This window comes from Lissotriton helveticus, chromosome 6 (assembly GCF_964261635.1).
Source record: "Lissotriton helveticus chromosome 6, aLisHel1.1, whole genome shotgun sequence".
NCBI classification, from domain to species: Eukaryota; Metazoa; Chordata; class Amphibia; order Caudata; family Salamandridae; genus Lissotriton; species Lissotriton helveticus.
This window is the reverse complement of record NC_136067.1, coordinates 161320628-162474060: the sequence shown is the minus strand read 5'-3', so window position 1 is coordinate 162474060 and position 1153433 is coordinate 161320628. Positions and strand designations below refer to the sequence as shown.

The following is a 1153433-nucleotide window of genomic DNA, read 5'->3' as shown; positions in this document are numbered from 1 at the left end:
TGTGATTAATGTTGCCCACTTGTTGTGGTAGACAACGTTTTTTTATTTCAGTCACTGACATCGGGCATTCCGCTGTTGAGTTTCTCTGTATGAAGGGAGGCAACATGGAAATATTGTATATTAAATAATGCTTCTTTTGAAATGAACCAATTACGATTTGAGTTCACGATATCAAGTCAAGTGGATAGAAGTGTAAAATGAACAGGATTAAGAGAAGGTTTTCCTTTAGGTTATGTATGTTTCAGTTGTGTTAATTTATTGGGGTCCTATTTTGTGTAATTTGTCAGCCCCCGAAACGATGAATGCATAGAAGTGTTGGCATATACTTTTTTAGCAGTTCCTACAGAATGGTCTCTAAAAAAAAAACGGGTTTTGTGTATTGTTTTTTTCAAACAGTGGGTTGTTGGTTGTAATTTGTCCTATCAAAGTAGTTTGATCAGATAAACAATACACACAAAGCACTGCTTTAAACTGGATATACACCAAGTTCTAGTTGCTGAGTTTTGGAACGTGTCAAAGTAGTCTTGAGTTTTTCTCATTCCACAATGTAGCCTCCTTCACAGCAGTATGTGCAAGTGACTATGTACTATCAGGCAGATGCATCAAAGAAAATACCGGGAGCAAACGGGCAGATTCTCAGAATCTGGCCGTTTGCTCCCGGTATTTTTGCCTTTGGGATGCATCATCCCAAATGCAGAAATCGCAATTTAAGGAATCTCTAAATAGCGATTCCTTAAATTGCTCTTGCATTTAAGGAATCCGAAAATGAGATTCCTTAAATGCAATGCATGAAACACAAAAAAATAGCGAATTCGCTAATAGGGGGAGCAAATTACCATGAAGTTGAACTTCGTGGTAATTTGCTAAAACTTTGAAAAATGCACTTTTGTGCATTTTTCAAAGTTACATTGTAACATTTGTGCACAGGTCCATTTCAGGGGTGCAACAGGACACCCTGGCACCCTTGAAATAGCGGAACATTAGCGATTCGGTAATAGCTAATCGCTAATAAGGAATGACTTTCCCATTCATTCCTATAGGCCTTTAGGCCCATAGGAATGAATGGGAATCGCTAATAAGGAATGGCTTTCCCATTCATTCCTATAGGCCTTTAGGCCCATAGGAATGAATGGGAAAGCCATTCCTTATTAGCGATTAGCTATTACCGAATCGCAAATAAGGAATCTGTAGGAATCGCTAATAACATTGCGATTCCTACATGCATCCCGTTTTGCGAGTCTTTAATAGCGATTCCTTAAAATTCGCTATTAAGGACTCGCAAAACATAACTTTGATGCATCTGCCAGTTAGTCAGTAACCTTTAAGGACGTCTTTTGTTTTGTATGCAAATTGTGCGTTATAAATGGCATTCCACAAATACAAATAAATGGCATTCCAAACTTGATTTTCGCCAGGTGCAACACCTGTAAAGACCGGGAGGAATTCAGCCACGGTCTAAAGGATAGTTAGGGAGATGAGTAAGTCTTATAGTGTGTGTTTTTTGCCAGGGTGAACAGGAATGCTATCCCCAATGTGAACAGCGGTCTGGTTTGCATCTAGTTTAGCAGGTTAGGTTTCACCGAGGTGAGCAGTTATCTGAATTAATTATCATCTGGAGATGTGCCAGTGGTCCATGTACATTGAGTTTCACCTTTATGGCGAGTCTTGAAATGCTTCTATTGATTGTCTAAACTCCTCAGTTGTGCAAGTGTACTGACATCACCACCTTCTCTAACAACCTGCCTGCAAGATTGATGATTCTCTTAGATTGGCAGATATTTTTTTTAAGGTGCCATCATGCTTTTGGCAAGGCCAAAAATGTGCATTCTGTAATCTACTGGTATATGTTTAAGAATTCTTATGAAATCCCTTCAAGTGCAGGTGTGTTTTCAACAAGATGGTTTTCGATCTTAATCTAAGAAGTGCTGGAAATCTACGCTGAGGCTTATGTTAACTTGTCACGTGATCACCATAAGTAGGTATGAGTGCAATGTTCATCTTGAGTTTCCATAGCCATGACAATTGTATTGATTACTGCTTTCAGATGGGACGCACTAGAGATGGGAACCTGCGCCAAGGCTTGCGTTAACATGTGATCTGATGGTCATAGACGTGTATATCCCATATTCAATTTCTCATTTATGGTTCAGTTTCCATAAGCTTGAAATAAAGTCTCATTAATGAATGCCGTCAGGTTAAGCTGAGAAGAGTTGTTCCTCACTCTTTTCTTGCCTTACAGGAGCAGACAGATATGATCTGGAAGATAAAGGATGAGCTAAAGAAAGCCTGCTCAACCAATGATTTGAAGGAGTTGCTAATTGCAAACAAGCAGGAAATACCGTCCGGCGAGTCCAATGTAAGTTTTGTTGCATCTCTGAGGTGATTTACTTGGCTTTGGAATCTATATACAGGCCAGTCACCCACTTCCATATGATCTTCATTTATCCAGATATTTGAAAACTAAACAATTTTTCCTAATTTGCTTTATTTATGCCCATCGTGAAATGTTTACTGAAGAAGCGTACCCCAGTCTTACTGTGAATCACTTTGTAAGCTGTCATCATGCAGCATTTGTACACCCCGCTCTTACCTTCATTCATTTCCCTTCTTCCTTTATACTTCTGACCGAACAGATGTCTCACAAGCATTGTTTTTTCATGATTGTGCTTACAAATCAAATAAACCACTGGGGCAGTGGTATATTCCTAGTTGTAAGTTGTATTTTCCTTGAATCCCCTATTGCATGAATTTTAGTAACTGTGATGGTATAGCTTTCTTGTAATTTTGTATCTCTGCAAAAAAAGTATATTTTTTTTCCTTAGATTCTAGATCGAGTGGCTGATGGAATGGCATTTGGAGCATTGCGTCCATGTGAGGAATGCAAAGGGCAGCTTGTTTTCAAGAGTGATGCTTACCACTGCACAGGAGACCTCAGTGCCTGGACCAAATGTGTTGCCAAAACCCAGATGCCAAACCGGAAGGACTGGGTTATCCCAAAGGTAATTTTGCGGGTGATGTGATGTAAGTAGGCAATAAGACTTTCTGAATACTTAGGATGGATTTAAAGATTCCACATTACTAGTGCCGCCCGAAGATAATGACTCAGTGGGTGGGTTGTCCACGGCAGTGGTTCTTAACATGTGGTCCATGGTCCCCTGGGATACCGCAATACGTACTTGTGGTGAGCCACTGCTTCGAAAATTGAAAATATTAACCGATTATTAAAGTGTATATAAATTGAGAAGCAACATTGAATATTTTAAAACAGGTTGTAAATTTGAAGGAATTTGAAATTGGAGGCTAAAAGCTAAGTTGGTGTCTTCAGATTGATTTGTGGGAGCTGTGCAAATGCAGAAAACAAAATATAGTATGGTAAATGGGTGGCCTCAGTTGAATTTAGAAAAGCCTTCACCTTCCTAAAATGAAAATGTTTCATCATTTGTGTATTTGTTTGATAAATGCTTGTTTTGTGTATTGCTCTGAGGTTCAAATCATCAAAATTGCTTGCGCCGGGGTCCATGGCTTCCAGAAAAGACTCGGTGGGGCCCCCCTGGAGTCTAGTAATGATTGTTTGGGGGCCTCTGGATTCCAGTAATGATTAGGTGTGAGTCCACAGGGGTTAAAAGGCTCAGGACCACTGGTCTAGGGGACCACATAAAATTATTGCTGTGTTATATAACCATTTGGTAAAACCTGAGATAGCAGAAGGCTGCAGTGTCGAAAGGTTTACATTGAGGTGGGAAAGTGGATACATAAGTATTGGCGAGTTCCTTAATTACTTAACTATCTCAAAATAGTGAAATATTAATATCATGAATGTAATCCACAAAGGCTCACCACAGATTTTAGCATTGATCTGAAAGTCGAGAGTTGTAATTGCAGTTTCAGCCTTCGCTTTCATCCTTCAAGAGTGAAAAGAAAACAAAGTTGCTGCAGTTACCCGTGTGTCCTGCTAAATATGATTAAAGTCGCAGAAACCAAACATATCCTCTCTAATGCTGACCTTCCTCAAGCTGTCCACCGGAGTGATTTTGTTAAGTAGGTGTTTAATTAAAACAATTTGGAACGTAAGCTCCAAGTACACAAGCGAGAGCAGTTTTACAAAAGTTTTGTTTGAGAGTGTTACAGTTCAGGGCAATTAACATCCAAGGGATGAAACTGACAGTATTGATTTTTAACCTCTCCAGGAACATTTATTGAAACAAGAGTTTCTGAAGGTAAGATCTGTGCCATACCCCAGAACTGAGGCCCCTTGTCTGGCAATTGAGAACCCACAGCTGTGATCCATTTGAAGCAATAAGAATCCTATAATCTCCTTTGAATTGTTGTACTTTGAATAGTCACTCCCCTTTGGGAGGAAAAGAGTTTGGGGGAAATATAGAGAAATCCTTTCAACCAACTCAGCACAAGATAATTTCCCAGAGACTCGGGTTCTAGGAACCTGAAGGCTTAAGTTAGACATTGTTTTCTTTTGTAGCGAAAATATGGCTGCCCAGCTTCCCAAATATAACATTGCAGAGAGTACTTCATCGTTTAAGACCCAGTTCTGTTGTTCCTGCCGATGGCGACTCAGCTTAACCACCTTGTATTCTTCAGAATGGGGGGAAACTATTCCTTGCCCACATACAAATAAATTGAGGTTATTGGTAGAGAATTCCGAATCTCATCCCAACCTTGCTTGTTTAGTTAAAAGATTGTAATTGTGTTATCTGTGGGAGAATAAGTCTGAAGGTGATGACTAGAATAGAGGACTTCAAGGCAATGTGGGCTTCATCTACACTGGCAAATTGACACCTTGTGTTTGAAAGAGAGGGACAGCGAACTAAACCCCTAAGCGTTCCAGGAGACCTGCCGGTCCTCAACTCTGCCCCCAGTGACCTGAGCAGTCCCGTGAAAACTTCCGCCCTGCTGCTGCATCCAGGCTGAGCCCTCCTGCCGCCGCACCGCAATTACACCAGCGGCCGCAGTAGAGAGAAACCTGCCTTCCCAGGGGGCCGTGTCAGCGCGCATTGGAGCGCGTCACCATCAAGCGCCAGGCGGCGCTACAAAACGGGGTCACGCCCGGCCATCCAGGCACCTTGTGTTTGAAAGAGAGGGACAGCGAACTAAACCCCTAAGCGTTCCAGGAGACCTGCCGGTCCTCAACTCTGCCCCCAGTGACCTGAGCAGTCCCGTGAAAACTTCCGCCCTGCTGCTGCATCCAGGCTGAGCCCTCCTGCCGCCGCACCGCAATTACACCAGCGGCCGCAGTAGAGAGAAACCTGCCTTCCCAGGGGGCCGTGTCAGCGCGCATTGGAGCGCGTCACCATCAAGCGCCAGGCGGCGCTACAAAACGGGGTCACGCCCGGCCATCCAGGCACCTTGTGTTTGAAAGAGAGGGACAGCGAACTAAACCCCTAAGCGTTCCAGGAGACCTGCCGGTCCTCAACTCTGCCCCCAGTGACCTGAGCAGTCCCGTGAAAACTTCCGCCCTGCTGCTGCATCCAGGCTGAGGCCTCCTGCCGCCGCACCGCAATTACACCAGCGGCCGCAGTAGAGAGAAACTAGCCTTCCCAGGGGGCCGTGTCAGCGCGCATTGGAGCGCGTCACCATCAAGCGCCAGGCGGCGCTACAAAACGGGGTCACGCCCGCAACACGGGACGCGAGCAGGACGCCCGGACAAAGGGCGGGCCGTCTGTGGCCGTCCGAGGACGCAGAGGTCGGGTTGGGTCCACTGCCCTAACATCTCAGTCAGCGAAACAAGTAGGACATTGTTTTTTACTTACTCTGTCCTACTGTGTATCTTGGGAGTAATAGTGACATTTACTGTGGGCCATTGAGATTCACAAGTAATTATATTTAACTGCTGAAATTTAACAACTTGTAATATGACCACGAGAGGCAGCAGAAGTAAGACCGCCGCGGGAGCAGCGGCAATCCTAGGGCCAATAGACAGTTTTATAACTAGAACACATGACGCCATTGACCTTAGCATCTCATTATTACAGCGAAGAGTATCCCATGACTTGAGCATTGCCAAACGCTCCTCTTTAGGAAGCATTCAATTTGCTGCCACTCCCGCCAAAACTAATACAACTAACTCAGTCACCATCCAGGAAACCCAAAATGACCCTCACACACTAACAAACGAGGTTGATCTCTCAGTGTCAGATACCTCTACCAACTGTGATTTGAGCACTGACCTAGAGAGATCCCCAGCCCTTAACGTGGCCTCAACACCTGAAATTGTGGATGATACACAAGTGAACGAATCAACTCACATACAAGGGGGAGCGATTCCGAAACCAACTAAGCAATTGACTTTAGCTGTCCCTCGGGCCTCAAAGAAGCACCAACGTGTGAGACAGCAGAAAAGTAAGGAGGCATCCAACGAAACACATCAACTCCCGGGGATCTCCGATATAAATGTAGGGGAGGAACATAGGGACAAGTATGAAACTACCATAGGCAGCGATCAGCTGATCGAGCGAATTGGGGACCTACTAAGTATATACTTGTCACCAGTCGAAACTAGGCTTGCCCGACTGGAAAAACAAATTGAAGAGCTAATATCCCTAAACACAAAACCTGCACCGACTGTGCCCCAAAATATTACTGTACCTCGAAACCTTAAACCAAATAGCAGCAAAGTAACTATCCCCCAATCAAAACCTATTCCTGGTCCAGCAACTATCCCGAAACAGAACCCTCCTAGCAATAATTTAACAGCTGCAAATAAACCCCCATTACCTAACAGTTCTTCTTTCACTCCCACAACGAACATTCAATCAGCCACTAATCAGCCAGGGAACTCTCACGTACCACCCCAAAAAGGATCACAGGTATCCACGCAATCTAATCACATGGCCGCAAAGATCCAGCAGCCGCAGACATCGTATGAACAACCATATAGGTCACGACAGATCCCTACACGCATTACCCTCCCCCCTGAATGTGGAGCCTACGTAATTGTATTGGTAAACGTACCAACACTAAAACGAGAACAGAGTGAAACTACATCGTCCCTGAAAAACAAAATACTACATTGGTTAAGTTTGAACTGTAACTTTCCTGTTCGAGGCATGTGGGCTGCTAAATTCATATCTTAGCATTAGATCGCCGCCTAGTGTTGGGTCCGGATGATCGCACATTGTTGTCCTGGAAGAGTCTTCGAAGTATCCTGAGATAGGTGGCTCCTCCCCTGGACTACAGTGCGCATGGGCATCGGCTCCATCCTCAGATTGTTTTTTTCCGCCATTGGGTTCGGATGCGGTCTCGACTTCTCTCTGTCGGAACCGAGTAAAACTTACTTTTTAAGACCAAAAGGTCTTATATTTTATAGCGTCGGTATTGTTTGCGCACGGTCTCGAGTTCTTCCAACTCTTGGAGTCGGATTCAGCGGAGTTTTTCACTCTTCGGACGTCGAGGCCTTCTCATCGCGACACGACCGCTACTTTCAAGCATGGAGCGGAGTCCGTTTAAGTACTGTCCGCTCTGTGGGTCTAAGTACCCACATATAGACCTGCACCCGGTCTGTAACAAATGCCTGTCACCGGACCATGACGACGGCAAGTGCAAGGCTTGCGCTCAGTTCCGGTCAAAGAAAACTCTTAAGCTCCGGCGCGCGGTGCGCCTGGAGGCAAGACAAGCGGCCCCGGATCCAGAAAACATCTTCGGCGACCAAGAAGAAGATGAACAGGGTCATCATCTCCAGATATCCCCACCCGAAACGGAGGTCGAGGCGGATCCGGCGGACGACGACGGAGTCGCGGGTCAAGGCCTTGAATACGTCGACGAGGTAGGGGACGTCTAAGAAATTTATGGGGCCGCGGAAGATAGCTCAGGGGACGAGCTATGCCCCGAAGGTTTCGAAGATCACGATCGGGTCACGGGATCGCCAGTCGGCCTTACCCAAGACCCCGTGCCGCAAGCCCCGGCCCCGCCATCAGGCCCGGCCACGGACATACTTGCTGAGCAGGCCACATCAAAACCGAAACCGAAACCTACAGTGTCGACTACACCTAAAATGGCCGACCCTAAAACGAAACCGAAACTTATGGACTCGAGCGTCCCTAAAATGGCGGCCGGCACACAGAAAACTACTGCACCCGCCGCCGCATCGGCTCCGTCGACCTCCGGTCCGCAGAAGTCGAAGAAGCCGGTCGATTCCAAAGGGTCAAAATCGGCGCAAGAGGAGGGATCCTCTACAAAAGGTGGTCGGCACGGATTGACCGCGGCGGCGCCGTCTAAGCACGCCACGGCCAGCGGCACGGCTCCGGTTACGCCTGGGACTCCGTTAGTCGGTCGCGTAGTGGACGCGGAACCGACGAAGGCGCACGGATCGACAGCTGGCACATCTGCGCATCGATCCAAGGACTCTGGGTCGGCGACAACTGCTTCGGCGTCCAAACCTAAGAAAGGCCACCATGACGTCGGATCCGAGGGGAAGGTCAAGACACCCTCGTCAGCGACAAAAGACACTGTGAGTGAAGCGTCCCCCATCGCCGCTTCGCTACAGAGAATCAGGGACAAGGCCGCTGCTATGTCGGCTCCGTTGCCGTCGCCTCAGACGCCGAAGGACGCTCCGGCAAAGCCTAAGAGTAAGCTTCTCTTCCTTCTGCCGCCGAAAGAGGCTCCGAAGGCTTTTTCCACAAAATCGACGCCAAAGAAGTCGGATTCTTCTACGGCAGGTGCACCTTCAGGTCGAGAACTCGAATCAGAGGACGATTCGGAGCACTTCATCGACGCCAACACAGGCAAATTAACCCTATACAAAAGGAGGATCACTTCGGAGCCTCTGGACTCCTATGTCATCCCACTAAAGAAGAAAAGGGTGCCTCAGGACGCTTCTAACCTGATAGAGCCTATCCAGCCTCCTCCTAGAAGAAGCCCTACTCCCTCACCTGACCAATCTGAAGGGGAGGGATATGATGAAGAGGACCAATACACCTTCCCCATCAATGAACCAGATGCACATCCAGATGCATATGATGACATTGGTGACCAAGGCACCCAGAGTGTGGGGCAAGATCCACAACCATTCAGTGCACGTGCATCCCCAACAGAGGATTCTGCAGGTTTTCATGCACTAATTGAGAGGGCAGCTGCTAATCATGATGTGGACATGCATGCTGACCCGGTTGAAGAAGACTTTCTCTTTGACACGTTTTCAGTCTCTAAGAGGACTGTAAAGACACTGCCTATGCTCAAGGGAGTCCTCAAACATGCTGCGGACATCTTTAAGGAACCCACTAGGGCGAGAGTGGTCAATCCACGTATTGAAAAAAAGTACAGACCAGCACCTGCAGACCCTGCATACATTCGGGGACAGTTGCCGCTAGACTCCCTGGTGGTCGCCAATGCCCGCAAACGGGCCAACTCCCAAACAACGGGTGAAGCTCCTCCCCCGGATAAGGAGTCCAAAGTGCTAGAGGCAGGGGGCAAAAGAGTAGCTGCCAACTTTTGGCGTATTTCTAATACACAAGCACTCTTAGCACGTTACGATAGGGCGCATTATGACACCCTAGAACAGATTGTACAACACCTGCCTCCAAAGTTTCAAGAGGGCACAAAACTGCTTATAGAGGAAGGAAAATTGATCTCCAACGCAGCCATCAAGTGTGCACTTCACGCCGCAGACACAGCAGCTAGGGCGATCAACACTAGCGTCATGCTGAGACGACAGGCTTGGCTCCGCATATCTGGGTTTAAACCTGATATTCAGACAACCATCCTTAATCAGCCAGTCAATCCTGATCGACTGTTTGGTCCAGATGTTGACACCACCCTCGAAAAGATAAAAAAGGACACAGAAACTGCTAAGTCCATGGGGGCCCTACAGTCACAACAGTTTCGTGGCAACAATTTTCGTCGCTCAGGTGCACGTGGAGTCACCAGAGGACAAATGGGTCAACAATCTCAATTCTCAAAAGGTGGAGCACAATCCTCGTTCACAAAACAGAACAAGGGTGGTTACAGAAATAACAGCAACAGAGGTCGCGGCAGAGGAAACAACAGCTCCCGCTCCTCTACCCCAAGCAAACAGTGACTCTCTGTCACTGCCCCCCGACCACTTAACACCTGTCGGGGGGATACTGCAGCAGTTCCTGCCCGTCTGGAGAAACATCACCACAGACAGGTGGGTGCGACAACTTGTCCAGTACGGTTATTGTCTAGAGTTAAAGTCCACTCCACCCAACATTCCACCAAGGCAACGGCCTATGTCCGCAGAGCATTTGCACTTATTGCAGCAGGAGGTAGTGGTGATGCTGCAAAAAGGCGCAATCGAGCTCGTGCCGGTGGAGGAGGAGGGCACAGGGGTATATTCCCTGTACTTCCTTATTCCAAAGAAGGACGGATCTCTCAGACCCATTCTGGATCTGCGTCCCCTCAACCTGTATATACTTTCAGAACATTTCCATATGCTTAAACTGCAACAGATTCTTCCCTTGTTAAACCAAGGGGACTTCTTAGCAACCTTAGACCTCAAGGATGCTTATTTCCACATTCCACTACACCCATCCCACAGGAAATACCTCAGATTCACTATCCAAGGCAACCATTATCAGTTCAAGGTCCTACCCTTCGGAGTGACCACAGCCCCAAGAGTGTTTACCAAGTGTCTGGCGACAGTGGCGGCGCACCTCAGGAGGCAGAACATCCATGTCTACCCCTACCTAGACGACTAGCTCGTTCAAGCCAAGTCGGAACAACAGTGCGCCGCGGACATGTCGACTACCATTCACCTCCTTCACGATCTAGGCTTCTCGTTGAACTACCCAAAGTCGCATCTTCAGCCGGCGCATGTCCGGCAGTTTCTAGGTGCGACAATCAATACCCTGACGGCCATGGCCCAGCCAAACCAAGTCAGGATAGACAGCATGCAGTCGCTAATCCAAAAGTTCAGACCGCAACACTCGCTTCCAGCGAGAGTGTTCATGCAGTTGATTGGCATGATGGCCTCCTGCATCTTCATAGTCCCTCACGCACGTCTACATATGCGTCCGCTCCAGGAGTGCTTAGCGAATCAGTGGACGCAGGCTCAGGGACAATTGACAGACCTAGTGTTGGTTACCAGTCGGGCATACGACTCTCTGCATTGGTGGACTCCACACAACCTTTGCAAGGGCCGACTGTTCCAGGAGCCAGTGCCACAGATTACCCTGACAACGGACGCATCTCTCCAGGGATGGGGAGCTCATCTGCTCAATTACACTGTGCAGGGACTATGGACGACGCAGCAACAGAAGATGCACATCAACTATCTGGAACTGATGGCAATCTTCATGGCACTCAAGTCCTTCATTGTACATCTGTGCAACAAGGTAGTGTTGGTCTGGACGGACAACATGACCGCGATGTACTACATTCAAAAGCAGGGGGGCACCCACTCGCCACAGCTGTCTCATCTGGCTCAGGGCATGTGGCGGTGGGCCATTCAGAGGAACATCTTCCTCATGGCAGAACACCTCCCGGGCAAGGACAATCTAATGGCGGATCTGCTCAGCAGACACAGCCATCAAATGCACGAGTGGGAGTTACACCCATCTGTACTCCACCCGTACTTCCAGCAGTGGGGTCATCCGGAGATAGACCTGTTTGCAACAAAAGAAAACGCAAAATGCCAACACTTTGCCGCCAGGTTCCCTCACCCACAGTCGCAGGGGAATGCGATATGGATGAACTGGTCAGGCAAATTTGCGTACGCTTTTCCGCCAGCCCCTCTGATACCGCTGGTGGCAAGAAAGCTAAGGCAGCACGCGATGACTCTCATCCTAGTTGCTCCAACGTGGGCGCGCCAAGCATGGTACACCACGTTCCTCGAACTCTCAGTGGTGCCGCATCAAAGACTGCGCCTCACGCCCAGACTTTTGACGCAGAACCATGGAGAAATTCAGCATCCAGATCCGCAACAGCTCAACCTGGCGATCTGGCTCCTGAAGTCCTAGAGTTCGGATACCTTAACTTACCTCCAGAATGCATGAACATCATCAAGGAGGCAAGGAAGCCTACTACCAGAGCATGCTATGCTGCAAAATGGAAGCGTTTTGTCATTTACTGTACAGCTAATGACATCACCCCGCTAGATGCATCTATCCCTAACATCATTTGTTATCTGCTACATCTGTACAAGTGCAATCTAGCGTACACTTCCATTCGGATACATCTATCCGCCATCGCAGTATATCTTCAGAATAGGCAGCACCTCTCTGTCTTCAGAGTGCCGGCCATCAAAGCTTTCCTTGAAGGTCTGAAACGAGTCATTCCCCCAAGAACACCGCCAGCTCCGGTGTGGAACCTCAATGTGGTCCTCACCAGACTGATGGGACCACCATTTGAACCACTGCACTCGTGTGAACTCCAGTTCCTAACGTGGAAAGTGGCTTTCCTAATTGCTATTACGTCACTGAGGCGTGTTAGTGAGCTGCAAGCGCTCACAATCCAAGAGCCATTCATTCAGATTCATCCAAATAGGGTAGTACTACGTACTAACCCCAAATTCCTTCCGAAGGTGGTGTCACAGTTTCATCTCAACCAAGCTATTGACTTACCGGCATTCTTCCAAAACCCACAAACGGTGGCGGAAAGAATGCTCCATACGTTAGACGTACAGAGGGCGTTGATGTACTACATTGACAGAACACAACACTTTAGGAAAACAAAACAACTTTTTGTTGCCTTCTCACCACAACACAAAGGCAACCCTATTTCCAAAGCAGGAATAGCCAGGTGGATTGTTAAGTGCATCCAAATATGTTATCAAAAGGCCAAGCGCACTTTAACGATACCCCCAAGGGCGCACTCCACACGCAAATTGGGGGCATCCATGGCTTTCCTAGGAAACATTCCTTTAGAGGATATTTGCAGAGCAGCCACGTGGATTACACCACATACCTTTACAAAACACTACTGTGTTGATGTACATTCCAAGCAGCAAGCTGCTGTAGGACAGGCTGTTCTCAAGACACTTTTTCAAGTTTCTGCAGCTGGCACAGGCAACCGCCGCTGATGGAGGGACTGCTATGTATTCTATGCTAAGATATGAATTTAGCAGCCCACATGCCTCGAACTGAATATACTACTTACCAGTATGCATCTGTTCTTGGCATGTAGGGCTGCTAACATTCATATCGCCCACCCTCCTCCCCGGTGCCTGTCGCAGCTGCAGATATACTATTGTATTCAATCATTAGCATGGACATCCTTTACACTTTTCACTCCATCTTCTGCCACAATGGCGAAAAACAATCTGAGGATGGAGCCGATGCCCATGCGCACTGTAGTCCAGGGGAGGAGCCACCTATCTCAGGATACTTCGAAGACTCTTCCAGGACAAAAATGTGCGATCATCCGGACCCAACACTAGGCGGCGATCTAATGCTAAGATATGAATGTTAGCAGCCCTACATGCCAAGAACAGATGCATACTGGTAAGTAGCATATTCAATAGAATGCGTTGGGGAAATCTCCCATACCCAAAGAGTAGGCTGGATAGGCCCCTTACGGAAAAAATTCGAGGGGGATTGTGTAGTGATTACCTTCAGAAACCCTCAGTGGGCCGAAAAAACACTAGCTAAGGCCCCTTCACCTTCTACATGGGAATTCAACACAACCCTTCTCCCATTGGGCTACTTTTACAGGCATCTACTAAATACAAATAACAATATTTTCCCTATCCCCATGAATTCGTTCCCAAAAGGGTCCTTTCCCCCCCGACTCCCATCTTCCCACACCCTTCCAGAACTCCAAGTTTCTTTATCCAACAGGCTCGGTCCAGTGGCACCAGAGTCAAACACTCATTCCTCCTGCCACACATCCTTATCTCTCTGAAACCTCTTACCAAGAGAATGGAGATAATCGATGGAGCCAAGCGGCCTTGCCACTAGCTACTCCTTATAATATTCCGATTTATAATGGGTTTAATGCTCTTTCTGGCTTAGACGTTAATGATTGACTCCCCAGCTTACATTCTAATAGGGAACCTCCACAACCCTCCAACACAGAGATGACCTTACCATCTACAACATGGATTATCTCTGGAAAAAAGGCAACCCAGCTTATTCCAATCCCTGATACAGTCAACTGTCTAATAACAAAACATCACAAGACAGATGCTTGGGTGAATGTAACATCGGCTCCTGTTACCCTGGAACTTGAAGATCTGATATCCGATATAAGCAATCCAGCTGATCCAATTCCAAATACTTCGCAGATCTATTTGACATTTTGGAATATTGCAGGTCTTTCCGCGAAAAAGACAAACCCTGGTTTCCTGAGTCAGATCAATTTGAGCGGTTGTATCTGCCTCCAGGAGACTTGGGCTATAAGGCCAATACATATGGTGGGCTTTAAAACTTTCTGGTCACCTGCAAAGAAATCAATCTCTGGTAGAAACAGTCGAGGCTTAGTCACCTACATTACAAACACCCTTCCTTTGGATGAGGTACTCCCCTTAAGACTAGATGTGAATTTCCAGATCATAGTACTAAAGGTTACCAAACAAAGACTTTACTTAATTGTGAACTTTTATAATAATCTTTCTCAGGCTGACATGACTGTCCTTCTCCCAGAGATCTCGGCAATATTACAAGAACAACGTATAAAATACATCAAACAGTCATGTACGATAATCTGGGGAGGAGATTTTAATCTTCACCTATGTAGCAACAGCAACAATAATAAGTGTGGTATCAGTAATGAGGCCGACATAAACCTTACGCACTTTACACACTCTAATGTGGGAGAAACAATGACTGAAGTCATGGCTGAACTAGAGCTAAGTTTTGCTAATGAAATAAAGACTCCATCTGTTCCTTTTCAGCCCACATTCAATGGAAGAGGTCTAATAAGCCTAATTGACTTTATATTAATCTCAACACCCACAGGATGTACCATAGAAGAATTTGAGGTCCTTAAAAATCCTTTAAGTGACCACTTTCCAATTACCATGGGTCTTGCTGAAATAAAAACAAAAAAATCATATGATGTCATGACTGCTTTAAACCAACGTGAGCTAGCACTAGGCTCCTCGAACGGTTATACACTGAAGTGGGGTAGTATCGATAAGGAAATAACAACTAGAAAAATAGTCACATATAATCAAGCTGACATCACAAACTGTCTGGACCCTACTACACAACCAAGGGAAGTCATAAAGAGCTTCCTGGTAATCTCAAAAAGTATTCAAAAAGAACTAACCAGGACGCATAAACAAAAGCTTCACTCAAAAAAAGGTTGGTTTAATACAGCATGTACAAAAGCATCCACACGCTTAAAGGAAGCCTTAAACAGTGACTACAGGACAGAGTAGAAATCAGTAGACTCAGAAAGGAGTACACGGTTGCCCTAAACAACAGGAAAAAAGAAATAAAAACTGAACTATGGTTACGTCTTATCCAAAGTTCGGAACTAAAAGACAGCACCACGTTCTGGCAGGTAGTTCGCTCCCCATTTTTAACAGACAAAGACAATTCTCCTTCTATTGACGTCGCCATAACTGAACAAGAATGGGTCAGACACTTCACAAAAGTCTTTTCTAAAGACCTGACAGAAGACACAGATCAACCTGAACCTTTGTCACACACCATCTATCCAATAAATCTTCAGCTTTCTCACGAAGAGGTTCAAAAAGCCTTAAAATTCTCAAAAACAGCCAAAGCCCCTGGCCCGGACGGCGTTCCCGTTGATATTTTTAAACACCTCCCAGATTTATGGACTCCCTTATTAACCAACGTCCTGAACGCCACTACTGAAGTGGGCCTTTTAGATTCTTGGAGAACATCGACGTTGGTACCAATATTCAAAAAAGGAGATCGAAACAGTCCATCATGTTATAGGCCGATCTCCCTCCTGGACTCGCTAGGAAAAATGGCAGGACGAATACTCCTTGAGCGACTCCAGGACTGGGCCACCGACCACAGTATTATTTCAGACCTACAATACGGTTTCCGGGAGGGGCTAGGAACAGTCGATCAGGCCCTAAATCTGTCCCTATTGGCGGGCAAATACGTGGAAGCTAAAGGCTCTTTTCTTCATATGGTATACGTAGATCTCTCCGCAGCGTTTGATTGCGTGGCACACAACGTTGTGGAGTATCATTTTGAAGATGGGAGTTCCCACTCCAATAGCGGACTTTCTTCGAGAATTGTACACAGGCACTACAGGAAGGGTAAGATTCGGGGTGAGAGGTGAGCTCACGGACACTTTCAGGGTGGAAAAGGGGGTCAGGCAGGGGTGTGTACTGGCCCCCTTTTTATTCACCCTTTACACTAATGGCTTGGAGGCTGCTATGCTTCAAGGCAGTAAAGACCTTCCTTTGATAGCTCGTCGGCAGATACCAGCTCTCCTATATGCCGACGATGCTGTTATTCTAGCAAGAACACCAAATGAATTACAGCTGGCCCTGAATAGATACTGCACCTTCATGGCAAGCCTGAATCTGAAACTAAACGTAAAAAAAACTTATACAATGCACGTGGGGGAGAAAAGAAACACAAAAAACAGGAAACTGCTTGTACAGGGCGAACAACTGGATAGGACTACAACCTATCCCTATTTAGGGATCATCATTGATGAAAAATGTAAATGGAACCCAGCTATCAACGCAAGGAAACTTTCATTTCTTCGAGAGACATCTTCGTTAAAAACCTTCTCACAAAGACTGGGGCAGCAACCACTCAAAGAATTGCTGCAAATATATAACTCAAAATGCATAAGTACGGCAACATATGGGGCGGGGATATGGGGCTTCGTAAATGTGGATTCAATACAAAAAATTGAGAACTCCTTTCTGAGATACCTGTTGGCGGTACCAAAAAGTTGCTCCACTTATGTCTGCCACACAGAGCTGGGCATTGACTATATAACAGATACCATAAAATTGCAACCAATAATGTTGTAGCGCAGAATATGGGTCACTGAGCAGTGCAAACTGACTAGGGCGATTATCCAAGACATCTTAACGCTGGATCATTGTAAGAAAATCAAATGGGTGTCCTATGTTAAAGCGTTATTAACAGATCTAGGCTACAGGAAGTATTTTGACCATCCGTTACTGATAAAAGAAATCTCAAAAAAGAACTTAAAAAGAGAGTGCCTTGCACACCTGCGTCAATTACGATTACTATCCGAGATCCATAAACCATCTGTCCAACACTCTTTACTAGTGCAGACTGTGTCTATTGCTGAACCCTATTTGAACTTCAAACTAACACAGTATGAAAAAATGCTGCTCACTCGCTTCAGACTTGATTTGTTTCATTTACTGGTTGCATTTCCAAAGCAAAATGTCTGGACATCTACATTTTCTATGTGCCCTTGTGATCTACTGTCCCCTCAAACAACGATACATACAATGTTATTCTGTAAGTTTTTTATTGAACCCCGCAAACGCTGGATACTGCCCATCTTGAAATTCTGGGGCCTTCGACAGTGCCGCCCTGCATATCTGGCACTCCAGTATCTTGAAAACGAAAATTATGCCAAAGCGATAGTACTTTTTCTCAAATTCTGTATACGTCATCGTACAAACCTTTGAGTACGAACTACACTGCGGATTTGCACAAATGAAAGAATCTTAGAAAACAGGAAAACTGTATGTTATTATAAGATCGAAAAACGTATACAAATTGAGATGCTCCTGCTCTTCTTAATCGTTCCTTTAACAAATGTATTTTTAACGCTTTTTAAATTTTTATAATTCTTGTAATTTGCTTATTGTGAACTTTTATGGTGTTTTTCTTAAAACTACCGAATAAAGTTATTATTGTATTGTATTGTATTGACTTGATTGTTCACAAAAAACACAATATGTCTGTCTCAGCAGTTCATGCTAGTCGCCCGGCACCAGCCGAGCAGCAGACCCACCAATGCAAGCTACTGGCTCCCATTTCGAGATATAACTGATGTTGGTTCGGGGTGTATGATAAGTTAAGGGTTGATGGTGGCTGACCCCTACTAACTTTTTTCTAATTTGACTATATGCTATTTTACAAAGGTTTGTCCTAGGATTCTGCATATGCACAGAGATATTCCACTTTTTTTTATTTTAGAGCGAGCCTTATGAAGAACACCAATTACTATAATTGTATAGTTTATCCTGTATGTTCTGTGGCACTGACTTAATAATTCCTTTGTTCTTTAGGAATTCCAGGAAGTCCCCTACCTGAAGAAGTTTAAGTTCAAGAGACAGGACCGCCTCTTCCCACTTACACCTGCCACACCTGCGAGTGCATCCGTGGTGGTGACCACTGCTGCCCCTCTGCTAAAGGAAGAACCTGTGACCATGCCTGCAGGTATGCTGGAGTTCATTCACAGGTGTATAAAGAAATTTTAGGAGTGGAGTTTGATGCCTCGGCTACTATGGCTACTTGGAATTTGGGGGAGCTGTTAAGCCACTTGGAGTCACTGAATTGAAGTCCTAACAAGTTTGTCAGTAATTCGAACAAGCAATGGCAAACCCAGTAGGTGTAGTCTTGTGGCAGCCTGTGCAGACCTTTTAGCTTTGCCATTGCTTTTTACCTATGCTGGTCAGCACAATGAAGTGTGTGTGTGTACATGCATCATGATGCTGTGGTGGCCATGTCTGATGATATGTGCCTGTGTAACCATCACATACGGCATGACGCTGCCACCCTTTTCTTCATTTTTTATTTACATGTTCCAACATGACAACACCCCCAGAGAACCTGCTAGTCCTTTAGTGTGCTTACTGACTGGCACTGACCAGCCTGCCACCACAGACTGGTTTCAGACCCCAAGGAGGTGAGCTCACATTCTCGGAGGCCAGAAACGATGCCTGCTCTGGAGGAAGGTGTTCATAAATGTAAAAATGCATTGTGGAAGCACATTTTGTGAAAGGAGGAATCTGGGAGAAGAAAAGGCTGACACTGGAATTGCAAAGGAGGAGCGTGTGGGGTAAGAAGTCTACATGGAGTAGAATGGGAGAGTGGGGAGGTAATGGAGGAGCTTGAGGCTGGAGGGGTGTTAAAACATTCAAATCAAAAGAAAACTGTGCAAGGAGAGGTCAAGCAACGGATGAAGTGGGGTGGAATGGGGAGTGCGGCACAGAACACGTTGGGGCTTGGTATTTGAGGGGAATTGTGTAATTGGGAATTGGATTGTGGAGGGAGGGGGACTCGCACCGGTTCTTTGTAGCACCAGGACCGCTAGCCGCCATTTTTCCACTTCGGCGCGGTCTAGTGGCTGGATGACGGCCCTTTCAAAACGGGACGCGGCGCTAGCGCGCAGCGGGCACGCCACTGGCGCGCTAAATGCAAGCCCGTCTGCGCCCGTCAGCATCCCGGAACGGTCCGGGGCCAGCCATGCTGCCAGTTCTGTCCCAGTGCCGCCCAAGGTAATTACCTATGATAAGTACCTTTTGTTAGCGCTTGACAAGGGTGGGGCTTGTAGACCCCACACATTTATTCCAGGGAATAATGGCTTGGAGAGATGTAAAGATTGTACCTGGTCAGGCTGGCCCCCTCTGAGAGAGTATAACGTTAAAAGGGTTACAACTTCCCCGGCTAGGGGACATGAGATCTCAGATAAATTTTGGAAGGCTGCTCTATTGAATGTCCGTTCCATGAAAAACATGAATTTGAAATCTTCGACCTTCTTACTGACTCATCCCCAGACCTGTTATTTCTTACAGAAACCTGGTTAACGGAGGATTCTAATCCTACTATTGCCAATGCTATTCCTCAAGGCTACCAGATTCTGAGGAAAGATCGCCCGGTGGGGAGAGGCGGTGGAATAGCTATTGTATATAGGAGCTACTTCACTTGTACTCCGCTAGCGAATGTGGAGATAGAGGGGGCGGAAAGTCTGGGTTTTATATTCACTCTCTCGGCTCAGCAATCCATTGCAGGAGTAGTAATTTATCGCCCTCCTGGTCCGGCTAAGAACTTCCTGGACTCTATCAGCCACTCTATCTCTCCCATTGCAGCTAAATATAGCAATTGTATGGTTCTGGGAGATTTTAATATCCATTTGGATAAATCCTCGGCGCCCGACTCTCTAAGACTGTCTGAATCCCTGGATATTCTTAATTTAAACCCGTTTGTTTGTGGACCTACGCATGAGAAAGGCCACGTATTTGATCAGGTTTTCTCTTTTATCCAGATCTATATGGATGCCCCTTGGCCTTAACCTGGTCCGACCATGATTTGATTAATTTAAAAATTTGCAGAGACACTGCTAGATCCCAACCCCTCGTGAGAGCCAAGGTGAATCACTGCTCGGGACCATTCCACCTGATAACATCTGAGGCCATTCAGCATGTGATGCAGCAGAAGCCAATTCCCTTAAGTGGCGTTCTGGAACAGGATGTGAAGACTTTGGAGGTTTGGCTGCAGCAGCAAGCCACTGAACTAGCCCCCTCCTGTGCAAGGCCTGTTAAATCCACGCGAGATTCTGCTCCCTGGTTTTCTGAGGCCTTAAGGGAGAATAAAAGAGCCTGCAAACTCCTTGAAAGAGAGTGGCGGAAGAATTATAATTCCTCAGACAAATTGACTTACAAATTGGCACGGAGGAATTATCACAAGAGTATACGTGAGGGAAAAAAACTCTTTTTGTCCACAAAAATAGACATGGTGGCTAATAAGAGTAAAACCCTCTTTAATGTGGTAAAGAGTTTCACCTCCCCTGCCTCTACAAGCCAACCGTTTGTTCCCACTAGTAGTTGGACGGAACGTATGGCCCTCTTTTTTTATGAAACAATTAAATTGATCCAGGATTCTTTTGAAGCCCAATCACTGGAACGAGAGGGTACTGACAGGGTTCCCTCCAGCTGCATGTCCCAGCCCCAGTGCCTCTCTAAGGGAGTTCCCAGAGATTACTTTAGAGCAGTCTCTGGGGTTTATGAAAACTTTGAAATCTGGCTCGCCCACATATCCCTGCCCAGCCAATATACTGTCCTCAATAGCGGATGTGATCAACCCGTGGGTGAATCCTATCTTGAACACCTCTCTACGGGAGGGGCTGATGCCACAGGGGTGGAAACATGCTAAGATCCTTCCGCTACTGAAGAAACCTTTAGCGGACCCTGAGGCAGCATGCAACTATAGACCCAGCTCGCTTTTGCCTTTCTTTTCAAAGGTTCTGGAAAAATGTGTTAATAAAGTCCTAACTAACCACGTGGAGACCAATGATTTGCTACACCCTAGCCAGTCTGGCTTCAGAGCCAATTTCAGTACCGAAACGGCCCTACTGGAAGTTGCAGAAACGGTTAAAGCTACCCTGGATAGAAGAGGGAGAGCTGTTTTGGTGCTGTTGGATTTGTCCGCAGCTTTTGACACCGTGCCTCACCGGAGATTACTGGAAAGACTCAGGGATAGCAGTATTGGAGGCACGGTGTTGAGTTTGTTTGCATCTTTTCTTGCCAATCGCTCTAAAACTATCTGGTCGCCTCCTTTTACGGCGGAAATCCCCCTCTTGAATGTAGGGGTGCCTCAGGGCTCTGTTTTGAGCCCTACACTTTTTAATTTGTACATGGCCCCCCTGCCCCCTCCTGCTGATAAATCTGGTGGCAAAATAGTGTCATACGCTGATGACACTCAGCTGTTTCTCTGCGAGAAGGGAATCGAGTTTAATGGCAATTTGATCAACACTGTGACGGCCGTTTCCTCAGTGAAAAATCTGGGAGCCCACTCTTTCTTTGAAGGACCAAATACACTCAGTTGCCGGGGTATGCTTCAGGTTGTTGAAAATGCTGCGAAACTTCCTGCCATTGCTTTCGATCCCTTACAAGAAGACATTGGTTCAGGCACTGATAATGTCCAGATTGGACTATGTTAACTCCCTGTATCTCGGTCTTCCTGAATATCTTCTGAGCCGACTTCAAGTGATTCAGAACTCGGCAGCCAGAGCCGTATTTTGAACAGGCTCTAGAGCACATACGACCCAGCTCTTGTCTTCTCTTCATTGGCTTCCAGTACGGAAAAGAATTCTGTTTAAAGCCTTGGTCCTGGTTTTTAAGGCTTTCCATAAGATCGGAGCCCCGTATCTTAGAGATAGATTTCAGCCTCCTCTCCCTCAGCACACCTTGAGATCTTCATCCCAACTCCTGATCATCACTCCTAGGGTGCTTCGTGCCCGGATAGGGGGCAGATGTTTTCATGCAACTGCCTCACGACTATGGAATAGCCTTCCGTTTCTGATCAGACAGAGTCCGGATCTTCTTTCCTTTCTGAAAAGTTTTAAGACATGGGTCTTTCAGCTGTGAGTTCCTAGCAGTGGATCAGTTGTGTTTTATTGACGAGACGTCTGGATGTTTCAGCGCCCGGACACTCCTGGGAGTAGCCGCGCGCTTTATTAATAAACGTTAACATAACATAACACTAGCACCACATGAGAGAGTGAGACAACCCATGTACTCCCATGAAGATCTGAAGGAAAAAGGTAGTTCCCTTAATGTGAGCAGGGAAAAAAATACTGTAGGAGCTGGACATCTTTGTTTGATGCCTCCTCACTTTTCCCCCATTTGCTGTTTTTTTCGACTAACCGTGCACTGAAGCCTGCCAAACCATCCCAGTGCCAGTGTTCTTACCCTAAACAAACCCCTGTTCAACTATAACCCAGTTGGCAAGGACTTTAGCACCCTTGTAAGACTGGTGAAAAGTATCTATAATACACCTGGTATGGGTCCTAAAGAGTGTCCCTATGGGCTGCAGCATATATTATGCCACCCAAAGAGACCCCCACAAAAAAGACATGCATTCTGCCACTGCAGGATGCGTGAAAGGACACTAGCACTTTTGAAGACATGGCATTGCACATTCCCTATATGTAACGCCCACACACTGCACATATTATATGTAAGTCACCCCGTACAGCAGGCCTCAAGAGCCCTGAGGCAGGATGCATTATGATACACGTGAAAACATATCTGCATGAGCAGATATGCCCCTGTGATGCCCAGTTCCATTACTAGAGCATTGCAAGTGATCAGACAGCCAAGTTTAAGGTATGTCCTGGGCACTGGTCATTACGAGTTACCCAATTACATAAAGGCTGTACTAAAAACTATGGTGCTTGGTATCAAACACCTCATCTCAATCAATCTATACTGATGCCAATATCAGATTTATTATGACACGTACCCAAAGGGCACCTTAGGGGTGCCCCCAGAAAACCTGCTAGTCCTTAAGTGTGCTTGCTGACTGGTATTGTCCAGCCTGCCACCACAGACAGGTTTCGAAGCCCCTGGAGGTGAGCCCGCACTCTGAGGCCAGAAACGATGCCTTCTCTGGAGGAAGGTGTTCATACCTCCTTCAGCTAGATGGCTAGTAAATTAGCATGTCAAGGCGAGAGGCGTTAAGGCCTCTGCCGCCTTTGATATGCTACCCTGGCTTCCCCCAGTCCTGGGGAACTCCACCCCCTGCTCAGGGGCCCATTTGGCACCAGAGCAGACGGGAAAATGAGCTAGTCAGAACGCGTGTCACCCTTGCATGCTGGGCAAACCCTTAAGGTGGACAGCCTGAAGTGGACATTCGAGTATGGGTTTCACCGTCTTCTTTTTGGTGCAACTAGGAATTCTGGGTCATGAATATGCCTACTCTCCACAGGAAGTGGTCATATGGGGGGGGTGTAGTTACCCCAGGAGTAAGTAGCCCAGTGGGTATTACCCTACCCACCCCTAAATTTAATATTTAGGGGTCCCCCTGACATCTGGAACTTAGATTTGACTTTGTGAGAATTGAAGAGGCCAGAAGACGTGCAGTCACCATGAGAATTGAGGACTGACCACTAACCTGGCCCAAAACCCTACCTAACTGCTGGAACCTCTATTATCATACAATAGCCTCACTATACCTGCTGGAACCTCAACAATTGCAAAGATCTGGCTCATCGAAAATCTGGTCACCCTCTCCAATTCTTGGAGGACTGCCCAACACTTTGACAACCAGTTGGCATCTCCCTTGGGGAGGAGGATCCATTCCCCTGCAGCTGCAGGCACCTACCAGCATCTGCCCGATCCACCGTATTGCTGGCTCTCGGCCCACTGAGGGAGCAGCACTAAAGAAAGAGGTCTTAGTTGCTCTAGGAGGTCAGATCAGTCTCCCTGCCAAGATTGGACATTCCAGGTCCTCCAGAAACCACTAATCTCCAATACCCAGGGTTCTTAAGCGTTTTCAGTAACCAAGGCTTGTTGCATATCCAGTCTGGACACCGACCTACTGACAAGTGACTTCAGGACCCATGAGGGCTTCATCAAAAGTGGCCCTGCTGCCCCGTTTTCTTCCTCTCTCCAGGTCACCCAAGAATTGAGAGCCTCTAACTCCTGTGACCTGCCGAACAAAACCCCTCTGCGCTCTAGCCCCCCAGCCCGGGTCCCCTGAAACCAAATGTGTACCTGACCCTTGCGGGCCGAGCCCCACTGTGGGTTCTGCCGGACTTGTCCCCAAGTCCCCACTTGCAGCCTTTTTCCTGCAGGTACCTCTTCTATTTACTTTAGCGTGTAGCGTTCAAGGCTACCATTGCGATCAGCCCCTGTGCCCCCTGACACCCCAGGGCAGGTGAACCCGAACTGCTGGTTGTTCTTTGTCTCTAGGTACTCTAAGTCCTGCAAGGCTCCCCTAAAATTATAAATATATATATATATATATATATACCGCCTTTGAGGCTCAGGCCTAGTCAAGTATTTTTGTCTACTGTAAAAATTCATAACTTTGAAAGTACCTACCTGATATCGATGATCTCAGCGTCTCAAATTATATAAAAATCTGTTATTTTTCTAAATTGATCTCAGATTTTCTTCTTGAGTGTGTATCTCATTTATTGACTGTGTGTACAACCAATGCTTAACACTACCCTCTGATAAGTCTAAGGTGCTTGACCACACTACCACAAATAAAGCACTTGGTATTATACATTTAAGCCCCATAAACTTATAAGGTTCGTCGGTACTTTTTGAATGGTGTGCCCTTATATTGGCACTACCACATAAAAAGCCAGCTTCCTACAGATACAAGTTATCCAGTCAAAAGAATAGTGATGTAACTATACCCCAGGGGAGGGACAACACAAGAAGAACAAATATAGCAATTTAATAGGAAGCGAGCAAATGAGTGACAAGAAAGCCAACCAATGTTAAGCAATGGCCTGTCCCAAATACCACAACGTATTGGTCTTGCTATGATGGGTCTTTTCTCTGACAGTAGGCCAGACCTAAAAAATTTCCTTTATTGCTGTCTGATCAACCTAAAATTGCTAATGCAGTCCCTTGTCAGTCATTGTACAATGTGTTATTTCGTCATCCCAATTTAGCATTTTAAAATTGCAGAGTGCTGATTTGTGCTTGAGAAAAGTGGTAATTTCTGTATTTTTGCTACACAATTGGACTACTCAGTTGGTATACAGGCCACTAATTTGCTCAGAATTGTGGTGATCATTATTACCATCAGGCACTGTGGGTACTGTGAATGGGTATATAGCGGCCTCGTTGGCTTTCCTTTGCCTCCCGACAAAGCATCTCTTTTAAAGTCTCCTATTGTGTTGAGGTTCTTTAAAGGTTTGACCAACATGTTTCCTCCCACTCTTATTTATTATGCTCCAGTAGGACTTGACCCTTTTAATGCGGTCTCCATTTGAGCCAGTACAAAGTAATTCCTTACATCTCTTGACGTATACGAACGTTTATCTTGTTGCCAGTTCAACAGGCAGTCATGTCCGTGAGTTGCATTGAGTGTCAGGCTTCCTTTCCATGCAAGTCAGCACAGTGACTGCATCCTGCTTCCAGACCCCGGAGCTGCCAAGATGCATTTTCAAGTGGCGTCCCAGTCCCACCAGAAAAAAAACACATTCACTCATGACCTGAAAATTGGACTATGGGAACATCTTCTACGGCAAGATAATCAAGCAACTAACCAAACGGCTAAAAAACAAAGACCTGGAGACTAGGTCTTCTTGTATATCACTCCTAAAGCATGGAACGTACACCCTCTTCGCATAAAATCCTCCTCCTCCCCAGTTCTTGAATTCCGAAAGAAACTGAAGATCTGGTTTTTCGATTAACTTGCAAATGCCCGGCTCTCTTGGCAAATTAGGTCTTGCACCTGCTCTGCACTAGTAGATCCCATGAGTAATAGTAGACTCTATAAATTAACATAACATTACATTTCATGCAAGTCCCCAAAGTGGTCTCATACCCAGGGTGCTGATTATCAATTGTGTTTGTGGGAGCATGAGCGTTCATATCTTCTCATGCATGGCGAGAAAAACGTGTGCTCCATCAAGCTTTGTAGTGTTTTAGTTGTTAGTTTTGTTTGTCCATCAAATATGGAAGATGTCTTGTTCTGAGACACTTCTCTACTATACTCTTACTAGGGGACGCCTTTCTGGAATGTTAAATGTGGAGAAGGGGCTGCTATGGGTGATTCGACGAGGATCCGCTCTGTTTCTTTTACCTTGTGGGCTCAGTCGAATAACGTTTGCATACTACTAATAGTCACATCATGTACATCATAGGTGGTCAAATGGTTTTGTGGGGGGATGGGGAGAGTCCTCTTACAATCTTCTAAGTAATGGGCACTCTAGAATAGTTTTTTTTCAGAGACACAATATGGTTTCTGTCCAGAGGTCGGCGCGGTGGAGCAATCCTTAAATCTTCTATTGCTATTTGGAAAATACACTAGCTAGAGGTGGGGCCCTCCACATAGCATTTATGGACCTCTCAAACGCGTTTGATCTGGTTGATCGAGGCCAATTATGGCCCATGATGAGTGGCACAGGGATTGACCCAGCCCTGGTAAATGTTTCAACACATTTGCACAGTGTGACTACAGCAAAGGTCCATTTTTTTCTAGATGGGGATTGCACTGCACCCTGTATTTCCACCAAGGGTGTGTCAAGGCTGCATCCTAGCCCCATTTTTATTTATTTTCTACATAAATGCACTGGAATCTGCACTGATAGGTAAAGACCTCCCAAAAGTTGGCAACCGTTCAGTACCGGTATTACTATACGCCGATGACACGGTTTATGGTTTGCAGTTACTTCTTGATACTTTTAAAAATTTTATGGGTGCTCTCACCCTCAAAATAAGCCACAGAAAACCTATGTTATGACGATTGGCCCCAAAAAGACTTGTTCACGTTCTTTTAACATAGACGGAGTATCAATTACAAAAGTTCATAAGCTTCAACTAACTCAGTGTTACTTTTTTGGAAAAATCGTCTTGGGAAGAGGTACTAGATCAAAGAGCTTGTAAGTTCGCTGGGGTAATCAATGGAATTTGTAGGTTCTCAAAGAAGTTATGATAGAAACGCCTTAAGGAACTTCTTAATTTGTATAAATCCAAATGTCTCCCCTAGGGATATTATGGGGCCGAAGTTTTTGACTTCACCATTTCCAATAAACTGCCAAAAATTGGGAATAAGTTCTTGTGTAGCCTTTTAATGATTACCCCAGTATTGGAACTTTCATAGATTCCCATGCTTTGTATCATTCCCCGTCGTCGGAATGGGAGTCTCTGTAACAAAAATACCATAGCTGTAGGTACAAAAGACCAAGGAAAAAGGCCTAGGCCTCATTCCCTTTTGTAGCATATCACCCTCTTTGTGTAAAAGAGACCAAACTTAGGCCTCAGCCAATCAGAAGTGCCTCACCCCTTAGAACCTTCCTGAAGGAACCTCAGTGCCTCAGATTTTCTACTGCACGTTGTGCTTAGGGAGTCTCCTTTGAGCTCTGCTCAACTTCTACTCTTCAAAGGATTTACTTCAGGAATTTTTCTTCAGAATCTTTCAGATTCACTTCAGGATTGTTAGCTGCCTTCCAGGATGTCAGAAATGGAGAAGAAAAAAGCCCTTTTCAGGTCGAGGACTATCGGTTCTGCCGTAAGGCAGAAACCGGAAGTCGGAGATTTAATGATTCTTAGAGTGCTGCATTTATCCCTCCCTCTTTTTGCTCGTTCTCCATTGGCTGGCTTCCTAAATGGAGGCCAGCCATTGGAGGAGAGAACTGTCTCTCAGAATAGGCTCCGTCTTTTTCGGATTTGGGGGCGTGTTCCTTGCTGTTCTTTCGACTTTTTTTCCACGCCTGTTTTGAACAGCAAGAACACGCCCCCCAAATCCGAAAAAATCTCGGAGCTTTTTTCGGCCATTTTGCAGCTCGCTTCCCGACATCGGACGTCTCACGAGGTCCGCTTTTCGTGTCCCGCCCTCCTCCCGCTAAGTGCCCCCACAACCCGAGCAGAGCACACACGGACAACAGACGAGCCCGCTTTTGGCCCCCTGCATCGTTGAAGGAGGCTGCCGGAATACTTAAAAAAACACCTTGCAGTACCTCCCTTTGTCCCAAGAGGGCCGGGCCGGAGCAGTACATCTACATTGTTATTTAACCAACCCGAAGTTATACCACAGTGTTGATAATGTCAGCTGGGAACTGAGACGTTTTTAAAACAAGATCTATTTCGGCAAACGCTGCCAGTTACTACACCTAGTGTGTTATTTCTACCCTTCTCTTTAAAGCCGCCCTCTCCTACAAACCCTCGGGAACCAATTAGCGAACAGAGCTGCCCTGGGAACTGGGGCTGGAAACGAGCAAATACAGTAAGGCTGGCGAAACCGACCTTCTTTTTCTCATGCCTATTTCTGAGGAGTAGTGTTGACACAGTGAAGGTTGCTCCTTGCATCTCTCTGAGAAGGGGCATGCTGCTTGATTGAGGCGAGGGCAGTCCTTGGATGAAAAGTACAGAGCCCAGTCCTGTATGGTAAGGTGTTCTGCAGGACACACTGCAGTAACAAGTGGAGACTGCTACTGGCTGGCGGCCGAGTGCATTTCTTCTCGAGGTTTAGCAACGTAACACTGCTATGAACATCTAACTTCAGAGAGGAATGTCCGTGCACTTCTCACTGTGGACGTACGTGGACGTTGCTAAATCTGTTCTTCACAGACAGAACGGGCTCAGGAACGCGAGGCAGCGTGTCGTTAATCTGGACCTCAGATCTCTGCAGGATTTCACAAAGAAAGGATGAGCAGCACAGACTATCACCCTGTTCATGTTTGAAATGTGTGGAAGATTTGGAAGCCCAAAGCGCCCATCATCATATGCTTTCAATGCCTGGGTTACTCGAAGTCCACTAGAGAGGCAGGCCATCTTACAGGCCAGGAACTCCCACTATGCCACAGGTGAAGGTGACAGATTAGCTGGCATGGCTTAGTCAGTGTTACAGTCCTATCGAGGTTTTGGTTTCTTTCTTGCCGAAAAGAGGTAGTTTGTCAACATGCCTTCTAATTACATTTTGAGAGGGAGAGCGTACTCGCAGATTGGTTCCTTTAAACTGTTATAGGTACTACATGTTATATAAAAAAGCTCTACACATGTTGGTTCAATGTAAGTAAGTTTGTTGCAGCCATAGGGGCACCTGCAGCTACTCTCCAGGTGGACCTCCAAATGCCTGGGTTCAACAAGCAATCTCAAATTTAGAACATAGAACTTTACATCGAGCAAAAGTCATAATACCACCCTAGTCCAACGCAAACACACACCCAGGTCACACAAAACAACCACACACCCTTGAACAAAATGTAAGTTTAACATTAAGGCTAAATCAACGTATATCTTTGACATAGAGGTTAAAAACAAGAATTGAGCCGTCAGTGCACGCTTCCACCAGGCACACACACCTCCAGCCGGCACTGCACGCTTCCACCAAGCACACACACCACCAGCTATCAGTGCACAATTTTTGGAGAGTGAGTGTAGAGTGTGTGCAGGTGCAAAGTGAGTGCAGAGTTAGTGCAGGTACAGAGTGAGTGCGAGTGCAGAATGACTGCAGAGTGAGTGTGACTGCAGAGTGACTGCAGCGTGAGTGTGACTGCAGAGTGACTGAAGAGTGAGTGTGACTGGAGAGTGACTGAAGAGTGAGTGTGACTGCAGAGTGAATGCAGAGTGACTGCAGAGTGAGTGTGACTGCAGAGTAACTAACTGCAGAGTGACAGTGACTGCAGTGTGTGAGTGTGCAAGGTAAACAGTGTGTGAGTATGCAGGGTGAACAGTGTGTAAGTGTGCAGGGTGCACAATGTGTGAGTGTGCAGGATGAACAGTGTGTGACTATGCCGGGTGAACAGTGTGAATGTGCAGGGTGAGCAGTGTATGTGTGTAGGGGCACTGTTTGAGTGTGCAGGAGACAAACACTCAAACTAAGTCCACCACACACATACATAGGACCACACACATAAAACCACACACCACACACACATGCACCACACACTCACCCCCACAGACTCACCACCACACACTCACCACTACACACACAACCACACACACAACCACACACCACCAGCCGTCAGTGCACGCTTTTACCAGGCACAAACACGACCATGCATCAGTGCAGGCTTCCACCACGCGCACACACACACACCAGCCGTCAGTGCACTCTTTCACTAGGCACACTCGCCACCAGCTGTCAGTGCACCCTTTCACCAAGCACACACATTACCAACCATCTCTGTACGCTTGACAGGCACACACACTACCAGCCGTCAGTGCACGCTTCCACCAGGCACACACACCTCAAGCCGGCACTGCACGCTTCTACCAAGCACACACACCACCAGCCATCAGTGCACAATTTCTACAGGCACACACACCACCAACCATCAATGCACGCATCAATTGTTAACGCATCCACAATTAACTATTGTAGCAATCGCACTATGCTGCACTTTACTTTTAAACATATTCATCTAAAGCGCATCATGCCACCGTTCTGTGTGTGTGTGTGGCTCTGTGTGGATAGTTTTTTTTGTAGGTGGCTCTATGTGTGGGTGGCTCTGTGTGAGGGTGGCTCTGTGTAGGGGTGTAGCTATTGGCATTGTAAATGACAATGCCATTTATTTAACGATTAATCTATTGGCAATGTAAATATCTGAAAGAAACAGGTTAGTATTAGATTCCTTACCTTAGAATATCCCCAGGCGTCAGTCTGGATCCGGAAACTTTTGCGTCGCAGTACCCCTGTGCGTCGGTAGGCGTCGTCTGCAGGCGTCCCCTGCGGCTCCGCGTCCGTCGTCGGCGTCGTGCGCCGTGATGACGTCGCTGGAGTATATAGACGCCGCCTCCGCGCGCTGACGTCAGTTCTTCTTTTTTCCGCGCCAGTTAGCGCAGATCCGAGAAGTGCAGTACTCCGGTCTTTTGACCAAACTTTTTTTTGTGAATCTTGCTTCTTATTTCGGTGCCGGTAGGATGCCCAGTTTTAAGAACTGTGACGGCTGTGACCACACGATGTCGGTCACGGATCATCACCGACTCTGCCTCCGGTGTCTAGGCCCCGACCACGCCGTGGACGACTGCGTCGATTGCCGGGCCCTGACGAGTAAGGCTAGGCGGGAGCGGTCCCGCAAGCTACTCGAACTGCGGGTGTCGGCCCCACGTCAAGAGCGGTCCCGGTCCGGCCGGAGGTCGAGGGAGCGGTCGCGGAGCCATCGCGAACGCTCCGGAAGTCGTCACCATTCCTCTGGTTCCTCAGGTAGGAAACACAAGAAGTCGGGGCGTCGTCATCGTACCCCCGACTCCCACCGACGCTCGCGCGATGCGGCCGGGGGTTCGGGTGACCCCACCCCCGCGGCTCCGCGTGAGTCGCCGGCGCGGCCTGCTCCATACCCTCCGGTCCCTGGGCACGGCGCGTCGCGTGAGGAGATAGAGGAGTTCCTCATGGCCATGAGGGCACTGTCTCCTCCGACGGGGCCTACGGCGCCTTCGGGCCCTACGGCGCCTTCGGGCCCTGTGCTCCCGTCCGGGGGCCCTAGCGGTCCGGGTGTCCCTGCCCCGACGCCGTCGGGTGCTCCGGCTCCGACGCCGCTGGCGGCTCCGACCCCGGCGCCGCAGGGTCCTTCGGGGTCGACGCCGGCTGATCTACCGGCCTCTCCGGCGACGATTCCATTGGGGTTGCCCCCGGCGCCACCCCCGCGCCGGGCGGCGCCGTCCCCCTTTCCTCTCCGACTCTGGACGCGGAGTCGGACCGGCGTCGCCCGACGCCGAGTCCGACGCCGATGGGGCCCATGAACCCCGAGGAGCCGGTCTACATTGTTGACTCCGAATATGGGGATGATGTAGAATACGGAGAGGGTTGGGAGGGGTCTGAGGACCCTCTGTCACGCGAGTGTCAGTACAACGTGGACTGGACAGGTGATTTGGGTGACGCCAGTGGTCTGGACGACTCTCCTAACCCTGGCTTTGTCTCGCCTCCTACTGTGGCTTCGGAGGCTGGGGCTGCTTATTCAGTGGTGTTGATGAGGGCTGCCAAGGCTTTACACCTTGAGCTCCCCGTCGCGGTCGTGAGGCCTAACATCCTCACTGAGGTCTTCAAACCGCAGTCATGCCCACAGGAGCCTCTGCTGCCGTTCAACGAAGCCTTGACAGACGTTCTTTTGGGCACGTGGTCCAGGCCCGCTTCAGGTTCGCCTGTTGATAGGAACGTGGCCAGACGCCACCGTCCGTGTCTGGACGACCCCAAGTTCTTGTCCACCCATCCCACCCCTGAGAGTCTGGTGATCCAGGCCTCAACTTCCCAGACCGCATTCCCGTCGGCCCCGCCCGACCGGGAATCAAAGAGGTACGACCAGTATGGGAAAAAGGTCTTCTCGTCCCTGAGTTTGGGACTGCGGTCTTGCAACACCGCATGCCTCTTGGGCCGCTACACCCACTCTCTGTGGGATACGGTCGCGGAGTTTCTGCCGGAATGCCCGCAGGAGGTACGGGCAAAGCTCGGCAAGGCTATGATTGAAGGCCGAGACGCGGCACGATATTCCATCAGGTGTGGTCTTGATACGACCGACTCGCTGGGCAGAGCGATGTCCACGACGGTGGCGATTCGTCGCCACGCCTGGCTGAGGTCCGCCAACTTTTCGGCGGATGTCCAAAATACTTTGATGGACATGCCGTTCGATGGCAGTCGCCTGTTTGGCGACAAAGCGGACCACGCGCTGGAGCGCTTCAAGGACTCCAGGGTCACGGCCAAGTCCTTGGGTCTCTCGACCCAGCGCCAGCAAACGGGTTCGTTTCGCTCCTTTCGTGGCCAAGGAAGGGGCGGTCCCACACGTGCTGCCAGCCACGCGCCGCAGAACACTTCTCAACGCGGTGGCGGCCGTGGATTCCGCTGTGGCGGCGGTCGGGGACAACGGCGAGGTCAGACCACACCTCCCCCCGCAGCATCAGCCTCCAAATCCTCCTAGTCCGAGCTTTCAGGCCCATGTGACGCCAGTGGGGGGCAGGGTTCGCCATCACCACTCCCGCTGGCGCACTATCACATCGGACAGGTGGGTGCTGCAGCTACTCCCTCCCCTTCGAGACCACTCCTCCAGCCATGCCACCGCAGAACCACCGTGTGTCGGGGGACCACTTGACAATTCTGCAGGAGGAAGTTACGGCCCTCTTGGCCAAGGGGGCCATCGAGCGCGTTCCTGGGCCAGAAGTAGGGCGTGGTTGCTATTCCCACTACTTTCTGGTACCCAAGAAGGACAAGGGGGGCCTACGTCCTATCTTGGATCTACGGAACGTCAACGGCTTCCTCCGGAAGGAGAAGTTCAAGATGTTGACTTTGGCTCAGGTCTTGGCTGCTCTAGACCCGCAAGACTGGATGGTGGCGTTGGACTTGCAGGATGCGTATTTTCACATCCCCGTCCTGCCGGCCCACCGACGTTACCTGCGGTTCACGGTAGGCCACGAGCACTTTCAGTTTATCGTACTCCCTTTCGGCCTTACCAGCGCCCCACGGGTGTTCACGAAAGTGATGGCGGTGGTCGCAGCTCATCTGCGCCGGTTAGGGGTTTCAGTCTTCCCCTACCTCGACGACTGGTTTTTGAAGGCGGGCTCGCCCCAGACAGTCGTCCACCACCTTCAGATGACGGCGGACCTCCTGCACGAGCTGGGGTTTTCCATCAATGTGCCGAAATCACACCTGTGTCCCTCTCAAAAGCTCCTTTTCATCGGAGCGGTTCTCGACTCGGCGCAGTTTCGGGTTTATCCTCCGGAACGGCGAGTCCGGGATATACAGGCTTTGATTCCCATCTTTCAGCCGTTATCCCGGGTTTCGGTCAGGTTGACGCTGCGGCTGCTGGGGCTGATGGCTTCCTGCATCCTTCTGGTGCATCACGCCCGGTGGCGGATGCGGGCTCTGCAGTGGGACCTGAAGTTTCAGTGGGCCCAGCATCAAGGCAACCTATCCGACCATGTCCTGATCTCGGAGGGCACTGCGAGACAGTTGCAGTGGTGGCTTACGGACGGCGATTGGGTCAGAGGCAGATCCCTCTCCCTTCCCCAACCGGAGCACGTGGTTGTGACGGACGTGTCCCTCCAGGGCTGGGGAGGCCACTTGGGAGAGGCGGAGATCAGAGGCATCTGGTCTCCGGCGGAGTCCCGGCTCCACATCAACATGTTGGAGCTGCGGGCGATTCGCCTAGCACTGAAGGCATTCCTCCCCTTTGTCAACGGGAGTGTAGTTCAGGTGTTCACGGACAACACCACCGCCATGTGGTACTGCAACAAGCAGGGCGGAGTGGGGTCGTGGACCCTTTGCCAGGAGGCTCTGCGTCTCTGGCAATGGCTGGAACGTCAGGGCGTGACTCTGACGGTTCAACACCTGGCAGGTTCTCTGAACGCCAGGGCGGACGAACCTTGGTTAGATCTATTCGCCACAGAAGAGAACGCGCAATGTCATCAGTTCTGCGCGTTGGAGTTTCCAAGACGGCACTCGCTCGGCGACGCCTTTCGGCGCGAGTGGAGCTGCGGTCTGTTGTACGCCTTTCTGCCTATACCACTTCTGCCCAGAGTGCTGAAGAAGATCAGGCGCGACCGGGCCCAAGTTATCCTTGTGGCTCCGGACTGGGCTCGAAGGTACTGGTATCCCGAGCTACTCAGCATGTCAGTCGGTCCCTCGATCCGCCTGCCCCTTCGGGAGGACCTTCTGTCGCAGCAGCAGGGGACGGTCCTCCACCCGAACCTGTCCAGTCTTCACCTCCATGCGTGGAGATTGAGCGGCGACAGTTGAGGCCATTTGACTTGCCTCCTGAGGTTTGTGATGTGATTCTGGCAGCCAGGCGTCCCTCCACAAAGTCGGTATACGCCTGCCGGTGGAACAGATTTGTGGCATGGTGCACAGCAAAGGCTGTGGACCCTCTCTCTGCCCCTCTTTCCGAGGTTCTCCTCTTTCTTCTCTCTTGCCCAGCAGGGCTCTGCTCTGGGCACTATCAAGGGCTACCTTTCTGCCCTTTCGGCCTTTCTATGGCTGCCTGATCAACCTTCTTTGTTCAAGTCCCCTATTGTAACGAGATTCTTGAAGGGCATCACGCACATGTTTCCACCTGTTCCGTTCGTGATGCCTCAGTGGGACTTGAACCTGGTTCTGACCTTCTTGATGTGCGCTCCCTTTGAGCCACTTCGTTCCTGTCCTCTCCGTCTCCTGACTTTAAAGACGGCCTTCCTGGTTGCCATCACCTCTGCCAGGAGGGTGAGTGAGCTCCAGGCTCTTTCTGTCAAACCTCCTTTCATGTCCATTCATCCAGACAAGGTGGTTCTGAGAACTAGACCTTCTTTCCTGCCCAAAGTAGTCTCTGCTTTCCACATCGGGCAGTCCATCACCTTACCCTCCTTCTTCCCGCCTCCGCATCCATCAAAGGATGAAGAGCGGCTCCATCGTCTGGACCCAAAACGTGCGCTTTCATTTTATATGGATCGCACACGCCAGTTCCGGGTGGATGACCAACTATTTGTTGGCTACGTGGGTGCGAAGAAGGGACGGGCGGTACATAAACGGACCATCTCTCGGTGGGTCGTTCTGTGCATCAAAGCGTGCTACTCTTTGGCTCGGAAGGAGCCTCCTGTTGGGCTGAGGGCCCATTCCACTCGGGCCACGGCGGCTACTACTGCCCTGGGCCGGGGAGTCCCTTTGCAGGACATTTGCCAGGCGGCTACGTGGGCCTCGCTGCACACCTTTGCGAGGCACTACTGCCTGGACAGTCAAGTCCGGAGGGATGGCTTCTTTGGCCGTTCGGTGCTCCAGGACTTTCTGTTGTAGGCTTGTATTGGTTCGCAGACCCACCTCCGGGGTTGGTATTGCTGGGGTATCTATTCTAAGGTAAGGAATCTAATACTAACCTGTTTCTTTCAGATGAACAAGTTACTTACCTTCGGTAACGATATATCTGTAAGAAACAGTAGTTAGTATTAGATTCCTTACCGCCCCACCCATCCTCCCCGTTCTGCGAACTGATACCTAGGGTTAAGGACATCCCTTTCAGGGCCCTAGTTTCAAATGGCACCAGTGTTGGTTCTCACATGGCTCTGCGTGTTCTGGCGCGGAAAAGCTGTGTACTAAGAACTGACGTCAGCGCGCGGAGGCGGCGTCTATATACTCCAGCGACGTCATCACGGCGCACGACGCCGACGATGGACGCGGAGCCGCAGGGGACGCCTGCAGACGACGTCTACCGACGCGCAGGGGTACTGCTACGCAAAAGTTTCCGGATCCAGACTGACGCCTGGGGATATTCTAAGGTAAGGAATCTAATACTAACTACTGTTTCTTACAGATATATCGTTACCGAAGGTAAGTAACTTGTTCGACAGTGCCATTTATTTATGATTTAAAAAAAAAAAGTCACAAGCAATGCCAATAGCTCTACCTTTTATGATGCCGAGACCATTGCATTGTAAATGCTTGTTAAGCCATGTTCCACCTGTGGCAAGAAAAGGCTTTTTGTGGAGGATAAGCACAAAGACTGCATCTATTGCCTCTATCCTGACCACCAGGCTGCGGACTGTAAGATCTGTCGCACCTTTTCGACCAAGACCCTCCGGGACCGTGAGGGTAGACTCTTGACATGGCTCCAGAAGCTGAAATCCAGGAAGGATACTGTCTCTAGTGACAGTGAGGATGCAGCGTCGAAGTCTTTTTCAAGAAGGTCAGTGAAGAGGGGTAGGGGTTCCCCTTCTCCTTCTGTGGAAAGATCTTCTAAGGCCTCAAAAAAGACCCCCAGTGAGTCTGAGAGCCCATGTCCCAGCAAATCTCCTCACTGAGGTGAAAAGGAGAGGGTAGGACCTGCTACGCCTTCTAAAGGTGAGAAGACTGCCTCAGCCTTCAAAAAACCTTCATCCCAGTCTTCTGAGAGGAGTTCAAAGTCCTCGACGACGAAGACGTCGACGGCGGAAGTTCCGTCGACGAAGAAATCGAAATCAAGTTTGATGTCGTCGACGATCCCGTCGACAGGGGTTTCGTCGACGAAGGTACCGTCGACGGCGGTTTCATCACTGTCGACGGAGAATTTACAGACGACGAAGACGCCGTCGACGGCGGAGCCGACGAAAAAGCCGCCGCAGACGAAGGTGCCGACGACGACACTTTCAGTGTCGACGACGTCGACAACTTTGACAGTGACAACAGCTGGCGCGTCGACGGTTTCATCGCCGACGACTTCGACGACCCCGATCTCGTCGACGCGTATACAACCGTCGACGACAGAACCGTCGACGGTATTGTCCTCTGAAAAGAGAATTACGATTTCTGTGACAAGAATCACGCCAGAGATGACTTCTCCAAGGAGTGTGTCTCCCCTACTGCCAACCATGCTTTTTCAAGAAGGGGAGTCAGAGGAGGATGACCAGGACTCATACAGCTATGCCAATAGTCTCTCCCAACTTCTAGTCAAATGCCAGGAGACAGACTCTGAGGGCGAATACGGCCACGAGGAGGTTGGTCATCATCAGACGGTCCAGTCACAACACCATTCTGGGCAGGATATGGTGTCAGTGCCATCTTCTTTTCTTCAAGATCTGCATAAGATGCTGCAGGACTATAAATCTAAGGCGAATAGGCCTATGCCGGTCCCGACAACGCCTGCTGCGCCTACAGTGATTTCGGCCTCATCAGTGACGCCTAATTTTCCGGCTCAAGTTTCTCCTCGGCCTCAAACATCCTTCTAACAGGATCCCTCCGGGCTCCAAGAGGCCCATGATGATTCCTCGGATGAGGATCAGCAGTCGGATCAGGACTCTATTCCAAATACTGAATATGATGAATATATCATTCCAGATCCCTCATCACCAGTCCCGGATCCGGCGGATTCCCCGCCAGCGGACATTGGGGGCTTCCATCAGCTGATGGAAAGAGCTGCTGGCAGATTCAAATTAGCCATGCCTAAGGTTAGTACAGATTGTTTCCTATATGATTTCAAGGAACCTTTTAGGAAATCAACTAGGTCCATTGCTATTGTGGATCATTTGTGGAAGGAGGGCCTAAAGGCTATGAAGAACCCGGCGATGGTGGTCCCTGTGCTACCGCGTCTGGATAAGAAATACAAGGCACCCGACGATGGTCCGGCGGCCTTAACGGGTCATCCAAGACCAGACTCCATGATCTCGCAGGCGGCGCAGAGGAAATTCCGTAACCCCTCTGCTCCCTTAACAACTCCTCCGGACAAGGAAGGGCGGAGGTTGGATAATGCGGGCAAGAGATTCTCGTCTGTGGCGAGTTTGCTGGTGCGAGCGGCTAATGCCTTGGCGATCTTGGGTAGATACGACTGCCAGCTTTGGTGTGATGTCGCCCCGCACCATGACCAGCTGCCTCCGAAGTCAACATCTGAGGCTAAAAAGATCTTACAAGAGGGAGAAGCGACGTCGATGGAGATCATTGACTGTGCAATGGACATTGCAACAACGGCGTTTCGTTCCTTGGCTGGGGCAGCAGTCCTCCGTCGCCAAGGATGGCTCAATGCTACTTGGTTTCGGCCTGAGATCCAAAACAAGGTCCTGGATCTTCCCTTTGATGGTGAGGCATTATTCGGCAAACTCATTGACGACACTCTTCAAGAAATAAAAAAGGACACGGAGACTGCCAGGTCCTTGGGGACCCTTCAATACCGAAAGTCTCCTTTTAAGGGATCCAGAGGTAGAGGTAGTAACTACAGGGGATCCTTTCAACAACAACGCTATTCCTCCACGGGCTCAGGTTCCCAGCAATACCGTCAGCCTTATCAACAGCGGCAGGGCCAGTCTACAAACTACTCCAGGCGTAACAATAAGGGAAAACAGGCTGGTCGAGGACGGGATTCGTCTTAGCGCCAATAGCGGCCTCCTGGCTCTTCCTACTCGACCCTCCTTCAAGAGATCATCAGTTGGAGGCAGGGTCACCAAATACCTTCAAAACTGGTCCAAGATAACATCGGACCGTTGGGTGATCAACATCATTCGGAAAGGGCATACCTTGGAATTCACGCAAGTCCCTCCACCCAAGCCCCCTGCAGCCATTCCATCGAAACACCAGCGTCTCCTGCGGCTCGAGGTCCAACAGATGCTCCAAACCAAAGGGGCAAGGATTCTATTCCAGGTTCTTCCTGGTGAGGAAGACGCTGGAGGCTGTTCAAGCTTGTACCAATTTGTTTCAGAATCTGGGACTCACTCTGAACGACAAAGTCTTCCCTGGTCCCGTCCAGAAAGGCTCGCTTCCTGGGAGCCATCTTGGATTCAAAGCTCTCAAGAGCCTTCCCTACTCCGGAAAGGAGGGAGAAATTACAGACCTTGGCCCAGGACTTACAAGCAAAAAAGTGTCTTTCAGTACGCCGCTACAAGTCTCTACTGGGAGTAATTTCATCGTGTATCCCACTAATTCCCCATTGCAGACTAAGAATGCGTCCTCTGCAGGACCAACTAGACAACCAGTGGCAACAGATCCACGGTTCATTCGAGGACAGAGTGACGGGCACTCCAATGATGAAGGAAGCGGCCTTATGGTGGACAGATCAAGACAACTTGTCCCAAGGACTATCCTTCGTAAGCGACCCGTCTCCACAAGTGGTAACAACGGATGCGTCATTGGAGGGTTGGGGAGCAGTGATGCAAGACCTGCATGTCAGCGGTCATTGGTCGCCCCAGGAGAAACATCTCCACATCAACCTGTTAGAGCTCAGGGCGATACGACTGGCTCTGCAAGCTTTTCTTCCTCGCCTGGAAGGTTCACAAGTGCTTATCAGGACGGACAACACCACGGCCATGCACTATGTGAACAAGGAAGGAGGAACCAGATCTCGTCCATTGTCGCAAGAAGCTCAACAGATCTGGGAATGGGCGATCCTTCAGAGGATATCGCTGAAGGCAGAACACTTGCCAGGGGTCCTAAACGAAAACGCCGACAGACTGAGCAGGTCATCCTCAGTCAGCCACGAATGGGAATTGAATCAGAGAGTTTTGGAGGAGGTCTTCAGCCAGTGGGGCAGACCGGAGATCGATCTTTTTGCCACTCCGACCAACAAGAAATGCCGGTCTTATGCAAGCAGGCTTCCCCATCGAGGTTCTCTGGGGAGTGCGCTTTCGATAGCATGGTCGAGGACATTTGTCTACGCTTTTCCTCCCATACCTCTGATCCCACGGCTCATCAGGAAGATCAAGGTGGAGCCGTGCAGGATGATCCTGATAGCCCCTGCTTGGCCGAGGCAGTTCTGGTTCACGGAACTCCATCTGCTGTCGATAGCTCCTCCTCTTCCTTTGGAGGTTCTACCAGATCTCCTCACGATGTCCGAAGGACAAGTTTGGCACCCAGATCTGCAGTCATTACACCTGACTGCATGGCTCCTGAGCAGCGAGAGTTTATGAACCTACCCATATCAAGTGAGATTAAGGAGGTCCTTTCTCAGGCAAGGGCTCCTTCTACGAACAGGACTTACCGTCTTAAGTGGAAGATATTTTGTTGCTGGTGCAGGAAAGAAAGCATTGATCCTTTCGCTTCCAAGCCTCATCAGATCCTCCCTTATCTGCTGTCCTTGGCTAAGTCAGGACTAGCCCATTCAGCAATTAAGGTCCATTTGGCGGCAATATCAAGGTTCAGGAGGACTGGATCTGGGCCTTCCTTGTGGTCTTCCAGAATTGTCAAGCAATTTCTAATGGGCTTGTTCAGAGTCTATACACCAGTGAGACCGCCTCCTCCGACATGGCATCTGAATCTAGTCCTTTCTCAACTCATGAAGGGCCCATTTGAACCAATCCATCGTTCTGACATGAAATACCTTTCATGGAAATTGGCTCTCCTCCTCGCTCTCACGTCGTGTTGGAGAATTGCAGGCTTGACTATCCAAGAACCCTTCCTTCAATTCAAGAGAAACACTGTAATCATGAGAACTAATCCGAGGTTTATGCTTAAGGTTCCCTCTGACTTCCACTTGAATGAGCCGGTCATTCTGAAGGCGTTCTTTCCTCAACTGGCTACACCAGCAGAAAGGACATTGCATTCGCTAGATGTACAACGGTGCTTGAAATTCTATTTGGAACGTACTAAGGGTTTTCAAAAATCCTCACAGTTATTTGTTGCCGTCGGGGGTCCAAGCAAGGGCCTCCCACTATCCAAACAAGGTGTTTCAAGATGGATCACGAGTGCCATTCTGCATTGTCACACTACTGCAGGAAAACCTCTGACTGGAAAGATTAGAGCACATTCCACGAGATCTGTGGCTTCTTCAACAGCCCTCTTCGCGGGGGTGCAGATTAAAGACATTTGCAAAGCTGCTACCTGGAGCAGCGTTCACACCTTTACCAGGCATTACTGCTTGGAGTCCTTACAACAAGATGATCCGGCAGTAGGACAGGCTGTCCTGAGGAACCTGTTCCAATAATTGGTGAGCTTTCCTTTCTTTCCCACCTTCAGTATTTCACATTTTGTATCTTTGTCATGTTGCCTATTGCTATAATGTTATGATGCAAAATGTGGTTTTGTTGCTAACTGCTTGCTACTCTGATACAAAGCATGGGAATCTATGAAAGTTCCAATACTGGGGTAAGAAAACAAGTTACTTACCTGTAACTTTGGTTCCCCAGTATTGGTAACTTTCATAGATTCGCATGCGCCCACCCACCTCCCCGAGGAAAGCTCAGCCTACAACAGATATGGTGTCTAGTACACTACGGCTACGAAAATCTGAGGCACTGAGGTTCCTTCAGGAAGGTTCTAAGGGGTGAGGCACTTCTGATTGGCTGAGGCCTAAGTTTGGTCTCTTTTACACAAAGAGGGTGATATGCTACAAAAGGGAATGAGGCCTAGGCCTTTTTCCTTGGTCTTTTGTACCTACAGCTATGGTATGTTTGTTACCGAGACTCCCATTCCGACGACGGGGAATGATACAAAGCATGGGAATCTATGAAAGTTACCAATACTGGGGAACCAAAGTTACAGGTAAGTAACTTGTTTTCTTCCTAACAGGATTGCCAGCCTCATTGCCATCTTGGAGGTTGGGCTCCCCTTCTTAGAGGATTTGTGTCAAGTCATGCCTTTACTTATTTGGGTGAAGATCTGGCACTCAGTGCACCTCTTTTTCAAGAGAGGTTCTTTCTAGGTGACTGTTCAAAACAAGATAGAGCATTTAACATCCCCTGTCTCGCTTTTGTTAGGAGGGACTTTTCAGACAATGATTTATAACATATTTTCGACTACCCCGAAGAAATTAATAAGAAATTAAATTAATAAGAGCACCAAACATATAGTGAAATATAAAAAAGAACGGAGACTTAAGTCCGATGGTATGAGTTCTGTTTTGGGTTACTTTGATTTGAAGCGTTAAGAAGGGACAGAACAATACTTAACATGGATCACTAACACCAAGTATAGATTTTATTTGACTTGGCTGAGGCTTAACACGTCACACTTTCTGATGGACTTTCCCCATCATGGCTCCTGGTTTCATCATTCATTACCGCTAAGCCCCTGTGACAAAACATTCCAGCAGTCTTCAGCACGCTTTGTTTTTTTTGTGTACATTTTATGTTTACTCAAGATTGCACTTTTTGCACCCATTATTATGCAGTTTTGGCTCGGGATCCTATAAAGAATGTTAACAATATCTCCAGCTTTAAGATTTTGAATTTTATTGTTTACTTTGTAAACTATGTAGGTCAAGCCCTTAGAATCAGGAAAACGTTGGTAAATGCCACTAATTATGAAAACTAAATATCCTCATGTTTGTTTATATTTAGCTGTATTCGGATTAACCCTGCTGGCTGATCAAATCTTTGCACTGTATTATGTATTGATTCGATGATATTATTGAAATTTTATGCATTTTAAAAGTGTGTCTTGTATATTGTGATCTCCTTTTATGGCTCTTCAGCCGAATAAAAGTCTTTTGACTGACTGGTTTGATCTCCGCTTTATCACGTAAACTAAGTTGCCTGCCTGACACAGTATCCTTTCATTTTTCAACTATGTTTCTTGTGCATTGCAGATAAACCTCTGTCAAAGATGAAGATTTTAACCATGGGTAAGCTGTCCAAGAACAAAGATGAGATGAAAGCTTTAATCGAAGAGCTGGGAGGAAAGACCACTGGCACGGCCAAAAAGGCCGCATTCTGCATCAGTACAAAAAGTAAGTGGATCGTTGTCTTCCCATGCTGCACAGCAAGGATATTTTCATTTGTTCTTCTGAAACGTGCGCTTGACGGTTTTCACGTGGAGGCCTAGGACAAGCACCCAGTCTTTGGGTTTACTTTCATTTCCACATGAATATTTTCGGATATCTGGATTCTGAAACTTTATTGCCTACTTTTCGTTTTCTTTGTTGATATAAGCTTTTGTTGTTATTATCCATGCAATACAAATATCCTTTGAAAGTTATATGTGTTCCTGTCAGTCTACTTTTATATAATGTTATACGGTTTATTTATCATCCTTGGCATACAGTCGTCGTCTCGGATTCATTGTGTTGAGTGAGTGATACTTTTAATATGAAAAACTGGTCTTCATTTCACCTAAGGCCTGCCTATTTGCTTTTCCTCTCCAGGCTGATTTAATGGTTAGGAGATTGTTTGTGCCTGGGGCCATGTTTTCAATGTTTTTATTCTTTAAAAAAGAAAAATTCTGTGTGAAACTTAGGTCTATTCTGGTCAGATTTATCAGTAAACCTTCCCGTAAACGCTGAAAGTAATTTCACTTTCCTTTTTTTTATCCCATCACTTGTTTGCAATCAGAGGAAGTAGAAAAAATGAGTAAAAAAATGGAGGAAGTTAAGGAAGCCAATGTGCGCGTGGTGTCTGAGGATTTCTTTAACGATGTCCAGTCAGGGAAGAGTTATCAGGAGCTACTCACCTTGCATAGTCTGTCGTCCTGGGGTGCTGCAGTGAAGGAGGAACACGCAGAGGTGCCTGCCATCAAACCAAAATCCAGTGCACCAGCTGTAATGAAAAGTGGAAAAGGGAAGGCCGAGAAAGGTATTATTGTGTTTTAGAAAATTACAGTGCACAGTCTGGTGGTATAGACTGGTAGTACTTTAAGCAGTATATGATTTTTCTAATGGATTCTGTAATTAACATTGCCAATAGATATACCCTTTACCTAACTGATAATGTGCGTGCTTATAATTTTTTTTTTTTTTTTTGATGGCGTATGCTATGTGGTACATGGTAGCTATGTAACAACATATCTGACAATTTTGGATAATGTCCAAACAAATGCTTTGTGTGTTATGTTAGTCTATGGAGTACCATGGTGGAAAACTCTGTTTCGAGAAATTTGATTATCATCTAAATTACTTATATTTATTATATCGGAGGGATGAAGGGTTGTTCTCTTGTTTGTGTTATTTATTAGCCCTGTAGAGGTGGTGATCCAGACACTAGCTAGTTCGCAACTGCTATTGTATCAATTCAATTCAAAGAAGTCTTTATTTCGATATACAAATCATAAAAGACTGTGCATGTTAAAAAAGAGACATAAACAATACATTGTGAGTGGCAGGGCATCCTTGCCGGAAGATCAGGTCATCAAGTTAATCCATACAATATATAATTGTTTATCTAAAAAAACAAGATAAAAAGCCTATGAAATAAGTTAAGAGTATAAAAAGTATAAAAAAAAGTCCAAGGTCCATGAACAACAGGCATCGCAGAAATAATTATACACAAAATATGTATAAATATAATGAAACCGTTTTAATTCTGGCGTAGCTTTCTCATCCGTATTGCCCACATCCAATGTAGAAATTTTGCGACAGCAATTACAATGGGTTCTCAACAGTCTGTTTGAAAATTCCTTAGTTCCTCTGCTCCGGTAGTTACACCCTTCAGCACAAAAAATGGGCTTCAGCCACGTGTGCCTGGGGTATTTATACTCTGGGCAGATAAACAGGATGTTGGCTATACTTTCCGGCTGAAATGGACAGAACGGACAGCATGTATTGATTTGAGCTTGCCATTTGCCGGTAAAGGAATTAACAGGAAGGGTACCCACCCTATATTGGTGGTACCGTTTCCTGTCTCGGGGAAGTGTGATAAAACCCCAGTAGCCCTCTTAAGCAATTTCTTGTTTAGGCTCCAGGAAGTTTCTTGTGAGCGATGGGCCAATGCAAGTTCTAAAGTTTCGCATATAGACCATGGACCAGTATAGCTCCCTGAAAGCCTTTCTAGGCGGAAAAGAATTGACGGTAGGATTCTCCCACAATGAACTCAGGCCCATGGCGGTGTAAACTGCCTTGACCTCTCTCAGCCATGAAATTCTATTGGCAGTATCTGCATCTCGGACTTCGAGGAGGGCCTGAGCGTACTGGGAGAGTTCAGGTGTAACCCAAAGTCTCCTCCAGTAGGCCACAGGTCTAAAGCGTGCCACATCCTTTAGTCGCTGGCAACCCAGATCGTAAAAAAGGGGCAAAAGTGGCGTAGATGGTGGAAGGCCGACTAAACCCCTCACAAACTTGTTTTGGGAGCCCGTTAATTGCGCTAAATTACTAAACCCCCATAGTTCTGCCCCATAAAGGACTGACGTGCTGATTTTGGTACTATAGATTTTAAACGCTGGGGCAATAGGTTTTGTGGCAGAGAGGCGAAGTTCCTTTATTAGGGCGCCTGCTAATTGAGCGTGTTTAAAGCCAGCTGGTTAATGTGGGGTTTCCATTCTAGCTTAGAACCCTGGGTTATGCCAAGGTAGGATATGAGTTGGGTCTGTTCTAACATTACCCCATTCATGGCAACCCTCCCTCTCACGAGCTTTTGCTTGTGCATGATCATAAACTTGGTCTTGGTCACATTAATGGTAAGACCATAATCCTTGCAGAACACTTCGAAACGCACAATAGCCTTCTGAAGGCCTTGCTGCGTTTTAGATATTAACAAAGTGTCATCTGCAAACATTAGCAGAAGGATCAGTTTGCCATCTAGTTTGGGAACATCGGTAGGATGATTCTTGAAGTACTGGATCACACTGTTGATGTACAGCGAAAACAGTGTTGGAGCCAGTACGCACCCTTGCCGTACCCCTCTGCGAATCGGAAACCTATCCGTAACTTTACCTTTCTGTCCCCAGCGGACTTGGGCAAAGTTTGCGTCATGGAGTTTGATTAACAAAGCCAGTACATCCAGTGGCATGTCTTGTTTGGCAAAGACACTCCACATCTCAGTGCGCGGTACTAAGTCAAATGCCGACTTAAGGTCGACAAATGCTGCGAAGAGAGTGCCACCTCTAAGGATTACCACCCACCAGTAAATTAAAACAAATCTAAAAACCTGATCTATGGTGCTCGTGTGTGTGCGGAACCCAGCCTGGAGCGGAGACAAGATATCCTCCTCAATTCAGCCTTGGATCCTAGACAGCACGAGCCTAGCTATCACCTTCTGGATGCAATCGATCAGGCTTATAGGCCTGTAATTGGCTGGGTCCGAGCGATCCCCTTTCTTATAAATCGGGATAATCTCGGCACCCTTCCAAGTGTCTGGTATGGGGGAGCCTTTAGCAATGTCATTGGCAAGGGACTGGATGGAGGGTGCCCACACTCCCCTCTCATGTGTAAACAAGTCAGCTGGAACACAGCACAAATCGGGCGCTCTACCCTTTGGGACATGTAGGAGAGTAGGGTCAGCCACTGGAGAGTAAGATACAGGCCATCAAGGACTGGACTCCTCCAATCACCCAGACTCAAGTTCGAGCTTTCTTGGGCCTGACTGGGTACTATAGGAAGTTTGTCAGAAATTATGGGTCCATAGTGACCCCTCTTAATGACCTGACAAGCAAAAAGATGCCAAAGAAAGTTCAGTGGACAGCAAGCTGTCAGAAAGCATTCAATGACCTAAAGCAGGCCATGTGCACAGCACCTATCCTAAAGAGTCCAGATTACTCCAAGCCATTCATTGTCCAAACAGATGCTTCTGAGTTGGGTGTGGGGGCTGTTCTGTCTCAACTGAATTTTGATGGTAATGATCAGCCTATTGCTTTCATTAGTAGAAGGTTGACACCCAGAGAGAAAAATTGGTCAGCTATTGAGAGGGAGGCCTTTGCTGTGGTTTGGGCCCTGAAGAAGCTGAGGGCCTACTTGTTTGGCACTCACTTCACCATTCAGACCGACCATAAGCCCCTCTTGTGGCTAAATCAGATGAAGGGTGAAAACCCCAAACTGCTTAGGTGGTCCATTTCCCTACAGGGGATGGATTTTACAGTGGAGCATAGACCTGGTACTGATCACAGCAATGCTGATGGGCTCTCCAGGTATTTCCACTTAGAGCAAGAAGACTCACCTGGTCAAGGTTAGTTTATTGTCCCAAAGTTTGGGGGTGGGTCATGTAGGAGAGTAGGGTCTGCAATCCTATGATCACCCAGATTTTTGCTTTTTGCTGCACTGGTTTACGACTTTCCCTGGCTGTGGGCCTGCTAATCAGACCCACAGCCTAGCTGTTCTCTCTATCCAAATTGTACTCAGGTACTGAATTGGCACTGGGCCCTCTCCAAGTCCCTGTACCCAGGGCTGAGGTGCACCCAGAAGTCTCCCAGGGGCTGAAGCATGTATTGTGCCACCCCTGGACTGACTAACTAAACTGACACAACTGGCTGCACGACAGCTGGGGCAAGGTGGTGTACTCACCCTTTGCTTTAGATATAGTATACCTATATCTAACCCTAAAATGGACACACAGATCTCCTATCAGTCACTCCTATGGCAGGCCTTAACAATCCTGAAGGCAGAGTGCTTGGAATCGTGTGAGATGGTGCTCTGGCATGAGTTGAGCCTGTCTGCGGCTTTCGCGATCTATCCCTTAGCCGTTTCCATGATATCGCATACCATATACTCTTAAGTGCATTATAATCCTCGCGGTTATATGCCAACTCTGGTAGCGCTTTATCAAAACATGTCGAGTAAGGTGTCATACGAATTGGAATACTAACCCCTCGCCAATTCTGGCGACGGGGTTAGCATTCCACCCTTCTAGAGGGACACGACATGTATGTAACCCCTAACCCCGGTTAAAGTCAAACAGAGCCTCAGCTCCACAAAATGGATGCTGCCACCGAGACACAAGTCTGCCCTCCTGCTGCTGGGAGTCCTCCCAGAGCAGGAGATAAGGACAAAGGGTTTCCTGCCAGGGGCGGTGCCAGCACCGTCCCAGACAGGATTTTGTGTATCCTAGGTAGGCAGGGCTTCAGAGGAAGGTGACTGCAAGTGGCCCCCCGGTGCTCACTGTTGCATAGGCCGGCTTGAACCAGTTCCAGGGACACTCCAGACCCTGAGCTGGGGAAAAGCCCGCCAAGGAAGTGGGTGTAACCACCCCCCTCCTGGTCCCACCCATAGGGCATCCGACTGCCCAGCTCGACAAGACCCGGCTTCCCTGGCACCTCCGACCTCTACTCACCTCTACAGCCGAGCTGAGAACCGCGAGTGCGACGAGACCTCGAGGGACCGACTATTGCCAAGACTGCACGACTTCTGCACAGCAAGCCCGCCGAGTAAATTCCTGGCGAGTGCTTTGGGGTCCGAGAAGCCCCGACCCTGAGCAGCTCCAGCACCGAAGAGTAGCCCCCCAGCATCTCCACGATAGGCGTGGGGCCCTTCTGCTTTTTGCTGCTCACCGCGTTGTTTGGCTACTAGCCGCTGGCTTGTGGCCTTCTGAACGACCCCCGACGACATCACTGCTGCTGGTCTGGTTGCTCCAGACTGGCTCTTGCTCCCTTCCAGAAGAGGAGCACCCCGAACCCTCCTGGTCCACTCAAGACGCCATTTTGAGTCCACCGCGTGGGCTTGAATTAGCCAAGGCTTTGTTGCCCCATCCTGGGTTCTTCGACGCCGACAGCTTCATCCATCGTGGGACAGCTCGCCCCTCCATGCTGGTCGCCGACAACGCCTCCAGGCCCGTAAGATCTGCAGAGCACAGCGTCGCCCACTCACCTAGTCGAGGTGACTACCATCCGGTGCCCTCCTGGTACCCACTGACTACTGGCTAGTAGTCACGAACTTGGTCCCCTCTGCTTTCAGGTGTCATCCATCTTCCAGATCCAGGCTTGGATCACTTCGAACTATCTTCACTGGTCGCCTGCCAGCATCTTTCTTCCAGGCTCCTGGTCCAGCAACGAGGATTCCCGACGTCTTTTGAGACCTATGCAGCTGCAGCCCCTGGGCTAGGTAACTTCGGCATTTCGGTGCCCCAGCATAGCCTCACTATCCAAGGGTCAGGATCCACTGTCGTTTTCTCCCTACCAGGTCGGGTTCGCCCGTGAACACTAACTTTAGCGTTACTAGCTACCATAGACTTTGTCCCGCATCCCGCGTGAGAGTGCACACTCTGCACCCGAGTCCCCTAGGCCTCCTAGAAGTAATCTAACGATTCCATAGTCAAGTCCTAGCGATTCCAAAGCCTATTAGTACTGTACTTACCTGCTAGTAATTTCGCATTCCACTTTTAAAGTATATGGTTTTTCGTGCCCCTCGGGCATTTGTGTATGCCGTGCTAACTTAAGTATTTTCGTAAGAGTTTTGTTGTGTGCCTAGCACCCTGTCCTCATAAAGAGTACAGGGCTGTTGTGATTCTAATAAATACATTGTTTATTTTCATAACACTTGTGTGGTGTCCTTTCACTGGGTATTCAAGGGGTAATGTGGTGGTAAAACAGCTGGCTTAACACGCCCTCTAGAGTCTTAGCCTTAGACTGCTCGTATCCATGCTACTAGGATAGCTGGTCTATAAGGTTGACTTACAACCAATCATCAATAAGGGTTGTTTGGACTGATATATAGTGATCACTAGAATAGTGAGCACTGCACATCAGGCCAACTTCTCACATTGGTGAGCAGCGGTTGGGATTTGAGCTTGCTGTTGTTTTACCACACATATCCTAAGAATATCTTGTGAAAGATCACATAAGTACTAAAGTATAACTTAGCTTAGAATACTCTGAGTTCTACTGAACCAGCTGTTGTAGCTCCTAGGGCCTAGCACACCCTAAACTACAACTCTAGCAAGGGATCAGTAGGCAAACATATAGTGTAGGTAAGTGCACCACTTACACCTCACTAGAAAAAGCATGTCTAACCATGGAGAGTCCACTGAGACTCCCCTGGTAAGTGTTGACCCTCCACAGGTCACTTCAAGATATGCAGCTCTCAGTTTCCATGAGATGAGACAAGTCTGTACCTCCAGGAAACTGAAGCAGGGGTCTAACCCCACCATTCCCTTTCTGATAGGTCTCTTAGAGACATATGATGCCAGAAAGATTTCTCAGTTACATGAGAACATGCCAGCCTTAGAGGGAACCTCTGGGGATCCAGACCTCCCCAACACTGCTACTGCAGTTGAGGAGGAGGAGGATCAGGAGGAACTCTCTGGGGATGAGGTAGACAAAGGTCTTGAGGTAGTCAGAAGGCTAACCAGGGCCAACTTAGACTTACTTGGGCTAGGATCTGGGGGACCCCCAGTACTAACTCGAAGTGGGCCTAACCTTGGAGTTAGGAGAGATAGATCTCTTTCTAGGGACTCCAATAGATCTCTGCACTCTAATGCCTCTTCCCAGAGGAGGAGGAACTCTCCACAGAGGAGAGTGACTTCCCCTCAGAGAATAGAGCATGAAGCTAGAATGAGACAGGCTGCTCTGAGGATTGAAAGGGAAGAACTTGCCCTGGCCAAAGAAAAGCTTGCCTTTGCTAGAGAGCAGCAGATGAGTGGGCTAGCTCCCACTGGTGGCAGCAATCTCCCAAGAGATAGAGAGAAGGGTTTAGATACTAAACACCTGACTAAGATAGTGCCCCCCTTTAAGCAAGGGGATGATATCCAGAAATGGATGGCTGCTTTGGAGAGGGCCTGCACTGTGCAGTGCATTCCCCGAAGTCAGTGGGCAGCTATACTGTGGCTCTCCTTTGATGGTAAAGGTAGAGATAAGCTCCTCACTACAAGAGTGGAGGATGCTAATGATTACCAGGTCCTGAAAAATGAACTGGTTGATGGGTTTGGTTTAACCACTGAGCAGTACAGGTTGCTGTTCAGAGACACCCAGAAAACTCAGTCTCAGGACTGGTCTGACTTTGTGGATTGTGCCACTAAGGCTTTGGAGGGCTGGTTGCTGGGTAGCAAGGTTACAGATTACACAGGATTGTATAATCTTATGATGAGAGAACAAATTTGAAACAATTGTCAGAACCAGTTGTTGCACCAGCACCTTGTTGATTCAGATCTGACCTCTCCCCAAGAATTGGGAAAGAAGGCAGACAAATGGGTCAGGACAAGGATCAAGCAGAACCAGGGTGGTCAGAAGAAAGCAGACCAGAAGGGTAATGCAAAGAGTGAACAAAATGACCAGAAGTCTTCACCAGGTCCCCAACAAACCAAAGAGGGTGGGGGTCAGGCTTCCCAGAAGAAGAAGACTCAAGAAGGCCAGTCAAAAAGGTGGTGCCAGTACTGCAAAAGTAAGTCTCACTGGTTTAGTGAGTGCACCAAAAGAGGAGGACAAACTCCTGCCACTACAGCCCCTAAGGCAACTGCACCCCCTAGTACAGTCAGTAGTGGTAGTGTACCTCCCAAGGCATTAGTTGGGTTAACCTTGGGTACTGAGGGGTATGACAACTTAGTTGGCACACTCACTCCGGCTGTCCTTGTCTGTACAGGGGATATGGATATGTCCTCTGAGATAAGTCCCAATACTTTGGGCAAATACAGGCAGACACCTTTGATTAATGGCAAAATGGCTCAGGCCTATAGGGACACTTGTGCCAGTGTCACCATGGTGACACCTAACTTTGTGGACCCTGGACAGATCATGCCAGGTACTGATTTCCTGGTGACCAATGCTAGCAACGTCACTACTAGTCATAGTGTGGCGATTGTGGCTTTCTCCTGGGGTGGAGTGAAGGGACAAAAGAAAGTTGTAGTCAGTTCAGACCTCCCAGTTGATTGTTTGTTGGGCAATGATTTATTTATTTATTTATTTATTTATTCAAAGTTTTATATAGCGCGAACAGGATCCTTACAGATATCAGAGCGCTTCACAAAGACAGGGAAGGGGCAGTAGGAGTCAACAGAGATAGTGGGAGACAGTATAATAGTCAATAACATGGTAATAACATGGATAATAAAAACATACATAAAACCAATCCATATACAATCAGGTAAGGGAGTAATATAGGAACAGCACAGGTCATTGATCACACTACAGAGGTTTACAGGTGGATCAGTAAACCAACGTGTATCATATCTTGGTCGGTAGTAAGAGAGTAGCGTAAGTAGTGCCCCCAACAAGTAGAATATAGTGCTAGGGGATAGGGTGAGCAGTGATACAAAGCAATGCAGAGTCTCTGTACCAACATCTATAACGATCAGGAGATCTTGGCCAGAAGGATGGTTTTCACCTCTTTCTTGAAGAGTGCAGTGGAGGAGATCAGCCTGGTTTCAGGAGGGAGCGCATTCCAGATCCGGGGAGCCATCCCTGAGAAGGAGCGCTTGTAAGTTTTCACTTTACGGAATCTACGAGGTTTCAGGAGAAGAATTTTTGTGCTCCTATTGGATCTCGGACCTCCTGATATAGACCGCTTTTGAGCGAGGTAGTTAGGTGCCTTGTGGTGCACGGCCGCGTGTGTCATAACTGCAATTTTTAGCTGTATTCTGGCTTCAAAAGGCAGCCATTTTAGAGACTTTAGGTCTGGGGATATGTGCGAATGCTTTCTAGAGCCAGTAATGAGTCTCGCGGCAGCGTTCAGGGAGGCTCTTAAGGGTGCTGTTGTTGATAGCGGGAGACCGCTGAGGGCCACAATTCCATAGTCTATTCGAGGGATGACTAAAGCTTGTACAGCAGTTTGGAAGTCTTTGGCCGGGAGGAAGGGTTTAATTTTCCTCAGTGTGTTAATTTGGAAATTAGCTGCTTTTGTGGCTTTGCTGACGTGCTGCTGCATGTTGAGCTTGGCGTCAAGTGTGATGCCTAGGGATTTCGCCGAGTCCACGATGGTAGGTTGGACATTGAGTGCTGTTAGGTTGTTGAGCCAGGTTTGGGTGGTGGAGATTTTCGCCGGGGGTGAGATGAGTAGGAACTCAGTTTTCAGAGCATTTAGTTTGAGGTGATTATCGGCCAGCCAAGCTTGGGTGTTAATAAGCGTGGAATTCAGATGTATGATATCTTCCGGGGATTGTAACTTTAGATAGAGTTGTGTGTCATCGGCGTACATATGGAATTGTACATTGGATGCTTGAAGCAAGGTGGCGAGCGGTTCCATAACGAGGTTGAACAGTGTAGGGGAGAGGGTGGATCCTTGTGGAACACCTAGATCTACAGGCACAGGTGTAGATAGCACATTGTCGATCACAATGGTCAGAAGTGGAGCAGAGGACTCACATGGAAATGTTAGGCTTGCCAGCACATGTGCTTGCTGTGACTAGGTCACAGGCCAGAAAATGCCCCACTGAACAGGTGCTGGATCCTGAAATTATGGACCAGACACCTCCCAAGAAGAAGAGCAGTAGGGTTAAGGCTTTGCCTTCCCCCTTGCCCCAGGTTGAGGATCAAGTCTCTGAGGAGGCTGATCTGAGAGAACTGAGGGAAACTGAGCCTAAAGAGCTTGAACTTGATCAAGTTGAGTTTCTGGGCTCAGGGGGACCCTCCAGAGCAGACCTGGGGAAGGCACAGTTAGACTGCCCTTCCCTTGAACCCCTCAGACAGCAGGCTGCTGCTGAGGCTGCAGGGAATGCCACAGGTGCCCACAGGGTATACTGGGAAGATGGACTCCTGTACTCTGAGTCAAGAGACCCCAAGCCTGGTGCAACCAGGAGGCTGGTCATCCCCTTGTCTCTGAGAGGTTTCCTTCTCACCTTGGCCCATGAGATTCCCCTTGCAGGTCACTTAGGCCAGACAAAGACTTGGGACAGGCTTGTCTCACACTTTCACTGGCCCCACATGAATGAGAATACCAAGGAGTTTTGTCGCTCCTGTGTCACTTGCCAAGCCAGTGGTAAGTCAGGTGGCACAACAAAGGCCCCCCTCATACCACTACCTGTGGTGGGGGTCCCCTTTGAAAGAGTGGGGATTGACATTGTTGGTCCAATGGAACCCCAGACAGCATCAGGGCACAAGTTTATACTGGTGGTGGTGGATCATGCCACCAGGTATCCTGAAGCTATACCACTTAGGACCACTACAGCACCTGTAGTGGCAAGAGCCCTAGTTGGAGTGTTCTCCAGAGTGGGTTTCCCTAAGGAGGCCGTTTCTGACAGAGGTACAAACTTCATGTCAGGATATCTGACTGCAATGTGGAAGGAGTGTGGTGTGAACTACAAGTTCACCACACCCTATCATCCACAATGCAATGGGCTTGTTGAGAGATTCAACAGGACCCTCAAAGGGATGATTCATGGACTACCTGAAACTCTTAGGAGAAGATGGGATGTCCTGAACCCCTGCCTCTTGTTTGCTTACAGAGAGGTCCCACAGAAGGGGGTTGGCTACAGCCCTTTTGAGCTTCTGTATGGGCATCCTGTAAGAGGACCCCTGTGTTTGGTGAAGGAAGGATGGGAGAGACCTCTCAAAAAGCCTGCAACCAACATAGTGGACTATGTACTTGGTCTCCGCTCCAGGATGGCTGAGTACATGGAAAAGGCATCTAAAAACCTTGAGGCCAGCCAAGAACTTCAAAAAGCTTGGCATGACCAAAAGGCTGTTCTGACTGTGTACCAGCCAGGACAGAAGGTGTGGGTGCTGGAGCCAGTGGCCCCAGCAGCTCTGAAAGACAAATGGTCTGGGCCCCACACCATCATTGAGCAAAAGGGAGAGGTTACCTACTTGGTGGACCTTGGAACTCCCAGGAGCCCTCTCAGAGTGCTCCATGTCAACAGGCTCAAAGCATATGTCGACAGGAAGGACATGAGCTTGCTCATGGCCACAGATGGGGGACAGGAGGAAGAGAGTGACCCTCTCCCAGACCTGCTCACTCAGAATCCTGATGATGGATCAGTTGATGGTGTTGTCTTTTGTGGCAGCCTCACTGAACATCAGCAACAGGATTGCAGGCAAGTTCTGCAATCCTTCAGACATATGTTCTCTCTGACACCCAGCCAAACTGATTGGTGTACCCATGATGTTGACACTGGAGACAGTCTGCCTGTCAAGAGTAAAATCTACAGACAGCCTGATCATGTTAGAGACTGCATCAAAACTGAAGTGCAGAAAATGTTGGAGCTGGGAGTCATTGAGCCCTCAGATAGCCCTTGGGCTAGCCCAGTAGTTCTAGTGCCAAAGCCTCACACCCAGGGTGGTAAGAAAGAGATGAGGTTTTGCGTAGACTACAGAGGCCTCAATGCCGTCACTAAGACTGATGCCCACCCAATACCAAGAGCAGATGAACTTATAGATAAATTGGCTTCTGCCAACTTCTTAAGTACATTTGATTTGACAGCTGGGTATTGGCAAATCAGGTTAGCTGAGGAGGCCAAACCCAAGACAGCATTTTCTACCCCTGGTGGGCATTATCAGTTTGTGGTAATGCCCTTTGGTCTGAAAAATGCACCTGCCACCTTCCAAAGGTTGGTGAATCAAGTCCTCACTGGGCTGGATGACTTCTGTGCAGCATATCTTGATGATATTGCTGTCTTTAGCTCCACCTGGGAGGATCACCTGGTCCGCCTGAGGAAAGTGTTAGAGGCTCTGCAAAAGGCAGGCCTCACTATCAAGGCCACAAAGTGCCAGATAGGGCAGACACAGGTTGTATACCTGGGCCACCTTGTAGGTGGAGGCCAGGTTCAGCCACTGGAGAGTAAGATACAGGCCATCAAGGACTGGACTCCTCCAATCACCCAGACTCAAGTTCGAGCTTTCTTGGGCCTGACTGGGTACTATAGGAAGTTTGTCAGAAATTATGGGTCCATAGTGACCCCTCTTAATGACCTGACAAGCAAAAAGATGCCAAAGAAAGTTCAGTGGACAGCAAGCTGTCAGAAAGCATTCAATGACCTAAAGCAGGCCATGTGCACAGCACCTATCCTAAAGAGTCCAGATTACTCCAAGCCATTCATTGTCCAAACAGATGCTTCTGAGTTGGGTGTGGGGGCTGTTCTGTCTCAACTGAATTTTGATGGTAATGATCAGCCTATTGCTTTCATTAGTAGAAGGTTGACACCCAGAGAGAAAAATTGGTCAGCTATTGAGAGGGAGGCCTTTGCTGTGGTTTGGGCCCTGAAGAAGCTGAGGGCCTACTTGTTTGGCACTCACTTCACCATTCAGACCGACCATAAGCCCCTCTTGTGGCTAAATCAGATGAAGGGTGAAAACCCCAAACTGCTTAGGTGGTCCATTTCCCTACAGGGGATGGATTTTACAGTGGAGCATAGACCTGGTACTGATCACAGCAATGCTGATGGGCTCTCCAGGTATTTCCACTTAGAGCAAGAAGACTCACCTGGTCAAGGTTAGTTTATTGTCCCAAAGTTTGGGGGTGGGTCATGTAGGAGAGTAGGGTCTGCAATCCTATGATCACCCAGATTTTTGCTTTTTGCTGCACTGGTTTACGACTTTCCCTGGCTGTGGGCCTGCTAATCAGACCCACAGCCTAGCTGTTCTCTCTATCCAAATTGTACTCAGGTACTGAATTGGCACTGGGCCCTCTCCAAGTCCCTGTACCCAGGGCTGAGGTGTACCCAGAAGTCTCCCAGGGGCTGAAGCATGTATTGTGCCACCCCTGGACTGACTAACTAAACTGACACAACTGGCTGCACGACAGCTGGGGCAAGGTGGTGTACTCACCCTATGCTTTAGATATAGTATACCTATATCTAACCCTAAAATGGACACACAGATCTCCTATCAGTCACTCCTATGGCAGGCCTTAACAATCCTGAAGGCAGAGTGCTTGGAATCGTGTGAGATGGTGCTCTGGCATGAGCTGAGCCTGTCTGCGGCTTTCGGGATCTATCCCTTAGCCGTTTCCATGATATCGCATACCATATACTCTTAAGTGCATTATAATCCTCGCGGTTATATGCCAACTCTGGTAGCGCTTTATCAAAACATGTCGAGTAAGGTGTCATACGAATTGGAATACTAACCCCTCGCCAATTCTGGCGACGGGGTTAGCATTCCACCCTTCTAGAGGGACACGACTTGTATGTAACCCCTAACCCCGGTTAAAGTCAAACAGAGCCTCAGCTCCACAAAATGGATGCTGCCACCGAGACACAAGTCTGCCCTCCTGCTGCTGGGAGTCCTCCCAGAGCAGGAGATAAGGACAAAGGGTTTCCTGCCAGGGGCGGTGCCAGCACCGTCCCAGACAGGATTTTGTGTATCCTAGGTAGGCAGGGCTTCAGAGGAAGGTGACTGCAAGTGGCCCCCCGGTGCTCACTATGCATAGGCCGGCTTGAACCAGTTCCAGGGACACTCCAGACCCTGAGCTGGGGAAAAGCCCGCCAAGGAAGTGGGTGTAACCACCCCCCTCCTGGTCCCACCCATAGGGCAGGACCTAGTCGCGTGCCAGCCCCCTTTCCCAGATAAAGGTAGGAGCAGGCCCCCTTCCAAATTAGATCATCTTTGGAATCAAGACACGACTTTCTGCGAAAGGACTTCAAGATTTCCTTCTTGAAGATTCTCCCTTGTGACTAAGGAGTAGTCACCCTGCATCCGCAGGCACCATCGCAAGAACACTGCGGTCTGCTGTAAGTCCTTCCTCCGGAATCCGACTGCCCAGCTCGACAAGACCCGGCTTCCCTGGCACCTCCGACCTCTACTCACCTCTACAGCCGAGCTGAGAACCGTGAGTGCGACGAGACCTCAAGGGACCGACTATTGCCAAGACTGCACGACTTCTGCACAGCAAGCCCGCCGAGTAAATTCCTGGCGAGTGCTTTGGGGTCCGAGAAGCCCCGACCCTGAGCAGCTCCAGCACCGAAGAGTAGCCCCCCAGCATCTCCACGATCGGCGTGGGGCCCTTCTGCTTTTTGCTGCTCACCGCGTTGTTTGGCTACTAGCCGCTGGCTTGTGGCCTTCTGAACGACGCCCGACGACATCACTGCTGCTGGTCTGGTTGCTCCAGACTGGCTCTTGCTCCCTTCCAGAAGAGGAGCACCCTGGACCCTCCTGGTCCACTCAAGACGCCATTTTGAGTCCACCGCGTGGGCTTGAATTAGCCAAGGCTTTGTTGCCCCATCCTTGGTTCTTCGACGCCGACAGCTTCATCCATCGTGGGACAGCTCGCCCCTCCATCCTGGTCGCCGACAACGCCTCCTGGTCCGTGAGATCTGCAGAGCACAGCGTCGCCCACTCACCTAGTCGAGGTGACTACCATCCGGTGCCCTCCTGGTACCCACTGACTACTGGCTAGTAGTCACGAACTTGGTCCCCTCTGCTTTCAGGTGTCATCCATCTTCCAGATCCAGGCTTGGATCACTTCGAACTATCTTCACTGGTCGCCTGCCAGCATCTTTCTTCCAGGCTCCTGGTCCGGCAACGAGGATTCCCGACGTCGCTTGAGACCTATGCAGCTGCAGCCCCTGGGCTAGGTAACTTCGGCATTTCGGTGCCCCAGCATAGCCTCACTATCCAAGGGTCAGGATCCACTGTCGTTTTCTCCCTACCAGGTCGGGTTCGCCCGAGAACACTAACTTTAGCGTTACTAGCTACCATAGACTTTGTCCCGCATCCCGCGTGAGAGTGCACACTCTGCACCCGAGTCCCCTAGGCCTCCTAGAAGTAATCTAACGATTCCATAGTCAAGTCCTAGCGATTCCAAAGCCTATTAGTACTGTACTTACCTGCTAGTAATTTCGCATTCCACTTTTAAAGTATATGGTTTTTCGTGCCCCTCGGGCATTTGTGTATACCGTGCTAACTTAAGTATTTTCGTAAGAGTTTTGTTGTGTGCCTAGCACCCTGTCCTCATAAAGAGTACAGGGCTGTTGTGATTCTAATAAATACATTGTTTATTTTCATAACACTTGTGTGGTGTCCTTTCACTGGGTGTTCAAGGGGTAATGTGATGGTAAAACAGCTGGCTTAACACGCCCTCTAGAGTCTTAGCCTTAGACTGCTCGTATCCATGCTACTAGGATAGCTGGTCTATAAGGTTGACTTACAACCAATCATCAATAAGGGTTGTTTGGACTGATATATAGTGATCACTAGAATAGTGAGCACTGCACATCAGGCCAACTTCTCACAGGACAGAATTAAGTGTTCTTTCAACCTCCTTTAAGCTGAAATGTAATGGTATAATGTCTAGGGGGATGTTCGGGATGTCAGGGCACAACACAATGTCAAAAGCCGGGCAGGCAAACTGACTCGTAAAATGCAAAACCCACAAATCTGGGGGAACATAGTTTTGCGGTTGGTCCCTAGGGCACCCCTTCCCCCATTTTACCAAATCCCAAAATGCGCCCATGTTCCTATCTCTACTAGCATGATACAACTCCGACCAGTACTGTTCATCCCAAGCCTGTTTTGCTTCGTGTTGCACTTTCTTATACGCCATCCTTGCATTTTTAATCCTGTCCTTATCTTTAGATCTTATTGCCATAGCCAAGATTTTATAGTCATCCCTACATGATTTGCCATACCATGTTTCCACCCTAGTTTTAGGCCTATACTTCGATTTTTGTACCTTCGTTATAAAAAAAACCTAAGCTTATTAAAAAGATTAATATGGGTTGGGATAACTTTAGACTCCACATCCTGCTTAGTGACACATTTCTGAAGCTCTGTTGTGGCCTCTACCACCATCCCACTCATTGCCGCCAAATGATCCTCTTTAAGAAGACATTCTCACCATTTTACCCTCCTGGTATCATTAGTGAGGAAAATGTCAATTACTTCTGTGCAAGCTTCTGACGGATGACTTCCAAACAACTCGGAGGATAATACAAGCGGATTATGGTCACTTTCCACTCGTTCACTTACCACCATATCCTTTATAGAGAACCAATTCTCTTTGTTAAAAAGGATGTAGTCTATGCGACTGCTACGTATCCCATTATTAAAAGTGGGAGCTCCCTGCTTATCTGATTCTGTTCTTCCATTTGCCGCCTTCAGCCCCTGTTCCAGGCATAGAACTTTAAGCTGTAATGCAGCCTCTGACCACTTCTTAATTGGAGGTATGGACAATTGCGGGATGTCCCAAGAGAAATCTTCCTCCAGTGTAAGATCTAAATCATTAATATCTAGCTACTAGAATATTCCCCTTGCCATTATATAGATCAAGATACGAATCCAGCAAAGTAATGGTCTCAGAGGCTTTACCCCCAGGCTTGCCCCTTGCATAGATGTAAAAAATATAAAGATCCTTAGATTTAGCACTTTGGATTTTAATCATTAAAATATCGCTGCTCTTAGAGTGCAACTGGTTGACTTGATAGCTGTCTTCCTGTCTAACCCAAGTGGTCAAACCCCCCCATCGGTCTACCCCTCGGGTTCGGAGTAGCTGGGTTGTAAAAGTTTAGATAATCTGGTCTATACGCCGGTGCCACTAACCAGGTTTCCTGGAGTAATATGACATCATGTTTATCTATAAATGTTAGCCAGTCATGGGATATTAATTTACTTTTTAGCCCTGCCATGTTCCATGAGACCAAGGATTGTTCTGTACAACCAAATCTGAGGTTACCACATTGCTGGCGCCCACTAGCACCAGGGATAACATTAGAAATCGTTAAACCTGATGCTGAGCCAGAAACAGACCTTAGAGTTAAATTAGGGCTGATTCCCCCTGTTCTATCTACCCTGTTATTATTAATAATATTAATATTATTACACTTGGATGAGCCAATGGGCGTTTAAGTATTAACTTCGTATCTCTGGTTTATAATTTCGGCACCACCGTGACCTTGTGACAAGCCTACTCCAAATGTTTTGAGATCTTTTGGTGGGGACAGTCAATCGTTGGCATCTAATGTACTAAGCAACTCAAATCTGTTAGCCACCGAGATGGTGCTATTGGTATCTCTTGGCCAGTTTCGTGTTGAACTATCGCTTGTTGGCCGTTGATATACAACTGGTCGATAAAAGAAACCCAGCAGGAGAACGTTGATACCCTCATTACTAGGCCTAAAATAGGCTGCCTGATCCAGTATAGACCGGACCATGATCGGTGACCTGAAACTTAGCACAACACAATCACCATCCATGCCTTTTTGAGAATGACCAACCCAAGCAACCCTTCTCACCATCTTGAATTCACTAAAAAGGTAGTTCCCTATTGTATCTACTTTAACTAAGAAAAGTAACACCAGTTACGGGGGTGGCAGTGGATCACCTCTTTGAGGGGTGGCACCCGAGAGACACCTTTTATCACACATTCTGGCCATGCCCATGTTTTTACGTTGACTGGGAGAGAGCATTAAATTGCTTGGTGACGTCCTCGAATATCCATGGATCTCCAGACTACTATAGTGGTACTCAGGATCTGGTGAAACAGTCTCTCACAAGACATCAAAATACTGTTTGTAAATATTGGACTTGTCGCAAAGAGTCACCTCCTAAAAGAGTCTCCACATACCCCGACAGTATATGAGGTCGAAACGCGTTGCCATTTTTTTATGGGGATGGATTGGAAGTACCACCTTGAATATGAAACTACAGGCTATGATTCTGATATGAATCTTTCCTTGTTAAGGAACTATTAAATCTTTCCTTTTTTGGCCAACGCCATGTGTGGGAACATAAAATTGGTTATAAAACCCCATGTCTAGTTAGAAGGTGTTGGACAATTTATTTAGAGTGAGTTCCTCGGATTCATTGGCAACAACTCACTAGTGTTCAGTGAAAAAGTATTTATTTCGAGTTTCTATTGTTTTATGTCATTTTGTGTTACCTGTACTGAATAACCCTGATGTTGTGTTATCTGCATTCATTAATCTTTAAGTTGTTTTTGTGTATTCTGATGTTCTGTTTGTACCAGATGGATATGATTGCAACTAAAAGAATATTAAATAAGTATGAAATATATTTGAGATAAATACTCAAGTACACGAGATTGATGTGAATGTTGTGCTTCTTTTAAATTATTGTTGATTAATGGCCAAGTGGGGACCCTAAGTATTTTTGTGTTTTGACATTGATCCCTCCCCACACAACAGCCCCTACTGGATCAAACCCCTTTGTGGTGATAGGAACATGGCACACATGGATGTGTGGCATGTCGTGTTTTCACTTTTTTCTCCTTCAAGACACGCAGCCTGCAATGGCAGTCTTGCTTATGCTTGGTGAGGGGTCTCTTAGGGTTGCACAATTCGTGCTGCTGCCCTTAGGGACCCTCTGTAGTACCTCAGGCCCTGGGTACCTGGGTACTATTTACTAGAGACTTACAAAGGCTGCTAAATGTTTTGCCAATTGACGGAACAACTGTGAAGTTTTAGGGAAAGAACACTGGTACTGAGGACCTGGTTAGCAGGAACCCAGTACACTTCAGTCAAAGTTGCATCAAATACCAAGCAAAAAGTGGGGGGTACTTCAACAAGAACCCAGTTTCCTACAAGTTGTTTGACAGCTTTCAGGATGTTCACATTTCAATAGTATATATAGTAGAGTTCCTTGGGTGAACAATTGGCACTTTGAACTTGCTTGAATATTATGTTTACTTTGCCTCTTGGATGTATGATTTATACTTCTGTTGTGTCTGGGTAGGCATATTTTGTCAAGAGGGCTTTATGCCAGTACCATTGAAGTGTTGAGATTTGTCCTTTTATCAGGTGTTAATTCATCCAAAGAGATTTCTGTTTGATTATGGCGCGTTTTGATGTTTTAGAGCGATTTTGTCAAGATCTGTGTCATCTAGTTACATGGCTTCTATACAGAGTTTTTCTCCTTGGGATCATCCAGACACAGCTTCTTTAAAGAAAATTCTTCCCACTTGCTTGCTAGATGAATTTCAAAGTTGTCCATATTCAGCTATTTCCAGGTTGCTGCCAAATAGGATCAGGTAGTTAAGAGATATGAAGGGATTGTCATATAGTTTTGCAGCGTGAATCTTTCTGGATTCACTATGCTGTGCATTATTCCGCGGTCTTGTGGTTGGGTCCGGATTCGTAGTCTTTTCTTTTTTTTTTTTTTTTTTCCTTTGCCCAGGTGGGCGTCGGCGTCACACCCCCTTGGGTGTATTTCCGGTGACGTCGGCATGCTTCCTGCGGAAGCTCCCACTCTTGGGCGCCATCTTCAGATTCTTTTTTTCCGCGGTCGGGTCTGGATCGTTCCCGTTTGGGCTCCAGACATTTTTGGAGAAAGAAGAAAGAAAATACAGAAAAGACAAGGAGAAGTCATCTGAAGACTCCAGGGGACTTCATCGACGAAAAGTCAGCAAGGAGAAGGCGTTTTTCATCGAGATCCTCGATGACCGTCGACGAACACGCGACCAGGGAGGCCCTGGACGCTCGATGATGGACAACACGCCGTTCAAGTTCTGCCGTAACTGCCACCACAAGTACGCGCAGAAGGACCAGCACCCGGTATGCAACCTTTGCCTACCGGTGAACCACGAAAGCGGAGACTGCAACGCCTGTTCCGCCTTCGCCCCAAAGACCCTTCGTGTGAGAGAGAGGCAGAGGGTAGCACACGCCACCCTGCAGGGGAAGGCCCCGACTCCGTCCCTCTACAAGCTGGGGATGTCCTCCGAGGAAGAAGACAACGCTGCCGCCGAAGACGACAGCTACACGGTCGTAGAGACCGATTACACGAAGACTTCTGACAAGGTAGGAGACTCTTTGGCCCCCAAGGACCCGAGAGACTCTGAGTCTAGAAAAATCGAGGGCAAGACCCCGAAAGCGCCGACGCCAAAAAAGGCGGCGTCCGCGACTACTCCCAGCCCAGCGGATCCTCCGAGAAGGAGTCCCCGGCGCCGAGAGCTGCTGATCAGCAGAAAACGTCGAAAATCGTCCCCGAAAAGGATCGATCGACGCCGAGGGAGAAAGACCCAAAACTGACGACGACGACCAGAGACCCAAAATCCGGTTCGACGTCGACGTCGAAAACTTCGACACCGAAAGGCACGGCGAGGAGGCATCCGCCGAAAAGAACGGCCGACCCATCCGACGCGGAACATGGAAAAGAAGAGAAGGCGCCTCGAGGCCGAAATGGAGAACATCATGCAGCGGAAGAAAGATTTTGACGCAAAGATGAAAGCCTTCACGATCCCTCACAAGACCAAGCCACCGGTGGTGGAGGCGGTCGAGGAGAAAGATGAGATCGCCGAAGTCTCCGAGGAACAAGACCAGGACGTCGAGGTGATCGACCAGGAGGAGTACGAGAATCCCTACGATAGTTACAACTATGGGGAGGAAGAGGAAAGCAGGACGGACACAGAGTCGGCACCCTCTGACCTACAGGAGGTAGATTACATAGATGTCGACACCGACAGCCCGGAGGAGGTGGTCGACACTTACACCTCGAGGCCCTCGCCGCCGGACGACATCGGGGCCTACAACTCGGTGATACAATCTGCCGCAGCAGCTTTCAAGCTCAAGCTCGACGAAGAGAAGCAGAAAGCAGACTTCCTTCTAGAAACATTGCTCCCAACACAAACGAGGAGCCAATTCCTTCCAATGCTCGAAAGCGTCTTGGCTCAGGGGAAGGAAGCATTCAGGGAGCCCGCAACATGCAAGGCAGTAACTCCCAGAACTGAGAAGAAGTACAAACATTCCACAAAGGACCCGGCCTACATTCAGGGCACGGTCTCCGCAGACTCCATTATCACGGCCACAGCAAGGAGGAGGGCTAACGTACCCACTACCTCGGGCCCGCCACCGGATAAGTAGAGCAAAAGGATGGATCTGGTGGGCAGAAGGATCAAACGGAAGGCCGCGACCCACTGGCGCATGGCTAATTCCAACGCCCTGAAAAACAGGCACATGTACCAGATCATGGAGGGGCTGGGGCATTTGGTGAAGGACCTGCCGCAGGATGCCAGGCAGAAGGCCGAAAAGCTGGTTGAAGAGGGAAAAACGTGGCAAATTCTTGCCTTAAGACGGCCCTGGATGGGGCAGACACCGCCAGCAGGCTCATGATGATGGGTGTCACGGAAAGGAGGCATGCCTGGCTCAGGATCTCAGGTTTCAAACCGGAGGTGCAACACAGCATCCTGAACACACCGTTCAACGGCAACACGCTTTTCGGAACAACAGTTGATGAAACGCTCAGTCAACTGAAAAAAGATAACGAAACAGCAAGATCCATGGGAGCATTGCAGTTCAGAGGGAACAAGAGGGGCACCCCGTCACGGAGGCCCGGCGGGAGAGGCGGAAACTAGCCAGGTACATCACACCAGGCTTTCCAGCACACGCACCAGGCAGACTCGCAGGCTCAGCATGGTCAGCAGAAGCAGTCCTGGCAGTACCAACAAAGAGGCCAGTCCTTTCGAGGGAGAAATGGACGGGGACAAAATAGAAGAGGGGGGCAGCAGCCCGCCTCTAAGTGACTTCAAAAAACTCCCTGTGCCCGCCCACAAAAAAGATCCCAGGGGGCAGCACGTACAGATGGGTCAAGACAAACTAGACACCTACGACCACATGACACCAGTGGGAGTAGGATTAAGATTTTACCTCCGAGAGTGGAGAGAAATCACATCAGACAAAATGATCCTCAACATTATCCAATTCGGATACTGCATAGAGTTGGAGTGGAGGCCAACAACCAGAAAAACAAAAAGAAAAACACTAGCAAGCAAGCAGCTGCAGTGTCTTCAGGAGGAGGCAAAGGAACTCCTGCGGAAGCAGGCCATAGAACGGGTACCCTTCAAAGAAAGAAACACAGGAATATACTCAACGTACTTCCTGGTACCAAAGGTAGACGAGACAATGAGACCCATTCTGGACTTACGGTTCCTGAACAAATTCATAAGAACGCAAAAATTCAAAATGACCTCCCTGCAAGAGGTGCTCCCACATTGCAGACCGGGGACTTCATGGTCACAGTAGACCTCAAAGACGCCTACCTGCACATCCCAATGAACAGAAAGCACAAACACATGCTCAGGTTCACCATTGGAGAAAGCCACTACCAGTTCACGACACTGGCCTTCGGACTAAAATCAGCACCAAGAGTTTTCACAAAGTGCCTCGCAGCAGTCGCAGCGCACCTACGAAGGCAAGGAATACACGTATACCCTCACCTGGACGACTGGCTGGTGACAGCAAACTCATACCAGAAATGCAAGCAGCACGCACATACAGTGACGAGCACGCTCATAAGCCTGGGGTTCTCCATCCATTGGAAGAAATCATCAATGGAGCCGGAACAGGTCAAGATCTTCCTGGGAGCACAGATCAACACCTTACAGGGCAAGGTGTTCCCCAGCGAGAAGAGGGCGAGGGCGCTGGTGAAGGAAACTCGCCTCTACCGGAAGGGACAAGCTCGGACAGTGAGGACTGCGAGCAAGATCATGGGCATGATGGCATCATGCATCCACCTGGTACCAAATGTACGACTCCACATGAGACCCATTCAAGAATGGCTACAGGAGCAATGGTCACAAGCTACAGGCGGTTGGGAGGATCTAGTGGTTGTAACGCACGCAGTGCAGAAGGAGATGGCATGGTGGACCATGGAGAACATAACAAAGGGAAAGCCTCTAACGCCCCCAACGCCAACAGTGACCATCACCACAGACGCATCCCTGAAGGGATGGGGCGCTCACATGGAGGAGCTCTGGTGAGGGGACTGTGGACGCCAACAGATGCGGCAAAGCACATCAATTACCTAGAACTGAAGACAATCTTCCTTGCACTGAAAGCCTTTCAAACAAGACTGTACAAACACAAGGTATTGATACAAACAGACAACACCACTGCGATGTTCTACATCAACAAGCAGGGGGCACACAGTCAGCCCCGCTTTCAACGCTGGCGCAGGAGATATGGAGATGGGCCATCCCTCTCAAGATAGACCTGCTAGCCATACACCTACCAGGGAAGGACAACATACAAGCCGATTGGCTCAGCAGGCAGACATCGGCATCCCACGAGTGGAAGCTCAATGCTCAGGAGACAAGGTACCTGTTCGACAGATGGGGGACACCATCGGTGGACCTGTTTGCCACACGCCAGAATGCAAAATGGCAAAACTTCGCATCCAGGCAGCCCGAGGAGGGGTCACTGGGGAATGCCTTATGGATAGATTGGTCAAGGACATTTGCTTACGCCTTTTCCCCGATACCACTGATGCACAGAGTGCTGAGCAAGTGCAGAGCGAGCAACATGACACTGATACTGGTCGCACCACAGTGGGCGAGGCAGACATAGTACTCGCAGATCATGGAGATGACACACTGTGCACCCCACAGATTCAGCAGGAGGAAAGACCTACTCTCCATGCAGAACGGAGAGGTACTACATCCAGAGCCAGAGAGCATGAGCCTAGTAGCGTGGCTCCTGAGGACATAGAGTTCGCACATTTGAGACTACCAGAAAGCACCCTGAGGGTACTTCGGGAGGCACGAGGCCCAGCACTCGGAAGTGCTACGTTGCGAAATGGAAAAGATTCACAATATGGTGCAGACAGGAAAGACTCCACAATAAAATGAAGAGGGACTCCACAGTGCTAAGGTACCTGACGCACTTGCTGGAGAAGAACCGTAGCTCATCCTCTTTAAGAGTTCACTTGGCAGCGATAGTCGCCTACACAAGGGGAGAAACGTGCAGGAGCTTCTTCACATCACCGGTGGTGAAGAGATTCCTAGAAGGAGCGAAAAGGATCGCACCACCCAAGCGGGTGCCGCCACGTGCATGGAACTTGAACACAGTCCTAACGGAACTCATGAAAGAGCCCTTTGAACCACTTCACAAGGCCTCCCTAAAGATGCTAACTATGAAAACAGCCTTCCTGGTTGCAATAACGTCCTTACGCAGAGTAAGCGAGCTTCAAGCGCTGACGCTACAAGAACCCTACATACAAATACACAATGATAGAGTTGTGATGAGGACTGACCCACACTTCATGCCGAAGGTGGTATCCAAATTTCACATGAACCAGTCTATACAGATACCGAGTTTTTTCCAAAAACCAACAACTGCGCAGAGCGAGCTCTGCACACCCTGGACGCCAGAAGGGCCGTCATGCACTACATTGAAAGGACAAAGGGACACAGGAAAACAAAACAGTTTTTTGTGTCATTCGCAAACAGCTTCATGGGGAAAGCAGTAACCAAAAAGACCATTGCACGATGGATCGCACAGACAATTCAACTCTGCCACAAGCGTGCAGGACAAGAACTGGCAGAGGGGACACGTGCCCACTCCACCAGGAAGAAGGGCGCTACGATAGCCTTCCTGGCTAACACACCCATAGAGGACATATGCCTGGCGGCAACATGGGCTTCGGTGCACACGTTCACGAAGCACTACTGTGTGGACATACAAATGAACAAGGAAGCTCAAGTTGGACAGAAGGTGCTACAGCACATATTCAACACCCAACGCTCATCTTCCACCCAGCCGCCACAGAGATGAGAAACCGCTACAAAATCTATGCACAGCATAGTGAATCCAGAAAGATTCACGCTGCAAAACGAATAGTTTTCTTACCTGTCGGTGTAGTTTTGCAGCTTGAAGATCTTTCTGGATTCACTAGCGAACCCACCCACCTCCGCCAGAAAGATGAGGCTGGAGAGAGAAGAGGTGGTTAACTAAAGAAAGGACTTTAAAAGTACAAAGCGATAAAATACCAACTAAATAGAACATTGCCATTACTTCGGAAACGAAAGAAGCACGGAAAAAAAGAACCCGAAGATGGCGCCCAGGAGTCGGAGCTTCCGCAGGAAGCATGCCGACGTCACCGGAAATACACCCAAGGGGGTGTGACGCCGACGCCCACCTGGGCTAAGAAAAAAAAAAAAAGAAAAGACTACGAATCCGGACCCAACCACAAGACCGCGGAATAATGCACAGCATAGTGAATCCAGAAAGATCTTCAAGCTGCAAAACTACACCGACAGGTAAGAAAACTATTCGTTACCGCTTACCTATATACCGTGTTAAGTTAGCATGAGCTTATTAAAAGTTTAAACGCCATTTTTTCCTTTTGCTGCTTTTGCACACGACACATAATTGTTATTTTAGCTTTCAACCTAGAAGAGCGTTGTGATTTACATGAGAATAATGTTATTGCTCTGATATCAGCTTTGCTTGGTAAAATATGTCTGCACAGTGAGTGCTGAAGCCTCCAAGGATAACTCGACACAGTGTTGTTGTGAGGTCTGATCTTCGCACCTTCCTAGACATAACATGAATGCAGCTGCTGCCAAAATCTGGCTTTACGCGCGTTTTATATTGCTTTGCTTAGAGCACACGTTACACACTTGATGCGGTTCGCATGCAGAGAGCTGGTGGAAGATGATGTGATACTCTGACACTGAGATCTTGAGGTATGGGCCCGCCCTGCTAAAACCCAAAGAGACCTTCATAGATATAATATCCTATGCTAGTTCTATGGACTAGTAACTATGCTGATAACTTTGTTTCTTATAATATGTTTGCTTGTATTATATAAGATACTGCGTTTGAGAACCCTGCATTGGTAAATAAATATTTCAAATATGCACGTGTCCTCTCTTACTCCACGTTCTGGTTTGAAATGATTGTATAGCGAAAGAGTGTTCATGTGTTCCACGATACCTGAGGTATTCTAAGTTCATGTTCTGGTCTGTCTAAACATTGGGAGTTGTTATCACCAATGAGACACTGTAGCTAGCTCGGTAAGGGGATTTTGGGTACTAAGGTGAGTTTTGGGCCACCCTAATTCACTGAGGTTCCAAATCTCTATGCACAGTTTTGTAGGAGAACGGAATTCCCGCTACATGGCGCCCATACGTTGGTGGTCTTATATCATGACACTCGAGTAGTATATCATTCAATCCTTAACCCCTTCACTTTCGTTTCCGGAAAACGGTGGTGTCGGACAAAACCTACCTATTTTTGAAATAGGTCTTTTCAAGCTTGAATCTTTCTTAAACGGTTTCCTTGAATTACTACCCAGTTGTGCTACAAAGTTTACTTTGTTTTTCTACATTCCTGTGCTGTCATGGCCCAGCCAGTGGACATTCCGCAGCATAGTCGCGTTGCGGTGCGCAATCATTTGCTGACTTACAATGCACCCGTGGAAGGCTTGGCTGTGATATTGGTGGTGAGTGCGGAAGCTGCTTACCCGTACAAACTCTTATTCGTGGGTGACATTTCCGGCTGTGGACGCTAATTCTGGTGTGTTCCACACTTACACTCCCTCACCTGTGCCGAATGAATATACTCTGTACAGGGCACAGGAAGTACCTATTGATACTTGGCATCATCGCGTTTGGTTTGGTGGCGTCCTACCCCATTCTTTAACCGCTCCGAGGTTAGGTCCTTTGTCCATTCCAGGCGCAAATTGGCCTGTTTTGGCTGGATTTACTCCTCATCCTCTACACGGCAATTGTACCCTAGCTGAAATTCGTAGACTACATGTAGTCTCTATTGCTGTGATTCGAGCCTTAGTGCAATACATAGCCCGTAATCTTCCGGGTGGGCCTCCGGGGGGTGCGGTGCTTCTGGCAGGACAGGGCGGTTTGAAGCTCAGACCCATGATGGTCAATGCTGTGATGGGCAGGCGTCCCCAGGAAAAGGATGATTTTCCTTTCTGGCTTGCCGAGAAATTTGACCAGCTGGAAGCTGTATTTCCTAATACGACTCCTGGTGAAAAACACAAGATTCTGACACTTAGTTTGCCAAAAGATTTGGCCCCTGAACTCGGTGACTGTGAGACCTGGGGTAGAACATTTGCGGCGGTCTATGCGAGGTGTTACAGCACTCCGTCTATGGCTGTCCTGCCTACGGTCCTTAAACGTGTTCAGGATGCTCACGGACCAGAGGCTGCGGTTGAATTGGGTATGCGCCTGTGTGGCACCTTTGATGTGGTTTGCAATCTCATTCTTGCTAATGTCAAGGGGGATGCAGTGAACGTTCAGGTAGCTAATGCTTTGTCGGCGATTCCCGATGCCGAGAAACCCCGACAGTTAGCGAGGATTATTGTGGCGGCTTATAAGACCGTGGGTCGCAATAGTAGGGGTCTCAAGCCTTTTTCTGTTAAAGAGAAAAAGCAACCCCAAGGGCAGAATTCGGAAACAGAAGTTCAGCCCAAGTCCAAAAAACAAAATTGGCCTAAAAAACAAAAACAGGGAAAGCAACAGCAACAACAACAGACACAGGAATCTCATCCTGCGTCTCCGTTACCTGCGCAAACAGAACGCGTTTATGACTTGCGCGATCGCGTGAAGATTAAATCACCTGATCGATTTCAGGTTTCTGATCAACGCTCTCCTCGTTCCTTACAGGACTCATCGGCCTCGACGACCGGTGGTGGAGGAGGCGGTAGGGGTCGGGGTGGTCAGCAAGGACGTGACCAGCCCCGCCCAAAAGACGGTGCAGGAAAGCAGGACGGCTCAACGCCGAAGAGACCGCAGTTTGCCAAGAAGAAAGTCGCGGCTTTAACAGCGCATCGATATGCCACAGATAGTGAGAACGCGGCTTCGGAATCTGAGATGGGCTCTGACCTTGCTGGACAGCGCGGCGGAGATTACCATTGTGAGAGAGGCCCTGCGTCCAATACTGAAGGTGACAGTGACTGATATTTATGTTGTGATAGAAACAGCTGATACGAGAGTTGCTCCCCCTGATAGACTTTATGAAATTGTCCTGTTAATCGAAGGTGACATACAACGTACCATAAAAGGGGTATTTTGGGAAAATCTTTCGTCTACGTATGACATTTTGCTTTCGGAGGCTGACTGGCCCCCGCCTTTTGTGCTCGCAGCACCGCGAGGGGAGGAGGTAATCCTCCCCAGTTTCGCGCGCACAGTCTCGAAAGAGCATGCGCTGCACTTTGCAGAAGAGTGGGCTAAAGCTCTGGCGCCGGCTCTGTACCGTAACCAATGTGGTTGGGATAAATTGTCCCCAAACCACGAGATTCCTTTACGGTCTCAGCCGCAACCTCAACCTCAATATCCCATACGGCGTGAAGCCAAGGCTTCCGTCGCGGCAATCCTTGAACAATTGGAATATCAGGGAGTAATTGAAACGTGTGTATGTCACCAATGAATAACCCTCTTTTTACTGTAACCAAGCCTGACGGCTCATATAGTTTGGTATTGGATTACCGGCATTTAAACTCGCATTGCCGCAACTGTGCAGTACAGAATACTCACGGCTCTGCCCTAGTGGATAGTCTTGTGCGTAAGCGTTTTAAGACCACGCTTGACATTTCCAACGGTTTTTATGCCCATCGATTGGATGGTCTAAGTTCCCAATGGACCTCCTTTACATGCGGCGGTGTGCAAAAACAATTTCGGCGTTTGCCTAAGGGCTATAAGAATAGTCCTGGGATTTTTACTGCCCGCATTGTCTCTCTTTTGGAGAGAATCGACCCAGATGCATGCTCGTATGTGGATGACATATATCTCACAGACGACGAACTTTGGGAGCATCTGTGTCGAGTAAACAGCATCATTTGTAACTTTGCAGACATGGGTTACAAATTTAACTTTGCAAAATCGCACATTGCAGAGTACACAGTGTTGTTCCTGGGCTATGAGCTCAACAACGAAGGTAGAGGTTTGGCTCCTCACTTCCTGGAGAAATGCGAACAGCTGCGTGCTCCGACGACACTGAAAAAAATTACAGTCTTTACTGGGTTTCTTAAATTTCGGAAGGACATACATTCCGTAATATGCCCAGCGTATCAAGCCTTTGTATGCTTTGATACAACCAACTTTTTCCAAATCATGCTGGCTGCCTGAGCACTCAGCCATTTTGCAATCCTTGCAGGCTGATCTGCTCGCTTCTAAATTCTTGCTGACTCGTGATAACCACACCAACCTGGTGATAAGAATAATCCCTGGGACGGTGGGTTTCACGTACCTTACTTTTAATGAAGGAGACACAGTACCTATTGCTTACAAGTCACACTTGTACACTTCGGCTGAAATGCGGTTTTCCACTGTGGAGAAGGTTTTAACGGCTGTGCAGATGGCAATTCTTAAAGAACGTGCCCTAGCACAGGGAAAATGCATGTTGGTTGTTACCCCGTGTCCTGCCTTGGAGGCAGTTACGAAAGCCAGTGTACCAAACTCTAAAGCTTTGCACCCTCAGTGGATTCAATGGGGTGCATCCTTGACATCTCAGGATGTCACGTTTATTTTTGACGCCCCGTTACGGTCGCATGAGTATTTACAGTATGAATTCGTTCATCCGGCTCCTTTAGCAATGCGACCTTTGGAGGATTTCCGTTGCATCATTTACACTGATGGTTCGGCGCAGGTTGCGCATGGCTCTAAACACGCCTACGTTTCCGCATGCGCCATTGTGGTCGGTGCCATGGTGGACGATGAGTTCAAGTCCAGAGTTGTGCACACGCAGACTCTAGGGGACTGCACCGCACAATTGGCGGAGCTTCGAGCTCTCTTACTCGCGTTAGAGTACGCAGATCCTAGTGTGACAACTCTTATTGTGAGTGATTCCTATTACTGTGTCCAGTCTTACAATGAAAACTTGTTCTATTGGATTCAAAATGACTTTCGTGATTCCAAGGGTAGCACAATAAAACATAAACTGATCTGGGTTCGAGTGGCTGAGCTCAAAGAGCAATTGCCACTCGTATTTGTGATTCATACTCGGCCATCAGCGTGTTGGAGTTCACGCTGTGGGTAACTCGCTTGCTGATGAAGCGGCGAAATCAGCGGTATCTACATACTTAGTTGCAGCAGTTACAAGGTCCAAAAGTAAGATTGATGATGACATCTTGGCGGCTGTTGCTGCCACTGAGAAGGGAGGTAAACATCCTACGGGGTTCCCTTCGAAGTACACATACCACTTAAGTCCCGATAAGGTTCCTTTTGTGAAAATTTCTGAAGTTGGAGAACGTTTAATTCCCAACTCTGATCGCAGGACTAGCTTGATTACAGCGGCGCATGAAGGTGCGGCGTCTGCGCATGCGGGCGTCTCGGCCACTGTAGCTCAATTACAACAACATTTCTGGTGGCGGGGACTGTACAAACAGACGCGAGACTATGTCCTTCAATGTGACATTTGCCAGCAGATTAAACCTTCGACTGCTGCGCTTCCGCCACAGACACAGTTGTACATATCTAATAAACCGCTAGGTTGTGTTTATTTAGATCACTGCGGTCCTTTTTCTTCTGATACTGCGTATAAGTACATCTTAGTAGCAGTTGATTCATGCACACGCTTTGTGTGGGTATGGCCCCATCGCAGCGCTGATTCACGGACTGTCATAAGAGATTTGCGTGTCTTTGTAGGGATTTTTGCCTGTGGCACCTTCCATTCGGATCAGGGTCCTGCTTTTGCCTCTAAGGCGTATAAGGATGCTATGATTTCGTTGGGGGTCCAAGTCAAGTTTTCATCTCCCTACAGACCTGAGGGTAACAGTGTAGTGGAACGAATGAACCGTGACTTAAAGCAATCTTTGACAGCACGAGTTATAGGCACTGGCAGAAACTGGTTGGCCCACCTCAATGGCGTGCAGCGTGCTCTTAATAATCTCCCTAGAAGGTCTCTGGGTGGGCGGACCCCATACGAAATGCTCTTTGGTATCAAGATTTTTGTCCCGGACCTTGACGGTCTAGACGGAGTGGCCCGAGCCACAACCTTTGACGTAGATGAACATTTCCATGTATTACAGGATCTACAAAAGACCAGAGACAGTCTTGCAAAGGAACATTTGCCCTCCACATCGGATGATGCGTTGCAGATCCTGGTAGTTGGCTGGCTACCCCAAGTTGGAGAACTGGTTTGAGAGAAGATCGATAACAAGAAAGAATTTGGTCCTTCCTATCGAGCTCCGGTTCCTGTCCTTGGAGTGAAGGGCACAAGAACAGTCATTTTACCACCACTTCCAGGTCGTAAAGAAAACCGGTTTATCTCTATTGACAATGTCAAGGTACACAGAGTGGCCGATTCTTCTTAGTATGACTCCGGCGGTCTCCTGTCCTTCGATTGTGAGAAATTCTGTTTTGGCCACTGCTTCTAATCCTATGCCTGAGGTGGCCCTCGAGAGGCCTGCTATTTCCAGTCCTTTATTAAGTACTTTACCTGTTGATCACGTTGATGAACTTGATTACACATACCCAACTGACTTATCGATGCCTGATTTGCAAACACGTTTGGCCACAGAATCCAGATTCTCTTTTGACACAGTCTCACAAAATTCGAACAAGCCCTCACGTTTTGCAATTTATGCCACATTGTTTAAAAAACATTTTTTGATCCCCCCTTGGACATATATTTGGCTGGTACTTTTTTCTATTTACCTTTTTATGTCAATTGGTTTTGTGTTTTATTTTTTTCGTCTTGTCGATGGACACTATGTCGAGGAAAGAACATGCATTTGGCATCTTAATGGAACTTTGACCCCCCTTTCCTCGTCACATTCAGCACACAGACTGAAGAGAGACTTGAATTTTGCTAACATCACTGCTTGGCCTGTTCTTGATGGGATTGTGTGGGATGCGGTTAAATTTCAAATCCATGGCCCTACTGAAGTTGTTAATGTCCCTAATGTGCTCAGGGTAAACATGGGAGATGTAGTGAAACAAAACATACGTTATGATGATTGGGATGTTCAGGCCATAGAAGCATTATTCTCTGATTTTAAATATTATGCTGCATTTGATGCTGAAGATTTATACTTAGATTCTGCTAATTATGGTGAATTATTTTGCTTCCAACATTTTGGCAACCATTATCTGCATAAAACAAGTTCCAGAAGGGGTACTGTAAATTACACACAGTGGGAACATTGCCCAGCTCCTGTACAAGGCAGTTAGAGTACTTTCTTGAAAAAGTACACTTATTTTACCGACTTTAATCAGTCCAATCCTGAGTCTTTTTATTTTAAAATGACACAGATACCGATACTAAATTGTTGTATTCGAAGTCCTTTCTAGACAGGTTAGCTGTAGAGGGCTACGAGCTATGGAAGGAAACCATTGACCTTAAATCGGTTTGGGGTTCTAAAAGTTGGCAGGTACAAGGCACTGAGGCTTTGCACCGTGCATGTCTCATCCCAAATCATATGTTGTTTTTAAATTCTACCATTTCTCAAACAACATGCTTGGGATTTGCTACTTCTAAAAAATTAAATACACCTACTGTCCCCGATTTAGAAGAATATTCTGGTTGGAATAATATTACACAGTTTTCCATTAGTGAATTGCAAGCTCTATTGCAAAATGCGTCCTTTAACATTTCCAGATTGGATCCAAAAGGTTGGCTGATGTGGCACAGAAGTTCTGATTCATGCCAACATCGTTTTCTGGGTTTGGCTGATGGGTTTACACAAGTCAGACCTGATCCCCGCTTTGATACTGACCATTCTGTCACCACTTATTCGGTAGGCAAATTATGTCAGAATTGGCTGAAACATTCTACCTTGGCTGCGGTTAAACTGCATCTATCCAAGCTCACTGATGATGTAGATTTAAACGATTTCATAAAGGGCCCGGCTAGTGGTAGGTCTAAAAGATGGATATATGCGATTTACAATGAAATCTGGAAGACGTCACAAATTGAGGTTGCTACACGCCTTAGAGCTATTGATCAAGCTAATTTGGAAAAGGTGCTTGCAGTTGTGGATAATAGTATTAACATGCTTTCTTCACGCATTTACACGTTAAATAACATTGTGTCTTCTGTTGTTGATATTGTGCAAGATGAAGTATCTGTATTATACCATGGTCAGAATCAATTGCGTTCCATTATGCAATTTGCGTGGACCCTGCAGACGTTCAAGTCTGGTAAGGTGCCTTGGTCATACATGAACGTGTCCTCCCTCTTTGCCCCTTTTAATTTGACTGACAAGCAGCGCATGCTTTCAATGCGAGATGCATCTTTTTCCATGTTACACATTGAGAGATTGGAGTCTTTGCCGTTCTCTGTTGCAGAAGCCACTGCTGCGACGTAGCTTATCCACGGGTTGATTACATTACCATTTGCTTTGTACGAATTTACAAATTGTATGCGATATATCGCGATAGGCAGATATGAACCAATAGGTAGTTCGTTTCTCCATGAGGCCTGGTCGCTTCCATTCACTTATTGATGCCTGAAAGACGAGAAAGAAGTTTATCTTAAAGGGGAGGAGTGCACAGAAACACCAGATCACTCATTAATATGTAGACCCATCCAATTGCACGGTTCTTGTAACGAGGACCGGCCAAATTTAGCCTGTGTTTTGAAAGGTACTCCAGTTCCCGCAATCGTTCCTACTTTTACATTACTGGCAAACGGCAGTTATTTACTTTTGAATAACGGGGACTGTTGTGGGTTAATTAGAGGTAACGCTTATGTGGTAACAGTATCAGAACGTGTGGTGTGTTGCAAAAACGTTCTGTATCCTCCTACACATGGGAATTCAGATGTTTCCATCTGGCCGCGAATTCCAACCTTGACGGCAGAGTTCAATGGTATGAGTAGAATAAGAGCCCTTTTGTCTCAGAAAGAGGTGGCCCTGAGTTCGGCTCGAGAAACATTTGTCCTTCACATAGCTAACATGCGCACAGAAGTGCAGGCGCTATTGAATACTGATTTGCCATTGCATTTCAGCGAGCTGATTCATCAAATCTTTAATGCCTCCTCCACTTCTGGCCTCGCACACTTTTTAAAAATAGTTAGCAGTGGTCTCGTAACTTCCTTCGAGAAAATATTTGGAGTCATCCCCGCTTTCTTTCATTCTATATTTTCAAGCCTGTTTGGTGGCTTTCCGTTTTTGCTGGCGCTGGCTGCAGGCGTTCTGGTGATATTTTGTTTTATTAAAAACGGATGCCCGTCCTGTGTTAGAAGCCGCTCAGCCCCACCTGGCACTGTTTCGCAGCCTGATGCTTGAATACTATGGCACACTGCCGCTTGCGACTTTACGCACGGCATTTGGATTATCGTGTCGATTTTCCTATTTCACATTGTGTCCAGCCTGTGTTTCATTGCCTAAGCTGCGATTTCGACTGGGCCCTTGATTTGTGTCTCTGCAAGACGGTGTCTCCTGACGTCGATTTTAATCACCTGATGAGTCCCGTAGCTACTCACAAGTTGGTTTGTTCTGGCGAAAGGATTATGGCCTTGGCAGCGATGCATGGACTAATGGGTCATTGGAACATACTCGCAGCAGCACAAGATTTCTTGGCACAGAGCTATATTGAGAACCCACAGAGTTGTCCTCTGATGATGCTAGAGGCTCCGGTGCTGGAGGAGCACATATGTTCTTTCCCACTAATGAATTGGATGGCTGAACTGTTTTCGGATGATGACAGTGATTTCATGCTGGAGGCTGTTGCTGCATATTTTGCATATTCAGTCCTGTCCTGAAAACCTTCGAAACTTTTGCTAATAGCATGTCCCTGATTACAAGATTTTTTTGGACCTTTTGCGTACAAATTCTTTTACACCCAGACCTATTGGCTTGAGTGATAGATTAGCAAGTGGAGAACTTTTTAATTGAACTCTATAAGGCCTTTTCATCGCGTTTTTGCCAAATTAACCTAGCTCATTATTATTGAACTCTGCTTTCATGATGTGCCCCTATTCTGGTCTTATCATTCCTTATTTTGTCCGTGCTCGGATCATTGGGGGGTGTCATATAGTTACTGCTTACCTATATACCGTGTTAAATTAGCATGAGCTTATTAAAAGTTTAAACGCCATTTTTTCCTTTTGCTGCTTTTGCACACGACACAATTGTTATTTTAGCTTTCAACCTAGAAGAGAGTTGTGATTTACATGAGAATCATATGTTATTGCTCTGATATCAACTTTGCTTGGTAAAATATGTCTGCACAGTGAGTGCTGAAGCCTCCAAGGATAACTCGACACAGTGTTGTTGTGAGGTCTGATCTTCGCACCTTCCTAGACATAACATGAATGCAGGTGCTGCCAAAATCTGGCTTTACGCGCGTTTTATATTGCTTTGCTTAGAGCACACGTTACACACTTGATGCGGTTCGCATGCAGAGAGCTGGTGGAAGATGATGTGATCCTCTGACACTGAGATCTCGAGGTATGGGCCCGCCCTGCTAAAACCCAAAGAGACCTTCATAGATATAATATCCTATGCTAGTTAGGGAGGGTGAGAATCAGGTGTTGCTAACTCCTATTCATTTCAGCATTTTAGCATGCTGTCACCTTTTGCTTTCTATGGACTAGTAACTATGCTGATAACTTTGTTTCTTATAATATGTTTGCTTGTATTCTATAAGATACTGCGTTTGAGAACCCTGCATTAGTAAATAAATATTTCAAATATGCACGTGTCCTCTCTTACTCCACGTTCTGGTTTGAAATGATTGTTTAGCGAAAGAGTGTTCATGTGTTCCACGATACCTGAGGTATTCTAAGTTCATGTTCTGGTCTGTCTAAACATTGAGAGTTGTTATGACCAATGAGACACTGTAGCTAGCTCGGTAAGGGGATTTTGGGTACTAAGGTGAGTTTTGGGCCACCCTAATTCACTGAGGTTCCAAATCTCTATGTACAGTTCTGTAGGAGAACAGAATTCCCGCTACAGAATCATATTTGAGAAAGAGATGAGGCACAAATCGGTCCAACTGAGTGGAGGGTATGGATTTTCACAATGCCAGAGTTGCAGAACATGTGGTCTAATGTATGGCCTGCTATGTGGGTCTGGCCGATGGCAATCTGGATTAGGATGCGAATGGCCAAACCTGATAAGATGGTATTTGGATGAGGCATTTGAAGATTGTCAAACCAGATGTTTAGGTCACCAAAGTAACATAGGATAGTCTGGAGAGGGAGATAGACTGATTGAATATTGCATTTAAGGTACCAGTAAAAGCTTCATTATTGGGGGGGAGGGGTCCTCTGTATGATGACAGGAAGTTGCAGGGGAATGTTGGTTTTGGGTGCATGGCATGTGCCAGACAGCTTCCTTTTCCAATCACCATTTCAGAAAGTAAAACTGAGCAGTACTCCTGGGGGCTGATACAAAATATGAAAAACACCTGAAACAAGCAGTGGCTAAAGGCGGCTACTCTATGCCAACCAATGGCTGATCCAAAGTCATTCTCTATTCATTTCAATGTGTTGAGGAAATGGGCTCTGACAGTCTGGAGAATGACCTAAAATGTTGGGGAATATCATTCATGGTTGTTATTTATATATATTTTTAATATAAGCTGCCTTATCTCAGATGATCTTATCTCCTGGTACATGTTTATTAGTGATATTTTACTACTTTTATTCTTGCCCAACTGACCACAGCTTTCTGAAACACATGGTAACAGCCTGGCCTAAATTGCAGCATTTGAAATAAAGTGCATACTATTTAAAATGTTTTCGGTTGTTAATTGTACTATGCTTTGTCTTTCTCAATAATCTGTCCCCCCTCACCCTCCACAGGGACATTAGAAAAGAAAATGAAGTTAACTGTGAAAGGGGGAGCTGCAGTTGATCCTGACTCTGGTGAGCAGATAAATTAACCTTAGAAATTGAGTTTCTTTGCTAGCACAGATGGCTTTCGATTAATAAATGAGAAATATGATCCTAAATGTGAAGATGTCTGATTATCTATGTACAATGGCTCGTCGGATTTGCAATAATGGTTTTACACATTTTCAGAGATGTCTAATCCCGTGCTTACTTTTCTCTTAAGCCACTTGTGTTCTGAAGAAAAAGCAGCTGTTAGGAAGGAGTATGTATATGTTGCAAAGTGTGTTCCGCCTACATAATCCCCCTACTTTTTTTGCTTTTAACTACATGGTTTTTAGCTTTTTATTGTGAGTGAGCCTCACTATCTGAGCCGCACTCACTGTCAGTTTACCAAAAATTTACAGAGTGGTATCTGTCAGTGCCCATAAGTCCGCTACTGCTCAGCTCGGTAAGAGACTCTAGGCTCATTACATGTGAACCAATGAACATATAAATGAACGCATGTGTATGGGCTGCATATTTGAGTCTTAAGATGTCTGGCGGACATCCACTGTGGCGGGCGCATCCTAATACCCCCACGGAACCCCTGCCCTTATGGCGGGCGGTCCCGAATTCCGATAGGATAGCGGGCGGACTAAGTCCGCCCGTCATCCTAATGACCCCCTAGGTTCTTGCACAGCCCGATAGCTACTTAATGCTAGCCTGTTGCAGAAGGGACCCTTCAGGGATCAGTACTGACCTGTGAGTGATCCATACAAGGATGGGAACAGAACGATACAAGAGTCCAGAGAATCGTAAAGTTATACCTTCAACAAAAGAACTCTGCCTCCTGTTAATATTAAAAAATACAGGAAGGAAAGTGACTAAAGGGAAAAATCTAGAGTGAACCACCCTGTATCCCAGAATAGACCGGCCTATTACGCAACAGAAAAAAACGGAAATGTACGGCAAAACTTGTAGCCGGTTTCTTCACACACCATGGTGCAGTTACATCTCATGGTATATCCAGACATGAGCTCATGATTGATTTCCAATAGCATGGCAAATCGGTATATCTTTGCCACTTGTAGGGCTATTTGCAACAGGGAAGTCATTTGCTGAATCTTATTGGGCTTTATACATTGCATTCAGCTGCCCCTCCGTCTTCTCTGCATGGGTGTTCAGACCAGATTTTCTGGTAGTGATAAAATATAACCAGCTGGGAACTCGCAATGATGTCCCCGACCACTCACCTGCAACCAGGTATAGGAGTGGTCCTGACAAAAGTGGCTGTTATTGTTTTTTCCACCGAAACGTGCGTTGACCTGGTTCTTGTGAACTCCCAACTGACAACATCATGGTGGATATCGTTTGAAGTTTTCTCTCTGCCAAGTCCAGAGGTGTATGCTCATGTGGTTGGGGTCTTTAGTGTGTGGAGCGAGTGTGTGAGTTGTTATGTATAAGGTTAGAATGGTTGTATGTGGTTACATTTATGGGGGTAAATTACATGTCAGTACCTTTGTTGTTCTACGGCATCTACATAGTTCCTAAAATGATCTTGGTATGAGATGCAATTCACATTTGATACACTACAATGCAAAGTAATAGCATATTTGTAACCATGAACTACTTGTGGGTCCATAAAAATGTTTTTAACGAGGTATAATTAGATTATTTCTTCTTTTTGTACTAATGTGAATCAAAAATGTAAAACATTAAAAAAAATATTTTGTATAAAAAATAAAATAAAAATATATAAATAATTGTGTTTATATAAATGACTTGATCAGCTCCATGATGACAGCCCTTAGAGCTCTAGTCAGCCTATCTGGAAGCAATGCAGGTCATGAGGGAGCATTTGTCAGTATTATTTGTTCTTTCCCCCCTAGCTCTCTGACCTTTGAAGTATTTAGGGGGCACCTTTGTCTGTATAGTTTATAATGTGTGACCATTCATAGTGATGACCTGTAGGGCTTACTGAAGGTCTGTGTTGCTTAAACCATGCTACTCATTGTAGATGGAATCTGCACTAAAGGGTTTTGCCCACTTAGGCCTACCAGGTCGAGCGAGGTGTCAATCTAAGAGTTAACATGCACCATGAGTGTAGATCTATATTCCTTGACAACATATCTACAATCCTTATGGCACTGTATGAATTGTCACATTTCTCTAGCTCAGCTCGTAATAGGGTTTGCTCCCCTACTGGGCCAGGTTCATTACTCTGCTCTGCAGCAGCAGCAGAGTCAAAGGCCTCCTTACGCGATAGTCCTTCCTGGGAAAGGAAAGGGTCTGAAGGAAATCTGCATCCGATAATTAGCTTTTCTCACAGCTCCTGAGCTGGGACAGACCAGGCCCACAGAATTGAAGGAGGACCAGACCTATGGAGCCCAACACATCAGGCAGCTGTGTCAGCTAGAGCGGAGCTGAGGCTCTCAGAAAATATATTTCCTCAGGCAACTTGTAGTTGCCATATTTGAATGCTCCAGAATACTGTGCAGGAACGTTGGGAAAAAGGTGGAGTGATGATGGTGCCTCTTGCTATTGACTGGGGGCGTCTGGCTTCTAGGACTTTCCTCCTCCACTTAAAAAACCCCTACACAAAGGAGAGACCAATAAAAAGACACTGTGTAGGAAGCTGGCTCTCTATAAAAGAGTTGCACTGTGAAGAATCTAGGTATCACTTGCTAGTGTACAGGGGCTTGCTTTAACAATCCCAAGGTGCTTTATTTGTGGTAGTGTGGTCGAGTAGCCTTAGGCTTCTCGTAGGGGAGTGTTAGAAATTTGTTGCACACACTGAGTCCAAAAATGATGGACATATTCAATAAAGAAATCCAACACCAATTTGTAAAAATAGCAAAGATTTTTATATTAATTTAGACACCAAGATCTTCGAGATCAGTTAAGTACTTTTTCAGATAGTCTTTGTCAGAAACACAGAAAATACAGCCTCGAATGCAGCAATGTTATCTTATGGGAGAAACACACACTTCATAGGTTCACTTGCAAACGACTTACAGGACTGTTCTTCTGGAAGTTAGGTAGGTAGGGGCCAAGATCCAAGAAAGCACCACCAGTTGAAGATTACCTGCCCTGAAGTGTCCGGTGCAGATGTGCTTTTCGTGGTGGTAGCCTCTAACACTACATATTGAAGTCAATGGTGAACAGTACCTGCAAAGAAAAGCTGCAAGTGAGGACTGAGCAGCAGTCCTGCAGAACCCACGGACAAGCCAGCGGTTTCAGTGGGCTTGGGTGCACAGGTATTTTTTCCCGCAGATGAGGGAGGCTGAGGCTCTCAGTTTTCAGTGCACCTGCAGCAGAGGGAAAAGGAACACAGTGTGAGAAAGTGGCTCTTTTGACATGGTTAGGCCCGGTTAGGCCCCACTTTTTTCCTGGAAAATTATCTGGTTTCAATTGTAGTGTACAGGGCCCCTGTCAACCATGGGCCCTGTGCCGGCTTTTTCCCTAAAACTGTACAATGTTGCGCAACTTTAGCTCCCTGTAAGTCCCAAGTAAATGGTACCCATGGTACCTCGGTCAGGGGAACTGAAGGAGGTCACCTAAAGGACCCCTCACCAAGGCCATGCCACTACAGCTACAAGCAGAAAGCGCCAAAGTCAACCTGCACTGCCCAAGGTATTGGTAAGTCACCCCTCTAGCAGGCCTTACAAGACCTAGAGCAGGGTGCACTATATTTCCGCTGTGGGCATATCTCCTTGAGCAGATATTCCCCTACAATATGTAAGTCTATTTTTGTAATATTGTAAGTGCCAGGGAAGCCATAAAGAGTACTTGGGCTGGAAACTTGACAACTCGAAATCGCTTCACTGAACCCAGGAGTGTTTAGTACCAGACCTTAATGCCAGTGTTGGATTTTTTAAAACATGTACTCCTAGGGCACCTCAGAGGCGTCACCTGAAAACCTACCAAAACTGGTGTGGTCTCTGATTGGCTTTATGCGGCTTGCCACCACCAGACATGTTTCTGGCCCGAGAGCCTCTGCTCTCTGAGGCCAGAAACAAAGCACATCGTGGGCAGAGGTGTCACACCTCCTTTCCTAGGATGGGGACAGTACTCAAGAGGGAAGCTTCAAAGACCTGCCACCTTTCTAATGCGACCTCAGACCTGCTGCTTGGAGCAGATGGCCATCCCTGGTTGAGACCCCCTGCAGGGCGAGTCGCTCTTCTTCAGCAGGGTCTTTGAGGCCTGCCCAATCCCAGCTAGGCTCCTGCCCCCCTCCCACAGGAGAGGAGCAGGCTAGGGGATGTACTCACCCCAGGACAGGGACCCATTGGTCCCTGCCCTTGCCCTACCTGTAACGCCCCTAAATTTAGTATTTAGGGGCTCCCTGAACCTTCCTTCCTCAGATCCCGATATCAAAAAGAAGATCAAGAAGAAGAAGACCTGCCGTGCAGCTGCTAACAACAGGGCAACCACAACTGACTTGGCCCCAGCCCTACCGGCCTGTTGATCCTGGAACCTGCTCCTGCCTAAACCCGGCGACCTCCGCGGACAGCAACCTTGGGACACCCAGAGGACCTGCCTGCCTTGACCCTCTTGACAATTGGGACTCCCATCAGCAGAGGCTCTGCTGCAACAACCCACCTGGTGCCCACCAGGAAGCTCCGGACCAGCCCACTCTGCACCAGCCGAGCCCGGACCGGGCCAACCAGAACCAAGACCACGAGGACGTCCCCCTGGCGACTGGGACCCGAAGTCCAGTGCCCAAAGACCCTCCTCGACGAACCAGCCGACGCCTGCAGACTCCGAACCAGGGGCCACCCCAACCGCGACCAGCCGAGGGTAAGCTTTTCCGGCACCCAAAGACACCCCTGCACCCGGCACCCGACAGCACCCTTGCCTCCCTTTGGGCTTACCTACCTGTGCTCCAACATCCCAACTTACCTCTCGAAGTGCTGGTCGCCCCTGGAAGGTCACCGCCCCCGAGCCTGCAGCCTTTGTTCCTTTTTCAAGATCCTCATTGGATAACATTGAGCGCCCGACGGCTCAAAAGCACCCTGCACCCAGCCGCCCGAGTGACGCTGGCTGTGACCTCTTTGCCCTATCCTACTCCCCCCCCCCCCCCCTTGCCCAGAGCAAGTGACCAGGAGCCCAGCTCCCAGAGCCGCGTGGCCTGCAAGCCAGCAGCCACCAACCGAAGGCCCCCTTTCCTTCATTGGATAACATTGGGCCTACCTACCTCTGCACCCGGCCGCCCCTGTGCGGCTGGGACTGAACTAACTGTACTCACCTGACCCTGGGGGACCCCTGAGTCTATGCCCAGAACCCTAACTTCACCAACCTAATACTCACCTGGAAACCGGTAATTCACTTACCTGCCATTGGATAACATTGACCCATTTTGGACTCGAAAATGTTCAAAGTGTGAAGTTTTGAAAACTGAAAATATTCCTAAAAAATCAGCCAAAGTCCGAATTCGAAATTACTCCCCTGTGGTCAGGAGAGAAGCTAGTACTGTACCTTTCAGCCCAGTACTGAACCACAAAAGTAATCCCTAGCGGGTTTACTAGTAACCTGTATTTTCTCCATAGGAACGCATTGTCTGCTTTTCTATGAAATTTCTTCTAAGTATCTACTTTTGAAAACTGCAAATATTCTTTAAAAAGCGTACGAAATACTGAAACGCAATTACCTACCTGTTTTGTGTTAAGCCCCCAGTGCTGGCCCTAGGAGACTAGTGCTGGGTTACAAAAGTAACGCGATCGTACTTTACCTGTAACCTGAATTTCCTCCCATTGAATAACATTGTGAGAATCACATCGAAAAGTTTCTAAGTGTGAACTTTTAAAACTGCTTTATATTCAGGAAAAATCATCACTGTAACTAAAACGTTTTTGCTAATCTGGTTTCAGCTTAGACCCCAGGACTGAATCCAAGATCTAGTCCTGGAACTACCAAAGTAATCCATAAAGTAATCAACTGTACTTTCCTATGAAAAACCATTGAGCTCAATGCTAGTGTGTGTTTCAGAACTGTATTGCTTATTAGCCAACCTGTGATTATTGTGTGTACAAACTTATTGCTCCTCTGCAAAGTATTTACATGAGAGTACTCGTAATGTGAAAAGTATATTTTCATAACTGTTGGTTCTAAAAATAAAACAACCATATCACTGGATATAAAAACAATTGGCCTGGAGTTCAGTCCTTGAGTGTTTGAAACCTTTTGCTGACTGAGTGTGTCCATCAAATGCTTTACACTGTCCTCTGGTACTGCCTTACTGCTCAACCAAGTTACCACTTTGGAGAGTAAGGTCCGTTCTGACTTTAACCTCTGTTATACCTCTGGGGTTGGTGGACTCTATACACACTGTACTTCCTTCTAGTCCAGTATATATAGAGACACTTTCTCACAGGCGTGTTCACCCTCAGGCTATTACCACCCCTAATGTGGGTTACCTGATGTGGATACGAAATTTAAAAGTCTGCCATCTTGTTGATGGCAGAATTAGGAACTCTTAGACTGAGTTATACCCACTTCCCACAGGAAATGGTCATATAGGGGGCGTAGTGACCCCTGGGGTACGTAGCCCATTGGTTACTATCCTGCACTTCCCAAACCTGCTTAAATATAGTATTTAGGGTGGCCCTTGGCACTGGGAAATCAGGTCCTGCCGACCTGAGAAGGACACTGAAGTGCCGCCAGAAGCAAGGACTTTGGAGAAACGCCAAATTGCGCTAAAGTACGCTCGTCCTGCAGCTACTGCGCCTCCAAACGCCTTGGAGGACTGCCTGCCTTCAGCAAAGACCCAGGAGCTTCAGTGGAGTAGCGGAGCAGCTTCCCTGCATCCTGCAGGCACTCCAAAAGAACTGTAAGGACTCCTGACTGCCACAAACCCAACACAGGAAATCACCAATGAACCTGTGCCCCCTAGTCCGGGTTGAAATGGGCCATTGGTGCTAGCGTGGTCCCCTGACCCTCCAAACACAAGGCTCACCTTGGGTTTGCCCACAGTGGACTCGCCTGTGCTGGCTGCAGCCTCTTTGTGCAGACCCACTCCACCGCTAGTGTCTCCGGTGACAAAAACCTGATGCCTCAAAACTCCACTGCTCCCGGCAGCCCTGGCCTAAGGAGTAGAGGACCAAAGGTGTCCCCACACCCCTGAGCATTGTGAGACCTGAGCCCCCTTGTTGGCTCAGCCTGACTGGTCTCCCAGTTCCAGCTTCTTTGCATCCTGACTGTTCCTCATTAAAGTGAATTTGACACCCAACGTCATAACACACCTCTGCACCAGATGCCCCAGAGCCTTTCAAGCTGACCTGTTTGTATGGCCTTGGACTTTGCCCCATACTTAGCTTAAATCCAGGAGATTGGTCCCATAAGTCACTGTGAAGTCCCCTTTATGCAGTGTATATCTCTCCTCTATAGGATAACGTTACCGCATCAGAAATTGCACTGTCCATTAAAAAAAAAACTACACATTCTTAGCTCAAAAAGTACTTGCCTGATTGCGAAATTCATATACAAGTCTGTTTTATTTTAATAAATTGGTGTCTATTTCTTTGAGTGTGTGTCTCACTTACTGCCTCTGTGTATACAATAAATGCTTAGCACTACCCTCTGATATGCCAAACTGCTCAGCCACACTACCACAAAAGAGCATTTGGTGCTTCATTTGTGCCTCTGTAATTCCTTTTGGGTATGCCAGGACTCTTAACACAGTGTACCTCTTTTTGGTCCACTATTTAAAGAGCTAGCTTCCGACACACACCACGCTTTAGTATTATGTTTGTAGAATGCGTGGCTGTAGATACACATGCTCTGCATATTCCTGCCAACTATGCTGGACTTGAACGTTGTAAGTTGTCTTACTTCGAAGAAGTCTTTGGAGTTATGAAGTCTTTGTGACTCTTCTGGGTGTAGATGCGCATGGTCACTGACTAATTTGTTAGATTGTTTTTCTCCTCCATCCATTCGGATTCAGACGTTATGCAGTGTGCTCCCGGTCTCGCTGAGTTTGTCGCTCCGGACTTGTGTCCTGTTACATCCCTCGATCCCATAGACGTTGAGCATCCAGGCCTCTTGGCCCTTGGGGCCCTTTGGGCCACCGCATGCACTGGACTTCATTCAGAGAATGAAGTCTCTCTTGAGGTAATGGATGGACACCCTTCAAGAGATGCCCCCAGTGTCACTCTAAGTAACCCTGGCCCCCCTCCATATTGTTGCAACTTGTGCCTCTCACCATACCACCACGAGAGCCGCTGACACTGCTGCTCAGCATACTGCAGCAAGAAGACCTCATGTCCACATCCCATATAGTGGGATGGGCCCAGTCCTCACCAGAGACTCCCGAAATCTTCATTGCCCTGGGCACCAAAGAAGAGCAGGATACTGTGAGTCGCTATAAAACCCCCCTTCCACCCTTCTGCAGCGTCCTGTATAGTTTTCACGATCACACATGTCTTGTGCTCCTAGTCTGGCCATCTAGTGCTGAGAGTAGTGTTAAGCATTTGTTGTACACACTCCGGAAGCAAATGATGTCACACACTCAAAGACTTAACTCAGACCAATTTGTTTGTATAAAAAATATTATTTAGTTATATTTATTTTCTAGAACCAAGCAACCCTGGGACAGTTAAGTGTAAATGGTACTTTTCAAAGCAGGTTGAACAATACAAGCAAGCTGAATAAAAATGCATTTGTTACAAGTTTGTAACTCTTCAGTACAGTGGAAATTACTGTTGGATTACTTTTGATTACTTTATGGATTACTTTTTCTCCTTAGTATGATATACCTAGATATCACACGGCGACATTTCATAGAGAAAAGTTCAGTAAAGCAGTTTTTAGTCATTTGCAGTTATTCAAGTGCTCATACAAAAACAACTCCACACTTAAAACAATTTTCGAGAAAAAACAGTCAGTATATTTCTTTGGAGAAAAATTAAGTTAACGGTTTGCAGGTAAGTACTTGTTTGTGGGAGTTGGTATTCTGGGGTTAGAACCAGTCTCCTCCAGGGTCAAGGATGCACTCTTGAAACACCCTCAGCGACACTAGGGCGGCTGGGTACAGAGTGCTGAGGCCCAATGTTATCCAGTGGGAGATAGGGGCCTCCGGTTGGTGTTGGCATATCTGCTGAAGGTCGGGAAATAGAGGACTCAGATTACGATTTTGGATTGGATTGGTTTGTCCCCTATTGGAGGTATTTTCCCGAGTTCATACACGTTGATTTCAATTACTCAATGAAAGTTTTGAATATGCTACCTAATATTTGAAGCCCTGATTAAGTTCTTTCAATAGGAACAAAACAGTCGGCTGATGGCCATTTTTTACTTCTATGACTAATAAAGAAAACTGATGGACATGTTTATACATTTTTGACTCCATTCCTGGTGCACCTTCCCTCTTCAAAGAATTGGTGGCTGCTCATGCGCAGGTCACAAGGTTGTGGGAGCAAAGCTCCTGGTGTTAGGCTCAGGGCGAAGTGTGTTCTTAGTTAGCACCCAAAGTACACCCGCAGCGGCACAGGGGCAGTTGGGTACAGGCTGCTGTTTTGGTGTTGGGTGCCCTGTTGTTTCCAATGGGGATTCTCTGGTTACAACAAAGACTGCAGGCTTGGGGACGAAAATCTTCTGGAGGTGACTACCGGTTGGAGAGGTCAGTTGGGATGCCTGGGGATGCTGGGACACTGTTGGTTGGGCCAACCAAGGCCGTGGGGCATCTTTAGGCGCGGATTTTTCTTACCAGCTCCGGTCAGGGTGACCCTCCAGAAAGGGGATGCAGGCTTCGCTTGAAGATTCGAGGCGGGTAAGAGATCACCAGATTTCCGGTCAGGATCGCTGGGGAGACCACCTTGTGGTTTGGGGCTACTCGGGCCGTTGGCGTCTGTTGCAGAGTGGTTCAGACTTGTGGTTTTGGCTGAGGCCTGAGTCTGTGGGTGAGCAAACCGATGCTCACGGGAGACAAAGTCTTTGGCTTGGAAGGCAGGGCAGGTCCTTCGGGTTCTTGAGGCTGCTGGCTGCAGGACACACCGGGATTTCGCTTAAGCCGCTTCGAGGTGTGGACAGGCCGGTAGGGCTGAGGCCGAGTCAGTGGGCTTCCTCCTCTTCTTAGTTGCAGTACAGCTTCTTCTTCTGTTCTTGCCGGTTCTTGTCTGAGGAGGCAAGGTTTAGGGTTGCCCCTAAATACTAAGTTTAGGGGCGTTAGAGGTAAGTAAAGGTTGGGACTAATGGTCCCTTACTTGGGGTGGGTACACCCCCTATTATGCCACCCTACAGTGGGAGGAGGGCATATGCCTCACTCTGGTTGGCTGGGTCCCACCCATCTGCAAGATGGCAGGGACTGAGAGTTGTGCTTCACCTCGCCCTCCCCCCCCTTGAGGGGTGGTTTGGCAAAGGTGGGCATACCTCCCTTCCTCACTTAGTTTTCCCGCCGATTCTCCCGCCAAAAGTGGGGGTCAAAACCGGTGGGGGGCAGTTGCTGGAAGCAGCAGAGGCCTGGGAAGGCTCACAAAGGCGGCAAGCCTTTGAAGCTTCCCCTTCGTGGACCCTGCCGATCCTGGGGGAGGAGGCTTGGCACCTCGTCCCAGGATGTGCATAGTTTCAGACACCCGAGAGCAGCAGGCTCTCGACCCAGGGGTCCAGAAACATGTCTAGTGGTGGCAGCTGGCGAGCAGCCACTCAGCCTGGACACTAGTGTTAGGTCGTTTTACAGGGGGCATCTCTAAGATGCCCACTCACCCCATAGAAGTTGCATCGGCGGATAGTCTTACTCCAAAATTGGACTCTCCCATGCCCACACTGGTGTGTTCTCTGATCTATAGGCCTCCTATTGTGATGGGGGAATTCACCAAAGAACTAGCAAATATCTTGCACCCTTACCATAGACTAGGCAAAAATCTAGTTAGTTGGAGACCTGAATAGACCAGTTATGGACCACTAATCTCTCGGTCCAGAGCTTAACAGTTAAGCCATGTGTCTGGTCAGACCACTATCTAATAAATGTTACCTTAAGTGGTCTATCATTAGTCAAACCCTCAGCTGGCCCTAAATTGATGACTAGGAACTGGAATCGTATCAAGTTGTCAGATTTTCTCAATGCCCTGGAATCTAATCTACCGCCAAGAATAGACAAAGTTGATAAGTTCAAGACCGCTTTTACAAACTGGCAAATAAAGGCGAGTGGGATACATGCCCATTACAGACCAATGCCAGTTGCTTGAGGCGGCATGAAGCTCCCAAGTCGTTCTCTGCAGAGCTGAAACTAGCAAAAATTAAAAACCCGCAGGCTGAACGGAAATGGCGGAGAACTTATGCACCAGAAACAAGGAATAGTATAACGAGTAGTACTCCTGACGTGACGAATTATAAAAAACCAAAAAGTTGATCAATTTCGGAACTTCTGACGTGATGGTTAAAACATGGATAAACTTGAAAAACTATGGGAAAATAAAATGCTTCAAATTGGATTACTATGGTGGAAGTGTATTACTTGGAATACCTATGCATATACGGCTGTGCAACTCGTGTTTGACTTGCTAAACCGGCGGGTCACTAGTTTACAGATCCAGAAACAAGGGAAATCTATGGAAAAACTCTGACAGACTATAAAGTAGCCATTCTAGAGGCAAAAAAAAAACCAAATCTTTTTTGAGCAAAGTCTTAAGCTCGGAAAACAAAACTAAAGACATCTTTAATATAGTTAAGGAACTATCTAACCCAGACAGTTTAACACCTGCCATCACTCCCTCTCAAGCTATATGTGACAACTTGAATGGTTATTTTGTGAACAAGACTCAATTGCCCCTAGTCCACAGAACTGGAATTCACAACAGTAATATATCAATCCGGTAATACTCTCTACCTTCCAAGGCATAAATTTTGATTCTCACAGAATTAACAAATAAATTAAAATCCGGCTCACCCAAAGACCCATGCCCCCCTGCAATACAAAAAGAATTATTTGCCAGTTTCCCAGATACCACCCTTTCACTGCTTAATCTGTCACTTGAGCAAGGTGTGGTTCCACATGCTTTTAAAGACGCAGTCCTAATCCCTCTTCAAAAGAAAGCCAGTGTGGATCCCCGAAAATTGGGTAAATATAGACCCATCTCGCTTCTCCCGTATCCAGCAAAGATCCTTGAGGCACATGTAGCTAAACTTCGCTGTACCTTCATTGAAAAGACCAAATTCTTAGACTCCCACCAAGCAGGCTTTCGGCTACCTCACTTGACTGAATCAGTCACCCTAAGAGTTGTGGGCGACCTGAAGGAGGGGGCAGACAGAGGGTGCACGTACGCATTGGTCCTGCTCGACCTGTCGGCGGCATTCGATACTGTGGATCATATGATATTGACAGATAGAATGGCTGCTGCAGGTCTGGGAGGAACTTCCTTAAAATAGATGAAATCCTTTCTGAGGGACCGTACCCAATCAGTCAGGCTTACACCCTACAGCTCTGCCAGTGTTACCACCACCTGCTGGGTGCCACAGGGCTCCTCCCTGTCCCCCCCACCTGTATGACCTCTATATTCGCCCCTGATCCATTTCCTCCAACAGAGGAAGGTTGAGATCTACAATTATGCAGATGACATGCAATTGATTTTCTCAATTGACGAGACAGAGGACTCCAAGGCATTTTTTCTAGACACTGTTAATCATCAAAGACTGGATGAATTACAACCACCTTATATTGAACTCTGATAAAACAGAGATAGTCCTTTCCAACAACAGACTACCCCATTGGACTCCTACACACTGCCCGTATGCATTAGGACCTCCACCTATACCTAAGAATTCTGTCAAGAGCCTCGGCATTCAAATTGACGCTAACCTCTCTGTGCAATCCCAGATAAACATGGTTATGTCATCCTGCTTTTATCAGCTGAGGAACTTTAAAAAGGTCAGGAGATTTTTTACTAGATAAGCAAGCATGGTAATCATGATGCCTATGATTCTTTCTAGGTTAGACTATGCCAATGCTATCTACCTAGGTCTCCCCGCCAACCAAATCTTCAAGCTCCAGCTAATACATAATCAAGCTGCCAGAATCATTTACCAACGACCGAGACACTACCATACTAAGCCACTGATGAAGCAGCTTCACTGGCTTCCCGTGGCACAGTGGTCCATGTTTAAGACAGGCTGTGTTATCTTTAAAGCAATCTACGACACAGGCCCCAAATTTATCTCTAGTTAGATCCATCCGTACCTCCTACCTCCCTAAATGGGACCTCAGATCGGCAACAATGAACCTGCTGATGATTTAAAGATTTAAGCTCAACAGAACCGGTAGCACACGATTCTCTATTCTGGGCCCCCAATCCTGGAACTCCTTGCTGATTGAGATTAGGCATACAACGGATTACATGTGCCTCAGAAAAAAAACTGAAAACTTGGCTTTTCACTCAGGCCTATTGCTAGATACAACTTCAGGGGTGGCTCGTAACTCAGTGCCAAGAGACCTTTGGTGTACGTGCGCTCAATAAATTCCCTATAACATAACATTTTTCATTAAATTTCACACTGGCATCAGTGTGGGTTTAATGTGCTGAGAAGATTGATGCCAAACTTCCCAGTTTTCTGTAAAGCCATTATGATGCTGTGGGGATCGTGATGACAAATTCCCAATACTCTTTATGGCAGCACTGCACTTAAAATGTCTAAGAATTGACTTAGACACTGTAGGGGTACAGGGCTCATGCACCTGTACCCTCACCACTGGTTTAGTGCACCCAGCTAGAGGGGTGGCTGACCTATGCCAGGGTAGTAGGTTGTTGGCACGGCATGTGCCATGTTATCTCTTCACTTTGAACCGCACCATAAAAAAACAGCCTGCAATGGTAGTGCATGTATAAAGGTACAGGGTGGCACAATAAGTGCTGCAGCCCTTAGAGGCCTTCCCTGGCCACAGTGCCCTTGGTACCTGTAGCAGCATTTGCAAGGGACTGACCTGTGGCCAAAGAGTGCCAATTGGGTTTTGTCTTAATGCAGGTTTAGGGAAAGAACATAGGTCCCGGGTGCCTGTTTGACAGGAACCCAGGGCACACGCAGTCAAAGTACATCAGCAGTTTGGCAAAAAGTGGGGGCAACCATGCAAAAAGGGGGCACTTTCTTAAACTCTGATTCCCTTGACACAAGACGGACCTAGAAGAGCTGAAGAAGTGAGAGCTGCAGACTGCAGGTGGACATTGGTGCAAAACCCTAACTGCCTCGACAATTGCAACAATCTGACTCGTCCAGCAGCTGTACATCCTCTAAAAGTTTGGAGGGCCTCCTGTACTTCGCCAAACCATCAGCATCTCCATTGAGTTTGAGGAGCCGCAACACCCGGTTCACTGTTCTGCTGTTCACCGGGACTACTGACTCAGCAGCCGCCCAGGAGAAGATCACTGTGCTCCAGGAGGTCAGATCAGTCTCCCCACCAAGTGGGAAGACGCCATGACCAACCGGAGCCGCCCTGCACCAGGACCTGGGGTATCGGACCCCTTACAGCAACCAAAGCTGGTTTGAAGTCCAATATGGACTCCAACACCGAAGCGATCGGCCTACTGATGAGGGATGTCAGCCATGCAGAGGCCAGCACCGAGAGTGGCCTAGCTGTCCTGGTTTGCCCCTTCTGCAGGTCTGACTTAGAACCGTGAGTGCCTTTGACGCACGGGCCCAGCCGACCAAAACCCTCTGCACCTGAACTGCCTGCCTGGGTCCACGACAACAGACTATGCCCCCCAGGATCATCACGAGCTGAGCCCTCATTTGGGAGCTCATGGACTTGTCCCCCTCTGCAGCCTGTTTCTAGGTGGCCCCCCTCTTGACCTACTTGTAGCACCAAGGCTACCACCCATCCAGCACTTTTGCACTCCAGAACAGGTAACATTGAACTGCTGATGGTACTTTGGACCTTGGCCTTATCTCTTAAGGGAACCCCCGGAATACAATTGCAAGTACTTGTGTGCAGTATGTCCCTTTTTCTCCATAGGAAAGCAGTACCGTGTAAAAACGCATTTCTGCTACAATCTTACTTACTAGTGAAAATTGATAACTCGAAAAGTACTTACCCTTTTACAAAGTTCTTTGTGTTAAAATGTACATACAAATACTTATTTTCCTAAAGTTGGTCTGGAGTTTCTTCTTGACTGTGTGTTCAACAAATGCTTAACAATACCCTCTGATACGGCTAAAATGCTCCTCCTCATTACTACAAAAGAGTGTTTGGGATTATTAATTTATTAATGCTGATACCACTTGGTCAATATGTGATTCCACAAAGAAACCCACAATTGACTTAAGTCCAAAATTATTTGTCATTTTTTTTCAATTTTCGATTTTCGCAAATTTTTCTGATCTAAACTGTTAGTGCCTTAAGTCAAGTCCCCCAGTCCTTTGTATTTGAATTTTATAAAGGATACTAGTACTTGGGCCTTAAATACTGTTAGAATTTTTTTATATCTTTTAAAAATATATCAACTTCAGTAAAACATGTCAACCTTAGAGGATAGATTCCAGTAACTCAACCAAAGCACAACTCGAGGATATTGCTTGCTGTGTTTGAGTCCAGGCAAGAGAAGAAGACACTGAAAACATTGATGAAGATCGTGTCGTTGAGGATGAGTATGCTAACAGTACTCATGGGCGTACCACTGTTCTTGGTTTTTAACTAGGAGGTGTGGTTCGTCCGCAGAATAAAGTTATTAGTAGGAGGACACTCCATCCTATTTTAAAGTCACTATTTCTTTGTTGCATTGCTATTCACTTGACCATCAAGGATCAGCCATCACTGACGGTTCGCGTATGTTGGTGGACCAAATCCTTAACCAGCAATAGATGGTGCGGTGTTTGCTGTCCCAATGATCAGGGGACCAGACTGACATGCACTTGGGTTTGGCCAAATGATAGGACTGATCACTGAGTCTATTTGATGGAAACCCTTCACTAATTGTTCTGGATTTGTCAGCCATGTATGAATGATCTGCGCTGTGTTGGCTTTTCCTATACACATGGTGTTCACCATATATTGAATTATGCTGTCTTACTGTGATTTATACACCCCGAGATCCTGGTGACTCGGACTGACAGTCCAGCTATATAATTAAGCTGATAGACCCTCTGTGTTTTCTGTGTTATACGTACACCAGAGGACGCAATACCCAGAGGAAGAGGATAACAGTAGAAACTTCTTATCTAAAACTGTACCTGATGGTAGGCCAGGCCCCAAGATGAACTAAAGGATGGAGTCCAGGAGCTGGTAAGACTAACTAGAAAAGTAGCCCTGGAGGCCAAAATCCTGGCCATAGAGAACGAAGGGGCTGGATGGGTCTAGCACCCATAAGTGGTGACAGCAACAAGGTAAATAGAGATAGGGAGTAACATTTGTTCTCAAAATTCCTAAAGGGAATGTCTCCAAAATATGTTGGGGGTGATATCACAACATGGTTGACAGTTCTTGGTGTTAAAATATATATAAAAATACTTCTTTTTTTAAAATCGGTTTTGAGTTTCTTCTTGAGTGGGTCTCATTTATTGACTTTGTGTTCATCAACTGCTTAACACTACCCTCTGATAAATCTAAACTGCTCACCCACGCGACCACAAAAGATAGCATTTGGGATTAATAATTTAAGCCCTGTAAACCAATAAGGGGTGTCTAGATTTTCTACATTTTGTACCTCGTTTTGATACACTACATACAAATCACACATGGGACTCAATGTGTGATTTCTGTAACCCCACCTCTGCTGTCCTGCCAGACATCACAGCATGCAGGCACATCCCCTTCTCACGCCCCATTACTAGCTGGAGTCCATTGGGTTTGGGGAGATGGAACAACCCATCCTTGGAACTTTTGCTTAGTAGCCTCATCTGGGGAAGCAAGGACTGTGGTTTTGTAAGAAAGTGGCTCTATATATACTGGACCAAAGTAAGGTACAGTGTGTGTATAGAGTCCCCAGAGGTATGACAGAGGTTAAAGTTAGATATAACATTACTCTCTAAAGTGGTAGCTTGCTCGAGCAGTAAGGCCGTATCAGAGGACAGTGTAAAGCATTTGTTGTACACACTGTCAGCAAAAGGTTTCACACACTCAAGAACTGAACTTTAGGCCATTTGTTTTATATCAAAAGACATAGTTTTATTTTAGAACCAACAGGTATCAAAATATACTTTTCTCAATATGAGTGACTTTAGGTAATTACTTTGCAGAAAGGCATTAGACTTTGTAAGTACAATAGCTACAGTGGTTGCAGTAGGCAACACAATTTCAAACTCAATTTAACATTGAGCTCAATGGGTTCTTCTACATAAATGCAGTTGATTACTTTAAGGATTACATTTCTAACCCCAGGACTGGATCCTGGATTCAGTCCCGGGACATAAGCTGTAAACAGTGAAGTAAAAGCGTTTTGGTTACAGTTGTGTTTTTTAAAGAATATAAATTTATTTTCAAAGTTGACAGAAACTTTTCAGTGAAAACCAACCAATGTTATCCTATTGGAGGAAATTCAAGTCACAGGTAAAGTAGGTTCTTGTTACTTTTGTAATCCAGTACTTGACTCCTAAGTTCAGCACTGGTACCTCTACCTAAGACAGGCAAGTAATTACGTTTTGGTATTTGGTACGATTTTTAACCCCTTCGACGCTCATGACGAGCTGGGCTCGTCATGGCGTAGCCTCCTCGCACGCTCATGACGAGCCCAGCTCGTCACGTAAAGTGCGCTTTTTAAAAACCCAGCGTACGGGCGGAATTCCGCCCGCACGCATGCGGTTAAAGATTATTTGTAGTTTGCAAAAATCGACACTTAGAAAAATTTCACGGAAAAACAGTCAAAGGATTACTTTTGTGGTTCAGTACTGGGCTAAAATGTATAGTACTAGCTCCTCTCCTGATCACAGGTGAGTAATTCGAAATCCGTTTTTCGGTTGATTTTCGATGAATATTTTAAAGTTTCAAAACTCCACACTTAGAAGAAATTTCAAGTGAAAACCAGTCAATGTTAACCTATGGAAGTAAAGTCAGTTATCGGCTTTTAGGTAAGTACACGACTGGTGGAGTTAAGGTCCTGGGCATAGACTATGGGGTCTCCCAGGGTCGGAAAGGTACAGTAGTTACACCCTCAGCGGCACAGGGGCAGCCAGGTGCTGAGAGAGTAGGCCAAATGCAATCCAATGGAGAGTAGGGGGCCTTTGGTTGGTGGCTGCAAGCAAGCAGGCCACGCGGCTGTGGGAGCTGAGCTCCTGGTCACTTACCCAGGGCAAGTGGGGAAGTAGAGTAGGATAGTAGTTGCACTTCCAGCGTCACTTGGGCGGCTGGGTGCAGGGTGCTTTTGTGCCTTCGGGCGCTCAGTGTTATCCAATGGGAAAGTTAAAAAGTGAACAAAGGCTCAGGGACAGATTCTTCCGGTGTGACCACCACTTCGAGAGGTAAGTTGTGATCTTGAAGAAGAGGAAGGTACCCCAAAGGAAGGCACAGGGGGCCGCGGGGCGCCCGGTGCAGGGGTGTCTTTTGGCGTTGGGAAATCTTACCCTCACCTGGTCGCGGTTGGAGGGGCCCCTGGTTCTGAGGCTGAATGCGTCATCTGGGTCGTCGAGGAGGGTCTTTGGGCACTGGACTCCGGGTCACAGTCGCCGGGGGGGGATGTCCTCGTGATCTTGGATCACTCGGGCACAGGCCGGGCTTGGCGGGTGCAGAGTGGGCTGGATTTGCGGTTCCTGGCTAGCACCAGGGGTATTGCTGTTTGAGCAGAACCACTGCTTGTGGGAGTCCCAGTCTTTTGGAAGGTTCAAGGCAGGCAGGTCCTCCGGGGTTTTCGAGGTTGGTGTCCGCAGGAGATGCCGGAGTTTCGCAGGAGCAGGTTCAAGGATCAACAGCCCTGTAGGGTTCTGGGGCCAAGTCAGTTGGCGTTGTCCTTTTGTTAGCAGCTGCACGGCATGTCTTCTTGTTGCTTGTTCTTCTTCTTGTTGCAATCGGGATCTAAGGAAGGAAGGTTCAGGGTGCCCCTAAATACAAATTTTAGGGGCATTACAGGTAGGGCAAGGGCAGGGACCAATGGGTCCCTGTCCTGGGGTGAGTACACCCCCTAGCCTGCTCTTCTCCTGTGGGAGGGGGGCAGGAGCCTAGCTGGGATTGGGCAGCACTCCCCATCTACAAGATGGCCGGAGTCGTGCTTCACCTCACCTCTCCCACCTGAGGGGTGGGGTGGGCACAGGGTGGCACACCCCCTTTCCTCACTTAGGGTTTACTGCCGTTCTTCCCGCCAGAGTGGGGGTCAGAACCGGTGGGGGCCAGTTGCTGAGTACAGCAAGTGGCCTGGAGAAGCTCACAAAGGCGGGATGCCTTTGAAGCTTTCCCTGCCCATCCTGGGGAGGAGGCTTGGCACCTCGTCCCAGGATGTGCAGGCCCCTGAGAGCGGCAGGCTCTCGACCCAGGGATCCAGAAGCATGTCTGGTGGTGGCAGCCTTGGTAGCCACACAATCAGGACACTGGGAGTTAATTAGGTTTCAGGGGGCATCTCGAAGATGCCCTCTGTCGTGCACTTTACATTAAATCCCACACTGGCATCAATCCGGGTTTAATGTGCTGAGAAGTTTGATATCAAACTTCTCAGTCTTCAGTGAAGCCATCATGGTGCTGTGGAGTTCGTAATGACGTCCTCCCAGCACCATATACTCCTAATCGCAGCACTGCACTTACAGTGCCCAGGAATGGCCCTGGGTACTCTAGGGGCACAGGGCTCATGCACCTGTGCCCACACCACTGGCATAGCGCACCCAGCTACAGGGGTGATTGATGGATGCCAGGGCAGTGAGCTTGTGGGCATGGCACACAGGGCTGTGTGCCATGTCGACTCTGTTTAGTTCTGAGAGTCACTCAGCCTGCATTGGCAGTGTGTGGGTGTCAGGGTACAGGGCCCCTAAGGGTAGCACAATATGTGCTGCATCCCTTAGGGGCCTTCTCTCGTCACCATGCCCTGGGTACCTAGGGTACCATTTACTAGGAGCTGACAGGTGGCCAGAGATGCCAATTGGGTTTTAGTTTCAACATAGTTTTAGGGAAGGAACACAGCCCCTAGGCACCTTGTTGGCTGGAACCCAGGGCACACTCAGTCAAAGCACATCAGAAATTCAGCAAAAAGTGGGGGCATACCTATGCAAGAAAGATTATTTACAAAAAGGGGTGGTGATGGACAGAGTCTCTGAATTAAGCAGAGTACTCTCACCCAGTCAAGAGATCAGGGCTAGATCCAACACCGTTTTTTAGCTCATTGCACCATCCCAGTTTCAGAACCTGGCTGTATGCAAATTAGTCTGTCCCTGGCCCAGTGCATCATGGGAACAGGGCAGACCAGACTACAAAAGCCAATTCTTACACTGGGAAGGAAACAAGCTTCCGGGGACCGGTTTCTGGCATTTCAGCCGTCTTCGGCCTGGCTTGCTTGAATCCTGATGGTGCAATGAGCAAGGGACTCACATCTGAGTATACCCTTCCACGCTTAGGGTGGACAAAATTATTTACAAAAAGGGGTGGTGATGGACAGAGTCTCTGAATTAAGCAGAGTACTCTCACCCAGTCAAGAGATCAGGGCTAGATCCAACACTGTTTTTTAGCTCATTGCACCATCCCAGTTTCAGAATCTGGCTGTATGCAAATTAGTCTGTCCCTGGCCCAGTGCATCATGGGAACAGGGCAGACCAGACTACAAAAGCCAATTCTTACACTGGGAAGGAAACAAGCTTCCGGGGACCGGTTTCTGGCATTTCAGCCGTCTTCAGCCCGGCTTGCTTGAATCCTGATGGTGCAATGAGCAAGGGACTCACATCTGAGTATACCCTTCCACGCTTAGGGTGGACAAAATTATTTACAAAAAGGGGTGGTGATGGACAGAGTCTCTGAATTAAGCAGAGTACTCTCACCCAGTCAAGAGATCAGGGCTAGATCCAACACCGTTTTTTAGCTCATTGCACCATCCCAGTTTCAGAACCTGGCTGTATGCAAATTAGTCTGTCCCTGGCCCAGTGCATCATGGGAACAGGGCAGACCAGACTACAAAAGCCAATTCTTACACTGGGAAGGAAACAAGCTTCCGGGGACCGGTTTCTGGCATTTCAGCCGTCTTCGGCCCGGGTTGCTTGAATCCTGATGGTGCAATGAGCAAGGGACTCACATCTGAGTATACCCTTCCACGCTTAGGGTGGACAAAATTATTTACAAAAAGGGGTGGCGATGGACAGAGTCTCTGAATTAAGCAGAGTACTCTCACCCAGTCAAGAGATCAGGGCTAGATCCAACACCGTTTTTTAGCTCATTGCACCATCCCAGTTTCAGAACCTGGCTGTATGCAAATTAGTCTGTCCCTGGCCCAGTGCATCATGGGAACAGGGCAGACCAAACTACCAAGCCAATTCTTCACCAGAAAGGAGACAAGCTACCGGGGACCGGTTTCTGGCATTTCAGCCGTCTTCGGCCCGGCTTGCTTGAATCCTGATGGTGCAATGAGCAAGGGACTCACATCTGAGTATACCCTTCCACGCTTAGGGTGGACAAAATTATTTAGCAGTGAGCTAAATAACGGTGATGGATCAAGCCCTGATCTTTGGACTGGGTAAGAGTGGTCTGCTTAATTCAGACACTCTGTTCATCACCACCCCCTTTTCTGTATCGTTTTTGGCCACTTTAGGTGTGGCAGGGTATACTCAGACATGAGTCCCTTGCTCACTGCTCCATCAGGATTCAAGCAAGCCGGGCCGAAGAGGCTGAAATGCCAGAAACCGGTCCCCGGTAGCTTGTCTCCTTTCTGGTGAAGAATTGGCTTGGTAGTTTGGTCTGCCCTGTTCCCATGATGCACTGGGCCAGGGACAGACTAATTTGCATATAGCCAGGTTCTGAGCTGGGATGGGGCAGTGAGCTAAATAACGGTGATGGATCAAGCCCTGATCTTTGGACTGGGTAAGAGTGGTCTGCTTAATTCAGACACTCTGTTCATCACCACCCCCTTTTCTGTATCGTTTTTGGCCACTATAGGTGTGGCAGGGTATACTCAGACATGAGTCCCTTGCTCACTGCTCCATCAGGATTCAAGCAAGCCGGGCCGAAGAGGCTGAAATGCCAGAAACCGGTCCCCGGTAGCTTGTCTCCTTTCTGGTGAAGAATTGGCTTGGTAGTTTGGTCTGCCCTGTTCCCATGATGCACTGGGCCAGGGACAGACTAATTTGCATATAGCCAGGTTCTGAGCTGGGATGGGGCAGTGAGCTAAATAACGGTGATGGATCAAGCCCTGATCTTTGGACTGGGTAAGAGTGGTCTGCTTAATTCAGACACTCTGTTCATCACCACCCCCTTTTCTGTATCGTTTTTGGCCACTATAGGTGTGGCAGGGTATACTCAGACATGAGTCCCTTGCTCACTGCTCCATCAGGATTCAAGCAAGCCGGGCCGAAGAGGCTGAAATGCCAGAAACCGGTCCCCGGTAGCTTGTCTCCTTTCTGGTGAAGAATTGGCTTGGTAGTTTGGTCTGCCCTGTTCCCATGATGCACTGGGCCAGGGACAGACTAATTTGCATATAGCCAGGTTCTGAGCTGGGATGGGGCAGTGAGCTAAATAACGGTGATGGATCAAGCCCTGATCTTTGGACTGGGTAAGAGTGGTCTGCTTAATTCAGACACTCTGTTCATCACCACCCCCTTTTCTGTATCGTTTTTGGCCACTATAGGTGTGGCAGGGTATACTCAGACATGAGTCCCTTGCTCACTGCTCCATCAGGATTCAAGCAAGCCGGGCCGAAGAGGCTGAAATGCCAGAAACCGGTCCCCGGTAGCTTGTCTCCTTTCTGGTGAAGAATTGGCTTGGTAGTTGTGAGAAGTTGGCCTGATGTGCAGTGTTCACTATTCTAGTGATCACTATGTATCAGTCCAAACAACCCTTATTGATGATTGGTTGTAAGTCAACCTTATAGACCAGCTATCCTAGTAGCATGGATACGAGCAGTCTAAGGCTAAGACTCTAGAGGGCGTGTTAAGCCAGCTGTTTTACCATCACATTACCCCTTGAACACCCAGTGAAAGGACACCACACAAGTGTTATGAAAATAAACAATGTATTTATTAGAATCACAACAGCCCTGTACTCTTTATGAGGACAGGGTGCTAGGCACACAACAAAACTCTTACGAAAATACTTAAGTTAGCACGGTATACACAAATGCCCGAGGGGCACGAAAAACCATATACTTTAAAAGTGGAATGCGAAATTACTAGCAGGTAAGTACAGTACTAATAGGCTTTGGAATCGCTAGGACTTGACTATGGAATCGTTAGATTACTTCTAGGAGGCCTAGGGGACTCGGGTGCAGAGTGTGCACTCTCACGCGGGATGCGGGACAAAGTCTATGGTAGCTAGTAACACTAAAGTTAGTGTTCACGGGCGAACCCGACCTGGTAGGGAGAAAACGACAGTGGATCCTGACCCTTGGATAGTGAGGCTATGCTGGGGCACCGAAATGCCGAAGTTACCTAGCCCAGGGGCTGCAGCTGCATAGGTCTCAAAAGACGTCGGGAATCCTCGTTGCCGGACCAGGAGCCTGGAAGAAAGATGCTGGCAGGCGACCAGTGAAGAGAGTTCGAAGTGATCCAAGCCTGGATCTGGAAGATGGATGACACCTGAAAGCAGAGGGGACCAAGTTCGTGACTACTAGCCAGTAGTCAGTGGGCACCAGGAGGGCACCGGATGGTAGTCACCTCGACTAGGTGAGTGGGCGACGCTGTGCCCTGCAGATCTCACGGACCAGGAGGCGTTGTCGGCGACCAGGATGGAGAGGCGAGCTGTCCCACGATGGATGAAGCTGTCGGCGTCGAAGAACCCAGGATTGGGCAACAAAGCCTTGGCTAATTCAAGCCCACGCGGTGGACTCAAAATGGCGTCTTGAGTGGACCAGGAGGGTCCGGGGTGCTCCTCTTCTGGAAGGGAGCAAGAGCCCGTCTGGAGCAACCAGACTAGCAGCAGTGATGTCGTCGGGCGTCGTTCAGAAGGCCACAAGCCAGCGGGCTAGTAGCCAAACAACGCGGTGAGCAGCAAAAAGCAGAAGGGCCCCACGCCGATCGTGGAGATGCTGGGGGGCTGCTCTTCGGTGCTGGAGCTGCTCAGGGTCGGGGCTTCTCGGACCCCAAAGCACTCGCCAGGAAACTACTCGGCGGGCTTGCTGTGCAGAAGTCGTGCAGTCTTGGCAATAGTCGGTCCCTTGAGGTCTCGCCGCACTCACGGTTCTCAGCCTGGCTGTAGAGGTGAGTAGAGGTCGGAGGTGCCAGGGAAGCCGGGTCTTGTCGAGCTGGGCAGTCGGATTCCGGAGGAAGGACTTACAGCAGACCGCAGTGTTCTTGCGATGGTGCCTGCGGATGCAGGGTGACTACTCCTTAGTCACAAGGGAGAATCTTGAAGAAGGAAATCTTGAAGTCCTTTTGCAGAAAGTTGTGTCTTGATTCCAAAGATGATCTAATTTGGAAGGGGGCCTGCTCCTACCTTTATCTGGGAAAAGGGGGCTGGCACACGACTAGGTCCTGCCCTATGGGTGGGACCAGGAGGGGGGTGGTTACACCCACTTCCTTGGCGGGCTTTTCCCCAGCTCGGGGTCTGGAGTGTCCCTGGAACTGGTTCAAGCCGGCCTATGCATAGTGAGCACCGGGGTGCCACTTGCAGTCACCTTCCTCTGAAGCCCTGCCTACCTAGGATACACTAAATCCTGTCTGGGACGGTGCTGGCACCGCCCCTGGCAGGAAACCCTTTGTCCTTATCTCCTGCTCTGGGAGGACTCCCAGCAGCAGGAGGGCAGATTTGTGTCTCGGTGGCAGCATCCATTTTGTGGAGCTGAGGCTCTGTTTGACTTTAACCGGGGTTAGGGGTTACATACATGTCGTGTCCCTCTAGAAGGGTGAAATGCTAACCCCGTCGCCAGAATTGGCGAGGGGTTAGTATTCCAATTCGTATGACACCTTACTCGACATGTTTTGATAAAGCGATACCAGAGTTGGCATATAACCGCGAGGATTATAATGCACTTAAGAGTATATGGTATGCGATATCATGGAAACGGCTAAGGGATAGATCCCGAAAGCGGCAGACAGGCTCAGCTCATGCCAGAGCACCATCTCACACGATTCCAAGCACTCTGCCTTCAGGATTGTTAAGGCCTGCCATAGGAGTGACTGATAGGAGATCTGTGTGCCCATTTTAGGGTTAGATATAGGTATACTATATCTACAGCAAAGGGTGATTACACCACCTTGCCCCAGCTGTCGTGCAGCCAGTTGTGTCAGATTTGGATGGCCAGCCAGGGGTGGCATAATACATGCTGCAGCCCCTGGTAGGCCCTGGGTACACCTATGCCCTGGGTACCTAAGGTACACTGTACAGGGACTGAGACGGTGACTCAGTATCCAATTTAGATATGTACCTAAGGTACATGGAATCCATTTTACAGAGAGAGCAGTAGGTCTGGGGTCCTGAATAGCAGGGCCCCAGGTCAACTAAGTCAGAAAACTAGCAAAACACCAGGCAAAAAGTTGGGGGCAACCATAGTCAGGGATCTACCTTCCTACATAACCCCCCCCCCCCCCAAACGAAAGGAGATAAGGCTATCCTTGCCAGGTAAGCCTATATTGCCTGAGTGGCCATATAAGGAAGTACCAGCACTGGCATGGTTACCCCCTATCTCATGGTCCACTAAGCAATCCCTCACCCTAAGGGTGTCTGAGGGTCTCCACCATAGGGAATCTCTACCTGTGGTGTGTTTTGGCAAAGTAAAAGGCTGGTGCTGAAATGGAGTACTGAAGTGAGGCTCCACTAATTTTGGGCTCAGCTTCCTCCAATCATTTTCCACCATAGAGGCCTTTCTTTCCAAGACTGAGTTGTTTTGGGCTCTCAGGGTCAACCTCTGGCTACCTACAGCTGGAGGTTGGGTCCCTCTGTTTGGCTTACTGGAGGGACAGGTCAGGTTTGGGGCCCTCAGGTCCCAGGTTTGGCTGTGCCCAACAGTGTCCATCTGTGGGAGGTCCCTAACTAAATTTAAGGGGGATCCCTCAGGAGTCTGTTTTATTTTCACTTGGCTAGGATTACTAGCTTCAGTGCCCTTAATCTGTTGATTGGGAAGTTCTTTTGGACAGGGGGCCCTTTGGGGTCCAACACTGGCCTCTCTGATCTCTACAGCCCTGGGCTGACTGAGGCAGGGTAGAGAGGGGCAGGTTACCTGCTCCAGACTGGGTCCCACCTTGGAAGGGTCCACTGCAATCAGGGGTTCTGGCAGGCTAGGCCTGACTACCTCTGTGGCAGTTTCTTCACAAGGGGTCAGATCAGTTCCCTGAGGAGGCTGACCCTTTCCTAAAGTCTGGTGGGAGGGAGATTTCTCTTCCTCCTCAATACTCTCTGTCTGAGTGGAGTGATCCATAGTTTCAGGCTTCACTACACTATCATCTGTCTGAGTTTGAGCTGTGGCCATCACAACTCTCCCAACCTTTTCAGGAGGGGGCTCAGTTTGGGTGTGGGCTGTGACCATCACAGCCTTGACAACCTGTTCTGGGAAGGAAGTTGTCTGAGATTGGGCTGTGACTGGCACAGCCCTCCTGACCTGTTCAGGGAGGATATCTTGGACTGGGGCTGTGGCTATCACTGCCCCACTAACCTTACCATGGATGTTTACCATTTTAAAATGGGTTTCTTGCTCTACTTCAGCCCAGGCTGAGAGCTCTAAATCATTCCCCAGTAGGCAATCTACAGGCAAGTTTGGTGACACTGCCACTCTCTTGTGGCCAGTGACACCTCCCCAGCTGAGATTGACCACTGCCATGGGATGATCTCTCTGTACTCCATCAATATTGGTCACCTGGTATGTGGCACCAGGTAAAAGTTGCCTTGAGGGGACTAGACTCTCAGTCACCATAGTGATGCTAGCCCCTGTATCTCTATAGGCCTCAACGTTTATACCATTGATGAGGGGCTCCTGTCTGTACTTGCCCAAAGTGTTGGGACAAGTTGTGAAGTTGGCAAACCCCATGCCAGTCTCACAGACAAGAGTATCTACGTTTGGGGACCTGGTTAGGCCAGAGTCCCCAGGAACTCCCAAAGTAAATGCACCCAAATTCTTGGGGGCACTCCCACCACCTGGGGGATTACTACTAGTAGTAACAGGAGGTTTGGGAATGTTACTTGGGGGTATGTTCTCCTTATTGTTATTCTTTGGGCAACTGCTGTCAGTTTTCAAATGACCCACCTGTTTACAGGGATAACAATAAGGTTTCTTCTGGTTATTAGAAGGATTCTGGGACCCACCCCCCTCAGAGGATTTTTGGGGCCCTGATGTGGTTTGATCTGGAGATTTATTCCCACCCTTCTCTTGAGGCTTGGTTGATTCCTTTTTCTGGTCACCACCTTGGTTCTTGGGCCTAATCCTGGTTCTGACCCATTTGTCTGCCCTCTTACCCAATTCTTGTGGAGAGGTCAGATCAGAGTCTACCAGGTGCTGGTGTAATAACTGGTTCTGACAATTATTTAAGACTTGCTCTCTCATAATAAGATTATATAATCCTGTGAAGTCAGTAACCTTGCTACCCAGTAGCCAGCCTTCCAAAGCCTTAGTGGCACAATCAACAAAGTCAGACCAGTCCTGAGACTGAGTTTTCTGGGTGTCTCTGAACAGCAACCTGTACTGCTCAGTGGTTAAGCCAAACCCATCAACCAGTGCATTTTTCAGGACCTGGTAATTGTTAGCCTCCTCAACTCTAGTAGTGAGGAGCTTATCTCTACCTTTGCCATCAAAGGAGAGCCACAGTATAGCTGCCCACTGACTCTGGGGAATGCACTGCACAGTGCAGGCCCTCTCCAGAGCAGCCATCCATTTCTGGATGTCATCCCCTTGCTTAAAGGGGGGCACTATCTTTGTCAGGTGTTTAGTATCTAAACCCTTCTCTTTTTCTCTTGGGAGATTGCTGCCACCAGTGGGAGCTAACCCACTCATCTGCTGCTCTCTAGCAAACGCAAGCTTCTCTTTGGCCAGGGCAAGTTCTTCCCTTTCAATCCTCAGTTTAGCTTGTCTCATCCTTGCTTCATGCTCTCTTCTCTGAGGGGAAGTCAATCTCCTCTGGGGAGAGTTCCTTCTCCCCTGAGAAGAGGCATTAGAGTGCAGAGATCTAATGGAGTCCCTAGAAAGAGATCTATCTCTCCTAACTCCAAGGTTAGGCCTACTTAGGGTCAGTACTGGGGGTCCCCCAGATCCTAGCCCAAGCAAGTCTATGTTGGCCCTAGTTAGCCTTCTGACTACCTCAAGGCCTTTGTCTACCTCATCCCCAGAGAGTTCCTCAGGATCCTCCTCCTCAACTGTATTTACAGTGTTGTGGAGGTCTGGATCCCCAGTGGTACCCTCTAAGGCTGGCATATTCCCATCTAGCTGAGAAAGCTTTCTCGTATCATAGGCCTCTAAGAGTCCTATTAGAAAGGGAATGGTGGGGTTAGACCCCTGTTTCAGTTTCCTGGAGGTACACACTTGTCTCATCTCCTGGAAACTGAGAGCTGCATATCTTGAAGTGACCTGTGGAGGGTCAATAACCACCAGGGGAGTCTCTGAAGACTCTCCATGGGTAGACATGCTTTTTCTAGTGAGGTGTAAGTGGTGCACTTACCTACACTATATGTTTACCTACTGATCCCTTGCTAGAGTTGTAGTTTAGGGTGTGCTAGGCCCTAGGAGCTACAACAGCTGGTTCAGTAGAACTCAGAGTATTCTAAGCTAAGTTATATGTACCTTTAGTACTTATGTGATCTTTCACAAGATATTCTTAGGATATGTGTGGTAAAACAACAGCAAGCTCAAATCCCAACCGCTGCTCACCAATGTGAGAAGTTGGTCTGATGTGCAGTGTTCACTATTCTAGTGATCACTATATATCAGTCCAAACAACCCTTATTGATGATTGGTTGTAAGTCAACCTTATAGACCAGCTATCCTAGTAGCATGGATACGAGCAGTCTAAGGCTAAGACTCAGGGGGCGTGTTAAGCCAGCTGTTTTACCATCACATTACCCCTTGAACACCCAGTGAAAGGACACCACACAAGTGTTATGAAAATAAACAATGTATTTACTAGAATCACAACAGCCCTGTACTCTTTATGAGGACAGGGTGCTAGGCACACAACAAAACTCTTACGAAAATACTTAAGTTAGCACGGTATACACAAATGCCCGAGGGGCACGAAAAACCATATACTTTAAAAGTGGAATGCGAAATTACTAGCAGGTAAGTACAGTACTAATAGGCTTTGGAATCGCTAGGACTTGACTATGGAATCGTTAGATTACTTCTAGGAGGCCTAGGGGACTCGGGTGCAGAGTGTGCACTCTCACGCGGGATGCGGGACAAAGTCTATGGTAGCTAGTAACGCTAAAGTTAGTGTTCACGGGCGAACCCGACCTGGTAGGGAGAAAACGACAGTGGATCCTGACCCTTGGATAGTGAGGCTATGCTGGGGCACCGAAATGCCGAAGTTACCTAGCCCAGGGGCTGCAGCTGCATAGGTCTCAAAAGACGTCGGGAATCCTCGTTGCCGGACCAGGAGCCTGGAAGAAAGATGCTGGCAGGCGACCAGTGAAGAGAGTTCGAAGTGATCCAAGCCTGGATCTGGAAGATGGATGACACCTGAAAGCAGAGGGGACCAAGTTCGTGACTACTAGCCAGTAGTCAGTGGGCACCAGGAGGGCACCGGATGGTAGTCACCTCGACTAGGTGAGTGGGCGACGCTGTGCTCTGCAGATCTCACGGACCAGGAGGCGTTGTCGGCGACCAGGATGGAGAGGCGAGCTGTCCCACGATGGATGAAGCTGTCGGCGTCGAAGAACCCAGGATTGGGCAACAAAGCCTTGGCTAATTCAAGCCCACGCGGTGGACTCAAAATGGCGTCTTGAGTGGACCAGGAGGGTCCGGGGTGCTCCTCTTTTGGAAGGGAGCAAGAGCCAGTCTGGAGCAACCAGACTAGCAGCAGTGATGTCGTCGGGCGTCGTTCAGAAGGCCACAAGCCAGCGGGCTAGTAGCCAAACAATGCGGTGAGCAGCAAAAAGCAGAAGGGCCCCACGCCGATCGTGGAGATGCTGGGGGGCTGCTCTTCGGTGCTGGAGCTGCTCAGGGTCGGGGCTTCTCGGACCCCAAAGCACTCGCCAGGAAACTACTCGGCGGGCTTGCTGTGCAGAAGTCGTGCAGTCTTGGCAATAGTCGGTCCCTTGAGGTCTCGTCGCACTCACGGTTCTCAGCTTGGCTGTAGAGGTGAGTAGAGGTCGGAGGTGCCAGGGAAGCCGGGTCTTGTCGAGCTGGGCAGTCGGATTCCGGAGGAAGGACTTACAGCAGACCGCAGTGTTCTTGCGATGGTGCCTGCGGATGCAGGGTGACTACTCCTTAGTCACAAGGGAGAATCTTGAAGAAGGAAATCTTGAAGTCCTTTCGCAGAAAGTCGTGTCTTGATTCCAAAGATGATCTAATTTGGAAGGGGGCCTGCTCCTACCTTTATCTGGGAAAAGGGGGCTGGCACGCGACTAGGTCCTGCCCTATGGGTGGGACCAGGAGGGGGGTGGTTACACCCACTTCCTTGGCGGGCTTTTCCCCAGCTCGGGGTCTGGAGTGTCCCTGGAACTGGTTCAAGCCGGCCTATGCATAGTGAGCACCGGGGTGCCACTTGCAGTCACCTTCCTCTGAAGCCCTGCCTACCTAGGATACACAAAATCCTGTCTGGGACGGTGCTGGCACCGCCCCTGGCAGGAAACCCTTTGTCCTTATCTCCTGCTCTGGGAGGACTCCCAGCAGCAGGAGGGCAGATTTGTGTCTCGGTGGCAGCATCCATTTTGTGGAGCTGAGGCTCTGTTTGACTTTACCGGGGTTAGGGGTTACATACATGTCGTGTCCCTCTAGAAGGGTGGAATGCTAACCCCGTCGCCAGAATTGGCGAGGGGTTAGTATTCCAATTCGTATGACACCTTACTCGACATGTTTTGATAAAGCGATACCAGAGTTGGCATATAACCGCGAGGATTATAATGCACTTAAGAGTATATGGTATGCGATATCATGGAAACGGCTAAGGGATAGATCCCGAAAGCCGCAGACAGGCTCAGCTCATGCCAGAGCACCATCTCACACGATTCCAAGCACTCTGCCTTCAGGATTGTTAAGGCCTGCCATAGGAGTGACTGATAGGAGATCTGTGTGCCCATTTTAGGGTTAGATATAGGTATACTATATCTACAGCAAAGGGTGATTACACCACCTTGCCCCAGCTGTCGTGCAGCCAGTTGTGTCAGATTTGGATGGCCAGCCAGGGGTGGCATAATACATGCTGCAGCCCCTGGTAGGCCCTGGGTACACCTATGCCCTGGGTACCTAAGGTACACTGTACAGGGACTGATAAGGTGACTCAGTATCCAATTTAGATATGTACCTAAGGTACATGGAATCCATTTTACAGAGAGAGCAGTAGGCCTGGGGTCCTGAATAGCAGGGCCCCAGGTCAACTAAGTCAGAAAACTAGCAAAACACCAGGCAAAATGTTGGGGGCAACCATAGTCAGGGATCTACCTTCCTACAGTAGTTTGGTCTGCCCTGTTCCTATGATGCACTGGGCCAGGGACAGACTAATTTGCATATAGCCAGGTTCTGAGCTGGGATGGGGCAGTGAGCTAAATAACGGTGATGGATCAAGCCCTGATCTTTGGACTGGGTAAGAGTGGTCTGCTTAATTCAGACACTCTGTTCATCACCATTCATCACCACCCCCTTTTCTGTATCGTTTTTGGCCACTATAGGTGTGGCAGGGTATACTCGGACATGAGTCCCTTGCTCACTGCTCCATCAGGATTCAAGCAAGCCGGGCCGAAGAGGCTGAAATGCCAGAAACCGGTCCCCGGTAGCTTGTCTCCTTTCTGGTGAAGAATTGGCTTGGTAGTTTGGTCTGCCCTGTTCCCATGATGCACTGGGCCAGGGACAGACTAATTTGCATATAGCCAGGTTCTGAGCTGGGATGGGGCAGTGAGCTAAATAACGGTGATGGATCAAGCCCTGATCTTTGGACTGGGTAAGAGTGGTCTGCTTAATTCAGACACTCTGTTAATCACCACCCCCTTTTCTGTATCGTTTTTGGCCACTATAGGTGTGGCAGGGTATACTCAGACATGAGTCCCTTGCTCACTGCTCCATCAGGATTCAAGCAAGCCGGGCCGAAGAGGCTGAAATGCCAGAAACCGGTCCCCGGTAGCTTGTCTCCTTTCTGGTGAAGAATTGGCTTGGTAGTTTGGTCTACCCTGTTCCCATGATGCACTGGGCCAGGGACAGACTAATTTGCATATAGCCAGGTTCTGAGCTGGGATGGGGCAGTGAGCTAAATAACGGTGATGGATCAAGCCCTGATCTTTGGACTGGGTAAGAGTGGTCTGCTTAATTCAAACACTCTGTTCATCACCACCCCCTTTTCTGTATCGTTTTTGGCCACTATAGGTGTGGCAGGGTATACTCAGACATGAGTCCCTTGCTCACTGCTCCATCTGGATTCAAGCAAGCCGGGCCGAAGAGGCTGAAATGCCAGAAACCGGTCCCCAGTAGCTTGTCTCCTTTCTGGTGAAGAATTGGCTTGGTAGTTTGGTCTGCCCTGTTCCCATGATGCACTGGGCCAGGGACAGACTAATTTGCATATAGCCAGGTTCTGAGCTGGGATGGGGCAGTGAGCTAAATAACGGTGATGGATCAAGCCCTGATCTTTGGACTGGGTAAGAGTGGTCTGCTTAATTCAGACACTCTGTTCATCACCACCCCCTTTTCTGTTATGCAAGAAAGATGGCACTTTATCACAGCTTTGTACCAGAGAGATATGCATAGAGCATAATTCAGGCCCTGTTGTGTGATAAATGATTGCTTAATTAGCATCTTATGTTTCGACTAGTGGGGCTGTTAATAAAAAAGTAAGTAATTATTAAAAGTGAATGTTTCAAAGTCAGATATTTACTTTAATAACCTATCTGAATACATTTAACTATATTGCCGAATGGCAAAAGCCATACATTTCAAAATGGCTCCGTATCCTCACCCCTTGTCCTCTTTCAAAGATGTATTGGACATGGCTGTTTGGTAGCCCAGCAGGAGTGAAATAATTTAAAATAATGAATGTGTCTACTTCCTATCCCAAGCTTGTCACCAACAAACCAGATAATGTATGTTTTGTGTACACATTTAATCCTGATAAACATAATCATTGCTTGTTGCAGTTTATTTTGGAAGCTTTCGTTTGAGTCTTAGTCTTAAACAATGACATCTAAAAAGGAAAGGCCGCGGCTGGATGCAGTGTGATTGGTGTGCATTTACCAGCCTGACAACCTTAAAAGTGTTGTTTTTAAATACGAAGGAGGAGGCGGTATGGAGTTGCATTGTTGTGTGTATGATACCAGGGAGAGAGATAGTGGACGCGCAGAGAGGACAAGGTTTATTTTCCTAAACCAAATTTTATTGTTCTGGCAAAACACAACTGTAAACATAGAAAAGGTATAGAGTGCAGACACACAAACAGAATCTCCTCTGGTCGCTCAGTGGTGGAGAATTTGTTAAACACATCAAGTGTCCACTAGTCTATAGTAACACCATTGGCCCCAAATCTTATGGTATTTTAATTAGCACAGTCCACTCCACAGTCTGGTTCCTCCATTTTTGCGCAGCTGGCCAAAGCTTCCCTCCATGCTGGGACAGGCAGGGGGTAGGGCTGGGAGGTGGTAATTTCAGGAGATTTCCAGAGCTGGTTTAAACCGCTTTGTTGATCATAGACTTCAAACCTACCAGATAGAGATCCCCTTTGCTACCTCCCAAGTCTTATAAAATTCCTAAAACAGCAATTGAGGGAGAATGGTCATCCTCTCTCCCTATAATTTTAGACCGAGTGATAAGTATCTTGGACCAATATGGCACTACGACTGGCCGTTTCAAAAGCATATGGAAGAAATTTCTACCTGTGCGATCACATCTAAAGTACCTGGGCACGCAAACCCTTACAGCTCGCCATAGGTTTCTGGGGGTAAAGAAGGTTGTGCGTATATAGTTTAATTGTATAAGTTACAACCTTGATGGAGTAACCCGCTTTCGAGGGGTAATCTTTGTATCCTACCGTCCCATTCATCTAGAGGGCCAACTCGGGCTTCCCAGCTGTTTTTCTGCACCTTAAACAAGTCAGGGGCATTTATGAGTAGCGATTTGTATCTGATGACATTTAGCCTGATCTCAGACCATGGTTCATATTGGCTTCTAATGGACTGTATTCAGGGTGATTCTCTAAGGATTTATGGTGATGTAACAGTGCATGATTAAGTTGCAAGCATTTATAGAATTGTTATGTGGAGATCATACATTTTGAAAGTTCCAAAAATCTTTCATATGTGTGCCCTGCCAAACAGTCCCCACTCTGGAGATCCCAATAGGACCCCATCTTGCAAATCCCTCCTGACAGGTTCCATGTAGAAGCCGTTAACACTGCCATAGAGGAGTTTGTAGTGTGGGGTATTTGTCTCATTGTATCCAACAGAGGGCAGGTCTCCTACCAGGATAACTGCTTTAGTTACTTTGGGGAGTGAGCGCAGAAGAGGGACTCCATACATTAACCATAGGATATTCTTACTTCAATTAGAGTGATTTCTGTGCAGAAAGCCGAGTCTGCTTGTCCACCTTACAGCCAGTCATTCAGCACCAGAATCTGTGAGGACCCGTAATAGTCGGGGGGGGGGGGGTCTGCCATGCCCATTCCTCCATCATACGTAGATTGGGTACACTTGTTGAATGCAGTATGTGGAGCCGGTTTGCCCATATGAATGACTGCAGTTAGCTTGCAGGCACGCAAACCAGCTCTTAGGGATTACCAGAGGGATATTCTGTAATATGTAGTAAAACCTTGGTAGGGCCAACATTTTAACTAATGCTCCTCTCCCTAGACCGTTGAGTGAAGCTTGACCCATTTACACAATTCTCCATGTGTTCGGGTGAACGTTGGGGAGAGGTTTGTTTTAGACTCCACGTTGGCTCAAGTTACAGATCCATAAGCATACAAATCGAGTCAGCAGATGTGAGTTAGGATTGTAATGCGATCCCATCTCTGCCTCCTCTGATTGTGACAAGAAGAGATTTTGTCCAATTAACCTGTAAACCAAAGACTTCTACATATAGCTCCAATATCTGAAACAACCAGTGCCCCGTAACAGGGGCTATCCTACGAAGAAGACCACATCATCAGCACAGAGTGGTATACTGGCCTCATGATCAACCTCACATTGAAATCCTCATACTTGTTCATCGCCTCTGGCCCATTTTGCCATGCGCTTCCTTGCCAGAGCAAAAAGTGTGGGGTTAAGGGGCAGCCCTGTTTGTTGCCATGACCAATAGGATACACAGCCGATAGGGAGCCAGTCTCCTTTACTTTAGCCCAAATCTCATCTATGTCTGCACTCTAAAGAGCTCTATAGGTGTTGTCCTCAATTGCCCTTTGTGTACATGCAATTGTGCTTGTCAGTGATGTTATTTAGTGTGACTAATTTGCTGTGTTACAAACAGTGAATGAGGGCTTCCCTCTTATTATTGTTCTAATATTGTTTATTCAACATTTATCAAGGATTTGTGGTGTGTCTCACAATCCTTCTGTGCATCAGTAATTAATAAGTGCTAAAGAGGATTCCTGTTGAAGATGCCAAAGCCCTGGATTGGAACAATGCTCCCAGTGTTGGCAGTCCCCAGTATTCACGCCTTAGACATTAGCCTTAATTAGAGCCCTAGAGAGGCCTCTACCTTCTCGGAGTATAATGACTAATGTACACTTTGAAACCGACTACTCTGTACTTAACTCGGGGTTTGTATTTGTATTTGTTTGTATAGCGCTAGAATCGACCCCCGGAGGGGTATCTCTGCGCTTTAGCGGAACTGTGAAGGGATGGCTATATATTCAGGGAGGGAAGGAAACAGATCAGTCACGGCAGAATAGGAATGTCTTGAGCATTTTTCTGAACTGCAGATGTTCATCGCATTGTCTCAAGTGCAGCGGGAGTTCATTCCATAAAAGAGGGCCGCAGTAGGAGAGCGCTTTTCCACCCTGTCTGGCCTTTCTAATTCGGGGTACCACCAAAAGGTGTTTAGCACCTGAGCGTAGGGATCTGGTGGGTACGTAGGGCACACTTTCTCAGCAAGATATGAGGGACCCAGATTGACCAACACCTTGTGGGTGATACAGCATGTTTTGAACTGAATACGTTGGCGGATAGGGAGCCAGTGCAGTTCCCTAAGAAGGGGAAGAGAGGAGGTTCGAGGTGGGGCGTTAAGAACCAGCCGGGCCGCCGTGTTCTGCACCACCTGCAATCTGTTGAGGAGGGCATCATTAGCTGATAACAGCAGGCCATTGCAATAGTCCAGGCGACTTGAAACCATCGACTGAACTATGGTTTTTCTTGCGGAATTCGGGAGGAGAGGGAAGACTCGGCGTAACATGCCAATAACATGGAAGCAGAAACCAGCAGTTAGGTTGACGTGATCTTTCATATTGAGCTCGCGATCGAGGCGAATCCCAAGATTTTTAACCAAGAGTTTGGGCAAAGGGGGAGGTCCCAGATCTGTTGGCCACCAGTCCGGTGTCCATAGGAGGGGGGCTTCTCCCATAAGCATGACCTCTGTTTTATCTACATTGCACTGGAGAAAGTTACTCCGCATCCAGTGCGAGATGGCTCTCATTCCATTACAGAAAGCCAGTTGAACATGTGATGAGAATTTATCGAAGGGAAAGAGGAGCTGAGTATCATCCGCATAGGAAATGGGGATGAACCCATACAACCTCATGAGGTTGGCCAAGGGAGCAACATAGATGTTGCTAAATTAAATAACTTACTATCTAAACTGGGATTTTATTTGCTGGTCTTGTATTAATTTGACATTTGCTGATAAGGTTATTGTTTCTAAAACGTGGCCTGTTTAATATTCTATTTTTAGTATAGACTGCCCTTTTACTACTTGTGTAAGAACCAGGTAAATCATATTTAGGTTTGAAACCATGAGTATCAGAGCCATTCTAACCAATTTTGCTTTCTTTCCATTTCAGGCTTAGAAAACTCAGCTCATGTCTTAGAGAAAGCTGGTAAAATCTTCAGCGCCACTTTAGGATTGGTAGACATCACCCGGGGAACAAATTCGTATTACAAGTTGCAGCTGCTGGAGGACGATAGGGAGACCAGGTAGGAGAATGTGGCCTCGTTTTGAATTAAAGCACTGCAGTTTTCTGGGCTGAAGTAAAGAAACTGAGTATCATTGAGTTGGTTGTAAGTATCTCTTCTAAAGTGACATGACCCCGCATATGGTGAGTGTGCACTTTTCATATACACGTGTTAGATCAACTTATTACTAGAACTTAGAGAACCCATGAGAATATTAAACTCACTAAACCTAAAGAATGAGTACATTTACAAAACAAAAAATATCCCTTACTGTACAGTAGAACAAGATCACTGCCCTCCAAGCCCTAGCGATATGATGTGAAATCTTCCCAAAGGCTGTTCACCTAATGCCTGTTGTTATAAAAGCCCACGAAAGAAAGGATTGCATTCAGCTCTATCCAAATTTAGACTTTACTAATCAGAATAAAGTATGCCTAGGTGCCTGTCCGCTGTGTAAATATTTCAAACACTTTGTTTCCTAAAAAGCACTAAAAGTAAATACCAGTTAAGGCATTGCATTACAATTTTATGGTTTATAATAATACTCAAAGAACAAATGTAATTTTGTCAGAGGAAATGATCAGTTGTTAAAAATAATATTGAGGGAAACTGAATTTTCGAATAGAGGAGAGCAGGGTATGAATTCACACAGTTAATAAGCTATTCCTTGTTGAGTAGAACGAGTGTTAATGAGGACTCCTGGGTTTTTCCCAGGTAGTGTTGGTACAAGGTTACAGGCACATTTTAGAGGAAAATGATTGTGAAATATTATGACAGCAACATACATTTAAATTCAAGCTATCAAACAATAAAATTCCCAAATAACTTTAGTAGAAGGAAAAATGTAATGAGTACATGTCAGAAAAATGAGAAAAATTGGTAACGTAGTCGGGTGTTAAGAAATTTTAAAGAGAATGCAAAATATTTCCTTTAAAAAGCTGAGCATCTTCAAAAGCCAGTATTACACTTTGAGATTGTGCTTTTTAAACCGGTTAGGAAGACAGTACTGCAATTGTTTTAGCACTTAAATAAATTAAAATCCTAGACATTGGTCTTAAAATGTTTTAGTTTATCTTAAAACATAGTTACTCAACAGCAGCACCAGTTCACCAGTATTGGATCTGTCATAGATTCACACGTTTGAATTATTCTGCGTTGTCGAAGTGGGAGCCCCACAGTGGGAGTCCCAGAGCAGTATGTATGTATCATTATCATAGGCTATAATAGCAATGAACAATCACTTTAATCACTTTATAATAGCAATGAACAATCACTTTAATAGCCTATATACGTCCTTTTTAAAAATGTCCAACTTTAGCCAATCAGGCGGCAGCAACCTGTAGAACACTCCCAAGAAAAGCTGAATCCCTCAGGTTTTCTACCGCCCATCGTGTAAAGGGTGTCTCCCTGAGCTTTGCTTGGTTTCTTCAGCTATTACTTCTTTTTGGATCCTCCAACATTATTGTGGTATTCTTATTATGTTGTATGTAGGCTGTAGGCAGTAGAATGTTGGAATGTTATTGTCTATTCTATTACTCTGTGTTCTTGGGAAATCAGTTTAAGTCTAACTGAGCAAGCTGCTAGACCTATGTGGTTGTTAAGCTGTCTTACTATCTTCTGGAAATAAACCTACAACTGGAACCTTAGATTGAGAGTCTACTTTCTTCTTGACATATTGGCGACAAGTGGGAGTAAATTTCATGGAAGTTTGAAGACAGCGTTCACTTCGTATATATTACCAAAAAATTGTGCGTGTAAGCACCAGCGACTGTTTTATATTTTACAGTGCCTTGATTGCACCAGCGGCTGAGGATTATTTTTTTTACTTAATTTATTTAACTATCCTTAAGAAGTTTCGCATTTTAATTGAATTGCCTTGATTGCTACTGCTGCAGTTTATTTATCGTGCACTTGCACTAGCAGAAAACAAAGTAAAGGACTACAAATGATGTCTAACCGGTTCCTTTAAAAATGTAACATATAGAGATATGGACTATTATTGTGGCTGCAGAAACTTAAATCTGTCACTTATGATTAGGACAGTGAGGATTCCTTCAAATCACAACAGAGGTCAAAGGGAGAGGTCACACCAAGGATCTCCAGAAGGCGCGCAGAAAAGCCGTAAAAATGACTTACCACAAGTCTTCATATGGCATTTCTCAGAGAGAGAAAATTGGAAAAACTTCCTCCAAGGCAATATCAGACCCTACAACTCCCTCTTCAGCCCTGACACTACATCAGAGGAATTCTCATAACCTGACAATGAGGTGTCTACGACAAAACCGCCGTCAAATAAATAGTTAACAACAATTAAGAATACGTCGACTTCCACAACCGTGTCGACTAATACAGCCTCATCTATGATGGCCTCGTCCACACATTTACCATGCATGCACTATACCACACTTCACCCCTTGTGCAGTGTACTTCTTGCGAGCACACATGCACTCAGCACGTTTCCATTACGCACGCCCTTCCACATCTATCTGATGTAGGCCCAAGGTAAGTTAAGCACACAGTAGTGAAACTTTTAAGAAAGGGAGTGAGCCTGTAAGCCTCACTCCAGTGACACAGGGTAAAAATATGTGATTTTTAAGCTGTAGCATTTGTCAAGCTGTGACGCTGCTGTTCCAGGATAACTTGTTGGTTTGTGTGGATCTGTTATAGCGACTTGTCCACTCCACCTTGCTGTCCTTGGAATAATGTCACACTATACTACATATTGATCTATGATGAATGTCGTACATATTTGCTGAATGTTCAATTCAATCCTTTTTTCAATTGTCCTTCTCTTTATCAATATTAATAAAATTGTTTTAAAATGTTTTTCCCGGCATTCATTCTCATTAATGCCTCATTCTTCCTTTCTGAAATATTTTATAGCTTGATAACTCAGTGGGTGGAGGAGCTGACTTTGAAATTGTTGTAGTGAATTGAGTGAAGCTCTTATTATCGCTGACCCAATAGCGGCTTCATCAATAGGAAGAGAGTACTATTTTTCATTATCCAGTGACCTTCTATTTACAATGTTTCCTTATGTTCAGTTTCTGACCTGGTGGTCTTCCATGGTAAGCCTGGGTCCTGTTCTGTGCACACTTCTCGTATCTCTCCACTAACACATGCCTCTGATGTGATGCTGTACCTAGAGTATCACTTCAGTCACTGGACCACTACATAGGTTTGCTGCAGCTGATGAATTTCTAAAGATGTCTGGAATCTGACCTAGGTAGAAATGTTAGAATGAGATAAAGATGGGTAGCGGAGAAGCAGAGGGTAAAAGACAAATGTACGCTCAGAATACAACTGAAGGAGGGGCTATGGGGAGACTATCCTGGCTCAAGATGCAAAAACTGGAAACAAAGTGGGAAGAATGAGTGAAGAAAGAATGCTCGTTGGTAGTTTATCTCCAGTATAAATTCACATTTGAATTCTGCCCATGAAAGCAGGTGGTGGCAGATACTTGAGCAACTGCATCAAACACGATGTGAGCTCAGGAGAGCCCAGAAAGGTGATTCTACTAAGTTTTTCTAACTTAATCAGTTTGCTACAGCATTCTCTTCTTCTTAGATTAAAGAAAAGGAGTAGCTTGTCCCTTTGGTACAAATGGATGGTCTGTCGATTGAGGAGGAAGCATTTTTTAATGGTGCTAAATACTTTATTGTAATTTGTGTCTAGGTACTGGGTATTTAGATCCTGGGGCCGTGTTGGGACAGTCATTGGCAGTAACAAGCTGGAAGAGATGTCCTCAAAAGAAGAAGCAATAGACCACTTCCTGGAAATGTATGAAGGGAAAACTGGGAACTCGTGGCATACTACTAACTTCACAAAGTACCCAAATAAATTCTACCCCCTGGAAATAGACTATGGCCAGGTAAGCATGTCCTGGGTCACATATAAGTCATCAGAAGTTGGTCAAACAGTGCATTGTTTATTTGGTGCATTCTTTTTCGGTCCTAGATAGAATTTTGCATCTGGTTTAACTTTCTCTCTGTCAATCATAATACTGTTGAGGGGTTACATTTCAACAGGAGCTCTTACAATTCATGCCCATTCAATGCTATCACGCTCAGAAATCTGTTAAGACTATTGCTACTCTGTTAATTCAGCTCTTTGTTACTTCCTCTCTCCCATATTGGCACATCCCTTAGCCACTTCTGGCTTCTTGAGACCTCCTGGTCTCTGCATATCTAACGTCATCTTTTCTAGTAGCCTAACCTATTTTTGATACCTGATCTATTTTTTTTTTTTAATGTTTTTATTTTCAGTTAACAATGGTAAACATGACAGCTCTGCATGAATTCGCTACCTCAGATACATAGATATTGTTAGCGGGTACAACACAATTAAATCCAGTTTCGCTTCTTAAATCTTGAACTTAATATCTTTAACACATTATCACCTCACTTCGTATATCTCGACTTAGCTCCCTTAGTCCGAGTCTTCACCTTCCTCAGTGACTCTTGGTGGTTCACAAATATTACCTCTGAATGCATTCCACGCCCCCCATATTCTGCCCCACTTTCCTGGACAGCCACGGTGGATGTAAACCGCCTTTTCTGCCACAATTGCCTCATCTACATCCCTACACCAATCTCAAAGCGTCGGCGATGTTGCCGAGCCCCAGAGTCTCGCTATGTTACGTTTTGCTATTAGCATACCAAGCATTACCCAGCCCTGTTGGCTATGATTCAAGTCATTTGGGTCCCAAACATTTAACAGGCAGCGGCGGGGCTCAGGAAGCAAGGAGACGTCTAAGGTCTGGGAGATCATGCGCATCACCGCCCTCCAGTAAATCATCATGTACCTGCATTCCCATATGGTGTGGAAAAACGTTCCCTCCTCCCCACATTCACGTAAACAGAATTTGTGTGTGGCCCTTCCTATTCTATATAAAAGTGGTCTAGCGTAGTATGTGCGGTGTAATATTTTAAGTTGTATCAGCTTCAATCTAGAGGGTATAGCGGTCTCCCTGGGTGAGGCAAGGGCCTCCCGCCATTCAGTTTCATCAAAGGGGCCCACCTCCTCCGATCAGTGTTGTCGTAGTGTCATAGTCACGTCCGGGAGGTTGTTTGAGTTTTTGATACGTAAGGGAGGTTGCTTTCTCCTGCATGTGTTCTGTTAAAAGTCTGTCTTCAAGAGGTGAGGAGTCCTGTAGGACAGTGCCCTTCGGTATGGCTGAGTGTAGCGCATGCTTAATTTGCAGGTATCTGAACATTTCGGTGTGTGACAACTCTTAATGCTTTTGAAGATGGGCAAATTCCACCACCCCTCCCTTCCTCCAGAGATCGCCCACTACAGATATACCAATGGTATCCCAGGCTCGGAATCCCTTACTATTACGGAGGGAGCCCAATTTGCTGGAGTCCAACAGCGGTGTCATCTGGGTGATAGTTCCCAAGCACTTAAGACGCCTGTTGGCCTTGTACTACAACTGGATTGAGTGTTGTGTCGGGCCTATCAGATCTGAAGGTGGACGAGGGCCGTAGAGAGTACATAGTAGTCCCCTGTCTTCCAGGGAGTGTCTGTCTGCCTGATATGCCGGCTCAGTTTGTGGCGCATGCAGCCAGAAGTTGATCTGTTTTAGGTGTGTCGCCCAATAATATAGTTCTACATTTGGAAGTGCTATTCCCCCATCATACCAGTCCCTGATTAACTTATCCTGCGCGATTCGAGGCGGCTTTCCACCCCATAGTAGATTAGACACTGTTGCGGCGATCGATTTAAAGTATTGTGGAGGGACTGCCGACGGTGTATTTTCTAGCACATATAGGAAGCGAGGAAGCGCTACCATTTTATATAAGGCGGCTCTACCCAGAAGTGTAAGAGGGAGAGTCTGCCATACTTTAACGTCACGCTGAAACCTCTCCAGGAGGGGGCGGAGGTTCAGGTCATAAAAGTCGTCCAGATCTAATGTGACAACTATACCCAGATACCTGAAAGACGTTGTGGCAGAGACCAGGGGGCAGCTAAGAGGCAAAACGGGCGGGGGACCCGCCAGGACAAATAGGATTGATTTACTCCAGTTAATCATATATCCGGACACCCTACCAAACTTCTCACAAACATTTAAGATTTCCAGGATAGATTTTTTAGGGGAGGTGAGATATAGAAGGATATCGTCCGCGTAGAGGGATATACGATTCTCCCACACATCAGACCATCGGATCCCTTTGATGGAAGGTTCCCACCTGATCCAAATTGCTAGAGGCTCAAAATCAACGCGAAGAGTAACGGGGATAGAGGGCAGCCCTGTCTTGTGCCGCGGCCAAGCGAGAAGTCGCGTGAGATGTGCCCATTTGCGACTACATGCGCTAAGGGTTTAGTATATAGTAGACGAATCCAGGCGCAGAATTTGGGACCAAATCCCATATGTTGAAGCACAGGAAATAAATAGGGCCATTCGACTGTATCAAACGCCATAGTAGCGTCAAGTGAAAGGATAACAGCTGGTTCTTTAAGGTGCGGTGTTCGCGCCAGGACTGCATGTAAGGGCGGTGCTTCGATGTGGCATAAAGCCAGATTGGTCTGGGTGCACCAACGACGTTAAATGAGGAGTAAGGCGGAGCGCCAGCAATTTGGCTAGTATTTTGGGTTCCGAGTTGATGAGCGAAATTGGACGATAAGAGGTACAATTCGTTTGGGGTCTACCAGGCTTGTGTATCGCGACAATTGTGGCCAGTCGCTGATCCCGCGGGAGCTCCCCTATTTCAAGGCTATGGGATAACATATTTAAGAAAAAGGGGGCTGTCGTTTGTACCGCTCTCTTATGGAGTTCAACCGGTAATCCGTTTGGCCCCAGTGCCTTGCCAGGCGCCAGCGCGTAGGTGGCTGCCTGGATCTCATCATTGGTAATGTTGGCCTCCAACAGCAGTGCTGCCTCCGGGGAGAGCTTAGGTATTGATAGATCCTTGATATAGTCATACGTCTCCGCAATTGTATAGGTTGCCTGGGGAGCATATATCTGTTCATAGTGGTCAGCTAGAAGATTCACTATTTCTTCAGGGTCAGAGACCATTGATCCCTGAGGGGATACCAGTTGCACAATTACTTTATTCGCCCTTTCCTTCTTATCTAGCCAGGCAAGCCTTCTGCCTGCCTTGTCTCCAAATTCGTACACCTTGTGCCTGGTGGCCTGTAATTTGAGTTGTGCCATTAGTCTTTGACTGGTTACAACTTCCGTTTGTCTCAGACGGACCTTACGAGCAGTTCCTTGCGATGGGTGGGTCTCCTGCTCCTCGATGGCCGCGGCCAAATCAACCTCGAGATTTTCCAATTCTGCCCGTCTCTCCCGTTTGTGACCAAGGATAGAAGTCATTGGCTGACCCCGGAGCACCACCTTATATGCCTCCCATAACACCCCGGGCGAGTCAACCGAGCCCTGGTTTTCTTGGAAATATTGTTCAGTAGTACGTGTGAGGTCCTTTGTAATCGGTGCCATCTGCAGGAATCCAGCGTGTACCGGGAACATGCGCCTTCTACAGGGCTGTTGAAGAGTATATTTAAAGAGTACCGGGGAGTGGTCAGATATGCCCCTGGGACAGATAGTAACCTCCTACCTGATCTATTTTTGATCACCTGATCTATTATGATCTACCCAAGCGCACACTCAAAATTAAGCTGTTCTGGTCAATCCTCTCCACTTATAATTTTGTCAATTCAGACCCCTACATTTTTGCCTTTTCTTTATGGTATATTGTTTACCTTCGCCAACTCTGTTTTCTTTTTAACTATTGTTGTCCATTTTGAGCTAACTTTATTTATCACCCTTTGATCTTTAATGGTCTGTGCGCACCCAGTTTTGATTGCCTGTTGTCCATCATCTCCTTTCTAATCTTACCTATTCTTGTTCCTTCTGAGCTTTTCTTGCTTCTGCTGATCTTTTCTTGTCTGTTCCCCCCTTGTAATTGTTTGTCTTCCCTCACTCTATCAGATTTGTACAGTTCTATCCACACTCCCTTTGGCCTTGTTTATGCTCTGCCCTTCTAATCGTATCAGTATTCACCCTTTTTATCTATTCCTGTATAGCTTCACACACTCTACCCTAGGTTTACCCTCACCCTTCATCTGGTCTCCTTTTGAGTATTTTCTCCCATTCTAACCATTTGTGAGCCTTTGACCCTTCAGATATATTTTTGTTTATGCTCCTACTAGTGCATTTGGGTAGTTTAAGTCTTTCTGGTCAGTATCTTTGCCCTTTCTGTTTTCTTGCTATTATATCTTCCCATTTTCATCTCTTCTTTTCCATCCTTTCTCCTTCTGACCCCCTCTTGTATGTTGTTTGGTTTTAACCATGTCGGCCTTTCTGTGCCCTTTATGATCTTTTTTTGTCCACACTCTTATTAACCACCTTTTGTCAACATTTCTGTCTATCCTCACCACTTCTAATCTTTGGTCTATACTTTTTTTATCCTATCATTGTTGATCGTATAATTGATTATTACTTGTGGAAAATAGCTTTGGAATACACCCTGTCAGTCTTCAAGATAATGCACTTGGTTTGATGAAAACGTAGCTTGATTTGCATGACTTTTTGTTCCATGTTTTACACCCAGTGGCTGCAGACTGTTATAGCGCCATTCCTGTCTATTAAAAAATGTCCTGAGATCCAGAGAAATCTGAAGCAGATAACATCTACTTCACTTCTTTCACTCTTTCTATCTTTTGTCTGTTCCGTAAGGAGGAAGAAGTTGTGAAGAAGCTGTCGGTGAATGCAGGCACCAAATCGAAGCTCGCCAAGCCTATCCAGGAGCTGATCAAGATGATCTTTGATGTGGAGAGCATGAAAAAAGCCATGGTGGAGTTCGAGGTACTTGGGTTGATTAAGTGTGTTTATTTGGGCCAGGGCTTCAGGTCATGTCTTCTTTCTCTTTAAAGTGGGCCTTACTGTATGTGAGGTTGTGCAGATGTGCATGAATGGTTAGATGTATCCCTGATGGTTGACTTTAAATTTAATTCAGACTAGCTGTGAACAGATTGTTCCCTGTTGGCCAAACATAACTTGCCAGTGTGCAGTTGTGTATACAGCCCCCTGTCCACAACTCTTACCTGTGAAAGTTAAATGAAAATGGTGCTGTTTAAACAAGATTCTTTAAAAACCGGTTTGTCTTTACCTCCATGATAATGCTTCTTTATGGCTCTTGGTCGGGCTTGATAGAATGAGATCCAAAAACAATTCCCAAGCTAATTTTCATGACCTCTATTTTCTGTTGAAACTCACACTATGTACGTGGGTGGTAAAAAGAAGGAAAATAGGAAAAAGAAGGGGCACTGCAAAGCACTTATGTGTTAAGACGAGAACCCTCACTCAGAGGTGAAATGCATCATCATTGGATCCCCTCTTCACACTGGAACCTCGCAGTACCAGTGTGGGCAAGGACTCTCTCGCAAGAGATGAACGGTGGTTGTCACTAATTTTGCAGATCTTATTTATTGTTTGGGGAGGTAGGAGCAGAGTGCAAAAATCAAAACAATAAAGTGAGTTAAAATAATCTCATGGTGGGCAGGACAACTTTTATTCTTGTGCCCTCAATGGATAGACCTAAAAACCAAGCTAAGTGAAAAGGGTATGGCTGTTACCTTATTAAATGGTCAACATGTGCCTTCCTTGACTACAAAAGTACGTGGCATCCCTGAAGACCAAGTTCTAAAGTCACTCTGCTAAATAATTGAAAAGAAAAGACCATACTTTCATGGTATTGGTTAGTGTCGTGGCATCCTCCTTTATGGTCCACCAAAATCTGAAAGACAAAACATCATGATGATAAACAGTCCGCATCTGAATAGAAACCATATTCATCCCAGTTACAACTATATGCCCACCACCAACACCGCAACATAGTGTAAAGTGAATTCATGGGACGATGACGAAATTGATAAAAGTTCTTTCCAACTATAATATATTAAATCTACTCGACCTTCAATGATCCTTTCAGAGCGAGTCTAAGCTGTAAAGATGTGAAAGTAGCATAAAGAAAAGGAAATAAAGATCTGATAGAGACTACTAGCCGCAGATTCCTTCATGTAGAATTATCCCCAGGCGTGAGACTGGATCCGGAAACTTTTTGCATCAGCATCCCTGCGCGTTGGGGCGGGGCGACATCACGCGACTCAGCCCAGGCGTCGTCCTCGTACGTGGCATCAGCGAAGTCACATAAGCCCCACCCCGGCGCGCCTACGTCAGTTTTTTCCTTTTCCGCGTGCAACGCGGATCCGGTCTTGCTGCGGGCCTGTTTGGGGCCCTTTTTTCTTCACCATTGTCTTCTTCTTGGTGGAACGCTGTGCGAATGCTTTCGGGCTTCAAAACTCGCACGTCGTGTGGGCGTCTTATGTCGGCGACAGACCCTCATCTCATTTGTATGTGGTGTTTGGGGGGGAGGATCACGGCACCACTGATTGTGAGGCGTGCCAACAGTTGAAGCCGAAGTCGCGGCGGGAGCGCCGAATGAAACTACTATTGGCGCGTCCCTCCAGGTGGGTAAGTGTCGCAGTTCGTCCCCGGGGGCTGGTGTTCGGCCTTCCGGGGTCGTGGAATCTCTGCGGGTGATGTGGCCCCGCGTGTCGACTTCCTATCCACCGTTTCTCGGTGCTGGGGTGTCGAGAGTCCAGATGGAGATATATGTGGCGGCTTTATTTATTTATTTATTTATTTATTCAAAGTTTTATATAGCGCGAACAGGATCCTTACAGATATCAGAGCGCTTCACAAAGACAGGGAAGGGACAGTAGGAGTCAACAGAGATAATGGGAACAGTATAATAGTCAGTAACATGGTAATAACATGGATAATAAAAACATACAGAAAACCAATCCATATACAATCAGGTAAGGAAGTAATATAGGACAGCACAAGTCATTGATCCCACTACAGAGGTGTACAGGAGGATCAGTAAACCAACGTGTATCATATCTTGGTCGGTAGTAAGAGAGTAGCGTAGTGGAGCCCCCAACAAGTAGAGTATAGTGCCAGGGGATAGGGTGAGCAGTGATACAAAGCAATGCAGAGTCTCTGAACCAACATCTATAACGATCAGGGGATCTTGGCCAGAAGGATGGTTTTCACCTCTTTCTTGAAGAGTGCAGTGGAGGAGATCAGCCTGGTTTCAGGAGGGAGCGCATTCCAGATCCTGGGTGCCATTCCTGAGAAGGAGCGCTTGTAGGTTTTCACTTTCCGGAATCTACGAGGTTTCAGGAGTAGATTTTTTGTGCTCCTATTGGATCTCGAACCTCCTGATATAGACAGCTTTTGAGCGAGGTAGTTGGGTGCCTTGTGGTGCACGGCCGCGTGTGTCATAACTGCAATTTTTAGCTGTATTCTGGCTTCAAAAGTCAGCCATTTTAGAGACTTTAAGTCTGGGGATATGTGCGAGTGTTTTCTTGAGCCAGTAATGAGTCTCGCGGCAGCGTTCAGGGAGGCTCTTAAGGGTGCTGTTGTGGATAGCGGGAGACCGCTGAGGGCCGCAATTCCGTAGTCTATTCGAGGGATGACTAAAGCTTGTACAGCAGTTTGGAAGTCTTTGGCCGGGAGGAAGGGTTTAATTTTCCTCAGCGTGTTAATTTGGAAATTAGCTGCTTTTGTGGCTTTGCTGACGTGCTGCTGCATGTTGAGCTTGGCGTCGAGTGTGATGCCTAGGGATTTCGCCGAGTCCACGATGGTAGGTTGGACATTGAGTGCTGTTAGGTTGTTGAGCCAGGTTTGGGTGGCGGAGATTTTCGCCGGGGGTGAGATGAGTAGGAACTCAGTTTTCAGAGCATTTAGTTTGAGGTGATTATCGGCCAGCCAAGATTGGGTGTTAATAAGCGTGGAATTCAGATGTTTGATATCTTCCGGGGATTGTAACTTTAGATAGAGTTGTGTGTCATCGGCGTACATATGGAATTGAACATTGGATGCTTGAAGCAAGGTGGCGAGCGGTTCCATAACGAGGTTGAACAGTGTAGGGGAGAGGGTGGATCCTTGTGGAACACCTAGATCTGCAGGCACAGGTGTAGATAGCACATTTTCGATCTTGAACCTCTGAGACCGGTTGTGAAGGAAGGACGAAAACCACTTGAGAACAGTTCCCGATAGCCCCATTCTAGTACTTAGCAGCTCCAGCAAGTTCTCATGTTTGACCGTGTCAAATGCTGACGAGAGGTCAAGAAGGATGAGGAGGCAGGACTCATTGCGATCCAGAATTTGGAGGGCGTCATCAATTATGTGTGTCATAGCTGTTTCCGTGCTATGTTTCGCTCTGAAGCCTGATTGATGAGGGTTGAGGAGGTCATATTGATCAATGTGTTTTGTTAGTTGGAGTTGGACACATTTCTCCAGCAGTTTGGCCAGGGTGGGGATATTGGTGATGGGCCGATAGTTGTTTAGGTCAGACGGATCAGCTGTAGGTTTCTTGAGTATAGGCGTGACTTGCCCCACCTTAAGGGAGTCTGGAATGTGGCCTTGTTGCAGAGAGCTGTTGATGATCTTGGTCCAGAGAGGGAGGAGCAAGGGGATAAAGTCTTTTACAGCATTAGCAGGTAGAGGGTCTGTGAGGTGATTAGAGGGCTTCAAGGTGCAGAGCAGTTTGTGTATTTCTTCTTCCGAATAGGTATCGAAGTACTGCCAGGATGCCTTGTTTTTAGGTTGAGTGTCTGCCATTCTGGTGTGGTTGGGGTATCGGCTTACATCCATGATGAGGTCATTTCTTATGTTGTCAGTCTTTAGTTTAAAGAAAGCAGAGAAGGCTTCACAGTGTGGGGTGTCATTTGTTGTGCTGTTTGATTGTGTGGGTTGTGCCTTTGTTTGGGTCTTGATTAGCTCGAACAGCTTTCTTGGCCTGTTCTTCGCTTGGTCCAGCTGGCGGCTGAAGAAGTCCGACTTTGTGCGCTTTATTTTCCTAAAGTAGGCATTTCTCTTGTTCTTAAGCTTTTTGAGATGCAGTGCTGAAGGGTCCGATCTCCAGGTGCGCTCTGCCATTCGCATATTACGCCTTTCGTCATTGAGTCTGTCATCATACCAGGGGTTAGAAATTTTGGTGGAGACTCTCTTCAGTTGCAGAGGGGCGACTTCATTGACTATTGTATTCATAGAGTCAAGGTAGTGGTCAGTCAGTGATTGAACATCTGAGGCACCTGAAGGGGGAAGGAGGAGGTTGCCGATGTGGGGAGGTAGGGTGGAGGGGTTAAGATTCTTCAAGTCCCTTTTCCATGTTTTGGATTTGATTGGTTGAGTAGGGTTAGGTTTAACTTTTTCGTTGATAAAGAAGGTGATAACGTGGTGATCTGACCAATCGCAGGGTAGAATCGCCTCCAGTTGAATAGCGTTCTCTTTGGCAATGATGAGATCGAGTATCGCGCCTTTGTCGTGTGTTGGTTTATCGCATAATTGGGTGAGGTCAAGCGCATTGAGGAAAGTTTTGAGACTATTCACCACGGTGTCTTTCTGATCGTTCCAGTGGAGATTGAAGTCACCCAGGTAGACTTGAGTGGTCTGCCGACCGGCATTGGAAGTGATCAGGTCCATGCATTGTTGGGTGAATATGAGATTGTCACCAGGCGGGTGATAGATGAGATGTAAAGCACAGACTTGTTTGCCCTCACTGGTGATGTCGAGGCAGAGGAGTTCACAGGAGGAAAGGGAGGGGGAGGTGACTTGAGTAACGGAGAGGTTGCTCCTAAAAATGCATGCAATTCCCCCGCCCGTCTTGCCAGGAGACCTGTCCAGCCTAATGATGTGATAATTGGGGGGGGACTAGTATGTCCATAATCGGGGTAGAGGCTTCAGTGAGCCACGTTTCCGTTAGAATGGCTAGGTCCAGCTCCCTATCTGAGACGAGATCCGCGATGTCGGAGGAATGTCTCTGGGCCGATCTGCAGTTTAGTAGGATGCATTTGAGTTTGGGAGAGAGAAGGGTGGTCGAGCTTTCTAGTGTGAGGGGAACTTTTCTGAGGTTGTTAGGGACGGAGCCTCTGTTGTTGAGTGTTGGGAGCCTCAGAGGGTTTGTAAGAATTGTGGGTATGGGGATGTGTGAGTTGGAAAAGTCTTTTACCGGACCTGGGCCATAAGAGCGTAGGAGAGAGCATAGGTCGCGGTCCGACAAGGGGTTGAGAACACGACGGGGGCGGTGGGAATTATTGCGAACGGGGATAGTAGGCCATTGCTGGTGTCGTCGGGGGCGAGGGTATGTAGGGCGGGTGCGTCGTTTGTAGGGTAATGGGATGGTGGGAGGTAGACTGGGCTGTGAGGAGAGAAGGTCTTTGATTGCGTGGACGTCTTTTTTGATTTGTAAGACTTCCTCTTTGACTTGTTGGAGGGTGGATAAAGTCAGGTCAGGAGGGTCATTGGGGAAGGTGTTGGTGGAGAGAGCCGTTGGTGAGTGGTGGAGTAGTGAGCTGGAGAGCAGGCAGGGTATCGGGGGGGGGGGGTATACTAGCGTTGTTGAGGGGTTCCGCGATGCTAATGAAGTGGGATGGTATTCAAGGTGTGGACGTGTTTGTGGGCGAGGGGTGTGGGTGATGAAGGTGAGGCAGGGGGTGGGTGGGAAGCATAGGTAGTGACTTGAGTGGGAGACGGTGCCGGTGAGCAGAAGAGTGAGTGAAGGCTGAAGACAGTGGGGGAGACAGGAGGGTAGTGAGGGCTGAGAATAGGAGGTGGGAGAGAGGGGGATGCTAAGGTAAGGGAGGAGGTATGTTCTGTATCTTTTGTTGGGAGGGAGATAGAGTTGTGAGTGGGAGTGGGGAGGGGGCAGGGAAGGGAGAGGTGTCTGCCGTGGGGGGGATGGGTGGATAAACTCCGAGTGATGGTGTGTGCAGATGTAGGCGTGTTGTGGGTGGGAGTTGTTGTGTCAGGTGTGAGAGACTCGTGGGTGGGAGTGGAGAGGGAGATGGGGAGGGAGAGGTGTCTGTCGTGGGGGGGATGGAAGGGGGGGGTGGATAAACTTTGGGCGGTGGCTTGTTCAGATGGTGGTGTGTTGTGGGTGGGGGATGTTCTGTCCGGGGGGAGAGGGATGGAGGGGGTATGGGTGGGGATAAGAAGGGTCATGTTAGGGGAGCTGCTAGTATGTGCGGTGGAGATATTTGTGACTGTCCTTGGGGAGTGGGGGGTGTTAACAGCAGGTCGGCCATTTACTGGGGTGCTGGGGGTAGAAGTGTAGTAGGTGGTGGCTGCGACGTCAGGGGTGATAGTGCTGGCGGAGTTCTGGGTGGGGGTCCGCAGCTTGGAGAGGTGCTCTTTGAACTTGGGGAACAGGTTGTGTGAGAAGTTGGCCTGATGTGCAGTGCTCACTATTCTAGTGATCACTATATATCAGTCCAAACAACCCTTATTGATGATTGGTTGTAAGTCAACCTTATAGACCAGCTATCCTAGTAGCATGGATACGAGCAGTCTAAGGCTAAGACTCTAGAGGGCGTGTTAAGCCAGCTGTTTTACCATCACATTACCCCTTGAACACCCAGTGAAAGGACACCACACAAGTGTTATGAAAATAAACAATGTATTTATTAGAATCACAACAACCCTGTACTCTTTATGAGGACAGGGTGCTAAGCACACAACAAAACTCTTACGAAAATACTTTTAAGTTAGCACGTTACACAAATGCCCGAGGGGCACGAAAAACCATATACGCTAAAAGTGGAATGCGAATTACTAGCAGGTAAGTAACAGTTCTAATAGGCTTTGGAATCGCTAGGACTGGACTAGGGAATCGTTAGATTACTACTAGGAGGCCCAGGGGACTCGGGTGCAGAGTGTGCACTCTCACGCGGGATGCGGGACAAAGTCTATGGAAGCTAGAATTCACAAAGTTAGTGTTCACGGGCGAACCCGACCTGGTAGGGAGAAAATGACAGTGGATCCTGACCCTTGGATAGTGAGGCTATGCTGGGACACCGGAGTGCCGAAGTTACCTAGCCCAGGGGCTGCAGCTGCATAGGTCTGAAAAGACGTCGGGGATCTCGTTGCCGGACCAGGAGCCTGGAAGGAAGAAGTTGCTGGCAGGCGACCAGTGAAGGAAAGTTCGATGGATCCAAGCCTGGATCAAGGAAGAAGAAAACCTGAAAGCAGAGGGGACCAAGTTCTTGAATCACTGGCCAGTGATTAAGTGGGCACCAGGATGGCACCGGGCGAAGTCACCGCAGTCAGGTGAGTGGGCGCTGCTGGGCTCTGCAGTCTCTCGGACCAGGAGGCGTTGTCGGCGACCAGGAGGGAGGTGCGAGCTGTCCCACGAAGGATGAAGTCGTTGGCGTCGAAGTTACCCAGGATTGGGCAACAAGCCTTGGCTAATTCAAGCCCACGCGGTGGACTCAAAATGGCGTCTTGAGTGGACCAGGAGGGTCCGGGGTGCTCCTCTTCTGGAAGGGAGCAAGGGCCAGTCTGGAGCAACCAGACCAGCAGCGGAAATGTCGTCGGGCGTCGTCAGGAAGGCCACAAGCCAACGGGCTAGTAGCCAAACAACGCGGTGAGCAGCGGAAAGCAGAAGGGCCCCACGCAGATCGTGGAGATGCTGGGGGGCTGCACTTCGGAGCTGGAGCTGCTCAGAGTCGGGGCTTCTCGGACCCCAAAGCACTCACCAGTGGAATACTCGGCGGGCTTGCTGGAAAGAAGTCGTGCAGTCTTGCAGATGGCCGGTCCCTTAAGGTCTCGTCGCACCCACGGTTCTCAGCTGGGCTGTAGAGGTGGGTAGAGGTCAGAGGTGCCAGGGAAGCCGGTTCTCGTCGAGCTGGGCAGTCGGATTCCGGAGGAAGGACTTACAGCAGACCGCAGTGTTCTTAGATGGTGCCTGCGGATGCAGGGTGACTACTCCTTAGTCACAAGGGAGAAATCTTAGGAAGAAGTCTTGAGTTCCTTTCGCAGAAAGTAGTTTCAGGATTCAAAGATGATCTGATTTGGAAGGGGGCCAGTCTCTACCTTTATCCTGTAAAAAGGGGCTGGCACGCGACTAAGTCCTGCCCTATGGGTGGGACTAGGAGGGGGGTGGTTACACCCACTTCCTTGGCGGGCTTTTCCCCAGCACAGGGTCTGGAATGACCCTGGAACTGGTTCAAGCCGGCCTATGCATAGTGAGCACCGGGGTGCTACTTGCAGTCACCTTCCTCTAAAGCCCTGCCTACCTACAATACACAAAACCCTGTCTGGGACGGTGCTGGCACCGCCCCTGGCAGGAAACCCTTTGTCCTTATCTCCTGCTCTGGGAGGACTCCCAGCAGCAGGAGGGCAGACTTGTGTCTCGGTGGCAGCATCCATTTTGTGGATGCTAAGGCTCTGTCTGACGTTTAACCGGGTTATAGGTTACAGGCATGTCGTGTCCCTCTAGAAGGGTGGAATGCTAACCCCGTCGCCAGAATTGGCGAGGGGTTAGTATTCCAAGTCGTATGACACCTTACTCGACATGTTTTGATAAAGCGATACCAGAGTTGGCACATAACCGCGAGGATTATAATGCACTTAAGAGTATATGGTATGCGATATCATGGAAACGGCTAAGGGATAGATCCCGAAAGCCGCAGACAGGCTCAGCTCATGCCAGAGCACCATCTCACACGATTCCAAGCACTCTGCCTTCAGGATTGTTAAGGCCTGCCATAGGAGTGACTGATAGGAGATCTGTGTGTCCATTTTAGGGTTAGATATAGGTATACTATATCTAAAGCAAAGGGTGAGTACACCACCTTGCCCCAGCTGTCGTGCAGCCAGTTGTGTCAGTTTTAGTTAGTCAATCCAGGGGTGGCATAATACATGCTTCAGCCCCTGGGAGACTTCTGGGTGCACCTCAGCCCTGGGTACAGGGACTTGGAGAGGGCCCAGTGCCAATTCAGTACCTGGGTACAATTTGGATAGAGAGAACAGCTAGGCTGTGGGTCTGATTAGCAGGCCCACAGCCAGGGAAAGTCGTAAACCAGTGCAGCAAAAAGCAAAAATCTGGGTGATCATAGGATTGCAGACCCTACTCTCCTACATGACCCCCCCCCAAACTTTGGGACAATAAACTAACCTTGACCAGGTGAGTCTTCTTGCTCTAAGTGGAAATACCTGGAGAGCCCATCAGCATTGCTGTGATCAGTCCCAGGTCTATGCTCCACTGTAAAATCCATCCCCTGTAGGGAAATGGACCACCTAAGCAGTTTGGGGTTTTCACCCTTCATCTGATTTAGCCACAAGAGGGGCTTATGGTCTGTCTGAATGGTGAAGTGAGTGCCAAACAAGTAGGCCCTCAGCTTCTTCAGGGCCCAGACCACAGCAAAGGCCTCCCTCTCAATAGCTGACCAATTTTTCTCTCTGGGTGTCAACCTTCTACTAATGAAAGCAATAGGCTGATCATTACCATCAAAATTCAGTTGAGACAGAACAGCTCCCACACCCAACTCAGAAGCATCTGTTTGGACAATGAATGGCTTGGAGTAATCTGGACTCTTGAGGATAGGTGCTGTGCACATGGCCTGCTTTAGGTCATTGAATGCTTTCTGACAGCTTGCTGTCCACTGAACTTTCTTTGGCATCTTCTTGCTTGTCAGGTCATTAAGGGGGGTCACTATGGACCCATAATTTCTGACAAACTTCCTATAGTACCCAGTCAGGCCCAAGAAAGCTCGAACCTGAGTCTGGGTGATTGGAGGAGTCCAGTCCTTGATGGCCTGTATCTTACTCTCCAGTGGCTGAACCTGGCCTCCACCTACAAGGTGGCCCAGGTATACAACCTGTGTCTGCCCTATCTGGCACTTTGTGGCCTTGATAGTGAGGCCTGCCTTTTGCAGGGCCTCTAACACTTTCCTCAGGTGGACCAGGTGATCCTCCCAGGTGGAGCTAAAGACAGCAATATCGTCAAGATAAGCTGCACAGAAGTCATCCAGCCCAGTGAGGACTTGATTCACCAACCTTTGGAAGGTGGCAGGTGCATTTTTCAGTCCAAAGGGCATTACCACAAATTGATAATGCCCTCCAGGGGTAGAAAATGCTGTCTTAGGTTTGGCTTCCTCAGCTAACCTGATTTGCCAATACCCAGCTGTCAAATCAAATGTGCTTAAGAAGTTGGCAGAAGCCAATCTATCTATAAGCTCATCTGCTCTTGGGATTGGGTGGGCATCAGTCTTAGTGACTGCATTGAGGCCTCTGTAGTCTACGCAAAACCTCATCTCTCTCTTACCACCCTGGGTGTGAGGCTTTGGCACTAGAACTACTGGGCTAGCCCAAGGGCTATCTGAGGGCTCAATGACTCCCAGTTCCAACATTTTCTGCACTTCAGTTTTTATGCAGTCTCTAACATGATCAGGCTGTCTGTAGATTTTACTCTTGACAGGCAGACTGTCTCCAGTGTCAACATCATGGGTACACCAATCAGTTTGGCTGGGGGTCAGAGAGAACATATGTCGAAAGGATTGCAGAACTTGCCTGCAATCCTGTTGCTGATGTTCAGTGAGGCTGCCACAAAAGACAACACCATCAACTGACCCATCATCAGGATTCTGAGTGAGCAGGTCTGGGAGAGGGTCACTCTCTTCCTCCTGTCCCTCATCTGTGGCCATGAGCAAGCTCATGTCCTTCCTGTCAACATATGCTTTGAGCCTGTTAACATGGAGCACTCTGAGAGGGCTCCTGGGAGTTCCAAGGTCCACCAAGTAGGTAACCTCTCCCTTTTGCTCAATGATGGTGTGGGGCCCAGACCATTTGTCTTTCAGAGCTGCTGGGGCCACTGGCTCCAGCACCCACACCTTCTGTCCTGGCTGGTACACAGTCAGTACAGCCTTTTGGTCATGCCAAGCTTTTTGAAGTTCCTGGCTGGCCTCAAGGTTTTTAGATGCCTTCTCCATATACTCAGCCATCCTGGAGCGGAGACCAAGTACATAGTCCACTATGTTGGTTGCAGGCTTTTTGAGAGGTCTCTCCCATCCTTCCTTCACCAAACACAGGGGTCCTCTTACAGGATGCCCATACAGAAGCTCAAAAGGGCTGTAGCCAACCCCCTTCTGTGGGACCTCTCTGTAAGCAAACAGGAGGCAGGGGATCAGGACATCCCATCTTCTCCTAAGAGGTTCAGGTAGTCCATGAATCATCCCTTTCAGGGTCCTGTTGAATCTCTCAACAAGCCCATTGCATTGTGGATGATAGGGTGTGGTGAACTTGTAGTTCACACCACACTCTTTCCACATGGCAGTCAGATATCCTGACATGAAGTTTGTACCTCTGTCAGAAACGACCTCCTTAGGGAAACCCACTCTGGAGAACACTCCAACTAGGGCTCTTGCCACTACAGGGGCTGTAGTGGTCCTAAGGGGAATAGCCTCAGGATACCTGGTGGCATGGTCCACCACCACCAGTATAAACTTGTGTCCTGATGCTGTCTGGGGTTCCATTGGACCAACAATGTCAATCCCCACTCTTTCAAAGGGAACCCCCACCACAGGTAGTGGTATGAGGGGGGCCTTTGTTGTGCCACCTGACTTACCACTGGCTTGGCAAGTGACACATGAGCGACAAAACTCCTTGGTATTCTCATTCATATGGGGCCAGTGAAAGTGTGAGACAAGCCTGTCCCAAGTCTTTGTCTGACCTAAATGACCTGCAAGGGGAATCTCATGGGCCAAGGTGAGAAGGAAACCTCTCAGAGACAAGGGGATGACCAGCCTCCTGGTTGCACCAGGCTTGGGGTCTCTTGACTCAGAGTACAGGAGTCCATCTTCCCAGTATACCCTGTGGGCACCTGTGGCATTCCCTGCAGCCTCAGCAGCAGCCTGCTGTCTGAGGGGTTCAAGGGAAGGGCAGCTCAACTGTTCCTTCCCCAGGTCTGCTCTGGAGGGTCCCCCTGAGCCCAGAAACTCAACTTGATCAAGTTCAAGCTCTTTAGGCTCAGTTTCCCTCAGCTCTGCTAGATCAGCCTCCTCAGAGACTTGATCCTCAACCTGGGGCAAGGGGGAAGGCAAAGCCTTACCCTTACTGCTCTTCTTCTTGGGAGGTGTCTGGTCCATAATTTCAGGATCCAGCACCTGTTCAGTGGGGCATCTTCTGGCCTGTGACCTAGTCACAGCAAGCACATGTGCTGGCAAGCCTAACATCTCCATGTGAGTCCTCTGCTCCACTTCTGACCATTGTGATGACTCCAAATCATTGCCCAACAAACAATCAACTGGGAGGTCTGAACTGACTACAACTTTCTTTTGTCCCTTCACTCCACCCCAGGAGAAAGCCACAATTGCCACACTATGACTAGTAGTGACATTGCTGGCATTGGTCACCAGGAAATCAGTACCTGGCATGATCTGTCCAGGGTCCACAAAGTTAGGTGTCACCATGGTGACACTGGCACAAGTGTCCCTATAGGCCTGAGCCATTTTGCCATTAATCAAAGGTGTCTGCCTGTATTTGCCCAAAGTATTGGGACTTATTTCAGGGGACATATCCATATCCCCTGTACAGACAAGGACAGCCTGAGTGAGTGTGCCAACCAAGTTGTCAGACCCCTCAGTACCCAAGGTTAACCCAACTAATGCCTTGGGAGTGACACTACCACTACTGACTGTACTAGGGGGTGCAGTTGCTTTAGGAGCTGTAGTGGCAGGAGTTTGTCCTCCTCCTCTTTTGGTGCACTCACTAAACCAGTGAGATTTACTTTTGCAGTACTGGCACCACCTTTTTGACTGGCCTTCTTGAGTCTTCTTCTTCTGGGAAGCCTGACCCCCACCCTCTTTGGTTTGTTGGGGACCTGGTGAAGACTTCTGGTCATTTTGCTCATTCTTAACATTACCCTTCTGGTCTGCTTTCTTCTGACCACCCTGGTTCTGGTTCTGGTTCTGCTTGATCCTTGTCCTGACCCATTTGTCTGCCTTCTTTCCCAATTCTTGGGGAGAGGTCAGATCTGAATCAACAAGGTGCTGGTGCAGCAACTGGTTCTGACAATTGTTTAAAATTTGTTCTCTCATCATTAGATTATACAATCCTGTGTAATCTGTAACCTTGCTACCCAGCAACCAGCCCTCCAGAGCCTTAGTGGCACAATCCACAAAATCAGACCAGTCCTGAGACTGAGTTTTCTGGGTGTCTCTGAACAGCAACCTGTACTGCTCAGTGGTTAAACCAAACCCATCAACCAGTGTATTCTTCAGGACCTGGTAATTGTTAGCATCCTCCACTCTTGTAGTGAGGAGCTTATCTCTACCTTTACCATCAAAGGAGAGCCACAGTATAGCTGCCCACTGACTCTGGGGAATGTTCTGCACAGTGCAGGCCCTCTCCAGAGCAGCCATCCATTTCTGGATGTCATCCCCTTGCTTAAAGGGGGGCACTATTTTAGTCAGGTGTTTAGTATCTAAACCCTTCTCTCTATCTCTTGGGAGATTGCTGCCACCAGTGGGAGCTAGCCCACTCATCTGCTGCTCTCTTGCCAGGGCAAGCTTCTCTTTGGCCAGGGCAATTTCTTCCCTTTCAATCCTCAGTTCAGCTTGTCTCATCCTAGCCTCATGCTCCCTTCTCTGAGGGGAAGTAAATCTCCTCTGTGGAGGATTCCTTCTCCCCTGAGAAGAGGCATTAGAGTGCAGAGATCTATTGGAGTCCCTAGAAAGAGATCTATCTCTCCTAACTCCAAGGTTAGGCCCACTTCGGGTTAGTACTGGGGGGCCCCCAGATCCTAGCCCAAGTAAGTCTAAGTTGGTCTTGGTTAGCCTTCTGACTACCTCAAGATTCTTGTCTGCCTCATCCCCAGAGAGTACCTCCTGATCCTCCTCCTCAACTGCTGAATCAGTGTTGGGGAGGTCTGGATCCCCAGAGGTTCCCTCTAAGGCTGGCCTGCTCCCATGTAACTGAGAGAGCTTTCTGGCATCATATGTCTCTAAGAGACCTATCAGAAAGGGAAGGGTGGGGTTAGACCCCTGCTTCAGTTTCCTGGAGACACAGATTTGTCTCATCTCCTGAAAATGGAGAGCTGCATATCTCGAAGTGACCTGTGGAGGGTCAACACTGACCAGGGGAGTCTCAGTAGAGTCCCCCTGAGTCGACATGCTTTTCTAGTGAGGTGTAAGTGGTGCACTTACCTACACTATATGTTTGCCTACTGATCCCTTGCTAGAGTTGTAGTTTAGGGTGTGCTAGGCCCTAGGAGCTACAACAGCTGGTTCAGTAGAACTCAGAGTATTCTAAGCTAAGTTATATGTACCTTTAGTACTTATGTGATCTTTCACAAGATATTCTTAGGGCATGTGTGGTAAAACAACAGCAAGCTCAAATCCCAACCGCTGCTCACCAATGTGAGAAGTTGGCCTGATGTGCAGTGCTCACTATTCTAGTGATCACTATATATCAGTCCAAACAACCCTTATTGATGATTGGTTGTAAGTCAACCTTATAGACCAGCTATCCTAGTAGCATGGATACGAGCAGTCTAAGGCTAAGACTCTAGAGGGCGTGTTAAGCCAGCTGTTTTACCATCACATTACCCCTTGAACACCCAGTGAAAGGACACCACACAAGTGTTATGAAAATAAACAATGTATTTATTAGAATCACAACAACCCTGTACTCTTTATGAGGACAGGGTGCTAAGCACACAACAAAACTCTTACGAAAATACTTTTAAGTTAGCACGTTACACAAATGCCCGAGGGGCACGAAAAACCATATACGCTAAAAGTGGAATGCGAATTACTAGCAGGTAAGTAACAGTTCTAATAGGCTTTGGAATCGCTAGGACTGGACTAGGGAATCGTTAGATTACTACTAGGAGGCCCAGGGGACTCGGGTGCAGAGTGTGCACTCTCACGCGGGATGCGGGACAAAGTCTATGGAAGCTAGAATTCACAAAGTTAGTGTTCACGGGCGAACCCGACCTGGTAGGGAGAAAATGACAGTGGATCCTGACCCTTGGATAGTGAGGCTATGCTGGGACACCGGAGTGCCGAAGTTACCTAGCCCAGGGGCTGCAGCTGCATAGGTCTGAAAAGACGTCGGGGATCTCGTTGCCGGACCAGGAGCCTGGAAGGAAGAAGTTGCTGGCAGGCGACCAGTGAAGGAAAGTTCGATGGATCCAAGCCTGGATCAAGGAAGAAGAAAACCTGAAAGCAGAGGGGACCAAGTTCTTGAATCACTGGCCAGTGATTAAGTGGGCACCAGGATGGCACCGGGCGAAGTCACCGCAGTCAGGTGAGTGGGCGCTGCTGGGCTCTGCAGTCTCTCGGACCAGGAGGCGTTGTCGGCGACCAGGAGGGAGGTGCGAGCTGTCCCACGAAGGATGAAGTCGTTGGCGTCGAAGTTACCCAGGATTGGGCAACAAGCCTTGGCTAATTCAAGCCCACGCGGTGGACTCAAAATGGCGTCTTGAGTGGACCAGGAGGGTCCGGGGTGCTCCTCTTCTGGAAGGGAGCAAGGGCCAGTCTGGAGCAACCAGACCAGCAGCGGAAATGTCGTCGGGCGTCGTCAGGAAGGCCACAAGCCAACGGGCTAGTAGCCAAACAACGCGGTGAGCAGCGGAAAGCAGAAGGGCCCCACGCAGATCGTGGAGATGCTGGGGGGCTGCACTTCGGAGCTGGAGCTGCTCAGAGTCGGGGCTTCTCGGACCCCAAAGCACTCACCAGTGGAATACTCGGCGGGCTTGCTGGAAAGAAGTCGTGCAGTCTTGCAGATGGCCGGTCCCTTAAGGTCTCGTCGCACCCACGGTTCTCAGCTGGGCTGTAGAGGTGGGTAGAGGTCAGAGGTGCCAGGGAAGCCGGTTCTCGTCGAGCTGGGCAGTCGGATTCCGGAGGAAGGACTTACAGCAGACCGCAGTGTTCTTAGATGGTGCCTGCGGATGCAGGGTGACTACTCCTTAGTCACAAGGGAGAAATCTTAGGAAGAAGTCTTGAGTTCCTTTCGCAGAAAGTAGTTTCAGGATTCAAAGATGATCTGATTTGGAAGGGGGCCAGTCTCTACCTTTATCCTGTAAAAAGGGGCTGGCACGCGACTAAGTCCTGCCCTATGGGTGGGACTAGGAGGGGGGTGGTTACACCCACTTCCTTGGCGGGCTTTTCCCCAGCACAGGGTCTGGAATGACCCTGGAACTGGTTCAAGCCGGCCTATGCATAGTGAGCACCGGGGTGCTACTTGCAGTCACCTTCCTCTAAAGCCCTGCCTACCTACAATACACAAAACCCTGTCTGGGACGGTGCTGGCACCGCCCCTGGCAGGAAACCCTTTGTCCTTATCTCCTGCTCTGGGAGGACTCCCAGCAGCAGGAGGGCAGACTTGTGTCTCGGTGGCAGCATCCATTTTGTGGATGCTAAGGCTCTGTCTGACGTTTAACCGGGTTATAGGTTACAGGCATGTCGTGTCCCTCTAGAAGGGTGGAATGCTAACCCCGTCGCCAGAATTGGCGAGGGGTTAGTATTCCAAGTCGTATGACACCTTACTCGACATGTTTTGATAAAGCGATACCAGAGTTGGCACATAACCGCGAGGATTATAATGCACTTAAGAGTATATGGTATGCGATATCATGGAAACGGCTAAGGGATAGATCCCGAAAGCCGCAGACAGGCTCAGCTCATGCCAGAGCACCATCTCACACGATTCCAAGCACTCTGCCTTCAGGATTGTTAAGGCCTGCCATAGGAGTGACTGATAGGAGATCTGTGTGTCCATTTTAGGGTTAGATATAGGTATACTATATCTAAAGCAAAGGGTGAGTACACCACCTTGCCCCAGCTGTCGTGCAGCCAGTTGTGTCAGTTTTAGTTAGTCAATCCAGGGGTGGCATAATACATGCTTCAGCCCCTGGGAGACTTCTGGGTGCACCTCAGCCCTGGGTACAGGGACTTGGAGAGGGCCCAGTGCCAATTCAGTACCTGGGTACAATTTGGATAGAGAGAACAGCTAGGCTGTGGGTCTGATTAGCAGGCCCACAGCCAGGGAAAGTCGTAAACCAGTGCAGCAAAAAGCAAAAATCTGGGTGATCATAGGATTGCAGACCCTACTCTCCTACAGGTTGTCTAGTAATTCCAGGTTCTTGTCCGTGGATTGGATTAGGACAATCCCGTTATTGTAGATAGTAATGGTAGACCTGCCAGGGAAGAGGTGGGAAGGTGTGATGGTGAGAATTAGGCCATGAGTTGTTTTCCTGGTGGTGGAGACTGTGAGTAGGGATAGGAAAGTTTTTCTCCATTGGGCTCTGCGTGAGGTGTGGAAGATGATATCAGTATTCAGGGCTCCATTGCCCGATGAGAAGTAAGTGTCGGCAAAGGGTGTTTCAGGGTGCGACCTCAAGAAGTTGTGTTTAAAACGTTTAGTGGCATTTTTGGAGAGAGGAGTGGAGGGGTAGTTAATTCTAAAAGTGTGCTTGCCGTTGAGCTCCATTTTAGAGAGGCTGTGGTGTTAGGTGTAGGAAATAGGACGATAGTACAAACTGTCAGCCGCTAGTTACAGGGCCAGGGAAGACACTAGTGAGTGGTCAGAGATATAAGAGGTAGAAGTCAGTGTGATCCCCGAACAAACAGTTTTGCAGGCCTTGCTGGCGTCGTCTCCTCCTTCCCCTCCTGGGGCGTCAGCGGACCGCTTGCCTCGCGCGGGGCCCTCTGTGGCACCGCCGGCGGCTCCGACACAGACTGGTTCGGAGGATGTGGTACTGTACGGGTGCGGCCCCTCTGGGGTCCCTCCTTCAGGCCACGGCGCCTCTCCCTCACTGCAAACTTCAGCGGGAGTCCCTGTGGTGTTGCGGGAGGTCGCCGGGGCTCGGGTCGCATCCCCGAGCCCTACTGGGCAGGCGAAGGCCTCGTCCAAGGCTGAGCTGACGGCGCCGGTGCCTGCTTCAGGCGGTGGCACAGGGGTAGGTGACCTCTCCTCGTCCCACTGCCCGCGAGCCCTTCTCGTCCCTCCCCGCAGGCGGCTGCCTTGTCGGAGGTTGATTCTTCCCTGGCACCACTGCATGGGTTGCCGGACCACCTCCGCAACATTCTGGGCTGAGGCAGGCGGAGGGCTTCGTGTCACTCCCCCGGTCCCTCTCGTTCCTCCACGCAGGCGGGCGCCCCTTGGCCACTTCGGCTCCGGTCCCCGGCTTGGTGTGACTTGGAGGAGCCCTATCCGGTCTCTCCTTCGGCTTCGGATGATGCTGGCCCTGCCTCAGTTTGCAGACCCTACGGCTCCACACAGAGGTCGCGCCGCGGATTCGTCTTCGGACGCTCCCTCTTCTCCGGAGACTGGCTGCATATTGGTATCCTCTTCCCGGAGACTGACCGCCATGTGGTGTCTTTTTCACCGGCGTCGTCGAAGGGTGGCTCCCCGCCTTTTCTGAGGCCGAGGTGCTCATCGGAGGAGCGGCAGGTCCCCCACTCTTCAGTACCTTCTGGCTTCCAGGTCTGGCCTTTGCCCGTCCCGCTTGGCTTCGGGGACTGCCGCCTTAGTCTGCAACTGTCACCCACGGAGGAGCTGCTTTCTTCTCCGTGGGGCCCTATAGAGGCGGGTGCGGCCTTCGCTCACGCGGTGTCCACGGCTGTGGGCATTCTGCGCATGGGTGACCCGATTGCTCATTTCACGGCGGACCATCTCTTTGAGGTTCTACACCAGGGCTCTGTTGGGAGGGAGATCTTGCTTCCCTTTGAGGGTTTGCTCTTTTCTTCCCTGACGGGGGCTTGGAGGAGTCATGCCTCGGGGAATCCGGTGCCTCAACACCTTCTGCACCAACACCTTCCGGCGCCGCGTGACCCGGCGTGCCTTTCCCTCCACCCCTCTGCTGCCAGTCCACATTTGCGGACCGCTTTTCCCTCCCTGCAGCCACTGTTGACTCCGCCATCCCGGAAAGCCCACTGGCTGGACTCTTGGGGGGGTAACATGTTCGCCTCGACCAGTGCTGCCCTGCGGGCCCTTAACACCTTGTGTGTATTGGCAAGGTCCTCCTCTTGTTTGTGGGACTCGGCTGAGTCTCTGGGATCCACGGCTTCCCAGGAGACTGTTCAGGTGGACTTACGGCATCATGCTTTGGATGGCTGGGAGCTAGCGCGTTTATTCTCCGCTCTGGACATCTCGGAGGTGCTGGGCCGGGCCATGGCTTCCTCAGTCACCCTCCATCGCCATGCTTGGCTTCGGGACGGCGTGTTCCCTGAAAATATTCGGGAGCGGCTCATTGATCTTCTGTTTGATGGCAGCCTGTTATTTGTTGCCCCGGCTGACTCCGCCATCCAGAGGTTCCTGGCGGGGCTCCATCCTCCTCCTCCTTCCCCTCCTCAGTGACTGCTGAGTTGAGCTGGGTTTGGGCCTTTTGGATGCCCTTGCTGTAGATGGTGTTTGCTGGCCATTGAGTCCTCCTTGCTGGGACTTTGGCATTGTTGGCTGCTAGGCGGCCCTTGTTACCTGTGTGTGTGTTTTTTTTGCTGGAATTGTTACACAGACTTGGCCCTGAGATTAGTCCTTCTGATTTCCTTTGGGCTGCTGTGAAGCCTTCCGCGAGGCTGTTATTTTCCCTGTGACGCTTTTGCTTTCTTCTCTGCTGCGGAAGTTCTTCCAAAGAGGGTTTCCGTGTCTTGGGACTTACCGTACCCTATGTGGGGTAGTGGTAGCTGTTATATAGCTATGTTCTGCTGGAGAGTGCTGGTTGCCTTCGGTGCCTGTTCTCCATGGCGTTTCTGTATGTTGCTATTGCTTCTTGAGGTTGTGTGCGCGACCCTTGTAGTAGTAGGTCAGGGCATTTCCTCTCCTTCCTGCTCTTGTGCTGAGATGCTTCTGTGTCCTTGCTTTTGGCTGATTATGGCTATAGCTGCCGTTCTGGCTGGCCTGTTGCCTTCCCTCTGGGTGGGCTTGTCTCTTGCCTTGGTTTCCTTGGGCCCTCTAGGCTTCTTCTGGTTCCTCAGCCTGTCCTGGCGTTGGGTGGAAGCTCTGTTGCCTTGGGCGTGGAGTAGGGTGCTTCGGCCTCTTCGGCCTTGCCTTTGGCTCCTCCACTCTTCCTTCTTTCTCCTACATCCCTCTTGGGTTGCTGGTGTTTGACTTGTGGGGGTTCTCTTGCCTGGAAGGGACGAGGTTACTTCCCTGGTCTACAGGTCTGGTCCCCTGTGGGCCCCCTGTCCTGTCCAGACTGATGGGGTCCTTTCGCAGACCCTCCTTCCCCATGGGTATTGCTAGGGTATCTATTTTACGTGAAGGAATCAGCGGCTAGTAGTCTCTATCAGATGTACGAGTTACCTTCGGCAACGATGTATCTGGTATCGACGATTCTAGCCGCAGCTTCCTTCACGGCCCACCCTTCCTCCCCGTTCTGCGAGGACCCATGGACTGGTCTTCAGTACTCGCCTCCCGGTGGGGGGCTATGTCTTCTGTGAGTACCTTCTTTTGCGCTTCAGCTCTGTTGCTGTTCTTCCCTCCTCTTTGGTTCTGGGAAGTTAGGGTTCTGGTGCTCCTATGCCCCGCTGCTCTGGTTGCTCCAGGTTGGAGAGGTTTGCCTCCAACCTCTGCCCTCCCTCCCTTCGTCTTACTGCTAGGGGTCCTGGCCCCTTCTGCCACCTCTGAGTTGGGGTCCTTTGGTCGTGCCTTCCCCTGTTTCTTTGGGGGTGGTTGCCCTCTATGCTGGGTGGTTTGGAGGTTGGTTGTTCCTACCTCTTGGGACTGTCTCCCCTTCCTTGTTTTGGGGTGTGGGTTGCAGGCCTGCTACATGTGTCATGACTTTTTACGCAGGTTCCCTGTCTCCGGGGGAGAGGGGAAGTTGGCTGTCTATGTATTGGCAGGGTGGCTGCTCAGGGTTCTGCTCTGTTCATCTTTCTCTCCCTGCCCTTGGACACTGCGGTGTTGCACTGTTCCCTATGGGGTCTCTTTCCTTTTTGTATACTCTTTCGCACACTGTTCTCATGCTCCCTGTTTTTTGTCTGGCGGCTCCACGTTGTGGTGCGGAAAAGTTCTCCGAAGAAAACTGACCTAAGCGTGCCTGGGTGGGGCTCATGTGACCTCGCTGACATCACGTATGCGGACGATGTCTGGGCCGAGTTGCGTGATGTTGCCCCGCCCCTGGCGTGCAGGGATGCTGTGGCAAAAAGTTTCCAGGTCCAGTCTCATGCCTGGGGATAATTGCACGTGAAGGAATCTGCGGCTAGAATCGTCTCTACCAGATACATCGTTACCGAAGGTAAGTTACTCATACTTTAACAATATTGAATCATGTAAAAGCCATAGAATTCCAGGCAAGACAAGAAAATACCGTAACATATGTACGAAGAGAAAACACAACTGACTAAAAAGACACTCAAGCCCATATATTCAAACCCCCAAAATGCCCAAACTCCTTATCATTAAAAAGGTGACTTCTCAAGAGGGTATCTAGTAGTCTTTGGCAATTTTTTAAGGGACTACAATACAAACTGGGTTTTGTCGAAGGCCGTCTTGCCTACAAAGTCGAAGACAACTGCATCACATAAAAGGCCAGCGGGAGGATCCGTCTTCACTCGGACCCGTGTATTAGAAACAGCATCCCGGATGTACCGCCTCTTCATGTGTCAATAAACCGGAAGCAAATACTCCGCGCATGGGAAATGTAGTTCTCACGCGTCTACCTACTAAATGCGGCTGTGTCGGCATGGGTATATGATATCTGAAAGAAACAGGTTAGTGTTAGATTCCTTACCTTAGAATATCCCCAGGCGTCAGACTGGATCCGGAACGTTTTGCGTAGCAGTACCCCTGCGCGTCGGTAGGCGTCGTCTGCGGCTCCTCGTCCGTCGTCGTGATCGCCGGGATGACGTCGTCTGAGTACTTAAAGACGCCGCACTCGCAGATCCGGGAAGAGCAGTACTCCTAGTCAATTTTTTACTATACTTTTTGATCTCTTTTCGATCCTTCTCGAGTCGATACCTCGACTCGCAGTACCGATAAGGATGCCCGGGTTCAAACCCTGTGACGATTGTCAGCGCTTGATGTTGGTGACCGACCCCCACCGTCGGTGCCTTTACTGTCTCGGGCCGACCACGATGACAAGCCGGGCCTTGACCTCGAAGGCTAGGCGGGAGCGGTCCCGTAAGCGTCTCGAGCTCCGGCAGTCGGCCCCGCGCCGCTCGAGGTCCCGGTCCAGGAGGAGGTCGAGGGACCGGTCGCGGGGCCACAGTCATCGCCGCTCGACGAGTCAACACCACTCGTCGGGCTCCAAGTCCTCAGGTAAGTTGAGACACAAGAAGTCGAACAAGCGACATCGCTCTTCCGACTCCCCCCGACGCTCGCGCGATGCGGCCGGGGGTTCGGGCTGCTCTGCCGGAGCCGCAAGCACCGCGTCCCGCTCCACACCCGCCGGTCCCTGGGCTGCAGGCGACGCCGAAGGATATTAGCGCCTTCCTCACGGCCATGAGGTCGCGCTTCCCTCTGTTGTAACCCGCCGAGGCACCTTTGGGCCCCGCGGGTCCATCTGGGAGCCCAAGCAGGCCGTGGGCTACGGCCCCAGCGCCGTCGGGTGCTTCGGCCCCGGCGCCGTTGACGACTCCGGTCCCGACGCCGTAGTGCTCCTCTGGATCCAGGCCTGGCGTGACGACGCCGGTCGACCTTACGACCCCTCTGCTGGCGCCGTCACCAAGGGTGTCTCCCCCAATGCCATCCCCGGACGACGTCGGTCCCAGCCCGGATCTGGCGCCGTCTTTGACGCCGATCGGTGAGCCCTTCACCGACGACCCGACTCCATAATTTATTCCTGACTATCCGGAGATGGATGACGAGGGGGACTGGGAAGTGGTCTGAGGACCCTCTGGCACTGCAGTGCCAGTTGAGCCAGGACTGGGCAGACGAACTGGGGGAGGCCAGTGGTCTGGACACTTCGCCCAACACTGGATTTGTCTCCCCTCCTACCCTGGCTACGGAGGAGGGGGCTGCTTACAGCGTGGTGTTGACTAGGGCAGCCAAGGCCTTGGCTCTTGAGCTCCCTGTCGCGGCCGTGAGGACTAACCTCCTCACTGAGGTGCTCAAACCGCAGGCAAGCTCCTCGGAGCTTCTACTGCCGTTCATGAACCCCTCACCGACGTTCTGTTGGGCACCTGGTCCAAGCCCTCCACAGGCCTCCCTGTGGATCAGAACGTAGCCCAACGCCACCGCCCACCCCAGCTTCCTGTCCGTTAACCCCACCCCGAGAGCCTGGTGATCCAGGCCTCTACCTCCCAGACCGCATTCCCGACCGCTCCTCCGGATCGGGAATCCAAAAGGTACGATCAGTTTGGGAAGAAACTGTTCTCCTCACTGAGTTTGGGGTTGCGGTCTGTCAACACTGCATGCATTTTGGGCTGTTACACCCACTCTCTGTGGGATACGGTTGCGGAAGTGCTGCCGCAGTGTCCGGTGGAGGTCAAGTCCAAAATTTATAGCGCACTACTCACCCAGAGGGTCTCAAGGCGCTTTGGGGAGGGGGGTTTCGTTATTTATCAAACAGCCAGTTTTTGAGTGGTTTTCTGAAGGAGAGGTGGTTCTGTGTAAGGCGGAGATGGGTGGGGAGAGATTTCCAGGTTTTGGCCGCTAAGTAGGAGAATGATCTTCCTCCCATGGTGGCTCTTTGGATTTGTGGAATCGCAGCGAGGGCTTGATTGGATGATCGTAGTTGGCGTGTGGGGGTGTAAAAGGTCAGGCGCGTGTTGAGGTAACTGGGTCCTAGGTCGTAGAGGGCCTTGTGTGCGTGGGTGAGGAGGCGGAACTTGATTCTCTTGTTGACGGGGAGCCAGTGAAGGTCTCTCAGGTGGCCGGAGATGTGATTGTGGCGTGGTATGTCTAGGATGAGTCGGGCGGAGGCGTTCTGAATGCGTTGGAGTTTTTTCTGTAATTTGGCTGTGGTTCCGGCGTATAGGGTGTTTCCGTAGTCCAGCCGGCTTGTGACAAGTGCTTGGGTGACCGTCTTTCTTGTTTCGGTGGGGATCCATCGGAAGATCTTTCGGAGCATGCGTAAGATGTTAAAGCATGATGACGAGACGGCGTTGACTTGTTTGGTCATTGAGAGGGAGGAGTCTAGAATGAATCCCAGGTTGCGAGCATGGTCCGTTGGTTTGGGCGCGCTGCCTAGGGCCTGCGGCCACCATGAGTCGTCCCATGCAGAGGGGGATGATCCTAGGATGAGGACTTCCGTCTTGTCTGAAATCAGTTTTAGGCGGCTATTCTTCATCCATTCGGCTACGTCTTTCATTCCTTCGTGTAGGTTGGTTTTGGCGGTGTTTGGGTCTTTGGTGAGGGAGAGGATCAGCTGAGTGTCGTCAGCATAGGAGATGATGTTGAGGTTGTGCTGGCGTGCGATGGCTGCGAGGGGGCTCATGTAGACGTTGAAGAGCGTGGGGCTGAGGGATGATCCTTGTGGTACTCCACAGATGACTTCGGGGGCCTCCGATCTGAAGGGGGGGAGGCGGACTCTCTGGGTTCTTCCGGCGAGGAACGAGATGATCCAGTCCAATGCTTTTTCTTGTATCCCAACGTTGCTGAGGCGTTGTAAAAGGGTGCTATGGCCGACCGTCTCAAACGCTGCGGAGAGGTCCAGGAGGATGAGGGCAGCTGTTTCCCCGTTGTCGAGTAGTGTTCGGATGTCGTCTGTGGCTGCGATGAGGGCGGTCTCGGTGCTGTGTTTGGCTCGGAAGCCGGATTGTGAGGGGTCGAGGGAGCCGTTAGACTCGAGGAAGGCGGCGAGCTGGTTGTTGACAGTCTTCTCTATGACTTTGGCAGGGAATGGGAGGAGCGAGATGGGGCGGTAGTTCTTAAGTTCGGTGGGGTCTGCTGTAGGTTTCTTCAGGAGGGCGCTGAGTTCGGCATGTTTCCAGCTTTCCGGGAAGGTAGCGGTGTAGAGGGAACAGTTGATGATATCCCGGAGTTGGGGTGCGATGATGGAGTCGGCCTTGTTGAAGATGTGGTGGGGGCATGGATCGGTTGGTGATCCGGAGGGACGGGATGCAGCACGCTATTTAATACGGTGTGGACTTAATACCACGGACTCGCTGGGTAGGGCGATTGCGACGACGGTGGCGGTTCGCCGCCACGCCTGTCTGAGGTCCGCAAACTTTCCGGGGGATGTCCAAGCCACTCTTATGGACATGCCCTTTGATGGCCGTCGCCTCTTTGGCGACAAGGCGGAGAGTGCGCTGGAGCATTTTAAGGACTCCATGGCCAAGTCCTTGGGCCTCGGCCAACGCCAGCAAACTTCTGCCTTTTGCCCCTTTCGTGGCCAAGAAAGGGGCGCCCCCACACGTCCAACTAGCCACAGGCCGCAGAACCAACCTCAACGCGGTCGCGGACGTGGTAACCGTTGCGGCGGTGCCGGGGGACACCGGCAAGGTCAGTCCACACCCGCCCCCGCAGCATCTGCCTAAAAATCCTCCTAGTCTGAGTTTTCAGGCCCATTCGACGCCAGTGGGGGGCAGGGTTCGCCATCCCCTCCTCCACTGGCGCTCCATCACATCAGACAGGTGGGTGCTGCAAATAGTCCAAAGGGGCTACTCCCTCCCCTTCGAGGCGACCCCTCCAGCCATGCCACCGCAGTACCACCGCATGTTGGGGGATCACTTGCAACTTCTGCAGGAGGAAGTTACGGCCCTCTTGGCCAAGGGGGCCGTCAAGCGCGTTCCTGGGCCAGAAGTAGGACGTGGTTGCTATTCCCCCTACTTTCTGGTACCCAAGAAGGGCAAAGGAGGCCTACGCCCTATCTTGGACCTACGGACCGTCAACGGCTTCCTCCAGAAGGAGAAGTTCAAGATGCTGACTTTGGCTCAGGTCCTAGCTGCCTTGGACCCAGAAGACTGGATGGTAGCGTTGGACTTGCAGGACGCGTATTTCCACATCCCCATCCTGCCGGCCCACCGGCGTTATTTGCGGTTCACGGTAGGCCGCGAGCACTTTCAGTTTACCGTGCTCCCCTTCGGCCTTACCAGCGCCCCAAGGGTGTTCACGAAAGTGATGGTGGTGGTCGCAGCTCATCTGCGCAGATTAGGGGTTTCAGTCTTCCCCTATCTCGACGATTGGTTGTTGAAGGCGGGCTCGCCCCAGACAGTCGTCTCCTACTTCCAGACTACGGCCGACCTCCGGCACTCGCTGGGGTTCTCCATCAATGTGCCGAAGTCAGACCTGTGCTTCTCTCAGAAGCTCCTGTTCGAGGCATGTGGGCTGCTGAATTCATATCTGTGCATAGATCCCCGCCTAGTGTTGGGTCTGGATGATTGCACTTTGTTGTCCTGGAAGAGTCTTCGAAGTATCACGAGATAGGTGACTCCTCCCCTGGACTAGAGTGCGCATGGGCATCTTCTCCATCCTCACAGGGCTCGACAAATCTAAAAAATCTCACTTGACCTGCAGGTCGAGTGAGTAGACTTTTCTACTCGACCTAACAGCAATGCACTCGACCCACAATTGATCGCATAATGGACTTTTTTCAAAACATTTGCAGCTCCAAAAACCCAGGAAAACGTTGGCCACCCAAATTAACGGCAAATTTCACCCATTTACCTCCACATAGCGCTTCATCCGGGAAAAGGCAAGCAAACCTTTTTTAAACAGTGAGTTTATATGAGCACAGCACAGACAGTCCGACCTGTAAACAAATTTGCACATGGTCTGGCTTGACAACGTAGCTGTCACCAGACCATTAGAGTTTGGCTCTGCCCACATGTTGGGAGCCAATTGAGTACATGTTTCCAGAACATGTGCATCCACAAAAAAGTGCTTTTTTTGCTCTACACAGTGATCACAGTTAGGACTTGCTTGACAGTGCAACTGTTCTACTTAGTACAGCACCAATGTCCTTCTTATTCGTTGCTTCCACAATAATGCAGCATATAATGCCAATTTGCACATAACGCTTTACAGATTCATTACAACATTGACATTCATTTTCAACTCACATGCACAATATAATATATCGAATCTTATTAAGACCAAAGGAAAAATTCATAGCAGCGTACTAAGCTAATTACAGATTACCAAATCAAATGTGGACGAGGCAATGCCTCGGTTTAGCATAACCCAAAACCAGAGAGGTTGGTAAATAACATAAATAATTAAGACAGCGAAATAAAGAAAGTTGCAATGCTACCCAAGTGGCAAAACCAAAAACACGTTTGAAAGTGCTTATAGATGGGGTAGAGTCAGTGATGTCACTGCTGTTCTGAGAGCAGTGCCGGCGCCTACCTTTAAAAGACACTCTTACAGCATCTGCTCACGGACCCACCATGACCAGGCAGAAGCCCACCTCCCACCCCACGACAGGGCAGAAGCACTTGTCAAAGTCGGATGTGTTGTTCCTATTTAACTTTGGCGCTGGGAGCAGCAATAACTCTTGGGGGCCTGGGCCGGCAGGAAATTTAAAACATTCCTGTCACAGCTTGCACCTGAAGGCGCCTAGTCCATCCTCCCTGGAATTAAGATGAATTATTGACAATGAGAGTGTGTCCAGGCGACCGGCTCGAGAGGCACACAGGGCATGCCAGCGTCCATTCAGAATTATTCTCCGGTATTCAGAATGCCCGAAGAAGCTGTGCCGCCGAAAGGTCACTGCCGTCGGCACTGGGGAGGGGGTGGGGGGGCACCTGAGTTGCCGGAAAAACACTCAGCAAGAGGGAAGATGCCCTCTCGGTCTAATTTAATTACTGATGCAAGGAACTACATGCCGCATTACAGACGGCACAAATGGTGCTGCGGGTCCAACTCTGCTGCTAATCATTACAGTGAATCAACTCAGCCCACCCTGCAGCGGCACCGAGCCCGAGGTGAGCAGGGGATGTCTACTTGCAGGCACAGGCTGCTAGATTACATTAATAAATCAAGCAGAACACGTCCGTCATGAATCACACTCACGGACTGAAAAGTCTTGCAGAATGGCACGGTGAACTCGCACACAGGCAGCGGCGCGCAAAGAACAATAACTGCCACTAGCTGCCCTACTCTGACAGTGACTAGTTCCCTCAGCGAAATCAAAAAGACACTACTGTGAGAAGTTTTGCGGTCGGCCTGGGCTGAGTCTCACAGCAGCAGCTGTGAACATATAATGCAGCCAGTCACGACTCGGAGGCTGACCTGTGAGGGTGAGACATGACGGATCAGTCAGCTCAGCCTCGTTTGATGAAAAGAAATTTAACGTTGTCAAAAGTGACTCACCTCTGCCAAATCGCCCTGCACTCTGTCCCGAGTCCCGACTCCACCGAGGAGAGCGCGTGGTGGCGAGCTACGTCACTGCTGCACTTTAAGCAGCACAGCGCGGGGACAGGCCAGGGCCGTCATTGGTAGCGCTTTCGCGCGCTACAAGATTGACGGCCCTGGCACCCAAACAATAGGCAGTGCGTGCATGATGCATGATGCCCCCTAAAGCCTTTCACCGTGCACCGCACCACCTGCACTCCACCTATCGTGCGTGCGTGCATGATACATGCTGCCCCCTAAAGCCTTTCATCGCGCACCGCACCGCAATGCTGCCACCTAGAGCCTTCCACATGCTACGGCACTCGCCAGGCCGGTCAAGTAGGCCTTGAAACTGACTCGACCTGCACAAAATTCACTCGCATTTGTGAGCGGGCGAGTACATTTGTCGAGCCCTGCCTCAGATTGGTTTTTTTCCGCCATTGGGTTCGGATGTTACTCCAATACTCCAACTTCGGAATCGAAACAAAACTTTTCTAAAGGCCTTCGGCTTCGACGGTATTGTTCTCGCTCGGTACCTCTTGCCTCGATCAAGCTTTCCATCTCGACTCGGTCGTCGACGCGGGCCGTTGGGTCTTTTCGACGACACGTGAGCCAGCCGTCGATGGAAAGGAGCCCGTTCAAAAGGTGCCCACAATGCCACTCCAAGTTCCCGCATACTGACAAACACTCCGTATTCAACAGGTGCCTTTCCCCAGACCATAAGGAAGAAACCTGCACAGCCTGCGCCCAATTTCGGTTGAAGAAAACCATACGGATTCAACGGGCCGCTAGGCAAGAGATGCAGCGACAGGCACTGGAACCGGACAACATCGAAGATGATGACCAAGAACTTCCAGAAGCACCAGACTCGGACCTAGAGATCGTCACCGCGAGTACTACTCAGACTCCGATGACGAGATCCCACCGGGGCAAATCGTGAGTACACTGCCCCCAACACCAATTACCCCGTTACCTAAGGATCCGGTCGAGGCATCGCCAAAAGGCCTTAGCCAAGATCCGAAAAAACATTCGACAGCCCCGCCATCCGGCTCTGCTCCGAAACGGAAACCTAAGCCTTCAGAGACCCCAGGGCCAAGTAACGTCATCCCTAAGAAGGTTCCAGAGCCAAAAAAGGTTGTCGACCCGAAGGGCGTTGAACCAAAGAAGGCCGTACAGCCCAAAAGCGTCGACCCAAAGAAAACCGTCGACCCAAAAAAGGCCGTTCAGCCAAAAGGCGTCGACCCAAAGAAAACCGTCGACCTGAAGAAGGTTGTCGAACCGAACAAGAACACCCAGCCGCAGGGCGCCGAACCACAAAGAAGGTCGCCGACAGAAGGGGTGCCGTACCGAAGCCTGTAACCTGGCCGGAGAAGGCTATCGACCAAAAGACAAGTGCTCCAAAAACTCCAGTCGATCCCCAAAAGACCATCGACTTGGCAAAGGACAGTCAACCAAAAAAGCCTGTCGAGCACAAGAAACGTGTCGAACCGAAAGACCCGGTCGACCCGAAGAAAGGGCCCGAGCCGAAGAAAAGCACAAAGGCACCAAAAGTCATCGAATCAGAAGGTGTTATCGACCCAAAAATGTCAAAAACACAACCAAGGACTGTAGAGGAAGAACTCTTCCAACCAGATCCATCAGACGACCAGGCAAAAATATATATTAATCCTGACACTGGTAAAGTCACAATCCTGCACAGGAAGAAGAGGCCACTGGACACTGGCTCTCATTCACCTATTCCACTAAAGAAGAAGGACTTTGGGACTTCTCCCTCTAGACCCTTCATTCCTTTCTATCCCATAATGCCTACTACACCTTTTGCTCCTTACTCTTCTTCTCATTATGGGGACAATGAGGGGAACACAGGGGAGGATCCACAGCCTGAATATGATTACCCACAAGATCCTGACACCCAGAACGAACCATGGGAGGAGCCAACTGACCCTTATAACACCCATCCCATCCCTGATGTATCCTCTTATCCAAATAAGCCGTCACCGACTGATGACATCATTGTTTTCAACCAACTAATAGACAGGGCAGCGCAGTACCACAATGTGGACATGCATAATGACCCTGTAGAAGAAGACTTCTTGTTTGACACCTTCCCTACTTCAGAAAAAAGTGTCAGAACACTTCCTATGTTAAAGGGAGTGTTAAAATACGCACCTGACATATTTAAAGATACAGCCAGGGCAAGGGTAATCAATCCCAGGATTGAAAAGAAGTATAGAGCAGACCCTACCTACATCAAAGGGCAGTTACCATTAGACTCACTGGTGGTGGCTAACGCACGCAAAAGGGCCAACTCACAGACAACGGGTGAAGCACCTCCACCTTATAAAGAATCTAAGATACTAGAGGCCTCAGGTAAAAGGGTAGCAGTGCAAGCCTCCAATTCATGGAGGATTGCGAATACACAAGCTCTGCTAGCTCGTTACGACAGGGCACACTATGACCAGCTTGAAAGCTTAATGCAACACCTACCTGAGCCTTTTCAAGCCCAAGCTAATGACCTCATACAGGAGGGAAAATTCATTACAAACGCCTCCATCAAATGTGCGCTTGACGCAGCCGACACCGCAGCCAGGTCTATTAACACAAGCGTTTTACTACGCCGACATGCATGGCTGCGTATTTCAGGCTTTAAGAACGAAGTGCAGCCCACCATTCTTAACCAGCCAGTCAATCAGGACTTTCTTTTTGGCCCTGCTGTCGACACCATTTTAGATAAAATGAAGGACACAGAAACCGCAAAGTCAATAGGCGCATTGCAGTTTCAGCAACATAGAAGTTCCTTTCGACGCTCCTCATACAGGACAGCTACACAAGGCAATACCTCGCAAACGTCATTTTCATACAAAGGCAACACACAAAGTTCCTTCACCAAAAACACCAACAGAGGAGGTTATAGGGGCACCAATAATAAGGGAAGAGGATGTGGAGACAATAACACGAGAGCCTCCACTGCCACAAAACAGTGACTTCATCACGCTACCTCCAGACCACCTAACACCGGTCGGAGGCAGACTCCAACAATTCCTACCTGTCTGGAACGCAATTACCACGGACAGGTGGGTGAGACAAATTATCCAGTATGGTTACTGCCTGGAACTCACTTCTACCCCACCAAACATACCACCCAGACACCGTCCCATGTCCAAAGAACACATCACCCTGCTACAACAAGAGGTGAAATGCATGCTGGAAAAGGGGGCCATAGAGCCAGTCCCTTTCCAACACCAAGGGGCAGGAGTATACTTCCTTATTCCCAAGAAGGACGGTTCCCTCAGACCAATATTGGACCTCAGACCCCTAAATCAATACATACTGTCGCAGCACTTCCATATGATCACACTACAGCAAGTGCTCCAGTTGCTACAGCAAGGAGACTTCCTAGCAACACTGGACCTCAAGGACGCGTATTTTCACATACCCATCCACCCAGCTCACAGAAAATATCTCAGGTTCACAATAGAAGGTCAACACTACCAATTCAAGGTTCTCCCCTTCGGGGTAACCACGGCACCAAGAGTGTTTACAAAATGCTTAGCGACAGTAGCTGCACATCTCAGAAGGCAACACATCCATGTGTTTCCATATCTAGACGATTGGCTAATACAAGCGAAATCGTACCAACAGTGTGCAAGAGACACGTCTCAAACACTTCAGCTGCTACACAGCCTAGGGTTTTCGATAAACTATCCAAAATCGCATCTGCAACCGTCCCACACACAACAATATCTGGGAACCACTATAGATACCTCAGTGGCAAAGGCATACCCAAACTCAGCGAGGATAACCAGCATGCAGATGCTCATTCGCAAATTTCTGCCACAACACTCTCTGCCAGCTCGAGTCTTCATGCAGTTCATAGGCATGATGGCCTCCTGCATATTCATTGTCCCCCATGCCAGACGTCAAATGCATCCATTGCAAGATGCCTAGCACGGCAGTGGAACCAAGCTCAAGGACAACTAAAAGACCTAGTGTTGGTAGACAGTCGCGCTCATAACTCTCTGCAGTGGTGGAACCCACAAAACCTTTCCAAGGGGCGACTGTTCCAAGAGCCAGTTCCACAACTAGTACTAACAGCGGACGCATCACTGACAGGCTGGGGAGCCCATCTCCTTCAATACACAGTACAAGGGCTCTGGACAACCAAACAAAAGAAACTGCATATCAACCAACTAGAGTTGCTACCGATATTCCTAGCCCTGAAAGCATTCCAGAAATACTTGTACAGCAAGACTGCGTTGATCCGTACGGACAACATGACCGCAATGTACTATATCCAGAAACAGGGAGGAACACACTCTCCACAGCAGTCCCACCTGGCACAGAGCATATGGAAGTGGGCAGTTCCAAAAGAAATCTTTCTCCTAGCAGAACACCTTCCAGGGAAAGACAATCAGATAGCAGACCTGCTCAGCAGGCACAGCCAACAACTACACGAATGGGAGATTCACCCCCTAGTTCTCCAGCCATTCTTTAATGAGTGGGGTCACCCAGACATAGACCTGTTTGCCACAAAAGAAAACTCGAAATGCCAGTACTTTGCCGCTAGGCTCCCACATCCGTTGTCACAGGACAATGTGATATGGATGAACTGGTCAGGCAGATTTGCGTACACTTTTCCCCCAGCACCGCTGATTCCGCTGGTGGCACGCAAACTACGGCAACAATCACTCACACTAATCCTAGTTGCTCCCACATGGGCGAGACAGCCGTGGTACACAACGTTCCTGGAGCTTTCAGTTGTTCCTCATCAAAGGCTGTGCCTCGCACCCCATCTTCTAACTCAGAACCATGGAGAAATCAGACACCCAGATCCCAATCAGATGAACCTAGCGATCTGGCTCCTGAAGTCTTAGAATTTGGATACCTTAACTTGCCCCCAGACTGCATGAACATCATTAAGGAGGCAAGACGACCAACTACAAGAGCGTGCTATGCAGCTAAATGGAAGAGATTTGTTATTTACTGCAACAATAACCAAATCAACCCTTTAGACGCTTCCATACAAAACATTATATGTTACCTGCTACATCTTCAAAGATGCAACCTAGCATACTCTTCAATAAGACTACACCTCGCTGCTATAGCAGCATACCTTCAAACCAGGCAACACCTTTCACTGTTTAGCAATCAAAGCTTTCATGGAGGGTCTTAAAAGGGTGATCCCTCCAAGACACCCTCCTTCCCCAGTCTGGAATCTAAATATAGTACTCACCAGACTTATGAGACCTCCTTTCGAACCTCTACACTCATGCGAACTGCAATTCTTAACGTGGAAGGTGGCATTCTTGATTGCCATTACCTCACTCAGGCGAGTTAGCGAGTTACAAGCACTAACAATTCAAGAACCTTTCATGCAAGTACATGCTAACAGGGTGGTTCTTCGAACAAACCCTAAGTTTATGCCGAAGGTCGTATCCAATTTCCATATTAATCAATCAATAGAACTGCCAGTGTTCTTTCAAAATCCACAGTCAGTAGCTGAAAGAGCCCTACACACACTAGATGTAAAAAGAGCTCTGCTTTATTATGTGGACAGAACGAAATCATTTAGAAAGACAAAGCATTTATTTGTTGCTTTTTCACCACAACATAAAGGAAATCCAATATCAAAGTCAGGAATAGCCAGATGGATAGTTAATTGCATTCAAATATGCTACCAAAGGGGGCGTGGCCAAGCAGCATGGCCGACAGGACGTGAGCTCCACCAGCTCCGTCCCGTGGACCCATTAATCCTGTGTAAAGATCCTGCCAGGGCTGTCGATTCGAGCAAAAACGGACCGGAAGCTTCTCTGAATCGAACGTGACCCCCACATTGAAGGGCGACTCGTGGAACCCCCACAGAGCAGCGACGGAGGCACTGTCGGCGACCGGAGCTCCGGGCCGAACTACGCGAGGCCGTGGTCTGGGCCTGTGGTGAGGTGCGAGAGGCCCGCCTAGATGCGGCGCTTCGCTGATCCTGGACCGGGCGCGTCCCCGACGGGCCCTCTCGCACTGCAGGCTGCGGCTGGTGTACATCTGGGGGCGCCTGGCGGCTGCCGGGGGACCTCGGCGACCCACGCCGACCAGCGCGAAGAGATCGCGGCGCCCGCCCCTCCCCCCGGCTGCCCTCCTGAAGCGGAGCTGCCGATCAGGGGCCGTCGCCCCTGGTGAGTGTTTGGCGGGCCCCCGGGACCCTGGGTGTCTTGTGGAACGCGGAGGCAGACTGGGTGCTGTCGCCTCGGCCCTTGTTGGAACCGGAGACCGAGTGAGACCTGCCTGGGCTGCCCCGCTTGCCGCAGTCTGCGGGGTCCGCGGGCCAGACCCTCCCCCGAACCATTGCCTTCGCTGGATCTCCCACCGGGTGCCCGCTGTGACTTTGCAACTTGCGGAGGCCCATGATGCGGCGCTATAGGGGACATGACTAAATTGGCGCCCTTCCCCCACTCGCCCGCCATCTTGCCTGAGTGCCGGGGCGCTTCCTTCTCTGCTCTGTGGCGGCATGCGGCTTGGAAGATCCCTGACCCGCGTTGCGCTACAGTTGTGCACTCCTCTATGGGGGCGTCGCTGGGGCCTTGGGGGTCGTGCTACTGCCGCTTGGAGGTGAGGGGCGCGTCTTGGAGCCACCAAGCTGAATTATTCACCCCTGATGAATCTGAGACAGAGTATGCTGGAGAGGGAACCGGGTTGGAGGGCCCGAGTCCGGTGTAGTACTCCACCGAAAGCACGCTAATATTCCTTGGTGCGTATAACTGTGATTTGCTGTGATCCCTATAGGTCTTTTCCTGCATAATAATGACTGCGCCTTTGTTGGGCCTCACATAGAGAGCCTGATTCTTTAAATACTTTAATAATGATGCCATGCTCGGGGGGGTTTGTTTCTTGTTTTATGTTAAACAGAAAAGAAGAAAAATTAGCGAATACAAAGATAAATGCGTATCCTTAATGCACGGCTGAGTTTCTCTTGACCCGAGCTCTGATTTTACGCCGCCCAGCCTCCGGGATGTGGGCCTATATGGCTGTGTATTGTCCTGGAAATTGCATGTCAATAATCTCGCATTTGAGTGGCTTGGATGATCATGAGAACCTGTGCCTTTTTATGATTTCGCAATAAAAATATTTTTCAAAAAAAAAATATGCTACCAAAAGGCAAAACGCACTTTAACAGTACCCCCAAGAGCACACTCTACAAGAAAGATGGGGGCATCCATGGCTTTCCTAGAGAATATTACTCTTGAAGACATTTGTAAGGCAGCCACATGGACTACCATACACACTTTCACAAAACACTACTGTGTAGACGTGCAAGCAAAACAGCAAGCTGCTGTAGGCCAGGCTGTCCTCAAAACTCTTTTTCAAACTGCTGCAGCTGGCACAGGTAACCACCGCTAGAGGAGATACTGCTATACAGTCTATGCACAGATATGAATTCAGCAGCCACATGCCTCGAACGGAATATGCTACTTACCAGTATGCATCTGTTCTTGGCATGTAGGGCTGCTGACATTCATATCGCCCGCCCTCCTCCCCGGTGCCTGTCGCAGCTGCAGCATTTTCTCTTGCATGGCCATCTCTTACTTTCCTATCTCCATCTCTGTCACAATGGCGAAAAACAATCTGAGGATGGAGAAGATGCCCATGCGCACTCTAGTCCAGGGGAGGAGCCACCTATCTCGTGATACTTCGAAGACTCTTCCAGAACAACAAAATGCAATCATCCGGACCCAACACTAGGCGGCGATCTATGCACAGATATGAATGTCAGCAGCCCTACATGCCAAGAACAGATGCATACTGGTAAGTAGCATATTCCTTTCATCGGAGCGGTTCTAGACTCAGCTCAGTTTCGGGTTTATCCTCCCGAACAGCGGGTTTGGGATATTCAGGCTCTTATTCTGATCTTTCAGCCTTTATCCCAAGTTTCGGTCAGGTTGACACTGCGGCTACTGGGGCTGATGGCCTCCTGCATTCTTCTGTTGCATCACGGCAGGTGGCGGATGCGGGCTCTGCTTTGGTACCTTAAGTTTCAGTGGGCGCAGCATCAGGGCAACCTGTCCGACCACGTCCGGATCTCGTAGGGCACGGCAAGACAGTTGCAGTGATGGCTCATGAACCGCGATTGGGTCAGCGGCAGAACTCCCTCCCTACCCCAACCGGAGCACGTAGTGGTGACGGATGCGTCCCTCCTGGGATGGGGGGGGTTGGGGGGGGGGGGGGCACATGGGGGAGAGGGAGATCAGAGGCCTTTGGTCACCGGCGGAGTCCCGGCTCCACACCAACCTTCTGGAGCTGAGGGCGATCCGGCTTGCACTGAAGGCATTTCTTCCCTCTGTCCAGGGAAGTGTGGTGCAGGTGTTCACAGACAACACCACCGCCATGTGGTACTGCAACAAACAGGGCGGGGTGGGGTCGTGGACCCTCTGTCAGGAGGCTCTGCGCCTCTGGACGTGGCTGGAACACCAGGGCATCACCCTGGTGGTTCAACACCTGGCAGGTTCCCTGAACACCAGGACGGACAAACTCAGCCGCTGGTGCATGATGGATCACGAATGGCGTCTGAACTCGGACGTTGCGCAAGGCCTCTTTCAGCAGTGGGGAGAGCCTTGGTTAGATCTATTCATCACCGAAGAGAACGCCCAATGTCATCAGTTCTGCGTGTTGGAATTTCCAAGGTGGCACTCGCTCGGAAACGCTTTTCGTCGCCAGTGGAGCTGCGGTCTGTTGTACGCCTTTCCGCCTATACCACTTCTGCCCAGAGTGCTGAAGAAGATCAGGCGCGACCGGGCCCAAGTCATCCTTGACTGGGCACGACGATACTGGTATCCCGAGCTACTCAGCATGTCAGTAGATCCCCCGATTCGTCTGCCTCTTCAGGAGGACCTTCTGTCGCAGCAGCAGGGGAAGGTCCTCCACCCAAACCTGTCCAGCCCCCATCTCCATGCGTGGAGATTGAGCGGCGGCAGTTGAGGCCATTTGACTTGCCTCCTTAAGTCTGTGATGTGATTCTGGCAGCCAGGCGTCCCTCCACAAAATCGTTATACGCCTGCAGGTGGAACAAATTTGTGGCATGGTGCACAGTAAAGGCTGTGGATCCACTCACTGCCCCCCTTTCAGAGGTTCTCTTCTTTCTTCTTTCTCTTGCCCAGCAGGGCTCTGCTCTGGGCTCTATTAAGGGCTACCTCTGCCATTTCAGCCTTCTTGAGGCTTCCCGATCAGCCTTCTCTTTTCAAGTCCCCTGTTGTAAATAGATTTTCGAAAGGCATCACGCACATGTTTCCTCCTTAAACCTTGTTCTAACCTATCTGATGTGCGCTCCTTTCGAGCGACTTCATAATTGCCCTCTTCGTCTTCTGACTCTTAAGACTCCTTTCCTGGTTGCCATCACCTCTGCCAGGAGAGTGAGTGAGCTCCAGGCTTTATCTTCTAAGCCTCCTTTCCTTTCTGTCCATCTGGACAAAGTTGTCTTAAAAACTCGTCCTTCTTTCCTGCCTAAGGTGGTTACGGCCTTTCACATCGGGCAGTCCATCACCTTGCCCACCTTCTTTCCGCCTCCTTCGAAGGAGGAAGAGAGGCTCCACCGTCTGGACCCAAAACGAGCGCTCTCCTTCTACCTAGATCGCACACGCCAGTTCCGGGTGGAAGACCAGCTCTTTGTTGTTTACGTGGGCGTGAAGACGGGACGGGCGGTGCACAAACGAACCATCTCTCGGTGTGAGTGTTGTGCATCAAGGTCTGTTACTCCTTGGCTCGAAAGGAGCCTCCTGTTGGGCTGAGGGCCCATTCTACTCGGGCCTCGGCGGCTACTACGGCCCTGGGTCGGGGAGACCCCTTGCAGGACATCTGTCAGGCAGCTACGTGGGCCTCGCTGCACACGTTTGCTAGGCACTACTGCCTGGACAGCCAAGTCCGGAGAGATGTTTTTTTCGGCCGTTCCGTTCTCCAGGACTTTCTGGTGTGATCTTGGTTTGCAGACCCACCACCGGGGTTGGTATTGCTGGGGTATCTATTCTAAGGTAAGGAATCTAACACTAACCTGTTTCTTTCAGATCCACAAGTTTCTTACCTTCGGTAACAATATATCTGTACGAAACAGTAGTTCGTGTTAGATTCCTTACCGCCCCACCCATCCTCCCCGTTCTGCGAACCGATAGCTAGGGTTAAGGTATTTCCCTTTGAGGGCCCTAGTTTCTTGGCACCAGTGTCTGTCTCTGGCATGGCTCTGCGTTCCTGGCGCGGAAAGCTATGTACAAGAACTGACGTCAGCACGCGAGGGCGGCGTCTAAGTACTCCGACGTCATCCCAGCGATCACGACTACGCCGACGGACGCAGAGCCGCAGATGACGCCTACCGACGCGCAGGGGTACTGCTACGCAAAACTTTCCGGATCCAGTCTGACGCCTGGGGATATTTTATGGTAAGGAATCTAACACTAACCTGTTTCTTTCAGATATCATATACCCATGCCGACACAGCCGCATTTAGTAGGTAGACGCGTGTTCTTACAGATATATCGTTACCGAAGGTAAGTAACTTGTGCCTCAGCTCTATCAAAAAGTATTATGTGGTAACATCTCCAGCACCTATAAGGGACGTGTGTATTAAAGGCAACGTCCCGAATATTTATCCCTTTCTGTGTGTCAGTGAACCAGAATCTATAATATAAGGTCTAAATAGGCAGACACAATGGTATTTATAGAGAACACCAAGGGATGTCATCAATAAGACCTCTTTGGTGACTCCTTAGTCTAAACACCCATCGTTGTTCTCTCTGAAAAAAAACTTTGTGGAGCGGACCCATACCTGTGGAATAATAAGGCTTGTCAAGAACTACCCAATTAATATCGTCCTCCCTATGTTCTGCCTCTAAAGAATGTCTGGTAAGTTTAGTATTTCACTTTTTACATCTAACTGAACTCCTGTGCTCCATAATCCTGCTCTTCACCTTTCAAGTAGTCATCCCTAAATATTCAAGATCACAGGGGCATCTGATCAAATAGATCACCCCCACGAGTTGCAATTAGGATGGTTTGTCAGTTGCCACGGGGTTTTGAGTCCTATTTCTAACTGGTTTGTCTGTTGTGTGAGCCCACACCGAACAATATCCACATGAAAATGTCCCACTACAGGTACTCCTGCCCCCCCCCCTCTTATAATGTCAAATGTGTTGTCTGTTTTCTGGTGGTACGAGGTCTTATATGAACTAAAATGTCTCAAGTTACAACTTCGTTTGAGAGCAAACAAAGGTGCCTCGACTGACACATCTTTTATTTAAAATATACCAGTTCTTATTGATGGCTTTTTTCACAGTATCTGTGAGATGACTAAAGGTGCTGACACAAACCAAATGTCCGGTTTTCATTCTAGGATATGTCTCCAAAAGGGCATCTCGATTATTATTACGTGCCTGTTAGCACGCTCTACCAATCAGATCTTTAGGATGTTGGCGTGTACTCAAATTGTCACTCAAATTGTCGGCATGTTGTTTATACTTTTGTATCTCTGTACAGTTCCATCGCAACCTCGGGAACTGTCCCACAGGAAGATTATCCCGCAAGATAGCTGCTGTTTTCAAATTTTAAGATGTTCCTAAGCACGTGCTTTCCGCCACGAACCCAGGCAATGTCCCTCGCTTGCTTCACCAACTCTTGTTTTCCCAGTATTTGTTAGTTATGCTTCTTTAGGAGAACCACTGTCCACTTTTGGTCCTGAGCAGCTTGATCGCTATTGGTCAGTGGTTAGAGTACCACCGCCGTATCCTTTCAGCTGGAGGTGGAGGCTGTTTCTCTTCAGTCTCATCAGCAGTAGATTTATACCAGTCCTGGATGGGCGGAGGGTAAAGTCTTACCATTGAAGCGGTTATGCATATTGAATTAATTATCTGTACTTAGAACATGATCAGGATGTTAAATCTTAGGACTCCTTTAGAGTGCCACCTCAGGACCTTTTTGGTAATCCATAAAGAGAATTAGAAGCCCATTCTCTTATTTGTCATCCTGGGCACATTGAGAATCTTCACATGCTTCCATTGTTCTTGGATGATCCTGCGTTTAATATATTGCCCGCAGTGCCTCCTCCCCCAAAAGGGGCAGGTGTTTCTCCACTGTATTCAGAGCTTGACGTTGGAATGAAAGGCCTCTCCTTACTTTAGAAAAACTGGGCAGCCATGCTGTGTTCAACCTGTTTCTGATTTTTCTGCCGTTTTCCTCTCTGTGAACTTCAGTCTGAAAATATACTGGATGTGCTCCTCATCTTACAGTGCATTGAAGCCAAGAGATGCTGGCTCTGCTGACAAGGAGTCGCCCAAAGTTAAACCCCGCCACACAAGCGCACGCCCATCCCTTGCCACAATCCAAGCGATGAGAAAACATGCCAGTGGTAGAGAAAGTAAAACATTTTTATCTGGGCTCTTTATGGGGAGTTCGCCTGCTTGCTTCCTTTCGAAGACTCTGGTAATTCGAAAGGGGCACATTTATATTGATATGCTTTTCCAGCCCTGCCTATTGCTGATTACAAATGAGTTGTGGAATCCTCACCCACGAGTTTAATAGTCAAGAGTGATTTCTCTTCTGTCCAAAGCACTGATTAGTGGTAGATGAAAATAGAGGTGGTATGTGCTGCACCTGTCAGTTATCATTATTCACGGGATGGGGTATTTATTGGGTACAGTAAGTACCTTCTATTACGTATTCTTGTGTTTTGTACAAGGGAATGAGACACAGCAAGATGACTCTGTCTTTATCACACTGAATTCCATGATCTGATAGACTCCTTACCTTTGAATTTCAGACTTGATTCAGAAACTTTTGTGTGAGCAGTTCTCCCTGCGTGACGGGAGGTGGCTTCATTCGGTTCCGCACGGCGTCGTTAAAAGGTAGGGTTTAAGCCGTGTGGCTCCTGTCAGAGCACCAAGTCAGTTAGCGACCCGCACCTTGTGTGCTTATGATGTTTCGAGGGCGAACACGACTTTAAATGGCGCACGGACTGCTGGTCCATGGCGCCAAAAGCTGAAGAAGCAGTCCCTAAAGCTGCTTGTGGCACGGCAGTCAATCAGTCAGGGAATTGTAAGCGCGCTACTCACCCGTGAGGGTCTCAAGGAGGGGGGGGTCCGCAGATCTGTTTAGCCGAAGAGTCAGGTCTTGAGGGTCTTCCTAAAGGTGTTCAGGGAAGGGTTGCGTCTGATGTCTGCCGGTAGCTCGTTCCAGGTCTTGGCTGCAATGTGAGAGGATCTTCCGCCTGCTCTGGCTCTGTGGATGCCCGGGGTTTAGGCCAGTCCGAGGTTGGAAGATCGGAGGTTTCTTTTGGGTATGTGGAAGTTGATTCTGTCGTGAGGTATTTGGGTCCGTTGTTGTGTAGGCATTTGTAGGCGTGAGTGAGGATTTTGAAAGTGGCTCTTTTCTCCACTGGGAGCCAGTGGAGACTTCGAAGGTGTTGCCTGATGTGTTCGTGTCGGAGGATGCCGGGGACGAGTCTGGCAGCGGTGTTCTGTATTGTCTGGAGTTTGCGGGGTAGGGACTTGTTGATGCCGGCGTAGAGTGTATTTCCGTAGTCCAGTCTGCTGGTGATGAGTGCGTGAGTGACTGTCTTTCTTGACTCAGGGGGGGATCCACTTGAAGGTCTTGCGGAGGGTTTTGAAGCAGCTGGAGGTGATGGCGTTGACCTGTCGTTTCATCTACGACGACATCTAACTGTCTCCTAGGAGGGCTTGTTCCTAATCAAGAAGAAGGTCGCAGATCCACTTCAGGAGCCCCAAGTACTCTTCTTAGCACTCTAGGTTCTCGGGACACTCAGGAAGGAGGCACAAGAAGAAGTCTAAACAGACTTTAGCTACACCTCGTCCATCTAAAGCTGATGAGACAAGTGGGGAACACTGATATTTCGGGCACGGTTCTGCAGAGTCATTGTCAGGTATGACTCTGCGCCTCCCCATGTTTCCTAGAGCCTGAGCGATCCAGATCAAATAAAGGTTTTTTACGAGGCTATGCGCAGAGTATTTGAGCGTGCCGACCCCTCCGGAGTGCGTTTGGACCTGCGGGGCTCCATCAGGTTCCACGCCGATGGCCTTGGCGGGTTCTCATGGATTCGATCAGGATCGGCGCCAGTCATGCCAACGCGACCTTCTTCTGCGCCGGTGCCAACATCAGGGCTCATGACACCAGCCCCTTTCTTATCACCGACGACTCTGATTCGGAACCGCAACAGTCGGATCCAGTGCCGACAGAGCCCAGTGGTTCTAGGTCATTGCTTGAAAGTTTTGTGGAGCAATCAGGCATGGGGGGAAAGTGGGAGGGGTCACTGGACCCATAAGAACACCAATTGTACACCCTGGTGAGACTTTGGACTTGTATAAAGAACTAAGAGAGGCCAGTGGACTGGACACCTCTCCAGATACTGGTATGCTTTCACCACCTACTGTGGCTACGGAGGAGGGAGGGTCTTATGCAATGGTGGTGAGTAGGGCAGCGGAAGTCCTTGACCTTGAACTTTCCTCTGTGGCGGTCACGCCTAACCTCTTGACTGAAGTACTTCATCCTGGGGCTTTCTCATCCGAACCCCTATTGCCCTTTAATGAAGCACTAACTGACTGTCCTTCTAGGAACTTGGTCCAAGCCTAGCACAGGGGTTCCTGTGAACAGAACAATTTTCCGCTGCGATCACCCTGCCCTGGATGATCCTAGTTTTCTCAGCCAACACCCCACCGCTGAGAGCTTGGTAGTCCAAGCCTCTACTGCCAATGGTGCATTCCCTACCACTCCCCTGGACAGGGCATCCAAGAGGCTGGGCACACTTAGGAAGAAAGTGGTGTTTTCTTCCGGCCTGGATTGAGGTCGGTGAACACTGCATGCCTTATGTGTTGTTACTCCCATACCCTATGGGAAACCGTTGTACAAGTGCTGTGGCCATCCTCTCCACAGCAGTGAAAGATGGGAGGGATGCAGCAAAGTTCACCATTAGGTGTGGTCTGGATACGACTGACTCAATATGCAGAGCTGTTTCATCAACAGTGGCCTTGCGGTGTTACACCTGGCTGAGAACATCTGGCTTTTCAGGGCATGTCCAGGTCAACCTCATGGATATGCTCTTTGTTGGAACTCGTCTCTTCAGAGAGAAGGAAGACTCTGTGCTTGAGCACTTAAAGAACTCACAGGCAATAGTTAAGGCCTTTCGAACTCTGTGACTGTTTGCCCCCAGTCTGCCTTCCACTCCTTTCGTGGCTACGGAATGGGGTGTCAACCATGCCAACCATATCCCAACCACCATCCTGCTCAGGCTTCCCAAGTTGTGCAAGGACGTGGTGCATTCCGACTCTGTGGGAATGGAGCCAGAAACCACCCACCACCAACCCCCCCCCCCCATCCTCCCCCCTCCCGCCCTCCCCCCGGCAGCTGCAGCCTCGAAGTCCTCCTAGATTATTTCTGGAAAACCATGGGTGCTCAGTTAGCGGGAGAATCCAACATCATCTTATTCACTGGCAGTCCATTACATCTGACAAATGAGTTTGCAGATCATTCGGAGGGGTTACTTTCTCTCGGGTTTTCACCAAGGTGATGCCTGTGGTCGCAGATCATCTGCACAGGTTAGGGATTTCGGTCTTCCCCCTACTTTGACGACTGGCTGTTGAAGGCAGCCTCACCACAGACTGTCATCTCCCATCTCCAGAGTACGGCACACCACCTGCATTTGCTGGGGTTCACTGTAAATGTGCTGAAGTTGCACCTGACTCCTTCTGAGACGCTCCCTTTCATCCGAGCCGTTCTGGACACAGTGCAGAAACGGGCTTATCCTCCCGAGCAGCAAGTCCAGGACATTCAGGTCATGAAATCGATGTTTCAGCCTCTTTTCTGGATTTCAGTGAGAATGACTCTGAGGTTGCTGGGCCCCATGGCCTCCTACATCCTGCTGGTAAATCATGCCAGATGGCATATGTGGGCTCTGCAGTGGGACCTGAAGTTACAATGGGTGCAGCATCAAAGGAATCTCTCAGACTTTGTCCAGATCACAGCAGGAACTGCAAAAGACCTGCAGTGGTGGCTCATGACCCGCAATTTGATCAAAGGCAGACTCCTATCCCTTCCCCAACCAGACCTGATGGTAGTGACATATGCGTAACTCCTGGGATGGCCATCTGGGAGAGGTGGAGATCAGAGGACTCTGGTCTCCGGCAGAATCTAGACTCCATATCAACCTGCTGGAGCTCCATGCGATCCGACTAGTATTCAAAGCATTTCTTCCCTCTGTCAAGGGGAAGTAAATGCAAGGGTTCACGGACAACACCACCACCATGTGGTACTGCAAGAAACAGGGCGGGGTGGGGTTGTGCCCCCTCAGTCATGAAGCCCTGCATCTCTCGACATTGCTGGTGGTTCAACACGTGTCAGGCTTTCTGAAGGCCAGGGCGGACAAACTCCGCCACGATGCCTAGCGGATCACAAGTAGTGTCTTCATTCGGAGGTGGCACAAAGACTCTTTCAGCAGCAGGGAGAGCCTTGGTTATCTGTACGCCTCCGAAGGGAACATGCAATGTCAGCAGTATTGCATGTTGGAGTTTCCAAGGCAGCTATTACTCTGAGACACGTTCAGCACGAGTAAAGCGCAGACCTTCTGTACGCTTTACTGCCCATACCACTCCTGCCCAGAGTTCTCAAGAAGATCATGAACGACTAAGAACAAGTCATCCTTGTGTCTCCGGACTGGGCACATAGTTTGGTATCTCGAGCTTCTGAAAATGAGCAACAATCCTCTGATCAGGCTGCCCCTTTGGAAGGATTTTCTGTTGCAGCAGCGGGGGATGGTCCTCCACCCAAGCCTGTCGACTCTACACCTCCTTGCGTGGAGATTGAGAGGCTACAGTTGATAACTTTACAGACTTCATGAGGAAGGTCAAAAGCTATCTTGGTGGCCTGGTGCCCCTTTACACAAACTGTATATGCCTGATGTTGCTAAGAATTTGTAAAATATTGTACAGAACAGTCCATTGACCCTCTGTCTGCCTCTCTTTCTGATATTTTTCTCTTTATTTTTACCTTTGCCCAGCAGGGCTCTGCTCTGTGCACTCTCAAGGCTGCTCTGTCCGCTTTCCTGCGACTGCCTCACCAACCCTCTTTATTTAAGTTGTTCTTAGGTTTCTGAAAGGGCTTGTATTTGTGTTTTCCCCTTCGCCCTTAATCATGCCTCGGTGCAATCTGAACCTGGTACTCACCTCATGTGTGCTCCCTTTCAGCTGCTATACAATTATCCCCTCTGGCGGCTAACCATCAAGACTGCTTTTTTAGTGGCAATAATATCTGCCCGGAGGGTGAGTGAGCTGCTGGCTTTATCATCTAAGCCTCCCAATCTTATGGTATTCCCAGACAAGGTGGTGCTTCTCACGTGCCTCTTTCCTACATAAAGTTGTGACCCCATTCCATTTGGGGCAATCCGTCGCCCTTCCCACCTTTTATGCTTCTCCACGTCCCTCTAAAGAGGAGGAGCGACTCCACCGTTTAGACCCCAAAAGAGCCTTTCTGTTCTACCTTGACCACACAAAAGAGCTCTGGGTGGATGACCAACTCTTCATTGGCAATGTAGGAGCTAAAAAAGGTTGGGCAGGTCAGAAACGGACCATTTTGCGCCGGGTTGTTCTCTTTATGAATATATGCGAAGCCCTGGCTAAAAAGCAGCCTCCTGAGGGCTTATGGGCATTGCACCAGAGTAAAGGCTGCAATGGGGTAGCTCATGGGGTTTCAGTTCTGGACATCTGCTGGGCAGCAACATGGGCATCCCTGCACACATTTGCCAAACGCTAATACCCGGAAAGTCAGGTTCACCGGGAAGGGCATTTCGCCTGTTTGGGCCTGCAAGACTAATTAGTATAGTTAATTTGGCTTGGGCTTGGGTTTCTATTCAAAGGTAAGGAATCTGCAGCTATAGGTGTCTCTATCAAATTAACAAGTTACTTAACTTCGGTAGCGCATTATCTGGGACAGACAATATCTAGCCGCAGATTCCTTTTAGACCCTCCCATGCGTCCCAGCTCTGCAACACATTTCTAGGGCTACGGTTGCTCCCATTTCAGGGCCCTAGTTTGGATGCACATTAGTCATTTCACTTCACTTCATGGCTCTGCGCTCGTGGCAAGGAAAGTCGTGAAAAATAACTGACGTCCGCGCACCTGAGTGGTGCCTGTATATGTGACTGCGATGCCACTTCCGGCGCTGACGAAGCCACTCAGAACCGAACGAAGCCACCTAATGGTGCACAAGGGTACTACTCGCACAAAAGATTACAGATCCAGTCTGATGCCTGGGAATTTCAAAGGTAAGGAATCTGCAGCTTGAGATTGTCTCTTCCAGATAATGCGTTGCCGAAGGTAAGTAACTTGTTCTTTTGTTCCTTTTTCCCAGACAATTTCTCCTGATAAACTGTGCTGAATATTTACTGTTGCAGTGTGGGGAGGGAATAGTTGTGTAGTAATTATCACACTTCTCCAGCTTCCCTTTTCTGTGCAAACCCTCTTTGTTTGGTTATTGAATTTATCCTACCACTCCGAGTTGGGCCATAAAAAGTGAACAAGTGTGCCTTAGAAGCAGAAACTTTGTTAACAAAGATTTGTTAACACTCATAAAATAATCAGCCTTTAGAGAACATTCCATTATCAGTCAGTGCTAAGCAGGTACACCTTAAACTAACGTGTCTGTCATGGTATGTGTTTCTATATATGTTATCAAACTCATGTGAATGATTTGTAATTTATGTATGGCAGTACTCCAAATTAGTGTACTTGATTAACTATTTAATCTTCCAAGACAAGAACATTCTTTTTTTGTTAACGCGTGCTAGTTTGCTATGCTGTGTGTGGGATTTTTTCTAAGTTGTTTTGTTTGATATTCATCTGTAGTGGTTATTAATGAAGTGATTCTTCTCATACAGATTGACCTGCAGAAAATGCCGCTGGGGAAGCTGAGCAAGCGGCAAATCCAAAGTGCCTACTCAATTCTTAGCGAGGTCCAGACGGTGAGTGCAAATCCTTAGACTTTGTAATCCTAGCTCCCTAAATGATATTGACTGACTTTGTAATTTTGGGTCTTTCAGTGTTGTACACACAGTTGTCGAAAGGTAGGGCCGAATTCGACCATGAACCCTTCAGTATTTGCCCGGCGTTAGCCGCCTCTCATACCATTCGAGATTACCAAACAAAGAGGCAGGCGCTGGAGACAGAAGGCAGGAAACAGGAGTGTATTCCGACGGAGCAGAACACGTCAAATCAGACAACAGGGTATCTTCTCGAGGTGCTCTAAACGCATCCTTGAGGCCTGGCCTCTTATACACAGGTTTGTTCCTTTATTACATAAAACACATTCTTGTCAATACTTTGATGTACGGAAAGACATCCTCGGAATCCCCGCTTCACCCCCGTTCCCACACATATTTACAGTAGAGTTCCCACCCCAACCTCAGCATGTGGTGGTTGTCGCGCAGCTGGACATTCTGCTGGGAACGGGAAAGTGGGCGATCGGTCGGATCTGGAGGTGTGAGGGTATTGATTAACCACCGCTCCTTTGATGTGAGGCGAGGTCCTACTGTAGGGGGCAATAAACTGCATCTGTCGGGCTAGGTGCTGGCCTGGGATCGGGCTGGACAATCGGGCAGGGAGGAAGAGGTTATCAAAAAGGGGCCTGTTCTTTGAATGAGATGAAAGAGCGAGGGGGTTCAGCACGGGATGTGGCTCGGAGACAGGGTCGCGCTAGAGGTGCGCTTATGGTCCAAGCAGGAGAAACCGGGGGCTGTCGGGGCGCGGGGGAATGCTTGCGAGGCTGGGGTGTGAGGGGGAGTGGCGCGCAGGCTATTGGCAGTGGGCAGAGAGGTAGTGACACAAAAAATGGCTGCCACCTACTTTCGCGATGGCGCCTAAAAGGGACAAGATGGTGTGGCCAATGTTTCATGATTCTCACTTTACGCTCAGCAGTGGCTATGGTGAACATAAATGAACGCCGCTTATGTATACCGATTTTAGTCATTTTCCACAGTCCCCAGTTTTTATCCTGAGTTAGTTCATTTCTGTTCATGTCTGAGGTAAGGACGTACAAGCTGACATTTAGTTATACTAATAAGGGAAGTATGTGGCTGGGCTGTCTATTGAGGTCTTTGGTAGCCCGTATGCATTACGGGCAGATGGAAATAATCCTACTATAAATGCTGACAGAATCGTACATAACTACATGTAGTCAATGCGATAGGTGAGGAGGCAGTGCATATAAAATTACATTAGCTGTGTCATACGTTAGACCTTGGAGACGGGGACATTATTTAGATGATGTAGGAAATTCGTTCGAATACAAGCATGATGTCATACAGAAAATGTTCTGGCAGAATAAGGGCTATTATCACTTGAGGTCTGGACTCCATGGGGATCAAAACTAAACAGCATGTTCATGTGCATAACTGGTGTTCTACAATCATCAAGGTATAGAGTTAACGCCTTCTTAGTTATCCTTGTACAATTGAAAAGTGACCGATGTAAGGTTATGAAAACTCAATTGGGTGGTAATCAATACGAAGCGGTTGGGAGAGAAATTCAATTTGACAAGGGACAGTCAAGGGGTGGCAATGTTCAACAAGCATTTACAATGCAATGGTTTTGCCTTTGTTAAAGTTAGAGCTATTGGCATTGCTCTTGACATTATTTTTATTTATGTTTTTTTTTTACATAAATAAATGGCATTGTCATTTACAATGCCACTAGCTTTATCTCTCGCAAATGCCACACACAAACACACACAGAGCCCCCCCCACACACACAGCCACACAGAGCCCCCCACACACACAGCCACACAAAGCTCTCCACACACAGAGCCACACAGAGCCCTCCACACACACAGCCACACAAAGCTTCCCATACACACAGCCACACAGAGCCCTCCACACACCCACACAGAGCCTTCCACACACACCCACACAGCACAAGCAGGCAACAGGGGCACACGGAGGCACAAGCAGGCGACAGGGGCACACGGAGGCACAAGCAGGCGACAGGGGCACGAAAACTGAGGCACAAGCAGGCGACAGGGGCACGAAAACGGAGGCACAAGCAGGCAACAGGGGCACACGGAGGCACAAGCAGGCAACAGGGGCACACGGAGGCACAAGCAGGCAACAGGGGCACACGGAGGCACAAGCAGGCAACAGGGGCACACGGAGGCACAAGCAGGCAACAGGGTCACGAAAACAAGCACAAGCAGGCAAAAGGGTCACAAGCATGAATTGTAATTTAGACGGGGCTGAAGTGGAGAACGGTCAGTAGGGAAGTAGTGCGGCTGGTGCAGTGGTACCAGGCCGAAAGGTGAGAGGGGCTGTCTGCACCTCAGTTTGGACAGTTTCCACTACCTAACAGGGATTGGTGGGAGGGGGGCGTACTTCTTGCTTGCTTTAGGGCTGTTACTTCGGGGACGCAGTGCACGCTCTTGCCTGCTGCCGCCGGGACACGACAACAGGCAGGGAGAGGACAGGCTGGGAGAGGGCAGGGAGGGGACAGGCTGGGAGAGGGCAGGCTGGGAGAGGGCAGGGAGGGGACAGGCTGGGAGAGGGCAGGTTGGGAGAGGGCAGGCTGGAAGTGGACAAGCTGGGAGAGGACAGGCTGGGAAAGGTCATGGAGGGGACAGGCTGGGAGAGGGCAGGCTGGAAGTGGACAGGCTGGAAGAGGACAGGCTGGGAAAGGGCAGGGAGGGGACAGGCTGGGAGGGGACAGGCTGGGAGAGGGCAGGCTGGGAGTGGGCAGGCCGGAAGAGGACAGGCTGCGAGAGGACAGGCTGCGAGAGGACAGGCTGCGAGAGGACAGGCTGCGAGAGGGCAGGCTGCGAGAGGGCAGGCTGGGAGTGGGCAGGCTGGGAGTGGGCAGGCTGGGAGTGGGCAGGCTGGGAGTGGGCAGGCTGGGAGTGGGCAGGCTGCGAGAGGGCAGGCTGCGAGAGGGCAGGCTGCGAGAGGGCAGGCTGCGAGAGGGCAGGCTGCGAGAGGGCAGGCTGCGAGAGGGCAGGCTGGGAGAGGGCAGGCTGGGAGAGGGCAGGCTGGGAGAGGGCAGGCTGGGAGAGGGCAGGCTGGGAGAGGGCAGGCTGGGAGAGGGCAGGCTGGGAGAGGGCAGGCTGGGAGAGGGCAGGCTGGGAGTGGGCAGGCTGGGAGTGGGCAGGCTAGGAGAGGACATGATGCAAGAGGACAGGCTGCGAGAGGGCAGGCTGGGAGAGGGCAGGCTGGGAGAGGACAGGGCAGTAAGGGGGAAGGACTGGGGGTGGGCAGTAAGATAAGATTGGGACAGGGGAAACAAGGTAGTGGGGGTGGTGCAGTAGGACTGGGAGTGGCGGCAGCCGGGACGGAATGGGGGTGGCTTGGTGCTGCATAGGTAGGGACCTGTGGCAGTCGGTATTAGCGTCCACCCCACCCCTACCCCCAGAATAGGCCTTGGGTGTGAGACAGGCTCCCAGCCTGCCCGCAGGAGACAAGTCACTGCGGCTGTAATGTGAGCCACACACCTGGCAGGCAAACAAACACCAGGCCAGACCTGCAGAGCTATCAGAGGGCGGGGAGGGGTCACTACATCAACCCCCTCCCCACCCAACCCCGGTTTGAAAAAAAAAGAACATGCCAGGCAGCCTGGGTTATCAGAGGGGGCGGGGAGGTACCTCTACATCTCCCCCCACCCCCCCGCCAAGTTTACACCACACATGCCCGGGATGTCTGGGTGATCACAGGGGGCTGATCACTACGCCCCCATCCCTACACGCACAGTTTACCATTCTCCACTCCCGCAGGAGCCACTTCCGTGCATTGTCACCACAACAATACACCTGGGAAGTGAGGCCACGCCCACCCTGGTGCCCTGGTGCGTGCAGGCCAGGGTGGGGCGCAGTGCCACGTTCATTACAGCTCAATGAAGCATCACCGGCGGGACTGGGCACCCCCGGATCACCACAGCCTGGCAGGGACCCCTCCCCCGAGGGCACCCCTGCCGAGGATGGAGGGGCGGGCAGGTAGAGTGCACCGCGTGGAGCGGGAGGGCACAGAAGGAGGGGGAAGGGGAGGTGTGTGTAAAGAAGGGGGGGGGGTGAGCAGGGACTCAAAAAAGTAAAGAAAACATGGTGAAGAGAAAATTACTACAGTGGGTAAAGAAGGCGGAAGCAGGTGGTGAAGGGGGGCTGGCCGGGGTAAGGAAGGATTAAGAAAACAATTTAGGAATTATGGAAAGAAAGGCGAAAGAATGAGAAAGCAGAAAGGGGGGGCTAAGGAGCGTCGGGAGGAACTAAAAGCAGAAGACATAGGAGCAGAGGGAGTAGTAAGGGAAAATAAAAAGAAAGAGTGGATCTAGCAGACAGAGTAAAGGAACGAGTCAGAGGAGACGGTTCAAGAAGGGGTAAAGGGGTGTGAGCTTGGAGGGGATGGGTCGAGGTCAGACATTGGGTTAGGAGAGTACAGAAGATATAAACACAATGAGGGTGTAAGAGGTGGGTGTAAAGTGTGCTTCATAAGTTGACTGATTGAATGCTGGGGATGGAAAAGAAGCGTATCAAAGGGGTGAGTGTGAGTAATATTGTAGGGGCCGGGAGGAGTAAAGGTAACATTTGTAAAGCACATGTTCACCCCTGGGTATCTTGGCGCTGCCTAACAGATGCTTATTCTAATCCCACTCAACGGCGCTCATTGTAAGAATGTATTTGTATTTACTATACCACTGACATCACTGCGGGTATTCGAAGCGCTTTATATAGGCAGGTATGAAAAAAACACCAGGTGCAAGTCGACCATGAGTTGACTTAAGACATAAAAAGCACGTTTCCAATACATGGTCTTATACAAACACACGGGATTTGAGTTCAGTGATGTGTGTGTCGAGCAGTGAGGGCGGTACAGTGTCTGATGAATTATATAGGATGTATCGACATTGGGCGGCTGATAAGCCGAGCGGCCCTGCACGGATTTCAGCCTGTGGCCATGGGGTCTAACACAGATCCCCGCAGTCGGTACACGCATGACTTCGCCGAGCCATCAACCACGTGGGGGGGGGGGGGGTAGTAGAAAGCATTAAAAAAAGGGTGATTGGATCGAGGGGGGGGGCAGCAGAAAGGGGGGTGGGGTGCAGACGGCTGGGCAGAGGAAGAAGAGACGGGAGGGAGGAGAGGTGAGAGAGGTGCTGCAGTGGAAGGAAGCACGAAGAGAGATAGTTATTAGCTACGGGGGGGGGGAATGACGGAGCTAAGAGAAGGGGATGGGGGAAGTCACAGTAATGACTGAAGGCGAGGAGTGACTGCCTTGGCATGAGAGGGGCAGTGTTAACCCCAGTTCACCCCATACCACCCAGGCATGGGGGTCTCTCCTGAGCCCACTCCCCAAAGTGACCCACTCTTTGGGGGAATTGTCACTTCCCCTGATCCCATTAACACTGTTGGACTACTCCAAGCACCCTGGCGCCTTATTCCCTTATGATTGGAGGGCTGGCAGGAGTGAGTGATTGAGTGAGTGATTGAGTGAGTGAGTGAGTGATTGAGTGAGTGAGTGTGTGACTGACTGAGTGTGTGTGTGTGTGAGTGAGTGTGTGTGTGAGTATGCGAGTGAGTGAGAGTGTGTGTGAGTGAGTGAGTACTTTGCACCATAGCACGGCTCAAAATGAAATCTCTAAAATAATGCGTTTTCTGCTTTTACACCCCGCCATTCCCTTAAACAACACACTGCAGCTTTATAGATAGGCCAGTGCAGCATAGTTTTCATTGAAAGGCATCAGTGCACATTACTTGAGCACCAGTTACAGTCATTGGGGTAGACAGATTCAGTTTAGGCACGAGAAGAGTCGGTGATGGTGCTTGAGCCTCCCGCCATACTCGAACCTGTTTCCTCAGCTTCGCGGTCGGCCGCTCTAGCCGTTGTGCCACATCCTCATTTTCTAGAGCAGCGGGCACACAGAACATGCTGCCTCTCCAGAAACTGTCAGTCTCAGCGTTCACCTGTCCAAAAATAACGCATTATTGTTCCTGAGGTTATGCCTCATTTCTGCCTGCTTCCGTTGTGGAGAGTAGTAAGCCTCTCATAGGGAGGAGGAGGGAATTTCAGTAGAGTTGCGAGAGAGAGTTGGAGAGCCTGAGGTGCTTTCTTTTACGTTTGTAATGGAGAGTTTACATCTAGTAGTGGAGAGGGAAGAGTCCTTCTCGTGCCGGACAGAGGAGGGTGCACTTTCCGTCGAGGAGAGAGACGCACGCTGCTGGTGGGTGACAGAAAAATGCCCCTCCTGTAAGGGAATTAAATGCTTTGCTTATTGAGGAGAGGGGAGCTTAGAGAGGGAGGGGGGAGAGTTGCTTCTGGGTGGAGAAGAGAGAAGTGTGCTGCTGGAACGAGAGGGTCGGCACCTCTTGGGAAGGAGCGGGTATTTGTAGTGACAGAGTGGGGAGTGCACATTCCAGTTCGGGGAGCGTGCTTCTCTCTCAGCAGAGGGTGCTGCTAATGGAGGGGGAGAGGGAGCATGTCTAACGGCGGGAGGGCGGCTCCTGCCAGCGGTTGAGAGAGGGGTGTGCCCGTCGCTCCTGCACGTGTGGAAGTTGTGGTGAGTTTCTTGTCAGCGCTGCGGCTCACTTGCAAACACTGTCTGGGCAAGGAATACTCGCAGGTATTCTGGAAGTGATAGGGAGTAGGGAACACAAAGAAAGGCTCCATGACAGCAAAGGAACCATGCACGGAGGCCAAATGTACACATCTGCCCACAACCCCGAGCAGGAAGGCGGGTGCCGGCAATGCCGGACCAGACTCGGGGGCGTTCCCGAGAACAGGCTTTCGGCTGACGTCACCAAAAGGGAAAAATTCTCGGGAACGCCCCCGAATCTGGTCCGAGATTGACGGACAGAGCGTTCTCCCAATGGCTAGCCTCCATTTATGGAGCTAGCTATTGGGAGGAGGGGGCGGATACCCGACCCCACAGAGAAATTACATTAGATTTTGCTAGCGCATGCGTACTTTGTACGCATTGCCAAGCAAAACCTAAAAAGGGTTCGTCTGTCCAGTGTCTTTTTACAGCGAGCCATCACTGGTAGGCTCTCATCGTTCTTCCTCTTTCGTTGGCGCTGTTGAGCACCGGCGGTGGAGCTACGCGTCCGGCTCTACTTCAGATCTCGCGTTGCAGGGTGTGGCCATTCTTTGCTCTTGGACCACAGTCCTGTGTTTGTCCTCAGAGTCAAGTTCAAAAATTCCATATGAAAAAAAAGGGGGGGTTATGGGGGCGTGCTTTGGGAGGCCGAGGGAAGAGAGGGTGGAGTGGGATCAGATCTGAAACGGACCAAGGAGGGCAGAAATTTCAAGCAAGTGGGCCAATCAATCGGGCACAATGGGCTGGGACTTTCGGCACGAGCTCATCAACGTGCAGGGGCTTCTGGGCGGCCCTTCTTTCCTTCACTTTCCACGCTGAGAACGGTGCCTTGTCCCGCAACTCTTTGCTCTGTGGCTCCACCTTGGTCGAGGTCATAGATATCCCCCGGTCTGCAGCCAGGCTGTGCGTCACATCCGGCCCCTCTCCTCCGACGACTGCACGTTATCCTTAAATGAGTATAAAAACAATTTTTAGAGAAATGGCAGGGGAAGACGTTTACACACTTTAATTTCTCTCCCAACCCCAAGTAGTTGGGGAAACGTTTATCGGTCATAAATCATTGCTGTGGTGTAGGTTTGCAGGCATTTTATTTTTATTTTCAAACAACATGTCTGTCTGGCATTTTACTCTTGTTATATTTGCGAACGTGGCAAGAAGTCTGATATCTAAAAATTACATAGTTTATCGAATTCAAACCGGCTCCTTCAGTAGAGACTCGCGTTTGTCTAAAACAAATCCTGTTGAGCTATATGTTTCTTCAAGGTCTGTTAATTTATAAAAAAAATGTGAAATGCTGTTATCATGGGACTATAGCTACAGTCTTTAAGATTTTCTGGGACGGCTGGTACAGAACTGGGACCATTCTGGAGGAACGGGGACGTATCGGACATTCTATTTTTGTACAATGGGCGGTGGTAATCCGAACGATGAGGGTGGTGTTACCAAAGTACTTAAGACAAAAGCCACTGACATATAGTTCCCTTTTTAAGGGTCAGATTAGGGGACATCAGTCGTCTCACCTGTCCTTTCTTTCTCAGCCAATTAAGTTTCATCATTTTACAGAAAGGAGAGGCAGTAATATGTCAAAATACGATCGTTTTGTTTCTGTCAATTTGTTCAAACACTGTCGTGTCTAAAAGCCAATTATTCCCATACCGGCGAGGTACAGTGTCGTCATTTATTCAAAAGGGAGCGAGGGAGCCCTCAGAGGGAGAGAGCGTTGTGCGTACCAAATAGGCTATTAGTACACGTACAACAAAAAAGGGAGAGAGAGAGAGAGAGAGAGACGTGTACAATAATAGGCTATTCAGTGCACACACATATAGATCAGTACGGGTCAGTTTCACGTATAAAACACAAGCTGAGGAAAAACATAAATTCATAGTTTACGTATACACAAATACCAGATAGGGTGCGACAGTACATACATCAAGTACGAAAACTTAAGATAAAACAGAGGGCTATTTTTGGCGAAAGAGCCTTTTCATGCGTGTTGCATATTTTCAGTACTCCATTGAATTCATTTGGGGGTCGAGCTCTTCGTTCTCCTTCCTTCCTAATAGCAGACAATTTCTGTTGGTAACCTCGCTTCAATAAATACTTACTCCTTTTAATTGGTCGGACACTGGTCCAGTCGTGCTTATACTCACGGTGGGGTCTTCCAACATCTAACAAATGACGATCCAAGTTGAGGTAAAGGAGGGGTGTCTGTCGGATGTGCGATGGTGCAATTCTGACTTTTCTATGAGGATGGAAGAAGAGGGGGTGAATCTAAAACATGACAATATCCCTAATTTCTGGGCTGAGGGGGGATTTTGGATGAACCCCAACCCGGGGTATCCTTAACTTTTCTCATCTAGTCTGCACATTAAGTTGACTCACTGGTGCGCGTCATTTAGGGCGTTCATTTGGGATATCGGTTGGGGTCCGAGGTACTACAATAACCCTTCAAGTTTCTGGCATAGGCCACTCTCCCATTCACTAGCTCCAGAGAGGGAGACAGTCGTTCCTAGGTAGGGTAAGTGCTATATTCTTTTTCGTCCTTCACATGCAGGTATCGTGTTCGGGCTTGTTTTTCTTATTCCATTAACCGCTCGATCCATACCTTAGTCATACAAAAAAAAGCATTCGTCCGTCAACCCAGAAGTGCGCCACACATGAGCATTCATACAACACAAATCGGGGCCCACACGCGCATTCATACCATACAATTCTTCTTCTTTCTGCGTGTAACACGGTGCATTCTGGGTCTTCTCCATACTCCAGCTGAAATTCCGATATTTACCTGCAGAGAAAGAGAAGGGGGGGTGACAGCGTACAAAGCACATCAGCGCGCAAAAACACGAAAATGTTTTTACCTACCACGTGCCTAACTTATCTTCTTTGGGAAGCAGTACCTTGCATCTCGGCATTGCAGCCCAGAGGAACTGGTCTATTGTCCTATTCATAGATGTATCTAAATATCCGAATCTTTTACCTATTGCTTATGCTGCAGGAATGCAAAAATACGACAGATCTTGACTATTCTTTTCGCATTGTTCGTATGTACCATGCCTTTCTAATTTTTCATAACCAAAATTGCTTCATTTTACTTGTCCTTTATTTATTTTGAAAATAGTAGCCTTTATCCGAGAACCTACCAATCTAAGTGACTGATATGAGGCTAGTTCTACATATATATTTTTTTTCTTTTAAAACCTTGATTGAAAAAGATGTCAGCATAAAAATACGGGCCTCCAACCATACAGGCCGGCCACGGGGCAGACGGGAAATGTATGAGGTAAGGAGAGATTACACTTGTAGGATAGGAGTACGTAATGAGCGAGCCATTGTAATTGGAAAAACTTAAACGAGACAAATGGTTGCAGGATCAATGAAGGTTGATTTTATAATTGAAAGTAAAAAAGATCAGTTACAATAAAATCGTTTATACGCATACCATGGGCGAGCATCATGAGTAGCATTACTTCGAAAATACAATAATCAATAGTGAATAAGAACCAATATCAGTAGGGTTGTCCGCATGCCCAGTCAGTACCCTTCCCCGCCCGCCACGTGCTCAAGGACCGTATACATATCCCATAATATCAAGGCTACGTAACTTAAATGTCATAAGGAGTTGCAAGTCTCGCCTATACTGGCGCCATTTTGGGGCGTGGCCGGGTGGGTCCAGAGTATAGTCCAAATGCCTCCGACAACTAGCGGCCGGACCAGAATCCCTTTCGGTAGTTCAAAAAGTTTGTTAGCGCCAACAGAGAGGACAAGCGGCGTGGACTGCGGCTTAAAGGCGAGGAAGGCAAAATCTTCCCTACCGGGTCACGCTGAGGTCCCACCGGAGCTGATCGAGTTGGCAGTCTACAGCGTCTCTTAGTAATTCGGACAAAGGCCGGTGTCAGCATGAGAGCACCACCATCTTGAGACAACGTTGTGGCCACTCCGGAGAGCGGGACAGCAGGTGTATCCCTCCACAGATACGTTGAATCAGTCTTTCCTTCGATACCAGATGTGGATAAGGTGGCGGTCGCCCAGGGCAGTGGCATATCCATGGGGGATAGTCGAGCAACAGTGGCGGTGGCCCCCACCGGAAGCCTGCGGGAGTCGAGGGCCAGTGGCTTTCGTAGAATTTTTAAAACTGAGAGGACGTCTTCAAGAGTGGGGCTCATGCCCGAGCAGGCAAGCATCCGAGTTCCAAGGCAGCCCAGAGCCACTCCAATGGACCAGGCCCAAATCCGGGGTGTCGGCCGCCATTTTGTGAGCTCCGTGGCAGCCGCCTGTCGCTGTACCGCAAGAGCGGGTGCAATTCAGCCGGATGGTGGATGAGTCGCTGTGCCGCAAGAGCGGGTGAGATTCAGCTGGCCAAGCGAGGCACTGTGCCGCAAGAGCGGGCGCAACTCAGCTGGCCGAGCGAGGCACTGTGCCGCAAGAACGGGCGCAACTCAGCTGGCCGAGTGAAGCGCTGGGGTGCAGCTGAGGCACCTGCACCTGGGGAGGTGGGGGAGGCTCGTTCGCGCCGCCTCTCCCTCCCAGTGCACCCCACGCCGTCTCCTGGCGCAGGTATATGTGGTGGTCGGACCAGGCAATAAGAGGGGGGGTCATCAGCAAGGCATTCACCCCCCCCCCCTTGGCTTGCTGGATGCCACCTCAGGGCGGACGAATGGGAAGGCCAGTACAACATCGTGGCCGTGGTGCTTCCGGGCCACCCACCCAACGACCTCTTCGGCCGATGGCTGCCAGCAAGGCCTTGGCGCGTTGGGTAGCCTCCGGCCTATTCGCTCAACGGGCCGCTACCGACGCTACCTCGCCAGCTGATGGCTTTTGTAGACTTTTTATAGCCCAAAGCCTACTAAAAAGTAGCTCAAAGTAGCCCAACATTGAAGGCGGGACAGGAACAGCGTTAAGCAGACGGCGAATGCGTTGGGTTTTTTGTTGCAGCCAGCTGCCATGTAAATAGTTGTTTAATAAAAAGTTTTTAAATAGTTGTTTAATAAAAAGTTTTAACATGTTACTTTGCTGGAGTGTTGTATATATTTAACATATTTGCATAGGGTTTGTCGTTATTTGGGCGGGGTGGGCGGTGGAGCCGAGCTGTCTTGCAGCCATCATGGCGTCGAGCTCGATTCTTCTCACTAGTTTCATATTTCTCATGAGGGGTTGTTCCTAATGTTTCTATTTTAGCGAGGTCAGAAAAGAGATCCCATCAGTGGCCTACTGATTTTGCTCGATTCCTTTTGTTTTTCCTAACGATTTTTATGTTTTTGTTTGCTAGCACGATACAGCGGCTAACCCGCATTTTTTTTAATATATATTTATGTCCTTTTTATTAGGGGCGTCTTCCGGTGGAGCCGGATGATCTACCTCTAATAAACGGTCCGGGCTGAACCAACTACCAACAAACGGGGCAAAGATAGGCATGACGGGTTACAAAGGGGACAAAAGTCTGCACTACCTATCCTTCACTATCCGCAAAGACTAAACAGAGTATTGCGACCCTGTGCTTATTTGTGAATAGAGAATAACCCAAAGAGAACCAATTCCGAACTATCAATGTTCGGATAAACAATCAATCAAATGAGGGATAAAAATAGGCACGACGGATTACAACGGGGGCAAAAGCCTGCGTTACCTATCCTTCACTATTCACAAGGACTAAACAGAGTATTGCGACTCTGTCCTTTTTTGTAAATAGAGAATGATCCAAAGAGAACCAATTCCAAAACAGTAAATGCTTGGATAACAATCAATCAAATGGAGAGGGAAGTAGGCACGACGGATTACAAAGGGGGCAAAGGCCTGCGTTACCTACCCTTCACTATCTGCAAAGACTAAACAGGGTATGGCGACTCTGTGCTTGTTTGCAAATAGAGAATCTCTCAGAAACAATCAAATGAGTAATACTAGTATTTTCAAACAATCAAACAATCAATTCGCAATTCGTCGTGTTTACACAACCTTACCCGGACCGCATGGACAGTTTCTCGTCTTCCGCTTCCAGCGCCTGATCGTCCTCTATTCTCTGTAATTGCTGTGGCACTCCTGATGGTTCCCAGTCAGGACCGTAGATCACTCGAGAGAGGTCTGCTCGGAACCGGTGAAGTTCGGATGATCGGCTGCCAGACGAGGGTCTATCGGGCAGGTGCACTTCCCGATCGTTGCAGTCATTCACTCTGTCGTTGGGACCTCTCTCACTGGATCCACGCGTCGCTGATGGGCCCCACGTTTGGGACGCCAATTGTCGAAAGGTAGGGCCGAATTCGACCAAGAACCCTTCAGTATTTGCCCGGCGTTAGCCGCCTCTCATACCATTCGAGATTACCAAACAAAGAGGCAGGCGCTGGAGACAGAAGGCAGGAAACAGGAGTTTATTCCGACGGAGCAGAACACGTCAAATCAGACAACAGGGTATCTTCTCGAGGTACTCTAAACGCATCCTTGAGGCCTGGCCTCTTATACACAGGTTTATTGCTTTATTACATGAAACACATTCTTGTCAATACTTTGATGTACGGAAAGACATCCTCGGAATCCCCGCTTCACCCCCGTTCCCACACATATTTACAGTAGAGTTCCCACCCCAACCTCAGCATGTGGTGGTTGTCGCGCAGCTGGACATTCTGCTGGGAACGGGAAAGTGGGCGATCGGTCGGATCTGGAGGTGTGAGGGTATTGATTAACCACCGCTCCTTTGATGTGAGGCGAGGTCCTACTGTAGGGGGCAATAAACTGCATCTGTCGGGCTAGGTGATGGCCTGGGATCGGGCTGGACAATCGGGCAGGGAGGAAGAGGTTATCAAAAAGGGGCCTGTTCTTTGAATGAGATGAAAGAGCGAGGGGGTTCAGCAGGGGATGTGGCTCGGAGACAGGGTCGCGCTAGAGGTGCGCTTATGGTCCAAGCAGGAGAAACCGGGGGCTGTCGGGCGCGGGGGAATGCTTGCGAGGCTGGGGTGTGAGGGGGAGAGGCGCGCAGGCTATTGGCAGTGGGCAGAGAGGTCGTGACACAAAAAATGGCTGCCACCTACTTTTGCGATGGGGCCTAAAAGTACAAGATGGTGTGGCCAATGTTTCATGATTATCACTTTACGCTCAACAGTGGCTATGGTGAACATAAATGAACGCCGCTTATGTATACCGATTTTAGTCATTTTCCACACAGTGATTGGTGCCTTAAGCAATGACATTTGACAACCTATTCCTACTTCAACCACTGACGTATCAGTGCAAAAGCTCTCAATCAAGCAGGTCAGGCAGTTCTGTCTACCTTCTGTCAGCATTGGGTTTAACTCTCAAAGCCAAAACTCAGTCCTGCATCCTTTCAGAGACAATATCATTTAGGGAGCTAGGATTACTATCCCAAAAGGTGAAAGTTCTTGCCACCCACCATTCCCCACCCTTGGCTTCTTTAAATACAGTAACAGTTTGAAAGTATTTTGAGAGACCTCAATCTTTCTATCCCAGAAGGTATTTGCGTCTCCACATGCAACGGGGGACATATTATCAACTTGATTTTTTGCAAATTTGGAGCCTCTCACATCAGAATCTCCAAATCTTCTGATCTGGTCAGACAACATGTCAGTCTTTCCCACAGCCCCTTTTTGACAGTCTTTCACCTGTTACAAAAAAGGTAGATGGTTACATGATAAATACTGACTCGTTGACCACGGCTCTTTGCTTAAATCCTCGCTCATTTCTGAGTTCATCACTGAGGCAGTAACTAAGATCAATGCTTTGATCACTGAAGCCATTGACACAGTAACAGCTGCAAAAGGGGGTTCTCATTGTGATACACCAACACACTTAGAGAAGAGAAAAAGACTAGCAAAAAGCTGGAACCAATATGGAAATAAAAATGCTTCAGGCAAAAAAATACCAAAATGCAATTAAATCCTACCAAAAACTTGTCAAGACAACACAAACCCAATACTATGCAGATAGAATTTACATGACAACCAAAGAATTCTAAAATCCCTGTTAGAGCCTCCAATCCTCTCAAGAGGAGTAATCCCTTCTCGAGAGCTTTGCAACAACATGCCCATTCCTTTAACAACAGATGTGGTGTGATCTATAATAATGTTTCTCCACAACCTGCCATAACTTCGGTGTCTTTGACCACAGCTGGAACGAACTCTTCTCCTGAGCCTACTCTCAACCAGTCCCACCCCATTTCTATTAAGGAAACCTCCAACACTATAGACACAGGCTATTCAGGGTCAGCGGATGATGCCTGTCCCTCTCCACAACCAATGTTAACAATTTTCTGAGTAAAATAAGACGTAACAACAAAAATCCAATGAGGGGAACAGTAGATATGGATTTGTAAAATCTTTAGTAGACATGGTGCCAAAAAGAACAAACAGCCAGTGATAGTCTTTGGAAGTGAAATACCGAGAACTAAGCATGATTTTTGGCCAACCGCGATGGAGAACCACTGCAAGGCCTGTGCCCATTCGCACAGGCCTTGCCGTGAAACTCTGTTTACGGTGTGCTTAGCACTGCGGTGGCCTTTCAAACGGCACCAGCATTTTTTAAAGTGGCATCTCAAGATCTTCTGTGGTGTCTGTTGGACACCAGTCTAACATGCAGTCAACCCTTTTCCATACCCCACCCAGAGCTCACAGTAGTTATAGGTGCATTATCTGTGGGTTGGAGCAGTCTTCTCGAAAATGTAGAGATCATGGGTCTTTGATCCCCTGAGGAGCAAAGGCACCACATCAACCTGCCTGAGCTGCGTGCCATTTGGTTGGCTCCGAAGGCCTTCCTGCCATCCATCAAGGGGAAGCCAGTTCAGGTCTTAACGGACAACAAGATCGCCGTGTGGCACTGCTAAAAGTAGGACAATGTGGGCCCTGGGGTCGGAAATCCTGTGCCAGGAGGCGCTGCATCTCTGGAAATAGCTGGAGCTTCAAGGGATTTACCTCATTTGCCAGGTTCGCTGATTGGGCAAGCAAGTTCTGTGCATGTTGCCTGGCTGATCACAAAAGCATCTTCGTACTGACATTGCTCAAGTTCTCCTTGCCTGGAGGTTGGGCCGTGGTTGGACCTATTTGCCGCAGCTGTGAATGCACGGTCAACATTATTGTGCACTGGAGTTTCCAAAAAGCGCTTTCCTGGAAGACTGTCTGCAGTTGGATGCAGGCCTCCTGTCCGCTTTACCACCTCTGCCTTAACTATTTTGAAGTTTGAAGATGATCAGAACAGACTGGTCTTAGATCATCCTGACAGCTCTATAATGGATCGGGTGAGTGAGGTACCCCAGTCTGTTGAGCCTGAGCATTTGCTTCCCCATCTAGCTGCCTTTTAGAGGGCAACGGCTGTCTTAGCAACAGGGGAGGGTGCTGCACCCAAATCTCTGGACCCTGCACCTCTCTGTGTGGAGATTAAGCAGCATCAACTGAGCAGATTTGATTTGCTTGTTCACTTGATTATCCTTGTTTCTATGTGCCCATATACCAAATCTGTTTATTCAGTCATTGGGTGAAGTTTGTAAGCTGGTGCGGAGATCACAAGTTTACCCTCTGCTGACTATTGATCTATCTCTGGCTCAGCAGAGTTTACAGTGTGCACTACTTGAGGTTATTTGTTGGCTTGTTCGGTCTTTCTACGTATGCCCGATCAACCTATGTTATTCAGGTCACCTTATGTGGTGTGAGCTCAAACTTCTTTTTGCTGAACGTGGTGTTGCCCTTTTTTGTAGGGTTGTTTATTGCTTTCCCTGCTTTTTTTCATTCTCTGCCTAAGCCCTTTAAGGAGCAGGATAGGCTTCACCGATTGCACCTCAAAAGAGCTCCTTCCTTTTCTGATGAGCATACAAAAGAACTCCGTTTGGTGGACCAGCTTTTTCTAAGTTTTTCCAGTGCCAAGATGGAAAAGGTGGTGCCGATGTGAACCTTGGCCAGGTAGTTTGTCCTGGGCATGAAGACATGCTGCACCCTGGCCATAAAGGAATGCCTTTTGAGACCTATGGGCTCATTTCACCCGGGCTAAGGCTGCCACTTTGGTGTTGGCAAAAGGCGTTTGGGTGTTGAACAGCTGCCAAGCTGCTACATGGGTGTCCATACACACCTTCACCAGACATTACTGTCTCAACAGTCCAGGGAGGGCAGTTTCACCTGCTCGTTCCTGCAGGGTTTCCTGATGCAAGTCCACTCCTCAGACCCTCCACCTTTTAAGAAGTTTTTTGGTATCAATTGAAAAGGTGAGCTGTCTGCTGTTAGAAGAATCGAGCAGATGAAAAGTTCTGCATCTTATGATTCTCACTGGTAGTCATAAACCTAGGATTGACCCACCTATGTGCTAGAGCCCTGGAACACTTTTATTACATATATTTATTATTCTGACATTGGCAGTAGCCACCTCAATGTTACATACTCTGGTGACTCCTCCATAAGTCAGTGACAGTATAGCTTTACCTGCATTTTTAGTGTAGAAATATGCCATATAATAAAACAAAACTAGCCTACACCTCTGATGTAGCTGCAAAGCACAGATTTAGAGCAAGAATCCTGACCGGTAAATAGTGCCTGAGCTGCACATAGTATTCACTGTAACTTTAAGAGAGCCAGCAGCTTCCCTTAGCTAGCATGCACTGTTCTAGCAGTTTGCCTCAGAAGCTCAGTTCTTTTAGGGCGCAGATGCCGTCCCAGAGGGAAACATCTGTATGTAATTGTATTACATCAACAGTATGGGAAGAGGCAGGGTTTTACATGACTACAGTGAGGATACCTATGAGGCAGAACTAGAATTACATGTAACATTTGATTCGGCATCGTAGGCTTCTCAATGATAGAATAGAGTAGCAAGCATATCCCTACTTCGCGGCTGTCAATGCTGTAAGAAATAAAACTGCACACAAGTAAGGCATGCAAAAAAGGAAAGAATATTTGAGTAGGCTAATTGAATACGTTTCGGAGTTTCGCCTGACCCACGAAAGTATCAGCTCTGGAATCTTCATCCAGACCATAATGTCGAGTGAATATGAAATGATTTGCAGGTTGCTTTCTTGCATATTTCTGAAAGAGGAATATTCTTGATACTAGTGGCAGGTGCTGCTTATCGCCTAGTGGAGTATGCTATTGGTTTACCATGTAAAGGTTTATTTGTCAACTAGTAGCAACACGTGATGCAGGATACAGTACAATAAGCAATAGTCTATTTAGAGGACGCAAACCCTGTTCGGAGAGGACCATGATTAGCAAATAGATGTCTGGTTTTTCTTATGGATTTAAAATAAAACTTCAGAATTCTCTTCAAGTCTACAAAATGGCGAGATCTCTCTGCTGGAGAGGATAGACTGAAAAAATCACAGGTAGAAACTAGGCATCCACCAAGGGATTTGGGCTATACTTTTGTTTTTTTTCATGTAGTCATTGACTGCAGTCATGTCATTCAGCGTAATTTCTCAACGATTGTCCGTTTACTCTTAAAATCCAAAACACTAGACACCTTACTTCGAACATGTACATCCTGTATAATATTTAACCACAATTGATGTTTTATAAAAGACTAGTTCTACTATTCTTCCCTTTTCTCCATATAGATAACAGTTGATGACTGCTTTAAAATAACTGTCCTGTTTATTTGAGGGTTTTATGTAGTGCTAGCTAAACTTACAAGCGCTTTACAGAAACCCGTCCGAACTAGAGATACATTACATTATTTGAAAGCAAGTCAAACATACCTATCCTGCTCCCAAAACACAATTTCCAAGCCTGCTACTATAATATTCCCTCCTTTCTCATTTATACTCTGAGATTTTGATAGATTTGGAACATAAAACTTTGGTGCTTGTGGTGTTGTAGATCACATTCTTTGCACTATCCTCCATCTGGTGTTGGGTACGGAATAATTATTCTGAAAAATGTAATGGTTTTTTTACTTGAAGATTTCAGTTTCAGCAACAACCAGTTACCCTGGAGCCGAAACCCACAGCGGATCAGCACACAAACTCACAAATTCTGCCCCAGATTTTCTTATGGTTTTCATGTTTTAAGGGTTATGTTTGCTGACAGCGCTGTTGTCTACCCTTAATAATCTGTGGTCTCAGCAGTACTCATCAGTCAGTTTTCCTCACCGCCGATTTTAGTTTTATGATCTGATGATTAAAGATGACATCGGACGCCCTGCAGCATTATGGCATTAATTGGAAAATTTGTAATGAAGAGTTTGAAACCTGAGGTAAAGAGAAAGGAAAGGGCTTGTGGTGGGTCTTGGTTTACATTTTTATGTTTACGGTTTGGGGGTGGGATTTTGAATTGTAAGCAACCTTATTGTATCTTCTTGCAGCAGACTGGTACTAGATGACTTGTCAAAAACATTAATACAATTTGTTCTAGATCATGTGCACATAAAGTAGCGAATACCACATCCGCTATCATCAATAGCAGCTTCTACTCACCAGCAATATGTTAGTGAGAATTTCAGATGTCTTATATTTTTCTTTGACTCTCAATTTCAGATGCTTATGTCCTTCCTTGGAAGGGTATTGTTTTAGAATACACCTCATCATTTTCAATAAATAAGGTAGTGTTTTCATCTCTAATTAAATCATTTCCTACAGGCTGTTTCCAGCGGTGGTAGTGAGCCTCAGATCCTGGACCTCTCCAATCGCTTCTATACACTCATACCTCACGACTTTGGAATGAAGAAGCCGCCGCTCCTGAATAATCTGGAATATATTCAGGTAGTTGCTGTGGCCAGCATGGGCTGCTGCCTTTTTTTTTTGTTTACCTCGTTGCATGTTCATAATACTAATCAGTTCTTCATAAATAAATGTGATCCATTATGGTCTTGTCACCTCTCTCTAGATTGGGCTAGTTTGCTTTGGGAGTGGAAGGTAAAGGGTGATATGTCTTTCTGCAAGTCATTTTTTAAAATATATTTTGTGACTTCAAATCTAGAAGGTTTCCCAAGGCTTACCTTGAAGCCAAAGATAAGCATACACATTTACGGTGATACCTATTCAACTACTGCTCCTTAGTGTTTTTGTGGCTTCAGGTAGTTGGCAGGAGAAGGTATTATTCAGTAGTACAATAAACTTCGATGGAGACTTGTATCAAGCCACTATTTGCACAAATCAGCATTACGCCACGAGATGAGGAGTTCGTACCTACAAATAAAGTTAACACTGTATGTTTGCCTTTGTTGTGTTTATGGGTGTCCTTGATGTATTGCTATTACAGTTGCATGCTTAGATACTCATCACACAAGACTTTCTTTCTCATCTGAATATCCCACTTGTCAACCTATGGCAATCAAGGGAATGTGGTTGACCTTTTTAGAGTGATGAATCTTTTCGGTGGCAAACACAATTGTGTCATTGTTTCATTTGTTCTGAGTTGTTTGTAAGCACTACCAGCCTACCCTGCATATCCCTGTTTCCCCTTTAAGCTCAATGGTCATATGAGCCCGTTGAGGTTTCTCCCTTTTAAATTTGCATAAAGACATCCATGCTGAGCTCTGATATCAGAGTTGGTTCCCTGATCCCACCCCTCTTTTTCGCAAGTGGCTGCAGACCTCTCTTTCCATGCAATTTGAAGAATAATGCTGGTGATAGAGTAATTCATAGTAATGGCCACAGACCTCTTTTTGCCTGCCCACCTGATGGGCAATGCCTAATGCTTCAACCAGTTCTATACAGGTCCCCTCATAACTAAGAGCCTTTGTGTGTGCTACTGTAGAGCACATACTTTGAACACTCCTGCCATCTAGTGTTTGTTGTAGACATTGCAAGTGGCCCTTTGAACTAAAACCTTTGGATTTTGAGGGGACTCATGATTCGGCCCCCAAAATCCACTGTGCACCAGTACATTCTCTAGTGAAACAAGCATTGGCATAACCAATAGGTCTAGTCTGTGGGACCTTCTAAGTCTTTAGTCAGTGATATTTGGAAAGAAATTGTACAACTAGCCATGCAGATCAAACACAGAAGAGCCTCTTTATCTATACTTTGCTCATGTATAAGGCCTTTTTATATCCAATCAATGAGCTCAACCGTAATGTGTTCACGAATGTGAGCTCAAGGGTATGGTTCACTTAATTGTAACAGGCCGAATGTTATACAAATACCCACAACTTATCGAATGCGATTGCTGGCTTAATAATGCCGTGTGACCTGGGGTCTGATTAGTGGGGTAGGTGTTTGTGCTTTTGACATGCAATTTGGGTATGTCTTCGGCTTTGCATAATCACGTGTGTATCTATACTACGTGCTTGATGCACACTATGGGCACCTGGGAACTCCCCAAGTCAACTGAGGGGGACGCAGTGGATGGAGGGCTGGAGTGCTGGTCCATAGAGTGTCTGTAAAAACGTAGGTGTGTGCGGGGGGACGTGTCCCTAAGGCTGGGGTGAGATATTCGCACCCTGAGGTGACCATAATCGGGGGAGTGAGGCTGTAGTAATGGCACACAGATCTTAGATAAAGGGGGGCGCAGTAGATGGATGGCTGCAGTAACTATGTCCCCCTGAGATATACACGGAAGGCTGCAGCTTTAAAATCTCACACCCTGGGGTGGCATTAATTGGGGTGGGATGGTGGTGGACAGTAGTGATGGCTACCTGGGGTCGCAATCACAGACGGGGTGGGGGGTTGGGAGGCACGGGATGTCCCGCGGTGACAGCTAAGGTTGTTGCAGGAGGGTGGTTTGTCTATAAGGGTGCCCCCTGTGGATGATAGTTGAGGCTGGAATGTTAACATTCTGGTTTGACAGTAAGGGTGAAATGCCCACCCATGGTGACACCAGTGGGTTGGTGGGGGGATTCATTTTAAAACTTTTATTTATTTTTTTATTTATTAAGTTTTTTAAGGCAGCAGACAGGTCAAAAAACAAAATACACAGACAAAGATAACAAATAAGTTACATTTCCAAAAAATCATACTTTTGCAGCGTGAATCTTTCTGGATTCACTATGCTGTGCACATTCCGCAATCTGGTGGTTGGGTCCGGAATCGTAGTCTTTTTTTTTTTTTTGTCGTAGCCCAGGTGGGCGTCGACGTCCCACCATTTGGTGTACCTTCGGTGACATCGGCGTGCTTCCGGCGGAAGCTACCACCCTTGGGCGCCATCTTCAGATTCTTTTTTCCGCCGTTGGGTCTGGATCGTCGCGTGAAGCTCCAGAAGTTTTGGAGGAGGAAATAGAGCAACTCTTCGACGGGAAAGACCTGAGAAGATCGGGAGAAGAGGACCATCAGAGAAGAGATGACGAAGAAAGGAAAGAACTTCGAGATCTTCGACGTCCTTGGAGGAATGCGCACACAGGGGGCCCCCTGAGTGCAGGGATGTACAAGACACCCTTTAAATTCTGCAAAAACTGCCACCATAAGTTTGCGCAGAAGGACCAGCCCCCGGTCTGCAACCTCTGCCTGCCAATTGACCACGAGAGCAGAGACTGCAACGCCTGCTCCGTCTTCAAGCCGAAGACACTCCGAGTTCGAGAGAGACAGAGGACAGCTCACCACACGATGCAGGGCAAGGGCCAGGCCCGACGCTTTACGAACTGGGCCTCTCCACCGACGACGAGGACAACATCACCGAAGGTCCAGATGACTTCACGGTCGCAGAGACCGATAAGAAAACGCCTGACAAGGTAGGAGAGTCTACGACCCCGAAAACCCCCACAGAGTCTCGAAAACCAGAGGCAGACTCTCGAAAGTCAGAGCACAGAGCCTCGAAAGGAGCACCGGTGCCGAAAACTGCATCCTCCGAAAAAGAGCCCAGCGGATCCTTCGATAAGGACTCCTGGAGGCCGAAGACCAGCGAAAAGCAAAGGTCATCGAAGCAAGCCCCCGAAAAAGGGACTTCGACTTCGAAGGAAAAGGAGCCGAAGAAAGTTTCGACGTTGACGACGCCGCCGAAAAGAGCAGCCGAAACGCTCTACGACGAGCAGGCCGCAGAGATGCAGAGAAAGAAAAGAAGGCTCGAGGCCGAAATGGAGAACATCCTTCAGAGAAAGAAGGACTTCGATGAAAAGATGAGAAGTTACAGGATCCCCTCGAAGCCGGCACCGGCCGTCGCTGAGGTACAGGAGCACGAGGAGTTCGACGTCGAAGAGACGCCGAAAACTCCGGACCCCTCGGACCACGAAGAGGAAGAAGACCTCTACTACACAGAAGGGGGTTACGGGGAGCAGCAGTCAAGCTACGGCTCAGGTTCCTCGACGGCCCAAGACCAGGAATGGCAGGACATCGAGGCCGAAAACCCGGAGGAGGCTGTGGAGACATACCCCTCGAGGCCTTCGCCACCGGATGACATTGGGGCATACAATGAGGTGGTCAGGAAGGCGGCAGCAGCTTATGGAGTTAAGCTGGAAGAGGAGAAGCCAAAAGCAGATTTCCTGCTGGAAACATTGCTCCCCACACAGACAAGAAGCCAGTTCTTGCCCATGCTAAAGAGTATCACAGACCAGGGGAAGGAAGCCTTCAAGGACCCGGCTACATGCAGATCAGTAACGCCGAGGACGGAGAAGAAATACAAATTCTCCTCCCAGGGCCCAGCTTACATCAAGGGATCCGTCACAGCAGATTCAATAATCGCTGCAACGGCCAGAAAAAGGGAAAACGTCCCAACAACATCTGGACCTCCACCTGGCAAGGAAAGCAGGAGGATGGATCTAACTGGCAGGAAAATAGAGAGGAACGCCGCAACGCACTGGCGGATGGCGAACTCCAACACCCTCCTGAATAGACATCAATACCAGCATTGGGATGAGATGGGCCAATTGCTCCAGCACCTCCCGGAACAATACCGTGAGAGGGCATCACACCTTGTGGAAGAGGGGAAAAGCATCGCCAACTCGTGCCTGAAGACAGCCTTGGATGGGGCAGAAACATCCAGCAGACTGATGGCTATAGGCATCACAGAGAGAAGGCAAGCCTGGCTCAGGATCTCAGGCTTCAAGGCTGAGGTTCAGAACACCATCCTGAAAACACCCTTCAACGGGGAAACACTATTCGGAGCCCCAGTTGATGAGAAGCTCACCCAACTGAAGAAGGACAACTAGACGGCAAGGTCCATGGGGGCCCTGCAATTCAGGGGGATGAGAAGAGGCACTCCTACACGGAGGCCGAACGGCAGGGGTAGAAACCAGCAAGGGCAATCACACCAGGCATTCCACCAGGGACAACAGAGTGACAACCAAAGTCACCAGGGCCAGCAGAGGCAAAACTGGAACTACCAGAGCAGGGGCCAGTCCTTTCGATCAAGTGGAAATGGACGGGGCCAGAGAAGGAGAGGCGGTGAACAACCCCCCTCTAAGTGACTTCACACGGAAAAAGGTGCTCTCCCACTCGAACCCTCAGGGGGAGGAGCACAGGAAAACAAAGAGGAGAGGGCTACATGGACAAGACACAATGGAACATGTGACGCCAGTAGGAGGAAGATTGAGATCTTTTCTCCAGGAGTGGAGAAAAATAACCACAGACAAGTGGATACTCAACATTATGCAGTTCGGATACTGCATAGAGTTGGAAAAGAGACCACCAAACAGAAAGCCAAAGAAAAGAGAGCACTCGGGAAGAGAGCTGCGATTACTCCAAGAGGAAGCTCAAGAACTCCTCCTCAAAGCGGCCATCGAACGGGTTCCATTCAAAGAACGGAACAAGGGAGTGCACTCAAACTACTTCCTGGTGCCAAAAGTGGACGAAAGCCTAAGATCCATCCTGGACCTACGGTTCCTAAACAAATACGTAAAGACTCAAAAATTCAAGATGACGTCCCTACAAGAGGTCATCCCGCAGATAAGGCCGGGGACTTCTTGTCCACCATAGACCTCAAAGATGCGTACCTGCACATCCCCATGAACAGGCAGCACAAGCACATGCTAAGATTCACAGTGAACAAGGATCACTACCAATTCACGACCCTGGCATTCGGCCTAAAGTCCGCACCAAGGGTGTTCACCAAATGCCTCGCGGCAGTGGCCGCACATCTAAGAATGAAGGGGATACACGTGTACCCCTACCTCGACGACTGGCTCGTAAAGGCAAGCTCTTACAGGACATGCAAAGATCATGCAGAACAGGTCACAAGAACGCTAGCAAGCCTGGGATTCTCCATACACTGGGGAAAATGCTCGATGGAATCAGAGCAAGTGAAAATCTTCCTGGGAGCTCAAATCGACACCGTCCAATGCAGGGTGTTACCCAGCGAAAAGACAACACTCAGCCTACTGAGGGAGAAACGTTACTACCAGAAGGGGCGAGCTCTGACAGTGAGGACTGTGAGCAAGATCTTGGGGATGATGGCATCATGCATACACCTGGTCCCCATTTTATGCCTACAAATGAGACCACTCCAAGAGTGGCTGCAAGAGCAATGGTCACAAGCTACAGGAAGTTGGGAGGATCTAGTGGTTGTAACGCACAGGGTGCAGGAAGAAATAAGGTGGTGGACCAAGGAAAGAATAACAGTAGGGAAACCTCTAACACCACCGGACCCAACAGTGACCATCACCACAGACGCATCCCAGAAGGGATGGGGCGCACACATGAACAGGCTCAGAGTGAGGGGTCTGTGGAGCCCTACAGATGCGGTCAGACACATCAATTACCTGGAACTGAAAACAGTGTTGCTTGCCCTCAAGGCCTTTCAGAAACACCTGTACAATCAGAAGGTGCTGATACAGACAGACAACACCATAACGATGTTTTACATAAACAAACAGGGGGGAACTCAATCATTCCCTCTGTCAAGCTTGGCACAGGAAATCTGGAGATGGGCTATACCACTAAAAATAGACCTGCTAGCCATTCACCTGCCAGGGAAGGACAATGTAGAAGCGGATTGGCTCAGCAGGCAGACTTCAGCGTCCCACGAGTGGGAACTCAATATTCAGGAAACAGAGACTATTCAAGAGGTGGGGCACACCAACAATAGACCTGTTTGCAACACGCCGGAATGCAAAATGCCAATACTTTGCATCCAGGCAACCAGAGGCACTATCACAGGGAAATGCCCTATGGATAAGCTGGTCAAAAACATTTGCCTACGCTTTTCCCCCGATACCACTGATCCCCAGGGTTCTCAACAAATGCATGACGAGCAACATGACGCTCATCCTGGTGGTACCACAATGGGCCAGGCAGACCTGGTACTCTCAGATAATGGAGATGGCGCAGGGCCCCCCCCACAAGTTCTCAAAAAGAAGAGACCTACTCTCCATGGAAGACGGAGAAGTTCTACACCCAGAGCCGGAGAGCCTCAACCTCTCAGCCTGGCTCCTGAGGACTTAGAGTTCGCACATCTAAAACTACCAGAGAGCACCCTGCAGGTGCTGCGAGAGGCAAGAAGGCCCAGCACACGCAAGTGCTATGGGGAAAAATGGAAAAGATTCACTCAATGGTGTTGCAAGAAAAAACTCTATAGAAAACTGACCAGGGAATCTACGGTGCTAAGGTACCTCACGCACCTAATTAAAGCTAAGCTAAGCTCATCCTCGCTGAGGGTGCACCTGGCAGCGATTGTGGCATACACAAGAGGAGAAACAGGCAGAAGCTTCTTTACATCCCAAGTCGTAAAAAGATTCCTGGAAGGGGCTAAAAGAATAGCGCCACCAGAGAGAATGCCGCCACCGGCCTGGAGCCTAAATGTGGTACTGACGGAACTCATGAAAGCACCTTTCGAACCCATCCACAAAGCATCACTGCAAATGCTAACATTGAAAACGGGCTTTCTGGTAGCAATCACCTCGCTACGAAGGGTGAGCGAACTGCAGGCACTCACACTGCAGGAACCCTACATCCAGATACACAGTGACAGGGTCGTGATGAGAACAGACCCACACTTCATGCCTAAGGTGGTGTCAAGGTTCCACATGAATCAGAGTATTCAGATTCCTAGCTTCTTCCAAAACCCCACTACAAGCGCTGAGAGGTCGCTCCACACTCTAGACGCAAGAAGGGCTGTGATGCACTACATTGAAAGGACGAACGGACACAGGAAAACAAAACAGTTCTTCGTATCCTTCGCAAACAGTTACATGGGTAAACCAGTGACTAAAAACACCATAGCTCGATGAATCGCACAGACAATACAATTCTGCCACAAACAAGCGGGCCAGGAGCTAACAGGAGGGGCACAGGCCCACTCCACCAGGAAGAAAGGAGCAACAATTGCTTTTCTGGCCAACACACCAATTCAGGACATATGCCTGGCTGCAACATGGGCTTCAGTGCACACGTTCACTAAGCACTATTGCGTGGATGTACAAATGAACAAAGAAGCACAAGTAGGACAAAAGGTGCTTCAACATATATTCAACAACCAACGCTCATCTTTCACCCAACCGCCACAAAAGTAACGAAAACCGCTACAAAATCTATGCACAGCATAGTGAATCCAGAAAGATGCACGCTGCAAAACAAATAGTTTCTTACCTGTCGGTGTAGTTTTGCAGCTTGAAGATCTTTCTGGATTCACTAGCGAACCCACCCGCCTCCGCCAGAAAGATGAGGCTGGAGAAGAAGGTGGAAACACATAGAAAAGAAAGCAAGTTGAAGCTTACAAGATACGTGAAAAGATACGTGAAAAGAATTACGTTGAAAAAACGATTAACAAACATAGCCATGGATTCACTACAAACACAGAAAAGAAAAAAGAGACACAAAAAAAAAAAGAATCCGAAGATGGCGCCCAAGGGTGGGAGCTTCCGCCGGAAGCACGCCGACGTCACCGAAGGTACACCAAATGGTGAGACGTCGACGCCCACCTGGCCTACGACAAAAAAAAAAAAAAAAAGACTACGATTCCGGACCCAACCACCAGATTGCGGAATATGCACAGCATAGTGAATCCAGAAAGATCTTCAAGCTGCAAAACTACACCGACAGGTAAGAAACTATTCGATATACATCGTTGACCTTCACGATCCTATCCAATTCGCTATGGGGGACCATAAATTACTTCCAAAAGTTTTTTTCCTTATACCCTTCAGCTTATATAAAGCAGTTTCTAAATGAAACATATACAAGAGCTTCGTTTGCCACATTATGAAATTAGGTGGTTCCTCATCAAGCCAATGCGATGTAATACATGCACGAAATGCAGACATGCAAATAAAAATAAAACATTCCTCTGAACCAAAAACTTGTTGAGTCGTGCTCTCTTCACAGCCAAAAATAGCCAGTGACGTCGTTATCTTAATCATAATAGCCAAGTTTCCTGAAATAAAGCGCTCTATATCAGCTATCAGTTGGCCTAATTTTGGACATAAAACAAACATATGCGCAGCGTCCGCTGCGTAAAGGTTACAGCAATTGCACTTTGTCCCCCTCCCAGAGTTCCATTTAGCTAACTTGCCCGGTGTATAGTATAGCCCGAAAATTCACATATAATGCTGGCTTATCAATGAACCATTGAGTAATACATTACCAGCAATCGCCAAACTTCTTTCTAAATTAACACATTCAACTCCCAGTTTAGTTTGCCAATTAGTAGCTCCTGATTCTAAATCATCCTCAACTTTCTCCAAAAATAATTGGTATAGGGGTCCAATTTTCTGCCGGTCCTTAATTGCTTCATACAGCATAATTTTTCCTAACACCAATGTGGATTTGGAGATTTTCTGAACACAGAAACTTCGTACCTGAAGGTATTTAAAAAAATCAGCTCGCGGTACCTGATATTCATTCATTAAATACTCAAAGGATACAAACTCACTTCCTTGGAAAAGATCCCCCAACTTACTTATCCCTAGATTATGCCACCTAGATATAACTCCATCATGAAAGATTTCAGGTAAGAAAGAACAGTTCCTTAAAGGAGTATATATATTCATATTATTACCTAGCCGATATCTCTTTTTCATAGTCCTCCATATAGCATATGCAGTTTCAACAATTTTCTACTTTGTTTTTTTAAAGTAGCTGGGTTCAATAATACGGTTAAAACATTGTTTGGCCTCCGAACCCAGAAGCATCTCATAGATGGATGGCATCAGATAATCCTACAAGGAATCTTCCGGTAAAATTAAAAAACCCATATGTTGCAATATCGCACACCAATAATAGAGCTGAAAATTCGGGATGCCCCATCCCCCTTTTTCCCTCGGTATCACGCATCTTTTAAATGCTCCCCTGGCCAGATGGCACCCCCAGAGAAATCTCGAGCACATCCTGTCTATTCGCACAAAATAACCAGAAGATATCAATAAAGGTATTGAACGAAATATATACAAAAACTTAGGGAAGATAAGCATTTTTATCACATTGCTACGTCCTAAAAGTGAAAGCGTCAAGTTATTTAATCTTTCCAAAGTTTTATTTGAAGAGCCAATAATAGGGTCTAGATTGATAGAAATAATTTCTTCCAAATTGGCAGTGATCTTTATGCCTAAATATGTGGTCTCATTTTCAAGTTTTAAATTTTCTGGCCGGCCGGCCGCTGAATGAATAAGCTGTGTCTTATCGACATTTTATTTATATCCAGAGAGCCGGCCGAATTCCTCCGAAGACTTCACGATAATCGGTAATGCACTATTCATCTCTGATGTCACTATGGCGATATCGTCTGCATAGGCGCAAACTTTAAAATCCGAATTATTTATCCGCACTGGCTTAATAGCCGGGTTTCTCTCCAAATTTCTAATAAACGGGTCAATATATAGTGCCAACAGCAAGGGAGAGCAGGGACAACCCTGCCTCGATCCCGCCTGCTATCCGCACTATCCCTGAGATCTTTCCTGAGATACGGAGTGTGGCCAATGGTTGATTATACAGTGACTTTATTCCATTAACAAATTCCTCTGGGATCCCTTTTTTTGCCAACACAGACCACAAAAAGGTCCATGTGACCCTGTTGAACGCTTTTTCCGTGTCCAACAGGGCCACACCTACAGGGGAACCAGTCCCCTGTGACCAATCCAGCAAGGATATTATTCACCTTATGTGGTCTGTAGTACCTCTACCTTGTATAAAACCATGTTTTCTTATGGAGACTAAACCTGACATCAAGTCGTTTAACCGATTGGCAATCAATTTTGAATAGATTTTGCTGTCTGAGTTTAACAGAGAAATAGGTCTATACGACCCCATTTCGTCTTCTCTTTTGCCTTTCTTTTTGAATACCACTATGGTAGCTTCTGCCCATGAACGTGGAGCCTTCCCTAGAAATGCTTGCTGGCATATAAACACTAATTCTGTTTTTAGCACATTCCTAAATTTCCTGTAAAACTCCAAGGGGATATTATCTGGCCCCATGGCCTTACCCTGGGCCAAACCCAAAATTGCTAACTCAACTTCCCCCCCAGTATGGAGGTGCCGTCAATATCGCTCGTTGAGCTTCTGAAAGAGTTGCAGGAATCACACCACTTAGATATTCTCTAACGTGTACCTGACCAATCTCATCACTATATAGCCGCTGGTAAAACTCTTGGAAAGCAGTTAACACCCCTTGCTTCGTCTCCTGCATAACCCCATGTAAGTCCTTGATTTTCGGAATGTCGCTATACACCGCTTTCTCTCTTGCCCTCTTCACCAATATCCTACCTATCTTTTCTCCATACTCATATGCTGCTTCTTTGTGTTGTGTATAGTTGGCTGCTATTTGATCGGCAATGTTGGTGTAAACGTTAGTCCTTTAAATAGTGAGATCTTTTTGAGCCAGACTACATTCTTCTTCCTCATATCCTAGCCTTATAGTCTCTGCAAGTTTTTTTTCGCCATCAAAACCTGCTTAAAATCTTCTTGTTGCTTAACGCAGATCTGTTTGCGCCTAAATGCAGAGAAGCTTAGGGTCTCTCCCCGAACCACGGATTTAAATGTATCCCAGACTACCTCCGGTGCTGCTGTATCCCTATTAATATAAAAAAATCCTTCAATTATTTGTGTCATAAATTGACAGTACTCCTCCTCTAAAAGTAGTTTCCGCTCAAAAGACCACTGAGGGGATTCTGTTGTTCCTTCAATATCCAATGCCAAATCTAGTACAATCGGGTTATGGTCGGAAACCAATTTAGGTTGAATTTCAATGTTACTCTTAGCTAAAAAGACAGAGGTGGTAAAAAAAAGAATCCAATCTCACGAATTTAGAGTGCGGGGCAGAAAAAAATGTAAACCCCGGGACATTGGGATATTTTGCATGCCACACATCGTAGAGACCATGGTCCAAAAATAATCTCTGGATTGCCGCATATACTAATTTCTTTCTACCTGTGTATGCTTGAGTGGATCTAACATTCAGGTCTGCCCCAATGTTAATATCAAGGTCGCCACACAGCAGCACGGGGGTAGTCCATTGTGCTATTCTAAATTAAGAAAATTAAACACCTCGGCATCGTCCAAGTTTGGCCCATAAACATTGCACAAAGTAAATCTATAGTGTCCCAGCTTAAGTTCAGCAATGACCCATCGACCCCACCTATCCGATAAGGTCTTGACGTACTCACCCACTCCCCTTTTTTTAAGTATCGCTACCCCTCTTTTGACTCCCGTTTGTTTGGAGCAAGCGACCAGCTCCATTCCCAAATTCTTTAAATATTCTCTATTGGCCCAAGCCACATGAGTTTCCTGCAGACAAAGTATATCGATACGTAATACCTGAACAATTTTTGCCAAAATTTGTCATTTCCTAAAATCGTTTAGACCACATATATTTAATGTGCATATCTTAATCTTCCCATCCATCAGATCTGTTAATATTCAAACCCTTATAAAAATAACCGACTTTAACTCCTGAAAACGTTTTCTTCCTTCTTTCCGTATTGTTATAACATTTTCTTCGTTGTATCCTTGCTTTCTCCCTTTCACTGCCCTGCAATATTTCCTTGTCTGCTGCTGCCATTTTCACCCCCCACCACCAGAGCCCCCTTCCCCCCCCTATATCCCCCTACCGCTCAGCCCTCCCCACCCTTCCCCACCCTGCCTTCCCATCATATGAGGCCCAAGGACCATTAGTCCCTGTGTGGTGGAGTGCCGAGTCCCCCCCACCCCCCGTCCCTTAAGACCTTAATTTATACAAAACCAATCTAGACTACCATTTCAGAAGAAAGCGCTAGACAGAGCAAAGAAAACATACCAATCGATCAAACCAGACCCAACACCGCCCCCCTGCAGCTAAGGCCCCCAAACCCCCGGCATCCAGATCAAACAGTTTTTAAAAAGTCATCTCCATATCGTCACAATATTTTCTCATAAGCCTCCACCCTCTATATAGCTGCCAAATACTCTTTGGCCTGGACCTCTGACCAAAAAAACTTGGTTTGCCCCTTCATAGTGACTTTTAGTTTTGCCGGGTTCTGTAAATACACAACCGCCCCCTTCTTTTGAAAGTCCGGTATGAGTTGTCGCAAATGCCACCGCTTAGAGACTGTAGCCTGGCAAAAGTCTGGCCTTACAAAGAAGTTACAGTCCTTAGCGGTGGCCTTCCGGTCTGGTCTTGCCAGGGTATAAATGTCTTCCCAAGCCAGAAAATTGTTAAAGCAGACCAATATCTCCCTTGGAAGGCTCTCTTCGCCTTGACGAGGCTTTCTCACGGAAAACGGGAACCGATGTGCCCATTGTATTTCCCGGGACCAGTCCCAAGTCGTGAGCTAGGGGAAGGCCTCTGTCAACAATTCTATAACAAACTTACGAACGTCCGATCCCTCCAGCTTCTCTGGGACCCCTAGAAAACGCAAATTATTCCTGCGGGAGTGATTTTCAAGTTCGGATAACTTATAACTCAAATCGTCCCGATGAGCCTTTATGAGCTCTAGCTCTTCCTTCTGTACAGCTGCATCGTCCTCTAAGGCTGATATTCGAGCCTCGGCCTCCGTGACTCTGTGTGCAGTTTCTGCCCCCAATTTTATTGCCCGCCGAACTGCATTTTTAGGTTTTGCCTACGCAATGCGTACGAAGTACGCATGCGCTAGCAAAATCTAATGATATCTCTATGTGGGGTCGGGTATCCGCCCCCTCCTCCCATTGTCTAGCTCCATAAATGGAGGCTAGCCATTGGTAGAGGGCTCTGTCTGTCAATCCCAGACCAGATTCGGGGGCGTTCCCGAGAATTTTTCCCTTTTGGCTACGTCACGCGACGTCAGCCAAAAGCCGGGAACGCCCCCGAATCTGGTCCGGCATTGCCGGCACCTGCCTTCCTGCTCATTGGTGGAATTTTGATCCTGCCGGCACGTTCCCGCCTCCCTCCCGCCGTCCGTGTCCTCTCCCGCCCCCCTCCCCCCCCGTTCGTGTCCTCTCCCGCCCCCCTCATCCTCTCCCGCCCCCCCTCCCGCCGTCCGTGTCCTCTCCCGCCCCCCTGTGTCCTCGTAGGTGCTTGTTTTTTAAAGTAAATCAACTTAGGTGAGATTCCTTTCTACAAGGGAAACACTGTTAGTTGCAGAGTATAGACGGGCAGAGGTGAACTGAGCGTCCCTGGTTGCAGATGGCGCACACACGGAGTGCTGCACAAGGAAGCAAACTCTGAGTTCACACTTGTGTGAGGTCACACTAGTTCATATTAGGCAAGTCATGCTTAAGGAGAGAGACTTGTCCCTATCCCGACTCCCGTTTGTGTCTTCAGGTCTGCAATCCACGCAAGTCCCACCCGGAGAGACGAGTGCAGGACAAGGCTAGAGGACCCACCATTCGAGGTGCCTTCTCTGTGGACTCTCAGTCTGTCCTCCCTCAGGGTGCTGTCAAGCTCCTGTGCTCTGCCACTGGGTGTTGCTAATGTGAAATGATGCTCTGGTGCCTTCTCTGGCCTGTGTGTGCTGATGACTGCGGGCTGAAGACAAGAGAATGCAGATCAGGTTGAAAATAATAGGAAATGAACGATGGCGAAAGTGTGATATCAGGAGAAAGCAGGTACGAGTCTGGGAATGCGAGGTGGTGAATGAAATAGGATGAGGTGAAACTCCAGAGTACTCAGCAGCCTTGTTGGAGAGAGCATAGGCATCTCAAGGAAATCTTTGAGCCCGTAGGACTTATTTTGTAAGCGGAGCAGAGTGGCGTACATTGACAATAAAGAAGCACACTTCAGGAACAGAAAGATAAAGTAACCTGTTTTGGGGTTTAATATTTCTGTGAATGGTATCAAGCCTAAAAAGATTATTAAGAAGACAAATGAGGCGACTCCTCGACCGGAGAAAAAGGAGCGATTTTGGATTGGCTGAATTTTTTTCAATATATGTATATACCTTTGTGGAAGTGGCTGTACCGATGAGAGTCCTAAAGAAGTGTATTTCTATGGGGGAGCCTGAAAGTGTCTTTGCAGACGTGAAAGGGCCATTCCAATGTCTACAAGGGAGCGTGTGTCACTGCAGGTGCCAGTCATGTGGGGCTAAAAGCTGCACAAAAGTGAAAGGCCATGAAAGAATAATAGCAAACGAGGCCACCGTCCGCCGCTGGGGAATCACTCATTTTAGGGACCGTCTATGGGGCTCTTCCCACTAGGGTCAGAATGGATCTCAAACCTCTGCTGCACATGATCACAGGTGGAAGAGTTCTGGAAGGGAAAGCACGACGGACGCTCACTTGATGGATTAAAAAATCGATGACGGAGCGGTTGGAATGAATCGGGATATTTAGGTGACCTCTCAAAGCAAAAACAAAAACAAATATAGGGTATATTGAAAAACCTGGTAAACGATGGTAAAGCCCCACTCATAGGAGTAAAAATGTGTTTGCTGGGTTGTATTATATTTTAAACTAAATATGTTTTTATAAATTACCGAAAATGTTACTTTTTTTTAACATACTAAAATGTCTCTGAGGTATCAATTGTTCTCAGCAACGGAAGATTTTTATTTAGTGTTCTGTGCGGTGTTCTATTCTCCTCTTCCGCTGCCAGCCCAAGCTCTTTTTTCAAGGTGGGGTGGCGGCGTGACGTCACCCAGAAGATACTGTTCGTGATGGAGCCGTCTGGAGATCTCAGTGCGCAGCCTGCTGATCCCGAGACAATGGAGGGAGCCACCGTTGGGGTGAGGGGCACGAGATTAATGATGTAAAGATAGAGGGTGCTAGAGGCTGTGGCTTAACGGCTGGGCCGGCCAACTTTTAAGATGGGGAACGAACCAGTTTACGGTCTGGCGGCAGGCCTAAACATTGTTATTCTGTGCAAATCACGTAATCCCCTCTGCCTAAAAATAATGTGCTTGTCTGTTAAACGCTCTGATATCTTCGGGTTAAGTTCGAGCTATATAAAACTGCAATATATGTATATGTGTATATATATATATATATATATATATATATATATATATATATATATATATATATATATTATTTTTGGGTAGGAGTGGTTATGTGGTGCTGAGGGACAGTTCTCGAGAGGGGAATTGGGAAGTGCTTTTGGGTTAGAATGAAGGCAGCTAGGTAGGGGCATGGGTGGGTTTGTTAGGAAATTACTGTATTGCGTGTGGACACAGTTGAAAGCAGATGGGCATTGGGTGTGTGTGGGGGGGCTCGCAGTGTGTGGGGGGGGAGGGCTCGCAGTGTGTGGGGGGCTCGCAGTGTGTGGGGGGGCTCTGTGTGGGTGTGTGTGGGGGGCTCTGTGTGGGGGGGCTTTGTGTGGCTGTGTGGGGGGCTCGGTGTGGGTGTGTGTGTGGGGGGCTCGGTGTGGGTGTGTGTGTGGGGGGGCTCTCTGTGGGTGTTTGTGTGTCATTCGCGAGAGATAAAGCTAGTGGCATTGTAAAGGACAATGCCATTTATTTATGTTAAAAAAAAACATAAATAAAAATTATGTCAAGAGCAATGCCAATAGCTCAAACTTTAACAAAGGCAAAACCATTGCATTGTAAATGCTTGTTTACCTTGCTGCAGGTGGCTTGCATACGTATATTTTCCGCTTTGGTTTCGGCTCTGTGGTTCATCATTGTCTCATAGATGGTTACCAGAGTAATTTCTTGAGGTAGTGGTGTATCTAATGGGCTTTGCCCCCCATGTTCCGCCTCTTGGGAGACTACCATAGCTGTTTGGGCTCCGTTTAATTCAGCGCAAGGTGTTAAAGCACCTTCTGACATATCCTGTTGAGAACCCCTTTTCTTCGTTTTCTTTTTTACAGTGGTAACCCTACAATTAGGGGAAATCTTACTCCCTCCTCCTTCCTCATCCGGACTGCTACCTCCGCTGTAGTCCGCCCAATCCTTGCTCATACTAGAGCCCTCATCTGATGACGCCTCAGATAGCGAATAAAAGTTCTCAGCTAATTCTGGTACGTTTAAGCCCTCCTGTGCGTCGGTATCAGAAACAGGTACATTTATCTCCCTTAATAACACCTTGGGCGAGATATTGTCTCCTCTCACGGCACCTTCTCCGTCTTTATCTCCCCTTACATACTCAGCCGGCCCAGTCTGAAGCTGTTCCTCATTCAATTCAACAGCTCCCTCATTCAGCACATCAGCTTCAACAGAGTCAGTAGGTTCCGTAATTGTAGTTTCCACCAACACCTGGTCATTTAATACAACGACTGCATCTGCTGACATTCCCGACCTTAAATCGCTATTGTGAACGCTCTGTCGCTCGAACATAGCAGGTAGGGTCAGACTCTGAGGATTTTGCTTCGGGACACGCGGAGCCCTTCCGCTCCTCCCCTTGCCTTCTCCATTTCCCTTACTCGCCATATGAACACTAAGGGGAGTATTGGAGGACTTGGAAGAGTCAGTAACAGTTTCGCACACCTTAGTGGAATCCTCAATTGTTTTGGTTCCCGCTCTCTCATCATTTAGTTCCATACCTTGCTCTTTGTTTCTCACACTCCGGGTCGTGATTTTGGCAACTTCGTTCAGTTTTGCCCCTCCTTTCACTGGCATCCTTTTCCCAGACGTGGCACCACCTCGACCACGTACTACCCCGCTCTGATAGCCAAAAAACAGCCAAGCGGGTACTCGCCAGTGAGGGGCTCTACGCCGACTCGTCAACACGTAACCCAGCATCCAGGGTGAAGCTCCAGCAAAACCACAGCAGCTACTGAAAGCTCCGTCCTTCCTTTTGCCACAATGAGTTAAGGGCGCTGATATATGAAGAAAAAAAAACCCAAACACCTTGAAACACTCTCAAACAGTCCCGAGTGTCAAGCATGAAAAACAGGAAAACAACAAAAAAAAGCCTTGGGGTTTACACTGCCGCTGATTAACACGCTGGCTCAAACCGTCCTTCTTCCTGTGCCGGTAAGTTTACAGCGCTAATTATATATTTCCACACGCCTCGGAGCGCTTTCAGCCATTTTCACAGCATACTTGAAGCTGCCACCAGTGTCAGATATGTAAAAGCCTCAAACCCCTCGCAGCGCTCTCAAAGCACTCTCGAACAGTCCCGGGCGTCAAACAGGCGAGCCGGAGAAACCTCGGAGGAGTTGCGCTGCTACCGCAGCTGCTGCTGCTGCTGAATCCACCCCGCCTCTGCCAAACGAAGCGCTCCCCCTTCGGGCTAGCACGCCGGCTGAAACCACCTCCGTCCGTCCTCCTGCACCGGTAAGTTTACAGCGCCAGATATGATTTTCAAACACCTTGAAACGCTTTATATCGTTCTCAAAGCATTCTCAAAGCTGCCGCCGGTGTTTAGACATATAAAAGCCTCGGGGGGTTTACGCTGCTTTCTTCAAGAAAATCGGCGTCAGTCCGAGGAAACAGGAGAGAGGAGCTGAGCTGCCTACACAGCCCACGCCACGGCCGCCATCTTGCCTCCATTCATTTTAAAACTTTGTATAATAAGTGCACATGTACCCATTTTTTACAGCGCCAAATCCCATGTTATAGCAACTACAATGGGATTGTTACAGTGCAGACACCTACGTACAGTTTAAACTTTGACACATTGAGTGGGCAAAAGCTTGTGTAACGTGGGCACAAAATGAGAAGACAAAGGTTTTCTATTGTGCAGAAATCCAGGAAACGTTTGGCTAGTTTAGCAAGTAAAAATAAGCACGCGAGTGGTGCGCGCGCCACGGCGAGTGATCTGTTTTCAATTATTGCGCTCGTTTCTGGGCATGATAATTGAAAACAGATGTGGCCTGTGCGGGTAACCGCAAGCAATAGGCCGTGGTTGGAGCAAAGGCGGGACATGCACCCACCGTTGCCCAATTGCGTGCTGTCTTTCTTAGAAAGACGCACTCAAAGCCCAATAGCCTGGGAGAAAAACAAAAGCGCACGAGCGTGTGAAGAGCGTGTGGTGAGCTTTTTGAAGCCCATTACTAAAAGTCTCGGAAGTAGCGCATGTGCGCTGCTCTAGGCTCGACCTAAAAAGGTACCCCCCTATAGATACTGTTTTAGGTCTGTGGCAAAGGGTGAAAATCAAACCAAATAGGTGTGCTGGATCCCACTAGATCTGTATTACTTCACAGGTGGCTACAAAGAGCTCAAAAGACTGACCACATAAATAAACCTTATACATTCAGAATATACTCATTGTAACAATTGCATTCACTTATTTCTTTGTTAGTCATAATTTTTAGGCAGATTTTTGTTCTTATATACTGTACATAACATGGACACAATTAATATTGATTCATACACAATGCAAATTTCTTCTTCAGTATTCAGCTCAGTTAGTTATCTGCATCAATTCTTATTAAAACACATAGTTTGCCAAACAAAAGCCTTTGAAGTGTTAAATATAAAACAAACTTTACAGAAGCAATACCTTCCAGATATACTGATATCATACTCCCAAGCACACATTTCCACTCTCTCCTTTTACACAAAACATTCTTTCACTCACGTATACCATTCGTACCCATCCCAACCACTAATCATGTACACTAACGATGCCAACAGGAAAGAAACTTACATTTCAGCTATTGTTGTGTTGTGTGCTGGGATCTTACATAACCAGTCAGCACACGTTTCTGTGGTATTTGTAGTCTATATCCACCTTATTCAGTACCACCTATAGTTACAACTAAATAGTGGTGGATCAGGTGGGGGTAGCTGCAATAATAACATTAAAACGTTTCTGTCAGCCTGAAATACAATTTCTAGAATAAGAAAAATTCAAAAGTTAGTTCTGCACACAGAGAAGACCTCCACTTTTATACAAAAAAAGAGAATACCAGACTGACCCTGTGAGCAAAGGCCTTAATTGTGCAATATCTTATAACCCATAGATAAAACAAAAACTAAATCTCTTTATTCCGAAGTACCAGTGACATGCAAACATCAACAGTGCAAGTTAGCATGAAGGACACAGAAGAACCTATTACTTCGTTCATGTGTGGAATAGATACAAACCCTTTCCCCCCCAAGTACCTCATGGGTCCTGGGCACTGTACCTCCCTTCTGGGTAAATATGTATCCCATATGTCAGTTGAGTTCCGGTACATACAAATTAGTGTTCTATAGCAATTGCTAGAGGCACAAATGACAGATTTAATTAAAAGAAAATACTATTTTGGGCTGACTGACTCTCAGAAATTGTCTCCATATGCAATATACCTGTCACAGTAATGTGTGAGTCTACCCAGCGTGTTCAAAAACTCCTGTGGAGGGAACATCATTCTGCTTGTGTGGCAATCCAAATCTCACTGCATCACACCTTTGCAGTATCCTGCATATGGAAAACCAAGGAGGAAATAAAAACTAAAGCAGACCGCCTTGTCAAGTAGCAAAGTAGATATCCCCAGCTCATCCTCTTTCCACCCAAAGCTATCTAGCACTCACATACTAGGTTGGGTAATGAGGTTGCCAACCCTAAGGCTTGAAACGCTTTCAGTACTTGGAAGCAAGCACTGCCTAACCCATGTCCTGGAGGGATCTTTAACACATAGCTTTTAATAAGCGTGGCCATTATTAGTGCCGAACAAATTTGGATACGGACATATGCGAATAGCTGCCCAGTACATTCTCAACCGAATTCTACCAGCCGGTTTGGATGTACTTCGCAGAGCACTTGAACCACTGCATAAGTCAGCCAAAAATTTGACACTAAAGAACCGAAAATGAACATCCTATGAACTTATCAGAACGGACATTGGACCAGAAAACATTGGAGCAGGTCTTACGAGGATGAGATTCCCATGATCAAATTCACATAGGGTCCAATGGACCCCATGGATTCAAAAGATCTGGCCTGCCAGGCATACTGTTGTAAGGAGACTATTCAGAAGTAAGATGTAGGCGCTGGGTGCACTAAAGATTGCTGTGCCAAGGTTTCCCTTGGCTATTTTCTCTGGCCAGCATCAATGACATTGAGGAAATTCATTACCTATGCGGAGGCGGGCTCCGGTACTCCAGTGACCCACGAGGCCCTGAATATGGATCCTCTGTTTCCTCTTACTTCAGTGATTGCTTGTCTCCAGGGCCCACAAAGAAAACCACAACTGGAGTAGAAACTCCACCTGTCACTCCACATGCAACAACACTGTGAAAAAGTGCCTCGTTTAACATGGTTAGCCCCCACTTTTTGCCTGGTATTTGAAGTTGTTTCGATTGTAGTACACAGGGTCCCTGCCAACCGGGTCCCCTGTGCCAGTGCTCTTCCCTAAAAACGATACCACAATTGGCCCTTCAAGCTCCTGTAAGTCCCTAGTAAACCTGGGTACCTAGGGCATTTGGACTAAAGAGGTTCTCCTAGAGACCTCTCACCTAGGCCATGAAGACTGTCACTGCAGCTTGCATGGCCTGGTGCTGACAGAACGACAAAGTCGACATGGCACACTGCCTGTGTGCCATGCCATCTATTACTTCCTAAAGTATAGGTAAGTCACCCCTCTAGCAGGGGTTCCAGCCCTAAGGCGCAGGGTGCACTATACCACAGGAATGAGCATGTTTGCTTAAGCAGATATGCTCCTACAATATTTAAGGCCATTCTGACATTTTGTAAGTACCAGGTAAGCCATAGAGAGTACATGGGATGTAATCGACAACTATAGTTCGCCAGCACCAGGATGACTTCTCTGAACCCAGGACTGCTCCTTTTAATAAACCCATACTGATGCCAGAATAGGATTTATTCAACTGTGCACCCAAAGGGCACCTCAGAGGTACCCCCTGAAACCCTACCAACCCTGGTGTGGTCACAGACTGGCTGTAGGCATCCTGCCTCCACAGAAATGTTTCTGGACCTCTGGGTTGAGTGCCTTTGCTCCCTGGGAACAGAAGCAATGCACATCCTGGGTGGAGGTGTAATACCTCCTCCTTCATGGACACAGTACTTGAGAGGGAAGCTTCAAAGGCCTGCTGCCTTCGTAATGCGAACTCAAGCCTCTGCTGCTAGCAGCACATGGCAGCCCCTGGGTTACACCCCCACTTTGGGTGGGAAAACCTAGGAGAATAGGAGTGTGCCCACTCCACTCGTAGGGCGGGGGAGGCGAGGTGAAGCACATATTTCAGGCCCGCCGTCTTGAAGATGGGTAGATCCCTCCAATTAGGGCTAGGTGTAAGAAAGTACCCTCTCTTTGCATAGTAGCCCCCACTTTCAACTGGGTGTGACTGAGTGTGCCCTGGGTTCCTGCTAAACAGGTACCCAGGGCCTATGTCCTTTCCCTAAAACGGCATTGAAAGCAAAACCCAATTGGCACTCTTTGGCCACAGGTCAGTCCCTTGTAAAAGGTACACTAGGTGCCAAGGGCACTGTGGCCAGGGAAGGCCTCTGAGGGCTGCAGCACTGATTGTGCCACCCTTGGAGGCCCTGTACCTTTGCGCGCACACACACACACACACACACACACACACACACACACACACACACACACACACACACTGCCCTTTCAGGCTGCGTATTTTGGTGCAGAATAAAGTGAAGAGTCAACATGTCACACGTTGTGCCATGCCTACAACCCAGTACCCTGGCATAGATCAGCAACCTTTCTAACTGTGGGCACTTTACCAGTGGTGAGGGTACAGGTGCATGAGACCTGTACCCCTACAATGTCTAAGCCAATTCTTAGACATTGTAAGTGCAGTACTGCCATTAAGAGTACATGGTGCTGGGAGTTTGTCATTACGAACTCCACCGCACCATGATGGCTTTACTGAAAACTGCAAAGTTTGGTATCAAACTTCGCTGCACATTAAACCCACACTGATGCCAGTTTGGGATTTAATGAAAAATGCACTCATAGGGCATCCAAGGATGCCCTCTGAAAAACGATGTAACACTAGTGTCCACTAGCTGCCACCACCAGACATGTTTCTGGCCCACTGGGTCAGTTCAGTCCTTGAGTGTGAGACATTTGCTGATTGAGTGTGTACAACAAATGCTTAGCACGACCCTCTGATAAAGCCCACTACTACAAATAGAGAGTACGGTACTATCTACTTTGACCTCTGTCTACCTTTGGAGTTCCACTGGACTCTGTGCACACTATACCTCATTTTGGTATAGTATATACAGAGCCAGCTTCCTACACAAGGTCTATGCCCCCTCCGACAGGAGGGTGGCATAATTGAGGGTGTTGGCCCTACCTGCTACTCTGCTAAAAACACCCCTAAATGTAGTAGTTCGAGGCATGTGGGCTGCTGAATTCATTTCTATAGCATAGCATAGATCGCCGCCTAGTGTTGGGTCCGGATGATTGCACATTGTTGTCCTGGAAGAGTCTTCGAAGTATCACGAGATAGGTGGCTCCTCCCCTGGACTACAGTGCGCATGGGCATTGACTCCATCCCCAGATTGTTTTTTTCCGCCATTGGGTTCGGACGTAATTTTGTTATCTCCAGTTCGGAATCAACATAAACGTTTTCGAGGCCCGAAGGCCTTTTTCAAACCGTCGGTATTGTTTGCGTTCGGTGCCCAGTTCTGTTCCGACTCAGTTCCCGAGTTGGACATCCGGGGAGTCGCGTGGCTCTTCGGTGATCGAGGCCCAGTCGACGCAGCAAGACCTTCGACGACACAACATGGAACGGAGCCCGTTCAAGAAGTGTCCCGTGTTTGGATCGAAGTATCCCCACATCGACGTCCACCCGGTGTGCAACAAGTGCCTGTCGCCGGACCACGATGAAGCCAGCTGTATGGCGTGTTCCAGGTTTCGTTCAAAGAAGACGATTCGGCTGTGGCGCGCATGGAGGCCCGGCAGACGGCCCCGGCACCGGTGAACATCTTCGTCAACGAAGAAGCAGACGAACACAAAGTTCAGTTGCAGATTTCACCTCCGGCGGTGGAAATCGACTACGACTATGAAGCGGATGTCGAAGGCCTAGAAGTAGAAGAAGTCGTCGATGAGGTAGGAGACGACGATGAGGCCTATGGGGCCATGGAAGATAGCTCAGAGGAAGAGCTATGCCCCGTTCTAACAATTACGAAGGCTCAGGTCGAGGGATCGCCACACGGCCTTCCCCAAGACCTTCTACCAGGATCCACGGCCCCGCCTCCAGGCACGGCTACGGACACTTCGGCGGAGCCGCCATTGTCGAAAACGAAACCGAAAGTGAAACCATCGGTGGCGACAAAACAGAAAGTGGCTGAGACGCAATCGAAACCGAAGACGTCTGCTCCTCTGTCGACACCCTCGTCTTCCGAGGTGTCGGGACAACCCAAGCCAAAGAAAGCTATCGACCCGGTGAAGTCGGGCAAAGGCACCGAGCCGAAGGTGGTCAAGGGCGTCGAGCCGAAGTCCAAGAAGGGCATCGAGCCGGAGTCAAGCAAGAGCGTCGAGCCGAAGTCCAAAAAGGGCGTCGAGCCGAGGTCAAGCAAGGGCGTCGAGCCGACAACTGGGACCCCAAAACCAGTAATCCAGGCCGCCGATCCGACACAGCCGGCATCGACGTCTGCTGCCACGGAAGGAGGGCGTAGCGCCCCTAAGAAGGATGCTCCTACGCTTTGGCCGGAAAAGTCCAAGCCATCGACGCTCGAGTCTTCCCATGTTAGTGGATCGAGATCGTCTGTCGGATCGACGAAGCCGTCCGCTTCCTTTACGAAGCAGGTCTCGGACTCCCTAAAACGCATCAGGGACAAGGCTTCGGCGGAAGAATCAATGACACCTTCCACCCCGAAGCAATCGTCCCAACGCCAAAGTCTTCGACGCCAATCCTCTTCACGTTGCCGCCGAAAGTGGCACCGAAGGCCTTCGCACCACGATCGGTGCCCATACCGCACTTGCAGGGATCTGCGGGGTCGAAGCCAGCTGACCCGGCTGGGGGCTTGAAGCATCAACCACCCTTGGTGGAGGAGCAGTCGGAGCATTTCATCGATGCCGACACCGGGAAGCTTACGCTTTACAAAAGAAAGATCACGGCGGCACAGCCCTTGGAGTCATACACGATTCCTCTAAAGCGCAAGAAGCCCGATTCAGATTCACCTGTGTTGGTCGAGCCACTGGTTCCTCGGACTGCACGACTTGCCACACCCTCACCCACTTATTCTGATGTGGAGGATGCTGGGGATGAGGACGAGGAATACAACTTTCCTGCCAACACGGATCCTGATGAACAACAGGACTCATGGGTGGGGGCAGGAGACCAAGGGGATCAGCAAACCGCCCATGACCCTCAGGTGTACAACGTCAAAACCTCTCCCACTGAGGATTCTGCGGCATTTAATGCCTTAATTGAAAGGGCGGCCAAAAACCAAGACGTGGAGCTCCACGCTGACCCTGTGGAGGTGGACTTCCTCTTTGACACTTTTTCTACGGCTGAAAAGACTGTTAAGACTCTCCCAATGCTGAAGGGGGTCCTAAAACATGCTGCGGACATTTTTAAGGAACCCACGCGGTCAAGGGTAGTCAACCCTAGAATTGAAAAAAAATACAGGCCAGCACCTGGCGATCCTACCTACATCAAGGGCCAGTTGCCATTGGACTCTCTGGTCGTTTCTAATGCCCGCAAAAGGGCGAATTCGCAATCCACTGGAGAAGCTCCTCCCCCGGACAAGGAATCCAAAGTGTTGGAGGCATCAGGAAAGAGAGTAGCAGCTCAGGCGGCCAATATCTGGCGTATTTCTAACACGCAGGCACTCTTGGCTAGATACGACAGGGCACACTACGACACACTAGAGACCCTGTTGCAACATCTACCTGACCAATATAAAGAGGCAGCCGAGATGCTTATCCAGGAAGGGAAACTCATCTCCAACGCTTCCATTAAGTGTGCCCTAGACGTTGCGGACACTGCAGCCAGGGCAATTAACACCAGTGTGATGTTGAGACGTCAGGTATGGCTCAGAATCTCCGGGTTTAAGCCGGAGATACAGACCACCATCCTCAACCAGCTGATAAACCCGGACAGATTATTTGGTCCTGAGGTGGATACCACCCTGGAAAAAATAAAAAAGGATACAGAGACTGCTAAGTCCATGGGAGCTCTCCAGTCCCAACAGTTTAGAGGGAACACTTTTCGTCGCTCAGGCAATAGAGGTGTTTCCAGAGGCCAAATGTCCCAGCAAACGCAATTCAATAAAGGTGGGGCGCAAGCCTCTTACACCAAACAAAATAGAGGAGGATAGCGGGGCAACATCGCCAAGGGCAGAGGTCGAGGTAACAACAACTCCCGCTCCTCCGCCACCAACAAACAGTGACGCCCTGTCACTGCCCCCCGACCATACTACACCTGTCGGGGGGAGACTCCAGCGGTTCCTGCCAGTCTGGAAATCCATCACCACAGACAGGTGGGTCAGAAAACGTATCCAGTTCGGTTATTGTCTGGAGTTAACATCCACTCCACCCAACATGCCACCAAAACACCGTCCTATGTCCGCGGAGCATTTGCACTTATTGCAGCAGGAGGTACTCGTCATGCTGCAAAAAGGGGCAATCGAGCTCGTGCCGGTGGAGGAAGAAGGCACTGGAGTGTATTCCCTGTACTTCTTAATCCCGAAGAAGGACGGGTCCCTCAGACCCATACTAGACCTCAGACCCCTAAATCAGTACATTCTATCAGAACACTTTCATATGCTCACACTGCAGCAGGTTCTCCCGTTGCTCAATCGGGGGGACTTCCTCGCAACCTTGGCTCTCAAGGATGCCTATTTCCACATTCCACTGCATCCATCACACAGAAAATACCTCAGGTTCACCATTCAGGGTCACCATTATCAGTTCAAGGTCCTCCCTTTCGGGGTGACCACTGCGCCCAGGGTGTTCACAAAATGCCTGGCGACGGTGGCGGCGCACCTCAGAAGGCAGAACGTTCACGTTTACCCTTATCTGGACGACTGGCTTGTCCAAGCAAAGTCGGCCCAGCAGTGCGCCGCCAACATGTCCCACACCATTCACCTTCTTCACGATCTGGGATTCTCACTAAATTACCCAAAGTCGCACCTTCAGCCTGCCCATGTGCGGCAGTACCTGGGCGCAACTATAAATACTCTGGCAGCCACGGCTCAGCCGAATCCTGTGAGAATCGACAGCATTCAAGCGCTGATCCGGAAGTTCAGACCGCAACACTCGCTTCCAGCGAGAGTGTTCATGCAGTTGATAGGCATGATGGCCTCCTGCATCTTCATAGTCCCGCACGCGAGGCTACATATGCGTCCGCTCCAAGAATGCTTGGCTCATCAGTGGACTCAGGCTCAGGGACAGTTGAACGACCTAGTGTTGGTGACCGGTCGGGCATACAGCTCTCTGCATTGGTGGAATCCACACAACCTTTGCAAGGGCCGACCGTTCCAGGAGCCTGTGCCACAGATTATCCTGACGACAGACGCATCTCTCCAGGGATGGGGAGCTCATGTACTCCACTACACGGTGCAGGGACTATGGACAACGCAGCAGAAGAAGATGCACATCAACTACCTAGAACTGATGGCAATCTTCATGGCATTAAAGGCATTCAAAGTACATTTGTGCAACAAAGTCGTGTTGATCCGGACGGACAACATGACGGCCATGTACTACATTCAAAAGCAGGGAGGTACACACTCTCCGCAGTTGTCTCATCTGACTCAGAGCATGTGGAAGTGGGCCATTCAGAGGAACATCTTCCTCATGGCGGAACACCTCCTGGGCAAAGACAATCAGATGGCAGATCTGCTCAGCAGGTACAGCCACCAGATGCACGAGTAGGAGATACATCCATCAGTACTCCGCCCGTACTTCCAGCAGTGGGGTCATCCAGAGATAGACCTGTTTGCCACAAGGGAAAACGCAAAATGCCAAAGCTTTGCCGCCAGGTTCCCTCACCCACAGTCGCAGGGCAATGCGATATGGATGAACTGGTCGGGCAGATTTGCGTACGCTTTTCCCCCAGCACCTCTCATACCGCTGGTGGCACGAAAGCTAAAGCAACACTCGCGGACACTCATCCTGGTTGCTCCAACGTGGGCACGCCAACCATGGTACACCACGTTTCTAGAACTCTCCGTGGTACCGCATCAAAGGCTGCACCTCACACCCAGGCTTTTGACGCAGAGCCGTGGCGACATTCAGCATCCAGACCCGCAACAGCTCAACCTGGCGATCTGGCTCCTGAAGTCTTAGAGTTTGGCTACCTTGACTTGCCTCCTGAATGCATGGATATCATACGGGAGGCTAGAAAGCCCACCACCAGGGCCTGCTATGCAGCGAAATGGAAGCGGTTTGTCATTTACTGTATTGAACACAACATCAACCCGCTAGATGCATCCATCCCCAACATCATCTGTTATTTATCTAGCATATGCTTCCATTCGGATACACTTATCCGCCATAGCGGCTTATCTCCAAAACAGGCAGCATCTCTCCGTTTTCAGAGTGCCTGCCATTAAAGCCTTCCTAGAAGGTCTTAAACGGGTCATCCCTCCCAGGACCCCTCCAGCTCCTGTGTGGAACCTCAATGTGGTCCTCACCAGGTTGATGGGCCCACCTTTTGAGCCTCTGCATTCCTGTGAGATTCAGTTCTTAACATGGAAAGTGGCGTTTATCATTGCCATTACGTCCCTGCGACGTGTTAGTGAGCTACAGGCGCTCACTGTACAAGAGCCATTCATACAAATTCACTCCAACAGGGTGGTGCTGCGCACTAACCCTAAATTTCTTCCTAAAGTGGTTTCGCAGTTCCATGTCAATCAGACCATTGAGCTGCCCGCGTTCTTTCAGAACCCAGAGACTGTAGCCAAAAGAATGCTCCACACTCTTGATGTCAAACGAGCTTTGATGTACTACATCGATAGGACCAAAGACTTTAGGAAGACACAACAACTCTTTGTTGCCTTTTCAGCCCAGCACAAAGGTAACCCCATTTCCAAAGCAGGTATAGCCAGGTGGATCGTTAAGTGTATTCAGATTTGCTATCACAAGGCTAAGCGCACTTTAACGGTCCCCCCCAGAGCCCACTCCACCCGCAAGTTGGGGGCCTCCATGGCTTTCCTTGGTAATATCCCTTTGGAAGATATTTGTTGAGCAGCCACATGGTCTACACCACACACATTTACTAAACACTACTGTGTAGATGTGCACTCCAAGCAGCTGTGGGGCAGGCTGTTCTTAAGACACTTTTTCAGACGTCTGCAGCTGGCACAGGCGGCCGCCGTTAATGGAGGGACTGCTATTTATTCTATGCTATAGATATGAATTCAGCAGCCCACATGCCTCGAACTGAATATGCTACTTACCAGTATGCATCTGTTCTTGGAATGTAGGGCTGCTGACATTCATATCGCCCACCCTCCTCCCCGGCGCCTGTAGCGGCTGCAGAATTTACACTTACTCTTAGCATGGTCATCGCTCACACTGTTACACTCCATCTTCGCCACAATGGCTAAAAACAATCTGGGGATGGAGTCCATGCCCATGCGCACTGTAGTCCAGGGGAGGAGCCACCTATCTCGTGATACTTCGATGGCTCTTCCAGGACAACAATGTGCAATCATCCGGACTCAACACTAGGCGGCGATCTATGCTATGCTATAGATATGAATGTCAGCAGCCCTACATGCCAAGAACAGATGCATACTGGTAAGTAGCATATTCATTTAGGTGGCACCTCAAAAGAAGGATGAAGACGAAGACGTGCAACGAAGCCTGAAGACGACTACTGACTTGACCCCAGCCCTACCGGCCTGTCTCCAGCTTCAAAGTCCCTGCGAGAAGACGACGCCAGCGACTTCCAGAAACCCGAGGAAGGCTGCCTGAACTTTGACAAAGACCAGGACTCTTGGAAACCGCGGATGTGTCCCTAAGAATCCAACACCAAGAACCGCGCCATCTGGAACCATGAGTCCTGACCACTCTGCACCAGATTCCTACGGCCTGTGTCTAGGTGGCCCACCAACCCAGAACAGGTTCCTCAGTGATTACTGACCCTTCTCCTTTGCTGACCTTTGGTCCCGAAGACTAGAACTGTAAGTTGGATACTTACCTGCATAACCGCATTACTTGTTTCCTCAGTAGGGCAACACTGAGCTCTTTGAAAATTGCACTTCTGAAATTGAAAAGTATTTGTATTTTAAAACGTACTTATCTTCTTACAAAGATCTTGGTCTTAAAATAAAACACAAAGCTTTTTTTTAATAAAATGATTGTGTATCTCCTTTTTAGGTCTCGCCTGTCAATGCGCTTGCGAGAGATATTGGGGCTTAACCAGAGCTTAACCATCGGGCGATTTCATGCAGTTCACGTGAACACAAGGACGCGCATTCTCGCCACATGCACTTTTTTTTAAGTTCTTTCATTGGCTCTTTACTTTAAGTCCTCCCAACCTCTCCCTGTCCAGCGCGTGCCTCCCCCAGCGTGCGCTCGGCCTCAGGAAAGGCATTTCTCCTCCCCTAATTATTCACTTCACTTCGCGTTTCTCCTCCCCCCTCCCAACTTTCACTTTCATGGCCGCCAGGCCGTGTCTCGCGTTTCTCCTTTTATTTTTTTTAACTTGTTTATTTTCATTGCTTAGCTCGTTCAGTCCCTCATCTATGTTTTTGGCACCTTCCCGGTCCCGATAGGCTTTCCAGTTTCCTGGACATATAAAGACGGCAGTTTCCATCCGCTTCCATCTATACCGTCCGTTCCTTCATCTTTTCGCCATTATGCGCAGTTACGTGCTCATGGACGCGTCTTTTCTCCCTTCTCTCGCTTGCTGGCTGCTTGATATTGTACATGTCCTGTTTTATATAACGTCCTATTTGGTAACATCGCCCTTTGCCAAGCTGCCGCGCTATCTCGGCTCTTCATTGCTCCATTGCATGTTTTACTGCCCTGTACTATTTGGTAACCTTCGACAGCCTCTGCATGCTAGTTTTGTTTGAGGTCACCACAGGAGCCCACGGAGCTTCAAAGTGAGCGCGCTCACCTTCCGGATTGGTGTTGAGCCCTCCCCCACCCTCCGAGCACGAATGCAACGTTTCCCTCAACCCACCCTCCAACGTGCATAGAGTGCGCAACCATCCATGTCCTTACCTGGAAGAGGGGAAACTTTTAAGCCCTTTTCTGTGGCATTACTGACCGGCTTGCAACACACACTCATTAAGCTGGACAGGACGCTTTGCAATCAAACTTTTTTAGATCAATATTTATTTTATTGCTAAAGTACCCTGAGCAAAGTTTTATTTGCTATCTAGCACTCTATTAGTGTATTTGCAGCTTTTATCTCTCCTCCTCTGCGATCTTTTCAATCGTTCCTGCCCCCCCTCCCCAATTTAATTTTTTCCTGTCTCTTCATTGCTTGTCCGTCCCCCTACCCCCCGTGCCTTGCTACGGTTTTCAGACTGCCGATTCTGCTGTGAAACCACTGCCTGTGTTTATGCTGCATGAGTTGTTTCTAACCCTGCATCAACCTTAATTGCTGGGGGTTATATACAAGGGTATGGTCGGTGCTTAGGGGCTAAATGTCTGCGGCCGGCTCACCATGATTAAAAAAAGAAATATTCTTTAAAAGGGAAATCGTGCTGACTTATTTAAGCATTGGAACAAAAAGTGCTTAATGTTGATATTAAAAACGTCTCGACTGGTTCCTTCAGTAATTTTCTGAAGAAACTCAATCACACATTTTTAACATACCATTCATGCAACGCGAGCAGTCACGAGAGCAGCACAGGACACATCCCTCAGAACTCCTCTTTATGCAAATAAAGTTCCAATATGAGCTTTGCACTTAATACGGCTATTGTTGAAGAAATGAGGCTTACACATAGTGCTTGAAATGATACTCCACGTAGAGGCACATCTAATAATCTCTGCACATACATCTAGACTAAATCTAGGCTATCATTAATTTTTTTGGGCTGTAGGGAGATTCAGAATAGGCACAACTTCTCTAGTTTCTTCTCTTGCCTTCTGCTCCCCTGATTGCCCTCGTTTTCTTGCCTTCTGCTTCCCTGATTGTACTTGTTTTTTCTTGCCTTCGGCTCCCCCACTCCATCCATCCATCCATCTATCCATCCATCCCTTCCACTCCATCCCCTCACTCCATCCATCCATCCCCTCACTCCATCCATCCCCTCACTCCATCCATCCCCTCACTCCATCCATCCATCCCCTCACTCCATCATCCATCCCCCCACTCCATCATCCATCCCCCCACTCCATCAATCCATCCCCCCACTCCATCAATCCATCCCCCCACTCCATCAATCCATCCCCCCACTCCATCAATTCATCCCCCCACTCCATCAATTCATCCCCCCACTCCATTAATTCATCCCCCCACTCCATCAATTCATCCCCCCACTCCATCCATCCATTCCCCCACTCCATCCATCCACCCCACTCCATCCATCCATCCCCCCATTCCATCCATCCCCCCATTCCATCCATCCCCCCATTCCATCCATCCCCCCATTCCATCCATCCCCCCACTCCATCCATCCCACTCCATCCATCCCACTCCATCCATCCCACTCCATCCATCCCACTCCATCCATCCATCCATCCCACTCCATCCATCCATCCCACTCCATCCATCCATCCCACTCCATCCATCCATCCCACTCCATCCATCCATCCCACTCCATCCATCCCACTCCATCCATCCATCCCCTCACTCCATCCATCCATCCCCTCACTCCATCCATCCCCTCACTCCATCCATCCATCCCCTCACTCCATCCATCCCCTCACTCCATCCATCCATCCCCTCACTCCATCATCCATCCCCCCACTCCATCAATCCATCCCCCCACTCCATCAATCCATCCCCCCACTCCATCAATCCATCCCCCCACTCCATCAATTCATCTCCCCACTCCATCAATTCATCCCCCCACTCCATCCATCCATTCCCCCACTCCATCCATCCATCACCCCACTCCATCCATCCATCCCCCCATTCCATCCATCCCCCCATTCCATCCATCCCCCCATTCCATCCATCCCCCCATTCCATCCATCCCCCCACTCCATCCATCCCACTCCATCCATCCCACTCCATCCATCCCACTCCATCCATCCCACTCCATCCATCCATCCATCCCACTCCATCCATCCATCCCACTCCATCCATCCATCCCACTCCATCCATCCATCCCACTCCATCCATCCATCCCACTCCATCCATCCATCCCCCCACTCCATCCATCCCCTCACTCCATCCATCCATCCCCTCACTCCATCCATCCATCCCCTCACTCCATCCATCCATCCCCCCACTCCATCCATCCATCTATTCCCCGACTCCATCCATCCCCGCCCCACACTCCATCCCTCCCCCGCCCCACACTCCATCCCTCCCCCGCCCCACACTCCATCCCTCCCCCGCCCCACACTCCATCCCTCCCCCACCCCACACTCCATCCCTCCCCAGCCCCACACTCCATCCCTCCCCCGCCCCACACTCCATCCCTCCCCCGCCCCACACTCCATCCCTCCCCTGCCCCACACTCCATCCATCCCTCGCCCCACACTCCATCCATCCCTCGCCCACACTCCATCCCTCGCCCACACTCCATCCCTCGCCCTCTTGCCCTGCCTCTATCTCTCACCCTCCCTCTATCTATCTATCGCATCACCACAGCATCACTCAGGGGCACCACAACATCACTATGCGCTACCACAGCATCACTGAACGCCACAGCATCAGTCGCGGCCACAACATCATTCAGAGCCACCGCAGCATCAATCTGTGCAACCATTCAACAACTGATTCAAATATGTTCTCTCAGTGTTTCAAACTTTATTACAAATGTCACAAAAAATGTTAATATTTCACTTCTGTTCTTGTATTTTCATCACAATAAAATACACTAAACATAATCTTCAAAAAAGTTATTTGCAAAAGTTTAAGCTATTGCCATTATAAATTACAATAACTTTTATTTAAGTATTAATTATTGAAAAAAAAATACAACCCATTGTTATTTTTAATATTAATACATCTAAGTCATGTAAATACAACACATATTGCATTACAAATGCTATAGGTGACACGTTTGCAAAAGTTAACACTATTGGCATCGTAAATGACAAAGTTATTAATTTTGCTATTTTCAAAACAAAAACATAAATAAAAAAATTGTCATTTACAATACTAATACCTCTAACTTTACTAATGCGAGACCTATTGCATTGCAAATGCTTGTTGAGTTCTGCTGCCCTTATTGGTCAATGTTGTGCAGTAAATGTCTTACACTCCTCTATGTTAGGCCTAAGGCTGCTCGCCCTCACTACCACTAATAGAGCACTTTGGGTATAACATTGAGCCCTCTACACTTCTGTGGAACCCCTGGATTCTGTGGATAGTATAACCACCTAGTGGCATACCATTACAGAGCCAGCTTCATACATTTTCTTATTGATTGTCTCATTTCTTGACTCTGTGTGTGCAGCAAATGCTTAACTCTCCCCTCTGATAAGCCTAAGGCTGCTCGACCACACTACCACAAGTAGAGCACCTTGGGATTGTTAAAGTAAGCCCCTGTACACTAATAGGAGATACCTGGGCTTTCTGCACAGTGCATCTCATTTTGGTACTCTATATAGAGAACCAGCTTCCTACAAGTGGTACTTACATTAACCTCAGAAGGTTGACCTGCTCAGTCGACCTCTCAGTATTCAAACCTGTAACCGTGTGTATTTGCTCACACAAAAATTAAATTCACAAAGGTCTGCCAGAAGTATTCTTAGAATTCCTGAAAGTTGGAATCTGCACCAATGCAAGGACATATAGCTGATGGGGTGCACTTCTGACTCCCCCACTTTTCTTTAAGGATTGGGCCCCAACTTATTTTCATGTTGGCCATAATGATTTCACACTGATTTTCCCTCATAGTTTTTTAAATATTGACATGAATCAAGCACATTTTACTTAAAGATGCCTCAGAGAAATGATATCTAACGTTGCACAACAGTTTTCCAAAATGCTTTTTTGCAAGTTGCACATTTTTTGTGTAAGCTTTATTTTTTAAAGCAAAATAATACTAACCTTGCTTTTGGGATTCTGCATGTAATTAAGGGACTTTCTATAAGCATTATAAGTAGCCTCAGATTGTTAAGATTTGTGAAAATGTGTACACTCTTTTGTCCTGGAATCACTGTCAGTAATGCAAGCTGAATTCACTGCATTTTCTTGCAGTGCTTACCCGAATAGTAAAGGCTATGCATTAAGGAAACATAGAATACCATTTATACAGATAGAAAGGTTTTTTTGTGCCAGTCAAACCTTGCTTTAGTAGCAAACAGTGCTTTCACAGATCCCTACTGGAAAGCAGCAACCAAAGGGTTTGTGCTTGCGGGGGTTGCGCCTACTTGCACATCGGACAAAGTAAATGTGGAAACTTGTTTCCAATTGGCCTTAAACAATATGTCCAGGGTATCGGGCGATAGCAATTCCAAACCCCTGAAAATGTAAATGGTATGTTCTGCATACAAGACCTTCCCCCAGGCATTTTCACTCGATCTGGCCTCAACGCTGTTGATGTTGAGATGTTTTGGTGTCTTCTATCAAATGCTCGATTACATGTATGACTAGGTGCTCTGGTTGTCTGGTGCCACAAGATTGTTTTTCTTTGTGTAGCGCCCATAGAGCTTTCAAAACACGTCCAAACCATATGACAGGATAAACGTATGAGTTGGAGTCTGTCCCCTGGTGAATTTTGGTTTCCAAGGGAGATATCATAAGTCACCAAAAACAAAAACTCCTTAAGTGAAAATCAATTTGCAACATCTGAGCCCAACACTAAATGGCAGGAGTTTGCACAGCATGTGATTTACAGCAGCACATGCCACAAACTGACCTGTTTAGCAATTGAGGTTGGCAATTGGATTGCACCAGGTTCTACAAGCTAAAGAACAAACTAATCCAAAGGCTTTTTTTACTACCTTGGGTAATTCCAAACCTGTTACCAGTGCATACCCAGCTTGAGATTTATTAATTTGGAAGTTTTGACCCATGATCCGTTCTGATCAATGGCACTAAGTGCCTTAAAACTGCCGTCTGAAAAAGCAGCATTCTTGGTAGCAGTCAACGTTTCATATTGAGCTTCAGCTAGGGAACATTGACTAAAAAAAAGTGCTGGTACTGATGGCTAGAAAATTTGGAAGTGCCGGTACTCAGTACCGGGGAGTACCGGCCCATTTAAAGCACTGATCCTTTCCCTTGTAACCCTCGGGAAATCCCACAAATCAAAGGTTATTCCTGTGAGTCTGTCCGTCCGTGTCTTCCACTTGCATTGCTAGGCCTCTCGTGAGGGTCTCCAGGGTGTTTAATTTCTTCTGAAGGGTAGTGACTGTGTCCTCCACACCAGAGAACATTGCTTTGGTTTCTGTGATTCAATTGACTCTGTTGCGTAGATCTTGGTGTATAAGCATGACATTGGAGCATACTGCACCCATTTTGGTGTCAGGCATGTCTCTGGATTGTGTAACGGCTGCCATCATCGCAGTGTTATCTGGCATGACATTAGTCTAGCCTCCCGGTCCGCCACCTTTTCCTGTGAACCGGTCCATCATGCTCTGCCTAGCGGTAGCTCCTGGTGTTTTATCTCTTGTCACTGTAGGAGGTTTGGAGTCTAGTGAGACTGCTGCTGGATTTCCGCAGATGAGGGGGTCCCAGGCCCCGATGAGGATGTGCTGCTCTGTGGTATGGCATTCAGATTGATGGAGGGGAATGACCCCAAAATTTTCAGATGCTGCAGCAGGAGGATAGGAGGAAGCAGGTCACAGGGTCTGTGTGTCTCTATCTAGGGTGGAGGCCAGGGTGAAACCCCAACGCCCGCAGGCCGCACCAGGGCCTAGCCCAACTGCCTCCGTGAGCGGGTGCACCCCCACAGCCCCAGTTTGGTGACCCACCCAACAAATGAATGGATCTGGAACTGGCTTCTTCATTCGCCACTCTCAGGTCGCTACAACTGCGACTGCCGGGGCCTGGATCCAGGCCCTCTAGGTCCAGCCTCTCACCTTCCCCGCTGCTGGCACGGCCCGGGCCCACCGCCGGCATCCTAGTATCATGTACTCAGATGATACACAACCATATTTAAAGATCTTCTCAATAGAAGACATCAAATCCCTCAACTTAACGCTAGAAAAAACTCAGACCTGGCTGGCTGAAAACCATCTTAAACTAAATACCCTCAAAACCGAATTCCTCCTAATCGCCCTTCCCTCCCAAGCATCCATAATTCAAGACTGAAACACCTAACGGCACTCAACTGCCAACCTCTGATCATCGACTCAGCAAAATAGCTGGGAAGTCTAAATATCCAGAAACACATCAGTGCTGCAACAAAAGGAGCAAACTTCCAGATGAACACAACTAAAACCTTCCTGCCCGCAAAGGACTTCAATCTGGCAGTACAAGCACTAGCTATACCAAAAGTCGAATATGGGAGTGTCTCTCTTTGCAGTCTTCCCAGATCCTTGACGGCCCCCTTAAGAGCATCAATCAACGCCGCAGCTACACTTCCAAAAGAAATTCACACATCTCACCGGACCTCAGATCCCTTAATTGGCTACCTTTCTAAGCCAGAATTCAACTAAAAATCGCACGTATGACGCATAAAGCCATACATCACAGCACTCCGAGCTATCTAGCACATAAATTGGTGCCTTCATGTGGCAACAGATCCTCCAGAAGTGCTAGTATCCTCTTACTGAAACCACAGCAAGAAGAAAACTTACAACCGAGCCTTCTCGGGGATGGCGCCCTGGATCTGGAATGCAACTGCCCCCAGAAACTAGACTGAATCCCTCCACTGCATCCTTAAAAAAAGAAGTGAAATCTCCCCTCATGGGTAAATTCACATGAGCTATGTTTATAAGCGATTATACGATTCTTGATTGTACAGAACAATACGTTATTGACTATATACCTGTTTGTTTCCTATATTTACCCTGTGAAGCGCTCTGATACCTGCAAGGGTCTTGTTAGCGCTATATAAAACCTTTAAAATAAATAAATAAAATACATGTTTATTGTTCTTCAGCAAAGATCCCTCCGACTTTTTTCCCCACTGCAAATGTCTCTGAATTCCCTATCAAGCAGGAAGTCCTCTCCTTTGCTGCTCCGTTGCTAACCATTCTTTGAAAACCGAAAGAAGTCTTCACGTTCTAAATCTTTGTCAGTCAGTGGATTCTACTGATGGATTTTCTGCTGTATTGACGATTTCTACACCACTCCTATTTATTCATGATCATGCAGTTGTACTTTCAGTGTCTTTATGATGTGAAGAGCAAGGCAGCACTGGTGCATAATCATGATGCATTTGTAATGCACAGTGCTTTCAAGTTGGCTAAGACATATTGAGGAAAGTCTTTGCATTCATTCTGATCACTGCAGCAGTCATCACTGCTTGACACCCTCTCCACAATGTTTGGCCAATGAGTGGAATGATACTAAAGGGGAGAGATTGACAGTGTGTGCAACAGTATAGTGCCGGGGGTGGTTAACCGCTTTGTTCTTGCAGCAGATCTCGTTTATATGCTTTGATATAACCTTGTGTCCTGCCAATCAAAAAAATTGGCTGCTGTAGGAGTAGTTGCAGGACTTAGGGTCTAAAACTGCAGGGTTTATTCTGCAAGGAACTCTCTCATTTCTGCCTTTGACCAATTTGTTATGAAGAATAGTCCAGCTTCCTAATTAATGTTCATGTATAGCATACTTTATCCCTGTTGGTTACTGCCTCCTAAGTTCTTCCACACCTTGGTTTGACCCTGAGAATTTTAATTTGTACAAAAAGAGAAACTCCTACAATTGACTTCAGGAAGATTGTCAATTTCAGCACAGCTCATACTAACAACCATCTACAATTCCTGTCTGTCAACTGGCGTGAGGCTATCAGAATAGTCTGCAGTGTGCTTTCAATTTCTAAGTTAAAATGAAAAAACCTTCTAAACCTGTAAGTCCCTTTCTCTGCTCTTAGGCAAAAGTACAGATGCTGGACAATCTGCTTGATATTGAAGTGGCTTACAGTCTTCTCCGAAGCGGGACGGATGAAGGTGGTAAAGATCCCATTGATGTGAAGTATGAGAAAATTAAAACAGACATGAAGGTATGTGTATCACGTTTGGTATCTGTTTGTATAACTGATTCATGCTGTATTCCTTGCATAAAGAGCTGAATGTGTAAGTAAACATGGTCAAGAAGGTTGTTGTGTAAAGGGAAAAGCAGAACTGGTTATGATATAATGCCATAGCAAGTGTCTGAACATATTTTAGTTATCGAGACAATGGAATACCAGACCACCTCAAGTATCCAAAAGGATTTGTCCCCTCAAAGCTTCATCAAAGTGTGTATGTTTCTTTGGACAGGAGAGTGTTTCACCCTATGCTTGATTCATGTTCCGCAATGAAAGGAGTTTCCCTTGGTTTACATGTATGTCAGTCAGTGTACACTCTTTGTGATTTGATAATGTATGCAGTGTGATGCTGGAGGGGCACTACTTGTGTGGCCTTGATTCTGGTGGGAGAATTTGACCAGGAAATTAGTCCTCACTGTTGTGGATTGTGTAATATGAGTGCCTCGTGGTGAATGTCTCAAGTGACTGTCCATCTGGCTTATAGGGTTCAGCAGCAGATCTAGGTCAGAGGGAGGCATTTTGCAAAATATTAGTAAAGATAGTGCATCCACCAAATGCATAGGCACAAGTTTCTTGGGTTGCTTGTCATTATCTAAACCTCATGATGGTACCAGTGTGCATCTTGCTGAGCCTTGACTCTCTGTCTGCATTTTTCATTTAGTATTTTTATCCAACTAATGGTTCATCTGTCTTCCTTTTTGTCAGGTTGTGGATCCCGATTCGAAGGAAGCCAGTATCATAAAACAATATGTTAAGAACACTCATGCTGCTACGCACAATGCCTATGACCTGGAAGTTGTAGATGTGAGTAAAAATTCCTCATTTAATTTAGAATTCATGTTAGAAAAAATGGCATTGTGATCCTTTGTTGCAGGGGTTATATCGGTCGTGTTGTCTACAGCGCTTTTCTCATCCTAATAATATGATGTATTTTTCTCTGTATGGATTTATTACTCGGAAGTGTTTTATTTTTATGTTTACTAGTGTTTACGGTTCTTTATATAAACGAACACCTTTTGTCCACCATACAGCAAAGTTATATTTACTTCTGTTGTTTTTATTTTTCCTCTTAAAAACAGATCTTTAAAATTGAGCGTGAGGGAGAACGGCAACGTTATAAACCATTCACAGAACTTCACAATCGCCAGCTCCTTTGGCACGGCTCCCGCACCACTAACTTTGCTGGCATCCTTTCTCAGGGTCTGAGGATCGCCCCACCGGAAGCTCCGGCGGTATGTATGAACTGCTCTTTAAGTAATGATTCGAAACGGGGCCACTGGAATTACGCGATTACGGCTGCTGCGTTTTTTGCATAATCATAGTGGTATGGCATTTGTCACATAACCCATCATCTGCTGCATAATCTGCAGATTTTATTTAAAAAAAAGTTTCTACCTTAAACGGTTCAAAAGTTACAAAAAAAATTAGCAAAACGTATGGCTGTGCAGTGGAAGGCCCTTTGCAAAGGTTGACTGGTCACTTTTCTGTTTATTGCTGTATTTGGGTATTAATCTGGTACTAATGAGGTTCAACCAATACCAAGAGTACTAACCAGTGTAAAAATGACAATATAATGAAGTAATAGCACAAAATGCGCTGCATTATGCTACATAATTTGGCTTTTCTTGACGCATAATTTATTCAGCCCTGCCACATGATTTGGCCCTCCCCTGCTGGATAATTCCATTGGCCCTTGTTCTAAAATAGTTCCTATTAAGTCAGGGTATTATAACTCCTGTGTTTGTTGCACTGTCCTTTGCATATTCTAAACAGATCATTTAAAGCGGGCCTCCCAGGCAGTTTATTATTTTTTTTTAAACTCTTTTTATTCAGAAAATAGGCTCTCGTGAAAATGACGTTATACATAGTAGGCAATGGCAGGAATACATGCATATAACAGACAGATACATATCAAGCAATATGAACATCACGGTTCTGCAGAAACAGCGCGAAAGGCATACAAAAGCCCTAGGACTGTAGTGAGGCAGTCTGGGTATCCCTCACTTCCCCTCTAAACCTCCTCCACGCCCCCCATATATTTTCCCATTTCCTAGGGCACCCCCTGCTCTTATAAATCACTCTTTCCGCCTTTTGGCACCAGTCCAGGTCATGTTCCCACTCCTCCACCGTCGGCAGAAGGTCGCTACCCCACAGGCGGGCTATGTTTCTCTTGACCACCATGCTTGCCAGCGCCAATCAGATCTTATCCCATTTCGGCCAAGTGACGTCATTCGTAACTCCTAAAATATGCCATTTAACCTCCAGTGGAACCTCCGCCCCAATCACCTCGGACATTATGGTAGCTAGGTTAGACCAGTATGCCCGGATCCTGGCGCAGTCCCATAGGATGTGGAAAAAGGAGCCCTCCTCCCCACAGCCACGCAGACAGAACCTGGAATCAGCATATCCAATACGATGTAGTGTTGTGCGGGGAGTGTAAGAGCGGTGCAGGATGCGCAGTTGGACCAATCTAAACCGTGCTCGGATTGCTACTTCTCTAGGGCTCTGTAACGCCTCCCGCCAGTCATCCTCCTCTAACAACCCAACATCAGATTCCCATTTTTCCCTGATCGGTTCCAGGGGATCAGGGATGTTGTTAATGAGCTTCTTGTAAGTGAGGGAGATGGCCTTATCTATCATCGGGTCCAGCAGCAGTCTGTCTTCCAGCGGGGCGTATTCTGGAAGCTGATCACCCCTCCGGATATGCTGCAGGACCGCGTGGCGGACTTGCTGATAATGTAGGAACTCCCCTCCCCCATCTGGAGTTCCTCCTGTAGAGTAGTGAACTCTAGCACATCTCCTCTTTTCCAGAGGTCTCCTAGCACGTCAATACCTATCAGGCTCCACCTGCCAAGGCCCTTCAGTTTCGTCACTTCGGGAAGATAGTCCCCGGCCCATAACGGCGTCTGAGCCGTGAGTTTCGCCTCCCAACCCAGCCGTTTTGACGCCTTCCTCCAAGCTCCAACCACTGAAGCCGTCTGGGGCAACGTGGGCAATCTACGTCTGCCCTTCCGATAGAGCGCGTCCAGATATGTACCACTCTCCAACACCATGCGCTCTACTCTGTAGGCTGGTTCTTCCATCGGGGCGAAGACCCACCCATTAACATTCACCAACTGAGCCGCCCAGTAGTAGAGTCGAATATCAGGGACAGCCAGCCCCCCCTCGTATACCCCCCTCTGGAGCTTCCTCAACGCGATTCTGGGGCAACCACCTCCCAAAGCAGTGTACGGATCTCCGAATCTATCACCCTGAAAGTTTTTTCCGGGTCTGGGAAGGGGGCACTCTGCAATACATATAGGAGGCGGGGAAGGGCCATCATTTTAAAGAGGACGGCTCGTCCCATCAGAGAAAGCGGGAGAGTCCTCCAGTGTGCCACGTCGCCATGCAGGCGTTTCAACTGAGTCTGAATATTCAAACGTGTGAACTCCGTCTCTGATGTCGTAATCCAGAAGCCCAAATATCGAAAGGTGTCTTTCCAGACCAGCTCTGCGCAGACCTCACCCAGATCCAGGGGAGGCCCTGACAGCCAATGCCCCAGAGATTTACCCCAGTTGATACGGTATCCAGCATGATCCCCGAACAATGGGAGGAGTAACATCAGGCGCGGAATTGAGATCACTGGCACCTGTACATAAAGTAACACGTCATCTGCGTATAACGAGATACGCTCCTCCCAACCGCCCCCTAAGTCAATGCCTCGCACTATGGGATCAGCTCTTACCAATGCCGCCAGCGGCTCAAGGGCAAGAGCAAATAGTGTCATGGAAAGTGGGCAACCCTGCCGCGCCCCTCGCCTCAGCTCAAACTCCCTGGAGAGAACGCCATTAACCCAGACCCTCGCCAGCGGTGTCGTGTATAGGAGTCTCACCCACGTTTGAAAGGTGTCTCCAAAGCCCATTTTGTTCAAGACCGCATAGATATAGTTCCATTCCATGCTGTCGAAAGCCATGCTGGCATCTAACGACAGGAGAGCCGCTGGCACCGCTGGGCGAGTGGACATTTACTGGAGTACCCCAAACAGCCGCCGTAGGTTGAGCCTGGTATTCCTGTGGGGCATGAAGCCCGACTGGTCCGGTGGATCAGGGATTGGACCGCTCCTAAGCGGGTGGCCAGAACTTTGCAGAGGACCTTAGTTTCAAAGTTAAGGAGGGAGATGGGCCTGTAGGAGCTACATAGGTCTTGTGGTTGCCCGATTTGTGGATCACGACTATTGTTGCCGACCGAAGATCTTTCGGGAGCACCCTGTCCTCCCTAGCAGTGTTAAACATATGCAGCATGTGAGGGGCCACCCGTCCCGATACACACAGGAACGCCTCCGCTGGGAACCCGGAGCTTTCCCTGCTTGTAAATCACTCATGGCCGCCTCTACCTCCTCCACTGTAATGTCCGAGTCTAAAAGGTCTCTGTCCTCTGGTGCTGAAACCGATAGGGGGACATCCCCCAGGAAGGCAGTGCACTCCCATTCCTGCTTCAGTGTGCGGTTGGTAGACGGATTCGTAATATTGTGCAAACACCTCGGCAATTTCCGCCCCGGTTTTCCCTCGTGGCCCCGTCAACCTGCTGAATACCCGGACCCAGTTACGATCCCTGTCCCTCTTCTCAAGCCAGGCTATCATCCTATTCGCTTTGTCCCCCAGATCATATACACGCCGTTGAGTTGCAAGAGCATGCGACCGAGCCTGGTCAGTCAACACATCCCTCAATTCCTTTTCTTTTAGGCGTATTATGTGGCTAATGTCCCTCTCCTGCTCTCGGGCCGCCTCCCTAGCACTCTCCAGGGCTTGAATCTCCGATTCTAAACCAACGACCTGGGCCTGTTTCTGCTTCCTCCTCTTCCCAGATTCTGCCTGCACAAAATCCCTTGCCACGGTCTTAAATGCCTCCCAAATGATACCAGGAGACCTGACCGAACCCACATTCTCATCAAAGTAGAGATCCACACGATCTCCGAACCGCTCCCGAAATTCCTGGTCCTTAAACAGAAAGGCATCCAATCTAGGAGGTGTGGACCAATCTTGCCTGGGACCCCTCATCTGTACTTCTACCAGGGAGTGGTCAGAGATACCTCTGGCTTTATGACAACTGCCGTGAAAGAGCCTTCCCACCCGCGTGAAGAGGTAGTCAATTCTGGACCCCGAGCCATGTGCTGCTGATGTGTGTAATGCCGGAGGTGGGGGTTGTGCGCCCTCCAGAGGTCCGCAAATCCTAGTGCTCTAACTTTTGATTTTTCCCCCAGGTGGCGTCCCAGCCCCCGATCAGCTGGGGACCCCGACCTGTCCACCTCCCGCACCATCACTTCTCCAGTATTTGGGGTGTCTTGCATAGATTCACATGCCTGAATCATTCCCCGTCGTCGGAGTGGGAGTCCCACGGTATATAAGCAATAATATGCCTGTAATAACCAAAAACCTTGGTAATAACCAACCAGGAAGTAAAGTAGCCCTAGCTATAGGAGCAAAAGTTCCCACACTCATGACTATCCTAGTCATTTTGTATAGACCAAACTGCAGCCAATCAGGCGACAGCACCCACCAGAATGTTCTCCCCAGAGGCTCAGGCTCTCAGATTTTCTACCGCACGTCGTGTGAAGGGAGTCTCCCTGAGCTCTGCTCAGTTTCTTCTTACTTTGGTTGGTTTTTTAACCTTCAAAGGATGTCTACTTCTAAATCCCTCTTTAGGGCTTGTGATTCCTGTGGAAAGCTAAGGCTGTTCAAGGAGGATCCTCACAAAAAATGCATATACTGTCTGTATCCGGATCATGAGGCGAAGGAATGTAAAATCTGCAGAACTTTCCCTCAAAAGACTCTCAGGGACAGAGAAGGTCGTCTTCTCCTGTGGCTTCAGAGGATAAAAGACAAGGATAACCCTGTTTCAGAGGTAGGGAGCATTGCCTCGGGGTCTTCTGTTTTCTCAAGGAAGAGGAAAACTGAGGTTGAGGTGGCTTCTCCCAGGGCGAAAGTGTTGAAGAAGGCCCAATCCTCTCAGGATTCTGGCTTGCCTACTACTTCCAAGAAGGTGTCTCCACCTGTGAAATCTGCGCCCTCAGGGAAGACTGGGAAATCTAGTTTCCAAAGCAGCTACTCAAAAAATTTCACCTCAGATTACACCTCTAGCCATAGCAGAGTCAAGTACAGCCGCATCGTTGCCATCTCTTCATGTGGCCACTTCTTCCACTTCAACAGTGACTTTTTCTCACCAAGATCAGCTATGGTGATGTCTTCAGCCTCCTCACCGTCGACGTTGGTTCAGGTACGAATTAGACCCATCCCGTCGACGAAGATAGTTCCATCGATCGGGAATCCTGAAGGTACCGTCGACGAGTTCTTCGTCGTCGAGTCAGCCGTCGACGAAGAAGGCCTTACCGTTGACATCCTCGTCGACTAAGTTTCCGTCGACGACGTCCACGTCGACGAAGTTACCGTCGACGACACCCTCGTCGACGAAGTTACCGTCGACGAAGAAAATGATCCCGTTGACGAAATCCTCGTCGACGAAGCAGACACTTCCGTCGACGAAGAAGAACACAACCCCGTCGACGAGTTCACCGTCGACGAAGCCGCTACTGTCGACGGCCGCTACTGTCGACGACGGATCTGGCGACACAGGGGGAATCAGGCTTGTCATCAACACCGGTGGCTCCGTCGACGCCTCCACTGTCAACCTGTACGGCAATGCAAGTGTGGTCAGCTAAAACATCCACTATTCCTTTGCCATCACCGGCTACCACTGCTTCGCTTCTACAGAAGCGTGGTTCATCCTCCACAGCTTTGTCTCCTTTAAAGCTGCCAGATAAATTATTGGATTCTGAAGAAGAGGAATCCTATGAGGACGACACTTTCTGTGCGGCCAGGAGCCCTTCTGACTTGCTCATAAAGGTTCAAGATCTGGATCAGGAGGAGGAAGAATTTTTTCAGGAACACTCTGGGCAGGAGACTGGGTCTGCGCCTAACATGCAAATGCCTATGGATTTATTCCAGAATCTCCAATATATGTTGAGCGATTATTATTGCAGGTTTCCGCCTTCAGAATCGGGTGATTCTCATGTCTCTACGCCTAGGCCAAGAACATCTACGGCAACTTTACAACCGCAAGAATCAGTTTCTCAAATGACAACTGAGGAATCACGACCCACAGTACCTTCTTCACCAATACCATCTCATCAAGCAGGGGGTGAAAATTCTTCGGAAGACGAACGAGAAGACGGGGAATTGGACGACAAGTCCGTATCGTCGGAGTGGGACGACTATCAGGCACAAACCCCCTCTCCAGCGGGCCCGCCTATGGCGGATTCTCCGCCGGTGGACATTGCCAGTTTTCACAAGATTATGGAAAGAGCTACGAAAAGGTTCCTCATCACAATGGAAGCTAAACAAGACGAATGCTTCCTATATGATTTTAAGGATTTGCCGCAGAGACAGAGTTGGTCTATTCCAATCATTGACTTTATATGGAAGGAAGGTCTGAAAATAATGGCTACACCAAATTCTCTACCCGCAGTACTACCTCGGGTAGATAAGAAGTATAGAGCACCTACTACGTCACCGGCATGCCTTATTGGTCAGGCTAAGACGGATTCAGTAGTTACACAGGCAGCTCAAAGAAGAGCCAAGAATCCATCTGCACAGGTCTCTGCTCCCCCTGATAAAGACGGTAGACGTCTTGACTCGATAGGGAAGAAGGTGTCAACTATTGCGGCAACCACGGTCTGAGCCGCAAATTCACTTGCAATACTTGGGAGGTATGACAGGCAGATGTGGTCTGACATATCGCCTTTCATCGAAAAACTTACAGAGCCAGATAGAGCTGAAGCAAGAAAGATCCTACTAGAGGGAGAGAGCGTTTCATCTGAAATAATTGATGCTGCTGTGGACGTGGCAGCAACAGGCTTCAGACAGCTGGCGGGGGCAGCTGTTCTCCGGAGGCAAGGCTGGTTAAAAGCTACATCCTTTCGTCTAGAGGTCCAGACCAAGATCATGGACATGGCCTATGATGGGGAGTTCCTTTCTGGACAACATGTTGACGAGGCTTTGCAAGCCATAAAGAAAGATACAGAGACGGCACGGTCGCTGGGCTCTCTACAATTTCGAAAGTCTTCCTTTCGTGGCGCAAGAGGAAGAGGCAATTTCTCTAACAGAGGAGGTTATTCACAGCAACGCTCCTACAGTAACACCCAAGGAAATCAAAGATACCAGCCATACCGTCAACAAACATATGGCCAAAGGAGAAATAATTACTCTCAATCAAGAGGAAAACCCTCTTATCGAGGAAGAGACAACAACAAGAGCAAGTGAGACACACATCCTGCCACCACTTTGTCCCAGCCTGAAGCAAATTGGAGGAAGAATATCCCGATACTATTTAAATTGGTCCAAGATTACCACGGACAGATGGGTCCTGGACGTGGTTTTCAGGGGTCACATTCTCGAATTCGTCAAAGCCCCTCCAAATTCTCCCCCAAAAGGACCACCTCCAGCTCATCTCAAAGAGCTGTTTTCCCAAATACACTCAATGATTCAGAAAGAAGCAATAGAAAAGGTACCTCAACATCAGAGGAGAACAGGATTTTATTCAAGATTTTTCCTGATCCGCAAGAAGTCGGGGGAATGACGCCCCATCCTCGACCTGCGTGCCCTCAACAAGTACCTAAAAAAATTATCTTTCAGAATCCTCCAGTTTTCTCTCAGTAGAGGATCACATGGCAACACTCGACCTTCAGGACGCATACTTCCATGTGCCCATTTTTCCCAGACACCGGAAGTTCTTACGGTTCAGAGTGGCTGGCAGGGACTTCCAGTTCAAAGTACTCCCCTTTGGACTACGTTCAGCCCCCAGAGTTTTCACAAAAATGTTGGCCCCCGGTGGCCGCACACCTGAGATTAGGAGGAGTTCAAATGTATCCCTATTTGGACGACTGCCTTATCAAGGCCAGTTCCATCGACTTGGCAAAAACTCACGTTCAAAGATGTCTATCACTATTCCAGAGCCTGGGTTTTTCGGTGAATTTCAAAAAGTCTCACCTGACTCCATCGCAAAGGAAGTCCTTCTTGGGAGCCACGCTGGACACAAGACTCGCCCAAGTGTTTATATCAAAAGAAAGGCAGGTGAAGATTCGCAAGATGGCCTCAGCACTACTAACAAGAAAGTGTGTTTCTGTTTGCAAGTTCAAGTCTTTCCTCGGGATGATCTCATCCTGTATTCTCTCACCCCCAACTGTCGCCTGCGAATGAGACCCTTACAGGAGGAACTCAGTCGTCAGTGGGTGCAAATAACAGGCTCATTCGAGGACGTCATCAAAATAACCCCTCGGATGAGAAACTCCATCCAGTGGTGGGGGCAAGGAAGAAACTTGCAGGTGGGATGTACATTCCAGGCAGAAGGACCCAGATTCATCGTGACCACAGATGCTTCTCTGGAGGGCTGTGGCGCCCATCTCCAAGGGATGACAGTCAGTGGCAAATGGAACATGCAGCAGAAAAAATGGCACATAAATCTGCTGGAATTAAGAGTCATTTTCTCGCCATGAAATCCTTTCAGGCGATCTTGGAGGGCTCTACGGTGTTGATACGATCGGACAACACAACCAGCATGCATTACCTGAACAAGCAGGGAGGCACAAGATCGGCCCGGTTATCCCATCATGCGCAGGAAATTTGGGATTGGGCCTTGGATCACAACATCAATCTGTCGGCGGTCCATGTCCCAGGGGTTGCCAATGTCTTAGCGGACTCACTCAGCAGGTCCTCCGGAAGCAATCACGAATGGGAGCTACATCAACCATCCCTGGATCAGATATTCCGAGAGTGGGGTCATCCCGACCTGGATTTGTTCGCAACAGATCAGAACCGGAAATGCCAACGCTTTGCAAGCTGGATTCCCCACAAAGACTCGTGCGGGGATGCCCTTTCGATGAATTGGTGTCGAATATTTGCATACGCTTTTCCGCCAATTCCGTTAATTCCCAAGATCATCAGGAAGATGAAGAGTCAACCATGTCGCCTAATCCTAATTGCTCCAAGGTGGCCCCGGCAATATTGGTTCACTCGGAGTGCAAGCCAATACAACTGCCTCGAATACCGAATCTTCTGACAATTCAGAGGGGCAAGGTGTACCATCCGGATCCGGTTTCTCTGAAATTATCAGCTTGGCTCCTCGGCACAATGAATTCGCCCACATTCCTCATGATTGTCAAGAGGTTCTAGCTAACGCCAGAGCACCATCAACGATTAAGACCTACAAGCTCAAGTGGAAGCGTTTCTGTGCCTGGTGCCAGACTGTTGATCTGCATCCCATTCATGCTAGACCAGAACAAATATTGCCTTTCTTCCTGCAGCTGGCTAGATCGGGTTTGGCGCATTCAACCCTGAAGGTGTTTCTAGCAGCCATTTCCCGATTCCGTCAGGACGGATCGAACTCTCTGTTTTCTTCAAGAATAATCCAACAATTTTTCAAGGGTCTATTTCGTATGTTTCCTCCGATTCGACGACCACCTTCTGTTTGGCATTTAAATGTGGTGCTAGCCCAGCTCATGCATCACCCCTTTGAACCGATCCATAAGGTTGACCTTAAGTTTATTACTTGGAAAGTCTCCTTGTTATTGGCTTTAACCTCTACCAGAAGGGTCAGTGACATTCAAGCATTCACGTCTAAACCGCCTTTTTTACAATTTACCTCTGATTCGGTGGTGCTGCGGACCAATCCAAGGTACATGCCCAAGGTCCCTTCGGACTTTCATTTAAATGAGCCGGTAATCCTCAAGACATTTTTTCCAAATCCACAATCACCGGCTGAACGAGCTTTACACTCCTTGGACATCAGGAGATGTCTCAAGTTTTATCTTTCAAGAACAGCAGCTGTGCGCAAGACAGATCAGTTGTTTGTGGCCTATGGCAGACTGCGCCAAGGCTGTGCAGTATCCAAACAGACTATCGCCAGATGGGTCTCGTCAACAATTGGACTCTGTCATCAACAGGCAGGAAGACCCTTACAGGCCTTACCTAGAGCGCATTCTACAAGGGCAGTTTCCTCTTCCACTGCTCTGTTTGCTGGTGTGCCTCTTCTGCCAATCTGCAGAGCTGCAACGTGGTCCAACAGACACACTTTTACGAGGCACTACTGTCTGGACTCAGCAAGTGATGCAGATGCTTCGCAATCTTTTCCAATAAGGTGAGCCTCTGTTCTCCCACCTCCTCTATGCTCTTTTTTAGACGCTTTACAATGTCTTTTGCATTTTATCATTATGCATGTATACTATGTCACAATTAGCGTCTAGGAGCATTATGTTATGGGTACTGCTATCTATTCTGATTCAGGCATGTGAATCTATGAAAGACACCCCAATTACTGGAGAAGAACAATAGTTACTTACCTGTAATCTGTGGTTCTCCAGTATTGGTGTCTTTCATAGATTCACATGCAACCCGCCCACCTCCCCTCAGAGGCTCCCTGAGGCAATTATGTTGGTTTCACTCCTATGCGAGGAAATCTGGGAGCCCGAGCCTCTAGGGAGAACATTCTGGTGGGTGCTGTCGCCTGATTGGCTGCAGTTTGGTCTATACAAAATGACTAGGATAGTCATGAGTGTGGGAGCTTTTGCTCCTATTGCTAGGACTACTTTACTTCCTGGTTGGTTATTACCAAGGTTTTTGGTTATTACAGGCATATTATTGCTTTTTTATATACAGTGGGACTCCCACTCCGACAACGGGGAATGATTCAGGCATGTGACACCAATACTGGAGAACTACAGATTACAGGTAAGTAACTATTGTTCATCATTCATGTCCCATCCCAATAGCAGGACTCCCTCTGGCAATTCCAGGAGCAGTTTTCCTAAGTCAGGAAGTGTGGTGCCATGCAGCCTGGGCGGGATGTATACAGAGCAGAGGTTGACTATGGTGCCCTCCCACCGCCCGGAGATAGCAACATAGCACCCCAAAGGGTCAAGCCACCTGCGATCAATCACTAGGGCCAGCGAGTTTTTCAAAAGGATCCCAACCCCTCTGAAGCCCGTGGTAAAGCCCGCGTGTGCCTGCAGTGTGTACCCAAACCTATTGAGTGCCTGGTAGTGGTTACCCACCAGATGTGTCTCCTGGAGGAAGACTATGTCCGGAGCGTGTCTGCGAAGGTACTGAAGGACCATGGTGCATTTTATTTTGTTCTGCAGTCCATTGACGCTCCATGAAGGAATGTTAACCTTCTGTGTCACCGATGTATGTGCCATAGTGTATGAATATAAAACAGCAGGATTGCATCCGCCCTTCCCTACTACCGCCCGCCACCCCCATGACTGTTAGCCAAACCCCTAGAGCCCCTCGCGCACAAGTCTGCAAAAAGCAAAGCATAAAGATTACACACTCAACTGCCTCCCCAACTCCCCTTCCCCCCCCCACCTCCCTCCCCCTGCTACCCTTTCTCTCAAGTCAACGTGACCCAATGTACCCCAACCAGCAGAGCGTCTGTCGCCCATAAAACCCAGGCAGTTTTCTAAGCATTTTATTCACCAGCTCCTCCTCTGATAAATTTCAGCGGACAGTATTCCAAAGAAGAAAAAACAGAAGTGAGAAAGGAAAAATAATCCTAGTGGGTGCTTGTTTTTAGGATGACTGTGCTTTGGTTTGGAACCTTTACAGACCAAAAATTGTGACTGTATTGAAAATAAGTAATTTGTTAAAATTGGAGCATGTAGGAAATTGACCCTTTTTGTCATGGTCACTCCCACTTTTTGAGACTGGTACAGATTTTTTCGACTGATGTGCACTGGGTCCCTGCTAACCAGGCCCCAGTGCCCTTTCCCTAAAACAAGGTAAAATGTTCTAATTTTAATCCAGTTGGCACAAACTTTGGCACCCCTGTAAGTCCCTAGTAAGTGGTACCCTGGTACCTAGGTCATGGGTAACAAAGAGTGTCTATGCATTATATTGCATGTGAGGGCATAACGGCATGAGCAGATATGCTCCTGTGCCATGTAGTCCAAGACTAGATGGTACAAGTGAACAGGGAAGACATCAAGGCTGTAGGGCGTCGTGTGCAGGGATGTCTTTTGGCATCGGATCTTCTTAACATCTCCGGTCACGGTTAGGGGGACCCTTCAGGTTGCGGCTGCAGGTGTTGGCTTGAAGCACTAGGTAGGTCAGGGATCACCAGATCGCATGTCAGGATCGCTGGGGAGACCTCTTCGTGGTGTTGGGCCACTCGAACATGGCCCATGGGCGGCGGTTGCAGAGTGGTGCAAAATCGCAGAGCCACCTGGATCCAGATTCTGTGGGTCTTTGCCTGAGCAAATCAGGTGCTAGTGGAGTGGTGTGGCTCACTGGTTAGAGGCGGCAGACCCAGAAGCAGAGGACGGCCCGGGACCAGGGTTCAATTCCCAATGCGGCAGGGTCGTGGACCAGGGTCAGCGGACTCGATAATTCTCGCTTCGGTGCCCACTCTAACCAGGGATCACACTCGGCAACTCTGGGCATTAGCTTGCCTCATCTCCACAACGGCCCCCCACATACACCGGGGATGCCTGGTTTCACCTTGGAGATACCCAGCAGGGATCATCTCACAGGGAAAGCCAGGGCGGGTTCCCCAGTGGTCCACAGCGCTGGGACGCCCCATTGCTGGGGTAGCCATGCGCTTTACAAGACAACCTAACATAACATAACATATGTGAGACAGATTCTTTAAGATGGTTGTAGGGCAGCTCATCCGGGCTCTGGGGGGCTGCTAGACACTCCGAATGGTCGCTGTAGGCAGGTTGGATTTGTGGCAGGCCGGTAGGGTTGGGGTCAAAGCAGTTGGTTTCCTCTTCTTCCAGGGTCAGCATGGTTCTTCGGTCCTTTTCTTTCTTCCTCGAATCTGAGGAGGCAAGGTTCAGGGTTGCCCCTAAATATTACATTTAGGGTCGTTTACAGGGGTGCGCAGGTCAGGACCAATGTGTCCCTTCATTGGGGTGGATAAACCCCTTATTATGCCACCCTCCAGTGGGAGGGGGCATGAGCCTCTCCCTAATTGGCTGGGTGCCCTCATCTTCAAGATGGAGCGGACTGAGATGTGTGCTTCACCTCTCCTCCCCCACCTGAGGGGTGTGGTTGGCAAAGGTGGGCACACCTCTCCTCCTAACTTGGTTTTCCTATCGATGCCCCTGCCCAAAGTGGGCGTCAGAACTGGTGGGAGCCAGTTGCTGGGGGCAGCAAAAGGCATGTACAGCTTACAAAGGTGGCAGGCCTTTGAAGCTTCCGCTTCGTGGACCCAGCCCATCCTGGGGGAGGAGGCATGACACCTCTGCCCAGGAGGGGCTTTCTTTCTGGACCCATAGAGCGGAGGCTCTCTAAACCTGTCTTGTGGTGGCAAATGGCGGGCAGCCATTCAGGAACCACACCAGGGCTTGTCGTTTTTCTGGGTCATCTCTAAGATGCCCTCCGAGTGTGGCATTAATGTGCTGAGAAGTTTCCTACCAAACTTCCTAGGTTTTAGTAAAGCCTTTATGGAGCTGTGGCGTTCATAATGGACAACTGCCAGACCATATACTCTATGGCTTTACTGCACTTACAATGTCTAAGAATGGACTTAGACACTGTAGGTGTACAGTGCTCATGCAACTGTACCCTCACCTGGGGGCTAGTGTGTTCGAGGCATGTGGGCTGCTAAATTCATATCTATAGCATAGATCGCCGCCTAGTGTTGGGTCCGGATGATTGCACATTGTTGTCCTGGAAGAGTCTTCGAAGTATCACAAGATAGGTGGCTCCTCCCCTGGACTACAGTGCGCATGGGCATCAACTCCATCCCCAGATTGTTTTTTTCCGCCATTGGGTTCGGATGTGATTTCGACGTCTCCTGTTCGGAATCGATAAAAAACTCTCTTTTCAAGGCCAAAAGGCCTTCGCTTATCCCGTCGGTATTGTTCGGTCTCGTGAACTCTCCAACTCGTCGAGTCGGAGCGCTGAGGAGTCGGGTGACTCTTCGGTCATCGAGGCACTGTGAACGCAGCAAGACTTGGACGGCATGGAACGAAGTCCATTCAAGAAGTGCCCCGTGTGTGGCTCGAAGTACCCACACATCGACGTACACCCTGTGTGTAATAAATGCCTGTCGCCGGACCATAACGAGACCAACTGTATGGCCTGTTCCAAATTCAGGTCAAAGAAGACTCTCAAGCTTCGGCACGTGGCGCGCCTCCAAGCACAGCGGTCGGCCCCGGACGACATCTTCGAAGACCCCGAAGCAGAAGTACAAGTACTTCAACTACAAGTTTCACCTTCATCGGCGGAGGTCCAGCCCGAATCCGAGGCAGATGTCGTGGCTCTAGACCTGGCAGAAAACGTCGAGGAGGTAGGGGACTGCGAAGAAGTATATGGGGCTGTGGAAGATAGCTCGGAGGATGAGCTATGCCCCGTTCGTACTCTGACAATGGCCCAGGTCACGGGATCGCCACGCGGCCTTACCCACGACCTTCCACCTCGATCCACGGCCCCGCCTTCCGGCCCGGCTACGGACACCTCAGCGGAGCCGCCATTACAGAAATCGAAACTGAAACTCACACAATCGGTATCGACGAAGATGGCCGACACCTCAGGGGAGCCGCCATTAAAGAAATTGAAACCGAAACTCACAACATCGGTATCGACCAAAACAAAGATGGCCGACACGCCATCGACACCGACGACGCCTGCTCCGCCATCGACGCCGTCGTCTTCGGACACCTCAAAACCTTCTAAAGCTAGCGACCCAGCAAAGGTGTCGAAAGTGGCCAAGGAACCAAGCTCGAAGGGTGTGCTCGAGCGGGTGTCGAGCAAGGTGGCCGGGTCGAAGTCAAAGTTGGCGACGGGCACCGAGCAACAGTCTGGAGTCCCGAAGCAAAAGACAAAGGCAGTCGATCCGAAGAAGTCGGCGTCCGCGCCTGCGGTCGGTGACAGTAGCGCGATGGTCGAAGACACGTCTGCGCCTACGGCGGCCAAACAGCCATCAACGACGCTCGTCTCTTCACATGGAGGTGGACAGAGGTCGTCCCTCGGGTCGACGAAACCATCCTCTTCATTTACCAAGCAGATCTCGGATTCCCTCAAGCGGATACGGGACAAGGCGTCGGCGTTCTGAGCCGAGCACACCTTCAGCACCCCAACCGCTGGCCCCACCGAAGAAGACTTCGATGCCGATCATCTACACTCTACCGCCTAAGGTGGCGCCTAAGGCCTTTGCACCACGCTTGGTGACCAAGGACTCCACAGCTTCCGGCGCAAGTCTCGGTCCTCGACAACCTCTACTGGAGGAGCAGTCAGCGCGTTTTATCGACGCCGACACAGGGAAGCTCACGCTGTACAAGAGGAAAATTACTTCACAGCCTCTGGAGTCGTTTGTAATTCCTCTCAAACGGAAGAGGCCAGCACCAGATACTCCAGTGCTAGTTGAACAACTTCCTCCACAGCCTGGGAGAGGGGCGACACCTTCACCCACTTGCTCAGAAGGAGATGAAGGTGAACAAGATGAGGTGTATAACTTTCCTGCAAACACAGACACTGATGATCAGCAGGACTCCTGGATGGCCACTGGTGATCACGGAGACCAGCAGGTTCTCCAGGACACTCAGGTTTATGGTGTAAAAACCTCTCCCACAGAAGACTCTACGGCATTTAATGCTTTAATTGAGAGGGCAGCTACAAATCATAAAGTAGAGATGCATGCTGACCCTGTGGAGGATGACTTTTTATTTGACACTTTCTCTGCAGCGGAAAAAACTGTGAAAACTCTTCCTATGCTAAAGGGGGTCCTTAAACATGCCACGGACATTTTCAAGGAACCCACCAGGGCTCGCGTGGTGAACCCCAGGATACAGAAAAAATACAGGCCCGCACCTGGCGACCCAACCTACATCCGGGGCCAGTTGCCCTTAGACTCTTTGGTGGTCTCAAATGCCCGCAAGAGGGCAAACTCTCAAACAACGGGTGAAGCTCCTCCCCCAGATAAAAAGTCCAAAGTGCTAGAGGCATCGGGGAAAAGGGTGGCAGCTCAGGCAGCAAACATCTGGCGCATATCAAACACACAGGCTCTGCTGGCCAGATACGATAGGGCGCACTACGACACCCTGGAACAACTGCTGCAACACCTTCCAGACCAGTTTAAGGAGGGAGCTGAGATGCTTATACAGGAGGGCAAGCTCATCTCCAACGCTGCAATAAAATGTGCGCTCAACGTTGCGGACACAGCAGCGAGGGCGATAAACACTAGTGTTATGCTGAGGCGTCAAGCATGGCTCCGCATCTCAGGGTTCAAGCCAGAGATCCAGACAGCTATCCTTAACCAGCCTGTTAATCCAGACCGGTTATTTGGCCCAGAGGTGGACACCACCCTCGAGAAAATCAAGAAAGATACGGAGACGGCCAAATCCATGGGTGCTCTCCAGTCTCAGCAATTCCGTGGGAACACTTTTCGTCGCTCAGGCAATCGAGGTGTTACCAGAGGACACTTGGCACAGCAAACGCCTTACAACAAGGGTGGGGCGCAATCCTCGTACCCCAAACACGGTAGAGGAGGGTACCGGGGAAACAGTGCCAAAGGCAGAGGAAGAGGCAACAACAGCTCCCGTTCCTCTGCCTCCAACAAACAGTGACTTCCTGTCACTGCCCCCCGACCATCCAACACCTGTCGGGGGGAGACTACAACGGTTCCTCCCTGTCTGGCAGTCCATCACCACAGACAGGTGGGTACGGCGACTTATCCAGTTCGGCTATTGTTTGGAGTTAACATCCACTCCCCCCAACATTCCCCCAAGACAACGTCCTATGTCAGCCGAGCACTTGCACTTATTGCAGCAGGAAGTTCTTGTAATGCTGCAAAAAGGCGCTATAGAGCTCGTGCCGGTGGAGGAGGAAGGCACAGGGGTGTATTCCCTGTACTTCTTAATCCCAAAGAAGGACGGCTCACTCAGACCGATTCTGGACCTCAGGCCTCTGAACCAGTACATTCTTTCAGAACACTTCCACATGTTAACACTGCAACAGGTTCTTCCATTACTAAACCAGGGAGACTTCCTCGCAATCTTGGACCTCAAGGATGCTTATTTCCACATACCACTCCATCCTTCACACAGAAAGTATCTCAGGTTCACCATACAAAACAGGCATTACCAGTTCAAGGTTCTCCCCTTCGGAGTGACCACTGCCCCCAGAGTGTTCACCAAATGTCTGGCAACAGTAGCAGCGCACCTCAGGAGACAAAACATACATGTCTACCCTTACCTAGACGACTGGCTCGTTCAAGCCAAGTCGGAGCGACAGTGCGCCCCAGACATGTCTCACACCATTCACCTTCTTCATGGTCTGGGGTTTTCCTACCTTAATCTGCCTCCTGAATGCATGGACATCATCCGGGAGGCAAGAAAGCCCACTACCAGAGCTTGCTATGCAGCAAAGTGGAAGCGGTTTGTCGTTTACTGTACAGAACACAAGATCAACCCGCTAGATGCATCCATTCCTAACATCATCTGCTACTTGTTACATCTTTACAAATGCAATCTAGCATACGCTTCCATTCGGATACACTTATCCGCCATAGCAGCTTATCTTCAAAACAGGCAGCATCTCTCTGTTTTTAGGGTGCCTGCTATTAAAGCCTTCCTGGAAGGGCTGAAACGGGTCATCCCTCCCAGGACCCCACCAGCTCCTGCGTGGAATCTCAACGTGGTCCTCACCAGGTTGATGGGTCCACCCTTTGAGCCTCTACATTCGTGTGAGATTCAATTCCTCACATGGAAAGTCGCTTTTCTCATTGCCATCACGTCTTTAAGACGCGTTAGTGAGCTACAAGCGCTCACGATTCAAGAGCTGTTTATACAAATTCATTCCAACAGGGTGGTGCTCCGCACTAACCCCAAGTTTCTTCCTAAGGTGGTGTCGCAGTTCCATGTCAATCAAAGCATTGAACTGCCCGCATTCTTTCCAAACCCAGAAACTGTAGCAGAAAGAATGCTCCATACACTAGACGTCAAAAGGGCATTAATGTACTATATTGACAGAACACAACCTTTTAGAAAGACACAGCAACTCTTTGTTGCCTTCTCTGCACTGCACAAAGGCAACCCCATTTCCAAAGCAGGAATAGCCAGGTGGATCGTTAAGTGTATTCAGATTTGCTATCAGAAAGCTAAGCGCACCTTAATGGTCCCCCCCCAGAGCCCATTCCACCCGCAAGTTGGGGGCCTCCATGGCATTCCTAGGTAACATCCCTTTGGAAGACATCTGTAGAGCAGCCACATGGTCTACACCACATACGTTTACCAAACATTACTGTGTAGATGTGCATTCCAAACAGCATCTTAATCAAAAGGAGGGAGGGAGATCAATGGATCAACGGACACTAGTTACCACTAGAGTGGAAGGTCCAGTTACAGCATGTGTCCGTGAGTGGTCTTCACTAACAAAACGGGGGGCTGAACTGTTCCTGCAAGGAGTGGGAAGAGAATAGGAAGACTACAAAGGGCTGTGCAAGAACTGGCGTGACCAGAGGTGTATATGTAACACCTGTGGGCATCCCTTTTGTTGGATGTATTTGCCTCACACACCCCGAAGGATGTCATGCTTCATCATCGGCGGTTGCTCCTCGTCGGGGGGGCGGTGCAATCCCCGACGGGCACACCTCAAAGAGGGGCACTTTGGCGGAGATCTTTTGTATCCAACTGCCCTATGGTGAAGTGTGGGTGTGTGGGCGGAGAGGCAACTGCGCCCAGGGTGAAGGTTAAAATGCAGTAAGAGGTACCGGAAACTATTTTATTCTGGTGGTCCCCCTATTGCAGTTAAAATCGTGAAAACGAGCTCACTCAGTGTCACCTCGTTAGGTAGAGTGACCTATGTAGAGCTCTGAAAAACAATAAGTGGTCAACATGTTTCTCGCAATTGGATTAGTATCCTGCGATTCATCAGGACCTTAGAACGTGAAAAGTAAAGAAGAAAATATAACTCAATAACATGCTAGTGTCATGTATATGGTGTGGTATAGGTATGCAGTTTACCTCAATGGGAAGTCCTATGCCTAAGGGTTAAGGGCTAAATACCACATGAGTGGTCGGCGGGTCAGTACATCGGGGTGAGCCTTCAGATTTGGCTCATTCTGCCCGTGTCCGTGTATGGTCACCTACCCATCTCCGCCGAGCTCGGATAGATCCATTCCAAACAGCAGGCAGCTGTAGGACAGGCTGTTCTCAAAACACTTTTTCAGACTTCTGCAGCCGGCACGGGCGGCCGCCGTTAATGGAGGGACTGCTATGTATTCTATGCTATAGATATGAATTTAGCAGCCCACATGCCTCGAACTGAATATGCTACTTACCAGTATGCATCTGTTCTTGGCATGTAGGGCTGCTAACATTCATATCGCCCACCCTCCTCCCCGGCGCCTGTAGCGGCTGCAGACCTTCTTGCATTCATTCATTAGCATGGACATTACTTACACGATCATACTCCATCTTTGCCAGAATGGCTAAAAACAATCTGGGGATGGAGTCGATGCCCATGTGCACTGTAGTCCAAGGGAGGAGCCACCTATCTCGTGATACTTCGAAGACTCTTCCAGGACAACAATGTGCAATCATCCGGACCCAACACTAGGAGGCGATCTATGCTATAGATATGAATGTTAGCAGCCCTACATGCCAAGAACAGATGCATACTGGTAAGTAGCATATTCATTCCTGCTAGAGGGGTGATTTACTTGGGCCCCAGGCAGTAGGTGGTTGAAATGAGACACAGGGATATGTACCATGTTGACTCTTCACTTTTCTCTGCACTAAAACACGCAGCCTGCAATCGCAGTGTGTGGGTTTTAAGGTGCAGGATCCCAAAGGGTGGTGCAGTGGGTGCTGCAGCCCTTAAAGGCTTTCCCTGGTCACCGTGCCCTTTTGGTACCCATGGTACCTTTTACAAGGGGCTTATCTGTGACCAGAGATATGCCAATTTTGGGTTTAACAGTACAGTTTTGGGAAAGAACACCGGCCCAAGGAGCCTGATTGGCAGGGACCAAGTGCACATCAAGTGAAGTTGCATCAAATGTCCGGCAAAAAGTGGGGGGTAACTATGGAAAAAGGGGCACTTTCTTAGAGGGGAGTGAGCATAATCCCTGTCCCTGATTGGAGGGTGCCTTACATCTGCAAGATAGCGGGCACTGAAGAGTGGGCTTCTCCTAGCCTCCCCCTCCTGAGGGGTGGGGTTGACAGAGGTGGGCACACCTTCTGGGCTGTCCTGATTTTCCCACCTGTCTTTCTGCGTAAAATGGGGTAAAGACAGGTAGAGAGGGCCTGCTTCTACTAGCAGGAGAGGCGGGGTCGTGTTACAAAGGCAGCAAGTCCTTTGGAGCTCCCCTGCCACAGATGGCTCTTCCTGACGTGGAGGAGGGAGGGTGAGGCGGGAGTTATAACACCACCGCCAAGGAAAGGCTTTGTTACTGGACCCTGGGAGTGAAATTTCCCACCCCAGCGGTCCAGAAATCCGTCTTGTGGTGGCAGGCTTGTGTTCCAGTCAGGAACCCACCTGTGGTTGGTTTGGTTTAGAAGTCCCCTCTAGAAGGCACACCTGAGTGCAGGGGATAATAAATGGAACACTGGAATCAGTGCAGGATTATTATTGTGAGATGTTTGATACCAAATATCTCAGGATTCAGTAAAGGCATTAGGGTGCTAGGAAACGCTTTTCTACATCATCTACTTAGTATGGTTCTACTGTGCACTTATAATATCTAAGAATAGCCTTAGATATTATAGGGGCCCGTCTGTTCATGCAGAAAGGTCCTCACATGAGATATAGGGCGACCTGCATTAATGGTGACTTAACTAGGCCTCATGCAGTGCTAGGCAGGCATGGCACAAAGGGAGGTATCATTATGCAACTATGAGGCATAGGTTAAGCCCCAAACCAGTGCACTGCAAAATAGCGCCAACATGGCTGTTAGATTCAAATGTTTGTCCATCATTTTATCAATGTTTTCCGATTACTCCATTTTATACTCATTGCTGTTCATTTACTTAAACAATATTCCACATACGGGGATCATGTGACTTTTTTCATGTTTCTCATGTAGAAACTGTGCCCATCCGAGCCTCTTGTTAATACACGACAGATGCCAAGGTTCATTCCAAGCAGTATTTATTATGACCCAATGCATTTCGGGCGGGATACGCCCTTCGTCAGGCGACACTATAAAGTAACAATAAAAACGGAAGTATTACTTGTCTACATATTTTTAACATTCTCGTGAAGTAAAATATCACATTTAATCAGATGCTGTGTACATAAACTCCATTATTGCTGTTGTACCGTTAAATGTATACCAACAAACAAACAGCCAGCTCTGTTCAATTAATGTTAATTGCTGCTTCACAATATGCACCTCTCATTCTGCTTTACAACTTGCTATACGGACTAGTGCATCTAGCTTGTTATTGACTTGGCGTTCTAAAGCCCTTATTAAAAACCTGTAATTCACAGAGCACTGTTACAAAATACACTGTAGAGCTCCTTTCCCCTTTTACGCCTCCTCGGGCTGATCCAATTACCCTTTTTCACCTCTCTCTCCTAGATGCCTGTTCTCCCCCATCATACGCTCAAAAAACCTACTCTATTATTCAAACGTGGTTGCAAAGTGCAACCTACACGGGCCAGATAAACCGTGCAAAACCTCAGTGAAAGAAATTATTCTAAAAAAGCCTCACACTGCAGCCCTCAAAGGCCTTTCCCTGGCTACCATGCTCTTGGTACCATAGGTACTCGTTAAAAGGGACTTACAGGTAGGCCATAGTTGTGCCAATTGTGGAAACAATGGTGCAGGGTAGGGAAAGAACACAGTCCCTGGAAACCTGATTGGCAGCAGCCAGCATCTCCCTTGAAGTGAAGGAGTCATTTGCCTGCAGGCACCGACCGCAATGTCCGGTTCACTGATCTGCTGACCACTGGGTCCACCAATGCACCAGCCGCCCAGGAAGAGGTCACCGTGCTCCAGGATGTCCGAATAATCTCTCCACTGAGTTTGGAGACATCCGGACCCCCAGGAGCTGCCCTGCACCAAAATCCAGGGAACCCGACCCCTTGCGCAGCTAAGGCTTGTTCAGTGTCCAGCCCGGACACCAATACCGACCTACCAACATCAGCACCAGAGAGACCATCGTCGAAAGTGGCCTTTCTCTTTTGTTTTGTCACCATCTTCAGGTCGACCTAAAAGGTGAGTCTCTCCAACGTAAGCAACCCGCCGGACAAATCTTTTCTGCGTCCAAGCCCCACAGCTAGAGTCTGAGCCTGCCAACGTTGCACCCTTGCTCCAGAGATCCTCAAGAACCGAGCCCCCCTTTGGGACCTGACCGACTGGTCCCCATTTGTCAACATTTTTCGGCTTCCACGTTTCTCCATAGACTTCAGTGGTAGCGTTTGCATCTACCCTTGTGACCAGCACCTCTGCATCTGGACACACCAGAGCAGGTAACCCGAAACTGCTGGTGGTTCTAAGGACCTTGGCCCCTGCTTACCTTAAGTCCAGAAGGTCAGTCCTGTACGTCGTTTGCATGTGCCCCTATATAGTGTATGTTCTCCCATAGGATAACATTACCTCGTTCGAGGCTCATACCTAAAATCTGACAGCTGTTTTTTCTGTGTTTCTGCAAACTACTAACTCGAAAATTACCTACCTAATCTTGTAGACCTTGGTGTCTAAGTTATTATGAAAATCTGTTATTTTTCTAAATTGGTGTCTTATTCCCTCACTGAGTTTCTCATTTAGGGAAACAGCCTTTACAACGAGGTTTTTACCTCGTTGTGCCTTTACCATGCATTTTTTAGCAAGCATATGTTAACTGCGAATATGCATTTACAGCACATGCCAATACCATGCATTTAAGGTAAGTTGAGGGTTGTGGGGGGTCTCCACCACAAACAATTGTTTTTAAATCTAAAAACTGCGTGGTATTGGCATATATTGTAAATGTATATTTGCGGTAAAAACATGCGTGATAAAAAATGCGTGGGATGTATTTACCTGTGTTGTACCGTCGTACAACCTCTCATTTATTGACTGTATGCGCAACAAATGCCTAACACTCGCCTCTGATAAGCCTAACAGTATGGGATGGTAATACCCAGGTCCCAGTAGCATTAGGTCTACCTTCTATGTAACGTCTGATAAGCCTAAGGCTGCTCGACCAGAGTACCACAAATAGAGCTCCTTGGGAATTGTTAAAGCAAGCCCCTGTACTCTAATAAGGGATACCTGAACTCCCTGCATAGTGCACCTTATTTTGGTACACTATATAGAGAGCTAGCCTCCTACAGAAGTACATCCAAAACTATGCTGGGTGTGGAAGGAAATGGCTTTTTTCAATCGATGTGCCACTATTTTGTTTAGAATTTAAGATTTTGCTGTTACACTACGATCTCCAGTTTTGTCAAAGTTGGCAACCAGCATTTCAAACACACCAGATTTACATTTGAAACCAGTGCAAAGGGCCCGTGTGTGTGTGTGTGTGTGTGTGTGTGTGTGTGTGCGTGTGCGTGCGCGTGCGTGCGTGTGTGTGTGTGTGTGTGTGTGTGTGTGTGTGTGTGTGCGCGCGCACCCTTCTTAAGTGTTCGGCAATGCTGTTTTAATGGGAACGTGGAGCTGAAATTGACTAACAGCGGCCAGAACCATCTCTGAAAGATACCTCCGTCGATCATGGATCGTAAATTAATCAAATTTTAGGCAAGCAGTAATGTTACTGCCACTGCGGAATAATCTTGGTTTGAAATCTAGAGGCTTGACGAGGGATTTGTAATGCGCAAAGGAACACAATATGCGGCATGCCTGAAAGTAAGGAAAAGGAATTGTGCCTTTTATTTTGGAAATATAAGACTGTGAAATGAAACACGATATGGAAATATATTAACCTTACCTGTTTGGCAGCCTGAATAGAGAGAACTTTGTTATTCAGTCCTTCCTTGTTTTCCATCATTTTAAATTCACCTATGAGGAAGTAGTATTGTGTACTTAAACCAAATGCTGTGCGCAGAAGTAATTGCACTTTTTTTTATTTATATATATATATGTGTGTGTATATATATATATATATATATGTGTGTATATATATATATATCCGTAGAACAGCGTTTTGGTTCCATAGGCCAGGGATCCCCCTCTCACCACAGATTCACGCAGACACGGACCAGGTTCGTGCAAATTATTTAATCCGTGCAAGCACGTCGCATGACGTTTCGGCTCCGTGGAGCCTTGTTCACATGACAGTGTACATCTTTGTGAGCCGTTCTTTTAAAGGGCCAGCATCAGTTGTAAAAAATGGGTCACATGCTTGTTTAAAAAAATGAACATAAAGAAAATACTTGTAACTTGCGGTTAAATACCCAAACAAGACTTGCAAGTTAATGATGGCATAACATTCAATATGTTTTCCTTATCCAATATTGAAACATATACTTTTATGTGGAAGTTTGTCAAATAATAGTTAAATACCTATTTCTATAGGACATAATTTCATCATAAGTTTGTCGATAATGGTTAAATACCTATAAAACCATATTTACAATTCATCTCCTCTATTTGGGTTCATATATATATATATATATATGTGTGTGTGTGTGTGTTTTCTGATCGCTTCTGGCATTCATCCAAGGTTCTAAACTGTCATTAATTTGTATTTTTATTCATGTTGAAAAACTGAGTTGAAGAATGCTTGTCAACAAGGGTGCATGAGTGAGATACAGAATGGGCTGATAAAGCTTGACACACCTAGCTCTTTTCCTATGAGCACCTGCTTGGCAGAGAAAGTCAGCAATGCCTGTAAATAGAGATGTACCCACAACTATAGTGAGTGCAACTTTTGATCCATCTTGCCAAGCCATGAGGTCACTGGTGGTGGCAGCAGATTCAGACTGATGGTTGCAGACCTTTTTTTGCCTGCATCCTTTTATTAGGATGGCCTCCTCTCTGTCCAATGTAAGGGTTCAGTGAAGTCCCCTTAAAGAGTGGAGGATGGGTCCTTGCCAAATTTCATGAATGGGTTACTTTTATGCATTTGTTCCACCTGTGTTGGTTGTAAGTAGAATGTGTCAGCATGGGAAACTATGTGCATGGCTTCACAAAGTTGTGTGTTCTCCTGCAGGCGGTTGTTTGTCCATGGTGGACCAAACAACCTGTCTGTTCCCTTTGTTACAGCTTCAAACCCATTTCCCTGCCCTCTCTTAGCACACACACTGAATTACGCAGAATTGAGTAGGTTTCCCTTTAGCTCCAAGAAACTCATCCCTGCAACATTTTTCAGTGTTGCTGCCTACTGCCTAGCAAAGCGAGGTCTCTTGCTGCACCGATCTGGCTTGAATACACTTATTGAACTTTACCTGTTCTGAGTTATCCGAACTGTAGGTCATACTACATAACATCCAGTCACCCAAGGATTGGACAGAGATGCACCTCCTTGTGATTAAAGGGAGATTTTGACCTAAATGTAGCTGTCTGCCTGTGCTTCAAAAGTGAAGTAAATTTGGATCCTCTTGTATTCTTTACACTAGTGTTAATACATTCGACAAACACAGAACCTTAACTATTGGATGTCCCTCTTAAGTCGAAGGATAAACCCAGGAGTATGTAAGGTAGAGCTGCTCAGCTTGGAAAGGAACCAACCTCTGACATCTAGTATGACCCACGCAGGTGCAAGTTGACAGTAGGTCTCAGTTGACGTTTTGTTAATGGACATCTCCTAGACATCCTTGCATTCTAATTGACCAGAGTCACAAAAGACATTCAAAATTACCTCTTTTGTCGAGCGGAAGATTTCCTTTTCTCCCTTCATCTCTGGTTAGCCTGGATTTTCCTCTCAACAGCTGCATTATAATTGTGTTCTTTTAATTGTGACTGGTCACCTGGAATCTTAAACTGTTGGCTTCTTCTCTCTAGCTATTACAGTTACTGTGATACTGAAGTGTGTATGTTTGTAATTGAACCTAAGCCTAAATTACAGGTTCCAGATACAACAGATATTTTCTGGGGTTCAGTGGTGTTTTCCAGTCCCCATGGTGCTTATGCCCCTGGAAAACCTTGATGAGACTGATCTATTTTGAGATATGAGCCCTTAACGTTTGGTATTCTGGGGACTACACTGTGGGTGCTGTCCCCACTGTTACATCTGTTCCCATTACAATAACTCTAAAAGAGCTTGATGAACAATTTGTCTTTTACTGATTTTTCTTGAGACTGCACCCCAACTGATATCCCTTTGAACTTGATTAGTGAGCCTCTCTGCACCCTGAATTCATCACTTCAGTTTTACTTGAGTGCGACCTTTGTTTGGATGGTAGGATTTGAGGCCTAAATGATGTTTTGCACCATTACTCTAGAAACTCAGGCATTGGGTCCCAACCCCACCAAATTCTCCAGTTTGCAATCTGAGACATGAAAGCAGACTGCCAGGTGTATTGTGTCCAAGCTTGATAAAGACTGACAACTTGGTCATGTTGATTAACCTCTGTTAAAGTAAAACTGGTGAGTGCCAAAGATTAATGAGAACACTGCTCCCGTACAATAACGTTGGCCAGAAGATTCAACGCCATTTAAAAGTCTATCTTTTGCTGGTATAACTATAAAAACGTTTGGGTCAAATTTAATTCTGGCATCTCTTTTTTCGTACTTCTTAATAAAAGTCCTATTCGTCTTGAAAGTTGTAGCACTGGCTGAACATTGACATTACTGTGTGCTATTCAGCGAGTTATGCTCTCTCTGTCTAACCCCCCCACCACTTCCTAGATTAAGCTGTTGCTGCTAGTCTTCTGTACACTTGGAGATTTAAGTGTCATCGCACAGTCACTTTTCTAGCCAAATGAAGCACATTTGTTTTGGTGGCCCAGATCTACCAGTGCTAAATAACAATATTATTGTAGGATACTCTGACTGGTTAATACCCACTACCAAGGGCCCTTGGCATAAAGTCTTAGCAGTCACAAAAAACAAATGTATAACATAAACATCAATAAGTAGATTTAACTTTGGATATAGAAAAAATATATTCTAGTTTATTTCTCTTATAAACGTACTCCACGAATCTGTTAGAAACTTTACTACTACCAAAGCCCAGACGAGTTCAGGGGCTGTTGGTATTTTGGGGGGGGAGGGGGGCGAGAGGCGAGAGGTAATAGTACAGTACCTCATGGCCGGGAAAAATGAAAGCCCAACAATCAAGATTTCTAGTGGCGCGAGCATCTACTGTGGACCAGTTCTCTCTGCTCCTGGGTAGGTAGTTATATTACATTTTATCTAAAAGGATAGCTTTTAAGCACTTAGGATTTGTAAAATTTGGTTTGCTAACCATTTTGGAGTACTGAAATTACTTCAGTCCATTGCTCTTTCAAGCTTTTATTTCCATTGTTCATTGTCGATCTCCTGTTTTAAGGTGCTAAATAAAAACCATGAACGTAACAGATTACACAGTTTGCCTGGAGTAAGAGTTTGTGGGCTGGTAGCTGCTTTACACCTCTCCAGGGTGTCTGTCCTTTTTCATTTACATTAATTGAAATTATAACATGCGCAGTTATCCATGAAACCAGTCTTTTAAATGTGATTAACTTTGCCACACCAAAGGGAATAGGCACCATGCCCATTCTCTTTCAGTAATAACACTAGTTGTAAATATTGAATAGAAACAGAAAGGACATAAAGAGGTGTTGGTTGATTCTTATACACAGTCTCCTTTTTGTTGCCTCTGTTACAAATTTTGAATATAGCAGCTATACAGTAACCAGCTTCAGCCAAAAACCTTAATTACATGTTACACCAATCCCTAAGGATGAGTCCACCGCCAAGCACAAGGGATCCCTGTAGCAAGTGTCCACGCTTTAGAGAAGTGTATTGGTCTGAGTTGTCATTAGCATGCTTTCATGCCTTTCAAACATAACAGCGAGGCTGCTATATTTGTACCTCCTCAGCATGCTGGCATCAGTTCCTTTCTTTCTGCGCTTTCCAAAGTCGATCTGGAGCTCCATCTATTCTGTCAGTTTGACAGCAGTATTACCCTCAAACATTTTCAGTGTGCAAGGGATGTCCCTGATAAAATCACAGATTACAAACCATGCAGGAACTGCCATTGCCCGATGTCAGTGACGGACGCCCAAAATGTCCATCTCTGCCTCTGCTCCAAGCACGACTCGGCATTGTGCAACTGCTGTGCAAAGGTGAACTGAAAGGTCATCCACGACTTGAAGGCAAAATTGCCATTGCGGAACTCCGAAGTTGAGGGCACAGATGCAGTCTCACTACTGAGGCCAATTTCGCAAACAATCATCATAAAAGTCATGAAGCTCCGGTAAGTCCAAGAAAACCAAAAAAGCATAAGAAGTCCAAACACAGCTCTTTGTTGTCCAGCGACACCCACTGTTCAATAGTGCGACGCTCCAGCTACCTCTGCACTGCGGACTTGTTCCTCAACTTTGGAACCAATTCCGACCTTGCTCCTGGGGAACTCTGGTTTCACCTGGCCCTCAGCGACCCCACATCAGCTTCATGAACTGAGACTCGCCTTGTACTAGATCTTTGGTACCCCTCCGAATCCCTCTGAAACAACTTTTGGCACTGAGGATTCAAGAACACCGCACGCAAACTGAAAACAGGACCTGACACTAAAATGGCGGGCGCTACAGACATCATGTGCAGAATATAACCACAAGCAAGCACAACTAGCTGGGAAAACAGGACCCTGCCCCACCTGACCCTAAAATGGCGGCCTGATCGGAATAAAACACTACTCTAACAATACATGAACAATACTCAAACCAAGGTTATACTGATGATGAAATACATAAAAGAGAAGGATTTGTATTAATTCGGAATTTAGGGTGGAGATAAAGAAGAGGCACATAGGTGCTTGAAAAATGATTTTACAGAGAAAGCAAATTACGTTGGAGATAAGAAAAGACACATAGGTGCATGAAAATAATTTTACAGAGAAAGCAAACAAATATAGGCTAGAGAAGAGGAACACATAAAAGATCACTACATTAGATACAAGAAGAAAACATAAACAGCGGAACACACTGGAAGACAGGGGAGCAAGAGAACACAGCAAACAAGAGAATTAGCAACTAAGGAAAGGAGAAACACCACAAGAATTAACTAAACCTGAAAGCAGCCGGAGATAGTTGGTGAAATTTTAAAGAGAGCACACCACTTTAAGAGACCTTAACACCATAGTACGGGACATTAACTAGCAAAGATGGCCGATAACAACTTAGAAGCGGCAGGCATAAACGCACATGTCATAAAATATCCAAGACCGCAGCCAAAAAATTCAAGCACAATCTAATGAGGAAAAACTCGGACACGCTGATCTCTGACCCCTCCTTTAACCTAGACAAAGGCATTATCGTAAATGACCTGATATTTTTCACCAAAAGAACAGCTAAATGGCGCACTGTCATTACAGAGAAGCTCAACATAAAAAACTGTAAGCAATATCCCACATGCCACAAAACTATTGAGCATACCGTCACCAAGACTCAGAGCAGACCTTTGGATAACGTTGTACAAGAATGGAATAGTTATTATACAAGCAGCCAATAACGAATTAAAGCCTTAAAAGAATGTGTAGAGAACTCAAGGGATCAACGACAACTTCGGACCTCACAAGTAGATACCCTAGACTCACATCTACTCTGCCACCACAGGCAGCATATTATCTAGAGAACCGCAGGATCCACAGCACGCAATGCCACTAGGTGACACAGACATCGTTCTGCCCAGAGAGCCTCAGCATCCTCAACACCCAACGCCACTAGGAGACACAACTGAGACAGAAGACAGTTTGGATGGAGAGGATACAGAGAGCACAGAAACACCTATACTATTTGCTAATACCGCTCCGGCTCAAGTACATAGGGAAGAATCATCGTTGCCCCTGCAGGAGGTGGTTCCACAACACTCAACGACACCAGGAGACTTAACGGAAAGTGAAGACAGGCTGGATGAAGAGGCTACAGAGAAAAAAGAAATACCTATAATTCCTGGTAATACCGCCCGCAGCAAACACGGAGGTAAGAATCAACGCTGCTCTCCCAGGAGGTGACTTCGCCTATGAATAGGCCACTCAGTATGAATCTAGAAACAAATGATATGGAAGATGCCACCCCTCCATCAAACTCCCCATGTAGAACACAAAGGTCAGATAGGAACACACGAAACGCTCGTCACCCAAAAGTGGTAGAAAGAACACACGACACAGATAGGGCACGGACAACAGAACTAAGGGCACAAAGGAAAGGAATTCGAGAAAAGGAACAGATCTTAAACTTGGGAACACAAACTGTGAATACCGAACTGAGAGGATGAACACTCCTAATACATCGCCTCAGACCCGGAGAGATATCAAAGGAATACAGACACAAATTGACAATATGTCACAGGACATCCTAAACACACTGAAAACAATGGAAAAGATCCTGGAAATCACTGTGGGCACACACTCCAAAGTTGAACACATCCAAGAATTCGTGCAGAAGTCTCTAGGAAAAAGGAATGAGATGGCTATGCCAGAAGTTATGGAGATGGCTATGCCAGAAGCTATGGAGAAGTGTGGCTCAGTGGTTAGAGGCGGCAGACCCGGAAGCTGAGATCAGCCGTGGACCAGGGTTCGATTCCCCGCCTCGGCGGGTCTCGGGCTCAAAAATTCCACGGACTCGACAATTCTCGCTCCGGTGCCTACTCGACTCACGGGGTCACACTCTGCGACTCTGGGCAATAGCTTGCTTAATCTCCACTACGGCCCCTCGCGGCGGGATGCCTGGCTTTCACCTTGTGAATACCCTGCCGGGGTATCTCTCACAGGGGAATACCAGGACGGGTTCCCTAAGTAAGCGCCTTGAGACCCCTGGGTGAAACGTGCGCTATATAAATCGAAATACATTTACATTTACATTTACATTTACATTAACAGATAGGCACAATCGGCCAGATAGGAATTTTAGGTACATAACAGAAGAAGAAACTCTATCCTTACTCCAGGTGTACGAGCCCACAGAACACAGTAGAGGAGAGGAAATTAGAACAGTTTCGATTGCTGCTAATAGAACATCCAGAAATAAGGAAAGGAAACCAAACCTTAACAACTTAAAACGAGTCCAGCTATCCACCAACCTGCTTGAGCGGGACCCTAGTAACGCAAGAAAGCCTCTGAAATGCCTATTGCTCAACTGTCGGTCCGCAGTAAAACATGTGTCCGACATCGCTGCACTTATCATTAACCAGGAAATTGACCTAGCAATCCTAACAGAAACATGGCTTTCGGAATCATCATCTCCATGCATGGATCTGGTAGTGCCCCCTCAATATAACATAGTGAGACTGGATAGACCAAAAAAGATAGGAGGTGGGATAGCCTACATCCACCGATCGGACATAGAAATCAACCAAATACAATCCGACCCTCTGGAATCCTGTGAATACCTAGGTCTTAATATACGGTCAATAGACAATCAAAGATGCAACCTGCATGCCCTGTACCATCCTCCAGGAAATAATGCTACTTTTATAGACCAGTTAATGGAGATTATCACGGATAACTCTAACACCCACTCTAACGACATAGTCCTGGGCGATTTCAACTTACACTGGGATGACAGGAAGGACAAACAGATCAACGCTCTTAAAGACTTCTTGACTGAACTAAATCTTACCCAAGCCTGAGGTGTGGCGCCGCGGCCAGGGCGACTGACGCTGGAATCTGGGGACCACGGTTCGATCCCCGGCTCCGGCGGCAGGTTAGCCCAGCACCATGTGACTCTGGACAATAGCTCGCTTAATCTTCCCGCCGGCCCCCAGCGCCTAGAGACCCTTACGGGTGATTGTGCGCTTTACAAATGTGGACTTTACTTTACTTTACAAGTATCAAGAAACAAGAACATAGTGATCCACTCAGTTGTTCTGTGCGACTGGTCGGATCACCATGCCATAACCTTCCTAATACCAACCCTGAAAAGGAATAAGATCTCGCAGCCTATTAAACTCAAAAAGTGGACCCGGGACATTAAAGACTCGAATATTGAACGATTAGTAGAAAGTTGTGAGAAAGATCTGAATCCACCTAACAACTTGCAGATTGTGAATGACCTAACGGATCACTACGCTATGACAGTAACAAACATAGTTAACACCACCATGCCACTAAAACTGAAAAGAGTCACGGAAAAGGACAAAAACCCTTGGTTTAATGGGACACTGAATGATGATAGGCGGGAACTAAGACTGGCCGAAAGAAAATGGAGACAACACCCTGCAACACCAGAGCTGAAATCACTCAGAAAAATCAGAAACGAGTACAACAAAAAGATCCTCAAAAAAGAATATATTAGATCAGAACTGGATAACGCCAAAAATAGGCCACGGAAACTATTTGAGATTTTAAAGCAACAAATTGGCAAAATCGGCCCAAGAAACCACTAAAACTCAGCTGAGCTGTGAAGAATTCTCAAATTTCTTCACCGACAAGGCCAACACTTTGGAAATAGAGCTCAAGATGGCAGCGGACAACCTGCCCAACCAACCACACAGACTGAACAATACCACTCTGACAAGCAACCTCGAGGAAGCAAAAAACAAAGCGCATTGGGATACCTTCAAGCTATATGATCAGAATACTATCGCCAAAACACTAGCGGATATCAAACCGAATAACCATTATAAAGTTCCACTCCCCGCCAAATGTCAAAAATCAACCACATCATCACCCCAATATGGACAAAAATAATAAATGCCTCGCTATCACAAGGTAACCTTCCAGAATGCTTAAAAACAGGCCAACTTGTCCCCATCATCAAGAAACCAACAGCGGACCCAGCAGATCCTAATAACTTTCGCCCAGTTACCAATATTACATTACTGGCCAAACTAATCGAGAAATGTGTACAAAACCAACTGAGCCAACACATCGCTAATTTCATGCTATTGGACGACTGCCAATGGAGATTCAGAACAGACCACAGCACGTAAACAACGATCCTACATATCGTCGATGATGCAATACAGGCCCTAGATCTCAATAGAACATGTCTACTAGTCCTTCTTGACCGGTCATCTGCATTCGACACTGTAAATCATGAAAAATTACTAGACAGACTGCACAACAGGATGGGAATGTCGGGAAATGTGCTGAAATGGTTTGAATCCTTCCTTCAGAACAGATCTCAAAGATTTTTGGTCAGCCAGACACTATCCCCATCATGTCCGAATTCGATCGGAGTCCCTCAAGGATCTACAGTATACCCTTCACTTTTTAACCTATACGTCGAACCTCTGACAGAAATTCTCCGAGACACAAACTTATCCTATCATATGTACGCGGACGACACGCAGATTTACATCAAGGTCGCATTTCTGGAAGACATCAAATTAACGAATGACGCCTTAAAAGTGACATTAAGCTGGTTAACCAGTAATCACCTGAAGCTAAATGCACAAAAAACTGAATTCCTATTAATCTCACCACCAAAGAACCACACAGAGGTGAAGGAATGGACCAAATTGATCACAGCACTAAACTGCTCCTCTACGCTAGTGGACTCAGCGAAATCATTAGGAATCACATTGGATAAGAATCTAGACATGAAAGCTCACATCAAATCAATGGCAAATAATGCCCGCTTTCACTTGAACTACATAAGGAAAGTGAAACCATTCATCTCTTCGGCAGATCTCAAACTGGCAGTACAATCATTAGTTATCTCAAGGATACGGATGTACAACCTTAGCAAGTCTTCCAAAAATTTCCACGGCACCACTAAAAGCATGCCTCAATGCAGCAGCAAGGCTCATTACCGGATCGAGGACATTCGACCATATCTCGCCACACCTAAAAGCGTTAAACTGGCTACCATACGAAGCCACAATCCAACTTAAAATGGCATGTATCACCCACAAAGCGCTCCACTACAAAATACCAAGATACCTGGCCCAGAAGATTGAGCTATCTGGAGGAGGCAGACCAGCCAGGAGTGCCAAGAAGCTGCTGCTGAAGCCACCCATCTTCCTGTGGAAAAGTAAATTTTGCCATGTTCTGTGTCCCTACGCTTCATCCATCATATGTTATGTGTGCATGACCAATATGCATATGTTATTCCCCATGCCTGATTAATGACGCAATTCCAGTTGTGTCCACCTCTAGTATGTTAGTTTCCAGTCCTCGTGAATACTACGAATATTAGGCCTATGTAAAGTAATGTTGCCACGTTTCTTAGTGTGCACGTTATTCCATTATAAAATCCCCGTTTCCAGGCCTCAAAAGGGCCCGGACCACAGATTCAGCTCCTGTCTCCTGAAAGCCTCGCTGAGGAGCGATACAGCCCCCACCTGTATCCTCGACCCTTCACTTACTTCCTGCCTCGCAGTGCCCGGTGCAGCTTGGCCCTGCCTCTGAGTCTGCCAAAAGTATGTTATAGTTCCAGTTATCAGTTCAGTCCTCCTCCTCTGCATTCCTAAGCTACTGAACTGCATCAATAGTTTCCGTCCTTGTCTAGCCTTCTCGTCTCCACGTTAGAGAAATACTGTATTTAATGGTCATTTAGTATTCTTCATCACGCACTACATGTAGAATAATGCATGGTCCAGTCTTAGAATCAAGTTAGCTTCTCCCCTCATGACTTCTAGTTTATATCAACATGTTCCCTAAACATCAGATACCAGATAGGGTTTAGGTACATGTCGCTCCGACCCTTCAGACTCTAGTCTCTGCTCCTAGCACAGAGTTCATAGCCCCCAGCTTCTCCTAGTAACACGTCATTGCCAGTTTTCGCGCACCATTAAGTTAGAGGTCCCGGCTCCTTAGGTAGCCCCCTCCAAAGTTTCCGCCCATTCATGACATATTCTGTTACGTTTGCATCACATGTCTATGTATACTCCCAGTTACACCTCTTTTTACTGTTATCTCTCGCGACTGCTACGCGTCACGCCTTCTGCTCCACCCACTGCTACGCCTACTGCAATGTAATGCTATGTGTTTGCGCTATGTATATAAATCAATGTTTTGTTATTGAATGTTAGCGCGCTCATCCCAGACCCAGCCCCGGCAGCTGCCGGGCCTTATTGTCCTATTCCCATGCAGGTTGTCCTGATCCTGTCCTTATGCTGTAATAAACCTGCAGAAACTCCTACTACCTCGAATCTTGACTCTTATTTTATTGAGCTATCTGTTATGCTATAAGTCTAGTCAAAAATAGGGTATTATTTATTTATTTACCACATAATGGCGCCCGAACAGGGACTTGCCCTTTCCCCACGCGTCGGTGAAGCCACGCCGACCCCCTGACCCTCTGCAGTCGTGACGGAACCATACCGTGCACTGGCAGATATTTCTGCTCCAAGTATCCCTCAGGCCCACGGAGGAGACGGAGGAGGCGGTCCAGCATCCAAACGAGACGGTGGAGGAACGCGGCGAGTCCCGACCGGAGCCCAAGCCGAGAGTCCAAGGTCCGAGGTACCCGGAGGCCCACCCGTAACTAAAGTCCGAAGTCCGAAGTCCGTCGTAGTCCAGTCCCGTTCGAGGCCTTCCGTTCCGTGCTGCCCGGTGAGTACCATTGCTGGGGTAGTATCTAGACAGGACCAATCTAAATTGACTCCTGGTCCGTGGGTTGGTGGTACCCAAGCCCACAAACGAAGTGTTCACCTAGGTGGATACGGGTCTTGATGCGTTCCTTTATGGGACCGGTATGTTCCGTACTGTTACAGCAGTGCATCCAGTAACTCTAGTCTGTTCCGTTCTCGAGAATTCTGTTCTGTTTCTGTTTTCAGTATTTTCAGGTAGTATTCTGTTCGAACTGTTATGTTATGATATTGTTTAGTGTATTTCCAATGTCGTGGTATGCCTGAATTGTTTTCCCAATTGTTATTGTTTTTTGTGTATTGTATTGTGTTCCGATTCAAGTTTACAATGCCGCTCTTTTCCAAGTTACGTCAGTTAAAAACTAGAAAAGGTCTATTAGAGGAAGCGGTTCCTGTCCCGCCTAGGGACAGTCCAGGTCATTTTATGTATCAGAAACATGGCATAAGCGCCATAATGTATCTAGATTTATGGGTAGAGTATACCAAACAGTTAGAAGAAAAGTATAGATGGCCCGTATCGGGTACATGGGATGCCGAATGTATCATGCGAGTAGAAGAAGCATTATGGAAAAAGAAAGCCAGACAGTCACAGAAAGATGCCATCGAGTTATGGCGCAAGGAAGCGCATAGAAGAACGGAAAAGGAAGTCAGAAAGTCAGAGTTAAGTAGAGAATCCCAAGAACGAGCCCAAGAAAGAGAATTAATCGAGATAGGTGAACAAGTCAAAGCCGAACAGTCAGACAGACAGAGGCATGCCCTTATTAAGGGTATGTATCCTCTTCTTGCCGAGGGCCTGCCAAAAGCGACCCCAGAGGCACCCAGTAATTTCCCGCCACCATTAATTCCGACCAAGCTACGTCACAAACCGACCGCAGCTGATATTTTTATTTCGTCCTATTTGGACGACACAGTCCCCGAATATGCAAATCCTGTCCGCGCTCCGCCAGTCCCTGTAAACCAGGTAATTCATGCTTCTCCAGACACCGGAGTACCTGTTACGGTACCCCCGGTCCAGCCTACAGTTCCATTTCCCACTCTGCCAGGACGTAGAGCCTCAGTAGACGACTCCAGTCTAGGGGCCGCAGGAGGAGCTACTCCTCAAACCCCGCCGCCACACAAGCGTTTATCAGCACTCGAATTACATGCTCAAGCATCACAGCGTACTCCTAAAAGTAATAAGTCTGTTACAGAAATCAGACAAGCCCTTAACGAATGTGTCTATGATCCAGTTCCAGGCGAATATACTATGGTTTTATATTCCTTACGTGTAAGGAGAGTGACCGAGTATCTAGTCACCTTGCCGAATATGAAAGAAGATCTAGACAGAATATATCGTTTCATCCGTACAGGGGATGATCCAGAAAGTATTGGCGAGATTATGTCTCAAAGGAAAGCCGAGATTCAGCTCATGATATTAAAGTTCCTGATCAATTGTCTAATAAGAGAACAAGATTACCCGTCTAAAGATCCCGCCGAAATGAGAATCCTGACAAGGTGGAGTGATAATATAGCCGAGGGTAAGCACAAGACCGTCAGTGCCATGGAGAGTATGTACAAGAAAATTCGTAAAGAAATAATAAGGTTACACGAACAACGTAAAGCAGCACAAGTAAGCGAGAAAGAAAGTATCTCTGATCCTGAAGAGGAAGAGAACGAGAATCCCGCCAGAATAGCGTATGTAGGAAAATCTAGATTTCCAGATCGCCATTTACGTCTAGAACCCAAGTCTATTTTTCAACATCTAGCACCAGAACAAGGTTCCCTAGAACAAGTATTTCAAGCTACCGATCACATTCTGAAATCACGAGTCGGTTACAGTGAATTAAGTACTATGCATGAACAAGAACTAGCCCGATCAGCAGTCCGATGGATTACTGATTCTACCACTTTTCCAGACGAAATAGTGGCACAAATGTTTCTGAAATTGCCCCCAGCCGAGCAACGACTGGTGGGTATGTATATGATCCAGCACCTCATTACTCTGTATGAGGGTCAACATTCTGATCCAGGTCCGTTACACGATATCCTGAACGAGTTACTCCAGTATAGATGGAGAGGTCTAGGTACCGATTTAGTTAGTGTCATTCTAGAACAGCGTCACAAGTATAGAACGTTTTTGAACCCGCATTTTGTTCATGTCTCACCCCCAGAAAGTAAATCATTCTACATAGACAGACAGAATCCGTTACGAGAAGTCCACCCAGTCCAAGGGGCGGGTGGCGTAATGCAACGAGTGTTTGTATACACTCCAATATCAAAGATGGAACTTCTTGAAATGAAGAAATTAATTCCCTGTCATGACAAAGATCCAGCAGGGTTCCATAGAGAATTAAAAGACATGCTCCGTATGGGAGAATACACTTACCCAGATATCATTAAAATGTTAAAGGTCCTGTTACCCGCAGGGGTGTATGAAAAGTTAAAGGAAAAAGAATGGGAGGTGGGAGAGAAAAAGATCGATTGGACAGCTCTAGAAGCTGAAGACAAGGCACGAGTACCAGGTACTGGTCTCGGAGATAAATGTAAAGATTTACCAGAATTATTGATTCAAGTTTTACCCAGATTATTGACAACAAGGAAAGAAGACTGGGATGCAATCTCAGCCTGTAAACAGAAACAAGATGAAGACATTAGTGATTTTCATTCTAGATTTGAAAAATGTTTCAGTATTAACAGTGGTCTCAAGACAAGTAGTGAGTCATACCCTCACCTTTTCGTTACTAAATTAGTCGAGAATTCAAGTCCACAAATTAAAAACCGAGTTTTGAAAGTCGAAAGCACCTGGCAAGCTAATACTCCGTCCCAGATGCTCCAGATGCTCCAGTATCACCAGAATAGAATCAGGGAAGAGCAAGAACACGAAAGAAAACGTATGAAAGACACGAAAATGAAAGTGCTAGTTGCACAATCTGTTCCTCAAGACAGTCAGAAGAGGGGTCCGAATCAAGCCAGTCATCCTGCAGCTCCCGTTAAAGGGAACTGCAATTATTGTAAACAGCCAGGTCATTTTATAAACGAGTGTGCAGTTCTGAAACACAACATAGCTACTGGTAAGACTAAAGAAAGACCACGTCCGCCTAGACAAGAACAAGTTTCACAGATTCCTCAGCTACAGAATGCACCACAGACAGTTACAGTACCGCAGCCTATTGCTGCAACACAGCATGTTACATCGCAGATGTACCAGTATGCACAGTCTGAGTATCCAGAGTACCAGTCATATTCATGAAACAGCCTAGAGAGGGAGGTAGGCTTGCCTCTCATCGAGATACCTGTAGATCAAGAAGGTCCCTATGTTCACAGTCAAGTATTAGGGAAAGATAGAAAGTTTTTGATCGATACAGGGGCAAGTAGGACCACAATTAGTCATGCCGAAGTTCCAGGGGCTCCACTCTCAGGCTCAAGAAATGTTTCCCTGGGATTTTCAGGAAAGCCAATAGTTAATGAAATATCTAAGCCAGTTACTCTAGAAGTAGGTCCATTGTCCCGTACTACTGATCTGTTACTTACTAAGTCATGTCCAGAAAATCTATTAGGTATTAAGACACTGAAAGAGTTAGGTGCAGTTATTTGCTGTTCCCCAGAGGGAATACGTCTGTTCCTACGTGACTTTAAGGGTCACTATGTATTACGAGATTTTGATTCCAGACTGTCTAAAGTTCCACAGCATTTATGGGCGCAAGGTCCAACTGATGTAGGTTACATGCAAATCACACCCCATCGTGTGACTCTCAAACCAGGTGTAGTGTTACCACGAATCAGACAGTACAGATTGCCACCTGAGGCTGTAGCAGCCTTATCCAAAATTATTGACGAGCTCATGGCTCAAGGAGTAGTTGTAGAAACTGACTCCAATGTATGTAATTCTCCGATCATTCCAGTCATGAAACGTACTGATCCAAATGCACCCCCAGTATATCGATTAGTGATTGATTTACGAGAGCTTAATAAATGTATTATTCCTCAGTACCCAGTTGTCCCAGATATTTCTTCCCTGTTAACAGCCATTGATTCGGAAGCCATGTTTTTCACTGTCATAGACCTCAAGAATGCATTTTTCAGTGTTCCAATTCATCCAGACAGCCAGTTTCTTTTCGGATTCTGTTTAAATGGAAGGAGCTATATGTTTACACGCGCTCCTCAAGGTTTCACAGAAAGTCCTAGTATTTACAGTCAGGCACTCAAGAGACAACTAGACAATATTCACATGCCAACTGACACTGCCCTGCTCCAGTATGTCGATGATCTACTGATCACAGCCCGTTCTGAACGTGCTTGCGAGCGAGCATCCCTTACAGTTCTGTATTTTCTAGCCGAGATGGGGCACAAAGTGTCACCTTCGAAGCTTCAATTCTGTGTCCAGCAAGTGGTATACTTAGGACACTTGCTGTCCAAGAGGGGTAGGCAGTTGACACCCGACCGTATCCAGTTAATAGCGAGTCTTCCCCAGCCCAGAACCCAGAAGGAGGTACGTGCTTTTATCGGCCTTACTTCTTATTGTAGACAATGGATTCCCCAGTATGCATTTCTAGCCAAGCCACTGATACAGTTAACGACACAGGAGACAGCCGTATCGACTGTCCTCCCTTGGACATCTGGACATACACTTAGTTTTAACGAGTTAAAGAAAGCTTTATGTCAAGCTCCAGTTCTAGCTACACCGAACTACAGTAAGCCTTTTACACTTTTCGTTACTGAACGGGAAGGTACAGCATTATCTGTTCTCACACAAGATCAAGCAGGTCAATACAAGCCCTGTGCTTATTTTTCGAGCACATTAGATCCAGTCGCCCAGGCGTTGCCTGCGTGCCTCAAGTCAGTTGCAGCCACAGCACTAGCTATCAGACAAAGTGATTCCATAGTTTTAGGACATTCCCTGACAGTACAAGTCCCACATTCAGTAGAAGTTCTTTTAAACCGAACACAAACACAGCACTTGACAATTGCACGTTTAACAGGTTATGAATTGACACTGTTCCAGCCACACATAGAAATTAGACGCTGCAACGTTCTGAATCCTGCTACACTGTTACCATCAGTTAATTCAAATCTAGACCCACATGATTGTGTGGAAGTAGTTAACATTACGACGAAGCCAAGACAAGACCTGACAGACATTCCGTTACCAGATCCTGACCTGACACTTTATGTGGATGGTTCATGTATGAGAACTAGTACAGGAGAACTAGTCGCCGCGTATGCAGTGACTACTGACACTGAAGTTATTGAAACACACCGTATTGACACCCTGTCCGCTCAAGCAGCAGAGCTAGTCGCTCTGACACAAGCCTGTATACATGCCAAGAACCTGAAAGTTAATGTTTACACAGATTCACGTTACGCATTCGGAGTTGTACACGACTTCGGAGTGCTCTGGCAGGAGAGAGGTTTCATGACTTCTCATGGAACCAAGATTCAGCATGGTCTCCTTATTCAAGCCCTGTTAGATGCCATACATTTACCGACATCTATTGCTATTATGAAATGCAAAGCACATACGAAAGTCACTGACATTATTTCCCAAGGTAATGATCTAGCAGACCGCACAGCCAAGCTTACAGCACAGACTCCAGACATTCCAGTTAATCTGACACATACTCCAGATCCGATTACATGCATGACAGTTAAGGACCCTACACAAGATGTCATAGATATACAGTTACATGCTACCCCCGATGAAATCAAGAAATGGTCTGAACAAGGAGGGGTTCAGACAGATCAAGGATGGTTAACGAAGGGTAGAGCCACATGGTTTCTCCCCGATTCTATGGTTCAAGTCATTATCAATACCGCACATAGTCCAGCACATTTAGGAGAAAAAGCTATGTTAGACAGTATCCAGAACATTTGGTTCAACAAGCATTTACGAGCTGCAGCCAAGCAGAAAGTCCGTACCTGTATGATATGTTGTCAGTTTAATCCAGGTAAAAGTGTCCCGGTGGAACAAGGTGGTTTCCAGCCCCCTGACCACCCTTTTGAGGTCCTCCAGATGGATTATATTCAGATGGAGCGATGTCGAGGTTTCAAGTATGTCCTTGTAGTAGTATGCGCTTTGTCCAGGTGGACAGAAGCATATCCAGTCCCAGATTACACAGCCGCGACCACTGCCAAGCAGTTGGTTCGTGAATTTTTCCCTAGATACGGACTCCCTAGAGTCGTATATTCTGATAACGGTCAGCCATTCTCCTCAGAGTTAATGAAGCACGTTTCCCTTTTGTTAGGGTACCAGTGGAAGTTTCATTGTGTACGCCATCCAGAAGCAGCTGGACTAGTCGAAAGGCATAATCAGACTCTGAAAATCCGCATTGCAAAAGTCTGTAAGGACAAAGGTGTGGACTGGTTAATAGCTCTGCCAGTCGCTTTATTTTATATGCGTATGGTCGCACATTCCAGATCAGGTCTGTCCCCGTATGAGGTCGTATTCGGCCGCCCCCCTAACATGTGGGGTACTCCTAGACCCCGAAGTATTACCGATGTTTCATGTAATATGCTGACAGATTACCTAGCTTCCTTGATGTCTGCCCTCAACTCATGTCGTTCACAGGTTGCCGCCGCATTTCCAGACAATACCGAGGTGGCACCGCACGAGATCGTTCCAGGCTCCCTTGTGATGATCAGAAATTTCGACAGATCAAGTCCGCTGGAACCACGTTGGAAAGAGCCACGCCAGGTCCTCTTGACCACCCGTACTGCCGTCAAGTTGGAAGGCAGGAAGGGGTGGGTCCACCTTTCTCATGTAAAACTTTTCAATCCATTGAAATCAGTCTCCAAAAACATTTCCAAGGATTTCCAGGATTCAAAGGACTGCCAGAACATTGTTTTAAAGGACTGTCCCGCACAAGACATTATTACAACCCCTCCCTTGTTTGAGAAAACTCCGCAACAGGAGTATAAGTTGAAGCTCAGGTCTAGTAAAATAAGTCAGTCAGTTTGATTGTATAAGTCCTCCCCTAGGTGAAACGGTTAAATTGTTTCTGACATGTATAAAATAGACCCCCATAGTGAGAGAGTCAGTCGAAGTTCACTTCAATGTATCGTTTTTCTGAGTTTCATATTATTTCTCAGCATAATGATTTCCTGCACCAGCTACGCACTTTTCCTGTGTTTTCCAGTTCCTCATGCAAATATGTCTGCTAATGCTACAGTAGAGCACACGTTTAGTGATCTGCCTCCTCACGAATATTCTTACCGCCTCGCTATGCGCAACAACACATTTATCCGTATGTTACATTATTCACACCAGACCAGCAATGCCACTAATTGTTGGGTGTGTGGTCGACTCCCCCCTTTCCAGACACCGAAGGGAGTTCTGCCACTTTTTCCTTATCCATTCTCACACAATGGTTCGTGTGGAGCATGGTCCACGTTAACGTCATCCTCAACAGATATGTCTTTTCTTAACAGTACATGTTTTCCAGACAAGCAAGGTCTCCCCCACAGAACAGGTTTAGATCTAGAAAATGAAGTTTATAATTTAGGTAATTATTCGTCGAATTTCATGGTCCTGAATGTTCAGTCTGATACTACTCCAGACTTACCTGCTATTTCAGTACTACCAGTCAAAGGCGAATTATGTGTCCGTAGTTATGGTTCTGTACACATAGGTCATAGTGAATGTACTACTGTTATCAAGTATAGTGACAGTGGGAAATCTATTTTCAAAGCTTCACGTCATTCTTATTTTATTTGTGGTCAAACTGCATATGTCCGTCTGCCCCTCGATTGGGAGGGAACCTGTTACATTGCCTTCCTACTGCCACCTGTTTTCCTAGCCCCACCTGACTATCATAGGAATTCCTTCCTAGTACATACCAGACACAAGAGAAATCTCCCGATTGTCGATTATACTGAAACTGCTGCAGAGCAATTCATTGATATTGATAAAGGTGTGTTCCCTTATTTAGGCACAGTTGTAAACAGTAAGCTAATCCGTAGGTTAACAAGAACCCTTGAAGCAGTAGTAGATGAGACTGCCTCCGCTCTAGGTAACTTAACCGAAGAGCAATCTGCTATGAGATTTGTCGTTTTGCAAAATCGTCTCGTCCTTGACGTCATACTGGCCGATAGGGGCGGGGCCTGTAGAGTCATCGGATCCAGTTGTTGCATTTTTATTCCAAATAACGCGCCGTCTGTTTATTCAGCTATAACCAGACTCCATAAAATTGCCCATCTGTTACATCAAGATCCAGGCACCTGGACATGGTCCGGTTGGTTCTGGAATGTAATTTCCGCATGGGGATGGAAAGTCCTGTCCTTTCTAGGTATTGCAGTAGCGATCATATTTAGCTGCTGCCTCTGTATACAATGTGGCCCTGCGATTTGCAGCATGTGTGCTACCTCTTGTATTCCTAGTCCCAAGCCCCGTTCTAAATCCCGTTCCAAGACAATTCGAGACGAGCAAATGATACTGTATGAAATGATAGATGGTATCATGAAAATTGATGTTTCCTGATGGAAACGTAGTGACAAGGAGGGAATGTGGAAAAGTAAATTTTGCCATGTTCTGTGTCCCTACGCTTCATCCATCATATGTTATGTGTGCATGACCAATATGCATATGTTATTCCCCATGCCTGATTAATGACGCAATTCCAGTTGTGTCCACCTCTAGTATGTTAGTTTCCAGTCCTCGTGAATACTACGAATATTAGGCCTATGTAAAGTAATGTTGCCACGTTTCTTAGTGTGCACGTTATTCCATTATAAAATCCCCGTTTCCAGGCCTCAAAAGGGCCCGGACCACAGATTCAGCTCCTGTCTCCTGAAAGCCTCGCTGAGGAGCGATACAGCCCCCACCTGTATCCTCGACCCTTCACTTACTTCCTGCCTCGCAGTGCCCGGTGCAGCTTGGCCCTGCCTCTGAGTCTGCCAAAAGTATGTTATAGTTCCAGTTATCAGTTCAGTCCTCCTCCTCTGCATTCCTAAGCTACTGAACTGCATCAATAGTTTCCGTCCTTGTCTAGCCTTCTCGTCTCCACGTTAGAGAAATACTGTATTTAATGGTCATTTAGTATTCTTCATCACGCACTACATGTAGAATAATGCATGGTCCAGTCTTAGAATCAAGTTAGCTTCTCCCCTCATGACTTCTAGTTTATATCAACATGTTCCCTAAACATCAGATACCAGATAGGGTTTAGGTACATGTCGCTCCGACCCTTCAGACTCTAGTCTCTGCTCCTAGCACAGAGTTCATAGCCCCCAGCTTCTCCTAGTAACACGTCATTGCCAGTTTTCGCGCACCATTAAGTTAGAGGTCCCGGCTCCTTAGGTAGCCCCCTCCAAAGTTTCCGCCCATTCATGACATATTCTGTTACGTTTGCATCACATGTCTATGTATACTCCCAGTTACACCTCTTTTTACTGTTATCTCTCGCGACTGCTACGCGTCACGCCTTCTGCTCCACCCACTGCTACGCCTACTGCAATGTAATGCTATGTGTTTGCGCTATGTATATAAATCAATGTTTTGTTATTGAATGTTAGCGCGCTCATCCCAGACCCAGCCCCGGCAGCTGCCGGGCCTTATTGTCCTATTCCCATGCAGGTTGTCCTGATCCTGTCCTTATGCTGTAATAAACCTGCAGAAACTCCTACTACCTCGAATCTTGACTCTTATTTTATTGAGCTATCTGTTATGCTATAAGTCTAGTCAAAAATAGGGTATTATTTATTTATTTACCACATAATGGCGCCCGAACAGGGACTTGCCCTTTCCCCACGCGTCGGTGAAGCCACGCCGACCCCCTGACCCTCTGCAGTCGTGACGGAACCATACCGTGCACTGGCAGATATTTCTGCTCCAAGTATCCCTCAGGCCCACGGAGGAGACGGAGGAGGCGGTCCAGCATCCAAACGAGACGGTGGAGGAACGCGGCGAGTCCCGACCAGAGCCCAAGCCGAGAGTCCAAGGTCCGAGGTACCCGGAGGCCCACCCGTAACTAAAGTCCGAAGTCCGAAGTCCGTCGTAGTCCAGTCCCGTTCGAGGCCTTCCGTTCCGTGCTGCCCGGTGAGTACCATTGCTGGGGTAGTATCTAGACAGGACCAATCTAAATTGACTCCTGGTCCGTGGGTTGGTGGTACCCAAGCCCACAAACGAAGTGTTCACCTAGGTGGATACGGGTCTTGATGCGTTCCTTTATGGGACCGGTATGTTCCGTACTGTTACAGCAGTGCATCCAGTAACTCTAGTCTGTTCCGTTCTCGAGAATTCTGTTCTGTTTCTGTTTTCAGTATTTTCAGGTAGTATTCTGTTCGAACTGTTATGTTATGATATTGTTTAGTGTATTTCCAATGTCGTGGTATGCCTGAATTGTTTTCCCAATTGTTATTGTTTTTTGTGTATTGTATTGTGTTCCGATTCAAGTTTACAATGCCGCTCTTTTCCAAGTTACGTCAGTTAAAAACTAGAAAAGGTCTATTAGAGGAAGCGGTTCCTGTCCCGCCTAGGGACAGTCCAGGTCATTTTATGTATCAGAAACATGGCATAAGCGCCATAATGTATCTAGATTTATGGGTAGAGTATACCAAACAGTTAGAAGAAAAGTATAGATGGCCCGTATCGGGTACATGGGATGCCGAATGTATCATGCGAGTAGAAGAAGCATTATGGAAAAAGAAAGCCAGACAGTCACAGAAAGATGCCATCGAGTTATGGCGCAAGGAAGCGCATAGAAGAACGGAAAAGGAAGTCAGAAAGTCAGAGTTAAGTAGAGAATCCCAAGAACGAGCCCAAGAAAGAGAATTAATCGAGATAGGTGAACAAGTCAAAGCCGAACAGTCAGACAGACAGAGGCATGCCCTTATTAAGGGTATGTATCCTCTTCTTGCCGAGGGCCTGCCAAAAGCGACCCCAGAGGCACCCAGTAATTTCCCGCCACCATTAATTCCGACCAAGCTACGTCACAAACCGACCGCAGCTGATATTTTTATTTCGTCCTATTTGGACGACACAGTCCCCGAATATGCAAATCCTGTCCGCGCTCCGCCAGTCCCTGTAAACCAGGTAATTCATGCTTCTCCAGACACCGGAGTACCTGTTACGGTACCCCCGGTCCAGCCTACAGTTCCATTTCCCACTCTGCCAGGACGTAGAGCCTCAGTAGACGACTCCAGTCTAGGGGCCGCAGGAGGAGCTACTCCTCAAACCCCGCCGCCACACAAGCGTTTATCAGCACTCGAATTACATGCTCAAGCATCACAGCGTACTCCTAAAAGTAATAAGTCTGTTACAGAAATCAGACAAGCCCTTAACGAATGTGTCTATGATCCAGTTCCAGGCGAATATACTATGGTTTTATATTCCTTACGTGTAAGGAGAGTGACCGAGTATCTAGTCACCTTGCCGAATATGAAAGAAGATCTAGACAGAATATATCGTTTCATCCGTACAGGGGATGATCCAGAAAGTATTGGCGAGATTATGTCTCAAAGGAAAGCCGAGATTCAGCTCATGATATTAAAGTTCCTGATCAATTGTCTAATAAGAGAACAAGATTACCCGTCTAAAGATCCCGCCGAAATGAGAATCCTGACAAGGTGGAGTGATAAAGCGCTCCACTACAAAATACCAAGATACCTGGCCCAGAAGATTGAGCTATCTGGAGGAGGCAGACCAGCCAGGAGTGCCAAGAAGCTGCTGCTGAAGCCACCCATCTTCCGGAAGAAGAAAACATACGACCGAGCTTTCTCTGGGGCAGCCCCCAGAATATGGAACTCACTCCCTATAAATATCAGGAAAATTACAAACACGGCTACATTCAAAAGGGAAGCTAAGATCTTCCTAAGGAGTAAATTCCTTACATAGTCATAGAAGGACTTCACCGCCACGGCGTCATAGTTGTGCCAAAACGGAACATCGAATGGAAGAAAGAGAAAGTCTCTAGTTAGACGGGGACAACCTTGCGGCGCTATACCTACCCAGAACCTGGAGGAAGAATGCACAGATAAAGACAATTCGGAACTATTTGTACAGGAATACAATATACAATACAGTAGGCAATTAGAATAACTTATGATAACCTGGGAGATAGACGCAGACTGAAATTATATAGAAAAATGTAATCCCGATGTCAAGTACTAGCCTAATTTTACCACACCATTGTACATATTGTTAGGATATATACCTTATAGACGTATACCTAACCCACCTCATATCAGTGTGAAACGTTTACTATATAGCTCTATACTTACCTACCTCATTCACTATATGGTTATGTTATGCGAGTTGTATCTCTAACCTACCTCATGTATATGTATCTGTGAAGCGCTCTGATACCCAAGGGTCACGTTCGCGCTATATAAAACTCTCTAAATAAAATAACATAAAGGTGGCCTCCATGCGATTAACCACTTTTGGAACCATCCCTGCTGCCGACTGTGCCACTTGATTTCATCTCGGGGCAGGGCCCTTGCTTGAGCTTAGCTTCACCAACTTTGTCGCAACATGTGGCACTGCAACTGACACCATTTGTGTGATCCTCTACACCAGAAGCAGAGACGATAGTTTAATGGGACTCAGACTCACCTGCAGTCCCGTCCAAGATCACAAACAACACGCCTTTAGTTCCTATCGTACCCTGAAACTTCCCAACAATTTAATGACTACATCCCTGATGACATTTATGATGATGGCAATGATTTACAAGATGCCAGTGACCTTTATACCTCTATTGGACTCCTAATCCTGTAATGGCAACAGATGCGTCTGCCTCCTTCGCAACTGTAATTAGGAGAGTGACGGAAGTATTAGACCCCACCTTACCCACCACAGAGGTCAAAACAAATATCCTACCGGAGTTCCTTAATGCAAGACAGACCATTCAAAAACCTCTGTTCGAGGCATATGGGCTGCAGACCACACACTGTTGCATTAGATCACCATCTGGTGGTGGGCCCGGATGATTACACTTTGTTGTTGTCTTGGAAGAGTCTTTGTCTTCTAGGTAACTCCTCCCTTAGACTGTAGTGCGCATGGGCATCGACTCCATCCTCAGATTGTTTTTTTCTGCCATCAGGCTCGGATGTGTTCATCGTTCGGTCCCGTTAACGATCTCTTTTCGAATCCATAAATCAATCTACAGCATATATATCGTCTTCGACATGGATTCCGGTCGCCCGCGTCGAAAACAGGATCCACTTCTCCATTCCAGCGCTCGTCGTGCCGTTGGGCCCAACTGCGCCATTGGGCCTTTGGCTCATGGAAAGAACACCGTTCAAGAAGTGCCCTCAGTGTGGACACAAGTTTCCCCACACCAATCTGCATGAGGTTTGCAACTTGTGCCTCTCTCCAGAGCACGAGAGTCGAGACTGTGACGCCTGCGCGTCGTTCCGGTCCAGGAAAACAATCGGGGACCGTCGAGCTCGAAAAGCCATGGAGCAGTCATCATCGTCGACACCAGACCTCATCATAGACGAGGCGCCAATCGAGTGACGTCGAAGAACAGCAAGAAAACATCGCTTCTGAAGCAGAGGACTCAGCTTCCGGAGCCGAAGATCGATCTGAAGATGACGATCTTCCAGCTGGTCAATAGGTCGTAAGTAAGAACGTCGACCCTGTTCACCCCCCATACCGGGACAGGCTTCGGTTCCACCCCCATCTTCGGGTCTGGGTGCACACCAATCAAAACCTTCCGACGCCCCGCCTTCAGGCTCTGCAGCGAAGAGTATTAAAAAGCCTCCAGTCGACTCGGGCTCAAGTCAGTCTGTTGGTCCCGAAAAGCAAAAAGTGCTTAAGGCGAAGTCAACACCGGCACCGAAACACCCATCGATACCGAGAGTTACCAAACCAAAACCTATTCGGCACCAAAAGAGGTTCCGAAACCAAGTTCGTCACCGAAGGAAGTTCCCATGGTTACCGAAACAAAAACGGCTCCGGTAACTAAAAAAAAGTGGACCCGAAAGCAGTTTCCATACCGAAACACACTTCGGCACCAAAGGCAGACGAGTCTAAACACTCGGCAACAAAAGCTTTGGATCCAAAAAGCACCGATCCAAAGAAAAAGCAAGAAAAGTCTTCGGAACCGAAACCAAGACCCATTCCATAGATAATAGACACTGTGAAGCCTAAAACTGTCGGCTCCAAACAAGAGAAATCGGCGCAGAAAAAAGATTTACTAGTAGAAGAGCTTTTCCAACCTGATGTAAGGCAAAAGACTCTAAAAAAAGACTGGACATGTGTACACAGTGCCTGAAAAGAGGAAAATGGAATGTCCTAAACCATCACCTGTTCCTCCAAAGAAGCATGTTCAAACTTCCCCATAAGACTTCCTTCACCAGAAGTAGAAATACCATCAGATATTTCTCCTCGACACTGACCAGCCAGCACACATAGCCTTATAACACAGGATGAGGATTATGGGGCTACATACTCACAAGAGTTATCATCAAATAGATGAGATTAATGACCCAGATGATATAGCTGGGCCATCAGGTGACTCATGGGAAGATTACAATGCACCAGATGCACCAGATCTACCACAAGATGAGGCATACCCGTCTAGGCCATCTCCACCAGATGACACCATTGGGTTCACATAACACCTCCATAGAGCAGCTACTTTCCATGGAGTAGACTCGCGTACAGATCCAATAGAAGAAGACTATCTTATGGATACACTGTTAACGTCACATAAAACCACAACTACACTTCCAATACTTAATGGAGTGGTAAGACACGCACCAGAAATATTTAAAGACCCAGTCAGGGCCAGGGTAATTAACCCCAGACTGGAAAAGAAATACAAAGCGGCTCCCTCTGATCCAAACTATATTAAGGGACAGTTGCCACTAGACTCACTGGTAGTGTCAAATGCGAGAAAAAGAACCAATTCGCAAACTGGGGATGCTCCACCCCCTGACAAAGAATCCAAGCTTTTAGACGCGTCAGGGAAATGCACACTCTCACAAGCTGCTAATATTTGGAGGATTGCTAACACTCAAGCTCTGTTAGTAAGATATGACAGAGCTCATTATGATGAGTTAGAGTCACTCATGCAACACCTGCCAGAACAATATAAGGCTAGGGCTGCGGACTTGATACAAGAGGGCAAGGTTATAACTAATGCCTCCATAAGATGCGCTTTAGACACCGCAGACACAGCATCTAGCGCAGTAAATACAGAGGTACTGTTGCGCAGACATGCATGGCTACGAATTTCTGGTTTCAAACCAGAGGTACAAGCCAGTATATTAAACCAGCCATTTGACCAACAACATCTTTTCGGTCCAAATGTAGACAGTGCACTCAAAGATGAAAAAAGATACCGATACGGCAAAATCAATGGGAGCTTTACAAACACAAGCCCATAGACCTTCCTTTCGTCGCTCCTCATATAGGGGCGCCTCTAAAGGTTTCCAAACTGACAACACCTCCTCTACTTACAAACCGCCCAACCAGACCTCGTCCAGTAAGGGATACTATAGAGGAGGGTGTAGAGGGAACAACAATAAGGGCAGAGGCAGAGGCAACAACAATCGCAACGCCTCTACTCCCAAAGTGACTTCCCTTCCATCCCCCCAGACCATTCCACTCCGGTCGGGGGAAGATTACAACAGTTCCTACTTGTCTGAGACTCCATCACTACAGACAGGTGGGTGAGACAAATAATTCAGTCAGGTTATTGCCTGGAGCTCACTTCCAACCCTCCAACAGTACCACCAAGACAACGTCCTATGTCACAGGAACACCTCTTACTATTAAGACAAGAGGTGGAATCACTACTGCAAAAGAATGCAATAGAAATAGTACCAAAAGACCATCAGAACACAGGGGTTTACTCCCTTTATTTTCTCATACCCAAAAAGGATGGGTCTCTCAGACCAATTCTAGATCTACGACCCCTAAACATGTACATACATTCAGACCATTTTCATATGGTCACATTACAACAGGTTCTACCGTTACTAGAGAAGGGCGACTTCCTTGCCACATTAGACCTCAAGGACGCCTACTTCCACCTTTCTATTCATCAGTCTCACAGAAAGTACCTAAGGTACGTACTAGAAGGTCAGCACTACCAATTCAAGATGCTCCCCTTCGGAGTAACAACAGCACCTCGAGTGTTCACAAAGTGTCTAGCAGTAGTAGCCGCACACTTAAGAAGGGACAACATTCACGTATTCCCATATCTCGACAACTGGCTAATAAAATCCAAGTCATACAACCAATTGTACCGCACACGCATCAGACAATTTGCCTGCTGCACAAGTTGGGGTTTACAGTGAATCAAAAGAAGTCACATTTACAACCATCCCTACCCCAGCAGTATCTAGGTGCCACAATAGATACTGCCAAGGCAATAGCGTACCCCAATTTAGTAAGAATACAAGCTATACAAAATCTCATCAAAATATTCCAGACACAACACTCACTACAAGCTCGAGTGTTCATGCAGCTAATAGGAATGATGGCATCTTGCATTTTCATAGTACCATACGCAAGACTACAAATGCGCCCCTTACAAGAATGCTTAGCAGGTCAGTGGAATCAGGCTCAACAAGAAATAACAGATCTGGTGGTGGTAGACGATCGGACATAACGCTCTCTGCAATGGTGGAACACCAAAAACCTTTCCAAGGCCGGCCGTTTATAGAACCTGTTCCACAAATCATACTGACCACAGACTCATCTCTCACCGAATGGGGAGCGCATTTACAAAGTCACACAGTGCAAGGTACATGGACAATGAAACAAAAAGTACTCCACATAAATTATCTGGAGTTACTAGCAATCTTTCAAGCTCTAAAATCGTTCCAAAATTACATATCAAAGCTGTACTAGTCCGGACAGACAATGTATTACATTCAAAAGCAAGGAGGGACACACTCCCTACAGCTCTCCTGGCTGGCGCAGAGCATTTGGAGATGGGCCATCCCTAAAAACATTTTTCTGTTAGCAGAACATCTACCAGGAATTCACAATCAATTAGCAGATCTGTTAAGTCGTCAGAGACAACAGATACACGAATGGGAGCTTCATCCTCAAGTTCTGCAGCCATTTTTCAACAGTGGGGACAACCAGAGATAGATCTGTTTGCCACACACCATAACTACAAATGCCCAAGCTTCGCCGCCAGGTACCCACACCCATTATCCAAAGGCAATGTGGTATGGATGAACTGGTCAAACAAATTTGCGTACGCTTTTCCACCTCTCCCACTAATTACATTAGTGGTTCGCAAACTACGGCAACATTCTCTCACGTTGATTCTCATAGCACCAACGTGGACCAGACAACCATGGTACACAACGCTACTACAACTGTCTGTAGTACCACAACACAAACAAAAACTCTCCCCACATCTACTAACACAGAACCATGGAGAGATTATGCATCCAGACCCAATGCAGCTCAATCTAGCGATATGGCTCCTGAGGTCTTTTGGATACCTCCTGATTGCATGGATGTCATTAAGGAAGCAAGACGTCCTACCACTAGAGCATGCTATACAGCAAAGTGGAAAAGATTTGTTGTCTATTGTACAAATAACAACGTTAACCCATTAGATGTTTCTATACAGAACATCATATGCTATCTCTTACATCTACAAAAGATCTAATTTAGCGTACTCCTCAATCAGATTACATCTTGCTGCTATAGCAACATATCTCCAAAACAGACATTTGTCATAGAGTACAGCAATAAAAGCGTTTATGGAAGGGCTTAAACGAATAATTCCTCCCAGAATACCACCTTCTCCGGTATGGAATTTAAAATATTGTTCTCACAAATCTTATGGGTCCACCCTTTGAACCATTGCATAAGTGTGAGTTAGTTTCTCACATGTAAAGTTGCTTTTTTAGTAGCAGTTACCTCACTCAGAAGAGTACTTGAGATCCAGGCATTAACAATTCAAGAACCATTTATACAACTTCATCATAATAAAGTGGTTCTCAAGAAAATCTAAGTTTCTGCCAAAGGTCATTTCACCATTCCATCTCAACCAATCAATTGAGTTGCCAGTATTTTTTCCGCAAACGGTTGCGGAAAGAGCTCTACATACATTCAATGTAAAAAGAGCAATTCTATACTACATTGATAGGACAAAAAGTTTTCGTAAGACTAAACAACTGTTTGTGTCCTTTTCACCTCCACATAAAGGCAATCCTATTTCTAAATCAGGCATTGCTAGATGGATTGTTAAGTTTATTCAAATTTGTTATCAAAAAGCAAAACGCACTCTATCCATTCCTCCTAGAGCTCATTCTACCCGCAAGTTAGGACCATCTATGGCATTCTTAGGAAATATACCATTAGATGATATCTGCAAAGCAGCTACATGGTCTACTACGCACACATTTACAAAACACTACTGTGTAGATGTGCAGGCAAAACAATAAGCAAGTGTGGGTCAGACTGTACTTTAAACATTATTTCAAACTACTGCAACAGATGTGGGTGACCGCCGCTAAGGGAGAAACTGCTGTGCAATCTATGCAACAGTGTGTGGTCTGCAGCCCATATGCCTCGAACGGAAAATGCTACTTACCAGTATGCATCTGTTCTTGGCATGTAGGGCTGCAGAACCACACACGCCCACCCGCCTCCCCTGCTTCCTATATCTGTTCCAGTATTACCTTATTTAGATACACAATACATGGTCATCCTTATCTGTACTGATACAACGCCATCATTTGCCCAATGGCGAAAACAATCTGAGGATGGAGTCTATGCCCATGCGCACTACAGTCTAAGGGAGGAGTCACCTAGAAGACAAAGACTCTTCCAAGGCAACAACAAAGTGTAATCATCCGGGCCCACCACCAAATGGTGATCTAATGCAACAGTGTGTGGTTTTGCTGCCCTACATGCCAAGAACAGATGCATACTGGCAAGTAGCATTTTCCTTTCCCCTTTAATGAGGCTCCTTCTGATGGGCACTTGGGCAAAACCAAGATCTCACCTCCCGGTCAACAGGCAGATAGCAAGGTGGCATAGGCCTACCCTCGGGGATCCAGATTTCTTCCTGCAACACCCTACTCTAGATAGCTTAGTGGTGCAGGCATCCATAAGCTGGATCAGCCTAACTACGTTTCTGACCATCTTGCCCCACTGGCTTCTCCACCGACAACCAGAAAACTTTCATTGCCACCCCCTTTGATGGCTGTAGGCTCTTTGGAGCGAAGGAAGATTTAAAGAGAAGAAGGGCACTGCCTGATCTCTAGGCCTAGCTCCACAGTTTCAGCAGTTCCACCAGCAACGTTGCCTCTTTCGAGGCTTCGAGACGGGATACCAACAGAGATGGTGCCAGAATGTGCCTTGCAACAGGCCCCTCAGTCCTTTTGAGGTAGAAGCATTGGAGCAGGCTGTCCGCATCCATGCCCCCAGGGGCAACTATCTACCCAGACACCAGCAACACTCCCCAAAACACACACCTTCCGCAAAGTCACTTTAGGTCATCGTCTGCAAAGCATGATCGCCCAGTGGGACGCCGCATCACCTTTCACCTCCCAGGCGGAGGAGCTTCACATCCGACCAGTGATTGTTCCAAATTGTGGAACATGGTTACCCCCTTCCTGCTTTATCCCTTAGATTTGCCACCCACACCGCAACACCATCCAGAGGACTTGTCCATATTCTGACGAGAAGTTCAGGCTCCCTTGGCCAGGGGAGCCATTGAGAGGGTGCCAGCATCAGAGTTCGGGGCTGACTGTTACTCCCATCACTTCCTGGTGCCAAAGAAGGACAGAGGCACTTGCCCCATCCTCTGTCTTCACCCTCTGAACTTTTTTCTCCAGAAAGAAAAGTTTAAGATGCCTTACCCTAGCCCAAGTTCTGTCTGCTCAGGAATCAGGCTCCTGGATGGTGGCATTGGATTTTCATTCCCATCCTGCAATCCCACAGGCATTGCTCGAGGTTTAAGGTAGACCAGGAGCACTTTCAGTTCTCTGTGCTCCCCTTTGGCCATACCGATGCACCCCTGGTGTTCACGACGGTGATGGTGGTGGTTGAAGCTCATCTGCGGAGGTTGGGAATAACACCCCACCACCCACCCTACCCCCCCTGCTTTGACAGGCTACTGAAGGCAGGCTTTAAACAGTTGTAAACCTCCTCCAGACAACTGATGACCTGTTGACATTGTTGGGGTTTTCCATCATTGTGGTGAAGTCACAACTGCCCGTTCTGTGAAATGGATTCATACAGTACATTAGTGGGATCCCAATCTAGAGAACTGCAAACTGCCAACTTATGATTTCTGTGGGCCCCGCAGCACAGGCAGAGTTCAGAAAGAAACAGATGTCAGCGCATGAAGGTAGAGCAGGTCTAGTGACCGTGAGGTCACTTCTGGGGCGGGAAGGATCCACCGTAAAGCCGCACAACACCACCAACTGACACCCAAGAGAATTGCTGTTGAAAGATCTCCAGGTCTGAGGCCTGGGGTAGTCACAAGAATAATCTGTGGTTAGTCTCTGCCAGTAAAGGCTTTACTGAAGGTAATTAACATGTTACTTTCTCTATTTTTTATCTACCCTTTGGTATGTGTGTTGCCAATTTCAAAAGGTCTGAGAGAATCTAATTACACCCTTTAAAAAGATTAAAGGGTAACTTTATCTTGTTCTGTGCAATTGCATTTTAAGAGGGGGAATAGCAAGCACATGCATGTTGGTCTCTCTTCGTTACCATTTATGTTATGCGGGTAATTTAATAACAAAATGTGTATGTTCGAGGCATGTGGGCTGCTGAATTCATATCTTAGCATAGATCGCCGCCTAGTGTTGGGTCCGGATGTTTGCACCTTGTTGTCTTGGAAGAGTCTTCGAAGTATCACGAGATAGGTGACTCTTCCCTTGGACTACAGTGCGCATGGGCATCTTCTCCATCTTTGTTTTTCTCTGCCATTGGGTTCGGATGCACTTCGACAACTCCGACTTCGGGACCGAAGTTTTCCAACTTTATAAGGCCAAAAACCTTATACTCGCGACGGAATTGTTTCCGCTCGGTATGACTCGACAACCCTTTCCATCTATCTCTGGTAGTTGATGCGGGCCGTTGGGCCTTTTCAAGGCACGTGGGCCTCCTGCCGATGGAAAGGATCCCGTTCAAAAGATGCCCACAATGTCGATTCAGGTTTCCACATAGCGATAAGCATAGAGTATGCAACAGGTGCCTATCTCCGGAGCACAACGAAGAAAACTGTCCAGCTTGTGCTCAGTTCCGGTCGAAGAAAACTATCCAGAACAGAAGAGCTGCAGCGGCAGGCACCAGAACCGGATAACATTTTCGACGACGAACATGAACTCCCAGAGGCAGCGGACTCAGACCTAGAGCTAGTCACAGTATAAGACCAGTCGGACTCCGATGAAGACATCCCACCGGGGCAAACCGTGAGTACCAAAGCCCCTACCCTGCCTCCACCTCCAGACAAGGCTCCGGTCAAAGCATCGCCTAAAAGCCATAGCCGCGACCGAAACACCGCTTCAGAAGCCCCGCCTTCCGGCTCGGCTCTGAAAACCAAACCCAAGCCTTCCGGTACCCCGGGAACGAGCAAAACACTTCCCAAGAAGGCCGTCGAATCAAAAACGGACGCAGAGCCGAGATAGGGCACCGACACCATAAAAGTTGTCGATCCGAAAAAGGCCGCCCAGCCAAAAAAGGTCATCGACCCGAAAAAGACCATCGACCCAAAGAAGGTCGTCGATCCAAAAAACACTGTCGACCCAAAGAAGGGTGTCGATTCAAAGAAGACAGTTGACCCGAAGAAGGTCACCGACCCGAAAAAAGGAATCGACCCAAAGAAAGTCGTCGATCCGAAGACTGCCGCCGAGCCGAAAAAGGCAGTCGAACCGAAAAAGGCAGTCGACCCAAAAAAGCCCGTCGAATCGAAGAAGGTCGTCGAGTCAAACAAGGCCGTAGAGCCGAAAAGAGCTGTCGAGCCGACAAAAGCTCCACAGAAAAATAAAAACAAGCAAGCGACCGATCCAAAAACCTCGGCGTCCAAGCCACGGACAGTGGAAGAAGAACTTTTTCATCCTGATCCAGTGAGCCCAGACCAAAATAGACTGTATATAGAACCTGATACAGGACATATATCAGTTTACAATAAGAACAAGAGAAGACTGGACACTGAAGCACCTTCTCCTGTTCCTCCTAAGAAAAAGGACTTTGGGACATCTCCTTCTAGACCTTTCACACCTCCTCATTTCACTCCTAACATGCCTTATGTTCCATATTCTCCTACACCTCCACATTATGATGAGGTAGAAGACATGGGTGAAGATCCTCAACAGGACTGTATAGACCCTGATGATGAGGGAAACCAGGATAACACATGGACGATCAGAATGACCCTGATGACCCATATGATACATAACCCATACCCGATACCTCGCCATACCCCACAAAGCCATCTCCTACTGACGACACTGTCGCTTTTAACCAGCTACTAGACAAAGCAGCTCAGTATCACGGCGTAAGCATGCACACTGACCCTATAGAGGAGGATTTCCTATTTAACACCTTCCCAACATCAGAGAAAAGTGTACGTATACTCCCTATGCTGAAAGGAGTATTAAAGCATGCACCAGACATCTTTAAAGATCCAGCCAAGAATTGAAAAAAAATATAAACCAGCCCCTACAGACCCCTCTTATATCAAGTCTCAGCTACCACTAGACTCTCTAGTTGTATCTAATGCCAGGAAAAGGGCAAATTCGCAAACAGGCGATGTGTCCCTCCCCCCCCCAACCCCTCCCCCCCCCCAAGCCCCCTATCCTGACAAGGAGTCAAAAATTTTAGAAGCCTCAGGGAAAAGAGCGGCCGCTCAGGCAGCAAATACCTGGAGAATTGCCAATGCACAAGCTCTCCTAGCACGCTATGATAGAGCACACTATGATGAACTGGAGGGATTATTACAACACCTACCAGAACCCTATAAGGCAAAAGCAAATGACCTAATACAGGAAGGGAAATTCATCACGAACGCATCCATAAAATGTGCCCTTGATGCAGCTGATACAGCCGCTAGGTCTGTCAACACTAGTGTGTTGCTACACCGACATGCCTGGCTCCGCATCTCTGGTTTTAAAAATGAAGTCCAATCTACAATACTCAATCAACCCATTAACCAAGAGTTCGAGGCATGTGGGCTGCTAAATTCATATCTTAGCATTAGGTCGCCGCCTAGTGTTGGGCTCGGATGATTGCACATTGTTGTCCTGGAAGAGTCTTCGAAGTATCCTGAGATAGGTGGCTCCTCCCCTGGACTACAGTGCGCATGGGCATCGGCTCCATCCCCAGATTGTTTTTTTCCGCCATTGGGTTCGGATGTGGTCTCGACGTCTTACTGTCGGAACCAAGTAAAACTATCTTTTACCGGCCAAAAGGCCTCGATTTTCTTGCGTCGGTATTGTCTGCGCTCGGTCTCGAGTCTTCCGTCTCTTGAAGCCGGAATAAGCGGAGTTTTCTTCGCTTTCTAAACTTTGAGGCCTTCTCATCGCGACACGACAGCAAGCCTTTACGGACATGGAGCGGAGCCCGTTCAAGTACTGCCCGCTCTGTGGGTCCAAGTACCCACACATCGATCTACACCCTGTGTGTAACAAGTGCCTTTCACCGGACCACGACGACGGCAAGTGCAAGGCCTGTGCACAGTTCCGCTCCAAGAAAACTCTCAAGCTTCGGCGCGCGGTGCGCTTGGAAGCTAGGCAAGCGGCCCCAGATCCGGAGAACATCTTCGGCGACCCGGAAGAAGAGGTCCAGGGTCACCTTCTACAAATTTCCCCATCACAGACGGAGGTCGAGGCGGATCCGGGAGACGACGACGGAGTCGCGGGTCAGGTCCTCGAATACGTCGAAGAGGTAGGAGACGACGATGAGATTTATGGGGCCGCGGCGGACAGCTCTGCGGACGAGCTCTGCCCCGAAAGTTTCGAGGATACCGACCGGGACACGGGATCGCCTGTCGGCCTTACCCTGGACCCGTTGCCGCAAGCCACAGCCCCGCCTTCGGGCCCGGCTACGGACTCACTTGCTGGGCACGATGTTTCGAAACCGAAACTGAAACCGTCGGGGTCGTCAACACCTAAAATGGCCGACCCGAAATCGAAACTGAAACCAAAGGACTCGAGTGTCCCTAAGATGGCTTCCGTGCCTGTGAAGAAGTCGGTGCCCGTCACCCCGTCGGCTCCGTCGACCTCCGGTCCGCAGAAGCCGAGGAAGTCTGTCGATTCCGATGCTCCGAAATCGAAGCCGACGCCCGAGGAAGGGGCCCCCAAGAAAGATGGTCGGCACGGATCAGCGGCTCCGGCGCCGTCCAAGCCCGCCAAGGTCGGCTCCAAAGAGGCTACGCCCAAGAAGTCTGCGCCCCGGCCTCAAGATTCGGAGGAGCCGAAGAAGGTTTCCGCGCCCAAACCGCACAAGGCCCGCGAGGACGTCGGATCCGAGGGACCGCTCAAAGCATCCTTGTCGGCGACGAAACCCACTGGCAGTGTACCGTCCCCCATTGCGGAGTCACTGCAGAGAATCAGGGAGAAAGCCTTTGCTCCATCGGCTCCGATGCCATCACCGCAGCCGCAAAAGGACGCTCCGGCTAAGCCTTCTGGGAAACTCCTTTTTCTCTTGCCACCTAAGGAGGCGCCGAAAGCGTTTTCGACGAAATCGGCTCCGAAACAGGGTTCCTCGCTGCCTGACCCTCTTCCACGTCGTGTACTCGAATCGGAAGACGATTCAGAGCATTTCATCGATGCTGCCACCGGCAAGCTGACACTCTATAAACGGAAGATCACTTCGGAGCCGGTGGACCCCTACGTCATCCCGTTGAAGAAGAAGAGGGTGCCCCTTGACGCCTTAGGCCTCACGGAACCGATTCAGCCTCCTCCTAGACGGAGCCCTACTCCCTCCCCAGAACACTCTGTGGGTGAGGAAGATGATGAGGATGAACAGTACAATTTCCCCATCGATGAACCTGATGTCCAACCAGGTTCATACGACGACACTGGTGACCAGAACACCCAAGGTGCGGGCCAAGACCCGCAGACCTTTAATCCACGTGCATCCCCGACTGAGGACTCAGCAGGATTTCATGCACTAATTGAACGGGCGGCGGCCAATCATGATGTGGACATGCATGCCGACCCGGTTGAGGAAGACTTCCTTTTTGACACCTTTGCCATATCTGAAAGGACAGTAAAGACACTTCCTATGCTGAAAGGTGTTCTCAAACATGCTGGAGACATTTTTAAGGAGCCTACGAGGGCTAGAGTGGTCAACCCTCGCATTGAAAAGAAGTACAGGCCTGCTCCTGCGGACCCCGTCTACATCCGGGGACAATTGCCACTGGACTCTCTTGTGGTTGCCAATGCCAGGAAACGTGCCAACTCCCAGACAACGGGTGAAGCTCCTCCCCCGGATAAAGAGTCCAAAGTGCTTGAGGCAGGAGGCAAAAGAGTGGCTGCACAGGCGGCAAACTTTTGGCGCATCGCAAATACACAGGCGCTCCTGGCGCGTTATGATAGGGCGCACTACGACACCCTAGAACAGATTATACAACACCTGCCCCCACAGTTCCAAGAAGGCACCAAGATGCTTATTGAGGAAGGAAAGCTAATATCAAACGCAGCCATCAAGTGTGCACTTGACGCTGCGGACACAGCTGCTAGGGCTATCAACACTAGCGTTATGCTGAGAAGACAAGCCTGGCTCCGCATCTCAGGGTTCAAGCAGGATATTCAGACAACAATTCTGAATCAGCCAGTCAATCCTGATAGTCTGTTTGGTCCGGATGTTGACACCACCCTAGAGAAGATAAAGAAGGACACGGAAACTGCTAAGTCTATGGGGGCCCTGCAGTCCCAACAGTTTCGTGGCAGCAATTTTCGTCGCTCAGGTTCACGTGGAGTCACCAGAGGACAGATGGGTCAACAATCCCAGTTCTCCAAAGGTGGGGCGCAATCCTCGTTCGCTAAGCAGAACAAGGGAGGTTATAGGAATAACAGCAACAGAGGTCGCGGCAGAGGAAACAACAGCTCCCGCACCTCGACTCCAAGCAAACAGTGACTTTCTGTCACTGCCCCCCGACCACCTAAGACCTGTCGGGGGGAGACTGCAGCAGTTCCTGCCCGTCTGGAGAAACATCACCACAGACAGGTGGGTGCGTCAACTGATCCAAAATGGTTATTGCCTAGGGCTGAAATCCACTCCACCCAACATCCCACCGAGGCAAAGGCCTATGTCCGCAGAGCATTTGCACTTATTGCAGCAGGAAGTAGTGGCGATGCTGCAAAAAGGCGCAATCGAGCTCGTGCCGGTGGGGGAGGAAGGCACAGGGGTATACTCCCTGTACTTCCTTATTCCAAAGAAGGACGGTTCTCTCAGGCCCATTCTCGATCTACGTCCCCTCAACCTGTACATACTGTCAGAGCATTTCCATATGCTTACACTGCAGCAGATTCTTCCCTTGCTAAACCAGGGAGACTTCTTAGCGACCTTAGATCTCAAGGATGCTTATTTCCACATTCCACTACACCCGTCACACAGGAAATACCTAAGATTCACTATTCAAGGCAGGCACTACCAGTTCAAGGTCCTACCCTTCGGAGTCACTACGGCCCCGAGGGTGTTCACCAAGTGTCTAGCGACAGTGGCGGCGCACCTCAGGAGGCAGAATATCCATGTCTACCCCTACCTAGACGACTGGCTCGTACAAGCCAAGTCAGAGCAACAGTGCGCCGCAGACATGTCGACTACAATTCACCTTCTTCACGATCTGGGTTTCTCCCTAAATTACCCAAAATCCCATCTTCAGCCGGCACATGTCCGGCAGTTCCTGGGTGCTACGATCAACACCCTGACAGCCATGGCTCAGCCAAACCAAGTCAGAATCGACAGCATTCAGTCACTGATCCAACGATTCCGACCGAGACACTCCCTGCCAGCGAGAGTGTTCATGCAGTTGATCGGCATGATGGCCTCCTGCATCTTCATAGTCCCTCACGCACGGTTACATATGCGCCCGCTCCAGGAGTGCTTAGCGAATCAGTGGACACAGGCTCGTGGGCAATTGACAGACCTAGTGTTGGTTACCAGTCGGGCATACGACTCTCTGCATTGGTGGACTCCACACAACCTTTGCAAGGGCCGACTGTTCCAAGAGCCCGTGCCGCAGATTGTCCTGACGACGGACGCATCCCTCCAGGGATGGGGAGCACATGTGCTCACTTACACGGTGCAGGGACTATGGACGACGCAGCAACAGAAGATGCACATCAACTATCTGGAACTGATGGCAATCTTCATGGCGCTCAAGTCCTTCATTGTACATCTGAGCAACAAGGTCGTGCTAGTCCGGACGGACAACATGACCGCGATGTACTACATTCAGAAACAGGGGGGCACCCACTCGCCACAGCTGTCTCATCTAGCTCAGAGCATGTGGAAGTGGGCCATTCAGAGGAACATTTTCCTCATGGCAGAACACCTCCCGGGCAAGGACAATCAGATGGCGGATCTGCTCAGCAGATACAGCCATCAGATGCACGAGTGGGAGATACACCCTTCTGTTCTCCACCCGTACTTCCAGCAGTGGGGTCATCCGGAGATAGACCTGTTCGCAACAAAGGAGAACGCAAAATGCCGACTCTTTGCCGCCAGGTTCCCTCACCCACAGTCGCAGGGGAATGCGATATGGATGAACTGGTCAGGCAAATTTGCATACGCTTTTCCGCCAGCCCCTCTAATACCGCTGGTCGCAAGAAAGCTAAGGCAGCACTCCATGACTCTCGTCCTGGTTGCTCCAACGTGGGCACGTCAAGCTTGGTACACCACGTTCCTCGAACTCTCAGTGGTGCCGCATCAAAGACTGCGCCTCACACCCAGTCTTTTGACGCAGAACCATGGAGACATTCAGCATCCAGATCCACGACAGCTCAACCTGGCGATCTGGCTCCTGAAGTCCTAGAGTTTGGATACCTTAACCTACCTCCAGAATGCATGAGTATCATCAAGGAGGCGAGGAAACCTACTACTAGAGCATGCTATGCTGCTAAGTGGAAGCGTTTTGTCATCTATTGTACGTCCAATGACATCAACCCGCTAGATGCATCTATTCCCAACATCATCTGCTATCTGTTACATCTCTACAAGTGCAATCTGGCGTACACTTCCATTAGGATACATCTCTCAGCCATAGCGGCTTATCTTCAGAACAGGCAGCACCTCTCTGTCTTCAGAGTGCCCGCCATTAAAGCCTTCCTTGAAGGTCTGAAGAGAGTCATTCCCCCAAGAACTCCACCAGCTCCGGTGTGGAACCTCAACGTCGTTCTCACCAGACTGATGGGGCCACCATTTGAGCCACTGCACTCGTGTGAGCTCCAATTCCTTACGTGGAAAGTGGCCTTTCTGATAGCTATTACGTCTCTGAGGCGTGTCAGTGAGTTGCAAGCGCTCACCATACAAGAGCCGTTCATTCAAATTCACCCAAATAGGGTAGTGCTACGCACTAACCCTAAATTCCTCCCTAAGGTGGTGTCACAGTTTCATCTTAACCAAACTATCGACTTACCAGCATTCTTTCAAAACCCGCAAACGGTGGCGGAAAGAATGCTCCATACCTTAGATGTACGGAGGGCGTTGATGTACTACATAGACAGAACACAACCCTTTAGAAAAACAAAACAACTCTTTGTTGCCTTCGCACCACAACACAAAGGCAACCCGATTTCCAAAGCAGGCATAGCCAGATGGATTGTTAAGTGCATCCAGATATGTTATCAAAAAGCCAAGCGCACTTTAACAGTACCCCCCAGAGCACACTCCACACGCAAACTGGGGGCATCCATGGCTTTCCTAGGGAACATTCCTTTAGAGGATATTTGCAGAGCAGCCACGTGGGTCACACCACATACCTTCACAAAACACTACTGTGTTGATGTGCATTCCAAGCAGCAAGCAGCTGTAGGACAGGCTGTTCTCAAGACACTTTTTCAGGTTTCTGCAGCTGGCACGGGCAACCGCCGCTGATGGAGGGACTGCTATGTATTCTATGCTAAGATATGAATTTAGCAGCCCACATGCCTCGAACTGAATATGCTACTTACCAGTATGCATCTGTTCTTGGCATGTAGGGCTGCTAACATTCATATCGCCCGCCCTCCTCCCCGGTGCCTGTCGCAGCTGCAGATATACTATTGTATTTATTTCATTAGCATGGACATCCTTTACACTTTCACTCCATCTCCTGCCACAATGGCGAAAAACAATCTGGGGATGGAGCCGATGCCCATGCGCACTGTAGTCCAGGGGAGGAGCCACCTATCTCAGGATACTTCGAAGACTCTTCCAGGACAACAATGTGCAATCATCCGAGCCCAACACTAGGCGGCGATCTAATGCTAAGATATGAATGTTAGCAGCCCTACATGCCAAGAACAGATGCATACTGGTAAGTAGCATATTCATTTCTTGTTTGGCCCTGCAGTTGATAAAACAGGGAGGGACACACTCTCTGCAGCTATCTCACCTAGCACAGAGCATATGGAAGTGGGCAATTCCACAAAACATTTACCTCCTGGCAGAACACCTCCCAGGAGTAGACAATCAGATAGCAGATCTACTAAGCCGACAGTCAACAAATACACGAATGGGAGATTCACCCTCAAGTTCTCCAACCATTCTTCCAAAAATGGGGACATCCAGAGATAGATCTGTTTGCCACAAACGAAAACTCAAAATGCCTGTCCTTTGCCGCCAGGTTCCCACACCCGTTGTCACAAGGCAATGCGATATGGATGTACTGGTCAGGCAGATTTGCGTACGCTTTTCCACCAACCCCACTGATTCCATTAGTGGCACGCGAAATAAGGCAACAGTCACTCACAATGATCCTGGTTGCTCCCACATGGGCAAGACAGCCATGGTACACGACGCTCCTAGAACTCTCAGTAGTTTCACACCAAAGACTGCGCCTTTCGTCACATTTGCTAACACAGAACCATGGATAAATCAGGCACCCAGATCCCAATCAGATGAACCTAGCGATCTGGCTCCTGAGTTCGGATATCTTAACTTGCCTCCAGACTGCATGAACATTATCAAGGAAGCAAGGTGTCCCACTACCAGAGCATGCTACGCAGCTAAATGGAAAAGATTTGTAATTTATTGTAATAATAACCAAATCAACCCATTGGATGCCTCCATCCAAAACTTAATCTGTTACCTGCTACATCTTCAAAGATGTAATCTAGCATACTCATTCATACGGCTACACCTTGCTGCTATAGCAGCATATCTTCAAAACAGACATGTGTCCCTATTCAGAATACCACCTGTCAAAGCTTTTATGGAAGGACTTAAAAGAATTATCCCTCCAAAGCATCCACCTTCTCCAGTCTGGAACTTTAACGTAGTACTTACCAGACTCATGGGACCCCCCTTCGAACCACTTCATTCATGTGAACTACAGTTCTTAACATGGAAGGTGGCATTTTTAATTGCCATTACCTCCCTCAGGCGAGTGAGTGAGCTACAGGCACTAACCATTCAGGAACCTTTCATGCAAATACACCAGAATATGGTAGTGCTTCGTACAAACCCTAAATTTATGCCAAAAGTTATCTCCACTTTCCACATCAATCAGTCCATAGAATTGCCAGTTTTCTTTCAAAACCCTCAGTCCGTGGCTGAAAGAGCTCTACACACACTAGACGTCAAAAGAGCTCTGCTATATTACGTTGACAGAACAAAATCATTCAGAAAGACAAAGCAACTATTTGTTTCCTTTTCACCACAACATAAGGGTAATCCCATTTCCAAGACAGGAATAGCCAGATGGATAGTTAAATGCATTCAAATATGCTATCAAAAGGCAAAGCGCACTTTAACAGTCCCCCAAAAGCCCACTCAACGCGCAAAATGGGGGCATCCATGGCTTTCCTAGGAAATATTACCTTAGAAGACATATGTAGGGCAACTACATGGTCTACCATACACACTTTCACTAAACACTACTGTGTTGACGTGCAAGCTAAGCAACAAGCAACTGTAGGCCAGTCTGTCATTAAAACTCTTTTTCAAACCACTGCAGCTGATACAGGTGGCCACCGCTAGAGGAGAAACTGCTATACAGTCTATGCTTAGATATGAATTCAGCAGCCCACATGCCTCGAACGGAAAATGCTACTTACCAGTATGCATCTGTTCTTGGCATGTAGGGCTGCTTACATTCATATCGCCCACCCTCCTCCCCGGTGCCTGTCACAGCTGCAGGGTTATCTTGTTTACATACATACATTTACATGGTCATCTCTTACTTTCCTATACTCCATCTTTCCACAATGGCGAAAAATAATCTGAAGATGGAGAAGATGCCCATGCGCACTGTAGTCCAGGGGAGGAGTCACCTATCTCGTGATACATCGAAGACTCTTCCAAGAAAACAAGGTGCAAACATCTGGACCCAACACTAGGCGGCGATCTATGCAAAGATATGAATGTCAGCAGCCCTACATGCCAAGAACAGATGCATACTGGTAAGTAGCATTTTCCATTTCAGTGCGTAATCTCCTGGCATTCTTTGTATACCTTTGACTATTTTTGTGCCTCAGCTACTGTTGAACCATTAACATTGTTTTTTCTTTTTCTCCAGACTGGTTACATGTTTGGCAAAGGCATCTATTTTGCCGACATGGTTTCCAAAAGTGCAAATTACTGCCACACCCTTCCCAGCAACCCTATTGGTTTACTACTACTAGGAGAGGTTGCACTTGGAAACATGTAAGTAACTTGATATTTCTAGGATTGTGTGGTGCGATGGTGTCCACTTGTATACAATGCACCTTGGTTTATTCATCTTTTGAGCTAATTCAAGACACCCCAAACAAAGCCTATAAATGTTTATGCGTGGCTTTCCAAAGAACACTGTCTCACCCCACAATAGCTTCTGATCTGTTAGATTCCTCACATTAAACAACCTTAAATCGTATCCTTAGACGCTTGCCTGTTCAGTATTTCATTGCTTCTGATCTAGGGTTCCTTTTATTCAAATCTCTTTACTTGCAAAAAGGCTCTATTTAAGCTAAATGACAGCTTGCTATTGCAAACTACTTAAAAGGAAAGGGAGAGATGGGTCATCCTTGCTCTGTCAATTGTAAGTTGAGTTCAGTTGGGCATCTTCACTTTTAGGTTACACGACAAGGGAAGAAATAAAATAGTAGAAGAGAACCGCACCAGCAGGTCTTGATGAAAATTATCAGACTCTTTTATATTATGTTTTTCGAATGGATTCCTCACCTTGTGAATACCCCCAGTTGCCCATGTGGATCCCGAGATTTTTCTCAATAGTGCTTCTGCATGGCAGCAAGTTGCATAGTGCAGCTCTAAATTGACTTTGACCCTCCACAAAAATGACATCAGAGCAACATATAACTGCCACGCCTGTGCACTGACATCAGTTCCTTTCTACTCTTCAAACACGGCCCTCAGTATCGCTCCTAAAGTTTTACATAGTCTCTGAGAAAGCTTTTATTCTAAAATGCTTTTTCTAATGTGCAAAGGACATGTCCTCACTGAAGCTACAGGGTTTAAGCCTTGTAGGGACTATTACAAACAGAGTTCCGACATACCCCTACGAGGTATAACTGGTGTCTAGGGTTGTCACACAACATCAAGGTCTGTGTGACTGCCCGGATAAACTACAAGACCATCCAGGAGCACAAAGCCAAATTCTGCATCACTGAACACCAAAGGAAGGCGCAAGCGACCCGCTCCTGTGACGATGTACTGCAGCAAGCAGGGCAAGGTGCAGACTCTGCACCTCTAGAACTGGTTGAACGTCACTGCATTTCTGTGGCCATGAACCACCTGGCAGGATCTTTGAATGACAGAGAGCAAGAACTCAGCGAGTGAGGCCTAGCGGATTACAAATGGCAGTTATACCCTGATGTGGCACCGGCGCCTTCCAGAAATAAGGAGAACAATGCTGAGTCTTCACCACAGCCAAGAACGATCAAGGTCAACATCTGTGCATGCTGGGTTCCTAAGAAGGCTCTCTCTGAGACACCTTCTGCCTAGTTTGAAGCTTGGAACTCCTGTATGCCTTCCCACCTCTCCCTCTCCTGCCTCACTTTCTGAAGAAGTTCAGGAATGACCGGGCTCAAGTCATGTAAGTGGCTCCAGGTTGGGTCAGGAGAGTGCACCCGGAACTTATGGGCATGAGCATCTGTCCTCCGATCAGGCTGGTGCTTTGGGAGGGTCTTCTTTTTCAGCAGCAGGCCAGGATCATGCACCTGGGACTCTGCAACCTACATCTGACTCCTTTTCATCTTCCTCCTGAAGTCGTGGATGTCATTCTAGCGGCAAGGCATCCATCTACAAAATCTGTTTATGCGAAGTGCTATGATAAGCCTGGTATAGTTCCCACCATGCAGATCCATTACAAGCAAAGTTGCCGGATGTTGTGATGTGTTTTTTTTTTTTTAAAAGGTCTAGTTCATATGTTTACACCCAAAACCTTTTATGATGCTGCAGTGGGATCTTAATTCTCACATTACTTGTGTACCCCCTGCCTATGCTCAACTGTTCATTGTGTCTCCTGACTCTTAAAACCGTCTTTCTCATTGCGATATCTTAAGCCCGTTGCATGATTAATCTTCAAGTTCAATCCGTGCAACCTCCATACAGCACCTTATTCCCGGACAAACTAGTGTTGTGGAGAAGAATAGCATTCCTGCCAAAAGTCAGGACTCCTCTGCCTCACCTCTTGAAAGTTGAGAAACTCCTTTGTTCAGACCTCAAAAGAATTTTGAGTTTTTACATTGATCGTACCAAGGACCATGGGTGTCAGCTCTTTGTGGGGTTCTCTGGAGCAAACATGGGTAAGGCAGAGCAGAAATGAACCACCTCAAGGTGGATGGACCTCTGTAATAACTCTGCTATGCATTGTCCAAAAAACACCCACCAGAAAGTCTGAGGTCTCATTGAACGAGAGCAGAGGCTGCTACCACTACATTGTCACATAGAGCAGCTGCCCCAGGCATCTGTTAGACCACAAGGTTGGTCTCCGTCCGTATGTTCATGAAGTACTACTTTCTTGATTGTCTGATGTTTCGTGAGGGACACTTTACCCATTCCGTCTTGCATGACCTTTTGGTTCAGGTCATTCCACAAACCCACAACATTGGGCGGTACTGCTTTGGTGTCTATTCACAAGGTTAGGAATCTGTGGTTATAAGTACAATTTACTTACCCGCGGTAATGCTCTTTCTGGTAGATACTCTATAAGTGGATGCCTCACCACTCTCCCACTTCCCCGTTCTGTTGTGTGGTCCCTTTTTTCTGTCGATAAATTGGTCCCAATCTAGAGATCTGCACAATGTCATAACTGTTCAATTATTGGACTTCGGTCCCAAGCCGTGGACTGAGTCAAGAAAAAAATTGACACCGGTGTACATCGGTGGTGCTTATTTGCTGTTTATATGACACCACCTGCTGCCATGCCGGAGCAGTGTCAAGAAAAATCTCCAGATCCAGTCTGGCACCTGGGGGTAGTCACAAGGTGAGGAATCTGTGGTTAGATAGAGTATGCAAGAGAGGGCGTAACTGAAGGTAAGTATCTTCATTAAAGCTACTAATTGAAAGTACATTTATACTGATTAAAAGTGTGTATTTTACTTTATCTTTAGGCATGAATTGAAAGGAGCTGCCAATATAACAAAATTACCCAAGGGCAAACACAGCGTGAAAGGTATGTGACACTCAACTGACAAAGAATGTGATGCAGAATGTAATCTAGAAGTTAGTATGAATGTGTAGTAGCAGCAGATGTAGCACTCGCTGTATCAGCCGAGCTTTCAGAATGTGAATAGCAATGAACCTGCCCCATTATTCCTACTTCTGCGTCCTGTACCCTCCCGTTCTGGTGTAGGATGACAAACAAAAAAGTAATACCCAATAACCTGTTAGTTAACTGAATTAACAGACCTCTGTTAAAAAAAAATAATAAGTTGGATCTCCCCTGTTTTTACTTGTCTCCATATGTGAAATTTTACAACTTTTTATATCATCCCTATTTTGTGGCCTTTGCTTTTATGTGCTGTTTTTCATTCACAGCTTAGAGGCACATGATCTGAAGGGTTCAACAAGAATGTTAACAAACAATAGAATTTTAAGTGTACAATTCAGTGATTTTAAGGTCAATGGAAGAAATGCCTTTAACACACATGAGACATATTCCTAAATTCGTCTGATGATCGTGTGTTTTAATGTGGCGTCAAAGTATGGTCATCTGTGTTTTAACCTGTACCTTCTGTGTCTTTCTTTCTAGGTGTAGGGCAGACTGCCCCTGACCCTACAGCCAATACAGAACTTGACGGTGCTGTGGTTCCTTTGGGATGTGGTACTCCAACGGGAATCCATGACACCAGCTTGTTGTACAACGAGTATCCTTCATAATCAGTTGCTAGTTAAAGCAATCGACAGAAGGCAGTTTAAATGGGTAATACTAATGAACTTATGTTTGTTAGTTATTTTCCCAAAGATGCATCTTAGCCCTGCTGAAAGTATACACAACTTTGCCACTAAAGTATTACGTACAAATATGATTAGCTGTCTAGAGATGCTTTATAGAAATATCTGCTGATAAATCTGTACTAAGAGTGGGACTTCACTGTAAAAATGCAATGCAGAGCAATGCATCAGTGCAGGGTAGTTCATTGGGCTGGGTGGGTCTGAGGGGCAGAGTTCTTGTGCCCTGAAAGCAGCTCAAGATGCTAGTGTACTAATCTTGGACTTAGCGAGTATTAAATGAGTTCCCCTGATATGCTAGGCAGGCATATATTGAATTTAATTACAATTTAAATTCTGAAATCCTACGTAGAAGGAAGTGGTGAGATTGGGTAGATGTAGTACTCACTGAGGACAGTCTAGTAGTGGGATACATTATGCTACAGGGCATCCCACAGGCATTGTCCGAAGACTTTCAACTCTGATTTTACTGGTTTGGCTGAATCTGTAAATAAGCTCCCTGATAGTATACCCAGTGGGTAGTGGGAAGAAAAATGAAGCTACTGATATAACCGCCTTACCCTTTCATTTTGCCACAACACCGGTGCCTCTGGTAAGACATCAGCTTTGACCAGCAGTATTGGGGTTTTGAAAAAGCCATATTAGCTCAAGCAACCAATTGCTAAGTATCACATGATTAGTAAGGTGCATGTTGTAAGGTGGCAGACATCATGTACATGCTAGTGGTCCTTATATATCAAACATCTTCGATGCGGGAAAGAAAAGAAAGCATCGCTTTGGTTGAACGCCTCTGGGTAGTTGAGTACATTTTTCGCCCAAAAGTTCCTGGTTTACATTCATCCACTTTTATGAGGCTATACTTGATCCAACCATTTATGTACCTGGAGCGTTACTGTTTAGATATGGGTTTAGGTTTGCTGTGCATTTTCAATTCAGGCAATCAGATCCACACACCGAGCATAATTTACATTGCAGAGGATTTAATTCTTTGAGCAGTGACATGTCTGTTTAGTGCCAGGAAAACAGTTGGTATTTAAGTGTCCACCATCCCATGGAATTAGTTTCTTGCTGATAATGGTTGCATATTGACTACAGGTTCATTCAGAAAGATAATGCATGGCAGGGCAGTAGCAAAGCCTAGCACAAGCACCCAGGGTTGTGACAACTGAGGTCTGTTGGGATTTGCTTTTCCTCTGAAGAAGACACAGTGAAACTGATATCTTCTGTTCAGCAGTACTTCTCTGTATGAGGTCACCTCACTGCCCTGCAGGGGGATCCCTCTGCACTAGGAAGGTGGGAGAGCCGAACAAAAACAAATCCACTGTTCCTTTCTTTACAATAACACCAAGGAAACAACACTTAATGTAGAACTGCTCTTTAAGGAATTTGTGTAAATATGTGATCTTGCCCAAAGCCTAAACACTGATAGAAATCCAATTAATCATGAAATATTTATTTGGAGGAATTATTTTCATTCTCTATGCTTAAAAGTTCTGAACACTATATCAACAAAAGCAAAAGTTAGAAATCTTGGGGATCTAAATATTTAACAAGGAAACCACAAAGCCATCAACAAGAGAGGAATCAAGCTGTTGGAAAATGGCTGTACCTGAAGGATGAGACGCTAATCCATCAGCATAATTTCTAGAATTGTGGCTATCTATGTAGAATTCTCAAAATTTAGTTCAACCACCTCATCAGAAATGTGACATTTCCTGAGAGCATTTATATTCTGACAGCTGGTATTTTGAAACTCAGCGGTGGTAATATGTTTCTTGGGATGGCCGCAAAATCACTAATTTGCAGACCTATGCAAGGGTTAGGAAAAGGCTAAACATTTTAGTCTGAAAAGAAATGTCAGACATGGGGATCAATTTAAGCATTCGTTGTCCATTAAGAATGTAAATATACCACAAAGTGAAGGCACCTTTTCTTGCTTTGGCCTGTTTCCATATGTGAATATTTGGCCAAGAATGCAGCGAGAAATTCACATGGCCAGTTATTACAGAGCTTTATATTGTGATCCGATTTTGTACAGTTTGCTATTTAAACTCTCCTTACATATTATGTTAAGAGTGCATGTAAAGTGCTCATCTCACTCAGGGGTTATCCTGGCGCTGAATGAGATGAAGTGCATGCTTGCTGTATGCAGTGTCCAGCTTTCAGTTTCTTTCTAAAGTTAGAGACTGAGCTGGCTGCCTTAATGTGAAGGAGCAGTACTTTCCAGGCTTTAGGAGCCAAGAACAGGAAGGTGGGCCACCGGTGTGGAAACTTTGGAAGCTGGGGACAGTAGTGTGCAGGTGGTTTGCTGAGCAGAGGTGTCTGGGGGAGGTGTGGAAGCTGATACATTTGTTCACGTTGATGGAGCCTAGTTTGTGTAGTGCTTGTGGGGGAGATGTGGGGTTAGGTAAGAGTGAGTCTGCTGTGTTCTGAAAGGTCTCGAGCCACTTGGTGAGTTAGGTGGAGATTCCACTGTAGAGTGCATTTCGGTAGTCTAGCTTGCTGGTGATGAATGCTTGTGTGATTCTTTGGCTAGTGTTGTGGAAGCCAACTGAAGATTTTGTTGAGAATCTTGAGGGTGTGGAAGCAGGAGAGGGTGATTGATTTGACTTGGCCTGCCTTCACTAGTTTGTAGTTGACCACGATTCCAGGTTCCTGGCTTGGCTGGAAGGGGTTGGAATGGGACCAAGTTCTGATGACCAGCAGGCTGTGGACCATGAGTCTGTTCGTTCCCGAAGAGTACTACCTTTGTCTTGTCCGAGTTGAGTTTGCGGCAGTTGGACTTCATCCAGATGGCGAATTCTGTCGTCCACTCAAACTGTTCTTGGGTGCTGGTATTGTCCATGGAGAGGGAGAGTAGTGTTGTCAGTGTATGAGATGCTAATTCCGAAAGTTTGCACAGTGTTGGGTAGCCGGGTCCATGTGGCTATTAAAGAGTACAGACTATACCTAATATTTCCTATACAAGGTTTGTTTGTTGTAGGAAACTGGATTTTTGTTTCATAACCCCCGCCCCCCAACACACACACACACTTTTTGTCCACTTTTTTAGCTATTAGATGTTTGTTTTCAACTCAGTGCACTGTGGCCACCTAACCAGACCTCCGTGCCAGTGCTCTTTTCTTAAAACAAAGTTATGTCCGATTGTTTTATAATTGACAAAGGACTTTAGCACCCCTGTAAGTCCCTGATAAATGGCACCCCTGGTACCTAGGGCATGGGTAGAAAAGAGGGTCTCCTTCAAGGCTGCAGCGTATCTTAAGCCATCCTCAGGGACCCACACGCAATTTCACACAGACTGCTATTGCAGGCTCCATGATTAAAAACGTGACATGGCACACTCCTGTGTGTCATGCCAAAGTCTCTGCATTTAATATATGCAAGTCACCCCTACAAGCAGGCCTTTGTGCCCTAAGGCAGGGTGCATTATATTTTATGGGATGACATATCTGCCTGAGCAGATAGGCCCCTGTGATGTCTAGTTCTGTTACTAGACATTGCAAGTGAAGAGGGAAGCCATCTTACTGGGCACTTGTCAAAACGAATTACCCAGCTACAAAATGGCTTCACTGTTTGGTATCAAACTCCTCGTATTAATAAACCCACACTTATTCCAGTTATGGATTTATTAATGTATGCACCCAGAGACCCAGTTCTCTAGTGTGCTAGCTAACTGGTACATACCAGCCTGCCACCACAGACACGCGTCTGACTCCCTAGGAGGTGAGAGCCCCGCTCAGAGGTCAGTAACAATGCCTTCTCTGGCAGGAGATGTTTACACCTCATTCAACAGAATGGCTTGCAAATCAGCGTACCAGGGCCAGAGGCTTCAAAGCCTCTTCCACCTTTGATATGTGATCTCGGCATCCCCAAAGCTGGGAGAAGCCACCTCCTGCCCTGAGGACCATGTGGCACCAGGACAGGGGGGAAAGTACTGCCTGGCTGGACACACCTCTAGGGTGGGCAGCCTGTAGTCAACACGCAAGAAGGAATTGCACCATCTTGTGTATAGTGGAATTTGGAACTCTGGAACTGGGTGTTGCCCACTCCTCACAGGAGGTAGTCATTGAGGGGGCATAGTGACCCCAGGAGTAAGCAGCCCATTGCCTACTACCCCTCACTCCCCGAACACCCCTAAATTGAGTAGTTTGGTGGCTCCTGACACCATGAAATCAGATTAGCCTGCTTGAACGACAAAGAAGAGTTCAGGGCGCGAGAACTGAGGACTTCAACACTACTTGCCACACAACTCTGCCTAGCTGCTGGACCTCGACAATTGCATGGACCTAGCTTGTCCAAAAAGCTGTCTCACCTCCCAAAGCTGTGGAGGAGCAACTTCAGCTTGCCAGCAACATCTCCCTCTGAGCAGAGGACCTGCAGGCACCGGAAAGCATTTGCCGGTCAACCATGTTGCTAGCCATCGGGATCAACTTAGGAGCAGCGTGACAGGAGAAGATCTTCGTGCTCCAGGTAGTCAGATCGTCGCCGTGTCAAATTTGGAGACCCCCAAAACTAATACTCTGGGTACAGGAGCAGTTGCAGCAACCAAGGCTTGTTGGTGGTCCAATCCGGACTCCCAACAGCACAAAGCCAGACCTACCATCGAGGGACATCGTTTCCACAGGGCCAGCACTGACCGTGGCCCAGCTGCCCTGTTTCCCCTTTTCACCAGGTCACCAAGACCCAGAGTGTGTGTCTGACCGCTGCGACCTGACACTTCAAAGCACCCCTACATCCGTCCCTCACAGCCCGGGTCCGAGGGAGGCGACAATGCCAATGGTGTCCTGAGACCTTCAAAAGCTGAACTCACACTTTGGTTTGGCCAGAATGTTCCCCCAATCACCGCCTGCAGCCTCTTTTTTGCTGGGACCGAGAACCGTGAGAGTTTTCAGCAGCATGTCTTCGCCGACCAAAGCGCCACTGCACACGAGCCCAAGTTTGAGGGACCCGATGATGTCCCTGCATGCCCAAGACCTGATCCCTCCTTTGAGTTCCGCCAGACTTCCTCGCCAGCCCCCTCTTGCAGCCTCTTTTGCACAGAACCGTTTCTCATTGAAGTGAACAGGGCACTTGACACCGAAACACAACTCTGCACCCAGACGCCCCAGTGATTCCCACGGTGACCTGTTGGTGCTGCCTTGGACCTTGCACCATACTCGCCTTAAGTCCAGGAGAACCGTCCTGTAAGTCGTTGCTAAGTGAGCTAAGGCAGTATATGTTTATTCCCCATAGGATAACATTACCGCTTGAAGTCCACAGTATAAGTGTATTTTGTTGTGACTTAAAATCTGATAACCGGAAAAGTACTTACCCAATTACGATGATCTTGGTGTCTAAATTCACATAAAAATCTGTTATATTTATAAATTGGTGTTGGAATTGTTTTTTGAGTGTGTCTCACTTACTGACTGCATGCACAATAAATGCTATGTACTGATATGCCTCACTGTTCACCCACACTACCACAAAATAGAGCATTTGGGATTATTACTTTAACCCCTATAAACCAATAAGGGTCGCCTGGACTCTCTGCACAGTGTACCTCATCTCAGTTTGGTGTACTATATAGGGAGCCAGCTTACTACATTTAGATTGTGTATATCATTTTTAACACCAAGAACTTCGTAATTGGGTACGTACTTTAGACTTTATCAATTTTACAATAGAAAACAGTAGAAAATGACAGCTGTCAGATTTGAGGCATGAGCTTCGAACGCACTAATGTTATCTTATGGGAGAAATATTCACTGCATAGGGTCCCTTGTAAATGACTTACAGCACTGTTCTTCTAGACTTAAGGTGAGTAGGGGGGCGAAGGTCTAAGAAAGCACAAAGATTTCAGTTTTACCTGCTTTGTGATGTTGATGTCCTGAGGTGCTTTCAGCGATGGTAGCCCTGGACAACACATGCTATAGTCAAGGGGAAAAGTACTTCTGGAAAAGAGGCTGCAAGCTGGGACTGGGAGACCAGCCTGGCAGAACCCAAAAAGGTGTTCTACTCTTGGGGATTTCAGGGCTTCAGAGACACCTTTGGTTACAATGGACTCTGGCTGGGAGGGTCGGGTGTATAGGTGTTTTGTTCGTTGACTCTGAGGCTCCCATGGTTCTTGGTGCACCTGCAGAAGAGGGAGAAGAAACACAGCAGGATAAATTTGGGCGTGGAGCGGGCTTCTGGTGAAGTCCCTCGACGTGCATGTCGGTTTTGGCAGCGGTTGTGTTCGGACTGAACACAAACAAGTCTTGGTACTTGCAACAGACTCCTGTACCTCGGGTATTGGCGTAGGGCAGATCCTGGTGTCTCCAGACTCTGTGGGGAGACAGATATGACTTCCTGGAGCACAGTGATCTCCTCTTGGATGGCTGTTGCATTGGAGGACCTGGTGGTCAGCAGATCGGTGTACCGGATTTCGTGGTTTGTTCCTGCAGGCAAGTGCCTCTTCCACTTCAAGTGAAATGATGATGGGTTGGTGAAGTGCTAGCAGCTATCGAAGACTTCTGGGTGATTCAGAGCTGCAGCACGAGTCTGGTCTTTGCAATTGTTGAAACAGGAGCTGGCAGGCAGGGTTTGGCGCCAAGTCCACAATTCTTCAGCTCTTCTTTGTCCTTCTTGAGTCCGATGAATCTTCTTTCTTGGTATCAGGGGGCCACTTAAGTACCGAATATGGAGATGTTGAGAAGCGAACGGAAGTATCCAATAGGCTACTTACCCTTGGGGGTCACTATGCCCCATATATGACCTCTTCCTGTGGGAAGTGGGCATAACTCTGTCCCGAAGTTCCTAATTCAGCCAAAATGTAGATGGTGGAACCCTTCTTTCGTGGAGTGCATCAGGCAGCCTACCTTAGGGGTGTGACTGGCCTGATAGTACAATATGCCTGCTTGCATAGCTAATTTCCTGCCTGTTCTGGTGCCAAATGGGCCTAAGGGCAGGAGATGGTATCTCCCAGGTCTGGAGGAAGCCGGGGTTGCATATCAAAGGCAGCAAGGGCTTTGAGGCCCGTCGACTTGAAGCCCCTGGCCTTGATAATGCTAAATCACTAGGCATCCTGTTGGAGGTGTGAACACATTCCTCCAGAGCGGCCATCGTTTCTGGCTTCAGAGAGCGTGGGCTTTCACCTGCATGGGGTCAGAATCATGTCTGTGGTGGCAGGTTTAATGATACTAGTCAGCCAACCTACTAAGAGGCTGGTAGGTTTTCAGGGGGCACCTCTAAGGTGCCCTCTGGGTGCATTTTTTTAAATAAATCCACTACTAGCAGCAGTATGGATTTATTAAGATAAGGGGTTGATACCAAACACCATAGGTTTCAGTAAAGCCATCATGTAGCTGGGAAACTCGTAATGACCTGTACCCTGTACATATACTTAAGATGGCACCCCTTTTCACTTGTACTATCAAGTAATTGACCTAGACAGCACAGGGTCATACCTGCTAATGCAGATATGTCCTTACATGTAATATAATGCACTGATTTGGGGCTACTGATGGGGACATGGCACAACGTGTGTACCAAAGGCCTGATCAGTTTGGGATCAATTGACCAGTTGTCTTATTTTGGGGAAGGAAAATTGGCACTGGGGACCTGGTTAGCAGGAACCCAGTGCACTTCAGGCAAAGTTGCAAGAAATTCCAGGCAAAAGGTGGGGGGGGGGCAGTTTCCTACAGGATGTATTTGTATAGCAATGATGTAGCAAAAGCCAAAGATGCAGTCAGTGACTGAAGAAGTATCTGGGCTCTGATAGTAGAGATTAACTGCAACGTTTTTTGTGATGTGAAAGTGTGTGTCCATTTTTTCCTAACTGGAAAGAGGAATGAAGTGTTCCAGTGGGTACTGGGATGAGTTTCCATGCCCCGAGTACATAAATGGAGAAGTGCTGGTGCCTTGTTTTTTTTGGTGTGCTTTTTTTGCTCCTTTGACACCAGTCTACCGGTGTCCTGCAGTTTACCGGTGCCATACGGTCTACCAGTGTCCTAGCTGCAGGTGTGCAGAGAGCTAGAAAAGCTGGTGAATGTGTCAGCTAGATAGGTGTGGATCTTGGTTGTAATGCTTTGTAGATCTACAACTGTTATTAAAGATGTTGCCTGTTGGTAAGGGAGCCACCAGAGTTGCATCATGGTGGGTATATGTAGCATGTTTATTCACAGCCTTAAATAAGCATGCTGAGGCATGTAGATACCTGTATCGATGGCAGTGTGGACTGTGGGAGTTTGTGGGCAGATTGATGGCTCCAACCAGATATGAGAGTACAAGGAATGAACAGCTGGTCAGAAGTCACTTTCTGGGAGGAGTGATTTAGCTTTATTTCGAAGGAAGTAGGTACCAGGCCATTTTGATGTTCCAGGGTTGGTGAGGTCGGTGTCCAGGGTGAATCTCAGTGACTTGGTGTTGTTTGAAAATTGGGGTCCAAATCTGTCTAGGGTCCAGGTTTGGACTAGTTTTTGCTTCTTTTTCTTGGTCAATGGTATAAATCCTGTTTTTGGTGATTCTGAGATTCAGGTAGGTAATGGACATTTTGTTGTGGATGAGCTGCAGGCAGTGTTTGAGGCTTGGAAATCTGGAAAGGTGGAGATTTCAAAGTAGAGTTGTATGTTGTTGCCATAATTTTAAATTTTGGTTCTGTAATCGGTGAGTAGTGTCCCAAACAAGTCCATGTGGAAGTTGAACATGACTGGAGACCAGATGAAACTCTGGTGGACTCCGCAGTACATGTTTTTTCTTTCGTACCTGGGAATGACCATGTGAATAAAGTAAGCACTTCGGACTATATAGCGTTATAGGACAAGTGCACATCAATTTGACAAGAATGGCAAAATATTGGAATCTTTCAAAATCAACAATATTGCATCAAAAATATTTTGCTCACCTCCACTCAAAATATACTTTTGAAGACATTGAATCCTAAAACTTGCTTTCTCCTAATCCCTTTACTGCCTTTACGACGTGTATACACTTCATGAAATGCATACCAATACATTGAAATCATGATAGATGACAGGTGAAATGTATATGTTCGAGGCATGTGGGCTGCTGAATTTATATCTATGCATAGATCGCCGCCTAGTGTTGGGTCCGGATGATTGCACATTGTTGTCCTGGAAGAGTCTTCGAAGTATCATGAGATAGGTGGCTCCTCCCCTGGACTACAGTGCGCATGGGCATCCCCTCCATGCTCAGATTGTTTTTTTCCGCCATTGGGTTCGGATGTACTTCTTAACTCAAGTTTGGAATATATATTAGTTATTCTTTTTCGAGGCCAAAAGGCCTTAGGGGCGTCGGTATTGTCTTTCGTTCGGTGCCTTTTACCTTTCCAGTTCTTTGAACTAGACTTCGGAAGACTTTTTGCCTTTCGACACCAAAGGCCCCTCGACGATAGACGATGGAACGGAGTCCGTTCAAGCGCTGCCCCGTCTGCAACTCTAAATATCCCCCACATCGACGTGCACCCGGTGTGCAACAAATGTCTCTCACCGGACCACAATGAAGACAGCTGCATGGCCTGTTCGAAATTCAGGACGAAGAAAACTCTCCGTCTTCGACGTGCTGCACGACAGTCGGCGCGAGAATCGGCACCGGACCCGGAGAACATCTTCGGTGGTGACAACGAAGAACATGTACAAGAAGAGGATCCGGAGCACTCGGATCCTGCGTCGGAGCCAGACTCCTCCTACAACGAGGACGAGGAAGAACTCTACGTCCATGATGAAGACATCGTCGAGGTAGGAGACGACGTACAACCTATCGGAGCCGTCGATGACGACTCAAGCGAGGAGCTAGGCCCAACCGCAGTAGCGGGGCCTCATAAAGACTCTTGCACGGCTCAGGTCGAGGCATCGCCGGAAGGCCTTAGCCAAGATCTTCAACACCGTTCTCTAGTCCCGCTTCAAGGCCCGACTAAGAACATTTCCAAAGAGCCATCGGTCGATCGACCACACTCAGTGGAGAAACCGAAACCAAAAGACAATAAATCGAATCAGACACTGGTTAAAAAAAACATCGACTCGACGACTTCGGAACATTCCAAGTCGAAACGTGCGCTCGACCCCTCGGGGTCGAAAGGGGGGCGTCGAACCGAAGATCGGATCGACTACGCTTGTGTCTGCAGTTAAACACGTCACGCTCCCATCGACTTCCAGCTCCAAAGATGGCGGCTCTTCCGAAGGACTCGAGGCACAAAAGACCATCGATCCGAAGACAAAGAAGCCACTGTTGGTCAAGGCCTTCGACCGAAGCCGAAAGTTGGATCGAAAGACCCAAATGCGTCGATGCCCAAGGGCGTTCCTGCTGCGCAGCAACGGCTCGAATCGACGCACAGCCTGACCTGTCGAAGTCCGTCGAATCAAAGACACCGACTCCATCGAAGAAAGTCAGTCCGTCGCCGAAGAAGTTCGGACTACCCCCAACAGCATGGCCTAAACCTGTTCAACATACTCAGGCTACCGACTCTTCCAAGTCGACGTCGGTTGCCGCAATCACTCCGCCTCGGTCAGAAGACGTTGTGTTCCAGCCACCGTCCCACGACAACCAGTCGAAACTCTACATCGACTCACCATTTACAAGCGTAAGATCAGGCCTGAAGCGCCTATGGAACATTATAAGATACCTCTAAAGAAAAAGAGACACTCTACCACCTCTCCTGTTCTTTTTGAGCCCATGCAATCATATGGTCAGGACTATACCTACTCTCCCACAAATGTCACTGAGGATGTGGAAGAAGGGGACAATGAGGACCAGTTTAACTATCCCATGGATACTGATCAAGATGAGTCCCAGCCGTGGGCTGACACTGTCGACCCTGCTGAGCCACACACCACCCCTGATACTCTTTCATATGCTATCAAACCTTCGCCTACTGAAGATACTGCTGCGTTCAACGCACTGATTGAGAGGGCGTCACATAACCATGACATAGATATGCACGCTGACCCAGTGGAGGAGGACTTTCTTTTTGATACGTTCTCCATATCAGAAAGGTCTATAAAAACTCTGCCTATGCTCAAAGGTGTGCTCAAACATGCAAGTGACATTTTTAAAGAGCCCACTAAAGCAAGGGTGGTGAACCCAAGAATTGAGAGGAAGTACCGGCCTGCGCCCGTGGATCCTACCTACATCAAGGGCCAACTCCCACTGGACTCCTTAGTAGTGGCTAATGCTCGCAAAAGAGCGAACTCTCAGACAACGGGTGATGCTCCTCCTCCGGACAAAGAGTCCAAGATCTTGGAGGCCTCTGGAAAATGTGTGGCAGCTCAAGCTGCTAATATTTGGAGAATCTCCAATACCCAGGCCCTGTTAGCAAGATATGACAGGGCACACTATGACACGTTAGAGCAGTTACTGCAACACCTGCCAGATGCTTACAAGGAAGGGGCAGAAATGCTTATACAAAAAGGGAAGTTAATCTCCAAAGCGTCCATTAAGTGCGCGTTGGATGCAGCCGACACAGCAGCTAGGGCCATAAACACTAGCGTTATGCTCAGGAGGCATGCCTGGCTCCGCATCTCTGGATTTAAGTCGGAGATCCAAACTACCCTGCTCAATCAGCCAGTAAACCCTGACTTCCTGTTTGGTCCGGAGGTGGACACCACTCTTGAGAAGATTAAAAAAGACACTGAAACTGAGAAATCCATGGGAGCTCTGCAGTCTCAGCAGTTCAGGGGCGGTTCCTTTCGTCGCTCCGGTAACAGGGGAGCCTCAAATGGACAAGCGTCGCAACAAGCCCAGTACACCAAGGGGGGCACACAAACCACCTATAACAAGAACAATAGGGGTGGATACCGTGGGAACAGCAGCAAGGGCAGAGGACGTGGAAATAATAATACCAGTTCCTCCTCCACTAACAAGCAGTGACGTCTTGTCACTGCCCCCCAACCATATAACACCAGTCGGGGGGTGACTCCAGCAGTTCCTGCCAGTCTGGGAAAGCATTACCATGGACAGGTGGGTGAGACAACTTATACAACACGGTTATTGTCTAGAACTGACCTCCACTCCACCCAACATACCCCCAAGGCACCGTCCTATGTCTGCCGAGCACATGCACTTATTGCAGCAGGAAGTCATATCCATGCTGCAAAAAGGCGCCATAGAACTCGTGCCTTTAGAACAGCAGGGTACAGGGGTGTACTCACTGTACTTCTTAATCCCAAAGAAAGACGGGTCTCTACGGCCTATTCTAGACCTCAGACCTCTAAACCAATACATCCTGTTAGAACACTTTCACATGCTAACGTTACAGCAAGTTCTGCCGTTGCTCAGTCAAGGAGATTTCCTAGCAACATTAGATCTAAAGGATGCCTACTTCCACATTCCCATTCACCCCAGTCACAGGAAATATCTCAGGTTCACCATCAACAACCAGCATTACCAATTCAAAGTCCTGCATTTCGGGGTCACTACGGCCCCCAGAGTGTTTACGAAGTGCTTAGCGACAGTTGCTGCGCATCTTCGGCGGCAACACATCCATGTCTATCCGTATCTGGACGACTGGCTTGTACAGGCAAAGTCAGCCCAGCAGTGTGCCGACCACATGTCCCGCACAATTCACCTCCTACACAGTCTGGGATTTTCGCTCAATTACCCAAAGTCCCATCTTCAACCCGCACATGTACAGCAGTACCTAGGCGCGGAAATAAACACGCTCGCTGCCACAGCGCAACCAAACTCAGCGAGAGTCAACAGCATGTGAGTGCTCATTCAAAAATTCAGGCCACAACACTCACTCCCGGCACAGGTGTTCATGCAACTAATAGGCATGATGGCCTCCTGCATCTTTATAGTTCCCCACGCGAGGCTACACATGCGTCCGCTTCAGGAATGCTTGGCACGGCAGTGGAACCAGGCTCAGGGACAGCTGAAAGACCTAGTGTTGGTGACCAGTCGTGCATACAACTCTCTGCATTGGTGGAACACACAAAACCTTTGCAGGGGACGACCGTTCCAAGAGCCTGTGCCACAGATAGTACTGACGACGGACGCATCTCTCCAGGACTGGGGAGCGCATGTCCTCCACTATACAGTGCAGGGGCTATGGACACCGCAACAGCAGAAAATGCACATCAACCTATTGGAACTGATGGCAATCTTCATGGCAATGAAGGCATTCAAGTTGCATCTCTGCAACAAAGTCGTGTTGATCCGGACAGACAACATGACTGCCATGTATTACATCCAGAAACAGGGAGGGACACACTCCCCACAATTGTCACACCTAGCGCAGTGCATGTGGAAGTGGGCCATTCAGAGGAACATGTTCCTCATGGCGGAACACCTCCCAGGCAAGGACAACCACATGGCGGATCTGCTCAGCAGACACAGCCACCAAATGCACGAGTGGGAGATAAATCCCTCGGTGCTCCAGCCATATTTCCAGCAGTGGGGTCATCCAGAGATAGACCTCTTCGCCACACACGAAAACGCGAAATGCCGCGCCTTCGCCGCCAGGTTCCCACACCCGCAGTCTCAGGGCAATGCGATATGGATGAACTGGTCGAACAAATTTGTGTACGCCTTTCCTCCAGCACCACTCATACCGCTAGTGGCACGCAAACTGAGGCAACACTCCATGACGCTCATCCTGGTTGCTCCAACGTGGATAAGACAGGCATGGTACACCACGTTCCTAGAACTTTACGTGGTTCCCCACCAGCGCCTAAGACTCACACTCAGTCTCCTCACTCAGAGCCATGGAGACATTCAGCACCCAGATCCGCAGCAGTTGAGCCTTGCAATATGGCTCCTGAGGTCATAGAGTTTGGCTACCTCCACTTGCCTCCTGACTGTATGGACATCATAAAGGAGGCTAGGCGTCCTACCACCAGGGCCTGCTACGCGGCAAAACGGAAGCGTTTTGTTATCTATTGCTCCAATAATAACATAAATCCACTTGATGCTTCCACGCAAAACATCATATGCTATTTGCTGTACCTGTACAGTTGTAACCTAGCGTATAGTTCCATCAGGATATATTTAGCAGCAATGGCGGCTTATCTTCAAAATAGACAGCACCTATCCCTTTTCAGAGTGCCAGCCATTAAAGCATTTATGGAGGGACTAAAAAGGGTCATTCCTCCAAGACACCCGCCTTCGCCGGTCTGGAACCTCAATATAGTCCTCACCAGGCTCATGGGCCCACCATTTGAACCTCTCCACTCTTGTGAGATACAATTTCTCACATGGAAAGTGGCTTTTCTGGTCGCAATTACGTCACTGCGACGAGTTAGCGAGCTGCAAGCCCTCACTATTCAGGAACCTTTCATTCAAATTCATGCTAATAGGGTTTTGCTGGGCACCAACCCCAAGTTTATGCCCAAGGTAGTTTCACAGTTCCACATTAACCAAACTATCGAACTACCTGTATTCTTCCCAAATCCTGATTCAGTGGCAGACAGAGCACTACACACACTTGATGTTAAAAGGGCTCTCCTGTATTACATAGACAGAACTAAAGACTTCAGGAAAACTAAACAACTATTCGTTGCCTTCTCTCCACAACACAAATGCAATCCAATTTCTAAATCAGGTATAGCCAGATGGATTGTTAAGTGCATCCAGATCTGTTATCAAAAGGCTAAACGTTCCCCCAAGAGCGCATTCCACACGCAAATTGGGGGCATCCATGGCTTTCCTAGGTAACATTCCTCTAGAGGACATATGTAGAGCAGCTACATGGACCATCATACACACATTCACCAAACACTACTGCGTGGATGTACACTCAAAACAGCAAGCTGCTGTAGGTCAGGCTGTTCTCAGAACTCTCTTTCAGACTGCTGCAGCTGGCACGGGCAACCGCCAATAAGGAGGGTACTACCATTTATTCTATGCATAGATATAAATTCAGCAGCCCACATGCCTCGAACGGAATATGCTACTTACCAGTATGCATCTGTTCTTGGCATGTAGGGCTGCTGACATTTATATCGCCCGCCCTCCTCCCCGGTGCCTGTCGCAGCTGTAGCATTCGCACTCATTCTAACGCATGGTCATCACTTACTATATCACACTCCATCTCTGCCACAATGGCGAAAAACAATCTGAGCATGGAGGGGATGCCCATGCTCACTGTAGTCCAGGGGAGGAGCCACCTATCTCGTGATACTTCGAAGACTCTTCCAGGACAACAATGTGCAATCATCCGGACCCAACACTAGGCGGCGATCTATGCATAGATATAAATGTCAGCAGCCCTACATTCCAAGAACAGATGCATACTGGTAAGTAGCATATTCCTCATAGCACGTGTTGCTGTAGATAGATATACTCTGCATCTAGTTATGGGCTTGGACATTTGCAAGTTGTTTTTCTTTGAAGAAATTTTTTCAAGTCATGGAATGCTCTGTTGTTCCACCCTTATTTGGCAATTGGCATGGACTTCATGTTGTGGTGTTTTCCCACCATAGGGTTCGGATGTGTACCTACAGGGCTCAGAGATCCAGCGTACCCATCACGTTACTTGGGGCCCACACAGTAAAATTTGCCACTAATGGGGAGGGGGGAAGGGGGCACTCTTATTGGCAATTTTGACAGCATCCCTCGAATACTGACCATCAGCGAGTCTCCTCCGGTCCTCTTTTGACCACTGCTTCCTAAAAACTCGACTCAGATAGAATGGATACCTTTCTAGAACTGTCTGCAATGCCATACAAAGTACCTGTAGTTCTACGAACATGAGGTTTGTAACCTCTGCCTTTCGCCTGACCACGTCAACATTACATATGAGGCCTGCCTTACTACTTCTTCGAAAAAGGCTATGAGAGGCTTCGGGAACATCAAAAGGCGTAATCCTCCGAGAGTGCCGCTATATCTTCTGTAAAGAAGCGCTGCTCGACATAGAGGAGGGTGAATTTGCAAGTCCTTTAGGCATTCTGCCCTATTGCCTAGTCCAGAGGCAGTTTTCAGACAAGGAGGAAGAAGAGTTGAACGAACAACTCCTTCATAGCTCACAAGGCCTCTTTCTGCAGGCATCGTCCCTCCACAGCTGCTGAGCACAAACCTCCTCAAGGCTCCAGGCCCTTCAAAGCAGAGGTCTCTTTCGCCAGCATTGAAGCCACCATCTGAAGTCTGAAGATGCTATTGGCGCCAAAGACTTTGTCGACATCCGGCTCCAACAACTCTGAGTAACCCATCCTACAGAAGCTTCAAGACGAACTGGATGTAACGCAGAAAAATATTTTCTTTCATCCGTAGACAAGGAATATTTTGACAAATTTACATCCACCGAAACCCTCGGAGAGAAAACTACCATTTGAGACGAGCTTGCTTTGGAGCCCCCTACATCACATAAGCTCATCATACATTGGGCCAGTGCCACCAGCCCTCTCTCCTGCAGTCCACCCCAACCCTTTCTGTAACCACTTTCTCCTCACCCACCACCTCTTCGACACCTCTTCCCTTCGCACTCGACAGAGGGATTCCCCCATTCCTCGTATTGGACTGTCACCCCTTTTGGCCCTGCAGGCACTGTGAAGCTCCATTTCATCCAGAGCCCCCAAATTATGACCCTTGAAATGACTTGGACATTTACCCCTGGGAGACCCAGATTTGAATCATCAATACCGAAAGACACCCTGGCCTACTATGAGGTGAACTAATGGGTGGCCACCTTTCATAAGGTTGATCAGCATGTCCTCCACAAGGAATATTATTTCCTAGTGGAGACAATATCCAAATCCGAAAGAACGGTACAATCCTTGTCCATTCTAAAGGGCAGGTGAAAATCTGTTAGATACCTTTAAAAAACCAGTAAAGGCCAGGGTTGTAATGCCACGCCTCGAGAAGAAATACCAACCTCCCACAAGCCCAGTTTACATCAGAAAGCACATACAAGGAGACTCTTTAATTATACACACAGCAAGCAAGTGGGCTTCAGCTACCTGATGAGTAGTGCAAGAAGCTCAACGCTGCAGGGAATCGTTGGTTTGGGCACTACTCACTGCTGGTTAGCCAACTCTGTGTGTCTTCTCTCTATGGCGGCAGAGGACAGTGGGGTGAACAGGGGGAGATTATAGTCTCAGAGGATAAGACTATTTCCAGTGCCACTGTCTGCTGTGCCCTTGACCCTGCTGCCCTGCGGATCAATACTCACATCCCCATTAGGCCCCATGCTTAGTTTTGTATCCAAGACTTTAAACAGAAAGTTCAACAGCATCTCTTTAACCTACCCTTCAACGTGGAACATTTATTGAGACAGTAGGCTGACGAGATGCTAGAAAAACTCAAGAAGCTCACTGACATTGCCAAATCTATGGGGGCCCTCCAGACCTCATCCAACAGTGACTCCTTTCAGTGACAACAGGGTAGAGGAGGCTCTAGGGCTGCCTCACCAAATCCTGCCTTATTCCAGATCTTGTTTCCTCACTTCAGACAGCAACACTGTTTACACCAGCAGCCTCCAAGAAGGGTACACCAGTAGTGTCTGCATTGGAAACAATTCAGTCAGTCATAAGCTTTTATTCGATACGCAGAGATATCTTATAAGCACATACATAATACAATCAATACAGTATACAAAAAATTTATGCCATAAGAAGTCAGTAGAGAAATGTTAGGAATATTAAAAAGTGATAAAAGGGTGTAAAGTCCGTTAATAAATTAGCTAAAACGAGGATTAAACAGCTACTGACAATCTCTTACATCGAATGAGCCAAAACTGCTTTAAAAATTTAGCTATTCCACAAACTATGGGGGGGGAAGTGTCCGTACTTAGGATACGCAAGGCTACTAAGTGACTGCGTGTACCCATGTTGGAAACAATTATAAAGGCAAGGGTAGAGGTAGCTCTGGTAAAGGGATCACCACTTCGAAGCAGCCGCCCCAAAAAAATCACATGGCACCGATCAGTGGGCGATTGCAGCATTTCCGTCCTCACTGGGAGGAAATAACATCATAACAGAGGGTATTAGCTGTGGATCGCCACAGCTACTGCCTTGAACATATCACACCCCCACCAAGAATCCCACCCTGAACAAGCACTCTTTCAAAAAGAGGCCATAGAGACTGTTCTCCCAATGCTACCATCAGAGCAAGTGAGTTTATTCTCTTTACTTCCTCATCTCAAAGAAGCACAGCTCCCTCAGGCCCAACTTGGACCTCAGGCCTCTCAATGAATACGTCCTTTCTGGACAATTGGACATTTCATATGATAAATCCCCAGGAGGTCATCCCTGTGCTTCAGCAGTGCGACTGTTTGGCAAGGTTAGACCTCAAAGATCCCAACTAATATATCCCTATCCAGCCTGCCTACCGTCACTACCCCTGCTTTGTGATAATTGGGCCACAATTATCAATCCAGGGTACTTCCCTTAGGGGTCACCAAGAGTCAAAGGGTCTTCACAAAGTGCCTAGAAGTGATAGCACCCAAAAGATGGGGGCATCCCTTTATTTCCTTTCCTCGATGATTGGCTGATCAAGAGCGCAAGCAAAAATCAATGTAAATTCCTTTTATAATAAATGGCACCAAATCCACTTGCACTCCCTCCAGAGCCAACCCTTCTTTGAAGCAGTGCTCAACAGAGTCAAAGGCAAAGCGTATCCCAACAGGCAAAGGGTGTTTGCATTTTAGCAGCTCTCTCTACTTTTTCAGCCCACTCGTTACCTCCCAGTCAGAACTTCACAATAATACCTCATGCCCGGCTCCATTTGTGTCTGCTACAGGAATGTCTTTCAGATCAGTGTTCAGAAGTGAGGGTCACTGGAAAGATCTAGTGTTGGTGAAGGCCAGTGCCCATCACTCTGTAATGGTGCTACAGCAACACCTTCGGGTAAAGTCCGCGCTATATAAAAATGCATAAATAAATAAATTAATTAATTTCCCGAACCCCATTGGGCAAGTCACCATCGCCATGGACACCTCCGTAGCCGGCTGGGGAGCGCATCACAACCACTGACTACTGGGAATGTGGGCTACTCCACACCAGGGGCACTACTTAAACTACCTGTAGGATAGTGCCCTCTTTTTACATGGTTGCCCCCACTTTTTGCCAAACTGTTGATGTACTTTGACAGTGTGCCCTGGGTTCCTGCCAACCAGGTACCCTGGGCCTATGTTCTTTCCCTAACTTCCCATGTTGCAAAACCCAATTGGCAACTCTGGCCACATGTAAGTTCCTTGTAAAAGGTACCAAGGACACTGTGACCAGGGGAGGCCTCTAAGGGCTGAAGCACTTATTGGGCCACCCTTAGAGGCCCTGTGCCTTTATATACACACACACGCACACGCACACACACGCACACGCACACACACGCACACACACACACACACACACACACACACACACAGACACACACACACAGACACACACTGCTCTTGCATGCTGCATGATTTGGTGCAGAACAAAGTGAAGAGTAGACATGCCACACATCCCTGTGTGTTCTGCCTACAAATCACTGCCCTGGAATAGGTAAGCCACTCCTCTAGCTGGGTGCACTAAACCAGTGGTGAGGGTACAGGTGCATGATCCCAGTACCCCTACAGTGTCTAAGCCAGTTCTTATATAATATATATAGTAAGTGCAGTAATGCCATAGAGTGTATATGGTACTGGGATTTGGTCATTACAAACTCCACAGCACCATAATGGCTTTATTGAAATCTAGAAAGTTTGGTATAAAACTCCTCAACACATTAAACCCACATTGATGCCAGTTTGGGATTTAATGAAAAATGCACTCAGAGGGCATCTTAGAGATGTCCCCTTAAAAAATACCTAACTCTAGTGTCCTGGCTAAGTGGCTGCTCGTCAGCTGCCACCATCAGACTGTTTCTGGGCCCCTTGGTCGAGAGCCTGCCGCTCTTGGGGTCCTGAAACAATGTACATCCTGGGACGGGGTGCTGAGCCTACTCGCCTACAATGGGCAGGGTCCACGAAGGGGACGCTTCAAAGGCGTGCCGCCTTTGTGGGCCACCCCTGGCCATTTGTTGCTCTCGGCAACTGGCCCCCACCGTTTCTGAACCCCACTTTGGGTGGGAGAATGGGCAGGAATATCCGATTAGGAGGAGAGGTGTGCCCACCTTTGCCAATCCCACCCCTCAGGTGGGGGAGGCGTGGTGAAGCACAACTCTTTACCCGCCATCTTGCAGGTGTGGGGACACAGCTAACCAGAGTGAGGCTTATGCCCGCCTCCCATTGGAGAACCTTTTGATACATCTGGCCCTATATATCAAAAGTAAAGGGGACTGGGGGCACTTATACGTCCAGCATACATGCTCCTAGGGTATATGTATTCAAACAAAGGTATGCAGTTCTCCAGTATCGGGGTGTCTTTCATAGATTCACATGCCTGAATCATTCCCCGTCGTCAGAGTGGGAGTCCCACGGTACATAAAAAAGCAATAATATGCCTATAGAAAAACCAAAACCGTGGTAATAACAAACCAGGAAGTAAAGTAGCCCTAAGCTACATTGCACAGAACCTCCACACTCATGACTATCCTAGTCAATTTGTTAGTCCAAACTGCAGCCAATCAGGTGACAGCACCCACCAGAATGTTCTCCCCAGAGGCTCAGGCTCTCAGATTTTCTACCGCACGTCGTGTCAAGGGAGTCTCCCTGAGCTCTGCTCAGTTTTCTTCTTACTTTGGTTGAATTTTTACCTTCTAAAGATGTCTACTTCTAAATCCCTTTTTAGGGCTTGTGATTCCTGTGGAAAGCTAAGGCTGTTTAAGGAGGATCCACACAAAAATGCATATATTGTCTGTATCCAGATCATGAGGTGAAGGAGTGTAAAATCTGCAGAACCTTTCCTCAGAAAACCCTCAGGGACAGAGAGGGTTGTTTTCTCCTGTGGCTCCAGAAGATAAAGGACCACGATAACCCTGTTTCTGAGGTAGGGGGCATAGCCTCGGGGTCTTCTATATCCTCTAGGAAGAGGAAAGCTGAGGTTGAGTTAGCTTCTCCTGGGGCAAAGGTGTTGAAGAAAGCCCAATCCTCTCAGGATTCTGGCGTGCCTTCTACTTCAAAAAAGGTTTCTCCACCTGTTAAATCTGGTCCTGATACGCCCTCAAGGAAAACTGGAAAATCTACATCTTCCAAAGCAGCTTCTCATAAAAAGTTAACTCAGACTACACCTTTACCACTTCAGCGTCAAAGACAGCTTCTACGTCGCTATCTCTTCATGTTGTCACCTCCTCAACATCTACGGTGACTTTCTCCTCACCTAAACCAGCTATGGTGATGTCTACAGCCTCCTCACCGTCGACATTGGTTAACGTCCAAGTTCGACCCATCTCGTCGACGAAGATAGTACCATCAATCGCCGACGCCCCGCCGTCGACGAGGATCCTGAAGGTACTGTTGACAAGTACTCCGTCGTCGACACAAGCGTCGACGAATATCTTGCCGTCAACAAAGATAGTCTCACTGTCGACGGCATCCTCGTCGACGAAGATTTCATTACCGTCGACGACAGCCTCGTCGACGACGTTACCGTCGACGAAGAAGATACGCCCGTCGACGACATCCTCGTCTACGAAAGAGGCACTCTCGTCGACGACCCCATCCCCGACGAAAAAGACGTTCCTGTCGACGACTCCATGTTCGACGAAGAAGACACCCACGTCGACGACATAATCATCGTCGACGATAACATTACCTTCGACGGGCACACCGTCGACGAAGGTTCTTGCTCCGCAGTTGAATACAGGGTTTTTACCGTCTACGGCGGCACCGTCGACGCCCCCACTGTCAACCTGTATGGAAATACAAGTATGGTCAGCCAAGCCATTCACAATACAGCTGCCTTCGCCGTCTACCACAGCTTCACTTTTAGAAAGGCGTGGTTTATCTTTAACAACTCTATCTCCGTTAAAGTTGCCAGAAAGGTTGCTGGATTCTGAGGAAGAGGAGTCCTATGAGGATGACACTTTCCGTGCAGCCACAACCAATCTGAGCTGTTGACAAAACTCCAGGATGAGGAGCATGAAGAGGAGGAACAATTCCTTGAGCCCTCTGGTCGGGCTCCTGTGTCTGCGCCTACCACGCAAATGCCACTAGACCTTTTGCATAATCTCCAATATATGTTAAGCGATTATCGCCGTTTTCCTCCATAAGAATCAGGTGATTCTCACGTCTCTACACTTGTGCCAAGGCCATCTAAGACAGTATTAAGACCTCCAAGACCAGCTTCTCCGCTGCCAACTACGGAGACACAACCTGCGATACCTCCTTCGCCAGTGCCATCTCATCATACACAGGGTGATAATACTTCGGAGGAGGAACGAGAAGAAGGCGAAGTGGACGACAAGTCAGTATCGTCGGAGTGGGATGAGTATCAAGCACAAACTCCTTCTCCAGCTGGCCCACCTACAGCGGATTCTCCGCCGGTTGACATTGCGACATTCCACCAAATCATGGAATGGGCAACAAAAAGGTTCCTCATCACAATGGAGGCAAAACAGGATGAGTGCTTCCTATATGATTTTAAAGATTTACCGCAAAGACAAGTCAAGACCATCCCAATAATTGATTTTATCTGGAAGGAGGGTCTTAAGATAATGGCTACGCCAAACTTTCTTCCTGCAGTTCTACCTCGGGTAGATAAGAAATATAAGGCGCCTACCAAGTCACCGGCATGCCTTATTGGCCAGGCTAAGACGGACTCAGTGGTTACCCAGGCGGCTCAGAGGAGAGCTAAGAATCCAGTTACGCAGGTCACTGCTCCCCCGGATAGAGAGGGAAGACGCCTCGACTCAATAGGAAAGAAAGTCTCAACTATTGCGGCAACTACTGTCCGTGCTGCTAACTCCCTTGCAGTACTTGGGAGATATGACAGGCAGATGTGGTCAAACATATCGCCTTACATTGAAAAGCTTTCAGAACCTGATAGAGCTGAAGCTAGAAAGATTTTACAAGAGGGAGAATGTGTTTCAGCTGAAATTATTGATGCAGCAGTGGACGTGGCAGCCACAGGTTTCAGGCAGCTGGCGGGTGCAGCTGTTCTGAGGAGACAAGGATGGCTAAAATCTACATCCTTTCGCCAGGAGGTCCAATCTAAGATCATGGACATGGCCTATGATGGAGAGTTCCTTTTTGGGCAACATGTGGATGAGGTTTTACAAGCCATAAAGAAAGACACTGAGACCGCACGATCGCTGGGATCTCTTCAATTTCGTAAGTCTTCCTTTCGTAGAGCAAGAGGAAGAGGCAATTTCTCTAACAGAGGAGGTTATTCACAACAGCGTTCCTACAACAACTCTCAAGGTAACCAAAGATACCAACCATACCGACAACAGACGTATGGTCAAAGGAGAGGTAATTACTCACAGTCGAGAGGAAAGACCTCTTATCGAGGAAGAGACAACAACAAGAGCAAGTGAGAAATACATCCTGCCACCACTTCTACCCAACCTGAAGCAAATTGGAGGAAGAATATCCCTATACTTCTCAAATTGGTCCAACATTACTACGGACAGATGGGTCCTGGACGTGGTATCCAGGGGTCATATTCTAGAATTCGTCAAAGCCCCTCCAAATTCTCCTCCAAAAGGTCCACCACCAGCTCATCTCAAGGAGCTGTTTTCCCAAATACATTACATAATTCGGAAAGGAGCAATCGAAAGGGTACCTCAACATCAGAGAGGAAAAGGATTTTATTCGAGATTTTTCCTGATTCGCAAGAAGTCGGGGGAATGGCGCCCCATCCTCGACCTGTGTGCCCTCAACAAATACCTTAAAAAATTATCCTTCCGGATGTTAACACTTCAAGAAATCCTCCAATTTCTTTCAGAAGGGGATCACATGGCAACACTCGACCTTCAGGACGCATACTTCCATGTGCCCATTTTTCCCAGACACCGGAAGTTCTTACGGTTCAGAGTGGCTGGCAGGGATTTCCAGTTCAAAGTTCTTCCCTTTGGACTACGTTCAGCCCCCAGAGTTTTTACACAGATGTTAGCTCCTGTAGCGGCCCACCTGCGACTGGAAGGAATTCAAATTTATCCATATTTGGACGACTGCCTTAACAAGGCCAGTTCTTCCGTCACAGCAAGAACCCACGTTCAAAGATGTCTATCACTACTTCAGAGCCTTGGCTTCTCAGTGAATTTCGAGAAGTCTCATCTGACTCCATCCCAAAGAAAGTCTTTCATGGGAGCGACGCTGGACACGAAGCTCGCCCAAGTTTTCATTTCAAAAGAAAGGCAGATAAAGATTCACAAGATGGCTTCTACATTACTAACAAGAAAGTGCGTTTCTGTTCGCAAGTTCAAATCCTTCCTAGGGATGATTTCGTCCTGTATTTCTCTCATCCCCAACTGTCGCCTAAGAATGAGGCCTTTGCAAGAGGAACTCAGTCTACAGTGGGTACAGGTAGTAGGCTCATTCGAAGAAGTTATCAACATAACCCCTCGGATGAGGAACTCCGTCTAATGGTGGACGCAAAAGGTGGGATGAGCATTCCTGACAGAGGTGCCCAGATTCATCGTGACAACATATGCTTCTCTGGAGGGCTGGGGCGCCCACCTCCAGGGAATGGCAATTAGTGGCAAATGGAACATACAGCAGAAAAAGTGGCACATAAACCTCCTAGAGTTACGAGCCATTTTTCTCGCCCTGAAATCTTTTCAAGCAATTTTAGAGGGTTCCACAGTTCTAATTCGAACAGACAACACAACCAGCATGCATTACCTGAACAAACAGGGAGGCACAAGGTCGGCCCGATTATCCCATCAAGCACAAGAGATTTGGAATTGGGCCCTGGATCACAACATCAATCTGTTGGCGGTCCATGTTCCAGGGGTTGCCAATGTGCTAGCGGACTCCCTCAGCAGGTCTACTGCATACAATCACAAATGGGAGTTACATCAGCCTACCCTGGATCAAATATTCCAAGAGTGGGGTCACCCTGACCTGGATTTGTTTGCGACGAGTCAGAACCGGAAATGCCCACGCTTTGCAAGCTGGATTCCCCACAGGAACTCATACGGGGATGTCCTTTCGATGAACTTGTGTCGGATATTTGCATACGCCTTTCCGCCGATTCCTTGAATTCCCAAGGTCATCAGGAAGATGAGGAGACAACCATGTCGTCTAATCCTGATTGCTCCAAGGTGGCCCCGACAATATTGGTTCACCGAGCTTCTCCTCCTCTCGGAGTGCAGGCCAATACAGCTGCCTCGAATACCGAATCGCCTGACAATTCAAGAGGGCCAAGTATACCATCCGGACCCGGTTTCTTTGAAATTATCAGCTTGGCTCCTCAACACAATGAATTCGCCCACTTAGACATTCCTCAAGATTGTCAAGAAGTTCTCGCTAATGCTAGGGCACCATCAACGATTAAGACCTACAAACTCAAATGGAAGCGTTTCTGTGCCTGGTGTCAAGCTGTTGATCTGCATCCCATTCATGCTAGACCAGAACAAATCTTGCCTTTCTTTCTGCATTTGGCTAGATCGGGTTTGGCACATTCTACCTTTAAAGTATTTCTAGCGGCCATTTCCAGATTTTGTCAGGACGATCAAACTCTCTGTTTTCTTCAAGAATAATCCAGCAATTCTTTAAAGGTCTCTTTCGTATGTTCCCTCCAATTCGGCGACCTCCTCCATCTCTGCATTTGAATGTGGTGCTAGCCCAACTCATGCGTCACCCCTTTGAGCCTATCCATAAGATTGATCTCAAGTTTCTTAATTGGAAAGTCTCTTTGCTATTGGCTTTAACATCAGCCAGAAGGGTCAGTGACATTCAGGCATTCACTTCAAAACCGCCTTTCTTACAATTTACATCAGATTCAGTGGTGCTACGTACCAATCCTAAGTACATGCCCATGGTTCCATCGGATTTTCACCTAAATGAGACGGTGATCCTCAAAACATTTTTTCCAAATCCACAATCACCGGATGAAAGAGCTTTACACTCTTTAGACATCAGAAGATGTCTCAGGTTCTACCTTCAAAGAACAGCAACTGTTCGCAAGACATACCAACTGTTTGTGGCCTATGGAAGACTGCGCCAGGGGTACGCGATATCCAAGCAGACTATAGCCAGATGGGTCTCTTCAGCAATTGGACTCTGTCATCAACAGTCAGGAAGACCCTTGCAGTCCTTACCAAGAGCGCATTCTACAAGAGCGGTATCCTCTTCCACCTCTTCTTCAGATCTGCAGGGCAGCAACGTGGTCCAGCAGGTACACTTTTACAAGGCACTACTGTCTGAACTCCGCAAGTGATACAGATGCTTCGGTGGGAAGAGCAGTTCTTCGCAATCTTTTCAGATAAGGTGAGCCTCCGTTCTCCCTCTTCCTCTATGCTCTTGTTTAGACGCTTCTAACATGTTATTGGTTATTACCTTGCATGCATATCTACTGTATATTGTAAGCGTCTTACGAGCATGTTGTTTTTTTTCTTTACTGCTATCTACTCTGATTCAGGCATGTGAATCTATGAAAGACACGCCATTACTGGAGAAGAACAATAGTTACTTACCTGTAATCTGTGGTTCTCCAGTATTGGTGTCTTTCATGGATTCACATGCACCCGCCCACCTCCCCTCAGAGGCTCCCTCAGGCAATTACTTGGTTCCACTCCTGTGCGAGAAAATCTGAGAGCCTGAGCCTCTGTGGAGAACATTCAGGTGGGTGCTGTCGCCTGATTGGCTGCAGTTTGGACTAACAAAATGACTAGGATAGTCATGAGTGTGGAAGTTCTGTGCACTGTAGCTTAGGGCTACTTTACTTCCTGGTTTTGTTATTACCAAGGTTTTGGTTTTTCTATAGGCATATTATTGCTTTTTTATGTACCGTGGGATTCCCACTCCGACGACGGGGAATGATTCAGGCATGTGAATCTATGAAAGACACCAATACTGGAGAACCACAGATTACAGGTAAGTAACTATTGTTCTTCCTAAGTATTATTAAAGAGAGAAAAGTAGAGGACTTGTCGGTGCAATTAGATGTCGGAAAGGAGGAGAGGGTGTCTCCCATTTTAGTAACTAGGGCCCTCACACACCTGGCTAAGTGTCATGCTTCATCATAGGGCATGCTCCTCGTCAGGACAATGCTGAAATGCTTGACGGGCAACCTTTACTTTGTAGCTACCGCTGAACATTAAACCAGTGGTGTGCCATTTCAAATTTTTGTTGGGACAAGTGGACTCGCTGATTAAAATGATTTTGAGTTCCACTGTGTCCTGTTTTAAATCTCACACAACCCTTTACACTCATTTACACCACTAGGCCCTATACTCGCACCACGCCTTATGGCTTTGGGAATAAAAGATATCCGACAAAGAGCCCCTCATAGGGTGCCCGTCAGGTATTGCAGCGCCAGCCTGACTAGGAGCATGCCCCATGATGAAGCATGACACCCAGCCGGGTGTGGGAGGGCCCTAGTTCCTAAAGTGGGAGACACCCTCTCCTCCTTTCGGACATCTAATTGCACCGACCAGCCCTCTACTTTTCTCTCTTTAATATTTCTTAGGAACTGCATACCTTTGTTTGAATACATCTGCACACTAGCCACTGCTTGTAGGGCGTTACTCTTTTACAGTCTATGCAGAGGATGTGTATGTATCTACAGCAACATATGCTACGAATGGAAAATGTTACTTTCTCAGTAAGTATCGTTTGTATCACGTAGTACTCTAGATTCACTTGTACCTACTCTCCTCCCCAGAAACGTGTGGCTGTACTTGCATATCTCTTATTTACTAATTAATTCCCTTTTCGCGATGCACATAAGCACCATGCTACGTTCACTCCCCACTCCTAATACTCTCACCTGTTGTGCGAAAAAGCAATTTAACGTGTAATTGCTTCCCATGCAGATTGAAAGCTAAGGGTGGATGGAGTCACAGTGCATACTGTGACTCAAGACTTTCTTCGCAAAAAACAACAACTTTCAAACGCCCAAAACGAAATGCCATGAGTATGCAGAGCATGTGAATCTACAGCACTGCACATTACGAACAGATGCTTACTGGGTAACATTTTCTTTGTGTAAACTAAGCCCTTTACGTCAAACTCAAGGAATAATCAACAAATTACATATATGAAAAAAGGGTGATGTTTAGAATTAAATGCATAAATTAAATAGTTGATTACTCCTCTGTCGCATTAAGGAAATCCCTAATATAGCATCAGAAAAATATCAGAGGAGCAACAATCATGGCACTGTTTTTTCCTTTCTCTCCAAAGGCTACTCCCCCATTTGCAGAATTTAGGTTTTGACTCAACAAAGGTTTCTATGGAAACCCATTCAAAAAGGACCGCCTCCTCACATTGCCAGTTAAAGCAGTGCAATTTTCTGAACGTGTCATACAATGTATCAGATCTTTCTCAGCAAATTATGGCTTGACGTCTCTACCGTATTCCATCCATATACAAATGGTAAAATCAAGTCAGTATTTTCTTATATTTTCCTTTATTTTATTATAGTTACAGTTGACTGGTAATTAACACAAAAAATCACATTAATGAATCTTAACACTACTTTAAAGCTGACTAAATGTTGAGGTTGATGTAGAGCATGTCCATTCACAAAAACCATTACTGAAAGAAAAAAAAGTATACCACTAATAGTATGTTATGGTCTACATTCCTGCGGTTGTCATACTTGAAATATTACCAACTTGGAGACTGTGGTCACATACTTGGGGCAGTTTGGGCTAAGGTTCTCTCAAAATGTTTTCCAGACCCAAACACGACGTAGAATAATGTACAACATGTCAATCTAGAATACCTAGCTTTTAAACTACAGTTGCAAGTAACTTGTATTTTACAGCACACAGGGAAAAGCTGTTTTTTTTCCAGCCTCTCAGTTCTCTACATGGATACAGATGTAGTTTAATATATGAATTTTAAGTCATTTGTTGCCACAGTCCGAGTTATTACATAGAAAATGTGATATCTGTTGAAAGATAGACGCTGTGTTCTTGAAGTGTGAATATGCTGTTTTCCAATAAATAAAGAGTACTGTTGTGAACCACCATCTCTATATTTGTAAGCCCTCCTTAACTACTGCTTCTCTAGATACATTGTGTATGATGTGGCTCAGGTGAACCTCAAGTACCTTCTGAAAGTTGATTTCAACTATAAGACTTCGCTCTGGTGATCTGGACTCCACGACCTGCTAATGAGCTATTAGGTAGATGCTCTGCAAATAAAGCCTGCAGTATACTGACATTGACTATCCATTTAAGAATCTAATGGAAACCTAAGTCACGCAACAAGACTACTTCCGATATCACTTTAGACACATTTTATATGCAAGAAATATCCACATTGATGCACTGGACTGAACCCAGAACATTATTCTTTCAAGTTTGTTTGGAATTCCAGATGTGGGCTGCCAGCTGTGTTGCTTAGAACTGACAGTAGACCAAAAAATATGTGAACTGTTTTAGCAAAATAAGATAGAAGCTTGAAGATGTTTACACAAAATGGCTGAAAGAGAGCCTAAATTTCGTTCAAAATGTTCTTCCACATTACTTTCGTTTTGAATGTTAAACATTTATTTTGAAGCAGAAAATAAAAGCTAATTTCTTACAGTAATTATTTTGTAACAGTTGTATTCATGTTTGATGTCACTTTTATAACCGTGATTTAGCATGCGCACAATAGAAAGTTTTGTTTGAAACCTGTTGTTTTTTCTTTTATTGTTCATCTCAGAAAAATTCCGGTAGAGAATACTTTTGGCACAGATATAGAAATGTAGATGTATAGCTGTATCTATAAAGCTATAGAGCTATGGATATAAAAATCTATAACTACAGAGATAGATATAAATAGATCTAGCTAGATAGATGTGTGCATATATATATATATATATATACTCACACACATATATTATGCCTGTAGATACACATGCTAAGGATACTCCTGTAATCTACTGTTGGGCTTGAACGTTTGCAAGTTGCTTTTCTTTGAAGAGTTTTCTCAAGTAATAAGAGACAGTGTGACTCTTCTTGGTGTGCATTGCCCATGGACATCAACTCCAAGTTAGATAGTTTTTTTTTCCATCATCTGGTTTGGATGTGTGCAGGGTAGGCTCAGTTTCACCAGGTATCTCACATGGCCGTCTGGTCCTGTTGGTGTTTTCTTCGTTACCTGAAACTACCCTGTCACAAGTTCTGGTCAGAAACCCATTGAATCCGGGGTCAAGCAGCATCGGGTTCTAGCGCCCAATAGAGGTTTAAGACACTTCCATACACGTGGTTTCCCCAAAAATGTGCCATGGTGATGGAATGCACACTGTTGCAATACTGTCCTTTATGTCATGTAATATATCTGTGGACTGACCAGCACAAGGTCTGTAAACATTGTCCCTAACCACAGCAACACCAACTGCCAACGTGCCTATTGTTTTTTTTCAAAGAAAATCCTCCGATATCAAGGGAACGTTGCTGGGCACACACCACCGTGCAGCAACAAAACCTGTCCATCACCCCAGAAATCTTTGGGAAAGATGAGCTCTTCAGCAGCTAGCCAGAGGAGGAAGTCAGTCCCTGAGGCCTCTCCCAAACTTCCTCAGTGCAGAGCCACTCAGCAGATCCAAAGACAACCAGCTTCAAGATGTTGCCACTGTATGTGAGCATAGCCCTCAAATTAAGAGCACACCCAGAACCAGGAGTACTCCAGTACCTGAAAAACACAAATCGGTTCCCTGGGCTGACGTAGAGCACCACTCTCTAGGGAGAGGAGCATCGAGACTGAGCACGGCGGTCAAGGCAAAGCTGCACACGGACCACCAACATCCGTTGGCTGCAGTCAGCACCAACAAAAGCCTACAGAGGGCATCAAGCCTTCGGCCTAGGCTGGTAACACCCATGCTTCGATGCCAGCACTGAGGTCTCCCATGGCTCAAACCATATGGCCATTGATTGACTCCAGTGTCGAAGGCTACACCTCTCAATGATATAAACAACAATGGCCCTAGACTATTGATCAAATTGACTTAATCCCTTGGTTAATTAGTCAAAAGTAGAAATGCGATTCAATCTGCATTTAAGAAATCAAGCTATATGGGAGAGAGAAATTAATGAAATAGGCAGAAAAACACCATCCACAGTTCAAGGATTTGTATTTATCAAGAACGAAATATTACAGTTATTTACATTGTCAAGCAACAACAACTAAAATGTACGGCGCAAAGACTAAAAAAAGAGCTATAGTCAAGGGTGAACAAAGAGGTGCTCAAGTGTTGAGAGGAGAGAAGAAAAAAGATTAAGGCATCTGATTTGAATATTTACAAAAAACAAACAAGCGTTTCAATTCCGCTAGTTGACTAGGCCTGTCCAGATTGTTCTTGGGGGAGGAAACCAAGGGGAAGGTGAAGGGTACAGGCACACAAAATAAAAAGGTGTCGACGTTTCGACCCTAATGCTCTAGGGAATTTTGCTTCCTCGGCTGCGGGTCTTCATCAGGACATGGGGGGGGGGGGGGGAGGGGGGGGAAGGTATCTGGCCGTGATCACACCCGTTGTCTTGATCAGCCACCAAAACAGCTGGGTAGGTGCGACTCCCTCCTGGCTGGTTGGAATTCACCTGATTCAGGTTCTGAAGGTCTCTTATTTGGGATCAACTCGTGATGTAACAATTTAAAACCGATGTCCAATGGAGCAACGGTTTCCTACCGGCGCCTCCAGGGCAACCCGTGATGTAGAGAATCGATGTCCAATGGAGTAAATGTTTCCTACCGGCGCCTCCAGGGCAACTGGTGATGTAAGACAATCGATGTTCAATGAAGCAGGGGTTTCTTACCGGCGCCTCCCGGGCAATCCGGTGTTGTACGGAGTGATTATTCCTCCAAAGTCGGTCAGAGTACCACGTGTGAAAAGAAAATGATATCTCCACTGGTATTCAGACGTCAGGGTACAGGTACTGTTGATTGCCTGCGTGGTTTAGGCTGTCTGGCATCCGGGCATCGGTCACCGGTACTAATCCCGACGATTGGACAACGATTCTCTACATCACGGGTTGCCCTGGAGGCGCCGGTAGGAAACCGTTGCTCCATTGGACATCGGTTTTAAATTGTTACATCACGAGTTGATCCCAAATAAGAGACCTTCAGAACCTGAATCAGATGAATTCCAACCAGCCAGGAGGGAGTCGCACCTACCCAGCTGTTTTGGTGGCTGATCAAGACAACGGGTGTGATCACGGCCAGATACCTTCCCCCCCCCCCCCCCCCCCCCCCCCCCCCATGTCCTGATGAAGACCCGCAGCCGAGGAAGCAAAATTCCCTAGAGCATTAGGGTCGAAACGTCGACACCTTTTTATTTTGTGTGCCTGTACCCTTCACCTTCCCCTTGGTTTCCTCCCCCAAGAACAATCTGGACAGGCCTAGTCAACTAGCGGAATTGAAACGCTTGTTTGTTTTTTGTAAATATTCAAATCAGATGCCTTAATCTTTTTTCTTCTCTCCTCTCAACACTTGAGCACCTCTTTGTTCACCCTTGACTATAGCTCTTTTTTTAGTCTTTGCGCCGTACATTTTAGTTGTTGTTGCTTGACAATGTAAATAACTGTAATATTTCGTTCTTGATAAATACAAATCCTTGAACTGTGGATGGTGTTTTTCTGCCTATTTCATTAATTTCTCTCTCCCATATAGCTTGATTTCTTAAATGCAGATTGAATCGCATTTCTACTTTTGACTAATTAACCAAGGGATTAAGTCAATAGTCTAGGGCCATTGTTGTTTATATCACTGATACCCAGGTCCTATGATTTAGTGGGTTTTACCCCATTGATTTAATGTACACCTCTCAATGGCCATCGTCAACGCCCAAACTTTCCTCTGCATTGAAGCCACACTCAAACACTGAAACCTAATTAGGCACCAAAACCGCATCATACCCCAAAACCATCTCAAGGCCACAGGGAAAAGGAAGTACACAAACCCCCAACAGCCTTCTTGGAGGACTTTGAGGCACCAATAATCAAGCAGCTTCAACAGTAACTGGATGCTAGGCAGCAATACCAATCCGCTCACCAGCGAGATCTCCACCAGGGCTCCTCTATCGTTGGACCCTATTCCCCACAAGAGAAACCTCACATTTGAGGAAGACTATCCCCAGTCTTTCCCCACAAGAGCCTCCATCAGCGAGCGAGTGATCTAGCCGCCAGCTCTGTTCCTCTACATGCCCCCCCCCCAATCTATCAGACTCCACACAGGGATCCCCCTATTCAATCTCTCCACCAGGCAGCCCTTCTTGGCCCTTTGATCCTTATGACCATCCAATAGGAAAGGGTCCTATTGATGACCCATGTGAGGACTACAATGTAGACCCACAACTACCCTGTTGAGGCTTCCCTCCAAGGCTACACATCTGCCTAACATGAAGTTAATTCAGTCTGCAACCATCTACCACAAGGTGGATATGCACTGTGTAGGAAAGTGCCCCTTTTTGACATGGTCACCCCCACTTTTTCCCTGGTATTCGATGCAATTGTGACTGGGAGTGCACTGGGCTCCTGCTAATCAGGTCCCCAGTGCCAGATTGCTTTCCCTAAACTGTGCAATTGTTTCCCCAGTTGGCAAGACCTTTAGCACTTCCTATAAGTCCCTAATAAATTGTACCCTTGGTACCTAGGGCAAGGAGGCTAAAGAGGGTCCTTAAGGCCTGCAGCATGAATTATGCCACCCAAAGGGACCCCTCACCAAGCTCATGCAAATTGCCATTGCAGGCTGCATGTCTTGGTGCAGACAAAATTGAAAACACAATATGGCACACAGTCTGTATGCCATGCCAGAAGACACTTCATGCAGTATAGTTAAGGCACCCCACAGCAGGCCTTACAGCCTGAAGGTGTGTGCACTATACTACATGTGTGGACATACCTGCATGAGCAGATGTGTCCCTGTGCTGGTCAGTTTAATTACTGCAAGAACAAGTGATCAGGGAAGCCGTTTTAAGTACATGTCCTGGCCACTGGTCAAAAACGGGTTCCTCAGCTACCCGATGGATTCACTGAAACCAAAGATGTTTGCCATCAACCATCTTGTATTAATCCACCCACACTGATTCCAGTGATGGATTTATTAATACATGCACTCAGAGGGCACCTTAGAAGTGCCCCCTGAAATCCTACCAGCTACTAGTGTGTTGTCAGACTGGCCCTGACCAGCCTGCCACCACAGACTAGTTTCTGACCCTCAGGAGTGAAGGCCTACGCTTTCAGGAGGTCAGGGGCAAAGCTTGTCCGACAGAGGGTGTTTACTCACCCTCCAATAGGATGACCTGCAAATTAGCGTTCCAAAGCAAGGGGCTTCAAAGAGCCTACCGCCTTTGGAATGCAAATCTGGCTTCCCTCAGAGGGATGCCACCCACACCCCCAACACCTTCACCAGAGCCCATTTGGCGCCTTAACAGGCGGGAAATTTAGTAGTTTGAGAGTCTTGTTCATCCTCAAGTTAGTGCCACCCCTAGGGTGGGCTGCCTGATGTGGATACAAAATTTAAAAGTCTGCTATCTTTGTGATGTCAAAATCTGAAAGAGACACGTTAGTGATAGATTCCTTACCTTAGAATTACTCCCAGGTGTCAGACTAGATCCGGAAAGTTTTCGTCAGCTGTACCCCTGGGGTGTGTCGGAAGGTAGCATCGTTCGGCTCCGCCGTAAGTGTCGTGATTGCCGGGATGACATTGCGGCAGCTACTTAGACGCCACTTTCCGACGCATAGGGGTACAGCTGACTAAAACTTTCCGGTAGTCAGTTCTTTATTTTTCCACGCCAGCAAGCGAGATCTGGAGAGAGAGGTACCCCCAGTCAATTTTTGACTTGAGTTTTTGAGGACTTTTGTCTGTCTTTTTGAGTCTTTGACTCCTGGTGTATAGGGATGCCCGGTGTCAAGTCTTGCCAGATTTGTCCCTGCATGATGGTGACTGACGCATCGACGGCCTCGACCTAGGTGCCGCGAGACCCCCATGGATCTATGCAAGGATCCCAGCCGATGTTGGTTGGCCTCGTACGATCTCCACCAATATCGACGTCTACGGCATCCCGGCTTCCACCCTGACATGGACACGGTGCCGGACCAGTGTCAATCTATTCCGATGCCAATGGGGAAATTTCTATCCCTTTATCCATTCTCCTCCTTCTTTTCTGCCGGCATGTTACGGAGGTCGGGGAGGACTGGGAGGGGTCTGAAGACCCTCTCGCAACCTAATGCGAGTTAGATCCGAACTGGGAAGAGGATTTGGAGGACGCAGGTGGACTGGATTTTTCTCCAGAACCTGCCGCACTGTCTCCTTCTACCGTGGCTACGGAGGAAGGTGGTACTTATTCAGTGGTATTGTGTAGGGCAGCCGAGGCTCTCCACCTCGAGCTCCCTACAATGACTGTCAGGACTAACCTGACAAAAGTGCTTCGGCCTGCGTTTTCCTCTACGGAGCCGCTGCTGCCCTTCAATGACGCATTTTTGGACGTTCTTTTGGGCTCCTGGTCCAAGCCCAACACAGGGGCTCCTGTGGATAGGAACGTGGCCCGAAGCCCGGCCCGGGCGACCCCATTTTTCTTTCCCAACACCCTACCCCTAAGAGTTTTTGGCCAAGCTTCTGCGTCCCCAAGTCATTCCCTTCCGCACCTCTAGACCGGGAATCCAAGAAACTGGAGCAGTTTGAGAAGAAGATTTTCTCTTCCGCCAGTTCAGGGCTGTGGTCTGTGAACACTGCATGCCTCTTGGGCCGTTATACCTACTCTGTGGGATACGGTGGCGCAGGTGCTGCCTCAGGGTCCGGAGGAGGCCCGGACAGTGCTCTCCCAAGCTATTACTGAGGGGAGAGATGCAGCCAAGTTCACTATTCGTTGTGGCCTTGACACCGCCGACTCGCTGGGCAGAGCGATTTCCACGAGAGTGGCGCTACGCAGTCACGCCTAACTGAGAACCACTGGCTTTTCAGGGGATGTCCAGAACACTCTGATGGACATGCCATTTGATGACACTCGCCTTTTTGGGGATAAGGTAGACAGTGCGTTGGAGCGCTTTAAGGACTCACGGGCTACGGCCAAGTCCTTGGGCCTTTCAGCCACGCGCAATCCTGCGGCGTCTGCTTTTTGCTCCTTTCGTGGCCAAGGAAGGGGTGCCCAAGCACGTTTGTTTCAAAGTCAGAGGCCTCTGAAGCAACAGTCTCAGCGCAGCCGCGGAATATGGTACCCGCCGAGGTGGGTCACGGGGCGGGTCAGTCCACCACCTCCCCTGGTACTGCTGCCTCCAAACCTTCCTAGTCCCAGGCAGTCGTCTACCACCTCTAGGCCACGGCCCACCTGCTGCATTTGCTGGGGTTCTACATCAACGTTCCGAAGTTGCACCGGATTCCCTCTCAGAAGCTCCTCTTTATCACAGCAGTTCTGGACATGGTGTAGTTTAGGGTTTATCTTCTCGAACAGCGAGTCCGGGACATTCGGGCTATGATACCGATCTTTCGGCACTTGTCCTAGGTTTCGTTCAGGATGACCTTGAGGCTGCTGGGCCTCATGGCCTCCTGCATCCTGCTGATCAATCATGGCAGATGGCATATGCGGGCTCTGCAGTGGGACCTGAAGTTCCAGTGGGTGCAGCATCAGGGGGACCTGTCTAGGTACGTCCAGATCTCAGAGGGCACTGCACAAGAGTTGCAGTGGTGGCTCACAAACCAGCATTGGGTCAGCAATGGGTCAGCGGCAGATCCCTCTCCCTTCCCCAACCGGAGCACACAGTGGTGACCAATGCGTCCCTCCTGGGATGAAGCGGCCACATGGGAGAGGCGGAGATCAGAGGTCTCTGGTCTCCGGCGGAGTACAGGCTCCATATCAACCTTCTGGAGCTTCGGGCGATCCTACTTGCACTGAAGGCATTCCTTCACTCTGTCAAGGGAAGAGTAGTGCAGGTGTTCAGACAATACCACCACCATGTGGTACTGCAACAAGCAAGGCGGGGTAGGGTCGTGGACCCTATGTCAGGAGGATCTGCGTCTCTGGACATGGCTGGAACGTCAAGGCATTTCCTTAGTGGTTCAACACTTGGCAGGTTCCTTGAACACCAGGGCGGATGAACTCAGCCGCAGGTGCATGATAGATCATGAATGGCGCCATCACTCAGAGGTGGAGCAAGGTCTCTTTCAACAGTGGGGAGAGCCTTGGTTAGAGCTATTTGCCACCGAAGAGAACGCTTAATGTTGCAGTTCTGCGCATTAGAATTTCCAAGGCGGCACTCGCTCAGCGACGCTTTTTGTCACAAGTGGAGTTGCGGTCTATTGTACGCCTGTCTGCCTATACCCCTTCTACCCAGAGTGCTGAAGATCAGGCGTGACCGGGCCCAAGTCATTTTTGTGGCCCCTGACTGGGCTCGAAGAGTTCGGTATCCATAGCTACTCAGTATGAGCTTGAATCCCCCGATTCGACTGCCTCTTCGGGAGGATTTTCTGTCGCAGCAGCAACCGAACCTGTCCAGCCTCCACCTCCTTGCGTGGAGATTGAGCGGCGACAGTTGATTCCATTTGACTTGCCTCCTGAAGTCTGTCATATTATTCTGGCAGCCAAGCGTCCCTCCACTAAATCTGTGTACGCCTGCAGGTGGAACACATTTGTGGCATGGTGCACAGCAAAGGCTGTGGATCCCCTTTCTGCCCCTCTTTCAGAAGTCCTTTTGTTCCTCTTTTCTTTGGCCCGACAGGGCGCTGCTCTGGGCACTATTAAAGGCTACCTTTCAGCAATTTCGGCCTTTCTCAGGCTCCCTGATCAGCCCTCCCTTTTCAATTCCCCTGTCGTAAATAGATTTCTCAAACACATTACTCACCTTTTCCCTCCTATTTTGTTAGTGATGCCGCAGTGGGACTTGAATCTGGTTCTTACTTATTTGATGTGCGCTCCGTTTGAGCAGCTTCACAACTGTCCTCTTTGTTTACTTACTTTAACGACTGCAGGCACCCCAAGAGACCTACGAGGACTCTGGACAGCCAGTACTGGAAAGCACCAATGCACCGAGCCACCTAGCCTGAGTCGCAGTGGGCCAAGGGTGCCAGCGTGGTTCCCAGACTCTCCAGAGACTAAGCACACCTTGGGTTTGCCAACTATTGACTTTGTTGACTTCCCAACGCCGCCTGCAACATCTATGTGCAGGCCCCCCTCCAACCGAGGGTCTCTGGTGACGGAAAACCAATGCCTCAGAACACATCTGCACCCGGTCACCACACCACATGGAGAAGAGTACCAAAGGTGTCCCCACATCCCCGAGCATCAGGAGACCTGAGCCCTCTTGTTGGTTCTGCCCGACTGTCTCCCAGTCCCCGCCAGCAGCGAATTTGTGACCGCACCGATATCTATTGCCTTACACTGGGCAACCGACGCTGTACTGCACCCGGCTGTCCCAGTGCTGACTGGGGTGACCTGTTGGTGCTGCCATGGACCTTACCCCCATACGGACCTTAAGTCCTGAAGATTGCTCCCACAAGTAGCTGTGAAGTAACTGCGGTATGTCTTTCCTCCATTAGAAAGCATTACTGCTTCTTAAAATTGCACTGTAGATTTTTGAACTTACAAACCTTTCTATTTCGAAACGCAGCAGCAGCTGGTGACATTGGAAAGTTGTGGGGCGTAAAAGTTGGGAAGCGAGCCTTACCCTCATAATGGGGCTTTGGGGGGGGTGTTCTCCCCTGGGAAAATTTTGAAAGAGTGGGCAATTGGTGCATTTTTAAGCAAATTTGAGAAAGCGAGAAGGTTAATAAGACAATTGTGAAAGAGTAGTTATGACATCAGTAAAGAGATTTCCTATGATAATGATGCTAGGTAGCTGCTTATTCAGCATAACCACAGGACTTCATAACAGATTTTGAGATAACAATGCTGAGTACCCCACAGATTTCCTTATTTATCATTTATGCCACCGTGGCAGATGCCATAACAACACAGTGTGCTGTTTGCATTACCCGCATGCGTGCGGGCGGAATTCCGCCCGTACGCTGGGAATCTGTAAAGTGCACTTTACATGACGAGCTGGGCTCGTCATGAGCGTGCGAGGAGGCTACCTCATGACGAGCCCAGCTCGTCATGAGCGTCGAAGGGGTTAAAAACAAGCATTTGCAATGCAATAGGTCTCGCATTACTGAAAGTTTGAGCTATTGGCTTTGCAAATAATAATGCAACAACAATAGCTCAAACTTTCAGTAATGCGCGAGAGCTATTGCATTGCAAATGCTTGTTTTTTTTAGTGTGTGCTGTGCTGCTGACAAAGGAAACACTCCAATGCCAATCAGGCTTTTGAATAATGAGTTCGTAGCAAGGGTGATGTACGAAGTTTAAAAAATAAGAGCTTGGCATAACACCGGTGGCTGAAGTGATGGTGGGGTTGGTTGGACAAGGGGGGGCCTGTGGCCAAATTCAGAGTCTGCTACCTCCAGTTCGCACAGTCTAGGGCACTTCCCGGTCGTTATTTGCAAATAAAGATATATAGCTATTCAGTGGTGGGTTAGGGGCAGGTGTGTCTCTGTCCGAAAACGAGCTGGATGTTTTAGTGAGAGCAGGGGGTGGGAGAGGTACAGTGTTGTCGGTATGTCACATGTATGATCGTGCCTTTTATGGTTTCAACATTTATTGATCACACCACTCGGGGCTTCTTCGCAAAACTGTAATACGCCCCACTTTGTTTTCAGATGTGGTAGTCTTTTAACAGACTGTTCTTACAAACAGGACTCTTACAATAATGTTGGCAAACCTACACCTTGCCTCAAAACTAAGCTCGGTCTTTTTTAAAAACCGTGAACGTTTACTCAAGCTACTACGGCCAAAACACGAGCGAAATCTGTCAGTTCTCACAAGCGAGAGCTGCGGTGCGTAAATACATTCTTACCCATGTAAATGTAAATGTAAATGTAGTATACTTGTAAAGCGCACAGCTGCCCCAGCAACGGGGTGTCCCGGCGCTGTATAACTCTGGGGAACCCGTCCTGGCTTTCCCTGTGGGATGGTCCCTTGCTGGGAGTCCCCAAGGTGGAGCCAGGCATCCCCGGAATTGGTGGGGCCGTTGTGGAGATTAGGCAAGCTAATGCCCAGAGTTGCCGAGTGGAACCCCTGATTAGAGTAAGCACCGAAGCGAGAATTATCGAGTCCGCTGACCAAGGTCCACGACCCTGCCGCGTCGGGAATTGAACCCTGGTCCCAGGCTGACTTCTGCTCTCAGGCCTGCCGCCTCTAACCAGTGAGCCACACTACTCCATAGACTCTTTAACACGTTTACAGCAGTACCGCACAAATAACATCTTTTTCACAGAGCACGGGGTAACGCAAGCACAGTCCGTGCGGATTATGAATTAATGAGGTGTTTCTGTGCAGCGCGACTGACAGGTTGTTTTATGACATTTGGCAGTAGGAGACCAGATATCTCTCGCCACCGCGAACATGTAATCTGATAACACACAGGGGCCATGTCTTAAACAATAGATTTTGAATGGCAGGCCATTGGCAATGGTGAAGCGGCTAATCACGGCTCATTGTCTCAGGTGTTGACTGAAAGACTATGGCAACAAAGTAACAAAATAGCCTGGTGGCGACTAAGAAGAGGCCGGCCCGACTTGCTTCCCTGGGAAATGGATCTAAAAACAGAACAATCCCGCGAGTGGTGCGGGCACGCGCGCCACAGCGAGACATGTGCTTTCAATTATCGTGCCCGCGTCTGGGCACGATAATTGAAACCGCATGGCCTTTGGTGCGCATAATAGACATCAATAGGTCGTGGGCGGAGCAATGCGCCTGCCTTTGGCCTATTGCGGGCAGTCTTTTATAAAAAGACGCACTCAAAGGCCAATCGCACAAAAGAAAAAGCACGAGCGTGTGCGATTCCTAGGTCAGTGCTGAAAACCCTGTTTTTCAGCTACTAAATGTCGCGCACTGCGCTGCTAGGCGCGAGACCTAAAAAATGGAACGTGAAGGAATCCCCCACTGGGGCTCTTTAAAGAGGTAGATGATGCCTAGAAGTGTCAAGCTGTAAACAACATTGTTTGCTTCAATGAGGAAAAAATACAAATGCACCACAGTAAAACCCCTTCCTGGCTGTGCTTATGTTTTTTAATAAAACGCGACAAAGGTTCGAACGCATTAATTAATTGCAACTTTAACTGAGCAACTGTGTTTTTTAAATTGTTTATGGCTTCAAGCTGACTACCCCTTTCGGGCTGTCAGTGACACCATGGTCAGCAATCAGCATGGGGTCCAGAATAGAGTGATTTGCTTCTGCATCCAGTTAAACTAAAATGACACAAGAAAGATTGCAGCCTTCCAAATATATTACCTTTGTGGTGCTCAGAGCACTGCTGCATGAAATGCATATGGTGTCTTTATTAACTGTCTTTTAGCTCGACTTCTCCATTGTATCCATGGAAACGCATTCTCAGAAAAGTAAATGCGTTAAACTATACAAGGGGACTTACAACACAAAAGTTCCATGATTTGTCGTCTTTGCAACCACACACTGTTCTTAAGGAGCGTTATTATTTTTAGAAAAACAAGGAATCAATATGTTTAGAAACTGGAAGGTCCAAAGTAGAGTGAAGCAGCTGACAAGGCGCACTATTTTCAAGTTACTATTTAATCAGATCTGGTTGGGTGTTTTTCTACAGCCACCGCCACCAGATAATAAACAATCACCTCCCATCCAGGTGTGTTGAGGGGGCACTCGCGTCCGGTCACACTGCTGGAGTCTAAAGCACCGTGCTGCACACACTCTTTAAAAAGTGGCCTCTAAGCGCTATGGTCTACCTCACCCACTGGAGTCATTCGCCTCTCCTGACCTGGCTGTGACTGCCAGAGACAGGCCTTGCAGCAGTCCGAGTACAGTGAGACACAAACATGAGGCTTGGGCTCAGACTGCAGTACTGTCCGCCCAGGGCTCTGAGACCGCGCAAGCCTGCAGTGCACAGTTGGCAGCTGCTGGCTGCACTTACCCACCAATGTGATCTATGCACACACTAGCCAGCATGTCTGTCTTGTCCTGTGACGGTCACTCACACAACAGTGCAAAACACGTATCGTAGCTCCCGCAACTTGCATACAGGACCTGTTGGTGCAATGGACGGGCTGAGTGCACCGGGCGCTAATTCTGCCCCACTAGGCACTCAACACATCTGCATCTGTCTCTGATGTGCCAGTGCATCCTTCTGGTGAGAGGGCCTCCTGAACCAGAGTACCCAACTCGTCTCTACCCTTCGTGTGTAAAGCATGGGGCTCATCAGTATGAGTCCGCAAGGGCACGTTACGAGCCTGGTATCTGTACCTTCCCACAGCATCCTATCACCTCCAGGCGCTAGAATGCGGTAAATGGTGCTGGAGTATTTTAACGCCTGCACCCTTCCATTCCCTTCATAGAGTAAGACACAATCTGTCTCACTCCTGCAAGACCTGTTTCTATGCGTGCTGAACGTCCAAAGATATGGCGTGTATGCTGGTTATTGTTAATGCCAAACAGCCCTCGAGCACATATCACCTATAAAATCAAGATAAATATAAAACGGACTCTTACATTTGAACTAATTGAGCTGACCTGCATATTATTCACAAAGTTTAAACACACTCACCGAATGTGTCTTTGCCAATTGCATCCGGTTCCTCTCCAGTCATGCCTGCCGATAGCATGTAAGGTATGACCTCACCTCCCTCAGGCCTGGTCCCTCCCCCATGACTCCAGCAGGGCGAGGATTGGCTGGGCCAGAGACTGCCGACGCTCATTTGGAGCCTTGAAGTCTGTGACAAAAATCCCACTGGTTCATACATAGCAGAGCCTGGCGAGGGTTCAAGTGCGCATGTCGGGCTGGTCGGAACCCGACATGCGCACTCCACAAGGAGGCCCTGCACCTGCCAATCATCAAGCAGACAGGCTTGGAGCGGTGTTTTCTCCCCCCTTTGACTTCTTTCCCAAAATTATGGACTCAACAGTATAATTAAACAATTAATTTGGCAAACAGGTGATATACCACATCCCAATAAAGAAACTACGGCTGTCGAAACGTACTTGCCTGATCTCATTGATCTTGGTGCGAATTATATAAAGATGTTATTTTTATAAATTGTGTGGATCTTCTTATTGAGTCATGTGTACCATTTATTGACTGTATTGCAGATGTCTAACACTCCTTTCTGATGAGGCTAAGGCTGCTCGACCACTCTACCCCCTAAGAGAGCACCCAGGGATTGTCGAGCAAGCCCCTGTCCACTTATAAGGGAAAACCTGGACTCTTGCACAGTATACCTCTTTTTGGTATACTATATGTAAAGAGCCAGCTTCCTACACATATTAAGGAGCATGACTTCCTCATGGAGACGCCTCCCAAATCAGAGCGATCAGTACAATTCTTCCACCTGAAAAAGGGGTTGCTAAAATCTACCCGAGAACATTTTAAAGAGCCTTTTAAGGCCAGAGTTGTCACCCCAAGGGTAAAAAATACATGTAATTGTAAATGTAGTAGTACTTGTATAGCGCCCGAATCGACCCCCGAAGGGGTATCTCAGGTGCTTGTACGCATACCGCTATGGAACCCTTCCTGGCTTTTCCCTGTGAAGTGCTCACTCCTGGGCACCCCCAAGGTGAAGCCAGGCATCCTAGCGTTGTTGGGGCCGTTGTGGAGATTAAGCAAGCTATTGCCCAGAGTTGCAGAGTGGGACCCATGATTAGAATAGGCACCGAAGCGAGAATTATCAGGTCCGAGGAAATTGAGCCCAAGACCTGCCGAGGTGGGAATTGAACCCTGGTCCCAGGCTAGACCTCTGCATCAGGGTCTGCCGCTCTAACCATTGAGCCACACTTCTCCATCCCTCACTACACAAGGCTCCAGCGATGCACCTCCTAGATAAGGAGAACAAGAAAATAGATGCAGCATTCCAAAGAGTGGCTGTAGGAGCAGCTACCCACTGGGAAAAAGTTAAATTAGTTGCAGTCTTATCTTGTTACTATAGGGCACAATGGAAGGAGATGGAGGATCTCCTCAAACACTTCCCATAGCAGTTCAGGAAAAGCGAGGAGGAAATGGTGTCAAAGGGCAAAATCATCTGCAGTGCCAGCATACGTTACGCATTGGATGCCTCTACAGGAATAAACACCAGCGTCACACTCCAGCACCATACTTGGCTCCGTATTTCCAGGTTTAAACCCTAGATCTAAGAGCATCTCATCAACCTTCCCTTTGATGGGGAACACCTCTATGGGCCACAGTTTGATGAGATGCTGGAGAATATAAAGGAGGACACGGAGACAGCCGAATCCATGGGCGCTATCCAGGCCACAACCTTCAGGGACTTCCCTCCCAAGCAGCAATCCAGGATAGGGGCAAAATAAGAACCTTTGCCTGAGTAATCTCTTTCTTGTCAGAGAGCAACCAGCTCATCACCATCAAGCCAGCTGAGAATTTGGTTAGGGAAGCCTACTGGGGCAACCTTTGTGATGGTGGTAAGGGGGCGGTTCCAACAAGGCAGGGCCTGCCCCCACAAAGCAGTGATGTGCTAAACGTTCTGTGCCTTTTCCTTGACCTCGCACGTCACCGGAGAATATGCCACTTCCTCCATCACTGGCAACAATCACATCAGACAAATAGGTGTTAACCACACAGCACACTACTGCATTAAGGTGCATTCCACCTCATCCAACATCCCGCCATGTACACACAAACTCAGTACCAAACATCTCTCTTCTCAAAGTGGTACGTGCACTTCTGCAAAAGGGGACCATAGAGTCCATACCCTCTCAACATTAGGGAACAAAACTATATTCACTGTACTTCATTATTCCCAAGAAGGACGGTTGCCTCTCGATCTCTGGTCCTTCAACCAATACATAATTTCACAGCCTTTACCGATAAAAACACTCCAGGATGTCATTCCTCTCCTCCAACATGGGTGATTTTAAAACTTTGCTCGTACTCCGACGCCTACTTTCATTTTCCCATATACCCTGCCGACAAAAACCTGCCCAGATCTTCTAGAGGAACTAAGCAGGTCCAGTCAAATAAATTGGAACGATACACCATGCCAAGAGGCTCACCTGTGGAGGGAAAACTGGCCCAATCGACAAGTGGTGATTCTTTGAGAACGCCGACGGACACTATCAGATGTGATGGCGGCCATCGACGGTGTCCAGGCATCATTAGGGCAGAAAATGGAATCATTAGACCGCAAACTGGACACGGTAACAAGAGAAGTCAACCTTATCCAGGCAGACCTCACAAAAGCAAGTGAGAAGGTGAAATCACTGGACATAAAGACGGCCAACCTGATTGACGATGTGGCTTTGCTCCAGCAGGAGGTACGTGATCTTAAAACCTCCTGTGCCCTGACAGACAAGAAGCTTGATGATTTCGAGGGTAGGGCCAGACGGAACAACATTCGCATCCTTGGGGTCCCGGAGAAAGCGGAGAATCCGGCCACTGACCTTTTTGTCGAGGACATCATCCTCAACCACCTCAAAACCAAGGGGCTTGGAAATGTTTTCGCCGTAGAACGGGCACACAGGGTGCCTGGGGGTCGGCCTAGACCCCGGGCTCCGCCTCGCCCAATAATTGCGGGGGTTTTGAACTTCAGGGACCGGGATGCAATATTGCAGGCGGCCCGTTCAGGGGGGCCTCTTCGGTACAAAAACGCCTCCCTCTCCTTTCCAGACTTCACACAACTTGTTCAGAAACAGCGTCAAAGCTTCTTGCCGGTGAAAAAGAAATTGAGAGACAAGGGCATACAGTACGGAATGATGTTCCTAGCGAAATTGAGAGTGGAGGGCGAAGGGAAAACCTGGTTCTTTGATAACCCGGAGGTTGCAGCAGACTGGATAGACAGCTTCCATCCGGATGAGACAGAAAGGCGAAGCCATGAGGGAGAAGGAGCGGGAGTGACTTTGGAGGGCACGATCTGGAACTGTGAATATGTACAATTGGGGGGTCCGGGCCCGTTATGGTATATTGCTTGCAGGCGCACAGTAGTTGAGGGTGAACGGGCGAATCCGAAACAGAGGATCAATGTTTAAAGTTGAGCTGCGGGAGGAACCATAGGTTATCAATTCTCCTCCTAGTTACTACATTTAGTTAGTGTGTAGAGTTTGAGTGTGGGGCGACAGGCACACTGCCAGTTGGGGATGGGCGTAAGCCGTGAGTAGGGGTGCAGGGAGGATGGGATGGATCCAGGGTTGGCGTATTCTATTCGGTTTAAGATTGCGCTGTTTGAGGGTTTGTGTGTTTTGGCCGTTCTTGATGTATCTGGTGACATAGCTATAACAAGATTGCTTCCATACCACCATAATGTCTAGTCTTAGAAGGGGATTGGGGATAACTTTGCTCAGTTGGAATGTGAATGGTCTCTGGGATAAAATTAAGAGGGGAATGGTGAGTCAGCTGATTAGGCGCGTGCCCCAGATGTGGTACTGTTGCAGGAGGCGCATCTTGTTGGTAACCGCTGCATGGCTCTACACAAGGGGGGGTACAAACTGGTGGCTCATTCTGGGTTAACCACCGGATCCAAGGGGACGGGTATTCTAATGAACAACTCTTTTCCCCTGTCCATTCAGGCCACATGGGCTGATCATAGAGGCAGATATATTGGCATATATCGGGGCTGTGGGAGGGGAGAACCGTCACTTTTATGTCTATGTCCCACCAGGCCTGCAAACTGATACTTTCCGAGACCTGGGCCTGATTTTACTCATTCTGCCCATGGGCCTATTGGTGATGGAAGGGGACTTTAATGCGGTGTTAGATGGTGAGGTAGATATGCTCCCAGCCCGAACTTTGAGGCCGTCCCAGAGGTGGCTGCCTGATTTCTTAGAAACAACGGGGCTAACTGATGGTTGGAGATTTAGAAATCCAGGCGAGATACACCGCACACATGTATCAGCCGCTCACAACACCCTATCCAGAATAGATTATGTACTTGTACCGGCGGCGCAGGTAGCAATGGTCCGATAGGTTCGACACTTGGGTAGGGGAATCTCTGATCACTCGCCGATTTGGCTTCGGGTAGAGGTTGACCAACACGACATAGGAAGAATAGCCCCCTTAAATGCATGGCACCTAAGAGACCCCGCTACCAAGAAAGAAATTGCCACGTACACAGAGAGGTATTTTCACGAAAATGCGGAATCCGTCGATTCGGCTTTGACATTGTGGGAGGTGTACAAGACGGTTATCCGAGGAGAGGCTTTATCTTTAATAGTGGGGAAAAAAAAGGAAAGTCGGGCAGAAGTAGATCGCATGGAAGCAGAGGTAACCAGTATGGAGACTGAGGTATCCAAGAATGTGACCCTCGAGAGTACACACCGGTTGAGGCTCCTTCGGGACCAGTATAGGAATTTGGCTAGAGGTAGGGCCAAATCACAGCACGCGGACACTCAGAGCAGGATATACGAACACGGAGACAGAGCTGGCAAACTGATAGCGTGGCTCGAGAAGGGAGAGTGGGCGTCGAGCCTAGTGCCAGAGTTACAGAAAGGTGACTCCGATAAGATAACTGACGCGCAACTTATAGCTAATGAATTCTCGGAATATTATGGTGAAGTGTATACCTCCATGGGGGGATTCACTGAGGCAAACAACGCGGCCATGATACGCGATATTCGTTTGCCCCACTGTTGGAGGACGACCAGAAATATTTAGATTCCCCCCTCACAAATGATGAAGTGGCGCAAGCCATTAGGGTAGTGCATTCCGGGAAGGCCACCAGCCCAAACGGCATCCCTGTAGAACAGTACAAACCGAGTGGAAATAGGCTTGCTCCGTTTCTTCGTGCTATGTTTGTTGAGAGTAAAGAGGGGGGTTGGCTCCCCTACGATCAACGGGTAGCTAATCTCGTCATTATTCATAAAGCAGGCAAACCTAAGTTGCACTGATCCTCCTACAGGCCCATCTCGCTGTTAAATGCGGAGCCTAAAATCCTGGCGAAACTCCTGGCGACGAGATGGGCCAAAGTTATCACCACGCTGGTTCACCCAGATCAGTCTGGCTTTATGCCGTGTCGAAACACGGCCCTCAATCTGCGGAGGCTTCACAGGATATTGAGAGGTGCCCCACAGATTCAGGAGCGGGCGGTGCTGGTGTCTCTGGATGACACCATGGCCTTTGACAGGGTCGAGTGGCCCTACTTATTCGCAGTTTTGGAGAAGATGGGCGTCGGCCCTGAATTCATCAACTGGGTCCGTCTCTTGTATGCAGACCCCCTAGCCAGGGTTGTGGTGAATAATCGGAGGTGCGCTGACTTTTCTCTGAGCAGAGGCACGAGACAGGGGTGTCCCCTGTCCCCACTTTTATTCTCCCTGGCACTTGAGCCGTTGGCAGCATGGGTCCTATGGGACCGGTCGATCAGAGATCTGCGTTGGACACCGGAGTGGGAGGATAAAATTTCACTTTACGCCGATGACATCCTTCTGTACCTTAAAACTCCTCGGAAATCCCTGATCTGTTTTCTTGACGTGCTTGCTATATTTGGTAGATAATCTGGTTTCGCTATTAACTGGATGAAGTCAGCGCTCTTTGTCCTCAGTGGAAGTCCTCCGGTGCTGCCGAGTTCTTGCCCGATACAGGTTGAACCGGTGGGGTTCCGATACCTCGGCGTTTATGTGACATTAGACCCGAAGTTGAGATATGCAAACAATTTAGACCCCCTGCTGAACTGGCTTAGGAGGGACGTGGTGAGATGGAAAGAGTTACCGCTCTCCCTTTTGGGCAGGGCGGTGCTCTTCAAGACGATGGCCCTCCCCCGATTCTTGTACGTGCTTCAGAATGCAATGGACGTGGTGCCTACGTCCTACTTTAGGGAAATTGAGGCCCTTCAAAAATAGCTTCTTTGGGAGGGCAAGCGGCGCATCGCCTTCTCTAAGCTCTCCCTTCCCTGGTATGATGGTGGAATTGGGTTGCCAGATTTGCGGAAAGACTATTGGGCATCCCAGCTAGCGGCGGTGAACCACGCTATCTATGGGTCTCTTGGAGACCCTGGGTATGCAGTGGACCGCGGACTGGTGCCGGGGCGACTTCACAAGGGCGCTATATGCCAAAGCCGGCCGATTTCCCCTTGTTGGGCCGTTGGCTCAGGCAGTGTGTGTGTGGCACACAGCTAATCGACATCTTAAATGGGATGGAAAGCTCACACTCGCCACTCCACTATGGAACTCGGAGAAGCTGGGTAGCCTGTGGAAAACAAAGGGGTTTGATAAATGGGACCTCATTGGGATAACGCAGATCAGGGATATCTGGGGAAAGGATGCAATTCTCACATTCAGTGCCCTCCAAGAAAAGTATCATCTACGGGAGAGTGAGCATTATCGCTACCTCCAAGTCTGGCATGCCCTGTTTGCTCATATTCTCAGAGGCACCACGCCCCCAGCGGCCTCCCCTCTGGAAGATCGAGTGTTAGACGGTCATCTCCCGGAAAAGATCATATCATTCATTTATAAAAAACGTATCCACAACATGGAAGAGCCGCTGGTAATTCTTAGGGCATAATGGGGTGCTGATGGCTTGGAATTAGACGATGAGGACTGAAGGGAGGCTGTCTCCTCTCCGAAGGTTGTGGCTGTTCAGATGAGACTCCGACTGGTCCAGTTAAAGATCCTACATAGATCATATGTCACGGGGCCCCAGTTGGTCCACATGGGTCGGGCGGAAGGCGGGGAGTGTCGGAGGGGGAGCGGGGAGCTTGGAACTTTCATGCATAGTTTGTGGCACTGTGCAGCGACACAGGATTATTGGAGTAAAATTCATAGTAAGATGCGAGAGGTGCTGGGGGTGGAGATGACAATGGAGGCTCGAAGGTGTGTTTTAAATGTCTGGGAACCCACGAATCTTATTGTGAATGAGAGACAGTGGGCGACCCTGGCGTGTATGATTCCCAAGCGTAACATTGTCCGGTTGTGGGGTGCTAGCCAACCGCCCGAGTCGAGAAGTGAACGGAGGACCTGGATTGGTGTATGTACAGGGAGAGGTTGGTCTATGTTGCTAGGGGCTGTCACAACAAGTGGGGGAAGGTCTGGGGAGCCTGGAATAGGTATTGTGGTGATATTTGTGTTACTCCAATTGCTCGGGATGAAGCAGTAGCACAGGAGTGCCCGTAAATCCCAAATGTTATTCTTTATGCATTACCATGTGGTACGGGAAAGTATATAAGACAAATGTGAAGCGATGTACATCACCTGATGTTTTCTTTTGTGGTTTTGTTAATAAAAAGACGTTTTAAAGAAAAAACAAATAGGGACAGGGCGCAATGTTATGATCCCAAAAATTCCCAAATGGACATCACCAAATGGTTCACAGCTTTTGAGAGAGCCTGTGAAATGGGAAAAGTGAGGAAGTCGCTTTGGGGGAGGGCTCTCCTTTGAGAACTGTTCACTGGTAACTGCAGGGACAGGCTCCGGGCCCTTACAGGGGCAGATGCTGGGTCTTATGACCTCATGAAGAACACTACGATGGAGGGCTTTGGACTCACAACTGAGGAATATAGAATTAGATTCAGGGGGGCTCACAAAACCCCAAATCAGACCTGCATTGACTTTGTTGACTACTCAGTTAAGACACTAGCTGGATGGATGGTTAACTGGAAATAATGTGCATGATTTCAATGGACTTTACAATCTTTTTATGAAAGAACATATTTTAAGTAATTGCAGTAATGAAAAGTTGCAACAACATCTGGTAGAACTAGGTCTAATTTCTCCCCAAGAATTGGGAAAGAAGGCAGACCACTGGGTCCTGACTAGGGTAACAAAAACAGCCACTGCAGGTGACCAAAAGAAAGGGGTTACCAAACCTCCCCAGGGGAAGGGAGGTGAGAACCCCAAAGACAAAAACTAAGAGTCTTCAAAAGCAGCCCAAAAGCCTGCTCAGAGGGGTGGGTCCCAATACTCTTCCCAGTCCAATGGTAGGTACAAGGGGAACACCTTTGATCCCCAGAAAGCCAGGTGCTTCAACTGTAAGAAGTTGGGACACTTAACTGGAGATACTACTTGTCCTAACAAGAATCCCCCTAGTACTCCTCCTGGTAGTACTGGTGTAGCCAATCTCCAGATGGGATCAACAGTGTGCCCAGAGCAAATAAGGGTTCACAGTGAAGAAGTTCTAGTCACTGAGGGTGAAGGTGTTGGCCCCCCAACTTAAAGAAGTATTTACAATACCCCTGGATAAATGGGACTAGGATAGAAGCCCTGAGGGATACATGTGCCAGTGTAACCATGGTGAGAGACACTCTGGTTTCTCCAGAGCAATACCTGATTGGAAAGTCATATCCAATCACAAACGCTGACAGTGGTACTACTAACCATGCCATGGATATGGTAATATTAGACTGGGGGAGGGGTTACTGGCCTGAAACATGTAGTGGTCTCTCCAAAGCTTCCAACTACCTGTCTGCTTGGAAACGACCTTGAGGCCTCAACGTGGGCTGCGATAGAATTCAAATCCCATGCAGCAATGCTGCACATCCCTGAGACTGTGTGTGTGTCAAGACTATAGCACAGAGCTGAGCACAAGATGAAAAAGAAGTGTTGGAGCCCGAAAGAGTGGTCCAACCTTCCAAGAAAAAAGGTAAGAAGACTGGGGAACCAACTTCTTGACAGCAAAAGATTCAGGACCCCTCTCCTCGGTGAGAGGACTTAGGAGCCCCACAGGAACCTGAGCCCATGGAACTTGACCCTTACTGGGTTGAGCTCTTATGCCCAGGGGTCCCACTAGGGAACAGCTGTGCCTTGGACAGCAGACCTGTCCAACATTTGAAAGACTGAGGCAGCAAGCTGCTGCACAGGAAAAGGGAGATGTTAGTGGTACCCATAGAACCTATTGGGAGGAAGGACTCCTGTATACTGAGGCCAGAGACCCGAACCCTGATGCCACTAGGAGAGTGGTTGTGCCTCAGATGTACAGAGTTTGTACTCACTTTGGCTAATGACATCCCCTTAGCTGGGCATCTTGGCCAGACCAAGACTTGGGACAGGCTAGTTAGCCACTTTTACAGGCCCCAGATAGCACAGAAAGTAAAGGGGTTTGTCAGCTCCAGTGTCACCTGTCAAGCCAGTGACAAAACAGGTGGACACCCAAATGCCCCCTTAATCCCACTACCAGTGGTTGGGGGTACATTTGAGAAGGTAGGTGTGGATCTAGTGGGCCCACTTGAACTTCCCACAGCCTCAGGAAACAAGTTTATACTGAGGGTAGTGGATCATGCCACCAGGTATCCTCAAGCAATTCCCATTAGGACTGATGCAGCTCCGGCAGTATCCAAAGCACTCATTGGTGTCTTCACCAGGGTAGGGTTTCCTAAGGAGGTGGTGTCAGACAGAGGGTCAAACTTCATGTCTGCATACCTCAAACTTGTGGAATGAGTGTGGGGTGCAGTACAATTTTACTACACGCTATCATCCACAAACCAATGGTCTTGTTGAAAGGTTTAACAAGACATTGAGAAGCATGATCATGGGGTGCGCTGAAAAACTCAAAAGGAGAGAGGATGCCATGCTTGCTTTTTGCCTACAGGTAGGTGTCTCAGAAGGGAGTAGGGTTTTCCCCTTTAAACTTCTGTTTGGCCACCTTGATAGGGGACCACCCTGTCTAGTTAAAGAGGGTTGGGAGAAGCCTCCAAGAATCCAAACAGGATATTATGGACTATGTACTAGGCCTAATGTCCAAAATGGCAGAGTACATGGAAAAAGCTTCCAAGAATCTTGAGGCCAGCCATGAGCTCCAGATGCGCTGGTATAACCAAAATGTTGCACTGGTGGAATTCTAACCAGGGCAAAAGGTGTGGGTTTTGGAGCATGTGGCACCTAGGGTCATTTAGGACAAATGTCGTGGGCCTTACCCCATCTTAGAAAAGAAAACTGAGGTCACCTACTTGGTGGACCTGGGCACAAGTAGGACCTCCAAAAGGGTAATCCATGTGAACCGCCTAAAGCTTTTCCATGACAGGGTAGACATAACTGATGAGGATCAGGAGACAGAGGGTGAACCTCTCCCTGACCTCCTCTTACAGCCCCAATGATGGGTCAGTGGATCTCTATCTCTCTCTCTCGCCCTCTCTCTCGCCCTCTCTCTCTTGCCCTCTCTCGCCTTCTCTCCCTCCCTCTCGCCCTCTCCCGCCTACCCCCCTCCTCCCCTCCCTTTGAAAGTACAAATAAAAGATATGGATTAAACACAGATGCCCGGATGAACATTGGTTTATTGTAAAGAAAGAAATTCCGTTTTCTAGGCTGTGCATCTGATTTTGGCATGTGAGGTCGTGCCAAACATATTGTGAATCATTCAATGCGTGCCATTTGGGGCAGAGCAAGTAATCAGTCAGCATGCCGCCACATTGCTACGAGCAGTTAAAGAACAGTTATGAGTAAAAGAAGGTGTGCATGCTACTATTCCCATTGTACTTTGAATACATCCCTGTGTGCCATGACTACAACCCACTGCCTACGTCATAGGTCAGCCATCTCCTCTAGCTGGATGCACTATGCCACTGGTGAGGGTACAGGTGCATGAGCCTTGTACCCCTACTGTGTCTAAGTCTATTCTTAGACATTGTAACTGTAGTAAAGCCATAAAGAGTATATCGTCTGGGAGTTTGTCATTACAAACTCCACAGCATCTTAGAGATGCCCCCTGAAAAACGACCTAACTCTAGTGTCCTGGCTGACTGGCTGCTCGCCAGCTGCCACCACCAGACATGTTTTTGGACCCCTGAGTTGAGAGCCTCCCGCTCTCCGGGTCTTGAAACAAAGCACATCCTGGGCAGAGGTGCCAAGCCTCCTCCCCCAGGATGGGTAGGGTCCACGAAGGGGAAGCTTCAAAGGCTTGCCGACTTTGTGAGCTGACCCAGCCAGTTGCTGCTCCCAGCAACTGACCGCCACCAATTCTGACCCCCACTTTAGGCGGGAGAATCAGCGGGAAAACCAAGATAGGAGAAGAGGGGTGCCTACCTTTGCCAACCTCACTCTCAGTCCCTGCCATTTTGAAGATGGGGGGACCCAGCCAACCAGAGTGAGGCTTACGCCCACCCACTGGAGGGTGTCATAATAGGGGTTGTACCCCCCCCAAGGAAGGGACCCATTGGTCCCAACCTTAACCTACCTGAAACGCCCCTATATCTAGTTTTTAGGTGCCACCCAGAACCTTGCCTCCGCAGACCAGAAAAAAAAAAAACAAAGAGCCGTGCGGAAGGAAGAAGAGGAGGACATCAACTGACTTGGCCCCAGCCCTATCAACCTGTCCCGACCTCAACCTGCTCCAGCGGAATCCCGGTGTGTCATGCAGCCAGCAGCCCCCGAGAACCTGGAGGACCTGCCCTGCCTTCCCCAACAAGACGTTGTCTCCCGTGACAACCGTATTTGCTCACCAACTGACTCTGGCTGTGGTCAAATCCGCAAGTGTGCACCACTCTGCACTCGCAGCTCATGGCCTGTGTTCGATTGGCCCAACACCAAGAGGAGGTCTCCCCGGCGATCCTGACCTGGGATCTGGTGATCTTACCTCAAGGCTCCCGACGACGCCTGCAGCCCCTTTATGGAGGATACCCCCTGCCGCAACCGGAGCGGGTAAGAAAAACCCAATGTCAAAAGACACCCCTGCACCTGACACCCCACGGCCTTCGGTGGTCCAACCGGCAGTGTCCCCGGCATCCCACAGCATCTCAACTTACCTCTCCAACCGGGGGTCACCTCCAGAAGATCTTCATCCTCGAGCCTGCAGTGTTGGTTGAAACCGGAGAATCCCAATTGAAAACAACAGGGCACCTGACCACTCCTGTGCCGCTGTGGATGTACTTTGTGTGTTAACTTAAACCCCCCTTTGCCCTGAGCTTAACCCTAGGAGCTTTGCTCCCTCAACCTTGTGGCCTGCTCGTGAGCAGCCACCAACCGGAGGTCCCCTATCGGATTACATTGGGCACTCTACACCCAGCTGCCCTAGTGCTGCTGAGTATGCTTTTTGAGTGCATCCTTGACCCCGGGGGAACCCTAGAAACCCAACCCTCAAAGCCTGTTAACTTACCTGAAAAACAATAACCCTATTTTTCTCCATAGGATTGCATGGACTGTTTTCCTCTGAGGGGGTTTCGTATGGAAACCTAAGAAACTGTGTTTTGATAAAAACTGTTTTCCCACCTTTTGTCCAGGCAATGTCCCAGTGTGATATTTGCATATGGCCATGTCTGAACTGGGGTGGCAAAGTGGGCTAAAGTACGGTGATGGATTAAACCCAGATCTGTTGACTGAGTGTGAGTGTTTGATTGGTTCAGATGCTCCGTCCATCACCACCCCCTTTTGTACCGCAGTGTGATATCTAGGCAGATCACACTGAGTAGAAAAAGATATATGAAAATTAACTTTAAAAGTAATCCCAAAGTAATTGCTGTTTATATATATTTGACCTACCTGTAACTGCATTCACCTGTATTACCTGAGAAAAGTATTATTTTACTTACCTGCACCAAGTCTGGCTTGGTTCTAAAAATGAAATACAACAAAGAAATATTTTTATACAAAATCAATTGGTCAGAGTTCAGTCTTTGAGTGTGTGAAATCATTTCTTGCCTGAGTATGTACAATGAATGCTAACACTACCCTCTTATAACGCCTAACTGCTCGCTCACTCTACCACAAATAGAAAGTAAGGTATTATCTACTTTTACCTCTGTAAGCATTTGGGGATCCACTGGACTGTGTGCACACAATACCTTACTTTGGTATAGTATATACAGAGCCAGCTTCCTACACTCATGCACACAGAAATAGCTGTTTTTGCTTCATGCCTTACCATAAATAAAGCCAAATCCCACCTGCCGCCCTCTTGGCTGCAGCCTTTCCTAGGCTGCATAGTCAGCACACTGCCAAAATGTACCCTAATAAAAAAAGGTTCTGCACCCTTCGGCATCTGCTCGTTTTTTCCAGCTGAATGGTCTTATCCCAGTGTACACAATTGTGCAAATTTTGGGAATGATGGCATCTTGCATCACCATAGTTCCTCTGCAATGCTATGCGTGTGGCCTTCACAGGAGTGTCTGGCAGTCCAATGGTCACAATCTCAGGGCAGGGCATTGTTTTTTTTGCTCATTTAAAAAGCACTTCATTTCTGCATTTCAGCAAGGTTTACTATATATTTTTTAAAATGTAACTCAAGTCCTCTGACGGATTCGCGGTACTTGGCAGAATGAGAGAAGGGTAAGGCAAGTCCCAGCCCTACAGGCCAGTCTAAGGCCCTGACTTCTTGTGAAAATGTCAGATAAATTCACAAATGTAGTGAGCAGTTTTATTCCAGTCGCATCATCTAGGTTCCCCTGTAATTAGCAGATTGTGTGGACAGGACCCATGAGCTCCTTTGTTAGCCTGAGAAGACACAACGTTGAGCAGCTTTTTGGTCAAAAGGCAGACGCAGCTCTTTAGAACTTCAAGGAAAATTCACAGCATGATCTCTGGGGCTTCTGTCAACCATTCAGCATTTTTGCTCCATTTGGAGACCCATTGCCTCTGGCAGAAACCAGTGCCCACATCCCCTATCGCAGGGGGAATCTGCTGCACCAGTGCTCTGCCTGGATTCTTAGGAGCCCCGCCAGCACCGATGTGAGTTCATGATGCCGGGCAGCCCCGTAATGTGGTGGAGAGTCGTTCACCAGGCTCATCCTGACTCTAGTGGGTGCAGTGCCCCTGGGACACAACCAGGCCTCTGTGGATCTGGGTGGGCATGATCCCTGGGTGCTTGCTGCATCATGTTGCCCAATTCCACCTTGAGCTGGGGACATGCCAGCCTGAGGGGGATGGGGCCCTACTCCGAGACTGCTCTGGAGAGATCGCAGGGAGCGGCGACTGCAAGTGCTGCCAGGGTCTCTGCGCAAGCAGGTCGGTGGCCCCGTGTTACCTGGTGTCTGATTGATCAGCCCTGTGACTGGCATACTGCCTAGAGCTTGGTTTCCTGGAACCCCTAGAGCCCTGAGTTGGGCAGGTGATGCTGGGTGGCCCTGCTAGGTGGTAAAGAGACTGGACTACTGCGGCTTGGAGTTGCTCCCGGGGCCCATCCTGGTCCTTGTGGAGCTCTGTGGATCCTGGGGACTCCTGCCCCGGGAGCTCTTAGTACATCATGCTGCCCACCCCCCTTTGAGACGTGGGCGGCAGACTGAGGGCGACATGGCTGTGCATCAGGGTGGATCCATCCGTGGTGACCGCAAGGGGAGCGCACTGCTCTTTTTGCAAGGGGGTGTCACGATTCACTCCATATGTTAAATGTAAATGTTATGGTACTTATAGAGCGCACTGTCACCAGACGGTCACCTTGCGGTGTCGCCTATTCGGCTTCCTGGCGCTGATACACATACCGCTGTGGAACCCCTCCTGGCTTTCCCTGTGAAGTGTCCACTCCTGGACACCCCCAGGGTGAAGCCAGGCATCCTTAGTGCTGTTGGGGCCGGTGTGGAGGCTAAGCAAGCTATTGCCCAGAGTTGCAGCGTGGGGGCCCATGATTAGAATAGGCACCGAGGCGAGAATTAACAGGTCCGAGGAAATTGAGCCCGAGACCCCGCCGTGGCGGGAATCGAACCCTGGTCCCTGGCCAGAACTCTGCATCAGGGTCTGCCGCTCTAACCATTGAGCCACACTCCTCCTTTGTTCTCGTGTCCACCACCAGGCGGCTGAACTGTGGGACTCTCCAGTGTTCTAATATGCTTCCTGACACTCCCCTGCATGCATATCTTGACTTCCAGCCATTTGGACACTATTTGGGAATTGACATCCATTCCCAATCCATGCCGGGTTTTGTGAAAGCCAGCCTGCTTAGACTTAAAGCCAGCCTACTCATGCCTGAAACTCCATTACCCAGAATTCCCTGCTCACTGCTTTGTCTCCACCCCTGCAGGTCAAGGATGGGTGGAGGAATTCAGCTCACCTGTGGCTGGCTGCTGCTAGCCTGCTCACACCAGCTGCATGTGATTACTGTGAGCTCTTTTCAGCCCCAGCTCCCTTCAGGCAAAGGTTGGTCATTGTAGCTGTTTACCGGTGAGACCAATCCTTGGTTCCAGAGTTCCCTGAGCTTTTGCTATTCTTGTTTCCAGAGCTTTAATTATGCCTTGTTCCTGACCTGCTGCTGTTTTCCCTGTTCCTGAATTAGCACTGCCTGCAGTGCTACCCTGACCCCATAGCCTTTGTATTCCTTGTTCCTGAACTGCAGCAGTTTCCCTTCTCCTGAATCAGCACTGCTTGCAGAGCTACCTTGTTTCCTGAGCTATAGCTATTCCCTGTACCTGAATTAGCACTGCCTGCAGTGTTACCTTGTTTCCTGAGTTCCTGAGCTATAGTTTTTCTTTGTTCCTGGGCGTAGCTGTTTCTTGTTCCTGATTTGCACTGCTTGCAGTGCTCTCTTGACTCCTTGTTTCCTAAGCTGTAGCTATGTCCTGTTTCCTTGAACCAGGATTGCCTGCAGTGCTACCTTGACTCCTGAGCTCTAGTAATTTCCCTGTTCCTGAATTAGCACTGCCTGCAGTGCTACCCTGACCCCATAGCCTTAGTATTCCTTTTTCCTGAACTGCAGCAGTTTCCCTTCTCCTGAATCAGCACTGCTTGCAGAGCTACCTTGTTTCCTGAGTTCCTGAGCTATAGCTATTCCCTGTACCTGAATTAGCACTGCCTGCAGTGTTACCTTGTTTCCTGAGTTCCTGAGCTATAGTTTTTCTTTGTTCCTGGGCGTAGCTGTTTCTTGTTCCTGATTTGCACTGCTTGCAGTGCTCTCTTGACTCCTTGTTTCCTGAGCTGTAGCTATGTCCTGTTTCCTTGAACCAGTATTGCCTGCAGTGCTACCTTGACTCCTGAGCTCTAGTAATTTCCCTGTTCCTGAACTAGCACTGCCTGCAGTGCTACCTTGACTCCTGAAGTTTTGGTAGTTCCCTGTTCCTGAACCAGCACTGTCTGCAGTGCTGCCTTGACTCATGAGCCTTAGCTCACTTCTTGTTCCTGCCCCAGCACTGCCTTCTCTGCTACTTTGTTTTCTTGATTCCTTAACCTGCACTATTCTAGTATACCCTTGCAGCCTCCCCTTCTGTATATCCGTTTCCAGTCCCTGCCTTGCTTCCCATTTCCTTGGTTCCAGTTCTAGTTTGCTGCCTTTCTATTCTGCTTTCTTACTTCTGTTACCTTGTATGTTTATCTGCTTTCTGCCAAGTGTGCCCTGTCATTTCCTTCCTTTCCTGTTAAGCGCTCCTCCTTGCTAGCTCCTTGTCTAGTGTGCTTGTGTTTAGTTCTACCCCTTTGCTGTTACTGCCTTGCGCGTTCCTGTTTGATCGCCAGGATCCGTGGGCTCAGCTGACTACCTAGGTGGTGTTTCTTGTTCACTGTGAGTTTTGTCTTTGAGTTACATTTATAACATCACTATAGGTATAAGCTCCACAGACCCTGCCTTTGCATGCATATCCTACATGTGGGTATTTGCAGTCAGTATCTGTAACAGCAATTGCGGGTAAGAAACTTACTGAGCTTCAGTCTTACCATGTGAAGCTCCTGAGTGCTTTACCCCACACACCCCTTTATTGTTAATGTTGTATTATATATATGTCTGGCACGTCCGTCCTGGGTGTAGTTAGTCTGAATGCTAAATTGCCTTGTGAGTGCCCTTCCTTTCTGAGTCTTACCCATCTTGTTCACTTGTACAGGCTTCCCCTTTGGATCCCTCTTTCTCCTCTGACTCCCTGTATGATCCTGGGCAGCACTGTACTCCTCCTTTATGTGTACTTCTTCTACCCAGTTCCCAGTCCTTGTCCAAGTCCCTGACTGTGTTCCCCACATAGTCCCGGACAGTCCCCGACAGGGGGTCATTAGTCACCTCCATACTTTATGAATATGGCTTGGCATATTGCCTAACGTGAGGGCGCAGAGCTAATGCATCCCCTGAGGACCCACTGCTGACATAAGGTAAGAAGCCCAGGGGAGAACCACAGAACATGGGGGGCCACCTCCTGACCCAGGCACAAACAAAAATAGACAAATTCACGACCCCTAACCCACCACCATCACATCTGTTAGTGCTGACAGCACCTCTGCAACACCTCAGGAATCCTGCATGATAGACGAGCCTCCAAGACAGTGTTGGAAACTTAGATTGACGAAGTCGGGGTCGATTTTGCTCTCCTGTAACAGAACTTACACAATGTTGTTGAGTAACAGGAGCAGAGGGATAAATCTCAGATCTGGAGGGCTCAGTAACCGCCCTCAAAGCAGAAGTAGCCTGCCTGACCACAGCATTACCGGGCCCAACGGAATAACCTACAATTCGTGGCCTTTCTGGTGGAGGCTGAAGGGACAACTCTGGAGACATTTCTGGCGCAATGGACCTCGTCATGGATCCCCAAAGGAAATCTATCAAGCTGCTTTATCATTGAGTGGGCTCACAGATCATTGGTGGCAAAGCCACTCCCGGGGTGCACCCCATCGCCCCATGATCACTAAACTACAGGGACAGAGGCAATATCCTCCACGTGGCCAGGGAGGAATATATACCAGGATTTCAATCCTCCAAGATCCTCATACTTGGCTAGTTCAACAGCAGCGTAAATCATTTAAGGCCGTAAAACAAAAACTGAAAGCTTTGAACATAAAATACCTGCTCCTATTCCCGGCCAGGCTCAGGGTCATCTATGCCTCCAAATCCCTCTTCTTGGATACCCCTGAAGCGGACTGGGAGTGGGCGACAGAGTATGAGCCCCTACCCAGCAACTTCCATTTAACGTGTTGAATTGTTGGATTTGCAGTCCAAACTCTGTAGTTTTCCCTCTCATTCCTGGTGACTATTCAGTTTTCCCTCCAAATTTCTCCTTTGCTCTGTGCTAAGACCTGTATGTTAAACAGTGAACCCCCAGCCACCATTTTGTGTTAACAAGCCAATGAAACAAGCCCCCCTTCCCCGCCAGCAACAGGGATATTCTACATCAGAGGGTGCGAGCTGCTTAAACTGTGTTTAATAGGGACTGTGCACTTTAATCTGATAGAGACTACCAGCCGCAGATTCCTTAACGTAAAATTATCCCCAGGCGTTGAACTGGATCTGGAAAATTTTCTTTGCCACAACATCTCTGTGCGCCGGGGGCGGTACCACGTGACTCCGCCCTGACGTCCGCGGGCTCCCTGTGGCGACACAGGAGATCACCGGGTCTCCGGATTCGTCCCGGGTCCCTCTCAGTCCTCTGTGCAGGCAGCTGCCTTGCCAGAGTCCGAGCCGGCGCCTTTTTGGCGCAAAAGGCTTTCCTCCCCGGCCTGAGCGGTGCCGCGGATGGAGGCCGGGGCGCTTTTCTGAGCCCGTCTTGGTCCTCTATACAGGGGGCTGCCTCATGTGAGGTCGATCCAGCACCTTTTTGGCACCGTTCCTTAGCCGAACCAGCTCTGACCCCGCCCTATTCTGCCTCACTTCAAATCCCTACGGGGCTCCCTGTGGCGACACAGGAGATCACCGGGTCTCCGGATTCGTCCCGGATCCCTCTCAGTCCTCTGTGCAGGCAGCTGCCTTGCCAGAGTCCGAGCCGGCGCCTTTTTGGCGCAAAAGGCTTTCCTCCCCGGCCTGAGCGGTGCCGCGGATGGAGGCCGGGGCGCTTTTCTGAGCCCGTCTTGGTCCTCTATACAGGGGGCTGCCTCATGTGAGGTCGATCCAGCACCTTTTTGGCACCGTTCCTTAGCCGAACCAGCTCTGACCCCGCCCTATTCTCCTAGGGAGCACTTGGTGGTGGAGGTAGACTCTGCGCTGCCTATGTCCATTCCGGCGCTGATCGGCGTGGTGCCTGTGGCGGACTCCACTGTGCCGTGCCGGCGTCGGGTCCTCGACTCGTCTCCAGAGGTTCCTTCCTATCCGGAGGTTGGTTAGCTCCTGGTCTCTTCTTCTCTGGAGACGGGCCGCCGTGTCGTTGCTTTTTCACCGGCGTCTTCTAGGGAGGGGTTCCTCGCCGTCTCCGTGGCCTCAGCCCTTGGACCCCCTCTTCCGCAGCTCGCATTTGGTTGCTCCACCGTCTTCCCCGAGGCCCCCTCAGGTTCCCTACTTGTCCATAGATCCCCCACTATTCAGGGGTTGGCCGTTTGTTCTTCCAACTGGACTTGGGGATGGACAGCTTATTTTACAGCCGTTGCCCACAGAGGAATTGCTTTCTCCCCCGCCGCGCCCTACGGAGGCCAGTGTTGCCTTTGTTCGGGCTATTTCCACGGCCTCTGGCTTTTCGCGAATGGGTGACCCCGTCACCCTATTCCCTATGGATCATCTGTTGGAAGTTTTCCACCAGGGCTCTGGTGGACGGGAGTTGCTTCTTCTATTCAAAGCTTCACTCCAAAACTCTTCTGGGGGCATCCTGCCACAGGGGATCCGGTGCCTCAGCCGCTCCTACACCGCCACCGTCCTGCTCCGCACGACCCAGTCTGCCTTTCATTCAACGCTTCTACTCAGGGCCCTCTTCTGCAGACTGCTTTTCCGTCCTTGCCTGTGGTGTTGGTTCCTCCATCACGAGAGGCCCGGTGGTTGGATTCATAGGGGCGTAATATCTTCACTTCCTCCAGTGCTGCTTTGCGAGTGCTTAATACACTTTTTGTGTTGGCCATGGCTACCTCCAGCTTGTGGGATTCTGTGGAGTCCCTTCTATCTCACGTCTCCCAAGATGGTGCCTGCGCTGATTTACGGCATATGTTAGATGGTCAGGAGTTGGTTGCGTTTATTCTCCATGTGGCCTTGGATGTTGCTGATGCTCTCGGCCATGCTATGGCCAGTTCTGTGGCTCTCCGTCGCCATGCTTGGTTGTGGGATGGTGTTTTTCCTGAGAATATTAGGGAGCGTCTGGTTGACTTGCCCTTTGATGGTGTTCTTTTGTTTAACACCCACGTGGACTCCGCCATTCAACGTCTCCTTGCGGGGCTCCGTCCTCCTGCCCCTTTGTAAGCTTGGCTTGTTGATCCGGCGGTGTTGAAAAATCAAAAACGTTGGCCAGGAGGAGACAGTAAACACAACCCATGTGGGTACATTCACGTTAGTATTTTGTTCGCCGTTTGACATACCTTAGTTTTCTGTTCGTCTTTCAGTATATACTCACGTCATCAAGGGTCCTGCCCTGTGTTACCACCTAGTAGGTCGAGGATCCCGCCGCTTGGAGAGGTTACCGTGCTCGTAGTCCTCTCTTTTAAGCAAAGTGTAATCTGCAGGCTGTTTTCGGCGTCCCGCTTCCGGGTCTGCGTAACCACGCAGGATATGCCACCTATCCTGTTGGTACAAAATACTTTATCTCTGCCAGGGTTTGACTACAGGGCTACCCCATTCCCTAGAGGTCCCACGTGAAGTGGATCCTCCTCCAAATCGAGGTAAGCTCGAATACAAAGATGTTTTCACCCTGAGAGTGGATGTTTTTAAATAATTGCGGAACGTAGTTAGAGGGTGCGGTCTGTATGTGTTTTTGTGCCTGTGTATGTATGAATGTAGTATACAAACCGTTTTTTCTAAACAATAGTCACTCACTAACGAATACGTGACTTTTATTTTGCGGCTAGTGGCCGCCACCATTTGAGCACATGAGCTGCAAAAGATGTGGTCAGTGACTGAGCGAACATGTCAAGCTCCCATAGACACGTTCACATCTGGGCATCACTAACTCAAGTGACATTTGCAACACGGTGGTATGAGCACAAACAAAAGAAAAAAGAAATATGTTCACGATCAAATCCAAATACCAATTTGTGTTTGTTATGTGTGTTTTTCATGTTCCCCTTACAGATGGAGTGAATAATTGCGACAAAGGTCACGTTTAAATAAGGAGCAGCTATCTGCCCTTATTGCGGTACAGTATAGGGTAATTCTCATTACCGTCTTGTTCCAGGGGGTAACGCCCTAAAGAAAGTCCACGCACCCTTCATGGGGCAGCAGAGGACAGAAACATGTTGGCAATAGGGTCCTGGGACCATAATATTCCGAGAGACCCTATATATCATTTTTTAATATCATTGCCAGACCCAAGAATAAAGGGACACTGGGGTCTGACAGTGATTTTTAATCTTTATCCCCCTGGCCAAATACTATCTTACTAAGTGCTCCCTGAAATATGGTCGAGCTCACCCTAACTTCTAGGCGTTAGGGTGTCCCGATGATGAAGCATGACACCCCTAGGGTGTGTGAGGGAATAAAATAACAAAAGGAATTGCTTCCTTCCCCACGCAGCAGTGGTGTTAATACTTCAGATAGGGCATACCACCTATTCCAATAAGATACATACTGTTCCAGTTTTCCAATTAATTCTCTGACGGTGAACTAGGCAGTATAGGGAGTACCTTTTGTGATACAGTATTAACCTACGGGAGGGTGTACTCCCTTCTGAGTTCCTCTCGGCCACTTACCAAGCAAGGGACTTCGTCCCTCGCATGGCTTTGTGTTTCCCGCCCTCCTTGTCCCCATGACACATCCCCTGCAGGGGCCCTGTGTTTGTTCCTAACTGAGGAGGTTCTGTAGTAGGGGATGTCTGTGTATAGTCATAATCTAGTGAATAGTCCCGCCCATGTGCGTGGACCCCGGAGCAATCAAAAATATTCTCTTAAGTTGTCCTCAGTGCAGTCCTGCATAGACACTTCAGAGAGAAATAAAGACAATAATGCAGCCTATACCTGTAAGGCTACACTGTCCAGTACTTCAACTAGAAATGCAAAGGAAATTCCACCAACATCACATGCAACACAGTCTGTAAAGTTTCACCCATAGAGAAACTTCCCCTTCACAAAATCCTTGGAATGATAGAGAGGAAGGGATGGACAGACAAGCCCCCCATAGGCTACCATTATATGTCTGGAAAAGGGATACCGTGCCTTTAAGGAACTCTCCAGAGACCCTCGGTATCCCATGATGCACAGCAAACTCCTTTTACTTTCAGTTCTATTTGAAGATATATAAAGTAAGGCCTGTAGCATACATTACAGTACCATTTTCTCCACCGGGGAGGAGGGCGGGCGCTTATGACTATAACAGAGATACCCCTCCTACAGAACTGGAGTAACCGGTAAGAAACTACTCCTTCTGTAGTAGGGGATCTCTGTGTATAGTCATAATCTAGTGAATAGAATGGCAAGCCCATCCCAACAATCTAACCGGCGGCGGAGAAAAAGACAACACCAATACTGTGCAAACAGATTTTTTAACGAAGCCTGCCCAACCTGAGCATATGCACTGGCATCAGAGTCCAGACAGTAATGCTTAGCAAAGGTATGGGCCGACTTCCACGTGGCAGCCCTGCAGATCTCTGCAATGGGAACATTACGTAGCAAAGCCATTGTAGCCGCTTTGCCCCTGGTGGAATGAGCCTTAGGCTTACCTCCTAAGGTCTTATTAGCCTTCTGATAACATAACTGGATACAGGACACAATCCACCTAGAGATGGACTGTTTCGAGGTAGCAAGACCAGTCCTGACCGACCCATAGTTGACAAACAGTTGGTCTGACCTACGAATGTCCTTAGTCTTATCCAGATAGAATTTCAACACCCTTCTCACACCCAGGGAATGAAGAGATCTTTGCGCTGGAGTGGAAGGGTCCTGGAAAAACGTAGGTAAAGTTATAGTCTGATTAACATGAAAATCAGAGATCACCTTAGGAAGGAACTTAGGGTGAGTACGCATCACAACCTTAGCAGCATGAAAGAGTATAAGGTTTGTGACAACATAATGCCTGGATCTCACTCACCCTTGGGCCGATGTAATAGCCACAAAGAAAGCCGCCTTCCACGATAAGTGCTGCAGTGAGGCCTTATGAATGGGTTAAAAAGGATCCTTCATCAATCTGGACAGCACCACATTCAATTCCCAGGAAGGCGAAGGACTCCGAACAGGAGGAAACACTTTCTTCAATCCTTCCAAAAAATCCTTAATCACAGGGACCTGGAAGAAGGAAGTCTGTGAAGGACATTTCCTGTACACAGTTAACGCTGCGAGGTGAACCTTAATAGATTGAAAATTAAGGCCAGACTGAGCCAAATGCAAGAGATATGGAAGGACCACATCTTCCTTGCAGGTCGTCGGATCGTAGTTCTTGGACGTACACCAGTATCAGAACCTCTTCCACTTGTAGGCATAAGACGTCCTAGTGGAAGGCCGCTTAGCCTCCTTGAGAATGTTCATGCAATCCTCAGGCAGATTAAGGTGTCCATATTGCACTATCTCGGGAGCCATGCCGCCAAACTCAACGATGAGAGGTTGGGGAGCACCATCTGCCCCCCGAACTTCGTGAGAAGGCCCGGCCAACACGGCAGTCGCATGTGAGGCTGAAGAGTCCGGTGGAGCAGATATGTGAACCACCACTGTCCATCCCTTCCTCTCTATCATTCCAAGTATTTTGTGAAGGGGAAGTTTTCTCTATGGGTGAAACTTTACAGACTGTGTCGCATGGGATGTTGGTGGACTTTCCTTTGCATTTGCAGCGTGGGGCCCATGATTAGAATAGGCACCGAGGCGAGAATTAACAGGTCCGAGGAAATTGAGCCCGAGACCCCGCCGTGGCGGGAATCGAACCCTGGTCCCTGGCCAGAACTCTGCATCAGGGTCTGCCGCTCTAACCATTGAGCCACACTCCTCCACTGTTCTCGTGTCCACCACCAGGCGGCTGAACTGTGGGACTCTCCAGTGTTCTAATATGCTTCCTGACACTCCCCTGCATGCATATCTTGACTTCCAGCCATTTGGACACTATTTGGGAATTGACATCCATTCCCAATCCATGCCGGGTTTTGTGAAAGCCAGCCTGCTTAGACTTAAAGCCAGCCTACTCATGCCTGAAACTCCATTACCCAGAATTCCCTGCTCACTGCTTTGTCTCCACCCCTGCAGGTCAAGGATGGGTGGAGGAATTCAGCTCACCTGTGGCTGGCTGCTGCTAGCCTGCTCACACCAGCTGCATGTGATTACTGTGAGCTCTTTTCAGCCCCAGCTCCCTTCAGGCAAAGGTTGGTCATTGTAGCTGTTTACCGGTGAGACCAATCCTTGGTTCCAGAGTTCCCTGAGCTTTTGCTATTCTTGTTTCCAGAGCTTTAATTATGCCTTGTTCCTGACCTGCTGCTGTTTTCCCTGTTCCTGAATTAGCACTGCCTGCAGTGCTACCCTGACCCCATAGCCTTAGTATTCCTTGTTCCTGAACTGCAGCAGTTTCCCTTCTCCTGAATCAGCACTGCTTGCAGAGCTACCTTGTTTCCTGAGCTATAGCTATTCCCTGTACCTGAATTAGCACTGCCTGCAGTGTTACCTTGTTTCCTGAGTTCCTGAGCTATAGTTTTTCTTTGTTCCTGGGCGTAGCTGTTTCTTGTTCCTGATTTGCACTGCTTGCAGTGCTCTCTTGACTCCTTGTTTCCTAAGCTGTAGCTATGTCCTGTTTCCTTGAACCAGTATTGCCTGCAGTGCTACCTTGACTCCTGAGCTCTAGTAATTTCCCTGTTCCTGAATTAGCACTGCCTGCAGTGCTACCCTGACCCCATAGCCTTAGTATTCCTTGTTCCTGAACTGCAGCAGTTTCCCTTCTCCTGAATCAGCACTGCTTGCAGAGCTACCTTGTTTCCTGAGTTCCTGAGCTATAGCTATTCCCTGTACCTGAATTAGCACTGCCTGCAGTGTTACCTTGTTTCCTGAGCTATAGTTTTTCTTTGTTCCTGGGCGTAGCTGTTTCTTGTTCCTGATTTGCACTGCTTGCAGTGCTCTCTTGACTCCTTGTTTCCTGAGCTGTAGCTATGTCCTGTTTCCTTGAACCAGTATTGCCTGCAGTGCTACCTTGACTCCTGAGCTCTAGTAATTTCCCTGTTCCTGAACTAGCACTGCCTGCAGTGCTACCTTGACTCCTGAAGTTTTGGTAGTTCCCTGTTCCTGAACCAGCACTGTCTGCAGTGCTGCCTTGACTCATGAGCCTTAGCTCACTTCTTGTTCCTGCCCCAGCACTGCCTTCTCTGCTACTTTGTTTTCTTGATTCCTTAACCTGCACTATTCTAGTATACCCTTGCAGCCTCCCCTTCTGTATATCCGTTTCCAGTCCCTGCCTTGCTTCCCATTTCCTTGGTTCCAGTTCTAGTTTGCTGCCTTTCTATTCTGCTGTCTTACTTCTGTTACCTTGTATGTTTATCTGCTTTCTGCCAAGTGTGCCCTGTCATTTCCTTCCTTTCCTGTTAAGCGCTCCTCCTTGCTAGCTCCTTGTCTAGTGTGCTTGTGTTTAGTTCTACCCCTTTGCTGTTACTGCCTTGCGCGTTCCTGTTTGATCGCCAGGATCCGTGGGCTCAGCTGACTACCTAGGTGGTGTTTCTTGTTCACTGTGAGTTTTGTCTTTGAGTTACATTTATAACATCACCATAGGTATAAGCTCCACAGACCCTGCCTTTGCATGCATATCCTACATGTGGGTATTTGCAGTCAGTATCTGTAACAGCAATTGCGGGTAAGAAACTTACTGAGCTTCAGTCTTACCATGTGAAGCTCCTGAGTGCTTTACCCCACACACCCCTTTATTGTTAATGTTGTATTATATATATGTCTGGCACGTCCGTCCTGGGTGTAGTTAGTCTGAATGCTAAATTGCCTTGTGAGTGCCCTTCCTTTCTGAGTCTTACCCATCTTGTTCACTTGTACAGGCTTCCCCTTTGGATCCCTCTTTCTCCTCTGACTCCCTGTATGATCCTGGGCAGCACTGTACTCCTCCTTTATGTGTACTTCTTCTACCCAGTTCCCAGTCCTTGTCCAAGTCCCTGACTGTGTTCCCCACATAGTCCCGGACAGTCCCCGACAGGGGGTCATTAGTCACCTCCATGCTTTATGAATATGGCTTGGCATATTGCCTAACGTGAGGGCGCAGAGCTAATGCATCCCCTGAGGACCCACTGCTGACATAAGGTAAGAAGCCCAGGGGAGAACCACAGAACATGGGGGGCCACCTCCTGACCCAGGCACAAACAAAAATAGACAAATTCACGACCCCTAACCCACCACCATCACATCTGTTAGTGCTGACAGCACCTCTGCAACACCTCAGGAATCCTGCATGATAGACGAGCCTCCAAGACAGTGTTGGAAACTTAGATTGACGAAGTCGGGGTCGATTTTGCTCTCCTGTAACAGAACTTACACAATGTTGTTGAGTAACAGGAGCAGAGGGATAAATCTCAGATCTGGAGGGCTCAGTAACCGCCCTCAAAGCAGAAGTAGCCTGCCTGACCACAGCATTACCGGGCCCAACGGAATAACCTACAATTCGTGGCCTTTCTGGTGGAGGCTGAAGGGACAACTCTGGAGACATTTCTGGCGCAATGGACCTCGTCATGGATCCCCAAAGGAAATCTATCAAGCTGCTTTATCATTGAGTGGGCTCACAGATCATTGGTGGCAAAGCCACTCCCGGGGTGCACCCCATCGCCCCATGATCACTAAACTACAGGGACAGAGGCAATATCCTCCACGTGGCCAGGGAGGAATATATAGCAGGATTTCAATCCTCCAAGATCCTCATACTTGGCTAGTTCAACAGCAGCGTAAATCATTTAAGGCCGTAAAACAAAAACTGAAAGCTTTGAACATAAAATACCTGCTCCTATTCCCGGCGAGGCTCAGGGTCATCTATGCCTCCAAATCCCTCTTCTTGGATACCCCTGAAGCGGACTGGCAGTGGGCGACAGAGTATGAGCCCCTACCCAGCAACTTCCATTTAACGTGTTGAATTGTTGGATTTGCAGTCCAAACTCTGTAGTTTTCCCTCTCATTCCTGGTGACTATTCAGTTTTCCGTCCAAATTTCTCCTTTGCTCTGTGCTAAGACCTGTATGTTAAACAGTGAACCCCCAGCCACCATTTTGTGTTAACAAGCCAATGAAACAAGCCCCCCTTCCCCGCCAGCAACAGGGATATTCTACATCAGAGGGTGCGAGCTGCTTAAACTGTGTTTAATAGGGACTGTGCACTTTAATCTGATAGAGACTACCAGCCGCAGATTCCTTAACGTAAAATTATCCCCAGGCGTTGAACTGGATCTGGAAAATTTTCTTTGCCACAACATCTCTGTGCGCCGGGGGCGGTACCACGTGACTCCGCCCTGACGTCCGCGGGCTCCCTGTGGCGACACAGGAGATCACCGGGTCTCCGGATTCGTCCCGGGTCCCTCGCAGTCCTCTGTGCAGGCAGCTGCCTTGCCAGAGTCCGAGCCGGCGCCTTTTTGGCGCAAAAGGCTTTCCTCCCCGGCCTGAGCGGTGCCGCGGATGGAGGCCGGGGCGCTTTTCTGAGCCCGTCTTGGTCCTCTATACAGGGGGCTGCCTCATGTGAGGTCGATCCAGCACCTTTTTGGCACCGTTCCTTAGCCGAACCAGCTCTGACCCCGCCCTATTCTGCCTCACTTCAAATCCCTACGGGGCTCCCTGTGGCGACACAGGAGATCACCGGGTCTCCGGATTCGTCCCGGATCCCTCTCAGTCCTCTGTGCAGGCAGCTGCCTTGCCAGAGTCCGAGCCGGCGCCTTTTTGGCGCAAAAGGCTTTCCTCCCCGGCCTGAGCGGTGCCGCGGATGGAGGCCGGGGCGCTTTTCTGAGCCCGTCTTGGTCCTCTATACAGGGGGCTGCCTCATGTGAGGTCGATCCAGCACCTTTTTGGCACCGTTCCTTAGCCGAACCAGCTCTGACCCCGCCCTATTCTCCTAGGGAGCACTTGGTGGTGGAGGTAGACTCTGCGCTGCCTATGTCCATTCCGGCGCTGATCGGCGTGGTGCCTGTGGCGGACTCCACTGTGCCGTGCCGGCGTCGGGTCCTCGACTCGTCTCCAGAGGTTCCTTCCTATCCGGAGGTTGGTTAGCTCCTGGTCTCTTCTTCTCTGGAGACGGGCCGCCGTGTCGTTGCTTTTTCACCGGCGTTTTCTAGGGAGGGTTCCTCGCCGTCTCCGTGGCCTCAGCCCCTGGACCCCCTCTTCCGCAGCTCGCATTTGGTTGCTCCACCGTCTTCCCCGAGGCCCCCTCAGGTTCCCTACTTGTCCATAGATCCCCCACTATTCAGGGGTTGGCCGTTTGTTCTTCCAACTGGACTTGGGGATGGACAGCTTATTTTACAGCCGTTGCCCACAGAGGAATTGCTTTCTCCCCCGCCGCGCCCTACGGAGGCCAGTGTTGCCTTTGTTCGGGCTATTTCCACGGCCTCTGGCTTTTCGCGAATGGGTGACCCCGTCACCCTATTCCCTATGGATCATCTGTTGGAAGTTTTCCACCAGGGCTCTGGTGGACGGGAGCTGCTTCTTCTATTCAAAGCTTCACTCCAAAACTCTTCTGGGGGCATCCTGCCACAGGGGATCCGGTGCCTCAGCCGCTCCTACACCGCCACCGTCCTGCTCCGCACGACCCAGTCTGCCTTTCATTCAACGCTTCTACTCAGGGCCCTCTTCTGCAGACTGCTTTTCCGTCCTTGCCTGTGGTGTTGGTTCCTCCATCACGAGAGGCCCGGTGGTTGGATTCATAGGGGCGTAATATCTTCACTTCCTCCAGTGCTGCTTTGCGAGTGCTTAATACACTTTTTGTGTTGGCCATGGCTACCTCCAGCTTGTGGGATTCTGTGGAGTCCCTTCTATCTCACGTCTCCCAAGATGGTGCCTGCGCTGATTTACGGCATATGTTGGATGGTCAGGAGTTGGTTGCGTTTATTCTCCATGTGGCCTTGGATGTTGCTGATGCTCTCGGCCATGCTATGGCCAGTTCTGTGGCTCTCCGTCGCCATGCTTGGTTGTGGGATGGTGTTTTTCCTGAGAATATTAGGGAGCGTCTGGTTGACTTGCCCTTTGATGGTGTTCTTTTGTTTAACACCCACGTGGACTCCGCCATTCAACGTCTCCTTGCGGGGCTCCGTCCTCCTGCCCCTTTGTAAGCTTGGCTTGTTGATCCGGCGGTGTTGAAAAATCAAAAACGTTGGCCAGGAGGAGACAGTAAACACAACCCATGTGGGTACATTCACGTTAGTATTTTGTTCGCCGTTTGACATACCTTAGTTTTCTGTTCGTCTTTCAGTATATACTCACGTCATCAAGGGTCCTGCCCTGTGTTACCACCTAGTAGGTCGAGGATCCCGCCGCTTGGTGAGGTTACCGTGCTCGTAGTCCTCTCTTTTAAGCAAAGTGTAATCTGCCGGCTGTTTACGGCGTCCCGCTTCCGGGTCTGCGTAACCACGCAGGATATGCCACCTATCCTGTTGGTACAAAATACTTTATCTCTGCCAGGGTTTGACTACAGGGCTACCCCATTCCCTAGAGGTCCCACGTGAAGTGGATCCTCCTCCAAATCGAGGTAAGCTCGAATACAAAGATGTTTTCACCCTGAGAGTGGATGTTTTTAAATAATTGCAGAACGTAGTTAGAGGGTGCGGTCTGTATGTGTTTTTGTGCCTGTGTATGTATGAATGTAGTATACAAACCGTTTTTTCTAAACAATAGTCACTCACTAACGAATACGTGACTTTTATTTTGCGGCTAGTGGCCGCCACCATTTGAGCACATGAGCTGCAAAAGATGTGGTCAGTGACTGAGCGAACATGTCAAGCTCCCATAGACACGTTCACATCTGGGCATCACTAACTCAAGTGACATTTGCAACACGGTGGTATGAGCACAAACAAAAGAAAAAAGAAATATGTTCACGATCAAATCCAAATACCAATTTGTGTTTGTTATGTGTGTTTTTCATGTTCCCAAAACAAATTGGAGGTACCCCTGTAATCTATGGCAGGGAAGGGGGTATAGCAATAGGACAAAATTGGAATCCCTGGCTTTTTGTGATCACTGTCACCAATAACCGAGAGTTTTCTTAGTGGGCCAGAACTAGTTTCAAGCAAACAGTAATATATGTTTTTCGAATATTGGACTAATTATTTCACTTTAGGCAAAATATAGACAGTTGAACCCATAAAATTTTTCTACACAGACGAAAATATCAATCAAACAATTTTTTAAGTGATGTAAAAAAAGATCTTAAATTTTATTATTCCACTCCCAAATTGGGTTACAATCTAAAAGGTTATACCACACATATAAAAACCATCATGTAATTTATAAATCAAAATTAAAACAGTAGTCAAAGTTAAAACAGTAGTCGACGCAGCGTTTCGGTGCTTTTTTTCTTTGTGCCACCTTCTTCTTCAAAACAATTGACTCCAATAGCTCTACAAATAAAATAAAAATATTTCAATTTCATTTCTGTGCAAAAAATTCAACCTATTTGCCTAGTCTCAAATGCCAGTTCATTATGTAGGTATAATCTACTTGGCCACATTCATAAAAATTAGAACTCTCACTGTATCTTCAAGAACAACAAATTACACATTTCTTGTGAATGCCCTGTGTACAGTTGTACTTGTATGAAGATTCAATAACAAACTATTCCATTACGCTTTATAGTACATATTTAAGGACCAACTATATGGCCTGTTCACTCTACCTGTTTTGTGTGAGCGATTGGTTGCAAAAGGATTGCTTTCCACGAAGTTTCAGCACGTATTGTTAGTAGCCCAGGCACCTCAGGTTTCCTTGAGCTCTGCAATTTAATCAATATGGAACCATGGTTCAGTAATGGCATTCTAAGTGTCTTTTCTAGTGCTACTCGTGACCGGATCTATATTAGTATCCTGTTACCTTTCTTTTGGAACAATGTGCTTAGAGCTCTATGGGTGAAACTTTACAGACTGTGTCGCATGGGATGTTGGTGGAATTTCCTTTGCATTTCTAGTTGAAGTACTGGACAGTGTAGCCTTACAGGTATAGGCTGCATTATTGTCTTTAATTCTCTCTTAAGTGTCTATGCAGGACTGCACTGAGGACAACTTAAGAGATTCTTTTTGATTGCTCCGGGGTCCACGCACATAGGCGGGACTATTCACTAGATTATGACTATAACAGAGATACCTTTACTACAGAACTGGAGTTACTACTCCTTCTCTCGCAGGCTCCCCCCCTTCTGGGTATTGCTAGGGTATCTATTCTACGTTAAGGAATCTGCGGCTAGTAGTCTCTATCAGATGTACAAGTTACTTACCTACGGTAACGGTGTATCTGGTAGAGATGATTCTAGCCGCAAATTTCTTCATGACCCGCCCATCCTCCCCATTCTGCGAGGACCTTCAGCTTGGTTTTCTGCACTCGCCCTCTTCCGGGTGGCTTGTCTCCGGAGAGTGTCCTCTTCACTTCCTCCCTGACGGGATGCTTCGTTCTGTTTAAATTGTTCCACCACTTCCTTGCTAGTACAGGGTTGGTTGGTTCATGTGTACTTCTGCATCTGTACACCCTGGTTCTTTCTGGTGTGGGGGCCTACTTTACTCTTCTTCCTTTTTTAACTGCTTGGGGTTTCTGACTCCTTGCAGTCCTCTGAGTTGGGGTATTTTGCTGTACCACACCCTTTAGCTCCTTCCAGGGGATACGGCCATCCTTGATGGTGTGGTCTTGGGGAAATTTGCTGTTACTCATCTGTTCCAGACTTGTTGCCCGTCACTGTTGTGGATTGTGATTACAGACTCTCTTCATCTGCTAGGCTATTCCTCACATGTCTTTTTCTGCCTCCAGGGAGGATGTCTCCTTAGCTTGCAAGGTTGCTCCTCAGAGCGGTGCTCTGCTCTTTCCCTGCTATGGCTTTCTATACCTTATTGCTTAGCATTTTTCCAAATGGTGCTGTTCCTCTCCTTTTTGTCCTCTCTTTTCTATTTTCACTACTTTTTTGCACACTGTTCCCATACTCTCCACAGTTTTGTTGTGATGGCCCTGCGTTGTGGCACGGAAAAGTTCTCAGAAGAAAACTGACGTCAGCGCGCCGGGGTGGGGCTTATGTGATCTCGCTCAAGTCACGCCGACGGACGACGTCAGGGCGGAGTCACGTGGTACCTCCCCCGGCGCAGAGATGCTGTGCCAAAGAACATTTTCCGGATCCAGTCTCATGCATGGGGATAATTCTACGTTAAGGAATCTGCGGCTAGAATCGCCTCTACCAGATACATCATTACCGAAAGGTAAGTAACCTGTATTTCAAACAGTTTTGTTAGATTTCAAGTTTGTGAGGCTCTTACTTGCAAAAGTCCAAAGTGTGGATTGAGCCTGTCTGTCTCCTAGGAGATTCTGAACAGGAGAAGCAGCTCCCCACCCCCAGACCAGCAGACCTAGGACTGGGGATTAGCTATTCAGCTACCAGGCAACTCTGAGCCCTCCCCTCACACCTGCCCAGGTCACACAACAGAACAAAAGAAAAAAAGCTCCTTGGAGAAAAATAGAAATAAAAGACATAAAACAACAAATTAGAAAGCTGCAACATACCTGGCTCAAAACAAACGCCAAACAAGACAAACTTCACCTACAGAAAATTAACAGATTATACAAGTCGGCTATCAAAAAAGATAAAGCTAAGAAAAGGTACTATTCAGACAGAATTCAAAACGCTAAATGTGCAAATAAAGAATTCTATAAAATACTCAATGAATTTCGCAAACCAAATTGCCTAGATGGAACTCATCCTGTTACTCAAGATTTCACAGACAAACTGGCAAATCATTACACAGACAAAGCGGACACGTTGGACTCGTACTTAAAACAGAAACGAAGAACCAGCACTAACCCTTGTACAAAAAAACAATCCAAGAATACTCCAAACCAGCCTCTCCATTCCTTCCAACACATCTCACACAATGAATTTATGGACCTGGTCAAAGCAAGCAGGCCTGCCGGCAGCCCTTCTGACCCCTGTCCACCACAAACTTTCAAGACAATTCTTTTAACAACCTCTGCTGCCACTCCAGGAAGAAGAATCATAAACAATTCCTTCACTACCGGAATATTTCCAGAAGAACTCAAAAAATCACACTTACGCCCTTTACTGAAGAAAACAAACTTGGACCCGCTGAACCCTGACACCTACAGACCCATTACAAATGGACCTTTCCTGGGCAAACTGATAGAAAGAGCAGCGTTCGCCCAGATGTCACAATTCATTGAAGAGAATTCCGTCCGGGAAGAGGCACTCAATCTGCCCTCCTTGCCATCTGGTATGACCTGAAGAATATAGTTGACCGCAACGGGGTTGCTGCGCTACTCCTCTTAGACCTCTCAGCTGCCTTTGACACAGTTGATCATGACACTCTGAAACAAAGACTCTATGAAGCCGGCATAGAGGGAACTGCTCTAGACTGGATCGCGTCCTACCTTCGAAACAGAACTAATGTCATCCATACCCCACCTTTCTCATCCAAACCGTACTCCACAAAAGCAGGGGTCCCTCAAGGTTCTATCATCTCGCCCATGTTTTTCAATATCTACATGAAGTCATTACCAGTACTATCAATAAATTTTACCTCACGTGCTATAACTATGCAGATGACACGCAAATACTTCTACAACTGGAATGCCCCAAAGACATTGGAAAATCACCAATTTTCAGCTGTCTCGGAGCCGTGGATCAGTGGATGACTTTGAGCCATCTCAAATTGAATGATTCAAAAATGTGGCAATTGCAAACAATACAACCAGCTTGCCGCATGGCCTAATGAACTGGAATCACCGCCTAAAGTATCGAAGGAAGTAAAAAACCTCGGAATGACCATGGACTCCAAGCTGTTGATGAATGCCCAAGTGGACAAACTAGCAAGATTAAGCTTTATCACTATAAAAAAGCTGGGACTAATTTTCCCTCATTTGGAATTTCCACACAAGGACCAAGCTACCATCTCCCTTGTTCTATCCAAATTCGATTACGCCAATAGCCTCTACCACGGATCACCTTTAACGATCATGAAAAGGCTACAACGGATTCAGAACTCGGCTGCCAGACTACTCTTGCATATAAAACCGCGAGACCACATCTCCCCTGCCTTGAAAGCCCTGCATTGGTGACCGGTTGCCAGAAGATCCACGTTCAAGCAGCTTTGTATCACCCACAAACTAATACATGGAATGCGACCGCTCTTCATCACGAATAAAATCACCAAACACATTCATCAGAGGAACCTCTGCTCTAAAGGAGCATCTCGCCTCAAAATCCCAAGATGCAAGAATAAAAACATGGGTGGCACATCCTTCTCTGTTCAAGCAGCCAGACTATGGAACTCTTAACCCCCAACATAAGATCCACTGACAACCCCCTTATCTTCAGAAAACTACTCAAGAGTTGGCACTTCCCCACATAAGCACCATACGCAAACAGCATATCCCTCTCTATATAAGCATTTGCTTTCACTATAGATATGTACCTATCTTTGTGTATTGCTTTGTATAAACATGTAGAATAATTATGTTGAGAAAAAAAGAAAAAAATTATTATTAAATAAATAAATAAAAATCATCTTTGGTCTACATGTACATACTTCCATTGTGCATCTATGTACCTTCCATGTTCATGGATCTGTGTCTGTTACTTTTCTCCTGAAAAAGCATATCCAATGCACTACCCTATTTCTCATCCTGTGCCTCTATCAATATCTTTAATCTACATATACTTACCTCCTTTATGTATCTATATACTTTCAATGTACTTATGGATCTATATAGTTATCATTTTCTTCTAATTTAGCATTTCCAATGCACTACCTTATTTTTCAGCCTATAATTATCTCAATATATCTTCTAGACCATTCTAGACCAACCTTTTGACTCATCTCAAACTTCTTTCTACTACTCTTTCCAATGCACTACCCTATCCCTCATCCTATACATCTATCAATATATCCTCTACATCCACTCTCATTTATCCCAAACCCCATACCACTACTATGATCACCAGGGTAATTCCGTTCGTCTTGGTGCGGAGAGTAGTCCTCTGATTCCACAGGGTCCTTTAATGGAGTTCCCTCTGCTCGATGAGGCATTACTGTACACACTAATGTCGAGAGTAACATCTGGTTCTCCCATTGATTCAGCCTCTCCACGCCATCTTATGCTAGTCACGGATGTAATTCGGCCAGTGATCCTGAATGTTCTAAACGCCTCCATCAACTAAGCGAAAGGTGTCGTTGGCATGGAAATGTGCCCCAGTTAGAGCATTATTGAAGAAACCCAATCTGGATCCTTCCATCATGGCCAATTACTGTCCAATTTCTCTCCTTCCATGGTTGGGCAAGCTGCTTGAGAAACATATCAATACCATCTTGGTTCATCACCTGGAGTCTAACCATCTACTCCATGATTCCCAAGCAGGTTTCCGTCCTAAGCTTGGGACGGAAGCAGCCCTCTTGGCAGTGACAGAGGGCGCTCGGAGGTATTTGGACCAAGGCGGCACTGCAGCAATTATTTTGCTGGAACTCCGTGCCAACTTTGACACTGTGGATCATAACATCCTGCTCTCCCGACTAAAACATCTTGGGGTGACAGGTCTGCCTCTTACCAAGCTGCAATCCTTTCTGAATGACTGATGTTTTCATGTCTCGGAGGGTGCTACTCAATCTAAACTATGGCCCCATAGCTGTCGGGTTCCTCGGGGATCTTCCCAGAGCCCCACGCTTTTTAATATCTATATGGAGCCATTAGCTGGGATAGTGCTTCCCTTCGGCATCGAAATTGTCTCCTATGCAGATGATACCCAATTGGTGGTTGCTCTCAACCACCCTGAGGGATCATCCAGCGCTCTGGGCAGCTGCCTAGAAGCGGTAGCCGACTGGATGGCACTTTCTCATCTAAAGTTAAACGAGGGGGGGGCGGAGCTAGCCGCGAGACGAGATGCCCGCTGCTTGAGCGAGCTCCTCGCCTGAGCCCTGCATAATCCTTCATTTCCATCCTAAATGCCAAAAGACACCGTGCAGCTGTAAGCGCTATACAGCCGAAACTGCAGAAGGGAGGCGAAAGCGCCGCGAAAAGCCGACCACAGCTCCTTGGGCGCTGACAATCCTTGCGGTGCAAGCAGCGGCCTCGCGCACGGAAGAAACCCGCGGAGTGAAAGAGCTACACCGGCTGCGCCGCGGGGGGGGACCCCGGTCCCGACGGCGGAACTCGGCGAGAGGCAGAACCGGGCTGCGTGCTGGTGCTTGCGGCCAGAGACCAGCAGGGACCCGACTTGCGGAGCGACTGGGAGGCAGAAGTAGGCGGACTCGGCGGCGGTCCGTCTAGCCTGGCAGGGTGGACCCGCTGCCCGGTAAGCGGACGCACGAACTTTAGCGGGCAGAGGCGTAGCTACACAGACGCGCCGGAGCTGCATTGGACACGCGCTGACAGTTTTCCAGGGAGTCCGAAACACGGCTGGGTACACAGCCCAAACTAGTGACAGTGGACTGGTTGCCTGGGTCCCAACTCCGGAACCTGATTGTCCGCGTGTGGCTTTCAGGGTCCTAACGTTAGGCCTTGTGGGGAACTACCGCAGCAATTACAGACTAGCGGAGACGCTGTGGAGGCAGCGGGGATTGGCGTTGTTAGATCACCGAGTTAGTGGGTTGTTGCTGCATTACATTTAGGGGCGCACACCCGATTGCGGTGCCTCGTGATCGGTGCTGCGACCGCCGGAAGGCAAAGCTGTAACCTGTGCTGCTGGGCCCGATAGATTGACGGCGCCATTTTGCCAGCAATTAGCATGTGTAGAACGCGACCACGCGAACCCGGTTGTCGTCCTCCACAGGTGGCCCACGACGCACGCAGACTAGAAAATGGGGAAGCCAGATCGCAACCAGCCCAAGATAACGTTTGACCAGACCAAAAAACAACCGGACGGTGGAGCAGAGACGCAGACCAACCATGCCGCCGCGCCCTCGGCAGAGGGGGCAACCGCTAATAGCGCAGTGCAAGCAATGTTCCAAACAATTCAAAACTCACTAACCAATATAGATGGGAAAATCGATGCCCTCATGTACCGAGTCGACCGAATGTCCGAACGACTAGATAAGCATACGGAGCGTCTGGACATGGCCGAAAGAAGGATCTCCGAGGCCGAAGACTCCCAGGTGCAGATGGACTCCAAACAAATTAAAATGGAAAAAAGGCTGGAGATAATGGCGGCCAAGGCGGAGGATTTGGAGGCGCGATCTAGAAGAAGTAACATACGCCTGATGGGAATTGCGGAGACCACGAGCACGGGCCCCATGGAACAATACGTAGAAAAGCTGCTTATTTCTATGTTGGGGCGGGATACCTTTTCGGAAGTATTCATAGTGGAGAGAGCGCACAGGTCATTGGCCCCACGACCGCCCGAAGGCTCCAGACCACGGCCTATAATAGCAAAATTACTAAACTACAGGGATCGTGATGCTGCGTTGCGGAAAGCAAGGGAACTAGGCACTCTCACCCACGAAGGCATGACCATCTCATTATATCCGGACTTCACCTCGACGGTGCAAGAGGCGCAAAAGAAGTTTATGGACGCGAAGCAGAAACTACGCGAGCTCCAAATTCCCTACTCTATGCTATACCCCGCTAGACTCAAGGTCACGATAGAAGGCAAGACTAAAATCTTCAACGAAGCTTCGGAAGTGCAAGCATTCCTGAAACAAAAAGGAAAAGGCATAGGGAGAAGAAGATCACCGAGGACTGAACAGGGAGAACAATCTACTATGTCGGAAGTAGAATGACTAACGTGGAATTAAAATGAGGCCTTCTAAGGGGGTGGGGTGCGTTTGGACCTTGATGGCTATCCTAGATACGGTAGACAGTGGCCCCCAGCCGTCCTGATTGCGGTGAATGCTTCGCTCCGATAAGTGGAAACTTGTTTAGACATTTCATGTACACTGTATACTGATTACCGCTTTAAAGGGTCCAATGTTGTCAAGATACTGCAGTTATTCAAATATGTTTCCGGTTTCCTAACTGAACAGACTTGCAGACTGCGGGTGTAGAGGCAAACTCCACACGACGGGCTCAGACTCATGCAACGTTTAGTTGCAGGAAACGGGTGAGCAGCTCTGAACCCCTCGTGTGGATCGCATAATTTTGACATTGTTTATTTGTTTGATGTTTTTTCTTCATTAAGCTGAATGGGGAATGGACCGCAATTTACCTTTGGGAGTGTCTCCACTGATGTTGGGGTAGTGGAGTGGGTGGGGGTGGTAGGGGGGGTTCAGAAAACTCTGATGGGTAGACTAACAATTGACACATGTGGCATGGATAGTTCACGAGAACGCATGCTTGAGCCGTGATGCTGGACACACACACACTTAAAGATTATAGACCACTAAAGCTCCTCACCTGGAATGTGCGTGGTCTTCATAACCCACAGAAAATACGACGGATGATTGCATACCTAGACAGACACGGCATTGACATAGTCTGTTTGCAAGAGACACACCTCACAAACGCACGTGAACACAATATTGGGAGGCGCTGGGCCTCATACCGCCTGACATCTTCTTACTCATCATATGCCAGGGGGTATTGATTTGGGTAAAACGCACGGTTCCTTTTACACACCTTAAATCGGTATGTGACGACTTGCAATATTGCAGGGCAACTTTGGCGGCTTGATCCTGACTATCGTCAATGTGTATGGCCCGATCACAGATGACCCTGCTTTTTTCAACAAATTGTGGTCGACGCTGCGGGACACTCAGCCTGGAACAATAATCTGGGGGGGCGATTTCAATACTTGCCTAGATTCCACACTAGATAGATCAACGGGCCAAGACAGACATGGTAAGCGTTCGGCCCAGGTGTTGCGAGAGGGGTTGGATGAGTGGAATATGTTAGATATATGGAGGCAGAGGCATCCCATCACACTAGAGGGCACCTGCTATTCGGCCACTCACCTTACGTGGTCTAGACTAGACTACTGGCTGGTGACACAAGATGTATGCACCTGGACCACGGCAGTGACACACATGCCTAGGACACTGTCAGATCATGCCCCGGTCATGCTCGCACTGGAAATACTGACGCACACCCCCAGACAATTTACCTGGAGATTGCGACCCACGGCACTATTAGATCAAGTGTTTCGCGAAAATCTGAGGGAGGCAATAGAGAACTTCTTTGAAGCTAATGTGGGTTCAGTCACAAGCACACGTACACTATGGGAAGCCTTTAAAGTAACCATCCGGGGTCACTGTATCAGCGCACACGCAGGCATTCTGAGAGATATTCATGGACAATTGGAGAAAATTGAAAATTATATTAAAGTGCTAGAAGGCAGGTTTACGGCGAACCCGTCAGACTCCATCCTAGCAGAGATACGAAAACAAATAGATAAATACGACGAGTTTGCAGCAGACGAAGTGAAATATCTATCCCACAGACATGTAGTGAGGTCCTATGGTTAGGGGGGGAGGCCAGGCAGAGCGTTATCTTTCAAAATTAGGCCCACACAGACACGAGCACACATTACTGAGTTGCGGACTGAGACAGACGCACCAATCTATGATACGCCGTCCATATTGAGCAACTTCACAGATTTCTACACACATTTATATACAGCTCGTGAGGTGCCCCCAGATCACGATATATGGCAGTACCTAGAGGACGTCGCCCTGGCTTGGCTCTCTGACACACATCGTGAGTATCTGTGCCTCCCAGTGTCCAAAGATGAACTGATAGAGGCCTTTAATTCATTACCAAATAACAAAGCCCCGGGCTTAGATGGTCTCCCAGGGGAATTTTATAAAGCATACCGGGACATACTGATACCCCACTTCGCTGAAATGCTGGAGGAAGCATATGAAGAAGGCACCCTACCGGACACACTAACGGAAGCCTTGCTGGTGGCGCTACCGAAGCCCGGTAAAGATCCCCAGAAATGTGAGTCCTACAGACCTCTATCCCTAATTAATATGGATGCAAAGATCCTGGCGAAAGTGATAGCTAACAGATTGCAACCACTTCTCTGCAACCTGGTGTTGCCGGATCAGGCTGGCTTTATGCCAACGAGATCTACAGCTCAAAATCTGCGAACAATATTTGCCCTTTTTTACCAACCAGACCCGGAAGTGCCGGCGGCGGCCGCATTGCTGGACGCCGCAAAGGCCTTTGACTCTGTGGAGTGGAGGTTTATGACTGTCGCGTTGCGAAAGATGGGCTTTCCGGAACCCTTCTTGCAATGGATCTCACTCTTGTACACAAAACCCAAAGCGAGAATACGTATAAACGGCCTCACATCGGACCCAATATCAATCACCAGAGGCACACGACAAGGGTGCCCCTTATCGCCTATATTATTCACCCTGATACTTGAACCCTTAGCCTGCAAAATCAGACAGAAACACCCAGCCACGGCACTACAATTTACTGTTCGACCAATCAGCATCTCCTTATATGCTGACGACATGGTGCTGTACACTACACACCCAGATAGACACCTCAATCAGCTTATAAGGGAATATGTACAATATGAATGTTACGCCGGTCTCAGTATTTACTGGGACAAATCGGTCATTATCCCACTCACTGTCATAACTGAGAGGCCGGACTTAGACTACCCCTTAAAATGGAGCACCGACCCGGTCAAATATCTGGGGATATGGATCCACAGAGATCCAGAATTAGTCCTACGAGAAAACTACGGGATTGCAGTGACCAAACTGGAAGAACAAGTGGAGAGATGGATAAAATTGCCTCTTTCCATGGCTGACCGAATAGCCCTATCAAAAAATGATCATATTACCCAAGTTTCTATATCTATTCTGGAACGTGCCCATATGGTTGTCAAATGCGTTTTTCAACAAACTACGCTCTGTGCTTCAGCAACTAACCTGGGCGGGCAAACAGGCAAGAGTAAGCTGGAAGGTCCTGACCCAGCCATATCGCCTGGGCGGTTTTGAGGCGCCGGATTTACATTTGTATTATCTCTGTGCACAAGCTCAACATGCGCACTACTGGACGAGACCACATGCATTCATACCCCACGTCGCTGTAGAACATGACAGTATCTCTCCAAAGCCGCTACTGTCGCTGCTTGCCAGTCCCATTGCATATACCCCGTCAGATACCATCAACACTGCACACAACACCTCAAGGGCGTGGCATACACTGGCGCGCAGGGCGAATAAAGCGCCTATATACGCAAGGGCTCTGCCGACCACAAAACACCCACACCTCTTGGTGACACAGGAGCCACGAATGCAGTCCCTCTTGGAGGAAATGGGCTTCGCCACTATGGGGCAAGCATTTCCACACGCCACGTTCCTTTGCTGGTCGGACCCTGCCCTGTGCGCACACCAGACCTCTATGAAAAACTTCGCATATTTGCGCTTCTGAGCGGCAATGAGGGCGCTGTACCCCACATTCCCCAGCGAACCAGAGCAATTAGCGACGCTACAGGCGCTATTAACAGCCCCAACGCGAACGCACTTGGTCACAAGTCTCTACACAACGGCACAATACGAACAAGCCACAGACAACACCCTGGCAAAAAGTAGGTGGGAGAGACTGCTGGGTGAGCCACTAGATGACCAGGATTGGCAATATAGCTGCGCGCAGCTCACACTCCTTACTTCTAACTGCAACCTCCGCATACTTCATTTAAAATTCCTACACCAGGTGTACTACACACCCAAAAAACTGCACAGAATGGGGTTGAGAGATAATGACTCTTGTGTACGATGTGGTACACTTGAAGCAGACTTTCTACATGTGGCATGGTCCTGCCCAAGCCTGCAACATTACTGGCGCGCAGTCATAGAAACACTACAAACTATGTTGAACGAACATATCCAGAATACACCCCAGGTGTGTCTGTTGGGGATTAAGAAACTTAAACAGGCTAGACAGAGGAAGTTCTTGGCGGTAGCGCTGCTTCTAGCAAAGCGCAGGGTGGCAATCAGATGGGGTGCCAAGAGACCGCCCAGACTAAAAGACTGGATAACAGACATGACGTACTGCAAAAGGACTCTAGAGACCTATGCTGCTACCTTTTGGAATTCCCTGCCACCCACTTTGCGCAGCGAATCTGATCTACAAAAGTTTCGCAAACTTGTGAAAAACTTTTCTCTTTCACTAATTGTACAGCCTGATTGTTGTTCTGTTCGCCCGGTCCAAGCGCTACGAGGCCTTAGGGTAGGAGTGCGCTATAAAAACAAAATCAAATTTCATTTCATTTATTTCAAAATAACCCTTTCTAGACTCTCTCCTACTCTACCCCTCCTTGCATCATCTGACACCTTTTTTACTATACTGATCCTCTAAAACAAACCTTTCTAAACTCTTCCCTCTGACTCCTCCCCTCCAAAACTCCTTTTTACTCATCCAAAAGCCTCCTCCTCATACTGCTAATACCTAAAAAAAAATCCTTTACTCTTTTTCCCTCTACTATCCTTTTCAATCAAAATAACAGACTAACATGTTCACTTCTCAAATTTCATATTCTACTATACTAAGTCACCACTAATCCTTTATGGATTCCAGAGTAGCTTGCTACTCGCCAATAAAGCGTCTCAACACCGCATCAGGGTTACAAGCGCTACATAAATGCAAACCTTTTTCCCTTTTCTACCCCTCTCTAATGCTTCTTAATCCAAATAACTGACTAACATATCCACCACTAAAATTCCTTTCATGTTTCACCATACTAATTCAACAGTAATCCTTATGGGTTCCAGAGTAGCGTGCTACTTGCGCTTCAAAACCCCGTCAGGGGTAGCAAGCCCTATATAAATACAAACCTCTTTCCCTCTTCTATCCAGCCACCTACCCTTCTCTACCCAAATATCTGAATAACATATCCACTACTCAAATTACTTCATATTTCACTATACTAATTTTCAACACTAATAATCCTTTATATGTTCCGGAGTGATGTGCTACTTGACAGAAAAGCAAACCTTTCTTCCCCTTTTATCCCTCTGCTATCCTTCTCACTCCAAATAACTGACTAATATCCACAACTGAAATTATGTTCATATTTCACCATGTTAATTCACCACTAATCCTTTATGGGCTTCCGGAGTAGCGTGCTTTAACACCCAATCGGGGTAACAAGCGTTATATAAATACAAACCTTTTTTCCTCCTCTATCCTTCTGCTATCATTCCAAATCCAAATAACTGACTAACCTATCCACCGCTTAAAATGTACTTGCATGTTTCACTATACTAATTCAACAATAATCCTATATGGGTGCCGGAGTAGCGTGCTACTCGCTGAAAAAGCAATTTGACGCCTCGTCAGGGGTAGTAAGTGCTATATAAATGCAATTATAATACAATACCCCCTCCCTCCCAATGGGGAAAATCAGCCGAGAGAGAGGACAGGGAGAATGGAGCTTGGCCCCTTGGCAACAACATACAAAGGGGGCCTCCCAAAACAAGAGCCTGCACTGGTGGCTCGTAAGCTTCCTGTGGCACGAACACGGACAGCCCCCAACAGACACAGGTGCGGTACCTCCAATGCTGCAGATCCCTCATGGGAGGGAGGCTCTGTTGACCTTTGACCAGCACACTTGCAGGACTGCTGCTGAGTGACAGATTGATTGAACCAAGAGGAAACCCCACAAAACAATGAATCTTGCTTCGCCAGCAGCACAACACCCTAACTTGAGGAGTTCTGCACCGGGGAGGTGACTTAGATTGGCTCACCCCAGTGGTGTTATTTTACTGTGTGTTTTCGGCAATGTTGGGGCAACAGATACTTCTAGGGTGGAAGTATGGGGAGATGGAGAGTTGGGGGTTATATTGGGGGGGGGGTTTGGCCCCGTTTGCCTCAGTTTCAACAACAGTGCAAGTGGGGGGCCCTGATAGCTTTTTATTTTATATACTGTGATCTTCCGAGCACTCAATCATATAACTTTACTTTGCTGAGATTGTTGGATACTAAATTGAGAGTACTGATTGCGCTGTTACTTTACTTTAGGTAGCGATTTAGTCACTTGACAGAAAAACATTTTGGATTATGATGTACTCGGATGTTGGAGTTTAGACCATTTGATAAAGAAGTTTAGTATAATTTGGTGAGTGTTACAGTGGTTACTTATAACTATATTGCCCACATAGACCTACTGGTTATTGCTTGATTAACTTGATACCGCATTTAGTACTTGACAGCACTATCTGGTAATTTTATTTACAGATGAGGAGATAAATACTTGATATTTAACGGGTTTACCACATGTGGACAAATTAAGTGTGGATACGCGACTCAAATAGGTGAGTTATAAACAGATAGACTGTGGAGATATACCGAGAACCTGTAAGCTGAGGGTGTTATCAGTGACCGAAACCTTTTACCCTATACTAAGTACTTCGCATATGACTAATTTGTAACTATAGCTTGTGATTTTTTATAATGTACATGATTTTGCATTTAATGATGTCATCAACACGGTTTTGGTAAAATTGGGTCTTCTTTGAGTAACCAGTGTGTTAATACTTGTAAATACATATTGGACCTAAGTTAAGGTCGGAGGAACTATTAAGAATGATTAATAGTTGACTTATGTTGAGAAATGTAGATTGTATTTGTTGTGTTACCTTCAATGAGTGTAATTCAAAACTGATTGTGTGTATTTGGGTTGCAGCCCTGAGGAAGTCATTAGTCCTAGACGGACTTGACGAAACGTGCGTTGGCTGCGAATATCATTTGAGGAAACTTGGATTGAATGGGAAAGAAGACTGAACATTAAAAGATATAGTGAAAACTATATAAAGACTCTTTGATATATGATTGAGTGCTCGGAAGATCACAGTATATATTTGGACCATTGGTTTGTCTTGGAGACTGTGGTAACCAGTCCCCCACCTCTTCCTGAGCACCTAATAGATTTATTTGTTTCATTACTCATACCTGGACTCTGTGCTGTGCGCTCTTGTAAACCGTTACCAATTTATATTTTAGCTTTTTATTTTATTTCAATGTGCAGATTGAGCAAATTGGTCACCAGACGGGATTCAGCCCAGTTAGATCCTAGCGGGTGGGAACCACACTCAACACCTCAAGTGCCTCACGCTATGGCGGTACTTAAAATCATGACATGGAATGTCAAAGGCTTGAATGATCGCAATAAGTGCGGCGTAGTGCTTGGATTTATGTAACACCATATACCAGACATCTTACTGTTACAGGAGATGCATCTTTTAGGTTCTGGTGTCAGATATAGCTATGAGAGGGTATTATACTGCATACTCAAGAGGCTCTTGGGGAGTGGCCTTCTTAATCCACAAATGCTTACCCATGGTGGTCTCCCTCCCCAGATGTCTGGCCCACACTTGATGCAGTAAAGGCCACACCGCTGGCACTCCCTCGGGGTGTCATAGTGGCATGGGAGATTTCAATATGATGATGTCCACAAAAATGCTGTTTAAAGAGGCCAGGGAACACCCACTCTGTGCTCAGCAGAATGGGCATCCAGCATTGAGCTTTGTGTTGTCTGGTGTGTCTGGAACCCGGAAGCATTGGGGTTCACCCACACATAGCTTGGTATAAGACAAGGTCATTATTCGCACGGAGGAACGGTCAAGGGAGGAAGAAACTGAGTCCCAACATGTAGAAATTGAAACGGTGTCGCTGTGGCAAACATGTCTAGACGAGGCACGGCTATGCTACATTGCATCTCAGTGCTGCAGCAACAAATGATGGGCGGAATGCTGAATTCATCAAACGTTCACCCCCAGTGAAGAGATCTGGGTTAAATCCATCATTCTTTTGCTCACTACGCCAACCCAGTTTGGACCCAGCCACGTGCAAATCAGTCTTGACCCTCCTCCTAAGGGGAACAGTCCAGACCGAACTGCCAAGCCGGATCCTCCCTGGACCAGAAACAAGTATCCTGGGACCGGTTGTAGGGGGAATCCTACATTGTTGTCAATTCCACTGTTTTTGGCATGTTCTCTAGCCTAGAAGACAAAGGAGTGGCACAGAATCCACACACAAACCATGATGCTGGTATGCTACCGCAGGACAGAGAAGGAATCAGCAGCTGAATAAGAACATTTCTAGAAGAGTTTGTAGAGGGAACAAAGCATTTATGAGTTCTAGGTGATTGGTTGCTAACTGTCAGGTAAACCAGCAGGTAAGGTAGTCAGTAACTTCTATTTGCATTGTGAATTTTGATTGGAGAAAGCAATTCCTAGGTATAGCATTTCCTGCTTTTGGTTTACGCTCTTTAAGAGGACAAGTGGCCTGCCAATGGCAATATCTGAAGGTGCACAATGTGGAGTTAAGATGTGTTTAACAATATAGTCTTAATTATTCTTATGTTGTTTTTTTAATGTTTGGCCAATTTAAGTTACCTTGTAAATTAGCATAAAACCACTATATAGTGAATGTGATGTTTTAAGTAAGTATCTTCACAGAACAGAAAGCAATGAAAATGTTTTTGATTACTGGTTTTGTACTGGGGTAGAGGCATAGGACATCCGCAGTGAAAAGGGGGGGGGAGCAAAGGATATTTATATAATTATATTTACTATATGTGGCAGGTTGGTGTTACATTTATTAGTGTAAGACAAACCTAGCACAAAGTGTTGGATTCATGTTTTGCGTTAGACAGCATCCCAATATAACACATAGGTACATTAGGCCTTGCCTTGTGTTACTTTGCATCAAGGTGGGGTTTTCATGGTTGGGATCTGGGCGTTGCCATGCAACCTCCCATTAGTTTAGATGCAAATTCCTATCTGCAACGAATTATACACAGTGATTTGTGCTAAAATGTTATCTGTCTTCGAGGTGGGTACAACAAGAAGATATGTTTTAATTTCTCATCGTTTTTCATACTTTGCACGTGTGCTGCATTGTACAGCAGACATACAAACAGGCAAAACCTTTAAATCATGTTTTCTTTTACTTGAAAGGTCAACTTCCAGTACAAGCCTATTTTGCTTTACACAATGCACATACCCGTGCACTATTGCATGTGTGTGTTGTGTGTTTCTTTTTGCCACATGGCTGCTAAAAGTGTGCCAGAGCAGAGAGAGAGACCAGAACATCACCATATCTAATAGATATGGTGCTGTTCTGTCCTGTGTTGTCTGAGTTCCCTGCAAATGTGATCCTTCTAGTCTGCTGTAAGAGACTATTGTAGCCATTAGAGTCCCAGTCCATTATCGATTTTCGCTTCTAGGTTGGACCTATAACAGTAGAGAGAGGCTTCAGTGGTGGTGTAGCCTGCTGTGGCTGTGAGTATGAGGATATATTAACATTGAGTAAACATGGAGGAGGAGGAGGAGGAGTGTGGCTCACTGATTAGAGCGGCAGACCCTGATGCAGAGGTTTGGCCCGGGACCAGGGTTCAATTCCCGATGCGGCAGGGTCTTGAGCTCAAATGGCTGCGGACCCGATAATTCTCGGCACGGTGCCTACTCTAATCATGGGGTCCCACGCTGCAACTCTGGGCAATAGCTTGCTTAGTCTCCACACCGGCCCTAATCGCTAAGGATGCCTGGCTTCACCAGGGAGGTGCCCAGGAGTTGGGCGCATCACAGGAACAGGCCAGGACGGGTTCCTCAGCGGTTTATTCAGCGCGGGGACACACTGGTAAGTGTAACCATGCGCTTTATAAGCTTCAGAATTACAATTACATGACAAGCAACATTAATTAGTTTTCCATCGTTCAACCATAACAAGCGGTTTCAACAAGAACTTTTTTTTTTTTACTTTTTGAATTTTATTTGGGGGAATCAAACTAAAAAAGTTGAAAAAAGGAGCATCAAAATGTGGATCCAACAGAGGAAAAAAACCTTCTTTCTCTTGCCCACCTGCTCAAGAACCATCAGGAGCTGGGTTCTGGCGCTGGTGTTTTGCCCCTCTGCACTAACAAATGTACTGCAGTCCATACTGTAGAGAGCAATGTGGTGGTGCAGGTGTGTCTGATACTGATTGATGGTGCTGTAGAATCAACAGTATCAGTGTCTCCAGGATGCATACTTAGTGGTGGAGCTGTGGATGCTCCCTAGCCCTCTAGACATTTTCTTTTTGTAGCAGTCAGCTGCCTGGTGTATTATGTTCTTAATTGCTCCATCATGCCAGAGGTACCAAACGAATACTTCTTTGTGTAACCTCTGGAGAACTGCTTGTCCTAGGATATGATTGACACCCTAGCCAGTCTCGAGGCTGGCTTGCAAAATAATCCCGATTTTCGAAAGGAAATTACTGGCATCCTTAACTCTTTTTTCTTAAGGTTACGCACTCACTTTGTAAGGCGAACGCCTAGACCAAAAATTACTGCCCAGATGCAGAACTCATGGTTCAATGAGGCTTGTAGAGCGGCACGAAATAGATTAGGGATGGAGCTTAAATCAAGGAATCCTGTGAGAGTCCGCGAGGCACGGAATAACTATAGGAGGACTCAGGTTTTGGCTAAAAAAGAGTATGATGAGAATAGGTGGCAGGACCTAAGAGTGCCATGCACAAATAGAGACTCTAAATTGTTCTGGATTCTCGCCAAATGGGGTAATGGGGGCCACCCGGAACGCCAGCAGAACCATGTCGATAAACATCAGTGGGTGGATTTCTTCAAACCTCCGTATGCCTTTAAGGACGGTAATGTGAGGGCACCGGAGGATTGTGTGCATACTCTTTTTAGAGATGCACCCTTTGTACCGGTCGATACAGAGAGAGCGTTGGGAGCTGTAACGGAGGGTAGAGCTCCAGGTATTGAAGGAATCCCAGCTGACCTTTTTTTAAACGATAAATCTAACTGGGTCCAGTACATCACTATTTTGGCTAATGCCATTGCTCAAGGTGATCCAGTCCCAGCATCATGGAAAGGGGCTGAAATTGTACCCATCTTTAAAAAAGGCGACAAATCGAGACCAGAAAATTACAGGCCCATAACCTTGATAGATTGCTTACAAAAAGTTGTGGGTCGCATGGTCTTGAATATTGTTCAGGAGTGGATTGACAAACATGCAATTCTGTAACCCTTTCAGGAGGGCTTTCGGTCAAAAACCAGCACAGTGGACCAGATCCTTCGTTTTATAACACTATATTGGTGCACCGTGGTCTTGGGGAATGGTTTACTCTACGTTGCTTTTGTTCACCGTAGGTCAGCTTTTGACCTAGTTCCTCGCAGCAAATTATGGTCTCTCCTATCTGAGCTGGGGATGGCACCTGAGTTATTAACATTAATTATTTGCCTGCTTGAGAACAATTTTGCCCACATAAGATGGGGTGACCAGGGCAGTGTCACAGACTCGTTCCCTGTGGCTCGAGGAGTCCGCCAAGGATGCGTGTTAGCGCCAACACTATTCTCTCTTTACATTAATGGTATAGTGGACTCCTTTATGCATGTAGCCACTGATGCCCCAGCTGTGGCCGGTATCCGCACACCTATTTTACTATTTGCGGACGATACGCTCATTTTATCTAAAACCCCCAGCGGCCTCCAACGTGCTCTGAAGTGTTTTAACAATTTCTGTACTTCTCGGGGATTGGAAATTAATAATAATAAAACAAAATGTATGTTCTTTAACCAGCATAGATCATTTAGGATAACCTCCCCTTGGAACAGGTTAAGTCTTTTGTATATTTGGGCATAACTTTACAAAAAGATATGGGATGGAAGGGCCAAATGGATATGTCTGTTTTGAAATTTCGCCAAAACACAGGGGCTATTTATACCAATTATAGGCTGTCCCATACTAAACCTATAAGTCCGGTCATACAAATTTATGATTCGAAAGTTTTGAGTTCTACGTTGTATGGGGCTGAGTTGTGGGGCTTTGAAAACCTTAGGGCGATTTCTGTTGCAGAAACAAAGTTTTTAAGGAAAATCATAGGCATCCCACAAAGTACCCCCTCAGGCCCGTTGTTGTATGACATTGGCAGGAAACCCGTAGCGGACCTGGCCAGACTTCGCCCCTCTTATATTGGCGGAGGCTCTGGTCCGCAAAGGAATTCAAACACTATGCGTTAGGCATTATGGACGTCATTGTGGCAGATAGCCAACATAGAATCAAATGGCTTCGGGAAATCAAGTCCCTTCTTGAAATGATGGGCATGAGTGTATTATGGACAGACCCTGCCAATGCGCCTTTCCCCTTTAAAGAAGCTCTCAAGGGAAAATATTGGAAAATGGTGTTCTGCAACACATACCGCAGCCAATCTTCTTTATCTTTAACGGGTACATTTATGGAATTCAAATCCTCTCACTTCCTTGAGCAATACTGGGACACCATAACTAAACCCCGTGACCGGAAATTATATTTCCAGTTAAGGATAGGTACTCTGCCAATCAGATCATTTACTGCAAAGTGGGGTAAAGGCGAGTGCGATAAATGCCCTTTTTGCATACACCAAATCGAAACAGTACCCCATGTTCTCATAGCCTGCCCTGCATACTCTACTCATCGGGCTAAGTCCGATAGCTAAATCACTGGGCCTTAGAAACTGTGCCGAGGCAATGAGAGTACTTTGTTCCGACCCCGCACCACAAATTGCCATAGCAATAGCTAAATTTCTAAGCTGGTCATGGAGTATACGTGTGCACCACATTGGTGGAATCCAAAGCTCAGTAACACCTAAACTCCCCTGATTACAATAATAGTTACAATTAATTATTCTTGTATTACATTTTGATTCTTTTTAATACCTTTTAATCAAATGGATCAAATGTCCTTTTTTCTTTTTATTATATTTATACTGCATATTTGAATGTTCTGTAATTCATGTTTTTTAACGTACTCGTTCTTTTAATAAGCTGTTATATGTATGTGCTTTAAGACTTAATTGTCGTAATAAAGCTTTTTGAATTTGCTTGTCCTAGAAGCTGCAAGTAACACATTGGCAGAGATCACTTTTTCACCCTTCTCCAGCTGCCATTTTATGATTTTGGTGTCCTCCCCAAATAAAATTGCTAAAAGAAAAATTAAAAACAGCACATACTAGTCAGGATGTGAACTGCCCTAATGAAAGTAAGAAGGTGGGAACTTTTTATACAACAGGTTAATGGGATGTTGTTTCTCTGTCTGTCACAAGTACTGCAGTACAGTGACACCTAAAAATGGCCAATATCCACAAAAACCTTCAAGACACATTTTTTATTTGGGCCAGTGCAGAAACCTCTAGTGTGATTAAAAAAAAATTAATTGATAGTGATGACAATTTTTTTTGTACATCTACCAGGACATGCTGGGCCCAGACAAGGAAGTATAGGCCCCAGAAGAATGACAGAGCACCTACTGTTTGCTTCTATTGGTCCACTGGGACTGCCATTGAACCTTAATGGAAGTGAAAAAAATACATTAAAGAAGCTATTTCATTGTGCAGCAAGTAAATACAGTTAAAACAAGCCCATTGACTACAGGCAAAAGTTTAAAAGAATTGTTGGATACAATTTCCTGTTGGCATTTCAGAGAGGCATTATGGCATCTGAGAAGAAAGAGACACCCATCAGTGGAAGCAGTTGGCCTACTTCATTACCATCATCACAAGAAGATGATGTTGTTGTAAATGTAAATGTACATGTATTTATATAGCGCAAATCACTGACACGGTATCTAAGCGCATGCTTAGGGAACCCGTCCTGGTATTCCCCTGTGAGATACCCCGGCAGGGTATCCACAAGGTGAAAGCCAGGCATCCCGCCGCGAGGGGCCGTAGTGGAGATTAAGCAAGCTATTGCCCAGAGTCGCAGAGTGTGACCCCGTGAGTCGAGTAGGCACCGGAGCGAGAATTATCGAGTCCGTGGAATTTTTAGAGCCCGAGACCCGCCGAGGCGGGGAATCGAACCCTGGTCCACTGCCGATCTCAGCTTCCGGGTCTGCCGCCTCTAACCACTGAGCCACTTCTCTTGTGCCTTCAACATCTTGGTCACAACCATCAGGTAAGCCAGAGAAAGAGTCGCTGTCCTGGAAGTTTTTCACCTGTCCAGAAGGACAAACTAACAATGCCCTAAAGGTCACATGCACTTTGTGCAACCAGGAATTTCATTGTTGCCTTCCAGGACACTATTCAATGGGTACGTCAGGTGTGTGGAAGCCCTTAAGATCCATGCATCCAACCCAGATTACCCAACAGCTGGAGTAGTTTAAAAAACTCCTCAAGCGTCAAGCAGAAGAGGAGAACCCTAACATTTAATATTTTGCCACATACTGCAATGAATGTCATCAGATGTCCATGAAACAAACAAGTGTATTTGCAGACACCATGGATATGTACTTAAAAATACATCATAAAAACTTGTATAAAACATGAGGTATAAAAAATATTAGATCATTAAAAAAATATGTTGAAACAATATAAAAAATAGTAAACACAGTGCAATTCTTCTGGGATGACAAAATATCACAGGCATTACTTCTATTCAAAATTAGAAAATTGCAGCAAATATTGTATCTTATTCTTGGAGGATTTTCTTTAACTCCTTTATAAATCTACAATGACTTGCGTCTGTCTCATAGCAAATAGCTTGTATCTCAAATCCAACAATAGAAATACATTTTCATAAAATACTGTTGAAAAATCATTCGTTCATAATTGCAAGTTACAGCCTTTGTAGTTCAATTTTTGCAGCCAGCCAACATGGGTTTTGAAGGTACTTCCACGTCTTACGGGTCAAAGAGAAACAAAAAACAATCTATTTTTCCCCCAAGGTTTCAGATATGATGTGGGATCTCCCACTTACACCTGATCATATACACGTGTTCTTTATGTGCATGGTTAATATGAGAACTCATTTAGTCCAATAAATATAAATCGGTTCAGAAAATCTGTCACTTTGAAGGATGCGGGACTTCATTCAATCAGAACTTAGAATTCTCTTGAGACAAAAATGAACAGTTTCCACTGGCTTCCCTGAATGTACGGTGTTGGACCTGGGGTACCCAGTCCGCATAGGGTAGCCTGGCACAGAGTGGAAAGACCTATCCCAAAGGCAATTGCGTTATACTTGCGTCACACCTTTCACAGTAATCCAGCGCCCATCCACCAAAAAGGAGACACCACACCTTATTTAGAAAAGTAGAAAATCTTTATATTTTCTTTTGGTTAGTTTCTTATTTTTCTCTTGTTCACAAAATCATTACCTCATTTACATTTCTGACATTGCATTTGAGTTACTTGTCCTTGTAAACGCACTGGGAAACCAAAATAGTATTTTGGTTCTCTGGAAAATCTTACTTTGTTAAAACATTTTAAAACGGAATAGCAGTGTAATTCATCTCAATTTAACATCCCCCCTCTTTTATCTGAGAGAAAACCAGGCTTTAGGCACTTCTGTTGTACTCGGTCACCCCGCCTGAGCCTTAAACTTTAGCATTCATAAATTCTACACACACAGATGTGGATCAGTTTAAGATATCCGGCAAGTAAGTAATTAAATTGCTCTGTCGACAGTTCATCCGGGGGCAGTGAATTCAGCCAGTCAGTTATCCTTCGTTATCTAGCAAAGCCCTGATGGACTCTGCAGTTCCCAATGAACTTGCACTTACTGCCGTTTAACTTCCCTCTTCCGTGAAACTGTGTGGTGAAAAAGTTCTATCTGGTATGCCCCCCCTCCTTTATCTTCCGTGTCCTTCAGCAACTCCTTATTAAACTTTGAAGGCAGCGGTGAAGCCCTCTCAACACTTGGGGCTATTCACAACACTTTTACGATGTTACCAGATTGCTGCCGGTTAAATTTTCAGTCCGCTCGCTCAGCCGCTTTCAGCCCAACTCATGTCTCTGTGGCTTTGACCGGTTCCCTGCCCTAACGCTGCAGGTTCCCAGCAGCTGTCCGGGCGGGGCTAGGCCGCGACTCCCTCGGCGCTTCTCTCGGCCTTGTGTCCCGCCCTCTCCACGCTCGTCGGAGAGGGAGGGTACTGACACGGACCGGCCTCCTCAGCTTCCCGCCCCTTCCTTCCGGCGCTCACTTGACAGCGCTCCCGGCCCTGCGCAATCGGCTACAGGGGAAACTGACACTTCGCCGACTAACACCTGGCTCCCTCCCTCATCTGCAAATCTTCACAATGGGGGCCCGTGGACGCCGTCAGCCCGCACATGAGGCAACAGTCTATCAGCGGGGACCTCAGCGGCCAGCCGCACTAAGGTAGGGTTGTTCTTACGTTTGACAGCCAAAGTCCCGGGGCCAGTGGCGGTGATTTATCCGACCCCACGTTCTGTGACAACAGTTTAGTTAGGATAGTGGGAAGAAGGGGAAACCCTGACAGGCTCTGGATACTCTTACACCAGGCAGCGGCAAAATTAAGGTGAGCCCGGGCAGAGGTTATAATTTTTTTCCAATGGCAACCCGGCTTCTTTCCCACCTTCTTTGGAACCGGGTCAGATGTCCCTCACCTGTCAAACTTGAAACAGGGTTTTTCACCAGAGTTCAAGGGACAAGTTACTCCCAAGAAGGCTGAGAGGTTCAGGGCTCAATCGGTCAGCAGGGGGTAGCGTCAGCTGAGAGGGCTAGAAAGTCCAGTAATAGACAACCTCCCCCCCTCCTCAGTGCACCGTCCTCCCCACAGGCAGCCTCCACTTCTGACCTCTCTCTCACTCCTTCACAAGAACTTAAGACCTAAAATGGCCGCCCCTGTCCACCTTTTATAGTCCAGGCCAGGTGAGTCCAGAGGAGTCCAGAAGGTTCTAGAACTCCTTATTCAAACCTATAGCCACAGACCCTGAGGTGAAAATTGGCAGTTGGCAGGCCACCATTTTATGTTTCCCTACTCTCCATTTTGAAAGGGGCACCTGTGCCTCAGGATTAAGTGGATATGATGAGGCACCCAAAGCCCTAAGACAACACCAAAAGTTTTAGTGGACACAAAAATAAAAGAAAGTTAGGAGGTGAGAAGGGAACAAAATAAATAAATAAATAGGAGGGGCCACCCAAAGGGCTGACAGGTCTAACATATGGTATATCTGATTTAATTTCCATCAGCTGAATACAATTTCAGTATGTTACTTAACCATGGGGAGGGGGCAATATCCACCTCTAAATGGGTACATGGACACACCAGATAGGACAAACCTTTCTATCCCTTAAAAATAAGGTTTTATATTACAGCATACTTAATCTGGAGGCCTCATTAATGCTTACAATTCCTCGTTTAAGAATTTTCCTTTCAGGCGAACCTCCTTCTGGGAGTATTGCTTGGAATTCTGTTGAAAGGTCAGGAATTTGCAGGTAGAAGTATCCATCAAAAGAAAATTTTACTGGGGGTTGGCCAACACTGCCCATCAAGATGGCCACTCAATACCTGAAGTTCCTGTCCACGCTGAAAAATGTTGCTTAATAAATTAAAGGCAGGGAGCCATCTATGGAGTAACCCCCTATTCCTGTTGCGGGAACTGGTTGGAGCAGACTAAGCACAGATTCACAATCCTGATCTGGATGATGGGCAGGGATTGGGGACTGCCTGATGTAGGCCAAGCTGTAAGAGTTTGGTCTCGGCTGCTGTCCATGGCAGATGACTATGCAGTGTGTCTTTGGCGCCCTAAGTCGGTGCCCGGACACCCATGACACATCCAGGATCCAAAAAGGAACAATATCTCATCCCAGAAAAGGAGCACTGTGTAGTATTCTTAGCTCACACCGCCTCATGACAGCCCTTGTCTCAGGCCAGGGTGAAGCTGACATTCCATTAGAATGTTGGATATGAAATGTGTGGGCAGTTGGAGTACAGCAAAAAGCAGCATTCAAACATCTATCAACTCTACGTAGGAGTTAGATGCTAAAGAGAGTGAACATGTAACTCATGGTCGCGATCAGGAAGAGAGTGGGAGAGGATAGAAATGCCAGCAGTCTCATTCATACAATCAATCCAACTCTTTTTTTTTTAAAAACAATCAAACATGTTTCAGGTGTGGAAATCCTCATACAAAAATGGGAAGCCATACCCAGCCAGGAACATTTTATGCAGATTGTGTTAAAAAGTGGGGCATTTTTCCAAAGTAGTCCAAGGCTCTAAATGAGATCAGGTTAAGGTAACTGTAGTGTCTGTAGACAAAGGAAGTGTCAATAAAATCCAAAAAATGGCTCTTGTTGTTTCTGACAGGGATGTGAAACGAGGTGATCCGTGTTCGTGTGTTGATCCCTATGTTGATATTTAAGTTGGTGAGAAACAGTTATAGGTGCTTGTCAACTCGGTGCAAGGTTTACCATGATCACTCGAGTTGTTCCATTAAGCATGGAATGGTAAACCATTGTTGCCAACAGACCATTCAGTTGTATCATTCAAAGGAAGTAGAACTGAGTTAGTAGAATATTTGAAGTTATTCTGTGTTTTTAAGGAAGGCACTTTCAGGAAAGATATATGTGGCACTAAAAGGCTTAAACATCCTGGGTTGGTTCCATCAGGGTTTGTTTAGCTTTCTGGAGATAAAGAACAGGTTTTGGTAATCAGAAATGCCAACATGGTAGAAGACATTCTTAATCTTTTCCCATTCTTTTTTTGGGTGAACTTGTCAAAATCAAAGGTTTTAGCCATACATTAAAAATAAAGGAAGGGGCAATACCTGTTAAGCACAGGATGAGAGGGGTGCCATCTAAAAAATAAATTAGAAACATTGTCCAAGAGGGGCCTCATTAACCAGTTGTACAAAAGCCTTGTGACGAGGGAGCCATTGCCGACTACTGCTTATTTTGGTGCAGACAAAACTTAAGGGTCGACATGGCACACATCCCTGCATGCCATGGCCGCCAACCACTGCCTGTGTAGGTAAGTCACCCATCTAGCAGGCCTCACAGCCCTAAGGCAGGGTGCACTATACCACAGGTGAGGGCACCGCTGCATGAGCAATGTGCCCCTACTGTGTCTGTGCCATTCACAGACATTGTACGTTCAGTGGAGCCATGTTAAGTACATGGGCTGGGAGTTTGTCATTATGAACTCCACAGCTCCTAGATGGCTTTACTGAATGCTAAGAAGTTTGGTATCAAACTCCTTAGAATAATAAACCCACACTTATGCACAAAAGGCACTTAGAGGGCTTCTTAGAGAAGCCCCCTGATAAATGAGCAACTCCCTTGTGTCCAGCTTACTGGTCTGCACCAGCCTGCAACACACAGATATGTTTCTGACCCTCTAAGGTAGGTGACATTGTGCTCTCGTGGGTCAGGGACAATGGAGGGTCTTCACAGGTACCCCCAAGCATGGACAGCATTCAGGGCGGTGAGCCTCGAAGGCTTCTTGCACTTGATATGCTAGCCAGGGCCTCTCCAGCTGGTGGCGATGCCCCCCCCGTGACCAAGCCCCACTTATGGTGGCAAGGTGAGCTGGAAAATTAGTAGTCAGGAGAGGTGTATACTCCTCTCTGCCTGGACCACCCCTAAGGTGCCCTGGATAGAGGTAACCCCCTCCTTAGGAAATCCTCCATCTTGAATGGAAGGATTCGACCCCATCAGATTGGGGGATGCTCCCTCCCCAAAGGGAGGGGACATTCTAAGGGTGTAAGGCAAGTAGCCCATTGGCTACCATCTGCGAGTAACTATAACACCCCTAAATTCAGTATTTAGGGGCACCCCTGAACCTTGATCCTTAGATTCCTGTGACCCATGAAGAAAAGCACAAAGAAGACACTGTGCAGCCGAGCCTCGAAGACGACTACTGATTTGGCCGCAGCCATACCGCCCTTTCTCCTCCTGAAAGACCTTATGAAGAAGAAGTCTGTCCCATGGCCAGCGACTTCCAAGGGACCCCAGGAAGACTGGCACTCTTCACACAAGACCAGATCTCCAGAGGACAGTGGCCCTGTCCAGAAAAACTCCATCTTCAAGGATTCGGGATATAGGCGGATCCACGACCAGCCCACTTTGCACCCGACACCCACCTGTCCTGTGAAGTCTCCCCAGTGATCCTGACCTCATCTATATCGGTGAATGACCTCTCCCGGACCCCACAAAGTAGCCTGCAGCCTCAATACAAAGGGTTCACCTGACTGCGACTGGCTCTGGTAATGTAAACCCAACAGCAAAGGGCACCCCTGCATTTTCTGCCCCTGACTTTGGGGAGCCCAGCCGATGATGCTGAGGTGTCCCTCAACTCTCCAACTTACCTCTAGCCAGTGGTCACCTTTATTCAGCCTCCTGGCCCAAGCCTGCAGCCTCTTTTTGCAACTGAGATTCCCCATTGTACCGTATTGGGAGCCTGACGCTGATTTTGTACCCTGCACCCTGTTCAGCCACTGTGCCGCTGGTGGTATAGCTTTGGTGGTGCCTTGCGGCCCCCGTGTTCATCTTAACCTCTGGGTTCCGTGCCCTGATACCTCGGGTACCTACTTGCAAACTGTGCCTCTTCGAGGTACCCCCAGTCTCCATTAACTGACATTGGGCCCAGGGACCTCTGCACCCGGCCGCCCCAGTGATGCTAATTGTGCAGTACCTACCTTGAGCTGACCCTTGCCCAGTGTTAGTCTAAACGCCCGAAGACTGGAATTGTAAGTCGAGTACTTACCAGCTAATGCATAACGCTGTTTTCCTCCCATAGGATTGCACTGCATTCCCATCCTATTGCATACAAAAGTCTATCTACTGCTATTACAAAGTTCTACTGTTCTAAATCGATATCACTAAAGTATTTCTATTACTGTAAAGCATTGTTTACTGCCTTGCAATCTATTCCAACTGTATTTGAAACTTATTGCTACTTTTTAACTCTACTTACCTGCAACGGAGTTCCTCTTGGTTCTAAGAATAAAATAACAAAGTAATAATAATTGGTCTGGATTCAGTCTTTAAGTGTGTGCAATCATTTCTTGCCCGAGTGTGTTCAATAAATGTTTAACCGAGCCCTATGATAAGCCTACCTGCTCGACCACACTACCACAAATCGAGCTTTTAGTATTATCTACTTAAACCTCTGGGGATCCACTGGATTATGTGCACACTATACCTTACTTTGGTATTGTTTATACAGAGCCTGCTTCCTACAAAGGGCCGCAGAGAGATGGGCTGGTAGTTCTTCGGATCTGCTGGGTTAGCGGATGGTTTATTCAGATGGGCCTCACTTCTGTGCGTTTTCAGTCCTCAGGAAAGGAGGCCATGGTGATGGAGGTGTTCAGGACTTTCTTGTGCTAGTCACCAATTGTCTTGCTACTGAGTTTGAAGATGTGGTGGGGACAGGGGTCTGTGGGTGCTCCCGAGTGTACAGAGTTTATGATGGAGCTTGTTGCTTGAGTTGTTGAGAGGGCCACAACGGGTGAAGAGGTGTTCGGAGTTTGTGTTTGTAGGTGTGAGTGGTCTGGTGCTCTGAGCGCGTGGATTGGGATTTGAAGTTCTCATCGATGGATGAGATGTTGTTGTGGAGGAAGCCCACCAGAGTGTCACACAGGTCTTGGGAGAGGGTGATGTTGTTCCCGGTGGCTGCGGGGTTGGAGAACTTCTTCACAATGATCAAGAGCTGCTTGCTGTGGTTTGTGCTGGCTTCTATGTGGTCTGCTAGATTGTTCTTTATTTCTCTCAGAAATAAAGGAAAGACTATAATAATATCTGCCTTGCCCACTGAAGACTGTAAGGTACCACACTTCAAAATATAAATTTAAGCCAAAAAAGAAAGACACTATCTCCTCCAACCTTTCATTTTCCATTTCTTTCAAATGTTGTTGGACATTTTGGGTGACTACATCCTAACAGGTCAATATATATGCATGAAAGAAAACTATCTCCTTCCTCCTTTAATGTTCAGTTTTCTTTAATCTTTGTTGCTTAACCTGGTTTTATTCATTTTAGTACCTCTGACATCAACTTTACATTTTCTAATCTCTCAACTGCTTTTCACATCTGCCACTCTCTCAACCTTCACTGTGCAGCCAAATTCTGATACTCCAGCTACCATGAGACCTTACCCTACGATAAAACCATGTTGAACAAGTTGGAGAAAGTAGGTGCTAATTCATCTGAGATACTCAACACTCCAAATCTTTCGAAAGCATCTGTAAAAAAATTCAAATACAGAAACCTAGAAGAGTTCCCCCAACACAATCATTGCCCTTCCCCTCCATTGTTGTGTGATGCTTAGCATTCAACGTCACCGCCTTGCCGAATTGGTGACACAAGCTCCACCAACTATAGCGGGAGCATGTACACGATTCAAAAGGGGGTGGTGATGGACAGAGTATCTGAATTAAGCAGAACACTCCTACCCAGTCAAAAGATCAGGGTTTGATCCATCACCGTTTTTCAGCTCACTGCACCATCCCAGTTCAGAACCTGGCTACATGCAAATTAGTCTGACCCTGGCCCAGTGCATCATGGGAACAGGGCAGACCAAACTACCAAGCCAATTCTTTACTGGAAAGGAAACAAGCTTCCGGGGACCGGTTTCTGGCATTACAGCCGTCTTCGGCCCGGCTTGCTTGAATCCTGATGGTGCAGTGAGCAAGGGACTCGCATCTGAGCATACCCTTCCACACTTGTGGTGGCCTAAACGATTCAAAAGGGGGTGGTGATGGACAGAGTATCTGAATTAAGCAGAACACTCCTACCCAGTCAAAAGATCAGGGCTTGATCCAGCACCGTTTTTCAGCTCACTGCACCATCCCAGTTCAGAACCTGGCTACATGCAAATTAGTCTGACCCTGGCCCAGTGCATCATGGGAACAGGGCAGACCAAACTACCAAGCCAATTCTTTACTGGAAAGGAAACAAGCTTCCGGGGACCGGTTTCTGGCATTACAGCCGTCTTCGGCCCGGCTTGCTTGAATCCTGATGGTGCAGTGAGCAAGGGACTCACATCTGAGCATACCCTTCCACACTTGTGGTGGCCTAAACGATTCAAAAGGGGGTGGTGATGGACAGAGTATCTGAATTAAGCAGAACACTCCTACCCAGTCAAAAGATCAGGGCTTGATCCATCACCGTTTTTCAGCTCACTGCACCATCCCAGTTCAGAACCTGGCTACAGCAAATTAGTCTGACCCTGGCCCAGTGCATCATGGGAACAGGGCAGACCAAACTACCAAGCCAATTCTTTACTGGAAAGGAAACAAGCTTCCGGGGACCGGTTTCTGGCATTACAGCCGTCTTCGGCCCGGCTTGCTTGAATCCTGATGGTGCAGTGAGCAAGGGACTCACATCTGAGCATACCCTTCCACACTTGTGGTGGCCTAAACGATTCAAAAGGGGGTGGTGATGGACAGAGTATCTGAATTAAGCAGAACACTCCTACCCAGTCAAAAGATCAGGGCTTGATCCATCACCGTTTTTCAGCTCACTGCACCATCCCAGTTCAGAACCTGGCTACATGCAAATTAGTCTGACCCTGGCCCAGTGCATCATGGGAACAGGGCAGACCAAACTACCAAGCCAATTCTTTACTGGAAAGGAAACAAGCTTCCGGGGACCGGTTTCTGGCATTACAGCCGTCTTCGGCCCGGCTTGCTTGAATCCTGATGGTGCAGTGAGCAAGGGACTCACATCTGAGCATACCCTTCCACACTTGTGGTGGCCTAAACGATTCAAAAGGGGGTGGTGATGGACAGAGTATCTGAATTAAGCAGAACACTCCTACCCAGTCAAAAGATCAGGGCTTGATCCATCACCGTTTTTCAGCTCACTGCACCATCCCAGTTCAGAACCTGGCTACATGCAAATTAGTCTGACCCTGGCCCAGTGCATCATGGGAACAGGGCAGACCAAACTACCAAGCCAATTCTTTACTGGAAAGTAAACAAGCTTCCGGGGACCGGATTCTGGCATTACAGCTGTCTTCGGCCCGGCTTGCTTGAATCCTGATGGTGCAGTGAGCAAGGGACTCACATCTGAGCATACCCTTCCACACTTGTGGTGGCCTAAACGATTCAAAAGGGGGTGGTGATGGACAGAGTATCTGAATTAAGCAGAACACTCCTACCCAGTCAAAAGATCAGGGCTTGATCCAGCACCGTTTTTCAGCTCACTGCACCATCCCAGTTCAGAACCTGGCTACATGCAAATTAGTCTGACCCTGGCCCAGTGCATCATGGGAACAGGGCAGACCAAACTACCAAGCCAATTCTTTACTGGAAAGGAAACAAGCTTCCGGGGACCGGTTTCTGGCATTACAGCCGTCTTCGGCCCGGCTTGCTTGAATCCTGATGGTGCAGTGAGCAAGGGACTCACATCTGAGCATACCCTTCCACACTTGTGGTGGCCTAAACGATTCAAAAGGGGGTGGTGATGGACAGAGTATCTGAATTAAGCAGAACACTCCTACCCAGTCAAAAGATCAGGGCTTGATCCATCACCGCATGTACACGGCGCTCCTCGATGGCAACCTTGAATGTCATGTGTTGAATCACTTGAGTCTCGGCAGAATGTATTGTGCTGTGGAAATCATCGCATGTCAGTGATACGCACACTTTTAGTTTCAACTGGTTTGAAAACGATCTACTTGCTATGGATGGCAATGTTTTTTTCTGCGGACAGCAAAAAAGCAATCTTGTTTAGTTTTTTGGACACAGCTGCTATAGATTTTTTAGATTTTTTATTTACCACCAGTGTCTGCACCTAGGAGTAAAGTCGATTGTTGGAATGTCTTTAAAGAAGCTGTGGCAAAACTGGAAAAACAATTTGTAGATTAACCAAATGTGAGGATTGAATGGCATAGTTTTCACAAAAGGAAGCAATATCCTGAAGAGTCAGTGAAAGAATATGTGGCAGCATTCAGAGTCCAGGCATCTAATTGGGAATTTTGGGCTAATGTGGATAATTGCATTCAATATCAATTTGTCTTCACTTGTGAATCTAAGAAGGTTTAAGAGAGACTTTTAGCTTGTCGTAATCCTACATTAGCAGAGGTGCTGGATCTTGCAAAAGGCATTCAAAGATCTATCCAGGCAGCTAAAGTTTTAACATTGGAAGATGGTGGTGCTTCTTCTCGTGTGTGTTTGGTTCAATCAGTTAAGAAAACTATAAAGTCTGGGGGCCTAAAGGAGGGAAACCTGCCTGTTATAGGTGTGGGTCGAAAATGCATCTCGCAAATTGTCTTGATTGTCCTGCAATAAGAAGGAAGTGTAAAAAAATGAAATAGGTATGGTCACTTCCAACGTGTATGCAAAAGATTAAGGTCTGTGTCAAAAGTATCTGTTAATTATGTTGTTGATGTGGGGGAACAGTTTAGAGAACTTGGTACTCACTGTGTATGACCCATTGGCACAGTTTGATGTAAATAACATTGGGATGGATGTTAGAATGAGGGTTGAGTACGATATAAGTCTGACATTAAGGATTAGTACATGACAGCCAGGACTATAGTTGGGAAGGGGGGGGAGAGGGGTAGGGAAGGGGAAACCCAAGTTAGGATTGGCATAATGCTTGTACGCTTTTGGGGAATGTATAAGAGATACACAAGACACCAAAGAAGAGGGTACGGATAGAAAGGCGGAATCCCCCTACTTAGATCTTACGACTTGTATAGATAATGTAGCTCAATGCGTAACTGTTGGGACTGACCCGATGCAATGAGGAATAATGGGAAATAGGGGACTGTGTTGTTGTTTCAACATTTGACTGTAAGATTGTCTTTATTAAACTTAAATGCCAATAAAGTTAATTTAAAAACAAAAATAACATTGGGATGGCATTTAAAGCACCTTTGCGGGAAGTACACATTGGAAATGTGGGTTTGGAAGTTATAACGGACCCTGGAACGCCTATCAACATTATCTCTGAATTGTTTTTTAGAGATAAGTGGAGACAGTTTACATTAACAAAAAGAGATGTCAATCCCAAAGTATTTGGGAATTTTGACATAGATATGCTGGGATATTTTGAAGAGAATATAGAGATTAAGGGATGTAATGTATTCACTAGGATTTATGGTGTTGTGAATGGAAAAAATATTGTGGGGAGGTATGATCTAGTAAAACTGGGCATTATTCTGTGTCCAGGAACAGACTGTCTGATCAGGTTAAGAGAGATGTCAGTAAGTTGCATAAATGTACAAAAGACTAATGTGAGGAGCATTGTTGCGAAACATAGCGTGGTATTTCTAGATAAAGTTGGGTAGGTAAAAGGTTTTTCTCATAGGATCAAGCTAAATAAGGGTGCCATACCTGTGCAGCATAAAGTGTGCATGGTACCTTTAGGGTGTGCCAAAATGTTAAATCTCATCTTGATACTTTATGTGCTGATGGTATTATTGAACCCACGGATAGTTCTGAGTGGGTTTCAGCTTTTGTGATTGCTCTTAAAAAGAATAAGGATTTGAGATTGTGTGGATTTGAGATCTTTAAACAAAAATATTGTCATTGATACTTATCCATTGCCAAGGATACAAGAGTTGTTGGCTGTGGTCAATGGTGCTAAATATTTTTCAGTGATTGATCTCAAAACAGCGTATCATCAAGCTGTAATGGATGAAGCCTCAAAGGATCTTACTGCCTTTGTTACTCCATTTTGAGTTTATAGGTTCTTGAGGATGCTGTTTGGGCTGGCCTCAGCGGCCAGTGTATTTAAAAAATGTATGTAGGTTTTGTTTCAAGGTTTTAAAGGCGTACAAGTGTTTCAAGATGACATACTTATATTTGCTGAAACTTGTGAGGAGCATGATAAGTTGTTGGATTCCCTGTTGAGTGTTTTGGAAACTAAAGGCATGGCAGTAAGTAAAGATAAGTGCAAATTGTTGGTAAAGGAGATTGATTATTTAGGACACAGAAGTATGAGTGAAGGTATTTTTCCAAAAGCTGATTAGGTTAGTGCATTGGGCAAAGCAAGCAAGCCTTCTGACAAGGATTCTCTTTGGTCCTTTTTAGGCCTTGGAGAATACTACGTGATGTTTGTGAAGGGGTATGCATTTGGGGTGAAACCATTGAGGCAGCTTTTCAAAAAAGGGGTGTCTTTTTGTGGACTACTGAACATGATGAATCTTTCTATCGAGTCAAGAAGCTTATTGAGCAGGCTCTGGGCCTCAACACTTTTGATCCCAGTGGTGATTTGTTTGTGACGGTTGATGCTAGCGCTGTTGGTTTGGAGAGACATAGGTGTAACCCTGGGCCTGGCCATGCATCTGGCACCAGGGATCTACCCAGTCAAGCCCAGATACCAATGCGGAGAGTTTTGTGACCTGATTAGCCAACACGCCCTCACCGGGTCTCCAGCGATCCAATGCCACGTCCAAGACATCGTTCCAGTCCCCCCTATCACGCACGGGCCGTCCGGCATATCCGCCCATAGGACCACGAGACGCTCAACCAGTAATCAGGATAACGGAGGGGGGGCATAAACACATCCCAACACCACTGGTTCCTCCCTGATTGTGCCCCATAGAAACAGATAACGCCCCTGGGTGTCAACCCACGTCCTAATGTTTGTGTACAGGACGCAGCAGTGAATTAAAATCACCACCCCTGTGACCCTCGTTTAAAGCTGGCATGAAACACCTGTGTATAACCATATCTCTGGAAGCAGAGCACCTTCAAGCCCATGAGATGCGTTTCCTGTAGCATAAATATGTCGATATGGGCCCTCTTAGCATATTGGAGAATTGCCCCCGCTTGATTATGTCCAGGGCACCCCTGACATTCTATCTTACCACTTTGAGAGTCTCAAGGGAATCCCGGACCCCCTCAGGTGAACCAGCGATTGATAACCCAGATGGAGAGGAAAAGTGCAGAAAAGGATGTGTGGTGCGTTCCCAGTGGTATAGTAGTGTAGCAATGAAGTGTGACTTGGTGACAAAGACATAAACATAATCAAAAACAACCCAACAAACCCCCACCCTATACTTCAATAACGATGAAGCATCTGTTGCGGCGGGTGCCGCCCGCAGACACCAACAGGGAGTCCCGGCACACCTCAGCCAATGGATCCCCAATGTACAGCCCAAAGTCGGCGGGCAGCCCCTCCTCTGTAAGCCCAGCAGAGAAGCCAGCCTTCACATGAACACCTATGATCCACTCAACAGTATCTGTGTCATCAGGGACTGCGGACTCTCCCCCAGCTCAGGAGCCCGAGGAAGCCTACTGAGAGGCCGAGCTGGCCCGAGCGGAGACACTGCAGGAGCGGGACCGGCAATGGGATCTGAACCGCCTACGATCTTTAGGCTTCAGTTGAGATTGCTTACGAGCTGCCTCGCTGGAGGAAGAATCAGAGTACCAACTAGGCGGTGAATGAGGACGCATTCGCACCGTCTCATCCGTTCACTGAAACATCTCTTCCGGCGTGTCAAAGAAGTGGGTCCGGGAACGATACACCACCCACAGCCGGGTCAGATACAGCAGTGCATATGGAAGCTTGAGATCTCAGAGTCGTGCCTTAACCGCCAGGAAGGACTGTCTCCGTTGTTGGACCAACTTTGTGTAGTCAGGAAAGATCAATATGCGGTCATTCTCAAAAAGCAATGGTTCTTTGGCCCTGGCCTGCTTGAGGATAACATCACGGTCATGATAGTTCAGCAGCTTTGCGATGACTGGCCTCGGGCGGGCCCCAGGTGGTGGTTTTTGCATGAGGCCCCGAAGAGCTCGCTCAATCACAAAGCAGCAGGACAGGGACTCCGGGGGGAGCCAACCCTCCAGCCATTGAGTAAGGAACCACTCCATGTCTCCCACTTCACATCCCTCTGGAAAACCCACAAAGCGAAGGTTATTACGCCGGGCCCGACGCTCTGCGTCCTCCACGCATGTCGCAATGCTCCGCTGGGTCGTCTCGAGGGTGGCTACCTTTTTCTGCAGAGCTGTTATTTCGTCCTCCACCCCCAAGATCAGCGTTTCGGTCTCCGTGATGCGGGCCACAGCATTTCGCAGGTCCTGGCGGAGGAGCATGACGTCCAAGCCAACTGCCCCAATCTTGGCATCAAAGGCATCTCGAGACTGCGTAATCCCAGCCATGAACGCAGCATTGTCTGGCATCTCCGGGACTGCTCTTTAACCTGCCACCAGCATCGCCGTGGTGGCCCAGTGGCCCGTGAATTTATCTAGCATGCTGTTCTTAGCCGAGCCTCCCCCCGGCTTGTCTCGTGTCATTGTGTCCACCGAGCCCCAGTGCCCAACTACACCGTGCCAAACTGACCAGCAGCAGCTACTGAGGACCTCAGGCCCAATGGCGTAGAGACACTAGGAGACTCGGCGGGGAGGGCCCCAATGCTGCAGACCCGGGTCCCACGCGACCTGATTTAGCCGCCGAACAAGGGGACCTAGCAGATCGCAGGGAGCAAGCATGAGGGCCCCCCAGAAAACACACCAATCGCAACTGAGGAAAGACGATGGCCGCCTCACAGGACAAAGAGGCTATTCACCCCCACGCAGGCCATCTGCTATCTCCAGGGGATGTACATATGCGCAGGGCTAGGCACGAGGGCCTTGGGATTTTTTATCTGTTTTACACTGCTATTCATCCCAATGTAGGGTGTCGGAGCGCTTTACATCAAACATACACATTATATTGACAATAAATCACACATGTTTGTAAATAATTGTACAATATGTGTTATATAAGACAGTGAGGGTTACTGGGTGTAGGTGCCACATATCATCCTTCATAGCTCACTGTGCTAAACTAGAAGGATTACAATGCAACTGCATGTCTTCTGCCTAAACCAGGAGTATTTGTGTGTATACTCATAATGTGTTCAAATGTACTCATGATATTGTATTGTAATTGCATTTAATTAGCGCTTACTACCCCATACGAGGCATCGAAGCGCTTTTTCGGCGAGTAGCACGCAACTCCTGGACCCATAGAGGATTAGCGTTGAATTAGTATAGTGAATTTTAAGTGGTGGATAGGTTAGTCAGTTATTTGGATTTTGGAATAATAGCAGAAAGATAGAGGAGGAAAAAAGGTTTCTATTTATCTAGCGCTTGTTACCCCTGATGGGTGTTGAAGCACTTTTCTGGTGAGTAGCCCCTACTCCGGTACCCATAAAGGATTAGTGTTGAAAAAGAGTATAGTGAAATATGAAGTAATTTGAGTAGTGGATATGTTATTCAGTTATTTGGGTAGAGAAGGGTAGGTGGCGGGATAGAAGAGAGAAAGAGGTCTGTATTTATATAGCACTTGCTACCCCTGATGGGGTTTTGAAAGTGCAAGTAGCACGCTACTCTGGAACCCATAAGGATTAGTGTTGAATTAGTATAGTGAAACATGAAAGTAATTTTAGTGGTGGATATGTTGATCAGTTATTTGGATTGAGAAGGGTTGGGGAGGGGTAGAAAAGGAAAAAAGGTTTGAATTTATTTAGCGCTTGTTACCCTGATGGGGTGTTGAGGCGCTTTATTGGTGAGTATCAAGCTACTCTGGAACCCATAAAGGATTAGTGGTGAATTAGTATAGTGGAATATGGAATTTGAGAAGTGAACATGTTAGTCTATTATTTTGATTGAAAGGGATAGTGGAGGGATAAAAGAGTAAAGGATTTGTTTTTTTTTAGGTCATTGCAGTTGGAGGAGGCTTTTGAATGAGTAAAAAGGATTTTTTAAGGGGAGGAGTCAGAAGGAAGAGTTTAGAAAGGTTTGTTTTAGCAGATCAGTATAGTAAAAGAGGTTTCAGATGATGCAAGGAGAGGTAGAGTAGGAGAGAGTTTAGAAAGGGTTATTTTGGGGATCATAGTAGTGGTATGGGGTTTGGAATAAATGAGAGAATGGATGTACAGTATATATTGATATATGTGTTGGATGAGAGATAGGGTAGTGCATTGGAAAGAGTAGTAGAAAGAAGTTTGAGATGAGTTAGAAGGTTGGGCTAGAAGATATGTTGAGAGAAGTATAGGTGAGAAATAGGGCAGTGCATTGGAAATGCTAAATTAGAAGAAAGTGATAAATATATAGATCCATAAGTACATGGAAAGTATATAGGTACATAAAGTAGGTAAGTATATGTAGATTAAAGATATTGATAGAGGAACAGGATGAGAAATAGGGTAGTGCATTGGATATGCTTTTTCAGGAGAAAAGTAACAGACACATAGATCCAAGTACATGGAAGGTACATAGTTGCACAATGGAAGTAAGTACATGTTCTTCAACAGTATAATTATTCTACATGTTTATACAAAGCAATACACAAAGATAGGTACATATCTATAGTGAAAACAAATGCTTATATACTGAGGGACATGCTGTAAATTTCTGTTTGCATATGGTGCTTATTTGGGGAATAGTTTTCTGAAGATAAGGTGGTTGTCGGTGGATCTTATGTTGGGGGGTAAAGCGTTCCATAGTTTGGCTGCTTGAACAGAGAAGGATATGCCGAGATGCCCTTTTAGAGCGGAGGTTCTTCTGTTTTTTTTTTTTTTAACATATTTTATTGAGGTTTATCATCATACAGTATCATTATATCATTATGTGACACAACACCCTCAATCGCCAAATACATCTCCATTTATACCCCAACATATTCAAATACTATCCCCCCACCCTCCCCAAATGGTGCGGGCATAGAACTTCTGATAAAATGCATCGTATAATGTGCAGTTGTCAGTGTCATGTGCTCAACTCAGTGGAAACTCCAGCTGTTATGTGTGTATTCCTAGTGCATTAGCTTCCTTCATCTGTCTGTAGGTCGGACAAGGCCTGTACTAAGGTTTCCCACGCTCTGGTGTTCTCCAAGGCCCTTTCCTGTTGGGAGCGTTGGGCTTGTCGTTGCCGAGTGGCGCCCTTGCTCCTCGCCCATTTACAAAGCTCCGCTCTCCAGCGCTTATAGGATGGCCCTTCCTTTGATTTCCAGTGCAGAGGGATTTCCCTCTTTGCCAATATAAGCCCTAAATCAATGAATGTATTTGTTACTTTCGTTTTGGGTGTATGGGGGAACCAGAGCAGCACACACGCGGCCATGTCGTAGGTCAAATCCCTGCTTGTGATTTCATTTAAAAGTGCCCCCACCTCTATCCAATAGTCTCCTATTCTTGGGCAGTCCCAAAGCATGTGTTCCAGCTCCACACCCCCTCTAAACATCTGGGGCAGGCTGCATCATGTGCCTGAAAATATTTCTGAATCTTCCCCGGCGTCAAATAGGCCGGTGCACTATGAAAAACTGTATCAACTGAAGTCTTGCGTTGGGAGTACCCTTCCACGCCCTTCGAAGGACCTGCCCCTATGTCGTATCCGGTATCGGTCGACCTATCCCGTCTTCCCATTTCGACTTCAGAGCAGCCAATGGTTGCAACCCTTCGTGTAACATCCTAGAGTGAAGGCACGGAACCGCTTTAAAGGTCTCCGCTGCCATTACTACATACTGGCATGCCATTGTAGTCTTAGGTTCTGCATGCCCCTCTTTCCAATGTCTCCGAATCGCCGCTATTACCGCTGCATGGATCAAGAAATCCCCTCTCGGGAGGTCATACCTCTCCTGCAGCGTAGTAAAAGATAGCAACTCACCCACTTCGTACAGGTCCCCTACCATCTGGATTCCCAGTCGCTCCCATTCCTCAAGGGCAGACCAGTCGCTCCCATGTGGGAGTGCCGTCAGCATTCCCAACGGGATCTCCGGAGCATAGGGATGCAGTACTCCCGCCCTACGCTGGCTACGATTCCAACATGACCTCAGAGTGCTCTCCTCCATGGACAAATCCCTGGGAAGAATGGCCTGTTGTAGCACTATATAGGAGAGAAGATGCCTTTGCATCCCAGTACCTCTCATATGGTCAGGGCCCCGAAACTCCACCGCAATCGCCTGTGTGAGTATCTGTAATTGTGCTGCTAGGTAGTAGAGTACAAAGTCCAGCACTGCAAGTCCCCCCTCCAGCCTCGGGCGCATCAGCTTGTCTAACGCTATTCGCTTCCTACCCGTGCCCCACAGGAAGCCGATAACCATTGTCCTCAGTTCTTTGAACATCCCCGGTGGGATCCAAACAGGGAGCGTCCGGAAGTAATAGAGTAGTCTCGGCAACGCCACCATTTTAAGTAAGGCTATCCTCCCCATCACTGATAGTGGGAGCGTGGACCAGAATGCCATGCTCCCCTTCAGGGCCCTTATACAGCGCCCTATGTTCCCTTCTAGAACATCCCTGGCTTCATGATAAATACGGACCCCAAGATAAGGGAGGCACCTCGGTTCCCATTGTATCTCCTGGGGAAGGGTTGGAGCTACTCCGCAAGGTCGCACTGGAAGCAAGCATGTCTTATTCCAGTTCACCCTGAGTCCTGATAGATCTCCAAATCTAGTCAACAAGGCGGTCGCCCCCCGCAGTGCCCCTGCTGTGTTCTCCAGGTATAACAGTAGGTCATCTGCATACAACGATATGCTGTGCGAAATCGCATTCTGCCAGAGCCCATCAAAACTCAACCCCAGTCTCGCCTGCACCGCTAGGGGTTCTATTGCTAGTGCAAACAGCAGTGGAGACAGGGAGCATCCCTGCCTCGTTCCTCTCAGCACCGGGTATTGGGTGGATATCAGTTTCCCTAGCCTCACTCTCGCCACTGCTGAAGAGTATAGAACTTTAACCCAGTTCCCAAATGGTGTCCCCAGAGAGAACCGCTCCAGCACTTTATAGAGGTATGTCCACTCCAAAGTATCAAAAGCTTTTTCTATGTCCACTGATAAGACCGCCGGTGCGTCGAGACCCTGATGATCGGCCCCCATGATCCTCATAAGCCGTTGTATGTTCGAGGAAGTATTTCTAGTTGGAATAAATCCAGCTTGATCAGGGTGCACTAGAGTGATCATGTGAGGTAATAATCGGGTTGCCAGTATCCTACTCAGGATCTTATAGTCCGTCGTTAACATGGACAACGGTCTATAGGATGTCACTTCCTCCCCGTTCCGACCTGGTTTCAAGAGGGGAATAATCAGCGCCTCACGCATGGAAGACGGCAACTGACCCAACTCCCTAGCCTCCTTATACACTTCAAGTAGGCGAGGAGCCAGCAGATCAATATAGTGTGCATAGAATTCTACCGGCAGGCCGTCTACACCCGGGGTTTTGTTCCGAGCCATGCGTTTGATCGCGCTTCGGATCTCATCTAACGTGACATCGCGCCCTAGTGTTTTGGCCTGCTCCTCTTCCAGGCTCGGAAGCTGGAACTCCCCCAAATAGTCAACTATTGCGCCCTCCTCGACACTCAAGCTACATTTGTACAATAGCTCACAGTAGCCCAGGAACCGTGCCATGATCTCGTGTTGGGTATGCACCATTGTGCCCGTGTCTGTTGCCATGGCCAGCACAGGGCAACCTCTTGGCGCCGGATTGGACAGCCATGCCAGCAGCGATCCAGCTGTATCCCCTTCCGCATGTACTCTCGCCGTGTAATTCTTGTAATCGAAACTGCGCAATCTCTCTATCTCTGTCGCTGCGGAGGTTCCTCTGTTGAATGTGTTTGGTGATTTTATTCCTGATGAAGAGCGGTCGCATTCCATGTATTAGTTTGTGGGTGATACAAAGCAGCTTGAACGTGGATCTTCTGGCAACCGGTAACCAATGCAGGGGTTTCAAGGCAGGGGAGATGTGGTCTCGCGGTTTGATATGCAAGAGTAGTCTGGCAGCCGAGTTCTGAATCTGTTGTAGTCTTTTCATGGTCGTTAAAGGTGATTCGTGGTAAAGGCTATTGGCGTAATCAGGTTTGGACAGTACAAGGGAGATGGTAGCTTGGACCTTGTGTGCAAATCCCAAACGAGGGAAAATGTGTTGCAGCGTTTTTATATGGTCCTTGTGACAGAGAAGACAGCTGTCACTCACACTGAAGCCGGGTGGGGGTGTGAAGGGAGAAAGAGAGAAGAGATGGAACTTTAATAAAAACAGAAGGTCTTGGTTAATGCCAGGCCTATTTAGGGGCGCAATTCTTAAAGAATTAAAAAAACTGTACCCATGGTTTAGTCATTGCATTATCGCAGATTTACAGCTTTCATTAATTCACAAGAATATACTGATAAATAATTATATACTTGCTAAACATATGTGTACGGTCTTAAGATCTGATGTCACTTCTTGTAAAGCCATGGATGTGATATCACTTCCTCTGATGTCACTTCTTGTGATGCCAAACGCAATGTCACGCACTGTGATGTCATGGGCCATGATGTCACCTGCCTACTGCCTGAATCAGTCGCCCCACTTCTTTTTTTGGGACTTGTGCTCTGCTGTTAATTATGCATTTTTGCATATTTTAAAAAAGGGGGCATGTGATATGATGGTTAGGTTGATATTAGTAATGGAATGTAGGAATGTCATGCACTTGTCAGTAATGGAATAGTGACTATGTCATTTAGGATGTCACATAGAATGTATTGAGTGAAGCGCTGGTATTGATTGAGGGCTGGATGTTTTTTTCTTCCTCATCACCAGTGGGCCCTCTTATAGGCACTTGAATAAACCTTGTTTATTTTATTCGGTTGACTCCATCGCTTCATTACACTGCCTCTCACCTAAAATTGCCTCTGCTTCAACATACGACAGTGGGCAAAAATATATTACCCTCATTTTCCCCCCCAATCTCCCACTTTACACTTTTAAATTGTTGACAAGTATACGACACTTTCCCTGGCCTCGCACCTGCTCATTCATACCTGGCACTCTGTTTATTATTGGTGTAATATTTGACGATTATGTAAATTACATTGTTTTGTTTAATTATACAGCATAACAACAACACCTGGTGATGTCCACGCTCTAAAAACCTGCATAAAGGTAAACCTTACTCTAATTAAAACGTCCGTCAACCCAGTCACAGCTAGTTGGATATAAAATGACTACGTAAGCCGGGCAGAAGCGATCAATCGCCATCTTTGCACCTCAGTAGTTCATTTTCAGCAGCTATGGAAGGAAATAAAGGCGTATAGAAAACAGGTCATTAAGGAAAGTAGATTATCATAACATAATTCAAAAGGAATGTAAATTCTTACAAACATGTATAAAATCAAATATTTACATAGATGTATCTATTCACTTTATTTTTAATGCAAATGTCGATAAAAAATATATAATTACATTTTTAATATGTTGTTATGCTTTTTTTTGTTGCTTTCTTTGTTTGGTATGAAAGTATGTTTACAAGACGTTCTTTGAAGAAAAAAGACGTTCACTTAGTTCGCTAGCTTTTGAACAAGAGAGCTGCGGTCTGTCTCTTACGTCTAGTTTGCGGATAAAAACCGGAAGAAGACCTGTTCTTCTCCGCTGACAGTGGCCTGTCCTCTTTCTGTGATTACTGCCCAAGCCTCTAGTGATTACTGCCGTTGCTAGAGCAACGGAACCCGGAGGCGGTGCCTAATGCGACGTCAGAATCTCGCTGTCTGAGTGAGAAGGAGCGCGAGATCTCGAGCCGCGGGATTCCAAATGGCGGCGATGGGATACGAGTTCAAACACAACGGAGGTGGCTTAGTCCCCGGCCCATGAAGCGGATCCGCCTCACCCGCGGGAGCCCCCGGGCGCAGGAGGAGGAAGAGGACGACGGGCCGGAGCTGGACCCGGAGGAGGGTAAGGACCCCATGTGCAAAAGCAGAGGAATGTGTGAGCTGTCAACAGAGGGGAGGGAGCACTACACCCGGGAGATCCTCTCACTGACAGCTGGGTCAAGACCTTCCTTCGGGTAGTATGTGCGGCGTCACACTGGGGATCTGAGAGCTCACCCTAATTGTGGATTCTTCCTGGTGCAGTGTGAACACCTTTGGTCTCTGGGGTGCAGGAAAGTAGGGCATTCCCTGCCAGGAGTTTTACTTCCCACGGCTCCCAGCTCTTTATAGAGCTACCTCCTTCACCTCACCATATATGCGCTGCCTTGGTGCACTCTTTGTTCGGTCTACTTGATTGGCTGGATCTTTTTCTCCAGCTGCTATGGCCATATTGTGACAGAATCCGTTCCCTTGACTTTGCTCTTCTTTCCATTCCCCGTCGACACTCGTCGTTCCTCTCTGAAGCTGTGTATTCTGTCTCTGTTGCCGACTCTGATCACGACCTCCGGGCAGTCACCCTTTGTTGCTGGCTCGCTTGTCTAGCTCAGCTGCTCTGCGTGCTCCTGTGCGCGATCAGGGTACCTCCGTTTCAGCGTTTGCCTTTCCCTGTGATAGATTGCATCCTCCGGTCCATTCCCAGCGCAGGTCATTCGCAATCTTACGTTCTCACAATGGGTCTCCATCCCTACTGCCAGTGCACGCCGGTCTCCCCATGCTCTCAATGTGCACATCTCGCCTTTCTGTCGGTGTGCTGTATTACCTGGGCAGTTTCTCTCTGCCTTGTGCTTTCCTGTCAGTGGCGCTTCTTCCCTGCCCGGTGGTGTGTGCTTCCCTGTCAGTGGCGCTTCTTCCCTGCCCGGTGGTGTGTGCTTCCCTGCCCGGTGGTGTGTGCTTTCCTGTCAGTGGCGCTTCTTCCCTGCCCGGTGGTGTGTGCTTTCCTGTCAGTTTCGCTTCTTCCCTGCCCGGTGGTGTGTGCTTCCCTGCCCGGTGGTGTGTGCTTCCCTGCCCGGTGGTGTGTGCTTTCCTGTCAGTGGCGCTTCTTCCCTGCCCGGTGGTGTGTGCTTTACTGCCAGTGGCGCTTCTCCCTGCCCGGTGGTGTGTGCTTTACTGCCAGTGGCGCTTCTCCCTGCCCGGCGGTGTGTGCTTTACTGCCAGTGGCGCTTCTCCCTGCCCGGTGGTGTGTGCTTTCCTGCCAGTGGCGCTTCTCCCTGCCCGGTGGTGTGTGCTTCCCTGCCAGTGCCGCGTTTCAATTCCCCATTGTGTACACTGCCCTGTCAGTGCCTCTTTTCCCTTCCCTGTCAGTGCCTCTTTTCCCTTCCCTGTCAGTGCCTCTTTTCCATGCCCTGTCAGTGCCTCTTTTCCCTGCCCTGTCAGTGCCTCTTTTCCCTGCCCTGTCAGTGCCTCTTTTCCCTGCCCTGTCAGTGCCTCTTTTCCCTGCCCTGTCAGTGCCTCTTTTCCCTGCCCTGTCAGTGCCTCTTTTCCCTGCCCTGTCAATGACGCTTTTCCTGCCCTGTCAATGACGCTTTTTCCTGCCCTGTGCGCTGCCCCTTCTTCCTGTCTTGTGATGTGAGCTGCCCTTTCTCGTTCCCTTCTCCTTGCTCTGTGGTGTGCACTGCCCTGTCGGTGCCCCTTTTACCTGCCCTGTGGTTTGTGTACTGCCATGTCAGGGGTGTTTGTTTCTGCTCTATGTGGTGCGCTGCCCTCTGTGCCGTTTCTCCCAACCCTGTGGTATGTGCTACCCTGTCAGTGCCCCTTCTCCCTTCTCCCTGCCCTCTGGTGTGTGTTTCTGTCAGTGCCGTTTCTCCCAGCCCTGTGGTGTGTGCTGAACTGTCAGTGCCGTTTCTCTCTGCCGATCCATCCCCCTTCTCACTGCCCTGTGGTGTGCGCTGCTTCTGTCACCTGAAGGAGTGTCACTTGCCCGTCTTTCACTGCTTTGCTCGATCAGAGTGCCCCAATCTAGCATCTTATATTTTTTCTCTCCAGCTGTCTCGTCTTTACTCTCACTAAACAGACATTTGTTTATTACCAGTGCACATTCTTTAGAGGCAATGGCAATAATATCCATGAAAGTGATAGTGCATACGGTTGCATTTGTTATAAAATGTAGTGATCATGGGTGAACCTTTAGATGATCACTAAAAGGGCATGGGACCTTGTATTCTGACATTAACGAAGGCTGTCACGAACGGTTATGTGCATGCACTCAGCCAGCTTAGGACATTTTTGTTGAGACCTTCAATTATTTATGCAATTCGCGGTTATATTGTGTCGAGATTGCTTTAGCTGGTCGTGCTATTATTCAAAGTACAACGACCGTTGCCAAATGACATTGGTGTAAAGAACATAATCCCTATGTAAGCAGTTCCTTTCGTTTGAGCAGTGTAATAAACATTTCTTTCATCTTATTAAGCTTTAGAGCGGCCTGCCCATCTGTTCAGATGGCGTCAACGCGCATCACTCTTCAAAGAGCAGGGGTTGTGCGGGTTACTGTTGTTTTACGCGGGTCCTATGGCTGTAAATGTTCCCTAAACACTGTTTGTTATCTTTAACTGACGCACAGAAGACGCTTCGCATCCAGTGACTGTTTTCGAGGGCAGGGAAAGCCAGTAGGGTGGTCAGCTAGTGCGACCCTAGTCCTGTTCGTTTTTAGACTGAACACGTTCTGTAGTGGGAATAAAAGATACAAAAACAACCTTTATATTGTGTTTGACCTAAAATGTAAAGGAGCTTAACATTGCATTTCGGAGGAACAGAAAAGGAGATTGCTTCTAGGCTCACATGGATTAGCTTTTGAGCACAACTCTCGTTGATTTCCTGGTAAATTCTAAATGGCACAAGACATCATTTGAGTCCCACATTGGAAGTTTGTGCTGAATTTTAGCACGCAAACCTGTACACCTAAGAGCTGTCACCCAACCACAAACTAGATTATGTCACTTTAGCCAAAACATCGGGTTCAGAACTCCGATGTTATAGTGGTCTTTAATGGAAATCTGAACGTAAGTTATGTTGGCATTTGAGACAGTCTATCATCAAGTTATCGTAGCAAATCTTTAAATCTGAGGGTCTTTTTGTATGATAATGTGATTTCCAGTTATTGGTTGCGTACTAGAGGTTGGAGTGTCTAGTTTAGTGATTGTTTGTGTTGATGAATGTGAATTTAAAGTAAGTTTGATATTTGCTGTGATGGAAAATCCCCTTCATGGCAAGATGTGTGTACCCATGCCCAATTGCACTGTTGTCTGGATCCCTAATGCAGATTTTTTTTCTTAGTCCTAGGTAAACACAGATCATGCATGTGTACATGACATAGGCCTGTCTCACGGATTGCAATCTTGTTGGACTGGGAGGGTCGCCCAAAAGCGCTACCCTCATAGTGGTGAAAGGACCTTTACCAGGAGTAAAGCAGCACAAGCACGGTGGTGGCGACATACCGTTTAGTGATCAGTAATAGTGAACAGGTCCTTTTTACCCTGTGTCACTGGAGTGAGGCCTACATGCCCAGTTACCTTTTCAAATTTCTGCAGCGTTTTGCTTAACTCACAGTTGGCATACATTAAGTATATGTAGAGTGCTGTGTAGCACATGAATAGTGACTCTGTATCAGAGGTTTGTGTGCCTTTGAAGGATATTTGAAGGGAGAGGGGTTGGCCTAACGGCTAAGGCGCTCGACCTCGGACCTGGGGATCTGGGTTCGAGTCTCGGTAACGACGCCAAAAACCCCCTGTGATTCTGGGCAAATCACTTAATCTCCCCGTGCCTAAAATGAAAGGGTGTCCTCATGTAACGTAACTGGTGCTATGTAAAGCGCTCTGATAACTGATTCGGTTCGGTTCTAGTTCGCGCTATATAAATCTCTGCAAAAAAAAAATATATAGTACAGGGATAGAGCAGTACTATGCACTGTATGTGTGGTTAGTGCATGTACTGGGTGTATGTATGTCTGCGAGGAATACATTTCATAAGAGATGCACTGCATGCACAATGAAAGCACATTCTGGATGTATGTATGCTTGCTTGAAGTACAAGGGATGAAGTGTTGTGAGTTACACATATGAGTGTATCTGCGCTGCCTGTGTTTGTGTTTGCAAATAGCACACCCTGGTTCAGTATAGAAAAAGCCCAGTGCTGAACAGTGCGCACAGACTGAATGTGTATGCTGCAAGTATGTGTTCTTGTAATGATACAATGCATGGGGGTACCATGGTGGACAATAAGTGTGTTGTGGAAGTACACTGAGTGCTGGTGTGCCTGTAATGGTACATTAGACGAAGGATACTGGATTCCATCTTGGGAAGCTCAGGCCTATCTGGTGAAGAAGACATTAGTAGAGGAATATTCCCAACCCTCTAGATAGCTTTGTGTATTGCTGCATTCCTGTGTGCTGGGTGGGACACAATGGAGGAAGGGGCCCTCCCTTTACACTTGAAAAGGTTGCTCTTTGGTTCTGTGATAGAGCGCAAGGAGAAGGGTCCTGGACACATCTCAGGAACGGAGATGGTGCTGATAATGAAATCATAAAGAGTAGAGCTTGGAGCCTGGAATTAGCCTTTTGATGCACATATCACTGTGGCTGACGTCCAGGTATGAAAACTCTGGTCACTCCTATGAATTGTGTTGTGGGCCAGTCATCTTTGGACTCGTGCCTGCATGACAGTCATCCTTTTTTGGACAAGAAGAAAATGATAAGTGACCACTTTAAAGGAAGCAGACCCTAAACATAAAATATGGTCCCTAAATCAGATTTTGGTGTCTGGAACTGGACTGTAAGTAGGGGAGGTTGAGACCCCAAAATTTGTCACCTGCGAAACAGCAGACAGTGTGCAAAGGGGGAGCTTTGTAATACTTCTGCCTGTGACGAGGACTTGGGGCAAAGGCCGGCTAGCCTTCCTGCTGGGTGAGGGGACATCACCCAGGAAAACAAAGACCACCTGCCTTGGAGTCTGGAGCACCAGTGCCTGCCTGCTTTCCAAGACCATTGTGCCCTGTGAGAAAGAGAAGAGTGTTGGAGGGAGCGAGGTTCCATGGGGAGCCCTGTCAAGAGAACCCTCTGAGCGAGGTGCAAGGGATCGGTTGTGCATTGATCGGGTCATTGTCCGTATGTAGTGTTGGTTGCCCCCTCCACCCCCCAATATGCCCGGAGAGGGCTGCCATGGACTGAGTCCTGTGTGGAGTGTCGTGCTGGTCTTGTCAATCCTGTTTGGCTGCTCTGTGGTGACCTCATATATGCTAGGAGGGTACACTGGTAAAATTGCTGCTGAAAGAGCTCCGAGACCTGTGACCACAGTAGTGAATGCATTTACACAGGAGGAGTCTGCGTCCGATTTTCCAAGTACCTCAGCAACCTCATATACAAAGTAAGAGGGCTGCTGGGATCTACGTTGTCCAGAAGTTTGGGCTGTCGCCCCAGAAAAGGACTACGGTTGCGTTTGGTGAACTTGCACAGCGGGAGAACTGCTCCTGACTGACCCTGAGGACCGCAGAGAATGCTGCAGACAATGCCGCAACCTCATTGGGCACCAGTTGGGAGCTGAAGAAAAGATTTCCCCCTAGCCCCCATACCCCCTGCTGGGGAACAACCTGACTTCTCCAAGAAGGATCACAACACGCTAGTGCCCACACTGAAGACTCTTGCTGCAACGCTGAGTAGTCCTGTGCTGCAGGAGCAGGTAAGATGCACACTGGGGTACCCGGTAGTCGCTAAGGCACCATAGTCACTTTTGACTAATTCCTCAGAGTCCAAGGGGAACTCTTGAGTAAAGTCTAATAGTGAGCAAGGAAGAGGGTTGGACAGGAATTTGCCTGACAACTACTAGAGCCCTGATCTCAAGGGGGCTGTATTATTCATTGTGCATATCATTAATCCTTTGCATTTGTAGAGTTAGAAAAAAAAGACCTATTTTTCTTATAAAAGCAAGTATTTGACGGGGCATTGATTTATTGTTCGTACTGTTTGCACTTTGAGTTATGAGTCGTGTTCTCTCACCTGTATCTATCCCTCCCCTGAACCCCACCCTGCAAGTAAGCCATTGACTGCTTGTCAACACCTACCTTTGAGTGTCAAATACAGAAGGAGTCCATGACCCAGTTGCCTGGATCCATAGTAGGTATGGCCCTGGGGTATCAGAAGTTAAAGGCCTCAGTCACCACGGTTGGGCCAAGTAGCCCCTGCTTGCCGCGTGGCTCTCTGAAAGGCTTTAAGAGGCCAATTTTGAGATTGAGGTTTTCTCCCAAAACCCCAACCATGCTCCTGAAGGTGCATTATCTCAATTTAGAAGAATTCTAGTCAGGTCATGGATTGCTATAGTAATAGACTGGCACTCTGTGCATAGATTTGAGACTTAAAATGCCCGAAAGTTACTGCCTGACAGAGCATCACTGATTAGTCCCATCCTTTATCCTCCTGCCTTCTCCCCTCCGTGCAAGTCCTTCCATGTACCAGAGACCCTTGCTGTCTCTTGTTTACATGAGGTAGCATCGTCATGCCGTCCGTAAAAACAAATAATCCTAGACATGTTTAATGATATTTCAGGGAGAAGATTAAAAACTGGCTAGCAGTGTTGTGATACATGAGCTTTACGCTGCTTCAATTGGTTTGTCAAGCACACCAACATGGCAAAGATTTGGTAGGAGGTTCATTCTTTCAAGACTAGCCCAGCTGTTCGCTGAAAGCTATTTTTAGGTTTATGTTAGTAAAAACTGCTGTGCAGGCTTCAGTGAGAGGGTCCAAAACTGTCTTCACAGCCCTCCGGATGTGGTTGTTATTTAAACCTAATTACTTTTGGATTGCCATAATGTAGGAGCATTGTTTTTCGGGTTGCTAATATTTCCACATGATAATCACCTACACGTTTATTTCACCTATGTTTATTTAATTTTTAACAAAATCTTTTTTTAATCATTTACTTTGTCTAATTCATTTACTTTGTCTAATTCATTTACTTTGTCTAATTCATTTATTTCTTATTATTGTACTGTTAAACCTAAATGTATTTATTTTTTCTTTCACATAGATGTTTGTATGTGTATATATGTGTGTGTATATGTATATGTATATGTATATGTATATATATATATATATATATATATATATATATATATATATATATATATATATATATACACATACTAGCAGCCTGTCCCGACGTTGTCCGGGTATGAATTACTGCCGGCCAGTAGTATATTGTTTTGTAGGATTTTGTTTTGATAGCATTTCTTATGTGACAGGCCTATGAAACGCTCCGATTCACAGTGCACTGCTGATGCACTTAAGAGTGCGCGTTCAGTAGTGTGTGAACTCGAGTTTCCCTACTTTATTTTTCCTTGCAATATTATATAGCGCGAACTCGACAACATGGCATGAGCACAATTTACATTACAGAAGAACACATTCATTTGTGGTAGGCACGGGGAGACAAAGCGATTTGCCTGGAATCACAGGCTGTTGAGCTGATGCCGAGATTCGAACGTAGCTCCCCAGCTCTAAAGTTCCCAATTCTAGAACTTGTGGCGGGAGGTGTCTAAAAGTGTATGTCGGTGCTGGCCATCAATGAGAGAGACCTGTGCATTTTTCAAATCAGTGGTGAAAAATATGAGAGTGTTGCTTGAGATGTGGGCCGCCGTGCCACCAATGTACTTACCGGGTTAGGATAAACACCCAATATTCCGCAACTTTCTTTCTGCATACCATCACTCCGCATACTTTCATTACGAAAGTACCATGACTCCGCAATGCCATTATAACGCATGGCATTACATTTTATATGCTTTTACCATGCATACATTTTCGTTGTAAATGCATGAATGGTAAAAGCATGTTTTTTTTTAAATGTTTGGATAAGGTAAGTATGGGTATAAGGGTATATGTTTTGGGGTACTGAGGTAAAGGTTTTGGGGTGTTTGGGTATTTTAAGGGTTCAGATATAGTTTTGGGTTATGGGGTACAGGGGTAGTTTTAGGGTTTAGGGATAGGTATGGGTTTTGGGGGTACAGGGGTATTTTAAGGGTTCCGGGCTAGCTTTGGGTTTTGGGGTATAGGGGTATTTTTAGGGTTCAGGGCTAGGTTTGGGTTTTGGGGTACAGGGGTATTTTAAGGGTTCAGGGGTAGGTTTGGGTTTTGGGGTACAAGTGTATTTTAGGGTTCAGGGCTAGGTTTGGGTTTTGGGGTACAGGGGTGTTTTTAGGGTTAGGTTTGGGTTTTGGGGTACAGGGGTGTTTTTAGGGTTAGGTTTTGGGGTACATGGGTATTTTTAGGGTTCAGGGCTAGGTTTGGGTTTTGGGGTACAGGGGTATTTATAGGGTTCAGGGCTAGGTTTGAGTTTTGGGGTACAGGGGTATTTTTAGGGTTTAGGGATAGGTCTGGGTTTTGGGGTACAGGGTATATTTATAGGGTTAAGATAGGTTAGTGTTTAAGGGTGTTGGGGTATTTTAAGGAGTAAAGGTGGGTTAAGATTATGGGGTGCAGGGTTATTAAAAGGGAGCAGGGTGGACACCCGGAGCTGGAATGTACAGAACCTGGGAAGAAAAAACAATGAAATAGTGGGCACAACGCTTGCTTTTTTTTTCCGTAATCCCACGCCCCGCACATGCCCACGCCCCCAGCACACGATATAAGACATGGCATGAAGGGCGGAACGTACCACAAGTCCCCAGCGTTTGTCACGCCCCTAGCACACGCCCACATCACAACGCAGACACGCCCACAAGGGACTACTTTCCTGGCACGGTTCTTTTACCTTTTAAATGTATATGGTGGGCGTCTGCATTGCCTACGTCCTTCTGCTGCAACTGCCCTTTCCAACGCTGTATTGGGTGTTGTGATTGGTGCTGTGGTTTCTGAGATTACCCACCTCAAAGGTTTGGCCTCTCTCTTTATTATATTAGTATATATATATCCACCAAATTGCCAGACTGAGGCCGAACAAACTCACAGGCACGAAATTTCATTTTCAACAGTCTCCACACGGACAACGCAGAGCACTCCATGGTTTTCATGCCTTTCATTTATTAAAAGTTGCAGATGCAATTCTGCATTCTTGCCTTTTTCAATGCCCATTGCACACACTTAGTTCCGCCTGCGTTTCAAACATTTCCTTGGTAAGGGAAGACTGACTTGCATGTAATCAGTCTTGCACATCCTTCATGTCCACCATCACTGCATGACTGGTATTCCATTATCTCCAAGTGAATGTGGCTACATGCTTTCAATGTCCTCATAATTTTCACTTCAATGCGGACATGCAAGCCACCAATGTTTGTCATGCTAATCCCCTCACCAAATGTGAGCCAGAAAATGAAGACCGTTCCTCACCCTGCCTTGCTCCTACTTCCAAGGGTTGTATCCACAGGTGCTGGTTTAAGTAACCGAAATCCTTGTATTCTTCTAATGACAACCTGTATCTCTATGGTTTCCTCATTCCTGGTGTATCCATGATACAGTCACGACGGAAGCACCCACCCATGAGTTTGTTTGGCAGCAATGTGGCAATTTAGTGGTGAAGTGATGTGAACTGCTAGAACTGACACCTCCCCCCCCCCCCCCCCCCGCCCCCCCAGGTCTAGGGTACCCATCGACACCAGGTTGACACAAGACTGCTGAAACTAGTTCGCACATTTTATTAAATGAAAAGCATAAACTGTGGAGTGTTCCGTTTTGTCTGTATGGGGACTTTGTTGAACATATCTAGGCATACCTCACTGACTCACGATTTGCTTATGTCCTGGAATTGGGACCATCCCAACTAGGTGGTGGTAACTGCTATTGGCTGTATGACACCATATTTTGGGAGTACAAATATCCTCCAGCCTCACCGGTTGAATTCCGTTTGGAAACACCTTTTAAAAAAAAAAAAAAAAAAATTTATAGAAAATTATTTGCATATGACATTCATATGAGATGTGTTTTAAATGGTCCCGGATATGATTTTGTAAACTATATCCACAATTTTAGTATTTCTGACTTGTTAATATGCTTTCTATCTCCTAAATTTATCTATTCAGGAATGTTTTATATCCTTCGTGAATGTAAATTTGACCTTTTTAGGCTGTCCCATCGAGTAAATGTGTCTGTCCTTACATTTTTAAACGCCATTGTGGATTAAGGTTTTTTGCTTTGAATTGTCCCTTCCTCTGGTAAGCAGAGACAGTGTTTTGTGAAGTATGTCTGGCTAATCCATGGTGACCGAGGTTTCTTTGGCTTTTTCTTTTTTTATTGGATGAGAAACCACACCGAACTGTCCTTGTGTAACGATACAAACTTTATGTAACGGTGTATAGAATGTATATTTAAAGTACCTAATTTAAAGCTGATTGCTGCCCAATTGCCAGTGTCTTTAGGCAAGCTGTGTATGGGCGTGAATTGGGCCAGAGTCCTACAATATTGCAGATATGCTTCATCTCCAGTAATTGAAAGGAATTTATTCAGCGCACGATGACCAATCGGTTTCTTGGCGCTAAAGGACGGAGGTAAACGGAGAACTGCTCACTCAGCGAAGGCTTGTGAAGACAACCAGGTTTTCAACCATTTGCGGAACTCCATGTAATAAGCCGTAGTTCTAATTGTGAACGGTAAGGAGTTTCAAAAAGCAGGGGCCAGTGAATTATAACACCAGCACTTGGGGTGGGTAATATTTGTATTCCCTTTATAGACTCAACATGGGCATTGGCATTACTATGCCCACACCTCTGTAACTAGTTTTTGTCCTGTGGGCGACCTTTCGTCAGAGAAGGGCGCTAACGTCAACAAACTGTAACAAGCATTTGCAGTGCAGTCGGTCTCGTATTTATGATAGTTTGAGCTATTGGCATTGTACATGACCATGCCTTTTATTTATGTGTTGTTTTTAATACAGATGCCTTTACAATGCCAATCGCTTAAACTCTCTCAAATGTGAGACCTATTGCTACAAAAATAAAAAAAAGCACTTGGAGAGAGTATTGTACCTGCAACAGCAGGCAGGACCACGCTATTTGAGAAAATAGTGCTCAGAGGCTGTAATTAAAGCCTACGGAGCAACAACACACGTAATGGGGGTGTCGCCATGGGATGTTACAAAATGAGACATGGTGATACTAAGGAGGGACTACTAAGCCTTTTAACCAGCCACAGTTCACAGTGGACAATGACACAAACCGATGAAAAATGTGGGCGGAGCTTAAAGTCCCTACCTCAATATAGTATGCCTTGCGGAGCAGCGCATGCGCTGCCCAGGCTCGACCTAAAAATAGAGAAAATGTTTTTGTTTCCACTGCTCCCCCTCTCACCTTCTCCTTTATTGCTCCCCACCCTTTATAAGCATTTAGGGAAAAAAAGTGTGTGTGTGTATATGCATATGGTGCAGCAATGAGGTCAAGAAAACGGAGCTTCCAAAAATGGTTTCTTTTGTGCAATAAAACAATAACTTCACATATTTCCTGAAGTGAGACTAGTCTGTAATATAAAGAAATATATATTTCATTCTCTCTTTATATTTATTTTTTTATTAGGATGGCCCTGAAGCTGCTATTTGAGGCCGGGTCACTCCTCTGCTCTTTAAAGAAGTGCTTTTTCTCCAAATGGAAATGACTATCTTGGATTGATAAATAAAAACAAAAATTACAAAATGGCACCCATGTCAATCGGTCATCATGCATGTGCAGATGTAATCATGTATACGTTCACTTATTGAATTATGCAGCTCCAACAGTGTCATGAATCGTACACGCTACTCGTGCGTCCAGCCACTTTTTTCCCACAATGCTGCAGAGCAACTGCAATTTTTTTTTTCTTCTTTTTTCCAATGTTCTGTAGCATTGGGGGCTTGGCGGGGGTAAGCAATAGTTTACAAAGGCGAGACCTATTGACTTTGTAGTTCTTGCTCCAACTGAGTGTGCCTCTGCTTTCCTTTATCACCTCACTGCTTTTGCAGGTGTGAATTGCATTTAATTTATTAGATTTGCTGAATGTATATTTGTGCTACATAAGCATAATGGCTTGCACTTTGTAGACTGACTTGACATCTGTTTACGTTTTTGCTGTTTGAGACAGCCTAATTTTTTTTCTGGGTAAATTCTGTTTGATTCAAAGTGCGTAGTAAGAGGCGAGACCCGACTCTACCACCTCCTCCTGGACCCATTTCTCCAAGTATTCAACCTGCAACTATTCCCAAGTTGTTGCGACGCAACCTGTTTTTTACCTCTTTTGTCCTTGGTTCGATTTGTGCGGGCCTGCACCTCTAGTACAGCCAGCCAGTCAGTCAGTTGCGGAAGTCAAGAACGGTCCCAGTTCCACAATGTCCTTCTCAGTTGTGGTGACCTGGTCCGCTCTCAGGAACCCCATATCTTCTCTGAGGGTGTCTGTTTTAGTCTTTGCAGCTGTCCTGGATGGCGCTGTTGCCTGGAAAATAACTTGAAGTGTTGGTCCGTCAGGAGGGTCCTCTTGCGATGGACGACTAAGTTCTGCCATTGTAGCCTCCCCAGTGTCTTCCTATGTCGGGCCTGTAGGTTCAGGGTCCTGCTTGAGAGTAATCTTTCCCATTATGCCGCAAATCGTGGGTGAGATTTCCCCCTCCGCGGTGGTCCACACCACTTGGCGCTCCTTGGCACTTCGCCACTGTTTACACCCCTGTCAACCCTCAAGTGCATAGAATCTGCTGTTGGGCCACTCCCAGAAGGCAGGCCCATTCTTTTCTTCACTGCCGGGCTCTCGGGGGGTGCCTCAAGTGCAGCGTGTTCTCAGGTCCTCAATTTGAGCAGCTAGACCAGGCGATTTTGCCTACCAGTGCCCCTGTATGGGGCTGCACCTCCGCAGGTCAGGGTCATTCCCTGTTCACAATATTCATGTGCTCTGGCGTGGGAGCATCCATCCCTCATGCCACTTAAGCTGGCGTCTGCGCCAGAGGGGCCATCGTGGTGTCTCCTGTGCTTTCTCGCCGGCCTGTCTGCCATTAACATTGTCGCGCAGCCCAGGCCTCTTTGTCCAAGTGTCCCCTCTCCAGGCGCTTCTTAATGGGCTGAGACTTATCCTAAGGTTGTGCAGGCCGCCTCTGTCCCAGTCCCACGGGGGAAGGGGAGGGTTCCCCCGCACTCAGATAACTGGGAGAGGCTGCTTGTCTCTAGGCCTTACGATGCGGGGCCCTTCTGTTGTTGCCACCCCACTTCGGCCTCTATATGCAGTTTCCTCCAGCACTAGGTTTTGGACCCGGACCCTGTTGCCGGGGCGGCCCCCGTGGGCCTCAGTGTCCCACTCCACCCTTTTGTTTTTCACCTTCTCCTGTGGCTGGAGGAAGGTATTCAGTGGGTTGGGGGTGGTGGGGGAGATCGAGATTGTACGTTTCGTGATCGTCATTGTGTGCCCTCCTTTAATCTCCCTGCTTGTAATGCAGGCTTGCCTTCCAGCCCTCTGGATCCCTGTGCCTAGGGGCAGCCACAGGCCTCCGCACAGCTTCCACTTTCTGCCCTCCGGTTACAATTGTGGGCCCTCGTCTCTTGGAGAAAGGCCCAGGGCAAGCGGAGCTCCTCCCACCGCGGGCCAGAATGCCACAGAGTGTGTCTGTGTCTGAGGACCCGCTCCAGGTGACCTGTCAGCTGGGGGCCTCTTTCACTCATCTGTCCCCGTATGCCACGTTTCGTATCCCCCTTAGCTCGGGGTAGACCGGGCAGCGCCAAGGCTCTCCCTGACCGGACTCCTCTGGAGCAGCACGGTCTGCAGCGTGTGTTGGAGCTCTGGCCGCCATCTTGCCATCATCATCGCTACGCACTTCGATCGGTCATCGGCCGCCCTAGGTCAGGTTCACAGCCAGTTTTTGGCATTGCAGCAACTGCGCCTGTTCTCATGACCTTACTGGACATGTTGGAGCCCCCGGGCTCTTGGTTATCTTTCAGGATGGCACTGGATGGTGGTCCGCCGCTGGGAGTGTAGTTTGACGCTGTCTACCCCAGCAGCGTCAGGGCATGCCCCCTTAAATTGTGTTCTTATCTGGTCACATTTGCTGTGCATTCAAAGACTGAGGTCAACATGTCAGGCTTTGGCTTGTGAGGGAGCTTGATGTTTACTTTTCTGTTACTGACTCAGGACTTTAAGTGGGCCGAGTCTCACTGTTGCTGTGCACTGGCAGTTTTGTAAGCGGGTCTTGAAACTGGTCTCAATTGGGCTCTGTTTTGTGCCCTGTTTTACTGGACTGCGTAACAGCAGGCACATCGATGTGTGCGTGCTCAAACTGCTTACTTCTCATTATTGGAGAAGTTACGGTTTGACGACATGCCAGGTGAGCGCTGTAGGGGAAGGGAAATCCTTTACCCCCTCCATGCTCATGACGAGCTCAGCTCGTTATGAGCCACGGTTCCCGTGTGCTCATGACGAGTTGAGCTCGTCATGACCGTTAGAACGCTCACACGCTTGGCTAATTCCCCTGCTGTGCGAGCGTTCTACACAAACGGGTGTTGCCGTGACGAGCTGAGCTCGTCATGAGCACACGAGCACCGTGGCTCATAACGAGCTGAGCTCGTCATGAGCATGGAGGGGTTAAAGGATTTCCCCTCCCTGCGCCTCCCCTTCCTTCCCCCCCCCCCTTCCCCCCCCCCCCCCCCCCCCCCCCCCCCCAGCACAGCAGGGGAATCGGCCCCGCAGTGAAGGGGTTAAAGAGACTCATTTTCTCTCTGGATTTCCCTTCTCTTTTTGTAATGTCGGAGCAGCAACATTGTCGTGGTGTCACCAGGGCTTTAAGTGGAAACGTTTTCAATATTATATACAAGTCATAGTTGCTGCTTATTTACCTTATGCAACTAACCACTATTAACAAAGCAAACACTCCTGGCTTGTTGAATGTATGATACTTGTTGTATCATATATATGGATGCAATGACGGAAATCATGTTTTTTTTTTTTAAACATATTTTATTGTTAAAACACACAATATGCAAAGCTCCGTCATCCAGAGTCTACTGCCATCATCAATTAAACTGCATCATCTTCCACAATGTGTATTAAGAACATGAAAACTCCCCCATTTAAAGTATCAGAAACCATAAGATTAATCACCTCCCCCCTCCCCCAACTAGACCCCCCCCCTTTGCGTAGCTGCTCGCTCCTCTGAACCATAATACAGTAATAGATAGCTCGCTATGTGTAACATACACCAACAGCGCCTTTTCAAAGTCCAACATGTCAGAGGGTTGGGAGGGTGGCCTCCTCATGCGGCGGGTCCAGGTCCAGTCCCCGGTAATCCGCCCACCTCTTCCAGATTTTGAAGTGCTTTCTAGGACACCCCCTGGCCACAAATACGGGCTGCTCCAGTCCCATACAATAGTCCATTCCATTCCATTCTTCCAGGCAGCAAGTGACTGGGCCCGAGGCGCCTTCCACTCCCTAGCAATATCGCGCTTCGCCAGCGTGAGGCCCAGTAATAGTAAGTGACGCTTGTAGCGGTTGCCCCCCACCCCAGCCATAACATGCAATAGAGCTAGCTTGGGGTCCCTCTGCACCTCCCAGGCCAGAACCTCTGCCAGGCAACGATGTACCCTATCCCAGAACCCTCGCAGCGCTGTGCATTCCCAGACCGTGTGCAGCAGGGTGCCCACCTCTACCCCACAGCGGAGACACCCGGGGGACGCTATCATGCCCGCCCTCCACAAACGCTGCCTGGTATAGTATGTGCGGTGTATGTAGCGGAACTGAATCAGGCGCAGGCGCGTGGATATGGCTGCCCCCGTGGGACTTTCCAGGCCCTCCACCCAGTCCTCCTCATCCAACTCTCCAACATCCCGTTCCCACGCAGTCCTAAGGCCACGCAGATCCGAGGAGCAGTGGCGCACCAGCGTTTGGTATATGCGTGACAATTTCTTGTCCGGCAATTCCCCCATAAAAATGTTTGCTTCCAGAGGGCTAAACTCGGGAAGCTGCTCCAGGCCTACCAGATGGGGCGCCAAAGAGTGACGAAACTGGAGGTAGCGGAAGAACTGGGTGCGGGGCATCCCAAATTCCTCCTGTAGGTTAGTGTCACCTTAGGGGTGCACAAGAAGAAAATGAGCCCAAAAGGTAGTGAGGGTCTATGGTTATTTATTTTAGACACAGAGTCAGCGTCTCACATAAGTCACAACTACACAACAAAGTCTAGGCGGCAGGTCCATGAAATAAAAGGAAGGTCTTCCCAGCGCGTCTCCGTCTTCTGCTTCTTTGCCGCTCTCGCCAGCCCCAAAACAAAAGAAAGACAGGTGGCTGTTAGCTCACAGCTGATAGTCAAAATTATAGCGTCAGGGAGGGGAGTGAGGGCAACACGCGTGAGGGGAGAACAGGCTACCGTCACCAAGGAAAGCAGACCAACCGCAAAGAGTGCACGTGAGTGCTCAGGAATCCCCGTGCCCCTGCCTTCCACCCTCTTCCCGCTGCTGCCCCTTCCCAACCCGTTTAAAGGGTAACAGGGTACGCAAACGTTCACGTACCTGGTGTAGCCACGCGTCTTCCTGCGCGTGGCTGGGCGGTGCGTGGGAACGGTGGCCTCCTGGCTTCTCCGGTGTCCTCGCGCCGTCTTCGTGGGAACGGTGGCCTCCTGGCTTCTCCGGTGTCCTCGCGCCGTCTTCGTGGGAACGGTGGCCTCCTGGCTTCTCCGGTGTCCTCGCGCCGTCTTCGTCCGCCTGGTCGGAAAGCCGACTGCTTGTACTCGCGCTGCCTTCCTCTTCCGCCGTACCTTGCTCTCGTCCTCCTTCCGTTGTCCGGGTCTCTTGGTGGGTGATTCCTCTACGGGGCTTCGGTGCCGGCGAGCTCCGCACCATCCACACCACGGCGTCTTCCGGCTCTCCCTTTTCAGGACCTGATCCGCTCTCTGATTGGCGGGACGGCCACCACGTCATCGGAGGAGGGTAATCCTCCTCGCAGGGCTCCCAGTTGTTAAAGGGCCCGCGTCCTTCCTGCAACCGAGATTCAGAGTTCGTTACGGGGCAGGACTGGACCCCGTGACAGTTAGTAAAGGATTTGAGGGCGCACCCTGACATAACATCTCCGAGGGTAGAGATATCAATCGCGTCCCATCCTTGAAAGCCCCTCAGCGCATTCAATTGGGGCAGCCTGCCGTTACGCCAGAGCGGGGTTTCCTGGGTAAGTACGTTCCACCACCCCATCCTACGCAACTCCTGCCTCCACACGTGGAAAATCACTTGCGTGGCTGCGGGAAGAGATCTCCGGAGCGGCGCCGAATACAGCAGAGCATGTAATGATGCAGATCCCATCAATGTCCTCTCTACCGCATAGGCCGGGTCACCCCTGTCCCCATACCACCAGTCGTTCAACACCAGAAGATGCGCCGCTTGGTAGTATGAGAGTACATCCGACGTGGCCAATCCCCCAGTGTATGTGGACAGGAAGCACGTCCTCCGGGCCACGTGCGCCACTCCCCCCTCCCACAGAAACCCGCCAAGCGCTGAATTCAACTGTCGGAACCAGCGGGCCGGGATCACGTGCAGGTGGTTTTGTAGTTGGTATACAAGGCGTGGCAGTGCCACCATCTTACAAATGGCAGACCTGCCCAGTATAGACAATGGCATCTTAGTCCATACCTTCAAGTCCTCGCGTGTGCGATCCCAAACCGGGGTAAGGTTTCGATCACGGGACACCGCCGCATCCTCAGTTAGGTACACTCCCAGGTATTTCACCCCATCCGTCGCCAGCTGGAGACCCGACGCCAAGTCGCCCACCACTCGCTCACCTCCCAAAGTCCAAAGCGTGGACTTGCTCGGATTCATGTACAGGCCAGAGGTTTCGCCGAAAATTTGCAGTATACGCAATAGTCTAGGCACAGAACGGTCCAAATCAGTAAGAAAGAACAACACATCATCTGTGTATAGCGCAATTCTATCTGTATGGTCTGAAGACCACCGGAATCCTTCAAGTTGGGCGTCGATGCGCACCCACGCCGCGAGAGGCTCCATTGCGAGCGCAAATAGATATGGGGAAAGGGGACAGCCCTGCCGCGTCCCCCGCTGAACCGGAAACGATCGGGAGACCGCACCTCCAACGCGCACTGACTCCGTAAGGCCGGTGTAAAGTAGTAGAACATACTTCAGAAATCTCGGACCAAGATTAAGGCGCCTCAGCAGTGCCAACAAATATGTCCAGCTCAGGGAGTCAAACGCCCTGTCCATGTCCGCTAGGAACGAGTGGCCCTCCGTGGCATGAATCCCGCCTGATATGGATGAACTAGGTCTGTAATATAGGGTTTGAGCCTAGTGGCCAGGGCCTTCGCAAGGATCTTCGCCTCTGTGTCCAGCAGGGAGATGGGGCGATAGAAAGCATGGTTATCCGGGGGTCGCCCAGATCTTTTGACTGGGTGTGAGTGTTTGATTGGTTCAGATGCTCCGTCCATCACCACCCTCTTTTGTACTGCTTTGGCCGCCATAAGTATGGTATGGTATGCTCAGACGTGAGTCCCTTGCTCACTTTGCCACTGGATTCAAGCAAGCCGGGCTGAAGACGGCTGTAATGCCAGAAACCAGTCATCGGAAGCTTGTTTCCGGTCCAGGGAAGGCATGGCTTGGCAGTTCGGGCTGGACTGTTCCCATGAGGCACAGGGTCAGACTGATTTGCATATGGCCATGTCTGAACTGGGGTGGCAGAGTGGGCTAAAGAACGGTGATGGATTAAACGCAGATCTTTTGACTGGGTGTGAGTGTTTGATTGGTTCAGATGCTCCGTCCATCACCACCCCCTTTTGTACCAGACTAAACCTCAGAGCACAGCAAATCTGCAAAGCAGACATTTCTCGTGTGTAAAAGGGGAACAAATAAGTATTGCGAAATATATGCTTGTATGGTCGGGCTCAAAAGCAAGTTAATGGCAGCGAAGCTCATGCTAATTTAGCAGTTGTCGACAATGGACCTATAAGCCTTACTACACCCTCCCCCATATAATGTAGATCATACAAGAAAGCAAAGTTCTAAATGTCTGAGCAGATCTAAAAACGGCGTGTCCATTGAATTTAGAAAAAGCAAAAACAAAAGTGTGCGTAAAAAAACAAATCTTGCAAGTAGTCAAAAGATGAGAAAGAGGAGAGAGAGTAATAGCAGAAAAACGTTGAATGCAAGACATCCGGAAGTCCAACCGATGTCTAATGGCAAAATGTACCTAATTAATCCATTAAGTGTAAGTGCAAAAGAATGCAATACCCTCTAGAAGGGCATCATTTTGGTCAGTTGAAAAGTGAGATGCCAACCAATTCAGTAGGTCGAAGTAACACAAATGTTCTTCATAGTCTGAGACTTCCAATTACACTGATGGATAACTTGCGTGGTATTCAATGTAGCTCTGCAGTAGGAGATTCTGTGAAGCCTCACAGATATCATCTCGTGCCAAAATGCCAAGTGCAGCAGCACGTGCTATCAAGCTAATTCCATTGCAATCCTGCTCATGAGCCACTAATGGGCCCATTATCCGATCGAAATCCGGAACTAGACATGAGGTGTTAGTGAGACATAACTCCAATACCCACGTGAAATCACAGCGGCGGCACAAAAATACAGGTTGCACGCAAGTAAAGTATGCAAAACAAAACGATAATCCATAGCACACACGGAGTGTCACAATAGGCAGTGTACTGAAGCATTCATGCATCCGGTCACGGAGCAGTTGCAGCTGGCCTGGCCTGTGCAGTACCACAAGAGGAGAAGCCTTTGCGAAGCAGGCACAACAGAAGCAGGATACACGCTGCCAATTGTGCTGCATTTCGAATCTCGATAATCATTTTGAGACCAGAAGAATAAGTTGTCATTGAAAGACTGAACACAGTAATAAGAATCGCAGACGATAAGTCGAAACGTTTGGATCAGCAAACTCAAGAGGAAGAACTAAGGCACTCAGCTCAGCTAATTGTGCAGTACAATCTCCCAGTGCCTGAGTGTGCACTGTGGAAGATTTTAATTCTACATTTACCATTGTACCTGCAACTATAGCGCACGCTGCCGTGTAAGCATGTTTAGAATTCGTGGCCGGTTGAGCCGAACCATCTGTGTAAATAATATACGCATAGTCTACCAAAGGAAGTAGAAGTAAAGACAAGGGAGGTGGATGAACATGTTCATACTGCAAGAACTCCTGTGTCTGAAGAGAAGTGTCAAAGATAAGTGACAACCGGGAATGTAAAAAAAGTAGCCCATTGTATCCAACGGGGATGTAAAACTTTTGAGTTTGGCACACTTGCCTTCGTAACTGCCTCTAAAGCAGGATATGGTGTAACCACTAAAATGCGTTTTCCCTGGGCCAAAGCACATTCTTTTAGAACCGCCATTTGGACATCTGTCAACTTTGTCGACAGTTGAGAACCTAATTTCGGCCAAAGTATACAAATGTGACTTGTATGCGATTGGCACTGTGTCTCCTTCATTGTACGTCAAGTAAGTGAAACCCACTGCACCTGGTACGATTCGTATAACCAGGTTAGTGTGGTTGTCACGTGTTAACAAGTATTTAGATTCAAGCAAATCAGACTGCAAAGAAGGTAAAATAGCAGAATGTTCTGGTAACCAGCTGGCTTTTGAAAAATTAGGTTGTATCAAAGCATAAAGTGGCTTGATATGCTGAGCATAATCTGGAAAATAAGTACACCCGAAATGTAAAAATCCCAGCAAAGGCTGAAGTTTTTTCAGTGTGGTTGGAGATTGCAACCATGCGCATTTCTCCAGGAAATGAGGAGCCAGGCCTCCTACTTCATTGTTGAGCTCGTAGCCCAAGAAGAGCACTCCGTAACATGGGATGTGATACTTGGCAATATTAAACTTGTAACCGTAGTCTGCAAAGTGCAGAATTATGCTGTCAACTCGACACAGTTGCCGCCATAATTCGTCGTCTGTGAGATAAATATCATCAGCATACGAATATGCGTCTGGGTCGGTGCTGTCTAATAAAGACAACGCGTGCAGCGAAAACTCTGGGGCTGTTTTTGTAGCCCTTTGGGAAACGCTGGTATTTTTTCTGGACTCCACCCGTTCTGAATGCAGTCCATTGGCTGCATTCAGGTGACAGATTATGGCTGTAAAAACCATTTGAAATATCCAGTGTCGTCTTGTATTTTTTTATGAACTAGGCTGTCCACCAAGGCAGAGCTATGGGTATTTTGTACCGCAAAGGTCCGGCAATGGGAGTTCAAATGCCGGTAATCAAAAACTATGCAGTACGACCCATCAGGTTTGGATACAGTAAAGTTCGGATTATTCATTGGCGATATACACGTCTCAATCACTCCTTGATATTCCAACCGAGTGAGAATGTCGGCAACAGGACCTTTAGCTTCCCATTTGATAGGATATTGGGGTTGCAGTTGAGGCATCAACCGTAAAGGAATGTCGTGTGGCGGTGAATCTTCATCCCAGCCAACTTGATTACGGTACACAGCCAGAGCAAGGTCTAAAGCCCACTCAGCCGCAAAGGCTTCTGAATGCTCTTTTGGAACGTAACGCGAAAAACTCGAAGTATCACGTCTTCCCTGCGAGCCGCGGCCAGAACAAAGGTGGGGGCCAGTCTTCCTCCGCTAGGAAAATGGCATAGGAAGCGGTCCTATTTCCCCCCCAAAAAAATCTCAGTAATAACGCGCTCAATGTCACCCTCTATGCAAAACCCTATTACATACAGCCGATCCGGGGGGGGGGTCTATCCGTGTGTCGGCTGTCTCTACAGTAATGAATGATTCAGTTGCTGTTACCACCAGACAAGGATGCAGTGCCTCCCGCACTATTGTAACTTCTGCTGCGCTGTCTAGCAGGGTTACTGCCCAAGTCCAATCCAGTAGTCGTGTTCACTGTCTGAGGCATATTCTTGCTGTTTAACCACCAACTGTTTTTTCTTTTCAAAAGGGGCTCGGAAACGTGGCTGCTCTTCCCGTTTCCCTTTGCCATCAAACTGACGGGTCTGATCACGTCCCCTTGGAACTCGCTGACTCTTGCCTCGATCCTGGCGATCCCCACCACCAGCTTGTGAGCCGGACGTGTCCTGTGAAGAATGAGGAGAACGCTGATCAGGGACTTGAAATCTATCAGGAGTCTTAATTTTCTCATGGTGGTGCAAGACATAAGTACGCTCAGAAGATTCACGATTCGGGGAACTAGCACAGGAACCTTGTTTTTGTTGGTTATTGGTTATTTTTAGAAAACACTGGGCGTCCATCTGTATCAGATGGAACCTTAGGCTGTGCCTGTGTTGCAATTGATTAAACGGTGTGTTTCCCAAACTATTGCGGCCAATTGTTTTTATAAGCCTGTGCAATAATTCTTGGTAATTCACGTGGTATGTCCAGTTCAGGGACAGCCGCCAAGCCCATAGCGACTTGGAAGTTTACAGCATCGCCCTTGACATTGGTAAGAATCAAATCAGCCACCACGTCGAATACTCCCACCAGACGCATCCCCAATTCCACAGCCGCTTCAGTGCCGTGTTCATCCTGAACACGTTTTATCACGGAGGGGAGGACAGTCATAGATGGTGTGCTGAAACACTTCAAGTACACAGCTGCAAACACCTTTCCCAAGGTGTTACAATCCGCTAAACTCTGGAATCAAATCCTTAGGCAAACTAATAGTCAAAATTCTGTGTTTCTCTACAGGAGAGGTATTAGGAAAAACAGCCTCAAGCTGTCCAAATCTTTCAGCAAGCCAATACGGTAGTTCATCCTTATTTGCCGTACGCTTGCCCATTATCGAATTAACCAGAACGGGACTGATAATCACACCACCAGTCACCGCCTGGTATGCGACAACACGTGGTGGAGCTGCCTGAAAAGCAAGGGACATGAACTGTATAACCGCTCTATGTACACAAATTAAGGAAGTATGCAACACCGCAACTCGAGAGTAGCGCTTGTTAACGTACGCGGGTGCGGTGCATACCCTTCAAACACCGGCCATGAGGCTCCTTCAATTGATAAAGGACCTAACCGGGCAGATGTAAATGAGCGAGGAAGGGCGCCATTAAACCAAATACTGTGTTGCCAAGCTGATAGCGGAACCTCTGAGGTCTGATATGGGCGATACGACACCGGCATCGCAGTTTATGTATACTCATGAAACAGATTATCATCCGCTTCAACTGCCGGAAAAGTGAACCAAGAATAAAAGACCTTGAACGGATATGTAGGATCCGCTTCAACTACAAAAATTAGATCGACCCCAGTATCCGGGACCCCATAAGTCCTTAAGTAGTCCCTGAGCGGGTTACGACAGTGTGCGGCAATCTCATGCCCATCACAAAAGTAGGATGTACAACTTAACGTAGGCAGCACAGCACGGGCTAATAATAGAGAGTAACCTTTTTTTATGTAATTTCAAGCTTGAAAGAACCTATACAAACTTGAATATAGGAGGTATTCCTAACACAGCCGCCTATGCATAAACACAATTGTCGCAACATGCCCGATCTGGAGGAAGAAGGGACTGATTAACTCTTCCCCCCTCATGCCTCTCCCATATTGTATTCACATTCACCATGGGAACAGTCTCCGGAGGACGACCGTGGCCCCTTTAAGACTCCTGTCTTCTTGGATGCTGAGCCAACCCATGTGACGCTGTCACATTCTCCGCCGCCAGCCAATGAGGACGCGAAGGAGGCCCTTCAAAGAGGAAGCGCGGACATCGAAGGTGTGTGGGAGAAATCCGGAGAAGATCAGAGACCGGGAGAACACACCAACAAGGGAGAGACGCAGTGCAACAGACTACGACCCTCCACGAAGCACCAACCAGGATCTACAAACCCTCGAGCCAAAACGAAGGACGTGGAAGGAGTCAAGAAGGGACCCGGACCCTATCCAACATCACGCTACTGCCAGCCGCACTCCTCGAGGAGCGTGGCTACCGGAGACCCCGGACTGAATCACGCTGAACAACATTAGACTGCCTCCTTACACCCTTCCTCTGGAGTCAAGACAGGAGAAAACCTTAACTACAACATACCTGAACAAACTTTGCCTCAATAAATATTTGTTTTGCCCCACAACTCCTCTCAGCCTTTCATTGCTTATTCAACAATATAGTCAGCATTGTTACAATTCCATAGAATACAAACGGGGAAGTCATGTTATAGAAAACAATGGAAAAGGACGGAACGACCCAACCACCCTCCCCGTGACCCGAGATAGTTTATTATAAAACAAAAGACCTCTGGGCTTTGTCAGGAGACCCCCCCCCCCCCATACCTCACGGCCTAGGTGCAATGTTCACATCCCAGGAGAAACCTGGGTCTTCTCTCTGGAAAAGTGTATGAAACAGCTTGTGCTTGCAATATTAAAGTACACGATTTCCAGAGGTGCAGCTGTGTGAAGCCTGTTATGTCTAGGTGTGAGGGACAGATCAGAACAGAATAACAAGGGGCAGTGTTGTTTAACCTTGAACCTCATGTGCAGACTAAACCTCAGAGCACAGCAAAGAACCTGCAAAGCAGACAGTTCTCATGTGTAAAAGGGGCACAAATAAGTATTGCAAAATAGATGCTTGCAGTCTCGTGTGCAAAAGCAAGTTCATGGCAGCGAAGCTCATGCTAATTTAGCAATTGTCGACAATAGACCTATAAGCCTTACTACAATTGTTTGTATTTTACCCACTACAAAACAATTAATTCTTTTAAATTTTGTTCTTATTGTAACTTTTCTCTCTTGTGCCAGCTCACTATATAGGATTAGTGTACACTTGCATAGCTTTAGTCCATCTGTTTTGCCAACTTTGATATGGAAGGCCTTAAAACCTTCGGGTTCTCCGGTGAGAACTTTTCTACATTGATAGGACAAGTAATCCGGAGCAAAAACTCATCCATGGCATAACTTGGAGACAATGGTGAATGGAACAACTTATTAAACATAAGTTTAAAAGGATGTAGTAACATGCCTACTACATGCTAGAATATCTACGAGCCGGAGTCATCCCATCAAGTGTAAGGGTTCACAATGTTCTGGCATTATTTGTTTAGATACGGAAGTTCCTGGATTGGTGGTCACATATTGCTAACCGCTGCTCCAGCGGACTGGATGATCCTGATCATCGAAACAGCAAAAGTAGTCATGGCTGTTCTACCCCAGGAAATAACAGCATTGGAGGATAAACTTAAGGCGGCTGCAGCTCTTGAAGAAGCTAAGGCTAGACTAGAGAAAATTAGTGCTGACATGAAGGACTTTGAGGACTACCTGACTAATAAATCAGAAAAATTGAGAAACGATACCACTTGGTACACTCAAGAGAAAGCATACCCATCCCTCAATTAGTCTTACTACCAAGATTGCAATCTGGGCACAAATTATCAAAATTACACAAGAAACAATAGAAGGAAGATTATCAATTTCTCAGACACATACTCCTCAGATTCTGAGGCAGCTAATTCCCATGATATGGAAGGAGCCCAATACAATCACAGATTCATTGTGGTAGACAAATGAACCAAAAGCATTTCTCAGGTCCATCTCTTTTTAGGTCGAGCTAGAGTTGCGCATGCGTAGCATGCGGTCTAGCTCGACAACTATTGTTTTCAGTTTCCTGGGAATCTGAGACAGCGTTCGGCCACGCGCCTCTGCTGTCTCAGATTTGTCCTTGTGATCGCGCTTTTGCTGCTGGCTGTTTGCTGTGTGTGCGCTGTTTCGCTTTCGGGTTTGTCTTTCTCAAGACGTGTAGTGCTGGGTGCAGACAGACACTCGCGTACACCCCCTCCCCCCCCACGGTCATCGGGCTCTTTTAACACACGCATACATACACACGCATACACACACACGCGCGCACACACAGACACACGCGCACACACAGACGCGCGCACACACATCCCCCTCACACCCCACTCACCAGGTCCTTCTCGCGTGTCCCTCGGCAGGCAGCGGGTCATTCTTGTTAACAGGCGGGGGCCGCGGGGCTCTCCACGAGCACGGGAGCCCCGCTAGCTGAGACGCAAATCTTCCGGCAGGCACAGGAGCGCGGGCGGGCACAGGAGCGCGGGGTAGGCTCCCGTCTGCTTCCTGTATTTGTCCGGTCCCGCCCCCGCCCCAACAAAGGTTGCCTGGCTTCCTGTTGAAGCCTGGCTGCGGCGGTGAGTTTGCTTGTTTAGTATTGTCATGAAAACTCAACGATTTTATACTATGTTAACAACGCCTTTATTCGTACAGGGTACGTTCGCCTTTGGATTTCTTGCAAGTGAAATTTACGATGTTTATTGTTAGCCAACTTAATGCCGCTCATTTTATGTACCTGTTCATATGATGTCCAACATTAGTCTGCTGAGCCACCATACTTCGTACAGCGTTGTCTTGTGATCCTCAACATGCACCATTGATCACAGCTGTTAAAATATGTTGCTTCCAAGTTTTTTGTTTTTTTTTACAGTTTTTTTTATATAGCGCAAACTTGACTCGAAGGATCAGAGCACTTTACACCAGCACCAGTTGCTTTACATGAGGACACGTTCCTTTTTGTTAGGCATGTGGAGATTACGTGATTTGCCCAGAATCACAGGATGTTGTGCGTCCTTGCCGAGCCTGTAACCCGGCTCCACAGATTTGAGGTCGACCGCCCTAGCCGTTATGCCAAATCCTCTCCGCCAATTGATTGGCTTTCATCTGGCTTACACTTGTGCTGATAGTGTTACAGACACGATGCACAGGAAGAAATGTTTGATACAGATTTTCTGAACACAGACTAAAAAACCCAATTTCCCATAGGACCGGCGAAGCAGTTTTGTGACAATAAACAGACGTATTGGTTTCCTGTCGCCGTTTATGTCCGTGTCACATTCAAGGCTGAATGTGTTTATTGGCTGTCCCCGGCCAGTTTATGAACCTTTAACTTCGCGCATCTATGCGCTTGATTTGACAAAATGGATACATGAATTGTGTGCTCACATAGTGCTTCAGGCACGTTAGGTACTGTGGTCAAGTTCTGAGAGACAGACAAAAAGCAGTTTGTAATAGAAGTTAAATGTACAGATCACCCCAGAATGTACAACATTTAGCCATCCATGAATGTAACCTGAACAAGCCTGAATGCCTTTGCCAGCAACTGCCTAGGTCTCAAGAAAGATTTCATTATCTGTACATCTGCCTAGATTACCTACCTGTCTAAAGACTCGGATATCTTCTTTCCACATCAGCTCTCGTCTTTACCCTTAACACACGTCCTTTAACTTGGTTGTCATGGAAAGGGAGTGCTGAGTGGACAGAGAAAGATTATGCTATAATAATGGTTTGGTTTCAGTTTGGTAATATCACATTCTAGCTCACAACATATAGTGACTCGCTATAGTTCATATTTGTGTTTTTCCACTTCATTTTCCTTAGTCCCTCTTTTCAAACTCTTGTTCTTTTTTCTGCCCTGTGTTCATGTTCAGCTGTTTTTTGTTCATCTGATTTTTCCGTCATTCTTTTACTCTTATTTTATGTTCTACATGTCATGTAAGTGCTCTGTTCTCTGCAGTATTTCCTTTCATCTTTCAACATTGTGTGTTTTTTGTTTTATTTTTCTTGTTGTTTTGTCTGCCCTCCGCCTTTACCTGATTTTCCAGCCCCATTTCTAGCTTAATTCTTCGTTCTTTTTTATCCTATTTTGTTTTCCTGCTATTGCTTTCTCTTACCCCTTTCTCACTTTCTTGCTCTGTACTTTTTTGTCCTCATCGCTCCCTGTTTTCCCTTTTCCCTCTTGGCCTGCATGGGTACAGAAAAACTGACAAGTACAGCAAGAATGATCTTCTAGAACATCTGCCTTTGAGCTTGTGCAGAGCACTGTCCAAGGTGCACTCGTTAGAGAATTGCAATAGAAACAGGAGGAAAGAGATTATTACAGCCTCGTGCCGCGCACCATCTGCCTATGCTCCTGTCCCTCTTACCTGTTCCTCTTAAACCATTGGATCTCTAGCCATGGGGTACGCCTCTTTGGGGATGGAGAACTGCATCTCGATGAGAGGTAGGGTTGCTGGCAGGGGTTCATAGGCAGAGACACCTACTGCTACAAGGCTGGTGTGAGGCAGGCAGTCTCTTCAGCCCTGAAAACACTTTGATCAGCCTCCAGCCTCCTAAGAAATCCCCCGGTCCACTGCAGTCTAAAAACGGCCTTCCCTCATTCCTTCTGTCACTTTGTATATTATGTCATTGATAAAGAGAATATTTTCCCCTTTGTATTGTGACATAGTTTTTGAGTTGCACTGCTTATACAATCTGTGCAACCATTCAACACCTAGTTCAAATATGTTCTCTCAATGTTTCAAGCTTTATTACAAAGGTAACAAAAAGATGTTAATATTACACTTCTGTTCTTGGATTTTCGTCACAATAGAATACACTGAACATAATCTTCACAAAAGTTATTAACAAAACTTTATGCTATTGCCATTATAAATTACAATAACTTTTAAGTATTAATTATTGAAAAAAAATGTAAAGCCATTGTTATTTGTAATATCAATACATATAAGTCACGTAAATACAACACATATTACATTACAAATGCTATAGGTGTCACATTTGCAAAATGTAAATTGTAAATGACGCAGCTATTAATTTCGCTATTTTCAGAAACAAAACATAAATAAAAATTGTCATTTACAATACCAATAGCTCAAACTTTCCTAAGGCGAGACCTATTGCATTGCAAATGCTTGTTTTACAGAGAGGCCAGTACAGAGGAGGAACAGACGCTGGGAACTAGACAGAGGGGCGCCATTGCAGATGGCCCCACAACATCAACAGCCATATCTAAAGACTCGCAATCAACCATATTGGAGAACTTAGAAAGGGCCAATGATTGCAGTTCTAACACCAAAGACATCTTCCCTTTTTAAACCTCTCATCTGTGGGCCTCACAGATGAAGAGAATGCAGTGTTAAGAAGAGGTCTATCTTTTGTTCCCAGCACCTGTCTTAATTCCTTCAAACTTCATGAAGACATTTTTTAGAAAGGTGAGGTTAAAGAAATTTTTCATGAACAGATCTTTGGAAAATAATGAAGATAATCTATCCAAATGTAACCCCCCCCTCTACTTTCACACCCACCTTGGATATGGTAGGCCCAGAGCTAAGTATTTTTGAAAAAACAGTCCCAAAAGAGATATCACGTGTTAACAAACACACCCCCCCCAATAGAAGATATAATTTATCGCTGAAAGAGAATTTGGCCCTTACTAACATCAGAAACAACAAACACCTCATCATTAAACCATGCGATAAGGGTGGGGGGATAAAATCCATTCCATCGACAAAATTCTTGACATGCTAGTAGTTCAAGAACATTATAAAAGATCACATCCCAGAGAGCTGGGCAAATTGAATACCCATATACAAAGCATTACTGAACGAGCTTAAGAACAGGGGGCCATCTGTCTAGAGGAATATGCATTTCTGAATAAATCTTGCCCTGTAGTCCTGGCACTATTTGGGGTCCCAAAGACCCATAAAAGTACTGTGGATCGCCCATTACGTCCTATTATTTCAACTATAGTAAGTAAGTAAGTAATTCTTTATTGTTTTAGGTTAATAAAAACCGTTACAAAAAGAGCAATAAAACAATCTCATAAGAAGTTTAAAAGACCTTAAAAACAGAAATTCATGATTAATCGAATAGTAAAGATAAAAAAACAGTAATGCCTCGCAGGGAAAAATGTTCAAGGCACTTGGTCCTGTCCCGGGTTTCCACTTAGGCAAGTGCCTGAGTTATTTGCTTCCGTTCCGCTAGTTTCAGAAATTTAACTAGCTTCCCGTTTAGTGGCGGGAGGCCAGGATCAAAACAAGCGAGGACAGCTTGTCTGCATGAGCGGACTCCTAGTTCATTGAAAGCTGTTTTCAGCAGAGCTACTCTTTCCTCATTCAGCCTCGGGCAAATGCACAATAAATGTTCCAAATCTTCAATTCCTGTTCCGCAGAGCCGGCATTTGGTCCCATTTCAACTATAGGATCTAGTACAGAGCCCCTCTCCAAGTATGTTGACACTTACCTATGTCCACTAACTAAGAACTGCGCCTCTTACATCGTGACACGGTAGACATTCTAAATAAAATTGAAGGCATGCCATTCAACTCGGGAACATGATATCTTAGTGACGCTTGACATTGAGGCATTGTACACCAACATTCCTCAGTGTCAAGCGTTACTAGTGATGGCGGCCCTTTTATAGAGATCTCCTGGAGATAGGCTGGATGTCTTCATTCTAGAGTGCCTTGAAGTGTCCTAATGAATAACTTCTTTGATTTTAATGGACTGAGATATAAGCAAGTCAAAGGCACCAGTATGGTAGCTTCCTGTGCGCCGAGCATAGCTAATATCTATATGGGTGAATGGTAATTGAAGAATGTCTTCAATGAAGCGTCTCCCTTCTTTGTGAATGTTCACGCATGGAAACTCTTCATTGATGACATCTTCATTTGGAGAGGAGATGCCGATTATGTTGCAGGAATACATCTCTTGGCTCAATGCTAGCGACGCCAACTTGAAGTTCACTGTGACATCCAGTACTGTTCAGGTCGAATTTTTGGATATAGTTATTTTTGGGCTTAATGATACATTGCAAGTCAACTTTTTTAGAAAACCGACTGCTAGGAACACCATCCTCAAACATCAAAGCTTCCACCCCACTTGTCCGACTCCATCCCATTTGGGGAATTTCTGCGTATACGTCGAAACTGCACGACTATGATGGATTACCATAAACCTGGTGATGAGTTGAAAAAACGTCTCCTGGCCCGCGGTTACCCACACCGATTGGTAAGAAATACCTCTAAAAGGGCAAAGTACTACAATCTGGACTCATTATTACATGTTACCCACGCGCACCCTTAGAGCAAGTGGTTTGTGTCATCCACCACTCTTCAACTTAACTATAAAATCAATATCTTAACTAAAAACTGGAAGATACTAAATGCCAATGAGGATGAACAACAACTTAAACCCCCTCTAGTGGCCCATAGTAGAAACAAAAATCTGTGTGACATTCTGGTGTTTACGCGACATGAATCATTGACAACACTTAACCAGACCACCTTCACTGGGCTTCCTCCAGTGTTGGGTAATCACAAATGTGGTTCATGCCACGTGTGATGCAGCCAAGGTGACTGGCTCCTTGTCATACAAAAGGAAAAAAATGTTATCCTGTCTGTGCGGACCGGCATATATAGGAGAGCCAGGTCGAGAATTTAGAACTAGATATAGCAAGCACAAATCTGCTATACGCACTCAAAAATTGTCAGCACTAGTCGTCCAACACTTTTTAGAAATGGACCATTCGGAAAAGAATTTGAGATGGTGTATCCTCCAGAAGGTGAAGTTGCAGGCAGGATTGCCTATAGAAGTGACTCGCAAGAGGAGAGAAACATTCTGGATCTTTACCCTCAATAGCGTAAAAGAAGGACTCAACGAAGAAATTGCTTGGAATGTCACTGACTGCCTATAATTGGGTCAGTTCTGGGACATGAGTCAAGTCAAGTCGGGGACATTTGTATAGTGCGCAAATCACATCCTAGGAGTCTCATGGCGCTTGCAGCAGTCTATTGCAGAAGGGGACACAGTTAGTTTGCAAAGAGCCAAGTCTTTAGTCCTTTGCGCAAACAGCCGTGATCAGGGGAGTTACGGAGATGGAAAGGCATTTTGTTCTTTGGGGCCGGAGCCAGAAACGAAAATGCTCGACCGCCATTTCTGGAGGTTCGTATTCTTAGCGGTGTCAATAGAAGTTTGTTTCTGGATCTAAGTTCTCTTTGTGGCTGATACCATCTGAGTTTTTTTGGACCAGTATTTAGGACCTTTTTCATACATTTGCCTGTGAACCAGGCATAATGTTTTAAAAAGGATGCCCTTTTTTACTGGCAACCATTGTAGGCTTTTTAAACCGGCAGCAGAGGAAGTTTTTCGCAGGAGGTTAAGAACCAACCGGGCTGCGGTGTTCTGAAGAACCTGAAGCCTACTCAGATGGTGTTCATTTATGGAAGCCAAAAGTGCGTTCCCGTAGTCCATCCTATTTATTATTAGGCCCTGGACTAAGGGTTTTCGGACCAGAACAGGGATCCACTTGAAGATTTTTCTCAGACTACGCATTAGTCCGAAGCAAGTACCAATAATGTTGTTTATTTGACTATTCATAGATAATTTGTTATCCATCAGGAAGCCCAAATTACGGGTTGAATCCTTTGGTACTGGGCAGGTGCCCAGATTAGTTGGCCACCAGTCATCTGTCCAATGATCTGCTGCTTTGCCGAAAAGCATGATTTCTGACTTACTGCCATTTAGTTGAAGGTGATTGATGGTCATCCATTTCTCAACTTGTACCAAGCAGCTTTTGAAACGTTGTTTGGTTTAGTTAAGGTCAGAGTCTAGTGTAACTAAAATCTGTGTATCATCGGCATACGATAGAACATCAAAACCATGGGCTCTGATTATGTTGGCCAAAGGAGTCATTTTTTTTTTTTTTTTAAACATGTTTTTATTGCAGAATTAAAGCAAAGCATCCAATTATGTCAACCATTACACCTTTGTCACCTGAACGCCTTTTAGTAACTACAAAATTGCACACAGCCATTTCGCCCACATCCCGGAGGCTGGGTGGCGTATCGGTATTAATTGAAAGCACAGGTGCACCATAAAATCAACAGGTTTTCAATGATAACTTTACAAATGTGAATGTCCAGAAAGTCCGTTTTGTTTAGATGATTTATTTTTCAATAAAGTGAGAATAGGACAGCCGACGCGTTTCGTCCCTGCCGGGACTTCTTCAGGGCTGTGTTTACAAAAGACAAAAGATATACACATACAATTAAAAGCTGGAACATTGCAACACCCAGCCGAGTATACAATAGTCCCATGCATTAAAAAAGTGAATCTACACTTCTAAGACAAGCATCATAACATTGCTGCATTCCTGGATTTAAATTAAAGAGAGACATTTATTTTTTATATTTTATAAAACCATTTGAAACTCTTCGTTGAAGGGTGAAAACATACAGTTTCAATAAGTAATGCATTATTGTATGCAATTTGTTCTGGGATGGGTATAAAACATCTCTTAATATATAATAAGAAGGTACACAATCAAGTAATCTGAGAACCTCTTGGTACCTACAGACAAAAGGCCCAAGATAGGAAAAGTGCACCTACCAAGAGATAAATCAATGTCCAGGATAAGGTGTGGAAACCAGTTGGGTTGCAGACAGCTCTGTCAATCTCTATTTCCAATACTATAAACAAACATAAATGAGAAAAACAGATGAAAAGACCCATATGTGAGTAAAGAAAGAGGGATCAACGGGGGAAAGAACCAAATATGCAGGTAAGCCATACTATTGCCCCAAAAGAATCCATGTTCAGAGAGTCAGCATCGATGATCCAAAATTGAGACGAAAAAGTATACCACTTACACAATGGTGAGTATCCACGTGAGTGTTCATGAAGCAATTCAGTCATTAAATGTCATGTGTACGCGGAGTCTTGGCAAAGGTACTATGAAGAGGAATAAGAAAAGAAAGGGGGATTGTTATATTCTATTACTGCAATTAAACAAGACAGTCCGGTGTATAGGGTCCTTTCAAGGGTTTATTCTTAGATATTAGGTGGCTCGTGCATAACTGTATAATTTAAACTATATTGGAAGAGCTAAGCAGAGGCGAAGTAGCAAAGCCAAAGTACAGAGAATTGTAGACCCTGCTTACCTATAAATAGGCTATCAACGTTTATCAGAGGAAATGATTTAACATCCAATTATCTCATGAGAATAAATATATGGTGCACCAACAATACGATGTGCACTAGATCTGAATAAACGAAGAGAAGAGAGAAAACAACAATAATTAATGCACGTCATGTTGTGTAATTAGGATTGGGAGAAAAAGGGTGACAACAAATATAACAGAATATACCTATGGATGGCCAAGTGCCCCTTACAGCCGATATTCTGACATCAAAAGAAAATATTCATGATTCTTCCTCCTTAGTTCTAAAAATCAAAGACACAATGGTTCAAGACAGTCCGGTGTATGGAGTCCTCTCAAGAGTTTATTCTTAGATAGTAAGTGGCTCGTGCACACCTGTCTAATTTAGACTAAGTTAGAAGAACTAAGCAGAGGCGAAGTAACAAAACCAAAGTGCAGAGAATTGTAGACCCTGCTTACCTATAAGAACACTATCAGCGTTTGTCAGAGGAAATGATTTAACATCCAATTATCTCATAGGATAAATATATGGTGCACCAACAATACGTTGTGCACTAAATCTGAATGAACGAAAAGAGAAAAGAAATCAACAATCATTATTGCAAGTCATGTTGTGTAGTTAGGGTTAAAGGAAAAGGGTAACATAAAATATTAGAATATACCTATAGATGGCCAAGTGCCCCTTACAGCGGATATCCTGACATCAAAAGAAATTATTCATGATTCTTCCTCCTTAGTTCTAAAAATCAAAAACACATCCAAAAGAAAAAGTGATATGGTCATAAGCTGTACATAGTGTGAACATAATGAGTACAATTTGAATTAAAGACACTAAATACAAAGTGTGTCCATGAAATGCATATTGGTCTTAAGAAATGGGGAACTATAGTAACTGCCCTCAATCCAAGAGGTTAGGCCTGATGGCAAAGTCATAGCCCTACAATTCCTGTGTCTAAGGAAGAAAATTGAAAGAAAAAAGCGAAACCCCAAGAAAAATCAAGTAATGAACCCGAGGGGGACAAGGTACAGTAAGCCTTGGAGAAAATAATATGTTTGAAAAAGGGGGGAAAGAATACCAAAAGTGACCAAAAAGCACTCACCTCGAAGAAGGAAAAAGCGGGAGATAACCGCCCACACGAAACGTCCCCTCAGTATGAATAACGCCTGACGGTAACCGGCCATGGCTTCACCGGTATATATACCTATCTTAATTGAATTATGGAATTCACCTGAACGGCAGTAAACGCGAACAGGCTAGAAGATGTCGGCAAATTGCGGCCGCCATCTTATATGAGTAAGAGAGTGAGGGTACAGTAATGTTAATAATGCCGAAAACCTGTTTGAGGAGAGCAAGGGATCGATTTTATTCGATTTCTTCAATAGAATCAAAGGCTGATGCATGATTATATGCCATAAAAAAGGCGTAGTGGCCTGATCCATTATATATATAGGAAGGTATGTTGAGGTTAATTCACGTGACCGCCATATTAGATCAGTCAAGGACGTCTAGTTGCGGGCGGCCATCTTAGAGCAGTATGAGTGCAATATACGTGCGTCTAAGAATCACTAAATTAGACTATGGTATTAACCAAGACTATAAAAACAAGCATTGGAAATGCAATAGGTCTCGCAGCATTAGAGTTAGTGCTTTTAGAATTGTTTATGGGTTTTTGTGTAAATCTTTAGCATTTTTGTTTCCTGTAGCCAATGCTAAAGAATTAAAAAAAAAAAGCCATAAACATTTCTAAAAGCTCTAACTCAAATGCTCCGAGACCTATTGCACTGTGTGAGGGTGAGGGGTTGAGGGTGAGTGAGGGTGAGGGTGGGTGAGGGTGAGTGAGGGTGTGAACGTTCTAATGTGATTAATAGTGGCTTATTCTATCAAAACTGAATTGATAAGTGGTTGAGTAGGTCTGTTAAAGTGATGCAAAACCCAGCCGCTCCCCTCTAGGGGTGTTATTTGGAGGACTAAGACTGACCCTGTATTCTACAAAGTAAGCCTGCCTAGTTGGGTAGACTCATAGTATTGTTACTAGAGATACAGACCGCTTTTAATGCAAGGACCTGCAACACTCTATGCTTTTTTTAGTAACTTTTGATCTATTTGATTGGGAAACACATTTTATTTGCAGATTTTACCAAATATGTATCTAGTGAAGGATTGTATGCCATAATTATGCGGAAAACGCCACATCTCCTAATTACTGTGGCCCTGATGGTAGGGTGGCTAGTCTTTGCCGAGGCTCGACTCATGGCCTGCAGGTCACTGCTTTTGTCGGTGGCTTGAGTGATGGCTTGAGTGATCGCTCGAGGGGATTGCTGGCTTGCCTTCATTGGAGGGTTTCTGACCGGTTAAGTGTAGTGCAGTGCACATCCTGTGATTGTCCCGTCAAGCTTGTATTGCTTGAGTGGTAGTTGCTGATCTTGCATTGCCTCTGGTTCTTGAGGCAGAACAGTGTTTTGCGCAGGATTACACGTTTTGCACGTGGGGAGGCTGGGGTGCATCGGCGTTATAGCACATCTCCGTATAGAACGGTGTATTAAGTATTTCTGTTGACTAGATAAAATGCCCTCCCCAGTACAAAGCATTTTTATCTGCATTATTTTGGGTGGGTACGTACTGTTTTGGTGGAGTGCTTCGGCTGTGTTGATTACGCATCAGGCTTCGCCCTCCTTGGAAGACATTGCATTGGCCCAACCACCACCCCTGCATAGGACACCACATGCAGCACGCTGCGTGGGGGCGGTCTCCTTGACAGGTGTTGACCAAGTTCGGTCTGTATTGTGCAGCACCGCCCCCTCCCTCCCGCGCACACACATGGATGCCCCCTACCCACAGAGGTGTGTGATGTTTGCCTCGAACACAGAATGTACTGGCACTCGCTGGCTGCCTGAACACCCGGGGGGGATGGGGGGAGAATCCATTGGCATGGCAACCGGGGAGGTGGAAGGGGGCATGACTCAAGAGAAAACACAGGGTGGCTGCCATGTTTTGCAACAAACAGTACGATTGCCAAGACGCTGGCTGAGACCGAAGCCTGTTCTAAGAAGCGCATGCAAGCCCTGAAATAAATCACCTGAGCACGTGCGATTTACGATTTTAATGTCTTATTTTTGCTTAGCACTCGCTTTTAGTTTAGACTCTCCTACATACCTGGTGCGACCTGTCCCTTTCCAGGGCGCTGCGCGCGGGGAGCATGATTCGTTGGGGTCCGAAAACCGGACCAGATGTGTTTGCTGAATGTCTGCCTGTTCGTCAAGGCGCTTTCAGCTGTTAGAAGCCCCGTTTGTTACAAACGAGACGCTGTTGTCAGTCTGATTTTAACCGATGCGCCTCCGGTGCTTGCCAGGGTCGTGTCGTCTAGTCTTTTGTTGCAAGAGCTGAAGAGCATCTTAAAACTGTTCGGTTACTGAGTTCTGGCGGCCACAGTGAGAACATCGCTGAAATTGTGTGTCCGTAACTTTGCAAGAAGTGAACTTTGTTTGCCAAGAGAGAACCGAAAAGTGCCCTGGAGTGGAGGAGGGGGGAGGAGAGTAGGGGAGGCACGGCCTAGCGGCCGTGCAATCAAGTAGTGAGGGGGCGGAGCTGGGGGAGGCTGTGGAAGAGAGTAGGCAAGGCGACACGGCGGGAGGGGGCGGAGCGGGTAAACAAAGACGGACATGCACGCGCCCGTGACTTTTAAGGTCAATGCGCATGCGCATAAGCTTAATGCGCATGCGCATTGACCTTAAAAGTCACGGGCACTGCAAGGAATCGCCACGATTCCTTGCAGTGTGGATAAAGAGTGGATAACTCGCAATACTCTCGCCTTGCTCGATGCGCATGCGCATCGACAGGCGAGACCTAAAAAGGAAAAAACTGAAGCAAAATAAGTAGAATTGTACAAAAATTGTGGAGTATATTGCAATAATATGCCGATTAGTTCGAAGTACCACTCATGTTGCAGTTCTGTTCTGAACTGGCATTGTGTTGGCGGGTGTCGTATCGGTGTGCACATGATCCCCACCCAAGGTTTTAGATAAGGGGAATTTTTTCACATAAGTGGCAAAAAAATATTTTGTATCAGGTGCATTTGTATCAAGGTTCCGCCATCCACCATGCTATGGCGTATCGGTATGTCGGCACATTGGCACGGTGACCTTCTCGCTCAGGTACCTGGTCATCAACCAAACGTAGTATCTGCATTTTCCAACCAACAAAACCCCCTTCCCGAAGCCCCGCCTAGTGCAGTTAGGTAGCCTATCCAGCTACGTCAGTATCAACTGTGCCCGCCTCTGCAGCTCCTCTTCAGTACCCCCCCTCGGTGACTGCCTTAAGACCCCTCGGTGACCACTACGTCTAACCCCAAGAGTCCACCCTCCTTGGTTCTGCTCTGTCTGGCACTTATTATGAGTCCCATCTACAGGCATCCCTCCTAGAGCTACAGCGGGTCTCCAAAACCTGCCCCCCCTCCCTCTAACTGCCGTTGATGTGGGTAATATGCATGGGATTAGGCTCTAGGGTTCTCTGCTTATCTGGGTCAGCTGATCGTTCTTCCAGGTTTCACATCACCTCACTCTCTGAGTGTTCTCGCCCTTCATCCAACGTCAGGTAGTCACGCAACGCCTGCACAATCGTCTCCCAAGCTTTCGCTGCCTCCAAGCCCTTCTCATTACCCGTCTTGGCGGCCTGCCGCATTGGAACCACACGCTCGCATCTGGACCACTTCAACAACTCATTCATCCATCTCCTGAACGACGGGCCCTCCCTGGATTTCCAATGCCAGGTAATTTCTCTCTTGGCTAATATGAGTCCCAGGTCTATAAATGTACTCGTAATTTTTGTCCGTTTGGTATGGGGGAACCAGAGCAGGAGGCACGTCGCCATGTCGAAGTCCACCTCTCTGTCAGTGACCGTGTTCAAAAGCTCTCCCACCTCGGGCCAATACGTTCCTAGATTCGGGCAATCCCACAAGAGGTGTTCCAGCTCTACCTCCGGCACTAAGCACCTTGGGCATGCCGCGTCCTGCACTCGAAAGTAACGTCTAATCTTCCCCGGGGTAAGGTAAGCCCTATGCAGCACAAAGAAATGCACCTGCTGGAAGCGGGCATTTCTGCTACCCTTCCATGTCCCCTCCAACACTTGGCTCCAAACCGTGTCCGGTATCGGTTTACCCAGGCTCCCTTCCCACTTTTCTTTGAGGGTAGTCAGCGGCTCCAACCCGTCGCGTAGCATTCTAGAGCGAAGGCACGTTACCGCCTTAATCTTCCCCGCCGCCATCACCACGTATTGGCAAGCCAAGGTGTCCGGTTCCGTGAGACCCCCTTTCCAATACGTTTGCATCGCTGCCACCACCGCTGCATGCAACAGGTAGTGTCCATCTTGGAGGCCATACTGGTCCTGCAGGACCCGGAAGGGGACCAACATCCCGTCGACAAATAAATCCCCCACCATTAGCAAACCCTGCTCCTCCCAATCTAACAACGGGGACCAGTCGCCCCCATGTGGGAGCGCAGTCAACATCCCCAGCGGGATCTCCGGCGCGTATGGACAAGTTGCCCTCGCCCTCCGCAGACTCCTATTCCAACTCAGCCGGAAAGTCTTCTCTTCCACGGACAGGCCTTTCAAATCTAATTTCTGCCGTAGTATTATGTACGAGAGGACATGCCGTTGTATCCCGGTCCCACGTTCCTGTTCCGGGCCTCTAAATTCTTTAGCTACATTCAACGTCAGCACCTGCAATTGAGCCGCCAGATAATACAACTCAAAATCGGGGACAGCTAACCCTCCATCAAGTTTGGGTCTCATCAGAGTGTTCAATGCTACCCTACGCCTTCCGCGCCCCCAGATAAACTCGATGGTCATTGTCCTAAGATCCTTAAACATCCGGTGCGGGATCCAAATCGGTAGGGTACGAAAGTAATATAACAATCTCGGGAGAGCCACCATCTTTAGCAGTGCCACCCGGCCCTGCACCGACAGTGGGAGGGAGGCCCAAAAAGCCATACTTCCTCTCAAAGCCCATATACAACGTCCGACATTTCCCTCCAACAGATCCGCGGTTTCATGGTAAATGCGGACCCCCAGGTATGTGAAACATGTGTCCTCCCAAACCACATCCGCGGCGAGAGGGGGATACCATGTATTCGCCCGCAGTGGGAAAACACACGTCTTATTCCAATTGACTCTAAGGCCCGAGTGTTTGCCAAAGTCAAACAACATCTCCACTGCTCCCTCCAATGCCCTCCCTGTGTCCTCCAGGTACAGCAGCAGATCGTCGGCGTATAGCGAGATATGGTGAGTCTCCACCCCGCAGACAATCCCTTTGTACCAAGTGCCCGATCTCGCCCGTGCCGCCAGCGGTTCCATCGCCAAAGCGAACAGCAGGGGGGAAAGCGAGCACCCCTGCCTTGTCCCTCTACCCACCTGGTAGGCCGATGATATGACGGGTCCCAACCGTACTCTGGCTGTAGCGGACGAGTAAAGCACCCTCGTCCACCGCCCAAATCCATCCCCTAGGCCGAACTTCTCCAGCACTCCATCTAAATACCTCCATTCTAGGCTATCGAAAGCCTTTTCTATATCGATCGACAAGACTGCTGATAATTGGTCCGAGTCCGAGGCAACATCCAGTATGCGTACCAGTCGGCGGACATTCAGAGAGGTGCTTCTGGTCGGAATAAATCCGGCCTGATCCCGGTGTACCAGTGTGGTCATGTATGGAAGTAACCTAGTGGCAAGAATGCGGCTTAAAATGTTATAATCCACTGTCAGCATAGACAGAGGTCTATACGACGTCACATCCGAAGCTTCTTTGCCAGGCTTCAGGAGCGGCACCACCAACGCCTCCCTCATCGACTGGGGTAAGCGTCCCAACGTCAGTGCCTCAGAATATACTGTCAACAGCTTAGGTGCCAGAACATCTATAAATTTCGCATAGAATTCAATCGGCAGGCCGTCCACCCCCGGTGTTTTATTCCTCGCCATCTGCTTGACGGCCACCCGTATTTCTGACAGGGTAATAGGGCCCCCCAACTCCTTCGCTACCTCCGCCTCCAACACCGGTAGACAAACCGTCCCTAGGTAATCCCCAATCTCCGGGGCTTCCACTTCCAGTCGGCTCTTATAGAGATTCGTATAATACGTTTGGAAGCGATGCACAACTGCCGTTTGTGAATAAACCACTTCCCCCGACTCCGTTCTAATGTTCATGATCGGGTAGCCCCTAGGATCCGGATTAGCGAGCTTAGCAAGTAGTGTGCCCACTTTATCCCCCTCTGCATGTATTTTGGTGGCGTACAACTTATAATCAAAACATCGCAAACGCTCCGTTTCTGTTGCAACCACTTCTTTCGCCTCCAGCAATCGTCCCTGCAACTCTGGGTGCTCCGGTCTACGCTGCTCTAGATCCCTCAACACTCCCTCTGCCTTCTTCAGATCAGCCACAACCGTCGCCCTTTCATTCGGAAACCTGCCCATGCATACGCCCCTCACCACCACTTTCAGTGCATCCCATTCCACCGATCTCGTGGTGGCAGAACCCTCATTCTCATCAAAGTAATGTTCGATTTCCCGGAGGACCGTGTCACTAAACACCGGATCCTCCAATGCAGCTGGTTGCAGTCTCCATGATGGAACCGCTGATCTCGCCTGTTGCCACTGCACCGTCACCAATAGGGGGTTATGGTCTGAAATGATCCTAGCCAGGTATTCCGAATGTGATGCCATGGCCGCCAACGGCCCGCCACACAAGATTGAATCTAGCCTAACGTGCAGTGCATGCAGTGCTGAGAAGAAGGAATAATCCCTAATTTCAGGATGCTGCTCCCTCCAGACATCTACAAGGCCCCAACTCTCCTGCCAATTTTTCCTATGTGCTGCTAACCTGCGTACTGGGGAGTCAGATAGTGGGGGATGCGCTCTGTCTAGTGTAACATCAGTAATTGAATTAAAGTCCCCACCAAGGATAATGGGGCCCGCCAGAAAGTGCGCCAGCGAGCCCGACAAGCCGTCAGAATTGGGGGCGTACACACTACACAGCACTACATCTCGGCCATTCAATCTCCCTTCTACCAACACAAATCATCCCTCAGGGTCGACCAACTGATTCGTAGCTTGGAACTGGACCCCCGCCCTCACCCATATCAACACCCCCCTGGCAAACGCTGAATACCCAGTACCAAACACCTGGCCGTGCCACCTCCTTTGCAGTGCAGCACATTCGTGCTTGGTCAGGTGAGTTTCCTGTAACAGTGCAATCTGGACACCTCGCCTCACCAAATGGGCGTGCACCTTATACCGTCTAGACATAGTTCGAAGTCCGCGAACATTCTATGTGAGGCATTTCAACCTAGGTAACGTCCCCATTGCTGCCACCTCCCAACCACTGTCTCGTAGTTACCCCGCTACCCACATCAATGCAGTTGAGCCCCCCACACAAAACGCCCCAAAAAAAACCCTCAACCCCACTCCCCAGAACAGGACCTAACAACACTGCATCAGACCCCATCCAAACCTGTAACATAACACCCATTCCCTTATTCTGCAGTCGCCACCACAGAAGGCCTTAAGGGCCACAGAAGGGGTAGTCAGAGCCAACCCGGAGCAGCCGAGGCCCTCGCCCCTCGCCCCGACCCCCATCATCAGTTCCGGACAGTACCTGCCAATGTTCAGAGCACCAGGGCAGCACGCTCCAGCAGAAGGCCAGAACTCAGGGTCCGTAGGCAGTGTTATTCATTAAACAGACCATCCGCAGTCTGTGGGGTGACCGCCGGCCCCCCGGAGCTATCCACATCCGAAACGTCCCCTTTAGATTTGCCATTGTCTTCGCCAGAGTCCGATTCCAGCAGTGTTCTCTCCTGTTGCGAGCCCGTGATGATCGCCGTCGCGGCCAGCGCTCCCTTCCTGTCCGCCGCCATCTGGTCCGCCTGCTGCGCTCTCTTGAGTTTATCCTTTTTGCGGAGGCGTTGTGATTTCCTCACCTTGATCAACGGCTGCCTCTCTCTACCTCCTTTTCCTTTACGATCCGTGCCGGCGCGGTACAACTCGAGCCACGACCACACTTCATCAGGAGTTTGAAAGAAGTGGGTCGTACCATCTAGGATCACTCGCAGCTTCGCCGGAAAGAGCAAAGAGTACTGTATGCCCTCCTCCCTCAGCTCCTTCTTCACAGCCAGATAGGAGGCCCTACTTCTCTGGACCTCCTGTGTATAGTCAGGAAAAACCGTGACCGGACTATTGTCCACTTGGAAGGGGCCTACAGAGCGAGCCCTCTGTATCAATAGGTCACGGTCTTTGAAGTGCAGCAGGCGGACCACCATCGGTCTGGGGGGGCGACCCTGCATAGGCGGACGGGCCGGGACCCTATGTGCCCGCTCCAGAGAGAAGAAGGGGGAGAGTCCCTCCGGGGCCACGACCGTCATAAACCAGGTCTCCATGTACGCCACCGCGTCATCCTCCTCCACTTTCTCCGGCAGGCCTACCACTCGTACGTTGTTCCTCCTATTGCGGCCTTCGGAATCTTCTGCGCGCCTCTCAAGCGTCGCCAGGCGACTGAGGATGTCAGATAGTTTATGTTCTGCGGTCACCACCGCCGGCTTCAGCTCCTGCAGCAGTAGTTCGTTTTCTTTCACCCTATCCTTGAGTTTAGTGTAGTCCGCCTTCAGGAGGCCGAGCCCCGTGGCCACCTGCGCTATATCTTGATGCAGGGATTCCTTGGTCGCGGTTATCGCCTCCAGTATTCCATCTAGCCTCGCCGTCAGCCTCCTTTCCTGCGGCGAGCTTTCCTGGTCCTCATGGGCTCCTCCATCGCCATCCGGTAATTTCACCCGTTCCCGTTCTCGGTGTAGCGTCAGTTCGCCGCCCTCTGCGGCCATCTTGCCCTCTGCGGAAATCGGACCAAGGCCGTCTCCGGGAGTAATCCCGGACCCAACGTTCATTCGATCAGCGAAGTAGGCCCCTCGGATTCCCCGTACACACAGTAGTTCAAAAGTGGCGGTCCCCACCAAGAGTCTGTCTCCGGGTATCCCCCAGGCTCTCACCTACTATCAAAGATGGCAGCTCGTTGTCTGGTATTCCCTGTGCAGGGAGGTCGCGATCACCCCCAATCAACCTGTCGTGCCGCAATGCTGTCTCAGCGCTCCGCTCCACTCAACGCGATCCCTAGCGCCAGTACCCCTACTCCCAGGCAAGGAAGGCAGGGCGCCACTCAGGAGCACCAGGTGTCCAGCGGGCCGCTCAGCGCTACTCCGCACCGGTCCAGCTCTGGGGCGTTATTCCACAACCGCTTGATCCCTATGTCAATGCAGCAGTTCAGGTCCCCGACTCACCGCGGCGTCCAAGCCCTGCCGCCAGTCAGTGGGCGCCCGGCCCCGCGGCCTCGCCTCGGGTGCGCTCTCCTTGCTGTCCGGCCGGCGCCCCCCAGGAACCCCGGCACGGGGTCAACAGTCCGCTCCGGGGCCGTGCACCGCTCCCGGCCCCCAGTCCTCCAGCCCCAGCTCCTCCGCAGGCAGCCGCGCAGAGCCGCTACCGGCCAGCTCCTCCAGTTCCTAGGCAGGGGCTCAGCAGGCCGCCACCACAGTCACCAGTGGGTTCCGCCGGGCAGCAACGTTCGCAGCACACAGCCTGCACTTCAGGCGCCGGGGGAGGGGTACCCCGGTCCAACACCTCCAGTACGGCGGGGGCCGTTCTCCGCCGCCCCCACTTCCAACGAGCCCTCCACGGCGGGGACCACCGTCCGCTTACCTCACCGCTCTGTTCCCTCCGCTGTGTCTCGGCTGCCGTGCCGTTCGCCCCAGCGGTGAGCTCTCTCAGCTCCGGGCCGCCGCCATCTTAGGTCCGTCTCGCAGCTCCTCCAACGACCCCAATCGGGTCCAGGCACCACCGGTAGGCCCGCGCTGGTCCACCACAGAGGTCGTCTGTTTCCCTGGCGCTCCGTGCAGGGCTCCCGTGCCGCTAGCGGCCCGGGCGCATTTGTTCGCAGGATATATGACGGGATCAGGCTCGGAGCTTCAGGCTCACACCGCCATCCCGATCGGCGTCCAAGCCACGCCCCCTGGCCAAAGGAGTCATATAGATATTAAAGAGCGTCGGGCTCAATATAGAGCCCTGGGGGACGCTCATTTTAACAGGTCTTTCACTAGCACTATTTTTTCCAATTTGCACCGTTGTGGTACGATTGGACAGATAGCTAGAAAACGATTTTAGGGCGTTTCCTCTGACACCAATCTCCCACATCCGATGAATTAAGATGCGGTGGGAGATGGTGTCAAACGCCGCCGACAAATCGAGCAGGACGAGGATGACTGACTGGAGCTTATCCAGCGCCAGTCTGATGTTATCAACCACCTCGACCAATGCGGTTTCAGTGCTATGTTGTGCCCTAAATCCCGATTGTGAGGGATCCAAGAGTCCATGGTTTTCAAGATGACTCACAAGCTGCTTGTTAACAATGGATTCAAGCATTTTCCCAAAGTATGGAAGCAGGGAAATGGGCCGATAATTTAACAGGATGTTAGGGTCAGCCGACGGCTTTTTCAGGATGGGCCTGACCTTAGCAGCTTTCCATATTGTTGGAAAATCGGCATCCACAAAGGATTTATTAAAAAGGTCAGTAAGATGTTCCACCAGTACCGGCTCAAGTGTAGTAAAAAGTTTAGGGGAAATAAGATCAGTAGGTGTCCCTGACTTAATTTTTAGTCCGGCCGACATGGTCGCCTCACAATCACATTTAATGAATTCCTCCATGATGTGTGGGGGGTCTAATGAAGATATGCCCAAGGCGTTTAGCTGGGTTAAAACGGGATGAGAAGGAAAGGAGAGGTGAATGGCTGTGATTTATTTAATTGGGACAGTGCAATAGTCCATTCCAGAGAGTTCGGAATTTCTGATGCGGTGTTAGGAGTGTTAAATTCCTTCATTATTTGAAAAAGTTCCTTAGAGGAATTTTGGGCTCTGTCTATCCACTCCGTAAGAAATGCTCTTTTTGTCAGTTTTATGTTAAGCATATAGCTAGAATGCAGAAGTTTATATATTTTCCGATCTTTCTGATCTTTACTCCTCCGCCATTTCAGTTTTATGATTCTTAATTCCTCTGTGAACCAAGGCGGTTCTAATTTTGTGCTTTACTCTGCTCAAAGGAGCTATTTTGTTCAGTGCTGTCTCTATATCAAGATCAAGTTGTATTGCCCCAGTACTGGCACTTAGAAAAGGAGTGTAAAAATATTTTTGAAAGAGTGGTAGAGTGATTTTTTTCAAAGATCTCTGTAATGTTGATCCATTTGCCGATGCTATTTTTATTTTGACCATCGGGAAAAAGAAATTTACTAAATGGGGATCTGTCCAGAGCAATGGAATAGGAGAGGCTACTATCAGATCAGGAGAATTGGTAAAAAGAAGATCCAATGTGTGGCCGGCTTGGTGTAGGGCCTATTATCTTCTGATCAAGTCCCAGAGTATACATGCTGAACATTAACTTTTCTGTGTCTAAATCAGATGGTATGTCTGCATGATAGTTAAAATCCCAGACTAAAAGGAATTTGTCAGAGGCGAGGACATGTGGTGCAATAATTTCGAGCAAAATATTGGCAAAGTCTCCTTTGGTGCCAGGAGGACGATATATTAAGGCTCCTATCCAAATGTTGTTTGATTTTCCCTCAATCTGAAATATGATGACATTCCATTGAACCGTTATTCTGTAACGCAGGAGTAGGTTTCCTCCCACATTTCCTTAGCTAAAAGCAATTTTATACTCTCATGATAATGTTGAGTGTCTTAGATCTCTTATGTCCATGCTCATATGTATATTCACCTTGAGACCATTGCCCCATTATCTGATCACTTTTGAATCCGGCTCAGTCAGGGTTCTCATGACTAACAGAATGCCCCTGGCTGATTTCACTCCTTACCATCAGTAGCACAAATGTTTTTATAATCTGCCTATACACGAGCCTTTACCCATAGTATGGTGTTTAGGCACAATTTAATTTTTGGTAAATAAATTCCCTTTTTGTGTTCTTTATCACCAAATGCTATAGACTAGTTTCATATGTTATCTAGCATGGTTTGTTCTACCTACCTATTCCAATATGGCGCTCAACTTTCCCTTTCATAGTAATATCTTAACCAATCCCTTACATGACGACCTTACATGTGACGATATGCTGATCGCAAAGGTTTACGCCGTAATGCAATTTGAATTCTAGAACGGTGTCCCGCAGTCAGGGCCGACACTGTGCCCTGACAGTCAAGTGAGAGCCCGGGAGCCTTGATGCATTACGAAATGGTGAGTGACTTGTTGCTGCACGCCCGTCGTTTTAGACCATGCCATAGAAGTCTGTGGACCGGCGGGGCAGTCTTTTATGAAGAGCCTGGAGTTCCTTACGGGGTGGCAATCGCGTGAATATACCGGGGTTGCATTTTACAGTCTTTGCAACCTTATCGAGCTAAACGCTGCTTTTCTGTGTACACTGGGTATATCTATTTGATACTCGCACAAAATATAACTTGGTTGCAGTTTAGAACTGTTGCCACGTTCACGAGCTAAATGCTGTTTTTTCTGCTCACTGCAGGACTTTTTGAAAGTAGAGAGCTTTGTATACATTTGTTCTGTTTTGGGGACATTTCTGTAAAGTTTTCTTAACATCTAAACTTTTTCACAACAGGGAAATTCCCCATGTTACTTGAAGAATCGGTAATTATTCATACCACAGGACATCTAAGCGTACAGGAGACTCGTTCATTGCCTCAGAATGTTTGAATTTAGCCGAAATCATATGCCTCGATCAGGTGTGAATGCTCCCTCACATGAGTGGTTGGGATTCTATTAGGACTTAAAATGGGACAAGCATGGCACCATAGGAACTATTAAATCTGTAGGGACTAATATATATCAATTTGATTATAGGAAATCCTTGATGATCATTACATTTATATGCCTGGAGCATTCACAATGGCTACATAGAACTATTACAAACAAGAACACATTAGGTAAGGTCTATGGCTTTGTCACCACACCCCTGACCGTCCCATATTCTCAAGCCTCCAAATTATTAAAATATCTTCCAATTTGTTAATCTGTTTATCATCCTAGTTTGTTGAAGCGCCACAGCGCAGTGACTGATTCCGTCAGTGTCGTCGTTTACATTGTATCTGTTGGAAATTAGGTGGACATTTGCATCTTCTGTGAGTCCCCGTGCTACCCGCATGAACTATATACATTGAGGGGTAACACATATAAGAAGACCATCTATTTATAACTACAGTATGACACTGTATACACAATTAGCATACTATAGTCTTATAGTATGAGCATTGTCCTGTTTTTTTGGACATTTTGACTCTTTACTGTTGGTGATTTTATTAGGGTGATGTGACAGACTTGCTTCTAAATCTTTCATCACTTTTCTTATTTCTACCCTATGTTTCCCGGCGTGAGTATGGGAAGCCTCGGGTATTTTATACACAGGGTTTCCTCATGCAGGGGCCTCATTTGGTGATGGTTTTTATTTTTGTGGTTCTTGACAATATGGGCAATCTAATCAATTTAGCTTTGCCACTTTAGTCCAATATTTTTGTAGAATCCATAGCGATGGGCCAATATAAATATTATTTTTTATTTTATTTTATTTTTATTTATTTTATTTTTTTGTGTCCTCATCTCCACCATGGTTGTAATCTGTCGGAACTGTGGACAGGGAAGAATGGCATATTGAGGAGTTGACATGCTGTCTCAGTCAAAGACTGGTAGGGGTATAAATGATATACTGATTTGCCCAAACCCCTACAGCTATGTCATTCACCCAACCAATCCTTACACCTTGTTACCTGTAGTTCAGATTTTTACCATTAGCCAGTTACCACCATTACTTATAGCACCAATTCGCCGAGAGAAAGGGCGAAGATGTTTTAGCAGGGAGAGTATATCATGGCTTTGTAATCATCGGACCTGGGGGGGGAAAAACCCAGCTCAGACTAGTGGGACCAATCGAGTATATGCCAAAAAGCTCTTTTATCTGGTTTCCCGGCCCTGGCGAGATCAATTTTTGATATTTGTAACATGGAGGAACACCAGTCATGTAACGACGGAGGGAAAGCCTCTTTCCACCGCTTGCAGATTTCTCTACGGGCCACCAAGATAGAGTAAAACAAAAGTTTATTGGCAGGACTTCGTTTTTGATCCACTACACCAAAGATTACTAGCCGAAGATCTATAACCACTGTGGAACCTGTTGAAGATGTTAGTTTGTTGTCAATTGAATCCCAATATGACGTCAAGTGTGGGCAATCATAAAACATGTGCGCGTCTGAGGCTGCCACTAGACCACACCGGGCACATGCCACCGGTTCCCCTGTTGAAAATTTAGACAGTCTCTGGGGGATGTAGTCGGCCCTGTGAAGGGTAAAAAGGTGGCTCCTACGGAGCCAGGCTGGTTTAACTATATCCCAGAGAACATTACAGGAGATTAGCCATAGTTCATTCAAAGAAGGCAACAAGGAGCTCCATAATAGGACTGGGAGATTGAATTCCCCAACGATCTTTTCCAAGATTAGATTATACCAAAGGGACACCTCCTTGGGTGCCGGCGTTTTATCAAGCAAAGAAGACTCCAGTTGGCTACCTTCTCCTAAGGGCATGTTGAAACGACGGGAAGCTCTGGCTGACTGTGTTTGTGCCCAGCTTGATATTTGCAAATACTTCAGTCTAGAGAGGTTGGGACCCACCTTGCTCACTAGATGTTCCCAGGGACGCATAGCCCCTTCCACAAACAGGTCACCCCATGTTGAGATTCCAGCGTCTCTTAATGGAGTTACCAGTGTGTCGTGTGGGGGAGCAGGGAGATCCCATATAGGAGATCTATTCGAATAGTATCCTAGTTTAGTAGCAGCTCTAAGATGGAACCAAGTTCTTGATAGGCCCTGCAGCACCTTCAGCTTGACCTTCTTGAAAAATGTGGGGTCACCAAACTTAAAAAGAAAACCAGACTGCCCCAATCCTTCACACTGTAATAATGCTGTAAACATCATCCCTATACCTTGGTCTGATGGAGTTTTTAGCAGCATTCAAGCATGTGTCATCTGAAAAGCCCACGCATATATCTGTAGGTCAGGACCACCAAACCACCCTTCTCCCTGCGACGCCTTAACTTCTTCCAGGCTATTCTTACGCTCTTGTTCTTCCAGATAAATGAAGAGATGTCACTTTGCAACTTTGCTATTAATGTTGTGTCAAAATATAGTGGTATACTGTTAAAAATGAAAGTCAGCTTAGGTAAAATAGACATTTTCACTAGGTTTGCACGACCCAGAACTGTCAGTGGGAGATGCCCCCAACATCCCATTAACTTCCTACATTCTTTAGCAACTAAAGCAAAGTTGGTAGAGGCAATCAAGTTGATATCCTTAACAATTCTTAAGCCTAGATATCTTATGTTGCTGCTTAATTGCTCAGAAAACCCTGTTGCTTCGCTGTTCCACGTCATAACCTCGGTCTTGGAGGCATTGACCTCGTACCCTGATATTTTACCGAATTCCAGTGCTAAATTTATAGCTGCCGGGAAAGCGGTGTTGATATCTGACGTCATGATCATAATGTCGTCTGCATACATGGACACTTTTTTTCCCAATCTCCATATCTGAAAGGCATGATGTTATTGTCCTCCCAAATTTGAGCAAACGGCTCGATATAGAGATCGAAAAGCAGGGGAGATAGAGGGCAACCCTGCCGAGTGCCCCTTGTAATAATAAATGGATCTGACAGGCCACCATTGACCAAGACCGAAGCAGATGGGTTGTGGTATAAGAGTTCCACCGCTCTGCGAAAAGCCCTACCCACGCCGAATTTTTCCAAGGCCCCCGACAGGTACAGCCAATTGACCCTGTCGAAGGCCTTGGTGGCGTCTAGCGTGAGGATTGCGAGTGGCATAGAGGAGCGAGTCGCCATATCGATTGCTTCTATCAAGTCGTACGTCAGCTCTAAGAGCTGGCGACCCTTAACAAAGCCCTTTTGGTTGGAATGTAGGACTGAGGGAGCGACCTGACCCAGCCTCTTTGCTAAGAGGGACGCGAAGATCTTGTAATCAGCGTTAAGAATTGAGATAGGGCGGTAAGATCCGCAGTCAGTGGGGGCCTTGCCTGGTTTCAAGATGAGAGTGATGGATGCGTTGTTCCAAGATATGGGCGGTAGGACTCCCTCCTGCAATACTTCATTAAATAAGACAGTAAGAAAGGGGGCTATATCGCCCGCCAGGTGTTTATATATCTCGGCAGGCAAACCATCTGGCCCCGCCACCTTACCCCCCTTGCTGTTATGAATAGCAATCACCACCTCTTCTTCCGTAACAGCCTGATCTAAAAAAGCACTTTGTTCTGAGGAAAATAAAGGCAAAGAGATACGATTCAGCCACTCCTTTATATTTTCAAGGGAGATGTTATTGTCCTCTTGGTAGATGGTTTGAAAAAAATCTTTAAAGGCTGATCTTATTTCTAGATCCGAAGAAACAGAGCCAGTACTGGTTGTTATGGACCCTATATTATTACGAGTCCGATCGGACTTCCAAGCTAGTAATTTACCCGCCCCTTCTCCAAATTCAAAATTGGCTAGTTTACATGCTTCCCACTTTTGGAGAATGCGCTGATTAAGTACTGATGCCAGTTGCCCTTTAAGTTCCAGCAGCTTCTCTTGTTTGGCCTATGTAATGGAATTAGCAGCATTGCTGGAAGCCTCTAGTTCAGTTTGGACTAGTAGCAGGTTGGCCTCAATAGATACCACTTCTTGGGTATACTGCCTCCTGAGGAAAGTAGTTTTATTTTTGATAATCCCTCGCAAGTAAGACTTGAAAGCATCCCAAACAGTGCTGGAGCTCGCAGAAACTATGTTAACAAGAAAAAATTCCCGTGCTTCTGCTCTAATATACTCAAGATCATCTGGAGATGTAAGAAGGGGCCTATCTATAGACAATGACCTGATCGGAAGTTGAACCAAGTCTTCAAGATCTAAAAAGACTGCAGAGTGGTCCGACAAGTGCGATGGTAGGTAGGTAACATTCTTTACTAAATTAAGCAAAGCTCTGCTTACTAAAAAGAAGCCAATCCTGGATCGATGGTGATATTTGAAATTTCGGAAAGAAAAACCGGTATTCTGCCCCGACCTAGCTCTCCAAATGTCTATAATACCGTATTGACCCATAGCTTTGAGCAAAGAAGCTCTGGATTTAGATAAGGTGTGTTGTCGACTAGAGGGAGTTTTGTCTAACAAAGGATCAAGTACAATATTAAAGTCTCCTGCAATTATGATAGGTTCTGGAAAGTGCAGAAGTTCTGAAAATAATGATTCCAAGGCTGAGGGGTCGTCTCGATTTGGCCTATAATACCCAGCTATCGTAAAGCATGAGCCACCTATAACCACTGAGGCTATGGCCCATCTACCTGCGGGGTCTACTTTTTGAGCTGTAAGTCTAGTTGTGATAGTTTTTTTAAAAAGAATGGTGACCCCTCTAGTAGTTTTAGTTTGAGAAGAAGAAACTGACAGATCTATCCATCTGTTTTTGTTTACCAAATCGAGTAACTCGGCCTCAACCAAATGAGTCTCCTGAAGTATAATGACCTGCGCATCGAAATCACGTAAATATTGTAAGATCCTATTCGATCTAGGTTTGGTGCGCAGGCCATAATGTTCCAGGAGAGAATCTTAACCCCTTCAGCGCTAATGACAAGGGTAACTCGTCATGGACTTTCCATTGATTTCAATGGAAAGTCAATGAGAGAGTTGGGCATGCCTTAGCGTCCAAGTGGTTAATAGTACTCATGGTCTCGTATAGTTAGTAAAGGTAGACATTACAAGCATACAACCCTTAATCTTTATCTGAAATATTCGGTCTGTCCATTTTCTAGTGATAAAAATAAAATTGTCAACAACCAATTCGAAATTGAGGAACATTATATTCTTTTTTACCCTCACCCAGGTGAACACCCCCCCCCCCCCAACCCTTGAGGAACATGTCCGGTTTGTGGTACCCCTAACCCATTCTGAGCCCCCACGAAGCGTGTGAGGACTATGATGCTACGAATAAAGTTTGATCTGTTGTAGCTCCACACCTGATGGGGAGAAGTTCCTCAAGGTACACGATGTGGAAATTGTTTTTTTCCACATCTGTTAGTGATAGTGCTATATTATAACTCTACTTAACGTTTTTATACTTTATGTATATTTTTTTAGAAAAAAATGTTTCCCTTTTTTTTTTGTATGTGCTTAATATTGTGAAGAAAATGTTCCCCCTCTTTTTTTTTTTATATATATATATATATATATATATATATATATATATATATATATATATATATGTATAACTATTTGAAACCGTAGGGAAAAAGAAACACAGAGCTGGGAAAGATTGGGGTGGGGTGGAGCTGTGATCGAGGAAACTATTATCCCCCTTGCCTTAATGCCGCGAAGAAAGTAGCCATACCCCTATTTCTCTCAGCCCAAACCTGACCTGCCTTTACCCCCCTTGGGTGCACTAAGGGTCATCAGAAGCTCGTCTGCAGCCTGAACTGAGCGAATATTGTACATTTTGTTGTTAAGCATAATCTTCAGGGCTGCGGGAAAGCTCAACTGTACTGATGCGCCTAATTTCTTGAAGGCCTCCATCCTCCTGCCCAGTTCCCACTGTCTGTCCAGGGTAGCCCTTGAGAGGTCAGATCTTATTTGAAAAGTGAAATCTTCTCCTGATAGAGATTTTTGTTTCAGGGCTAAATTAAGAATATGGTCCTTCAATGAAAAAGTATGAAAGTTTACTAATATCTTCCGGGGCTTAGTTCTCTGTAGATTTCGCCTGAAGGGATCTCTATGTATCCTCTGGATGTCAGTTTTCAACTCCGCTTCAGAGTGAGATAGATTTAAGGATTTTTTTAGAAGTTGTATGATAATGGTCTTAATATCTGATCCTTCACATCCTTCGGGTACATTTAGAATGCGAATGTTGCATCGCCTCGCATTATTTTCCAGGATCTCCATTCTTTCTGGCAGAGCAGTATCCTCTCTTTTTAGTTTGACTATATCTTCCTTGGCATTTTCCAACTCAAGAGACATCCCAGCCACTGTTTCTTCCAACACTCCAGTTCTTGAAAAAAGACCATCTATCTTACTGTCTAAAGACTCACAGTATGATCTGATCTCTCTCTGGAATTTTGATGACTCTTCAAAACCCCGTTTAATGTCGGCAGACAAATTAGAAAACATGGGTAGTAGTGAAGCGAATGCGGGATCTGGGGGTAAGCTGATAGCAACAGCAGGAAGATTAGAGGGGGTGTCAAAGGTGGAAGAGGGATTGATAGCAGCTTGCAGTACATTATTTTGGTTTATTTGCAGATGGCCCACTAGATGGCCCTCTAGGTGCTGGGGTCCTAAAACGACAGATTCAAGGCATGTTTCAATCTCCAGAGATATGCGCTCACCCGAAGAGCTGCAGACTTCTGCCCCAACAGAACTGATCGGTGCCGCAGAGGAAATAGGAGTCTCAGATGACTCCAGAGAACCACTAGAACTAGTATTATTTACAATGCCCAATGCAGCTGACGATATTGTAAGTGAGAGATCAGGATTTACCCCTATTGAAGTAGTGCTTGCGAGTGTGCCAGCTGCCTCCCCAGGTTGTGCTTCATTACACGTCACCTCCATGTTCTGAAGACCGGAAACTGAAGAGACCAAACCACCAGTCCGAACCGCGGCCGGAGATCTACCTGGCGGGACACGCACTGAGGGGGAGTAGCTCTGCCCCAAATCTAGGACCTGAGGAATTGCCTTAAAGTAAGATCGCAGTGATGGTGTTATCTTGGAACTAGAATCAAGAACCGCTTTGGCTGACTTAGATTTTTTTCGCACGTTTAGGTTTCGCCTCGGAGGAGAGATAAGAGGAGGTTTTAGGAGGCGTTTTAGTGATGTTAATACTGACTAAATTAGACGGCTCAGGACCTGCTTCAGCAGTATCCAGAGTCGCTTTCCCAAACACCAACCTAGTTTCCAGGGCAAGGGGTCCGCCCGCCCCCTCCTTCTTTCTATTGGTTTTGCCTCCCCTGTTTTGTTTTTGATATTTGCTGCCTTTATTACCACCACGACCCCTGTTAACAGCCGCTAGATGTATATCTGAGGGAGTTTCAGCTTGACTCGGGCAGTAGCTTCTTAAGGTAGTCGATCTGGGGGTTTTAACTGAGCTACACTCTCCCAGCTTTGCACTGGGACACGGACCTGACTCTAACCCTGGGTCGAGCAACCCTTCCTCAGGTAACTTCAAACGCTGGCTATCGGCTGCTTCCCTCCCACTTTGCTTCCCCTTCACCTTGTTTGCTGCTTCAGAGACTGCAGATGTCGGCGGGGCGTTAATTGCTGTGTCTGTAGTAGACCCAGAAGCGGCTGCCGCTGCTGCTGTTCCCGCTGCGTCCGCTCGCTCGATCTCGGTTCCCGCCACCTTTCCCACAGGAACCACAAAAAATTGAGGGTCTCAGCGAAGAGACCGCAGGTGCCTCCCACGACGGAGCTCCAGGACGGCCCGATACCACGTCCACAGCGCCGGCACCCGCAGAGATGACAGATCCACTACGGGCTCATTTGCTGGAACCCCGTGGAGGAACGCCGAGGCAGGCTGGGGCACACCCATCCGAATGCACATGAACACAAGCAGCGCAGAGCAAACTTTTCAGGTAGAGCACTACTTGGGCCAGGAGGAACATGGCGGCAGTAGGCTAGCTGCTGCGGTACTCCGCTCTGAGCCTTAGCGGAGCGTATGCATTTGCTTTAACCTTTAAAGATCGAGGACTTCCCGTATGAGATTTTAGGGATAGTAGGGTCTTTAAATACTCAAAAATTGCCGGGCCAATATAAATATTATTCATTATTTGTATTCTCTAGGTACCCCTCGGTTGGTTGCGTTAAACCATACTATATTATTTGACAAGGTCCTGAAGAAGGTGGTTCGTCATCTGTTTTACCCCACCGAAACGCGCGTCGACCTTACTGTCAGACCCTGTTGAACCAGTTCATCCAACAGGGTCGTGGAGACTAATTAGTCCGAAGTCTCCCCATGGCCCAGATGTGTATGATGGTTTTGAGTTGTGTATGATTGTGTTAGGTTGTGATTGAGTGAGTTTGAGATTTGACAATTGTTTTGTATTATCTATCTCATTTAGGGCTCCGGGTATTATGTTGCATTAGCCCGTTATGTGCTGGCTGGTGTGCAATCATTTATAAAGAGAAAAATTGAGTATAAAAAAAAATGAATATATATACTGTTTTATTAAAAAAAAAATTTTTTTTATATAATTGCTTTGAATAATAAAATTATGAAAAGCATAGACCTGCAGGTCTAGTACTATTTTTAGGATTTTTCAAGACTTGGTGATGCTATATCCACACTCTCTTGTTTGTGCGATGTATAGTTTTATCATTAAAACTGTCTGTGCTAATGTAATGATAATTTAGGTTGAAAATGTGTTGTCTGTAATGGCAGTGCACTACCACACCATGCATACTCCACTCTGCCATTCTACTCTACGACACTCTACTCCCCTCCACTATACAACACTATACTCTACACCACTGTACTACATAGCATTCCTACTCCACCCCACTCCTACACCACTTTACCCCACTCTGCTCCAACATTCCACTCTGCCTCACTAGGACTCTCTACGCTACTTCTCTTTAGGCTACCCTGTTCTAGGACACTCTACTCTGCACCACGACGCTCCACTCTGCTTGGCGCGACGCTCCACTCTGCTTGGCGCGACGCTCCACTCTGCTTGGCGCGACGCTCCACTCTGCTTGGCGCGACGCTCCACTCTGCTTGGCGCGACGCTCCACTCTGCTTGGCGCGACGCTCCACTCTGCTTGGCGCGACGCTCCACTCTGCTTGGCGCGACGCTCCACTCTGCTTGGCGCGACGCTCCACTTTGCTTGGCGCGGCGCTCCACTCTGCTTGGCGCGGCGCTCCACTACACTCTGCTTGGCGCTCCACTCCACTCCACTCTGCTTGGCGCGGCGCTCCACTCCACTCTGCTTGGCGCGGCGCTCCACTCCACTCTGCTTGGCGCGGCGCTCCACTCCACTCTGCTTGGCGCGGCGCTCCACTCCACTCTGCTTGGCGCGGCGCTCCACTCTAAGCCCTTCTACTTTACTCTGTGCGACTCTACGACATTCTACGCCACTCTGTGCATATCTGACATTCTACGCCACTCTGTGCATATCTATGACATTCTACGCCACTCTGTGCATATCTGACATTCTACGCCACTCTGTGCATATCTGACATTCTACGCCACTCTGTGCATATCTGACATTCTATGCCACTCTGTGCAGATCTAGGACATTCTATGCCACTCTGTGCGACTCTACGACATTCTACGCCACTCTGTGCATATCTGACATTCTACGCCACTCTGTGCATATCTATGACATTCTACGCCACTCTGTGCATATCTGACATTCTACGCCACTCTGTGCATATCTGACATTCTACGCCACTCTGTGCATATCTAGGACATTCTATGCCACTCTGTGCATATCTAGGACATTCTACGCCACTCTGTGCATATCTGACATTCTACTCCACTCTGTGCCTCTTTACGACATTCTATTCCACTCTGTGCTTCTCTACGACATTCTACGCCACTCTGTGCCTCTCTACGACACGCAACTTTGCTCCACTTTATGCCGCCTCTGTCTCTACTCCACTCCTTATCACTTTATTCCATGCCCCATTGCAGCCGGCCATGCCCCATTGCAGCCGGCCATGCCCCATTGCAGCCGGCCATGCCCCATTGCAGCCGGCCATGCCCCATTGCAGCCGGCCATGCCCCATTGCAGCCGCCCATGCCCCATTGCAGCCGCCCATGCCCCATTGCAGCCGCCCATGCCCCATTGCAGCCGCCCATGCCCCATTGCAGCCGCCCATGCCCCTCTCTCTCTGTCTGGCCCCCCTCTCTCTCTCTGTCTGGCCCCCCTCTCTCTCTCTGTCTGGCCCCCCTCTCTCTCTCTGTCTGGCCCCCCTCTCTCTCTCTGTCTGGCCCCCCTCTCTCTCTCTGTCTGGCCCCCCTCTCTCTCTCTGTCTGGCCCCCCTCTCTCTCTCTGTCTGGCCCCCCCCCTCTCTCTCTCTGTCTGGCCCCCCCCCTCTCTCTCTCTGTCTGGCCCCCCCCTCTCTCTCTCTGTCTGGCCCCCCCCTCTCTCTCTCTGTCTGGCCCCCCCCTCTCTCTCTCTGTCTGGCCCCCCCCTCTCTCTCTCTGTCTGGCCCCCCCCTCTCTCTCTCTGTCTGGCCCCCCCCTCTCTCTCTCTGTCTGGCCCCCCCCTCTCTCTCTCTGTCTGGCCCCCCCCTCTCTCTCTCTGTCTGGCCCCCCCCTCTCTCTCTCTGTCTGGCCCCCCCCTCTCTCTCTCTGTCTGGCCCCCCCCTCTCTCTCTCTGTCTGGCCCCCCCCTCTCTCTCTCTGTCTGGCCCCCCCCGCTCTCTCTCTGTCTGGCCCCCCCCGCTCTCTCTCTGTCTGGCCCCCCCCGCTCTCTCTCTGTCTGGCCCCCCCCGCTCTCTCTCTGTCTGCCCCCCCCCGCTCTCTCTCTGTCTGGCCCCCCCGCTCTCTCTCTGTCTGGCCCCCCCCGCTCTCTCTCTGTCTGGCCCCCCCCGCTCTCTCTCTGTCTGGCCCCCCCCGCTCTCTCTCTGTCTGGCCCCCCCCGCTCTCTCTCTGTCTGGCCCCCCCCGCTCTCTCTCTGTCTGGCCCCCCCCGCTCTCTCTCTGTCTGGCCCCCCCCGCTCTCTCTCTGTCTGGCCCCCCCCCGCTCTCTCTCTGTCTGGCCCCCCCCTCTCTCTCTCTGTCTGGCCCCCCCTCTCTCTCTGTCTGCCCCCCCTCTCTCTCTCTGCCCCCCCCACTCTATCCTCATTGTCAATTAAATTGCTCTCCCTCCCTCTCAGCTCCACTATTAAGTGAGGCCTTCCCCCGAGCCCCTGCACTCTCGAGTGTTGGTGTTCAAGGCCCCGCCTCCACCCGCAGGTTTCACCTGCGCCTCATCCCTGGTGGTCCAGTGGACCTCTGTCTCCATTCTCTTGCTCCGCTTTTTCTCTCCTTTTTTACTCATTTTTTCCCTCACTTCTATCTCCCCCTTCACTCTCCTTCTGGGTCTTAACCTCCATTTTCTGTCGTTTTCCCCTCATTTCAAGCTCCCCCCTTCACTCGCCTGTCTTTCCTCCGTTTTTCACTCGTTTTTTACCTTCATCTCAATCTCCCCATTTCACTCTCCCGTGTCTTTCCTCCACCCTTTCTTGCACTTTTGCTGCCTTATTTGCACTTTTCTCTCTTTTTGCCTTTTGCCTTTTTTAGCCTGTTTTTCCCAGCCGCTGCTGCCCCCGTGGCCCCTCCCCATCCCCCCCCTCCCCCCAGGCACGACCAGTGCGACAGGTCCAATCTAGCTCCCCTCCCCGCTCCCGCGTCCCAGCTTTCCAGCCCTCCCCGACCCCTACTTAATGGCGACCACTGGCAAGCCCGTCCGTGACCCGACTGCGACCAGCGCCAGGAACCCTGGATCTCTGCACCGCCAATGCTCCGACCCAGCGGCACTCCACACTCTAAACCCAGGCCGCAACAACAACTGCAAGCTAGCATCACCAGCCGACACCCACGGACCCTTCAGCTGTCACCGCTGCCGGCACACCTGCAGCACCGCCAAGACCACTGACCCAGCGCAATCCGCCCACAAGAACACAACCAAACCGAAGATCCTGCAATGCATCCTCCTCAACGTCCGATCCCTCCACAAACACGCCACCGAAATCTGGGACCTCCTCGACAGCACTACCCCGGACGTAGCATTCTTTACCGAAACCTGGACCAACACCACCTAGGGACCGGACATCGCTATCGCCATTACCAAAGGATACAAGATCTGCTGGAAGGACCGCCCCACCCGCCCTGGAGGAGGGATCGCCATTGTCCACAAATCCACCCTCCGCCTGAGCACACTCCCCGATGAGCCCACAGACCTGATGGAACACCTTCACTACAAGAAACTGGCCAGCCCTACCTTCACCCTCCGTGGAACCCTCATCTACCGACCCCCCTGGACCCCGCAGACTTTTCGCCAACTCCATCACAGACATCTCCCCGCATGCCATCGCATCCACCAACTACACCCTACTGGGAGACCTCAACTTCCACCTAGACAACCAACTGGGCCCCAGCACCACATCCCTCCTGGACAACCTCCACAACATTGGACTCCGCCAGATCATGACTGAACCCACGCACTCAGCACGACACACCCTCGACCCCCTCTTCACAACAGGAAACTCCATCACCTTCAGCCACACCACCGAACTCCCATGGACTGATCATCGATGTGTCCACTTCACCTTCAGAACACCCACCGTCCACAAACACCAGCTCCTGCTCCCACGAAGAAAATGGACAAGAATCACCGACGACCAGCTAACCTCATCACTCAGCAACTCCACCCCAACCATCGCGGAAAACACCAACACCGCAGCATGAACCCTGCACAGATGGATCTCCAACAGCTCCAACACCATAGCCCCCCTCAAGAAAAACAACACCCATGCCAAGAAAGCTAGATGGTTCACCACCAAACTTAGAGAGTCCAGACTCACTTGCCGCAGCCTCGAAAAGGCCTGTAGGAACACCAAATCCACAGAAGCTCACAACAACTTCAGAGCCGCCTCCAACGCCCACCACCAACTAATCAGAAAAACAAGGAAGAAACCGATTGAAGACTGAATTTCTACTCATGCACACAACAGCAAAGAACTCTTCTGCATCATTAAGGAGTTCGCCCAACCCACCAGCGAGTCCACCGGCATCCCTCCCTCACAAGACCTCTGCAACAAACTCAGCACCTTTTTCCATCACAAAATCATCTACAGCCACTTCGAAGACAACCAACACACTGAACCCTCACCAACCATCCCCGATACCCTGAAGCCAGCGATCGACAACTGGACAGCCCTCACCACTGAAGACGATGAAGTCAATCCGGGGCCCCCACGGACCCCTGTCCCATCACATTTTCCACAGAGCCGCCTACGCCATCGCACCCATGCTCTGCCACGCCATCAACAGCTCCCTGGCAACCGCCTTGTTCCCTGATGACTGGAAACATGCTGAGATCAACCCCCTCCTAAAGAAACCCTCGACGGACCCCCACCGACCTCAAACTACAGACCCATCTCCCTGCTCCAGTTCCCAGTGAAAGTCATCAAGAAGGCCATCAACAGCCAACTCGCCACATTCATCGAAGAGCACAACATCCTCGACTCATCCCAATTAGGCTTCAGAAAAAACCACAGTATGGAAACCGCCCTCATTGCCGCAACAGACAACATCCGTACCTTATAAGACAAAGGAGAAACAGCAGCCGTCATCCTTCTCGACCTCTCAGCGGCGTTGGACACAGTCTCTCACCGCACCCTAAGACGCAGACTCCACAACGCAGGGATCCAAGACAAGGCCCTCGACTGGATCCGCTCCTTCCTCTCCGGCAGAATGCAGCGGGTCAGACTCCCCTCACCTACCACCTGTGGAGTCCCCTAGGGGTCCTCCCTCAGCCCTACGCTCTTCAACGTCTACATGGCTCCGGTCGCTCCCATCGTCAGAACCTACGGACTCAACATTGTGTCATACGCAGATGACACCCAACTTATCCTCTCCCTATCCAACGAACCCAACACCACCAGACACAAGTTTCGAGAAGGCATGGAAGCTGTCGCCAAGTGGATGAAAAACAGCTGCCTACAACTAAACACAAACCAAACGGAAGTACTCATCATGGGCCCAGACGCCTGGCACGACACCTGGTGGACCTCCGCCCTCGGAAGCTGCCCACTCCCACGGACCACGCACGCAACCTGGGAATCATTCTGGACTCAGAGCTCAAAATGGAATGCCAGATCAACTCCGCCTCGTCCTCCTGCTGCCACACCCTCTGCCTCCTGCGTAAGACCTTCAAATGGATCCCCCTCAAACACAGATAGACCGCCACTCATGCCACGGTCACCAGCAGGCTCGACTACGGCAACACACTCTATGCCGGAATAAACAAAAACCTCACCCCCAAGCTACAGAACATCCACAAGACTGATCCTCAACCTGCCAAGCCACTGCCACATCTCCCAGCACCTGCTCACACTCCACTGGCGCCCCATCGAATCTAGAGTTGCCTTCAAGATGCTAACCCACGCTCACAAGGCCCTCCACGACAACGGACCAGCATACCTGAACAGCCGACCCAAATTCCACGCACCCCAAAGGACCCTACAATCAGCCCAGCTCTCCTAAGCCGTAGTCCCTATAGGAGAGTAGGGTCTGCTTTCCTATGGTCACCCCACTTTTTGCTTCACTGGTTTTCGACTTAATGTCGCTGTGGGCCTGACAATCAGACCCACAGCCCTGCTGTTCTCTCTAAATTTCTCACCATGTACTTTAGGTACATCACCAATTGGGAATTGGGTCACTCTTGTGAGTCCCTGTACAGTGTACCATAGGTAGCCAGGGCATAGGTGCACCCAAGGCCTACCGGGGGCTGCAGCATATCTTTTGCCACCCCTGGTTGGCCATCCAAACTGACACAACTGGCTGATCACTCAGCTGGGGCAAGGTCGTGTAATCACCCCTTGCATAGGTATAGTATTCCTATACCTACCATTACATATAGACACATATGCACCTATAAGTCACTCATATGGCAGGCTTTAACAATCCTGAAGGCAGAGTGCTTGGTTTTATGTGAGATGGTGCTCTAGCATGAGCTGAGTCCGTCTGCAGATTTCGGAACCATGTCCTTATTGCCATACCATGTACTCTTAAGTGCATTATAATCCTCGCGGTTTAATGCTAACTTTGGTTTGGCTTTATCAAAACATGTTGTGTAAGGTGTCATATGCTTTGGAATACTACCCCCTCGCCAGTTCTGGCGACGGGGGTAGCATTCCACCCTTCTAGAGGGAGAAGATATGTTCTACTAATCCCGGTTAAAGTTAACCAGAGCCTCAGCATCACAAAATGGATGCTGCTGCCACAGACACAAGTCTGACCTCCTGCTGCTGGGAGTCCTTCCAGCGAGGGAGGCTTAAACAATAGGTTTCCTGTCTTGGGAGGTGCTAGCACCACCCCAGACAGGCCAGAGTGTATTGGGGCAGGGAGGGCAAAATGAAATGAGACACTGCCTGGGGCACACAAGGTGTCCCATGCATAGTCCGGTTGAAACCGGTGCTGGAGCACTCCAGCCCCAGCTCTGGCGTGAAACTGGACAAAGGGAAAGGGGTGTAACCACCCCCTTCCCTGGTCCCACCCATAGGAGGGACCTAGCAGGTAATCCAGCCCCTAAATTTGGTATATAGTTAGGAGCTGAGTCCCAAGACTTTAGATTTATCCTGACTGAAACTTGAAACGAAACTCTGGACCTTCGACGTTCTACCTGAAGATAGAAGACTGAAGAATCTCCCTTGTGGTCAAGGAGTGACCACCCTGTGCAAGCAGGCACCATCAAGCGATCAACGGTTTGCTTTGTCGACGCTACCGCCGGAGCCCGAGCACAGAGCCTGACAAGACCCGGACTTCCAGACTTCCAACAGCCTGATCCACAGTCACAGCAGAGCTGAGACCCGTGGAGGCGACGAGAGACGTGGGACCGGCCATCTTGGAAAGCCAGCGAATTGCTTTCCGTGCAACTTCTGAGGCACCCTCGAAGTTGTGCATTGGGGATTGAGAAGCCCCAGCCCCGAGCACCAACTGCACCGAAGATCAGCACTCCACGAGTTCTGCGTGGGGCCCTTATGCATTTTCCTGCTCGACGTGTCTGTCCGGTTACTTGCCCGTTGGCTAGTGGCCTCTGTGACAACGAACCTTTGAATTTACACCGTTGGTCTGGTTGCTCCAGACTGGCCCCTGCTTCCCTGAAAAGGAGAAGCCCATCAGACCGTGCTGGTCTGATCCAGTAGCCATCTTCGATTCCTGCGTGGGTTGCCTTTGCCAAGGCTTGTTGACTCCAATCCGGAAGCCGACACCGCCGACAGCGAGAGCCTTTGTGGGACAGTCTGTATCCAGCTCCTGGTCGTCGTTGACACCTCCTGGTCCACGTGGCTGCAGAGTCAAGCTTCACGACATCACCTGATCGCATCCCGACATCGCCTGGTTTCTTCCTGGTTACTGGCTAGTGACCCCAGACTCTGTCCCCTCTGCTTTCAGGTACTCTTCATCCTCGATCCGCCCTTAGATCCACCCAGACACTTCTCTCCTGGTCGCCTGCAGCATCTTTCTCCAAGGCTCAATAGGAATCGGCGACGAAACCCGACACACTTTGACACCTATGCACCCGCTTCCTTTGTCTGAGGTAACGCGAGTACTTCGGTGCTCCTGTGGGTATTGACTATCCTAGTGTCTAAGTTTTGAGTAGGTTTTCCCTAGTCCATTCGGAAGTGCCCTAAAAGAACTAGTTTCCAATTCTTTTGTTCCCATTCTAACTCTGTGGTAACTCGTGTGTGTGTGTAAAGACACTGCACGCGCATCCCGTGGGCCTCCTGCTCCCTATCCTTTGGTAGTACAGTGTAGCCCTAGCGATTCCCTAGGCCTATCCTTTGTTCGTGACGTGGTTCTTATACCACTATTTTAGTATATGGTTCGATGTGCCCCTAGGGCATTACTGTATTTTGTGCAACTTATTGTATGATAATTGAGTATTTTGTTATGTGCTTGTGCCTCTGATCTCATAAAGAGTTCAGAGGATTAATTTAGTAATAAATACATATATTTTATATATATATATATATATATATATATATATATATATATCCTGTGTGGTGTCCTTTCACTTGGTATTAAAGGGATTGTATATGGTAAAACAGCTGGCTTCACATGCCCTCTTGAGTTTAGCCTAAGACTGCTTTGTCCATGCTACCACTAGGATAGCTGGTCTATAAGGTTGACTTTACAACCATCACCATAAGGGTTGTTTGGACTGATACAAGGTGCCCACTAGAATAGTGGACATCACATATCCGGCCAACTTCTCACAGTCCCCTGCACCAGAAAGACCAGATCAGGAGGATGCTCCTTCCCCACGGCCAGTGCCTGGAAAGACCTTCCGCTCCACCTCAGACAGATAACATCGCTCCCCATCTTCGCGAGAAACCTCAAAATTTGGCTCTTTAACAGACTCCTTCTTGATGGACTGGAACTTGCGAACATCCCCCCCACCCCCACCACCATCGCCTTGAGACCCTTACGGGTGAGTAGTCGCCCTTAACAAACACACACCTGATCCTCCTCCCCCCACCTCTATCCTCCGCCTCTATCCTCCTCCTCCCTTCTGTTGCCATTCCAGTCACTCCACTGTAGTCACTCCACTCCGCTCTGCACCCCTCTGATCTACGCCTCTCAGCAATGTTGGTCTATGTCCCTCCGCTCTTAAGCCGCTCGACGCCACGGCACTCTGCCACACCACAGAATTTTAGCCATGCTGGTGTACAACATGCCTAAACACATTGGCAAAACCTATAGCTCTTGCAAAGACGAGAACTATTGTCTTTGCCAATACTTGTTTGGTATACAACTTTGGTGTTTTAGTTGGAAGCATCAACCATCGTGGATTTGAAACACATTTATTAATTGTGCTGAAATCGGACTGGTTAAAATAAATGTTCTCTGTTCTTGCATCAGACTCTGTTCTGAATCTGGTGCCTATACGGCGCGAATGAGGTGGTGGATTTGCATGACCACGGTTTCAACAGTCCAGAGGGAGGCCAACTAATGTGGGTGGCACTCAGGCAGACCTAACCGGTGTGCAATTAATAAAATATCTACTTGTCCATGGGGCAGGTTGCTTCATAAAACTACTTGTCCTGTAACAAAATCCACTTGTCCTTTTGGTGCCATGTAGTGCAGCGAGAAATTATGGCAGCAGTCTCATTATACAAGAGCTCTCCGATTATGCCAGGACTCATACCATAGTAATGTTTGAATACTTGCAATCCCCATATGTTGCCACGTTTCTGCATATCTAGATACTGGGGCTGAAGGTAGCGGTAAGCAATCGTTCCAGGGTTAGAATACCATTTTGAGTTTGTGCAAATCTACTAACTTGAATGTTTTAAGGGTTTTCAACAACTCTTCTCTAATATTTTCCCATACTGAGAAATGTTGGAAGTTTACTCCTGACAATGGCAGACGTAAACCTTCTTCCAGAGTTGGGTAAAAGTGGTTGGAAGGAAAGTGAACTTACAAACAATCAGAATATTGTATTAGCAAATCTACGCATGCATATTTGCTCATGCTAAAATGGAGTTCACAAATATTTTCTTGCAGTACTATTTCTTGTCCTACTTCTGTAAATTGGTGGAAATTCATCAAAGCCGTATAGCTGCACTTAATCCAAGGACATATACCATGGTTGCACTTTTGAGACTTTCTTTATTAATTGGGCACCTAATTTGGTCTGGCGTTTACCGTGACCTTTTGTGTTTTTTATAAAATTCTGTCTGTCTTTATCGGCTGGCTTCTCTGTGAGTGACAGCATTCTGCTCTTTCACAAAGCACATATCGGCAAGCAAAGTAGTTTTGTTCAGTTCCTGTAACTACTGTGCCAAGTGTGCTTTTTGAGACCAAAAATAATTTTTGCTTTTGTCAATGTTTGGTATAATGGTGAGGGACCGGCAGCTCCCACACCAATAAGGGTTTACAAAAACCATGCCAAGACAAGTCTAACATTGACAAAACTAAAAAGCTAACTACCAATTTCAGACCTACTGGCTTTGCCAAGGCTTGTTTATTTGTGTTTCCCATAATTTTATTGAAACTGGTTACACTGATTTTCCATTGTGAATATTTTTGAGAAATACTAGCATGCATCAACACATTACTAAATGATGCTGCAAAGAAATGGTACCTGAAATATTACAGTAGTTTAGCTAAATGTTTTTTCCTGCTTCATTTTTTTATGAACATTCTATTTTGAAAGCAAAGAATCATCAATCTTGCTTTCAAGCTTCTATAAATATTTGCATTAAATCAGAGAGCATTCTAGGAGCATTAACCATAGCCTCACATTGCTAAACATTAAAAACATGTGTACACATTTTTATACTGGAACCACTGTCAGTAGTGCAGTCGGAGCTTACGACATTTACTTAGGGTGCTCCCCCTTGTAATAAAGGTTTTCAATTAATGAACCATAAATACAAGTTTGAACAGAATTAACATCTGGACAAAAATATTACCTTAACTGCAGACAGTGGCCTTCGCTGATCCATAATGTGGTACAGCAGACTCGCAGCCAAAGGGTTTGTGCTGCCGGGGGTTGGGCCTACTTGTCCCAAGGTAAATTGCTGCCCTTGAGCCCAAACAAATGTCCTGGTCATTGGGCTATAGGAATTCCACATCCCTGCCTAACAAGAGGAGTGTTGAGGTTGACAGAACTTTGGATATAGGATGCCTTCTTCATGGGCGAGTGGAGAGGAACTGAAGAAGTAGGGAAGGAAAAGTGACGGTATAATCGGAATTAGTTTTTCAATTGAGCTGTTTGGAGGAGGAGTTTTAAATATTAATTTTGTGTGCCTGCGTCTGTTTTACCACTCCATTTGTTTATGCCCAATCAAACAGGTGAATGTAAAAGTATTTTATGAAGTCTGAATATTTGACGTGTATAATGCAGGTTTTCTAGTGCCGATACAGTGCAAATATTTGCCGGTCCGCACGGTGGCCTCATCTTCTGGTTTTCACTAACATGTTCAGAATATTGTCTCTTTTTTTTTCTTTAAAAACAAACCTGCTTAAATGTGACAAGAATTTCCCAACATGGTGCACACATAATTGGAATACAAAAGTGGATTTATATCTCCCAACATGCTGCACTTAAAATTATATTTCTTTCTTTTATGGTCTGGTAATTATAAGCCTGAATATAAGGCATACTTTTCCTGATCACTGGCCAATACTGGAAAACAAAGAAGTTGCAATCCTTTTTTTTATTTTACTGCATCACACCATGCCACACACATGAAAAGTGCCATAAGTAAGTGCATTAATACTACTAGTAAGCTGTCATTTTAAATTAGGTCTCCATTATATGGATCGTGAGTTATTGGCCAAACTGTTAATTGACATTATCTGAGTGCAAAATAGCACAGGATAAAATGGAGCCAAAGTAAAACGTTTGCTTTAATATTTTCTTCTTTTCTATTTTTTCAGATTCTTCCATCCGAGCACTCGTCAGTTTAAAAGGTAAAAGCATGCAGTGCTTTCAACAAATAGTTGATATAGCTGTCTGATATGCTAGACAAATGTTTGTATAAATATTGAATTATAGTTGCTTTATATTATTTCCTAACCTATTTATGGAACTATTACATACAGGAACAAGGTAAAAGTAATTTAAACGTATCTGCTGTTGACAACTCAAAGTCAAGCTAGAAATTTTGCAGGACTTATCCAACACAGAAGAACATGAACGGGGTCTTGTTTACTTTTGCTATTTATCTGCAGACTGTACTCCCTATTTTTCAGTCTCAAAGGGCAACCAGGCGATCAAAGCAAAAAAGAGGGAAACCACTTAGAAGTCCTACTGGGAAATCCAAAGATTTTGGAGTAGATGCCTCATCCACTAAATAGTGGCATGCTTCATCATCGGCGCTTATCCTCACCCTGGTAGGATTATGCCACCAGGGCGGACTCACCCATGAATGGGAGTTCTTAAACAAGATATCTTTCTGAATAAAGTAAGAATCCAGTCGAAAAAAAGTCTTAAAAATGCCTGAAGGTATACCCAAAAAGAATGACTTTTTATTTACAGGATACCACGGGTATTTTTAAAAACAGATCAGGGTTCTAATTGAGCATTATTTTCTCAATCACCCTGATTTAGGCCAACATGTTTTGACCCTCGTACAGAGCCCATGTAGGTCTGGGGCCTTCAGTGTGGACCATGTGTATCCTTGCTTTTCTCTAAATGCATTTCATACACATCAAGGAGGCATAAGGCTTGCACCTGAATATGGGCCCTTCTATTTTCAGAGATTCCTACGTATAGGGAAAGAAAAACATAGTATTTCTAAAAAAAATAGTGCAATAGGTTAGTATCTAATGCAGATTCCTGTGGGTTCCCAAGCCTGTATTTCACGAGAAATACTATCAATTATCTTCTGGTAATCATATTATTTGTTACACAGTAGAGACCGAATCTCCTCATTCTCACCCCCTTAATCTTTAAAAAAAATAAACGTTCTCTTAGTTTTTTAAAAGCGTCATAACCAATGAAGGGCGCAAAGCATTGCCAAAATAAATTTTGCACCGAATATACTAAAACAATGGCTAAACACTGTATTTTTAATGTAGTGCGTGATCAAGAGCATGATTAGTGTCCTTCTCGATTGAACCACACACATTCGTGTATGTGCACCACATTAATTGTGATTTGTGTTCTCTTGTCAGTAATACTTCTTACCCGGTTTGGTCTTGTTTCAAGGGTCATGCGTGTCTGGCAGGGGGAAATCATCCTGTAGTCGCACAATTGTAGCCAAAACGTGTACGGTAGGTGGTAAATTTAATTTTGAACCGCTATTGTTAGTATTCTTTATCAGGCCCAGTTGTGATGTTCATCCTAAGCGTTTGTTCAACTGCCCAATATAAAAAAATATCCCCATTTGTGTATCATGGCTTTCCCCCAATAACCTGCCTGCATCGGTTGTGTGCGAGGCATTTATTTTGCTGTGTAAAACTAACATTATAAAGACTTCTGTAGATCTAATGCACTCTGTTTGTTGTCTTAATAATATATTGGTAATAAAGGAAGATATGTTTTTAAAGCTCCCGCCTTAACCTTAATTGATTTCCTGTATTTAATAAAAAAAGTTTATTTTTTTTAAAAGCTCCCGCCAGGGGTACTGCTAGCAAATGATAAACACTGGCAGACCAGTCGTTCCTAAGGTTCAGAAGGATCTCTGTGACCAGTGCGAGGAGCCTGGAGAATTTACAGCTGTGTGGTACGTAAGGTTACCAACAAGCCATTTACAGTTAACAAATGCATGACTTGTGCATTTCAAAGGTCCTCCCAAGGCTATCGTTGGCAGTTGACAAATACCAACAGGCCATTTGTTTCTAAGGTACAGAAGGGTCTCTGGACAAGCGCGAGGAGCCTCCTGAAGTTACAGCCTTGTTTTATGTAAAGTTACCGACAAGCCATTTATGGTTAACAAATGCATGACTCGTGATCTTAAATATATATAAAAGCTCACACCAAGCATGCAATGTCCTTTTAAGTTGAACAGGCAAACAAGTACGAGGAGGGCTTGGGGCAACATTCTTGGTTATTGAATAAGTGGGGGGTTTGTCATTTTAGGCACCCATACCTCTTCAAACTGAAACGAGCACTGCGCAGAATACAATATACGAAGTCTGAGAGACCGTTCACAGGAAATAGTCACCCTCAGTGTCTCTCTCCCACGGTCCCATTTCCTTTAAAGATGGCCGAGCATGAACAGAATGGTGTTTGGCGGTCTGAGCAGTGCATCCAGGTGTAAAAACTGAATCGAATCCCTGGAGTTGTGAATACAAATCGCCCTCCCTGGGAGAGTCCAAGAGGGATGATGACAAACCCCCCACCTTTTTAATAACCAAGAATGTTGCACTGACCAAAACAGTGTTTGATTGGAGCTTTGAAACTCTCATTCACTTGACTTTTACATATCTATCTTTAAGATCACGAGTCATGAATTTGTTAACCGGAAATGGCTTGTCGATAACTTTACATAACACAAGGCTGTAACTTCATAAGTCTCCTCACGCTAACTGCACAGACCTTTCTGATCCTTAGTATCGACTGGCCTGCTGGTATGTATCAGTTGCCAGCAATAGCCTTGGCAGGAGCTTTAAAATTAATGAGTCATGCATTTGTTAACCGTAAATGGCTTACCGGTAACCTTGCGTAACAAAAGGTTCTAACTTCACTAGGCTCCTCGTGCTGGTCGCAGAAACACTTCAGAGCCTTAGGAACAACTAGCCTGTTGGTGTTTATCATTTTCTAGCAGTACCTTTGGCGTGAGCTTTACAATGCAAGTAATAACGCATCTTCCTTCAATACCAATATATTAAGACAACAAACACTGGGTTCATTAGACCTAAAGAGGTCTTTACAATGTCAATTTTTACACAGCAAATTAAATGCCTCCCACACAACCGGTGCAGGCAGGTTACTGGGGAAATCCATGATACACAAATGGGTGAATTTTAATACTGCGCAGTTAAACGCTTCGGCTGAATAGCCCAATTGGGCTAGGTTGATCAAGTAAACTAACAATAGCTGTTTGAAATGAACCTTACTGCTGTACATGTTTTGTGTACAAGTGTGTGACTACAGGATTGTTCCCCCTGTCAGACACGCATGACCCTTGAAACAAGACCAAATAGGGTAAGAAGTATGAATGTCTGAAGAACACTAATCACAATTGATGTGGTGCACATACAAGCATGCGTGTGGTTCGAGAATGACACTACGCATGCTTTTGAGCACATACTACATTGAAATGCACTGGTTCAGCCTGTGTTTTAGTATATTCTGTGCAAGATTTATTTTGGCAATGCTTCAAGCCTTTCATCAGTTATGAAGCTTTTTAAAATCTAAGAACTGTTTTTTTTTTTAAAGATTAAGTTGGTGAGAATAAGGTTATGGTGTCTCTAGTGTGTAACAAATAATATGATTACCAGTAGGTAATTGATAGTGGCCTCCGTGAAATACACGAATGGGACCCCACAGGAATCCACTTTAGATACTAACCTAATGCACTTATTGTTTAGAAATATTATGTTTTTCTTTCCCTATACATAGGTACCTCCTGAATATAGAAGGGCCCATATTCAGGTGCAAGCCTTGCGCCTCATTCATGTTATGTTATGTTATGTTATGTTACTGGTTTTTTTGAGCGCACATGCATTCATGTGCATGGAATGCATGTAGAGAAAAGCAGGCACACATACGCAGCCCTGAAGAAGGCCCTAGACCCACATGGGCTCTGTGGGTGGCCCGAAGAAGGTTGACATAAATCTGGAGTGATTGCGAGAATTATGCTCAATTTGAATTCTGTTCTTGTTTTTAACTAGGCCCTTGGTACCATGTTAATAAAATAGTAATTCTTTTTGGGCATACCTCAAGACATTTTGGAGACTTTTTTTTTCAACTGGATCCCTGTTTTATCCAGAAAGATACCTTGTAAACTTCCATTCAAGGTTGAATCCGCCCTGGTGGTTCTACCCTACCAGGGTGTGGACAGGTGCCGATGATGAACCATGCCACTATTTATTGGTGAGGAGTCTGCTCAAAATCTTTGGATTTTCCAGTAGGACTTCTAAGAGTTTTCCCTCTTTTCTTTAACTGGTTGCTCTTTGTGTATGGATATTATGTAGGGAAAACAGAACTAGGCCGGTCTTCTCTCTGCTCTCCCTGTGTGAAGAAAATTGACTTTTTAACATTTTATTTTAGAAATGGATTGGGTAGGTGTGATTAAAGAAAAAACTTGAAAGATTTTAACTTTAAAACCTGGAAGTTAAGAATGTCAATGATTTTATCAAAAGTTATAATCCATATCTCTCTCTACACCAACAAGAGGTTGCTCACAAACCCGTTCAAGTAGAGGTCTGTAGGAATTATGGCTCTTTTTTCCAACAGCTGACTATCCCTCATTTCTATTAGGGCCGTCCCTTTTTTGGAGGAGAGAGGCTGCAGCCTGTAGGGGTTGAAATTGAGTCTGGAGGAAATCTGTGTGGAACTTTTGGCACGGTATGGAGAACCCAGGCATCTGAAGTCTGAGTTAGCCAGTTGTGGAAAAGTGCCAGTCTCCCTCCCACTTTTAGTTGGGGAGAATTATTTCCTTGGTTAACACCTTGGGCTTGTCTCCACCCATCTCCTCTGGCACCGCAACATCTCTGGAATCCCCAGGAGAGGGGGGGAGCCTCCAAACCTCGACTGATCCTCCATTGTCCGTGGCCAGAGCCTTGGCCTATCTGGAGGGCATTGAGTACAAAGCGGCTGGTCAAGTGTCCTCTATCACGACTGCCCCCTGAGAAAACCTTAGTGGTGAATATTCTTTTTATCGAGGCCTTTACCTTGTCGAGGAAAATTAAATGTGGCGACAAATTTACCAAGTTTTTTAGATCTGTGTTGCAGCGCGTGCATAGCTTCGCCTTGGCGAGAACTATTGTTGTTGCTTTTCTGTCCGGCTTCTCTGGAAGCGGGGTTGGTGTCCGCCCTGTCGGCATTAGGCCCGCCCACCCTGACTGCATATTTTGCAAGCCTTGCTCGGGCTTTTCATGAAGCATTCTCGGCGTTTGTTGGTGTCCACCCTGTTCATTAGGCCCGCCTGCCTTGCTTCGCAAGGCACCGCAGACACGGGCCGCCGTCAAGCACGATCCGGAGTGGAGCGACGGCAACCTCTCCTCGTTCTCTCTGGCCCTTTAAAAGCTGTGTCCTGCTGGCGGAGGCTATATGAACAAAAGGGGATAGGTCCATAAACAAGTGGTGGGGGCTAGACCCCTTATAGAATATGTAACACAAATTGCCCGAACCACAAAATCTCCACAAGCTTCTTGAGGGGGAACGATCAATTTATTGTGATCACCTTCGACACTTTACTTAGTGTCAATGTTTTTTTAAAATCTTTTTCAAGTTATAACAAGCTACATGACAGAAAACGAACAATACATTAAATATTTACACAGCTATAAATACTTTGTAAATACATGAAAAACAAATTCTTTACACAATACAAAAAGAAAATTCCTTGCATCAAACATTACAAAAAAACTAAGAATACATCGCAAACAACATTAGAACAAACATTACTATCAAAAAATGAGAAAAATATAGAGAAAACCAATCCAAGGGGGAATTATAAGCAAATGAATGGCTCTTAAACAAATCAATACTGGACCAGCCGGTCCTAGTATCGTGAAGATGACATTTTATTCCACCCTATGAAAGTGCTGACGCGTTTCGAGATCAGGCACAAATTCATTGCCCTCAATTGTGGTAGAACAAGCAACACAATTGCCGCACCTGTGATGACCTTCCACAGGCTTTAGGTTCCATTGTGACAAAAGGTCACTTTTAGGTTTTGGGATGGTAATACCAGCTCTAATCAATTGTTCGCCAATACTTCGATTTTTTTCTATAAGCGAAGATGGGCTTAGGAAATGGCCAATTCAAACCTTCTAATAGATGCCAATTCTTTAAAACAGCTTGGCGCAACTTGTGGGTGTCGGGGCAGAACGTTGTGACACACACCATTTTGTTCATCGGTGGGCGTTGCTTAAGCTGCAGCAAGCATTCTCTCGGCGTATATCTAGTACGTTTGAATGAGCGCTTAAGGAGCTTCTTAGGGTAGCCCCTGTCTTGCATGTCATGACAAAAAGATCTCGCATGTCTTTCATAATCAGCCACATCCGAACAATTACGTCTAATTCTGAGCAATTGCCCATAGGGCAGATTGGCCTTTAGATTGCGTGGATGGGCGCTTCTGTGGTGCAGAATGGTGTTCCTATCAGTCGCCTTTTTATGGAGCGATGTAACCAATCGTCCTTCCTCACATCTCACTTTGACATCCAAAAACGTCAAGCGACTAGTGCTGTTTTCTATTGAAAATTTGATGTCCCTGTGTCTTGCATTGAGCCACCCATGGAAAGACATTAGCTCCGCCTGGCTCCCCTGCCACAGGAGCCAGACGTCGTCAATGTAACGATACCACTGTAAAATTCGATCTCTGAATGGGTTGTTAGCTTCCACAAACTTCTGTTCGTATTGTGCCATGAAGAGAATCGCCATTTCTGGGGCATAAGGACACCCCATGGCGGTCCCCTTCACTTGCATGTAGTACTCACCATTGAAGGTGAAATAGTTTTTCTTAAGTGCTATTTCCGCCAATTCTAAGATAAAAGCAGTGGGGACCCGGTGTGGTCTTTCTCTCTGGTCAAGATAAATCTCCATCACATGTAAAGCCTCTTCTTGGGAAATTTGAGTATATAGCGACGTGACGTCCATCGTCACCATGATTTGCGACTGTACATCAAAGCTGGTTCCTTCAACTTTAACCAAAAAATCAGTCGTATCTCGCAAATATAACTTTACCCGACTCAAAAAAGGTTTTAAGAAAAAGGCCACATACTGTGCGATCGGCTCTAGACATGAGTCGCACCCCGAAACTATGGGGCGGCCAGGGGCCTCTTGCATGCACTTGTGGATCTTCGGAAGAAGATACAGGACCGGAGTCCTGGGACATTTCTTAAGAAGGTAGTCGTGTTCCTTGTTTCCCAAGAAGCCATTCTCTTTGCCATATTCTAAAACTTTGGCAATTTGTCCCTGAATGTCTTTAGTTGGACCCTCCGATAATGGGCGATACCAAGTGGTGTTCTTAACTTGTTTCTCGCCTTCTGTCAGATACATCGGGCGGGGCCAGATGACTACTGCCCTGCCCTTATCTGCTTGTTTGATGACGATAGATGGGTCATCTTTAAGCAAACCAATTGTGTCTCGTTGTTTCTTACTCATGTTCTGGTGGGTGAAGCTCTTGCTTTTCTCCAGCTTATTGATAATTACCCAATATTTCCCTCCATTATATTTTTTGTATTAAAAAGTGGAACACGATTTATTTGCCAATCAGCTAAGATTTATTTAAACAATTTACGCATCGTGCCCACTAATTTACATAGGCAAGACTAGCCAACAAGTCAACCAAAGGATCAGCCAGCATCGATCACGCATAAAGAAAAAAATAATGACCGCTCCGCTGGTTGAACACTTCTGTGATAAAAGCCATAATGAACATGAATTTAAATGGTCGGTGTTATTCACTGCGAATTCAATGACAAAATGCCACGATATTGAGCTTGCCTTACTGCAGAAAGAGGCTTATCTCATTTTGAAATACAATAGCACTCAAACAGGCCTTAATAGCTTGTCCGAGATAGCCCACATATAATTGGCACAGACAAACAGTATAGCGGGCTGGCATCTGTCAGACATCCCTGGCCTTAATCTGTAGCCTTACGTCCTCTTTTCATTAAATACACCTCGCGTATAAAATATAAGCGTGGCCACTGCCTGGCAGGTAGATATATGCAATCTTAAGAATGGGTGTAGTGGCACCTACAGACTCTCCACATGCTCAGTTATTAAAGTTTGTTTACGGTGCATACAACACATGAATACAATAATGACCCTTAATGTGCTCGCCGTACTTGTGACATATATGCGATTTAAATCAGCGTTCAAATGAACTGGCCCGTTTTAATATTAGTGTTCAGATACGAGTTGCTAATAAAGTTTTGAGGTTTTTTATCTCAAACTCAGCGCGTAATTAAAATAGTCACAAAATAGGTTTTCTGCATCTATTCATTGAAAATGACACTACGCAATAGGCGCGCCCTTACTTTATATGCACTTCATATAATAAATATAATTTTCTTGTAGTGTAAGTTCGAGGACACTACAAGTCCCATCATGCCCTCTTTTGGAGGTGGGCTTTAAATACAGGAAGGGCCTGCGCGGCCATCTCTTGGGAGAAAACTTTGATCACACCAGTGGCGTGCTGTTATTTCAGAGCAGGTAAATGCCAGGACATGCTTTTGGTCCATTTAACGCTCAGAATCTGTTTGAATGCTCAGACTTTTAGCTACAAGCGCTCACACTCATTTTTTCGTTTTTTTGCTAACACAGGACGGCCAATTGAGAGCATTTTTTCAAAAAATTTCAGAAATTTAAAAGGGAACAGAAATACACCATTAAGGTAGGCAAAATTACTCCTGCCCATTCTGGTATATTTTTTTAATAATGCATGCACTATGCGAACAATGTAATCATCAGGCCCACCACTAGAACAACTTTCACTATTGTTTTAGGAGCTTATCCGCATGGTGGTAGACTACATACAAGTACGCCGGTTGGCGGCAGTCGACAATAGCAAGGTATGCTCCATGTAGTACTGGGTTACGCTTTAGTAATGAAACCACGAGCTGGTTTGAATTACTAATAAAAACTTCTCAAAATTTCTTGTAGGTTGTCCTGCCTGGCCACGCTTAAAATAATTGGTGTGAAACCCCTTTACGCCTTAATGCCCTGCTCTACTTACAAACAAGTTTGGTATGTAGCAATTTTCTTTCTCAGCCCATTGCCTTAAAAGAAGTTTGGTTTGAGGAGTGATGAGTAAAATATTTTCTTTGCATCTTGCAGATACAAAGAATAAAACAGCCCTGATGTGAGATCAGCGACATTGTGCCTGATCTCGAAACGCGTCAGCACTTTCATAGGGTGGAATAAAATGTCATCTTCACGATACTAGGACCGGCTGGTCCAGTATTGATTTGTTTAAGAGCCATTCATTTGCTTATAATTCCCCCTTGGATTGGTTTTCTCTATATTTTTCTCATTTTTTGATAGTAATGTTTGTTCTAATGTTGTTTGCGATGTATTCTTAGTTTTTTTGTAATGTTTGATGCAAGGAATTTTCTTTTTGTATTGTGTAAAGAATTTGTTTTTCATGTATGTACAAAGTATTTATAGCTGTGTAAACATTTAATGTATTCGTTTTCTGTCATGTAGCTTGTTATAACTTGAAAAAGATTTTAAAAAAAACATTGACACTAAGTAAACTGTCGAGGGTGATCACAATAAATTGATCATTCCCTCTCAAGAAGCTTGTGGAGATTTTGTGGTTCGGGCAATTTGTGTTACATAATCTGCTGGCGAAGGCGGCGCTCAGCGTGAGCTCAGCTGCTGCTTTTTTTTTTCCTGTTCACTAGCGCCCGTGCGGCGCTTTCACATTTATGAATGCCGCATCCCCTTCTTTAGACAAACTGTGTCTAAGGAAGGGTGCACAGCCGCTATTAAAGTGAAAGTACTGCATGGGTGCTTTTACAACAAAAAATCATGTTTGTCAAGTTGACAAACCGAGAATGGGGCTGCCACACACAGGCAGATTTGAACACTAGGATCTTTCATGCATCTAACAAAAGAGCTCACCATTCACAGTCGCACTTAATCACCAGGGTCCTTCATGTATCTAACAAAAGAAAGAAGTCACACACAGGCACACTCAACGATCCTGCCTGCCGCTCCCCAGATTAGGCGATATATTGATTTTACCACATCTGATTTATACACTAGGACAAATACCTAGTAAATTATCAGACGCTTTAAAACCTTGCATGCTCGTGAAGCCGGAGCTCCCAGACTGCACGTTTTATATCAATCTGCCATAAAAGGATGCCACTAAGTCATGTAACAATTAATGTCATCACGTAAATATGACGAAGTCAAGGTGAATTCCGTAGACTGTTAGCACACTGGCTTTACTTTCAGTTTGAATACAGTAAGTTCATCATTCATTCCCTTCAGCCTTCACATCTTCCCTGGGATCTTTGACGCTCTCATCACGCGTTACGTTAGTGTAAACAATATGCTGACTGCCCCGACAAGTGTTGGCCTGGCTGAGTGTTGGCAGTAGTCAGAGCGGGCTGCGCCGGCGGGCAGTTGGATGTTGTAACCGGGGAGAGTTATGGGAAGAACCTTTACTCTCCCAGTCCACCCATCACCTTAATTTCACTAACATTGATTGGTGTTTTTAATAAAGACCATATTATATCTGTCACATGTCAGGCTGGGCGCAGACGAATTCTTCCACTCAAGCTCACCTGCACTAATGAAAGGTCCAGCGCTGCGGTGAGGAGGGGAGAACTGTGACTGATCGTCTGCACCTTATGACACTCTTTAAGCACCTACTGCAGCAGTGTAGCCATCCTATCTAGCCTGGTAGCATCACTGTGTGTTTAATGAAATGTATAATGTAAGTGGCCTAGTTACTGTGTATATTTCACTTTTTCTTAATCTTGCCGTCTATTTGTTTCCCTCGTCTTCATTGCTTGCGAAAAAGTGTCACTCCTAGTTGTGACATGTCACTCATAATTTCACTGAAATTATGAAAATGACACACATAAGCAATCTGAAACCTTGGCAGCTATGGGAATGAGGGGCACCCCATCTACCACAACCTGAGGACGGAGCAAGTGGCAGTGCTGTGGGTAATCTGACTTGACTGCTGGACTCTGTTTCACTGGCCAGCTGCCCCCTACCGAGCACAACCCAAAGATGCAACACGTTGCAAGCCACACAAACCCAGTGTTCACCATCAGACGACTGCGGTCCAAATGATAAACAGTGTGAGTGACTGAAAGTCCGCCCAACAAAGGATTCTAAATTGGAACGCCGAACACCAGGGCCTTGTCTGCACATCATATGCTCAAGTCTCTGATGACAAGGGGAATACACATCCACCAGCAACGAGCTTTAACCGTCTGTCACCAAACACAGCCGGCAGGGCTGGCTTTAGGGCCGCTCCTGACTCCAAGTTCCATGAGGGTAGAGACACTGTGTTTACAAATAGCTCACAGGTTTAAATGCACCTGCTGCTGCTGAGTTCCTTGTGTGTCCAGCAGCTTCCAGGCAACAAAAAAGAAGCATTTGCAATGCAATTGGACTCTCGTTTGCAAGATTTTGAATTATTGGCATTGTGAATGGCAATGCATAATATTTAGTTTTAAAAACCGGCAATAATAAAAGGTATTTTCATTTACAATACCAATAGGTCAAAGTTTTGAAAATGCGAGACCTATTGCATTGCAAATGCTTGTTGATAAAGGGTTCACCAAACAGGCCCCCTTGTTTCATGGACCCTACCTCCGAGGTTCTCCAATATTTGGGTCAACCTTGATGAGAATTGAGCGACGCATCTCTGTAGACATTGGTGCAAATTGCATTACCCCAAAAAAATCACAGCCTTTTGGGCCCACCCCATAAGGATATCTGGGTATATGAGGAGGAAGGACTTCTTGACCTTCTTCACCATGTCTGCAATTTTTGGGGGGGTCTGTAACATCTAACATCTTACCTTGACATGACTGCCCTGAGCGTTCAGTGTCTTTCTTGGGATCTCGGATGTATTAGCCCAAGAAGGAAGCCATTCTAGTATCAATTTCAGGGATCATGCCTAGCGTGCCTTTCAGGGAGGGATGAGGACATTCCGCCCGAAAGTGGGCACAGACTTCTTTTTCCAAGGGTTTCCGTTAGCAGACTGCCACGTAGGAGGTCACCTTCTCACTAGGAGACCATTCACAGAACCAGGGTTGTGGAAGGTCCTCTGGATCCAGCATGCCCGCTGTAAGGCTTAGGGTCTGCGGCTCAGGGGCTGTGACTATCTGAAGACTGGTGCCAAAGTCTTAGTCGCCTTAACAATTGTCCTCCCATAAGAATTCTGGGGTGGCAGGAGTGAAAGCGGGCGATCATGCATCTTGAAGCTGGAGCTCTGGGCTATAGTGGGATAGGAAATTAACTTAACCTCCCCCATTTCTCCCCCCCTCCCCCCTTCCGTTCAGATCCTCCCTTGGTAGGATCCCTTGAATCTTCCCAACCCTTTCCTTAGGGTACTTAAGGGCTTTCCTGGGTATAGGTCCCTAGATTAATCGTGGGAGAAGATTCCGAACTGAAACCACTGCACTTCTACCTTCTTGGCACTCTGGACTTCGTTTGGGCCTGACTTCATCTCCCTTTGTCTACTGCATTGTCTGTGCCTGTGCACCATACAGGATCCATGCAGGACATGTGGAGCATCAAAGACCCTTGAAGGAATCTCCCTTGAAGTGAAAGAGTGACTTCCCTGCATTCGGAGGCACCTCGACACTGCTGACCGGTCTGCTGATCCTACGGACTCCATTTGGGTAATGCAGCCCCCTCGTGGGGGCTGCATTACCGAACCCCTGTGCACCGCATACTTTTGCAAGTGCAAATGCTGGTTGGCAACTTTGTGACAAGTGCCTTGGGCTCCAAGTAGCCTCAACCTCCGGCAACTTCTTCCACCAAGATCTTCAGCCCCACCACCTCGTGGGCACAGTGGTCTGCTCCTATTGGTGAGCTGCTTAAGGTCCTCTTGCGACTCCAGTGCTTCTGTCCTGTGGGTCCATTTGAGGCTCCCTTTTGTTTCCTTTGGGCTCCCCTTGTTGCTTGGTGCCTGCCCTGACTCCCCTGCGAGTGGTGAGTCTCCTGTACCTTGCTGGTTCCAACTTTGCACCTTCTTTACTTCCTGCGTGTGTTGCCTTTGCCAAGGCTTGTTGGTGCTCCCGCCAGACACCGACCCCCTCAGCCCTTGACATCCTTTGTGGGGCAGCTCGTATCCAGGTCCTTGTCGTCCTCTGCGTTGCCTGGTCCTCGCAGCTGCAGAGTCGAGGTCGTCATCTTTCCTGAAGCACCCAACATCGGAGGGCATTCGTCTCTCCGAGCTCCTGGTTTTCTTTTGAGTGACATAGACTTTGTCCCCTCTGCTTTCAGGTACTCCTCTTAAGGGATCCACGTTTGGATTCCTACGGACAGTTGCTCCTCTTCCAGCAGCGGCACTTTCTTGAAGTCCTCCATTTGGTTCGAGGGCTGTTTCCGATACAACTTCACCCCTATGCTCTGGGCGTCCCTAGTGTAGGTAACGTGGGTACTTGGGTATCCACAGGTGGGGTGCCTCTCCAACTTTCTCACTCCTGAGGGGTTTCTTCAAGGTCCCTTGGGAAGGGTCCCTGATCTTTAAAAATCCAACTGCGACTTGCACATAGAATTGTACGAATCACGCGGTTGTGTACTCACACCGCACATGCTCTGTGTGGTCCCCATCTACTTACCTTGAGTGGTTCTGTGTGTCCCCAGCGATTCTACATCCTCTCGACATCGTCCTGACTCGAGTCGTGGTTCTTATACCACTTTCTTAATATATGGTTTGTTCTCTCCCCCAGGATCCTCCACTGTGTATATCATGCTATTTACTGCATTTCGAAATGAAGTATTGTGTGCATTGTGTTTATCTCCGTGTTGGAGATGCTTGAACATTCTAAAGAGTATTGTAGAATAAATGCATATTTTTATAAATTCTTGGTGTGGTTCTTTTTCACTTAATCTATAAGATTGCATTCTGGTACAGCAAGCTGCTTTACACTCCTTTGGACTAAGCCTGAAGGCTGCTCTCCACAGCTACCACTTAGAGAGCTTTCTAAGGTTGTCGAAGGTCTCTTAAATCACAATAAGGGTTGTCTAGACTGGTGCAAAAGTGTACATCATATACCAGGCCAGCTTCTCACAGTCAGCAGCCTCAGTCAGCTGTTTAAGCCTTATTGAAGTTGTGAGGACCTAATGGATCAAAACCCTATGTCTGTCTTCATGATCCGAAGTGAATGCTAGTGCATAATGGAAATGGACAGCAACAAACAGAAGCCAAAGCCTCGTATGCTGCAGTTTAAAGGTTATTTGCGATTGGAGACATAGCCAAATTTCCTACCTCCCAGACCCCACCCCCAAAATCTCACAAGTCAAATGATTCCTCACTTGTGTGAGTGCCCAAAGCATAGTCAGCCTAAAAATGTATTTTAAAAAAATTGGCGCCTATGAACACGCTGTGGCTCACCCACATAAGTAAACTATCATTTTACTCAGGAGACCAAGGGTAAAACTGGGTAGTAAGAAATGTTGTGCCATTGCAGTGATCCCACACAGAAACGTGAGGAAAATATGCTTTTATATTATCTAAATTTAAGGTTTCCAGGGGATTTCAGAAATGTCTGGGTTTGGTAGGTTTCCCTCGATGGCCTCTGAGCCCAGGACCAAAAACGCAGGTGACCCCCTTGCAAAACCAGGTTGTTTTGTCATCGATAATTTTCATGTCTCCACAATAAGTTTTGGATGCTTTCCTATCGCAGGCACTTGTGCTCCCACACAAGTGAGATCCCTCAACTTTCCCACACAGAAATGAGGAAACAATGTTTTTGTCAATGAATTAAACTTACAAGGGCTTCTGGGTAAGTAAACCGTGTAGGATCCACACAAAACGTATCGCATATTATTCCCCTTGGTGACTAGTTTCCAAAAAGATGTGACGGCAAAAGGTGCTCACTGCAGAGAAAGTATACACAGACGTTAAAAAGCAAAAAAAACACCAAAACATTACTGCACTCCAATGCACTAGTCTTATCACCAGCGTTCTGGTTAGATTCGACACAAGGGTAAGTAAATGGAGCATTAAAAAGAAAAAAAAAACGTTATTTACCAACGACTTTTCTAAATACAATCCGCAAAAGTCCTTGTTAATGATTTCAACATTAGATCAAAGAATCACTGATTTACAGCTCTAGGCACAAACTGCTTTAATGTCCATTTACATGCCTTTCATGTGTCAGACACAGAAAACCGTTCACACTGCCAGCTACGGACCTAACGCAACACAATACGACACATTTACACACAGCACCATTCAAGGACCCATCACTGATATGCCAACTGAACTAACACACCAATCTCCCCACCAAGCACCCAAACATCAGACAACTGACACAACCTCAAGTCAATACGCATGCTGGCTGCCAGTCACCAACACACCGCCAGTACACATGCACTTGCCCTCTCTCGCTCGTACTCTTAATCTCGCTTGTGTTCTCATTCTCTCTCGCTCTCATACTGTCACTCAGGCATGCGCTCGCTCTCCCTTGCGCGCTCGCTGTCTTGCACGCTCGCTGTCTTGCACGTGCTCTCTGTCTTGCGCGCTCTCTGTCTTGCGCGCTCGCTGTCTTGCACGCACTCTCCCTTGCGCACGCGCTCTCACACTCACTTCCCTGGTTTCTCTTAGTGGTTTTCTGACCCCCTTGGAGCAGACCGCTCTAAAAATATGTCTGAGGTGCCCCAAGTTTGGGGGTGGGGCAGGAAATGGACATATTACCCCTATAATTTGGAGAGACCCTTGCCTAACTGGCCGCTCCCGATATATAAATAATGAAAAACCCTTGTGTCTAGTAGCTTTCAACCCCTTTTGCGGTCAGAAGGGCCTAAAAATAAGGCTGATCTGTCCCCTGGGGCAGAAAACAGGCAACATATTATCCCCATAATGGGAAGCGACTCTTGCCCAAGGGGCCGCTCCCTGATTCACAAAGAATGCCTGTTTTCTAGTGACTTTCTGCTACTTGGGGGCAGATGGGCCTAAAAATAAGGCAGAGCTTCCCTCAGGGAGGCAGAAAATGGCCAAAATGTTGGCTCCATAATAGGGAGTGGCCCTTGCCTATTACATTAATAAATGTAACATATCAATAAATTCAATCGCTACTGCCTAGTGGGGCAGATTCACCTAAAAATCTGGCTGAGCTGCCACCAAGGAGGGCAAAAACGGCCAAAATAATGCCCCAAAATAGGGGGAGGGCCTTTGCTCTGGGGGCGGCTCCCTCACATGCTAAATTACATTATCCCTAATGTCTAGTGGGTTTTTGTCCCCCTTGGAATCAGATCGGCCTCAAAATATTGCCGATCTGCCTCTGAGGGGGACAGAAACAGCCAAAATAATGCCCTCAAAAAGGGTAGCACCCTTGCCTAAGAGGCCACTCCCCTACATGCCAAATAACATATCCCTGGTGTCTAGTGAGTTTGTGCCAAAGTTTGCCAAACTATGAAAGGGAGTGGCCCTTGCCCAACGAGCCGCTCCTAATTCCCCAAAAATCCTTGGTGGCCTAGTGGATGCATTTCTGCTGTGGGATTGGGGCCCCACCTGCAGTAGGAATGAACTGCAAAGAGACACCAGGGGAAAGGAAAAGCTCCCGTCTTTGTTGTCCAGAGTGCCCTCCAGGATGAAAAAATATATACTTTTTCCTCCTACGTGCTGGAAGCATCAGCTTACAGTGCGTCCCTGGCCTGCTCTGATGACGTTCTCTAGTGGGATACGAATCTTGTGTTGACCATACTGACTTTACTCATGGGAGCTTATTTCCAGGTGCTAAACAGTTGTCTGATGTGACTTCTCACTCTGAACACCCTGCGGTTGGTAGCAGTGACGTGTGCCCCATATGATCCCAGATTTCAGACCCTCTCAGTTTGTTTGCCCTTCACGGTTTTCTTCAGTTGTCTTTCTTTTACCTGCTCATTTTTGCTACCCAAGATAGTATCTGCCTTTGATATGAGCAAGTCTGTTACTCTTCCATCTTTCGTCCCTCCTTATGCAACCGAGAAGGAGGAGCTGCTGCATAGACTGGACCATGGGCATATGCAATATACTACATCGACCACACTCAACAGGTGTTGACTGTCACCTGTTTTTGGGCTCCCCTGGAGGGAAGAAGTGCTTGTTGGTAACCTAGTGCACAGTTTTGATTAGGTCATCCATCTGTTGTATCAAGGTCTGTTAAACCTCATCTAACATTGATCTTCTGGAAGGAATTCCTGCCCATTCACTTTCAGTACTGCTTCCATGGCTCTCACTAGAGGCTTTACTACAGCGGCTGGTATCGTTTGGCGTCCACAAGAACATCCTAACATACTTTTACCAAATATTACAATTCAGACCAATCGCACAGTGATGATTACTTTGCCAGGGCTGTGCTGCATGACGTTCTGTGTTAAATTGTACTACTCGAGGACCCGTCCCGGGAAAGTATTACTTGGTGACTAAATCATAAAGGTAGGAATCTGCTGGAAGATGCATCTATCTTAAGAAAAATGTACTTCGCTTTCGTAGCAATGTTTCTTGTGGATACATAATCTTCTTGCAGATTCTGCAGCACCCTCACTCCTCCGATACATTTCTGCCATGATTAATAACGTGTGCTGTGATTGTGACTGTTGATGGTCTCTCAGGCCCTCTGTGCTCCAATCAATAGGACATGGAAAAAGTACCAAGAATTGACACCAGCATGCCGTTAGGCACTTAATGTACTCTAATGTGATCACATTGGTCAGGGTGAAACCACATGGTGGCACTAGAGAACATTTACTGCGGAAATGTTTCCAGACCGGTTTGCCAGTTAGAGACATCTACAGTAGGATTATGTATCCCCCAGAATTATTGTTAAGGAAGGTAAGTCATTCTTAGCAGACTTACAGTTCTTTAAAATACTGCATTTTCTTTTTGCTGCCGCGATTTCTTGATAGTTTAACATTTAGTTCTCAATGCATTTCTACAATTGGCTAATTTACAGAAGGAAGCTTATCCAACACCTGGAATGATCACTATACTTCTCCACAGAAAACGCCCACTGGAAATGGCGGCAACTCTGGCTCTGCAATGGAAATGGTAAGATACAACTGTTCAGCAATAATGTTCTTCCATTTTGTAGTGTTTTACATTCCATCTCTGCTAACGCACCTTTGTAAATGTAAATGTAAATGTATTGCGATTTATATAGCGCACGTATCACCCGAAGGTATCAAGGCGCTTGCCTTGGGAACCCGTCCTGGTATTCCCCTGTGAGATAACCCCGGCAGGGTATCCACAAGGTGAAAGCCAGGCATCCCGCCGCGAGGGGCCGTAGTGGAGATTAAGCAAGCTATTGCCCAGAGTTGCAGAGTGTGAACCCGTGAGTCGAGTAGGCACCGGAACGAGAATTATCGAGTCCGTGGAATTTTTGAGCCCAAGACCCGCCGAGGCGGGGAATTGAACCCTGGTCCAGGACCAATCTCAGCTTCCGGGTCTGCCGCCTCTAACCCCTGAGCTTTAAACGGCTGGTGTTGACATTTGAAATGTAAGCGCTCCCTTTTACAATTAAAATAAGTGGAAGGATTGTGCCCTAACCTGGTTTCCATATTAACCATGACCTCTGCCCGGGTTTGAAAATACAAAATAAAATCTACCCATCATTGCTCTTCTCTGCTGTGTTGTGGTTCATCCTTGCACTGTGATTGCTACAAATCTGACAATTGAGGCAAATTAACCGCTTGATTTCTGTGCAGGTGTAGTTTTGTAGCTCAATTCATTTTCATTCCCAAAAGAGAAAAAAATGAATTTTGATATGCTAACTCCTATCGACATGACCGTTCATCTTATTAAATAGTGTTGAACGTACCAAAACTCCTTTTATGAGTTGTGTATAAGTACGTACACACTCTCTCTCTCTCTCTCTCTCTCTCTCTCTCTCTCTCTCTCTCTCTCTCTCTCTCATATTTATATATATATATATATATATATATATATAAATATGAGAGAGAGAGTGTGTACGTACTTATACACAACTCATAAAAAGTTTTGGTACGTTGGTATATATATATACACACACACACTGCTATTTCCAGGCATTTTAGGTTTGCATTCCAGTCTTCTGTAGTTACTCTGCTTGCAAGTCCATGATTGCTGTCAGTTTTGATCTGCTCGGTCTAGAACCTATATTGGTTGTCCTAGCTGCAGTCCCAGCATAGTACTGTGCTCTTGATTTTAATTTTATATAGCACTCGAATGCCTGGGGGCATCTTGGCGCTGCTACGGACATGGATGGGAACCATAAAACAATGCTTCTTTAATTATTAAAAAGCCAGGTCTCAAGAGATTTCCTAAAGGACTGGCGGTCTGAACAGTTTTTTAGATTCTTGGGGAGAGAGTTCCATCGATAGTTTTGCCATCCTCCAAAGGAAGCTTCTGCCCCAACCCCATGATGCTCGTTTGGCCCTTGGGGGCACTAAACACTTGGCTTCCAAGGCATCTAGGTTTTCTGGATGGAATATTCCAAACAAATCTGTCCTGGAGATAGCCTGGATCGATGTCATGCAGTGCCTTGCGAGCTATGCAGAGATCCTTAAATTCTATCCTCTTTTCCTCTAGAAGCCAGTGTAGCTAAATCAGGGCCTAAGACACAGACTGCTCTTTGAGATTCCCAACATGAGTCGAGCCAATGCATTCTGTAGCATCTGAAGTTTATTAAGGAATCTTTTCTGGATGCCCATAAATAGGGCGTTCCCATAGTCCAGTTTGGATAGGACAAAAGTGGTAACTACTGTTTTCTGAAGGTTTGAGGGAATTAAGGGTCAACTGTTCCTCATTATTCTTAAAGTGAAGAATATTGATGATGCAAGGGCATTAACCTGATCTTCATTGTATTGTAATTGCATTTATATAGCGCTTCCTACCCCTGACGAGGCGTCTAAGCGCTTTTTCGGCGAGTAGCACGCTACCCATAGGGGATTAGTGTTGGATTCGTATAGTGAAACATGTAAGTACATTTTAAGTGGTGGATAGGTTAGTCAGTTATTTGGATTTGGAATGATAGAAGGATAGAGGAGGACAAAGGTTTGTATTTATATAGTGCTTGTTGACGCACGCTATTCAGGAAGCTTACAAAGGATTCGTGGTGAATTAATATGGTGAAATATGAAGTAATTTCAGTGGTGTATATTAGTCAGTTACTGGGAGTGAGAAGGATAGCGGAGGGATAAAAGGGGAAGAAAGATTTGCATTCATATTGCACATGTTACCCCTGATGGGTGTTGAAGCGCTTTTCTGGCGAGTAGCACGCCACTCTGGAACCTATAAAGGATTACTGTTGAAAATGAGTATAATAAAAAATATGAAGTAATTGGAGTAGTGGATATGTTATTCAGTTATTTGGGTAGTATATTAGTATAGTTTAATATGGAATTTGAGAAGTGAACATGTTAGTCTGTTAATTTTGATTGAAAAGGATAGTGGAGGGATAAAAGAGTGAATTTTCTTTTTTTTAGGTCTTAGCAGTAGGAGGAGGCTTTTGGATGAGTAAAAAGGAGTTTTGGACGGGACGAGTCAGAGGGAAGAGTTTAGAAAAGGTTCGTTTTAGGGTATCGGTATAGTAAAAAAGATGTCGGGTGATGCAAGGAGGGGTAGAGTAGGAAGAGTCTAGAAAGGGTTATTTTGGCTATCATAGTAGTGGTATGGGATAAATGAGAGAGTGGATGTAGAGGATATATTGATAGATGTATAGGATGAGAGATAGGGTAGTGCATTGGAAATGCTAAATTAGAAGATAGTGATAAATATATAGATCCACAATTACATTGAAAGTATATAGATACATAAAGGAGGTAAGTATATGTAGATTGAAGATATTGATAGAGGCACAGGATGAGAAATAGGGTAGTGCATTGGATATGCTTTTTCAGGAGAAAAGTAACAGACACATAGATCCAAGTACATGGAAGGTACATAGATGCACAATGGAAGTATGTACTTGTAGACCAAAGATGATTTTTATTTATTTATTTATTCTCTCAACAACATAATTATTTTACATGTTTATACAAAGTAATACACAAAGATAGGTACATATCTATAGTGAAAACAAATGCTTGTATACAGAGGGATATGCTGTAAATTTCTGTTTGCGTATGGTGCTTATGTGGGGAAGAGCCAAATCTTGAGTAGTTTTCTGAAGATGAGGTGGTTGTCGATGGACCTTATGTTGGGGGTAAAGAGGATGGTATGATTGATTGTATCAAAGGCCGCCGAAAGATCATTAAGTATCAGCGCAGCTTTAATGCTTCCATCTACGATGGACCTCCGCTCCTCCGAATTGGCTAACCACGCCGTCTCCGTACTATGCATTTCTGAATCCATATTGAGGAGAGCCCAGCAAGCTGCGAGTGTCTATGAATGACATGAGTTCCGTGTTCAAAGCTTTCTCCAGTAGCTTAGTTAGAAAAGGTAACCTAGAGATGGGCCTCTTGCTACTGCGCACTTGACGATCAAGACCATGTTTTTTAAATTAAAGGTAGGATGGAAGCCGCCTTCTATTCCAGAGGGAAGAAACAAGTGTTGATTATTTCCTTAACAATTGTGGTCAGTTGGGAGCTAAGGATTTCTGGAACATGATCAGCAGTTTTTGGAGGACAAGGTTCTAATGGAGATCCGGATTTAGTGGCTTTGATTAGATTAGAGACCTGCTCTATTCTAAGCATAGAGCATTTATCAAAAACAGCAGGTATGGGTTGCCTTCCCTTGTCTGTTGAGACAATGGCAGATGTTTGTTAGTTACAAACTAGTCCTAAACTTCTTTGACTTTTTTTTCCCGAATAAGCTTTATTATTTTTCAGAAATAAACAGTCATATCAAAACTAAGGGAGACAAAGTAATTACAGAGGGGACAAGTAGGCACAGATAGTATAATGAATCAAGGTCTCTTGGAAAGGGCACTGCCAAAGCACGCCTCTTTTGTATACTGAAGGACATTTAAATGAGTACATCCGTTGATTTATCTTTTACAGTGGCCCCTGAAGAAGGGAATAATTTCCTGAAATGCATTGGGCACGCACAACATTTTTCCTAAGGAGGGAACATTTTCTTCGTTTAAACGCAAAATAAAATTTCTTATTGTGAACATGGGAATTGTTCATTATATTGTTATGAATTATTTTGTATGTATTCTTTTGTTTTCATGAAAAAATAATTCTGTAACAGCTGTAAATTACACATTAAAGAAAACTTGTGTAAAGGTTGTTTACACTATCTGACAGAGTAATACATTGGTGTTATTATTTATCTGCATAAGTATAATTGTTATCTTAGCTGTGCTGCCAGGTTCCAAGTGAGTGTTCACTTGTTATACGATGTTCTTGGAAAGGGATGCCATAGTGCCTGGTTGTATGCATACTCTGCATTAGAATAAGTTAAATCACATGTTTAGGTGAGGATACAGAGCAGAATTGTAGGGAGAGGGTTGCGATATAAGGATACGCACTTCAATGCGAATTCCCTTAGCGTTATAGGGGATGGCTGCATCCATTCGAGATTATAGGGGAACTTGCGTACAGTTTGTGTTTATTAGTAGCATAATAAACCTCTAAGGACTTCCAAATATATATTTGTTGCAGTTTCCATGGGGAGTGTTGCAAGGTGATATTGTCCGCACCCCTGATATGTGTTATCCAATTGATTCAGGATTGTAAAGGAGCCTTGTATGTGTCTTTCCGAATGGAGTTAAAGGTTTTAATTGCAGCTATTAGTAAGAGCTCAATTAAAAGGTGATCTGCTAATTTATGAATTTTCAGGTAAGGGAAAGAAAACCCATTTGGGGATCCAGGAACCCCAATAGAGTGTTTGACCATTGTAAGTAATATCTGGGTTCTGCCAGAGGGAAGCTAGGAAAGAGCGTTTCACCCGATAGGAAAGTTTCCTGTCTATATTCAGTAGGCCGTTTTGGGTGTTTTTTTAGTATAGTTTTGAATCAGTGACCTATTTGCAGTTGGCAGTGAGCAGGGTTAGTGGGTCTAAGTTGTTAAGAATAGCACTTTCCACCTCCAACCATACAGGGGTATGGTTGTCCAGAGGCTGAAACCAGTACGTGTCTTGTATGGCTAGGAAGGCAGTCTGATACTCATTTTAAGTTCCTCAGGTTAATGCCACCTAGGGAGGTATGTAGACCGTGTTGCTTTAGTGCTATTCTTGCTTTCTTGTTTTGCCAAATGAATCGTGAGAGCATTGTCTAATTTGTGGTGATAGTCGTCAGAAAATAGTAGGGAGCATACTGATTAAGTAATTATTGGTGTGATCATCATTTTAATGGTTTCTAAGCGCCCCCACCCTGGGATGAATTTAGGAAACTAATCAAGTAAGGTTTTGTTTTTTTCAAGGGTAAGTTTTTCTTTATGTTGAATGGAATCTATTAGGTTTGAACCAAATTCTACTGCTAGATATTGGATATATTGAGGCTGCCAGGAGAGGTCTGAATTCCCTAATATGTATTTTGTGCCATGTGGGTTCAGGGATTTGACTTCTGATTTGTCCCTATTCAGTTTATATCCCTGAACATTTTTACGGTTTATTGAGGCTACAACAAAGCATAATAATACATCCATTTCAGCATTGTTGTCAATCTGTGACAGAAAAGTTAAGGCATACTCCTAATACATGGGCAATTTGTCAGGGTAGAAATGATGTTGGGATACGCGACAGAATGAGTCAGGAGGCAAGTAGGAACATCACTGTAATCAAACATGTGGGTTTCCCCCATTTTCCTGCTCTTGGCCTCTGTCATCCGCACCGGAGTGGCCCCCAAATTATTTACGGGGGCATCGTGGTCTGAGGTGTCGTCTGCTGCAATGTAGGTATTTCACCAGAGGTCCCCAAATATCCACAGCCTGCTAGTGCTCGGCATAAGGTTCCAAAATTCTGTCCGTTGTCTGACAAAATGCTGCGCCGGCAAGCCAGAGTTTGAGCGTCTGCACCGGCTGCTCCCCCAGTGCATTGCCACTCTACGCCTGGCCAGGGCCAGAAGCATTGCCATATCCCGAAACTTTACAGTATTGTTCTATAGTTTTCATTGGAGCCTGGATAGAGGGTTCTGGGTTTTCTGTGAGTATTATCAAATCAAATCAAATCAAAAGAGACTTTATTTCGGTTATATTTCAAACCATAAAAGTGCACATATATACAACAATTTAAAAACATTACACACATTATTGCCATATATACAATCACTGAATATTACGTAATTCTTTATGTCCCTATACAAACTTTGTATTTATAAAGTGCAAACAGTGCTTAATGGGGTACAAAAGAGCATAATTATAAAAGAGGGCTATAGTAGTTTATGCCGTTAAAAAAGATTTACAGTAATCATTGATCCAGACAGGTTCTCATTCTGACAGCTAGTTTTAAGAACGATATTATTTGGAGAACACATTCCGGGTATAGTAACTGTAAATAAAATAGAGCTGGTCTGATTTGATTAAAAGCGAGTTTTCTTAAAAGGTCGACCAGATAGCGACGGCGAGGGTATTCATAAAACCTACATAAAAACATAAAATGCAGCATATCCTGTGGAGACTTCCCGTCGCAGCCACAGGGAGCTGCACATTTGCTAAAAATATCTGACTTGGGTCTAATTAAAAGGTGATGAAAGATGTTAAATCTGAACCTCGACAGCAGAAACTTTTCATGCGAGCTAAACGAACCTGCCAGGTAGGGTTCTATGCTAGGGCATGTCTTTAGCATAGCATATCTCCTGACACTTGGCTTTAACAGTTCCACGGTCTCTCTATCAGCCACTTGGTACTTACAGAAGGCTGTTTTGATTGCTATAACATCCCCCTTTACAATCCCACTGGGGCAAGTAAACAAGTCTAAACGCCCCAGTTTTGTAAAACAGTTTTTCAAGTATTTTAACCAGGGGATGCACATAGAGTTATCCTGAGATACAAGATCTCTCACAATCTGATGTGTAAGAGGTATCTCCTCATTTAGCCACAGGTTAACCCAACAATTCAATGGCTTTAGAGCAAAGTTGTCACGTAAATACTGGAGCCCTAATTCCTCATGAATTACAAGGTTAGGGGTGCTAGAGGGGACACATAGCAGCCGTTTAAGAAAAGTATTTTCAGCAACCTGTAGTAATTCTCCTGATACATAGCCCCAAATTTCGCTGCCATATACTGCAGTAGAAACTGACTTGGCGTTGTACAATTTAACCATTGCGCTAACTGGTTTCTTCCCCAGTTTTTTTGCAAGATTAAAAATTGAAGCATTAACCCTCAACATTTCCCCTTTTTTCTTCACCAAGTGAGGGGCCCAACTAAGCTTAGAATCAAATAGAACGCCAAGATATGAGAAGGTTTCTGTGACTGGAATAGGAACATCTTCAAGTTTAAAAACAAATTTCCTTTTAGACTGGCGACCAACATGCATAATATACGATTTCGAGTTGTTGACCATTAGATCCCTGTCAGTCATAAAAGTATTAAAAGCATTTAAAAGCAGCTGAAGCCCATTCTCTGTTCTGGAAATTAAAACAGCGTCATCTGCATATAAAAGAACAGGAATACCCTGCCTGCCCACTCTAGGGCAGTCTTACTGTACCATCTGCAAAGCAGCATCCAGTTCATTTATATAAAAATTAAAAAGAAAAGGGGCGAGAATGCAACCCTGGCGTACACCCTTCTTTATATCAAATTTATCAGTGGTGTCACCATTGGCAGAGTATCTAACGTTAGCACTGGTGTTATTGTGCATGTCCACCAGGAGGTCGATTATCCCAGTGTCGACTCCCCTCTCCCTCATGTATTGCCACAGCCTTCCCCTGTTGACACAGTCGAAGGCTGAGGACAGGTCCATGAAGGCGAGGTGGACCGTTCCTTTCTGTGCCACGGTGTATTTACTGAGGATAAGGAACAAATTGAGACACTGGGTAGTAGTTGAACGCCCCACACAGAACCCATACTGGGAGATAGACATGATGTTGTTGTCTTTCGCCCAGCATGTAATCCTCTGTAGAAGAATTCTCCCCAAGATTTTGACCATTGCGTCAATTAAGGAAATTGGCCGGTAGCAATGGGGGCTACCCCTATCTCCCTTTTTAAATACCGGCACAATGGTAGACAGTCCCCAGGACATAGGGCATCCAGCACAGGCAGCAGCATTAAAAACTGCCACTAAAATTGGAGCCCAGAATGTCGGCTTTGATTTAAACAGGTCTGGGGGAATCCCATCTGGGCCTGGTGCCTTGTTCGCTGTCAGGCCTTCTATGGCTTCAACCACCTCCCCACTATCAAATTTAATGTTTCCAGCTCTGTCCCCAGTGGCTAACCCCAGACTTAAGGTGTCCTCTGAACAGTATAAAGTTTTAAAATGTTGCACCCAGTCCTCTTTTGCTATACAGCATTCAAGCCCATCCCCAGGTTCTTCCACCAGAAATGGCTTTTTGACTAATGCCCAGAATCTGGAGCTACAGTTAAGTGTAGAAGGGTCTAATAACTCACCACATGCCTCATTTCTCAAATGATCCTTGTGGGTTTTAAGAATAGACTTATAATTTCTCCTACATTCTCTGACATTCTCCTGATCTCTCGGAGAAGCTGCCAGTGCCAGCCTGAGGTCACGAGCCGCTTTAGTGCAGTCATGGTTAAACCACCTTGGGCCATGTCTCTCCCCTCTATTTTTGACTGAAATTGTTAATAACTCTGACACCTTCCCCGACAAATCTTGATAGGCAGTTAACACCTCCTGTGGTTCTGCTCCTAACCTAACACAGTTAGTAATATCTTCTGAGTAATTCTCCTCGATATTCTTATACAGAAGATCAGGGGTTACCATGGACCACTTAAGTCTCCTCCTCCCATCTGTAGTAAACATCCTTCCTTCCTTGCAAGTTTGTACACTTTTGGTGATCTCAAAACCCCTTAGTAGAATCACAAGAGGATTATGGTCACTAAACTCGCTCTTAACAATATCGAATGATTCTAGGAAGGGCAACAGGGCTTGTGAAAACAGCATATGGTCAATAAAAGTGCCCCTTCCATGCCCCTTGAATGTAGGTATTTCACAGCTTTGAGACGGGTCCCTGATTGTAAGACCCATAGAAAGATCCAGGTTCTCTAGTAGAGAATTACACAGTTCCCCATCGGCAGTGTGTTCTAAGTGTAAGCCATTAATTCTTTCACAGTGCAGATCCCTTATACATTTCTTCAGCGGGTTGCCACATAAATGCACATTAAAATCCCCCATAATCATTAAGTTATGGCTGTAATCCTTCATAGAAGTAATGATAAAATCATGCAATACAGCCACTTGATTAGATGCTGCAGATCCCATAATAGCATTATAAAAATTAACCAGACCAAGCTTATTATTCTTTCCCTTCAATACTACGCCCTGCATACAGGCTTGATACGCGACAGTGCTAAAAGTTGTTGAAGTAATCAAGATGGAAACAAAAGTCACTAAGCCACCCTTAGGCCTGCCTCTGATTGAGGGTAAGGCTGGTACATAGAAAGCCTTATAGCCTTCTAAAAACAAGTTACACTCTACGTCCCATGTTTCTTGAAGACAAATCACATTAAATTGCTTGATATAAGTGACCCAGTTTTCATCTGCCATCTTTGCAGCCAACCCTGCAACATTCCATGAGATGACATTCCTGGATCCACTTCTAACCTGTGAGTTACCAATAGGTGTCCAATCCTCAGGGATTGTTATACCCAAACCCACAGGTGTTTCATGTCAGTCACACATTTCCAGGCCCGATAATAACTCGTATCTGTTGTGTGTGTTGACTTGAAAACCATGCTGGAGTTGGCCACTGTCATTATGTCTATTAAAAATATTAACAGCATTTCCCGCTCCACCTGAATTGACAACGTTATACATAAATCGCATATTATTAGGCGGGGTCTGAGTGTCATACAGGGGTGCCATAAGTCTTTGTTGGGAGGGTTTGCTACACAAATGAGCGTAAAAATACCCAAGTGGGCGTATGCTCTCCTCATTGTATATTAAAGCAGATGCTCTCAATAAGATAGTAGCCACGTGTTGAGGATGTTTGAAGTTCACCATTATGCAGTCCCCACTTCCCACTTTTTTTGAAGGTCCCACCCAATTCACCCTCCTGACTGCCATTACCTGATCTGAATACTCAGTGGGAAAACCGCAGTTTTTGTGTAACCACGCCACTGTTTTGTTTTTGAGAGAGGTATATGACTCTCCATATGGTGAAGCAGGATGGGTGCCAACTGGTGGAACGTTGGTCAAAACCACCACAAAGGGAGCGCAGTCTGGTGGTAAGTTAAGATAGTGGTTTTTTTCTGTGGTATCTAGAATCAACTTTGTTAATAGTGTTTGGTTTTGATTGCAGCTGCGAATTAGAGTTTTTCAACTGAGGTTGAATAACTAATGGAGTTAGATCCCTGTTGTTCACGGTACTAGGTATTACATCAGCGTTACTTTTATTCTGCTGCTTTTTCCCCTGTGCAGCAGATGTCGCCCTATCTCTCTCAGGTTGGGCACTCGGGCCAACCCTTTCCGTTTGCTGTGTTGAAATCAATCAATCAATCAGGTCATTTATAGAGCGCACTACTCACCCGTAGGGTCTCAAGGCGCTGGTTTGGGGGGGGGGGGGTGCCGTTACTGCTCGAACAGCCAGGTCTTGAGCTTCTTCCTGAAGGAGAGGTGGTCTTGGGTCAGGCGCAGGTCGGTTAGGAGTGAGTTCCAGGTCTTGGCGGCCAGGTAGGAGAAGCACCTTCCTCCTGTTGTCGCTCTTCGGATGCGGGGGACGGCGGCGAGGGCGTGGCTGGTTGATCTGAGGAGGCGCTTGGGGGTGTAGAAGTTGATCCGGTTGTTGATGCAAACCTCCAAGCCTGTCCACTTCTTTAACCAAGGTGTCGATTCTGTCCACCAGAGGTCTAAGTGCCTCCTCTAGCTTTAACTCCATATTGGACTCCAAGTTTCTAATGAGGGTGGTGAGCTGTTCCAAATTACTATTTTTAATAGTACTATCATCCTTGTTCCCCGTGAACACAAAGGGGTTGGTCCCTAGACCGGTATTGGGTTTCAAGTTAGACCCTCCACCAACTCTATTCAACTTCCCCCCTTTTTTTGGTAATATTTTCCTACACATCCTTACCGGCCTTACAGCAGAAGGAGCATCGTCTCTCTCCTCATTGGATATGTCATATTGTTCAATGTGTTCTACATGAACCTCAGCCCTTGCCACAATTGGATTTGGAAGCTCTCTACTAATTCGACTGTCATTGTTGGCTTCGATCACAACACCCGCAGACAGCAGCTGGTCGGCCGGGCTCGGTGTTGTACACCCTTTCCCTAGTGAAGCTCTGCGCTCACTATTTATCTGGGAAACCTTTTTGACCATATATTTATCAATTGCATTCTGCCCTGTAGCAGCTTTATCATTTTTGGATTTGGACATCCTAAGTCTTTCAGAGGACAAGAATATATGTATATGGCAATGTAAGATACGTAAAATGCAAAACAATATAAATAAGAATATAAAGCACCAAATTGAATAAAAGTCTTACTTTTGTTAATATTAAAATGGAATAAGTGGGGCTAGTTCATCTGGACCAGAGTCCCTGGCCCAGTCCAGTCCCCTCAGGCCTCTGAGGGCCGCAGAGGGCCCGCCCTTTGCCCGGGCTTAGCCCGGCGCCTGCCCGGGCGCGTCCCGCGACTGCGGGAGGTGTTCCTTCGTTATCAAGCGCCTCCGGGCGTGCTGTTGGTGGCGTCAGGTGAGCGCCGCCGGGGCACCTGGGGGATGTAGTCCTGCCAGCCGTTCCCCTCACGGCGCTGTGGACTCCCTCCCGGTGCGGCAGTTTTCCTCACAGCAGGCGCTGTCTCCTCTGTGCTGCTAAGTCCACAAATGAGCCCCCCTGAGCGCTCGGCGCTCCTTCGTTATCAAGCGCCTCCGGGCGCGTTGTTGGTGGCGTCAGGTGAGCGCCGCCGGGGCACCTGGGGGATGTAGTCCTGCCAGCCGTTCCCCTCACGGCGCTGTGGACTCCCTCCCGGTGCGGCAGTTTTCCTCACAGCAGGCGCTGTCTCCTCTGTGCTGCTAAGTCCACAAATGAGCCCCCTCTGTGAGTATTAAAATATTGTCTGCGTGAGCCGAAAGTTTCACTATTTTCTCATTGACATTGATTCCCGAGATATTGGGTTTGCCTTTAATGTTTAAGAGAAGGGGTTCCAGTGCTAGTAGGAAAAGGGATGTAGAAAGCGGCCATCCTTGTCAAGTGCTTTTTGGTAGCTTAAGTGGGTGCAAAAAGGAGCCATTGATGCAGGTATGGGCGGTTGGGTTTGTATATAGAGCCATGGTAATTTTTATAAATGCGGCACCTAGTTAAAAGCGCTTAGGCACTGTTCGAAGAAGGTCCATGATACTCCGCCAAACGCTTTTTCGGTGTTTAGTGTTTAGTGTGTAGTGTGATTGAGACAGATGCTGATGAAGCTTTAGCTAGGACATGGCACAGGAGACTGGTGTTGTCGTTTGACATAGGGTTTTTTTAAGAAGCCAACCTGGGAATTACTTTTTAACTGTGGTAATAATAGGTTGAGATGTTTGGCTAGGATCTTTGCATAGATTTTACAGTCCAAATTAATCAAGGAAATGGGAGTGTAGTTGTTGGGTGTGTTAGGTCTTTCCCATCTTTCGGGATTACTACAATGTTGGCTTCTGTTATTGTTCCTGTAATAACGCAATACCAAAGGGGATGATGGACGGAGTGTTGAACAATGCTAGCACTCTCCCCCAGTCAACTGATCTGAATTTAATCCATCATCATTCTTTAGCTCACTCCGTCACCCCAGTTCAGACATGGTCATATGCGAATCAGTCTGACCCTGTGCCTCATGGGAACAGTCCAGCCCGAACTGCCAAGCCATGTCTTCCCTGGACCGGAAACAAGCATGCTGGGACCGTTTTCTGGCTAATCAGCCAGGCTAGCTTGAATCCAGTGGCAAAGTGAGCAGGCTAGCTCGAATCCAGTGGCCACTGGAATCAAGCTATCCTGGCTGAAGAGGGGTGAAACTCCGAAACCGGTCCTTGGATGCTTGTTTCCAGTCCTTGGATGCTTGTTTCCAGTCCTGGGAGGACCTGGCTTGGTAGTTTGGGCTGGACAGTTCCCATGTGGCACAGGGTCAAGACTGATTTGCATATGGCTGGGTTCTAACTGGAATGGCATGGTGAGCAAAAAAACGATGGATTTAGGCCCAAATCTCTGTACTGGGGTTAATGTATGACATTGTTCTGCATTCTGTCCATCAACTGTTTTTGCGTTCCTGTAATAACACCTGAACTTGCAAAGTAGTTAAACAGTTTTAACATGGTCGGTTGGAGTGACTGCGAATATCTTTCGTAGAATTTTGCAGTGAAGCAATCCAGTCCGGGTGCTTGCTTTTCTTTTAGCTTATCAACTGAATGGGAATATTTCGGTCAAGATAATTGGTTTGCATAGATGTTTAATTTTCCTCCGATAGTCAGGGTATGTGTTTACTTAAGTACTTTTGGCATTGTTCAGGGTTGATATGTTGGTTGTCCATATAGAGTGATTCGTAGAATTGTCTTAAAGCAAATTTTTATCGGGATTAGTAAGTGCTTTATTCTCATTGTCTTTGATCACTTATCTTTTTTTGATTTTGTTTGTGCTTGAGGTATGAGGTCAGCAGTTTGCGTGCTTTACCTTCGCCGAGTTTTAGGCCCTTAAATTTGTTTATCCCTACACCAGTTTTTTCGCTAAGGATTTTGTTAAATTCATATTCTTTTTGTGGGTAAGGCGGGATGTAGTCTCTTCCTAGATTATTAATATGCGAGTTCTAGATATTTAAGTTCTTCCTCTAGTTTCAGAAGGGCGCTATTTTTGTCTTGTCTTAATCTTGGTTTTTATGTCCATGAGGATACCTCTCAGCGTTGCTTTGATAGCGTCACATATTGTTTGTATATTTGTATTTGGTTTATCGTTTCCAATAGGATAGTCTGCAGTTTAGTTGAAGAACCAGGTCCTTCCTGAATTGTAAAGTGAAGGTTATTGCCTGAGATGTAGAGGTCAAGACTTTCAGGTCTTTGCAGCGTGGTATGAGAAGGATCTTCCTCCGGCTGAGGTCTTGCGGATCCGTTTGATAGTGGCCAGGTCCAGTTGGGTAGAGTGGAGATGTCTGGTGGGTGTGTAGAAGGAGAGGCAGTGTTTGAGGTATGCAGGTCTGATGTTGTGGAGGGCTTCCTAGAGGAGCTTGAAGGTGATTCTTTTGTTGATCGGGAGCCAGTTAATTGTTATATTATTGCCTTACTTTAGATGAAGGATTGATTCTATGGGTATGTTATTCCTACCTTGTTACACGTTGGCATAAAGTACCTAGCAAAGGGCACTTTGTTATACTAGGTGAAGTTTGATTTTAGGCATTATCTGTTATTTTATCTCTTTGTTTATTTTACTTTAAATGGAGGAGCCATCTTATGGATTGTAGGAAATACTCAACTAGTCAAATTTAGACTTAAAGCATGCAGCACAATCCACTTTATGTTCTTGTTCTTTATGATACAGCCTTATTAAAAAAAAACACCATCAGTTTGGCTATTAGTGTCCCTATTGGAACTTTCATGGTGTGGGAACTTATAATTCTATGATTAATGTTTCACGTCTATCGAACTTTTAGGTCTATTCACTTAACCTGAGTGTAACATGCGTATGTTGTCGTTTGATTGGTTTATTGATTTGTAATGATTTTAACTCCTTCCGTGCTCATGACTGCTTCCGGCTGTCATGAGTCACAGTAGGCGTGTGCTCATGACGGCCGGAAGCCATCCGAACGTTGCCGCTCTGCCCACGCGGTGGTAATTCCCCGCCTGTGCAAGAGTATTAATCAGTGGGCGGAGTTCGGACGGCTCCTGGCCGCCATGAGCACACGCCCACTGTAATTTGAGACGGCCGGGAGCAGTCATGAGTATGGGAGCGCCACACCCCACCCTGCCCCCTTCGCACTGCGGCGGAATGTGCCCCACGGCGAAGGGTTCAAGTAATCAAACAAATATGATTAATCATTCACTCATTCAAAGAAGATTATTAAAATGTACTTAAAGCTAATTTGAAAACCGTTTTAAAATGTTCTGTGTGTATGAACCAATAATTGGAAGATAAAAATTAAGTTGTTAATGTTATCTTGATTTGTGGGAACAGCACAAGTACAGCAAACTGTCTCTAGTGTGGAGTATTTGTAGCCACAACTGAAGCAGCAATGTTATGCGTGACAAGAAGAGAGCATGCCTTAGGACAAAAAAGGCAATTATATTCTAGTCTCTCATATTGCTGCGTATTTTAGAAATAAAACTAGATTTCCTATTTACATTAAAATGCAGATATTTATGTTTTTTTGTTGTTGTGAACTAATGATTTGTTTCTGCTTGACATATACATGGTTTATATGCAGTGTTTTGAGGTTCAAAACATCAAAGTTGCTTACGTTGGTGGTCCCGGCTTCCGGTAGTGATTCATAGGGGTCCACGTTAGCCAAAACAAAATATTAACAATTGCTGCAGTAGACCAACCTTTTCAACTTTGTTTCTATTAGCCACTTTGCCCATTTCTGCTCGTTTTCTTTGCCATCCCTGCTCCTTCTGATATCTTTCTTTTTGCCATTTTTGCTCTTTGCTTGTTCTGCCCCCTCCCCACACACTTTGGCTCTTTTTCCCTCGACCGCCTCACTCGCTCCTTACCTCTTTTGCAACCTCTTATAAACCCTCCCTGCCTCACCCACTATCCGCTGCCCTCCTACCCTTCCCCCACCTCTCAGAACCTAATCAATGGCAGATGCTTTAAAAAAGCACCTAAGGCAAGCCCATCTGTGTCCAATGCCAGGAACCCCGTTTCCACCCTGTCTGCAATTCCACCCCCCCCACAGCTCCCTCCCTGTCCGTGTCCGTGTCCATCCATGCTGAACATCCAGTTTGCTGCATTGCTTCCATGCTACACCCCAAAACTGGTAGGGGTGCAGTCAGGCGCCACCTGCAAGTTCTCAAGCACTCTCACACATACTGCTTACTACTCCCGCATTGACACCAGACACCCATCTGCCTTGCAATATTCTCGCTTCTTTCTCTTCTATGCTTCTCAGCACCTGCTCGCTCATCAAATATGCCAGTGAGATCTTGGACGTGCTGCACGACCACAGAGACCTGTATGAATCCCGCAGTGACCCTGACGTTGCCACAGCTATCCCTCCCAAATACAAGATCGCAAGGCAAGATAGACAGACAGACAGAAGTCTGGCGACGCCATCACCATTGTAAACAAGAGCGTCAAGGACTGTACCACCTTCGGAAACAAACCCCAGCAACATGTAACACCTGTCTTGCAAATTAAGCATCACAGCCAACTTCACCTTGAGCAATACCCTCCTCTACAGTCCACCATGACCACGCGCTAAGTGTGCATACACCATTGTGGACTTCATTGTGGCCCTCATCCTCAACTTCCTCCTCCTCAGAGACCTGAATTCCACTTAAATATCTCACCGATCCCAACATACCCGTAGCACTCAAAGACTTAGGGAACGTCTGCCTTATCCAACCCGTAAAGGAACTCATGCACTACGCTGGATGCCTCATGGACCTGTTTTTCACCATCTTCGGCAACTATAGTTGATAAGCCCAAGTTGATCACCTGGCTGACCATGCCCTCCTCAAATGTACTATTCCAGTTCTACACCATCACATATCCACTGGCAGGCCAGCCGGCGAAACTGTAACCATGACCCAGAGGAAGTTTGGATGTCTGAACTCATGAAACACGTACCCCAAAACAGCAACAACTTACCAAATACCATCACTAATTTCAACAACTACATCACTCCCAGGCTCTCCTCTAGTACATTAGAGCACCAAGATCCAGACCACATGCCAGTTGTGACATGGAGTAACTCGAGTTGTCGAAGCTCCACTTAAAACAACTCTATCACAAATGTAGAGTGAGTGAGGACAACACGGACAGGATCACCTTAAAATACGTCCTTAGACGCTACCACCAGCAGACCTGAACTTCGAAATGCTCTGCTCTTGCAGCCTGCATTGAGGCCAGCTCCAAAGCAGCAAAGAGATCTTTGCTATAGTGAAAGATTGGGGCCTCCTCCATAGCACTTCCCCCTCACAACACTGAAGAACAAGCACTCGCAATTCTTCTGCAGCAAAATATCCAGTACATACTACAACTTCAACTTCCAGTTGGACCTGACTGACCTAGAAAAATTGTTCTCCTGTGCCATCGGCAAGTTCTCATGCACTCACACCTACTGCTTCCTACTCACACACCACAGCTCCATACACCTGTTCCCCCTCACCTCACTGCATGACTCCTCATCTTGCCCAAGGCAACCACCATAACCACATGACCCACCATCTTCTCAGACGTGACCGCATCTGCCATGCTATCTGTCCAGTCCCGGGCCCCATCGGACCCCTGCCCCGAATACTCTTCCATCACTATAATCCTTCAGCATGGCACTCACACCGCAGCCTCATCTGTGGAGTACTGCAGGGATCCACACTCCACCCGACCCTCTTCAAAAGTTATGTGATTCCACTTGCAAGCATCATCCACGGACTAGCCTACACTGAGAACTCCCAGCTTATGCTCTCCTTTTTGGACAATAGCCCCAACACCTGTGACCATCTTGCCTACAACGTGAGTGGTCGCTCCCTTCGCCTCCTCCCTCAGCCTCCAACTGTGGTATCGTAGCGCTGACCTCCGCATCTGGCTCCCAGCTAGCACGCTCGTTTGATTATTATTCTCATAGCGCTTTGGCTGAGTATAGCGCTGACTTCTGCATCTGCCTTTCTGCTAGCGCGCACGTTTGGCTAAACATTATCCTAGCGCTTTGGCAGACTGTAAACTATTTTATACTTGCTGTGCATACCCTTGTGTTTATATTGGCTGCTCTTTGTCTGTGATCGCATTGGCTGTGTGTAACCCTGTCTCCGCGCTGTTGTTATTGCTGCGGCCATTTCCCTGGTTGACCCGAGCCCTCCCTCGACCTCGCTCACGCCTCCCAGCGGCCCCTCCCACGCTCCGCCCCCTCCACCACCCATTTATGGACAATGCCCCCACGCGCAGCGTCCACGCGCTACGGACACGCCGAAGGTGCGCCAAAGGCAAGCCCGTCTACGCCCGTCCGCGCCTGGACCGCGCCCAGCGCCAGACCCCCTGCCCTTCTCGCTCCCCAGCCCTCCCGCATTACCTATGATGCCGCCACCCTCCTAGCCCTTGACCCCGGTCGCGCCCCCAATTGCGTCCAAGCCGCTCCTGGACACACCCATGGACCTTTCTCCTGCTACTCCTGCAAATTCAGCGGCACCGACAACATCTCCGCTACGACCACACCACAGATTCCCGACCCCAACCACCTACAATGCATCCTTCTCAACACCCGATCGGTGCACAGGCACGCCATTGACCTATGGAACCTACTAGACACCATCTCTCCAGACGTCGCCTTCCTTACGGAAACATGGATGAATGCTTCCTCCGCACCAGACATCGCCATTGCCATCCCTGAAGACTATAAGATCACTCGCAAAGACCGTACCAGCCACACAGGAGGAGGAATCGCTATCGTCCATAAGAAATCTATCCGCATCTCAACCAGCTCTGACGCCAACCTCGCCAACTCCGAACACCTTCACTTCCAGATCCACATCGACCCCAAAACAACACTCAGAGGCACCCTCCTCTACAGACCACCAGGACCCCGCGCAAAATTCAGTGAAGACATCACAGACTTCATCTCTCCACACGCGCTCCCCTCCAAAGACTATATTCTTCTGGGAGACCTCAACTTTCACCTTGAAAAGATAAACGACCACAACACCGCCACCCTCGTGGACAACCTCGCCAACCTCGGACTTAAACAACTAGTCACTTCCCCCACACACATCGCAGGTCACACACTCGACCCTATCTTCACCTCCAGCAAACATGTCTCCTTCAGCCACACTACGGAGCTCCTATGGACCGACCACAGCTGCGTTCACTTCACCTACAACAAGCCGAAACCCATCAACCACTCCCAACCTACCCTGCAAAGAAACTGGAACAAAATCACCACGGACCAAATCTCCGCATCGCTCCTTCGAAACTCCCCAGCCCTCTCTTCTAACGCCAACGAAGCCGCCGCCAACCTCACCCTATGGTTATCCAACACCGCCGACACCTTAGCTCCACTGAAAAAACGTCAAAGCAAACCTGGCAGCAAGAAAGCCTCATGGTTCAACGATGATCTCAAGAAGTCCAAGAAACTCTGCCGCTCCCTTGAAAAGGCCTGGAAAAAAGACCCAACCACCAGCACCAAGGACGCCTTCAAAAGCGCCACCCGCACTCACCACCAACTGATCCGTAAAGCCAAGAAAACTGCATTCAAGGATCGACTTGACAACAACGCCCACAACAGCAAGGAACTTTTCAACATCGTCAAGGAATTTTCCAATCCCTCGGCCAACTCCAACGACATCACCCCCTCTCAAACCCTCTGCGACTCCCTTGCCTCTTTTTTCCACAACAAGATTGCAGACATCCACAACAGCTTCGACAACCAACCCGGAAACCAACCCACCCTACCATCTGCTGACCATCTTCCCCCCGTGAACACACTTAACGCCTGGAACCCAATCTCCACTGAGGACACCATCCGCCTGATGAATTCCATCCACTCAGGATCCCCCACAGACCCATGCCCTCACCACATCTTCAACAAAGCAGACTCCGTCATAGCACCGCACCTCCGTGACGTCATCAACTGCTCCTTCAACTCCGCTACCTTCCCAGAAGACTGGAAACACGCTGAACTCACCGCCCTTCTGAAAAAACCAACAGCGGACCCCACCGAACTCAAAAATTACCGCCCCATCTCGCTTCTTCCATTCCCGGCCAAAGTCATTGAGAAAACCGTCAACAACCAGCTCGCCGCCTTCCTCGAAGCCAACAAATCCCTCGACCCCTCACAATCTGGCTTCCGAGCAAAACACAGCACTGAGACTGCCCTCATCGCAGCAACAGACGACATTCGAACTCTACTGGACAATGGAGACAGTCGCCCTCATCCTCCTCGACCTCTCTGCAGCATTCGATACAGTCTGCCACAGCACCCTTCTACAACGCCTCAATAACATCGGAATCCAAGGAAAAGCACTTGAATGGATCACATCGTTCCTCACCGGAAGAACCCAGAGAGTCCGCCTTCCTCCATTCAAGTCCGAGGCCTCTGAAGTCATCTGCGGCGTACCACAAGGATCCTCACTCAGTCCCACCCTCTTCAACGTATACATGAGCCCCCTCGCGGCCATCGCACGCCAACACAACCTCAACATCATCTCTTACGCGGACGACACTCAACTGATCCTTTCTCTCACCAATGACCCCAACACCGCCAAAACTAACCTACACGAAGGAATGAAAGAAGTTGCCGAATGGATGAAACAAAGCCGTCTGAAACTGAACTCAGACAAAACAGAAGTCCTCATCTTAGGCACATCCCCCTCTGCTTGGGACGACTCCTGGTGGCCGGAAGCCCTCGGAAAAGCACCCATCCCGACAGACCACGCACGGAACCTTGGCGTCATCCTGGATTCTTCACTCTCAATGAGCAAACAAGTCAGCGCCGTATCCTCTTCCTGCTTCAACATTCTTCGCATGCTCAGAAAAACATTTCGCTGGATCCCCTCCGAAACAAGGAAAACAGTCACCCACGCCCTGGTCACGAGCCGACTGGACTACGGAAACACCCTCTACGCAGGTACCACCGCTAAACTCCAGAAGAAACTCCAACAAATCCAAAACGCCTCAGCCAGGCTCATATTAGACATCCCACGCAACGAACACATCTCTGGTCACCTTAAAGCCCTCCACTGGCTACCCGTCAATAAGAGGATCACTTTCCGACTGCTCACCCACGCACACAAATCACTCTACGACATCGGACCAGATTGCCTCAACTCTCGACTGTCCTTCTACACCCCCTCCCGCCAACTACGTTCTTCCAACCAAGCCCTCGCCACTGTACCTCGCATCAACAAGACCACCATGGGAGGCAGATCCTTTTCATACCTGGCTGGTAAAACCTGGAACTCACTCCCCGCTTACCTTCGCCTCACCCAGAACCACCTAGCGTTCAGAAAGCAGCTTAAAACGTGGATATTTGACAAATAATCCTCCTCCCCTTCCTAAGCGCCTTGAAACCCTCTGGGTATGTAGTGCGCTATACAAATGTTATGACTTGACTTGACTTGACTTGGACTAAATTCCCTGCTTGCATGGCTTAAGTCGCCGACTGGATGATAAGCGACTGTCAAGGACTCAACACATACAAGACAGAAGTTGTGATCCTTGGGGAGAAAACCCGGTCATTGTAGAACTCCACCTGGTTGCCATACTACCTAGGACCCACACCCACCACACCACTCCAAATTGTTATTGAAAGCCAGTTTCACAAGTTTGCCTCATTAAAATGGCTCCCACCCGCAAAACGTCACACAAGCCTTGGTCACAAGAAACCTGGACTATGTGAAAACCCTCTACGCTGCGTTCAGCAAAAAAGATTCTGAATTCTACAGCTAGAATCATATTACAACTACCATACCACATGCACATCACACTGCACCTTGGGGAGTCCCACGGGCTTCTTAGACACAAACCAGCCCAGTTCAAACGCCTAACAGGCTCCTTCAAAGCACTACACAACATGGGCCTGCCTACTTCAATAGCCACATCTCATTTCACAAACACACAGGACACCTCATCTCAGCCAAACTCCTATTTACACACACCCTTTGAAGGTGTAGAACTAGAACTGGGGGTCAGGGCTTCCACATCTCTCCTAAAGCCTGCAACAAACTGCTATTTCACATCAGAGCCTACACCTCACTTGAGTTCCACAAGCAGCTGAAGACCCAGTTCTTAGAAAATGCTTGCCCACTAAGCCTAGATCAGGCTAAATTTGCACCTCTTTCAGCGCTGGAATGACCTCCTGGGTAATAGTGAGCTTTACAAAAAATTATACCATACAAAGAGATTTTCTGAATGGAAGTGCTGGACTAAGTAATCGTAACTGAATATTTCAGGTAGAGATGTGGGCTGCTCTTTATGAGGAAGCACAGAATAATAAGATACGAGTAAATACATTTTTCAGCACAGCAATAGTATATGAAAGGAAAAGTGTGTAGGAAATGGAGATGAAGTTAAACAGAAGAGGGAATGTAGGCAATAAATAGCACAAATGGCTTTGAAAATATCAGATTGCATGGTTTGATGGTTGACTTGGAAGATTGCAGAAATTCCTATTCGAGTGGGCATCTTTATGAAGTTAGGTTTGGATACTATTAGAAAGAGGGAATTTTAAGAACCGTGTGATTGGTGAATTTAAATATACTATTTACATGTCATTTTATTTTGTTGTGTTAGATTGAGTGACTTCTTGGAAAATGTTTGTCTATAATTGCATTGAGATTTACATTGAAACATGTTGACTCACTAAGAAAAATTGAACAATTTCTTACGTTAAAGGCACTTATGAGGTATTAATACAATTAATCAAATAATTTCATGAGGATATGCAATGCTAATATGAATATTTATTTTCAATGTAATGTATCTTCAGCCATTCCGGACTTCGAAACGGAGCCGGCTTTTTTGTGAAGAAGAAGAAAGGCAGATGAACACCAGATCACCAAAAAGGAATCTGAAGTCTGCGGTGATTCCCCAGGTATGTGCAGTGAGGGTCAATTGTGCTGTGGCCTTTTCTCAAACTTGACTTTTGTAAAAGAGGGGGCATGAGAGGTGTGTGTACGTGTGTGTGTATACAAGTGTGTGTGTGTGTGTGTACGTGTGTGTGTATACAAGTGTGTGTGTGTGTGTACGTGTTTTCGCTTCATAGTGTATGGTGAAATTCTCTATTGACGTCCCATGGTACTTCATTTACGAGGTAACATTTGACTATTCTGAGTACAAAATATTTTATTAGTATATTAATATAGTAATATAAGTCTACGGTGGTGTCCATCAAAAGGTTAATCCCGGGCTCCCAGCCCCATGCTTTGATTCCCTTATCAGCCTCATCTCATGCCTGAGATGTGTCCAGGCCGCTTGTAATCTCTCACTGAATCAAAGAGCACCCTTTGAAGTGTACAGTGTACTCCTTTCTCGAGTGTGTACCACCCAGCTCACAAGAATGCAGCAATACACAAGTCTGTCTGGGTGGATTTTTCTACCTCATGTCTTCACTAGGCATGCATGGGCTTCCGAAAATTAAACCCAGCTTCCTCCATGTAATGTACCATTATAGGCACACTTGCATTCAGAGTATGTGCACAGCACACACACAGTCCAGCTCTGTTTCCTCCATGTATTGTCCCATCCCAGACGCACTTACATTCAGCACATAAATTCACTGTACGTGCACTGCTCAGTACTGTAGCCATTCTGTATTGTCATGGTGTGCTATGGGTGTGCACACACTCACACTCTGCTTGTACACACATTCTCTATTTGCGCACTTCGCCCTTTATGTAGTGTGCTTTTTGCAAGAGCACACACATCCAGCATATGCTTTCACTGTGCACGCATTCTACATCTGATGATGTAGACCAAGGTTGAACCCACAGCCTCGGAACTTTAAAAAGGTGAATGAGCTGTAGGCCTCCTTCCAGTGACACAGGTTGAAAAGGACCAGTCCACTCCTAATGATCACTACACAGTATGCTGCCACCCCATGCTCGTGCTGCCTACCTCTTGGTGAAGGCAGTAGCCTCCCACAACTAGGAGTGTAGTACTCTGGGCGCCCCTCCAGGTCCAACAAGACTGCCGTCTGTGATACTGGCCTATGTCATAGGGCACACACATGATCCGAGTTTGCCTATGACAACATAAATACGCTTTAGGGGTCCAGACAACAGTACAGTTGGGCACTCCAGGCAGGACTACACATCCATAACCATGCAAAGGACTTTTCCGTCCCAATAAAGGCCTTGTCGCCCACAAGGCTGTATGCATGGTATTTGAAAGTAGGACTTGTAAAAAATTAATGTTAACATATCCTTACAGTAACTAGCACCCAAACACTATTTTTCACTGTGACAGGCCCCGCTGTTGTATGTAGAAACCAGAAGAATATGCATGGTGAGGCTCTGAGCATCCTTTTTGACATTACAGTGTCCAGTACTGCTTGAATGTCAAATCATGCTCGACAGGACTTCTGGATTCACTTATTACATTACTTATACATACAACACTGGTGGCGCACTTGATTGAAACAGGATGGCATAACATCTCTACTATCTGGCTGCTGAAAACACTACTTTTGTTCTAACAGATCTTTCTCCAGGTTTATTGTTGGTACAGTGACTGTCCCAAGCTGGATTTTAGTGTTAGATGTGGGAGGACTCTAGAATTACCATAGAGCCATCCTGCCCTCCTGAAGACTTTTACCATCTTGAAAATGGCCAAGTGGGTAGGGTTGGCTCTGGGAACTTTTATCCAATTGATTAAGGCATGCCCAGGAGTCATTCTCACCCATTAGTTCTTGCTAGGCATAAATGTGACATCTCCAAGCACCCACTTCCGAATAGTTCTTGACCTGAGGAAGATCAGAAGAGCTCTATATCTGCTATCTGCAACTTGAAAAGAGTCCTGAAAGACTGGGCCTACTCTCTTCTTTTACCCAAGACAAAGGAATGGACTCCTCCAGGGGTCGGAAGGCTGACCTATTCAAGTAACAGTAACAAAACAAGCTACAAGCAGCCTTTCCCTGTAGCTGCTCAGCTGACCAGTGGCAAATGGACCTTGAATGGACCCTGCTGTTTGACATCAGCCTGATACCCTGCGAGTCTTTGTGCCTCCCCTGAGTCCTGGGGCACATAAAAGTGCACTCCTGTGGTGGATAGGTGACTAAAGTGAAAAGGTAAAATCTTGGTATATTTGACCTGCAGTCCATTTAACCTTTAACATGGAGTAGTATAGGCACTTTGAGCGTATGGCACTATTCCTCCATACTGCATTATTAACTCCTATCCTAATTCATATCCCCGGTTCCCCTTATTACGTTTTTGTAATTTCGGTATAATTCTGTTTATATTGAAGAAATCTTGCCCTTAGGGAATTAGATAGAATACAGCAAGAATATGTTGTAATCCCTTATTTAGAAAAAATGTTTTTTTTCTAGAGACCCCTCACCCACTAGGGTTGCCCCTAGGTGGTGTGCTTCATCATTCGGGTTCCTCTCAATCCGCTTTGAATTGAGGCATGCTGAGACTTGCGAATTAAGTAGGAGTACTTTTTATTGTGGACTATGTGTAGTGCAGTGATGTGGAAAGGGAAAGAAAATTTAAAAATACTGAACTAGTTGGCCACTCTTTATTCCCGCCCCTAGTTTATTTATTTATTTTTTTATTTTTTTTAGAGTTTTATATAGCGCGAACTAGAACCGAACCGAATCAGTTATCAGAGCGCTTTACATAGCACCAGTTACGTTACATGAGAACACACTTTCATTTTAGGCACGGGGAGATTAAGTGATTTGCCCAGAATCACAGGGGGTTTTTGGCGTCGTTACCGAGACTCGAACCCAGATCCCCAGGTCCGAGGTCGAGCGCCTTAGCCGTTAGGCCAACCCCTCTCCCCATTGGTATGGTTAAAAATAAGGGGTCGTTTACTGAGAAGAAACCTTACCTTAATGAGTCTGGTTGTCTCAGAAATTTGTTTTTGTCAACTTGTTTCGAGCTGTTCCCCTAACAGCTCTTCATCAGGACTTCACGGGGTCCAGCCCCATGTGTACCACTCCTAGTGAATCCTGTAATAGGACACAAACCATACACACCTAATGTGCACTGTATACAAACGGTTCTAATGATTAATCTGTGTCTCTAATTAGAAAGCAAAAAGATATATTAAAAACAGTGACCTGACAGCTGTGGTGGCAGTTCGCATTAGCTTGATTGTGCATGCAACTATAAAAATATCGCAGCCGTATCTTGTGGGTGCTCATATGGTCTATCCTATTTGCTCAAATAGTGTCATTAACATGCCACACACTGTAATGGGTGACACCACACGTAAAATAGCACCCGTGAAACAAGACACCACGTAACAGTACAACATAAAACATTGAAAAGATAATCCACGTACTTCTGTAGATGCTATATTATTGCATCATGGTCAAAGCCAGGGGTAGAGGGGCTTGTAGTCGCACTCTAAAAGAGGGAGGCGGAAAAAAGGTCTATATATCATATACTTTAGTATTACAGAAGCCAGCATTAATGTTTGTGGCCTCTACTGCAATATGGGATTGCCCCATGCCTTTAGATTGTGATCATACTTGTAACCGAAAATTATATTTTAAATGGTCCCCTCTCTTTTTTTGTGGCCGTCTGAAATTGATGCTTTCAAAATTGTCTATTTTTCTAAAACCTTATATTTATATTCTATATTTCCTGTTCCTCTTCCTATCCTACATTTTAATAACTCACTTCTGATTTCTCACTTTATAAAGGCAAATCATTTTAAAAAAATGCATTGCTTAAATAAACTTCAAACACAAAGAAGCAAAAGATCTTTTGGAGTGCATATAACAATTATTCATAGAATCTAGTAGGACAATCAATGCATACCTACTAAGTGGCAGGTGTCCCTATGCCAAAGGAGAACAACATAAGTAGGCTGCAACAACATGCAGGAATACACCATTGTATTTAAATAGAAAGTGAGTAGACCAATGCCCGCTCCCAGTGCTCTGCCCCACGGGGACCCAGACTTCCTCACCCAGCACCCCACCTCGGAGAGCTTGGTAGGCCAAGCTTCTACTTTCAGAGTAAATTCTGGCGCATTCCCTACCACGGAACAGGAAAGGGAATCCAAGAGTGTACACCTTGGGAAAGATGTTTTCTCCTGGCAGACTGGCTCTGCTGTTGGCGAACACCGCTTGCCTTTTGGGCTGGTACTCTCATTCGCTCTTGCCCTCGGTTGCACATGTGATGCCTATAATCTTGGAGGAGGCCCGAGTCATTCTCTCTCTCGGCATTGCTGAGGAGAGGAACACAGCGAAGTTACCATACGCTGTGGCCTGGATACAACCGACTAGACAGAGCGTTTTCATAGTAGGTGGCCCTTAGATTCAATGCCTGGTTGAGAACCACTGGCTTTTCGGGGTATGTCCAGGCTTTGCTCATGGACATGCCCTTTGATGGATCCTGACTCCGCGGAGCCAAGGCGGAAGCAGCACTAGAGCGCTTTAAGAGCAGCAGAGCTGCAGCCAGGTCCTTGGGCCTTTCCATGGCCCCCATGTCAACCCCAGTCTTCCTTTCATGGCCATGGAAGGGGCTTCAATACGCATTTCTACTCGCCCAGCCACCATGGCACACAAGCTTCCCAGCCTCTGTGTGTCCGAGGATGTGGTACTCACAGACCTCGTGAGTCCGGTAGCTAGAGTTCGGGCCAGTCCAGCCTCCGTCTCCAAGCCTCCAACTATGTTATGTTAAAGTGATTTGTTAAGCACGTGTACACCAAGCGGTTTCATAGTGCTGAGAGCGGGATGGGCGACAGTGACACAATAACAGATGCTTTACTTGTATGCCTGAGAGAACAACCGGGTCTTAAGTAGTGTTCTGAACTGAGCGTAGGAGGTTACTGACCTCAGTCCAGCAGGAAGTAAATTCCAGAATTGAGGGGCCAAGACTGAGAATCTGATGCCACTGTGTTTTTTATGTTTGAAAGTGAGGGTGGTAAGCAGATTCAGATGAGGAGCGTAGCTCACGAGAGGGGGTATAGCGGCGAATCTTTGAGGAGATGAAAGCTGGGCCATTCCCGGCGAGGGCTTTGAAGATGGTACAGCCAGCTTGAAGGCACAGCATTTTGCCACCGGAAGCCAGTGGAGGCTCTTCAACAAAGGGCTGACATGTTGGTGTCTGGGTAGATGGTAGATCAGCCTGGCTACTTGGTTTTGTACCAGATGTAAACGATGAAGTTGATATGCGGGAATACCGACCTAAAGTGAGTTGGCATAATCAATTCGGGAGATAATCAGGGCCAAGGTGACTAAGGTCAAGGCCTCGGTAGTCCGGAATCTGCAGATCTTAGGGATTCTGCGTAGGTGGAAAAAGCAAGCAGAGACCACGGCACTGATCTGGGGTTTCATAGACCAGTTGTTGCTAATTAGAACCCCTAGACTCTTTACAGGTCCTACTGGGCGTGGAGGACTGCCTAGAAGAGAAGGCCAATAGTTAGAGTTCCACGGGTTGGCAGTTCCTCCAGTTAGAATCAGCTCAGTTTTATCAGGGTTAAGTTTCAGTTGATTGGCGTACATCCATTCGCTGATAAAGCTCATGGTTGATTGAAAGTTAGATACTGAAGTATTAGAGGAGTCAATATCAAACACCAGCTGGAGGTCATCAGCATAGTTAAATGTTTTGACTCGTCTTTTGCGCAAGCACCAAATCGAAGGTAGCAAGTATAGGTTAAAAAGAAGGTTTGAGGGGGAAGAGCCCTGTGGGACCCCACAGGTCAAATTCAGTTTTTTGGCCGAGGAATTCGCGAGGAGGACTGCCAGACCCTGGATACCAGCATTACTGACACGATCGATCAGGAGGTCATGATCGACCGTGTCAAAAGGGGCTGACCGATCTAGGAGTACCAGGGCCTGGGTAAGGATTTTATTGGCCCCTCTCCTAAGCTTGACTATGACTGTTAGGATGACTGACTCCGTGGAGTGTGCTGGTCTGAATCCTGCCTAGTGTGGGTCGAGGAAATGGGAGTGCTCAATAAATGAGCTGAGACAGTTTGCTACGTGGCCCTCTAGGATTTTACTTAGATAGGGGAGTAAGGAGATGGGGCGGAAATTACTAAGGACAAAGGGGTCAGAGTTGGGTTTCTTCAGGATCGGGACAATTTCTGCATTTTTGAAGGTGTCTGGGACAATATCTTGTTTAAGAGAGTTGTTCAGTAATGAGAGGGGAGAGTCTGGACAAGCGAGGAAAGCCTCCTGTAAGATATGAGGAGGGCAGCAGTCTGTAGGGGAACCTGATCTAACTTTAAGTAGAACAAAAAACTCTTCCTTGGAGATCAGGGGGATCTGGTCCAATAGGAGAGAGGGCATCTTGCAGGAGGCAGGATATTGCAGCCCTGAAGGTTGATAACATCCAACTGCTGGGTTCTACAGATTGTCTGAAATGGTTATAGTGAGTACTCCTCCATCCATATCACCACCTCTAATTAGTCTGCCCGGAAGTGGTGCCTCTTTTGGCCAAGGGAACCTGAGAGGATTTTGGCATCAGAATTTGCTCTTGATTGATATTCCTGCTACATCTTACTCCTTTTCAGACACTCCCTTTCATTGGAGCTGTTCTGGACACAGTGCAGTTTCGGGCTTATCCTCCCGAACGTAGAGTCCAGGCTATGATACTGATGTTTCAGCCTCTATTCCCTGATGGTTGAACACCTAGCAGGCTTTCTGAACGCCAGAGCAGAGGAACTCAGCCGAAGATGCATAACGCATCACAAATTACTCCTCTACCTGGAGGTCGTGCAAGGTCTTTCAGGATTCGGGAGGGCCTTGGTTAGATCTGTTCTCCACTGCTGAGACCATCTGATATCCTCACTTCTGCACTTTTGAGTTTCCAAGGCGGCTCTCGCTCGGAGAGGCTTTTTGTCTTGGGTGGAGCTCTGGTCTCCTGTATGCATTTGTGCCCATAGCATTCCTGCCCACAGATCAGGAACAGCCAGACCCAATTCTTCCTTGTGGCTCGAGACTGGGGTTGGAGCGTCTGGTATCCCAAGCTGTAACATGGCTATAGGTCCTCCTATCAGGCTGTGCCTTTGGGAGGATCTTCTGTCACAATAGCATGGTAGAGTTCTCCACCCAAATTTGTCAACACTCTGCCTTCGTGTGCATGAAGATTGAGCGGTGGCCGTTGACTGCTCTCGACCTTCTGCCCGAAGTCTGTAACATTATATTGGCTGCACAACATCCCTCTACCGAGACTGTATATGCCAGCTGTTGGAGCAAGTTTGTGGCATGGTGTACAGCCAAAAATGTTCACCATTTATTTGCACCCCTTTCCCAAGCTGTTTATCCTTACCCTGGCTCAGCAGGGCTCTGCATTGGGTACTCTGAAATGTTATGTAAGTACCATCTCTGCCTTCCTGTGGCTGCCAGATCAGCCTTCCATTTTTAAGTTCCCTATTGTAAATAGGTTTTTTTAAAGGTTTGCAACATTTATTTCCTCCAGGTCCCTTCCTTATACCTCATTGAGACCTTAACTTAGTTCTTACCTTTCTAATGTGTGCTCCCTTTGAGCCGCTTCATACCTGCCCTCTTAAGCTTCTAACCCTCAAGACAGCCTTTCTGGTGGCAATTACATGTGCCCGGAGAGTCAGTGAACTGTACGCTCTGTCAGCTCAGCCTCCATATGTCTTTCTTCCCAGACAGTGGGTTCTTTGGACATGAGCATCCTTCTTGCCGAAGGTGATTACCCTTTTCCAAGTAGGCCAGTCCATCATTTTGCCTACCTTTTATCCCGCTGGAGTCTCTCCTCATCCCTCTAAAAAGAGGAGATACTCCACCGGCTGGATACAAAAAAGAGCATTGTTGTTCTACCTTGATTGCACAACAACGTTCCTGGTGGACGATCAACTCTTCATGGGATATGTCTGGACCAAAAAATGGAAGGCCATGCAGAAACAAACCATCTCCTGATAGATTATACTCTGCATTAAGATTGTGTGCATTAAGATTGGCTACACATTGGCCAAGAAGCAACACCCAGAAGGTCTGCGCGACCATTGCATTAGCACGTGGAGTTCGGGTCCAGGGCATCACTGCATATGTTCACCAAGCACTACTACCTGCACAGTTAGGTCTGTTTGGTCGGGCATTTTGCATGTTTGGTCCTGCTGGACTTTCTTGTCTAAATCGCGTTTGCAGACCAACCTCTGTAGCGGTATTGCTTGGGTAGCTATTCTACGGGAAGGAATCTGTGGCTAGAAGTTTCTATCAGATCAGATGAACAAGTAACTCACCTTCATTAACGCCTTATCTAGCAGAGACTATTTTGCTGCATATGCCATGCCGACCCACCCATCCTCCCCGCAAAAGTATTTATGCTTCCTTTTCAGGGACAGTGGTCAGTGTTCTTCATTGCTCCGCGTTCCTGCTGTGTAGTTGCGAAAAGAAACTGATATCAGCACGCTGGGGTGGCACCTATATAGGCACTGCACACATCACTTCTGGTGTGGATGACTCTGACACTGCCACGCGGAGCCAAGCGACGCCACCTACTAGTGTCAGGGATACTGCTCACGAAAAATGTACAAATCAAGTATGATGCCTTGGGATAATTCTAAGGTGAAGAATATGCTGCTAGATGGAGTCTCTACCAGATAAGGAGTTACCAAAGGTAAGTAACTTGTTGTGTGGTACCAAAGTGGATGTCAGTATTACAAGATGGTGCATAGAATAAACTTTCCATTATTGAAGGACAAGATGGCATTGAGGACAATTTATAGCACAACATACATCGGTTATAAACATGATGAGGGTCCTTTAATAGCTAATACAGTTGGTTGTGTTAGGATGACCTAAGGCAAGAAGACCATTTGAGAAGTCAGGAGTAGGAACTGACAAGCCTGACTTTAAGTATGATTAACATGAGCATGTGTGATATGTCTGGTCCGGCCTGACATCCTTTCTGGGAATTTACTTTCATAGCAGATTACGTCTCCATTGTGGTATCTTATTGAAGTTCATAAGCCTAGAATGAATGAAATCCAATTATCTACAGCATGCCCCCCCACCCCCCCCGGTGGCTTGCAGAGCTGGACTATTGGGAAAAGAGACTATTTTGTGACATGCTTGGGAGTGACACATTGGAGCGCTTATTGATGTGGGGGAGTTGATCGGAGCATTCAGTCCCGTATCTGGTACGGCACACAGCTGCTATATGGGAAATGGTGGTTAAGAAAGTACGTCACAGGGCTCCCTTTGACAAGGAAAAAGAATACGTAGGATCTCATGCGTTTTTACGCAATTGAATCGAATAGGTCTATAGACCAGTGGAGGGTGGGTGGCTGTTTGGCAGGAGACCTGTATCTAGGTGATGTCAGGAGGGTCGCGCCACTTCCTACACTACGCTAAACTGGAAAGCACAGTGACAGAGTAGTGGAGCTGCTTCCTCGCAGCACCGTAGCCCTCCCAGGTACTGGGTGGACTGCTTCGTTGGGGGATGGATGACACCTGATTACCCTCTTATATAAGGCCCTTTAAGGGGGAAATGATGCAACCTTCCGATAAGGCTCGGCGGGCTTGGGTGACGGATCTAGGAGAACAGATCATGGATGCAGATTAGGTGCATGCCTGTGCACTGGTGAGGACTGTTTCCTGCAATAACCGGTTCAAATTGATACACTTTAACTACTTGCTCCACGGGTATGTGACCCCTTTTCAACTGAGTAAGATAGATCACACTAGTTTGGGGAGGTGTGCACGTTGTAGGGTGGTGAGTGCCACCCTTTTACATCTTGCCTGGGTTTGCGCTGCAGTTCAGGGGTTCTGGAGGGAAGTTGTGCCCAAGATTGAGGCTGCCTCTGGCTTCATGATTCCCCTCATCCCTGGGGCATGCCTCTTGGTATGGTGGCGAGGTCCAAGGGGGTGGAAGATTCATACAAAGTCCCCCAGCTTTAACTCCTTCTGGCTAAGCGGTGGGTAGTTGGGGTCCAGAGCACTGCAAACATCCCTCTGGCTCAGGAATGTGCTTGAGTGGGGGTTGGCGGATGAGCATCACCTGGGCCTCTCTTGCACTGGCGAAAAGGCTGCAGAGTATGTGATGGATCCTCCTTGATAGATTTAATGGTGATGAGAAATTGGCCCTGGATCCTGGCTCTGAAGATGGGGTATGACCTTTTGTGATGTGTATTGATATTTACAGGCGATATGACAGCCAAGTGTTGCAATTATTGCTCTACTTGTCTGGGACTATATTGTATTGCATTCCCTATTATGTACCCTCCTGCCATGTTATATTTTCATATTTAAAGACACTCATCCTTGGTAACTATTGTAATACTTTAACAGGACATGGAGCATTTTCACTGCTTGTTATGTTGTGTTTGTTTTATTCTTTTTCCTTTTTTCCCCACTCTTTCCTGTTACATGGAAAACTAATAAAACACAGTTTTTAAAAAAGACTCTGAAACCAAAGTTGCCTGCAAGATCTTAGTTTGTGTGGTTGTGAAGTTCCTGGATAGCATGGTGGAAATCTTTCACGTTCTGACGTCCGTCGAAAGGCAATGCAGTTCTCTCAAACTAGGTGCTCTGTTTGAAGAGTAATTTTCCTCCAGACTGAGATTGTTTTGCCAGAAGAATGAATATTTTGTTGAGTATGAAGTTCACAGCCTTACAAGGTAGCCTATCCATCATTTGCCAAAGACAAAAGATAGACTTTTGAGGTGATTTGTAAAGAAGGGCACAGGGTTTTAAATTGGATTATCGTTCAGCTAAAGATGTGATGGGTCTTTATGCTCACAAATATTGCAATGATACATCCATGACTGCTCACTGAAATTGTGAGTACCATTTTATGTGCCGTTCCTCTAGGCTACTTCTCCCCATTTTATGTGCCACATAAGTATTAGACTGCTCTGACCACTGTCACTGTATGCCTGTAATGTTATGCCACTGTATAATATTTGGGGGAAAAACTTTATATTTTAAAAATATATATACATTCGACTGATCCTGGTTTGTGTACCGTTTTTGATTTGCATAGACTATAGCTGGTTCCAGTGTATGACATATGGAGAAGGATTGTCCTATTTGCAACAACCTGACTGAAGCGGTTTTGGCAATAACAAAAAAACTACTTGAAGAAACAGACGTATCTGAGTGTAGAGGGAGCAAATAAATAGACATTGGCAAGCCACCCCTCTCCCTTCACTGCCAAGGATCCCAGTGAAATAAACACTTATCCAGTATTGGGGTATCTTTCATAGATTCACATGCCTGAATCATTCCCCGTCTCTGAGGCGGGAGTCCCACGGTAAATAAAAAAGCAGTGCAAAAGGCACATTATAGTAGGCCCTAGAAAAAGGCCTGAGGCCTAGGTTGTAGTAGCCTATCTACCTCATTATGCTAAAAGGACCAAAGTCTTTGCAGCAACCAATCAGCTTACAGCACCCTCTATAACCTTCTCTGCAGAGCAAGTTCTCCCCAGATTTTCGTAGCACAAGTGGGGAACAAGTATCCCAAACCTAGAGAACTGACTCTCCGGGGAGGAGGGTGGGTGCATGTGAATCTATGAAAGATGCCAATACTGGATAACTGAAGATACAGGTAAGTAACTTGTTTTCTTATCCAGTATTGGGGTATCTTTCATAGATTCACATGCCTGAATCAGAGTAGCAAGCAGTAAGCCAGGCAAAAGGCGGGTGCGGATGGTGGGAGACTTATTGCTGTGCACCCCCATAGAGGTATATGCAACAACCAATAACCACATAGTAAATGAACTATTAATAAGGCATGTCCAACTTCAACATAGAAATCATGCAGTTTTCCACAGGATGAAATATAAGCACGATATTAATAAACAATACAACAACAAATGCTTGTATATTATGTCAATAAGATACTGAAATGTATACACATATGGAATAAGCAAATATTAGTACCTGAATATATTCCTTATTGAAACAGGTGACGTAAAACAGCTTGGCCCACTGCCGCATCATCCTGATTTGCTGATTGCAGGCAGTAATGTCTTGTAAACGTGTGGACATTCTTCCATGTCTCAGCACGGCAAATGTTCTCAAGTGTCATTCCTGCTAACAAAGCTGCAGACACCGCTACAGCCCTTGTGGAATGAGATCTAACAGACTTTCTTAGTCACGTCTTGTAGCTTGGCATTATACAATGAAGGCGAAATGGGTCACAGACTTTGTACTTAGTTTAAGCCTGATCTTATTAAGAGCTGCTCCACAAAAGATCTCTGTATGTATGTGGTATTTCTAAAGCACATACCAAGCCAAAAAGCAACAGAGCACTGTAAGTGGACTGAGACGTGCATAAAGTAATTGAGTAAAAGGAGAGGAATCTAGGCTTTGGACAGTTCCTGCATATCTACTGCAAACGCCAGGCTTGAGGTATCAATGGGAAAAAGAAGTTGTTCACTGTTGCTATTTTCTTGTACGAACAAACATATTAAAAGCAAGTTCAGATCCACATATAACCTAAAAACCAAAAATAAATGTGGTAACAAAAAATATGAACAAGTTGGCCATATGAAATCAGTTAGATCAATGGCCTAGGTGTGTGTGCGCAATATACCTCTAAGTTGCATATGTCCACATTCCTATAGTGATAAGAGGCAAGAGATTTTGATTGAAGGTTATTAGACTGCAATACCATTACAATGTCTTCACTGTGACCAGTTCTGTAGGCAGTTTCCAAATGTGTAGCCCTAGTAACATGAATGCAGCAAGTTAAACATGGAGCCTCTTTCCAGTGTCCAACTTCATTGAACTACCTTGTGACGGATGCTTCTATGATCAATTGGGGTGCCCACGTGAACATGTTTCAGTTTCACAAGGTGGTCAAAAAGAGGTAATAATACCACACGAATATACTAAAATTAAGGGCCATCTATTGAGTCTCTTTTCAACTGCTGTCATCCAATACCTGTGCAAATCAGCCCATTTCGCAACAATGTTCTAAAAACATTTATTAGTCCTAGACAGAGGGACTGCAGAATTATTCATTAGGGATATCCTAAGCATTTGGTGTTTTTACTTTTGTGACATATTGATACTTTTTTAGGAAATTATCACATCTGTCACCATGGTGCAGCTCTAGTTGAAATTGAAATGTGTACCTAATTTATGTTGGTAATTCGACAATAAAATTGTTCTTCTTTTCTTCACACAGAAGCATACACCATCAATGCCAACACCAGACAAAAAAGCCTCACAGAAAATCGGCTTGCGTTTACGAAACCTACTTAAACTACCAAAAGCACACAAATGGTGTATATATGAGTGGTTTTACTCAAACATAGACAAGTAAGTAGAATGTTGCTGTTGGTTGATTTCTTTTTTTTCTCAGCTAATTCTGGGTTTTAAACTAAAGCAAGGGTCTCTTGCTGAGATTTTGTTCACAGGTGCAATGAGAGGGGCACAAGGCTGCATTGGGAACCCATGGCCTGATTAAGACTTGAATGTATGACTTTTCTGTCATTAATTCGCAAACATTTTGGTCTTGGTGCAGTAGCAATACTAAGGAGAGGGTAAAAGGCAGGGAAAGCATTTTGTTACTACAGTTGATGGTCAATGGCTTTTTTCTTTCTCTTTGTAAATGCTGAGGTGTTACTAGGGGTTACATGAGCAAGATGCAAATATATTTAGAAGAGACAACTAGTGACCTCGCTTTGCTTTTACCAGTCCTGTCCCGAATTAATATACTTAAATGCTGGTCATGGAATATTTTCTACCAGTGTCTATTTGTTATAGCTCTGTTGGCCAAGGGACCCCTAACTAATGTCCGTTTCTGTTTCCCCCACACATACAGCCACACACCTGCTTAGAGGTCTGATAGATGCCTTAGTTGTCAAAGAAAAGGCTTCAATATAAACTATTTGCGGTCGGCATGCCTTGCACATGTACCATTGCGATCCCACTTAAGCACAACTCTTTCCCTTGGCATCTTGTTCTGCCTCTATCACCATGCTCTTGAATCCCATACATTTCTCTAACCATGCCATTTTCTCCCACTCCTGAACCCACTGTTCATAAGTTCTAGTTCACATGTTGTACCACCTCTAACTCCTTTTCCTTACTAGAGTTCTCAAACATCCCTTTTGACCTCCATCCTCCCACAGCATTCCAACGCTATAGCTTTTCTCACTTTCCTCTAAATACTGCCTAGAGCCTCCCAAAAGGTATACTTTAGCCTCACAGATGTCTCGGCCTCAGATTTAGCAATTATAGTAGCTGGATTTTGCAGGGATTTTACAAGACACATGCATTTGAATGTTTATCTGAGATACTCCCGGTTGCCCTTTGGGAGGCAGAAGAGCCCCTTTATTTTCCCTTCTACCCTTTCCTTCCTCCTAGCTTCTCTACAGTTACCCTTGGCCCAACTGTGTGCTCAGCTAATGCCATCTCTAGTTAATTTGAAGCGCTGTAGGTCAAGCATCCACTCCAATGAAACTAATAACCCAGCAAGTTTAGGTTCTGGGTAAAACGTTTAAATTGATAAATTGACACAATGTCCATCACCAAACTGAACAAAGAATAGAACCCAAATATTGTCCTATATAATACATGGAATTGAAAAAGCACCTGAACAAGATTTCTTTTTGTTTTTCAAATTTCAGCTCTGTATTCAGTACCTTTTGTAGACTAGAGTTTTAAATTCAAATGTATTTGCCTTAGTCTTTGAAATGATTATATTTGTGTCTTTATGGACGAAGAGCAGTAAAATTCTAAGCTGCTGAATGGAGTGAAATCTGATGCCAGATACAGGCCAGGCCTCTTCCCCATTATGTTGCATGGTGCTCATGAGTTTGAACAGAACCTATATTTGGCTGGAAGCCGGTATAGTATCTTAGAGGTCATGTTTCAGGCGGTTAAAAATCTTCACGCCCAAACAGCCTCTTGTCTGTTTTTAAATGCTAAGGTCTTTACCTTCATTTTGTGTATTTGGTTTAATGGTGGACTTTGAATCAATGAATGTCAGTATGGAGGCATATAACGTAGGCCCCTCCTTCTGAATAAATGGTTCTCCAACTGCACTCCTATGATCATTCTATTTAATATAAACTATGTTTCTGTTATGAATGCTTAAAGTGTTTAGAAAACCTAGAACAATTTGATGGGTGTGACAGAATTTGTTATGCCTGGGTGTATGTGTTGAACTTGGTAATGATTTTATTTTTTTTTGCTTGGTAGTTCGTTATGTATGGGTGTTTGAGCTGTTGCTGTATGTGGATTGCTCTGATTTCCTTTGTTTATTTCCTCTGCGTTTCCATTGCTTACTCCTTGTTCTTGGCTTTATATTGTCTCATTTCTAAAGAAATATATAACAATGTGAAGTTGGCAGTCCATGAGGGAGGGCAGTGACCAAATGCTCAACTTTTTCCATGTTCAAACATCTGCTAATACATATGAACTACACAGAACTCACAAGATTAAGTGTCCAAGTGTTTAAACATTGAACCCCCACTGCAGGACGTGACTGGGGTAGAGCAGAGGCATAGATGCAGACCCTCTCTAGAGTGGAGGTGAACAAAAACCTGCGTTGAAATTGTATATAAAAATGAAAATTAACACCAACATCTAAAACAAGCATTTCCAAAGCCAATAGGTATGACAATGTGCCACAGAAATAAAGAAAAAAACATGACATTGTCTAAAGGTTGCAGCCCCGCTGCAAGCAATAAAAAAAAAAAGCAGTTGCAAAAAACTATCCTATATAATTTAAATAGAATATTGTGGATGTTTCCTAGCTGACAGGAGAATGTAGAACAGGACACAAACCACTTTAAGAGGGGTCAGAGGCTAACCAACCTGGATACCTTGCCCCAGTACAACAATATTCACATACCTAAAGTGTCCAGGGGTCTACAATAAAGTTCTCAACCCTCTAAGTTCTGGAAAACGAACACCACAATGTTTAGGCGCCATAAAGATGGGAATCCGGAAATTTATGGAATATTTTTCCTATCACTCACCACCTTGGTGACATGCTTCATCATCTGGGTCTCCTCTTGAAGTCACTCTTGTGACCCTGAGGGCTACAACCCCATCATAGTAATCGGGGAGCCCCGGAATATTTTCGTTCAGCTAATGAGAGGATAACTATCTAAACTACCTGACGAGCGCAGCGTATTATGTGGGAACTAAGTGCAGTGCATTAGTGACATGTGAAATTAAAAATTCAACTACGACAGACCCTATATTTACTGTTTTCTCCCGTAGTCCAAGCTAAAAACAGTGCAAAGAAAGTTTTACCAAATAACTGTCTGATATTATACAGTGGTCAACATGTTTCAGCACACCCGGACATAGCAGTGGGAGGAGGCTTTTGGATGCGTAAATAGGGTTTTTGGAGGGGAAGAGTCAGAGGGAAGAGTTTAGAAAGGTTTGTTTTGGGGGTTTGGTATAGTAAAAGAGGTGTCAGATGATGCAAGGAGGGGTAGAGTAGGAGAGAGTCAAAGGGTTATTTTGGGGAACAATGACGTGGTATGGGGTTGGGGATAAGTGGGAGAGTGGGTGTAGAGGATATAATGATAGATGTATAGGGTGAGAGATAGGGTAGTGAATTGGAAAGAGTAGTAGAAAGAAGTTTGAGATGAGTAATAGTTGGGCTAGAAGATATATTGAGAGAAGTATAGGCTGAGAAATAGGATAGTGCATTGGAAATGCTAAATTAGAAGAAAGGGATAAATATATAGATCCATTAGTACATTGAAAGTATATAGATGCATAAAGGAGGGAAGTATATGCAGATTTATTATATATAGATAGAGGTACAGAATGAGAAATAGGGTAGTGCATTGGATATGCTTTTTAAGGAGAAAAGTAACAGACACAGATCCAAGTACATGGAGGTACATAGATGCACAATGGAAGCAAGTACATGTAGACCAAAGGTGATTTTTTTTGTGCGTTTTTGTTTTGTTTTTATAACATAATTATTGTACATATTTATACAAAGCAATACACAAAGATAGGCACATATTTATAGTGAAAATAAATGCTTATATACAGAGGGACAAATACATAGGGTGGGTATTAATGAATGGGAAAACAGGCAGCATTCCTGGCCCTGGTCCCGACCAGCCTCGAACAGGCTCAAACAGGCACTCACCCTTGTCCTCTCCACCCTTTACAGGCTCAAACAGACCCTCACCCATGTCCTCTCCACCCTTCGCTTCGACGCCCGGGCTGGGACGCCCTGATCCTTGGCCGTTTATAGCCCTAGTAGTCGGGTGACCCTTCCAGCCAATGGGAACCCAAGCACTAACACTATCCCATCACAACACTACCCCTAAAATCTAGAACCAATAGGAGACCAGGACCATACAGCCAATCTTAGCCCTAGTCCAAGCACCCAATCAGTTTAAAAAACCCTGATCTCTACTTCCAGTAGAGGCCCTTGCCCTACCAGTAGTCTCAACCCTAGTCCAAGCAACCAATGGCACAGGAAGCCATAGTCCCTACTTCCAATAGAAAGCCTAGCCCTACTCTTAGTCCCACACCTTGTCCAGCAACCAATCACACCAAAAGCCCTAATCGCTACTTCCAATTAAAGGCCTAACCCTAGCCCTAGTCCCTGCTTCCAATAGAATTCCTAACCCTAGCCCCAATCCTACAGTGATTGAATCACAGACCCAGAAACCAATCAGAACCCTCAAATTACTTGTGTGCAAACAAGGGTCATTATCCATGTGCAACTACAAAATTATGCAGGCGCAATGCTTATTTTGTATTTATTGATTAAATATAGCTCTGTAAACGATAGTTTTCCACCTTAAAATGAAGGGTCTAACAGGAATTTGCTGCCTAGTGATGCCGCCCGCAAACCCCCACAAATGGAGCGGAGTTCACCGCCCAGGCCTATTGACTATATCCCGTTTGATGGTGGGAACAGAGGGCGAGTGTCAAGGAAAAGATTACTCCGGGGGAAGATATTTTCTTCATGAAGGAAAAACCGTGTGTTTGTGTTTCTTGCCCTGAACTGTGCCCTGGGTAGCAGTGGGTGTGCCAGGCACTGGAAGGGCAAATTATCTTTTCTAACATCAGTCGTAGAATATCTGGGGAAAGAGCAACCTTCTCCCCAAATATTCCAGGGGCACAGTTACTATTCTGACTCCATTCGTAGAATGATTTGAGGGAAAGTAATAAATTCAGGTATTTTTTTAGGAAATAACTTGGTTGAAGTAGTAATTTTGAATTCAGAAAGTGCAGCCCATTTACTCCCACTTAACGGTAACCTACTACATTTACACATCTAAATTAATGCATGTGGGTGTAAGATTGCACAAAAATATCCATAAAGGGATACAGATTGCAGGAAAGAGCCTTGGAATTCTCCGTAAATCCTAAGAGTTCCAAATGCACTCGGAATCTAGGCATGACCTAAGCGAAAATGTTCAACAATCATTTGTGATACCAGCATGCCACAATAAAAGCAAAATCAATCCCTTCTGGTGACATTAGATATAAATGCTAGGGGTGTTCTACAATAATGGAAGTCAATTTCAAAATGAATCTAAAAAGAAATAAATAAATCGCCACACAAAGCCCACCCATCCACAGAATTAACTTCCTTTTAGAAAACTAGAAAGCAGCTTGCCCTGCTTCAAAGCCCTCCGAATCACCTCTGTATCCATTAAACATTTTTTTACAATTTGAGTACTAGGCAAGCAAGACTTTCTACTCCGCATGCAGCCCCATGCAATTAACGCAGACAATTGCTGCAGGTCTGCAAACTTCCTCACAGTTTAGGGATCAAACAGCAGCCAGTCAACATTACATAACCTCACAGATTTCTATTTCAGAAACATCAGTATGACATGCAGAAATAGTGACATTAGTCCTACAATCAAATTTACAGAACTTCAACCATCTCAAAGGGTGTTAAACTACTTTGTAGGGCAACTATTGTATATCTAAAAATTTGTATAGTATTCTAACATATGAAAAATTGAACATGCTTGATGCCTATTCCGTATGGAAAAGGATCATTCAATTACCTGAAACAGAGGAACAACCCGCTTGGGAAAATGTAGGTAAATGCTGCAGAGACTAGTTAAATATGCACAGGAAAGCCCAATATCCTTCAGAATCTGGGTCAGTTACATTTAAAATTATAAGAGGATTCTGTCAGGAGGCAATTTTTAAATCAATAAGGTTCGCTATCTCATTAAAAGTTTCATGGAATACCCTTAACAAGTTATGTATTGGCTAGCCACAACACACAACATAAGCCAAACAAACTGTACTAGGAAATATAGGGTAAACATTACATCACATATAGGTGTTCCACAAGGTGAAACCAGCGCATTGAAGGTGAGGTCACGATGACAGAAATGAACAATATGTATTACATAAATAGCAGCTTGTAAACAATTGTGTAAATGGTCAATATGGCAAATAGCCCACTCCTTATTTTCCCCCATAGCAGTCAATATACATCAAGCTCATAAATAATTACAATGTTTCCTTTTAAATCTCATTTGCTTGCTTCTTGGTCAATGGAATTCAGTTATTTTCTATCTGCCTTGGAGCATAGCAGTTTTACAGTGTTTCTTATAAAATGAGTTGCACCCTACCACTACTTACAAACAAGGACCTGCATATTTTTTTTTTATTGTTAACGCACCCCATGGGAGTAATTAAAGGGGCTATCCGCTGTAGTAAAAAACAGTTTTTATACAGCCAGCATCACGTAGTAAACTGTTTTTATACAGCCAGCATCACCAACAATCAACAAAATAGGCATTCCCAGAATGTTCCTTTCTTGGATGGGGTCTGCTTGGCTTTTTAGACCTTTTGACATTTATGACTGAATAGCCCATTTAAAATATTTGACGTTCACAAGGACTGTTGGGATAATAAAATAGTTAAGGTCATAAGTGGATCACAAGAGAAGGGTCTTCAAGGCCCAGTTGAACTGATTCTCTATGGCCAAGAAAGTTGCTTCAAAGAGAAGAAACCTGCACACACAGATCTTCCTCAACACCTTTTGTGTTTAGGGGTCTGGTTTGCATTGAGGTTTGCGAGAGCCAACCTCCATAACCTGCACGGATGGCAAGACATAAAAAATCGAGCTAAAAAGTCTTTTGCACTGCCATCAAGGAAACTGTGTACGAAGCAGCATCTTATAGTGTGATTTTTCTTTGATCACGAAAGAATGCAGTGATCTGAAATCTGATAAAATATTGCTAAACTATTTCATACAGTTTATTGGGGAGCCCAGTGACAATGCTCTGGCAATAATGCTGGAGAGGTGACACAATGGTTAAGATGAAAACACTTTTTGGGGGACTGAACGACGGTGAATGTGGTAGAAAGGATATTTGGAAACTTTTTTTAATCCAAGATAAAACAGACATTGTCTACCTTCTGAATTAATGTTGCAGATGGAATCATGGCGTACAGCCAGGTGAAAGTCACAGCTCTGAAATAAGTGTGGGAAAGCTTTTGAGAATATTTTTAAGCCAAGAGCCATAAAAAGATATGAATGAATGAACGAATGAATACGCACTTGTATAGCGCACGGCTACCCGAGGGCATCCCAGCGCATCCTGTAACACCAATCATCCATCACTAATCAGGCAAAGAGAAGAGTCTTCAACTGCTTCCTGAATCTAAGATGGTCAGACTCAAGGCGAATGGAATCTGGAAGGCTGATTCCAACGTTTGGCTGTGTTATAGGAGAACCGCCGTCCTCCAGTCCGTGAATGTTTGACCCTCGGCACTGCCAGCAGATGTTTATTGTTGGATCTCAAAGTCCTCTTTGCGTCATATAATTGCACGATGGACTGAAGCAGAGCTGGGACCTTGTCGGAGAGGCACTTGTGGACAATACACATTGCCTTAAGCCGGACTCCTTCCGAGACAGGAAGCCAATGCAGTCGGCCAAGCGCAAACTTAGCCGACTTACGCTTCGGGATGTCCATCAGGAGTCGAGCCGCAAAATTCTGGGCTATCTGAAGTTTCTTGATAGTTCCCTCCGGCGCACCGAGATAAACTGCATTTGCGTAGTCCAACTGCGATAAAATCAAAGATTGAACCACCATGCGCCTGGCATCGAATGGGAGAAGGGGAAGAGTCTTCCGCATCATCCTGAGCATACCATAACAATTTGCGGCCACCTTGCTTGCTTGAGCCTTAAAATTCAAGTTGCAATCCAGCCAGACACCAAGACTGTTAATTTGTATCTTGGGGACAGGCAAATGGGCCACGAAGAATCCAGATTACTAGGTTCAGCATGGCCAAGAATCATAATCTCAGTCTTTGTGCCATTTAATTTAAGAAAAGACAAATCTATCTATTCAGAAACCCTTGCAAGGCATTCCCCTAGACCTGAATCAGCTTTATCTTGCTGACTAAGAGACACCACTAATTGGGTGTCATCGGCATACGTAACAGTATGGATCCCCCAGGAAAGTACCAGCTCCGCCAATGACCTCATATAGACGTTAAACAAGGTGGGACTCAATGAGGATCCCTGAGGGACTCCACACTGTAATGGCCTCTGGTCAGAGTGCACCTTCTTCGAAGACCACAAAGGACCTTTCTGAAAGAAAGGACTGCAGCCAATAACTATCCAGTTTCCTCAACAGGTTATACTCTCCACACAATCCCTATTCATTCATTCAATTCATTCATTCAAAATACTTTATTCGGTTAAAAAGACAAGAATAACCATAAAAGTAGCATAAAGAAAATACAGTTTACACAGGAGTCATGTGTTCATTATTAAAAATACATGTGTGCAGCAAGGAGATTAATTCATTAAGATCGATTTACGACATTTAAAAATGGATTAAAAAAATTCACCCAATGAGGCTACCATAAAAACAGTTTCCATTTTCTGGCACTCTAAAAACGCTAAGCGACATCTTCGTATATTTAAGTCTTTGAGAATAGGGATGATAAGTTTCTTTCGAGAAAAGGTATAAAATTTTAAAAAAAATAAGATATGAATATCAGACTGTGGGGAGACATCATCACATGGGCAAAAGGGTAATTCTTTCAACCAGCAATTCATCACAGGAAAAGACAAGACTCTGAAAACAATATTGAGTCTAAACCGGGTTAAAAGGAAACGTTCATGATTAGACATATATAAGGACAAGTATGGCTGTAATTTCTCTCCGCATAGAATAGCCTGGTGGGCAGAGACAGTCTTTTTTCTTGCCTCCTCTAAATGTCTTTTGTCCCGGAGATGGGCAATACACAAATTTTTCAAATCTCTTCTCGATATGTATGCCATAGTTGGTGGGTCCTCAAAGTATTGAACACAATTTATTTCATTGAGAAAGTTCTTGACATAACATATCCATTTGGAATCATTGACATTGTCTAATGCTAAAACGTCCTTTAAAATAGCCCGATTAACCAGACATTCATCATTTGTCCACACCCTATGCCAGAGAAGGATTGGCTGGATCCTAATCGTGTCAGTAACATAAATTACTCCCAATTCAACATGGCATATCATAGTTGCAGTACTTTCGGGTACAGACAGGATGTGGCGTAAACATTTATTTTCCATGATTTGGATTGTGCTAATATTTGAATAACCCCACAGCCCTGATCCATAGGTGGCTACTGCTAAGCAGGTTGCCCTATAAATAGTTAAAATCTCTTATGGGTTTTTTCCCTAATTTTCTCATAAAACATTGTAAGGCCATAATGGTTTTGGAAAACAGCAGAGATCTAGCCTGGATTGCACTAGTCCATGAACCACTTTCATGAAACAGAATTCCCAAATAGGGAAAAGTGGAGGTCTTTTCCAGGGGATTGGAATTTATAAAAATAGGTTTCAAATGCTTGTTTGATCTTGGCCCACAATACATGGACAATGTTTTTGAACAGTTAATCTTTAAGTCTAAACCAAGCATGAAACTATTAAAAGAAGTAACCAAGGTTTGTAACGCCATTGGGGTTCGTGCCATCAAAACGGCATCGTCAGCGTACATCAAGGCAGGGACAGGCCTTCCACCCACCATAGGCATGTCCCTACCCTCCTGCACGAGACGTTTCTCCAAGCCATTTATGTATAGCAAAAATAAAAATGGAGCTAAAACACACCCTTGGCGTACACCCCGACCAATCCCAAATTGTCTAGTGCATTCACCATCTTTCCCAAAACGGACACTTGCATTGGCCCCGGAATATAGATCTCGCAAGAAGCATATAATGGCAATGTCTACCCCCAACTCGGTCATGATTGACCACAATTTATTGTGTGAAACACAATCAAAAGCTGACGATAAGTCAACAAAGGTGAGGTATAGACGTTGTTTTTTAACCCTTACATACTTCTGCTGCAGGATGAGCAGATTCAATCCTTGCTCTATAGTCCCTAAGCCTCTTTGAAACCCAAATTGGAAATCACTTAACACCCCATTCTCTTCTGACCAGATTCGCAATTTATCTAAAACTACTCTCCCCAAAATTTTTAGAGAGGAGTCCAATAAAGAAATTGGCCTATAACAGATGCAATTCTGCCTGTCCCCTTTCTTAAATATTGGGACTATAATCGATGTAAGCCAGGTGGGAACTAAGCCCTTTGCCAGAGCAACATTAAAAAGCTGAACAAGCAAAGGCCCCCATAATTCAGTATTAGCCTTATAGAGGTCTGCTGGTATACCATCTGGTCCAGCCGCCTTACCCCCTTTGGTTGCCTTCAAGCTCGCCAGAACTTCAGGGAGGGTTACGACCAAGACTTTGGATGTGTCTATGTTTGGGCACATGAAGTCCTGACCTGTGTCAAGGACTGGTTCCACAGCCTTATAAAGCGAGGAAAAGTGCGCCACCCACTCATCTTCTGGGATGGCGATTTCCATACGTGCCTTTTTTTCATATAGAAGCGGGGTATTAATTACCCTCCAAAAAGCTGCCGGGTCCTTTGATTGTGACGCCTCGCATAGATCATCCCAAGCCTCTTTTCTTATGGCCGCCTTCCTGTCCTTCAATGCTATGTTATAGCCCCTCCTCAGGATTCTAATTTGGGTTACATCCCGTGGTCTTTTATGGATCGCTTGTCTAAGCTTTGATAGGGCACTGGTACATTTATTATCGAACCATTTTCTATTGTACTTTAGGGAGTTTTTCTTTGCAACCCACAGCGCCTCCTTGATTGCAATAGAAATAATATAAAAATTATTTAAAATTTCATTACTGTCGGCATGCTCGTTCAGGCAGGTCAAAAAATTACTCCTACACTTATTCAGTAATTTAGACAAAAAATCAGCCGGGACCACTCTACTCCATTTAAGGCTATATCCATTTTGGGTACCTAATTTCACATCCGGCGCCTTAATAATGGGACCTACTACATGATCCACAACAGAAAATAGGTTCTCCATTTTTAGTACCTGTGGGTAGTGGTCACTTAATGGTAAGTGCATAATACTAGAACTGATCAATCTGCCCGCCGAGCTATTAGTACAGAGGCTAAAATCAATAATAGTCGAAGCCCCCCGCCCCACAAATGTTGGAACAAATGGCATTGTGTGGTGGGCTAGCTCGTTCGTAAAACCAAAATCAAAATTAAAAATCATCTCGTTTAATGAATCACCTAGAAGGGTATGTTCAAAGTGCGTCAAGCTAATATCCTGCTCCAACATCAGGCCGCAAATACCCTTCTGACCCTTTTTACACAAAGTACAATTAAAATCACCCCCCCATAATACCATGACTTCACCATGACTTCACAATCCCTATTCAAAGCTGTGGGACCTACCAACAAGCACTTTAATGAGTGATATATAATCCATTTGTTCTTTTAAGCCTCATGGTAACCTATGTCAGTCTCACGGGCCAAACTGCCAATTGATCCATTTTGAGCTAAAACGGTTAAATGAGCCATGATCCTAAAGCACAAGTTACTTACTTGTATAACGATATATCTGTAAGAGACAGTTAGTGATAGATTCCCTACCCCAGAACATCCCCAGGCGCCAGACCGGATCCGGAAAGCTTCCTCGTCAGCAGCACCCCTACGCGTCAGCAGGCGCCATCGCACGGCTCCGCGCACGTCGTCAGCGCAGCAGCTGCCGAGATGACGACGGCGGAGCAACACAGACACGTGCGCCGACATCCGCTCTGTACACGACCTTTCATGCCAGGAACGCAGAGCCATGCAAGATACTAACCACTGGTGCATTGAAACTAGGGCCTTGGAAGGGATGACCTGAACCTTAGAAATCAGTTCCCAGGACGGGGGGAGGAAGGGTGGGGCGGTAAGGAATCTATCACTAACTGATGTCTCTTACAGATATATTGTTACACAAGTAAGTAACTTGTGCATCTGAAAGAGACACGTTAGTGATGGATTCCTTAGAATAGAAACCCCTGCAATACCAACCCCGGTGGTGGGTCTGCGAACAAAGATCACACCAGAAAGTCACGGAGAACAGAACGGCCAAAGAAGCCGTCTCTCTGGGCTTGACTGTCAAGGCAATAATGCTTGGTAAAAGTGTGTAGCGAGGCCCACGTAGCTGCCTGACAGATGTCTTGAAGGGGGACACCACGTCCCAATGCAGTAGTAGCTGCTGTAGCCCTGGTAGAATGGGTGCACAACCCCACCGGAGGTTCCTTTTTAGCCAGAGAATAACAGGCTTTGATACACAAGACGACCTAACGGGAGATAGTCTTCTTGTGCACAGCCCTGCCTTTCTTGGCACCCACGTAGCCAACAAAGAGCTGGTCATCCACCCTTAACTGTTGTGTGTGGTTCAGATAGAAAGAGAGCGCACGTTTTGGGTCCAGACGGTGGAGCCTCTCTTCCTCTCTGGAAGGGTGTGGAGGCGGAAAGAAAGTGGACAAGGTGATAGTCTGCCCAATGTGAAAAGCAGTGACCACTTTTGGCAAGAAGGAAGGACGAGTGTGAAGTACAACCTTGTCAGGATGGACTGACCGAAAAGGAGGCTTATAAGAAAGAGCCTGGAGCTCACTTACCCGCCTAGCTGAGGTGATAGCAACCAGGAAAGCAGTCTTCAAAGTCAACAAACAAAGAGGACAGTTGTGGAGCGGCTCAAAGGGAGCGCACATCAAAAATGTAAGTACCAGATTCAAGTCCCACTGCGGCACAAACGGAATAGGAGGGAAAAGGTGAGTAATGCCTTTGAGAAATCCATTAACAACAGGGGACTTGAAAAGAGAGAGCTGATCAGGGAGCCTGAGACAGGCCGAAATTGCAGAAAGGTCGCCCTTGATAGAGCCCAGACCAGAGCCCTGCCGGGCCAAAGAAAGAAGGAACAAAAGGACCTCTGAAAGAGGAACAGAAAGGGGATCCACAGCCTTTGCTGTGCACCATGCCACAAATGTGTTCCATCTGCAGGCGTATACCGATTTAGTGGAGGGACGCTTGGCTGCCAGAATGACATCACAGACTTCAGGAGGTAAGTCAAAAGGAATCCACTGTCGCCGCTCAGTCTCCACGCATGTAGGTGGAGGCTGGACCGGTTCGGATGGAGGACCGTCCCCTGCTGCTGCGACAGAAGATCCTCCCTAAGAGGCAGTCGGATCGGGGGATCCACGCTCATACTGAGTAGCTCGGGATACCAAATTCTTCGAGCCCAGTCGGGACCACAAGAATGGCTTGGGCCCTGTCGCACCTGGTCTTCAGCACGCTGGGTTGAAGTGGTATAGGCAGAAAGGCATACAACAGACAGCAGCTCCACTCGCAACGAAAAGCGTCGCAGAGCGAGTGCCGCCTCGGAAATTCCAACGTGCAGAACAGCTGACATTGCGCATTCTCTTTGGTGGCGAATAGATCTAACCATGGCTCTCCCCACTGTTGAAATAGACCTTGCACCACATCCGAGTGATGACGCAATTCGTGATCAGTGATACAAGCCCACTAGTATTTTATTTACAGTCCCTGGATGTATGAGATACCACTGTATAAGGGACTTACAAGTAAATTTAAATATGGCAAACCGTTGCAGACCAATCACACCATGTTTAAAGGGGAGAGCACATGCACTTTAGCACTCATTAATATTGGTAAAGTGCCCAGAGTCCCAAAGCCAACAAGAACAGGTCAGACAAAATATAAGAGGAATGCAATAAGTTTGAGGCTAGCCTTGTAAAATGGGCCAGGACCAACAGTTTGGGAGACAGCATTGTATACTATACCCCACAGGGACAATTGTTGCTCAGGATTTGATGGCTTTAATGTCAATCTCCGTTACCTTGCTCATGTTTATTTCTTTTCTACCTTTCTGTGCCTTCATTTGTTCTGCTCTGAAGGCAGCATTGCAAATAGTCATGTTTAACACCAGTTTACTGCCTTTCGGTGCCTCCTTGTGGTCACTAGAAAAACTGCAGCAGAAATGTAAAAGGTACAATGTCTATCTTGACAGACGTTAAAGACTACTTAAAACAAGTACTGGCACTGCCAATTGGTCTCACTTGTATGTAAAGGTGAGACCATTTAGCATTGCCAGTGCTTGTTTTTTTATTAATGGCTTTCGTTTTTAGGTAGAGCCTGGGCAGAGCATACACTGCTCTGCGAGGCATGCTGTATTCAGGTATGGACTTGAAGCTCTGCCCATCGTTTCAATTAGCTGCTGTTACTGTCCTTGGTAAATGTTGGCTTTTGATTTTTTAATAGGCGTATTAGTACCTCCCTGTCTTCTTTTGTAACCTCCCATCAGGACTGGACCCTTTACTGTGCCCTTACTGTATAGCTTGCATTAGCTCTTTGGGAGAAAACTCTGCTCAATTAATCTAAAGAGCACCAAAGGCACGTCAGCTTTAGCAATGGCGGACGCTTTTCTTTTTGTATTTGGCGCGTGCTTTCAATTGCACAATGGGGCCACACGCACCACTTGCGGGACAGGCCGCGCAGCTCAGGCGAATCATTTTTTTTTTTAACATTAAATCATGGTAGCTGGCCTGTCTTCCGCAACCTAGTGATTTTCTCCTGGCTGATATTTACCTCTGTGTTGCTTTCATTTGTATGTTGCCATTGCATACTGCCATGTAAAATCCCACACGATTTTCAAACAATGATGCAACACACGAAGAAGGAATGGTGAAGTTATTCTGGGCAGGAGGCTTATTTGTACTTAATACCAACACTTTGGTATGACGAAATTTGAATACACAGCTCTTCGAATACAAGGGTCAAATCACGATATTTTCGCAATTTAACAAAAATGGGTGCACACGCGAAAAATACAATTGCATTTTCATAGTATGTGAAAAATGCAGCATATACATTTCTCTCGTGGATTTCTTAATATATGTATTGTTTCCAAATATTCTACAGTTTTGCTCAAATATTGCTTTTTCATAGTTTGTCCCTGTTAGACTAAATTAAAAGAGTTTCTACACTCAAAGATGGTCGGCATGTTTGTGAAGCGATTTCAGATGCTTGCCTCTTGTGCAGACTTATTTGTCTCTTTTTTGTTTTTACCACCGCACCGCAAGGCTGGAGCTTTGGGTCATAGAGGTGTACGCATAACCACATGATCTGTGCATTAAGATTACCCGATTGTATTGCAGGGCTGCTTTGTGAAGTGGTAAGGGGACAGCCTCTCCTTACCTCCACGGGCCTGCCCAGTATGAGTTGCTGCAAAGACAGCACAATGGTGACCACAGTGGTGACCATGGCAGACACTGCCAGGATCATGTCCCCTTCGGAGTCTCCCTTCTCTTCCACCCACTGCGCAATCCTTTTCTCCCTGACTCTCATGGATGTTGGGGTGGCCTTACACAACAGTTGGAAGCGGCGGGTAGAACTTGCACCCTGCTTGTCCCCCTTAAACTGTGCATCCTACCTTCCTTCTCTGTTGAAAAATCATCCTGCACTTTACAATTTATTATTTTTTTATTTTATAATTTTATAGAGCGCGTAGTCACCACGAGGGTATCCCAGCGCTGAACCTCTAACTCGCAGGGGGGAATAGTCGGGAAAGATGACGGCTCAGGGGAAAAGTAGGGTTTTTAGAGCTTTCCTGAACCGCAGGAGATTTGGTTCTGCTCTGAGGCTCAAGGGGAGTGCGTTCCATTTTTTTCCTGTGTTGACCGAGAAGCGGCGGCCACCTATACGTGCCTTCTTCACCTTGGGGATCGTGATGAAGTTTCCATGCTCCGAGCGAAGCGCTCTTGTGGGTTTATAGGGGGTGATCCAGTTGTTTAGTATCGGGGGGCCGGTGTTATGGAGTACCTTGTGGGCCAGACATAGGGCCTTGAAAGTGACCCTTTCCCTGATAGGGAGCCAGTGCAGCTTCCTTAGTGCAGGCTTAGCAGATGTTCTGGCCGGGGTGTTCGTTAGAAGTCGGGCGGCGGCATTTTGTGCTTTTTGCAAAGTCTGGAGAGTGGATTCTGGAGAACCCAGGTATATAGCATTGCTGTAGTCCAGCCTAGATAAAATAAGGCCTTGGATCAGCAAGAGACGCGACTGGAAAGGCAGTAGAGGGATTACCTTCCTACAAGATCTAAGTAGTCCGTAGCATATGCCGGCCGTCTTTCTTGCCTGTGTCCTGAAGGTGAGATCAGTCTCCAGCCACACTCCGAGACTCTTGACCTCCGTCTTAGGGGTGGGGGGATCACCCATGCAGATGGGCCAGATGTTGGAGGGGAGGTTAGTGGTGTTATGTCCTAATAGCAGGATCTCCGTTTTGGAGCCGTTTAATTTCAAGGCGGAGTTACTCATCCACTGATGTACGTTGGAGAGGCAATCGTGGAGATTAGAGGGCTCTAGCTTGGGGTGGGAAAGTGTCCCCACCAGTTGTGTGTCGTCAGCATAGCTGACGATAGTGACTCCAAAGGGGGAGACCAGTTCCTCCAGTGGGGCCATGTACACGTTAAACAGCGTAGGGCTCAGGGATGAGCCCTGTGGCACACCGCACTGGAGGGGGATGGAGGGGGAGCGGCTTTCACCTTCCCATACCTGGAAGGAGCGTCGGGAGAGAAAGGACAAAAGCCATTTTAACGCTCTGTCTTTTACCCCAATGTTATCGAGACGTTGTATTAAGACCTGGTGACTGACCGTATCAAAGGCCGCACTCAGGTCTAGGAGGACCACTGCCACTGATCCTCCTGTATCGATAATTTCCCTGGTTTTTTCTACTGCTGCGAGAAGAGCAGTGTCCGTGCCCTGACCTGGTCTAAAGCCTGTCTGTGAGTCGTTAAGGAGTTGGTTAGACTCCAGGAAGTGTGACAGTTTTTTGTTTGTAAGTTTTTCGGCGACCTTGCCTATCCAGGGGAGGAGTGAGATAGGTCTATAATTGGAAAGGTCTGCCGGGTCTAGGGAGGGTTTTTTAAGAAGCCCTTTTACGACAGCCTCCTTCCAATTTGAAGGGACCTCTCCCTGTTCCATCGAGATGTTAATGAGGGCTGTCAATTGGGGAACTATGGTCTGAGAGATGTTTTTGACGGCCCGTATGGGGACTGGGTCGCTAGGGGCTCCACTCTTGATTGAAGTAAGTGTAACCCTTACTTCTTCTTCTGTGACTGGACCAAACGAAACTAGAAGAGGTTTGTCGGTTGGGGGCATCGGCTCCTTAGCTCTCTCTATAGAGTCTGCGTTGGCGGCAGGGAGGGAAGTGAGGATTTTTTTGATTTTTTTCGTCAAAGAAGGTGGCCAACTTGACGCATTTTTCCTCCGCTGCTTTGGGGTCCATGGGTTTTTGCGGGGGGTCAGGGACATGGAGGAGCTCTTTAAGGATGGAGAAGTTCTCCTTAGCAGAGCAAAAGGAGCCCTTTATTTTTTCCTCGTAATAGGCCCTTTTGGCGTCATGTAGGGCTCGTTTATATGTTTTCATGGAGGATAGGTAAGCACTTTTCTCTTCTGTTGACTTATTTTTCCTCCAGGTACGTTCTGACTTTTTGCAGTCTTTCTTAAGGACATTGAGGGCGGGTGTGTGTACCAGGGAGCGGGGTTGATTCTTTTAACGTGTTTTAAAGTACTGGTAAGTGGGATGAAACTGTCTAGGGGATGGACTAGCCACTCTGTGAATTCTCTGTCTGCGGTGTTCGGGTCCGTGGACAGAGGGCCAGTGGTTTCACGTAATTTGGCTTCCCATTCCTCTGGTACTAGCTTGTGCCATCGTCTGGTCTGTATCCTTGTTTTCTGTTTAAGTGCTGGTGTCGTTTTGAGTGACCAGTACATAGGGGTCAGCATATGGTCTGTCCAATTGCAGAGAAAAGTTGTTTCAACGTGCAACACAAGTGCGGCATTGTCAGCGGAAGGAGCAAACCTTTCTAACTCTGGGTGGAAGTTGTAAAGTTTGCTTCCTCCCCACACAACAGACGCAGCACCGGCAACAGCAGATCAAAAATGTGTGTTGGAAATGCATACCCTTCACTGTTAACCACACACTGCCTCTTTTCTTTATTAATCAAGTTGTTTTACTTCTCACCAGTTAAAATGATTGGCATTGCCTTTTCTTGTTTTTCTGCATCTCCGGGGCAGGGTTTATTGGATTGGCTCAGTGTCTCACACAGATGTGACTCTTAACCGTGCAAGCCTACACAGTCATGGCTCAACACACAAACACACACATCTTTAAATATTCTTTGCATCCCAATCACCCGCAGACAAACCACTTAGGTAAAAAAAAAGCATTTGCAATGGAATAGGTCTCGCATATCCGAAACTTTGACCTATTGGTATTGTAAATAATGCCTTTTATTTATGTGCACTTTGTGTTAATAGTTGTTGATTGCAGGTTTTTTAAACACAAAAATAAAAGGCATTGTCATTTACAATGTCAGTAGCTCAAAATCTCGCATATGCGAGACCTATTGCATTACAAATGCTTGTTTTTCGTGTTTCTCCATCCCATAGAGTATGATTTATTTAACCCTTGCCTTTGATTGGCTTGGGTGTAACCTTCCACTGCTGACATCGTAGAACTACATTTAAAAAATGTCATTACTTGTTTGGCACTTTAGGGAAGTGCCTGTCGTGGTCTTGAGGGCACACTTGCACTCTATACTTTGACCCCCCCCCTCCCAGACTTCACCTTCTTCCCTTCTACGGATGCTTTTTGGGTGCATGCCTTTTCCTGTCTCTCGTCTAATATCCCCCCCAACCCTCCGGATGCTCCTTCACTGAGTGCCAGGTGCTGGATGTTGGCCTTGGAGATGTCTTAGATGTTGTCCTGCTGCTCTGTTCATGCTCTGCATGGTGGTAGCTATTGGCTTTACCGATGCCAGAGCATTTTAAACTATGCTGGCATTAGCAAAGCCAGAAGTAGCTTACAGCTGTGTTTAAACAATGAAACATTATTTGTATACTTTCCAGCTGCTTCATTGCATGATGCAGCTTGTGGTGTTGTCAGATCACGTCGCAACACTTTGCATCTTTCTTGAAAATATAGGATCAATGTTTCCGTTTGACAAATCATTCAAAGGGCAGCAGATTGACCAAAGTACAATATTTCAGTGAGCACAAAGTATTTGCCAGGACAGGATAATGTGATATCCGATTGGAATTCTTCTGAGTTGAGGGATTACAGTGATTGGAAGTTGAATCAGTTGGTATTCTGTACGTTTGGGGTTCCCCAAGAGCGGATTTTTTTTTACGTCAAGGTCAACAACACAACTTCCAAGCTACTTCACCTGGAGATCCGACCAAAGTGCTGAAGCAGTAAATGCTTTTCTGCAGGTTTAGAGGATTCTCAAAGGTATTGCTGACGTAAGGTCCAACTCCATTCCGGTCAGCCCCAACTCCATCTCAGACAATAATCCTCCCAAATTCTGTCCAATCACTGTTGTATTTGTTCCAAACAATAATAAAATTAATGTTTTCCTGTCGTGTGATTCCTATCACCAGTGGAGAGGTGTGGCTCACTGGTTAGAGGCGGCAGACCTGTAAGCAGAGAACGGCCCGGGACCAGGGTTCAATTCCCGACGCGGCAGGGTCTTGGACCAGGGTCAACCGACTCGATAATTCTCGCCTCAGTGCCTACTCTAACCAGGGAACACACTTGGTAACTCTGGGCATTAAGCTTGCCTCATCTCTACAACGGCCCCCCACAGACGCCGGGGATGCCTGGTTTCACCCTGGAGATACCCAGAAAAAGGACCATCTCACAGGGAAAACCAGGACGGGTTCCCCAGCGGTCTACAGCGCCAGGACACTCGGGTAGAGTAACAGTGCGCTTTACAAGTATCCCACATTTACATTTACATAAACCTATATAGAATCAGTGCATTTAGACAACATGTACTGCAGGATTGGTGTCCAGACTGATTCCAGACACCCCCACCGGGTATGTTAGCCTGTATGCCAGCTAGCTCACAGTGCCACTATAAACCCCTCTTACCAAGGAGAATAGTTCTTGGCAACTACCGAACATGACAACCCTGTCCCGTCAGGGATCATGGAAACAGTACGGTACTTTTTGCTCAGTCACTCGTGCTCACTTTGGGCTAGATGTAGGTAATTCTAATTTACCGATTCATAAATACCGAATTTTACCGATTCGGTATTTATGAATCGGTAAATTAGAAGGATGCAGATGTAGGTAATTTTTAAATAACAATTACCGAATCTGTAAGATTCGGTATTTACCGATTCGGTATTGCCCATTGATTCCTATAGGCCTTGAAGCCCATAGGAATCAATGGGCAATACCGATTCGGTATTTACCGAATCGGTAAATACCGAATCTTGCAAGGGTGCAGGGGGTGTCACTTTGACACCCTCTAGCACTCCAAGTACAGGCTTGTGTGAGATGTGGCACACATGCATGCCCTAAGGGCATGTCTGTGTGTCACATGGCACAGGTGTGCATGCACAGATGTTCATGCACCCCTTGAATTCGGTATTTTACCACACAATAGGATTGTGTGGTAAAATACCGACTCTTAAGGGCCTGTGGCACTCTTCGAAGTGCTAGCTACATCTAGAATTAAAGAATCGGTATATTTTCCGATTCGGTAATTTACCGAATCAGTAATTTTACCGATTCGGTAAATATACCGATTCTGTAATTTTCAGCCCCCTACATTGCAAAACCCAAATACCGGTCGGTAACGGCCGAAATCGGCTGTTACCGACCGGTATTTGGGCTCCTACATCTGGCTCCTAGTCTCACGAAATACAGAGAATAAATGGTGGGGACGTTTTCCAGTAAGCATTTATTGAACCAGCAACAACCATAAGACAAACGGATATAAATGATTGTAAGCACCAATGGAGTAAAAGGATGGTAGATTCCCACTATAGTGCTAAAACAGTGAATACTGGCAGGTATAAAATTATAAAATAATTTAATAAAATAAAAAATAACCTAGACGAAGAGGAACATCCTTTGGTTCTGACATGGTCGTCATGCATGGTTGTATGAAGACATCAGGGTACTTTTCCAGCTCGCATGCCTTATGCCAATGAGTCTTGAGGGACCTGAAATAAGAAAGAGATATAAGGGTGCCTGGCAAGTTTAGGGTTGTTAGTGCGAGGGAAGGGGTTTTAATCCATCGTAATTGTCCACAGTGGGTTTGGCAGATTTTCTTTCTAATAATTTTTCTTAAGATGTATGTTGTAGTACAATAAATTGTTATTGATCTGCCAGGTCTGCTGGTCATAATATATTGGACAATCACCAGGAAAGATCCTGTAGTTTGTAAGCCAAAAAGTGATTTTGGGATGTGAAATTGGGTCTAAGTTTAACGGTTAGCCAGGAAACAAGTTCTTGACTTTGAAGCAGTTGAGCAAGAAGTTCGCAACTTTACTTAATCCAGGATGTCTTTTGTGCAAGTTTGGAACAGAATTATAGGACTTTTTTGCCAGATGATGTTTGGTTTCAAAGAGAATTAACACAATGTCTTCAATCTGTTTATCTTAAATTTGCCATTCATCCAAAATTGTGCTGTGTTTGGGAGAATATGAAACACAAATCCAGACCTCGAAAAAACCAGATTTTTTTTTTACAAAATGTGCCAGTTGACCTAACTACTCGAACTAACTGTAATGTACTTGACCCATAAACTTGTCTCAAATTGTGTGATCATAGGCAAATATTTTTTCAATGAGTCACCCTTTTTTCATTATCCCATACAAGAGAGCCCTTCAAATACGTGAGTTCAACATATCTGCTGTACAAAAAACTATTGTTTTATTTAAAGGAGTAAACGTTAGCTCCATGGATAATATAAATCTAGCCAATAAAGAAGGTACACAAGACAGCTTACTTGCCTCTTAGTTTACGAATAGCATTGTCTTCAGGGCGGTTATAGGAATGTTCCTCAGTTAATATTTAAAAACTCACACCTTTAATAAACACATTGCTAAAGCTTGATGTGATAGAGCACTGTCATTTACAGACTTTCCCGCTGACATGCAGTTTTACTGATAAAACTATATAGTGTATTAACAGTCTGTTGAAATCGGGGTTCTGCAAATATATAGAATTTGCACATTACTAAGTAAAGCATTATGATTTGTTTTGATCCTATTAAAATCTTGGTATCAACCTCACTGTAGAATTCCAAAAGAGTTTCCCTAACTACTTAAATATATTGAAATATATGTACAGTTCCTTTACAAGCTATTTAACTATGGTGTGCACAGCACTATTGTCAGACTGTTCACTTTACAAAATCCTCTAAATTTGCAATCTGAGGAAGAAAATGCAAGTCTCCAGGATAAAATAAGCAGAAACTTGTAAGAAGACATAAGCTACTATTTGACCTCCTTGAACACAACAAATGTGACACGGCAACATAAGATTTAAAGGCATCTTTATTTCTTATTCACTGTCTGAATGATCAGAACACCTATTGTCTGTCAGTTTGAGCTTCCTCGTCAGACCATTCTATTAGTCCCTAAAAATAGCACGCCCTGATAAAATCTAACTTGCTTTAGAGAGAGGGTGAGTAGATTTCTCCAGGCCTGGGAGGAGTGATTTCGATAAGGGGGGTGAAAATCAATTACTCATCTCTTTTATTAAACCTTTGGGAGCAATGTTGATTGCTACGATTGATAGGTGGGAATTAACTTTTGAGTGATTCAGGTGTGGATATCACATTTTCAGCGCGATCTTAGTGGAGCTATGACCACAAAATCGTTTCTGGGAGGTGGCTGATGGGAAGACATTTTATAGTTGCTGATTAGTCTGTTTGCAAATTTTTAGTGAACGCTTATTGAGCATTTGTAGTGTGCAACAATTATTAGCTTTGAACATGCATAATAGAAGCTTCCGGTCTTGTCATAAAATATAGATTCTCTAAGTATTATGATAAGAGTCTAGATTTTATTAAAGATACTGAAGCTAGCCGTATGCCCTTAGGGAGTGATGGCACATTCCCCAGAATTACCACATAAGTCGTAGATTCAGGTGGGAGGTGAATTGTTGGAAAGTGCTGAAATTCTTCCACTAGCTGATCCTGTGTGCCCGCTAGTCGTTCCCCTGTAATTTGTGCTGCAGTGCGGGCAAACCTCTACTGGGTACATGACTTGCCCTAAGACCAGCTACCTCCCCCCGGGCTACTTGAATCGTCGGCCACCGACTATGTGGCTGTTCCCTGGCAGCAATCTCTGGACATGAAGATAAATCTGTAGTGATTGTATCAATTGCCGGGCTAGGTCCTATAATATCACTAGCTACCACTGTTCCCTCCAAGCTGCGCGGATGCGCGCATCTATCGCCTGGAGCGCGCATTGTAAATTACAAAGCGCGCACAGGCAACTGAGGACCTTCGCGCCGCCGCTTTTAAAATGCGTGTGGCGCGAAAATGGGCAGATTTTGTCCCTTTTTGAAAGTAATCATGTTAATCGTGGCGCCAGTCAAGTGCTGCGATTAACATGATTAGTTTAACAAAGCCACACAATCTGCCCAGCTGTTCAGTGTTGCGCCCTATTAACAAATGAAAGGCAGCATGTCTACATCGTGCTTGTAGACTTTCTGTCTTTCATTTGTGAAAGGCAGACCAAGCAAGCAGGGGACAGAGAACCGGAGTGGGTGTCTCGAAGCCGAGGGTTGTTGGGGTGAAAGCATGCTTGCGGGCCCATAGGAGGTCTGCAGGTGGTGGCTCAGTAAAGATGGTTATCCAGTATTATGGGTATCTTTCATAGATTCACATGCCTGAATCATTCCCCGTCATCGGGGTGGGAGTCCCTGGTATATAAAAAGAGTAATGTCCTAAAGACATATACATAGCAATGGGCCAGAGGCCTCTCATTAGTAACATATCCATGTCCTTTTGTAAAAAGGACCAAACTTTGGCCAAGAGCCAATCCGATATCACCACCCTCTAGAACCTTCCTGGAAGGAGCCCTAGTCCCTCAGATTTTCTACCGCACGTCGTGCTAAGGGAGTCTCCTCTGAGCTCTGCTCAGTTTCTTTGTATTTCTGGATTTTTTCCACATATTTGTCTCAGAATTATCATTCTGTGAAGGATCTTCCTTTTAGCCATGGTTGATACTCCAAAGAAGGGACTTTTCAGACCTTGTGCCTCCTGTGGCAAAAAGAGGCTTCATGTGGATGACCGGCATGAAGACTGCCTTTACTGTCTATACCCTGACCATTCAGCAAAGGATTGTAAAGTCTGCCGCACTTTTTCAGCCAAAACCCAAGGATAGAGAGGGCCGCCTGCTGATATGGCTTCAGAGACTCAAGGACAAGGACCAGCCAGTCTCTTCAGGTGAGAGTGAGTGTTCCATTAGGAGTATACACTCTTCTCCCAAAAGGCCTAGAACGTCATCCCGAGGACCATCTTTGCAGCCACCTCAAAAGAAGACTCAAGTCTTCAGAGGGTCGTTCTAAGGCTATTCCTGTGAAGGTTTCTCCACAAGATCCTGTCTTCAAGAAACCTTTGGTGACATCTTCAGCTCTGCCTGTGACAATGTCGACAGCCACTATCTCCACGTCGATGTCGTCACCTTTAACATCAACGTCGACGACTACTACCTTCTCGTCGTCGACGGGTAGGTCTGTTCCATCTCTAATTGTTATTAAAAAGTGCCTTATCGTCGACGAAGTCTAAATCGTCGTCGGCGACAAAAGCACCATCGACGTCGACGAAAGCCTCATCATCGTCGACGAAATCGTTATCGGCGATAAAGGCCCCATCGTCGACGACAAGTTCATCGTCGATGAAGTAATCGTCGTTGACACCAGCGTCGACGAGACCGGCGACGAGACCGGCGACGGTCCCATCGACGGCGACACCAGCGTCGTCATCGAAGAAGACACCGCCGACGACGGAATCGGGGTTAACTATCGACGTTCCCCCGTCGACGACCGCTCCGTCGGCGATAGTCGCCTCCATTGAAGTGTAACTATACGCACGTCAGGATGACTACGCGTACTCGTACGCCGGAGTTGACCTCTCCGAGCAGGGTCCAGCCATTCCCCCCTGCTCATCTTCTGGATAATGAGGAATCGGATGAGGGCTCTATGTTCCAACAAGCGACAAGCCCATCTGAACTACGCGTAAAACTTCATGAAAGTTCAGATTATGAGGAACAAGGACAGGATGATTTGGAGTACCAGGAGGAATTCCAACCTCCTCCGCCTCCTCAACAGCCTATGGAGTGTCTTTCAGCATCCATAGTGACAGATCTGCAGTTTCTCATTGCGGACTACAAACAGGTTTCCGTCGACTGCTCCGCCTCCGCCAGTGGTGGCACCGCCAGTTGTGACACCGCCAGTGGTGACTCCGCCACCTAGACCTCGGCCTACTCCTTTAGTCCTTCAACCAGATCTGGCTCCTTCGCGTCCTCTGCCATCCTCTGATGAGGAAGACGAAGAAGAGGACCAACAACGAGAGGAAGGGGAGCTCCAGGACACACAAGACGAATGGGATGACTGTGATTCCAGGTCCAGCATCCCCTGTATAGGCACAAGCGGATTCACCTCCGGAAGACATTGGGGGATTCCACAACATCCTAGAGAGAGCAGCGTTGCGCTTCAATCTCAAAGTAACAGCAACGCCCCAAGATTGCTTTATTTATGATTTTAAGGAACCATTCCAAAAGGCTGTACGGTCCATTCCCATCATTGATTACATCTGGGAACAAGGGGAGAAAATAATGCAAAACCCTTCATCTCTGGTTCCAGTGCTGCCCAGACTGGACAAAAATTGTAAAGCTCCTGACACAGCCCCAGCTTGCCTTATTGGCCATCCAAAGCCAGACACTGTGATTACCCAGGCAGGGCAACGCAGGTCAAAAAATCCATCGGCTACATTGGCTGCGCCGCCAGATATGGAGGGTCGAAAGCTAGACAACATAAGGAAGAGGTTTTCCTCCATGTCAGCTTTAACGGTGCGTGCAGCAAACTCTTTAGCACTGTTGGGACGCTACAACCGTCAAATGTGGGCAGATACCGCTCCATACTTGGATTCGCTTCAAGATGAGCAGAAAGAAGAGGCGTAGAAGATTCTCCTTGAAGGCGAGCGTTCCGCTTCGGAGATTATTGATGTGGCGATGGATATCACATCCACAGGGTTCTGGCAGCTGACAGGAGCTGCAGTCCTGAGGCGCCACGGTTGGCTTAAGGCAACATCTTTCCGTCCTGAAGTTCAGACCAAGGTATTGGACATGCCGTATCATGGTCAGCTTCTTTTTGGACAACACATTGATGAGATGCTACAGGGTATCAAAAAAGATACTGATACCGCAAAAGCTCTAGGAACTCTCCAATACAAGAATCCTTCCTTTCGGAGCTCCAGAGGAAGAGGTCAGTCCTCTAGAGGCGCCTATCCGGGGTACAAATCCTCATACGGCTCAAATCAGCAATACAAACCCCAGTACCAGCAAAGACAGCAGCAAAACCAGTCGTCCTATAACAAGTCTTCCTTTCGCGGACGAGGGGGAAAGAAGGACGCAGGCAGAAGGTAATGACTTCTCTCTGCCATAGGTCTCCAGTTTCTCTCCACCTTGCAAAATTGGCGGGAGAATTTCGTCCTTCCTTCACAATTGGCAACAAATTACAACGGATCGGTGGGTCCTCCAACTTGTTTAATTCGGACACTCTCTGGAGTTTGTGGAAACTCCCCCTCAAAAGCCGCAATCCCAATGCGGCACACAAATCTGCAACTGCTGCAATTGGAACTCTCCCTCCTGCTCAAAAAAGGAGCGATAGAAAGAGTCCCCCGGAGTCAGAAAGGCAAGGGATTCTACTCCTGTTTCTTTCTAATTCGAAAGAAGGAGAAACAAGCATTTACAATGCAACGGTTTCGCCTTTGGAAAAGTTAGAGCTATTGGCATTGTAAACATAAGCTAAACTCCAAAGCAAGGTATGTACGCAAGTCTTAGTGTAAAAGCAGGGTTACAACTCGACTTGTATTTTACAGACGTGGCCAGTAATTTTACACGTAGGCCCATAATAACGAAACTTAGAAAACGGCAAAAAGAAAGGTTATTTTTAAATCCAGTGAAATTCAACCAAACGAGTTAAAGGTTCCAAATGTCATCAACCCCCTCCGGCGCAATATGACTGGCTGACGTCCGGCGGGCATGTAAACGTAAGAGGGGTGGAAGAAATGCGACACTACAGTTTTGTTACATAGCACTCAAAAACAATAAGAAATCGAAAACATGCAATTAAAGGCCTTTATTTTCTTGGGAACAGCAGGTGGGGGGGTTGGTTCAGTTTATTTTTACAATATCCCGGTACACACTGTCAAGACATGAAGCAAATGCCGGAAGCGTTTATTCTGCCTCCTAAAGGTCCAACCTTTGCCATGCACTCAAGCAGAGCAAACACGGACACAAGTTCAAATCGCGTTATTCTGAAAGAGTGCAGTCAAAGGCCGCTGATAGAGCTGCCAGAAGAGGAAAGTTCGCACGCAGCCGTGTAGAAGAAACCCAGGTTGCCCGTTTGCCATGTACGCGCCGCCCGAGTTAGATGCGAGCCTCTCCCCGGGCGGGCAGCCCGTCACTGCTCATGCATGCCCAATTCACAGCATCCTCGCCCATCCTGCCCCAGAGGGTAGAGAGCCAGACAAAGGAGAGGGAGGGGTTAGGGAATCCCTGCGTCTGGCATCCCGCGGGACTTCAACCACCCCCACCATAACGCCCCCACCCCCAAGACAGAGAGCGAGAAGGTTACTCCCAGCGCGGCCCGGCCATCCGATGCTGCTGCTGTCCAGCCGCTGGCGCGCCGATGATCCCGCCCGAGTCTGCCCGCCACCCGCTACTCTCACCCCTCCCGCCCCATCAGCCAATCAAGCACACGGAATAGCGCTACCGGTGCGGCGGCTTGAATGGTTTCATTCCCAGCAAGGGGCACATTCACTGTCTGAAGGAGGAAAAGCATGGAAGCCCAGGTGCGGCGGCCAACGCAAGACACTTGCGCGAGGTTTCAGAAGTGGCGAGTCAGGTCCTACCTGGCAGTGCCCTCTGGTACACCGCCCACTCCTCCTCACCGCCTGGCAGCCATCTTACACAGCCCAACGTAACACCAACCATGAGAGCTGGGCGGGACACGGTGTAGGCCACAGCGTCTCTGGACTGAAAGAGAGGACGGACTAATGTATGGATTGTTAGCAGCCATCTTCAGTCCTGCATTTCCAGCATAACACGATCAGAAAAGTATTTAAAAGAAAAAACAAGTCAGGTCCCGGGCCGGCCAGCCAATCACAGCGCGGCCCGGGGAATGACGTCACGGGGGTGTCCTGGGCCGGCAGCCAATCACAGCGCGGCCCGGGACAAAGGGGCGGGGACTTAAAAAAAGACCGAGAAACGCCCCCGAATCGCATTTTCACGGGAAAGCGTGATTGACAGCCTCTGTCTCCCAATGGCTAGCCTCCATTTATGGAGCTAGCCAATGGGAGACAGAGGCGGAACCAAAGCCCCATATGTAGGATCATGAGATTTCGCCCTGGGTGGAGCAACTGCTACGCAGTTGCAACGCCAGGGCGAAACCTAAAAATGGAGACCTATATTGGACTTGAGAGACCTCAACCAATACCTCAAAAAACAGTCATTCCGTATGGTGTCCATCCAGGAGGTGCTGCAACTCCTCAATGCGAACGACTTTATGGTGACTTTAGACCTTCAAGACGCATATTTTCATATACCAATCCAAAGGAACCACAAACAATTTCTCAGGTTCGAGGTGGCGGGCAAGCACTACCAGTTTCGGGTATTGCCTTTCGGCCTAAAGTCGGCACCATGCATTTTTACAAAATGTCTATCTCCAGTAGCAGCGTACCTCCGCCAACATCACCAGGTCTTCCCGAACTTAGACGACTGGCTCGTCAAGGCACTTACTTTCGCATGCATGACCAAGTCCACCAACGCCTGTCTTCGGCTCTACAACGGTCTAGGACTTACTCTCAATGAAGAGAAATCCGTCCTTCAGCCGTCCAAGTGTCTCACTTTCCTCGGAGCTGTCCTAGATACTACTCAGAGAAAGGCTTTCCCTTTACAGGAACGTTAAGTGAAATTAAGGACCTTGGCCGCCCGGATTCAATCCAAAAAGTCCATCACGGTGCACCTGTACAAGTCCTTGTTAGGGATGATGTCCTCTAACATCCTGTTGGTTCCACACTGCCGCCTTCGTATGCGTCCACTTCAGGAGGCGCTATCAGCTCAGTTGATTCAATGCAGGAGATCCTTCGACGATGTCATCTGGATAACTCCTACCATTGTTCAGGCTCTGAACTGGTGGCTTCATCCACAAAATCTACGACGGGGCCTTTCGTTCATACTTCCAGTCTCGCCACATGTGATAACTACAGATGTATCTTTGGAAGGTTAGGGGGGGGCGTTCCTTCAGGAACTCCAAATCAACGGGTAGTGGTCCCTTGCAGAGAAGCAACTGCACATAAATCTCCTCGAGTTACGGGCAGTTTACCTGACATTAAAAGCGTTCCTCCCCAGAATAAAAGATTCCCCAGTGCTTGTGAGAACAGACAACACCACCACAATGCACTATCTAAACAAACAAGGGCGAACTCGCTCTCTGTCGTTGTCTCAAGAATCTCAAAAAATTTGGAAATGGCTTCTTCAGCACAACATTTCCCTTCGGGCGGAGTACGTCCCAGGGACGGACAATGTCCTGGCGGACTCTCTGAGCAGGCAACGTTCCGTGTGACACGAGTGGGAGTTGGATCATCAACTTCTCAGCTCTGTATTCGCCCGATGGGGCAGGCCTCACCTGGATCTGTTTGCGACACAGCACAACGCAAAATGCCAACATTACGCAAGCTGGCACCCCCAGAAGGGATCACTGGGGAATGCATTTTCGATCGGATGGTGCAACATCTTTGCGTACGCATTTCCTCCATTTCCCCCGATTCCCAGGGTCCTCCGGAAACTGAAGGCAGAGCATTGCACCCTGATCTTAATAGCACCAGCGTGGCCGCGCCATCACTGGTTTACAGAGCTTCATCTCCTGTCGCTGGAACCGCCAATTCTATTCAAGCCTTGCCCGACTCTCCTTACAATGAACCAGGGGCAAGTCCAGCATCCGGATCCAGCATCTCTCAGATTGTTTGCTTGGCTCCTGAGTTCAGAGAGTTTCAAAACCTAGACATTTCTCAAGAATGCAGGGCAGTCTTAGCCCGGGCTCGGGCTGACAGTACCAACAAGACGTATTCTCTAAAGTGGAAAAGGTTCTGTGTATGGTGTAAAATAAACAAGATACACCCCTTTTCACCAACACCTGCACAAATTCTACCTTACCTGCTCCATTTGGCGCACTCAGGATTGGCCCATGCTTCTATTAAAGTCCACCTGGCGGCCATATCTCGCTTCAGGCGTTCGTCATCTGGTACTTCCCTCTAGTCTGATAGACTGGTTAGGCAATTTTTAAAGGGCCTGTTCAGGACTTTCTCTCCGGTGAGAGCTTTACCACCCACCTGGCAACTGAACATTGTACTCGCTCAACTGATGAAACATCCCTTTGAGCCAATACACAGAGCCGACATCAATTACCTGTCTTGGAAAACCGCTCTCTTGCTAGCGCTCACATCAGCATGGCGAGTAAGTGAGCTGCAAGCCTTCTCTATTCAGGATCCTTTCTTGCAATTAAACAGGACAGAGTTATCCTACGGACCAACCCTAAATTCATCCCAAAGGTTCCGTCTAATTTTCACCTGAATGAACCTATAGTCTTTCGGACTTTCTTCCCAAATCCACTTTCCGCAGCAGAGAGGTCTCTCCACTCTTTAGACCTCAAACGTTGTCTGAAATTCTACATTCACTGAACAGAACAGTTTCGGAAATCCAACCAGCTTTTTGTCGCCTTCAGCAGGCCCAGAAAGGGTCTCCCTTTGACTAAGCAGAGCATTTCTCGTTGGATCTCTGCAGCCATTACTTTCTGCCATCAACAGGCAGGTCATCCTCTGCATTCTAAAGTTCGAGCTCATTCAACCAGAGCTGTCTCCACTTCAATGGCGCTCTTTGCAGGAGTGCCCATTATCGACATATGCAGAGCGGCGACGTGTAAGACACCACATACGTTCACCAGGCACTACTGCTTGGATACTGAACTGATGAAAGATGCAGCAGTGGGACAAGCTGCGCTCCGTCATCTATTTCACTAGAGGTGAGCCTTCTTTCTTCATCCCACCTTCTTACTGTCTATTTGCACATTTCTCTATTATATTGTTTTTGGTACTGGTTATATTTCACAAATGGTATTCTTATATCGTGTGATTTTACTTGGTGTACCATACGAAATGTGCTGGTGATTGCTTGCTACTCTGATTCAGGCATGTGAATCTATGAAAGATACCCATAATACTGGATAAGAAATGCGTTACTTACCTGTAACTGCAGTTATCCAGTATTGGTATCTTTCATAGATTCACATGCAACCCACCCACCTCCCCTGGAAGGGCTCACCTTGGTTCTCTCAGTAAGTACTACTTAGCACGGTGCTTACGAAAATCTGAGGGACTAGGGCTCCTTCCAGGAAGGTTCTAGAGGGTGGTGATATCTGATTGGCTCTTGGCCAAAGTTTGGCCCTTTTTACAAAAGGACATGGATATGTTACTAATGAGAGGCCTCTGGCCTATTGCTATGTATATGTCTTTAGGACATTACTCTTTTTATATACCAGGGACTCCCACCCCGACGACGAGGAATGATTCAGGCATGTGAATCCATGAAAGATACCAATACTGGATAACTGCAGTTACAGGTAAGTAACACATTTCTTCTCGTAGCTGCAAACACTCAAGTGGCGTGGTTTAGAAGACCCTGGAGGGTCCTGTAGAATGACCAGACCTGAGGAGATGACTAGACTGCATACATAAACCCAAAGAAGATTTTCACTGCTGTAAAGCACCAGTAATGGAGGGACGAACACGCACTTGTGTGTCGAGTTCAGGAGGTCGAAGACAGGCATTGGTCCTGCTGTAATTTAACTCAACCAGCGCTGAGCTGCAGCAGCAATTACTGAGGGCCTGGGTTGTTGAGAGCAGCATTGTTGCAGCAATGTGATATAACAAGAAAATCTCACGCTACCCAGTGAGGATTTACATTGGCATTGCCACGGTGTCCGCTGTAAGCAGATGTCTGGGCTGTATTCCTTTTTGACATTTCACTTCTATTGGGTGGGTGGGGGCGCAAATTACAGCTTTCTGAACTCTGCCTGTATGTGACAGTCACTCCGTTTTTCTCTCCCCCTTTTGTGTTGCATACAGCTGGACAGGGCTCTGCAGCCTGCTCTTTATAAAGTGATTGACAGGTGCATATGGATATACGATGGGTTAGGGGCAACTAAGGCAGCTGAAGTGAAGCAAAGTGGCGTAACGTATCCACACCCTGTGGGTAAACGTCCCCATCAACTAAACTTCCAACTGAATAATTTTTACCTCAATTGAGGTCCCAATCATTGTATACTTTCATGCACACTGGCATTATCATCTTGCTTGATTTAATCCCATTGGCTATCAAAAGAAACCTGCGAAGATTAGGTAATTATGGTCCAGGTATGTTTTTGTATTGCAAAACCAAAGGTTCAAAGAGGTTCATCATATAAGTTGCAAGTGGGACATGAAAAAGTAGAGGTTGTAGATAACTGTGTCTATTTAAGCAGAAGCTTGTCTAGCACCATGTTCCATAAGGTGCACTTTACAAATCTAAGTAATAAAGCCTTGGCCCACGCAGGTGCTCTTCAAAATGTATATAAATCAATGGAAAGAAAACATTTAAACCATTTATTACATGTTTATAAAAACAAAATACCACATACTCTTATCAATACCCTGGAATATACTCCTATTTCTAACTGGTATTTTTCAAATCTATTTGACGTGACGATCTTATGAAAATGTTGTAGCCTTAGCTCTGCTATATGGTTACAAATTCTCAGCCTAGAACTTGGGCTCTCTAGCTTCTTCGTGCAAGCACTGACATATAATCCACTGGGGATACAAACGTCTCCACATATCACCTTCGCCTTTAAGGCCACTGCTCAATGTGAACCTAGTTATTGGACCTGCTGATAAAATGATTCTTTTTAGAAATTTTAAATTTACACTTGAGAGTTTAGGCTGCAATATGGGTCTTCTTAGGCTGGAGACTCCAGGGCAGCTGCCTCATTATCTAGAAGCCCAAATTCTTAGGTTACACTTCTCTTGAGACATAAAAAACTGTGGCAACCTGAAAATATCAAAAAGGTTAACCCCTAATATTCCATTTGGTCAAATCCAACCATACCTCTCCCATCTCCTGATATTTTAAATTTATGGATTGTTAATTTTTATCCGTTGGGATTTGCTTGATATATATATATATATATATATATATATATATATATATATATATATATATATATATATATATATATATATATATATATATATATATATATATATACATACATACATACATACATACATACATACATACATACATACATACATACATACATACATACATACATACATACATACATACATACATACATACATACATACATACATACATACATACATACATACATACATACATACATACATACATACATACATACATACATACATACATATATATATATATATATATATATATATATATATATATATATATATATATATATATATATATATACATACATACATACTCAGCTTTCTCTCGCCTGGAGCCCAATCACGGATACCGACGGCGCAGAAGAAGAGAGGAGACCCAAGTGCAGGTGAGCAGTGATTTATTCAATCGTGATGAAGGCGCACCTCAGCATAACGTTTCGGCCTTCACAGAGGCCTTGGTCACATGACGCATGCAAGGGAAGAGGCAAAATTTAAAGTGCTAGTACCACTCTGTTTGTAACATCATTGGTTGAATATAATCACAAGTGGTTGCATCTAACAATAGACATAGACAACAGATTTGAAAGTTGATGCCTCGTATCTCGGGGTAATCCCCTTAATATTCAAGGGTAATGTGCAAAATACAAGGTGCTAATACTATCATCCAAACAATAAAAGCAATCAATAAATAACATTAATCAATTTGTACAAATCACGATATTAAAATCAGAGTACAAAAGAGAAATATATATACTAATAGTTAATATATTTACACTAACCTTAAATTACGCTATATACATTGGATGAAATTACTGTTGGAAGTTATGCATGACTGCTTAAATGCAATTCACAAACCCATAAAATCACAGCCACCTTAAATATATTGCACTAGCTTAAAATCTGTCTATGTCATTGAGTGTATGTGGGGAGGAGATAGTCTTTGCTTGTTTCCAATACATTATCGCAGCCTCCCCCACCTACACATATGATAGAATATACATATCCCATTTGATTTATACAATAGCATTGGTGGTAGTAACAGTGATATGTGAATCAAAATATTTTTTTCCCTTTTTTTTATAAAACTTTTTTCTCTCTCATTTTATGTGTTATTCAGAAAGTAAATTCATCAATCCTGTATGCTGTACACACACATAGCCTAAGCCTAGGCTATGTTGCACCATTTGGTCGGTAGCAATACTAGACATTTTCGGGACTTGGAATTTTTTGAAATACAATCTTAGCCAGCCCGGTTGACTTTCAGGACAAACATGCTATGCAACGTACCAGACCATCAAGATAAAACACAAGGAAATGCCCCGTGATAGCCATCTAGATTAACAAGGGTGACCGAGAAAGTTTTAATGACTCAGAGACAGGTATAGAAATCTTCCGTGGAATTTAACCCTCCCGGGGCTCTACTGTCCATTTCCAATATATACCTCGTCTCTAACCTTCTCAGAGCGCCCTCTCTGTCTCCTCCTCTTCTTAGTGGGCCTACATTATCTATGGCATAATATTTCAATAGGGTGCTATCGTTGTTATGGCACTCCTTGAAATGGCGCGCTACCGGGTATGCCGGGTCACTGATGTTGATGGCCCTTATGTGCTGGAGTATCCTCTTGTGCACCTGCAGTTTGGTACTACCCACATACCGCAGGGCACACGGACACTTCAGCACATATACCACAAATTCACTTTTGCAAATCAATTGTTTTTTGATCTTGCGAGCATTGGGAGTGAAAGGGACCACATATTCTGATTTATTAAGCCCATGCTGACAGGCTTTGCAGGAAGAACATTTCCTAAAACCCTTGCTCTTATCCAACCAGTTCTTGCGTGTTATAATCTCCGGGCTGGATTTAACAAGGGCATCTTGCATAGAATATGCCTTTCTATAGGTGATACATGGTTTAACTGGAATTTTATCACCTATGATTGGGTCACATTTAATTAAATCCCAGTGCTTAGTGATGATCCTTCTAAGTGCGCCATGTTGCCTGTTATAAGCCCAAATCAGTCTAACAGACTGATCTTGGGAGATAGCAGGCCCAGCAATGTCTTTACGTTGGAGGGTTTGGCTACGTGATATAGCATTCGCTTTGGCCATGGCTCTGTCAATTTGCCCAGACTTGTACCCTCTCGCCAGGAATCTAGTTATGCTGGCCTCCTGTGCCAGGCGACATTGAGCATCGGTACTGCTCAACCGTCTGATACGCAACATCTCCCCATAGGGGATGCTGCGTATGAGATGGGAAGGATGGTGGCTACTGGCATGGAGTACTGTGTTTCCGGCCGTGGGCTTCCTGTATAGCCTGGTCTCAAGTTTGTCCTGATCATTTATGATTGTCATGTCAAGAAAATGCACCTGTTCCTGACTTATATCTGAGGTGAACGAGAGATTGTAATTGTTACAGTTCAGTGTCTCAATAAAATGCTCAGCTTCCAGACGTGTGCCTCTCCAAATAAAAAACACATCGTCTATATAACGATACCAGCGCACAATAGACCGCGTTGCTGTGTCAGAGTGCTCGCCATAGAGGACCTGTCTCTCCCAGTAACCCATATGCAAACAGGCATAACTGGGAGAGAAACAGGCCCCCATAGCAACACCTCTGACCTGCTGATAGTATCTGTTATTAAACATAAAGAAATTGTGATGTAAACAGAATGAAATCATGGATAACAACATACGATTATGCTCTACCATCATGACCGGTCTCTGGCCCAAATAGAACTCAATGGCCCGTAGACCATCTTGGTGGTTTATGCTGGTGTACAACGATGTCACGTCTAATGTTACTAAAAGCCACTCAGGATCCCACTCTATATCCTCGATTTTGCGCAAAAAATCATTGGAATCCTGGACAAATGACGGCAAACTTTGTACATGTTCTTGCAAAAATGAATCCACATAAATAGTTGTCTTTTCCAGCAAACCCCCGCATGCTGCAATGATCGGTCTTCCCGGGGGATTATCTGGGTTCTTGTGAACCTTTGGGATCAGGTACAGGACCGGCATGATCGGATTATCGTTTTTCAAATATTTCAGTTCATCCATGCTTATCAAGCCATAGGATCTCCACCCCATCAAAAGTGAGTAGAAGTCCCACTGGGCTTTCCTGACCAAGCTAATGTCACTATGTCTGTAGCAATCTGAGTTGTTAAGTTGGGAGAGGGCTTCATGCAAATATAGTTGTCGCGGCCATAACACTATATTGCCCCCCTTGTCAGATTGCCTGACAATAATGTTCTCATTTTGCTGGATTTTCTTGATAAGTTTCAAATATTGATCATTCTGTGTATATTTCCTTTGTTTAGTGCCAAGCATTTTGGAGTACAGCACCTTGATTTCCTTTGAAGTCGCATCATGGAAGATGTCAATGTTGTCATATAACATTACAGGAGTATAGGTTGAGCGAGGTTTGAATGATGTTAGGCCCCCTACGTTATTGGTAGTCTGTTCCGATGTATCTTGGGACATCGACTGTTCCAGTCTGAGTGTTTCCATGGCCTGAAGACATGAGGCATCACGAGCCAGGAGCCCCTGGTTATCCAACTCTGTCCGCACTGATGTTTTGCGTGTTTTGCTGCCTGAAAAGTATTTCTGTAATTTCAACTTACGGATAAATTTATATAAGTCTATCCTGATGTCTACATAGTTGAAGTTACTGGGAGGGCAGAACGTGAGACCCATAGATAAAATGCGTAATTCAGACGGAGTGAACACAATGTCAGTAAGATTAATAACAGAAAGGGCAGTACCTGATGTCACTGATAGATCGCTCACTTCCTGTTCCATTTCCTGGTGCGTTTCTTCTTTTTTTGCTGATTTTTTTTCTTGCATTGGCTTTTCGGCGTTGGTAACGCTTGGCATTGCGGATTTTGTTCCTGCAGATGCTTGAATTCTCGGACGTAAGGTCTCGCACCTGTCCTTTCGTAGGCATTCGAGCTCCTCCGCCAACGTAAGTTTGGTAAACCTCAACTGAGAGTCCGTCTGAGAGGTATTGGAGTCAGAATCACTATTTATGCTAGAGCTTAAATTGGATTCCGAGGTGTTATCTGGCAATGCTGCTCCTGCCCCTGATTTCAGAGTGGAACGACCAGGAATGGATGCAGACTTGGATCTTCTGTTATATATCTAACTTTTAATTTGATATATTGTTGATCTCGATTGAGGTCTATACCAAGTCTTAATGAAGGACAGATGTATGTATTATTGCATTGACTACCTTACATTGGTACAGCTGAGATTTTCCTTTCCATTTGCCTCCTGCACATTCCATTTTTTGCTTCACTTTTCTCTTCACTAGCAGCTATTCAGTATTATGTGACACACTTTCACATGAGATATCATCTCTATTGTACACTGGATCTCTTATGACTTGATATCTAATGTAGCCTTATAGCACGCCGTAGCGGGCTATACTGGCTATTAAAGGCCCGCTCCCGCGTTAAAGGCAGAGCCGAAGGCGAGGGACTTTAACAAGGGACCAGGACTTTAATAGCTGGTATAGCCCTGCTACGAAGGACTATAAGGCTGTTAGAACATTCTGCCACTAGAGGGCAGAATGTTCTAACAAATAAAACAAAGGCCTCTCGGAGCTCGAGAGGATTTAAATTCCCTCGAGCGCCGAGATGCCATTGGAATATTGCTCTGCAGGCCTTTACCGACCCATAGAAGCAGGGAGAACAATGGAGCTCCCAACATTCCAATGTTCTAATAATGGTTCCAGTGTTGCTTATGAATTTCTTGAATTTATTTTCTGGATGCTACAAATATTTCCATTCTGTCATGTTCCTTAATCTCCGAGGTACATTCTTGGTGACCATCATCCAAGATCATCTATGCACTAAACAGTGCAATGCTGGCAGATTTCGTTGCCTATTTTTGATCCTGAGCGTTGGCATTGTCCGGCCTTACACTTGCTCATCCCACATTCTTCAACTAGCTGATTTATCACTTTGTCATATGCATTTGCCATCTTTCAGACATGGGAACATCTGTTGCCTTTGTGAAAGAACTATGTTATAGAAGTGTGCAGTGATGAGGGTAGATCCATCCTCGGGGCATAAAACTACAATTTCGAGGGAGGAAGTATAGCTAGGCTAATATTGGCGTATTCAAACCCCACATATTGTCCCAGTGGAAGAGAAGCCATGGACCGGAACAGAGAGAGGGATCAGATTCCCAGAGAGCTCTTCACTTTACGTTATGACAGTTGTTTCCTAGTCGTCGTCGCTGTTCACAGGCAGTTCTCCTCAGTTTCTCACTCTGGCTCCCAGCAGTTTTTGCTTCTTACAGGGCCCCTTGCATAATTGTAGCTCAGTTCCTACTATGGATTGCGTTATTCAGTAATTCTGTCAAAGGTGGATGTATTCGGCGAAACGTTAACATTTGGTGCTAGAATACACACCAGGTAATTCACCAACTCGTGTTCCAAAGTTTACATCGCCGATAATAAGTCGGGCGTGCTACCATACCCTGTGTATGGCTTTTGGCTTTGCTTAAGATGTTCCTCACTAGGTGGTCGGGAACTTCCAAAAAAAGAATATCACGCTCTTTCCCAAAATTAACTACATTTGATGGTGACTCTTAATACAGTGACTGACAGTGGCTGGTGGTTATACTTTGTTCATTCTGTTCTTTTTTTTTTCCCCTCGGCACCTTGACTCTCTACTGGTGACGACCGGCCCTCTCACTGCTGTCTCCTGACTGCATGATGCAGTAGTGCACTCTCCCATGCCCAGTGGACTGGAGTCGGCCGCCCTGGGCTGCTTGGAAATAATTCTCCAGCATGGCCAATAATTTAGCTCCTGTGCCCCCTGAACTGAGGGGGCCGCCTGGACAGGTTTGAGCACCATCATGCTTTACACGTCGAGCTTTTGGACTTGCTGCCTTTACTTTTAGGTAACACACAAGTTTGAAATTTTTGCTTAGCTTGTGTGCCGCCCGGCTGGTGTTTTGCTGCTTCTTTCTGTCTCTGCATCCAGATATATAATACAACAAGTAACATTACACCTACAGCAGTAAAATCATATGATACCACTGTTGGAGTCTTGTGCTTGCCTGTGTTAACAATTCATGTCATGGTGTGTGTATCCAACTTGCGAACCTGCCTTAAGACCCTTAACGTAGCGCTGTATGTGTGGAAATGCAGTTTTTTCACTTTTCTAAGCAAAGGTTTAGAGTGATATTTGGCCCTGCTACCCCACGCGCGGTCTGGTTCCTGGCGCACATAGTCTTCCCTGCAGCTCACATAGACCCTACACTGCCGCCTACAGAGGGAAAAAATTAGAGGGAACATTGCTAGGCACTCTTGGTTCATGAGGCTGATTTTGTACAGCTAGGCTTTTCTCGATCGAGGTTAGCCTCTCTAGGATGGGACCTAGCTTAATATCCAGTATACTATTCAGGATGGCTTGGAAGTGTTCTGTTACCACCAACAGGTCAAGATTCATAGCTTCCGGCACAGAAACCCTGGGCTTAATTACTGGCTTAGTGACTGGCTTTGTAACTTGCTTAGTAACTGGGTTAGATTTAAGTTTCTTAGCTTTCCCCCGAGTAGCTTGTACTTTCCTTTTTAAACTCCTGCTAGTCCCAGAAGTCCCCTTTGCTAACAGTTTAGAGCTCTTGCTACATGGAACTAATTGTATATCCTCATTATTCTGTGTAGCGTTACCGTCTTTCCTTTGTAGGCTATGGGTGACCCCACTCTTCCTGTTTTCTATTATGACAACAGGGGAGAGGGGCCTATGTGTAGCCTCACACGGTGCTTCGGGCATAGAAAGTAACTCCACGTCGGCCTGAGCGCCATTACGCAGCCCTAGGCAGATGGGTGAGCACAGGGATTCTGTAATGTCTTCCACTGAGTATACGCTGGGGGCAGATGTTAGTGGTCACAAACTACTAGATGGTGATCTGGAAAGACGCCTATTCACTGCTTCAATCTCTTTGTTGATTACAGTGGCCGCCCTTATCAGGAACGAGTCCATGGTCGTAACAGTAGCGGTGTTACTAACATTCGGCCCTACTGAGGCCTCCCCCATACCTCTTTATAACTCTTTGTTGCTTTTTGAGCTATTTCAAGGTTAATAAAATATTAATTCAATGTCACAAATAAATAGGGGCAGGAGAGACAAAGGAATAAATAAATTGTCCCATGGATAGAGGTCCCGGTTTTAATAGTCCAAAGATGCCGCCACTTGTCCTCTTGCTGAATGACTATGTATAATATCCATACAAGTCAATATAGAACTAGCCCAATTGGTAAGTACACAACAAACTAAATAGGTCTACTTCCTTCAGTCAGTGTCCGCATATCCTGAATACCCAGGTAACCACAGCAGTAGTGTCTGGTCTCTGGTGAAGCTGCCAAAAGGGATGGCCCAGCCCAGCCAGGCACAGATGGGCCCGCCCTTAGCCCGGGCTTTGCCCGGGCATACCTGCATGCGTCCCCGGCGGAAATGTAAGTGCCGGCTGGCGCGATGTACGCGTTGGTGGCTGCGCGACGGCGCTGAAAGCCACTAGGGAGGCTGGGGGATGTAGTGGCCCGCTCCTCCCTTCCTTGACCCCCAGCGAGGGGTTGGACAGCAATATCCAGCCAATACCAGGAGTCAAAGACAGGCAATATCAGGGCGTCTGAATTAGTCAGTAGGAAGGGTAATCCTCGCCTCTGTGTCCTAAATAGAATTGAAAATGTCCTTCACGTTGGCTAGGAAAGTTTGCATTCTGTCTGAATTGAGGGTCTGTTTCTGCTAGTTTAAAGCTGGTTTGCTACCAGCGATACCATTCCCATTACTGGCTTAAAATAGAAAATCTTAAAGATTCTGAGGACCAATCCCCTGCCTAGAGGATATCCTCCAGTCGGCTCCTCAGATAGAAGGCTTTTCACGTCATTGAACCTTTTGTAGAGTGTGCCTCAAAAAGAGAAGGCAGCTTCTTGTAAAACCCATCTCACCCAGCAAGCGATAGTAGCCAAGGAAACTGCCTTAAAATGTTTCTTGAGAGCTATGAGAAGTTGAGGGCAGTTGTCTTCCATCATGGTCTCATAAATCCTGAGGCATCGAACCGCACACAGTTTGGGATGAGAGAGAATAGCTAACTTACCTGTAAGTTCCATACGTGATAAAAATGTGTTGTCTTTGCACGTCTGTGGTGGGCGTAGAACCGCATGGCTATTCCACAGGGTGGAAAAACCTGGTTCTGGGGGAGTGGACAAACCAATACCCCTCAAAATTCTACAGACAAGAGGATGTTCCCCTGCCGGTATGTCCTGAAAAGGCACATGGCTTGCCAAAATGGCTGACAAGCATTGATTGTGGAATATGCCAAGCCGCACCCACCAATTTGGACGAAGAATGTACACAATGTACACTACATCTGCCCTCACAAGACAGACAGCAGTGTGACCATCTACGCCAAGCAGAGCCATATTGCTTGACGGTAGAGTCGGCCTACGCTCTTCATGAGAAGGGCTCCCTAAGCCAAAAGGATAGGGACATCCCAGCATCCCCAGTAATCTTCCTTGCCAACACGAGTTCCATCCTGGTGCAAGTTGCTGTGAGAGTCTGTCAGAAGATTTGGAGTCTCGTGAAGTGGAATTGGAAAATCTGTACCAAACTTGCGATTTCCACAGTGGTGTCACCACAATCACCTCCACATTGTCATCTGACCTGTGCCGTGAGTCTGGCAATCTTCAAGAAGGGAGGAAAAGCGTACCATTGAATCGGACTCCAATTTTGTAAGAAAGCATCAGTTGCCTCCATGAGTGTCTGGGCGCCAGCTGAAGAAGCGTGCTACCTGATGGTTCAACCTTGAGACGAAGAGATCTATTTGACACTGATTCCACCTGTCCGTTTCCTCTGGAACAGAATTGATTCCAGCCTCCAAACGTGTAATACTTCAGATGCCTAGAATGCCAGTCTACGGTCTGGTTCAATTGACCGGTAGATACTCCTCTGTTACTGATATCCTGTGCAGCAGGCATTCATTTAAAATTATGTGGGTAGATACGCTAACACCTTGGAATGGGTCCTGCCTAGATGATTTATGTAGTACACCTGTGAAATATTGTTCATCTTCAAGAGACTTCTCACCGCAAAGGACCCCACTAGGAGTTTCAACCAATTGATGTGTAGAGATTCTTCGTTTTCTGACCACGGACCTCCTGTGGTAAGATCCCCCTTACTGAGGAGATGCCAATCCAGGCTGCTGACCCACATACACAAGGCTGTACACAACCAAGGACCTGCCTATATTAACCACTGCCTGCACGTCTTCAGTCGAGATGGCTCCGCCCGCCTCTCTCTCACTTGTCCATACTCCCCGCATCTAAACACGTCAAAGTGGGAGGCGCTCCTTCTCCCACATCGCTGGAACAGCCTCCCCATGTAGTTCTAGAATATCACTTCACTTCCAGAATTCCGAATGGCACATGAGACCTGGCTGTTTCTTATAAGCCTCCAGGACCTGCAAGTGCCTGGATATTGTATCTGGTGATAAGTCGCACTTTATAAATCCTGATTGATAGATCCTCCACATCTAGCTCCCCATCAACGCTTCTCCGTCTGGGCCTCGCGCAAAAGTGACATCTATGGCATACATTAGACCCCTCCTGATCTGCATCACCTTCAGACGTTCGAGTGTTCTGTAATGCAACGGACCAGGGAAGGTAGGCTGGATGGAAGAGGATCATAGAGAAATCTTCTCTTGCTTACTAGCATTTTGCACGATTACCTGTGGATACGAGCATTTTACTCTAAGGTAGTCTGAGTGACTGAAGAATGGTATCTACCTTGAAACCCAAGAAAATTAGTTTCTGCGTTGGTATGAACATTGATTTCTATACATTGACAAAGTCGAGCTCCTGAACAAGGGATATTGTCAGCTGAAGTTGAGCCAACAAGGTGGCTCCATTCCTGATGTATCAGGAGAATGTTATCTAAGTAGAGAATAAATCTGTTTTCCCACATGCGCGTAGCCATTCCATGACTGGTCGAAGTGTGTTGGTGAAACACCACTGTGCGGAGGACTGATCCAATTGAAGACAAGTGAATCATAAGACCAGGGGGAACCAGAATGGTGAGGTAAGCATCCTTTCAATAGTCTCAACAGCCAATCGTTTGGAAGAAGTATGTCTCTGAGTAGATGTATGCCTTCCATTTTGAAGTGCTGCTGCACCACCCATTTCTTTTATTTTTTTTTAAGACTTTCAAAATGATCACAGGACAGAATGTTTTGTCCTTTTTCTCCACCAGGAAAATGTTGCTGAGATATCCCCTAGTATGGATAACAGAAGGGGTGATTGCCTCTTTTGCCGATAACTTGTTCACCTCCCGATCCATTGCCTGCATTCCCTCCTGCGAGAAAACCAGGGCCCGGGGACTAGAGTTGACTGGGGGTTCTGTAGAATTTTATGGGAAAACCTCCAACAGTTTGGAATACCTGTTATTTTTGCCCAATTGCGAAGGAAATCCTTTCCCATGCCCCTCACCGCATGTAGTGAAGTGGGGTTATTGCTTACCATTGGTACCACCGGGGGTGTTGCTAGCTCCCTGGAAGGCTCCTTTACCACTACAGCCTCTGCCGGTAACATGAGAAGACACAAGACCCCAAACTTTTTTAGTTCCTGCAACTGCATGGAACGTTTGACCTTTAGCTTGTGTGGGATTGAGTTATAGGTACGGCCGGAGGAGTGCCCCAACCACTTCCATCCCCTCCACAAAGCTTTTTGCCGAAGACCTTGTGCATAGATTGCTGCACTTTGTCAACAGAGGTAAAAGTTGTTACACATTTTGTGAGTTCTTTAATGAAAGGGTCATCTTCTGCCACTTTTCCAGCCTCCATGCTAGCCAATTCACCCAGAGTGCTTGTTGAGCCTAGCCCGAGGATGGTGGACTCAATCAAATCGCCAAATCTATGTTGGTTTTTTTTGAGGGCACTAAAAATATGGAGCACCTTGTCCTGGCAGGATCTCCAGGAGCAGTCATGGCCCTTTTACGAGTCTTTAATGGCAATAGATGTCACCATCTTACTGTGGTTCTCGGCGGTACAGGCAACCTTCCCTGCCAACGTAGATCCAGGGCATTCTGCCCTCAGTCTACCCCAGACCTCTTTGTCCATTGGCTATTGAATGTGGCTGGCCACATATTGCATCAGCTTGTATCCAATCTGTGGAGAATGAATGATATGTCTGCTGGATTTAGCACATCTGGCAAACCCGCTGAATCTTGCGGGGTAGGCTCACCCGTTTCATCCACCTTGGGTCTTTTGGTGCTGTACTCTGGCCGCCATGGTCTACTGGAGCTTGTTTCTTCACCAAAATCCCGGTCAGGGGTATGCGAGTTGTCCCCGGCCTTTGCGTCTGCCCCCTGTCGAGAATGGGAATCCTCATCGGGGGTAAACCCAGGTTGGAGATTACGCCTCTTCAGGAAGGCCTCTCGAATGCTTCTGGGTGTGCGAAACAGCCCTAGCCTCTGTTCTTTTTAGGCACCTTTTCCCCTAAGGGTGCCTGTGTGTGTTACCTGGAGGTGAGTGTCCTCTATCTTCCTTGCCAGGAAATAAAATGCTGTGTTGGGCTGTAAATTAAATAACTTGTCTACTCAGTGGCTCCAAGGCTGATAAAATTGCTCTCTGTAGAGAAGCATCAATCACATTAACACATCCTCATGGATGTGAAGAGCATCTGCTCCTCCTCCACTGATTTCCAATACTCATTCTCTGCACTTGGCATGGAAGATCAAGTAGGACAGAGACATAGTAGCAACACGCTTGAAAACGAAAACCTAAGCGAATACCAGGGAACAGTATTTAAACTTGCCAGTGCTAGCTTGCTGGTACCAGTGTGTGTTTGCAATTGCCGAGCCGAAGGCCAAGCTACACACATGCCCTCTAATTAATACAGGCTTTGGTAGTGAGCTTCGCTGAAAAATCGCTTATACTGAAGCTGAGAGAAGAGAAACACTACCAGATTCACCTGGGAATGCTTGTTCAATGGCGTTCTTCCCTTCACTGAACAGTTGGAAAGGGAAGACAACTAGTTGCACGGAGGCCATGCATGGCACACATCGCTCTGAGCCCTCTAGAGGAGTCTCACCGACACCGTGGCAACCAGTGCAGCTGTGACCATACTCCCCGACCCACTAGCGGCCGCACACTGGGCGTATCACCCTGCGGTGAGTGAACCGGCAATGGAACAGAGGAAACAATACCCCACTTGCTACCTAGAAATAAAAAAAACAAGGCACAGTAGTTCAAATCAGTATAATGAACGTTCACTAAGGAAAACACTTATCTGGCTGCTGAGCGGCGAAGAAAGAGGAAGTCTTTTTCCCTGGTAGAGGAGTATATAGGGCTTACTCTATGGTTGTTGATGGTTTGGTACAGTAAAGACTCATGGGGTATGTAGTCTTCTGTTAAAGATTTTTTTGGTGTTGTGTTATGGACTGCTGAGTTAATAAAATGAAAGAAAAATGCAGAATCTGAGCTTCCTGTCATAGAATCTACATTCTGATGTCTGAGTGGATATCCATTCCAGTGGGTCAGATCAGAGTTGAGAACTGCAGGCTGTGGTTGTATGACTAATGAGAAGTGATTGGCAATAACGAGATTGATTCAGAAGCACAAACTTACTGAGATTTAAGGAGTTGCACAAAATAGCTAACTACAAATGTATATCTTGTAGTAAAAATCCCTACAAGTTCCTGTTCCCCTCAACGTCCTGATACAGTTCAGAGAAACAAGGTAAATAAAGATGAAATACAACAGCTGATGGTGCCGGGTCCAGAATCTGATGCCCCGCTCATAACGCTGTAGCGTTTTAATGCTCTGATGATTTTAACCTTATGCTGCATGATTACGATGTTGCATGTGAAATTTTAAACTGTAAAATTGCCGAATCTTAAAACCTGTAAATATTGTGATTGGTACTGTGGGTCAAAGCCGCGCTCTTGATCTTACCTACGTCGCCCCTGCCAGCGCCCCGTTCCACCATGGGATCTCCCGTTTGTTGTGGAGGGCGCCGGCGAATATCTGTTTCTCCTGCCCTGACTGGCTGCTTATTGTCACGCGGGCTTCGTCTCGTAGGTCCTCCCCTATTCAACCCAGGTGTCTTTCTCCGCGATCAGCGGAGGCGAGCAGCCGGCACGTGCCGAAGTCGCGCCTAAGTCCAGCCCGTCTGCGCCCGTCCGCGCTGAGGACGCGCTGGACGCGATTGGGGCTCCAGAAGAGGCTGCTTTGTCTGTAGGCCCTCAAGTAAGTTTTATCTTCTCATGTCAGGACTTAGCTGCATTTACACCCCCTAAACTTCCTTGCCATCATAAGCTTATCCCTGAGGCCTTCCGGGGGCCTCTCTGCTGTTGTTGTTATACTGGATTCACTGAGCCTATAATCTGACACTTTAGCCACGCGATCTTCCACTGTTACGCTGACCCTTAACACCATTTCTGAAGGGGTCTTTCTTATCAATGCTAGATCTTTAGTAAAGAACAACATGGCATTTAATGACTTTGTTACTGCCAGGAAGCCCACATGGGTCTTCATTACAGAAACATGGGCATCTGCCTCTTCTGGTCCCGAACTGGTTAACGCTATCCCAGAAGGCTATGCGCTGGCCAGAATGGATAGAGTTGGTCGTAGGGGAGGAGGATTAGGTATCCTCTATAAGATCTCTGCCACCTGCCGTATTGAAACCCTTTCCTCTCCCTTGGATCCCTTTCAGGCCATTTTCTTTTCCTTAAATTCCTCCCCCTCTCTTTCTTTTTCTGGCCTCCTGAGTTACAGGCCTCCGGGCCCTAGATCTGGTTTTTGTCACAACCTACTCAATATCTTAGAGCCCTATTTTGGTAGGTCTAATTTGACGATCATGGGTGATTTGAACTTCCATTTGGAAGATGCAGGCTCTAGTGACACCTGCTCCCTGGTGGACTCCTTAGCCGCATATGGTTTTTTGCAACTGGTGGATAGCCCTACCCATCAAGCTGGTCACACATTGGATGGGGTCTTCTCCAACGATCCTAGACTAACAACGGGGCCCCCCCATTCCTCTGGTGTGGTCAGACCACCTGGCTGTCCCCTTGGAATTAAAATCCCCCTCTTCCTCCACGCTGCCATGTTACCTGAGGAGAAGTGAACCTTAGCGGAACTATAGGAGAATTTCCAATGATACCCTGGCCCCTCTTATGGCCAACATCAGGATTGCCCCCTTGAGGGAGGTCCATGATGCTGCGTTGGATCTCTCTAACGCCATCGCAAGAGCGGTGGATCTTCTGGCCCCTGCTTCTTACAGCTACTCTGCCAGAAAGCGACCCTCTGCCCCATGGTTCTCAGAGACACTTAGGCTTTTAAGACAGGATTGTAGGAAGCAGGAGAGGCTCTGGCGAACGAGCTGGGATCCCAGAGAAATGGAAAAGCACAAAATCTTGCTAAGAGAGTACAAAACGGAAGATAATTGAGGAAAAGCAGGCCCATTTTTCCAACTTAACGGCCTCCCTCACTTCCTCAAGGGAATTGTTCAAGATCGTGGATTCCCTTTGTACTTTACAAACACCTGACCCTGTAATAGGGTCTCAAGAATTGTGCGATAAGATCTCGCTGTTTTTTCACTCAAAAATAGCTGATATTTATACCTCTCTGGTATCTCAAAGGGACCTATTGGGTCCCCTCCTTCACCCGATTCCATCTCCCACAGACTGTCGGCCAAAGGACTACCATAGTAGTTTGTCCAATTTCCCTCCTCTTACTTTCCAGCAGCTAGACCAGCTCCTGAACAGAATTAAATCCGGATCTCCTTTGGACCCCTGCCCCCTTAGGATCCTGAAGGATTGTAGGGAAGTTTTACTGCCCTACCACCTTGAAGTGATGAACCATGCTATAACTGAAGGCATCTTTCCAGTTTCCTGGAAAAAGGCAGTGGTCAAGCCTTTGCTGAAAAGCCGACATTAGACCCAGAGATATTAAAGAACTTTCGTCCAATATTACTGTTGCCGGCCCCAGCAAAGATGCTTGAGACACATCTTAATCAACATCTAACTGCCTTTCTTGACTCCTCTGGCCTTCTGGATTCATCGCAGCATGGTTTCCGGAAGCACCATAGCACCGAGTCGGCCCTCACTGTGGTCGTTAATAACATACGCTCAAAGGTCGATCAGGGACAGACCACTTTACTGGTCCTGTTAGACCTGACAGCAGCTTTCGATACCCTATCTCCCTCCATTTTAACAGCTCGTCTTAGGGAGATAGGGGTAGAGGGCCCTGCGCTGAGCCTGCTGTCCTCCTTTCTCAATCAGAGGGAGCAGAGGGTCAAGTTGAAAGAGTTCCTGTCCCCTGCTAAACCTGTGCGCTGTGGGGTACCACAGGGGTCGGCTTTAAGCCCCACTCTTTTTAACATATCTGTGGCCCCACTCGCCAGGTTAGTAAGATCTTTTGGGATGGAGGTGGTGTCAAATTTTGGTCTCTCTCTCCCACTCGGTGAGTACCGCCGTTCTTAGCTTCAGGAACTGCATGGAGGCAGTTTCACAGTGGATGATCCTTAATTCACTGAAGCTGAACGGAGAGAAAACTGAGGTCCTGATCTTCGGCGGAGACCAGGATGCCTGGTCTAGCGACTGGTGGCCCCCATCCCTTGGAGTGTGTCCACGGCCCCCGAAATCTTCTCGGAATCTGGGCGTGATGATTGATACCTCTCTTGCTATGGATCAGCAGGTAAATAGAACGGTCTCCACCTGCTGGGGCGTTATCAGGACCTTAAGGAAAATTACGCACTATCTTTCCCTGAAAGCCCGTAAACAGACTGTAGTGGCCTTAGTTACTTCCCGGTTAGATTACTGCAATGCACTGTACTCGGGCATTAACACAGGCCTGATACAACGCTTGCAGACTGTTCAAAACGTGGCAGCTAGGTTTATCCTCGATGTCTCCAGCCGCTCGTCTGCCACTTTAGCCAGGAAGAGTTTGCATTGGCTCCCGATTCAGGCCAGGATCTCTTTCAAGATCCTGTGCCTTGTCTACGGGGCACTATTTGGAGAAAGCTCTGAAGATATACGATCTCTGCTGGTTCCTTGCACTCCCAGCAGAAACCTATGATCCTCCAGTAAGAATCTCCTGACTGTCCCTCGGGTTCGTAGAGTCAGGTGGGGAGGAAGGGCCTTCTCCGTTCTGGCCCCTAAGTTGTGGAACACCCTCCCCCCGGAATTAAAAGCACAACCCGCTATTGGACCTTTCAGGAAGGCATTAAAAACATGGTTTTTTGCAGAGGCGTATCTGTAAGCTGGCTCCCGGTACATATATCATGTTTTTATTTATGTTAGGCGCCTTGATGCCCATGGGCTAAGTCTGCGCATTATAAGACTGCCTTTATTCATTCATTCATTCAGAGGGCATTTAAGTGGAAGTCCTCCAGGTACTGCAACTGTTCTAGCAGAAACAATTTCACCTTCATCATTGCTTGGTTTGTGTATAATCATAGAAGGTAATGGATTATGCACAGTTATTTATTATCTTGTTATGCATTGTTTGCATAAAGAGCCATTATCATGAATAACTAGATTCTAACCCTGTAATTTCCTTCTCTGATGTGGTAATGGAACTTGTTAACCACTGGTGCTATGTTATAAAGGAATTCTAGGCTGCTCTGGCTGGGCTCTCTGAGAGGTTGTCAGAGCTTGGAACAGATCTTCTGGAGCGGAGGGAAAGCACAGAGTGGCTGGTTGGGTTGCAGGGGGACCGGTATTTTCTCAGCATTTTGGGTAGGGATGAGAGACCATATTATGTATGTCTCCTCCATTACTCCCTGACCCTGCCTGCAAATCCGTTGAAAGCAAGGCAGATTCTATGGGTGCATAACATAAAATTGTAGATGGATAATGGTGAATTAAAGGGATATTTTTCGCCTCTGGGTTCTTTGTGACATTCCAGACAACTCCAGCTCTGCTTTTGTTGCCTATTTGATGTCACTAAGAGCCTCTTGGTTAAAAGCATCCCCGTAATTCACTGTTACCCATCTATCATTTTCTGTGGTGTCTTTATTCGTTGTTGACTTCTTAGTTTTGGTAATTACATGACGCTCTGTTTAATGGGCAAACATGCACCTTAGAAATAGTCTTACCATTGTGGTATTTGGCATTTTCTCTGTTCGTGTTTTTTCCGAGATGGTACAAAAGGGGGTGGTGATGGACGGAGCATCTGAACCAATCAAACACTCACATCCAGTCAAAAGATCTGGGTTTGATCCATCACTGTTCTTTAGCCCACTCTGCCACCCCAGTTCAGACATGGCTATATGCAAATCAGTCTGACCCTGTGCCTCATGGGAACAGTCCAGCCCGAACTGCCAAGCCATGCCTTCCCTGGACCGGAAACAAGCTTCCGAGGACCGGTTTCTGGCATTCCAGCCGTCTTCAGCCCGGCTTGCTTGAATCCAGTGGCAAAGTGAGCAAGGGACTCACGTCTGAGCATACCCTGCCACACTTGTGGCGGCCAAAGCGGTACAAAAGGGGGTGGTGATGGACGGAGCAGCTGAACCAATCAAACACTCACACCCAGTCAAAAGATCTGGGTTTGCTCCATCACCGTTCTTTAGCCCACTCTGCCACCCCAGTTCAGACATGGCTATATGCAAATCAGTCTGACCCTGTGCCTCATGGGAACAGTCCAGCCCGAACTGCCATGCCTTCCCTGGACCGGAAACAAGCTTCCGAGGACCAGTTTCTGGCATTCCAGCCGTCTTCAGCCCGGCTTGCTTGAATCCAGTGGCAAAGCTTGTTTCCGGTCCAGGGAAGGCATGGCTTGGCATTTCGGGCTGGACTGTTCCCATGAGGCACAGGGTCAGACTGATTTGCATATAGCCATGTCTGAACTGGGGTGGCAGAGTGAATGGTGATGGATCAAACCCAGATCTTTTGACTGGGTGTGAGTGTTTGATTGGTTCAGATGCTCCGTCCATCACCACCCCCTTCTTTTCCCGAGATTGAGCATTTGGAAGTGCCACCGTTTATATTCCTTGCATTAGAGATTGGCATTGTATGATGTTAACCTAAATTATTGAATAGTTGATATTTTGTAGCCTTGATATACAAATATCCCTAGCTGTTATTTTAAGCTCAAGTATATTTACAAATTTCAGTCTCATTATTTATTTATTTATATGAAGCTTATAAAGCGCCTGGTTACACTAGCTAGTGTGTCCCCGTGCTGAGAGAAAAAAACTGAGTGACAGACTGGAGAACAGAGTTCTGGGCAGCCCCTGGCGCATTAGTTAGTGGGAAACAAGATGGTTTTTAGCTCTTTGCAGAAAGCCGCTTCAGATGTTTCAAGTCGTAACCTCTGTTGGAGTTTGTTCCAGTGAGTAGCAGTCATGAATCTGAAGGATCTTACCCCCATTCTTGCTCTGGAGAATTTTGGGACCTGGACTTGCCCGGTTCCACTTGAACTCAGTTGGCGCGTCGGGAGGTAAGGTTCAAGCATATTGTGAAGGTACGTAGGGCCCTTCCTCTGTAGGATCCGATGTCCTGCACAGAGTGCTTTAAAAACCACCCGTTCCTTGATTGGCAGCCAGTGCAGGGTTTTAAGTGCTTTCTTAGCTGACGCTCTCTTAGGGAGCATCAGAATCAGGCGGGCCGCCGCGTTTTGAACGCGCTGCAACCTCTGTAGGCACTTGGCGCTGGCGCCCAAGTACATTATCTCAACCCTTATATTACATGTATTCGTTTTATACAGTGCAGAGTGAGAATGTCGCTTTCTAGCACTAGTTTGATGTGTGGGCCTCGTTGGTAGGGATTGAGACGAACAAGCCTGTGAGCTCTTTGTAAAGACACCATGTGCTTCTCTTTGGAAGGGGACAGTATGAAGGTGAAGCCCTAATGTAGGACCCATAGAATCGTGCCCCTTCCCTGGTCTTACAGGTGACGTGACCGATCCTGGGTGTCTGACCAAAGGTTATTTAAATGTACAAACTGCAATTACCACAATGCAATAGATAACTCTTGTTGATATGCTGGCAGTGTGCCCCTCGCATATTATTGTTTCAATTAATTTTAATTATAAATGTATGTATTGATATCCAGTATCTTTTGGAGTGAGGAAATGAGATTGTGATGTGGAAGGAACTTAAAAAAAAACCTGAGCAATCAATTTGAGCTGGGTAAAGTGAAGTTAAACCTTTTTGTTTTTTATTTCTCACAACGAGTTTAATCCTTGTAATGTACTCCGTGCTTAAATATTAAGAAATACTGACTATTTTAACAGCAATTCGGCAACAATGGGATGTTAGCTATATAGGATGTGTTACTGCCTGCAATCACATAACAATTGCTGAAAATCATCTTTGGATTGTGGTATACTGCATAGATTGGAAATCTTCATGTATCATGTTCACATGTGTGATGCTTTCCTAATGTGTGTATATTAGTCACAAATTTCTACCCCAAAGTAAAAGGCATTTTGAGTCTAGCTTTGAACCCTGTAGTAAGTGTGTATGAATTATTTTCTTAACAGGCCTCTATTTGAAGGGGATAATGATTTCTGTGTCTGTCTGAAAGAGTCCTTTCCAAATCTGAAAACAAGGAAATTATCGAGAGTAGAGTGGGGCAAAATTAGACGACTAATGGGGAAACCACGAAGGTGAGTCCAAATTTTGAGTTTTTTCCTCCAGTTGTTTTACCTCTTTACATTGGTTTTCATAGCAAGAAGATTTACGTCTCCTTACTTTAAATTACCCCCTTGTGTTTAACTGCCTTCAGTTTTATCTCCAGAATAAACAGTGGCTTGAAGGACTCTTGTTCATATCACGTTGTGAAAGCTGTTCCATTAGGCACCATTATTCCAATATTCAATATTATAGTTGTGGTTTCGGCTATGAAAAGCCTACTAGGCTATACCTGTGGGCATCAATGAATGCTGATTATCCAATTGGAGATACAAGGCAGAAGGACCCATTGTAACTTCATCTGGGCCGTGTGGATCCACCTAACCCTTCTCTCCCGTCTGGAAGTTTGTGCTGTGTTTTGCTGTTTCACCCTGGCTTACCACCATTCACCACTCTGTTCCGTCCACAACTCTGTCTGGGCCATGTTCTCCCACCCATCTAAACTCAGTACCCTGAAGCCCTGTTCAACATTTAGGCTTCCAACTCTTCTCATGTTTTACTTTTACATCCACTCGAGACCTTGCGCTTCCCCCCAGCCTTGCTCTTCCCTCCCCAAACTGCTCTGCTTCTTGGCCCTGTACATTGACGCTGTTTTTTCATCACCCCTCTCAAACATTTCTGCATTCCTGAGCAAATTGCCATCCACTCTGGGAGAAGTGTTCCGTTTCAAAAGGTGTATAATGTGACTGCAGTGGCTGCCAACATTCATATTTTTCTGATTAGCTCAGCCAATTTCAGCATTGGAGCCTGAATGATTACTTTTATTCTTTTCTAAAACAATACACCTTATAATTATAACAAACAAACAAAATGCCAACCATAGAATATAAATTAAGTAAAAGTTTTCCTTATAACATTAGTCTTTCAACATGGCATGCTATTAAATTATTGCATTCCTGTTGCCTTTTCTTTGGTTCCCGTGTGCAGTTAGTAGTTTATGGGCATTATCAGTGGTAGGTACGGTCATTTGTCACTGGTATCCTAGGGCTTCCACATTAGTGCTTTAGCTCGTCTAAGGTTGCTAGCTCATGCAATTAGGCTCTTGAAATAACATTACATCATATTATTATTATTATTATAGGGGCTTATAGAGCGCCTGGTGACGTCTCTCGACGTGTCCCCGCGCTATGGAGAAGAGTGTTGCTTAGATGGAGTGAAGCATCAGACAGTTTAGGTGGTGAAAAGATATGTTTTTAGATGTTTCCTAAAGGATGTTTCACTTTTTTCCTGTCTGATATTCATAGGAAGGGTATTCCACTCCTTAGCTGCGAGAATGCGGAAAGATCTGCCTCCAAGTCTGGCTTTTTTTGGGCGCATTATCTTGAGCAGACCTGTTCCCTTCGAGCGAAGGGATCTGGAAGGTTCATAGGGTAAGGCTAAGTCTGACAAATAGGAGGGGGCTCTAAGGTGAATGATTCTGTGGCACCAGAGAAGGGCCTTGAATATTATTCGTTTTTTTATGGGTAGCCAATGCAGAGCATCCAAGGAAGGTTTAGAAGGAGCTCTTCGCGGGAGTCGTAGCACAAGGCGTGCTGCTGAATTTTGTAGGACCTGTAGCTTCCTAATGTTTTTTTCTGAGGTGCCCAATAGAAGCACATTCCCATAATCAATACGGGATGTGATGAGAGCCTGCGTCATCGTGCGCCTGGAACTCAGAGGAAGAAGATCCAGGGTGCGACGGAGCGTCTTCATCACTCCGAAGCATTTCCCAACTGTTTTTTGGACATGACTATCAAAGGAAAGTTTGGTGTCAATCCAGACACCCAAGTTCTTGGCCTCCTGACTGGGGATGGGTAATGATCCCAGACATGGGGGCCACCAATCCTTGGTCCAGTTGGTGTTGTTCCCACCTATGACGAGTACCTCTGTTTTTGTTCCGTTTAATTTGAGGCAATGCTCGTTCATCCATGTAGCCAACTTGCACATACATGAGTTGAAGTTATCTGCCTCAGAGGAGGGGGATTGAGACAAGGAGATCAAGAGTTGAGTGTCGTCGGCGTAAGAGACAAGCTCTACGCCGAACGATTGGACCACCTCTGCCAAAGGAGACATATATAAGTTGAACAGGGTGGGACTCAGGGCCGAGCCCTGAGGGACCCCCTGTTCTAAGATCAGACTGTCAGAGAGATAGATCCCTCTTTGGACCTGAAAGCTTCTGTTGGTTAAAAAAGCCTTCAGCCAGCCTAGAGCCTCTTTAGTGACTCCCGCTCTGTTTAGACACTGTAGCAGTATAGAATGAGCTACAGTGTCAAACGCGGCACTGAGGTCCAGCATGATCAAGGCCATAGTTTTGCCTTTGTCGGCTCCCTCCCGCAGAGTTTCAGTGGCTCTTAGAAGTGCAGTCTCTGTGGAGAAGCCTGTTCTGAAACCCGATTGAGATGGGTGAAAGGTTTTTTGGGCTTCGAGATGGGTCATAAGTTGGGCGTTGACCACTTTCTCGGCCAGTTTGGCAAGGTAGGGGAGTAAGGAAATTGGGCGGAGATTCTCCAGTATGTCTTGGCTTAGGTTCGGTTTTTTCTTGATGGGAAACACTATAGCTTGTTTCCAGTCAGCAGGAAGGGTGGCTGTGGAGAAAGATGTTTCCAACATAAATCTAAAGTGCGGCTCCAGGACCGGGAGACTAGCATTTAGTATTTTCGGGGGTGCGGGGTCGCGGGGTGATCCAGATTTAATCCCCTTACAGATTTTATTCAAGATTTCAGTTGGAGGTACAGAGAAAGCACACAAGTGGATGGTAGTGCTGATGTAATCTTTGTTCTCAGAGAAATCATTGCCAGATTTTATATTGCCAGAGAAATTAGCGTATATGTTAGTGATTTTATCAGAAAAGTATTTTGCAATTTTATTACAGGTATCCACTGAGTCTTTCTGAGAGGTGGGGTTGGACTCGACTGTGGAGATCTCTTTATAGATTCGAAAGAGCTCTTTAGATGAATTCTCAGCTTCCGAAATGCGTGAGTTATAGTAGGAGGCTTTAGACGTGCGCACCAATTTGTAATAGTTTTTTTGAGCTGTTTTATATCTGATTTTTGTTTCGGGACAAAAATTTACACGCCAATCTCTTTCGAGTTTTTTGCATGCTGTTTTAGCGATCTGGAGCTCTTGACTATACCAAGGAGCAGTTTTTTTGGTTCTAGTGGCATTGGTAATAGTGCGATTAGGGGCGGTCGAATCCAGTGCTTTAGCAATATTGTTTTGTAACTGAGCATATACCGTCTCACTATCATATCCTTTAGGGGGGCCGGCAGTCTGGATTAAGCGAGAGAAGGAAACTATGGAAAAATGTTTCCAACTTCTACGCTTGAAGCGTTGAGAGCTTTGGTTATAAAGCTCCGCCTTTTCTTGTTGGATGACTATCGGCACTATGTGGTGATCAGACCAGGGGATTGGCAGAGGATCTAGGGTCTCAATTCCCTTCCAATTTCCAAAAACAGGATCTAATAAATGTCCATGTTGATGTGTGGGGGCAGTGTTTTTTAACTCTAGTTCTAAGGTACGTAGCTCAGATATGATGTCCGCCGCCTCTTTATTAAGCGAATCGTCAAAATGGACGTTAAGGTCACCGAGTACTAGGATACGTGTTTTTTTAATCGCCAGATGAGTTATGGCTTCAACCAGAGTAGGGGTGAAGTTATACAATTGTCCAGGGGGCCGATACACCAGGATGCCAGAAAAGGAATGATTCGGACCAGTGGTGATTGTAAAAGTGGCCGCCTCACTGTGATCAACCAGGATGGAAGAGAGGGTGCATTCTAAAGGAGTCATACCTGCACGGTACTTCTGCAAAGTGTTTTGGAGGGTAGGTAAGTAGGTTGCAGTGCCTGGGAAGATTAATTCTCCCCCCCCGGTTTAGGGGTACATAGTGTCTATCACAATAATGGGATTATTTTGTGGCCCCAGGTCCTTGGAGACTTCTGATTGGGGGAGTCTCGATTGCTATATGGGGAAGCTGGATCAGATGAGCCCACTGCACTGACATAATTTAATGGCCCAACGTTATAACGGACACATAATGGGATCATCACCTTCTTGATCTAGCTAGCGGCCAAGCCAACCATGTGCTGTGGTAAAAATAAAGAACAACGCAAATAAGGTTGCTGAATGAAGAGGTTGTGCTTGCCAGGCATACACTGCTCTAGTCATGTACACTTGAATCAATAGTTCCACGGTGTAGTAAGGGATTTTACCTTCCGACTTTGCAGCTGGGGATCCAGGTTCCAGTCTCTGTCTCAGCTCAACATCCTGTGATTCTGGGCACATCACTTCTTCTCCCTGTGCCTAGGACGAGCGCCTAGAGACCCTCACGGGTGATTAACTGCGCTATATAAATCTGAGTATTATAAAATCCCTTCTGTGGTGCGCATACTGCTGCTTGACTGAACTGGACCATTGTAGGGTTGGGATGTTGTCTCTTCTCCCTCTCTCATTGCCCATCCAAGGAATGCATTTGGGATGTTTACCTTGTTTTTCCCTTGTATAGACCTAAAGCATTGTTGCTACATAGCGACGTTGCAAAACATTGAAGAGTTTTTCTTATCCAGGAAAGAAATTCCAGGTCACGCTATGTGATGTTTGGCCGAGTAAAGGGCAGCCAGACATTAGCGTGCGTTCTCTGCAGGCAGCTTGGTGTGCATTTAAAGCGAGCGGCACCTTAAGGTGACATTTGAATTCATTTTCAAGCTGAATAAAGAGGTGTCATTTTGAGGGCTTGGAAGCCAGGCATAGTACAGAACACCTTTTCTGCCATAGAGCAAGCAAAGCATCCTACCCAACGGCCAACATATCTCTACTGCAAACTGGATCCTTCAGTGGTCTAATGAAGCATGAGCTAGTAACACTTGAAGGGTGAAAATATTTTCACCCTTCAAGTGTTACTAGTGCTAACTAGTACCTGATGACTTTTTCAGAAATTATGGTGTTGTTTGATTCCATATAACTGGTGTACGCAAAACCTTCAGCTGCTTAGAAACTGTATTGCACCTCTGGGTCATGCCTGACTCCAGATTCTTGCGCATGAGTTGCAGTCAACAATGGGATTGAGCATGACACTTCTTTGATTTGGTGGTACCTGTATTTAGAATGGACAGGCTAAGATGCCTTCCCTCTGTGTGTGTTTAGAACACCAAGTGCCAGTGTGCTCTGGAGAATCAAGCTAGGTACTTGAGTATTTCTTTCTGCCTAGTTCATGGGAAAGCTGTAAGGAGAAGGTGGAGGGAAGGGATGCCTTGCAAGAAGTGAAGGAGCCTCCATTCTCGAAGCTTAAGAGGCTACATCCTAAGGCAGGGGTTTTCAAACTGGGGGAGGGCACTTGGGGGGGGGGGGGGGGAGGTTGGGAGGGGGGGGCGGCTTCAAGTTATTCCAGGTAGGACGTAAGGCTCTGGCCAAAATCAGCATTATGCTGATAAGTGCTTTCATTTCAGTGGAAAACAATTAGGCGGTAAGCCGCTCTGTAACGGGCCATCACTGACCTCTTTTGTCAAGTATATCCTGGCTGGGAGATGATATCCAAGAAGAAGGGATTCCAAATGTTCTGAAAAACCCCACCCCCATTTCTAATTATCACACTGTGGATACTTTGACATGTTAGTATGGCCTGCCTGATCAAAATAGTATGTTTGGTAATTATGTATTTGATTGCATTTTTAAAATGGTAACATAACTGAACTGCAATGTTTAAATAAGTCTAGACATATGTAAACCTTGCCAGTTTTATTGAATTGTGAAAGAATATGGGGGTGAGGATCTTATGCCTCCCACTTCACTGGTTCAAAAGAAGAAGCAAAGGTTGCTCAGTGTGCTATCCTCCAGACCTTCTTTTCCGATTAGTCACGCCGGTGGTTACTAATTCACTTTAACACAGACCTGGATAACCCATGTTGTGAGGCCAATTCAAAAGTTTCACAAGGCCCATTCACGAGCTTGTTTATTCCTCTTGGTGTCTGATCTCTTCTTGGATGTCTAGAGCACTACCACATGGTTTACGAATACCCGTCTTTCCATGTGGTGGTCAGCATGATTTCAGTGTATGTGATGAACAACTCCGCCATCAACTGTTATATTTTACACTTTTCTGCATAGAATTTCCGAAGGTATTCAGTTGTATATGTTATTGTGCTTGTTTTGTTGTGGCTGTGCTTGTCGTCTTATAGCTGTACTTCTTGTTTTTGTGATCCTAAAGGCCCCTCCCGTCCAGTTTTGAGATTGGAAAAGCGCAGACACTGACAGTTTAGATCAGGCCCTGGGGTCTGCCTTTTTTGGTAATCACCATGACTCCGATGTAGATGCCGCACATCATCAAACCTGGCTCACAGATTGTATATATGCCATTTTCAGTGGCAAATCTCAGTATTGTACTTCTAAAATCAAAGATACCCAAAACTCAGAATTATTGAAAGTAGTCTGCTTGCTTTCGGATTCTAAATTCCTGGCTGTTACGGACCTAACACAGTCTTTCTGTTGTGATCTGGCGATATTCATTCACAATATTAACTGCAACATTTTTTTCAAATTTGCTAAATGGACGAATGTATGCAACTGAAGCTAATCAATAATTCTTTAGAGGAGGCTAATTCAGCTACTCTTTCTTCCTTCCTGTTCTCCACTACACATATCTTCAACTATAGAGGTTATCCATAATGCCTCTGAGGTAATTGACGGTGTCTTGTTCCATGCTCTCCATTTCTGAAGTAAAGGCTCTTATGTTGAACATTCGATCTGGATCCCCATTGGATTCTTGTCCACCGAGAAGTTTACGTATGGTGTCTGATGCAGTGGCCTCTCAACTAACACCTTTACTTAATGCAGTGATTGCATCTAGTTGCTTCCCAAAAGTTTGGAAGAAAGCAATGGTTTTTCCTTTGATTAAAAAAAAAAAAACAAAAAAAAACCTTGCTGTCAAAGATTTGAAGAATTACTGCCATATATCACACCTATTTTTCCCTGCTAAAGTTTTAGAAAAACAAATGTTTCAAAAAGCTGTGATTAATCGCCATGATCTTCTGGATCCTTCTCAAAGGGCTTTAGACCTTCTGTACCGAAACTGCATTAGTGGCGGCGGTCGAGAACATCAGAACAATTGTTGATGCAGGGAAGGTTCTGTCCACAGCCTTATGTACGGTGTTTCCTCTACTTGTGATATCTTTCCTTTCTTGGTTTAGTGTTACGGGGAAAGCCCTTAGCTTACTTAGCTCCTTTCTTTCTGAAAGTACTCAGACTGAGATGTGGGCAGTTTACATTCAAACCCTATTCCTTGTCTTGTAGGATGCCATGGGGCTTGTCTCTTATCCCCACTTTATTTAATCAGTTTAATCCGTTGCCAAGCTCATCCTGTCTCTTGGTTTTAGTGTATTATCCTCTACAGATGACACACGGATCGTTGTAACAGTGACAAATGGTATTCTATCAGTGGCTCACAACTTTAAGACCTGTATGCGGGCAATTAATAATTTGATAAGACAGTTGGTTAAAACTTAATGCTGATAAAACTGAGTTAGAGGCTCTTATCTTTGGTTGCCACCTTTCTATTTAGTCCAACAATTGGTGGCCCCCTTTCATAGGTTCCCCTCTGGTTCCAGCAAAGTCAGTGAAAAATGTAGAGATATTTGATGAACATCTGACAGTTGATACTCAGGTCAACCGAACTGTGTCTTCTTGCTTTAACATCATTTACTCCCTAAAGAAAATCTTTCCCTACATCCCGGTGGCGGCATGGAAAACTATAATTTTTGCATTGATCTCTTCAATGCTGAACTCTACACCTCCATATAAATCCGGGCTCTCTAAACTGCAAACAGTACAAAATGCTGTCGCCCGTCTTATACTTGACATCCCTAAGTATAGATCAACGTCGGAGGAGCTGAAGATTGCACTGACTTCCAGTAAGGCAAATAATTTTCTTCAAAGCTCTTTGTATTTTTCATCCAGCATTATATAGTCCATGACCACATTTTGTTAGGTCTAAGTTTCAGTGGTATCACCCTGTTAAACCGCTCTGATCTGTCATAAGCAAACAACTCTTCGTACCTTAGATCAAGATGGGGAGGCAGGTCTTTTGTCTATGGTACTGTCAAGCGTTGGAATTCCCTTCTTTGTCACATTTTAGAACTAGATAACATCTCACTTTCAGGAAAAGTCTGACAATATGGCTCTTTCAGTAAGATTGTTCTTCAGGTCTTCCTGACATTTATGCTCTCTAGTTCCTCAGAAGGGCCATTATGGTTCTCTTAGCATCTTCATGCCTCTGGGATTTTTTGCTCTTTACAAATTTCATTCCAATATGGTTGTTTGCTGTTGTTGATTGTGAGCTACTGGTGATTTTTGGGTGCTGTATGTGTTGGTTGTTTTAATTAATCAACATGGGATCAACAGACTGGTTCCCCCAATGTAAGGTGGAACAACCCCGCCCCCCTGACCTTCTTTTCAAAGCCAGCATCTCTCATCCTATTGGTACGTCCCCTTGTAGATCACAAAAACAAGAACTGAACCACCCAGATGTTCGGATGACGGTCACAAGAGTAGATGCTATAAACAAAAAATATTATTCCATTTTCCATTTGTTCTTTTGGGAAATCTTTAAACAATCGGGCTTAGGATTGTTTGATTTTATTGTAGTCAGATAATTGTAATAGTCTAACTGATGCGCTGCGGCCTTAAATGTTATTAAAGTCCATTATATGTTTCTCTCCCGCATGCCTTATGACTGTGTGTCATGATAGTTCTTTTCCCCTCAGGACTGTTCATTTGTCTTATTCTTCTTTCTAATCTTACTCATTCCTTCTAGGATAACAAATGCACAGCAAAACAATGGTTCAGCTACTTATCACATGCCCTTGCATAGGATACAGAAGAACCCATTTTTACAGCCACAAATTAACTTTTGGATGCTGAGAAGTCGAACCGTGCTAGTTCCATTAACATCAGATCACCTTACCGTATCCCTACATTCTCTTGAGAACTTTTTAATTTTGCATGAACTGAGATCTAAGGGAGTGAAAAGCTGTTTGGTAATTCTGTTAAGTCTTGTCGTATTCCTCAATCCTCTTGCCCTTTTATCCATATTACAGCTCTGAATGAAAAGGTAACTGTTGGACTTTGGCCCTTAGGGCAGGTTCACCCCTAGACTTTTTGCGTGAGATGGTGACCTGGCAATGGTGATTTTTGGGATTCTGCGCACTTTCACTGTGTCCCAGTGGAAAGTGCGGGCGCACTCTGAGTGCATGTGCTGAGCTAGGCCTGCCCGCCCATAGGAATGCATGGGGAATGTATGTGTCCCTGGTAGTTCCTGATGCGTGGGGTGTACAGGCTTGAGTCTGGTATGTGTGAACTCGTGTGAGTGAATGCTGCGCAACGGTGTATGCAGCATGTATGTGTCTAGTAGCGAAGCGCCATTTCTAGACATGGCTGTACGTGTGCTGTGAGGGTGCTGGCGTGTGATTGGCTGGAGCTGGCTGGCATGCCAGGCTCCAGGAAGTCTGGATGGGTCTGCCCGGTGGTGAGTGGGAGATTAGCATGAGTGATGTGTGGGAGGAGTGTACCTGTGTCCTGGATGGGCTGGGTTTTCCCCACACAATGCTGGCTCCGCCCCCCTGTGGTGTGTCTAATGACCCAAGCCCTGCCAGTGAATAGAGAGGGTGGCTGAGGTAAACAGAGTACTCAAGAACCAGCTGCGACTGGTTCCGCCCCCACTCTGCACCCTCAGACAAAGGAATGCACTGTATAAAAATGGGGCTGTGTCCCCACTGAAGTTGTTCTCTTCCAGGATCCTGAGGGGGCTGTTGCTGCTGCTGCTGGGCCAGAGGACCGCCACTTGGGGTGTCTCCCTGCCTGGAGACCCAGTGTGCTGGCTCTGGGCCCAGCCTTGCCCCCCCTACAAGGAACTTTCCCTGTGATCCTGCCCTGCTGAGGGCACCTGGAAGCGCTGGGATTATTGCTAGCGCTAGGAGCGCTGAGGATTTCCCTCCGAGCGCCTGGGAGCGCTTCCCTTGATTTGCGGGGCTAGATTTGCCCCCTAGCGCTGAGAGCGCGCCCTATTGCCTGCCAGCGCCTCGGGGCGCTTTATTGTTTCAGCCGGTGCCCACCCGGCATTGCCCCGGTGATTTGCTGCTATTTCTAAACTCGAGGGAGCCCTCGGTTTATTGAGCCCCCGCCTAGAAGTGCCGGAGACGGGCCGCCGCGCTGCCCGCGACGACCCGGAAGTGCTCCTGCCGGCCGGCCAATCCGAGCGCGGCCCGGCAGAAGTCCCGCCCCCACAGCCGCGACCCGGAAGTCAGGCAGGCCGGGGGCAGGACAGAGAAGCAACCGGAAGCGGACGGGAGGCCACCCCGCGCTCCGGTGAGGACGGAAGCCGGCGTCTTTTCTTGTCTCCCCTCCCAGGCTCCCTAAGCGAGGGAGAGCCCAGGAGAGGGAGGGAGAAGTGTGGAGGGAGCCCCCGAGGAGCGGGAGCTCCCGTGCAGAGCCGCCCGAAGCAGAGGAGCTGCAGCCGCCAGAGACCGGTGAGTGCCCGCCCCTCCCCTTCGGCGCGCGTCACTTGTGCTGAGAGGCCCGGGGGGCCTCAAGTGATTCCCGAGTCCCCAGGAGGGGGACTCCAACGAAGCCTAGTGAGAGGCTCAAGGCTCCCCCAGTGTTCCCGGGTCATTCGTGAGGGACCCCAACAGCCCAGTGAGGCTGCACCCTTCTGAGTTAAGAGTCCAGAGAGGCTCTAGGGGGGCAGTTTGATTTACTTGGAGCCCAGAGAGGCTCAGGGGGCAGGATTGTGCTCGAGTCCCCAGGAGGGGGGACTCCAACAAAGCTTGCCACAGTTGTTTAGAGCCAGAGAGGCTCTACCTTGTCGGGGCACATTGTCGGTGCCCGCGCCCCCCCCCCGGTGTTCAGAGCCTGCGAGGCTCAAGGGGGCAATTATTTCACGAGCCCTGAGAGGCTCAAGGCGCCCCAGTGTTAAGGAGCCCAGAGAGGCTCAGGGGCAGTCCATGTGTTTAGAGCCCAGTGAGGCTCTTTGGGTGCCATGTGTGTTTAGAGCCCAGAGGAGGCTCCAGGGGGCATTTCCTTTCGCCCCACCAGTGTCTTGAGAGCCCAGCGAGGCTCCCACATTGGCCCCATTGTTGTTCTTGAGCCCTGGCAGGCTCAAACATTGTTGCGCCAGTTGCCCAGCACTTTGTGGGCAACTGCTACGTTTAGGCCCCCCCTGACATTGGACACAGGGCGTCCTAGCCCCAACAAGGCCAGAGGGCCTAGGGACAGTCACAGGTGGTGACTTACGTGAGTTTGGCGCAATTGTACTTTCTATGCACCTCTGAATGTATTGTTTATGCGTCATGTGCCTTTACACCTCTGAATGAATGTTATGCATTGCATCATGTGTTTTCCTCTTACACCCCTACAGGTATTGTAATACATAGGTGGTTGTTTTCTCCCTAGTACAGGTGGTGCTAGTGAGATCCTGGTTACCAGTAATTACTGGTTGTGCGCTCTATTGTTATATTGTGTGCTATTTTGTGCTAAAGTCATTTTACTTTCTGAAAGTGCTACTTCTGATTCCTGACAGTGGTCCAGGTGGCCCTGTCTTGTAAATAATCCCTTGTAAATTCTGCCCGTGCCTCTGGCACATTGTGAAGTGTGTGTTTTATCTAATGTGTTTTGGTGTAATACAAAGGCTATTTTTATATAACCTTGTGTGGAGTTTCCTTTGTGGTGGGCCTTTGGTTGTTGTTGCTGGGGTGCGTGCGCAAATACTTAGCCTACATCGCCTCCAAGTTTAGCCTTGCTGCTCGCGCCACGTTACCTAGAGGGTGAGTAGGGGTTATCTTGGCGTGTAACTCCCTTGCCCTGACTTGGGTGTGGTGGTCTCTGACTGACTTTGGCGAAAGCCCTGGCCAGCCGGGGATCCCATTTCCAACATTGGCGGCAAGCGGTGGGATAAGGATTTGTGTTTGCCTTGTACCTTAGTAGCGGCTGGCTGCACCACAAAACTCTGCATTTTAGATGACCACATTTTAGGGGATTGTTTTTGAAATTCCATTGTTTCTTCTCCTGAAGAGTGTCATTTGATTGTGTTCAGTACATTTGTCCCCCGCCCTGCTTCCAGAGTTTGGTACCTGTGTCGCTTTTGGTCAGGTTGAGAAGTCAGGGGTGGTAGAAACTGCCTTACCGATCCGAGGGGAGGGTGTGTGTGGATGAATGGTGTGTTTTCCTGGACGCAGGAGTATGAGTTCTCTTTGATAAGGAGATTGTTGAAGTTTTGGAATTGTGTCCTCTTACTTCAGATTGTTCAGTCCCCTGTGTTGCACGTGTCTGTGATCATCTTGCCAAGATGGAGTCTGCTTTTAATGTCTGGGGTCTGTTTTTGCATGAACTGAGAGAGTTTTGCGAAGAGAGAGACATTGCAGTGAATGAGTCAGACACCCAGTCCCAACTTAGGGGTAACCTAATCCAATGGCAGAAGGATGACTGGGAGCGTGAGCACAGTGCGGAGAGGGCCCGGGTCTCACACCATGAGGGTGGTGGGTCAGAGGGGAGCCCTGAAGAGTCTGAGGAGGAGGAAGAAGATGATAGCACAGGGACGCCAGCAGATAGTGAGGACCCCATAGATAGGGAGTCCCTTGCTGGGTCCAGTTTAGGAGGCAGCGCCTCATCCCTTTCCCTGTCCCCAGAGGAGCTGGAAGATAGGAGGAGAGAAAGGGAGCACCAGCTGGCTTTAGAAAAGCTCAGGTTGGAGCATGCCCAGGCTATGGCACAGCTGGGCATTAGAAGGCAACAACTGGAGGTTAAGAAGCAACAGCTGGAGACCGAGAGGGTCTTAGCGCAGGACAGGATAGAGGAGGCTGAGAGGGCCGCCACCAGAGGCAAAGTAGCTCTGGAGGGTAGACTATCCCCTGCGCACAGTGTTGAGTGTCTGGATCCCCCAGGGAGGGTTGGGTCCAGTGGTGGCAGCTATTTAAATCTCAGTCTAGAAAGTCCCAATTCCCAGAGTATGGTTCCTGTTTCCCCAGAGGAGGAGAATAGGTTGAGGTTTAGGAACCTTAGGAAACCGTCTCATCAGTCTTGGGAAGATTTTGAGGATGACTGTTGTGGAGCCCTGTGTGATTGGGTACGGGAGCCGACGAAATGTGATTGGGACATATTGTTCGATATGTTTCTCAGAGAGCAGTTGCTCAGTTGTTGTTCACCAGGGTTGCGCCAACACCTGTTAGGGTGTGGATTGTCTGAACCATGTGAGCTGGCAGAGGAAGCAGACCGCTGGGAAGGGACCAGAGGTTCTGTAGAGTCATTGGTGAGTGACTCCAAAAGTAGTGGGTCAGGGATCTTCCAGCCCAGCGTGGTGGAAGAGGCTCAGTGTAGCCCAGCTAGGTCCCTGGTTAGTGAGAAGGGTGTAGGGGCTGACTGCCTGGCTCAGTGGAGCAGGAGTCAGTGGGTGGCTGAGAGCCCCCAGAGGCCCGAAGCCCTGTCTCAGAACCTGGGTGGTTTCTTGAGGGAACACCAGGTTGGGGACCTAGGCTGTCCTGTTAGTCCATTTGAGGAGGATCTCCTAGTGAGTAGAGGACCTGGAGCGTCTGTAACCAGAGCTCCTGTGGTTCTAGAAGCTGGCAGTACCGCTCCGGTAGGGAGGGTACAGGAGTCCAGCGTGAGGAGTGATTGGGGGATGAGTGTCCCAGTGGATGCACCAGTGGACCAGGGACTAGCCAGTTGGGCTAGATCTTCTTGGAGGGACCCGGGTGGCGCCACTTCTGGTCTGGGGGATCGTCACGCACTGTCAGGTGGACAGAGGGCGGGAGATCTGCGCCAGACAGACAGTCACACAACAGATGTGACATTTGTTAGCCTCAGGGGGATGGAGTGTAAGTCCCCAGAAGTCCTGGAGTGCCGGGCAATTGTTCCACCGAAGGTTTTAGACCAGAGGTTGGAAGGGCAGGTTCAGGATCAGCCTGACCTGAAGGGTAGGACGACTGTAACCAGTGTCCTGACCGGTTCTTCTTCCAGAGGAACTTCTCCAGGTGGGAGAGGGCAGACCTCTGAAAGGGGGTGCAGAGGGTGGGAGAGCCCACCTCTGACCCCGGTGCAACCTGAGTGGATAAGCCCTGGGTTGGAATGGCGTTCTAGGGGTACCCCTCGCAGAGGGAGGAGGAACCCTAGGAGAAGAGGTAGGGGGAGGAGAGCCTTCCCCGAGACTCCTGGTCCGCCTGAGGTTGTAGACCCTAGGCTGGAGAACCAGTGGCAGTCTAGTCCTGTCTTGCAGACAGGAAGAGTGGAAAATGGCTCCTATTTGCCAGGGGTTACTACCCCCCGCTCTGCGAATTGGCATGGACCAGTGGCACCTGGGTGGCCCAGGGCCTGGTCCTGGCCGCGGATAACTTGGGAGTACCAGTGGGGTAGCCCAGTTGGTCCAGACAGTGTGGTTAGAAGGAATCCCATGGGTTCACCGTGGCGTAGAACAGGAGGGTGTCCCTGCAGTTGTGGGCCCGCGTCCGTGTTCTATCGCCCCAAGCAGGGAAGTCCATCACGGTGGTGATTGGTCTCCCCTGCGTTTTGGCTGGAAGGGGGTTATGTTGGACTTTGGCCCTTAGGGCAGGTTCACCCCTAGACTTTTTGCGTGAGATGGTGACCTGGCAATGGTGATTTTTGGGATTCTGCGCACTTTCACTGTGTCCCAGTGGAAAGTGCGGGCGCACTCTGAGTGCATGTGCTGAGCTAGGCCTGCCCGCCCATAGGAATGCAATGGGAATGTATGTGTCCCTGGTAGTTCCTGATGCGTGGGGTGTACAGGCTTGAGTCTGGTATGTGTGAACTCGTGTGAGTGAATGCTGCGCAACGGTGTATGCAGCATGTATGTGTCTAGTAGCGAAGCGCCATTTCTAGACATGGCTGTACGTGTGCTGTGAGGGTGCTGGCGTGTGATTGGCTGGAGCTGGCTGGCATGCCAGGCTCCAGGAAGTCTGGATGGGTCTGCCCGGTGGTGAGTGGGAGATTAGCATGAGTGATGTGTGGGAGGAGTGTACCTGTGTCCTGGATGGGCTGGGTTTTCCCCACACAATGCTGGCTCCGCCCCCCTGTGGTGTGTCTAATGACCCAAGCCCTGCCAGTGAATAGAGAGGGTGGCTGAGGTAAACAGAGTACTCAAGAACCAGCTGCGACTGGTTCCGCCCCCACTCTGCACCCTCAGACAAAGGAATGCACTGTATAAAAATGGGGCTGTGTCCCCACTGAAGTTGTTCTCTTCCAGGATCCTGAGGGGGCTGTTGCTGCTGCTGCTGGGCCAGAGGACCGCCACTTGGGGTGTCTCCCTGCCTGGAGACCCAGTGTGCTGGCTCTGGGCCCAGCCTTGCCCCCCCTACAAGGAACTTTCCCTGTGATCCTGCCCTGCTGAGGGCACCTGGAAGCGCTGGGATTATTGCTAGCGCTAGGAGCGCTGAGGATTTCCCTCCGAGCGCCTGGGAGCGCTTCCCTTGATTTGCGGGGCTAGATTTGCCCCCTAGCGCTGAGAGCGCGCCCTATTGCCTGCCAGCGCCTCGGGGCGCTTTATTGTTTCAGCCGGTGCCCACCCGGCATTGCCCCGGTGATTTGCTGCTATTTCTAAACTCGAGGGAGCCCTCGGTTTATTGAGCCCCCGCCTAGAAGTGCCGGAGACGGGCCGCCGCGCTGCCCGCGACGACCCGGAAGTGCTCCTGCCGGCCGGCCAATCCGAGCGCGGCCCGGCAGAAGTCCCGCCCCCACAGCCGCGACCCGGAAGTCAGGCAGGCCGGGGGCAGGACAGAGAAGCAACCGGAAGCGGACGGGAGGCCACCCCGCGCTCCGGTGAGGACGGAAGCCGGCGTCTTTTCTTGTCTCCCCTCCCAGGCTCCCTAAGCGAGGGAGAGCCCAGGAGAGGGAGGGAGAAGTGTGGAGGGAGCCCCCGAGGAGCGGGAGCTCCCGTGCAGAGCCGCCCGAAGCAGAGGAGCTGCAGCCGCCAGAGACCGGTGAGTGCCCGCCCCTCCCCTTCGGCGCGCGTCACTTGTGCTGAGAGGCCCGGGGGGCCTCAAGTGATTCCCGAGTCCCCAGGAGGGGGACTCCAACGAAGCCTAGTGAGAGGCTCAAGGCTCCCCCAGTGTTCCCGGGTCATTCGTGAGGGACCCCAACAGCCCAGTGAGGCTGCACCCTTCTGAGTTAAGAGTCCAGAGAGGCTCTAGGGGGGCAGTTTGATTTACTTGGAGCCCAGAGAGGCTCAGGGGGCAGGATTGTGCTCGAGTCCCCAGGAGGGGGGACTCCAACAAAGCTTGCCACAGTTGTTTAGAGCCAGAGAGGCTCTACCTTGTCGGGGCACATTGTCGGTGCCCGCGCCCCCCCCCGGTGTTCAGAGCCTGCGAGGCTCAAGGGGGCAATTATTTCACGAGCCCTGAGAGGCTCAAGGCGCCCCAGTGTTAAGGAGCCCAGAGAGGCTCAGGGGCAGTCCATGTGTTTAGAGCCCAGTGAGGCTCTTTGGGTGCCATGTGTGTTTAGAGCCCAGAGGAGGCTCCAGGGGGCATTTCCTTTCGCCCCACCAGTGTCTTGAGAGCCCAGCGAGGCTCCCACATTGGCCCCATTGTTGTTCTTGAGCCCTGGCAGGCTCAAACATTGTTGCGCCAGTTGCCCAGCACTTTGTGGGCAACTGCTACGTTTAGGCCCCCCCTGACATTGGACACAGGGCGTCCTAGCCCCAACAAGGCCAGAGGGCCTAGGGACAGTCACAGGTGGTGACTTACGTGAGTTTGGCGCAATTGTACTTTCTATGCACCTCTGAATGTATTGTTTATGCGTCATGTGCCTTTACACCTCTGAATGAATGTTATGCATTGCATCATGTGTTTTCCTCTTACACCCCTACAGGTATTGTAATACATAGGTGGTTGTTTTCTCCCTAGTACAGGTGGTGCTAGTGAGATCCTGGTTACCAGTAATTACTGGTTGTGCGCTCTATTGTTATATTGTGTGCTATTTTGTGCTAAAGTCATTTTACTTTCTGAAAGTGCTACTTCTGATTCCTGACAGTGGTCCAGGTGGCCCTGTCTTGTAAATAATCCCTTGTAAATTCTGCCCGTGCCTCTGGCACATTGTGAAGTGTGTGTTTTATCTAATGTGTTTTGGTGTAATACAAAGGCTATTTTTATATAACCTTGTGTGGAGTTTCCTTTGTGGTGGGCCTTTGGTTGTTGTTGCTGGGGTGCGTGCGCAAATACTTAGCCTACATCGCCTCCAAGTTTAGCCTTGCTGCTCGCGCCACGTTACCTAGAGGGTGAGTAGGGGTTATCTTGGCGTGTAACTCCCTTGCCCTGACTTGGGTGTGGTGGTCTCTGACTGACTTTGGCGAAAGCCCTGGCCAGCCGGGGATCCCATTTCCAACAGTAACAGTTCAAATTTGCAAGCTGGTGAGGTTGTTTAACCCCTGTGGCTGTCATGTGCTTTATCAGGCAGACCTTCTCAGGGGATCTCTCACACACACACACCTATGAAATCCTTCCTCGGGTCTGCAGTCTGACCCACTGCCTCTAAGTCTGGTTGAGCCAGTATTGTGTGTTGGGTTTCTCTGAAATTGCAGCCCTCACTGCAAAGATGCCTCCCCACTGGACTGTGGAAGGCTTCTTGTTTTTTTTATTTAGCTTTCGCCTACACCGTGCATGCGCTTTCTCTGCAAGACATGTTTACATACAGTGGGCTTGCAGCCTGTCCATAGCTTACCATTTGTTAGCTTCAACGTCTCTCTCATTTCCTTTTGTTCCAGTTTGTCGCAGCATGCAAGCGTCATTTCTTGTGCTTGGCCCTCCCCAGGAGCTAGGACCAAGTACTCATCTCCATCCACTGCTCCCGTTTTTGGAACTACTTTTGTTCTTTGTGTTCAAGCACTCCATATGAGTACTTGTGTGTTCTGTCTGGCTCCCATAACCCTGTACAGTTAGCTTATTTTCTCTTCCACCCCCTTACCCTGCACTCTATGCCACTGCACTCTACTCCGCACTACTTTACCCTGCACCAGTCTATGCCACTGCATTCTGCTCTGAACCACTCTACACCACTGCACTTTACTCTGCACCACTGTAAGGTACTTCACTCTACTATGCACCAATGTACTTTATGCCACTGAACTCGATGCCACTCTGCTCTTCTCTGCACCACTGTACTCCACTCCACTGCACTCTATTCATATGCCACTACAGTCAGTATCAACTTTATTTCAGTTATAGACAATAAAAGTCACAGATGAGAAAGAAAAATGCAGTACATGAGTCCAGTTAAAACCCAGTTAATCATGAAACGCAACTTTTAAGGAAAATAATGTGGGCTCTCTTAGGTGACAGCAAAAAATATACCATGAATTTTGAAACCATAATGTGAAAATAATAATTAAAGAGCCATATATAGAAAGATATTCTTGTTTTATTAAAATTACACATAAAATTGACACATACTGCAATTAAACATTGTGCGTGCATGAGAATGGTTCGATTTGGTATAGTTATGCGACAAAAAAATGTATCTCAGCCCTGAAGATTAGCGTGGAATAGCTTTGCAACAGATCTGCCAAACACTCTAAAACGTTGCGATTGAAAAACACGATGGTGTGCGAGGTGTTGCCTCTGCAAATTCTCAGGGCAACCCTATACTGCTGCACACCTAACAAATATAGAAGGGGGGCAGAAAAACAGCAGATGGTCGTCCGTTTCCGCACTACCATTGCATGCTGGGCAGAGGCCACTCCCCGGGACACGTTTCCATTTAGAGGTAAATGAAGCAAGGGGGAGAGTGCCCAATCTGAACCTTATGTAAATGGCTTTGGTGGAGGAGGGGTCAATCTGGTCCATGTAGGTCTCAAAAGGTGAAAAGGGCTTGAACCTTATAAAGCGGTCACTAAGGTACACCAGACTTGGCTGGTTACTCAGCTTTGTCCTCTCATGTGCCCAGTAAAGAGACTTCAGCTTTTTAATAGAGGAAGATGTGATGGCAGATGTGTCTACCCAAAACTCCCCCCCCCCCCCCCCCACACCCGCTCCTAATGACTAGAAGGTCTGCCTGATAGAACTCACCATTGGTACCAAAGTCCTGCTTATTTTTATCTACCCAAGATGTTGCTCCAAAACACTGGACTCCACTCTGCACCGCTATCCGCCAGTGCACTCAACTCTGCCTCACTCTGTGACAGTACAAGTTATGCCACTGCACTACACACCACTCTATTCTGCTCCAATCTGCCACTGCTCTTTATGCCACTCTATTCTGCACAACTGTACTCTGCTCATCCCTGCACCACTCTAAGCCGCTGCATTCTACGCCACTGAACTCTTTGCACCAGTCTTCATCTCTGCTCCACTCTGCACCACTTCACTCTATTCTGCGCCACTCTTCACCACTGCATTCTGTGCCAGTCAACTCTTTTCTGCGCCACTCTACGCCAGTGCACTATACTCTGCACCACTCTATGCAACTGCCCTCTACTCTGTGCCACTCTGCCACTGCACTCTACTTTGTGCCACTCTACTCTATTCTGCAACACTTCACTCTACCCCACATTAATTTACTCTGTGCTGCACCACCCTTCCCCACTGCACACTACCCAATGCCACTGCACTCTGCGCCACACTACCCAACATCGCTGCCCTCTGCGCCGCTGCCCTCTGCGCCGCTGCCCTCTGCGCCGCTGCCCTCTGCGCCGCTGCCCTCTGCGCCGCTGCCCTCTGCGCCGCTGCCTTCTGCGCCGCACCGCTCTGCTCTGCACCGCACCGCTCTGCTCTGCACCGCACCGCTCTGCACCGCTCTGCACCGCACCGCTCTGCATCGCACCGCACCGCTCTGCATCGCACCGCTCTGCTCTGCTCTGCACCGCTCTGCTCTGCACCGCACCGCTCTGCACCGCACCGCACCGCTCTGCACCGCACCGCTCTGCACCGCACCGCTCTGCTCTGCACCGCACCGCTCTGCACCGCACCGCACCGCTCTGCACCGCACCGCTCTGCACCGCACCGCTCTGCACCGCTCTGCTCTGCACCGCACCGCTCTGCTCTGCACCGCACCGCTCTGCTCTGCACCGCTCTGCTCTGCACCGCCCTGCTCTCTGCTCTGCACCGCCCTGCTCTCTGCTCTGCACCGCCCTGCTCTCTGCTCTGCACCGCCCTGCTCTCTGCTCTGCACCGCCCTGCTCTCTGCTCTGCACCGCCCTGCTCTCTGCTCTGCACCGCCCTGCTCTCTGCTCTGCACCGCCCTGCTCTCTGCTCTGCACCGCCCTGCTCTCTGCTCTGCACCGCCCTGCTCTCTGCTCTGCACCGCCCTGCTCTCTGCTCTGCACCGCCCTGCTCTCTGCTCTGCACCGCCCTGCTCTCTGCTCTGCACCGCCCTGCTCTCTGCTCTGCACCGCTCTGCTCTCTGCTCTGCACCGCTCTGCTCTGCACCGCTCTGCTCTCTGCTCTGCACCGCTCTGCACCGCCCTGCTCTCTGCTCTGCACCGCTCTGCACCTCTCTGCTCTGCACCGCTCTGCTCTCTGCTCTGCACCTCTCTGCTCTGCACCGCTCTGCTCTGCACCGCTCTGCTCTGCACCGCTCTGCACCGCTCTGCACCGCTCTGCACCGCTCTGCACCGCTCTGCTCTGCACCGCTCTGCTCTGCACCGCTCTGCTCTGCACCGCTCTGCTCTGCACCGCTCTGCTCTGCACCGCTCTGCTCTGCACCGCTCTGCGCTCTGCTCTGCACCGCTCTGCGCTCTGCTCTGCACCGCTCTGCTCTGCACCGCTCTGCACCGCTCTGCTCTGCACCGCTCTGCTCTGCTCTGCACCGCTCTGCTCTGCACCGCTCTGCTCTGCACCGCTCTGCTCTGCACCGCTCTGCTCTGCACCGCTCTGCTCTGCACCGCTCTGCTCTGCACCGCACCGCACCGCTCTGCTCTGCTCTGCACCGCTCTGCACCGCTCTGCTCTGCACCGCTCTGCTCTGCACCGCACCGCTCTGCTCTGCTCTGCACCGCTCTGCTCTGCACCGCTCTGCTCTGCACCGCTCTGCTCTGCACCGCTCTGCTCTGCACCGCTCTGCTCTGCACCGCTCTGCTCTGCACCGCTCTGCTCTGCACCGCTCTGCACCGCTCTGCTCTGCACCGCTCTGCTCTGCACCGCTCTGCACCGCTCTGCTCTGCACCGCTCTGCTCTGCACCGCTCTGCTCTGCACCGCTCTGCTCTGCACCGCTCTGCTCTGCACCGCTCTGCTCTGCACCGCTCTGCTCTGCACCGCTCTGCTCTGCACCGCACCGCACCGCTCTGCACCGCACCGCTCTGCACCGCACCGCTCTGCACCGCACCGCACCGCTCTGCACCGCACCGCTCTGCTCTGCACCTCACCGCTCTGCTCTGCACCGCTCTGCTCTGCACCTCACCGCTCTGCACCGCTCTGCTCTGCACCGCTCTGCTCTGCACCGCTCTGCTCTGCACCGCTCTGCTCTGCACCGCTCTGCTCTGCACCGCTCTGCACCGCTCCGCTCTGCACCGCTCCGCTCTGCACCGCTCTGCACCGCTCCGCACCGCTCCGCACCGCTCCGCACCGCTCCGCACCGCTCCGCACCGCTCTGCACCGCTCTGCACCGCTCTGCACCGCTCTGCACCGCTCTGCACCGCTCCGCTCTGCACCGCTCCGCTCTGCACCGCTCCGCTCTGCACCGCTCCGCTCTGCACCGCTCTGCTCTGCACCGCTCTGCTCTGCACCGCTCTGCACCGCACCGCTCTGCTCTGCACCGCTGTGCTCTGCTCTGCACCGCACCGCACCGCTCTGCACCGCTCTGCTCTGCACCGCACCGCTCTGCTCTGCTCTGCACCGCACCGCTCTGCTCTGCACCGCTCTGCTCTGCACCGCTCTGCACCGCTCTGCTCTGCACCGCTCTGCACCGCTCTGCTCTGCTCTGCACTGCTCTGCACTGCTCTGCTCTGCTCTGCTCCGCTCTGCTCTGCTCTGCTCTGCACCGCTCTGCTCCGCTCTGCTCTGCTCTGCACCGCTCTGCACCGCTCTGCACCGCCCTGCTCTCTGCTCTGCACCGCTCTGCTCTCTGCTCTGCACCGCTCTGCTCTCTGCTCTGCACCGCTCTGCTCTCTGCTCTGCACCGCTCTGCTCTCTGCTCTGCACCGCTCTGCTCTCTGCTCTGCACCGCTCTGCTCTGCACCGCTCTGCTCTGCACCGCACCGCACCGCTCTGCACCGCACCGCTCTGCACCGCTCTGCTCTGCACCGCTCTGCTCTGCACCGCTCTGCTCTGCACCGCTCTGCTCTGCACCGCTCTGCTCTGCACCGCTCTGCTCTGCACCGCTCTGCTCTGCACCGCTCTGCTCTGCACCGCTCTGCTCTGCACCGCTCTGCTCTGCACCGCTCTGCTCTGCACCGCTCTGCTCTGCACCGCTCTGCTCTGCTCTCTGCACCGCTCTGCTCTGCTCTCTGCACCGCTCTGCTCTCTGCACCGCTCTGCTCTCTGCACCGCTCTGCTCTGCACCGCTCTGCTCTGCACCGCTCTGCTCTGCACCGCTCTGCTCTGCACCGCTCTGCTCTGCACCGCTCTGCTCTGCACCGCTCTGCTCTGCACCGCTCTGCTCTGCACCGCTCTGCTCTCTGCACCGCTCTGCTCTCTGCACCGCTCTGCTCCGCACCGCTCCGCACCGCTCTGCTCCGCACCGCTCTGCTCCGCACCGCTCCGCACCGCTCCGCTCCGCACCGCACCGCTCTGCTCTGCTCTGCTCTGCTCTGCTCTGCTCTGCTCTGCTCTGCTCTGCTCTGCTCTGCTCTGCTCTGCTCTGCTCCGCTCCGCTCCGCTCCGCTCCGCTCCGCTCCGCTCCGCTCCGCTCTGCTCTGCTCTGCTCTGCTCTGCTCTGCTCTGCTCTGCTCTGCTCTGCTCTGCTCTGCTCTGCTCTGCTCTGCTCTGCTCTGCTCTGCTCCGCACCGCTCTGCTCCGCACCGCTCTGCTCCGCACCGCTCTGCACCGCTCTGCACCGCTCTGCTCCGCTCTGCTCCGCACCGCTCTGCACCGCTCTGCTCTGCACCTCACCGCTCTGCACCCCTCTGCTCTGCACCCCTCTGCTCTGCTCTGCACCGCACCCCTCTGCTCTGCACCGCTCTGCACCCCTCTGCACCGCACCCCTCTGCTCTGCACCCCTCTGCACCGCACCCCTCTGCTCTGCACCCCTCTGCACTGCTCTGCACCCCTCTGCACCGCTCTGCACCCCTCTGCACCCCTCTGCACCGCACCCCTCTGCACCGCACCCCTCTGCACCGCACCCCTCTGCACCTACACCCCTCTGCACCGCACCCCTCTGCTCCGCACCGCTCTGCTCCGCACCGCTCTGCTCCGCACCGCTCTGCTCTGCACCGCTCTGCACCGCACCCCTCTGCACCGCTCTGCACCGCACCCCTCTGCACCGCTCTGCTCTGCACCGCACCCCTCTGCACCGCTCTGCTCTGCACCGCTCTGCTCTGCACCGCTCTGCTCTGCACCGCTCTGCTCTGCACCGCTCTGCAGCGCTCTGCTCTGCAGCGCTCTGCACCGCTCTGCTCTGCTCTTCAGCGCTCTGCTCTGCACCGCTCTGCTCTTCAGCGCTCTGCTCTGCACCGCTCTGCTCTTCAGCGCTCTGCTCTGCACCGCTCTGCTCCGCTCTGCACCGCTCTGCTCTGCACCGCCCTGCTCTGCTCTGCACCGCCCTGCTCTGCGCCGCTCCGCCCTGCTCTGCGCCGCTCCGCGCCGCTCCGCTCCGCGCCGCTCCGCTCTGCTCTGCACCGCTCTGCTCTGCACCGCTCTGCTCTGCACCGCTCTGCTCTGCACCGCTCTGCTCTGCACCGCTCTGCTCTGCACCGCTCTGCTCTGCACCGCTCTGCACCGCCCTGCTCTGCACCGCCCTGCTCTGCACCGCACCCCTCTGCTCTGCACCGCTCTGCACCCCTCTGCACCGCTCTGCACCGCTCTGCACTGCTCTGCACTGCTCTGCACCCCTCTGCACCGCTCTGCACCCCTCTGCACCGCACCCCTCTGCACCGCACCCCTCTGCACCGCACCCCTCTGCACCGCACCCATCTGCACCTACACCCCTCTGCACCGCACCCCTCTGCTCCGCACCGCTCTGCTCCGCACCGCTCTGCTCCGCACCGCTCTGCTCTGCACCGCTCTGCACCGCACCCCTCTGCACCGCTCTGCACCGCACCCCTCTGCACCGCTCTGCTCTGCACCGCTCTGCTCTGCACCGCTCTGCTCTGCACCGCTCTGCTCTGCACCGCTCTGCTCTGCACCGCTCTGCTCTGCACCGCTCTGCTCTGCACCGCTCTGCTCTGCACCGCTCTGCAGCGCTCTGCTCTGCAGCGCTCTGCACCGCTCTGCTCTGCTCTTCAGCGCTCTGCTCTGCACCGCTCTGCTCTTCAGCGCTCTGCTCTGCACCGCTCTGCTCTTCAGCGCTCTGCTCTGCACCGCTCTGCTCCGCTCTGCACCGCTCTGCTCTGCTCTGCACCGCCCTGCTCTGCGCCGCTCCGCCCTGCTCTGCGCCGCTCCGCTCCGCTCTGCGCCGCTCTGCTCTGCACCGCTCTGCACCGCCCTGCTCTGCACCGCCCTGCTCTGCACCGCCCTGCTCCGCTCTGCTCCGCTCCGCTCTGCACCGCTCCGCTCTGCACCGCTCTGCTCTGCACCGCTCTGCTCTGCACCGCTCTGCTCTGCACCGCTCTGCTCTGCACCGCTCTGCTCTGCACCGCTCTGCTCTGCTCTGCACCGCTCTGCTCTGCTCTGCACCGCTCTGCTCTGCACCGCTCTGCTCTGCACCGCTCTGCTCTGCACCGCTCTGCTCTGCACCGCTCTGCTCTGCACCGCTCTGCTCTGCACCGCTCTGCTCTGCACCGCTCTGCTCTGCACCGCTCTGCTCTGCACCGCTCTGCTCTGCTCTGCACCGCTCTGCTCTGCACCGCTCTGCTCTGCTCTGCTCTGCTCTGCTCTGCTCCGCACCGCTCATAGAGACTGGAGTATGGCACCCTCCATTGCCATACCAGTCGTCACTATCTATTTTTTCTTCTCTCTTTGTTTTGGGCCCCCTTCAGTAGATGTTGGTAAATTTTAGTCTCACACCCCCTAAATCTCACTGACTTGGATACATCCCTGTATTTCATATTGCTTGCTTGGGTGCCTGATGTATTTGCACCTGCCCAAAATTCTTTCATTCCCTATACAACTTTTTTTTCTTTTTTTAATGGTTGATTATTTTTATGATCCTTTTTTTAGCGTATAAAAGTGTGTTTTATGCATTCTAAGTTTTGACGGTGCTCTTTTAGTATGTATGTTTGACGCCTAACCTTTTGCTTTATCACTAGTTGAAATGCAGTATTAACCTGGTAAAACAATTTCCATGAGTTTTCTATGATATTACAACACTAATCATGAGAACAGTTTCTCAAAATAGTCGCGAGAATCACTATAAACCTTTTCCATTCAGGACTGATGGGGGAGAGAAAGTGGCATTTTCGACTTTCCAGGAAGTTGTTGTTTTCCATCTAGGCAAATGACTGCTTGGATTCTCATAACCAGAATTTGACCTTTGTGTCCAGGCTTGACTACCTTTGTGTTGGAAATGGGATCCCCGGCTGGCCAGGGCTTTCGCCAAAGTCAGTCAGAGACCACCACACCCAAGTCAGGGCAAGGGAGTTACACGCCAAGATAACCCCTACTCACCCTCTAGGTAACGTGGCGCGAGCAGCAAGGCTAAACTTGGAGGCGATGTAGGCTAAGTATTTGCGCACGCACCCCAGCAACAACAACCAAAGGCCCACCACAAAGGAAACTCCACACAAGGTTATATAAAAATAGCCTTTGTATTACACCAAAACACATTAGATAAAACACACACTTTACAATGTGCCAGCGGCACGGGCAGAATTTACAAGGGGATATGTACAAGACAGGGCCACCTGGACCACTGTCAGGAATCAGAAGTAGCACTTTCAGAAAGTAAAATTACTTTAGCACAAAATAGCACACAATATAACAATAGAGCGCACAACCAGTAATTACTGGTAACCAGGATCTCACTAGCACCACCTGTACTAGGGAGAAAACAACCACCTATGTATTACAATACCTGTAGGGGTGTAAGAGGAAAACACATGATGCAATGCATAACATTCATTCAGAGGTGTAAAGGCACATGACGCATAAACAATACATTCAGAGGTGCATAGAAAGTACAATTGCGCCAAAATCACGTAAGTCACCACCTGTGACTGTCCCTAGGCCCTCTGGCCTTGTTGGGGCTAGGACGCCCTGTGTCCAAAGTCAGGGTCCTAAACGTAGCAGTTGCCCACAAAGTGCTGGGCAACTGGTGCAATTGAGGTTTGAGCCTTCCAGGGCTCAAGAACAACAATGGGGCCAATGTGGGAGCCTCGCTGGGCTCTCAAGAAATAAATTGTCCCCCTGAGCCTCTCAGGGCTCTAGACAGCTGTGGCAAGCTTTGTTGGAGTCCCCCCTCCTGGGGACTCGAGCACAATCATGCCCCCTGAGCCTCTCTGGGCTCAAAAAAACATAGGTGGCACCTTGAGCCTCTCTGGGCTCTTAAAGGGGCAATGCCTGCCAAGAACCTCGCCGGGCTCTAAATCAACTGATGCCCCCGGGGCACCTCGGGGCTCCAAGGAAATGCTCCCGGAACCTCTCTGGGCATGAGCAAACAATTGGGGCCTCAGAGGAGCCTCGCAGGCTCCCACCACACCAATGCCCCCCCCCTGCGGACTGCCAACACGGAGCCCCACTCACCGGGGCTCCTGCCTTCTGACTTCTTCACTCGCAGTCGGGCAGGGGGGTGGCACCCGCGCTGCCAACTCGCCACACGGGGCGATCGGATGCCGGGTGGGCACCGGCTGTGCACACCCAGCGCTGGCAGCGCTAGTAACGAAGGGCAGGCGCTCCCAAGCGCCTCCAGGACCAAATACAGCGCTCACAGCGCTAGGGGCAAAATCAAGCGCTTTCCAAGCGCTAGGCAGGCGATTTCAGCGCTCCCAGCGCTGAAGGGCAGGGAGCAGCGCTCTCAGGCTGCAGGCCAGGAGTCCTCAGTGCTCCCCAGCACTGGAGGACAGGACAAGGCTCCAGCAGGGTCTGGAGGCAGGCAGGGGGGGCAAGGCTGGGCCAGAGCCAGCACACTGGGTCTCCAGGCAGGGAGACACCCCAAGTGGCGGTCCTCCTGGCCCCAGCAGCAGCAACAGCCCCCTCTGGCAGGATCCAAAAAGCAGAACCACTTCAGTGGGGACACAGCCCCATTTTTATACAGTGCATTCCTTTGTCTGAAGGTGCAGAGTGGGGGCGGAACCAGTCGCAGCTGGTTCTTGAGTACTCTGTTTACCTCAGCCACCCTCTCTATTCACTGGCAGGGCTTGGGTCATTAGACACACCACAGGGGGGCGGAGCCAGCATTGTGTGGGGAAAACCCAGCCCATCCAGGACACAGGTACACTCCTCCCACACATCACTCATGCTAATCTCCCACTCACCACCGGGCAGACCCATCCAGACTTCCTGGAGCCTGGCATGCCAGCCAGCTCCAGCCAATCACACGCCAGCACCCTCACAGCACACGTACAGCCATGTCTAGAAATGGCGCTTCGCTACTAGACACATACATGCTGCATACACCATCTCGCAGCATTCACTCTCACGAGTTTACACATACCAGACTCAAGCCTGTACACCCCACGCATCAGGAACTACCAGGGACACATACATTCCCCATGCATTCCTATGGGCGGGCAGGCCTAGCTCAGCACATGCACTCAGAGTGCGCACGCACTTTCCACTGGGACACAGTGAAAGTGCGCAGAATCCAAAAATCACCATCTCCAGGTCACCATTTCAAGCAAAAAGTCTCGGGGTGAACCTGCCCTAAGGGCCAAAGTCCAACATAACCCCCTTCCAGCCAAAACGCAGGGGAGACCAATCACCACCGTGATGGACTTCCCTGCTTGGGGCGATAGAACACGGACGCGGGCCCGCAACTGCAGGGACACCCTCCTGTTCTATGCCACGGTGAACCCATGGGATTCCTTCTCAACACACTGTCTGGACCAACTGGGCTACCCCACTGGTACTCCCAAGTTGTCCGCGGCCAGGACCAGGCCCTGGGCCACCCAGGTGCCACTGGTCCATGCCAATTCGCAGAGCGGGGGGTAGTAACCCCTGGCACATAGGAGCCATTCTCCACTCTTCCTGTCTGCAAGACAGGACTAGACTGCCACTGGTACTCCAGCCTAGGGCCTACAACCTCAGGCGGACCAGGAGTCTCGGGGAAGGCTCTCCTCCCCCTACCTCTTCTCCTAGGGTTCCTCCTCCCTCTGCGAGGGGTACCCCTAGAACGCCATTCCAACCCAGGACTTATCCACTCAGGTTGCACCGGGGTCAGAGGTGGGCTCTCCCACCCTCTGCACCCCCTTCCAGAGGTCTGCCCTCTCCCACCTGGAGAAGTTCCTCTGGAAGAAGAACCGGTCAGGACACTGGTTACAGTCGTCCTACCCTTCAGGTCAGGCTGATCCTGAACCTGGCCTTCCAACCTCTGGTCTAAAACCTTCGGTGGAACAATTGCCTGGCACTCCAGGACTTCTGGGGACTCACACACAATCTCCCTGAGGCTGACACATGGCCCATGTGTCGTGTGACTGTCTGTCTGGCGCAGATCTCCCGCCCTCTGTCCACCTGACAGTGCGTGACGATCCCCCAGACCAGAAGTGGTGTCACCATGGTCACTACACGGGAACCTAGCCCAACTGGGTAGTCCCTGACCCACTGGTCCAGCCACTGGGGAACTCCCCCAATCACTCCTCACTCTGGACTCCTGTACCCTCCCTACCGGAGCGGTACTGCCAGACTCTAGAACCACAGGAGCTCTGGTTACAGACACTCCAGGTCCTCTACTCACTAGGAGATCCTCCTCAAATGGGCTAACAGGACAGCCTAGGTCCCCAACCTGGTGTTCCCTCAAGAAACCACCCAGGTTCGGAGACAGGGCTTCGGGCCTCTGGGTGCTCTCAGCCACCCACTGACTCCTGCTCCACTGAGCCAGGCAGTCAGCCCCTACACCCTTCTCACTAACCAGGGACCTAGCTGGGCTACACTGAGCCTCTTCCACCACGCTGGGCTGGAAGATACCTGAACCACTTCTTTTGGACTCACTCACCAATGACTCTAGAGAACCTCTGGCCCTTTCCCAGCGGTCGGCTTCCCTTGCCAGTAACTCTGGATCAGTAAATCCAACTTGCAACAGGTGTTGGCGCAACTCTGGCGAACAACCACTGAGCACCTGCTCTTTGACAATAAGATCAAACAAGACTTCAAAATCAGAGTCAGTGTGAACCTCTACCCAAGCCCACAGTGCTCCATGACATTCATCCTCAAACTTCTCCCACGACTGGTGAGGCAGCTTCCTACTGCCCCTGAATTTCAACCTATACTCCTCCTCTTGGGAAACAGGTACCAGACTGGGGGAACTGGGACTGGGATTTCCTACACTGGAATCTAAATAGCTGCCACCACTGGACCCAACCCTCCCTGGGGGATCCAGAAACTCAACACTGCGCGCAGGGGATAGTCTACCCTCCAGAGCTACTTTGCCTCTGGTGGCGGCCCTCTCAGCCTCCTCTATCCTGTCCTGCGCTAAGACCCTCTCGGTCTCCAGCTGTTGCTTCTTAACCTCCCGCTGTTGCCTTCTAATGCCCAGCTGTGCCATAGCCTGGGCATGCTCCAACCTGAGCCTCTCTAAAGCCAGCTGGTGCTCCCTTTCTCTCCTCCTATCTTCCAGCTCCTCTGGGGACAGGTAAAGGGATGAGGCGCTGCCTCCTAAACTGGACCCAGCAAGGGACTCCCTATCTATGGGGTCCTCACTCTCTGCTGGCGTCCCTGTGCTGTCATCTTCTTCCTCCTCCTCAGACTCTTCAGGGCTCCCCTCTGCCCCACCACCCTCATGGTGTGAGACCAGGGCCCTCTCCTCACTGTGCTCACGCTCCCAGTCCTCCTTCTGCCATTGGATTAGGTTACCCCTAAGTTGGGACTGGGTGTCTGACTCATTCACTGCAATGTCTCTCTCTTCGCAAAACTCTCTCAGTTCATGCAAAAACAGACCCCAGACATTAAAAGCAGACTCCATCTTGGCAAGATGCTCACAGACACGTGCAACACAGGGGACTGAACAATCTGAAGTAAGAGGACACAATTCCAAAACTTCAACAATCTCCTTATCAAAGAGAACTCATACTCATGCGTCCAGGAAAACACACCATTCATCCACACACACCCTCCCCTCGGATCGGTAAGGCAGTTTCTACCACCCCTGACTTCTCAACCTGACCAAAAGCGACACAGGTACCAAACTCTGGAAGCAGGGCGGGGGACAAATGTACTGAACACAATCAAATGACACTCTTCAGGAGAAGAAACAATGGAATTTCAAAAACACAATCCCCTTAAAATGTTGTCATCTAAAATGCAGAGTTTTGTGGTATGGCCAGTTACTGCTAAGGTACAACGCAAACACAAATCCTTATCCCGCCGCTTGCCGCCAATGTTGGAAATGGGATCCCCGGCTGGCCAGGGCTTTCGCCAAAGTCAGTCAGAGACCACCACACCCAAGTCAGGGCAAGGGAGTTACACGCCAAGATAACCCCTACTCACCCTCTAGGTAACGTGGCGCGAGCAGCAAGGCTAAACTTGGAGGCGATGTAGGCTAAGTATTTGCGCACGCACCCCAGCAACAACAACCAAAGGCCCACCACAAAGGAAACTCCACACAAGGTTATATAAAAATAGCCTTTGTATTACACCAAAACACATTAGATAAAACACACACTTTACAATGTGCCAGCGGCACGGGCAGAATTTACAAGGGGATATGTACAAGACAGGGCCACCTGGACCACTGTCAGGAATCAGAAGTAGCACTTTCAGAAAGTAAAATTACTTTAGCACAAAATAGCACACAATATAACAATAGAGCGCACAACCAGTAATTACTGGTAACCAGGATCTCACTAGCACCACCTGTACTAGGGAGAAAACAACCACCTATGTATTACAATACCTGTAGGGGTGTAAGAGGAAAACACATGATGCAATGCATAACATTCATTCAGAGGTGTAAAGGCACATGACGCATAAACAATACATTCAGAGGTGCATAGAAAGTACAATTGCGCCAAAATCACGTAAGTCACCACCTGTGACTGTCCCTAGGCCCTCTGGCCTTGTTGGGGCTAGGACGCCCTGTGTCCAAAGTCAGGGTCCTAAACGTAGCAGTTGCCCACAAAGTGCTGGGCAACTGGTGCAATTGAGGTTTGAGCCTTCCAGGGCTCAAGAACAACAATGGGGCCAATGTGGGAGCCTCGCTGGGCTCTCAAGAAATAAATTGTCCCCCTGAGCCTCTCAGGGCTCTAGACAGCTGTGGCAAGCTTTGTTGGAGTCCCCCCTCCTGGGGACTCGAGCACAATCATGCCCCCTGAGCCTCTCTGGGCTCAAAAAAACATAGGTGGCACCTTGAGCCTCTCTGGGCTCTTAAAGGGGCAATGCCTGCCAAGAACCTCGCCGGGCTCTAAATCAACTGATGCCCCCGGGGCACCTCGGGGCTCCAAGGAAATGCTCCCGGAACCTCTCTGGGCATGAGCAAACAATTGGGGCCTCAGAGGAGCCTCGCAGGCTCCCACCACACCAATGCCCCCCCCCTGCGGACTGCCAACACGGAGCCCCACTCACCGGGGCTCCTGCCTTCTGACTTCTTCACTCGCAGTCGGGCAGGGGGGTGGCACCCGCGCTGCCAACTCGCCACACGGGGCGATCGGATGCCGGGTGGGCACCGGCTGTGCACACCCAGCGCTGGCAGCGCTAGTAACGAAGGGCAGGCGCTCCCAAGCGCCTCCAGGACCAAATACAGCGCTCACAGCGCTAGGGGCAAAATCAAGCGCTTTCCAAGCGCTAGGCAGGCGATTTCAGCGCTCCCAGCGCTGAAGGGCAGGGAGCAGCGCTCTCAGGCTGCAGGCCAGGAGTCCTCAGTGCTCCCCAGCACTGGAGGACAGGACAAGGCTCCAGCAGGGTCTGGAGGCAGGCAGGGGGGGCAAGGCTGGGCCAGAGCCAGCACACTGGGTCTCCAGGCAGGGAGACACCCCAAGTGGCGGTCCTCCTGGCCCCAGCAGCAGCAACAGCCCCCTCTGGCAGGATCCAAAAAGCAGAACCACTTCAGTGGGGACACAGCCCCATTTTTATACAGTGCATTCCTTTGTCTGAAGGTGCAGAGTGGGGGCGGAACCAGTCGCAGCTGGTTCTTGAGTACTCTGTTTACCTCAGCCACCCTCTCTATTCACTGGCAGGGCTTGGGTCATTAGACACACCACAGGGGGGCGGAGCCAGCATTGTGTGGGGAAAACCCAGCCCATCCAGGACACAGGTACACTCCTCCCACACATCACTCATGCTAATCTCCCACTCACCACCGGGCAGACCCATCCAGACTTCCTGGAGCCTGGCATGCCAGCCAGCTCCAGCCAATCACACGCCAGCACCCTCACAGCACACGTACAGCCATGTCTAGAAATGGCGCTTCGCTACTAGACACATACATGCTGCATACACCATCTCGCAGCATTCACTCTCACGAGTTTACACATACCAGACTCAAGCCTGTACACCCCACGCATCAGGAACTACCAGGGACACATACATTCCCCATGCATTCCTATGGGCGGGCAGGCCTAGCTCAGCACATGCACTCAGAGTGCGCACGCACTTTCCACTGGGACACAGTGAAAGTGCGCAGAATCCAAAAATCACCATCTCCAGGTCACCATTTCAAGCAAAAAGTCTCGGGGTGAACCTGCCCTAAGGGCCAAAGTCCAACAATGCAACAAATATGACACATTCATCGCCTTTCAATAATAATAGTTATTAGCCATGGAAGAGGGAACACATTTAAATTAATAGGCTGTTTGCTTTTGTATTAGTTAATCTTCTATTCATTCGTAATCACGATGCTTCTTTTAACATTTGCTGTAATATTTTTTCATCCATTATGCACTAGAATGGTTTATAATAAAACCTTATAAAATGCATATTCAGATTTCCTGTGTGTAGTCTCTTGGGAAAAAGGGCTTGTGTGTGCTGTCTTGGGAGAAAGGTCAGGTTGAGATTAGGAACTACTGCGAATCCCTTGACAACAAGATTGATGGACTAACATCTAGGACTGGGAAATTGGAGGAATCTGTGGCGGTGTTGTCAATCCATTTGGATAAAGCTGAGGAGGATATCATCAAGCTTAAGAAAGAAGATCAGGCTCTATTGGACAGGATGGAAGTGTTGGAGAACAATGCTAGACGGAGTAACATCCGTATCCTCAATGTGCCCGAAGGGTCAGAAGGCTCGGATTTTAAACAGTTTATTATTCATCTATTAAAGGATTCGTTATGCTTAGATCGATCATTGGAGGAGCTGGCCACCGATATTCAGAGGGTGCACAGAGATCCATTTAGACAAAATCCGCAAAGGTCTAAACCCCGCAAAATCCTTGTTAACTTCCACACTTATGCTCTTAAAGAGCAGATTCTCAACTTAGCTCTGAAACAGAAGTCCCTACCTGGGAAGGGGTATTCTTTTCTCATCAGGTCAGATCTTGCTAAGGTCACTTTGGAGAAGCAGTGGGAGTTCGGTAGGCGACTAGATGCCTTTAGGAAGTTGGGAGCGACTGCTCAGCTGACGTTTCCGGCTGCGTTAAAGGTGATGCATAATAACAAGATGTTTAAATATTAGGACAGTCCAAGCTGCTGACGAGCTTCTGTTGGATTTGGGCAATAAGGCCTCTGCTAAATAGGTTGAGTAGTGTGGGATCCCTTAGGTAGAGAAGGTTGTGTCTTTTTTTTTGTGGTCACTTACCAGAGAAGGAGACAATAGCTACAAAAAGGATTTAGCGGGGAAAAGAAAGGAAAGAAGGAAGGGAAAAAAAGAAAAAAGAGAATCGCGGTACTCAGTAGAGGAGGAATAAAATCTATAAAGAAAGAAGTAAAAATAAATAGAAATAAAAAAAACACACATGTGATTTTTAGTACTGTGGGTCACGTGGGTAGTAATTATGGTTTAGGTTTTGGGTGGATTAGTGGGGGCTTGCGGTGGGGTGCCATCTACTGGACTTGATCCGGTTAGATACACCAAGGGTTCTCCATGGGAGGGTGGGAGGGTGTAGGGGGAAGCATTGGAGGGTTAGGGGGGGGGGGAAACAAAAAAATCCTCTTTTGCCAATTTTGAGTTTTTTTCTGTTGTAATGATCAGTTGGTGCTCTATGATGTGCTGCTGTGCTTGATATGGTTAGGACAGGATATTGGCATCCTTTGCCTCCATTTGGGGTCGGGTGGGGTCTGGGTCGGATTGTATGGGTAACTTAAAAGTACTATCCTGGAACGTTAATGGCCTTCGCACCAAACCTAGGGCTGGAAAGTTGCTGCAATATCTTCGTGATATGGATGCGCAGGTTATTATCCTCCAGGAGACTCACTTGACCCAGCCCGAAATTGATGAACTGGTAAAGAAAAATAAGTGGATTGACTTCGCAGTCTCCACTTCTCAATCTATGAATACTAGGGGGGTGTCTTTGATTTTTAAGAGACAGTTAAAAGCCAGGTTGACATCTTATAAGTTGGACCCAGGTGGCAGATGGATTATCGCCTCACTTATCATTCTGGGTGTCCAAGTCACAGTGGTAGGCTATTATGGCCCCAATCTGGACGATTCCTCAGCCCTGGAGTCAATCTTCTCCCATCTTCTGTCCTTCCCTGAGCCAATCATATTTGCTGGGGATTTTAACATTGTGTTGGATCCAGTATTGGACAAATCACAAAACAACCGGTCCTTGATCCCTTCATAATCCAGGACTTTCTTGCTTAACGCAATGAAACAGTTTGGGTATGTGGGCATCTGGAAGGTAAGGTCGGGCAGGCAGCAGGGTGTCTCTTTTAGGAACTACAAATATCATCATCAGTCACGTATTGACTTTATATTAATTAGCCAGAGACTAGTAGAATCCGTAAAGAGCATTAAATACCTCCCTCTGCACTTATCCGACCATTGCATTGGAGCTTGCATTGCCTCTCAAAGCACCAGCTACGAGCTGGTCATTTGATCGCTCCTTACTCTCTCATTCCGATGATGCCCTGTTTCTCAAAACCGAAGTTCAGCATTTTATAAGGGTAAATGTGGGATCGGCGGATAATGGAGTTGTATGGGACTCTCTAAAAGCATTTTTAAGAGGTCTCATCACAGGCAAGGTGTCCTATAGAAGGAGGGAGTACAAGGAGGCAGTAGCTTCTGTCGAGGCGGACATAGCTAAGACCCAGCTTGATATTGATGCTAATTTGGCTTCTCCGGATGCTAACCTGACGCCACTCCACAGTAAGCTACTCTCTTTAAAGGGCCAATTAGGTTCAGTCTTAAATCAGCGGATTCAAGAAAGATGGGAGGCCAGTAAGATTGCCCATTTTTAATATGGTGAGGGTGCAGGGAAGTTATTGGCATGGAAAGCCAAAACGGACCAGGTCCGCAATAACATTGACTCAATTACTGTCAATAACGTTTCACTCTCCTTAGATGGTGATATTAGACAGGCCTTTAAGGAGTTTTTTCAATCCATCTATCAGGAGGATAAGAATTCCGATCCGGAGGAGGAGCCTAGCCCGCAACCATGATGGCCGCCTGATTCCTCGTTTCCGTCGACCCTCTTGCCTTTCTCCCGTATTCCGCCCTATCCTGCTGGTGATCCTGATTTTGAGTGGCGACATCGGAATCGGGAGGCGACCCCGGTTCTACCGGTGTGCTCTTTTGTTCGGTCCCCGCAGTGGAAGCGACGAGACGCCCTCACCTCCTCCTGGTGCTCCACGGCGGTGTCCGGGTCTTTGTTCTCCGAGTGCGGTCCGCCCTGAACTCAACAACAGCGGCCATTGCAGGCGAGACGGAGCCGGTCGGCGAAACGTGTTTGCCGCATTGTGTCTTCCGCATCTTGGCTCGCTGTTTCACAGGCTTTGTGAACTGCCGCAGAGGGGGATACGTTGTATCGTCTCCCCAGCCCCCGGACGGCTCTGCTCGCTACTTTGTCTCCCCGAGCGCTGTGGTGGGCGCCATTTTGCTGCCTACGTTCGGCACCTGATTGTGAGGATCCTGGGCTGCTACTTACGACACAGACGCCTGTCCACGCCACTTTGACACCGTGTGGGAATGGAGTGTGCTACCCCTGTGCCCCCGGACTGGTTGCGCTACGATGAGCGCTGGCGGGGTGATCAACTACTTGCTGGGGGTGATGGCAGCCAGCTTCCGGGACTACTACGCGTTTGTGCGCCCCATGCTCAGGGGACTGCTGCATCCTCTCTCCCTGAGGCACCAATGTCGATTGGTGACGTTTTGGGCGCTCTAGGCACGCTGAGAATTGCCCTACGTATTGCTGCTCGGGATTTGGGGGACCGGCTGGACGCGGCTCTATCTGTGGTACCCATGCCTGTCTGTGACTGCCCTCGAGTGCGGGACGCTGCGCCACACCCTGTGTTTGATTACTGTGGTTTTTCTGCCCCGGTCGCCGTGGAAGCGTTGGGGGTGCGAGACCCTGCTCCTGCTGAGGTGCCGGCTGGAATATCCTTGGAGAGGTCTGAAGTTCGTGGTGCTGTGAAATGGCTGGGAAGTCGTCACCGGGTGCCATATATAGCGACTCCTTTTGGGACTACTGGCGTACTTCGTTGCCTTACCCTGGAGCGGTTGCTACTGCTTGGGCTGGCCGACCTTGGAGGATCACTACTGTGCGCTTCTTCCTGTACCACTGCTAATCGCATGGCTATGTGTCGGATGGACTTTGGTGGGCGGCGTCCTACCTTGCTGTGGTCACCTTGTTCGCTCACTTTATCCAGGATGACTACTATGAAACTGGACTATGTCGCTACACCGGACCGCGGGGGGCAGGGTTGAGGGTGTCTCCTCTTATGTCAGGATTGTTGTTGCTCGCACTGCTGGGATGCTGATGGATAGCCGGGGATATTGCACATTCGTCTTGTATCGGTAACTGGGTGTAAGGACGGGCGGCCCGAGTAATACATGCTGGGAGTGGGTCTATTTCTCTCCTCCTCCACTCTTTATATCTTTATATTTTTCCCTACTATGGGGCAGTTCCGGGGCGACAGGCACGCTGTTAGTGGGCTTGGCCGTAGCCATTACAGGGGTGCGGGGTGGTGGGTGCGGGGGGGGGGGGGTTTGTTATTTTAGTTTGTTTTGTTCTATGGTCTCTATCGCTCTTTTCCGGCTTTGGGAGGGTTCTTTCCTCTTCGTAGGGTTGGCTGTTTCTGGGTCTTGCACCTTTTCTCTTCCTGTGTCTCACCAAATCTTTGTTTCCTGTTATTGGGGGTGGGCTCTCTGGGATTACACTTGGAACTGTTGCTTTTTGTACTGTTGCTTATTGTCCACTCTTATTGTTGCGGTTGCTTAGCCTATATGGTTGCTGTATTTATAGCCTAATTTTGATTGTATATGGGGTACGCCCCTCTTGCTGCGTTTCTCTTGTGTCCCTTTATGTAAGGTGTAAAGTAAAAGTAAAGTCCACATTTGTAAAGCGCACAATCACCCGTAAAGGTCTCTAGGGGCTGGGGGGCCGTCGGGAAGATTAAGCGAGCTATTGCCCAGAGTCACATGGTGCTGGGCTGACCTGCCGCCGGAGCCGGGGATCGAACCGTGGTCCCCAGATTCCAGCGTCAGTCGCCGTGTGTGTTCCTTCCTGTTGCAGCCCCCTCGCTTCATCTAATCTTAAAAATGAAAACCTCCTATCCTGTGTTGCGCACCCCGTAGTCACTTCTGGTGTACTTTGTAATATCCTGATTGTATGTTGGCCTGTTGTTCTCCTGTTTTTAATCGCCTATCTTTGCGGCCGGCCGTGATGGTTGTGGGCTTGCGCATGTATCTCCTACTTTTATCTCAATAAAGGTTTTAAAAAAAAAAAAAGAATTCCGATCCGGAATATATTAAGGATTGGCTAAGTCGAATTACTCTCCCGGCTCTATCTACTGAACAGAGTGAGATCCTGGATAGTGAAATCTCAGAGGAAGAAGTTAGGAATGCCATCCAAAATGCTAAAAAGGGTAAGGTGTCGGGGCCTGATGGCCTTCCTGCTGAAATCTATAGAGTCTTGGAGCAAGAACTAGTCTCCTTCCTGGTAGTGTTGTTCAACCAAATCCTACAGGATGGTATGTGTCCCCCAGCATCCTGGGATAGTGCTTCTAGAACATTGATTTTAAAACCAGGGAAGCCACCTTCATCATGTGGTTCGTATAGACCTATCTCGATCCTAAATGTAGATTATAAAATCTTCGCTACAGTCCTTGCTAAGAGGTTGGCACTAGTAGCCCCTGAGATCTTGCATTCGGATCAGAAGGGGTTTGTGAAGGGTCGGCAGTTATATGAATTAACCTTTGATTTAATAGGGGCTATTGATATAGCATCACTGGAGTCCCTTCCTTTGGCTGTTCTTACGTTGGACGCTACCAAGGCCTTCGACAGGGTGAATTGGTTGTACCTGTCTGAGGCCTTTGCCAAGTTCAATATTGGTGGGGGACTTTGTCGGGCAATTAGTCTTTTATATCAGAACCCCAAGGCCTGTATTTTGGTTAATGGCGCTCTAACCGATCCTTTTAACATCTCGAGGGAAACACAGCAGGGCTGCCCGCTCTCCCCGTTGCTATTTGACTTCTACATTGAACCGTTTGCCCAATGTTTAAGGGACAACATTAACATCAAGCCGTTTGTGTATAGGGGATGGGAGAGAAAGGTGGCCCTGTACGCGGACGATATCCTCGTCTTCACGTCAGAGGTTCGTACGGCCCTTCCTGCAATCCTTAAGGTGGCCTTGGAATTTGGGGAAGTGTCCGGGTATGAGATCAATGCCTCTAAGACGGAGATGATGGCGTGGAACGTGGATCAGAATTCACTTAGCACCACTATTCGTGCTGGTTCTAAGATGCGCTATTTGGGCCTTAACCTTGTTGAGGATATTAACCAGATCGTTACAATAAATTTCACAGCTGTTGCAAAGGATTGTTGTAAATTGCTGCAGTCTTGGGCACAACTTCCCTAATCGTTATTGGGAAGGGTTAATTTAATTAAAATGTCTATTTTACCTAAGATTTCTTTTTTATTTAACACTGTTCCTTTATATTTTGATCCATCTTTAATAAAAAAATTACAGGCCGAAATCAGTACATTTATTTGGAATAAACATCTTCCAAGGATCTCCTGGAAGAAGCTTAGGAGGCGTAGAGAAAAGGGGGGGCTTGCAGCCCCAGACCTCCAGACTTATGCATGGGTGTTCCAGTTGTCCCATGTCAGAATGCTGTTAAAAAAGCCGTTGGATTCTGGGGTAGGGATATTGTTTTTCACATTGCTTAAGGGAGAGGGAGCTAGCCAGTCAGGTTTTTTATTTAAATTTGGGTCTCCCAAGTTTAAAAAAAATAAAAATAAATTGAAGATCTTACAGGGGATGGTCAAAATTTGGGCCCAAGTAACTAAATCTATAAAAAAAATAGGGTATTACAGCAGTAGGACACCTTTATGGGATCTTCCTGAGATCCCGGCTTGGCTGGGGGATAGTCTTGCAGTCCCGTTTAAAGAAGCTGGGGTAGAAGTTTGGGGCGACTTATTTTTGGATGGGGACCTGCTCCCTTGGGAGTGTTTGAGAAACAAAATTGGTCCAAATTTGGCAAGGCTTAAGTATATGCAAATATCTAGTTGGTCCCGTGCATATATCTCCCGGCCTACCCGAGCCAGCAAACTTCCTCTAGGAGGGCACAGCTACCTAATATCTCTCTTGGTAGATAAACTTCCCGCCAAAAAGGAAATTTCAATATGGTACCACCTGATCTTGGATGAAACGGATGGCGCATTCCTGCTACCAGACGAGCTTTGGTCTCCACTTATGAGTGACTGTAACTTACAAGATCTTTGGAGTACATCGTGTAAGATGTTATGGGATGCTGTCAAACCGGCATGGCTACGTAGGAACCACCTTTTTACAATCCACTGAGTTTACTATTCCCCTTTAAGGCTCTCAAAATTCGCTCAGGGGAGTGTAGTAGCCTGTCCTAAATGGTTTGGTGGCTTCCCCTGATTCCCATATGTTCTTTGAATGCCCCCACCTGTCCACGTTTTGGGAGGCCTTAAGTAAGATCCTTTCGTCATCTCTGGACTCCAACATAGTTCTTGACCTCCCTCTCGTGATTTTTGGAATACTAGAGGTGGTTCAAAGTCCGGCGAAGAAGTTAGTGTTTTATTCCATCTTGCTTGCCAGAAGGGAGATATGCAAAAAATGGAAAGATCCTCTACCTCCCTCTATTGATGACTGGTACGCCTCGGCACTGCAGGTTTCTAGATTAGACCTGGTCAGGTCTAAAAACCCAAACAAAAGTTTTCTGTCAGCTGTTAAATTGGGTTCACTGAGCAACCGGGGTTCCCCCCCCCCCCCCGGGTCCAATGATTATGCCACTATGACCCAATTCCTGGGCAGTGCCGTGTCCCGGTTGTCTAATCGGGATATTCTGGCTGCAACCTCCACCTCTCTTTTGGTTTTAATTGGTGATCATATGTGGTTGAAGCGTTAATGCTGAGGCATGAGGTCGGATACTCTACTTCTGTCCCTGCCAGTTGCTAAAAACTGAGGCAGCATGTCGCTTGTATACTTTTTGTTTGCACCATAAAAACCTAGGTGGCAAATGAGGACATAAAAAAACAACAACATTTGCTGTAATATTTTTTCATCAATTATGCACTAGAATGGTTTATAATAAAACCTTATAAAATGCATATTCAGATTTCCTGTGTGTAGTCTCTTGGGGAAAAAGGGCTTGTGTGTGCTGTCTTGGGAGAAAGGATGAATTGAACCCTCTCAAATACCTATGTATCCGACCAATCAGTTAAGTTCCTTATTCAAACTCAATCTTTGTACATTCACTGGAGTTTCGGTGGACATAATGATTTTGCAATTTGCTATACCTGCATAAGGGCTAAGAAAACTCTACCAGGTGTGGTCCTAATACAGCCTTAACCCATTATGTTTGACTCTGTTGTTGGGTAACTGTGCAAACTTCTACCCAGTTTCCCATAGTTTTGCTAAACTGTATTTTGTATACTTAATTTTAGATGTTCATCAGCGTTCTTTGAAGAGGAGAGGTCAGCCTTACAACAGAAACGACAGAAAATCCGTCTCTTACAACAGCGGAAGGTGGCAGACATCTCTCAGTTCAAAGATCTGCCTGAAGAAATCCCACTCCCCCTGGTTATAGGAACAAAAGTCACAGGTAATGTCACCTAAAAACTACATGTCTGCTTTTAAATGGAGTACTGCGTAAATGATAGTGATTAAAAGACTGTAACCTATACAGGCTAGAGCATCAAAATTGTCCTTTCTCTGAAACTTTACATGTTAGTCCCTTGTCTAAAAGATATCTGGGGGTCCTTTATTTAGTAGCTGGTGTAGGAAACTGGGCTTCTGTTGCAGTGGTCGCCCCCTCCCCCCATTTTGTGCTCCAACGAGACTCCTGACAGGGAATCAGATGCTGGGTCCTATACCCTCATGAAGGAGACCCTGTCTAAGGACTGTAGCGTATAGTATTAAGTTCAGGGAGACTAAAAAAAACTAGAATCAGACCTAGGTTGATTTTGTGACCTTTTCAGTCAAGGCACTAAGTAGCTGGTTAAAAGGTAACAAGGTGCAGTACTATGAAGGGCTGTACAATTTGTTTATGAAAGAGCACATTTTAGTAAATTGTACATCAGAAAAGTTACATATGCATCTGTTAGATACATCACTTTCTAATCCCAGTGAGTAGTAAGAAAGGTGATGAATGGTTTAGGACTAGGATTCCCGAAAAGCATCAGGAGAGATTCCAAAAAAAGGGGGGGTTAAGGCCAGCAGAAGGGGAAAGAAGGTGGTGGCAAGTCCTCCAAAGAAGTTCCTTCAGGGACCCAGGCCCTCCACAAAAGAGGATAGTGCATCCCACCCCAACTCTAGTGGTGAACAGAGTAGTGTGGATCCCTAAGCTTAAAAAAATCATGGGCTGGAGGCCCTGCTTTGACTGTCACTTAGACATTACAGAGGGGACTCTGCTTGTCCCAAAAAAAAGATAGGTACTGGGGTTGTCGGTGTTGCCTTTGAAGATTGCCCCTCAGATGAGGACATTCTTAGAGCTTTTTACTGGGAAATTGGTCCAGTTGTTGAGTTGGTGATTCCAAAAGCAGACCCTTCTATCACATCTGAATGGCGTGCTGTAGGAAGCTGTCTCTGTATATACTTTATCAAAAAGAGATATAGTGTGCACAGAGTCCAGTAAGTCCCCAAAGGTATAGCAGAGGATAAAGTAGATAACACCTTACTCTCATTTCATTTCATTTTGTTTCAAAATCTTCATTTTGTTTTTTTCAACCATAAAAGATACATAAAACACATAAAATTTTAAATACAGTTCAAATAGTCCAAATAAAAATCCAAGCGGGCAGTTTTGCAAAAAGAATCAATGGAATGCGGTCTGTATGACCCTTACGCCCTCTTTTTTAAAACATAAATAATAATATAAATATATTAAAAAGGCAACAATATTAAAAATAGGAAAACACATAATATTTAGGCTTAAATTTCTCATCCCTTTTTAAAAAACTCAAATATTAAGATAAAAATCAAATAATATCTACATGTTTGCTAATACATGGTACAATACAAACACATAAGTCCTTTCAATATTAAAGACCGCATTATTTAAAAAGCTTTGGGAAAGCAAAAGTACAAACAATACACTAGAGCTTTAGACCTAATTTTGCTCTTAAGAAACTGACTGCTAGCAGAAATCTACTAACGCCAAAGACAATGACTTGTGCAGTTTCAGTTTTTAAGATTCTTTCCGCCCCTTTACATGATCTTATTCCTAGGTTTAAACAGATCGGTTTGATCCATTTTTTTCCTAACCTTGGCATATACTGGACAGAAGAACAGAATGTGCAGCTCGTTTTCCTTGGCTTTATCTCGACACAAAGTACACAGATCACCAATGCTTTCAATATGATTACTGGCCCAACTTGCTACAGTTGTATTAATGTTCATTACACTATTTCTAAATTTCATGTATAGTGTTTTGGCAAGTTGAGGGCGTACCTCGTCCAAAAAAGACTCAAAATATGCTGTATTTTTGAACAAAAAAAACCTTGACGTTAAGGCCCCACATGCTGAGTCATGTAGCACGCTGCTTTGAAAGTGTTCCCAAAAGGTATATTTTAATACCTTTTTCGAGGCTTGGGTCAATAAAGATGGGTCATCCCAAAACTGAGATAAACCAATCCCTTTCAACCATAGACAAACATGTCTGAGCCATGTGATGCTTTTGTTCTGATCCAACTCCATGATTTCTTCTAAACCGGCCTTATCTAACAACGCTGAGGTTGTCCAAAGTCTCACCCAGAGTGTAAGAGGCCTTAAGATTGCATAATGATCAGTTCGTTTTATGTTCAGGTCAAAAGCAATTGGTATTAATGGTGTACGTACTGGAAGCTTTAACAGTGCTCTATAAAATTTGTTTTCTCTCCTCAAAGATCTTTTTACATGAAGGTCCCCAAATTTCAGCCCCATATAATGCGACAGATTGAGCCTTCTATTTGAACACCTCCAATGCCAGGGAAATGGCCTTAGTAAAGCTATTCCTATGCCTTTTCATAATTGGCAACGTATTTTGTGTCAAAGTATCTTGCTTTTTTCTAATTGAGTCTTCCACGACAGTTTAGTATCCAAAGAGACACCCATATAACTAAAACTCTGTACGTATTCCAATTTTTGGCCATTCAGAACTATGTGTTCGAGGCATATGAGCTGCAGATTGTACACTTAGCACTAGATCGCCACCTGGTGTTGGGCTCGGATGATTGCAGGTTGTTGTCTTCTTGGAAGAAGTCTTTGTAGTCACGAGATAGGTGACTCCTCCCTTGGACAATACTGCGCATGGTCATCGACTCCATCCTCAGATTGTTTTTTTCCGCCACTGGGTTCGGATGAAAGTTTCCGTTCCGGCTAGAAAAGACACTTTTCGACATTTTCGAAGCGAAAACTTTACAAAACCAACTTTCGACATCGAATAAACCTTTCGACATCACAACTACATCCCGGTGCGTCGACGCGGGCCGTTGGGCCTATCTGCGCCGTACGGCCTACGCCTCATGGACAGAACTCCATTCAAGAGATGCCCGGTATGTCGAGCAAAATTCCCTCATAGCGACCATCACAAGGTTTGCAACCTCTGTCTCTCGCCAGAACACTTCGAGTCGACCTGCACAGCCTGTGCCTCCTTCCGATCGAAAAAGACCATTCGTGATCGGAGGGCCCGTCGAAACGAAATGAGATCAGCACCGGAGGCTATCTTTGAGGAGGAGATCGTCGAAGAAGACGTCTCCGAGGACGAGAACCCACTCGAAGATATCTCCGAAGACGAGGCTCCACTCGTCGCCGAGGAAGACTCGTCTGATCTCCAGATCCTATCGGGAGCAGAGGACTCGGACGATTCGATTCCATCTCGACAACCCCGTGAGTACCTCTGCCCCTGCACAACAGACACTGCCCAAACCAAAGGCAACGGTCAGCACTTCGCCCATGGGGCCCAGTCGAAACCGAAATTTACCCTCCGATGCCCCGCCTTCGGGCTCGGCTCCGAGGAAAAAGAATACGCCTTCTGGTGCCTCGGCACCGAAAAAACCACATGTGCCAATTCCACCTCCTCCATTGGCACCGAAACATCCTTCGATACCGAAGGACTCTTCGGCACCGAAGCTAACACGCCCTTCGGCGCCAAAAGACTCTTCGGCACCCAAACCTAAACAGACATCGGTGCCGAAAGCCAAAACAGTGACGGACCCGAAAGCTTCGACTCCGAAACCATCCGGTTCCAAAAACAAAGACTGGAAGATAGACTCCGGCGCCGCAGGCCCAACAAACCTGTCTCCACGCCGAAATCTTCCACAACTGTACCAAAGACCACAAGGCCTGATACAGACAAGCCTAAACAACCTTCGGCACCGAAGAAATTGCCACAGGACTCAATCACTCCTCCTAAGGCAAAAAACACTAAAGAACCACTATCGGCACCCAAGAAATCGGCGCCGAAGAGGATTATACAAGAGGAAGATCTATTTAGACCAGATCCAAAGCAGAAAAAGGTCTATATCAATCCACAAACTGGACATGTGGTAGCAATTCCACACAAAAAGAGACCAGCAGACACACCACTTCCAACTATGGTTCCTGCCAAAAAGGATTGTGCAACTTCTCCAATGCACCCTTCCTCTCCTTCACCTTCTTCTTCTCCTATCACTCCATATATTGAGCCTATAACTTCTCCTGCTCAATCTCCTGCATCATCACACCACACTGATGAAGAGTATGACTTAGGTGGGGGGGGATGATGTACCAGAGACACATACATACCCTTTACATGAGGATGAGGATGTCAACCCAGAATATCCCAAAGACGATGATGCATATAATTTCCAACCAAATAATGCACCAGACATCCCTGACCCTCACTACTACCCAACAAAACCTTCACCTCCAGAGGATAGTATTGGGATTAATCATCTATTAAACAGAGCTTCACTTTACCACGGAGTTCCAATGCACTCTGATGCCATTGAGGAGGATTTCTTATTAGACACTTTTGAGCAGTCACAAAGATCTACTCAAATACTACCTATGATCAAAGGGGTCATTAAACATGCACCAGAGATTTTTAAAGATCCAGTAAGGTGTAGGGTACTAAATCCCAGAATAGAGAAAAAGTATAGACCAGCACCAGCTGATCCAGTCTACATTAAGGGACATCTACCATTGGACTCTTTAGTAGTGTCATATGCACGTAAAAGAGCTGATTCCCAGACTTCTGGTGACACACCCCCGCCTGACAAAGAATCAAAAATCATTGATGCGTCAGGGAAACGGATTGCTGCACAAGCAACAAACATATGGCGCATAGCAAACACACAAGCCTTACTCTCACGCTACAATAGGGCTCACTACGACCAACTAGAAAAGTTAATGGAACATCTACCAGATCAATACAAAGATCAGGCAGCAGAGCTCTTACAGGAAGGCAAATTAATATCTAATGCCTCAATTAAATGCGCACTAGATGTAGATGACACAGCATCCAGGGCAGTTAACACCAGTGTTATCCTCAGGCGTCATGCATGGTTACGCATTTCCGGTTTCAAACCAGAGGTACAAACTACCATCCTGAACCAGCCCTTCAATCAAAACCAATTGTTCGGGCCAGAGGTAATAATAATAATAATCCACATTTGTAAAGCGCACAATCACCCGTAAGGGTCTCTAGGCGCTGGGGGCCGTCGGGAAGATTAAGCAAGCTATTGCCCAGAGTCACATGGTGCTGGGCTAATCTGCCGCCGGTGTCGGGGATCGAACCGTGATCCCCAGATTCCGGAGTCAGTCGCCCTGGCCGCGGCGCACAATACACTAGAAAAAATTAACAAGCATTTGCAATGCAATAGGTCTCGGGTTAATTAAGTTTGAGCTATTGGCATTGCTAAATATTGCAACACCAACTGTAATATTCCATGCAGCACAAGAGCAGTGATGAATGTGTGAAGGTGAAGGTGTTTGCCCGTGCATGTGTGTGTGTGTGTGACGCATTGTGCACGGATCCATGTCTGCGCGTTTCGATGTGTGTGTTGGCTTGAGACCGTGTATGCCTCGTGTGTGCATGGATCAACGTGGCATATCTAAACAAACTTTTACGTGTTTCTGTGTGGCATTGAGTGTGCGTTTTTATGTAGCCGAATGGAACCATGTGCAATTGTCGCCTGCGTGAGTGCCTATATATGTGTGTATGCATCTGTGAGCTTATATTTGTGTTTGCTTGTGTACTTGCATGGCAATATAGAAATGTGTTATTGTGTAGGTGCTTGCATGTGTGTGCGGTCTTATATGTGCCCTGGTGTATTTGCATGTCTGTGCTTTTATGTGCGTGTGTTTCGATGTGCGTGCTTATATGTGCCCTGGTGTATTTGTGTGCATGTATGTGCTTGTGCTTCGATGTGTGCGTGCTTATATGTGCCCTGGTGTATTTGCGTGTCTGTGCTTTTATGTGCTTGTGTTTCGATGTGTGCATGTGTCTTCATGCCTATATGCGCCCTGGTGTATTTGCGTCTCTGTGATTTTATGTGCTTGTGTTTCGATGTGTGCATGTGTGTTCATGCTTATATGTGCCCTGGTGTCTTTGCGTGTCTGTGTCTCTACTGGCCAGCCAAAGTGAGAACTCAGAGCACACACGCTTCCTGGGAACTCATTGCTCAACGCACACGGACCCGACCGTCACCCTTCACCGAGACAGTCATGGCCTAGCAGAGCTGCCGGTGCTCTACCCCCGCCCACATCTGGGCTTGCATGCAGTTTCATTTTATAATGCTGCTTTGTTTACCTCTCCGTCCATGTGTCATAGTTATGTTGCCGTATTTGTAGGTGGCGCGCTGGCCATTCCATCTTAGCGCGGCCCGAGATTTCTCTCATTCCCCCTGCCAGGGTGAATGAATAGATGGATCATTGGCAGGCTTTAGCCCGCAACACATAGTAAGACTTTCTACTTTATGATTTAAACCCCCAACCAGCGTCATCAAAACTCCTGTTGGTGCCTTAACGATGTTGAATACTTCACAGGCAGAATCCTCTTACTAGCACACATCTCCTTTACCGACAAAGTTTAAATATGACAAAAATATCCAGGACGATGGAATGAGTTTAATATATACATATTCGAGCTGGTCTCCCTCCGAGGAAGGTGTCCTGTCTGGAGCCTGCGGAGCGGTGTTTGGCGGGTGCGGCTCGCCGTCCTCCTGCACCTCGGGCTGAAGGCGAGCAGTGAAAGGAGGCCTTACAGAAGCGACTCAGGACCCGCAGACCATGATCCGGCCCGGGGCCAGCCCGGTTTACACTCGGGATGCGAGGTTGGTTAGCAGCAGAGCTTCGCACACAGCACCGCAACCAGGTTGCGGTCCCGCCGTATATACACACTTTGTAAACGTGCGCCTCTTGTTGAGGTAGGTTTATTTACACCGAGGCGGGATATGAAGTTTTTAAATTTAAAAGTGCTTGCATTTACATTGCCCGAACCAGACCTGATGGCATTAAAGCGTTTTTCAAGCACACTACTTTAAAATGCAGCATATTTTTGTTATTGTACGTGCAATACCAGTAACGTGCTCAAACAAGTGATTGCATCTCAGTGCCTGCCTGTTTATCAGCGCCGCGCGCCTCTCTGCAGACTCCCCCTGCATTCCAGAGAGGCGCGCGACGTGATCCGGTCAGCCCTGGAATGCTGTGGAGACAAGACCTGGCCTCGCGCACAACGTTATCCTATGGGGAAACGCTGCGCGCGGCCAGGTCTTGTCTCACTTCGGTGTTCTCAGACTGCTGAGACGCCGACAATAGTTCTCTGGCGATTACTAGCCGAGACCTAAAAAGGACACAGACACTGCTAAGTCTATGGGTGCATTACAATCTACCCAGACTAGAAGTTCTTTTCGTCGCTCCTCTTATAGAGGAGGCTCCAAGCGGACCTGCGCAGATAACGCATCATCTTTTAAAACACATACACAAACCCCCTCTAATAAGGGTTACTTTAGAGGAGGGTACAGAGGCAACAACAATAAGGGAAGAGGTAGAGGTAATAACAACAACCGCTCCTCTTCCACTCCCAAACAGTGACTTCCCTCTGCCTCCCCTACAGCATTTCACTCCTGTAGGGGGCAGATTATCACAGTTCCTACCTGTCTGTAATTCCATCACAACAGACAAGTGGGTAAGACAAATTATCCAACATGGCTACTGCCTAGAACTCACAGCAACCGCCCCAAACATACCACCCAGGCAGCGTCCAATGTCCACAGAACACATAACACTGCTTCAACAGGAAGTTCTAGCACTTCTACAAAAAGATGCTATCCAAAAGGTCCCCTTACAGGAACAAGGAACAGGAGTCTACTCCCTTTATTTCCTAATACCCAAAAAGGACGGGACATTAAGACCGATCCTCGACCTCAGGCCCCTAAACCACTACATTCAATCAGATCATTTTCACATGATCACTTTACAACAAGTACTCCCATTACTACAACAGGGAGACTTTCTGACAACACTAGACCTAGAGGATGCCTATTTTCATATTCCTATACATCCTGCGCACAGGAAGTATCTAAGATTTGTCATACAAGAACAACACTATCAATTCAAGGTCCTTCCATTCGGGGTCACAACAGCACCACGAGTGTTTACAAAGTGCTTAGCAGTAGTAGCAGCACATCTCAGAAGACAACAGATACATGTCTTCCCTTACCTCGACGACTGGCTCATAAAAGCAAGATCGTTCAACCAGTGTGTACAACATACAAAACAAACGATTCAAACATTACACGACTTACGGTTTACAATAGACTACACCAAGTCGCACCTAGAGCCTTCGCACGTTCACCAATATCTAGGAGCTACCATAAACACATCGGCAGCTCTAGCCTATCCCAGTCAAGCCAGGATTCAAAGCATTCAGAGCTTAGTCTCCCTTTTTCAATGCCAGCACTCTCTTCAAGCCAGAGTATTCATGAAACTAATAGGCATGATGGCGTCCTGCATCTTCATAGTTCCTCACGCAAGACTGCAAATGCGCCCACTACAAGAATGTCTAGCACAACAGTGGAATCAGGCTCAAGGTCAGCTCACAGACCTGGTGTTGGTAGACAGCCGTACATATCGCTCTCTGCAATGGTGGAACACCAAAAACTTGACAAAGGGACGGCCGTTCCTAGAACCTGTTCCACAAATAGTGCTCACAACAGATGCATCCCTCACAGGATGGGGAGCCCATCTCCTGCACTATACCACTCAAGGCCAATGGAACAGCCAACAAAAACTGTTCCACATTAATCATTTGGAGTTGCTAGCGATTTTCCTAGCACTCAAAACGTTTCAAGTACAAAACAAAGCTGTTCTAATCATGACGGACAATATGACAGCTATGTACTATATACAAAAACAGGGGGGGAACACACTCTCTGCAACTGTCCCAGCTTGCACAGAACATTTGGAGATGGGCCATCCCTCAAAACATACACCTGACAGTAGAACACCTCCCAGGAATTCACAATCGGATAGCAGATCTGTTGAGTCGTCAGTCACAACAGATTCACGAATGGGAGTTGCACCCACAGGTTCTCCAACCATTTTTCCAAAGGTGGGGGCAGCCACAAATAGATCTGTTTGCCACCCACGAAAACGCAAAATGCCCAACCTTCGCCGCCAGGTTTCCACACCCACGGTCGGAGGGGAATGCAATATGAATGAACTGGTCAGGCAGATTTGCGTACGCTTTTCCGCCTCTCTCACTCATTCCACAGTCTCTCAAACTAATACTAGTGGCCCCCACATGGGCACGATAGCCATGGTTCACCACGCTTCTAGATCTCTCACTGGTTCCACATCAGAAACTACGGCTCACGCCGTCCCTGTTAACACAGAACCATGGAGAAATAAGGCACCCAGAACCAAGCCAACTGAATTTGGCGATCTGGCTCCTGAGGTCTTAGAGTTTGGCTACTTAAACTTACCACCAGACTGTATGAATATAATTAAAGAGGCTAGAAGACCCACCACTAGAGCATGCTATGCTGCTAAGTGGAAAAGATTTGCAATTTATTGTAACAACAATCACATTGACCCATTGGATATTTCCATCCAAAATATTATTTGCTATCTTCTACACCTACAAAGATCCAACTTGGCTTATTCTTCCATACGACTGCATTTAGCAGCAATTGCAGCCTATTTACAAAATAGACAGCATCTATCTCTCTTTAGAGTACCTGCAATAAAAGCATTTATGGAAGGATTAAAACAAATAATCCCACCTAGGTTACTACCTGCACCAGTATGGAACCTAAACGTGGTACTTACAAGGCTTATGGGCCCCCCTTTTGAGCCTTTACACAAGTGTGAACTGCAATTCCTAACATGGAAAACTGCCTTCCTTGTTGCCATCACCTCTCTCAGAAGAGTTAGTGAAATACAAGCATTCACAATAGAAGAAGCATTTTTTCAGATACACCCTAACAAAGTGGTTCTTAGACCTAATCCTAAATTCCTGCCAAAAGTGATTACTGCTTTTCACCTTAACCAGTCAGTAGAGTTACCAGTGTTTTTTAAAAAACCAGACTCTGTTGCGGAAAGTGCTTTACACACATTAGATGTTAGAAGAGCTCTTTTATACTACACAGACAGGACTAAATCCTTCGGAAAGACAAAACAACTATTTGTATCTTTCTCTTCCCAACACAAAGGCAATCCCATATCTAAAGGAGGAATTGCCAAATGGATTGTAAAGTGTATTCAAATATGCTATCAAAAAGCTAAACGTACACTAACAGTTCCTCCTAGAGCGCACTCCACTCGCAAACTAGGAGCCTCTATGGCTTTCTTAGGAACCATACCACTAGAGGACATATGCAAGGCAGCAACATGGTCTACCATACACACCTTCACTAAACACTATTGTGTTGACGTGCAAGCCAAGCAGCAAGCTGCAGTAGGCCAAGCTGTCCTTAAAACACTATTTCAGTATGCTGCAACGGATACAAGCGACCACCGCTAAGGGAGACACTGCTGCACAATCGTTGCTAAGTGTACAATCTGCAGCTCATATGCCTCGAACGGAATATGCTACTTACCAGTATGCATCTGTTCTTGGCATGTAGAGCTGCAGAGTTGTACACGCCCTCCCGGGACTTGTATCCGTTCCAGTACTCATCTTACTTAGATGCACACGCATGGACATCCTTTCTCTTTACTTCTACTAACTCCATCATTTCCCATCATGGCGAAAAACAATCTGAAGATGGAGTCGATGACCATGCGCAGTATTGTCCAAGGGAGGAGTCACCTATCTCGTGACTACAAAGACTTCTTCCAAGAAGACCACAACCTGCAATCATCCGAGCCCAACACCAGGTGGCGATCTATTGCTAAGTGTACAACTCTGCAGCTCTACATGCCAAGAACAGATCCATACTGGTAAGTAGCATATTCCTTTCCCGAAAGGTTTTATGGGGATTTATAGCCATATATTTAGTCTTACTAATATTAATTTGAAGGCCTTTAGCATTACAGTAAGTCTGGAAAGAACCTATTAAACGTTGTAACCCCCTCGGTGTCTGCGATATTAACATCGTGTCGTCAGCGAATAAGAGAGCTGGCACCAACTCACCCCTTAGTTTTGGTGCATCATTTTTGCAGCCGTTCAAAAAAATTGGAATATGGTTGACGTGTAATGAAAATGTGTGTGCCAATACACATCCTTAGCTAACCCCCTTTTTTATAATGATTGATTCTGTTAGCTCGCCCCTTGGTCCCCATCTAACCTTGACGTAGTTGTTTTCATGTAGCCTCATAATCTGTTTAAGTAGGTTAGATGGTAACCCTTGTGATCTCAATGACTCTCATAACAAATCCAGAGGAATAAGGTCAAATGCAGCCTTTAAATCTACAAAGGCTACATAAAGATGTCCCTTTCTTAAGGTTACATACTTCAAACATAAACAAGGAAATCTAAAGACCTGATCTATTGTGCTAATTTTTAATCTAAAACCAGACGGAAATTTAGAAAGGATAGTGTTTTCCTCAATCCATATATTTATGCGATTTAAAATATGCCTTGCAAAAAGTTTCTGTAAAATGTCAATTAAACTAATAGAGCGATAATTTACCGGGTCATTGCGATTGTCCTTTTCGAAAATTGTGAAAAATGTCTGCCCCTTTCCACATTTCAGGAATTTCTGCGCCCGCTGCTATGGCATTACATAAATAGTTAATATAGGGGCCCCAGACACTGATTTCATGCTTAAATATGTCTCCCGGAATTTTACCAGGTTCGGGGGCTTTCCCTCGTTTAACTAAGTTAATAGCCAATATACTGGCAGATGCATCAAAGTTATGTTTTGCGAGTCCTTAATAGCGAATTTTAAGGAATCACTATTAAAGACTCGCAAAACGGGATGCATGTAGGAATCGCAATGTTATTAGCGATTCCTAAAAATTCCTTATTTGCGATTCGGTAATAGCTAATCGCTAATAAGGAATGGCATTCCCATTCATTCCTATGGGTCTAAAGGCCCATAGGAATGAATGGGAAAGCCATTCCTGATTAGCTATTACCGAATCGCTAATGTTCCGCTATTTCAAGGGTGCCAGGGTGTCCAAAGGACACCCTGTTGCACCCCTGAAATGGACCTGTGCACAAATGCTACACACACACATGCCCTAAGGGCATGTGTGTGCTCAACATGTAACTTTGAAAAATGCACAAAAGTGCATTTTTCAAAGTTTTAGCAAATTACCACGAAGTTCAACTTCATGGTAATTTGCTCCCCCTATTAGCGAATTCGCTATTTTTTTTGGTTTCATGCATTGCATTTAAGGAATCTCATTTTGGGATACTTTAAATGCAAGAGCAATTTAAGGAATCGCTATTTAGAGATTCCTTAAATTGCGATTTCTGCATTTGGGATGATGCATCCCAAATGCAAAAATACCGGGAGCAAACGGCCAGATTCTGAGAATCTGCCCGTTTGCTCCCGGTATTTTCTTTGATGCATCTGCCTGTTAGTTTCTTCTAAATCGAATGTTAGCTTGTCTTCGCTTGGACTAAGTGGTAACCCAACATTGGATACGGCCGTGCCACTATCTGGTGCTGCATACCATCTTTTAAAATGATCAACCCAAGTGACTGCATTGAGATAAATATCTTTTGCTTTTTCCCCTGTTTTTTTCCCTTTGGCCACTAGCCTCCAAAAGCCCAATTGGTCCTTGTTTTTAGCTGCTATAAGCAAATCGGACCAGTTATCATCACCACATATTCTCCAAAGTTTTCCTATATTTGTGCCTAGTATCCTTTGTTAGACATAGTACCATTTTTAGATGCCAATATTAGTTCCGACTTGGCATTACGACAATCCTTATTATACCAGGGATTAGATTTACTATTGGAGTCTTTTTCTTCTCCATTTTTCCTTATCGATATTTTGGTTACTAAAGGAACCAATATTGTCAGGAATTGTTTATGTAATTCTAAAAATAAATCTTTCCCTGATAATAAAATTGATTGTGAGCTAAAAGTTCCAAAGGTTTCGGCGAATGTATTCTACATTTTTGCTAATACCTCGCTATCCTTTAATATATGTGCCCATTTTAACGAACGACGATTGTTACTGATTATAATGCCGTCAGGGCTCACATCTAGGCTTTCATTACTCCGCAAAACAGAAGGGAGAAGCTCCTCATGGAACGACATTTGGAGGGGACGATGGTCACTCTCTGTTCTTGGAATATTTTTTAGGTCAATTGCGTGAGGCCAAACATCAAATTATACCATTATATAATCTATTTTGCTTCCAGAGTTACCCATGCAAAATGTATGAGCCTTTGGCGTATCTGAAGGTAAGTGGCCATTACTTTCTCTCATGCCACACCCAGCCACCAATCTCATAATTTGAACCGCTGTCGCAACAATGTACTGAGTTAATGTTATCCAATGCAGGAATATTGTTAGCGCTTTCTTCTTCTTCAAAGATATTACAGAGCCCTACCATAGGTTCATAGTTACAATTTAAATCCCCACCTATTATTATCCCTGTTTTTACATCCAATGAATTTAAAATAGAGTCCATTTATTCTATTATCAGTGACTCTTTTGAGGCTGGTCCAGGTCGGTTATAGACATTAAATAGGTATAGCACCCTTCTATCCTTAGTTATTTTTTCACCAAGTATGTCATGAGATTTTATACACTGTTGGATAATTTCGATATCAAGGGTTACTTTTACCCAAATTACAAGGCCCCCTGAAGGACTCGCTCTAGCCGATGGAATGGCATCCACATTAAATGTCTTATAACCTACTCTTTGTGGGGTTTCTAGGGCCCAAGTCGCCTGTAAGAGACAGATGTCGCTCTGTTCAATATGTTCGTTCCAATATGGATCAATAACATTCTTACCAAGTCCCGCTATGTTCCACGAAATAAAACATAGCTCTGCTGATTTACTAGCTGTTGCAGCTAACTTAGATTCAGCTAGTATATTACAGTCTATATTATGAATAACATTTGGCATTGTAACCTCATCTGGCGACTTTAGTACTACAGATTGAGTAATGGGTACGGATCCACCAGCATTCCAATCTATCTCTCCCTGGGTCTCTTCCTGATTGTCCCTGTTTTCTAGTGTGTATGGGCCCTCAACATTTAAGACAATGGCTTGCTTTCCTGATACCGTCTCTTCTATTTTATCAGATAATACTACCCTTGGGATTTCTGCAGTTTGCAGACAATCAACTGCCTCCAGGGATGATAATTCCCCATATCTATTCGAAATGAGCAAGGGGGAAAAAAATCATCCTGCTCGAATCCAATCTTCCCACTGGATGGCCTATAAAACTATCCAAGTTGTAGTGCATGGATGCAAGTATTCTGCGCCAATGGCTCCTCATGCGATTTAAAAAAATTACGAACCATATGTGGACGCTTAAAATTTATAACCATACAGTCTCCTTGAATTTTTTTCAGAGATACGCCCACCCACCCACCTTACCCTACCCTACGAACCATTAGAATATCATTCATTCTTTGGGGATTGAATTTTTTAAACTTAGATAGCCAGTCAACAGTTTTATTTCTAAGATTGTGACAAGATTCTTTTTGTTCCCTTTTCAGTGTAGGGACAACGGCTAAAATCAAGACATATGGACACACAGCTGGGGGTAATTTTAAAATATCTTTGTTTGGAATTAAATCAGTTCCTCTTGGACTATACACTAACCCCACCAAATTACCCAAATTTGAATGGCCAACACACACCTCAGTTTGTGGACCCACTTTTCTACCTTCATCCCCTACTTCCATTGGCTCGGCTCTATGCCTCATATTTCGACCCCAACTGGGCGTATAAGTTCTTGCTTGCTCTGAGATCTGTTCATCACTGCTAAGTTTGCTATCACCTATAGATACCTCTCTCACTTCGGCTAGTAGTTTTGCCCCATCCTCAAGAGTTCTTTTGCCATCCCCAATTAAAACACCTTATTGGTTTACAGCCAAATTTAACTGATCTATTTTTCCATCTAAAGGCCTAAGTTTAGTGTCCATACATTAGTTAATCTGGGCCTGCATGTAAAGTAATTTGGCTTTAAGGATATCCGCTATAATTGTTCTATTGTCCCAACACCCTGCACCATTCTTTGAACCATTTCTTTACGCTCTCTGTATTTGCTTTGTTTTTCCCTTTGGGGCTCCCCCTGTTTTGTAACTTGTGACCTTAGCAATTTTCCAGACGTCCTGGTTTCATCTAGGTTGGGGGACCTCAAAACACTCAATATTGGTGCTGCAGCAAGACTATTTTGTTCAACAGGGGATGTTAATGTTCGACCATTTGTACTTAGTTGTGTATGACTAGTTGGTGTTAGTAAACTGAATTGACCATATGTTGGCAGCGTGGCTGGTTCAAGTGATAATCTCCTTCCTGCTAATTCAATTTCATGGGTTAAAAGGGACTCCGCTCTTATGATGAAGGCGCCAAGGGTGCTAGAAGCCCCCTTCCGCCTGCTCATAATTACATTTGTACTTGCTATGCTGATGTATTACCCTGGTTAGCAGAAACAGAATAACAACTACGACAGTGTCTGTAACAATTTAACCAAATTTAGCTTTTAACTCCCTTAGCCCCCCTTCAAACTTTGCCAAACAAACGCTTACCAAAGCATATATTTAAATAGCTCTTAGAGAGGTGGCCCAGTCCAGTCTCAAACAGTCGCAGACGGGCCCGCCATAGGCCCGGGATTTGCGTGCGGTCGCGCCGCACTGCGGGAGCCCTAGCCCCCTTTTGAGCGCCTCCTGGCGCTCAACGATGCAGCATGCGCGCCGCACGGGATGCTGGGAGTTGGGGTTTCTGGGCAGGCGGGCAACAATGGCGGTTCTCGGGCGCCTCGTGCCTTTCAGCAGCTATGCCCCTATGGCTCCGTGGCAAAAGCAGGTATCCCAGGGAATCAGCAGCAGAAGTAAATAGGCCCAGCAGCAGCAACCGGTAAGTTAAAATTGGGCTCGCTTGCACTCAATTTAGTGGTAACTGGGCTGAGCAGTTAGGCTTATCAGAGGATAGTGTGAATGCGTTTGTTGTAAATACTCATTCAAGGCAGGAACACACACTCCTTGACTAACTCCAGGCCAATTGTTGCAAAAATATTACTTTAGGTACATTTATTTTAGGAACCAAGTGGAACTCAGTTACTAATAAGTAGACTTTTCAGAGGTGTAATACTTTCAATAGACAGTTGGCAAATGTTTGTATAGCATTCAAAATACTTTACAGGTGCATAACATAATTTTCAAAAATAGATACTTTGTAATATTCTCAGAGAATACAGCGAAAAACAATGCAATCCCATGGGAGGAAAGACAGGTAGGTATTTTTCAGGGAATCACTTGACTCACAAGTTCAGTCTATGGAGGGTTTGACCAGCACAGGTCAAGGGTCGGACCAAGGTAAGTACTGCAGCACCAGCTGCACAGGGGCGGCTGGATGCAGAGGTCACTGGGCCCAGTGTTTGCTTATGGGAGCTAGGGGGTACCCCAAAGAGGCACCAGTTGCAGGGAAGTATCTGTGTTTTAGGGATACAGGCACTCGGGATTGAGGTCAGCACTGTAGAGGCCAACAATTAGCACCAAATCTGCACCACCAGTGGCACTGGGTGGCCGGATGCAGGGTGCAAAGGAGGCGTTGGGTGCCCTATTGGAATCAATGGAGATCCTTTGTCGGAGACAAACGCTGCAGGCTCGTCCAGAAGACTGGCTGAAGGAATCAAACGACTGGAGAGGTGAGATGGATGGGGGGGATGCCAGGACACCGCCGGTTGGTTAGTCCAAGGCCTGGGGCTGCGGATGCAGGGGTGTCTTTAAGCATCTGGCTTCTCTCACCAGATCCGGTCTCGTTCAAAGGGACATTTCAGGATGTGGCTACAGGCATTCTGGGGGAGGTCAGGAGAAGTTGTCCCAACACTGGATGTCGGGTCAGGGTCACCTGGACTCGGGCTGTGGGCGACATGTGCAGAGTGGTCCATGGGCTGCTGATCCACCTGGATCCAGAGTCATTGGCTTTGTTTCTTGCTGGAGAAATCGGGTGTCCACCGGAGAAAAGTGTCTTTATCAAAGGCAGCTCAGGTCTCTGGGGTTCTTAGAGGTTGCTGGCTGCAGGACACGCCGGTTTCTGCGAGCAGGGCCCTTGTAGCGGGAGACAGACCAATAGTGCTGGTCCAAGTCAGTGGTCATCTTCCTCCTTTGTTGCTGCACGGCTCTTCAGTCCACCTTCTAAGGTCGCCGAATCTGAGGAACAAGGTTGAGGGAAGCCCTAAAATGCTCAATTTAAGGGTGTTACAGAGGTTGGAGGGCAGGAGCCAATGGCTACTGTTCTATTTGGTGACTACATGGAGAATTCTCAAGAGAAGGGTTCACCTCAGCTCATGGTCACCCTAGGGGTGTGCCAAGCCAAGGTGGACACACCTACTCTGGTTACTAATTTTCCAGCCTGCCCTGCAGCCAAAAAGTGGGTCTGGGACAGGTGGGAGAGCATCTCCTCTAGTTGGAGCTGTCCAAATCAGCATAACACAAGGTGAGAGCCTTTGAGTCTCACTGCCAAGTGTTACTGTTCCTGCAAGGGGGGGTGGGAAGCACCTCCACTCAGAGCAGGCTTTGTCTCTGATCTCCGAGAGCACAAAGGCTCTCGCCCAATGAGGTCAGAAACCTGTCTTGTGGTGGCTGGCTGGCAGAGACCGGTCAGCCAATACACTAGAAGTCGGTTGTTTTTCATGGAGCATCTCAAAGGTGCCCATGAGTGCATTTTATAATACATCCAGCACTGGCATCAGTGTGTGTTTATTATGCTGAGAAGTTTGATACTAAACTTCTCAGTCTTCAGTAAAGCCATCATGGAGCTGTGGAGTTCGTGTTGACGAACTGCCAGCTCATGTCTTCAAAATTGCTTCACTGCACCTGGGGTCAGAAAAAACTCGTACACTGTAGGGGCATACTGCTCATGCGGCTATGCCCTCACCTGTGGTATAGTGCACCCTGCCTTAGGGCTGTAAGGACTGCCAGTGGGGTGACTTGTCTGTGCCACAGGCAGCGGTGGGTAGGCATGGCACCCAGGTAGGTGTGCCCTGTTGACTCTCTTAGTTTATAGTTTAGACACACCACAACACATAGACTGTAGTGGTGGTGTGTAACTGTTTGGTGTGGGGCCCATCAGGGGGACACAATACATGCTGCAGCCCTAGGGGACCCTTGCTGGTTACAAGACCCTTGGTACCACTGGTACTTTTTAAAAGGGACTTCTATATGGCCAAGCGGTGTGCCAATTGTGAGAGCAATGGTATAGTTGTGGTAAAGGACACAGGCCCCGGGAACCTGATTGGCAGGGACCATGGCACACTCGGTCAAAGTGCATCAGATATCAGGCAAAAAGTTGGGGAGTGACCATGAAAAAAAGGGGCACCTTCCTGCAAGTCCCAATTACTGCTCTGCGTAATACTTGTGCAAGTTACATCATTGTGTATAACCGGTTGTGTCCCCAGACCACTATTTGCCAGGAGAGACTAGAAGAGTGAGGGCTGTCCCACTTAAGGTTACTGACAGGCATGTGGCTTAAGTACTCTGAGAGATAGCTGGGTCCCTTAGTTGGCAGAGGGTGGTACTCAGTACAGACCTCCCCCTTGATTGTCTCCTTAGAAATGACGTTCCAGAGGTTGGTCTCAGCCTAAAAGAGGTACTGGCCTAGTCATCTTCCAAGGATTCTGGAGGTGCTGGACCTAAAGTTAGTAAAAGTAGGCCCCAGAAGAAAACAAGAGGGAGAAGTGTAGGAAAGGCGGGCAACTTTTAGGAAAAGTTTCAGTGTGCCAAGGAGATTCTGCTCCAGTAAGGAAGAACTCCAAAGTTGGTACTGGTGAAGCTTTAACTTCCCAACAGATAGTCCTGACTAGTAAGGCAACTGTTCACCTGCAGGTTGTGGCCCCCTAGCTAACAGAAGAGTGGAGGGAGGGTGTTTTCTACAAGATGTACTAACCCCCCATGCCATACCCTCACCACCACCACAGCAGAAGGTCCCCCTGAACCCAAAGAAACCTATTTGTTAGCAGCCCCACCACCTGTCAATGGAGAACTAAAGGTGTGGCTCTGGGTGCTGACAGCGGTCAGTATCCTCTGCTGGGTGTTAGACTTTATGGCTGCACTGTCCTAGCATGGTGGTCTGACCCAATTTGCTAATAGCAAGTTAGGCCCCCTGACCCTGCTGGTTATGGTGGGGTTACTCCCGCCATGGATAACCTCGTTGGGTAAGCTAGGTTTTGCACTGGCTAAGATAGATTTAGCAGAGGTAGATACCTCCAAACCCAAGGAAAGGATAAAAGGTGAAACTGGTCTAGTCCACTTTAAAATGGGTCCCATCACAGCTGGATATGTTAGCTGCCCAGAGGCAGTGACCTGGACAGGAGGATGTGAGACAGAGTAGGCGCTGCAATAATGCAGCCTGTTTCCTTACTCTCTTCCTTGTCTAACAGACTAGGAAGACTCACAGGTTGTGGCTGAGTCTCCTGGTCTATTGGGGGAGAGGTGGGAGGGAGGGTTGCATAGGAAACTGGGCTTCTGTTGCAGTAGTCACCCCACTTTTTAGGTCTCGCCTAGGCAGCCTCTCAGACATGCTGCATCTACTCTGTGAACCTTCAGCATGTCCATCGCTTTTCATTTGTTCTGTCATGTGCGTTTAGAAATTCCTTGCTTTTCAGTGGTGAATCGTTGCCATTGGTCCCTTCTTTTGGTGTGGTGTTCCCTCCCATGGACACTGGCCCTGTTACTGGTCTCATTACACTTCTGGCCATTTGTTACTTTCGGCGCACTTTTTTTTTGTTTTAGACTTGATGGGAAGAAAGAGAATCAGGGATTCGGCACTGGGGACACTATACACTAATATTAAAGCCTGTGGGTATCAAATGTGATGCCTAAAAGTGAAGGGATGTCATCCCTACATCCCTAGCATAGACATAAAATAACTGAAACCGGTCTCTTAGCACATGTAAAATTATTGATAGAAGTAAGTCTTCCAGTCATCCTTATGCTCTCCAATTCTTACTTTAATTAGGTTATAATTCATCAGCCAGCCAACATGGGTTTCGTCAATGGGTTTGTCATCCTACGACTTTCTCAGGGCTGCAATCCTCAGTGTCAATCTTGATTCTTTAGTCTAGTTCCCCAAATTAAAATAGTAGCAGAAAAGTCGTAAATCCAATTCCAAGTGGATGTGTGCCCCTTAGACGGGCTTGTTGCCCGAGCATGGGCCAGAGCTCTATTACTTCTATTGTGGCTTGTTGATCCATACGTTTTTTGTTGGTTTCTGGCCATAATACAAGCACTTGTGTTTTTTGTTGCTCCGTTACTGTTTGTTTTGTAGCCGTAACACCAGCGAGCCCGCCAGAGGAGCTGACCTCCGATGAAAGATGCTTAATGACAAATGCATGCAGGGTCACTTTGTAGAGGCGGAGGCAGCCCGGCTAGTGACAGCCTGAGCACCGCAGGAGCCGCATGGCGCTCTCGCAGATGGCTTATCTTTTTAAACACAGTTGCCCTGCTGTTCATTGTCTTGCAGAGCTGACTAGACAAACCTTATTCCTATAAATTACAGCATGTGTGTACAAATAAATCATCAAGACATACGCTGAGGTCTGTGGCATAGACGAGTGTCATCAGGGGCACGAAGTTCCTCTCCTGTTCCTTTATTTACGAGCCTGGTGCATAATGGGAATGGCAGTCCGCAATCACCTCAGCCCAAGTTCTAGACTACAGCGGCGTTGTATAATGTTGGGGCTGCCAACATGCCATTTCACAGCACGTTAAAGGCAAAAAAAATGCGATGTTGGGGTCGAGTTTAGAACAATCATTTATTTCAAATCTATACTAATATAATAAAGAGAGAGACAAAACCTTTGAGGCGGGTAATCTCCGGAACCACAGCACCAATCACAACACCCAATACAGCGTTGGAAAGGGCAGTTGCAGCAGAAGGACATAGGCTATGCAGACGCCCACCATATACATTTAAAAGGTAAAAGAACCGTGCCAGCAAAGTAGTCCCTTGTGGGCGTGTCTGCGTTGTGCTGTGGGCGTGTGCTGGGGGCGTGACAAACGCTGGGGGCGTGTGGTACGTTCCGCCCTTCATGCCATGTCTCATATCGTGTGCTAATCCCACCCTGCTCCATTTAAATACCCCTGCATCCCATAATCATAACCCATCCTTACTCCTTAAAATACCCCAACACCAACCCATCTTAACCCTATAAATATACCCTGTACCCCAAAATCCAAACCTATCCCTAAACCCTAAAAATGCCCCTGTACCCCAAAACCCAAACCTAGCCCTGAACCCTATAAATACCCCTGTACCTCAAAACCCAAACCTACCCCTGAACCCTACAAATACCCCTGTACCCCAAAACCCAAACCTAGCCCTGAACCCTACAAATACCACTGTACCCCAAAACCACCCTTGAACCCTAAAATACCCTTGTACCTCAAAACCCAAACCTAGCCCTGAACCCTTAAAATACCCCTGTACCCCAAAACCCAAACCTACCCCATAACCCTAAAAATACCCCTGTACCCCAAAACCCAAACCTAGCCCTGAACCCTAAACATAACCCTGTACCCCAAAACCCAAACCTACCCCTGAACCCTAAAATACCCCTGTACCCCAAAACCCAAACCTAGCCCTGAACCCTAAAAATACCCCTGTACCTCAAAACTCAAACCTAGCCCTGAACCCTTAAAATACCCCTGTACCCCAAAACCTACCCCTGAACCCTAAAAAAACCCATACCTATCCCTAAACCCTAAAACTACCCCTGTACCCCATAACCCAAAACTATATCTGAACCCTTAAAATACCCAAACACCCCAAAACATATACCTCAGTACCCCAAAACCTATACCCCTATACCCATACTTACCTTATCCAAACATTAAAAAAAACATGCTTTTACCATTCATGCATTTAGTTGTAAATGTATGCGTGGTAAAAGCATATAAAATGTAATGCCATGCGTTATAATGGCATTGCGGAGTCATGGTACTTTAGTAATGAAAGTATGCGGAGTGATGGTATGCGGCAAGAAAGTTGCGGAATAATGGGTATTTACCCTCCCCCGGTAAGTACATTGGTGGCACGGCGGCCCACATCTCCAGCAACATACTCATATTTTTTCACCATCCATTTGAAAAATGCACAGGTCTCTCTCATTGATGGCCAGCACCGACATACACTTTTAGACACACCTCCCGCCACAAGTAATAGAATTGCGAACTTTAGCGCTGGGGAGCTACGTTCGAATCTCGGCAAAAGCTCAACATCCTGTGATTCCAGGCAAATCGCTTTGTCTCCCCGTGCCTACCACAAATGAATGTGTTCTTCTATAATGTTGTCGAGTTCGCGCTATATAATATTGCAAGGAAAAATAAAGTAGGGAAACTCGAGTTCACACACTACTGAACGCGCACTCTTAAGTGCATCAGCAGTGCTCTGTGAATCTGAGCATTTCACAGGCCTGTCACAGATAAGAAATGCTATCAAACCGAAATCCTACATAACAATATACTACTGGCCGGCAGCAATTCATACCTGGACAACGTCGGGACGGGCTGCTAGTGTATAATAATAAGAGAGAAATGCACGTGCATGCTTTCTGTGATAGCGAATATCTGAACAATCATTGGCAAGTATTTGTTTTGTATAACAAATGTAAGACCAGAGTATCGGTATAATGGCTTGAAGGTGCAATGCTTTCAGACGCAAGCACATTCAAAAGCTACCCTAAAGGGTTATCCTTTCACGGCCTTTTATTTGGCAAGCACAGAGAGATTAAGTGATTTGCCCAGAATCATAGGATGTTGAGATAGGCTTTATGTTTGTTTGTTTGACATTTTTATTGCGCACAAATACCCAAGGGTGTCTCGGCGCATATCGGACTGCCTGGGACGTAGAACTACCAGATGAATCATTGATTAAATAACCAAGTTTTCAAGAGTTTACGGAAGATGATAAGAGTGGGACTGGTTTTGATCGACAAAGGAAGAGAGTTCCACAGCCTGGGGGTTGCTACTAAAAAGCGTCTGTCTCCCCAGCTAGTGGTTCTGGTACGTGGGACAGAGAGGAGGTGGGTGCAAGCCGAGCGAAGGGGTCTTTGAGGAGCATAGATCCGGAAGGCATCCTTGAGGAACCTGGGCCCTGAATCATGGATGGCCTTATAGGCAATACAGAGTGCCTTAAACTTTATCCGGCTCTTGACTCTTAGCCAATGCAGATGACGTATGGCCAAAGAGGTGGGGCGGCGGCTGTGGATGCCAAGCAGAATTCTGGCCGCTGCATTTTGCACCGATTGTAATTTTGTTAGGATCTGTTCTTGCGTGCCAAGGAAGAGGGCGTTGCCATAATCCATTTTAGAGAAAACAAGAGTGGTGATCAAGGTTTTCCCTGCCCCTGGGGTGAGATATGGCAACAGCTTTTTGATCTTCCTTAGGGTATAGCAGGACGATGAGACCACCGTATTCACATGGTGTTTAAACAACAGCTTCTCATCGAACATGATACCGAGGTTTCTGACCTTGGCAACCGGCGTGGGGGTGGACCCGTTTCACTGGGCCACCAGATGGAGGACCATTCCGGTGAAAGGTTGCCAAAGGTCATCACCTCTGTCTTGTCCGATTTTAACTTCAAGCAGTTGCTTGACATCCATGAGCCAATGGCCAACATCCCCTCCTGAAATCTTGCGGCCACGGCTGGTCCATCCTTGTGAACCGCCAACACCAGTTGGGTGTCATCCGCGTAGGTGGTTAAGCGGAGTCCATGTGCTTTAATAACTCTCGCCAGATCCGCCACATATATATTAAATAATGTGGGGCTTAGCGAGGAGCCCTGGGGCACCCCGCACGGAAGGGTGAAGATGGGCGAGTAAAAAGTGCCCAGTTTCACCGCCTGAGTGCGGTTAGCCAGAAACGAAGCAATGAGGTCCCTGGCAAGATGGGTCACCCCCAGGGATGTGACAGGGTCGATCAAGATGGAGTGATCGACCGTGTCAAAGGCAGCGGACAGATCCAGGAGTATGAGGACCGCTGCCCCACCCTGGTCCATTATAATCCTGATCTCATCCGAGGCCTTTATCAAAGCCGTCTCTGTGCCATGGCCCTTCCTGAAGCCAAACTGGGTATCATCAAGAAGTTGATGGCAATCGATGAAACCTGAAAGCTGTTTGTTTATAATAGCTTCAAATATTTTGGCCGGGAATGGAAGGCAGGCGATAGGTCTATAATTAGCAGAGTCAGCGGGGTCCAGGGAAGGCTTTTTTAACAAGGGCTTGATGACCGCTTTTTTCCAAATTTCAGGATATATGCCTGTCTGGAAGATGGAGTTGCATAAGTCCGTGAGAGGAGAGGTAATGACCTCAGTTAGAGCACTCAGTATAGAAGGGGGACAGGGATCTAATGGAGACCCAGATTTAATAGAGGTGATTCATTTGCTAATCTGGTCAGTCGTGACCATGTGAAAATTAGAAAAGGTAGGAGAGAGTGGGGAGGAACGGGGGAAAGGGTCAGTGCAGTCCAAGCATATAGGGAAAGAAAAAGATGAATAGATATTCATGACCTTGGTAAAGAAGAAAGTAGCCACAGCGTTACACAGGTCTTGGGATGGTTCAATAGGAGGCCCTCTCGGAGGATTGGAGAGGGAATCGACTACTTGAAAAAGCTTTCTGATAGAGTTCTGGGCAGACTCAATCTGGGCAAGAAAGAAAGCACCTTTGTGCTTAATGATAGGTTTCTTATATAACGCAAGCGCATCTTTATAAGTTTGCTTATCCGAGGGCCTGTATCGCTTGCGCCAGCGCCTTTCTAAATTCCTGCAATAATGCCTTTGTAGCCGAAGGTCCTCTGTGAACCATTGAGCAGATGGCGTGGCCCGGTTGGAAATAATGGTTTTAGCTGGGGCTACTTGATTAATGGCATCCAGAATCCATTCCTGGTATCTGCTGGACAGTAGCGTAGGGTGCGGTGATACCTCATAAGAGGATCCAGCCAAAATATTGGACAAAAGAGGATAGTCCAAGTTTTTCCAGGCTCTAGTACTGATGGGGGTACGAGATGTGGACTGCGGAGGGTTGGGGTTATGAGCCAGAATAGTAAAAGTAACTGCCGAATGGTCTGACCATACTACGGGGAGAACTGTAGACAGTGAGATGTTAGGGTTATTGGTGAACAAGCCATCAAGCGTATGGCCTGCTTGATGAGTGGGGGCTGCCACCAACTGCTGTAATCCTACTGCGAGTAGGTCGAAAATCAGTTGGGTGGTGTCTTTGTCCCCTACGACTTCTAAATGAAAATTAAAGTCCCCCAAAATAGTATAGTCAGAATGGCCCAAGGAAAATTCCGTGAGTTCAGCAAGAGTCGACAGGAAGTATGCGGGCCTGGGGGGCGGTATTTAAGAATTCCCTTTAAAACTTGATTATAATTGAGTGTAATGGAGAAAGTACGGGCTTCGCAATTCAGTCGATCAATGGGTTCGATTTTGGATTGCAAAACCCCTTTATGAATAATGGCTAAGCCACCACCTCTCCCAGTAGTTCTATCCTGTCTTACCACACAGAAACCTTCCGGTGTGGCTGAGCAGATATCCGGGCCGGAGGCAGCATCTCCACAAGACTCAGTTATGAAGAAGATGTCCAGCTCCTGAGTTACAATAAATTCCCTAATTTCTAAGGGAGGGAGCGGGCGTTGATAAGCGCCGAACGAAAATAGCGCTTAGGTGTGGGGCAAATACTAAGAACAGAAGGTGTAGGACATGGGAGAGTATAATTACAACCGGGACATGGGGCAGGGGCAGACACAAGGCAACTGGGGGGTGGCAAGTTCCGGCAGCGCGAGTTGGTGATGGGTATATTGAGTTCCCGCAACTGAAAAGAGGAATAACAGATGGAAGTACTGCGGGTATCAATGAGCCCAGGGCCAGGGGGGGTGGCCCTGGTCCCGGTACAGGCCCAGACGGGCTTGCCTCTGGCGCGCCATCGGCGCGCTCGCTGCTCCCGCCCGCTGCGCGGACGACAAGAGGGATTCATTTTATCGTGTCTGGGCCCCCAATCGGCCGAACACTAGAGTGCTGTCCTCGTCCTCAACTAAGATGGCGGCCGCTGAAAATGCCGAGAGGGATCGAGGGCGGAGGTCTGGAGAAGCCCTAAATCGGCTCCCTGAGGCCCCGTGGTCCCTACAGTAAAGCTCCCGCAGGTAAGGCAATGCGGCGTGAAGGGGGACAGAAATAAAATCACGAAGTGCTAGAATGACAGAGCGCTTAGAATCAGAAATGTGCAAAGTACAAGTAATTAAAAACAGTGCTAGTAATAATCAGTAGGTTTTAAAAATAGTCTTGTCCATAAACTCCCGGCTTCCGCCTCAGGAGTCTTAAATCATGTATGAAAGTAGTTACAGTGCATGCAAAACTTACAAACCATTAGGCCGAAGTTTGATACCTGCCATGAACAATTGCATTCACAATGCAAAACCCAAAGCAGTACATTCAGAATAACAGACACAAAACTTGTTTTTAACGTATCCCCAACCCTCCTTTATTCCTCTTCACGCTCTCTCGTCCCCGTTTTTCCTCCCCCTGCCCATCCCTGTTTCTTCTCCCGCCTAGTCTTTCTCTCTCCTCGCTGGCCACTCCCACCCGATTTCCTAAGCCAAAAGCTCATCCATGGGTGAAACTTGCTGACTTTGCCAATGCTTGTTAGCTACTGGTTGCTGGTTTTCAAATCTGACAGTGCACAGAGGTCTGCTAACCAGACCTCGGTGCCAGTGCTCCTTCCTTAAAACAAAGCGACTGATTGTTCTACAATTGGCAAAGGACTTTAGCACCCCTGTAAGTCCCTAGTAAATGGTACCCCAGGTACCTAGGACCTGGGTACTAAAGAGGGTCGCTAAGGGTGCAGCATATCTTAACCTACCTTAAGGGACCCACATACAAATTCCACACAGACTGCCATTGGAGGCTGTATGACATGGGTCAAACCATGAGTGAAAACATGACACTCCTGTGTGCCATGCCATGTTACTGCATTTAATATATGTAAGTCAACCCTACAGCAGGCCATTAAGCCCTAAGGCAGGGTGCATTATATGAGGGCATAACTGCATGAGCAGATATGCCCCTGTGATGTCTAGTACGATTACTAGATATTGAAAGTAAACAGGGATGCCATCTTAATGTATGTACTGGTCAAACAATGTTTCTCAGTTACGTAATTGTTTCACTTAAACCGGTGATGTTTGGTAACAAACACCTCGTATGACTAAACCCACACTGATTCCAGTGATGGATTTACTATGTGCACCCAGAGGGTACCTTAGAGGTACCCCCTGAGCCCTATTAGTCTTCTAGTGTGCTAGCTGACTAGGCCTGTCCAGCCTGCCACCCAAGACAAGTTTCTGAACCCCCTGGGAGGTGAGAGCCCAAGATATTTGTCATTACAATGTAGTTTGTTTATATAATTCATAGATCTTTACAACAGCTACTTTGAGTTTTCACAGATTTTCATTAACATTCATAGTTTTAAAAACACCTGTGGAGCCCATTGGGGCGGAGGTAGAAGCCAACATGTGCCTGACCTAGTAAAGAAGGGGAGGGGGATCGTCTTAGGATTTCAGACTCTGATAAGGAGCCGGCTTGATGGAGGCCCGCTCATCCCTAGCTCAGAAAGGACAGGCCCATAGGTCCCCGCCACCATAGTGTGGGTGATTGGCAAGCAATTAACACATCTGGTCACAAAGGATCTAGCTCTGATATGGTTCTTTTATTCACTTTTCCTATTCTTCCTTTCTCTAACGCCTCAAAGCGTACTTTGGGGCTAAAATTACCCCTTTATTGTACCTATACTATTTGTTGTATTGATGTATGACCTACCTGGAAAATCCAAAACTCAATAACTGTTTAAAAAACACAATGTGGCATAGTGAGTGACTGTAGCCAAATAACCCTTTACAAAGGCAGTTGGCCAAATTATCCTTTGTGGAATCTTTCTCAAGGGAAAGCAAATATTTCTTACCCTTTGGTAATGATGGCTGAGGTTGAATTTTTATTTTTAGCATTTATGGGTAGCAGATATCTGCAAGCAGACTTGTTTCCCTTCTCTTCATTCAGCCAAGCAGAGAGTGCCACAGACTACACAGTTATTTGTTGGTGCACTGTGGGAAATGGTTGCTACCAGGCTGCTTGAGAATTTCGGTATGCTCCCATAGCAAGTAAGCTGAAAGGATGCATACCACCACAACTACCGAACTCCTCCTATGGGTTAGTTGGGGAATTACCTGGTATAGCTCAAGTAATTAAGGATCATTCCAGAGTAGATCGTCCATTATGGCTCAGGATGACCAAAATATCATCAACTGGTCTGAGCCATTTCTTTTGCAATGTTAACTGAAGGTTTTGCTGGACACCTTTGTCATAGGATACTTTCACATCCTTGATTGTTCCAAAGGGCTCCTTTATCTTCTCAATAATACATCCTACGAGGATGACACTACAGTTAAAATTAAATTACTCCAGTATTGGAACTTTCATAGATTCACATGCCTGAATCATCAGGAGTGTTCTAGAGGGTGAGGAGCTCTGATTGGTTCAGGGAAAAGTTTGGGCCTCTTTTACATAACAAAGGCTATGGGTTGCAAAAGGGAAATGGGCCTAGGCCTCTTTTCAGTTTGCTATACTACTAAGCATTGCTTTTTTATATACCGGAGAATCCCGTCTCGACGACTGTGAATGATTCAGGTATGTGAATCTATGAAAGCTTCCAATACTGGAGAACTAAAGTTACAGGTAAGTAACTTGTTTTCTTCTTTCTCAACAATTCAGTGGTGGCAACCCATCAGTCTTAAGAGACACAGAGAGCTCCACGTATAACACTACCTCTAGTGCAACACCTCTAAAATTCCGTTGACACCAAACGCTGAATTAAACTAGCCTCTCTTTGGGCTTCAGTTTTATTTCCCCAACCACCTACTTGTTTCCTCCAAAGTTAAGAACTTTTGTTTGTATTTTGATTAAATCATGGGTCTTTTTGCTCTGGTAGGGACAATTGATGAAGATTTAGTTAAGCCCTACGTTGCCTTTCATCTCCTCTTCCTGTAAGGTTTTGGGGCTTGATATAGCTGTGAACTCCAGATTAAATTTCAGCTGCAGCCTCAGCAGAATTTCCGGCTTCTCTGATCATGTGTCTGACAATAGCTCAGAATACCACTTAATGTCCAATTTTAGTCTAGTGCAGCTATACTGAGGTCGTAGCATTAAAGAGAGTTATGCTTAACGCTAGACTATTGTATTTCCATTAAGTCTGCTTTAACCTGGATTCTATAATGTTCAAATGCTGTATCTTGCCCACTTTGTCTAAAATGAGCCTCCATTCCTGCCCATCGAGTTCTGAGAAGTAGGCATCAGAGGTTAGTTTAACAACAAAAAACCTTTCCCACATGCCTTTTGCAGAAGCACTGCCAAGGTGGAATACTGCCCCCCTTGTCCAAGATTTAAAATTCTCTTTTGTAAATCCTACTGCTTTCTTAAGATTTAGTAGTCTTCCAAAGATATCTGGATTCACCTACTGTTGTAGAAAGTTCTTGAATATGTTTTAGAAGTTCAGAGTCTCTGCAATCGTTAACCAACCCAAATTTCTCAGATTGTTTGAGCGCTTCATATTTTGGAGATGTTCTACTTGTTCCTCCATTTGTATCATGGATGAGACTGCGCAACTCTGAAACTGTATACTCCTCTTCCAGGGGATCCTCCTAACTAGTCATAAGCACTGCATAGTCCCTCCTACACTTGGAGATCCTTGAACACTTTTAAAATTATACACCTATGTATATCTGACTTTGTACATCAGTGCAGATGTTTGCAGCCTCAAGAAAGGCTAAACATGGCCAAATTGTGTTTCGTTTTAATTTTTTTAAAAGAAGCAAATTACTTAGAAATTAGTCACTGATAGAAAGGTGACCATAGAAAATCTTTCTCAAAACCTTTTTTTAATGGAATGAGTGAATATGTTTGCTAATAGGCATGCAAATTATAGGAGAGAAAAATTGGCACTGTACATTTAAGAATCTCACAATAAAACCTACATCCCATCACACCCCACAGGTGACGACTAGGTCAGGTAATTTTTTAAGGAAATTAGAGGTTACTGGGTGACAAATTGCTGAAAACTATTGTACTTCTTATTCCAAGAAGGTGGGAGGGTTTTTTAGTACTTTGAAGAGGATTCCCCTGGAAGAGAACTAGGTTTGCAAGTGAGTAACTTTTCTTTCTCACTTTACACTCATACAACTGTTGCAGTGCAGTCTAAACATTTTACTTTATGCTCACTCCGTCTTCTTTTTGAAGTCTCTTATCCATATTTCCACTTTCCCTATTTTAGCTTCAATAGCAACAGCTCTTTATTATTCCATTTGATCAAATCTTCTGTATACTGTGTCCATTGATCGAATGATGTCTCTCTTCTTAACATATGCTTAGCCCTGCACTTCTCTTCATATGCCCCCCCCCATGGGCATAGATTTTTAATGTGCAGATCTAGCCACTTTTGACTTTTTTTTGTTTGCCTTATACCATGGCTATGTTACAGGGAAAGTGGTCCCAGTATGTACATTTAGAGAACACAAATAATTCATTATACTTATTCTAGAGTGAAAACAATTACACAATTGATTGGTGGGAGATGTTATTTAATCACATCCTAATCAAAACATATGTATGACAAAACTCTGCACTGGGTATATACAATGTGCCCGAAAAAAAAGGGGAGGAAGTGGGGTAGGTAAGTGGTTTTTGTGAGGATTGGGGTTTAGTGGAAAGTTTCAGAGATTCAGTGTGGTCACAAAATGCAAAGTTGACATCACAGAAGCATATTACTAAGCCACATAAGGAAACAATTGTAAACCTAGCCCATATAATGAAACACAGCTAACAAAAAAGCACCTACTAATGCAAAAGCGTAGAAATTGTCATCAATTACCAAAAAGGCGACACACTTGTGGCACTAAATCAAAGGTAAATTGGTGGGCCAGCAGGCTCCTAATAAACAGAGAGCGAGATATCACCTGAAAAATAAGGTATATACTTCAGTGGCCTGTCATAGGAACTCCACATTCATTAGTATCAGAGCCGATGACCAAGATAATCAAGTATCATCATGTTTAACATACATCCTGTTATTTCCATGGGGAGGAACAGAGGATTAACTCCTCTTAAACCGATTCACGATAGAAAAAGTGCTAGTAAGCGCACTGGGATACTCAAAACGCACAGCGTCGGGCAAATAGATACTCAGTAGGGTAAATGCATGCATGGCCTGTTGCTCATTAAATTATCACAAACATAGAAACTCTGGGCCCATGCTAAATGCTGGGTATGTATTATTACGTACCAAGTCAGTCGCTTGGAAAATGAGGAACATGAGGTTTCTGTCATTTTTGCCTAATTAAAGGCCCTTGGCAACCGGGTCCCGGTGATGTGGTGCCCTGTCAGCATCTAGCGGCTGCAGGGACACGCGCAGAACGTGCACGCTTACTTAAGCGGCTTCCCCGGCCCGCCATCACTCTTCGTGATTCAATCCAGAGGCAGAACAGTTTCTTCCCGCTGTAAGCGTTGCGACTCTTTCTCTGTCCTTCCTTGTAGTACGATGCTTTTTACTCAGTCACATTGTGTGAGAAGGTGGCTCTATATATACTGGACAATAAGGCAGTACAGTGTGTATAGAGACCACAAACCCCAAAGGTTTAACAGAGGTTAAAGTCAGAACTGACCTTACTCTCCAAAGTGGTAGCTTGGTCGAGCAGTAAGGCAGTACCAGAGGACAGTGTAAAGCACTTGTTGTTCACAGCCAGTCAGCAAAAGGTTTCACACACTCAAGAACTGAACTCCAGGCCAATTGTTATTATATCCTTAGATATAGTTGTTTTATTTTTAGAGCCGCCTGTTATAAAAATATACTTTTCGAGATAAGAGTACTCTCATGTAAATACTTTGCAGAGGAGCAATAAGTTTGTACACACAATAATTACAGGATAGCTAATAAGCAATACAGTTCAGAAACACACTCTAGCATTGAGCTCAATGGGTTTTTCCTAGGAGAGTACAGTTGATTACTTTATGGATTACTTTGGTAGTTCCAGGACTAGGTCGTAGATTAAATCCTGGGGTCTAAACTGAAACCAGATTAGCAAAAACGTTTTAGTTACTGTGTTGAATTTTCCTGAATAAAAAGCTGTTTTAAAAGTTCACACTTAAAAACGTTTCAAGATAATTCAGAGAATGTTATCCAATGGGAGGAATGGGAGGAAATTCAGGTTACAGAAAAAAAAGTACGATCGCGTTACTTTTGTAACCCAGCACTAGTCTCCTAGGGCCAGCACTGGGAGCTTAACTTAAAACAGGTAGGAAATTGTGTTTCAGTGTTTCGTACGATTTTTGAAGAATATTTGCAGTTTTCAAAAGTAGACACTTAAAGAAATTTCATAGAAAGGCAGACAGTGGGTTCCTATGGAGAAAAATACAGGTTACTAGTAAACCCGCTAGGGATTACTTTGGCGGTTCAGTATGGGGCTGAAAGGTACAGTACTGGCTTCTCTCCTGATCACAGGTGAGTATTTTCGAATTCGGACTTTGGCTGATTTTATAGGAATATTTTCAGCTTTCAAAACTTCACACTTAGAAAATTTTTGAGTCAAAATGGGTCAATGTTATCCAATGGCAGGTAAGTGAATTACCGGCCTCCAGGTGAGTACTTGGTTGGTGAAGGTAGGGTTCTGTGCACAGACTCGGGGGTCCCCCAGGATCAGGTAGGTACAGTTAGTACACCCTCAGCGGCACAGGGGCTGCCGGGTTCAGAGGTAGTTAGGCCCAATGTTAGTCAATGAGAGGCAGGGGGTCTTCGGTTGGTGGCGGCTGGCTAGCAGGCCACGCGGCTGTGGGAGATGGGCTCCTGGTCACTTGCTCAGGGCAAGGGGGGGGAAGTAGATTGGGACAGAGAGGTCACAGCCAGTGACACTCGGGTGGCTGGGTGCAGGGTGCTTTTGAGCCGTCTGGCGCTCAATGTTCTCCAATGAGTATCTTGACAAGGGAACAAAGGCTGCAGGCTCGGGGACGGTGAGAGGTAAGTTGGGATGTTGGAGCACAGGTACCCCAAAGGGTGGCACAGGGGGCTGCAGGGCGCCGGGTGCAGGGATGTCTTTGGGTGTCGGACAAGCTTACCCTCGGCTGGTCGCGGTTGGGGTGGCCCCTGGTTCTGAGTCTGCAGGTGTCTGCTGGTTCGTCGAGGAGGGTCTTTGGGCACTGGACTTCGGGTCCCAGTCGCCGGGGGGACGTCCTCGTGGTCTTGGTTCGTGTTGGCCCGGTCCCGGCTGGTGCAGAGGGGGCTGGTCCGGAGCTTCCTGGTGGGCACCAGGTGTGTTGTTGCGGCAGAGCCTCTGCTGATGGGAGTCCCAATCTTCGAGAGGGTCAAGGCAGGCAGGTCCTCTGGGTGTCCCAAGGTTGCTGTCCGCGGAGGTCGCCAGGATTGGCAGGAGCAGGTTCCAGGATCAACAGGCCGGTAGGTCTGGGGCCAAGTCAGTTGTTGTTGTCCTGTTAGCAGCTGCGCGGCGGGTCTTCTTCTTGATCTTCTTTCTTCTTGTTGGTATCGGTATCTAAGGAAGGAAGGTTCAGGGAGCCCCTAAATACTGAATTTATGGGTGTTACAGGTAGGGCAAGGGCAGCGGCCAATGGGTCCCTGTCCTGGAGTGAGTACACCCCCTAGCCTGCTCCTCTCCTGTGGGAGGGGGGCAGGAGCCTAGCTGGGATTGGGCAGGACTCCCCATCTACAAGATGGCCGGGGTCGTGCTTCACCTCGCCTCCTCCACCTGAGGGGTGGAGTTGGCAAAGGTTGGCACCCCCCCTTCCTGACGTAGTTTTTCCCGCCAGTCTTCCCGCCAGGGTCGGGGTAGGCCTGGTGGGGGGCTGGTTGCTGGGTACAGCAATGGTCCGGAGAAGCTCTCAGAGGCGGTATGCCTTTTGAAGCTTTCCCCTGTCCATCCTGGGGGAGGAGACATATCACCTCGCCCAGGATGTGCATTGTTGCAGGCCCAGGAGAGCGGGAGCTCTCTACCCAGGGGACCAGCAACGTGTGTGCTGTGTGGCAGCCTCTGCAGCCACGCAGCCCAGACGTGGATTGTAGGTTCGGGTTTTGGAGGGCATCTCTAAGATGCCCTCTGTGCATTTTACATTAAACCCCTCACTGGCATCAGTACGGGTTTAAAGTGCTGAAAAGTTTGGTACCAAACTTGTCAGTCTTCAGTGTAGCCATTATGGTGCTGTGGAGTTCGTAATGACGACCTCCCAGCACCATATACTCTTAAATGGCATCACTTCACTTACAGTGCCCAGGAATGGCCCTGGGTACTGTAGGGGCACAGGGCTCATGCCCCTGTGCCCTCACCTCTGGCATAGGGTACCCAGCTAGAGGGGTGACTGAAGTATGCCAGGGCAGTGAGTTCTGTGGGCATGGCACACAGGGATGTGTGCCATGTTGACTCTTGCTTTAGTTCTGTACTTAGGCACTCAGCCTGCAAAGGCAGTGTGTGGGCGCCAGGGTACAGGGTCCCTGAGTGCTGCAGCCCTCAGAGGTTTTCTCTGGTCACCATGCCCTGGGTCGGTGTTCCACTTCAAAGTCCATACCCTGTAGGGAGATGGACCATCTCAGTAGTTTTGGATTTTCCCCTTTCATCTGCATTAGCCATCTGAGAGGTCGGTGGTCAGTTTGAACGAGGAAGTGAGTCCCAAACAGGTAGGGCCTCAACTTCTTCAGGGACCAAACCACAGCAAAGGCCTCCTTCTCAATGGCACTCCAACGCTGCTCTCTGGGGAGTAGCCTCCTGCTTATAAAAGCGACAGGTTGGTCTTGGCCTTCCTCATTCATCTGGGAGAGGACTGCTCCTATCCCGAGCTCTGAGGCATCAGTCTGCACTATGAACTGCTTGGAGTAGTCTGGTGCTTTTAGAATGGGTGCTGAGCACATTGCTTCTTTCAGGGTGTCAAAAGCCTTTTGGCAGCTAACAGTCCAGTTCACTTTCTTGGGCATTTTCTTGTAGGTGAGTTCTGTGAGGGGGGAGTCACAATAGACCCATATCCCTTCACAAACGTTCTGTAATATCTAGTCAAGCCAACGAATGCCCTGACTTGAGTCTGGGTGGTTGGAGCTGCCCAGTCCAGGATGCTCTGGATCTTGGCCTGTAAAGGTTGGACCTGGCCTCCACCAACAAGGTGGCCCAAGTACACCACAGTGCCCTGCCCTATCTGGCATTGGATGCCTTGATAGTCAGTCCTACAGATTGCAGGGCTTGCAGAACCTTCCCAAGGTGGATCAGGTGATCCTGCCAGGTGGAGCTAAGGACAGCAATATCATCAAGATAGGCTGCACTGAAGGATTCCAACCCAGTCAGGACTTGGTTCACCAACCTCTGGAAGGTGGCAGGGGCATTCTTTAACCCAAAAGGCATCACAGTAAACTGATAGTGCCCATCAGGGGTGGAGAATGCTGTTTTCTCTTTGGCTCCTGGGGACATGCCAATTTGCCAGTACCCTGCAGTCAAGTCGAAGGTGCTTAGAAATTTGGCTGCCCCTAGTTTGTCTATCAAATCATCTGCTCTTGGAATGGGGTGAGCATCTGTCTTGGTGACAGAGTTGAGCCCTCTATAGTCCACACAGAACCTCATCTCTCTCTTTCCACCCTGTTGATGAGGTTTGGGGACTAGAACCACTGGGCTGGCCCTGGGGCTCTCAGAGGGTTCAATCACCCCTAGCTCCAGCATCTTGCTGGCTTCAGCTTTGATGCTTTCCTTGACTTGGTCTGATTGTCGATAGATTTTGTTTTTGACAGGGTTACTGTCACCAGTGTCCACGTCATGGGTACACCAGCTGGTCAGACCAGGGGTCAAGGAAAAGATGCTAGCAAACTGCTGCAAGCCTTGCCTGCAATCAGCCTGCTGTTGGGGAGTGAGGGTGTCTGAAAAGACTACTCCATCCACTGACCAATCTTTTGGGCTGGTAGAGAGGAGATCAGGCAGACGTTCACTCTCTGCTTCCTGTTCCTCATCAGTCACCATCAGCATGGTGAGGTCAGCCCTGTCATGGTAGAGCTTGAAGTGGTTCACATGGATAACCCTTTTGGATGTCCTGCTGGTGCCCAGGTCCACTAAGTAAGTGACCTCGCTCTTTTTCTCCAGAGTAAGGGCCACTCCATCTGTCTTGGAGAGCCCTTGGTGCCACTGGCTCCAAAACCCACACCAGTTGCCCAGGTTGAAATTTAACCATGGCAGCTTTTTGGTCATACCAGTGCTTCTGCAGCTCTTGGCTGGCCTCAAGATTTTTGGATGCCATTCTGGACCTTAGGCCAAGGACATAGTCCACAATGTCCTGCTTGGGTTCTTGGAGAGGCCTCTCCCAACCCTCCTTTACAAGACAGAGTGGTCCCCTTACAGGATGACCAAACAGAAGTTCAAAGGGTGAAAACCCCACTCCCTTCTGTGGCACTTCCCTATAAGAGAAAAGCAGGCATGGCAACAGGACATCCCATCTCCTTTTGAGTGTTTCAGGGAGCCTCATGATCATACCTTTCAATGTCTTGTTGAACCTTTCTACGGTAGTGGGGTAGTGAACTTGTACTGCACCCCACACTCCTTCCACATGTGTTGCAGGTAAGCAGACATGAAGTTGGTACCTCTGTCTGAAACCACCTCCTTAGGAAACCCTACCCTGGTGAAAACACCTAGGAGGGCCTTGGCTACTGCAGGAGCTGTAGTCACCCTAAGGGGAATTGCCTCAGGGTACTACTAGAATGAATGTGTTCCCTGAGGCTGTGGGAGGTTCCAGTGGACCCACAATGTCCACACCTACCCTTTCAAACGGCACCCCCAGTGGTATCAGGGGGGCTTTTGGCTTGCCACCTGTCTTGCCACTGGCCTGACAGGTAACGCAGGAGCTCACAAACTCCTTCACTTTTTGGTTAATCTGGGGCCAGTAAAAGTGGCTAACCAACCTTTCCCAAATTTTGGTTTGCCCCAGGTGTCCAGCTAGGGGGATGTAATGAGCCAAAGTTAGGAGGAACTCCCTGTACTTCTGTGGCACTACCACTCTCCTGGTAGCTCCAGGATTGGGGTTTCGTGCCTCAGCATACAGTAATCCCTATTCCCAATAAGCTCTGTGGTTACCACTGACTTCTCCATTTGCTTCTGCAGCTGCTTGCTGCCTCAGGATTTCAAGAGTGTGGCAGTCTCGCTGGCCCTGGCACAGCTCTTCCCTAGTGGGTCCCCCTGGGCCCATGAGTCCAGCCTGGTAAGGCTCAAGCTCCATAGGCTCAGTTCCCTCTAGGGTTTCCAAGTCCTCTCCCTGAGGAGAGGGGTCCTGAGAGGCTGGCTGTGTAGAAGCTGGTTCCCCAGTCTCCTTGCTTTTTCTCTTGGTTGGTTGGGCCATACTTTCAGGCTCCAACCCCACTTGTTCACCCTTCTTTTTGCTCTGTGCTCTGGTTTGGACACACACCAATCTAGGGATACCCAGCATGGCTGCATGGGTTACTTGCTCAACTTCAGCACAGGCTGAGGTCTCCAGGTCATTCCAAAGCAGACAGTCAGCTGGCAATTGTGGTGAGACCACTACCAGTTTCAGGCCAGTAACCTCCCCCATCCTAATGTTACCATAGCTAGGGGGCATTGGGTGGTAATGCGGTCAGCATTGGTGACTGGGTAGGTTTTCCCAATCAGGTATTGCTCTGGGGAAACCAGCTTTTTCCTTACCATAGTGATGCTGGCACATGTATCCCTCAGGGCTTCTACTCTGGTTCCATTGATGGAGGGGTGTTGCATATATTTGTTACAGTTGGTTGGCCACCCAGCCACACTGGCAACCTCCATGTTCCCCAAGCAGACTAGACTAGCTTGAGTGTATTCCCAGATTTGCTCTGGGCACTCATCTGATCCCATCTGTAGATTTACTGTTCCTGGAGTAGCTGGAATGGGTGCCTTAGGGGCTTTGTTGTAGGGGCAGTTCTTGTCTACAGTTAAATGTCCCAACTTCTTACAGTTGTTACAATAGGCCTTGTTAGGATCAAAGTTTCTTCCCCTATAGGGCTGAGGCACATTGGGAGTAGATTGTGACCCATCCACCTGAACTGGTTTTTGGGGCCCTTTGGAAGACTCAGACGTTTTATCTGGGGGATTCTCACCACCTTTCCCCTGGGGGGGCTTTGTGACCCCCTTCTTTTGGTCACCCCCAGTGGCTGTCCTTGTCACCCTAGTCTTGACCCAGTGGTCTGCCTTCCTTCCCAATTCTTAGGGAGAAATTAGACCTAGGTCTACCAAATGCTGATGTAACTTTTCATTTGTGCAATTACTTAAAATGTGTTCCTTCATAAACAAATTATACAGTCCAGTAAAGTCATGCACATTGTGTCCAGTTAACCAACCATCCAGTGTCTTTACTGAGTAGTCTACAAAATCTATCCAGGATTGGGTCTGTGTTTTGTGAGCCCCCCTGAACCTAATTCTGTACTCCTCAGTGGTGAGTCCAAATCCCTCAATCAGAGTGTTCTTCATGAGATCATAGGACCCTGCATCTGGCCCAGAGAGGGTCAGAAGTCTGGCTCGGCAGTTACCAGAGAACAGTTCCCACAGGAGTGCCCCCCAGAGAGGTTTCTTTAGCTGTCTGATATCCCAAGCCCTCTCAAAGGCTGTGAACCACTTTATGTCATCACCTCCCTCAAATTTAAGGACAATCCCTTTGGGGATTTTAGGGTCATAAGATTGCTCTCTACCCTTGTCATGGGTATTGCTGCCACCACAGATGGGGGCTAGGCCCATCTCTTTTCTTTCTTTTTCTAGAGCCTGGTCGCTAGGTCTAACCTCTTGGCCAACTTTGCTAGGAAGCTGTCCTCTTCACTGGGGCTTTCCCCAATGTGTTCCCTGGGGACTAGTCCACCTGTGTGGTCCCTAGGCTCCCAGAGGTCGATTCTTGGAGTCAGGGGTATAGGGACCCCCTCCTCCTTAGGAATGATGGGGGGATTATCAGTTTCATCCTCCTCATCCACTCCTTCTTCCTCTAGCTGGGTGTCACCCTGCTCAGGGGGGTGATCGTTTGCATACTCAGCCAGGAGCTCTTGGAGCTTTTGTTTGGTTGGATGCAGACCTACAGTTATTTTCTTTACTTTTCCTTGAATTCCAGGTGCAAGTAGGGTGTGATGTCGAGTTCCTCCACCATGTTTGTATTATCTTCACTGATAGCTGGGTTCTGTTGAGATATTCTAACTTGATAGTTCTAACCCTCTCCCCTAGCTTATAGTGACTTTTATTTTCACAAAATTGTAATGGGACTTAAGCAAGGCCCTATCAGATTTTTAGTATTTTTGGAAAAGACCAATTTCAGAATTCTAAAGGCAATTTATGAGTTCTGTCGTGTGATCAGATGGTAACCAAGTAGTCCAACAAATGCAAGTTTGTATCCCACCAATGTGAGAAGGTGGCTTTATATATACTGGACAATAAGGCAGTACAGTGTGTATAGAGTCCACAAACCCCAAAGGTTTAACAGAGGTTAAAGTCAGAACTGACCTTACCCTCCAAAGTGGTAGCTTGGTCGAGCAGTAAGGCAGTACCAGAGGACAGTGTAAAGCACTTGTAGACACTGTCAGCAAAAGGTTTCACACACTCAAGAACTGAATTCCAGGCCAATTGTTATTATATCCTTAGATATAGTTGTTTTATTTTTAGAATGACAGTTATAAAAATATACTTTTCGAGATACGAGTACTCATGTAAATACGTTGCAGAGGAGCAATAAGTGTGTACACACAATAATTACAGCATAGCTTATAAGCAATACAGTTCAGAAACACACTCTAGCATTGAGTTCAATGGGTTTTTCCTAGGAGAGTACAGTTGATTACTTTATGGATTACTTTGGTAGTTCCAGGACTAGGTCGTAGATTCAGTCCTGGGGTCTAAACTGAAACCAGATTAGCAAAAACGTTTTAGTTACTGTGTTGGATTTTCCTGAATATAAAGCTGTTTTAAAAGTTCACACTTAGAAACTTTTCAAGATGATTCTGACAATGTTATCCAATGGGAGGAAATTCAGGTTACAGAAAAAAAGTACGATCGCGTTACTTTTGTAACCCAGCACTAGTCTCCTAGGGCCAGCATTGGGAGCTTAACTTAAAACAGGTAGGAAATTGTGTTTCAGTATTTCGTACGATTTTTTTAAGAATATTTGCAGTTTTCAAAAGTAGACACAAGAAATTTCATAGACAAGCGGACAATGGGTTCCTATGGAGAAAAATACAGGTTACTAGTAAACCCGCTAGGGATTACTTTGGCGGTTCAGTACGGGGCTGAAAGGTACAGTACTGGCTTCTCTCCTGATCACAGGTGAGTATTGTCGAATTCGGACTTTGGCTGATTTTATAGGAATATTTTCAGCTTTCAAAACTTCACACAAAATTTTTGGGTCAATGTTATCCAATGGCAGGTAAGTAAATTACCGGCCTCCAGGTGAGTACTTGGTTGGTGAAGGTAAGGTTCTGGGCACAGACTCAGGGGTCCCCCAGGATCAGGTAGGTACAGTTGGTACACCCTCAGCGGCACAGGGGCGGCCAGGTGCAGAGGTAGTTAGGCCCAATATTAGTCAATGAGAGGCAGGGTGCCTTGGGTTGGTGGCGGCTGGCTAGCAGGCCACGTGGCTGCGGGAGCTGGGCTCCTGGTCACTTGCTGAGGGCAAGGGGGGAAGTAGATTAGGACAGAGAGTCACAGCCAGCGACACTCGGGCGGCTGGGTGCAGGGTGCTTTTGAGCTGTTGGGCGCTCAATGTTATCCAATGAGGATCTTGACAAGGGAACAAAGGCTGCAGGCTCGGGGACGGTGACTCTCCGGGGGCGACCAGCACTTCGAGAGGTAAGTTGGGATGTTGGAGCACAGTAGGTACCCCAAAGGGAGGCACAGGGGGCTGCAGGGCGCCGGGTGCAGGGGTGTCCTTGGGTGTCGGACAAGCTTACCCTCAGCTGGTCGCGGTTGGGGTGGCCCCTGGTTCTGAGTCTGCAGGCGTCGGCTGGTTCGTCGAGGAGGGTCTTTGGGCACTGGACTTCGGGTCCCAGTCGCCGGGGGGACGTCCTCGTGGTCTTGGTTCGTGTTGGCCCGGCCCCGGCTGGTGCAGAGGGGGCTGGTCCGGAGCTTCCTGGTGGGCACCAGGTGGGTTGTTGCAGCAGAGCCTCTGCTGATGGGAGTCCCAATCTTCGAGAGGGTCAAGGCAGGCAGGTCCTCTGGGTGTCCCAAGGTTGCTGTCCGCGGAGGTCGCTGGGACTGGAAGGAGCAGGTTCCAGGATCAAAAGGCCGGTAGGGCTGGGGTCAAGTCAGTTGTTGTTGTCCTGTTAGCAGCTGCGCGGCGGGTCTTCTTCTTGATCTTCTTTCTTCTTGTTGGTATCGGTATCTAAGAAAGGAAGGTTCAGGCAGCCCCTGAATACTGAATTTAGGGCAGTTAAACAGGTAGGGCAAGGGCAGGGACCAATGGGTCCCTGTCCTGGGGTGAGTACACCCCCTAGCCTGCTCCTCTCCTGTGGAAGGGGGGCAAGAGCCTAGCTGGGATTGGGCAGGACTCCCCATCTACAAGATGGCCGGGGTCCGGGGTCGTGCTTCACCTCGCCTCCTCCACCTGAGGGGTGAAGTTGGCACAGGTTGGCACACCCCTTCCTGACGTAGTTTTTCCCGCCAGTCTTCCCGCCAGGGTGGAGGTAGGCCTGGTGGGGGGCTGGTTGCTGGGTACAGCAAATGGTCTGGAGAAGCTCTCAGAGGCTGTATGCCTTTGAAGCTTTCCCCTGTCCATCCTGGGGGAGGAGACATATCACCTCGCCCAGGTTGTGCATTGTTGCAGGCCCAGGAGAGTGGGGGGGCTCTCCACCCAGGGGTCCAGCAACATGTATGCTGTGTGGCAGCCTCTGCAGTCACTCAGCCCAGACGTGGATTGTAGGTTTGGGTTTTGGAGGGCATCTCTAAGATGCCCTCTGTGCATTTTACATTAAACCCCACACTGGCATCAGTACGGGTTTAAAGTGCTGAAAAGTTTGGTACCAAACTTGTCAGTCTTCAGTGTAGCCATTATGGTGCTGTGGAGTTCGTAATGACGACCTCCCAGCACCATATACTCTTAAATGGCATCACTTCACTTACAGTGCCCTGGAATGGCCCTGGGTACTGTAGGGGCACAGGGCTCATGCCCCTGTGCCCTCACCTCTGGCATAGGGCACCCAGCTAGAGGAGTGACTGAAGTATGCCAGGGCAGGGGGTTCTGTGGGCATGGCACACAGGGATGTGTGCCATGTCGACTCTTGCTTTAGTTCTGTACTTAGGCACTCAGCCTGCAAAGGCAGTGTGTGGGTGCCAGGGTACAGGGTCCCAGAGTGTGGCACAATAAGTGCTGCAGCCCTCAGAGGTCTTCTCTGGTCACCATGCCCTGGGTACCTAGGGTACCATTTACTAGGGGCTGACAGGTGGCCAGAGATGCCAATTGGGTGTTTTGTTTCAGCATAGCTTTTCTTTGTAGGGAAGGAGCACAGGCCCTGGGTAACTGGTTGGCAGGGACCCAGGGCACACTCAGTCAAAGTACATCAGCAGTTCAGAAAAAAGTGGGGGCATACCAAGGCAAGAAATATGGCACTTTCTCACACATTGTGTTCTGATTATTGAAAGGATGCTGTTATTAACCCCCACAGATTGAGGCACGGGCTGTCCCTTCTTGAATTTGAATTTCCTAGACCACCGAGGCTCTGAGTTTTTGGTCACGCATTTCTGCATATTAATTAGATGTTGCCAAGTTCTGTAAGGGATAGAGGTTTCACTCTTCCCATGTTCTCTCTTTCTTCAGATCACATGCTCTAAAACAATTAATGCACATACCTGTGGAGAGGTATTTATTTATTTTTATCTATTGTTGTGTGTCTGGCACCATGTGTTTTGGTTAATCTAGTGCGCTCACTGGCCAATTGATCTTTTGAGTATATTCTATTGATAGGCTACTTTTAATTAGGCCAAAATGATGGAAGTCTGATGTTCCTCATTTTCCAAGCAGCTGACTTGGTTTGTAATGTTATATACCCAGCATTTGGCATGGGCCCCGAGTTTCTATGTTTGTGATAATTTAATGAGCAACAGCCCATGCATGCATTTACCCTACGGAGTATCTATTTGCCTGACGCTGTGCTGACACTTGATTATCGTGGTCGTCGGCTCTGACACTTATGAATGTGGCGTTCCTATGACAGGCTACTCATGTATGTACCTTATTTTTCAGGTGATATCTTGCTCTCTGTTTCTTAGGAGCCTACTGGCCCACTATTTTCCCTTTGATTTAGCGCCACAAGTGTGGCGCCTTTTTGATAAATATTGGCAATTTCTACGCTTTTGCATTAGTAGGTGAATTTCAGTTAGCTTATTTTTATTTTCCATTGACCCTGGGTGCCTTTTCTTACTCCCACCACACATCCCAGTCCTGAGGAAGACCCCATAGTAAGGTGGAACTCAACCTACGTCTATCTGGGGTCGAAACATCGACTTTTACATCTTCACCTATCCATGAACAACAGTTTATTGTTCCTGTGTTTCATTATATAGGCTATATTTACAATTGTTTTCTTATGTGGCTTAGTAATATGTTTCTGTGATGTAAACTATGCATTTTGTGACCACACTGAATCTCTGAAACTTTCCACTCAACCCCAATCCTCACAAAAACCACTTAACTACCCCACTTCCTCCCCTTTTTCTTCGGGCACATTGTATATACCCAGTGAAGAGTTTTGTCATACATATGTTTTGATGAGGATGTGATTAAATAACATCTCACCAATCAATTGTGTAATTGTTTTCACTCTAGAATAAGTACAAAGAATTATTTGTGTTCTATAAATGTACATACTGGGACCACTTTCCCTGTAACATTGAATACCCAGGTCCCAGTACTTTTGGGTTTACCCTTCTATGTAATTATACCATGGCTATGCGAGCACTGTTGATACTTGTGAGTCTGACCGTTGCTACAGTGCATCGGACTGCTGTCTTACCTAATTTGTAGATTGAAGTTGTAGGGTGACCAATGGATGAGAAAATGGTTTTGTAGTTAAGGGTGTATGCTTCCTATAACTTCGCAATCCAGTCCTGAGAATTCACCTCCAAAGGGTCGTCTTGTGGGATCACCCATTGTTGGATGAAACACCAGTGGGGGTGCTGCTATCGTGATTAGGAATACTGCCTCCAAATGTTGAATCCACACACCTACCTGTGCACGGCCTCTACACAGGCATAGTCCCCCAGCTGTCTCAGTGGTGGCCTTTCTTAGTTTGCTGCTTGTCATCCCACCTCTGTTTTTGCTTCAAAGTCTGTGCCCTCGAGCATTGACTGTGTTCTTCGGTCAGCAAAACTGGGTTATGTCGTCTTGGACTCCATTCAGCTCAGTGGAAGCCGCTCAACCTGGGCCCCTATGTTTCTGGTTATCTGCTCTCTGGCAGGGGGTGAAATCTCGATTGCTGGGCCCTTATTGTCTGGCAGGCAGGCTGGTTCAGGGAACTCCAGGATAAGTGTCAGTCTCACAGCCAACCCTGCCAGGCACACTGGTGCCACATTAAGTACTGTTTCAGAATACCATAACCAAAATATTGTCTGGTAGGAATAGTGTGTCCAAAATATTGTTTATATAAATATTGCCCCATTAGAAAGTCTACATCCAATAAAATGATGTTTTTGTAGGACACAATATTTCAGGAAATATTTTTGCTAATGATATTCTGACATCAAACCACCCACTTCTGGCATGCTTATTGCAAAATCTTCAAGTTAGCTTCAGGGACTATATCTATCTACCTATCTGTTTGTCTGTTTTGCGATTTTCAAGGTTTACGTTCCTTGAATTGCTTCCCTTTGCTATGTTGGGAATCCTTAATATGAAGTGCTATGCAAAATCTAAAACTTAATGCAATTTAGGGTTAAAGCACCGTCCGTATTTTAGTTATTTAGCTGGTCCTTGAGATATAAAAGTCTGTCTGTCCTGGTAGGGCATCTTTATTGATCTTATGTGATTGAACCCCTCTTTTCTTTGGTGTTTAAATGAAATACTGATGCAAGACCACAATGATATGCAGAAACTTTCTTCCTGCAGCATATGGATACTGTATGTAAGTTTAGGTTGCTTTACAAATCAAAACGTCTTCTACAAGTCTTAAGGTAGTCTCATGTTTGAGTGTTCATGGTTCTCCATTGCTTCGACATTGCTCTAGTACACTGGCCATCTAATTTGCTTCAATTGTTTGCATTATTTACTTTTGAGTTGGACTGCATCACTAAATATTCAAATAGAAGGGCACTTTTTAACTGTAGTTATTTTATTAGAAGCTTATTCGACTTTCAAGTAAGAGCCTAAAGTGAGGATCTTGGGCTTGTGAATATTCATGATTATCAATACAATTGTGGATAAGTTGTTTTCTATTTATAAAAATATGTGCCTACTGCAACCCACAGCCAAAAAAGGTGAAAGCCACATTTTCGTCCCTGTAATCCAGACTGTCTTCAACCATATTGCTACATTCACCCTGTCTTTTATGTTGTATTGTTATGGAAAGAGAAAAAAATACATTGTTGGCATGCAATATACTATGAGCATTACTTCTGCATGGAGGTGGCATGCTTGTCCCTCACAGCCATTCAAAGTCCGTTTTTCATGCCATTATCTCATGTTTTTTCCCAGCTCGGTTGCGTGGTCTCCATGATGGCCTATTCACAGGGCAAATAGACGCTGTAGATACCTTAAATTCCACTTATAGAGTAACGTTCGACAGGTCGGGACTTGGAACTCACACAGTGCCTGATTACGAAGTGCTTGTAAGTATTACAGTAAACATTGCTGTGTCAAATTTCATTTATATGTGTTGTATGCATTGTTAGTTTACATGAAACAAGCTTTTTTCAGGTGAGATGTTACTTATAGTTACTTAAATGATAGAATTAATCTGTATCCCTCTGGGTGCAGTTAGAAGAGGATTTCTGTCTGACTAGTAGTAGCTTGATTTCCTTAAATATTGTAAATTCGTGAAATCCCTTTTGCCCTCTTTATAGCAATGTTACTCTCTGCCAAATTTGTATTTGAGTAAAAACTATACAATACATTGACATACATAACATACCATTCTATTGACCTCTTGCTTATCTTGAGATATTTGATAGAGACTACTGGCTGCAATTATCCCTAGGCGTGAGACTGAATCCGGAAATTCTTTTGCCACAGCATCCCTGCGCGCCGCGGGGACGGCATCAGGCGACTCCGCCCAGGCGTCGTCCACGTACGTGACGTCAGCGAGGTCACATAAGTCCCACCCCGGCGCGCCTATGTCAGTATTTTCCTTTTCCGTGTGCAACGCTGATCCGGTTCATGCTTCTGACCTGTTTAGGCCTTTCCCTTCGCTTTTGCGTGTGTTTGTGGGAACAGTGTGCAGATGCCAGCGGGCTTTAAAACGTGCTCATCTTGTGGACACCTGATGTCGGCGACGTACTTTCACCTCATTTGCACGTGGTGTTTGGGGGAAGATCACGGTTCCACTGATTGCAAGCCGTGCCAACAGTTGAAGCTGAAGTCCCGGCGGGAGTGCCGGATGAAACTTCTCTCGGCTCGCATGTCCAGATAGGCTTCGTCGCCTCAATCAGCTTCGGCGGAAGGTTTTCGAAGCCACCGTCATTGTCCTCATCCTTCTCTTAAGCCGCAAGAGCGCTGCTCACCTGTAGGTAAGTTTCGCAGTTTGTCCCAGAGGGCTGGTTTCCGGCCTGTTGGGGGCTCTCGGGGGATGATGCGGCCCGCGTATCGTCCCCCTGTTCATCGTTTCCTGGTGAGGGGGCGTCGAGAGCCCAGATGGAGACATATGCGCTGGCTTTGCAGGCCTCACTGGCTTCTCCTCCTCCACCTCCTGGGACGTCAGCGGATCCCTTGCAGGGTGCGGGGCCCTCCATGGCGTCGCCGGCGGCTCCGGCGCCGACTGGCTCGGATCCTGGCCCTGAGGATGTAGTGCTGTTGGGGTGTGGCCCTTTGGGTTTCCCTCCTTCGGACCACGGCGCCTCTGCTTTGCCGCAAACTCCCACAGGAGTCCCTGTGAGGTCGCCGGGGCTCGGGTCGCATCCCTGAGCCCCTCTCTGCCCTATGGACAGGCAGCGATGTTGTCTGAGGCAGAGGTGACGGCATTGGCGGCTGCTGGCCCTGACGGCGCCACAGGGGTCGGCGGACCCCCCTTGTCCCATCATGGGTCGAGGCTGGTGGGGGACCCTGCGTCCCTCCCCAGGCCTGCTCGTCCCTCCACGCAGGCGGCTGCCTCGTCGGAGGTCGAGTCTGCCTTGGCGCCACTGGGGCTGGTGGGCCCCTCTCGCCCTCTCATGGGTCGAGGCTGGCGGGGGACTCCTTGTCACTCCCCGCCCTCTCGTCCCTCCACGCAGGTGGCTGCTTCGTCGGAGGTAGAGTCTCCGGCCCAGCCCCGGTCTCCTGCGCTGTGGTGTGGAGGAGGCCTGTCTGGCGTCCCCTTTGGCGCTGGACGACGATGACGTCCTGCCTCAGGTTGCGGACTCTACGGCGCCGGGCAGGCGTCTGGTCGCGGACTCTTCACCAGAGGTTGGGCGCCTGCTGGTGTCGTCCTCGCCGGAGACGGGCCGCAGCGTCTGCTCTTCGCCGTGCCTTTCGCCGGCGGAGCCACAGGTCCCCCACTCCTTGGCCCCCTCTTCCTCCTTTCCGGGCCTGGCCCTTCCCCACTCCGATTGGCTTAGGGGATGGTCGTCTTAGCTTGCAGCCGTCGCCTACGGAGGAGCTGCTTACCCCACCGTGGGGCCCTACGGAGGCGGGTGCGGCCTTCGCTCGCGCGGTTTGCACGGCTGTGGGGATTTTGCGCATCAATCAATCAATGCATTTATAGAGCGAGCTAGTCACCCGTGAGGGTCTCAAGGCGCTGAAGGGAGGGGGGGGGAGAGTTGCTACTGCTCAAAGCCAGGTCTTGAGGTGTGTTCTGAATGTGAGAAGGTCCTGGGTCAGTCGTAGGTGCGCGGGGAGGGAGTTCCATGTTTTGGCTGCCAGGTAGGAGAAGGATCTTCCTCCGGTGGTGGTTCTGCGGATTCGTGGGACGGTGGCAAGGCCGAGGCTGGGGGAGCGGAGCTGGCGGTTGGGGATGTAGAACGAGAAGCGTTTGTTGAGGTATTCGGGCCCATGTTGTGTAGCGCTTTGTGTGCGTGGGTGAGGAGCCTGAACGTGATCCTCTTGCAGACGGGGAGCCAGTGTAGGTTTCTCAGGTGGGCGGATATGTGGCTGTGGCGAGGTATGTCGAGGATGAGTCGTGCGGAGGCGTTCTGTATGCGTTGGAGTCGAGTCTGAAGTTTGGCTGTGGTTCCTGCGTATAGGGCGTTTCCGTAGTCCAGACGGCTGGTGACAAGGGCCTGGGTGACGGTTTTCCTGGTTTCGGTGGGGATCCTTCGGAAGATCTTTCGGAGCATGCGCAGGGTGTTGAAGCAAGATGATGAGACGGCGTTGACTTGCTTGGTCATTGTGAGGGAGGAGTCCAGGATGAATCCCAGGTTGTGTGCGTGGTCCGTTGGTGATGGCGCGGAGCCCAGCGCCGTGGGCCACCAGGAGTCGTCCCAGGCGGATGGGGTTTGTCCGAGGATGAGGACCTCAGTTTTGTCAGAGTTCAGCTTTAGGCGACTGAGCTTCATCCATTCTGCGACGTCTTTCATACCTTCCTGGAGGTTGGTCTTGGCGGTGTCTGGGTCTTTGGTGAGGGAGAGTATCAGTTGGGTGTCGTCGGCGTAGGAGATGATGTTGATGTTGTGTTTGCGTGCGATGGCGGCGAGGGGGGTCATGTAGATATTGAAGAGGGTCGGGCTGAGCGAGGAGCCTTGGGGTACTCCACAGATGATCTCGGTGGCTGCTGAGCAGAAGGGAGGGAGACTGTCTCTGTGGGTTCTGTCGGAGAGGAACGAGGTGATCCAGTCCCGGGTCTTTCCTTGGATCCCAGTGTTGAGGAGGCAGGTTGTTAGGGTGCGGTGGCATATGGTGTCAAAGGCTGCCGAGAGGTCTAGGAGGATGAGGGCGGTTGTTTCTCCGTTGTCGTTCAGGATCATGATGTCGTCGGTGGCTGCGATGAGGGGGGTCTCGGTGCTGTGGTTGACTCGAAATCCGGACTGGGATGGATCGAGCGAGTTGTTTGCCTCGAAGAAAGCTGTCAGCTGTTTGTTGACGGTCTTTTCAATAACTTTAGCCGGGAAGGGAAGGAGAGAGATGGGGCGGAAGTTCTTGAGGTCTTTGGGGTCTGCCGTGGGTTTTTTCAGAAGGGCGCTGATTTCTGCGTGTTTCCAGCTCTCAGGGAAGGTGGCTGACGTGAGCGAGTTGTTTATGATGTTCCGGAGGTGGGGTGCGATGATGGTGTTGGCTTTGTTGAAGATGTGATGGGGGCAGGGGTCCGAGGAGGAGCCGGAGTGGATGGTGTTCATGGCGTGGGTGGTGTCTTCCGTGCTGATGGGGGTCCAGGCGCTGAGGGTGGCGGTGGGGGTTGCTGCTTCGGAGGCGGGGTCTGGGTTCCGAACCTGTTGTGTATATCTGCGATCTTGCGGTGGAAGAACGTGGGGAGGGAGTTGCAGAGGTCTTGCGATGGGGTGATGTCGTTGTTGCTGGCGCTGGGGTTGGAGAGCTCTTTGATGATGCTGAAGAGTTCCTTGCTGTTGTGGGTGTTGTTGTCTAGCCGCTCTTTGAACGATTCCCTTTTGGTGGTGCGGATCAGCTGGTGGTGTTTGCGGGTGGCATTCTGGAGGGCTGTCAGGTTTTCTGTTGTCTGTTCGTGGCGCCAGGTTTTTTCGAAGGTTCGGCAGGATTTCTTTGAGGGCGTCTGTGAACCATGAGGTTTTCCTGTTGCCAGTCTTGCCAGGGAGGTTCTTCAGTGGGGTGAGGTCGTTGGCGCAGTTGGTGATCCACTGTGCGAGGTTGTGGGCTGCGTCGTTGGCGTCTGCGGTGTCGGCTGGCGGGTTCTGGCTTGGTGATGAGAGGAGCTGGTCTGTGGTGATTTTGCTCCAGCATCTACGGGGGATTTGTTGCGTACGGTGGTGTGATGTATTCTTTTTGAAGGTGAAGTGGGTGCATTTGTGGTCTGTCCAGTGTAGTCCGGTGGAGTGGCTGAAGGAGACGTGGTTGCTGGCGTAGAAGATGGGGTCGAGCGTGTGTCCAGCGAGGTGGGTGGGGGTGTTTACCAGTTGTTTGAGTCCGAGGTTGTCGAGCAGGGTGGTGGTGGTGGTGGTGGTGGTGTTGTCGTTGTTTTTCTCCAGGTGGAAGTTCAGGTCCCCTAGGAGGATGTATTCTGGTGAGGCCAGGGCGTGAGGGCTGATGAAGTCGGCGATGGTTTCGCTGAATTGTGTGTGCGGGCCCGGGGGTCTGTAGATGAGCGTTCCTCTGAGGGCGGTCCTGGGGTTGGTGTGAATCTGGAAGTGTAGGTGTTCGGCGGTGGAGAGTGTGTCTTCGGCGTTGGTCGTGATGTTGAAGGTGTCCCTGTAGATGATGGCGATTCCTCCTCCGGTTTGGTTGATGCGGTCCTTCTGGGTGATCTTGTAGCCGTCCGGAATTGCTATGGCGATGTCTGGGGCCGAGAAAGCTTTCATCCATGTTTCTATGAGGAAGACGATGTCTGGTGCTGTTGTGTCGAGGAGGTCCCAGAGTTCGACGGCGTGTTTGTGGTCGGAGCGTGTGTTGAGGAGGATGCACTTGAGGTGGTTGTTGTTGATGTTGGGTCCGGTGGGTGGTCTGCAGGTTCGGAGGCAGGTGAATTTGCAGGCTTGACAGGTGAAGGGTCCCTGGGTTCGCTTTGGAGTCGCTCTGTAGCAGGCAGGTTGGCGTCCGGTGTTGAGTCCTTTGAGGGCTGAGGGGTCGTATCTCAGTCGAGTGTCCTGGCACCAGCGAGGGCCAGGGGTTCTGGCGCAGGGTGTGGTCCAGGCGCGGACGGGCGCAGACGGGCTTGCCTTTGGCGTGCCCGCTGCGCGGCCTCCATATGTGGGGCAGTGGGAGGGAGGAGCAGCTGGGAGGCGGGAGTGGGGCGGCGAATGGGGACGGCAGGGGGGCAGGGACGGAGCGGTGGGGAGAAGGCACAGAGGGGATCGGGGAAGAACGGGGGACAATGCGGGGGAACGAGGGGTCACAGAAGGCAAAGGGGGTACAAGGCACAACAAGGGGAACAAGAATAACAAAATACGATTTAATACAGAGCAACACAAATACAATGCAGCGATCACCAGAGGGGGCTCACGTGGCACCAGGCAGCGGCAGGGGCAAGGAGACAGCGGGGGCAGCGTCACGGGAGGACCGTGTAGTGGCTGGGGGGGGGGGGGAGACCTACCTGAGGACAGGGTCAAAGGTCGCTCCCTTCACCGCCGCGCGGCCTCCATAAGAGGGGCAGTGGGAGGGAGGAGCAGCTGGGAGGCGGATGGGGACGGCAGGGGGGCGGGGCCTCAGGGACGCAGCGGCGGGGAGAAGGCACAGAGGGGATCCGGGAAGAACGGGGGGACAATGCGGGGGAACGAGGGGTCACAGAAGGCGAAGGGGGTACAAGGCACAACAAGGGGAACAAGAATCACAAAATACGATTAAAAAGCAGAGCAACACAAATACAATGCAGCGATCACCAGAGGGGGCTCACGCGGCAGCAGGCAGCAGCAGGGGCAAGGCGACAGCGGGGGCAGCGTCACGGGAGGACCGTGTGGCAGCTGGGGGGCGACCTACCTGAGGACAGGGTCAAAGGTCGCATGGGAGATCCGGCTGCCCATTTCCCGTGGATCCTCTTCTGGAAGTTCTCCACCAGGGCTCTGGTGTTAGGTAGCTGCTACTTCCCTTTGAGGGCTCGCTCCTTTCTTCTCTGGAGGGGACTTGGGGACGTCCCGCCACGGGGAAATCTGGTGCCCCATCACCTTCTTTTGCAGACTGCCTTTCCCTCCCTGCCTCCTCTGTTGTCTCCACCATCACGGGCGGCCCGCTGGCTGGACTCTTGGGGGCGTAATATGTTCGCTTCGACCAGTGTGGCTCTGCGGGCCCTTAACACTCTGTGTGCTAGCTAGGGCCACTTCTTGCTTGTGGGACTCTGCGTAGTCCCTTGGGTCTGCCGCTTCTCAGGAGGGTGCTGGTGTTGATTTGCGGCATCATGCGTTAGATGGCCGAGAGCTGGCAGCGTTTATTCTTCGCTCCGCTCTGGACATCTCAGAGGTGCTTGGTCGTGCCATGTCTTCCTCGATTGCCCTTCGCCGCCATGCTTGGCTTCGGGACAGTGTGTTCCCAGAAAATGTTCGAGAACATCTGGTGGATCTTCCCTCCGATGGCACTCTTGTTGTTCCATGCTCCTCCTGACTCGGCCATCCAGAGGTTCTTGGCGGGGCCTCCTTCTCCTCCTCCTCCTCCTCCTCCTCCTCCTCCTCAGTGACCTGGGAGTTGTTCTTTCGTTGGGGCGGGTCGCCACAGTTGTGTGATCTGTGTGCTTTATGTGCATTTGAGTCCTCTTGTCGGGACTGTGATTCTGTTGGCTGCTGATCGCCCCCTTTTGACTGTGTGCTTTTGCTCTGAGTTAACTACACCCAGTTGGCCCTGGGCTAGGCCTTCTGTTTTTTGCTCTTGGGTTGCTTGACGAGCCTTCTGCGGGGTTTTTCCCGCTGATTTCTTTCTGTTGTCCTCTGCTGCGTAAGTTTCTTCCTAGGGCGGTTCCCAGGTCTTTGGACTGAACATACCCTATGTGGGTTAGGGGTAGCTGTTATATAGCTTGTTCTGTGCTTGGGAGCTGTGGTCGCCTTCGGGCCTCTGCTCTTCGTGGCGTTACAGTAAATTTCAGGTGCAATTCTCTTCTTTTGGGTGGACTCCTCCCTGAGGCGTGTCCGGGCCCTTCCTTCGCCTTCCTGCTCTCTGTCTTCGGCTGGCGTCTGGCTTGCCCTGAGTGGATTGTCCTGTGGGTTCTCTGCCTGTGGCTATGCTTGCCGGTGCTGGCGTGGTGTTCCAATGTGTCTTCTGGGCACTCTGGTGGGTCGGCCATTCATGCTTGTCCACTTCTTTCATTGAGCCCTACGCTCAGTTCTGCCTCTGTCCCCTGAGGGCTGCGAGGGATTTGTATTCCTCCCTCTTTCGGGAGTAGCCTGCTGGTTTTTCCTGGGTGACCCCAGGCTCCTTTCTGCTTCCGCCTGCTTATTGTTGTCGGCGCCATTCTGTCTGGTCCATCGCCTTCTGGCTGTGGTAGGCCCGGCTGCCCTCTTCGCGGGGGGTGTTCCCGGTGGAGGGGCTTGCCTTCTTTCTACCTCCTCTCCTTGGAGTCTCTAGGTTGCTCTTCTTCCTCACCTCGGCCTTGGATGGAGGTTCTGTTGCCTTGTATGGGCATGGGGTGCTTAGGCCTCCTCTTGCCTTACCCTTGTTTTACTCTGCTGAGTGTAAACGGGCTTCCTCTTATTTTCTTCTTTGGTTTTCCTGCATCCCCCTTCGGGTCGGTGGTGTTCTGATTGTGGGGTTCCCTTGCCTGGCGGGACAGGACCCCACCCTGTCCGTTGGATTTGTTCCCCGTGGGACCCTCTGTTATGTCCAGGGGGGTCCTCTCGCAGACCCTCCTTCCCCATCGGTATGGCTAGGGTATCTATTCTACTTTAAGGAATCTGCAGCTAGTAGTTCTATCACATGTACGAGTTACTTACCTTCGGTAACAATGTATCTGGTAGAGACGATTCTAGCTGCAGATTCCTTCGCGGCCCTTCCCTGTTCTGTGAGGACCTTTGGCTTGGTCTTCTGCGCTCGCCTCCAGGTGGGTGGCTATGTCTTCTGTGAGTGCACTCTTGCGCTCTTTTGACAGGATGATTAGTCCTGTTTCTTGTTCCTTTCCTCCTCTTTTGGCACGTTGGAGGATGAGTTTATAGGTACTTCTGTGCCCTTCTGCTCTGGTTGCTCCAGATTTGGGGCTTACCTTCAATCTCTTCCCACCCCCTCCGTTACTAAGAGTTCTGGACACTCTGCTATCCTCTAGGTTGGGGCCCTCTGGCTGTGCCTCTGCCCTTTGTTCCTGTGGGGGGGTTGTCACACTCTGTGAGGGGGTTGTCTTGGAGGTTGTCAATCCTGGTTTGTCTTGGACTGGTTCCCCTTCATTGTTCTTGGTTGTGGTTGTAGTCCTGCTACATGTTGTCATGACTTTTTACATATGTTCTTTGTCTCTGCCAGTACGTATACAGCCCCCCCCCCCCCAATGTGGCTGCTCAAGCTGTACTCCATTCTTTCTTTCTTTTCCCTGCCTTTGGGTACTTCAGTGTTGACACTGCTCCTTATGGTGTTGTCACCATTTCTTTTTCCAATTTTTTTGCTCTTTCACACACTGTTCCCATGCTCCTACTGTTTGTCTGATGGCTCCGCGTTGTGGCGTGGAAAGTTCTATGAAGAAAACGGACGTAGGCGTGCCGGGGTGGGACTTATGTGAACTCGCTGATGTCACGTACGCGGACGACGCCTGGGCGGATGCGCGCAGGGATGCTGTGGCAAAAAAAATTCCGGATCCAGTCTCACGCCTGGGGATAATTCTAAGTTAAGGAATCTGCGACTAGAATCGTCTCTACCAGTTACATTGTTGCTGAAGGTAAATAACTCTTACTTCACGAGAAAGGTGTTAAAACAAATCGTTTTTGTTACAATCAAGACACTGATTGTGAAGTGAGACCAATTATGGTGGGAAAAGAGAAAGAGAGCGTTGTTACAGCTAATAAGCTTGCCTCTGCTTCTACTAGAAACTCAGTCACTTACTGAGTGGGCCTGTATGCTAGACTCCCAGTATGTTGTCCCTGTCCTTGTGACTGGGTTAGGATATGCAGCTGGTGTTAAGGCTCACAGAAACTTGGTTCTCAGCATGGAGGATCAAAATATGTGTATCACAGCTGTCTTACGAAGCATTTATTTGTAGTTGAAAAGGACTCTGGCACTACAAAGTCCTACCTCTAGTCTCCGATCAATCCACATGCGTTCACAAATTGCAAATCTTACAGGCAAGGGATTCACATGTATCCATACTCAGCCAATGAGACACCATGTCTGTACTAATCTGAAATGGCTATCCAAAATTGTCACAAGCTTTTCTGAAATAGGCTTTAAAGTTAACATGACAAAATTCAACGTGTGGCAGCAGTTCTCTTCTTGAAAGTGAAGATTGATGCCATAGTCAGAAGGATATCACTGGCAGACCACAGGGTTAAGAGATTCACTGCCACTTCCGGAGAACTAGGTGTAGGAGAGTAGGGTCTGCTTTCCTATGGTCACCCCATTTTTTGCTTTTTGCTTCACTGGTTTTCGACTTAATGTGGCTGTGGGCCTGCTAATCAGACCCACAGCCCTGCTGTTCTCTCTCTAACTTTCACACCATGTACTTTAGGTACATCACCAATTGGGATTTGGGTCACTCTTATGAGTCCCTGTACAGTGTACCATAGGTACCCAGGGCATAGGTGCACCCAAGGCCTACCAGGGGCTGCAGCATATTTTTTGCCACCCCTGGCTGGCCATCCAAACTGACACAACTGGCTGATCACTCAGCTGGGGCAAGGTCGTGTAATCGCCCCTTGCTTAGGTATAGTATTCCTATACCTACCATTATATATAGACACATATGCACCTATAAGTCACTCCTATGGCAGGCCTTAACAATCCTGAGGGCAGAGTGCTTGGTTTTATGTGAGATGGTGCTCTAGCATGAGCTGAGCCTGTCTGCAGCTTTCGGAACCATGTCCTTATAGCTGTTCTAGGATATTGCCATACCATATACTCTTAAGTGCATTATAATCCTCGCGGTTGAATGCTAACTTTGGTTTGGCTTTATCTAAACATGTCGTGTAAGGTGTCCTACCCTTTGGAATACTACCCCCTCGCCAATTCTGGTGACGGGGGTAGCATTCCACCCTTCTAGAGGGAGAAGACATGTTGTTCCTACTAATCCCGGTTAAAGTTAACTAGAGCCTCAGCATCACAAAATGGATGCTGCTGCCACAGACACAAGTCTGGCCTCCTGCTGCTGGGAGTTCTTCCAGCGAGGGAGGCCTGGACAATAGGTTTCCTATCTTGGGAGGTGCTAGCACCACCCCAGACAGGCCATAGTGTATTAGGGCAGGGAGGGCTGAATGAAAGGAGACACTGCCTGGGGCACACAAGGTGTCCCATGCATAGTCCGGCTCAAACCGGTGCTGGAGCTCTCCAGCCCAAGCTCTGGCGTGAAACTGGACAAAGGGAAAGGGGTGTAACCACCCCCTTCCCTGGTCCCACCCATAGGAGGAACCTAGCAGGTAATCCAGCCCCTAAATTTGTTATATAGGTAGCAGCTGAGTCCCAAGACTTTAGATTTATCCTGACTGAAACTTGAAACGAAACTCTGGACCTTCGACGTTCTACTTGAAGATAGAAGACTGAAGAATCTCCCTTGTGGTCAAGGAGTGACCACCCTGTGCAAGCAGGCACCATCAAGCGATCAACGGTTTGCTTTGTCGAAGCTCCCGCCGGAGCCCGAGCACAGAGCCTGACAAGACCCGGACTTCCAGACTTCCAACAGCCCGATACACAGTCACAGCAGAGCTGAGACCCGTGGAGGCGACGAGAGACATGGGACCGGCCATCTTGGAAAGCCAGCGAATTGCTCTCCGTGCAACTTCTGAGGCACCCTCGAAGTTGTGCATTGGGGATTGAGAAGCCCCAGCCCCGAGCACCAACTGCACCGAAGATCAGCCCTCCACACTCCACGAGTTCTACGTGGGGCCCTTCTGCATTTTCCTGCTCGACGCGTCTGTCCGGTCACTTGCCCGTTGGCTAGTGGCCTCTGTGACGACGAACCTTTTGATTTACACCGCTGGTCTGGTTGCTCCAGACTGGCCCTTGCTTCCCTGAAAAGGAGAAGTCCATCAGACCTTGCTGGTCTGATCCGTAAGCCATCTTCGATTCCTGCGTGGGTTGCCTTTGCCAAGACTTGTTGACTCCAATCTGGAAGCCGACACCGCCGACAGCAAGGGCCTTCGTGGGACAGTCCGTATCCAGCTCCTGGTTGTCATCGACACCTCCTGGTCCACGTGGCTGCAGAGACAAGCTTCACGACATCACCTGATTGCTTCGCGACATCGCCTGGTTCCTTCCTGGTCACTGGCTAGTGACCCAGACTCTGTCCCCTCTGCTTTCAGGTGCTCTTCATCCTCGATCCGCCCTTGGATCCACCTGGACACTTCCCTCCTGGTCGCCTGCAGCATCTTTCTTCAAGGCTCCATAGGAATCAGCGACGAAACCCGACACACTTTGACACCTATGCACCCGCTTCCTGTGGGTGAGGTTACGCGAGTACTTCGGTGCTACTGTGGGTATTTACTATCCTAGTGTCCTAGTTTCAAGTAGCTTTCTCCTTGTCCATCCGGAAGTGACCTAAAAGAACTCGTTTCCAATTCTTTCGTTCCCATTCTAACTCTAAGGTAACTTGCGTGCGTGTAAAGACACTGCACGCACATCCCATGGGCCTCCTGCTCCCTATCCTTTGGTAGTACAGCGTAGCCCCAGCGATTCTCCAGGCCCTAGGCCTATCCTTTGTCCGTGACGTGGTTCTGATACCACTATTTTAGTATATGGTTCGAAGTGCCCCTAGGGCATTACTGTATTTTGTGCAACTTATTGTATTTTAATTGAGTATCTTGTTATGTGCTTGTGCCTCTGACCTCATAAATAGTTCAGAGGATTGTGTTAGAAATAAATACATATATATTTTGATATACAACCTGTGTGGTGTCCTTTCACTTGGTATTAAAAGGGTTACATATGGTAAAACAGCTGGCTTCACACGCCCTCTTGAGTTTAGCCTAAGACTGCTTTGTCCATGCTACCACTAGGATAGCTGGTCTATAAGGTTGACTTTACAACCATCACCATAAGGGTTGTTTGGACTGGTGCAAGGTGCTCACTAGAATAGCGAACATCATATACCAGGCCAACTTCTCACACTAGTGATTACATTAGCAGTTACGTACGGGAAGTTGTGACCACTGGGCTTAATGTCATGCATACCAATGATCCCATTCTGCATGCTGAGAGCGAGCAACGTTGGGAGAAATGTATTTTGGGTTTGTGCACAGGGCAAGAGCCTGGGAAGACCAGGTTGTTGAAACTGGTCTCATGAGAGAAACACGTGATGGATCAATCAGCAGTACTCAACAGGCTAAACATTACTGTCTTAATGTTCTTCCACAGACAACATGGACTTAAAAGGACTGCAGACATGTGCTCCAAACATCACAGCAATGTATGTGCAGATTACTTGAGCAGAACTTTAAAAGATTTGCTAAAGTGAACTGGATCAGGAAAACAGTTGCCTTCTTGTTTCATCATTGGGAAACTGCATTCTTGGATTGGTTTGTAAACGGTGACAATGAGAAATCCCATATCCTCTATATAGAATTCTTTAGGACTTTTCAGAGTTAGACATTTTCAATCACCAGGAACAGTCCTCTACATGGTAATAGACGTGCACCCCTGCCCTGAGTGTCCAACTGTGCTGATGTCTGGAACCCTAATGCTGATTTTTGTTGCCATAGGCAAACACCGATCATGTGTGTGCACCATGAGTGCTTAATTTGTAAAAACATAAAACAAATAAGTGCCAGTGCCCTCGACAGGAGGCCACTGTAGCTTGCACCACCCATAGCCTCTGACATTGCAGCCAATGACATTACCAACACAATTACTAACCATCACACTCCTACAAGTGTGACAATACAGACTATTCCAGGCCCCGAAGCTATAGCAATGGCTTGGTCACATACATTTGTCATTGTTGAAGTATATTGTAATAATAAAAAACTTTTGTTGTGCTCATTTGTAAATTAGACAAATCGCAGGAGTTAAGCAGCATGAGTGCGATAGTGGCAGCATAGCATGCAGTGATCAGTGGGACTGAACACGTCCTTTTTAGGTCTCGCCTAGGCAGCGCGCATGCGTTACTCTAGGAGATGACCTTTAGAAATTGGTCAGCTCCTTTCAAGCACTTGTGCTTGTGCTGGCATCCACCTTGCGGGAGCGAGCAGCGGCGCGCGCGCTAATTGTAAACAGATGGCCCGCGTGTCGGGGCTCACTCCCGCAAGGTGGATGCCAGCACAAGCACGAGTGCCTGAAAAGAGCTGTCACAAGGGCCTTTGACTTTACCCTCTTGACCCGCTCCAACCCTCTGGTGCCCAACTGTGTGTCTTTCTCCTCCCATGGGGCCAATATTACCCTCATAGGTCGCTGTTGCTCACAGCAGCTCACACTTCTACTTGCCAAGCCTCTTAGAGCAATGTGCTGCCCTCTTGCTGATCACTCCCTATTCTTTCACTGTACCTTAGGCCAGCCACATCCCCTTTTTGTTACTCTCCCATCTGTCTGTCTCCAGTGTTCTGCTAAGCTGCCTGTTTTAGATTCATCTTTACTGCTGTGCTACCACAGGCCCTGAGAGCAGTCTCATCCTCCCACTCTGCCCCCTCCCCCACCTCCCATGATCAAGACGCTCTTCACCGTGGGTTTTACATGTCTGCTCTTCACTGTGGGCTCTACATGTGTGCTCACCAACTTGGAGCCCAGGGGGTCTTCTCTGCCTCTTCTGCGGCCGCTCCTTTCTGCACCCAGGGGAACTCCCTCAAGGGGTATGTCCTCTACAGCCCCCTCCGACTACCGGTCCACCCCCGGCACTCCAGGGAGAACGCTTTTCCCGCAGAGTTAAGAGCTCATATGCCCTCAAGAGAGACAAAGTCCTCCTCCTCCATCGGACGACCGCCCGCCATATTTAATAGTCCATTCACCAATAGATCCATTCTTTCCCTAAGCCAATCTTGATGTGGCAATTCACACGACAGTGGCTAGAAACACTCCATTTATATATGGCGCTTTATATATGTCCTACTTACCTGGATAGAGGAGGCGAAATGTAGACAAATGTGAATAAGGTTATCTATGTTCAACCATTATTTTAGCTTAAAAGTAACAAGCAAACGACCCCCCTTGCTACATGAAGAGCAAAGGAATGCCCACTTAGAGAACAGGAAAGTGACCTTGCTTCTGTAAAGGGATGGAAGGAAGCCATGTAGGAAAGTGAAGGAAAAGGAACAAGCATTGGCATAGCCAATAGGTCTCGCCTTTGGGACCTTATAAGTGTTTAGCCATGCAACAGTTGATGTTGTTGCACCATGGATGTTGTGCTGCATAACTAAATACTTATAAGGTCCCAAAGGAAAGACCTATTGGCTATGCCAATGCGTGTTACCCTTTGTCACTGGAGTGAGGCCTACAAGCTCAGTCATTGTTAATGGTCGGCTGCTGTGCGCTTACCTCACCAGTAGCCTTCATCGGTTTGGTGTGAAGGGCTGCACAGCGCAGAAGTGGTGTATCTGCGCTTGGTGTATCTGCTTAGGAGGGATACAATACATGGATAATTCAGTACTGAGCAGTGTGTGCATGGTGAATGCATGTGCTGGATGTATGTGTGGCTATGAGTGGTACCGTACCGGAGGATGTAGTGTTGTACAGTGCATGCAGGATACATTCATGGGCTGGGTGAATTTGTATATGTGAGTGGCACAGTATATGGAGGGTGCAGTGTGTGCATGTTAAACACATATGCTGTATGTGTGTGTACATATGATTGATACAGTACATAAAAGGTACAGTACCGGGGCAGTGCATGCATGTTAAATGCATATGCTGGGTGTATGTTTGGCTATGAGCGGTACCGTCCTAGGGAATACAGTACTGTGTAGTGCGTGTATGTTGTATACATGCTGTGTGCCTGTGGATGGTACAATATATGGAGGGTGCAGGGTGCCATTTTAGGAGACCTGGGCCTGCGTGGTGAAACATGGACAGGAAGGAAAGAAATCTCCCCAAGACAGATTTGTGTATTGCTGCAATCCTGTATAGGACATACACTGGGAAGGGGAGAGCCAGGGTTCCCCTGTGCACTTCAAAGGGTACCCTTCACTGAGAGGTCACAAGGAAGGGGCCAGGGCAACTCGCAGGAAGGAGATTAGGCTGATAAGACAATCATAAAGAATAGTGCTTTTGATGTGATTTTCAATGTGGCACAAAATCCAGGTATGAACTCTAGTCACTCCCATGGCCTGTGTTGTGGGGCTATCCGCTTTGGAGACACTCCTGCTGTGGCAGACTCCTTTTCAGGAAGAAGTGGGAGCAGAGGAGTAGACACAACAAAAGTAACATAATTTCAACATAAGAAGTAAAAGACTCACTCTGAATTACATTTGGTGTCTGGAAATAGACTATAGGAAGAGTAGTTTGAGGCCCAAAAATTGCAATCCGTCAAGCAACCAGACAGGCTTTGTGAGGAGGCGAAATTCTGCAAGACTTCTGCCTGTGACGAGGACTGGGGATGGGCAAGACCTGCTAGTCTCCCTGCTGGGTGAGGGAACATAACCCATGGAGTCCAAGACCACCTGCCTTGGAGCACCAGCGCCTGCCTTCTTGCCTATACCAGTGTGCCCTGTGAGAAACAGGAGAGTGTTGTAGGCAGGAAGGTCCAGTGGGGAGCCCTGTCAAGTGGACTTCCTGCACGAGGAAACCCCTGCTGCACCGATTGAGTCATTGCTCGTGTGCTGGACAAAGTAACCGACCACCGTAACTTGAGCCATATTCGTGCTACTCCGATTGGGTCAGGGAATTTGCGTATTTCTGAGCTGGCGAACCCCGTATGCCAGGAGGGGCCACTTTCATTTAGTAGCACTGCAGCGGTGGAACTCTGTTGACTTTAACTTAATGTCAAAGGGAACTCTTGAGACTTGAACTTCTAGTGGGGCATACCCTAGATTAGATGTTCACCGTAGTGAATAGGGAATAACCACTATTGCGAGAAGAGAGTGGGTCAGGGAATCTCCACAGAAACACTAGAGCCATGACCTCAGGGGGAATTGTGTGATTGTTTGTGAATGTCATATTTTTCCTGTGTGTGATAGGTGGTAGAAATAAACTTCTCTTTTTTTCATAAAAGTGTGTATTTGACTGGACAATGATTTATTACTGCTCCTGCACTCACTTTTAATTGTGAGCCCATTTTCACTATCCTGTAGACTACCCCCTCCCGGGGAACCTTTGACTGCTCGGACTACACAACTGAGTGCAGAAGGGATACTTGACCCGTTTACTCCGTAATCCTAGTAAGTCGGGCCCAGGGACATTGGAAGTAAAATGCCTCAGCTGCCATGGTGGGGCCCAGTAACTCCTACTTGCCCGTGGCCCTCTGAAATGGGTTGTGAAACAAGCCAAACCAGAGACGTTTTCTCAACCTATGCCAGATTTAACAAATCAGCACTTGGATCACCAGTTAGGCCATATTGCACCATGCTGATTGGAGTATAGTACACTCTATGGATCTATTGCTACTGTATTATTCTGAACTTGCCATTGGTTGAGGCACCTTTTATTTGCTGACATTTGCTCACTGTACATCTGTTATTTCACGACACAACTCCTTTTCCCATTTCTCCTTAGTGTGTAGATTTGCTGCAGTCATACCCGTTACAACAGTTGTGCATCAGTGTGATTAGCATGGTCGGTATGGGTTAAAGATAATCAAAGTGAGCAGATTGCATTCAGGAGGTTCATCAGGCATACTGTGAATCAACTCCCCCATCTAGCGACAAAGTCACTGGTATGTCAGAACATCTCTAGACGTACCCAATGTCTCATTCAAATATTCACTTAGGATTTTGAATTTTTTTGTTACCAGTGATCACCCATCATTCCCATTTGCGTGTTGTGTACTATCTTAAACTGTAAAAAATGGTTTTACTAATTTTTATTTTATTTTTTTAAATAAAAGCTTAGCCTTCTCTTGATCAGGTATTTATATTGGTTGTTTTCCTACAGAGCAATGAACCTCATGAAACAATGCCTATCTCTGCTTTTGGGCAAAAACAACGGCCTGCCCGCTTTTTCATGACTCCTCCCCGGTTAAATTATACTCCAACAGCTGAGTCGCCAATTGCGGTAAGTGATATTTGGCAAGACTAGCAGCAGAAGGAATAAATGTCTAGTCAGAATATTGTGTATTTAAAGAGACCAGGAATGTTCAGTCTTAACATTAGATAATGTTAAGACTAGTGGGAATGCTCAAAAGTAACAGTAGTGAAAAATCTGATAAACTGAAGTGGAGAAACATTTGTAATTTAATAAAAAAATGTTTTTTTGCATAAACTTTTGTTTGTACTGGGCAAGAGAGGGTGAACGTCAAAACAACATAGGATTTGTCCTACACATTATCAGGTAAGACAGCAGATGGGGGTGGTGGTTCTTGTACACCGTCAAATTGTAATTTTACATCAAAGTAGGTCACTGATGTTTGGAGTTAATGTTATTGAAATTAAATAATAATTTACTTGTAGTGCAATCTGCTTGAGCAAGAGTAAATTGAACTACTTGCATGTCCAGTTAAGTACAGCTTGTAGTCACTATTTGTTTGTCTCAAGTTCAAGATTTCAAAATTATTTTTATTTTGTGCAAGTCTTGTTTTGAGCACTCTATACCAACTGTTTTTCTCAGTTTCTAAGATGTGGCTTCTTCAAGTAACTGAAAGGTTCAGATGATATAGTTGTTAATGCCATTTGATGAGCATACTAAGTTGCTGATAAATAAGGTTTAATAGTTGTGGTGCATGTAACTTATATTTTCTTTGCCCTACTCTGTTCATACATGCTTAATGAGAAGCATTTTCATACCTTTCTTAATGTAAACTTGACTACTTTCAATTCTATTCAACCTTTTTTGGGTTACCTTGCAGTTTATCGTTACATGGTGAATGCACTGCTCGGATGCGCCATCTTTATTGATGCAGATATAAAATTTCTCATTGTTACCTTAACCAGCACAGCTTTATTCCTTTTGTTATATGTCATTCAAGTGAACATTGATGACTTCTGGCTCAACAAACCAAATAAATGGAGGAAATTGAATCTTATGTTCAGTTATTGTTAAATTAGTGGCGTATAATTCTCAACCTTTTCGACATTCATTGAGGTGCTTTTAAAAACAGAATATCACTAACTTTTCTCCATTGTGGGATCTTCAGTAATATTCATAAGCCATAAGATAGCTCTGTGGATATCCTATATCCCAATACACTCCCTGATGGAGAGAAACCTGGAATAAAAATGCTTGTGTAAAGGCAAAACAAGTTGGAACAAGTCGAGATTTTGACAGATGTACCCATAAAGGTACTGCCATGAATGTGGGAAGGAAATACAGTCCTGCTACTTTCTAATTTACAAGTTGGGCCATCAGAAGACCAGCGCTGTCCTTGATTTAAGACATCTGACTACATTTCTCTAAGAAAAAGTAAAAAATTCCCACTTTTTAAACAATACTTTAAAACAAGAACATTTCATAGTCATTGAAGACCGTGCACAGACTCCTATTTTCCCACTTTTGGAAATTCCCCCCTTGTTTTTCATTCTTTGTACTGGGGATTAATTTTTTTCAGTATAAAGTAGAGCTGATACGTTGAAATATATACCCAGAGCTATCACTTAATGTCGGACAATGCACCGCCAAGTAGAAAGGCTCGAAGTCCGGGAGGGTCAAGCCCCCCCCCTCTTCTGTCTGTCATTGCATTATAGATAATGTCACTCTGCAGCCCGTCCCCCAAAAAAAGCCCTTGGATAGCAAGTTGAGGTCTTGGAAAAAGCTCAGTGGGATCCACACCGGTAGGACCACAAAGAAATAGAGCAATCTGGGCAGGGCTATCATTTCAAAGGCAACCCTCCTTGCCACAGCTAGGGGAAGTGTGAACCAGAACTCTGCGCTTGATCTATCTTCATGGACAGCCTTCCCCACATTACCCTCTAGGAGTTCTGCAGGGTCATGATAAATCTTAACCCCTAGGTAAGGCAGACACCGGGATTTCCAAGTCACGCCCCTCAATCCCACTGGACTATCCTGGTTGGCTCACATTGGAAACAGACAGGACTTTTGCCAATTAACTTGTAAGCCCAAGTTCATCCTCAAACATGTCCATAGCCTTATGTTTCTCTGAAGTCCCCCCCCCCTATCCTAGAGGAAGAGCAAGATTTCATCCATGTAAAGCACAATATGGTGGGTCTCTCCTAATACTCCTATGCCCTGATGCGCAGTTCGACCCTGGCATGACAAGCTAATAGTTCCATAACCATGGCAAATAGTAAGGGAGACAGCAGGCACCCCTTCCTGGTGCCATGCCCTATATGGTAGCTCTCTGATATTCTACTACCTGTCCTCACCCGGTCTCAAGAGTTGGTATATAACTGGCAGGTTCCACGCAACAAATCTCAGGCCTAATCGTTACTGAAGGTAAGTAACTCTTACGATAGGGCTATTCTAGACTGTCAAACACCTTCTCTGTCGACCAAAAAAACATGGACTCCTCTTTGTTGTACTTTTCAACTTCCAACACCCTAAGCAATCTCCTGATGTTAAAGGCTGTATTACCGATATGAGTGTGGGCATGTGAGGCAAAAGGCTGATGGCCAGAACTCTACTTAGGATCTTATAGTCTAGGTTTAGCATTGACACCGACTTGTAGGCCGTCTAATCGTAAGCAGGTTTTCCGGGCTTCAGTAGGGGCACAGTTGGGTCTTCCTGTGTGGTCACAGGGAGTATTCCTGCGTCTCCCGCTGCTTTATGCAATTCCACTAATCGGGTACCGAGCTTATACACCTAAGTGGAGTACAATTCCACCGGCAGCCCATTAGTGCCATGGTTCTTATTTTTAGCCATGGATTTTATGGCAACTCTAATCTCTGGGAGTGTGAGATCTCCTCCCGGAGCATCCCCTTCCTCCAGAGTCACAACAGGCAAGGCTATTGGCCCCAAAAATGCTTCAGTGTCCTCTGCAGAGCAGGTCAACTTGCTGATATATAGAACAGTGTAGTGGCTATGGAATGCAAGGTTAATATCGGTTTGGCCTAACAAGATGTCACAATTTTATTCCTGAAGCTCTAGTATTACCGACCCCCGCCACGCCGGATCGGCAAGTCATGCTTGTGGCACCCTGGTGCCGTCCCACTATGCTTGCGCTCCCAATATATAATTCCTATAGTCAAAGCACCTCAACTGCTCGACCTGTTCTGATATTTTTTCTTTTGCTTCCAGCAATGCCACCTGCTCCTCTGGATGTCCAGTCTGTGCCATGTCATTTCCTACTATTGTTTTGCCTCCATTTTTCTCGCTTTCTCTAGTACCTTAACTAACTGGGCTGGTGTTTTTAATTGCAGAGTTAGAAGAGTTCTCCATTCCCGTCACCCAGTCTTCTCACTGAAAGTGCGTTCAGCGGGCAGCTTCCATTTTGCCAGTCTTACATTTTTAGCGATTATTTCAAAATCACTTCTGTTAGGTTTGCCTCTTTACATCATATCCATTGTACAAAAATCATCATCTTTTATTGATGTTTGCACTTGATTTCTGTGCTCATGCAAGTTCAATTGATTGCACATTTTCCGGCAGTTCACGTATTGCTCTGCTCCTTTCTCTTTCAAATCTTCACCCCTCCAGGTTGCGGACTTCCGTGGTCTCTATCACAATCAGCACATATGCATTTCTTAAAACATTAAGTTGGCGAGTTGAGCGTGGGACTACACCATAATGGACTTTCACTTCTTAGCCACCCCTGGGGATATACAGGCTTATTCACTTTCAAAAACCTTGTCCGCTGACTGGTCCTGCTTCATTGAGTGGTATGATTTTATCGCATTTCAAGAGACTTGGTCAGTAGACATGATCTTCCGTCCAGTTAACCTAGCTTTTGGCAAAGCGGCTGTTGTAAGTAGTAAGGGCAGACCTAGCGGGGGACTAATTACATGGGTTAAGCAACAGACATCATTTCTAATAGCGGAAGTACCAATAGATAGCCCAGACATTCTTGCTATTAAGATTTGTGCAGAGGGTGAGGTAGACTTCATCTTATTCAATGTCTATGCGAGAGGGATTGCAGGTGGGGAAGCGTCACCAACTATTGCCCTCCTGGATACAATAATTAATGACTTAATCGGCACTAATGTCCTAGTGATTGCAGGCGATTTTAATTGTACATTTGAGCCCCTAGGCCTAGACGACTACAGTCTTAGTATGGAGGAAGACCAGAATTGGGGGATACCGTCTTTATCACTGCCACGAATCAACAAGTGGACAGAGGCAGTGCTACAATTAAAAAGCTTATCCCTAGGGAGGGGTGCTCAGGGCTGTCAACGGGAGATCCCCCTCAGGCATAGATGGTACTAATACGTTCTCTACTGGGACTAGAAGTAGTAGAATATACTACATTCTCATTAGTTTAGAGTTCTGGCCTACACTTGTGGATATGATGGGACCGGAGAGTGACCAAGATCCATTAGTAACCTGAGTCAGGATGGGGTTGGCTCCCACACTGACTGACATGAAAACCGCAATAGGAGAAGTAACTATGCCACAAGACAGCCGACGGCTGAAATGGGCCATGGTCTCAGAAGATGAAGGCACCCTGACGCAGATTAAGGCAACGGTGGAAGAAACTTTACTCATGCTTGGCTCATTAGATTCTCTTGATACATCCTTTGTAGATATCAAGAAGGCTCATGAGGATCTATTTGCAAAACTGAAGACCCTGTTCACAAAAAATAAGAAAGCAAATAGGCACATAATAAAAAAATCGGCCAATTGGTACAATGAGGCTTGCAGAGTCGCATTTAAGCATCTTTCTAAAGCTATCAAGAAAGGGGCTCCTCAAGAGGTCAAATTAGCAAGGGCAAATTACAAAAAAAGCACAAATAAAGGCGAAGAAGGATTTTGATGAGGACAGATGGGTGAGCTTAACTAACGCTAGCAATAGGGAGAATTGGTCAAAATTCTGACAACTAGCCTGCGAACAATGTACCTCCCGAACTCTGGGTTGAACACTATCAAGCCCAATTTGCTTCCTTGTCGAGCATTGTTATGGACTATCCTGCGGTTAATACTGAGGTTGTTTAAATATTCCACAAAGAGGAGATAGAAAAGGCCCTGGAAGGGGTTCCAGCAAGGAGGGCACCCGGCCCGGATTGTATCCCGGCCGATATCTACAAAAAAGATAGAAAGAACTGGACCGAATACATTCTTATCCTCATAATTGCCATTGCGAGAGGCGTGCCATTTCCAGATAGTTGGCGCAGGGCCGAAATCATTCCCATATATAAAAAGGGTGACCGTGCCACACCTGGCAACTATAGGCAGATAAGCCTAATTGACACCCTACAGAAAATAGTTGCCAGACTCGTGCTAGGCAGAGTAAATGAATGGATCGTAGACCAGAATGTACTATCTATCTATCAAGCGGGCTTTCGACCCCACGTCATACTATCGACCAAGTCTTTAGATTTATGATGACATACTGGAGCACAGTGATCCTAGCAGGGGGAACTCTCTATGCTGCATTTGTTGATTTAAAATCCGCATTTGACTGAGTCCCCATCACAAGCTATAGGACACACTAAAGGAGGCCGGGATGCCCCTAGAAATCTTAAGCTTGATTATAAAACTGCATGAGGCAAATTATGCTCAGGTCAGGTGGGGACAGCAGGGCGAATTAACAGACTGTTTCCCAGTTAACAAGGGAGTGTGGCAAGGGTGTGTCCTTGCCCCTACCCTATTCTCCCTGTTCATAAATGAGGTTATCTCGTGTACCTTATGCTTGTGCCCTAGCCAAATTTCTATCTTGGGCCTGGGCTATTCGAGCCAAAAAGCTAAAACAATCTGTTTAATTCTTTTTTAGAAAAATTTCTTAAACTGGAAATGCTGCTAAAATTGTTTTATCTTTATAAATTAACAAACTAGCTGGTTATGTCTAATTGAACATACATCTTTTTTGAAATTATTCTTTGAAACAGAGATATAGAATCTTTTTAAAAATTGTACTCATCTGTAATTTTTTTATATAATTGATCTGCTTTTATGATAATGACTTTTATCGAAATAAAGCTTTTTGACTTTACTTGACTGTTATCTCGTATTACACCGATTTTCCAACAGATGCTCCAACTATTGCCGGTTCAAGGGTTCCACTTTTAATGTTTGCAGACGATACTTTAATTTTATCCAAAACCCAATCTGGTCTGCAACGTGCCCTTGACAGATTTACAGAGTTTTGCTACGACCAAGAACTTGTAGTAAATGTTGATAAAATCAAGTTCATGGTGCTGCATAAACATAAACTTATTAAAGTGAGAGTAGAAATGAATAAAGCACCTTTGGAACAGACTGATACCTTCACTTATCTAGGAGTGACTATGGGTAGGAAGATGAACTGGACACCCCAGTTAGAGGTCTTAGTTCTCAGGCACAACCAGCTAGCAGGAGCCCTACTTAAAGAACACCGACTCTCACATACCAAGCCACTGGGGCCCGCTTTATCGATCTACAATGGGAAAATTAGAGCTTCCATAATATATGGCGCAGAACTTTGGGGGTTCGAAAATGTATCACCCCTTGTCCTTGCACAAAATAAGTTCCTGAGATCGCTGACCACCCTTCCCCAATCAACCCCCATCAAGCCCCTGCTATCTGACGTAGGATGTTCCTCCATAGACGAGGTTGCGGGATTTAGACCCCTTGCGAACTGGAGGATGCTTTGGACTACTCCCGAACTGGCGTCTTATGCTAACGCACTAATGCATATTAGAACTGCTGAACTGTCCTCTAAAATCAAATGGCTGCAGAAGATCAAGGGAAACCTGTTTGACATGGGGCTCCATCATCTGTGGGACGATCCTATAGGGAACTTATTTCCCAATAAAAATAATTACAAAGAACTCTACTGGGTTATGATTTATAAAAAGACAGTCGAGGGTGAGCAGTAGCTCACTCACAGGTATTTTCCTGGAGCACAAGTCTGCAATGGAAGCAGAAGCCTACTGGAATTTGATTACGAAACCTGGTGATAGGAAACATTATCACCAATTCAGAGTAGGCACTTTCCCCTTAAGATCTTTCACTGTAAAATGGAATAAGGTTGCAGATATCTACTGCCCTTCTTGTCCATCCCAGGTAGAGTCGATAACCCATGTACTGTTTGTGTGTCCGGCCTATAATGGCCCCCGTCAAAGGTGGCTTAAGCCATTGTGTTCTAATCTAGGTACCAGATCATGTATGACAGCTTTGGGTGTCTTGGTTTCGAACACACGTCCAGATATTGTAATCGCGATGGCGAAATTTCTTAGCCGGTTTTGGGCACTGAGAAGGAAAAACTTGGAGGCCGGTCTGGCAATTGCACACATTATCTGACTATGCTAATGGCAAGCAGGCACCCTTTTTCTCAAATTGTGTAGGAAATGGTTTTATAGATGGAATTTTATACTTCGTAATCTAGTCATGATTGTTAGGAAATTCGATAAAGCTGATATAACATTTTGTATGGAATGTATGTTTTTAGGGAGCTATCTGTTTTATGACATTTTATGACACTTATGTTTGTATTGTGTCTTTTATGATTGCAAATTATCGAATAAAGACTAATTGACTGACTGACTGGCTTATTCATTGCTTATGATTAATACTGAAGATTCTTTTGGAGGAGAGCCACCCTGCAACATTTAAGTACAGATATATGAACAGTGAGCTTCTTTTTACATATAGTAACAATGACTTTGTCATCAATCACCCAAAAGAGGGACAAAGTATTTATCTGCCTTACTGTAGCTTAACATTGTAATATGTGAACTCCGATATTCCGTATGGATATAGTGCTCGATTAGGTCATGTGTCAGTTTAACTTCTAATTTTGCCCTTCGTGAGCAATGCCATTCATATTTTTTAAGAAACTGGTTCTTTCCTAGGGATCAGTGAAGAGGTGTAATTTTCCTTGCAGGAAGATTCCTAGACTGGCTAGGTATTAACATGGAGTGCTGAATATTGTATTTTTTTATGTTTTGTTGACATGGGCAAAACCTCGCAGAGCCTCCTGAACAGCCATTTTGATATTCAAGAATATAGATATTGTCGAACCTTGGCTTGCAGGCTGTGAATGTATTTCTTATGTTGGGGGCCTTGTCCAAGGGGGAGTGGTGGGTGTCCGGTTGACAGCTTGAGTTATATCTGTTAAGAAAGAACAGATCCAGTGTAGAGCAGGTCCTTAGTTGCCAGTCTCATGACAACGCCGGATGGTGATTGGGTGTGAGACGGTTTCAAATTCTGCAGAGAGGTCCAGTAGAATGGGGACTGCAGTGTCTTTGCTGTCAAGGATCATGCCCCTTTCATCTGTGGCGGCAGTGGGTGGTTTTTCTGTACTTTGGTTGAGGTTGAGTCCAGACTGCGTGAGGTTGCGGAGCTGATCCTTTACTGAGGTGATTGGTGAGACGTCTGATTCTTTAAGACCTTGGCTCGCTACGGTGGAGGGAGATTGGTCTGTGGTTGGAGGGCTTCGCTGGTTTCTTGACTAGGGCGTAACAGTGGTGTGTTTCCAGGTGTCTGGGAATGTGGCTGAGTCAATGGATGCGTTCAGGATGAGAATTCTGACTCTTAATGCAGCCGTATACCCATCTTGGAGCACAGCTCTCTGATGTCCTCTCGCATGCAGTTAAATGCTCCCTGCAAATGTGATTGTTGCATGTCTTTATCTAGTGCAATCAAATTTATAATTTGCTCCAATAAAGGTACTCTTGTTGATGATTAAGCAGTACAGAAAACTCCTTCTTGATGATCATCCTTGATGTACAGTCATATAACTTTCTAGAGGGTTTAAGAAAAAGATCCTTGTAGATAGCATGCTTCTCCTTCATCGGAGCGTGGTCCGGTACTGTCAAAATTGATGTCTCTTCCTTCTGAGCCTATATATGAGGCATATGTACAACAATGAGACCTAGAACTTAACCTTTCTAGTAGCCATTACCTCTTTATCAATTGATGGGCTTCCAGATTTCCTTGCAGTGGAACCTTAAATGTTTTTTCATAAATGCACACCATTCCTTCTGAAAGATGTCTGATTTTCATATTAATTACACCAAATATCATTACCAATTGCCTTTAGTAATCCTTCCACTCCAGCAAAAATAACCCTTCAACCCTTTGATGTAACAAGTCTTACATTTTTACTTGGACAGAACTAAACATCTTTTTTTTTTTAAACTTTTGTTTGAGATTTTCTTGGAATACAAAGTTACAATTGTATCATCCAGCGAGATAATCATCAGTAAGGACAGAAAGAACCATCGGGGCTGGGGTATAGCTATCATCCACAAGAGCAACATCTTCTTAACGGAAACTGACTCCTTCAAATACAACACGTTTGAATACCTAACTTCTACCATCAAGACGATGGACAACAACGTTCTATACTGCCATCTCCTCTACCATCTACCAGGCAACACCCCCTCATTTAGAGAACACCTCTCCGACTTGATAACACATTGCTTACTCTCAGAATCTAACAACTTAATACTAGGTGACCTCAACCTACATTGGGATGACAAAAATGATTCTCTGATCCAACGTCAAAATGAGGCATAATGGAAAGAACAGCCACCTCAGCCAGACATCACGTGCTTTGAGAAGGCGTTTGAGACAGTCCCTGAGGAGAGCACAAGGTCATAGTTCTCAATCCAAGGTATGGCAGGATGAACGTTCCCTAAAGAAACTATACAAGAAACCAATTTGGAATGAGAAAAAAAATGAGGACATCAACTTCTGGACAAAAATATTATACAATGCAAAAAAATCCGACTCCAGAGCATTCTGGTCGCAGGTAAACTCATTGAACAGAACTGCAAACACTAGAAGTATGACCTGCGTCTCGGAAATGGTATGGGTACAGCATCTAATTGATGCATTTTTAATAAACCCCATGACGTAGCCGTCATCAACAGTAACCCTTGTACATAAAAGTTCAAACGCCGAGATTCAGTCCACAACTGCTTTCGATTTGATAAACATCTCGTATAAGAAACAGGAAGGCTCAGACCAAACATCTCGAGCTTACGCGGAAGTAGAAATACTGCAAATAATAAAGAAAAGTAGGCAAGATAGCACACCAGGACCGAATGGCGTCCCCCAGGGAATTTACAAGCAAGATCCCCATTTTTGGGCCAGTAACTTCAACAATCTGTTCCGGACGATCAATGCCACCAGTCGGATTCTGGAAAGTTGGAGAGGTGCGATCATCTACCCAATATACAAAGGCGGTGATCGAAAAAATCCAGCAAATTACCGCCTGATCGCGCTGATCGATGCCGAGGCTAAATATTACGCCTCACTGGTGCTAACCGACCTCGCAAAATGGTCTGACAATAACAACAAAATCCCCGTAAATCAGTCAGGGTTTCGCCGTGGCATAGGCACCATGGCAAATGCCATGGCAATAAGCCTGATAGCTGAAAAAAGCCTGCAAGTGCGTCAAGCATTACATCTATGTTTCGTGGACTTCAAGGCGGCCTTTGATCGTGTTAGCCGACAAACATTATGGGCCAAACTAAAGCAGCAGGGCCTGCCGGATACGATCTTAAACCCAATAATGGACCTTTACACTAACACCTGGATGCAGGTTAAGATTGACAATGACCGAAGGCTAACACGGAAGATCACAGCTAGTGAAGGATTAAAACAAGGCTGAGTCTTGGCTCCTCATTTGTTTAATTTATTCATGGCCGATTTGACACCAAGGCTAGATGGGATCAATGCACATCCTCCACGGCTAGGAACATTGCTCCTCACGCATCTATCCTACGCAGACGATGTTGTCCTCCTCAGTCAAACGAAAATAGGATTGCAACGTCTCATGCATGAACTGGCTGAATATACTAAACAGAACCTAATGGAAATAAACAGTACAAAATCCTAGGTCATGATCATAACGCATCGTCGTATAAAACAGCTGAACTTCACAATCGATAATAAGAACTTGGAAGTAGTGGATAGCTACAAATACCTGGGGATACATCTGGATAGACGGTTTGTAGTGTAGCTCCTATTTTCCCAATAGGCTCTGCGCATTGGAATAGTACCTACAGCAGTAAAGGCCTAGGCCAGACGTTAACTAGGTCTACTACTGTCGATACTAGACTTAATTTTTGGGTTTGCCAGCTAAGCTCAGAGTTCGCTAGAAACTTTCTCGAATGTTCAAGGAAGGATTAACTCCCCTGATTAGACAAGAAGGGATTTAGTTTCTGACAACCATAGAACATGACAACTTTGCTCTCCCCTAATCAAGAGTCAATCTCAAGAGTCGTGTGAGCACAAGGCAATTATTTTACTCAGTCAGTACGTGCATTCTTAGTCTCATCAGAATGTAGAGAAAAGGAAGAGACGGGCGTGTTCAATAAAAGGTGTTATTTATTGATCAGTCTCTTTTCTCGTACAAGAGAAATGGATCGATATTATTGCAATACTTATAGTTAAGTAAAGTGCATACATTAAAAGCAATAGTATAAAATAATACTGTAAAAACATTGATATGGTTTCTGAGCCATACGATGTTTAAAATGATTAAAATATATTTACATACACATATACATTTGACTAAACTTACTCAACTGGTGTTTCTAAATACGCCTACCCCGTGTACCTGACCTAAGTCTAATGCGTGGGCGGGAATAGAAAGTTACAGTTTAAGTTAAGTTTGTTTTTGCCAAGTGAATAACTAAAGAATTCTCTGTGAGGGGTTATTCAGTTCTGTACCTGGAAGTTAGGATGAATGAGGAATGGTATCTCTTTCTCTGCTCTCGATATTCCAGGCTGCCTGCGAGGGCTGCCCAGAAGCGCCGGTGCTGGGTCTCTCGGCTTGAGATAGCAGCGCGTCTCTCAGCGCGTCAGGAAGGCGGGGCTGCTGCCAGCGGGGTCTGCTTCTGCTCTCGGCTTCGGCAAGTATGGCTGCTCCGTCTTGTCACCACGCGTGTCTTTGCATAGGGCAAGGTCGGCAATATTTATACCTTAAAGGTGCCGGGATTGACGTAAGGATGGACATAGGTACGTCAATAAAGATGTCATACGACTTGCTCGTTAGCACATTCTTTACTAAAGTTCTCTGTGAAATAAAAACAATGGCCGCACGGATTATCCAGGTTGTCATAGGTTTGATTTGTTATGAGAACGTCGTATGCCTTATCAGGGGCTGGAGGAATGTCGCTTGTCTAATTAGATCTCAAGCGTTATGACCTAATCAGATAACACGTTCCTGTGCCGTAGTGTGACTGCGTCAGATAACGGTATCTGCATCATGGGGGTTTTCTTGCCTCATGGGCTGACTGTTAGTTAACTTGATAGTTAGTTTAACCAGAATAGGGTCAGGAATAGGGGGATCGATTCAGAACCTATAGAAATACACGACACCCACTCCACGCTAACTATGGTCATATCTACTAATCTATGCATAGTATAACATAGTACAACATACTATAGAGTATAGTGTATACCTTACCACCCCAAAATACATAAATGCATTTCGAAATTTTCAAATATACTGAAAAATTGCAGTCATATATATTGTATGCACTTAAGCTATGAATTAAATGCAAAAGTAAACACGCATTGTAATGCATTATTGCTTTTTGGTATATGAGAAATACACATGAAATGGCTCTTAATATAGCTATACAGAAAGGAAGGTCGAGACCATTTCATCACATAATAAAATATTTGTGAACATACCAGCGGGCAGCTAAAGTCTATATAAAGTATCTAAAATAGAAATCTTAGTTCTCTAGGAATAGTTTCTTACTTCAAGCAGAAGATCAGTGTCCCGGGGAAAAAATATATAGAAAAATATTTTAAGGGGCTTGCTGAAAAAAGTTGCTGTCCGTGAACTGGATTGTAATTGTTCATGTGACTTTATTTTTAAAGTTGAAGGCCGAATTCAGGGAACGCCGTGTGCGAGTTTACTCAAAAGTCTCTATTTCTGTTCCGGAGAGAACATCATATCATTCAGGCTTTCGAAAAAACTGTCAACAGCTTCATGGGAAAGTTCCACTAAGTCGGAAATAGGGGTAACCATGCATTCGTGCGCATGATTGTCTCCATTGACATTCTGATTCGCATTGCTGACAGAAGGTCGTACCTGTTCGATGTTGCTTTCATCTTGAACTTCACTACTCTTCAATCGTAGTGGTGAAGATTCCAGGAATGCCGTCATCAGGATTGGCAGCCTTTGAGGGCAGCACAGAGCGTGAACCTTGGTAGGAACCAACAGTGTATCTGCATCCACTGGCGCATCCGATTGTAGCGTCAGACAGGTGTCTAACACGCATTCTTCTCCGCATAGCAGACACCTTAGTACAGGTAAAACACACCTTTGCCACATTGGTCGAAATGATAGAAACCAAGTCATGTTTAGGTCTCTAAGCCGGGAGAGTCCCAGGATTTTTGATATCCGGTCCCGGTATCCAATGGCTAGGATCGTATCTTCCATTGTCGCGAGAGTTTGATCTGTGACATGGGTTGCCATAACGAAAAATAAGGACTAGGAATAGGATTCCTGCAATTAGTCCCAGGATCAGGGGAAGTCCGCCAAAAATCGAATGGACGAAATCTGGAAAAATACCCAGTATGGCTTTGAATGGTGTTAATGCCATCGAAAATACTGTCTTAAATACCTTTGAGACCCCAGTGGTATCAGAAATATTTAAGATTTCGCTCAGGATTTCCGCGAAATGTACGGGGGAATTAGTCGATAATAATGTATATATCTCTGCAGTCGTCCTTGCGACTTGTAGATAATATGTTTCTTTTGATGACGTGAGCCTTGTAGGCGTCTGAAGAAGCACTGTTTTCATTCTGCTTAAAGTATCTATTCGAATAGAAGTAATTTTCAAACCGGGCCATGCCCTTGCCTCCCTGTCTGGTAAGGAGCTGGGGAACAAAGAACGTCCACAGCACTTGACCTTCGCCGTCGTGGTGACGAGATAAGGAGTCCCGGGCATAAGACTACAACATCTGCGGTCTACAATAAGAATGTAACTCCCATTATAGAGTCTTTGAAAGAATGGTTCTATTTCAGTTGCAGGTGCGCCTTGCTGGTGACATGAAAGGTTGTATGAATTCCCTTCACAGGCTCCGTGCAAACTAATTCCGTTACACAGAAGCGTGCCGCTTAGTGACATAGCACAATTGTTGCCACTAAGAAACACTTTCTGTCCTTTATTACTGACACATGCATGTGAATAGGGCAGGTTCCAAGTTGTTTTCAGGTACCCCTTTCCCAATTTCTCGTACATGCCAGCCTGTATATATTTTTGGCAGTATTGAAACCTGAAGGTTGAGATTGGAATATTTATGATTCCGTGGATTATCCATTCACTGACAGGTCGTTCTGACATTGTCATCGGTAATCTTTCTAGTTTTTCAATGCTCAAGATTGTATAATCAGCACCCTTCTGCGCCATACCGATTTGTCTATCAGTAAGGTTAAAGATTTGGAATAGTGACGTTGTGTTGATTAAACGCCAAGGCACATAGCCTGAACGCAGATTTTGTAACGTCCAGCCAAGCTGTACAATAGAGCGCAATTGTGACTGACCATGTTGTAATAACAGTAAGTCTTGCGATAATATATCGATTGCTGAAGACACAATGCTGTCCAATGAAAATATTCTGGAGGACAGAGTCATTAACCCATTGTCCACTACAGAAAGTGATTTTTCCAAATTAATACGATCAATTTCACGTATTCTCTCTGCTGTTTCAATTTGAGTAACCTTCCAGGCCTCATTGTATGCTGCATATACAGAGGCTGCTATGAAACGCTTTTGACGCTGTTTGCGTGGTCCCAGTATGAAATCACGCAAGTCAGCACCATCAGTAAGTAAAGTTAGGTGTTGCTTAATTTCAGGCAGTGTGGAAGTTTGTAGCCATTGAAGGCATAATTTGCCCACACTGTAGGTTGTTATTATCCCTGGGTGATGTCTTTGGGGATATCTAGGGTCTGGCCTGGTCATTTTGAAACCCTGTGTTTTATTCAGGAATCTATCTTGACAGTGATTTGTATCTGTGGGCCAGATCAACCATTGTTTCCAATCAGGATGTGTTCTGTTTTGGTTAAGTATATGGTTTATGTCTATTTCTTCATCTGTTTCAGAGCTTTTGCTAAACATTGTTGGCTTTGGAATAGACGGGTTATTTAAATCTTTGATTTTGGCTAAGCCAAGACAGGTGGTTTGTTGAACAGTGTCATTTAAAAATATCATTTGTTCTGGGATCATGCAGGCTCTAAACAAAGCTTCTATACCCTGTACTTGCCATTCTTTTGTACCCCAAACACTTTTCAAATCAACATTTTTGTCCCAATAATCAAATCCAAATGTATTCATTTTTTCAAAGAATGAATCTGAATATATCAATTTTGTGTTGGTTATCATGGTTTTCATCCCTGTCTTGTTTGACAATTTGTAATAAAATGTTTCAGCATTAGTTATGTTAAAACCTGAAAAATATGAATATTTGTCATAAACGGTTCTAGAGCTCCCTTTTGGAGGTGTAGCACAATGTTCCCATTGATTATAATTTAAAACATTTCTAGGTTGTGCAGATTTATGCAAGAAATGGTTACCATAATGGTTATAGCAATACATACTATCATAATTTGTAGAACCTTGCAAATAATCATGTTTTGTAAATTTAGCAGACATTACTAAGTCAGACATCATATTGTTAATACTTTCAAAGTCCCAATCATCAGCAAATGAGTTTGGTTTTGCAAAGTCACTCAAGGAGATCTTGATTTGGTGTGGATATTTCAGGATCTCGACCGGACCATAAATTTCATAGTCAGTGTTGTCCCAGGCTACCCCACCAGGTATTGGAATTGCTGTGAAGTTGGCTGAAGAAAGTTCTGAAGAAAGTTCTCGTTTCTCGACGTGTGAAGATGTGTGTGGTTTGAGGACCAAGTTGATGTTCTGACTTGCTGTGTCCATTTTAGCATATTTTCCCTCAATGAAGCGTCCCAAGGTAAATACCATGATGAGCCAAAGTATGAGGATAAATTCACCAAAACCCACCCAAAATTCAATCCATGGAGTAACCAGATATGTTTCTTTCAGTTGTTTCAAAAGTTCCTTAGCTTTGTCTTTAAAGGATTTTGATGATGGCTGTGTCTTTTGTTCACTGAAGCCGTCAGAGGAATCATCGAAGTTGATGAAGTACCCGGATGCAGTTCTGTCAATTGTTCCAATTGCTTCAGGATTTTTGTTTCTTGCATTGTCACTTGGTACTTCATTGTAGATTGGTGTGTCTCTGCTAAATGTTTTTATTTGGGTTTTCAGAGGTCTTAGTTCTATTGCATTGTTGCATAGTCCTTGTTGTTCTTCTGTAGGCGTTTCGAATGTGATGAGCCTCTTTGTTAGGACCTCTGTACTGGTAGCAAACCTTGGTGTTCTGCTACTTATTGGGAGTCCACTTGGCCTACTGTTTGTTATCTGCCACATGTTGTGGTTTTACCAGGTCGATGGATACAACTCGGTTCTCCTTTTTTCCAGCAAGTGGCGGTAGTACAACTGATCTTGTCCCGTTGACAGACAAGACAGGAACTGCTTTTCTGTAAGAAGGCCCAAATTCCTTCTTTACCGCGATCTTCTCCCTGACTAGATCCCCGACTTTTGGAATCCAGACAGGTCTTGCTGGGACAGGTGGTGATTCTTCAGTGGTTGTTGGCTGTTGTTTCAACTGTATGTTGCTCAGGTCTTTTCTTGTTTTGTTTAAGTCCTGCAAAATAGCCAAACGGTCTTTGACATCAAAGGTTTTTTCTATTACCACTGAAGTCTGACTATCAAGGTCAGAGATCAACATCCTAGTTCCGAATAATAATTCGTACGGACTGAATCCCTTCAGAGAATTTCTTGGCAAGTTATTTAGACTACGTTGGACACTTATTAGATGTTTGACCCACCCAGCTCCCGAACCTAATATCCTTTCCATTATAGATTGCTTTCTGCCTTGGTTTTTTCTTTACACCATCCAGTACCCTCAGGAAGGAAGTGAGAAGATTCCCGCTGGGCTGTGCTCATTCGGCCATGTTTCCCCCCCAGGCTGGATTGCCTGAGTGAAAACAATGGTCGAACGTAGCATGCTCTTAGCGTATATGCCATTTAGACTCGCAAATCTTGTATAATAGTCCGGACGTCAGCCGAGTGCTGTGGATCTACATTATAAGTGGAAACTAGCCTGTATATGTTAATCGCAAGCCATTCTTTTTACTGGTGATATTATCTGCCTTGATACGACGAGGTATTAAACTGCTTCTCTCCCCACTGCGATCTCTGTTGCAGTTTGGGCAGTTTTTTACAAACATGGTGTAGTGCAGGCTCATGCCTGGCCACCAGTACCGTGATTGTAATTCTTCCAGAGAATCTTTTAATTTAAGGTGTCTGAGACCCTCGCCCATGTGTGCGTCTGCGATTAACAAGTGTCTCCTGTCCATGTTTGGAATCACTCTATCCCCCACTCCAGGGATTCGAGCAAAAGGGACGGAGTTTGCATCGATTATGTATGTATAATTGAGTGGATAGTTGATCGGTAACGCTGAGCAGTCGCCTTTTGATGACGTTTTCACCGCCAGCATTGTTTCACCGTCAATGTATTTTAATGTACGCTTTTTTCGATCTACGGGAGCCGATTTAGTGGCTGCCGCTGCGGCTGTTTCAGCCAATGAATTCCCTACAACGTGAACGCCATCACGTTGATGACTCGGTGAGTGAGTCACGTGAGTCTTTGGTAGTTCTTTTTTTAAAAGAGCTACTTGTTCCCAGAGAAGTCTCTGCTTTATTGGTGCATCTGTGTCATCTTTGTAACCGTTCTGAATCCATGTCTGCAAATCCTTGTTATATGCTTTGACGCAGAAATATGAATCTGACACTATAAGCGTCGGGAATTCGCGATCCGCATTATCTAGCGCCATTTTCAAAGCTATTATTTCAGTTTGTAGTTCTGAATTAGTTTCTACTGAGTGTGATTTTGTTAATAGAGGTTTTAATATACCTCCGCGCCACACTTCTTTTGTGATCTCACATGTGGGATTGTATGCATGTTCTCCCCAAACGGAGGGTTGAGCATGTCCGTCTGTATAGATTACACAGGCGTAATGTCGTAGAGGCAGAATGTCGATTGGCAGAGGATACGTCTTTTCATATTTTAGACGTTTTAATTCTTCTAGTTCTGGATCAAAGTAGTAGTATACTTTGTCCGTTGTAATTGAATTCACCCATTGTATCCATTCTGGATCTAATGTTGTTGATGGTAAATTACACGGTGTTGTTAATGCCTCAAAGGCTGATTCAGCTGTTCTGACTGTGATATGTCTACCGTCAGCTATGTCTTTTTCTCTAGCTATTGCGGTTTGAACTGCTTGAACAATTTTTCCTTTGTTGCTGAATCTCTGTTCAGCTTTTGTGTACAAATGTGATTTGAATGCAATTGGTACCTTTTCTCCCTCATTAGATAACTTCACTTGATAACTCATATCCTAAGAATAGGACTGTCAGATGGGCAATTCTGGACTTTTTGAAGTTGAATTTGTAACCCTCTGCAGCGAAACCAAGTATTATGGTGTTCACTCTTTTCAAGTGAGTCTCCAAGTCATCATCTGTTAAGTAAATGTCATCGACATAAGATAACGCTTCATCATCATATAGTTGTAGTAATTCTGTTACTCTCGCTGAGAATACCCCTGGGCTGACCGACAGAATTGTTTTTGAGTGCCATTTACTGAGAAAGCTGTTAAATATCTGCTCTCTGGTGCTATGTTTTGACAAAAGAATCCATTGGAGATGTCCAAGGTTGTTTTGTATTTTTTGCGCACTATGTTATTCATTAGTGCAGCACTGTGTGAGTTTTGCACTGCAAAAGTTTTGCAACATGTGTTAAAGTGTCGGTAATCCAAAACTAGACGATATGAATTGTCTGGTTTGGAGACCGGAAACAAAGGATTGTTCATTTGTGAGGTGCAAGTTTCAATCACCCCCTGGTATTCTAGCTGATCTAGTATTTCATTTACTTGTTTTTTAGCTTCTTGCTTAATTGGGTACTGCCTTTGTGCAGTTGGTTGTGATTTTAGCTGGATTTTGTGAGGAGGAGAGTCCTCATCCCATCCTACATGATTTTTGTATAAAGCAGGTGCTAAGGCCACTGCCCACTTTCTTGCAAGTGTGTATTTTTTATGAATCGATATTTGATTCGAGAAGGCAGGCATAATTACTTCTTCGCCATGAGGGCACTCCCTGACGAACTCTGGTGGCCAGTCTTTTTCAGCTAGAAGGATGTCATAACCCTTTGAGAGGTTATCCCAAAATAGTCCCCTTATTTTCCTAGTCTTATCTCCCTCTATACGTAATGTTATCTCGTATATCTTGTGGGGCTTGCTAACTCTGGTGTCTGCAGTTTCCACTTGAAGGTATTCATTCGTGTCCACTGTCTCCAGATGATTCATAAGGACTTTGCGAGCTATGCTCACCTCTGCTGCGCTGTCTAGCATTGTCTGAGCCCACTCTCCGTTTTTCAGTTGTGTCCTCAGTATTCTCGGCATTGTTAACTACCTTGATACTGGCTACCTTCTTTTTTGGAAATTGTGATTTCTTTTTAAGTTGAGCAGGTTCCTTGTCTTTGGACTTGGCGTGCTCTTCTGATCGTCCTCTTCTTTCCGATTTCTGCGAGGAATTCTGAAAAGATTGAGAGGGACGTGTATCAATGTCTTGATATCTATCAGGTTTTTTAATATTATCCCTATTTCTAAGGTTATATCTATTCCCAGAGGGGTCACTCTGGGGTGACCTTTGTCTTGGGTTTGGAGATTTCTCTCTTCGCCTAGGCGACCTTCCTCTGGACTGGAATTTCTTTTCTTTAGGATTGGATTGTTTGTTCCCATCCCAGTTCTTTTTTGGTGAATTATTATTATTATTATTAAAAAACATTTTTTCTGGACTTGTAGTCAGTTGCGGTTTTACCGGTATTCCACCTAGACTATCTCTGCCTAGTTCTTCATAGGATTTTTCTATGATTCTGGCAATTTCAGCTGGTTGGTCTGCTATATCTGTCTCTTTTAACCTCTGGCGGATCGCCACGTTTGCTGCTTCACCCTTTATGTTGGCTAGTAATATAGCCGAAACCTGTTTGAAGTCTTTTAGTAATTTCATACCAAGAGTTAAAGCAGGTTCTGGACCGTATTCATCTTGAATTTGTTTAAGCACATCTGGTATTACCGAAATGGATGGAACACCGTGCGTTTTTGTATAGATGGAAGCAAAGACTGTACCCCAAGTGTCACAGTCCTCAATGTGTGGTGCGATTCCCATTGGGAGACATATAGTCAGAATCCTGTGTTTTTCCAGCGGGGTGGTGTCAGGAAACACCGCCTCTATTTGGGTAATTTTCTGTGCCAACCAGAATGGTATCTGTTCCCGTTTAGCTGGAACTTTACCTAGGCAGGATTGGATGTTCTGTGGTGTAATTTTATTTGTGTTCCCCTGGTGAGGGGTCAGCTGTGGAAGTTTAATCGCTGGCTGAATTGTTGAAGTCCGCATTACATACTGAACTAATTGTCTGTGAATTTTTAGTAATTGTTTTAGCTGTATTAACAGCTGTGGGGCAGGCATCTCGTCGATGTCTGGATGTGGTGTGTATCCGGCTAAGACCGGCCACGTTGCTCCTGGTCTTCCTAAAGGACCGAGCCTTGTAATGTGATTGTTATGTATTAGGGTGCCATCAAATAAGAGCAAATGCTCTTGGAATTTGAGTGGTACTTCCACCTCCTCGAAAGGAGTGTACGTTTCAGGAGGTTCCTCTACTTTGTAATAGTGGAAGTACTTTGTTACAGCATTTGCTGCTGGAAAATGTATCCATGTATAGTATACCTCTGTCTGCCGATATTCGTGTGCCTCAATTACGAATATGACTGTTCCACCTCTAGGTGTCAGTCCATTTTCTATAAGTTTTAAGGTTATAGATCTCCTTTTAATGACCGGAATGAGTATTATATCCGCGTCTGCTGCTTGCATGGTAGCATCAGCATCTGCTATTTCAGTGGCTAATCTAATTGCCTCTCTTTCTCCATCACTGTCTCCCATTTTACTGACAGGATGGTATTATTTTTATTTGCAGATCAGGTTTCTTATGGAAACAGAGATTAGATGCACAATATTCTGGAACTGTTTTATCCTTCAACGTTGACTAGACCAAAAACCATACATAGGAGTTCCCTCCTGCGAGGTTTTGGAGGATATTATAACCTTTCACCCACTCCAGACGTCTTTGGAGTATTTGGCAAAAGGGGTCTGAGTGAGAAAGCACGACTGAGTTACTCTAAATGTCTTACGTTAGTTTTATCGCCCTTTCCAAACGCGTTGGGCGCCATGTAGTGTAGCTCCTATTTTCCCAATAGGCTCTGCGCATTGGAATAGTACCTACAGCAGTAAAGGCCTAGGCCAGACGTTAACTAGGTCTACTACTGTCGATACTAGACTTAATTTTTGGGTTTGCCAGCTAAGCTCAGAGTTCGCTAGAAACTTTCTCGAATGTTCAAGGAAGGATTAACTCCCCTGATTAGACAAGAAGGGATTTAGTTTCTGACAACCATAGAACATGACAACTTTGCTCTCCCCTAATCAAGAGTCAATCTCAAGAGTCGTGTGAGCACAAGGCAATTATTTTACTCAGTCAGTACGTGCATTCTTAGTCTCATCAGAATGTAGAGAAAAGGAAGAGACGGGCGTGTTCAATAAAAGGTGTTATTTATTGATCAGTCTCTTTTCTCGTACAAGAGAAATGGATCGATATTATTGCAATACTTATAGTTAAGTAAAGTGCATACATTAAAAGCAATAGTATAAAATAATACTGTAAAAACATTGATATGGTTTCTGAGCCATACGATGTTTAAAATGATTAAAATATATTTACATACACATATACATTTGACTAAACGTACTCAACTGGTGTTTCTAAATACGCCTACCCCGTGTACCTGACCTAAGTCTAATGCGTGGGCGGGAATAGAAAGTTACAGTTTAAGTTAAGTTTGTTTTTGCCAAGTGAATAACTAAAGAATTCTCTGTGAGGGGTTATTCAGTTCTGTACCTGGAAGTTAGGATGAAAGAGGAATGGTATCTCTTTCTCTGCTCTCGATATTCCAGGCTGCCTGCGAGGGCTGCCCAGAAGCGCCGGTGCTGAGTCTCTCGGCTTGAGATAGCAGCGCGTCTCTCAGCGCGTCAGGAAGGCGGGGCTGCTGCCAGCGGGGTCTGCTTCTGCTCTCGGCTTCGGCAAGTATGGCTGCTCCGTCTTGTCACCACGCGTGTCTTTGCATAGGGCAAGGTCGGCAATATTTATACCTTAAAGGTGCCGGGATTGACGTAAGGATGGACATAGGTACGTCAATAAAGATGTCATACGACTTGCTCGTTAGCACATTCTTTACTAAAGTTCTCTGTGAAATCAAAACAATGGCCGCACGGATTATCCAGGTTGTCATAGGTTTGATTTGTTATGAGAACGTCGTATGCCTTATCAGGGGCTGGAGGAATGTCGCTTGTCTAATTAGATCTCAAGCGTTATGACCTAATCAGATAACACGTTCCTGTGCCGTAGTGTGACTGCGTCAGATAACGGTATCTGCATCATGGGGGTTTTCTTGCCTCATGGGCTGACTGTTAGTTAACTTGATAGTTAGTTTAACCAGAATAAGGTCAGGAATAGGGGGATCGATTCAGAACCTATAGAAATACACGACAGGTTCACATTCTCCACGCACTTTGACGGTATCGAAAAGAAAGGAACAGCCTTACTGCATGCATTTTGCAGCTTATCCAAGCAGCTAAAAGGCCCTCTGTTGACTCCCCTCCTCACAGTTATCAAAGCCAAGCTACTCCCAACGATAGCGTACGGCAGTGTTGGACATAGTGGAAGGAGTGCACCGCTCTTAGATAAAATCCAAATAAGAGTGTACAAACGTGTATTCAGCTTACCATGTGATGCTTCACCTGCACAGGTTCGGCTCTTGCAGTCCTAAATATTGCATAAAAAATACGAGACAGTCAAATTTTGGTATCGCATCTGGCTCAATCGCAAAATAGAAATTAACTCTGCTATTTGGGAAGCTCTGCAAAGCAATCCCAATTCCCAGTACGCGAAGTACCTAAACTCCTCCCTGGAAATTACTGAGATGGTGTCAGTGTGAAAAAGGAAGTTACCTGTATCATCATTTAAGCAGACCGTAAAAAAGGCAGTCAACATGCACTCGTTGATCGAAGACAAAACAACTCTAAGACACCGTGCACACGCTTGGATGATAATACAATCCTACAAAAGCCCGGTACCTGCAGCCTATTTAAGCCTCGCTTTTCCATCGCATTTAAAACTAAAATACCTAAAGCTACGCATGGGCAAACTGCCAACAAATGCCGACCAACCTGGCTGGAGGATACCTGGCCCGAAGGATTGTAACCCATGTGGTGCTGCAGTACAAGATATCATCCACTTGATCTGCATTTGTCCAGTATTGGATTGTGATCGCCGGAGCCTACTAAGGGTAAAGGTCAACGAAAAAGGAATTCCCACATGCCGCTCAGCGATATTACATGCGTTGGACTCCGCGGATCCACAATTCATTTGTCGAATAATTAAATATGTTATTAACTTTGAAAAAAACGTACTGAAAAGCTAACACAAGCTTGAACTTTTTGAACCTTGAATTTGCACTGGCTAATTTAGAATCTGCTTCCGAAATCATTAGGATAACAATAATACCTGTGTTTTTATCGTTTTAATTAACGGTTGTTTTAAAATTTGTATTTTTTTGTACAATAGCCCGCATAGGAAAGTACTTTTATTTATTGTTCTATTGTATGGAATATTGTAACGGTTTTTATTAACTATACAATAAAGAATTTAACCAGATTCTCTGATCCAATCCATGAACGAACTTCTACGCAACAATTATCTTATCCAACACTGCACAGAGCAAACCCGTAACAGAGGCTCAATCCTGGACGCCACTATAGCCCACGAAGATGGTCACTATCGACCACATCCTTCCTGTTGACTGGTCAGATCACCACATCATACTATTTCACATGAACCAAATGATCCATTCCTTCCCGCGCACACAACAATCCTTCCATTGGGTGAGATCTAGGACGGATCCTCCTGAACCTACCTGGAAGAAAGAGCAAGCTCTCTCCTTCTCACCACCACTCACAACCTTTCTACAACTGAACTTACCTCACATTACGATACAAGTATGACTTCCATACTTGACCAAATAGCTCCCTTAAAACAAGGGACAAGAACATTCCATCAAGATCTTGGTTCAACGTCGACCTAAACTCTGAAAGAAAACAACTAAGAGCTGCAGAAAGACTCTGGCTGAACAAGCCGTCCACTTTCCATCTTGCCCAAGTCAAAACTGACCTCAGAAAATATCAAAAACACATCAAGAACGAAAAAACTTCCTTCTGTGGGGCACTAAACAATGCTAAAAATCGTCCCAAAGAACTCTTCAACCTCATTAGACAACAAACGTCCAAGCCCCCCACCCACCACCCCAACCTCAGTACAGGCTTCCAAAGAACTATGTGACAAATTTGCCACTTTCTTTAACGATAGAATCACCAAAATAGAGCTCTCCCTGGATGTCCACCCCTGACCACCCAGAGAAAACCTAACACCCTGCAAAGAAGACATCAACCCATCCAGGCACCCCTCTAACAACTGGAAGTCATTCAATCTCATCTCCGAAGCTGAAATCATTTAATTGATTTCCAGTTCCAGACCCTCATCTCACATTGCGGACCCTATCTCTGCTCAACTGGCCAAAAACCTCAAACTCACCCTAGCCCGCTCTGGACCAATATCATAAATAGCTCCCTGAGAACCGGAGTCATGCTGGATTGTCTAAAAATCGGCCAAGTCACACCACTACAAAAGAAAGAAAAACGGGCTCTGATCCGAACTCTCAACAACCGCTCATCAATGTACTCCAAGAAAGGGTTGGAGCAGAAGAGGTGGTCTTACAATTGTTTACCTCCTTTCTGCAGAACCGCTCGCAAAGATTAGGATCAAGGATCAGTTCTTTCCTCAGCACTGTTCAACATATACATGGAGACCCTCCCCTCCATACTCAAAAAAGCTAACATCCCCTTCCGCCTCTATGGGGACAGCACCCACATCTACCTAGAAACCTCCTCCATTGACGACTTTCAGAGACTGAACGACGCACTGAGAGAAGTCCAACACTGGCTATCCCGCAACCACCTGAAACTCAACCAAGATAAGACGGAAATCCTTCTCATATCCAACATATCCAACAAAGAGCAGACCCCCAAGTCACAGAGTGTTTAAAGTCCGTAGAATCACTCTGGACCCAAAATTAGAAATGATCAAACATATCAAGAACACCGCTAAGAGCGCATTCCCTAACCTAAATCTACTCAACAAAATAATCCCCCATCCCCCCCCCTCACCCCCCCCCTCTCACCCCCCAACGACCTGAAACTGGCTAAATAATCCCTGGTTCTATTCAGACTTGACTACGGAAACACAACCCTCACAGGCACTGCAAAATCTTACGTGGCTCCCCTCAGATCAACTCTAAATGCAGCAGCAAGGATGGTCACTGGAGTAAGGAAATATGAACACATCTCTCCCTCTCTCAGAGACCTAAAATGGCTCCCAATTGAAATGCGTGCCAACTTCAGAACTGCCTGTCTCACACACAAAGCTCTGCACACTGGCAAACCTGCCTACCTGGCTGACAAACTCAAGAAGGGAGGTCCGACAAGGATTCTCAGAAGTACCAACTATCTACTTTTCATTCCTCCGAAAACTCGCAAACAAAAAACCCTATCTCGCTCCTTCTCTGGAAATGCACCTAAAATTGATAAGAAGGCATCTACAGCACCCACTCCCTCCTTTGTCCCCCACCCTGAACAGGGAAACAAAGAAGTTTCCTATGTTATAAGTAGGGTATCCTGTTTTAGGTTTAAACCTATAATAACTGATAAAACCCCATCTAAAGGAAAATAGCCCTCACCAGTGTAAACATATAAACACTGAAAAACCACCTTTGGCAACCACAAACTAAATGGCTTTCAAAAAAAAGGAAAACATGATTAAAAGTCAATTTATTTCGTCCTGGAGGGGCCAATACAATGTAACTGTGTTATACATGGCAGCAGCAAGAAAGACTGGGCTGACATTCTGCTTTAGTTTTGTTGTTTAGGGATGTCACTAAAATATTGTTTCTTCCTTCTGCTTTTTTCAATTTTGTGGTCTTTGGTCTAAAGATGCAGGGTTTAGAAGCATGTTTAGCTCTAACTTAATTATCTTAGAAACTGTAGAGCATAAGGAAATATCAAAATCACATTTGATACTTTGGCTACGTTGGGTTCCTTCATGGATAGGTAAAATGGCTGGTTTCATAAAAATATTTCCCATATGTACCATTACATTTACCCACAGGCAGAGAATGGTTAAAACCCTTTGATACATCAGCCCCCTTTTCTAGTCAGTTAGTATTGATAGGTGAATTGCCAAACACCCCAGGCTTTAAACATTCAGTGCAAGGTGTAGTGACTGGTATATGTGAAAAGAGTGCTGTACCAAGCATCTGGGATAGTGGTGAAAAACATGACATCAGACATTTGGAAAACATGGAACGCAGTGTCACTTGAAATGCTGCTGCAAAAAGTTTTTATCAAGTTCAACAAAGATTGGAGTGACATGGTTTGTATTTGTAGTAATTCAGCCACGTAAATGACAAAGCTGTGTGAAGACCTGTCAATATCGATACCTGAGCTGAAGTGCTTCCCTGTAAGAGATCTTTGCCACTTGCTGGATGGCATGCTGAAAGCGTCTTTACAATTTTAATTGTTAATGGAAAATGCTGTTGACTTTGTAGTCCATTCTGGTGCACTGTTACATTATGTGCAGGAACTAAAATGCAACTATTTCTCATATTGTGATTTGTGTGGCATCAAAGAAAGTCATCCCAACTGTGTCTTTTAGCCAGTGGTTCTTAGTCCTAGAGGCAATGAATGCTTCATTATCAATGTGGTGACCGTTTACAAAATATTTGCCAAAGGCAAGAAATGTGAGGATTTTTGGTCTCATATTGATGATGCATAGAAATGTCCCTTCACCATCCATTGCATTTGAAGTCATTTAATCCTTACTGAGGTATCCTGCACAAGTTCTAGATCCCTTCTGTAAAGGGGAATTTTCTCAGGACTTTGAAAAGTACTTCTTCCTTTTTGACCGCTTGACCGCTTCAATAACGGAGGACATATGAGCCCAGTTCAGCGCATTTGTTGCAGAACCCGTCCCAGAGAATCACAATCTTCAGGTGCACCTGTATTGGCATGGAAAGTTATGTCAATGGCCAGAGTTTGCAAATTGTGTACTGGCTGTTTTGGAATTGCCCGTCTCCAATGCCGATGTTGAGAGGGCTTTTTAACAGATTAATGTTTACATGGGAAGGAAAGAGCAAGCGTACATAACCAAAGACTCACTAAAAAAAGTATTGTATGGTGTACTACAATAAGTTTAATTTGGGGCAGGATCTGTTTTGGCCTATGTGTAGGGTTTTTATTAGGGGCGTCATTCTTGCTTTATTTTTTCATTATTTAACTTTTTTTATAGAGCGGTGTTTTCAACTAAGTGTGCTGCGTATAGAATATTTTCCAAAAACAGACAACTCCTGTCTTATTTATTTTCTATTTATTTGGCTAATTGAAAAACATTTTTTTTTTTAAACGTAGTTGTTTTCCTGTGATCTTGCATATATGTGGCAATTGTCTACCTTTTAGAATTTCATAGATCATGCTCACGGGAAGAACCTAGGAATAAGTAAGTAACCTTTCCGTCCATTGGTCATAGAGTACCTGGTCAGGCAGAGGCTACTGTCTATTTTATGAGAGGGAGGAGTATACTACAATTCTCTTCCAGGGGATCCTCATCAATAGTCATAAGCATTAGAATATTCCCGCCCATGTGCGGGACCCCGGAAACACTATATTATATGTGCCCCACATATATATACTCATATATACATATATATATATATATATATATATATATAACATGCAATAGCAGCCAAAACACATCAGAGCTGGAATATGCTGTGAAGAATTTCCACCATACATGAATAATATGCATTATAAACATGAGAACCAACACAAAAGATTGTTTTAGAACTGTTTTAATGCTTAGGCAGCAGTAGAAATTCTTACAACACCCTGAAAGCATAGAAAGCTCCCAGGCTGCATTGCAAACACACAGTCTAAAAAGACTGAAAAGCTAACCTGTAGCTGAATACCAAAAAACTGACACTGTGCCTTTAAGGCACCCATGACCCCCTGTATCCCATCATGCCTCAGGGGTGACCGTTAGGTCAGTTGTTCTTTCCGGCTCCTTCAGGAAGGATCCTGGTAACACAGCTCCACTCATTTTCTGTTTTCTGACAGAAAATTACTTCATTCTTAACAACTTTTTCTATTACTTTGACATTTTACATCAAGTCAAGTAATAATCTGTCTTTTTTAGTCATTTTAGTGAGCATTTTCAGCTGAGAATGCCTTCACTTTTTGACAAATGCCCTTCTTGTGGCAACAAGAAGGCAAAATCAGACAACCACAACGTTTGTATCCTGTGTCTGCCTGAAGAACATGATCCAGGCACCTGTCCTCACTGTGAGCACCTGTCAGGAAGAACTCTCAAAGACAGGGAGAGAATTCGCATCTATGGCCTGGCTCACAGGTCTTCCAGAGGAAGGTCTCCGGTGAAGAAGGGCTCCAAGAAGGCTAGAACATCTTCAAAAGAGAAGTCTTCTCACCCTTCAGCTTCAGCGTCAGGCTTGGCGCTGAGGAAAGAACCACCGGTGGTTCATTCATTGTCAAAACTACCGTCGACGGCGGGCTTGCCGTCGAAAAGAAGACCAGGTATGTCGACGTCGAAGAATCCAGCTCCGTCGTCGAAATCCCCTCCGCCGCCGTCAACCGGGCGACGGTCGGCGTCGAGTTCCAAGGCCCCTCCGCCGTCGTCAACCGGGCGACGATCGGCATCGAGGGAGGTCACTCCTCCGCCGTCGTCATCCAGGCGGCGACCGCGTCGAGAAGTGTGACCCCTCCGCCGTCGTCTAAAAAACGACGTTCGGCGTCGAGGACCAAGACCCCTCCGCCGTCGACAGTAAAACATCGATCGGCGTCGAGGACGCAGTCTCCGTCGACGTTTTGTCCACGTTCGGCGTCGAGGGTGACCAATACCCCTCCGCCGTCGTCGCACAAACATTCGACGTAGAGACAGAGGACTCCGTCGACGACTGGTCATCGCCGTTTGACGTCGAGAGAACATCGATCCTCGCATCGATCGCCGTCAAGGCATTCAAGGTCGAGATTGCCGGATTCGTCGACTCCCCGAAAGCATTCGACGTCGAGAAAACGTACGACGCCAGAGCGTTCGACGTCGAGACATTCCTCTGTGATCATGGTTACGGAGTCAGCTTCTCGCCATTCTTCTTCAGTCTTCTGGCCCCTCAACAACATCTTCGAGGTCCAGAAGTCCTGTCCTCAGATCTCCTGTGCGTCAGCCAGATCCTTCGGCTGCGGAGGTCAGACTGTCTCCCAGATGGTATAAGTCATTGGACCATTGGCGAGATTCAGGCGCTACTAAACGTATGCATGAATACGTCAGTCCGCAGCACAGATCTCCTCTCCAGAGGCTGGTGGATGAAGTGGACAGGCGCAGTCCTCCCAGAAAATCTCCTGTGAAAAGACCAATCAGATCTCACTCTCCCAGAACGGAAGATCCGGTGAGATCCCGATCTCCCAGAAAAGATCCTGTCAGATCTCTTTCACCAAGGAGACAGGATCTCGCTCTCCTAGAAGGGAAGAGCACCCAAGAAGGTCACGTGAGAGGGGACACGGTAAACATCGCAGAACTCCGTCTACTTCCTCTACTTCTTCGACCAGGTCTTCCAATAGGGATTATTCTCCCACTTTGACGGATAGTCCTACTTCCAGATCTTCTCCAGTCGATGACATCGGCACTTATCTGGATGTCCTGCAAAGAGGAGCTCAGAAGCTGAGCATTGAAATGTCTGTCCCCCAGGTTACTACGACAGTCATTTTTGAAACTTTGCACAAAAAATCTATCTCTCGTCCACTGCTGCCTTTAGTCCCGGGGATTATGGAGCCGGTCAAGGACGTTTTCCTAACTCAGGCAGCCATCAGAGCGGTGCTAGCCCGCATACAGAAGAAATACAAACCGGCTTCTTCTGACCCAGTTTTTGTAAAATCTGACCCTCCAGCAGACTCTGGGATAGTGGCAGCGGCGAGGAAGACACATGCAGTTGCTGCTTCCTCTTCAGTACCTCCAGATAAGGACAGCAAATGGTCGCAAAGTTTGCAATTCAGCTGCCTCCACGCTGAAGGTCTCCAGTGCGGCCGCACTGCTGGGTAGATACGACAGAGCCTTATGGGACTCCATGGAAAGGTTCAAGTCCAAACTGCCAAAGGATGACCAGAAGGACTTCGAAGAAACTGTGACTGAAGGATGTTTGGTGGCGAACCAGTTGATAAGCACAGCAGCGGATGGTGCAGTGCTTGCGGCACATTCCTACTCACATGGGGTTTGTGCCAGAAGGTCGGCTTGGTTGCGCCTCACAGGGCTGAAGCCGGATGCTCCGCATCGCATCCTTAATCTTCCCTTTTCGGGTTCCTCTCTCTTCGGAGAACATGCTGACGAAGAGATGACCCGTATGAAGACTGAACTGGATACGGTGAAAGCGGTGGGTTTGGAGAAGGAGTTCAAACGCCGCTTCAAGACCAACAGGGGGAGAGGGGCTCAACAGAGGGTTCAAACCCCTCAGTGGTCCCAGAATAAGAACCAAGGAAAATCGGTTCCGAGGCAAATCCGACAGAGGTAGAGGAGGTCACCAGCAGTCCTCTACCACCACGAGAGGAGGAAAGGCTTGATCAGTGGCTTCCTCTGGCGCCGTTGCCCACTCCAGTGGGAGGAAGTGCTTCACAACACCTGACAGAGTGGGTCAGCATCACAAAAGATCAGTGGGTGCTGAATATACTGCGCAATGGATACAGTCTACGTTTCCGTGCGCTCCCGAAAAGCATTCCTCCAAAGACCTCTTGCCCTCACCAGCTGAGCTTGCTCCGCAGAGAAGTGGCAGTCCTCCTACAAAAAAGAGCTGTAGAGGAAGTTCCTCCCTCTCAAAGAGGAAAGGGAGTCTACTCAAGATACTTTCTTGTCCCCAAAAAGGATCAGGAGGACAAGTTCAGGCCTATACTAGATCTGCGTCTCCTCAACAAAGTCATCGTCCGAGAGAAGTTCCGCATGTTGGCTCTTCACCAAATATGCCCACATCTTCAAGCCGGAGATTGGATGTGTTCGGTGGATCTGCAAGATGCATACTTCCACATTCCGATTGCTCTGCATCATCGCAAATACTTGAGGTTTGTCGTAGGAAGCAAACACTACCAGTACAAGGTGCTAGACAATCTCTCTCCTGAGGCGGAAAGCCGGGAGCCGCATCCTGCACACACTTGCTTTTTAAAACTTTGAGTGTCACTATAACTTGTGTTCCTACCTTTTAAATCTGTGTGAAGCACTTGTCAAACTTGCTGAGGCGCACAGCGGATTTTAGCGCTGACGCGCTGCCCCACAGAACCGCCATTCCCGGCCACGAGACAGGCCACGCCCCTTTTTAGGCCACGCCCATAGAAACCTCCCATCCAATATAAATGTGTATACACCGGAAGCGCAGCGGGAGCGCCTAGGTCAAGCCCGTCTGCGCCCGTCCATGGGGCATGGCACTCCGTTCTGCCTACCACCTATTCTGCCCAAGCCCTTAGGGATCTTCAATATCCCGCATTCTCGGCTCCCCCTACCACCATCCGCCGTACAACTGCCCTCGGCATCTCACGCCATAACCAACTCTGCTTAGATGGACATCTACCATCAAGCATGCTTAGCAAGAGTTCCACTTCGATCAGGGTACTCTACCTAAATACCCGCTCGTTAGTGAAACACTCAGAGGACATCTTCGTTCTCCTCTCTAATTCCAACCCCGATCTGCTCCTGCTTAAGGAGACCTGGCTAACCTCCGAGGCTCTCCCTGATATCCTGGCTGCCCTCCCCCCTGATTACTACATTCTCCATACCGACCGCCTGACGACCGGCCCGGGGGAGGGGTGTCAGCCATTATATCAAAACGCCTTATCTCTGTGTCCTTTAATTCCCTTGCCTTACCGGGGGTTGAGAATTTACTTTTTAGTGTACAAACCAACTCTGGCGCCCTCACCTATCTCCTATTATACCGCCCTCCTCACTCTATGCCCTCCTTCCCTTCCATCCCCAGTGAACAACTCTCCGCGTTATTAACAACACACTCTGATTTCGCCATTTTCGGTGATCTAAATTACTGGTTTAACAACCCCAACGCTGGCCATCGAGCTCTTCGAGACTCTTGCGAATCTGAACCTCACTCAGCATGTCTCTCATCCTACCCATATTAAGGGCCATATTTTAGATCAGATATGGTCCTGTAATCTGGCCCTGTCCTCACCAGTCATCTTCCCTTGTATCTGGTCTGACCACCATCTGGTGGATACTACCATCACAGTCACCGGCCAGACTCTCACTCCCCTAATGGCCGGGGGACAGTCACGAAAATGGAATACCTATGATGCCCAGGGCTTTCTTTCCGCCCTCGCCGAATCCTGTCCCAACTTTCTCCCTTCCAGCAACATCGATCACCTAGAACAGGAAATAGGTTCCTGGCTGGAGGCGGCCAGCGACCAGTTTGCCCCCCTGGTCACTTTCCCCTGTACTAGGCATCGGTACTCTAACAGGTGGTTCTCTGATGATCTTAAGACTTTGAAATTAAAAACACGTCAGTCAGAACGCACTTGGAGGCGCGACTATTCTGACTTAGCCAGACAGGCCTACTTGGCCACACGTAATAACTACAAATCCGCTATCAGGTCAGCAAAAATGGAACACTTCTCCAACAGGATTGCTTCAGCCACTAATAAATCCAAGGAAGTGTTCAGAGTTCTAAACGAGCTAACCACTGATGAAAGATCACTCCCAGCTCAGACCCCTACCCAGGCTACCTGTGATACTTTGAACTCCTTTTTTTTGGAAAAAGTCATCAAAATTAAAAATTCTATCCCCCCCTTTGTCCAGCTCCCCTCTCTTGACCCTTCCATCAATAATACCTTGACCCTCACTACCTTTCCTGTCTTAGACACGACCTCCTTAGTGGAACTTGCTACCCGTGTGAAATCGGGCTCCCCTAATGATTGCTGCCCTCCTTCTGTTCTGCGCAGCACCTGCCTTAATTTGCCAGATAACATTCTACATTTACTCAATAGTTCGCTCACCAGTGGCAGTGTCCCTTCCTCCTTCAAGGAGGCTATCTTGGTGCCCCTTCTCAAGAAGCCGGGTGCCGACCCGGCCGAGCCATCAAACTATCGTCCCATCTCCCTCCTTCCCTATTTTTCTAAAATCTTGGAGGCTCATGCCACCCGCTGCCCATCAAACTTTGTTGAATCCTCCCAGTACCTCGAGCCTAACCAGGCGGGCTTCCGACCTGCCCACTCGACCGAGGCGGTCATCCTGGCAGTTCTCGACACACTCAGGAACAACGCCGACATCAGGAATCCCAAAGCCCTCGTCCTTTTGAATCTGTCCGCCGTGTTCGACACGGTGGACCACAACATCCTTCTCCACCGTGTCGAGCAGGCCGGCATCCGAGGCCTTGCTCTCGAATGGGTCAGATCCTTCCTTACGGGAAGAACACAGGCAGTTCGCCTGGGTCCTTTTACGGCCAAAAAATCTCCTACGTTCTGCGGAGTCCCCCAGGGCTCCTCTCTCTCCCCGCTTCTATTTAATTTGTATCTCCGGCCACTGATCCAATCCCTCCTCAAATGGGACATCACAACCTTTAATTATGCTGATGATTTGCAGCTCGTTTTTTCACTTAACTCCCCACTAGCTATCAATACATTCCATGCAGTAATGACTCACATACAACTCTGGATGGACCAGAACCAATTAAAACTGAACCCGGGAAAAACTGAGCTCCTTCTCCCCGGCCTCAGCCACACCCATTGGGGCCCTCAGTTCTGGCTGCTGGAGCTTGGCCCCTCCCCTACCCCGGCTAAAACAATAAAAAGTCTGGGTGTAATCATTGACGCCGAACTTTCCCTCAAAGCCCAAGTTGGAGCGGTAATTTCATCATGCATGTTCCAACTTCGGAGGATTCGGAAAGTCCGGCACCTTCTCCCCCCTGCGGCACTCACCCAATCTGTCACCTCACTGGTACTCTCCCGTCTTGATTTCTCCAACTCCATTTACCACGGTCTCCCACTTTATCTGCTAAACCGCCTCCAGGTCGTCCAAAATCAGGCAGCTCGCCTGATCCACGGACTACCTCGATGGCAATCCGCTAAACCTTTGCTTCACAGCCTCCATTGGCTCCCAATACATCAAAGGGTCGCCTTTAAGGTGGCATGTCTCACTTTCAAATGTCTTCACTGCCCCAGTCCAGGGTTTCTCAACTCCCTCATCCAACCCTACCGCCCCTCACGCAATCTCCGTTCCGCCCGCAATGACCTACTAATTACCCCAAAAAATTAAAACCAAGAAATTCGGCGGTCGCCGCTTCTCTCACTTAGCCCCCACTCTCTGGAATTCTCTTCCTCTGTCTATCAAAACTTCCCTCTCTCTTCTCTCATTCAGAAAACACTTAAAGACCCATCTCTTCCCATCCTTATATTAGGTTGCTTTGTATTCTGTTTTTTTCTTTTACTCTGTCTAGCAGCGCCAGGAAGCTTCGGCGTTTGTGCGCTTTATAAATAATCACTTAACATACCCTTCGGACTCAAGTCCGCACCACGAGTCTTCACCAAATGCATGGCAGTGGTGGCGGCTTTTCTTCACAAGAAGGGGCTTTTCATTTACCCATACCTGGACGACTGGCTCCTAAAGGGCCCGTCTCCGGTACAGGTGATGCAAGATCTGCAACTTTGTCTACACCAGTTGCACAGGCTCGGTCTCAATGTGAACCTGGAGAAGTCAGTCCAGCGGCCAACACAGTCCATCCACTACCTAGGCTCCGTTCTGGACACAAAATTGGGAAAAGCGTTTCCTTCGGAGGAGAGACTTTTTTCCATGAGGCAGTGTGGGATTCTATTAGTCTCGGCTTCCGACAGTCCGACAGGTAGCCTCCCTGCTGGGTTCCATGGCGTCCAGCATTTTTCTCATCCCGAATGCTAGGCTGAGAATGCGTCCTCTACAACAGGCTCTCGAAGACCAGTGGGACCAGGGGACAGGGCGGTGGGAAGATCGTATCACTCTTTCCCAGACAGCGAAGGATGCCATCAAATGGTGGACTCAGACGAGGAATGTGCTGGTAGGAGTACCTTTTCATCAGCCACTACCCACCCAGTCTATAGTGACAGATACCTCTCTTCAAGGCTGGGGAGCGCACATGGGTCCCCTCCAGATTCAGGGTCAGTGGTCTGCACAGGAGCAGACGTACCACATAAACATGCTGGAGCTCAGAGCGGTGTTTCTAGCTCTCAAAGCTTTTCTTCCAGCGATCGAGTCCCACTCGGTCTTAGTTCAGACAGACAATACAACCACCATGTTCTATCTGAACAAACAAGGAGGCACACGATCTCGCCCTCTCTCCCGGGAGGCTCAATCCATCTGGCACTGGCTTCTCTCTCGAAACCTTTCAGTGGTGGCGGTGCACCTTCCAGGCGAGTTAAACATCAAAGCAGACGCACTCAGCAAGCACTTTGAAGATCGGCCAGACTGGGTGCTAAACGACGAAGTGGTAGAAGAACTTTTTCGTTGTTGGGGTCGGCCAGCCATAGACTTGTTTGCGGACGAACAAAACGCAAAATGCCACGCCTTCGCGTCCAGATTCCACCGGCCAGGGACACAGGGGAACGCTCTCCTGATGGATTGGTCGGGAAGGTTTGCTTGCGCGTTTCCTCCCCTGCTTCTGATTCCGAAGGTGGTTTCCAAGCTCCTCAGGTCGGACATGGAGATGATCTTGATAGCTCCGGATTGGCCTCGTCAGTCAGGTGGTACCTGCTGCATCTGTCTGTGTGTCCACACAGACGACTGCCTTGCAAACCGAACCTTTTGAGCAAGATGAACGGGAGGATACTGCATCCCAACCTCTCATCACTGAACCTGACAGCATGGCATCTGAGGTCCTGCAATATGGACATTTGAATCTGACTCCCGACTGTATGCAGATTTTAAAGGAGGCTAAGAGGCCTTCCACAAGAGCGTCTTATGCGTTCAAGTGGAAAAGGTTCTACATATGGTGTAGGGATCATCACTTGGATCCAACTAAAGGGCAGGAGGAGGTAATCCTGCCATACCTCCTTTCCTTGGCAACTTATGGTTTGAAATATGCTTCTATAAGAGTGCATTTGTCAGCCATAGTAGCGTACAGGAAATCACCTGATCAGATCTCTTTCTTTCAGGTTCCGGTGGTTAAGGATTCCTCCAGGGGTTGAAAAAAGTTTATCCCCTTGTGCGAAATCCTTCTCCTCCTTGGGAGTTGAACCTTGTTTTATCCAGGTTAATGTCACCTCCTTTCGAGCCCATCCACAAGGCCTGTTTGCAACATCTCTCTTGGAAGGCGGCCTTTTTGGTGGCAATTACCTCTGCTCGCAGAGTTAGCGAGATACAAGCGCTCTGTGCGAAGGAACCATATACTGTTTTCCACCACAATAGAGTAGTCCTAAGGGCTCATCCATCTTTCTTGCCTAAAGTGGTTTCTGATTTTCATATAAATCAGTCCATTTCTCTCCCTTAGTTTTTTCCAAATCCTACGACCCCAGCCGAGCGGTCACTGCACTCCTTGGATCTTAAGAGAGTGCTCAAGTTCTATTTGGAAAAGACTAAAGGGATCAGGAAAACTGATCAACTGTTTGTGAACTATGGTTCAATGAGGACGGGTTTTCCAGCGGCCAAGAGGTCCATCTCCAGATGGATTGTCTCTTGCATTAAATTGGCCTATCAGCTTGCAGGCAAGCCTTTATTGGTGTCACCCAAGACGCATTCCACTAGAGGGAAAGCAGCTACAGTAGCTTTCTTACATGACATTCCAATGTCAGAAATATGCAAAGCTGCAACCTGGAAATCAGTTCATAAGTTTACGAGACATTACTGTCTCGAATCTGATTCCAGGGCTGATACTCAAGTAGGGCAAGCCTCCTTGAGAAATCTGTATGGGTAGCCTATAGGCTGCTCAGGCTTGTTGATGAGATTACTGTCTTGTCATTCCTTTGCCCGCAGGGATGAGGAGAGGCTCGCTATTCTATTCTAATGCTTATGACTATTGATGAGGATCCCCTGGAAGAGAAGGATTAGTTACTTACCCGTAATCCTAGTTCTCTTCCAGGGGTATCCTCATCAAAGTCATAAGCAACCCTCCCGCCTCCCCGGGCAAAGGATATTCTTTAATAAGGAGATATTGTTAACCTATTTTGTTACTGGGTTTGTTTGTCTCCGAAAAGAACAACTGACCTAACTGTCACCCCTGAGGCATGATTGGATACAGGGGGTCATGGGTGCCGTAAAAGGCACGGTGTCAGTGTTTTGGTATTCAGCTACAGGTTAGCTTTTCAGTCTTTTTAGACTGTGTGTTTGCAATGCAGCCTGGGAGCTTTCTATGCTTTCAGGGTGTTGTAAGAATTTCTACTGCTGCCTAAGCATTAAAACAGTTCTAAAACAATCTTTTGTGTTGTTTCTCATGTTTCTAATGCATATTATTCATGTATGGTGGAAATTCTTCACAGCATATTCCAGCTCTGATGTGTTTTGGCTGCTATTGCATGTTTTATATATATATATATATATATATATATATATATATATATATATATATATATATATATATATGTGTGTATATATATATATATATAAGTATATATATGTGGAGCACATATAATATAGTGTTTTCGGGGTCCCGCGCATGGGCGGGAATATTCTAATGCTTATGACTTTGATGAGGATACCCCTGGAAGAAAACTAGGATTACAGGTAAGTAACTAATCCTTACCTCCCTTGTACTAGCTGAGGCTGCAGGATACTTTTTTTTTTCCCCTGAGGAAATCTTTAACTTTTGCCTGTGTGGTGCCTCCTCGTGTGAGAAATTTTCAGTGTTAATGGTTATGCTGAACATGTTCTTTTACTGAACTTTAAGAAAACCTTTTCACTATACAAATGTTAAAATTACTGATATTTACAATGCTTGCTTTTATTGTGCGCTTATAGAGAATCTAGAGTTATTGCTAGAGCTGAACACAGGAAAAAAAGTTGTATAAGTCTTGCTTTCTTCTTGTGTAGGACAGTGACCCTTTATTAGGGCAGTCTCCATGGAAACATCCATCTACTACTTCAGACAGTGAAACGATAGGTGGTTTTCCAGTAGAGTTTCTTATCCAGGTGGTGAGTGTTAATAAGTTGCATTAAATAAACAGTCATTGTAAAGTGTATTCTTGCTCTTACAGTTTATTTGTGTTTTTTGGGCTTCTTTTTGTTTTCCAAAATACGGATTGTGTTTTTCAGTGTCACGAAGGCACCATGCAGTGTAGACTATCCAACTGCCCATTGTTTCTCCATGCTGCTGGAAATAAGCTCAAGTGACGTGCTTTATGTAGGAAGAGAGTGCTTTACAGCTTCTTGAGTTTTTTTTTATTTAACATTTTTGTTTCTATGAAAAACAGTAGTGTTCACAGATTATTTATGGTTTAACTGATTGAATTTGATTTATGCGATTATAATTTAAATGTGTTATTCCATGTATACATGGTTATTCATGGTATAGATTATTCAAGGATGACCATAGTTAAATCTTTTCCCGACCACAAGTATAGCAAGGGTAATACTTGTCTGCTGTGTTCTGTGTAGAAACAACGATGATATTGCAGACGGCAGTCCAGTATCAAGTAATCTCAATGAGAGAAACCTTTCAAATCACATGGATATTTTACCAATGTGAAATTGCCTTCTCTTAGATCTGTACAATCTTTGATCTAGACACCAGCAGGTGCAGATGGCAGAGATGAAAGTAGACTTCAAGAAACCCACAACTCGATAAATGAAATAGATAGAGATTCACATTAACCAGGCTCCAAAATGGATGAGAATAACCAGATACCTCCTTATAAACAACTCGGGCAGCATAAAACAAGACATGAGTGCCTATCACAGACAGCGCATCCCCACAGATGTAAAGAACAAAACTAAAATCAGTGAAAACAGACCCGAAGAGAGAAAATAGTTTGCCCTGATCCTTTGTTCTACAAATGAAGCACTACTAATACAGGCCACATCAGGAGAGATTATTTTTACATTACAGTTAAAAGAAAACATTCCATGAACCTGCAAAGATAGATTTAGAGTCGTAACTTTAAATAATTACATTATGGAAGGCTATATTTTACTATGGAAAACAACAACCTAAAATTGCCCCCCTTTTGAGACAAAATATAAAGAATAACTTACCGGAGAAAACTTCCTTGATATTATTTTCGGGAAAGCTAGGCCTAAAAAAATTAAGTGTTAAAATGAAGTGTTATCAAATCTGCAGGTCTAGTGACTTCAATAATCTGCTTGACCTAACTGTAATGCTCTTGACCCGTAAACTGGTCTCAAATTGTGTGATTCTGTTCAAATATTTAATTTCCCTGAGCTGCCATTTTCTTTATTATCACATATGAGAGCACCTTTGAATATAGGGGCTCAGCATGTCTGTTGTACAAAAAAACGCTTTTATTTGATTTAGTAGACTAAACTTTTGCTCCATGAATAATCCGAATCCATCCCACATATAGGGGACATGTGACCCCTGACTTGCCTCTTAGTTCACTAATAGCATTGTCATCAAGGCAGGGGCAAGATTGTTTCTCAGTTAATGTTTAAAAATTCACTTTTAATGGATATATAACCAAATCATATGGTAGCGCAGTCATTGACTGTCAGCACATTTTCCATTGAAATGACCACAACGTTTCTTACAAGCATGCCATTTTACTGATGAAAATATATAGCATACAATATTTTGAATTAGATTTCTGCACATATTTATCATTTGCAGATCGCCAAGTAAAGTGTTCTGATTTGTTTTGATGCCATTAAAATCTTTGTTTCCATCACATCTTTACAACAAAAATACTACCACCCTACGTATTCCTGTCTAAGTGTGTTCTTCAATACAAAAGCTATTTTCATATATATCTTGTGTGGAGTTTCTTTTGTGGGGGGGCCCGGGAGGTTGTCGCTGGGGGTGCGTGCGCAAATGCTTTACACATGACCTCCGAGATAGGCCTGGCTGCTCGCGCCACGTTACCTAGAGGGCGGGTAGGGGTTGTCTTGGTGGGTGACCCCCTGGCCCTGACGGGGGAGTGGTGGTCTCTGACTGACTCTGGCGCAAGCTCTGGTCGGCCGGGGATCCCATTTCCTACATTCCTACTCTATCCCCAACTCTGTTCAACCTAGTCATGGAACCCCTCACCACCTTGCTACAAGCATCCAATGTACACTTTCACATGTACGCAGATGACACCCAACTTTATCTCAAATTACAGTCCCCCAAAGACATCTTGCTCCTGAACTCAACGATCAGATGCACCCAATCCTGGCTTGCCGATAATCATCTCAAACTCAATGCCCTGAAAACAGAGTTCCTTCTGATCTCACCTCCAGCGAAGGTCTCCACCACTCAAATTTGGCTTAAACACCTAACCGCACTCAATGTCCAACCCACCATCGTGGACTCAGCAAAATCTCTAGGCATAACACTCGACACCAATCTGAACATGCAGCAACATATCAGCAAGGCAACAAAGGGAGCAAACTTCCAGATAAATACTCTGAGGAAACTTAAACCCTACCTCCCAGACAAAGACTTCCAAACCGCAGTACAAGCACTAGTCATCCCTCGAATTGAATACGGCAGCATCGCCCTCTGTGGACTCCCCCTAACTACAACCGCACCCCTAAGAGCTTCTCTAAACGCTGCAGCGAGACTCATCACTGGGTCAAAAAAACACTCCCATATTACCCCTGACTTGAAATCCCTGAACTGGCTGCCTTTTGAAGCTAGAATACATCTGAAAATCGCCTGCATGACACACAAGGCGTTACATCTAAACTCACCCGGATACCTCGCTCAGAAACTGACAATCTCTGGAGGAGCTAGAAACACTAGAAGCACAAACAATCTTCTGTTGAAACCTCGAAGATTCCGGAAGGAAAAAACATATAAGCGCTCCTTCTCAGGAATGGCGCCTAGGATCTGGAACTCTCTCCCGCCCGAGACCAGGCTTATCTCTTCCACCACACTCTTTAAAAATGAAGTAAAAGCTATCCTCATGGCTAAATACACCTGAACTACTATTTCGAACACTGTTAGTACTCTGCACCGATCTATACTACTTGTTTGACCCATTTGTTTATTTGTATTAACTGTCTTATTACTCACATGTTTGGCTTTGTAGCCACCTATTTGTACTATTTTGTACACATGTTTGGCTTTGTAGCCACCTATTTGTACTATTTGACCTATTGATTTATCTGTCTGACTATGCTCCCTCATGTACTTCTCTTTGTAAAGCGCTCTGATATCTGCAAGGATCTTGTCCGCGCTATATAAAACTTTCAAAATAAAATAAATAAAAATGATTTTCTATTTGCTGATATGTTTTGATATATCTGTACTGTTCATCTACAAGCTATTTAAATATTGTGTTAAAAAAACAACTAACCCCTCCTACAGCCTTTCATGTCACAACAGTTGTCACAGTTCACTTTACAAAATCCTCTCACTTCGCAGTCATAGAAGGATGAAAGAATAGAACACTTGTTCTCTTGTAGCTTAGCTCTGGTGCCAGATTGGGCCAGTAGGCCCTAAAAATAGATTCCTTGATAGAAGCTGACTAGCTATAGCGGGTGGACAAGTAGGTTGTTGAGGCCTGGAACATGACGGTATGCTTCAACTTCAGGATCCAGATTGGATGCCTAGAATTGGAGGTACCACATTTTTCTTCTGTTTGCTTTGTGCAAAATTGTGAGCAAAATATAAAGGCATTCTCCATGAGCTCACAGACACACTTCTGGCAGTAGAAGAATTTTCATTGGAAAACGGTAAACCCACATTTCTGAAAAAAACAGGATAGTCTACCATACAGGTCCACATGGTAGAACCACAGCAGAAGCAAATACATATGGCTTCAGATGAGCGGCATATAAAATGGTAACTAGAATTGTTCCTACTAAAAGAATGCAATCCTCAGACGGAGGAGCTAAAATAAGCATTCATGGGTGTCACAAGCATTGTAAAGAAAGATGCCCGGCCAATGTTAGGTACTACACAACCATTTGGAGGAAAGTACAAGACCAGAGAAGACCAGTTTACACTTTAACTTCAAAACACTCCAATTATAAATAAGAAAGCTGTCTTACCAAAACACAGTGAAACTGGAAATCTGGGCCATATGCTAAATCACCTCAAAAAAATCCACGCAGTCATCCGAAAAGAAGACCCACCAAGACACAGAAGAAGGTTACAAGGTCTGAGCAGTCTCCTTTCAACAATTTCTTAGATTAAAAGAGGCATACACAAGAAAGAGGGGATTTTTTGCAGAGCTCTTCCAGTCACAAGGACTGACCATAGAGTTCCATCTTTCTTGCAATCCACCAATTCTAGCATTTTGAAACCCTTCTTAGAAAGACCTGGAATGTGTTGTCCGCACATGTGATATCCCAGAATGACAGCCATACGATGACCTTGAGAGGTGGTTGGGACCTACAATCAACACTGGTCTCTGGTCTCCGTCCATGACTTGTCAGTTTCTACTGCTTTGTATGCTTTTCCTCCTGCTTCTGACCCCCCCCCCCCCCCATATTGACCCCATATGCCTATTTTCTCCTCTCTACTATGGTTCAGTTCTATTCTCCTTAACTCTGTACACTTTTCAGGAGCAGGCTAGATGGCCTTGCTTACAGTTCTTATCATGACTGTGGTGCCACCCCATTTTACCTCTTGGTTCATCGTTTGCCTTCTGGCTACATTTCCATTTATGTTGGAGGTCCTGGCACACTACATGGTTTCACTGTTGGCAGAGGGAGAGGTTGCAGGGCTGCTGTGTCTGTCCCATCTTTTGTGGGCATGGTGAGTGGGAGAGAGGCAGCCTTTCTGCCACTGACTGAACTCTCTGTTCTGCTTGGCCAGGTGGCCATGTTGTGAATGACAAGTTGGCAGAACAGCTGACAGCCTGGGATCTAAAACTGGCTGTCGTCCAGGAGTTGCACGCCATGTGTTGCCTAGGATTTCATGCCCTTTTAGCTTTGCCTCTTCTTCCTCTTCACCATGCTGCACAGGATCTTAATTATTTTCTGTTATTAAAGAGGGACTGCTCTGCTGAAGTGGCGCTGGTCCTCTTTGCACTTCCTCCTTTGATTTTTCTGGATCTTCTGTACCTCACCAGGTGGCTTTGGGAGTCTCTATTCCTTGTGCCCTTGTTGCTGTGTGTTAATGTGGTTTTTTGATGACGTGCTGTTCTTATGCTTGTTTGCCTGCCCCTGTCGAATCCCATTCTGCCTACTGTTTTTATAGGGTGTCAAGCAGCTGCTTTGCTAGAGATATCAGTAAATTCATACGGCATAGGTATTCTTCACACAGGAAACTACTTAAATGAAAATTCGCATTAAGTGAGTGGACAGAAATTTAAAACTGAATTTGAAACCGAACCGTCCTTGCCAGTGGTTTGTATAGAGTCAACATGCTTATTCTTCCTACTAGAGTTTCCTTCCCTGGCCACCATGCTCTTCACATTTGCAATTTTTGCATGAGCCATTTGATGTTTTACTTGTATCTTCTCCTTCCACTGCACCTCCTTCTCTACAAAGTTTCATTGTTGTCTGTATCTCCATTCCAATCTGTTGTAACCCTGTGTGCAACTTTTTGCTCTAAGTTCTACTAGACTTCCTGTTCCTTCTTTTGCACTGGACAATCACATACTTTTGCTCCCTCTTTCCCTGGCTGTGTCTGGCTTGTATTCCTCTTGTTGTCCCTTGCTTTTTTTACCTGTTGCTTTTACCCTTTCTTCACAGCTACTTTTTACTTCTTAGTCTTTTTTTAAAAGATCGTTTTATTAATTTTTTTTCTTTTTCATTGCATTCATGCCTACTTACAATACTTTTGAACATCTCCCCTCTGGTGCAAGATTGATTAATGGAAATCATACCTATGCCGTAGAGCATCTAATGCAACAAGAGAAAGCATAAATTACGCAAATCAGTTCTGAACAGCTTTGAAATTCGAGGAGTGGCAATGAAAGTAATAAGTGAAGGAAAAAATTGTAAATGAAAAGAAAAAATATATAACAATTGTTATAAACATAAGGGACATTAGACAATGAAGTTGTATCGTGCTTTATCCATATGCAAAAAAACGATGGATTTAGGCCCAGATCCTTGTACTGGGATGAATGTATGACATTGTTCTACATTCTGTCCATCAACTGTGTTTTTTGCAATTTTCACCCGAGTGGGCTGGGTATGCTGAGACGTGAGTCCCAGCCTCTATACACCACTTGAGTCAAGCTATCCAGGCTGATGAAGGCTGATAGCCAGAAACCGGTCCTTGGATGCTTGATTCCGGTCTGGGAAAGACATGGCTTGGTAGTTCGGACTGGACTGTTCCCGTGAGGCACAGGGTCAGAGCTGATTTGCATATAGCCAGTGTCTAACCCAGGGTGGTGTGGAGTGCAAAAAAAGATGGATTTAGGCCCAGATCCTTGTACTGGGATGAATGTATGACATTGTTCTACATTCTGTCCAACTGTGTTTTTTGCAATTATCCATATCAGGACATCAAAGTGGTAGGGAGGATGGATCTGCGCAGGAATCCACAAAGGAGTGCTGCAGTTGCGTTGGTGGTGATTGCAATTGCTCACTTTTGGTATGCCTATGCAGTGCAAGGTTCAATAAAGGTTTTGCTTTTACACCTTAGTCTTTTCAAGAACTCTTTCTTAACAGAAAAATCTACATTATTCCAGTATGCAAGGGAAGGGGGTCACCTACAAGACAACAGGGTTCAAACCACACAGGACTTGTTGCATACAGGTGCCCATGGCAGACTCTCATAGGTATGCCGATGGCCCCTGGGGTCAGAGTACAACTCAAGGGCCTGCAACGACTGCCACCAGATGCACCAGAAAGCCATACATTGCAAGATTCCACACCAGAACCGGTCAAAGTAGAAAATAAGGTCCCTTTCCCTTGACAGATCTTGTCGCAGTTGAAGTCTTCGGGTAAGTTCAAAATTAAGCACAAGAAATTTAAGTGGGAATCGGCCCTTCCCACTACTCTTGAACTCCAGAAAAGGCATCACTGTAACACTTGATCTTGCTCCCACTTTCCATCGAAATCTGTTCCGAGCATTGTCTTGATACACCCTGAATTTCCGGTCTGTCAGTGATGATGCAGCAGGTGGAGACTTTTAGGGAGGCATTGCCATGCATTTTCAGTACTTTGTCGGTTCCCTCTATCGTGACTTTGGGCCCCAAGGGCCCACAGAGGCCTCCAGTCGCAATTCCAACAGTGGGTTCGCTTTTGACGCAGTTTGTTTTCCTTGAACCTGCTTCGGGTTCAGCACTGGCTCTATTGCCGACTTTGGTTCCATGGAAACCCGTTACACTAGTTCCCTTTGATCGACGCAGGACGTGGGCTCCCAACCCATTGTGTTCTCTGACTCCCAAGTAGAATTCACTCAAACCTCGAGTGAGGCCATGCGATGATCCTATTGGAGCCCAGCCAGCCGGCAGCCCTTTGGATTCTGATAACTTGCCATGCAGCAGAGCTCAGATTTTATACAATGTTTATTACACTGATTTGGAAAATTGTTTTGTCTCCCAGTGTTAGACTAGTTGTTTTGAGGAACTACAAGATGCCAGAAGCCTGGATAGTTCCCTAGATACTGGCCTCATTTTCCCTCTGAGCCCTACCACTGAAGAAAGTGCCTCCTTTGCTGTTTTGTGGCGAGCGAGAGAAGTAGTGGTCGTACATTTTCCTTCTATGTAGGTGAAGACTAATGTTCTCACAGAGGTACTCCAACCTGGTCAAACACCCACCGAACCTCTATAGCCCTTTCACAAAACCCTCACAGATGCCCACTTTGACGAAACCATGTTTGAGACTACCATCAATAGGCAGGTTGCTCGGCGCCATGAACCAGCACCAGATAACCCTGATCTCCTTATTCATCATTGCACACCAGAGAGCTTGGTGGTGCAGGCGTCCACGAAAAAGGTTAATCCTAACGCCTTCCTCACCACTCACCTGATCGTGAATTCTAAACGGATAGAGACCTTTTCAAGTGCATTTTCTCATGCACAAGCCTTGCTTTGTAAACAATAGTTGTTTTTTAGGCTGCTACTTTCTTGCCCTATGGGGCTCTGTGGTCCAAGCTTTTTGGGATGACCTTCTGCCATTCTTGACTCAAGCTATTTCAGTTGGCCACAATGCAGTAAAATTTGAAATCCTCTCTGGCCTGCACGCGACCCATTGTTGAGATCAGGTGATTGGTACGACTGTGACCCTTCGGCGACATGCCTGGATGAGGTCTACAGTCTTCTCCAGGGATTTCCAGGCATCGCTAGAGGACATGCTATTCTATGGCTCTTGCATGTTTTTTGTGAAAGCAGACACAGCCTGAAAGTTTTGAAGGAAAGCAGGGTCACAGCACATTCTTTGGGCCTGTCTGGTCGTCCAGACACTTCGATAAAAATGTTTGCCCCTTCAAGACTACGGTAGTGGTTTCCAGTACCACCAACTTTAGGCACCTCTGTCAGTCCAACAGGCTCCCAGTCCTTTTGTGTCCGAGGCCACATCTCACAAACACAATAACCCAGTGCATCAAGGACAATTGACAACTCAGTCCCACACCCCTCTAGCTAATGCAGCTCCAAAGCCTCCTTTGTGTGTGTGGGGGGGGGGGGGGGGGGGGAGAGGGGGGGGAGGGGGCGAGGGGGAGGGGGGGAGGGAGGAGAGGATTTTGCCTTTTCTCCAAGGGTGGCAAGCAATAATGTCAGGCAGTTGGGTCCTCCAAATTGTCACTTGGGCTATGCCCTCCCATTTCTTTCTATCCTGCCGCACCTTCCACCACCATCTGGATGGCTGATGGAGGAGGAAGTGTCTGTCTTGCCGCAGGGAGTGCAGGCCTTTTAGGTCGAAAAGACCATAGAGAGGATTCTGGTCTTGAAAGTAGGAACCACCTACTTCCTTGTACCAAAGTACAGAAGCCTTCATCCAATTTTAGATCTTTGCCCTCAATGCCTTCCTATGGAAGGACAAATTCAAGATGCTCATGCTGCCCCGGTCCTGTCTGCTCTAAACCCCGGAAACTGATGGTAGTTTCGTACATGCAGGACGTTAATTTCCTTATCTCCATCCTACAGGCCCACAGATGCTACCTGTAGTTCACTGTAGGTCAGGAAATTTTCAGTTTTCAGTGCTTGCTTTTAGTCTCACGAGTACCCGTAATAGTGATCACAAAAGAAATGGCGGTGGTTGAAGCACACCTTCGGTGGTTGAGGGTAACAGTCTTCCCCTACCTTTACTAATGGCGCATGAAGTCTGGTTTGCAAAGGCAGTTGTCCACCTCCAGATGATAGTGAACCCCAGCGATATTAAGAGGTTTACCATCAGAAGTCACACCTATGTTTGCTGACGCTTCTGTTAATTTGAGCTATTCTGGATGTGGTACAGTTTCACGCTTTTCCTCTAGGGTTTAAAGTCCAGGACATTTTGGCTATGATCCTGATGTTTCTTCCTCTGTCCTGGAGCTCAATGCGGTACACTCTGAAACCTCTGGGATTGCTGGCCTCCTACATCCTGCTTGGGACACATGCCAGATGGCACATGTGGGCTCTGCAATGGGATCTGAAGTCCCAGTGGGCACATCACCAGGTGGATCTGAAAGACTGTATCCAGATTTCGGAGGAGACTGAAATAGATCTGCCGTGGTTGCTGCTGTACCACAATTAGATCCTTGGCAGAGCCCTCGCCTTACCTCACGAGGTTTGATAGTGGTGACAGATGCATCCCATCTAAGTTGGGGAGGCCATCTGGGAGAGGTGGGTGTTTGGTCATGAGCCAGTTGTACGCCTCTGGAAGTGATTGCCAAGGGCTTTCTTTTATGATAAACAACTTGGAGGGATCTATAAATACCAAGAAAGGCACACTTAACCACTGATGCCTAGCAGACCATGAATGGCAGTAACACCCAGATTTTGGTGCAAGGTATTTTCTAGCATTGAGGAGAACCCTGGCTCGATCATTTTGCCACTGCAGAGAATACATAATGTCAGCACTTTTATGTGTTTGAGTTCCCAAGGAGGCTGTCTGAGAGACTCATTCCAAATAGTGGACTTTGGGACTCCTGTATGCCGCAGCCTCTCTTACTCTGTATTCTTCTGAAGTTATCTTGTTGGTGAGGCATCCCTCTACAATATCGGTGTATGACAGTCATTTGGACTAATTTTGGTTTGAGGCGGCACTCACTAGATTGACCCACTGCAGGCCAAGTTGTCTGAGATTTTGTTTTTGTCCCTGTCCCAGCTAGGACTTACTTTGGACACTGTTAAAGGCTATGGCCCGTCCTCTGCTAGAAGGTTGTTGGACCTGCCTTTGTTGTTTAAACCAGCAATTGTGGTGAGATTTCTGGTAGATTTGCAGCAATTATTTTGACCAAAGCTCTTTGGGATGCAACAGTGGGATTTCAATTTGGTTATTACTTTTTAGGTCTCGCCTATCCCATTCCGCAAGGAATGGATAGGACGAGACTATTGGGGCTAAACTAAGCTCTCAAAAAATGCGGATTTCCAGAAGTGCATGTGTCCCGTGCACGCGCTTCTATCCGCCTCCCTAGCATCACCACATGAAAGCCACACACACTTCAAAGGCTCCACTCCCCACCCCCCGCCTGCACTTCGCACTCTCCGACTTCCCCTCCCACGGCAGCTCTTCCCATTCACGCGCTCGTTACCATTTGCTCCCGAGCCGCATTTCTCCCCCCCCCCCCTCCCCTCCCCTAATCACAGCAATGCCAAGAGCTTGTTTGCATTTTAAGATTCCATGTGCGGTCAGCTCATCTTAGTAGAATCTTGGTGCTGCAGGAATTCAGTGGGAAGAACTTCAGCCAGAAGCATCTTATCGCTGCTCATTGGCTCTTAGGCTCTTCCTCTGCTAAACCACTGTCAGTGGTGTGAGATCTCAGGTAGTGTCATCTTTTTCCAGCAGTGCCTTCAGAATGTCAGCAGGCATAATTATAAATAAAACAAAAAAAACAACAACAAAAAACGCAAATTAAAATCTATTCCCACTCACGTCCAAATGAAATCTTGGCCTCTGTTTTCAATAACCTATAAAATACTTCTGTTTCGAAAGGTTTCCTGCAGCACTTGTATATGAACAAATAGCGTTCCATGGAAAATACCCTCTTCCTCAAAAGACGGGACTGGCTGCCCTCGCTGGATCTTTATTTCCCCAGACTGACCCTCCCTCCGTATACGGACTTCAAGTGAACAGCACTGTGGGAACCACAGAGTGTCTTGTAAAATATGTTTATGATGTCCAAGAAGAGCTTTCTTTAAGCTGCCTATTTTGCACATCACTTGCAGCAGCACGGTTATGGATCTTGATAATAACCGAGGTGCAATCCTCAAATCGATCGGCCAATGTGGACGAGTACTGCGAATTGGCTCTAAAATGTTGTCACACAGATTTTCACTTTTCTGGGATTACGACTAACACGTTTTTTAGTCCTTGTTAATTTGTAGCACACTGTTGAAGCACATTAGAAGACGAGGCGACTTTCAGTGTCCCGAGGCATTAAATAGCTATAACAGCTTTGCCGTTCTGCGATTACAACGCCCCTTTAATCAAAACTTCTGACCTGTGCGACTCCCGCCTCTGCAGTAAATATATGATTCTCCAGGAGTTTCCGAAGTCACTGCGAGGGCTTAAGAGAACAGAGAGCATCACCCCCCAGGACACTACCCTTTGATGCACAACGTTCACTAGTCAGGCCTATGGTCCGAGAATGGCTTAACTTATTCATGTCTGTATGTTTTCAGAGCCTCAAAGTGATTCAACGCAGGCACTTAAGCACTATGTAAAGCCCCGAAACAATAAATTAGCCGTGTTCATCTTTACTGCCTATCCCTCTAGCTGTAGCCCCCACAAAACCAGTACCGCTCTGCTCTGTACACTACGGATGTGAAGAAACAAACAAATGTCCTGGAGCGGGCGCCGTGCACAGTGCTATAGGTAAAACAAATAGTACATAGCTGCCAAGGTTTTATGCCTAATTAGCGAGGCAGGCCACACCTGTGCTTTTTCATCAGAATTCTGGAACTTGTAGCATTGGTTTTATGCTGGGTTAAATACGACTTTGACAACCAGATTGTAAGAAAAAACGCCCGGACTGCCCTAAATAGGCTCGCGTGGACCTAGGAAACTTGGCAGCTGGCGGGTACCTTCAGTGCAGGTTAATCTGTGGTCTGCAGAACAGTTAATATTGTTATTTCAAAGTTGTACTGTGTAATCCAATACATAAAAATAAATAAATGACCACGTGCATCGTAAAGCAAATTTTTTGTTCCCAGTAGCTGAGATTTATTTATTTATTTTATTTTGAAAGTTTTATATAGCGCGGACAAGATCCTTGCGGATATCAGAGCGCTTTACAAGGAGGAGTACCTGGGGATGCATAGTCAGACAGATAAATCAATAGGTCACATAGTATAAATGGTACAAATAGGTGGCTACAAGCCAACCTATGTACAAAATAGTACAAATAAATGGCAAACGTAAATGGCTACAAAGTTAAACATGTGGGAATCAGACAGTTAATAAAAATGATTAAGGTTGAGTGAGAGAGTTCGACGGAAGGATGGAGGACCCGTTGGGCGGGGAGGTGTAGTTGTGTGAGGTATTGCAGGGGCGACGAGGGGGATGAGGGTATTTGCTGCGTCTAAGAGCGGGGATTGACGCCCGGTTTGGGGCGTGTTGAGTGAATGAGTCAACCGGGTGGGTAGGGAATAAGTTGGGAGGGGAGGTGGGTGAGGGGTGTATGGGGTGTGTGGCGAGTAGTTCCTTGATGTTGTGTATGCCATCTTTGATCTGAGCAAGGGTGGCCATGATGTTGTCCATCGTGGGGTAGGTGGTGGAGGAGGGGGCGGCCGTCTGAGGGGAATGGCTGACCAGGAAATTCGTGTGCAGGTGGGAGCGTGGGCTGGTGTTCGAGGAGGTGTGCGTTGTGTTGGTGTACGGGAGGGTGTTAGGGAGAAGGGATGTTTTGGGCCGGAAGGGTGTGGATGAGGTGGGGAGGGGGTTGGTGGTGTGAGTGAGGGCAATGATGGTAGGTGGGTGGGTCAGGGTGTATGCTGGGAGACTGATAGTCGAGGTGGGGGTGCAGGAAGGGTAATGGGGGCTGAGAATAGGAGGGGAAATGGGATTGGGAGTGGTCATGTTGTGGGGAGGGGGAGTTATACTAAGAAAGGAGGTGAGAGGCGGGAAGGGTGTGGATGAGGTGGGGAGGGGGTTGATGGTGTGAGTGAGGGCAATGATGGTAGGTGGGTGGGTCAGGGTGTATGCTGGGAGACTGATAGTCGAGGTGGGGGTGCAGGAAGGGTAATGGGGGCTGAGAGTAGGAGGGGAAATGGGATTGGGAGTGGTCATGTTGTGGGGAGGGGGAGTTATACTAAGAAAGGCGGTGAGAGGGTAATGGGGACTGAGAATGGGGGGGATGGGGGGATCCTTGTTGCAATGATGGTTTAGGTGGGACTAGGAGAATGCACTATAGTGGTACACATGTGCAGGAAAAACAAAAACATACAGTAGGTTACACGGTGTAAGAATAGTACTAGTGATCAATCGGCGTATCCCAAATGTAAGAGTGTGCAGCGAAACATATACATACAATAGGTTACAATAGGTTATAGAGTACAACAGTGTCACTGGTGATCAGCCAGATATATATATGGGGTAGTGCCACCATCAAAAATCCAAAATCATAGAAATCAGAAATGACATTAGTTAGTAACCAAGGTAAATGAAGTAGCATTGCATTACAAATGTTCGAAAAACAGGTAGAAGAATAATACTGCGGTAAAAGGCATATGAGGTCGCAATCTGCGCATTACAAATGTTAAACATACAGGTATAGGTACAATACTGCAAAACTGGGCAAACATTCTTTCAGATATGGTGTAGCAATCTGTGCATTACAAATGTTCAGAGTAAAGCTAGGACTGTACTGCAATAATAAGCAGACATTCTTGCATATATGAGGTGGCATTTTTTGCATTACATATGTTCAGAGTATAGTTAAAAGAATAATAATACAATAATAGGCAGGCATTCTTTCACAAGAGGGTGTAGATACCTAACTGAGCCAAGTACTCAGTAGTTGTGATTAGTCTAGAGTGATTAATTCTTGGCGAGTGTTCAGATAAAGAAGAAAATGACTAATCCAGGATGTCCGCCCATGAGAGAGAATAGTCAAACATGTCCGCCAAATAGGTGGGATAGAGATATTAGTCCTCTGTTTGTTGCTGTTGCTGTTGCTTAGCTAGCATAGAAGAGCAGTATCCCCTCTCCTTCATGCATGCAGGGGAGGTGGAGATATTAGTCCTCTGTCTGCTACTATTACTTTAAGCCTAGGGGGAGGAGTTTCACTTTCTATCCGAGCCAGCAATGCTCCAGCTATCTGGGAGGAATGCTTATCTCTGTGTGGGGGAGTTAAATTGAGGAGCCTCGTGGACAGAGGTACCGTGGGGGGGGGAGGGGGGGGGGGGGGGATTTATTGTTACAGGTTTATGGCTCCAACCATTTTGGACAGAGGAGGTAGTTTAAAAATGAGCAGGCGGGTAGGAGAAATACAAATACCTCAAGTCTCTGTGTGCCCCCTGAGTCCGACCGTAGCGTCTTTCAGAAGCAATGCATTAATCCACAAAGTGTCTCAGTCCCTTCCGATTTGCTAAAATTTGTGAATATCTTGTGATTGAACTCCACAGATTAGATCAGATCATGGCTCCAAGCCTGTATCACCATGAGACGCAGCATAGGTAATCACCCGGTATCTAACGAAGCCGATGGGGGCAGGCTTCAGTCTTCTGTCGCAGAACCGCTCCCGTTGTTGGTCTCAGGGCTCTCCTCAGTCTCTCCCCTGGGCAGCGGCGGCGCAATACCCTCCGGGCGCATCCATCTCCTGAGCCCGTGTCCTGTCTCCGGTGCTGCGGTGCGGGGGGGGGGGGGGGGGGGGGGGGGAGGAGGAGGGGTGGGGGGACTGCTCCTTCGTAGCAGCCGGCGTCCTCCACCGTGGAGCGGACGGTGGGGGGGCCACTTTCAATCCTCTGGCGTTCGCTGTAGCTCCTCTGCTGCGGCTTTACTTAGCCCTCCGTAGCCTCTGAGACTCACTGCGTCTCACTGCGGTGGAGCGGGCGGTTCCGGCTCAGCATGCTCACGGAGCTTTAGCCGCCTCTGCGCGGGGGGGGTGCCCTCCTATGCTGCCGAGGGTGCCCACCGATGCTGCCGTGTATGCCTTTGGGCTTCCTCTGCAGCCCAGGGATGGATCAGCAACCGAGCTCCAGTGCCTTCCTCCGCCTTGAGGCGGGGGACCTCTTCCAGCCCTCCGAAGTCGTCGAGCTGCCTGGAACAGGCTCCTGGAGTTTCAGCCGCCCCTGAGACGCGCCGCTCTTATGACGCCTTGGATCCAGTGCAGGGCTGGTGGCAGGGTGGTCCGCAGTGTCGGCAGGGTGGTCCGCGGTGTCGGCTCAGCAGCACCGTGTCAGCGATGAGGGTGTCAGAATCGAAAGTCCGATCGCGGAGCATTTCAGGGGTCATTAGTCAATCCAGTTACTCGATCCAGTTACTCTTTCGTTCCGTTCTTCTTTCTACTTTCGTTCCGTCGTGCTGGTAGGTGCTAACAGGGATAATGCCCGAATGGGATCCCCAGCACTGGGAGCTCCTCACAGGAGCTCCTACCAGGCGGCCATCTTCAAGATGCCTGTCACACGAGCACTTACTACTTTGATTTAGGTTTAGGCGAGCTCAGCTGGCGCAACGACTTGGGACTCCCCATGCATGACTCTAGCCTAGTTTTGTATCGTTACCACACATCGTGAAACCTTTCACTTTGTGCATTAATCATGTGGCCCACAAAAGCAGCAGCTAACTACATTCCATAGAAAAAAAATAGCTTTTCTTACCACTACTGTACATCGGGAGTACTTTCACCTTGTGCACTAAGCTTGCGACCCACTTTAATCAAGCCCCGACCATTAATTAACAAAGACACATTCCGGCAGTCGCTCCTCCTTAACCCTCGGTAGTGCATACGCTTTTCACAGTATTGGTGACTGCGCACTCACACATTGCTCACTCATAGTAATGTAGCCCACACATACTGCACCCTCACACACACTGCCCCCTCACACATTGCGCACTCACTACTTTAGGCCACACACACTGCACCCTCACACCCCGCACTGTCACACATCTCGCACCCTCACACACACTCATTGCACTGTGCCCTCACACACTGACCCCTCACACACTGACCCCTCGCACACTGACCCCTCGCACACTGACCCCTCGCACACTGACCCCTCGCACACTGACCCCTCACACACTGACCCCTCGCACACTGACCCCTCGCACACTGTGCACTCACACACTGTGCACTCACACACTGTGCACTCACACACTGTGCACTCACACATTGCGCACTCACACATTGCTCACGCACACTACTTTAGGGCACACACACTGCACAATCACACCCCTCACACACTGCTCACTCACACTACTTTAGGGCACACACACTGCACAATCACACCCCGCACCCTCACACATTCATTACAATGCCCCCTCTCACACTGCCCCCTCTCACACTGCCCCCTCTCACACTGCCCCCTCTCACACTGCCCCCTCTCACACTGCCCCCTCTCACACTGCCCCCCTCACACTGCCCCCCCTCACACTGCCCCCCTCACACTGCCCCCCTCACACTGCCCCCCTCACACTGCCCCCCCTCACACTGCCCCCCCTCACACTGCCCCCCTCACACTGCCCCCCCTCACACTGCCCCCCCTCACACTGCCCCCTCTCACACTGCCCCCCCTCACACTGCCCCCCCTCACACTGCCCCCCCTCACACTGCCCCCCCTCACACTGCCCCCCCTCACACTGCCCCCCCTCACACTGCCCCCCCTCACACTGCCCCCCCTCACACTGCCCCCCCTCACACTGCCCCCCCTCACACTGCCCCCCTCACACTGCCCCCCCTCACACTGCCCCCCCTCACACTGCCCCCTCACACTGCCCCCCTCACACTGCCCCCTCTCACACTGCCCCCTCTCACACTGCACCCTCACACATTAGCCCCCACTCGTCGCCACCACAACATCACTCAGCGCCACCACAGCATCAATCTGTGCAACCATTCAACAACTGGTTCAAATATGTTCTCTCAATGTTTCAAGCTTTATTTCAAATGTCACAAAAACATTTTAATATTTCACTTCTGTTCTTGGATTTTCAGCACAATAAAATACACTGAACATAATCTTCACAACAGTTATTGACAAAAGTTTAAGCTATTGCCATTATAAATTACAATAAGTATTAATTATTTTAAAAAAAACATTGATATTTGTAATATCAATACATCTAACTCACGTAAATACAACACATTGCATTACAAATGTGTCACATTTGCGAAAGTTATAACTATTGGCATTGTAAATGACAAAGCTATTAATTTCGCTATTTTCAAAACTAACACATAATCTATAAATGCAATTACAATACAATAAATACAAAAATTGTAATTTACAATACCAATAGCTCAAACTTTCCTAATGCGAGACCTATTGCATTGTACATTCTCACTTTGAGCTAATGCACAGTTGTTTGTGTCTTTCGACCCTCAAATCAGTCTTCCTTCTTGCCATAACATCAGCTCAGTATGCGAGTGAACTTAAGGATCTTTCTGTCCAACCTCCCTAAACCACGTTTCTCCCATACGAGTTGGTGCCGAGTACTCGAGGGGCTTTTCTGCCAAAAGTGGTAACACCAATTCATGTCTGACAGGCTTTCACACTTCTTTGCTTTGACTTCTCCCTCAAAAGAGGGTTAAAGACTACATTGTTTAGACAACAAAAGAAGGCTCAGTTTTTACTTTGACTGGACTAAGGAACATTGGGTAGAGTAAGGGCAAGGCAATGCAAAAAAGGACCATCTGTTGATTGATTGTTCTCTGCATAAAGACCTGCTGCACACTGGCAAAGAAGCAGCCCCCAGAAGGCCTACATGTTTGTTCCTCCAGAGCTAAAGCTGCTACCTCGGCTTTCGCATGTGGAGTGGTTGTCCTGGATATTTTTCAGGTGGCTACATGGGCGTTGATACACAGGTTCACAAAGCACTACTATCTTGCAGTCCCGGGATGGGCATTTGGCCTACTTTGCATTAAGCCATTCACAGAGCAGCCCCCCTCCTCACCCCCCCCTCGGGAGGATTCTTCTATTCACAAGGTTAAGATTTGCGGTTCGAAGTATCCATCAGAAGAAGTTACATACTTTCAGTAACACTCTGCTCGAGGCATACGAGCTGTAGATCATATACTGTGCATAGGTCGCCATCTGGTGTTGGGCTTGGATGTTTGCAGTTTGTTTTAGTTCGAAGAAGTCGTTGTAGTCGAGAGATAGGTGGTGACTCCTTACGATGATAGGGCGCATGGGCATCAACTCCATCCCCAGATTGTTTTTTTCCGCCATCGGGTTCGGATGTGATTTTTTGCGCTCCGAGTTGGTATTGTCTTGGAACCTTCTTCTACGCGCAATCCTTCACCGCTCTACGGTATTGTTCTCAATCGCATTCCCCTTTCGTCACGCATCCTCCAACTACAAAAAATCTTAGACAAAGAAATTCAACGCGGGCCGTTGGGCCGAGCCGCGCTGACTACTACGGCCCTCGATGGAACGGACTCAGTTTAAAAAATGCCCCAGGTGTGGTGCTAAATTCCCACACACAGACTTACATGAAGTGTGTAACCTCTGCCCCTCCCCCCAACACGAGGAAAAACACTGCGAGGTCTGTACTTCGTTCCGGTAGAAGAAAACCATCCGTGATTGTCTGGCTCGCCGACACGAAATGTCCCGGAGCATCAGCTCGATTCCAGACATCTTCGACGCAGGTTCCACAGTCCATCCAGAGCTTCAACCTGCAGAAGAGGATATCTCCGTCTCCGAAGCCGACGACTCCGAGGAAGACGAGCAGACTGTCACCCTGGCTCATCGGACAGTGAGTACTGCCACCAAATCCAAACCTAAGGCTCCGTCAACACCTTCACCCTCGGGCTCAGGTCAACACCGTGTTCATACTTCAGACGCCCGCCTTCGGGCCCGGCTATAAAACTGAAATAAAAGCCTTCTGACTCTGGATCGAGTCGGCCCCATTCCGGCCCCGAACATACACCTTCGGCACCAAAGCCTAAAACCAAGCTGGTGCCCCGCACTTCATTGCGGGCACCGAAGACACCTTCGACGTTGAAGACTCCGACTCCGAAGCCACGAAAAGACAAAGCTTCGGAGCTGAAACGGGACAAACTGAAAACTTCGAACAAAAAGTTTCGGAACCGTAGACTGTCGGATCACAAAAACTCCCTCACCAAAGATTTCGGAGCCGAAAACACCTACAAAACCATTGCAGCTTAAGCCTGTTAAGGAACACACTCCAGCCAAGCTGCCGGTACCGAAACAAGACGCACCACTCAAAGAACTTTCTACGTTACGTTACGTTAAAAGTATTTATACCGCGCACGTTCACCAATGGTTTCATGGCGCTCTTGACATAACGGCAGCTAGGTGGAGGAGTTTACTAAAATGCTGACTGAAACAGGTAGGTTTTTAAAAGTTTATGAAAGTGATCGTAGTTTGAACAGATGCGGAGTGCAGTTGGAAAAGAGTTCCAAGTAGAGGGGGCCATAGCAGAAAAACTCAGACCACCGTGCTTCCTGCATCTGGTTTTGGGAATAACAAGAAGATTGAGAGTTGCAGAGCGAAGGTCTCTGTGGGGGACATACCGGGTCAAGCAGGAAGTAATGAATGCAGGGGCTAAGTCAGACAAGGCTTTAAAGGTGATACAGCCCAGTTTGAAGGTGCAACGTTTAATGATAGGGAGCCAGTGGAGGCTACGCAGAAGAGGAGTGACATGTTGATATTTTGGCTGGCCGAAGATCAAACGGGCTGCCTGATTCTGAATAATTCCAGAATCTTAGGATCCAAAGCAGAAAACACTGCATATTGACCCCAAAACTGGCAAACCTCTCACCAAACCTCTTAAGAAACGGAAACTAGACCTTCCAGAGGATCCTCCCATACCTCTCAAACGCAAGGACATGGGTACTAACCCTTCTCCCCCTTGTATGCCTCCCTCTTCTCCTCCTCCTGATCCTAACTTATTCATTTCACCAGCAAACTCACACATACCTGTGCCACAAGATGGTGGTGATGATGGTGGGGATGGGGATACACTAGGGGATGATGCCGACCATCACATACCACAGGACCCAGACCCATGGGATGACTATAATGAAGATCCAGATCTCCACAATGACCCCCGATCTGTATCCCTCCAGTCCATCCCCATCTGATGATAACATTGGGTTTGCACAACTTATCAATAGGGCTGCTCACTACCATGGGGTGGAACTACACACTGATCCACTAGAAGAGTACTACTCAGTAGAAATATTTGCACCCTCACAAAAAACGTATTTCTGTTTTGCTCCCCCTTCAGCAGAACAGATTAGCCAGGTAGTGAAGACAATTAGGTCTGGGGACTCAACAAACCCATGCCCACCTCAGGTTATGCATATGTTCCCAGAACTGTTAAGTGAACAACTAAATCTTGTATTTACAGGGATAATCCAGTCAGGCTATTTTCCAGATGCCTGGAAAACACAGCTTCAGTACTCCCACTCTAAAAAAAAAACAAAAAAAAACAATTTGGACCCAAAAGAACCCAGTAGTTATCGTCCAATCTCAAGAATCCCATTCCCAGCCAAAGTGTTCGAAAAACTGCTGAATGTACAACTGACAAATGTCATTGCCTCAAGAAACTTTCTGGACCAATCACAGTATGGATTTAGTAACGAACATCCAACTGAGACAGCCTTGGTTATGGCAGCAGAGGCATTTAGGAGTATACTGGATGCAGGTGGGAAGGCCGCCCTGATTCTATTGGATTTATCGGCGGCCTTCGACACCGCAGGTGGGAAGGCCGCCCTGATTCTATTGGATTTATCGTCAGCCTTCGACACCGTGAATCACGAGTTACACCTGGACCATCTAGTAGAACTGGGGGTTCAAGACGATGCACTCAAGCTGCTGTCTTCATTTTTAACGGCTAGAACTTTCTCAGTTAAATTAGGAGACTCCACACCCAAACCATTTAGTTCACCTTGTGGAGTGCCTCAGGGGTCCTCCTTGAGTCCTATTCTCTTTAATATTTATGTTGCCCCACTGGCATCGATAATCGGAAAGTGTGGGTTTTTGCCAGTTTCATATGCAGATGACACCCAAATAGTGCTGTCAGTCTCAAGCAATATGGAGGAAACAGCCGACCGATTTAATGACAGCATGAGGCAGGTGAATAAATGGATGCAGCTTAACTGCCTGAAATTGAACGGTGATAATACCTAAGTGATGCTGTTGGGATCGGATGCAGACTTTTGGTCTCCTAAATGGTGGCCAGACAGCCTGGGTGAGTGCCCAACCCCAGTGGACAAAGTCGGAAATTTGGGAGTCATATTTGATAATAAATTGACTTTCAACGTCCAGATAAATAAAGTGTCCTCAACTGTCTGGTACATTTTAAAAATGATTAGAAGAATACAAACTTTTATCCCCCATGATTCATGTAAAACACTCATTACGGCATTGGCCCTGTCCAGACTGGACTATGGTAACGCCTTGTATGCAGGGATACAAAGTAAACACCTAACTAAACTCCAGCATCTGCAGAACGCAGCAGCAAGGCTTGTGCTGGATATTTCCAGATCAGAGCCAGTCGACCACAGACTGAGAGCCCTCCACTGGCTAACGATCGAAAAGAGGATTATGTTTAAATCAGTCTGTCTGGCCTACAAAGCCCTTCATGGTTCAGGACCGCAGTTTTTAAGAGCACAGCTGAAACGGTACAAGCCAGCTATAAGACTGAGGTCTGTTCATGCAAAACTTTTACAGGTACCAAAGTTCAAGCAGGCAAGGTGGGGTGGGGTGGGGGGGGGGACTTCCTGTTGTGGGCAGCCAAGACCTGGAACCTTCTCCCAATCATAATAAAGAGCAGCCCTTCGCTCTTGTCTTTTAGAAAAGCCGTAAAAATCTGCCTCTTTACCTCCTTAGTCTGATCATTACCTTTTCGGCAATCTTTTGCACATCGACCCCTAGCGTCAATACGCCTCTGGGCAATCGCACGCTCTATAAATTTAAAAATCAAATCAACAGGGGTTCCTTTCGCCGCTCCTTTTACAGGGGTGGCTCCAAAACAATATCATCAGCAAATCCCTCCTCTTACAGCCCCAATCAATCTACCTCCCCCAAAGGATATTTTCAGGGAGGATACAGAGGGAACAATAATAGGGGAAGAGCCAGAGGTAACAACACCCTCAGTTCCCTTAACTTCCCTTCACTACTCCCTGACCGTTCTACTCCTATCGGGGGACGTCTCTCACAGTTCCTACCTGTCTGGAACTCCATCACAACAGACAAGTGGGTAAGACAAATTATCCAGTATGTTTATTGTCTAGAACTCACCTCCACTCCCCCAAATATCCCTCCCACGCATCGTCCAATGTTATCAGAACATCTGACCCTCCTAAAACAAGAGGTTCTCTCCCTGTTACAAAAACATGCAATATAACCAGTCCCCTTGCCTTATCAGGGCACAGGGGTTTACTCCCTATTTTTTCCTAATTCCAAAAAAGGATGGCTCTCTCAGGCCAATGCTGGACCTCAGAACACTAAATCTCTATATTCAGTCGGGTCACTTCCACATGGTCACCCTCCAACAGTTGTTCCCATTGTTTCAACAAGGCGACTTTCTTTCCACGCTGGGTTTTAAGGACGCCTACTTCCATATTCCCATTCATCCAGCTCACAGAAAATATCTCGGGTTCCTGGTGGACGGTCAACACTACCAGTTCAAAGTCCTCCCGTTCTGGGTGACCACAGCACCCAGAGTCTTTACCAAGTGCCTTGCAGTAGTTGCGGCTCACTTAAGAAGACAACACATTCACATGTTCCCATACCTGGATGACTGGCTCATAAAAGCCAAGTCACACAGCAGCTGCGTTCACCACACCTGCAATATAATTCAGTTGCTTCACGACTTGGGATTCACTGTAAACTTCACCAACTCCCACCTCCAACCATCCAACACACAAATGTATCTAGGAGCTACAATAGACACTTCCAAAGCTCTAGCATACCCCAACCAATTCAGAATACGCAACATACAGGCTCTAATATCACAATGTTTGCCTCAACCCTCATTTCCAGCTCGAGTGTTCATGCAGTTAATCGGGATGATGGCTTCTTGCATTCTAACCGTCCCTCATGCAAGACTTCACATGCTTCCTCTACAGGAATGCTTAGCACACTAGTGGAACCAGGCTCAAGGTCCTCTAACAGATCTGGTGTTGGTGGACAGACACACATATCGCTCTCTGCACTGGTGGAACACACAAAACCTTTCCAAGGGCGGCCGTTCCTTAACCCGGTTCCACAGATAGTGCTAACAGACGCATCGCTCACCGGCTGGGGAGCTCCTCTCCAAAAACTTACCATTCAAGGCCTATGGACTACAAAGCAAAAACAATTCCACATAAACCACCTGGAATTACTGCCAATATTTCTGGCATTGAAATCCTTTCAACTCCGTCCAGTATGCAAAGCTGTCTTAGTTCGTACGGACAACATGACATGTACAACATACAAAAGCAGGGAGGAACAAATTATCTACAACTTTCACACTTAGCTCAACGCATATGGAAATGGGCCATCCCACAAAACATATCTCCTAGCAGCACACCTCCCAGATACACAATCACATCGCGGATCTGCTCAGTCGTCAACAACAACAGATCCACGAATGGGAACTTCATCCTCAAGTTCTTCCATTATTTAAAATGTGGGGCTACCCAGAAATAGATCTGTTCGCCACACATCAAAACTCTAAATGCCCAACCTTCGTGTCCAGGTATCCACACCCATTATCCAAAGGCAATGCGATATGGAGATCATCAGGGAAATTTGCTTACGCTTTTCCGCCTCTCCCACTCATTCCATTAGTGGTCCGGAAGGTCAAACAGCATTCCCTCACACTAATCCTGGTTGTTCCCACATGGGCTCGACAACCCTGGTCCCCAACACTATTGGAAATGTCAGTATTTCCTTATCAAAACCTGCACCTCTCTCCCAAACTTCTCACTCAGAACCATGGAGAGATAAGGCATCCAGATCCCAATCAACTCAACCTGGCGAGCTGGCACCTAAAGTCTTCGAGTTTGGCTACCTTAATCTCCTACCAGATTGCATGAACGTCATTAAAGAGGCTAGACGTCCTACTACCAGGGCATGCCACGCAGCAAAGTGGAAACGATTTGTAATTTACTGTACTAACAATAAAATCAATCCATTAGACGCTTCCACTTAAAACATTATCTGCTATCTATGACACCTACAATGCTGTAATCTAGCATACACATCTATAAGACTACATCTAGCTGCATTAGCAGCTTATCTACAAAGCAGACAACACTTGTCTTTGTTTCGAGTACCTGCTATTAAAGCTTTTATGGAAGGACTTAAAAGAATAATTCCCCCTACAGTTCCGCCCTCTCCAGTGTGGAAACTTAATATAGTCCTTACAAGGCTCATGGTCCCACCATTTGAACCTTTGCACAAATGTGAACTACAATTCCTCACTTGAAAAGTAGCCTTCCTTATAGCCATCACATCTCTTAGAAGAGTGAGTGAGCTCCAGTTACTAACCATACAAGAACCATTTTTGCAAAATCATCATAACAAAGTGGTTCTCAGACCTAATCCAAACTTGTGTCTGCCTTTCTTCTTAACCAGTCTGAGTTACCAGTTTTTTTTCCCTCAACCAGACTCAGTGGCAGAATGGGCTCTTCACACGCTAGACGTCAAAAGAGCACTACTCTATTACATTGAACAAACTAAATCCTTTAGAAAGACTAAACAACTTTTCATTGCTTTTTCCCACCTCATAAAGGCAATCCCATTTCAAAAGCAGGCATTGCACGGTGGATTGTTAAGTGCATCCAAATATGCTACCTTAAAGCCAAAAGTACATTAACAATTCCCCCTAGAGCTCATTCCACCCGCAAACAACGGGCTTCTATGGGATTCTTAGGGCACATCCCCTTAGATGACATCTGCAAAGCTGCAACTTGGGCTACACTGCACACATTTACAAAACACTATTGTGTAGATGTGCACGCAAAACAACAAGCTAGTGTGGGCCAGGCTGTCTTAAGAACACTCTTTCAAACCACTGCAACGGATACAGGTTAGCCACCGTCACAAACAAAACTGCTGTATAGTCTATGCACAGTATATGATCTACAGCTCATATGCAGTGAGCGGAAAATGTTAATTACCAGTATGCATCTGTTCTTGACATGTAGAGCTGCAGATTCATATACGCCCACCACCTCCCCGGGTACCTTTATCTGTTGCAGTGTTTTCTTACTTGGATACATCTCACATGGACATCTCTTTCTATTTCTTACTAACTCCATCCTCACTCTTCATGGCGAAAACAATCTGGGGATGGAGTCGATGCCCATGCACACTATCATCGTAAGGAGTCACCTATCTTGTGACTTCAAAGACTTCTTCTAACAAAAACAAACTGCAAACATCCGGGCCAAACACCAGTTGGCGATCTATGCACAATATATGAATCTACAGCTCTACATGCCAAGAACAGATGCATACTGGCAAGTAACATTTTCCTTCTGGTGGATACTCCATCTAAGCCTAAGATTTCACTCTAGCCCTCCCATCGCCCCGTTCTGTGAACTGGACTTTTTTCCATCTTAAAAGGTCCCATCTAGAGATCTGAACACTTGTCATGCCAATATGCAGATAGGCTCTTAATCTGAGGTCGCGGACAAGGTTTATCAAGCAAGTGATGTCACTGTGCATGGGTGTTACTTGTGTGCAGCTCTGCTAATTACTTCCTGAGCGGGCGACGTTTGCGTGGAGCTGCATGGCACCACCTACCAGGGCGCATGAGTACTGCTTTAAAGTTTCTGGATCTAGTCTGATGCCTGGGTAATATTTACATGGCGATTAATCTGTGGTTAGATATAGTATCCATCACAAAGAGGGTAACTAACTTGATTTACAGGACCAACAAGTCACCAATTGTTCCAGAATTAGAAAAGATTTCAATTTAGTCAGGGCACTAGTGAAACTGGCAGAGGAAGGGCTCTGCCTCCTAGCTACCCATATCTATAGCCAGGAATGCTTAGCATGGATTTCTCTTAGTAAGTTAAATCATTAACCTTTACTTTAGAAGTAATTTGATCATACTATAGATTTCCCAGATAGCCTTACAAAGAGCCTTAAGTAATGTTTTTCCTCTATTGTGTTCACCAGAAATCAGTGAAAAGAACTTGGGTGGTAGATTGAAGATTGTATTCTTGATTTTCTACACCACTTGTGCAAAATCTGTAAGGTTTACTTAACTTCTGCCACAAATTACTTAAAACAACCAAGTAAAGTGAGCTGGTATGATGCAGCTGAAAGCTCTACTACTGTTGGGTGACCAGAACGGGGGTTCCTGACTGGTCAGCATTCAGTCTGACGATAGTGGGTAATACAGGAAAGTAAGAAATGAGTGTGCCTCCTGCCTTTCAATAAAGGCCGAAGCCAGTCGAGGACGCGACCACCCATTCTAATTTCTTACAGGCTGCTGATCAATATCTAATCAGTGACTGTATTGAATACACTTGACAAATATGAGAGGATAATGATGGAAGCACTAGAGACTTTTGCAGGCATCCTATGGTTGTCGAGCATTGAAATAGGCACAAACTCTCTGCCTCGAGAAGGAGAAATAAAATCTCAAGTTTATTTACATGGTTTAAATGCTTCACAGTCTCACAAGTGGGCTAACTCAATGTTTTCCCTAGATTTGGGTGCACTTGTAAGAGGCACAGTAGGACCGAGATTTGATGGTGTCACAGGATTCAGAGTTGACTGTTTGACCAACATGTAAATAATTGCCATTTAAAAAATGTGGGACCATGTATTAATGAGTTAGATAGATTAGAAATGTAGCTCAGTTACTCACTGTAGTAGATCCATTCTCGTACTTCATGGACTGCATCATATAACCTATATCATCTTGTCTTTTCATGATAAACCACTGTAATTTATCCTTTTATTCATCTTTAAATATAGTTCAGACCGATGAGGCTGTACTGTGTGTTAGCCAGAATGCATGTGCAAATGGTTACGAGGTGCTTTTTGTGATCTCCAAATTGTGCTTGTTCTTTTTTCTGCCATTAAAGAGTTTAGAGTTGTCATTTACAGCTATTCAGTGATTGAGTAATACCCAGTATAACATTCAGCCTCTATTGTGCCAAGAAACAATTGCTTTAACTATTTGTGTATTGAGTATTTCAGAATTAATGGAAATGTTTGTTTGCAGACTAGACTGTCAAAAATTCTAATGATCAAAAAGGAGCACATCAAGCAATTAAAAGAAATGAACACTGAAGCAGAGAAACTGGTAAGCATCTTAAGGTTTGCATTTATAAAGTGAATGACTCATAAACACTTGCATCTGGTGAAGAAAAAGGTTACTATAACAAGACTTTCTCAGCATTCTACCTCTTTCATATGGAGGACATTTCCTTTAAATGCAGTTCATTAGTGATTGTGTGAGGGCATGTATTTGTGAGAGCCCATGTTTGATTACATGTGCCCTGAAGTATCTTTCTCTGTTTTTGCAGCACTCTGTTCGTTAATACTTCATTTTGCACTGACATGCAGCCTACTCTATTTCATACAGCCATAATTATTCCTCCCTTTTACTGACATTTATGAGTCTGCGGCTGGAGAGACTGCATTATGCTGTGTGTAATTCTGCTTATAAGCACCAGTAAACTTGTTACTGCAGGCTATTAATAAATAAATCATGTCCAGCTTATAAGTCCACTAAAATAAACTTTACCATTCCTATGCTGAAAGCTTGAAAGCGTGGTCTTGCGAGGTTCTGAATTGTGAGTACGTTGAAATACCTAGAAACTAGCCTGACATACATTGACCAGTTCCTGGTATTCAGATGATGGTTTAATAGTGAGGCATGCCGTACAGTGATCTAGAGAGTGGAGGAGGGGTGCTATTATTGGATTTTTTTCTGTGTTTCATTTGTACTCTAAATATAAAGTTGCCTGTGTTCTACAGGCTAATTGTTCTTACTACTAAGTAAACATCCGTTTTACCTCTTCTTTTGTAGTGGGAAATAGTGGTTTTCTGTATGATTGCCTGAATTGAGAAAAACAGTCTCCTTTGCTTTTTAGGCAATAGTTAATCAGTGTAGGAAAGTTGGATCCTTCTAGCGTGATTACCCCCCACTTTTTGCTTGGTATGAGTGTTTCTGACTAGTCTGACTGGAATCCTGCTAATCAGGACCCCAGTCACTCTGCTTCCTCCCTAAATTTGACATAGCAAGTACTTTGGTTTTGTAGTAGGGGATCTCTGTGTATTGTCATAATCTAGTGAATAGTCCCGCCCATGTGCGCGGACCCCGGAGCAATCAAAAATAATCTCTTAAGTTGTCAAAACATGCAGAACTGCACAGGCACTTAATAGAGAATTTAAAGACCGATAATGCAGCCTATATCCACAGGCTACACTGTCCAGTACTTCAACTAGAAATTCCACCAAAATCCACGCACAGCCTGTCCAGGGTTTTCTACAGAGAAAACCTTGCCTTTAACAGCAAAACCCTCTGGAATGATGGAGGAATGATGGAGAGGAAGAAGTGGACAGACAAGCCCCATAGGCTGCCATTATGTGGCTCAAAACAGGATACTGTGCCTTTAAGAGAACTTTCCAGAAGCCTCACAGTATCCCAGAATGCACTGCAGGTCACTTTTACTTTTAGTTCTTTTTTCCGGCTCCTGCTAGCAGGACCCTGGAGCATTAGCTCTTCTTTTCTTGAGCTTTTTCTATACAAGTTTTGTGATAATTTTGGATTTTTTCAGCTTCACTCGACGTCTTTGGCCTTTATCTACATTCTGCTGTGTTTTTTTGGCAGAATTTCTGCAGTCTTCTTGTCTTTATACTATTTCTGTCTGACAAGTGCTCTGTCTGCAGCTGAACTAAAGACCAAAGCTGAAGCTCACAGGGTTTGTATTCTGTGCTTGCCTCTGTCTTTTGACACCTGTCTTCTCTGTAACTTCTTTTCTAGGAGGCTTCGGCTCCCAGGTTTGGAACAGAGGAGTTTGAAGGCATCTTCAGCCTCTGGGTAAGGAGAGGGTAGGTCCTCTACAGAGTCCCATGCTGAGATCTCGGGGGTTCTCCCCAGTAAGGGCACGTCTGAGCTATGACGCGGTTCCGGTCAACGTCGAGGACGTCATGGAGTGCCTCGACGTCATGGAGTGCCTCGACGTCATGGAGTGCCTCGACGTCATGGAGTGCCTCGACGTCATGGAGTGCCTCGACGTCATGGAGTGCCTCGACGTCATGGGGCGGTGAGGCTCGACGCCATGGGGCGGTGATGCTCCTTTTGGGGCGTTGATCGCTTGGGCTCCGCTATCTTCCGTTGGGTCCAGACGTCACCGTTATGGATGGCTCGGCGTCTCGGTGTTTGACACCGTAGTGACATTTTGACGTCGGAGTGTCGGTTGTCGTAGAGACAGTCACTGTCTTAGTGATTGTGACGTCGTAGTGAGGTCGACGTCATGGGTTACAGCCGCGGAATACTTGCCGGCGCTTGACGCCTGGGTCTTGTTCCGGGCCTCGCCCCGCTGTGAGCCTCTCTTCGTGAAGGGACTTTGTGTTCCCGGCACTGTCCACTCACAACGCCGAGCAGTTGTTCAGCGTCGAGGAACCCTTCTGATGGGGAGTCTGTGGCTACTCACCACGTGTAAGCAAGGGACGTTGGTCCTTTTGGTTAGTTTTGAGTATTCTCATACCTACCCATCGGCTAGGTCGCCTCCTGCTCTGCCACCACTGGTGAGACCACTGGGGATGTTTCGGAATTCTCTAGGTTCCCTCTCCCACCCACCACCCCAGGGACCTTTGGCTCCTCAGTCTGCGAACCCCGTGCCTTGATGCCAGGGATGCGCTTCCATGAGTACGGGAATCTCTCTCCGACTCTTAACTGGTTGGCGGTACTTAACTTTCGTCCACTACCACCTGCCAGGAGGTTCTGGCTTCTAACGTAATCCTGACTTGGTCGCAGGGATGGCGGCATGTGGACACCATGCTGTGGCCCGCTGTTGCTGGGCCGTTGTGGTGAGATCCATGTGTGGGGGTGTTTTCTTCACCGATTTGTGGTTCCCCTGCCGAGAGACAGGAGGGAAGCCTTAGAAGAGATAGTCTAATGTGACTGATAGTTTCAGATCTAAGCATCGGTGTCGGAGCGGAGTTTTCTCTCCTGCCGACCCCCAGGTATGGTGGGTTTGTCCTACGTTGCCATACTTTTATTGTCTGACGTCTATGCAGCCTGCGGCTCAGCAGTGTGCTTCTACTCTCCCGTTCTTTGGGCAACAATGAGGGTAGTGAGTGGCCCGCAAGAAGTCTGAATCGGAGACTTTTGGAAGGCTGTAGGTTTGGGGCGTGGAGAACTGCTTGAGGCTTTCTGCCCTTTATAGCGGCGTTTTTCCTCCCAGGATTTGTCTGTGGTCCCAGGCCGCCATTTAATACTTCACAAGTATATTGTGCGCATATGCGGGAGAGCTTGATGCTCCTCGGCGAACAAAGGCCGGCCGGGTCTAAGTCAGTCTTCGGTTCATCAGCCCTCCTCCAGCAATTCCTCCGGTCAGCTCGCGGTTTCAGCTGCGCGAGCTCCAGGCGGAGGCCGATATCCTGTTGAGGAAAAGGGCGATAGAAGACGTACCTCTGTCTCAAAGGGGAAGAGGTCTGTACTCCCGGTTCTTTCTGGTTCCCAAGCAGGACAAGAGAAAGTTCAGGCCCATTCTGGATTTGCGACAAGCAAACAAATGGATTCGCAGAGAGAGAGAAATTTCGCATGCTGTCGTTGCATCAGGTTTATCCTCCGCTGCAACGGGGAGATTGGCTCTGTGCCATAGATCTACAGGATGCGTACTTCCATGTGCCCATTGCACACAAACACAGGAAGTTCCTGCGATTCCAAGTCGGCGCCAATCATTATCAGTACACAGTACTGCCAGTCGGGCTGAAGTCTGCGCCCAGAACATTCTTGAAGTGCAAGGCAGTGGTAGCTGCACACCTGAGGAAAAACGAGGTGTTTGTCTACCCGTACCTGGACGATTGGTTGATCAAGGCCTCCTTCTTCTCGGAAGCTTAAGCACACTTCCAGAAGACGTGCGTTCTCTTGAACAAGCTGGGGTTGCACATCAACATGTCCAAGTCTGTCCCGATTCAGGTCCAGTGCATGCAGTACTTGGGAGCCTCCATCAATACGCTGTCAGCAAGCGTGTCTCCTTCGGAGGAGAGACAATTGTCACTCCTTCGGAAGGCTCAGGCTCTTATGACCGCTCCATCTACAACAGTGAGGACGGTGTCTTCTCTACTGGGGTCGATGTGCTCTTGTATCTTCCTCACACCACACGCACGGCAGCACATGAGACCTTTGCAGGAGTGCTTGGAGGATCAGTGGGATCAGAGGAAAGGATCTTGGGACGACAAGATACGACTGTCTCTGCATGCTCTTCAGTCTCTGAAATGGTGGTGTCCAGCGGAGAATCTCCTCAGAGGGGTTCCCTTTCACAAGGGCATTCCCACACAGACTATCGTGACGGATGCGTCTCTCCACGGCTGGGGGGCGCATTCCGGAGAACTTATAGATACAAGGAGCGTGGTCCCCGATGGAGTCCACGTATCACATCAATTTCCTGGAACTCAGAGCTGTTCACTTGGCACTGAAGGCGTTTCTTCCGCCCTTCCAGACCAACTCTCTGCTTGTACAGACGGACAATACGACCACAATGTATTACCTCAACAAGCAGGGGGGTTCGAGATCGCGCTCTCTGTCGCAGGAGGCGCTGGCTTCTAGCCAGAGGACTGACGATAACGGCTACCCATCTGCCAGGTGAGCAGACTGATTCAGAAAAACCACAAATGGGTCATAAACTACGAAGTACTAGGAGAAGTCTTCGGAAGGTGGGGGACTCCAGACGTAGATCTGTTCCCCACCGCCGAAAACAGCGACTGCCGAGACTTCGCCTCCAGGTACTACCAGCAGGGGACGCTGGGGAATGCGTTATGGATTAACTGGTCGAACAGCTTTCTGTACGCTTTTCTACCCGTTCCCCTGATTCCGGCGGTACTCATCAAGCTGTCCCAGTCCAGGGCGCGGATGATCCTGATTGCCCCGGAATGGCCCAGGCAGTGGTGGTTCACTGACCTGCTTCACCGGTCTCTCCTTCCTCACATACGGCTGCCGTGCAGGCCGGACCTTCTCACGAAGTTCAGCGGGCAGATGTTGCACCCCAACCTCTCGTCTTTGAGTTTGGCGGCATGGCTCCTGAGATAGTGCAATATGGCCATTTGAATCTACCACAAGATTGTATGGACATACTGAAGGAGGCTAAGCGACCTTCCACTAGGACTTCTTATGCTTACAAGTGGAAGAGGTTTTACATCTGGTGCAAGTCCAAGGATTATGACCCAACGACGTGTAGGAAGATATCGTCCTTCCGTATCTTCTACACCTGCCGCAGTCTGGCCTTAATGTCCATTCCATTAAGGTTCATCTTGCTGCGCTGACTGCCTACAGGAAATGGCCTTCACAGACTTCCTTCTTTCAGATCCCTGTGATCAAAGGTATTTTGGAAGGCTTGAAGAAAGTGTTCCCTCCTGTCCGGCTTCCTTCGCCTTCATGGGAATTGAACGTGGTGCTGTCCAGATTGATGAAGGAGCCTTTTGAACCTTTTCATAAGGTTTTGTTGCAGCACCTGTCCTGGAGGGCGGCGTTCCTTGTGGCCATTACATCGGCCCGCAGGGTGGGGGAAATTCAGGCGTTGTGTTGCCAAGAACCTTATACTGTATTTCATGCTGCTAAGGTTGTTATGCGTACTCACCCTAAATTTCTTCCAAAGGTTATATCTGATTTCCATGTTAACCAGACTATAACTTTACCTACGTTTTTTCAGAATCCTTCATCTCCAGCAGAAAGATCTCTGCATTCCCTGGATGTTAGGAGGGTGTTGAAATTTTATCTGGATAAAACCAAGGATATTCGTAGGTCAGACCAATTGTTTATCAATTATGGATCAGTCGGGACCGGTCTCGCTACCTCTAAAAAGTCCATCTCGAGGTGGATTGTGTCCTGTATACAATTGTGTTACCAAAAGGCTAATAAGACCTTAGGGGGTAAACCTAAGGCTCATTCCACCAGGGGCAAAGCTGCCACGACTGCTTTGCTCCGTAATGTTCCAATTGCAGAAATCTGCAAGGCGGCCACTTGGACGTCGGTCCATACCTTTGTTAAGCATTACTGTCTGGACACTGATGCCAGGGCAGATGCTCAGGTTGGGCAGGCTTCGCTGGAAATCTGTTCGCACAGTAGTGGTGTTATTTCTCTGTTCTCCACCGCCGCTTTGGTGTGGGTATGGGCTTGCCATTCTATTCACTAGATTATGACTATACACAGAGATCCCCTACTACAGAAGGAGTAGTTTCTGTCCTGTAACTCCAGTTCTGTAGTAGGGGTATCTGTTCTAGTCATGAGCGCCCGCCCTCCTCCCCGGTGGAGAGAGAGATTCATGTAAGAAATGCTACAGGTCTGGCGTGTTACGCCTTCAAAAAGAACTGAAAGTAAAAGGGACCTGCAGTGCATTCTGGGATACTGTGAGGCTTCTGGAAAGTTCTCTTAAAGGCACAGTATCCTGTTTTGAGCCACATAATGGCCGCCTATGGGGCTTGTCTGTCCACTTCTTCCTCTCTATCATTCCAGAGGGTTTTGCTGTTAAAGGCAAGGTTTTCTCTGTAGAAAACCCTGGACAGGCTGTGCTGTTTGTGGATTTTGGTGGAATTTCTAGTTGAAGTACTGGACAGTGTAGCCTGTGGATATAGGCTGCATTATCGGTCTTTAAATTCTCTCTTAAGTGTCTGTGCAGTTCTGCATGTTTTGACAACATAAGAGATTATTTTTGATTGCTCCGGGGTCCGCGCACATGGGCGGGACTATTCACTAGATTATGACTATAACAGAGATACCCCTACTACAGAACTGGAGTTACAGGACAGAAACTACTCCTTCCTCCGCAATTGGCTACTGGTGTACCCTTAGAAGTTCCTAAGTATATGGTACAGAGGTACCCAGGGTATAGGTACCCCAGGTGTTCCCCATGGGCTGAAACATGTATTATGCCACTCATGAGAGACCACTCGAACTGTGGCTACAGGCCAAGCCAGTGTAAGCTGGTGCTTGCACCACTTAAACAGATATATGTTTCCTTATATCTGAGGTCATAACACTTACAACCTATAAGTCACCCCTAAAGAAGGCCTCTCAAACCTGAAGGCAGTGTGCTGGGTTAAAAGTGTGAGGGTGCCCCTGCATGAGCAGGACACGCCTACAAACTGCAGAGTCGATTCTACAGGCTTTGTAAGTGCGGTCAGCTGTTTTGATACATATAGTGGCCATGCGTCATTACGCAGTGCCTAACTATAAAGTGGCTCTACCGAACCTGGGCAGGTTTGGTATTGAACATGTTGGAATTCGTACTCCAACACTGTTACCGGTGTTGGAGGTATGATTCCATGCACTGAGGGGTTCCTCCAGGAAGCCACCAGTACTCCTGGTAACTGCCTTCCAGGGTCTGCCAGCAAGCTAGTGCTGCTGCCGACTACAGACACGATTCTGCTCTCCTGCTGCTGAGCCCGAGCAGGGGAAGGTAGAACAATAGGTTTCCTGTCACAGGGAGGTGTGACCACCTCCCTGAAATGATTTGGTGTATTGGACTGGGGTGGGGGCGCTTGCCAACACCATCAGATTGCTTTGAAGGGAACTTTTGGTCCCCTCCTTGCATACTCCAGTTGGAACCAGTTCCTGGAGCCCTTGGCTCACGCTCTGGCGCGAAACTTGACAAAGGACATGGGAGTATCCTCCCCTCTGTCTAGCCCCTCCTCTGGAAGGGACCCCTGAGTCGTCCTAACCCCTTTCTTAGGTTATCAAAGAGTTTACCTGTGGGTTGGTCTGCAGATTCGTCATGAGACAAGACTCAAGCCTGAAACCACGTCACTCTTCAACCATCTTGACACTGGGACTTCACCTGGAACCGAGTTGGCATCCAGGAAGACTCCTGCTGCTCCTGGTCTCCACAGGCTGGGGGCATCAAGGACATCCAAAGTAATCTCCCTTGGAGTGAAAGAGTCACTCCCCTGCATCTGTATGCACCACAGCAAAGCTGACAGGTCTGCTGCACCTGACGTCCCACAGACTTCCAAAGGGCCAGCAACACAGGTGGTGGTTCTGCACCTCAATGGCCTGACCTGTCTTCTCTGCAATTTTGAGGCCACTATCCCTTGTTGGGACCGAACCCGTGTGCACTGCGTCGATTTGCTGTTGCAAAGGCTTGTTGGCTCTACACTCCAGAGATTTTCGGGCTACAAGAAGCCCCAGCATCTCTTATTGCCAAGATCAGTATCCTCACCGCATCCTCTGCATCGGGGCCTTCATCCTTGGTGAGCTGCTCAAGGTCCTCTTGTGACTCCTGTGCCTTCGGCCTGTGGGTCCTCCTGAGCGGCTTCTAATGCTTCCATGGGCTGCCCCGCTTGCTTAGGGCCTATTCTGGCTCTCCTGCATGTTGTGAGTCCATTGAACCTTGCTGGTCCCAATTTTGCTCCTTCTTCGCTTTCTACGCCTGTTGCTGCTGCCACGGCTTGTTGGTGCTCTCACCGAACACCGATTCCCTGGTTCTCGGCTTTTGACATGGGACAGCTCATGCACAGCACCTGGTCTGCCTTAGTGTCGCCTGGTCCTCACTGCTGCAGCGACAAGGTCACCGTCATCAGTCCGGCATCAGCCAACATCGGTGGCCATTGCTCTTCCTTGCCTGCTGGTCACCTCCGAGTGGCATAGACTCTGTCCCCTGTGCGTGCAGGTTCTTTTCTTTAAGAATCACCCTTGAATTCCATTGGACTCTTGCACAGTCTTCACCAGCGGCATCTTTACTGAAGTCCTCCATTGTGGTCGAAGGCAGTTTCTGACGTAACTTCGCACCTATGCACCTGGCTTCTCTGCTGTAGGTATCCTGGTTCCTGGGGTATCCACAGATATGGTGACTCTCCTACCTTCTTTCTTTCACGTGGTTTCTTCAGGGTCCACTTGTGGTAAATAAATAAATAATACCCTATTTTTGAATGTATAAATGAATAACTGATAGCTCAATAAATAAGAGTCAAGATTCGAGGTAGTAGGAGTTTCGCAGGTTTATTACAGCATAAAGGACAGGAACAGGACAACCTGCATAGGAATAGGATGGCAGGGCCCAGCAGCGCTGCTGGTGTCAGGATCGGGACAAGGAAAAGGATGACTTTTTTAATAACAGTGCATGAACATATATACATAACGCAAACACATAGCATTACATTGCAATAGGCGTAGCAGTGGGTGGAGCAATAGGCGTGACGCGTAGCAGTCGCGAAAGATAAGGGTAAAAAGAGGTGTAACAGGGCGTATACATAGACATGTGATGCAAACGTAACAGAATATGTCATGAATGGGGCGGAAACCATGGAGGGGGCTACCTGAGGAGCCGGGACCTTTAACCTGATGGTGCGCGCAAACTAGCAATGACGTGTTACTAGGAGAAACTGGGGGCTTCGAACTCTGTGCTAGGAGCAGAGACTGAAGTCTGGAGAGTCAGGGCGACATGTACCTAAGCAGTATCTAGTATCTGATGTTTAGAGAACATGTTGATATAAACTAGAAGTCAGGAGGGGAAAGGCTAACTTGATTCTAAGACTGGACCATGCATTATTCTACATGTAGTGCGTGATGAAGAATATTAAATGACCATTAAATGCAGTATTTCTCTAACGTGGAGCCGGAAAGGCTAGACAATGACGGAAACTATTGATGCAGTTCAGTAGCTTAGGAATGCAGAGAAGGAGGACTGAACTGATAACTGGAATCATAACATTTTCTTGGCAGACTCAGAGGCTGAGCCAGCCTGAACCGGGCACTGCGAGGCAGGAAGTAAGTGAAGGGTCGAGGATACAGGTGGTGGCTGTATCGCTCCTCAGCGAGGTTTCAGGAGACAGGAGCTGAATCTAGTGTCCAGGCCCTTTTGAGGCCTAGAAACGGGGACTTTTCAATGGAATAACGTGCACACTGAGAAACGTGGCAACGTAGCTTTACATAGACCTGATATTCGTAGTATTCACGAGAACTGGAAACTGGCATACTAGAGGTGGACACAACTATAATTGCGTCATTAATCGAACATGGGGAATGCATATGCATATTTAATCATGCACACATATCATATGATGGATGACACGTAGGGACACAGAACATGGCAAAATTTACTTTTCCACATTCCCTCCTTGTCACTACGTTTCCATCAGGAAACATCAATATTCATGATACCATCTATCATTTCATACAGTATCATTTGCTCGTCTCGAATTATCCTGGAACGGGATTTAGAACGGGGCTTGGGACTAGGAGTTATACTAGGAATACAGGATGTAGCACAAATGCCGCAAATCGCAGGGCCACATTGTATACAGAGGCAGCAGCTGAATATGATCGCTACTGCAATACCTAGGAAGGACAATATTTTCCATCCCCATGCGGAAATTATATTCCAGAACCAACCGGACCATGTCCAGGTGCCTGGATCTTGGTGTAACAGATGGGCAATTTTATGGAGTCTGGTTATAGCTGAATAAACAGACGGCGCGTTATTTGGAATGAAAATGCAGCAACTAGATCCGATGACTCTACAGGCCCCGCCCCTATCGGCCAGTATGACGTCAAGGACGAGACGATTCTGTAAAACGACAAATCTCATAGCAGATTGCTCTTCGGTTAAGTTACCTAGAGCAGAGGCAGTCTCATTTACTACAGCTTCAAGGGTTCTGGTTAACCTACGGATTAGCTTACTATTCTGGATAGGTCCTATAAAGAAGAAGAAACCTCTATTGAAATCTGTGTACTGTTCTAGGGCAGTTTCAGTATAATCGACAATGGGAGACTCCCTTTTATGTCTAATGTGTACTAGATGTGTGTTTCTATGATAATCAGGTGGGGCTAGGAAAACAGGTGGCAGTAGGAAGGCAATGTAACAGGTTCCCTCCCAATCGAGGGGCAGACGAACATATGCAGTTTGACCACAAATAAAATATGAATGACGTGAAGCTTTAAAAATAGATTTCCCACTGTCACTATACTTGACAATAGTAGTACAATCACTATGTCCTACATGTACGGAACCATAATTTCGGACACATAATTCACCTTTGACTGGCAGTACTGAAATAGCAGGTAAGTCTGGAGTAGTATCAGACTGAACATTCAGGACCATGAAATTCGACGAATAATTACCTAAATTATACACTTCATTTTCTAGATCTAACCCGGTTCTGTGGGGAAGACCTTGCTTGTCTGGAAAACATGTACTGTTAAGAAAAGACATATCTGTTGAGGATGACGTTAACGTGGACCATGCTCCACACGAACCATTATGTGAAAATGGATAAGGAAAAAGTGGCAGAACTCCCTTCGGGGTCTGGAATGGGGGGAGTCGACCACACACCCAACAATTAGTGGCATTGCTGGTCTGGTGTGAGTAATGTAACATGCGGATGAATGAGTTATTTCGCATAGCGAGGCGGTAAGAGAGTTCATGGGGAGGTAGATCACTAAACGTCTGCTCTACTGTAGCATTAGCAGACATATTTACATGAAGAACTGGGAAATACAAGAAAAATGCATAACTGGTGCAGGAAATCATAATGCTGAGAAATAATATGAAACATAGAAAAATGATACATCGGATTGAGTTTTGACTAACTCTCTCACTATGGGGGTCTATTTTATACATGTCAGAAACAGTCTAACCGTTTCACCTAGGGGAGGACTTAGACAATCAAACTGACTGACTTATTTTACTAGACCTTAACTTGAGTTTATACTCCTGTTGCGGAGTTTTCTCTAACAGGGGAGGGTTTGTAGCAATGTCTTTTGCGGGACAGTCCTTGAGAACAATATTTTGGCAATCCTTCAAATCCTGGGAAATGTTCTTTAAGACGGGTTTCAGTCCATTAAATTGTTTTACATGAGAAAGGTGCACCCAGCCTTTGCGACCTTCCAACTTCACGGCTGTACGGGTGGTGAGGAGGACCTGTCGGGGCTCTTTCCAGCGAGGCTCCAGCGGACTTGATCTGTCGAAATTCCTCACCAACACCATGGATCCTGGAACGATTTCATGCGGTGCCACCTCGGTATTGTCTGGAAATGCGGCGGCAACCTGTGAACGACATGAGTTGAGGGCAGACATCAAGGAAGCTAGGTAATCTGTCAGCATATTACTTGAAACATCTGTAATACTTCGGGGTCTAGGAGTACCCCACATGTTAGGGGGGCGGCCGAAAACGACCTCATACGGGGACAGACCTGATCTGGAATGTGCGACCATGCGCATATAAAATAAAGCGACTGGTAGAGCTACCAGCCAGTCCACACCTTTCTCTTTACATACTTTGGCGATTCGGATTTTCAGAGTCTGGTTATGTCTCTCTACGAGACCGGCTGCTTCAGGATGGCGTACACAATGAAACTTCCACTGGTACCCTAACAACAGGGAAACATGCTTCATCAACTCAGATGAGAATGGCTGGCCGTTGTCAGAATATACGACTCTAGGGAGTCCATAACGGGGGAAGAACTCACGAACCAACTGCTTGGCAGTGGTCGCGGCTGTGTAATCTGGGACTGGATATGCTTCTGTCCACCTGGATAAAGCGCATACAACTACAAGGACATACTTGAAACCTCGACATCGCTCCATCTGAATATAATCCATCTGGAGGACTTCAAAAGGGTGGTCAGGGGGCTGGAATCCACCTTGTTCCACCGGGACACTTTTACCTGGATTAAACTGACAACATATCATACAGGTACGGACTTTCTGCTTGGCTGCAGCTCGTAAATGCTTGTTGAACCAAATATTCTGGATACTGTCTAACATAGCTTTTTCTCCTAAATGTGCTGGACTATGTGCGGTATTAATAATGACTTGAACCATAGAGTCGGGGAGAAACCATGTTGCTCTACCCTTCGTTAACCATCCTTGATCTGTCTGGACCCCTCCCTGTTCGGACCATTTCTTGATTTCATCGGGAGTAGCATGTAACTGTATGTCTATGACATCTTGTGTAGGGTCTTTAACTGTCATACATGTAATCGGATCTGGAGTGTGTGTCATGTTAACTGGAATGTCTAGAGTCTGTGCTGTGAGCTTGGCTGTGCGATCTGCTAAATCGTTACCTTGAGAAATAATGTCAGTAACTTTCGTATGTGCTTTGCACTTCATGATAGCGATAGATGTCGGTAAATGTATGGCATCTAACAGAGCTTGAATAAGGAGACCATGCTGAATCTTGGTTCCATGAGAAGTCAGGAAACCTCTCTCCTGCCAGAGCACTCCGAAGTCGTGTACAACTCCAAACGCGTAGCGTGAATCTGTGTAAACATTAACTTTCAAGTTCTTGGCGTGTATGCAGGCTTGTGTCAGAGCAACTAGCTCTGCTGCTTGAGCGGACAGGGTGTCAATACGGTGTGTTTCAATAACTTCGGTGTCAGTAGTCACTGCATACGCGGCGACTAGTTCTCCTGTACTAGTTCTCATGCATGAACCATCCACATAAAGTGTCAGGTCGGGGTCTGGTAACGGAGTATCTGTCAGATCTTGTCTTGGCTTTGTCGTAATGTTAACTACTTCCACACAGTCATGTGTGGCAGTATTCGAAGTAACTGATGGTAACAGTGTAGCAGGATTCAGGATGTTGCAGCGTCTGATTTCTATGTGTGGCTGGAACAGTGTCAATTCATAACCTGTTAAACGTGCAATTGTCAAGTGCTGAGTTTGTGTTCGGTTTAAAAGAACTTCCACAGAGTGTGGAACTTGTACTGTCAAGGTATGTCCTAAGACTATGGAATCACTTTGTCTGATAGCTAGGGCTGCGGCTGCAACTGACTTGAGGCACGCAGGCAGAGCCTGGGCTACAGGATCTAATGTGCTCGAAAAATAAGCACAGGGCTTGTATTGTCCTGCTTGATCTTGTGTGAGAACAGATAATGCTGTACCTTCACGTTCTGTGACAAAAAGTGTAAAAGGCTTACTGTAGTTCGGTGTCGCTAGAACTGGAGCTTGGCATAGGGCTTTCTTTAACTCATTGAAACTAAGTGTATGTTCAGATGTCCAAGGGAGGACAGTCGGTACGGCTGCCTCCTGTGTCGTTAACTGTATCAGTGGCTTGGCTAGAAATGCATACTGAGGAATCCATTGTCTGCAGTAAGAAGTAAGGCCGATAAAAGCACGTACCTCCTTCTGGGTCTTGGGCTGAGGAAGACTCGCTATTAACTGGATACGGTCAGGTGTCAACTGCCTACCCCACTTGGACAGTAAGTGTCCTAAGTATACCACTTGCTGGACACAGAATTGAAGCTTAGAAGGGGACACCTTGTGCCCCATCTCGGCTAGGAAATACAAGACTGTAAGGGATGCTCGCTCGCAAGCACGTTCAGAACGGGCTGTGATCAGGAGATCATCGACATACTGGAGCAGGGCAGTGTCAGTTGGCATGTGAATGTTGTCTAGTTGTCTCTTGAGTGCTTGACTGTAAATACTAGGACTTTCTGTGAAACCTTGAGGAGCTCGTGTGAACATATAGCTCCTTCCATTTAAACAAAATCCGAAAAGGAACTGGCTGTCTGGATGAATAGGGACACTGAAAAACGCGTTCTTGAGGTCTATGACAGTGAAGAACGTGGCTTCGGAATCAATGGCTGTCAATAGGGAAGAGATATCTGGGACAACTGGGTACTGCGGAATAATACACTTATTAAGCTCTCGTAGGTCAATCACTAATCGATATACTGGGGGTGCATTTGGATCAGTACGTTTCATGACTGGAATGATCGGAGAATTGCATACGTTGGAGTCAGTTTCTACAACCACTCCTTGAGCCATGAGCTCGTCAATAATTTTGGATAAGGCTGCTACAGCCTCAGGTGGCAATCTGTACTGTCTGATCCGTGGTAACACTACACCTGGCTTGAGAGTCACACGATGGGGTGTGATTTGCATGTAACCTACATCAGTTGGACCTTGCGCCCATAAGTGCTGTGGAACATTAGACAGTCTTGAATCAAAATCTCGTAATACATAGTGACCCTTAAAGTCACGTAGGAACAATCGTATTCCCTCTGGGGAACAGCATATGACTGCACCTAACTCTTTCAGTGTCTTAATGCCTAGTAGGTTTTCTGGACATGACTTAGTAAGTAACAGATCAGTAGTGCGGGACAATGGACCTACTTCTAGAGTAACTGGCTTTGAAATCTCATTTACGATAGGCTTTCCTGAAAATCCAAGGGAAACATTTCTTGAGCCTGAGAGCGGAGCCCCTGGAACTTCGGCGTGACTAATTGTGGTCCTACTTGCCCCTGTATCAATCAAAAACTTTCTGTCTTTCCCTAATACTTGACTATGAACATAGGGACCTTCTTGATCTACAGGTATCTCGATGAGAGGCAAGCCTACCTCCCTCTCTAGGCTATTTCATGAATACTGTTGGTACTCTGGATACTCAAACTGTGCATACTGGTACATCTGCTGTGTGACGTGCTGTGTTGCAGCGATAGGCTGCGGAGCTGTAACTGTCGGTGGTGCATTCTGTGGCTGAGGAATCTGTGAAACTTGTTCTTGTCTAGGCGGACGTGGTCTTTCTTTAGTCTTACCAGTAGCTATGTTGTGTTTCAGAACTGCACACTCATTTATAAAATGACCTGGCTGTTTACAATAATTGCAATTCCCTTTAACGGGAACTGCAGGATGACTGGCTTGATTCGGACCCCTCTTCTGACTGTCTTGAGGAACAGATTGTGCAACTAGTACTTTCATTTTCGTGTCTTTCATACGTTTTCTCTCGTGTTCTTGCTCTTCCCTGATTCTATTCTGGTGGTATTGGAGCATCTGCAACATCTGGGACGGGGTATTAGCTTGCCAGGTACTTTCGACTTTCAGAACTCGATTTTTAATTTGTGGACTTGAATTCTCGACTAATTTAGTAACAAAAAGGTGAGGGTATGACTCACTACTTGTCTTGAGGCCACTGTTGATGCTAAAACATTTCTCAAATCTAGAATAAAAATCACTAATATCCTCATCTTGCTTCTGTTTACAGGCTGAGATTGCATCCCAGTCTTCTTTTCTAGTTGTCAATAATCTGGGTAAAACTTGTATTAATAATTCAGGTAATTCTCTACATTTATCTCCGAGACCGGTACCTGGTACTCGTGCCTTATCTTCAGCTTCTAGAACTGTCCAATCGATCTTTTTCTCTCCCACCTCCCATTCTTTTTCCTTGAGCTTTTCATACACCCCTGCGGGCAGCAGAACTTTTAACATTTTAATTATATCTGGATACGTGTATTCTCCCATACGGAGCATGTCTTTTAATTCTCTATGGAACCCTGCTGGATCTTTATCATGACAGGGAATTAATTTCTTCATCTCGAGGAGTTCCATCTTTGTAATCGGAGTGTAAACAAACACTCGTTCTAGTTCGCCACCCGTTCCTCTAACTGGGTGGACTTCTCGTAACGGATTCTGTCTCTCTATGTAAAATGGTTTACTTTCTGGGGGTGAGACATGAACAAAATGCGGGTTCAGAAACGTTCTATATTTGTGGCGCTGTTCTAGAATGACACTAATTAAATCGGTACCTAGACCTCTCCATCTATACTGGAGTAACTCGTTCAGGATATCATGTAACGGGCCTGGATCAGAGTGCTGACCCTCATACAATGTAATGAGGTGCTGAATCATATACATACCCACCAGTCGTTGCTCGGCTGGGGGCAGTTTCAGAAATATTTGTGCCACTATTTCGTCTGGAAAAGTGGTAGAATCAGTAATCCATCGGACTGCTGATCGGGCTTGTTCTTGTTCATGCATGGTACTTAACTCGCTATAACCGATTCGTGATTTCAGAATGTGATCGGTAGCTTGAAACACTTGTTCTAGTGAACCTTGTTCTGGTGCTGGAGAATGAAAAATAGACTTGTGTTCTAGGCGTAAATGGCGATCTGGAAATCTAGATTTTCCTACATACGCTATTCTGTCGGAATTCTCGTCGTCTAACTCTTCAGGATCAGAGTTACTTTCTTTCTCGCTTACTTGTGCTGCTTTACGCTGTTCGTGTAATTTTATTATTTCTTTACGGATTTTCTTGTACATACTCTCCATAGCACCGACGGTCTTGTGCTTACCCTCGGCTATATTATCACTCCACCTTGTCAGGGTTCTCATTTCGGCTTGATCTTTAGACGGGTAATCTTGTTCTCTTATTAGACAGTTAATCAGAAACTTTAATATCATGAGCTGGATCTCGGCTTTCCTTTGAGACATGGCCTCGCTAATACTTTCTGGATCATCCCCTGTACGGATGAAACGATATATTCTGTCTAGATCTTCTTTCATATTCGGTAAGGTGACTAGATACTCGGCCACCTTTCTTACGCGGAATGAATATAAAACCATATTATCCTCGCCTGGGACTGGATCATAGCCGCATTCGGCAAGGGATTTTCTTATTTCCGCTACAGTCTGATGTCTGGGCGTACGCTGTGACGCTTGTGCATGTAATTCGGCTGTCGTTAAACGCTTGTGTGGCGGCGGGGTTTGAGGAGTACCTCCCCCTGCGGCCCCTAAACTAGAGTCGTCTACTGAGGCTCTTCGTCCTGGCAGAGTGGGAAATGGAAATGTAGGCTGGACTTGTATGGCGGGCTGGACCGGGGGTACCGTAACAGGTACTCCGGTGTCTGGAGGAGCGGGAAGTGCCTGATTTACAGGGACTGGCGGAGCGCGAACAGGATTTGCATATTCTGGGACTGTGTCGTCCAAATAGGACGAAATAAAAATATCAGCTGCGGTCTGTTTGTGACGTAGCTTGGTCGGAACTAATGGTGGCGGGAAATTACTGGATGCCTCTGGGGTCGCTTTTGGCAAGCCCTCGGCAAAGAGAGGATACATACCCCTAATAAGGGCATGCCTCTGTCTGTCTGACTGTTCGGCTTTGACTTGTTCACCTATCTCGATTAGTTCTTTTTCTTGTGCTCGTTCTAAGGATTCTCTACTTAATTCTGACTTTCTGATTTCTTTTTCGGTTCTTTTATGAGCTTCTTTACGCCATAGCTCGATGGCATCTTTCTGTGACTGTCTGGCTTTCTTTTTCCATAATGCCTCTTCTACTCGCATGATGCACTCGGCATCCCATGTACCCGATACGGGCCATCTATACTTTTCTTCTAACTGTTTGGTATACTCTACCCATAAATCTAGATATAGTATGGCGCTTATGCCATGCTTCTGATACATAAAATGACCTGGACTGTCCCTAGGCGGAACTGGGACTGCTGCTTCCAGCAGACCCTTTCTGGTTTTTAACTGACGTAATTTCGAAAAGAGCGGCATGACTGAACTATAATCTAGACACAATACAATACACAATAAACACGATACTTATTCCCCATTCATACCACGACATTAAAATACATGAAGAACATTTAAAAATAACAGTTCGAACAGAATACTACCTGGAATACGGAACACAGAATACATGAATTTTCTCGAGAACAGAACTGACTAGAACAGGAACTAGATGCACTGCTGAAACAGTACGAAACTTACCGGTCTCATAAAGAGACACGTCAGGACCCGCATCCACCGAAGTGGACACTTCGTTTGTGGGTCTGTGTACCACCAACCCACGGACCAGAGTCAATTAAATTGACCCTGTCTAGATACTACCCCAGTAACGGTACTCACCGGGCAGCAAGAACGGAAGGCCTCGGACTGGACTGGACTGCTACGACGACGGACGACGAACTTCGGACTTCAGTTACGGGTGGGCCTCCGGATACCTCGGACCTTGAACTCTCGGCTTGGGCTCTGGTCGGGACTCGCCGCGTTCCTCCACCGTCTCGTTTGGATGCTGGACCGCCTCTTCCGTCTCCTCCGTGGGCCTGAGGGATACTTGAAGCAGAAATATCTGCCGGTGCGCAGAAGAGTTCCGTCACGACTGCAGAGGGTCAGGGGGTCGGCGTGGCTTCACCGACGCGTGGGGAAAGGGCAAGTCCCTGTTCGGGCGCCATTATGTGGTAAATAAATAAATAATACCCTATTTTTGAATGTATAAATGAATAACTGATAGCTCAATAAATAAGAGTCAAGATTCGAGGTAGTAGGAGTTTCGCAGGTTTATTACAGCATAAAGGACAGGAACAGGACAACCTGCATAGGAATAGGATGGCAGGGCCCAGCAGCGCTGCTGGTGTCAGGATCGGGACAAGGAAAAGGATGACTTTTTTAATAACAGTGCATGAACATATATACATAACGCAAACACATAGCATTACATTGCAATAGGCGTAGCAGTGGGTGGAGCAATAGGCGTGACGCGTAGCAGTCGCGAAAGATAAGGGTAAAAAGAGGTGTAACAGGGCGTATACATAGACATGTGATGCAAACGTAACAGAATATGTCATGAATGGGGCGGAAACCATGGAGGGGGCTACCTGAGGAGCCGGGACCTTTAACCTGATGGTGCGCGCAAACTAGCAATGACGTGTTACTAGGAGAAACTGGGGGCTTCGAACTCTGTGCTAGGAGCAGAGACTGAAGTCTGGAGAGTCAGGGCGACATGTACCTAAGCAGTATCTAGTATCTGATGTTTAGAGAACATGTTGATATAAACTAGAAGTCAGGAGGGGAAAGGCTAACTTGATTCTAAGACTGGACCATGCATTATTCTACATGTAGTGCGTGATGAAGAATATTAAATGACCATTAAATGCAGTATTTCTCTAACGTGGAGCCGGAAAGGCTAGACAATGACGGAAACTATTGATGCAGTTCAGTAGCTTAGGAATGCAGAGGAGGAGGACTGAACTGATAACTGGAATCATAACATTTTCTTGGCAGACTCAGAGGCTGAGCCAGCCTGAACCGGGCACTGCGAGGCAGGAAGTAAGTGAAGGGTCGAGGATACAGGTGGGGGCTGTATCGCTCCTCAGCGAGGTTTCAGGAGACAGGAGCTGAATCTGGTGTCCAGGCCCTTTTGAGGCCTAGAAACGGGGACTTTTCAATGGAATAACGTGCACACTGAGAAACGTGGCAACGTAGCTTTACATAGACCTGATATTCGTAGTATTCACGAGAACTGGAAACTGGCATACTAGAGGTGGACACAACTATAATTGCGTCATTAATCGAACATGGGGAATGCATATGCATATTTAATCATGCACACATATCATATGATGGATGACACGTAGGGACACAGAACATGGCAAAATTTACTTTTCCACACACTGGGAAGGGGCCTTCTTCAAAACTGCAACCGCCACTTTCCCGTTGACTTCTACTGAGTATGCAGCTGTGTTTTCACTCCACACAGCTTTTGTGGCTTTCCTGGATACTTACCTTGGGTGGTTCCTTGTTTTCCCATCTATCTAAATCCCAACTTTGGTCGCAGTTTGCATTCCACTTTCTTAGTATATGGTTTGGTCTCCCCTGGAAACCACTGTGTATTGTGCTTACTTACCTCTTGTAATTGAAGTATTCTTGTGTATTTGTGTTGATATCTCCAGGTAGGAGATATACCAATGTGTTGGTGAGTGTTGTGTAATAAATAGACATGATTTCATAACTACATTGTGATTCTTTTTCGTTCAACCTACACTACATGATCTGGTAATACAAGCTGCTTAACACACCTTTTGGACTAAGTCTGAAGGCTGCTCTCCACAGCTACCACTTAGAGAGCTTTCCAATGTTGTTTAAGACCACTAAAACCACCAGAAGGATTGTCTGGATTAGTGCAAAGTGCTTCAATTAAATAAACGTGCAACATATACTAAGCCAGCATCTTACAGTGACAAATAGGTCGTGACTTAGGGAGCCTTGCTGCAGCTATTAGCTGGAGCAGAATCGGAATACCATTCGGCTAAGCATGAGTACCAGACGAATGCACAAACATGTGGTTGCTCCTGGTCAGCAGCTTGTAGTAGAGACTGAGATGCAGTGATTGGGGGTTGTCAGCACCTGTTGACCAGGTTTTGATACACCTGTGGAAGGTGAGTGAAAGTGCAGCAGAAGAGATGTGGACTAACTGCAGATCTAGCCATCCTGAGTCAACAAGCGGCCAAAAAAAACATCTTCCACTTTACTGCTGTTTCATTGACTACAGCGCGGCTTTCGATAAAGTGTCTCGGAATATCTTGTGGAGGAAACTGAATAAGTTGGGAATTCCGCAGAGCCTTCTGGGAGCACTCATCGCCCTGCACAAGAACACATGGGTGCAAATTAAAACTGGCCCAAAGACACTCTTCAAGAATTACTGTCGAAGATGGGCTAAAGCAAGGCTGCGTTCTTGCCCCTCTCTTGTTCAATCTTTGCACAGCTGATCTCTGATCATTCCAAGAGAACAGCAATCTTCTCCCGCCAAAACTGGGCCCTGCCAAAAAGTCTTTGCATATATTACAATATGCGGATGACATTGTAATAATGGACCAAGCAAAATCGGGTCTCCAGCGAGCTTTAAGTGCGCTCCATATATATAACATCGCAAATGCCCTGAAAATTAATCAGGCAAAAACTAAGGTACTGATATTTGGCAGACGCAAGAATAAGAGAAGCAGGACTCGCACCTGTTAAAAAAAAAAAAAAAAAAGAATAAGAGAAGCTTAAGGTGGAACATTGGGCCTGCCAGGATCAACACAACCGTAAAATACAACTATCTGGGAGTCTGGTTCACCGAGACGTCTAGACCTGTAGCTCACCTAGCCGCCTTGCAAAAGAGAGCAGGTGCAATCACATACTCCCTGACCCGGTTACACCTGTCCCTGAGCAGTCCCTCCGCAGAAGCCATTCTGAAGGTGATCAAAGCCACTCTTCTTCCTGCCTTAACCTACGGCATCAGGCCTTTCCCGGCGCATGCTCCGCTAGTCTTGATCTCGCCCAAATTTCTACCTATAAAAAGATCTTCCATCTTCCAAGTTTCATTCAGCGGGCTAGACTACGTTTGGAGCTGGGCCTACAAAGACAATCAATTTATTGCGAGGCCGATACCCTGAAATATTTTATAAGAACACTAAAAGCTGGTGACAACACTTTAAAATCCCAGCTAACAGAAATCTTTTCCAGTCCTGGCAACCCTTTGCACACTCAGATTGCAAAGGCCATAAGAGTGCTAGAGATGGACAACGCATCTCTTTTTTCAGATACAATCCCATACTCAGCCTGGAAAAATGCCATCAACAGGCAGGTCAAATTAATTTCTCATCGTATGGATCTGTACTCTGTAAAAACATCTACCATCTTGCGCCCCTTGAACTCTTCGTATCTTCCCGGGAAACCGCAAGCCTATTTCCAGGAAAACTTAAACACAGTGGCACGGAAGAATATAATGTTCATACGACTTCTTGGCCTGCGTTCAACGGCTTTTAATAGATGGGCTCCAACAAGAGAGGGGGGGGTCCTGCAGACTGTGCAAATACCACTCTGAATCATGGCTGCATCTCCTGTGCTGTTGCCCGGCCTTAGCTGCCCCAAGAAAGTCTCTCTTAAAACCCTTGTATTTAAGATGGGGCATCGGGACATGCTGGGAGGCTTCGGCCCTTTGTTTTGCGTCTACTGACACTCAAGTGCTAGCAAGGTATGGAAAATTTGTGAGACTCTTGGGCAATCTTCTGTTTGCTTCTTCGGCCCCCGCTCTCCTATCCCTTCCCCCTCAAAAACTCATTACAGATTTTTTCCTCTCCTGCGGTTTAGCACCCCTTTGTTTTAATCATCTTTTAATTTGGTCTAGCGCAGCAAAATGTCTATATTGGCAACCATAAGACTGTTTTCTTATATGTATAACGGACACTAAACCTCAAGATTCGTTTCTCAGCCTCGTCTTTTAACTTGTCAAATGTGTTAACGCTGATTTTTAAAAATGTGCTAATGCTGTCCGTCATAGCAATGGTTTTAAGTAACTGTGCTAAACTAATAAAAACTTCAAACTTCAGATGAAGAAGTCTGTGTCTGGAGACATCCGTAAGAGATAGTATTCACCATTATTAATGTCTTAAGGCAGTCACTGTATCTCAGACAATTTCTTTAAATTCACTGAGACTTGCTTTTCCTCAGGGGAACCCAGTTCCTCGTCTTGTTAGTGGATATTGAACACTCAAGCAGTTCATCTCCTTCAGCAAAATGGGCATTTCTACTTTGGCAACTGTCTTTACTCTTTGCATAGAGACTTCCAAAGATATGCAGATAATGGATACTGTTGTCTGAGTAGTTCGAGGGATGGTGGAAGGAGGGAGATTTTGATGGGCAGCTCGCTTTATAACTTAGTCTCACCAAAATGCTGCCTCAGGGCTCTTGGACCAAGGTTAGTGAGGTAACACCAGAGGAGAAATAGAAAGAATCCTCAATGCCATAATGCAGAAAAAGCTCATGGCACCCAGGCCAGCACTAATTGGAGACCAGCTCTAGTACTGTTATGTGCCTGGGCTAGGCCCAAGTAACATAGCTGCCCATTTTCTTACACTGTTCTATTTTGCACAATTCCATTATTGCTGTGAGCTTTTGCACATATTTGTGTGTGACAATATTGGCTTAGTTTCTCTGAAACTACTTCTGTTTACACATCTGGCTTTGCATAACATTATCACAATGCCTCAAACACGCCTTTACTCACAATGTACAAATGTTGTTCTATCTTCATCCACGGAACGTCGGGGCTATCTACATATCTGAAAGACACGTTAGTGATAGATTCCTTACCTTAGAATATCCCCATGCGTCAGACTGGATCCAGAAACCTTTGCGTAGCAATACCCTTGCGCGTCGGTAGGCGTCGTCCACGGCTCCGCGTCTGTCGTCGGCGTCGTTAGCGCCGGAATTACGCCGCTGGAGTACTTAGACGCCGCCCTCGCGCGCTGACGTCATTTCTTTTTTCCACGCCAGCTAGCGCAGATCCGGAGAACCTCTACCCCTTAGTCAAAAAAGTTTAGTCAAAAAGTGATCTTTCGATCTGTTTTTCTCGAGTCGCTACGACTCCTACGGTGCCGGTAGGGATGCCCGGGTTCAAACCCTGCTCCAAGTGTGGCCGAATGATGTCGGTTACAGACCCCCATCGCCGGTGTCTTCAGTGTCTAGGCCTCGACCACGACGACTGAACCTGCTCCGACTGCTGGGCCCTGACGTCTAAGGCTAGGCGGGAGCGGTCCAACAAGCGGCTAGAGCTCCAGCAGTCTGCCCCGCGCCGTTCGAAGTCCCGGTCCCACAGGAGGTCGAGGGACCGGTCGCGGGGTCGGAGCCCTAGTAGCTCAGAGAGTCGGCATCGGTCTTCAGGATCCAGGTCCTCAGGTAAGAGGCATGAGAGGTCGGAAAGGCGTCATCGTTCTTCCGACCCACCACCGACGCTCGCGCAACGTGGCCGGGGGTTCGGGTGACACCACCCACGCGGCTCCTACGGAGTCGCAGGCATCGCAACCTGCCCCATACCTTCCGGTCCCTGGGCACGATGCGACGCCAGAGGAGATCGAGCGGTACCTCATGGCCATGAGGTCTCGCCCTCCTCCGCCAGGCTCCGTGGCGCCTTCGGGCCCAGCGGTCCCGGCTGGAGGGCCTAGCGGGTCGGGTGCTTCGGCGCCGTTGGGTGCTTCGGCCCCGGCGCCGCCGGCAACTTCGGTCCCGGCGCCGCAGGCCCTTACTGGATCCGGATCTGGGTCGTCGCCGGTCGATCTCACCGACGCCGGCCCCTAGGGTGTCGCCGCCTACGGGAGCCGCCGTCCCCGATCCTGCCCTTGATTCGGTTCCGGCACCAGAGCGGCGCCGCTGGGCGCCGCTCTCGACATCGTATGGAGACTTCTACTTCCACGAACCGGCCCCATCCGTTGAACCTGAATTTCAGGTGATGGGTGATGAGGGAGATTGGGAGGGGTCTGTGGACCCTCTGGCACAGGAGTGCCAGTCTCAACAGGACTGGACACTTCGCCAGACACTGGCTTTGTCTCCCCTACAACCGTGGCTACGTAGGAGGGGGCTGCCTACAATGTAGTGTTGACGCGGGCAGCCAGGGCAATGGGCCTAGAACTCCCCGTCGCGGCCGTGAGGACTAACCACCTCACTGAGGTCCTTAAACCGCAGGCAAGCTCGGCTGAGCCTCTGCTGCCGTTTAATGAGGCCTTGTGTGATGTTCTTTTGGGCACTTGGTCCAAGACCGCTACAGGTCAGCTTGTGGATAGGAACGCGGCCAGATGCTACCGCACGGCTCCTGGCGACCCTTGCTTCTTGTCCACCCACCCCACCCCCGAGAGCCTGGTCATCCATGCCTCTACTTCCCAGACTGCATTCCCAACGGCTCCGCCCGATCGGGAATCCAAGAGGTAAGAACAGTTCGGCAAGAAGGTGTTCTCGTCCCGGAGTATGGGACTGCGGTCAGTCAATACCGCATGCCTCTTGGGCCGCTACACCCACACTCTGTGGGGGACGCGGACGTGCTGCCACAATGTCTGGAGGAGGCCCGGACTAAACTCGCTCAAGCCCTTGCGGAGGGTCGAGATGCAGCTCGCTATTCCATCCGGTGTGGGCTGGATACCACGGACTCACTGGGCAGAGCGATGGTGGCGGTTCGACGCCACGCCTGGTTGAGGACCACCAACTTTTCAGCCGATGTCCAGGCCACCCCTGGACATGCCGTTTGATGGCCGTCGCCTCTTTGGCGACAAGGCAGACCATGCACTTGAGCGTTTTAAGGACTCCAAGGCTACCGCCAAGTCCTTGGGCCTCTAGGCCCCACGCCAGCAAACGGGTGCCTTTCGCTCCTTTCGTGGCCAAGGAAGGGGCGCTCCCACACGTGCTGCCAGCCACGCACCTCAGGCTAATACACAGCGCAGTGGCGGCCGTGGAAACCGCCATGGCGGCGGTCGGGGACAACGGCGAGGCCAGTCCACACCTTCCCCTGCAGCGTCCGCCTCAAAACCCTCCTAGTCCATGCTTTCAGGCCCATGTGACACCAGTGGGGGGCAGGGTTCGCCATCACCACTTCCACTGGCGCAGTGTCACGTCAGACATGTGGGTGCTGCAAATCGTCCGAAGGGGCTACTCCCTCCCCTTCTAGGCGACCCCTCCAGCCATGCCACCGTCTGTCGGGGGATCACTTGCAACTTCTGCAAGAGGAAGTTACGGCCCTCTTGGCCAAGGGGGCCATCGAGCGCGTTCCTGGGCCAGGAGTAGGGTGTGGTTGTTACTCCCACTACTTTCTGGTACCCAAGAAGGGCAAAGGGGGCCTATGCCCTATCTTGGACCTACGGAACGTCAACTGCTTCCTCCGGAAGGAGAAGTTCAAGATGCTGACTTTGGCTCAGGTCTTAGCTGCCCTAGACCCAGGAGACTGGATGGTAGCGTTGGACTTGCAGGACGCCTATTTCCACATCCCCGTCCTGCCGGCCCACTGGCGTTACCTGCGGTTCACAGTAGGCCACGAGCACTTTCAGTTTACTGTGCTCCCCTTCGGCCTTACCAGCGCCCCACGGGTGTTCACGAAAGTGATGGCGGTGGTCGCAGCTCATCTGCGCAGGTTAGGGGTTTCAGTCTTCCCCTACCTGGACGACTGGTTGTTGAAGGCGGGCTCGCCCCAGACAGTCGTCAGCCACCTCCAGACTACGGCCGACCTGCTGGGGTTCTCCATCAATGTGCCGAAGTCACACCTGTGTCCCTCTCAGAAGCTCCTCTTCATCGGAGCGGTTCTAGACTCGGCGCAGTTTCGGGTTTATCCTCCCGAACAGCAGGTTCGAGATATTCAGGCTCTGTTTCCGATCTTTCAGCCTTTATCCTGAGTCTCGGTCAGGTTGACGCTGCGGCTTCTGGGGCCGATGGCCTCCTGCATCCTTCTGGTGCATCACGCCAGGTGGCGGATGCGGGCTCTGCAGTGGGACATGAAGTTTCAGTGGGCCCAGCATCAGGGCAACTTGTCCGACCTGGTCTTGATCTCGGAGGGCACTGCAAGACAGTTGCAGTGGTGGCTCACGGACCGCAATTGGGTCAGCGGCAGATCCCTCTCCCTACCCCAACCGGAGCACGTAGTTGTGACGGACGCGTCCCTCCAGGGCTGGGGGGGGCCACATGGCAGAGGCCTCTGGTCTCCGGTGGAGTCCCAGCTCCACATCAACCTTCTGGACCTGCGGGCGATCCGACTTGCACTGAAGGCATTCCTCGCCTCTGTCCGGGGGAGTGTAGTGCAGGTGTTCACGGACAACCCCACCGCCATGTGGTACTGCAACAAATAGGGCGGGGTGGGGTCGTGGACCCTCTGCCAGGAGGCTCTGTGCCTCTGGCAGTGGCTGGAACATCAGGGCGTGACCCTGGTGGTTCAACACCTGGCAGGTTCTCTGAACGCCAGGGCGGACGAACTCAGCCGTCGGTGCATGATGGATCACGAATGGCGTCTGAACTCGGACGTGGCGCAAGGCCTCTTTCAGCAGTGGTGAGAGCCTTGGTTAGATCTATTCGCCACAGAAGAGAACACGCAATGTCATCAGTTCTGCGAGTTGGAATTTCCAAGGCGGCACTTGCTCGGGGACGCTTTCGTCGCGAGTGGAGTTGGAGTCTGTTGTACGCCTTTCCGCCTATACCACTTCTGCTCAGAGTGCTGAAGAAGATCAAGCGCGGACGGGCCCCGGTTATCCTTGTGGCTCCGGACTAGGCACGAAGATATTGGTATCCAGAGCTACTCAGCATGTCTGTCGATCCCCCGATTCGTCTTCCTCTTCAGGAGGACCTTCTGTCCAGCAGCAGGGGACGGTCCTCCACCCGAACCTGTCCAGTCTCCACCTCCAAGCTTGGAGATTGAGCGGCGGCAGTTGAGGCCATTTGACTTGCCTCCTGAAGTCTGTAATGTCATTCTGGCAGCCAGGCGCCCCTCCACAAAGTCGGTATACGCCTGCACGTGGAACAGATTTGTGGCATGGTGCACATCAAAGGCTGTGGATCCACACTCTGCCCCCCTTTCTGAGGTTCTCCTCTTCCTCCTTTCTCTGGCCCAGCTGGGCTCTGCTCTGGGCACTATCACGGGCTACCTTTCTGCCCTTTCCACCTTCTTAACTCCTTCCACGCTGATGACGGAACCGCTCCGTCATCAGCCGCGGTAGCGCTGTGCTGATGACGGAGCGCTTCCGTCATGGCCCCCTCGACGCGCCTGCGGGGCGCGTTCTATTGAGCGGGCGGGGCCATGACGAAACCGCCTCCGTCATGAGCACAGCTCAACCGAGGCTAGTGACGGAGCGGTTCCGTCACCAGCATGGGCGTGCCGCACGGCCCCCGCGCCCCCATAGCGCTGCGGCGGAATAGCCGCTGCAGCGAAGGTGTTCAGGCTACCTGATCAGCCATCTTTGCTCAAGTCCCCTATTGTAAATAGGTTTTTGAAGGGCGTCACACACATGTTACCTCCTGTTCCTTTCGTGATGCCTCAGTGGGACTTGAACCTTGTACTTACTTATCTGATGTGCGCTCCCTTTGAGCCACTTCATAACTGTCCTCTTCGCCTTCTTACTCTGAAGACTGCATTCCTGGTTGCCATCACCTTTGCCAGGAGAGGGAGTGAGCTCTAGGCTCTTTCTTCCAAACCTCCTTTCCTTTCTGTCCATCCGGACAAGGTTGTGTTGCGGACAAGGCCCTCTTTCCTGCCCAAGGTAGTCACAGCCTTTCACATCGGGCAGTCCATCACCTAGCCCACCTTCTTTCCGCCTCCGCATCCCTCAAAAGAGGAAGAGAGGCTCCACCGTCTGGACCCAAAACGTGCGCTCTCTTACTATCTGGATCGCACACGCCAGTTCCGGGTGGATGACCAACTCTTTGTTGGTTACGTGGGTGCTAAGAAAGGACGGGCGGTGCACAAGCGGACCATTTCTCGGTGGATCGTATTGTGCATCCAGGCGTGTTACTCTTTGGCTAAAAAGGGACCTCCTGTTGGGCTGAGGGCCCACACCACTCAGGCCACGGCAACTACTACTGCCCTGGGCCGAGGAGTCCCCTTGCAGGACATTTGTCAGGCAGCTACGTGGGCCTCACTGCACACGTTCGCGAGACACTACTGCCTGGACAGTCAAGTCCAGAGGGATGGCTTCTTTGGCCGTTCCGTCCTCCAGGACTTTCTGGTGTGATTATTGGTTTGCAGACCCACCACCGGGGTTGGTATTGCTGGGGTATCTATTCTAAGGTAAGGAATCTATCACTAACGTGTCTCTTTCAGATGCACAAGTTACTACTTGTGTAACGATATATCTGTAAGAGACATTAGTTAGTGATAGATTCCTTACTGACCCACCCATCCTCCCCGTTCTGCGAACAGATATCTAGGGTTAAGGTCATCCCCTTTCAGGGCCCTAGTTTCATGGCACCAGTGTTGGTTCTATCATGGCTCTGCGTATCTGGCGCGGAAAAGCTGTGTATCAGAACTGACGTCAGCGCGCGAGGGCGGCGTCTAAGTTCTCCGGCGACGTCATTCCGGCACTAACGACTCCGACGACGGACACGGAGCCACGGACGACGCCTACCAACGCGCAGGGGTATTGCTACGCAAAGGTTTCCGGATCCAGTCTGACGCCTGGGGATATTCTAAGGTAAGGAATCTATCACTAACTAATGTCTCTTACAGATATATTGTTACACAAGTAGTAACTTGTGCATCCATACCATTGCTAATCTATACGTACATCACAAAGCTGCATTTTATTACAAATAATAAGCATCTCACAGGATTAGCAGACGAGGCACTTCAGCTGACACTGAGTGTCTCTGCATGCTGAGACTTCACCCCACAGCGGCCGGACCTCTCCATGAGGGGCGTCCAGTTCCTGACCAGGAGGGGGTCTGACATTCTCTTCCGCCAGGTAATGGGGTTGGATCATCCCTTGGGGGGATTCTTGCCACTACACCTACACACACTCTAGACACACACAGAGTAGGGGGTTGCATAGTAAAAATATGCCCGACTATTATTAACTTGTTTTATAAGCCTGCTTATATACACGGTCTTAGCACCATGGTGGAACTATATCTGTGCTATTTTCTCCTTTGGTGCTTGTAATCCCTTTCATCTGCTTCTGGCTACTGATTATCGCAGCACGAGTGGCTGAGCCAAAGGGTTCTGATTGGTTACCACGATCCCTGAGGGGTCAGGGTTGTCATGTTCAGTGGTTGCCTGAAACCATTCGCTCCCTCTTCAGGTAACGGGGCCATTTGGTGCAACTGTGAGCTAACTGGTCTCTAAGCCAACATATCCTGTGGGGGGTGCTTGGAATCAGTCTAGGCCCCTCAACCAAATTTTAAGTTGTCCACAAACGTGCAGGTCCTACGGATTAGTTGGAACTACACAACAGTACTGGAGTGAATACTTAGATGTCAGTATTATTGACATTCTGTATGGGAATTGTGAATTTTACACCTTCTATACAGATTTATTGGCGGGTCAGGGGGGGCGCTAGGTGGCGCGCTTGCAAATGGCCGCATGTAAGTGAGGTTCTTGCCGCCCGGCGGCCTTTATCCTGCAAATATCCTTTTTATTGACCCCCTCTGTTCTAATTGTGGCATCCGATCGATAGAACTGCCCCTCCGATTGCTCCATGCCAAAACTGGTGCAGATCAGCAGTTTCCTGCGCCCGCGAGGCGCTGTCTGAATTTGGCTGGGGAGCCCTGTGGAGCGGAGTGCATCTGAACGCCGGCCTGAAAAATCACAACAGCCTGCGGCTGCACACGCGTTGCAGGGCCGCGCGGGCTGCTGTTCTCCGGATGCGAGACGGACTCCTTCCGCTCCGTCGGAGGAGGCCATCGCGGGGGACGCAACACCTGTGGCCCCCGCTCCTGTGCTGGGGGAGAGGTAGGAGCAGAGCACTGCAAGCAGCAGAAGGTGTTGGGGCATACCAGCCCTAGGTATCAGCAAAGGCCTACTGGGCATAGGCGAGCGACGCGGGGGGCACCGGATCACCTGCAGCAAAGAACGAGGACTTGGAAGCACGCAGTAGGCGCAATAACATTCACATTTTAGGCATACAGGAAACGACCAACACTGGACGAATGGAAGAATACGTGGAGATGCTCCTTTTAACAGCGATTGGCTCGGAGGCCTTTTCGAACCAATTTATAGAGGAAAGAGCCCATAGATCGCTGGGACCTCAGATAAGCCTGGGGATACTCCAAAACCCATAATTGCTAAGCTTCTAAATTACAGAGACCGAGATGTGGCGCTGAGAGCCGCGCGCAGTAAACAAACACTGTTGTTTGATGGCAACACCTTCTCTGTTATCCTGACTTCCCATGGTTCAGGAGGAAAGACGTAAATTTATTGATGTCAAGACCAAATTGAGAAAGGCCCCGATTGGCTATGCCCTCCTTTATCCGGCGCGGTTGAGAGTCATGCATCAAGGCAAGCAAAGATTCTTCACAAAGCCACAGCAGGTAGATGACTTCCTCCAGCAACTAAAGAAAGCGGGCAGAGCTGGGGCGGCAGCGGATGACCCTCGGAGGTCCCCATTGGTAGAAGCGGACAATGAGGCGCAGGAATGAGAACTTGTCAAACGTAGACCTGGTAACGAACTGCTATATATGTAATTTGTCTTATGTTTGCTGGGGGGCAGCTCTGCTAACGGTTATATGTTTCTTATTGTATAGTGCACCGTGGGGTGTCTCACAATAGCTCGCCGGCACCCTCTTGCCTGACGGAGCTGCAGCTCCAGCTGCGTTCTGCTGCGTTCTGCTCTGAGGGCATAGGGTTGTTGTGCAGCCACCTAGAAATGGCCCCTACAGGGAATTCCCCCAGGCTATTTTGCCGTATATGTTTGGTTGGGATGTATGACGTTACATCGCGCACATTGAGATCGCGCGCTTTTTCCCCGCATCTATTACATCGCACAGACCATGACATCGTCTGTTTTTACCTCGCTATCTGTTGCAACGCGATTCCGTTGCTTTCTATTGGCCCGTACATTACCCCGCAGTACACCAAGTCGCATGGCAAAACAACGCGGTGTTTGAAATCGCCTGCATGTTTCATACTACGTTAAAACTTGTTATATATAACTTCCATTAAATATATGTTGTTATCAAAAATATACGGCTAAAAAGAATTCCTGGCAATAAATACAGCAGTAGAATGTGTTGTTTAATATCAGTGCGGTGTGAGTGATAAGATGACGAATGCTCACCTCTTACTATTATAACGTGAAAACTTGTAGGTGTGAAAACGAAGGTGCACTCAGGGGGCGGGGGTTGAAACTCTAATCTCTTTTTCAAACATCCAAGGCCTTCTTCCTGCCTAGGCATGCTGACTGAGATTATTTGTCAGATTATGCCTTCGTATCTATAAAGTGATCTTAAATATTTCTGTGAGCAGTTAATTTAACGCCTCGGGATGTGATCAAATGATTCAGCTAACAATAATCCATACCGCTGACGCTGGTAGGCAGCTGCACAGTTCACAAAGGAGGACTACCCCACTGAGCTGAAAATAAGATTCCAAGGGCAGTGGGCTGGAAGCGTAAATAAGAACATGAGGTGGAAAAATACAGTGGCTGGCGTAAATGTGTAATAAAAGTACGGTCCCGTTTGTTTGCCTTATGTGTATACAGCCTTTATTAAATACGTTTCTTTGTATTCAGGACCCCATCACTACAATAATGAAATCCTTCCTGAAAAAATTGTTTCACATTTGCAAATGTCATTGTGAATTTTCATCGCTGCTCCGTGGCCCGATGTCAGGGGGTAACGCTAGCATACTGAGTGCTTTTGACAAAGTCCAGCGCACTCTGAAGCATCACACATGACACGAAGTTACCCATCCATCCACCCACCCATCCACCCACGCACCCACCCACACCCACCCATCCAGTAATCCACCCATCCATCCACCATGCACCCATCCACCATGCACCCATCCATCCAGTAATGCACCCATCCATCCACCATGCACCCATCCATCCACCCCTCCACCCACCCACCATGCACCCATCCATCCAGCATGCATCTATCCACCCACCATGCACCCATCCATGCACCCATCATTCATTCATGCATCCATCCACCATGCATATATTAATATCTGTGAGCCTTAAATATTAATGATTATTAATCCATTCTATCCATTATGAAATAACATTGGCATCGCAATGGAGGCTCGAACCTTGGTTGACAGCACCAAAGTCTGCAGAGCTAGACGTCAGACCTCATCCTCTCCCTTTGCCTTGTGCGTCGATTTCACATACAAATACACGTTTATTTGACACCCGTTTCATGTTTATTAATGTAATGTTAACATATGCGTGGCTGTTACATGTTTTTTATTAATTACCTTGTTTCCATATTATATATTGACATCTGCGAGCTGAGCAATATTTCATGGCGTCAGTTGTCACGTTGGCATCGCTAGCGATGTAATGTTTTTTTTTTATTAAAACCACGTTTATTTGCAATGTTTCATGTGTGCCATGTTTTTATTATATATTGACATATTTCACATACAAAACCACGTTTATTTGCAATGTTTCATGTGTTCCATGTTTTTATTATATATTGACATATTTCACATACAAAACCACGTTTATTTGCAATGTTTCATGTGTTCCATGTTTTTATTATATATTGACATATTTCACATACAAAAACACGTTTATTTGCAATGTTTCATGCTTATGAATCCACCCATCATTCATTCCTGCATGCATCCACCCATTCACCATACAGCCACCCATCATTCATGCATCAATCATTCATTCATGCATCATCCATATATTAACATCTGAGAGCCTTAAATATTAATGGTTATTAATCCATTCTATCCATCCACCATCCAGCCACCCATTCACCCATCATTCATTAATGCATCCTTCCACCATGCACGTTTATTTGCAATGTTTCATGTGTTCCATGTTTTTATTATTTATTGATATAGTTCACGTACAAAAACACGTTTATTTGCAATGTTTCATTCTTATGAATCCACCCATTCACCATACAGCCACCCATCATTCATGCATCAATCATTCATTCATGATCCATATATTAACATCTGTGAGCCTTAAATATTAATGATTATTAATCCATTCTATCCATCCATCATTCATTCATCATGCATATATTAACATCTGTGAGCCTTAAATATTAATGATTATTAATCCATTCTATAAATTATGAAATAACATTGGCATCGCAATGGAGGCTCGAACCTTGGTTGACAGCACCAAAGTCGGCAGAGCTAGGCGTCAGACCACATCCTCTCCCTTTGCCTTGTGCGTCCATTTCACATACAAATACACGTTTATTTTTAATGTTTAATGCTTTTATTATATATTGACATCTGCGAGCTGAGCAATTTATTAAAAACACGTTGAAATATATTGACATATTTATTATATATTGACATACTGTGTTTCATGAGCTGAGTAATTTTTCATGGCGTCGGTTGTCACGTTGGCATCGCTAGCGATGTAATGGCTAGCGATGTCTATGTGAATGCGATGTAGCAGCATTCGTCGGGATAACTTGCGTTGCAAAGCCATGTGCGATGTAATAGTCGCGTTGCAATGGCAGCGCGATGCGATCCATTCGGTGTAACGGGTGTTTCCCGTTTGGTTGGGGCTGTGATGTGTTTTTTGTTGGGAGAAGGGTGGGGCTGATGGGTGGGAGTATGATACTGGCATGTTTGGGTTGCTTCAGTGGGAGGGCTGGGGAGAGGAGGAGAGTCAGTGGGAGTTGGATGCTGTTAGGGAGGTTGAGGTACAAGACCTAGAGATCACTGTATACACAGCAACCATGCATGCAGCTGGTGCAGAGGGTAAAAGCGCGCTAGACATTGTTTCTCACAGGATGTCAGTGACGACAACGCCACAGGATGTGGTAGACCATCTTGGAACGGTTGCATATGGCTAGTCACGTAGGGATACATCTGAATGTCAGGGGGCTAGGCGACCCAAGAAAGAAGCGACAGGTACTGGCCTATCTAGACAGACACCAAGTACATATAGCAATGTTGCAAGAGACCCACTTCACGCCCCAGAGGGCCGCTGCATTTGCATCTCGATGGGCTGCACACAGAATTTTCTCCTCATATTCAAGTTACGCCAGAGGGACTGCCATACTGATTAAAAGACGGGTGCCCCTCCATCTGGCTGGGACGTCCCAGGATGATCAGGGGAGATACTGTCTAGCTTGGGGACGCCTCGGATTAGAATCAGTCACTTTGGTATGTTGCTATGGGCCAAACGTAGATGCCCCAGATTTGTTTACCACCTTGTGGGGGAAGATAAGAGACATAGGCTCCAATCACATCATCTGGGGTGGAGACTTTAATGTTACTTATGCTCCGACTCTGGACAGGTCACACCCTGCCCATCATCATCGAACTAAGGCTAGCACCGCCCTAAAGGATATCATTGTAGATCATCACTTGCTAGATGCGTGGAGACACATTCATCCCCAGACACTGGAGGGTACACATTTTACAGCTCATGCTGCATCCTGGGTGCTTCTTGATTACTGGATTATATCCCGGGGACTGGGGCCTGCAATTTGTTTTGCATTTAGCTAGGACATACTCCAACCATGCACCAATCAAACTCACACTCTCGTCTGCGGATTTCAACCCCCCGCGCAGTGCTTGGAGACTTAACACACAAATGCTCTTAGACACAGTTTTTTGCGAGGAATTGCGCGAAGAGGTTCAAGATTTTTTTGCACGAAACAAAGCAACGCTACAGAGCGTTGAGATCATATGGGAGGCATTTAAGGTCACGCTGAGGGGTTTTTGCATATCGAAAGGGGCGGGCGTGCTCAAAGATATTATCAACACACTGTACATTGGAACGGGAGCTCAGGGCACTGGAGGCAAAATTGATGCTCACCCCAAACCGGGATACGCAGCGGGCATTTCGGACCAAACTTACAGAATACACCGAAGAGGCACATAGGGAAACGCATTTCATGGGCAAACATTGGAAGGCCCGCCGGTATGGAGAGGGGGAGCGACCAGAGAAAACTTTGGCAGACACGATAAGGCAACCACGCTACTCTAACTACGTGGTAGAATTGGAGAGGCGAGGTGGGACGCGTTGGTGGGACACTGCAAACATACTTGATGATTTTACTAAACACTACACCGCTCTATATACCACTACTGGAGGACATGGCGTAGATTTAGATGCCTACCTTGGTGATGTTTATTTGGGCTGGTTGAGTGATGTGCACCGCAAATTCCTGTGCGCTCCATTCGAATTAGACTAAGTTCGTGAGGCCATAATGAGTATGCAGTCCGGAAAAGCCACTGGAATGGATGGCATTCCAATAGAATTTTATAAGACCTATGTAGATTTGATGGCCCCAATACTGCGCGAGGTCTATGAGGAATCTTTAGAGGTAGGTTCCCAACCCCCGTCTATGAGGGAATCCCTCAGTATATCACTTTTGAAGCCTGACAAGCCAGCTCACCAGTGCGGGTCTTATCGACCACTCTCTCTTCTAAACTGTGATGCCAAAATCTTGGCGAAACTCATTGCTACCCGACTAAGCCTGTTATTGGAGCACTTGATTCTCCTGGATCAGTCCGGGTTTGTCCCTGGAAGAGCCACTTCACATAATCTGAGGACTCTCTTTACAATTTTGAATAGCGTCTCCCCCGAATTGCCCCTGGCAGCAATTTTTTTAGATGCCACTAAGGCTTTCGTCTCTATTGAATGGAATTACATCTTTGGAATAATGCTCCGGTTGGGGTTCCCGCCACTGTTCCTATCTTGGATATGCTTATTGTATCATCAGCCGGGAGCAAAGGTGCTTATTAATGGTAGCGTCTCAAAGATTTTCGATTACTAGGGGCACTCGACAGGGGTGCCCTCTGTCCCCATTGCTTTTTGCTTTGGCGACAGAACCACTAGCAGCACGGCTGAGACAGCACCATAATGACATGGCCTTGCAATGCAACATGAGACAAATCTGGTTTTCCATGTATGCCGATGACATTACTTTATATGTGTGGGACCTCCAAAACAACTTAAATACACTCCTTCGAGAGTTCATCGTGTTTGGTCATCTGTCGGGTGTCCAGATAAATTGGGGGAAGTCCTGCCTTTTTCCGTTAACTGATTCGGTTGTGCGTTTCCCTCTAGACTAACCGTTGGAATGGTGCGAAGACGAGCTATGATATTTGGGTATCTGCATTACTACAAATAAGGAGGAACTCATGAGACTCAATTATGGGGTGGCGCTGACTCGCAGAGCAGACAAGGTGAACCGGTGGATAACGCTCCCACTCTCCATGGCAGGTAGAGCGTCGCTGATCAAAATGGTGATACTGTCCCAATTGCTTTATTTGTTTCTAAACATTCCGTACTATCCGGGCCGACATTTTTTTCAATCTCTCGGAACAGAAATGATTAGACTGGTATGGGGGGTAAACAGGCTAGATTGAAGTGGGATGTTCTGACTAGGTCTTACTCATCAGGTGGATTTGGCATTCCAGACTTTGAATTCTTTTACGTAAGCGCTCAGGCCCATTATTTATATTTCTGGATCCGACAGCCCAATTATATGCCACAGTTAGCAGCCTATCACTGGCTTGTGCACCCCACTCCGATAGAGGGAGCCTTGTATACGGTGCTGAATGCCCGGGAACGCACGCAGAATACTGTATATGCCACAATTACGGCATGGAGACGCATTGAGCACCTCCTGAAGGCCCCTATGCTTTATTCCCCGCTACTACCACTAACATATCATCCAAACATGCCCCTCCTGCAGGAAACACTTTTCATAAATTTCAGGAACACACGTCACTCAGAAACTGGGGCGACTTATACGATAATGGACAATTTCGGGATTCCAGGGTGTGCAGCGCACTCCGTTAGATACTTTTCTGTATATAGGGCTCAGGCAAGAGGTCCGGTCTTTACATTCTGACTTTCCATCTGAACCTCAGATACTTGCACCATTACAATTGCTCCTACAACAAACAGCACCCAAGCGCTTAGTTTCCTTAATATATCGCGCAGTCCACACACAGCGAGAAGTTGAAGCTCCGGCGTCCCGTACACAATGGGGGGAAGAATTAAGTTTTGAGTTGACTGAGGACCAGTGGGAGCACTGTTGCTCGCAGACTGAGCAAATATCGGCCAGCAGCAGGCTGCGCATTATACACTACAAATATTTACACAGGCTGTACCATACACCGGTTAGACTGCATAGACACCACCTTAGCGACTCGGACAGGTGTGATAGATGTAATGCGCCCCAAGCTTATTTTTTGCACTTGGCCTGGAATTGTCCGGGAATACTCGAGTATTGGGGACTTGTTTTTGAAGCCTTGAATCAAATGATAAACACGCATATAGAGGCCACGCCACTGCTGGCATTATTGAGTTATGTTCAAAACGTACCCCTGGCACATCGTAGATACATAGCCCTTGCACTTTTGATGGCCAAGAGGCGGATAGCCTGTAGGTGGGGCAGGGGGAGAGCGCCCAAATTTAAGGATTGGCTTAATGATATGGTTTATTGCCAGGAGCAATCTGCCATTTATGCCGAGTTGTTGCCTAGAGCGTCCCGACCTAGAGACATTTGGTCGCCGCTAACGTCCTATTTACTGACAAGACCCCAGGAGAATAGCCATTCATGAAGACCTGTATGTAGAGAACTATGAGTCGACGTCCTCCAAAGATGCACACGTGGGCTTATATCACTTCTGAAATTTCTAGGCAGCACTGTATTGAGACTGTAAAGAGGAGAGAGAAATAGATGGGTTTAAGCACGCTCTCTGATGTTTTTCTTTTTACTTGATTCCACAAGGATCGACAAGGTCGTATGTACTGTTATGATGCAATGTATATCGTGTGGCGCTGAACTTTCAGTGAGTATTCAATGCACCAACGTGACTTAAACTGTGAATCTCTATCGATGTTATTTCTTTTATATATGTTTCCTACCAACCAGCACAGATATTTGATGGACTATTATTTCATGAAACTCGGCCGGCCCGAAGTGGTTGTAGGCGGCTTGCTGTGTCTGCATATATTGCCTATGTTGTTTCTTATTTGACCACTGCACCAAAAGAACTGCCGGCCAATATACGGTGGTAGGCAAAAAGCTGTACCCAATGTTTTATACAACTAATAAAGGTTTATGAAACTTTAAAAAAATATATACATATATATATATATATATTGGCGGGCCAGCAACTGAGTGAAAGCCATCAGAGGATGGAGGCATTCCTATATTTCATTATTCTTATTTCTGAACCGATAGCAACATACAAAGCTAGCAACCTTGATGAAATTAAAGGACTAAAATGAAAAGGGAAGTTTGCTGCTTCTCCATTCTGTCATCCGACTGAATCAGAATGAAATGTATTCTGGTTATTGTAGCAATAAATTACATTTTACAAAGAAAAACATGACAATAGAAAGCAAAGCAGAACTTTACATTTTTAACAAAATGCAAAAATAAAATGTTTACAAATAGTATAAACTTGTTTGCAGATCCAACAGTTTCATACCACAAGCCCAAAAATATCTTTAAATATTCACATTAGAAACGATAAAAAACAAGGTTAGATGCCCACCTCTCAAGAAGTATCGTAGTTGAGAGAGGCGGAGCTAGCGAGCGCAGAAAATGGCCGCATAGTTCCCGGGCTCCGCCGGCACCATCAGAGATCCTACAACAATCCTGCACCAAACTACCTTCTCACTCCCCCCCGACACCCTCACGTCTGGCGGAACAGCTGCGGATCAGGGGGATCTGCTCGGGGTGCGGTTCCGCCGGCCACAACGGCAGAAATCGGCTTGATCTCCAGAGCGTGGTGCAGGCCGCAGACCGCGGCCTCTAGTGAGCCGGGCACCCGCAGTGCGTGCAGCGACGTGCGGCGGCAGACAACGAGTGCGCCCCCCAGGCGGGTCACACTGCTGCAGACGGCGTTTGCGGACCGGGCGGACGATAGAGAAAGCCGCCCGGGGACAACGAACACCCCGGACCTCTGCGGCTGTGGCGGCTGGAGAGTGCAGGTGAGCCGGCTCGGCGGAACGGAGGGAGCCCGGCGGCACCTTTGCACTGCGGCCAGCAAGAAGAGCGGGGGAGGCGACGGCTGCGTCGCATGCTGCGGGGAACGCACTACAAGATAGGAAAACAGCAGCAGGCGACCCTGAATCTGCCCTTCTCCTGCCTGCCCGCCATATCCACCGCAATATAGTTTTGGGACCTCCTCCGCCTGGGACACTGGTGAATCGGTGGGTGGCGGCTCTTGCACCTACCCGACGCGGAGCCTGGCTTGCCCATCCTGACGCCTGCGGCCGCCCAGAAGGTACTGTACACCCGCTCCCTGCTCACGGAGGCACGATATCCCTCCATTGTGGGGGCGACCAGTATCACTCGCTACCTTCCGGCCCCTTCAGCGGGGGGACAGGGTGTGTAGATAGTGCGCAGGCCCCTGATACAGCGCATATTGGGCACTGAGAGACGCGCTGGGCCAGCTGGTTGCGCCACAGCGGATTCCGTTAGGACTATCAAAATCGACACGACGCTGCTGACCATGGGGAAAGGGGACAAGACTCAGAGTAAGCTCCCCTTCTCGCAGAGGCGCGCTCCAGTGCAAAGCACCCCGACACAGCGAGACGAAGAGGTGCATACGGCGACCCCGCAGGACGACAACGCGGACATTAAAACAATGCTCCGCTCCATGGAGCAAAACATCCAAACAAATATAGCGACGCTGGGATCCAAGATGGACGCCATGTCCTACAGAATGGACCGCATGGCGGAGCGTCTGGACAAACACGCGGAAAGGCACGATATGGCCGAACGGCGAAATACCGAAGTGGAGGAGGCCCAAACAGATCAGGACACGGCGAGACAGAGGGCGGAAGCACTCATAAGGACATTGCAGGACAAGACGGAAGATTTGGAGGCGCGGTCACGGCGCTGCAACCTCCGCATCACTGGCCTGCCGGAGACCGCCCAGACCGGGAAAATGGAATTATTCATAGAACGTATGCTCATCACGCTCTTGGGTGAAGGAGTGTTCTCAACTATGTTTGTCGTAGAACGAGCGCACCGAACACTAGGCCCAAAGCCCAATCCGGGCCTCCCGCCACGCCCAGTCATAGCGAAACTATTGAATTATAGAGACAGAGACACGGCGCTGAGGCTGGCAAGAACGAAAGGGGACCTGCAATTCGAGGGGTCGGCGATTTCAATATTCCCGGACTTTACAGCGAGGGTGCAGGAAGCACGCAAACATTTCGCTCCACACAAGAAACGTCTTAGGGAAATGGGCCTCGACTACGCAATGTTATATCCAGCCAAATTGCGCGTGAACAGACAAGGCCACTCGCATATCTTCACGGACCCAGCGGAGTTGCAGAAAGCCTTGAAAACGTGGGCAAGGGAAAAAACGGTCGGACAAGCCGAGCACCGGCAGGAAGTGGAACCAAGCCGCCTTGATGAGCAGGAGTGATCTGAGAATGCGATGCCTGGAGCGCAGTGGACCCGTAAGAGACACTCCTATTATCCTAGAACACGGCGGGTTGTTACCCCGGATGAGAGACTCACTGAGGCGCTGAGACAGATAAGTGGGGCCAGGGATTGGGAATAAGAATGGACTAAACGCTGTGGTGAACTCTGGTCCCATGGTCTGGGGGTGTCTCAGATGGGGGGGACGCTGGCGGGGTGCGGGGGTTGAATATGGAGATGCAAGGGCAGGTGGGTCAATACGATGACCGAGGGGGAATTACCCACACTGAAATTCGGGTTGGTGCATTTAAACATTGCAGATGGTGCAGGGCGGAGGGAAGGGGGCCGGGCACCAGAGTCGACAGTTGGACGCTTGGGACGAACCGGCTGGCTACCTTCGCCTCTGCGCGTTATGCACACGGGATTGTTTAACTTGTTGCTGGGGAGGGATGGGTGGGATGGGAAACTGCAAGGCCAATTTGGGGTGGGTCTGCTGTGGGTGGCGGGGGGAATGTTGGGGTTTGTATTTGGATGCCAGTTGTTGTTCTGTTTGACTGCCGAGGTGCTGGAAGCTGAAATTTGGGCGAGTTCCGCTAGATACGGGATCGCCATTGTCACGCTACGCCGACTGCCAATCTTTGCTCTGCTGGGGCGCTGGGAACCTTTGCACAGTAGTCTTCTCACGCACACTACCAAACATGGCTGAGGCTGATACCATTACAGCACAGACAGGCCCTGCACGGACTCACCTACGGGCACTGACATGGAATGTCAGGGGCCTAAATGACTTCAGGAAGCTGCGTAAGGTACTTAGTTACCTGCGTAGGCATCACATAGACCTCGCTCTCCTGCAAGAGACACATTTACCGCTCAACAGCAGGATGTTATTACACAAAGGGTTGACGGGATGCAGTGTAGCAGCGGGATTCACCACTCACTCGAGGGGGACACTCACATGGGTAAACCCACGCTCCAAACTCACATTGACGTCTCTAGAGACTGACCCAGAGGGGAGGTTCGTCATCAGTAGATGCAGGGGACAGGGGCATGACCTGTTGCTTGTGAATGTATATGGGCCTAACTACGATTCACCTGATTTTTATACGGAGTTAGCCCGGAGATGCAAGTTGTATGATTACACGAGTATGCTCTGGGGAGGGGACTTCAACTTGGTCCTGGACCCAGTCCTGGAAAGGTCTGCGGGACCTCACAGGAGCCCATCGGCGGCTGCCACGGCGCTTCTGACTGAACTAGTGCACTTGGAACTACTGGATGTGTGGCGCAGCGGTCATCACACCAAAGGGGGATACACTCATTACTCAGCTTATCACGCTCTACACACCAGAATAGATTACTGGCTTGCATCACACCAACTCACCAATAGTTTGAGGGACTGTCAAATACAGCCGCGCACTCTGTCTGACCACTCTCCTCTCCTTCTGATCCTGGAGACGCCGGTGCGCGGGATCCCCCCCTTTACGTGGCGCTTCCCTCCGTATTCGTTAATGGACGAGGTGTTCAGAGGGGAAATCGCGAATGAAATCGAAACCTTTTTTGAGACCAATACGGGCTCTGTGGACAGTTTCCAGACGCTATGGGAGACCTTTAAGGTCTACATTCGCGGGATAGCCATGGCCAAACACTCCAGTGTCCTGAAGTCCGTCAGGCAGAGACTTAAATACCTGGAAAACCAGCTAACAGATCTGGAGGCGAGGCAACGGGAGGACCCCGAGGGGGACGCCTCGGACCAAATTAAACAATTACTGACAGAATATAACACAGAGGCAGACAGGGAGGTGCAACACATGGGTAAATATGCTACGGCCCGCACTTATGGAGAGGGTGAAAGACCGGGCTCCCTCTTGGCTAAGATGATTTGGCATGAACGACGTCCGCTACTTATTGGTGAGCTGATCTCGAGCACGGGGGAGACCCTCACGGATGAAGAACAGATTGTAGGGGAATTTAGGCGGTACTATTCTACTTTATACGAATCAAAGTCAGCGGGAATGGAAGGGGCAATCGACGACTACCTGAGTTATATTAAGATGCCGCAGCTTTCCAACTCGCAGAGAGAATTCCTTATGATGCCCATCCAAAGGGAGGAAATAGCAGAGGCGCTAGATAGCATGCGGTCCGGTAGCGCTCCAGGCGCAGATGGATTAACTGTCGGCTTCTACAAGTCCTTTAAAGATCAGCTGGTCCCCTACCTCTCAGCGTTATTTGACAATATATGCATGGAAGGCTCCATGCCCCCGACTATGCGAGATGCACTCATCATAACGATCCTTAAGCCGGGGAAGCCCGACACTGAGTGTGGCTCATATAGACCCCTATCCCTGATCAATGTCGACGCTAAGCTGTATGCCAAGGTTCTGGCGACGCGACTCGCACTCCTCGCCCCGGAGCTCGTAGCCCCAGAACAGGCAGGTTTTATTCCTTCTAGGAACCTTACGTACAATATACGCACGGTCCTGGGGACGATGCAGCATGTGAAGCCGGAGAATAAGGCACTGGCAGTATTTCTCGATATGGAGAAAGCCTTTGACTCCATAGAATGGCCATTCATGTCCAGAGTGCTTAGGAAGTTGGGGCTGGGCGAACCCTTCCTACAAATGATAGGCGCTTTGTATTATAAACCATCGGCCAGACTGCGAATTGGCGATACAGTCACGGAGGCGTTCGGAATAGGCAGGGGTACTAGACAGGGCTGCCCCCTCTCCCCATTGCTATACGCCCTAGTGGCGGAGCCTCTAGCGTGTGCACTCCGAGAATACCACAGTCATGAGGGCATTAATTTCCCCACCTACAGAATCTCCACGTACGCTGACAACATGCTTTTGTACGTCAGAGACCCAGAGCTCAACCTCTCCCCAGTGCTCAGGGAAGTGGTGCAGTTCGGCGCCCTATCCGGCCTCAAGGTAAACTGGACCAAATCGGTGGCGTTCCCACTGACTCCGGTGACGAGTAAATTTGTCATGGATTACCCATTGCAGTGGTCAGACGACCCAGTTAGGTACTTAGGCATACAACTACATACAGACCCGGATGTGTTAGTTAGGGAAAATTATGGTGTTGCTTACACAAAGTTAACTGAGGATGTTGACAGATGGTGTAGGTTGCCGCTGTCCCTTGTGGGCCGTATCGCGCTCATGAAAATGTTGGTACTCCCGAGGTTCTTGTTCTTCTTCAACAATCTACCGGTGATCCTCTCTAAGGCCTTCTTCAGAACGCTGACTCAAACCCTCACGCGGTTGGCATGGGGAGGAAAGCAACCTAGGGTAAAATGGCAAGTCCTGACCCTCCCATACGACCAAGGCGGACTAGGGGCCCCGGATTTAGAACAGTACTATAGGGTCGCGCAGGCCGCACACTTGCATACCTGGATACACGGGGATCGTAATATCCCCCACGTGATTCTAGAGACACTATTCACGAAACCCCTCCCGCCAGCGGCTACTATATTCGAACCGGCCACGCGACGGGTAGGAACTCTAGACTCGATCAAGACGACGAATCACGCATGGCACTCCTTGGCCAAGAGCCATGACTGCTCACTGCTGTATTCTCCCCTGGTTCCGATAGCATGGGCCGTGTTGCTGCCACCGCTGCGGGAAAAGGGAGTCACATGTGCCCTCAGTCAACTGGGCATACTCAAAGTGGGGGACTTGTTCAGGGACGGGAGGGTGGTTTCCTGGGACCAGGTCGCTTCCTCCCAGATCCCATCAACGTTACTGCACCGTTTTCACTTGCACAGGGTCCGCGCGGCGCTTCAGGAACTGCTGGGCCCAGACATGGAAGAACCCCCCCGAACTGCCAGAGCTGACGTACGTCATAAAAATGCAATCGTCCTGCAAATTGATAGCACGAATATACAAGATGGGGCAGTGTCACCGAGAACGGGCACCCTCGAAGGCCCGACTGGCGTGGCAACGAGACCTACAGTCGGAGATAAGTGACGCAATGTGTAAGTATTGCTTCCAAAATACGAAAAGTGTGTCGCTGAATGCCAGGCACAGGTTAATCCAGTCTGTTTCTACAGAGAGTGTATTACACTCCAGAACGCTTGCACAGATACGGGCTCCGACAGACGCCCGAATGTGAACGCTGCCACGCACCAGTGGCGGACTTCCTACACATGGCGTGGTCCTGCCCGGGAATTAACAACTTCTGGGAGGAAGTTTTTCAAGAGCTGGGTCGTATACTCGAGATTGAGCTTCCAGTAGATCCGGCGCTGGCATTGTTGGGACACACCAGAGTTCTACCTCCGGCGACACGTCGCTTGGCTGGCATAGGGTTAATTATGGCTCGACGAGCGGTGGCGCAGTGTTGGATGTGAGGCCCGCTTCCAACTAAACGAAGGTGGGACAGGGACATGCTGTACAGTTGTACACAATCACAGCTATATAGTGAACTCTTACCCCCTGTTAGTAGGCCTAAAAAATTTTGGGACCTGTATCTGACCTACAATTCCAAAAGAAACACCGCGGAGGAGGATCAGGAGGAGACAGAGGGACAACGGGAGGGAGAGGGGGACCAGGAGGATTAGATAACATCATTGGTCACCTGAGAGGGCAAGTGGATGGGACACCCGGGTAGGTAGGACAGCTAGAAGACACAGACATATAGACTGCCAACACAGGGAGACACTCAGGACGGGAGGACAGGGGGGGGGGGCATGAGTGGGCGGGGAGGATGCAGGACAATGTCGACGTGGGCGGGGGAAGACAGTGACACAATAATGTAAGCACACGGCAGTCAAGGGAGGGGGGGGGTTATTGGGTTAGTTGTGTCAGGGCGGTTGGTCCTTGATCTCGTTGTCGGACGCACATACATCACGTTAATACCTACATTCTACTGGTAGCCGCCAAAATCACCCTCACCGAGGACTGAGGGACGGGGACTCTGGGAGTAGGCATACACGCAACACTATCCACGCTGTACTGTTGAATCTTGGCCAACTAGATCCTAGGAAGATGGTGAAGTGTTTTTTACTTTTTCCTTTCTTTCTCCATTTTATATGCATTGGTCTTGATTACTGTACTGCCATAGTCCTAGTTTGCTGCCGGCCCCAGGGTTGTAGGCGGAAAGCTGTGTGTGTGAATTGATGACGAATAAAAGTTTATAACCAAAAAAAAAGTATCGTAGTTGAGCGGTAAAAAATTCCTGCATCTAGCCACATCTGCTAATAAAACAACTTGTAAAACGCATCAAGAGGTTCTCCATGGATGGAGGGAAGCATGGAAAGACGGAAACAAACTTACTTAATACAGAACTGTTTCAGATGGACACAGTCTGCTCTGGTATTCTGTGAAATAGCAGATATCAGAAAAGCAAAAGACTCCAAAAGGAATTTACAACAGTATTGGCATGAGATAGAATGTGCATCAGAAGTGTTCTTCATCAGGTTCTAAACATAAAGGCAACACCAAAGTAATTATAAAGTAAAAACAAAAACATTGCCATTGAAGGGAACTAGCTGGTGTGTTCTTGTGAGAGAGCAAAATGAAGTCACTCATAGTGAAGTTATTCAGTAGCTAAAGTTGGCTGAACTACTGCTCCATTCTGTGTGCTGTACTTGATGGAAGCAAAATGTGACTGACACAACAGACCAATGGATTGAGAGGTAGCTGAAAGCCCCTATATCTTAGTATACCATACATATTTTAGTAAAATCAAAAGACCTATTCACCCTGGCCCTATGCCCTGACCCAAAGACAAATGCAAAACTAACGCTAGCCATCACCCTAATATATTGCTGCCCCCTAAACATAACCGTGCCCTAATGTTAATCCTAGCACTAAACCCAAGTTTAAAGATGGGTCTTAATACTGTAGATGGTAACATTATTTATTATTATTTAAGATCAAAAAAGATCAAATACCCTACAGATGAGTAAACCCAGTGTCTCCTGTCAGAAGCAATCTCTACTCTAAGGAAACCTGTGAGTGGCATGCAGATTCCACACACCTCTCTCCCTTTACCTCTGTCTCTCGAATTGCCTCCATCACCTTTCTCTTTCATCCCTATCTCACTACTCTCCCCCACCCCCCTGCTCCTCCCTTCTCACTCTCTAATGAGAATACTTTGTATGTACTGCGTCCTTTGCGTCTATCTACGCCTGGAGCCGTATATTTAACCCAACTTAACTGGCTCAAACCTGATCATAAACTGAATTAAAAAGAATGGTTTGTAGCACGTATGAGCTGCTCCCTGATGTGACCTTATTGCTGATTCTCACAGACAAACCCACAGCCGCCCTAGAGCTACTTGCACAACAGGATGAAGGCAGTCGCCACCTGGATGAAGGACAGCTGCCTCTAGCATAACTGGTACAAGAGGGAGGTACTCATCTTGGGCTCCACCTGGGATCGTCTCCTGGTTGGCTGCAGCACTCAGAATCCTTACCCCCACCCCTATGGACCACGCACAAAACCTCTGTATTATTACGGACTCCTTGCTTTTAATGAAATGCCCAATCAACACTTTCTCGTCCTCCTGCTTCCACACTCCACCTTCATCGTAAGATTTTCAACTGGATCCATACAGACTCCAGAAAAACCGTCATTCATGTGCTCGTCCGCAGCTGACTTGACTACAGCATTGCGCACTACACTGGCACCACCCAGAAACTCTTAAAGAAACTGCAGAACGCCTCTGCCAGAAACATCCTGAACATCCCACGCTGCAGCCACATCACCGGCCACCTGAAAGACCTTCACTATCTTCCTATCAGCAAAAGAATTACCTTCAAGCTCCCCGCGCATGCCTACAAAGCACTCCAGAGCGCCAGACTTGCATACCTCAACCACTGCCTCTCCTTCTACACTCCCGCTAGACATCTCCGCACTGCCCAACTGGCCCTGGCCACCATCCCACGGATCTGCAGAACCATTGTTGGAGGAAGATCCTTCTCTTACCCTGCTGTGAAGATCTGGAACTCCTTCCCTTTACACCTCAGGCAAGATCTGGCTGTTCGACTGAACCGCAGCCACCACTCCCCCTCACTCCCCCACTCAGCGCTTTGAGACCCTAATGGGAGAATTAGTTCCGCTTTACAAGACACTTGATTGATTATACACGCCTGCAACCCTGTTGCAGCAAACGGAGCATGAGGCTGGACATTCTAGGGGTTAAGGTCACTATCGTAACAAAACTTGAGGGGGGAGGGGCTTGCAAACATGTCCCCCCCCCCCCCCACCCACACACACACACTCCCCCCTTCTGGACTCAGTCAGGCCGGTCACGCCAGGGCACTGTGCTGAAGGGGGCCCCCTGGAGCTTGGGGACCTTTATTACTCCACTGGTTAAAGCACCCTTCACCGTCATTTTAATCCACCTTACGGATCAGTGCCTTGTAGAGGAACTCCTCCTCCCACGCTTATTGAATCCAATGTGACCTGTAATAGCTTTATGTCTTACGATGTGGTACTTTAGTAAACATGTACCTCGTATAGTTGATTCTACATTACTCTGATTCAAGCTATGTAGGCTGTCAACTAATGGCACATGGTTTAAGGAGCTTGGGTGTGAAAGTTGTGAAATGAGAACTTACATTTGTAACTTCACTCTAAAAGTAGCCTGCTATCAAAAACAGTTCAGTGCTTAATGTGACAATGTGTCTTGTTTTTTTGTAGAAATCGTATTCCATACCCATCAGCATTGAATATCAGAGGCGTTATGCAACTATTGTTCTGGATCTTGAACAGTTGAACAAGGACCTCAACAAAGTTCTGCACAAGGTTCAGCAGTACTGTTACGAGGTAATGGTTCCGATATATGCACTCAAATCTGTTTTTAAACCTGGGGAGTAAAGATGGTGGATTGCTGGTTAGAGAGCAGGTGTGGCAAGATGGGGCAGCTGTTAGCAGAATGCACTTGGATAGTAAAGTAAATGTCATATGTGTTCAGCAAACAATGTGTTCATGCTAATGTAGCTTTTTTTCTGCATATTCCTGCTCATCTGCCAAAATGCTTGTATGTCCATAGTATTTTGTCAATATTTAATTGACTATACTTGAGCAATTTTTCTTTCTGTGAAGTGAGATTCAGTTCATGTTTCGGAAAGGAAATCCTTTCCCTGCTTGCCTACTTCGGATGCCAGTTTTAGTTTTGTCCTAGCTAGGTGCTTCCAGACTTCAACATTGTGAAATTAATTAATCAAGGGTTAAGCACATGAAAGTCCATATTTAGGTGGGATGCTGGAAAGAACCCTCCTGAATTCTTTGTTTAAGTTCAGCTATCAACTGAAGCAGAGCGGGTGTATGAAGTAGAGTTTCTTGGAGGACAAATACCATTGAATTAGTGTTTTATAAGTGGTTTCACTGGTTGCTATTGCACCATTTAACATGTACTTAATAAGTGGTTTCCCTGATTAGTATTGCTTTTAAGTGCTTCAGGATGGAAAACATCCCAGCAGTGAAAGGACACTGAAGAATCTGCAGTTAGAGTATGCCCCAGAAAGAGCATTGCCAAAGGTTAGTAACTTGTTCTTCTGATGAATATTTGTAGCTGCAGAATCCTCACCATGTGAATAGATACCAAAGCAGTACCTGCCAAGATGGTGGGTCTGTGAAACGGCTCCAACCAACAAGCATTTGCAATGCAATAGGTCTCGCATTTACGTGAGTTTGAGCTATTGGCATTGTAAATGACAATGCCTTTTATTTATATTTTGGCGTTTAAAACATAAATAAAAGACATTGTTATTTACAATGGCAATAGCTTAAACTTTGCGTAAATGCCAGACCTATTATATTGCAAATGCTTGTTTTGGGTCTTCGCCGTCCCGCTCCTGCAAGCCAACTGTTGATGTGACACGAGAGAGACAGAGTATTTCATGCAGCCAGACCACCAATTCCAGTCAGGGGTGGGGTCCGGTGATGGGGGTTGCTGCTAGCTGCCCCACTAATGCTTTGTTAGGATGACCCCCTTGTATCCCCTTGGTGTCTAGAAACAGGTACTAGTAATTACTACTCATTATGTATGTATGCATTTATTCATATATTATTCCTGTATCCATGAGGTTTGCATAGCGTGGGCATTGCGGGAGGGATTAGAGCACTTTATGACAGAAGAAGCACTATACCACACAGCAACAGAATTAACAATTACACCAGCGATAAATATGTATGGTGTCATGGCTCCTTACAGGGTTCAACAGTGGAGTCTCAGTCTAAGAAGAGCGGATAGGAAGAATGGAAATCAATTAAAATGTCTTTAAAAAAAGGAAAGTCTTTCAACTGTTCTCTTTCTGCTTCTTTGAAAGGACGACAGCAAGCCCTGGTTGAACTGGAACCAGAGACATGCAGTTTTTACACACCGATCCTTGTAGCAGGCGCATTTCCCCCCTGAGCTATTTTCCCTGTGTTAGAATGTATGTACTCCAGCATATACAGATTTCTGCAGCAAGCTCTTCGAGTCTTAAGGCGCCGCAGTAAGACGCGATACACAAGTTACCCAAATGTCCTATATGTCACTTAAAAATGTAGCACTCTCTTTCTTCCTCCCAATACGCTGCAGTATGCGGTGGGATGCACATGTGAAAATACTACTATAAATAATGCTACTGAATTTAGCAAGTTCTCCCCAGTCTCAAAGCCCTGCAGGAAGCAGTGTTGTGCTGCCCTCGCGTGCATATTTTTATTTTTCATAGCGCTATATGATTTTGTTCTCCATCGCAAGCCTGTTAAATAAAACGTGCAATACAGAATAGTATGTACACATTTGTGTATATAGCGCTTGTTCCCGAAAATCCGTGCAGAACCGTTTGAGGCGAAGAGGCCCAAAAGTCTGCTTTTAACAGCTTAGAAAACATGGGAATTTCCCACTGGGCACTAAAATATCAATATTGTAAAAACAATTATATATTTTGTTTCACTGTTCCCGTCAGGAACCACCGCTTTCAGTGTAGTGGGGGCCGTGACCACGAAGATGGACTCGTGTATATACTCAAACACCTTTAAAGAAACATCGCGTCGCGCTCTCTCAAGCTGATTTCTTGCAACACCAACAAACGCGCTTCAGCCACTTGGCCTCGCTCAATGTCAAATTGAAAATCAGCTTGAGAGTGCGGGACGTTCCTTCAGCTGGACGGGACAATGCGTTATCTCTTTCAACTAGAAGTGTTGCCTTAGTGTAACAAATACCTGGTCTCCACGGGACGCTGCTTTCACTCCATCTTCTCAATTTTAGATGCATTCGGGGGTCGAGCGAGGCCACTGCGTACGAGGTTATCAACAAAAATAAATGCTGTTGTATTAGAAGTATTTACTTTGGTTTTGACGACGCCATTGCGGCCTATCAGCTGTATTGTGAGGTACATACACATCTGCGTAACTTTTAAACTTCTGAGACTTAAAACGGACTCCTAGAGCTTAAAAATTGTTGGGCACAGGTGCTTTAATGCAGGGTATGGCGAGGTCTTTGTCGATTTCACTTGGGAGTTTAACATACACACAGAGACAAGGAAAGGCGGGGGAGAGAGGGCAGGACCGGAAGTGGGAGGTGTTCATGGCGAGCGGCGGAGAAAGGGCGGTCGAAATAAATGATGGACCTCTTTGCGACTGAGAGCAGCACACTGTAAAATGAGAGGAATAAAGCATAATAGCGGTAAGTGGGGCTGGGGGGGCGCTTCAATGTAGGCGGGGGCGGCGGCGTCGGCTTGTATGTATGCGGCGGGGGGGGCTTCTATGTATGCGGCGGCAGCGGTGGCGGCGGGGGGGGCTTGTATGTATGCGGGGCGGGGGGCTTGTATGTATGCGGCGGTGGCGGCAGGGGGCCGGGGTGTCTCTGTATGTGTGTGTGCCTGCGTGTGCATGTGTGTGTCTGTGGCAGGGGACGTGCACGGCGCCGGGCTGGGCGTGCGCGCTCACGAGGTCGTGTCTCGGCCTGAAAATGCGCGTGCCACTTTGCTGTCCTCATTCCCCTGAAAGTAACTACATAAGTTGTCTCGCATAGACAGCAAAAGCTTCGCTTTTGCTTACGTCTAGCGAGACCTAAAAAGTACCACTGGACTGAATTGTCAGAGTGTTCTTCCCATCGGACCTGGCTGTGAAAGTAGTAGTGCTGGGTGAACTTGTGTATAGATTGTGTATAGATGTTGCGACCTGACAGATACCCAGGACTGGCACACTACAGACAACTGCGGGGGTAGCAGCCATGGCTCTGGTTGAGTGGTCCCTCAAACCATTCAGAGGCTGCTTCTCTGCTATCATGTAGCAGATTACAATACAGAGGGCCATCTATCTGAATAAGGTCTGTTTCTGCACCGCTTTACAAAGAGTTGATTGTCCCCTTGGTGGCCTTTGATGCAATCTATGTAACAGCTAAGCGCTCCTTTTGGATCGGAACATCGTATCTCTTCTCTCACTGATGAGGTGGAGAAAGCAACACCAAAACAATGATAGATTGTCCTACGTGAAGAAATGTTACAACCTTCGGAAGAAAGGCCGCTTTGGTATTTAGCACCAGTTTGCATCAAAAGAAAGTTGTGTTGGGTAGCTGAACTGAGAGAGCTTGAAGCTCACTCGCATGACTAGTGGATGTGATTCAAATCAGGAAAACTGTCTTCAGGATCAACAGATGTAGTGGGCATCTGTGTAGTGTTTCACAGGGAATGCATATCGGGAATGTGAGGAACCACTTCAGGTCCCACTGCGGCATCACAAAAGGTTTGAGGCAATCAGGTGAACCAGTCCCTTAAAGTGCATTACAACTGGTGATTTGGATGAAGATGGCTGACCTAGAAAACACGAAAAAGCAAAAAGAGCTGCCAAATAACCATTTTCAATGCCCGCTGCCGACTACAGGATGTGAGGATGGATGAAGGGGTGGTGATTGACGTGGAAAACTGGGGAGAAATGATTGCATGTTTGGCTGTTGGTCATAGGGAACCATGTACACAATAAAGTGACTCCTCAGAAGGTTAAGTGGAGAATGACGAGAGTGTTTGAAGATGATCTAGGATGGGAGGGTTTTGATAATTGTAAGAATTGCGGTAGTGTGGCCAGTAAGTGCAATGCACCAAGCCCCTAACTTGTTATATATAAATAGGACTCCTAGCTGCCAAGATGAGATTCACTAGTTCGGGAGGGGGTTATTGAAAGTAGTTAACTACTGTCTCTCAGTCTCATGAATGGAGGTGTTGATTGCACAAGGCCGGATGGAAGACCATGTCTTGCTGCTGCGGTAGAAGATCTTGCCAAAGTGGCAGCATGATTGCAGTACAGATGGTCATGCCCGTAAATGTTTGATATTGCACTTTTCTAGCCTAGTCAGGAACCACCAGGATTATTTGGGCCTGGTCGTTCTTCAAATTATTCAGAACTTCTCACAAGAAGCAATAGCTGAAAGTCATACAGGAGTCCTGTGCTTCACTCTAGGTGGAGTGGATCTCTGAGATAGCCGTCTCAGAAATTACAATGCACAAAAGGGCTTGTGTGCGTTCTCTGCAGTGGTGAAGAGATTGAGCCAGTGCACTTCCCGCTGTTGTAAGAAGTCTTGTGCCACCTTAGATGCTGATGCCATTCACGATGCACCTTTCTTCACCAGCTAAGTTTGGCCAACCTGGCGTTTAAATATCATGCAAGGTGGTGTATGATCAAGAAGATGCCTTCACAATTCAGCTAGGTCCAGAGGCACAGAGCCACAGATTCCAGGACCCCACTTTGCCCCTTTTGTTGCTGTGGTGGAATAGTCTGTGAGGCCCTGGACCAACTTTCTTTGAAAGACAGCAGGAAGGCCTTGAATGCCAAAGGAAAAGCCTGCAGTTCCAGCAGGCTGATATGATGACCGGCCTCTGCCAGAGACCAGATTCCCCATCTCCAGTTCTCCCAACTGACCTCCTCAACCCAATAGGGGCACATTTGTGACCACTGTCTGCTTTGGGTGGCAGAGTGTGCTGTCTGCTGCTGTTCCCATTGTGGTCCATCAATCACCACTGTAGATCTTTTGCAGCCTCCTCCAATACCCGGATGGAATTCAAAAGGTTCCTCTGTTGAGCACACTAAGAGTTAATTTCCCAATGCAGAACCCACATATGCTATCTGTCATGGTCAACAAGCAGAATACAGGAAGCCAAGAAGCCTCTGAACCATCTGTAGAGAGATCCAAGCCTTAGGTTTAAAAATGGCTATCATAGCCCGAATGTCCTGAACTTGTTGGTCTGGATGAAAGGCTCGAAAATGCACCATATACAGAATGGCTCGGATGAAAGGGAGTCTGTGAAGGAATCTGATGCGATTTCGGTGCTTGGATGGTGAATCCCAAAGATGTTAGAAGGTTCACCGTCGTCTATGACTGACTGAGTTAGACCTGCCTTCAGCATCCAGGCATCGAGGTAGAAGACTGGTGTTCCCAACCTTCAAAGGTGCTCTATGCCCACTGCCAGAGGTAGCGTTTGTGGGTCTGAAAGAATGAATTGGAACTTGTAAAGCACATGGCTACTCCATGGAGTGTCTTGGCGCTAAGTTTTCGGTCATCAGCGATGTGCAGTGAGATCACCTAGTCTTGCATGAAGAGCCACATCTTCAGCCATTTAATGAACAAGGCTGTAGCTGCTACAGAGCGTAGATCCACTGGAAGTTTATTCCAAGCCACTGGTCCGAGGTAGAAGATCCTTCTGCCCAGTCTCATGCAATGGATCTTAGGGATCCTTGATAAATGCAGTGGGCTGAATTCATGTTTCTGGAGGGGGGCATAGAAACTAATTCTGGCCCTAAGATAGCCTGCACCTGACTGAGGCAATGTTCTATGGACTAGGCTTAAAATTTTGAGGGAAATTCTCTTCTTTATCGGAAGCCAGTGAAGAGCATGCAAGTGCTGAGATACGTGTGTGTTCTTGGGGGCAGGCTAAGTAAAATACTGCTGTATTTTAGGCTACTTGAAGATTAAGCGGATAGTCCGAAAGTCCCATATATAGGGCATTACCGTAGTCCAGCCTTGATGTTATGAGTGCCTGGATGATCACCTTTCTTGCGGGTAGGGAGATGAAGTGAAAACATTTGTTTAATGCCTGCAGAAGCCCAAAACCTATTCCAGTCACCAACATAATCTGTGGCTGAAAAGAGAGAGCATTGTCAAATGTAATGCCAAAGTTCTTCAATGTCCCCCCCTCTGCCCCTGCCCCTCTTGGGGACCTGGGGGTGGCAAATCTTTGGACCACAGTGTCTGCCAATCCGGCGGATTGGGTCTGAAGAATAGTATTTCAGTCTTACCAGTGTTGCATTTTAATTGCTGTGGAGTCATCCAATGAAAGACAGAAGAAAGGCAGGTTTTAATGGCCTCTCCCGCAATCTCCTCACCCTTCCCACAAGTGAACAGCTTCTGGGTACCGTCAGCGTTTGTAATCACCTCTGCCCCCAAGATCTCTGCCAACTGTCCTAAGGGGGTATAGTACACATTAAACAGTGTGGGGCTCAGGCCCTCCCCTTGCGGCACACCCACTTTCAGATTGTATGCTCTGGAAGAGTTTGGGATAACCCACAATTCATGCCCTCTGTCCTTCAAAAAGGAAGCAAGCCAGTTGAGAGCCAATCCATCTATTCTGATGGCTTGGAGATGTACAAGGAGCTTAGAATTGGGAACCGTATTGAAGGCTGCTGATAGGGGTCCCCCCCCCTTTCAGTCAATGCTGTCTCAGTACTGAAGTATGGCCTGAAGCCAGACTGGCTTGGATGGAGCAGCTCATTAGTTTCGAGAAACTACAAAAGCTGTCAACACATTTTTCCAGTACCTTGGACAATGCTGGCAGTAGACAGATTAGGCCATAGTGCGAGAGATCGGGCAGGACCAAACTGTCTCCAACAGACTCTCCTCTGGCTGGATCCTTGACGTTAGGCTGGCTTGAATAACTGTGATCTTCTCACGAAATTAGGAGTCCAACTGATCGCACCATTCTACAGTGGTGTAGTGCAGTCTAGTGCAGGCTTCCGGGGACATGAAGTTTTTAACGACCCTGAAGATTTCCCTGGATTTATTACCTGCCTCTTCTATTCTCTCCTCAAAGTATGTTTTTTTGTTGTCTTGACCCCTGCATAGTATTTTTTTAGAACAGCCTTATAGATGACGTTGTCATGGGCTGTGTAGTTTTTTTGCCATTGCCTCTCTAAAAATGTTGCTGTGTTTCCTCAGGATCCTGAGATTATCTTTAAACCAGGGGTCGGAAGGTTTATTTCTGCAGGCAGTGCGTGAGGAGATCAGATCTAACTTATTTAAGATGTTCCGAATCCCGCTGTCCAGCGTGCTGGCATCTTCCTCTACTTGACCCAAGTGAGAAGGGGTACTCACTTCCAGAGAGCAAATACATTGCAAAGGTAGAATTTTAAGAAATGCTGTTGTGACTTATGGAATTTTGTTTTGTCATGGGATGGTATTTTACTAGAATAGGCCAACCAAACTTGATAAAATAATGGCCTGTCCAGACTAGTGGCGTAGGCCGGACAGGTATATGGAAGTAAGCCTCCTGCAGGTCCAATGGAACTATTGAGTCTCCTGGCTCCAAGGCAGAGAGAACCTGTGCTAGCCTGGTCCTCTTCAATTTGTCCTTCCACAAAAAGAAGTTGAGAGGGCAAACATCTAGAAAATGATTATTTCCACTCTTTTTAGGTACTAGGAAATATATGGAGTAACAGCCAGTTGCAATTTCAGAGATTGAACCTTCTCTATGACTTGTTTGGCAAAGGAGCCTCACTTCCTGCATCAAAATTGGCAAATGGTCCTCCGAAGGCCATTGATGTAGGTGAAATAGGAAACCAATGTGGGAGCACACCGCTTCACCTCCCAGCGGGTTCGCCCCTGAGCATTGTGGTCAATGCAGTTCACAAGCGTGTATGCTTTTAGGAAAGTCTCGAGTAATCACACAGTTGTGCTGGCCATCTCTGGACACGTGTTTCTGGATCTTTATCCGTCATCAGCAGAGATTAGGCATCAAGTATTCGGGGTTGCTGAGTAGGCTGCCAAAGTGTTCTCGGGTCTCGGTACCTCTCAAGGCGCGCAGGTGCATCTCCACGAGCTAGTCAGCTCAACCGGCTCGAGGGAGCCTTTATAAACAGGAAACCAATGTGGGAGTACACCGCTTCACCTCCCAGCGGGTTCGCCCCTGAGCATTGTGGTCAATGCAGTTCACAAGCATGTATGCTTTTAGGAAAGTCTCGAGTAATCACACAGTTGTGCTGGCCATCTCTGGACACGTGTTTCTGGATCTTTATCCGTCATCCGCAGAGATTAGGCATTTGTTTCCGATGTAGGTGAAATAGGCGGCAAGACAGAAAGGAATGGCACATCTACATCAGAAAAAAAGTAATCAACTGTTTTAAAAAAAAAAAAAGGAGCGTGCTCCGGATCCACATGCAAAGGTGCGGAAGAGGAGCGTGCTCCGGATCCACATGCAAAGGTGCGGAAGAGAAGATCCAATGGCAGCACCCATGGATGCCGCTTATATACGACTCCAGTCATCACTTCCGGGGTGGAGGAGCCTTGCTGAAAATATTCCAGATCCAATCTGGTGCCTGGGGATAATCACAAAGTGAAGAACCTGCAGTTAGAAGTATCCATCAGAAAGGTACTCCCTCCTCCACTCCCTACGCTTACAAAGAATGCTAGAGGCTCTGCTCATATGGTCATGAGCATTAGTACGACTAGCTCTGCTGCTGGCCCACCGTTCAAGCCACCCCCAATTACAGCATCCTGCCGTGCCTTACAACTTAAAACTCTGCCAGGCTTCACACAGCAGTTTTTGTGGCCTGCCTAGGTCTTTAACAGGGTTTAGGAGTATGTGCCTTCCTTACCATGCTTATAAGGACTTTCTAAGGCTCTGCTTGTTCTGTGATACATGTTGGCCCATTCAGGCCACCAGTGACTGCCCCACGGCTCAAGTAGGCTATTGCCCACTAATCCAGCTATGAGCGGGGCTTTAAAATTCTAAATCCTGCTGGTGTCAAGCACAGTATAGGCTTTGCCTTGCCATATACAAATCAGAGGATTCCCTTAAACGTTTTTACTTTGTTTTATTTTTTAGTTGGTCTTCCGTCTTCATTCATTTTGTATTTAATGGCTTAAAAAGAAAGGCCGAACTTGGCAAAAATGTTCCGCAAACCTAAACAGAAACTCTGCTAGAAGTTAAATCATAAATTTAGTGTATTTCAGTTATGAGATTACCATTAAAATCCCAAGCAGTAATTTGAATAACATTCAGACAATAATAAAATATTAAGACAGTCCGTGCGATATTACTCTTGCACATCTAATCTAAGCTGTACATGCGGAGTTAAAAAAATCAATCGACCGCCAGACCTAAATTGAAGGCAATATTTACAAATATAACCGATATAAACAAGCATTGGTAATGCCAATATACAGCTTTTTTTCTGGACCGGTTGATTGTATAATTGCTGAGCGAGCCCTCAAGAGGCTGGATGTGTGACGGCACAGCGATTTAGGTCCCGGTCGAGAGGAAGGTCCTAGGAGTGGTCGCGGAGTCCAAGATCCTCATCACAGTTGAAGTTGTCATGAGCCGTCAGCCATGAAAAAAAGAAAATGGGGCGCAATGACATGACCACTTCTGACGACACCATCATTTTGTAGGCGTGTGCATGCGTGATGACATTCGCATGCCTACCAAAAGACTTTTTTTTCGTTTTTTTTAAAAAACAGATCCAAAGTTGACTAGCACAAAACCTTTTTTTGTAAGGCAGACCCTCAAAAACAAAGAAAATTAAAAAAGGACCACATGGAAAACCTGCTCAAAGGAGGAGCAGGTGTGGAGGAGCAATGGGGAGTGGGCAGGAGCAAGGTAGCAATGGAGGCACTTAAGGTAGTGCTGTGGGAAGTCCAGAAAAAAATAGCCAGGGGGGTGGAGAAGTGAACAATTTAACTTGTGGGGTCAGGTGGGAGGTTGTTTGTTGGTGGCAAGATTCACACTCACACAAGAAAGGCAGCTAGAATACACATACTCTCATGAAATGCTACAAGAAAGAAAAATGGAGTTCCCCAGATGTGGGCAGTGAAAGGATACAAATCATACAATCAAAAGAATGGTACATGGTTAAGATGAAGGGGGTTCACAAACACAAGATAGAGAAGAAAACCCATCCAATACACGGCAAACAAATTAAAGTTACAACTACTTGAAGGCCAGTCAATCTGGCGCGGAAGGCACCAGAGGAGATTAGGGATCCGACTCCCTATCCAGCTGGAACCCTTCAGCGTCCGAAGTAGTATCACAGTTCCTGAGTTTCTGATATAACATGAGTGATTCCCACATGTCTATCATGCGTGAGCGTGGGGGCATCAGGTCCCAATAGTGGGAGAGCTGTTCCTGATAGTACGCTGCGTCCCGCAGCCAGTCCTCAACCCTTGGCGCGGGCCTCGTACCCCGTGTATGGCCACCTGCCAGGAGTAACAGCATCGCTGTTATACTCTAAGCTGCAGGGGGTGTATCTTTGACAAATTCCAAAAGGCCTACCAGCGGGATCTGAGCTAGCGAGTGACGTGATCTGGGCTAGGGTGTCATAGATGTTTGTTCACTAGCCGGCCACTCGTGGGCACTACCAGGCGAGGGGGAGGAATGTGGCCTGACGAGCGGCCCATCTCAGGCAACGCACCTCCTCAAGCAGGCCAATGCGATGCAGGTACACGGGTGTGGTAGAGCCTGTTCAGAAACTTGAAGTGAATGATCCGGAGATTGTAATTGGGTGAGAGCGACACTGTCCGACTGCAGCAATAGAGCCACTGTGCATTCGTGATGGGAGGCTCAAAGTCCAGCTCTCACGCCGTGCGGGCTATGGGGGCAAACACCGATTCGCTGTACTGCAATTCTGGAGGATAAGCGGTTGACCAGTTTCCGGGGAGCTGGGTTTGTTGTTAAAAGGTGCTCGAGGGCATGCAGTGTTGGAGGAGGCGCAGAACTGTGAAGTTGGTGATAGAGGAGTGCATTTAGTGCAGAGGATCGAGGGCCTGCATCCGGTTCAAAAGAGGGGCAGAAAGTGATCATCTGCAGGGTCTTCCATTGGCCCGCCTCACCCCGACAGCACCTGGAGGAGATTGGGGGTGCGAGCAGGCCTGGCACATGATAAAGTAGACAGGGGGGGCCGGAAAATGAGTGGCAACTCGGACAGATCAGAACTGAGAGCTGGTTCCATGATACCTGCCCGTATCCCCCCCCCCCCCTCCCATAGCAACCAGGATCTACAAAATTCCAAGGGTCTGGGGCCCCAGCTGTGTCTCCCAATAAATGACCACTCTTGTCACCCGCATCCACCTCACCGTGCCTCACCGGTTGTCGCTGTTGCTGGCCAAGGGCTGCCAGCCAGGCCCTGTAGTCTAGTATCCCTTGCGCTCTTAGCTAGCATGCACACACAGCTTGCACTGGTTCAGTAGGGAAGAAGAGCAAGTCAGCAGTGCAGGGCCAGGACCAGTCCCATCACCACATCCGCCCCCTGAGGGGGGTCACATCCAATCACCAAAGGGAGCCAATCTTGTGATTGTCACTTTTTGCAGCCTCCTGGAGCCCCGAGTTGATGAGCTGCAGCACTTTTTCGGGGCAGCTGCCGATGAGAGCCCCAGTCAAGCCCCCGAAGGCTCCCCCCTCAGGGGACAAAGCTCAGCCCCCTTAGGCCCCGCCCTCAGAGGGGAGAGGGCCCCTTACCTGGCCCGTTCTGTTGTCTGACGCTGAACTTCTCTTCTTGAGCGCGGCATCACCAGGAGGTGTGGCACTCTGGAACAGGCCCGCCGCTGGGATCATGGCGATAGCTGTGATGCGTGAGAAGGCCCAGTTCCAGGAATTTTTATTTGGGTAATCCACGGTTGCATTCAGGTGGGCCACTGCTGGCCCTATTTGTTGCTTATTTGTCTAGCCAGGCCCGCTTCTGGGCACTCCTTTATCTCTTTTCAGCCTTACAAGGTCCAGGCAAACGCACTCTTTTCCAAATCTTTCTAAGTGTTTTTTTCATGTAATGTCCCTTTCATGGGAAGAGTATCATTCAAGTGACACTACTCGGGCTCCCTATGTGCAAGCCTTCAAGGAGAATCGGGAAGAGTATCATTCAAGTGACACTACTCGGGCTCCCTATGTGCAAGCCTTCAAGGAGAATCCTTCATTACTCCCTCCACCTGACCCTTACAGGCTTGATTATCCACATTTCTAACACATCTCTTCAGTGCACCTTCTCTCACAGCTGACCTTGGTCGCCAGCCCCATATCAGCCACCATCTGGTTCCTTTTTCATTATTCCCTGTAAAAACATTAGTAAAATCACTTTCAAACTTGAAACATTGAATATAGCAGGGGGGACCTGAAATCGCCACAGACCTTGGAGGTCTCTACCTGGGTTCCGGGACCACCGCAGCCCGAGCGCTGCTTGTTTTGCTGTCACCGGGTTCTCTGCCTCCCCGCTGCCTGCCCGCCGCTTTCCTACCACCGCGGCGAGGCTGCAGTTCGGGGACTACATTCCCCAGCACCGCTTGCGCCAAGGAAGGCGCGCATCCTGTCCCGCCCCCGGAGGTGCGCTTAAGGCCAGCGCGAGCCCCCGCGCGCGGGTCGGCGCCCGGGGCTAAGCCCGGGCAAAGGGCGGGCCCTCTGTGGCCCTCAGAGGCCCAAGGAGGACGGGACGGGCCTCACCACTGACATTTCCTTCTAAGAGGTATTGGACTCTCCTTAACATTCCTATCGATCTACTTTGGCGAATTAAATCATAACATGTCTATCTGGGAGGAGCTGAACGCCCTGTGCGGAACTAAATATGCCCCGGACATACTACCCACTATAAGTACGGGCACTAATCCAGATGATGTAACCGCCACCCTGCAGAATACTCCTCTCCACTCAAATAAACAACTATCCCCAGCCATTGTATTTTCGGGGGGGCCCAACACTAAAAGGAAGGACGATGACTTTGTAAAAGATAAGCAAGCCAAAATTCAAACATTATGCTCCAGTCCCTCTCTTCTCCACTCCAACTCAATCACAGTGTCGGGGGATATGGCGCGTGAAAAAGTAGAAAACCATCCATCACCCCTCCAACCAACTTTATTGGCACAGCTTGAGCACTTACTAACATCACTCATATCACCACTGGTGGCCAAAATTAACGATCTGGGGGACAGGTTATCTGGTATTGAACTGACAATTAAAACGCATATTTCATCTAGTACCGAGCCGGTATTATCAGACGCTCCTATTCCCCTCACTATTCCGGTAAAACCCAAGCTGAATTCCCGTAAGAACGCTCATTCCCTAAAATTACCTTTTTTTTTTTTAAATTACCCACTAATCACCAGTTATTAAACTGTATTGAGGCTAATTCAGAACCCGAACCTATAAAAATGCCAAGAATTAACTTACCCCCTGAAGCCGCCCCTTATGTGACTGTTGTCTCTGGGATCCCACCATTAAATCATGGAAAACATGAAACACGTCAAGACCTGCTCAACAAGGTCATGTTCTGGTTACAGACTAATAGACCTCTGCCTCCTGACTTAGATGGGGGGATTCTAAGCGTTAGGAGGGTGGGGTGGTTGGGTGCACTGCCAAAAGCCATCCCTGGGGACTTGGTGCTGATCAAATTTAAGCACAGGAAAATAGTCCCTTATTTACGATCATGCAAGCAGAAAGAGGGGGATGGCCCAATTCGCATTTGGGACTTACACGACTTTTATCCAAGCATTCCACCTATTCAGTCACCAAGAACGGCAGTAAAGAAGTATAACGTTTGGGGCGGGGGACTGTGTGCATTTAATGCCCTGTCGAAATACTGTACTTCATGAGCACCATTCACAATAACCCCCCTATAAGCATTTAAATCAACCAGATAAACTGTTGACAGAGCCCTGTTTGGTGTTTCTTCCTAGATCCCTACTTTCTTATTTTCTTTTTTTCCTTTATAGGTGCTCCACTTGATAGGGAATCGTCATATATTGATTAACTGATTCGTTTTATCAATTTAATTCTGTTTTTAACAATTGATATGTAATGAAATATGGATGGATTTTATTTGTGTTTTGCTGTTGCTTTTATGATTTTTTCAAAAATCGAATAAAGCTAATTCTGAGTGAGTGAATATAGCAGTAAATGTGATTAGCATGCACTTTAAAGTATGTTCCACAGTTGCCCTAATGACCCGACTACTAATTAAATAAACATGCATTTGCAATGAAAATAAAAATAAAATAAAATGCAAATAAAAACCAACCCATGAATAAGGCATTGTCGTTTACAATGCCAATAGCTCAAACTCTATCAAACTCTAGCAAATACAAGACACGTGTGGATTGCAATTTATTTATATAGTGTTTACTACTTCTGACGAGGCGTCGTGATTTCGTTTTTTTGGCTTTGAATGTACATAATGTACAGTATCTATTGTGCCTTTTATTAAAATGCTCTGACGTCAACTCATACTACATACCCAACATATAAAAGAAAATAAACATTTCTGCAGTGTGAAACCTCTGGCTGTCCCCCAGACAGACCTCGTCCGCTACTCATTCCCAGCAAGCACTTAAAGACATGCCGGCTGTGCAGGCGTCCAGCACAGAGGCTGTGCAATGAATGATCTTTACTGCCCTAACGTAAGTCTTCCCCGCATTTCCTCATCAGTGTGCCGACCTGCCATTGGTTGTGAAGGGCTTGTTGGGTGTAAAGTGTTGGGACGTTTTGATTTATCCAGTATTAGGGGTGTCTTTCATAGATTCACATGCCTGAATCATTCCCCGTCGTCGGAATGGGAGTCCCCGGTACATAAATAAAGTAATGTCCCATAGACATATAGATAAATAGACCTAAGGGCCTCACAATAGTAACCTATCCATGTCCTCTTGTAGAAAGGACCAAACTCTAGAATAAGAGCCAATCAGCTGTCACCTCCCTCTAGAACCCTCCTGGAAGGAGCCTCAGTCCCTCAGATTTTCTACCGCACGTTGTGCTAAGGGAGTCTCCTCTGACCTCTGCTCAGTTCTTTTCTTCACAACTGGTTTCCAGTGTTCTTTGGTATTTTTATTCTGCCATCTGTGATTGCTGATATCATCATGGCTGACGCACCAAAAAGGGTCTTTTTAGGTCCTGTGGTTCCTGTGGAAAGAAAAGGCTGCATATAGATGACCAACATCAAGACAGTCTGTATTGCCTGTATCCAGACCATTCTTCCAAGGACTGCAAGGTATGTCGTACCTTTTTCACTAAAACCCTCAAAGACCGTGAGGGACGCGTCTTAATTTGGCTCCAGAGGCTAAAAGACAGGGACAACCTGGAATCTTCTGAGGAAAGTGAAGGTTCTTCAGTCTCTTCCAAATCTTCACTAAAGAGACCAAGGGTGGCTTCTCCTAGCCCTACGGGACCTCCTCAAAAGAAGACGTCAAAAAAGTCTTCAGAGGTTCTCTCCAAGGCTACTTCTGCGAAGGTTTCCTCTCAGGAAGTTCCCACCTTCAAAAAGCCTGTTTCGACTCAGTCGACGACGTCTTCATCGTCGAGGAGAGCTATGTCTACTGCATCGTATGTATCAACATCGACGACCCTTTCTACGTCTATGGCATCGACGTTGTTGTCCTCGTCGACGACTACGACCCCATCGTCGACGGCAGGTAAGGCTGTGTCGTCGACGATAAACATCAAGAAAACGCAGTCGACGTCAAAGCACCCGTCAACGCTGCACTCGCCGACGACTGAATCGGCGACGACCTCGATGACTAAGTCAACATCGTCGACGTTGGCACCACCGACGAAGACGTCGTCGACCAAGGCACCGTCGACGAAAATACCGGCGACGAAAACGTCGTCGACGAAGTATACTCCTGCTACGACACCCGTCGATGCTCTGCCATGGACGACCATACCGTCGACGGGCTCATCGACGATGATGGATTCAGGTCTGCAAAGCACATATGTGCACCTAAAGATTACAAAAAAGGCGCTGACGCCGGCTTTACCGTCGCCAAGCAGAGTCCAGCCACTGTCTCCAGCATGTCTTCTTCAGGAGGAGGATTCAGATGAAGGGGACATGTTTCAGACGGCGATTAGCCCTTCGGAGCTTCATGTCAAATGTCAGAGTTCAGACGAAGAAGAGGATCAGGAGGAGGAATATGATCCACCTCCACCTCCAATGGTTTGCCTCCCAGCCTCTTTAGTTTCGGACTTGCGGGACCTCATACAAGACTATAAACAGAGGTTTCCAGAGTCTCCTGCTCCTCAACCTTCCGCAGTCTCTCCCTCACCAAGACCACGGCCTCCACCTTTGAGTGTACAGCCGGAGCGGATTGATCTACCGCATCCTCCGTCTACTGATGAGGAGGGGAGGATGAAGAACAACAGGAAGAGGGAGAACTACAAGATACTCAATCTAACCACGATGACTGGGATGACTATATCATTCCTTCTCCCGCATCTCCAATACCTGCGCCCGCATATTCACCACCCGGCGACATTGGAGGGTTCCATAATGTGGTTGAGAGGGCCGCTCAACTTTTCAAAATTCCAATGGTCACTCAACAGCAAGACTGCTTCTTATATGATTTTAAGGAGCCTCTTAAAAAATCAGGGAGATCAATTCCCATTATTGAATACCTGTGGGAGCAGGGTGGTAAGGTCATGCAGAACCCTTCCTCGGTACCTCCGGTAGTTCCTCGCTTAGATAAGAAGTATAAGGCGCCTGATTCTGCACCGGTGTGTTTAATAGGACACCCCAAGCTGGATTCGGTTGTTACACAGGCGGCCCAGAAGAAGTTCAAAAATCCTTCTGCCCTGTTATCAGCCCCTCCAGATAAGGAAGGCCGAAGATTAGACAACATTGGGAAGCGGTTTTCGTCAATGTCTGCAGTAACAGTGAAGGCGGACAATGCTTTGGCGCTTTTGGGGCGCTACAATAGACGGCTATTGGCAGATATAGCCCCATATCTATCGGAGTTACCTATCGAGTCAAAAGAAGAGGCGAAAACGAAATTGCTAGAGGGTGAAGCCTCGGCGTCATTGATAATAGACTGTGCGATGGATATCGCAACTACAGGATTTCGTCAGCTGGCTGGGGCGGCAGTCTTGCGGCGACAAGGTTGGCTAAGGGCAACTTCCTTCCGTCCCGAGATACAAACAAAAATACTGGATATGCCCTATGATGGCCAATTTCTCTTCGGCTCACAGATTGATGAAGCGCTGCAGAGTATAAAAAAGGACACTGACACCGCTAGAGCATTGGGCACTCTCCAGTACAAAAGTCAGTCCTTTCTTGGGTCTTCGTACTCTTCAGGCCAGAATCGATCCCAGTATCAACAGCATCAGCAACATGGCCAACATTCCTCTTATGGCAAGACCTCCTTTCGTGGTAAAGGCCAACGAAAAAACAACGGACGTAGACAATGACCTTTCACTTCAGCCAGTCTCAGATTCATTTCCATCATTAGAAATTGGAGGAAAGATCTCCCATTTCATAGAAAATTGGAAGCAAATTACTATGCTCCAGAAAGGGGCGATAGAGAAGGTCCCTCTGTCTCAGCGAGGGAAAGGATTCTACTCCCGCTTCTTTTTAGTTCAGAAAAAAGAGAAGAAGTGGAGACCAATTTTGGAATCCAGAGCCCTCAACAAATTCCTGAAGAAGCAGTCGTTTCGCATGGTAACAATCCAGGAAGTCTTGCAACTCCTGGAGGAGGGAGATTACATGGCGTCTCTGGACCTTCAGGGCGCTTACTTCCACATTCCGATTCACAGAAAACACAAAAAATATTTAAGATTTGAAGTGGCAGGCAGACACTTTCAATTTCGCGTCCTGCTTTTCGGACTCAAGTCTGCACCTCACATCTTTACAAAGTGTCTCTCCCCAGTAGCTGCATATCTCAGAAAGCACCACCATCAAGTCTTTCCATATCTGGACGACTGGCTGATCAATGCTCCATCCTTAGAAGACGCGTCCAGGTCTCCCAACGCCTCTGCAGCTTTTCAATTGTTTAGGACTCGCGCTCAATCGGGAGAAATCAGTCCTTCTACCTTCTCAGCGCATCAACTTCCTAGGTGCAACCCTCGACACACAACTGAGGAAAGCCTTCCCATCTCAAGAGAGGAAGGACAAGCTTTTGGCATTGGCTATTCTCGTGGCTTCAAAGAGGACCTTAACGGTCCGCCTTTTCGAATCCCTTCTGGTAATTATGTCATCATGTGTCCTCTTAGTAAGTAAGTAATATGTTTATTGTGCAGTTAATTAAAACCATTACAAAAAGATTGAATATCCTTTATAAGCAGTAAAACATCAGTTTAAAATATGTTTTTGACCGCAGTTAAAAGGCACACTTTGAGAACACGGCATGGATCCGCTCCTCCAACCCTGACAACCTATAGTATTGTTTCTTCGTTTTTATCATTTGAGGTTCGCAGCAGTTCATGAGACAGAATTGCCCCGCTAGTAAGAGTCTTGGCTCAAAAATAAATAAATAAAGACATGCTAACAAACGCGTGTATGTAGTGCGTAGTCCCGTCTCAACATTCATTAGTCTATACAAAAATAGGCTATTGTGCATTTCCTTTAAGGCTTATATGTGCAAAAAGTGCTTAACATTGTGTGCTTAATAACACAATAACAGATGTGAGCGCAAAGGATTGACTAATCGTCTCCATCTCTGTTACAGTACGGCTTCATCGTTGATCCGATTATGTCTGTTTTAATCGAAGGTCCGCTGCAGTTAAAATTTTTTACCAGGTAGCAGCTTAATTGAATATCTTCGCCAGAGAAACTTGCAAGTACTGCTTGTCGGCGCGACCTTATTTGATTTTTGTTAAAAGTTGGTCGAAGTAGTGACTGGCGTCCCGCATCAGCTCTGGGCAGATGGTTATTATATGGACTATGTCCTCCTCTCCTTCCCCGCAGAGACTGCACGTTGCTGGCTTTGGCGGGCGGAGCCAAGGTGGCAGATGGTATGCTGTTGGCAATAAACCTAACCTGAATTTCAAAAACTTCTCTTTGGTGGCTTTAGAGAAGTTAGCGAGTAGGTAAGCTTGGGGAGATGCTTTACTATAAGATTGAATAGTGAGCCAGCCATGTGAACGCTCCGTCAAGACCGCTTTGTCTTGTATAATAGACTCTTTTTTGACAATGTTGTTCACAATTTTTTTGAAGCTTGCCATGGTCGCCGATGTTGCCCAGAGTTGCCTTACCCCCAGCTGGTCCAGTGCAGTGTCCAGAAAGTGTCTGGCTGGGCAGGTTTCTACGGTTTCTACTTCTCTCCACAAGTCGAAATTTAGTGTTTCTGGTTGCCCTTTTTTGATCTTGAACCAGGTTTTAACAAAAACTCCTTTTCTATCTAGCTCCTGTCTTTGTATCCCAAATTCAAGCCGCATTTGTGCAGGGGATGTATATCCAGGCAAACCATATATTATTCTCAGCGCCCTAGCGATGATGCTATTCAATGTTTCCGCGTCCCTCCCTCTCATGGCTTCACTTCCATATGTGATTGATGGGGTGAGTTTGGCCTGTATCACCTTGGTCAGAGGGAGAAAGCTTGGCCCGGCGGTTACGTTTTTCAAATTCCTTAATGCAATCGCTGTTGTTAATCACCTCTTTTTTTATTGCCTCGCATTGCGCTTTGTAGTTGCCTTTGCTATCAATTATGACCCCCAAGTATTTATATTCTTGTACGACTTCAAGCTTAACTTTTGCCAGGTGCCAGTTGTGCTTTGTTTTTGTTTGCCGTTGATTTACACACATGACTTTTGTTTTATCTTGGTTAATACTTAGTCTATTGTGGAGAAGTGTGGCTCAAATGGTTAGAGCGGCAGACCCTGATGCAGAGGTCTGGCCCCGGAACAGGGCTCAATACCCGCCTCGGCGGGTCTTGGGCTCAATTTCCTCGGACCCGATAATTCTCGCCTCGGTGCCTATTCTAATCATGGGTCCCACTCTGTGACTCTGGGCAATAGCTTGCTTAATCTCCACAACGGCCCCAAAAGCGCTGGGATGCCTGGTTTCACCCTGGGGGTGCCCAGTAGTGGACACTCACAGGGAAAACCAGGAAGGGTTCCTAAGCGGTATACGTACAGCGCCGGGACACTACCTTTGGGAAGTAGCTGTGCGCTCTATAAATATTGGTACATTTACATTTACATTTATTGGTGTCTGAGTATTGAAATGTAGTGTCCAGCAGACATTTTAGTCCTATGGGTGTCCTGCTGATGAGTACTAAGTCGTCTGCATATAGAATGTTCGATAGCTGACAACCTCCTAGCTTCGGGGCATGTGCATTAATTCCATTGAGTTGGATTGAAAGCTTGGCCATAAATAGATTAAAAAGTATCGGGGCAAGTACGCACCCTTGTTTTAGTCCAGAGGTTGTATTGATCTTTTTGGATAAGTAGTCTCCAGCCCCCAGCTTTACTTGTACCCAGGTGTTGCTATGCAGAAGGATTAGTTGTCTCAAGAGTAATGGTGGGATACCTAACGTTTTTAGTTTTGGCCACAGAATATTTCTGTCTATATGATCAAATGCTGAACTGTAATCGATGAAGCAGATGTATAGCGGCTGTTTGTTTACAAGTGCGGTATCAATCATTAGTGAGAGGGCAGAGATGTTAGTAGCAGTGCCCATATCTCTACAAAATCCAGTTTGATTCTAGGGTATTGCTTTAATTTCTGTGGCCCATGTTGTTAATTCCTGTAAGAGTGCCCCGGCATAGTATTTAGCCTCATTGTCCAAAAGAGCTACCAGCCGGTAGCTCTTTGGGTCACTCCTGTTACCTTTTTTTTATAAATGGGTGAGATTATTGAGGCCCTCCACAACGATGGTATTATTGATCTCTGTAGGATTGTATCGAAAACCGGTTTTAGGGCTATGGCCCAAAATTCAGCATCTTGTTTAAATAGTATAGGTGGGATCCCATTTGGGCCAGGAGCTCCCTCTCGCCTGCCCTTCAAAATTCTCTTGTAAACTTGTTTTTTTGTGATCATGAGGTTCTGACCATGTTCTGCCATGAGGTTTCGCTGATGCAGGTTGGTTTCTGTGCTGGGCGCGGTGTTGTTTAAGCCAATTTGGGGAGTCTGTTTTTTGTTAAAATGGGACTCGAGGAAACTTATCCAAGCCTCTTCTGTGACATTGGAGCTAATGTGTCGACCTTGCAAGTTAGATAGGGCATTAATCTTTTTCCAGAACTGTGCACTGTTGCTTTTGATATCGTGCAGAAGAGTAGCCCAAAGAGATTCCTCGGCTTCCTTTTTTTCTTGCCATATAAGTTTTTTTCCGGGTGGTTTTTAACTGCCGCAGTTCTTGCAGTGCTGAGTGATCGGTCTTCAGCCTCCGCAGTGTATAGCTTATCCGTGCTTTTAGCTGTTTTAGTTTGACGGTATTACGTAGGATGGGGCCTGACCGTTGGTTTTGGTAGCATTTTGTTCTCCTGTTTCGAGAATGGCCCTTTAGATCTCCGTAGTTATTACGTAGGGCGTTTGTGAATGCCTCCCAGCCTACAATTGTATCGGGGTTGACTGCTTTCCCTTCTTCCCAGATTTGTTTTGCTAAGGAGAGGAATCCCTCGGGGCCATTGGTTCTACATTTTACTCTTCTTTCGTTGGTCATGTATTCTGAGCAGATTGTCTTTGCAGGGGGCAGTTTGTATAATGATTGGTCTTCTATCGTGATTTCTTGGGGTAAATGGTCACTGAAATCTACGCTTCCGATACAATAGTTTTTTACTCTTGTGAACATATGGCGAGAGCAGAAGTGAAGTCAATTGTGGACCGTCTTGATGCATTGTTAAATGTTGCTGTTTGTGGGCGATCCCCAGGAAATCTGCCGTTTAATGCACGTAAGCCCAGTTGTTCTAAGAACGACAACAGATTTTTCGAGGTGTTTGTGAGTCTTCCATCTGCGCCGATGTCTTGTGGCATTTCCTCCCAAGCAAATGGATCCTCCTCTGAGTTGATGTCAACGACTAGTTTCCTCATCATGAATAGGTTGAAGTCCCCAGTAATTATCCAGGTGTTTGTTTTCTCCTCTGTTATGAGTTTCACCAGCTCCTCCTTTAATTGTTGACTCCCTTTATTTTTGTCGTGTGGGTGCAAATAGAGGTTCACAAGTATGTGTTCTTTTCTTGTCTTCCCTTGAGGAGTGATTCGAGTTACTTGTATTTAGTTTGGTGGTGCTAAATCTCCCTTTTTGTGTCCGAATTTAGCGTTTCTAGTTGCCGGTAGGTGAAGCAAGTTGAAGCCATGCAATGCCGTCGGTGCTTCACTCCACGTTTCTTGGAGTGAGATATCAAATTTTGCAGGTCAGATTGCAGTTCTGGGTCCGAGGTCTTATCTCCCAGCCCATTGATATTCCAGGAGCAGATTTTCAGTGTATTGTTTTTTTTGAGTGGGAGTGCATGCCTCTCAGAATTTCACGGTCTTCCAGTTTTTATGTTTATTGTCCTGGTAACCATGCTGGTGTTGGTCTGCTTCTGTCCGCGTATGCCCTAAGTGCAGTGTGTTCTTTATTCCCCCTGTGCTCTGTGCTGTTGCTACGCACCCCTCGCAGCACTGAAAATAATTGTGGGTTTGATTGTCCAGAGCCAGGGTTTTCTTCTTGGTACTTGTGTTCGGCCAACAAGGGGTCAGGATACCTTGGTTTTTCGAGTGGCTGGAGTTTGATGCCCCAGTCATTAAACCTATTTTTTTCCTTTAGGATTCGGTCAACTAGGTCTGGTGTAGCCCAGACTGTTTTCGTTGACTCTGTGCATGGGCGGTCAGGCGATTCATAAAACTCAACTGACTCCAGGTTAGGGGTTTTTATGTTCTTTAAAGAGTTGTTGGACCTAGGTAAGCGCAAAATGTTACCTCTGTTTAATATGTCAACCCTTCCCTTTGATATATACTCTGGGTAAAACATAATTGTAGTTGTTGTGCCGGACTGCCCTGTTTGTGAGTCCTGAGTGTTCTCTGTCTCTATTGAGACCTCTGTTAACGGTGATGGCCTCCGCACTGGTATAGTCAGGCCGAGAAGCTGGCTGTTGTTTGCTGAAGCTTTCTCCATGCTCTGCACTGTTGTTTTAGTTGTCTCCCCCTCCCTGCAAGTGCTTCTTTGTGAGACTGTTTTCTCTCCTACTGGCTCCGGCGGTCCAATTGTTCTCTTAGTACCTCACTGCTGTCTGCGGATGTGCCCCCTCCAGGAGGCACTTTCAAAACAATGGGTCCAATGCACAGAGTCGTTCGACGATCTCATAAAAGTGACTCCTCGGATGTCAAGGCACTGCAATGGTGGATGTATTTTCAAAACCTTTCTCAAGGTTTACCATTCCTGCTTCCAGCGGCACCGCATATCATCACAACAGACGCCTCCTTGGAAGGTTGGGGAGCTTTTCTCCAGGAGCTACAGATAAGCGGAAAGTGGTCCCCCTTCGAAAAAGGGCTCCATATCAATCTCCTCGAGCTGCGGGCAGTCTTTCTTGCCCTTCAGTCCTTTCTTCCAAGAATCAAAAATTCCCTGGTGCTCGTCCGTACAGACAACACTACGACGATGCACTACCTCAACAAACAAGCGGGGATTTGCTCTCTGATACTCTATCACGAGTCGCAGAGAATCTGGAACTGGTTAATCGAACACAATATATCTCTTCGGGCGGAGTACGTCCCAGGCATGGACAATGTACTTGCCGATTCATTAAGCAGACAGAGGACAACGTCTCACGAGTGGGAACTGGATCAAGAGATCCTCAACCAAATCTTCTCACGATGGGGCACTCCTCGGATCGACCTGTTCGCCACAGGATCCAACGCCAAATGCCCACACTTCGCAAGTTGGCATCCCCAGAAAGGGTCTCTAGGGAATGCATTTTCGATCGCATGGTGCAACGTCTTTGCTTACGCCTTTCCACCATTTCCAATGATTCCCAGAGTCCTCAGGAAGTTGAAAGCGGAGCCTTGTACACTCATTTGATAGCCCCAACTTGGCCACGCCAACATTGGTTCAAGGAACTCCACCGCCTGTCTCTGTAGCCGCCAATACGCTTGAAACAGTTTCCGTCTCTACTCACGATGAGCAACCAGCAAGTCCAGCATCCGAATCTGGCTTCACTCAAATTAGCCGCTTGGCTCCTGAGTTCAGAGAACTTCAGAATTTGAAGATTCCGCCAGTCTGTAAAGCCATCCTGGCACGAGCGGATAGTACCCACAAAACATATTCTTTAAAATGGAAGAGGTTTTGCATCTGGTGTAAGGCTCAAGGGATACATCCTTTCTCTTCCTCTCCGGAACAAGTATTGCCTTATATTCTCCATCTGGCAAACTCGGGCCTTGCTCATGCTTCCGTCAGGGTCCACTTGGCTGCGATATCTCGTTACAGAAGATCTCCTACGGGCCCTTCTCTTTGGTCTCACAGATTGATCAAACTGTTTTTGAAAGGACTCTACAGGACTTTTCCCCCTGTGAAAATGTTGCCGCTTACCTGGCACCTTAACGTAGTCCTTAATCAGCTCATGAAGCATCCTTTTGAGCCAGTACACAGGGCGGACCTGAAATACCTCTCTTGGAAGACAGCCCTTCTGCTTGCACTCACCTCCGCAAGGCGAGTGAGTGAGCTTCAAGCCTTATCGATACTGGAACCCTTTCTGCAATTCAAGCAGGACAGAGTAATTTTGCGCACAAATCCAAAATGTATTCCAAAAGTCCCGTCTGACTTCCATCTCAACGAACCTGTGGTCTTGCGCTCTTTCTTCAGTACATCCAGTACTGCAGCGGAAAGGTTATTATACTCTCTAGATCTTAAACGCTGCCTGAAATTTTATATTGAAAAGACAAAAGCCTTCAGAAAGTCAAATCAGCTATTCGTGGCTTACATTAGGCCCAGGAGGTGCCTTCCACTCCCCAAACAAAGTATTTCCTGCTGGATTTCGGCAGCTATCTCATTTTGTCATGAACAAGCGGGGCAACCCCTACGATCGAAAGTGCGAGCTCACTCTACCAGGGCAATATCTACGTCCATGGGGCTTTTTGCACGAGTGCCGGTCATAGACATTTGTAGATCGGCAACATGGAAGTCGCCACATACCTTCACTAGGCATTACTGCCTGGATACAGAACTCATGAAGGATGCTTCGGTGGGACAAGCAGTACTTCGTCATCTGTTTCAGTAGAGGTGAGCCCTCTTTTCTTCCCTCCATCCTTCTCATGTATGCACATTTCTCTATTGTATAGTTTGGTGGTATTTCTTGCTTGCAAATGCATGTTTCTATTAGTCATTTGATATGTTGTTATCTAATGACTTGTATATCCTATACCATCCGAAATGTGCTTTGTTCATTGCTTGCTATTCCAATTCAGGCACGTGAATCTATGAAAGACACCCCTAATACTGGATAAGAAATGCGTTACAGCTTTCATAGATTCACATGCAACCCTCCCGCCTTCCCTGGAAGGGCTCACCTACTTCTCTCAGTAATACGCCTACTTAGCATTGTGCGTACGAAAATCTAAGGGACTGAGGCTCCTTCCAGGAGGGTTCTAGAGGGAGGTGACAGCTGATTGGCTCTTTTTCTAGAGTTTGGTCCTTTCTACAGAAGGACATGGATAGGTTACTATTGTGAGGCCCTTAGGCCTATTTATCTATATGTCTTTGGGACATTACTTTATTTATGTACTGGGGACTCCCATTCCGACGACGGGGAATGATTCCGGCATGTGAATCCATGAAAGACACCAATACTGTATAACTGCAGTTACAGGTAAGTAACGCATTTCTTTCTTGTTGTCCTGCTGCCTCTTACCGGATCATCCGTCGCTGCCCTGCTGGTTCACGCAGCCTTAGATGGGGGACTGCAGTTGTTACTTGCGGCCGTTGCCGCCTTCGCTGCCATTACCGCGCCTAGCAGGGGGGGACTACACCTCCCAGAAGCCTTCTGTGGCGCAGGAGCAACGCGTCACAGCTCAGCGCCAGGAGGCGCTTAAAACCATCGGAGGCCCCACGTAGCGCGGGACGCGGGCGGGCGTGCCCGGGCGCTGCCAGGGCCAAGGGCGTACTCGTCTGCGCCCGTCAGAGCCAGGAGGAGGCTGGGCTGGGCCACCCCTCTTCGCATGAACTTTTCGTGATCAAGGCTTCTCTGGTTAGCGCAAAAAAATTTTGGGGTGTCACTGATTTCTGTGATTTATAGACTTGGTTTAATTTGGTGTCTCTTAATTTCAAGACTTGGCATGTCTAAGGCTATTCGTAGGGGAGTGGGTGGTCCTGGGGTTGTGGGCACACTAGATGCTTTTCTTTCACGGGCTGAGTCGGTTCTCATGCATGAGATTAAGCTTACTGAAAAAAAGACTCTCCCTAGATCCCCAACCCCGTAGAGTCTCAATAGCATATACATCTAGTCTCCCCCCTACTGAGGCTCCAACTGTAGACCCTACTCATTTGGTGACTGCCCAGATACATACTTCCGAAGTAAGTAACCATTCATCTAATGGTTGCATTGTATCTCTTGATCCTTCCCCTTCTCCTAAGATACTCACACGACAACAGAGATCGGAGCAGATAAAGGTGGGGGAGGTTCATAACAAAAATCGGAAGGCGCGTGGGCAGCCGCAAATTTCAACCTGTGCTAGTAAGGTGGCTAAAACAAGGAGCAAATGCACAGATAATGAGGGGGGTCAGGTAGTTGCTTCCTCAATAGCCAATAATAGCTTAACTGGTCACAAGGTGGAGGATAGAGCCCACATTAAACATGTGTTTAGGGATTTTGAGGAGGCTCTCCTTTCTAAAATGGGTGAGAAAATTGTGGCTTTGTTAGATCCCCTATCAACCAAACTGTCAGAAATACACGAGGTTGTCTAAGCTAGAGCAACATCTATTATTACCAATGTCAACTTTGGGTAAGGTCACAAATGGCCAGTCAACTGTATCCAGTTTAGCTACAGTGCACAGTAAAAGTCAACCTAATGAGGACTAGTTCCCAATGCCCTTGCAAGTAGTCTACACACCATACCCAATGATTCTGTATGCACTAGGGAACAACAATGGAGTTGGGATCTGGGTACCACACGGGGTAGGAATACCACTCCTAGCAGTTCTCTCAATCTTCCTCCGGAAGCCACACCTTATACCATTGTCCTCTCTAATGTACCGGTACTCTCTGCAAATAATGTTGAACACTGGGAGTCGCTAAAGAATAAAGCGTTACACATGCTAAACACTAGAACCGGGTTGGGCGATTCCCTATTTAAAAAATTTAAAATGGTTCGCAGAGTCCCATGGGTAGGGCATAATCAGAAATACTTTAGAGGGGATTGTGTGGTGCTTAGTTTTGGGTCCCCATCTCTTGTGCAAACAATCTTGATAAGGGCAGGCACAAGGATTTTGAGGGAAGGTATTCACATCATGCCCTTGGGTTTTTTCTATTGGGCTTCTTTACCGCCCGTTACAGCTAGGGATAGTGCAAGAAATATTGGTCAGGTTCGAGGTCCCTATGATTATGTATTCCCGACATTAAATAGATTTGAACTCCTCTCCACAATGGAGGATATTGATTGACTGCAATCTGCTGAAGAGTGTAATATGACTCCTCAGTCACCATCTACTCCGAGAGGGGGGGACGGGGCTCCTGTATGCAAGGAGCCAGGCAACGTACCCCTAGTACCGTTAGCAGGAGAGGGGCATAGGAAATTGGGGGGCAGGTCAAGAAGGGACATGGGTAGGGTTAATGACAGGGGTCCACCTGACAATTCTATGCAGGAAGCAGCTGGTGTTGCTGGAATGGCGACTGATTTTTGTGACCAATAAGGCCATGGTAATAATCTCTGTGATGCGATAGGTGTCAAGTTAGTTTCCTCGAACATTGCAGGGCTTTCTCAAAAAACAATCTGTGCAGATGTGACATATTGTGTTTTCAAGAAACATGGGCTACCGATGCAGTATTTCGCCAAGGCTATTTAAACTTTGCGAAAGCTGCGGAAAAAGGACAGTGTGGCAGATGCAAGGGTGGATTGACCACTTGGGTCAGACAGACTGAGCAGTACTCCGCACAGGAGCTCCATATTGATTCCAGGGACATTCTAATAGTAAGGCTATCAAGAGTAACTGTCCCTGATATTTTACTTATTAATGTCTATTCTCGAGGTTTGCCTATTGTTACCTCTTTAGATTTGTTTTTATTCGATCACAGAGCTGGTAATAATGTTGTAATAGCTGATGATTTTAATTGTACGTTTGAACTTCTGGACATTCTGGATGTTAATCTTGGCACTGAGGAGGATGCCGAGTGGTCCATCCCCCAGTAAGACATTCCCGCTATCAAAAAATGGTCAAGTGCAGCTCTCCAACTAAAAGTATTCTGTTTGGAGAATGGGATAAGGGCTGCCAATGGATGAACCAAGTCAGATAAATTAGGTTCCCATACTTTTAACAACGGTTTACGTACCAGCAGAATTTAATTTTGTCTGTTAAACAAGGAGATCTGGTGTAACCTTGTAGACCTGGAGGTCTATGAAAGACCTGAGAGTGACTATAACCCCCTTTTGCTCTCTGTATTAAGTTCAACATTAGTATGTGGAGCTAGGTTAACTACACATACTGATTTTGTTGAGGTTAGACTGACCAATGACACTAGACGTGTCAAGTGGGCAAATGTTTTCCAACACGAAGAGCATTTGGTTGAAATGAAAAGCCTGTTAGTTAATGCCATCGGCAAGTTACAGACCTGTGTCACGCAGGGGGAGTTGAATGTTAAAATTGAACAGGTCCACAAGGAATTGTTTTTAAAGCGTAAAAGTTATTTTATTAAGAGAAGCAAGAATCCCAGCCGTCATATTGATCTTAAAGCAGCAGCCTGGTATGGCACTTCATGCCGCAAGGCATATAGAAATCTTGCGGCAGCAATTAGAACCAAGTACAGGGCTGCAATTTGCAAGGCTAGGTCCGACTACAATAGTACTCAGTACTATGCCAAAAGGAACAGCATTGGGGGGATTTGCTGGAAGCATCCTTAGGGAGGAATATGTGTGCGTCCTGGCAATTGGTGAGATGAGGTAGCGGTGTTTCTAATAATGTCCCCCATAACTATGTGGAGCCCGACAGATGGGTCTCCCATTTTACAGCACAGTTTTCAAGTGCAGAGGCTAATCCAGATTTTCAAGTCATTCCACCTCTGATATTAATCTACACTTTACTAAGCATGAGGTGGAAATTGAACTTCAGTCAGTACCAAGAGGAAGGCCTCCGGGGCTCGATTGTATCCCCGCTGATCTCTTCCTCTATGACTTATCAAACTGAGCGGAATATATTCAGCTCTTAGCAAACGCAGTGGCTAGTGGTGCACCAATGCCAAGTACGTGAGCAGGAGCAGAAATTTTACCTATTTATAAAAAAGGGGATCGTACAATTCCAGGGAACTATAGGCCCATCAGCCTATTAGATTACATACAAAAGGTCCTGGCAAGAATGATTCTAAATAGACTTTAATCGTGGCTGGAGGAATCCAACATCCTATCCCACCTACAGGCGGGCTTTCGGTCTTGTACAAGTACTATAGACCAGGTGTTCAGATTTATACTTGTCTACTGGCGCACTGTGGTAATGGGGGAGGCACCTTATATTCTGCCTTTGTCGACTTGAAGTCTGCTTTCGATCTAGTTCCCCGAACCAAGACGTGGCGCTGTTTTTTGCAGCTAGGCATGCCACCTGAGATCCTGTTTTTTTGGTCAAGCTACATACTGCAAGCTACGCGCAGGTGAGATGGGGTGTACAGGGAAGCCTCACCCATAAGTTTCCAATAGAGAAGGGGGTTAGGCAGGGGTGTGTATTGGCCCGACGCTCTTCTCGCTATATATAAATGGGGTGGTGAGTTATTTCAAGGACTTCGCTACCGACGCACCTTCCCTAGCGGGGAGTAGGATCCCCCTACTCATGTTTGCCAACGACACCCTCATCCTTTCAAAAACAAGAAAGGGCCTTCAAAGAGCCCTTTCTAGAGTCGAGGAGTTTTGTGAGGACCATTAATTAATTGCCAGTGTGGACAAAACAAAGTACATGGTCCTGCACAAACGTAAGTTGACTGTCGGCAGAGTTGAAATCAGGGACGGTGCATTGGAACAAACCGATATCTTTTCCTACCTGGGGGTTCATATTGATTACAATGTGAGTTGGAAACCTCAAGTAGAACTCCTCACAGTTAAGCACGCCCAATTGTCAGGTGTATTGATTAAAGAGCATAGATCCTCTTACACAAAACCGATAGCCCCGGTCCTCCAAATATACCATACCAAAATTGGTGCCTCAATCCTCTACGGAAACATAACAGGAGTGGGACCCATAAACCATGTCGGGATTGTGTATAGTGCAGAGACAAAAAACAATATCCCAACAGGTATCAGTTCAAAGGCAGTTATGCACGTATGCTAAAAGCATTACAGGAACAGGAAAAAAGGAAACTCCATTTGTTTTTCTTTAGGTTGTTATTCACCATATATATTAAACAGAATTACACCAGGGTATACAGTTAAAGCAGCACTGTATAGGAAGAATCATGTGACAACCCGAAGGCACTTGGTGCATAGCAATATATACAAGTGAATATTGGTGACGACGCAAGTGATCAGAGTGAACAGCGTGGACTGCGCAAAGTGAACAATAGTGTAAATAATGTACAGTGGTGGCTCAAAGAATAACAATTTACATCAATTGTATTCATTAGTTTCCATTTTTTCGTGAGCCATTTGGAAGAAATACGCCTAAAATTGCGCTGTGGAGTCGACGGCGTTTCGATCCTCTAGACTTGGGATCTTCTTCAGGAAGGGGTTGTCCAGTTTATGAAGTGCTGCGGGGTGAAAAAGAGAGATCAGGGAGGGACGAAGGACAGCTATCCTGTGAGGGTGAGGCTGTGAAAAAAGGAGTGGAATCGGAAAGAACGGTGTGCTGGAGAAGTGCGAATTAACTAGGATGCCTAGGTTGGGGCGTGAACAAGAGGCCGATTCTGGTGTAAAATTCGTGGAGATCTGGGCATGAGATACCGACAGTGGTGAGGCAGGATGGTCTGTTGACAACCATGTGGTGTGGCCAAGTACAGTGCCTAGACAAAGAACAACGCGGAGGAGTACACCTAGATGTTCTAGTTGTTGGGACCGGTAAAGTAATATATATATATTTAAATATATATATTTTTAAATATGTGGAATGTTTTGAGGGCTTGTCCTTGCAGCCAATGTATTTGCATAGCAAGACACCCTGATGTGGTGACTCTTGTGCTCTGTTATAGTATTTGCAAGAAATTCTTAAAACCTTTGGTTATTTCACGCTGGTATTAGAACTGTTCAGCACTCTTGATAGGGCTTCATGTACAAAGTAATGTAATAGGTGAAACCCACACATAGGGTAAATCTGAGGGTTTGCAAACACTAAAACACTTTTTGAAATGTACTAAACTCAACGATTCAGAAAGGATTTTCCGGGTTCATTTAGTGGGTTTAGGAAACAATACAGAATCAGTATTTGGAAGGGGTGTGTTTAGCGTATCAGTTCCAAATTTCCTTAAGGTATTTATAATTGTTTTGCAACTGATATGCGGTTGCAAAACATTAATAGTTTACCACCAGCTCAAAGGAGTTGGTAGTCCCATTTGCAAACAGGAAAGGGTAACCTGGGGACCATGGGACTACTGCATACACCTAAGAGGTTTGTGTAACTTGTTATTTATTTTTAACACATCCAGTTCCCCTTTAATGAAAACAGGCTGAAATTAAAAATATAAAGCAAACAAAAAGATTGCCTCGTTTAAAAGCAATTGCATACATGGTGGTGTGGTAACTCTAGCAGGCCAGCATCATTGTGAATATGGCCTTTGTAGTGGCCGCCATTTTCCACCAACCTCATGAATATTGATGAGGTTGGTTAAATTGCAACTCACTATGATTTGGTATTTTGCTAACCAACCTATTAGAACATAGGTCGGTTTGCAAAATCAAAAACAATTTGTTAAAAGTCAGTACACTATTTGCAACCACTTTTACTGAATCGTTTCTTTGTACATGAGGCCCATAATTACATATTTGCCTTGGAGTGAAATTAGGTGGTAATATGGGTTGCATTAGTTTGACAGTTTATTAAAAGGTGGAAGTTTATATTGAATTTTAAGTGATGGTTCTTTTAATGAAATGAACTGTATTTGTAGTACTGATTGTTGTATGTATTAGGGATGTTTATATGGGCCTCTGACAGATGAACGCAATTTGATTTATTAGAAACGCCTCTAATAACTATAGTCAAGTATCAATTTTTCGTGTACAATTCGGGAAAACTTTACAGAAGATGATTTCATCTTTTTAATGTGTCACACCAGCTTGAGAATTTCTATGCTCCATAGTACAATATTTTCACCCACCACTTTATGTCCAAGTGCTGCTTTTGATGCAAGTTGAAGGGATATTTGTTGCCTTTCTAACCCTCAGACATCCTTTGACACTAGAGTCTGCTGTTAGGACTCTTAAGGGCACTTGACAGTCGAAACCTTGCACATGTTGATGTATTTTACCTGAATAGTGCACTTACCAAACAAATGAACTGTTATCAGGTGTGTAAGAAACAGAGTTATTAGTAAAGAGGGGTGACTACCCACTTTAAGTAGGAAACACAGTACTTGTCAAGGTGAACCAGTGGGGAGAGGATGTGGCCTAATGGCTAGGGCGGTCGATCTCAAATATGGGGAACCGGGTTCGAATCTCGGCAATGACGCTCAACATCCTGTGATTGAGCAAATCACTTAATCTCGCCATGCCTAACAAAAATGAATGTGTCCTTGCGACACGCAACTGGTGCTCTTGTAAAGCGCCCTGATACCTTCAGGTCAAGTTTGCGCTATATAAAACTCTGGAAAAGCAAATTCACTGAATTAATCTGAGCTTGATCCCCTGATTGCTATGGCACAGAGCAGACAAGCTTAACTTAGAGGCAATGTGTAATAATAATAATAACAAATAATTAATACCAAAAAATGAGTAAAGTATTTATGCAGTACTAAAACATTAATAGTTAAAACACAACACAATAAAAACAATAGAGAATATTAAATGAAAAAACTGTCACCAAAATGACAAAAATCCAATAAGGGGAACTGAAGATATGGATTTTTTAAAGATTAAATTAAAAATAGCATCTAAGTGTGTTAATCGCTAAGTGTTTGTAACTTATCTCGATAGACCAGAACCTAGGCACAATTTGAGGTCGACGGCTATGGAACATGGGTCGAATACACGGACAAGGTTTGATCTGGTCGGAGGTTTTGCCCAGGAATTACGTTTGGAAAAAATGGTAGTAAAAAATCTTCGGCAAGGCAGCAGACTGTAGTCGATGAGGGTTCCACGAAGTTAGAAAGCCATTGGATAAGGGTCCATTTAAAACCATTCGATTTTGATGGGTAAATCTAGCAGGAGAAATTTGAATTTCCCTCGCCAGCCAGATACTTTTGAAGCCATCACCAGGTCAAGATTGTGTCTCTAATAATAATAAGAGTTTGTAAAGCCCCTGGTTACACTAGCTAGTGTGTCCCCACGCTGCGGCCTGAAGAAGCTACATGAGATGCAATAAAAGCAGGCTGGAACATAAAAAGACAAAGCTCTATATATGTCCTCAGTTTTTTCCGAATTTTTTTTTCCGATTGTTCCATCCTAAGATCCAGGGGAAGCGCATTCCACTGTTTAGCGACCAAGTAGCGGAAAGAACGACCCCCATTCTCATTCTTTTTATTACTGGAACTTGGATCAACCCCGAGCCCCCAGAACGTAAGGCCCTGGTAGGACTGTAGGGGGACAGTAGATTGTATAAGTAATTCGGTCCTTTGCTCATCAAGATCCGTTGACTAATGCATAGGGCCTTACGTAGAATTCGTTCCTTTACTGGGAGCCAATGTAATGTGGTTCTGGCATTTTTGGCTGAGGCTCTCCTAGGGAGCATCAGAACTTAGTCGCTTTTTGGGTGCCCTCCAGCGGGGTAAGGCTCAAGGCTGTAATGAAGAGTGCTCCACAAGTCTGGATACTTTCCCCACAAGGTCACACTGATGAGGGTTTGCCATTGGGCAAACGGTCCAAGTGGGAGAAACCTGAATTCTTAGCCCAGCAGCAAAGCACTTTTGTTGGAGTGGCTTGGCAGGTTTGTCCTGGCACTCTGGTTGCCTTTGGAGCCACAAATGTTCTAAGTCTGAGGTTTTCAGAGGTTCTAGGAGAAGTACAGCTATCCAAGGGTTCCAGAACCTCAGGAACAGGACTTGGCGATCAGGACTCACTCCAGCAGAGGCCAGCAGCAGTTTCCAGGACAGGTCCAGTTGGAACTGGTCAGATGTAAAATTGCAGAAAAGGCCTCTTGTAGCTTGTTGTGTCCCTTTAGCTTAAACAGGAGGTCAGCATTATGTCCTTTGGAGTCCACGTCTTTGTCCTGAGTGCAAGAGGGAACAGGCCTAGTCATGCATGGTTCCTCTGAAGTCAGACAGGTCCAGTAGGAATCCCTGGAAGGTATAGGATGTCCTATAAGTTCCTGGCACGAGCTTGAGGGTGGGGGTGATTCCTGGCTCTTCCCTGGGGTTGCCCTGCCAACTTTCGCAGCATTTCCTATGTGCACAACTTCATATAATCCCAAAGTGCCAGTCATTGCGTAAATCCAAGGTGATGACACCCTTCTCCCATTATGGTGAGCCTGGGTGTCCACCCCTATGGTGTGGTCAGGGAAATTAGTCTCTTGTTCGTGCTCACTCCAAACTAGTTCTTGGGGCATCTCTCCTCCCATTGGGATTGGTGCCTGCCTAACTGGGGGAGCAAAAGAAAGGTTCTTCCAAACATCATCTTACATCTGCCTCTGACAGGGGAGGCCCCTTTGAAGTCAATTAGTCACCTGGGTACAGCCCAAATGGTCATCCTGCCAGAAGAATAAAAATACCTTCCTCACCAGGCCTTTACTTTGAGAGTAGTTTTCACACCCACGTCCGGTCTTGAGCATTCGGAGGGCTGAAAGCTGTAGGATAATGCAAATTATCCTCCAGAGGCTCTGCAGGAAAAGGGTAACTTTCCGAATGTGCTTTTTCCTTACTATTTATTAAAGATCCCAGTTCTACATTGAATTGGGGTTTAATAAATATTAAAAGTAAAGATGTAATCCAACTTCTAGCTGTTACCTTCACTGAGATAGCAGAATTAATATTTAATATTACTTCCCAGTGTTCCTCTATAGGCCAGCCAGCCTTCGTAGGACATGTTGACATTACATTTCTGCAGGTCCTACTTTTAAATTCCGTGCACCCTGCCTTATTGGCTGTAAGGGTTACATAGGGTGACATATTTAAAAGGAAGGGTGTAACATGTCAAAAGGGTTTATTTTGAAAGGTTGAGTTACAGGTTTTGCACTACTATAATTAGGCTACAGCTTGCACTGCCTCTGTAGTAGATGGTACAATAGGTACTGCAGTCCACCAGTGACATTTAACTTTGTGGACCTAGGACGATGTTTATATGCATACACCTATATTATTTTCAGTAACTAACTTGTTTTGGAACGCAAGGGATACATTCTGTTAATTAGATATCACCATGGTTGGACCATCCATATAAATCCAGCTATTCATTGATGCTCTTCGAAAATGCATCTGGCCATCCCAGGAGTTATTAATTTTGTTAATTTTGGCTTGTGTTTGTAACCTCTTGCAAGCAACACCCGTGTACCAAGCTGCGATCTGAATTGAAGGTATAACTAAGAAATGTGACGCCCTTTGCATTATTCTATCCTAAGAGCAGCATTTTTTAGTTGTGTGCCTCATTTATCTCGGAAGATTAATATCAAGCTGCAGATGTTTGGTTGCTTGAAGATCAAGCTGGTTTTTGTATGTGTTTAGAATGTAATTGCTTAGCATTGTGCCCTTTTATTTATATTATTGCTTGACTTTATTAATTAGTATAATTAAGAATATTTACCGTTTTCTTTTCATTACTTTTGCTCAGCTTGCACCAGACCAAGGCCTTCAGCCAGCTGACCAGCCAACAGATATGAGGCGAAGGTGTGAAGAGGAAGCCCAGGAGATGGTCCGACAAGCAAACTCAACAATAACAGGTCAACCTTGTGTTGAAAACGAAAGCTTGACTGACCTCATCTCTAGACTTACAGCAATACTTTTACAGATAAAAGTAAGTCATCTTTTCAGACTATGGTAATGCTCTGTTACTAGTTTAATCACAATAGTTTTGACTAATGTTTTGCATATTTTTTTACAAGTGAGAAAACCTTAATCCACTTGTGGCAGGGCTTTACAGTCTATTTTTAACATGTGGTTCGTTGGCTCATTGAGTTTGGAATTTGTTAGCATTGACACAAATAAGTGTTGCTCAAAATTACCACCTTCATTGAAGATTGTAATAGGTAATAGGCATTACTCAAATAAGTTCTTCTCTCTAATGTTGTGTAAGTATTGAGAACTACTAGGGTTTTATTTGAAGAAATAAAAAACAAAATGTCAATCATTGATGTATAGACCCTAAAGTGTTTCCCTCTTACTATCTGGTGAAGCAAAACTTGATGCTCTAGAGAACTTGTTCTTCGTCCACGCTCTTCATCTTGAGAACATTTCAATCCTCAGGCTTAAATCTGATTTTTTTTATTTTTTATTCTTAAACTCTGACGGCAAGTGACGTAGTTCTGTTAGCTGCAAGCCCACGATAATCCAAATGGAAGTGAAGAAACAGGCTTATAATGCACCACCAGTAGATAACATCCAGATTCCGAAGATAAAATTAATCTGAACGATTCTAACGCCACTGTACTCTAGGCCTTTCTCCACTAGAGAGAATGCAAGACATTCAGGCAATGCTTTTACAATTTTCTAGCAAACTGATCCAGTAGTATCGGTCCCTCCTTCTGCATTTGAGTTGATGGCTTCATGTCTCTTCTGGGGTCTCATGCCCTTCTGCCCAGGAGACGCTTGCAGGAGCCCCTGAAAGACTGCTGCACTCTGTTTTGTGTTATACTGGGTGACAGGATACCGCTATCACCTGCACTTATCCTCCAGTTGTTGTGGTACTGTCACTTCATTGGCATGTAGATGAACAGTGCTGCAGTTTGATCCCAGGTAGGGCTCAGAGTTTCTATTTGAAAATCCCTTAGTTTGGATGACATGTGGGCCTCTCCAGTACTAACAACTGGAAGTCCATTTGCTGACAGTCTTTTTCAGGTAGGTCACATTGTGCATAGTAGCATGTCCGATATGATAAATGTTTTAGAGCTTATTTCACCTAAGGGAACATCAGCTCTTATTCCTCTCCTGATGTTCTTGATTAAGCAGTTTCCAACTGGTCATTTGATTAGCCATTCACATATTTACTATTAATTAGTCCTGGGAGCATGGAAAGAGGAAAGAGTTGCAGTTTGCGCATGCTGCCTTGCCAAGGTTTCGTGCTTACTTTACTGATTACCTTAGCCCCGTGCTCTTCATGTTTAACCAGCTTGAGAATGGATCAGGGCGTGGAATAAGGAATAGTACCTTTTATGTGAACTTCATATATCTTTGTAGATGTTTTGTTAGATATGTCTTCCTGCAGAGTTCTTACAATCCTCTTACCGCCCATGTTGCTAAAAGGTGTACCTTCTTTGTAAATGTTCTTTGAGTAGATAGATATTCAGTTTGAAAGTATTTTTATTTTGGTTTAATGATTTTGTTCATCCTGGCCACTGAGTCACTGAAAATAAGGTTGTACAGAGGTCACTGGGAGAGGCTGACCTGTTTATGGTTCTGTATCACTTCAGTTGTCATCTTCTGAGCCCATGGCTTATGTGATACACTGAGACATGGAAGCTAGTGGGAGCAATAGTAATCAGCCCTGTCTGCACAAATTAAAACTGAAAACAGGAGAACAAAAATAGGCATTAAATATCGGCCAACAAGGAATCAAAACATATAGGGAAAATGAATGATATGGCAGTTGAGAAGAATAATGAATCCCGGGCACTTTCTGGATCTAGAGAATTTCGCCCCACTAATCCTTGACAGTAAGTCTTAGCGCTAACCCAAAATTATGAAGCCAGGCCAATACACAAAGATTAAAACGAAGAGTTGGAGATAGACATTTTCACCTGTGCAAAAAAATTAAATACTAATCATCAGTGCAGTGTACACTTTAAACACTGTCAAAACACTCCCCAAAAAAGTGAGCTAATACTCTTTAACACAAAAAATAGGGGACTTGTTATAATGTTACGAACTCGTTTATGCTTAAAATAAGAAACTTTTTATATCCACAACAAAATATCATGATGTAAACAGGAATCTTGTTAGCTTTATAGAAAATTGGAACTTAAAATAATATTCTAATAGATATATCCTCCTGTAGATTTGTTATTTTTAGTTCATCTCTAATCGTGAAAAGATCTGGAATTTTTCTCTGCAGTACTACTAATTTGATCAAAGTTTGACTTTAAGCCTCCAGTTCCAAAAGTGTGGACTACAGACTTTTTTGCAGTTAAAAGCAGCACCCTTTACAAATTCCAAAGTCTTCAAAACCTGGCGGTCATGTTGATGTGCAGCCTCAGAGGCTGTGACTGTGTTTCCATGGAAAGACAGACCTAACACGATCTATCAATTATAGATCGCATACAGTTTAAGATTCTCTGTAGGCCCTAAATTCCTCTCAGACCTAATCACAGCTTATATCCCTACCAAGCCTTTTGCTCTTGAAGCCAATTCCTCCTTGGTCCTGTTTTTAAGCATTCCAGATGTGGTGAGTGAACGTTTTGAATGTAGGGTCTAACCCTCTGCAACACCATTCCCTTGGATCTCTATCACATCTTGAGCATTGCACTTTTCCAAAAGAATAAGAAGCTTTCTCCTTCCTCCTAGTCTGTTACGTGTATTGCACACAACTCACCTGGGAGCTTATTCTGATGCTGTAGCAGGAGCTGTATGGGCAGAGCAAGGGTCTGGGTTAGGTGAAGTTAAGCTGAGGAATTTAAGAACTGACTAGGAGGCTCTGTTCTGCAGGGGCAGGTCATTCTAGGCTGGTTGAGCAAGGTAGGATAAGTAACGACTGTTGGATCTGGTTCTGCGGGTGAAGTGTGGGACCTAGGATGCTGACGTTGTGCAAACGTTGATAAGAATGGGTTGAGAAACTGTGTTGAAGAGTGCAGAAAGATATAGAAGCTGCAGTGTCACCTCGGTCCATAATCATCTGGATGTTGTCTGTGGTGACTGAGGGCGGTCTCTGTAGTGTGGTTGTGCCTGAATCTGGATTGAGCGGTGTCAATGAGATGATTGAGTGAGGTGGGTGCCTATATGTTTGTTTAGAATTTTTTTCCCATGTGCAGGAAGATAGATTGGTAGTTGGGTTCGCATCTTCGGGTCTGCTGAGGATTCCTTGAGGAAGGGCGTAGTACATCCAGGTAGGTGGCTGTGATGATTGAGTCATTTAGGATTGGGGTGAGGCCTGCGCCAATGGGGGTTCAGTCCTTTGGTGCAGATTTGGCAAGGTTAGTGGTCGAAGGGTGCTCTAGACTGTATGGAATGCATAGTTGTTGCAGTTTCTTTGGTGGTGATGGTGGTCTCTTGGTGTTAGATGGGCTGCAAAGCTGGACCAGTCTCATTAGGGCTTGAAGTTTTTATAGATGCTGGCGATATTGTTGCTTAAGAATAGGAACAGCTGGGTGCTTTGGTCCTGAGTAGGGGTTACGTTGGTGGAGCTTGCAGCCAGGGAGATGAAGTCTTTGACTATTTCAAAGATTTCCTTGGTGCTGCTTTTGATCAAGTCAGTGAGTTTGAAACATTAGGTGGCTTTGATTTGCTGATGGTAGCATCTGAGGGTGAATTTGTAAATCTTCTTGTCGGTGTTTTTCTGATTCTGTCTCCATCTGCATTCAAGTTGCTTGCAGTGGTGTTTAGTGAGCCTGAGCTCTTAAGCGTACCATCTTCCTTTTGGTCTGCTTCTCGTGGCTTTGTTGGACTTCAGAGGAGCAAGTGTAACTGCGCAGATGGTGATCTGGGATTTGAAGTTGGAGATGGATTAAGGGTGGGTATTGTTGTGTTGAGGCCGGTGGTGCACAAGTTTAGAAGACAAGGAGGCCTCTGAGATCCTGTTTTGTTCCAGTCGTGAAGAATTAGTGATGGGTTTTCTGAGGTGGGGCGGGTATGCTGAAGTTGAGGGAGTGGTCAGGCCAGGTGATCAGTGTGGGATTGTCTACTAATATGTTGCTGAAGATGGGGCCCAGTAGCTGTTCGGTAACGTGTGTCGGGCCTTCCACTTGCTGGGTGAGCCTGAGCTTGGACAGGTCATCAAGAAAATTACTTGTTTTCCATTGCCAAAATGGAGAATACCAAATAAGATTCACAGAAACTCCTGATAGTGTTTCAAAAATATATCTTCTGATGATACTTTTAACTGTAGATTCTTCATCTTAGATTATCCCCCAGGCGCCAGACTGGATTTTTAATAGCAGTGCTCTTGCACTGTACTAGGTGTCGCAGAGTGGCTCCATGCTAACTCAGTACCACCCCCTGAAGTGCAAAGTACCCCTGCACGCAGACGTTCATTCGTATACTGGAGCTCTGCTCCTGCCTTTCTCTTTTTTCCGACAACTCCAAAGCTTTTTTCACAGTGTGCTAAAGAGCGATGTCCCCACTAGAAACCACAGGATTCAAGCCATGCAGGGACCACAGAAAGTAGATGTTGGTCACAAACCTGCATGAGGTGTTTCTTTGGTGCTTGGGGTCTGTACATAACTCGGCGTGTTGTGCTATGTACGCCCTCATGGACCTGAAGGAGATATGAAACCAGGAGGTGAAGTTGTATGTGGCAGCTTTCGTTTAAATCTCGCTCTAAGTCGCAGGCTCAATCTCTGTTTTTGTCATGGGGCCTCTCCCACTCAGTCCTTCAGCAAGTCCAAGTCTAAATGCAAGCATAAGAAGGTACAGCAGGACTCGATCCAACACCACCACACTTCTTCCCGAGAAAAGGTGCAAGGGAGTCGAAATGGCACTCGCACTCCATGGAGGTTACCGGCCACAGAGCCAATCCCTCAGTAGATCCTGATGTACCCAGAGTTTCCCTGGCCATCCTTGACCCTGCAGCAGATTAAGATCAAAGAGGCCATGCTGCACATTTTTTGTGTGCTTCTGGCTCCCTCTATTGCTCGTTCGGGCCTCAAGGAACTGCTGCAGAGGCTTACAGTCTGGTTCAGAAGGGGTAGAGGGCATGGGGGAGGAGCCCACTGATAGAAACCTATTAGCAGGCCCATGCTGACTCCAGTGTCAGCCTCCACGCCAGGCCCTTGATCCATGGCGGTTTCTGCAGCCCTAATGCTGTTGTCGATGCCCATGTCCGATCCTGAGTATACGATGGCTCGAGCTCAAGTATGTTGAGCTCCAAGATTTTAAAAGGGCAGCCTGTTGTCACACACCCTGACGCTAACTCTGTGCCTCTGCCATATCAAAGTTGTCGGACTAGATTTTGTTTTCGCTCTGATTCTGACCCTTTACCAGAGCAGGATACACAACCCAGGGTATTCATGATAATGACCAAAGTCTTGCTTTTCCCTCATAACAATGATATCCTATACTTGAGTTACAAAATACCAGTGGCCTTGATACCTCGTTTGAGACCGCCTAATTCGCCTCATGAGACCACGAATGCAAGAAAGTGTCATAGGGTTTCTGAAATACTGGAATTACATTAGTCCTTCTTTTAAGACTAAGATCTATCTTTGTAACAGAAATCTTATTGTCTCGACCTTCAATATCTGAGCCCTTGCTCCTTTTTAAAATGCCCTCACAGCTATCTGGTTGATACCATGTTCTTGCCTACTGTGGACAGGCAGGTGGCCAGATGTTGTAGATCAGTTATCGACCATTTAGGTGAACCCTAACTAATTTCCAACTTATCCAGGCAGAATCCAAAAGGATTTGATACGTTTGGCAAACATATGTTTTCTTTTGCTATCTTGGCACTACAGTTCATAAATGTGGTTTATCACTTTGGTTGGTACACACATGCTTTTTGGGACATAGCCAATGAGATCTGGCCAGCAGTCCTAAAGAGCCTTTCTCTCTCAGATGATACATGGTGGGCAAATCACGAGCAAGAATCTTTTCTGCATCTGGCTAGATATCACGGTTTGCCTCGGCAGAGCCGTCCGTACCAGTGTTATCTTTCGTAGACATGCCTGGATGAATTCCACTGGGTTTTTCCAGTGTTTTACAGACTTCACTAATGAACATGACCTTTGATGGGTGGCGCATTTTGGAAGAGAAGGCTGTAGGAAAGTGGGTTTTGGTTGCAGTAACCCCCCCCACTTTTTTGCCAGACTACTGATGCACTTTGACTTGTTGTGCCCTGGATCCCTGCCACTCAGGTTCCCAGGGCCTGTGTTCTTTCCTCAAAACTAACCCAGTTGGTATCTCTAGCCACAGGTCAGCCCCTTTTAAATAGTACCACAGGTACCCAGGGCACTGTGAACCAGGGAAGACCTCTAAGGGCGGCAGCACATATTGTGCCACCCTTAGAGGTCCTGCACCTTTACACACCCACAATGCCTTTGCAGGCTGCGTGTTTTGGTGCAGAACAAAGTGAAGAGTTAACATGGTACACATCCCTTTGTGCCATGCCTACAACCCACTGCCCTGGCATAGATCAGTCACCCCGCCAGCTGGGTGCCCTGTACCCCTACACTGTCTAAGTCCATTTTTAGACATGGTAAGTGCAGTGCTGCCATTAAGAATATATGGTGCTGGGAGCTTGTCATTACGAACTCCACAGCACCATTATGGCTACACTGAAAACTGAGAAGTATGGTATCAAACTTCTCAGCACATTAAACCCACACTGATGCTAGTGTGTGATTTAATGAGAAATGCACACAGAAGAGCATCTTGGAGATGCCCCCTGAAAACTATCCTACCACTAGTGTCCAGGCTGCCACCACCAGACATGTTTCTAGACACCTGGGTCGAGAGCCTGACGCTCTCTGGGGCCTGAAACAATTGACATCCTGGGACGAGGTGCCAAGCCTCCTTCCCCAGGATGGGTAGGGTTCACGAAGGGGAAGCTTCAAAGGCTTGCTGTCTTGGTGAGCTTCCCCTGGTCACTTGCTGCTTTCAGCAGTTGGTCCCCACTGGTTCTGACCTCCACTTTGGGCGGGAGAACCGGTGGGAAAAACAAGTGAGGAAGAGAGGTGTGCCCACCTCTGCCAACTCCCCTCCTCCCCCTCCCTCAGGTGAGGTAGGCGAGGTGAAGCACCATTCTTAGTCCCCACCATCTTGCAGATGGGGGGGGGACTCAGCCAAGCAACCCTGAGCCAACCAGGGATAGGCTCAAGCCCCCTCCCACTGGAGGGTGGCATAATAGGGGCTGTACCCACACCAGGGAAGGGGGGACCCCTTGTTCCTACCTTTTACCTACCCGTAACACCCCTAAATCTAGTATTTAGGGGCACTCCTGAACCTTGCTTCCTCAGACAAGAAGAAACTAAAAGAAGGACCGAACAGCAGTGCAGCAGCTAACAAGAGGAAGATGCCTACTGACTTGGCCCCAGCCCTACCGACCTGTCTCCACCTCGAACCTGCTCCTGCAAAATCCTGGTGTGTCCTGCAGCCAGCAACTTCGAACCCCGGAGTACCTGCCTGCCTTCAACCCCAAAGACTTTGTCTCCCGTGAACACCGGATTTGTTCATCTGCAACCTCGGGCCCCAGCCAGAAACCGCAAATCCAAAAAACGCAAATCCAAACCACTCTGCACCCGCCGTCCACGGCCTGAGCTCGAGTGGGCAAACACCACGAGGAGTTCCCCCCGGCGATCCTGACCCGAGACCCGAGATCTGGCGACTCCTGACCTGCCTCAAGCCTCCAGCCGACGCCTGCAGCCTAAATCCAGAAGGTCCCCCCAACCGCGACCAGGAGCTAGTAAGAAGATCCGACCCCAAAAGGCACCCCTGCACCCGACGCCCCACGGCCTTGCGTGCCCAAACCGACGGTGCCTAAACTCTTGTTACACCCTCAGCGGCACTAGGTCGGCCGGGTGCAGGGTGCTGAGGCCCAATGGTCTCCAATTGGAGATCGGGGGCCTCTGGTTGGTGGCTGCTGATTAGCAGGCCACTTGGTTGTGGGAGCAAAGTTCCTGGACTTTATCTCTGGGCAAATAAAGTAGCACCAAAGGTGCACCCTCAGTGGCACTAGGGTGGCCGGGTGCAGGGTGCTGTTTCGACGTCGGGCGCCCTGTTTTCAATTGGGTTTGTAAAGGCACTGCAGGCTTGGGGACGAAGGTCTTTTGGGTGCGACCACCACTTCGAAAGGCAAGTTAGGGGTTGGTTATCCTTGACCCTGGGGGACCCCCGAGTCTACCCCCAGAACCTCAGCTCCCACTACCTTAAAACCAATAACACTATTTTCCTCCGTAGGATAACAGTGACTGTTTTTCTGTGAAAAGCTTTTAAGTGTGGAGTTTGAGAGACTAAAGAACTTCTTTAAAATTGCATAATCTAACAAAAACGATTTTATTTACCTGATTTCAGGAAATGTCCCAGAGTAGTATCTAGGTATACTACTCTGTGTAAGCCTAGTAATCCCAAAAGTTACTTACTTGCTATTTTACTAAAAAGCCTGTTCAAGTCTATGTACTGCATTTACTAAGTATTGCATTTCTCTGCATCCATACTGTAAATTAAACCAAAGTGCGTATACAATTATCATTCCAACTGTATTCAAATTGCATTACTACTGTAAAGTATGTATTGCTTACCTGTGCAAGGCTTGCTTGGTTCTAGAAAATAAAATAACTAAAATAATATTTTTATACAAACACAATTGGTCTGAAGTTCAGTCTTTGTTTGTGTGAATTCATTTGCCTACTGAGTGTGTTCAACAAATGCTTACCACTGTCCTCTGATATTGCCTTACTGCTCGACCACACTACCTGAAATAGAGAGTAAGGTGCTATCTACTTTTACCTCTGCCTACCTTTGGGGTTTCACTGGTCTCTGCACACTATACCTCACTTTGGTATAGTATATACAGAGCCAGCTTCCTACAAAGGCAGACTCTGCTTTGTAACACTTTAAAGAGAGCAGAGCTGTAGCAAGTTCCTTGAGGCTATTGACCCCTGCTAAATAAACAATTTGGTTCAGGAATCTTAGAGGCTATTCCAAGGGGCTGACATGTAGGCGGAGAGAGCTTTGCCAGCCAGTGATGCAGCAGACAATCCAGTCCTTTCGGGGCTGTGGTTGCAGAATCTGCAGGCAACACACTGGCCAGTACAGGTATCACTGCTGTTACTCATCTTCCCATGTTGAAACATGAAACATTCGTGTTAATTGCAGCACCCGTGTGCACTGCAGTTCACATGAATACTATCTCAATGTCACAATCAGCCCTGCAGCTGTGCCTTCCCAAAACCCAGAGCCACAGGAATGACAGTTTTTCGAACCGCTCGCGTTTAAAAAAAAGTGGCGGCGCAAACGGTCTCGTGGGATGTGCGCGCAAAATATAGCACACTGAGCGCTTGAGGTAAATTCGATGCGCGCGCGGGTTATTGGGAACAGTGGTGTCACCCCTGCAGTCTGACATCAGTTACTTTCTTTCCATGTCCTTTGATGTGGAGCCAGAGCTCTGCTCCCAACTTTTACAGCACGGATTCTAAAATTATTTAGATTGTGCAACTCTAGGTTATGTAGGAAATGTGTCCTCACACACCCAAAAGCGATTAGAGAGTGGATGGCGAAACTCCAAATCACTGAGCTTAAGAGTTTACATTCAGAAAGCCGCTTTCGCTCCCACTCCAGGTCGCGGTACTGCTTATGGTCATTGGGCCGGTCCTGTGCACAGTCCTGTTCTCGCTTAAAGTCTAGGGTAAGTCCTCTTATGAAGCTTTTTGTAGGCTTCCCCTCGAGCTCCAAGGCCACACAAGTCCCTTCCATACCAGTGATGCTGCCTTTAGCTGTACCAGATCTGATCCCTACAACAGTCTCTGACCATGAAGCGACGTCAATACCTCAGATCTTACCCTATGACGCTATCCTCATCCTCCACGACACCAGTATTACCAGAAGCTGTAGGCCAGATTTGGCTTTGATTTTGGCATGGTCAGAAGCACCGTTTTTGTCTTGTATGCCAGATGGCATATGCGGTCCCTGCAGGGAAACCTCAGGTTCAAGTGAATATATATATGTATGTATGTGTAAGTATGTGTGTATATATGTGGGTGTGTCTATCTATCTATCGATCTCCAGCCCACTGGGGTGTTTTAAAGACATGATTTTAGCAGGCAACAGCATCCACTTGGACAATACTTACTGGAAGAACTGCATATACCAGAAGGCACAGCGCCTCAATGACAAGCCCACATGGGCGGGATCGTCATTTAATAAAGCGGCACTTCCTGTACAGCTGTTGCTTCTTTCAATCCTGGCTCATGAACAAGGACTTCGGTTTGAAACGCGTTGAGCTGCATGATGTGAGAGACGCTGTACTGCACTTATGCTGTCATCCTCAGCCTAAAGAGATTCCTTCCCTGTGGCCATTCTCAATGGGGCAACCCGTTTTTGTTGGATATATATATATATATATATATATATATATATATATATATATATTTTTTAGTCGAGGACCGCCTCAAAACATTACGACCCAGAACACGCAACAAGGGTGCAGGAAGCGGCACAACACAAGGCGCCAAATCCGCCGCAAAACAAAGAGGCACTGGTACAACAAGAAAAACAACAAAAAACAATAAGCATGGCCAGTACTATTACCAACCTATCCAACCTAACTTTAACAGCGGAGCAACAATTATTATCATTGGGCTTAAATTACTGCCCGGAGAGCTCTTTCCATTACACCAATACAAGAGCGGATGTGTTTCTGTTTATAAGAAAATTGAAACTCAAAAAATTCTTCGCTATAAAGTCCAATTCTAAAGAAATCAACCGCAGTGAATCCAATGCTACTGCCAGCAATTACCCACTGGCAGCAGCCAGCGATGCCAGAACATTACTAACTTTGTACCATTTGGGCACTAGATCCTCTATCTCCAACACTAACGAGGATAATGAAGCACCTAATACTCAGAATCAGCTTTGTGCCATCAATGTTACGCAGAGGGGAGCAGGGGAAAGTCCCTTCAAAGCTAAGAGCAAGTTTGTCCCCGTCATGCCAAAAGACGCGGTCGACATTTTTCATGAGTGTGTGGTGGAAGATTTAAAAACACTAAACAAACGAACACAGAGACAAACTCATCACCAAAAGAAATTTTCAAGCAATACAATATGACAATTTAATGGAAAAACTTAGCAAAAACTAGGATATAGTAATCAATTGTTCTGATAAAGGAGGAAATATTGTCCTTTGGCAAAAGAAAGAATATGAAACAGAAGCATTGAGACAACTGGGCCACAGCAACTGCTATGTGATGAGCAGTGGCTTGGAATACAAACGATCCCGGGACACTTTGAAGCGAATGCTAATGTCCTATAAACGTGAAAATCTAATCTCAACCGAGGAATTCGCATTTTTACATGTGGAAAATCCGGTGATGCCTCATCTGTCTCTAATTCCAAAGGTTCACAAAATGCGACACCCAACTCCAGGCAGACCGATCATCTCTGCTATAAACAGTATTGGTGAGAATGTTTCCCGTTACATTGATTACTTTTTGCAAAATCATGTCCAAAGTCTAGCCAGTTACATCAAGGACACCGGGGACTTTCTGTCTAAACTTGGCACAATACAATGGCAATCCGATTGGTCTATTATCACACTAGACATTGAATCATTGTATACATGCATTGAACACTGCAATGGTATTGAAGCCATTAGACATTATTTGGGACAAAAGTCTTGCGAATATTATGGGCACAACCGCATGTTGTGTGACCTGGTAAATTGGTGTCTCAACAATAACTTCTTTATGTATGGCAAAGACATATGGAAACAGACCAGGGGTGTTGCGATGGGGTCCTACTTCTCCCCCAGCTATGCGTGTTTACACGTGGGCTGGTGGGAGGAGCGGGATCTTGTCGCAACGCCTGTTTTTAGCAATGTCAAATATTGGATGAGATTCATCGATGACGTTTTCTGTGTGTGGGAGGGTGACATTTTCAGTGCACAGCAGTTTGTCAGAACTCTTAATACTAACACCAGCAATTTGTTTTTCACATCAAACATCAGCAGACAATCGGCCCAATTTTTAGATGTCCAAATTGATATCGTAGGAACCAACATCACAACATCTTTATACCGCAAACCCACTGCTGGCAACAGCATTTTGCATGCCAGCAGTGGACATCCCCGACATGTTATAGAAAGCATCCCTTTGGGGGAACTTTTGAGGTTAAAGAGAATCTGCAATTCTGCGGAAAGTTTGATGAGGGAGCCATTGCAATGATGGAACGTCTGAGGGTCAGGGGCTACAGTGAGGCGATTCTCTCTAAAGCATTAACTAAAACCAAGGAAAGGTGCAGAGAATCTCTCCTTATGCCTACTCCCCCAGATGCTGGGAACACTGACCAGTTTCCCAGGCTGATTACTATGTACAGTCGGCAACATCGACAGATAAAATCCATCATGAACAGGCATTGGCCTATTCTGAAAACTGATGATGTGTTGAATTCCAGAGTATCAGACAGACCTATTGTCACATTCAAAAGAACCTACAGCATGCACAGCAAGTTAGTCAGGCCAAGTCCAGAGTTGGTCAGTGGCAGTGACTGGCTCACCAGAAAGGGCTTTTATAAATGTAGTTCTTGCCGAGCGTGCAAGTTCGAGCAGAACACGACACACTATGACAGTCCTTTTTCCAGTACAAAAATTGCCATTAAAGGCAATTTCAATTGTCGTACCGAGTTTGCTGTGTATGTCCTGACGTGCACCTGCGGTTTGTGCTATGTGGGTAGCACGAGGTCGCAGGTGCACGTCAGGATATTGCAGCATCTCCGCGCCATTGTAAACCATGATGTAGCCTACCCCGTGGCCAGACATTTTGATTCAGTACACCCCAGGGATCTGGCGTGTTTGAAGTATTATGTCATTGACGCTGTGCCACCCTTGAGGCGGGGAGGTGACAGGGACAAACTGTTAAGAAAATTGGAGACCCAGTATATTATTGCGTTAGACAGTAAACAGCCATATGGATTGAACGCAACTGAGGATCTTCATAACTTTCTTTAAAGTAGCTTCTTGGCAAATACCCCTTCTGTCTATCCATTTCTGACATGTGGCTGTTTTTGTAGTAGTGCACACAAGTCTTGGTCCATGGAATATATACTTTGGTAGCCATGGCATAATTGGTTTCTGAACCAACAGCCCACTAAGCTAAATATTAATACACTTGGCAGATGCATATCAATTGTATAACATCTGCTTATACTTTTAACAACACAGGTATATATGGATTTGATATATTTTTCTCTTTTTTTCTTCTTACACATTTTGTGTACAAAATATTTTTCCCCCCCTTTTTTTTCTCACTAGTATGCACATAAGAGCACTTATATTTTGGTTTTTCTGTAATATAAATTGTAAATAGGTCTCAATATTTATGATGTATATAATTCATGAAATTTGAATTTTAAATAAATAATTTAGACATTAGCTTGTGGGTAGTTTGGTTGGAGTGTCATCACAAACAAATGCAATAAAAGTCATATATTTAAGTGGACTGGGCGATAAATACAATATCTCATATCTGATGGTTAGTCCACAGCTATTAGCACTAGTCACTTTATATACCTTATGGTATATGCATTCATGCAGTCAAGATATAGCACTAGTAACTTTCTTCAGCCTCTGGTTTTTTTTGCATTCAAGCAGTTATGATATGTGGTGAAGCCGTTTTTGAGATTTGTGCAATGTTTTATGGGTTAAAAAATGGATTGTTTATTTATCTATTTTTAAGACCACACATCGACTTTGAAAATGAAATGTAATTATTTCATATAATGTATTGTTTTTTCAGGCTGAGTTTTCAACCAGTTACTGTCACGACATGAAAAGTTGTTTGTCTTTCCCCTTTACAAAATTTGCACCCTTTCTATGTCCATGTCCACAATCATGTGACGCACATTAGGAGATGTGGCCCATAGGATGGGTCAGGGAAACTAAGCATTTAAAAGCAAACAGGCTGACCTGTTAACCGGTGTGTGAACAAGAGTACATGGTACTCGAAACGCGTCGCTTGAAAGGTGTGTAATAAAATCTAACATCTTGCCTGAAGTCGTGGGGTTCGTTTCCTTCTTTCGCCACACTGCTGGTGTGGAGGTTTGAGGATTTTTTGCTATATATATATATATATATATATATAGATATATATATATATAGATATATATCTATATATCTATATATATATCTATATATATATCTATATATATATATATCTATATATATATATCTATATATATATATCTATATATATATATCTATATATATATAGATATATATATATATCTATATATATATATCTATATATATATCTATATATATATCTATATATATATCTATATATCTATATATCTATATATATATCTATATATATATCTATATATAGATAGATAGATATATAGATATATATATAGATATATAGATATATAGATATATATATATCTATATATATATATCTATATATATATATCTATATATATATATCTATATATATATATCTATATATATATATCTATATATATATATATCTATATATCTATATATATATATATATATCTATAGATATATCTATATATATATCTATATATATATATATATATATTTTTTCACAAAAGGAGCGGCACAACCAGATTATTTTTGAAGACTTTTAATCAGAGCTTCACCCCACCAACGCGTTTCAGCCACACAAGGCTTTGCTCACGGTCAGTTAGTCCTTCTACTATTTTCCTTTTTATACTGGCCCATGTTAGCCTTTAAGAAGCATTATGGGATATGTAGTGCGGAGACAGTTATACAAACAATTTTTACCCTTAAAAGAAAGACTGGTGTGATATGTTATTTTATAAATACATTAATGCTGTGCACTTCATGTTAAGTCACATGGGCAAACTCATTACATTAAAGTTCATGAGTGAAATAGTACATGTCAGTTTAGTTCTCGGGTATAGTACCCTACTCAGATTTGGACAATCTACCTGGTACTGTTACAGTCACTCTAAATGTACGTGGAGGTCCTCTCCAAAGTTCATACCTCTCGGTATTTTTGTTCGTAATCGGATGATCAAACGGGACTCAATTTGTCGTAATTTTCGAACTGTATCACCACCTCTCTCCATTTTGGTTAGCATTTTCAGTCCATAGAATCTCATTGTTCTCCAGTCCCCTTCCTGGCATGCATTTATGTTTTGCCGTGGCATATAACATGTTTTTGTTTTTCACTGCCCAGATATGTTCCAGGATCCTTTTTTTTTAACATGCAGGTGGTGCTGCCTATATATTTGATCCCGCATTTGCATTCAATTACATAAACCACGTTTTTAGATTGGCAAGTGATTTGTTGGTCAATGTACATTGTTTTGCCATTTGGATCTTCAATGCTTTTTTTGCTGGTACCAATTTTACAGGCTTCACAAGAGGAGCAGGGTTTAAATCCTTTGCGTTGGTCCTTGAGCCAATTTGTCTGTGGTTTTATCTGAAAATGACTTTTGACTAGAAGATCTTGAAGAGAGGTGTTCTTTTTGTAAGTGATTTGTGGTTGCTTGCCTACCATTTTACTGTTCGTTTCTCACACCAACAGTAAAATGAAGCGCGGGCAGCAAAACGCGCATCCAAAGCATCGACAATGTTTAAGTCTGGGGCAGTAACGGCAAGTATGAACCAGGATGCCGTAACAACAGATTAAAACAATGCAACATTGAAACAACAAATCAATACACTTGAACGATTATACAAAAAAGAAATCAACAAAAGCTGGGAAGTGATAGCACTTGAAAATTATGTGGAGGTGAAACGTATTCCACGGGGCCTCCGTATTTTCACAATGCCTACACATCCAGATACAAAAGAGGAATTATTAATGGAATGGATGGAGAATAATACCATTTGCTCACTAAATATGATGCGCATATTGATCAAACATGCAAAAATTGATCTTGACGAATTAACGAACAAAATTAAGGAAGCAGAAAATGCATTACAAAGTGAAGCGAATCAGGAGGGAATTACCAAACTAAGACAAGAAATGGAAGCCAGACTTGACCTCTATGAGAAGGAAATCGAGGAAAGAAAGGAACGAAAGTTTAAACGTGATCAACAGGACCATTTATGTGGCAGAATTCTGACATTTGCCAGACGCTATGACAATTTGAAAAGGAATTACCCCTTGCACAAAGTAGCATCTAGCGCAAGCGAGTCTGATGTAAGTGAAAACGGAGCAAGATATGAAGCACCCCAGACAAAAAACTTGTCTGTTTTAGACGAAGTAGCGCTGATGAATCTGGAAAAGAGCATCACACGTGGCGGAGGAAGGGGAAGAAGACCGTGTCAAAGAAGAGGACGGGGAAGGGCAACACAATTACAGCAAACCCCCTCTCCAGCACCCGAAAAACCCGTAGATCAAAACAGCGAAAGAAGGCAATATCCCCTGCGCAACAGGAAATAGTGAATTTGATTGTGAATCTCTCAGATTATCAACTAACAGAAAAAGAAAAAATGGTATTGAACAAAGGATTATCATTCTGTCCGGAATCTCACTTTGATTACGCACAAACGAAAATCAACCTATACAAATTTGTCAGAAAATTAAAACTCGCAAAAATACATGCCAATAAACCCTCAACTCCAAATGACCAAATACTGGACACTAATAATGAGGAAGTTGGAACAATAACCACGATTGAACAATTACCTGACCTGAGACAAACCTTTGAAATGTTATTTGATCAAGAAAGCGCCAACTTATCAGACATTCAAATTCTTGAACAAATGGATATTAGAACCAATGAAAGACCAAACACCGGACTAAAAAGAAAGTCTCGGTACTACCCCATCATGTCACCTGGAAATAAAATCGACCTCTTCTCAGATGCAGTAAATGAGGAGTTGGATAAATTAATGAAAGTAAGAAATAACAGCAGAGAACTTGTCAACAGATGAACGAAAAGCAATTACATCTCTCATGGATAATGGGAAAATCACAATTAAGCCCGCCGACAAGGGGGGCAATATTGTAATAATGGAAACCTCGGATTACGTTTTGGAAGCCATGAGGCAATTAAATGTACAACAAAATTACTCCAAATTAACGAATAACCCGAGTGTTGGTATGCTTAAAGAACTTAAAGATCATCTAAATGAATGGCATAAAAAAGGATTACTCAGTGATGAAGAAAAGAAATTTTTGGACATCGACTATCCAACGATGCCCTGCATCTATTTCTTACCGAAAATACATAAGACACTAATAAATCCATCAGGGAGACCAATTGTTTCCTCATGCAGTTCCCTATATGAGAATGTCTCAAAATATGTGGACACTTTCTTGGCTCCAATTGAAGACACAGGAGAGTTCCTGAGAATCATCCAAGATATAACATGGAATGATGAATACCTTCTGGTCACAATTGATGTGGTCTCACTTTATACATCGATAAGACACAATGTGGGAATGGAGGCCTGTCAGTACTTCCTAAAACAACGTAGCATCACCACACTGGAACATACAAATATGCTCTTAAAAATGATCCATATGTGTTTAACAAATAATGTTTTCTTATTCAATCAAGAACTATACAGGCAAGAGTGTGGCACCGCCATGGGCATATCATTTTCTCCAAAATACGCAAACATCACCATGGGCTGGTGGGAAAAAACAATTGCGTGGAACATGAATAACCAACAAGAACTGGAACGGATCATTTTATGGGTCCGCTATATAGACGATCTGTTTGTTATTTGGCATGGATCAGACCTTGAATTTCAAAATACTTTTCAAAATTGAATCAAAATGATGTTGGCTTGCAATTCACATGCTCGACAAACAAAAAACAAATTGATTTTTTGGACACACAAATCTATATATTGGAAGGAAAGTTGGAATCCACGTTGTTCCGCAAGAAAACAGCCACCAATAGTGTGCTACATGGAACTAGTTTCCATCCAAAAGCTCTCTTGAAAAGCATACCGTATGGAGACTATATAAGGCTCAAACGAAATTGTTCCAAATCAGAGGATGCTGAAACAAAAATGAAAGAAAGTAAGATGAGATTTAAATCAAGAGGATACGAAGATCGTGTCCTACAGAAATGTAAAAAGAAGGCTGACCAAAAGACAAGAGCGGAATTACTGGTAGAAAAACCAAAAAAAACCACCGAGAATGACCCACCGAGATCAGTAACCACATATAATAAAGAGAGTGGAATAATCGGCAACAAGATGAAAAAATATTGGCATCTCATATCTGGGGACCCGGATATAGGAGAACTAGTAGGCAAGCAACCACAAATCACTTACAAAAAGAACACCTCTCTTCAAGATCTTCTAGTCGAAAGTCATTTTCAGATAAAACCACAGACAAATTGGCTCAAGGACCAACGCAAAGGATTTAAACCCTGCTCCTCTTGTAAAGCCTGTAAAATTGGTACCAGCAAAAAAAGCATTGAAGAACCAAATGGCAAAACAATGTACATTGACCAACAAATCACTTGCCAATCTAAAAACGTGGTTTATGTAATTGAATGCAAATGCAGGATCAAATATATAGGCAGCACCACCTGCATGTTAAAAAAGAGGATCCTGGAACATATCTGGGCAGTGAAAAACAAAAACATGTTATATGCCACTCGCTGGATGGATGCAAAACAACTTCCTGAAATTAAACGGTGAAAAAAACGAATTTATTATTTTGGGAAGAAATAAAGAACTCTGGGGACCCCAACATTGGCCCTCGGAAATGGGCCCCCCTCCAATGCCAACCAACCAGGCCCGAAACCTAGGCTTTGTTGTTGATGACACACTTAGTATGCACCAGCAAGTAATTAAAACATCAGCCACCTGCTTTGTCATCCTAAAGTGGCTAAATAAAATCTGCTGGATGTTACCGGATCACACTAAAAAAACTGTCATTAACTCCCTTATAACATCAAGGTTAGATTACGCTAATGCGTTATACTTGGGGTCCAACAAAGCTACAGTCCGCAAACTGCAAACTGTGCAGAACGCAGCTGCGAGACTGTTAGGTAAAATTCCTATCCATGCGCCAACTACCAAACTCGTACGTGAACTACACTGGTTAAAAATTGAGAACAGAATTAGATTCAAATCTTTATGCTTTATGCACAAAACCTCAACAAACAAAGCTCCTAAATACCTACGAAATCTGGTACAATGTTACCTTCCATCTAGGACGCTGAGATCTGCAACAGCGAATAAATTTGTTGTTCCCAAAATAAAACTATCACGAATGGGAGGCAAATCCTTCGCATACCTTGATCCCTCCTTGTGGAATTCCATGCCACAAGCTCTGCGCTTAGAGGCTAATTACATCAAATTCAGAAAAGCCTTAAAAACCTGGCTATTCAACATCTAAGTCAGCTGTTCGATTACTCACCACTGAATCACAGCGCCGGGAAACCCTTTGTTGGGTAGCTGTTTGCGCTATATAAGATAAAAATAAAATAAAAAAAATAAAATGCCACGGCAAAACATATAAATGCATGCCAGGAAGGGGACTGGAGAACAATGAGATTCTATGGGCTGAAAATGCTAACCAAAATGGAGAGAGGTGGTGATACAGTTCGAAAATTACGACAAATTGAGTCCCGTTTGATCATCCGATTACGAACAAAAATACCGAGAGGTATGAACTTTGGAGAGGACCTCCACGTACATTTAGAGTGACTGTAACAGTACCAGGTAGATTGTCCAAATCTGAGTAGGGTACTATACCCGAGAACTAAACTGACATGTACTATTTCACTCATGAACTTTAATGTAATGAGTTTGCCCATGTGACTTAACATGAAGTGCACAGCATTAATGTATTTATAAAATAACATATCACACCAGTCTTTCTTTTAAGGGTAAAAATTGTTTGTATAACTGTCTCCGCACTACATATCCCATAATGCTTCTTAAAGGCTAACATGGGCCAGTATAAAAAGGAAAATAGTAGAAGGACTAACTGACCGTGAGCAAAGCCTTGTGTGGCTGAAACGCGTTGGTGGGGTGAAGCTCTGATTGAAAAGGCTTCAAAAATAATCTGGTTGTGCCGCTCCTTTTGTGAAAAAAGTGATTTTTTGGGTCTGGATCCGACCCCTGGGCTGAGCATACACTGGTGAGCGCTCTCAAGATCTGCTGGATCACATTGTGGCGATATATATATATATATATATATATATATATATATATATATATACGAGATATGCTCGCACATCAGTGATTTATTGGCAAGGACGCAAACATGGACATGAGATAATCATGGAGCCCATTTTACGGCTATATATTGATAAACAGCACACCCCCTTCATAGACGGGTGGCATGCACCACTTCAATGTATTAGATTGCCCTAATAATAGGTTGATTTGATATTATTGTCCAAGTTTGTAGTGGGAGGCTAGATCATGTGTCTGATGGGAGAGGTATATCATTTAACAAATTCACTAGGTTAATATTATCAATCCCTTCACCAACATGTGAAGGGATTGGTTTTTTGGTACTCTTCTTTAGAATGTTTAACTGCCTAATGCTGTTGCATTCTTGGTGTTCGTTACAATGTCAGTTTTACCCCCTAGAGAAGCGAGTCAACTTGGTATGGGTGTGACTTAAACTGCAGTTCAAAATAACCAGGATATGCAAGGAAAGCAGCACTAAAAACAGGATCTGATCAGGTGTCTGTTGGTGTAAGTGAATTCTGTGAATTGTTAATATGATCACTTCAGTTCATGATTTCATTTAGTTTAAGCTGACACGTGAAAATATACACTGGTTGTTCGAAAGCTCTCCCAGCATAACCACAGGGAATTGCACGTATATGGCTCCTTTCAGGCTTTCCTTCACAAGTAGATTGGGGTTTTTTTCAGCTAATAAGGTAAATATTAAGTCAGTATAGCCTAATGGAACTGCATGATCTCCCCATTGCGTCTTATACTCTCCCTTGCAAACATGCTGTATTTGTGTTTAATCTACAGGGTGTACAACTCTCAAGGTCTGGTAATTGTCACAGCACATGCAGCCATTACTCATGAAGTCCTAATTTTCTACAACAATAGCGTAATTTAACACATGCATTTGTAAAATGCATTTTCACCCCTTGGGGCATCTTGGCTCAAAATATCTGGTATTTATAGTTCCCCAACTCAGTTATACTCATTTTATTGACCACAGAAGAATGAAGGACTGAGTGGACCTGATTTCTACCTGTGGCAATGGGGTCAAATACAGGTTTATGCAGTAGATGCATTAGTCCATTACAGCCTCCAGACCCGGCTGTAAACTTCTGTTTGCCTCTATTGCTTTGAAATGTCACTGGCAGTAGGTTGTCGTTGGCGAGAGAAGCATAACAACATTAACACCTACTTAGTCTTCTACTAACATCATACCACATGCTATGCTTTACAGACTGAAACTTGAGTTCAGCTTTATGAAATGCCTTTTCCTTCTTTACAGTGTCTAGCCGAGGGAGGTGATCTAAACTCTTTTGAATTCAAATCGCTAACGGATTCAATAAATGACATCAAGAGTACGATAGATGCTTCCAATATCAGGTAAGCCTGTGTCTTTATTCCCAGTCAGTGCTCTGTGCATATAACTGCAGAACTATTAGTAATGTGTTTTTTTAATGATTAACATCACACAAGGTGGGCCTTTTAAAAAAAAAAAAAACATCAAAAACGATATTGTCTTCAGGTTTTTTATGGTGTTCATTTAGCAGTTCTATTCCTCAGACGCAAGTTGCTTGGTCAGAAACTCTCAGATGTGAGAATCCTTTAAGGCACTGAGGGTCAGTGCGACCTACCCTTCTAGGAGAGGGAATTGGTCGGTGGGCCACTCAAATCAGACCAACCTAGAAACATCCCCACTGGACTTTCAGAGGCACCAATTGCCTGGAAGTGATTGGAACTCTGATTAGTTATATCGTGAATGCAATGATGGAATGCTTGAAAATATAGTTTCCGCATAGATGAGAACAGTGCGAGTGAGCTGTGAAATATGCCCTTACTTGGCTTCCGAAAGACCAATCTGTGGGCTTTTTCAGTTTGGCAGCCTATGTTCCAGTGGCTAAGCTGAGAAGACGAATGTTTAATAGTTCAGTATCTTGTGTATCTCCCCTGGTCCCCTCTGGAATACCTAAAACTCAAAGGTTAATCTGATGCATACTGTTCTCAAAATCTTTCAATTTATAGATCATATTTTTCAGTGTGACATCATGCTGGTGAACTTGATTATGGGCAACTTGTGTGGTCTGCAGGAGGCTAGCAGATCACAACTGTCATTTAATCAACCATGTAGGAGGTCCATTTTTTTTTTTTTTTTTTACAGTTTACGTAGTATAACATGAACTTCAAAGTTTAAAGTCTTTATAGCAAGAGACACCTTCTTATATTCCTTTCTGTGATGTAGCTCATAGTTAACAGAAAGGGAGGGGTGCCCTTGTGGCCACACCTATCGTCCATTCTGCAGTACTTACGCTAGAACTTTCCTTCCCTTATCTCTTATCCATTGACTGCCCTCTTCAACCTAAGGAAGATTGATTGGCAGATAAATGAGCAGTCAAGATGGAAAGAGGCAAGGGGCAAATTAACAATAGTGAGCGCGATTGCGGTGTCCCCATCCACCTGCAGTGCATTCATTGTAGTAAGTTGTATCCCTTCTGTGTCACGGGGTAGTTCACCCTCTTGAGGGCCAGCAGTGATGTCCAGGCCACTCAGTAACTCCGTTTATTCTACCCAATCCTGGTTTCCTATGTGATGAGACTTTCTTGTGTGAAAAGAAAATCCCCCTACCCCTTCCCTTGTTTTTTATTAGACATGGTTTCTGTATTAAATTCATAGTCTGTCTCCGAAGAGAAAGTAAGACAACAGGTTTTGGATAAGCCTGAAAGAGAGAAGAAACCTTTCAGCATCTCATGCCTCTCCTGACACACCCCAAGAGCTAGGGTGTTGCCATCTTGAGCTATTTGAACTCCAGAAACGTAAGTGGGAGCAGCAGGTAGTAAAACCCCACTTGTTTTGTTAAAACGCACTAGGTTAAGACCCCAATCTACTATCCTCTACAGCTTTCAATGCCGTTTGAGATTCTGAAATGAGCCCTGCTAATGAGACCAGCTTTGTATCACCAGCAGCCTCTGCAAGGGAATTGGGATCAGCAGGAATAAGTTGATTGGCCCCTATAGAGAAACGGGTCTCGGAAATACTAGCTTTAATGAGGTCAGCAGAAGTACTGGAAATGTGATTAGAGACTGTATCCAAGCTACCGCCTACAACAGATGCCAAATTTGATTGTGATGTGATAGTTCCTATGAGTTGGCCAGAATGATTTAAATCCAAACTACTATCATGCGAGGTCCCTTTAGACGGAGCAGGTGCTCCCTTTAGACTGAGCAGGTGCTCCCTTTAGACGGAGCAGGTGCTCCCTTTAGACGGAGCAGGTGCTCCCTTTAGACGGAGCAGGTGCTCCCTTTAGACGGAGCAGGTGCTCCCTTTAGACGGAGCAGGTGCTCCCTTTAGACGGAGCAGGTGCTCCCTTTAGACGGAGCAGGTGCTCCCTTTAGACGGAGCAGGTGCTCCCTTTAGACGGAGCAGGTGCTCCCTTTAGACGGAGCAGGTGCTCCCTTTAGACGGAGCAGGTGCTCCCTTTAGACGGAGCAGGTGCTCCCTTTAGACGGAGCAGGTGCTCCCTTTAGACGGAGCAGGTGCTCCCTTTAGACGGAGCAGGTGCTCCCTTTAGACGGAGCAGGTGCTCCCTTTAGACGGAGCAGGTGCTCCCTTTAGACGGAGCAGGTGCTCCCTTTAGACGGAGCAGGTGCTCCCTTTAGACGGAGCAGGTGCTCCCTTTAGACGGAGCAGGTGCTCCCTTTAGACGGAGCAGGTGCTCCCTTCAGACGGAGCAGGTGCTCCCTTCAGACGGAGCAGGTGCTCCCTTTAGACAGAGCAGGTGCTCCCTGAGGGCCTACCGTTTTAATTTTGAAAAAGTCAACTATAGTGTTTTGTAGGGAACCCATAGCAATGCATGTTGGTCACCTTTATCGTTTGATGTGGTATGACTCCCGTTTGGCAAACCTTTTTTTACCTGTCAACCTGATTGGCCGTCGCCATGATTCACAGTTGCAAAATACACTCCATCACCTCTTCCAGTGCAGGTAACACTCATGTTCGAGGCATGTGGGCTGCTGAATTCATATCTGTGCATAGATCGCTGCCTAGTGTTGGGTCCGGATGATTGGACCTTGTTGTCATGGAAGAGTCTTCGAAGTATCACAAGATAGGTGACTCCTCCCCTGGACCATAGTGCGCATGGGCATCTTCTCCATCTTCAGATTGTTTTTTTCCGCCATTGGGTTCGGATGTTATTCCTATACTCCAACTTCGGAATCAAAATTAACTTTTCTAGAGGCCAAAATGCCTTCGACGGTATTGTTCCCGCTCGGTACTTCTTGACTCGATCAAGCTTTCCATCTCCACTCGGTCGTCGACGCCACGTGGGCCTGCTGTCGATGGAAAGGAGCCCGTTCAAAAGGTGCCCACAATGCCACTCCAAGTTCCCGCATACTGACAGACACACAGTATGCAACAAGTGCCTATCCCCAGACCACAAGGAAGAAACCTGCCCAGCCTGTGCCCAATTCCGTTTGAAGAAAACGATCCGGATTCGACGGGCCGCTAGGCAAGAGATGCAGCGACAGGCACTGGAACCAGACAACATCTTCGACGATGAACAGGAACTTCCAGAAGGGGAAGATTCGGATCTAGAGATCGTCACCGTCGAGGACCACTCGGACTCCGATGACGAAATACCACCGGGGCAAACCATGAGTACATTGCCCCCGACACCACTTACCCCGTTACTGAAGGCTCTGATCGAGGCATCGCCTAAAGGCCTTAGCCAAGATCCAAAACATCATTCAGCAGCCCCGCCGTCCGGCTCGGCTCCGAAAACAAAGATTAAGCCTTCAGAGACCCCAGGTCCAAGTAACGTTATCCCAAACAAGGTTCTAGAACACAAAAAGGTCGTCGAACCGAAGAAGGCCCTACAGCCTAAGGGCGTCAACCCGAAGAAGGCTGTCGAGCCAAAAAGCGCAGAACCATAAAAGGCCGTCGAGCCAAAGAAGGCCGTCGAGCCAAAGAAGGCCGTCGAGCCAAAGAAGGCCGTCGAGCCAAAGAAGGCCGTCGAACCGAAGAAGGCCGTCGACCCAAAGAAGGCCGCTGCGCCAAAAGTCGTCGGACCGAAGAAGGCCGCCGACATAGAGGGCGTCGTACCGAAGCCTGTGGCCCAGCCGAAGGTTATCGAGCCAAACAAAAGCACCGACTCAAACACAAGTGCTCCTAAAAAATCGTTCGATCCGAGAAAAATCGTCGATTCGACAAAAGACAGTCAACCTAAAAGACCTGTCGGGCACAAAAAGTGCATTGAACCTAAAGATCCGGTCGATCCACAATCAGTCGTCGACCCGTAGAAAGAAACCGAGCCGAGGAAGAGCAATAAGGCACCGAAAGTCGTCAAACCAAAAAAGGATGTCGACCCAAAGGCAACGGTCGATCCACAAAAGACTGGCCCAAAAAAGTCAAAGACACAGCCACGGACAGTGGAAGAAGAACTCTTCCATCCAGAGCCATTAGAGGATCAGGCAAAAATATATATCAACCCTGAGACTGGTGAGGGGGCGTGGCCACGGCGGCAACCGTAATGGCCGCATCGCTGTGAGGCTCCTCCGGGCGGGCACCCGAAACGGGCGAAAACGGAATGTGATTTGCATCCCCGCCACTACTGCTGGCCGTGTCCTGCCTCCGGATGTTCACTGGCAGCCCGTGAGGGTTTGATGAGCTGTGGGGACGGCTGCTAGCTTCGGCCGCGGCGGAGGACAGCTGAGTGTTCCGGACCTCGGCGCCATCTTGACAGCGACGCTGGTGCTCCGGTGAGTGCTGCTTGGCCGAACGCGGCCGCGGCTTGGTTCCTCTTCTGCTGCCCTTCTCTGCCCCGCGCGCGGTCTCGCTGCCTCCGCTTGATCCCGCTCTTTCCCCGTTTTTTTTTTACGGGCTCTTGGGCGCGGCTGCGGCCGTCGGCCTGTTGAGGCCCGGGAGCCGGGGACTGGATTTTGGGCTCGGGCGGAGCTGGGGGTCTGGCTGCGGGCGCGGGGGAGGGGCGGAGGCGGGGTGAGCTGTGTGTCTGCTGGACGGTCGGAGGGCGCTCCCGGGCCCACATCACGGCCCCGCTGAGAGGCTGGGCGGGGCGCCGCCCTACCCTGCGGCCTGAGGGCCCTACCTGCTGCACTCCGTCGGGAGTGGTTACCACCTGCACACCGGAGCTTTCTGTAGAGCTGCCTGCCACTGCTTGGTCTCCCCTGCTTCTGCTCCTCTGGCGGTATGCCTGCCACTTGCCAGTAGTGCTGTCCAGTTCTTCCTGGCCTTGGTGGTCTGGTGCTTGGCCTGCTCTAAGATTGATCCTTGCCCCCCGCCATTGTCGCAGCGTCTGCGACCTCGTCAGCCATCCTCCACTATGGGGAAGAAGGACCCTGCGCAGAGGACCCTACAGTTTGACAAGCCTCCTCCTCCGACTGCCAACTTCCCTCCGGGTGCTACATCGGGGGCCCCCGTGGTGCTAGATACAGGCGACGCCGCGACAATGATGGCAGCCATGATGGGGGAGATGCGCGCTGGCTTCAAGGCGCTGGATACTAGGTTCGACAGCCTGGAACAGAAACTCTCTGCCATTAACTCTACGGTGCAGGCCCACGATCGGCGCCTGGATCTCGCGGAGTCTAGAGTATCCGACCTGGAGGATGGGTCTTCCAAAGCTTTGAAACGCCTGGAAAGGGTGGAAAAGATTTTAAAGGATGTCGCCATCAAGAACGAGGATTTGGAGGCGCGCAGCCGGAGGAATAACATCAGGATCCTTGGCGTGGCGGAGACTACAGCCACTGGCCGATTTGACACCTTCGTGGAGAACCTACTTATTGAACTGTTTGGCAAAGACACCTTTACGGCTGGTTTTGTTGTGGAAAGGGCACACAGGTCCCTGGGTCCCAAACCGCGTTCTGGTCAGCTGCCCCGACCCATCATTGCCAGGATAATGAACTTTCGTGACCGTGATGCCGCGCTTCGGGCGGCGCGTGCGATGGGTGAGGTGAGGTGGCAGGGGAGCAAACTGTCCTTTTTTCCTGACTATACTGTTATGGTGCAGGAGGCTCGGAGGAAGTACACCAGCGTCAAGGCAGCGCTCCGAAACCTGGGCCTCAAGTACAGTATGCTCTACCCGGCCCGGCTGAAGGTGGAGGCCCTTGGCCGGTTCCGCATCTTTGACTCTCCAGCTGAGGCTCAGGACTTCTGCCACTCGTACAAAAAGGGGCCTGGCTCGGCCACGGGCTCCGGCTCCACTTCTCCTGTCATTCATGACACTCAGGCGAGCGATGATTTGTTTACGGACGCTGGCCAGGGCTGAATGCCCCCATCACTCTAGCTCTGTTGCACTCTTCTTCTTTGCAGGGATGACTTCCAGTTCTTCTACTAACATTCATCATTGACATTCCCACCGTTCCGTTGGGTTGCCCGCTCGGGGGTTTGCGTTGCCTCCCCCCATGGCGCGTGCCGTACTGTTTTATTTCCTCTTCTTGGTTTTGCTAGATCGAAATATGCAGCTGATTTCACATGTTTTCCCCATTTTGCATTTATTGTGCTGCACTACTGATTTGCCACTAATGGGGTTCTGCCTCTCATGGGGTGCTGGGAGGCTGGGTGGAGGGTTGGGTGGGGGGGTTGGGTTTTTTCCTTGTTTTTTCCTGTTTTTGGTATTTGAATGTGAGACGCAAGACGAAGGTTTGCTAACTGGCCTCTTCACGCCCTTGATTCTTGTTCTGACCCTATGGCCCGGTTAGGATTACAGACTGGCCCTTCTGGTTTAACGTTAATGACATGGAATGTCCGAGGCTTGAATTCCACCCGCAAGCGGAAACTGGTTTTACAGTATGCAACGAGACATAATGTTGATGTGCTAGTTTTGCAGGAGACGCATATGGCTAAGTCTGACACACTTTCCTTTGCGCTGGGGTGGGGGGCCCATAGAGTGTTTTCGTGCTTTAGTCGGTATGCACGGGGTGTGGCGATCTTGGTGCACAAACGTATACCTTTTGTCCTGACGGGTAGCAAGGTGGATGGGGAGGGGCGCTATGCGATTCTCCAGGGGGTGCTCTTCGGGTATAAGGTAGCAATTGTGGGGGTATATGGTCCTAATGTAGACTCCCCGGCCCATCTCGAGGAGTTGCACCTATCTCTGCTCCACGCTGACATTGACTTGCTGGTGATGGGGGGTGATTTTAACTTGCTGATGAACCCTGGCAGGGACAGCACTTCTATCTCCCCCGACCGCAAACCTGTCTCCCGCGCTGTGATGGCAGATATCTGCTCCCACTTTTCACTACAGGACATAGAGGCGACGCGTCACATTACCTCCCCTTCCTTCACGCACCACTCCAGCTTCCACGGCACGAGCACCAGGATAGACTACTGGCTCCTTTCTCCGGGACTGGCGGGCTGGGTCACTGATCTCCGCACCCTACCGCGCACGCTCTCTGACCATTCTCCTGTGTTGCTGGCGCTTGCGGTCCCAAGGCTGGGTGGATACGAACGGCAGTGGCGATTCCCAGGGCGCGCGCTTGCGGATCCAGTATTCACCGAAGGGATCCGCTCTGCGATCGAGGACTACTTTGACCTCAACACTGGCTCGGTGGCCGCGTGGGCCACTCTGTGGGAGGGGTTCAAGGCTACTATTAGGGGGGTCTGCATCACCAAACATGTCGGTGCGCTGCGTGACATCCGAACTTCCCTGACCCGCTTAGAGGCTGACCTGTTGGCCCTCGAATCCCGAATTGTCGCTGATCCCTCCCCTGTCCACGAGGCGAAGCGCATTGAGCTCCTTTTGCTGCTCAGGGACGAGGCGAACAGAGAGCTGAATTATCTGGGCAAATATCACACTGCGCGCCAGTACGGTGAGGGAGACAGACCTGGCAAATTGTTGGCCCAATTGCTGCGCCCGCCTCGACAAGCTGCATACATTACACAAATAACTGATGACGATGGCATGCTGCACTACACTACTCCCGCCATATGCGATACATTCCTGACCTACTACAAACGCCTTTACAGGTCTGCCCTTTCCGACGAACACCGTGACCCGGGTCCCTATATTGATGAAATAGCTATGGTCTTCTTGGAGAGGTATATGCAGGATTTCTTGGCAGATCCCATCACACCCGAGTTGATAGTGGAAGCGATAGACTCACTGAAGGGGTCCTCAGCGCCGGGCCTGGATGGCTTTACGGCAGATTTCTACCAGACGTACAAGGAGGAACTAGTGCCCATTTTGGTTGAGGTGTATGCCGAAGCTTTGGAGTCCGGTATTCTCCCTCCCACGCTCCGTGAGGCGGTTATAGTACTGTTACCCAAGCCGGGCCGCGACCCAACGGTTTGCAGCTCTTACCGCCCGCTGTCCCTCCTGAACTTGGATTATAAAATCCTGGCCAAGGCGCTTGCGCTGCGGCTTGCGCTGCTGGTGAACTCTATTATTTCGCCGGTGCAGGCTGGCTTCGTCCCTCAGAGATCCACTTCCCTTAACCTTCGCACTCTCTTCTCGGTACTGCATAGAATTGACCCTGACGTCCCGGCTGCTGCAGTCTTTCTGGATACCGAGAAAGCGTTTGACACTCTGGAGTGGCCCTTTTTTTTTAGACGTAATGCGTAGGATGGGCATGCCTGCAATGTTTGTGGCGACTGTGGAATTGCTGTACACAGCTCCCATGGCTCGCATTCGCCTCAATGGCACCATCACTGATAGGTTTACTCTATCCAGAGGTACGCGACAGGGATGCCCCCTATCCCCCTTACTTTTTATACTGGCCATGGACCCCCTGGTCCGTCACTTTCAGGAGCAGCATCTGCACAGAGGGCTCCAGTTCCGTACTGGACCTCTTCTGGTGTCACTCTACGCGGATGACATGGTCCTTTATGTCCGTGCCCCTGAGACCAACCTGCAACCTTTGCTTTCCGAAATTACGCGATTTGGGGACTATTCTGGTCTAAAGGTTAATTGGCACAAATCGCAGTTGTTCCCTCTCACCAACGCCACGGCGAGATGGCCCTGCTCCCTCCCGCTGGAGTGGTGCGAGGACTCGGTCAAATACTTAGGGATACATATCCATTTAGATACTACGTCCATTATCCGCCTGAACTATGGCCGTGCCCTTGATTTTTTAGAAGACAACACTGATCGCTGGCTCCGACTTATTTATTTATTTATTTATCGATTTGTTGAGCGCGGTTGTTGCCCAGAGGCGTCCAAGCGCTGAGATTAGACAGAGACGTGACGGGGCCGGGGGAGCAAGAACTAGGGGGATTTGGCGAATAAGACTGTTTTCAGCTTCTTACGGAATGAAAGCAGGTCGGGTGTGGACCGAAGAGTGAGGGGGAGGGCATTCCAAAGCTTGGCGGCGTTCAACGAGAACAGCCTACCACCAGACCTAGCTCTCTTCACTCTAGGGACAACTGCCAGGAAGGCACCCGTGGACCGGAGGTTCCTGTTGGGGTGGTAAGGGATGACCAGGCTGTTGTTGATTGCTGATCTGGTCTTCCAAAAGGCCCGATGCGTAATGCACAGTGCCTTGAAAGCCACTCTCGGCTTCACTGGCAACCAGTGAAGGCTTTTAAGGCCATGTCTGGCAGACTGGGATCGTGGAATCTGGAGTATGGTACGTGCCGCACAGTTTTGTACCACCTGAAGCTTCCGGAGGGTCATCTCAGGTGCCCCTAGGTAAAGAGCATTGTTTGAGTCCAGCCTGGACTGGATGAGGCCTTGTACCGCCACCTTCTTGGCGTCTAAGGGCAGAAGTGGAAGGACCTTCCTCAATAATCTAAGTAGGCCAAAACAGGTGGCAGACAGCTTGGTGGCCTGAGTGGAGAAAGAGAGCTTGTTGTCAAGCCATACTCCCAGGCTCTTCACACAATCCTTGGGAGTAGGGGGTACACCTAGACCATCGGGCCACAAGGAAGTAAAGGGTCGGGTGAAGCTGGACCTAGGAGCATGAGCTCTGTCTTTCCTCCATTCAGTTTGAGGGAGGAGTTGGTCATCCATTCCCTCACGTTCTCCAAACAGTTCAGCAGGCCAGCCGAAGGTTGCCTGTTGTTCTCTTGGGCCAATGAAACCACTAGCTGGGTATCGTCGGCGTACGACACGATCTTAATGCCGTACGGTTCGACTACCCCAGCCAGAGGTTTCATATATACGTTAAATAATACAGGGCTCAAAGACGAGCCCTGCGGTACTCCACAGCTGAGTGGCCTGCTGGTAGATGTTGTGTCGCCATCAAAGATCTGAAAAGATCTGTCAGCTAAGAAGGACCTGAACCACCTTAGTGCATCTCCCGAGACTCCGATGTTATGGAGACGGTTCAGCAGAGTAGCATGGCTGACCGTATCGAAGGCAGCACTTAGATCAAGGAGGATCACTGCCACTGATCCTCCCTGATCCAGTATCCTTCGAGATTCTTCGGCGACCGCTAACAGGGCAGTTTCAGTCCCATGTTTTGGTCTGAAGCCTGTTTGGGACGTGTGAAGCAGGGAATGATTCTCCAGGAACTGGCCCAGCAGGGCATTTATGTATTTCTCCAACACCTTGCCAGCCCACGGGAGGAGTGAGATGGGGCGGTAATTGGAGTGGTCATCAGGGTCTAGGCTAGGTTTTTTAAAAAGCGCCCGAACCATGGCTTGCTTCCAAGCAATGGGGACTGTACATGTGGCTAAGGACAGATTTAGCAGTTCCAGGATTACAGGGAGGGTGACTTCACCTGCCTGCATCAAGATTTCTGGAGGAGCTGGGTCGCGGGGGGAGCCCGACTTTACTTGGCATGCCACTTTGTTTAAAGTGTCCAGGTCCAGGAGGGGGAAATGATCAAGCGTAGGCTCAGGAGTCGGCTGACTTGGGGAGGGAAGTTTTCCGGGTGGAATGTATCAGTCGCCTCATGATTTGCCGCTGTGGCTGGAAAGGTAGAGTATATGTTTAATACCTTATTGTACTGATACTTCCGTTATCGATGGCTGGGCGCATAGCAATAGTAAAGATGGTGGTGCTGCCCCGGTTTTTATATCTGTTCAATAACATCCCCATCCCTTTGAAGCAGGTTTTTTTCACCCAATTGCGCACGGCCCTACTCAGACTGGTTTGGGGGGGGCAAACGCCCTCGCCTCGAGCACGCTGACACTGCCTTACGAGAGGGGCGGTTTTGGGGTACCTGACTTCCATATGTATTACCTGGTGGCCCAATGCTCCTACTCCCACCCCTGGTACCACCCAGATGCCAGGATTCAACATTTAAAACCTGAGGCAGACGCGGCGCTCCCTGTGTCGCTGGATGCCGTACTTCCCAAAGGCTTCCCCCGCGACCCTCACGACATACTCCCCCTCACTACTACGACTTGGGCTTGGGACAAACTCAGACGCTTGCTGCGCGTGGACATACTATACTCCCCAGCACTCCCACTTCCCAACCCGCATTGGCTCCCCATTACTGGCGAGACATTGATTAGTCGTACACTTGCTAAGTACCAACTGCACACTGTGGGTGACTTATTCCCTGACGGCCACGCTTTTTCTATTTCTGAAGACCCCCGCTTCACCGACCGCACTTTTATGGACACGTTTGTGTTTGCGAGACTGAGGGCGCTGTTGCGGGCTACATTCCCCACTTTCCCATTGCCGCCCGCGGACACTTTGGCTCTCACACACATCATCCAGACCTCTTCAGGGGCTCACGTTGTGTCCAAACTCTACAAACTCTGCCTGTCCTCCCTTCCAGTGTCGGACGAGGCGGTGCGGGCCGCATGGGAACTGGATCTGGGCATTCAGATAACTGACGACCAGTGGGGCGCATGCTGTGCCATGACTGGGGAAGTTTCTATGAACAGCAGACACAAACTCATTCATTTTAAATTCCTTCGTAGGCTGTATCACACACCTGCGCTGGCTCACAGGATTGACCCGAATCGTCCCCATACTTGTCCTAAATGTAATGCCCCCCAGGCCGACTTCGCTCATCTTGCCTGGACTTGCCCGAAGCTGCACTCTTATTGGGTTGATATACACGACACACTAGGTGAGATCTTGGGGCTGCCCCTATTGGTTCTTCCAGAAATTGCACTGATGGGCTACATGTCTGAATTCCCCCGCACGCTTCGCAAGTTGGCGTCTATCTGCCTCCTTCTGGCCAAGAGAGAGGTCGCGCTGCTATGGTGCTTGAAACGCGCTCCCTCAGTTGCCACTTGGCTTAGGAGCGTGGCATTCTGCAATGTCAATAGTGTGGAGTACTCTGACCAACTCCCGGCCTCCTCCCGCCCTACAGACATCTGGGGTCCATACCGCCAATACATTGCACGGAAGACGCTGGAGGCTCCCTCCCAGTCCCTGCATCCCAACAATCCGACAGGAGTGGGCTAGACCTTGGGGCCCGCATTCCACACTCCCTCACTGATTGTGCCTCTGCGACTGTTGGCCACTGCTTTCTTGGTGTGGAGATGGGGCCTGCCGGGCGGGGACCCGATGATGTTCCCGATACTAGGGTACTTCGGACTTATGCAGGGGTATGTCCCACCCACGCTCACGCAGCACACCTTTCAGCTCTTTTCGACGACTTGGCACTAGCCTACCTCATGTTGCTGGTCCAACTCCTTCCTGGGTGAAAAAGGCTCCGGATATATGTTTATGGTGCTGTGATCATTGGCTAGGATACCACTTACTGTGATAATGATGGCCTTACTGTACTAGTCTTGCACTCTAATTAGCATTTTGTTGTCCCCTTTTTTTTTTTTTTTTTTTTTATTCTTTGGTTGTTTTCTGACCTATTGGTATTGTGTCATTTGTGTGCAGATTGCTTTATTAGAAAATGGTTTTCAACTGTAACAGTTCTCATGCTGCATGGTGCAACCCAGATGTCTGTTTTCTGTACTCATCACTATGCGGAGTAAGCTACTGGACAACCTACGAACAGACTTTGTAACATGGTATTGTTTCTCTTATTCATTTGACACTGTGGTTTGCGACATCTGCCTCAATAAAAATGTTTAAAAAATAAAAAAACCCTGAGACTGGTAAAGTCACAATCCTACACAGGAAAAAGAGGCCATTGGACACTGACTCTCTTTCCCCCATTCCTCTAAAGAAGAAGGACTTTGGGACTTCTCCCTCTAGACCCTTCATTCCTTTCTATCCCACTATGCCTACTACGCCTTATGCTCCTTACTCTCCTACACACTCTGGGGACAATGAGGGCGACACAGGAGAAAATCCTAAATATGATATTAACTATCCAGAGGATCCTAACCCTCAAAATGAACCATGGTTAGAGCCGACTGATCCATATGACACGCATCCCATCCCTGACACCTCCTCATACCCAACAAAGCCGTCACCTACTGACGACACCATTGTCTTCAACCAGCTAATAGATAAGGCAGCGCAGTACCACAACGTAGACATGCACAATGAACCTTTAGAAGAAGACTTTTTATTTGACACATTCCCTACTTCAGAAAAAAATGTCAGAACACTTCCTATGTTGAAAGGGGTGCTAAAACATGCGCCAGATATATTTAAAGATACAGCCAGGGCACGTGTAATCAATCCCAGGATTGAAAAATATATAAAGCGGCCCCTACAGACCCTACTTATATCAGAGGTCAGTTGCCATTAGATTCACTAGTAGTGGCTAATGCATGCAAACGGGCCAACTCACAGACAACAGGAGAAGCTCCACCTCCTGATAAGGAGTCCAAAATACTAGAGGCCTCGGGTAAAAGAGTAGTATCACAGGCCTCCAATTCATGGAGAATTGCAAATACACGAGCTCTACTAGCTCGTTACGACAGAGCACACTATGACCAGCTTGAAAGTTTGATGCAACACCTACCTGAGCCTTTCAAAGCACAAGCTAACAACCTCATACAAGAGGGGAAATTTATTACAAACGCCTCCATTAAATGTGCGCTTGACGCAGCTGACACTGCAGCCAGATCCATTAACACTAGCGTCTTATTACGAAGACATGCATGGCTATGCATTTCTGGCTTTAAGAACGAGGTGCAATCCACCAAACCAACCAGTCAATCAAGACTTCCTTTTCGGCCCTGCAGTCGACACCATTTTAGACAAAATGAAAAAGGATACAGAAACCGCAAAATCAATGGGTGCATTGCAGTTTCAACAACACAGAGGTTCCTTTCGACCCTCCTCATACAGAGAAGCTACACGAGGCAATACTTCACAAACCTCATCTACATACAAAAGCAACACACAAGATTCCTTTAACAAAAACTCCAACAGAGGAGGTTATAGGGGCAACAATAATAAGGAAAGAGGACGTGGAGGCAATAACACCAGACCCTCCACGGCCACAAAACAGTGACTTCATCACACTGCCTCCAGACCATCTAACACCGGTCTGAGGCAGGATCCAACAATTCCTACCTGTCTGGAATTCAATTACCACAGACAGGTTGGTGAGACAAATTATCTAGTATGGTTATTGCCTAGAACTCACTTCTACTCCCCCAAACATACCACCCAGACACCGCCCTATGTCCAAAGAACAGATCACCCTGCTACAACAAGAGGTGAAATTGATGCTGGAAAAGGGGGCCATAGAGCCAGTCCCTTTCCAACACCAAGGGACATGAGTATACTCACTATACTTCCTTATTCCCAAGAAGGACGGTTCACTCAGACCAATATTGGATCACAGACCCCTAAATCAATACATACTGTTGGAGCACTTCCATATGATCACACTACAGCAAGTGCTCCCGCTGCTTCAGCAAGGAGACTTCTTAGCAACATTGGACCTCAAGGATGCGTATTTTCACATACCCATCCATCCAGCTCACAGAAAATATCTCAGGTTCACAATAGAAGGCCAACACTACCAATTCAAGGTTCTCCCCTTCGGGGTAACCACGGCTCCAAGAGTGTTTACAAAATGCTTAGCGACAGTAGCTGCACATCTCAGGAGGCAACACATCCACGTGTTCCCATACCTAGACGATTGGCTAATACAAGCAAAATCGTACGAACAGTGTGCAAGAGACGCATCTCAAACACTTCAGCTGCTACACAGCCTAGGTTTTTCGATAAACTACCCAAAATCGCATCTACAACCTTCCCACACACAATATCTGGGAGCTACTATAGATACCTCAGTAGCAAAGGCATATCCGAACTCAGCAAGGATAGCCAGCATGCAGATGCTCATTCGCAAATTTCTGCCACAACACTCTTTGCCAGCTCGAGTCTTCATGCAGCTCATAGGCATGATGGCGTCCTGTATATTCATTGTCCCCCATGCCCGACTTCAAATGCGTCCATTGCAAGAATGCCTAGCACGGCAGTGGAACCAAGCTCAAGGACAACTAAAAGACCTAGTGTTGGTAGACAGTCGCGCTTACAACTCTCTGCAGTGGTGGAACCCAAAAAACCTTTCCAAGGGGCGACTGTTCCAAGAGCAAGTTCCACAACTAGTACTAACAACGGAGGCATCTGACAGGTTGGGGAGTCTACCTACTTCAATACACAGTACACGGGCTCTGGACAGTCAAACAAAAGAAACTGCATATCAACCAACTAGAGTTCCTAGCAATATTCCTAGCTCTAAAAGCATTCCAAAAATACCTTTACAGCAAGACTGTGTTGATCCGGACGGACAACATGACAGCCATGTACTATATCCAGCAACGGGGACGAACACACTCCCCACAGCTGCCCCACTTGGCACAGAGCATATGGAAGTGGGCAATTCCAAAAGACCTATTTCTCCTAGCAGAACACCTCCCAGGAAAAGACAATCAAATAGCGGATCTGCTCAGCAGACACAGCCAACAACTACACAAATGGGATATTCACCCCCAGTTCTCCAGCCATTCTTCGAACAGTGGGGGCACCCAGAGACAGACCTATTTGCCACAAACAAAAACTCAAAATGCCAGTACTTTGCCGCCAGGTTCCCACATCCGTTGTCACAAGTCAATGCGATATGGATGAACTGGTCAGGGAGATTTGCGTACGCTTTCCCCCCAGCACCACTGATTCCGCTGGTGGCACCCAAAATGCGGCAACACTCACTCACACTGATCCTAGTTGCTCCCACATGGGCGAGACAGCCATGGTACACAACGTTCCTAGAGCTTTCAGTAGTTCCTCATCAAAGGCTGCGCCTTGCACCCCATCTTCTAACTCAGAACCATGGAGAAATCAGACACCCAGGTCCCAATCAGATGAACCTAGCGATCTGGCTCCTGAAATCTTAGAATTTGGATACCTTAACTTTCCTCCAGACTGCATGAACATCATCAAGGAGGCAAGACGACCAACCACTAGAGCATGCTACGCAGCTAAATGGAAAAGATTTGTTATTTACTGCAACAATAACCAAATCAACCCATTAGATGCTTCCATTCAAAACATTGTTACCAACTGTATCTTCACAGATGCAACCTAGCATACTCTTCAATAAGACTACACCTTGCTGCTATAGCAGCATACCTTCAAAACAGGCAACACCTTTCACTGTTTAGAGTACCAGCAATCAAGGCTTTTATGGAGGGTCTTAAAAGGGTGATTCCTCCAAGGCTCCCACCTTTCCCAGTCTGGAACCTAAATATAGTACTTACCAGACTTATGGGACCTCCTTTCGAACCTCAACACTCATGCGAATTGCAATTAATACCATGGAAGGTGGCATTCTTGATTGCCATTACCTCACTCAGGCGAGTTAGCGAGCTACAAGCACTAACAATTCAAGAACCCTTCATGCAAATACATGCTAACAGGGTAGTTCTTAGAACAAACCCTAAGTTTATGCCAAAGGTCGTATCCAATTTCCATATTAATCAATCAATAGAACTGCCAGTGTTCTTCCTAAATCCACAGTCAGCGGAAAGAGCCCTACACACACTGGATGTAAAAGAGCTCTGCTTTATTATATAGACAGAACGAAATCATTTAGAAAAACAAAGCAATTATTTGTTGCTTTTTCACCACAACATAAAAGGGAATCCAATATCAAAGTCAGGAATAGCCAGATGGATAGTTAAATGCATTCAAATATGTTATCAAAAGGCTAAACGCACTTTAACTGTACCCCCAAGAACACACTCCACGCGAAAAATGGGGGCATCCATGGCTTTCCTAGGAAATATTCCTCTTGAAGACATATGTAGAGCAGCCACTTGGACTACCATACACACTTTCACTAAACACTACTGTGTAGACGTGCAAGCAAAGCAGCAAGCTGCTGTAGGCCAGGCTGTCCTCAAAACTCTTTCAACCTGCTGCAGCTGGCCAGGTAACCACCGCTAGAGGAGATACTGCTATACAGTCTATGCACAGATATGAATTCAGCAGCCCACATGCCTCGAACGGAATATGCTACTTACCAGTATGCGGTACAAAAGGGTGTGGTGATGGACGGAGCATCTGAACCAATCAAACACTCACACCCAGTCAACAGATCTGGGTTTAATCCATCACCGTTCTTTAGCCCACTCTGCCACCCCAGTTCAGACATGGCCATATGCAAATCAGTCTGACCCTGTGCCTCATGGGAACAGTCCAGCCCGAACTGCCGAGACATCCTTCTCGCATCTCAGGGACACCACTAGAGAACATGCCTGTTCGATTTCACGAGGAGACAGCGAGGGTTACTCTTATTACGTCCCATGAGCATTATGAAATACACCCCCCCCGCCCCCCTGCTCACTATCATTTGTGTCGCAACGCTGCATTCTTTGTACCCTTGTGCAGTCAGGACAACTGGGGGCTCTGCCTGATGTATGCATAGTAAAATAAAGCAATGCTCAGGGTTCCAGGAGTCCTTGACGCTTCTGTGCACCGATGACACGCTCCTACGGCACTATTACATGTGTCTGGGTGATCAAGAGAAGACACTTGACATTATTGGTTTACTGGGACGAGGATATAGGAAAGACCTCACATGAAAGTCTAACAAGTACTCTGTCTAACGAGTAGCATTGATGTGACTTGTGATATTTTCCTCAGCAAAAAAAATAAACACTCTTTGGGCTCATGATGTGTATCCACGTGAGCAAGTCCTTTTGCATTTAAACGTCGCTACGCCCAGATGTATGTTATGTTTACTTTACAACACGTATTGCTACGCTTTGCTTCTGATCAGTCAGCATTTCCAAGCTTTTGCTATTTTATTACTAAACTCTAATTTCAACATTTTAATTTTCCGTGGGCTCGTGCCTCTTTCTTCCTCCGTCTCAATACCTCCAACACAATAAACTAGGTTGATAACCAACCGTGATAACCAGATGAGAAATTCAGAGTGACCGTGCACACAAGCGCCAACACACACCGATTGATTTAGATATTTAAAGAGCAAGCACACAGTCCGTGAAGATGACGCGATAAACCTGTTAACCACAAGGTTTATAAAGTTGCTTAAATCCACTTATTGTTTTATTTCCGAGGAACAAGATTCTTCAGTGATCAGAAGGGTAAACTTTCTTAAGACAAGTTGGTGTGATACATAAAGTGCACGCGCCATGATGTAATGTGTGTGTTTATGGTGTCAGGTAGCTTGGACGAGGCTCGGTTTTATAACTGCAGCGGATCCAGTTGATTGTCTCGTCCATGTGACACTCACACAGAAGACAAAGTGCGGATTGTGCCAGGTCCCGACCGCAGACGCCTCTGGTCAAAGGTAAAGTTTATTCCTTGCAGCAGTAAAGGGGACTCGGTTGTTTTCGGCCGCCACCAGGTGTCAGCCCGAGGAAGTTCAAGTTCAGGTTAATCAAAGCCCGTAACCCGTAACCCGGCGGCGTCAAAGCTGCGTCAAGCGCCCACCCGCAGACCTGTACCACAAACCACATCTCCGCAGCGGCCACGCGTTTTGTTGCACACCAAGAGGGTCAAATGCATTCCTTGGCACGCAGAGCTTGCGTGGTCTTCAGCTTTACTTCTCTTGTTTGCATTAGCCTACTCTTTTTTCCACTCCTTTTCTTGCAGTCACTCCCCGGCTGTGATTGTTGACTTACTCCGAGATATGTACCGCTTTATAGAAAAATGTACATTTGTGGTGCAGAGCATGCCCCCTCTTACAAGCCTCTGGAGCTGAACAGTTTGCACACAGATTCCTCCTCTACCTTACGTCCCTGAACCAGCACCACCATATTGTCCGGCTTCCAGCTGGTGGGGGTGGCAGGGAGCCCACAGGTGGTCCGGCCCGTGTGTCCAATTGTGGGGCCTGTCACTAGTCGCTCGTGTCTGCCCTTTCAGCCGTACAGGGAAGAAAGGGGGCTTTAATGGCCCCATTGTTTCCGACACACGCTTAGGTTACCCCCTGCACAAAGGGGTCGGGTCATTTATATTAATTAATTCAGGGCACAGTGAAAACAAGGCACGTTTGCCATCTGTGGCCTCCGAGCCATAATCTTCCTTACCTCCGCCCCAATCTTTCAGGACTTTAAAAACGGTCTTTACAAAGTGAAACGTGAACTGTATATTTTTGTGTGATACTTTTTTGTATAGTCCATCACACCTACAAGTCTCACATTTTGTCTGCAAGGCCCGCAACTTGGACCATTTTCTTTTGAGCTCCTTGACAGTAGTCTCATTCACACCTTGAAATCGCCATCGCTGCGAGAAACTGCTTTAAATGGCACTGATTTACGTTGAGGGCATTCTACACACTCCGTTTGATGTAACCAGGGTCCAAAATATATATATGTCTGAGTGTGTGGTTACACAGTGGGTTTGTTTGAGCACAGTTTTTGTCAATGTGCGTATACTGCTGTAAAACCATTTCAAAGTGCAGTTCATCACTTACCAGCGAGTACACAAGTGAAGCCACTTTCTTAAAGCAGCACCCTCTCCCACCCCACCCCACCTCCACCTGCCACAGAGCTCTCAAGTTTTCCAGGTTCATGCATGAATTGGTCATTCACTTCACGTTTTTTTTTTTGCTATGCTTTATGGGACAAGTCCTGTTTTATCACATTATACAGATAGAAATATGATTCTCAGTATACAAAGGAAAAAGCAAGCTTGGATGAGCTACCCACACATGGTCATTGGAAATGTAAGAGTTATGCTGTGCCATCTAAAGAACTGTCTGCCAGCTTAGTGACTAGTAGGGTGACATATTGTCCCTACCACTTAAGGTTTTTGGTGCGTGCCAGAGAAGTTATGGGACTATTTTTCAGTGCTGTTCTAATTTTGGCAGTCGCAATGCAAATAATGTATGGGTATAATGTTGCCTTTGTGCTGCTTCTCATCCAACTGGTGCTAGTTTCTTAAAGAGCACAAAAAGCTACTTCATGGATATTGTTGGCAGCTGTGATGGAATAAAAAGTCAAAAGGTGCAAGGATGGAACCGGAAAGGTAAACGGGAGAGAGAAGGAGAAAACATAACTTTGTGCCGTGCTGTGTTATTGCATATTACTTATGGATCCCTAACATCTATCGCCAGCACTCTATCTGTCTATCTATCTAAACCTATCTATCTATCTATCTATCGATCGCCCTCACTCTATCTGTCTATCAATTGCCCTCACTCTATCTATCTATCGCCATCACTCTATCTATCGCCCTCCCTCTATCTATCGCACTCACTTTATCTATCTATCGCACTCACTCTATCTATCGCATCACCACCGTATCACTCAGCACCACCACAACATCACTCCGCGCCACCACAGCACCAGTCTGTGCAACCATTCAACAACAACTGGTTCAAATATGTTCTCTCAATATTTCAAGCTTTATTACAAATGTCACAAAAAGATGTTAATATTTCACTTCTGTTCTTGGATTTTTGTCACAATAAAATACACTGAACATAATCTTCACAAAAGTTATTTACAAAAGTTTAAGCTATTGCCATTATAAATTACAATAACTTTAATTTAAATATTAATTATTTAAAAAAATGAAAAGAAGGCATTGTTATTTGTGATATCAATACATCTAAGTCACGTAAATACAACACATATTACATTACAAATGCTATAGGTGTCACATTTGCGAAAGTTAAAAGTATTGGCATTGTAAATGACAAAGCTATTAATTTTGCTATTTTCAAAACCAACACATAAATACAAAATTTGTCATTTACAATACCAATAGCTCAAACTTTCCTAATGCGAGACCTATTGCATTGCAAATGCTTGTTTTTTTTTTAGCCAGTGATGAGTCTAGCTACTGTGTTGATTTAAACTTTTAGGGGGCAGTCGTTGCTCTAGGGAGATCTACCTGATTGATTGTTACAGTTCCTATTATTTCTGGAACGATATATATATTCCCCAGATCTGGTATGTACTGGTAGTGATTATTTGTTTTATTCAAGGTTTCTGCCTGGTTAGGCTTTGTCAGTAAGGGATACCTTTGATCTGGTGGCAACCGGTCTGGGAGTACCTGTGTTCCTCTTCCTGTTGTGTTTCTGAAGGGGGCCTCATCTGGAAGTACAGGATTGTATGTTCCCATGAGGTGCAGTGTCAGTACTAATTTGCTTAAGGTAGGCATCTGTCTGGCGTGACTGACACCGTATGTGAAAAACTATGAATCTGAATGATACCCAGAGCAATTGCCAGTTGTTTGAAAACATACCTTTAATCTCCTTCGTTGTGTTCCACTTCATCTTGCGCAAAGAGTTAATTTGAAAGAAATGTATGTCATAGATGATTCAGTCACACAATGTCACATTTGTTTTTACAGTCTTTTTTTGCAAGGAGATATACATGGTCCTTTCTGTTTTTCCAAATCTTCAGTATCACTACCTCTTTTCGATTCGCTTCTTCTGAGGTCCATCCTGGTTATTGGCGGTGTCTTAGCAAGCCCTGTCCAAATTGCATACTCAAGTAGGAAAATGTATTTTCTACGTAGTATATCTGCTTGAAAAATCCATCTTTGCTACATTCGGTTCAACTTTTTAATTCAGTTCAGCCACATGTGCTCTATTTAAATGGACAACCGTTTTTAGGTCTGGTGTGCTAGACATCTTGGGGACATTCAGAAAGCTCACCTAGGAATGCCATTCCACCCATTGCTTTACCATAGGTTTTGTGGTTTGTAACTCGCATTTTCTGGCTTTCTATTTGCTGGCTTTATTTGCTTTAGGCTGTCCAGCTTGAGTTTGTCCCTTCTGTTGCTCAAACATGTTTACTGTATTCTTCCACGAACTCACTTTCTGTAAACAGGCCTTTAAATCTTGGTCTTATCTTGTCACATTTGCTGCACATTCAAAGGCAGAGGTCAAATGTCAAGCTCTCTCTTCTGAGGGAGCTTGGTGTGTACTTTTCTTTCTCTGACTTCAAAGTGAGAGGATTTATGTGACAATCCTGCTGAGTATCCATGTAAGAGAAGAGGGTGTGGGATGTTTTTTTTCTATCACACAAAAAAATGAACTGTGCTGATGTATCAGAATTTATACAAATGAAGCACATTTGTGTAATTGTGAAGTATCGTAGAAACATATTTGAATACGATCAAAACGCATCAATAGACTAGGCGACGACATTTGCACACATTATCGTTTGTGTGCAGTAAAACAGTATTTCAATGCAAATGTAATGGTCACTTCAGTTGAACATGTGTTGTCTGTAATGGCAGTGCGCTACCACACCATGCATACTCCATACTACGCCACTCCACTCCCTTCCACTCTACTCCACACCACTCCATTCTACCACACTCCACGACATTCCATTGTACGACACTCCACGGCAGGCCACTCCACTCCCCTTCACTCTAAGACACTCTACGACACGCCATGCCACTCCAATCTAGGACACTCACTCCCCTGCACAGTACTCCACTCCACACTCCCCACTCCAATCCAATCTATCCCACTCCCATGTACCCCACTCCAGTCCAATCTGCCCCACTCCACCTACCCCCAATCTACCCCTCTCCAATTTACCCACCCCAATCTACTCCACCCCACTCCAGTCTACCCCACTCTAGTCCAATCTGTCCATACTTAACTATGATCCCCTCTCCACTTCAATCTACCCCTCTTCACTATGATCTACCCATTTTCACTATAATCTACCCCACTACAACCTACCCATCTCCAGCCCAATCTACCCCATTCCACAGGCACTGTAATCTACCCGACCACACTCCTATCCACTCCAATCTGCCCTATCTAATCTACCCCACTCCAATTCAATCTACCCTACTCTAATCCACCCAATATACCCCCACTGCACCCTAATCTACCCCACTCCACTAGTCCCCAGTCTCTCACTCCTTTCAACTCCACTCCAATCTATCCAACTGCACTCCACCCCACTCCAATCTACCCCACTCCACTGTACCCCAATCTAGCCCACTCCAATCCACCCAATGTAATCCTCTACACCCCAGTTTACTGCACTCCATTACACTTTACCCAATCTACTCCAGTCTACCACATACTACCCAAATCTAACCCACTCCACCCCACTTTAATCTACCCTAGCCCACTCCTCCCCAAACTATCTACCCCATCCAGACCACCACATTCTAATCTACTCCATTCCAATGTACCCAACACTACTCCAATCTACCCCACTCCCCCAATCTAAACCTACTCCACTCTACCCCAATATACCCCACACCAGACGACCCCACTTCTCACTACAATCTACACCCCTCCACTACACCCCACTTCACTCCAATCTATCCTACCATAATCCATTCAATTTATCCCTCTCAAATCTACCCCAATTACCCTAATCTACCCCACTCCAATCTTCTCCTCTCCACTCTACCACAATCCACCTTCACCCCACGTTTCCACAATCTAGCCCTCGCCACTCCAATCAACCCCAATATAGACCATTCCACTCTTGCCTGAACTACCCACTCCAATTTACCCCACCCCAATCTACCCCAGTTCAATCTACCCCACACTCCAATCTCCCCCACTCGACACTATCCCATTCTACTTCACTCCAATCTACTCCACTCTACCCCAATCTAACTCCATTCCAATCTAACTGCCCCATCCCAATCTACCCCACATCACTCCAATCTTCCCCAATCCAAACCTACTCCACTCTAACCTACTCCACTCCAAACTACCCCAATCTCCCTCCACTCCGCGATAACCCTACTCCAGTCTACTCCACTCACATCTACATGACTGAAGTCACTCCACTCCAATCTACCCCAATATATTCCACTCCACTTCAGCCCAACCCACTCTACTCCAGTCTACCCTAATCTACTCCACTCTACCCCCTCCAACCTACCCCCACCCCCAATCTATTCCAATTCAATCTCACTCCAATCTACCCCATATATCCCACTCCACTGTTGCCTAGTCCACCCTGATCTACCCTACTCCAACCTACCCCACTCCAATCTACCCCAATCTACTCCACTCTACCCCTCTAATCTACTGCCACCACCCCAATCTACCCCAATACAATCTACCACTCTAATATACCTAACTCCCCCACTCCAATTTGCAAAAGTCTAACCCACTTCACCCCAATGTACCCCATTCCATTCTACCCTAAAGTACCCTACTCCAATCTACCCCACCCCACGCCACTAACGTTTGGCCATGCTGAACAGCAGCCACACTTGTATACATAATAACTAAAACACATTGCCAAAGCCAATAGCTGTTGCATAGGCGAGATCTATTGACTTTGCCAATGCATGTTATTTCAAGTTGCTTTGTCTGTCACTCTGCTAACCCACCCATCTCTGTTGAGTTCCAGCTCAATTGTACCGACAATGGACATGGGGTGTACGAGTGAAAGAAGGTTTTCCTGCACTCAAATTAAAATGTAACTTTTGCCTTTAGAATTGCATATTCACCAACAGCGCTAATCCAGGAGCCTCAAACTGCTAAAGAATTGCTGACATTTGCTCTCAAACCTGTTTAATCTAAAGTCTAGGCTGTAAGAAAATAAATTGTGTATAATCTCAATCAAAAGACTGCTGGTGCCTTCTGTGAGCAGCTATACCCCTTTATTGTTTTTTTTAAACACATTTTTATTACTTTTGAGAGAAACCAGGTTCCTGGTACAATAGGAAACAGACAGACAATCAAATGCTGAGCTGCCCATTCAATCTGGGAACTTCTTAATTACAAATTACATGCACTATAAGAAATCATAAGGCATATTGGGCATTACTCACGAAAACTGAATTGCCAAGAGTCCTCTTTCCAGCCAATTAGTTAGAACTGACTAAACAGACATGAAAACATCAGTTTACATTAGTGTTGTTCCTGGGTCATTAATTGCTTTTGTGATAGTGACCGATTGGGTTTAGGTTTGCCAATTTTACCTTCAGCAGTCAGCACATCGAACTGGGTATAACACAACAAGGTTACTCCTCCCAGTTAGCATTAATTTGACGCATGCAATATATTGTGATAAGCTTTCTAATTTGTGTCTAATTGTGTTTTCTTATTCCATCCATCTAGTTGTTTTCAAAACAATGTGGAGATCCATGTCGCACATATTCAGAGTGGCCTGAGTCAGATGGGAAATTTGCATGCATTTGCAGCTAATAACACCAACAGAGACTGAAAGGACAGACTTCATTGTTGCAATTGTGCTGCACATACTCTGGGAATTTCTTTACTTTGAGGCTTATGGCGCCAAATATTGAGTCATGGTTGAAAAGGAGATAACGAAAGAAGATCAAAGTTCTCTTTTGTTCCTTGGAGATCTTCTCTGCCTCAGGAGAAATTGGAGTTCCTGACCAAGCATTAAGTTCTCATTCTTGTTCCTTCGTTTTGCAATGCCTACCGTTTTAGCAAGTATGTTTCTTAATTATTCATGACGTAGGAGTGCCTACCTTCATTGGAAAACAAAATGGAAAATAGATTGGAGACACCCTATAGTTCTGTGTTGTTGCAGAAGGGCCAGGAGAGTCAGAGCTTGTGCATCAGTCACCAGTGGGATTTGCTCGCAAGTTGAAGCAAAGAAGAGTGCCCGAGTAATGGAAATGGGAACTGTGTATGTGCTGTTGATGTTGGAAAGAGACCATGGACAGAACGGACTATCCAGTGGATGACACTTGTGTAGGCAACGGGTATCAGTAATTTTCTGATAAACTTGCAAGGAAACATTACAATTTTTGGCTATCAAAGGAAAGTAGCCAAGATCTCCCAAGACAAAAGCTACATTTTAAGATGTAGCTTTCTCCCATAACCTCCCTCAACCCCCTTTCAGGGCTAACCATTCTTGACTTTGTTTTGCTCCTCGCTACAGTTATGCAAAAGACTCAGAAATAAGAGACCATTTTCTTTATTTGCACACGTTTTAAGCTAAACAGCTTGTTGCTGTCGCCCAACATTCAGTCATTGAATGGGACGAAGAAAGTGCTTTTATATAGAAAGATGCATAAAAACCCAGGACAACCAGTGTTCGGAACTGAAAAGTGTACAAACTAGCATAAAGGTGTATCCTGGAATGTCCATCTTGTAAAAAAGTGTGTATTGGATTGTTTGTTTAATATAGAATATTAAAGGCTTCAGTGTAATAAACTGTTTTTCAATTTGGAGTTTAGAAGATAGCTGTAGAGGTGTTTCAATTCTTTTAGATGCCTCATGAAATGGGGTTTTTTATATGTTAATGTATAAAGAAAATTTAAAACGGAATTATTTTCAATTTGAAAATTTTGTATAGTTTAAAAGAAAGGCTTATGTATCTTTTGTTGGTATTGTGCCACTGCAAACTCTTAGCACAGAATTTGTATTTACATAAACCTGTTACGTTAATTAAGAAGTTCATAAATCTTTTATTCTCACTGAAATTTGTAATTCAGAATAAAATTGCCTAAAAAACTGGTCAATGATTTTCAGAAACATAATTGCAACATGGTGAGTGAAGGATAGGTCCAGTAAGGCGGGTCCAACTAAAAGCTGCCCATTTGAAAGAGACTATTAGTTCGAGATTTCTTACCTTAGAATTACCCCCAGGCGTCAGGCTGGATCTAGAGAAATGTTTTTGTAGCAGTACCCCTGTGCATCGATAGGTGGTGTCAGTCGACTCCACGTTCGGCACTGGGCTGACGTCCGTTCTTTCTTTTTTCGCGCCAGCTAGCGCTGATCCGGAGAGAGTGGTATCTCTAGTCACTTTTTGACTACTAATTTTAAACTTTTGTTGACTTCTTTTCGAGTCGTGTTGACTCCTGGTGCACAGAGGGATGTCACGTCGGATCAGCTTCAAGGCTTGTTACTCCTGTCACAAATTGATGTTGGTTACGGACCCGCCCCTTCGTGTGCCTTTGTTTTCTGAAGCGTGGCCACAACCCGAAGTTGTGCTCCAACTGCCGGGCCATGAACCGGAAGTCTTTGCGGGAGTGGTCCCGCAGTGGTGTTGCGTAGAGCGGCTGAGGCCTTGAACCTTGAGCCTCCTATGGTGGTGGTCTGGCCCAACCTTCTGACTGAGGTGCTTCAACCAGCAGCAGCCTCTTCAGAGCCCCTGCTGCCGTTTAATGAGGCCCTCACTGACACCCTTCTGGGCACCTGGTCCAAGCCCAACACAGGTGCTCCTGTGGATAAGATGATTGCCTGAAGCCACCGGGCGTCCCCATTTTCCTCTCCCAACACCCTACCCCTGAGAGCTTTAGTGGTCCAAGCTTCTACTTCTAAGGGCACATTCCCTACTGCTCCGCTAGCTAGGGAATCCAAAAAGCTGGATCATCTTGGGAAGGTGCTTTCTTCCGCCAGCTGGGGACTGCGGTCGGTGAACACTGCATGTCTTTTGGGCCGTTAAACCCACTCTGTGTGGGACACGGTTGGGCAGGTGCTGCCACAGTGTCCGGAGGAGGCCCGGGCCACTCTCCCTTGCAGTTGCTGAGGGCCGAGATGCAGCAAAGGCCATTAGGTGTGGGCTGGACACTGCCGACTCGCTAGGCAGAACGATTTCAACTTCGGTAGCCCTGAGTGTTACGCCTGGCTGAGGTCCACTGGTTTTTTGGGCGACATCCAATCGACTCTTTTGGTCATGCCCTTTGATGGCCGTCGCTTGTTTGGCGAAAAAGCAGACAACGCGCTCGAGGGCTTTACGGATTCTAGGGCTACAGCCAGATCCTTGGGCCTCTCTACCACCTCTCGTCCCTCGCAGTCTGCTTTTCGCCCCTTCTGTGGCTTCGGAAGGGGTGTCCCACCACGTTCCGCCCAGAGCCACAGGCCTGCGCAAACTGTTCAGCCTCTGCGCGGCCCGGGAAGTGGGAACCAGTGTCGTGGGACAGGAGGCCAGTGGGCGGGCCAGTCCACCGCTGCCCTTCTACAGCAGCCTCCAAACCTTCCTAGTCGGACCCTCCAGGGTCACCATTTGCCAGCAGAATTCGCCATCACCTCCCCCACTGGCAGAACATCACGTCGGACAGGTGGGTTTTGCAGATAGTCCGAAGGGGATACTCCCTCCCCTTCGAGACTACCCCTCCATCCATGCCACCTACACCATCTCATGTCGGAAGATCACTTGGCTCTTCTCTGCCAGAAAGTTACGTCTCTCTTGGCCAAGGGAGCCATTGAGCGTGTCCCTGTGCCAGCAGTAGGTCGTGGTTGTCCTTCTTGGGTACCAGAAAGTAGTGGGAGTAGCAAAGACCTGCATCCGATCTTAGATCTCAGGGACGTCAACTTCTTCCTCTGGAAGTTCAAGATGTTGATTGGCTCAGGTTCTGTCTGCTCTCTGCCCTGTAGACTGGATGGTAGCGTTGGACTTGCAGGACACCTATTTCCACATCCCCGTCCTACCGGCCCACAGGCATTACCTACGGTTCACGGTAGGCCACGAGCATTTTCGAATTATCGTGCTCCCCTTTGGCCTTACCAGCGCCCCCTGGGTGTTCACGAAAGCGATGGCGGTGGTTGCTGCTCATCTGCGCAGATCAGGGGTTCCAGTCTTTCCCTATCTCTACGCCTCTGTTGAAAGTGGGCTCACCCCAGGCTGTCATCTCCCACCTCCAGAATACGGCGGACCTCCTGCATTCACTGGGGTTCACTATCAACGTGCCAAAGTCACACCTGATTCCTTCTCAGAAGCTCATTTTCATCGGAGCGGTTTTGGATACAATGCAGTTTCAGGCTTATCTTCTCGAACAGCGAGTCTGGGATATTCGGGCTATGAGTCCGATCTTTCAGCCTCTATCACGTGTTTCGCGCTGGAAAGCTACGGATTAAATCCGGAGGGGGCCCCTCTGTGTATCTTGCAGGGGGGCCCCTTCAACTTTCATTACGCCACTGGTCAGAATGACCCTGAGGCTGCTGGGCATCATGGCCTCCTGCATCCTGCTGGTGGATCATGCCAGGTGGCATATGCGGGCTCTGCAGTGTGACCTGAATTTCTAGTAGGCACAGCATCAGGGTAATCTTTCCGATTGCGTCCAGATCTCGGAGGGCACTGCACACCAATTGCAGTGGTGGCTAATGAACCAGGATTGGGTCAACAACAGATCCCTCTCTCTCTTCCCCAACCAGAGTTCACAGTGGTGGCAGATGCATCACTTCTGGGGTGGGGCGACCACATGGGAGAGGCGGAGATCAGAGGCCTCTGGCGGAGTCTGGGCTCCACATCAACCTTCTGGAGCTCCGGGCGACCCGTCTTGCACTGAAGGCATTCCTTCTCTCTGTCCGGGAAAGAGTAGTGCAGGTGTTCACGGACAACACCACCGCCATGTGGTACTGCAACAAACCGGTCAGGTGTGGTCGTGGACCCTTTGTCAAGAGGCTCTCCGCCTTTGGACATGGCTGGAACATCAGAGCATATCTCTGGTGGTTCAACACCTGAACGTCAGGGTGGACAAACTCAGCCGCAGGTGCATGATGGATCACAAATGGCATCTTCACTCAGAGGTTTTGCAAGTTCTCTTTCAGCAGTGGGGAAAGCCTTGGTTAGATATATTTGCCACGGAAGAGAACGCACCATGTCAGCAGTTCTGCGCATTGAAATTTCCAAGGCGTCACTCGCTCAGTGACACTTTTTGTCGTAAGTGGAGTTACGGTCTTCTCTACGCTTCTCTGCCTATACAACTTCTGCCCAGAGTGCTGAAGTACATCAAGCTTGACCGGGCCAAATCATTCTTGTGGTTCCGGATTTGGCACGAAGCGCCTGGTAACCCGAGCTCTTACACATGGCCATCGATCCTCCGATCATACTGCCTCTTTGGAGGATATTCTGTCGCAGCATCAGGGGACAGTCCTCCACCCGAACCTGTCCAGCCTCCACCTCCTTGCGTGGAGATTGAGCGGTGACAGTTGACAGCTTTCGACTTTTCTCCTGAAGTCTGTAATGTTATCTTGGCAGCCAGGCGTCCCTCCACTAAAACGGTATATGCCTGTAGATTAATCAAATGTATGCCATGGTGCACAGCAAAGGCTGTGGATCCCCTTTCTTCCCCTCTTTCGGAGGTTCTATTGTTCCTCCTTTCCTTGGCCCAGCAGGGCTCTACTCTGGGCTATCTATCAGCCATTTCTGCCTTTCTTAGGCTTACTGATCAGTCATCTCTTTTCAGGTCCCCTATTGTAAATAGATTTCTTAAGGGCATTACTCAACTCTTTCCTCCAATTCCTTTCATAATGCCCCAGTGGGATTTGAACTTGATCTTGACATACCTTATATGTGCTCCTTTCGAGCAGCTAAATAATTGTCCTCTCAGACTCTTGACTTTAAAAACCGCTTTTCTGGTTGCCATCACCTCTGCTCTCTGGGTGAGGGAGCTTCAGGCTCTGTCTTCTAAGCCTCTTTTCCTTGCTGTTCATCCGACAAGGTTGTCCTTGGAACTAGACCTTTTCTCCCCAAAGTGGTTACTTCTTTCCACATTGGACAGACCATCACTTTGCCCACCTTCTTCCCGCCCGCATCCTTCAAAGGAGGAAGAGAGGCTCCACCGCCTGGATCCAAAACGTGCCCTATCTTTCTATCTGGATCACACGAGACAATTCCGGTTGGATGACCAACTCTTTGTTGGCTATGCGGACGCCAAGATAGGTCGGCCGTGTAAAAATGGACCATTTCTCGGTGGGTAGTTCTGTGCATGAAAATGTGTTATTCCATGGTAAAGAAGGAACCTCCAGTAGGACTGCGTGCCCATTCCACCAGGGCGACTGCAGCCACTTCTATCAAGTTCTATCAAGTACCACGCACTTTAACACCATATACTTCCACAGGAACGGATGACAATTTCTCCAATCCCCTACTCCACTAGAAGCGAAAGATTACTTTCACTTTCAGCAAAAAGGGGGAAAGGGGAATGGGACAAAAGAGACTCCACTGCTGTGCCTCTTCCTCTAGGAATTCCTGCTAATCTTCTCTGCATCTATAATACAAAATGACATTAATACACCCTTAACTAGCCCTGATCTAAATGCTATCAGAGATGTATTTTACAGACTATCTCATACCTGAACTTAAGCAGCGATGAGCCACTCTCTTATATATTAGTTGCTGGTGTTTAAGTATTCTTTCTATGCATGCTTTACAGACTCTTTTTTTCCTTGTAGTTCTTTGTTGCAGGTGGCACTCGATGAAATGGGTGGTAAGCATGATATATATTGCTACCTACTAAATATGACAACTGTAGGTGAATAGTCTGCCACTTAAATTCGGAAAGTCTTATTACCTCTTTGGCTGAGTTACTACTGGAATGCCTCTTGAAAGAAAAAGTCCCTCTTGTAAAATAATTTCTAAACACAAAAGCGCTAAAAGTCTGGCAAAATTCAGCTCACACACTAAACTCCTGTTAGGCTTTAGAGGACCGAAATTAACACTGGGCTACAGAAAAATAGCGCTTTTTCTAGAAAATACAGCTGCTTAATTAAGTCTCAGCAAATTCACAGTGAGCAGCTGGTAATCACAAAAATGGGTCCGCGAATGAGCGGAGCTGAGCGCTAGTAAATATTCTTTGTCAATTAGTGAGACAAGACTTCCCAAATAATTATTTCAAGAACTTACTGAGTGAGAGGAATTAGCTACCTTCTACTCACTACACCGATGAACTGTAAGGAACTGAAGATTTTCAATCTTACAGGATGCTTCTGAAGAACCTGTGCAGATGCGCTGAACTCCTCCGGATACACAAACAGATTTAAACTCGCTGTCGGTCACCAGAGCAGTTTATCTTCAAGCGGCGAAAGAGCACAAAGAAAATACGGTCCGTTTACCCTGAGTTGACGGTTGAAGTGTGCCACACCTCGGGTGCGAGCGCGCGAAGCATCAGAACCTTCCTGATTTGCCCAACACTAGAACGCGTACCTCCAGACCCACCTTCTTGGGGAACTAAGCACTACCTCAAAATGAATTAAAAGGAGAATCTGCAAAGCTGATTCCAAGGGTAGAAAAGCACCTTCTTAACCCTAGCACGAAATTGGGGACATGTTAGATTCCTCTTCAGGACAGTCTTGACAACTACTGCATTGGGATGTGAAGTCTTCCTCAGTGACATCTACCATGCAGTGAAGTGGGCATCCCTGCACACATTCACAAAACACTACTGCCAGGACAACCAAGTCCGGAGAGACTGGTTCTTTGGCCGTTCAGTTCTCCAGGACTTTCTGGTGTGCACTTAGTCCGCAGACCCACCTCCGGGGTTGGTATTGCTGGGGTATCTATTCTAAGGTAAGGAATCTAGAACGAATAGGCTCTTTCAAATCAACAAGTTACTTACCTTCAGTAACAATATATCTGTAAGAGACATATTTTTGGTATTGGTATTGATTCCTTACCGCCCCACCCATCCTCCCCGTTCTGTGAACTGACTTCTAGGGTAAGGGACTCCCTTTCAGGGCCCTAGCTTTGTGCACCAGTGGTCAGTGCCTTGCATGGCTCTGCGCTTCTGGCGTATAAAGAACTGACGTCCGACCGTGAGGGCGGCGTCTAAGTAGAAACGGCGATCACGACAAACGCGGACCCGACCGACGACACCTATCGACGCACAGGGGAACTGCTATGAAAAAATGTCTCCAGATCCAGTCTGACACCTAGGGTTAATTCTAAGGTAAGGAATATATAACTAATATATGTCTCTTACAGATATATCGTTACCGTTGGTAAGTAACTTGTTCTTCAAGCATGTATGATATATACTGCCCATTTTGGTTTTTTAATAACAAACCTACATTGCCATTACTGGTTTAGGACTTGCCCACAGTGGCAGTTGTAGGTTTAAATTTTTGTTTAATCACTCTTCAAAAATAAGTGCTACATCCATGCTGAACTTGGGATGAATTTGAAACTCTACTCAGAAAGTGTGCTTTTCTGATAGAGACATCAAACCGCAGACTCCTCACCTTTTGAATAGTACCCAGACAGCAGACTGGATCCAGAAATGTTTGAGCAGTACCTCTGCGTGCCAATCTGTGACGCTGTGAAGCTCCAGATTGATGCTGTTCTGCTCTGGAAATGACATGCGGGCCTATATAAGTGCCGCTCCCGCTCGCTGACATCCATTGTATTCTTTCCACACTACCAGACACAGATTCAGAGCAATCTATTTGAGACACCTGTGCATCCAAGTTACAGCCGGCAAGGGAAATGCCACCTCACAAAACAGGTTTTAAACTCTGTAAGGTCTGTCACAAACAAATGTCTGACAGATCCTCATCAGGTTTGCCTCTGGGGCCTCTGTCGTGCCACAACTCAGAGTTCTTTTGTGACTGCGCGTTGATGAACCCAAAGGCCAAACAAGAACACAAGCATAACTGTCATCAAGCTTCAAAGGACTCTGCAGGGTCGGTCCCATTCCAGGTCTAGAAGTGGCAATAGTTGTTCATGAGGTATGTCGTCTTAGTGTTTCAAGTCTAAGGGTAATTCGAAGAAACAATACATAAAAATTCAAGCACGCTTGGACCTTTCCCGCCACTCACATGCTCCTGAGAAGGCGTTAGGCGTCAGAATGCCTCTCGATCTCATTCCCAAAGTTGATTGGCTTTGTAACCTATCCTACAACCTGTTCTGGCACAACCCGAGTTTCAAGGGCCATCTGCAACACAGAGGCATATTGAAGAGTTCCGCAAGGCCATTCACCGACTCCCTCTGGCATGCCTTTTGGCCTCATGGAGTTGAGGCCCTCCATCTGGGGTATTGTCAGTGGGTTCGCTCTCCATGCCAGGTAGACCCTCCAACTTCACCATTGGACCTCATCTGTCTCCTGCTTCCTTTCTGCCTCCATCGTCATGCTCCACTCCAGCTCCCAGAGCCTCTGCGCCAGTGCCGACTCCGACGCCAGCTGACGAGGTGCCCATTGTGCTCTCTGGCTCAGAGTTGGCACAGCCATAACCTTGACCAAGGCCACGTTCTGCTATCATCGATGCTGCACCTTCCCCACGTGGCTTGCCACCCCCAAAAGAAAGAACAAATACGAGGCATTCATTATTTAGCATGGATTCGGACAATGATAATGATGTGGTTGATGAAACTGAGTGATGAATACCACAAAGAAAGTTGAGATGACCTTCAAGACGCCAGTGGCCTTGATACTTTCCCTGAGTTTGGACTCCTCTCATTCCGTGATCCTGCAACTGAGGAGAGTGCTTCTTTCGCCATGGTTGTGCATACGGCAGCCAATGTTTGACCTCCAGCTTCCCTCTTTAGAGGTCAAAACCAGTGTCTTAACTGAAGTACTCTAGCCAGGGCAAACATCTACTGAACCCCTCTTGCCCTTCAGTGAGGTACTTTATAGATACCCTTTTGGGGTCTTGGGCGAAACCTTGCTCTGGCTCGCCAGTCAATCCACTGATTCCATTGAGAGGGACCATTGGCACTAGCGTCACCATTAGCCACCACGCCTGGTGCAGTCAACCGGGTTTTTAGCCAATATCCAATCATCCCTGGCCTTTGGCGGGACTCTCCTGTTTGGCATCAAGGCAAATTGTGGTCTAAAGTGGTTCAAGGAGAGCATGGCTACAGCACGCTCCCTGGGCTTATCTGCTCCGCTGCACTAGCCACATCTGCCCTGCCTCAGCAAGGTGCCCAGCACTTTTACCACGACCCTCGCTGTCAGGGTCAGTGTGCCTCTCAGCCCATTGCTCCCCCCTGTTATCCCTCCCCCTTTAGTGTGCCCTTGAAGCACAGCCATCCAGTTGGAGGCCGGATGCGACTATTTTTTCTGGGTTTGTAGATTATCACATCAGACAGTCCGAAATGGGTAGACTTTGCCCTTTGCTGCCACTCCGCCATACCTCCCAGGTCATCTGACTGAGTACTATCTATCCGTCTTATGGCAGGATGAGCAAGCCCTTTTGGCCAAACGGGCTATGGGGAGGTTGGATGCCCTGGAGTAGGTTGTGGGGGTTATTCCTGCTACTCTCTGGTGCTGAAGAAGGATGGAAGTTGTAGTCCTATGTTTGGCCTGTGCCAGCGTAATGCTTTCCACCGGAAGGAAAAATTCAAGATGATCACACTGGCACTGTAGACTGGATGGTGGCATTAGACGTGTAGGATGCCTGTTTCCATATAGCGGTCCTGCAGGCCCATCAGTGCTACCTGCAGTCCGTGGTGAGACTGGGGCATCTTACTAGTGCCCCTCGAGTGTTCACAAAAGTTGTGGCAGTTTTCGCAGCAACCTTTTGGAGTTCAGGAGTCCCAGACTTTTCCTACCCTAACTACGGGTTATTAAAAGCAGGCTAGCCCCAGACAGTCGTCCGTGACCTTCAGACTATGGCAAACCCAGTGCTTAATTTGTGACAGGAAGAGTACCAATTCCCAAAACTCTGCGCAGAAGCTGGCAGCCGGGGCAATTAAATGTCAGTACGCCCAATACCAAGGCTGGTAGTCTTTAATCCACTGCCAGACACTCTCTGCCCCCTTTTCTCACTCTTGCAGGTTCCAGCTCTCTCCTGTTGTGTTGGGTTTGCAGTCTTTTGCTTCCTTAGTCTTTCTCTTGCACTTGGTAATCCTCTGATGTGGGAAATAAGTGCCAACCCCCGCAAATAAGTGCCCCCACCAGCAACCATCGGCTCAAATCAAGCAGCGAGCCATCTGTCGACATTGGGGTTCACTATCAATGTGTGGGAGTCACACCTGGCTCCATTTCAAATGCTCTCCTTTATTGGAGCCAATCTGGAGATTGTTTGGTTTCATGCCTTTTCTCTGGAAAGGATAGTCCAGGACATTCAGGCTATGTTCCAGATCTTTCAAGCCTCTGTCTTGGATTTCAATGATGCCGACTTTGAGGCTATTGGGACTGAAGGTCTCCTGCATCCCGCTGGACAAGCACACCAGGTGTCATACACTGGCTCTGCAGTGGGATCTGAAGTCTCAATGGGCCCAACTTTGAGGGGACCTCTCCAACCACATCTAGATCTCGGAGGAGTCTGTAAAAGATCTGCAGTGGTCGTTACTGGACCATGTTTGCGTCAGCGGCAGACACCTCTCCCTACCCATCCCTGAGTTGAGAGTGGCGAATGATGCATTCCTTCTGGGTTGTGGTGGCCAACTGGGAGTGGTGGTGATAAGAGGCCGGACTCGGGCAGACGCCCGATTCCATATCAACCTCCTGGAGCTGATTGCTATTCATTTGGCATTGAAAGCCGTCCTTCTCTCCATCAAAGGAAGAGTTGTGCAGGTACTCATTGACAACACGTTCACCATGTGGTAATGTAGCAAGTAGGGCGGTGTGGGCTCTTGGACACTGTTCCAGGAGGCACTACGCCTCTGTAAATGGCTGGACTATCCAGGGAACTTCCTGGTGTCGAACCACGAGGCAGGGTATTTGAATGGCAGGGTGGATGAGCTCTGCTGTTGACTCCTAACTGATCGGGAGTAACTATTACACTCGGAGGTGGCGAAAGGCCTCTTCTGAAAATAGAGAGAACCTTGGCTCAATCTATTCGGCACCACTGAGAGCGCAAAATGACTAGGACACATTCTGCCTAGAGTGGAACTCTGAACTTCTGTACACCTTTACGCACATACCACTCCTCCCCCGAACAACCAGGACCAGGTCATCCTGGTGGCGCCGGATTGGGCACGGAGAGTATTGTATATAAAACTCCTGGGCTTGAGCATCTGTCCTCCGGTCAGGCTGCCCCTCCGAGAAGACTGCTATTACAACATCATGGTAGGGTTTTACACCCAGACCTTCTCAATTTCTACCTTTTGTGAATGGAGATTGAGCGGTGACAACTGAACACCTTAGACCTACATCCAGAGATGGTTGATGTCCTCTTGGCAGCCAAATGTCCCTCGACAAAAACTACAAACAACTGTCTTTGATTTGAGGTTTGGTGTGCCACACACCAGATTGACTCCCTCCAATCAAAGTTATGTGATGATGTGTTTGTTTTGTCCCTTGCCTGGCAAGGCTGTGCTTTGGGCACAGTTACGAGGTACCCTTTGACTCTTCAGTCATTTTTACAGTTGCTGGACCAGACCTCCGTATTTGGTTCACCAGTGGTGATACGTTTTTGAAAGGTCTCCAACACTTGTTTCCTCCCTTTCCTTTCGTGTTGCCACATTTTGATGTGCACTACCTTTGAACCACTTCACACCTGCATCTTGCAGCTCTTCGCTCTTAAGACTGTGTTCCTCCTTGCATCACCTCTGCTTGACAAGTGAGTGAGCTTTTAGGCTCTCTGTGTTAGCTCACCGAACACCAGACAAACTGCTTCTGTGGAAGCTGAGCTTCCTTCTTATCAAAAGTTGTGACACCATTTCACGTTGGTCAAACCATCATCCTTCCAACATTCTATGCTATGCTTTACCTGTCTAAGGAGGAAGAATGATTCCGTCGTTTGGACCCCAATAGAGAGCTGAGCTCAGCTGTTACATCAATCGTACCAAAGAACACTGGGTGAACGAGCAGCTTTTTTTGTGATTTACCAGGGTGAAAAAAATAGCAAGACCATGCAGGAAAGGGCTATCTCCTGTTGGATGGTACTGTGCAACAAGATCTGCTACGCATTGCCAGAAAGCAGACTGCGTAAGATCTTAGAGTCCACTTCATCAGGGACAAAGCTGATACCAGTACGTACGTACCATGCAGAGTGATTGTCCTGCACATCTGCCATGAACCACTACTGTCTGGACAGCCATGTTCATCAAGAATGGTATTTCACCCACTCGGTCCTACAGGACTTCCTACTTTGAGCCAATTCGCAGACTCTCCTCCTTATAGGTACTGCTCTGGTATGCTTTCAAAAGGTGGGAAATCTGCAGTTAGAAGTATGTATCAGAAGAACAAGTTTCTTACTTTCAGTGATGCTCTTTCTGGTACATACTCTAATCGCATATTACTTGCCGACATTCCTAAGCCCTCCATTCCGTGAATTGGGTTCTTCCCATTTAAAGGTTCACACATTTCGAAATCTGCACACTGGTCAAAGCCAATTTGCTTTTGATGCTCTGCATCTGGGGGTGCGGATAGCCACTAAAGCAACTGATATCATTGTAAGGGAGTGGCACCTATATAGGCCTCGCAAGTCATTTCTGGAGCAGAGCGGTGTCCATGTACATCCGCATGGCAGCACCTACTGGCGTGCAGAGATACTGTTCAAAAGTTTCCAGATCAACCCGACGCCTGGGGAATGTTCAAAAGGTGAGCAATCTGTGGTAAGGTAGTCTTTATCTGAAAGAGCGTGACTGAGGGCAAGTAACTATGTATTCTTGGGTTTGTTGTAAATCTATCCTGTTATTGTGAAATTCAATTACAAAAAGGAGCTGGTGGACTTTAAAGGGTTAACCATTTTTTATTTGTATAAAGTTAAGAAACTAGTCAATTCATGTTGAATTTTTGAAAACGTGAATGGCTAATGAAGTGGATAAAAGGTCATTTTTTCCACTATCTAGAAAATTGTAAATTTGGACAAAAATATAAGCCAATAATTCAACAGCAAAGTGGAGGCACTTCGAAAGGTGCAGATCTTGAGGCAAGTCATAGGGATCACTCAGATATGTGGAAAATAGAAATAAAAAAAAATGGATTAGTCATTGTAAAATCAAACAGTTGACAACATTTGTGATGAGTTACAATTTTGTACTCTGAACATGGCACAATTTTTCAAAATTCACAATTTGCAGAAATGTTGCAAATTTCAGAATTTGAGCTTTTTGTGAAATTTACAATTTTGAAAGGAAAATGTAAAGTTATCAAGGTAATTATTAGATGAAGGCCCTGTAGGCTGTATGTATGAATGAATGGAGGGCCAGGCCTGACCGTGCGCAGTACAGAATGAGTACATGGTAGTTGAATACAGTGTCTGATTGAAAACAGCACATAACTTCAGTGAAAAAAACAGTAAATGCTACGTTATGGTGGAGCAAACGGCGAACCTAAAATTCAACAAAATTCACCAGGTATGGTATGCAATGTACAGCACACATCTCAAGCTCCCTACCATGTTTTGCTTTTGATACTCACTTTTTTTTTACATTTTGTTTTAGCAGACTGATAGTCTGAGCATGGCAGGGAGGGGCGGGGGAAGGCCTGAGTTAAGCTGCGAGTAGTAGTATACCATAACTGATTCATTTAATTGGTATTTATATTTCATGTTTGCTGAATCATAACTAACCTTTAACGTTTTTCATTGAATAAATAGTATATATGTAGATGTGCATAGTGAAATCTATTTATTATCATCATCATATAACTTTATTTCGATCACAAAGATCCGAAAAAGTATGCAGCACAGATGAGTAAGATCAGAATTATAAAAACATTACCAATTAAATATTTTAAAAGCTAAAGTGCCATAAAAGGTCAAAAATACATAGCAAACAACCATTTAAAGGGGGACAAGCTGCAGTGCTTCATACTAAACATTTTCCACGCTTAATCCACAGTGCATACCAAAATCTTGTAAGGCCGAAAACCATTACTCTTCGTGTGTCAATACACAAAATTCTCCTCACCTTAAGGTAGAGTCCCAGGCCAGCCAGTCTACATAACGGAAATATCCATTTTTTCCTCAAGGATGAGTAATGAAGGCAATAGAAAAGTAGGCGAGCAATAGATTCAAGGCAAGCTTTACACGAAGAGCAAAGATCATCAATAACAGTGGTACAGCGTCACATAGAACAAAACAATTTAGAAGGTATGGTCTTATAGCGGAACTGAAAAAAAAAAAAAAAGCTTGCGTGCCATCGGGGGAACACTCATCAATACTAGTCTCAAAACAAGAAACTGTTTTGAAATTCAAAAATCATTAGTCAAACTACTCACAGGTTTTACTAGTTCTTTTTCAGATGTCAATTCTCAAAATATTTCTTTTAGATTTGTGTTAGGGGTCCAAGCCATACTTTCTGGGTTGAACCAAAATGCCTCCGTCTCCAACCTCCCCAACAGTTCCCTCAGAGATGAACCATGAAATCGATGCGGCCTGGCGGAATTTCAAAAGATCAGACAAGGACTCTCAGTAGGATTCAAGTTCTTCTACAGTCCATAGCCTTTACCAAAACATAAGAAGTTTATAGTTCAGCCTATGGGCCAGCTGTTTATGGGCAAGGTCCAAGTACAGGGGTGTCAAGGCAAGAGGTGAGATCTACCAACGATCTTGGAAAACGATCGATTTTCAATGATAGAGAGACAAGTTGTGTTGCCTGTGCCCCACAGTTCTGCTCCATAGGGTACCCCAACCCCCCCCCCCGGACCTTGGTGTTGTAAATTTCCAATGCTGGAGCAATTTGGCGAGAGACCGTTTTCTTATTAATTTTACTAATGTGAGCGGACTGATGAGCTAGTTGTAATTTCACTTTCTCATTGTGGGAAGCCCAGTGAATTGATGGAGTCAGACGGATACCTAGATAGTCGAAAACTTCAACTGGCTCTAGTTTAGTGCTACCAGCCAACACAGGTCTTTTGGACGATTTGGCCATTAATTTGTTAAAAATCATATCTTTTGTTTTGGCCTCATTTAAAATCAGGCCCCACTCGTCGCAGAACCTTATAAAACCGTTCAAAAGTTGTTGTAGACCCTGTTGGGATTTAGAAATAAAAGGGCGTCATCGGCGAAGAGTACTGCAGGTACTCTTCTTATGTTTATGTTTATGTTTGAGTCATTTTTAGAGCTCGCAAATACCCGGGGGTGTCTCGGCGCTTGAGTACAGAACCTTTACTGAGGAGAAAGTTATGCTGGGAAGAGCCATGTTTTTAATTTTTTCCTGAAACTGAGGAGGGTCGGGGCAGTTTTGATGTGGAGGGGCAGTGTGTTCCAGAGTTTGGACGATGCGATAGTGAAACACCTGTCACCCCAGTTGACCTTCTTTGTTCGAGGTACTTTTAGCAGATGTTTAGAGGAGGAGCGGAGTGTTCATGAGTAGTCGAGCCGGCAGAACGCTGCTCTAAGGAACTGTGGGCCCACGTTGTTAACTGCCTTATAAGTGATACACAGGGCCTTGAATACTGTTCGGCTCCTAATCGGTAGCCAGTGAAGTTGGCGGATGTGAGAAGAAATGGGAGTGAATTTGGGGACGTTTAAAAGGACTCTGGCCGCAGCGTTCTGAACTAGTTGGAGTTGGTTAATGATTTTTTTCTGGGCATTCAGGAGAAGGGCATTGCAGTAGTCAGTTTTGGAGAAAACCAAGGTACTAACCAAGGTTCTACCGGCTGATGATGGGAGGTAAGGGAGCAGTTTTTTGATTCTTTTTAGGATGTAGAAAGAAGAAGAGACCACTGAATTGACATGGTGATGAAATGTCAATTTGTCATCAAAAATGACTCCCAGGTTGCGGACCTTGGTGACCGGTTGCGGGGGTTCTCCTAACTCTGATGGCCACCAATGAGGGGACCAGATGGGGTCCAGCTTCCCCGAATGTCATCACCTCTGTTTTGTCAGAGTTTAGTTTGAGACAATTGGATGACATCCAGGAGCTGATAGCCCTCATTGCAGATTGGAAGTTTGCTGCCACTGATGTACCGTTACTATGTACAGAGAGCACAGGTTGGGTTTCATCAGCGTAGGTTGTCAGGGCAATTCCGTGGGATTTTATTACTCTCGCTAAGTCCGAAACATAAATGTTAAACAGTGTCGGACTTAGCGAGGAGCCCTGTGGAACACCACAAGGGAGGATGAAAGTCTGGGAAGTGAAGTGGCCAATTTTGAGTGTTTGGGGGCGGTCAGCTAGGAAGGAAGCGAGGAGGTCTTTCGCTTTGTTTTTGACTCCTATGGCTGAGACACGGTCGATCAGGATGGCGTGATCGACCGTGTCAAAAGCTGCAGAAAGATCCAGTAGTATCAATACTGCGGCTCCTCCATTGTCCCGGGTAATTCTGATTTCATCTGCCGCTTTTAGACGCGCGGTCTCGGTGCCGTGACCCTGTCTGAAACCGAATTGGGTCTCATCTAGTAAGTTATTTTTGTCTATGAAGTTAGATAATTGCATGTTCATCGCCTTTTCGAAAATGCTGATCTTAGGGGCTTCACTCCTGTCTCTCTAAAAATAAAAAAATAAAAAAATAGACCACCCATTGATAAAAAGATTAAAAAGTGTGGGAGCTAACACATCTGTCTCACTTCACTTTGGACTGGGAAAGTTTCCATTACTTGCTTGTTTTCCCCCACCTGACTGCGCTGCATTAGATGAATGTAATCTAATTCAAATATCTAAAAGGTTTCCCGGCAAGCCCATATCTTTTATTACTCTCCAAAGGCTGGCCCGGGGGACAAGGTCAAACGCTGTACGTAAATCAATAAAGGCCACGTATAGTTTTATTCCCTCACTATCTACTTATTTCCAGTAAATACAGAGAAGGCGAAAAGCCTGATCCAGAGTGCTAACTTTTGTGCGAAAGCCTGATTGGAAATCGCTCAAAATTCGAAACTCAGACATCCAATCCTGTATCCTTCCTAAAATCTGTTCAAAAGATTTTCTGTAGAGAGTCAATGAGGCTTATTGGCCTATAACTGGCCGGCTTGGCTCTGTCACCCCCCCCCCCCCCTTTTTTAAAAAAAAATAAATAGGCACTATTTCTGCAATGTTCCACGATGGAGGTATGGCAGACGTAATTGAGTTAGTTACCAAATTTATATAAGAGCACCAGAGAAATGTGTCCTCTCTATACAAATAGTTAGGAATTCTGTCCAGGCCTGGAGCTCATGCAAGCGCACAAGATGAAATCGCCACTTAGTTTCCTCTATGGAGAAAACCAAAGGGTTGACCTCCCCACCAGGGGCCTCATCCCACCTCTCACTAGCTTTTTCATAGAGGGAACCAAAGTGGCCAACCCACTCTTCAGGCTGGACTGTATTATTTCCCTTGAGCCAATACGCTGCTTTTCTCCAAAACATTTTGGGGTCCTTGTCTAATGTAAGGAGGACCACAAATAGCCCTGCCACCACTCCTTTGCTTTATCAATGGCCTGCCGATGCCTGGCTCTACAGGCCACTACCTCTGAGCGTGCCTTTAATTTTACTGCACATATGAGCGCACCCTTCGCATTCCTGAAATCCTGGTTATACCAGGCATCCTTTGAATCCGGCATAGAATCTGTGCGGCGTCCCCCCACCCTTTTTTAGCGCTTTAGGTGGATGATTAAGCATATCCCTTATCTCGTTAAAAAGCAGCTTGTGGCGTGATCCCGGAATCTCCACGGCATCATTGATTGGGTGTTTGGCTATCTCCTCTAACTCCAGGTGGACTTTACTCTTAACTGCTTCAAGGGCTCCCGGATGTTTTTCCACCCAATACCACTTGATTGATCTTGAGTTATTAGTAACAGAAAGAACACCCAGATCCAGGCACACCCTGATGTTATGGAGTGCCCAGCTTAGTAAAAGTAAGGGCAAGAGTATTAGGGTCACTATCAAATCGTTTTACCACTACCATGTAATCGACTAGGGGCCAGAGATTGGGAGTAACCAAACAATCAATTCTGCTTATATGGCCAGGTCTAATAAAAGTAGACTCTCCTTTGGGATCAGAAATAGTTCTCCAATTTGTTGCTCTTAAATCATGCTGTAGGGTAATAGCTAACACCTGGCCTCCTCTCTTCGTCCATCTAACTGTGGGGAGATCTAGCTGTGGGATAGACCACACAAGGTCCCAGTCCTCTGGCAAATCTGGTGGTGTAAGGGCGAAAGGTTCAAAAGTACAATTAAAATCGCCCAGCACTAATACCGGAACACCATCTGAATACTCTGCCAGTCCGTGGTCTAAGATTGTATTAGTTTCCTCTAAGCCACGCACCACTCTGTTGTACACATTAAAAATTCTTGTCTACTAACCACTATGCAAAGTTAGCTCACAAGCTAGTATGTCATGTGATTCAACATGAAAGAGCTTAGCTTTAGACCCCAGAGCATTTTTCACCCAAACTGCTAGACCTCAAGAGGGTCCGCCCTACTCTTTCCTAACGGCATCAATACCATAGGCAGAAAAAACACTTCTAGATGGTGTGGACAGACTCCAGGTTTCCTGAAATAAGATTACGTCATAGGCGTCCACAAAGGAACACCGATTTGGGTCGGATAGAAACTTTAAAATCCCTGCCACATTCCAAACAAGAACCCTTAGACAGTGGTGAACTAATGCCCCTCCTCCTACAATACCGCACGTAGCAGCCATGCCCCTTCTAGTGTTAACAGTGGGTAGCTCACAGCCAGCCTCAGTTCTGGTTACCAGACCTAGAGGTGATAGGACTTCTAGTGAAGGCAAACTTGGTAAAAGCACTGGGTGCACTATGTTTGTGTCAATGGTCATTCTATCACCAAGCTGTAGTTGTCTTTGCTCATTCCATTCACCTAAAGGACCTATAAACGGTCTTATCAGGGCAGATCTAAGGAACATTGGTTCTAATCTTCATGGGGGTCTGTACCAAATGGAATGGAAAGGCATTTCTAAAGCGCATGTCTACTCGGGAGCATCCCAGCGCTATTAGCATTGTGGTTCCCACTACAAGCAGCCCTAAAGAAACAGATAAGTTTTAAGTTGCTTTCGGAAAATCGAATGGTTAGGTTGCAAGCGAATGACGGTAGATTATTCCACAGCTTTGCAGCATTAAATGAAAAACTACGTCCTCAGCTTTGAGTTATTTTTATTTTTGGGACTACTGCCAGTTGTTTGTTGTCTGATCTTAAAGATCTCTTGGGGCGGTAAAGTTGAATAATGCCTCTGATGGGGGGAGGGGGAGGCTTTGCCTGAGAATGCTTTATGCATAATACATAGAGCCTTAAATTTGACTCTTTCCTGTATCGGCAGCCAATGGAGTGATGCCAATGCCGGTTTGGCTGAGAGGCGTTTGGGGGTGTTCAGAAGCGAACGCGCGGCGTAGTTTTGGACTATCTGTAATTTTTTTTTATTGTGGTGAGTGGTGCTCTTAGATAGAGGGTGTTGGCATAGTCTAGGCGAGATAAAATCAAAGCTTGAACAAGTAGCTTTCTAGACGAAGAGAGTAGCAGAGGAAGGATCTTTCTTAGCATTTTGAGGATCCCAAAGCAAGAGGCTGCCACCTTACCAGCTTGCTCTTTAAAAATCCAGTTTTTGATCTAGCCATACGCCTAGACTCTTAAAGAAGAGCTTTGGAGGGGGGGGTGTCTAGACAGCTAGGCCAGCAGGAATCTATGCTCAACTAAGTGGAATTGCTGAAAAGCATGAGCTCAGTTTTAGCTTCATTCAGCTTTAAATAAGAGTCATCCATCCAGCTTGACACCTTTTCAAGGCATAAGCTAGTTTAGTGCCTGTGTTTTCCTGTCGGTTGAGTGCAACAACCAACTGGGTGTCATCTGAGTAGGTGACAATTTGGATGCCGAACGGTGTAACTATATCTGCTAACTCTAACGAACTTATATATATATATATATATATATATATATATATATATATATATATATATTATATTAAATAGAGTGGGGCTCAAGGAAGAGCCCTGAGGAACCTCACATCTACGGGGCATTTGTTTGGAAATAATTCCTTCGAAAACAACAAAAGATCTGTCCTCTAGGAAAGACTGCAGCCATTTTAATGCTGTTCCTGATACTCCTATTTTCCTCAGTCTTCGAATCAACAAATGATGGTTTACAGTGTCGAAGGCTGCGCTGAGGTCCAATAGAATGAGTGCAGTGCAGCCTTACTCCATCTAAAATTTTCTGTAGTTCCTCCACTGCTATCAGCAGTGCAGTTTCTGTACCATGTTGTGGTCTAAATCCATTCTGGGAAGGATGGAGACGAAAGTTGTCTTCAAGGAAGGAAGAAAAAATACGATTTACATTCTTCTCAGCCAGTTTCCCAATCCCTGCCAATAAAGGGATAGGGCAGTAATTTGAGAGTACTTCAGGGACAAGATTAGTTTTCTTCAAGAGTGCTCTAACCATGGCCTGTTTCCATTGAGAAGGCACTATTCCAGTTGCTAAAGAAAGATTTATCACGTTTAAAGCCACTGGAGATATTGTTTCAATAATCAAATTTAAGAAGGGGGGGTTCGGTAGCGTCTGACGGTGCTCCCGACTTGAGCTGACTGAGGAGTCCTTGGAAGGAGGGCAGGTCTAAGGGAGGAATGACCTCCAATAACTGGTCTTCTTCTTGGGCTGTCTCGTCCGATAGCGATGAAATATATGGAGATGTCACTTGGGGAAAAGAGTTGTAAATGGCTTGCATTTTATTAGAGCAAAATTCTGCCATTTCATTGCACTGGTTGGGTAATGTCTATGAAAGTAGTAGGAAGCACAGGGGGGGTAAGAAGAGATTTAGCGATTCGGAAAATTTCCCGTGGACAGTTCGCCGCCAAGGTAATTTTTTCCTCATAGTAGAGGGCTTTAGCTGTTTTTATTTCAATTTTATAGATCTTTATAGCCTCTCAATAGTTGCTTTTGTTAGTTGCAGAGGGAAGTTTCCTCCATATTCTTTACAGTTTTTTACTGGATTGTCCAAGTTCCCTAGGTTTGGGTGTATACCAAGTGTTTTGGTTAGGTCCTATTTTATTGTTGATCAGTTTTTTTGGTAACATTTTGTCAAGTGATGACTCTAACCAGTTAACTAAATTTTAATTCGCAGTAATAGGGTTGGTTTCGAAGTTAGGAACTGTGTCTTCCAAAATAGTCACCCAGGATTTTATGGGCAATTTCGACCAGACCCGCACCAATTTTTTAGTTTTCTCGGTCGGAACAATTACATCCTGTACTGTCCAGGAATATGGAATTAAAAAATGGTCAGTCCACGGAACTTGAATAGGTTCCTTAACCAAAAGATCAGAAATATTTGAGAAAATCGGGTCCAGTAGATGGCCTTTACAATGAGTGGGTCCTTTCACTAATTGATTCAGTTGGAGTAATTCCAAACCTTCTACAAGTTCCACTCTAGGTGGGAACAGAGCATCATCAAAATGTAAATTAAAGTCCCCTAGAAGGGTCAACAGGTACATGCATCATTGTTGCCGTTTGCGATTCCTTAATTGCGAAAATTAAGGAATCGCAAACGGCAATGCATCAAAAAATCGCAATTTTTTTAGCGATTCCTTATTTTTCCTTAATTGCGATTCACAAATTGCGAATCGCAATTAAGGAATCCCTTCCCATTGATTCCTATGGGCCAAAAGGCCCATAGGAATGAATGGGAAGACAATCTCAATTTGAGATTCGCAATTAGCTAATCGCAAATTGAGATTGCGATTTCAAGGGTGCAGGGGTGTCCAAAGGACACCCTGTTGCACCCCTGAAATCAATCTATGCACATATGTTGTGCACACACATGCCCTAAGGGTATGTGTGTGCACAACATGACAGTTTGAAAAATGCACAAAATTGCATTTTTCAGCTTTTTCGCAAATTACCATGAGGTCCAATCTCATGGTAATTTTTTCCTCCTAATTGCGAATTCGCAATTTGTTTTAGGTGTCATGTATTTCATTTAAGGAATCTCAAATTGCGATTCCTTAAATGCAATCGCATTTTTAGAAATCGCTAAAAATAGCGATTTATTGAATTTTGGATTGATGCATCCGAAATAGTGATTTAGGAATCGCAAATGGCCGATTTTTGAGATTCGCACCGTTTGCGATTCCTAAATCGCTTGATGCATGTGGCTGCAAATTCGGAAGGGAGCTGGCTAAATTAGCCACAGTATCAGGGAAATCTTTGCAGAAATGACCTAAGGCAGCTAGGGGTCGATAAATTAAAATCCCTGAGAAGGTCCTAAAATGCGAGATTTTTAAAATAAAATGTATGCTCTCGCTTTCTGGCAAAGAATTATTAGTGGAATGACAGGTGAATTTATTCTTATATATGATAGCTAGTCCACCCCCTCTGCCTATATCTCGATCCAACCTCAGTATTCCATAACCTGGGGGGAGTGCTTGGACAATTATAGGGTCCACATCATTATTTAACCATGTCTCTGTTAGAAAGAGAACGTCCTGGCTTTCTTCTTCAAGTAGGAGGTACATTTCCAATGAATGTTTAACTAACGAGCGATCGTTCAATAAAAACATTTTAATGGTCTCTGTATTACTATGAGCTGTGGGTATTTCAAGCGTGTGACAAAACTTAAAACCACAAGTTTGGCAATGCCTAATGAAACTATTTGGGGACATTGTATGTAGGAACTTCTTGGCACTTCTCTGAGGTAGTTAAGTTGATCCTTAGTGTAGAAGATGTTTTCCCCAGTAAGACGGTCAGGGGTTCTGGCCCCTGGGCCCGGTCAAGCGCTGACGGGCACAAATGGGCTTGCCTTCGGCGCGTCCGCGTCATCGGCTCTTTTTATGGCCAGGGGAGCATGCCTGTGTTAAGAATCTAGAATGCTGACCTAAGTCTCTCCCGATTGTTAATCCCAGGCCCACCGGAGCATTAACACAGCTCCTTACAGTTCGAGAGTTTAAAATTACAAATTCAGTTATGCCTTAAAACAAACATAATATAGCAAAGTCACACTTCATCTAAAATATTAGTTAGGAGCTAGCACCCCCTCGGAGCATTGAACACAGCTCCCGAGTGCAAACACGCAATAGCCGCAAAATTGTTAAAGTGTCACTGATTAGAGTTGGAAACGAGATAGATGTGTTTGCAGGTGGAATAGTGTGGGAATCGATCACCAGTGACCATATCCTTTTCAAAGAATCATATTCGATCGTATCCTGTGGTGACCCAGGGAGACCATCTTTCTACAAATTTAATATCATCTCTAATGATAGAATAACAATTGCGGGTTGACCTAAACCAGTGAATAACCTTATTTTTTAAGGAATCTTGGTCTTCATAACCAGCAGTAGAGAGTTTAGAAACCTCTGTAAGACAGACCACTGCTTGAGCACCCTGGTCACTAGTTCTAGTGTAAACGCCATCCCTCACTGACTCCTTACCCAGTGTCCCCCCCCCACCACCCCCCACACCCCCCCCCCGACCTAGCTTGGGTACGTGTCCTTCGTCTTAAATCACCTCGCCTCTATCAATAACCCTGGGCCCAACCCTGGCATGGCCAGCTCTTGGTGGATCTCTTGCAATTAAGCTAGATATATCGTTAGGATGGTTGTTTCTAGTTTGGATAGAGGATTGGTATAAGGTACTAGTAATGGCAGCTTTGTGCGGAGGGACAACAGTCCCAAAGCTATCAGATCCTAAGCACCTGTCTTCTGTTCCTATTTGAACTGCAGACCGATGGACTGGCAGAGACTTGTACCACCTTCCTACAAGTTGTTCTCTCAGTTAGGGTAGCAACCTCCATTCTGAGTGCAACAACCTCCTCTCTCAGTGACTCAATTAATGCTTTCAACACATGCACCTCACAAGTGGGGATTTTACAAGACTCCTCGGGGTCCTCTAACCCAACTCCTGGTGTCCCAATTTCCTCATGAACAAAAACATCAAATCTATTTTGACACTCAACTTGAGTGACGTGCCACAACAGTGGACCCACTTGACTCAGTACTTGATAGGGATGCAGCTGGACCAGACTCCGGATCCAAAGGCCTTTTTGCCAGACCCTTAGTCCTCCTTTTAATATGTTGGTTGAACATTTTGGTATTGACTTTGCCGATTTTTATTTTTGCTTGTGGTGGTTTAGGGGAAATGGTTGACAGGGCTACATGATTGGTGTCAGTAATTGTGTCTGTTCTGGCAAGACTACCTGTCCGAGAATAGGGGCTGGGCAGGCTAGAGTGAACTAATTCCTGGCATTCAGTCAGAATTGACTCTATACGGTCCATAGTCTCATGACAGACTACATCAGAGGACTGTTTTTTGGAATTATCCAAGCCCTGGACCCTATCCTGGCCTTTTCCTTTACCCATCTCTCAAAGTTCCCCATCTATCGCTATATTCAGCCCCAGAGCCCTGGAAGGAGCTTTTAAGGATTAACACTCAACCACCCTTACAAATCCCACGTACAGAAGAAGGACTTATTGACCAGACACTGGTTTAAGATTTGCACTGGAAATAGCATGAGATTACAATAGTAACAAGAGAGTCAAGTCAAGTCAGGATATTTGTATTGCGCACATATCACGTCCAAAGAGTCTCATGGCGCATGCATACGGTTCTGACAAAAAGGTAAGCAGCTGAAATTAGCAGAAAAGCCATGTCTTAAGTTTCTTTCGTAAACTAGTGTGTTCAGAGGTTGTGCGCAGACTGAGAGGCATTTTATTTTAAAGGGATGGTGCCAAAAAGGCAAAAGCGCGACCTCCATTCCTGGCAGTTTGAATTCTCAATGGAGTGAGTAGTGACTCAGTGCTTGATCTCAGCTGCCTCCTTGGCATGTACCATGTGAGTTTCTGGGTCCAATATTTTGGGCCCCTTCCATACATATGTTGGTGTACCATACATAATGTTTTAAACGTGATCCTTTTTTTTACAGGAAGCCGGTGTAGGGTTTTTAGGCACGGCACAGAGGGAGATCTTCGAGGTATGTCCAAGACAAGGCGTGCTGCCGTGTTCTGCAGAACCTGCAGCTTCCTGAGGTGGCATTCATTTGTGGCAAGTAGTAGCGAATTACCATAATCAAGCCTGTTTATAATAAGGCCCTGTACCAAGGGCTTACGGGGTTCAGCTGGTATCCACTTAAAAACCCTGCGCAAGCTGCGCATGATGCCAAAACAGGTACCAACAATATGGTTTACTTGGGCTTTCATGGAGAGCTTATTATCCATGTGTAGACCCAGATTGCGGACCGATTCCTTGGGGGCTGGGCATTCGCCCAGTTGTGTAGGCCACCAGTCCTGGGTCCAATGGCTTTGCCGAACAACATGACCTCTGACTTGCTGCCATTCAGCTGCAGGTGATTTCGGCCCATCCAGTTTTTTACCTCCATCAGACAGTTCTTGAAACGGCCTTTGGTCTCGTTAACGTCAGGGCCAAGAGTGACAAGGATTTGAGTGTCGTCGGCATAGGATAGAACATCAAAGCCGAACGCTGTGATTACTTTGGCCAGAGGAGCCATATAAACATTAAAAAGCGTGGGGCTCAAGATGGAGCCCTGCGGCACCCCCCTTTTGACAGGCCGAGTGCTAGGCAGGATCGTTCCTATTTGTACTGTGGTCGTCCGGTTAGATAGGTAACTCTTGAACCATTCCAATACCTTCCCTCTGACACCAATCTTCCATAGTCTCTGAATCAGAATGCGATGGGAGATGGTGTCAAAGGCCGCAGATGGGTCTAAAAGGACAAGGATGGAAGATTGATGTTTGTCCAGAGCAAGCCTTATGTTGTCTGCGACCTCGACCAGTGCTGTCTCCGTACTGTGGGCAGCACGAAAGCCCGACTGTGAGGGGTCAAGTAAGTCATTCATTTCAAGATATTTTACCAGCTGACCATTGACAGATGCTTCCAATATGTTTCCAAAATATGGCAGCAGGGAAATGGGTTGGTAGTTTACAGACCAAGAGAGGGCCAAAAACAGCAATAAATACCAACTGGGGACAGTTCAACCCAGTTTAGTTGTAAATGTAAAAAGGACTCAAAACAACTTACTGAAGAACCAAGGGAGGTGGCCCCGCACAGCCTCTCCCTGGCGCTGACTGGTTTGTGTCCTGTACTGCGGGAGCCCATGACCGGCTTTATGCGCCTCCTGGCGCGTTACTGGCGTGCAAGTGCCTCCTTGTGCACAGGCAGATGGGGGATACAGTCCCGGGAGGTAAAGTGCTGCGTGCTATGGCCGCCAAGATGCTTGGCTCTGTAGTGGGCTCCCATACTGCAGGAGCCAGTGGCCAGCTTTATGCGCCTCCTGGCGCGTTACTGGCATGAAAGCGCCTCCAGGCGCACATGCAGATTTATTTATTTATTAAGGTGTTTTATATAGCGTTTGCCTGACCCGAGGGTATCGGAGCGCTTCATAACAGTTTTTGAGCAAGATTTGTACGATAAAGCAGTATTCTACATATAGGTTCGGAAGTCCCAAGTGTGCTGAGCAGCATTGAGGTAGTCCGTGAGTCCTAAGATAACCTCATAGAGTACACATTGTCTTAGGGTTGAACCACTTAGTGGGGGGGAGCAGTTAGAGGTCAAATAGCAGGGAGGAGGTAAGTCTTATAGCTACAATGTCTGGGAGAGACGACGAGCAGGAATTTGCGTTTAGATGGCGGCTATCCATTTGGAAGGGATCGGTTGAGGAAAAGGACTTTTAGGTGTTTTTTTAATTTTGTGAAGGACGAGATAGTCCTGATACCGACTGGAATGTCGTTCCAGATTTTGGGCGCATTTCCGGCGAAGGACCGTGCTGCAGTTTGTTGTTTGCGTGTTTTCATAGGGATGAGTAGTAGAGTGCTGCAGCTCCTGAGGTTCTTTGTCTGACCAGCCCTCTTGAGTTTAGCAGCCAAATACACAGGTTTTCCTGTGTGCAGGGCTTTGTGTGTGAGAGACCGTTCTGAAACTGGCACGCAATTCGACTGGGAGCCGTTTTAGTTCTCTGAGTGCTGGTGACGTGGTCGTATTTCCTGATTCGAGTGACCATTCTAGCTGCTGCGTTGAGAGTAGTTTTGAGGGGCGCTAGGTGTGAGTTTGTTGTACCAGTGAGTGTGACATTCCCATAGTCGAGTCTGGATAGCACCAGTGATTGGGTGGTTTGTTTGAGGTTGTTGGTTGGGATGAATGGTTTTATTTTGTTAAGTAGCTTCAGGTTGACGAAGGCACTCTTTGCGTAGTTCTTGATGTGTTTGGCCATGTCGAACTTTGAGTCTAGGGTAATTCCTAATGATTTTACGGAGTGGGTCAGAGTGTGATTGTCATTAAGAGCATCCAAAGCTTTTAGCCATTCTGAAATATGAGGGTTCTCTTCTTTGTTGGAGATGAGGAGGATTTTGGTTTTATCTTGGTTGAGTTGTAAGTGGTTAAGCGACAGCCAATGTTGGATTTCTTTTAGAGTGACATTTTGTCTGTGAATGTCATCTATGGAGGAGGTTTTTAGATAGATCTGTGTGTCATCTGCATAGGGGTGGAAAGGGATGTTAGCATTCTTGAGTAGGGTGGTGAGTGGTTGCATGTTTATGTTGAACAGTTGAGGTGAGAGCACTGAACCTAGGGGGATGCCCCTGTTGACGGGGTGTAGGTCGGAAGTAAAGTTTTTTATTTTTATCCTTTTGGGTGCTGGTGTGTAAGAAGGAGCAGAACCAGCGTAGGACTACCTCATCAGCACCTAACCTTTCTTGCAAAGCCTTGATGAGAAGTTGGTGTTCAACCGTGTCAAAGGCTGCCGATAGGTCCAGGAGAAAAAGGAGGCCACATTTGTCTGTATCGAGGGATTTGTGGATGTAGTCTGTGATGTTAAGGATTGCGGTCTCGGTGCTATAGCCTCTTCTGAAACCCGATTGGTGGGGGGTCAAGAAGGTTGATGCTATCCATGTGCTGAGTCAGATGTTGGAGGACGCATTTTTCAAGGATTTTGGATAGGAGAGGGAGATTGGAGACGGGTATGAAGTTATTCAGTTCCTTGGAGTCAACGCCTATTTTTTTAGTAGTGGCATGACTTGGCTAACTTTGAGGAATTCTGGTATGATGCCGATTCTAAGGGAGCTGTTTATGATTTTGCACCAGAACGGGGCTACGGAGAGTTTCCGTTTTTTTTGGTCAGTTCGGTGTCTATCGGGTCGAGGACGTGAGAGGCTGGTTTGGAGGTGGAGATCAGTTTGAGGATTTTGGTTTCTGGGATGGGGTTGAAAGACTTCAGGTTTTTGTGGGGTGCTTGAGCGTGCTATCTATTGTCACTGGGGGCAGGCTTTTTCAGACGGGGTTGATGTTGATGTCCAGTGAGAGCCCCATCTGGTGATTTTTTCTTTGAAGAAGTTGGCGAAGTTTTCACACAAGTCCTTGGAGGCCTGTAGGGAGGATTCCGGGGCTTGGAGGTTTGTTGCCTGATGATTTTGAACAGTTCCTTGGGCCTGTTTTTTTGCTTAGTCCTGGGCGGTGCAGAAGAAGGTGAATTCTTCGCTGCTGATGTGTTTTTTTAATTTCTTTTGGGCTGCTTTGAGTTGTTCGAGTGGGCTTGAGGAGGGGTTGCTCCTCCATAGTCTTTCTGTAGCTCATAGTTGTCTTCTTTTGTTGTTAATATCCGTGTTGAACCAAGATCTGGATGGGATGTTCCTGTTTTTTTTTCACAAGGGGGCTACTTGATCTATAATGGATGACATGTTTGTGTTGTAGTGGGAGGTGAGTTCTATTGTCGATAGATCATCCATGGAGGCAGTGAGGAGAGAGTTAACCTTTCCCTCTAGGTTAGTCATGTTAATTTGAGTGAAGTTTCTAGTCCATTTCGCAGGGTCTTGGGTGGGGGGTTTAAGTGTGATCGGATGAGTGAGGTGGAAAAGGATTAAGTGGTAGTAAGACCAGTCCGCGGGCAGGGCTCCCTCCTATTTATTATCCTTGTTGAGTGTTGGGAGGGGGTTCGAAAAAATTACATCGTACACATCATTTATGCAGATATACAGAGTGTGGTATTGTTGCAGGGATTCTGCTCAGGAACAGAACTATGCTTGGGACCAGTATGTAGGGGACTGAGTCACCATACCACAGCAGTATCTATGAGCCCTAGTCTGACTAGCTATAGTGCCTCACTTGCCCTCCTAACCTTTCTAGAGAGACAAGTGATTTGGCACACCAGAACATAATACTCTCGACCGTCTCAGGGATTGGGGTAAAAGGACACACCGTTCACTCTATTACTCGTACTTGTCCACAATAAGATAAAAAAGAAACACAAGGAAGTTTGCAATGTTTATTGAAACTATTGTGCTCTAAAATTCAATAATTGTGCTACAATTAGAAAACAAATACAAGTGAATAATGTCATCGGCATGGTTAATAAACCATACACAATAAAGAGCCCTGTCATGTTATCTTATGAAATGATACACTTATAAAGGGCGACAGGACCCAAAGGTACCTAGGTGCTAAATACACTAGACGGTATTCGTTGGAGGAGGACCATTAATAAAGCCATGTTTTAAGATGTTTCCTGAACTGAAGTAGGTTGTGTTCATTTTTCAGAGCCGTGGGCAAAGAGTACCAGAGTTTGACAGTGGTAACGGTGAAACATTTGCTTCCCCATTTTTCTCTATAAAACTTGGGGATGGCTAGGTTGCCACTGTAGGATGGTCTAAGCGTTCTGCCTGGGATGTAGGGCTTAAAAAGTTGTGACAATTGCCATGGGCCCTTACCATGAATGACCTTAAATACAATACAGAGGGCCTTAAACTGGATGCGCTTGATGACAGGCAACCAGTGCAGCTCTGTAAGGGCCTTGGTAGCTGAATCGAAATGAGTGAGTCCAAGCAGGGCTCTTGCTGCAGCATTCTGGGTGGTTTGCAGTTTATGAAGACTGCATTTACGTGCACTGGTCAAAAGAGTGTTGAAGTAGTCCAGTCTTGACCCAATCAAGGCTGTGACCACTATTTTCCTCAGCTCAAGGGGGATGAACGGAAGTACTTTTTTAAGGATTTTAATGATAAAGAAACAGGTTGATGTGGTTTTGTTGATCTGGGATTCAAAAGAGAGCTTGGAGTCGAACAGTACTCCAAGGTTCTTAACTTTGTCAGCCGGTGTTGGGGGAGAGCCTATATGACTAGGCCACCAGCTGTCAGACCAGACCATAGGAGTAGTACCAAAGAGCATGACTTCCGTTTTTGAAGTGTTCAATTTAAGGCAGTTTGTCTGCATCCATTTCCCTATGTGACTCATACAGTTTTTGAAACTGGACGCAGTGTGAGGATGGACTATTGACTGACACACTGATTTGCATGTTGTCTGCATAAGACACCAGGGAGAGCCCAAAGGTTCTAATCAGTTTGACCAGTGGGGTGACATAGAAGTTAAAAAGAGTGGGGCTCAACAAAGAGCCATGAGGCACTCCGCAAGGGAGAGTGAAATCCGGGGAGACAAAAAGGTCAAGTTCTACTGATTGTGTCCTATTAGACGAAAAGGATCCAAGTAACAGAAGTGCTATATCCCTGATTCCTATTGACACCAGACATTGGACCAACACATCGTGGTTGACCGTGTCGAATGCCGGCGAGAGATCCAAAAGGATAAGAGCAGCACTTCCACCTCTATCCAGGGTTTGGCTCAATTCCTCCGTGGCTGTGATTAAGGCCAACTCGGTGCTGTGATGGGCCCGGAAACCAAAGTGCGAGTAATCGAGAATGTCACTGTCTGCAAGGAAAGCAGATAATTCCTCATTTAAGTATCTTTCAATAATTTTGGCTGAAAATGGTAACCTAGAGATCGGTCTATAGCTGGAGGGATCCCCAGGGTTTACGGCTTGGCTTCTTTAGGAGTGGCAATATAGAGGCTCTTTTCCAATCAGTGGGAAAAACCCCGGATGAGATCATAAGGGTAAAAATAGGCAGTAGAGCGGACGCTGTGATTTCAGGGACCAGATGTAAGATTTTGGGAGGGTACGGATCTAAGGGTGATCCAGACTTCACCAAGGAAATTAGCTTGATGGTCCGGTCGAGCGAAATCAGAGGAAACATAGGGAGTGTGACAGTGGAACAGCAGTCCAGGTTGATTGAGGGAGTTAGACTAACAGTAGAGTTTTTTCTTTGTGACTAGATATAATAGTTTGGGAAAAAATGTATCAAAGACTTGATTAACTCTTAATTGGAAAGCGTTAGCCAGTTTATTGCAAAATTGCTGGCTAATATCCTTATTTGGAATATCGGGAAGCTTGGAGGGTTTTTTTTACAGTTGCAAACAGTGTTTTTAACAGCCATTGGATGTTTCAATTTTTTTCTTAATGTAGTCAGATTTAAATTTCAAAATCAGTTGTTCATACTTTTGCATGGCTTGTCTATATTCTAATTTAGTTTGGTCATTATTAGCTAGCCTCCATTTCCTTTCAAGTTTTCTGCAAGTTTGTTTTTGCATTTTCAAAGACTCATTAAACCAGGGTTCAGAGCGACTAGAGCATTGTCGCATGGTAGAGGGGGCTAGCTTCTGCCCCGCAAGATGGATCCAAGCGTGATAGCTCCTCACTGCCTCATCCAGGTTGTCTGGCATATGTTTGCGGGAGCCCAGGACAGTCTTGCTAAGCTCTTCCGCCTCTATCTTATGCCAGGGTCGAGAGTCAAGGACTTTCTTAAATACCTGGGTGTTTTTTTTTGTGGTTATACTGATTGTGAAAGTTATTGCTCTGTCGTCTGACCAGATGAGTGGTAGTCGGAGAAAATTCCATTCAAACAGTGTCCCGCTGAGTGAGTTGCATCCTTGACCAACTATTTGAATCCTACACTGGCCGTGTGGTCTAACAAGGCCTCCGTGTCTGTATCAGTCATATTTTCAAGATGGAAATTAAAATCTCCCAAAATTGTTAAGTTAGAGGATTTGGCTTTAAGCTCGAGGAGCTGGCCAATAGAGTTCACAAAAATTGATTTAGCTTACGGTGGGCGGTAGATAAGTATACTGTGTTTGAACTGAACTGAATATTAAGATCATTCCTAGCTAAGAGCGATATACCTCCCCCTCTTTTCCCAAGTCTATCTTTCCTGTAGACTTAGAAGCCCTCAGGGAGTGCTATTAGGAGATCTGGTTCCGAAGAGGGGCGGTCCAGGTTTCTGTAACAAAAGCCAGATCAATGGCGTGCTCTTCCATAAGATCGTGAAAAGCCAGCGCATTTTTTATGATAGATCTGGTGTTAAGGAGGAGGCAGCGAGTGATATTGCAACTCAAATCTGGGTTTATTTGCTTAGAACGCCAGCATCTTGCTTGAGGAAGGGGGAGACTATGGATCACAGTAGTGCAATAGGGACATGCATGTTTCCCTATAAAGGGGTAAAGGTCAAAGGGAGGGCCGGGGCAAGATTTACCTGTCGCTCTTAGATGTAACAGGGTCTCCCTGGAATACTCTATATGTGAGTTCCTGTTGCCATCTGACGGGTGCAGACAGGTTTGCCTTTGGCACTACCGCTGCAGCATGCGGCTCAAGTAGTGGAGAATGAGCCAACAACTGGACCGCCAACCACCGAGAGCGGGAGAGAAGGCGGAAGTGGTATTTTTAGATCTCAGGTCGTGCCCTCCGCTCAAATGGCACAGCAGCTACGGTGGAACGGGGTTGGGATTGACAGGTGTTTTACACGAATTAAGTACGTGGAAATGCCCATACTACTGAAGTTAAGTGGTTATAAATTATAGATCTCTGGGTTTAGTGGCAGACTCCGTACTATAACATACATAGTTGGATGTTCTACATTTCAGCTGACAGAACACTTATCTCAGGACCTTTGCTCTCTAAGTGTGCTTTTTCAGAATCCCTGTCATCGGTTATATGACAAGATATGTGTATTCAAAACAGCAGCTGCATTCTTTTATTATGTCTAGCTGCTAGTGTCTGACCAGAGAGAATAACAAGGGGCAATGTTGTTTGACCTTGTCTAGGCTGTTCAGACTAAATCCCAGGAAAAGAATATAATGTGCAAACATGCTGGTTCTGTGTGAAAATATAATGTGGCGCAAAAGCAAGCATGATATTTAGTAACGTGCAAAATAAAAGCGGCCAACAATGTGAACCATTATGATAACTGGGAAAACGACAATGGCCATACAAGAAACACACAACAGTATGCTGTTAATTGTTACCACTGTGGAGAAAGAGAAGGGCAGGGCAACATATAACCCACTCAAGGCATCACCTCTCATGAGTTATGACCCCTCTTCACACTCAACAGTGATAATAAATATCGAATTACACTCTAAGCATCTGTATATGCACCAAAACCTATCTACTCATTCCGCTCCCATATATCAGTTCTCATTCTGTTAACTATCTCCTTGCTATCTCACAATATTTAACGTCCTCCACCCTATTCAATCACCCCTCTTTTTACACTTATATTAACTCACTGTAATAGTTGAATCTTACTCCTTATAACTTCATATTTCTTCACTTGAAAATGAAGTTAATTCTTCAGTTTCCTCAGAGCACAAGACTAACCTAGTGACCAATAAATCTTCAACAGTAGCTATTAACCACAGGATTAACCACTAACTTTGGGCTGCGGAGTAGGGTGGTACCTGCCTTAAAGCGATTCCACGCCTCGTCTGGGATAGTAAGCACCATATTATTACAATTAGATATATGTATAAATGTATATATATATATATATATATATGAAAGCTCCGAGTTACCCACAGGTTAAGGATGCACTCATCCAGCAGCCCTTGCTTCAAACGGGTAAAGACATCTCCGCACCCCAGTCTGCAGCTTCTCATGTCTCGATTAAAAGCCTGACGCGTTTCTGAGCCTACGCTCGTCTTCAGAGGCTCGACTTGAGTTAGACGCTTTGACACTCCCACTATTTAACCGCCCTCAGATGAGCGAACTCGTGTGAGTTGGAACGCACTGCCTTGTGGGACTTGTAGTACGTGTCTCTTCCCTGTATGGGTGCGTGTTCTGCCATTTCATAGCCCTGGATGGGCACCGGGATACAGGTGTCCATAGATCCCTTGTCTGCTGCTTCACAACAGGTTCGGCGACTTCCGACCCGTGACCCCCATGGATCTTCCGCGGGGGGGTGCACCCTTCGCGGCTGGGCTGCCGCGTGCAAATGAAAGCTCCGAGTTACCCACAGGTTAAGGATGCACTCATCCAGCAGCCCTTGCTTCAAACGGGTAAAGACATCTCCGCACCCCAGTCTGCAGCTTCTCATGTCTTGATTAAAAGCCTGATGCGTTTCTGAGCCTACGCTCGTCTTCAGAGGCTCGACTTGAGTTAGTCGCTTTGACACTCCCACTATTTAACCGCCCTCAGATGAGCGAACTCGTGTGAGTTGGAACGCACTGCCTTGTGGGACTTGTAGTACGTGTCTCTTCCCTGTATGGGTGCATGTTCTGCCATTTCATAGCCCTGGATGGGCCCCGGGATACAGGTGTCCATAGATCCCTTGGCTGCTGCTTCACAACAGGTTCGGCGACTTCCGACCCGTGACCCCCATGGATCTTCCGCGGGGGGGTGCACCCTTCGCGGCTGGGCTGCATCGTGCAAATGAAAGCTCCGAGTTACCCACAGGTTAAGGATGCACTCATCCAGCAGCCCTTGCTTCAAACGGGTAAAGACATCTCCGCACCCCAGTCTGCAGCTTCTCATGTCTCGATTAAAAGCCTGACGCGTTTCTGAGCCTACGCTCGTCTTCAGAGGCTCGACTTGAGTTAGACGCTTTGACACTCCCACTATTTAACCGCCCTCAGATGAGCGAACTCGTGTGAGTTGGAACGTACTGCCTTGTGGGACTTGTAGTACGTGTCTCTTCCCTGTATGGGTGCGTGTTCTGCCATTTCATAGCCCTGGATGGGCCCCGGGATACAGGTGTCCATAGATCCCTTGGCTGCTGCTTCACAACAGGTTTGGCGACTTCCGACCCGTGACCCCCATGGATCTTCCGCGGGGGGGTGCACCCTTCACGGCTGGGCTGCCGCGTGCAAATGAAAGCTCCGAGTTACCTACAGGTTAAGGATGCACTCATCCAGCAGCCCTTGCTTCAAACGGGTAAAGATATCTCCGCACCCCAGTCTGCAGCTTCTCATGTCTCGATTAAAAGCCTGACGCGTTTCTGAGCCTACGCTCGTCTTCAGAGGCTCGACTTGAGTTAGACGCTTTGACACTCCCACTATTTAACCGCCCTCAGATGAGCGAACTCGTGTGAGTTGGAACGCACTGCCTTGTGGGACTTGTAGTACGTGTCTCTTCCCTGTATGGGTGCGTGTTCTGCCATTTCATAGCCCTGGATGGGCCCCGGGATACAGGTGTCCATAGATCCCTTGGCTGCTGCTTCACAACAGGTTCGGCGACTTCCGACCCGTGACCCCCATGGATCTTCCGCGGGGGGGTGCACCCTTCGCGGCTGGGCTGCCGCGTGCAAATGAAAGCTCCGAGTTACCCACAGGTTAAGGATGCACTCATCCAGCAGCCCTTGCTTCAAACGGGTAAAGACATCTCCGCACCCCAGTCTGCAGCTTCTCATGTCTCGATTAAAAGCCTGACGCGTTTCTGAGCCTACGCTTGTCTTCAGAGGCTCGACTTGAGTTAGACGCTTTGACACTCCCACTATTTAACCGCCCTCAGATGAGTGAACTTGTGTGAGTTGGAACGCACTGCCTTGTGGGACACGCAAATTCTTGAAGCGTTCCATATTTTTTTTACGCTCATCTGAGGGTGGGAGATGTCTTTACCCGTTTGAAGCAAGGGCTGCTGGATGAGTGCATCCTTAACCTGTGGGTAACTCGGAGCTTTCATATATATATTTCTTTGGAAAATAAAAATTCTGGAGTTGAGCGCTATATATATATATATATATATATATATTTCCAAAGCGTTGCTTTTCCAAATCGTTCATTACACGCCAGCCGGCAATGTTTGTGGAGAAATGGAAACGGACACCAATTAACGTGTTTGGCAGGTCTTGATTTATTCACAGCCTCGTCTGACGCGTTTCGGATAACGGTGTATCCTTGATCACTGGAAACGCAGTCCGCTTACTATTTTAACGCTGTTTTTCTGTGATGCATACACCTCTGTGACACCATAAACATAGAAAATATACTACCAGCACATTTTGTTTTATGGGCATAAAATGCAATAACATCATTTTGTCATATGAGATCAACTTGAATGAATTAATTGCCTGCGAAAATGCTAAATCCAAACAGTACATATAGATTTTAAATTTAAGAATACCACAGCTACATTCGTTTTTAAGAAACCGAGTATATGTTGAAATAATGCCTTTCTTCATGAAATATTTGAATTGGTATACAAATGTTGCATGTCAATAAATACATACATAAATACAATATTTGTTAAAAAATTAGATTTTAGCAAATAATACAAATATTGTAAAAAAATTCACTGTAGTATTGGGATAAATTGATACCTGAATAAATTCAGAATGCGCAAAACTTTGCTTTGTGCAGATAATTGGATAATCCAATACATATCAAGTATTACCCAAGCAAACAACAGTGCATTTATAGTGCAAATATTGTGATTAGTGCAAATTGTGCAAATATTCTATAATAATAAAAAGATATTTTTGATATGTAAGATTAAATCATTAAAAGATATGTACATTAAAAAGTCAATATACATATTAAAAACGGTATAAAAAAAGAAGGGGGCAGGAAAGAAGATAATTATTACAGTAACTATAGGATCATATCTCTATAGCTCAAATTCTTAAGGTTTACATTTTTACTGGTGAAATGGCTTTATAGAAAGTTGTGGAGGTCCTCCCTATCATTCAGCCCCTTCGGGAACTTACTATCTAGTTCTAGGATGAATTTGGACTCAAGTTGTCTAAGGGCCTTTTCCCTGTTACCCCCTCTGGAATTTACAGGAATGGCAGCAATTACAAAATACTGAAGGCATTTGAGATCATTGCCATGCACTGCTTTAAAGTGCCTGGCGACTGGGTACGCTGTATCGTTATTCACGATTGCCCTAAGATGTTGTAGGATTCTGACATGCACCTGTAGCTTTGCGCTGCCCACATATCTGAGGCCACAGGTGCATGTCAAAGTGTACAGCATACTCAGTTTTGCAAATAAAATTGCCTTGAATTATGATCTCATTGGGACTGAAAGAGGTTTTCTATTTGGTGGTGGAGATACCAAATCTACAAGCCCTACAGGATGAGCATTTATAGAAACCTTGTCTGGCTTGTAGCCAGGTAGTTTTTTTTACATTTGACGGTTTCTGGATTGCTGCGCGCAATTTGGGATCTCATTGACATCCCTCTACGGAATGTTATAGTAGGTGTACTTGGTAACTCTGGAGCTAGAACTGCATCCGTCTATATAATCGGCCAATTCCGATTAATGATAGACCGGATTTGGCGATGTTGTTTATTGAATGTAAGGCTGAGCTTAGGAGTATTAGTTTCTTTGATGTTGCTTTCAGTTGTACTGGTAGGTGTTGAGTGTTTCTCTGGGCTTACTAGTGACTTTGGCAAGGGCTTGATTTAGGGTAGGTGTGTTATAGCCCCTTTGTCTGAATCTCACTAGTGCCTCTCGTGTACATGCCTCCTGTTGGTTTGGGGTGCTACATATTCTTTTTATTCTTAATAGTTCCCTGTAAGGTATGCTTTTGATTAGATGTTGAGGATGGGCACTTGAAGCGTAGAGTTGCCTGCCGTGGCTTTTCTGTGTAGCGTGGTGTTCATTTTTCCCGCTTCTTTATAGATTTTCACATCTAAAAAGTCCACCTCTTTGTCACTGATGTTTGAAGTAAATTTTAAGTTGGCCGTATTATCATTGAGGTTATTAATGAAAACACTAGCACTTTCTTCATCACCATACCATATGATAAAAACATCATCAATGAACCTAAGCCAGTACCTGACATGTTATTCATATTGTTCCCGATGTACCTGTTTGAGGATTTGCTCCTCCCACCAGCCTACCGTTAAACAGGCATAACTGGGGGAGAAGCAAGATCCCATTGCCACCCCACGTAATTATTTGTACATTTGGGAGCCGAACATTAAAAAGTTGTTATTGTGACACCATTCAAAGCATTTTAGTATGACCTTATTGTGCTCGTAACATTCTACTGGTCTACCTTCAAGAAAATGTTTGATAGCATTGAGCCCCACTTCATGGTCAATAGATGCATATAATGATTCAATGTCTAAAGTTATAAGTCTCATGTTGGCTTCCCACTCAATTTCTTTGATCTTGTATCTTGTATCTTTTACATACGTTGGCAGGTTTTTTACCAAATCTTGTAAGTAGTAATCCACGTATTGTGACAAATGTTCGCCGATACTCTTAATAGCAGAAATGATTGGTCGGCCTGGAGGGGAACTAGTACTCTTGTGGGTTTTCCGTATGTAGTAAATGGAGGGAATGATTGGATGCTCCCTCCATAGAAATTGAAATTCCTCATTAGAAATCATGCCATCCCGTTTAAATTGATTTAGATGTTTCCTAAGTTTTTCCGTGGCATCAGCATAATCTTTGATGTTTGATTTTTTGTAACATGCTTCATCAAAAAGTTGTCTATGGGCTTCTTTGATGTAGTCCTCGCGTGGCCAAAGGACTATATTTCCTCCTTTGTCGGAGGGTTTCACAATGACCTCATTATTTTTACTGAGTTTCTCTATGAATTTCATGTATTCCACTTCATTGTAGTTTTTTTGTCGTCGATTATGGTTAAGACGAAAGTACAGTTGTTTAATATCATCCCTGATTCTCTCGTGATAAATGTCAATTGCATCCTTGGGCATTTGAGGAACAAATGTAGATTTCCGTTTGAAGGGACTGCTGCCTGCCCCTATCTGTGTTACCGCTGCTTGTTGTAACTGCTGTTGAGTTGACATGTCTTTGTCATTCTCTACAGATCCACTGTATGTTTCCGCTAGGATAGATTGTGCTGCCAGGAGTACCAGAATATCTGTCACGAATAGATTACTGCTTTTTGATTGATCTTTTGTTTCTGTTGCTTGTTTATTCGCTAGACCGCTCTTTACTGTGAAAAACTTGATCAGTTTCAATTTGCGAATGTAATAGAAAATATCAATCCTTGTCTGGACATAGTTAAAATCACTAGCTGGACAATATGAGAGACCTAGTTTTAGTATCTGTTTTTCTTTATCACTCAATTCCATATTTGTTAAGTTTATGATTGTTTTGTCATCCTTCATCGTATCGGCTATCTGCGCCAATACCCTGTTTTTGGTTTTGAATAGGACTTTTTTGCGTCGTTCTCGCCTTTTGCCGTTTCTGCTTTCGCGGTGGATTGCATCGGTTTCCGTAGTCTTAAGGTGTTCCGCCCGTCCTCGACTAAAAAATCGATTTCCTCTCCTAAATCCAACCTCCTATTTCCAATACTTTCTTCTGCTCCGCTTATGTTACTGTATTCTGAACTTGTGTCACTCATTACAGAACTTGTTTCCGAGTTGACCTCGGTGGAACAGCTTGCCTGTGATGGTTTTTGTTTCGTATTGTCCGTAGTGGGGTTGGATTTTAATTTTTTGAACTGTGGCATATTTGCACGCAAATGTATATATTCGTCCTTGTTCATAATCAGCTAGGTCCCTATCAAATTTATATACCTTATATATATGTCACTGAAATAACCAAAGATTGAAGTAACGTTATATTTAGGTGAACAATGTAATGTTTTAAACTAAAAAAACACAGAAATTCACCAGTTCTAGTAATTCCAGGTAACTATAACGCGTGTCTCCGCTATGCACATTTTTTCATCAATTTTATTGCAAATGTTTTGATCTTTTTTCCCAGCCTGCATAACTGTGAACACATCAAAAGACCGTTCCCAGCGGGCGGGGACGTTTTTAAATCTCCCGCCCACTGGGAGCAGATTTGGTGTTTGCAAGCAGGGAAACCGCTATGTCCCAGAGGTGGGCTCCCTGGTACATAGCTAGTGAGCCGGTGGCCACGGCCCCCTCCTCCCTTAAAGTACTCTGCTCTGAGGGTGGGCTTCCCAGGGATTTTATTGGCTGGGGGGTGGGCAAGCAGCCCCTCCCCATTTAAAGTAATTTCGGACCAAGGGTGCCCCCCCTCCACATATACTAGGTTTTCAGCCCCAGGAGTGAGCTCCCCAGGGCCTCTGATTGCCCAGGGAGAGGTGGCATGTGCCCCCCCCCCCATATATATTGATTTCGGCCCCAGGGGAGGGATTTTTGAGGCCCTGTAAAGGCTAGGAGAGGATGGCCGCTCTCCCCTCCCTTGTGGAAAAGTAAATTTTGCCATGTTCTGTGTCCCTACGAGTCCTCCATCATATGTTATGTGTGCATGATTAATATGCATATGTATTCCCCATGTTCGATTAAAGACGCAATTACAGTTGTGTCCACCTCTAGTATGCCAGTTTCCAGTTCTCGTGAATACTACGAATATCAGGCCTATGTAAAGCTACGTTGCCACGTTTCTCAGTGTGCACGTTATTCCATTGTAAAAACCCCGTTTCTAGGCCTCAAAAGGGCCCGGACACCAGATTCAGCTCCTGTCTCCTGAGCCTCGCTGAGGAGCGATACAGCCCCCACCTGTATCCCTGACCCTTCACTTACTTCCTGCCTCACAGTGCCCGGTTCAGCCTGGCTCTGCCTCTGAGTCTGCCAAGAGTATGTTATGATTCCAGTTATCAGTCCAGCCCTCCTTCTCTGCATTCCTAAGCTACTGAATCGCATCAATAGTTTCCGTCATTGTCTAGCCTTTACGTCTCCATGTAAGAGAAATACTGCATTTAATGGTCATTTAATATTCTTCATCACGCACTACATGTAGAATAATGCATGCACCATTCTTAGAGTCTGTTCGCCTTTACCCTGATAACTTTTGGATTCTATCAACATGTTCTCTAAACATCAGATACTAGATACTGCTTAGGTACATGTCGCCCTGACTCTCCAGACTTCAGTCTCTGCTCCTAGCACAGAGTTCGTAGCCCCCAGCTTCTCCTAGTAATACGTCATTGCCAGCTTGCGCGCACCATTAGGTCAGAGGTCCCGGCTCCTTAGGTAGCCCCCTCCATGTTTCCGCCCCATTTATGACATATTCTGTTACGTTTGCATCACATGTCTATGTATACGCCTCTGTTACACCTACTTTCACCCTTATCTTTCGCGACTACTAATGACCACACCCACTGCTCCGCCTATCGTATGTATTGTAATGCAACTGTTTTAGTATATATGATCGTGTATTGTTATTAAATGTTAGCGCGCGCTCATCCCAGATCCAGCCCCGGCAGCTGCCGGGCCACGCTAGTCCAATCCTGTCGGGCCCCCCCCCTGTCAGGCCCTACCATCCTACTCCTGTGCAGGTTGTCCTGTTCCTGTCCTTTATGCTGTAATAAACCTGCAAAACTCCTATTACCTCGAATCTTGACTCTTATTTATTGAGCTATCTGTTATTCATTTATTCATTCAAAAATAGAGGTATTATTTATTTATTTACCACATAATGGCGCCCGAATAGGGACTTGCCCTTTCCCCACGCGTCGGTGAAGCCACGCCGGCCCCCTGACCCTCTGCAGTCGTGACGGAACTCTTCTGCGCACCGGCAGATATTTCTGCTTCAAGTATCCCTCAGGCCCACGGAGGAGACGGAGGAGGCGGTCCAGCATCCAGACGAGACGGTGGAGGAACGCGGCGAGTCCCGACCAGAGCCCAAGCCGAGAGTCCAAGGTCCGAGGTATCCGGAGCCCACCCGTAACAGAAGTCCGAAGTTCGTCCGTCCGGCGTCGAAGCAGTCCAGTCCAGTCCGAGGCCTTCCGTTCTTGCTGCCCGGTGAGTACCGTTGCTGGGGTAGTATCTAGACAGGGTCAATCTAATTGACTCTGGTCCGTGGGTTGGTGGTACACAGACCCACAAAACGAAGTGTCCACTTCGGTGGATGCGGGTCCTGACGTGTCTCTGTATGAGACCGGTAAGTTTCGTACTGTTTCAGCAGTGCATCTAGTTTCTGTTCTAGTCAGTTCTGTTTTCGAGAAAATTCATGTATTCTGTTTTCCGTATTCCAGGTAGTATTCTGTTCGAACTGTTATTCTGAATGTTATTCATGTATTTTAATGTCGTGGTATGAGTGTGAAGTAATTATCGTGTTTATTGTGTATTGTGTTATGTCCAGATTATAGTTCAGTTATGCCGCTCTTTTCAAAACTGCGTCAGTTCAAAACCAGAAAAGGTCTGCTAGAAGCAGCAGTTCCTGTCCCGCCTAGGGACAGTCCAGGTCATTTTATGTATCAGAAGCATGGCATAAGCGCCATATTGTATCTAGATTTATGGGTAGAGTATACCAAACAGTTAGAGGAAAAGTATAGATGGCCCGTATCGGGTACATGGGATGCCGAGTGCATCATGAGAGTAGAAGAAGCATTATGGAAAAAGAAAGCCAGACAGTCACAGAAAGATGCCATCGAGTTATGGCGCAAAGAATCTCATAAAAGAACCGAAAAAGAAATCAGAAAGTCAGAACTAAGTAGAGAATCCTTGGAACGAGCCCAGGAAAGGGAATTAATCGAGATTGGTGAACGAGTCAAAACCGAACAGTCAGACAGACAGAGGCATGCCCTCATCAAGGGTATGTATCCTCTTCTTGCCGAGGGCTTGCCAAAAGCAACCCCGGAGGCATCCAGTAATTTCCCGCCACCATTAGTTCCGCTCAAGCTACGTCACAAACCGACCGCAGCTGATATTTTTATTTCGTCCTATTTGGACGACACAGTCCCAGAATATGCAAATCCTATTCCTGCTCCGCCAATCCCTGTAAATCAGGCACTTCCCGCTCCTCCAGACACCGGAGTACCTGTTACGGTACCCCCGGTCCAGCCCGCCATACAAGTCCAGCCTGCATTTCCATTTCCCACTCTGCCAGGACGAAGAGCATCAGTAGACGACTCTAGTTTAGGGGCCGCAGGGGGAGATCCTCCTCAAACCCCGCCGCCACACAAGCGTTTAACGTTAGCCGAATTACATGCACAAGCGTCACAGCGTACGCCCAGGTATCAGTCTGTTGCAGAAATAAGAAAAGCCCTTACCGAATGTGGCTATGATCCAGTCCCAGGCGAGGATAGTATGGTTTTATATTCATTACGCGTGAGAAAGGTGACCGAGTATCTAGTCACCCTACCAGATATGAAAGAAGATCTAGACAGAATATATCGTTTCATCCGTACAGGGAATGATCCAGAAAGTATTAGTGACGTCATGTGCCAAAGAAAAGTTGAAGTCCAGCTCATGATATTAAAGTTTCTGATTAATTGTCTAATAAGGGAACAAGATTATCCGACCAAAGATCGAGCCGAAATGAAAGTCCTGACAAGGTGGAGTGATAATATAGCCGAGGGTAAGCACAAGACTATCAGTAGTATAGAGAGTATGTACAAGAAAATCCGTAAAGAAATAATAAGGGTACACGAACAACGTAAAGAAGCACAAGTAAGCGAGAAAGAAAATGACTCTTCTACAGAAGAGGTAGAGGACGAGAATCCCGACAGAATAGCGTATGTAGGAAAATCTAGATTTCCAGATCGCCATTTGCGCCTAGAACACAAGTCAATTTTTCATCATCCAGCACCAGAACAAGGTTCTCTGGAACAAGTATTTCAAGCTACCGATCACATTCTGAAATCACGAATCGGTTATAACGAGTTAATTACTATGCATGAACAAGAACTAGTCCGATCAGCAGTCCGATGGATTACTGATTCTACCACTTTTCCAGACGAAATAGTGGCACAAATGTTTCTGAAAATGCCCCCAGCCGAGCAACGACTGGCGGGTATGTATATGATCCAGCACCTCATTACTTTGTATGAGGGTCAACATTCTGATCCAGGTCCGTTACACGATGTCCTGAACGAGTTACTCCAGTATAGATGGAAAGGTTTAGGTACCGATTTAATTAGTGTCATTCTAGAACAGCGCCACAAATACCGAACGTTTCTGAACCCACATTTTGTTCATGTCTCACCCCCAGAAAGTAAACCCTTTTACATAGACAGACAGAATCCGTTACGAGAAGTGCATCCAGTTAAGACAGAGGGTGGTGAAATGCAACGAGTGTTTGTTTACACCCCGATCACAAAGATGGAACTCTTAGAGATGAAAAAGTTAATTCCCTGTCATGATAAAGATCCAGCAGGGTTCCACCGAGAATTAAAAGACATGCTCCGTATGAGAGAATACACGTATCCAGATATCATTAAAATGTTAAAAGTCTTGTTGCCCGCAGGGGTATATGAGAAACTCAAAGAAAAAGAATGGGAGGTGGGAGAGAAAAAGATCGATTGGACAGTCCTAGAAGCTGAAGACAAGGCACGAGTACCAGGTACCGGTCTTGGAGATAAATGTAAAGAATTACCAGAATTATTAATACAAGTTTTGCCTAGGTTATTGACAACTAGAAAAGAAGACTGGGATGCAATCTCAGCCTGTAAACAGAAACAAGATGAAGATATTAGTGATTATTATTCCAGATTTGAGAAATGTTTTACCATAAACAGTGGCCTCAAGACAAGTAGCGAATCATACCCTCATCTTTTTGTTACTAAATTAGTCGAGAATTCAAGTCCACAAATTAAAAACCGAGTTTTGAAAGTCGAAAGTACCTGGCAAGCTAATACCCCGTCCCAGATGTTACAGATGCTTCAATATCACCAGAATAGAATCAGAGAAGAGCAAGAACATGAAAGGAAACGTATGAAAGACACGAAAATGAAAGTACTAGTTGCACAATCCGTTCCTCAAGACAGTCAGAAGAGGGGTCTGAATCAAGCCAGTCATCTTGCAGCTCCCGTTAAAGGAAACTGCAATTATTGTAAACAGCCAGGTCCTTTTATAAACGAGTGTGCAGTTCTGAAACACAACATAGCTACCGGTAAGACTAAAGAAAGACCACGTCCGCCTAGACAAGAACAAGTTACACCGACTCCTCAGTCACAAAATGCACCACAGACAGTTACAGCACCGCAGCCTATCGCTGCAACACAGCACGTTACACAGCAGATGTACCAGTATGCACAGTCTGAGTATCCAGAGTATCAGCCATATTCATGAAACAGCCTAGAGAGGGAGGTAGGCTTGCCTCTCATCGAGATACCTGTAGATCAAGAAGGTCCCTATGTTCATAGTCAAGTATTAGGGAAAGACAGAAAGTTTTTGATTGATACAGGGGCAAGTAGGACCACTATAAGTCACGCCGAAGTTCCAGGGGCTCCGCTCTCAGGCTCAAGAAATGTTTCCCTTGGATTTTCAGGAAAACCTATTGTAAATGAAATATCAAAGCCAGTTACTCTAGAAGTAGGTCCACTGTCCCGCACTACTGATCTGTTACTAAGTCATGTCCAGAAAATCTATTAGGCATTAGGACACTGAAAGAGTTAGGTGCAGTTATATGCTGTTCCCCAGAGGGAATACGATTGTTCCTACGTGACTTCAAGGGTCACTATGTATTACGAGATTTTGATCCCAGATTGTCTAATGTTCCGCAGCATCTATGGGCGCAAGGTCCAACTGATGTTGGCTTTATGCAAATCACACCCCATCGTGTGACTCTCAAGCCAGGTGTAGTCCTGCCACGAATCAGGCAGTACAGATTGCCACCTGGGGCTGTAGCAGCCTTATCCAAAATTATTGACGAGCTCATGGCTCAAGGAGTAGTTGTAGAAACTGACTCCAATGTATGTAATTCTCCGATCATTCCAGTCATGAAACGTACTGATCCAAATGCACCTCCAGTATATCGATTAGTGATTGATCTCCGAGAGCTTAACAAATGTATTATTCCCCAGTACCCAGTTGTCCCAGATATCTCTTCCCTATTGACAGCCATTGATTTTGAAGCCTCATTTTTTACTGTCATAGACCTCAAGAACGCGTTTTTCAGTGTTCCCATTCATCCAGACAGCCAGTTTCTTTTCGGATTTTGTTTAAATGGAAGGAGCTATATGTTCACACGCGCTCCTCAAGGTTTCACAGAAAGTCCTAGTATTTACAGTCAAGCACTCAAGAGACAACTAGACAACATTCACATGCCAACTGACACTGCCCTGCTCCAGTATGTCGATGATCTCCTGATCACAGCCCGTTCTGAATGTGCTTGCGAGCGAGCATCCCTTACAGTCTTGTATTTCCTAGCCGAGATGGGACACAAGGTGTCCCCTTCGAAGCTTCAATTCTGTGTCCAGCAAGTGGTCTACTTAGGACACTTACTGTCCAAGAGGGGTAGGCAGTTGACACCAGACCGTATCCAGTTAATAGCGAGTCTTCCTCAGCCAAGGACCCAGAAGGAGGTGCGTGCTTTTATTGGCCTTACTTCTTATTGCAGACAATGGATTCCTCAGTATGCATTTTTAGCCAAGCCACTGATACAGTTAACGACACAGGAGGCAGCCGTATCGACTGTCCTCCCTTGGACATCTGAACATACACTTAGTTTCAATGAGTTAAAGAAAGCCCTATGTCAAGCTCCTGCTACATTGTTACCGTCAGTTACTTCGAATTCTGCCACACACGATTGTGTGGAAGTAGTTAACATCATGACAAAGCCAAGACAAGATCTGACAGATATTCCATTACCAGATCCTGACCTGACACTTTATGTGGATGGTTCCTGCATGAGAACTAGTACAGGAGAACTAGTAGCCGCGTATGCAGTGACTACTGACACTGAAGTTATTGAAACACACCGCATTGACACCCTGTCTGCTCAAGCAGCAGAGCTAGTTGCTCTGACTCAAGCCTGCATACACGCCAAGAACCTGAAAGTTAATGTTTACACAGATTCACGTTACGCATTTGGAGTTGTACACGACTTCGGAGTGCTCTGGCAGGAGAGAGGTTTCATGACTTCTCATGGAACCAAGATTCAGCATGGTCTCCTTATTCAGGCTCTGTTAGATGCCATACATTTACCGACATCCATTGCTATCATGAAGTGCAAAGCACATACGAAAGTTACTGACACTATTTCTCAAGGTAATGATCTAGCAGATCGCACAGCCAAGCTTACAGCCCAGACACCAGACGTTCCAGTAAATAAGACACAGACACACACTCCAGATCCGACTACATGTATGACAGTTAAAGACCCTACTCAAGATATCATAGATATCCAGTTACATGCTACTCCCGATGAAATCAAGAAATGGTCCGAACAAGGAGGGGTCCAGACAGATCAGGGATGGTTAACGAAGGGTAGAGCCACATGGTTTCTCCCCGACTCTATGGTTCAAGTCATTATCAATACCACACATAGTCCAGCACATTTAGGAGAAAAAGCTATGTTAGACAGTATCCAGAACATTTGGTTCAACAAACATTTACGAGCTGCAGCCAAGCAGAAAGTCCGTACCTGTATGATATGTTGTCAGTTTAATCCAGGTAAAAGTGTCCCGGTGGAACAAGGTGGATTCCAGCCCCCTGACCACCCTTTTGAAGTCCTCCAGATGGATTACATTCAGATGGAGCGATGTCGAGGTTTCAAGTATGTCCTTGTAGTTGTATGCGCTTTGTCCAGGTGGACGGAGGCATATCCAGTCCCAGATTACACAGCCGCGACCACTGCCAAGCAGTTGTTTCGTGAGTTCTTCCCCCGTTATGGACTCCCTAGGGTCGTATATTCTGACAACGGCCAGCCATTCTCATCTGAACTCATGAAGCATGTTTCCCTTTTGTTAGGGTACCAGTGGAAGTTCCATTGTGTACGTCATCCTGAAGCAGCCGGTCTCGTAGAGAGACATAATCAGACCCTGAAAATTCGAATTGCAAAAGTTTGTCAAGAGAAAGGTGTGGACTGGCTAGTAGCTCTGCCAGTTGCTCTGTTTTACATGCGCATGGTCGCACATTCCAGATCAGGTCTGTCCCCGTATGAGGTTGTTTTCGGCCGCCCCCCTAACATGTGGGGTACTCCTAGACCCCGAAGTATTACCGATGTTTCAAGTAATATGCTGACAGATTACCTAGCTTCCTTGATGTCTGCCCTCAACTCTTGTCGTTCACAGGTTGCCGCCGCATTTCCAGACAATACCGAGGTGGCACCGCATGAAATCGTTCCCGGATCCATGGTCCTAGTGCGAAATTTCGATCGCTCAAGTCCGCTGGAGCCTCGCTGGAAGGAGCCCCGACAGGTCCTCCTGGCCACCCGTACAGCCGTGAAGTTGGAGGGACGCAAAGGCTGGGTACATCTTTCGCATATCAAAAAATTTTATGGATTGAAACCAGTTTCAAAGAACATTTCCGAGGATTCAAAGGACTGCCAAAGTACTATTCTTAAGGACTGTCCCGCAAAAGACACTGATACTGCACCCTCCCTGTTAGAGAAAACTCCGCAACAGGAGTATAAACTCAAGTTAAGGTCTAGTAAAATAAGTCAGCCAGTTTGATTGTCTAAGTCCTCCCCTAGGTGAAACGGTTAGACCGGTTTCTGACATGTATAAAATAGACCCCCATAGTGAGAGAGTTAGTCAAAACTCAATCCGATGTATCGTTTTTCTATGTTTCATATTATTTCTCAGTATTATGATTTCCTGCACCAGTTATGCGTTTTACTTGTATTTTCCAGTTTCTCATGTAAACAAGTCTTCTAATGTTACAGTAGAGCACACGTTTAGTGATCTGCCTCCTCATGAACTCTCTTACCGCCTCGCTATGCGTAACAATTCTTTTATCCGCATGTCACATTATTCACACCAGACCAGCAATGCCACTAATTGTTGGGTGTGTGGTCGACTCCCCCCTTTCCAGACCCCGAAGGGAGTTCTGCCACTCTTTCCTTATCCATTTTCACATAATGGTTCGTGTGGAGCATGGTCCACGTTAGCGTCATCCTCAACAGATATGTCTTTTCTTAACAGTACATGTTTCCCAGACAAGCCAGGTCTTCCCCACAGAACAGGGTTAGATCTAGAAAACGAAGTTTACAATTTAGGTAATTATTCTTCGAATTTCATGGTCCTGAATGTTCAGTCTGATTCCACTCCAGACTTACCTGCTATTTCAGTACTACCAGTCAAAGGCGAATTATGTGTTAGAAATAATGGTTCCGTACATGTAGGACACAGCGATTGTACTACTATTGTCAAGTACAGTGACAGTGGGAAATCTATTTTCAAAGCTTCACGTCATTCTTATTTTATTTGTGGTCAGACCGCATATGTTCGTCTGCCCCTCGATTGGGAGGGAACCTGTTACATTGCCTTCCTACTGCCACCAGTTTTCCTAGCCCCATCTGATTATCATAGAAACACACATCTACTACACCTTAGACATAGAAGGGAGTCCCCCATTGTCGATTATACTGAAACTGCCCTAGAACAGTATACAGATTTCAATAGAGGTTTCTTCTTTTTTATAGGACCTATCCAGAATAGTAAGCTAATTCGTAGGTTAACCAGAACCCTTGAAGCAGTAGTCAATGAGACTGCCTCTGCTCTAGGTAACTTAACTGAAGAGCAATCTGCTATGAGATTTGTCGTTTTACAGAATCGTCTCGTCCTTGACGTCATATTGGCCGATAGGGGCGGGGCCTGTAGAGTTATCGGATCTAGTTGCTGCATTTTCATTCCAAATAACGCGCCGTCTGTTTATTCAGCTATAACCAGACTCCATAAAATTGCCCATCTGTTACACCAAGATCCAGGCACATGGACATGGTCCAGTTGGTTCTGGAATATAATTTCCGCTTGGGGATGGAAAGTCTTGTCCTTTCTAGGTATTGCAGTAGCGATCATATTCAGCTGCTGCCTCTGTATACAATGTGGCCCTGCGATTTGCGGCATTTGTGCTACCTCTTGTATTCCTAGTCCCAAGTCCCGTTCTAAAACCCGTTCCCAGAAAATTCGAGACGAGCAAATGATACTGTATGAAATGATAGATGGTATCATGAATATTGATGTTTCCTGATGGAAACGTAGTGACAAGGAGGGAATGTGGAAAAGTAAATTTTGCCATGTTCTGTGTCCCTACGAGTCCTCCATCATATGTTATGTGTGCATGATTAATATGCATATGTATTCCCCATGTTCGATTAAAGACGCAATTACAGTTGTGTCCACCTCTAGTATGCCAGTTTCCAGTTCTCGTGAATACTACGAATATCAGGCCTATGTAAAGCTACGTTGCCACGTTTCTCAGTGTGCACGTTATTCCATTGTAAAAACCCCGTTTCTAGGCCTCAAAAGGGCCCGGACACCAGATTCAGCTCCTGTCTCCTGAGCCTCGCTGAGGAGCGATACAGCCCCCACCTGTATCCCTGACCCTTCACTTACTTCCTGCCTCACAGTGCCCGGTTCAGCCTGGCTCTGCCTCTGAGTCTGCCAAGAGTATGTTATGATTCCAGTTATCAGTCCAGCCCTCCTTCTCTGCATTCCTAAGCTACTGAATCGCATCAATAGTTTCCGTCATTGTCTAGCCTTTACGTCTCCATGTAAGAGAAATACTGCATTTAATGGTCATTTAATATTCTTCATCACGCACTACATGTAGAATAATGCATGCACCATTCTTAGAGTCTGTTCGCCTTTACCCTGATAACTTTTGGATTCTATCAACATGTTCTCTAAACATCAGATACTAGATACTGCTTAGGTACATGTCGCCCTGACTCTCCAGACTTCAGTCTCTGCTCCTAGCACAGAGTTCGTAGCCCCCAGCTTCTCCTAGTAATACGTCATTGCCAGCTTGCGCGCACCATTAGGTCAGAGGTCCCGGCTCCTTAGGTAGCCCCCTCCATGTTTCCGCCCCATTTATGACATATTCTGTTACGTTTGCATCACATGTCTATGTATACGCCTCTGTTACACCTACTTTCACCCTTATCTTTCGCGACTACTAATGACCACACCCACTGCTCCGCCTATCGTATGTATTGTAATGCAACTGTTTTAGTATATATGATCGTGTATTGTTATTAAATGTTAGCGCGCGCTCATCCCAGATCCAGCCCCGGCAGCTGCCGGGCCACGCTAGTCCAATCCTGTCGGGCCCCCCCCCTGTCAGGCCCTACCATCCTACTCCTGTGCAGGTTGTCCTGTTCCTGTCCTTTATGCTGTAATAAACCTGCAAAACTCCTATTACCTCGAATCTTGACTCTTATTTATTGAGCTATCTGTTATTCATGTATTCATTCAAAAATAGAGGTATTATTTATTTATTTACCACACCCTCATTAAAACAAAGTGGCCTCGGTTGCCTTTTTTTTTTTACTTTACAATGCTGCGGGAGTACAGCAGATTTCTGGTAATTTTTGCTGGGTTATTTTCGTTTTTGGCCCCAGGGATGGTCTTTTTGACCCGGGGGGGGGGGGGGGGCATTCAGCAGGGTATCCCTACTCCGCCCCATTATGTCTTTTTTAAAAACATGTCCAGGACAGGGGACTATTTCCCCGAGTCCTGTAATGACTACCAGCAACATTTTTCTCATGTTGCTGGCAGCGCTCGCTCGAGGTGGCCCAAGGGAAATAAGGCTCCCTGGGCCGACCAGAACGCTCTATTTTCAAAAGGGTGCTCCTGCAAGAGTATCTCGAGACTCTTGCGAACCCAACCATGCAGATAGGCAATTATTTTTTAACCTTAATTTCTACTGAATGGATTTACACCAAAGCACAAAAACCTAAATCTGCGGACCAAGATCTAGCTTCCTGCCAAATTTGCTGTAATTCCATTCAGCAGTTTTTTCTGTAGCCTTCTCTAAAGAAGTCTGTGGTAAATGTATGGCGGTTTGGCGTTTTAGGATCACCTCTCCTTTTACTCTCGGCCCCCCTTGACAGATCACCCCCAAACTTTACATTCACAAACTAGTCAAAAAGTAGCACCTTTTTGGAAAGTGTTGTGGAGATTTGTCAATGCCAAAGTTATTAGCAACATAAAAAAACAGCTGACCTAACTGTAACTACAGTGTTGATTTTTTCTCTATGGGATTTTTGAAAATTCTATGTCTAATAACTTTGGCGTTTGTGGACGGAATTGGCTGAAATTTTCAGGAAAATGGCACATTTTGTTTCTGAGCAGCCCTTGAAAATTTGGGGGGGGTTAGTCAAGGGGGGGCCGAGAAAAAAGGGGGGTCCCAAAACGTGTTTTTAACATTGAGTTTTCCATAGGGCGGTTGGCCTCACTTTTAGCCCGAACGGCTGAATGGATTTGCACGAAACTTGGCAAAATTGTAGGGACTGGTAGCCCGATGTGCCTTTTGTAGGTCTCAATATATGTGCTTCAGTGGATTTTGAGAAATTAACGTTCAAAAAAAGATATATATCTGTAACAGCGGACCGGGCAGCGCTCCAGTTCGCGTACTTTTCGCGCAACGGAGCTTTGTGAAGCGAAGCTGATTGGTTCTCCGGCGTCTGTAAACATTCCAAACAGTCCGTAGCGGCCGCCATCTTGTCTCTCGGTAGGATCGAGAGACAAGAGGAGGCCAAAGCGAAGGGGCAAATGACCATAAGGGGGCATAGTAGATCCTCGCTGACCCCCTAGGTTTGATGTGGAGGTTTTAAAAGGGCCCCGCGGGGCAAAAAAAAAAAATAATAATAATAATCGAACGGCTGAATGGATTTGCACGAAACTTGGTAAAATATTAGGGACTGGTAGCCCGATGTGCCTTTGCTAGGTCTCAATATATGTGCTCCAGTGGATTTTGAGAAATTAACGTTCAAAAAAAGATATATATCTGTAACAGCGCTCCGCTTCGCGTAACGGAGGTTTGCGAAGCTGATTGGTTCTCCGGCGTCTGTAAACATTCCAAACAGTCCGTAGCGGCCGCCATCTTGTCTCTCGGTAGGATCGAGAGACAAGAGGAGGCCAAAGCGAAGGGGCAAATGACCATAAGGGGGCATAGTAGATCCTCCTTGACCTCATAGGTTTGATGTGGAGGTTTTAAAAGGGCCCCGCGAGGCAAAAAAAAATAATAATAATAATAATAATAATCGAACGGCTGAATGGATTTGCACGAAACTTGGCAAAATTGTAGGGACTGGTAGTCCGATGTGCCTTTGCTAGGTCTCAATATATGTGCTCCAGTGGATTTTGAGAAATTAACGTTCAAAAAAAGATATATATCTGTAACAGCGCTCCGCTTCGCGGAGATAAAATTATATCTGTATTACCTAGCTGTTGCTAACACCAGTTAGCGACGGCTAGTAGGAGATAGCGACCATCTTGGGCCCCACTTTGCATGTGAGTGATATTTATCACTAATGACATGCAAAGTGGGCATGCCAAGATGTTAGCGACTGGAAACAGTCGCTAACATCGCTATCTCCTATTATCAACTTTTGGAAATATTCGCGATAAGCGCGAATATCTCCAAAAGCTAGCACCTGCCCTGAGCAGTTCTAAGGCATGTTATCCAATGGGAGGTGGATAACATGGCTAAGAGCATTAGCTCGGTAATGCATGAATATCGCTGAGTTTTCAGCGATATTAATGCATTGCGGTCGTTTTTTATCGTATTTGCGATAAACCTTGATAATAGCAAGGTTTATCTGCGATAATTTCTGACGATGCTTAGCGGTAAAAAAATCGTTGCTAAGCATCGTTAGGGATAAATATCGCTTAACTTTGGTAATATGCCCCAACGTCTGTTAACGTTCGATTCGAAGGAAATCAGGAAGTGTTGAAAAACATTGTCTGCGCCATCTTGCCTTTTTTCAAATGCCACACTTTTGTCGTGCACGGCAGTCATTTTAGATGCCTTGACCAGACCCACTCTGTGCACGCTGTCGATCCTTAGCATGACTCCCCACCCTCGCAAGCATCTCCCCCAGGCAGTGGTCACCCCCGCTCTCTGTCTTATGCATGGGTAATAAACCACCCCCCATCTGCGCTGCTCTTCCCTGAGAATCACACCCTGTGCCCGCCCGACACCTCCCTTTCGCCCTATTCACTACCGCACCCTCTGACACTCCTTTTCCTCTGTGTCCGATTGTCCAGGCCGGTCCTAGGGTATCAGCTAGCCCTGCAGATGTAGTTTATGGCCCCAGCTGTAAAGAATCACCCCTCTTCAAAGGAGTTATAGTAGATCAAGGCCCACACTCGATGAGATCCGTCACAGCAGACGCGTTCCTATTATCTGAAAACCATCCTGTATTGTGATTGGGGAGGGGACCGAGCTTGAAGCGGAAGATTCCAGGGATGACTCTTTGTACATCAAAGTTTTTACAATTATGTGTCACATTAAAAATATATAGCACTCCAACAAAGTAGTAAGATTATAAAACTTTAATAACTTATAAATATATACAAGAAAACAAAAACAGTAATAACATATAAACATTTTTAGGGAAAAACAACGAAGTAGCGGTCGGCTGTGCGAATAGTCCCAACGCAGCACAACGTCCAGATTTCTGGCGTGGGGCGTCGCGGGGGGTGGGTCATCAGTAGCAAACTGTTGTGCGAATAGTTCCAAGGCAGCAGAACGATGGCACCAAGGTGATGTCCAGTAAGTTGCCGCACTGGTTTTGGTATCCTACAATGCTGCTCCGAATAACGGCGTGGGGCGCCCCGGGGGAGGCGGCGTGAACGGGCCTCTCCAGGTGGAGTGTCATCTGTTGTAGTGGGGCGCCCCTTTACCGTTTCAGTTGCCATTCCGTCCGTTTTTGGTCCACTGTGTCAAAAGCCGCAATTCAGCTGAGTTGCGCCCACTCTTGCGGTGCAGCGATAGGCGGCTGTCACAGGACTCTCAAAATGGCGGCAGGCTGTTTCCTTTTTGGGCCTGGTCCACTGAAATGGCCCTGGGACACCTTGGAAATCGGACGCTTGTCTGCTAGGTCTTGGACCCCATTCTCGAAAGCGTCCCCTCCGCCTTGAGGATTTATCAAAAGTTTTGGGGGCCCCCGACTCCTGTAGGCTTCTGGTGGGGAGCGGTTGCCATGATTGCTCGCGGTATGACCACGACGGAGCTACGAGATGGTGGTGCTCTCATGCTGAAGCCAGCTTCAGTCTGAAACATCCAGAAACAAGGTGGGGCTTTCATCGTTTGGGGAAAAAAAAAGTTTTCATCCAATGAAAAGTGTTGTTTTTAGGTCATATGATCAAGCCTTCCATCATTAGGAAACCAAAAGTAAAATGAACCAATGAAAAGTTTTATAAACAAGTCACATGACCTGTTATGCGGCATAGGGTATAAAATGTGGAGAAAATACGTTGGCACGTGAGGCGGCGTCAGTAGCGGACCGATGTGCGAATAGGCCGAAGGCAATACAACGCGCCAAGATCCGGATGGCACCGAGGTGGTGTCCAGCAAGTTGCAGCACTGGTGTGGCCATCCTACAATGCTGAAAGTCGGCGTGGGGCGCCCCGTTGGCCTGTGAGTTTGCGTCAGTAGCGGACCGATGTGCGAATAGGCCGAAGGCAGCACAACGCGCCAAGATCCGGATGGCACCGAGGTGGTGTCTAGTAAGTTGCCGCACTGGTGTGGCCATCCTACAATGTTGAAAGTCGGCGTGGGGCGCCCCGTTGGCCTGTGAGATGGCGGCAGTAGCGGACCGATGTGCGAATGGGGCCAAAGGCAGCGCAACAATATTTTCGGAATAGAAGACACCACAAGGCGCTGAGATGCCAAGATCCGGATGGCACCGAGGTGGTGTCTAGCAAGTTGTGGCACTGGTGTGGCCATCCTACAATGGTAAAAGTCGGCGTGGGGCGCCCTGTTGGCCTGTGAGATGGTGTCAGTAGCGGACTGATGTGCGAATGGGGCCAAAGGCAGCGCAACAATATTTTCTGACTGACACCACAAGGCGCTGAGATGCCAAGATCCGGATGGCACCGAGGTGATGTCTAAGTTGCGGACCGATGTGCGAATGGGGTCAAAGGCAGCGCAACAATATTTTCTGTATGGAAGATACCACTAGGCGTTGAGATGCCAAGATCCGGATGGCACCGAGGTGATGTCTAGCAAGTTGCTGTACTGGTGTGGTCATCCTACAATGCTGAAAGTCGGCGTGGGGCGCCCCATTAGCCTGTGAGATGGCGTCAGTAGCGGACCGATGTGCGAATAGGCCGAAGGCAGCACAACGCGCCAAGATCCGGATGTCACCGTGGTGGTTTCATAGTTGAGAGGCACTTCATCTGCAGTGGGGCGCCGAGATCCGGATGGCACCGAGGTGATGTCTAGCAAGTTGCTGTACTGGTGTGGTCATCCTACAATGCTGAAAGTCGGCGTGGGGCGCCCCATTAGCCTGTGAGATGGCGTCAGTAGCGGACCGATGTGCGAATGGGGCCAAAGGCAGCGCAACAATATTTTCTGAAGAGAAGACACCAAAAGGCGCTGAGATTCCAAGATCCGGATGGCACCGAGGTGGTGTCTAGCAAGCTATGCAGTTGAGTTGTGTGCGCACTTGCGGCGAATAGGTCGAAGGCAGCATAACAATGTTTTCTGAATAGAAGACACCACAAGGCGTTGAGATTCGGTTACCACCGAGGTGATGTCTAGCAAGTTGCCGCACTGGTGTGGCCATCCTACAATACTGCTCCGAATAACGGCGTGGGGTGCCCGAAGGGGGGGGGGGGGGAGGCGGCGTGAACGGGCCTTCCTAGGTGGAGGCTCGTCTGCTGTAGTGGGGCGCCCCTTTACCGTTTCAGTTGCCATTCAGCTGAGTTTCGGCTGCTCTTGATGCTACAGCGACAGGCGGCTGCAACAGGACTCTCAAAATGGCGGCCTGTTCTTTGGATTTGGGCGTGGTCCACTAAAATGGCCCTGGGACACCTTAGAACTCGGACGCTCGATTTTTTTTTTCCTTTCCTGTACATGCAAAAAAAGGTAAATGCCCGGTACGTTACACGCTTCATCTGCCACGATGAACTCTCCAGAGGAACCGAAAAAATATATAGTTATGGTAACTATACCATGCATCGTCATATGGAGAGGTGGCACCAATTAATTATAGTGCTGCATAAAAGAGAGATTTGGAGGAGAACCCCTGACCTGCTAGTACATTCATCAAATAAGTGGCACTGACAGCATCAGAGGCAAGGGAAACGGTCCCAAATATTTAGAAGAACTTTGGAAAGATTAAAATGACATGTTTAGATTGTGGCAAATTAATTTCATGTGGACAGATGAGTGTTACTCTAATAAATACAGCATATGAACATCATCATAGTCGATGGTTGGTAGAGACATTTTGACTATATCCTGGACCTGCCCGTCCTCGCCCAAAATGGCGCCGGAATAAATGGGACTCGTAACTCCTTGTTGTGTACTGGTTGCAGAACCTTGAAATCACGAGATACGTATGCAGTTTTGAAGCACATGGCGGGCGGGGACGAGAATTGATTGAATATTTCGACATCCCTATTGATATTAAGTTCTGATGTGTTATTGATTACTGTACTATTGAAAGTTCGAATTAACGTCACCCATGGTACTTGCCCGCAAATGTATATCTAGATAATTTTATTGTAACTGGCCCTGTCGTATTTTAATTATAAAATGTACGTCCACCGATTCCGTAACTGTTAGACACCTTAGTTCTTGCAACCTAATGGCCCGCCCGTTACGTTCCTCTACAGTGTAAATGTCTACTCATCATATACGATTACAGTTTGCTCCGTGGCCGGCCCACGTGGTTATAGGCTCGTATTTGTATAATGAAATTTTCACAATAAAGGTTTTTAAAAGAAAACATGGTAGTAGTATATACATTGGTAAAGTTTTTAATAATAGTCACTGTTTTAGAATCGGTAAAAGGCAAGTGAAATAAAGCAGACCAATTACATGAAGGGTAAAAGGTATAATTCGAAGGAACGCAGTAAAGATAAATGGTCAAGGGCTGTTGTGTTTTCTACTCCTGCAACATAAAGTGATCGATAAGAATCTCATATTCAGGCGTATCGGCGACTAAGACAGCAGGTCGACCCTCTTTTGCTCAACGGCTCCGTCATGGGACGAAGAAACGCTCTTTTTCTCGAAAAAAGAATATATTTTACTTGCAGGACAGTTGTAAATTTTCCGGGAAAGTACATTAGCCTGGAACATTATAACATATATTTAAGAAAAAATAATGTTCGGAAGTAATAAAAAGCGTAATTTTTAGGTCATATGACCAAGCCTTTCATCATTAGAATAAGAAAAGTAAAATGAACCAATGAAAAGTTTTATTAACAAGTCACATGACTTGTTATGCTTACGTTACGCGCTGCGCGCCCCGGATGACTTCCGGATGCGCTAACGCGGCGCGTCATATGATGCATTACGCGACAACGCAGGTCCAGAATATAGTCAAAATGTCTCCACCAACCAGCGGTTGGAACACAACCCCTTTCAGCAGGCTAAATAGTTCTGTTAAATGACAACAGAAGGGACAGGCAACAAGAACCATCAGTCAAAGAGGGGAGGGCTAGTTCTTCTCTACCGGGTTACATTGGGGCGCTACCGGAACTGATCGAATTGGTAGTCTACAGTGTTTCTGGATATTCAGACTGAAGCTGGGGTTAGCATGAGAGCAGCACCATTTCGTAGCTCCGTCGTGGCCATTCCGCAACCAATCATGGCAGCCGCTCTTTATCGTTATTTTGGGCGGGGTGGGTGGCGGAGCCAAGCTGTTTTGCAGCCATCATTGTGTGGAGTTCAGTTCATCTCACTAGTTTTGTATTTGTCATGAGGGGTTGTTCCTAATGTTTCTATTTTAGCGAGGTCAAAAAGAGATCCCATTAGTGGCCTACTGATTTTGCTCGATTCCTTTTCTTTTTTTTTACACGATTTTTCGTTATCTGCGAAGACTAAACAGAGTATTGCGACTCTGTGTTTGTTTGTAAATAGAGAATGAACCAAAGAGAACCAATTCTAAAACAGTAAATACTTGGATAACAATCAATCAAATGGAGAGAGAAGCAGGCACGACGTATTACAACGGGGGCAAAGGCCTGCGTTAACTACCCTTCACTATGTGCAAAGAGAGAGTACTCCTAATAGAAATGAGGGGGGGGCGGCACCATTCAAAGCAGATCAGTGTGCATAAACACGAAAATGTTTTCACTTACCACGTACTTGACATTCGACAGCTTATGATATTTGCTATTAAAAAACCATTGAAATTCACTGAAAAAAACATAGGTTGTAGACCATATATAGTTAGGAATTAGCATTTACAAAACCTTGAAAATTCACTGAAAAAACCATAGGTTATAGACCATATATAGTTAGGAATTAGCATTTAAAAAACCTTATTTTACTCACACAAAACCATTGAAATTCCATATATAGTTAGTTGCACTAACTATATATCGCGCACCCACAATCCACTGCTGATCATGTCACATATTACATCATTCATGACATGGTCAGTGACATCACTGATGACATCTCAAATGACATCACTGATGAGATCACTGATGACATCATCCAGTGACTGTGTGTTTCTGTAAAGTTTAAATATGTTTTACATATTGAAGAATGAGTAGATGTATAAGTGTCTGGACGAAGGATTTAGTAGGTGCATGACTGAATGTATGAGTGAGTGATTAAATGTGTCTCACTGAGTGCATGGGTTAGTGACTAAACTGTCTTAATTTGTGCATCATTATGTCTGTTGTTCTGTAAACTGCTGCATGTGTTGATCAGTAGCTATATGATTAACTATATGGGTTATTGATTGATTGTCCAAGTATTTGTATGGGAGACTGAGTGTGTGTGTGGCTGGCTGGGAGGTGTGTGACTCTGTGCAGATCAATGTGTACTTGTATCAATGATTGTATAAGAAAGTAAGTATGTGTTAGTATATGTTTGAAAATGTAAGGTGCTCTATGTTTAACTGTATAGACAAGAAAATGGAAGTGTGATTGATTCTTTACAGGACTGACTAGGTGTGTGAGTAACTCCATGGATGAGTGGCAGAGTCTGAGTGTCTGTATAGGTGTATGAGTGCATATGATAGTGTTGTAAAGATGAGTGATTGTATGTATGAATGATTGTATGGGTGAATGAGTGAATGTGTGTGTAGACGTAGGAATCAGTGAGTACGTATGTAGTAACTAGTATTGGTGTGTCAATGGTTTCAAAAATTATACTCTGTATTTAACACTGGGTGAAACAGAGGTTATATTAAAATGTGAGGAGATGCATTGTATTGTCACATGAATGATATCATCAGTGATGTGGTCATTGATGTCAAATGAGATGTCATCAGTGATCTCATCAGTGATGTCATTTGAGATGTCATCAGTGATGTCACTGACCATGTCATGAATGATGTAATATGTGACATGATCAGCAGTGGATTGCGGGTGCGCGATATATAGTTAGTGCAACTAACTATATATGGAATTTCAATGGTTTTGTGTGAGTAAAATAAGGTTTTTTAAATGCTAATTCCTAACTATATATGGTCTATAACCTATGGTTTTTTCAGTGAATATATATATATATATATATAGATAGATAGATAGATATATCTCACTGGTGACTATCATCAGTGTTCTTATAGTTATGTCAGAATTTCCATAGGATATTTTATTATCAATGAATCTGCACAAACCTTTCCAAGCAAAAGAACAGTTTGGGTTCTTAATAGCACATTTCTATCCAAACACAGTTAGCAAAGGTGGGCTGAGAGGCTGACTTAGTGCAAGAAATTTAAGATGAGCAATGGAAGTTCTGCTGTACGCAAACGGGCACGATGTCCCCGAGTAGTATGCTTCATATTCTTCATTACAAATTCATTACAATTCCTAGAATTACGGGCCTACCACACTCCCACAGCCCTGTATGTTCAGTCTCGGAGAAGATCTTAATCATGCCAGATGTGGGATGCCAGAAGCTGGGTCTTTACATCCTGCATGGCGGCGCAGAGGAGTACAGCAGTACTGAGCAGAGGTGACCACTTCCCCGACCGCTTTAGTGGATTGTGCGATACAATCCAACGCTGCTACTGCGCAGTTGGGCTGGATAAAGGGCATTAAGACTCCACCTAAGAAATTCATTGCCCTCACCCTTCTGTTGGCCAAGAAGCAAATGGCCTGTAGGTGGGGTAGAGACAGAGCCCCCAAATCCAAACAATGGCTGACTCAAAATTCTAACCTTTGCCAGGAAATTCGATAAAACTAGAGCGGATATGGCGAAAGACAAAGCCTGTGACGTAGTGGATAAAGGCGCAGACGGCTCCATCACGGATCTGAGTTCTGATCAAGAATCTGTGGATAGTAGTGTATCAAATCAGGGGGAATTATCTTCTTTTTCTGAGGAACTGCGCCTCATAAAACGAAACCAGGAACAGTCTTTCAGGGGAAAACCTGGGGAGGAGGAAGAGGCGCCAACATGAGAGCAAGAAAAGACGCTGCAGGAGAAGAAAAGAATAGCAATACTGGTGTGGGAACAAGAAGCCAGAGCAACAAGAGAAAGTAATGGAGGACAACAATGGAGGACAACACCCAACAATTGACGGTAATAAACCTTTCTTGAAGAGGAATTACTGAGACAGAGGAACAGGTACTGAAACTAGGCCTATCCTTCTGCCACGATAGACTATGCTCAGACACGTATTGAACTATATCAATTTATACGCAAAGCCAATTGTTTAAAATGCATAGCATAAGGGGTAATGTGAATACCAGAAGCATATCACGCAACCAAAACAACGACACACCGCCAACATTAGCTGACATTCCCACACTTAATATCATGCAGGGTTTACAGGATCAAGCATCGGCTCCAGAAATCTCCCAAAACCCCCTTAGTCAAACACACGATGACACCACTCTACAGATATTGGGGATAGACGCAGGGGCTTCTGGTCTGACTAATTTTAGAGCAACATCTAAGTATGTGCCTCAAACACGAAGGACAATATTGATTTGTTCCACAAGACAGTAGGCAATGATTTGTTAAAACTAATTGACACAAGCCCCAAATTGAAGAACATGAACAAAAAGTAATGGGAAGCAGTGTTCAGTTAACAAAAAGACAACATGATTGTCATTATGTCACCAGACAAGGGGGGAACATTGTACTGATGGACCGGGTTAAGTATGTACAGGAGGCCCTTAGACAGCTCAGCAACACTACTTGCTATGAAAGGGTAGACAAGACATATTTAAACACCTTATAAACCTGTTATCATGGGAACCTGAAAGAATGGTTTAACAGCAAACTCCTTAGTTGGTATAAGAGACCGTTTTTACTGAACGAAACACCCACCACACCAACCTTCTACCTATTACCGAAGGTGCACAAAAACCCAGTCAATCCCCCTGGACGCCCCATTGTGTCCTCTAAGAACAGTCTTTTAGAAAAAATATCTGAATACATTGACCACTTCCTCTTTTCATATGTCAAAGATCTCAATTCCTATCTTGAAGATACAAAGGATTTTCTACATAAAATCAAAAATCTTCACTGGGATAATGAGCACTGGATGGTCTGCCTAGACGTTGAGAGTATTTATACTAGCATTAGACACGTAGACGGCCTCAAAGCATGTCAACACTTTCTGAAAGCTAGAAATATTGAATTTTTAGAACACACACGCATGATCTAATCAATGATTGAAATATGCCTAACAGAAAATGTGTTCATGTTTAATGGGAAGTGGTATAAGCAACTGCAGGGCATTTCAATGGGTACTTGCTTCGCCCCCAGCTATGCCAATCTTTTGGTGGCTGGTGGGAGAAACAAGTACTCTGGATTGAAGAGATGGAACCATGGTCCAACAACATCGGACTTTGGCTAAGATACATAGACGATGTGTTCTTTGTGTGGGAGGGCAATAAATGTGATCTCCTTGAATTCGTTGAACATCTCAATTGTAACACCATGAATTTGAAATTTACAATGCAACACAGTCAACAAAGCACTGACTTCCTAGACATCAGACTTACCGTTAGTGACGGTAAATTAACTAAAGATGTATACAGAAAAAAGACCGCAGGGAACTCCATCCTACACTCAGCAAGATGCCACCCACCCAATTTTAGATGGAGTGTTCCATATAGTGAGTTTCTTAGAGCCAAAAGAAATTGCAGCACAGAAACCACTTATGGAAAAAAAAAAAGAAATGGTGAAGAGGTTCAAGAATAGAGGATAGCCCACGAAGATGCTCCGTAAAAGTAGCATTAAAGCTGATTCTGTCAGCCGCAATGATGCCCTATTTGCACCACATAAGACTCAGAACAAATCAGACAACACAGACACACCAATCAGATTCATAACCACATACAGTACACTGGCAGACTAACTCAGAAATTTCCTCAGAAAAGATGGCCTATCCTTACACAGGATCCATTTCTTGAAAAAAAGCTTGGGCACTCACCATCAGTTACATATAGGAAGAAATAGTCCGTCCCTTAAGGACATCTTAGTCAACAGTCACTTACACACAAACAAGAAAACCTGGCTAGAACAAAGGGGAGGCTTCTACAAATGCAATAAATGCAAAGCCACAGTGAGAATGTGAAAGAAGTGACACTGCTGAGGTCAAGAAGAAAATGGAGAATAACTAAACCAGTAACATATGTAACAGACTTTGTAGTCTACGCCATCACCTGTCCTTGTAACAAATGGTATGTCGGTTCAACCACATTCCCAGTAAAAAAGAGAATTTTGGAACACTGGAGAGCGGTCACCAACCGCGACTTCAGCTTTAGCACATCAAGACATTTTAATGAGGGAGACTGGACCAAGGGTAAATACTTTGGTCTAGCAACCATCCCCAAACACCCCAGAGGTGGAAACAGAGTTCAGGCCTTATGCAAATTTGAGTCCAGATTGATTTTGTTAGCCGGTAGCATGTTCCCCACAGTCATGAACAATGACAAGGAAATATACGTGCATTTATAAGCACTTGGACGTCTCCTGTCAACCACCAGTTTTTACAACAGATTACTATCAGAGTATCAATTTTAACGCCTTGCTGCGTTCTAAAGGGTGGGCGGGGCTCCGTTGGCCGACGGCAGCACTAGGGAGGTAGTGCTACCGTCGGCCAACGGGAGCACGCAAGGGGTTAAAATCACTTGTATTCGTATTTATTTAATTTCTGTATTCATTTTTCTGTACCACAACAATTTGACTCATGAGATGATAAATGTTGTATTGTTATAGATCTCATGCACATCACAGCATCAGGGGACATTGTCTAAACTCTTTGGTTCGACCGCCTGGATAAGTATTTTTTAAATGCCATTTAGACCTAATGAGAGATGCTATTTTGATTCTAACAGACTGTCGTTTATATCCTTAACAGATTGGTAGTGTGACTTACAAGAAGAATAGCTACTGAGTTATTGCTAAGACCACAAGCAATCCAGCATGCCAGCACGTCCCCCTGTCAGTATGCCCGCCTTCCCTTCATTGTTTAGTAACTTGGTCTCGCAGCTAGCCATCAATTCCGCCAGAGTCTTGATCATTAGCGACTTCAATTATTGGCCACTAGACCCCCTCGAATCCTCTCCCTCTCTTGAATTCTCTGGCCTATTACTTGGTTTAAATTTCTCTCAACATATCTCTGTTGCTACACATAATAAGGGTCATACCTTGGACCAGGTGTGGACCACCAACTTCGATATCTCTCCTCCTCTGGTTTACCCCTGCTCTTGGTCTGATCATTTCTTTATTTCTTTTTCCCTACACTTGTCAATCCCCACCTGTCCTCCTGTACTTCATGATTTCACGGCACGCAACTGGAAGCATGCTGACATTTCTTGCCTTCATTCGATTCTGGCCCCCACACTTCCCCCTGCCCACTTCGACCTTAACTCACAGGCAGCCTCCCTTGATCAATGGCTGTCCCAAGCCAGTGATGTAGTTGCCCCTATCAAAGTTATTAAATCTAAACGCCCTCACGACGCTCAACGCTGGTTTACTGCTAAATTGAAGGCTGATAAACTCCTTCTTAGACAGGCTGAGCGCCGTTGGAGGCGCAACTATGATCCTTTACTAAAGTCCACCTATATCGATCTACTGAAATCTTACAAAATGTCCATTATCTCGGCTAAATCCGCCTACTTCTCCCTGAAAGTCATCAATTCTGCATCCAAGACAAAAGAAATCTTTTCGATTGTAGCCGAACTTTCCCTACCTGATCGAGTCACGCCTCAGCCTCTACCCTCACAGGCTTTGTGTGATTCCCTTAATTCTTTTTTTTTGGACAAAATCTCCATGATTAAAAACAATATTCCTTCTACTACTTTGTCTCTCGACAGTGTCCCTCCTCCCCTGAACCCCCATTCCCTGTCTGAATTCCCTCCTATTTCTTTGGACACCTTTTTTTCATTACTTCAGGCTGTTGGCTCTGGCTCCCCTAATGACTGTTGCCCCCCTTCTATTCTAAGAGATGCCTTCATGGCCTGCCCCGGCCCTCCTCTTGACCTTTTAAATCGGTCACTCTCTACAGGCTCTGTCCCCAATGCTTTCAAAAGCTCAGTGGTGGTACCCATCCTAAAAAAACCTGGATCTGATCCTGCGATTCTGGGTAACTACCGACCTATTTCCCTTCTCCCTTATCTGGGGAAGGTGTTGGAGACTTACGTCACCCGCTGCCTTAGTACTTTTATCGAGGAAACCCATTTCCTCGATGATCGACAGGCAGGTTTTAGACCGGCTCATTCCACAGAGGCAGTGGTGGTGGCGGTTATGGATACTCTGAGACGGGGGGCTGATAAGAACCTGGCCCAGGCCCTGGTACTATTAGACCTATCGGCCGCATTTGACACGGTCGACCATGACATTTTGGTCGACCGTGTCAGAAATGCTGGCATTTCTGGCCCGGCCCTGCCATGGGTGGTATCCTTTCTTCAATTTCGTTCCCAATCGGTTCATTTGTCTTCTTTTTCTGCTCCTCTAATTTCTCTATCGTGTGGTGTTCCCCAGGGTTCTGCTTTGTCCCCTCTCTTGTTTAATCTCTATTTGCAGCCTCTCCTTGTCTCTCTTCGTCACTACTCTGTCACCACCTTTAATTACGCAGACGATCTGCAGCTCATTTTTCCCATCGACCCTTCCCCTCTCTCCTGTTCTAATTTTCAAAAGACTATGCTTACCATCTACGAGTGGATGAACTTCAGCCAGCTGAAGCTCAATCCTAGCAAAACAGAGCTGGTTTTGTTTGGTGGGCCCCAACATCCTTGGTCTCCCAATTTTTGGCCACCTGCCCTCGGCTCCCCCCCTGTCCAGTTGACACTGTAAAGAGTCTAGGCGTTACCATCTCCAGTGACCTTTCGATGCGGCCGCACATTAATGCTGTAACCTCGGCCTGCTTTTATCATCTCCGCAGAATTGTGAAGATCCGAAGGTTCCTATCACAAGAGGCCCTTATTCTTGTTACCCTGGCCACCTCACGCCTAGACTACGCCAACTGCCTATACGTGGGGATCCCTGCTTGCCACCTTTCCCGACTCCAACTGGTACAAAACCAGGCGGCCAGATTAATTTTTCAGCAACCCAAACACCAACATGTCACCCCGATGCTGAAAGCTTTACACTGGCTCCCGGTTGCGCAACGTTGCATCTTCAAAATGGGTTGCACCATTTTCAAATCTCTTTTTGCCTCCGCTCCTGTCTTCATTTCTCTCTGCTTGCACTCCTATGTTCCTTCCCGACATCTCAGATCCTCTGCTCACAATCTCCTGATCACTCCTAGGTTTAATCGTAAGAAGCACGGTGGCGCCTGTTTTTCTTTTCTTGCCCCATTCACCTGGAACTCTTTTCCTCTCCCTATCCGTCTTTCATCTGACTACTCTACTTTCCGTAAAGTCTTGAAAACTCATCTGTTTTGTCTTGCCCACGGTTAGCTGTTCCCACTTCCCTGCCTTCTTCCACTGGTCATTGAGCGCCAAGAAACCAATTGGTGTATGTGCGCGGTATTAAGTTTTTTTTAACATAACATAACATAACATAGGACCTGTCGTCTCTACAGTACCACTGGTCACGCTAGCGATATCGTCGTTTGACACCAATATTATAAAAAGGGACACCAAATCACCCCTGTGTTATTATTAATCCTCACAAGTTATGACAAACCACACACAAACCTGATCACTTTAGACACAACACTAGAAACAAGCAGCCGGGCCCCATGTATACACAAGAATCTCTGAGTCGAATAAAAACAAAAGGATACTACACTCAAAAAACCACTTACTCACAAACAAGGCACAGGTACTAAACCCACGAGCGAACCCACCTAGACATTAGACAATACAACAATCCTGAAAGTAGGAATATGTACTATACGGGAATGAAATTACCTAAATGTGTCCATTTTTAAACTGGTACATTATGAAACAATTGTGAAATTAACTTTGTTTTATTTCTACCACTTTTGAACAATACACACAAATAAACTCACCATAGTATGTTTTCTATGTTGTTTTACGTTTCAATGCACGCTGCGCTTTGCATCTGACTTTTCCTTTAAATGTATGTGGAACACACTAATGGTCATGTGACCAAGATTTCGGCTGAGATCGAAACGCGTCGTATTTTCTGCTGCAAATAAATCTGCATATTGACAACAGCAAAACCGGAGTGGCTCGTTTTTCCTGCATGGACGGCAGGAATCCTCTTGGTGTGTATGTATATATATATATTCCAGGAATAATCCGGTGTGGCACAGAGATTTCAGTCAGCTGGCAAAAACGGACTTGAACCCAAAATTCAGTGCAGGAGTGATTTATTTAGCAGATAGTGTTCCCAAAGTCATCACGACGCGTTTCGCGCTTCACAGAGCGCTTGATATATATATATATATATATATCTCTCACTGAAATAACCAAAGATTGAAGTAAGGGTATATTTAGGTGAAATGTTCAGTAACAATGTAATGTTTTAAACTAAAAAAAACACAGAAATTCAACAGTTCTAGTTATCCCAGGTAACCATGACTTGTGTCTCCGCCATGCACATTTTTCTCATCAATTTCATTGCAAATGTTTTGATCTTTTCCCCCAGCCCGCATCACTGTAAACAGAGAAACAAATAAAAAGACCATTCCCAGCGGGCGGGACGCTTTTAAATCTCCCGCCCACTGGGAGCAGATTTGGTGTTAGCAAGCAGGGAAACCGCTACGTCCCAGAGGTGGGCTCCCCGGTACATAGCTAGTGAGCCGATGGCCATGGCCCCCTCCTCCCTTAAATTACTCTGATCTGAGGGTGGGCTTCCCAGGGCTTTTAATGGCTAGGAGGGCGAAAGCAGCCCCTCCCCATTTAGAGTCATTTCGGACCCAGGGTGAGATCTGCAGGGCCTTTAGTGGTTCAGTAAGAGGGGGGAGAGCACTCTGCCTCTCTCCATTTTGCAAATTCCAGCCATGGGGTGGGCCTGTCATGGCTCGGTGCAAGGGGCAGCGTGCCCCCCCTCCACCTATACTAGGTTTTCATCCCCAGGGGTGAGCTCCCCAGAGCCTCTGATTGCTCGGGGGGGCTGCATGTGCCCCCGCCTCCCCCCTCCATATATATATTGATTTCGACCCCAGGGGAGGGATCCTTGAGACCCTGTAAAGGCTAGGGGAGGGGGGCCGCGCTCCCCTCCCTCATTAAAACAAAGCGGCCCGGTTGCCTTTTTTTATTTTTACTTTACAATGCTGCGGGAGTACCGTGGAATTGTGGTAAATTTTGCTGGGTTATATTTGTTTTTGGCATGGGGGGGATTCGGGGCATCCCTACTTCACCCCATTATGTTTTTTAAAAAAAACATGTTCAGGACAGGGGAATGTTGATCTGTTACTGTACTGGTTTCCACTTTATGCAATAAAAAGTCTGCAGGTCATAGCTTCCATTGAGACGCATTAAATTGTTTTTCACGAGCAGTGCAGGGCCATCTGAACAAAGAACCAAAAGAGTTCTACAAAATATTTTTCTAAATGTCTATTATAATAAATGAGAAAATACATTTAAATGTTTTTAAAAAGTTCATAATAGTTTCAAAAAATATTTAAAAGCTGCAAACAAAAAGGTTAAAAATCAAAAAAACTTTAAAAACCTGCAAAACAATAAGATATCATGTTGACAAAGCCTTTCATTCAATCTCCTCTGCACTCAGCTAGACATGGTCTGCAGAGGGAGTCAGTCTGGATGCTTGCAGAGGGTTAGGTGCAAGGCCCAACCAGAGTCCAAGTCTTGTGCGCAACCTCCACTGTGCGTAGCTGTAGGCTGTGCACAATGGGTTTGCCTGCCTGAAGGTTCAAACATGCTAAATTTAGAATATGAATAGGCTGTCCGGTTTTAGGTTTAAACCTATATTAACTGATAAAACCCCACAGGATGGGAAATAGCCCTCACCTATGTAAACATATAAACACTGGAAAAACCCCTGCAGATCCTCAAACTAAATGGCATTCAAAGAAAGGAAAAGGAGAGTGAAATTGTCATTTTCATTTCTTCCTTTTACGGTAGCAGTAACAAAGACTGGGCTAACATTATTCTGCTTGAGTTTTGTTGTTTAGGGATGTCTCTAAAATATTGCCTTTTTCAGTTTTGTGGTCTTTGGTCTAAAGATTCAGGGGTTAGAAGTAGCCCTGGGTGAATTTTGCGGAACTGCGGTCCGCGAATTCGTGCAAAATCGCAAAGAAATCCGCGAGTTCGGCGATTTTCCCGTGAACCCGCGGATTTTTTTGCGATTTGCAGAAATATTACTGGAGTACTTTCTACTGGCTAATCACAGTAAGTGCTAGCTCGTTAGTAAATGTATGGTGTTTTTCCTACACTGCAGCTGCGTAAAGGACCAGAAGAGTTGTCTCCGGTGACCAAGTGTGTGTTTATGCCATCGCCCCGAAGGGCGCAGGGGTCCCTTGAGTGAGCTGTCCATCAAAGTGGGTAAATGGCGGGAAGACGGTGCACACCGCTAGTGTGTGCGCGGGGCCAAACGGGGGGGGGGGGGGGGTGCTTCTATGCAAGTTCACATGCCTCTTGTGTGTATAAAAGGTCAGAGACCGATCAGAGCAGCAGACAAAGAGAAATAAACTCCTGGTCACAGGAACTGTACAGGGATTGTGCTCGTGAAAGTGAAGGATTCACTTTGCATCCTTCACTTTCACGAACGCAATCCCTGTAAATGCTGCCCTCGCAACAGCATTCACTGAGGTTGACCCCAGCCGTCTGCAGCAATGTATTGGTCCATTCCTGATGCACCCCTGGCCAGTTGCGGCGCAGACATGCTGAGGTGTACCTGTGGCTGGGTACAGAGTAGTGCGCTGACGTCCCTCTTCGAGAGAGATAAGTGGCGCCGCACGGGAGACGATTGCACCTACCCCGCTGGACGGCTGTCAGCAAAGACACTTGCGATCCCCTTGGGTCGGCGCCACGTTGGTACTCATCAGCCATCTTGTCGCACGGCGCCCTGCAGCTTCTAATGGAGAAGAGGCACATACTGGCACCCTAGCAGGCACTGGAACGCTGGGGCAGGCGAGGTTCTGGTTAGGCGTGCCGCACTTGTACACCCCTCTGAAGATTGCTTGAATGGTCACTGGCGGCGAGTCCCACCGAAATTCGCGGGGAGTCACTCCACTGGCGTGTACCGCACCTGGCCCCTCACTAAGGAACTGACATGAACCACTGCCTGCTGAATACCGCTTGGCTATATGATGCGGATAGCGGTGGCGCTGCGGAGAGGACGCCTACACGCGGTGAAGGAGCCCTGTTGCTGAGGGTTGAGGCAGTGCGGCGTATGCTAGTTGCGGCCCACTAACCTAGACGCGGGCCACACTGAGAAGCAGCGCAGGCGGGTGACCTCTGCGACTCATGTCGGGTGGCACGCGAGCATGGACTGGGACGGGAGGAACTCAGGCCCCACCACTGCCGCCCAAACCTAAATTGGATACAATGTCGAAGCAGGAACATGCAGACCAAACCGCAAACAAGTTGGATGTGGTGCTTGCCGCGATGGAATGGCTGGAAGAGTCAGTTAATCAGACCCGCACCTCACTGGAATCTAAAATCGATAAGGTGGCCATTGACCACACGCACCTGCACGCAGACCACAGAAAACTAACTGACCGCACCACTGTTCTGGAAACCACGCTTGCTGATATCAAACCGCAGGTGACCCAGACGGGCAAGCATGTACAGGATTTGCTAAATCTGGTGGAGTTTCTGGTAGACAGTGCTGAGGATGCTGAAGGGCGCGCACTGAGAAACAATGTGCGCATTGTGGGTGTGCCGGAATGTTGGGAAGGGAGAGAGCCTGCCTTACACATGGAAACCTGGCTAAGAGATTTGCTGCCGGAGGGAACTCTCTTGCCCCACTTTGTCATTGAGCGTGCGCATGGAGTTCCAGCGAAGCCCCCCTCCCCACAGGATCAAACCCGAGGCCCATGATCCAGCGTCTCCTCAATTACCGAGACTCAATTTTACTGGAAACTAGGAAGCTGCAGGATACCCACATAGATAACCATAAAATAATGTTCTTTCCGGACTATGCCACCCAGGTGCAGAGGCAGAGATTCTCCTTCATGGCAGTGTAAAAACACCTTCGGCAAAACCACCTGAAATATTCACTACTTTTCCCGGCGCCTCTGAGGGTGGCTGCAAGTGATAAAACTCATTTCTTTGCTACGCCGGAGGAGGCGGAGAACTGGCTGGACACCTTTGCTGCTGCGGGAACTTGCGACGCTACTGCGGTGGCGACCCTACCGAAGCTGACAGCCCCCTTTCCCTGACGCCGGAGAAACCATAGATCATCGGGGGCACGGACGCCACCTTCTCCAGCTATTGGTCCGAACTCGGATTTGATTCTCAGTGGACAACGAGACGCCCTGCAGGCGGAGGCGGAAATCAGCGGCTCTCTGGTGGCTGAGGACGCATCCAACTCCAGCCAACGGGACCTCTCCAGTGATGACGAGCAAATCTATGGCCTGCAAAATTCACAGGACTCAATGGATCAGCCGGATGTCACTCCGCAGGCGGCTGACATAATATGAACATTGCGAGACCCTATCCTTGTTTGGTCTGCGAATTAAGGTATTGTAGTAAATATGTGGGGGTATGCAGTCATTGACGCTATAGCCATATGCAATGGACGCTACTGTGATTCTAAATGTAGCTGTGAGGTGATGGTTGGCATCATGATATGGGGGCGGGGGGTGGGCCTTATTCATATAATCTATGACTGTTGCATAGCCGCTGACACACATGTCTCGCCTGGTGGAGTTTTCCTGAACCGGAGCGCACAGACTGCCTACTAAATGTTGTACCCTGCCTGACGACGGGGAGCCTCTAGGACACTGGGAATATATACTATAAGCTATCTGTGTGTAGCACGCAGCGCACCCCCCCAGATTGTTTCTTGACCGTTATCTCTATTGAGAGTTTGGACGATTGCTGGTTACACTATCGCCCTTTTGGAATTGTTTATGTTCATATTCTTGTTCTGGTTATATTGTGAAATATCCTATGTTGTAGACTGTCACACACAACACAACATTCCAAGGGTTAGTGTGTTAGGGAAGATGCATATCTCAGGGTCATCCGCACCACAAGGGTTGGTTAAGCTGCCACGGGTGCATGGTTACTTAATACATTGTAGGGGCTATGTCTGCGCTTAAAATAGGCACATGGAATGTAAGGGGCATGCATACATCATCACGCAGGTTTCAGATATACTCATACCTTAAACGACACCACATACAAATAGCTCTTTTGCAGGAAACTCACCTGGCCAAATCTGAAATCCAGCGTTTATACCGCCGATGGCGCGGCCAAATGTATGCAACAGGATATTCAGCTTTTGCGCGTGGCGCGTTAATACGGGTAAGACCAGGGGTCCCGCTTAAAATCACACAATCATTGATAGACACTGAGGGCAGATATGTTGTAGTGAAAGGCACATTAGATGGCCGGCAGATCGTAATTGCTTCATTATACGCTCCCAACACAGAGCAGGCTTCTTATTTTGACAACATATCGCGTGTTCTGGCGACATGGCATGATGTGCCTATGTTTTTAGGGGGGATTATAACAGCGTCCTTGATGTATCACTAGATCGCTCCTTCCCACCCTTCTCGGGCACAAGCACACACAATGCCGCGAAGGCGCTAACTGCCTGGGCAACACAATGGCACCTCAGGGATGCTTGGAGGCACTGCAACCCCCATGATAAGGTATATTCCTACTACTCAGGTGCCCATGACTTACATGTGCGGCTGGACCGCTATATGCTTTCAGAGGAGCTACTCCCACATATATCCGCAGTCTATTATCTAGGCAGGACACACTCAGATCACAATCCACATATATTGGAGCTGTTATGGGAGCACCCCCGGTCACCAATCCCAACCTGGCGACTGTTACCGGATATGCTATTGGATGCACCCTTCCGAGGACTGTTGGCCATTAATATTTCCCAATATTTTGAAGAAAATGCTAACACCGCTACAACGCCGCAAGTAGAATGGGATGCGTTTAAAGTTGTGGTTAGGGGCGACTGCCTGAGTGCGCAAGCGGGTATGCGGAGACAGCTAGAAGTTGAACTTACACGCCTTGAAAATGGCCTGCTCCGCAGAGAGGAACTAGTGGGTAATACTGGTGGGTCCCTGGCGCGGGACAGGGAGGAGAACTCGAGATTGCTGGACCGACTCCGCAACTTGAACTATGCAGCACGCACTGCGTGGACCCACCACATGGGAGACAAACCTGGTAAGTTGCTGACTTGGCTGATACGGCAGGATGCAGTCACCACTCCGGTGACGTCCATACAAAATGCACAAGGTGACGTGGTGTACACCCAGAGTGCTATACACGGCGCCTTTGTAGAACACTATTCTGCGCTGTACAGGTCCTGCCTGGCAGCAACAGATACGGATCTACAGGAGTTTCTTTCTACCCTGACGTTGCCGCAACTGACAGAGCATCAACAAGAGGAGCTGGGTGCTCCTCTGCTCCTGAAGGAGATAAGAGATAGTATCTACTCCCTCTCGAATGGTAAATCGCCGGGTCCGGATGGACTGCAGGTGAATTTTACAAGGCCTACCCGGACATGTTGATACCGGAGTTGTTGCGGGTCTATAACGCAGCTCTGGATGACTCAGCCATCCCACCCACGCAGAGTGAGGCGACGCTGATCTCCCTCCTGAAGCCTGGCAGGGACCCTGAACTACTTGGTTCCTATTGTCCACTAGCGTTGCTGAACACGGATTATAAAGTACTCGCTTCTGCTCTAGCTAAACGATTAGCCCCATTTGTACCGGCTCTGGTGCATATGGATCAAAATGGTTTTGTTCCAGCAAGGAGCACCTCCCTTAATATACGTCGACTATTTAGGGTCCAGAAGTACGCAACGAAAAGCTGGCCGCGATCTAAGTGTTTGGGGCTGGACCTGGAGAAGGCTTTTGATTCATTGGAATGGCCATATCTTGCAGCGGTCCTACGCAAGTACGGGCTGGGAGACGGATACTTACAACTGGTGCAACTGTTTTACCAGCACCACAATGTACGAGCCCGCACAGGCAAGCTCCTCTCAGACGCGATTAGAGTCAGACGTGGAGCCAGGCAGGGATGCCCTTTGTCTCCGCTGCTCTTCTCCCTTGTCATGGAACCTTTAGCGGCTCTGTTCCGTGAGAGTGGCGCAGAGTGGGGGATCCCCTTGGATGATGGTCTCCACACAGTGTCCCTATATGCAGATGACCTACTGCTGTACATGAGGGACCTTCATTCCGTGCCGCTGGCTATGTCCGCGCTGTTTCATGCCGTGCCGCTGGCTATGTCCGTGCTGTTTCGTGACTTCAAAGCAGTGTCAGGTCTCAAGGTAAATTGGGCTAAATCGGGTGTCTATTCTTTCCGTGAAGACGTGGCCGCAACTGATATTGTTATTAATTGGACTGTGCTTACTTGGTATCCGACCACATTCAGATACTTAGGCATCTATATCTATAGATCCCCAGCAGATATCCTGGAGGGGAACCTAGTGCGTGCCATTTCCTCCGTAAGGGCGCAAATACATTTCTGGAAGACTCTACCACTCAATGTGATGAGCCGTATTACCTTAGTGAAGATGATAGTGCTGTCGAGACTATTGTATTATTTTGCAAGCCTACCAGTATATGTTCCGGTACATCTGTTTCGGGAGCTGGAGGGATTAATCAGAGGTCTCATCTGGAGTGCTGGGCGACCCAGGATACTACTACAGAATTTGTATGCACCACCGGAGAGCGGAGGCTTGGCAGTTCCACATTTGGAACTATATTACTTAGCCGCACAGCTACAATGGGTCATAAAGTGGCTAAGTGGCAAGTACCTGTCAGACACGGCGACCGAGTCATGGACACAGACTCAAGTCTACAGTCTGTTTCACCCGCTACCAAAACTTCCCCGTCCGACACAGATGCATGTAGACTTAGCCCATAGATGCTACCGGAGAAGTCTTCAGCTCACAAAAGATACTGTACCTTATGCCCCAATACTGCCGCTTGTCAGGACACCCAGAGGCAGGGATTCTGTAACGGCTGTAGTACTGGCACCCTGGACTTCAGCGGGGGTGGAGACGCTAGGAGACTTATATGTGGACGGAGCCCTTATGCCTTTTGCGACTCTGGCAATGGACAGCGGTTTACAGGTAGGCCAGTTCCTCTTGCATGCAGCCATCATACGGACGTTGACATCGGCATGGGGAGACTTGACGAATGAGCCACAGACACATCAGCTAGTGCAGTATCTACATGTGATGGGGGAAGGGTCACATGTGATCCACTGGCTAGTGCAGGCCTTACTTGCTCACGTACTGAAACCAACGCAGAGACTTCGGGCACGCTGGACTGAAGACTGAGACAGATAAAGAATGGGAATGTGTCTTAGCCAGCGCCACACATATACCACGCAACTCACGATTTAAATTAATACAAACGTACATATTACACACAGCGTAACTCTCACCAGATAAGATTAATAAATATTTTAACATCAATACCTCCGATTGTCCGAGATGCTGTCTGCTAGGCGCTGACCTCCTACACATGCTGTGGTCTTGTCCTTCACTTCTATCCTACTGGTGCGTAGTAACAGAGACACTTACAAACTGCACTGGCACCGAGGTCCCCGATACATGGGAGGTCTGCGTTCTAGGGTTTTATAAACAAACGAAAGCTAACAAAGTAAGCTCTATATTTCGGAACCTGGTCCTCATAACCGCGAAACGATTGATAACAAAGAGTTGGAAACACAAGGACCCCCCGGAGGTGCTCCACTGGCTAAAATCTCTAGAGATCTGGGCACAGGCGGAGAGCACTATTTTACATAGGGAAGAAACAGCAGGGTTACGTAAGTACCCCATTGCACAGACATGGGATGACATGCTCAAAGCCCTTACGCACCCTGATGATATGCCACATGCATCACCCATGCAACAAACAGGAGATAATGCCTAACAAGTCGTCTGGGTGCAACAGACACGCTGCCTTTACGAAACAACTTGGCCATCGCTGTCGGGAGAGGGAATAATCCTACAGTCCATCATAGCTCTATACAGACATGATTTCAGTTATAGGATGCCCTAGTATCCCTACGATTGTACACAACATAGGAAAAGCGGCTCACATTCACCGCGTACCCACAAGCCTAGGCATGACTGAACTCAAAAAACACCTACCATGCCAAATGCACATTCCCCTCAATATTGGATATCTCCCCTTTATCTTTTGATTTTATTTTGTTCTAGTTAGTTGTGGTTAAAATGTTTAAAATATGGATATCTCACAGGCGATTATGGTACTCACCTTTTCATCCCAGGGCAATTTTGAGTTGAGTGACTTTACAAGTTGAATCGTGCATGGGCTGTATCCAAGTTTCTAATGATAAACCTGCACATTGAATACCATTGTTGGGATGAGACATGTATGATAGATATGTCTTGCTCTTCACTTCGAGATGATGGTATAAATGGGCTGTTGAAACCTATGCAAATTTGTAATTGCATGTCACTTACTAAGATGCCGCTGAACGTCTAGGCATACCTATATGTTACATATATTTTGAACTGTGTAAGCGATGGAATTGTAACACTGATCTTGCTTTACAATGTGACCTGCACTAATGTTTGGTTTGTATGGAATAAGACAAGTTGATAAAATGCAATAAAGATATATTTTTTTTTTAAATGGAGATTGAGCGTAGCCATCGGAGTATCTTTTCATTGATGTTATTTTATCAGCTTGTCAATCATCTCCTAGATCTCTCTGTTCTGGCAGATAGCGCAAATTTGTATCCAATGTTGACTGTCTGAAGGCAAGTTTAGCCATTATCCTGCAGTTTAAAACGCCTTGAGCCCAAGAAGGTGTGTAGTTGGTACAATAAAAGTATATATAGCAGTCTTGTCAGCCTTTGTGTGTCTACTAGATCAGCTGTCTGATTTCAAATCACGGGTGAGCTAAGATCCTGGAATGCAGCATGCTTTCTTGCTAACTACACACATACCCTATGCAATATGGTGGTTTCCAGTCTGCCAGGTCACCTCAAACCACACTTTGGTGAAGTAGTGATGGACAGAGTGCAGCACATTACATAATAAAAGCTAGATAGACAACACTGATTCCATTGGTCGGTCCATGAGCTCTTTAATCGCCCCAGGAGACCCGCTTGGATCCATTTCTCAGGCGTTTACAGGGATGTCTGGAATAGTTCAATGGACCTTCCTTTTGACAGAGAAAGACTTGCTGGCCAAAAAGCTGATGCCACTTTAAAAAAAAAGTTCAAGGAGAGTTGAGCTACAGCTAGGTCTTTAGGTCTCCAAGTATCAGTGAGAGATGCGTATTTCATGCCCAGACCTTTTTCTAGGTGCTGTCTCTACAAACTATGCCAATTTTCATATGCTGCCTAGCAACAAGAGCCCAATCTCCTCATGCATCAGTACAGAGGCAGGTGAAAATTCTATGCAAAACAATTTCAGGTCTTCTCTTCCTCCTCCCTGCACCACCAGGGAAACAACAGAAGTTTAGCCAAGAAGGACATAAACTGCCAGTGGAAGGATGGTTTGCCTCTTTTCTACAAGCGTGGATGGCCATTATTTCCAACCAGTGTGTCTTACTGAGTATACTCTACCCTTACAGAAGCAGAGTGGAGGAGTGTGGCTCAATGGTTAGAGCGGCAGACCCTGATGCAGAGGTCGGGCCAGGGTTCGATTCCCGCCTAGGCGGGGTCTCGTTAATTCTCGCCTCGGTGCCTATTCTAATCACGGGCCCCACGCTGCAACTCTGGGCAATAGCTTGCTTAGCCTCCACACCGGCCCCAACAGCGCTAAGGATGCCTGGCTTCACCCTGGGGGTGCCCAGGAGAGGACACTTCACAGGGAAAGCCAGGAGGGGTTCCACAGCGGTATGAGTATCAGCGCCAGGAAGCCGAATAGGCGACACCGCAAGGTGACCGTCTGGTGACAGTGCGCTCTATAAGTACCATGACATTTACATTTACATTTAACCCTCAGAATACCTCTGTGACTGTCCCTTCTATGAACACCTGGCCATCATGAAGCAGAAGGAAGCAGATGAGTGAAGAGCAGGATAAAGGAGAGGCATACACCTCTCAGTACTACCTGACCCCAAAAAAGACGCAGTCTTTGTCCGATCCTAGACCTCATGCTCTTGAATCTCTTCTTAAGCAATGAGAAATTCACGAAGGTGTCCCCAGTTTAGGTCCTCCTTTCATTGCATACTGAAGACTGGATGGTGTGTTGTCAGCTTGCAGGAAGCCTTCTTTAGCATCCCAGCCCCTGCAGTCGCACAACAAGTATCTTCGATTCATGGGGTGGTCCACTCGCTGCCAGTTTGCATTCCTCCCACTCCGCCTCATATTGGCTCCGCGAATCTTCACCAAGGTGATGGCAGCAGCTTATCTCAAGAGGTTGAGAGTTGCTGTGTTTCCTTAACTCGACAACTGGCTGCTGAAAGCCGTTGCTGTTGCACCACTTGCAAAGGACAACATCTCTGTTGTTCAACTTGGGGGTTTCAGTCAGTGTCCCCAAATCTCACCTGGAGCCCACCTAGCACCTCCTGCTCACAGGGGTAGCTCTAGATATCACATTAATCCGAGCATTCCCTCCTCCACAGAGGATTCAAGATATTTAGAACACTGTTCTGAAGTTTTAACCGGGTGCTCCTTTTCCAGTCCTGATGGTCATGTGATTGCTTTGTCTGTATCTTCTAAGTCAATCGGCCCAGAACTTAACCGTCAACATGACTGCGATATGGTACATCAACAAACAGGAAGGAGTGGGATCTCATCCTCTAACTTGAGAAGCGTTGAGACTAGTCTCACCAACCATGGGTGTAGATGGTTACCTACCAATCAGCTGGCTCCCTCAACATCAGAGCTGACAGCCTCACTCAGTGGTGTCTCCGCCCAGAGGTGGTTCAGGGACTCCACACCCGGTGGGGCATCCGTCAGGTGGACTGTTTGCCACTTGCGAGAGTACCCACTGACTGGTGTCATGTACCCTTAGGTGTCCGTTACATTGGGCCTTGCTATGGGGTGGGCATATTTTAGTTAAAGTGGAGGTTTCCACTTTGTTACGTGCTTTCACCCATACCCTTGATTTCTCGAGCCCGGAGGACGATTAGGCAAGACAGGGCTGAAGCCAGCCTCTCCTGATTGCTCCAGTCTGGCAAAGAAGAGTGTGCTACTCAGACCTTCTACACCTTTCAACATCCACTCAGAGTGGATCTCCTCAACCAACCGGGAGGACAGATTCAACACCCCAATCTCCAGACTCCCCACCTTCATGCAGTACATTGATCTGAGCCATTTGAGTATCTTTTTTCTTCATTCAGAAGTGGTTGAAGTTAATTTATCAGCTCTTCGACAATCAACTACATCTGTCTCTTCTGGTAGATTGCACAAATTTGTTTTCAGTAGGGTCTATTTGAAGGCAAGCTTAGCAAAATTCCTGCAGTTCACATTATCTTTAGTCCACAAGGTTGAGCAGTTGGTACAATAAAAGGATATATAGCAGTCTTGTCAACCTTTGTGTGCCTGCCAGACTAGCTGTCCTTATTCAGGTCACGAGTGTGCCTTCACTTTTTTAAGGGAATCAGGAATTGATTTTCACCATTTCAACTTTTAATATTCTGCAATGGGATTTGAACTTTTTTGTAAAAAAAAATGAGGGGAGCTCCATTTGTGCCTCTGCACAGTTTCAAAAATGATGTTATATAAATAAATGTATAATAATAATAATAATCCTTATTGATGTGCCATTTCAACATAAATAATAAACTATCTGACACAAAGGACAAGACCCCTGGCTTTACATATAGAAACTAACTCGTACTGGCACAGCCAATAGTTCTTGCCTTTATAATATGACTGCTGAGCTGTTGCCTTTGCATATGTTTATAAAACACTGTTTAAAAGAAGTAACAAAAAATTGAAAATACTGGGGGGGGGGGGGGGGGAAGCAAACGCATATTTTATGGTATCTTAAAACTGTAAATTAAAATTTTTTACATTTTCTTTTAAATTACATGCATTATTCTTCAAATACTTTTTGCTCAGGAAACGCTGAGCATAATTTAAAAAATCATGAGGATGTGACAGAATGTACAGGGAAAAACTTCAGAAGTCCTAATTTACTTACCACACGATTCAGTCATTTTCGCACCTGCAATAGCCCAGGGAGCAGATTAATGGGCCTCCAGGAGAAGTGCCATGCTAAGTACACCTGCTTTAGATGCCAGCTGAGTGAGTGCAGGAGAGGACCCTTTACCCAACGGCATGAAAATATTTGTGTACCAAAGCTTGTGTTTTCACTCAATTTGCAGAATGCAGGAGATAAAACAAAAACCTTAAAGTGCTTGTCAGCCATACCCCAGGAAAAATATCTGTGTTGCTTTTACAGAGAAGCTTGGTGAGCAACACGGCGTATGGTGAGGGAGTTTTTGAGGGATTAAGCAGCACACGAGGAAGAGAGCTAGCAAAACATATGCTCTCACAGAGTGCTGAATGGAAAAAAAAGTAGTTCCATAAATGTGAGCAATGGAAGGATATATGTTGGCCGATCCAAAGGATTGTAAAGAGACTGTGGTCCAGGGGAGAGAAAAGGCAAGCCATAGAATAAGAAGCAAGCAAATGAGAGACAGTAAAATCAACCAATGATAAGCTAGGGGCTGGCTGTAAGAACCCATCAGATCTTTCACAAGCTGACAGTGGGGGATCTCTAGTAGGCGCGACCTAAATATGATTAATCTCGGGTGTGCCTACCAAATAAAACTAACATGGAAGAACATTTTATCATTCAAAAATGCAAATTAATGGGAAAGATATCAAACACTCAAACATCAAATTTTTGTCTTGGATAGCCAATATAAATTTAGTAGCGCAAGAAACCCAGAGAGCCAGTGTGCGGAGGGTTGATAGCAGATACTTTCTGCATCCCTCTGTGAAAGCCGGACCACAGAATAGAGCATGAGCAATAGATTATTAAACAGAGCGCTCTCCTGTTTTTTCCCAAATCTCAGCCACATTAAAGAGTCCGAAACGCAGACTGAGATCTTCTATTCCCAGCCTCCAATATACTGCGCTTCCCAGGTAGGGCTGTCATTGCCTACAACCGGATCTGCGCACCACTCAAACTACTGCCCTGCTTAGCACCTATTACCACGCAAGATGATGGGCGGAATGTTGCACATTGGCAAAACATTCACCCCCCAGTCACAGATCTAGGTTTAATCCACCGTTATTTTGCTCACCACGCCACCCCAGGTAAAGACATTGCCATATGCAAATCAGTCTTGACCCTGTGCCTCATGGGAACAGTTCAGCCCGAACTGCCAAGCCATGTCTTCCCTGGACTGGAATCAAGCATCCTGGGACCGGTTTCTGGCTATCAGCCAGGATAGCTTGATTCCAGTGGCGTAGTGACATGGCTTGGCAGTTCAGGCTGGAATGTTAAACAGGGTACTGGATCTTAAATTATAGTAAAAAAATATTGACGGCAAGAACATATATATCTACAAGTAACCTGTCAAATTAAAAGCAATAATTTTTAGCAGCATTGTAATCTAAACACAAACATTTACATTTGTGGGCATTCATCACCAGGAATCTTTCCTTATGGTACTGATCAAGCATATATTGTTGGCCTCCCCTAGTCATATCAAATAGGACTGTGCAATCTGCATACTGCTGAATGCCCATTGGGTAATCCCCTGATTTATTAGGACCCCTTACACCCTTTGGTTTACCAGAATGTGCCTATAATCAACATCACAGGTTGAACCACATGGGTGCCAATATGTATCCCTGTTCTAGGCCTCTGCCAATATAAATTCATCTGCAATAGTTGAGTTGTGTCCTAGTTCACATCCAAGTACTTGAGGGAACCTCTGAATTGCTCTCAGTAACCCTGGTGGAATAACCCATTGTGCCCATCTTTTCCACAGGTGACCCCATGGCAAGGCCATCAGATGCTGTTCAAAGGATGCGTAAAGCCTCTTGTTGCTTGTACGCATGCAGCGATGTATAAGCATGGACAGGATTACAATGTTATCAAGCCTCCAATTAAAAAGGGTCTTACACCTTGTAAGAATATTCGCTTGTTACCCAGGACACTGAATTACCAAATATGCATCCTCTACCTCAACTCCCTGACTCATCTCAAACCTCATTCTACTACTCTTTTCAATGCAAATACCTATTTCTCACCGTATACCTCTATCAATATATCTTCTGCCTCCGCTCTCTCATTCATATCAAACCCCATACCACTACTATGATCCCCAAAATAACCCTTTCTAGACTCCTCCCTACTCTACCTTTCCTTGCACCATCTCATACCTCTTTTAATATTCAGATCTCCCAAACAAGCCTTTCTAAACCCTTCCCTCTGACTCTTCCCCCTCCACCTCCCTTTTTCTCATCCCAAGCCTCCTCCTACAACTATGAGCTCCAAAAAAAAAAAGAATTCGAAATCCTTCCCTCTTCTATCCTTCCACTATCCTTTTCAATCATCCAAATAACAGACTAACATGTCCACCACTGAAATTAACTTCATATTTCACTATACTAACTCACCACCAATATTTAATGCGTTCTGGAGTAGAATGCTACTCGCCGAAAAACCGCTTCAACACGTCATCAGTTGAAGCAAGAGCTATATAAATGCAATTACAATGCAATACAATACATCAAGGAAAGCGATGATCTGGTATTTACACAGCTTATTGCTACATCCCTTCTTAGGTATGGCCTAGGGAATAGCCTTTTCCAAGTGGAGTATCTACGGAAGTGACGTTCTTTGGGCGGGACAAGGCGTACAAGGTTCAGTGATTGGCTTTGGAAAGGGGTTCTGCTGGTAGCCCCTTCTGGCCTGCCCCACCCACTGCTCCAGTAAACCCTACTACCACCTCAGTGCCACTAACCCCTGTCCCACCTCCTTTCTCCTCGGTGTATCCTGGGGTTGGTTGCCTCAGACTCTAAGAAGGTCTGCGGTATGTCTCCATAGAATGAAGCTCTACCTCGGCCTTCACATTAAGCAAACTAACGTTCTCTTCCAATAGTGGATGGTGACACAATCACCACCAAACCTGTACCCCACCCTAAACCACTCACATAGTGCCAACACATTGTAGGGTCTGCAGATCTCCTCTATGACCAGCCATTGTTTAGCTCCCAAATGTCTTGAAATTATGTAACAAACAGTACCCTAAACATATGCAGGGAGTCACTAGCATCGCTTTAAATGTGCAGCTACTAACTGTCCGGTACTGAGTTCCTGCACATCTTTAATTTGAGAGAGCACCTGCTCTTCTGAGCACTGCTGCATTATATTTAATGGAAGAGTACCTGCTCTTCTGAGCACTGCTGCAATACATCTAATGGAAGACTACCTGCGCTTCTGAGAACTGCTGCAATACATATAATAGAAGAGTACCTGCTCTTCTGCACACTGCTGCAATACATGTAATGGAAGAGTAACTGCTCTTCTGAGCACTGCTGCAATACATTTAATGGAAGAGTACCTGCTCTTCTGAGCATTGCTGCAATACATTTAACAGAAGAGTACCTGCTCTTCTGAGCACTGCTGCAATACATCTAATGGAAGACTACCTGCGCTTCTGAGAACTGCTGCAATACATATAATAGAAGAGTACCTGCTCTTCTGCACACTGCTGCAATACATGTAATGGAAGAGTAACTGCTCTTCTGAGCACTGCTGCAATACATCTAATGGAAGACTACCTGCACTTCTGAGAACTGCTGCAATACATATAATAGAAGAGTACCTGCTCTTCTGCACACTGCTGCAATACATGTAATGGAAGAGTAACTGCTCTTCTGAGCACTGCTGCAATACATCTAATGGAAGACTACCTGCGCTTCTGAGAACTGCTGCAATACATATAATAGAAGAGTACCTGCTCTTCTGCACACTGCTGCAATACATGTAATGGAAGAGTAACTGCTCTTCTGAGCACTGCTGCAATACATTTAATGGAAGAGTACCTGCTCTTCTGCACACTGCTGCATTATATTTAATGGAAGAGTACCTGCTCTTCTGAGCACTGCTGCAATACATCTAATGGAAGACTACCTGCGCTTCTGAGAACTGCTGCAATACATATAATAGAAGAGTACCTGCTCTTCTGCACACTGCTGCAATACATGTAATGGAAGAGTAACTGCTCTTCTGAGCACTGCTGCAATACATTTAATGGAAGAGTACCTGCTCTTCTGAGCATTGCTGCAATACATTTAACAGAAGAGTACCTGCTCTTCTGAGCACTGCTGCAATACATCTAATGGAAGACTACCTGCGCTTCTGAGAACTGCTGCAATACATATAATAGAAGAGTACCTGCTCTTCTGCACACTGCTGCAATACATGTAATGGAAGAGTAACTGCTCTTCTGAGCACTGCTGCAATACATCTAATGGAAGACTACCTGCACTTCTGAGAACTGCTGCAATACATATAATAGAAGAGTACCTGCTCTTCTGCACACTGCTGCAATACATGTAATGGAAGAGTAACTGCTCTTCTGAGCACTGCTGCAATACATCTAATGGAAGACTACCTGCGCTTCTGAGAACTGCTGCAATACATATAATAGAAGAGTACCTGCTCTTCTGCACACTGCTGCAATACATGTAATGGAAGAGTAACTGCTCTTCTGAGCACTGCTGCAATACATTTAATGGAAGAGTACCTGCTCTTCTGCACACTGCTGCATTATATTTAATGGAAGAGTACCTGCTCTTCTGAGCACTGCTGCAATACATCTAATGGAAGACTACCTGCGCTTCTGAGAACTGCTGCAATACATATAATAGAAGAGTACCTGCTCTTCTGCACACTGCTGCAATACATGTAATGGAAGAGTAACTGCTCTTCTGAGCACTGCTGCAATACATTTAATGGAAGAGTACCTGCTCTTCTGAGCATTGCTGCAATACATTTAACAGAAGAGTACCTGCTCTTCTGAGCACTGCTGCAATACATCTAATGGAAGACTACCTGCGCTTCTGAGAACTGCTGCAATACATATAATGGAAGAGTACCTGCTCTTCTGCGCACTGCTGCAATACATGTAATGGAAGAGTAACTGCTCTTCTGAGCACTGCTGCAATACATTTAATGGAAGAGTACCTGCTCTTCTCAGCACTGCTGCAATACATTTAATGGAAGAGTACCTGCGCTTCTGAGAACTGCTGCACTACATGTAATGGAAAAGTAACTGCTCTTCTGAGCACTGCTGCAATACATGTAATGGAAGAGTACCTGCTCTTCTGAGCATTGCTGCAATAAATTTAATGGAAGAGTACCTGCTCTTCTGAGCATTGCTGCAATAAATTTAATGGAAGAGTACCTGCGCTTCTGAGAACTGCTGCAATACATGTAATGGAAAAGTAACTGCTCTTCTGAGCACTGCTGCAATACATTTAATGGAAGAGTACCTGCTCTTCTGAGCATTGCTGCAATACATTTAATGGAAGAGTACCTGCTCTTCTGAGCATTGCTGCAATAAATTTAATGGAAGAGTACCTGCACTTCTGAGCACTGCTGCAATATATTTCATGGAAGAGTACCTGCACTTCTGAGAACTGCTGCAATATATTTCATGGAAGAGTACCTGCTATTCTCAGCACTGCTGCAATACATTTAATGGAAGAGTACCTGCTCTTCTGCGCACTGCTGCAATACATTTAATGGGAGAGTACCTGCTCTTCTCAGCACTGCTGCAATACATTTAATGGAAGAGTACCAGCTTTTCTCAGCACTGCTGCAATACATTTAAATGAAGAGTACCTGCGCTTCTGAGAACTGCTGCAATACCTGTAATGGAAAAGTAACTGCTCTTCTGAGCACTGCTGCAATACATTTAATGGAAGAGTACCTGCTCTTCTGAGCATTGCTGCAATACATTTAATGGACGAGTACCTGCACTTCTGAGCACTGCTGCAATATATTTCATGGAAGAGTACCTGTGCTTCTGAGAACTGCTGCAATACATTTAACGGAAAAGTACCTGCTCTTCTCAGCACTGCTGCAATACATTTAATGGAAGAGTACCTGCTCTTCTGCGCACTGCTGCAATACATTTAATGGAAGAGTAACTGCTCTTCTGAGCACTGCTGCAATACATTTAATGGAAGAGTACCTGCTCTTCTGAGCATTGCTGCAATACATTTAATGGGAGAGTACCTGCTCTTCTCAGCACTGCTGCAATACATTTAATGGAAGAGTACCTGCACTTCTGAGAACTGCTTCAATACATTTAATGGAAGAGAACCTGCTCTTCTGAGCACTGCTGCAATACATTTAATGGAAGAGTACCTGCACTTCTGAGAACTGCTGAAATACATTTAATGGGAGAGTACCTGTTCTTCTCAGCACTGCTGCAATACATTTAATGGAAGAGTATCTGCGCTTTTGAGAACTGCTGAAATACATTTAATGGAAGAGTACCTGCTATTCTGAGCACTGCTGCAATACATTTATTGGAAGAGTACCTGCTCTTCTGAGCACTGCTGCAATACATCTAATGGAGAGTACCTGTGCTTCTGAGCACTGCTGCAATATATTTAATGGAAGAGTACCTGCTCTTCTGAGCACTGCTGCAATACATTTAATGGAAGAGTAACTGCTCTTCTCAGCACTGCTGCAATACATTTAATGGAAGAGTACCTGCTCTTCTGAGCACTGCTGCAATACATTTAATGGAAGAGTACCTGCGCTTCTGAGCACTGCTGCAATATATTTAATGGAAGAGTACCTGCTCTTCTGGGCACTGCTGCAATACATTTAATGGAAGAGTACTAGCACTTCTCAGGAGCATACAGTTACTCTAAAGACTGAGTCCCTGCACTTCTTCAATTTGAAAGGGAGAGTGCCTGCACTTCTGAGCACTGCTGCAACACATTTAATGGGAGAGAACCGGCACTTTTCAGCACTCCTGCAATACATTTAATGGGAGAGAACTGGCACTTCCAACATTGCTGCAAAAAATGTAATGGGAGAGAACCGGCACTTCTTAGCACAGCTGCAACACATTTAATGGGAGAGGACCGGCACTTTTCAGGAGCAAACATGTAATCTGAAGACTGATTCCCTGCACTTCTTTAATTTGAAAGGAAGAATGCTCGCACTTCTGAGCACTATTGCAACATGTTTAATGGGAGAGAACCAGCACTTCTGAAATACATTTAATGGGAGAGAACTGGCACTTCTCAGCACAGCTGCAATACGTTTAATGGGAGAGAACTGGCACTTCTCAGCACTGCTGCAATACATTTAATGGGAGAGAATTGGCACTTCCCCGCACTGCTGCAACACATTTAATAGGAGAGTACCAGCACTTCTCAGCACTGCTGCAATACATTTAATGGGAGAAAAATTGAACTTCTGAGCACTGCTTTAATACATTTAATGGGAGAGTGATGCCACTTCTCTGGAGCAAACAGTTACTCTAAAGACTAAGGGGCATATCTTAAAGAAACAGCGTTAAAATGATTGCTGCTTTAGCGGCAGGAAACTACCGCTAAAGCGGCGATAATGGGCTTGATAATATGCCCTTGTGAATTCCCATAGAAGCCAATGTTCTGGTGTGAACATGGGCTTCTATGGGAATTCACAAGGGCATATTATCAAGCCCAATATCGCCATTTTAGCGGCTTTTTCCTGCCGCTAAAGCGGCAATAAATTTAACGCCTTTCTTGATAATATGCCCCTGAGTGCCTGCACTTCTCAGAACTGCTGCAATATATTTAATGGGAGAGAACCTGCATTTCTATATTCCCATTTAAAGCACTGGTCGCTATTACTGAGTACAATCTTAGCTTGAGAGAGTGCTCGTGGGCACTAAGGGGCATATTATCAAGGACGGCGTTAAAATTATCGCCGGTTTAGCGGCACAAAACTATGCCCTGGAGAATTCCAATAGAAGCCCAGGTTCACACCAGAACATGGACTTCTATTGGAATTCTCAATGGAATATTATCAAGCCCATTATCGCCGCTTTAGTGCCGGTTTTCTGCTGCTAAACTGGCAATAATTTTTAACGCAGTTCTTGATAATATGCCCCTTAGTCTGCTGTGAGTCAGTACCAACAGCCTGAAAATGATCTATGGAAGAAGTTCTCTAACATTGAAGCAATGTTTAGAATGTTGAGTTTGTGACCCTAATTTGCACGCGAGGCTCTTGGTCACTCCTCTAACGCCCTCGTTTGTAGCGCCTAGCTACAGGCCGCTTTTGCGCGCCCACTGCATATCGTGGATTTTTACGTTGCTGAATTGATCCCATTAAGTCACCTGTAACGTAGCTACATTTTCCGCTCACATTTGGGGCACATGGAATTAGGGCGCCATCGTGTGCCTGCGTTAAATATTACAGGTGTGCAAAAGTTGTTGGTATTGCCAATGCTTCTTGCCTGAGTTACTAGATTTCACACGAGGATGCTAATCTTTATTGCACATGAGATATGGCGACCGAGATTCCGCAGATGCGTCATAAGTTGCACACCACACACATACGTAAGTGGGTATTTGCACCTTTGCAAAATGTGACTGGGTAAATCACAAATTTTTAATGTATGAGTAAACTGCAACTTTTCCTAGACATAATTGCATTTCTGTAACGCTAATGACTGTGAACTGCGCACTGTAGGCGCAACATTAATTGTGGGCTGTTTTATTCCGTGTTTAGCACTCTAGTTTATTCTCTTATCAAGACTTGGAAACTTGGCTTGCGTGGCCCAGCAGACCCACTGTTCCCCAGGAGGGTGCGTCGTATCATTGGCACTCCGCCACAGTCACATGTCACTGGAAACCCTTCATCACAGCGATGTTTATTAACCAGAATTGCAGGAACCCTTCTCTTCACATGGAAAAGACTTGCTTTTATTTTTAAGAATATCCTTTACAGTCACGAGGCTGCTTTTTGACATTTTATTCAATGCAAAGAAATTATCATACAAATAAAAAACAAAATAAAAAAATGTACATAAGTTGTGAACGTATACCTTTTAAATGACTGCCTCCCTGTCTTCTTCCGTGTTTTTAAATTTTAAAAAAACTCAAAGCTAGTGAATCATATACAGCAATAAACTACACTGTCATATATAGATCAAAAACAACTTTTTATCCCTTTTTACACTGCCATTTTATGGCTTCAGAACAGTACTACATCAACCAGGGTTGGTGTTTGCTTAACTACAGCAGCGTAGATTGAGAAAGCTACAGAAAGGAAAAAATAACGCCATAGCACCAAAAAAAGTACATACTGCACACTGAAAAAATGTATCAAAAATAATGTCTGAAATCTAGTCTTGTGTGACGTGCATGGCTCTTAATCGCCTTAAACAACAGCCCTGAATTTTGGATGTTCTATCAAAATGGCTCCTGGACACGATTAAGTGGCAAAAGCGAAATGTATACAAATAGGTCTAGTCGTTTTTGGTCAAGCTATGGGTTCATCCCTTATGTCTAATGAAGAAGATTTCAAAAAGGTCATGTATACAGACTATTCATTTGTACCGAGGCGAGTAAACTCCTTACTTGGTTAGTACAGCGTCAAACACGTCATGTCGCGTGTAGTTATGTGCAGTGAGCATCACTCGTGGATAGCTAGGTCTGATAGGCTCAGTCTGTCAAAAACGAGGAAGGAGCTGAACTACGTAATTTTCTTGTCTGGCTTCTGTTGGTCAACCAAACAAAGATGACACCTCAGGCTAACCAGTGCCTGCCTTTACAAATCTCCCCTCTTAGAATGACACCAGTGTCTATGTTTGTTGCCTCTGCCTAACTGCTGAGAAAATCTTGAAGCCTGAAAAGGTCACGGTAAGCCATGATCTAAAATTTCAGAAGGCCAGCTACAGGTTTGTTCACAAGCAGAGAGTAGTAATCACTAGTTCAGCACTGGGGTGGCCACAGTTGACACAATGAAGTGGACATCTTTGATTGGGATAATTCTGTTGCCCAGAACTGTGGCTAAACAGCTCTAAGAAGGCCAGGACTGGATATTGGGGCGAAGGGGTTTCATTTTCAAGAAATGTTGCATCATTTTCTCAAGCCATGTGTCCATGTTCCTAAGGTCAAGCAAATGTGGAACAGAAACCTTTTTTGCGCTTAGGATCCAGACTTTTAGTTGACTTCCCAGGGCTTTGGACTAGAAGCTTGCAGCTACCATTCAGATCCGGACTCGGAGAACCTCTCGCTGCTGCTGTCGGATCCTGGGGAGTACTGCCCATAGGGGCTGGAGTGTGAAATGGGCGCTGGGAGCTGCGACAGATCAACGAAGAGGCCGGTTTTGCTGCACCCGGAATCAGTAGACAGAGGCAATGGGGGAATCTTGACATTCATCTCTGGCCCAATGGTCTTGTTAGGGGGGAAATTGTCATATTCCACAACCATACAATCCTGGTGCTGCTTGCCAACATTGTTCTGAAAATCAAATAAGTAGGCAGCCCCCTTGTACTGTGGATCCTGCATTGGGTTGGAGGGCTGGAGGGTTGCGGAGTGCTGCAGGTACTCCTGCTCGGGGCGGCCATGTTGCATTGGGATCATGCGCTGAGAGGTGGGGCAGAAGTCGTCTGTGGGAGATCCTGAACCTGAAGAGTGATGGGAGAGGTCAGGCTGCTGGCTCATCTGACTGGCCATGCCCATCTGCTGCTGCGGCATGGGCCAGTAGGTGTACTTAGACTGGCCCCCAGTGTTTCCTGGGAAATGCTCCGCTGAGCTTCTGGGCGGATTTGATTTACAACGGCGAGACTTAGCACGTCGGTTCTGGAACCAAACCTGAAATGAAGAGGAAACAAACATTTGTGTCAGGATATAAACTGAATTCCTCTCAGTACTGTAGCAATATAGACTGCTGGTGAGAGCTATACCTGCAGTTAAAGGCCCACTGCCTGAGTTATAGGCCTGAGTCACAGACAAGGTCCAGAAAGAGGGAGAGGGGTTTTAAGAACCGGTAGAGCCCGAGACAGAGAGGCAATAATGCTATTAGAACATTTCACCCACTGAGGGTAGTGTGTTGTTTAAACAGAAAGGAAGAGATCGCTGAACATTGGGATGTGGGATCAGAGGGCCTCTATCAGCCATTCTTGGCCTCTCCGCATTGCCCAGAAATGAAATATACAAGAGGTTCGAAGACAGCACAAAATATGAAGAACACATAAACAAGAGGAAACAAAACCATCAAGTATTAAAGGTGTCTTAAACAAACACTTGGTCGTATTTGGGTCCTGGATTGATGGAATATGAGTGGTCCATTCCATTCAATTGTTTGTAATCACTATGTTTCAAAAATGGTGTTACTTTCCGAGTCTTTCTCACCCTCTTTTCTCCCACGTCACCTGCCATTCTTTCTCATTCCCTCTGGCTCCTCTCACATGGAAGAACGGAATTTATTCCAGATAAGCTCCAAGGGCGAGCCTTTCTAAGAGCCTAGAGAATCTTACATAAAGGCGGGGTAAAATGGAATAATCCTTATGTACTTCAACAATGTACGTACTTAGGGAACACCAACCCCATGGTCTGTGATTATTTGTAAGACAGTGTGGCAGTTTCAAGGAACCATCCAGTATTGCATCACTACCTATCACCAGCAGCAGGCATGCTAGCAAGTTCCTCTGGTGATGCCAGCGTGGGATTTGAGTCGTATTGTGACACTATCCGCTGAGTGACCCTTAAGAGTGTTCCTCCAGTCAAGGGATAACTCAATGTACAGCTGCCAGAACCCTCTGTTCCTCATCTCTGTCTTAAATATAAACCCGCCCTATTAAAAACCTTAACTAACTCCCCCTCTGCAGTGTTGCAGAAGCTGCTGGCTCCTGTAATGGAAAGTAGAGTTTTGTGTCCTCCCGCTGACTCCGCAGCATTCGGTTAATTCACTAGACGTTTCATCGCCGTACTGTAAAACACGGGTACTTGTGAGCACATGGATTATACAGCAAAAGGGTTCCTCAAAGGTGGCAAATTCAGGGCCAGGCACACAGGAGCAGCTGGGGCTGCACTCTATTTTCTGACAGTTTCTTTTATTACACTAATAGTGAATACATAAAATATATTATTCACTAATAGTGGAATAAAAATGGAACACAATAAGCCGGAATATGCACTTCCATGACAGATGAGGTAAGTAAAAATACTTCTAAATGTATGTTGTGTGCATAATTGCGGGTGAGAGTGTGTTTATGTGTTGGGGAAGTGTGTATGTGTGAATTTGTGTGCACGTGCAAGTATGTGTGTGAGTGAAAGTGGAGGTCAAAGGGCGTGTGATGTCACTTCCGCTACCCCGGGCATTTCGGTGAATTGGCGTCCATGTAGATATGTGTGGACTCTGGTCATTATAGCTAACAGGGGGGGGTCTCACCTGGATCCGCGACTCTGGCAGCAGGGTGATAGCCGCCAGCTCCTCCCGGAGGTGGATGTCGGGGTACCCGTTGCTGCTGAAGACCAGCTCCAGGGCCTGCAGCTGGGCCGGGGAGAAGCTGGTCCTCTTCCGGCGGTAGGACACTGGGGCGGGCTGTGGCTGTTTCTGTGGAGGCGGCGAGGGCTGTGGGTGCTTCGGGGGATGTTGCTGCTGCTGCTGCCGTGGTGCTGTCTCCGGGGGCTGCTGGTGCTGGGCAGACGGTGGGTGCTGTAATGCTGGCTGGTGATGCTGCTGTGAGATGCCATGCTGCTGCGGGCTGCTTCCGGTGGATGCATATTCCTGGAAGCTGCTGATGGCACTTAATCCTTCTCCGCCTCCTACAAAAATAAATCGGAATTAAAATTTGTGGCGGCTCTGTGAGTAGTATCACAGTGCTATGTGAAGCGCCTGTCAATCACCACACACAGACATGTGCCCACCTACATTGACTCGTTCCACCCTCCATCACTTCTGAACTGTGCAAACCACTTAGCGAAGTTTATTTTTTAGAAACTATGAGGTGCACTGTGGCTCTGTAATAGAGAATATTTACCTCCATGCCAGAGGTAGGCCTGTCACATCATTACTAACTCACGTGCACGCGCGTCGGGAGTGACGCTAACGTTAAATTCCCACTCTAGTCCGTTGTCTATGTTCATTGCCTATGCTAAGAAAAGTAGGAGGGCTAGGCGTAACTAAGGGAGCACTAATGTCAGATTTTAGAAGCAAATTTTAGAATTGTGGGTAATGGAGAATAGTCCAGAAATGGAGGCGGCCACAACTGACACAACAAATTAAATATATTATCGGTTTTATTGGCGCGGTTGCCCTAAAAGTACAAGCAGACTGGAACGTTACATATTCAATCAGATTTTCAAAAAAACATAATTATCAATGTCCGACGCTGTCGGAAAACCACTAACTCATCTTTACAAATTATTGATAAGTAATGGTACCTCGTGCAAGAAATGTCTGCTGATAACTTCTGAAGCAAGAAAAAAAATATTTGCACGAGTTTCTTTTGATTGTCGCGCGTTTTGATAACATGCTTTTTACCTGCATTGCCCCCACCGTTAACTCGGTTTTTACTGCTTGTCTCTAAAAAACTTTGACATTTCACTTGTCGTAACAGTGTATTAAAGTAGTTGTGTCTAATCTGCTTAAATCTATTTTTAAGCAATATAATTCGTTGTACTTTCTCCCACTAGAAATGTTTTCTTCCGGTTCACACGGTGGGGGAATTAATGCGTCTCTCTAAGCTCTCTAATCTGAGGTCTCAAATACTGGAAACTATAAAACTGATTTTAAGTTAGTGACGTGTAGATCAGTGGGTTCAGCGCCTGCTGCAGCGATCTGTGTTCGAATCCCTAGGGTACCGTCTCATGCTGTATCCTGCCGTAGTCATGAAAATAAGACAATTGACCTGACGAATAAACACTTAGGGGCAGATTTACAAACCCTTTGCGCCACTTTTGCATCACTTTTAACATGAGAAAAGTGACGCAAAAGTGGCGCAAGGGGCTTGTGAATAAGCATCCTACTGTTCAAACAAACATGTGCAGACAGTCCACTGCCCCACTGTATTGACACTCGAGTCTAGAGGATTCTCTGCATCAGGCAGTTAATCCCACTGAGCTACCCTACCGGTTGATGCCTAATCTTTCTGTCACACTGTAAGCAGTGGGAAGCAACCGGAAAACATGAGAAGTATTTGTAAAAATAGGTAAATCTACCATATGGCCAAAAATTCTACACTCTTCAAAACATTAAATAAATGCGAATAACCGCAATTTTAGGCATTACGCACTCCTTGCGCTTGTGGGGCGTTAAACGTGCACGTTGACACTTTTACATGTTTTAATTTAGCCAACATTGTCAGACGTGTCCTCAGAAATGACACTCGAACCATCATCCTTGAAAGGTTACAGCGCTACCTTCAAAACCATGCGTGAGGCGACGAGCAGGTGTCTCAGAACATGGCACTCCAGATATTGGGTATACTCTGCCCAAACTCAGGGAATGAGAGCAAAAACAAGCCTTTGTGAAAGCCACTTTAGACCCCCATAACCCGCAACACATACACACACACTTGTCTACCCGCACAAATTAACAGTCTGGTAGTGGGTGCGCATATTGAGGGAACACCCTGGCTATATCCTTGCAAATTCAGAAGCCTATTGGGACATCCGAAGGCCACCCAATGCACCACGGGCCACCAAAAGAGCGAGGGTTAGGAAGGAGTGAGGGACATGGGAGGGGTGAATGAAAGTGGAGGGTGAGAAATTCTGGAAACCGGAAGGATACTGAAGAAAGTGAAGCAATAGAGGGATGGGGGAATCAGGGCCGATGGATGGGGGAAGGGTGAGTGATATCGGGTGGGTGAGGGAGAGTGGAAAGAGGGGACACTGGGGGTGTGGGGGGTATGAAGGAGGGTCGGGCAGTGGGCCCCCGAGGGCGCCTGGAGTAGCGGGTGGAATGTTGGGCGAGGTGCATGGGGGGGTCCTTCAGGATGGAGGGAGAAACCGGAGGTGGAGAGAGAGGTGGGGGGGGCTGGAGTGCTGATGAACAAGCCAGGGGATGATGGGGGGCAGTGGAGGAGTCAGATGGAACCGCGGGGTCGAAGCATACTGGAACGCTGATATGATGATGAAGACAGATTCATAAAGCTCCTGCGAGTGTCCCGGCGCTATAGCATATTTTCAGAGAAGGCCGCCCCACGCCACTCGGCTCTGGCAAATCTGAGGCACCACATTGCAGTGTTCCCGAGGGCACCCTAACAAACTTGTTTCTTAGTAAAATTACCAATGCTCGGGGTGCAGTAGGCTTCTCTCTGCTCTGAGCCCCGGTGCCACTGCACCCGCTGCACCATCGATAGCCCAGTCCATGAGCGGGAGGCTGGGACCTCCAACAGACGAGTGACCCTACCTGCAGTGAATCCATGCGGGAGGCTCCCGTGGAGTCCGCCGGGGGCGCTGCTGCTCCCGCGGCCCGAGTACACCTCCCCGAGGCCCGGGGCGCACCGCCTGCCCCCCGCGTCTGCAGCCATGCTGCTCATTCCAGGCCCAGGCCCTCTTCCTTCCTTCTTCCGGTGCTGGTGTGCAGGGGTCGCCTTCCTGGGATGGTGTGCGGTGGTCTGGGGTTGCCTGCCGCACATAGGCCTCTTATACCGGGAGGAGGGCCAGGGGGGACCCCCGCTGATCCAGGCGCGCAGGTGTGAACCCCTCGCGGCGGGGCGCAGGCTGAGGAGGGCCGGAGGAGGGGGTGACACTGGGGGCCTGTCCAGACGCCATTGTCAGGGCTTCCTCTGGGGGGGCGGCGGGGGTCCCCGCAGGCCGCAGACAATACACATCCCCTCCAATAATATTTTCTTTGTGTGAGGGGGCCGGTGCCACTGGGAATACACACGCCCGGGGGTACAAGTTCAAACAGGGCCCTGGAAACACAGACGCCCCACACCCGGTACCGCCCTGCTGCCCACTTCAAGTTGACAAACAGGCAGTGACTGTCCGTCCACGGGTTGGTTAATATATGGCACTAAAGAGCGACCTCCCGTCTCTTTAATAGCGCTACACCGTAGCTTAACATGGGTCAAAGCTACTTATGGATAAAAGTTACTGCAGGTTGTGTTGCTTTGCCAAAGATCACACATGTTGGTCAACTGGGGGTAGCCAGGATCCTGAACCAATAATTATTTAACCACAGGGCCATGCCTCCCTAGCGCTACAACATTTGCCGGAGGGCCACGTCTCTCAAGCGCTAGAACATTTACAGTTCACCAAAAAGTAAGGTAATCTGAATAGAAATAGCTCGATAGTTTACGCCGCGCTCTCCAGAGAATTATCATATATATGTCTGCCGCAGACATTAGGACCCAAGTGGTGTAGGTTTCAGTTGGCCAGTTACAAATGGCGTACAATAGGTCTAGTTACATCATATGTGGTATTGTTTATGTCCAGCTGACAATACAAGGCACGTTCTACTGGTAAAATAACAACGCCAGTGCTAGGACACAACTGGGGCTGTCTCCACAGTAGGACCGCACATGTCCGCAAGTGGATCCCTTAAAACATTTGTAACCGGCAAGCGCAATTTGCATTAATAATAAAGTATTGCATAGAAGGCGGATTCAGATGCTCAATTTGCATATGTACCATCGACGCGTAAACACCAGGCATGCATATTCATGAGATAGGGCGCACGGTGACCTGCAGACGTGCCTTATATTTTGGTCCTAAAGGGGCTTCTTACTGGGCTCTGTTAATCGTCCTACTAAACATATACGCATCCGGTCTCTTTCTCATACCCAACAAACTTTGCACACAACTACCATTGACAGTGGATAACTTGCATGCAAAACAGTGCCAAAACGAAGCGCCTTTAGTTTAGGTTATTTTGACTATATGCAATATAGATGCATCATGCACCAGAAACGTGCAGTAATCTAAAACATTCTGCTGTGATGATTTAAAAGATTCTAATGATTGTGATTAATCGAACAATTCACTTTTTACATTAGTGCCTTTCACGAACAAAAAGAACAGAAATTAGACAGACTAAAGACACATTTCCAGTTCCAGGTACTTTTCTGGATCTCAGTACTAATGTGTGAATTATTTTTGTAAAGGTGGGTTTCTTTCTGGCAGTTCCAGTTTACCAGTAGCCACTGGTTTCTGCCGGATATGTGTTTTTGGCATATACTTTTTGGACATCTGAACTCCAATTCATCTAGGATCTAACTTTTTCTAATCAAATGAGTTTTATTTTGCTTAAGTAAGCATTTGTAATAAACCAGCAGCGTATTACACGTTTGCATTTGATTACAGCACAGACACAGCTCTTTGTCCACACGCAAACCTGCCACAAATGAATCCAGTAGAGACCATTTAGGAATGGTAAACTGGACTTTCCAAAGGTGTTTCCGCCTCCACTCAGATGGACTACCAGCCTTTTATAGTGACATTGAGACTAAAACTTCTCAGATAGACGCAGACACGTTGTATTTTTTCCCTTTTTTAAGACACTACTTAAAGTAGAAATTTGTACATTGCACAGACATTTAATTTTATTCCAGTACCTAAAAAGTCTTAGTTCTAACAGTGGGATTTCAGGGTCTCTGCTTCTCTGGTGCTGCTCTCTACTCACCCCAATGTGTTTGCTGGCTGGCTAAATTCAGTGCTTAATTTGTGCCGGTGCTTGGCACTGCACTTAATTGTCAGGGGCACTTGTGACAGTCTGCCACAAGGTGGTGCTGTCTGGCTGATTTAAAGATGAACAGAACAACAGTTACTTACTAATCCAATATACATTAAAAATGACTCTTACCTGCCGCCTAAACTATTCTTAATGCTTTGAGGGCCTGGAATAGCCCAAATTATCACACTTATAAGTGTGATGGTGAGTTGTTGTGTTGTTACTATCATTAGCAGCATGTCAGGGGCAATGTGTGGTGCAGCTGCAATGGACCCCTGAGGAGAGCTTATTATTTATTACAAATTAAGCACTGCAAACCTACCCACCACACCTTGGGCCTGGCTGAGCTTCTGTGGGACTCCACCATGTTCCATTGTGCTTCCGCCCACCACAACATGGTGCAGTAGGTGAGCCTCCCCTTCGGCTCGAGATCCCGCCGTGAGGTACCGACGGACAGAGCGGTGCCTTATCCTTCCGAGCAGTTGCCGGGTGAGGTGAGGCTTACTTCCCACAGATCGATGGGGAAGACCAATTGCATCTATTGAGCAAACTAAGAAGATGTGGTAGGATGGTCGTGAACGACCACTCTTATTCTACTTTGATAATGGTTTATTAATTTTTCTACATATTATTTCGTCATTCTAACACGTTTGATAGTGTAATTGCAGTAGCATATAAGAGCTTGGCCCTGATGAATGCCAGTGAATTTTCACAATACGGCAGAAACATGTTGGCCCTATTTTTGTTTTCCACCAAGCAAGCCAGACAGTGATTTTTTTACACTGTCACTACACTATTTTTAATCTGACGTCCAGGCAAACACTATTAAAGGTCCTTGTTTGCCTTGACAGCCATTTTATCCACTTCACTTGATTTATTTTTTGCACTGCACACATCAGCTTCACCTCTTGTATGAACAACTGCGGTGACCAGACCATGGCCAAGTGATGCACTGACCAAGGTTTGGGTGTCCTACATGATGAGGCTCCGCCAGCTGGGTGGGCTGATAGGACTCAAACAGCAATTGTTGATAGCCAATCTGATTGCTAGTCACTGATTTAATCCTCTCTGTGCAACCTGTCCAGTGCTAGTTTAAGCTTCTCAGCGCTACTCGACTTACAGGCTTTTTTGTTCTTTATGCAGTAGGTGAGCCCACTTCAGCCACTGGCTCTCTTCACTGTGAGTGATGGCATTTTTCTTATGAACTTTTGCACATCTGCCTAAAACATAGTCCACGTCAGTGGCAGGGCTGATGACCAATCTCGCTTTCATTTCTGCTTTTAGTTCACTTTAAATAAAAATATTTTTGTGAAGGCTCATTTGTTTGGCATTTGCATATATATACACACCACCTTTAAAAGACAGCATTTTTACTTTGTATTTTACATTTACATTTTTTTTTTAAAAACACACTCGGGTTACCATGTCCAGACCTATTGGCTGTGCCCATACTTGTAGCTAGGTATGGTAACTCAGTGTATTAATGCATTCGCGCCAGGGTTATAAAACAATCCTAGCTATCTCGTCAAGAATTTTTAATTCTATTAAGGACACATTACCCTGGGTGCTACAACATGTAGTGTTCTTTAATGTGGAAGTTTTTTTTTTTGTTGTTGCAGTTTTATATAGCGCCAACTAGACGTGAAGGTTTTGGAGCGCTTAACATGAGCCCCAGTTACATTACACAAGTACAAATAGGCATATTATTGAACTGCATTCAGAAGAACTTATTTAAAATGTTATTTTTGTATAACTGGCTGGTAAGAAAGCATTGCATTGATCCGAGGGAGAGCTGTGAGGAAATAGCACTTCTTTTAGTAAAACATGAATCCAAACACTAAAAGAAAAAAGTGAAAAACTCCTGCAACTTCTTTCTATTTTACTTGTATTCCTGTCCAAACACGGATTACAAACTTTCGAAATCAGTGCAGGTATTAACAAGCATTAAAAATGCAATAGGTCTCGCAATTGTTTCAGTTAGAGCCATTGTAAATGACAATCCACCAGATTCATCATTGTCATGTTTTGCGAGTCCTTAATAGCGATTTTTAAGGAATCGCTATTAAAGACTTGCAAAACGGGATTTATGTAGAAATCGCAATATTTTTTGCGATTTCTACTGCTTCCTTATTTGCGATTTGCTAATTGCTAATCGCAATAAGGAAGCGATTTCAAGGGTGCCAGGGTGTCCAAAGGACACCCTGTAGCACCCCTGCAATGGCAATGTACACTGGTGTTGCGCACACACATGTCCAAAGGACATGTGTGTGTGTAACATACAACTTAGAAAAATGCACTAAAGTTTTCGCTATTTACCACGTAGTCAGACTTCGCGGTAAATAGTGGCCCCAGATTGTGAATTCGCAAATTTAAAATGGTTCATTAATTGCATTTAAGGAATCTCAAATTGTGATTCCTTAAATGCAATTATTCGCAATTTAGCGATTTCTAAAAATGTGATTTTTGCATTTGGGATGATGAATCCCAAATGCAAAAATAGCGCTCGCAAAGGGCCAGATTCTCAGAATCTGGCCCTTTGCGAGCCGTTTTGGGCTTGATGAATCTGGCTGTAAGTCTTTTACTCAATTATGCAGATCGGGTAGAGCGTAATGTCTTTTTATTTCAACATGCTTGGGGAAGAGGTTGTGGGCTGGGGGCCAGGTGCGGGGCACCCTTGGCGGTACCAGAAATCTGTAATCTGCCGATTTGAGGCATGCATTGGGGCGGCATAAGATACACGTTGCCACATTTCCCTACGTGTTTTCAGATGTAAAGGAAGGCTCAGCGGTCTTTGCCCCCCTTTTAGACACAATATTAATAATTGACGCTTGAAGAAAGCCGTGTGATCCTGGGCACATGGCATTAGTTGTTACACGCCCTCTAGCCATTAGTTTCCAAGTAGAAGTGCTCGGAAGACAGTTGACCACAAGTGTTCAGCTCTGCACAACATTGGCCCAGTCTCTTCAGCCCAGAGGCGCCCAGAGGCAACTGAAATCTTGGCAGTGCGCTACAGAAGCCCTCTGTATACCTGCGCTTAATTTGCCTTTTCATTCTGCAAAATTTATTTAACCCTTCTGCATAATGCCCGGTTACTCACCGGTAATACACATTACTCCGAGTCCTGGTCTTCCCGTCCTCTTCCTGAGCCCTTCCCTCCCTCCCTGGTTTTGGGCTTTTTGGGTGATTGTTTTAATTATTTGGGTTTTTCTTTGTTATTCTCAGGATGTTTCTACGACGCACTTCCCCCTTTATTGTCACCTGATAGTGGCGCCATGTTGGGGGAAGTGCGAAAAGCTCAGCTAGGTGATAGGTTTCTGTGGAGCAGACTAGCTGCTCACTGTTAAGGAATGGGTCGGGAAGACAGGACGAGGAGGTAATTTGACTCTCTCCTGCCGCATAATTTCACTGGCCCATGTCTTATCACACTGCATCATTATGTCTTATCACACTGCATCGCTATGTCTTATCACACTGCATGTCTTATCACACTGCATCATTATGTCTTATCACACTGCATCGCTATGTCTTATCACACTGCATCGCTATGTCTTATCACACTGCATCGCTATGTCTTATCACACTGCATCGCTATGTCTTATCACACTGTGAACTTACAAGAAGTAAAGAACACACTTGCCTGTTACATCTCACTAACGCACACCCCATGGATGTGTTACTTTCTTTATCACCCCATATCACAATACACATCTGACGCATTTTATCTCACCACATCTCTGCAAACCGCAAGGAAGAACTCCATTAATTCTTACCTCACTATATCACTGCTTGGAACAAAGAAGATGGAGTGATGGCATGTTTATTTCACCGTATAATAAAGAACAAACAGAAGCATTTTTAGCCCAATGTGTGTGCCACCCCTGTACAGTAAGACGTGTTTTCGGTAGTACCGAGTCGCTGACTGCTCGTCATTTTTATGTGTTTTCCCTGAAGTTGGGTATGAAGTTTCCTCTCGAGGCTCAAGTGGAAAACAAGAGCATTGAACTTTTTACCGCCTTCGGGTGAGTAGAGTGACAGGACGTGCAAAGTGAATTAAAGGTGATGCACACTGTTGTACACGTAGCGGGCAGTGGGGGTTGCATGCTTTGACTAATGACTTGTGGCTGATGATAGGTGCAGTTTACTCCATTTTTTTGTCTTACTCTTTGGGGCCGTGCAGCACAGTATTACGGTTTGGGGTAACTTGAGACTTCTTTCATTTTCTATCACTCCGTAATGGCGCTTCCTGCTGGAATGGCCATGTGCAGTCGACCGAACATTAGCGCGTGCTCGGCCTTAAGGTTCGACCTAAACACAGTGGGGACTGTTTTTGTTACAATTCAGTATCGTTTTCACCCCCACCGACGAATGTACCGGGCAAATTGATTGATGTGCCTGCCCTTAAAATGCCTCATTTACGACTAATTCAGCCACCATTACTTTTGCGGGTAATCTCGACAACCCCTGTATGGATCATTTAAAACCCCATCGATTTTTAGTGATGTTAGTTGTCCGATGCATTCTAATAAAAAAATTAAATAGTCACCAACATTTCGCACTTGATGCTAAAATTCTCTTAAAACGATTTGCTAATATGCCCGCCTTTCTTTTTTATGGCCGGCTCCTTGATTGCCCTGGCCGCCCTGTGCTTGTAGGATGATGCGCCTGTCTCTGTTTCAAGCGCTTTCAAGGGGGAATGGAACAGGCCCCTCCCACTACAGGTCTGTGCTGCCAGCCAAACAGAGTGGTATGCGCCAGACGCGAGCGATCTTCGCCGCGTGAGGAGCGCTGCCTTTGCTGAAGCACAGGAGGTGGGCACTTTCCGGTACAGAACTAGGGATGAGGCTCTTTCCGCGACCGAAACGGCGCTGTCCATTCACCATAGTCCAGAGATGATCGCTTCTTCAGCCTGAGCATACCGTACATCTTAACAAGCTGTCTACGTGTGCACATCTCCTGTCCGCACAGGCACAGCAAGCAGGAGACAAGGAGGGACAAGAGAGGTGCACGCGTACACATGACTCGTACGGGACAGAAGATGTGCATACGTACACATGACCCGTACGCATGCACATCTCCTGTCCCTACACGTGCACATCCATGGGGCGCGTTACTGCGGACGCCGTGCAGGGTCCCCGAGAGCTTTCGATATGATCTGGAGCCGACGGGGGGGAGGGAGGGAAAGTGAAAGCACGCCATGCGCTCGCTGTGTTGAAACGCCTGCCCTAAACGGAGACAGGAGATGTGCACACGTACAGAGTGCACACCTCCTGTCCCTACGCGTGCACATGCCCTGTCCCCCTTCGGCCAAGAAACCGACGACAAAAGGTCTTGACAAGGCGAGCAGCACATGCGCTGCATCGCTAGGCGATACCTAAAAATCAGACGAGGGATGGCCCCAAATTCTACAAAAAACCATTACCAGGCTGCGGAACCAACTGGATTTACGTTTTCTTGTGAAAAAGTTGATCATATCCTACTGTTTCTAAAATGAATAGCAGTTTAGAGCAGAATGTAAAGTACCAGCCCCCTGGGGGTCAGAGTAAAAGTTGCAGCACATCCGAACAGCCTAACATTGAGGCAACCCCAGATTCAGCACTCTGGAAACAGTGTGAGGCAGCATTAGCCGGGGACAGCCAAGATGTGCAGCTCTGTGAGAGTAACGTCCAGTGGCAGCGCCGCAGGGGCAGCATAAAGCAGACGAAGCGCTATGGAAAAACCTAAAATAACGCACCAGCACCTAGGGATAGTGAAAGCTAGCCGCCCGCGGCACTGCATGAAGTTGAAACTCCAACTTCAGAAGTTGAAACTCTGTGAAGGCAGTTTACTGTAGCAGCAATCTGGCAGCAGCAAAGAGCTGCACTATTGTTGGAAAAGCATAAAGTAGAAGCCGCCTTGGAGCAGTGAAAAGCAGCAGCAACTTGGGAGACTCTGGTTCCCCAGCTCCAAATTTGGCAGCTCAGGCCCTACGCCACGACGAACCTATCGCACTGTACATGTAGCTCTGCAGAAGAGGCATGAACCCACTAACCTGCGTAGTCAGCTATTTTATTTATTTTATTTTATGCATTTTTATATAGCGCAGACTTTACCCAAAGCTGTCAGAGCGCTTTACAATAGAACAAAGTATGACACATGAGAAGATTTACAAACAATAGAACCAAGGGGCATATAATCAAGGGCCTTATCGCCGCTTTAGCGGGAATTTTTCCCGCTAAAGCAGCGATAATTTTATCGCCCTATTACCTAGCTGTCGCTAACACCAGTTAGCGACAGCTAGTAGGAGATAGTGATCATCTTGGGGCCCACTTTGAATGTCAGCGATATTTATCGCTAATGACATGCAAAGTGGGCGTGCCAAGATGTTAGCGACTGGAAACAGTCGCTAACATCGCTATCTCCTATTACCTACTTTTGGAAATATTCGTGCTAAGCGCGAATATCTCCAAAAGCTAATGCCTGCCCAGAGCAGTTCTTAGCCATGTTATCCAATGGTAGGTGGATAACATGGCTAAGAGCATTAGCTCGGTAATGCATGAATATCGTTGACTTTTTAGCGATATTCATGCATTTCGGCCGATTTTTATCGCTTAGGAGATAAACCTTGATAATAGCAAGGCTTCTAAGCGATAAAAATCGGCGAAGCACGGCGATAAAATAATAGCCGCTAACCAAGTTTAGCGATAATTATCGCTATTGCTTGGTGTTAGACGGGGACCCGGAGGGTCGGCCGAGTACTGGGGGAGAGGCCTCCGAGGAGGGCCGTCTCCAGCGATCGTACAGACAAGTCACTTCCCCCCCACAGATAGACACCACACAAGGATGAGATCAACACTCTTTATATAGGGTTCGTAAGGCAAGGTTATCAGCGATACAGGGGATTCAGGACTCGAAGGTCCCCTCAATTCTAGTCTCTGTAGGGAAAGGGGTAGCGGGACAGTCTTGGTACCGGATCGGTACAGGGGGTGGCAAGCGAGAAGCTCACAATCCTCGAGCTTAGGAGTCTGCAAGGTCGGGCCGCGGCAGCACCAGCCGGCTAGGACGAAGGTCTACAACGAAGGGGGCCGCGGCAGCGCCAGCAGGCCAAGGCGATGGTTCACGTTGCAGAGGGCCGCGGCAGCGCCAGCAGGCCAAGGTGGTAGTTCACGTTGCAGAGGGCCGCGGCAGCGCCAGCAGGCCAAGGTGGTAGTTCACGTTGCAGAGGGCCGCGGCAGCGCCAGCAGGCCAAGGTGGTAGTTCACGTTGCAGAGGACCGCGGCAGCGCCAGCACGCCAAGATGATGGTTTTACGAGGGTGGGCCGCGGCAGCGCCAGCAGGCCAAGACGAAGGGTTCACAGGGCAGGGCTGCGGCAGCGCCAGCAGTCCGTCAAGGATGAGTTCTTCTCGGTGTCTCTCGACTCCAGGATACCACTGCCTTCCTGGTCTGGCGCTGCCCCAGTTATAGGTCTGGTCCCCTTTGATGTCCGGACCTTCGCGCCTGGAGGTCGGGAGGTCCGGAATGAGGGAGTCCAGACACCGAGCAGGGGGGGGGAGCCAGCGCCCAGGGAGGCCGGGGGTGATCGACACCTGGCGGAGGAGAGCCGTTGACGACTCCTTCTTCCATTGATCTGCCAAGTGGTCTCTTTACCTCCTGTGTGGAGGTTGGTGCCTCGATGTCGGGGCCTGGCCAGGCCCAGGGTTAGGGTCGAGTTGAGGCCACGCGGCCTCGTGCTGTAGTGTCCAAAGATGGCGGCTGGGCCGGGGCCATGGTGCTGATGGGGACCAGGGCCAGCCGGTACGGGAGGGTTCAGGAGCTGGAGTCCCGTTATGGACGGGTTGTGGGTTGCCGGGGTGGTTCTTGCTGGGGATTCAGGGAGAGCCGGGTCCGGGCCCCGTTGTGAGGAGGGGGGACGGCCCAGCTACGAGGCCTGTCCAACACTTGGTAATATGCCCCAAGTACGTTACATGGGTAGATTTACAAACTTACAAAGGGGATAGTTGAAAAAGTAAAATAAGAGGTGCCAATCACAACAAAAAAGACACATACATTAGGATTAGGTTAGTGCAGGCATAGAATACATATTTACAACATTGTAAGAACTTACAACATCAGGAGAATGCCAAGCGACCTTGAGGGACATGAAAAGGATGTATTAATTCTGGAAGTGTCTTTGGAAGAGAAGATATTTGAGGTTTGCTTTGAAAGTCCAGGTAGAGGTGGTGATACGGAGAAATGGAGGAAGCGAGTTCCAGATTCTAACTGCATTGCCTGAGAAGGATTGAGCCATCGATCTTTCTATTTTGAAGGCAGGGGGCTCAAGCAGTACGTTTTCAGCATTACGTGAAGGCCTAGAGCCTCCAGAGATTTTAAGTTTATTCACCATGTATCAAGGTGAGAAAGTGTGCAAGGCTTTGTGGGTGATACAGGTAGTCTTGTAGATTGACCATGCTTCGATAGGAAGCCATCGAAGAGAAAACAGTATGGGTGTGATATGATCATTTCTTTTGACCCCATAAACAAAACGAGCCACTGAATGGAGTACGGATTTAAGAGGAAAAATGTGCAATTTGGGGAGGCCAGCAAGGGGAGAATTGCAATAGTCCAATCTAGAGAGAACCAGAGATTGGACCAAGGTTTTTAGGCCTTGCCCTGGAAAGAAACGTTGAATCTCCCAGAGAAGGCACAGTTGGTAATGTGCATTCTATGCAATGGAATTGATGTGGGAGTGTAGCTTGATCTCAAACCAATAAGAGGGGCTCTATTTCAACCAAAAGGGAATGGAGCGCCAAGTTACAAAAAGTAAAAACGAGATTTTTCCCTTAGGGTAATTTGTACAACTTTAGACTCAGCCAACATTCAGTTCATTCACACCTCAAGTCTTTGAGAGCAAACCTCAATTTGTTGTGAACCACTTACAAAGAAAAATTATATAACACGTTAATTATATCAAAAACAGACTATTTATTACAAAGCTAAAAACCATTCGACTGAATGTGCAAAAAATACAAATATAAAAAAAAACTTTTAAAAATCATACAGTACAATCATGAAAATTCATACAATTCCACAGGAGAAAGAACAAGAAAAGACAATCAACTCTGTCTTATTGTTGCTAATCTAGAGTCCCTTGGAACAACATAGGGTTGGGTTTTATTCCCTATGCCCCCACTAATGTTGACCACTCCAAATGTAACATGTATCAGAGCGTCGACGCGTTTCGGTGGTATTAATTAATTGCGACCACCTTCTCCGGGACAATTACAAATGGCTTCTCCTCATTGTCGGCATCACCTGTGCAATCGCACATAGGTGAGAATCCTTTCAGAGTTTTCGCTCGTTTTAATTTTTCGAGGCCGATGTTACATTGGTTTATTATTCATGTAGGGAGCTGTTCTTCACCCTTACACTTTCTGATTCTTGTTTTATGTATTATGTTTTGCATTTTATAAACTGTGTATTAAATTGAGATGTGTACTCATCTATGTTTTTAAAGTGTTACCGAATCAAATTATATGTGATATTAATAATAAAATTTGTATACACCTTTTACAAAAACTATTTGAGAACAGCCTCATTAATTTACCTTTGTGCTAGAATTGTGTAAAAATGATATATTAACCTGTGGGGATTCATAATTTTGGCATACCAGAACCTCTTACCTCTTGTCTCTTTCCGCACCTGAGTAGTCTTAGACAGGCCCGTTTGTGTTTCTATGTCAGATTTATTAGAACATTTATAAAGTAGTCCTTAAGCTCAGCTTTGGGGCCTGTAAAGTGGGACATCCCGTGTTTTTCATTGTGTTTCCCCCTGGTCCCAGACAAACCCAGAGGGGGGGCCTCCTTATTTTTCTAGCATGCCCATTGCTAGACTCGACCTAAAAACAATTCTAGCTATCTCGTCAAGAATTTTAAATTCCATTAAGGACATGGATGCAAGGGCTATGCTTCTCTTTCTTTGCTGACAAAATTACAGAAGCCAATCAAAACAAAGAAAAGCTTTAAACTACATATCCAATGAACCACGATGGCCCTGACACCATGTCTCTACCATTTAGAGGCTATCAATCCTTATAAAATTTCCTGATACAATGTCTGTCCTCTTTCTTTGCAAACACATAACAACTTCAGATGTGCATGAATGACCTGTCTCCAACGTGGGTACCAGGAACCAACTGCTACTTCTCACCAACGGGAGATCCCAACAGTACCCCTCAAGAGATGTAACATCAACAGTGATCTTTCCATCTTGATCTTTGACCGCTGGTGCCCCAACGTCATCGAAGCTGGTTTGATATCTGAACCTGCTGATAAGAAAAACAATCGTAAAATTATGCCTCACCATAAAGGAAGCCGAAACCATAGGGTGGGTTAGAAGATAACATAATATCAAATAGAAGGCAATCATGGTAACAATACGAACAATATTCTCCATAATACACATTATTAATCATAACTTGGGGAGGGATAATCCTCGTCTCCGTTTCCTTAATAGAACTGAAAATTCTTGACGCAATAGCTACAATTTTGTTATTCTATGTCAGGACCGGAGGCTTCAGATTATGCTAGTTTACAGATGTTGTAAAAACTACAGGTGTATAACCCTTAAACCACGTTGAGATTAGGGTAGGTACATGAGGATAAACAAACAATATCTCAACTGGTATTACTATGAAAGGTGATTAGACATGTATGCATCAAGCATTACGTGAACAGAGACAAGGAGACTCAGTAAGTGTTTTTTTTGGAAACGCGCTCATGGCATCGTATAATTAAAGAACAGTAAATGATATATACAGTTGTAGCAGCACTGTATGTAAACAAATATAATCATAAACAAAAACTCCTCCTGATTTTGACAACAAGACTTATAATGCTATCCTGTCATGGGCAGAGATTGCACAAGTCGGAAAATCAGTCTAGGCGTGGGTTACCAAATTTACAACTTAATCGATTGCAGATCAGTATTGACATGAACAAATATTGCAAACACAAAGTTAAAAATTTCATTCATTTATTAAAAAAAGTTTATGTTAAAAACACTAATACATTATATCATATGTATTCTGCAGACAATTCTATGCACATTACTCTAAAATGTTTTTCAACTCTATTTAAAAACCGCTACTAGGCGTTGTTGCATAAATCTCAATATACATCATATTTCTCAAACATACAGAGCGAACTGTCTCATTCCATCACTGTACAACTTGTTTATTACACATAGAGAACAAACTGTCGACGCGGCGTTTCGGTGCCTCACACAATCTTGCACCTTCTTCAGGACTTGTTCATTAACATGGTATCTACAAAAACATGTCACAATATATTCCAATTAGGTCCAATATTAGATCTGACAATTGCACATTGATTCATTTACATTCTACCTCTAATGCCCTACTATTTGGTAACCCTGCCTCAATGTGATTGGATCTCGTCTTTGAGTCTCACGTTTTACTAAGATTCCCCATTTCTCAGTCTTCATGAAAAACAAGACTACCTATTTATTTATATTTATTTATTTATTTTTATCTACATTAATATATCTATATTTAAGACTACCTGACATATATATACCATTAATGCCAAGATAACGTGTCTTCAAATTACTTTATGGGACATAGTTGTTAACAACTTTAGTTGAGGGTGCTCTAATCTTTATTACACGTTATCTTGGCATTAATGGTATATATATGTCAGGTAGTCTTGTTTTTCATGAATACTAAGAAATGGGGAATCTTAGTAAAACGTGAGACTCAAAGACGAGATACAGATCACATTGAGGCGGGGTTACCAAATAGTAGGGCATTAGAGGTAGAATGTAAATGAATCAATGTGCAATTGTCAGATCTAATATTGGACCTAATTGGAATATATTGTGACATGTTTTTTGTAGATACCATGTTAATGAACAAGTCCTGAAGAAGGTGCAAGATTGTGTGAGGCACCGAACTGCTGCGTCGACAGTTTGTTCTCTATGTCTAATAAACAAGTTGTACAGTGATGGAATGAGATAGTTAGCTCTGTATGTTTGAGAAATATGATATATATTGAGATTTATGCAACAACGCCTGGTAGCATTTTTTAAATAGAGTTGAAAAACATTTTAGAGTAATGTGCATAGAATTGTCTGCAGAATACATATGATATAATGTATTAGTGTTTTTAACAAAAAAAAAATTAATAAATGAATGAAATTTTAAACTTTGTGTTTGCAATATTTGTTCATGTCAATACTGATCTGCAATCGATTAAGTTGTAAATTTGGTAACCCACGCCTAGACTGATTTCCCGACTTGTGCAATCTCTGCCCATGACAGGATAGCATTATAAGTCTTGTTGTCAAAATCAGGAGAAGGAGTTTTTGTTTATGATTGTTGACCCAATCCTTTTCCTGACAAAAGGGTAGCTCCCTCCTCATTTATTGGTGTAAACAAATATAAAACAACCCGAATTGGACTTGGTGCTCTAAATGTGTAAGTGCAAAAACAACAGGTGATGGACAGAATGCAGAACAATGTCATACATTCACCCCAGTACAGGGATCTCGGCCTAAATCCATCGTTTTTTGCTCACCATGCCATTCCAGTTTGAACCCAGCCATATGCAAATCAGTCTTGACCCTGTGTCCCATGGGAACAGTCCAGCCCGAACTGCCAAGCCAGGTCCTCCCTGGACTGGAAACAAGCATCCAAGGACCGGTTTTGGGCTTTCAGCCCTCATCAGCCTGGATAGCTTGATTCCAGTGGCATGGAGAGCACGGGACTCACGTCTGATCATATCCGTCCCACTCGGGGTGACAAATGCCAAACAAGCATTTGCAATGCAATAGGTCTCGCATTAGGAAAGTTTGAGCTATTGGCATTGAAAATGACACATTTTTTATTTATGTTTTGTTTTTGAAAATAGCTAAATTAATTGCTTTGTCATTTACAATGCCAATAGTTATAACTTTCGTAAATGTGACACCAATAGCATTTGTAATGCAATATGTGTTGTATTTACATGACTTACATGTATTGATATTACAAATAACAATGGCTTTTAATTTTTTTAAATAATTAATACTTAAATAAAAGTTTTTGTAATTTATAATGGCAATAGCTTACACTTTTGTAAATAACTTTTGTGAGGATTATGTTCAGTGTATTTTATTGTGACGAAAATCCAAGAACAGAAGTGAAATATTAACATCTTTTAGTTACATTTGTAATAAAGATTGAAACATTGAGAGAACATATTTGAACCAGTTGTTGAATGGTTGCACAGATTGATGCTGTGGTGGCGCTAAGTGATGTGATGGCGAACGAGTGATGCTGTGGCGTTCAGTGATGCTGTAGTAGCTCATAGTGATGTTGTGGTGCCTCTGAGTGATGCTGTGGTCGTGCTGAGCGATGCTGTATGCTATGCTATGTTTTGTTTTGCTGTCCTATGTTTTGTTTTGTTATGCTATGATATGTTTTGCTATCCTATGCTTTGATTTGTTATGCTATGCTATGCTGTGTTTTGTTATGCTATGCTATGTTTTGTTATGCTATGCTATGTTTTGCTATGCTATGCTTTGTTATGCTATGCTATGTTTTGTTATGATATGCTATGTTTTGTTGTGTTTTATTATGCTATGCTTTGTTTTGCTATGCTATGTTTTGTTTTGCTACGCTATGTTTTGCTGTGTTTTGTTAAGCTATGCTATGTTTTGTTGTGTTTTGCTATGTTTTGTTATGCTATGTGTTGTGTTTTGTTATGCTATTTTGTGTTTTGTTATGCTATGTTTTGTTATGTTATGCTAAGTTTTGTTATGCTATGCTGTTTTGTTTTGCTATCCTATGCTTTGTTTTGTTATGCTATGCTATGTTTTGTTGTGTTTTGTTATGCTATGCTATGTTTTGTTGTGTTTTGCTATGCTATGCTATGTTTTGTTGTGTTTTGTAATGCGATGCTATGTTTTGTTGTCTTTTATTATGCTATGCTTTGTTTTGCTATGTTTTGTTATGTTATGTTTTGTTATGCTATGCTATGCTTTGTTATGCTATGTTTTGTTATGCTATGCTACGCTAAGCTTTATTTTGTTATGCTATGTTGTGTTTTGTTATGCTATGCTATGTTTTGTTGTGTTTTGTTATGCTATGCTATGTTTTGCTATGCTTTGTCATGCTATGTTTTGTTATGTATGCTATGTTTTGTTGTGTTTTGTTATGCTATGTTTTGTTGTGTTTTGCTATGCTATGCTTTGGTTTGTTTTGTTATGCTATGTTTTGTTATCTTATGCTATGTGTGGGTAAGGGGGTGCAAGGGTAAGGGTGTGTGAGGGTGAGGGGGTGTGAGGGTGAGGGGGTGCGAGGGTGAGGGGGAGTGAGGGTGAGGGGGAGTGAGGGTGAGGGAGGGTGAGGGGGTGTGAGGGTGAGGAATGTGAGGGGATGTGTGAGGGTGAGGGGGTGGTTGAGGGGTGTAAGGGTGAGGGTGAGTAAGGGTGAGGGGGTGCGTAAGGGGGGGTGAGGGGGTGTGAGGGTGAAGGGGTGTGAGGGTGAGGGTGTATGAGGGGTGTGAGGGTGAGGGTGTGTGATGGTGAGGGGTTGTGAGGGTGAGGGTGTGTGAGGGTGAGAGGGTGTGTGAGGGTGAGAGGGTGTGAGGGTGGGGGGTGTGAGCGTGAGGGGGTGTGAGGGTGAGGGGGTGTGAGGGTAAGGGTGTGTGAGGGTGAGGGTGAGGGGTTGTGAGGGTGAGGGGGTGTGAGGGTGAGGGGGAGTGAGGGGGAGTGAGGGTGAGGGGTAGTGAGAGTGAGGGGGTGTGAGGGGGTGTGTGAGGGTGACGGGGTGTGAGGGTGTGGGGGTGAGGGGGTGTGAGGGTGAGGGGTGTGAGTGTGAGGGGGTGTGAGGGTGAGAGGGTGATGGGGTGTGAGGGGGTGAGAGTGAGGGGGTGTGAGGGTGAGGGTGACGGGGGTGAAGGTGACGGGGTGAGGGTGAGGGTGTGTGAGGGTGTGTGAGGGTGAGAGGGTGTGTGAGGGTGAGAGGGTGTGTGAGGGTGAGGGTGTGTGAGGGTGAGAGGGTGTGAGGGTGAGATGGTGTGAGGGTGAGGGGGTGTGAGGGTGAGGGGATGTGAGGGTGAGGGTGTGTGTGAGGGTGTGTGTGAGGGTAAGGGGGTGTGAGGGTGAGGGTGTGTATGAGGATGAGGGGGTGTGAGGGTGTGGGGGTGTGAGGGTAGGCGGTGTGAGGGTGAGGGGGTGTGAGAGTGAGGGGGTGTGAGGGTGAGAGGGTGAGGGGGTGTGAGGGTGAGGGGGTGTGAGGGTGATGGGGGTGAAGGTGACGGGGTGAGGGTGAGGGTGTGTGAGGGTGAGTGAGGGTTTGAAGGTGTGTGAGGGTGAGGGGGTGTGAGGGTGAGGGTGTGTGAGGGTGAGAGGGTGTGTGAGGGTGAGGGTGTGAGGGGGTGTGAGGGTGATGGGGTGTGAGGGTGAGGTGGTGAGGGTGAGGGGGTGTGAGGGTGAGGGGGTGTGGGAGTGAGGGGGTGTAAGGGTGAGGGGGGTGTGAGGGGGTGTGGATGAGTGAGGGTGAGGGTGGGTGAGGGGATGTGGGGGTGAGGGTGTGTGTTAGGGTGAGGGGGTGTGAGGGTGAGGGGGGTGTGAGGGAGTGGGTGAGGGTGTGAAGGTGTGTGAGGGTGAGGGTGTGAGGGTGAGGGTGTGTGTGAGGGTGAGGGGGTGTGAGGGGGTGAGTGGGTGGGGGTGTGAGGGGGTGAGGGTGAGGGGGTGTGAGGGTGAGGGGGTGTGTGAGGGGGTGTGAGGGTGAGGGGGTGAGGGTGGGTGAGGGTGAGCAGGTGTGTGAGGGTGAGAGGGTGAGTGGGGGGTGTGAGGGTGAGTGTGTGTGAGGGTGAGGGGGTGTGAGGGTGAGGGGGGTGAGGGTGAGGGGGTGTGAGTGAGGGGGTGTGAGGGTGAGGGGGGTGAGGGTGAGGGTGAGGGGGTGTGAGTGAGGGGGTGTGAAGGTGAGGGGGTGGGTGAGGGTGTGAGGGTGAGGGGGTGTGAGGGTGAGGGGTGTGGGGGTGTGAGGGTGAGGGGGGTGGGGGTGAGGGTGTGTGTGAGGGTGAGGGTGTGTGTGAGGGTGATGGTGTGGGGGTGTGAGAGGGAGGGGGGGTGAGGGGGTGTGAGGGTGAGGGTGGTTGGGGGTGGGTGAGAGTGTGTGTGAGGGTGAGAGGGTGTGTGAGGGTGGGTTTGTGAGGGTGAGGGTGTGTGTGAGGGTGAGGGAATGTGAGGGTGAGGGGATGTGAGGGTGAGGGGATGTGAGGGTGTTTTTTCTGTAATGTCTAAATATATGCCCGTGTTTTGTGGAGTTGTAGACTTGTTTCCTGAGTGCACATGTTTGGGTGGCCGTTCTTTGTGCCATCGACATAAGTACTCCCTGAGGACCTTACAAGGTCAGTGGGTGGAAGCCTTTCAAGCCCTCGTTTCTAGTTAAGCGGGCGGTCGGAGAAGAGGGTGCCTTTGTGCATGGCTGTGTTTTGGGGGCGTTAAGAGCGTAAATCATCCTCGATGTTGCTGGAGCGTTTTGCAGTCGTTTGGTGTTCAATGTGTGCTGTAAAAAAGACGGGCGGGCGTCTTTTTTGCCCGGCATTGTTTGGTGTTATGTACACTCCCCGAAGGAGGATGCAGACAGGCGTTTTTAAAACTTGTGGTCCAGTTGTGGTTGATGTGGAGATTAATTTCTTGTTAAAACCTGTTTTGATGGTGATCGCCCAGTTGGAGACCGTGGGTGCCTTTCTGCTGAGCTCTGGGGGCATAGGAAGAGAGCGGCTCCTTCCCACTGTGATTAAACAAACATATGCCCCTTTTTTTGTTGGCGTACTTTGGATGGAAGCCCTGGAGCGATGGCGCTTAAGCCGCGCGGGGAGGACGAGGCTCGGGGACGGGCAGGAGGTTGAAGCTTTTCACAATAAAACATGGCCACTAGATGGCAGTGAGTATCCACCACATTAAACAAGCATGCAGTCAGACTGATACAAAGAAGCCTATCGGAGCAGTGAAAAACAAGCTCTCGGCATTGCGTGGGGGGGCGGAGCGGATTCCTTTGCACTCTGATGGGGGGGCGGGGGAGCGGATCCTTTGAAGTCTGATGCCAAGGCTCACAAGCTGATAACAAATAGAGTGTGATGTGATGTGCACACGCCTGGCTCACATGAACTGTATTTAATGTGCTGTTTGGGGAGACTTTTTGGCCCGCTTACTATAATCTCGCCTACCATCCCTACGGGATGGAATAGATGAGACCTAAACAACAGGTGATGGACAGAATGCAGAACAATGTCATACATTCACCCCAGTACAATCCATTGTTTTTTTGCTCACCATGCCATTCCAGTTTGAACCCAGCCATATGCAAATCAGTCTTGACCCTGTGCCCCATGGAAGCAGTCCAGCCCGAACTGCCAAGCCAGGTCCTCCCTGGACTGGAAACAAGCATCCAAGGACCCGTTTCGGGCTTTCAGCCCTCATCAGCCTGGATAGCTTGATTCCAGTGGCATGGAGAGCACGGGACTCACGTCTGAGCATACCCGTCCCACTCGGGTGACAAATGCAACAAGCATTTACAATGCAACGGTTTCGCCTTTGGAAAAGTTTGAGCTATTGGCATTGTAAATGACAAAATTTTTATTTATGTGTTGGTTTTGAAAACAGATAAATAAATGGCATTGTCATTTACATTGCCAATAGCTCTAATTTTTCCAAAGGCGAAACAGTTGCATTGTAAATGCTTGTTTTTATTTTTAGAAATGTTGCACAGCAACGCGGGGAGCAAACAGGAACTGACAGCAGGAGGAGAGCAGGGTGGGCTAGACCCTACAGTGCTATGCAAAAAGTAAAAAAAGAAAATTACTTGGAGCAGCGCGCGGCCAGTGGAAGCACACTAGCTGCAAACAGGAAGCTGTGATAGGTCCATGCTCCATGGCAGGAACAGACACCCAAGGATGAAAGCAGGAGTTGAGCAGCTGGGGGAAAGCAGGAGGCGTAACCAATAAAACGAAAGGTAACAAGAGTGACTTGGAAGTCAATCAATGGTAAGTAGTGGGCGGGCTCTTAGGCCATTTTCGAGCTTTTTTTAAATTAACAATAGATTTTCTGACAGCACATGCACGCTGTTCACAGGTGAAACCTAAAAACTACACTCAGTGTGCACTTGTGTACAAAATGTCAGTAAGTAACAGGTGTAACAGTTTTAGATTACTTGTGAGAAAAAGCTAAGCCAAATATGTGCTAAAATACAAAATGCTCACGAGTTACCTGCACCAGATAACGCTCATGATAGATAACTACACAGGTGCAACGAAAACAGAAACAACGACCAGCACATAATTGGGGAAACTATGTGCTTGTGATCAAAAGCTTTGCACATCCTTAAATCCACCTCAGTTCTGCAGAGGCATTCCCCCATGTTGCACATAGAAGCCTCCACCTATGATCCGGGAGCCCGCAGGTGCCGAGCCAACAAAGGGTTCAAGAGGCAGATGCAGCACGCTTTACTGACGTAAACAGATGCTGAAAGGCCGAGAGGAACACATCAGTTCTGGCGGGAGCTTGTCACCATGCGTAATTGGTGCAGGATGGCGTCATCAGGGCATGGAGCGCGTGCCAGTGGGGGCCGCGCGGGCACTGGTGGTGTCTGTGGTAATGCTGCCGGCGCAGGGAGCTTTGAGAAGGATTAGGGCCCAGCTGCTCGGATACAAAAAGAGGAAATGTGTCGCGTGCCAGCCTTTGAAGGGTGCTCATGTGTCGCTGCGCTAACGCTTTCTCTATTTTTACCAGATTAACCCTCCCCCGGGGAATGGGAATGCTCTTGGCTGGCGATGTCTGGAGCCCTATGGGGGGCGTCCCAGTGTATGAGTAGGGACAGCTCTATGTGCATAAGATCATGATACTAGTTCGATGTTGTTCACTGCTTGCAGCCTTGCACTACTGCGAATAGAAGGGACCGTTGTTTAAGTAAATGACTTCGCCATCATCAGAAGGATGAGGTACTTTACTTAGAGGATACACACGGTTCTCTGCAACAGGTGCATTAATCCACTACTCTCTGTGCTGGGGTGTGAACCAAGGGCCTGGAGGTTACTAGCAGATTGGCGCAGCAGGTGCTTAGACCTCATGATCTACGGCGATTCATTGATATCTGCTATGGGCTCTACAGGACGGCGCCCTTCCGAGGCGGGCACTGCTGCAATGAGACGTCACAGGCTGCCTCTCACAGCTTAAATGTAATATTAAAACATCACAAAAAAGGAGAATACAAACGTTTTAGCTGTATGGCTTTGATATTCGATATAGTTGTATATCAACGAGCCCACGAGGTACCAACCAAAATAAACAACAATCACAACCTCCAGCAGAAGGCAGAACACCGCACTACACCCACCATAGGTTCTAACTACTACATACTTGGACACCACAAATGTCACAACAGATGTCACTCTTCACCGTGTACCCCTCTACAGCACATAACACACACGAGAACAACTCCTATCTAATACCCCAACGTTAGTGTGTCGACCCTAACAAGACCCCATAATCAGTGACCTCACTCCAAGCTGGCCCAATCACAAACTCATGTCAAAACTAATGATCCCAGATGAGAGGCACCCAAACTGGTAAAGACTTCTGGTTCCATACATCAAACACCATCAACCTCTACAGCATGTGCCCAAACACACAGAAGCGGCACTTCACCCAACCCCACGCTTCTGACAATCCAACTCAAACAGTCAGAAAGCAGAGTAGGGTATGTGATGGAATTCTGCGACGGTACCCTTACTCCTCCAGCACCACGAGGATATGCCAATAGCAGAAAACGTGCTATTCAAACATTTACAAGTCAGAAGTCGACGAAAACAGCCCAAAGTGAAGCTGTGACCCGGGACCCCGACTCCGAGCCTGGGACGGGACTTTTACTCCGGAGCCAACTGGAAGTAAACAACGGCGGCGGAAGCGGAGCCGCCCGGCCACAGATGTCCGGGTGGATGCAACGCGGCTCGGCTTCAGAGGAGAGGGGCGACCCCGTCCGGCAAAGGACATCCGCCGCCCCCACAGACGCCCACCCAAGCTGCGGCGTCGACCTACCTGGCGATGGGTCACACGGCCACAGCTCCCGTGCCTTGCCGATCCACGGACGGCGGGAGGGGGCGGGAGGGGGCGGGAGAGGACACGAACGGCGGGAGGGGGGCGGGAGAGGACACGGACGGCGGGAGGGGGCGGGAGGGGGCGGGAGAGGACACGAACGGCGGGAGGGGGGCGGGAGAGGACACGGACGGCGGGAGGGGGCGGGAGGGGGCGGGAGAGGACACGGACGGCGGGAGGGGGCGGGAGGGGGCGGGAGAGGACACGGACGGCGGGAGGGGGCGGGAGAGGACACCGTGAAACGTGCACAGGACAGCGAGGGGGGCGGAAAGGCACACGGAGGGGGCTGGAATGGACAGCGCATCTGAATTCACTTTCAGTGAAAGGGGAGGGAACGGGAAAAAACGTAACTCCGCCCTGGGAAAAAATCTCCGGAACGCCCCCGAATCTGGTCCGGCCTTGATGGACAGATCCGGCACTCAATGGCTAGCCTCCATTTATGGAGCTAGCCAATGAGAGCCGGGAGACGTTCCAGCAGTCCTTATTGTCGACATAGGATTTCACCTGCGCTGAAAAGCTGCGCAGAGCGCAGCCTTCGGCAGGCGAAACCCAAAAACGACAGGTGATGGACAGAAGAAGTGGCGACGCAAGTGACAATTGTGATCAGCAGGAACGGCGCATGGTGTCAAGGTGCTTGAATATATACAGTGTATCAAGTGGACAATGTGGCTCAAGACAATGATTTGTAATGCGGATTTCTCAGAGGATTTGACAGATGGTTTAACAGAGCCACACTGGGAAATGCGCCATCAATTGCGCTGATCGGTCGACGACGTTTCGATCCTCTTTGGTCAGAATCATCTTCAGGACCGGGTTGTCATTAAAAACGGTGCTGTACAGGGAGGAAAGGGGAGGGTAAGGGTTGGGAGAGGAAGGAGGACAGCGTGAGGTGTCGCAAAGGGCGGGAGGGAAAGGGGGGGACCGAAATAGAGGAGCCGCGGTCCGGACAATTGTCCGCAAGTGTGGGGCGGGGTGCGTGCGTGGAGTGGGGGTGGTGAGTGTAGGTGGTGAAGTAGGAAGAGAGAGAGTATGGTGGTGAGAATGAGAGCGGTCGGAAAGCCCGGAGTATCCTAGGTGTATACAGCTTGAAGATCAAAGAAGGTAGATGCTGCAGTTCCAAATGGGCTAGTGAAGCTGCGGAGTTAGTTTGATGCAATGAAGGTTAGTGGTGTGAGCCGAATCCCCAGGGTGAAAAAGGCAATCGTGTGAGCCGGGGAGGAAGTCTGTGGGTAGGGAGTTACAAGTGATTACAGTGGGCTGGATGCAGAGGACTGTGGGCGGAGGCAGGTGGGCCGGTGAGGAGAGCCGATGCTTATCCGAAGATGTGTGCCATAGGGACGCAGCGTGTGATCGCGTGTGCCATGAGGACATAGTTTGAGGACTGTTGACCGCAGAGTAATGGTGTCAGTGGGGTAGCATCTACAGGGGGCCTGCGGTATGAGCGTGGGGGGGGTGACTAAGGAGGCAAGGGGAGGCACGGGTACCTGGTGGGTTCCAGAGCGGCTGGGTCGGTTCCGATAAATGAAGGGCAGCCGGCGTCTGAGGAGAAGGAACCTGCGGGAACGGGGAAAAAGGGTACGGGGTGAGCCCAAGAACGTAAGCGTGTCGTTACGCTAGAGCAGTGTGGAAATGCCGTATTACCTGGCTAAGGATATCAATCACTTAGCGGGTGCCAATCGAGCTGGACTTCGGTGGGGAACAAATCATTGGGCCTGCGTCGAGGGATTCCGTGGGCGGTGCCCGGGTTTTCGGAAGCCTGAAATAGAAAGGGAGCTGGGCGCTTAGGGATTGCGCCACTAGAAGGAAAACGATACTTCAGGGCGTACGGGGCACCGGGGTGGCTTACCTCAGGCTGATTGAAGCAGCGTAGAAGGCAACGAACTCGCCACGTCTGTGTGCTGAGTCCCGTTAGAGGGGGAGCGCGTCCACGTCTGGGGTAGGCACGTCATGTGGGTCACGTGGGTGTATAGGGGGCGGGGGAGTGCCGTGGGTGACACAGGTGGGCGGGGAAGGGGCGGTGGGAGGGGAAGGTAAAGTGTGTGAAAGCGAAATCTGGGGACAGCATATGGAACAAGCATTTACAATGCAATGGTCTCGGCATCATTAAAGGTAGAGCTATTGGCATTGCTCATGACATTTCTTTTTTTTTCTTTAAATCATAAATAAATGGCATTGTCATTTACATTGCCAATACACAGCACTCTGCACTCAACAGCACACAGCACTCTGCACTCAACAGCACACACCACTCTGCACTCAACAGCACACACCACTCTGCACCTGCACTCACTGCTCTGCACACTCACTCTGCCCTCACTACTCTGCATTCTGCACTCACTACTCTGCACTCACACTCTGCACTCACTACTCTGCACTCACTACTCTGCACTCACTACTCTGCACTCACTACTCTGCACTCACTACTCTGCACTCACTACTCTGCACTCTGCACTCACTACTCTGCACTCTGCACTCACTACTCTGCACTCACTACTCTGCACTCACTACTCTGCACTCTGCACTCACTACTCTGCACTCTGCACTCACTACTCTGCACTCTGCACTCGCTACTCTGCACTCACTACTCTGCACTCACTACTCTGCATTTACTACACTGCACTCACTACTCTGCACTCACTACTCTGCACTCACTACTCTGCACTCTGCACTCACTACTCTGCACTCACTACTCTGCACTCACTACTCTGCACTCACTACTCTGCACTCACTACTCTGCACTCACTACTCTGCACTCACTACTCGGCACTCTGCACTCACTACTCTGCACTCTGCACTCACTACTCTGCACTCACTACTCTGCACTCACTACTCTGCACTCTGCACTCACTACTCTGCACTCTGCACTCACTACTCTGCACTCTGCACTCACTACTCTGCACTCTGCACTCACTACTCTGCACTCACTACTCTGCACTCACTACTCTGCATTTACTACACTGCACTCACTACTCTGCACTCACTACTCTGCACTCACTACTCTGCACTCTGCACTCACTACTCTGCACTCAGCACTCACTACTCTGCACTCACTACTCTGCACTCACTACTCTGCACTCACTACTCTGCACTGTTGTTCCCCATTTCATAGTCTAACTGAACTGCAGGAATCTCCTAAGAAAATTCCTGCAGATAGCCGTAATTCTGTGGAAACTCCAAATGGGCTTGTAGTTTTTGGCCAAATCTACTTCAGTTGTAGAAACATAATATAGTTGGCCATTAGAGGGCGCTAAATACACAAAAAGATATCTTTCCGTCTCATGAATGTGCTCTTCATACATACAGTAATTCATTCATTTAAGCGTAGATGCTTGCATCCGCAGGGTGGGGGCTGTAAGGGAAAGGGGATGTATGCTTCCTTTCTTTTCTTTCAGACTATGTTGGCATTCCGTCTGCGGGGAGCCGGTCGGTGTGCTTCTTCTGTACACTGCCTCCAAATACTAAATGAACCGCATTGGTCCCTTTAAAGGCGGGCAAGGATTGCTTTGAGTTTCTAGTTATAACCCAAGAGTAATATATGTGATTATACTCTACGAGGCACGCCGACTCCACAAACATCGTGGAGATACTGCTTGCGTACACTACAGTAGATACGTTTAATTTGTTTTATGTTCCCCATTTTACCTCTGAGTGGTGACCATCCTCACCAATTATGTCGTGCGCCCGTCCTCTTCTCTGCCTCTCCTCATTTTACCATATTCATTCATTCACCATTCATCCACAACCTTCTTCTCAACCATGTGTCAACAACTGCCATTGTCAGCATTTATCCGCAACAACCTACTATTAACCACTGACAGATATTCAACAAGTCTACCTCGAGTCTGTTTCACCCCTTTTAGCAAAGAATCTACGGGACGGAGGAGAGCTGCGGGCGGAGGGAGGGGGGGGAGCGGGACGGAGGAGAGCTGCGGGCGGAGGGAGGGGGGGGAGCGGGACGGAGGAGAGCTGTGTGGACTCGGGCGAGTCCCTGCAGATGCCAGCGCTTCAGTGCCTCCAGTTTACCCAGCTTCCGTTTGTAATCTCAGCAAGACCTGTGCATGAGTCTAATACTAGCTCTGCCTCTGACTCTCGGCGTGACGTTAGGCAAACACCCCAATGTCCCCCATATAAATCTCGAAAAACATCCATACCCCTGACTACATGAATTAAACTGATCTGCGTTCGTCAATTGGCCCAGAGCAGATTTTACTGCGCCCAGAGACCTGTGGCATAGTGTGCTATTGACTGTCACCAGCGTCAACATCTTTGACTCTAATATCATTTGAAAATCCCTCCATATATCGGTACCCATGGTGCCATTTATAACGCTGACTCTCTTTGTATCCCCAGCTTGTAACAGTTCTGCCACAGACCATGTGACGTCAGGCAATCTCTTCACCTGCCTGCCCCTCACTGCAGTCTCATGCTGGATGTACTACAGGGTAAGTGTGTGATCTGAGGCGTGTCCTTTCACCTCCCCTTGCCCTGGTCTAACCCGAGCTCTGCCTCTGACTGTGCGTGGTCATGGCGTGTCTTTTCATCTCTCGGGCCTCACTTTAACCCGAGCTCTGCCTTACCGTGTGATCGTAGGCGAGTCTTTTTAGGCACCCTTCCCCAGTCTAGCCTGAGCTCTGCCCCTGAATGTTGGTAAGACCGGGCGAGTGCCTTCACGTTCCCATGCCTCTCTAACTCGAGCTGACTGTGATCCTGGAGGAGAGCTGCGGGCGGAGGGAGGGGGGGGAGCGGGACAGAAGAGCTGCGGGCGGAGGGAGGGGGGGAGTGGGACAGAGGAGAGCTGCGGGCGGAGGGAGGGGGGCAGCGGGACAGAGGAGAGCTGCGGGCGGAGGGAGGGGGGGAGCGGGACAGAGGAGAGCTGCGGGCGGAGGGAGGGGGGAGCGGGACGGAGGAGAGCTGCGGGCGGAGGGAGGGAGCGGGACGGAGGAGAGCTGCGGAGGGAGGGGGGGAGCGGGACAGAGGAGAGCTGCGGGCGGAGGGAGGGGGGACGAGCAGAGCAGCTCTGGAAACCACCACCGTCTTTCTCCGAGGCAAAGCAGAAATGCCTCGGAGAAAGCATGGTAATTTTCGCATTCGGGGGCGTGTGTTTTGTTGTTCTGAGTGACGGGTGATGTCACTGGCGAAAGAACAGCCAAATGTACGCCCCCAAATCCGAAAAAGACGGAGCCTATTCGGAGGGACAGCTCTCTTCTCCAATGGCTGGCCTCCGTTTAGGAAGCCAGCCAATGGGAGAGAGGCAAAAACAGAGGCGGGACAAATAGTCCACACTAAGAAACATTAAATCTCGGTACTTCCGGTTCTGCCTTCGGCAGACCGGATATTACCTCGACCTAAAAAGCATTTCAAAGCCGGTGAATCATGGGATATGCAAGAATCAATTGAAATACATATTTGTAAAAACACAACTGTGGAAGTCAGGGACTGTGGAAGAAATCGCAGAAGGAAAACAACAGACATGTTGCGAAACAATTGAATAAAACAGAGTATAACAGGCGATGTATACATAGTACTCAGAATAAGACAGGAGAGAAGTCTCAGGATAAGTGTCATGGTGAACAGTTATACAGAGGTACTGTCATGTTTGTTAGGAGGGTGAGGCAGTGGGCCAGCGAAGTCATTTGGGTAGCATAAGGTAAATGGATTAACAAACATAGTGCTATAATTAGAATTGTACATGGACGTTACCAGAGCAGGAGAAAGGAAAGGAGGGGTACAGAAGGAATTAATTGGACATATTTAGTAATGGACTCAGTGTAATGAGAGTGAGGAGCCAGAGTGGTGCCTAATTAACTAAGGATTGGCAGTCAAAATGCAGTGTCTGAGGAGTAGCATGGTATCAGATAGCAATAGAACTGTTCCATTCATCAATGTTGTTAACGCCAGGATTCACTGAGGTGAATAAACTGATCCATTTGCACTCACACCTTTTCAGGAGGGTTTTGATATCGCCTCTTCTGGTAGGTAGGGTAGGCTTGTCTATTACCTGCCAGCTGATGTCAGTGTCGCGGTGGGTTTTCTCCAGGTAGTGTGCGACCAAAGGTGCAGTGAGGACTTAACAATGGATTCGGCTTTTGTGTTGAATAATCCTTTGCTTGACCATCTGGGTGGTCTGGCCCACATAGATAAGGTTACACGGGCAGCGGATGGCGTAGATAACATTCTGTGACCTGCAATTGGTGTGGTTCTTGAGCTTGTATGTTTTATCATTGAATTGAAAATCCTTGGTATTCAGTGTGAGGTTACAGACGATGCAGTGATAAGTCACAGTACTTGAATCAGTGTTAGTTTGTTTGGCTATTCGGAAAGAAACTTCTGAGGGAGTAAATACCTGCTATATACCTGCTATATCCATAGTTTTCACGTCGGAAACTCGCCTACAAGAAATTAGGCACAGAAGAAAGGTCACTTTAGCTGACAGGTGTTCCTTTGTAAGGCCCTCATTTGCTGGCCAAGCTCTTAAAAACCGAAAGACAGCATTTACTGAATATTGCCACTAAGGGAGATGAACCAACTTGATACCCCCTAATGAATGATGTAGGTCTTATCATGCGCATACTTAGCCCAATGGGCGTCAAGGCACCTAAAACAAATGACACAGCTAGCAGATCAACCCAACAGTCCATCACTGATAAGCTTTGATAAAGTACCAGGTCTTCAGGGCTTTTTTAAAGAGATCAATTGAGGGAAGTACTTTAACCTCAGTTGGAAGAGAGTTCCAAAGCTTAGGGGCCACTACAGAAAAGGCTCTTGCTCCCCATGTGGCTAGCCGTATACGCGGCACTACCAATTGGGACAGACCAGCAGATCGTAAAGATCTAGTTGGGGTATAATGTGAAAGCAGAGACCCAAGAGAATCATCCGGACCTGCCCTGAGCGCTCTGTATGTGAGACATAAAATCTTAAAGAAGACTCTATACTGAACAGGGAGCCAGTGAAGGTCTCTCCTGGCAGTCGTAGCAGAGGATGCTAAGGGAAGGGCCAACACAAAACGTGCTGCCGCATTCTGCACTATTTGCAGTTGATGAATAAGACCCTTGTTGGACTCCGCATACAAAGAGTTGCAGTAATCAAGCCTTGAGCCTACAAGAGCGACTGCAATCTGCTTGCGGGCCTGGAGAGAGAGATAGTGACGGATCCTGTTCAGGATCCTGATCACACCCCAACATGTGGCCACCGTCCTATTTACTTGGAGCTTCATGGAGAGTGAGGTGTCAAAAACCACACCGAGATTTCTGGCTGATTGGGAGGGGGTGGGGCAGATACCAAGAGACAGAGGCCACCACTCATTCGACCAAGCATCTTGGTCCTTCCCAAAAACCAAGACCTCTGTCTTATCGCCATTTAGCTTTAGGTAGTTGATGATCATCCAATCTGCTACATGCTGCATGCATGATCTAAAGCTAATGGCAGACAAACGATCAGAGGAATGGGCCAGAGACACCATGATCTGGGTGTCATCGGCGTAGGATACCACCTCCATCCCCTGCGATCTTACTAGTCTAGCAAGGGGGGCCACATAGATGTTAAACAGGGTCGGACTAAGGGCCGACCCCTGTGGCACCCCACATTGCAACGATTTAGCAGGGGAAGAAAGTCTCCAAGCTTTACTCTCTGTTCTTTACCCGTGAGAAAGGAGTTAAGAAGATTCAGAGCCGGCCCAGAGACCCCTGCCTCCCTAAGCCGAGATGTTAAAATGGCGGGAGACAGGGTGTCAAATGCGGCTGTGAGATCTAATAGGACCAGTATGGTAGTTTGGCCTCTATCCACTTTTCGACGGATGTTATCTGCAACCACAGTGAGAGCGGATTCAGTGTATTGACATTTTCTGAATCCGTGCTGGGTGCAGTCCAAGTACTCATTGGTTTCTAGAAAAGTGGAGAGATGTAGGTTAAGGTGTGACTCCAGTATTTTCGCAGGCGCCGGAAGCAGAGAGATGGGCCTAAAGTTTTTAAGAATGCCAGGGTCCAGAGAGGGTTTCTTTAAAAGGGGCCTCACAGTCGCCTTCTTCCAAACAGAAGGAAAGGAACCCTGAGTGATGGCACTATTCATAACCTCCAGCAAAGGTGGAAGAATACTGTTCCTGCACTCCTTCAAAGTTTTTAGCGGCAGGGGGTCCATGGGGGAGGAGGATTTAGTCCTATCAAGTAGGAGATTCAGTCCTTCCAAAGACAGTAAAGGGAATTGTTCAAATTGTTTGGAAGGGCCTTCACCCATGGAATCTAGGTTAAGGCTAAGGAGTTTACCAATTAACGAATGCTCTCTTATAGAACTACAATCTACCCGTGGATGACCTGCACAAATAGCAGACCGAAAATTATGAACTGTTTTATAGGCTAAACTTGTGTAGCCAACTCTGATAAGAAATTAACAATTACCGAAACACTTGCCTTCAAGGGATCAGTCTCCTGCTCACTACACCAATTAACCCATCTGCGCCAGAAGGCAGCATATCGTTTGTGAGTACTGGGGGCCCAAGACTGGGATAAGAAGAACATAGCCTGCTCTGAAATGCCCGGCACTTGCCACTGTCTCCTGAAATCTCCACACCATGAGGGACAAGCAGTCCTGGATAGCCAACTAGTGTGGGAGACCTAACAGATCCGCAAGAAGGTGCCGGGATGTTTGAATCCGAAACGGTGGGGCGCACGATTGCGTCATCGCCACCCCGAACCAGGATTGAGCCTTCTAAAAGGTGGTCACAAGAATCAGATCCACGTTCTGACGACGAGTTTGAGAGTTTGAGATATAACCCTCTGGATCATCGAGAAAGGGGTAAATGCATAAATCACTTTCCCCGACCAAGATTGGAGAAAGGCATCTGAACTTGCCACTCAAGAGTCCGGCCTCCAACTGTAAAAAGTTGAAAGTTGTGTGTTGAGCCATGAAGCAAATAGATCCACCTCGCAGGGCCCTATAGATTGTTGAGGGCTCTGAAAATGCATGTATGCAGAGATCCAATCTGCCACCTCATTCGCCCGACCAGGAATGTATTCCGCTGTCACCGATATGTGATCTTGTAGGCAATAATGCTATAAGTCTTTGACAATCTCCACTAAGAGATGCAACCTTGTCTCCCCGAGCTTGTTTATGTAACAAACCATTGAAACATTGTCCATCAGAAGCAGGATGAAACATTTCACCTTGTGTTCATACCGCAAAGGCCCCCACCAGAAGCACCAAGCAATTGATATAAGTATTGAGCTCCTTTGGAGATCATCAACGCCTCGTTTCTACTGGGCCAGATCTCACTCCCTAGCCCCATCTGCTGGCATCTGACTCTATTACAATCTCCGGAACAGAGGCAAAAATGGCCTTACCGTTTAGGCGTCCATATGGTCCAACCACCAGGAGATTTCTATTCTGGCCGCCTCCGACAACCCTATGTGTTTCAAATAAGATAAACCTTTCGGGAGATGTAGTATCTTGAGGCATTGTAACACTCGGTAGTGAAGGGGACCTGGGAAAATTACCTGAAGAGAAGACGCAAGAATCCTCAATGATGTAGTCTGAGAGGGAAGGGCCTTCCTCAACTCTTTCTTCGTGGATAACATCTTGGCAAGGAGCAATTTAAGTGGAGCCAATACTGAATCCACTTAGAATCTGAAGAATTCCCAACTCTGAGCTGGAATTAGGAGAGATATCTCCCCATTGATGATGAATCCCAAATCTTGGAGAAGTTGCAAGAAAGGTGGGTCAAGACAGTCTCCCTGCTTTGTGCCATAACGAGGATATCATCCAGGTAAATAGGCATATGCACTCTCTGGGGAATTGGACGTAGTATCTTGGTGAAACACCAAGGGGCCGAAGATAGGCCGCAGGGCAGGGGGGTAAACTCATACCACTGGTGAGACCAACAAAACTGCAGAACTAGCCAGTGTAAGAAAAAAATAGGGATTGACTGATATGCATCCTTGAGGTCAATCCGCACCATTAAATCTCCTTCCTGTAGGATGTTTCGCAGAAGATGGACGCCCTCCATTTTGAAAAGCTAATATACCACCCACACCGAATTCTTTGAGACTGAGCACAGGCAGAAACCTCTGCCCTATTGGTATACTAGGAAAATTGTGCTTAGGAAGTCTTGGGCGTGAGGGAGCGAGGTGCTATTGCCTCTATGGTGAGTAAGGCTTGGATTTCGACATTGATAAAAAAATTCTCTGAGTGGGGAAAGAAGGAGAGGGGGGTAATGTTCTCATGTAAAGGAGTCCCATAAAAGTCTAATTTGAACCCCCTGCACTATTTCCAGGACCCAGGGGTCCTGAGTGATCGTCCGTCAATTGTGCTGGAAATACCTGACCCTGCTCCCCAATGCAACCTCTGAATAGGAAATGAGTTTTACTTGCCTATGAATCATCTCCTGATGTGTTTCCACCACGGTAGCCACCCTGTTGGGGCATCCTCTGCCTCTTCTACTTAGTGGCGGGTAGAAGTTATTAGATTCCGAGTAGGACGCTGCACCTCTGCCTCTGTGAGGGCATGCTCTGGAGGAGGTCTGTGAGTAACCTCATCCTCGAGCCGGACCTCTGAAGCATCCAGCCCTTGCAAAAATGCCAGTGTGAAATACCTTTTTATAGAGGACTGAGCCTTGTCCATTGCTGAGAAAGTGGCAACGTACTTGTGCAGATCCTTCATTAACCTGTCACAAAATAGAGGGCCGTTTGCCGAAGGGCATGCTTCATTAGACGCCAGTTCGTTCAATTTCAACAGGGATTTCGGTCGCTCAGCTGACATGGCACAATTTGCATAAGACAGAGAGCCCTTTGAGACCATTCTAGTAATATGTTCGGATCAATAGTGGAATTTGAGTCTTTGGCTTGTACAGACAGCTCTAAAATCTTTGTAAGTGGGTCGGAGAGGTCTAATAATTTGTCCTAACAGCCATGTCAGGCACGATCAATCCCTTTTTTGGGGTCTTTAGCGAACTTCTTTTAGAATGTCGCCATATTTGGGTCTAGCTCCGATGTGTCTGAGATCTTGCTTGTAAGCAACGGTCGTGGACATTCAGAACGTAAGGTGTTGCGCACCTCCTTCTCAATCCCTTGGGTAATCGAGCTTGGACAGTCTGCATCCTCAGGAAAGGGCACCCAGTCTGCAAAGCGCGGATGTATGATATCATCGAGGTTAAAGAGTAGATTCAGACTACACGGTTCTGCTGAGGCAGTATCGGAATGATGTGTGCTTGCGCTTTGAGGCTGGTTGATACTCTCCATGAGAGTGATCACGGGTCGAAGTGTTGAGAATATTAAGAGGAAGAGTCCTCCATGCCTCGATCCTTTCTATTGGGAATTCCAGAATGTCCCCGTGCTAATGAGGCCCCATAGTCATGGTCCAATTGAACCGAAGAGCTGAACTGCTCCCCGCCTCACTGTGGCCATCCACAAGACCCTTTCCAGGCCTACCAGTGTTAGTGGTGTTCACCACTAGAGGGGTGGGTTCCCCCAAATAGTCAGCACTTAATTCCTTCTGCCATAGCTAATGAGAGGGTGTGTAAATGGACTAAGTGCCCGAATCAAGGCTGTGTTCACGGAGTCTTACATATAGTTGTCCAGTGCTTCCACCAACCTTCCCTCCATCTGTTGTTCATATGGGATATCAGTGTATTTTCCCCAAATGTCTCATTCTCATTAAAATATTTAGACGTTATGGTGTAATACACCAACTGAGTTGATTTGAGACTGATAATAAGGTGGAAGTTAGATAGGGGGAGTGGCACCACAGGGGAGTATCTGTTGGCAGTGATCACTCCCCATGTCAGCCAATAAGTCAATGGGTGGAGGGTGTTCAACTCATCTAGGGCAGGGCCATGATTGTGCTATTTTCGCCCCGTCAGGCGCTCTGGGGACAGCGTGGAAAATGAGAGGCACTCAGTCGGCTCCCAAGCAGTTCAGCACACCGATTGAGAGGATTCATGCGGGCCCCAGGGGAAGTAAGGTAGCAGACCAGTCTTCCCCTGGAGAATTCACGTATAGACTGGAAGGACAAAGTGTGGGGGTGGGATTAGAGGAGCAAGGGGAAGGGGCGGGATCTGGGAGAGTTTAAAAGGTGTTAGGAGAGGAGAAAGCAGCCTCTTCTGAACACCTAAGCACCACCGGGGGGACATAAGAAACCTTTATCCACCAACCCACCCTACAGGTCTTAAGCAATGGGCTTGGGGTGGTATTCGGGTCTGAGCGTGCCAGTTTAGGGCGGGTTGCATGGCAGAGGCGTGGCGGTACTTTGGAGGGGTGGTGAGTCACATACGGGCGATCCACCCCTCGAGGGGGAGAACGGTACACGGGTGACTGATAGCGGGGCGCGAGAGGCAATGAAGGAAATTCAACAGAGGATGCTCGGAGGGCAAGTGAAGGTGAGAATGGGGAGAGGAAGGAGGTCACCGAGTGAATGTGAGTCAGACAGGTGAAATGGTTTTGAGAAGGAGGAATGGAGAATGAGTCGGTATGGGGTGGGGAAAAGTATATTTATTGCATTTATGTACTATGTAATAAAGTCTAAAGGAGTACAACCTTGTCCTAATAAAATGGCCTTTTACACTTCAAGTAACAGCGTGGAGTGTGGTTCTTGCGCGAGGAACAGTGTGTTACCAACGCGCATGCGCAGGCTCAACATAGGAAAGGGACTGAATTCCTCGTTTCCGAGCCTGCGTGCACTCACAAAAGTCCCCACTCCCGCTCCATATGAACACAGAATGGGGAAAAGGGGAGCATAGTCCCTCGCAACTGCGGCCCAAAGGCCGATCCTTATAGATATAAGGATAACGTCAGTATTTACATAGGAAAAATAATGAACACTTATCTGTTGCCGCTGCACCAGCAAAGAAAGAGTGCGGACACTGGTTACAGAAGAATATATAAGAACGGATAGCCTCTGATTGGTAGAGACATGGGGTCAGGGACATCATGGCTCATTGAATATGTAGTTTCAAGCTCTTGTTTGTTTTGATTGGCTGTTGTAATTTTGACAGTATAGAAAGATAAGCATAATCCGAAGCCTCCAGGCATGACTTAGAATCTGTGTTTGACCTCATTATCACTAGTTTGCCCCCCCTAATGGCACTACTTAGACTTTCATCCTTCTGAGGTTGATAAAGTGAGTAGCATTGAGTTGGGTAACACAAAGATCTATAATGTCAGTGCCAAGATGCCTAAGGGGAGAAGGAGTGCTTTACCAGTACATGTTATGTGATGTTTGTTGCTGTTGGAAGACCTCTACGCACAGTTGTACATTAAATCCAATTTTAAAACAAAACCTGCAAAATGTGCACAGGAAAAACTCCTGGAACATGGAAAAGCGTGTGACAAACGGAGAAGAAATACAGGCTTTCAACTTGGAAGAGTGCAGTAATACCATTCCCGTATATTACCACACCCCGCGATATTTGAGATTTTTTGGGTGCAGTATACCGCTCTGGGAGTCCCAGAACAATGCCTTAGGATTTACATGCATGTTTATTAGTACACTTCTACAACCATCCATAGAACATATTAATTCCCACAGGGTGCTCATTCTTTACTTGTAAATGTAAATGTAAATGTAAATGTAAATGTACAGGAATTTATATAGCGCAAATCACCAAGCGGTTTCTAAGCGCTTGCTTAGGGAACCCGTCCTGGTATTCCCCTGTGAGATAACCCCAGCAGGGAATCCGCAAGGTGAAAGCCAGGCATCCCACCACGAGGGGCCGTTGTGGAGACTAAGCAAGCTATTGCCCAGAGTCGCAGAGTGTGAACCCGTGAATCAAGTAGGCACCGGAGCGAGAATTGTCAAGTCCATGGACATTTTAAGACTCAAGACACCGCCGAGCCGGGAATTGAACCCTGGTCCCGGGCTGACCTCTGCTTCCAGGTCTGCCTCCTCTAACCAGTGAGCCACACTTCTCCTCTAACCAGTGAGCCACACTTCTCCAGTGGCATACTTCCGACATTTTATGTAATTTGTCTAGTGTCATATTTTGATGTACATCGCTTATAACCAGTGCATGTTAGGGCCGCTCTTTATACATTTCCTTAATCTGTCTTTGTGACATGCCTGAAACAAACTAGAATCTCCTCCCCTGGTGCTGATTGAAGAAGGGAACACAGCCAGACACGTAGCTACCACAGGTGCAGCAGGTGCAGTGGCATTGGGGCCCAGAGCCCTAAGGGCTCATTGAACCATGATAATTACTGTATTTTACTACCACCTCATTAGCAGGGCCACTGGAATTATGCGATTGTGTGGCCGTAGCTATTTTGGCATAATTATAAGTTTGCCACATTTACCACATAATCCATCATCTGTTGCAAAATCTGCAGATTTTAACACGAAAAAATGTTGTTTCTAGCTCAAAAAGTTTGAAAGTTATTAAAGGTAGATCCTAGATGTAATTTTGCTAATACTCAACTAGTTACCTTTCAAACCATAACTCCAGTCGCATGGTCAGACCACCATTTGCTTGCTTTCCAACATAAACCAACACTAAGCGACCCCTCTAAAACCACTTTACATGCATCCACCTATCGACCGTGGAACAAACTCAATGTGGAACACTTAAAAACACAACTAATATCCAGTACAGATCTGGAAACAATACATTCTGTTAATAAAACTATACAAGTGGCTCCAGCAAGTTTTTGATATCCTGATTCCACTAAAAACCACACAACAGAACAAAAGAAAACAAGCACCATGGATAAATACAGAGATAAAAGACATAAAAAAACGAATTAGAAAGCTGTAATGTGCCTGGCTCAAACCATATGTAAATCAAGACAAACTTTGCCTACAGATAATTAACAGATTATACAAGTCAGCTATCAAAAAATCTATGAAAAGATATTATTCAGACAGAATTCAAAATGCTAAATGTGCAAATAAAGAATTTGATAAAATACTCAATTAATTTCATCAACCAAATTGCCTAGAAGGAGCTCATCCCGCTACTCAAGATTTCAAAGACAAACTGGCAAATCATTACATGGCCAAAGCAGATACGTTGGACTCATACTTAAAATAAAGACAAGCACCAGCACCGACCCTTTTACAAATGAACAATCCAAGAATACTCCAACACATTTCCTTCCAACACCTTTCACACAATGAATTTATGGACCTGGTCAAAGCAAGCAGGCCTTCTGTTCTATGTCCACCGAAAACCTTCAAGACAATTCTCTGCTGCCACCCCAGTAAGAAGAATCATCAACAACTTCTTAACTACTGGAATATTTCCAGAATAACTCAAAAAGTCATACATATGCCCATTACTGAAGAAAACAAACTTGGTCCAGCTGACCCTGACTACTACAGATCGATTACAAATGGACCTTTCCTCAGCAAACTGATAGAAAGAGCAACGTTCGCCCAGATGTCACAATTCAGTGAACAGAATGCCATACTTTCAGACTTCCAAACGGGATTCCATCCAGGAAGAGGCACTGAATCTGCCCTCCTAACCATCTGGGATGACCTGAAGAACATAGTTGACCTCAACAGGGTTGCTGCCCTACTTCTCTTGGACCTTTCGGTTGCCTCTGACACGGTTGCCCACGCCACTCTGATACAAAGACTCTATGAAGCTGGCATAGAGTGAGCTGTTCCAGACTGGATCGCATCCTACCTTTGCAACAGAACTAATGTCATCCATACCCCACCTTTCTCGTCCAAACCATACTCCACAAAAGTAGGGTTCCCGCAAGGCTCTACAATCTCGCCCATGCTTTTCAACATCTACATGAAGTCATTACCAGCACTGATCAATACATTTCACCTCACGTGCTACAACGTTGTAGATGACACGCAAATACTCTTTCAACTGGAATGCCCCAAAGACATTGGAAATACGCCGATTTTCAGTTGTCTCAGAGCTGTGGTTCAATGGATGACGTGAAGCTATCTCAAATTGAATGCTTCCAAAACAGAAATACTCATGTGTGGTGACTGGAAACATTATGACCCGATTGCTGCCTGGCCTGATGTTCTGGGAACACCGCCTAAAGTATCGAAGGAAGTAAGAAACCTCGGAATGACCATGGACTCCAAACTATCGATGAATGCCCAAGTGGACAAACTAGCAAGATCAAGCTTACTATAAAACCTCTGCAACGAATCTTCCCCCATTTCAGATTTCCACATAAGGTCCAAACTACCATCTCCCTTGTTCTGTCCAAACTCCATTTTGCCAATAGCCTCTACCAAAGATCACCTTTAACAACCATGAAAAGACTACAAAGGATTGAAAACTCTGCTGCCAGACTATTCTAACATATAAAACCAGAAGACCACATCTCCCCTGCCTTCAAAGCCCTTCATTGGTTACCGGTTGCCAGAAGTTCCACGTTCAAGCAGCTTTGTATCACCCACAAAGTAATACAGGGAACGGGACCGCTCTTCATCAGGAATAAAATCAACAAACACATTCAACAAAGGAACCTCCGCTCTAGAGTTGCACCTTGCCTCAAAATCCCAAGATACAAGAAAAAAACACGTGGGTGGCACATTCTTCTCTCTTCAAGCATCCAAACTATGGAAGTCTTTACCCCCCAACAATAAGATCTACGGATAACCGCCTTATCTTCAGAAAACTACTCAAGAATTGGCTCTTCCCCACATAAGCACCGTATGCAAACAGAAATATACTGCCTATCCCTCCGTTTTTAAGCATTTATTTGTATTATAGATATGTACCTATATATGTGTATTGCTTTGTATTAATGTGTAGAATATTTTTTTTTTTAAATATATATATATATTTATTCATTGGTGCTGCAAAACAAATGTACATATTACTGATAGTTACATTATCTACGTTTTTAGCATGTATATAAGTGACTGCATAAATAAGTAATTATTTTATCATAACTATTCATCTACAATTGCTTCACTGTTGAATTACAAAGAAAAGTATATATACACTAATAAATAACATTAATTTTAAGTACAACAACACTTGAATGCCGGAGTTTATTTAATGCATCTTTAATCTACATATACTTACTTCCTTTATGCATCTATATACCTTCTATGTACTTGTGGATCTATATATTTATTACGTTTCTTCTAATTCAGCATATACAATTTACTACCCTTTTTCTCACCCTATACCTCTCTCAATATATCCTCTCAATATATCCTCTACCTCAAATCTCTGACTCATCTCAAACCTCTTTCTAATACTCTTTCTAATGCACTACCCTATTTCTGACCTTATACCTCTATCAATATATCCTCTACCTTTGCTCTCTCATTCATCTCAAGCCCCATACCACTACTATTATCCCCAAAATAACCCTCTCTAGACTCTTCCCTACTCCACCCCTCATTGCATCATCTCCTACCTCTTTTACTATTCAGATCTCTCAAACAAGCCTTTCTAAACCCTTCCCTCTGACTCTTCCCCCTCCACACCCCTTTTACTCATCCAAAACCTCCTACAACTGATATGATCTCCAAAACAAAAAAGTCTAAATCATTCGCTCTTCTATACCTCTGCTATCCTTTTGTATCCACAGACTAGCTAAAAAAGAGCTTCAACACCTCATCAGGGGTAGCAAGCGCTATATAAATGCAAGCATTTTTCCCTCTTCTATCCCTCCGCTATCCTTCTCAATACAAATAATTGACTAACAAATCCACCACTCAAATTACTTTCATATTTCCCTATACTACTTCACCACTGAGTAGCGTGCTACTCGCCGAAAAAGTGATTCAACGCCTCGTCAGGTCAGGTGTAGTTAGAGCTATATAAACGCAATTACAATTAAATATTGCATCGCAGTTGAAGACCTTTTGCAGAGGTTGACTGGTCAACTTTCTGTTGCTTATTCCTATATTTGGGTACTAAACCGGTACCAGTTAGGTGCATCCAATGCCCAGACTGTGTTAACAAGTGAAAAAGTGCAAAATAATTAAGTAATACGTTTAACTAAAGTACCGCATTGCGCCGCTATAATTTGCCATTTTTTGCCGCATAATTTGCTGAACCCTACAGCGCAATTTGGCCCTGTCCTGTCGCATAATTCCCGTGGCCCTGCTCATTAGCAGTCAAAGAATGGCATCCTTGCTGCGCTACTAGGTCAAGACTGATTTGCATATAGCTGGGTCTGAACTCAGGTGGCAAAGTGAGCTAAAGAATGATGATGGACTCAACCCAGATCTGTGACTGGGGGTGAGTGTCTGAAAAGTTTCAGCGCTCTGTCCATCATTTATTTATTTATTTTATTTGCAATCTTATACCGCGCTGGGAATCGACTCCCGAAGGAGTATCTCCGCGCCCTTGGCATCATTTTAAGTAAAGCAGGTTCTTTCATGTGTCCTATTTCCTAATATAGATAACCTAATATTGGAAGAGAAAAGTTTTTAGTTTCTTCCTAAACGGAAGGTGTTCCCTGCATTGTCTGATTTCTCTGGGGAGATTATTCCATAACTTAGGGCCGGCAACAGAGAGGGCCCTGCCCCCTTGCCTTGTCTTCTTAATCCTTGGGACACATAGGAGTTCTTGATCTCCTGATCTAAGCGATCGAGAGGAAACATATCCACCAAATGTTTTAGTCAGGTAGTTAGGGCCTTTCCCTATAAGGCACTTATGGATAATACAGCACGTCTTGAACATTACCCTCTGTTTCACTGGAAGCCAATGAAGTTTGGCCAACAGGGGTTTAGATGGAGTGCGTGCAGGGGCATTAAGGACAAGGCGTGCCGCGGTGTTTTGCACAACCTGCAACCTGGAAATGACCCCCTCGTTGGCAGCTAGCAACAATCCGTTGCAGTAATCTAGTCTGCTCAATACGAGCGCCTGTACCAAAGTTCTTCTGGTGGTATCAGGGAGCAGGGGGAACACTCTTCGGAGAAGCCCAATAACATGGAAACAGGAGCCAACCACTTGGTTTCCATGTTGTTTCATGGAAAGCTCCTGGTCCAGTTTTACTCCGAGATTTTTCACGCACTGTTTGGGCTCAGGGACTGGGCCCAGATCTTGCGGCCACCAGTCGGGAGTCCACAGGCGTTTAGCTTCCCCGAAGAGCATCACCTCCGTTTTGGAGACGTTGCACTGTAAGAAGTTTGAGGCCATCCACTGGGCCACTTCTTTCATGCCCCGGGCAAAGGAGTTTCGCACTTCAGATGTCAAAGTTTTGAAAGGAAAGAGGAGTTGGGTATCGTCCGCGTACGATACTGGGACGAAACCGTGGGATCTCATGATGTTAGCCAGGGGGGGCACATAGATGTTAAATAACGTAGGGCTCAAACAAGAGCCCTGTGGCACCCCCTTAGAGATTTCCACCTCCTCCGACCGAAACGTACCCAAGATGACACTTTGGGTACGTTTTGTGAGAAAACTCCTTAGCCAGGCCAGCACCTCCTTGTGTTTGCGTTGTTCGCTACTGAACACAGCACAGCACTGCCTGCCAGGCCGCACCATTAATTTATACCGCGATAAAACCCCTGGTCATAAACGACACCTCTTTTTCTATCCAACCTAAAATCCCCAGACACAAAACACACACACACACACACCCCTACACCGCCCCTGAATCTTTATACTAACCATTATTTTTTCTGCACCTTGTTGCTGCTTATTGGTTTGGGGTACGATGCTGTAAGCTGCCGGCAGAAAAAATGGAAAATTATACTGGCTACAAACAAACACCGCGATACGTCAATATAAACGGTTACATGGCAATAAAGCTTATTGATGGCGCTGGAAACCAGTCCTACTTGTGTTTCAAACAGATGCCCAAAAACCAACTGGCCAGCATTGGCTGGATAAATCACAACCATTTATAACCGGACAACTGGATTAGCCACCACTACGGCTACTAAACCGCAACTTTATGGAGTAAGAAAATCCCAATATCCCTGTCTTCTGTGATAAACCCGGAGCCTGTCCCCTGCCCACCTTGTATTACTTCCGGTAGTATCCCCTCCCGCCCTGCACTGCTTCCGGCTCGTTCCGATTCCTGCTGCATGACAAAACCGAACTAATGTCATTCATACCCCACCTTTCTCGTCCAAACCGTACTCCACAAAAGCAGGGGTCCCTCTAGGTTCTATCATCTCGCCCAAGCTTTTCAACATCTACATGAAGTCATTACCTGTACTGATCAATAAATTTCACCTCACGTGCTATAACTATGCAGATGACACGCGAATACTCCTTCAACTGGAATGCCCCAAAGACATTGGAAAATCACCAATTTTCTGCTGTCTCAGGGCCGTGGATCAGTGGATGACTTGGAGCCATCTCAAATTGAATGCTTCAAAAACTGAAATACTCACGTGTGGCAATTGGAAACATTACAACCCGCTTGCCGCATGGCCTAATGAACTGGGATCACTGCCTAAAGTATCGAAGGAAGTAAGAAACCTCGGAATGACCATGGACTCCAAGCTGTCGATGAATGCCCAAGTGGATAAACTAGCAAGATCAAGCTTTGTCACTATAAAAACACTGCAACAAATTTTCCCTCATTTGGGATTTCCACACAAGGTCCAAGCTACCATCTCCCTTGTTCTGTCCAAACTCGATTACGCCAATAGCCTCTACCACGGATCACCTTTAACGACCATGAAAAGATTACAATGGATTCAGAACTCGGCTGCCAGACTACTTTTGCATATCAAACCGCGAGACCACATCTCCCCTGCCTTGAAAGCCCTGCATTGGTTACCGTTTGCCAGAAGATCCATGTTCAAGCTGCTTTGTATCACCCACAAAGCAATACATGGAATGGAACTACTCTTCATCAGGAATAAAATCACCAAACACATTCAACGAAGGAACCTCCACTCTAAAGGAGCATCTCGCCTCAAAATCCTACCATACAAGAAAAAAACCATGGGAGGCACATCCTTCTCTGTTCAAGCAACCAAACTATGGAACTCTTTACCCCCCAACATAAGGTCCACCAACAACCACCTTATCTTAAGAAAAGTACTCAAAATGTGTCTCTTCCCCACATAAGCACCATACGCAAACAGAAATTTACAGCATATCCCTCTGTATATAAGCATTTGTTTTCACTATAGATATGTACGTATCTTTGTGTACTACTTTGTATAAACATGTAAAATAATTATGTTGTTGAGAGAAAAAAAAATATATAAATAAATAAATAATCATCTTTGGTCTACATGTACATATTTCCATTGTGCATCTATGTACCTTCCATGTACTGGATCTGTGTGTCTGTTACTTTTCTCCTGAAAAAGCCTTATCCAATGCACTACCCTATTTCTCATCCTGTGCCTCCTATCAATATCTTTAATCTACATATACTTACCTCCTTTATGTATCTATATACTTTCAATGTACTTATGAATCTATATATTTATCACTTTCTTCTAATTTAGCATTTCCAATGCATTACCCTATTTCTCAGCCTATACTTCACTCAATATATCTTTTAGCCCAACCTTGTGACTCATCTCAAACTTCTTTCTACTACTCTTTCCAATGCACTACCCTATCTTTCATCCTATACATCTATCAATATATCCTCTACATCCACTTTCTCATTTATCCTAAACCCCATACCACTACTATGATCGCCAAAATAACCCTTTTTTAGACTCTCCCCCAAAAATCCTACACTCTTTAATCCCTCCACTATCCTTTTCAATCAAGATTAACAGACTAACATGTTCACTTCTCAAATTCCATATTCAACTTTACTAATTCACCAGTAATCCTTTATTGGGTTCCAGAGCAGTGTGCTACTCGCCAATAACGAGTCTCAACACCCCATCAGGGTTAGAAGTGCTATATAAATGCAAACCGTATTCCTTTTCTACCCCTCCCCAACCCTTCTCAATCCAAATAACGGACTAACATATCCACCACTAAAATTACTCTCATGTTTCACCATACTAATTCAACACTAATCCTGATGGATTACAGAGTAGCGTGCTACTTGCGCTCCAAAACCCCATCAGGGGTAGCAAGCGCTATATAAATACAAACCTCTTTCCCTCTTCTATCCTGCCACCTCCCTTCTCTACCCAAATAACTGAATAACATATCCACTACTCAAATTACTTCATATTTTAAACTATACTCATTTTCAACACTAATCCTTCATGGGTCCAGAGTGGTGTGCTACTCGCCAGAAAAGCGCTTCAACACCCATCAGGGGTAACAAAGTGCTATATGAATGCAAACCTTTCTTCCCCTTTTATCCCTCCGCTATCCTTCTCACTCCAAATAATCTGACTAAATATCCACCACTGAAATTACTTCAGATTTCACCATATTAATTCACCACTAATCCTTTATGGGCTTGCTGAATAGCGTGGGTCAACAAGCGTTATATAAATACAAACCTTTTTCCTCCTCTATCCTTCTGCTATCATTCCAAATCCAAATAACTGACTAACCTATCCACCACTTAAAATGTACTTGCATGTTTCACTATACTAATTCAACACTAATCCTCTATGGGTCCCAGAGTAGCGTGCTATTTGCCGAAAAAGCGCTTTGACGCCTCGTATGGTAGTAAGCGCTATATAAATGCAATTACAATACAATACAATACAATTCACCTGTCTGACTCCTACATGTTCTGTGCCCTGCCCGTCTTCCATTCCCCTTCAGTGTACTTATAATATATGTATATACTTGTGTAAAGAATTCAGTGCCGTCCACAAACCGGCCCTGGTGTTCTCGCGGCAAGGCTGTAACCAAGCCTTGATTGATGTCTGCGTTTGCCGACCACGCTAAAGACATCACTGGTAGGTTTATCTGGAGATTGTTCTTGTATGGGCCTGTAATTTTTCTTGCTTTGATGGAGGTATCGAGGGTTATTATTATAAGCATGTTATTCCTCTGCCGAGGGCTATAAACTGTTGTTAAAATCCCAGCAGGGCCGGCCTTAGGCATGTGCAAGCTGTGCACCTGCACAGGGCCTCCAAACCCCAGGGGCCACCACGCCAATATATATCCTTAATATAATAAACCTCTGAGGATGGATACATATTTGCGTGGTGGCCCCTGGCAGGGATTTAGCAGCCTCCGGCTCTGTCCCACTTCCAAACACCCTGACCCCCCCCCTCTTCACTGGCCTCCACGCCTCTACCGGGGCCTCATCTTCCAGGGCCCTCTTCCAGTGCCCCCTACCTATGCTGTCTGCCCAGGGCCACCATGAACCTAGAGCCGCCCCTGATCCCAGAACCTGAGTTAAAGGTCCAGGTCGCAAATGATGTGCTTGGGTGGGGAGGCGCATGTGATACGAGTTGATCATATGCATTACATATTCAATCATTTATCCATGCCTCCTTCTAGCAGTTGCCAGAATGGAGTGCCAGAATGTGCTATCAACTTCAAAATAATTTGCGCATGTGCAAACACTGCCACTGACCTGCAGCTTTGGCTGGGCTCATGTTGAGAGATGTCTATTTTTTCAAAAACACTTCCGTAAAGAAGGTGTGAGCATCAGCATGAATCTCCTGCTACCCCATTGGTCCTCCTTCACATACCAAGGCCTGCCGAGTCACCTGAGATGAACAGCGGCGAGGAACGACCCTAGCACAGAATGAGAAACGACTATAAACAGGGTAGGAGGGGCCTCCAATATGTTTTTTTGTTTTTGCAGTTTTATATGGGGCGAACTCGATCCGAAGGTATTGGAGCGCTTTACATGATGAGCACCGGTTACATTACACAAGGACACATTCATTTTTTTGGTAGGCCCAGGGAGGTTAAGTAATTTGCCCAAAATCATAGGATTTTAGCCGACGCCCAGACTCGAACCTGGCTCCCCAGTTCTAAGGTCGGCAGCTCTGGTCGTTAAGCCATTTCCAGGGCTAATAGGAAGACGGTCAAACGGAACTGGAGTCCTCCAAGCAAATAGAATGACCATTACATTAACGTTTTTTGATAGAGTACGTGATTCTGTCTGTATTCCTATTTGGCACATGTACTGCAACTGTTAAATTCCTTTCCCCACAATTGTAAAGCACTCTGATATCCCTCGGGATCATGTTCGCGCTATATACAACTTTATAAATAAAATATGTAATGCCACGGTTTTTGGTCTTTCATTTTTTTTAAAAATAATTCTTTCTATTGGTGTTTCCTGCTTATCAGGAATAGGCACCATAACAAACATAATGTAAAGAATAAACAAGAAAAAGTAGATGTCGGTTCAGATAACCCTAATTTCGTCCTGGTTGTTTATGGCTACTACTTGTATATATTCCGTTTTTAGGTCTCGCCTGAGCCAATGCGCTTGCGCATTGCTCCGGCGAGATTATAGTAAGCGGAAAAGAAAATTCTACCAAAACGGCTGCGGATCGCATATAGTTCATGTGATCTATGCGCATGCACACCATCGCCAGCCACATAACACACCACCATTTGTCTGTGCCTCGGCATCAGACTTCAAAGGCTGCCGCTCCCCCGCGCCCCCGCGTGCTCTCTACGTCTCTTTCTCGCTCGCGCACCAACGCTCTTTGTGTTACTCCTTGCTCTCTTTATCTCCATTCCTCCCCTGTAGTTCTCTCTCATTCTCGCACTCTCCCTCACTCTCGCCGTAACATCCCTCTCGCTAACCTACTTTCCCTTTCAATGCTGAATATTGAAAAATATAAGCAGTCGCCAGGTGTTTTTAACTCGATTTTTTTCACTTTCTACGTGCGCACCACTCGTGTGTTATTTTTTTTCTTCTCCTCCTACCCCTCTCTCTACGTCTCTTTCTCGCTCTCGCACCCAAGCTCTTTCTGTTACTCCTTGCTCTCTTTATCTCCATTCCTCCCCTGTAGTTCTCTCTCATTCTTGCGCTCTCCCTCACTCTCCCTGTAACATCCCTCTCGCTAACCTACTTTCCCTTTCAATGCTGAATATTGAAAAATATAGGCAGTCGCCTTCCCTTGAAACCGATCTTTCATGTTTTGTACGATGTTGAAAACGCACAGCACATCTACCATTCTGCGCTTCCTGCCAATGGGTCAATGTGCTACTTATAAAGTACTTGTGTGTTCGTTCAGTCATTTGAAACCAACTATCGTAGTAATTTTGTACTATGCTTGAAACGCACAACAGTGCCGCATTCCAGACACAACAAGTCTAGGAACAAATTGTGCCCCAATCTTCTTTCCACTCCTAACAGGGCTGGGGCTCAAATGCGCACTAAGCTTACAAGGGAAAGAAATAAGCAAAGGAATACAAGGGTAGTTTTTCTTTACTTGAAACAGGATTTAAAGTATATTTTTAACAATATCCAGGCTTTCACCTCAGGATTAACTCCAAATAATGTTTCCCATATCAACTGAGGAAACAGGCAAAAAGCCCTCAGATATTTTTAGGACTCCCAGAAATACAAGCCTTTGTTGATCACAACCAGTAAATATCTTGGCTTAACACTTCTAACTCGGCAGGCACCAGATGCAGCTCACGTCTGCAAAATGTTTCTAAGCAAACGGACGGAGGGGTCATAAAACACCCGCCCCCCACTCCACTTCAAAAGCAAACCCAAGGAATTCTTCTGGTTTTATTTTTCATTTTCCCATTCAACGTGGATCCAAAAATAGAAAAAAAGGCACTTGTGTAATTTTTTAGGCGCATGTTTTCTTGGTGTGCGCACCTACAAAATGACATGCAGGTCGCTCAAGTTTTTTATTTTATTTTTAAAAGCCATGCTGCACAGTATTGGTGACTGCGCACTCACACATTGCTCACTCACAGTAATGTAGTCCACACACACTGCCCCCTCACACACTGCACCCTCACACCCCGCACCCTCGCACACCTCGCACCCTCGCACACTCTCATTACACTGTACCCTCACACACTGCCCCCTCACACACTGCCCACTCACACACTGCCCCCTCACACAGACCACTCACACACTGCCTCCTCACACACTGCCCCCTCACACATTGCACACTCACATTACTTTAGGCCATACACACTGCACCCTCACACCCCGCACCCTCACACACCTCGCACACTCTCATTACACTGTGCCCTCACACACTGCCCCCTCACACACTGCCCCCTCACACACTGCCCACTCACAAACTGCCCCCTCACACACTGCCCCCTCACACACTGCCCCCTCACACATTGCCCCCTCACACATTGTCCCCTTACACACTGCCCCTCACAGAGACCACTCACACACTGCCCTCTCACACACACGACCCCACACACACACAACCCCCCCCACACACACACACACAACCCCCCCACACACACAACCCCGCACACACACAACCCTCCCCACACACAACCCCTCACACACAAACCCCCCCAAACACAAGCCCCCACACACACAAACCCCCCACACACAACCACTCCACACACATAACCCACACACACACACACTGCCCCCTCACACACTGCCCCCTCACACACACAACCCCACACACAAACCCCCCACACACAACCCCCCACACACAACCCCCCACACACAACCCCCCACACACACACAACCACTCCACACACACAACCCCCACACACAACCTCCCCACACACACACAACTCCTCCACACACACAACCCCCCCACACACAACCCCACACACACACAACCCCCACACACACACAACCCCTCCACACACACAAACCCTCCACACACACAACCCCTCCACACACACAATCCCCACACACAACCCCACACACTCAGCCACACAGCCACACACACACACACACAACCCCAACACACACAACCCCACACACACACAACCCCACACACACAACCCCACACGCACAACCCCACACACACAACCCCACACACATCTCCACACACACACAACCACACACACAACCACAAGCACACACAACCACACTCAACCACACACACAACCCCACAACCACACACACAACCCCAAACACACACACACAACCCCAAACACAACCCCACACACACACAACCACAACCACACACACAACCACAACCACACACACAACCATCTATCTATCTATCGCACTCACTCTATCTATCTCTCTATCGCCCTCACTCTATCGTCCTCACTCTATCTATCTATTGCCCTCAGTCTATCTATCTATCTATCGCCCTCACTCTATCTATCGCCCTCACTCTATCTATCTATTGCACTCACTCTATCGTATCACCACAGCATCACTCAGCACCACCACAACATCACTCAGGGGCACCACAACATCACTCAGGGGCACCACAACATCACTATGCACTACCACAGCATCACTGCACGCCACAGTATCACTCGTCGCCACCACAAGATCACTCAGCGCCACCACAGCATCAATCTGTGCAACCATTCAACAACTGGTTCAAATATGTTCTCTCAATGTTTCAAGCTTTATTACAAATGTGACAAAAAAAATGTTAATATTTCACTTCTGTTCTTGGATTTTCGTCTCAATAAAATACACTGAACATAATCTTCACAAAAGTTATTTACAAAAGTTTAAGCTATTGCCATTATAAATTACAATAACTTTTATTTAAGTATTAATTATTTTAAAAAAAACAAAAGCCATTGTTATTTGTAATATCAATACATCTAAGTCACTTTAAATACAACCCATATTGCATTACAAATGCCATAGGTATCACATTTGCGAAAGTTATAACTATTGGCATTGTAAATGACAAAGCTATTAATTTCGCTATTTTCAAAACCAACACATAAATAAAAAATTTGTCATTTACAATACCAATAGCTCAAATTTTCCTAATGCGAGACCTATTGCATTGCAAATGCTTGTTGTTCTTACCAATCATCGAAAATACTAGTCCTCGGAAGGATGAAGGGCCGAGTTGCCCTTTCATCCAGGAACGTGTGCTGTCTGCAACTAAATAGACTAGCAAACCGGAAATCAATGTTTTGTAGTGAGACAGTGTCTGCAGTGATCTGGAATGAGGTTGTCACCTTACAGGCACCACACTTACATTGTCATTCGGGGGCATCCAAAAGCAGTCCCCGGGTTCACAAATGCACGAAACAAAGACGAAAGGAAGCAAACGAGATCCAACACATTGGGAGGAAGGGGTGAGGGGGGGGTGAAGCAGACCACGACAAGGAGTATGTGGAAAAGGGCGCTTTATTGGAACAGGTGCGCATCCAAATTAATAAATCCTCGGCAAAAAGCCTTCCAAAACTAAACCTCACTAAATACGTAAACAACCCTAACCCCGCCCCCCACCCCCCTAAAATTTTATGACCCCTCCCCCACCCATACAATACAACATTTCAAAACATTACAAAAACATTATAAAAACATTACATCACCATATCAACCATTATAACTTATAAATACCAAGCCCTCCGTTAACCAACTCCCATGCCTGCCCCTTCACATCTGTCAATCCCCCAAAACGTGTAATCAAACTAAAAATGACCAACCTATCCTTTCCCTGTCGATAACACAACTACCCATTAATCAACAAAAATCTGCCACAAACTGCCCAAAAACAACTAGACCCCGCACAGCACCTGCTCCAAGCGACATGGTACAACAAAAACCCCTGCTCCCCTGTTCCAACAAAAACAGCCAAAAAATAGAAAACCCGAAAAACGCTAAACAAAAAGAATCACAAAAATAGAAATGAACAGGAAAGGAAGGGGGGGAAAAACACCAAAAACCCGAAAAACCATAACTTAAGGGCGGGCGGGTGGGAACAAAAATTACTATCTAATGCTCCCAGCCACCAGGTCACCAAACCTAAAATGGTGGCTGGGAGAAGGAGCCCAAAGAATTTATGCTTGGGCTCCCTGGGCTCCTACTAGAACCAGCCCAAAATCAAAATGTCGGCACCTGACCTGACACCCCCCCCCCAGCCCCTCCCAAATCGCCCGGGGGGGGACCTCCCTTTGGTCGGCTGCCTCCCCCAAGCCCCCCTTGGGAGGGAGGGGTGAGGGGGGGTGAATCAGACCACGACAAGGAGTATGTAGAAAAGGCCGCTTTATTGGAACATGTGCGCATCACAAATTAATAAATCCTTGGCAAAAAGCCTTCCAAAACTAAACCTCACAAGAGGGGCGTGGCTTCGCGGGCGAAGATGGTGGACGCAGCTTGCTAGAGCTCCCACCAGCCCGATCCTGATCCGACGATCTATCCTGGACCCCGGACCCGCACTGTAGCCCACGATTGCTGCTATGGTGGCGAGCGGCGGGGGCGCCTTCCGGTGTGGAGATTTGCGCTCCCGGACTTTCGGCGGCGGAGCTGTTGGCTGTGGCGGCCTGAGGCCTAGTCCCGGCGTGGCCAGCCGGGGCCTCGATTTTGGCGACCCCCGGTCGGGGACATCCGGAGCTGGCCGGCCGCTACGGCGGTTGGGCCCCTGCCTTGGGGCTTTGATCGATAGCGGAGTGGAGAGTGGGGACTTGGCCGGGCCCTCACGCACAGGTGTGGCTGCTGGCGCTGTGGAGGCTCGAGATGAGGACTGCAGCCTACATTGCGATCCGGAGACCGGGGCCTCGAGTTTGGAGGTCCCCGGCAACTTATAGTGGTGAGCGGAGGAGGCCTGCGCAGTGGAGCGGAGGGACCGACGGCGCTGTGGCCCACCGGGGCGAGATCCTACCCGGCCTGCACGGCTTGGTGCTCCTTGATCTGGGTGTGCCCGTGAGCAGTGGCGGCGGAGGCAAGACGTGCACTGTGAGTGTCCCCGGGGCCCCCATGTGAGCGGATGAGTAGCGGTGGAGCTGCTGGTGTGCCGGTGCTTGCCCGGATTCTTGGCCGGTGGACTCCCTGATCCGAGTGTGCCCGTGAGCGGTGACGGCAGTGGCGAGCAGCGAACAGTGAGTGTCCCCGGGGCCCCCGTGTGAGCTGCCGGGTGGCGGTGGAGCTGCTGGTGTGCCAGTAGACCGCCCGAGACTCTGGGCGGTGGTGTGGGGGAGCCGACGACCCGCTGGCAGCTGAGGGGCCTGGACTTGTGCCACAGGGACGGAGAGACATAGCTGGACCGGAGCCGCATTATACCCCCCACCATACGGCCGGACTTGCGTGGAGGCCTGAGGCGTCCCTGGTCATTAATAGACGACTGCGTGTTGGACTCGTGTGCCTTGGGGCAGTGGAGCCCATAGGGTGGAGTGGCCCTAGTTGATCCTGGTGGCGCAGTAGGCCCTCTCTGAGACGTTTCGCGCCTAGACTGTTGGGAGCTGCCCCCCCCGTACATCCCCGACATGACCAGAGGTGGAGGGGGCAGTGGGTCCGCCAAACAGGGGCCCATTGACAAATTCACCGGGCCGAGTGGGGGGCCCGGAGCGTCTGGCGGTGGCCAGGGCGCAGGGCCGGACATCGCGGCGCTTATGGCGGCGATCACCCAATCCAGGGATATGCTGGACGCCAAGATAGGAGCGGTGGGGGCTGATGTGACTCTGCTTCGTCAGGATCTTCGCAATGCGGTGACTCGCATCATTGAGGCCGAGTCCAGAATCTCGTGCGTGGAGGACGACGTGGGGACCCTAAACCAAAAAGTGGCAGCGATGGAGAACATTCAAAGAGGCCTGGCGCTCCAGGTGGAGGACGCCGAAGGGCGGGCGCGCAGGAATAACCTTCGCTTCGTGGGCTTTCCGGAGGGCTGCGAGAAAGGGAACATGGAACGCTTCTTATCCCAGTGGCTGGAGAGCTGGCTCCCCCGGATGTTTTGTCGCGATGTTTTGTGATAGAACGGGCGCACAGGGCTCTAACACAGAAGTCGCCTGCTGGGGAGCGGCCCCGGCCAGTGATTGCTAGGATTCTGAACTTCCATGATAAGGACACCATCCTACGGGAGGCGAGGGCTAAGGATCAGCTCACGTTTGAGAACCAGAAGATCATGATCTTTCCGGACTATACAAAAATGGTACAACAACAACGCCACTCCTTCATTGCGGCCAAAGCGAAACTGAGAGGCCTGAAGCTCCAGTATTCCTTACTCTATCCGGCCCGCCTGCGGGTGGTATTTCAGTCACGGACCCACTTCTTTGATACCCCAGAGGAGGTCTTCAGATGGACCGACGAGACGGTGAGGGTCCGGCCACACGCCCAGCCGGGCTTGAACCCGGGTTCGTCGCGGGGCACAGGAGCGAGGTGACCAGGCTGTCCGGAGCAAGCGGCAGAGGAGATCTAGGTCGCGGAAACGCTCCTCCTCTCGCAGTGAAGCACGGGATGGGCCGACTGCCGACTCTGACCACTCCGGAAAGGAACATTGACAGACGCTGGGGTGTGGGATTATCTGCTGGCGTCTTGGGCCCCTGCCGGGGGTGCTCGGAGGGCTGCCCTCCGCTGATCGGACAGCCGAGGACTGAGTGCATGATGACTGTTTGCATGGCCTCTCCACGATTGTTTGGGGCTGCGGGGTGGGGTTCGGGGAGCCTATATGCAGGGCCTTCTTGTCTCCTACGTTGGAGGGAGTTGGAGGGGGGGGGTTCTTCCTAGTTGAGTGGGTAGTTGGGATCCATTGGTATGGTTGGCCTTGGGCGCTCTGTTTTGGGCCCGATGTTACCCATGCCGCGACCGGTACTTCAGTGTTCTATGAGGTATAGGGGGGGGGGGGTTGGAGGGGGTGGGGTTGGGGGGTTGAGGGGGGCGTTCTGGGGGAAGATGGGGGTGGGGGGGGAGGGGGGGTTGGTGGGGGTTGCACGTGATTTCTACTGCTTCATTTCTGATTGTGTGGTCTGCCCGGGCCTGTTACTGGTTGCTCTGGTTTGAGGTTCCCTGGGATTATGGCTGATGCATCACCTTCGGGACCCCCTAGGGCGTCCATGCATATACTGAGTTGGAATGTCAGAGGGATGCTGGATAAAATCAAGCGGGGGCGATTCTACGTTGGGGCAAGAGGGAAGCTGCAGACTTCCTATTGCTACAGGAGACTCATATGATGGGGACGAAAGTGCTTAGTTTACAACGCTTTGGTTACCACCAGGTCTATCACGCCGGGTTTACCAGGGGCTCTAGGGGGGTCGCCATATTGGTCCACCGCAGGCTGGCTTATGTGCATGAGAGGCAGTGGCTCGACCCGCAGGGTCGGTTCGTCTTTGTGAGGGGATGGTGGGTTCACAATCTGTTGTGTTTGGGAGTATATATGCGCCTCCCCCATTGCAGTGGTCCCTGGCTGAGAGGCTGTGTGAGGTGTGGGCGGAGATCCCGGAGTCCCTGGCTGTACTAGGAGGTGATTGGAATGATGTTATGGATGTGAGTATGGACCCTCGGAGACCGCAGGAGACTCCAACTCCAGTCTTTGGAGTTGGCATCCGTCCCAGAGTGTTGGAAGTTAGCAGTAGTGTCACCTCTGCTTAAGAAGCCAACGGTGGACCCGAGCTGTCTGTCCAACTATCGGCCAATTTCCTTGCTCCCCTTTCCTATTAAAATCATGGAAAAATGGGTGACCCGTTCGCTCTCAGGTTTCCTGGAAAACATCGGCTGGTTCGATGAGGCACAGTTTGGCTTCCGCCCCGGGCACGGGACGGAGTCCGCGCTTGTAACCGTACTGAACAACCTTCGTTCGCGTGTCGACAGTGGGCGGGCAGCCTTTCTAGTGCTGCTCGACATGTCGGCCGCGTTCGATACGGTTTGCCATCGAACCCTCATCAGGAGACTTGAAGAGTGTGGGGTCACAGAGGACGCAAGAGATTGGCTTATATCGTATCTTGACAGTCGGCAACAGCTGGTCTCGCTTCCTCCTTTCTGTTCTGAGCCAAGGAAAGTAGGGCAGGGGGTGCCACAGGGCTCGGCCATCAGCCCAATACTTTTCAATCTGTACCTCTGCCCCCTGGTCCAGCTTATAAAATCTTTTGGTGTCTCGGCTTTTAATTATGCCGATGACACCCAGCTGGTCTTTTCCTTGGAGGGCATTAAGGCAGTCTCGCTGGAGACATTCCATCGCTGCATGGCAGCCACAGCGGACTGGTTACGGGCCAACTCCTTACAATTTAACAGCGCTAAGACTGAGGTCCTCTACTGTTCCGTAGATCGGATCTCGCGGGCACTTCCAGAGGACTTTTGGCCTGCCTCCTTCCCGAGCCAGTTTCGGCTGCGTCATCTGCCCGCAACTTGGGGGTGATCTTCGGCCCGAATTTACAGCTTGACTTGCACGTCAATAAAACCACGTCTCCGTGCATGATGCTGTTACGCATGTTGCGTAAAGTTCTGCCCCTTCTCCCCGCTTATGCCAGGCCGGAAGTAGTTCGCGGTACTATACTAAGTCGCTTAGATTATTGTAACGCACTACTTCTGGAGGCCCCAAAAAATCTAGTGGGGAAGTTACAACGAGTGCAGAACATGGCCGCCAAGTTGGCTCTCTCATGGCCTAGGTCTAGTTCTTCTACCCTAGCTTTGAGAGAATTACACTGGCTCCCGGTACATCTGAGAGTGCTGTACAAAGCTGCTTGTTTAGTGTTCAAAGCTATACATCATTTGGGCCCGATACCTCTGCAGAATATGTTCTCCTGGTACTCTGCCCCGCGACTTCTTCGATCCTCTTCTGCGCATCTGTTGGTAGTCCCGAGGTTCCAGAGAGTCAGGATGGGTGGCCGCTCATTCAGTGTGGCAGCGGCCAAACTTTGGAACTCCCTGCCTCTCTCCTTGAGAAGCCACAGCAACTATCTTCCGTTCAGGAAAGCTCTTAAAACGCACTTATTTCCTAAAAATGCTGTGTAAGTGAATAGTGCTGTCGCTCAAGCTCAAGCGCCAGGATGCCCTCTGGGTGACAGGTTTGCGCTCTATAAATACACTAAATAAATAAATAAATAAACTATGGTTGCCCCCACCCGGCTGAGTGCAATGGTGGACGGGCTGGGTTGGATTGATGTGTGGCGACACTTGCATGCTAAAGTTCGTGAGTATACCTACGTTTCAGCTGTGCATGGCTCCTTCTCGCGCCTAGATTGTATATTTGTGCCCGGTGCGTTCCTGAGCAGAGTGCGTGGGGCGGACATTTTGCCCAGGGGGCTATCCGACCACTCCCCAGTGGCTGTGGATGTTGAGCTGTGCAGGAAGAGACAACCTTTTCGGTGGTGGATGTCTCCATGGCATCTTCAGCAGGCTGACTATGTGCATCATCTGCGGGGTGCGATCGCCCATTATTGGCAAGAAAACCTGGGGGCGGACGTGGATGTGGCGGTGGTCTGGGAGGCCATGAAGCCCACATTGCGGGGAGTTGACATCGCGTGGTGTGCGACGGCTCGTCGCCGACGTAAGGAAGCCATAGTTGCTGCCGCGGCATGCGTGGAGGTTCTTGAGAGGCAGTGTCAGGGGGGGGAGACGATGTGGCGGTGCGGCTACTCTTGCAGGCACAGCGGTCCTACGCGTCCGTGTTGCTGGATGAAGCCCGGCAGGCGTGGCTGGCCACGCGAAGTAGGGTTTACCAATGGGGAGACAAGTCCTGCACTATGCTCCATAGGTCGTGCCAGCGTACCCTGCAGCCACTGACGCTGCCGGGACTCACGGATGATGCCGGGGTCACTTTAACGGATCCAGTGGAGCTGGCGGCTAGCTTTGCTCGATATTATGCGGGGCAATACGCGCCGCGGGACTGTCTTCCGGCTGCTGAAGTAGATACATTTATTGCTGATTTGCCCCCGAAAACCGTCTCTGATGAAACGCGAGCGGCACTGGACCTCCCTCTTACAGCGGAGGAATTGGGTGATGTGCTAGGTCAGCTCAATCCCGGGAAAGCACCTGGGCCGAGTGGCTTCCCGTGCGAGTTTTATAAGAAATTCCACCTCCAATTGGGGTCCCACTACAGAGCCGTGTTGGAGGCGGCGCGGGAGCTGGGGAGGTTGCCAGCTGACTGGCGCCACGCTGAAGTGGTGGTGTTTCAAAAGCCGGGTAGGCCGCCGGATCGCCATGACTCCTACCGCCCTATCTCCTTGCTTAACATCGAAGCTAAGCTGCTGGCTAAAGCACTGGTGAATCGTCTTCTCCCATATGTGGTGGATCTGGTCCACCCGGATCAGGCGGGCTTTATGCCGCACAGGGCAACGGGACACAATATTCGTCGGGCACAGACGGCGGTGGACGCGATGGGGGCCACGGGAGAGAGGGCGGCCCTACTACTGGCAGATATTGACAGGGCGTTTGACTCCATAAGCTGGACCTACCTGTTTGCGCTCCTGCCCCATCTTAACCTGAGCCCGGTTTTTATTTCCTATCTCAAGCTGCTATACACCGACATCACGGCGTCCATGCGAGTCTCTGGGGCGGTCTCCGAGAAGTTCCCAATCGGTCGGGGGACCCGCCAGGGTTGCCCGCTATCCCCGTACCTATTTGCGCTGGCTATGGAGCCGAATTGACGCACAGCTGCGCGGCTTTCAGTGGGGCCGGGGACTCACGCCAGGATCGCACTTTATGCGGACGATGTCCTCTTTTTCCTCACGGACTTGGATAGATCGGGCCCTCGGGTGTTAGAAATTATGCGCATATTTGGCGAGGTTTCGGGCCTTTATCTTAACCCTCGTAAGTCCACCCTATGGGTGTTGGGAGACGGAGCGTATGCGGGCACTTGGGCGTCGGCTTTGCAGGTAGCAGTTGGAGGCTTGCTGTATCTTGGCGTGTTCCTGTCTGAGTCTATGGCGATCTCTTGGGAGCGCAACATTCTGCCGGTGTGGGAAAAGGTCCAGTCGGGCATTAAAACGTGGTCCCACATGCCCCTCACCATTTATGGCAGGTCTGCGATCTTTAAAATGGTTGCACTCCTGCGCCTCCTGTATCAGCTGCAGAATCATCCGCACCTGGTCGCACCCCAGTGGTTCCGGCAAGTTAATTCAGTGCTGGGACGCTTCTTGTGGGCGGGAGGTGCAGCCAGGGTGGCACTGCGTACCTGCTTTCTGTCCACCTACTGTGGTGGTCTTGCAACGTCCGATGTGTTGTCATACTACCAGGACTCCCACTTGTTAGTGTTGAATGACTGGTGGTACGGAGATAGGGAGGATCCGGCTTATGCATTAGAGCGCTCCTTGATGGGAGCTAACACCTTGCATACGCTCTTGTACTCAGCCGCACTGAGGAGGCAGTTGCCTCGCGCCACGCAAGTGGTCTTTGTGATATGGCGACAGGCGCTGCGTCGCATGGGCTGGTGGGGCAGATTGACGGCGGAGACTCCTCTGTGGCGTAAAGGGCGGCTCCCCGCTTTGGCCACGCTGTCAGGGTTTGGCGGATGGGATTCTATAGGGATCTCTTCGCTGGGAAACGTCGTGTCCGGAGTAGCCCTCAAATCGTTTCAGGAGCTGAGGGACGAGTTCCATATGCACAATACCCAATGTTTCAAATACCTGCAGTTACGCCACGCGCTTGGGCCCAGCCTGGTGGGTCTGGAATCGCTACCGGAGTTCAGCCCCCTGGAAGCGAAAGTCTTTATGGGGGATCTTGGAGACAAGAAGGTCTCACGTATTTACCAAACCCTTGTCACCCGTTGTTCCTTTACTCTATGCACACTGAAGGAAGCCTGGGAAAGGGACGTTGGACCCCTGGATGAGGATGACTGGAGGGAAGCCTTGGAGTCCCCGCGAGGGACTGCTGTAGCGGTGCGTCTCAGGCTGATCCAATTTAAATATTTGCATAGGGCCTATTACACGAGGGAGCGGCTGTGGAAGGCAGGCTTGATTGGATCCCCGGAGTGCTTGCGGTGCGGAGCTGAGATGGGTACCCTGTTGCATACTGTATGGTCGTGTGTGGGCCTGACCAGATTCTGGAGGGGTGTGTGGAGCTGCCTTTCGGAGGTGCTGGGATGGGATCTTCCCCGTACCCCTAGACTGGGCCTGTTACATGTACTGGAGGGTGTGGGGTGGAATACTTACAAGCGCCACCTTTTATTGTTAGGTCTTGTAGTGGTGAAACGGGACTTGGCACAAGCATGGAAGAGGGATCGTGCCCCCCATTGAATGCGTGGAAAGCAGGGATGGATTACTTTATGGGACTAGAGCGCCCTGTGTTTGAGGCCAGAGGATGCCCCGGAAACATTACAAAATTTGGAAGCGTTGGGCGGAGTATCGGGGTCTGACTCTGGTGCCTCCAGTGGAACCTGAGGATGGCCTAGATGTGGACAATGGAGTATAGGCCCGTGGGGCCACGAGTTTCCTGGCTGGACACTAACTTTCTTGGAGGCTTATTGAGATCACGTGCGCAGGGTTAGGGAGGGATAAGGGGTGGGTAGGTGGGCCATGGTGTGGGCGTGGGAGGTGGGGTGGGGCTATGTGGGGTTGTTTCTTTGATTGGGTTTCGGTGCTACTCATACCAATGTTGACATTTGGCAGGCCCTCCTGACTGTGGAGAACTGCGTACATGCCTTACCTGATCAATCAAAATAAAAAAAATTGTTGTGAAAAAAAAAACGAAACCTCACTAAATACGTAAACAACCCTAATCCCGCGCCCCCTTCCCTAAAATTTTATGACCCCTTCCCCACCCAGACAATACAACATTTCAAAACATTACAAAAACATTATAAAAACATTACATCACCATATCAACCATTATAACTTATAAATACCAAGCCCTCTGTTAACCAACTCCCACTCCTGCCCCTTCACATCTGTCAATCCCCCAAAACGTGTAATCAAACTAAAAACGACCAACCTATCCTTTCCCTGTCGATAACACAACGACCCATTAATAAACAAAAATCTGCCACAAACTGCCCAAAAACAACTAGACCCCGCCACCCAGAAAGGCGGGGGAGGGAAACTACCCCTCTTTCTGCCCCCCCCAGTAGGAAAAAAGGCCGAAAAATCCTTCACTTCTGCACATTCAAACATTTGACCAAAACTTCTCTTAACTCCAACAAATACAGGTCCATCCCCAATTTAGATAAATGGACTCCATCATCCTGGAAAAACTCAACAGACTCAAAACGGATATCCCTGTGGGACACTCTTCCAAAACCCAATTGAAAGCAAAACCTGGAAATCTCTGAATTCACCTTCTTCCTGGCCCTGTCAATTGCTCTAGGATTCACTGCCCCTCTCCAAATCCTTCACGGAACCAATTCTGTCCATAAAACATGGCAACCAGACCAGCGCTCTTTAATTAAAGATAAGTCCTTCTTAATCGCCCGCAACAAGACCACTCCTTTTACCCCACAAAGATCATTCTCTCCAAGGTGTATAATTAGAATATCCGGGCAGCAACCTCTCACCATCGCCTTATTTAACATGGAATGAGTTCCCTCCAAAGCATACCCCCTTTCCCTTTCCACACAATATTAAACATTTTATCATTAAGTCCCAACAACGTTCCAAAATAACTTTGAGCCGCCTGAACCCGGGTCCATTTGACGAACGAATGCCCCACTATCCAAACTGTCACTTCTCGAGACTGGGGCCCAGCTACTGAACCTGTAAAAGAAAAAACAATGAATACACAAGGCAAGGAGGATGAGACATGCCCCTCCCCCGCGTTGCCCCGCACATAACGCTGAAAACAATTAGAAGACCAGCGCCCTAACCGCATGATGTCCCCTTGAGACCAACCCCTATTATGCGCTTCTGTCGCTGCACCAATCCTAAAAGAGTGCGTTCCATATTGCTCCCCATCCAAAGCAATCTCTGCAAAGCTTTACGCAACACCATGCGCTGTTGATACGCTGTAACCGGTGACCCGTTGGTGTGCCTAAAAACAGGTTCGCAGTCATAACCCCCTGACAGTGTGCGCCAGCGGCGAGCCAAACGCAAAGGAAAGATAACCTTCGGGGACCGGGCTTTCAACCACACCCCTTTCCCCAACTTCCTCTGATCAGTCTTAGAACTAGAAAGCCAAACATGCACACCCTCATCCGAGAAAAACACTTCTCGCCAATAAATCCCCTTTTTTGATTTGGAACCCAATAACTCTGAGACACTAAAGGCCCCAAAAAACATGAAAGCCATCAACATGGCAAACAAACAAGCTTCAAAATCATCTCTGCAAACTAAGGGTAGAACCTCCAATAACCGAGCCAAAGTCTGCCATGATAAGGGAGCACGTGACAACTGAATACCTCCCCGCTCCCTCGCCCAACCTTCAAGCATTCTCTTGCCAATTTCGCCAGCCGAAGGAGAGTAACCACAAAAGAGTTTTCCCATAAAAGAGATACCTGCCAACTTCCCAGCAATGGTCACCTTAGACAGGCCTTTCTCTATGAGGTCTAAGATGAACTGTATCACATCCTCGGAACGATGCCAAGCTTCTTCACGCCTGCAAGCACCAGATTTCAAAAACTCCTTCCATGCCAGAGAATATGCTGTACGCGTGGACACAGACAAATAACCTACCACCAGCTGTACTACCCGACGTTGCCTACATACCACAGATGTGTCGGCATTGGGGTCGGTGTCCTGTCCGCCTCCTTGGCCAGTCCACAGAATCTCCCCCACTGCGAACGAGACAAAGCATCAGCTATGTCATTGTCCACACCGGGGATGTACAAGGCTCGAAAGGTAATGTCATGTTTCAGGCAGCCAAGCACAAAAACTCTCATTAGTTTCAAGATCTGCTCATCTGTAGCTGACTGCCGGTTAACTATCTCCACTACTGCCATGTTGTCAACCCGAAATAGGACTTTTTTGTGTGCCAGCTCATCCCCCCAAAGGGTCAACGCCACCAACAATGGGTAAAGCTCAAGAAATGTTATGCTCCTACCACCATTCAACCAATCTTCTGGCCATTTTTCAGCACACCACCTTCCATTCCAGTACAAGCCAAAACCGTCACTGCCCGCAGCATCTGAAAACATTTGCACATCCCACTGAAAATCCTCATCTCTGACCAGTGGCACACCGTTAAAAGAAGTGAGGAAAAAGGACCACATCTGCAAATCCTCCTTTACACCTGCTGACAAGCGAACACGGTGGTGAGGCAAATGCTGACCAGCCAAAGCCCTGCCTAATCTTCTACAAAAAGTCCTCCCTGCCCTCACCACCCTGCAAGCAAAATTAAGATGTCCCAGCAACACCTGAATCTCCTTCACCTTCACTTTCTTTTTTGTTAGCATACAGCCCAGCAAGTCAAGCATTTTCACTTTTTTGTCATCAGGCAAGCGAGCCCGCATTGCCACGGAATCAATCTCAATACCCAAAAAGGATAAGACTGTGGAAGGACCCATTGTTTTTTACGGAGCCAAAGGCACACCCATCTCCTCCATGAGCTCATGGAAAGTGTCCAGAGCTGTCTGGCACTCTGCGGAGCCCGAGGAACCAACAAAAAAGAAATCATCCAAATAGTGCATCACCAGCGTATGACCTGAGTGGTGCATGAAATGCCACTGCAAAAAGGTGCTGAAACATTCAAATAAAGCACACGACATGGAGCAACCCATCGGTAATGCTTTGTTCACGTACCATTTTCCCTCAAAATGGATACCCAGAAGATCCCAATCATCTGGATGAACTGGAAGCAACCGAAATGCAGACTTAATATCACATTTTGCCATCTCTGCAGTTGCGCCCGCGGTCACTACAAGTGACATGGCCACGTCAACTGAGGAATATGAAACCGAGGCAGCCTCCTCATCAATGAAATCATTCACTGAAGACCCCTCAGGCCATGACAAATGCTGAATTAGCCTGTACTGCCCTTGCTCTTTCTTAGGCACCGCTCCAATAGGTGAAATTATCGAATTGTGGATCGGCCAGTCATCAAAAGGGCCTGCCATCGTCCTTCACGCACTTCTTTGCTCAGTTTTTCTCGCACCACCACACTATGTTCAGATGCTGACTTCAAATTATCCACCCATCGTCTCTGCCTTGGCCCCAGATAAACTAAATGAAAACCATATTGAAAACCTTCCAAAAGCTTCTGTTTCACTCCCACATCCTCATAATCCTGAAGAGCCCGTTGTAGCTGTGCCAGCCTAACTGGTGTAGGAGCCCTTTGGCCCAGAACCCTGCGCCCCTCTACCTCCCCGACCCCCTTGAAACTGCTGTGGGGGCCGGAATTACCTGCACCTGTCTGAATCCCTTGCTGGCTAGCTGGAGGTTTGGGCCCCCAACAGTTAACAAGGGGGTGGCGCCTACCGCAGCTAGAGCATTCATGTCTATACTTACAATATTCTCTAGTGCATAACCCCTTGTTGAAATCCCAGCACGCCCCATTTCCAGACTGTGTAACTGAACTGCTTCCCACCCCACCCCGGGTGGGCTTGCCCTGAGATGGCCGATAAATTAACGGCAAACCACTAGCTGTAAAAATGGTCTTGCCACCTGAAGCTGCCCCCAATGTATGCTGCCATAAATCTGTATCTAACTCCCCCACTTTGCTTCTGGATCCCATGCCATACTAGCCCTAAACTCTTCATCGTATTGGGCCCATGCATACCCTCCTCCAGTAAGTTGCGCTTTCCTAATCACATCCATATATTTAAATATAGACACGCTGCGCTCCGGGAATTTCTCACAATATACGCTGGCATATATTAGAAAAGCCGCTGTCCAATTCTCAATAGTCAATGGAACTTTAGGGCGCTTAGCCAATTCATACTCCTCCTCCTTAGAGCCTTCCTTGGACCTGACCTTCCAGTGTAAAAGCTTCAAAATCTCCACATACTCACCTTTCCAAATGCGCTCTTTTGTTGCCAACATTAAATGAGCGCCCAAGTGTTTAGTATCCCCCGTGTAAGGCAGCTTCCTAAACTCTAATTCCTTACTATCAAGCGACTCTTTAACACCCCCAGCAGCAACTTTGTTAGTCACACTCTCCACCTTACCCCCCGCTGCCCCAACTCTGTCATCAGTGCCCACACCCGTATCTTTAACATATTTTCCTTTAAGCAACCTCCCCTCCACCCCCCCCCCTCAGCCCCCTCCACCGCTGTCCCTACAGACACCATTTTAGGTTTGGCCTGTGTAACCGTCTTCTCACCTGGCTCTAAAGACACTGCTCTAGCGGACTCTGACCGCCGCGCTGCCCCATCCTGCACAATCCTTTTCCGAAGAGCCCTTGCTGATGGGCCGCACTCTCGTCTGTCCCGAACCTGCTGCGTCACTTCTTGAACCTGCAAAACACTATGCGACATATGAGAGGGCCCACCCCCCTCCATCTCCTGTAATTCATCTTCTTCTGTGCTGTCATCATCATAATCAAGCAAAACCGGCTCCACTACCTGAAGCCCAGCATTCTCAAAATCCACATCGCAGGTCTTACCCGACCCTGCATTACCAACGCTAGCTCTCACAGGCTCTGAGCGTCCTCCTTGTGGGGGAGCCGACTGTACTCGCCGGTACTCCCCTATGCACTGACTCTGTAGCTCCATAGCCGTCGGTAAGGCTGTCCACCTAGACCTGCTAGTCGTTGGGGCGGCTGGGCGCGCCAGACCTTTGTATACTGACCGCGACGGGCTCCCTCGGTGGTACGGAAAGTGCAGCGCCAGGCTCTACCCTCACTTCACCTCGGTGAGAATGGGCCGTACAACGCCCTACCGAGTCTGGGCCGTCGCGCCGCTCTGAGGCCTGAAAAGAAAAGGTTTGGACTGGTGTACTGGGATCCCTAATAACCCAAGCTGTTTCAGCCCCCTGCCATCTAGGCAAAACTGCACCAGCTGACCGCCTTCTTATCCGACCAAACTGCACAGACCTGCCTGCACTCACCAATGGGGAAGCCCCACCTACCTCTTCATCCTCACTCCAATCTAGCATAGCCGCCACCACTGCTGAAGCTGGACCCCAACTCTTTGCCCCGTCTACACCTCCCGTCTCTACAACTCGCGTCTCACCCCTACCTCTATCAACATTCAAGCTCCCTACCAGACTGGTCATCCATTCTACGGCTCCGCAATCCTTCTGACCAAGAGGGAAATGTGTCTAAACCCTCCCAATGCTGGAAACTGCCTGCTGGCTCCAAATCTCTGCCTATCTGTGGAAAAGAGCTGGGAACCAAATTACCCACACTCTCCCCTGCTGAAAAGGACCACGCACCTATACGCGCTTCAAAATTCTTATGACGACATTCCCGCTACCTATTTCCGGGAGATCGAGAGTCTTCAGAGGCAACTGATCTGGGACGGGCGTCCACGTATCGCCCTTGCGAAACTTACTATCCCTTGGTATGACGGGGGCATGGCGCTCCCCGATATCAAGAGATATTATTGGGCTGCCCAGCTGTCTGCCATTAACCACGTAATGTATTCCCCGGGTCGAGATCCGGCCTTTGAGATGGATAGACTCCAGCTGCCGGGAGGGGATTTTAATAGAGCGCTTTATTCCAGATCGGCCGGGCGCCATCTTGTGGGCCTGTCCAGGATCGCAGTCAATGTGTGGCGCGCCGCGAATGTGAGTTTGGGATGGGAGAACCGACTGACAATGGCGACCCCGCTTTATGCTTCTGAACGTTTGGGGTGTCTCTGGTCTACTAAGGGCTTTGACCGCTGGGATATGATTGGGATATGTAAAGTGGGTGACGTCTGTGTGCAGGGTAGAGTGAAGTCTTTCCAGGCCCTTAAGGCAGAATATGACTTGAGTGATAGAGAGTTTTTTCGGTATTTGCAGGTCCGGCATGCCCTGGCCTCAGTTCTGACTCCTGATGTGACCCTGCCCGAGTCCTCTCCCCTTGAGGATCGTATACTGGATGGACACCTGCCCGATAGCACTATCTCCCTTATCTACAAGAAACTTATTAATAATCGCGCTGACTTATTGGTCCGACTTCGGGAGGTTTGGGTCGATGACGGATTGGACTTGGATGACGAGGATTGGCAGTCGGCACTCTCTTCTCCGAAAGAGGTCGCCATCCCCGCCCGTCTCCGTTTGGTTCAACTTAAGATCCTCCACCGGGTGTATGTAACTGGTCTGCGTCTGGTTGTGATGGGTTTTTCCCCGGATGGTTTATGTAAGCGTGGTTGTGGGATGAGTGCCACATTTCTGCATATTCTTTGGGAGTGCCCGGTGGTAGCAGCCTACTGGATTGATGTGCTTGCGGTGATGACTGTTGTGACTGGTATTACCCTGCGGCCTGAGGCCCGACGATGCCTGTTGAACGTGTGGGAACCCACCGACTATTCTGTGGCCCAGACCAGATGGGCGACCTTGGGATACATGGTCGCGAAGCGGGACATTGCGCAACTTTGGGGCGCATCCAGACCTCCCGAAGTTTCGGTGTGGGAGGATAACATGGACTGGTCCATGTTCCGAGAGAAGACCGTCTATGTGGCCGGGGGCAGACCCAGGGCGTGGACGAAGATTTGGGGTCAGTGCAATGCATATCGTGGAGATATTTGTGCCCCTCCCCTGGTTGACGCTCCAGATGTGACCCTATGTCCCTAGGCTTACGTTCCCGAAAAATTTTTCATATGGTTTTAGGATTTTCCTGCCCTCCCCGCTGCCCCCCCCCCCCCCCGGCCATGCCGAGTTTCATTGCTTTGCTTTTGTCTTCCTGATTAGTTGCTTTCCCCTCCGCCTCCTGGGCTGACTTGATTACTGTGCATTCGCCTTGTTTTAGAGTTTGTTGTTTTTATGATTATTATAAAAATTGTCATGTCCTGTCCTATGCTTCGAGCAATAATTGGTACCTTCCTTGTGCCCGGCCACGGGAATGATCGTTCGCTACTTATGTTGTGCGTTGCTACTAGCGGCCAGCCCGTGTGGTTGTAGGCCCATCTCTGTAACTCTTATTTTATTGCTCAATAAAAGTTTTTAATAAAAAAAGAAAAAAAGAAAAAAAAAAGAAAAGGACCACGCACTGGTTGACGCACCTCCAAATATCTCCCTCACCTCCGACTGCCCCACAACAGAAAAAGAAAAACCTCTCCTGCTGGCACTCCCCTCACCAACTTGCGCCCATTCTCCATCGCCTATAGCACTACCAACCACAGACAAAACATCCCCCTGTACAGAGGCAGGTGTAGAAAACAACAAAGGGCTGTCCAACATCCTATCCTCCACATACTGATCAGCCCCCACATCAATAGCTGAAACAAACTGTCCACCTCGGACTACGAGGACACTGCCTCATCAAGTCTCCCTGGCTCCACCATTTTGCTGCCTACATCGCCCCCAACATGATCGCTCGCCATAAAATGCCCCCGAGGCGTTGAAGAAGCAATTAACGGTTCCCCACCCGCTTCCCAGCCGCCCCGCCCCTCCCCCAATTGAACATAGGCCCTTCGCGCCACACGCGAAGAAGCAACCGCTCCCGGCTCCGCCCGACGCTCCAATGCAGAGAGCGAAGCGGAGCGCTTCTTGCTCACTTTCGGGCCCTCGCGCCTGCCACCAGCATTCGGGGAGGCCTCAAATTCGGTAACACGCTCCCCCAAGCTGGCCTCTTCGAAAACGTGCACCGCTGCCGGGGATAACAACGCGTCCTCCGCCACCACATACGGAGGGTCGCGCGACATGCCAGAAGCCTCCCCCGCCCCCAACACGCGCTGTAGCTGAAGGGGCCGATTTCCGAGTACGGGACCGGCCCCTTTCACTTACCGGAGTCGCCCTGCGCTTCCGAGGGGACGAGCAGGCTGCCACAGCAGCCGTGCGCCGGCAGAGGCCTGGCGCGGTGGGCGCGCCGGCCCCCCGCCAATCACCAGGTCCATTCTTCCTGCCTCAGAGATCAGACGAAGCGCTTCAACCACACGATAATCCTCCATCTCCACAAGTAAATCCACACTCCAATACTCACGCTACTATAAATATAAAATAGCGCTAAAATCGTTACCACAAACACTACAAAAATTACTACCTAATGCTCCCAGCCACCAGGTCACCAAACCTAAAATGGTGGCTGGGAGAAGAAACCCAAAGAATTTATGCTTTGGCTCCCTGGGCTCCTACTAGAACCAGCCCAAAATCAAAATGTCTGCGCCTGACCTGACACACACCCCCCACAGCCCCTCCCAAATCGCCCGGGGGGGGGGGGGGAACCTCCCTTCGTTCAGCTGCCCCGTTCGGGGTTACACTGTTTGATATTGGAAGGATAGTGCTCAGATGCCAGCAAAGCTAGCATGACGCACTGTCTGCATAGCATTCTCGACTTGGCTGAAGAAAAAAGCTAAATTCGGTGAGTTTTGCAATCCGTAAAATAGACTCTGAGGATGGGGAAACACTGGAGGCAGAGATTCTGGCTGTAAAGGAAACCTATGTAGAAAGACGCGGTGGAGTCACAACAGTGACAATAAAAAGAACGGGATGGAGGCCCGTCAAGACGGTGTTGGGGAAAAAGAGGCTTTTAAGCGCTGGAACTGGAAGTCTAGGAGACAGGAACGTGATGAATCTGCGAATGCCCATCATGGGTCTAGGCGTCACAGCCGAGATATGAGCAGGAGCGGGGAGGTGTCAAGAGCTACAGCCAAGCGGGGTGAGAAATGGAGGAGTCAGGACAAATGGAGGAGGAAGGAAGAAAGCCAAGGGCAGGACAGACTCAAAATGCCAGGCTGTCTTCTGACACATTGCTGCTTCTTCTTTTTACATGGAGACTGGTGTTACTTTTATTTATCTGACTGCAAAGTGAGGGGATTTTGTAAAGTGTACTATGCGACAATCTTGCTAAAATACAGGAAGTGTGAAAGAAAAAAAGGATGCAGAATGTCATTTCTTCTAACACCCAATAAAATGTAAATACCTGTATTAAAAAATATATCAGCAGGAAAGCACAAATGAAAACATTTTTTTTTAAATTCTGAAGTATGATACAAACAAAGATTTTTAAAGGATCAAAACAAATCCAGACGCTTAACCTAGTGATGTGTGTGTGTGTGTAGATAGGGATATCTACATATATTGTTATTGTATTGTATTGATATAGAGCTTACTACCCCATACGAGGCGTCCAATCGCTTTTTAGGCGAGTAGCACGCTACTCCGAAACCCATAAACGATTAGTGTTGAATTAGTATAGTGAAATATGAAAGTAATTTGAGTGGTGGATATGTAAGTCAGTTATTTGGATTGAGAAGAGTAGCGGAGGGATAGATGAGGGAAAAAGGTTTGTAAACCCTGATGGGGTGTTGAAGCTCTTTTCCGGTGAATAGCACGCTACTCCGGAACCCATAATAGATTAGTGGTGAATTAGTCAAATATATATATGTATAATAATTGGGTCTAATACATATTAATATATATATATATATATATATATATATATATATATATATATATATATATATATATTCACTGAAAAAACCATAGGTTTCAGGCCTTATATAGTTAGGAATCAGCATTTAAAAAACCTTTGAAATTCACTGAAAAAACCATAGGTTTCAGGCCTTATATAGTTAGGAATTAGCATTTAAAAAAACCTTTGAAATTCACTGAAAAAACCATAGGTTTCAGGAGTTATATAGTTAGGAATTAGTTTTTAAAAAACCTTTGAAATTCACTCAAAAAACCATAGTTTTCAGGAGTTATATAGTTAGGAATTAGTTTTTAAAAAACCTTTTAGTGGTGTTATAGTTAGCTGGACATTTTACTCATACAAAACCAATGAAATTGCTCCTATATAGTTAGTTGTACTAACTATATTTCGCGCACCCGCAATCCACTGCTGATGATGTCACATATTAGATCATTCATGACATGGTCAGTGACATCACTGATGACATCTCAAATGACATCACTGATGACATCACTGATGACATCATCCAGTGAATGTGGTTTGCTTCGTTATTTAAATATGCATTATATATATAGCAATTTACATTGAAGAATGAGTGGATATATATAAATAAATATTTGGATGGAGGATTTAGTAGCAGTGTAATTGACTGTTTACTTGACCAATTTATAATGTCTCACTAAATATAGTGGATAGTGACTAAACTGTGTGAATATCTGTATCACTTTGTCAGTTGTTGTGTAAACTGATTCTACAGTTGGTTACTAGCTATGTGAAAGTCTATATTAGTTATTGATTAGTTAACTGAGTATTTGTATGGGAGTGTGAAAGTGTGTGTGGTTCGGTGGGGGGTGTGTGACTGTCCAAAGATGTGTGAATAGTTGATTCAGTAGATATATGAAGTTAAAACTACATGTTCTAACATTTTGGGTGAAGGAATCTCTTTATGGGTGTGGTGATGAGCAAAAATATTTCTCAAAGGTACAGGTCCAACAAACTAGAAAAATAAAAGGCAGTGTATGTGTCAGTTCTTGTATATAAATAAGTATACATAAGACACAATGATTGTGTGAGTGACTGTATGGATAACTGTATACTTGTAATAATGATTTTATAATTCACTAAGTATGACTTACTATCTAAATGAATAGAAGAAGTGGTGTTTGTATAAGTGTTTTGCTAAGTAAATATGTAAGTATGATCCATTGTTTGCATAAGTGAGTAGGATGACTTCATATGTGAATAGGATGCGTGCTGTTGTTTAATGTCGATATAGATGTATAAGTATTTTTGATAGTGTTCTATTGTTCATTGACAGCATGTATGAGTGAATCCATAGGTAAGTGATTAGATGTGTGTATACATCTATGAATCACTGAGTGGATTTTTAGATACTTGTATTGCTGTGACAATGGATTTAAATATGATACTCTGTATTTTACAAACAGTGATGAAAAATTGTAATAGTGTATGAAAAGGTGTATGTGATTGTCACGTGGATGATGTCATCAGTGATGTCATCAGTGATGCCATTTGAGATGTCATCAGTGATGTCACTGACCATGTCATGAATGACCAAATTATTGACATCATCAGCAGTGGATTGCGGGTGCGCGAAATATAGTTAGTACAACTAACTATATAGGAGCAATTTCATTGGTTTTGTATGAGTAAAATGTCCAGCTAACTATAACACCACTAAAACTTATAGTTTTTTGAGTGAATTTCAAAGGTTTTTTAAAAACGAATTCCTAACTATATAACTCCTGAAACCTATGGTTTTTTCAGTGAATTTCAAAGGTTTTTTTAAATGCTAATTCCTAACTATATAAGGCCTGAAACCTATGGTTTTTTCAGTGAATTTCAAAGTTTTTTAAATGCTGATTCCTAACTATATAAGGCCTGAAACCTATGGTTTTTTCAGTGAATTTCAAAGGTTTTTTAAATGCTAATTCCTAACTATATAAAGCCTGAAACCTATGGTTTTTTCAGTGAATTTCAAAGGTTTTTTAAATGCTAATTCCTAACTATATAAGGCCTGAAACCTATGGTTTTTTCAGTGTTTTTAAAAAAAAATTGCTTGGTTAACTGGCTTAATAAGTGTATATAAGTGTGAATACATATATTAGCGAGTAATGTTTAAATATTTAAATATATGCATGAGTGATGTAATATGTGACGTCATCAGCAGTGCATTGCAGACGTGCAAGTTATAGTGAGTCCAACTAACTATAACGTGGGAATTTCAATGGTTTTATGCGAGTAAAATTTCCAGCTAGCTATAACTGGTGTGAAACCTATGGTTTTTTCAGTGAATTTCAAAGGTTTTTTAAATGCTAATTCCTAACTATAACTGGTGTGTAACCTATGGTTTTTTCAGTGAATATATATATATATAAAATTTCTATGGCAAAATGAAACCCCTCATTTTGTTCCTTTTCAAATTAAATGTATTAAGTGTTACCACTTTATTCCAATCAAGATGACTTCAGGTGTGCCATACTTTTGTCATAAGTAAGACTGTTAGCGTTCTAGTTGTTCTTTAGAACACTCTGGGACATTCTGTCATTGGGCTATAGTTGGGCTACATCTGGCTGATATTTGGGCTACATTTGTTATTTTTTTGTCTCTGGTGGCCATCTTTGGGCTACATTGGGCTACATTGGGCTACATTTGGGCTCTGACATATATATAGCCCAATGTAGCCCAATATATATTTTTTCAAAGTTAATTTTCGTAAAAACCACTGGAGCACACATCTTGAGACATAGCAAAGGCACATCGGGCTACCAGTCCCTACAATTTTGCCAAGTTTGGTGGAAAACCATTCAGCCGTTCGGGCTAAAAGTGACTCCAACCGCCCTATGGAAATTAACATGGGGAAAACACGTTTTGGGACCCCCCCCTCTTATCTCGGCCCCCGCTTGATGAATCCCCCCTAAACTTTCAGGGAAGGAGCGGAGCGCCGCGAGGCAAAGTTAAGGAAAATTTCAGGAAGATTCCTCAACCGGCGCCAAAGTTATTCCCAATAGAATGTTGCGATTTCCCTATGGAAAACAATCCTAACTATATATACCTAATATATATATATATATATATATATATAGGGCTGCCATTAGCTGAGACCTTACCTTGATTGTAGAGGAATGAGAGTGATTCTGGTCCAGTATGCCCTCTCCAAACTTATAGAAATGAAGTATACTATTCCGTATTGGACCCTAGATCAAGTTTTCAATGCCCTGATCTTAAAGGTCACTGGAAATGTTTGCTTCCTCACCCACCCTAGGGTGGCATACTTCATCATCGGGCCATGCTCCTTGTTGGGCCACGCTGCCCAACGTGCCCCACAAAGGGGCTCTTCGCCAGTGAGCTTTTTATCGCCAATCTGGTTGTCAAAATGGCAAATCAGATGCTCCCAATGCTGGAGGACATCAACAAGACTGGCTAGGGAGACTGGTGTGTGACAGATAAAAATAACTATAGAAACCTGATGCTCGTTTTGATTCATTAGGTGGTTTGGTGTCTATGGTAAGATTAAAAACAGTTTAGAGAATATGAATATCGGTTAAATAATGTTCCATTATTCTCACCAAATAATACTTGGATGATCGCTTGTCAATGGATTTCTTTATCAATGAACAGGTCTACATGTTTCACACCTTTATTGTCCAAACTGATCTATGGCAATTCTTCAGGACCAAATCTCAATAACGTAATTTTCTCTTGTGGTCAAGTTCCTATCCTAATCAGGAAAAAAGTGAACCCTCACCTCTAGTGAATGGGTAACATTTGTCTGAGACCATTTAATTTTGCTAAAATTAAATAGATAATCCATACTAATATTATAAAGAGAGAGCCCAAACCTTTGAGGCGGGTAATCTCAGTAACCACAGCACCAATCACAACACCCAATACAGCGTTGGAAAGGGCAGTTGCAGCAGAAGGACATGCAGACGGCCACCATATACATTAAAAAAAAAAAATATATATATATATATATATATATATATATATATTCACTGAAAAAACCATAGGTTATAGACCATATATAGTTAGGAATTTGCATTTACAAAACCTTGAAAATTCACTGAAAAAACCATAGGTTAGAGACCATATATAGTTAGCTGGACATTTTATTGACATAAAACCAATGAAATTCCATATATAGTTAGTTGCACTAACTATATATCGCGCACCCGCAATCCACTGCTGATGATGTCACATATTACATCATTCATGACATGGTCAGTGACATCACTGATGACATCACTGATGACATCTCAAATGACATCACTGATGACATCACTGATGACATCTCAAATGACATCACTGATGACATCATCTAGTGTCTGTGTGTTTTTGTAAAGTTTAAATATGTTTTACATATTGAAGAATGAGTGGATGTATGGAAGACTGAGTGTGTGTGTGGCTGGCTGGGAGGTGTGTGACTGTGCATATCAATGTGTACTTGTATCAGTGATTGTATAAGAGAGTAAGTATGTGTTAGTATATGTGTGAAAAAGTATGGTGTTCTGTGTTTAACTGTATAGATGAGGAAATCGAAGTGTGATTGATTCTTCACAGGACTGACTAGGTGTATGAGTGCATATGATAGTGTTGTAATAATGAGTGACTGTATGTATGAGTGATTGTATGGGTGAATGAGTGAATGTGTGTGTAGACGTAGGAATCAGTGAGTGCGTATGTAGTAACTGGTATTGGTGTGTCATGATGTCATCAGTGATGTCATTTGAGATGTCATCAGTGATGTCATTTGAGATGTCATCAGTGATGTCATCAGTGATGTCACTGAAGTATGGTGTTCTGTGTTTAACTGTATAGATGAGGAAATGGAAGTGTGATTGATTCTTTACAGGACTGACTAGGTGTGTGAGTAACTCCATGGATGAGTGGCAGTGTGTGAGTGTCTGCATAGGTGTATGAGTGCATATGATAGTGTTGTAATAATGAGTGACTGTATGTATGAGTGATTGTATGGGTGAATGAGTGAATGTGTGTGTAGACGTAGGAATCAGTGAGTGCGTATGTAGTAACTGGTATTGGTGTGTCATGATGTCATCAGTGATGTCATTTGAGATGTCATCAGTGATGTCATCAGTGATGTCATTTGAGATGTCATCAGTGATGTCATCAGTGATGTCACTGACCATGTCATGAATGATGTAATATGTCACATCATCAGCAGTGGATTGCGGGTGCGCGATATATAGTTAGTGCAACTAACTATATATGGAATTTCATTGGTTTTATGTCAATAAAATGTCCAGCTAACTATATATGGTCTCTAACCTATGGTTTTTTCAGTGAATTTTCAAGGTTTTGTAAATGCAAATTCCTAACTATATATGGTCTATAACCTATGGTTTTTTCAGTGAATTTCATTGGTTTTTTAAAAGCTAATATCTATAGCTGTAAAATATATTCTTTATTACGTGACGTATCACGTAGCCACGTGAGACGCCTCATGACGCGTCGCATAACCGTGACGTATCGGCTCTGCAGCGCAAACAAAACCCGTAACGTAAGCGTGCCGGAGCACGCTTACAGATATATATATTTTTTTTAACCTTAATTAGACAAAATCCACACGTGCACATATCTTGAGGCCTTGCAAAGGCACATCAAACAAACAGTCCCTACAATTTTGCCAAGTTTGCTGGAAATCTATTCCCTTCATTTTTTTTTTACTGTTTCTCTTGGTTTTCCCCTGGTTATGCTTACCGGGACGCTACCCGGTACGCGAACCGGACGCTCCAAAAACACAAGATGGCGGACTCCCGTTACGCTGCCGGTTAGCTGCCCGGTTCGCGTACCGGGAAGCGCCTCTACCGCGAAAAATCGTGGGGGACTTTAATATCCCCCTCATCAATCCTAGGGGGTCAGGAGGGGTTTACCTTGCCCCCTTTCCTTCATTTCCCCCTTCTTTTTTCACCACATCTTGTCTCTCGAACCTACCGAGAGACAAGATGGCGGCCGCTCCGGACTGTTTACAATGTTGACAGCTACGCTGCCGGTTAGCTGCCCGGTTAGCTGCCCGGTGAGCTGCCCGGTTCGCGTACCGGGACGCGCCTCTACGGCGTAAAATCGCAAAAAAAAAATTTTTTTTATTTTTTGCCCCGCGGGGCACTTTAATATCCCCCTCATCAATCCTAGGGGGTCAGGAGGGGTCTACCTTGCCCCCTTTCCTTCATTTCCCCCTTTGTTTTTCACCACATCTTGTCTCTCGATCCTACCGAGAGACAAGATGGCGGCCGCTCCGGACTGTTTAGAATGTTGACAGACACCGGAGAGCCAATCAGCTTCGCTTCGCGAAGTTCCGTTACGCGTCAGGTACGCGAACCGGGGCGCTAACCGGAGCGCTGTCACAGATATATATATTTTTTTAAACGTTAATTTCTCAAAATCCACTGGAGCACATATATTGAGACATAGCAAAGGCACGTCGGGCAAACCATATCTACAATTTTGCCAAGTTTCATGTAAATCTATTCAGCCGTTCGAGCTAAAAGTGAGTCCAACCGCCCTATGGAAAAATGAATGTGAAAAACGCGTTTTGGGACCCCCCTTTTTTCTCGGCCCCCCCTTGACGAAACCCCCCCAAATTTTCAGGGGCTGCTCAGAAACAAAATGTGCCATTTTCCTGAAAATTGCAGCCAATTCCGTCCACAAACGCCAAAGTTATTAGACATAGAATTTTCAGAAATCCCATAGAGAAAAAATCCTAACTATATATACCCACTGGCTATCGCCAGTAGGTAATATACATATATAAACATATATAATCTGCATATCTATATAAATATAAATGCATGCATACATATACATATATGCATACATATGCATGTTATTTACATGAAAGTTTTAAAAACACTAATAAAAGCAAAGCTAAAAAGCCACCTCATTACAAACAGAATGGCTTTAACTTAAACGAGGGCGAGATCTATTGCATTTTCAATGCTTGTTTACTTTTGTTCTATCAAGAAGGCATTCAGATGTGTCACACATTTGCCATAAATTCTGAATGTTAGCACTCTAGTTGCTCATTAGATCACTGTAGTAAAGCTAGTGCTCACCAGGGAAGTCTGCTGCTAATCATGGTTTGCAGCCATTTTCCCGCATTTTTTATCCCGCAGACTTTCAGTCCGCAGACCATTATCCCGCAAGGTCATTGACCTCGCATACCATTATCCTTCATTTTTTCAAAACGCATGTGCATTTATCGCGCATGCCTTTACAAAGAATTACGTTTTAAAGGCATGTATGGTAAATGCATTTGTGTTGTGAAAACCACGATGACGAGAGAGGTAAGTGGGTTTGTGTTAATTTTTTCGTGGGTTAGTGATTGTGTAGTGTAGTGTTGTGTAGTGTAGTGTTGTGTTAGTGTAGTGTAGAGTTGTGGTGGTTGTTTAGTGTAGGGTCATGCTGGGGGTAGTGTTTTAGGGTTTAGGGTTGTGTTGTAGTGTTTGCGTAGTGTATGGTCATGCTGGGGCTAGTGTTTTAGGGTTTAGGGTAGTGTTTGCATAGTGTAGGGTCATGCTGGGGGTAGTGTTTTAGGGTGTAGGGTAGTGTTGTAGTGTTTGCGTAGTGTAGAAGAATGAGTGGATGTATGGAAGACTGAGTGTGTGTGTGGCTGGCTGGGAGGTGTGTGACTCTGTGCATATCAATGTGTACTTGTATCAGTGATTGTATAAGAGAGTAAGTATGTGTTAGTATATGTGTGAAAAAGTATGGTGTTCTGTGTTTAACTGTATAGATGAGGAAATCGAAGTGTGATTGATTCTTCACAGGACTGACTAGGTGTATGAGTGCATATGATAGTGTTGTAATAATGAGTGACTGTATGTATGAGTGATTGTATGGGTGAATGAGTGAATGTGTGTGTAGACGTAGGAATCAGTGAGTGCGTATGTAGTAACTGGTATTGGTGTGTCATGATGTCATCAGTGATGTCATTTGAGATGTCATCAGTGATGTCATTTGAGATGTCATCAGTGATGTCATCAGTGATGTCACTGAAGTATGGTGTTCTGTGTTTAACTGTATAGATGAGGAAATGGAAGTGTGATTGATTCTTTACAGGACTGACTAGGTGTGTGAGTAACTCCATGTATGAGTGGCAGTGTGTGAGTGTCTGCATAGGTGTATGAGTGCATATGATAGTGTTGTAATAATGAGTGACTGTATGTATGAGTGATTGTATGGGTGAATGAGTGAATGTGTGTGTAGACGTAGGAATCAGTGAGTGCGTATGTAGTAACTGGTATTGGTGTGTCATGATGTCATCAGTGATGTCATTTGAGATGTCATCAGTGATGTCATCAGTGATGTCATTTGAGATGTCATCAGTGATGTCATCAGTGATGTCACTGACCATGTCATGAATGATGTAATATGTGACATCATCAGCAGTGGATTGCGGGTGCGCGATATATAGTTAGTGCAACTAACTATATATGGAATTTCATTGGTTTTATGTCAATAAAATGTCCAGCTAACTATATATGGTCTCTAACCTATGGTTTTTTCAGTGAATTTTCAAGGTTTTGTAAATGCAAATTCCTAACTATATATGGTCTATAACCTATGGTTTTTTCAGTGAATTTCATTGGTTTTTTAAAAGCTAATATCTATAGCTGTAAAATATATTCTTTATTACGTGACGTATCACGTAGCCACGTGAGACGCCTCATGACGCGTCGCATAACCGTGACGTATCGGCTCTGCAGCGCAAACAAAACCCGTAACGTAAGCGTGCCGGAGCACGCTTACAGATATATATATTTTTTTTAACCTTAATTAGACAAAATCCACACGTGCACATATCTTGAGGCCTTGCAAAGGCACATCAAACAAACAGTCCCTACAATTTTGCCAAGTTTGCTGGAAATCTATTCCCTTCATTTTTTTTTTACTGTTTCTCTTGGTTTTCCCCTGGTTATGCTTACCGGGACGCTACCCGGTACGCGAACCGGACGCTCCAAAAACACAAGATGGCGGACTCCCGTTACGCTGCCGGTTAGCTGCCCGGTTCGCGTACCGGGAAGCGCCTCTACCGCGAAAAATCGTGGGGGACTTTAATATCCCCCTCATCAATCCTAGGGGGTCAGGAGGGGTTTACCTTGCCCCCTTTCCTTCATTTCCCCCTTCTTTTTTCACCACATCTTGTCTCTCGAACCTACCGAGAGACAAGATGGCGGCCGCTCCGGACTGTTTACAATGTTGACAGCTACGCTGCCGGTTAGCTGCCCGGTTAGCTGCCCGGTGAGCTGCCCGGTTCGCGTACCAGGACGCGCCTCTACGGCGTAAAATCGCAAAAAAAAAAAATTTTTTATTTTTTGCCCCGCGGGGCACTTTAATATCCCCCTCATCAATCCTAGGGGGTCAGGAGGGGTCTACCTTGCCCCCTTTCCTTCATTTCCCCCTTCGTTTTTCACCACATCTTGTCTCTCGATCCTACCGAGAGACAAGATGGCGGCCGCTCCGGACTGTTTAGAATGTTGACAGACACCGGAGAGCCAATCAGCTTCGCTTCGCGAAGTTCCGTTACGCGTCAGGTACGCGAACCGGGGCGCTAACCGGAGCGCTGTCACAGATATATATATTTTTTTAAACGTTAATTTCTCAAAATCCACTGGAGCACATATATTGAGACATAGCAAAGGCACGTCGGGCAAACCATATCTACAATTTTGCCAAGTTTCATGTAAATCTATTCAGCCGTTCGAGCTAAAAGTGAGTCCAACCGCCCTATGGAAAAATGAATGTGAAAAACGCGTTTTGGGACCCCCCTTTTTTCTCGGCCCCCCCTTGACGAAACCCCCCCAAATTTTCAGGGGCTGCTCAGAAACAAAATGTGCCATTTTCCTGAAAATTTCAGCCAATTCCGTCCACAAACGCCAAAGTTATTAGACATAGAATTTTCAGAAATCCCATAGAGAAAAAATCCTAACTATATATACCCACTGGCTATCGCCAGTAGGTAATATACATATATAAACATATATAATCTGCAAATCTATATAAATATAAATGCATGCATACATATACATATATGCATACATATGCATGTTATTTACATGAAAGTTTTAAAAACACTAATAAAAGCAAAGCTAAAAAGCCACCTCATTACAAACAGAATGGCTTTAACTTAAACGAGGGCGAGATCTATTGCATTTTCAATGCTTGTTTACTTTGGTTCTATCAAGAAGGCATTCAGATGTGTCACACATTTGCCATAAATTCTGAATGTTAGCACTCTAGTTGCTCATTAGATCACTGTAGTAAAGCTAGTGCTCACCAGGGAAGTCTGCTGCTAATCATGGTTTGCAGCCATTTTCCCGCATTTTTTATCCCGCAGACTTTCAGTCCGCAGACCATTATCCCGCAAGGTCATTGACCTCGCATACCATTATCCCGCATTTTTTCAAAACGCATGTGCATTTATCGCGCATGCCTTTACAAAGAATTACGTTTTAAAGGCATGTATGGTAAATGCATTTGTGTTGTGAAAACCACGATGACGAGAGAGGTAAGTGGGTTTGTGTTAATTTTTTCGTGGGTTAGTGATTGTGTAGTGTAGTGTTGTGTAGTGTAGTGTTGTGTTAGTGTAGTGTAGAGTTGTGGTGGTTGTTTAGTGTAGGGTCATGCTGGGGGTAGTGTTTTAGGGTTTAGGGTTGTGTTGTAGTGTTTGCGTAGTGTAGGGTCATGCTGGGGCTAGTGTTTTAGGGTTTAGGGTAGTGTTTGCATAGTGTAGGGTCATGCTGGGGGTAGTGTTTTAGGGTGTAGGGTAGTGCTGTAGTGTTTGCGTAGTGTAGGGTCATGCTGGGGTGTAGAGTTTTAGGGTTTTGGGTAGTGTTGTAGTGTTTGCGTAGTGTAGGGTCATGCTGGGGGTAGTGATTTAGGGTTTTGGGTAGTGTTGTAGTGTTTGCGTAGTGTAGGGTCATGCTGGGGGTAGTGTTTTAGGGTTTAGGGTAGTGTTGTAGTGTTTGCGTAGTGTAGGGTCATGCTGGGGGGTAGTGTTTTAGGGTTTAGGGTAGTGTTGTAGTGTTTGCGTAGTGTAGGGTCATGCTGGGTGTAGTGTTTTAGGGTTTAGGGTAGTGTTGTAGTGTTTGCGTAGTGTAGGGTCATGCTGGGGGTAGTGTTTTAGGGTTTAGGGTAGTGTTGTAGTGTTTGCGTAGTGTAGGGTCATGCTGGGGTGTAGTGTTTTAGGGTTTAGGGTAGTGTTGTAGTGTTTGCGTAGTGTAGGGTCATGCTGGGGGTAGTGTTTTAGGGTTTAGGGTAGTGTTGTAGTGTTTGCGTAGTGTAGGGTCATGCTGGGGGTAGTGTTTTAGGGTTTAGGGTAGTGTTGTAGTGTTTGCGTAGTGTAGGGTCATGCTGGGGGTTGTGTTTTAGGGTTTAGGGTAGTGTTGTAGTGTTTGCGTAGTGTAGGGTCATGCTGGGGGTAGTGTTTTAGGGTTTAGGGTAGTGTTTTAGTGTTTGCGTAGTGTAGGGTCATGCTGGGGGTAGTGTTTTAGGGTTTAGGGTAGTGTTGTAGTGTTTGCGTAGTGTAGGGTCATGCTGGGGTGTAGTGTTTTAGGGTTTTGGGTAGTGTTGTAGTGTTTGCGTAGTGTAGGGTCATGCTGGGGGTAGTGTTTTAGGGATTAGGGTAGTGTTGTAGTGTTTGCGTAGTGTAGGGTCATGCTGGGGGTAGTGTTTTAGGGTTTAGGGTAGTGTTGTAGTGTAGGGTCATGCTGGGGTGTAGAGTTTTAGGGTTTTGGGTAGTGTTGTAGTGTTTGCGTAGTGTAGGGTCATGCTGGGGGTAGTGTTTTAGGGTTTAGGGTAGTGTTGTAATGTTTGCGTAGTGTAGGGTCATGCTGGGGGTAGTGTTTTAGGGTTTAGGGTAGTGTTGTAGTGTTTGCGTAGTGTAGGGTCATGCTGGGGTGTAGTGTTTTAGGGTTTTGGGTAGTGTTGTAGTGTTTGCGTAGTGTAGGGCCATGCTGGGGGTAGTGTTTTAGGGTTTAGGGTAGTGTTGTAGTGTTTGCGTAGTGTAGGGTCATGCTGGGGGTAGTGTTTTAGGGTTTAGGGTAGTGTTGTAGTGTTTGTGTAGTGTAGGGTCATGCTGGGGGTAGTGTTTTAGGGTTTAGGGTAGTGTTGTAGGGTTTGCGTAGTGTAGGGTCATGCTGGGGTGTAGTGTTTTAGGGTTTTGCGTAGTGTTGTAGTGTTTGCGTAGTGTAGGGTCATGCTGGGGGTAGTGTTTTAGGGTTTAGGGTAGTGTTGTAGTGTTTGCGTAGTGTAGGGTCATGCTGGGGTGTAGTGTTTTAGGGTTTAGGGTTGTGTTGTAGTGTTTGTGTAGTGTAGGGTCATGCTGGGGGTAGTGTTGTAGGGTTTAGGGTAGTGTTGTAGTGTTTGTGTAGTGTAGGGTCATGCTGGGGGTAGTGTTTTAGGGTTTAGGGTTGTGTTGTAGTGTTTGTGTAGTGTAGGGTCATGCTGGGGGTAGTGTTTTAGGGTTTAGGGTAGTGTTGTAGTGTTTGCGTAGTGTAGGGTCATGCTGGGGTGTAGTGTTTTAGGGTTTTGGGTAGTGTTGTAGTGTTTGCGTAGTGTAGGGTCATGCTGGGGGTAGTGTTTTAGGGTTTAGGGTAGTGTTGTAGTGTTTGTGTAGTGTAGGGTCATGCTGGGGGTAGTGTTTTAGGGTTTAGGGTAGTGTTGCACTGTTTGTGTAGTGTAGGATCATGCTGGGAGTAGTGTTTTAGGTTTTAGGGTAGTTTAGTTGTTTAGTGTATGCTAAAGGCATATTCGTTCTAAACGTTTTCGTTATTTTAATTTGCGGCCTAATAGTACATGCAGGATTTTTTTTGCGGACTGATGGTATGCGGGATTTCGTCATATATTCGCTAATCATACTTTCTATGGCAAAATGAACCCCCTCATTTTGTTCCTTTTTAAATTAAATGTTTTAAGAGTTACCACTTTATTCCAATCAAGATGGCTTCAGGTGTGCCATACCTTTGTAATAAGTAGGACTGTTAGCACTCTAGTTGTTCTTTAGAACACTCTGGGACATTCTGTCATTGGGCTATAGTTGGGCTACATCTGGCTGATATTTGGGCTACATTTGTTTTTTTTGTCTCTGGTGGCCATCTTTGGGCTACATTGGGCTACATTGGGCTACATTGGGCTACATTGGGCTACATTTGGGCTCCAACATATATATAGCCCAATGTAGCCCAATATATATTTTTCAAAGTTAATTTTCGTAAAAACCACTGGAGCCTATATCTTGAGACATAGCAAAGGCACATCGGGCTACCAGTCCCTACAATTTTGCCAAGTTTGGTGTAAATCCATTCAGCCGTTCGGGCTAAAAGTGAGGCCAACCGCCCTATGGAAAATTGCATGGGAAAAGCACGTTTTGGGACCCCCCTTTTTTCTCGGCCCCCCCTTGACGAAACCCCCCCAAATTTTCATGGGCTGCTCAGAAGCAAAAGTTTCCATTTTCCTGAAAATTTCAGCCAATTCTGTCCTCAAACGCCAAAGTTATTCGACATAGAATTTTCAAAAATCCCATAGGGAAAAAATCCTAACTATATATACCTACTGGCTATCGCCAGTAGGTAATATATATATATATATATATATATATTACAATTTCAATATTTTTAAAAACATTTTTTTTCAATTGATATTAAAAATCTGTAATGTAATTAAAAAAATAAAAGATCTAAACATAAATACTTTAAAACAATGTAGTAAATTAGTAATTAGTATACAAAAATAACAATACATTTAAAAATTATCATTTACAAAACCTTCGAAATTCACTGAAAAAAACATAGGTTTCAGCCACGTTATAGTTAGGAATTAGCATTTAAAAAACCTTTGAAATTCACTGAAAAAACCATAGGTTTCAGCCACGTTATAGTTAGAAATTAGCATTTAAAAAAACCTTAGAAATTCACTGAAAAAACCATAGGTTTCACACGTTATAGTTAGCTGGACATTTCACTCATACAAAACCATTGAAATTCCCCCGTTATAGTTAGTTCAGCTAACTATAACTCGCGCGCCCGCAATGCACTGCTGATGACATCACATATTACACCACTCATGACATGGTCAGTGACATCACTCATGACATCACTGATGACATCTCGAATGACATAACTGATGACATCATCCTTGTGAAAGAGTGGCAGACCTCCTCTCAGCGTAATATAACCTTTGATACACACCTTCAAAAATAGACACTAAAATTTTCAAAAAAATGGAGATACCAATACCAGTTAGAACAACCTATTCAGTAATTCCGAAATCTACATACACATCCACTCATTCACCAACAGTTCTATATAGTCACTCATACATGTACTCACTCATCATATGTACTTATACACCAATACATCCTGTTACACACCGATACTCATCCATACAGTTACTCACACACATACTCACACATGCAAATAAACTATCAAACATCAATTTACTTGCATATACAGCTATGCACACACCACTACACTTACTTTTACAGAAACGTACACATACTTACTCTCTTAAACAATCACTTATAGAAACACATGCTTATTTATACAGGAACTATTCCAATCTCTCACACTCTCACGTATAATCACTTATATACATCAAAACTCACATATAGTAAATTAAAACATAGGTAGTCCATATCCATACTAATATTATAAAGAGAGAGCCCAAACCTTTGAGGCGGGTAATCTCAGTAACCACAGCACCAATCACAACACCCAATACAGCGTTGGAAAGGGCAGTTGCAGCAGAAGGACATAGGCTATGCAGACGGCCACCATATATATTTAAAAGGTAAAAGAACCGTGCCAGCAAAGTAGTCCCTTGTGGGCTTGTCTGCGTTGTGCTGTGGGCGTGGGCTGGGGGCGTGACTAACGCTGGGGGCGTGTGGTACGGCCATCATATCGTGGGCTGTGGGCGTGTGCTGGGGGCGTGACAAACGCTGGGGGCGTGTGTTCGCCCTTCATGCCATGTGAGTGGTACATACAAGCGCCAATTACGTTGCTGCGCAGCATCAAGGGGCACGCTGGGGGCGTGAGAAACGCTGGGGGCGTGTGTCCGGCCTTCATGCCATGTGAACGCAATTGTGCCGCATCAAGGGGCACGCTGGGGGCGTGAGAAACGCTGGGGGCGTGTGCTACGTTCCGCCCTTCTTGCCATGTGGGTCGTACATTAACCAGTACACTATTACCTTTATTTTGAATTATTTTGTAATGAGTGTACATATATTAAATTAAAATAATGTTTCTGTAGTCTAAATTAAATAATACATTCCACATAAAGATTGAGTAATAATAATAATAATAATAATACTGGATTTTATACAGCGCGAACAGCTACCTCACAAGGAGGTGTCCCGGCGCTAGAAGTTCACCGATAACCTGGGCCAAAGGGGGGAAGCTAGCGTGGCTAATATTACCTATTAAAAGTGATATAGAAAAATATTTATAAGTAATTTCATTATATTTTAAAACTTTACATTCATTTTTACAATCAAAAATAGCTGTTACAATATTTTAAATAAAATGTAATATTTGATATATTTTTTTAAAGATGAGATGAAATGTATTTGTATTTTTAACTCTTTAAAATAATTTAATTTATGCGAACATTATTTCCTAAGGGGTTTAATGTAAAGACCCTAATTCTATTATTTACTAGGGGAGAGAGTTGCGGTACCAGTAGTTCGCCATTTGTGGTGCTCAGCTTACTACTGTGTTTTTGAATAGTAACTTACACTCCGATTTTGTGAATAGCCAAAAGTAGTGAACTTACTCAAAAGTGAAGTTATCTTTATGAATCAGGCCCATAGGTTTTACAATTCACAGGTTCTTCGCTCCTCCTATCCCTGAATTGTGCATGTGTGGTTTTGGAGCGCTACCCTCTGTCTCAGTCTAGTGTCAGTAGATAAACCTTGTTAGGAATTTGAGCAGGTGGCAGACATGTTGTTGAGAGACTGATGTTACATTATTACTTTAACAGTTTAATATTTTCAGTGGTCGTATAAAGGAAAGGCTACATTTATCTGAGGTTCAAGCAAGTGGGCACAGCTTCAGGTTCTAGGCAGTGTGTTAAAGTGTTTATATAGTGCTTCAAACTCCTGATGAGGCCATAGAGCACTGCAGTTTATAGTGTGTGGGTTACAGGGGGCTGGATGTAGTTTTTCCTCTGTGGAAAGTGTTTGGATACGTGCGCGAGGTACAAAGATGTGCCTGCCTTAACCTTGGTGTAGTGACTGTTGCTGCACATAAACATATAAAGATATTGATGTGACTGTGTGAATAAATTGATCAGTATCCTAAAATTGACACTGTCAAATTGGGCAGTGGTTCGGAACCTGTGGTACGAGGACCCCTGAGGGTCTGCAAGGCCTACTTAAGGGGTCTGCAACCGTTTTACAAAATTAAATAATATTGACATTAATAAAGTATAATAAATAAATAAGTAAAGTTTGAAAACCTGTTCTTTACTTGATTGTGAATTAAACAAAGTATTTCAGTATTTGAGTATTTGTTCGGGATATTTTTGTGTGTGGTTTTGAGGTCAAATCACATACATTGCTTTGGCCAGGGGTCCCCATCTTCCAATATTGAGTCAATGGGGTCTGTTCCAGTAATGATTCAGTGGGGGTTCCACACAAGTCAAAAGGTTAAGAACTCTTAGAGCTTGGCATTGGGATGGATGGAGCGTACCAGTGACTATGTTATATGGAATACACTTAAAAGCAACAGAGACCCAACCCAAGGCACTCTCAAGTAAGCAGGATAAATACTGTGCTTGGTCCACACAGAAGTGATGTACGCACAACCCAGGGCTCTTATAAACAGGTAAGGTATGTACTGTGTGGGTCCCACCCAAAAGTGACAGAGACCCAACCCCTGGAGGCACTGCTAAACCAGAACAATATGTACTGCGTGGGACCCACCCAGAAGCTACTGAGGCAAAACTCAAGGAACTGATATACAAGCAGGGTATATACTATTCAGGACCCACCCACGAGTGACAGAGGCTATACTCAAGGAACTGATATACAAGCAGGGTATATATTATGCGGGTCCCATCAACAAGCGACAAAAGCAAAACTCAAGGAACCAATATAGAAGCAGGGTATATGCTATGTGGGACCCACCCACAAACGGCAGAGGCACAGCTCAAGGAACTGATATACTAGCAGGATATATATATATATATATATATATATATATATATATATATATATATATATATATATAAGATGTGTGAGAAGAGAAAAAATGTAAAATTATTGAGTCCGATTAGTCAATTACTATCAAATTGTATATATTATATGTATATAAAGTCATGCAGTTTTTTTGGTTACTTTGTGTGTAAAAAGATGTAAAATATATGAACTTATTATCATGTGTTTTTATAACGACATAGGATCACTTATGTCAATCATCATCTTTTCGGATCAAATATGTATTTAAACAGTTATTAGCAAAACATGTAAAACATGAATTGTTTCTTCTCAAAGCATTGTACGCAAGATGTTTTCTATGTCCATTATGGACGTCGCCCTCCAAAGAAACTAGCCAATCAAAGTGTGCTATTTTGAATGCACTAGCACTTTAAATTTTACGCAACTCTCTCAGTGCGTCATGTGACCAAGGCCTCTGTGAAGGCCGAAACGTTATGCTGGCATGGTGTGCTGAAGAATAAAAAAACTCACCTGCACTCTGGGTCTTCCGTTTTCTTCCTTTTGATGGGCTCCGGATGGTGGGTGCGCCGCCGTGAGGAAAACGAGTGCGAATATATATATATATATATATATATATATATATATATATATATATATATTCTCGTACTTCACCCAGACCTTTCTCATGCCAGTAGAAAAAGGATGAACACCCGGACCCAAAGTTCTTTGTGCCGTATTTATTTCCAAACACCCTGCATCAAAGTCGCCATGACGCGTTTCGGTCCCACCTGGACCTTGATCACATGACGCGTTACGTGCAGTTGAAAGCCTTTTTAAAGTGCTAGTGCAACTCAAATACCATTCAGCAGTGCTATGCCACAATTGTAATAAAAGAAAGACTATACATGTGCAATATCGGCATAAATGCTCCATAATATTACATTTGATTTCATGTATACAAGTAAATATGACAGAATTAATGGATGTTCGTACAAAATGCAATATATCCGGCAAACAACATGGTGGATGGTGGATGGTGGATGGTGGCCGAACATTTTTCAAATACAGCCCCTGACCTAAGGCAAGGGGAGAATTTGCTATAAGTGAATACAATTAAATTGAATTAAATTAAAGTGATTCCCTAGTGAAAAAGAAAAACTGGTTAACAAGATAAAATTATTCTGAGTTTCTAGTGCACAGTTATAAACAAAATTTAATGGGCGGAAAACACAATTATAAATCGATCAAAGGATTAAGTCAAAAAATTCATTAGAGCTAGAATTGCAGAGGATCCTTAAAGAAATCGATTCATAAGCAAGTATCTAAATCCTCAGTTGCATTCAATCCAAATGGGGACTTAGTATTAAGCTCTAGTATATACTTGGTCTCAAGTGTACGGAGTGCACTCTCCCGATTGCCCCCTCTACGGGACAACGGTATACAATCTATGGCAAAATGAACTAAATGGGTCGGATCACTGTTGTGGACTGCCTCAAAAAGCCTTGCAACAGGATATGCTTGATCTTTGTTGGCAATTGCCCGTATATGTTGGAGGTCTTCTGTGCACGGGCAGTTTTGTGTTGCCCACATATCGCAGTGCATAGGGACATTCTAAAACATATACTACATATTCTGTTTTACAGGTAATTCTTTTCTTCATTTTTACTGGACGAGGTAAAAACGGAGTACTGTAAGTTTTTACATTCTTAGCATGTTTACATGCTTTGCAAATTAGGCATTTAAAAAATCCCTTTTGCTTGGACAACCAATTGGAAGGCAGTTTAATCTCAGGGTTACTTTTCACAAGACAGTTTCCCATAGACCTAGCTTTTCTAAAAGTCAATTGGGGCAATCGATTGTGCTTTGTTAGGTCCTCACCGATTATTGGATCCCTTAGGAGCAAATTCCAATGTCGTTTAAAGATCTTTCTAATAGCCCCATGTTGTTTGTTGAAGGTCAGGATAACTCTAATTCTAGATGATTCTAATTTTGCCTTGTCTAGATTTGTTTCCTTTGGGATCAACGCCTGTTCTCTCGTAAGGGATCTAGTTTTATCCATCGCCTTGTCAATAGTTGATGCTTTATAACCCCTCAGAAGGAATCTCTTTTTGCAAGCTTCCTGAGCTAATTTACATTCACTGTCACTGCTGCAAATACGCTTTACCCTTAACATCTCCCCATAGGGGATGCTTTGGATCAAATGCTGTGGATGGTGACTACGTGCATGCAGCAGGGAATTCCCAGCAGTGGGCTTGCGATAAAGTCTAGTTGATAGGGCACCATTGGATATGAAGACCTCTGTATCTAGAAAAACAACTGATTCCTTGCTCATATGAGCGGTGAATTCAAGATTTAAATGGTTAATATTTAATTTTTCGATAAATTGTTTGGCTAGCTCTTCCGACCCCCTCCAAATGATAAAGAGGTCGTCTATGTACCTTAGCCATATGGGGAACATGCCTATTTAAGATGTCCTCATGTTGCCGTTTGAGGACATGCTCTTCCCACAACCCCATATGCAAACAAGCATAGCTGGGGGAAAAGCAGGCCCCCATAGCAACTCCCCTTATCTGTTGGTAAATGGTATTATCGAAATAAAAATAATTGTGTTCTAGACACATTTTAACCATATCAATAAGCATCTTATTGTGCAAAGAAAAACATGCTGGTCTACGATTTAGATAGTGTTCCACTGCTTTAACCCCGTCAAGATGTCCAATAGAAGTATAAAGGGAGGTAACATCCATGGTGATAAGGATTAAGTCACTCCCCCACGATATATTCTGAATTTTACATAAAAAATCTGAGGTATCCCTTAGATATGACGGTAAAGATGTAACCCATTCCTGCAGAAAGTAGTCCACATATTTCGATGTATTTTCTGTGATACTACCTATTGCAGAAATGATCGGCCGTCCGGGTGGCCTCTGATTATTTTTATGGACCTTTGGCAGAAGGTGTAGGGATGGAATTATTGGATGGTCATTTCTTAAAAAGAGATATTCATCATTACTAAGTAACCCACCACTCTTCCATGCCACCAATTTACCATAGTAATTCAACCAGGAGGCTTTTACAATTTGCAAGTTAATTTGTTTATAACATGAGACATTATTCAATTGCAAATAGGCCTCTTCCATGTATAACAATCGTGGCCACAAGACAATATTCCCCCCCTTATCAGATTGTTTTACAATGAGGTTTTCATTGTCTTGCAGTTTTTTCATCAGTTCGATGTAACAATGCTGACTCATTTGGACATTTTCAAGGTGTGTTGACTTATATAGTTCTTAGTTCTTATATAGTTCTTTTAAATCAGAGGTCACTTGTTCAGGGAAGAGATCAAGATTATCATAAGATTATCATACGGTAATATAGGTTGAAACACTGATTTGGGTTTAAAAGGCGTTCTGATTGTCCCACCTAAATCCATGCCCTCCAATCCCAAATCACTCGTGCTAGCACTTTGCTCATTTTGTAGGTGTTGTAAGTCCTGAAAAAGATGTACATCCCCAGCCGAAAGTAAAGGAGGACTTGATATAATGTTGGGGACATTCCAGGAACTTTTTTTGCCTTGAAATTTCTGCAGTTTTAATTTTCGAATAAATCTGTAGACATCCATCCGAGTCTCAGTATAGTTAAAGCTGCTCTCAGGGCTAAATGATAAACCTAGCGCAGTATCCAGGTGCTGCTGTGTGGTTCGCTCTTATCCAGAGCAGAGAAAATACGCCTCGTTCCACGAGACTAGCTGCTTCGATACCACAACGCCCAAAACGAAGGAGGGGTTTCCGCAGGCGTCAGCGAAGCACTCCGACACCACAATATTCTCGTACCTCACCCAGACCTTTCTCATGCCAGTAGAAAAAGGATGAACACGCGGACCCAAAGTTCTTTGTGCCGTATTTATTTCCAAACACCCTGCATCAAAGTCGCCATGACGCGTTTCGGTCCCACCTGGACCTTGATCACATGACGCGTTACGTGCAGTTGAAAGCCTTTTTAAAGTGCTAGTGCAACTCAAATACCATTCAGCTGTGCTATGCCACAATTGTAATAAAAGAAAGACTATACATGTGCAATATCGGCATAAATGCTCCATAATATTACATTTGATTTCATGTATACAAGTAAATATGACAGAATTAATGGATGTTCGTACAAAATGCAATATATTCGGCAAACAACATGGTGGATAAGTATAAAACAAGAATATATCTGTGTTTAAAATTATAAATACTGATATATATATCCATACTAATATTATAAAGAGAGAGCCCAAACCTTTGAGGCGGGTAATCTCAGTAACCACAGCACCAATCACAACACCCAATACAGCGTTGGAAAGGGCAGTTGCAACAGAAGGACATAGGCTATGCAGACAGCCTCCATATATATTAAAAAAAATATATATATATATATTACACTTTCAAAATTTTTAAAAACATTTTTTTTCAATTTATATTAACAATATGTAATGTAATTAAAAAATATATCTAAAAATAAATACTTTAGGGGGGGCGTGGCCAACAACATGCCGAGGTAGACGTGTCTCTCGGGAGCTCCCGGCCGGCGATAATCAATCCGTCGAAATATGAAATCCCACATCACGAAAGACAGCACAAAGGGTGCAGCACTACTCCAGGAGGCGGCGGAGCAAGGGTACGAGAGACATTGAAGCCCCGGAGCAGCGTAAAACTGAAGTTTAGGCTGGCAATCCGAAACCGTGGTGAAGAGGCAAGATGGCGGCGCCGTAATCATATCGGCGGTCGGACGGCTGCAGAGAGCGGAGAGAGGCACACAGAGGTGATACCCAGTGTAGCAGGCAAGCGGAGGTGCAGTCCCGAATAAAGGACACCCAGAAGCGGGACCGAAGGCATCAAGTAACACCGGAGCCCGGGAACACCTTAAGCAACATGGCGGCCTGACTCCGGTAAAGGCACGGTGAGGAAGAGCACATCGGAGGACGGGCGTTTTGTCTCACAGACCCAGTCGGCAGCCGGCAGAAGTTACCTGACCCAACCGCCGGTGAACAGCAGGTGAGAGGATGCGAGGCCCCGGGGGCCGGGAAACCTTACCAAGATGGCGGCCGCACCTTCTACCGGGAGGAGGACATAGGCGAAGTGAAGGACACCACACCGGGGGAAGACGGAACGGCCCGGAGGACAAGTAAGCCCCAATTGACCATTCCCACAGGCCAGTGCACAGAAGTGGAGGGCCCCCACCCCCCCCCCCATACCCTGAGCGCACACTGCCACCGGAGCGCAAGGGAGGGGCGGGGCAAGGCACACAACGACACCGCCACCAGCGAAGGGCCCTCACAGGTCGGTGCACGGAAGCGGAGGACCCCCCCGCCCCCCGGTACCCTGAGCGCGCACTCCCACCGGAGCGTAAGGGAGGGGCGGGGCAAGGCACAAAACGACACCGCCACCAGCGGAGGACAGGGGAAACCAGAAGGAGAGGCCACAATACTAAGGCACCGGCAAATAGTACCCGAGGGTGACACACTCCCCCCCCCCCCCCGCACTATACGAGACAGAGGCAGTGGTTCCACGACCCCCCGAGCACCCAACAACAGCTGGGGCAGCGGGGTGAGGGGGGGGCCGAGTGAGAGCAGTATCGCCAGCCGCATGCACCTGGAGGGGTGACAGGACAGGACGTGCAACTCCATAGCCAGGCTCGACAAGACAGAGTCCACAGTGCCAGCAGTAGACGAAGTAGGTGGGGGCACCGAGGCCACGCTGGAACTACGAACTAAGCAACAGCAGTGGGCAGTGGACACGGATGGCCTCATGAAAATGGAATAGAGGGATAACAATCAGACCACCGTGAGGAGGACACCCAGCATTATTGGCAGTGGTGGTGAGTGTTGGAAAACGCAAGCCACGCGGTAGCAACACCCAGATACCCACAGGGACACACCAAAGGAGTGTGACTCACCACTCCCCACTACATCCTCTCATCATTTCAGGGAGTTCAAAAGTGGGGCGCAGAAGCCGGGCATACTACCCTGCCGTAAACAGGAAAAGTGAAGGCCACAGGATCAGTACCAAAGACCGCCATAAACGTGCAAACTGAGGTAGAGAAGTTGGCGAGAAGGAGATTGAGCGAACCGGAAGGCGCCAGTAGGACGCACAGCGGAGCCGCGCCTGGACACCACCGAAGGAGTTGTCGCACATAGGAAAGACCCGAGTGGGGCAGGTACTGGAGGTAACACTGGTAGTGCATCGAAGACTAAGGTGCAGTTGGGGAGCATCACTAAGCGAACACCGCTGAAGGACACCCAGGGCCGTTAACCTACAAATCCAAACCATAGCAGCAACGATGGGAAAGAAAGACCAACTATCCAAGCCACCAAAACAGGGCACTATGGACATCTTTACAGCTCCGCGACAAACCAAAGAGAACCCGGGAACGGCGCCAGAAGGGCCCATCGATACAGGACGACTACTCGCAGCGATCCAGGCATCCAGAACAGACATCCAAGAATCACGGGCGGCACTGGAGGTCAAAATCGGCGAGGTGGGATCCGAGGTCACGCTCCTACGCCAGGATTTCAGGAATCTCTCCGCCAGAGTGACTGAGACCGAATCACGTATCGGGGAGGTGGAGGAGTCGTTCACCACGTTCAGGAAAGATATGGCCGAGCTCCAAGCATCACACAGACAGCTCCTCTGGAAGGTGGACGATGCCGAAAATAGGGCACGTCGCAACAACCTACGCTTTGTGGGATTTAGAGAAGGGATTGAGGGGAATAACATGTCGGCGTTCCTACATAAATGGCTCATCGAAACCTTCCCAGCGGCGCAATTCTCACCATGCTTTGTAATTGAAAGGGCACATAGAGCGCTACTGGCCAAACCTCCAGAGGGAGCGAGACCCAGGCCGGTAATCGCACGCTTCCTCAACTTTGCGGATAGGGACCTGATATTGCGGGAAGCAAGGAAGCTAGGGGACATTCGGCTGGAGAATACTAATATCATGATCTTCCCGGACTACAGCCAAGAAGTCCAGAAGCAGAGACGCTCCTTTGACTCGGTGAAGGCCAAACTCAGGTCTATGAACATCACATACATGCTACTCTTCCCTGCTAAACTTAAAGTCATCTATAAAGACAAAGCACTTTTCTTCAACCACCCAGAAGACGCATGGCAGTGGTTGGAAGAGAGACCGATCCTCAATGGGCGTGAAGCAGCAGGGCGAGAGGAACTGGAAAAAGCCGTAAGGGAAAAGACACAATGGGGATCACCCAAGCAACAACGAAGGAAATCCAGAAGAATATACTCATGCCACACAGGAACCCCGTATCAGGCGCGCATAGCAACAGGTGCTAGGAGGGGGAGATCGGAGTCGCCGGGTACATCGACAACAGCTGACCAAACACTCCGGGGGGCACGGAAACAGATTCGCTCGGAGGGTGAAGGAGATGACGAAGTGGAGCCCAGAGACTCAGATGCCGAAGAAGAAGATGAGTTGGACAGCGATCAAACCTCGGTTCACCCGCTAGTGAAGGAAATTCGCAACCTGGAACAAGATGCCTCCGATAAGATCAGTGGAACTGAAACTACCACACAGGACTCACACTCATAAAAACCGGTGAAGTGGACTACTGGAGACGTCGGCCGGAGCACACAAAAGGGACACGCAAGTTTTTTCACACCCCCCCCTTGTTTTCTCTTATCTAATCTAATCTTTGTTTGTTTTTGTGGAAAGTTCAGAGGCTCTTTCCTCTTTATTTGAAGCGCAGGGGTGGGCAGAAGCTACATCCGGGCATACTACCCGGAACATTGGTGACACTACCTTCTGCTTAGACAGGATTAGCAAGATATAATTGAATAAGAGGGTGGGAGAGGAGGGGCGACAGACCGACTCTTACCGAAAGTTCGGTCCTTAACCAAGGATGAGACTGGAGGGAGAGGGAGGTGGGGAGGGGGGGGAGATGGGGCAGGGAAAGTTCTTCAAGTTCGGGGAGTTGGGGGGACTGTTGGGAAGGGAAACAGAAGAAGAAACAGAGTCAAGCATACATGAAGCAACACTGCCGCTCGCGGCTGTCACGGACAACCACAGAACATGAGCGTTACTCCATCCCATGGCAGGTACACTAACAGCCCCAGGTCAGGAACATAGAGGGCTCTCAATCCTGACGTGGAATGTGAATGGCCTAGGCGCCAAAATAAAGAGGGGACTTGTCAATGCGTACATTAAGAGGGCGGCCCCAGACCTTGTACTTCTGCAAGAAACACACTTAAGAGAAGGGAAGTGTGCATTCATGGCGAGAGGAAGGTACATGGTGCTGGCACATGCAGGGTACACTTCAGATTCAAGGGGGGTAGCTATAATAATCAATAATTCATGCCCGTTCACCATAACACGTACTTGGAGCGACCCACAAGGAACATATGTAGGAGTACAGGGGACATGGAAGAGGCAAAGGTATACTATAATTTCGGTGTATGCGCCACCGAAACTACAGACGCGCACACTCAGGGCAGTAGCGACCATCCTCCTGGAGACAGCAGACTCTATGCAAATAGTCGGGGGAGACTTCAACGATGTAATGTCTGAAGAACAAGACCGCTCAGGGCCGACACGTAGGGGGGGGGCACAAACTGCACTCGCACAATACATAGCTAACATGGGCCTCGTCGATGTATGGCGATGGAGATACCCGACACAAGAAGCATATTCCTTCTACTCAGGTGCCCATAAAGTCTTCCCCAGGTTAGACTACATATTTGTGGCCAGGCAATACCTAACGGCAGGGGATGAGTTCGTATACAAAGCTAGGGGAATCTCGTACCACTCACCACTGTATGCAAAAATAGGGGCAGGGAGGAGGAAGGGAGGCGAGGAATGGCGCGTCGCAGCATGGGACCTTCAGACTCCGGAGATCGCATGAGGAATTAGAGCTGATATTAAGGTATATGTGGCCGAGAACGAAGGGTAAGTCGACTCCGAGATCACATTCTGGGAGGCAATGAAACCTGTTCTGCGGGACAGAATAAAGGGCAGACTGAGGGACGAGCGGAAAAAACAACATACGGAGGCAGCAGCACTAGAAACCGCAATTTTGACCCTAGAAAGGGAATACCAGACACGTAAAGAGGAGGGAACCTTGGGGCAATTACTAGACAAACAACGGGAATATAGAGAATTAGTCTCTAACGAGGCCCGGACACAATCGCTAGCTACCCTACACCGTCTATACGACGTAGGTGACAAGTCAGGTAAACTCCTGGCATGGCTGAGCAGGAAAGAAAGAGCGGCGAGATGGGTGGAGCAAATCAGACAGGGGGATGGAGATATGGTGAACACTGAGCAGGGGATAGCAGAGGCTTTTGCGTCCCACTACGAAACCTTCTACAAGGCAAGAGACCTCGGGATGGACGTTGAGGCACTCCGATATTTTGAGGGGGTAGACATACCAATATTGGAGGTCGAAACCAGCACGACGCTGGAGGCGGACATTACACGCGATGAGATTTCAGAAGCAATAAATAAACTAAAAACAGGGAAAACACCGGGGCCGAACGGCTTCCCGGCGGAATTCTTTAAACGTACGTCGGACCTGATAACTCGCCACCTCCAAGCCCTTTACACAGCATCATACAAGGAAGGGTGCCTCCCACCTGACCTTGCACTGGCCACCATTGTCCCGATCCACAAACAGGGTAAACCCAAGGAAGAATGTGCCTCATATCGCCCCATCTCGCTCCTTAACATTGAGGTGAAGGTACTGGCAACAGTCCTGGCGGTACGTCTGAGATCGGTGATTCCAGATCTCATCCACTCGGACCAATCCGGGTTCCTGCCGGATAGAGCGACTAAGCTCAACCTCAGACGCACACACAACTGGCTCCAAGAAGTTAAGGACAGGAAGGACCCACACTGGTTCCTCTCCCTAGACGCGGAAAAAGCGTTTCACGCAGTCCACTGGCCCTTTCTTATGGCCGCGCTACAACGATTCGGCCTAGGTCCGAAATTTCAGGGCTGGATAAAGCTGCTGTATACGGCCCCGAAAGCTCGCATACGGGTAAATGGCCACCTATCACGCGAATTCCAAGTCGGCAGGGGCACGAGACAAGGGTGCCCACTATCCCCTCTCCTATTTACGTTCATGATCGAAATCCTGGCGGCTAGAATCCGACAGAACCCAGACATCCACGGATTCTCGTGGGACGGTGAAGGGGAAACACAGGAAAAAATATCGCTATATGCTGACGACGTACTGCTATACATTACAGATCCCGAGACCTCGGTGCCGGAGTTGTTTAAGGAGTTTGACGGTTTTGGAGCAAGGGCGGGCCACACCATCAACTGGCACAAGTCAGTCCTGTATGCACCACGAGGCGCCGAAGGGTGGGCAACTTTGCCGGGTCAACTACTCATCACCACGGAGGGGTTTCAATACTTGGGAGTTTATATTACCCTCAACAAGACACTATCGTTTAGCAGAAACGTGGAGCGCATTATGGGAGAGGCAGTGGAGGACATGGCGAGATGGAGATTACTACCCCTAACTCTACTAGGCAGAGCTGCTATGTATAAAATGATCACTCTCCCAAAATTCCTATACGCACTCCAAAATGAGTACTACCCACTCCCGACAACCGCTATATCTAGAATACATGCTGAGCTACGTTCTTTCCTGTGGCTGGGGAAGCAACCGCGCATAGCCCTTCAGACACTCCAACGGCACCAGTATAGTGGGGGGATCTCATTGCCAAACTTAGAGGCGTATTACTGGGCGGAACACCTGACCCCAATAAATGACTGGATTCATGCACCGGCGGACCACCCGACATATGCACTGGAACGAAGCAAACTGTCTCCACACAATGTACTCTACTACCTGTACGGGGGGAGGGCGGGGAGATTGCTTCTGCCGGCCACGGTTATTACACTGCAGGCATGGACACAGGCTACGAAACGCATGGGTTGGGAGGAGAGACCGACCCGACAGACGCCACTATGGCACTGCCAATGGTTAATGGAAATTAAAAAACTAAAGGGCTTCCAAAGGTGGGATGACATTGGTATATCAACCATTGGAGATGTGATCAGGGAGGGTGAACTAAAATCATTTAGCATGCTACAGGCGGACTATGGGCTGCATCGTTCGCAAATATTTAAACACACACAGTTGGCACATGCATGGAGAGCCCAGAACATCACACTCACGGACATACCGGAATATGCACCATTAGAGGGCAGACTCCTTCAAGAGCAGATAGTGCATCAGGCGGTTTCCCTCACATACAAGACACTAACGAATAACATGCTTGGCGATTTAGCTAAATTTAGAGGCGTCTGGGAGGCAGAAGTAGGGGAAATGGAAGACCTAGACTGGGAAATAGTCCTGATGCACCCTCGGGAAGTAGCAATCAAGTCGAGGTTGAGGCTAATACAGTTAAATGTACTCCATAGGACCTACTTTGACAGGAGGCGTCTCCTCAAGATGGGAAGGATAACCGACCCCTCATGTCTTAGATGCGGATACCACCAAGGGGACTTTTACCACACTATATGGTCTTGCGAAAACATTCAAACATATTGGGCACACATCTTCACGGAATTGGGAGAGGTTCTGGGTATAGAATTGACACGAGACCTGAAACTGGCACTGCTGGGCATGACAAATGAGGTGGACCTGCCACGCCCACAACTTATCTTTTTGGTATTAGCCTTAGTAGTGGCGAAGACAGACATCGCAAAATACTGGGGAGTTGCAGAGGCACCAGCGATAGAGGAATGGAGGAGGGGCCTAGATCTGTACATGGTGATGGAAAGAGTAACCTATAAAGCCAGAGGCTGCCCTAAAAAGTTTCGGAAAGTGTGGAAGAAATGGAGACAATATCATGGTCTGGAAGGGGGGCAGTAGGGTGGAACAGAACGACAGGCAAGGGCAAAAGAAGGGTCAGAAAGGAGAGACGAGTTAGCAGGGATACTGCCTGGAGAGGGAGGAGAGTCAACCAGATACCGAAGGGAGCAGAAATCAGTGGTTCTGTGGGTGGGCGGCGGGTGGGGAGAGGTAGAGTTGTGTGAGACTCCGTACCTGGAGTCGGTGAATTGCTACTATTTGTAATAGGAGGATATGTGATGACTGTTGTTCTTCCAGAGGGTATACGTTATTTTAGTTATCCTTTTCTATATCTACAGTTGGGAAGAGGGGGGGGGGGAGTGGGAGAAAAGTAAAAGCAGAGATTTATCATGAGATGGACAGCCCAAATGGACTTTGGCCCAGATAAACTCAGTGTATGAAGGATTGAACGCCGCCCGGCCTCCGGGATGTGGGCAAAATGGCTGTGATGATGGGTATGAATACGTATCTGACGTCTTGGGGTGGGAGGGGGGCACAAATGATATCTTTTTCTGATTTCCGGGGCTGGAAATATACGTATATTTGCTCTGCACAAAAATAAAGTTTTTTTTAAAAAAAATACTTTAAAACAATGTAGTAAATTAGTATAAAAAAATAACAATTAATACATTTAAAAATTATTATTTACAAAACCTTCGAAATTCACTGAAAAAAACATAGGTTTCAGCCACGTTATAGTTAGGAATTAGCATTTAAAAAACCTTTGAAATTCACTGAAAAGACCATATGTTTCAGCCACGTTATAGTTAGGAATTAGCATTTAAAAAACCTTAGAAATTCACTGAAAGAACCGTAGGTTTCACACGTTATAGTTAGCTGGACATTTCACTCATACAAAACCATTGAAATTCCCCCGTTATAGTTAGTTCAGCTAACTATAACTCGCGCGCCCGCAATGCACTGCTGATGACGTCACATATTACATCACTCATGACATGGTCAGTGACATCACTCATGACATCACTGATGACATCTCAAATGACATCACTGATGACATCATCCTTGTGATAGAGTGGCAGACCTCCTCTCAGCGTAATATAACCTTTGATACACACCTTCAAAAATAGAAACAAAAATTTTCAAAAAAATGGAGATACCAATACCAGTTAGAACAACCTATTCAGTAATTCCAAAATCTACATCCACATCCACTCATTCACCAACAGTTCTATATAGTCACTCATACATGTACTCACTCATCATATGTACTTATACACCAATACATCCTGTTACACACCGATACTCATCCATACAGTTACTCACACACATATTTACACATGCAAATAAACTATCAAACATCCATTTACTTGCATATACAGCTATACACACACCACTACACTTACTTTTACAGAAACGTACACATACTTACTCTCTTAAACAATCACTTATAGAAACACATACTTATTTATACATGAACTCTTCCAATCTCTCACCCTCTCATGTATAATCACTTATATACATCAATACTCACATATAGTAAATTAAAACATGTGTAGTCCATACTAATATTATAAAGAGAGAGCCCAAACCTTTGAGGCGGGTAATCTCAGTAACCACAGCACCAATCACAACACCCAATACAGTGTTGGAAAGGGCAGTTGCAGCAGAAGGACATAGGCTATGCAGACGGCCACCATATACATTTAAACGGTAAAAGAACCGTGCCAGCAAAGTAGTCCCTTGTGGGCGTGTCTGCGTTGTGCTGTGGGCGTGGGTTGGGGGCGTGACTAACGCTGAGGGCATGTGGTACGGCCATCAGATCGTGGGCTGTGGGCGTGTGCTGGGGGCGTGACAAACGCTGGGGGCGTGACAAACGCTGGGGGCGTGTGTCCGCCCTTCATGCCATGTGAGTCGTACATACAAGCGCCAATTACGTTGCTGCGCCACATCAATGGGCACGCTGGGGGCGTGAGAAACGCTGGGGGCGTGTGTCCGGCCTTCATGCCATGTGAACGCAATTGAGCCGCATCAAGGGGCACGCTGGGGGCGTGAGAAACGCTGGGGGCGTGTGCTATGTTCCGCCCTTCATGCCATGTGGGTCGTACATTAATCAGAAGATCGTCTGCTGTGGCCGTGTGCTGGGGGCGTGACAAACGCGTTCAGCTGGAGGCGTGGTAAGTAACATTACTGCAGCCTCTCCTGCGCGCTGTTACCTAACTCTCTCATTCAACAAAATTACACGCTCCTGCTACCATCAACCAGGGATCTAGCCGGGCTCAGGCGGTGGATCAGTACACTAATTACACGCGCCTGATAACATCAACCAGGGCTGCCACTGGGCCTCAAGCGGGGAAACACGCAAATGAGCGTGTCTGCGGGGACAATTACTGCATCCTCTCCTACTCGCTCTCACTTAACTCTCCCATTAAACGGAGCCCACGGCTGATAACTCTCTCATTCAACGACATTACACACGCCTGCTAACATCAACCAGGACTGTAGCCGGGCTGAGGCGGCGGATCACTACACCAATTACATGCGCCTGCTAACATCAACCAGGGCTGCAGCTGGGCCTTCTCTGTCCCGATTCTAATGAAACAAAAAATGTTGTCTACCGCGAGATTTTAAAATAAATTGCCCTTGCCAAATACACACATTACACACATTCTATTTCATACCCGGATAACGTCGGGACGGGCTCCCAATATATATATATATATATATATATATATATATGTATAAATATATATATATATATATATTGAACGAACCACCCACAACTGTCTGAGGAAAAACCCTTGAGGCATTGATAAGCAATCAGGGAAGGTAAGATTAAAGCAAATGGACCTACGTGTACGTCCTGGAACGTTGTTCGTTGAAGAATTCTGGCTTTAGGGCCCTCTTGGTGCTGTTATGAAAAATCAAACTACCCCTAATGCTTCAAGGGAGGTCTCACTATCTCGGAATGATTACGGCCACGTGATCCAAACCTGCTGAATCTTACCATTCCAGAGATATCCCCCACAAAAGGTTTTTATCTTATTTTAAGACTATAAACGTTATGGTGTAACTCCACAGTGATGGATGTGTGAGAGGTGTCCTGTCTACTGTTTCCTGGGTTCTGAACTAGGGGGCCGATTCACAGAAATAATCTGAGACAAAATCCTAAACTTACTACTTCTGGTATTCACAGAAGGCAGTTACTATTTCTGGTATTCGCAGAAATCACTTACGACTCCTATCCTTACGGCCCCAGTCGGGCCGAAATCTCCGCACCCGGACTGTACTCTACGCACCCGGACCGTACTCTGCGGCTGGGGCCGGACTCTCCAGCTCGACCCGTAATCTCCCGCTCGGGCCGGATAAAGTGTAATCAATGGGCTGGAATGCAATTTTTACAAAATGGAACATTAGGAATTTGTGATAAATGGTAGAGGAGGTCATGAAAAACAGTTTGGGCAGGGAAAAGGGTATGGCCAGACACCGCATCATAACCCAGAAAAGTTTGCCCCTTTGTATCCTGGTACAATTTGCTCTCCCTTCAGTGTTGACTGTAGTGTCAACACCACAGTGAACACTAAGGGCACTCCCCTTAGTGTTGACTGTAGTGTTGACACCGCAGTCAACACTGAGGGGAGCACAAATTGTGCACTGCATATACCATGATGTCATCATCATAAAAACTTTTATTCGGTTGCATCATAGCAAAACCATAAAAAGTGCAGAAATAAGATATTACGATACATAAAAAAATTTCAATGTCTTATACAGTTAAAAACTATTATCATAAAAACCATAGTTTAAAAATGATTCATTGAAAATAATGAACAGGAAATTGAATATACAAAAACTCATAATTTACAGCGGATTTTTAAACATGATTTTAGAAAGCAAGCTATGCATTTGGCAATATATTGTGAATCCAGAGACTGCAGAGGCAGATAAGCAGGGCGACATGTTCTCAAACCCATTTTTCGGAGTAAAGGAATGATCTAGCGCTTGCGAGGAAGATCGTACAATCTGCAGAATAGTATTGCATGCATTGTAGACTGAGATGATATACCATCGCAAGGACATTTCATTAAGTTTTGTGACCAGTCCTGCTCTTTTGGAAAAGTAACTAACCGAAAAAAGGTATTAAATCGGAACCTAGTTAAAACATATTTTTCGTAGTTTGTGAGGTAGAATGTTAAATATGGTTGAATGCCCAGGGCAGTCTGAACCGATAAGATTTGTACATTTGAGGGTTTGCTTACTTCTTGGGAAAGACGAAGTTCTCTGAGATGGGTTAGACATAGTTTTTTCAAGTCTTTCCTAGAGATATCTAACATTGTAGTAGGTTCTAAGAAGTAAGTTGTACAATTCAGGTCCTTAAGGAAATTAGAGACAAACAGAAGCCATGGAATTTTATTCCAGTTTGCCAGAGCCAAGCAGTCGGATATTAATGAACGGGTTAAGTGGCATTGTTGTTTGGTCCAAATACGGTGCCACAGCAGGATCGGCTGACATCTGATGTTATCTGTCAAGTAGTCGATGCCCAGTTCAATGTGGCAACCGTATATTGGAACACTTTGGGGTAATGCCAGTAGATATTTTAGGAACCCGTTCTGAACCGTCTGCAGGGTTTCAGTAGGAGCGTAACCCCAAACCCCTGCGCCGTAGGTTGCTACGCTATGGCATTTGGCGTGATAGATTTTTAGCAACTCTACTGGGGCAGGTTTACCTAGTTTCCTCGAGAAGGAAACTAAATCTGAGGTTGCTCTTTGAAAGAGTAGCTTTTTACTTATCATAGCTTGTCTCCAGGATAATCTGTCGTCCACTAAAATTCCTAAGTAGGGGTATTCCCTGGTGCGTTCCAGCCTAACTTGGTCAATAAAGACTGATTTAGGTTTCTTCGCCCTGGGGCCGATATGCATAACAAAAGTTTTATTTTTGTTCACTTTTAGGCCTAAAGAAAGCATAAATTGGCAGTATTTATTTGTCTGTCTTTGTAGCTGGTTTAATGTTCTGGCTAAAATTACAGAATCATCCGCATATAACAGAGCAGGAATAGGGCGGTGATTGATAGATGGAAGATCCTGACTCCCTTCAAGCATGGCCACTTCCAACCCGTTAGTGTATAGGTTGAATAAGAAGGGAGCCAGGACACAGCCCTGTCTAACACCTTTATTGACGGTAAATGAAGGAGATAATTCGCCGCCAATACCATATCTGACGCATGCGGTGGCGTCTGAGTAGAGCTCGCGGAGGAATTGAATGAGAGGGGGATCTACCCTCAATTCTTCGAGAATGGACCACAACTTTGAGTGAATAACGCAGTCAAATGCTGCGCTAAGGTCTACATAGACTAAATACAGGTTACCACCTTTAGCCCCCACGTATTTACCAATTAGAAGGGCTAGGTTCAATGCCTGCTCGACAGTACCAAGTCCCTCCTGGAAGCCATACTGGAGATCTGTCAGAATGTTATTTGTGGACGCCCAGTCCTGTAGGCGTTCCAAGATCAACCGACCAGCGACTTTCCCCAAGGAGTCCAGGAGGGAGATAGGCCTGTAGCATGCTGGATTATTACGTTCGCCCTTCTTGAAAATTGGGAGCAAGATGGAAGTGGACCATGAGTCTATTAAGCCGGTTTTTGTGACTGCTGCCATGACCTGGGTGACAAGGGGTGACCAAAGTTCCAAACTGTGCAAAAAGATATCTAGTGGAACCCCATCCGGGCCGGGGGCCTTACCAGTTTTTGAAGATGACAGCGCATTAATGACCTCCTTGTGATCAAAAAGAAGATCAATGGGAAATATCTGGTCCCCTGGACAGTCACCTGCCACATGACCCTCGTTGATAGTATCCTAAGGGGGACCACCAAATATTTTTGAAAAGTGGGCCACCCACTCGTCAGCTGTCACTGCCACATCAAGATGTTGAAAAGATGAGACGTCTACCAGGAAAGGAGATTTTATCGTGCGCCAGAACAGAGAACTGTCATTGCGTTGGCAGCTCTCATGTAATTGGGCCCATAGGTTCTGCTTAATTTCAGCCCTACAATTATGCTGTGCTAGTTTATAGGCCTTTCTAAGTTTAGTGATATCGGCGCGATCTCTTACTTGACTGTGAAGTGCTCTTTTTAAGTCAGATAGGGCTTTACGACAGGTTGAATCAAACCAGCCTGTGTTATCCGGTTTTCTGGATTTTTGGTTACGAGTCAGTTCAGCCCGTATGGTTCTAATAATTTCCAAGAAGCTAGCTATAATCAGCTGGGGTGAGAGGTCTAATGCTAAGCAGTTGTTCATCCATGGGAGGGCTCTAGAAACCACTTTACTGGTAATGGCTACTGGGTCGATTTTAGACCATTTTACAGAAAAACCATTTACTTTGTCCATGGACAGTGTTTGTTGGTTCAGTAAACTAGTCCTAATTTGATGAGGTAAAGCCTTATTAATTAACAGGCTAACACTATTAGGAAGGTGGTCGCTACTAATATCTGAGCCTGTTTTAAAGGTTTTCAGTTGCCCCTTTAATATCTGGGAGCATAGAATATAATCGATAACACTTGATAGACCCCTTCCATGAAATGTTGGCAAGAAATCAACAGGTGGGTCCACAATGTTATTCGCATATTCCAGCTCTAATGAGAAAAGACACTCGTTTAGGCAATTACCTAACTTCGTATGTGTAAAGTGTGTCAGGGAGCATCCATTTTCATCCTGGAGACCACAGATACCTTTCTCATGGTTGCTACATAAAGAAGCATTAAAATCCCCCCCCCCCCCAAATCACATAGGAAGTAATAGGCATATATTTATTCCGCTGTTCAGTTAGGAAAGAAGTAATGTCAGATAAAAAAAATTCACATTCAGTTAACTGAAGGTTGTTATAAAAGTTAACCAAAAAATACACCATACGGGGCGTGGCTTGACGGGCGAAGATGGCGGTCGCAGCCTAACAGAGCTCCCGCCGGCCCGAACATTATCTGTCGATTTATTCTGGCCCCTAAGCCCATTCCGCCAGATCTTAGCGGGGCGAGTGCTGGCAGCAGCGTTGGGGATCCTCCGGCTCCACAAGCGGCTTCCCTGGACGATCCGGCGGGGCTGCGCAGCCGGCGGAGACGCGCGGCCTGGTCTTTGCCGCCGAGGCCGGGGCCTAAATTTTGGAGTGGCTGCGGAGGTCTGGCCGAGCCGGCGGACTACTCGGCTGGCGGGCTGGCCCTGAGCAGCGGTGGCCCCAGGGTGCTGTGGCTGGGTGCCGACCTGACTCACTGCACTTTTGTGACACGTTTGGAGGGCCTGGGAGGAGCGGAGGCCTACATCACTGCAGGTAAGCCGGGGCCTAGATTTTCGCGCCCTCCCGGGGCCGGCTGCAGACAGGGCCGACGCTGACGACAGGAGGTGTCTAGGTGCCTCCGTGACGGTGGAGACTGCGGCCGGCTGTGGGTGGCGCCGCTGGGCTGCTTTCTGGAGCGAGCCCCTTGGCTATATCACGACTTGCGGTGCAGAACCTACTTGAGGCAGCCAGCTGGCCACATTGATCCTCCCCTGGGTCGTCGTTGGCGCGGCCGGCGGTGGGGCAGTTAGGGCGCCCGAAGACCTGCGGGACCTGCGGGATCCGAGGCGGTCCGCTGAGTGACCCACGGAGTGACCACAAGGGAGGGAGAGAAGGAAGCGGCCTGGTGACCGACCTATATTGACCCATTGGCGCTGCCCGGACCTGGCTGGGGGCTGATTCATCTCCGGGGGTTGCGGGACCGCAGACGGACCCACTCCTCGGTGGAGGACCTCCCCCGCCCCCTCTGTAGATCCTTCTGATACTGTGGCCCTACAGCTCCACGCAGTTATGACCAGGGGAAGTGGCGGCGCGCCCAAACAAGGGCCCATAGACAAGTTTACAGGGCCCAGTGGAGGGTCTGGAGCGCCCGGTGGTGGCGGAGGAACAGGGCCAGATAATGCGGCGCTCATGGTGGCGATCACCCAGTCCAGGGATATGCTGGACGCAAAGATTGGTGCAGTGGGCGCGGACGTGACCCTGCTGCGACAAGATCTGCGAAATGCCGTGGAACGGATTACAGAGACGGAGTCGAGGATCTCGGTGGTGGAGGATGATGTGGGGACCCTGAAACGCAAAATGGCTGCGATGGAACACGTCCAAAAGAACCTTGCGACCCGAGTGGAAGATGCTGAAGGTCGCGCACGTAGAAACAACCTACGCTTTGTTGGTTTTCCGGAGCGATGCGAGAAGGACAATATGGAACTGTTTCTAACCCGATGGCTGGAGAGCTGGCTCCCCACAGGGGCCCTTTCCGCTTGCTTTGTAATTGAACGTGCACATCGCGCCTTAACACAGCGACCGCCGGAAGGAGAACGACCCCGGACTGTAATCGCCAGACTGTTGAACTATCATGATCGGGACGTGATTCTACGAGAGGCGAGGGCCAGAGACTCCATCATGTACGAAAATCGGAAGATCATGATCTTTCCTGACTATACCAGGTTAGTGCAGCAGCAGCGTCGTTCCTTTTTGGATGCCAAAGCCAAACTGCGAGGATTGAAGATCCAATATTCCCTGTTGTACCCGGCCCGCCTGCGGGTTGTCTATCAGTCCCGAACTCACTTCTTCGATTCTCCTGAGGATGTCTTCAAGTGGACTGACGAATCTGTACCGATCAGGCCGCATGCCCAGCCGGGTCTAAATCCTGGTGCCCCTGGAGGTTCGTCGCAGGAGCGGAGGGGCCAGCCGGCCCGAAATGGCCGACAGCGGAGGTCCCGGTCAAGGAAGAGGTCCGCCTCTGCCGGCGCGACTCAAGATAGTGGGACTATTGCATCCGACCAATCTGAAGATAATTCTTGAGTCCCTGGGCAAGACTACACTGCTGCAGTGAACTCGAACTGCCGGAGGGCGTGGTCCCTAGAAGTGTGGGCGCTGCCCATGGTGCTTGTTCTTGGGGATGATTTAGTTGTAACGGGGGTGGCGGTTAGGGGTTTGGGGGTGACTTGATGGGGCCTCCGACTACCACGCGTAGTGGGTGTTGGCTAGGGGAGGGGCGGGATTTGCTGTTCTTAAGGGGTGTTGGGATCCATTGGTATGGTTGGTCTTGGGCCCTCTGTTTTGGACCCGGGGCTGCCCATGCCGCGACAGGTACTTCAATGTTCTATGAGGTATAGGGGTGGGGGGTGTTTGAGGCAGGGGTTGGGGGTAGGACATGTAGGAACAGAGATGACTGGGAATGAAGGGCATACAGGGGTAGTTACTGTTGATGTTGGGAGGGTCTGGGACGGGCGGGGGGGGGGGAAATGCATGTGCTGTTTATTAAGGACCTGAAGAATGTGCGAGGTATGTGGGGGTGGCACGGGAGGCCTAATTGTTGGACCTCAATTGACTATGGCTGACTTGACTCATAGACTCCCCGGGGAGTCCTTACAGATAATCACCTGGAATGTCAGGGGGATGCTGGATGCCATTAAAAGGGGAGCTGTTTTACGTTGGGGGAAGAGCGAATCTGCTGATGTACTCTTGCTCCAGGAAACTCACATGATGGGCTCTAAAGTACTTAGCTTGCAGAGGTTTGGATATCATCAGGTCTTTCATGCTGGTTTCGTCAGGGGCTCTAGAGGTGTTGCTATTCTGGTACACCGCAGAGTAGCCTACGTCCATGAGAAGCAGTGGGCGGACCCTCAAGGCCGCTATATATTTATCAAGGGTATGGTGGGTACAGAGCCGGTGGTCTTTGGAAGTGTTTATGCCCCCCCCCTCTGCAGTGGGCCCTGTCCGAGAAGCTGTTTACGGTGTGGGATGATATCCCGGAGTCCTTGGCTGTGATTGGGGGCGACTGGAATGAGGTGATGGATGTTTGTGTAGACCGTCAGAGGCAGCAGGGAGTGCTCGCTGGCCCTTCTCCAAGTTCCCCTACCCGGTTACGAGCTATGGCTGAGGGATTAGGATGGGTGGATGTGTGGCGTCATATGCATCCAACAGCGCGAGAATACACGTATGTTTCTGCGGTGCACGGCTCGTCCTCGAGACTAGATTATGTGTTTGTGCCTGGCGTCTGTCTGAGCAGGGTGCGCGACGCTGCGATGCTTCCAAGGGGGCTCTCGGACCATTCCCCAGTATCGATCACGGTGGAACTACTTACGAAGCGGCAACCTTTCCGATGGAGGATGTCCTCGTGGCATCTCCAGCAGCCCACTTATGTCCAACACCTACGGGAAGCCGTCGCACACTACTGGCGGGAAAATCTAGTAGACGGTATGGACGTTGCGGTAGTGTGGGAGGCCATGAAACCTACTATAAGGGGGGTGGACATTGCGTGGTGTGCTGAGGCCCGCCGTAGACGACGGGAGTCGACCACCACAGCTGCCAAACTCGTAGAAGAACTGGAACAGCGGAGTCAGGGAGGAGGAGACGAAGTGGCGGTACGGTTGCTTCTCCAAGCGCAACAGTCCTACGCCTCTCTCTTGATGGGTGAGGCTAAACAGGCGTGGCTGGCCACGCGGAGCAGAATATACCAATGGGGAGATAAGTCCGGTACCATGCTCCATAGGTTGTGTCAGCAACGTCTCCAACCGATCTCGCTGCCGGGCCTCACTGCTGAAGACGGAGTGACGATTACAGACCCGGCTGACCTTGCAGCGAGTTTTGCGGATTATTTTAGGTCACAATATGCCCCGCGAGACAATCTCCACGCAAACGACGTAGCTAAATTTATTGACGACTTACCGCCTCGGGCGGTGTCTGACGAGGCCAGGAAGGAGCTAGATGCTCCCCTTACGGCCGATGAACTTGGGGAGGCACTGGGCCAACTTAATATGGGGAAAGCACCTGGTCCGAATGGCTACCCCTGCGAATTTTTTAAGAAATTCCAGCTTCTCCTGGGGTCCCATTATCGCTGTACTCTGGAGGTTGCACGTTGCCTCCTGACTGGCGCCACGCCGAAATTGTGGTCTTTCAGAAGCCTGGCAAACCCCCTCACAGACACGACTCGTATCGCCCCATCTCATTGCTTAATATAGAAGCTAAAATACTAGCAAAGGCTCTAGCGAACCGCTTACTCCCATATATGGCGGACCTAGTCCATCCGGACCAGGCGGGCTTTATGCCTCACCGTGCGACACGACACAACATCCGGCGCGCGCAGGCAGCGGTGGACGCGATGGGGACCTCGGGAGACAGGGCGCGTTTGTTATTGGCGGACATCCATAAGGCGTTTGATTCCGTTAGCTGGGTGTACCTTTTTGCGCTCCTGTCTCGCCTCAACCTGGGCCCAGTGTATCTGTCATATATTTCACTGCTCTATACCGATATTACGGCGTCCGTTAGGGTCGCTGGGGCCACTTCGGGGGTGTTCTCCATTGGACGGGGGACCCGTCAGGGGTGCCCATTGTCCCCGTACCTGTTTGCTCTGGCCATGGAGCCTCTGGCTTCTTGGGTGCGCATAGATAGGTTTTGTCTGGACTGAAACTCTTTTCGATAGGATTGCCTTATATGCGGACGACGTCCTCTTCTTCCTCACTGACTTGAGTCGCTCGGGGCCCCGAGTGTTAGAAATCATGCGAATATTTGGAGAGGTCTCGGGACTTTGCTTGAATTTAGGCAAATCCACCCTTTGGGTGCTAGGAGGCGCGGCGGAGATAGGCCCCTGGGCGACAGACTTACAGCAGGCAACCGACGGTTTGAAGTATTTGGGGGTGTTCCTCTCAGAATCCACCCGTATTACGTGGGAGCGCAACATTGTACCCGTGTGGGACAAGGTTCAAGAAGACATTAAGACTTGGTCCCGGATGCCTCTAACCATTTTTGGTAGATCAGCAATATTCAAGATGGTGGCTCTTCCGCGTCTATTGTACCAATTACAGAACTATCCTCATCCCATCCCTCCCCAGTGGTTTCGGCAGGCTAACTCTGCCTTGAGTCGCTTCCTGTGGGCTGGGGGCGCGGCCAGGGTGGCACTAAGGACATGCTTCCTCTCCATGTATTGTGGTGGCTTGGCCACCCCTGATCTGCTGTCTTATTATCAGGCCTCACAGCTGCTCATACTCAATGAGTGGTGGTATGGTGACAGAGGAGACCCGGCATATGCCCTGGAGCGCTCATTGATGGGCGATAATACATTACACACGATTCTCTACTCGGCCCGGCTGCGGCGGACGTTACCGTGCGTCACGAAAGTTGTCTTTGCTGTGTGGCGGCAGGCATTACGTCGTATGGGTTGGTGGGGTAGGCTAACTGCTGAGACACCATTGTGGCATAACGGACGACTCCCCGAACTGACGACACTCCCGGGGTTTGATGGCTGGGAAGCAATTGGGATATCGATGTTAGGACATGTCATGTCCGGGACTACTCTTAAGTCCTTCCAGGAACTCAGCGCTGAGTTCAGTATGCCCCAAACCCAGTTCTTTCGTTACTTACAATTCCGACATGCACTCACGCCCAGCATTGCGGATCTGGACTCGCTCCCTGAGTTTAGCCCCATTGAGGCGAAGGTATTCATGGGAGACCTTGGTGATAAGAAGATCTCTCGCATCTACCAGACGATGGTAACCCACTGCTCTTCTACCCTGCTCTCTCTGAAAGCAGCTTGGGAGGCTGACATCGGTCCCCTAGATGAGGATGACTGGAGGGAGGCCCTGGAGTCCCCACGCGGAACCGCAATAGCGATGCGGCTTAGACTGATTCAATTCAAGTACCTCCATAGATCTTATTATACCCGAGAGCGACTCTGGAAGGCTGGACTGATTGGCTCGTCGGAATGTCTGCGGTGCGGCGCGGCTGTGGGTACGCTGCTGCATACTGTGTGGTCATGTCCTAGACTGATTGGATTCTGGAGGGGCGTATGGAATTGCTTGTCTGAGGTTTTGGGATGGGACCTCCCACGCACTCACCGTTTAGGCTTACTCCACATACTTGAAGGAGTCGGTGGGAACATATACAAGCGCCACCTATTGCTCCTGGGACTGATAGTGGCCAAGCGAGACCTGGCCAGAGCGTGGAAGGGAGTCCGAGCCCCCCCCCTGTGTGCATGGAAGGCCGGCCTGGATTATTATATGGGACTGGAACGACCTGTGTTTGAGGCGAGAGGCTGCCCCCGTAAACACTTTAAGATCTGGAAGAGGTGGGCGGATTATAGGGAGTTGCCTCTTGATCCCCCTGTAGCGCATGAGGAAGAGATATAGGCAGAGGTACCTAGAGGGCCTAATTACTGTGTCATGCCTTACGACCGATAAAAATTGCGTTTCTACTGCACGTGCATGGGGTTAGGGAGGGATAAGGGGCGGGTAGTGGGGTAGTTGGGTATTGGGAGTTGTTGGGGGGGACAGGGGTGGGGGAGGGGGCTACCTACTTTGGTTTATTCTACTTTTACTTGGTTTCGTTATGACAATGTAAACTGTACTATAATGTTTGGTGGCGCTCTCCTGATTGTTGGGAACCACGTCTTTTGCTCTGCTTAACTCAATCGAATAATAAAAATTTCGTTGTGAAAAAAAAAATACACCATACATTTGTTAAAAGAAACCTTTAGTATTTGAAAATTTTCGCCAAACAGAAGAACATTTATGTCCATGGATGGTAAATTGTTTGCGATGTATACTGCAAGACCTCCCTTGGGTCTTCCAAAAGTTTTCTAGCTAGCCGGGACATGGTATGTTTTATAGCCTAATATGTGTAGAGGCTCAATGGCCCAGGTTTCCTGCAAACATAATATTTGGTGTACACTAACTGTGTCTAACCATGGTTTGTGATTTATCTTGGAGCGGAGTCCAGCAACGTTCCAAAATAAGACGGAAAGGGACCAAGTGTAATTTGTCGGGTCACTAGTTCCAGGAAAAGATTTGGGAGCTAATGGACCTGACAGTGGATATTGATCTGACTCTGGGACAATAAGAACTGATATACAGGATACATCGAGAATAAGAGAATTCTCTTGGGGAAAACCTGCTTTAGCAAACGCTACGGGAGCTACATTCCCCACGTTACCAGGTGTCTCATTTATTGCAATTATAACGACTGGGGACTCTGGAACGTCAAAGGTTATTTTTGAGGGGGAATTAGATGTTTTTGGTATTGGTTCCATCGTCATGTCAGAGCTTACATTTGAAAAGGGAGATCTCAAGAAGCTTGGGGATGGTTGTAGGGGTTGTAGGGGTCTAGGCCCCAAAAGCAGTAGACCCCTGGTTCCCTGTCCAGTACGCGGTGGTGGTCAATCGACAATTTCAAGACAGTTGAATCTGTTTGTGACTGGTATGCCTCTCCAGCCTGCGGAAGGGGTGGCATCTCTCCCACCATAACCTGACCAATCGACCCAGTCCCTTCTCCTGTCCCAATTTCCTACTTGGGTCCAGTTCCATTCTGGGCCTTCATTATAGCGGGGTGTTGGCGGGTAGAAGTAAGAGAGTCTTTTGGTATCAATCCCATCATTAGTTGCTGGCATACCCCAAGAGCAAATGTGCTCAACTGTACGTGGGTCATCAAAATTGACTATAACACAGTCTCCCGGGATTTTTTTCGGCTCCGTACCTAACCATGGGACCCTGCGGACCCTTGAAACTCGGCTGGCAGAGTATGGTGGTGAAGGTCTGTTGGTAAATAACCAGTGCAGTACTTTATTTCTTAGAGACCAGCCTGGTTCCTCCACATTTGCACTCAGCTCGGGGACCCCTGTCAGAATCACCACATAGGGGCTTGCTTCTGGGGGGTAAGTGTATTGGGTGTCCACCCCTCCCCCTAGACCTGTTATTAGTGTTTTGTGCTTCTGATGGCTTAACTTGTTTGGGCTTCGGGGTGATAGCGGGGGCTGGCGTTTTTGCTATCACAGGGGCCTTCGTCACCCCTACTGGAGGGGGCTTAGGTTTTACAGTTGTCGCTTCAGTAGCGACTTTTGTGACTTGTGCCCCCGCCTTGGGGGTTTTGTTGATCATTTTTTGCCCCCCTGGTTGTGCCAGTCCTGTCCCCTTGGGGATGTTTGAAGTTGTATTCAAAGCTGCTATCTGCTTTTCGATCTTTATAAGGGACAGTTCAATAGGTTGCAGATAGATTTTAACTAGTTCCCCTAATCTGGTTAGTAATTGGTTATTTATCCCGCAGACTTTACAGCCTTCCCCCATGTTGCTGTTTGCACTGATGTTCGCTGAATTCAAGGAGAAGTTAATAATTTCTGTTGGTATAGTGGTTAGCTCTCCCTGTTTTGGACTAACTTGTCCGGCGGCTTGAGTAATGGGTACATCTGGGTGATGGATATGTTTCTTGGGGAGTTTCGCTTTGAGCGATTTCTTTTTATTCTTATGTTTGGGTATAGCGCCCTCCCTCAATCCCCTATTTAGGGCTATCTTGGGGTCTTCCCGGTTTGGGCTCGCAAAGAGAACAGGGTTTTTTTCCAACATCATAGATGATTGCGAGTCCGAGAACTCTAGGGAAGCCGACAGATCAACCCTACTTGGCAGAGTGTGTATATCTGCTTGTACCTCTAAAAGGGGCCCGTTTTCCCGTAAGTGCGTAGGTGTCTTTGCTGCAGCTAGGGAACCCAAAGAAGACCGTTTGGCCGTGGCTAAATCCTGCGATACCCTTCGTTCAAGCAGGATTATGCCCTGGTCGATGGCCTCATTAGCCCTAGTTATATATTGGTCAATAGGGCCAGTTATATGTGCAGCACCCTGTGCGGTTTTACTCCTACTGCCTCTAGTAGTCATGGTATTTGGCAATTAACAATGGCTAGACAATATAAGAAGAAGATAAGTAAATAAGGGTGTCCAGTCAGGATGAGAGGATATATGTTGGAAGGCAAATGAAAATAGGGTGGCCCTGTCCAGTCTTACCCGGTTTTTAACGGGCTTAAACGGGCCCGCCCTTGGCCCGGGCTTCGCCCGCGGGCGTCCCGCGACGCGGGCAGTGACGCTCCGATTTAAGCGCCACCTGGCGCAATTTCCCCGCAGACGGCTTCCTGCCGCAAAGTCCTCTGGGGATTGTGGTCCCCTGCGCCTCAAGCTCTCCCCCACAAAGCGGCCGCACAGATGTTCCTGGGGTGCGACGGCGGGAGGAGAGCGAGCACGGCAGGCAGGACGAGGTGCCGGCAAAAGAGAAAGCGGGCACGAGTTCAGTAGGCTCCCAATACAGTTTATGCAGAGTTCACTCCTAGTTCGCCACTAAGGAAAAGCGTCCCCATGATGTAAAGGAGCACACTTTTCTGGGTTATTGATGCAATATCTGGCCATAACTTTTTCCCTGCCCAGATTCTCCCTTACTGCCCTCTGAATGTTTTTTCACCTCTCTTGATTTCCTTCTGAGAACTTTTCCACATTTACCATCGCCCCTTTTCAAGTTGTCACTTTCGTGTATGAAATTTACTTGCCTTTGTTGTCTCATTTTGGTTGCTTTTACCTTGTGTTGGACACGTTTTTGTGTTAATCATTGTTTGTAACTTAATTTTTTGCTCCTTTTCAAAGCACTCTAATACCCTTCAGCCAAATTCGTGCTATACAAAACTGCATAAATAAATCAAGGATGATCCATAGGCAAAATTGGGGTTAGTCAACACACCCCTGATTTATGAACATCAGTGAGGCGCCTGAACATTGAACTCCATAAATTAATTTTATTCATTTATGAAGTCTTATATAGCGCGAAGTTGACCCAAGAGGGATCAGAGTGCTTTACATTTAGGATCATTGTGTTACAAGATACATCAGATACAAGAGCATAGAAAGGTACAGTACACATAAACAATGTTTCAATAATTTGTAGGAGGGAGGGGAGGAAGGAATAAAAGAGGGGAGACGAGGAGGAACAATGCCCAATGTCCGGCTGGGTAGGTGACGGTCAAGGGGGAAAACCAGGGCCAGACTCCTCATTAGCTGTCAAGCAGCTCCACCGGTCATCAGTCAAGTATTGTCAGCTCAAGTGCCAAACCCCACATTACAAAATGCTAAACAGAATGAGAGCACCCTCCAACACTCCTAGACTCCATGAACAATATTGTGTGACCATTACAATCATTTCTTCACAAAGAGCACTCTAAAGCCAACTGCACGCGTCTGCTCTTCGTACCAAAGAGTGGCATGACAACCATGACCTTTCCTTTAAGCAGGTCCATTCTAGCCTGGCTTGAAATGGTTTCCGCCGCAGTTGGGCAGTTGGTGTAACACATGAGAACGCGGTGGCTTAACCGTGCAGGACGGCACCATCCCCAACCTTGCGGCAATGGGTGAGACTGCGGCGGAAACCATTTCACGCCAGATATGCAGAGCGGCGGATTTGGCTTAATGAAACCGACATTCTCTTTGGTACCCTACTATAGGGAAATATTGCTTTAATGTGAAAGACCACAGAACCCACTGAGGGAATATTACAGCTCCAGGAATTGACTATCCATCCCAGCATGCACCAACAAAGTAAGAAGCACTTAGCGACGCCCTTGATGGGCGGGAATATATCATTATGCATGCAGAGCCCCCTGTGAACTATCTTACAAGATGCCTGTGAAGAAGAGGCTGCCTGCCTCGAAACGCGTCGCATTGGAATGAACTCCGAATTGCAATGGTCGGTTTGCCTTGAAAATAAACCGGATGGTATGAAATCTGCTGAGCATGCGTCCTGAAATGCTTTGGGCAGTTTGTGTAACACATGAGAACGCGGTGGCTCAACCGCGCAGGACGGCACCATCCCCAACCTTGCGGCAATGGGTGAGACTGCGGCGGAAACCATTTCCACCAGATATGTAGAGCGGTGGATTTCGCTTAATGAAACCGACATTCTCTTTGGTACCCTACTATAGGGAAATATTGCTTTAATGTGAAAGACCACAGAACCCACTGAGGGAATATTACAGCTCCAGGAATTGACTATCAATCCCAGCATGCACCAACAAAGTAAGAAGCACTTAGCGACGCCCTTGATGGGCGGAAATATATAATTATGCATGCAGAGCCCCCTGTGAACTTTCTTACAAGCTACCTGTGAAGAAGAGGCTGCCTGCCTCGAAACGCGTCGGCATTGGAATGAACTCCGAATTGCAATGGTCGGTTTGCCTTGAAAATAAACCGGATGGTATGAAATCTGCTGAGCGTGCGTCCTGAAATGCTTTGGGCAGTTGGTGTAACACATGAGAACGCAGTGGCTCAACCGCGCAGGACGGCACCATCCCCAACCTTGCGGCAATGGGTGAGACTGCAGCGTAAACCATTTCACGCCAGATATGCAGAGCGGTGGATTTGGCTTAATGAAACCGACATTCTCTTTGGTACCCTACTATAGGGAAATATTGCTTTAATGTGAAAGACCACAGAACCCACTGAGGGAATATTACAGCTCCAGGAATTGACTATCAATCCCTGCATGCACCAACAAAGTAAGAAGCACTTAGCGACGCCCTTGATGGGCGGGAATATATAATTATGCATGCAGAGCCCCCTGTGAACTTTCTTACAAGCTGCCTGTGAAGAAGAGGCTGCCTGCCTCGAAACGCGTCGGCATTGGAATGATCTCCGAATTGCAATGGTCGGTTTACCTTGAAAATAAACCGGATGGTATGAAATCTGCTGAGCGTGCATCCTGAAATGCTTTGGGCAGTTGGTGTAACATATATATATATATATATATATATATATATATATATATATTTTGGTCGGGTGAGTTCCATGCCTCAGAGTGCGGTTATTCTCAATTAAGAGTAACGGGAGAGGAGCTGGGGAGGTTACCCGGTGGGTAATGTTTTCCTATTAATATAGACTCGAAAAAATTTCATCTGCGGTGTAAAACATAGACGTGTGCAGAAATAAAGCCATCATGGATACATGGCTACGAGAGGAGGCAGCAAACTCTGTGTTTGATGACAACAACGAGGCAGTTGTAAGTCGCAATGAAGGGTCACAAGTTGTCACACATGAAGTTAATGTGCAGAACTTGATGCGAGATTAGAAAAACTCAAACGAGGAGAAGACTCCAAATGGTGGGAGGTAAAGCCCCTTGAAAAGTATATGGAAGTGGGGAGAGTCCCAAGGGGACTAAGAATCTTAGTGGTCCCCATATTTGAGGACCCAGACCCGGAGAAGTTAAAGGAGTGGGTCGCCAATAATGCAGACTCCTCCAGAAATATGATGAAGATACTCATCAAGAACGCACAAAAGGACAGAGAAAAGCTATTGGAAAAAATTAAAGGTGCGGAAGCTGAATTATCACAAGTCATGAAAACAGAGAATCCAGTCAAATTTTAAATGGACCTACTAGCAAGACTAAAAAAACACAAACAGACCATAAGGGGCAGAATGTCCACTAAATTCCTGTGAGACAAGCTGGATTATCAGAGAGGGCAGATCTACAACTTTGCCCGCCGTTTTGACAGTATAAAGAAGCAGAAACTGTCTGGAAAAGTAACAACAAGAGGAAAACAAGGAAGTCCAAATATAGGGACTGATAGTGCATCCGAGAGAAGTTCACTAATGAGCTCTGACGTGGAGATGGGCTCTGAGGTTGATGGTGCAGGTACTTCCCAAAGCGCTGAAATCTGCAGTGGATGGATTTCTTTTTTTAGGCATAGATCGGACACAAAACAACAGAAAGAGGCCGCAATATCAACAAGCATTAGGAATGCATTAGGGCTCGGGTTTGTTTTAAGTTAGAGATAATGGCATTGTAAATGGCAATGTGTTTTAGGCACTCTGCACTACCACTCTGCACTCTGCACTACCAATCTGCACTCTGCACTCTCAATCTGCACTCTGCACTCTCAATCTGCACTCTGCACTACCAATCTGCACTCTGCACTACCACTCTGCACTCTGCACTACCACTCTGCACTACCACTCTGCACTCTGCACTACCACTCTGCACTACCACTCTGCACTACCACTCTGCACTCTGCACTACCACTCTGCACTCTGCACTCTCAAACTGCACTCTGCACTACCACTCTGCACTACCACTCTGCACTACCACTCTGCACTACCACTCTGCACTCTGCACTACCACTCTGCACTCTGCACTACCACTCTGCACTACCACTCTGCACTACCACTCTGCACTCTGCAATACCACTCTGCACTCTGCACTACCAATCTGAACTCTGCACTACCAATCTGCACTCTGCACTACCAAACTGCACTCTGCACTCTCACTCTGCACTCTGCACTACCACTCTGCACTACCACTCGCACTCTCACTCTGCACTACCACTCTGCACCACCACTCTGCACTCTGCACTACCACTCTGCACTCTGCACTACCACTCTGCACTCTGCACTACCACTCTGCACTCTGCACTCTGCACTACCACTCTGCACTCTGCACTACCACTCTGCACTCTGCACTACCACTCTGCACTACCAATCTGCACTCTGCACTCTCATTCTGCACTACCACTACCACTCGCACTCTCAAACTGCACTCTCACTCTGCACTACCACTCTGCACTACCACTCTGCACTCTGCACTACCACTCTGCACTCTGCACTACCACTCTGCACTCTGCACTATCACTCTGCACTCTGCACTACCACTCTGCACTACCACTCTGCCCTCTGCACTACCACTCTGCACTACCACTCTTCACTCTGCACTACCACTAGGCACTCTCCACTACCACTCTGCACTCTGCACTACCACTCTGCACTACCACTCTGTACTCTGCACTACCAATCTGCACTACCACTCCGCACTCTGCACTACCACTCTGCACTACCACTCTGCACTACCGCTCTGCACTACCACTCTGCACTCTGCACTACCACTCTGCACTCTGCACTACCAAACTGCACTACCACTCTGCACTACCACTCTGCACTACCACTCTGCACTACCACTCTGCACTCTGCACTACCACTCTGCACTCTGCACTACCAATCTGCACTCGCCACCAGACACGGCGGACTCGTGGAAAATTAATGAAGTGACCTAGAGGGTGAGGATGGGATACTCCGCTACCATCGAGTTCGTAGAAGAACAAGATTACATACGAAAAACAAGCAGCACAGAAAGCATCACTTTTGCGATCGCAATTGTTTAAACAAGCAGCACAGAAAGCATCACTTTTGCGATCGCAATTGTTTAAACAAGCAGCACAGAAATAGATCACTTTCGCGATCGCAATTGTTTAAAAAAACCAGATCTGATGCATGTGATTCTCTACCTTGCTGGCCGGCTGTTCATGCGCGCACACAGAGCTGAAGGGAAAAAAAACACAGCAGTGCACACGCTCCCAGCACCATCTGCCTTCAATTACCGGCACCTCGGACAGCTGGTAATTGAGGATTTATGTATTCTTCTGCGCGTGTCCGAACACTTTATGCAGGAAGTGGACATTGACAAATTCCTAAGTCCTATGGCGTGCTGCCTTACTTAAACACAGCCTTGCCTGGACCAATTACCATGCACATGGCAAAATACCACACGCAAAAAACGCGCGCTTTCTGGAATGTGGCAGCCCGGACCCCTTTCAGAATTCTTTTTTTTTCTAATACATAAGAGCTCGGAAACTCCGCCCCCACTTCGTGGTGACGTAGGCCCGAGCCCTAAAAAGGAAGAAATCAGCAAGGAGGCGCAAAGACATGAGGGGAGGGAATGGAACTCAGATCGGGAACAAAGACAAAGGAAAAATACAAACAGAAATAATATGCGATCCAGCCACTGTCATCAATCTAACAGACTTGGTGCTTTCAGAAGAGGAAAACAACATATTAGCCTTGGGTCTATCTTTTTGTAAAAGAACGAACTTTGATTATAGCAAGACCTGTGAGGACTTTTTCAAGTTCGTGAGAAAACTGAAATTAAGGAAGTTCTTTTTCCAAAGACATCAATCAGAAAACACACAAGACATTCCTGATGAAACACTTCATTTAGAAGTGGGAGATCTGCATACCCTACCTGAACTCCATGAACTTGAAGTAGAATGTGAAGGCGGGCATCCGCAAGGGACACCGAGAGAAACAGCAGGTGTCTTGGGGCGGGATATTCATAGAGGTGTAAAGACCAACTTTAAACCACCATCCACATTAGTACCTAATGTGCCAAAAGATTTGATTGATTCTTTTTCTGATGCTGTGATTAAAGTTTTAAAAGATCTAGCCCTAACATCGAGTACAAATTTTGAAAAAGAAAATAGTTATCATGACAGAAAATATAACCAGGTCATGGAAAAAAAAAAAACAATAAGGACATAGTGGCCGAGAATCAGATAAAGGAGGGAATGTGGTCCTGAAAATGTATAATCAGGAAGCAAAGTTACAGCTTAGAGACAGCAGCTGCCATGTAAAAGTCCCTCACAGTAACCTCTGAGTGATAAAAATAAATTCCATCAAGATCTTGCACGATGGAGTGGACTTGGGATGTTATCCCAAGGCGAATACCTTTATTTAAGGGTCGACAAACCTGTGACACCAATCTTATATTTAATCCCCAAAATTTATAAAAACAAGGAAATACCACCTGGCAGGCGCGTTATTTCCACCATTGGCAGTTTATTTGAGACAACCTCAAGATATTTGGATCACTTCCTGCAGGAGTTTGTCACAAAACTTCCTGCATACATACAAGACACCTGAGACTTTTTAAATAAAATTGAAACACTGACCTGGAAAGACACTTATTTGCTAATCACGCTCGATGTCACTTCACTATATACGAGCATCGAACATGAGACAGGATTGAATGATATGCGTAATTTTTACACGACACATTTCTTATCATCAGCATTCAAGAATGCTTATTGAAATGGACAGATTATGTCTAGAAAATAACTGCTTTATGTTTGGGAATGAAACCTATAATCAAGTTCGTGGGACGGCCATGGGCATCTGTTTCGCCCTCAGCTATGCTAATCTACACATGGGCTGGTGGGAGGAGCAGGTGCTCAGGGTCAAAAGATTGGAATGAAAATGTGGTTGTGTGGAGGAGGTTTATTGATGAACTTTTTGTGGTCTGGGAAGGATCAATGAAGTCTGCAAAATGTTTTGTTAGTCAACTTAACTTAATACCTGAGGGGCTTGTTTTGCCGTTGCTTTACTGCATGTGCGTGTGTGTAATTTGTTGTTTTTACATTGATTTCTAGGTCTAAGAATGTTACTAGGGACCTGACAATAGTGTCTGTGAAATTCAAATTCAGTATGTTATTGTTAAGTTGACTAACAAAACATTTTGCAGACTTCATTGATCCTTCCCAGACCACAAAAAGTTCATCAATAAACCTCCTCCACACAACCACATTTTCATTCCAATCTTTTGCGAAATCGACCCTGAGCACCTGCTCCTCCCACCAGCCCATGTGTAGATTAGCATAGCTGAGGGCGAAACAGATGCCCATGGCCGTCCCGTGAACTTGATTATAGGTTTCATTCCCAAACATAAAGCAGTTATTTTCTAGACATAATCTGCCCATTTCAATAAGCATTCTTTTCGATGAATATTTCACAACTTTATTGAAATCGGTCATGCATTGCAACTAAGTATTTTTTCTATGTTGTTGATCACGTGCACATTGTTGATTCACAATCATGTACCTTTAAAAAGAATGGCCGCCATCATGAAATCACCCGTGAGCAAGAAGTCCGTGTACTTCGAAACGCGTTGGGTGTTTGTTTTTCGTGTGCCAATAAAATCCTGCGCTGAGCACTATTTGGGCCTCGGCTCTGGTTTTTGTGGAACTATCACGTTGGAATACCAGGAGTTGTGTATATACATATATATGTATATATATATATATATATATATACATGTCGAACTGTGTTCGTAATTAATGAGTTTTGAGCTTTAATTACAACTTTTTATTAGATTTTAGGCATTTCAATGCAATTACAAGGAGGACAATGAGGCCGTTTTTGACAAATTGTTATATTAATAAAGTTGGAGATGATTTGATTGAAAGGGTTTGGAGAGTTGGCCCATTCAGGGCAGGATTAATTGAATAATCTAATAAACTCTTGGGTATGATCACACATATGGCCCATCCATGGCATGATATAATTTATAAAATAAATAATATATGATCCAAACATGAAGGGTTTAACATTGACTATATGATTCCCAGGAGTGGCATTTATTGAAATGGCCAGTAACACTTTGTTAAGATGGTGGATCTTGGTAAAAAAGCTATTATGTCCTTTTTCAGTATTGATGCATGCAAGAATTGTTTTTAAAAGTGGTGGCTCTGGCGCGCCTGAATAACATCGAGGAAGGAATTAGCCGAAACGCGTCTGTTTTGCACGAGTCCAAACAATAAAACAACGGAACTCATCCAGCTAGTGCTTCTCATTAATTGGGTATGATTACCCATTGGGAGCCTTGGAGATAAGAGATAAAATACACTCTGCCTTATGTACATAATAAGGATATCGCAACTCACCTCGGAGTTCCATGACCTTATAAAGGAACTCCTCTGTAACTTGCAATATCCTTATAAAATATGGGAAATCAGTGTTTAAATAGTGCCAGTAGTTGCATGTGGGGTGGGGGCGCACTGGAGGCTGTTTTGAAATTAAAGGGCCTCTTCTATGTCTCCAGCTCCCTCAGGTTTTAGCAGCCGGCACAGGAGGCAAAACTTCATGACATTGTCCTCCACTCCGATCTATGGCACTCTACTCTACTATACACAATTCCCTCTATGCCACTCCACTCCACTCCACTTTACTCGACTCTACTCCAACCCACTCTATGAGATTCCACTCTACGATACTTTACAGCATTCTACATGACTCCACTGTAGGCCACTCTATGCCACCCCACTCTCAACCCTCTCTACCACTCCTATCTATGATACTCTACTCCACTGTATTTCCCTCAACTCTACTCCACTGTACTTCACGACACTCTATTCTACTCTACGCTGCTCTATGTAGTTCTCGCTATGCCATTCCATGTCATTTTACGCCACTCCACTTTACAACACTCTACTCTACGAAGCTCCACTCTACACCACACAACTGTTTGCCACTCTATGCCACTACACCAGTGCTTTCCAAAGTGTGTGTCCCAACACAGTACTGTGTCGCCTCCCATGTGTGGGTGTGTCGCGCTCCGATGACATCTGCAGGCATATTAGGGAGAATGCTTGCATTCAGTGACGCAGTACAGTACAGCGACGTACAGAGAGGAAGGAGAAGCGTTAGGCGAGCATGAGGCCTTGTTCCCTTTCCCATGCAGAGACCACGGAGCCGCCTCTGCTCCCCAGGCACTCGGTAAGTGAAATCTTCGGTGTTTTAAAACTCTGTTTAGGCCGCACGGAATTGCATTTACAAGTGGGTCGGATTTCAGCACACTCTGTAATTACCGATTGGTTTGAAGATCAAACTACCACCACCCCCTCCAGTGTAGATTTCTGCAGGACAAAGTGCTTGGCTCCTGGGTATCAGACTTGAACAGTATGATAAAAATAATCTATCCGTCAAGGTAGGGTTGCTACCCGACAAGTATTTTACCATTCTGGTTAGTCTACAAAAAAACACTCGAGATAACCACCCAAATCCGGATTTTTTTGCCCCCCTCCATGAGCACAAATTAATATGGGTCAGCAGGGCCTCTGGTATAAAACCATGGCTGCCCTGAAACCACTGTAACCCAGTAGTAAGTAATTAGCGACCTTTCAGCAAATAAAGTCCTTACTTCGCGCAGTGAGCAGTGGGAGACATGCCCCACTGCCAAGAAATACACTCTGCTGCGTGGCACTTTGCTTCGCGAAATCACTTCTGCGTGTGCTTCCTTGAGCCCAAAATAGAAAACGAGGAGTATTTTGAATTTTAATTAAGTGGAGAACTTTAATTTAATTTTCTGTGCTACTGAAGTAAACTTCATGCAACTGCTACAGGGGAAATCGAGTTTATTCACAACCAACCACATACATGAAAGCCTGCTCTGGAGGGCTCCTACCATAGCTGAACGCAGGATTGCAATCACTAATCAAAATCCTGGGCACCCTGTCAACAATCACTGAGCAACCTGGCAGCTCACATTATAACTTTTCTTGTCTCTTTACACAATAAACAATAAACCATGGAAAACTAATATGTCTTTGTTAGAACAGATTAACAATTGTTTTATTAACCTTCCTGCTTTCTCAAATTTGCTTGGAAATGCACCATTTTTCCACTATTGTTTCAAAATGTTCACCCCCTCAGGTGGTTTGGGCTCGCTCGCTATGCTTGCTCACATTACCGTGTCTCTAGTTGAAGATTCTCTAAAAGGTGTGTTACCGACATGAAAAGTTTGGAAAGCTGTGCACTACACTATATGCCCCTTCACTCTACAACACTCTACTCCACTCTATGCCACTCCACTCTATGCCACTACTCCACTCTACGCCACGCTACTATACGCCACTCCACAACACTATGCCACTCCACTCTACAAAACTCTACCCCACTTTACGTCCCTCCATGCTATGCCACGCCACAATAGTCTATACCGCTCTATGCCACGCCATTCTACGACTCTACTCTGCTCCACTCCACTACTCCACTCTACACCACTCCACTGTATGTCACTTCACTCTACGACACTCTGTGCCCGTCCACCCAACACCCCTCCACTTTATTCCACTCTGCGTCACTCCACTCTACACCATGCACTCCCATTTACGCAACTGCACTCTAGTCTACAACACACTATTTCACTCTACTACAATCTTTGCCACTACTCCACTCTACAGTACTCCACTGTACGCCATTCTATGCAACTCCACTCTGACACTCTACTCAACGCCATTCTACTCCACTCCACACCATTCTACTCTGCACTACAAATCTCTACTCCACTCTTCACCACACCACGGTCCAACACTCAAACTCCGAACCTGTAGAGTACTGGTAAGCTGTAGTGCTTCTTCCATTTCCATTGTTCCACAGGTGTTCCACAGGTGATGTATATATGTTCTCAAGCGCGCACTTTTGAAGAGAATGTTTCTCTTCAAAAGTGCATCGCTCGTGATGTAGTTTAACTTCTGTATGTCAACTGTATTGCTTAGCATTGTAGCTGTTGGTCTTCCATTGATGCAGTCGTGCTCCTGTAATCTGCTGCCTAACTAGTTATAATAAACGTTAAAGGTTTATTCCAACTATCCAGCCTTATTGTGGATCCTTATATATGTAAAGCCTCACTTTACATTTGGCGACGACGGGAAAGCAGCATTTTACCATTATTTGCGCAATTGCCATTCAAAAGGATTTTAAGAATAAGACATTGTCATACCTTTCTCCTGCAGCGGAAGAAAACCCGGATTCGCTGAGCCGAAAATCAGCCTCTTTCTGGATTTTTAACAATTTTACGAGTGTTTTCAGGATTTGATTGGTCTTCGTGTAATTCTCTCGCTACACGAACAGTAACGTCACTGTGACGACAGAAGTAAACGTCAGCACGTTTACCCACGTTTCGGCTGCCATCTTTGTTTCCCTAACACACTTGTTTCCTTGGTAACTGAAATGAGGATCGGCACGCTTGAACTCAGCTCGTTTATTTTTGTCTATTACACATTCATACATCAAGACAATCTTCGCGCAGGAGAGCAAAAGGTATTTATTGACTTGCTTTTATGTTTTATTCCTTCTATAAACAGCCAAAAGTTCAGAGTTATTTAAGGAAGAGATCATTTTTTCCGTTTGCTGAAATATATTTAAAGTCATGGCTACCAATCAACAAATTGTTTACCTGGATCATTTCCTACCCACGCCAGGCAAGACAAAGGAGGCATGGAAACTTTGGTTTAAAAATTTTGAAAACTATTTAGTAGCAATTGGTGCCGATGAATATTCTGCAAAGAGGAAACTTGCAATTTTATACAGTCATTTAGGCCCTGCTGGAAGGGAAATTTTTTAACAATTTACCGATTTTACAACCTCCTTCCGGTAATGGAGAAGGATGGAATGAATACACTGGTGCAATTTTAAGACTGAACAGAAATTTTTTAGAGGAACCTAGTGTCATGATGGAACGTTTTACTTTCATGAAAAGAAAGCAAGACCAACATGAGTCTGTTGAGGAGTTCATTTCGGCATTAAGAAATTTAGCAGCAGAATGTAACGTTGGTCCTTATTTGGATACTGTTTTGCGGGACCAATTTGTTTATAAATGTTTCCACAAGAAGATTCAGGAAAGAATACTTAGTTGTCGAGACCCTTCGTTGAGTGAAGTCATAGATATGGCAAAAAGCGTGGAAAGATCTATAGTTTCTTCAAGGTATATCTCTGATGGGAATCTTTCACGTACTGATAATGAGATACAAGTTAATACTTTATTAACAAAGAACAAACCAGTCAATGCTTTTCAGAAGAAATCTAACGCATATTGCTTTAGATGTGGATCTAAAACTCACCTTAGCAATAGTCCCACTTGTCCAGCTTTGGGTAAAAAATGTATATTTTGCAACAAATTTGGTCATTTCAATATGGTTTGTAGAAATAAGAAATCTATTTGTGTTAACATGCTTTCGACACTTGAAGATGATAATGTTGATATCTCTGACACTGCTATTTCTTCTATTGATTCGGGTTTACATGATGTTCACATTAACACTGTTGATAATTTGAATAAGAAAATATTGTCCATTTATCTAGTTGAGACATCAACAGACAATATTCGTGTTAAAGACCCAACATGTGTTGTGTATGTTGGTGACATTAAGTTAGATATGATGGCTGACTCTGGGGCTCCCGTAACCATCATTTCTGATGTTCTGGTCAATTCATGTTGGAGCAAGAGTACACAACTTTTACCATTAGATATTGTTCCTAAAGGTTATGGAGGTAAAGATATTGACATGTTGGGGTATTTTATATCCATTATTTCTTGTCTGGGCAGGTGTACCTCCACAAAAGTTTATGTGGCTATAGATGGTAAGTGTATTGTAGGTTGGCAAGATTTGGCCAAAATGGGTTTAAAATTAGTACCAGGTTCTAGTACACCTGTACAAATAAATGATACCCCAATTTGTGAGATAAATGACAATGAAAGCAAAGAAATTCATGACTTAATTTCTGAATTTCCTGAAGTTTTCAAGGAGTCTGTTGGACATATTAAAAATTTTGAACACTTAATTAGGTTAAAACCGGGTGCCATCCCCAGTGTCCACAAATTAGGAAATGTACCTTTGAATGTCAGAGATGAATTTAAAAAAGTCTTAGATAATTTGGTATCTGAGGGAATCATTGTACCCACTGATTCATCTCTCTGGGTCAGTCCTATAGTTGTAGTTAAGAAAAAGGACTCAAGTATCCATTTGTGTGCAGACTTACGCTCTTTAAACCAGAATATTATGGTTGACTGTCATCCGTTACCTAAAATACAAGAGTTGCTCACAGGCATTTCTGAATCAAAGTTATTTTCCCTTCTTGATCTCAGAAGTGCGTACCATTAGATTCCCCTCACAAAGTCATCGTCTGAACTTACCACTTTCATAACTCCTTTTGGAGCATTTAGATATCTACGACTTCCCTTTGGTTTGGCATCTGCCGCCAGCGTGTTCCAAAAATTCATGGATTCCATATTAATTGACATTAGGAATGTACAGGCATATCAGGATGATGTGCTTATACATTCCAAAGATAAATCTGAACACTTAAAAATTTTAAGGAAGGTACTGTTCCGTTTTAAAGAGGTTGGCATAACTCTTGGTAAGAAGAAATGTAAATTTATGGTTGAGGAGTTAGATTATCTCGGGCATAGCATTTCCCTAGAAGGTATCAAACCCAAACTTTGCTTAACAAAAGCCATTTCGGATGTTCCTATTCCCAAAGATAAGGATAGACTAAAATCATTCTTAGGTTTAGCAGAATATTATTCTCGCTTCATTCAGAATTACGCACAAATAGTTCAACCTCTTCGCTTACTACTTAAAAAAGAAGTGAAATTCATATGGTCTGATGAAGCAAATTATGCTTTTAATCTTGTGAAGAGAGTTATTATTGAAGCACCAGCCTTGTCTTCTTTCAACCCCAACTCAAAATGCATCATTTCTGTTGATGCAAGCCAGAGAGGTTTGGGGGCAGTACTTTGTCAACAAGATGGATACAAAGAATATACTGTGGGTTTTGCTTCAAGATCTCTTAATTGTGCTGAGTCAAACTACAGCACCATTGAGAGGGAAGCTCTTGCCTGTTCTTGGGCCATAGAGAAGTTCAAGATATATATTTGTGGATCACATTTCGTGCTCCTTAGTGACCACAAACTAATCTTGAATCTTCTTTGTGGTACTGGAACGGGTAAGGCTTCCTCCAGATTAGCAAGGATTTTGTCAAAGCTTCATGAGTATAACTTCACGATTAAACATATTTCAGGAGGGAAAAATCTTAGGGCGGATGCTCTATCCAGACTTAGTTTGGTAAATATTGATGTCAAACAACATGAAGAAGATGATATAGAGTGTGTAGTGGCCTCTATAGAAGAACTGGTATTATCACCTTTTTCCATCTCTGAAAGTGATTGGCGTAAAAGTTATTCCAATGACACAGTGTTAGATTCTGTTAAGAATTTAATTGTTTCAGGTTGGCCCAAGATTCGTTCCCTACCCGCTTCCTTGAAAGTTTATTCACAAGTTTCAGAAGAACTTTCAATTGTCAATGATGTTATTTTTAGGGGTGATTTATGTGTTCCTCCCTTTGACATAAGGAAAAAAATTATTGAATCATCTCATCAAGGACACTTGGGTATTGGTAGTACCTCTAGAACAGTGTTCTTCAATCTGTGGGGCGCGCCCCCCTGGGGGGGCGCGACACCTTCCCAGGGGGGGCGCGTCCTCCACTGCAATCTGCCCTTTGTTCCCTCCTTGCAAATCTTCTTAGAGGACACCAGTATGTGGAAGGGGGAGGGAGGGGAGATCGATGGGGCAGGAGATGCCCGTCCTTTTGTCTGGGTAACTCTCCCAGGAGGGGGTTAATTCACGGAGCTGTTAGCTTCAGCTAAAGTGTGAGGCAAGGAGTCTCCTCTGCTAAAAACGAAAGCAAACAAACAGACACGCTTTCAGTTTTAGCAGAGAAGACCCCTCGCCTCCCACTGCAGCTGAAGCATTTCAGCTATTTGAATTAACCCCCTCCTGGGAGAGTTAGCTCACAGAATGGAGACAAAGTTTCCAGAGTTCGAGTCTCGGCATTGAAGCTGAACAGCCTGTGATTCTGGGCAAATCACTTAATCCCCCCTGCCTAACAAAGAAAATGAATATGTCCTCATGTAATGCAACTGGTGCTATGTAAAGCGCTCTGATACCTGATTCAGGTCAAGTTCGCGCTATATAAAACTCAGTAAAAAAACAAAAAGTAGGCTCTGGCCCAGGGCCCCAGTCTTTCAAAGGGGGTGGGAGTGTGTGTGGGGGGAGGGGTGGGGGGGGACCTTGAATCATTTTAAAACACAATGTTGTAAATAGCGTTTTTCAATCATTCATTTTCAATGTGTATAAGTCTTTTACATACATTTTGCAGACAAAATGTGTTTATGCATCATGCAACATCCATATAAAAAGTTTATTTTAGATCAATACATGACCTCACATATGAGAAATAGAAGGGTGTGACAGATTATTTGCAGTAATATTAGTGAATTGCTGTTGTTACATACTGAAAACACACACCACTATCCCTGAATATCCGATGTACGCACATTTAGTATTTGACCAAAGAAGGCATGAAAGAGCTGAGACTAGATCATAAAATCAAAGCTGGTCTGAACAGGGGCCCCAAAAATACATTTGGCCCACAGGCCACAAAATCCTTAAAACGTCCCTGAAAGTTTCTTTTAAAATTACAGATGCAGGCGCGCAAAATGCCAGTCAGCCATGTGTTTAAACAGCTTGCAAATTGCTAAATATAGTTATAAATAAGTATGTATTCATTTGTAATGTTAACGAGCTCCCGGTCCCCTCTTCTTTTTGTCGATTCATTTGTAATGTGACTTTTTTATCTTTGCTCCCTTTCATCAACAGTCATTAATCATTCAGGCAGCCCTAGAAAACAAGTGGTGTTTTGAGCTGTGTAATAAGCCTCTGTCATTTCACCACACCCACCCACTCACAAACCTGCAGTTTACTAAACACTCTTATTGTATTGAATGGTATTCGCTGAATATGCCCGGAATGTGCGCGTGGCGGTCGAGTCCAGAAATTTCTGTCAGGTGGAGGGGGGGCCCAACATCTAAAAAAATTCAGCTGGGGGGGCTCAACCTACAAAAGTTCGAAGACCCCTGCTCTAGAAAGATAAAGGAACATTTCTGGTGGCCTGGACTTGAAAAAGACATCAACTCATGGATTGATCAATGTTCCACATGTCTAGTATCGGATAAACATTGGAAAGTACCTCAGTTACCCTTACATACTATTCCGTTGCCAAAAGAAGCTTGGCATAAATTAGCAATTGACTTTTCAGGTCCTTTTCTGGTTTTACCTAATAGCAAACGATACATTATTGCTTTAATTGATTATTATTCCAAATGGTGTGAATTTGATTTTTGTGAGAACCCAAACTCATTTACTGTAGTTCAATTTTTAAAAAATATATTTTTAAATGAAGGTCCTCCCAGGGAAATCGTGAGTGATAATGGCTCACATTTTTGTTCATCCATTGTTGAAAAGTTTTTAAACTCTCATGATATCAAACATTTGAAGGTTGCCCTTTACTCACCGTCCTCAAATGGTTTAATAGAAAGAATGAACAAATGTATTAAAGAGGGCATACAAACTGCTATAGCTTCTAATGTGGATGTGGAGGAGTTCCTTAGAAGCAAACTATGGTCTTATTTGGTCACTCCCCATTGCACCACAGGAATTTCCCCTTTTAGGTTGCTTAAGAAACGCACTCCAAATGGGAATATTTGCCCATCTTGGATCAAAGAACTTAAAATTAATGATAATTTTTGTTTGGCTTGTCATGATAGAGATATCGTTAAGGAAAACGTTTCCTCCAAGCAATTGGTTCAACAGAAGAATTTTGATTCTAAAATAATTTCTTCCAAACCAGATTTTGTAGTGGGAGATTGGGTTATGGTCAAATTTGACAACAGAGTCACGAAAGGTTTGTCAAAGTTTTCATTTCCCACTCAAGTCCTGAAAGTCTCTAAAGGGTCTCTTTTTCTGGATAAGAAAGGGTGGTGGAATAAACGAGTTATTGTAAAACTCACATCTGAACAAGCCAAAAAGATTTGTACATCCAAACATTCTGTTGATGTTCCTTCCTGCTCTTATTTTCCCCTAGGGCCATCTTCTGGTGATAATTACTTGTGTAATTCTCGTAATGCTTGCTCATCTGATGTTAGTACTGGTCAGGATGTTGATTCTAATTTTGACTCTCACGCAACACCCAGTACTTCAAATGATTGCATTACTCCTAGCACCTCAAATGCTGGTTTACCTGTTTCCCCAAAGATGCATAGGAATTGTTCCTTTCCCTCACGTTTTAAAGACTATTATTTTCATTGAACTTCCCTGCTCTTCATCAACCTCTCTTTCATTTATTTAAGGAAGGGAGAAGATGTAGAGTACCGGTAAGCTGTAGTGCTTCTTCCATTTCCATTGTTCCACAGGTGATGTATATATGTTCAAAAGCGCGCACTTTTGAAGAGAATGTTTCTCTTCAAAAGTGCATCGCTCGTGATGTAGTTTAACTTCTGTATGTTAACTGTATTGCTTAGCATTGTAGCTGTTGGTCTTCCATTGATGCAGTCGTGCTCCTGTAATCTGCTGCCTAACTTGTTATAATAAACTTTAAAGGTTTATTCCAACTATCCAGCCTTATTGTGGATCCTTATATATGTAAAGCCTCACTTTACAGAACCCCCATCACTTTTAGCCAGTGCTTTAAATGGACATGTAGAAGTGCAGGTACTCACTATTAAGTATACCTGTTTGCTCCTGAGAAGTGCACATATGCTCCCATTAAAGGTATTGCGGCAGTGCTGAGAAGTGCAGGTACTCCCACTTTGACATAAAAGAAGTGCAGGTACTCAGTACTGGACAGTAACAGCCCATTTAAAGCACTGCCTTTAGCCATGCCGAACAACTGCCAGACTGGTGTACCACACGACTAAAATACATTGGCGATGCTTATAGCTCTTACGTTGAGGAGACCTGGGCTTTGCCAATGCGTGTTTTTTTAGGCACGGGGCGATTAAGATGTACCCTTCATGCTCTCGCCCACCGTACAGACCCTCAGTTTAGAAGTTAGTTTGAATGACAGAGACGAGGGGCTTCTCTGTGGTTCATCTGCACCTCGTGGCCCTATACAGAGCCGCAGCCACCAGGCCCACTAGAACCAGCAGGGGGGATCCATGCAGCCCCGCGCCCCTAACAGTTTACCTGCCTGAGGTGTCACCTGCCGGGGATCACGCATGCAGATTCGGCGCTGGGAAGGGCCTGTCCAGACAGTCCTGTGTGAGAGGCGTCAGACGCGGCTGTCACAGGAGTGTCGTGGGCTCACCTCCTCGCGGCCCCCGCAGGGGCGGCCCTTCATGTTGTGAATTGCCAGAGGAGCCCTAGTCCCGCCGACGTCACATCCTGTGCTCGGTGCCCCGGTGTCAGTGTCCGCGAGAGGGCACCTCAGTACACACCGCGCGCACCCTCTGAGGAGCGCGCGAGGTGCGAGACGCGCCCGAGTGGCGGCAGGCCCATCGCCATCCGGCCTTCGAGGTGCAGCGGACTCGGAGGCCACGCTGGGGCCAACCCCACCTTTCATCATCCCACCCCAACCACCCACCGCTTCCATACTGCTGAGCGTGTTTTACTGTGTTTGCAGGCTATTAGTATTACGTTCTGGTCAGACGATACGCTTTTCGCATGTTTAGTACTTAGCACCAGAAATTATTCCCAGATATCGCCCCTCATCTGCTTCTACCGCGTGCCCTTCCTTAACCTAGCGTTTCCCCGCCCGCCCCACACTATGCCTCCTCTCCACACCCCTCAGACCATGCATAGCTGCTAAGGTTTCGGATTGCTCGTGTGACATTTTCTTAATTTCAGGTTAATTATGAGTGCTATTCAATGACTATGAGCGTCACTTTCTCATGAGCAATACCAAGCAATGACGACGAGGGAAACATACATCTTACAAAATATTGTGTTTCTCTCGCTTACTCTTACCATATTCCTCTCCCTTTTCACTGCCCCATACGTCCCTCTCATGCACCCTGCTTGTACTATAAATGTATTAGAAGATAAGAACATTATATCCCAGCGTGATTGTTGGAACATCTGAAACTCCCCTCCCACACCCAATCTTACTGACCAATCTACGCCCCTGCATATCAATCAATCAATCAATGACACTTGTAGAGCGCGCTACATACCCGTAGGGTCTCAAGGCGCTGGGGGGGGGGGGGGGAGGGGGGGGGGGTTCCGCTACTGCTCGAACAGCCAGGTCTTCAGCTTCTTCCTGAAGGAGAGGTGGTCTTGGGTCAGGCGCAGGTCGGGGGGGAGGGAGTTCCAGGTCTTGGCGGCCAGGTAGGAGAAGGAGCCACACACAAATATCAGAAGGAGCCACACCCATTCGAGCAACAAGAAACTCTAATAAGATGTTAATGTCCCCATTCTAGACTAACTCATACGGTCCTACGCCCATATTCTGCACCCCTATCCCAGCATTGCTCCTAGCCCAGCATATGCCCCGCAGCAGACATGTCTGCCAGAAATGATCGCTGTTTGCAGGACCTGCTGCTGCTAATTTGCGCAATAAAAACGTCTTTCCTTATCTGCTACCTACATCCTCCTCACTTTTATAAAATGGCCCCTATAAATACTGTACCCAAGAGGTCTGCATCCCAAATGCCTGGCCTTTTTCTGTGTTCACAGACAGTGTCATCTGAAAAATGTTCACATTTCTTCCTGCTCTGCAAAGGGCCAGACTCACCCATGTCTGGAAAGGGAAAGGTACAAAACCGTCATATGTGTTTCCCAGCTGGTACCCACTTTGGCACGTTTAGTCTGACTTTCACGCCAACAATTATTTGTTTGCATTGTGTTGTTTTATACTGCAAAGCTAGGTTCTCTCTCTTCCTGCGGAGTGCAACTCCTCCCTAACCCTAAATAATAATTTTCAAACTTTTTAGAACCACTACTAAATGTGTAGTACAACAGACTTCCGCAGCCCACCTACCTTTAATGGACATGAGGCAGGTATTTTTTTATGTGATGAAAGCATCGTTTTGTAGCGCACTCTCATTTACAGTCAACATATGTGTCATTGAAATGGCCACTAAATGTACAAAGACATACATTACTGATACAACTATGTTGCACATGAATACTAATGTAAGAACGTTGGGTTTCAATGAATATTTATAATTTGTGCATCACCAAGTAGTCTCGATGTGTTCAGATTCTATTAAAACCTTTTTCATAACACTTCAGAATTACACACAAATGTGCTTCATTTTTGCTTTCCTATCAGCTTAATGTGCACAGTTAATTTCCATTTTGTTGTGTTGCAATAAAATAGTCTCCTACAGTATTTCCTTTGTGACTGCCCCAGCAACATTGTCACATCATTTATTTTACTTGTCTTTGTTTGACTGCAAAGTGAAAGGAGTTTGTAAACACAAATTCCTATGTCAAAAACCACAAGCAGCATTTTGTCAGGAGACATAGCCTGACATTTGATGTCTGTCTTGTAGTGCAGTAGATGTGACAAGATGAATACAGAATTTACAGGCATTATCTATAGTCTGGATTTTGGCGAACCACCCAAAAAAACGGCTGTATTGAATAAACATACATTGAGAACCAGAAAGACGAAAGATAAAAATAGAGCGGAAGCTAGCTAGAAAGATAAACCATCTGGTAGACGCGTATCTTGGAAGAAAGATACAGACCGAAGCAGATAGTGGGGAGATAAAAAAGACAGCCAGGTAGGCAGCTAGTGACAAACATAGACACGGATAGACAGCCGAAGATAGCTGTCGCTATTTAAAAAAAAAAAAAAAAAGCCCGTGTTAGCTTTGGCTGCACATATATTCACGACTGGCCTCACACAGCAGGACCGCGAACAATCGCCCTTTCTTTCCCATATCGACCCTCGGTTCCCGGGGAGAGGGCGGGCCTCGCCCCAGTCACCGGGAGGGTCTCCAGCGGGGAGCCAGACGCGGGTGCGGCGCTTCAAAGCCCGTCGCAGTGAGCTGCTAATGCCCCCTTAAGCCCGGAAAGTTATTCTTTCGTGATTCTGTGTCCTTCCCGCCCTAATAAACAACCCGAGTGAAGGCCAGGGTCTGCCCCGGCTTACTGGCAGCAGCCGGGACAGGTAGCACCACCCCTGGGTGTGTAATAAAGAGGAACCGACAGGGAGGAAACAATCTGAAACGAAAAACATCATATTTAAAAGGTGACTTTTTTAAAAGGTGACATTTTTCTTTCATCCTTTTCCATTTTATGCTGTTGAGATAAACCTGAGGGAGGGGTTCGTTTCATCTTTGTGACCTAGGTGCGAAGGTACCCAAATCTGACAGCGCTGCGACTTTTGGTGGCAGCACCTTACAGATGTGTGCTAACAAGTACACGTGGAAATCTGTGCAGCCTGCAGGACTGGGAAAGCAAAACAGCTCTGGGTTTATTTTAAACTTGTTCGAATTGCTCTGATGTAGCACGTTTCTCCATGTTAGCCTTGACCTGTACAGGCAGTCACGAACCAGAAAACATCTGTAAACAGCCCCATTGCCAGGCGAGTTCCATCCTGCATGGCCTTGTAAAGTACCATAGCCAGGCCAGTAACATATGACACCGGAGTAAAAAGCACAATAGACATATGGGATCCATGTTGCACCAGAGACCAGTTCCCACAGCGTCCAAAAAGTAAAGTCACCTCGACTGGCCAGTTCCATATTGTAGCAGAATGTAAAGAGCCTTAGACAGCTCAAGTTCATGTTGCACCAGCATGTAATAGCAAGCAAATGATGGACAGAATGCTGACAATGCAAACATTCTCCCCCAGTCAAAAGAACTGGGTTAAATCCATCCTTCTTTTGCCCACTACGCCACCCCAGTTTGGACCCAGACATATGCAAATCAGTCTTGACCCTGTGCCCCATGTGAACAGTCCAGACCAAACTGCCAGGTCTCGTCCTCCCTGGACCGGAAACAAGCATCCTGGGACCGGTTTCAGGGTATGTCACCCTTCTTCAGCCAGGCTAGCTTGAATCCAGTACCACAGTGAGCAAGGGACCCATGTCTGGGCATACCTGTAATATAGCTTTAAATGTTAGGCACCAGCACCTCCTCGGCTGAGGAGGCGGGATGAAGGAGGAGAAGGGAAAGGGAGGAGCCATGCCCGGAAAAGGATAGTAAGGGAATAGATTGGAAAGAAGAAGGAGAGAATAAAGTGAGCTGAGAAATCCCGAAGCCAGAGTCCTTGTCCTTTGTGCCTCTGGACACTACAACTGGCGACGAGGGTGGCCGCGGCCCATGCGTTGTGGGCGTGTGCCTTGTGGGTGCTACTGCAGAGAAGTGCTGTGCGAGCGCGTGGAGCGCCTCTAAAGAATTTACGTGGCACGGCTCGGGAGCCTACCCCGACCGCGTTCGTTGTGGCGCATCGCGATCCGGGTGCCCACCCCGGTCGCGTCTGGTATCGTCGAAGGACCGCGGGGTGTTGAGAGCCCCCCCCCGTGCGCTGACATAGCAGGAAGGTTTGAGGGGCACCTGTGAGCCCGTCCCGACATCAGAGCAGCGTGGAGGTCCCGCGTTTGCTGTGTACAAAAGCGATCTGGGTGCCCACCCCAGTCGCATGCTGCTGAGCCCCAGTACCTGTGAGTAGTGTCTCCCTTCGTTCTCCGGCTGCTGAGGAGGTCCAGTTGCTAGAGGAGCTGTTGCCGGTGTGTGAAAGGCCAAATCTCGTGGGGCGTGAGAGTTCGTGGCGGCCATCTTGAAGTAAGGCACCTGCACCAATCATCTGCGAGGGAGTCCCGGCGGCCATTTTGAAGTCAGGCGAAGTGCCTAACAAAGCATCAAGCACTGGTAAAGTCAACCAAAAAGCCTGAAAGACATCAAGCATTGATAAATTTAACTGAGAAATCTGAAATTCATCAAGCATTGGTAAATTCAACCCAAAAAACCCTAAAAGACATCAAGCTTTGGTAAATGTTACTGAGAACTCTGAACTTCATCAAGGATTGGCAAATTCAACTGAACAGTCTGAAAATCATCAAGCATTGGTAAATGCAACCGGTAAAGCCTGAAATTCATTGAGCATTAGTAAATTCTACGGAAAAGTTTGAAAATCATCAAGCATTGGCAAAGATAACTCGTGAAGCCGGAAACGCATCCAGCACTGGTAAAGTCAACTGAAAGGTGTTCCTAACGCTCTTGGAGTGTGCCTCGTCCCATTCAACTGAAGGGGCTGTCGTCTCAGTCGGTGGTCAGAAGTGAGAGAAGACCACCTCCTCACCATGTCTACTACACCACCTCCTCAAGCAGGTCCAGCGCAAGCCAATGTCGGACATATGGGAGTACTTGGAGTGTCATTTCTACGACCACCTGAACCCTTGGTCCTTGAAACAAGAGGAGGCATGGGTCTTCGATGGCAGGAGTGGCTTGAAGATTTTGAAGACTTCATGAAGGGCTCGCACGTGACAGAGGCCAGTCAACAGTTAATAGCACTACGTAATTTAATAGGAAAAGACGTCGGCCAAATCATAAAGGAACTGCCTGCAGCTGATGTGGCATCCTACGCTGATGTGTGTGGTGCACTGAACCAGAAATTTCTGCACAAAAAGAACATTGATTATGACAGATATACGTTTAACCTGGCGGCTAAGAAAAGGAAGAGTCCATGTGCGCTTTCATCACACGTCTTAGACGCCTGGCTCGCTATTGCGAGTTTGACTCTTTCTCGACTGAAGATGCCCTTCGGCTGAGGGTTATTGAAGGCTGTCAGTCCGAATCACTTCGGAGGAAACTGTTAAAGAAAAGCTACCCGTTAGACGAAATTGAGGAAATGACACGGGTGCATGATCAGGCTGAAGAACATGCCAAAAAGATGGAAGCAGGGAAAAGTGAAAAGCGTAAACAAGCTTTCAGGCTTCAATCTCGCAACACACGCAGATATTCTCCGACGAAGCCAAGGTCATCACGATCCAACATGCAACAGCAACCCGTGAACCGACGATGTCACAGCTCCAGTCGAAATAACAGACGGTGGGAGCGTCATCTCAAATGTTATCGGTGTGGCTATGACTTTCCCCACACGGATGGGTGCCCCGCGATGGGTCAGAAATGCAGGAAGTGTGGGGGGGAGAACCACTTCGAGAACGTATGTGGAACATATATGAAAGACAAACAGAGAGATCAGGAGAGGTCAGCTCGACCATCGAGCACGCGTCATCACGCCAAAGCAGTACGTGATCACAGAGACTCGTCAACGGGATCGTCCCGCTCCAGCGGCCAGACTCGCTGAAGTTACCGATCCCGACGCACATCGTCTCAAGAATCGAGGTCACTGTCCCCCATCTCACAGGACAGTGATGAATACGTATGCATGGTCGCTGACCCCCACCGACTGAAGAAGTATCCTCGGCTCAGCATCCAGATTGGCACGCACTGGACCAAGTTCGTGATGGATAGCGGAGCCTCCCTTAATTATATACCAGTGGCAGAATATCAGAGGATGAAGTCACCACCGCAACTAAGCCCTGCTCATGTGAGAGTTTACACCTGGATGTCCAAAAAGCCACTCCCCTGTTTGGAAAAATTCTCAACGCACCTCACATACCAAGATCGCACGATTCCTGCCTACATCCATGTAATTAAAGGACCAGAGGCTGACTGCCTTCTGAGTCTTCCGACTGCTGAGCGGCTGAGACTAGTGGACATTTTGTACAAGGTTGATGATGAACTGGATGTAATTCAAAAATTTCCAAAGTTATTTGCTGGCCTCGGATAGATGGCTCACTGTCAAATTCGACTACATATTAACAAACAAATAACTCCAGTAGCTCAACATCATCGACGGATTCCCTTTCATCTCCAACAAGCAGTCGAACAGGAGTTATAGGATCTGCTCAAAGCTGATATAATTGAAAGGACAGATGGACCTACGCCCTGGGTCTCTCCGGTAGTTGTCGTGCCGAAGAAAGGTGAACCTGACAAAGTCCGTCTGTGTGTTGACATGAGGGCGCCCAACACCGCCATTGAAAGGGAAAGACACCCAGGGCCACACATCAGTGACATGATTGCTTCACTCAATGGGGCAAAGATATTCTCCAAACTGGATCTCAATAAAGGTTATCACCAACTGGAGTTACATGAGCAATCGCGTTACATTACAACTTTTTCAACCCGCATTGGTCTCTTCAGGTATAAGAGACTCAGCTTTGGAGTGTCTTCGGCTGTGGACATTTTTCAAGAAGCCATTAGGAAAACGATTCACCACATTCCAAATGCCCTAAACTACAGTGATGACATCCTGGTTTACGGGTCCACGACGCAAGAACACGACACAGCCTTAGAACGGGTTTGTCACGCCCTGATGGAAGCCAACCTCATGTTAAATAAAGCAAAGTGTCAGTTTCATAAGTCCATGTTGAAGTTCTTTGGACATATCTTCTCCCAGGAGGGAATGAGACCAGATCCAGACAAAGTGGCTGCTCTGAATGACACCCCCAGCCCTCATGTTGCAGGAGATGTTCGCTCCTTTTTAGGGATGGCCAGTTACTGTGATGGAGCAAGGATACGCATATTACGCGACTTGCTTGTACTCAGGAACCTCGAATAACTATAACGAATTAACTCAACATGTTTGTCTTACTAATTTCCCTGTTATTTGACATTTTGGGTGTCCCAGAGATGCTTGCATATGTGTGTATTAACATTAACAACGCTTGTCATTAAAATGGCCACTGCTTGGCGGGGTTTTCTTCTGCGCATGCGTTAGTCACACTCACGTGACGTGACGTACTCGCAGTTCTGGTGGGAATCTCTGCACTTGCGCACTAGCATTAAGATGGTCGCTTTGTGTTCTCACATGCCGAAGCTTGCGCTGCTGCTTTTGCGCTACTGTTTGTTTGCACTAATATTAATACTATAAGTTAGTATAAAGTAAGGGGAGTCATATAGGGATTCCTAGTATACAGTGTATTCATTTATTTCTGTGTTTTAATTTGTTTTTGCTTACTTTTCATGTATCGCAACTCTTGGGCCTGGGAGGGAAGCAAAACCCCATCTTAGAAGTCCCTACTGCGCATGTCATTCTGGCAGAGGGAAGAAAACCTTGTACCAGTGGAACTCAGCCAGCTGGCAGCCACAGCCAAGATGCTCCTGAGAAAGTGACCTGCGACCCAGCAGAACGAAGCTGAACTGTCCTGCAAATGCAACAATTGTATACAATCCATTATATTTTGTAGAACATGTCATGGGAACCCCAAATTCAATAGGCTGTCCCAGAGTATGTAAATGAAGACTTGTAAAGGTGAAATGTGGTTGGTGTGTTAACCTGGCCTACTTGTGGACCAATCGAAATTGGGAATTCTTACACTTGCAACATTTGGGGGGTGGTACACTGACCCAAAAACAGTATAACTAGCCTAGGTTTAGCTAGCGAATTTGTCCGACTTGTCCGAATAGCTGACCTGTCACTGACCCAATGCACTCAATAGGTGACTTGATACAGAGGGCTGCGGAGCACTCTGTCCGAAATTTCCATAGACTCAAGAGTTTTGTTAAGAAACCTTAAGTGCTGGCGGAGCACTTTGCTGGGGAATTCGATAACCCAATCGGGGTTTTGACTGATAGCTGCAGAGAGGGTGGAGCGCAGGCGTTGCTTCCAAACTGCGGGTGCTGGTCTTACCTTGGTGGTCCCGTCCTGATCCTAACCTGGTTTTTCCTGTCCTGTCCTGGGGTGTCCCTTCCGTACTTGCTGTCCTACTGGCGACTGTCTTCCCTTGGGGTTCTACTGGCGACTGTCTTCCCTTGGGGTTCTTCCCGTCCTTAACTGACCCGTGGCCAGGGTTGGTCTTCACACCATACTAGGTAAATATAGTGCTGAAAAGTCTATTCTGCACCTTCTATATTTTCCTTTCTTTTGCTTTAATAAAGTCATACTCTTGCATATTTGATTTTCCATGCTTTTCGCACCACTAAATGAAAAGTCATACCTTAATTGTTGATATTCTAGCATGTTCCATTTTTCTTACCCATCCTTTGAGTACATTCCTGTCTTCAGTACATGATATATAGATGTTCCTTTTCTTTACCCATCTTCTAGTCGATTCAAGTAATTGCACCGGTTTATTAGTATGGTCTATTTGTACTTTACCTATAGTTCCTCTTTATGGGGAAATATTTCACTGTGAAATTCTAGTATGCTCCTTATCTTTCCCCGTCCTTTAGTCTCTCCATATTAAGTCTAAATTCTGAAACTGCTGCCTAGCATGTTCCCTGTTCTTACCTTCCTTTAGACTCACAAATGGTTGGTTTCATTTACTTCCTTTACGGATATGTGCTCTTTATGATCTTGGTTATCGACTGTTTATTCACTGTGAACCATATGTTTTCTGAGATTGATGAATTTTAGATAAAGGTTTTTAAAACTTCTTGAGTTTGTGGTTATTATAAAAGTACAAATAGAATATATAAAGTATAAGTATTTTTGGGGTCTGCCTTTTCTTTACAGCTAGCTCCCTGATCCATTGTGATCATTAGGTACCCGTAGCAGTGGAGTGGTAAGTCGGGTACACTGGAAATGAAATAGGAAGGAACTGGGATACTGGTAGTTAGAGCGTAAGGTTACCTGATTATGGAGAATTGATTTTTATGGGCCCGATACGTATATGGTAAAATAATTAGTCGGGTGAGCTGCGCGCTCTATCAGTATTTTTCTGGTAGCAGAGGATGGTTGGAAAATTGGGTGGAATACACAAAGAATGACGGAATTTTGGCATTTCCGTTAGATGGTACATTTAATGGCAGAATTCTATTTAATCTGAGAACCCGAATGAATGAATTGCATCCCAGACCCAGACTGACACAGTATGAAGCCTTAGAGGAATGGGAAATAGAGGCTTTTGAGAGGGACAAGCCCCAAATGGATAAAGGGTTAACCAAATGGTATCCTAAAGTGAAACCCGAGACCCAAGAGAAAAGAATGAAACAGTGGAGACAGAATATGATAGTAAAAGGATTGTATCCTATGATGTCACTAGGAGACCCGGTAGGAGGGAAAAAGACAGAAAAAAACAAACATTGGGTGTCCAGTGGGGATTCAGATGACGATTTGTTGGATAACTTGTTCATGAAAAATCCACCTCCTTATAATGAAGGACCCCGATCCTCTAGTGTAGGGGATGCTTGCCTGAGACCTCCTTACCAAGAGGGGTCTAGACCTGTAAATGTACGAGACGGCTGTCAAGTACCTCCTTATCAGGAAATGCCGAGACCTTTAAGCACAGGAAATCCATTCATGAAACCTAATTATGGTGAAGGACCAAGTACGACGCATCCAACTGCCCCAACCCTAACTCCGCAAATAGTACCTGAAGTAAGCCTGGAAAGAATACTGCAGGAGAAAGAGCGAGAGGCCTCAATTAAACAGAGAACAGAATTAATTCAGAAAATCTCCCAATTAAATACAAGTCCTGAAGCCCTGACCATCCCAGTAACTATTGGACCAGTGGTTCCTTTGTATGGGGATAAGCAGGGGTGTCCAAAAACCCCAATTATTTCCCCAGCTGTAGTACAGCCGAGAAAAGAACCCCTAATTGTAGATGATCAAGAAAGTGAATGTGAGTCTGTGATTTCCTTAATGGACTTACCGATAAGGGAACCAGAAAGGGGTTCGAGGAAGAAGAATACTCCTTTCAGTACAGGAGAAGTGCAGATTGAGTCAGCTTCTGGTACTAGAAGTGCCACTGTAGTGACTCCTGAAGAGATTGAGAGATGGAGTAGAGAATTAGAGAAACAAACTCCTCAATCAAAACCACTAGATATTTACAAATTAAGAATAGAATTAGAAGAACTGATGGCTGGAAATGTGGGGTTGGACAGACTAAATACCTTTTCTGAAGAAGAACTGCTGTTTATCTGTAAGAGCATTACCCGTAATACCCAAGTGTTCCATGAGAAATTAGTGGACACCGCGGCAAGTATGGGAATTGATATTGGGAAATCTAAATCATTGCAAAAACCCTACAGAGCAGAGTTCTCAGACAAAGATTTAGAAAATATGAAAGTGTCAGGGAAGAAGGTACAGATCAAAGAATTAGTGAATCTGTTGCAGAAATGGGGAGACTTAGAAAAGTGGAAAGCCAGATGGGCAAAGAAGAAGGAGGAAATTAGGTCAAAACAGAGGGTTTCCAAATTCGTCTTAAAAGAAGCAGACAAGGCAGAAAAATGATATCCGATGCGAGAAGTGCCAGGTGGAAAGTATGTATATGTTCCATGGTCCCGACAGGATATTGTGTCCTTTACCAATGATTTCCCAAAACTACGAGAGAAACCAGTGGATTGGTACAGGCAGGTAGAAAGGTTTGTGAAGGCACAAAAGTGCCTGTGGAAAGATCTGGATAGGTTTTTCGATATCGTAGTTCCCGTAGATTTGTGGACAGAATGTAAAATTGCCATTGGTTGGCCTAATGAAGAATTCCCGAGGGACCCTATTACAGGAGCTCCTTCTGATGAGGTAATGAAAAAATATCATCAAGTAATGTTACATTTGAAAGGGAAAGTGCCTGCAAAAGAAACTGATTGGACCCGAATAGATAGAACTACCCAGGATAGGGATGAAACTGTACATTCTTATTATGAAAGACTGTTGCAGGTGTTCAAAACGTACAGCGGTATAGATAACATTGAGATGAAGGACATGACCCATTTCATTTACAGGTTTGTAAACGGTTTAAGACCTGAAATTTGTCAATGGATGAAAGACAATAAAATCTGTTGGCAGTCTAAGAAAATTGATGAGGTTTTAAGGTATGCCAAGTACTGCGAGGATGAGATGGCGGACAAACGAAAGGCCTTAAAGGAAAAGGTCATGTGGGCACAAGTAAAATTAGCTGAGCAACAAGAAAAGCAGTTAGGTAAAATGAATAGTACTGCCCAAAACCAATGTTCTGGGGGTGGAGGGAAGCCCAAAGTAAAAATGAGCAGAGAGGAAGCTAAAAAGAAGTTTCCCTGTCACGGGTGCGGACAGATAGGGCACTGGAGAGACGAGTGTCCATACGCACAGAATAGTAACCCCCAAACTAATGATTTAAATCCACAGACGCAGAATGAAAAACCAAGAAAGACCCAGCAACAGGTAAAACCGACTCAGTTGCCCCGAGCACCTAGACCGAATTTTAAGGGTAAAGCACAGCAGGGTGAAGACATAGAAATCTGGGGAGGAAAGGAGGATAGAAATGCAGCAACTTCACAATTTTTGTTGAATGATACCTTCCTCTGTGATGAACCTTACTGACGGTGCCTGAGGGGGGAGGACGAGGAGTGCGTACTTGGCGCCTCCTTGCCGGTAGACCAGTCAGGGCCATATATTGAAGGAAAGGTTGAAGGCAATGATGTCACCTTTCTGTTGGACACTGGGGCTACCCATTCTACTGTAAGAACAGCAGACGTTCCAAACCTACCCCTCTCGGGAGAAGCGATCCAAGTAGTGGGCGTATCTAATCAATTGATTAGTACCCCAGTTACCGAGCCCATGGAGATTACAATAGGGAATTTCAAAGAAATGCATAGATTTGTTGTCTGTGATTCCAGTCCTGTCAACCTATTGGGACGTGATTTGTTGTGTAAAATTAACTGTACCATCTTTTACACACCAAAGGGCGTTGAAATTCAAACCCCAGACGAAGATGGAATATACAAATTAATGCTAATAAATGTAAATGTAAATGTAGCTGTACTTGTAAAGCGCACTGATACTACTGAGTGTCCTGGCGCTGTACTCATACCGCTAGGGAACCCTTCCTGGTTTTTCCCCGTGAAATGTCCACTCCTGGGCATCCCCAGGGTGCAACCAGGCATCCCTAGCGCTGTAGGGGGCCGTTGTGGAGACTAAGCAAGCTATTGCCCAGAGTTGCAGCGTGGGACCCATGCTTAGAGTAGGCACCGAGGTGAGAAATCAGGTCCGAGGAATTATGAGCCCAAGATCCACCGAGACCAGCCAAGGCAGGAATTGAACCCTGGTCCCGGGCCAGACCTCTGCATCAGGGTCTGCCTCTCTAACCATTGAGCCACACTTCCCCTGACTCAGAAATTAAAAGACTGATGATACAAGACTTACCTGAAGAACTCCAACAGACAGTGAAACCAGAAGTATGGGATTTCACAGGAAAAGATGTAGGACTAATGGCAAATGTTGACCCTATTAAAATAGCCATAAAGGAAGATGCAGTTTACCCAAATACTAAACCATACAAAATGAGTGCAGAAGTGAAAGCAGGAGTTGCCGTTGAAATAAAAAGATTGCTAGAAGCAAACATCATACAAAAGGTGTTGAGCAGTCCATGTAACTCGCCCATAATTGGAATCAAGAAACCTAGCGGTAAGTACAGAGTAGTGCAGGACCTGCGAAAGGTAAACAAAATTGTTGTTCCTTGCTGTCCTATTGTTCCGAACCCAGCAGTGATTTTATATCAAATTCCGTGGGATGCTGAATGGTTCACCGTCATTGACGTATGTCACGCCTTCTTTTCAATCCCATTGCATCCAGACAGCAAATTTCTTTTCTCATTTGAATTCGACAGTCACGTGTTCATTTGGAATCGCGTCCCTCAGGGGTATACAGAAAGCCCCTAAATCTTTAATCAGATTCTGAAAAAGTGCCTTGAATCCTTGGTTTTACCTAGCGAATCAGTTTTGGTACAATATATATACGACCTCTTGGTGGCGTCTAAAAGTCAGAAAGACTGTGTTGTTGACACCATTGCCTTACTGAACTACTTAGGTGAAGGAGGACATAAAGTATCACCTGACAAACTACAGTTCTATACCTCTCAGTAAAATATCTGGGGCACCAGATAGAGAAGGGTATCAGGAAAGTTACTTCAGAAAGAATTAGAATAATTCAAAACATGCATTTACCAAACACTCAGAAAGAGATCAGAATGTTCCTTGGAGTTGTAGGATACTGCAGACAATGGATTGTGGGATTTGCAGTCCTAACCAAGCCATTGATAAAAATGACAAGAAAAGGAGCGAAAGACCCAGTAGAATGGGATGAAGAAAGCATGACAGCATTCTCTAAATTACGAGAATGTCTATGTACTGCCCCCGCCTTAGGAATGCCTGACTATTCAAAGGAATTTGCACTGTTTTGTGATACACGAGACAATTGTGCACTGTCAGTCCTAACTCAAGAGCACGGCTTGACTAGACGTCCAGTAGCATATTTTTCTGCTACTTTGGATCCAGTGGCCGCTGGATTACCTGGATGTCTGAAAGCAGTAGCTGCAACTTGCATGAGTCTCGAACAGAGCGAATCCATCATTATGGGACATCCTGTAACTGTGTATGTTCCACATGCAGTTGTAATCTTACTAACCAGGACAAAAACCCAGTATCTCACACCTAGTCGGCTGACTAAATATGAGAGGGTTCTTGTGGGTGCTGCAAATGTAACAATTACTCGCTGTAACATTTTGAATCCAGCAACCCTATTACCAGATACACTGATTGCAGAAGCAAAGGGGGAGGTTGAGCATGACTGCATTGACCTGACAGAATTTAGTACCAAACCACGCTCAGATATCCAGGAAATGCCCCTACCTGTAGAAGATTATGAGCTGTTTGTAGACGGCTCATGCTTGAGACACGAGAATGGAGGCTTAAGTGCTGCCTATGCTGTAGTCACAGTATCCCGTGCTGTAGAAGCATCCTATCTATTTGGAGTAAAGTCTGCACAAGTAGCCGAATTGATTGCATTGGCCAGAGCCTGTAAAGTTGGGAAAAATAAAAGAGTAACCATATATACGGACAGTCAGTATGGTTACGGGGTTGTGCATGACTTCGGCCAATTGTGGCTGCAAAGAGAGTTCCTGACTTCTTCAGGTACTCCTATCAGAAATGGAAAGGTGGTACAAGAGTTACTGGAAGCAATCCAGTTACCAAAAGAATTGGCAGTGGTCAAGTGTACTGCTCACAAATCTGGTGATGACAATGTGACAGTAGGTAATCGATATGCTGACCAACTGGCCCAACATTGTGCAAGACATCAAATGTCAGTCAATATCAAATTGGGAGGGAGCGGAAACAGCTGCCAACTTATGGTGTTTGAAAGTGTACATACATGGGAGGAGCTGAGAGAGTTACAGGATGCAGCAGTACCCAAGGAAAGGAGAAGATGGAGAAAGTTTGGGTGTCAACAGAGGAGTGAGGATGGTGTCATTGTATGCCCTGATGATAGGCCTGTATTGCCTGACAGCTTGCTTACTCCTATGGCCCGGCTAATACATGGTTATACACACATTGGTAGGGATGCCATGGTTCGTGTCTTCCAACAGACATGGTTCAATTCAAAATTCAGGAAGATAGCGGAGAGACTCTGCCAGAGGTGCTTGACATGTCAGCAGTACAATGCCGGGAAGAAAACAGTAGTTGCCCTGGGAAAAATTGGAAAAGCAGAAGGCCCTTTTGTAAGATTACAAATTGATTTCATTCAGTTACCCCCTTGTAGAGGAATGAGGTACGTCCTTGTCATTGTTTGCCTGTTTTCAAAATGGGTAGAGTCTTACCCGGCCAAGAAGAATGATGCCATCACTGTAGCTAAATTGTTATTACGAGAACTAATACCTAGGTACGGGGTTCCAGTCACAATTGAATCAGACAGAGGTGGGCATTTTCAGAATGAAATAATCGATCAAATCTGTGGAGCATTCAAAATTACTCAAAAACTGCACTGTGCATATCGTCCAGAGGCTTCTGGAGTGGTGGAACAACTGAATGGCACTATCAAGTCGAGACTAGGAAAGATGTGTGAATCTACTGGCATGAACTGGATAGAGGCTTTACCTCTTGTACTGATAGGAATCAGAAGTATTCCAGACCGATAAACAGGCCTGAGTCCCCATGAGATCCTGATGGGAAGAGTAATGAGACAAACATGGGTACCAGGACACAAACTGATAAGCAGGTGACTGGGTGGTACTTAAGAAGCACACCCGATCGAGTTGCCTTGCACCGAAGTGGGGAAAGCCAAGACAAGTAATTCTGGTGACCACGACAGCGGTGAAGTGTGCAGGAGTACCAAAGTGGATCCATGCCAGTCATACGAAGAAGGTAACTGAAGACGAGGAAACTGACGCTGTAGGTTGTCCAGCTGAGGGGTCTCCAGATGTTGGTCCTGAAGTAGCTGATGATGAACAACCGAGCACCAGTCAAGATGAATGGATCCCAGTAATCGACCTGACCGTTGATCCAATAAGAACCAGAAGCCAGACATACCCACATAGAGAGTGGGATAGTAAGGAGGAGACAGGAATAGAAGGAGATAATCAGATCATCGAAATCCATGTCAAATCTGATGAGGACGAAGGTAAGATAGGGACAGAACAGGTTATTGATACACCTCCAAGAACTCCTGAGATTGAAAAGGGACAGATAGAAATTAGGGCGAAAGTTCAAGCGGAAGAAAATCAAAGGTTCGAAGTGCTTGAACAGGATCAGACAGAAATAGACGAATGTGTTCAGGACACAGAGATTGAAACGTCTAAAAGTCGAACCCAGCATACACCTGAACAAGGCCAGCATAGCAACCAGGCAGAAGAAACTGAAATAAGACCTGGGACTAGTCAGATAGAAAGGGAGGAAACAGAAGCAGAAGTGCCACAACAAAACGAAAATAAAAGAGCATTGGAAGAAAGTCAAACAACAGTGCCAGTTAAAAGACTCAAGAAGAAAATTAGAGAACCAAGGTACATCAAAAGACTGAGACTAAGACTGAAAACAGTAGAAGAGAAGCTGGAGCAAAGAAAACAAGCTTCCAGTAAAACAGAACAAACTGGAGAAAGCACTAAGCGAAGAAGTGCCCGAATAAAAAGACTGAATGAAAAGTATCAGGATCCTGAATGGACTTACCTGGTGTTGGAGGAATTTGAGGATCTTGATATAAGTGATGAAAGTGAGGAAGAATTGACTGCTAACCAGTATACTGAAGAGGAAGAACCAACCTGAAGTTGCCCTGTGTAAAGTTACAAAGAGGGGTTGGAAAGCTTCTTTTGAGCAAAAATGTCTGATTCAAGTGTGAATGGAAGACCGAGACGCAATTGTTGTAAAACATGCTGCAAAGTATGTGTAAGTAGTATAGCTTTAGTACTAATATTTAACAATTACTATTCCCTATATGATGAGTAAAGATACTAAATCTGACTCTACAAAGAGTATGGCAAAAGACACTGACGAACTGACAACACAAAGTGTAGATGGACATGAGAAAGCACTTAGCGTTAGACAAACTAAAATGGACTTAGAAGCACCAGATGAGGAAGGACTACATTATCACAGAATCAAGAACAGGACTCATTTAAACATATTCGCAAACCTTTTAGTGCATTATGTAGAAGCTATGGAAATAGAAGACTGTTATGTTTGCATGAAGCTACCTACTTCTGTAGCTGAGGGAGTGACATACCATCACTTGCCATTAACATAGGGAATTTCTTGTAGTATTTTAGCTAGCTTATTCTATAATAGAGGACCGTTACAGTACTATTACTCTAACTCAGACGTGATATTTTCTGAACTTCCTATACGTGGAAATCTGAACCCTGTACATACAAAAAGTGATGTCACACGTTATATGGGAGAATATTTTCTGACTATAGGTACCATAGACTTACATACATGAACAAGAGAAAATGTTTCTGAACATGGCGGAGAAAAGAAGGGAACGTTTCCAAAGAAAGGCAAATGATAAAAGGCAGAGAATACCTAAATGGGCTGAAAACATGGGAAGCACCTCAAATGGTGGGGCTAATCCTGCTTTGTTGCTGGATTTCGAAAGAAAAGGGAAACTTTGTCTTCACCGAGAAAAGACTAGTTATTATAATAACATTTTCATTGGTTCCAGTCAATGCGAACACAATTACAAGGTAATCGGAGGTTGGGATTTTCAAAAATGGGTCAGAACCTGTGTTTCCCAGAATTTATTACATATGTGGAAACAAGGCCTATTTCAAATTGCCGGATCACTGGTATGGAAGCTGCTATTTTGGAATTGTCTTCCCGAAAATATACCATGTGAATGAAATTGCTGGTAGCAGTGAAAGCACTAACGGTTTAGTACGTAGTAAAAGAGAAAGTATAGGGGAAATAATGGGTAGTATATTTAGTGCATTGATACCTGCAGTGGGAGTGGTTCTGAACACACACAGAATTTGCAAATTGTCTACAGTAGTGGATCGGTTATCTACTGACACTGCTAGTGGATTTCTGATGATCAATACCGAAATGGTTGCGATCAGATCTATGGTTTTGCAGAACAGACTTGCTCTGGACACTCTATTGGCAAAAGAGGGCGGAGTCTGTAGAATGTTGAAAGCGCAACATTGTTGCACTTACATATCTGACAAAAGTGTTGAACTCAAAAGGTATGTAAGGAACATTACAAATTTGGAAAAGGAACTCAAACCACTGGAGGTTGATAGTGCCTGGAAGAGACTTACTGATGGTCTCTCCGCTGTAGGACATTGGTTTTCTAATTTAGGTAGAGGTTTGTTGTTTAAGGTACTGATGCCAATTGTAGGAATAGGGTTTGTGCTATTCCTCATATTTGTCTGTTGCAAATGTCACAAACCCCAAAAGAAATATACTGTGAACAAGAGAGGCGTGAAACGGAATGTGGATGAACTTGAATTTGAGGAACTGAATAATCAAATGTATAAAAGGGTGAAGAATTCTCATCCTAACAAAGAAACTAAAGAGAAATTGAATCGAATGTTGGAAGAGATTGAGCTGGGAAAAATGTAAAAAAGTTGGCATCTGGTTCTATTGTTTTGTGATGATAGTAAATATCATCAAAGAGGGGATTGATGGAGCAAGGATACGCACATTACGCGACTTGCTTGTACTCATGAACCTCGAATAACTATAACGAATTAACTCAACATGTTTGTCTTACTAATTTCCCTGTTATTTTGACATTTTGGGTGTCCCAGAGACGCTTGCATATGTGTGTTTTATCATTAACAACGCTTGTTATTAAAATGGCCGCTGCTTGGCGGGGTTTTCTTCTGCGCATTCATTAGTCACACTCACGTGACGTGACGTACTCGCAGTTCTGGTGGGAATCTCTGCACTTGCGCACTAGCAATAAGATGGCCGCTTTGTGTTCTCACATGCCGAAGCTTGCGCTGCTGCTTTTGCGCTACTGTTTGTTTGCACTAATATTAATACTATAAGTTAGTATAAAGTAAGGGGAGTCATATAGGGATTCCTGGTATACAGTGTATTCATTTATTTCTGTGTTTTAATTTGTTTTTGCCTACTTTTCATGTATCGCAACTCTTGGGCCTGGGAGGGAAGCAAAACCCCATCTTAGAAGTCCCTACTGTGCATGTCATTCTGGCAGAGGGAAGAAAACCTTGTACCAGTGGAACTCAGCCAGCTGGCAGCCACAGCCAAGATGCTCCTGAGAAAGTGACCTGCGACCCAGCAGAACGAAGCTGAACTGTCCTGCAAATGCAACAATTGTATACAATCCATTGTATTTTGTAGAACATGTCATGGGAACCCCAAATTCAATAGGCGGTCCCAGAGTATGTAAATGAAGACTTGTAAAGGTGAAATGTGGTTGGTGTGTTAACCTGGCCTACTTGTGGACCAATCGAAATTGGGAATTCTTACACTTGCAACATTTGGGGGATGGTACACTGACCCAAAAACAGTATAACTAGCCTAGGTTTAGCTAGCGAATTTGTCCGACTTGTCCGAATAGCTGACCTGTCACTGACCCAACGCACTCAATAGGTGACTTGATACAGAGGGCTGCGGAGCACTCTGTCCGAAATTTCCATAGACTCGAGGGTTTTGTTAAGAAACCTTAAGTGCTGGCGGAGCACTTTGCTGGGGAATTCGATAACCCAATCGGGGTTTTGACTGATAGCTGCAGAGAGGGTGGAGCGCAGGCGTTGCTTCCAAACTGCGGGTGCTGGTCTTACCTTGGTGGTCCCGTCCTGATCCTAACCTGGTTTTTCCTGTCCTGTCCTGGGGTGTCCCTTCCGTACTTGCTGTCCTACTGGCGACTGTCTTCCCTTGGGGTTCTTCCCGTCCTTAACTGACCCGTGGCCAGGGTTGGTCTTCACACCATACTAGGTAAATATAGTGCTGAAAAGTCTATTCTGCACCTTCTATATTTTCCTCTCTTTAGCTTTAATAAAGTCATATTCTTGCATATTTGATTTTCCATGCTTTTCGCACCACTAAATGAAAAGTCACACCTTAATTGTTGATATTCTAGCATGTTCCATTTTTCTTACCCATCCTTTGAGTACATTCCTGTCTTCAGTTCATGATATATAGATGTTCCTTTTCTTTACCCATCTTCTAGTCGATTCAAGTAATTGCACCGGTTTATTAGTATGGTCTATTTGTACTTTACCTATAGTTCCTCTTTATGGGGAAATATTTCACTGTGAAATTCTAGTATGCTCCTTATCTTTCCCCGTCCTTTAGTCTCTCCATATTAAGTCTAAATTCTGAAACTGCTGCCTAGCATGTTCCCTGTTCTTACCTTCCTTTAGACTCACAAATGGTTGGTTTCATTTACTTCCTTTACGGATATGTGCTCTTTATGATCTTGGTTATCGACTGTTTATTCACTGTGAACCTTATGTTTTCTGAGATTGATGAATTTTAGATAAAGGTTTTTAAAACTTCTTGAGTTTGTGGTTATTATAAAGTACAAATAGAATATATAAAGTATAAGTATTTTTGGGGTCTGCCTTTTCTTTACAGCTAGCTCCCTGATCCATTGTGATCATTAGGTACCCGTAGCAGTGGAGTGGTAAGTCGGGTACACTGGAAATGAAATAGGAAGGAACTGGGATACTGGTAGTTAGAGCGTAAGGTTACCTGATTATGGAGAATTGATTTTTATGGGCCCGATACGTATATGGTAAAATAATTAGTCGGGTGACCTGCGCGCTCTATCAACTGTGCCCGGTATATCCAGGATTATGCAACCATCAGCTATCCCCTGAGACAACTCACAAAACACGGTCACCCGTTTCAGTGGTCAGCGGGATGTGAACAAGCCTTCAATGAAATCAAAGCGGCTGTGGAGTCAGCAGACAACATGGCGTATTTTGATCCAAAGAAGAAGACAGAGATTACCGTTGACGCCAGTCCTGTGGGGCTGGGAGCCATTCTAGCTCAATATGACTCTAAAAGTGAACAACGATACATAATTGCCTATGCCAGCAGAAGCCTGACTGATACAGAGAAAGCTTATTCGCAGCCCGAAAAGGAAAGCTTGGCTGTTGTTTGGGCCTGTGAGCACTTTCACATCTTCATATATGGAAAACATTTCACCCTGATCACCGATCATCAGGCACTCATCACTATCTTTGGCAACCCTCGAGCTAAGATGCCACCGAGAATAGAACGCTGGGGCCTTCGACTCCAAGAATACACTTATACAATTGTGCACAAGCCTGGAAAAGCAGAAAACCCTGCTGACTACATGTCGAGGCACCCCAAAGAGACAACCAAGTGCAGACCGTCTGTGGCCGAGGAATACATATGCTTTGAGGTAGACCAGGCCCGACCACCAGCAGTCCCACTAGAAGATGTCACTCTGCAAGATGTGAAACGCCGAATACAAAATAATGATTGGAGACACCTAGATGTCAACACTCCAAACAGCTTAGTTGACAGCCATGAACTTGCCGCTTTCAAACATGTGAAAGAGGAACTGTCAGTAGCCACAAATGGCCTACTCTTACGAGATAATCGGATAGTTATCCCGAAACACTTACGGCAAGGCATTATTAATCTGGCACATGAAGGCCACAGAGGCATTGTGGCCACCAAGAGAGCACTGAGGGAGCGGGTTTGGTTTCCAGTGTTAGACCAAATGGTAGAGCTCACGCTGAAGGACTGTCCCCAATGTCAACTGGTCAGTCGACCTGATCCTCCTGCACCAATGCAAATGTCACGATTGCCGGAGGGTGTGTGGCAGAATGTTGCTGTAGACTTCGTCTAGCCATTTAAATCTGGACAATATATCCTGGTTATTATGGATGGGTACTCCCGCTTTCCGATCACACAACTCATTGCGTCAACAAAAGCATCCAGCACAATACCTGTCTTGGATGAAGTATTCGCCGCCTGGGGCATTCCCAAAATAGTGAAAACGATAATGGACCTCCATTCAACAGTCTAGATTTCACTGACTTTGCCAAACATCTCAATTTCAGCATCGCAAAATTACACCTCTGTGGCCACAGGCTAATGGAATGGTTGAGCGATTTATGTCTACATTAAAGAAAGCCATTCAGCAGGCTGAATTGTCTCGGAAAGACACTCAAATGGTTCTGAATGAAGTCCTGCGAGCTTATAGAAACACGCCTCATTCCACTACCGGTAAGTGCCACGCGACCCTAATGCTGGGCCGGCCGGTGCGCACCAGAATACCCATGATTGACTGGAATGAGGAAGCAGTATCTCAAGACTCTGACCCTGATGACATAGCTGGCATTAAACGACTCAAGAAGGAGGCAATGAAGACGTATGCGGATCGCCGTCGAAGAGCTGCACCATCCTCGATTCAAGAAGGTGACTGGGTACTAGTGAAACAAGAACAGTAAAAGAAAACTGATTGTCATTACCGTGAAACTCCACTGGTAGTCACCAAACAAAAGGGAACCATGATCACCGCTGAATTGGATGAGAAGAGAATCACCAGGAATGTGGCGCACTTTCAGAAGTGCAGTCCCAAAGTTAAAGAATTACTTACTGGACCTGTCAATGGTGAAACTAGACCGTGTGAACCTGAAAGCAGTGACCAGCACTTGAAAGTGATTCATGATGGAAGAGAACCTGACTGTCCAGATGTCCATGTCCGTCCCCGCCGAATCATTAAGAGACCGAGTCGTCTGATTGAAGAACTGTAACTATGTGACATTTTGTTTTTCAGTTATATATGCAAGAAGAGTGAATCAACTCATTTTGTTAAGAAAGGGGGAGATGTAATATCGCTTTAAATGTTAGGCACCAGGACCTCCTCGGCTGAGAAGGTGGGATGAGGGAGGAGAAGGGAAAGGGAGGAGCCATGCCCGGAAAAGGGTAGTAAGGAATAGATTGGAAAGAAGAAGGAGAGAATAAAGTGAGCTGAGAAATCCAGAAGCCAGAGTCCGTGTCCTTTTTGCCTCTGGACACTACAATAACCATCCCACTTAGGGCGAAAAATGTTACAGCAAACAAATGATGGACATAATGCTGACAATGCAAACATTCTCCCGCAGTCAAAAGATTTGGGTTAAATCCATTGTTCTTTTGCCCACTACGCCACCCCAGTTTGCATCCAGCCATATGCAAATCAGTCTTGACCCTGTGCCCCATGGGAACAGTCCAGACGGAACTGCTAGGCCAGGCCCTCCCTGGACCGGAAACAAGCATACTGAGACCAGTTTCAGGGTATGTCACCCTTCTTCAGCCATGCTAGCTTGAATCCAGTGGCACAGTGAGCAAGGGACCTATGTTTGGGCATACCATCCCACTTAGGGCAAAAAATGATTGACATAATGCTGACAATGCAAACATTCTCCCCCAGTCAAAAGATCTGGGTTAAGACCATTGTTCTTTTACGCACTACGCCACCCCAGTTTGGACCCAACCATGTGCAAATCAGTCGTGACCCTGTTCCCCATGGGAACAGTCCAGACCGAACTGCCAGGCCAGGCCCTCTCTGGACCGGAAACAAACATCCTGGGACTGGTTTCAGGGTATGTCACCCTATGGATGTATGATGATACAACGCGTACCATCACAACGCAGTATGTTACATCGCGGTCTTGACAACGCAAGTCGTTACATCGACTTGCGCTGGAGGGCGCTAGACTTAGGAATAGTGTGAATTACTATTCCAACTCCAGTCTACGTACAGTAGGGAAGGTGTTGGATTAGTAATTCACACAATTCCTTAGTCTAGAGCTCTCTCCAGTGCAAGTCGATGTAATGACTTGCGTTGTCAAAACCGTGATGTAACCATACCGCGTTGTAATAGTTTTGTGGTAAAGGATGTCTCCCGTCACCCTTCTTCAGCTAGGCTAGCTTGAATCCAGTGGCACAGTGAGCAAGGGACCCACGTTTGGGCATACCCATCCCACTTAGGGCAAAAAGTGTTACAGCAAACAACCGAAAACGGTCCTAGCGTGCTTGTTTCTGGTCCAGGGAGGATCTGGCTTGGCAGTTTGGGCTGGACTGTTCCCATGAGGCACAGGGTAAAGACTGATTTGCATATGGCCAGGTCTAAACTGGGGTGGCATGGTGAGCAAAATAATGATGGATTTAGCCCAGATTTCTTGATTGGGGGTGAATGTTTTGATTTGTTCTGAATTCCTTCCATCAATTAAGTGTCTATTGTTTTATGGCAGCAGCCCAGGTCTCTTCACCTCCAGGGGCTACTCCTCCCCCTACACCCCAGATGCAGGTCAGCTTGTTGCTGTCTCAACTCCTCCCCTGGGCCAAGACATTCCCCAGAGCCTATCACATTTAAATCCAGACAGTCAATTAACAACCAGGCAGAGACACACAGAAATGTTAGAACACAAAAACGCAGCCACTTCTAAAAGAGTGGTTTCTAAACACACAATGCAAAAACCACGTTCACAAAAAGAATTAAAGTTATTAAATTGTGAGTTGAGGCACACTAAACTTCGTTTCTCCATCTTAAGCCTATGGAAAGATAGTCTGGAAACATATTACACAGCCTTTCCCATTCTGTCCTATGGGTAAGATGGCCTTGCAACAGTGAAAAACGAAATGGAGATTATTTCACTGTCAGGACAAGATACACACCGTAGTACATGTCCTACCTTTCACATATACTGCACCTCGCACAGTGGGGTGCCTTGAACCTACCATAGGTGGTCTGATGTGCATAAAAAGGGAAGGGTAAGGCCTGGCAAGTGGGTGCACTTGTCAGGACAACATGGCAGTTTAACAAACTGCTTACAGGCACTGCAGTGGCAGGCCTGAGTTCTCTATTTAGGGCTACTTGTGTGGGTGGCACAATTAGTGTTGCAGGCCCACTAGTAGCATTTGCATTACTAGCCCTCGCACATATAGTGCACTTTACTAGGGACTTTACTAGTAAGGCAAACATATCAATCATGGACAACCAATTACCATTACACCTTACACAGGGAGCACTTGCACTTTGACACTGATCAGCAGTGGCAAAGTGCCCAAAACATCTAAGTTGGCAACACCATGTCAGAAAAAAGGTCTAGGGGGAAGGCAAAACGTTTAGGCATCTTTAGCCAAAAAGGGCCAAGTCCAACTCAACCCCCTCCCAGCCTAAAGCCAGGGTAGACCAATTAACTACCTTGATGGACTTCCTACTTGTGGTGTTTGAACCCGGACGCAGGCCCGCTGCTGCAGGGACACCCTCCTGTTCTATGCCTTCCTGACCCCAGGGGGTTCTCTTGGTCGCTACTCCCTGGGCCAACTATGCTGCTCCATGGGTACTTTCTGGCAGTCAGGGGCCCTCCAGGGGTGCTGGTTACTTGTCAACTCCCACTTAGAGCAGTACCCCGGGAAGACCCATCGGCCAGGATACTGTCTCCAGTTATCCTGCCCTCCAGGTTAGAGGTGGGTTTACCTCGGTCACTTCTAGCAGACCTAGCCCTACTGGCTGGGCACTGTCCCACCGGGGGACCCCTTCCTCCCTTAACCTTCCATTTACATTTCTGTGCCTGCCATTTAGGAATGGCACCCACAAACTTCAGGACCGCGGGAGCTCTGGTTACAGCTGCCCCACGCCCTCCTGATGCTAGGTGTTCTTCCTCAGACAGCTGGCAAGTAGGCGCTAGGCCTCCATCCTGGTGCTCCTCTAATGAACCCTCCAGTCTCTGGGGTGGGGTGGGGTGGTGAACCCCTGGGGACCCTGCTCACACTCCCTTCCTCTCATTTGAGACAGGGCGCTAGATCGCATGCCCCCCCACTACTCTGGGACCTAACTACTCTACTTTGCTTCTCTTCCCTCTCTATTGCCTCCTCAGACCCATGGAACCATGACCAGGGGTCAGACTCTTGTGCCAGCTCACAGGACTCAAAGAGCTTGCACCCTAACAAGGGTTGGCGCAATCCTGGAAAACAATTACTGAATCTATGCTCCCTGGGGGCCAAATTGAGCAACCCCTTCAAATCATTTGCCATGCTAAACATCACCCAATCATCCAGTGCATGCTTGTACTCATCCACACTTTGCACTGGCTGTACGCTGCCACCATTCGAACTGGACACCACCTGTTTAGCCTTCATGTACAGTTCCCTCATGCTTAACTCATAAGCTACAAGAATCAGAGAATCTTTTTCTCTTCCGAGGCGAGAGGGTTCCTGCTCTCCTCTGCTCGGTTTTCACTTTAAATGAGCAGCTTCTTCTCTTACGCTTGAACTTTAAGTTTTAAAACCTCCAACTCATGCTCTCCGACCCTTTGGTTTTTCTCCAGCTCCTCTAGGGAAAAACTCCTCCCTGAATGGTTACTACCAGCCCCTGAGGCTCGTCCTTCCACTGGCAAATCCTGTGGACCAAATCCATTCCCTGGGTTATTCTCATCCACCTCAACATCACCTGTCTCCTGAGCCTCTTTGGCTTCCCACCAGGCCCTCAAGGCCGTTTGCAGCTCCTCCTTCTTGCCGCTACCTTTCATGGGACATCCCAAAGCTCTGCAGAATTGCCTCAATTGATCAACTTTGCAGGTAAGCAATGCCTCAATGTTGAACTCAAATTCTGCAACCTCACTGGCTACATGACTCCTCTGAGACATGAGATGTGGCTTAAAGCTCACTCAAAAATAGAACCCAAAAAATCAAAACACAATATGTGGTTACGTCGTAGTCTACGCTAAACTAGTGATTTACACCAATCACTGTGAGTGAATTTGCAAATACACATGCAAATCCCCAACCGCTGACCACCAATGTTAGAACTGGATGTCTCTAGTTGGCTGAGGTTGGTACCTTAGTCCAAATAGGGACCTTTGCTTCTAAGTCAGGGAAAGGAAGGACACCTTCTCATATAGCCCGTGCCCTCCCCCTCGGTAGCTTGGCACGAGCAGCCAGGCTTATCTTCAAGACAAATGTGTAAAGTATTTGCAACCACGCTCTCAGTAACGCAGTGATGACACCACAAATGGCCTCCACACGAGTTTCATAAAAACAAGTATATGTTTATAAAAGAAAAAATATACGATGAGACCACACAATAAAAATCCAACATTAGCTTATTTGTGATATTTCAACTTGCCGGTTATTAGGCCAGCAAGCCCTTGTAGGTTCTTGCAGTATTAATGAGCAATTCTCGATGATTCAATGCAGTTCTAATGCAATGCTATCAGTTCTTAATGCAAGAATCAGGCACTTTGTAATGTCAAAATAATGCAGTTCGTTACACAACAATCAGGCAGTTCGTAATGCCAACAATAATGTAATGCGTACTGCAACAATCAGGCAGTTCGTAATGCAAAAATAATAAAATGTGTAATGCAACAATCAGGCAGTTCGTTATGCAACAATAAAGTACTCCGACACCAATCATGGTGCTTTGGACGGTCTCTATGCCACTCTTACTGACTCACGGTCAGCTACTACAAAATATGCCCCCAACACGGGTATGATGGAAAACAAAGTCCCTTTAGCCTCTCTTTAGTTAAATCAGCAAACAGCAGGCCAGCCCCAGAACACACAGCAAGGGTCAGTACTTTCCTTCAGTCTCTTCAGCTGTTTCTTCCTTGGCAGAGGTTCCTCTTGACCACAAAGTAGTTTCAATCCTTTTCAGTCTTGATCAGTTCCATTCCAACGTTCAGGAGTTTCAGCTCTCATAGTTATACCCCTAAATTTGAAGACTTTGTGTTCAGGGGGTACTGACTCCTGTCCAAACCAGTTCTGGGTGTCTCCCTGCCAGTGACACCGTCTTCCTTTGATAGTGGGGGTCTGGATCCTCAATCACTCAGCAGGAGATGGAGCCATTGTTTTATGGCAGCAGCCCAGGCCTCTTCTCCTCCAGAGGCTACTCCTCACCCCTACACTCCAGATGCAGGTCAGCCTCTTGCTGTCTCACCTCCTCCCCTGGGTCAAGATATTCCC

General features: G+C 47.0%; 3 protein-coding genes across 4 annotated transcripts in view; 2 read left to right on the top strand and 1 right to left on the bottom strand.

Annotated features, from left to right (window-relative positions):
- Nucleotides 1-333005, top strand: part of PARP1 (poly(ADP-ribose) polymerase 1) — a 468102-nt gene extending 135097 nt beyond the window's left edge. Inside the window, exons 6-23 of the mRNA XM_078647552.1 lie at nucleotides 2240-2356; nucleotides 2823-2999; nucleotides 18122-18272; nucleotides 43177-43317; nucleotides 43919-44158; nucleotides 80525-80587; nucleotides 117608-117740; nucleotides 121395-121590; nucleotides 126397-126525; nucleotides 173633-173716; nucleotides 192865-192987; nucleotides 231343-231471; nucleotides 232204-232302; nucleotides 232578-232730; nucleotides 299652-299779; nucleotides 302686-302747; nucleotides 303327-303441; nucleotides 332484-333005. Coding sequence (XP_078503678.1) covers nucleotides 2240-2356; nucleotides 2823-2999; nucleotides 18122-18272; nucleotides 43177-43317; nucleotides 43919-44158; nucleotides 80525-80587; nucleotides 117608-117740; nucleotides 121395-121590; nucleotides 126397-126525; nucleotides 173633-173716; nucleotides 192865-192987; nucleotides 231343-231471; nucleotides 232204-232302; nucleotides 232578-232730; nucleotides 299652-299779; nucleotides 302686-302747; nucleotides 303327-303441; nucleotides 332484-332565 — 2322 coding nt within the window. The 3' untranslated portion in view covers nucleotides 332566-333005. The remainder of the gene's footprint in view (nucleotides 1-2239; nucleotides 2357-2822; nucleotides 3000-18121; nucleotides 18273-43176; nucleotides 43318-43918; nucleotides 44159-80524; nucleotides 80588-117607; nucleotides 117741-121394; nucleotides 121591-126396; nucleotides 126526-173632; nucleotides 173717-192864; nucleotides 192988-231342; nucleotides 231472-232203; nucleotides 232303-232577; nucleotides 232731-299651; nucleotides 299780-302685; nucleotides 302748-303326; nucleotides 303442-332483) is intronic.
- An 87215-nt stretch (nucleotides 333006-420220) lies between these two features.
- On the top strand, nucleotides 420221-898387 carry LIN9 (lin-9 DREAM MuvB core complex component). 2 transcript variants are annotated; one of them, XM_078647550.1, is made up of 15 exons: nucleotides 420221-420412; nucleotides 488178-488210; nucleotides 506004-506098; nucleotides 528671-528775; nucleotides 541970-542103; nucleotides 594953-595078; nucleotides 636242-636399; nucleotides 682097-682230; nucleotides 699278-699397; nucleotides 737735-737836; nucleotides 765209-765289; nucleotides 814124-814249; nucleotides 850367-850549; nucleotides 871989-872086; nucleotides 897016-898387. In XM_078647550.1, the coding sequence occupies exons 1-15, from the start codon at nucleotides 420328-420330 to the stop codon at nucleotides 897119-897121; spliced, it is 1686 nt and encodes a 561-aa protein (XP_078503676.1). In that variant the 5' UTR covers nucleotides 420221-420327; the 3' UTR covers nucleotides 897122-898387. The 2 variants fall into 2 exon arrangements, with proteins under 2 accessions (XP_078503676.1, XP_078503677.1); XM_078647551.1 differs by having other exon boundaries at nucleotides 420262-420412; nucleotides 506051-506098.
- An 88210-nt stretch (nucleotides 898388-986597) lies between these two features.
- Nucleotides 986598-1005585, bottom strand: LOC144762213 (homeobox protein Mix.1-like). Its single transcript, XM_078647364.1, has 3 exons — nucleotides 1005387-1005585; nucleotides 990039-990415; nucleotides 986598-988459 (listed from the first exon to the last, which is right to left on the bottom strand). The coding sequence occupies exons 1-3, from the start codon at nucleotides 1005583-1005585 to the stop codon at nucleotides 987845-987847; spliced, it is 1191 nt and encodes a 396-aa protein (XP_078503490.1). The 3' UTR covers nucleotides 986598-987844.
- Nucleotides 1005586-1153433: the final 147848 nt, after the last annotated feature.

What these genes read in the sequence shown, in the direction of transcription:
- LIN9 (XM_078647550.1), top strand. Translation starts at nt 420,328, where the DNA reads ATGAAGCGGATCCGCCTCACCCGCGGGAGCCCCCGGGCGCAGGAGGAG. An exon ending in AGCACTCGTCAGTTTAAAAG is followed by an intron (nt 488,211 to 506,003) that starts GTAAAAGCATGC and finishes GCTAATTTACAG; the next exon opens with AAGGAAGCTTATCCAACACC. An exon ending in CTAATGGGGAAACCACGAAG is followed by an intron (nt 595,079 to 636,241) that starts GTGAGTCCAAAT and finishes ACTTAATTTTAG; the next exon opens with ATGTTCATCAGCGTTCTTTG.
- LOC144762213 (XM_078647364.1), bottom strand. Translation starts at nt 1,005,585, where the DNA reads ATGGTGAGGCATAATTTTACGATTGTTTTTCTTATCAGCAGGTTCAGA. An exon ending in GGTACCCACGTTGGAGACAG is followed by an intron (nt 990,416 to 1,005,386) that starts GTCATTCATGCA and finishes TTATTTTTGTAG; the next exon opens with GAGGCGGAGAAGGATTAAGT. An exon ending in TGCCAGAGTCGCGGATCCAG is followed by an intron (nt 988,460 to 990,038) that starts GTGAGACCCCCC and finishes TCTTCATTTCAG; the next exon opens with GTTTGGTTCCAGAACCGACG.